The sequence below is a fragment of the Anabrus simplex genome, chromosome 4, assembly GCF_040414725.1.
Source record: "Anabrus simplex isolate iqAnaSimp1 chromosome 4, ASM4041472v1, whole genome shotgun sequence".
NCBI lineage: Eukaryota > Metazoa > Arthropoda > Insecta > Orthoptera > Tettigoniidae > Anabrus > Anabrus simplex.
The window spans coordinates 143,694,130-144,847,562 of NC_090268.1; the positions used below are offsets into that span (position 1 = coordinate 143,694,130).

The 1,153,433-nt window shown below is 40.0% G+C and overlaps 4 protein-coding genes across 23 annotated transcripts; 2 read left to right on the top strand and 2 right to left on the bottom strand.

The window, feature by feature from the left end:
- Positions 1-56,619: 56,619 nt before the first annotated feature.
- Positions 56,620-835,404, bottom strand: Mef2 (myocyte enhancer factor 2). 13 transcript variants are annotated; one of them, XM_067145245.2, is made up of 16 exons: positions 835,117-835,404; positions 834,589-834,692; positions 696,044-696,080; positions 585,195-585,237; positions 353,064-353,151; positions 274,302-274,396; positions 193,549-193,642; positions 93,901-94,056; positions 91,902-92,105; positions 90,428-90,586; positions 88,752-88,902; positions 79,806-79,856; positions 76,394-76,602; positions 76,118-76,308; positions 68,195-68,403; positions 56,620-59,564 (listed from the first exon to the last, which is right to left on the bottom strand). In XM_067145245.2, the coding sequence occupies exons 8-16, from the start codon at positions 93,952-93,954 to the stop codon at positions 59,446-59,448; spliced, it is 1,347 nt and encodes a 448-aa protein (XP_067001346.1). In that variant the 5' UTR covers positions 93,955-94,056; positions 193,549-193,642; positions 274,302-274,396; positions 353,064-353,151; positions 585,195-585,237; positions 696,044-696,080; positions 834,589-834,692; positions 835,117-835,404; the 3' UTR covers positions 56,620-59,445. The 13 variants fall into 13 exon arrangements, with proteins under 13 accessions (XP_067001346.1, XP_067001347.1, XP_067001348.1 ...); XM_067145246.2 differs by lacking the exon at positions 835,117-835,404 and adding an exon at positions 834,807-834,998; XM_067145247.2 differs by lacking the exon at positions 834,589-834,692.
- A 927-nt stretch (positions 835,405-836,331) lies between these two features.
- Pal1 (Peptidyl-alpha-hydroxyglycine-alpha-amidating lyase 1) lies at positions 836,332-962,258 on the top strand. 4 transcript variants are annotated; one of them, XM_067145258.2, is made up of 10 exons: positions 836,332-836,446; positions 836,763-836,839; positions 846,392-846,596; positions 868,016-868,256; positions 874,824-875,116; positions 885,276-885,482; positions 886,247-886,462; positions 920,425-920,523; positions 928,974-929,129; positions 961,415-962,258. In XM_067145258.2, exons 2-10 carry the CDS (start codon positions 836,765-836,767, stop codon positions 961,600-961,602), a joined length of 1,680 nt encoding a protein of 559 aa, XP_067001359.1. In that variant the 5' UTR covers positions 836,332-836,446; positions 836,763-836,764; the 3' UTR covers positions 961,603-962,258. The 4 variants fall into 4 exon arrangements, with proteins under 4 accessions (XP_067001359.1, XP_067001360.1, XP_067001362.1 ...); XM_067145259.2 differs by having other exon boundaries at positions 961,427-962,258; XM_067145261.2 differs by lacking the exon at positions 961,415-962,258 and adding an exon at positions 925,121-925,195 and having other exon boundaries at positions 928,974-929,073.
- Positions 962,259-981,668: 19,410 nt separating this feature from the next.
- On the bottom strand, positions 981,669-1,073,953 carry LOC136871725 (methyltransferase-like protein 25B). Of its 5 annotated transcripts, XM_067145262.2 has the most exons (12): positions 1,073,833-1,073,953; positions 1,073,541-1,073,680; positions 1,068,615-1,068,730; positions 1,054,386-1,054,707; positions 1,050,477-1,050,625; positions 1,033,946-1,034,075; positions 1,032,895-1,033,073; positions 1,032,668-1,032,812; positions 1,018,553-1,018,662; positions 1,003,976-1,004,163; positions 996,861-996,937; positions 981,669-981,848 (listed from the first exon to the last, which is right to left on the bottom strand). In XM_067145262.2, the coding sequence occupies exons 2-12, from the start codon at positions 1,073,649-1,073,651 to the stop codon at positions 981,831-981,833; spliced, it is 1,545 nt and encodes a 514-aa protein (XP_067001363.2). In that variant the 5' UTR covers positions 1,073,652-1,073,680; positions 1,073,833-1,073,953; the 3' UTR covers positions 981,669-981,830. The 5 variants fall into 5 exon arrangements, with proteins under 5 accessions (XP_067001363.2, XP_068083576.1, XP_067001365.2 ...); XM_068227475.1 differs by having other exon boundaries at positions 1,073,541-1,073,872; XM_067145264.2 differs by having other exon boundaries at positions 996,857-996,937; positions 1,073,541-1,073,872.
- Positions 1,073,954-1,115,162: 41,209 nt separating this feature from the next.
- On the top strand, positions 1,115,163-1,137,340 carry LOC136871726 (uncharacterized). Its single transcript, XM_068227195.1, has 5 exons — positions 1,115,163-1,115,179; positions 1,121,908-1,121,986; positions 1,130,567-1,130,942; positions 1,135,250-1,135,702; positions 1,135,976-1,137,340. Exons 2-4 carry the CDS (start codon positions 1,121,910-1,121,912, stop codon positions 1,135,469-1,135,471), a joined length of 675 nt encoding a protein of 224 aa, XP_068083296.1. The 5' UTR covers positions 1,115,163-1,115,179; positions 1,121,908-1,121,909; the 3' UTR covers positions 1,135,472-1,135,702; positions 1,135,976-1,137,340.
- The last annotated feature ends 16,093 nt before the right edge of the window (positions 1,137,341-1,153,433 follow it).

The following is a 1,153,433-nucleotide window of genomic DNA, read 5'->3' on the forward strand; positions in this document are numbered from 1 at the left end:
AAGAAGAGGTGGTGGAATATACTAGAAGATGGGCACTTAGAATAAATGTACAGAAGACACAGATAATGGTATGCAGGAAAAGGAAAGACAAGAAAGAAAAGAAATTTTTGATAATAGAACAGGAAGAAATCAGACCAGAAAAAAATGTGTATTTAGGAGTAATAATCAGCAGCAACGGAACATGGAAGGAACAGATCAAGAGAGCAAAACAAAAAGGGAGAGGAGCACTTGCAGTAGTGGGGGTATTAGAGAAAAAATTCCCGGATATTAAATACAAAATTCTGAGAATGGTGTTCCAATCAATGGTTAAAGGAAAAATGTTATATGGGGTAGAAGTGTGGAGATTGGAGGAGAATAAAAATTAATTAAACCGGGTGGTGGCAAAATTTAGTAAGATTATTATGGGGGTTCCTAACTGTACTGTTAATGTGGGGACTAGATTATTATGTAAAGAATCGATAGATATTACTATAGCAAAGAGGGTAATGAAGTATTGGATGATACTGGAAGAAGGAAAAGGAGGGGATTTATTACAAGAGGTGTATAGGTTCCAGAAAAGTATGGAGAACGAAGAGTACTGGGTGAATAAGTGCAAAAATAAACTACGAAGCATAGGGTTAGGAGAATGGTGTGAAAGATAGGGAGAGAGGAAAGAATGGGTATTGAGAAAGATGGAAAAGAGAGCGGATGATATAGAAAGACAGAGTTTAATAATTGAATGTAGGGAAAGAGGCTCATTATCAGTATTAAACAAATTAGTTGAAACTACGAACCCGAGAAACGAATTTGAGGGTAGGAGGGGTATAAGAGGATTATACTGGTGGGTTATGGGAATTCAAAAAAATATAGGATGGATAGGCCGAGAAAATAAGGATAGATGTATTTCATGTGGAGAGGGATGGTCGGACATGGATATATTTTCTAAATGTAGTGAAATAGAAGAGATGAAAAAGAAAGTGTTGAATAAGAAAGAGATGGAAAAAGTAGAAAAGGGCCATAAGATGACGGCATGGCTATGCAGAGAATGGGAAAGAGAAACAAATATATCAAAATATTTAAATTTGGTTAGAGCTAGGTTTTAAAAGTAATTAAGTGAACAGTAGGAAGGTGTTATGTTCCAGATAATGACTGACAGAATGAAAGGGTTGTAGAATAGCGTTGGAAATGTAAGGAATGTAAAATTAGTGAGTGATATTCGGATTAAGAGAAGCAGATAAGAAAGGAAGAAATGTGATTAATAATTCTAGGACATAGGGTTGAAAATAAGTAAGAAGTGTGTTAACTATAATGGATAAGTTACTATAAGGTAGATTAACAAGTGTAATTGAGACGAAAGATGAGTAGATTTGGAAAAGAGAGGGGAGGGGATATAAGAGATAGAAGGAGGGGCTGAGACAGACCCATCTCTAGGTGAAGATAATAAGGGAATTGGTAATGTAAAGAAATGTGTAATAATGAGTGGTTTTTAGTCTAAAAGATGTAAATAAGAGGAAATAACTGTGATGAAGAAAAAGAACAGTTGAACTGTTGGAAAGTTCGGTGTTAAAAAAATGTGAAACAGATTAACAATAGGACATGGTGGATGGAATAAACAAGCAGGGTGTAAACGACAGTGGATAAATTACAAAAAGAAATGTGCAATTAATTCGTGGGTTTTTAAGACTAAAATATGTAAATAAGATGAAGGATCGGTGAGGAATAAGGAAACTGCAGAACTGTTGACAGTTCAGTGTTGTATAAAATATTAACTCTAAGACATAGTGTTGACAATATAGCGGATAAGTTACTATAAGGTAGATGAATCGGTGTAAGCGAAGAAGTGAGATGGAAAGATTTGGAAATGGGCGGGAGGGGGATATAAGGTGGAAGGATGGGGTCCGAAAGACCCATCCCAAGGTGAGAAAAACAACCATGTCCGCACATAGAGATAATGGAGAGTCAAGATGGGAGCAGGCAATGTGTATCAAGACGACTCAGATTAGTAGGCGGGGCAATAGGTAAGAGCGTGACGAATCTCATGACGGTCTGGTATCCACCTCTGCGATTCGCCACGCAAAGAATGGGAGGGAAACACATTGCCATCGAGGTTCAGGTGGGGATGATATCTGACCCACGGGTGTGCCTGATAGTGGTATCATGGTTGGAAGTGGTTGCCTCATTACCAGGGGATACCGCGAACAGCCAGTTGTCTCTTTTTTCCTTTTGTTATTTAGTTGTAGTAGTAGAATATTAATTTTAGAGAAGGGTGGTACAGCTTATGGTCTGGAAATCCGCCTCTGCAGCGCCACCAAATTAGTTAGAGTATGGAGTAAGTAGTTTTATAGAGTTAAGTAGTTTTAAGTGATATATAGTAGATATTGTTCGTTTAGTGTAGGGTGGCGCAGCCCACGGTCTGGTGATCCGCCTGGGGGACGCCACCAAATTAGTTAGGGTATGAAGTTAGTAGTTTTAGAGACATAGATTAGATATTGTTTGTTTAAAGTTTTGTTTTTGTTTCTGTGTGTTTTATTGTCTTTATTGCCTGTTAGCCGATCCTATATACTAGGGTGCGCAATAAAGAGATGTGTTCTGCATTGAACATAAGTGACGAAACAGACATATGCAGTGAATTTTCCAGTGTGCTAGTTAAAGTAAATGAAATAGAAGTAGACTTTGATAACATGTTTCCTGTTATTTACATTTCAGATTATGTAACTTTTATGCTAGCCAGTAAACTTAATTGCAGGTACTGTATCTCGAACATATCAAATGAAGCAGTGGAAAAATGACATGTTTAATAGCTTAAACAAATGTGGGTTATCGGTCCCATCAGAATTGCTCTTAAATGTGTGTACAAGTGTATATAAGATAATGCAGATTTTAATCTCTGAGGAATATGAAGTACCATTCCTTCAGAGTAAGAATCAGAAATGTGTATTGATTCAGCTTGCTAGGCAAAGTGTAAGTGAAACAAGGGAGTGCTGCTCGTATTGTGAAAAAACCCATACGAACTTCTCTGCCTATTTTTGCCCTGTTTTGCAAATATTTTGATCAACGACTACACAAAACATGTTAATGATGCTGATGCCATGGTTAAGAGTTCTGGCAAGAAAAGAAAACTGATGACCCTGGAGTGATTATGTTGTAAGTTGATTCTCAATGTTAGAAATGTATTTTCATTGACATAGGATTGCATTGTGTTGTTTCTAGTTGTAGCCATATGTTTATTCTCATATTTACATTGACGTATTTATTTCAATTTTCCCCTTGTTTTATATGTATCCAATGAAAACTACTCTTCCAGCAACGTTTTTATTTGAGAAATTATCATGGAAGGTTAACTTCCCATATGTTACAAGTAAGACTCCAAGGAGTAGCAGTACAAAGTTTCAGTGTGACGCCCTTAGTGTAGTCTGGCCATGGTTAATTACGTTTTTACGCAAGGTTTGGATTTCATCCTATTATTTATACCTATTAGAATGCTTCTCATTCTATAGGTACAACAGGGCCCACAAAAAGAGCAAGAAATGTGGTGGAGAGACTGTTTAGAGTGTAGAACAATCAGTTTCCTTGTCTCGCGGTTGGACTTAGAAACAAGATGGAGAATATCACCAATACAATTGTTGCCTGTGCAATGCTTCAAAATTTGAGCCTCGAAATAAATGACGACTTGTCAGAAGAGGATCCGAATGTGGCTATTCACCTTTACGAGCCTGTACCTGTTGCACCACTTGTACAGCAACCAAGAGATTTGGCCTTCAGGAGAGAACTGATAAACATATTATTCACAAGACTCGGTGATAATGTGTAAATCAGTAAAAACTCAGACATTAGATTTAGACATACACCACTTGCATTTCAACAAGCCAGAGAAAAACAAAAACCTTCCGCCTCGTCTACACTATCTCAAACCAGTCCTGGCTCGTGTAAGTTCTCTCGATCGACAAATAAATCAATAATACCTGACCTTGACCACCACGTCCAAGCTAGCATTAAACACAGCTTGGCTACATGAATTATTCCTTAACACAACAAACGTATGTAATTCTCACACATGTTTATAATCTCTGTTATTCAAATATCACATCATAAACCAATATTTACATATGTTTAATAACCAGTCGTAATTAACAAGATTTCCCCGTGGTAATAGTTCTACTCATATAATTTGATAGAATTGTGCTGGAGTTGTAATGAATATCTACAATATGATTTCACAAGGTAACATCTGGAAAAGGAAGTGTCTGTCTGTCTGTCTGTCTGTCTGTCTGTCTGTCTGTCTGTCTGTCTGTCTGTCTGTCTGTCTGTCTGTCTGTCTGTCTGTCTGTCTGTCTGTCTGTGTTCATGTAAGCGATGCCCAGACAAATCCACGGCAAACAAGGATCTAAAATGTTTGTCATAGGTGGGCACCGTTTTTGACCTAAGACGCATGGCTGTGTCTAAGAGCAATTCTTGCACCAAGACATGAAGCTGTCAAGTCATCAACAAGCAACACTCACAAGAATTATCCGGTTTTCTATAAATTGAAAAGTCTATCGACAAGACTGTCAACAACACGACACAGATTTTGAACAATTTGGAGTCACCTGGAGTACCCTCGAACATCTTGGGTTGCACGATTGTCGCACCGATTATCCTTCTCAGGAATATGAATCCTTCCCTCTGCAATGAACACAGCTCTGAAACTGATGACGAATATTATTGAAGCCACAATCGTGACTGAGCATGCCGCGAGCGAAGTAATATTCCTCGGACTGTAAGTCCATTGAGTAGGAAGCCATTTTCGGTCCGCGTCACGAGGAGCCACCAGCCCGTAAAATTCGGAAGTGTTTGAGTGTATGTTTGCGAAGCCCAGTTAAATCTACGACACACAGAGGATCTGAAATTATGACATAGGACATCGCTTAAAGTTCTAGGGCTCCATCTTCGAAAACGGTGCCTTTGCCATTGTCAATCGTACGTGGATTGTTCAAGATTTCGAATGGAAAACACAATACAGTATACATCTTACCTCCAAATGGAAGGACATTAATATTCCGAAGCTCTATAAGGAAACAATATATATTGTATTATATAACATAGTCTTTTACATGGTTTTAATATTATTTGTACCATCCATCAATCCGGTATCTTAACACATTGGAGACCGAGTCCGAGTGTGTATCGGGGTGGGGTAACAGCTCAGACTGACCGCGCCCGAGGCTAAATCGGTCCCGCGTATTTGTTATATTGTCAACACAGCCAGGGCGAGAATCGGGCGGAAAGTATACATACAAATTTAAAGAAGTATTATAACAGCTGTACCGTGCGTTCGTGTCCTCTGTCCTCTGTCGTTGTTTTCTCGAACTTATAGCAGCTTATTTTTGCTCGAGTTCGCTTCTACACTCCATGTTTCCAGCTGCTCAAGGCGCACGCTTTCAGATTTTTGTTTACATCGTGCGAAGTGTTTAGACTGTGTTTTGTTTCTGCCATAATGATTGGATCATTGAATGAAGGTGGAATTGTAGAGATTTTAGAAGACATTTTTGATGACGGTTGTTCAGAAGAAGAGGAAGATGATTCAGATCCAGACCCTGATTTCGAACTTCAGTGATGAAGGTATTTATAACCTATTCTATCATATTCCCACCAGGTGTGATTTTGCACTTTGTATTTTATTTAGAGTCTAATGTTTCATGATGTTTATATGACTGGATTTTCATTTAGAACGAAGTGACGCAGGGGATAATAATTCAAAGGCAGGGACTGATTCACATTCGCCGGGTACTTTTGGTGATTTGGAAGCACTTGCAAAGGCTGTGCAGATAAAGGAAAAGCGGAAATGGGAATGTAACGAGAAAAGAGACATACTGGTGGTATCCAATGTGTTCCGTAGCACTTTGTGTCCCTGAATGATTCAAACTATTCCGCATTCAAGCTCATTATGCGTAAGACTTTCTTGTCAGACTTTTGTTGTTGTTGCAAAAGGCATACCGTTGGAAAATGTGTAATGTGAAAAGTATTCAATAGATCTTAATGGAATTTTTAATCTGTAGAATAGACACTTTTAATTTTTTGATCATATATACGTGTTACAATTGCAACCTACCTACTATTTTCTACAATTTTTAAAAACCTTCAAAATATGGCTGTCTGCCTGCCCATATGCCACCTTAAAAAACCGTATCCAATGTGTTAAGCATTGAAAGAAACAATATAATAAAAATAAAATAATGTATTTCATGCAATTTACGTCAAAACGATGTAAGTTAATAAATATAATGCTTTAATTTGCTTTTAAATAAATAGGTTAGAAATATCTAACGGTTTAATTAATAAACGCGGACAAAGCCGCAGGCACATGCTAGTAATAAAATAAGATTGAATTACATATTGCATGTTTCACTCATGCCATGTGGCTGAGGTCATGAAATGTGGCTGAGGCGGTTTCCAATTATACCTCATATCGGATGATTTTTACAATGTATCTACGACATGGCCTTTCCCTTGAGCTGAACACCTATGGGTTTGACTGCTTCATATCAGTGTAGAGATGTAGTGATGGTGTATTATTTGTCCCTGTTTATCCCCATTGTTTTTGGTAAGGGGTTAAAGAATAAATGTACATATTTTATTTTATCTTATTATAATTTAAAATCTTGTCCCATACTTCAAAAACATACAGATTATTTCAAGGAAAGACATTCCAGCGATCATTAACGTACAAAGGGAGTGTGTATGTGAGGACTTACAGAAGGTATAAATATTCAGTCAGCATGTACGAGGTCAGATCAGAAAATAAGTTGCACTTCCCAGTTATGGCCTTTTATTACACCACCTATACAACAGCAACACGACTATAACGATATACACTGTAACGTCACTTTTCCCACATTGTTTCCAAGAGACTCCAAATATTTCTACGAATGCATAACCAACTTGTCGATGCCGGATGCATAGAAATTTCCTCCAGCGTTCTGCAACCACTCGGAGACAGCGGCCTTCACCTCCTCATCGGTCTGGAAACGTAGACCACCGAGCTCCGTTTTGAGCTTACCGAACAGATGAAAGTCACATGGCGCTAGGTCGGGACTGTAGGGTTGATGTTGCCAGACCTCACACTTGAAACGCTGCGGCAGTTCTCTCGTTTGGTGGGCCTTGTGAGGTGTTACGTTGTCGTGCAACAAAATCACATCGGCGCTCAATTTCCTCCGGCGCTTCTCTTTAAACGCTTTACACAACTGGTGCAACGTTTGACAATACGACGCCGCGTTGATCGCCGTTCCTTTCGGCATGAATTCCACGTGCAGCAAACCCTTCACGTCAAAGAACACTGTCGCCATAACCTTACCGGCTGAAGGTTGAACCTTGGCCTCCTTTCGTTGTAGTGATAAGGGGTGCACCCATTCCATTGTTCTCTTCGTTTCGGGGGTGAAGTGGTGGACCCACGTTTCGTCGCCTGTGACGATTCGCCGCAGAAACCCGTTGCTGTCTGTGGTATAGCGTTGCAAAAATGCCAGGGAGGATTGGAAACGTTGTCCCCTGTGCTCATCGGTGAGAAGACGTGGGACCCATCTTTGACACAGCTTACGATATCCAAGGTCCTCGTGAACAATGGCGAACACACTGCCATACGACATGTTTAGCTGCGTCGCGATTTCTCTCAGTTTAATGCGCCGGTTCTGTCTAATGATCGCATTCACACAGTTGACATTTGCACGGGTCCTGGATGTTGCGGGCCTGCCTTCGCGATGGTTGTCCGTGATATCCGTGCGTCCGGCTTCGAATTGCTGACACCACTTTACGATACCTTGCCTGGAAATGGCCTACTTCCCATACATAGCACTAATTTCACGACAAATGTCCGTGCAATTCTCCCTTTGGCCCATAGGAATCGGAATGTCGCACGCACCTCATATTTGGAGTGAACGTCCAGTTGACGCGCCATTGCATTTGGCCGCTATTCATACAATACTAGACGAGACACCACAGCGACCTGCCTAACAGACGTGTGGGCATTGTCTGTCCCTTTCTCCGCTGTGCCACTGCTTTCGTGATGTCCAGGCCGTATTGTAACTAGCGCGGGAAAGCAATCAGCTGATCGTTAGGGGGGAAGTTTAGCACATGAGTTAGTAGAGTTAAACATAGTTTTTCGCGGTTTTATTGAAACTTTTAACTATGGCTGCATGTTCACTCAGATATATATGAGAATGAGTCGTCATCGACTGCATTATTAAGTGGAAAGTCGTTAATTAGTGAAGAAAACTTAGTGTGAGCGTGTATTTATGTGAAGCTATAGGTTAAGAAGATCGTTCTTCGGTGTTTTAATTTTGTAGTTTATTTGTGTAAAGTTATATTTATAGTGTAAAATTAATTGAGTTCCTGCATTCTGTGTTTTATTATTAACCACGAATTGTATATACTTGAATTAAGATGATCAGTGAGGGAAATCACCATGCCTTAGAGTTGCTGTGTGCCTGGCTGCAAAGCCAATTATAAACAAGGAGAGTACACTCCGGTATTTGTGTTTCCTTTTGATGAAGAACTAGTTTAGTTATGGAAGAAGGCTATTCCCAGGGAGAATTTAATAGTTAATCAAAACACAGTTGTGTGTATCAAGCACTTTCCTGAAAATCACATCCTGAGAGAAATAAGAGTGTCACGTCCAGATGGTGAGGTAATTTTTTTTATTATGTCATAAACATGGGTCCCATTAGGTAGGTCCTGTATTTTTATGTAATCAGACCTATGGCTTATCTGAATTTGTATTTGAAAATGCAAGTCTTATTTATGAGTATCACCGAGCTCGATAGCTGCAGTCGCTTAAGTGCGGCCAGTATCCAGTATTCGGGAGACAGTGAGTTCGAACCCCACTGTCGGCAGCCCTGAAGATGGTTTTCCGTGGTTCCCCATTTTCACGCCAGGAAAATGCTGGGGATGTACCTTAATTAAGGCCACGGCCACTTCCTTCCCATTCCTAGACCTTTCCTGTCCTATCGTCGCCGTAAGACCTATCTGTGTCGGCGCGACGAGAAGCAAATAGCAACAAAAAAAAGAGTATCAAACAGCAGTATGATTTATGTAAATTTTATCTTCTGACAGATTCAGATCTTATATATGAATTATCTCCAGAAGTAAGATATCTGAATTCCCTAAATCGAGGGGGCTTAAAGTATCCATCAGACATGTCAATAGAACTTAGAATTGAGGTGTACAAAGTATTTTGTGTGTTAGTGTCAGATACATATAAGATGGTATTTATAAATTCAGACAATCCTAAGTGTGTCACAAAATCCTTGGCTTTGGAGTCAATGCAGTTGGCAGATTCCCTAGTCATTTGTGACTGCGGGAAAAATTGGAAGACCTGGCCGGACAGTGTATATATATTTGGGTGAATATGTTTTTAAATAATTTTTCCAAAATTCACACCGACTTGTGTATTCAACAAAGTGCTTCAAAGGTATATATATTTGGGTGAATATGTTTTTAAATAATTTTTCCAAAATTCACACCGACTTGTGTATTCAACAAAGTGCTTCAAAGAGAGCAGACCTACTCCTTACTGGTGTAACTTCCTGTAAGAGGTCCAGGAAAGCTGCAGTGTTCATGAAGTGGAAACAGTGAGGTACAGAAATAATTTATATTTGTAATAAATAGTATGGTAATTGGCTGCATGTTTTCTGTCAGTGTGTATGATGTGAATGTTCCAGTTGACCAGAAAATGGATAAAATCGCAAGAATATGTCTCAAAATGTTAGGCTGTACTCACGCAAACGAACGTATATACGCGAGAAATAGAACGTTACGGAGAAGAATATGCATTGTATGTCAGAATTAACAAATATTTGACGATAGGTTTTGGTTTTATAAGGTGTTAACAGTTCTTTAAGTAATTTAAACGAGTTTGTTATTCAAGCGGAGCGTATGCGTATCGCCTTCAAGTTCCCCCAAAGCGTGACGTCATCAGAGGTACAATACGGCCTGGACATTACGAAGGCAGTGGCTGTGCCCACGTTTGGGACACACAGCGCGCTGCTGCGGCGCGTTAGTGCAACTAACCTTTGGATCCACCTACGTAAATATTGTTGGTTAAAATTAAAATGTCCACATAGAGAAAGTGACTATTAATAAGGAAATAATGGAATTTACCTACGACAGCAAAACATTTACAATAAGATTACAATATGGAGATAAAGTTGGAATTCAAGAGGACAAAGCTGAGCAGATATTCGTTTAAGGAAGACGAGTTAGAGATTGGAAAATTTTACGAAGGGAGACGTTCAATAAATTTCAAAATTCTTTGCAGTTATTTGAGAAAACGCCAGGTAAACAACAAATGGGGAATCTGCCATGGGCGACTGCCCTAAGTACAAAGCAGTGGTGACTGGTTGCAAGCTTAATATAGTTTGATTGAGGGCTTTCTAATTATTGGCTTCTTATGTAATCCAGGGCACACTTTTCCACATTTCCTTAGAATACAGATTTATATTAATCATTTGTAATGCCGTAATTTTGTTCTTTTAATACAGTTAGTCAATGGAGTGAGGACAACTTGTATAGACATACGCTGTTACGGTGTTAAACAATGGTGGTAGGCTTACTGACTCGGATTATCTAGATTAATGTGCAGATATTAACCTACATGGAACATGGATATGGAGCAATCAATGAAAGGAACATCAGCCTATGTAAGGGTAACTAAGTACAGAGTAAAATTGAAACAAAATCAAAAAACGTTTTGAAACATCGTACGTCAATAGGCAGATACGGAATGAAAAGATATAACTAATTGCACCATCGTGTGATTTTAACCAAACCAAACCCCATCGCACTACAGCCCTTAAAGGGCCTTGGCCTACCAAGCGCCCGCTGCTCAGCCGGAAGGCCTGCTGATTACGAGGTGTCATGTGGTCAGCACGACGAATAATCTCGGCCGTTATTCTTGACCTTCTAGACCGGGGCCGCTATCTCACCGTCAGATAGTTACTCAATTCTAATCACGTAGGCTGAGTGGACTTCGAAAAAGCCCTCAGGTCCAGGTAAAAGTCCCTGACCTGGCCGGGAATCGAACCCGGGACCTACGGGTAAGAGACCAGCACGCTACCCCTAAACACGGGGCCTGCAGTGTGGTTATGGGCTACGGAAAATTTACGGACAATATTTCACATTTTGATGTTTTATATTTTTCTAGTTCAATACAGTGGCGGCTGGTGGCTCTCGACAGTGGAGGTTCAATATTGGAAATCAAAAGGACAGCTTATGGATCTCTTCGAGAAAGCTAAAAACTACATTATAAACGATGCAACAATAATTTCAATACCTATGCAGACTGCTTGTACATGAAGTCCATTCTTCTGTCTTTCATTGCAGCAAATTTGCCTGCGACAGAATCGTTAAAACCCTCCATATCCCTAATTCCTTCTCAATCGAGAGCATTGCATTCCTCACTCATTGAACTACATAAGAAAATATCATCTTCAGCCTTGAAAAACAACGTTCAGCTTCCGATGTTTTCATCGGCACTGTTATGAAGAGTTTCATTAATTTTATTATTTCACTAAATGTGGTCCCTAAATTACTGCATTTTGAAGTAAAACCGAAAATCTGCTCTGATATATAGAATTTCCAATTCCGTTTCATGTTTATTTTGCCACGAACCTACTACGCTGGCGTAGCAAGCGGAGAGGTAGTATTCCCACGTGGTGCCTCCCAGGTGGTGGATAGGTGGCTCCTAACCAGCTTGCCGGTGGACTTGCGCGAAATAAAATAAACACACAATCCCCTGTGGGAGGAGGGCGCAGGCGAAGAATACACCCATAGTATCCCCTGTGTCGTAAGAGGCGACTAAAAGGGACTACCAAAGGACGATTGAATTAGATCCATGAAAATACTTGTGATTAGTACCGTCACGCGGAGGACACCATGGGTCACCTTTACTTGCCAGTAGTAACACTATGTTAGGTACACAATAGGTTTGTGTTAATTAGCAGCAGAGAGTGGTTCATTGTGGGTTTACAGTACCTGTGTTTATTTATGTATGTATGTATGTATGTATGTATGTATGTATGTATGTATTTATTTATTTATTTATTTATTTATTTATTTATTTATTTATTTATTTATTTATTTATTTATTTATTTATTTATTTATTTATTTATTTATTTATTTATTTATTTATTTATTTATTTATTTATTTATTTATTTATTTATTTATTTATTTATTTATTTTGTTAATTAATCCAAACGAGCCAAAGGCTCATATACAAGAATTGTACAATACAATTTGTTTAGCGTCTAAAATTAATATAATGCATATACATTGGCTGCAAATAAATACATAAATATGTTATAATGAACATTACTCTAAATATTCCAATATTTCCTTTACGTTACCATAACATAAAGTCTTCTAAAAAAGTCGTCTGCTTACTTAGGCACTGATTCCATAGCACTTTCTTTAATTTCATTTTGAAAGATGACAGATTGGAAACTGATTTTAAATCTCTTGGAAGATGATTACATGACTGAATGGCTGAGAACTTAAAACTACAGTTGCCATACTTAAATGAGTGTATTTGAAAGACAGCTATGTCACCTGTTTGCCGTGTGTTGTAATTACGAATGTCTGAATTCAGAGTGTAGTTACTATCGTGCAGGACACTGTTTAGTTTAATTTTGTGAACTAATATTGATGATCTAAAAGCAGTGCATATAGATAAGGGCATAATATTATTATTATTAGCATATAGAACTCGAGTGGGTGTGTCAAAAGGAAGATTATAGATATTTTTGATTGCTCTATTTTGCATTACCATAAGTTCATGAAGGACTGTCTTTCTGCAACGACACAAAATTACGTGACTTACCAAATTGCAAGTGACTGAATGAGTGAGTAATATACTGTGAGTAAAACTTTTCTACGGATTATATATCTTAATTTTCTCTATAACCCAGATACTGGAGCTATATTTTCGCAATGTAATCAACATGCTTTACCCAGCTTAAATGTGTATCTATTATTAGACCCAAACATTTAAAGTGATCAACCACATCTATTTTTGTGTTATTAATATATATCTTTGAATGATTAATATTTTTATACTCCGTTTAGATGTTATCATATATTTAGTTTTATTGACGTTCATAGTTAATTTATTGATACTGAGCCAGTTGTTTATTGCGATTATGTCCTCTTGCATATTATTAATTACCGAGTCCACTTTGTCACCAGTGTAGAATACATTTGTATCATCAGCGTAAAGCATAATTTTACCTTTTAAATTTAGAATATTTATAACATTTATGTATATCAGGAACAATGTAGGGCCCGAGATAGACCCTTTTGGAACCCCACAATTCACCTCTTTTTCCGTGATTTGATAACCGTTGACGAAAACAAATTGCTATCTTCCACTGACGTTGCTGCGGAACCACTCCAATGCAACAACACGGATTGCAGCATATTCTAATTTGTCTAGAGCTTTCGGAACATCACGGGCTTACGTTGCCTGCGATTAGTACCATTATGTGAGAAACACCACTGGTCTGGGCGTTACCTGTGATTAGTACCACTAAATGAGTGACACCGTGGATCTACGTTGCTTGTGATTAGTACCCACTATGTGAGGAAAACCACGGGAATACCGGCGCCTGTGATTAGTACACCTATGCGGGAACAGCATAGGTTTGCGTTGCCTATGAGTGGTGCCATTATGTGAGAAACACCATAGGTCCTCATTACCTGTGCAACGTACAGTACTTGTGAGTAATACCATAATGTGTGGAACACCGTGTATCTACGTTACTTGTGATTAGTACCACAACGTGATAAATACCATACTTCTACTTTACTAGTGATAAGTACCATTATGGGGGGCCGTTGACCTTAATTGTGGCCACCCTTTATAACACAAGCATCATCGATTCAGGATTGTGCTTTCAGTCACTACTGTTCTGCATTTAGAGCAGTCGCCCAGGCGGCACATAGTCTGTCTGTTGTTTTCCTAGCCTTTTCTTAAATGATTGCAGAGAAATTGGAAATTTATTGAACATCTCCCTTGTTAAGTTAATCCAATCCCTAATTTTCCTTCCAATAAACGAATATTTGCCCCAATTTGTCCTCTTGAATTCCAAATTTATCTTCATATTGTGCCCTTTCCTACTTTTAAAGACACCGCTCAAACTAATTCGTCTACTGATGTCATTCCACGCCATCTCTCCACTGACAGCTAGGAACATACCACTTAGTCGACCAGCTCGTCACCTTTCTTCCAAGTCTTCCCAGCCCAAACTTTGCAACATTTTTTGTAACTCTTTTGCTACTTTTTTTCGGAAATCACACAGAACAAATCGAGCTGCTTTATGCCCTCTCCTTTACATCCTTACTACAATCCATAAATACCCACATAACCATGTGCAGAGATCTGTACCCATTATTTACAATCATATTTATATGATTACCCCAATGCAGATCTTTCCTTATATTAACACCTAGGTAATTACATTGATCGCCTAAATGAACTTTCATCCCATCAACGCAGTAATTAAAACCGAGAGGACTTTTCCTACTTGTGAAACTCACAGCCTGATTTTAACCCCGTTTAAAATCATACCATTGCCTACTGTCCATCTCAAAACCTTATTGAGGTCGTTTTACAGTTGCTAACAATCTTGTAACTTATTTATTTCTCTCTACAGAATAACATCATCTGCGAAAAGCCTTATTTCTTATTCCACTTCTTTACACATTTCATTGATATATATAAGAAAACATAAATGTCCAATAATACTGCCTTGAGGAATTCCCCTCTTAATTATTACAGGGGCAAATAAAGCATCACCTACTCTAATTCTCTGAGTTCTATTTTCTAGAAAGCCACCCATTCAGTCGCTTTTTTGTCAAATCCAATTCCACTCATTTTTGCCAGTAGTCTCCCATGATCTACTCTATCAAATGCCTTAGATAGGTCAATCGCGATACAGTCCAATTGACCTACTGAATCCAGGATATCTGCTATATCTTGCTGGAATCCTACAAGTTGAGCTGCAGTGGAATAAACTTTCCTAAACCCAAGCTGCCTTCTATCAAACCAGTTCTTAATTTCGCAAACATGTCTAATATAATCAGAAAGAATGCTTTCCCAAAGCTTAGATGCAACGCATGCCAAACTTACTGGCCTGTAATTTTCAGCTCTATGTCTATCACCCTTTCCTTTATACACAGGGGCTACTGTAGTAACTCTCCATTCATTCATGCAAACAATAATCAAATAAGTACTTCAGATATGGTACTAAATCCCAACCCATTGTCTTTAGTATATCCCCAGAAACGTTAAAAATTGCAGCTACTTTTCTAGTTTTCAACTTTTGTACCTTACTGTAAATGTCATTGTTGTCATAGGTACATTTTAATATTTTAGTATTAGTCACCTCCTCTATCTCGACATTATCCTTGTAACCAACAATCTTTACATACTGCTGACTGAATTCTTCTGCCTTTTGAAGATCCTCGCATACACACTACCCTTGTTCAAAAGCAGTCCCTTGGTAAGTACTACTAGTGTTATAATATAGTTCCTGAGAAGGTGGGGCATTGCAGGTCGGATCCACTGATTTTTTCTTGTTGACTGATTTCTACTCAGAGGATCAACTTTGGAATTATTTTTAACTTTCAGTATTTTGCGTAGGATTCGCTGATTATTTTAAATTCATATTCATCCATTCATTCTTCACGTATTGAATTCTGATCGGTAGATGAAATTTAGACTTTGTAATTGTCATTACATTCCGTCTCATTTCGTACTATTACGGGCGATGACCTAGAAGTTAGGCCCCTTTAAACAACAAGCATCATCATCACCATCAAGTTTATTTTTCTCAGTGAAATGATCATCTTCACACACTTTCTCAAGGTAACAATTGCGAACTGCCTTTCTTACTTTTTGTATCTACATAAATTTGGAAATCAGTATTTATATCAATAAATTATTTTATTTTGTCATTTGAACACGCCCATTAAACATTTAATAGGAATTAATTCTTTTTTATTTAATGTACGTACCTCTCTAATTTGACGTTCAGAAATCTCGGAACCTGTTGCAAAATCCTGATTTAAATCTGAAGTGTAGTAGAGATAGCGCATGCATTCATCATGGTCATTTTCTTTTTTCTACACGAGAATATCTCATAAAGATGCAGTTATTTCGCTCTTCTTTGGCTGTTAAGATAACTGGAACGTGAGTGTGCGTGTACCAACTGAACTCTTTGTTTTGGACTATACACGGTAGGGGGTAGTGATTTCTCTTTCGGCACTACAAACAAGGGAATGTTTTTTATTAATCTGCTTTATCTACTAAATATTATTGCCTTCGTAACAGTTTATTTATGCCTTTGCTGGCAGGACCTAGTGTTTACAGTACACTATGTCTTCTAGTATAGGCTAGAGCAATTTTGTTACTTTCATTAATCTGTCTCAGTCTTATCCTTGGCTTTGACAATATGAAAGTGACTGAGATATGAGCAATGCTATTAATGCCATTCCTTATGCCATCAGTCCCTGCTATGAATTGTGTGAAAATGTTGCTCATGGGGTCAGTTTGTGCATGAATTTCAATGGACTTGGCAGACTGATATGTAATGGTACCTACTCGCTCGGTGAGGAAAACAACGGGAAACTACATCACTCCTCGTTTCCCTAGTACGCCTCTTCAGTGATGCCTAGGCCATCTGTTTCGGCTGGTGGCGGAGCTGTTGAGGATCCAACCAGCCTTAGGGCTGAGGACTAAACATCCACAACAGTTTATTTAGTCTTGCTGCTTTGATGTCGTGACATTATTATAAAAATATACGTCGTCTGTTATTTTAAAAAAATTGCTTTAGAAGTTGGTTTACCTGATCAAGACCAATAGCAGCCAGAAGGAACCTCCCAGCGTGGAGGCTAGTGCGTAACAATGTTTCTGCGCATACTCCGTAGCCTGATACTCAACACACCTCTGCTCGTGCTCACGTCTTACCTCCCGCATCCCCCTGCCTAACGATCAGCACCTCCTCTTCTCCCCGCTCAAACTCCAACCCACAAACTGATGCACATCTGTGGAAGTGCAGTCAGGCCCCGATTTCAAGTAGTTAGCGCCCTGGGCAAACAATGTTTAGCCGCCCCCCACCCCCTGCTCGTTTTCCTGTTCCTCTAAAAAATAATTGTTTACAAAATAATTTTACAGTTTTCAAGATTATGAGTTTTAAAACAGCACATTATGCAAATACAGTTAATTCACATAATTAAACTTATCAAGCCAAATAAGAATCAGGCTGTTTTTATTTTTCTTTAAAAAGCCGTTGGTTTGTATGTAAGTAAATAATTTTAGAAAGAAGACACATTTCCTTTATAAAATTTAAATATATACATTAAATTCAGGTTTTAAAGTTATGATGCTTGTAGTTTGAAGGGGCCTAACATCGAAGGTCATCGGCCCGGTTTTAAAGTTAGAATAGTTCAAAGTGTTTTATATAGGCTAATAAAATAATTGGAATACTTTGTGGTATGTAAAATTAATTTGAGTGTAATGATTTTAAGACGTAATTCACGCAGGCCACAATTACTCGATCCGCCAGCCGCCGCCCCTCAAAAACTGGCGCCCTGGGCAAATGCCCAGTCCGCCCATTTGTAAATCGGGGCCTGAGTGCAGTCTCAGATATGCTCCTGCGTATTTACTGCTATGTGTTGGGAACAATCCCACGTCACAAGTTCAATGAGCGCGTATTTCAAAGGTGTTACTAGCCAGGTGAATTAATGAGTAGAACAGTGCATAAGCACAGTGAATGGAGGTTCAATGCTCCAACGCTCTACGGTAAAAACCGCCACTCGTTCAATATCTACTACTTGTTCACAGTTACGAGCGAGACATCGGGAAGTGCAGACGTGTGAATGAGCTGAGGTGCGCAATATGGGAATAACGATACAGCAATACAGGCTAAGAATTGGAAGATGGCATGGTGCAAGGCAGTGTTGGAAGGAAGGTGGAGTTGAGAGAGGAAGAGAAATTAGTGGTTATAAAGGACTGTTGGAGATTATGTTGTGTGCGACGGTTATTGCGACGCTGCTGGTGGTAGGAGGTATAGAAAAGAATCCGGGTCCAAACCAGGGACCGTTCGGCTGGGAGGAGCTTGAAGAGATCAAGAGAGTGGTGAAGGAAGCAAGCAAAGGAGAAGAAATTAAGGAAATGATGCAGGAACACCAGGCAACCCAAATGAAGGTGATGAAGGACTTAAAAAGTTTTATAAAAGAAGAAATTGGAGGTGTAAATGACAAGTTAGCGGAGATAGAAGATGAGGTAGAGAGCTTGAAAAAGAAGGTGGTGGTACTGGAAGAGGAATTAACAGCAATGAAGAGAGAAGTGAGGTTAGCGAGGAACGAATCGGCAAGAAAAAATGTGTTTGTGTATGGTGTACCTGAGGAAGGAACAGAATCAAAAGTGGAATTAGTATTGAAAGTGGTGGACATAGTTTCGAACAAAATGAAGATAAACTTTTCTGAAGTTGATATAGATGATATATATAGAGTGGGAAGGAACAAGGGACATAGGCCGGTGAAGTTAAGATTAATATCAACCCTGATGGCTGATATACTTCTGAGGAATGCTGGAAATTTGAAAGGATCGAACATTTATTTGAAGGCTGAGATAGAGAAAGAAGATAGGATGCGGTTGGAGGTCTATAAGCGGCATATGTGGCGTGCTAGAGCGGAGGGATTGCGAGTCAAGATAGTGGGGAGGTGTCTGGTTACTTCAGGCAGAAATTGGTCGCGATCGTGGACACAGGAGGAACTGCTGAGGATGGAAAAATGTGAGGAGGAAATGAGTTGCAGAAATCGAGAGCAGGGCGACATCAGTACGGAGAAGGAAGAGAGAAGAGGGGACTGCGGTGTCAGCGGGCAGGTAGCGAAGACAGCAGAGTCCTTGGTGAGTCAGAACAGCCCAGGAAGGAGTGAATCAACAAGTAGGACACTAGACCGAAGTGAAGTGGACACAGGTAGTGAAGAGGTGACGGGAAGGGAAAGGAGTCAGGGTAGTGACTTAACCTCCCCAAATAGGAATAATGCAGAAAGAAACCTGGAGAGAAAGCAGGCGTTAAATAAGGCGAGATCCTTAAGTTTAAAAGATCTATGGGGTGGGAAAAAAGGCTCTGGCACGGAAAAGGGGAAGGATGGGGGTGAGAAGAAAGAGAGGGATGGGGTGGAGCCAAAAGGAAGAATCACGAGAAGTAAGGGGGGAAGTGGTGAAATGCAGAAGTATAGGGAGGGAGGGGGAGGAAATAAATAACTAGATATGGTGATAGGGATGCTGAATATTGAGGGGTTGATGGGGAAGTTAGGGAATAAGGAAATTGTGGATTTAGTGAAAGATTTTGAGATTATTGCTCTAGTAGAGACGTGGTTAGGGAAGGGGGTTGAAATTACATGGGACGGTTATAGAGTAGTTAACGTGTTAAGGGAAAAAATAGGGAAGAGGGGCCGAAACCCAGGGGGCATAGTAGTTTTAATAAGGAATGAGATAGATGAATGGGTGGAGACGTTACAGACTAGGGTAGAAGGGGTAGTGTGGTTGAGAGTAAAAATGGGGAAGGGGGCAGCGGAAGCAATTTGTCTGGCACTGCTTTATAACCATCCGAGCGATTCAGTGTATGCAAATAAACATTTTTTTGACGAACTGATTGAAGAAATAAACACAATTAAAGGAATGTATGTAGAAGATGGGATGATTTTATTGGGGGATTGGAATGCGAGAGTGAGCAATAGAGTACCGGTATACGGGAAAGAAGTAAAAGTAGACGGGATACTGCAAAGGAAGAGCAAGGATAATGTTGTAAATAGTTATGGAGAAAGGTTATTAGAGTTATGTGCTCTAGAACATTTATTTATTTTAAATGGGTGGATGAAGGGGGATAGTGTGGGTGATTTGACGTATATTACAACAAATGGAGGGAGTGTGGTGGACATAGGAATAAGCTCAGAGATAGCGTTAAGGAGAATAATAAGTTTTGAGGTGTTAGAATATGGGTTGACAGAACATATGCCTATCAAAATAAAATTGAGAACTTTGGTTGCTGATGAGAAGGGAAAGATGGAGGAAAGTAAGGAGAGGTATAGGAATGGAGGATGGAAGTATGTATGGGATGATAATACCAAAGAGAAATTAAGACGGCATTTGAAAGAGGAGGGAGATATATTAAGGGTAGGAATTGAAAGGGCGGTAGAAGGGAATGATATGGATAACGTGTTAAAATTAATTGAACTCCCTGTATGGAGGGTGGGGAAGAAAGTGAGGAGAAGTGTAGAGGGAAAAAAGAATAAAATGAATGGATGGTTTGATGAAGACTGTAGGAGAAAACGTGAGGTTGTAATGAGAGCCCTAGCGGAGTTTAGGAAGGAGGGTACGCAAGAAAAAAGGAAGGAATATTGTAAATTGAGAAGGGAATATAAAGAGGTATTGAATGAGAAGAAGAGAGGATGGAAGGAGGCGGAAGCTGAAAAAATAAATATATATTGCAGAGAGAAGAAATTTGAGAGGATTTGGGAGTCAATAAACAAGATCAGAAGAACGAAACCGGAGGGGAAGGGAGATAAAATAGGAGAAAACGAGTGGGTTAGGCATTTTAAAAGGCTTTTAGAAGGGGAGAGGAAATTGGGTAGAGAAATAGACAAGTCACAAATTGGAAGGGAACTGGAAGTAGGCATTACAATATTGGATGGGGAGATAACAAGGCAGGAGGTAATTACAGTATTAAAAAATGCTAGACCCAAGGCTGCAGGAGGTGTGAATGGTATTTCCAATAGTGTATGGAAAGAGGTAGGGGCAAATGAACCGATGTTGAGAGGGATTGTGAAATTCTTTAATAGGTTGCTGGAAACGGGGAAATTTCCTAGAGAATGGAGGATGGGGGTATTATGCCCTATTTATAAAAATAAAGGAGCTAGTAGTGATCCAAACAACTATAGAGGAATTACACTCCTAGACTCGCTGTCAAAGGTGTACACAGGGGTTTTGGCGAATAGGATAACAAATTGGGCGGAACAGTACGGTAGGATATCTCAGTTCCAAAATGGATTTAGGAAAGGATGTAATACAGTTGATAATGTTTGGATTCTGGACACTTTGATTACAAAGTATGTGAGGATAGCAGGGCGTAAATTATTTATAGCAGCGATTGACTTAGAAAAAGCCTTTGATACGGTCAGTAGGGAGGCGCTATTTTTGAGATTAGGGGAGGTTGGAATGTCGAAAAAAATGAGGGTGGCAATTGAAACTATTTATGAGGAAGTGTTTGTGATGATTAAATTGCAGGATGGAAGGTTGAGTAAGTGTTTTGAATCGAAAAGCGGGGTGAGACAGGGATGTAAGCTATCCCCGATATTATTTATATTATTTATAAATAATATTTTAGAGGGTCATGGTGGAGATGCATGGCATTGCCCTTGGGTAGGGAAAATGGAGGTTCCGGGGTTGCTATTCGCGGATGACCTATTGATTTTGGCTTTGACGGCAAATGGTTTGCAAAAAGGGTTGGACAAGGTAGTTGAATATACTAGGAAATGGTCTCTCAGAGTAAATGTAAGAAAGACTCAGATATTGGTGTGTAGGAAAAGGGGTGGGAGAAAGAATAAGGAAGTCTGGAGGCTGGAGCAGGAAGAAATTAAACCAGGGGGAAAAATTGAGTACCTAGGTGTAATAATTAGTAAGAATGCTTCTTGGAAAAATCAGTGTAAGAAGGCAAAACTTAAAGGAAGAGGAGCGCTTGCGGTAGTAGGGGCATTAGAAAAGAAATTTCCAGACGTTAAATACAAAATTCAGAAAACGGTGTTTAAATCACTGGTAATGGGCAAAATGCTATTTGGGGTTGAAGTATGGGGAATGGAGGAAGATAGGAGTGAACTAAACCAGGTGGTGGCGAAATTTAGCAAGATCATGATGGACCTACCGAATTGTACAGCCAATGCCGGGGCCAGATTAGTCTGTAAAGAATCGATAGAGGTTGAAATAGCTAAGAGGGTGTTCAAGTACTGGATTAGATTGGAGGAAGGGAAGGGTGGGGCGTTAGTACAAGAAACGTTTAATTTTTAGAAAAGTATGACGAATGAAGGTTACTGGGTGAATAAGTGCAAAAAATGGTTACAAAAGATTGGATTGGGGGTATATGGAGAGGTCTGGGGGGATGGTAGGAATAAATGGGTATGGGAAAGGATAAAGGGAAGACTACTAGATATGGAAAGACAGAGCTTAATAGGGGAATGTAGAGAGAGAGTCTCTTTATCAGTTTTAAATAAATTGGTGGAAGTAATAAACCCGAAAACGGAGTTTGAGGGTAGAAGGGATAAGAGAGGTTTGTATTGGTGGTTATTGGGTGTTCCGAGGAATAGGGGTTGGGTAGGTAGTGAGAATAGGGATAGATGTGTGTTATGTGGAGAGAAGTGGGAGGACCTGCATATTTTTAATCAATGCCGACCTTTGGCGGAGATAAAGATCAAACTACTAAGTAAGAAGGAGCTGCATATGGTAGGGGAAAGCTATAAGATAACATCTTGGTTATGTAGAGAGTGGGAGAAAGGAACGAATATAACGAAATTCTTAAATGTGGCCAGAGCTATATTTATAAAGAAATTGAGGGAGTAACAGGGGTTGTGCAGATAATGTGGTTTGTGCTGAGGGAGAAAGGGGGAAGGCATTCTGCTCAGAGGAATGGATATCCGCCCTGAGCAAATGCGGGAAGGGTATCATGGTAATCATGATATCAGAAGAGGGGGCTTTAGTGTTAGGGGAAAGGGGGAGAGCACCTTGCCCTGTGGAAAGGTGATCCGCCCGGGGCAAAGGGAAAGCCTGAGAAAATTAGGTAAGCGTTGAGAAAAGGGGAGGTTGAGTAGGTTTGAGGGTAGTGTAAAGCTTAGTAAAAAAAAAAAAAAAAAAAAAAAGCGAGTTGACTGAGTGAACTAATGGACTTGGAATGGAGTACTGTCTGTTGGTGTGTAAATGAGGAGTGAAAAAAAAAAGGGATTGTTTGTGAGGAAGAAGTATAAAGAAGGTATATGTGATAGAATTGAGATAGATTAAGTGGGAATGTAGTTAAGGAGAAAATGTTGGCAGTATGGAAATTATGAAAGTAGGTAAAAAAATAAATAAAAATTAAATGGTGTAGATGCCTTGATGAAGGGTGTAAAATTGAGGGATTCTTGATGTTTATGTATTAAGTTTAATGTGTAATAGTAATTTAGATAGATTAAGGGGGACTGTAGTTAAGGAGAAAATGTTGGAAGTATAAAAATTAAGTCCAACGGTTTGAGGCAAGTGTGGTGTTGTAGATTGTGAAGACTGAGTGAACTGATGGACTTGGAATGGAAACTGTCTGTGTGTGTGTAAGTGAAAAAAAATTGTTGATGTTTAAGTCTTAAGTTCAAGAAGGTGAGATGTAGTGGGCGGGAATAGTGCGAGAGAGGAGAAGGTGGCGTATCAAGGGAAGAGGGACGGGTTGGGGCTTGACCCAACCCAAAGAAGCTAGGCTTTAGCATGTCTGCACGGCAAGAAAAGAAAAAGAAGAGGGAAGGTAGTGAGCTGACAATGAACAGAGAAGGTGTGACGTATATAGCGGAAGTGTGTGACAAGCCATGTGATGGGTCCGGTTTCCGCCAAGCTGGCTTGGCACACATGGTAGGTAAGGAATACATTGTCAGCAGGTGTAGGTGAGAAATAAGATCAGTTCTCACGTGGCGAGGCTGGTCCCTGCGATCAACGGGTTGGTGGGCATGTATTCCATACCAGGGCTGACGCAGAGACCGGTCTACTATATATATTTTTTTTTCTAGGTGGTTGGTAGGAATAGGGGAATAGGGAAATAGGGTAATTTGTAGTGCGGTGCTTCCTGCACGTTTGCCGGCTATCCGCGTGCGTGTGGGAGGACACTGAGTAGATTTAGAGGTAAATAATTTTGCTAAGTAGTTTTAGGAGAGATGTAGTGCCTAGTGTTTGTTTGTTTGTTCTTTTTGTTTCTGGGTTTCGCTCTGTCTGTCTTTATTACCTGTAAAGCCGATGGTGCATTCTAGGGTGGGTAATAAAGATATGTATGTATGTATGTATGTATGTATACTACTTGTTCCTTTTTGTTTGCTACACGCAATATGATTTCCGCAACTTCTACTCCTAATTTTCCTTTCTTTAATTTTAAAGCGAACAGCTGATCATTTAGATCCTTCAGATTTTCACATGTGTGTTTCCTCATTGTTGTGGTTGTATTATTTGTTGTTGATCTTGTTGCTGTTCTTGCCGTTGTCACTGCTGTTGTGTTTGTGATTATTTGAGTTGAAGTCAGTACTTCGGCTGATATTCAGGATGGCCCAGCAGTTATGGCAGATAAGCCCTCATAATGAACAGTTGTGCTAAGTGCACCATCTACTTCTTCTGAGTAAAGTACTGTAATGTTAATCAATCCATACTTATCTGCATTTAGGACAGTCGCCCGGGTGGCAGATTCCCTATCTGTTGTTTTCCTAGCCTTTTCTTAAATGATTTCAAAGAAATTAGAAATTTATTGAACATCTCCCTAGGTAAGTTATTCCAATCAATAACGCCCCTTCCTATATATGAATATGTGCCCCAATTTGTCCTCTTGAATTCCAACTTCATATCTTCATTCCAGGTTTAAGAAAAGACTACAGGTCTTATGGGCTTTTACTTCTATTGGTGTTACCCACTTTAGTTCTAAATATATATATAATAATTATAATGAATTCCTATCAAAATGTATATTTTTTCTTGGTTGTGCCATACAGTTCTGAAGAAGCCGTAAAATCATATTTTATCTTTGATTTTATCGTTTTAAATATTATATATGTAGTTCATTACTCGGAATAGACGGCCATGCTTGTCGTATCGCGCGCCACATTTCAGCGTGTAGTGCGGAAGTGTGTACAGTAGTCAACACGTGTAATGTTTGTTTGTCCAACCCTTGTCCCGTTTCCCTACGGGGTCGGGTATGAGGTGAGATGAATTTGTCGTGGCGGTTTTTATGACCGGATGCCCTTCCTGACGTCAGCCTCATCAGAGGAGTTAATGAGAGATGAAATGAATGACGTGATATATGATAGTAGGGAGAGGGTGAAACCCGGTGCCGGCACATAGCCTACTCCTGTCGAATAGCACCAAGGGGTCTGCTCAAGGCTTAACGTCCCCATCCGACGGACGAATCACCATCAACAGCGTCATATGCCCTCACTCCATATGAGCACTGCGGAGAGGTTTGGAATTTAATCCAGGCTTTTGGCACGCAATCTAGAGTAGTCAACACGTGTAATAACTCAGCTTAACTACTGCGAATCATCATTGGTGAGGTCAGCGCCGCATGTTTTCCATTTTGCGTGTGCCACTCATTACAGTAATTGCTTATGTAAGGGAGATATTCGGCAGATTGAGATTGAAGTGATCGTCTTTCTGGGGTGCGTAGTGCGTAGTGTTTCATTATAAATATATTGTGTTTCGTTTTTTGTGTATTGCATTGCTTTTGGTTGTGTATGTAGTGTATTGTTTTTGCCTGTTTAGTATTTTATATAAACAAACAGCGAGTAATGTTTTTAAGTTATGGCTGAACATGTGAAAAGGAGAAGTGGTGAAGTTCTAAGGAGAAACGAGCGGCAAATGCTGCTTAATACATTTTCATATTTAAAAATAAAGCATCCAGGACAAAGTGTAAGCTGGGTAGTAGATCAAGCTGCAAATGCTTTAGGAATTTCGAGGTCTTTCGTCTTCAAAATTATGAAGGAAGCAAGCGAAGGGCCACTCCAGAATCCCAGCAAGAAGTGGCAAAGGAAAAAGTTAATTTGTACAATTCCAGACTGATTAAAAACTATGATTTTGTCAGAAGCGGTATACGGCGCATTGTTCATTAATTCTATTTTAGAAATGGACCGCCAACTCTGAACACAATCCTCACTTCCGTAAACAATAACCGCGAACTACCCAATTTTAATAATTTGGGTACGAGAGAAGGGGATATAGAGCAATGTTAATAGAAAGGGAAGATATTGTGTCTTGGCGTCATAAGTACCTCCGACAAATTAAAAAGTACAGAGAAGAAGGTAGGAAGATACAGACAAAAGCTGGGCTAACCCTGGAATATATGTTGCTAAAGAGTGGAAAGATTACAACGACAAGACAAGCTTTTCTTGCATGGCTGTCAATTGGGATGAGAACTCCTACCGCTCGTGGGCCGCGATTTGCTATCGTTCTCGCAGGTAGCGAAAACGGGTTCGTGCCTAACGCTGAATATATCTTTTTGTGTAAGAAAAATACTGCCGACGCACACCATGAGATGGACGGAGTGTGCTACGAAACATACTTTTTAGAAAAGCTCTTGCCAAACTTGCTTCCAAATTCCGTTATTGTTATTGATAATGCTTCTTACTACAGCAGAAAGAAGGAACCTATACCGACAAGAAGCTGGAAGAAATGCGCTAGGCAAGAATGGATGAGGGAACATCATATTCAGTACGAAGATGAAATGTTGAAAAAAGACTTAATGGACATTATCGCTTTGGAAAAGGGAACATACGTTAAGTATACGATAGATGAATTTGCTTTAGAAAGAGGACACACAGTACTTCGGCTTCCCCTGCCACTGCGAATTAAACCCCGTTGAACTCGTATGGACTCGGTGAATCATTAAGTGAGCTTACATAATACGGACGTCAAAGTGAAAGAAATGTAAAGATTAATTGAGGAAGGCTTAGCGTGTGTCACACCTGATAACTGGAGGATTATGTGAATCACGTTACGAAAGCTGAAGACGATATGTGGAAGGCTGATGAAATTCAGGACGACATCGAACCCATTACCGTCCACCTCGGTGACTCTTCAGACAAAGATTCCTCAAGCTGTGTGTAAACGGAAGAGAAGAACATTCCACCTCTGCCTTGAAATCTGTACATGCTGACAAGGTACGAACAGTAGATGGATTTATTATTTTTTTTCATTTTACTGTATTTTTCTATCTGTGCTTGTGTGTTTTCGAGTTCTCATACGAATAGGTCATTCGGCATTCTGTACTGTACGTTACGGAAGAATATTTAAGTTATCGTATTTAGTATTGCATCTGTTGTCAGTTACCCTACGAGTAAATTTATCTGAAATTAGCTGTAGGATACATCACCGAGATAGAGATATCTCGCCATCATCAATCCTCAACGGTCCTTCCTGTGTTGTAACCACACAGTATTTGCCTTAATAGTGAAGTGATTCTGGGGGCTAATAAACTCAGCACTGCGCTCCCTTAAAGTAAAACAACGATCATGAAACTTTCTCAGATATAAGAAGCAAGACATAATCATTTCCGGTTCTGGACACGCATGTTATTATTTATGTTACCGGTATTATTATTAGTCTGGCCGAGGCGGTAAAGGCGTGCTCTGTTCGCCCGGAAGGACGGGGTTCGAATCCCCGTCGGTAAGTCGTAAAAATTTAAAATCTCCACTTCCGGCGGTGCACAAGGCCCTGAGGTTCATTCAGCCTACACCAAAATTCAGTACCAGGTTAATTCCTGGAGGCACAAGAGCACAGAGCTAACCACTCTACCCCACCAAGTGCCGAGGTTGCGGATAGTTGAACCATTTACCTTCCACCCCTCCAAGGGTCTTCATGGCCTGTACGGAGATGACTTTGCTGTTATTATTATTTAGTTCGCATCCGTACATGTTCAAACTCTTACTCTATTTCGAATGATACAGTCAGTGGGCTGATATTCTTAGAAACGTTATGGCAAAAGGGAATTTCATAAGTGTAATTTCATTAATAGAGATAATGGAGATTGAGATAATAGGGCATTTATATTATTATTATTGTTCCGGGGTATCTGTGGAACAGCAGAAGTGAAAGAAGGTGCTGGGATGAATAGGTCTCCACTTACGAAATTAAAGTTAATTTAAAACTTTAACAAAGGTTATATTTTCTTTTCAAGATAAATAAACCACAGAATATAACAGGTTCCACATAGCAGATCAATAAATTAAGAAGGTACAATTACAGTTGTTACAAGATTTGGGCTTCGAGCCCAATACTCATGAACCTTGAGCTATAAGCTCAACTTTACCTATCTACAATGTTCAACAAAGGGGCAGAAAACCCCAGTCAAGCCAAGGAGCACTCGCTCCCAATTACCCAGTAAGGCCTCCTCGAGGCACACCGAAAATCAACTTTAAGAAAGAGCAACCCGCTCTCCAAATTCAAGCCTATTCAAAGGCCACACCAAACTCCACCTTTAAGCTGCCCTCCAGGCACACAAGAACAGGGGTAAAAATACCCAACCTACTGAGGCCTATAGAGTAAAGAAACAGGACAATTACATGGCCCCAAAATACCAACTTGAGTGGAGGCGTACCTTGCACTCCTAATACACCTTTTTAAAACCTATTTGGCTCTTAGGCCGCTTATGCAAGGGCTAATCCCATACTACGGAGGTGACACGATAGGAAAACTTTATTAAATTATGAAGCGAAGAAAAACGGTTATGAAAACGTAGTCACCTCAAAACAATATGAGAGGGAGCTCGAGAGGGTTAGGCACACTCTATCCCGATTTGTAGTTAAAGAGACGGAATTTATACGAAGTGTCTTTTACATTTTAAAGGAAGGTTACATGATAAAAGTTTCGAACCTGCCCCGAGGGTTAAACTGCTGAGCTAGCAAGAAATGAAGTTATTAAAAGGCCATTACCTTATGGAAGAACTGCTGCCCGAAGGAAGAGGCGCTTCCCGCCCCCTGCTACATAATCACACTAGGAAAGATGTTACTGAAGTGGCCCGGAGACCAGAAAATCAGCAGTTTAAATACCCGCGTGGAACATTCGAGACCTTTCAAGAATGAGAACCCACACCCCCCTCAATTTTATTGGCTAGGATCAAGCAACATATCCATATCGGAGAAGACATACGTTATTGGTCAAAAATTAATTAGAGAAATTCGGGATTGGCTAAATCAAAACAAGCGGAAAGAGAAGGGTTATACTGCCAACTCAAAAAATGACTGAAAGAAATTTAACAAAGAACAAACTTATGAACACAAAATTTCTCAAAAAACAGTTCCTTCACTTCGCACTAGGGTGCACAATTGTAGTTCTTCAGTATTGCCATCTAGAAGAGAATGTCCACACTTCTTACTACAGAGCAAACAAATATAAATCGAAAAAGACACAGTTCAGAACTCTTCAAAATTTACAATAGCGACATCTTCAGACAAACTTTAGAATGAACATGATTGTTAAAGTTCAGGCTTCCTCCAGTAGAGGAGTTTCAACTGGCGCAATGTTTGAATTAGCGGCGTGGAGGTGTACCGCCCGGTACAATTATTATTATTATTATTATTATTATTATTATTATTATTATTATTATTATTATTATTATTATTATTATTATTATTATTATATCTACTACACAGTCTTGAAACAGCTGAACCAAGCGATGTATAATTTTATGTCATCCCCGTATTTCACAAGCAGTGACCGAGCCGCGGTGAGTGAGCGAATACGGCAACAGTGGAAGGCAGCAAGCCCATAAGGCCTGAAGTATTTTCTAAACTCTGGATGCTCTATAGAGTCACTGTACTGGGGACGCCGCAGTAATCCCATCCATCGGAGATGAGTGGCAGGATAATACACAAAGCATATTACAACAAACAATGGTCTATGTAATGGTATTATTAGGGGCAAAAGATCTTCCTATGTCGACGCCCCGAACAAAAAGTATTTTAAAAATGCTATTGCTGATCAAGTTCATGAGCTTTCTATATTGTAGGCTAGTAGCGGCGATTAGGGGGGGGGGCGCAGTCGCCCCTCCCCTATTTTTGGACAAAATATTACATTTTAATTCTATTTTAGCCGGCTGAAACAAGGAATTATTATAAAAGCCGTTTGTATAAGCCTTGTTGTCTTATTAGATGGTGCTTTTCTTTACTTTCTTTAATCATTGCCAAAGTTATTAGCGGAAATATTCACAAAATGTCCTTCGTCTCGGATAACCGATTTGTATAGCGCCACAGCAAATAGTGGGAGACTGCCTGTCCTATGAGGAAGGGTACCAGGGCTATATTTTTTGTTAAGGTCATAGACACTGAGGTATTATTCATTCACCACCTTGCCGCGTGCATTCGTCAGTCTGGACTCTGCTGAAAATCGCTGAGAGAGCATAAAAAACATTTTGTGGCTTGTTTTTAGTTTTGATGTATATACCTCCACCACCCCACGCCCCCTCCTCACACAGACACACACCCCACGCTATACCCCACAAACGCGGGTACTATTTGTTGTCTGTATAATTTTTTTTCCCCGCACTTTTAACTCGCAATCGCCGCTACTGTCGTAGGCCTTCATATTTATTTTTCTTCCGACTCTGTGATATTAGGCCATCTGATGTAAATACAGTTCTTCCTTCTTTCATGACACTCTCCTATCTTATTCTTCATGCGATCGTTCCTTTGCGATTTCTTCTCACACTTATAGTTATCTTCAAAATTTTCCTTGTTGATATGGGCACACCTTAAGACAATCGTGATACTAAATCATCGCCACTTAACACGATTGAATAATATATGTAGCCTAAGTTAGCAATGCTCGCCGTTGATATGGACTAAGCAACAAAAGTAATTCATGAATTCTGTTACCATAGTCGGTGCGGTCAAACTGTACTAAGGCATAAATGATCAGAAATTGCCTTCTCTATAAGTTCTTATGTAGTATTTTTTGATAGGACCAATGACATAGGTATTTAAAAATTTCATTTTAGACCCCTACGTCTAAACTACCATTCCATGCAGCGTGAATAAAATTATTTGTAGCCTAGAATATAGTGCCTTATTATCGCATTTACCATACCGATTTTTATTCAATTTTGTTCACACATTTTGTCTTGGCTCGAAGTTGATATGGACTTAGCAACACAAATCAAAATTCATGAATATCTCTGGTATCGTAGTCTGTACGATATAAATGTATAAGTTATGAATTATTGGAAATCTAATTCTATACAGCTTATGTTATGTAGTATTTATTGATATTACCACATGTGTTTTTGAGTTTTACATTTTGAGCTTTCCCCTAAACTACCATTACACTCAGAGCGAATAAAATTATTTATAGCCTAGATTGTAGTGCCTTATTCCCCTACTTTACATAAAAAATTCATTACATTCTCTTCAGGCATTTCCTCGTGATGTGCGTAGACAGACAGATATTTTACGCGCACTTTTTAGTGATAGATGTTTGTACTGGGCTGAGGAGTAAGAAGGAAGCCCTTCCGGTTCCGGTAATACTGCCAACAGAATGGAAATGAAATCTGAATCGATAATATGATCGATCGATATGAATTTTCTAAACCTTTATTATCTTACGCCAACAACTGTATCACACACACAATATATAATACTAAATAACATTTCTCGATGCGAAAGGTGTTCCTAGCATGAATTCTATACTTTTGCTTTGCTGTGTAAACAACAACAGTACGAGTACGTAAAGTGTACGCCAGATGTCGCACAGCGATCATAAGCAGGGCCATCTACAGTTAAAGCCGGAAGGTACGCTTGGCAACGCTGATCTGTCAAGCGGAGGCCGAGGGAAAAGGGGGCGTGTCTGATTTTGAATGACTTCGCCCATATTCACTACATTTAGACCAAAACGACGATTTTGATGGTGCTAAGAAACACACACACATCAGTAAATGCATTCACTGAAGTTAGAAATACACATTTTACACAAATAAAAACAAAACACTTTAGGAACAGTACTCACAAGATCGATTATTGTGGAGTGCTGACAGCTCTCTCCGCTTAGTGTTTTTATCCCCACTGCTGACATAACTCGTGTTCTTCATCTGCTTTTAGCACTTATTTAATACGACATTGCAAAATGAAGACAATATCGCACCATTATTGTCACGCCCACAATGACGGCGTTCAAACCAGAACTGTTGATTGTCATTTCTTGCTAAAGCAGCTCAGGATAGAGAAAAGAGAAATTCTTTATAATTTTCACAATCCAGATGGTCTTCGTATTACATGGGCGCCCGCAGGATCTTTTCCAGGGGGGGGGACATTAACAATTTTCTTGAATATAAAAACCAATATAACGTCAGCAACATTAAATTGTTTACAGAAACTTCCAGTTATAACATATGCTAAATGAGTGTCAGTAATTTCAGTTTATGAAATAATCTGGTATGATATTAAACAATTGAACATCAACATCTTTAGAATTCCAGGGGGGGCAAGTGCCCCCTCTTGACCCCCTTGCGGGCGCCCATGTTCGTATACCACTGTTCTGCAGACACACACGCAATACAATGTGATGGCACATCTCTGAAGTTCTTCAAAATAAGGATCACCTGTTTCATTAGTCTGCAGGAGATATAAGCAAGTGTCACAGCTTATCCTTGATATTGCCCTTATTGTATACCCAGAAATGTACCGCATATTGCCCCTGACATCTCAAAATGCCCACCAAAAATTCACATTATAAATGTGAGTCTAACTTGTTTATTATTTCCATATTGAGCGCAATAACATCTGTCTTGATGGAATCAAGACATTTCTAATTGGCTACAGCCAAACCTCACTTTTACATACCATCGCCACCACCGCAACCCTAGAACACTCCTAATCCTAATTTTCATTTCACTTTCTAGGACTTGAGGTGCAGTAACATTGTAGCTACAACCAATAAGCTATAAGTACTGAGTAAACCTTCTTTCTAAGTTATCACTTTGAAAGTTTCTTGACAGTAAATAATTTGCTTTCACAGTTCCAAACGAAATTTTTTGAGTAGGGCCTAACCCTTTTTTCCTTTTAGTGCAAATAATAATAATAATAATAATAATAATAATAATAATAATAATAATAATAATAATAATAATAATAATAATAATATTATTATTATAATTATTGGTACTAATTTGATAACCGCTTACGCCGAGACTCAGTCTATGACTTCTGCTAATAAAATTGATTGGTTTTCTAAGAGGAAAGCTAAGTTATGGAGAGGACACGTGCTTGCTTTAGTATTAATGATTAAAAGTGAAGAAAGTCAATTAGCAATGAATATATTTGGCAATTGCACTTTATATTTCAAAGTGTGAACCCGTCTCCCGAATCCCTTCCTTTCCTGCGTGACCGGCGTGAGCCGGGAGCTCCACGGCCTTTTTAAAGGCCACCATAATATTATTATTATTATTATTATTATTATTATTATTATTATTATTATTATTATTATTATTATTATTATTATTATTGCTTTACGTCCCACTAACTACTTTTACGGTTTTTGGAGACGTCAAGGTGCCGTAATTTAGTCCCTCAGGAGTTCTTTTACGTGCCAGTAAATCTACCGACACGTATTTGAGCACCTTCAAATACTACCGCACTGAGCTACGATCGAACCTGCCACGTTAGGGTCAGAAGCCCAAGGCCTCAATTCTGAGTCACTCAGCCCGGCCCTTTTAATGCAAAGTTCGAACTGTTCCCTTAAACATATGAGGCAAGACAAAGAGTGTGCTTTCACTGTTTACCTCACGATACTCTATGAGACTGTGAAGCATTTTAATAGATTTATTTGTACACATTTAACACTAACACTTCAAGAAGTGGTTCCTATATAATTTAATAAATATGGATTTAGTTGGGACCACTTTGATATCTTACCATTTGCTAAACATATCATTTCTTCTACCAACACCTGATAGCATATATAGTGACATTCATATCTTGGTGAATTTTCAGTGAATGGGTTACATTTGGCATATCATCCAGCCATACAATACAAGCTATTCAGCCCTGGTTAGCCTTCACATTATTTCGATAATAGGCTCTACGTATGCTCATTCTATCACTTATTTTGTTATATATAGGTACTCGAACATATTCGCTAAAAATTAAACGAAACACGAGACGAAGTTCACTAGACACCAACATACACGGATAGATCCCGCGCTTTCACCTTGGCCTCCACTGGACGTTGCCAAACTTATATGAATCCGGCTTGTAACTGTAGTCGGCTATGATCGTAAGCGATTCTTAGTTTGTGTTTCAAAGGTTGCCAATACGAATCTCGAAGATAACCGAAGTGGACCGATTCAGCACTAGGGTGTAAATCTATCGCTAAAAAGTGTGCAGATAATAGACAGACCGAGATGATGGAGAATTAAGAAGTGTATTTCCTTGTTACCGTGGACACAACTGATGCAGAAATACTATTCTTTTCTTTAAATTCTGAGCACTGTACAGAGAAAACTCTTATTATATATACCGGTACCGGTAGCCTGTATCTTACGGTATAGGAATTTGAATCTAAACCAGTTCCTGAAATCATTTGTGTATTTTAATCGCTCATAAAAATTCTTTGGCGTAAAAACAGGAATACAGCACAACAAATCTTACCTCTTCTATGATACAATACCTAAAGCACTCAAAAACACTCAGAAAATATTGTTAATACACGGACCTTTGTGACCTTCTGAAATCACTGGAGATTAGTTTCTTCTTTTTCTTCTTCTACTTCAAGAGAATCGAATAATTTCTCATTAATAGCAGCTAGAATTCCAACCACAATGCAGTCTCCGAGGACATTGGTTGTTGCTGATGAATGATCAATGAACCAGTCGATGGCTACCAGAAGACCAACATGGTCTTCCGGTAAACCAAGAACACCTAGTACCATTACTGTTCCCACAATATTTGAAAGACGACTTCGCCCTGCTGCAACGCTAGCAGTAACACTGAGGACCACAATGCTAAAAATATCACCAATAGTTAAAGATGCGTTACTCAACTTAGCAAAAAACACTACTGCTGCTGCCTGATAGAGAGCAGTTCCATCCCTACTTAGAGCGTTTGCAATAGGTATAACAAATTCAACTAATCTTTTATTGATTTTAGCCTTTTCTTTCAAACACTTCATAGCAACAGGAAGGGCTGCTTGACTTGATGCACTAGCATACGCAGTTATCAACGCATCCATATAACTCCACATTAAGACATAGGGGTTCTTACGGACAATAGCAAAATAGATCAATGGATAAATAAACCAACATTGAATTGCATGGCCCCAAATAACGTAGACGGTAAATAACGCAGTTTTGTTCGCTAGACTCCCAGCAGATTCTGTCTTTATCACAGAACTTGCTATCAAGGAAATTATAGGCAACGGAGCTATTCGCCAGAAAATTAATGTCAGCTTTAAAAACAGGCTGGAGACAGAGTTACAAATGTCCAGTATCGGTTTAGCATCCTGTCCAACTACCGCAACAGCTGCTCCAAATATCAAAGCATAGTTGGCAATTCCCAACATATTTCTCGGTTTTTTCATCTTTCTTCTTATTTCCCACTCATACAAATTATCCGAACCGTTTTCAGGCTTCACAAGAATAGTCTCATATTGTCTCACTGTCATATCCACAACGCTGTCAGGAAACAAGTTTCTTATAATATCTAAATACCTATCAATCGGTGTACTATGTGTTTTATATTCCATCACTAAGTCCACTTTTTCATATGATTGAATAGGTTCAGCTGGAAAGAGTAAAGCTAGACTAAGCCCCAACATAGCAGCTTGAAATTTGGTGATAACAAAAAATGTAAGAAATTGCAAGCCAATTCTTTTCGAAATTGTCATTTTCATCGAACCTACAGCAGATATCAAACACGAGATTCTCGTAGGAAGAGCCATACACCTTAGAATATTGAGAAATAATTCTCCCGGATATCCAACGTACATAATCTGACGTGAGGTATAGGTGCCATTCTTAGCAAGAATCATTGTCGAACCGAGCATAAATCCAACAACAGCTCCAATCAGTATTAAAATTTCTGGAAGATATTTATGACCCGAAGATGGAATTCTTGGTAATATCGGTTTCCAAGTCATGAGAGAATACTCAAGAACACGTTATACTTCAGATACTTTAAACATTTAACTTATGAGTAAATCATACTGGAGTGTTAATGCCGAGGAATTTCCACTATATACACTTTGTAGATTTTATTTACCACATCTAAATTATATACCGATAATCTAGGGTGATACATGAATGTTGCAATACCAGTCTTCTCCCTGTTTACAAACCGACCAATGTTTCCACTGCTACCTAAATCCTAATACATTGCTTGCTGTACAAAATCAATTAGAATTCTCAAGCCATATTGAAGAACTAGTCTAGGATTTGCACCAATGAACAGCGGATGTCCTCGAAAATAGATGGCAGTAAATCAAAAAAGAAGAAGATTGGGAGTTGGCGCATGACCTTGGATTGTCTAGTATTCGTGTGTGTAATAGGGAACATGCATGATCCCGGGTTTTAATTAAAAATATGCTAATCTGATTCAAAAGTTCATGCAGAATTCAAAAATGTGATCAGAATGTACAAATAATAACTCTAAACATGATAAAAATCTAAATGAAAGTACGAAAATGTCACGTCACGCAAGTACGCGATTTCATTGGTCTGACGTCATCGTACAGGTTGACTGAATTAGAATACGAAATAACACACTGTGCTGTGAGAATTTCTATACTTTATGTTAGTGTCTGGTATAGTTAAATTCGAGGTCTATACATTGGATAATAATCTGAGTGGTATATTTTAGACTTAAAATGAATCCTGCGCAGACAGTGAGGCAGAAAACTTATAAATGGTGTATAGTTCCGATGTGCAATAGCACATCGCATACCATCCCAAACAAATTGTTTATAAATATTGCAAAGGCGCTAAAAATAGGGAGAAAAGTATTTTGGCTAGCCGGAGAAATGCTGGTGATATATCGGAAAAGTCTACAGTTTATTTTTTTGAAAATCATTTTATAAGTTGAATTTGTTTGAATTTTCAATCACTTTCCCAGCTGTTCTAGTGATAAAACTTTAAATTTTAATGTATGATGCTTTAATTAAATGCTTCAATTACATCTTGAAATATGAAAGTAATAAACAGTGCATTAATTAATGCTGATTATTAAAGTATTCTCCAAACCTAACCTATGTTTTGGGTGATCCATGTCAAGGTAATAAATCAAAGGGGCTATGAACCACATTGACAGCTCTAATTATACCAATTTATCTTGGCATGCGACAGTTATTTATGTCTTTATTGAAGAGCTTACATTTGTAAAGAAATTTAGGTTATAGCTAAATACGGTACTCTATAATATTAAAAAAATAGGCGTGTACATCATAAAAGAAAACAACGTGAATGTAACAAATGTATATCTCTACACAAAACCAATGCTTGTCTGTTGGGGTCTTATAAGTTAACAATGCTCAATTATAATAATAATTATCATAATATAAATGAAATTGTACCGGGCGGTACACCTCCGCTCCGCTAATTCAAACATTGCGCCAGTTGAAACTCCTCTACCGGAGGAAGCCTGAACTTTAACTACAGTGTTAATTCTCAAGTTTCTCAGAAGATGTCGTTATCTGTAAAATTTGAAGTGTTCTGAACTGTGTCGTTTTCGATGTATTTTTGTTTTGCCTGTAGTAAGAAGTGTGAACATTCTCTTCTAGATGGCACTACTGAAGGACTACAATTATGCACCCTAGTGCGAAGTGAAAGAACTGTGTTTTTGTAGAAATTTTGTGTTCATAAGTTTGTTCTTTGTTAAATTTCTTTCAGTCATTGTTTAGGTTGGCTGTATAACCCTTATCTTTCCGCCAGTTTTGAATTCGACCAATGAGTAATTTTTGTAATTAATTTCCCACCAATCCTGGTTTTCTTGTTCAGTTTTGACATGTAATCTTTTGGCCGTCCAATAAAATGCTTGTGGGCGGGTGTTATCATTCATGAAAGGTCTCGAATGTTCCGCGAGGGTATATAAACTGCTGATTTTCGGGTCTCTGCGCCACTTCAGTAACACCTATCATTGTGTAAATTATGTAGCAGGGGGCGGGAAGCGCCTCTTTCTTCGGGCAGCAGTTCAACCACCAGGTAATGGCCGTCTTATAACTTATTTTCTTGCCAGCTCAGCAGTTTAACCCTCGGGGCGGGTTCGAAACCTTCTACCATGTAACTTTCCTCTAAAATGTAAAAGACTCTTGATTTAAATTCTGCCTCTGTAACTACATATGGGGATAGAGAGTGCTTAACCCTCTCGAGCTCCCACTCATATTGCTTTGAGGTGAACTTATTTTCACTACCATCTCTTCCCTTCTAATGTAATGTAAATCGTTTTCTTATATAAGTCACCTCTTTAGTATGGGATTAGCCCTTGCATTAGCCGCCTAGTGCCAAGTAGGTTTTAATAAGGCGTATTTGGAGTGCAGTTTCGCCTCCTCTCAAGTTGGTATTTTGGAGGCCATGTAACTGTCCTGTTTCTTTACTTATTAGGCCTCAGTAGGTTGGGTATTTTTACCCCTGTTTTCATGTGTTTGGAGGTCAGCTTGAAAGTTGAGTTTGGTGTGGCCTTTGATAGGCTGGAACTTTGAGAGCGGGTTGCTCTTTCAAAAAAGGTTTCTGTGTGCCTCGAAGAGGCTTTACTGTGTAATTGGGAGTAAGTGCCCCCGGGCATGATAGGGGTTTTCTCCCCCTTTTGTTGAATCTTGTATATTCGAGTAAAGTTGGGCTAATTGCTCAAGAATTGTGTGTCTGGGTCTCAGAGCCCAAATCCTGTAACTACCGTAATTGTACATTCTTGATTGGTTGCTAGGCTACTGTGTACCTGTTATATTTGTTATTTATTGATCTTGAAAAGAAAATATAACCTTGTTAAATTTTAAATTAACTTTAATTTCGTAGATTGAGACCTATTCATCCCAGCACCTTCTTTCACCTCTAACTACCACGGACAACTCCGTAACAGAAATAAGTAACATAATTGCACACAGGTGAAAATAGTGATGCTGGTGTTTAAAATAGTATCCAACTTAGTCTAAATTTGAGGTTATACAAGAAAGGTCAATAAACCGAAGGGTAAAAATACCGGACGAGTTGGCCGTGCGGTTAGGAGCGCGCAGCTGTGAGCTCGCATCCGAGAGATAGTGGGTTCGAACCCCACTGTCGGCAGCCCTGAAGATGGTTTTCCGTGGTTTCCCATTTTCACACCAGACAAATGCTGGGGCTGTACCTTAAATAAGGCCACGGCCGCTTCCTTCTCATTCCTAGGCCTTTCCTGCCCCATCGTCGCCATAAGACCTATCTGTGACGGTGCGACGTAAAACAAATAGCAAAAAAAAAGTAAAAGTCACAGCACCCAAAGACATTCCTGTATTGAACGACTAAAATGTCACCAAGACACTTTTCTTAAGTGATATGCTCAGATTGTTAAAAGCCAAATGTAATTAATGTTATTGGCTTTACGCCCCGCTAACTACTTCTACGGTTTTCGGAGACGCCGATGTGCAGGAATTTAGTCCTGCAGGAGTTCTTTTGCGTGCCAGTAAATATACCGACACGAGGGTGACGTATTTGAGCATCTTCAACTACCACCGGACTGAACCAGGATCGAACCTGCCAAGTTGGGGTCAGAAGGCCAACACATCAACCGTCTGAACCACTCAGCCCGACTAGTGAAAACTAGATGAAGTCATATTTATCTTTATCATGTTTAACATTTCCCTCCACCAAGATATTTAATGTTTCTCATTCATGCGCCCCGGAAGTGGTAGGCCAGTTGCCCCAACCATAAATATATATATATTTTCGGGAATGATAGATTATAGACCTATAGTACTATGATCTTTCTTTCTTTCTTTCTTTCTTTCTTTCTTTCTTTCTTTCTTTCTTTCTTTCTCTCTTTCTTAATCAGTTTATCTTTCAGGGTTGGTTTTTCCCTCGGACTCAGCAAAGGATTTCACTTCTACCGCTTCAAGGGCAGTGTCCTGGAGCGTGAGACTTTGGGTATGGTGATACAACTGGTGAGGAGGGCCATTACCTCGCCCAGGCGTCCTCACCTGCTATGCTCAACAGGTGCCTTGTTGGAGAATGGGAAGATCGGAAGGGATAGACAAGGAAGAGGGAAGGAAACGGCCGTAGCCTTGGGTGTCTGGAGGAGAAGTGGGAAAATACGAAAAACCACTTCGAGAATGGCTGAGGTGGGATTCGAAACCCCTGTACTCAGTTGACCTCCCGAGGCTGTGTAGACCCCGTTCTAGCCCTCGTACTATTTGTTTTCAACTTTCATGGCAGAGCCGGGAATCAAAACCGGGCCTCCGGGGGTGGCAGCTAATCAAATTAACCACTACACCACAAAGGCGGAATAGTAGGCCTACTATAATGCTACTTATATGTTTATGTTAGTGCTGAAATCCGATTTCTTACTTTACTAATGCTGAAAGCCCGAAAATGTAATGTTATTCTTTAATATGGGAATCAGTCTAGAAGGAAATGTTGAAAGTGATGTGATTTCTATCCAGGTTCGTTGTTATCCTAATACTATGAGTTACGGTACATTGCACGTATATAAAAGCCACTTACAAACTTGCTTTTTATCCGCGAATTTCTGCGGCCACAAAAGTCACTATTTTCAAGAATGATGCCATCTACACATGGTAGATTGTCTGACTGTGCTGTTTTGAACCTTTCTTCTGTCATTTTGAAGTTATTCGCGATCACGAATAATAAACAATCGGCTTTCAGTAACGGCTGATGCACAATAGCTGGTAGAGTTGCATGGGTTACTGGATCGTGACGTCACAGCGTGCCGCTTACGTCAGAGGCCGTTTCACTCGCCTTGCGGAAAGGCACTTTTAAATATTTTTTAATGGTAGAAAACAAGGCAACTTACCACAGTGTAATACGTTTACGTACTATTTCATTGGTCTACTTTTCAAAAAAAATCTTTTTGAAAATTATCCATGTTATCGTGAGTCAATATAAGCGACTGGCTGTTTAGTGCAGTTCAAATATTTACCTTCATGTGGGTTGGTGTTGTCTAGATCTAGTTCGCTAGTTACCGGTATATGGTGATTATTAATAGAAGCATTTGAATATATTGAGAATTTGTGTTAGACCCGTCATTTTAATATTTGGCCCGAGAGGTATTCGCGAAAAAACAATCGTTATTAACTTAAGATATAAAACTCTTTTGGCAATCTTGGAGTTTATAAATACTCGTGGATAACTAACATCGTCCATCGGCCATAAAGTGTAGTGTATCTTTTTTTTTTTTTGTTACTATTTGCTTTACGTCGCACCGACACAGATATGTCTTATGGCGACGATGGGACAGGAAAGGGCTAGGAGTGGGAAGGAAGCGGCCGTGGCCTTAATTAAGGTACAGCCCCGGCATTTGCCTGGTGTGAAAATAGGAAATCACGGAAAACCATCTTCAGGTCTGCCGACAGTGGGGCTCGAACCCACTATCTCCCGATTACTGGATACTGGCCGCACTTAAGCGACTGCAGCTATCGAGCTCGGTGTGTAGTGTATCTGTTGGATAATTTCCATTTGAGAGCAATAGATGCAACATTGGTTTAATTGTCTCTACTCTTAATTCATCTTTCTTATCTTTAATTTACAAGAAGCAAAGAGGAATTCCATAGAGGTTTTTTAAGATAGACTTCTCTAATCCAAGAAATAGCACACAAGGCCCCAGGGCAAGTTTGTAAAATAATAAATAATAAAACAAAGGCAGACATCTTGACAATGCTTCCTAGATACCATGCCAGAGTTCAACATGCAACAAGCGCCAGAACCGCAAACAAAAGAACGTGACTTAACAGATACCATCGCCCTATGCGGATAATGTATTAAAGACGTAACCGAAGACACGGCCGACTTGATGCGTCGCTCTAGCTAGCTCCTTACCGGCCTTGACAATCGGGTCCACACACTGTAATAGGAGTAGTTACACTGCTCGACACGTAGCGCTGGCGGCCTATCTATTTGCGGTACAAATTCATACTTCTTTATCGAAAATATATTGACTTTGATTGCCGATTTATCGTAATTTAAAGTTATGGAGAATGTTACATAGGCCAATACTGTTAAGATGATTAATCTTAAAAGTTACTTTCGCTGATATTTGCCAAAATAATGTCGTGAAATGAAACTGCGGAGAGATGGAGTAGTCCACCTGACGTTCTGTTATTTACTCTGCCGATTTATCTTAATTTAGGGAATAAAGGAGTATGTTCCATTGACTAATACTCTTAAAATGATTAATTCTAAAAGCTACTTTCATTGCAGGGGCTTATTTTCCTTGCCAGAGTAAAGTGTAGCTTTCACCAGTCCCAGTCTCATCCATGGCTGTGACAATATGGAAGCTTATGGGGTATGTCATTCAGAGCACGACTAGTGCATCTGAGTGTTATGAAAGGTGTTGCTCATAGGGTCAGTCGTGCTGCAATAGCACTTTCTGACTCAGTGATGAAAGCAATGGCAAACTACCTCACTCCTCGTCTTGCCTAGTACGCCTCATTTTGGTGTTGCCATCGGTTTTTGCGGTTTCCTTATAACCGCATAACCTTTGGTGGTGCTATTTGAGGATCCAACCAGCCTCTGGGCTGATGACCTAACAGACACAGACACACGTTCTACCCTCTGCCATCTGTTAGCAACCTGGGGAAGTCGGTATGTCCAAGTTTACAGCGAACGGGACCCACGGATTACCCCCTAGCGAGAACCCAACGTGATGAAGGTGACCAATGCCACTGGGGAGACTTATCTCCAGTGCTTGAGTTGTGGCTGACTAATGAGTTCATTCATTGTGTGTTTTGCTGAATAGTGAATTCATTCTTTACGTTCTGATACTGTGCTATTCGTCGTTTTCGGTGTTTTATTATATATTTTGCATATGCGGTATTAACGATGGATGAGTCTAAAACGGGTATAATTGTAAATCTGTTTGAAAAGCCGTTTACTAGCCGTTCATTTGATGAAAAGATTCAAATAGTTTTTTTTTTGCTAGGGGCTTTACGTCGCACCGACACAGATAGGTCTTATGGCGACGATGGGATAGGAAAGGCCTAGGAGTTGGAAGGAAGCGGCCGTGGCCTTAATTAAGGTACAGCCCCAGCATTTGCCTGGTGTGAAAATGGGAAACCACGGAAAACCATCTTCAGGGCTGGCGATAGTGGGATTCGAACCTACTATCTCCCGGATGCAAGCTCACAGCCGCGCGCCTCTACGCGCACGGCCAACTCGCCCGGTCAAATAGTTAAAGCCGGGAGACCTCTCCATTCCCTCGCAAATTTAAAAACAAGAATTGTGTTCGCACGTTCAATCCAGAAACTTACAGTAAAGCTGTTTGGCTCTGCGGCTCTGAGTCACTAATCAAATTATTCTGTTAGCCTTGCTTATTGTATGTTGCCGAAAATTTCCCTTGGAACAGCAAGAAACGTGGATAAGCAGATCTAAACAATCTGTACACTGCTATTGCGAGGCACGAGAAATCAGATTGTCATATCCACGCAAGGATATACTTAGGTACCTTTAGTAAAACTAGGATAGATTTACAGTTGGATAAGGTAGCTGTTTTTGATTTCCGTCGCACCGACACAGATAGGTATTATGGCGACGATGGGATGGGAAAGGCCTAGGAGTTGGAAAGAAGCGGCCGTGGCCTTAATTAAGGTACAGCCCCAGCATTTTCCTGGTGCGAAAATGGGAAACCACGGAAAACCATCTTCAGGGCTGCCGACAGTGGGATTCGAACCCGATATCTCCTGGATGCAAGCTCACAGCCGCGCGCCCCTAACCGCACGACCAACTCGCCCAGTTCTCATGAACTCAAGAATGTTGAATGCTGATATATTTAGAAGAGCAAGAACTGGCCGAGAGTTATTAAAACCGATTAAAGGTCGGAAACTGGAATATTTCAATCACGCTACGCGAGAAAACAATTTCTTTTACTGCTTATATTTCAAGGGAAAATGGAAGGTTTCATAGGAGACGAAGTCATGGCTAAATGACTACAAAAAGAAAGAAAAAAAGAAAACGGACTTACCGAGCTCGATAGCTTCAGTCGCTTAAGTGCGGCCAGTATCCAGTATTCGGGAGATAGTGGGTTTGAACCCCACTGTCGGCAGCCCTGAAGTTGGTTTTCCATGGTTTCCCATTTTCACACCAAGCAGATATTGGGGTTGAACCTTAATTATGGCCACGGGCACTTCCTTTCCACTCCTAGCCCTTTCCTGTCCCATCGTCACCATAAGACCTATCTGTGTCGGTGCGACGTAAAGCAACTTGCAAAAAAAAAAATGGACAGTCATCCTCAATGCCCACCAGCTTCTCCACTTGGAACGAGATCAAAGAGTGTTTGCCACAGTCACCGTCAATGTCAATGTCTGGGAAACCATGCATGGCTCATGAACGTGAGGAAGAATCAAAGGAGAAAAAAGGGAAAGCCATTGATATGAGAAATTTAGAGCATCTTCTGAAGCCTCACAGATCTATAATCTTGAGTATTAGGAAAAGGATAATCAAGGACACTAGGGCAGGAAGGTGATATGAGGAGCCAAAACGCAGGTGTGTGTAAGTATTGCTACACTCAACAGTTTGTACCCTGTGGTTGTCGGCATGTCTTGCAAATGTGGAGGATACCCTGTGGTGATGGCAGTTGTTTTAATGGACTAAGGTAGAAGATTATCAGGCATTTAGAAAGAAAGAAAGAAAGAAAGAAAGAAAGAAAGAAAGAAAGAAAGAAAGAAAGAAAGAAAGACAGACAGACAGACAGACATAGTGTATCAACCATCAGGCTGGTTTGCTCCTTTGCTCTCCAACTTTCACAGCAGCCCCTTCCTTTAGTTTTCCAAATGTGTGAACTTCCAATTCTTGTTTTAATTTGTATATAAAACTGAGACATGGTCTTCCACACTATTCTTGCCCTCCAGTCTGCCTTCCATTGTGTCCTGTAGCAATTAACATTAAGAATATAGTAGAATCCCGCTAACTCGATATTCCGCATAATTCAACAACTTTACGAGAACTACTTTAAACAAAACAAAACTTTTCTTGTAATCACTAAATGACTTTTTCTGGTCATAAAGAACAGTATCTTTGAAATAATATGGTCTATTAATAGCTAGACTGTAATACCGTAATTTCTAACATAGCCTAAACAGTGTAAACTTTATTTGCAAATTTTAATTATAGTACTGTATTATTGTAGCGTACTGGCCTTTGGTCCAGGGGGTCCCGGGTTCAATTCCCAGCCAGTCGGTAATATTAACCTTCATTGGTCAATTCCGATGGCTCAGGGGTTGTGACATCTTCATCATTTTCATAGAGGTGCAGGTAGGCCATACGCCATTATTATTATTATTATTATTATTATTATTATTATTATTATTGTTACGGAGATTTCCGTAGCAGTTAGAGGTGAAAGAAGGTGCGGGGGTGAACAGGTCTCAGGCAACGAAATTAAAGTTAATTTAAAATTTAACAAGGTTATATTTTTTTGTAAAATCAAGAAATAACAAGCATGGCAGGTACAGAGTAGCACAGCCACTATTCGAGAATATACAATTACAGAGTTACAGGATGGGCTCCGAGAGCCAAGCCCACAATACTTGAACAATTAGCCCAATCTTACGATATACAGAAATTCAACAAAGGGGCAGAAGACCCCAATCATGCCCAGGAGCACTTGCTCCCAATTACACAGAAAAGCCTCCACGAGGCATACAACACTCAATTTTCGAGAAAGAGCCACTCGCTCTCAACTTTAAGCCTATCAAAGGCCACACCAAACTCCACCTTCAAGTTGTCCTCTAAGGACATAGACACAGGGGTAAAATACCCAACCTACTGAGGCCTATTAAGTGAGAAAAAGGTTAATTACATGACCTCTAAAATAACAAATTGAGAGGAGGCGATCTGCACTCCTAATACATTTGTTTAAATCCTAATCTGGCTCTAGGCCGCTAATGCAAGGGCTAATCCCATACTACAGAGGTGACTTTAGAAAAGAACAATTTACATTACATTAAGGAAGAATCGGTTGTGAGAAATAAGTTCACCTCAAAGCAATATGAGTGGGAGCTCGAGAGGGTTAAGCACTCTCTATCCCAATATGTAGCTTTAAAAGAGAATAGATGCTAAGAGTAGTTACATTTTAGGAAGAAGTTACATGGTGGAAACGCTTCGGACCCGCCCCGAGAATTAAACTGCTGAGCTAGCAAGAAAAGAAGTTATTAAATGGCCATTACCTGGTTGTTGAACTGCTGCCCGAAGAAAGAGGCGCTTCCCGCCCCCTGCTACGTACTTTACACACCAAAAGCTGTTACTGGAGTGGCCCGGAGACCCGAAAATCAGCAGTTTATATACTCTCGCGGAAAGTTCGAGGCGTTTTTGGAATAAGAACACCCGCCCACAAAAACTTTATTGGCTAGGGTTAAGCAAGATATTCAAGTTGGGGGAAGATACATCAGATTGGTCAGAAATTAATTAAAGAAATTCGGGATTGGCTAAATACAAAACAAGGGGAAAGAAAGGGGTATACAGCCAACTTAAACAATAACAGAAAGAAATTTAACAAGAAACAAATTTTTGAAATAAAAATTTCTCCAAAAACAGTTCTTTCACTTCGCGCTAGGGTGCACCATTGTAGTTTTTCAGTAGTGTCCTCTAGAAGAGAAAGTTCACACTTCTTACTACAGGTAAAACAAAAATACATTAAAAATGACCCAGTTCAAAAACTCCAAAATTTCCAAGTAGTGACATCTTCTGAGAAACTTGAAAATTAATACCGTAGATAAAGTTCAGACTTCCTCCAGCGGAGGAGTTTCAACTGGCGCAAATTTTAAATAAGCGGCGTGGAGGTGTACCGCCCGGTACAATTATTATTATTATTATTATTATTATTATTATTATTATTATTATTATTATTGTAACTATAGTACTGTATATATTTATGCGTCTGAAGAAGTGCAAACAGGAAGAGACAAAATTGAGAAATAGTGAACTTACCAAAGAAAATTCCAGGCTGTGAAGATGTTACTGGTGGTGATATTGGAGAATGGATGGGGAAGAATGAGAACTAGTCTCACTAGTGAAAGAGGAGGAATATGTCAAGCAACACAGTGCTTTTTTACAAAGAATTCTGCAGTTTAGTATGTAAATTATTTCTAATTTTTAACATTATTTTATGGTATGTTATAGCTGTCTCTGTTGATCAGTGGCAGAGTGTCGGTCCCGCGATCCCATTACTTTTTGCGCAACACATCAAGTCTTGTTTGACCCTTTTTAATGTATCTATTGAACACGTTCTATGTTTAGATAAAACATAGGCGAACTACAGTGCTGGCAAAAAGTTTGACACCCATGGGAAATAGAACGTCTTTTATTTAACTCACTAATTAATTAATAATAAATTACAAAACAATTAATCAACAGGTGTCAGTCCATTAGTAATCTATTGGGCCCGCTTTGGCCTTCTTGCATTGCTTGATCCTGTCTGGCATCGCGGCAATTAACTTAGCACACTCATCCCTGGTGATCTGCCTCCAGAGATTCATGACTTGGAACCTCAATTCTTCCTTATTTTTAGGTTTCATTTTCCCCAACTTGTAGGCTATAGAGTTTCAGAGGTTCTCTATAGGGTTCAGGTCAAGACTTCTTACCGGCCATGGTAAAGCTCGACATTCTTTCCACGAAACCATTCAGTAGTGACCTGGGATGTGTCAAGGGACATTGTCCTGCAGAAAAATGTTGTTTCCCAGTAGCCGTGTTGCTGAAGGCAAGCATCACTTCTTCCATTGTCTCACAATATTGGATACTGTCCATTGACCCAGCAACAAGCCTTCATTCTCCTGGTTCTTCAGAAATGATGCAACCCCATGTCATTAATGAATCACCTCCTTGCTGAACAGGTGGTGCCACACAGGACGGAATAAACTTTTCAATTTTGGTTCGCCGAACTCTGATCTTTCGTCTTGGAAACAACTCAAATCGGCATTCATCTGAAAAGACAACCCTTTTCCATGCTTCCCTTCAATTTTTTCTTTCAAGACACCATTTCCATCCTCTTTTCTTGGCTATGTCATTCAATAATGGCTTGCGTATCGCGTAAAAGCAAATGGAAATGGTCCTTACGCTACTGTCAATGTTGTGCAATGACTTAACAGTACGTTACGCTGCTAGCGTTTCTGTTCGCCTTACTTACAGCAACAATTGTTCTATCAAGTCTACAGTTGGGCCCACGAGAGTTGAAGTGTAACATTTGAATAGCGAAGGCAGTAACTACGAAGTACGCTGCGTTGTCAGAGTTACCTTAATCTGCGGAATATCACCCTTTCATAGAGGCTGAATATTTAATCAACTATGTTGGTCTAATACAGTTCAATAAACTTTTACCCGTTCCTAAGCTCGTGCTAATAATTCCGGCATTTAAGACTGAGCACGTCATTACCGATAAATATGAGATTTCATATTCACTAATCTGAAAATAACCTTATCAAATGCACATGTTACATAGAGAATAGAACCGTACAACCAGCCACAGATTAATTTACAAAAAATAACCTAACAACGAAAATAATATCCAGGAAAGAAACACTTAAATTATTACATAAACCAGCAACAACTAACACAGCTAACACAGTACCACTCTGAATAATATCACAAAAGTGACTGAGAGCAAGCCAAGCCACGTGGCGATAGCATCCTTAAATGTGGTATCTCTGTTATCGTTGCCATAGCAACAGACCATTTTCCAGCAGCATTAGTCAACTGTTTTCTCGCTGGTGGCGCTAAACGTCAGTCTTCAACTCTCGTGAGCTCAACTACAGGTGATGTCCAAGGAAGATAGAGTATATTAGGTAGGCCATTCCTGCTCACAGCACTTTCATTGGTTGATCGCGCGTGACGTAGCAGGGTGAGCTAGAAGCGCGCGCCTCCATTGCCTGCATGCAGCATAAACCTTGATAATTTGTGTTCCGGGGTATCCGTGGAACGCAGAGGTTAAAGAAGGTGCCAGGGTGAATGGGTCTAACTACAATGTCAAGAATTAAAATTTAAAACTTAAAATGAAGGTTATATTTTCAGAACTTCAAACTTAACAATATTTTATGACAATAATACAGGTACAAGTAGCAATCATTAAACAAGATTGGGGAAAATCCAAGATTGAGAACCTTAACACTTGGGGCTTTAAGCCCCTAATTTTACAATTTTATGAAAGGAAGGGGTATTATTTAATGAGGGGCAGAAATCCCCTAATTCAAGAGCACTTGCTCCCTAAATCACGATATCTAGCCTCCCAGAGGCACACTTTACAGTTACAAAACTTGGAAAAGAGCTAACAAGCTCTCAGTTTCTTACTGTCTACTCAAGGCAACCTCAGCTTACAAACACTGGCCTCTCAAAGCACAACTTGCGATATGAAAACTGATTTAACACACGGTATTTAATACCCTACCTACGGGGGTCTTCATAGAAAAGGAACAGGTTAAATAACTGGCCCAAACACAAAATGAATAGAGGCATACCCTGCACTCCAAGATGATAAACACAAAATACTTAAAGGGCTCTAGGCCGATGAAACAGTGGCTCTTCCCAAACTACTGAGGTGACTCGTATAGAAATTGCAATTACCATATTTCAGAATAAAAAACAGTTATGAAACGTAGTCAACTCAAACCAAGATGAAGGGGAGCTCGAGAGGGTACATCACTCTCTCTCCCCAATTTACAGTTGAAGATTTATGACATTTTTACATCAGCCGGAAGAAAGTTTCATTTTAGAAAATATGGTTACACAGTTAACGATTCGGACCTCTCCCTCGGATTAAACTGCAGAGGTATCAAGAAAGAATAAAGTTATGTGGCCATTACCTTGTAGATGTTCTGTTGACCGATGAAAGAGGCCGCCTGCCTCCTGCCTTCACACGCACACTCAGTAAGATGACGACCAATTGGCCAAGAAGCGTGAAAAGCCGCAGTTTATAAACCCTCAGGGAAGGTTCGAGATCATTCAGGAATAAACCAGCCAAACCCTCTCAATTTAATTGGTCAAATTCAAAGTTACACTTCAGGATCGAATAAGAAGGGTGTGATAGGTAGAAAATTAATTACAGAAATTAGGGATTGGCTAGATTCAAAACTGGCGGAAAGAACAAAGGAAATATTGCCAACCCAAAAAATAAATGATCATTCAGTTACAAAAACCTAGAAACACTAAACTTCTTTAAATTATAACTTCTAAGTTTTGTTTTTTAAGTTGATAGAGTGTCCTTGCTGTCGTAGAATATTAAATACATGTTGATAGTTTTGACGGCAAGACCTGCCGCTGCTGCCGATATCCAGTTGAGGTCACCCGGACCCCTCAAGTACCCTCAGATACACCTTTCCCGCTACTATGAGGGGTAGTCGTGGTGATGGACGCCGCAGATTAGAAGTATATGTGTAGTCCCCAGATGAGTTGGTGGTAGGGACACCACACTTCAGCCTTTGCCGGGAGATGGACTCCGGTGCGCCTTTCACAAGAAGCCTTCACTGGAGTGGAGTGGGCCCGTACCCCACTTCAGTTGCAGTACAGCGGCAAACGGCTGGGGGGGGGGCACTGAAACAGTAAGATCTAGGCGACAGAGAAGTGTTGTTGCAGACTTGAGAGTACGATCTTTATTGGTGATGCGTAGGGGCGGGCGGCGTGGAAGGTGCTTTTCTGCCAATAGTGCGGAGATGCAGGAGACGGAGGCTTGGTAATGGCCACTGAGGAATTGACAGCAGGAAAACGAGAGGGGAAGATCGTACATACAGATCATGTTCCACATTTAATAACATAGCCGGGGCAGAAGGCCTCGGATAATAACAAAAAAATATAACCTTCAAACTCCTGCTAAATTTAGTGGCAAATATTCTTTAATTATACAGGTTTGACTTGAGAGAGGTGTACTCTAAAGATCCTCTCTGTGGCTGGATTGCTCACTAATAATGTAACGGGAGTCAGGAAATCCAATATAATGCACGGCCCATTAAAATTGGCCGCGGGAACAAAGTTCCTAACCATGACTTGATCTCCGACTTTTAAATTGGTGGGCCTCCGTCCACGATCATATCTTTCCCTAACCTTTTCATGGGACACTTTAAGATTGGCCTTAGCCTTCTGCCCTAGATCTCTAATATTATCGGGATCTATTGTCTCTGGTAATACATAAGGGGTTAGAGGGGTTAGAGACCGGCGTGTTAGGCACAAATTTAAACATAAGAGAAGCAGGTGTGAACTTGTGAGATTCATGAACCGCCGAATTTAAAGCAAAGGACAACCAATGCAGGGACGTATCCCACCTGGAATGATCATCATGATGAAATGGGACGAGAGCCGATCTAAGATTACGATTGACCCGCTCAGCCAGAGATGGTTGAGGATAATACGCTGATGTAGTTACATGTGAAATAGACAGATCAAAACAGAATTTACGGAAGAGGTTGGATATCAATACTTTAGCATTATCAGAAACTATATATTGACAAGGACCAAAAGAAGCAAGTATGACATTTAAACAAGCAATGGTGGAGTGAGCGGTTGCCAGCTTAGTCGGAAATAGCCAGGAAAATCTCGTGAAACCATCTACACACACTAGAATGAATTTGTAGGCATTTCCCTTTGATCGGGGGAAGGATCCGACGTAATCTATATAGAGGCGTTCCATGGGATGCGACGCTTGATGAGATAATAGATCTAGCTTAGTGGACAAGGTGGGCTTACTAAGCAAGCAAGATTTACAAGTCTTTACCAATTCTCGAATTTCGCCGTCCATACTGTACCAGGAAAAGTTGATTTTAAAGAGCATGAGGGCTTTCAAAGGGGTGCCTAGTCCTTAGGAGATGGTACAGAGAGGGAGGATCACAAGGCGAAATAACAGATATTATATCTTTCTTTCCTTTATTCAATCTTTGGAAGGCCACCCTATTATGTCGCCGAATCATGAATTTTTAATAGAAAATAAATTCCAATTTCAACAACAGAATATCGAAATTCAAGTGAAATTTAACTGAATAATATCTTTCTCATTCTGTTATGTCCATTATAACTTTCATGGCCTAAATTAAAGAATACTAAATCCTAAAGTCTTTCTATTGGCAATATTGATTTCAGATTACACTTTCTACATGAATTTAATAAAGTAAATTTGGTAATTCCTTCTCGAGAACACATCAAACTCAAATATGAAAACACTTGAAATCGAATCTAGTCTTCTTCTATAAAGTTCTGAGTATCGTCCTACTCTTTTGTAAATTATTGTACGCTTTAGGTAAGTATTGTAAATTGAGAGTTTATGATACTCTTCCACTACGAATAATGCACTCAATTGATATTTCTAAGTTCCAATAAATGAGAATATACGACAGCACACTGTTATTTGAAAGTCTGTCTTGATTTGAAGAGTTGTAAAGCGTTAATTTTCCAAGAAAAATATGAATTAAGTGAACTTTTAATGTTCTTTGTCAGTAATGACACTGTTTATAAAAGTTCTGCTCAAAGTCAGAATTGAATGGAAAAAGCACTGATATCACCTGATAACAATGATAATTTCAAGAATATACTTTTTTGGGCAAGATATGTGGATGATACATTTGTAATTCTAGATGATAGGATTATTAATGCGTCCTCTACTCTTAATCAACTCAACAAGATTGATCCTCATATTAAATTTACACTTGAAACTGAATCCAACAGTTCAATCAATTTTCTAGATATAACAATTAGCAGATTACCTCATTCTTTATCTTATATGATTTATAGGAAACCCACACAAACAGCTAGTACCATAAGACAAGATTCCTCACACCCACAATCACATAAATGTGCCACTTACAACAGTATGGTTAACCGCGCTTTCAAAATACCTTTATGTAAAGAAAATTTAAATAAAGAACTTAATATTATATGTTCGATCGCTAAATTTAATGGTTACAGCAGATTTTTTATTGAATGAATAATCAATAAATTTAAACACCGAATAAACACAACACTATCAAATGACAATCCTAAACCAGCAGCTTACTCTACCTTCACTTTCAATGAAAACGTCTACTGCATTGCCAATAACTTCAAAAAACATAATTCCAAAATTTCCTTTCGAACTAACAATAGAAACATGGATGTAACTTATAACTCCAAATCTATAAACAGAACTAACACATTTTCAAAATCTGGCGTATACCGTTTTAAATGCAACACCTGTGATTCTTCTTACATTGGACAAACTGGACGCAGCTTCAAAAATTAGATATTCAGAACATGTTAACGCGATAAGATACAATAAATTCTCAGCAATAGGACAACACATGCAAGACGTAAAACATCATTTCACTACATTAGACCAAGATATTGAAATTATCAGTACCCTAAACAAAGGCCCTCTTCTTGATATCACTGAAAATTGTTTAATACACCTTGATCAATACTTTAATCCTAACCAAAACCTTAACGATTTGTCTGAGAAACCAAACATTCTTTTTGACTTCCTTATTTTAGTTTTCAAATGCTTCAAGTTGACCAGTAGGCGTTCAATCTTCCATGTAATACACCTTCTCACGCTACTTGCTCTTACCACAACACCCCCCCTGACCCACCTTAAACTACTCCCCTCAATTTCCGGTTCTTACTTCCTCTTGTATTTCATGACAAGGCTAAATTAAATGTGAACCTCATAATAATACTTACCTTACCATTTTCACTTTTCTATTTTTTAATTTCTTTCCTTTCCTTAGATATCAAAAAATCCATATCAGTACTAATAGTCTCATATTCTAAGAGTTTTTATATACACCACTATCCTCCTTTTGAAGTACTAAAACAAAATTATATAATTTGTTACCTAGCAACCAAAATTTCATTCCTTGAATAACAACAATTGTGAACTATACTACATCTTTTTAACCTCAAGATCAGTAAGAGTGCTCAAGAACCTCTACATGAACTTCTATTTTTAATTCAAGAAAAGTGTCATAAGTGCTACCATTGTGTTAACTTCTTGCCATTTTTTTGTGTAGGCTGATAATGACATGGACAGATGTCAAAACTGGTCCCTTAATAAATTAAATATGTTGCTACATTGATTCGTGCAACAGTGTTATTGTATTGAAAAGGTGGAACATTTTTCCTTTTTTAACATTGTTACTGGATGTATGTGTCGTAACAGCATCATTTCATCCTGCTCACGACACACAGGTCGCATATGGGTGTCAAATCAAAAGACCAGCATCTGGCGAGCCGAAGTCTTCGGACACATCCCGGCACTAAAAGCCATATGCCTTTTTTTTTTTTATGGGTACAGGTGTTAACGGCCCCTTAAAACATCTATACGTAGTTCATTGCTTACGAAGCTCAAGAAATCTTCCTCATTATCAGCATCAGGATGAAAAATACCCGTATCACTCGGTGATGAATTATTTTCAGCTTCCACTGACACATTACAGGAGAGAGGCATTTCATTACTCCCTGTAATAGAAGTCGAATTCTGTTACGAACTTCAAAAGGGGACAGAATTGCTACCAAAAAAAACTCCTAGGCCATGGGCACGTGAAAAACATTCTCCAAGCATTCTTGGTTTAATCTGGCAGTTAAAATATAAGACATATTCGCATGTTTCATGTCTTCAAAAAGTTTTCCATTTACCAAATCTCACTTGTGTAATCACCTCCAGAAAGCGCTTCAGAATATTTTCCTGTCTCCTTAAATTTAAGCCGTAATCCAGTCCTAAGGAGGGTCTTTTCATCTTTAGGCGGTCTGGAGTTCAACACGTCAAAGGTGTCATTGACTAGCTCGATGAAGTTGCTTTCACGTCCTTGTTTAAAGTATACCGCACTGCCAGAGCTGTGCGCCTGGAAAATAACTGCGCAGCCATTCTCACATTCTGACGGGATCTGTCTGTTACACTCATGAGCCTCATTAATACGATGTGTAGTTGATAGGTGCCCTGTTTGAGTTTGTAATAGGTGTTCTATTGTCTTCTGAAATTCTGAACCATCAACTAACGTCAAACCTTCATCTAAAAAGTGGTTTCTCAATAATTTAAAGAGGTGGGGTACATCACAGAAAACAAACACCTTCCTTTTATCATCCATTGGACTGGCAAAAAAGCCCTTGTCCTTGTGTACGTTTAGTTCCTTCCACACTTTGGTATTTTTCCCCCCATGACACAAATTACTGCGACAATATGAATGTCATAAGCCTCAAATTTACTAATTATGTTTCAGGAGAGAAAGCATGGGGAAAGTCTGTGAAAGGCTTCAGTTGGTAGGGCTGACCACAATATAAAATTAGATGGGATTTTAGCAAAAATGATGGGGTAAATTTTCATTCATTGAGAAGGGCATGAAGGAGCATAACAGTTTATCTGGGGAAGTGTTTTATCCTTTTCCAAAATCTGTACAGATATTCAAGAAAATAATAAACAGCAACAGAGAAAAGAAATGTTACCAGGGCATTTGACCCGTGCAGTTGTAAATAAAGAAATTTTGTGAATAAATTAATTCCATCTCCTGGTCTACGGAGACTGGACGGCCGAAGAAGGGGACTGCCTGTACGGATAAAGTACAGTGGGGACTTTGAGGGCCCTGGGACCGTTAGGGTAGCTGTGAAGGCCCTTCAGGAGCTCTGAAAAGCGGTGGCAAAAGGTGCTCTGGTTAAGACGCAGCAGGTTGTCATGCACGTTAGATTCCATAATGGGGTTAAAAAAAAAAAAAAAAAAAAAAAAAAAAAAAAAAAAAAAAAAAAAAAAAAAAAAAAAAAGCGATGTAAATTTAAATCTTATAGTAGTTATATAGTATCATTTGAAGTGATTCTACATACTGTATATGAATTGATTATGTGTGTAAGAAGATATTATGAGTAGAATTTTGTAAATAATATAAATTTAAGGATGAGCTGTGTGTTTAATAGAAAAATTGTTCATGTAAATTGTATAATACTGTACTGTATTTTAGGAAAATGTCTTCTTTTCTTTTTAATTTAAAACTTAGTGCTTCAGAACAATGTATTTTTGTGCATCATCTGCCACCAAGGTAGACACCACATTTGCAAATAAAGTGATTTTTATTTTATTTTTTGAAGGAGAGAGAGAGAAGTAGCTACAGTATTTGTTTTTTACTCACACATAATAAATCGTACTTTTATCATCTCAAATGGGCTCATGCTGTTCCAGGTCTATCTATAGAACCTTTCACTCGCGATCTGAGACAGCACATTCCTGGTAAATTCCACTACAACCAAGTGAAGGTTACCAAACAAACTTCCCTTTAGATAACTGCACAAGCACTATGAAATGCTGTTTAGAACAATATATAGTCACATGTTAAATACTAACATAAATATAACTAAAAGTATGCTCTTATTTTATAATTTGGCCAAAATATGACCTAACGCTAAAATATGACTAAATATGCATTTATATGACCAATAAAAACTGGTTTACAAATGTTGGAAACATCTTAAATTAATCATAGAAAAAGAAGATAGGATAAAAACTTGACAGGTAATAAAAATCTGAGCCCTAGTCATGACAAGCTATTATTTTGCTGAGCTGCCCCTTAAACAATAGCTATCATATCACAAAGGCTGCAAAGTCATTAAGTACAAGCTGCAAAAAACAAATTTCTTTAATAAAGTAATATAGAATTTATTTAAGCTGTACATTTTGTGATAATAGAGGAGAATGGATCACAGAATTTTGGTAGGAAAAGATCAAAGTAACAAATAACATGAAAATTTGCAAGTTCTGACATCCAAATCTTTATTTGCATCACTTCCGGCAGGCAGATTCCGTCGAGTACATGAGAAACAACACCCCACACCAACATGGCTGCCATACATGGTCATTATATAAGAGGATGGGATAGCACGGCCAAACAGAATGGGGTTCAAACATTACAAGCAAGTGGGGAAACAATTTTGACTACAGTATACTTGTATTCATTTTTAACATAATATTGCACTTTTTTTTTTAGCAGGTATAAAACCAATCAATGATTACACAACAACCTTTAGAATTACTCTGGGTTTTAAGATCAGATAACTAAGTACATGGTTTCTTTTCAACAACATGAGTATTTAAAATCAGACATGCCTGCAAGTCTAAGGGCAGGACAGCTGTCAGTGGCTCCCTACCGATGGAAGACAAAAGCAACACTTCTACAAGCGGAGTGGTTTGTTACAGACGGCAAAATAGATCTATCTTTACAAACGGTGCACCCCTGCACTTTCTATATATATATATATAAATATCTCACTTTGGATTGATCTAATTTTTAACATTCTCACTAACGCTGTTTAGTACTTGTGCTTTATAGAAAAATCTGTGAAATTTTGATTGCTTTTCGCCGTGTATAAGTTTTTAAAGTCAAGGTGGAACGAGGAAAGTGAAGGCACAGAGTGTAAGAGAAAAGGGGGCAACAAGAACATTGGGGCTGCAAGTAGAAATGTGGCCAACATCACAGAACCACCCCCCTCCCCCTTCCCTAGCATAATCTAACATATACACAAACACTAAACAACTCGAGGAGTTACTCCTCTCATATATAAAAAAACTGATATAGTTTAATTGTACCTTTGTGGATATGTGGGTAATAGAAGTTTGGCATTGCAGGACTTTTGTTAATAGACAATAATCTAATTAACAGTTTACACACCATTAATACAGCAATAATAATATATAATATATCAATTAATAATATAACAATTAACCATTATAGTTTAAAAATTCAATTTTTTAACATTTTCATTTCACCATGTATATAATATTTGCAGCCCCAAAGACGAAGGTATTGTGCAAAATTGACATGTTCGGTCGGTCTGAATCCAGGTGTACAAGCACACACGTTTAGGCACTCGCAGTAAGGCATTCCTACCGTGGAGATATGAAGGACATGATCTGGACAGCTTGCCAGCCTGGTCCACTGGCTGTGTATGTGTGTGTGAGTGTGTGTGTGTATGTATGTATGTATGTGTTAGTGTATGTTGCCCACGAAAGGTGCACGCAGTAGATAAAATATAGTAGTAGTTCCAACTACAGTATAAATCTCTTTAGAAGGCTAACAGTGAACACGGTGGTTATTCTATGTACATCCAACTGCTTCTTCCAGGTCAACACGGGTACGGACAAAACAAACTGGAAGAATCAATCGGGTTTCTCGGGTAATTTTTTGTTCTAGAATAATTACAAGATTGTGCCATTCCATTCATTTTAGAAACTGTGAAAAGCTAACATTTCTTTCTTTCTTCCTTTCTTCCATCTCCTATTACTCTTCCCTAAAATTAACCAAGATATTTATATTTCCATTCTCTCTGTCTCTCACTGAGAGATGTCATTGTGATGTGGCAAAGTGGGAGAGAAAAATTACGTATGTCTTTATCGGTAACACAAGACTTAGTTCGCAATCTTGTAAAATTATGCCTACAAAGATCAAGCACCAAATTTAGCAAATGGCAACATAAAACTTAATATGTACAACACAGTACACTTAAAACATATTGCAGTTATTTGAAATTAATAACATTTCAGAAAATATATATATATATAATTATACTGTACAGAATTATATATATACCTTTCTATATATATATGTATATATATTGTTAAAAAAAAAAACACGGCACTGTAATTTCTCAGTTGACAACACTTGACTATACAAGAGCTGCTCCATCAGATGGGGGCAGAGGGGCACAAGAAACAAAGCACAACTACAGGGGAATGTTCGCACTCTCTCTTTAGCAAAATAGAAGTTCATCTGGGGGCTACATAGTAGTCACGTTACGTCACGCAGCACTGCACACAACAAACGAGTACAAAAACAGTCTTCTCCCGCCGTGGTTCCTCATTAAAAAGTTTTCAAAATGTCCAGCTTTGTGTAAAACAACGATATATCTCAACTCATTTGGACTTTTACCTCTTCGAGGTGGGCCCAAACTGCGGCGATAAGGGGAAGCGGAGTGATAGACCCCACAGGCACAAGTGACGGACCAACACCTTCAAATACATTTCTTTTCTTTAAAAACCATTAAGTACACATATGTTGGTTACTATGAGTTACTATTTACCAATGAATGCATTGTTGAGACTTCTTCTGGATAGATAACAGAAAACATTTAGAAATTTTTCAACAGTTTTGGGTTCCCTGAAGTTCATCCTGCACTGAAAAATGTCTAAAAACTAGTTTCCTCTTCATGCTGTATCTGAAGGTGAAAAATACACAGAAGCTTGGTGAACATATATTCTTCCTCATCCCTAGGAAGGTTACCCTCTTTTCCTTTTTTCTCATTTTGAGAAAAAAGCATCAGCAATCAACCAATGGACAAACTTCTCACTAGCACTGTGCCTACTGCAGAGTTCCCATATCACCATTAAACTTTGTGGAGTGCCGAAACCTAGCAGGCACTGCAGCCACTGACTTGATCGCAAGATCGCTTCACAACAAACTTCCCAGTCGTAGAGAACACTCAGTCTGTTATGAGTTTGCTATGGCTCATCAGCACGAAGCTTGACGACAGTGGATGGCACGTTACGACAATTCATGCGGCCTGCATAGGTCAGCACTCTCGCACCACTATGTGGCCCAACCTTCACTTATACGCGGCCGCTTCTGGAGAGGCCCACTGTCGTAGTCTGATCCACTACTGTGTCGAGGATCACCAGGTGATGACAAGTTGGTAGGTGTTACACTCCCTGCAACAGACAGAAACACTTGTGTTCAACATGGCCACGCAGTGAATACGTACACAAGTTCCAGAAAAAATTAAATCTGAATCCTAAATGAATTTCACAATGTCAGAAGATTAGTTTGTCTCAAATACGTTCCCTCATTAAAAATGCTAGAATTTAAACTGGTCATTTTAATCAGTCCAACATGTTTCTATCAAGATAGCGATTTTTATAATGAGTCTAAATCTTAATCTTCAGTACTTGTACTTAATTTATTTTTACTAATCTGGCCCAAGGTGGGCTTGCCAATGAAAGAAAGAATAAAAATATTTTTATATTTTCAACCTATCATATGAAATTTTGGTGTTGATTCTAGTTGGCTCGATAGCTGTATAAATGGTTTCTCAATACAGCTACTGTAATGTGCAAATAAGCATGACATGAAAAATATCATACCAGAAGTTAAATACTTTCTCTGTTTGCTTTTAATGTTTATTGCCAGAACATTCAGAGGAATTAAATTCATGTAAAGAAGTACAGTATCCAGCAAAACAAACCATACAGAGATTACAAACATTCTCTGGACATCAAGATATATCGTCATAATATGCAAGGTGAAAATTTAATATGTATCTAACTGCGTCAGTACAGCATGTGTTCAAATTGTGCACTCTCGCATCTTCTACACTGTTAATAACGGTCCTGTAGATTGCAAGAAATCAGCTTCATTTTCTGTATCAAATACTATTTACAAAGACTTAATAACAATAAAAAATCTTCCACCTTTTTGATACTTATATTTGCATTTTGGCAAATCAATTAATCATACACAGTACATGTTTCGTTCTTTTTTAGAACATCTTCAGCTGTTTACATTGCTTAGGTGATTCACTAAGTTTATCTTTTTAAGAACATTCTAATCAGGTACCTTATTTCTTCTTAAATACTATGTAAATTTAAAATAAATTAAATAAAATTAATTAAAAACAATGATGGATGGTTGAATGGGGTAGTGAAAGGAGAGGAAGATGGATCTACTTATAGTTAGCCTATTTTAAAAAATTATTTCTATTCATTGGAACAGATGTTGTAAAAATGTTACTACACAAGACAGAAGGCTGCTTCAGCCGTAGCTCCTCCAAGGTCACAGTAGGAGTGCATTTTGACAACAACAAGATTATGGCGAAGCTCCTTTATTAATAGCAAAACAGCAGTCAGCTTCAAGGTTCCTGGACTAGCCGAATTCAAGAGACATTTTGTCAATTTGAAACAAATAGCAGCCATCTTGCAGGGAGTAAATGAAGCGAATACATAGCAACATTCAGAACAGTGACAAATTGAAAGTCATATTTTCAAAAACTTTTTATTAGAAGACAAGCAGAAATTTTAATGATAAAAGTGCTGGAAACATTTTTACAACATCTGTTCAAATGAATGGAAATAAATTTTTTAAAATAGGCTAACTATAAGTAGATCCATCTTCCTCTCATTTCACTATCCCATTCAACCATCCATCATTGTTTTTAATTCATTTTATTTAATTTATTTTAAATTTACATAGTATTTAAGAAGAAATAAGGTACCTGATTAGAATGTTCTTTAAAAGATAAACTTAGTGAATCACCTAAGCAATGTAAACAGCTGAAGATGTTCTAAAAAAGAACGAAACATGTACTGTGTATGATTAATTGATTTGCCAAAATGCAAATATAAGTATCAAAAAGGTGGAAGATTTTTTACTGTTATTAAGTCTTTGTCCTGTAGATTCTCAAACATGTCGAACAAAGGTTGCCGCAAGGACACACAAAAATTACTATTTTATGATTCAATATAAATCTTCCAAATTTGTTTCTGCTTTACACAGTGTCATAATTATTAAATCACCATGTTAGATAGCAGACAAAATGTGTTACATTCACTTCAGCAAGTTCTGATTTTTAAACCTAAGATGTTGAGACACAGCAAAACCTGAAATATGACTCCCACTTCATTAGCTGCAAAGCTTTTGCTTTAGAACCTTTTCTAGGTTCAATAAATTTGATCCTGTTAAAGGACAGGGCAGGCAAAAGCTTGTACATTCTTCGAAACAGTTAGAAATTAGGGAAAAAAAATTACCTCAAAGGGAGCATGCACTGAATAAATAAAACATTCTAGAGCTCTCCTATGTTTACATAGTGTGCTGGTGTTAATAGTTTCCTTGGGCACTGAACAGAAGCGGCACAAAGAGGATAATGATACAGTAGAACCTTGACAATTCAAAATCAGTTAATTGAAAATGCCGCCTAATTCGAAGAATATCTCGTACCCGGAAACATGAGGTACAGTTTTGCATGTTATTAAAATTGTTTAATTCGAAACATGGATAATTTGTAATTCGAAGAACAACATCGGTCCCAGTACTGAAATTCAGATTTTTAATTCAAAATTGTCCTTCATTTTGTTAAAAATAATATTTTACAACGTAATTTGAATAAAAAATTATCCGCGTCACGATAGAACGTCTTCCGGAACATGCAAGGGTATCTTTCCGAACTTTGACTTTGGCTAGCCTATAGCGTGCTTCAGAGTTGCGAAGTTCTAGTGAAATCATAGTTCTTTTGTATTCTTGTAGTTACTCATTTTACTTTTAAGTTTTAGTGTGCAGTTATAAACTTCAAAGTTATTATAAATTTTTAATACTGTGTTTTAGTTTATTGTTACAGTATTTTAATTTAGGGCACATGTGTTCCTTTTTTGTGTTGCGAGATGGCTAAGCGTCAGTATTCGTTCAAAACACTGAGCAAGAAAATGAAAATTATAAGGAATGTCGACAAAGCACAAAAAATAGAAAACTGAAATAGCTAAAGACTTTGGAATTCCTGTGTCCAAACTTTCAACTTTTTTAAAAATCATGAGAGCATAGAAACTCAAGAAATGCAGGGTGTAAATACAGCAAAGTGAATGCGCATTCAAGGAGCTAAATACTCTGATTTGGAAGTGGAATTGATAGAGTGGATTTGGCATGTTTGAGCGAATAATATCCCTGTTGATGGCGAGATTATTAAAGGGGAGTCGAATGAACGGACGTTAAAGATTGGCCTTGAGTTACAGTGTTCAAATGGGCGGCTTCAGCGTTTTAAGGAACGGCACAATATCACGGGGCAGGCAGTGTGCGGAGAAGCAGAATCGGGGAATACTAGCGATGCAGACAGTTGGCGAGAAAGCGTAGCTCACATAATCAATTTGTATGCACCGAACAATATCTTCGATGCCGATGAGACTGCATTGTTTTTTAATGCAAAGCCAAAATGGACTTATGGTTTTAAAGGAGAGAAGTGCCATGGCGGGAAATCTTATAAGGATAGGGTCAACAGTCCTTCTGTGTTGCAATGGGGACGGAAGCGAGCGACTTTCTCCCCTCGTCATAGGTAAGTTCAAGAAGCCACGATCTTTTAAGGACATCAGGCACTTTACGTGCAAATGCAAGTCGCCTAAAAATTCCTGGATGACAGGCAAAATTTTTGAGGAGTGGCTGGAATGCCTTGAGCGCAAAATGGCATGGCAGAACAGAAAAATACTTCTTTTGTTGGATCAGTGAGCTGACACAAACATAATTTAATTTTAAAACGTGGGTCTTCTTTTTCTGCTGGCCAACACTATGAGCTACTTGCAGCCCCTAGATCAAGGTATAATTTCATCTTTGAAACATGCCTACAGAAAGTGACTGGTGTGTTACTTTCTCCGTGAAGCTGCTAGAAATATTACGGCGGGAGAAATACGCAAGTAGAATGCAACTGATGCAATGCGGAGTGTGACAGTTGCCTGGGATGCTATTCCTTCATCGACAATCAAGAACGGCTCCATCAAATGGGGTTTTCGTTTGTTAAATGAAGTAGGAGACGACACTGAAGATGAATTGGAGGAGTTATGGCAAAAGTCTAATGTTGACACTACTTCAGAAGAGCGAGATCCCGCCATGATGATCAGCTGTGATCATGTGACGCCAGAGGGAGATGCAACTACAGCTGACGTTGAATACGACGAAGATCCGGCGTAAGCGGCAATTATTCCGTCAAAAATTTATATACTTGCCGCTCTAGCCATGTTGGATTCTGTGATAAGTGCAAGTGATGCTGACGACACTACAATTAAGGCTATGGCCCATATGGAGCAATTCGTAGTCAGTGTTAAAAAAAGATGAAGCAATCTCTCATACATTCTTTCTTTATAGGCAATAAGTCTAAAGTATGAAAAAAAAAAAAAAAAAAAAAGAAAAAAAAATGAAAAAAAACCTACTGGACCATTAAACATTTGCAAACTTTTCAGGTAGGTTATAACCTATTTGCTTAAATTGCATCGTGCGTATGCAGTAGATTACTCTTTGTCTTTGAGTCATGTTTTATTTTTCCCGGGTGTGAGGTTCGGTTTGACAGTGTATGGCGTTATCCAAGAGCATTATTTCAATAAATGCACCTTGTTGGATACATTTTGGAAATATATTTTTTTCCACGGCATTTGAAAGGTTTAACTGTGAATCAAGGTGATTGCATGCATTAAAGGATCTTAGAATATTTTGTGATGCAGCAAGGCGGCGGTTAATTCGAAATCCCGCAATTCGAAGCCTGATTTTAGCGTCCCAACGACTTCGAATTAACAAGGTTTTACTGTATTTGGTTGTTATTCTACTGGCTACTGGTTTAAAATCGCACGAACACATCGAAGGTTTTCGGCAATGGGAGGATGGGAAAGGGTTGTTATTCCAGAAGGCTGAACGTCTCTGATGATTGCGATTATTTATAGGAAAAATACGAGATAATCATCCTTTCATAACCGTAATTTCTAATTCAGGCATCAGCAAAGTAAGAGAATAGCACTGAGGGAGTGCAATGAAAGACTCCAGAGGCCTTGCAAAAACCTTGAGAAGAGAGCAAGATCTGACAAAGGAATATTGGAGTGTGAAGACAGTGGCTGTGGCCTTAATTAAGGATTTGCATGATGTGAAAATGGGGAAACCATGGAAAACTGTCTCATGGCTACTGAGAGATGCCCTCGGACAAGATGGCGATGTAAAGGCTTTAATCCCCCAAACTACACTGGAGATTCGAGGCATGGATGGCGTCACTACCGCTGCAGACGTGGAAGGAGACATCGTTATTATTAGCAAACCATATCAAGAGAGGGACCATCCAGGGTGGTTTGTGAATAATCTTGGAACAGTTGCAATTTGGATACCAGATCTAGGAAAATTTTCAGTAACAGAGCACGGATGTGAAGATGGTTTTGTTTGGGTACAGATTGAGGGAATCACTATTGTAAGCTGTTATTTTACGCCAAATGCATCTGTTCTCAACTTTCAGATGCAACTTGATGGCCTTGAGGATGCATTACGCAGAATGGAAAACAGACTAGTGGTCGCTGTGATTTTAATGCTCAAGCGCTGGGATGGGGCATGCCACAAACAGACTCAAGAGAACGACGTATAATGGAGATGGCAGTCAGAAGGGGTTTGTTGGTCATCAACATTGGAAATGTGCCAACATTTCGATGGCCGGGATGTCAGGGAACAATACTGGATGTAACCTTCTCAATAAAGGATACTGTGCCTAAGATTACTGAATGGCAAATGATTGAGAACTATATGGATAGTGAAAACTAATATATCGTCTTTCGACTGTTCCAGGAAGCTCCTCAAGTAAGAAATATCTTGTGCAGGCCAGCACGGTGGAACATAGCCGGTATCGACAAGGAAAAGTTTCTACCTGTAACACAGAATGGAATGGAGAACATAACAGAAAAATGTTTTGGCTGTAGAGGGAAAGAAGCAGCTGGTGTATGTGTTGAACTCAGCATGCAGCTAATCCAGCAAGCATGCAATGTCTCAATGTCCCGAAAGAGACCACGAACTAGCAAGCACCCAGCGTATTGGTGGACCGAAGACATTGCTGAACTGAGAAGGAATTGTCTGCAACTTCGACGCAGGGCTCAGAGGATGACAAGCAGTCCAGAGAATACCTCAGTCTCAGCGGAGTAAAAAGTCAGCGAAGAAGGAACTCAGCAACACAATTAGAAAGAGTAAATCCGATAAATGGTGGGCACTGGCTAAGGAGGTACAAGATGATGCATGGGGACTAGGTTACAAGATTGTAATGAAGAAACTTGGGATATTTTCAGCTCCGAGCATGGATCCAAACCATTAAAGAAATTGTGGATAAACTATTCCCCGACCATCCAGAGAGGATTAACTGTGACGATGAAAAAGAACTGGATGATATACCCCTCTTCACAGTAGAAGATTTGAATATAGCTATTAGTTCTCTTAGAAACAAGAAGACCGTGCGGTTAAGAGCGCGCAGCTGTGAGCTCGCATCCGGGAGATAGTGGATTCGAACTCCACTGTCAGCAGCCCTGAAGATGGTTTGCCGTGGTTTCCCATTTACACACCAGGCAAATGCTGGGGCTGTACCTTAATTACGGCCACGGCTGCTTCCTTCCCATTCCTAGGGCTTTCCTGTCCCATCATCGCCATAAGACTTATCTGTGTCGGTGAGACGTAAAACAAATAGTCCCAAAAAAAAACCAAGAAGACTCCAGGACCAGATGGTATACCTGCAGAAGTACTAAAGATAATATCTGAACTTTGTCCAGAACTGTTGCTGAATGTATACAATCACTACCTGCAAGCAGGTGTTTTTAGTCCCAGATGGAAAATGGCCCAATTGGTTTTGATCAGCAAAGGAAAACCTGGTGGTTATAGACCTTTATGTATATTGGACACAGCTGGAAAAGGCCTGGAGAAACTTCAGCAGCCCAGAATACTCTCAGCAGTTCAGCTAGCAGGGGATTTATCTGCTCGCCAGCATGGATTTCAGAGAGGGCACTCGACGATGGATGCAGTGTGGGAGGTGGTGAATAAAGCAGAAAGAACACAAACGGGCAATCATCATTCCCGTAAATTGACACTTCTTGTGACCCTGGATGTGAGGAATGCTTTCAACTCGGCAAGATGGAGCGACATGTTGGAAGCTCTTGAAGAAACTTTCAAGCTACCACAGTATCTTATGCACATAATGAGTGACTACTTCAAGGATCACATTCTGCTGTATGATACGGAAGACGGACAAAGGACAAAATGAATGACGGCTGATGCAGCACAGGGATCAATCCTTGGCCCAGAACTTTGGAACATCATGTATGATGGATTGTTACATTTGGAGGTGCCAGAGGATCTGAAGCTTGTGGGCTACACTGATAATGTGGCTGCCTTGATAGTGGCTCATAATGTTGAGATGGCTCAAATCAAAATGAACCAGGTGATACTGCGCATAAAAGAATGGATGATTAGCCACAGGCTAACACAAGCAGAACACAAAACAGAGAAAATTCTTCTGACGAGGAAAAGGATCAAGACTCTTGTGCCAATGACTGTTGGAGAGTTAGTGATTGAAACATCTATGAGCACAAAATATCTAGGAGTGACACTAGACTCCAAACTCACATTTTGGAATCATATTCAGAGAGCAACAGATAAGGCACTAAAATACATGACTGCACTTAGTAGACTGATCGGAAATATTAAAGGTCCAAACTCCAGTAAACGACGCTTTCTCATGTCGACGGTTCAGTTAGTGTTCCTGTATGGCTCTGAAATCTGGGCTAAATCCTTGAGATTTGCTTCATATCAGAGAAGGATAGCTGCTGTACAACGGAGAGCAGCTTTACGTATTGCATGTGCATACCGCAAGGTTTCTGAATCTGCAATCCCCACGGTGCCAGCAACAACCCCAATAGATCTACTTGCACTGGAGCGACAAGAAATCTGGCATACCCAAGGAGAACTGGGAAAGCAATGTGCAAAGAAACATGCCTTCAGTGAATGGATGAGGCGATGGCAAATCAGATGGGGAAGTGACCCTCGGGGTACATGGACCAAGCGACTGACACCATGCTTGGATATCTGGGTTGAAAAGGTTCATCGTGAAGTCAACTATTACCTCACACAGCTTCTAACAGGACATGGATATTTCTGTAAATTCATGCATAGAGTGTGCGGAGCGAGTGATGCAGCATGCATATACTGTGACGACATCGATGATGTATTTGACACCTTCTTTGTATGCGGCCACTGGATGATAAAGAGAAGATGTGTGGAAACTGAATTGGGAGAAATGATACCAGATATTATTTCTGTGATGCTACAAATCCAGGAATCCTGGGATCACGTGGCAGTGTATGTGAACGATGTCCTTCGTCAGAAGAAGAGGGATTTTGAAGCGTACGAATGCCAGTCAAGGAGAAATGAAGAAAGAAGTCCGAAAGACAGTAAGCACAACATCACCCTGAAGTAATGCGAGAGCAGTTCCGGGGTGATGATACACATCGTGGGAAAAGGGTGTGTGGTTTTTAGTGGGCAAGAATCCCAGACACTTGTGGAGTGCGGACCCTTCCCAAGTGTCTTTTGAAGATTTTCCAGTCCCTCGTAAAAAAAAAAAATTAAATTTAAATTATTATTACTGGGATGGGTTATTTCATATACTCCAAATAACAGAAATAGCATTCCATAAGAATGTCTGCCAGTCAAAACACATGCATCACAATTATAAACATATGTTAGTTCTTGGTACACTGTTCAACATACAAATAAATTTATTTCATAATAGTATACCTACAGAACATACCTGGAGTAGGCGTGAGGTGACCCGTCGAGTTCGGCCGTGGCAGACTGTGTCCGTGGCTATGACCCTGTACATGACTCAGCGGATGACCCAGTGTGTTAGGATGATTCCCGTCACGAGGCGGTGATATAGGTTCGCTTTTTATCTTCACAGGCAATGGCGACGTTGAAGGAGGTGGCGTACTGCTCGACACTGCTAGGTGTGGCAGACCGCTATAATGTATATAATAAAAATATTAACAACTCAGAAACTTGTACTTCCAAATATAACAAGTCAGCTGCTTCTGCATCAAGTACTAAGCAGAAGGGATTTTAAGAAAGTAAAAAGTAATGATGTCCAATATTATCTGATTAGTAGCTGTGACAGCTTAGTAGTTTAGCTCCTAGACTTTAAAATGGCTTGAGCAGTTACATATACTAAGGCCATTCATTAAGTAATGCACATCTCTTATCGTTGTGAAATGAGATGTTGGAGAGAATTTTATATATAACTACTACAAACTTTCCTTGATTTTTTAAAGAGGCAAAGGCAAACATTCACAGGCACTTAAAAGACGTCTATGGAGATCAGGCAGTGGATAGGAGTAGCCAGCCACTAGGTAAGTAGAGTATCAGCGTCAGAATGAGGTAAAGCGAGACTGTCAACGTTCAGGTTGGCCACATAAAGCTCTGACACCGGCGACTACTCAACGCAAAGACAGGCTTATTCAGGGTGACAGGTCAATAACAAACAAATTGGCTACTCAACCTGACATTTCTCAGGTTAGTGCCAACACACGTTATCCACCGCTTAGACTATTCAAAGGTTTGTTCCGAGTGGGTCCCTAGGTTTCTAAGTAATGAAAAGGAACAAAAGAGGACCATTTGTGCAGAGTTGCTTTTAACATTATGAGGCTGATGATGATTTCTTATCCAAAATCATCACCGGATGTGGAATATGGATTCATCGTTTTGACCCTGAGACCAAACGATGGTCTATAGAGTGGCAGCATACGAATTCTCTTCATAAGGAAAAGTTCAAGTCAGAACCCTTATCTGGCAAGGTTATGGCCCAGTTTTCTGGGATTCTGATTGACATTGCCTGCTGGTCACACAATAAGATCAGAAGTTTACATGGAGAATGTGAAGTTCTTTTTAATGAAGAGATGATTTCTGCATGTTTGTCACCATAAAGATGTCAACAACATCCTCCTTCAATATAACAATGCAAGGCCATGAAGCTATTTCAAAACTTGGGTGGACTGTTCTTCCTCATCAACCCTATAACCCAGATCATGCACCATCTAACTTTTATTTGTTTGGTTCCCTTAGCAATTCACCGTAGGAGGTGATACAACACCAATGAGGGGTCATAAGTAAGTTCTGGACATAGCTCAGAAGGAAACCCCAGCTGAATGGTTCCACAGCTGTATACACACTCTTACATCTTGGTGGAGGAAAGTCATAGATTCGGAGACTGTGAAGAGGTATTTGTAGTTAATGAATAAGAAAATAACCTAGTATATTCCCTGTTGCAAATATACAAATCTACAATGACAAAAAAAGTGATGTGCATTACTTATTAAACCATATTTGTTGTATCTCTCTCTCATTGCAGAACACCGAACAGATTCTACTAGTTGGAATGTTAGGTACCGTACAATGCACGATTCCACATTAGTCTGTATTACTGTCTGATAACTGCTGCTGAAAATGATAGGTAAGTACTGCCAATGGACAAATCAAAGCTCTACATAGTGTCTTCAGTATTTCCAAACTTGTTTGAATGTAGAGAGCTTCACTACTAATTTTCACTTCCAATATCAACTTTGTAGGTGATATCAAATCCTACAGTACAAAAATGTATTCTATGACCTCTGATGACAAGAATCTAGATGTGCATAGCTGACACAATGAATCACTATGCAGGCCCCAGAATCAACACATAATTCACACTCCATAACAAGCTACTTAATATACTGTGCATAAAAAATATAATACAGTATTACATAAATACTAAAATATATTTTAAGGGTTATAAGCAAATGTGCACTAAAAATAGAAAAGTGTTTATAATGATTCATTTAAAAATTGGTATAGCTACATTTATTGTTTTAAACCAATACATGTGACCTGTTGCATGGAAAGGGACAAGCTGAAGAAAGTGTTTTAAAATCTTGTTGTGATATAGCCTATTTTGGGGGCATTAGTGCATATTGCAGGTTGAAAGTAAGTACACCGAGCTTGATAGCTGCAGTCGCTTAAGTGCGGCCAGTATCCAGTATTCGGGAGATAGTAGGTTCGAACCCCACTGTCGGCAGCCCTGAAAATGGTTTTCTGTGGTTTCCCATTTTCACACCAGGCAAAGGCTGTACCTTAATTAAGGCCACGGCCACTTCCTTCCCACTCCTAGCCCTTCCCTGTCCCATCGTCGCCATAAGACCTATCTGTGTCGGTGCGACGTAAAGCAACTAGCGAAAGTGAGTACCATAACCTTTTATTCAGAAATTATTATTTCACTTTTCAAGTGCACTTCAGCAATGTAACAAGAGAAGCAGATGATGCAGAAGTCTTCAAGTGGAGGAAAACTAAGAGAACAGTGCCGAGGATGATCACCTTACTCGCAAATCCTAATGCTTCAGTTAAGTGTACCTGGCAGCGTATAATTTAAGACACTATTTGTGATATGTAAGTGCTTAGCTATTATAGATGTTCATTCTAATAAACAATCCTTCTAAAATTGCAAAAGAAAAAGAAAATAAAATTCAACAATCTATTTTAAGTTATAATGAGAAAGTAATTTTATGTTCTGCTCATGTTTGGCCTAAAAAAATTATTTGCTAATCAAACAAGACTGAATAATTAATATCACATACATAAGCAATACCGTATTTACGCAAATAATACCTGCACATTTTTTTGCGTCAAAGTTGGCATTTTTATCAAAATAAGCCTACCTAAAGTTAGGGTAAATACGGTATTTTTTTCTTATTTTACAGTCCTTTTTAATGTATAATTGGTAATAGTTAAACCTTCTTTCTTAAATATTTGAATGTTTTGTACAATAAGTAATAAAATAAGTGAAAACTTCAATTGTGCTTTTTTAAAATACAGTTTTCTTTATGTCAACACTCAATAACTAATATCTTCTAAGGTACTGCACCTAGAAGCATGAACTCAAAAAAAAAATTGCTCAGTACCTTATGCCAATTTTAGAACAAAAATCTCAAAACTGAAAAATCCTACTTTATGTCCCTTTCTGCACAATTGGTCACATACTTTGATACAGTTTTATGGTAAATAAATAAATGGAGCAATTGTTTTCATATTAACAGTGAATCAGGATGAAATAGCAAAAAGAATCAATCAGGATAAAATTCTTGTACCCTTCTATTTTTTTTCAGTTATAAAAAACAAGTTATAATATATATCTTGGCCAACTGTAGCTCACATTATGATTTCTCATTACACAAAAGAAAATCATATGCCAATACTGCTGTTCAAATTATTTTGCCTTTTTGATCAGACTATGAAATTTATGATTAAAGATAAGATTTTCAATTGAAGAAAACGGTAATGCTTATATTTATTTATTTAGATTTCTGAAGAACTTCATCTTGCACATTATAATCTGTTTGGTGTAATATGTTGTCCAATGTAAACAAAAACACTTGGAAGGGTTGTATTCTGATTGACTACTGGCTGTGCAGTGTATCCAACAACCAGCATTTCCTATTTTATGACAATTATGGCATCTTTTAACTTAACTAAATGAAATTCCAGAATATTTGTATTGTAACCTTAATTAGTAAATTTTGTGTGAATGGATTGTTTTGTTATGCCAAAAACTGTACTGTCTAACTGAATGCAAAGTCTTGTAATTAATAATAGGGCCATTGTGTAAAGATGGTGGAAGCTGTGAAACATTGGTCTGGCAAGCCTCTGAAAAAGTGGTGAAAAATAAAGTTTGTTTTACATGTGTTCCACAAATTTTGAGAAAAGTGTCTGACATTAGCAGCGAAAGAAACTGATTTGTTATGGCAGAATTTACCAGTGTGTCACGAAGTAGCGTTAACGAACACAAACACAGATTTTAGGTTAAGAGACTTGCATGATCGAAAGCGACTTTCAACCTAATAGGTCGTGTTACGTACATTTAGTATGTGATGAAGAGATGTTAAGTACAGAACAAAAATGGCCAACCAGACACCAGTGGGATCCGAACCCACAACCTCCCACTGGTGTCTGGTTGGCCATTTTTGTTCTGTACTTAACATCTCTTCATCACGTACTAAATGTACGTAACACGACCTAATAGGTTGAAAGTCGCTTTCGATTACGATGTGGTCGTGAAAATTCAATATTCATTGACTTGGCCCTCAACGGGCAACTTGAACGCACTCTACAGTGTGATGGTAGTAGTACCAGACCTGTAGCTTAGATCCTTTCCAACAGAACAAAGATGGCCTAGGCCACCATAGCTCAATTGGTAGAGCAACCGACACGAAATCGGGAGGTTGTGGGTTCGGATCCCACTGGTGTCTGGTTGGCCATTTTTGTTCTGTACTTAACATCTCTTCATCACGTACTAAATGTACGTAACATGACCTAATAGGTTGAAAGTCGCTTTCGATTACAATGTGGTCGTGAAAATTCAATATTCATAGACTTGCATGACTTAGTCAACGAAGGCTTCGCTTATGTAACAGCTGAGAAGGGGCAAGCATGTACTGAATATGTGGTGAAGCAAGAAGTGCTACTCTAGGAGTAAGGTTGGATTATGCACTCTATGGTTGACCAATTCATAATTAGTGTAAATGCTTCATCGTTGTTGAGTGTAAGTAAGGACTCTCAACACTAATACATGTGAATCAAACCACTGTCGGTAGACGACTCATGAGATTAAGTACAACGTACATTTAGTGTACTGTTTATTTACAAGTCATTCTGTCTATTCTTGTATTATTTATTCTGATTTTTATTGGCAATAGAATTTCAGTCATACGTCTCAGTACTGTTGTCTCTACGAATGTAATACTGTAGGTTTCATCTCAACGTAACTGTCACTTTCACTAAGTTAATTAGTTTTCATCCTGCGAACGTATGAATATCATCATCATCATCATCATCATCATTGAGTGAATATCATTCTTTTCACACTCTGTAGGCTATGCTTCAGATACCGACCTTCAAGTGGTTTAGGAGCCCTATTTGGGATTTAAATTCACTCTAAACCTTTCCACGTGGCAAGATATTTTTAACCAACCATAGAATTTTCTCAGCGGAGGGATACTCTGGCTTTGTTTACATTGGGCAGCAGGTTACAGTGACCAGACCATAAAAGCAGCTTAACGTAACATCATTTGCAAATTTCATACGGTTTGAAAATTCTCCTACTGGGATCATACAAGTACACTGCAAAGCGATAGAGAAGACTTAATGTTAATGATTCTCCAGTATAATTTTTAAAATTCCAAATGTAAATTAAAATTTAATTTTGGAGTTCTTTATAGTAGGCTAATTTACCAAGGTACCTTTTACACATTTTGTATTCCATATTTACTTGCGTATTAGACCCCTTTCTCTTCCACTTTTACAGCCAAAGAACATAAGGGTGAGTCCAATATGCGATAAGATAAACTCAAATTTTGTGCAGTGAACATACGGCTTCTAAGCTATAAAGAGCTATAAATTATTATATGTAAACATTCTACACTAGTCTTTAATGAGCATATGAATGTATTTGAGTTAAACTGGCTATTTTCATTGGAAGGCAGTATATCTAAATGCAAAAAGACAATCAATGGTGAACTCGACTTTTAGGCCTACATATAAATATAGTCAATTTTAGTTACTCATGTTACGTCATTCGTTTCATCTCATTAATTCCTCTGATTAGGTTGACGCCAGGAAGGGCATGCGATCGTAAAAACTCGCTACGAAAATTTGTCTCACTTCATACTAGACCCTGTTGAGAAAAAGGATAAGCATATCGTATTATCATATTATGCAATATTGATAGAATAGAACTTAATGGCCAGTCATTTGTCTCTGTCGATTGAGCAGTAAGCCTATCCACACGGTAAACAAGAGTAAATCTAATCACTGCATTCATTTGAAGTATTGTCTTGTGTCGCGAACTTCCCTGCTACCAGCATGTCGTCATTCCACATGACATCATCTTCACCGCCATCTCATCAGCCATGCATTGGGAGCACGCGAGATCCCGTCATTTTGAAACTTTCAAAAATAGTTTTGTTCCCGACTATGGAGTCCAAACAGTGAGAATCTATTCCCAAATGGTTTCTGGAGAGTTTTATGTGTAGCAGAAGCCCCTCCTTCCGAATAAAGACGTGCTGCAGAAAGCATGCCAACCCACCAACTGATAACTAGCGTTTGTTAAGAGTTGAACTTCCGAATAATAGATAGTGACTGAGGCGTTCTTTGCATAACTGCGGCTATTGAAAGCCAAACTCTTATTTTTAAGTATACTTCATGCGTATTCTCCACATTTATCACATCAGGATTTCCTAAACAGCTGTAAATGAGACAAGAGAGATCGCACTGTTCAGGTTAGGTACCGTATGCTATCAAGTGCCCGCATAGTGCCAGAAGTTCCACGACGGGAAGATTAAAAATAAATAACATGAAAGTTGTGGATATCTACAGGTGTGGCAGTAATGCATTTTATTATCATGTTTAATTTTGTACGATCGTTGTCTCAATGTTTTATTAACGCATAGTATGTTTTGTTTGGCGTCTCCAAAAATTATTATTACTGGTATTATTATTTGAGGTACGTTGACGAGTAAAACAATAGTTATGATTTGATTGTTTTTATCATGTTTTAAACCTACATCTCTCCAAAATAAAAACCTATACTCGCCCGAGTTACGTGAGATTCAACGATCACTTTGTTAATGATCTCGCCTGCTATATTAATAGCAATAACCGTGAATATTTCTTAATTAAAATAAACTGTTTCCTCATCTCGAGGTGGTACAGCTCCTTTTAGGCAGCCCTCCAGTGGAAGGGAGATGTATTTACCATTTATACCGCATATCAGCCCTCCTGCCATTCGTAAATCTCTGGCAGTACAGTATCGGAAATCCAACTCAGGCTCCCGAGAACAGCAGCTAATTGTGCTAACCATTACACTGGCAGACATTCTTAACTACAAAACACAGGGACATATACATGAATGATGCGTGCTTGCAATGCGCAGGTCGGACACAAAACTATTCCCCTATTTGTGCGACGTCAGCAGAGCTTCAGTAGGTCTACGCTACAGAGCCAGACATTTCTTAAATACAAAACACAGATGTACCACATGATGTATGACGAGTTTTCATTGCGATGTCATCAGAGCTGCAGGAAGGCTTATACCACTGGGCGAGTTGGCTGTGCGGTTAGGGGCACGCGGCTGTGAGCTTGCATCCGGGAGATAGTGGGTTTGAATCCCACTGTCTGCAGACCTGAAGATGATTTTCCGTGGTTTTCCATTTTCACACCAGGTAAATGCTGGGGCTGTACCTTAAATAAGGTCATGGCCGCTTCCTTCCAACTCCTAGGCCTTTTCTATCCCATCGTCGCCATAAGACCTATCTGTGTCGATGCGACGTAAAGCCACTAGCAACAACAACAAAAAAGCTTGTACCCGTTTCGAAGTGGAATCAATGTTCTTCTCTGACGAATTACGTTGGGGGGTCTTGTATGTGAGATTTATTCTTTTCATTTTCTTCGTCTGGAAAAGCCAGGGGGGGTCTAATACACAAGTAAATACAGTAAATATTGTCCAATTATCAAGCTAAACCTTCAGACTTATGTGTACAATTTTGTACATTGATTTATTTTTTATAAATAAATTAATTTAATCACATGCTTCACAACATTCACTCACAGAAAGAGATCATGCAGAGTAGAACTAAAAATAAGACAAATAACCCACCTTGTATGAGCTAGTGTTGAAGGTAGAGGATGTGTGCTCCAGTTTAAAGACCCCAGACCCATATCAGGACCAACGCTAAAGTCCTGCCCACCGAAAGAGGTCAAGGAAGCTGGATAGCCCGCCAAACTTGGGATGGACGGAGTCTGCAGGGCAACCACTGGTGTGTTTAGTGTCGAGGTACTTCGACTTGGCTATGGAGCACCAAATGTATGTCACACATAGAACTAGAGCATGGAACTTACTAATTCTGTTTGTCAGACAGAGAAATACACTCACCTCTTCACTGGGTGGTAAACTGTGGCCCTGAGGAGTGGGAATTACGACTCGAAGGTTAGCTCGACCTGCTCCAGGTGAATGTTGTTTGCTATGTTGCATCGCCTTGTTGGAGAGAACAGGACTTGGCCCAGGAGATGGAGAGCCTCCAAGAGGTGACGACGAGTTGGGGTAACCGTTACTCATTTCCAGCATACCACCGGACGGGTATACTGTCAACATAAGAGTAAGAACATCATCAATAATTGACAGAAATTCTCATGAATATATGGAAAAGTTGCAAAATATTTTGCTTGTTCTAAAAATAACACAATAACTCTGGAAATTGAACAATACATATATAAACATAAATATTTTAAAACTTTTCTTAACACTTTCAACACTACAATATTTTCACGTGGACAATGGCATTGAACTGGGGCTTTTTCCTAAATTTAAATACATTATTACACAAAAATGAAACATAGTATATACCTGATGTTTGTATCATATGAAGTTGTCAGCCAACCAAAATGAAGATGTTAAGCAGGAAGTATATCTCTAATGTAATTTAATGATATTAGTCATACGAAAACATAAACCTGCTCAAACAATAAAACTGAATCATTTAATGTGGCTACATAAGCCACAAATAAACACAATTACGTTTGAAATACAAACTGTACCTATTTAGGAATAGTATGTTTTGGTATAGTAGCCCAAAAAACATTAGGCTATGCACAGTCCAACCTTGCATACCTTGCACTCCTTGCAGCACTATCTACTGTACTTTCTTTTCGCAGCACAGCCTGCGTCTCTTCGTCTAAACGAAAAAATAAACAAAATTTCCGAGAAGTATTTCTATCGTTTGTATTCGGAGTAAAATAATGCAGCTAAGAACTTGCATTCGAAAGTGACGTAATTAATAAAAATCGTGCCCAAACTATCACTTGATACGTTATCTGATTAGTAAGCAGAGTATTCATCACTGTCATCTATTTCTGAACCTGCTAATCCCGAAAAAGTATCCAAGATATCACTATCATTGAGCCAGCGTGAGGACATGTTTGTACAGTAACACAGCTGATAGCGCGACTATTTGGCGCGCTCAACTCCCGGCGCATCGAATGCTTTGGTAGGTCATGGCAAGGAGAAACTAGACCTTTTATCATTTCAGTTTGAACTTCCCAGGGACAGGAACCGTATGGGGTACGTGCGGCTGTATATAAATACGGGTGCCGTCCGCAGCCAGGAAAGCAGTGTGTCCGTATCCCGTATGGGCATAGTGTTGAAAGTAGTGATGATAATAATATCATATTAATGAACCTTCATCTACAGTACTAACAATGTTAAGAGATGCAAGAGTACCGGAATAACCCCACAGGTTCATAAAATGCTGTTGGTATTCAGTGGCTAGTTCATTTGGGATGTACAGTATATCACTGCCACAGAAATCATTCAATAGATATTTTCTTAGTAAATATTTTTTGCTTTATTATAAGGTTTTTAAGTTGTTCTAATGAAAATATTTCCAACATTTTCAATAAATACTTCTTGACTGAATGATTGATGGACAAAACTTAGATATGGATTCAATTCAGCAGAAACTTTCTGTGCACTGGTACTGTAAAGCAAGCTTGCAGTTTGCCATGACTGTAACTTTGTAATTATTAGCCACTGTTCTACGTGAAATTAAGAACATACTTCAGTTTTTTAAATTCACATGCATAGGCTGGTATTTAAACCATGATTAATTTGGTGAGAAGCAAGTGATAATGTTGCTCAGCTATCATGCTCTGACACATTGGTGTTATATCTAGGAAGAAAATAAAACTAATTTTTAACAGCCGAGGTCAATTTTTTAACTCTCAGCTAAGAACTTAAATATTATTTCAATGAAAAACATAAGTATTAACCATACCATGAAATGGGAATGACAAAGTCAGTGATAGAATATCTTATTAGGACAGAAAATGTGGTAACACTTTATTACAGAGAATGTCCGCCCCCGTAGTGTAACGGTTAGTGTTATTAGCTGCCGTCCTCGGGGGCCCGGGTTCGATTCCCGGTACTGCCAGAAATTTAAGAATGGCAGGAAGGCTGGTATGTGGTTCAAATGGTACACGCAGCTCACCTCCAATGGGGGTGTGCCTGAAAAAAGCTGCACCACTTCGGGATGAGGACACGAGTTTACGTTTACGTATTACAGAGAATGTGAGAATTCTCCTCATCTTTCATTCAGTTTCCTCTGCAGGGCAATACATCCTAGAGCTACACGGGAACAAACTCAACTGAAGATAAGTTTCAATCATTTCAGTACCGGTACTTTGAAAGTCAGTTTAAAACTGTATTATAATCTCTCTCATTATTCAAGTATTACTTTTACTTTCCGACTCATTTAATTCTTAAACCCTGAAATATGACTACAGTATATGGTAGAAATAGTGTGTCAGATGTGAGTAATCCAGCACTCTCCACACTAAAACACTGCTACATTGATGAGGATAAAATTTCACCAAATGGACCTCTGTCACCAATTTTCCTGCCATTACTGTCTAGTATTCACGAAGTATAGTTCAAGACATAAATGTACAGTATATTCTCAAGTAAAAATGTTTCTAACATTCAATTCCAGTTGTTTGGAACATACAGCAACCCAATGTGTTGACGATCAATAGAAGTTCCCTTTGAATGATAATACAGAGATCCATTCAATAATCATGTCAAATTCTAAAATATAAATATTAGCTTTTGATATATCTTTAAAAAATTATTCAGACCTGAGATTGAGATATAGTTAGACTGATGTTATAAGCTGTCTTCTGCAATTAATATAACAATGAATGGAGGAATCTTAATTATGTTAAAGAATATATTACAAGATACATTACAGTTGTATAAAATCTAATTTAAAAAAGGATACAATTATCTGAACAAACACACAAAGGAGTCTCAAACAATACAAAAGCAAACAAATATTATTTTCTTATTATTCATGATTTATAGAGGAAGTCATACAAACAATTTTTTAACAAACTCTCAATCTAAAACCCTCTGCAATAAGCATAATTTGCACCAAGATATTCTATAGATTGTATTGAAAACTAATACATGAAATTTCCTAACCTTTTTTTAAAAATGCTCCCAAGTTTTCTAAAAATCCTTGAAAATAGCTTCCTGATTAGCACACCTCCATAAGTATTCTTTCTTAAGTGTGTCAGTAAAGAAATTGACATTGAATATTCAATTCACAGATAATTCTAACTGACAAGTAACTATCTATACAAAAAATAATATAGAATATTTTAAGAAAGATTCATCCAAACTATGCTACAAACTAAAATGCAAGTCCAAAAAGGTCTTTGGTCAAACAGAGATGTATAATATTATTTACAGGAAAATTCATCTTTTAGGAATTTACTAAAGCGTTTCTTACCTAGGACAGATACAGGGGAAGATTTGTAGGATTCAGATCCCTCCCAATATTCTGGAAAAAGAACTATATTTCAGAAGAATTGTGAAAAATATTGAGTGTGAAACTACTGGAAAAAAATGTAGGAAGACAGTATAACTAGTAATGAAAAATGACAATGACAAAATGAACCCTACAGAGTTACCATTTCTTTCGAGACAAACAAGCGAGTTTTATAAACCACTCTGATGTCCCTCTATGTAGCTCCCATTTTTCAACAAGAATTAATATTTCTCAATTATACAAAATAAGCAAGTGTGCATCATACAGCATTTCAATTTTGATATTTTTGACATTTCCTGCACATTTCCAGACCTAATGTGAAATTTCCAAGTTAAAGTAATTTTCAATGAAGACCCCACCTACAGTTTCTCTCATGAAATCCCACCTAAAAAATATTCTCAGTATTCACTACATTAGGAACAATCCATACTCTAGGAGATTTATTTTAATTATAGTACAATTTGTTCCAAATAAACAATTTATTCTACATTCACACAGGAATGAAGTGTAATATACATTCAAATTCCCTCTCTACTTTTTACTAATAGTTACCCCACCCCCCACCCCCTTTTTTGGTACATGTTTCATGGTTCTAGTGTTTGAAACTCCTAAAAATTCCAACATACCCTATATTTTCAAAATTAAATAGGATTCTGTATGCTGCCTCTTAGATTTGTTCAGTCTCAGATGTATTTGAATCATATGAGTCCCTCAGAAGCAAAATTCTAATGAATTTGCAATTTACAAGCATTCAGTGCATCTGTGATGATTTCAATTTTATTTACTCTCATTCACAGGTCGTCCTCTGAACAGCACAAAAATAAGGATAAATTCCATGTGGTATACTCTGGTAAACACTAGCATAGGAAAAATATTAATCAAAAACAAATCAAGTAACTATGATGCATGTGTGTGTGTGTCATTCAATATTCAGTCTCAGCAATGAAAAAAAAAGCACTACATATATCGATATACAGTTGAAACTAGTTTATACATAACCTAGTTATAAGTGGTTCTGAATTATGCACAGACTTTTATAAGTCCTGCCAGAACAGCACTATATTACATATAACATTTTCCTGATGTATATGTAATAGACTTAAATGTAATTCTCATTTATATGCAACATCTTTTCGATCTCAAGCAATGGCGATGAAAGGGTCTTAATGATGGGGAAGCTGAGGGAAGGCTGGAGGAAAAGCAGGGGAAGCAAGAGGCAAAGCAACTTACAACAGTGGACTGAAGAATTAAAACATATGTGCATCAAGAATCGGATGATATAGAGTGTTCAGAATATTGGTACACTATTGACTGAATTGCTAAACAGACATTACAAATATTACAGACAAAAGTAAAATTTTACGTTTCGTTACCATTAGGCAAGAAAAATATAATACTTTTAGATTTTCAGCTGGCATGTTTTCTGAATTCCTATCTGCAAAGAAGATAAAAAGATACTTTTTTTTAAATTTATTTATTCATTCTGACACCAATACGTGTTTACCAAAGTACACAGAATAGCTTACACGTTCTTTGAAAAAAAAAAAAATTGTAGGTTTCGTAAAGATATATCAATGTACTGAAGAATATTAATTTTTTTTTTGTGCTGTCAGGAGGAAATTAAATACTATGTTTTCCATACAAAAGGCTTCACATTATTGTTACTGAGAATTTTATAATCGTGGTAACATTTTGTCTCGAATATTTCTGCCCAGCCTGTATGATTGCCACCATCAGGCAAAATTTCTGGGGATAGTCCCTCTAACACCCAGAAGCAGTCCTCTTACTCATACTCGTTTGTTCCTGATGCTGTAGACTCTCTGGAAGTAGGGTATTGTTGGCGAGTATATATCATGTTTTTCTTTATCTACGTCATTTGGCTGGAAAAGCGAGTCTTCAAACCTTATCGTACAATCAATGATTTCTGCTTTGTTTTGTCTCCGATTGATGGCAATTATATCAATACGATGGTTAATTCCACCTTCTGCTACACAGTGGACTTCTTCATGAACCTCAAGGCCTTTTTCTCTGAGACTGCTCGCTAATAGAGATTTCACGGTGTTATGACGCTTAATGCGAAGTAACTCTTCCTGAGGGCAGTTCCTGAGCACGTGGGGTAGGGTTTCATACTCACTGAAGGCCTGCAATGGCCTGTGCTCGCAGAACATCCAGGTAGAGTAAGGACTGGGGTGAGCATTGCCGTCATTTTTAGCATGTCTCTTCATTCCGAGGATCATAACCCATTGCATTTCATCACCCATGAGTTGGCGGATGGTACTTCAGCAAATAATGGAACTCCTCTCCCTGTGTGCAGGTAGTTACTCCAAGCATGAAATTCCTTTAGTCATAGAGTTTCTCAGATCTTCTTAACACTCTTGCATCTGTCGTTGGTACTTATCCGCAGCTCTGAGAAGCAATGATTACTGATGGCATTATAATCTCTGACAACACAAATATGAAGATCATTCATTACTTCGAGCTTGTGGTTGATGTTTGATTTTTGGAGATATGCTTCCCACATTGCACAATGTATAGACAAGCCTTTATATTTATTGCTTGTGTACAATATACTGCTGGGAGTGTCACTTGGTAGGTGAAGAATTTCCTTCACTGCACTCTAGAATAGACTGTCTGCTTTTATTAAAAATTTCTTGGAAATTTTCTCTATACATGTCAAGTGAAAAGGATACATTAAAGTGAGGCCTATGAACTGATACTGTATATTAAAAATTTCTTGTGAATTTTCTCTATAGGTGCAAATTGAAAAGGATACATTAAAGTGGGGCCTATGGCTTGATTTATAACAGTTATTTTTTGTTGTGGCTGCAGCAAATGGGAGGCAGCAAGCTTATCTAAATTACTTTTTAGATGTTCTAAAGTTTGGTTTTCATTGAATATCAGCATCCTATTTCAGTGAAGAGCAACAAGGTTATTCTCACATTTTTATTTTTAATATGATGTAGTGAATGATAAACTGGGCGATTTAAAATGTAGATATTTTAATATTGCAAATGGAGGGAAAGCTCATCATCGTATCGTTATTCCATTCTTGTTCTCAGAATGCAACATCTGTGTTACTGCATGGCAAAATGGAGCTAACTCAAAAAAGAAGACCAGTCGTACAACTGCATCACTGATGGTGGTATACAAAGCAAAAGACAAGTGCTAAAAGTTGACTTTTCGCTTCACGACACATACACTAGATAACATGGGAATAATATACAGTTAAAAAAATTAGGGGAACATGTTTTGTACCGTCTGGTATGTAAACGTTAATTTGTTAGATGGGGTTCTAATTGTCGTACAGTATACTTTGAGACCTTAGCTACTCAGGGTATGTCAAATCGAAGTTATACTCCATCTGTAGGCGTAGCCATGCATTAAACTGTCAGGTAACCCCTCAAAACAAAGTGAATAGCGTTGTGTCCGTGTGTTGTTGTCAGGTACACAGACTACTGTGGTCATTTGAGCACATTGTACGTAAACCAGCACACCCCATGAAACATCTTAACAAGGTCCAAGGCGCAAGGGCAGTCACTTTGATCCAGGAAGGATGGACTTTTCGTCATGTTGCTGTGGATCTCACTGTCTCTCCGTCAGTTATTCAACACTTGTGGAATTGCTACAATGAGACAGGCGAGTTCACAAGGAGGGTTGGACAAAGACTTGGATGCATGACAACCCCACAGGATGACCATCTGACCATCAGTGTGTTGCGGCGTCGTTGCCAGACAACTGCAATAAGACCTCAGGAGGGTCACTGGAGTCGAAGTGTCTGACCAGACAGTAAGGAATAGGTTCAGAGAAGTGTCCTTACAACCCAGACGTCATGTTCAAGTGCCCCGCTTAACACAGTAATATCGCGCAGCTCACCTTCTGTTTTCCCGTACCCACGTCAACTGGCAACCTCGCCAATGGCGAACTGTGTTGTGAGTTAAGTCCAGATTTCCCCTCACACAGCGTGATGTAAGTCAATTTGTATCGAGATGCCGTGGTGAGCAGTACATGCCAAATGTTGTCCAGGAAAGCAACCGATTCGGACAAGATTCTGTGATGATGTGGGGTGGCATCAGCACTGATGGCCATACGGATCTTGTTGTCGTCCGTGGTAATCTTACATCTTACCACTGCGGGTTACATCAAGCAGATACTGCTACAGCATGTGTTGGTTGCTGCATACGGTGTTGGCCCTGAATTCCTACTCACATGCACGACAATGCCAGGGCTCACGTAACGTGGATCACCAGAACTGTCTTGCGAGAACAGGACATTCAAGAGATGGAATGGCCAGCAGTGAGTCCCGACCTTAATCCCACCGAGCATGTGTGGGACAGGCTTGACAGAAGTGTTTGTGGGCGTCCTGTTCCACCACAGACTCTCCAAGACCTTGAACAGGCTCTCATTGAAGAATGGAACCTGATACCGCAACATGACCTCCGTCGACTTATACGGAGCATGCCACGTAGGTGCCAAGCTGTGATATATGCTCGGGGACGACTTACACCATACTGAAGCTCTCCAACGGTTATAAAAAACCACCCTGGAAGACTGTTATCACTTTGTTTTCACCCCTATTTGGACATTTCCATTTGTGCTCTGGAAATGAACGCAAATCCATTGATGTTTTTTTGTATACTTCAACGGTAAAGAATAACGGTTTGGTTGGTATTATTTGGTATTATACCTGGGTGTGAGTTATTGTTCTGTGGAGTATGGCATACATTCAAAAACATGTTCCCTAATTCTTTTTAACTGTGTAGTTAATTCATTTTCACATCAATATAGCATGTTTACAGCAGTCATGAGAGACAGAAAACAAAAATGTATTTCTCTAGAAAAAAGTGAGATTTATTTGAGAAAAGGAGGATAACCCAACAAAATCAAAAACATATATCACAACTGGTCTTGTCTTATTTACTTTTGTAACCATTTGTAAGTAGTACATTCATTTATTTATTTATTTATTTATTTATTTTTAATATCAATATTTTCCATTAAAAGAATAAACAGAAAGGTCCATTATAGTCTCAGAGTTGTGAGCATGTTTAAGCTTCATTAAAGTAAATACTTTTGTTAACCCTACAAGTGCCAGCTTTATATTCTGTAGAGCCAGCATGTAAACCTGCAATTTGTAGACTATGAATTAAATGCTAATAGTCACCACAATTATTTTTTTTCTTTCTGAAAATGATGTTACATACCGGTATAAGAATTTTTGGAGCAGATTCTGTAGTTTAATTTTTTCTAGGACATAACAATATTCAAAGGAATGGAAAGACCTAACAATCACTTTAATAATTGAAAAAAAATTAAAACAATTCAAAATTCAGGACAAAATTGCCAGTAAAACATTTATCTACATTGAAAAATCTAATGTATACAGAGTGTTCCTTGATACGTTCTCAGTCACTAGCAAAAGTTTGGTTGGAATATTTGCAGAAGTAGGGTCACAACAGAAAATAATATGAATAGACAAATAAAGCAGGAAGTTTGGATACGTTAAGTAACTTGAGATTTTTGAGTGGATTTCTTTTTATTCCTCCTCAGCAGGGTTTTTTTTTTTTTTTTTTCTCTCTTCTGTTCTCAAGGTCTGTAATAGTGTTCTAGTTGTCTCCAGAATTGTAAGCCTACCTCTACCTGCATTTTAGCAGCGTCAAAGAGCTTCATCATCCTTAGAGTCACTTATGCAATCACCGTTATCTGGCATTTAAGTCTGCTCTGGCTCACTATCACTGTCACTAATTGTATTATTACTATTAGTTTCACCGTGTTTCAAATTGCTAAAATCACTTTCTTCATCTATTAATTCCACAATAAGGTCAATATTGCCAGCAATGTTGACATCTTGAGTCGTCATCTTTACCACATGTCAACACTGAAATTCCAAGCAAAGAGGATACATAACATGGAATACTTACATAGATATGGAACTCCTTACGACAGTAAAATAAACTTCAAACTATGCTTGACAATTTAGTGTGTGTCTTACATCAATAGATGTCACCTAAGGTATCTTTACTGCGACTTTTATGAACATCGATTTTTCGACGCTGGTATTATAGACAGGTGCACAACGTCAAAAAAAATCGATTGTTGGCACTTGTAGTGTTAAGATTATATTTTTTCACTTAGAATGTTTTAAACGCAATCTTGATTGTAAGTAATCCAAAATGTTCCCCTTGAATTACATATAAATCAGTTTCTTCCATGGCTATGAATGAATGAATGACTGAATGAATAAATAAATGCATTTGGTTCAGATTGCCCATCTATTTATAGCAATGTCCCTAAATGTAAGGAAATGATATAATCAGCACTTATTATTACAAGCCTCAATTAATTGAGGATCTTAACAGCTGGCTATTTTTTCTGATGCTGCTATCAGCCACACATTAGCTAACATCTTAATCAGTCAATATTTACAATACAGACTCGGAGGACCTCAATCACAAAAACTAACAGCAGTGTTTATGAAAAGGAACATTACACAACGTTACAACACAGGCCAACATATAACAAATAATATGTTATAACACTATTTTTAAATTCAGTTCTAAATTTATGCAAAATCATGTTTCTGTGTTGCGTCTGCAAAAGATGTTCAGGTTCTTCAAACATCTACAAAATCCTCATTCTGCTATGGGGATTATACAGCATATTTATGATCCTAAACATTCAAATGCATTTTTCTCAAAATCACATTTTTGCAACACCTTTTCTACATCCAACACAGATTTGCCAAATTTGTACTAAAAGATGGTACATGCAGAGTTCCATTTGCAACTAAATTTTGAACAATTACTGTCAAAACGTCCAGAGTTAACTGCTTCTTTGCATACTTTTGATGCTATTTCACAGAAAAACTAAACTACATTAAGAATGAAAATAGTCTATGATTTATCATAACTTGTGAAGTGTTTCCTGTTACTTTCATGTTCTGAACTCCCAGGCGGCAGAGAGAAAATTTTGTCTGTCGACTCAAACTGGCAAATAGGGTTAAGTCAACCACTGCTTTAAAGCACCATGAAAATGAGATTTTGCTCACATGTTGGTCGGATTCGACCATCGTATTCGACTGTCCATGTTTATTTTACCATTGGGTAAGTAATATAAGTTGCAAAAATTTGAGATTATATCAGTTTCAGTCTTTAATAAATTATCTTTACACCACATGTGGTATGCGGCAGAACAAACAACACCGAAATTATTGCTGATCTGCAGTCCACATTTCCCTAGTAACAAAGTATTTATTAATGTATTAGTTTAACATACTGTAAATTCAGTGTTGTGTTAAATTCCGCAATTATAATTCTCGCAACAGAGAAGGTGTTTATCGCAAAACATTATTTCTGATCAGAGTTAGAACGAGCCAAGTTTGCTTCATATTAAAGAACACATGAGGAGGGATTTAATAAGAAGGAACCAAATAACAGAACGATGTTACCAGTCACTGACAAGTTCCATATGGGATCTGTCTAATGTCAACAAATGGGGACAACAGGGCACTACGAACTGTTACCACAAACGAGGTTTTACAGTCCCTGAAGCGATGTCTATGACAAACATTGCTGAAACTGTAAGTGATAGGTCTGTTCGACAGATGTTTGAAAGAGCTAGGTAGAAATTGTATACCGCATTAAAGTTCCTCAGCATCTAACAAGAAGGGATGTATGAGCAAGCCTGATTATTGTATTGCATGATATAGATGTTGATTCCCATAAGGAATTGCAGCCGAGTAATGTTCATGACATATGAGGATCCAAATTTCTTCGGTAACATATGGTTTTCAGAAGAAAGCCATATTCACCTTGATGGCTACATCAACCAATAAACAACTCACTTTTTAGGGTTTGAATGGCCCAATGCCGTTATACAAAAACCACTACACAGTGCACAGGTTACGATTTGGTGTGCCGTGTCCAGTCATGGGATACAGGGCTCTTATATTGTCAAGGATGCTACAAAGAATCCAAAAACAGTGGACCAGGTATTATACAGAGACCTCAATATTACCCCATTCATCTGAGATCGTGCTGTTTTTGTTGCTTCAGAGATTTACCCACCCAACAACAGTGGATGCAGCAAAACAAAGCTACAGCACACACCGCAGGGGAATCATCACTTATCCTTCTACAACAACACTTTAGATTGCCTGATTTCTTGTGGAACTCCATTCCCGTACCCTTCCTGTTTCCCGGATCTCACGGCCTCAAGATGCTTACATATGCGACATATTGAGAGAATCAGTTCCCATGACAGATGACTCACATTTGATCATCAACATGTTCTAATAATCTTCAGAAACATGATGAACTATGTGTGATAATTACACCCAAGAAACATTTTGCACCAAAAGCACTGCAAGCTGTGTTACCATGCAGGTGGTTGACTTTGTACTAGAATACAATTTTACCTACTGAAATTTTTTGACAGTAAGGAAATGTTTTATTATAAGTTGTTAAGCAGAAAATTCTGAAAATAGAAATAAAAATGTTTTGTATGTCAGTCAAATTTAACAAGGCCAAATTGGTAAAAGCTTGACACTCCAATTTTATTTCATATTTTTACTGTTTGCTAGACAACTACTGTATCGTCAAGCTCACACAGTACACTTGGTACTTCCATGTCAGAGAGTAAGAGGAGGTCATGTCAATCAGCTGACAGAGAACAGCGGTGGCTCATAGACAGTTCGATAACAATGAACATGTGACATTATAAAGTCTGCATACTGGTCAACTCTACATGGTTTGATGATACATCTCCTGGAAATAGGGCACATACCTTCAAGAAACCAACAGGCAACAGTAGTAAAGAGAAATACTGACAGAAATGGCCCTAATTCCTTTAAGACTCAACATTACAAAATGGAAAACTGCAAGACCATCAGATAAGTGAAAGATAGTTTACCAGTGTCCGTTTCCGAGGACGAAGGACGGGGACTAACGCTGGTGTGAGGCATTTGAGGACTTGACTGCAGCATTGAAGAATCTGTGGGATAGCTGCTGTTAACTGGCACCGATACAGGCATAGAATAATTTGCCTGATTCATGCCTACCTGCTGAACAAACAAGACACATTACAAATAATATTACTTCAACTCAGAATGTTACCAGATCTAAACATGATAATTCAGAAGATTTAGTCAAAATTTCAGAAGATATTTAGAAATAGGACGATGTCATTTTTAAAAAAAATTACTGAAAATAAAATGATCACATAATTAACAATGGGAGATACTTCAGTTAGTCATTCATCTGTGGATCTTCCTCTTTCTAATATACACATGTCTCCCTATCCCTCCTCTGTCTTCTTGTTAGAGTCAAACCGAGAGAGACCATACCAATTTTAAAATCCTAACAGAATTTTACTCTTCGATTGCCCTTAGGAGTTTTGTGGTAGGTCATGTACTGATACTCCAGCTCAATCTCTTGTCATATCAGAATTAATACATGAGAGAAATCCCAACCATTCCCATGTTAAAGAACTCATCCTCACACCCTGAATTCTCTTCATATTAAAAGCAGATGAAGGGAAGTTAAACATAATATTGTGTCGATGTTAAATGGAATGACGACAAAAGCCACAATGTGAATTATTAGCACTTTTACTCCAGACCATGGAATATTGTTTTGCACCATTAAAAATTACCACAACCACCACCAAAGTGTACTAATGCTAATGTATTCAACATAGTATCCTCCTTATACTATCAAGCCAAGTTGCAACACGTGTGGTTCCCCTTGATTTTACCTCTTTTATCATTTCATTGCCATGTTTTAAACTTCAGTTCTCTTCTCTTGTTCCGTTTGTAACTAAATCGACCTCCCAAATCTGAGTCTTTCTCGGTCATTAATTCCTCTGACTTTTCTCACCATCATATGGTTTGGCTTTCTATTTCCATTAAATAGTGTAAAATATTCCAACTATCTCAGACTATTCATTTTCTTTTTGCCATTTAAATATACCCTGTGCCCGTATTCAGTTTTCTTACTCTATAATCAATGGCCAATTTCCAAGCATGAATAACATTACAGTATACATAAATATGCCTTGCATATAATTTCTTGGTCTTCACTGGTACATCACAATTCCATAGTTCACTGTGTACTACGTGATTGTACGTGACCTACTGATCTTCATATCCAGTCTAGAATTTTCTACTATTAATATAATAAATATGTGCTAAATATCCCTTTCATTATAATCCCCTAATAGGAAGCTTTCTTTTTTAAATGAGACACTAAATCTACAGACACAGGACTCTCACATTTATCCACTGAATCCACTGGTAAACATCAACTGACACTGCCAGAATTTGATCCTGTAACCTTGAATTAATGAAGCAAGCACCTAATGGTTATGCAGATAGTCGTATTAATAATATCTTTAAAAATTTGAGGAGATAACAGATATTTGACAAGTTTTCAAAAAATGGTTTGAATATTGCAATGTTATCATGTTTTAGTTTCATGAGCCAAAGGGAAGAAAATTATGAAAATTACATGCAAATCTTGTAAATCAAATTCTGGACTCTATACTGAATGTTTTAATGAATTAGAATTCTAAGTGATCTGTGAACTTACTCGACTCCCATTCAGTTGATTCCGCTGTAACATCATCTGGAACTCTTCATCAATTTTACTATATTTAGCCTCAGTTCGTGGAGTAAGTTGGTACTCTGTGTCAGGTTCAGGGCTGTCTGGACTACATGTGCCATTCTTGTGCTCCTTTTTATTCAAAGCCTAAAACACACATTTAGATGCTCACTGTAAGTTGATATAACACAGAGAAAATGCAGAAATAAATCATGACATATCAAATTAGCCATACTGATATTTCCTGTGAAAGATGATCGGTAATCTTCCTCATATATTTTCCTCTCTTCTTTTCTTTCCTATTACTGTACTCAGGAAAGAGACACATGTCTACTAAATATACGTACATCACTAAGTCTGCAAGACAAACCATAGGCACTCCCATCTTTAGTTAAAGATGCAGTGTATTTAGTGATGTAATATAAGAATAAAAAGAGAGGATATGAAAGCCATTCACAGAATCTGTAATATCACTCAGGAGAGGGTGGAACCTGGCAGCAAATGCTCCCTTTACTTTCTCTCAGCTAGTCTCAAGAAGAAAGCCAGCAAGTTAAGATTACTCTGAGGGTCTTGCATAACACAGATCTGCAGAACACACATACCAAAACTCTGGTGTGATACACCTGACATTTCTTAGAATACTATTATTTCAAAATATTAGTACAGGGCTTTCTATTCTCAGTATGAAACATGTTTTAATTTCCCTGTGATGTTCTTTTACTTCAAGACCAACAGCCAAATGTGTAGCATCAACGTGTCACGCGCTCTCTCCCACTCTATTCCTGTCACACTGACTAATCATTGGACCAGCCGTCTATGATGCTGCTATGCAGACGACTTGCTTTCTCTCTGCCACTTCACAGATTCAGTGAATGGATTTCAGTTCAATATTTTGAGCATTACTCATCGTAAGTTGCATTGTGAAATATTCCTATTCTACAGCAGTCATTGCTTTGAGCTCTACAGCAGTTTAAAAAAATTGAGTACTAACTAAAATACCAGTGCTAATAATTACAATAATTTTATCTCTTCACTTGTTACAGATTTTAACACTGCGTATTTGGCATTCTGCAATACTAAGAGTTTTTTGTTGGAGGCCAATGACACATGGCTGTCTCATTTAAATTCTCCCAAGCGCCACCAACGTCAGCAGGGATCGAACCTACATCTTGTGCACATGACAATGAAAAGTAATATCTTATTTCCTTTCTTTTGAAACAAAACATATTTGCTTTAATTGTACCTCTTAACATTACAATGTATGCTAGACAGGACAGCACTATCATCTGATTTATTCCCCCCCTTAACCTGGTGCACATACACAGATTGAAGGAAAAGCCCATACAGGCGAGTAACTCCAGCCTATACAACAGTGCAATGAGTTGATGACTCCTTGACTAGACCAATGTTGTAAGTGTACCAGTGGCTAGGATAAAGAAACAGTCAATACTGATTTACTTACCTCTATAATATTTTTATTTGTAAGCGATTCATGTGGTTCATTATATTCCGTGTACTTCAGGAGGACTTTGTCCATGTCGGTGCTTGCATACTGATACAACTTATTGGAGCTACTGAAGATTATGAGTGCTATCTCACAGTCACATAGGACACTAAGCTCATACGCCTTCTTCATTACACCAAATTTGCGCTTGTTGAACGTCACCTGAAGCAAAAGTAAATCATAATTTTCAGTATTTTAAATATATATATACTGCAACCAATTAGCATTTTGTCATTTCAAATGTATAAACTTCAACACTCTCAATTGTGCCAATAAAGTACCTAAACCACTTTTAGTAGGAAATTTTACTACAGTGAAATTATTTTATTTTCCACATGCTCCTCTACTTCAGGGACGTAAATTATTATGTAACCGAGTGCATTATTCTTAACATTGACAGTATATTTTTTATGATTTGGAATTCATGTAATTTAGAATTTTTGGGAACCATTCACAATTTTATATACATTAAGACAGTAATAAAATGTGATACATTGTTGTAAATACTTAACATACTTTTAAAAACTGAAAATAGTAATCAAATTCACACAATGGTCAATTTATTCTAATCTTATACATGAGGTAAAACCAACCATTAATGTTATATAATTGGTGAAATTATAAATTAAATATAAATTAATTTGAGAGTTATAAATTAACTGAGTCAAAACTGAAAAGAAATGGCTTCAAGTATGACAAAATAGAAAAATTTACGTAAATGTTATATAGGTTCACTTTTTCTGATTACCTTAGAGTAGTACTTCCATGTAAAATAACATCACCCTAAGGGGAATTTTTAAAAGTTTTTTTAGCTAGGCAGCCAGTCATACTTTTCATAGAATTGCCTGTTTTTCCTAGTCCTGCCATCTGTACCACACTGCCAGAACATGCCCCTCGTGCTGTAGAAACTTCTATGGTTATGTTTAATCTTATTCAATTTCTTCTACCAGTTGCATTCGTGGCTTTGGTTCTCTTTTACTTTACTTTTACACTTTTCCTTGATGGCAACCCCATGTGGAGTAATGTATTCACTATAGTGTGTTTCTGTGGTGGCTGGCAGGATGGTGCACTGTGTGAATATAAGGAGAAGAGTACTGGGACAAACATAAACACCCTGTTCCTGAGTCAGCAAACTCAACCACATGCAATTAAATAGGAATAGAACCCAGGATCCTATGAACAAACAGTCTTAACACTGACCATTCAGCCAAGGAGTTCCAGCCAATTTGTCTTTACTAATTGCAATGCCTTTGTATGAGTTTAAACCTATTGTGCTTCCTGTTCCCTTGTAGATGCTTTTTACTATCACAGGTGACATATTCATGGTCATCGACCCATGTAATTTTGTGTGTGTGTCCGTCGGCCCCGTTTCCTGATAACGCGTCGGGGATGAATTTATTTGGCATGCTTTTACAGCCGGATGCCCTTCCTGACATCAACCACAGATGCGGGGCTAATGAAGATAAATGAACGTGTATGAAATTAGGTGGCTTATGAATAGGAATAGTTTACCCGGAAAATAAAATGGGAAACCACAGAAAACCATTCTCAGGAGAGCCGAAGGTGGGTTTCGAACCCACGCGACTCCCGAATACAAAGCCTGGCTACATAGCTGTAGCGCGCTAACACACGCGGCCACTTAGCTCGATCGCCCATGTAATTGTATAACTGTTTCAATTTAGGTCTTTGTTAAAGACAGATGGTTTAGGACGTTAAATAAGGATTAAACTAACATTTTCCTGGAGTTAGTGTGAAATCCTGGCGTCGAGATTCAAAGCTTGGGTCTCCGAACGGATCAGAATCCCAGTCGTGCAATTGAGCATAGCGCGGCCATTCGGTTACGGAAACAGACTGGCGCGTCCTAACAATGGCTTAGGAATAAATCCATATACAGTAATCCCCTATTCACGTAAAGCACAAGTTAAAAATGGGAACATAGTTCAAAAGGATGACTAACCTGTCTGTTCCGTTCGTCAGTGATGCGCGAGATCTGTATTTTCTTGCGTCCCATTGTCGTAGAAGTAAACAGAGTGATGCCGTTGAAATCACAGTTTTGAGAAAAAAATCTGCAAGGTGGCAGGAAAATTTGGCTAGCAAGACATCAGCATTCAATCTGCAACAAAAAATAAGTGAGACTTTAAGAAAGATACGAAAACAAAGATCAATCAAAACCACCACCAGGACAGAAAATTGCAATACCCTTACACCGACATAATAATAATAATAATAATAATAATAATAATAATAATAATAATAATAATAATAATAATAATAATAATAATAATAATAATAATAATACAGAAGATTTCAATAACATATAAACAAAATGAGAAGAATTACTATGTAGCGTGATAAATACGGCAATATTGCATACATAACAATTACAGCAATAACTTAAAATAAAAAAGAACTTGTAATAATTTAAAATTTATTGTGATTATTAAAATAAACCTACATTTTTAGTCAATGAAGCTAAACATTCATACCAGTTCTTAAAAAAAAACCAGAATTGCATCGGAAAAATATTTGTAGAGAATTAGTGAACGTGGAAAGAAAGGCAAGTGGGTGAGAGGTGCACAGCCCCGACAAAAACAATGCGACTTTCCCTTCGATACAAAGATGAAAATGAAGTACGTAAGTGGCAGAGGAAAATAAACAGTCATTGTAGAGAAATGTTTTTATTATTATCTTAAAGCGGTTTTCTGTAGTTTGAGACAGCTAGTTCCTCCACCTGGGCATGCATAGTGACTTCTTGTGTGGCACTATAATCGTGACTTCGAGATGAGTCTTCTATTCTAAGAGCACTCCTTCCCACATTTACTGACTCAACTGAGTTATTATGTACAGCTGACATCGTATTCCTTGCAACACCACACTCGTGTCCAGCCAAGTTCAGCAGACAGGATGCATGTTTGAAATATCAATTTATTAAGCCGAACATTTCCGTGTCATCATTTGAAGGGCAGACCAAATATTATTTCTTCAAACGATGAAGAGCTGTTCATTACTACTACAATAAATCTATTCCAGCAGAACAATACTGTATTCTTATTTCGCTAGGAAATCTTTCAACATCACCCTAACATTTAAGACTTTAAGAAGGGATCACTCACAGCATAGATGGAATAATAATAGGGAAGGAGGGAGACAATCGCTTCCTGTCCCACCCAATATAAATGGGAAATGACAATCAGAGATTCCATCTTTTATTACGTTTTCTTCTAGCCAGTCTCTATCCCTGTCTCTTCTATTTCAAAAATGATTCATAATCAGACGTCATAATCCCGAGGTGTACAACAAGGCTTGACAGCTGCCCGACGCTAGTTTGAGGGCTTTGTTACATGACCTGCCAATTGGCTGGAACCAGTTTAAACAAATAATAATAATAATAATAATAATAATAATAATAATAATAATAATAATAATAATAATAATAATAATAATAATAATAATAATAAATTCCTTTAAAATGAATACAAGCAGAGTTCGGAAGTACTATTAATGAGATACTGTGATAGTACCTTTTTTTTCGCTGCTTCGTAAGTACTAGCGTCCTATACGCTTTCACAAACATATTAATGCAATATTAAAAAGCCATTCTGGGAACAGCCTGCTTCGAACTGCACTACGTAACAATCACCAAGAATTTCGATGCAGAACGTTATGCCCGGAATATTACTAATTTGTTTATAAGACACCGTATGCAGAACTACTATTTTTTTTAAGACACCTTATTTGTCTTATGATACGGAATGTTTACCAGGCGATATAATACATCAACAAATGCATCAAAGATGATTTTTTAGTTTTTATAAGTGGCATGGTTAAGTACTGCTACCGAAGTTTAGGATTAGTTTTATATCATGGATCGGCCAATAATAGTCTATGACATTCCATCACTTACAAAATGACTAACAAACTCTTAATATTTATTTTAGTATTAAATCTCCGTCGCTTTCAGACATCAACTATTAGGCGACCGGAGTTATTTTGTCATCCATCTTAACAAACAAGATTAAAAAAAAAAAAACAATGACACCCACCTATATTCAGAAAGAGAGAATAAGGGTTCAAACATCTGTAACGGCACTCCTGTTTTGGTATACCGTTAATAATTACGATTAAGAAGCAACGTACGAAGAAGACAGATAAAACGTTAATTTTCAAACTGTCTCGCTAGTATTTTAGGCTCTATGTCAAGATGAGAGTTACAGAACGTATCTTCATTCACTGAAACGAATACTAAAAAAATTATGTACTTTTCCATTCGGTGCAGCAGGCATGAGTCACGCTCCTACGATCCGACAACCCAGCGAGCAGCACCGTGCGGCGGGCAAGTCGCCATGTGAGGAAGTTGGGCGGGCGTCAGCCTTGGCAAGAGAACAAGTTGGCGCGATGCCCATGGACGCACGTCTTGAGTGGCCTTTCTAAGCGACGGCGGCGTCGACACAGCCGTCGTGAATGTATACGTGCGCCAACACGCAGCAATCGAGGCCATTGCACACGCACACTAAAAAACATCGTGCCACAGACCTACTTGTAGACAAAAATCACGTGTAGACTAAGTCTCCAAAACAATTACATTCGGGCAAGATACGAGATCTTGCTGAACAAGATATTATTATACTATATTTAAAGGAAGTTTTATTTGTAATGTTCTTCGTGTTACCCTTGTTTGGAACATCACAATTTAAAATTTGAAAATTTCCTATGAATAACGAGGATGAAGTGCACATGAGAAGATTACTATTGTGCATTTTCTTACAAGATAGCCACTACTGCGCATTTTTACACAAATAAATACACACTTTACACAGAGTGGAGCCAAATATACTGTACGATGTAGTAGAGTATTATTACTACGCAAGCATGTAACCTCAGGCACCGACATGAGGATTCTTTAAATGTTCCTTCTGCGTCAGTTTGTAATTCCGCCACTTTAGCCTGCCATGGTTATGATAACTATATAGAACTTTAAGGTGCCCAGTAATTTATAACACTACGATCTGAATATTTCAGAAAATACAATAACTAAAACGGTTAACGTCCCTCGAATTACTTTTATGATTTTCCGGAGACACCGAAATGTCGATATTTTACAGCGCAGTAGTTGATTTACACACCGACGTTAAAGAATGTCTTGGGTATGTTATATATATCTATGAAAAAATGACGATGGCAGTGTAATTATATTATCTTGAATATCATTCAGAATGATTACCTTTAACGGCTTTAACTATTAGTTTAATAATGTCTGTCGCAATGTTATGGCTTTCTACTCTACTACTATTACTAAAATAAACAACATTCAATTTAACCGGAAGTGTTGTAGATAAAGGCTACAACTAATTTAAATGTAGTAAAAGATATGTCCATAGAATTACGTTCTTCGCCAGACTGGGACATGTAGTCGTTTCATGTACAGGTAGCCGACGTTTCGAACCGAGTAGGAATATATCATTCACCTTAACAAAGGATACTGAAATTCAAACGGAACGTCAGCAACATGCACCTGTCGTCAGCAACGGAGACACAACCCAACTCTGGGGAAGAGTAATAGTTTAACAGGCCATGGAAGCTTCGCCTCTAAAGACACGTCCCTAATGTCGCAACGGATTCCAAAATCTAGCAGTAATGAGCGGCTGCTAGCAGTAGTCTAATACACTAAGAGAGAAACCGGATCTCGTACTGAGGTTATGATAAGGAGAAGAGATAACAGATGGTTGAAGAAAAGTTATTCAATTATGCCTAAATGTAGTACTCTACGCAGAAGGTATTAATCGAGAAATTTCTATTGTGCAACCGTTAAAACTCGAGAATGCCGGGGTGAGTGGCAAAGACGGCTGAGGCGCTGGCCGTCTGACCGCAACTTGGGTTCGATCCTGGCTCAGTCCGATGGTATTTGAAGGTGATCAAATACCTCAGCCTCGTGTCGGTAAAATTACCGGCACGTAAAATAACTCCTGCGGTACAAAATTCCGGCACGTCGGCGTCTCAGAAAACAGTCAGTAGTAGTTAGTGAGACGTAAAAGCAGTAAGATTATTATTATTATTATTATTATTATTATTATTATTATTATTATTATTATTATTATTATTGTCGCAACATAGTTCGTAAGTAAGTACGAAGCTCTTCCTTTTCGCCCTCCTCGACATTCTAGCAACCACTTGCTTCGAAAACAGAAATATGTTTGATACGATCTGTCCATGATATAACATAACGTACTGCATACTTCAATCGTAAACGCTATGGGGTATAAAATACCTCGACCGTCTTGACGCTGTGCCCGTAATGGCGTGTGAATCTGTAATTCATCGAAATGGGAACAAAACGTATGAGGAAAAAACACCACCAGAAAGTGGTAGTAGTTGAAACTAAACATAATGCCGAAGATCAAAGACTAAAGGGATTCGAATCCAACAGTATAATCCGTTAAGACAAGTGTTAATATCCACAGACGTTTCGTTAGTGACAAGGCGCAAGATAATTTTCTCTACCGAGCTCAGTAGAACGTTTTAAAGGGTCGATAGAGCTCTTGTCGTATATCTAACCGTGAAAAGTGTTCTAATTATATCCTCACTTTCATCATTTTCAAGGACATTGCCCACTATGAAGACTGCCTTACTCATGCACAGAGGGGCCGACTGATTTGACCAGACACCATATTGTATTGTCCAAAATAATGCATACGTTTCATATATACGGCTTCAGCGAGCGTTAAGTTACTCTATCAACATGCACAATCAAGTTGCACTCTTTTTAAGAGGACCGATTAGTGTTTCCTCTTCATCTACAGGAATAATGCATTTCAAAGGATGGATTTTGTTGTCGATGGTGTAGGGCTACAACGTTAAGACCACTTCACACAGTCGAAAGTAAAATGGAACTGTGAATCAATAGCAGGTATGTAAAAATATTCTTAGAAACTCGAAATATGTCTTACGGTGAACTTATTCACTGACACGAATACACACAAACGGAAACTAAATTTCCATAAGGAAGCGAGTGATTACCTACTAGAGCTTAGCACATGACAAGATTAGGGGCGCAGGGCTGAGAAAAAAAATTCGAAACTAGTATTTTCCGTCATGTATCTGGAATGCATCAGCAGTTGCGCACCTTGTACTGTGCTCTAAAGTTCTGCTTGTATCGTTCGTCATGCTAAGGTGTGCATGCTTTACAGGCCTCGTTCAACCCAAAGGCGCAAAATACCCTCGCACCGTACCAGCGGCCATAACACACTCCATAGAGACTGCAGAACAGACTACAGACAATGTCGCCCAGGGTTGTGGAGCGTGACAGCCGAGTGACGTCGTCACTGGCTTGCTCACCAAGCTGGCCGCAGTTCGAATCCCGGTCAAATGATATAGGGTTTCTGCAACTGAATGTCACGTCCCAGTGGTTTGGATTTCCAGTAAAACTGGAGATCACGTGGCTATGAACATTATATCAACAGATGCGTAAAAAATGGAAGTTTGTTTGCACCAAGGGTGTCGGCTACGACCCTCCGCAAATCTATGCTTGAAGCTCGGCTACCATCACAAGTGACGCTATACAACCCTCTACTCGGTCCTTCCCCTTGTGCACAGGGGCGATAGAATAACATCGACGGTATCATCTGCCTGTCGTAAGAGACAATAAAAATGGGCCCAAGTGGCTCTTAACTTGAGAGCATGGGTTGGTGACCACGGGGCCCTTAACTGAGTCCTGTCATTGTCTCCACTTACTCGTAAGTACGTAAAGAAATAATCCTATTATTAATAAGACAGGTGGTTCAAGTTGTATTCGATGACTCATTTCTTCAGTACAGTATTTACTCACTAAAACTCCTAACTACTTTCTGCTTTTACAGCCAATCAACATGTTAATTATGATGTGACTTCGCTTGGGGCGAATACTACTGTTGATATTATTAAGATACCTAAAATATTATAGTTATCGGCCTACCTGTATTTTCTTACTTTATATAGGCCTATTATCATCATCACCTTCCCCTGCAAGTAACAGGGCGTCGTAATTAATATTCAAACCGACAGAAAAAAGTTATTTACAACGCTAGAACTTCACATGTTCTTTATGATTAAATCTAGAGTCTCTAATATGAACATCTGGAAAATTAACATTATGAAACCGGGCGAGTTGGCCGTGCGGTTAGGGGCGCGCAGCTGTGAGCTCGCATCCAGGAGATAGTGAGTTCGAACCCCACTGTCGGCAGCCCTGAAGATGGTTTCCCATTTTCACACCAGGCAAATGCTGGGGCTGTATCTTAATTAAGGCCACGGACGCTTCCTCCCCATTCCTAGGCCTTTCCTGTCCCATCGTTGCCATGAGACCTATCTGTATCGGTGCGACGTAAAGCAAATAATAATAATAATAATAATAATAATAATAATAATAATAATAATAATAATAATAATAAAATATGAAAACCATGAGAAATGTGGAAAAAGATTTAAATGCGAACCCTTCTTAACAAAACTAAGACAAGAACAAAGAAGATATAATATTGCACAACACTGCGCAAGACGTATCAGTGTTATAGGTTCCTATTCACTTGAACATTTCAGAAGTGTTGGATGAGGTTGCTTAGACAACGCTCCCTATCAGAATTCCTGGAATTGCACGATACCTTGAAATGATATTCCTCCCCTCGTTCACAGCGGCAGACTCGCGAAAAATAAAATGCCTACATGACTAGGCGACTACGAATAACGAACTCCATTATCGGTAAAATACAGTAACACGGTTCGATATTAAGAATCCCACACAAGTCGCAAGTAAATCCCTTACGAAGCTAACAATTATATCAATATATCAAGTGGTATAATAATAATAATAATAATAATAATAATAATAATAATAATAATAATAATAATAATAATAATAATTCAACGTGCATTCCTTAAAATACTATAGTGTGGTGGGGTTCTGCTCCGAAAAAAAGAGTTTCTTATAGTGTCAGTAAATCAACTGGTGTAAGCCTCTCACAGTAATGTTAATTTATAAGACAAACTACTGTGTCGGGATACGATTCGGCTACTTTTATTTTTAATGAAGTATTTGTTTTACTTCACATCTACACAGGCAGATATTATGGCGACAATGGGGTAGGAAAGGTCTCGGACTGGGAAGGAAGCGACCGTGGCCATAACAGAGGTACAGCTCCGAATATTTGCGTGGTGTGAAAATGAAAAACCATCTTCAGGGCTGCTGACAGTGGGTTCGAACCCACTATCAGGTACCAGGTACGTGACTCAAACCGCGTAGCCACTCTCGTGGATTCCGTTACTCTTAGTAATGTTAGTGTTTGCAATGATTATCTAGTCCTACTGTGGAGGATCATCAAAATATATCCAATAATAGACAAAGTTGAAACGTTGAATTTAACTGCACCTAAAGGATCGCTCGATCAGTCTTCTCAACTTTACGTAGAAAGAGGACTTCACACTGACATGTTATATGGAAATAACTGAACTCGCATGAAATTGCCTAATTCACAGAAACATATCGCTAGTGATCTTACAAATTATAACGTCGGTGTTTCTTTAATTCCTTGTAAATTTTATACAGAAGTCCCTTTACCCGAACGAAATATTTGTACACTCATTGACAATAACATATCTAACAGAACAGAGTTCAAAATGTTCCACAAAATCAAGACCAAAATCTGATCTCCGTTATTTCCAGGCGGGAAATCTAGGCAACTATGGCTGACACCAGTCATAACACGTTAACAGCTAACGATGCTAAAGCAGGATTAACTGCGGTGGTGTTAATTAATGATAAACATACACAGATTAAATATGATGAGTAGAGACAGTCAAAACGATCTGCAATCTGTAGAATACAATCACGCCAATTTTTCATGTCACTATATTTTGGTAAAATGTTCACGTCTGTGGAAAATCTTTGTATAACCTCATATTTTGTAAGATCTCAAATTTTTCGCTTTTAAAAATTAACAAATTCATCCCACGATTGCACCTTTTTTTTTCTTTCCACCGTTAGCAATGAACCGAACTTTCCAGATATTGTACCAAGATAGTTTCGCATGAACCACGTCAGGAAAACCCAATCCATCCACTACATATGTCAAGGTTCTTGAAGTTAAGATCAGTGAAATATCGGGAAATATTAAGCTACGCAAAGTAGCACGATACATGTATGCTCCAATTGCATCATGTGATGTGAAGCCATCGTTTTCGTCGTGGAAAATACTACTCGATAGAAGATACAACATTTTGCCAGAAAATATTGAAAAACTTCTCGTAGCGTATTGCAACTTGTGGCAAGTCCAGCTAAAGTAACCAGTGAATTATTTCGTTCTTCCAGTTTAAATGCTTCGTGATAATGAAATAGGCGTACTATAAAATTATTGTGAGTTATTAGCCTATATTTCGTGTGGTATCGTATTATTAAACATAGCTAAAACTTAATCTGTAAAGCCTTCTTTTGTAAATAATGATGTAAACCTGATCTCACTGTTTAAGAACAAAAAGGATATTAACATTTCAATTTGAATTTTCGTCTTCATATTTTCATAGAATAAATCAATATTTTGAAAGAGAAAAAAAAACACGTCATAATGTGCCTATCTCTCGTAACGAGTAGTTTTTACATCCAGCGAAGTGTTTAGCGGGCATTAGTGTGAAATGGTCTATACTCTCCATTTCCATTTGAAATATTGTAATTTTAAGGCGCACAACCTTCTAAAGTGGTTTCGAACTCGATGTTATTATGACTGTTTATTTATTTATTTATTTACTTTGTTTAAGGTATGGTTTTTAGTGCTGGGGTCTCCGACGACATTCTCGGCTCGCCTGGTCCAGGTCTTTCCAACCGACGCCCATGGGTGACCAACGCGCCTGAATGTAGGTAGATAACGATAATGAGGTAAGGGTAAGGTGAAACCCGGTGTCGGCACATAGCCTACAACTGTGCCACGTAGGAATCACCATCAACAGCGCCATATGCCCTCACTCCATAATATGAATACCCCGGGGAAGTTTGGAATTGAATTCAGGCTTTCGGCACGCAATCCAGTGCCAGCCAACATTCGATGATGATTTTTTTTTCCAACAAAGGGATTCGGACCGGCTAACCACGGTGTCAGACCACAACAGACTTGATGCTTCAATGATCATGTCAAGAGGCGGGCTATTTTGACTGAAAATTGAACGGATGGATATACTTACACATTTGGATGTAGGTATGTATACTTTAAGTACCACAGTTGAAAGAAGAATCGCAACTTACGAAGGCCGCGTCTAAACTTTCACAGAATGCTAAAACAGTGTTATCCTAAGCAAGCTCAAAAAGGTTACAACGTAATTAATCTCTCCAAAACTGGGTCAGTGAAACTGACTGGTTTTATACCCGTATTATTATTATTATTATTATTATTATTATTATTATTATTATTATTATTATTATTATGACGTGCGCATGGACCCAATGGATCACGCAAAGCTCTAACGATTCTGTTTTCTGAGTTGCCAAACAGCTCTCATCCTTTCTCCGTGGATCCTTTTTCGTTCTTCTGTCCACTTTGCTCCCGTCTTCTTTTTCACTTCGTTCTCTGGTTGCACTTTCCATCCATTAATTTTTTTCCTGTAGAGGTTTCTGTCCGCGGTGTCAGTTGAGTCCATATGGGCTTTTTCCAGATCCTTCTTCACTTCCAGTAGCCATGGAATATTTTTTAGATGTTCTATGTAGGTGAGAATCTTGTGTGTCAGTCTACTTGCCGGCAGTCTGCGAACGTGCCCATAAAATTATTATTATTATTATTATTATTATTATTATTATTGCGCTTTTTACGGCCGCATTGGATCATTGTAGTGAATTTCTGTCCGGTCTTCTGTGGTGTTATACAGTATATTGCAGTTAAAATTAACACCATATATTAGTTGCCTAAAAGCAAATTTTATGAGCTAGTTTGTAGGCCCAGAAATCTAGGAATGTAACAGGGTTTCACGGCCGTCAATCTGTGGAAGGGATCGACATTCCAGACCAGCAGAGGCCTAATGAAGACGTTTACAACACAACATTTCCGTGTTACTTCACTGGTTAATTGCATGTAATGGACATACAGACTTCAGCTACAATGAGGAAAAAGAGCGAGTACAACACGGAAATCGAAGCATAGAGACTGTGGTACTAAAGACTATCTTGTAAGAACTAAGCAAAAGCAATGGTCAGATACAAGACAATTATAGGAACAATAACTGTATGCTGATTCATGTGACCTTATTAAGTGATAATCGGCATACCATGAGACTACAATCTGTCTTGCTGTATAAAAACTTCCATGTAAGAATATGAGGATCTACAGATTTGAAAGCACAGAACGGCCGCAGAACAGGAAAAAAAGGGTAGAAGGTCACCGGAAAAATATAAAATTCAGAAATTCGATGAGATCGCCACTTCTTGAACTCATCGACTTGAGAACCTCAAAAGGTGAATTACATCACCTCGTTCCTTTCATCACCCCTTATGAGTAGCATAGGATACGTGACTGCGTCCGAAAACCCCAACAGGAGAAGGAGAAGGGAAACAGGAAGAGTTGTGACTTCTCCAAAAATGAGGACTCTTGGTACGGGGAGTTGGGAAAGGACGGATACGTTAAGGTTAAGATTATAGCTGAAAAGAAGCTGACCTTACGAGGTTATACTCGAAAGATCACTGAACTGATACGAATCACAATTGTAATAATTGTTATTTTGTAATTAAGTCCCCTTGCCTATCGTAAAGCCATTGACTTATCTAGATGATGATCAGCATAACACACTGTACTGCCTGGAGTGTTATGGTTCATGTGATAGCGATCGGCTTTCCTGTAGACCGAACGCAGAACAGATAGCTACATGATAAATATTCTCAAAAATAAGAAACCTATTCCTAATGACTTCTATTAACTATATTTCAATGCTAAGATTACCCACCTAATTGATAACAACCGACCATTAGATAGAATCCTGACACTTTCGTTCCGAATTACAATTTGAATTTAATTCAAAAAATAAATAAATTGATCGTGTTCACAATGATTCGTTCTATCTACATTTCGATGCGGGCTTCATATTACGCTATAAATTGTTGAATAAATGAAGATTCGTCGCCGGAAAGATATTTTGTTCATATTCTCCAAACGTGAAATTAATCCTTAAACATAACAGGTACAGCGGTTCTTTACGAATGGAGTGTCAGAATTAAAACAGGTTTCTCAGACATTCTAGACACAGGCTTCCATTGGCAATTTTGGTAAACTTAGTGAAAGTACTTCATGTCCGGTCGTGTTTGCCTGGAGTAATTATCCTGGTACTCATTTCTAAAGCCAGAGTAACCCTTAAAATAATAATAGATGTTCATTATTAATAATGTTAATATAATTAACTAATCAATCAATGTCTCTAGAAGTGGAAGTCTCGCACCTCGACTTCCTAACTGATAACCGGGTGAATCCAAGAGTTTCTTTACCGCCTAGGCCTGGGTAACCAAAATAAAAAATAAAGACGTTAATGAAGTGTGGTGCTGAAAGATGCTTTAAGGGACAAAACAGCGGGATTATCAATCCCAGATGTATAGTTACATACAACATCTACGTTACATTGAGAGGAGTAACCTTTGTCATTTTTAGCCATTGAAAACAACACCTACTCAGGAAAACACGGAGTAAAATAACTGGTTATCTGTTTCCTGGAACTGTTTACATAGTGATAACTAAAGTCAGGATCCAAGCTGCTGCAGCAACTTCTGGTCTTCCCACAGGCCTCATCACTACATCTGAACTGTCCAAGTTGTATTGCAAAGTGTGTTGTCCACTGTTAGTAAAGCAGTTTCGTTTAATAATAATGTTGTTGGCTTTACGTCCCGCTAACTACTTTTTCTGTTTTCTGAGAAGCCGAGGTGCCGGTATTTTGTTCCGCAGGAGTTCTTTCACATGCCAGTAAGGGCCGTTTTCCCCAAACGAGTTTAAACTAGGTTTATTTTAATCTGGTTTAAGTCCGAGTTTAAACTAACATTCATTTTCCCCATATTGGTTTAAACTTTGTATCAAGTTTAAGCCTGAATCAGAGTTAAACCTTCTATATTGTTGGTTTAAACTGCTGTTTATATTCAACCTTCTTGACATTTTATTAACGTATCTGTGATTTTCCTAATAGGAGGGTTAGTTTTGACTACCAGTACTGCAGCACTTTAATGAAAAACATACTAAAATTATAACCTAGTATTAGCATTAGAAAAATGGGAGAATTCATTGAAGTCTTTGGTTAAATAGGAAATAATTTTGATGTGCAAGAGAGGTTAAGAAGCCGCGTTCCAACAAAAGTTTACAATCTTGGAAAATCGGATGCAACGGAGTTCTTTGATGGATTTATAATTCATAAGCGAACAGCAAGGATTGTCTAGTATCGAAGAAGGATTCATTTAAAACGTCAACTGCACGAAATAATGCTATTTCGCTAGAAGCAATGATTCTGGTTGCTTTAAGATATGATGCAGCAGGCATTTTTTTTTATTAACAACGGGGACCACAGACCTTAAATTGCAGTCTCCTTATAATATTATATACTGTAAAATACTGTTGGTGGTATGAATACTGTAATGTGAAGCATAAAAATATTCCTACATAAATCGTGTAATACGTCCGCTCTTCATGAGGTACCTGGTGGCTGTGATCGCTAAAGCGTTAAGTCAGCATCGTCCGAATTCGTGACAAGACGGTTCGAATCCAATTTGTCGAAAATATTTTTACCATCAGAATGTTGACCGGCACGGTATCTCCTACCGCCTCTCCGGCGGTGGTATACAATTTCTAATCGCTGGATTATATATTTATAGGATCAGAAAAACAATAAAGTGTTTCATGCTTGCTAGTAAATTTGTAATAGAATAAATTATAGTTAAGAATGTTTCATCGTATCTATTACCAGCATACCAGCAATAGAAATACTAATGCTATAGGGAGAAGAGTATTATGCATACAGTACGACATATCGCGAACTTGGTTATGTTATAAACGAATATGGAATCAAGTAATACATCTCCAAATAATACATCCTCAGTGGTCTGTCTGCTGGATCCAAGGTTTGTGAGATTGATCCCGGCCGAGGGCGATGGATTTTGATAGGAGATAGATCCCGAGCATGCTTGGAATTTGTTTACTTGAAATTCACATAAATGTTGATTTTCTGAGGAAAGGAATACCGTAGGCCTATTGCTGAGAGACCAGGATTTTAATATTTCAACGTTCCCGTGTGTTCCGTAAGACAATACAGACATCAAAAGACACGTATTAGGCCCACGGTACTTGTTTATGGTAAAGCATGACAGAGAAAAATAAGAAATAAAAGCGTGTTCCAATAAATTGTAGACAGCAATAGGTAGAATTATATGACAACACTTCGCACAAATGTAAACAATTTATTTATCAGCAAAGCTAATATCCCGCCGAATTTGTTCTTTATTCACTACATACGATAGCATTAATTCGCCACAAACAGCTGATATTACAAAAATGTCGGTCATTGAATTACTTGGCTCTGATTGGCCAATTCCAATCGACCATGCCTTCGACTATTCCTTCAGTGCAGCCAACGTTAACACAACGACAGCTCGCCCGTTTAAACTAAACGAGTGTCAGAAATTGGTGGAGAAAATGGACGCAACTTTAAACTAGGTACTAAAGTTAAACGGGTTTAATTTATACCAGGTTTAACTCGATTTGGAGAAAATGGCCCTTAATCTATCGACACGAGGCTGACGTACTAGAGCACTTTCAAATACCACCAGATTGAGCCAGGATCGAACCTGCCAAGTTGGTGTCAGAAGGTCAGTGCCACAACCGTCTGAGCCACTCCGCCCGGCTACACAGATTCATTTTCAGAAATCACAAACATAAGCCTCGTACACTTAATACGTGCGATGACCTGTGTTACTGAGATGCCTTATGTACAAATGCCATGGTCATGAAAAAATAGACCGGGCGAGTTGGCCGTGCGCGTAGAGGCGCGCGGCTGTGAGCTTGCATCCGGGAGATAGTAGGTTCGAATCCCACTATCGGCAGCCCTGAATATGGTTTTCCGTGGTTTCCCATTTTCACACCAGGCAAATGCTGGGGTTGTACCTTAATTAAGGCCACGGCCGCTTCCTTCCAACTCCTAGGCCTTTCCTATCCCATCGTCGCCATTAGACCTATCTGTGTCGGTGCGACGTAAAGCCCCTAGCAAAAAAAAAAAGAAAAATAGTGCTATTCCATTACTGTAATCAAGTTGTAACAGGGGAGAATTTCAACGACAGCGATGGAGAATTCCAATAAATAATAATAATAATAATAATAATAATAATAATAATAATAATAATAATAGTCCCACTAACTACTTTTATGGTTTTTCGGGGACGCCGAGATGGTGGAATTTTTTTGGCCCGCAGGAGTTCTTTTACGAGCCAGTAAATCTGCCGACACGAGGCTGGCGTATTCGAGCAACTTCAAATACTACCGGACTGAGCCAGAATCGAACCTGCGAAGTTGGGGTGAGAAGGCCAGCGCCTCAACCGCCTGAGCCACTCAGCCCGGCTCTCTACAAGATAAACATGCGTCAAGTTTTAAGCGTATTTTCGGGGGGGGGGGGGGGAATTGAGAGTGGGAAGAGAACGAAAATGGAAATAAACTTTGAACCACCATGAAAAACTACAGAAAGAGAGAAGGTATCTCAGATTTAAATAATATATGTATGAACGAGCTGAGTATATGAAAGATATTCATTAAAAAATAGGCCCTAAGGAATGACTATCTTTGCATTGTATCATCGACAACTCCAAATCAGTTCCTAAATAAAATAAATAAATAAATCCACAGCCTGCTCCCAGTAATTCGACTGGGTCGGGAATGGAATGAATGAATGAATCCCCCATCTAGCGGCGAGGATAGGAACTGTGCCGGCTGCCGAGGCCTGTCGCACTCCTCTGGGGCAATGATTAATGACTGACAGATGAAATGATCTTGGAGAGTGTTGCTGGAATGAAAGATGAGACAGGAAAAAGCGGAGTACCCGGAGAAAAACCTGCCCCGCATCCGCTTTGTCCAGCACAAATCTCGCATGGATTACCCGGGATTTGACACACGGAACCCAGCGATGAGAGGCCAGCGCGCTGCCGCCTGAGCCACGGAAGCTAGTTCCTAAATAAATATTTATGAGTGCTCCCCCCGCCCCCTTTCATGAGGTGTAGTGGCTATCATCTCTCTCCTCTCGTTCGAGAGAACACTCAAAAAGGTCAAGTTAAATTTCGAGAATAAAGCTAGCGCCTTTCCGGTTGCCATGCATCTCAAAGAAAAGCATAAAAGAGTTCGATAAGTTAGCCTCATGTTACCGCTTCCCGTGCACAGTGTATCAGCGGGGGTTACGCTGTCGGTGCCAAGCACTCCCGCGAAATGTGGCAGAGAGCGCAGAATCTCAGCCGGCCCAGTCCACCTGGCATGAGTCACCCACCGCTCCTGGAGAGTGAACTCTTCTACATTAGCATAAAATACTTAATTATCTTGGTTCTCAAAAGGAACGGCGAACCACGGAACAGATATCGTCACAAACAAAAATCCATCCGGACGACATCAGGTCATCATCACTCATCAATAGAATAGCTTTTACTATGTTGTGTGGAGGCTTATCAAATAGCATGTACCACTGCCTCTGCGTTTACGCAAGCAATGAGTCAAATGCAGGCGAACCTGCCCCGTGATGACCATTGAACTTTATTTCTTCCAAAAGTTATCAAATACTTAAAGTAAATCCATGGCTATCCATCACAAAAAGATTTCACTGTTTACGACATGAAACAGATTTACTAGCATTTCTAGGATTCTGGCACAGACGGAAACAACGAACTGGTGAATTCCAAGAAAAGAACGATATCCAGCCTTGCAGCTAGGGAATGCTGAGGTTACACCTATGTTGTTTAATTTGAAGATGAGAGCCTTTTGCTTAGCGACTGCCTAGTGAATATTGGCCTTACAGTTATTTAGAAAACGATAGAACGTTCCCGAACTGCAGCTACATTACGAAAACAGAACAGCTTTTATTACAGGTTTATCCGAGCAAAGGAACACTTACAACACGAATGCAACCTCTGAACACAGCTGATAGTACCGAGAATTCATATTTTATAAGCTATATAATTAGGACCGGGCTATATAATAAACATGACCTCGAACACTCCCGGCACTAAAAGTCATACGCCATTTCAACTATATAATTATTTTTTGCTACTTGCTTTACGTCACGCCGACACACATAGGTCTTATGGCGACGATGGGACAGGAAAGGCCTAGGAATGGGAAGGAAGCGGCCGTGGCCTTAATTAAGGTGCTTGGTGTGAATATGGGAAACCACGGAAAACCATCTTCAGGGCCGCCGACAGTGGGGTTCCAACCCACCATCTCCCGGATGCGATCTCACAGCTGCGCGCTCCTAACCGCACGGCCAACTCGCCCGGTACTATATAATTAATGAACGTCAATGGAAAGTTTCAATTCAACAATCTTCAACTCGCAATGCAGCGCGGAATAAGTAAATACACGCAGCTGATATTACACAATCCTCCCAGAGAGATATGCAAAAAATATTAAACATATCCAAAGTATACATAACACCATTACGCTGAATCCAAAAAGACAAAACTCTAGCAAGCAAATTAGGAAATGCACCAGTGAATTTTAAAAAGACGGATAATTTCTTTATCAATGTTTGACCTACTGTCGGATTTTTTATTATGGACACTCGAGTTTAGGCTTTAATTACAAACGAACCAATAGGCCTATTGAAATTCGAGTTATACCAATATTTTCCTTGTTTAATTCTACATTAGCGTATATAAGACGCCTTGTTTTCGACGTTCATTAAATATTTTTTATTTGTGGTTGTAATAAATATTGCCCGGGTTTTTGGCTTCTTCTCTAGGAAGCGCTCACTTAGGAATATGTACAAGGAAAACGACTTGTCTGATTCTAATGAAATTTTTATATGCTATAACCACATGTATTTGTAGTGTTATACTCAAGTTACAATTTTTTTCAACCACCCTGAAAAAAGTTCTTATCATTTTTCTAAAGCAACTCTTTCTCAGCCCAGGATAAACGTACAACAGCAAACTTGGGCTTGTTTTGAAGCACTCAGTCATGGTTATCAGAAACTACAACAACTGTAACCGTACAGTGTGGTACCGAATTTATGAAGAGTAATATTCAAAGGAAGTTTTGTGTACGCCGGACCGTGCGATTAACAGCAGGCCGGGTAGTGAAATCGGCGCAGTGTTGCCGCGTTCAGTAGTAATCACGCGCGCAACGAACACAGCCTTTCGTTTACTTTCAATCTTTAATTTTTACTCTTATAAATTCCACTTCCCATTACCTTTTCTCATAAGGGCTTTGGACCTTCAACGGCTGCTGTCATTCATGTTGATTATGACTGACTCGAAATAAGGGACATTTGCAGACAGTCCATCTTTCTTCGCGTGTTTAATACATTGTTTCCAGAGTTCAGGGGTCACGGTACGTAAGGCGCGTGATTACTACTGAACGCGGCAACACTGCGCCCAATTTCACCACTCGGCCTGCTGTTAATCGCACGGTCCGGCGTGGACAAAACCTCCCTTCAATATTACTCTTCATAAATTCGGTACCACATTGTACGGTTAGAGTTGTTGTAGTTTCTGATAACCATGACTGCGTGCTTCAAAATAAGCCCAAGTTTGCTGCTGTACCTTTATCCTGGGCTGAGAAAGAGTTGCTTTAGAAAAATGATAAGAACTTTTTTCGAAGTGCTTGAAAAAAAGTTGTAACTTGAGTATTACACTAAAAATACATGTGGTTATAACATATAAAAATTTCATTAGAATTAGACAAGTCGTTTTCCTTGTACATATTCCTAAGTGAGCGCTTCGTAGAGGAGAAGCCAAAAACCCGGACAATATTTATTACAACCACAAATAAAAAATATTTAATGAACGTCAAAAAAAATGCGTCTAATATAAGCTAATGTAGAATTAAACAAGGAAAATATTGGTATAACTCGAATTTCCATAGGCCTATTGATTCGTTTGTAATTAAAGCCTAAACTCGAGTGTCCATAATAAAAAATCCGACAGTAGGTGAACTTCGAGAAAATCGTTTAGGAGTCGAAGAGGCGTTCCCAACACCTACAAACAAGAATATCACCAAAAGCATCAATTTGCGAGATGTATGTGGGCAATGAAGGCTGAAGGAAGGCCATTACACACCAAGCCCGTGAAAGGATGACGAACAAGGTGCGGGACAATTTACATCTTGAGCATGAGTATATTGTGTTTAAGGACAAGAAAGTTTAACAACTCAGAAGAACTGGAGCCAAACTCGTAACAATAGCAGCTCTTTTTTCAGTACATAATGGCATAACAAGGTTTATTACTTTTTAAGCTTCTTGTCACTTCATGGAACTATCAAATGCTGCGGCGTTTGATACCCAGTGAAGATAGTTAAGCCATAATGGCAGTTACGAATAAAAGGTGTATTAGGGCAAAATTCATTGTACAGGATAGTATAACAATTATAGGTTGTGATAAGCTACGATAAAATATTTTGGCAGGAGAAATGGCTATCAGAAGAGTTCTTTTCTGACATTTTTAAAGACCAGAACGCAACTGTATGTATCGTGGGATGTTCACAGTTCAGCACGTCACAACATTTTTTAAGGCCCTCACAGCTGACTCCACGATTACGAATTGAGGCCTGTGAAAATATGACAGAGCACTGAATCCTATGTTAGTAGTCTTCCAGATAGCTTACTCGTGTTATTCCTCGGGGCACACACCGTAAAGGAAGACTGAATCACGTCACCAACTTCTAGGTTATATTTCAGTATTTTTCACATGTTATATATACAAATACTCATCCCAGTTTATACACACTTCGTACAGACAATTTTTCCCAACGTCCATCCTGCCAGAACAACCAGATTTGTCATACTCAGTAGCAAATAAGCCACATATCACTTATGCACTCATTAACAGACCATTTCTAAGAATCATAATTAAGGATTTTTAAAAGAATATGTAACCTCCGAGAACACAGTTAAGCCTGCACCAGCAGTAGAAATTCAAGGAGACGACCATATGTTAATTTTAAACATAACAAATTTAATATCCAGGAAGAGGAAGTAGTTTTAATCAACATGTTACTTTTACGGCTTAGGCCGTAAGAGAATTTTCTTCGGAGAACGATTACATTTTATGAAGAATTGCGATTGCTATGCGAGACTTTATAATGGCAGACTGGAAAGGGATTTCTATTCTGATGAAAACAAAACGGAACCTCTCAAATCAATTTTAACAATAACTAGAGGGCGCTCTCAGTGCAGCTTGCTTTTCAAAACATGATCAATACACAAGGAGAAACTACTGCCCACTTAAATGTATGTCTACCAATTAGTCTTGTTTTCCTGCTATTGCGTTTGGGATGAGGCGAAATGAAATGTTTTTACGGTTGGATGCCCTTGCTGTCGCCAAACTGTCAACGAGCTAATGAAGATTAAATGAATGATGGTGAATGAAAAAGGGCCAGGAGATAGAAGGAACCAGCTGTGGCCTATGAACAGAAAACAGTACCGGCATTTGCCCGGAAGTGAAAATGGGAAACCACGCAAAACCATTCTCAAGATGGCCGATTGTGGTGCTCGAAGGCATTCATCTCGCGAATGCAAAGCTTAACAGGCGCGGCCCTTCCGCTGAGTAATATTAACCGCTTTAATACCACATTATTATTATTATTATTATTATTATTATTATTATTATTATTATGAAATGTTTCAAGAAGTACCACCTCGTGACCACTTTTTCTTCACACAAGGTGTAGTAGCGATTCCAGACCCTGCTTTCCCGAGAAACAATATCATTGAACTGTAATTGTCGCTTCAAGACATTTTCGAATCAGCCTTAAGGAGTTCATTAAAACGCAATTCATTACAAATATTTTCTCTCCTCTTGTGTCTCTTGGAATGGAAATGTACAAATATGACTCCCTCAAATGCTAGATTTCAGTCGATCCAAGATTTTTTAAAATATTTCTCTAATGCATCTTTCCCACTATACCGAGCTCGATAGCTGCAGTCGCTTAAGTGCGGCCAGTATCCAGTATTCGGGAGATAGTGGGTTCGAACCCCATTGTCGGCAGCCCTGAAGATGGTTTTTCGTGGTTTCCCATTTTCACATCAGGAAAATGCTGGGGCTGTACCTTAAATAAGGCCACGGCCGCTTCCTTCCCAGCCCTAGCCCTTTGCTGTCTCATCGTCGCAATAAGACTTATCTGTGTCGGTGCGACGTAAAGCAAATAGCTTTCCCACTATAATAGAAGAACGTGCTCCTACGTAACGTGTTATTACTAAAATAAGAATCTAACTACAAGAAATCTTAAATAGCTACATTAAAACCAAGTCTACCAGCTCCAACCCCTTGCACAATTACGTCATGTGTTTACGTTTAAAAAAGAGTTTGACTCTGTTGCTTTAAAGGTTGAAAGAAAGGACTGGAAACAGGTAAATCGACGCCGTTTCACTGCACTGAAGGTTCTGTTATTGTACTTTCTTGCGAGTACAACGGAAGACTAACACATGATAATAGACCAGACATCTTCATTTCTCCAAAGATAAATTATTTAAATCGGGACCTACGTTCCTCAACGAGCAATTCGAATACCCTGTCAGCGACCAAACAACCTGTTTGTTAGTGAAGTTTTAGAACTACAGCGTCTTGGAAAACGTCCAAGCGTGTTTACAGAGGAGCAATCCACACCTCGTAAACCCAGCACTGAATGTGCACCTGGCTTATCGCACTGTGAAGGGTCGAACGAAGGGTTTTCCACATTTCGCAAGTCAAGAAATTACCTCACCCCGAAAGGACATCACAACAATGCACTTCCGTATGTTACGCAATAATGTTCCTATTCGACAATAAAGCGTAATAATAATAATAATAATAATAATAATAATAATAATAAATTCGAAGTCTAGTCGGATCCCAAATAGTCCCATCACCAGTTATCATAGTCCAGACGTAAGTCAAAAAGGCAAAGTAATAAAATACAAAATGAGGTAGTTTCCAGTTGCTTTCCTCGCCGAATCACCGCCACATTCACTGCAATGCATACACCAATCGATCCTACAGTTTACCGTTTATAATTATAATAATAATAATAATAATAATAATAATAATAATAATAATAATAATAATAATAATAATAATAATAATAATAATAATAATAATAATAATGTTTAGTTTATCTGAACTACTATTATTCCACAGTGCCAGAATTTGGTCCTGAAAGGAAATCTATAACGTGCCAATAAGTCTACCGTCAGATATTTCTTGTATTTAAGCAAATCATATGGCAACTGATTGTGTCGGCATTTGATCTCTCAATCCTGAGTGCACTACTCAGCCAGTCTTTGCTCAGAACAAACAGCCAGTATTAGTTCAATATACTTCGGCTAATAAATGTCAGGAAAGTTAACCAAACACATCCGAACTATCGTCGTGAACTGTGACTGTTTTTATATCGATGTGTTGGTGTCAAGTTGTAGGAAACCAAACGATAAAGAGCTATGTAGTGATTTAATATAAAATAAGTTGTGACATGAGCCGCTAGGATGTGAAAGTAATGTAAAAGATTTTCTTAGGATAAAATGAAGTTATCCCTCCGTTATGAGTTTATACAAATAACAAATAACTCATTTTAATTCAAAATGAAGACGTGATTACTTTCGGAGAAGGGAGAGAGAAATGCCTCTGTTTACTGTGTGGCTTCTGTTGGATAAACAAGGTACGGTATATAAACATGCTCTGTCAACTGGAAGCTAGTTGAAAGACAGCAAGATATTCTACGTTTCCAAGTTGACGACGAATGGACTACCTTCACAATAAACTCCAGTGTCCCGCGGGAAAAAAAAAAAAAAAACTGCTTCAAGCTATCCGGTGTGAGTGCAGCTGTTCACAAATCCAAAAAAAGACAAAAAAAACACAGGTAAACCTCTATGTATTCTAAGAATTTCGTGGCTTTAAAAGTGACTAGATGAGACTGTTTCTCACAACAAACCCTAACTATCATCATAATCATCATCATCAATTTAGGATTCCGACGCAACAAACACGCAATTAAAGCACAGTTTGGATACATACAAAAATAACACTACCATATCAAGCAAGCTGATATGGTGACCTTAGAAATTCTCATTTCGAAGTTGTATACCCCGACTGCACAGCAAAGGTCGCCTGAGCGGTCAGACTAATTATATCTTTCGAATTCTCATTTACTGAACAAGTAGCCGCGGGGTTTGGAACACGTAGCCGTGAGCTTGCATTCGGAAAATGGACACCAGGCATGTAAACACCTCGTACACATGTGATGAGTTTGCAAAGTGTGTATGACAGGCGAACTCATGAAAGGACAGGTAGGGTTGATGTGTTTAAAAGGAATAAAGTAAGTACTTTGCCTTGAAAGGAACATAACGAAAGCCATCCCACTGTCGGCAGCCCTGATGATGGTTTTCTATGGTTTCGTCACACCGACAGAGATAGGTCTTATGGCGACGATGGGATAGGAAGGGACAAGGAGTGGGAAGGAAGGGGCCGTGGCCTTAATTAAAGTACAGCCCCAGCGTTTGCCTGGTGTGAAAATAAGGAAACCACGGGAAACAAACCATCTTCAGGGCTGCCGCCAGTGGGGTTCGAACCCACTACCTCTCGAATGCAAGCTTACAGCTGCTACGCTTGTATTATTGATATGCACAGGGAGAAAAGGCAAGTAATGAACAGAAGGGATATACAGGCTGATAACAGGAAAATTCATGCAGAGTATGTATGCACTGAAGGTCGGTTGAAATACTTAGTAATAATCAAACCGGGTCTCTACTTGAAAATATTTTTTAAACTTAATTTTGCTTTTAAAATGTTGATTTTTCTTATGTATTGAGCCATCTAGTAAATAAAACATGTTAAACTGTACGCATTAATAATGAACAATAAGTTTACGGAAGTTTAAGCGGTCAACTGAAATTTCCTATTGTATCGCTACCGCAAAAACATCACGACCTTCTGTCATAACGAACAACCTATAAGTATAAAATCTAAAAGTATACAAAATGCGCAGCTCGAGGGTTTGTAAATGGAACTCAGAAGCATAACTGCATGAAGTACGTAAGTGTAAACAATTTCCTCCCGATGGGAAACACCTCCAAAGCGATGGTCTGTAGTTTTCGTGGGTTTAAATGTTTCGCCGGGCTGGGTGGCTCAGACTGTTGGTCTTCTGACCCCAACTTGGCAGTTTCGATCCTGGCTCAGTCCGGCGGTATTGTGCTCAAATACGACAGCCTCCTGTCGGTAGATTTACTGGCACGTTAATGAACTCCTGTGGCAATTAATTCCGGCACCTCGGCGTCTCCGAAAACCGTAAAAGTAGTTAGAGGAACGTAAAGCCAATAACATTATTATTATTATTATTATCATTATTTAAATGTTTCTTAAAAGTCTGAATTATGTTTAATATCAAAATCCACAAACTGTTGAAGGAAATATTCGAGATATAAAGGAAATAAATATATATAATTGATCAGTAAAAGAAGTTCCGTTGAAGTGATCCCATTGGTTGGCAGTCGGCCTGATAAAAATACAGTAAAGCATTCATTAATCTGGATTAATTGGGGAGGGGTTTACTGTCCGAATGAATACATATTAGTATTAATGAAAATAACCTAGGTATAAGGTAAATTAAAACCATATTATACTCGGAACATGTGCATTGATAGATGTTCAACGAATCTACAGGAAAGAATTTTGGCCCTTTAATACGAAAAGATGCCTTTGCTGGCAGGACCTAGTGTTTACAGTGAACTATGTCTTCTGGTATGGGCTAGAGCAATTTTGTTACTTTCATTGATCTGTCTCTGTCTTATCCTTGGCTTTGACAATATGAAAGTGACTGAGGTATGAGCGATGTTAGTAATACCATTCCTTACGCATCCAGTCCCGGCTATGAATGGTGTGAAACTGTAGCTCATAGGGCCAGTTGGTGCATGCATTTCAGTGGGCTTGGCAGACTGATATGTTATAGCAACTTCTGGCTCGGTGAAGAAAGCAACGGGAAACTACCTTACTCCTCATTTTCCCAGTACGCCTCTTCAGTGATGCCTAGGCCATCTATGACAGCTCATGGCGGAACTGTTGAGGATCCAATCAGCCTTCGGGCTGATGACTAAACATACATACATACAATACATACAATACGAAAAGCTCAACAGACCTAGTTCACCTGTTCATTAGTTTTTCGCTATCTGCTTTACGTCGCACCGACACAGATAGGTCTTATGGCGACGATGGGATAGGAAAGGCCAAGGAATGGGAAAGAAGCGTCCGTGGCCTTCAGTAAGGTACAGCCCCAGCATTTGCCTGGTGTGAAAATGGGAAACCACGGAAAACCATCTTCGGGGCTGCCGGCAGTGGGGTTCAAACCCACTATCTCCCGGATGCAAGCTCACGGCCGCACGCACCTAACCGCATGACCCACTCGCCCCGTCTGTTCATTAGTAGTATCCTTATGTAAAATGGTCTATTCCAGTGTTACTGCTGTGCAATATTCGATGAACATAAAATTCACTGCGATGTGTACGTCTAACGAAGCGCAAAGGCACCGCTAGCTGCAAATGAAGAGATTCTTACAGGAAAATTGACTGAATCTGCCAGGCTGCTAGGAATACAACCACCTATGGGATATTTTCTAGACTCACCACATGAAAAAATTCCTGATTACGCGAAGCTCATCTCGGTTCTTAATCTCCGAGTATAAAATTAATTAATTACCAGTTTCAGGGAACACTTACATAACTTTAATTTTCACAGTAATGGAACGTCCCGTGGAACGGCGAACGAACAGTGTCTGTTACATACAGCCAATTAATTACTTACTGCAAAACAAGAAACAGGAAGCGCCTAGAATAAACAATTTTAATGCAAACACCGAGTTTCCGCCTGAGAATTGTTACTATTCAGACACAACTGAACGATGGTTACGGCTAATCATACAATAGCTCGTTGATATTTGAAACAAAACGCATTGGAGATGCAATCACAAAAATTACTGGGGATGCAATGCCGTTCATCACTCGCTCCCGCGTTCTGAGCATTTCCAATTACTTTACTAAATGTTTATCATCTCCAATTTCAAAATACAAGACAAAAGTTTCCGTTCCGGCATTCTGATGAAGAAATATCGTATCTCGCCCATTGTTGTAGGTAAACGGGTTGTTTCACGTTCCAAACCGAGAAAGAGAGAAGCGAGCATTACATCGTTCAGAGATTCGATGTTCAAAGTGCAAAGAAACGTATACGACGGTTCGGGAAATGCTCGTTCATTTTTTTTAATTTGTGTTTTAAAATTACAGAGAAAACGTTTACCATATGTCATTCTTGTTCATGGATTTGATCACCTAACATTACCCCTTCCCTGTGATATATTTACAATGCAATCTTCTATACAGGAAGTAAATGGTAGTAATCATCCTCTATCTTATGGTTTTATTTCCGTATAAATCCTTGAAAAACCTTACAACAATCCATAAATGTTGACAAGTTTGCTAACGATTATCTCAAGCCACACGATCCCTACCCCTATCATTGACTCAAATTCAGTCCTACACAATACCACAAATTCTATACTCAAGCAGGCAAGGCAAGTAACTAAGAATACCTCACGCAAGAAAAAAAAAATATTTACTTCATTTACCGCTGTCCAAGATTATGTCACTGACAGTGAGACTACTGTATTCCTCTGGAATTTTAGAAAGATCGTCTACGTATCGACGAATATTGTACTCACTTTTAGGACAGGGCATGATTAAAAAGAGTGCATAAAAAATACCACCGTTTACCAGGTGGTGTGCATCTTCTTTCATAGGAAGTTCAAGAAAAAAAAAACAAACAGAAATGTAGATTTATGCCACCAATGAAACATTGCCATGTGGTCTTTTTTTTTTTTTAGCTAGAGTGGGCATTGGCGGCATTCCTTCAGTCGGTCTTCTTCACTGGCGATATATATATCGTCAGATGATCCTGTAAGAGTGAAACAGACTTTCAGCCGAAAGTCTATTTGAAAAATACAATGCTGACGTGAAAGCTAAATATTCAACACGTATACTGCGTTGTGCAAAGGGCTCGTGATACTATGATAAGAATTCCCTGTACTTACATGTTTGTGTCTCCTTACTCACATTTTCCCTGGCTTTTCCCCCCAATTATTGGGGGCTCGGCACGTGATGGGAATATGGCCTAGTTTTATAGTTTTACGCCAGATCCGCGGTCTAGGAGTAGCGTGCCTGTCTCTTACAGGGATGTCCCAGGTTCGATTCGCGGCCAGGTCAAGGCTTTTTTACCTGGACTTAAGAGTTTGTTCGAGGTTCACTCAGTCTACGTAATTACAATTGAACTATCTAACGGTGAGATGGCAACCCCGGTTTTCTAGGACTCGTCGCATGGTCATGCGTCACCTCATAATCTGCAAGCCTTCGGACTGGGCAGCGGTCGCCTGGTATGCCAAGGCAAGTCAAGGCTGTAACGCCATAGAGTTTGTTTATAGTTTTACAGGCAAAATTCCCTTCCTGACGCCAACCCTAACTGGAGTGATGTATTCATTATTTCGTGTTTCTGTGGTGGCTGGAAATGTATTGTGTTGTACGTTGATGATAAGTGTATTAAAACGAATGCAAACTATACGAATCCAGAGCCCCGTGAACCGAGGGTCCGTACGCTGACCATTCAGCCAAGGAGCCAAGCAGTGCGATTCCTGTCTGATAACCGGTCTTATTGTGGAGTCCGTCGTAAGTATTTGCAATAAATAGAGCCTAGTAATCGAAAATAGGAGCTGTCTCGCTTCAGCATTTGTTGCGAACTGAAATGAATAAAGCACAAAAATCCATCGAAAAGAAGGTCGACGGCGGAATACGAAACACGTCCCTCCCAGCTTACCGTGGTCAGTGGTTCAACGTTCTATGCCATCCTGGTCAGCTTCACGATATTGCAAGAAATCAGATCACAGCTTGTTTTAGTAGAAACTACTACCTCGTTCTCAGTGAAAAGTATTCAAGAAGCACTGAAAGGTATGGGACGTAGATGATGCCATGGGTTCCATTGATTAAATAAACTTAGTTAACAAGGAATTATGTTAAAGCAAGTGATAAAAAATGAAAAGCAACTTTTAACAGAAATTAATTTCAACGAAAACAACAAAGCAAATTTGTCTTGTTTATTTCAGATACAGTCAACACTGGAAATGACAGTAGCTTTCGAAAGTACAGAAATCCAATAGTTGACAGGACACGATTATGAAACGGAGAAATACCTGCGCCATAATTCAGAAGACAGGACGTTAATAAAATGTACACCAGTTTTAATACTGTATTAGGACGTTTTACCCTTGGAGGTCAAATTCCACGTAAAGCTATATGTCTCGTGGCTACGATTACGATGTCAACAACTATTTAAAACTACAGGCTTTTCGGGAGAGGGTGTGTTCGAACCCCACCATCGACACGCCAGAAGATGGGTTTCCATGGTTTTTCATTTTCACACGGGGGCAAAGTGATTTAAAGGAATGTACCGTTCTAAATAATCCCTTGTAGGCCTACCTCAACGTATAATTTTAAAAAAATTTAAAGGGAAGTACCATCTGCAAGAGTTTTGACTACGTTAAGTCAGAGAATTCAGTATCCTACTGAACACATAAGCAGAATATTATTCTCCATCTTTAAATCCTATATACAGCATATACACAGTAATACCCAATTAAATGTATCAGTAATTAGATCCTAGGATAACATGAGATGGAGCGCGTGTTAAGTATTTGCAAACAAAGGACACACTCGAGAAAAATTTACACACACACACACACACACACACACACATATATAAGATAATGTTACAATATATAACTTAAGATCCTATTTAGTGTTTTGTTCAAATATCCTTACTTTGGCGTAGACCAGCGGAAAAGTGTTTGACTTGTGACTGAGCTGACGTAGGGCGATGGTACGAGTTTTTTTTATGGTTGATTTACGTCGCACCAAGACGATGGGACAGGAAGGAGCTAAGAGTGGGAAGGAAGCGGCCGTGGCCTTAATTAAGGTACAGCCCCAGCATTTGCCTGGTGTGAAAATAGGAAACCGCGGAAAACCATCTTCAGGGCTGCCGACAGCGGGGTTCGAACTCACTATCTCCCGAATACTGGATACTGGTCGCAATTAAGCGACTGCAGCTATCGAGTTCGGTGTACGAGTTCTTATTTGAGGTGTGTATTTGATAAGATTCCAATACAAACAATGTAGGATTTCAGGTTTTTTTAAAAAAGTCCAAAGCTGATTCGGCATCATAAAAAAAAGTTGACTCCTAGCAGTATACGACTATATAGTAGAGCAAGACTGCTAATAATTCTGATTCTACTTCGTACTAGTGCCACAGAAGAGTTCCAGTGCGTACGCAGCTGAACTGGGTGGTATGCCTGTACCGCTGGCACGGGCTCAGAAAGCTGTGGCGAGTGCTGATCCAGCGTCGAGTGATGAAAGCGGCAGGCGCCGCAATTGACGTCACTCGCTCAACACTTTGAAGAGGTAAAACACGGCATCGACCAACATACGTAAGTCCATCACGAGGTCTCCTCCCCCTAAGCGTATTCAACTGGAAACAGGACGTCATTCCATCCACTCCGCGAGAACAACATGGAACAGGCAGTACTGGAATAGAATAACCCGAGAAGAGAAAATGCTCGCCTATTTAAGTGGCATTGAAGGTAGGTGGATTGTGACAGTGGAGGAACTATCTCGCGCATTTTCTTAACTTTAATGGAGTATGACAGTTGGGATGGACAGCTCCTGCGCCTGAATAAAGTACGTATGGAATTAAACAGGTACATACAAATTCAAACAATACACCTTTATATTAAAAAATATAAGACATGGCTCTCTGCTTGACACACACACACACACACACACACACACACACACGAAATCGCATCGTGCTCAGTAATGATTATCACGAGACTTCATCTTAAAAGAGAACGAAGATGTAAATTATGTACTAGTGCAGTCTGATTCTAATCGTTATAGTGAAAATGCATCTGGAGGACAAGGACGTGCTTAAGGTACGACTTTCAGTTGATTCTAGTCTGAAATGTATCAATTACTCAAGATTAAAGAGAAGATGTGGATATCCAGTATCAAAACAGGAAAGGAAATATTGTAGCCTATAATTTCTTTAAATGTTTTACTTCCGAAGATGTTTGTAATTAAGTATGAAACTGAATATATTGATATTAATAAGATATATCAAACTGCATGTTAAATATCATTTTAAACACGAATGTTAACTCTGCTATATGGCTTGTTTACATCACTTTCTGTGTTCATTAACTCACTGATCTTACAGGTTAATCTATTTCTGATTGATGTTTACACGAGCCACACAGTTGTAGGCTACTTATTAGCAGTTGTATGGCCACTCAAGAGCCGAAACACATTTTTAAAAATTGGACATGGTACAAGAGTAACGAATAAGCACAAGGCACAGCAGCTTGCGAGATGAGGGGATTGGAAACAATTAAACGTTCCTGTGTTTGTTTATATCGTGATCACAGCCACGGGACATCCCGTTTAACACTGAATCCTAGAACATGACTTTTCAGTTTAAATAAATCGTATGAAAGCAACACGATCAACCGTAGAAAGGAAATGATACAATATAGCTCTTTAAGAATGGCACCTCCGCAAATGTAGGGATAAAATATGCGCCAGTTTAAGGAAGAATATTGCCAGATACATGTAACATTCTACATGCTGTACTTACTCAAGATTTTATAGAAGGAACTTCACAGCAACTATCTTTTCGGGACAGATTTTGCTCACAGTAAGAATAGAGAAATAATTCCAAAAACCGCTCTAGGTGTATCAAACAATGTGTGGGCCCACGTGCGATGACGCATGTCCGGCGAGTGCAAGGTCACGCGTGGTGACCTGGTTCCGTCACGACCCCCGGCGCCCGGATCGATGCCACCAAGGCCGGCAGGCAGCACCGTGCTACCTGGCTCTAGCACCCACTTACCTTGGCGCTCGTCCCACGCGCCGCAGATTAGCCCGGTCCTCAAAATACCCTTCCCTTCCCAATCACATAAACCACACACGTACAGTATATACACACACGTACCACAGAGCAGAGAGCACACAGTGAAGCATCCCCCGTGTGCTGTGGGCCACCTCGCTCTCAGCCTCGCCACACCATCGATTGGCAGACAACTCGCCGTGACGTCACGCCAACAGCCAATCGCCACTCGCGCTCCAGCTCCTTGCTTACATAATGGTGGAGGATATGGAAGTCAGCTGGTGAACACCCGGTACCATCATATGTTACATGTGAGAAGAAATGAATGAGCCGAGGCTCTCCATCTACTGGGTTCTTATATATCGCGTGCCACCCTAGAGTATTAGAGGAGATTCGCTTCATGTATGCATTAAATAAACTACTCTAATATTCATCCCAAGGAATTAAAACTTTGTCAGAAAATAAATCAGTATACAAATTTCATTCGGACATTCGGAGCCATCGACTACAGTTTGCATTTGGTCCCAAAGCTCTGTAACCGTGCCCGTTCTACAAGTCCTAAACAAAAGCGTATAGTAAGTAGACCTAATTAGAAAATTACAGGTAAACTCTACGTCGAATTGCTTTCAGGCATCGTAGATTTTCAACCAGAGGGGAGAAGAGGAAGAGGACGACCCACGTTAAACTGGAAGCAATGTGTTTTTGACTGGTTCAGAAAAGAGAACACTACGCGGAGTGAAAAGATACGACACTGGCCTGGACTTCCTATAAAAAGAGGTTAGAAGGACCCGATGTCTGAATGGGCACAAAAAAATATGAATTCCCGCTTGTTATTTTGTTGCTTGTCACACACACACACACACACACACACCAAGAAGCTAAAATTCCTGAAAATGTTTGTTCTAAAATATAGTAGGGCATGATTACAACATAAGTACAGCTCTTTCTTATTGCTACTGTATTAGGAAATAAATTAAGGGAAAAGGTGTAGAAATAACTGATAATTTAAACTCTGCCAACATTTTGAACCAAGTTTCAAAACGACTAGAGCAAAAACTGAATTCATACAGCTATGCAGTACATAAAAACAACTGCTGGATTGAGGATAAATATATAATTAAATGTCAAAAAAATGGCCACCGCTAGACAAAGTCATCCGTTTGAGACATCACAGCGAGCAACTGTTTGGACTTCCCGGCTTACCAATCACTGACATTCCAGCACACGCATAGCAGATTAGTTCTGTACAGTGCTGAAGACAAGTCTACGGCCAAGACGTTTCTTTGAACCATTTACATGATGAAGTAAAACTGTCATTTGATCATTTCAACGTCATGAATTAAGAAATTTTGTAGTTCCTAATTTTAGAAAGGACAGTAAACAAAGATATAGAGGTGGAGCAATACGGACCTAACCTTACTCAAAGTAAACCGTCGCCTGAGTTCATTTACGTCCGACGATCAACTGTTATGCTTTTTGTTTCAATGTCAAGACCAGGAGATCGCCATTGACATTCTTTAAGAAGTCGTAGGAGCTGGCATTGGTCTGAGAGCCGAATCAGTATATCCGGGCTATCCTGAGTGTGGTATTTGTCGAGTCTTATCATAATCGCTTAAGAAAAAATGGAGAGATATGACCTCATCTAGAAGAATTTCTTGGCCCAAATAATAAAGTCACACATATTCAACAGTTATTTCAAAGAGGTCTTCGAGTTACCATGACAAACATCGCTTCAGGATATCGTACAGAAATTTAACACTGGATGGAATGGCATTTGCCGAGGTAATCAAAAGCATAAATTACTCAACATTTAACACGAAAATCTGCAATCTGTTACTATTTGTAGGGAACTTTACTCTCAATTTCTAGAACAGTTTAACATGAAAATTCCGACCCCTCGAAGAATGAGAATATCGGCAAAGAAATGCGGGAAAATAAGAGACTCGAGACCTCGCAAACCTATCGCCTGTCAGCCAAAAGCTGATCAGCGTATGTTTCACAGTACAGTCGAAAGGAATCCTATACAAATAAGTGGAACAAATGTGTTCAGCTGTATGATAATTCATCGGTATTAGTTCAGTAACTGGTGAATGAAATAAATCTGATAGCATAAACGACTGGCAAGTTTACAATACACATTCCCCACTACCGCTAACACACTGTAGTTTTCTCCGAAGTAAGAGTAACTGTTAAATCATTAATTTTCATTATGAATTACTGCATACAGATCGAAAGGAAGGATCAGTGCCTGGTTACTGTAGAGACCCAATATTCATGAATCAATCAAATTAACAGAAGTGTTTCTCTATAAAATGATTACCCGATAAAGAGAGACTGATAAGTAACAGTTGCTGAATTCAGATACCGCCACCAGTCAATTCTAATCTACAAAAAATCTCTCTCTCGCTAAGGCACTATTTGACTACAAAGACAATAAATACGGCACCAGCTACTGTTGCCTTCACAGATGCTACCCTTTAAGACAGGGTGTTCCATGTCACTGGAGTTCAACAAACCCATTATTTGTGCGGGTTGTAGACCATGCCTTTCTCTCATAATCGACGTAAAGTAGTTGCCTGATTATTAAAATAGTATAACATAATACATCAATCACGATATAATAATAATAATAATAATAATAATAATAATAATAATAATAATAATAATAATAATAATAAACCACGAAATGCCTACATTGAATAAACATAAAACAATACTTAATAATGGTCAGGAATGTATTTAGGAACTCAATAATCCACTTCGAGAGTTTTCTCGAGAACACCAATGCCAGGAAAAAATTGAGAAAAAGAGAGAAGTTGGTAGGTAGACAAAGAATGCGTGAACTATTGGAAAACAAGAAGTCCCATCATTAAATAATTTTGCGTAGTCCTAAGTGAATAATAATAATAATAATAATAATTTTAGCGTATGGCTTTTTAGTGCCGGGAGTGTTCGGCTAGCCGGATGCAGGTCTTTCTATTTGACATCCATGGGCGACCTGCACGACTGGGTGGAGTGTGATGTGATGATGATGATGATAGTAAGCAGAGAGAGGGTGAAACCCAGTGTCGGCACACAGCCTACTGCCGTCGATTCACACCAAAGCTTAATGCTTGAAGTCTCCATCCGACGGACGAATCGCGATCAACAGCGTCATATCACCTCACTCCATATGAAAGATACCTCTGCGGATCAGTGGTAGAGTGTCGGCCTCCGGATCCAAGATAGCGGGTTCAAACCCGGCAGATTTTTGAAGGGCGGAAAAAAGTCCATTCGACACTCCATGTCGTACGATGTCGGCATGTAAAAGATCTCTAGTGACACATTTGGTGTTTACCCGACAAAATTCATTAAATCTCAGTCATAGACGTCCAAGAGAGCTTCGGTTTACTCAGATTGCCATCTAGTAGGCCTAGAGTAAAATGGAACGTCGAAATTGACGAGCAGACAGCCAGATGGCATCGAATTGAAATGTCTGCACACGGTAGCAGAGGCTATATTATTATTATTATTATTATTATTATTATTATTATTATTATTATTATTATTATTATTATTATTACTCCATATGAACACTGCGGAGAGATTTGGAACTGAACCCAGAATTTAGGCACGTAATCTAGGGATTGGAAATTATATTTATACCGCCACCAATCCTACCCTGTCGTCCAGCATTGTGATGGTGATTTATTTTTCCATCAACGGGAACCGGCTAACCACGTTGTCAGACCATTAACTACGCCTAAACGATCATGACTACCAGGAGGGCTATAATAATAATAATAATAATAATAATAATAATAATAATAATAATAATAATAATGTAATCAGCCGAGAGACATGAAGCCACACCGTATACAGACAATAATGTGCGTTTTCTTTTGTTGGGAAAGGATTCTTGCGACATTATTTATTCCAAACAGGACCCTTAACCAGGGCAAAGTATCAAGATTTCCAGGGACTTTTCGTAGTCCGAAGGCAGAAACTTTCTTCTCCAGTACGTCCCATGAGAAGACGAAGACAGAAGAGAAGATACATTTTCTTGAACTTCATTTTTCTCATTTTCCTTTATTTGTGACATAATAATTTTTGAAATTAACTTGAACATTCAAACGGGAGTCAGAACTTGGCATGCTTTTTCACTTTGTTGACACTATAGGATATGTCAAAATTGTCAAATAATAGCAAACGTGTTCAAAATAACTCAACGAGAACAACGCACTGTATTTACAAAGTCTTCTCTTGGAACATACAGTAGTATGGTTAAAATACCTAAAATTAATGAATAAGGTTGTGGTAGTGTTTCTAAGTTAAAAATTGCTCTGTAAAATTTATAAAAAGTGACAGCATATTCCTTCTGCGGACCCTCTATTCCAAGGATATTGCCCCCGCCCCTTCTTCGAAGAATGGGAATGGTGTTACTGCCCGGTTACTGCTGGCACCCAGACAGAGGACGAGATGACTAAGATGCAACAAGCAGTCACAGTTAGCAACACCGGCTGGGTGGGGGTGGGAGAGAGGGGGTTCAGGTGGCCAGCCAGACTCCCCCTGGGAGAGGAAAGCAGAGTAGCTTAGGCATGCGTCGCCGCCGGATTTCCGCCCTGTGAGGCCAGGCAAGCAGGCACAGCTGTCGCAGGCTCGCTCGTGCCCCAGCTTCCAGCCTCCCTGCCGAGAGATCGCTTGCACGGCCCTAATAAACACGCGCAAATGTTTGTTTTCATCTCCAGTCAGCCAGCCGCCGGCCTACTACCTCAGGCGCGTGCTTCCAGCGTGTTGAGTCGACGTCATTGTCATCAACGGATTCTCTTTTCTGAACTTTCGAAATACTTTCGAAACTACTATATCATTAATGGATCTACAAACTCCAAGTTCGAGTGAGCTGCATTCACAAATCCCATCACACTACATGTTCCTACTTGATGTTTCGTCTCCATGGAAAATTATACTTTACTACCAAACTGCTAATATACGGTAACATGGTAAAGATTAAATCCTCTATGGCGAAACTGAAGGAGATAATTCAATCTAAATTTTAAATAAATGAACATTTAGATATTATGTATTACTCCCTCGAAGAAAACATGTATTAATTGATATGATGGGTGATAATCGACTGTACAATTCTGGTAGTTCTTATGTGTATTTTATATTTATGAAAGTCTACGATAAACTACGTTTAGTTCCTAATCCTGCTCTTAAATGCCGTATTAATAATTCAGGAGACAATATGGAATTTCGCAGCAACAGCAGTGGTAGTAGTAGTAGTAGTAGCCACATTACCCTTTTCGTACCAGTAAATATACTACCATATCTTGTTCATCATCTTCTCGGCATTTTCCTAACTGCATGCGGTCGGCGCTAAATATGGATTAAGTAAGCCTACAGTTTTACAACCAAAGGCCTTTCCTAATGCCAAGGTGGTGGTGGTGATTATTGTTTTAAGAGGAAGTTTCCTAATGCCAAACCTATAATGAAGGATGTATTCTCTATTGCGTGTTTCTGTGGTGGTTTGTTGTGTGATGTGTTATTGGAAAAGTAAGATGTGTATTAAGACGAACACAAACACCCAGCCTTCGAGCTAGAAGAAGTAACCACACCCGGTTAAAATCCCCAACCCGGCCGGGAATCGAACCCGGAGGCCCCCACCCTCCAGCCGAAGGCCACTACATTGATCATTCCGCCTCCTTTACCCTAGCCAAGATCGAACCCGCATGAGCTAATAACGGACAGAACTTGAGGATTTGAGTTTCACAAGACAGCTGTTGCATACCAACAGCTAGTATTACGATCGCAATAACCACTCACGCATTTTTCGATGTAAAAAAAAAATAAAAAAAATAAAAAAAAACCCACACAGCGGCGCCAATTCCCGCACTAAATCATGAAGGCATTCCAAGTACGGTAAACAGATTATTAGGACGACACTATTAAATCACTGCACTGTAGTACGTGGCGTTTATGCCAAAAATGAAGAGAGGAAAAGTAAGAAAAACAGAAAAGGATGACAGTGACAAGAAAAAAGAAATTAGATCTAACAGAAGATTATAGCCTATATTTCACACGAATTTCCACGATAAATATTTTCTTATACTTGAGTAACATCGGAGTATGCAAATATAAATTGTGTACAATCTTCAACATACGAAATCGTGTTGAACTTGTGGTTCCTACATCAAGCTTATCATAAAGCCAATTATTCAAGAGGCTATAAATAGCCTGAGAAAAATAGTTCTGTATTAATGAGGCACAATATCGTGCACATTAACAAGTTAATGGCTGCCTGACATGTATGACACCTCCAACAAGCAGGAGGGACGAACTCTTGTCTCTGAAGTAACAAAACCTCCGTAAGTGTAGAAAATGTATGATCCGTGTCTACCATTGCACGCTTATGTACTGCAGCCTACTTCATCAAAACTGTTCTTTATATATCTGCCATTGATAACAACTGGTGCGAGTTTCATTGTCACGACACGCCATGCCACGCACGGAGCGACTTTCCTACGTGTTTTACAAGTTGCAGAGGTCGCTCCCTATCAGTATTCAGCTCGCATGTCTATAAACTACTAGGATTGCGTATTTTAATGCACTTCGAGTGTATTAATTTTAACTACGTCAGCAGTTTTCATGCATTATATTGTATATTTAAGTACCACTCTCGCCAACAAACTATTTTATTTAATGAGCGTAAGAAAGGTGTGTTGAACCGCTTATACCCTACCTCATTTAAGGAAAATTTTACGAAATTACTACTTGAGGTTATCAAATTTGTACAGCTACTTGCGCTGACCTCATTCTGACGATTTCCTACTTCGGGTTAATGATGGCCAAACAATACGTGAACCGCCGCACAGACGACAGACACACTTTATACCGTTGTCATTAGCGCAAATGATGTGCCTGCCTGGTGGCCATGATCGTTAAGGCGTGAAGTCTATATATGGTCTGACACCGTGATTAGCCGGTTCGAGTCCCGCTGGTCGAAAAATATTTCACCCTCAGATTGCCGACCGGCAGGGTAGGAGAGGTGGTGGTATACAATTTCTAATTACTACATTGCATGCGAAAAGCCTTCAATTCCAAATCTCTCCGCAGTGTTCGTATGGAGTAATTAATGGCGTGTGGCCTCCGAAGAGGCCGAGTGCAGGTCTTTCGAGTTGACGCCGCATAGGCAACCTGCGCGTCTATGAGAATGGGGCCCTACCTGTGATGAATTCTAATGCTCACGACGACACACACACACACACCCAGCCCCCGAGCCATTGGAATTAACCAATGAAGGTTAAAATCACCGACCCGGTCGGGAATCGAACCCGGGACTCTCTGGACCAAAGGCCAGCACGCTAACCATTTAGCCATGGAGCCGGACTCGTATGGAGTGAGGGCATACGATGCCGCTGATAGTGATTCGTCCGTGGGATAGGGACGAAAAGTCTTGAGCAGACCCCTTGGTGCTATTCGACAGGAGTATGCTATGAGCCGGCACCGGGTTTCACTCTCTCCCTTCCTACTATCATATATCACGTTATCCATTTCATCTCATTGACTCCTGAGATGAGGTGGACGTCAGGAAGGGCATCTGATCGTAAAAACTCGCTAGGAAGTTTCATCTCACTTCATACCCCCGACCTCACAGAGAAAAGGGACAAGAGTTGGTCATACACAGATTCCCAAATGATATCCTATATATTAACAGTCTATCAATCAATTAAATCAATCAACAAAATCAATCTCCACCTGCCACCTCTCCACATTTCCTTACCCAAAAAACATAAAAATACAAACTGTAAGTACAAAAATGAGGGAGTATGAAAACAGCATTCACCTATAAACTTAATGGGAGCATATGCACTTCTTTCAATGAGATCGCATTATTGGCATGTGAGGATGTAACATGGTATTCTGCTTTTTGCCAAGGACACCATCATGTTCTTATTCCTTTTGTGCAGCGTACGCTCTTCTATACTTTACGTTTGTCATGTAAGCATCATATAATAAATGCATAACCATTTACATCTACTACGTATGTATCTCCTCAGGTACGGTTATCAACTTTGCGAAATACAACACTGAACAGTACTGTACCCTGCGAAACATAATCTAATCCAAAGAGAGAGAGAGAGAGAGAGATCATTTCAGGATTACATACACAGGTCTATGAAGCCCCATTTAATGTGTATATAATCTGCTCTCGAATAATACGCGGTAATATTATGCAACAAATTGCAAAAATAACATCAACAAAGCAATAGAGTGCAATGCAATATGACACAAAATATTCTGGAGTTGAATAACACTACTGACTGTTAGATAGTATCGTACAACTAACTACACTACAAAATGTTTTCATTCCTTCCCTGAAGGGGGTGGCGGGCCTCCTAGACGGTGACGCCGTCTCTCAGACCAGGAGATTTGTGTCGGAGGAGGAGATGTGCGCAGCAGGTGAAAGGGTTGGCAACCGTGGCCTATACTAGGAACTGTCCCGGCATTCGCCTTTGTGCAGGAGAATGGAAAACTACGGAAAACCATTCTCAGGACAACCGACGGCGGGAACAGCCCCTCTGCGTCTCCCGAATACAGAGGGGTAGAGCCACGGTAGGGCCGTGGCCACTCCTCTGTTCGGTTGGCAGGTTGGAGTGTAGAGCTGTCGGACCATGGACCAGCCATGGCCACTTGTGGGCCGAGACCCACTCTGCAGTCTGCACCTGCCGACGCGAAAGTATGGTAGATATAAATAAGTTTAATGGACAAGAACAATATGATGCAGGTTACACGATGAGGGCGAAAGAACACTAATAAAATCACAGTTCAGACTATTGCAAGATGTGTGTAGGCCTGTGTTGAGAGCTCAGCCCGGAGGCTGGTTTGGACCTCAACAGCTCAGCCGTCACCCGTTAGGAGGCCCAGGCATCACTGAAGAGGCATACTAGGGAAATGAGGAGTGAGGTAGTTTCCCGTTGCTTTCCTCACTGAGCCAGACGATGCTGCTATTACATCTCAGTATGCCAAGCCCATAATTTTCTAAATATGATATATATATATAATTTATAGTCAGGAATTAAAACGTTATTAAGCTGTCTCGTGACTGTTGAACGACTTAGGCTTTTCTAATTGCTTTTTCTTTTCTTTTGCCAGTGTCGCTCCGACTCAGGTCTTTTGACGACAATAGGAAAGAGCTAGGACTTGGAAAGAAGCGCCCTACCAGAACGGCCAACTCACTCGTTATATGTGTACCTTCAAATACCACAGGACTGATCTATTCAGCTCGAAACGGGGTCGGAAGAGAACGAGACTTGGCTAATGAAGGTTGGATACGACAGTTGAAACTAAGGAGCCTAACGCAAGGAAGCTGAAGCAATGACATACTCAGCAAGGGAATTTGTGGTCGCCAACCCACGCTCGTACGATGAGAGCCTCTAGGGGTTCTCGTTCTAGTCGCCTCATGCGACAAGCAAGGTATACAGTACTGTGGATATATTCTACCAGCCCAACCCACAGAGGGATCATCTTAATGTTCTACAATCGTTATTAACCTTTATACTTCACTAACAAGGGGATTAACCGGGCCAGTTGGCCGTGCGGTTAGGGGCGGGCAGCTGTGAGCTTGCATCCAGCAGATAGTGGGTTCAAACCCCACTGTCGGTAGCCCTGAAGATGGTTTTCCGTGGTTTCCCCATTTTCACACCAGGCAAATGTTGCGGCTGTACCTTAATTAAGGCCACGACCGCTTCCTTCCCATTCCTAGGCCTGTCCCATCCGATCGTCGCCATAATACCTAAACCTATCTGTGTCAGTGCGACGTAAGGCAAATTGTAAACAAACAAATAAACAAACAAACAAACAAAGAAACAAACAAGGGGATCCCTTTATTTTTATTTACTTTTAATACAAGGAATACGAATTAATGTATTTAGTCAGGTCTTTACATATCTAGCAACTAGCGTTTCTTTTGTGAACACTAACGAGAGATCTTCAAGTAAGGTAAATCATTTTAAAAATACAGTATTAAATAAACCTAGAAATGAAGGGTTCGTGCCATTACTAACGGAAATACTCAGGATGAGCGACACTATTCAAAGTTCGTCACATGTTAATACAGGAAGTGTCTGAAACAGGTTATTGGCCTAACGGAATAACCAGGATATTATTTTCAAAAATCGAGAACGCTAAGATTTGATCAAAAAGTCAGCAGTACCAATCACTTAAAATAAGTGTGCGGGGATGTCTTGGTTACGCTGTATACGAGCTTTAAAAGCCGAACCAATCGATATCAGTTACAGCGCTGTTTACTTGTAACGTCATTTTAATCAAAACGTTAGGCCATATTACATCCTGAAGTGGACCAGATGATGTGGTCTAGACAGGGAGAGAGAGACTCGCCGGTACGGCACGCGCTTCCAGCCTTCACGTTGGCCCAGCTGGCTCATCTGGCCTGCAAGACCCCACACGCCCCCTCTTCTTTCACGCTTCAGCCTCCCCCCCCCCTCCCCCCATCAAATCTCCTAATGAAGAACTGTCCCTATTTCACGAGGACAATTAACCATCTTAGAATATTTGAAAACAACCAACTGACGACGGCATGTCAATGTGGTGATGACTGTAATTTGTTTTCAGCGACGAAACAATAAAACGTAACGAGGAAAAGATGTGGTCGAAGGGCCAAAATATTTCGGGTGTCGTTTAGGATGAGGTCGAAAAATGAAAGGCTCCTTAGGCTTTGCAAATCTAATACCGTTGGGTTAGTAAGAGGAAAATAGATTTGATGAAAACAGGCTTGATTGGAATTTTGAAAGAAACCCGTTTAAAACAGTATGAGGTCTTTACATATCTAGTGACCAATGTATCTCCAAACAACGCTCATTTTGTGATCAACTAACAGGAGATTACCTTTAAGTGTTGCTATGTTTCCAAATTCAAAGAGAGAACAAAAACAGAAAAGCATCGTTTATTTTACGTACCCCCAACAGTAAAGATAACCAGACAGCCGAGTATTCGTCCTGAAAGGAGTTCCAGGAAAACTACTGACACGAGAGTATCAGTCATCTGTAAGTGCTAACCGAGTATGGTTATGAATATGATGATAATTTTTTTCAGCTCATCCCAAGTCGTTGGAGCCACACAGACTATTTTTTTGGGTTTTGGCTGGGACTTAAGGTCGGATTCTCTTTCTGACACCACATGGTTTTTCAGGTGAAAATTTCAACCCAAGATTCACCCGGATTCGAACCTCAACCATGCGGTTGGAAAACCAGTAACTAAGCCACAGCGCTTATTAGAACAGATTTTTTAGGTATAATTTTGAAACCATGTAAAGCTTTAATAATAATAATAATAATAATAATAATAATAATAATAATAATAATAATAATAATAATAATAATAATAATAATAATAATAATAATAATAATGTATGTCCAAGCCCTTGTCCCTTTTCTCTACGGGGTCGGGTAAGAATTGAATTGAATCTTCGTAGCGATATTTTACGACCGGATGCGTTTCCTGTCGTCAACCTCATCGCAGGTAATGAGATGAAATGATGCCATGATGCCGTGATATATGATAGTAGAAAGGGAGGTACTCCTGTCGAATAGCACCAACGGGTCTGCTCAAGGCTTAGCGTCCCCATACGACAGAATAATCACCACCAACAGCGTCATATGCAATCACTCCATCCGAACACCTACCCTGCCAACCAATGTTCCGATGGTGAATTTCTTTTTCCACTAACGGGACTCGAACCGGCTAACCACAGTGTCAGACCGTATAGACTTGACGCCCTAACTATCATGACTACCAGGCGGGCGATGATGATGGTAGTGGTAATGATGATAACAGCAGTAATACATGGTATTCGCATAACGCATGTTCTAACAGCTAATGGACCGGGCGAGTTGGCCGTACGGTCAGGGGTGCGCGGCTGTCCGGGAGATAGTGGGTTCGAATCCCACTGTCGGCAGGCCTGAAGATGGTTTTCAGTGGTTTCCCATTTTCACGCCAGGCAAATGCTGGGGCTGAACATGAATTAAGGCCACGGCCGCTTCTTTCCAACTCCTAGGCCTTTCCTGTCCCGTCGTCGCCATAACACCTGTCTGTGTCGGTGCGACGTAAAGCAGGTAGCAAAAAAAAAATTAAAAAAAATTAGCTAATGGTCTTAACAGATGTCAAAATATCTGAATTTTGGCCTGAAGTTCTTTTTTAACATTCTGGAATATGATGCGGAGTTTTTGAATACATATACCTTTAAATGCCACCATCTCAGCCTGAACTGACCTCACTTAGGAACAGAATGCTAACGACTGACTGAGCCAATGGTGTTGCGCTCGGATTCCAAACCCCAAACCACACAAGAACGTGCACAAATTGACAGCAATGATTCGGCACATTAGTCGATTATTTGTTACCGAGTACTTGAATTATGTAACAAAAATACAAACGTAGTTTTTCGCTGGCTATTTAGATATGGCTGGCAGTAACTTTTGGAGATCGTATTGTTCTTACAGTGAACCTGTGGTATTCCCAAAAGTTAGCTGACAGTGTACCAAGTGTAAACCATGCGTAGATGGACTTATTAAAAATAATAATGGCGTGTGGCCTTATACTCTTCTGGAGGACTGAGAAACTTTCTTTTGAATTACAAGCTATCGTCCACTACAGTCTGAAGATTGGTGCCTAATTGTAAATAAAAGACAAGTTTAAGGGAAAAGAACAAACGATTTGGATTGTATTCTTCATGTGAACTCCTGAAGGCATGGAACTTTTTCTTTCTGTCGAGAATTACTCCAGATTTCAGAAAGAGGTCCACGTTATTCTATAGTGCCAATAACAATATTACTGCACATTAATGCAAATGAATCAACACGAAGGTTATTCAATTCTAATGCGATTAATGTATTTTGACGGCGTAAAGAAAGGTAAGCTCCATAACAATTGGCATACGCAAAGGTTACATTCCAATTAATTTCCGCAACAGCATGTCTTCTATTCAATGACAAATCTACTGTAAAAAGAAACTGATGGTTAACTGCAGATTTCTCCATCACATTAACTAATTGAAAAATATTTTCTTCAAAAAATATCTCGCAACATGCGCAGAGTCTTCATTTTGCTTGCTAATCAATGCCCGAAAACAATTCCGACGGAATCAATGAATGTTGCGGCAATTACCACCCTATACCTTTCATTCATTGTGTAATACAAACACGGAGCCAAAAATATTCTAGTCGAGTAATGCCAATAGTAAAAATAACTCGGGCAGCACGTTTTTAAATGCGCTATTATACGTTCTAGTGGGGAAGGTTAAGGTCCTGTTCTACTTCCGAGTGGTGACCATTGCTAGGCGGCTCAAGGCGAATGCATATGAAAAGAAACTCGCACACCAGCGGCTCCACCCGATGTTGCTTGCCTCAAAAAATACGTTGAGACCTCTCAATTTGTTTCACAACTACGTCCTCAAAGTGCAGCATGTCCCCATCTTCGACAACTTGCATCTGAAATCACATTTCTTTTGAGTGGATATATATTTTAAAAGGTTCAACCACCTGACCACGGATACTAGACTCCCTCCTAAAACGAGTATGCGAAAGGACAAGGTAAATCGTCATTAAATCTTCGGATTCCTTTTTTGGGAAACGGGTGCTGAACGATTTTAAAGAGATCATCCTTCTTTAAATTACCTAGGTAACTAATAATCGAGATACTGACAGGAAACTGGCAATGGGCTGCAAAGCAGGCATTACTTCAAGCAATGGCGGTGTCGACGCAGAATGCTACGATTAGTAATAATAATAATAATAATAATAATAATAATAATAATAATAATAATAATAATAATAATAATAATAATAATAATAATGTTATTTCCTTTACGTCCCCTAACGACTTTTACGGTTTTCGAAGACGCCTAGATGCCGGAATTTAATCCTGCAGGAGTTCTTTTATGTGCCAATAAATCTACCGACACAAGGCTGACGTATTTGAGCACCTTCAAATACCACCGGACTGAGCCAGGACCGAACCTGTCAAGTTGGGGGTCAGAAGGCCAGCGCCTCAACCGTTTGAGCCACTCAGCCCGACAATGCTACGATTATCATACCGCCATAAGAACTGAAGGAGGAAGAGTTCTGGTCCAATAACGATTTCGAGTCGAGCAAGGAAAAGAAAAAAAACAAATAAAGTAGAAAAACAGAGGAGTCCCCAGTACTTGCAAACCTGACGCTACCGGGGTACGAAGAGAATCGGAGCTGAACAGGTAAAGTCAGACAGGAATGATAAACGAGAGGATCCTTCTCACGTACCGTAAGTCGGAGAGAAATAAGACAGGATGGGGTACTGTATTCACTACACAAATTTCAAATTGTGATAAGGAAAATAGTATCTATGTAATTATTTTCCATGTTAAGTTTTTTATAAACACCGTACTTAATTATTCTCAAGTCAAACCAACATTTACGTATTTCTGTATACCATTAAGCTCGGGAGGTAAGACTGAAAGTACCCTATTTTCTTTGTATTAGTATAGAGGATGAGAGAAGCGTGATTACCATAGCATTCGATTTTCCTCAAACGCCGAAGAAAAACTGTCAATGAAATTCCTCCGGTTGTAACTAAAGGGTTTTAACATACAATACACAACCATAAAAGCAGGGATTATTGTAGTTTGTTTCCTCTTCTTTTTTTCTGAATGTTACCTTCGTAGTTTATTGCCATTTGCAGACCAGGCTGTACTGTTCTGAATATTGGTATGTCCGCAGAAACTAGTGTTAATCAGTAATGTATGCAAGTTGCAGTGCTGGAAGTGTTTCTTTAACAGGGATGAGAGCTACAGGAAGCCGAAGACGCCTCTTGTTGTTTGAAATAATAATAATAATAATAATAATAATAATAATAATAATAATAATAATAATAATTATTATTATTATTATTATTTATTAGTTTAAATAGATCATCCCAATTTTAAATGATCCAAGTGACTAATAAACTATGTAGGTACTTACTGACAGGGAACTGACAATGGTCTGTAAGGCGAAAGCAGCAGGCGGAAGATGGAGGAAACGTCAAATTCACTGCTTCCTACTTGGAAATATTTATCCTTCTTTTTGTCGTGATTGCCTGTCTTCATATACTCATCCCACGTGGTTACTTGTTCTCAATGAAGTGTTGGTTGATAAATTGTGGTTTAGCACAAACCTCAATCAATGACGATAAATTCACTAAACTCTCTATCTAACAATGCATTAGCCTACTAGAAAGGTACTAACAAACGCAATTCATTAACGTATCTTACATCTTCTGTATTTAATCATGAATTAATGGATCCTTACAGTTCATAAGTGATATCTTAATGATTTGCTGTCTCGATACTGTCTCGTAAGGCAAGGAAACACGTTTAATATTGACGATCCCGTCACTGCACAAGATTCTCACTTGCCGGTCTCCTGTCGATAGAAAGCTTCTCTAGGGGCGAGGACAGTACGTAGCCAGTTGTAGCCAACTATTACGGCACATCACTGAAGTCAATATAGGTCACATCGTCACATCACTGAAGTCAATATAGGTCACATCGTCACATCACTGAAGTCAATATAGGTCACATCGTCACATCACTGAAGTCAATATAGGTCACACCATCACATCACTGAAGTCAATATAAGTCACATGGTCACATCACTGAAGTCAATATAGGTCACATCGTCACATCACTGAAGTCAATATAGGTCACATCGTCACATCACTGAAGTCAATATAGGTCACATCGTCATCTGAGAACACACTCGACTACTGACGTACGATGAACAATATCTGAAGGCACAAAATCATTTCCTAATTGAAAAAACAAAACTAGTACAATTCGTGGAAAGCAAATGCATACACACACATATGCTGAAACAAGTACAGTGACTCGCATAATTATTCGGACACCTTCATTATAGCCTTTGCTACACACTGGCCCTATGGTTCAGAGAAAATATTGTACACGCAAACTAGTTTCTGACAAAACCCAATTTGACGGATTCAGCACGGCGTGGAAATGTGTACGTTTAGTAAACAAGAGAGAACCAGTGACGCTGGAAACTCAGAACTCAGTTAACATGCTTCAACAAAATTATTCGGACACAAGTCAGTTGCCATGCAGAGATCGTGTGTAGAAGAGCCACGGACAGTATGAACGTAAACATTCAGTGCGTTAGAGTACTGTGCACAACTTAAGAGAAAATGGCCCGCAGAGGAAGAGAGAGTACAATAGAACAGCGGCAGCTAGTAATTTTTCCACCTTGCAAAAGGTAAAAGTTGTCCAAATTGCTGAAATGTTACAAATGAAGAAAAGTACAGTCTCTGATATTATCGCAAGATTCCGGGAGGAAGATACGATTGAACATCTACTGCACATGGGACGTCCAAGGACTTTTTCTGTGAGAGAAGAGTGTTATATCATCAGAAAAACCATAAAGCAACCCAAGTTAAGTGCTCCAAAACTCGTTACGGAGATTGCCGCAAACACTGGAAAGAAAGTGCATCCCGAAACAATACAGAGAGTGCTCAAAAGAGGTAACTTTCATGGCCGTATTGCAAGAAGGAAGCCCTTCAAAAATTAAATAAATCGAATAAAGAGAATGCTGTTTGCCAAAGAGCATGTTAGAGAAGGCAATGAGTGGCGGAATGACGTTAAATTTGTTGATGGGAGTAGATTTAATATATTTCAGTCTAATGAGATGATAACAATTTGACGGAGTCCTAATACTGAGCTTCAAGAGAAAAATCTGAAAGCAACTGTGAAGGATGGCGGTGGACATGTCATAGTGTGGGGGTGCATGTCGACGAATGGAGTTGGTAAATTGGTTTTTATTGAAGGTAAAATTGACCACTTCCAATACCTTAGAATACTGGGGGACAATATGAAAAAGAGTGCCGAAAATATGGGGATTGGTGAACATTTTAAATTTTATCAAGATAACGACCCAAAGCATATGGCTGGAATGTAAGGACGTGGTTATTGTTTAATTGCCCAAAGGTGCTTCATCCTCCCCCTTGATCACTAGACTTGAATGTGATTGAGAACCTTTGGGACAAACTTGATAAAGAAATAAGAACAACAACAATCACATCTAGAGAACATCTGAAAAACCGACTTCAAGAAGAGTGGCAGAAGATATCTCCCGATTACACCCGGAAATTATTAGAGAACATGCCAAGTCGACTCAGGAAGATAAATAAAATGAAAGTAAAGACAACCAGGCGCTGAATCTTTACGATCATGAGCAAAACGGAAAGTGTCCGAATAATTTTGTGCAATATTGGTTTTGGTTTTATTTTGTTTCTTTAATTATTATATTTTCATTGACAGTGTTCATTAGAAGAATGATGGACGTTTGGTTTTTATATTCTTTACAGAAACTTGCATTAAATTTATATCAGTGATTTATTATTACTGAAATCACTAATACAAAGGAAAATGTAATAAATCATGTCTGTCCAAATAATTATGCGAGTCACTGCATGCACTTAGGAGCTGTATCTGAGAGCTAGTTCGAGGTTTGTTCAGCCTACATGATAACAAATGAGGAGCTATATCACGACAAGGTAGCAGTCCCCGTCTCGAAAGCCAATATTATATTTAAGCGACTCCGTAAAAAGTGTACATTTACTAAAATGTAGATGGCAGCAGTAATAGGGTTGATTTTTCGATTTCCAGTTTGTTCAAGTTTTAGGGAGTAACATTTTTATTATATTTTAATCTAAGATTGACAATATCTTTGTTTTATTAGCCACCAGTTGAATGTCCCCGGCTGGGAACACACTTCAGTATTAATTCAAGAAAAATGCCACGTCAGTTAGCAGGTTAACAAAATATTTTGCCCGTCTGGTGGCCATGATCGCAAAACCGTTTTGAAGTGACACCGTGCTTAGCTCGTCCGAGTGGAAGAGAAATTCACCATCACAATGTTGGCCGGCAAGGTAGGAGAGGTAGTGAGTTCAATTCCAAACCTCTCCGCACTGTTTATATGGAGTAAGGGCATATGAGGCAATTGATGTGATTCAGTCATCGGATGGAAACGTTAAGCCTTGAGCAGAAACCTTGGTGTTATTCGACAGGAGTAGATTGTGTGCCGATACTGGATTTCACCCTCTCTCCACCTAATTAATTACAATGTGTGTGTGTGTGAGAGAGAGAAAAAAAAGATATGCACTAGGCCTCTCCGGAGATCACACTATATTATCAGCAAATTTTTTTTTCAACGAGCCCACGATCAATGAGTTCGAACTAAGCATTGAAACGCGACGAATCTTGTGCACGGCTGTTTACAATGTACATCGTAATACTAAATGTCATCCATTAACCACAACGAGCAGTCCATAGCGAACACACCGTCATTACCAACGGAGTCTGCATTTATGACTGGAACTAGTAATCAGTTACAATAACAATGGTGCGTATATTACCTCACTCTGGAAAAGTAGTACTTGACATAAGACCTAGTCGCCATGTTATAGCCTTATTTGCTTTTATGAGTTCTATTAATTGCTCAAAACAGATCAACATTTCGCTACGTGATGGCTATAAAAAGACAGCATGAACGACGGCTTTTGAATAATTTACGAGACGTTTATGAAACGACGACAAAGAAAATGTCAATACATTCTAAATCACGGGATATGAAATCAATCTAAGCTTCATTCCAAGGTTCAAGTACAACACTGGGAGGGCACTGCGGTCAACACAACGGATCTCGTATCCTTAGGCCTGGGATACCATGCGTTTTTGATAAATTTCGGAACACTACGAATGCTGCTAATGGTGAAAAGTGTACAAAGCTAGTCGGATCATGAATAAACCATTTTTAAGCTAGTGTTACAAATAGTGAAACACTTTTATTCACAAGAGAAAGTATATCTGCAAGAATAAATTTCCTTCTGCCAATTGTAGCAAGCTCTTTTTTCGGCTTAATCGCATTTTCATTCTCCATGTTATACGTGAAAAAATAGCTGAGTAAATGTCCAATCCAGCGATGCAACAGACCCGAAAACATTTCCGAAGTTCGGCACTGGGATACAGTGCAACATCAATAATTAAATATCTTAATGTAAATACATTCTGGTGAGCGTTTTAGAGGACAGTACACTACAGCTACCAAATATCAAGTTAGAGTTTCCATTAGGAACTGCTAGGCAGGCAATAATGTCATTGTGAAGGTGGATCTCCCGTACGTAGTGATCAGATTGTGCCTCTACTAATGGGTTTCTGATAAGTTCACCTACATACACCCCAGCGCCAGTGGGTAGGGCTGACACAGCCCATTCTGATGAATCTAGTGTCAAAACTAGAATGAAACACTGCTTTCATTCAGCAAACGCCTGAAAAGCCTTACACCTTACTTTTTTTCTACTTATTTCTGTTATAGACTGTTCAGTTTTCAGAGTTCAGTTTTCTTTTTCTTTTTACGTCGCACTAACACAGATAGGTCTTACGGCGAAAGGAAATTGCTAGTAGTGGGAAGGAAGCGGCCGCAGCCTTAATTACGACACAGTCCAAGCATTTGACTGTTGTCGAAATGCGAAACAACGGAAAACCACATTCAGGGCTGCCAACAGTGGGGTTCGAACCCACTATCTCCCGAATGCAAGCTCACAGCTGCGCGACCCTAACCGCAAGGCCAACTTGCTTGGTAGTTCAGATATCAAGTCACTGAGAATAAACAAAGTGCCTCCACAATCCTTCCATCGTAGGCAAGCACTCTGGTCTCTTTTGCTTCTACCATCACTTCTGGTATCTTCTGCTTGACTCGTCCTTTAGGATCGAGTAAGTAAGGAGTTCCTGCTTAAAGTTAATCCTTGGAAGCTAATTTAATGCCTAGAATCTAAACGTCCATAACCACAAGGGACGAGCTATCATTACGTCAGTTCTTTTATTGAAGGCAGTTGTGGTGTGACTGTGCCATACAGGAACAAAAGGCCTGTGACGTCGGGGTCAATATACTTCAATGCAAACAATGAACTTCATTGTGGTTCCGTACTGACTTAAATTCTTGGAATGTTACAAGAAAGCGACCGGGACTTTAGGCTATGTTACGGACTATCCCAGCATTCGCCTGGAGTTCACGTCGGAATTAACAGAAAACCATTTCTAGGACAGCCGAGAGCGGTACTTCAACTCGCTTCTTTTTATCAATTGCAAAGTCTTTATATACAGGAATACAATCTACACATTTGGCAAATTGCAAGCCTGTAAATACTGCAATACTGTATGGTCAAGCACATTCGGAAAAAAAGTATTTTTGCGAGTGCAAAGAAAACAAAATGTCTATTTATGACGCAAATCAAACAAGCCATTTCCGACCTCACACTCCAGATCTAATGCGTTTGCGGTTCCGTCCAGTAGCCTCGAACAGTAGCAGTAAACACCCTATTGTCTCTGATTATAGCATTCATACAGGATGAAAGCTAGCGTGGTTGAAAAGAACGCACCGTTCGTCTTGAATACGCATGCCTTGAAACACCTTTCTATGGAAGACTGTGGCAGGCTGGCATGCAACGATTCCCATTGCTTCATTTCATTCTCCTTGCTCAAGTGCAAGCGAGTGGCACCAGATTTGCACTGAACTACCACAAATGAATGACTAGCAAACATGTCAAGAGAAGTGGACAGGCTGGAAGCTGGACGGAAATACTATATATATATATATTTGTTCAGTTAGCCTACATTGAATCAGTGAAGCTTTCCAAGCAATCACATTCTATCTTGGAGAACGAACTTTATTTCCATTATCATATAGTATACCTCAGTACAGTTGACCAATAAATAGAAATTCGAACATTACTTGCATCTACAGATAAGAGTCGTTAAAAACACCTATGAAAACCATACTTACATTACTAGTAATAATGTTATTGGCTTTACATTCTACTAACGTCCGGGTCCTTGGCTGAATGGTCAGCGTGATCGCCTTCCGTTCAGAGGGCTCCGGGTTCGATTTCCGGTCGGATAGGAAATTTTTGCCTTAAATGGTTAATTATCCTGGCTCGGGGACTGGGTGTTTGTATTGTCTCCCAACATCCCTGCAACTCACACACCACTACAATAACACACAGTTTCCTATAAATAGCAGAAGCTGCCCACCCTCGCCGGAGGGTCTGGCTTACAAGGGCTGTACCAGGCTAGCAATAGACACACGAAACTGATAAAAGTCCCTCTACATTTTTGTATGGTTTTCTGGAGACACCGAGGTGCCAGAATTTTGCCATGCAGTTCTTTGACGTTCCAGTAAATTTACTTACACAAAGCTGCTGTATTTGAGCACCTGCAAATACCACCGGACTGAGCCAGGATGGGCCAGCGCGCCACGGCCTGAGTTGCTCAGCCCGGCACTAAAACAAGTTAAAATTTAATTCCGGTTATTAATTTTAAGCTACTAGTACAGCAGGCAATGCCCGTAGTTACCAGGATAATTAAAGGCAAGTTTTTGTAAAAACAGCATTAATCAATCAAAACGGGATAAAATGAAAACAAAATTTCCTTAACCTTTGAAAATTGAGGATCTTTGGACTGGGGAGCACAGAAGTTCAAAGAGAGATCTACAGGAAAACCTCCAGCAAAGTCTGCAATGCAAAACATAGTGGCAAAATGGCGTGAAACGGGCTCTATAGCGAATAAAAACCGTTAACTATCCAAAGAGAGTTCGAACACCAGGAAACATTCCTAGAGTTACGGAAACCCTGGAACGAAATGCGACGAAATCTCAACGCCGTTTATCTGTGCAAGTGGGAAATTAAGAGATCGTTGTGTAACATTATCAAAAAGAACCTGCATCTGTATCCTTACAAAATTACTGTTGCGCATGCATCAAATCGTCCGGACGAACCTTCTGCCGGTGGTTTCTGAGTGGAGTGGAGTCAGGACTTTTGGATCCTCTGTTTTTCATGTCTTCACATGAGGCCATTATGCAGAATGTTCTGCGGATGTTCATTAAACAAGAGCCAATCCCGCGTCAGTCCTGCCCACCCGGTAGCTTATGCCTTAACTCGCCTACTGTATGCACTCAACGTACAGTGTAATCAAGTACACAACATAATTTACGCGACTTGGACATTCTGCTCAGTTTGTCGCACCTAGGGGTGCCGGCCGTACGATTTGGGCAGTACAAGTACGGTATTTTGCCCTTCCAGTCAATTATCCTTTGCACACATGCAATGCTACGCATTTAAAGCGTTAAAACTGGGCTTCATCGTCTCCATACGATTCGCCATTTATGAAGGTCTGAAGGTAGGTAGGTAGGATAAGTTACAAGATTGTGAGCAACTCCAAAATGACCTCAATAATGTTCTGAGATGGACAGCAGGCAATGGTACGATGATAAACGGGGTTAAAAGTCAGGTTGTTAGTTTCACAAATAGGAAAAGTCCTCTCAGTTTTGATTACTGCGTTAATGGGGTGAAAGTTCCTTATGGGAATCACTGTAAGTATCTAGGTGTTAATATAAAGAAAGATCTTCATTGGGGTAATCACATAAATGGGATTGTAAAAAAAAGGGTACAGATGTCTGCACATGGTTATTAGGGTGTTTAGGGGTTGTAGTAAGGATGTAAATTAGAGTATGGTTCCAGTGTATGGGACCCTCACTAGGATAACTGTTTCAAGAACTAGAAACAATCCAAAGAAATGCAGCTCGATCTGTTTTCCGACAAAAGAGTAGCGTTACAAAAATGTTGCAAAGTTTGGGCTGGGAAGACTTGGGAGAAAGAAGACGAGCTGCTCGTCTAAGTGGTATGTCCCGGGCTGTCACTGGAGAGATGGCGTGGAATGACATTAGTAGTCGAATAAGTTTGAGTGGTGTCTTTAAAAATAGGAAAGATCACAGTATGAAGATAAAGTTAGAATTCAAATATTCGTTTATAGGAAGGGGAGTTACGGGTCGGAACAACTTACCCAGGGGAGATGTTCAATAAATATCCAATTTCTCTGAAATCATTTAAGAAAAGGCTAGGAAAACAACATATAGGGAATCTGCCACCTGGGCGACTGATTGACTGATTGCTTGATTGATTGATCAAATTAATGCATTTGGGTATTTCGGTTTATTACTAATTTCTCTTTATATTCTAGAATATTTGTACAACACTCCTGAGTGATCTTACCGTCGCATTTCACCAATCTTCATGCAAGAATTACGTAAGAACCAGGAATTCCAGTAACCAGAACTTCATCCGGCCGCATAGTTACTCGTGTTCTACAATGGTATCTACAGTTAACGGTCATTTTGTGGCCGGAAGTGTCACGATCCACCGTTAAACTAACTTTCCCTCTGACAGCTCTCTGATTAGCCTATATTTTAAAGGAATAATGTGCGCGACATCGATTTTGCTCTCTTTAACTGTGCCCATTGCTCGAATGGACAGAACAGAGGTCGCGAACCAATTGTTTCTCGTAGAAGGAACACGTTGATACACAAAAAGCGAATGTATCGCACGACGAGGATTGCTGTGAACACATAACAAAAGACAAACACAACACGCCACGCTTGTTTTTTTCTTTTCTTTCAAATATCCTGCATCGTGAAAACAAAATGAATGCTAACATTTACCGCCACTCCGAAAGACAGAAGAGCTAATCCTCACAAAAAATCGAGTGATTTCTTTAGAAAAACACAGTCTCTTGAATAATACAGACGTTCCCATTGCCAGATTCCAAGTATGAGATTCACAGACACATACATTACAAATAATAAGTAAAATATCGTTGTTTTAGTCCGTGAACATACGTTCGGTCAAGCCTCAGTAAATGAACAACGTGACTCTGTACTTTTATATGACTGTAATCTCTCCTTTCCGGCCCCACATACTAGGGACAGGGAGTCTGCCTCTTATCCGGAGGCGATGGGTTCGATTCCCGTCAGGTCAGGGATATTTATCTGGATAGGCTATGAGGGCTGATTCGAGGTCTACTCAGCCTACGTGGTTACAACTGAGGAGCTAGCTAACGATTAGTTGGCGGCCCTGGCCTACAAAGCCAAGAATAACGGTCGAGAGGATTCATCGCGCTGACCATATACCACCTTATGACCTGCAGGCCTTCGGGGTGACCAAGGGGCGCTTGGTACGCCAAGGCCCATCAGAGCCTGTGCGCCACGGGGTTTGTTTTTGTTTGTAATTTCTTCTTCAGTTGTTTCTTCCACACCTTTCGCTATGACATCTTTCGATTTCTCACCATTGTCTCTCTGCTCCTTACGACCAAGCAAGCAAGCTTTTCGTGACTTGTTATCGTAATCACAGTCACTGGAACATTTCGAGAATCGAACCCATGATTCTTCATTACAAAAATCCCACAAGCATAGCCCGCGATTCGAATTGCGGCCACCTTGATGAGAAGCCCGTGACAATGCTACTCGGCTATCAGACCTCGTACTGGTAGAGCCGGCACCTACTTAATCCATCTTGCTCCTCTCGCTGTGCACGATCCCATCACCTAAACTCGGTTTATAAACCCAGTTTCGTTCAACTTGTTAACTCCCAACTCAGTCATTGTCTTTTCATTTCAAATACCCTCCAACCATTATTCCCATAGCTCGCCCCAGTAACCATTCACACTATGTTCAAGCCTGTACCTTCAATACAGTCCACCCAGTTTTTTGTTCTATAACAGAAAACTCGATTGATAACAGAAGAATGTAAAGAAATAGAAAACAAAACCCAAATTAACTCATGGTACTCACAGCCCATTAGGGATCCTGGCCTGCCAGCTATATGGCCTGAAGATATTGGAGCCCTACGTGGTCAGCGAGCGAACAGCCGCTCTACTTGGCATTCGTAACTGGATCCCGTCCTCGATTGGTCTTCAGATGCTGAGTAAACCCCATTCCAGGGCTCAGTACCGAAGTTCCCGCCAAGAGAGCTGCGGTTCGAATCCCAGCCAATGTATGTGGGATTTTATTGAAATTAAAAAAATCACGTTCTTGTTGTTGGATTCCCGTAGAAGCCCCGAGCGACAAGTCACGAAATGAACTCGGGACTTTCGGGTAAGAAGTAGGCACGTAACTCCTACAGCAGCGAGCTGGTCTACGGAAATGGAAAAGCAATCATAAAACTTAGAATTCTTGAATCACCAAGCCCCTGTTTCAAGATATATAGCGACACCACTACTTCCGCCACTTTTCCTACACCCTGGTGGGATCGCGAGCGCGGGACTTGGCCCTATTTTACGGCTGGATGCCCTTCCTCATGCCAACCCTATGTGCAGGGATGTATTCGCAATTTTTTAAATAATGGCTTTACGTTACACTAACTACCATTTTTTACGGTTTTCAAAAGCATCAATGTGCCTGAATTTAGTCCCACAGGAGTTCTTTTACGTGCCAGTAAATCTACCGACACGACGTTGACGTATTTAAGCACCTTCAAATACCACCGGACTGAGCCAGTTTCGAACCTGCCAAGTTGGGGTCAGAAGGCTAGCGCCCCAACCGTCTGAGCCACTCAGCCCGGCAAAAGCATGTATTCATTATCGCATGTTTCTGTGGCGGTTGGTAGTGTAACGTGTTGTGTTATATGAAGACGAGAGTATTGGGACAAACGCCCAGTCCCCGAGTACGAAGAATTAACCATACGCAATTAAAATACCCTACCTGCGATCGAACCAAGGACTCTGTGAACCGAGGACCTCGACGCCGATCACTCAGTCAAGGAGCAGGACAAGACGCATAGCGACACTTGACCTAATTAAAATTTACGTCCACAAGTGAACAGGATGGGCCTTATTGAACCAAGGGAACGGCAGCACGAATCCTCATTACACGAATGCAAACTTCACTTACACACAATTGTAAAGATATAACACATTGTTTAGGAGAGCGCGCGCCATTCCCGTACTATTAATGTTATTTGTTTAACGCCTATTCAATTGTTGAAAAGTTTAGGAAAAATGTAGGAATTTTGACTCTAGATCAGGTCCACTATTAACCTTCGGAGACAGCAGATCCACGGCCATATTTACAGCGGTAATATAGGTCCACTATCCTCGTTAACCACCAGCAGACATTTTGGTAACAGCAAGTGACAATGTTAGCGGAATCTGTTTCTCCTCACCGTGCCGATGGGCTGCGCTCATTTGTCTCATTCTCGAGTAGCAGTGATGCAGGAACATACCTGATGTTTGCATGTCTACTCCACGTGGAGTGAGGTCAGTGTTCGCAACATTTCGGTGTCATTAAGGAGCTTACAGCGGCGTTCGCCAACAACAACTGTTGCTTAAATTATTCTTTTTAATGCTGCGTTTAATAAATTATTAATTGTGTTCTTCCTACCTATTCATTGTCAGGTGAACTCCAGTAGCAACATAAAAGTAAGTAAATAAATAAATAACCTAGCAAGAGTACAAGTGGTAACAACGCATTCTTCGAAATTCTGTAGGTGAAGCAGGCCTGGATCGCTTGATGTGCTGCTCGTTAAAGAGGGAAGTGTGTTAGTGATGTGTGAAACGTTCTGAGCTTGAAATCCAATTGGACCATGGCGTACACGTCTAGGAGTCTTCCTCAGTCGTATAATTTGATTAGTCTCTTCGTAGTGGCTTCACATCAAAACTGTTCTAACTATCGTTACATGACGCATCTGAGAACAATATATCGGAATAAATATATGTGCCATTTCAGTGTAACGTCCAGTATCCAAGAAGATGCCGAAGACTGTTTTTACTTTTCGACACAAACTCTTCCCTCGCTACAAAGACAGGGCCAAGAGAAACCCCAATGCATTTAATGACAATAGTATAAACAGCACAAGCTGCACTGTGTCTGCTCCAATTATGAGAGAAACGGAGAGACAATGGCTGCAACTGATTTACAAACTCAACCCAGTCACTACACGACTATATGGACAGACGCAGCTGAATTCGAGAAAAAAGGAAATAAAGTCTCCCTGAGATGAATCCCAGGCGGGTAGGACTGAAAGGAGAGTGTCTCGAGAAACACAGGGATTCCACTTGTTCAGTTGAAGTAAATAAGAGCTTATAAGAGTAAGACAAAGTCACTGAAACTCACAGATCTGCATCGATGTCCTCAGCGACCCATTTTATATGAATACACGCTTTTTGGGGCCTATAGATACTAAAGTGATTAGTTAATTAGCTGACAAGTACTGGAGGGCTACGTGTTACTCCCAAAGCAGTATCAATTACTGCTGACGATTATACTGCTACCTCTCACATTAGATACCTCCTCACTTCCTCATCTGATCCTCAGACGAAGAAGAAATCCTTGGACGTTTGGAAATAGAACCTGGAAGACTATGGATAAAAACTGACCCAAATAATACTAACAACATTCTAATTACTATTATTTAGTTTCCAATTTCTTGCCATTAAATTGTAAAACCAAATTCAGTTTACGAATTTCATTTATAGTTCTTGTTATAGTACAAGGACTCCTCGCGAGAGAATCCAAAGAACAGAAATTCAAACTTCGATCAGACCGTCTCCTCTGAGCTCCTCGCACAGGCTTGGTCCTTCAGCACGTCCAGAGCCTACGGCAATAGGCCCGTACTTCTCAACCCTCTTATGGACCCATAATACAAGAAGGTAAATAAAGAAGAAGCGATAGACATAGCTAAACAATTGAACTATTTAAGGCGAGATTAGTCTATGTCCTAAGCAGATCGTTTCCTTCTAATATAAATTATTCACGCTTGAAGGAGGACAAAACGGAAAAAAAATTCTGTTTTATATGATACCGGCACGTGTATCTTACCAAGGGAATTTATAGAGTTACGAGCACCGATTTTGTCGAGCTAGGTTAATCTACATGGATACAACAATGCCTATTAGAAAATTCTCTCAAATTGGTTTTATTTTTCAAGATTTTGGCGTTTCATTTTTGAAGCATCAGTTATAAGCCATCATTTACACAGGCGTTCTCGTAGCAGATTAAGGCGGTGACTCCGTAGGGCAAGTTTCGTGGGTTCAAATCTCAACGAAACTTACTTCATTTTTTCTTTCTTTCTTTCTTTCTTTCTTTCGTTCATTCCTCTAAATTTTTTCAAAATGTATTTTTTCATAGTTCTTAACATTTTTCACTGTGTGTTATTTCTAACACGATACATGTTTTAGTAACATATATCAATACTGCATTAAATGCTACTGTAGTAAAATCGTTTCAACAGACAGCATATAGACTCGAACCCATGCACCTTATCACCATGCTACGAGAACGTTTCTCTAAATGTTTGTAAATTAAAGCGCTAAAATCTTGAAAATTAAAGCCTTTTCCAGATATAGGTGTTGATTTTGTAGCCATTTAGGTTAACTCCGCGAAAGCTCGCAAAATTGGTGTCCGCCACGCAGTAGTCTTTCCTTCACTATGTCTTCTGGTATTGGCTAGAAAATATATATACATACTTTCATTGACCTGTCTCGGGCTCATTCTTGGCTTTGACAAAATGAAGGTGACCGAGGTATGAGTGATGCTAGTAATACCATTCCTTATGCAGCCAGTCCCTGTTATGAATGGTGTGAAAATATCGCTCATAGGGTCAGTAGGTGCATGCATTTCAGTGGGCTTGGCAGACTGGTAGGTAATAGCAACTTCTGGCTCCGTGAGAAAAGCAACGGGAAACTACGTCACTCCTCATTTCACTAGTATGCCTCTTCAGTGACGCCTAGGTTATCTATGCCAGCTGTTGGCGGAACTGTGGAGGATCAAACCATGCTTCGGGCTGAATACCCAACATACAGACAATAATGACAAATCGCATGGTGAAGGCTGTAGAATACATGTCTTTTGAACTGTCACTACCAAGGCGATTCGAGATGTTTTCTGGCCAACAGGCCACACACATACTGGGTGAGTTGGCCGTGCGGTTAGGGTCGTGCAGCTGTGAGCTTGCATTCGGGAGATAGGGGGTTCGAACCCCACTGTCGACAGCCCTGAAGATGGTTTACCGTGGTTTCCCATTTTCACACCTTTTCATACCTTAATTAAGGCCACGGCTGCATCCTTCCCACTCCTAGCCCTTTCTTATCCCATCGTCGCCATAAGACCGATCCCTCTGTGGATCAGTGGTGGCCTTCGGATCCTAAGGTCCCGGGTTCAAACCCGGCAGAGATAGTGGGATATTTGAAGCGCGAAAAAAGTCCATTGGACACACTATGTCGATATCGGCATGTAAAGGATCTCTAGTGACACATTTAGCGCTTGCCCGAAAACGTTAAAGTCAGCCATGTGCATCGCCGGAGTCCCGGAAAGTCGAAAATGACACGCAGGTAGCCGTCAAATAAAATGTCTGCAACACGGCAGCTGAAGTCACATGATTATTATTTTCATTATCATCTTTAAAAAAAAAAAAAAAAACACCGTCTTCAGAAGTAGCACTAAAGGCAGCACGCCAAGCACTCGACCACTGTAGCCCAAATCGCTGGGCAGGAACTTCGTTGTGAACCATGTTCAACTATCTAACAGATTAATAAAGAGATGTAAATGTTTGGAGATAACACTAAAAAAGCATAGACACATCTTTGACTGTCCAATGACGACCTAATGATGATGAAATATTTAACTCGTAGTTTTATCACTTTTGTTAAAGGGATTATGATATCAGAAAGGACAGCTAATTTATTCTTCTATAGTTGATAGCATGGTGCTATTCCCTATCACAAGTCAAGTGCCTTGGTGAAATAATTATTGAGAGATAAAGGGATGAAGTGAACTGTTACAGAGATTATAATTAAGATAGCGTCAAGCTCTTGGTGGATTTAAGTCTTTCGATAATATTTTCTTTTCCACAGTTAGCAGAGTCTTTTTGAAGGGAAAGAAATACACGATGTAATTCGTTCACATCAAATTCATCAATTAGACAGTTGTATTTTCTGCAAAAATGCGTGTGATAAGACCAACAAAGGGCTTTAGTGTGGCTACTGTATTTAACCCACGCACACATCTTAAAAGGAGTGAAGGTAAATCTTCACAGGAAAAGATAACTTATTATATGCTTAACGTCCCACTAAGTACTTTTACGGTTTTCTGTAACATGCTTAGTCCCGCAAGCGTTCTTTTACTTGCCATACTTATCGATAAATCTAGCAACACGAGGCTGATGTATTTCAGCACCCATACCACTCGACTGAGCCGGGATCGAACCCACCAACGAGCTAAGAGGGCCAGCGCTCTACCATCTGAGCTACTTAGCCCAGCAACTAATAATTTAAGAATCGATTCCCCATTGAAGGGTGAAGAAAATAGGTCGCAAATGCGGTATCCTCAAAGTGATTTCGACGCTCCGTTTTACTCTGGCCGAGTAAGGTGGTGGTGGTGGTGGTGGTGGTGGCGATTATTGTTTTAAGAGGAAGTATAACTAGGCAACCAAGACTGGATCTCTGTACGGCTATCTACAGCTGAGATCTGATGTATTTTGTCGGGTAAACACCAAATATGTCATCAGAGATCTTCCACATGCTGATGTGTGATAAGACCAACAAAGGGCTTTAGTGTGGCTACTGTATTTAACCCACGCATACATCTTAAAAAGATGGCGTTACATTTTTTTTTCCCGGCCTTCTAAAATCCGACTACCTATGCCGGGTTTGAAACTGCGATCTGGGGATCCGGAGGCTATCAGTCTACCAATGACGCACGGAAGGAGCTATGATAATACCTACTTGAGATAGTTGTAGCCTAGTGTTCGGTCCATTGACTATGCCTCAACTGGTGCCATGTCCCTGACGCCAACCCTATGGAGGGATGTAATCAATCACTATTGCGTGTTTCTGTGGTGGTTGGTAGTACAGTGTGTTGTCTGAATATGAAGAGGAAAGTGTTGGGAAAAGCACAAACACCCTGTCTCTGAACCAGAAGAAATAATCAGACGCGATTAAAATCCCCGACCCGACCGGGAATCGAAGCCAGGACCCTCTGAACTGAAAGTCTGAACGCTGACCATTCAGCCAGGGAGTCAGACATAATTCCTAACAACTGAAAAAAGAACATTTCTTTGATAGTTCTTCGTTGATCGCATTCTTAAAATTGCTTACCAAATTGCTGTACTAACTGTGCTTTCTCCACAAAAATCTGGCATTAGAGTGACCGAGTGATATTAGAGTGATGAGTTCAGTAACGCTAAGTATCAGATTTTATGTTCTGTAATCGGTATTATGTATTTTTACTGTTTTTATTTGTAATAAGCAAATAACATGCAAGCATCATAAATACGCGGAGATATTAAAAGGAACGAAATATTAATGATATGAGAGATGGAGAAAGTATCCGAACGACGCCCGTGGTGGTGGTGATGTCCTTGGACAGGAGAGATAAAGACCTTCAGGTTTAAACGGAAATGGAGGGAAGGAGACCAAAGGGCAGGCGGAGGACATCCTGGCTCTTAAATTTGCAGAGGGTAAGGAAACTTCTGGCAAAACTTCAGAAATGAATTCCTCACATTATAACAACATGAGTTCGGAAATGAATAATTTCAGAATCATCAAACCTGGTAATACACTCCAGCATGTGTCATGAATAGTGTAGTACTAAATACGTCTTTAACACACGCTACAACACACTACTGACATGCCATATGAAATGTTCAAAATTCAGGCCTCAGTTCATCTTCGCACTGAGCTCCGAACACGCTCAAAAATGCCTGGAGTAGTGAGCACTGTCTGAAAGGTAGCCACAATTCAAACACTGTTACCTCATCATAAACAGCCGTCAAATAATCAAATACTTCAAGCAAGCCAACCCCAAAGGAAAAATAAAAACGTACAATGGGTTAAAATCTGGAGAGCGTGGGGGCCAAGCAATTGGTGTATCTCTACCTATCCAGCGCTCATTATAACATACATAATGTGCTTGCGGCCACAAAGACTGAAATGTGTGGAAGAACCATCATGCGTGAAACTTCAAACAGGCCTATCAGATATGGCTGCATATAACTGGGAATTCGTGAATCATTTGTGGGCGTTAAGAGACGAATTTATCCGCAACATGGTTAAACACATACAATAAATTTAAGAAGTACTTCGGATTGAATTCTTGCAATTACATGTTGATAGAAACGGATAACTCAGCGCAATTATGCATTTCGGACCCATACTGTTAGACGTATTTTCTTTCTATATTAATTCATTCCGAAAGTGTCTCAGGGGTTTCGTTACACTCTGTACTACAGCGGACAGAAAATCTACAATGGCAAATTAGAACAGCGTGGGACAGAAATGTATGTGTCATAATTATCGCCAACCTTCATTAAGGAGACAAGGAGAATACCAGGTTTCAAGATATTTCAATTAATGCTTTCTCTGTTTGCTTGGAGGTAGTCAATAGATTCTCACCACTTCGGCCACGGCTCCAACTTTGGCTTATGAATCAGACTTTCGAAATGGTTACTGCATTTACGGTATTTCGAGTGAGTACTATTTTCAAATATAAATTACTTTTCATTATTTTTCATTGCCTTCTCCAAGTCCAAAAACATCCATTGCCAAGGGATGCGAAGGATTGACAACCCTTCTGTAAGTGTTCGCCACGACTGAACTTTTCCTGTCAAGTAAGAGTGTTACCACTTTCAGAACACTTCACACGATGACAGAGGCAGAGCGCGCGTGCGGCGGCCGAGGTGTGATTCAATGCCGTTCCGGCACGATAGGAGTCGACCTCGAGGCCAGAATCAATACCAGAATCTCAAGTGTTGTGGCCAGCATGCGATACGCCCGCCCGCGAGCTTGCCCGAGCACTGATTGATGCTGGTGGTCTCCGGTTCATCCTCCTACCCCCGTAACCATGATCACATTGAAATATTACAACGAGACAACACGAATACGAATTTCAGGGGTAAGAAACTTTTATGAGAATCTGGAAACTACACACAGAATTCGTTGTACAACGCCCATGACGCACGCTTTCTTCAGCAGCATATACTATTAATTTTCTGTCAGTTAAAAATCGTCAAACTCTCTGTTGAAAAAGTTCAAATTCAAAGCACGAATCTCTATTCTGATCACTCTTCCATCGTGGCAGGAAATGATCCTCAGTGTGTCATACTGCGACTTATTTACGCCTAGAAAGAAACTATCTTGCAAAGTTCATCTAGCTTTGGTCTGACATTACTGTTGCCTTGAGCAAGAACACCAATCACATGGAGGTCACAGTGAATATTAGCAAGCTGCTTCAAAGAAATGGCGTCGGTTCGATTCCTGGTTCTGCCACGAACTTAAAATAGGTTATATGGTCTAGAATGGATTCTACTCAGCCTCAGGAACATGACTGAGAAGAGGTAGAATCCAACTCCCATCCACCTAGAGGTAGTTTCCTATGACACCATCCCTTTTCATTTCCATGGTAGGCTTATATACCACTATTGTATTTGTCTATAGCTGCATCCTTTTCAAAACTTGCTCCAATTACACATACCTACACGTAGGAACCGGATGCATTATGATTATTATTATTGTTAATTCCAGACCATTACATTCAACACAGTTTCGACGTACCCTTCATTTCTGTGGTTACAGGAAGTTAATGAAGGATGAAAAGTAAACACTTCAGACCAGAGGCTAAGGCATGTTCAACTACCAAACGAAAGACGGCTCAGAATAAAAACTTTCCTTCACGTAAAGCACATTCCCATCAACTTCAGCGGCGTTCAACTTCGTGACGGGCTTCAGCTACTTCCGCTATGATTTCTGTAACGGCAGGAATCGAATCGATACCATCAGCATGCGTTGGCAACTCACATTAGAGGAAACAAGATAAGTGGCTGGCAGGATTCAATTGCGTGCTGATGAACTTTAATGAGCCATTTACAACACTGGTTTGCACAGTCTTGAGGAGAGAGAAAATAAAAAGAAACAGAGCAAACGGAGTAGTGTTAATGGAAGGTACACAGATAACACACAAAAAGCTGTTAAAACACCATAAGATATACAGGTTTATCTCAAAATTAGTTTGAGGACGCTAGTTCTGCAAAAAAAGAAAAAATATAGTTTCAGCATTTAAAAGCAGGTTAAACTAGTGTATGAGTTATCAGGGGACAATCTCAAACATTGGAGCACCACTTTATCGTGCAAATGCAGCCACTTGCATGACCTACATGTAGCGTTTACTTCCGAATGCAACTCCCACACATTTCCGCTTACCTAAACGCGGGCTGCACTTGATTATGCTCTAGCAAACAAAAAGTAACCAATTAAAGATAATAACAGGCTTCAGAACGTAAAACGCTAAATAACTAGCACATGAAGCTGTTAGTTATAATGAAAATAAAGGGCTATTTACAAATAACGAAATACAGCTCACATAATTTTTGCAAGAGTTTTTATGTTTGTAGAAAGCCAATTACGTTTACGGCATTAACTCAATTCTTTGAACAGAGAAAATGCTTTTCCGATGAACTGTGACAGTTCTAAGTATGTTACGATCATATCGTTCTGGTGTAACAAAAGCATTCTATTCAGAATGGTGGTGGTGGAGGTGGCTTATGAGGAAGTGCAAAATGAAAAGTTTGATCTTTTGAAGACAGGATGAATCGGCAGAAGAAAGGGAAGGCCCAAGAAAGGCATGGAAATGAAAGAATAATAATAATAATAATAATAATAATAATAATAATAATAATAATAATAATAATAATAAATATTTTAAGGAAAATGCTTGGCCCAATTAAAGACAAAAATGAATATAGACGTCGGCATAAACATGAGCTGTATATTCATGTCCAGAAGATCTCTGATGTCATGTGAAGAAGAACTGCATTTTATGGCCACTTGTTAAGAATGAAACCAACAAGATTATCGAACCAGATATTTACCTATTATAACGATAGGAAGACCCAATCAACTTGTTCAAGAAGGTGGAAAGGAGATGGGGATCACTTATGAAGATATACAAGAACGCAACCCACTTAGAAGAAAACTTCTTATGTTTTGGATCGTTTTACGTCGCACCGACACATGTAGGTCGTATGGCAACAATGGGACAGGAAAGGACTAGGAGTGGGAAGGAAGCGACCGTGGCTTTAAATAAAGTACAGCCCCAGCACTTGCCTGGTGTGAAAATGGGAAACCACGGAAAACCATTTTCAGGGCTGCCGACAGTGGAGTTCGAACTCACTATCTCCCGAATGCAAGCTGGTAGGTACGCGATCCTAACCGCGCACCCACTTGCTCGGTAGGAGGAAACTAAAAGACCACCAAGGTTTTCAAGAAAGGCCAAAGATGAAGACAGGAAAGACGTGGACGGAGGAAAGAAAAGAGCAACACCGACGAAGAATGAACGAGCACTGGGCAAAGATCAAAGCTCAGAGAAGACAGTTGAAATAACGTGGTCCCTAGTAGGCCGAAACGAACAAATAATAATAATAATAATAATAATAATAATAATAATAATAATAATAATAATAATAATAATAATAATAATAATAATAATATTGGTACGTCCCACTAACTTCTTTTACGGTTTTCGGAGAAACCCAGACTCCGAAATTTTGTTGCGCAGGAGTTCCTTTAGGTTCACGTAAATCTACCGACACGAGGCTGACGTATTCGAGAACCTTAGAATATCACCGGACTAAGCCGGCATCGAACCCGCTAGAAAGCTAGCTAGCGCTCTACCGTCTGAGCCACTCAATCCGGCAATGAAACAATATTTTTAGATTCGCAAACCTGATATCGACTGAATCGGAAGAAAACAAAAGTTAATCACACAAGTTAGAATACGAGCAAAAGCAAAATGATCTCAGTATCGGCCATGAATGTCCTGGGAGGGGAGGAATCTAAAGGCTTCCGCTAACCGTAACCTCAGCACTTGGTGGGATAGAGTGGTTAGCTCTATGCCCGGTATTCATTTTTTGGCGCAGGCTGAGTGAACCTCGGGGTTATATGCACCTACGGAAGTGAAACTCTCGTTTCTTCAATTTTTCGACTTCCTGAAGAGGAATCAAACCCGCGTCTTTCCGGGTGAACCGAGCACGCCTTTACCGCCACGGCCAGGCAGCCCCGCCAAGTTGGAATAAGATAGACGAAAGTGAGGAGCTTGGCACTGGTAGGTGGAAGTAATATCGAACTCACTTTGGGTCCCTCGGTCGCCAACCTGAGTTAAGAAAGAGCTTTTGAGGGTTCATCGCCTTTTAGTAACACACATTTGTATTTTTAACATAGATTTCAAATTCCAATGGCCAGCATAGTTTTGATCATCAACGTGCTACCCAATGTGGCAAATTATCTGGACTTGGACAGACCACTCTCGAGGCTCGTACAGTAGAGCTCCGGTAATTCGAACCGGTCCTACGAAATTAAACTTTTCGAAAATAATGTAAAACCCCGCTAACACATATCTCACAAGTACGTTTTTCGCTTACAATGCACAGACATAAAGAACGCGGCATTGAGTTACGTCAAGCAGCTAGGAAAAGCTATGCCGACTGACACTATACAGTACATGTTCGAAGATGCTGCCCAAAGCAGAGGCTATATTTCTTTAAACAAAAGATTCTGGATCATTTCTTAAACATTTAAATTCGTGCTTCATTTAAACTTGATAATGTTAGCACACAGGTGTGCACCGTATTGTTTAACATTTTTTTTTAAAATTTTGTATTCAAACATCTATTCACATACTGCACTTTGATGTGTTCTTATTTCCGTGTAATCCGAGTTTTTTTCAAAATTCCATGTCGCGTCAGCTCCAATTAGCTCGAAATACCGGGGCTGTACTCTTATTAGTTTCTTCCTAATTCTATTCGAAGTGAGCACTCTCTACTACAGGTTATTGGGGGACTGAATTACCTCGTTGTTTTACCCATTAAAATAAATCACACCACAGATCATCGACAAGAAGTACATGGAGCTGAGGACCACGAAGATCCCCACTTCGCCTCATCCCTTCCCAAAATTAAAATAAGGAAAAGGTAAGAACTTCAAATACAAGTCTCAACACACGGATATGGTTAAATGCGGGACATTCGTTCAGGTCAAATTGGCGGGTTCTATCCTCGTTCAGTCCTGTGGTATTTGAAGGTGCTCAAATATGCCAGCCTCGTATCGGTAAATTTACCGGCACGTGAAAGAAATCCTGCGGAACAAAATTCTGACACCTCGCTGACTCCGAAAACCGTAAAAGTGGTTAGGGAGACAATTCTGACACGGAAACGCATACAATCATGGATATGTTTTTGGACTTAGGAGACGAGAGAGCAAGTTCATATCCAAAATTCTATGCTCGAAGTTAAGAATACAGCAGGTTTATCTCTAGCTGATGAGTCATCCACAAACACGATCTTCTTCCGTTGCACCAAGTATTGTATCGAGTTGGGAATCGATCTGAGGAATGAGAGATTCCGCTTGATACAGAGTTCCATTAACTTCTTGTCTTCTACGTCGGCGCGAGTAAGGTTTGCTGTATCACCGGTTGTTTCGAACGTGGCGAACAAACCCTTCGCTCAAACGGATACGCATGATCTTCATCGCCCCACGTCTGTCTCGTCTACGAATTTCACTCGTAGCCAGCATAAGCGGAGTGACGTGCTTTATCTTGAACGTACGCGGTTCAGCGAGGTAGATACTTGGGAACAAGAGCTCTTCGGCGTGTTCGTCGTTCAACATACTGATCGGTTTCTTTTCCATGCCTGCTGGGAAATCTAAATAAGTTTCTTCCGTTCATATCAGAGTGTGCTGCTTAGCGAGAAGCAACTCGTGTAGAAATTCGTTATTGTCTGAAATCGAACTAACAGCTTGCGTCCCCCTGTGGGTGGGGGCGGTAGAATAACACCCACGGTATCCCCTGCCTGTCGTAAGAGGCGACTAAAAGGGGCCCCAGGGGCTCTGAACTTTGGAGCGTGGGTTGGCGACCACGGGGCCCTTAGCTGAGTCCTGGCACTGCTTCCACTTACTTGTGCCAGGCTCCTCACTTTCATCTATCCTATTCGACCTCCCTTGGTCAACTCTTGTTCTTTTCCAACCCCGACGGCATTAACGTACGGAGGCCTAGGGAGTCTCATTTTCATGCCCTTCGTGGCCCTTGCCTTCCTTTGGCCGATACCTTCATTTTTCGAAGTGTCGGACCCCTTCCATTTTTTTCTCCCTGATTAGTGTTATATAGAGGATGGTTGCCTAGTTGTACTTCCTCTTAAAACAATAATCACCACCGCCTAACAGCTTGCGTTCTTATTTCAACGTATAAACAACATGTAGCTAAGAGCTTCCGATCTTACAGCAACGTATAGATGACGCTACTGTACAATAATACACAGATGACTAACACTGGTTGCCATGGTTACAATGGTGTCGGAAATTGATGACATACGCACGTAAAAAAAAACAGTAACATTTAAATGTGGGGCAAGTGAACTGAAATGGAAACTTCCTTGTACTTGTACTGTCGACTGTACGAGACGGCCTACGGATTGATAGTCCGTTAATCAAAGCAAGGTAGCACGCAACCACAAGCTCTCAATCTTAAATCATGAGCCGAGACTGTAAAGAGGGTCAATACGGGGCGAACGAATGATGGAAGACGGGTTAGATGCATGCGACATCCATTTCATTTCAACCCACTCGTTTAAGTTACTGGCAGCAAAACAAATACCATGCTATCAAACAACAATGATAATCGGTTCAAAATTATACCACTGAAAGCCCAACGAGTTTTATACTGACGAAAAGTAAACAACAAACTAAGATATATGCCAAACAATGGATGAAGAGCATGACTAGGTCACGGCACAATCAATTTAAATACAATTATAATTTTGTTCTGAACACTTCAAATTGTTGGTTCATTCTTCCTCCTTATCTCGCACTGAGTACCGGTATACAAAATTCGAAAACAGGCTGAGTTAAATTTTTGTCGGTGTGTTACATCACGAAAAACAGTTACACAGAACTTTTCGAAATTTGGTATGGTTGTGCTCTAGGCCATAACATACAGGGTAGTTGGGAACAACGTGAACCGTGTAAATGAGCGTTAGAAAGTTGGTCGAACTGATAAATATTTTGTAAAAGTTAGCCTATCAGATCGCTCCGCGGGCGAATTCAAATGAGCTTTGCGAGGCGGTGTTGCTAAATCTTCAGTGGTCTAATATAGGTTTTAGAACACTCAACGAAGAGAAAGAATTTCATCAGGGGAGTGATTTGAACACGGACCTCTGAGCTGACAGCATCGTGCCACAGCAAGTAAGCTCTGGTGACACCGTGTGAAACCCACGGTGTGTTTGTGTTTGATGCTGATTTTTTGGTATGGCTCTTAAGTCGGTCTAAGTCAATTGCAAATTTAGCAACACCGCCTCGCAAAGCGATCAGATTGGCTGATGAAATGACAACGGCGCGAGATATCGAATTAATGTTTTTCAAAACTTACCAGTATGTATGGCGTTTCAATATCAAGGAAGCCAAAACACGAAATGCCAAATTTCTCCATTCATGTTAGCTGTACTGGAAAATTACTCATAATAAAAGCTTTTAATTTCCGATATCATACGGAGATATTCCCGATTATTAGTTTACATTTCTCACGAACTTGCAAGTATGTTCGGAAATATCAGTTCTATGTAAAAAAACATATATATATTTTTTTGCCATTTGCTTTACGTCGCACCGACACAGATAGGTCTTATGGCGACGATGGGACAGGAAAGGCCTAGGAATGGGAAGGAAGCGGTCATGGCCGTAATTAAGGTACAGCCCCAGCATTTGCCTGGTAAACAGTGCTTAGCAAAAATCATAGAACAAAATCCGATATTTTATAATTATACGGCACATTTTTACTTACAAACTATAACAATGGAAATAGTCACGACGGATGACTTTTGTGCTAAGTCAAATACCGACGAGAATCTCCGAATGGAATGCCGTCATCAAGGTAACGAGTTACCTAGCGATATCGTCAATATCAGACAGCGACGGACAGTTTACAGCAATGTATTATTATTATTATTATTATTATTATTATTATTATTATTATTATTATTATTATTATGTCCGGCTCCATGGCTAAATGGTTAGCGTGCTGGCCTTTGGTCCCAAATGTCCCGGGTTCGATTCCCGGCAGGTACAGAAATTTTAACCATCAATGGATAATTTCGCTGGCACGAGGGCGGGGTGTATGTGTCGTCTTCATCACCATTTCCTCCTTATCACGACGCACAGGTCGCCTATGGGCGTCAAATTAAAAACTTGCACCTCCCAGCACTAAAAGCCATACGCCATTTCATTTTATTATTATTATTATTATTATTATTATTATTATTATTATTTTCCAAGGCGCCCTTGACCTCCCTGGCAAAGTACCTTGCCCACAGCCGCAATACGCAACTTCCTCTCGTTCTTCTGCCGGTTTTCCCGCACCCTGATGGGGTCGTATGAGCGAACTGTGTCGTAAATGAGGACTTGGCCTTGTTTTAAGGCCGGATACCCTTCCTGACGCCAACGCTATGTGGAAAGATGTATTAACTATTGTGTGTGTGTCTGAGATCGGTTGTGTGTGCATGAGTAGAGTAAGTTCGGACAAGTGCACACTGCTAGCTCCTGCGTCAAAGGAATAAACCAGACACGGTTAAAATTCCCGATCCGGCCGGGAAACGAGCCCGAGACCTCTCAACCAAAGGCCTCACCGCTGACCATTCGCCTAAGGAGCCGGACGACTGATATTTGAAAGAACAGGGATGAGAGGGTAAACCGAATTAGGCCTACGCGCTAAAGAAAAGTAGCCTAGTTGTCGGCTGCATGAATGACGTCATACCTTCTTTGGGTCCGACTTAACGGGTTATGTAGGTAGTATAATTAAAACAAACATTTATGTTACGTAGCACATTACAATTAATATTCATAGAATTGCGATCGCGCAATATTCCATAGAATATCCATAACCTTAGATTTTTAATGTTCAATTTTACAAATTAAATGCTTTCTGATAATGATTACTGTGTCGGTTCGATTGATACAGTGACACTATATTAATTCAAAAGTTCCAATACCCATATGTACACAAATAACGGAGGTAAAGAAATAGCATTCATTAATGTGATAAAATGAGCGATAAATAGTACGAAACTTGAACCAATGGAAGTTGCATCACCGCCTCCGATGTGTAAATACTGACCTGCACTTCATGCGTTGGTCGACTATTGCATATTACCGCTTACCCTATAGACTCAATGCCGTGTGGTCCGCTTTCAGCGCAATCGGTTGACATAAAAAAAAGCTTGGATGCGAAATGTCATCAGAATTGCTTTCACATGAATAAGCTCATTCTCAGGGCAAAGTCCGGCAATCCAAGTGAAGTAATTGGATATTAAAAGATTGAGGCGTGTCCGTAAAGTATACATAATAACAGGTACATTTATAATGCGTACTGTGGCTACGCTGGCATTGACCGTGATCCTTTCGTTTTTCCCTCGAGTTCAACCGGCGTCTCGCTCGAGTAACATGTGTTGGAAATGGCTGCACCGATCCAGAATCCCGTCAAACGTGAGGTGCGCTCGGTCATACGGTTTCTCTAATCGCCAACATCTATCGCCCAGTGGAATTTCATTGACAAAGTGTTGATGGTTATGGGAACAGTATGAATAGACAAAGTTGAGTCAACAATAGACTGTTCGAATCCTATTGTGGGCAGCCCTGAAGATGGTTTTGCGTGGTTTCCCCATTTTCACAGCAGGCAAATGCTGGGGATGTACCTAATTAAGGCCACGGTCGCTTCCTTCCCACTCCTGGCCTTTTCCCATCGTCGCCGTAAGACGTATGCATCAGTGTGACGTAAAGCAGATTGTAAACAAAAAAGGAGACCACAGTCTGGGGAGAGGACTGATATTCTTGACGAACACATGAGCGGTATGCGGTTGTGATCTCGTGCTCAAGGATACTTTCATCCTTCACGCGAATAAACAAAACAAAAAAACAGAAAACACCTTGGCCGGTAACGATGACAAGTTAAAAGGATAAGTCAAGACGCGGTTGAAGTGAAGATGTAGGCGACAGACTATTGTCGGTCGCGGATACAAACGCTACTACCCAAACTAAGTAAGTGTTGACAATCCTGGGGTATATCTACACCGCCTGGGCAAGTAAATAAAGTGAGGTGCGCATATCAAGAAGATGAGTCTCTTTGAACGACGCCAACACAAGTAAAGCGTAAGAAAATGCTTTTGTTTTTTCAAGAGTACGTATGCGAAGCGATCACGACATATTTATGCTCTCCACGAGCCTGTAGGGAGTTCTTAACGTCACTTTGATAGGTGTCGCTGTTTATCAGTAGGCTCAGGCCCAGGCTGCGGTCCGCTGCGCCTCCAGAACCGTGGCTACTGGTGATGGATGTCGGGAGCAAGTGCTAGCTAATCCTTGGGTGCTTTCCAAGTCTCGTCTCCCCTTCCCTCGGCGGTATCTCCTCTTGTTCGCCACTCTCCACTTCCGCTTCCCCCACACTCCTGTTTATTTAACTACGCGGCCATTTGGTCTTCTGTTAATGCATGACGTTAATCGAGTAAGAAATATTTCTGAGAGCATTGAAGATCGCAGCAGTCGGTGCACAAAAATTACACAAGTTTATCTTCCCTTAGGAAAGGTCGATGGACAAAAGAAACAAACAGTTAAGATAAACGTTACCTGTAACTTCGACCTCCAGATTTTCAACAGTCCAATGAACCCCCATTGGCTTCTTTCCAATAGAAATACGACAGAAAGATGAGACGTGACATTTCAAAAGGTTTTGTTCGTAATTTGCTGCACATTACATTATATCCTCAATAATTAACTCTGTTTTGGAGCCTTTAACTGTCGCTATGCCAATTCGATATTCCGTAAATATCATCTCGAACTAACGGAAGCGATTTATTGCCAATTACATGTATGCACCGAGCAGTGCAGGAGCAGTCTCTGTGATTAGCCTAATACACCCCGATGACGGTGGCAGCAATATTCGAATATGCCCAGCATTATGCTCATTGGGTCCCAACTAACACCTGTGTATTAATATTAAGAAATCTTAAAGGGTAGTTCCCTAAACCGTTGGAAAATTAATATCTCAGCTTTTTCCTATCTTATCTACGTTCATATTTCGAAGAGTCGTAACACTGTCTCCTTCGATTATCGTTAAGAGATGATCAAAATGTTGCTTTGCCAGTTTTAACAAGAGTCACCATCTCAATTATTTTCAAAACGTTCACGGGTTACTGGGCAGACATACAATACTGGAGTATTTACCACTTTATCATCTTTCTCTGGTCTGCCATCAAGAAAAGATTGAAAACATGTAATTCATCGCCCGTTTTAAAAATCGTAAATATCGAACTTTAAAACTCTACCTCTTTCAAATATTTTGCCATTATGTTTCTTTTGTTAAACAGGCAAGCTATCACTTTATGTACCATGATTTATGTGATCTGAAAGTACAGTGCATGCCATACAGTTTTACAAAAATGATCCGAAGCGTAGGACTTGACACTCCCTGGGATTCGACCTTCGTCATACCACTACCATCAAGATGGTTAAGTTGCATTCCACTAACATGTGTAGTAACTGAGCACCTGAAAACAGGACTTGGAGGTACAGCAATTGCAGCACGAAATGTACGCTCATTTCAAACAAAAATCTGATGGACTGTCTGACTTGCTTACTTTAATAGCAGGTACGCCTGTATCTTCAACTGCTTATAACAGAAGAAAACTACTAGCAGTTGTTGAGTATCTTTCATCACCTATTTTAAAACAGTAGTCTTACTTGTTTCTTTTAACGCCCACAAAGTTTTAAGCCCCAGTCCGCGTTTGCACACTTTCGATTATCTCCTCCACGAGTTGGATATGCTCTTGCACTGTCCTTCTGAACACCTGGAGTCGCATACACCCTGCCTGTAACGTTCAAGAATATGCTAGCAAGTAATTTCGATTAGTTGAAAGAGATTCACAGAGGACTCGGAAATCAAAACGAGTTTGTATAATTTATCATGACGTGTGGAAAGATACTGAAATGAATTATTGCAACCTAAATCAAGAGGAGCAAGTCAAACAGACCAGACCACCACATTGAATAGTTAACTGGTCACGGGAAAAATGAAATTCTCGTTTTGGAAGCGGGCATATGTAGTCGTAAATGTAACTTTCGTTGTTCTAGATTTAAAGCACCAGCATACTTCTTCCAACGCACTGTACTACTAAATGGACAGCAGCAGGCCTTAGTTTATTAAAGTCTACCAACTTAGGCTCTTGAGTTTCGGTAAGAAGTGTACTGTACAACGCCGTCCAAACTATCGAAGGTATTATACTGCAACTGTAAATTATTATTTATAATATTACATGTTAGGATGCAGTTTGTCAGATTTCATCATCAAAGTAAGCAGAAAAGCTACTTTCATTGTGGTCTTGCGTATAAAGAGTAACGATTTTGAAATTCAGGATTTTTATTTCATAACAACAGTTAAAATAAAGAGCTAGAGTTAAAATAATAATTCTGTAACACAGTTTCCGTTGTAATGTCATTGTTTTTACTTTTCATTAACTAGAGAGAGCCTTCCATGGACCACGGATTCAAACCCGCCATAAAGTAGTCTGATTTTTGAAGGGCGAAAAAGTGTTCATTCAGCACTCAATGCTGTACGATCTAAAGGATCTCCGAAAATATTTGGTGTTCACCGGATACAATTGATTAAAACTAGGTCATAGATCACCTAGCAGAGATCAGTTTCCTCTGGCATCTAGTACAGTGAAACGGAACGTCGGAATTGACACGATAACAGCCTAGATGGCTTAAATGAAAATGCCAGCACACGTTAGCTGAGGCCATATTATTATTATTATTATTATTATTATTATTATTATTATTATTATTATTGTTGTTGTTGTACCGGCTGGTACACCCCCACGCCGCTAATTCAAACTTTGCGCCAGTTGAAACTCCTCTACTGGAGGAAGTCTGAACTTTATCTACTGTGTTAATTTTCAAGTTTCTCAGAAGATGTCACTACTTGGAAATTTTGAAGTTTCTGAACTGGGTCGTTTTCGATGTATTTTTGTTTTGCCTGTGGTAAGAAGTGTGGACATTCTCTTCCAGATGGCACTACTGAAGAACTACAATTGTGCACCCTAGTGCGAAGTGAAAGAACTATGTTTTTGGAGAAATTTTGAATTCATAAGTTTGTTCTTTGTTAAATTTCTTTCAGTTATTGTTTAAGTTGGCAATATTAACCCTTTCTTTCTGCCAGTTTTGAAACTGGCCAATCATAATTTTCTGTAAGTAATTTTCCACCAATAAAATTTTTGTGGGAGGGTGTTCTCATTCCTGAAACGCCTCGAACTTTCCACGAGGGTATATAAACTGCTGATTTTCGGGTCTCCTGGCCACTTCAGTAACATCTATCAGTGCGTAAAGTACGTAGCAGGGGGCGGGAAGCGCCTCTTTCTTCGGGCAGCAGTTCAGCCACCAGGTAATGGCCGTTTAATAACTTATTTTCTTGTCAGCTCAGCAGTTTAACTCTCGGGGCAGGTCCGAAGCCTTTCCACCATGTAACTTTTCCCCTAAAATGTAAAGACACTTAGTATCAATTCTATCTTTTAAACTACATATTGGGATAGAGAGTGCTTAACCCTCTCGAGCTCCCACTCATATTGCATTGAGGTGAACTTATTTTCACACCCGGTTCTTCCTTAACGTAATGTAAATTGTTTCCTTCTAAAAGTCACCTCTTTAGTACGGGATTAGCCCTTGCAGTAACGGCCTAGTGCCAAGTAGGTTTTATATAAAGTGTATTAGGAGTGCAAGAACGCCTCCTCTCAAGCTGGTATTTTAGAGGCCATGCAATTTACCTGTTTCTTTACTTAATAGGCCTCATTAGGTTGGGTATTTTTACCCCTGTTTTCATGTCCTTGGAGGACAACTTGAATGTGGAGTTTGGTGTGGCCTTTGATAGGCTTAAATTTTTGAGAGCGAGTTGCTCTTTCTTGAAAATTGAGTTGTTGTATGCCTCGAGGAGGCTTTACCGTGTAAAGAGGAGCAAGTGCTCCTAGGCATGATTGGGGTCTTCTGCCCCTTTGTTGAATTCTGTATATCGTAAGGTTGGGCTTATAGCTCAAGAATTGTGTGTCTGGCTCTCAGAACCCAAATCCTGTAATCACTGTAATTGTACATTTTCGAATTGTGTTTCGGCTACTGAGTACCTGTTCTATTTGTTATTTCTTAATCTTGAAAAGAAAATATAACCTTGTTAAATTTTATCTTAACTTTAATTTCGTATTTTGAGACCTGTTCACCCCCGCACCTTCTTTCACCTCTGCTAATCCACCAAACCACGGTAACAATTATTATTATTATTATTATTATTATTACACTAACTAGTCTTACGGTTTTCGGAGACACTGAGGTACCAGAATTTCGTCCCACGTGCCGGTAAATCTATCGATACGAGATGGGCGTATTTCAACCTCTTCGAATAACGCCGAACTAAGTCGGGATCAAACCTACCAACTTGGACTCATGAGGCCAGTACTCTACCGTCTGATCTACTGTGCTCTCTTGCGGTGGCCAAGGGAAGAAATTCAACTCATTTCCCTACTAAACTGTGCTCCTGAGACTGAGCTAATTCCGACATAGACCCTTCCATCCGGTCTATATAATAAAAAAAACCAACAAGAATTTACCAGAAACTATACAGTAGCTCTCCGCCCGGATGTTTTTTATTTAACAGTTTAACTCGCACAGTGAAAAAAGGCTATTATATAATAGTTGTTCATTGTGTTATTAATGTGCACATGTTCATTGAAAAAGTGAAGTATACCTGTAACCGAATCTAAAACTCAAAATCTGTCCGAGGCAAAATATTTTTCAGTCGCTATCCTTCCCTAGTGTTCGCAGTGCACTTTGTCTTCTGGAATAGGCTGGATCAAATTTGATACTCTCACTGCTCTGTACTTGACGATACGAAAATGACTGAGGTATGAGCTATGCAAGAAATGCAATTCCTTATGCAGTCAGTCCCTATTATTAATGGTGTGAAAATGTCACTCATAGGGTCGGTTGAGGCGTGTATTTCGGTGGGCTTGGCAGACTGATATGTAATAGCAACTTCTGGCTCGGTGAGAAATGCAACGGGAAACTACATCACTCATCATTTCGCTAGAATGCCTCTTCAGTTATGCCTAGGCCATCAATGAGAGCTGATGGCGGAGCAATTAAGGATCAAACCAGCCTTCGGTCTGAATACCCAACATTCATACAAACTTCACTAAGTGTAAACTCATTTAGGTTACAAGTAGTAAATATTCCAATTAACTATCAGCTTTACTATCAAACAACGGATTATAAGTGTCAATTTCTTTTTAACATCGCACAAATCCAATATCAAGCGGAGATACAGCAAAATATTTGAATATGTTATCCCTCTTTAAAAGAGGGGAAAATACAGTACATTAACCGTGGTCAGACGGATGTGTCCCTGTTTTCCACACTGACAGTATTGCGAGGAAAAAACAGACGGACGGCACAGCTTGTCGCTAACCACAGCCACCGCGAAAACAAAACATCAGCAATAAAGTAATGTTTAGGCAGCCCGCTGTACTTGCATGGCAACCAGTCACGCTAACTGCAGGAGCATGAAGCAACGAACATCCTCAGAGCCCAATTTCATCTCTGGTTTAAGACATGATATTTACAGTCACGTTGCCTTCTGGTATATGAGATACACCAAGTCTGTTACCGTACATTGATTAATCTGAGTTTCATCTTACACTATGATAACATGAAAGTGCCGGGCTGAGTGGCTCAGACGGTTGAGGCGCTGACCTTCTGACCCCAACTTGGCAGTTTCGATCCTGGCTCAGTCCGGTGGTATTTGAAGGTGCTCAAATACGTCAGCCTCGTGTCGGTAGATTCACTGGCACGTAAAAGAACTCCTGTGGGACTAAATTCCAGCACCTAGGCGTCTCCAAAAAACGTAAAAGTAGTTAGTGGGGCGTAAAGCAAATAACATTATTATTATTATTATTATTATTATTATTATTATTATTATTATTATGAAATTGAAAAGCCTTCGTGGCTCAGGCGGCAACGTGCCGGCCTCTCACCACTGGGTTCCGTGGTTCAAATCCCGGTCACTCCATGTGAGATTTGTGCTGGACAAAGCGGAGGCGGACAGGTTTTTCTCCGAGTTCTCCGGTCATCTTTCATTCCAGCAACACTCTCCATTATCATTTCATCTCATCTGTCATTCATTAATCATTGTCCCAGAGGAGTGCGACTGGCTTCGGCAGGCGGCACAGTTCTTATCCTCGCCGCTAGATGGGGCTTCATTCATTCCATTCTTGACTCGGTCGAATGACTGGAAACAGGGTGTGAATTTTCATTAACATGAAAATGAGTGAAGTATGTACGACGCCAGTAAAACCATTCGCTATGCGGCTAGCCCCAGTGATGAATGATAAAATGTTGTCGCTTGTATGTTTAGTTGGTGTGCTCATTTCATACATGTACAAAAGGAACTCGTAGCTCGGTGAGGAATGTAACGGGAAATTAACTCATTTCCCCTAGTATGCCTGTTTAAGTGAAATCTAGGAATTCTAAGACAACCAATGGTGCATATTTAATGAATTATTATTATTACAATTTCCTTTAGGTCGCACTGACATAGATACTTCTTATGACGACGATGGGATAGGAAAGGGCTAGGTGGGAAGGAAGCGACCTGGCCTTAATTAAGGTACAGCCCCAACATTTGCCTAGTGTGAAAATTGGAAACCACAGAAAATCATTTAACCACCAATTAAAAAACAAGTGTCATACTTGAGAAGTGAAGCTTCCGCGGCGTGTAGAGTAATTTAGTTATTTAGTGTCTCGGAGATTGATTGCCTCGGATTGAGTAGGGGTATTTCAGTCACCTTGACAAAGAACACTGCAATGTATTCGAAACGTCGGCAAACTGTACGGAATGTACAGGTGTATACCTAGGTACAAATCTTGGCTGAATACCAAAAGCAAATCCTATGGTTCAGCCCGAAGGCCTGCATATTATGAAGTGTCGCGTTGTCAGCGAATTCTCTCGGCCGTTATTCTAGGCTTTCTAGTTCGGAACCGCCGTCCCACAGCTCCTCAACTGTAAGCAAATAGGCTGAGTGGACCTCGAACCAGCCCTCTACCGGGCGAGTTGGCCATGCGGTTAGGTCCGCGCAGCTGTGAGCTTGCATCTGGAAGGTAGTGGGTTCGAATCCCACTGTCGGCAGCCATGAGGATGGTTTTCCGTGGTTTCCCATTTTCACATCAGACAAATGCTGGGGTTGTACCTTAATTAAGGCCACGGCTGCCTCCTTCCAACTCCCAGCCCTTCCCTCTCCCCCACTGTCGCCATAAGACCCACCTGTGTCGGTGCGACGTAAAGCCCATTGTAAAAAAAAAAAAAAAAAACAACCAAGCTCTCTGATCCAGGTACCCGGCCAAAAATCGAACTAAGAATTCCTAGATTGCAGAGCCCACCAGAAATCTTTTTTTAATAACAATTTTCGTTCATCAGCACGTTTACATTAATAAAGTGTATATGTTTCCTCTTGAAATGTCTTGGTACGTGGGATTTCTAGAAATGAGTAATTGGAAAAATTGATTCATATCCCAAATATTGTGGAAATATGACCTGAAATAGACAACTGCCAAAAAATATGTCAACATAAGAATGGGTATATTTCGAGTCAAGGTAACAGAAATATTTGAATTCAACTGGAGGAGAAATAACACCTTGCCATAAACAAGAGTCCTATACAGTAATAATAATAATAATAATAATAATAATAATAATTGTAATGATGAAGTGATTTTTCCTGTATCACTGAATACTATCAATAGACTTAAGTCCAACAAATGTGAAGAAAATTAGTAGGCAACAATGAATATAGACGAAAACAATTACGCTGGATAACAACAACAAAACTGCTTCAGACACAACTTCCCCAGTGATGTGGCAGAGGCAATTTAGTGCTTGCCTCCAGTAAGTAAACAATGTAAAGTCGTAATTTCCCAAGGCCATCAATCATTGAAAGTCTCCAATGCATATCGAAATCGGTGATGGTTTTGTTATCAGCGTTAAAACTCTGAACTGCAGTCACGTATCACTTTGTTGAGAATGATATACACTAAACATCCCAAAATATCCACCCAAACGTGACTATATAATGTCCAAATATGCACAAAAATGTTCCCAGTGTGCAAACTTCCTGGGGCATTGGATACGTGATAAAACAGAACTGTAGCGATATAACGTAACATATTCATTTTTAATCGTAAACACGTAAGTACTCGAGCATGAATACATTATGCCTTTCCTTTCTTTGTCTAATATTCAATCAAAACGGATTTTGTTAAACGGTGATATACTACAATTCTTTGTATATCTTTTGGTTCCAGCTTATTCCTCCTGTTCGAGGAAATAAACTAATGTACAGAAAATGTCCTTTCGACATCACACAAAGTAAGGCCACCAAAATTAAAATCGGGCAATAACGTAAAAATTGATATCCACGTCACCATCAGAATCTTGAAGGATTTAACTCATTTCCGTAAGCCTCTCAAGATCATACAGTTCGAAAACGGTATTTGGCACAAGAATGTTTTGCATTTATTTTACGTCGCACCAACATAGATTTAAGCCTTACGGCGACGATGGAAAATGACAGGTCTTAAGGTACAGCCCCACAATTCATCTGGTGCGAAAATGGGTAAACCATGGAAAGACATCTTCAGGGCTGTCCTACAGTGAGGTTCGAACCCACTATCTCCGGAATGCTAGCTCACAGTCGACAGAAGAAATTATAAACATGCACTAAATTTGCTCTCAATATCGAAATAAGCAAAAACATCGAAAATATGCACTTACATGCTTCAATCGCCTTAATTTTACATGAAACTAGTAATTAACTAAGTTTTATTAATATACGCGGCTACGTATAAAATATGCATATGCATATACTTCTCAATGATATTCATCAACCAAAACGGCCGGTAGGTCATACATACATACATGCATACAAAAATTACATTCATAATCACTTGATAACAACGACTGTACACCACGTAACTAGTGCATTGCAGGGTTATGAGCACTTGTTTCCGTTACAGCCTGGAGAAACAGTAATATGAAAGGCGACTATAGTTATATGTGCTACAGAAACAACTTATAATCAGAATGCTGCCAATATATGAAGTAATAAAATAATTTAATAATAATAATAATAATAATAATAATAATAATAATAATAATAATAATGCTATTTGCTTTACGTCCCACTAACTACTCTTTTACGGTTTTCGGAGACGCCGAGGTGCCGGAATTTAGTCCCTCGGAAGTTCTTTTACGTGCCAGTAAATCTACCGACACGAGGCTGACGTATTTGAGCACCTTCAAATACCACCGGACTGATCCAGGATCGAACCTGCCAAGTTGGGGTCAGAAAGCCAGCGCCTCAACCGTCTGAGCCACTCAGCCCGGCATAAAATAATTTGTCACTGCTAAAATGTTTATGATTATATGATCAATTTTCGGCTAAATATATTTTCTACCAATTTTTGAAGCTGAGCGTCTATTTAACTAAGTCGTCGCAAGATCTAAAGGATGGTGTCGTAAGGATGTTAGTAACTGTAAACAAATCTTCAACCCTTAAAAAGCACTGGAAATGTATTAGACATTGCATTTAAGTATACGAGTCTTATTTATTAAACCGGGCTGAGGGTAACAAATGGTAGAGCTTTACTGACTACAAGTTGCCGAATTACGGCGCAGTCCGGGGGCAATTGAAAACACTCAAATATGACAGCCTCTTATCGGTAGATTTACCGGCACATAAAGGTACTACCGTGTGGGGCGAAATTTCCGACTCCTCACCATCTCTGAAATTCGTCGAAGTAGTAAAACTAGTTGTCCATCAATCTAGAATATTTTAATTTTGGCCAACTTTGTTAACATGTTATCAACATATTTATACTTTCAATTCATCACGCTTAGTGCATCTGTACCGATAGTTCCTTAGTGGGCCCGAGGCACTCAAGATGGGCCAGCTGGCTACTGCAGTTGATTAGGTTCTCGACCCTTGTGTCCATGGATGAGAGATCGAACCACAGTCGGTTAGCAGTTAGTGCTTACGTGCAAGAGAGCCACGTTAGTAGGTTAAATGAACTGCTAAAATAACACCTCTTCAGGGAAACATTCCGGAACTTCGCTTCTCTAAAGTCAACAGTAGTCGAAGGAATGTCAAAAACTAATATATTATTATTATTATTATTATTATTATTATTATTATTATTATTATTATTATTATTATTATTGGGTGGTCAGCGTAACTAACTTCGGATTGTCTCAATAATATCAAATACCAAGGAGGATCATCAAGATATCATTACCGCATTCATGATTTCTTTCCAATGTGTTCATTTACTGTATGTAATATTAATTTTTTACGTGTTTGTGTGCTGATGATGGCTCGAAGAGCCGAAACATGTCCACATATATTAGATAAACAATTCTTTTATATTAGATTGTGTATTGAATAGGTGGTAAATCTATATCTTTTTTCTCGAACTACCCTACATTTAACAAGAAAATCGAAATTGTTGATAACAAGAGAATACGTATTTTATAAAATTTGTAAGTCATGTATCAATTGGAGGAGCTAGTCGCTGAGAGTCATTGTTACCAGTATTTCACTGAGGCCCAGTTCGAATCTCGACGAGTGCATTAAGGATTTTTGAAATAAAAGTCACTTCCCTACGGTTCAGAATTCACGGGAAACTAGAGGACCCGCTGTATAAACATAACATTAACAGTCACGTAAAGCTACAAGCCTTGCAACTTCAGTTTTCTTTTTGTGTAGCAATCTACGGGCTATGAGATATCAGATGAACTAAGATGTATTCTGTTAACGCAATTAAGCTACCAGACGAAAACTAAAGCCAAACGATCAAGAAGACTATCACATAAAACGTTATAATTCAGAAATAGAGTTCGGAAAAAAAATCAAGTAACTTCAAAAGACACAATCCATCAAACAGTCAAGAAAGGTACTCAATATTTCGATCAATACATGACTCGCAAGTGCAGTAGATTATGAACATACCCGTCACACATAAAACTTAACAAGTCGTGATATTATTCTGCAACCAGACTTCACAGTGTTAACATTCGACCAGCTGGGTATGTACCTAATAAGGTGCTTGCTTTTTATACTGTAGGTTTTGGGATAATATCACGCCTCTTACATAAGATGTAAGAGATTTACAAGCGAAATACACTCTAGCGTCTCGTAAGGCCAAAGGTAGAGGAGGATTCATTGAACACACAGCATACTTACTGACCGAGCTGATGGAAATATTTACTTTAAACGGCCGCGGTGCTCGCCATTAATAGACTTATCTGTTGTAATAGCTCGCATAATAAAAGTATATGGGACATGAAATACTTGAAATTGCATTTTCTACCATCTTTGTTACGCACAGGTGAATTGATATTTGAGAAAATAATTGGACGAATGTGAAACGGTAACAATCGCTATCATCACGATTATAATCCGTAATATGGGACAAACACACGAAACACAATTTTTCTATGCAGCTAATGTTAAACGAAGAAATTCGACATTTCGTGTTTTGGCCTTCGTAATATCTACGCCACTGTATACAGATCACATAACATAAAGACTATTGCACAACCCGGATATTCCTGATTTTAAATGCACAGTTTCGAGAAATTTTGTTGGGCCGTTTTCTCATGGTGTTGTTACAAACACCGTTTTTACGTGATATCATTACAAACAAACAAATAAATAAAAATAAAAATAAACAAATAAAAATTAGAATACATTTAAAATGTACAAATATTAATAATTATATATATTGAACATTCAATATCTGAGTTCAGAATAACTTAATGTATACTAACTTCTGTAAGTTTGTTTTTATTTACTGATACATCTCACATAAGAGTGTCATTTTACCAATCTCACTTGATTTCGTAAACGAACACTAATTAACAGACGAAAGATGCATATTCATCTACATTGAGAAGAACTTATGAAACAGAAGTTATCTATAAACAATTCGTGTTTTGATAGTGATTTAAGAGAGTCATTAAACACGAACAGTCATATTCTTTCGTTTACTGGAATTATGCCAATCCGTTGCTCCCTTTACCATAACACGAGTACACACAAGGAAACTAGCAAGCCAAACTCCGGAATTCCCAATCCTCACCCCTCTCACCAGTAATGACAACACGCTAGTGCATTCCACAGTCTTTCAAGTTTGTTCCCCTCTCACTTGTAAGTAGAACAAAAACATTCTTCAAATGAAGCATCAACATTCGGACATACTCGTTTCAACATGGAATAAAAGTACAAATATCACAAAAGAAAAATGTCACAGTCCGTACTACATTACATTGTAAATATTATACTTCGTAAGTTTTATAGAAGGGTCTCCTACGTAGAGCAAATATTCTCACATAATAAACAAAATCATATGATTTACTTTAAATGTTAAGGAAAGATTGCCGACATACTACGCGGCAGCAAATTTTCTACACTTACAATGAATTACGGTCTAGAGAGCCAAGAATAACGGCCGAGAGGATTCGTCGTGCTGACCACATGACACATCGTAATCTGCAGGTTTTCGGGCAGAGCAGCGGTCGCTTTGTAGGCCATGCCCCATGTTTATTTTCAATTAATTAACTCAATATGACACAAACATGAAAAATACAACAGAAGAATTACGGAAAAGTGAATGTTCGCGGAAATCAAATTAACATGTCCATTCATCTGTACATTCAAAACTCACATTCTGTCAGTCTTCCTTTTAAAACTATCTCAATCACTATTAGTATCTCCCGTCAATAACAGAGGAAAAAGCCAGTAAATATTAGGAGTATTTGGAACTATTGTCTAATGAGAAGGTGATACGCATGTGAACAAGTCATCTGGCCACTATTAACAGCTAAAGCATGCAATTAACAGACACAAATGCCCACAAACAAACGGTATATAGATGTATGATGATCCTACATGGATATTTCAATTACAATTTCGTTATTTACACGGATAAGCATAATGGAAGATGATATTTTTTGCGGAGGAAATGAAAATATCACGAAGAACTATACGAAAATGTACAAACTGACAGGATGAACAAGTAAAAAAAGTTTTATACAGACTGCGTATTTACAATGTCTGTCACACCAGTCAACTTTTTTTGACTAGTGGTTTAACGTCGCACTAAACTAGTAAACATAACACGCAAAAAATACCCTTATATAATCAACTGCTCAAAGAGGAATAAATGCAGTTTGATGAACATCTACAATTTGTATGTTATTTTTGAATAATTACAATTAAATCAACTGTTTCCAGGTTAAACGACGATTTCTTCCAGTTTATTATCGGAGATAAACAGAATATTAATAGTGCTGTCACTTGATATGTCAATGATCACGTGTGTTAGTATGTTGGCCCGGAGTATTTCTTGTACTCACGGGCAGGTAGAGATGCCCATGGCGGCCAGCGGTCACCTCCGTAAGTCACACAGAAGATACAACGGTTGCCTGACCAGCACTCTTCACGGAGCACAGGCTGCCCTCACACACCACGCACGCATTCACACTCTCACTCAGTGAGGGAGCCGTAAGGCCATGCATTACACCCCAAAATGTTCCCAAAAATAATTGTCAGTTTCAAAATAAATCTCTGCTATCCTGGGAAAGTGTGGCTCTTACCTCGTGCCGCGCGCTCGCGTCCTCGCTCGGTCCAAGGCGCTGAGCCGCCGACGAGCTCGGCGCTGCTCCAGCCCCCCCACCCCACGGCGCGCCGATCCGACACATACCGAGGATGTACGAACACGCCCGAATGAACAACCCCCGTCATGTCAATGTCAAGACGGGGTTTGTTACACGGACACCGAACGGACGGACGAATAGCACAGATTCTTTTAACACACGGGAAATGACAATATCGAATCTCTACTCCCCTCCATGCCCTCTTCCATATCATAGGTCATGCGCCCTAAACATATTTACAATAGATTCCGTACATCACGCGACTCGTTTAATTCCGAAACCACAGAGAACAGAAAAGACTCGATATTAAATGCACAGTTCCCTTGCAGTTAAGACAACTGAATGCTGTTAAGTTCCAGGCGACATACTCGCAGTAAGAAATATCAAAGAAATTAGTGAAAGAAAATTCCTTGACATTATTTTACAATGCCTTCAACTACCAAGATAATAGGCTATAAACCATGCCACCGATTAAAAAAAACGAAGTTAATGAATATCTGAATGAATGGAGGAATAAATCAAATTACATTCTGAATAAATGAATTTCACAACACAAGTTTTATACATGTTTCATCACGAAGGCAAATTATCTATCACAAATGTATTATTTCATTACGGATTTATGAAGAAAAAAGAGACAGCGGGAGATAGAAAAACTGCTGGGAAGAATTATCGAGAAGATGTGCAACCTTTACAGATTCGGTAATTTACTGGCACGATGAGGAGCCCTCTTTTGGAGGAACGTTCAAAGACTCGAACGTCTCTTTAAAGTCCGTAACAATTTAAAGAATGTTTTATATTCTGTTCATTCAAGACGTGGCGATCAGTTACCTGTACACCAGATAATTCATTACACCTTTAGTACGTTTACATGGGGATTGAGATCGATTTGAGTACACTTACCGTATTGAATACGATTCCCGTTTACATGTAGTAGGCTATTTGAGTATCGTACTGAATCCGCCAAGCAAACTCGACGTATACGAACGATGCAGAATTGTAATAAAATCGATATCACCTCATAGAATTTTAAAACGCCAAAATGCAGTAAAAGCCCAGGAGATAACGTTCAGTTTTAAAAGTATGTGTGGTATTCCAAATGTAACTGGTGCAATAGATGGAACGCACATTCCAATTTTACCCCCAACATAAGTTTATCGTGATTTTATTAATCGTATGGGCTGGCCGTCTTATATTATGATTGCAGCTGTTGATTATTTATACAGGTAAATATATTTACTGGCTTCTTATATTTGTTATTTCGACAGAACTTTGATGATGATGATGATGATGATGATGATGATGAATGATGATTTCGTCAGAACAAACATGGAGTGTGTGCGCAGTCGTTTTCAATACGATCTCAGTAAGATCCGTGTTTACATGGAACTCAACTGGAACCGAGTACGATACGATCCCAGATTTTACCGTATCGACATTGAAACTCAATCCGAAATGAGTCCGCGTTTACATGGCGTTTCCAATACAGGAAGTGTACTCAGATCGATCTGAATTCTGCATATAAACGTACTGCTTGTGTCTTAATACTACTGTATTTCGCTTCTATCTTACAAATGAGACACGAGTTCAATTAAGTCCAAGTCCGCGGCCTTACACAGTCATTATTCTGATTTCCTGATCCACGGTTTATTTTACAATAGTGATGCCAGTTACCCCCCGCCACTTGTCAACAACGTGCGGTGACTTTTATAAACGTAACTGAAGTACGAGTGATGCTAGTAACAACATTCCTTATACAGCCAGTTACTGTGACCAACGGTGTGAAAGTATGGCTTGTAGAGTCAATTAGTGTGTACATAAACATCAGCGGGCTCCACAGACTAATAACACGTAAAGCATACTCTTCTCATTCCCCTGGTGGAATTGCTGGAGATCCAAACAAACTTTGAGCTGAATGAGAAGGAAGAAAAAAAAAACACAATCACGAATGATTTTACTTAGTCAGTATTACAGGTCGGTGATAACATTTCATAATATTCTACGTAACTTTATCTTCAGATCTCTCCTAAAATTACAAACAATGGGCTTCATAAGAAAAAAAGGAAGAAGATAAGCACGAAGGCTATTCATGATTCATGGATTTCTAAGATTTGCCTTCCAGTCTCATTTCTCCTAGTAGTTATATAGGGTTTTATGTCCCCAGTTCCTTGCGGGAAGCAACAATAACAACAAACAATATTTATTTATTTATTTATTTATTTATTTAGGCTGGTGCTACTGATTTTTGCGATTGGGGATAATAGGAAGTCCCTCGCTGATCGAGAGTTTAGAGCTATCCTCTGCTGATAGGCAAGCCTACGATTCGACTGCTGTGATTTTAGTGTGGTTTGACAGGTTGGTACGCAAGCATTGAATTCGTAAGGAATACCGAGGTGCGCTCTGATCTAAGAAGTTAACTGTAGTGGTATACATGGTGATCACGTGACACACCATTTATTACAGTATGTCCCTACGAGTTGGCAATGGTATGTTTAGATCCGATACAACTGCGATTATTTTCAAGGTTAAGAATGGCAGAGATGTCTCAAGATATGAAATCATATTCCATCCTAATAATTACTTTGGGTGAATGAAGATTCTTCTGGAGAGAAACAAATGGTACACGCAGTTTCTCTCACTTCGACTACGGCACTGAATGCTCCAGGGAGAAAGGTTAGGGGTACGTTCATGCGAAACTGTAGGTCTCATGATCCGCACACAGTGCTCCTTTACAATGCATCTGCTGACCGTATCTGATAACAGCGGGATACCTAACGCCAAAAATAATATTATAAACAGCAACAAATGCCAAGAAGATAGAAATGAAAAACAACTAAAGGTAAAATTTCTATCAGCTTTAAATATTCAATATCCATTTAACACACTAAAAAAATAACAAGAACTGCCAAGAAGGTTTGTCCCAGCCATTCAATATAATAAATAGAATTCCATGAATTGTAACTTTAACATGGTGATGTAGTAAAATTCATAAATTAATTTCCAATTAGAAGTTCATCGACTAGCGAGGATTTTCATCCATTTATGGAGAGTAACCAACAGAACCGAATATTAGATCCGATCGCGGCATATTCCAACAGTTAATCTAATCAACTTTCGCAATTTCCTAGTAGTGAAACTCATTTTCGAAAGCACAAGACAATCTCAGATCATCTGTGATCTTTTAGGAGAATATCGATGGGCGCATTCATTATATTTTCCCCCTAAATTTATGCGCCCTTTAACACTAATATTTTATTTATATGAAAGATGTGAGCTGGCTTTCGGAAGATGATGAGTTCTAATCCCACCCTTGGCAGCCCTGAAGATTGTATTCTACTGTTTTCCATTTTCACCCGAGGCATATGCTGGGGCCCAAGCCTAGCCCTTACCCATCCTCATATCGCTTAAAACCTTCGATGAGTTAATGCGACGTTACACCACTACCAAAAACAAAAATGGTTGAGACGAAGTACAGTACACATCTGCTTTCACATTATGTAGTAAGCAAACTGCAAACAGCAAGGCCATTTAGGTTGCGACGAGGTCATTTTATGTTTTCTTAGTGGTCTTACGTCTCTTCTTTCTACACCTTGTAAAAGACAATTGTAAGAAATTGTTCTCGCTGTCCTGCTGCGTTTTTCTTAAGCCGCAAATAACTGTGTTTTACCGTGATTTTTTTCGAAGAACCGAAGCAAAGATTTCCGTGAAATGTAATAACATTTAGGAAGATATTCTTGTTAAAGAATAGAATATTCCCATCCCCTAGTTCCGGATCGCCAGGAACTGCGGAGAAAGTAATCATATATTGCAATCCAAATTATTTGATACATGCATAATTTTGTTACAATTAATTTATCTAATGCTACCTTAAATATTACAATTACAGTACGCCTACTCACTAATTACACCCGATCTCTAAACTATAGTTTGTAATATTTTTGTCCTTGACGTTAACATATTTACATAGTCTAGGACAACATGTATCTTACCCACTATTAATTCGTGTTAGTGCAAGTATTTAACTGTGTCACTAGTTTGAACAATGTTATCCTTAGCTTACAAGAGACATTATGAATGAATGAATGAATTGTCTGATTGGGTTATATTAGTACACTGTATGCCTGAATGCACGATTCTTGTTAAACGGAACATAAATTTAAAAATCATCCGGCTCCATGGCTAAATGGTTAGAGTGGAGGATTTTGGTCCAAGAAGTTCCTGGTTTAATTCCCGGCCGGGTCGGGGATATTAGATTTCATTGGGTAATATCTCTGGCTCGGGGACAATCTTCAACATTACAATTTAACAGAGGAACAGTTCCATGTTCACAGACGTGCAGGTCTTTTATAGACGTAAATTCGAAAGACTTGCACCATGCCTATTCGGAGGTCTACTACATTATTATTATTATTATTATTATTATTATTATTATTATTATTATTATTATTATTATTATTATTATTATTATTATTATTATACCGGGAGGTACACCTCAACTCCGCTCATTCAAAATAAGCGCCTTAATGAACGCCTCTATCGACCAAAATGTGAAATTGCTACTACATAAAGTTGACACTTTAATCAGAAGATGTCACTACCGAAGTATTAAGTAACTGTGTATTCTGAAGTTGCCTAAACTGACTGGTTTTATCTGCTGTGTGTTTGTTTACATCAAGAAGTTTGGACGTTTTTCCACAGATGTCACTACCAAAAAACTGTAGTCATGCACTCTGGTGCAAGGTAAAGGAAGTGTTATTAAAATAAATTTTATGTTTATAGGTTTTCTCAACTTTCATTTGTTTTTGATGTAATTCTAGGTTTGCAACACTTCTGCCTCATTCCGCCAGTTTTGAATCTGGCCAATCATTATTTTTTGTAATTAATTTTTAGCCTATTACAGGCTTCTTGTTCAGTTTTGAGTGTAACTTTTGGGTTCAACCAATAAAAATGAGAGGGTGTGTACGGATTAGCCCAGAATCCTCTCGAACCTTCCCTGAGGGTATATAAGTTGCGGCTTTTCGAGTTTCCTTGTCTATTGATCGTCGTCTTTCTGAGTGTGTATCTTAAGGCAGGAGGCGGGGCGCCTCTTTCTTCGTCCGACAGAACATCCGCCAGGTAACGGCCACATAAATTCAATCTTTCTTGCTGTTTACGCATACTTATCCGAGGGGAAGGTCCGAATTTCTAACTATGTAACCGTTTTAATGTAAACTTCTTCCTTTTCGTGTAAAATTTCATAAAGTCTTTTAACTGTAAATTGGGGATAGAGAGTGGTTACCCTCTCGAGCTCCCCTTCATCTTGGTTCGAGGTGACTACGATTTCGCAACTTTTCTTTCCTGTAATATATTAAAGTTATTTCCATTATCTGGGAGCGCAGTGTACGCCTCCATTCAGGTTGTGTTCGGGCCATTTATTTAACCTGTTCTTTTTCCGCAAAGGCCCAGTAGGTTGGGTACTAGATACCCCTGTGTAAATCTATTTCCATTTGTAATTCGTGCATTATGAGGCCAGAGTGTGTAATATTGTGATGTGATGTTGCCTTGAGTAGGCTGTAAGAAATCGAGAGCATGTAAGCTCTTTTCAAGGTTTTGTAATAGTGAAAGGTGCCTCTGGAAGGCTAGATATTGTAATTTTGGGAGCAAGTGCTTTTGAATTAGAGGATTTCTGCCCTTGCCTAAATTATTCCTCATTTGTGAATTTCGTAAACTTGAACTCGTAGCTCAGATATTGTAAATCGAGGGCTTGAAGCAAAAAATTGTTAAATTCCCTATTCTGGGGTGTTCCACCCTTGTTTGGCATTGTACCTGAGATATCATTGTTATTGTCACCAAGTGAAAATTTGTTAAGTTTGTTGTTTTGAAGAAATACAATCTTCAGTTCAAGTTTTATATTAATTTTGATTTTGTAGATAGGCCCATTCACCCCAGCACCTTCCTTCACCTCTCTGCGATCCATCAAACCACGGTAACAATTATTATTATTATTATTATTATTATTATTATTATTATTATTATTATTATTATTATTATTATTTATTATTATTACCATCCAAAACCCTAAGGTGTCTATTAAGCATATTGTTCTTTTCTTTAAAACCACTGAACACTATCACCACAATAATGTTTTTCCTGGTACCCATTTAACGTTGCAGTAACATCTAAAGTTTTCAGCGACGCCGGCGGTGGGAAAGAAGAGGGGACTTTGCTGGGAAGGTAGCGACTATGGCTTCAATTAAAAAACAGGTATAGCTCCAACATTTATCTGGTGAGAAAATATTATTTGCTTTAAGGCGCAAATTTAAGCATAATCACCATCATGTTTAGAGAGCAGCTACCTATGATCCTTGATTTGTGTATAGTGATACTCCCGGATAAAAAGTGTGCGCAAACGCTCTTTGATTGAGTCTGTTATCACGATGCCTATATCAACAGACGTACTGTTAAATTTGGGTCTGATATTTGAAAACGAACTTGAGGAAATAAGGAACGATGCCAACATGTGCCTGTCGTCAGCATAGGAAACTTGGTACTCATGACGGCCGCTGCCTGCGCCAAGATTTGAACCTCGGACCTCTTGACAGTAATGACTTTACATTCTCCATCCTTATCTCGTGAGCTGATGTAGTGAATGTTACTGACAGGATATGTTGAAAAAATAACATCGGATGGTACAATCACCTCTTTCAATACAAATCAGTGCCTTCTTTGGAAGTATTAATTTGAGGACGAAAAAAATAAAATTAAAAAATGCGCATCATCCGGCAACGTAAGCGCTTTTATAAATTTATACTATGTCTTGATTCGGAATCATTCGGGCTAAAACGGATAATATAATCCAGTTTCAGTCTTTAAATTAATGATTATACATTGCAGGGTTCGGTGTAAAGTTTGAGGAAAAGGAAAACACACAAATAAAATCAATGTGACTACTCAAATATTTTTAAGAGAATGCCTTATACAAGGTTCATTATGATATGCATTCGGTTGCCATCTTAATATGTTTCAACATGTACCGCATATGGATTTTTTATCGGTTTAAAAATCAGCGTTTTCTTTTAATTTGCTTTACGTCGCACCGACACCGACATATCTTACGGCGACGATGGGATAGGAAAGGCCTAGGAGTGGGAAGGAAGCGACCGTAGTCTTAATTAAGGCACAGCCCCAGCATTTGCCTGGTGTGAATGTGGTAAACCACGGAAAATCATCTTCAGGGCTGCTGACAGTGGGGTTCGAACCCACTTATCTCCTGGATGCAGGCTCAGAGCTGCGCGTCCCTAACCGCACAGCCAACTCGCCCGGTAAATCAGCTTTCAATAATAGGAATACATTCCTAATGTGTAGCCTATTTCCGTTCATCTGTAGGTGTTTTCAGGAAATCTGTAATGCCGGCAACCCATGATCAACGAATGTCAAATATAAAAACATATTGTAATTCCTGTCATGTATGCATTGGCTCATGAAATAACTTACAGCGGTGTTGGACATACATTACACTATGTTCTTAAAGAGTTAATTATTGTACAGGTCAATACGTCATGCATGTGGTGACTACGAGTGTAAGTTGAGGGCAGTAGTTTTCCCCGGATCTTTCATTATTTTATTGTGAACATTCCTGACATTGCATGGTTGAACACTAGCAAATGCGTTACTACATCGCATCAGTAACTTCCCCTTAAGAGTAATTGAGCGCGCGACAAGAAGGATCAACGCTGATTAACTGAGGAAACTTTTGTTACTGAGTATATTTTTAAAAACATAATTTACGACTGGGATTGGTTCCTGGAACTCGAGTGAAGGTACCATCTTAGAATTTTCCTTGAAGTCCAGAAGGTGGAGACAGTCTTCTACAGATGCTTAGCTGTCACTCATGTGTGAAATATTTTCTCGCTTGTTTTTCTAGTATATACTATAGACCGAACAAAAAAATCATAGCGATTATCTACTGTAGTTCGTTACAAATTTACTATGCTGTGACTGGTATGTAAAAGTTTATTACATGTGTTCCGTGGATAATAAGATACATTTTAGCTCTACATATCTCATACCTATTAAAAGTAGTCTTCTCTAGTCTGCTCGAGGGGAATAATTTGATATGCGTCCGGAGAAGTCTAAAACAAGTGCCGAAAACGCCGTTTCTACTTCTTGTTTGAAGAGATTTAAATAATTCACAAACCACCATTTTCACAACATTCATACAAATAATCAAATTAAAACAAACGGACGTACATCTTTTCCACTTCAACCTCAAGTTTTAACATTTCCAGAAGACAGAAATATGCCACAGAGTAAATCTGCCGAACAGAATTATTTGTTGTTCGGGAGAAACGATAAGTAAATTTCGCATCAAACTACGACACACATCGCACGATCTCAGGGTATGATTCCGCTTCCAATAAACGATGCGTGGGCACTTTCCAAATCCAATCCATGTCAACCATGTTCCTATTTAAAGCTACTTTCTTATTTAAATTCCAGCACAGATGCTTGCCTCAAAATTGGGACAATAGGTTTGGATCGATAGGCAAATTAATGCACAACACAATGTTTTTTAATTTTTTTTATGCAAGCTGCTTTACTTCGCGCCGACACAGAAAGGTCTTATGGTGACGGTGGGACAAGAAAGGGCTAGGAGTGGGAAGGAAGCGGCCGTGGCCTTAAGGTACAGCTACAGCATTTGCCTGGTGTGAAAATGGAAAACCACGGAAAACCATCTTCAGGGCTGCCGACAGTGGGGTTCGAACCCACTAGCTCCCGAATACTGTATACTGGTCGCACTTAAGCGACTGCAGCTATCGAGCTCGGTACACAATGTTTTTAAGTTATTGCTGCTATGTGAACGTATATGCAGTGCATAGTGCGGAAGTAACACTTACCGAACTACTACTACTACTAGCAGTACTACTCCTCTTCGGTTCATTTTACTGAAATTTTGCTAAAGAGGGCGATACACATACCCCATCACTGTAGTATTTCCCATTCAATTTAAGCCTTATTCATTAATATTTTAAATATTCTGCCTAGTGCAAATCGATAACTTGTTGGGAGTGAATGCCAGTAATTACAAACGCAATAATGCATATTTAAAAACAAGCTAGATACATCCACAGTACATATCGCTGTCTCGTTTCAAGGTTACGCAGCTCGAAATTCAAATCTAATGCATGAACTGAGGTGTCCAAAATGTTTCCAATCTTTGTGATTAAAAACCCTTTCTTTAATCAAATTATCCTCCATATATGTGACCAGTTTAATACCTCGTCCGTGCAGAATAGAGCTGGCTTGCAAGTAAAAGAAATCAAAGAGTAAAGGATGAAATCAGCAAATAGTATGTGTATGTTCAGTCTTCAGCCCTAAGGCTGGTTGGATCCTCAACAGCTCTGCCATCAGCTGTCATAGATGGCCTAGGCATCACTGAAGAGGCATACCAGGGAAATGAGGAGTGAGGTAGTTTCCCGTTGCTTTCCTCACCGAGCCAGAAGTTGCTATTACATATCAGTCTGCCAAGCCCACTGAAATGCACGCACCAACCGACCCTATGAGCAACATTTTCACACCATTGATAGCAGGGACTGGCTGCAGAAGGAATGGCATTACTAGCATCGCTCATACCTCAGTCACTTTCATATTGTCAAAGCCAAGGATAAGACAGAGACAGATCAATGAAAGTAACAAAATTGCTTTAGCCCATACCAGAAGACATAGTGCATTGTAAACACTAGGTCCTGCCAAATACGTTGAAAGAATTCTGGCTAGCCTCACAGTACAGGGATAGAGGAGGCCCCGGAAGAAATTTCACGCGGTCAAAGAGTTTTAATCTTGGAGTGAGAGCTGGAACGGGGTTTATTCAGCCTCCTGGGACGAACTGAGAAACATCTGATGTAAGACGTAGCGGACCTGGTCATTAAAGCCAAAAAGTAAGTATAACGTCACGCCTGTAGGTCATCGAACTACGCAGAAATCGCCTTGGCAAGGTAGCAGTCCGCAATAGGAAGCGTGTGCCACGGGTTTATTTGTGTTTTTTAAACATTTCTAAAGAAACGGATAAAAGAGTAATTCATAGGGCGCAACGCCCAGCCAATATGGTGAGTGACGTGTGCCGGGCTGAGTAGTTCAGACGGTAGAGCACTGGCCTTCTGAGTTCAAGATGGCGTTCATGTTTTTACTCTGTCTGTACAGGAGTAAAGAGTCCCCCCTCTCTGGTGGTGGTGATTATTGTTTTACGAGGAAGATTATTGTTTTAAGAGGAAGTACAACTGGGCAACCATCCTCCATATAATGGAAGGGATCGACACTTCGAAAAATGAAGATATCGGCCAAAGAAAGACAAGGGCCACGAAGGGCGTGAAAATGAAAAACTTCCTAGCCCTCGCACATCTAACAGCTTCGGGGTCGGAAAAGAAGAAGAGTTGACCAAGAGAAGTCGGATAGGATAGATGAAAGGCAGGATCCTGGCACAAGTAAATGGAAGCAATGATAGGACTCAGCTAAGGGCTCCGTGGTCACCAACCCACGCTCCAAAAGGTCAGATCCTCTGGGGCCCCTTTTAGTCGCCTCTTACGACAGGCAGAGGATACCGTGGGTGTTATTCTACCGACCTCACCCACAAGGGGTAGTGCCCCCCTCTCTCTCCCCGCCTCCCATTTCCAACTCAAGAATAGTGTCATATACCGAACCGAAAATACATAAGTAAATAATAATAATAATAATAATAATAATAATAATAATAATAATAATAATAATAATAATAATAATAATAATAATAATAATAATAATGGCGTATGCCTCTGGTGAGGCCTGGTGCAAGTCGTTTTCTTGTAAACGGCTTATAGGCGACCTCAATGTGTGGTGGGGGATGGGGCCCTACATAAGATGAATTCCAATGATGAAGACGGCATTTAATACCAGTCTCCGAGTCAGACGAATTAACCTATTAAGGTTAAAATCCCCGACACGGCCGGAAATCGAACCCGGGACCTAAGGGCCAAAGGCCGGAATGCTAACCGTGTAGCCACGGAGCGAATACATCTATCAAACAAGGCAACAGCAAAATCTCTCTGGAGCCAGATTACTTCGGTTAAATGCATCAACAATGTCAACATTTCGAAAAGCGACCAAGGATAACGGTAGTTCTACAGAATGTAAACCAAAGGAATTAGTTTAATTCAAATCAAGGTGGAATTCTTCACACTCTGCACGCGCAGTAATTTTTTTTTTTTGCTAGGGGCTTTACGTCGCACCGACACAGATAGGTCTTATGGCGACGATGGGATAGGAAAGGCCTAGGAGTTGGAAGGAAGCGGCCGTGGCCTTAATTAAGGTACAGCCCCAGCATTTGCCTGGTGTGAAAATGGGAAACCACGGAAAACCATCTTCAGGGCTGCCGATAGTGGGATTCGAACCTACTATCTCCCGGATGCAAGCTCGCAGCCGCGCGCCTCTACGCGCACGGCCAACTCGCCCGGTAGTAGTAATTTCAGTGAACATCTTGTATACATTCAACGACGATATGTCAAAGCATTTCTAAAAATGGAATTCTCTTCTAAATTTTAGTGAACATTCGTGTAAATATCAATGGCGTAGCCATGTTGTAATATCGTATCCCCCTGAGAAATCCAAAGTTACGCAATCGTTGGAATGATCACCACTTGGATGATTAGCCCATGCACTGTGGAATTGGCCGCCCTATTGCATGTAACTTCAGGATCAGTGGTCCCCGGCTTAGCTGAGGGCAATGCCTAGGTCACCAGCGTCCAGGTTTGGACACGGTACTTGGCTGTTATTGGATCCTGCTCAACAATGAAGTTAACTGTGGTCCTCTTGTCTGTATTGGATAACGTAACTATCACACACGTTAATATGAGAAATGATAAAATACACGGGACGTGACAGCCGAGAGGTACCATCATTGATTTTTCATCGAATCCCAGTCAATATAAGTGAGATTTTCGAAATGAAAAGTCACGGCCCTCTAGTTCGGATTCCACATGAAACGGGAGGTCCCGTATCAGAATTGCTGTAGTTTATCATGGATGTCGAACTACTCGTTTCCCTATTACCTTCACTTGTATCAGACTGTACTTGCCATTTCGGAAGATGTGACATGAAGAGGCTGTTCCCCTGAGTTTTGCGAGTGTTAATACGAGTTCACACGATTTCCCGGCACCACAGAGTACCTCCTCGTTGGTGACGTGGTCTACCTATGAGCCCTTCTTTCTGCGATACATGTACATTTCAAAGGCCTTCAGTCGGTTCACTTGACGAAGTTTTCAGTGACCAACATTCGACACTGTAAAACAGCACCGATTACACAAAACTAGAGCCATGATTTTTTCGCATTAACGATAAACGCGACAAAAATATTTTGAAGCGATTTTGATATATATCATATCATCCTGGTTAAGAAAAATAATGATTTTATGTCTGCGAATTACAGCGAAAAGGCCAGTTTGAAGCGAAATAATTAGCGGTAAGTGCGAAACTGTATGGAAAATAACGAGCTTGAAACTGTATTCTAATATTACGTGTGTGAAGAAAAAAAGAAGACAGAATAAGGATTTGTCAATTCAACAGAAATACCTGTTAGTTTTAACAATCAAGGAAATTCCTTGATGGTATGACTGTATGGGCTGAAAATGTTTTTATTGTGTGGTCTTGATTAGGTCTCTAATAAAGGAATAATGAATGATTATCAATATAGTTTCTACGTATATATCTATTTTTCACATAAATAATTCAAAAATTAAAGTTTAAGGACTATATCAGAAGACGATCAAAGCGAAATTCGAGCGATGAAGAAAGACCTAATTCGCGAAAAATAGTTTCCTTTTCGCGAAATCGCACATAAATTAATGCGATAAAATCAAGCCTCTACACATAACTCGTCATGGCAGGCCAAGTTTCGAATCGGAGGTCACGGTTGTTCGCAATATTTTTTTTTTAAAAGTGGTTTAAAGTCGAATTAATCCCTCAAAGGTTTCCCGGCGACGAAATGTTGGAAAAGGGCTAGGATTGAGAAGGTAGTGACCGTGGCCTCAATTAACGTTCAGCCCCAGCATTTGCCAGGTGTAAACATTGGAAATCACGGAAAGCCATCTTCAGGGCTGCCGACGATGGGATTCGAACCCACTGTGTCCCCAATGGATGCTCACAGCCGTAAGATGTTACGTCGAAATCAAAACCAGAATCGGCACTTCAAGAAGTTTGTTTCTGAAATTAAAACACATTATGAGCAACCGTGACCGATTCGAAACTCGTTGGCATGCCGTGAAGTGCAATCGGTGTCGTTTCACAGTGAAATGGTGTTTCTGTTCAGGATGATAAAAGCCTTGTAGGAGAAACATAACTGAACCACTAAAATTTCTTCACATTACCATATCAAAAAGCACAACCTGCATCTCATAATATGGGCATATATCCGATGGTCAGGATGACTGAAGATCAGTCCAGACTCCAGTAAGACATTTCAGCCACAAGAATATACCAAAGGAATAGCTAGTAATAAAGTGAAGATCCTGCTATGCTGTATGTTGACAGTTCCTACAACTACTATAAGTCGAATGCATTTTTCAGCATCTACTTCATTCTGACAAAAATGTGCAGGCTATCTGAATGTCTCTTTACCTCCGTTGAAAAGTAATTCCATCACAGTTCTATCAGTGGAGATGAACGACGAGGTACCGAGATGTCTTACTAACAAATTTAATACACTGGTACTTACGGTTTGAAGGTTAGCCAAGAAGAAAGTATACGCTTCTGCCTATAATCTCAAGCGTGTAGTTATCCAGACTCTTTCCATTAGGATCTATGATGATCTAGGAAAAAAAGGAAAACGAAGTAAATTAAACCTTTATTTCTTCACACCAAATGTAGATACAGTTAAAAATATTCTCTAAGCAATCCCTGTCGTACGTCAAAGTATTACACAAAATAATCTACACGTTATTTATATCTTCAAGAACAGGTGAAATAAGGATAGCAGAAATAGGTAAAGAAACACTCATGGTATGTCAATTCTAGACAAATATGTAGCTTTTTAATGTTTTTTGCTAATTGCTTTACGTCGCACCGACACAGATAGGTCTTATGGCGACGAACTTTTTTTAAATGTTTACGACACAGCTTAGATTATTACTTTTCTTTTTAAAATAATAAATAATTTCATTAATTCAGTCATGGACACAAGAGCCAATGGCAATAGATTTGTATGAGACATTGCAGCGCGCCATGTAAAGTCTAAATCATTCACCCATGTGCACATACCGTTCACTCGAGCTGCCGATCAACGAGCATGTTTCCATAATGCATTGCTTGAACTGTAGTTAGTCTCCCTCTCTCCCAGACGAAAGAAATACGAAAACGTGAAAAATAAATTGTAGGTTATAGAGGTATAATCGCTAGAGTTATTTACAGGTACGTGAAATGTCTGTCATGTATACTGAAATAATAAATAGAGTTAAAATTATACAGGTGGTGGTGGTGATTATCGTTTTAAGAGGAAGTACAACTAGGCAACCATTCTCTATTAACATTAATCAGGGAGAAAAAAATGGAAGGGATCCGACATTTCGAAAACTGAAGATATCGGCCAAAGAAAGACAAGGGACAGAAAGGGCGTGAAAATGAGACTCCCTAGGATTCGCAAACCTAATACCGTCGGGGTCGGAGAAGAGCAAGAGTTAACCAAGGGTAGTCGGATACGACAGATGAAAGTGAGCAGCCTGCCATACGTAAATGGAAGCAATGTCATGACTCAGCTAAGGGCCCCGTGGTCACCAACCCACGCTACCAAGTTGAGAGCCCGTGGAGCTTAGTCGCCTCTTACGACAGGCAGGGGATACCGTGGGTGTTATTCTACCGTCCCCCACCCACAGGGGGAGAAATTATCACATCGTTGGATTTATTCATTTAAATTGTCATCTACAGAATGTTTAGCAATTGCCAATAGTTTATTGATCAATAATAAATGATGTAAGAAGTTGGAGATGTATGATTTATAATACCGTGCATAATGTTTCCTACAAACGTTAGAGACACCCCGGAAGCCTTCTTGTTCTTTCTGCAGATGTACTGTCATCCCCGGCTGCGTCAACCTCGGTTACGTCTTAACCGTGGTAAAATGGACAGCATACTATGGTTAAGTTGAATTTCTGTCGAATCAAGCCCGGTTTTGAAACTGTTGACTTTTTACCACGGTTAAAAGTTTACCAGTCGTGAGCAAGCGGTTAAGTAGCTAACCGAGACTTTAAGGCCTATGTACGCTACGTAACCTCACGAGCAAATTTTATATTACGTGCACCGAAAGTGTCGGCATCCGATTTAAAAGTTTACCGGTGGTACGTGAGCGATAATACCTCACAATGAGTACATCCAAAATGCCGTGATGTTATCGTTAAAATGGATTTGGCACCACATATCGTATATCTACAATATCTTGAGGAGGATGAACGGAGAGAAAGAGATTGTGGCGTCCTTGGTACAATTAATAGGTGACCGATTCGAGTTCCATACTCGTAGAAATAATCCTGTTTAGGCAAGAAATCATCGAAGTCGATGAGCATTTCAGTTTCAAATGCACTAAAATTTGGCACTCTCATTCGTCCATCCTTTTCCATGTTGGGTGATACTGACAACCTAACCTAACCTAACCTAACCTAACCTAACCTAACCTAACCTAACGAAACAAAATTAATCTTAGAAATAAGGGGCTGTAACAGAAGAGATGATAAAAATGACAATGAATCTGACAAGAATAAAAATGATTATAAAACTTTTTTTTATACAAGCGTAATTTAAATAATATTCATACTAGAAATAAAAAGACAGCTGACTGTTTCAGATAAAACGTAAACAACTGGGAACTGGAAAAATTAGAGACATATGACTGTCGAAAATATCAGTGCCTCCTGGATAAATTAGTCAAATTAAAGGGAGCCCAGAAAACCTCTGTAACACATCACTGCCTTCTGAATACTACTCTGAATTACTTCCGAGGAGAATAATAGCGAGAAAAACGAGCGTCAAGACACCGCGGTTTCGAAACCAAGGATTAGCAATGGTGCAACAAATGACGAGTTTTACCACGATTTCGTAACGGCTGATATTTACCGAGAATGGTGTACCCGGGCATCAGTCCTATTCGATCCCTATTTGAGTCTAGTTTCCTCCTGTGTAAGTTGTCTTTACGCGTTTACTTTTGAACATTTTTCTAAAGTATGACAAATTCGTCAATTTTCAGCTATAAAACATACAATATTAATATTTCCATTTTTCTGTTGTTCTCTGACAGACTTCGTTGAGAGGAATCAAATTACACCTCACATGTCTTTGCACATCTACAGGCCAAGCTATACCGCGCGGTAATTTTCAACCGCCAAAAGTATACATCAAATGGGCAGCCGTCTTCTGATGACGTCATGTACATTACGTCAACTATCTCGGTCACATATTGTATTATACAAGTCATCCTCGTATAGGCCTATGTAATACTTTTTGAGCTAAAATCACTTTTGTCTTGCGTCACATCAAATTTTCACCGAAGAAACCCCCTACCTCAACTGAGAAGCTTATTTCCAAAAGGCAGCAAATTAAAAAAAAAATGAAATGATGGAAAACATACGTTGGTAGGAAGATCCATAACACGAAAGAAAAATAAACAGTCCAAATTGCCTAAATCATGTTAAACAAGGCGCTGAAAATCACGTTTGATACAAATAAGTCACTAGATCCTACGTGGTGAATTGGCCAAAACATAACAGCATATGTCAGTCAATTAATAAAGTACCAAACGTTGAAATACCTGACGAGGAGAGAGTCTTCTTAAGGTCAGTTAGAAGGGAACTCACACAGAGAGAAGACAAATTAAATAGAGCATCATACTTGAATAGCTTTAGCCCCGGATTAATTTAGATTTAAAATGTATATATTAGGAGACATAATATTACAATGAAACACATATTTACCACTGTCCATAGTTCAAAAGTATAATATTAGTTTTCATATTTTAATTTGTATATTATTTACAACATTAGAAATAAGACATGGAAACGTTCTGTAAGTGGACGGAAATTCCTGTTGAACAATAAATACATAAATAAATAAATAAATAAATAAATAAATAAATAAATAAATAAATAAATAAATAAATAAATAAATAATCCATACAGCCAACGAGGAGCCATTTCCGGGCACGGGACTAGCAGCAACAGAACACTTTGTTTAATTTACACTGTTGTGTTCGATGATTTCATTTAATATATTTTGATCACTGTATATTTAAATACAGTTTTCTGATGACTACAGTGAAATCTGTCCTTTGTTTTAATAAACTAAAAGGTTTTTAACAGAAATACTTTGTATAACAGTGCATTTATTCTACGTAAACATAACAAAAGTGCTAAAATGAATTTTCCATTGAAATTTTACACTCTGAGCGTTCTTGCTCTCTCCTGTCAAATTTTACTTTTGGACTTGGTACCTTTTGGAAATAAGCTTCTCAATTTGAATTACATTTCACGTCAAAACGTACAACATAACACAGCGGTGCATACCTATTGCATCCTGAAGTTCGACAGTAAAGTGAGAAGCAAACATCACATCACACACATTAACTTGAAATGTCTTAAATTTCATATATAAGTTAAAATATATACTGTAACTCTAATTCTGCACTCCTTTTGAATAATAATAATAATAATAATAATAATAATAATAATAATAATAATAATAATAATAATAATAATAATAATAATAATAATAATAATAATAATAATAATAATAACCGTATGGTGAGTGTGTGCAGGCATTTTGCTTTCAATCCTGAAATCCCAGACTTTATAGTAGTTTATGAAGGACTGACCAAGCTATTCCCCTTTGCCACTGAATAAGGCTAGCACGTATATACATCATCATTAGCCAATTGGAAGCCTTTCTTGTTTGTGACTGTGCAAAGCCTTCATATTGATAAGAAGATATTACACCAATGGAAAATAAAATAAAAAACGATTCCTTCTCGCAGGAGAAGGAAATGTTGCTTATATAGCTGGGCAGAGTGGCTCAGACGGTTGAGGCGCTGGCCTTCTGACCCCAACTTCCCAGGTTCGATTCTGGCTCAGTCCGGTGGTATTTAAAGGTGCTCAAATACATCAGTCTTGAGTCGGTAGATTTACTGGCACGTAAAATAACTCCTGCGGGACTAAATTCCGGCACCTCAACGTCTCCGAAAACTGTAAAAATTTAGTGGGATGTAAAGCCAGTAAAATTATTATTTGTACTTATATAAGTAGTAGGTTGGGTTGCCGCACAACCTTTCGTATTAGGTCATGCATTGTGTATAAAGTCGGCAGGTTATATGGAAGGACAGTTTCAATCCCCCGTACGCCCTCTCAAGCAGCAATGCGAGCCACAACTCTCGATCGCAGAGATTATGAATAGTATCCTGTGGAATGGAGTTTCATGTACATTTCACCTGATAACACAGCTGGATAAGAGCTGCCGAATATGTCAAAGCCTACGGCGGACAGCACACAGTCTTCTTTAAAACTGTCTGACCGAGGTCGATAGCTGCAGTCGCTTAAGTGCGGCCAGTATCCAGTATTCGGGAGATAGTGGGTTCGAGCCCCACTGTCGGCAGCCCTGAAGATGGTTTTCCGTGGTTTCCCATTTTCACACCAGGCAAATGCCGGGGCTGTACCTTAATTCAGGCCACGGCCGCTTCCTTCCAATTCCTAGGCCTTTCCTATCCCATCGTCGCCAAAAGACCTATCTGTGTCGGTGCGACGTAAAAGAAATAGCAAAAAAAAAAAAAAAACTGTCTGATGATCGGGCTGGCTGGAAGACTTGAACACCACGGAGAGTGCTCTGAATTGTACGGATGGTTTGTGGTAAGGGTTCATCCTGCCAAAATAGCACATCTCTCTGTTGTTGCACGAACAGAACTGACTGGACAATGCTCAATGTTCTAGTATAAATATCAGAGGTGAATAGACACTGTAGAATACAACTTCCCACAACACGATTTTAGGTGCTGGTCTTACAGGTCACTCGCGTACACGTAGCGGAAGGTGTCGCTCACTTGGTCGACGCATCACACGTAAAATATCGTAATTAGCACCGACACAGAATCTTTACAAGTTAGTGAATAGAACACTTCGCCGTGGTGTAGGGGTAGTGTGCCTGCCTTTCGCCCGGAGGCACCGGGTTCGATTCCCGGCCAGGTCAGGGAATTTTCTCTGGATCCGAGGGCTGGTTCGAGGGCCACTCAGCCTACGTGATCAGAATTGAGGAGCTATTTGACGGTGAGATGGCGGCCCCGGTCTCGAAAGCCAAGAATCACGGCCGTGAGGATGCGTCGTGCTGACCACACGACCCCTCGTAATCTGCAGGCCTCCGGGCTGAGCAGCGGTCGCTTGGCAGGCCAAGGCCCTTTCAGGGGCGTTAAGTGCCGTGGGGTTTGGGGAATAGAACACTTCACCATTCGCCCCTCCAGACGAGTCTTTCTCGACATCACTGGCGGCGCGTTACCGTTGGTGAGGTGTATAATTATAGTAGTCTGCTTAGCGGCATCCGGCAGATTCAAGTAAACGATCGTAGGGTGTTACTCTGTATTCCCTAGCGCGATACGACAGCCTCAGAGGGCTTTTGTATGGTCACTGTTGTGCGAAACCAGCGCATCGGCATGTGAACCTTCGTCTCCCTAATCATGTCAACATCGCTGATCTACTGACACTTCTTGTCCAACGTGCTGCACCATTCTCTGGAATGTCAACCCGTCTTGTGGGCAGCCATCATACCCCATTGAATCTCATTTAATATCTACACAAAAGAGTGCATCTATGCTGATCAACAGAACTTCGGAATACAATATAGCTCCAGAAATTTCATCTGCAGGAGTGGAACTGCTGATATGCCTGATATATTTGACAGTCAACATTCGATTCTTATTATTCCACAGCGGTGCGCTATTGAATCATTTCATGAGCTGTTCGCTAGTAACATCATCTGAAAAGAAGGCCTCTTCCATCACTTTCTTCCACAGACAGCCGATATTATTTATTTATTTATTTATTTATTTATTTATTTATTTATTTATTTATTTATTTATTTATTTATTTATTTATTTATTTATTTATGCTAATGGTTCAACGTCGCACAAACACACCGGGACCATGGAAAACCATCTTCAGGCCTGCCAAGAGTGGGATTCGAACCCACCATCTCCCGATTGCAAGTTTACAGCTACGCGAAAATAACCGCACGGCCAACACGCTCGGTAGAGATTCTTCTTCATGTTTCGTTAATTTTTCATTTAAACTGAACGAGAACAGCAGAAAAATCATGCGTGAAGTTATAGACGTCACATTGCGTTATTCTATTCACTGGGAGTGAAGAAGGCAATGCGAAAGGGGGCTCTGATTACGTTCTAAACCCATAGTATGCCTATACCATTAATACTTGTTAACAGGAATGTTGCCTGATGGGAGAGGAAACGTGTGACTTACTTCGTCAACGCATTGGATATGACTTCGCTAATCATGCCATGCATTTCCGAGACAACCAAAGGACTCGTTGTGGGAACGTGACCGCTTAATTCTTGGCACTGCCAATGCAATGTAATGTGGGAATTTATGGATAAACTTATTACAAAAAGAGAAAGTTAATAGCCTTTTGGATGAAAACCAAGTTAGAAAATAGCAGGGAATTTTTGGAAAGGAGGACAAAATATACTGACGGCAAAACTGATTCATTCCTTTCTCCCATGTTCAGAAGAGAATTCCCTTGTATACGATCTCATGGTCAGTACAAATCTACATACCGTAAACCCAGTAAAAAAGAGTTCTTAATCACCAAACAATCCATCACATTTGCTCTTCAGAGATAGAATCTAGAGATGCTAACTTATACCCGATTAACTGATTTCATTCCATCGAACGTCTTTCCCTGGTGCCCAGATTCACACAACGTGCCCCAACATCTTTTTGGTAACGTCACGTTTCAAAGGCTTTTATTACCTTTCTTCCCAAGTTACAAACCCTGTTTCACTCCCATTCTATACCACCCTTCAATTCACGTTCGAAATAAGCAAATATATCTTCTTTAAAACGTATTTGCATGAGCTAATCTACATATTTTATTTATATTTCCCCGTGGTCTGACTTCAGTCCACTATAACAATAATTACATTTAATTATTTCACTTAATTTTAGGAATCTTTATCTGCAAGCGTGCTCTTGCTATTCAGTAACTTCTTCAGAACCTCAGCAGGCTCGCAACTGGGAACTTCCAAGACGGACGACCGTGTCACACGGCTGATGGAAGAAGGAGGGGGAGTGCCAGACACGGCCAAGACCCCCTTTCAAGAGCAATGATACAGTCGTAAGCACGTGGAAGCAATATCTTTACTACCGCCAACAGCCTGTGCAGCTGCACACACACTCCGCACGAGAACCTTATTGTTACGATAGCCAACCAAGTCAAGAACAATTGTGTCTCCACTCACCTTACCTCCATTTCGTCAATACAAAGACAACATATCTATTTACACGTCCGAAATATATCAGAGAGCAGTTACACCTAAAACATTAGTGTATATTTTAGTAAAAATGGTACAAAAGGATGAATTATAGAACTCTGCCACATTCGAGACTTCAGTTACAAAAAAGGTTTTCGTAGTCTGATAAAATACCACGCAAAACCAACCGATGGCTCATTTTACAATCCGGACACAGGTAAACATACGTTTCAAGACTACAATGACTAGTTAACAGATTCATGCTTATGATAATTATCCTAATGGGCTAACATCTGTATAAAAATCAGTCTGCAGTGATAAGAATCGAGGGCTTTGAAGAAGTGGCAGCAATCCAGAAAGGAGTGAGGCAACGATGCAGTTTGTCTCCCCTCCTTTTCAATGTTTATACAGAACAGGCAGTAAAGAAAATCAAAGAGGAGTTTGGGAAGGGAATCACAACCCAAGGAGAGGAAATCAAAACCTTGAGATTTGCTGATGATATTGTTATTTTATCTGAGTCTGCATAAGATCTGGAGAAATTGCTGAATGGTATGGACAGAGTCTAGGGTAAGGAGTACAAGATGAAAATAAATAAATCCAAAACAAAAGTAATGGAGTGCAGTCGAACGAAGTCAGGTGATGCAGGAAATATTAGATTAGGAAATTAGGTTTTAAAGGAAGACGATGAATATTGTTACTGGTACTTGGGTAGTCAAATAACTAATGATGGCAGAAGTAAAGAAGACACAAAATGCCGACTAGCACAAGCAAGGAAAGCCTTTCTTAAGAAAAGAAATTTGTTCACCTAGAACATATAGGAATTAAAAAGATGTTTTTGAAGATTATCGTCTGGAGCGTGGCATTGTATGGAAGTGAAACATGAACAATAACTAGCTCAGAAAGAAAGAGAACAGAAGCTTTTGAAATGTGGTGTTACAGAGGAATGGTGAAGGTGAGATGGATAGATCGAATCACAAATGAAGAGATATCGAATCGAATTGGTTAGAGGAGATCGATTTGGCTAGATTTGACCAGAAGAAGAGATACAACGATAGGGCACATTTTTAAGACATCCAGGACTAGTGCAGATGGTTTCTGAGGGCAGTGTAGGCGGTAAGAACGGTAGGAGTAGACCAATGTATGAATATGGCAAGCAGATTAGAGCAGATGTCGGATGCAGCAATTACTTAGAAACGAAAAGGTTAGCACAGGATAGGGTGGCAGGGAGGGCTGCATCAAACCACTATGTGGACTGATGACTCAACATCATCTTTGTTTTCTGCCCCTGAAGAGGACGACGATTATAGGTTACAGTTTCTAAGAACACGAAACTAACAACAAGAGCATACAGAGAAGAGAAGTTCTAATAAGTTATTTCTAAAACTGAAAATCTAAGTACGATCAAGGCAACTAAATAGCCACGAATTCGAGTACAAAACAGAATTTCGCGATATTATGTAAATTACTGCTTTTGTTATCACAGTAATGGTATATGACTTCATTTCAAAAATCCCACACGCACTGGTCGAGATTCCAACCACAATACCCCTCAGTCTCTCGGCTATACCGCTCCAAAATGGAGTAGAAAATCCCTCTCATCAAAGACGCGGGAAAAAGAAAAGCAGACCTAGCTCACGAGTTACCCCGGTTTGTCAACTTCCAAATTCAGCTACGAGTTGCTGCGATTATATTCTTCTTACCGCCATGTAATGTGCAGGAGATAAGACTACAGCACACACGTATTATAAGTACGGAAGGTGATTTATCGCAAAAACGATATTACGCGAAATGCTTACAAACGCTTGTACTTTATATTTTCCTTTTTCACGACATAAATGCAGTAAAATGCGAAATTTACTCAAAATATGAATTTTATACCAAGATGCTATATAAATGCGAAACAAACGATGTTTGCAAATACAATTTTATTTAAGTTTTCCATTCTTCTTCTGGGAACTTGAACGGAGAAGTCTCTAACAAAGAGTGAAGACGCTGAAAAACAAAGAGTGAAGACGCTGAAAGCTACTTCATTAAATACAAACTATTTGTAAGCTACAGAACACGAATGACAGAACAACATTTTCAGGTATGTTCTATGATTTCCATCAACAGTGCCACTGATTCTTAACATAAGTTTAATTTGTTTATTTTTTTAATATTTCGATTCTACGTCGATATAAATTATGCTTTAGCCTATATCAACTTGAAATAAGTATATCATTTTATTATTCTTCATGCATTTTTATTTTGCTATTACTTCTGTAGAAATGCGATTTCAATTTCACATTAGTATTATCAAGAGGCAGTACCTATGTCAGAATTAAATCAAATTCTGTGATTTACTTCAAAATGCTAAAGAAACATCCCTAATTATAAAGAATTACGTGGGTGTATGCGAACAACAAACCACCATGAAAATATAAGGGAAAAAAAAAAGTTCTCGCCCAGCCATAGGTTTGAGGGTGTCTATGAAAAAGACAAGAAGGCGGAAGACACTTAAGGCCACGGATACTCTACCTGAAAATGCTCAAACACGCCAGCCTTATATCGGTACATTTATAAGCACGTAAAAGAACTGCGGAACGAAATTCCAGCGCCTCACAGTCTCCAAACACCGTACAAGTAGTTAGTGAGACGTTTACCCATTAATAATAATAATAATAATAATAATAATAATAATAATAATAATAATAGAGCCTCCGTGGCTCAGGCGGCAGCGCGCCGGCCTCTCACCGCTGGATACCGTGGTTCAAATCTCGGTCACTCCATGTGAATTTGTGCTGGACAAAGCGGAGGCAGGACAGGTTTTTCTCTGGGTACTCCGATTTTCCGTCATCTTTCATCCCAGTAACACTCTCCATTAACATTTAATTTTATCTGTCAGTCATTTATCATTGTCCCAAGGGAGTGCGACAGGCTTCGGCAGCCGGCACATTTCCTATCCTCGCCGCTAGAAGGGGGCTTCATTCATTCCATTACTGACCCGGTCGAATGACTGGAAACAGGCTGTGGATTATCAATAATAATAATAATAATAATAATAATAATAATAATAATAATAATAATAATAATAATAATAATAATAATAATAATAATAATAAAACAGGTTCCTTCAACTGCTAGGGTCTTTATCATATGGCTTTATATAATATTCCTTCACCTGAAAGTCTCCTTAAGGAGCCAGTTAATGCAGTGACTCTTGAGGTATTATTAGTACTGCAAATCTCAACTGACTGAACTGGAATTGAATCTAGTACCTTCCAATACGGAAGACGTTCCCCTAATCAAGTGAAGTCAAAACAATCAATGGATATATTCTTGAAGAGAGAAATCTCGATGCAATGTCAAATACTTTTTCATATCTAAAATCCAGCTCACAGGATTCAGCCTATAGCTTTCATCCCTAGATTACCATCAAAATAAGCAGAACATCTAGAATGTCTGATCAGTGACAACATCGGTGTACGAAAACCTGCAGTCGAGAAATAAAACAAGAATTCAGTATTGTATTAGATTAAGTAGTACTTACAGATCATGAAAAACAGATACAGATTTACCAAAGAAACGCAGGGGTGGAGATTACACAGGGCGTTGCTCATACTTGGAAAACGGTCGACTTTATTCAGAAAATATTCAATGGAAGATCATTTTAAATCTAATTTAAAACATTTTTATGTCATTCTGTTTTGATAGAATCAACTCTGACCAAAATAACTAGGGCTAGGAAGGAATACAATGTCCTTCATAAACAACTACAAATAAGTGTTGTGGCTGAAAAACAAAAGATCTCTCTCTCTCTTTCTGCGAAGTACTTGAATATTTTTGTATTAGTTACATAGGACATCAACATTTGCTATGTACGGTATTATAGGTACCGGTAACAAGACCATAAACCTTTTATAAAAGCCTACTTGTCCAGAGCACCTAGAGGTGAAAGGAACAGTATGTTATATGCGAACGGTTCATGACCGATTAAACCCGACACCACCGACTATAGGCTAAGTAAAGCAACGTCATCTCCGTACAGCCAAGAAGGCCCTTGGAGGGGTGGAAGGTACCACTATCCGTAACCTCGGCACTTGATGGGGTAAAGGGGTTAGCTCTACGCCCGGCCGCCTTTGCCCCCAAGAATTAACCTGGTACTCATTTTTGGTTTAGGCTGAGTGAACCTCAGAGTCATGTGGACCTCCGGAAGTGGAAATCTCGTTTCTTAAATTTGACGACTTCCTGACGGGGATTCGAACCCACGTCCTTCCGGGCGAACCGAGCACGCCTTTACCGCCTCGGTCAAGCAGCCCCTTTATAGGCTAAGTACAGCAACTAAAATTAATTTCAACGTTAAAATTATGTGTGAACTTTAAAAAGGCCTATTAATGCCTTTTATGGTCCGCCTCTGTGGTGTAGTGGTTAGCGTGATTAGCTGCCACCCCCGGAGGCCCGGGTTCGATTCCCGGCTCTGCCACGAAATTTGAAAAGTGGTACGAGGGCTGGAACGGGGTCCACTCAGCCTCGGGAGGTCAACTGAGTAGAGGTGGGTTCGATTCCCACCTCAGCCATCCTGGAAGTGGTTTTCCGTGGTTTCCCACTTCTCCTCCAGGCGAATGCCGGGATGGTACCTAACTTAAGGCCACGGCCGCTTCCTTACCTCTTCCTTGCTTATCCCTTCCAATCTTCCCATCCCTCCACAAGGCCTCTGTTCAGCATAGCAGGTGAGGCCGCCTGGGCGAGGTACTGGTCATACTCCCCAGTTGTATCCCCCGACCAAGAGTCTGAAGCTCCAGGACACTGCCCTTGAGGCGGTAGAGGTGGGATCCCTCGCTAAGTCCGAGGGAAAAACCGAACCTGGAGGGTAAACAGATGATGATGATGATGATGAATGCCTTTTATGACAGGCCGAACATTATCATTTTATTTAACGTTTATAAAAGGCCTTTAGCTGTCGGACACCTTGTTGAATGATCTCTGGATTGGCCTTCGGTTGAGAAAGCCCTGGGTTCGATTCCCGGCCAGGTTAGGGATTTTAGCCGCGTCTCATTAATTTCTCCAGCTCGGGGGCTGGGTGTTCGTGTTCATCTTAGGAAAGGCATCCGGCCGTAAAACTGGGCCTTAATCTATGTGGAGTACAGATTCCAAGGAATTGAGAAAAGAATAATAATAATAATAAGTGTCCACATGGGTCAAAACATTACGACATTTTACTTCCAATTTTTGCCATTTCTAGATAAAACTTCAACAGCATAGTATGCCCACATAGGCACAGTGAGACACGTTTGCGGCCTATAACTTCCTTTCTCCATGTATGATGACAGATACGCACAGAATGCTTTCTTAAACGTGTTAACGAAGCAGTGCACACAGTGTGCTTACCTCCAGCGAGTGTTTTTATCCGAGATTAGCGTGGTGAGATAAAGAGATCAAAATCCGACCGGCTACGAAACAATCATACAATTAGTATCGACATACTTGAACGCAGTACACAATTCTGCTTTTGACCACCGATGCAGATGCCAAAAGGTGTGGGTGGATGTTACCTTCTTGCTGTCAGCCGTACTTCAATTTCGCCAAGTATTTGGTTCAGATTTTAAAGATAATGAAACGAGATTATGAATTCCAGAACTGGTCGTACACAGCACTGCCTTGAAGAAAGTCCGCATTTACCAGACAAAAAAAAGGTACATTCGGCGAACCACGTTAAAAGAAGGTTGGTTGCTACGACTTTCCTTTCAGAATTTACAGTTATCCTCACATGATTTATTATTTGGATGTAAGATAATAATAATACCAACACAGAGCGATGTTCAAAAGGTTGAAGCTTTCAAATATTTAAGATATGAGGAATAATGGAAAACAGGGTGAGGAGGTGAAATTAGTTTAAATGAAGGCAGCCTACATGAAGACTCTTGAGACATACAATAAGAGAGCATTATCATTGGAAGCTAAGATGGTAGTGGTGGTGGTGATTATTGTTTTAAGAGAAAGTACTACTAGGCAACCACCCTCTACATAACACTAATCAGAGAAAAATAATGGAAGGGGTCCGACACTTCGAGAAATGAAGGTATCGGCCAAAGGAAGACAAGGGCCACGAAGGGCATGAAAATGAAAGACTCCCCAGGCCTCCATACGTAATACCGTCGGGGTCTGAAAAACACAAGAGTTGATAAAGTGAGGAGCCTGGCACAAGTAAGTGGAAGCAATGCCAGGACTCAGCTGAGGGTCCCGTGGTCGCCAACCCACGCTCCAAAGTTCAGAGCCCCTGAGGCCCCTTTTAGTCGCCTCTTACGACAGACAGGGGTACCGTGGGTACCGCCCCCACTCACATGGGGATGGGAAGCTAAGATCCGACACTACCAGACAGTTGTAAGACCAGAAGTTTTATATGCATCAGAAACACTGAGCTTGAGAAATAAAAGCTCAAAACGACAACTGGAGAAACTAGAACGAAGGATATGGAGAAAGACGGACCCATTAAAAAGGAACATGGAAACTCAGAAAAGAAGGGTTTCTTCGATTATGTGTCCCGTATGTCTGACAGCAGGCTGACGAAACAGATCGTACCACAAGTTTGGAATATCCAAGGAAAACCTAGATGGCACCAAGACTGGGCGGGATAACGTAACACGATAGCCTAGATATACACATCTTTAAACAAAAAGTACAGGATTGGAGGGTACATGAAGATGAGGTGAAACCAGCCTAACGACTTCCCTAGTCAGAGGACAGAAGAAATGCTCATATTAAGATAATGAAGATGTGGTCAAGGATATGTAAACATGGCTGGAAACCTTAATAAACGTGGTCCAATAAGGCCGTAACAATGTTAATATATTCTAGGCTTTCAGGAGCACAACCAATTGACGTGAGACAAAAAAAAAAAAAAAAAAAAAACTATTCTGTCTCTGTTTCGCTTCCTCTCCAAAGGCTACCATTAATAATTCATCACAATACTGTCAAGCATGACTGGCGGCGACAATCGCACGATGTTTTGCGATAGCTCATACTACCGTTTCGGCCAACACGAGGGAAGTATTCTTGTCAGACTGAGTTGCCGTTGAGTGATGTTCGTAGAACTGTATTTGCACAAAACGTAATGCTGGCCGATGACCTTAGATGTTAGGCCCCATTAAACAACAAGCATCATCGAACGTAATGCATCAACACAAGGTGCGATCAGTGGCAATAAAACCACATCCAGTGCGTGTCCGTACCACCATTAGGTGCGTCCATTAAACAATGTTCTCAAACCGGTAGGCAGGCAATATATCCACAAGTGATAATCTTCGACCACACGTAGCGCCCACCACAAGCACTTCCTTTAGGGATGACGACATTATTCGACTTCTACCGTAGTGCAGTCGATCGCTAGATTTGTCATCTCCATAGAAAATCTGTAGCATGACAACCGTTTACCACTAATTGTTGATAAACAATGGACAGATAAACGATGCGTGGATAATTATTCCTTACGAAAGCATTAGAATTGTATTTAATTCTATAGGCCAACAAGCACATAAAAGCCAGGGAAAGACGCACCTTTTTCCATGCATTACGGAAATCTTGTATAGAATTATGACGGTGAAATTCTTAAATATCCCATAATAAACTTCTACCTGTGAAAATTAAACGAATATCGCAGTTGCCTTATGGCATTCAGATGTTTTTTAAAAAATAACTAAGGCTAATTCAATTTTCCTCAAAGTTCTCAGAATCACGATTACCCACGAATTTTTCCGAGCCAGGGAAGATAATCTCACAGAAGACAATTTATATTTTAATGAATAAAAAGAGAGTTTCTTAGCACTTCGGTGGTGGTGATTATTGTTTTAGGAGGAAATACAACTAGGCAACCATCCTCTATACAACACTAATCAGACAGAAAAATGGAAGGGATCCCACACTTCGGCCAAAGAATGAGAAGGGCCACGAAGGGCGTCCCCAGTCCCTGGAAACCTAATAGCGTCGGGGTCTGAAAGGAACAAGAGTTGACCAAGAAAGGTCGGATAGGATAGATGAAAGTGAGGAGCCTGTCACAAACGGCACAAGTGGAAGCAATGCCAGGACTAAGGGCCCCGTGGTCGCTAAACCACGCTCCAGAGTTCAGAGCCCCTGCGTCCCTTCCCTGATCTGGTGTTACACTGACTTTGAGAATAAATGACAGAATATGCCTTACACCGATCCAGGTAGGTCTTATGGCGACGATGGCAGAGGAAGGGGCTAGGAGTGGGAAGGAAGCGACCGTGGCCTTATTAAGCTGCAGCCCCAGAATTTGCCTGGTGTGAAAATGGGAATCCACGGTAAACCACCTTCAGGGCTGCCGACAGTGGGATTCGAACCCACTATCTCCCGAATGCAAGCCGATAGCTACGTGACTCAAACCGTGCGGCCACTTGCTTGGTCAAGTGTAACTTTCCGGGTAGCAAATACAGTATTACGGAACATATAAACACAAATTTAGATAAAAAGAGTGTTACGTATTGACAGCACCTATTAAACACAAAAAGGTTAAGCCACACGGGTTGGTATAGCGATGATATTTTTAGAAATAACGTATTAAAAAAGTCCGGCTCCATGGCTAAGTGGTTAGCGTGTTGGCCTTTGGTCACAGGTTTTCCCTGTCATATTTCATTGCAGCAACATTCTTCAATATCATTTAATATGTCATTCATTAATCACTGCCCCAGAGGAAAGCGACAGGCTTCGGCAGCCGGCACAATTCCTATCCTCGCCGCTAGATGGGGGCTTTATTCATTCCATTCCTGACGCGGTCGAATGACTGGAAACAGGCTGTGAATTTTCAATTCTGCATTAGGGTGTATAAGACAATTTGAAGTTCATTAATTATTTCTCATTTTCGGTTGCAGTAAATACTGTCCGGGTTTTTTACTTCTCTACGAAGCGCTCACTTAGGAATATATACATGGAAAACTACTTGTCTGATGGTAAGTTACAATTTTTTTCAACCACTCCAAAAAAGTTCTTATCATTTTTATAAAGCAACTCCAGCCTAGGATACACGTACAACAAGAAGTCGTTTAGTTAGTTATTCTAGCTTCTTTACGGGTGTTTGAAAATAAGTTCTGGCTTGTTTTTAAGCACTCGGTTATGGTTATCAGAAACTACTACCACTGTAACCATACTGAATTTATGAAGAGTGATATTGATGGGAGGTTGGGTGTACGCTGGACCGTGCAATTAACAGCAGCCGGGGTGGTGAAATCGGGTGCTGTGTTGCCGCGTTCAGTAGTAATTACGTGCGCAGGGAACATAGCTTTTCGTTTACTTTCAACCTTTAATTTTATTTCCTCGTATAAAGTACATTCCACTTCCCATCACCTTTTCCCATAAGGTATTTGGACCTTCAATCGCGGATTTAAAAATGATTGGCTTCCTAATTTAGAAATATCACACTGCACAATTTGTACAATGGTTATTTACATTATTATTTACACATACACTATTTACAATATTTAATTCAGTCAATGTTATTCGTCTGAGAAATCACTATATTCCGATGAATCGGAGCTGCTGTCATTCATGTTGATTTTGATTGGCTAGAAATAAGGGGCATTTTCAGACAGCCCATCTTTCTCCCAATGGTGGTCTACAATTTTCTTAGCGGGTTTAATACATTGTTTCCAGAGTTCGGGGGTTACGGTACGAAAGGCTTCTCGGCATAAAGTACTAATTGCTTCCATACCTACCATTTTCTAATGCGTTGGCCATATTTGTTTTTGCTATTTCCCCTTTTACGAACGCCCAAATAGCTCAATTTGATTAAGGACGCAATGGGCCACTGGTAACCAAACAAGCTGTACATCTGGTCAAAGTCGTTTAGTTAGTTATTCTAGCTTCTTTACGGGTGTTTGAAAATAAGTCCTGGCAAGGACAATCAGCTCTGATTTAGTTTGTTATCATCGTCAACTTCAGGTGGTTGTGAAATATTATTTGATATAATACAAGATATGACTTCAGGTTTCAGCCATGACATGTTCGGGGTTTTAATTGAAGGATCGACGATCATATGATATGAAGCTTAATCTATAATGACAGCCGACCTTTGAAGCAATAAACTCAAGACTTTCGTGAAAAGTTCTTCTTAACGAATCGAGTTCATGTCCGTTCTTGCCAATAAAAACAAAGTTCTTCACCGTCAAGAAATCCTTCTTCTCACTTGCGGACAAACCAAAGTCACGGGCTTTCCATTTCAGAACTGCCCGGGGCGAGTGTACGCGGCAACACAGCACCCGGTTTCACCACCCCGTCTGTTGTTAATCGCACGGTCCGGAGTACACACTATCTCCCACCAATATTACTCTTCGTAAATTCAGTACCATGCTGTTCAGTTAAAGAGGTTATAGTTCCTGAAAACCATAACCGAGTGCTTCAAAAGAAGCCCGCGTTCCTTTTTGTACGTTTACAGTATTCTGGGCTGAGAAAGAGTTGCTTTAGAAAAATAAGAACTTTTTTGGGGGATGGTTGAGAAAAATTGTAACTTGAATATTACACTACGAAAACATGTGATTATAACATATAAAAATTTCATTACAATCAGGCAAGTAGCTTTCCATGTATATATATCTTTATTCCTAAGTGAGCGCTTCCTAGAGAAGAAGCCAAAAATCCGGACAATATTTACTACAACCGCAAATAAAAAATAATTAATGAACTTGATGATGATGATGATGATGATGATGATGATGATGATTGTTGTTTAGAGGGGCTTAACATCTAGGTCATCGGCCGCTAATGGTACGAAGTGAGGCGAAATGCAATGACAATTTAAAGGTCAAAATTCATCCACTGACCAGAATTCAAAATGTGATGATGAAGAATGAAGGAATGCATACGAATTTAAAACAATCAGTGGATCCGACCCGCAATGTCTCACCTGACCAGAAACAATATTACGGACCAAGGGAATGTTTCCAAAGCACAATCCTGAATCGATGATGCTTGTTGTCTAAAGGAGTTCAATATCCATGTCAACGGTCTCTAATAATGGCACTTATCGCTAGTAAAGGAGAACCATGGTATTTCTCAGGTTGCGGTACTAATCAAAGGTAGCGTAAACTCACGATATTGCAAACATTATGGTACTACTCACAAGTATTGTACGTCGTACAGGTAACGCAGACCTCTGGTGTTTCTCACGTAATAGCGAATGTCACAGGCAACGCAAACCCACAATGCTCCTCACCTAGGTGTACTAATCACGGGCGCCGGTATTCCCATGGCGTTCAAGGCCTAAACTTGAGTGTCCATAATATAAAATCCGACAGTAATACAGTATAAGACTAAGTCTACCTCCACAGTGTAATTTAATATTAGTGATTTTACGTCCCACCGACTACTATTTGACGGCTTTCGGAGACGCCGGGGTGCTGGAATTTCGCCACGCAGTTCTTTTACATGCCAGGCTGACATATTTGAGCACCTTTAAAAACCGCCAGACTGAACCAGAATCGAACCTGCCAAGTTGAGATTAGAAGGCCAGCGCCTCAACCGTCTGAGCCATTCAGCTCGGCTCCTCCATAGTGTACCGGTTAGCGAATCAGCTGCTGTCCTTTCTGAGTTCCGAGTGCGACTCCCAGTACTGCCAACAATTTAAGACGGGTAGAAGGGCTGGTATGCGGTTAAAAAGGTACATGCAACTCACTTCCTTCGCGAGTGTGTGCCTGAAAAGAGCTGCACCACCTCAGGACGAGGACGAGAATTTACATTTTGTCCGGCCGGCTCCATGGTCAACATGCTGATCTTTCCCGGATGGGTCGCAGATTTAAACCCTCATTGGTTATTTCCTCTGCCTCGGAGACTGAGTGCCTGACCTGTCTTCAATATTAGATTTCATTCTAAATAAGCTCAATTCTCACAGGTGGTGGTGGTGATTGTTTTAAGAGAAAGTACAACTAGGCAACCATCCTCTATATAACACTAATCAGAGAGAAACAATGGAAGGGATTTGAAACTTCGGAAAATGAAGACATCGACCAAAGAAAGACAAGGGCCACGAAGGGCGCGAAAATGAAAGACTCCCTAGGCCTCGGGAACCTAATACTGTTGGGGTCGGAAAAGAATAAGAGTTGACCAGGGACGGTCTGATATGATAGATGAAAGTGAGAAGCCTCGCACAAGTGGAAGCAATGCCAGGACTCAGCTCAGAGCCCCGTGGTCGCCAACCCACGCTCCCAAACTGAGGGCCCCTGGGGCCTCCATTCTCACAGACGCGCAAGTTCTCTACAGGCGTCATGAACTCAAAAGACCCGCACTAGGTCCATCTGGAGGCCACATGTCATTATTATTATTATTATTATTATTATTATTATTATTATTATTATTATTATTATTAAAGTAGAGAGTTCGACTCGTTGGCTGAATGGCCAGTGTACTAGCCTTCGGTTCAGAGGGTCCCGGGTTCGATTCCTGGCCGGGTCGGGGATTTTAATCGGTTCATATTAATTCTTCTGGTTGGGGACTGGGTGTCTGTGTTCATCCCAACACTCTGCTCATCACATTCAGACAACATACCACACTCCCAACCACCACAGAAACAGGCAATCGTGATTGCATACTTCCACATAGGGTTGGCGTCAGGAAGGGCATCCGGCCGTAAACAGGGCCACATCCACATGTACGGGGAAAAAGCGGTAGCAAAAGAAGAAGAAGAAGATTAAGTAAAGTAGAGCCTCCGTGGCTTAGGCGGCAGCGCGCCGGCCTCTCACCGCAGGGTTCCATGGTTCAAATCCCGGCCACTCCATGGGAGATCTGTGCTGGACAAAGCGGAGGGGTACTCCGGTTTTTCCTGTCATCTTTCATTACAGCAGCATTCGCCGATATTATTTCATTTCATTTATCAGTTATTAAACATTGCCCCAAAGGAGTGCTTCAGCAACCGGCACAGTTCCTATCCTCGCCGCTAGATGGGGCTTTATTTATTCCATTGCTGACCTGGTCGAATGATGGGAAAAAGGTAGTGGATTGTCATTTCATTAAGACTAAAGTATGCGTCATCGTGAGGTATATTTACTCTTGAATGCATAACACATTGTACTGAGGTACGAAAGTGAATATTTTCCTTCGTATCAATCTATTGTCATACTGGGAATTTGGGCAGATAATTGCAATTTCTAATATGAACATGTATATTGACTTCCAAACATATCTTGGACCAAAATCTCAGTTATGCTTCTTAATTAGATATCTAAGAGCAGAACCATCTCTATTGGGACACAGTGTTTACATTGCACCATGTCTTGAGGTACGAAGTAGGAAAATTTTGTCACCTTCATTGATCAGTCACATCACTGGCTGAACAAAAGTTGGACCACGCTAGTAGGCCTAACACCATTTCTTTGGGCGACAGTCGTGTGATGGTGTGAAGATGGCGCTTCAAAAGGTAATGCATTTCATGGAGTTTGAAGGTGGACATATGACAGAAACTGGCACGATAATTAAAGCAACGGGAGATTATCTCACTCTTAAATTTCCTGGTAGGCCTGTTCACTGATAACTAGGTTATCTGTGACAGCTGGTTCGGGAGCTCTTTGTGATATTTCTGAAGAAGAAAAATCGCCGTTATTAATGAATTGGTCCCTAGGATAAAGCAATCCTTCGCATACTACCTTGGTGCTAGAAGATATTCCAAATAATTTCTAGTTATTACGCTTATTATGTTCTACATATTACAGTAAGAAGATGATTTCACTACCTGGACATTTTCACGTAAATTATAAAAGAAAAATAAAGCCCACATAACCGTGTGGCTATAACAAATATGTATAACGAAATTATTTGTCCATTACCCACGATAACAGCGCAGTGTTCTGTTGTGAACTCGTTAGCAGGGACAATATTTTCCACGTTGTCCTGAATAGAAGTAGTTGAGTGTATGACACGGACCCCTTGTAACGCCGAATTTTGAACAAGGCACCATATATGTAAAGAGAAGATCATCTAGAGTTCAGAACATACAGGTATCAATACAACAAAACGCATGTGTCAAGAGCAGATCATAAGGAGCTCAGAACAGGATGGCCTGTGTCAATAGACCACAAGCTCAGAACAGGGTAATATGTGTCAACAGATCACAAGACGCTCAGAACAAGATGGCCTGTGTCAACAGATCACAAGAAGCTCAGAACAGGATGGGCTGTGTCAACACATCACAAGAAGCTCAGAACAAGATGGCTTGTGTCAACAGATCACAAGGAGCTCAGAAAAGAACGGCATGTGTCACAGAAAATGATATGTATCTCACAACAGACGAAAAATTGAAATATCCCTTCTGTTACAGACATCCAGTCATCCAGATTCAGGAAAGAGCACTTTACCTTTCACGAATAAAGACACAGAAGTGAAACAGTGTGTTAAGTCAAACAATAATTGAAATGATTACAAGCATTTCCCAGTAAAACACTATTTTTTAAAAGTGGGCTTGATCTGAGTGGGCAGTTGGAAGAAGGGCTCGTCATGTAACAAACAACAGGTTTTGCGTTACTTGAGCGACAAAGGAAAAAAATATTGTATGCATTCCTGCACACGCCTGCCTCTCTCGCTAGCCTTGCCATTTTCTACCTAGTGACGGGACTATCGAATGAAAACCACCGAATTATTCGTTAGTCGTCAACTACCATTACAACCGATTCTTTCCGTTTGCACTCTGTTTTTCATTCGGATCGTAAATTCCAATTGTTTTCACTTGTCGGCGCTGAAATCGACCTCCTCTTTCGCCATGCAGCAAAGTCAGAGTTAAAGTAGACTCTATACTATTCGACATGAACCTCTTGACTGGCGCGAATTATGATGTAAACATTAACTAATAAAGTGAATAATACGTTCGGATTTATTTCCCCCTCGCTACCTCGGACTCAAATTCGTATAATGATCAATGAAATATTATCGTGCACGTTATCGATAGACAATCATGTTGTAGCCTAGTTTTTATAAATATTTTCAATGTAATAACCATGACCTCTAATGATGGGACATTAACCTAAACTGAATAGAATAATTTTATATTAATATATGCAGTATTACGTGGTACTAGGAACATGTCTTTTCATTTAGTTAAGTTTGCTGTATTCACATTACTTTAATACGGGGTGTCATTAAAATAAGGTATAAACCTAACCTTCGTCTGAAATTACATAACAATTGTCATTTTATGAACAAACGATCATACATTAATTAAATTTTGGTTAGGGCAAAAAATGTATTTTATTTAAAATGAAACATAATGACCACAATTACTTTAATTGGGTATTTTTAACTTATTTTACAGACCAACGTATTTCAGTTTCCAATCACTTCACTCGAACCGTGTGTAACGTTTGTTACTAGTCTCTATATGTCCGCTTATATCACTATCAACGAAAGAAACATGCTATACAAATCGGTAGTATACAACAATCCCCATTTTAACATTCGATCTTTGTAGTTACTAGCAAATGACTTATTACTAGTTACTAGCGGTCGAGCACCGCAGTACAAAACGTGTGATACTACTTTCTAACCAATTTCAAACCATTCATTCGATAGTCACGCTTCACAATCGGTAGCCTACCGATAGTTTAAAACATTCGATATTCCCATCACTACACCTACCTGCTAACTAGATCATGTGATGCTATGATTAACTATGGGTACACATTCTCAAAAACTCTTTAATATGTCTGCCACTGACACGTGGGTGAATCATACCAACAAAGTATTTGATCTAATAAATAACGACATTTGTGTATCATCACCAGCACCTCCTCCTTCTTCTTCTTCTTCTTCTTCTTCTTCTTCTTCTTCTTCTTCTTCCTGCAGTTGTTCCCACCAAGATGCCGGGTCTGCAACATCAGTAGAACAGACGCGTCCTCCCCTATATTTCATCTTGGCAGTATAGCCTATTTTATTTTTGTAAGTTCCGAATGTAATTTTAATTTCATTAAGGATATCCAGCTATCGTCGAATATGGGCGTGCTGTTTACAAATAAAGTAATGAAATATCGAAATGCAAAGAAAGATCTCAGAAATGTTTATCCCGATTCGATCAAAGTTTTTCGCATATACAATATCTCAGAAAAAAAAATCCTCTGCTATTTCGTAACTCTCCCAATTTGTACGAACGCTCCGCTATATGCAAGCGAAACGCCGAAAACAAGCAGCTCCAAAAACTAAGAAAAATAGCAGGGGAACAACAACTACTGTCAATCAGTCCAGCAACATTTTATTGAAAAAAACTATTAAGCTGCCAAATGCCTTAATAATTAAACAGGCTGTTCAAGGAGAAGTTTAAAGATCAAAAGGTGCAGCAGCATTTATCAATAAAAATTAAATGTGTAACAGTTTCGCTCTATGTTAACACAAGCAACAATATAATTATAAGCACATATTTTCGAAGTGCTCTGCAGCAAGTGTAGTTTCTTACTACTAGCATTTCTCTTTATGAAAATGTGGATTGTAAGCCGATACACGAACTTTTACTAAAGATGTCATCAGTACTGTAACTAAATAAGGAAATAATGAGGGCAATAATATTAAAACTAATGCAAGTAGAAACAATGATAAGAAAAAAAAAACAAGTACTGGAAAACACCCAAAGTATGAAAAAATCATCACATGTCGAACATATCTCAGTCAGTTTGAACTAGTCAAACATATCTCTGTCAATTTAAACTAAATTCAAAACCATCTCCCTCAACTTGTACATACGTTCTGAAAGTTCTCTACAAATTAAAAACTGTGACATCTGATGATTTAATATATCGTGTTCGGACACCGAGCAATCTGAACAACGTGTCCCTGAAATACGGTAAACAAACCATGATGAACGGAAGTGGCACTACTAAGACTTGGCACGGAATATCGGCTGGTTACACACGAGCCGGCTATATTTAGAGAACTCCTCGTGCTTTGAACACCCGCCATGAGAAAGCGTACAATGTCTCGGCACACGACTATCATCCATCTCAGAAGTTGCTGTTCTCAAGAACATTGACAATTAGCCAACATTAGTACAATTTTTTAACAACGCACATAAAATCGATAATACTCGTATAATATACTATTTTCGTCTTAAAATAATTCTCACATTAGAAATGTGTGACATTTTGGGTAGAATACTTTAGGTCTGCAATTTATTAGCATGGCTATGTTCATCAAAATAGTAAGTATAAATCCGTAATTTTATTAGCGCAAGAGATAACAATAAGGGTATCAGTGATGACAGCAAACCTGTACTTACTTCGCACTTTGACTAACAATTTCACTTTCTTGAAAGGAATCGATAATTTATCAATTACAAATAGTTAACAACGAAGTTAATCCTTGCCGTATTGCCTGAAGGCATGAAAGTTATATATCATTATGAAAACAGCTACGGAAATGTTTACTTTACTTTGAATTCTTCCTCCGTCATACGCAGGCTTGCATGGAGACAAAGAGTACCGTATTGCAGAAATTCAACAGACACAGGTTAACAGTGAAGCTTGGGCAAATTTTAGTAATCCGGGCAGTGAATGAGAAAATCACAGCACAAAGGAGTTGTATTCACCATTTCCATATAGACCTTTCGTATAGTTGTTGTAATGTCTATGATCAAAGCCTTCGACAATCCAAACTGTTTGCAGAAGTTCCCAAACAATGTGGAATGATCCGTCTGGTACCAATCATCACACCGAATACTTTCATGGTTATCACACGTTATCCCCGCTTATTCCTGTCTTTACTACAATCGATCAATAAAGCAAATAGGACATAAGAATTAGTATGCAGAGTTGTTATCTAATTATCTAGATAACAATTCAACACAAGCAATATTATTCATATTGCAACTCAAGATCAACTGAAGTACTGAAAGCCTGAAGTTAATCAAAGAGTAAAAAGATGTCAGGGAATAGACTTTAATGAAGTCTTTGCATGGTTGAACTGTAAGCCTGCAAACTCTTCTGTTTCAGTTGTAAAATAATAATGTCTCGTTTTCAAAGTAGCAGCAGCAGCAGTAATAGCAGATGGCGAATTTCCTCAGTGAGTAAGTAACACAGAATGTTCCCTTTAATGTCTGGTCTAATTGCCAAGATGTTAAAAGATTCCGGAGTGTTGGAAATTTGCCAAGCAGGAATTCTTTAACGGATCAGAAGTCAACGGCATAGGGTCATTTGAACTTGACTTTCTCTCAATCCATTACATTATTGGAGCCTTATAGGGCTTCATTAACATTTCCAATTCAGAGGGCAAGGGGAAGGAAGAAGTCATTACGGCGTTAATCTCCTCACAATTTTCCCACATAAAATTTGCAGGTTGATTTCAAACTGAAGGCATGAAGCGATATCATCACTGGCTCCTCACCAAGGCGGTTGGGTTTCAAACTCTCGTCTGAATTAAAATCACGGCCCAGTAATTCGGATTCCACATAAAATGGGATGTCCTTGCCTATGATCATGATACCAAAAGATACAAATAGCTAACAAGCTCTCGCGTTACTTTTGACTGCCAATTCTCGCTATAATAAGGCCTACATGGTCCATTACATTTAGTTGGGTAATGTCACAATTACTCAGTAACGAAGACTGTCAGGTGTTTTCTTTCATATTTCCAGTACGAAACATCCATGAACACCCGCTATGTGCAACAGGGTGCACATGTATACCTTCGATCTCAGATTGCACTTTATTCCAATATCTAAGGCCCAAATGACGTGCAAATCAGTACCGTCCACCCGGGTTCTCGAAGCTCAATTATACGTCCTCTTTTTAAGTTATATTGGTTATTCATATTAATATATCGTGTCTACTGGTCATGGTCATGGATCACGCCTAGCATATTTCGACCACATAACATGTGTTTTTCTTCTTTCCTTTTCACAAAAATCGTTATCTAATGCACAAGAAGGACGATTGAAATCCCCCACCACGTACAAATCCCTGTGGGTGGGGGTGCCGTTCCTAAGAGACGACTGAAAGGGCCTCAGGAGCTCTGAAGTTGGGAGAGTGGATTGGCGACCACTGTGCCTTTAACTAATTCTGCCATTGCTGCCGTTTGTGACAGGCTCCTCACGTTCATCTATCCTATCCGACCTCCCTTCGTCAACTCTTGTTCTTTTCCAACCCCGAATGTATTAGGTGTCGAGGCCTAGAGAGTCTCATTTCCATGCCTTTCGTGGCCCTTGTCTTTCTTTTGCCGATATTTCATTTTTCGAAGTGTCGGGTCTCTTCAATTATTTCCCCTCTGATTAATGTTAATAGAGGATAATTGCCCAGTTGCACTTCCTCTTAAAACAATAATCACCACCACCACCGTGAAGAGTACTGTGTGACAAAGCGTTATCACAGAAAACTATTGTTTGCGTATCTTCCAACTCACCAAACGTCATGGATATCTTTTGCAGGATAACTGCATTTTTTATCAATCAATAGGCCTGTAACTGAGAACGCAAAGTAATAGAAATGCAGCATTAGAAATAAACAAAATAATTAGGTTGGAAACATGAAATCCCTGTGAGAATTTTAAATCAACTCTACATTAAACGCAAGTTGTTATGGAGCACATTTGTATTATATTTTTAAAATTGTAATTAATTCAATCGCCAATTTGATCCAGCTCTTAACGTGTTAGACACTGACACGGATTGCAAACTAGTTTGACTCTCTCACATCGTGCGAACAATCCAAGGACTCGATCTGGTAAACACAGACATTAAAGGCGATGTAGTCTTCTTCTTCTTCTTTTTTTGGTTTAAGGCCAAAGTCACTGTTCTGATGGTATCAGACAATGTAGTCCTTCGTGGTAGTTGTACACAAACGGCATGCCTTGAGACTAAAAAAGCTCTGTGGGACTGGTAGAATCGGCGATTTAGCTGCTTTGTTTATAATGAAGCCGTTTAAGAAAATATAAAAACAGATTTAATGCTAGTGTCATGAACGTTTGTAATTTTATACAGCTTAGATGATGTCCAACTGTTATTTCGCTATTACATTCAAACGGCTGAACTGAATTCAATGCTACAATTACGTCCAAGCTAATGGGAAAAACAAATTAATATTACGCGTATCACGGATATACAGTTTAAATACAGAAAATATTTGTGTCCGAGAACATGTTCGACTCGCCAGGTGCAGGTCTCTTGATGTGACTCACGACACACACCCAGCCCCAGTCTCAGCGAAACCAATGATGATTAAAATTCCCGATCGTGCTGGGAATCTAACCTAGGACACCTGTGACTAAAGGCCAGCCATTTAGCCATAGAGCCAAACAACATACAAAATGACAAATTGGAAAAATCGTGGTCCATGAACTGTTTGAATTACTATACGTTCACTCAAATTCCTGCCAAGCTCTGCGAACCTTACAGTTATGCACCCCGCTTTACCCACTAGCGCAAAGCCAGAATCTCGGCTGGGAGAGCATAATTATACTGTAGTACTTCCACCCGTTAGTCGAAAAGGTACGATTCCCAGTAGTTGTCAGCGCCAAGATAAGATAACTGAAAGATACATATTCCAAGAGCTACCGAGAAAAGGACATAATAGCTTAAAAAAAAGTGATTAATTTCTGGTTGAATGATAAGATTTAATTCAGTTACACTAACTTATACATGATGCGAATTTGTAGTCATAACATTATCATGGACTTAATTCGGCATCATTTTCTCAAATCGTATTCAGTGCTCTTAGAAGTACTTTACCTAAGAATTATCACCTCTGATAGGGCCAACACATCAATTTTCCAACAGCCTGGCTATCTGATCTTCATTAACTAAATATAACGCTGAAACATCCTGAACAAGTGCAAACGGAACCAAAAATTTTAACTGTTCTTTCTTTTCTTATGAATGACACAAACACTAAATTTAATCACCATTTAAAACTGTAGTTTTAAAACCTTACAATTTTCTAAAAAATTATCAGTAAAGGTTTTGAACGTAGGCTAACCTCTTCAATTCATGAAGCATATATTTAGTTTTCTATGGTTTGCGGATCATATAACCTTAAAAGATTTTAACAATTCAATATAATGCGTATCTATATCAGAATAACGTTCTTATTTCTGTGTAAAAGGGAATAACTTCCTATGACTTGAATTTCTGATTCAGGACCGTGACACACACACACAAATATCTTCCCCTTAATCCCGTTTCTTTATACGAGTTCGGGGATGATGCGGGACGAATGTATATCTTTTTCGACCCTGTTCTACGGCCGGATGCCCTTACTGACACCAACCCTATGAAGACGGATGTAATCACTATTGTGTATTTCCGTGGTGGTAGCTAGTATGGTGTGTTGTGTGTCCTGAATGCGAAGAAGAGAGTATTGCGACAAACACAGACACATAGTCCCGAGCCAGAATAATTAATCAGACGAAATTAAAATCTCCGACCCGGCCGAGAATCGTATCTAGGAACTTCTGAACCGAAGGCCTCAACGCTGACCATTCAGCCAATGAGCCGGATGAGAGATAAATTCATATGGATTTTTACGGCGGAATGCCCTTTCTGACGCCAGCCTCAGTTGAGGAGTTAATGAAAATGAAATGAATGCGTTGAATGAAATTAGGTAAGTAGATGGAAGGGAATTGGATGTGGCATATGAATGGGAACTGTCCCGGCATAAAAAAATATACATCAGAAGGAATTTAGTTCTCAGATGTGAATCATGACAACAAAAATGAAGACCTGGTGGTGGTTGTTGCTGTAAGAAGAAGTACAACGAGATAATAATCTCCTATTTAACTCTTAGCAACAGCAGAAAGAGGTCCAACCTTTCGAATACTTAAGACTAACATTCATCTCACTTGATCCAGTGAAGAGTATGTATCTCTGCATATTCAGTAAATTTACCCAGTGAGCAGACGCAATGATGCTGCAAACGTCTGGGCAGTCCAGGCAGGTTAGCGGGAATATCCCGAGATTAAGCAAATGAGGCCCACCCCGTGCTGCAGTGACTGCAAATCTCCTGAGACTGCTTGGGAATTTCTGTGAATGGGCACAAGTTTATCTCATTGTCAGTGCCACAAATGTCCGGTCCCTTGATAGGTTAATAATAATAATAATTTCACCGAGCTCGATAGCTGCAGTCGCTTAAGTGCGGCCAGTATCCAGTATTCGGGAGATAGTAGGTTCGAACCCCACTGTCAGCAGCCATGAATATGGTTTTCCGTGGTTTCCCATTTTCACACCAGGCAAATACTGGGGCTGTACCTTAATTAAGGCCACGGCCGCTTCCTTCCCAGTCCTAGACCTTTCCTGTCCCTTCGTCGCCATAAGACATTTCTGTGTTGGTGCGACGTAAAGCCAATAGCAACAACAACAACAACAACAATAATAATAATAATAATAATAATAATAATAATAATAATAATAATAATAACAACAACTTCGTGTGGCTATTTCTAGCAGAGTGCAGCCCTTGTAAGGCAGACCCTCCGATGAGGGTGGGCGGCATCTGCCATATGTAGGTAACTGCGCGTTATTGTTGTGGAGGATAGTGTTATGTGTGGTGTGTGAGTTGCAGGGATGTTGGGGACAGCACAAACACCCAGCCCCTGGGCCAATGGAATTAACCAAAGAAGGTTAATATCCCCGACGCGGTCGGGAATCAAACCCGGGAACCTCTGCATCTAAGGCCAGTACGCTGACCATTCAGCCAACCAGCCAGACCCTTGATCGGTTGATAAGTAAGCATACATCGTAGACACTTACGTTTTTGCCAGCCAGAGAAGTCTGCTCTGGCAGAACATGCCGTAAATAATGACCATCAAATAATTTTTGATGCAACTTCTGTCATATATACATATATACATACATACATACATACATACATACATACATACATACATACATTATCATTACAGACTGTTATGCCTTTCAGCGTTCAGTCTGCAAGCCTCTGAGAATTTACTAAACGTCGCCACAATCCTCGATTTGCAACTAGTGTTGTGGCCTCCTTTAGTTCTATACCTCTTAAATCGTTAGAAACAGAGTCTAACCATCGTCGTCTTGGTCTCCCTCTACTTCTCTTACCCTCCATAACAGAGTCCATTATTCTCCTAGGTAACCTATCTTCCTCCATTCGCCTCACATGACCCCACCATCGAAGCCGGTTTATGCGTACAGCTTCATCCATCGAGTTCATTCCTAAATTAGCCTTTATCTCCTCATTCCGAGTTCCCTCCTGCCATTGTTCCCACCTGTTTGTACCAGCAATCATTCTTGCTACTTTCATGTCTGTTACTTCTAACTTATGAATAAGATACCCTGAGTCCACCCAGCTTTCGCTCCCGTAAAGCAAAGTTGGTCTGAAAACAGACCGATGTAAAGATAGTTTCGTCTGGGAGCTGACTTCCTTCTTACAGAATACTGCTGATCGCAACTGCGAGCTCACTGCATTAGCTTTACTACACCTTGATTCAATCTCACTTACTATATTACCACCCTGGGAAAACACACAACCTAAATACTTGAAAATATCGACCTGTTCTAGCTTTGTATCACCAATCTGACATTCAATTCTGTTGAGTTTCTTACCTACTGACATCAATTTAGTCTTCGAGAGGCTAATTTTCATACCATACTCATTGCACCTATTTTCAAGTTCCACGATATTAGACTGTAGGCTTTCGGCACAATCTGCCATTAACACCAAGTCGTCAGCATAGGCCAAACTGCTTACTACATTTCCACCTAACTGAATCCCTCCCTGCCATTTTATACCTTTTAGCATATGATCCATGTAAACTACAAACAGCAAAGGTGAAAGATTACAGCCTTGTCTAAGTCCTGTAAGTACCCTGAACCAAGAACTCATTCTACCATCAATTCTCACTGAAGCCCAATTGTCAACATAAATGCCTTTGATTGATTTTAATAATGTATCTTTAATTCCATAGTCCCCCAGTATAGCGAACATTTTTTCCCTCGGTACCCTGTCATATGCTTTCTCTAGATCTACGAAACATAAACACAACTGTCTATTCCTCTCGTAGCATTTTTCAATTACCTGGCGCATACTGCAAAATCTGACCCTGACAACCTCTCTGTGGTCTGAAACCACACTGGTTTTCATCCAACTTCCTCTCAACGACTGATCGCACCCTCCCTTCCAAGATGCCAGTGAATACTTTGCCTGGTATACTAATCAATGAGATACCTCGATAGTTATTGCAATCCTTCCCGTTCCCTTGCTTATAGATAGGTGCAATTACTGCTTTTGTCCAATCTGAAGGTACCTTACCAACACTCCACGATAATTTTACTACTCTACGAAGCCATTTCATCCCTGCCTTCCCACTATACTTCACCATTTCAGGTCTAATTTCATCTATTCCTGCTGCCTTATGACAATGGAGTTTATTTACTATCCTTTCCACTTCCTCAAGCATAATTTCACCAACATCATTTTCCTCCTCCCCATGAGCTTGGCTGTTTGCAACACCACCATGATGATTTCCTTTTACATTGAGAAGATGTTCAAAATATTCCCTCCACCTCTCCAGTGATTCCCTGGAATCTATTGAGTTCACCTGAATTACTCAAAACACTGTTCATTTCCTTTTTCCCTCCCTTCCTAAGATTCTTTATTACTGTCCAGAAAGGTTTCCCTGCTGCTTGACCTAGCCTTTCCAAGTTATTACTAAAATCTTCCCATGACTTCTTTTTGGATTCAACAACTATTTGTTTCGCTCTGTTTCTTTCATCTACGTACCAATCCCTGTCTGCCTCGGCCCTTGTTTGGAGCCATTTCTGATAAGCCTTCTTTTTACGTTTACAGGCTGCTCTCACTTCATCATTCCACCAAGATGTTCGCCTTTTCCCATCTTTACACACAGTTGTTCCTAGGCATTCCCTTGCTGTTTCTACTACAGCATCCCTGTATGCCACCCATTCACTTTCTATATCCTGAACCTGCTTACTGTCTACTGTTCGAAACTTCTCACTAATCATATCCATGTACTTCTGTCTAATTTCCTCGCCCTGGAGATTTTCTACCCTTATTCGTTTGCAGACAGATTTCACTTTCTCTACCCTAGGCCTAGAGATACTTACTTCACTACAGATCAGATAGTGGTCTGTATCATCGAAGAATCCCCGAAAAACTCGTACATTCCTAACAGATTTCCTGAATTCAAAGTCTGTTAAGATATAGTCTATTATGGATCTGGTACCCCTAGCCTCCCATGTGTAGCGGTGAATAGCCTTATGCTTGAAGAATGTATTCATAACAGCTAAACCCATACTAGCACAGAAGTCCAGCAAACGCTTCCCATTCCCATTAGCTTCCATATCTTCCCCACATTTACAAATCACCCTTTCGTATCCTTCAGTTCTATTCCCAACTCTCGCACTGAAATCGCCCATTAGCACTATTCTATCCTTGCTGTTGACCCTGACCACTATGTCACTCAATGCTTCATAAAACTTGTCAACTTCATCCTCATCTGCACCCTCACATGGTGAATACACGGACACAATTCTTGTCCTAATTCCTTCCACTGACAAATCTACCCACATCATTCGCTCATTTACGTGCCTAACCGAAACTATGTTGCGTGCAATGGTATTCCTGATAAAGAGCCCTACCCCAGACTCTGCCCTTCCCTTTCTAACACCCGTCAAGTATACTTTATAATCTCCTATCTCTTCCTCCTTATCTCCCCTTACCCGAATATCACTTACTACTAGCAAATCCAGAGGCATCCTCTTTGCTGACTCAACCAGTTCTACCTTCTTTCTTCCATAAGCCCCATTAATATTGATAGCTCCCCATCGAATTCGATTTCGTTTGCCAAGCTGTTTCCAATGAGTCCCTCGCCTGTCAAATGGGAGTGGGACTCCATTACTCCCATAGGTCCGAGGCTTGCTTAAAGTGTTCTGAGCTCGGTAAATTCATGAAGCAGGATGCTGCCCTACTTGCATATAGTCCAAGTGTCCGGCTCCATGGCTAAATGGTTAGCGTGCTGGCTTTTGGTCACAGGGGTCCCGGGTTCGATTCCTGGTAGGGTCGGGAATTTTAACCTTAATTGGTTAATTTCGCTGGCACGAGGGCTGGGTGTATGTGTCGTCTTCATCATCATTTCATCCTCATCACGACGCGCAGGTCACCTACGGGTGTCAAATCAAAAGACCTGCACCTGGCGAGCCGAACTTGTCCTCGGACACTCCCGGCACTAAAAGCCTACGCCATTTCATTTCATTTCATATAGTCTAAGTGAGGATCTCTCCTCTAACGGGTTATGGACCACCGGTGAATTTTATAGTCCTAGCCGCCTGAGCACAAGGAGGGCCACGACTCAGAATATGTCTGAGATGCCCACTCCCATTCCATAGCAACTGGTATCCCGACTCTCAGGACCACTTACTAGGCCACTCAGCCGTTGCCCATGGTTCACGAACTAGGACGTGACTACAGTAACCCACAAACATGAACCACTCTTCTGTCATTTATGAAGAAAAACATTTTATACCTAGAATCGTTCAGGAGGCGATAGAAATTGCTAAACACCCGAATAATGTTAACAAAGGTGACGGCTATATACTGATTAGATCTTAGCTACCTTCCATAGTTAACTCAAGATATTTCTCCTTGACTCTGGAGGCCCTGCATTGAACTATAATTCTAACAGGGTCTCTCTATCTTGAATCTGGTTACTATGGAGTGACAGTTGCCAATACATTATTTGTTACTGCTCTGACTGGTCGCAAGATCGAAACGCGTCAGCAAATCAGTAACATTACGCGACCTAATATCCCCAAATTAAGTATTATGTCATTTAGTGGTCGTAAAAATCTACATATTAAGATAAAACCCACAGTTTGCTCCTATCGATAGGTTTTAGATTTATGAAGAACTTACTATTACATAATAGTAGTCATACAACGGTTATTTATTATAAAAGGAACCCTTTCTACTATCATATCAAGATTTTCCTCCTCTGCGAACCATGTGACCTTGCCGCGGTGGGGAGGCTTGCGTGTCCCAATGATGCAGATAGCCGAGCCGCAGGTGCAACCATATCGGATGGGTATCTGTTGAGAGACCAGAGTAACGAATGGTTCATCGAAAGGGGGGTAGCAGCCTTTCGGTAGTTGCAAGGGCGGCAGTGTAGATGATTGACTGATACGGCCTTGTAATAATACTCAACATGGCTTAGCTGTGTTGATACTGCTACACGGCTGAAAGCAACGGGAAACTACAGCCGTAACTACCTCCCGAGGACATGCAGCTCTTTCTGTATGAATGATGTACTGATGATGGCTTCCTCCCGGGTAAAATATTCCGGAGGTAAACTAGTCCCCCATTCGGATCTCCGGGTGGGGACTACACGAGAGGGGGCGATCATCAGGAAGATGGATACTGACATTCTGCGAGTCGGAGCGTGGAATGTTAGAAGTTTGAATCGTTGTGGAAGGTTAGAGAATCTGAAAAGGGAGATGGATAGGCTAAAGTTAGATGTAGTTGGTATAAGTGAAGTACGTTGGCAGGAAGAACAGGATTTTTGGTCAGGCGACTACCGAATTATCAACACGAAATCAAACAGGGGAAATGCAGGAGTTGGTTTTATAATGAATAAGAAAATAGGGCAGCGGATAAGCTACTACGACCAACATAGTGAAAGAATTATTGTCGTCAAGAGAGACACCAAACCAATGCCCACCACAATAGTGCAGGTCTATATGCCTACTAGTTCAGCGGATGAGGAAGAAATTGAAAGAATATATGAGGAGATAGAAGATTTAGTACAATATGTAAAAGGTGACGAGAATCTAATTGTGATGGGAGACTGGAATGCAGTGGTAGGCCAAGGAAGAGAAGGTAGTACAGTAGGAGAATTTGGATTGGGACAAAGGAACGAAAGAGGAAGTCGGCTGGTTGAATTCTGCGCTGATCATAATTTAGTCCTCGCCAATACTTGGTCCAAACACCACAAACGACAGCTGTATACGTGGATGAGACCTGGAGACACTGGAAGGTATCAAACAGACTTCATTATGATTAGGCAGAGATTCAGAAACCAGGTGTTGGATTGCAAAACTTTCCCAGGAGCAGACGTGGACTCTGACCACAACTTGTTGGTCATGAAATGCCATCTGAAGTTGAAGAAATTGAAGAAAGGAAAGAGTGCAAAAAGATGGGATCTAGACAAGTTAAAAGAAAAGAGTGTGAGGGATTGTTTCAAGGAACATGTTGCACAAGGACTAAATGAAAAGCCCGAAGGAACCACAATAGAGGAAGAGTGGAGAGTCATGAAAAATGAAGTCAGTACGGCTGCTGAAGAAATGTTAGGAAGGAAGAAAAGATCAACTAAGAATAAGTGGATAACTCAGGAGATACTAGACCTGATTGATGAACGACGAAAATACAAGAATGCTAGAAATGAAGAGGGCAGAAAAGAATACAGGCGATTAAAGAATGAAGTGGATAGAAAGTGCAAGGTAGCTAAGGAAGAATGGCTGAAGGAGAAGTGCAAGGATGTCGAAGGCTGTATGGTCCTGGGAAAGGTAGATGCTGCATACAGGAAAATCAAGGAAACCTTTGGAGAAAGGAAATCTAGGTGCATGAATATTAAGAGCTCAGATGGAAAGCCACTTCTAGGGAAAGAAGACAAAGCAGAAAGATGGCAGGAGCATATCCAACAGTTGTATCAAGGTAACAATGTAGATAATTTGGTTCTGGAACATGAAGAGGCTGTTGATGCTGATGAAATGGGAGACCCAATCTTGAGGTCAGAGTTTGACAGAGCTGTGAGTGACCTAAATAGGAACAAGGCACCTGGAATTGATGATATACCCTCTGAATTACTGACTGCCTTAGGAGAAACCAGCATGGTAAGATTATTTCATTTAGTGTGCAGGATGTATGAGACAGGAGAAGTCCCATCCGATTTTCGGCAGAATGTTGTTATACCTATCCCCAAGAAAGCCGGTGCTGACAGGTGTGAAAACTACCGCACCATTAGTTTAGTATCTCATGCCTGCAAAATTTTAACACGTATTATTTACAGAAGAATGGAAAAACAAGTTGAAGCTGAGTTGGGAGAAGATCAATTTGGCTTCAGAAGAAATGTAGGAACACGTGAAGCAATCCTGACTTTACGTCTGATCTTAGAGGATCGAATCAAGAAGGACAAGCCCACGTACATGGCATTCGTAGATTTAGAAAAGGCATTCGATAATGTTGATTGGAACAAGCTATTTATGATTCTGAAGATGATAGGGATCAGATACCGAGAACGAAGAATTATCTACAACCTGTATAAAAATCAGTCTGCAGTGATAAGAATTGAGGGCTTTGAAAAAGAAGCAGCAATCCAGAAAGGAGTGAGGCAAGGCTGCAGTTTGTCCCCTCTCCTTTTCAATGTTTACATAGAACAGGCAGTAAAGGAAATGAAAGAGAAATTTGGAAAGGGAATCACAGTCCAAGGAGAGGAAATCAAAACCTTGAGATTTGCCGATGATATTGTTATTTTATCTGAGACTGCAGAAGATCTTGAGAAGTTGCTGAATGGTATGGATGAAGTCTTGGGTAAGGAGTACAAGATGAAAATAAATAAGTCCAAAACAAAAGTAATGGAGTGCAGTCGAACGAAGGCAGGTGATGTAGGAAATATTAGATTAGGAAACGAAGTCTTAAAGGAAGTACACTGACTGACAGAGCAAATGCAACACCAAGAAGGAGTGGTTCGAAAGGGATGAAAGTTGGGGAAAAAACAGAGACAGCACGGACGAATAATTGATGTTTATTTCAAACCGATATGCAGGTTACACAATGCGCACGGCATCGACTCAGTAGGATGTAGGACCACCGCGAGCGGCGATGCACGCAGAAACACGTCGAGGTACAGAGTCAATAAGAGTGCGGATGGTGTCCTGAGGGATGGCTTTCCATTCTCTGTCAACCATTTGCCACAGTTGGTCGTCCGTACGAGGCTGGGGCAGAGTTTGCAAACGGCGTCCAATGAGATCCCACACGTGTTCGATTGGTGAGAGATCCGGAGAGTACGCTGGCCACGGAAGCATCTGTACACCTCGTAGAGCCTGTTGGGAGATGCGAGCAGTGTGTGGGCGGGCATTATCCTGTTGAAACAGAGCATTGGGCAGCCCCTGAAGGTACGGGAGTGCCACCGGCCGCAGCACATGCTGCACGTAGCGGTGGGCATTTAACGTGCCTTGCATATGCACTAGAGGTGACGTGGAATCATACGCAATAGCGCCCCAAACCATGATGCTGCGTTGTCTAGCGGTAGGGCGCTCCACAGTTACTGCCGGATTTGACCTTTCTCCACGCCGACGCCACACTCGTCTGCGGTGACTATCACTGACAGAACAGAAGCGTGACTCATCGGAGAACACGACGTTCCGCCATTCCCTCATCCAAGTCGCTCTAGCCCGGCACCATGCCAGGCGTGCACGTCTATGCTGTGGAGTCAATGGTAGTCTTCTGAGCGGGCGCCGGGAGTGCAGGCCTCCTTCAACCAATCGACGGGAAATTGTTCTGGTCGATATTGGAACAGCCAGGGTGTCTTGCACATGCTGAAGAATGGCGGTTGACGTGGCGTGCGGGGCTGCCACCGCTTGGCGGCGGATGCACCGATCCTCGCGTGCTGACGTCACTCGGGCTGCGCCTGGACCCCTCGCACGTGCCACATGTCCCTGCGCCAACCATCTTCGCCACAGGCGCTGCACCGTGGACACATCCCTATGGGTATCGGCTGCGATTTGACGAAGCGACCAACCTGCCCTTCTCAGCCCGATCACCATACCCCTCGTAAAGTCGTCTGTCTGCTGGAAATGCCTCCGTTGACGGCGGCCTGGCATTCTTAGCTATACACGTGTCCTGTGGCACAGGACAACACGTTCTACAATGACTGTCGGCTGAGAAATCATGGTACGAAGTGGGCCATTGGCCAACGCCGTGTCTCATTTATCGTTCGCTACGTGCGCAGCACAGCGGCGCATTTCACATCATGAGCATACCTCAGTGACGTCAGTCTACCATGCAATTGGCATAAAGTTCTGACCACTCCTTCTTGGTGTTGCATTTGCTCTGTCAGTCAGTGTAGATGAATATTGTTACTTGGGTAGTAAAATAACTAACGATGGCAGAAGTAAGGAGGACATAAAATGCAGACTAGCACAAGCAAGGAAGAGCTTTCTTAAGAAAAGAAATTTGCTCACTTCAAACATTGATATCGGAATTAGAAAGATGTTTTTGAAGACTTTCGTGTGGAGCGTGGCATTGTATGGAAGTGAAACATGGACAATAACTAGCTCAGAAAGAAAGAGAATAGAAGCTTTTGAAATGTGGTGTTACAGAAGAATGCTGAAGGTGAGATGGATAGATCGAATCACGAATGAAGAGATACTGAATCGAATTGGTGAGAGGAGATCGATTTGGCTAAATTTGACGAGAAGAAGAGATAGAATGATAGGACACATCTTAAGACACCCAGGACTTGTTCAGTTGGTTTTTGAAGGAAGTGTAGGTGGTAAGAACGGTAGGGGTAGACCAAGGTATGAATATGACAAACAGATTAGAGCAGATGTAGGATGCAATAGTTACGTAGAAATGAAAAGGTTAGCACAGGATAGGGTGGCATGGAGAGCTGCATCAAACCAGTCTATGGACTGATGACTCAACACACACATCAAGATTTTATTATGATTCAAAATCCTACCCAGTCCCTCATTTTGCACCATCAAAGAGCACGTCATGTATCACCGGTAATGATGTAATCGATTTTCGTACAATATAAAAATGCCCTGTAATGCCCAACACATTATGTAAACCAGTGGCTATTAGTGATAGCAATTTTATATCAATGATCGGTGTTTTCATACACTAATCGGTTTATTTTATTTATTTTATTAAGAATGTTTCAAAATTATGCCTATAAATCGCAGGAATGTGTGAATACAATGAGATCAGGAAAACAGTCTTAACAAGCACAGGTCCGGAAACCGAAAGCACCTTGGCACGACAATTCATGAAATGAATGTCTACTATATCTTCGTTAGAAAACGTGTGAGGTGCTATGACAACTACTTCAGACACACGGATATGACTTTTCATTTTAAACATTCCAAATGCATTGATTGGTATTCGAACCGTGGCCACATTAGCGATATCCCAGACACACTACCATTCGGCAATTACGCCCTGAAGTTATAGCTGAATAGTTCATAATTCTTTGACGTCAGACTCTGAAGAGGTAAGGAAATTCTAGAACTAGTGCTTTAGTTTGTACGTGATTTAGAAGCAATCCGACAACAGCGATGTGATAGCATCTCAATACAACAAAGGGAAGCGTAATTCCAGACACGACCGAGCTCGATAGATGTAGTCGCTTAAGTGCGGCCAGTATCCAGTATTCAGGAGATAGTGGGTTCGAACCCCACTGTCGGCAGCCCTGAAGATGGTTTTTTTCACAGCAGGCAAATGCCGGGGCTGTACCCTAATTAAGGCCACGACGCTTCCTTCCCATTCCTAAGCCCTTACCTCCCCCATCGTCGCCATAAGACCTATCTATGGACCGATGACCTTCGCTGTTAGGCCCCTTAAAACAACAAGACCTATCTGTGTCTGTGCGACGTAAAGCAACATTTAAAAAATCCAGACACGCTATTTTCTTTTTCTTTTCTTTTTTACTGTAAGCAATAGCGCCAAAAACAATGTCCCGCCCCCACAGCGACCAAGGTATGGTCATTTGGCGAAGTCAGTACTATGAGTATTTTCCAAGACAGTTACGTTCAGAACAAGCTTTTTCCTATTCTTCTCTCCTATAATTTAAAGATTACTTTTGTGAACTATACAGATTCCCCGACGATGTAAAGATTACTTTTGTTAACTGAATATAGATTCCATGTGTATGATAGTTCTGATTAGCCCTTCTGATCGTCTCCACAACGATAGAGATACAACAGTTATTTCCATTTCAAATATACCGTTTAATCAACCAGTTATCAGTACAGATGTTACACTCTCATCACTGCACCAGATATATAGCAACAACAAAACAACCCTTCAGTTGAGCACAATAATCAATGCCATAATACGCAGTATAGCATTAACGAGCCTACACTCGTAAAAACACTAGTAGATAATCGAGAATACTTCACCAAAGCTTCCTCTGGAAGCACCAGATATACATTTTTCTTCAGATGTTAAAAAATCACTGTCTAAACTCACCTTTAAATGGAATGTGACAGCTAATTACTAAAATACCAAAGTGTGGACATACGGCACAAGCCGAGCCGGAGAGAGTATCATTTTACGGTCGGCCAGAAGGGAACTCGCGCAAAAAGCAGAGTCCGTGTAATGGGAAGAGATTTCGTCTTGAGATTCTAGTCCGAAATGTCCAACCAAAAGGCCGCTGTGTTGCGCGTTATTCCACCTACTCAATACATTGCACCCTGGGGAAAACTTCACAAAAACGACCGCAAGTGAAAACAGCTTCCCATTTGAAACTGTATATAAACCAAACCAAACCAAACCCCATGGCACTACAGCCCTTGAATGGCCTTGGCCTACCAAACGACCGCTGCTCAGCCCGAAGGCCTGCAGATAACGAGGTGCGTGTGGTTAGCACGACGAATCCACTCGGCCGTTATTCTTGGCTTCGGGCCGCTATCTCACCGTCAGATAGCTCATCAATTCTAATCACGTAGGCTGAGTGGACCTCGAACCAGCCCTCAGGTCCAGGTAAAAATCTCTCACCTGGCCGGGAATCGAACCCGGAGCCTCCGGGTAAGACGCGGCACGCTACGCCTACACCACGGGGCCGGCATTGAAACAGTATATGCCTATCATTAATATGTATAGTCTTCCAAGTATCATCATTTAATTCTGTTGTAACATTTATATTTAGGCAACAGGGACAGTAACAAGCAAGTACACAAAAGCGCGCATAATTCATAACTGGAGTCGTAAGTGCTTAAGTCCATAGAAACGGGACCACATTTCACAAATACTGAGTAATGAAAACGGTAGGGCAACATTCTGTCTAAAAAACACAACTGGGAAGAGAAATATGTTACAATACCATTCTCCATATACTCGTAGGTTTCAAGTCAATATCGAAATAGAACCCCATACACAGACCATAGCCACTTCCTCCACAATCCTACTTCGAATTAATCACAAATATACACTAATGACCGCAAAGGCTAAGTACTCTACATATAGAAGAATATATTTCATGCGGCAGTTTCGTCTTCATCTGTCGGGCTGAGTAGCTCAGACGGTGGAGCGCTGGACTACTGAAATCTCAATGGGGTGGTATTTGAGGGTGCTAGAAAATCAATCAATAACATCATCATCACCTATTTTCCTGCCCTTTCCAAGTTTATTGGGGTCGGCACTTGCGGATTTGATCCAGTTTTACGGCTGGATGCCTTTCCGGACGCCAAACCTATATGGGGGATGTATTCACTATTGGGTGATTCTGATGTAGATGAAGAGAAGTAAGTGTATTAAGAGGAACAGAAACGCCCAGTCATCGAGTCAGCGAAAACCAAAGAGAATTAAAATCTCCGACTCGGCCGGGAATTGAAACCGGCGTCCTTTGAATCGACGGCTAGTACGCTGACCATTCAGCTAAGGAGCCAGACTATTATCATCATCTATAGTAATAAAATGGAAACACTTAACAGCGAGGACTTTAAACGAAGCTGAGGTCCCCAGATGTAGTGGAAGAGTGCCGGGATGCAATATGACGCTGAAAATTAAATTACAATGATGCGATTCCAAGATATTACATGGTCCATTATTATCCAAGTCCAGTTTACAAGAAAACATCTGGCTCACGTTCGTATGACTTACTGGAACTCTCTGAACTGAAAAAGCCCAACGGACCAACCTGCTTTGCCTGTAGAATGCCAGGCGAGTACACCCCAGTACATGACATTGGTCAATATTACTTAAGAACAGTTATTTCTCCAGGCGGATGTATTTCATCACTTCTAACTGAATACTATCTGGAATGCAGGACAGGCTAATGAATATTTCTCCTCAAGTTAGATCAAAGGAATAATAGCCAAAATATAAGTGTTACGTCCCTTAAAACAACAATAACAACATTAGGATTCCTAGGGCACTCGTAGCCTTCCGAGACCGTGGGCTAGTTATTAAAGAAAGAGTCTGATATCAGAACTACGTCACGCATTAATACATACAAAAAAATACTAATAGTGAGACAAAGACTGCTATTTGCTTTACGTCGCACCGACACAGATAGGTCTTATGGCGACGATGGGACAGGGAAGGGCTAGGAGTGGGACGGAAGTGGCCGTGGCCTTAATTAAGGTACAGCCCCAGCATTTGCCTGGTGAGAAAATGGGAAACCACGGAAAACCATCTTCAGGGCTGCAGACAGTAGGGTTCGAATCTACTATCTCCCGAATACTGGATACTGGCCGCACTTAAGCGACTGCAGCTATCCATCTCGGTGACAAAGACTGTACGAGCATTGAAATAGTATCATGAAATTTCCCAACCCATATGTATAGTTTCTCCAGAAAGAATGGGCGAATAGTATTGTATGTTCCTTGCATTTCTTTCTTTCTTTCTTTCATTTATTTATTTATTTATTTATTTATTTATTTCGTTAGTGGTTTAAACTCGCACTCCTCAAAGATTTTCGGCGACGGAAGGATGGGGAAGGCTAACGCCTTAATTAAGTTACAGTCCCAGCATTTATCTGGCATGAAAATGGGAAACTACAGAAAGGATTTAATATTTTGTAAGACTTAATTATTAACAAAATATAATTCACTTCCCATGTACCCACAAACATTGTCGCTACCCATAACAATCGCGTTCAATTGTTTCGGAGAAAAGTGTACCTGCGGGGAACTTTATCATGCGGTCATTCCCTTTGGAGCGACTTGTCCCCACGGGATGTAGATAGTGGGTATGGACTGGAACAGAATGGACCGTTTAGTGCACGTGTTCTCGACAAGAAAATTGTGTAAGGCTCAAAGAAACCGCATCGACGATGTTATGAGACGAAGAATCATCCGGTGATTAAGGAGATGTAGCACTGTGTAAAGGTTCACAATGCGCAGACCTGATTTCAAGGGCCATTTTCACACATAAAATTGTATGTGTATGTCAACCCTCGATCCATATCTCTACAGGGTCGGGTATGAAGCGAAATGAAAGTTCGTAGCAAGGTTTTACGATCGGATGCCTTTCCTGTCGCCAAACTCATCAGAGGAGTTTTAATGAGATGAAATTAATGATGTGATATATGATAATTCCGTGTGGCTATTTCTAGCCGAGTGCAGCCCTTGTAAGGCAGACTCTCCGATGAGGGTGGACAGCATCTGCCATGTGTAGGTAACTGCATGTTATTGTGGTGAAGGATAGCATTGTGTGTGGTGTGAGTTGCAGGGATGTTGGGGAAAGCACAAACACCCAGCCCCCGAGCCACTGAAATTAACCAACGAAGGTTAAAATCACCGAGCCGGCCGCTGACCATCCAGCCAACGAGTCAGACTGTGATATATGACAGAAGGAGGGGAGAGATGAAAGCCGGTGCCGGCTCACAGCCTACTCATGTCGGATAGCACCAAGGGGTCTGTTCATAGCTTAACGTCTTAATTCGACGGACGAATCACCTTCACCATGCCCTCATTCCATATGAACAATGCGGAAAGATTTGGAATTGAATCCAGATGTTTGTATACCACCAGCTCCTTTATCCTGTCGTCCAACATTTTGATGGTGATTTTTTTTTTTCCGACCAACGGGACTCCATCTGGCTAAGCACGGTGTTCGACCATACAGACCTCAGGCCTTAACAATTATGGCCACCAAGCGGACTATCAGATAGCATAGTATACACTGAGTTGCCAGAAGTCACGGGAAGGGGTGTCCCATTAGAGAATGTGCCGTGTATGACCCCTGAGCGTTGCGGATAGCTGCAGCTAGGGAATTCGATCCAGGCCCGTATTTATAATCCCGGGATTTCGGGATTACACTTGGTCAATCCCGGGATTGAATATTACAAATAAAAAATAAGAAAATATTACAGAAATCAGCTGTTTAATCAGCAAATTGAAACTTAGACAAAATCAACGTATTTTACGGTGTACAGTACACCTAGTTAATGTAATCACTCTAACTAATCAGACTTAGAGTAAGACTAATCAGATTTAACATCACTCAGTCTCTATGTTAAAATTATCCTTGGCGTCTCCGAAGACCTTAAAAAGTAGTTAGTGGGACGTAAAACAAATACTATTATTTTTAAAATTATCCTTCTCCATGAATCAGTGAGAAGTCTTTAAACTTACATAATTTTTTTAAAAAAACTTATGTAACAAACTATGAACAAACTATGCAAATAAACTTTTGAAATTAACAACAGTCTCTCTGAACATAGACTAAATAGACGACTTTCATGTAACAACATAATAAGTAGGTAGAAAGTTTCTTAGCAAAAAGTATTTAAAAATAAACATTAATCAGTCATCACATTTCACATTCCTCGTAAATATAAAGAAAACTAATTTAATAGGAACATTCTAAACTGAATTGCAAAAATATGATCTGAGAAATAACGCGTCCAGTGTCTCATCACCAAGCCTGCTTCTCATTTTGTTACACATATATTCAGCTGCTGAGAAAGCTCATTGTGGTCAGATTATCACGCACACAGGGGACGAACAATACAGTCATGCGCTAAACGAGAACAGGCATTTCCATACCGAAAACGCACTGAGACTTTCGCTTCACGCAGCCTATTTCGCAATTTTTTTAAATGATGTTAATCCCGAAAACTACGGGATTGAAAAGCGGTCTGGATCCCGGTTTTCGGGATCCCGGGATCGATTTCTCTAGCTGCAGAGTAGCTGAGCAGACTGTCACAGACAACAATGTCACGAAAATGGCAACATTTCGCAAGTTAACCGACTTTGAACGTGGAATGATCATCGGCGCACTGCGCATGGGTCATAGCATTGTGGGTATTACACGCGAATTCGGGTTTCCGAGGTCAACATTATGGAGAGTGGAATTTCAATATCGCAGAGAGAATGTTACCACCCGCGTTAACAGCCGCACGGGAAGGGCGCAGGTGTTTAACGAACGGACATCGCGTCGCCTTCGCAGAACCATATTAGGTGCTCGACGGGCTACTGTGAGTCAGATCACCGCTTAGCTGAATCTTGGGAGTCAGGAACCCATTTCCACCGGACTGTAAGGAGGCAACTGCACCGCACAGGCTTCACCTGCCGACGACCAACTCGTGTCCACTTGCTGACACCTCGACACAGAGCTCAACGACGTGCATGGGCCCGCGAACATCGGCAACAGACCATGGAACAGTGGCGGCGTGTGGTATGGCCCGATGAATCCCGGTTCCAGTTGTATCGAGCTGATGGGCATAGAGTGTGGCGTATGCCCCATGAAGCTATGGATCCTGCGTGGCAACAAGGTTGTGTCCAGGCGGGAGGTGGCTCAGTTCTGGTCTGGGCGGCGTTCTCATGGTCGCAATTAGACCTCATTGTCCGGCTGCAGGGAGCGCTGGCAGGTGGACGTTATGTGGACATTCTTTCAGGCCGTCTGCATCCCTTTCTAGCCCTAGAGTACCCTGATAGAGATGCCCTGTTTCAAGAGGAGCATGCGCCATGTCACCGCTCTATGGTGGCATGCAGGTGGATGGAGGAGCAGGAATGAAGTTACGACCATGGATTGGCCCTCCAGATCCTCCTATCTTAATCCAACCGAGCATTTATGAGATGCTGTCGATGCCGCTGTATGCTCCATGAGCCTCGCGCCAACTACACAATACCAATAATTGTGGGTAGCAGTGTAAGATGCGTGGGGTCCAGATCCCTCCAGAACGATTCCAACACCTTGTAGAGTCGATGCTTCGCCGTACTGCTGCCGTTTTGAAGGCTCGCGGAGGAGCAACTCGTTATTTACATCACATTCATTGTCTTCCCATGACTTTTGGCCACTCAGTGTTTATGACTCAGAAATTCTTACATGTGCTTCAACATACATGAGAATTATATTGAATAGGAGCCACTAGAGACAACTCTCTTTTAAACTGTGAAAATATTCTCCTAACATTGCAGACGAAATGGCGGCCCGACCTAATGCTGTAAGTTAATATGAAACAAACGGTGTTGGGTACATCAACACCGTGCACTAATACAGTGTAGTAGAACTTCTCCTAAACTAAAATGAAAAGACATGACATTCATTTTCCTCGTAGACGCACTTTGGAGTTTCTTTCTACATGCATTCCTACTTCTGAAACAATTTCAAGTCTCTCTGCATCTCTTCTATAGAGGAAGTCATTTTTTCACACGAAATATCTTAATGAGTTTCTGTTGCTCCCACTGCAACTCATCCTCGTACATGTTTGATGTCATGCATTGAACAAGACACTCAACATCCATGAAAGGATCCTCTGTGTACACAGCGTCATCAATGGACTCTGACTTCTGTTGTACCATCAACACATTGTTTTTAAAAATTCGCCAAGTTTCAGATTAGCGCTTTCAATTTCACATTCATCACTTCTAGAAACGTGCCCGTTATATATACATTTTTATCCAATAATACTTATTATGCAGTGTCCACCCGTTTTATTGAAAATGTCCGCTACTGAGAAGCAATTATTTCATACATGCCCCATGAATTTCCGCCGGAAAAGTTTTAAAAAGTTCCCTATCGAGAAAAGTATATTTTCAGAAATGTCTATTTAAGAGGAGTTTCACTACACTGCCACTACTATTCATACCAGTATTAGCACTGTTACTATTTACACCTTCAACAATGGGTCCCAGGGACTCTCTACTTGGGAGCGTGGATTGGCGACCACGGGGCCCTTAGCTGAGTCCTGGTAATGCTTCCACTTACTTGTGTCAGGCTCCTCACTTTCATCTGACCTATCCGACCTCCCTTGGTCAACTCTTGTTCTTTTCCGACCCCGACGCTTTTAAGTTTCCGAGGGCTAGGGAGTCTTTCATTTTCACGCCCTTCGTAGCCCTTGTCTTTCTTTGAGCGATACCTTCATTTTTTGAATTGTCGGATCCCTTCCATTTTTTCTCTCTGATTAGGGTTATATATAGGATGGTTGCCTAGTTGTATTTCCTCTTAAAACAGTAATCGCCAACAACAACCACCACCACCACCTTCAACAATGTGTGATAGAGCGCGGCACTACGGAATTAAAGAAGCGTTCGCTACATTTACATGTAAATTACATAAAATGACCACTGAAATAAATGTTTTCTTGTTCAGGAAGTTTCAAATAGTTTATTTCTGATAAAACCAAGGATAGTTCACGTTCGTGATTTCAGAATAGCATATTCCTAACTCGAATAACAAGTGATCGCACAAATTGCCATTTCAAGGTAGAGGTTCCGACGGAGTGGAAATATCAGTCGATTCTTTGGCAGTGGGCGTCCATGAAGTAGAACACCACGAGGAGATCGTAATTTGATCCTTAAGACGATGCAGTTGGAATATGGTAAATGATTTCACTACGGATGGAAAATAGTATCAGGGACTAACATATTCATTTCTGGGGAGACGCTTAGTCACGGAGTCAACTTCAGTACCAGGTTAATTTCTACGCTGGGCATAGAGATCGTGGTAATGCAGTGACACTGAGGTTATGGGAAGTGGAACCGTTTATTTTTCGCTCCTCCGTGGTACGGAGATGACTTTAGACACCAAAGAAAAAAGCCATTTGAGAGAATGGTCTGAAACTATTCAAAGTAGACATTCTAACACAGGGTGGTCAGAAACAACGTGAACCGGGTATATAAGCGTTAGCGCGTTGGTGATACTGATAAATAATTTGAAAACATTAATTCGATATCTCGCGCCGTTGTAATTTTATCAGCTACTGAAGTTAGCCAATCAGATCACTTCGCGGACGAATTCGAATGGGCTTCGCGGGGCGGTGTTGCTAAATCTACACGTAACATAAAACCTGCCTGAGAGCCAAGCCGAAAAATCAGCGTCAAACACGAAAACACCGCGGGTTTCAGCCGATTTCACTGCAGCATACTTGCTATGGCAGCATCCTCTCAACTCGGTCCGAGTTCAAATCTCTTCCCCAGCTAAGTTGTTTTCCTTCGGTTGGTGCTCTCGAGCTGGTCTTGAGCCACGTGCAAATGTATCAACACCGCCTCGCAAAGCCCATCTGATCGGCTAACTTCAGCGACTGATAAAACGACAATGGTGCAGGATATCGAATTATTTATTTCAAATATCAGTATGACCAACACTCTAAAACTCATATACCCGGTTCGCGGTATTTACGACCACCCTGCATAACAAGTAAACACCAATGATTGTTAGTCTTTGTACCATGTACAGTACTGGGGGGCGTGATCAGCTCAGTGGCTCAGCTTCTGGCTTTTGACCCGGAAGGCTGACGTTCGGATCCCCGCCGATGCTGGATTGAGATTTTCATGTCAAAAACAATGTAGCGTCAGAAAGGGCATCCGACCTTAAAACCCAACCACAAGCAAACGAGCCTGCGATGTTCCACCGATCCACGAATAGTTGGGATAAGCTGAAGGAAGTTAGCATGTACAGGAATCGACATTGTCTTTCCAAGACAACTTAGGTTCAACAATGATACCTAATATATGCACCAATAGCCAGACCTTTTTAAAGGGAATATCAATAATTTTGATTTTAGGGTGTTTAAAAAGGAGACTGATGGTGCTAAACTACTAACTGCGTCCTTGATTTCACAAGTCCCCGTAAGATAATTATTATTGCTTTTCTCCCGTACAAGTTGCTTTACGTCGCACCGACACATATAGGTTTTACGGTGACAATGGGACAGGAAAGCGCTAGGAAAAACATCTTCAGGACTGCCGATAGTCGGGTTCAAACCCACTATCTCCCGAATACTGGAGACTGGCCGCACTTAAGCGACCGTAGCTACCATGCTCGGTATTATTACTGCTAATACAGAACTGAACACTAGCAGGTAAGTCAGTTATTGCTATACATAAATAACACAGGTCTCAGAACAGCACCTTGTGGAACACCATTTCTAGATTCTACTTCAGACCATTCAGTTTAGCTTACTGCATCTAGTTTGAAATATAAGTGACGGACGTTCACAGTTCTCCATTCTTTATACCCGGATAAATAAGTTTGATAATAAGGATGGCGTGTTCGACGCAATCAAAAGCATCGCTAAGGTTACAGAGAGTGGCATTCACAAGCAGTGTTCCGTTTCAGTTTAACTATGACTAATACCGAAAAAATACTAATGGTCATAAAATAAATTTGTTCTCTAAAAAAGTATGGGATTGTTCCTTCATGGTTGTTTCCAATATGTTTCATACACTGTAAGAATGCAGACATCTGGCACAACTATTGTAGATGGTATACCACTTACCAAGACCAGTGGTGTCCGCTACCTTGGGTCGCAAGTAACAGCTGACGGAGACATGCTTTTATAGATGCCAGGAACGCTAGTGAATGCTGTTCGAATGAAGTGGCGCTAAACCACTGGTGTCCTCTATGATCATCAGAACCTATCAGACCGTCAAAGGTCTGCCGAACTATCATCCACCCGGTAAGCGTTATATGGAGGCTGAATGCTGGGCTGTCATGAAGCGACATGAGCAAGCACTGGTCTGTGGGTGTGACGCGGTTGGACCGAATGAGAAACGAGTACATCCGGAATACCTTAGGTGTGTCTTTCATTTCAACAGAAATAAGAGAAGCTAGACTACGGTGGTATGGGCACGTGGTCAGAAGACAGGCAGGGGCGGTTGCAAGAGCAGCCCTCCAGCTCAACCCAGATGGACGAATGTCTCCAGGAAGGCCTAAACGGAGGTGGAAGGACTGCTTGCAGAAAGACATGCAAGTTGTCGGTGTTTGCCTAGCTGATGCAGTAGACAGGACAAAATGGAGGACACGATGCAGTGTGGCGGACCCCACGTGAAAAAAATGCGCCAAAAAAGAGGAAGAAGAAGGCACTGTAAGAATGTATTTTGGTCTGTAACCTCCTAAATTTTTAATTACGTTTTGTAAATACTATACGTATTTAAGAAAACTTGAGAAAATAAAGAAAACAACCATTTATGAAGGAATTATTTTTGTTATTCAGTTCATAATGAATAATTGTCTTTAAATGGATTAATGATTTATTGACCGATGATCAGCTTACGCGGCGCTGGCAGTGAAGTCATCAACCCTGTAATAAGACAAGAATGTCTGTCACTGCTAGAAGAGTTAATATATTCTGATAAGGAAAAGGAAGGACTGTGAAATGTGAAGGAGAGATTCTCGACGACAAGTGAAGCCGAAGACGAAAGATACAGGGTCGGGGGGGGGGGGGGGGAGGGGGAGAGAAAGTAGAAGCATTGCCAAATTCACCTGAGGCTTCAGAATCATTCCACACGTCTCGAAAATTGAGAGATCCTGGGTGTACTCATGAAGAAATTCGATCTTTCTTTTGACAGTCTTGTCTACATTTCATTGGAAGATGTAGGGGAATTCAATATTTGTCTTCTAGGGATTATAGAATAGACAAGCGTCTGTCGGACAATGATGTCACTCGAGAGAGGAGCGTTCCAGTGAATTATCAGCGCGTTATCACGGTTGGTGCGTGCGCAAGGAGGCGGGGAGAGAGCACAGGCCGCGCCGGGCGGGCGTACTTCCAGCTGCTTCGCGCCTTAAAAGGTAGCGCCCGGCACCTCGCGACTTGAGAAGGGTTCTGCGGCGTAACACGGGACGGCGTGGCGTGGGGCAGTACAGCCGCGCCAGCGAAAACACGCTACCAGGTCCTCACTTCGTGTCTTCTATCATTTACTCATCTTGTTGCGAGCATCTGATCATGACCATGGTCGGGGAACGCCATCACCCCCTCTTTGCAGTAGGCAAAAAACTGGTATTGTGTCAATCTGGCAGTCTGCCTTCCCTGACGCAAGGATAGCACAAATCATGCCCCACCAGACCCACCACATCATCAGTCTGAGGTCACTGGCTCATTTTGAGCTTACTTTAGAGTCAATTAGATGTTAAGAGACAAATATAGCCTTCTTACTTAGTTCCGTACAAACACAACCTTGACATTGTGCCCATAAACACAGCACAATTATAGAAAATAAACATGAACCGCGCTTGAAGGATGCTCGTCCTTAGCGCTCCTCTACATACACGAAAATAACTTTACGCTAGGTTAACTTAGGCCCAACTCTGATGGAAATATCTACATGGAGTACCGTACGTTACAAGATTAGAACTATCCTACACGGACGAGTGCTCAGATCCCGCGAATGACTGGTGTCAATATGAATCTTAACAGATGTTGAAGGGTTGTCAAGTGAAGGGGTTCTGTGGCACCGGAAACGACACAGAGGTCAGTGCACTGGGAAGGAAAGCAGAGTACAAAGTAAAGTAAAGGAAAGGAAGGGTTGTCTGGTATAGCAGACTGGTGCGCCAGTTGCCATGTGCCTTGAGTACCCACGGTAGCACGTGCCCCTGGCTATCTTTAGCCACATGATCCCCCTCCCATCCCAGCCAGCGAGCGTCTTGTTGCATCGTTCCCCCCTCTTGGCCCGCCAGACGCCCCGCATCCACCGGAAAGCTGCCAAGCTACGACCTGAAGCATTAGTTCTGGTCCCGAGATCAAACCCAGTCATATAACGTTCGCAATCCAAAGCTTCTGATTTTGAGCAATAAATGTTACAAGCGATTGCAACAGAAGTATTGTTGTCTCAACGACATCAAACCCGGAACTGATTAAACGTAACCTTCTATCCCTAAGATAACGGCTTAAATCCCGCCACAGGTCGGTGGCACTTACGTGTATTTAAATTCCACAATTACGTAACTCTGACTTCTGACACGCTAATGTAATAATGATCTACGGCCTCCGGAAAGGCCTGGTATAGATTTTTCGAGTTGACGATAATGAGTAACTTGCGCGTATGTTAGGACTGTGCTCTACATAGGACGAAATCCAACGTTAAAGGCGGTACAAATACCTAGTCCTCGAGCCACAGAAAATAACCAATGAAGGTTATTAAAATCTCTGAACCGGCCGGGAATCGAACGCGGGTCCCTTTGGACCGAAGGCCATAATGTTAACCAGTTAGCATGGTTTTATTACTCTCAAAAAGATACCGGATGACGATCTGAAAGAGTAAATCTGGTGTCTCCTATGTTTAAGCACTCGCATTCGCCTTCCGACAGCCGAGATTCGATCTTGCAATTCTGACTAGGCCTACATGAAGACATTGTCTTATTAGGTGTACCATAGTTTGATAGTCAATCATCGTACGTCCAATGCAATGGTGTGAAATCTGATTGGGCCGTGTACACACATCGAGGAAAGAATTACTGCGGGAAGGACGTGTCTGCATGGTCGAATCAATGAATGACCACATTCATGTCCAAAACACACCCTACGCACGTGAGCTCACATAAGTTTCTTGAAACAGAAAGAAAAAAATAAGAAAATCTCTCAAATCTTACACTGACTTATTCTATATAGTATTAGTCAAAAGAGTAACACAGATCACAATTTATAATTCGTAGGAGTCGGGAACTACATCGACAAAGCAGTATGAATGATCTGCAACTAAGATGTATGGCAACATGACTTCACGTGTATCAGGTGCACGGACCGGAGTGCGCCAAGGATGTGGTGGACTTAACCGCACAGCCAGCCTGAGTCAGCCGGACGACTCCTAGCTCTTCGGCTATTTTTAAAGCCCCAATCATTGCACAAGCAGAGGCTGTTCCATCGGTGACAATCTATGCGACTGTCATACGCAAACGATGCTTGGATGTTCCGGCTAAGTGCACAAGTCACAACTGCAGTACAGTCCAGCCTCCCCAAAAATATCACAACCATTAGAAACAAAGTTACAATGTAAACAAGCAAACAAAAAGAACGTTTTAAGATGTAAAAATTACAAAAAAGGGAAAACATGTAGGAATTTAGTCAGTCAGGTTACAGATTTTTTAAAATCTGGACCAGTCTTCCTTGTATGGTGCTTATCTGACGGAGTTTCGATCACTATTCACTTCTGAAACATGCAGGGTCGATCGCAGAAACGATGACTAGTTTTAAGCCTTAGACAACGTCTACGTAAACAACGTGTAAATCGTATCTTAGAAGTGAAGCTTCCACGGTGTGAAGAATTATTTAATTTATTTTCCGGGTTGAACCGTGTTGTACTTGTACGTATATCACGTACAGTATATACGTACAAGTACAACACGGTTCAACCCGGAAAATAAATTAAATAACGTGTAAATCGAGCACGATCTTCCATTGCATAAACAATGTTCAGACGGTGTTTAGCTAGACGCCGTTTAAAGTTTCAATATTGGTTCGAAAATGGAAGTAGAATCTTCCATGTAACTCTGCTTGTCGCACCCAATGAAATTCCTCGGTGCGTGAGCCAAACGGCGCCAAACGTTAGTCAGCTGTCATCTTCCTACACATTACTCAAATATGGCTACGTATGAGCATGACTTGCCCACAGTCCGACTCCTTGGCTGAATAGTCAGCGTACTGGCCTTCGGTTCACAAGGTCCCGGGTTCGATTCCCGACCGGATCGGGGACTTTAACCTTCATTGGTTGATTCCAATGGCCCGGGGGCTGGGTGTTTGTGCTGTCCCCAACATCCCTGCAACTCACACATAACACTATCCTCCACCACATTAACACGCAGTTACCTACACATGGCAGATGCCGCCCATCCGCATCGGAGGGTCTGCCTTACAAGGGCTGCACTCGGCTAGAAATAGCCACACGAAATTATTATTATTATTATTATTATTATTATTATTATTATTTTCCCACAGATAAGAATATCGCTTTCATAATATTATCGAAAATTGTATGGATTATATGCATTGTATGGAAGTGAAACATGGACGATAACTAGCTCAGAAAGAAGGAGAATAGAAGCTTTTGAAATGTGGTGTTACAGAAGAATGCTGAAGGTGAGATGGATATATCGAATCACGAATGAAGAGATACTGAATCGAATTGGCGAGAGGAGATAGTTGTTGTGTTTTTTTTTTGCTTTACGTCGCACCGACACAGATAGGTCTTATGGCGATGATGGGACAGGGAAGGGCTAGGAGTGGGAAGGAAGCGACCATGGCCTTAATTAAGGTACAGCCCCAGCATTTGCCTGGTGTGAAAATGGGAAACCACGGAAAACCATTTTCAGGGCTGCCGACAGTGGGGTTCGAACCTACTATCTCCCGAATACTGAATACTGGCCGCACTTAAGCGACTGCAGCTATCGAGCTCGGTGAGAGGAGATCGACTTGGCTAAATTTGATGAGAAGAGATAGAATAATAGGATACATCTTAAGCCACCCGGGGCTTGTTCAGTTGGTTTTTGAAGGAAGTGTAGGTGGTAAGAACGGTAGGGGTAGACCAAGGTATGAATATGACAAGCAGATTAGAGCCAAATGTACGATGCAATAGTTACGTAGAAATGAAAAGGTTAGCACATGATAGGGTGGCATAGAAGGCTGCATCAAACCCGTCTATGGACTGATGACTGAAACAACAACAACAACAACAACATCGAAAATAATGCGACACGCCACCGTAAGAGGAAGTGTAGCTTTGATTATAGTGTTGTTACGGTGAGTGTAATCTAAATAGCTTTTGCGAAGGGAAGATGAAACTACACTGGCCGGCAAAAAAAGTGGATTGTTTCAATGGATATAGTGTTAGTCCAGTGTCCTAAATAAATAATAATACTGATAATACTAATCAAACATTATGTTACCTTCACGTTTAACACTAAATTCACTTTCAAAATTTATCTGACATTCACTTTATTATGACATTTTATCGTTTCTGTAATTCCTGTAATTTTTACTCATTTTCATGTCTTTCACTGTATTTAAGTTAACTCCAATTTTAACACTTTCACTGATTTACACTGTCAGAAAATGTTTTAGCAAACCACTAGAGACATTAAAATCTGGTGTTTCCGCCTCTGGCAGTGATGACCTCCTGGAGGCGTTGTGGTACACTGCGCACTAGATTCCTAATTGTTTCCTGAGGAATACTGTTCCATTCTGTCACCAATCGTGCCCTCAGTTCAGCCAGAGTCTCGATATTCTGAGACCGAAGTCTTCTCCCAATCATATCCCATACGTGCTCTATGGGATTTAGGTCAGGACTCCTTGCTGGCCAGTCTAGAGTTTGAATTCCAACTTCTTCTAGGTAACGGGTGACGATACGGGCGACGTGCGGGCGAGCATTGTCGTGCATTAAAATGAAATTGTCGCCCGTAAATTGTGCAAATGGGACAACATGATCCTGCATAACTTCTTCCACATAGCGGTGAGCAGTGAGAGAACCGCCATCAAGAATCACAAGCTCGGTACGGGATTCAAAGTTTATGCCACCCCACACCATCACAGAGCCTCCCCCAAATGGTGTCCTTTGGGAGAAAGTTACGGGTGAGAATCGCTCTCCAGGCCTCCTCCACACTCTTTCTCGCCCATCTGGAGATCTCAGACAGAAGCGGCTCTCATCTGTAAAAAGCACCATGCTCCAGTCCTGAATGGTCCAGTTTCGATGCTGCATCGCGAACTCGAGTCGTCTTCTCCGATGCTGCCCCGTTAATAGTGGCCCTGTAGCGGGCCTTCTTGAAGTAAGGTTAGCCTCCTGGAGCCTTCGTCTTACGGTTCTCTCACTCACACGGACATTTCTTGTAGCCTCTAGACGATTTCTCGCCTGAACCGCTGTTGTTCTTCGGTCTCTCAAGACTTGGAGGACAAGAAATCGTTCATCCCTGGCGTTCGTAATTCGTCGACGTCCAGATCCCGGTCTCCTTTCGCATGTTCCACGTTCACGATAACGTTGCACGGCCCGTTGTACACTTCCATAAGATGCTCCTACAGCATGGGCCGCATACCGAAGGCTGCGACCGTCTTCAACCAAGGCGATTACGCGTGCAACATTTTCTCTACTTAGAGGCATCTTGACTCATCAAGGATCGAACAAAAACTGATTTGGAACTCCCCAGAGTTTGTACAAAGAACATCACTGCAAATTTTTACAGTAACTTTAACGCTTGATTAGGGGGCGAGGAACCACGTTAAAAGGGACCGTCATAAAACCATAAAAGTTAAAAGGGATCGTCATAAAAGCTAACGGCATGGAAAATTATCTCTAATAGTCGATCAATTCGGACCATATGCACCACACACTTACCAGAGAGTGCTGAAAACATTTATTTATAAAGAGGAACATCACAAAATGAAATATGTCCTTAAAAATTTGTTTTAGCGAACAGAAAATCAACATTTTCAAAGTGATCCACTTTTTTTGCTGGCCAGTGTATATTACTGGGATAACCGAATGAGTTGTACGGGCCATATAGATGTAGCTCCCATTCCAGAGATCATAGTTCGAAACGCACCATCGGCAGCCCTGAAGACTGTTTTCCGTAGTTTCCACATTTTTACATCGGGCAAATACTGGGGCTGTTATTATAGCCACACAACTTCCTTTCCAGTCCTTGCCTTTTCCGATCTCATAGTTGCTGAAAAAAATTACCTGAATTAGTACGACGATTATCCGAAAAAGAAAAAAAAAGCACATACAATTTACTTTTAGTGCCACTATTATGTGTGCTTACTTGGCAGTAAATTTAATAACTGAATCCCTCCCGGCTGATGTATATGACAGCCCTCAGACGATCGGGACAAGTTATTCTGATATGGATGTAGTCGAAGTGACCTATAATTCCGGGGAAATTATCCCAGAAATAATAAAATATATCGGTTGCCAAGAATTGCAATCAGGTTGACAACTACACGACTGTCCCTTGTGTCATATATTTCATGGTACATAATCTCTGATTGTGATTCACTCCTAAAATTTGAGGTTAAACAGTGTTCTCGGCAGTGTTTAAACATGGCCGGTTGAACATCGGTTGTAGACAGTGTTTAAGTCATAAATAACGTCTTTGCAATGCGGAAACCATACTTAGACAATGTTTAACCGTAGACATCCTCTAAATACCGTTTCTGCACTCGACCCTAACAATAGAATTGTCAAGTAACTAAGATACAAAATCCATCGACCTGGATAAAATAAGAAAAAGAAAACTTTTTTTTTTCAGTTTATCCGAATTATTTCTGGGGTTGCTTCTTTGTGTTGTTTTTTCCTTGCTAGTGGTTTACCATCGTAATAGTGCAAAAAAGGTTTTTAGGCAACACTGCGTATGGGTAAGGACTAGGACTGGGAAGGAAGCAGCCATAGTCCTGACTCAAGTGCAATCCCATCATTTACTTGGTGGAAAGATGGGGAAACAATGGAAACCATCCTCAGAACTCTCGACTGTGAGATTCGAACCCACCATCTCCCGAATGCAAGCTTAAAGCTACTCGACGCGTACCCTGAAGCCAACTAGCTCAGTCACCTGGGTTTTCATCTGTAAAAGTTGTACCTTACGATCCCCAAGGATTCGAACGGCATTCGTCTGCTCCGAAATAGGTCTTCGTTTTTAAACTGCGAGTGAATCTAATGCAAAACTCTCTTCTGGGTCAGAAATTGATTCCGCAGCCTTGGACACAAGCGACTAGCACACATCAAGGTGATTAGTTGTTTTCTGGCCAACAAACAGGATTTCTCAAACAATACTAAGTACTGTGAAACTCTACTGTGAACTCAAATCTATTTCATTACACCTACAATAAACAATGTACAAAGTAGAAATTATGGTGAGTTGGCGAAGTGATTTACTCACACGACTCCCAACTCGATCATGTAGATGTTACTGCCTTACGTAAGGGACATGCGATATGGGTACAATTCGAGTGTCCTGGGTTCTGAACTTGAATACTTCTGCCGAGATTTTCAACAGGATCAGTACTTAGGAATAGGTAAGGCATCTGGCCATAAACATCTGACCAGGATCCAAATTGACCCCAGCTGCCCCATCAACCGCACTTCAATATGATCAAGTTGTAAACGTGGGAAGTTTGGCAATGAAGAAAAACAAAGCTAGAAATTACGGTACACACAGATATACTATGTTCAAGTCAATCTAACATATGGCTTTACCATGATCTACAACAATAATGTTGATAGGCGACATCAAGCAAGAAATAGCGTTTTGAATGAAGGTGAACTTATAGGCGAACCTAGGCGATAACGGGATAGGAATAGTTCTGATGAAGTTTTGAATCAGATTATTGGGAAGAGAACAATGCTGATATTAGAATCACACGTGAGTACCCGGAAAGAATGACTAATAAACTGCAGTGCCATGCAACAGCAGACACAAGAGGAAGGAATGTCACCGTCGTTCCCTCCTGTGTATAAGTACCCTCGTGTGATCTCTCAAGCGTGGTGAGTAGGAAGCAACCTTATGAATTCTAGATTTCTTGAAGAGTGGTCTGGATTTGGCCATGTGCATTTTACTATGACGTCGGTTGGAGTGCTCCTCGCTGATAAAGCTGTGATAGCGATGTTCCGTGTATCGCCCCCGCACTTGGCTGTCTGTCTGCTGGAAGGCTAGTCTCGTGCTCCTCCACAGCTCTCAGTCATAACAGAGAAAACGACTCTCTGTGTTCAGGACCTAATATTTTTTGGATATACCACACTCTTTCTGCCTAGAATGTGTCACATATAGGAAACGTCTCTTCGCAGCGATATTCATCATTAACACTAAAACTGCTGACCCCAGCTGAGTGGTTTAGATGGTTGTTCGTTGTCTCTCTTGAGCCCAAGCTGATAGTTCGATCCTACCTCAATTCTGTGGTATTTAAAGGTGCTCAAATACGCCAGCCTCCTGTCGGCAGATTTATCGGCACACAAGAGAACTGCGGGACAAAATGTTCCGCACCCCGAAAATCGTAGTGGTAGTGGTGGTAGTAGTAGTAGTAGTAGTTAGTGGAACCTAGAACCATAATATTTATTATATAATAATAATAATAATAATAATAATAATAATAATAATAATAATAATAATAATAATAATAATAATAATGTTATTTGCTTTACGTCCCACTAACTACCTTTACGGTCTTCGGAGACGCCGAGGTGCCGGAATTTAGTCCCGCAGGAGTTCTTTTTAGGTGCCAGTAAATCTACCGACACGAGGCTGTCGTATTTGAGCACCTTCAAATACCACCGGACTGAGCCAGGATCGAACCTGCCAAGTTGGGATTAGAAGGCCAGCGCCTTAACCGTCTGAGCCACTCAGTCCGATATTATTATTATTATTATTATTATTATTATTATTATTATTATTATTATTATTATTATTATTATTATTATTATTATTATTATTATTAGTATTATTATTAATGTTATGAAAATGCTGAGTTATTTTGCTTACCTTTGACATTAGTTATTCTATGATATTCTAATGCGTCCATGAAGAGAACAACTTAGGAATTATCAAATGAAATGAAGTACGTGTGCCAGAAAGCTTTTTGAGCAAATAACAAAAATAAGAAAATTCAACTCTGAGGGTGTATTTATTTTGTTGTGTGTGTGTGTGTGTGTTTTTCTTTGACTTGGCATTGCATCGACACAAATAGGTCTTATGGCGAAGATGGAATAGCAGAGGTCTGGGAGTGGGAAGGAAGCGGCCGTGACCTGAATTAAGGTACAGCCTGGTGTGAAAATGGAAAACTAAGAAACACGTCCTTCAGGGTTACCGACAGTAGGGTTTCAAACCGATTATTCCCGAACTGAAGCTCAGATCTGCGCGACTCCAACGTACGGCCAACTTGCTCGGTCTTACGATCTTACCGTTCAGATACAATGCTATATACAGAGTGAAGCGTAATTCGCGCACTCGGGCGTCGCAGCGCGACTCCTCACATGCCAGCAATAAAAAATGTCTCTTACAAAATTTCGTTTTGCGAGTATATCCGGCAGAAAAACGACGTTGAAGAGTAAGTAGCAATCTGGCAACACTGTAACCACATGTAGGGTAACTACCTCTGTCAGCGGAAGTTAGTCGTACTGTACAGTTGGTGCAGTGGATAGAGTTTTGGGTTAGCATGGAGGAGGTCGAGTGATCGATCCTGGGTTGAGGCGTTTGTTTTTTATTTCGTAAATGTAGTCCAGATGGTATGGTATCTGACATCTTAATCGTCAACAGCGATTGCAGTGGGTCCTCTAGAAACCATTTGCACTTACATACTACGATCCTAGAAATGGACGAACAGTCGTTTTCATTGGTCAGCTTTGAAAGGCGCCCTTTCCACGTCGTGGGCATGAATTTATTCGCACCACTTCATCTACTAGACGCAAAACCTGTTTGTTTCAGCTGTCTATTTCTTATTAGTCTAACCAGGTATTTGTTGTTTCAGCGTTACAAAATGTTGTAAATGTAGGATACATGTGACCTCAGAAACGGCGTCTTACTGTATTACAGTAGGTAATGTCAGATGGAAATTAGCAAATAAAAATGCGCCTCAACCCAGGATCGAACCATCGACCTCCTGCATGCCAACCAAAAACTCTACCCACTGCACCAACTTTACAGTACGACGAGAACGTGCTGACAGCGGTAGTTACCCTACATATGGTTACAGTGTTGGCAGATTGCTACTCTTCAACGTCCGTTTTCTACCAGATATACTCGCAAGACGAAAATTTGTAAGAGACATTTTTGTATTGCTGGCATGTGAGTGGTCGCGCTGCGACGCCCGAGTGCGCGAATTACGCTTCACGCTGTATCGTGCCGCTCATGCGTGGTAATACTGAAGTTGTTTGAAAGCCGCCGAAAGTCTACAATAACTATACTGAAACCATGTGATGATGCCAGTATAGAGTTGGAAAAACTTATCGCGAGTAAAGACATGACTGCCAATCGAATCACACATATTTGAAAATTTCCTACTCCGCCGCTCTATCAGTGGGTGAAAGCTGCACTCCCAGAGATTCACAGCAAACTCGAGGCTCTAAAAGAGTCTGACATTGTTTCCCCTCATTTATGCCAGGCGAGTCACTTTTAACTTTACTGTCCAGTTCCTCTTCTTTGTTCTGTTCTTATTTGAGACGTCTGGGATTAAATTTTACTTCCCCCGCTTTACATGACACCCCTCCCCCCCTTTTTTTTTCTTTTCAACTTCATATGCTTACTTTTGCAGGTCTACTATAGTTAAAAAGAACATCAGTAAACTCAGCAGTGTATGGTCACAAGTTTTCTGAATTGCAAACAACAACACAACAACAATATTCATGATTTTATAGTACAGCAAAAGCCTCCTTGGCTCAGGCGGCAGCGCGCCGGCCTCTCACCGCTGGATACCATAATTCAAATCCCGGTCATTCCATGTGAAATCTGTGCTGGACGAAGGTGAGGCAGGGTAGGTTTTTCTCCGGGTACTCCGGTTTTCCCTGTCATCTTTCATTCCAGCAACACTCTCCAATATCATTTCATTTCATTTCATCTGTCAGTCATTAACCATTGCCTTCATTAATTCATTCATTCCATCCCTGGCCCGGTCACTGACAGGAAAACAGGTTGTAGGTTTTCATTTTCATTTATAGTACAGCAGTGATATAAATATAGCGAACAGTTTATCAACCCCTTAGTCCCTCCCATTTCTTGATACAGAGTCGGGGATGATGCGAGATGAATGTATATAGCACATTTTTACGGTCGCATGCACTTTCTGACATCAACCTCGAGTGACGAGCTAATGAATATCAAATTAATGGCAGTGAATGAAATTAGCGAAAAATAAACCTAGAATGACTGACAAACATACAACATGGCGCCTTAAATCATTCTGACAAAATCCATTATAAATAAATATACCACAATTCAAGAGGACAACAAAGCTAACAGGTGATGAGCACAATGCTTGAAGAGTCCTTGATTACACCGACTGAGATGTCTTCCACAATGCCATGCCTAATTCCGCATTTCCTTCAAGATGTTCCACGTGTATTTGTACATACTGCCTCTGCTACCGAACAGCAGTTCCCTAACAGACCAACTGTCTGGTCGTACGTTGTAGAGCTGGCTGAGGTAGGGGGATGCATGGTTCAGTGTGTCTTTTCTCGCTGTGAGCTTCTGCGGCCTGACCTGTATCCTTTTCAACGCGTACCATACGGTTTAGGGTCATAGCTGTGCATGTGTGGATGGCAACAGTGTCAGCTCTTCTTGTAGATTTGGCGGAAGACACGCAGTGGACTTCTTCATAGACTTGCCACTTCAGTTCGTGTAATGTGCTGGCTATAGATGATCTGACTACATGATGCCGGTTCTTTTCTTTGCAGGATTCCCTTTGTAGAGATACCCAGAACGTGTGCAAGAATTTCGGTCTCGCCACAGACCGGATTGCGACAGCGAGTTGTACTTGAGCATCTGCCAGGAACTGCACGAACCGCTGACAATGGCAGACATTTTAACTGCATTCGTTCACTCCGAGAGGGAAGACTTCTGCAATTACTCATCCACACGTTAGTTTTGGGGTAATCAGTATGCACACCAACTCCTTTTCCCGTCAGGGAGGTCCTTTCCCTAAGAACCTTTCTTATTTTTCTCCCGTCCAGGGGCTATTGTTGGAGTAATCAATATTTAGTTTGCCAAGTACTGATTTCTCGCCTTCCAGATGTCTGACGGCGTGGAGATGAACATTCTTAACACGCAGCAGACGACTATTGTCGCGGCCACCAAATTAGGCGGGTGAGGAAAACTGCGCTGTCGTCAGATATGGGAACGGCGAAGCGACAGATGGTCGAGAGTCGCTTACCCCCGGGCATGGATTGGCAACGCTGATCGTGCAGTGCTGTCAAACTGAAGCCCATCCGCTCCAGGCCACCTTACCCGAGTCATTCCCTGTCAAGCAGTTGTTGAGTTCGCATCGTAAGTGCAGTTAAACATGGATAGTGAATGTGAATTGATTTGCGCTCAAGTCAAGAGAAAAGTGGCAGAGAGGAACAAGACATTTAAAATAAAGGACGTAGAAAAACTCGCGTCAAAAAGCCATCGCAGATTGGGAAAAGTGCTTCAATCGCGCGGAAAATGTTCAAATAGACGATTGGGTCAAGGAAATAGTAAGGGACGAAAGAATGGAGCCATTCATCATCAGTGTAAAAGACGAGTCAACAGATAGTGAGATGAGTGATGACAGTGACTAAGACTGCCTTGAAGCCAGAAACCGATTCTTACTTGATTGTAAATTAATGTAGGCCCAAACCTATTCTTTAAAGTTGTTCTTTTTCTATATTACTCGGTACAATATACAGTATTGAAATATTTAAAATTATAATGTAATAAAACTGATACGGATTAATATGTAATCCGAAAGTATTTACGGGGTCCTGCAGCCTGTGCTCGTGCACGCGCCCCGAACTGCCTCGGCTAGCGGCATTTACATGATCGCTTTCCGGGCCAATTTCCAGGAAAATTACAAGACTCACGGAAATATGATTCAGATAAAAAATATAAGTCAGGCGATTTTTTACATTTTTCCCGCAGACAAAATTTTATTGGCTGAAGAAATAAAAACTTGGCCGCTTACTGAAATTTTCAATGCATGATTCTACGGATTTAAACTTACTCGTTCAAGATTTTATTTTTCATACTTATTTAAAGTGGTTTATATGGAAAATAGTTATACCACTGGAATCAGCAGTCTTTTCTGAAGCTTGTAGTATAATTTGTTTCGAAACATTGTATGAAATAACATCAGGAGCTTGAGAGAGAACAACTCGCCTCGCGTTCCGAAATGATGTGTTCAGTTAGACATTTCATCGCCAGCCTTGGCAACAGCGTTATTTCTCTGACCCGCCTAATTTCGTGGCCGCGACAATAGAGATAATGAAGTGGTGAAAAAAAAAAAAATCTCATTAAGCCTTCACGAGACCCAGACAATGAAGATTTTTTGTAAAGTAGATCATCCTGGACAATCATTCGGAAGCTCAACGATTCGTTAAACTGCTCCTCTGGGATATCTTCCAACTGTATCGTACATTTTAATTAATTTTAATTAATAGTATACTGTCTTATGAACTCGGTAAGATTCTGACACATCTATCCTCACCGCACCGGTAAGCATCTTAAACGCGCCGAGCTATCCTGGTTGCTATATACTATACCTCTAATATCTAAAGATGAATTCTGACATTTTTTAGAGGGAGGTCCGTTTACTGCCTGCCGAGGCGGGATGGAGTGGGGATATGGTTGCCATAGAAAAGAGGGTGGGGCGACTGCGGTTTCTATGGAGATAAATCTTTTGACCAGATCGTCTTGCTTGGAGTTGCCAAACCTCTCACTTCTGAGTTAGATCTTGTCGCAAGCAGTTCAGTGTGAGTGGCATTCTGTTTCTGTTTTGTGGCCGTTAGTAAGTATCTAACGGTATTTTAAATACTAATTCCGTACAATCATTGTATTTCAATATATATTTCGAGTACGATGAATACTCCTCGAGGGAGAGGGAGGCCCAGGACTCGTCCACCTCGTAAAAAAAATACCGCCGGCCGTGGTGTGACAATTCATCACCAAGGAAGAGAAATTCTTTTAAGTCCTATATTTATGCCAATAAGGTGTACAGAGCCAAAGTATAGGAAAAAGGGCATGTTGAATGATTTGTCAGGCTATAGGTACCACCCCTGTTAAAGAATAATAATGTCACTGATTTTACGTCCTGTAGCACTTTCAAATACCACCTGAATGAGCCAGAATCTAACCTGCTAAGTTGGGATCAGAAAGCCAGCGCTCTACTGTCTGAGATTATCAGCCCGGTCCTTGTTAAAGATATCGGAACATGAGACCAAGTCAGTCACAGTCTGGCCAGGTAGTCTACAACAGATCACAGCGGTCAGAATGAACGAGGGAACAAGTGAGCCGGAAGCGAGAGGTAAGAGAAAGGAATGAGGGAATGTGGCAACATCGTGAAATGGCACGTGCAATGCTCCTCCCCCCAGCCCTACCTGTCAGGATTCAGCTTTAGTTATTAGAGGTATAGTACAATAGAATACTCCCATCCTTAGTTCCGGATCGCCTGCAACTAGGGAGAGAGCACGTTTTTATTACAATTCGTTAAATTTTGATACATGCATTACATTTTCATCTTATAATTATTCAACTGTTACTACACTAAATAGAATTTGTTTTGTCCTATAACAATGCTAAATTGTCTACGACAACACGTATCTTTCCTTAGCTTTATTTAATGCTTACTTTTGTGTCACTAACTGACATAATTATTAACCTACCAGTAAGTTTACTGATTATTCTAGGATACGCAAGCCTCTTATCCATCTTATCCTTATCCTACATTACTCTCGTTTGTATTTGTTTTGATGTTTTTAATTTCCTTTTTCCACATACTGTTTAGAATACAAAAAAATGCTATTCTTCCAGGTGTGATCCACTCTGTATTTATATGTCAGCAATTGTATAGAATTCTTTCTTTCTATTTTTGTTTTATATTCACCTATATAATAATAGTTTTGGAGACTAAAGCTGAAACTACTAAATTAAATCATGAGGTTATTTATTTATGCGTTTTCTACAAGCATGGGCTTCAAAATTATGTACGTTTCGGATACTACTAGTGTCGAAAAAATTAGGCTCCTTACACCATCATATCCACAGTAAACAAACCAATGATCAACTCGACTTACGATCTGAAATTAGGGCCTACTGATTCCAACGTTCTGAGGAATATATCATACTACTCTGCTTGATTATTGGATAGAAATGTATCTTCTTTTCGCGGCGAGAATTGGAAGAAGGAAGTTCATTTACTCCACGCGTGTTCTCTGTCTTAATCCAGAGCGTTATTACACCATGAAGTATTCAGACACATTAATAAAAAGCTAGAACTCGACACGTAATTAGATACGTGGTACTATGCCAGTCAAGTGGATTACAATGGCTCGTTGAGACGGCTCGAAACTGAGCTGACCAGTTCGTGAACAGCGGGCTGTGTACAAGAAGGGCCAAGTGCCCGGCGGCTCCAACTCGCACACGGAAGGGGAGTTATGCAATAATCCATGCAGATACCAGTAAACACGTGGCAAAGGAGCTCAAGGTTCCATGAATTCCTCTTTAATGCAGCCACGAAACTCGTTCGACACTACCGACAACACGTGTGTGGGGGTAGTTTTTATAGCCTTGCACCCGGAAGCAATAAGCGGGAACGACAATGACATCATTACTTCACATAATGATCTTAGAATGTTGTAATCGATCATAGTCCCGTGTACTTATTTAAGTTTATCTGATACCATGTGTAGAGTACGTATCGTTAATGGTGTACTGAGGATATAAATGGAGAGGAAGTAGCAGAAACCAATACGTTAAGTACACGCATGCACAGAAATTGTGTCCTGATATAAACAAAGCATGGCATCACCCCCTCCCCCACCCACCTGCTCTCTTTACTCATTGTTGGAGGTAGACAGCTCGCCACAAGACTGTTCTGATTGAAATGGGCACAGTGGTGGATGTATAGCAATACACACACTGCGCCTTCAACACTACCCCCTCCTTTTCGGTACTGGAGTGGCCTTCAACACTACCCCTGCACTCCCACCTCCCCCTCCGTTTCAGCACTGGACTGGGACAGTGTTGATTGTTTATGTCGGGACACCATTTATGTGCATGCGTATACATTCCAAGGCCCCACACCGCTGACTGCGTAGAAGCGTGTGACTGGGGAAGTCATGTCCATGCGCGTACCGCCATGTTGCGGACGCTCCTCAGCTTGACGAGGAGATCGTATGGAATTCATGCATGAACTTACATTTCGCACATATGAAAACACCCGCCCTTGTAAATTAATAACAGCCTATACTGACTACCGTGTACACACGCAATAAATATACATAATATCAAGACCGTAGTGATATTAAAAGGTACTTCTGTATAAAAACTGAACAATCTACACAAATCCTTTGGATAGCCCATAGGTGGCGCACATAAAAAATTAAAAAACTCTTTAGGAAACTGAATAAGAAGACTGAAAAATACACTACTACAAAAATAAATATATATAAATAAACACATATTTGAATTTCAGTCCCCGAATACAGGAAAAAAAACCAGTATACAGGCCTACGGGTACCACATAAATTATAATGTCGATCATTTTAATATAAGGGTCATGTTGTAACTGTTTTGTTTGAACATTCGGAACAGATACATAAATGAAACCTAGGCTCTACACTTTTGATTTAGTGAAATTACGAAGACATGTTCAAATGTCAGCAGTATACACTTAAGTACGATTACATATCGTGAGATAAAAATTGCCTGTCTTTTAGCAGACTGGAGGACACATTAAATATTTAAAAACTCCTGTACCTATAGCTATAATCTTCAATATCCACAAAAAGGAAACCTGTGAAATAAAATCTTTCTATGAAAGGTACATAGCTTATGATTCCTCTTTTATAAGTCATTACAGCAAATTTTACTCAATTCTCTGAACATATTGTTTAAAAAGTACACAACAGCAGAAATCTTTCTAAAACGATCAGATACATTTTTTGTCATTTCCTGAATATGAAATGCCGGCTCCGCTGTGTAGGGGTAGCGTGTCTACCTGTTACCCTGTGACTCGCGGTTCAATCCCCGGTCAGATCAGAGATTTTCACCTGGATCTGAGAGCTGGTTCGAATTCCACTCAGCCTACGTGATTACAATTGCAGAACTATCTGACGGTGAGATAACGGCCGAGAGGATTCGTCGTGCTGACCACACGACACCTCGTGCAGGCCTTCAGGCTGAGCAGCGGTCGCTTCGTAGGCCATGGAGTTTGGTTTGGTTCGGATATGAAATAACGTAATTGGATTAGTAGAAGTTAAATTTGTCATTTCTATGTGATTTGGACTTAGGTAAATGCTGCCTGACATTCATTACACTGGCGCTAGTCTGCCTCTATTGTGTATTTCTTAAAATGTCTAGGGTTAGTTTCAGTTTCTCTGAGTCGTTCAGGCTTAAGTAAGAAAGTTATAATTTAAGATGTGAAACCCTCCTCATAATATTATCTTTTTAATTACCCGTATTACTGCTTTTACAAACTCAATCTGAATTAACATTATTTGAGCACAAATAAAAATTGAAAGTGCATTCTAATTTTTCTCGAATATGGGCACCATGATTTACACCAGAAAAAAATGAAGTTGAATCTAAAACACTTGCAAAAAGATTAGTATCATAGTTAAACAGTCATTTCGATTAGCGTTTTCTAATACAGACTAGGATTGACAAGTTTATAATGAGCTTTATTTAGACTTTATACTGTCATTCCATTCCTGACCCGGTAGAATGACTGGAAACAGGCTGTGGATTTTCATTTTTATTACTATTTTCATTGTCAAATTTTTATGGAATAGCGTATTAACAATTGTATTCTTTTATTATAAAGCAAGTGTAAAAAAATTTGAGAACTTAAGACATACGATACTAATAAATTATTTTTCAGACAATTTATAATAAATTGAAGCAGTACTTTATCCTAATGTTAAAAGCGTTATATCAAGCTTTATCAATCACGTCTTACGGATTCTAGGCCCAGGTTTATCAAATTTGTAATGGCGGTAGGTCTACACAGTCTGTATGAAATTCACGTAGTCATTTTCAGAACAGCTGTTTAGTTCTAAACAATTATCCCCGATGAATTGGAAAAGGGCAAACAAGAAAAAGAAGAAGCCTAAAAATTCTAAATTTCATGTCCTTCTGCTCTCTGAATCATTCACCCTATAACCTGTTTAGTTCTCGATTATGGCAATTGAAAGTTATTTTATAACAGTTCAAATTCTACTCGCATGTGAAAAGAAATACCAGATCCCTTCTGATAACGATCTGTACAAATGAAGGCTGCACACGAATTCACATTCGTGAATACCTTTCTATTCCACACGTATGGCCTAACTTTATGCCTAATATTGCCGATCAATTTAACTACCGTAATGTATCAGCTCCCACATTTCTTGAAAATATTTTACAATATATTACCACTCCATCTATATATATAAAATAAGAGTTTTGTCTGTACATTGCTCAGAATTTGAAAAGAATGGTATTTCTGTATCGGTCATGTCTACAGTAACAAGCAAATGCATTTTTTTCTTTTCCGTAATTTCTGTCTGTCTGTCTGTCTGTCTGTCTGTCTGTATGTACACGCATCACGAGAAAACGGCTGAAGAGAATTTAATGAAAATCGGAATGTAAAGTCGGGTGATGAACCGCTACAATCTAGGCTATTAATTATTTTATTCACGCCGAGTGAAATGGTAGTTTAGGGGAAGGCCTGAAATTTAATTCTCAAATATTTATGTTATTAGTGACCGTGCCTTAATGAAAATCGGTATGCAAGGTCGGGGTAATAATTCGATATAATCTAGGCCATAAATAATTGTATTCACGTTGAGAAAAATGGTAGTTTAGGGGAAGGCCTAAAATTTAATTCTCAAATATTTATTATATTAGTGGTCATATCTTCACTAAAATTGGTATGCAAAGTCGGGGAATAAGTCGCTATAATCTAGGCCATCAATAATTTTATTCACTTCGATTGAAATGGTAGTTTAGGGGAAGGCCTGAAATGTAATCTATATATAAAATAAGAGTTTTGTCTGTATATTGCTCAGATATTGAAAATAATGGTATTTCTGTATCTGTCATGTCCACAGTAACAACTAAATGCATTTTTACTTTTCCGTAATTCCTATCTGTCTGTCCGTCTGTGTGTATGTACACGCATCACGAGAAAACGGCTGAAGAGAATTTAATGAAAATCTATGTGTAAAGTCGGGCGACGAACCACTACAAGCTCGGCTATAAATTATTTATTCACGCTGAGTGAAATGGTAGTTTAGGGGAAGGCCTGAAATGTAATTCTCAAATAAGTTATTTATCTTATTTATTTCTCAAATAAGGTTCTCAAGGGATACCTGGTAGGAAGGTATCGATAAATACTACATAGCTAACATAATTTTAGTTATGTCGTCATTTAGTAGTAGTTATGTAAGAAGTTATTAAATTTCCGATCACTTATGTCTTATACATTGTTACCGTACCGCATATCATCTCAGAGATATTTAATGAATTTGGATTTTTGTTACTAAGGCATATAAGCGCCGAGTCACGAGAAAATGGGTAAAAAGAATTAGTGAAAATAGGTATGTAAGTCTGAGAATAAGTAACTACAGTCTACGATATAAATAATTTTGTTAGACGCCCTAATATCGCAGAGTCGAAAGAAAACTAATGCGAAGGCCTGCAATATAGAAAGCTCAAACTTTATCAACAATAACATTACATTGGCCATTGTTTGTTGTGATGTGCTTTTTGTCTTCTGTTTCCACTCATCCCCGATAGATAGGATTACTGCAGCGTACCGAGGATTTTTAACTTTGATTTACGTCGCACCGACACAGGTAGGTCCTATGGCGACGATGGAATAGGAAAGGAATAGGGTTGTGAAGGAAGCGGCCTAGGCTTTAATTAAGGTGTGACTGGTGTGAAATGGGAAACCACGGAATACCATCTTCAGGGATGCCGGCAGTGGGGTTCGAATCCACTAACTCCCGGATGCAAGCTCACAGCTGCGCGCCTCTAACCACTCGGCCAACTCGCCTGGTCGTACCGAGTGTAACAGCCTGCCTGTATATTGGCGGGAAGTAGCTGGGTAGTTAGATAACTTTCTTCTTTAGCATGCCATTCCTCTGGTTCATACATTTTCTGATATTACTGGTACGTAATACACTGGTTCATCATAGCATTCGAGCTATTCGATCCCTACTCTGAGGCACTGGTTGGAATGAGTAGTGTGCATATTTAACGGAATAATGACAGAGGAGTGTTCATGGCAGTCTGCGACCTGGTTAATCCAGCTCTGGAACTTTGGACTGTTAGATCGGCACCGTAGTACTGTTCGTTGAAAGCGAGAAAGTGTGCAGTTTTTCATTTGATCGAGTATTGTATATGACAACATTGCTTTCAATCGCTACATTCCTACTGACGTTTTTGTAATGACCCATGTTGAATTCAGTTAGGAAAACCACCAAGCCAGTCTTTCTGAGAATCCCGTAGCGAAGCACGGGTACATCCGCTAGTCATATATAATACTACACCAGATCCGCTAACAGACATGAATAAAATCGAAAACATGCACGGGACTGTAAACATTATCACGTGCTACCCATGCATTCGAAGCTGAAGCGCCCGCAACATGGCGATGCGCGAAAGTGTTCAATATTCCGCATAGCATCAGCGCGCTCTGTGAGTCTAGATAAGTAATATTAAAGTCGTTGGTACATTCCTGGCAACAGCTAAGAACGGACTGCGAATGAAACGTTCCGTCATTCTTCTAAAGCGTGTATTCATGGCTTGGTCTGTCAAACCAGCAGGATTCATATTCGGGGATTTTTTCCGCGAGTGATTTAAAGTTACACTAACACAGAAGGTTCTCGGCGACGCAAGGTGAGAAACGGCTAGGACTGGGAAGGTAGCGACCGTGGCTCCAGTATTTACCTAGTGTGGAAATACGAAATCACGAAAAACCACCTTCAGGACTGATTTGTTTGCCCGCTATTCCTGTCGGCGGAGTGGAGAAAAGAACATCCCAAGCGGATTCGAACCAGCCACTTGAACCTGAATCCGTACCCACTTGTCTTCACGAACAGGCACGCATAACACAAGTTTTAATCTGCCTGCCACCTTTCACCTCGCTCGAATTCAATGCCGTTTAGGAAATGCTGCTATCTAATTGCTTCCCACACTCGTCGATGGTTGAATAAAATAACTATGTTATTTGTATTTACATCCCACTAACTACTTTTTAAGGTTTTCAGAGACGCCGAGGTGCCGAAATTTAGTCCCGCAGGAGTTTTTTTAAGTGCCAGCAAATCTGCCGACACGAGGCTGACGTATTTGAGCACCTTCAAATACCACCAGACTGAGCCAGGATCGAAACTGCCACGTTGGGGTCAGAAGGCCGGCACCTCAACGTCTGAGCCAATCAACCCGGCGTCGATACTCGAGTTATGATTGCAAATTCTATGTGAGTATCGAACTAGGAACAACATCCTTGGGATTTTTCAGCGCGCTAACTTTCCAGTCGGCAGGAGTACAAGAGATCGCAGTCAATATGCAGATTAATCTCTTGTTTGTTACTAGCAAACTGGAATGATGGTACGTCACACATGTACCGTACCTTTATAATTAATTATCTCATGTAGAAATACTTGCTTCTATCAGTTTATAAACCTCCCGCATTATGAACAATATATCGACATCCATTCACAACAGTACATGTCTTTCGTTACAATAGATGTTCCCCATTTCAAAAGGTGTGCGTGATATGATGTTACACAAACGTAAAACAAACGACTTCACGGGCGTTTGAACCCGGTGAGTGAGTGAATGCGTGCGTGTGTGTGTCTGTGTCCAACCCCTGTTTCGTATCTGTACGGGATCGTGTATGAAGTGAGATCAATCTTCGTAGCGTACTTTTACGACCAGATGCCCTTCTTGATGTCAACCTCATCAGAGGAGTCAATGAGATGAACTGAATGAAATGTCATATGATAGTAGTAAGGGAGAAGATGCTATGAGTAAACAAGTGGAATTAGAGGTAAGGCTTTTTGCGGATGATGTAATTCTGTATAGAGTAATAAATAAGTTACAATATTGTGAGCAACTGCATCGGGACCTCGATAATGTTGTGAGATGGACAGCAGGCAATGGTATGTTGATAAACGGGGTTGAAAGTCAGGTTGTGAGTTTTACAAAAGAAAAGTCCTCTGAGTTTTTAATTACTGCGTTGATGGGATGAAAGTTCCGTTTGCAGATCATTGTAAGTATCTGGGTGTTAATATAAGGAAAGACCTTCATTGGGGTAATCACATAAATGGGATTGTAAATAAAGGGTACGATCTCTACACATGGTTTGAGGGAGTTTAGGGGTTGTAGTAAGGATGTAAAGAAGACGGCTTATAAATCTCAACTAGGGTATGGTTCCAGTGTATCGGACCCTCACCAGGATTACCTGATTCAAGAACTGGAAAAAATCCAAAGAAAAACAGCTCGATTTGTTCTGGGTGATTTCCGACATAAGAGTAGCGTTACAAAAATGTTGCAAAGTTTGGGCTGGGAAGAACTGGGAGAAAAAAAGACGAGCTGCTCCACTAAGTGGTATGTTCCGAGCTGTCAGCGGAGAGATGGCGTGGAATGACATTAGTAGACCAATAAGTTTGAGTGGCGTTTATAAAAGTAGGAAAGATCACAATATGAAGATAAAGTTGGAATTCAAGAGGACAAATTGGGGCAAATATTCGTTTATAGGAAGGGGAGTTAGAGAGTGGAATAACTTACCAAGGGAGATGTTCAATAAATTTCCAATTTCTTTGAAGTCTTTTAGGAAAAAGCTAGGAAAACAACAGACAGGGAATGTGCCACCTGGGCGACTGCCCTAAATGCAGATCAGGATTGACTGATTGACTGACTGAGCGAGTTGGCCGCGCGATTAGGGGCGCGCATTTGTGGGCTTACATTCGGGACATAATGGGTTCGAATTCCACTGTCGGCAGCCCTGAAGATGGTTTTCTGTGGTTTCCCGGTTTTCACTCCAGGCAAATGCCGGGGCTGCACCTTAAGACCACGGTCGCTTCTTTCCTACTCCTAGACCTTTCCTATCCCATCGTCGCCACAAGACCTATCTGTGTCAGTGCGGCGTAAAAAAAAAATAAAAAAAAAATAAATAAAAATACCCGGTGCCGACACATAGCCTACTCCTGTCGAATAGCACCAAGGGGTCTGCTCAAGTCTTAAAATCCCCATCCGACGGACGAATTATCATCAGCGTCATATGGTCTCGAATCCAGGCTTTTGGCACGCAATCTAGTCATCAGACATTGTATACCACCACTTCTCCTACCCTCCTGGCCAATATTCTGATGGTGAAAATTTGGAATCCTTCACTTTCTAGCCCCGGGTCACCAGTCGACCACCGTGCAGAGCGTTTAGCCTTACATGTAGAGCAGGATGCATTATGTTCACCGATTATATTACGTACCGGTACCTCCACTCAAGCACACACACGACTTCGAAGATGACAGCCGGGGTGAGTGGCTCAGACGGTTAAGGCGCTGGCCTTCTGACCCCAACTTGGCAGGTTCGATCCTGGCTCAGTCTGGTGGTATTTGAAGGTGCTCAAATACGTCAGCCTCGTGTCGGTAGATTTACTGGCACGTAAAAGAACTCCTGCGGGACTAAATTCCGGCACCTCGGCGACTCCGAAAACCGTAAAAGAGTAGTTAGTGGGACGTAAAACAAATATTACTATTATTATTATTATTATTATTCGAAGAAGACACGTCATTTGGTACCATGGTCTATTATGCGATGCTAGTTTCGTCACATTTCATGATATACAATATTTGGTGGCCTCTCCTTGTAAGTCAGATATTTTCCTAATTTCTTTTGTCAATTTCAAGAAAGATAAAACCAACCACACAAACCTTTTCTAGAACAGTATTATCATGGCGATTAATACTTACACAGGACAGCAACAAACATTGACAATTAAGCGAGAAAAATAGGGTTTTTCAATTATCTCGATACAGGAAAATTGACTTCGTGCCTTTTAACAACGGCCGATTCAAATAGAAATCATATTTTGAGATTAATCACGCAATCTTCATCACAGTAACGTGTTTGTTCACCTAGGTAACTTATAAAGATAAAAATAACTTTCACGGTACGCCTTTATAATTCGTATGAATGGTTTAGGAATTGGTGAAGATGCAGGGATAGTCTTATCACATTGAGAAAAGGAAGCGAGCTTACAGGCAGGCGGCCGGTATTGCCTTAAAACCGTCACATTTATCTACGCACATGCATCATGACGAAAACAACTAGGCTAATGTCGTCTACAAGGACATTTTGTAAGACCTATCACAACGACCCGAAAATTGATCCCGTGCGAAGGCTCGCAAGGTTTTATAGGTTTACATAGTAAATGAAAATAAGAGAATGAGGATGACAATGTGTACAAAATCACTGGCGCAAGAAGTTCGGTACAAACATTGTCAGGAGCTGAATATCGTTTGTTTTTATATAATACACCAGCCTTCAGCATGAAGTCATGACGCATGCCGGAAATCAAGGTCAAGATGTGAAATAGTGATCTACTGGATAAATAAAACAGTAATTGTAGAGAAAGGTGTCGCAACATATTATTCTCTAATTTCGCTCATACAGTGCGGCGTGTATGTGTGCATTTCTCACATCTAATATTTCAACTTACTAGGACCCGGTTAGTTTCTGTTTTATGTATAGTCGGCTAGTTTTAAGATGCTCGTCTAAGGCCCGTATTCAGCAACGCGAGTAAAGCGTTTATCTTGGTTTAAAGCTAAGAAAACCCAGATAACAGATACATTTGTATTCACCAACATTATCTCGGATAACTGTTATTACCTTGGTTTTACCGGAGAAAGGTTGGCCGGTAAAACAGGAAATCTAAGATAATAGCTTCTCAAGATGGCAGCTCGTAGACGGCTGGAATATGTAACTGGAAGAGAAAATCACAGCGACGAGGAATATAACCAAGATTATACAATAAAATGTTCTAGGTGGATAAGAAGAACGCGCTTCACACTTTGAAGACTACGATGACACTGATTTTGAAACACATTTTAAGTTATCCTGATAGACCTAAGATTAATTCTGGATTATATAGCTTAAACCTTGTACGGTACACGACTGAATGAAGAATTAAGGAATAATGCCTATAATGGCCACCAAATTCAATAACAATTCATTCTCTCGCATATTAGTGATCCTTCTTCGTTTCTGGTCAATAGCGAACATAATTTATGATAAATTATTTGCAAACTCCGAATGAAATCAGAACTTGTTTACATTTCGATAGTGGTGGCAGCACGTAGTTACTTGTTTTCCGTGCGTCAGCATGAAAAAATTAACGTTCAAATTCAGATTGAAACGAAAACTTAGTTTTGGTAAACCGAGATAATAAATTCTGTGAGGGAATACAGAAGTGAACATTATCCGAGTTTTGGAAATCTAAGATAACAGCAAAAGTAACTGCCGTCGTCGGGGTCCGGGTACTGCCAGAAATTTAAGAATGGCAGGAGGGCTGGTATGTGGTTCAAATGGTACATGCAGCTCACCTCCATTGGGGGTATGCCTGAAAAAAGCTGCGCCACCTTGGGATGAGGCCCCATTTTTAAAAATATATTATCATTAATACATATTTCCCTCATTCTTTTTGAATAGGCCTGCTTACGCTCCTCTGTCCAAGGGGCACCGTGTCTTCTCTTCGGCTGCTCGTCTCGGTTTAGCCCGTTCGTCGATATTTTCTTGCGGAAGCGATCTCTGTTAAGGGCGTCTCCAGCTGAGATATATAGCGTTTGCAGGTCGTCTTTCGTATTTCTAAACCAGCGAATTGTGGTTTTGGGATTATTATTATTATTATTATTATTATTATTATTATTATTATTATTATTGCTCACGCCTGGCCCCTTGGTTGATTTGTCAGCGTAATGCCCTTCAGTTAAGAGGATTCTGGGCTCGATTCCCGGTCGGGTCGGATATTTTTAACTGCATATGGTTAACTCCTTTAGCTCGGGGGCATGAGTGTTTGTGTTCTTCTTACTACAGATCAGTTCATCTACATCCAAACACATCACACCACTACCAAGTACCCTAGAAGCACACGATAGTGTATTTGTTCATCTCTGAAGGTGTATGTGTATTTCATTTTATTTCATTTAATGCTATTTAATTTTCTATTATATAATCTGTAATTAGGACATTCTGTAGATGATAAATAAATATATTCTATTCTATTCTGCACACCAGGTTGGGGTTCGGAAAGGCATCTTAACATAAAACCTGGCTAAATCTACATAAAGTGGTACAGGCCAGAAGGAGGAGTACTGTTATTCCTCACCTTTTCATAATTAGTTGAGGTCGACACTACACGTAGATTAAGCCCGTGTTTACGGCCGGATGTCTTTCCTGACGCCAACCCTATGGGGAGGGAGTATTCACTATTGCGTGTTTCTGTGATGGTTTGTAGCGTCTTGTGTTCTATGTAGTAAATAAAGAAGTGTATTAAAACGAAGACAAACGCCCAGTGCCCGAGACAGCGGAATTAACCTACCACTGCTCAAAACCCAGCCGGGCCAGAAAATGAACCAGGGTCTTCTGAACTGAAGGCCACTACTGTGCATATTCAGCCAAGCAACCGAACTTTAGTATACCTACTACTACTACCACCACCACAGGTGGTCCAAGATAGAAGGCTGCGGATACATTTGAGGTGATGTCCTTACATTATGGAATGCCGGACTGAATGGCTCAGACGGTAGAACCCTGGCCTTCTGAGCTGAAGTTGGCGGGTTCAATCCTGGTTTAGTCAGACAGGTATTTGAAGGTGCTCAAATACGCCAGCTTCGTGTCGGCAATTTACGGAGACATGAAGGAATCAATTCCGGCACTTCGTCGTGGAACGTAAAACCGTATCATCATCATCATTATCATCACCAACATCATCACGTTATGATATACAACGGTTCTCATGTTCAGTTTTCAGTCACGTTACCAACAATAGTACCAATAAAACGACGTCAATCCATAATTTTATTTCATTCAAAATGTTCGTGAGCAGAAGTTTTATTCCAGCACGCTCAGGAAACGGAGAAACGGATAGGCACGTGCGAATTCTGGACCCTGAGAAGTTTTATATTTACTTCATAAGAGAATTGTCTGCAAACAGTTAATGTTGCGAGCTAATCCACTTGATCAAGCATCGTTAAACACAATGTTTGAAGTCCTTCCTCCTTCCTCCCAATAAAATCAATGCCTGTTTTCTGACCGTCGAGCGGCTCAAATACTCGAAGCGCGTAAACAAGTGGACCGGCTGATTTATTCACTGCAACTGGATCCTGCATGACGAAGTACCACACGAAGACTCGGCCAAGTAAATACTTCTTCACACTGAAAGGTAACGCATTTTCATAATAGTAACGAAAAAAAAAAAACTTTTATTCAAACTATGTACCGTACATTTAATCTCATAGAGCTAATAGTTGTGATCGACAGTATTCTCCAAGTAAGAATGAAATTTTCTTTACACCGATCTGTTTCCAAACCAACTTTGCAGGACGGGAGTGAAGCTGGGTGTAATCAGGATATCGTAATCATAAGTTGGAACTAACTAAACATGAAAGTAGCAAGAATGATTGCTGATATAGATGGAAACAATGGCAGGAATGTACTCGGTATTTGGAGATAAAGGCTAAGTTAGGAATGAACTCGATCAATGAAGCTGTACTCATAAAGTATCTTCGCTAGTGGCGATTGGAGGAAAGGGTAATTATAATACGGATAATTATCGAACAAAGCGGGTAAGAGAAGCAGGGGGGAGGGGGCATGGTGGCGATGCTTAGATTCAATTTTTAATTATTTTAAGATAAGAGGTGTGGAACTAAAACGAAGTCACAGAGCTAGCTGCAAATAGAGATTGTGGAAAAGTTTGCGGATCGAACACTGAAAAGCAAAATAGTCTACAATGAAGAAGTATGACAAAAAGAAAAAAAGAACAAAACAAACATCTCTAGCGTAAGATCTTCTTTCTGTCCATGTCGTCGTTATGAGGCCATATAACAGAAGACTGGAATACTTTTCACAATTTCTTTGTTTGCTGTATCAAGCTGGTTGCCTTATGGATGTCGAACTACAGCCGGAGGTTACGGGGAAAATATTTCCGTGCAAGTTAATGTTTCCCTTCAATGACGACTTGTATGATGATAGACTTGACGTGACCCAGGTAAGATGCTCTCCAGCGTCTTACAGTGGTTAGTGCCAGTATGTTTACTAGGCGTGATCGAGTAGGCCTACCACTGCGGAAGCCTTCAGTGTCCATGGAGTCGATCGCCTTGATGTTAGTCTCCTTCAGTATTCTTGAATACTAATTGACTGTGAAAATATTCGATCCCACAAACCTGAGCATAGGAGACGAACGTCTAATGAAATATTAAGTTATTTGTAGCCGGCCAGGTAAGTTCTTCATAGAGCCACTTGAGAGGGAGAGAGCAGGGAGTGGAAAGAGAAAGGGAAAGACCTCTGAGCCTTAATTTCATTTTGTAGACAGCTGCGTATAAAGGGCTGTGTTGTTAAATACGATGCTATAACAACATTAAGGACTAGAATAATAACGAAGGTGACAATTATTTCTACGGTCAGTAAAAATATGTTAATTCAGAAAAAAAGTTGTACGTTCTGGTAACGGTTGAATCTACCGCGTGCCTCCACTGTCTATAGAAACTGTTCAATATCCTCGTCTCACAGCATTGTATTGTTCAATAATCCTTTTCATATGCATAGCGAAACGTTGAGGAACACGTTATGAGGTAAGTGAATCTCTAGCAATTCTGCTCTATTTTATTTTGGCGCAATGGACTTCTGATAAAACTGGACAAGAAAGATATCTGAAGTCTGCTTTCAATATGTGTATTCACGATCATCTTTGCTAGAGGTAGACGTCAGAGTTATTAGAACTGAATGAATTTGTGAAATAATATTCGAACACGCTGCCACAGACGTGTCCATCCATATTTTTAAACGTGCTTCTTTCGCCTTTTATTCAGTGTAGTACAACCCATATTATTTCCCTCTGAGTGGAGCAGAGGATATCAGAATACATCGATGGTATCCCTAACCTGCCACCAGCGCACCGATTTCATTTGTTTGATTTCTGTTTTTAAAGGTGCACACTGCGTGATTAATGCCGAACAATGAGGTTCGCAATCGGTTGATTGCAGGGAATTCCGTATGAGTCCGTTTCCTCGATTCTTCCAGTAAATATGATTCCTGACATTCATGTTCTTCAAGTTGAAAGGGTACTGCTATTCTCTAGAGCATTATCGATATACCCATACGCATAAACCATTCGATATGCAACTTGAAGGAACAAATACTACAGCGAACACAATATCCCCATCACCAGTCTTATAACACGTTTTTTGGACTCACCGTTTGGACGCTAGAGCTGGTCTTCACAATTACAAGAACTCTCTCCTAGCGACAAGAGAACGTTACTTCTGCTCAACCGCGGTGGTGGGTCACATCTGCAAGACAAAGGAGAAAGAGGTGAAACACACAATATCACAAGAGCATCGCTAGTCTTTGTGTAGCAGTGTAAGTCATAGGTCAGGACTACTCTCGACATCAGATAATAAGCCAAACCCAACTTCCTCCTGTGCGCGTTCAAGGCAGTGGCACAGTTTGGCTGGTGATCTGAGGATTGAACTTCATCAGGGTCATCCAGATAACAAAGCTTCACCGACACTTCCTTGTCTGTAACGTAGACTATCGAGGATCAAGATTCACATCAACTATACCGATACCGTCGGTAAATGACTTGTGCTCAGTTATTTACCCAGCGAAGATACTGTACCAGTGAGTGGGATAGGTCTCAGCACAGATGGAATGGAAATATAAAGTAACGGCGGAATCGAAAACATGATATAACGAGAAGAAGCAAGCTTGTTTGGTAACAAAATGTCAGGGGACGGCCGTAGTGAATTATATCGCCGTTAGGAAGGTGAATCTGTACACACAGCCGAAGTCAATAAACGAGAATGTTACTGCATTGCATTTACGAATTAGAGTTTATACATAACACCCACGGTATCCCCTTCCTGTCGTAAAAGGCGACTATTAGTTATTGTACCACCCCCACCCACAGGCGAATTATCAGCAGCATCTCCACACTTCAGGAACTTTCCCAATTGCAAGACGGGTGATGCCAGAATACTTCAAAAAATAATCTGCGCTGAGCACATATCTATAATTCTGGGAATTTTATTTACTTGCATTTTACAATATTTACAACCGCGACAAGCGTTTCATACTTACTGTCATTATTGAAGTTCCTAGCTACAGCCACGTAAAGTGAAGAATATACGCAATGGGGCATGAACGGTGTCGCTCTTTATCAGCTATCCATAACCCCACTTTTTTTATCCGAATGGTAGTAATTCGAAAAGTGTCGGGGTGAATGGCTTAGAGACGAAGTCCGCGGGTTCGATCCCGGCTCAGTGCGATATGGTTAAACAGACCATTTTTTCCATGGCTCAAAGCGGGACACACTGATTCCGACAGCCTACACATAAACGAGAGGTGAAATTTTGACACAGCTATTTTTTTTACACGTTAAAGTTGGTATTGCAATATTTCTCCACTACACTTTTAAGAAAAAAATAATACAATACCTTCCCTTGTGATACAAACCGGCGTTACTCGTACTTCTCAGAGGATATAATTAGCTGTAACAACCGTGGTGATGATTTCAAAAACTTATTAAATAAACAATGTTGCAAAAAGTTCAACTTGATCATTAACAAAGCCTTAAAGAGTAGAAAGTTTCAGGTGAGATTTTTCAGATGTCCACAGTTTGTTCATTTGAGAGAAAACTCTTTCAACTGAAGCATTAGTTCCGGGAAGAGAAAAAATATACTGTGCCACTATTGAGAGTTGACTGTGTCTTATATTGTTTTCCTTGAAATGAAGAAAAACCTCCGTCCACCTTTTGTCACCTTTTCTGAGTCATTCGCACTGTCAAAAAATCCTTTACTTGCCACAAAATTACTACATTTTTCCACATCAGATCATTTCGGAGCAGTTTTTAGTGATGCCCATTGGAAATTGTTCATGTCTTTAAAATGACCAGATCATTGGTCAAAATACTCTATAGAGGTCTCATAAAAAGTTCCTACCACTTCTTCAACAATCTTCCTAGTTGCTAATCCTTCATCTTCAAGCGCATCGTGAATAATCGATATCGTGAATAATGAATCGATATAGATAAACGACTTTTTACCACTTTCTACTGAAGTGCGATGTTTAAAATTGTCAATCTGCAAAGCGGGACATTTAAGCGACCCCAGAGTTTTTGAGGGGACAGCGGGACAGAATGCCTAAAAGCGGAACTGTCCCGCCGAATCCAGGACTTCTGTCGGTTTAGATATGGTTTTTAAAGGTGCTCAAATGAGCCAGCTTCTTCGTCTTCTTACTTGATCTAAGAAGAACATCGGTACGCAGAACAGCTCCTGCAGGATAAAATTGTGGCACTTCAGTGTAGTTAGAATGTAAATAATATAATTTACAATTATGATACAGCATATATAATATAAAATTGCTACAAAATGTCCAACACGAATTATAATAATATGAATTAATATTAGTAAGATTTGAAAAAAAATACTACATCTATACCCGAAATACGGCAATTTTTCTGTCAGAATCTAACGTGTCCGTTTTCTTAGAAAAATAATTTAATTATTTAGACTTTATAAATTTTAAATTTCCAAAATTAACTAACAATGGCACCTCATGAATGAATAAATGGTTTAGAGGTTATCCACGAATTTTATGCTGGGAAGAGAAATGCTGACAGCGTAATGCAATTTTGTGAGGCATATGAAAGCCAGTGTCATCTTTCTACTACAAGAGTTAAAACAAGATGACAACGAAAATGGTTAGGCCTACTTACATTTGCTACAAAATGCCCAACAAGAATAACAATTTATTGCAGGTAAGTTATTTGTGACTCAGTCCGGTGGTATTTGAAGGTGCTCAAATACGACAGTCTCGTGTCGGTAGATTTACTGACACGTAAAATATTTTTTTAAAATTTTTTTTTCGCTAGTTGCTTTACGTCGCACCGACACAGATAGATCTTATGGCGACGATGGGACAGGGAAGGAAGCGGCCGTGGCCTTCATTAAGGTACAGCCCCGTTTGCCTGGTGTGAAAATGGGAAACCACGGAAAACCATCTTCAGGGCTGCCGACAGTGGGGTTCGAACCTACTATCTCCCGAATACTGGATACTGGCCGCATTTAAGCGACTGCAGCTATCGAGCTCGGTACGTAAAAGAACTTCTGTGGGACTAAATTCCGGCACCTCGGCGTCCCCGAAGACCATAAAAGTAGTTAGTGGGACGTAAAGCAAATAACATTATTATTATTATTATTATTATTATTATTATTATTATTATTATTATTATTATTATTATTATTATTATTCGTTATTTGTGACAAGTTTTGAGCCCGATGGTACCAGGCATCATATTAGCAAGATAAACTCACGCAGTAGTCAGTCCGTAAGTCTCACCTCATTTACGGTGTTGGCCCATTCACCATTAAAACCCTCAAAACATAAACCGCATGAGTTATCAGATCAATTTTACGACATATTCGTACGGTTATAAGAAGGAAGACATATGTTTGATGAATGAAGGATGCAATAGCCTGCCTGGTGGCCATGATCGTTAAGGCGCTGAAGTTTAAAACGGTCTGACACCGAGGTTAGGCGGTTCGAGTCACGATGGTCAGCATGTTGGCCGGCAGGGTATTGGAGGTGGTGGTATGCAATTTCTAATCACTAGATTGCGTGCTAAAAGCCTGGATTAAATTCCAAACCTCTCCGCAGTGCTCATATGGAGGTGAGGGCATATGACGCTGTTGATGGTGATTCGTCCCTCAGATGGGGACGTTAAGCCTTGAGCAGACCCCTTGGTGCTATCTGACAGGAGTAGGCTATGTGCCGGCACCGGGTTTCACCTTCTCTCTAATATAATATATCACGTCATTCATTTCATCTCATTAACTCCTCTGATGAGGTTGACGTCAGGAAGGGCATCCGGTCATAAAAACCCGCCACGACAGATGCATCTCACCTCATAACCGACCCCGTAGGAAAACGGGACAAGGGTTGGACAAACAACAATGAAGGATGCAAAATTGCGAGTGGTTCAACAAAAAGAACACAACCGGACATGCTTGGGGAAGAAGCTGTTTTGTTAGATAAAGTGCAATTTAAGTGGTCCACATACTGTAATAGTGTGTACTGGGATGCAAAAAATTGGATAAAGCGCTCACTTTCCTTTGACCCGATGTCTTAAGGCCCTTTCCCCTTTTCAGTGATATCTGAAGTAATTTCTTTTCAGTTTCGACTCTGTTAATATATAACCGTTAGGTGCTTCAGTTTGTCGGAACTAATTTATGAACAAATGCATTTATAAACTATCTGAAAAAAGAAAACATATGGCAACAGAATTATACCTGAACAAGAAACAACTTAAAAATAGACCTTAGAAGTCCCCTTTATACAACAAGCATCAAGCAGCATCAAAACTAGAATGGCATGTTTCGTTCTTGAAATAACATTATCAGATTCTATTAAATTACAACTCGAAAATATTTAGAAATGTATACACATTCATGTTTAAATTCTGTTTAAATCCTTAAATAAATGAAATTGGGAACTTATCTTCACGAAGTTCTCACTTCTCCCCAGTTTAGCTAGAGAAGGACCGCTGCCATCTATTACTATAGATGCATCCTCGTTACTGGAGGTACAGTTATTAGCCGTGACCTCGCATGCATCGAACACACATCTTACTGTATCTACCCGACGTGGTTTGCAAATAATAATAATAATAATAATAATCATCATCATCATCATCATCACCACCACCACCACCACCACCACCACCACCATCATCATCATCCTTTAATCGTCTTCAGTCGCCCGGGTGCGGTACAAGAGTGCTCTCTATCTTTGTCTATCCAGGTACACGTCTTCCTTCTCAACTCGGTGCCATTCCACTCCTCTTCCTTCTAGGTCCTGCTTTACTTGACTGATACACCGTTTCCTTCGGTCTGCCTCTAAGTCTTTTGCCTTCCAGTTCCTTTTGTAGCCATTTTCTTGCTGTTCTCATTTGATCAATCCTTTTTACATAGCCATATCATTTGCGTCTTGATGTTCTTACATTTTCGCTTAGCGCTACGTTACTTGTGTGTTATGACGGACCTCCTCATTCCGGATCGTATCTCTTCTTGTTTTCTGTAGCACTGACCTCAAGAATATCATTTCCGCAGGTTGAAGTTTGCTATTATGTCCACTGTTGGTCATACAGGTTTCAACGGCATATGCACTTATTGGCACGAAATATTCCTGATAAAGGTTTCTCTTTGTATTTCAAGGTATTTGGTTATCCCATAGATGAGACCTAACCTGGTGATAAAGTTGTGCTCCTTTTTTGACTCCGTTACTGATTTCAGCAGAAGACGTTGCGTTACTAGTTACAATACTACAATGATATTGAAAATGGTTAACGTTTTCTAGTTTATCGCCGTCCAGTTGGAAGTTAACAGGTAGCCTACTGTTTGCCTGACTGGCATCAATACTGTTTTTTGTGAGGGTGATTTTTAGGACAAACTGCTTAAGAGAATCTGTTTTACGTCGCACCGACACAGATAGGTTTTATGGCGACGATGGGATACGAAGGGACTAGGAGTGGGAAAGCAGCGGCCGTGGCCTTAGTTAAGGTACAGCCCCAGGATTTGCCTGGTGTGAAAACGGGACACCACGGAAAACCATATTCAGGGCTGCCGACAGTGGGGTTCGAACCCACTATCTCCCGGATGCAAGCTCACAGCCACGCGCCCCTAACCGCACGGTCTACTCCCCAGGTCAAACTGCTGGTTCCGAGTTTTTAATTTCTGTTGAACTTCTCCTGTTCCCAAATCACCACATTTTCTGCGAAGGTTAATGCACTGAAGTCCTCATTAGATTCATTCTTCATTCTCTTCACTACTTCATCCATCATCTAATGAGCAGGAGAGGTGACAAAAGTTGCACTACTTTATTGCAGTGAGTCAATGGCAGTGGTTGTACATTTTTACCTTGTTGGTCTCTTAGCAAGCTGGCACACACCTTTTCTGTATCGAGGGAGACAAAAAATGATATCTATTCCCTTCTCCCAATGTTTTTCCATTATCATCTTAACAGTGAGGGCAAGGTCTATTGTTGTTCTGTTGCTTCTAAACCCGCACTGTTCCTCTTCAAGTTGTGTTTCAAGAATGGCCCTTAATTGTCGTTCAATAATTTTCTCCTTCAACTTAAATCTGTTACAGAAATGTGATTCCGTGATTCCTCTGTAGTTGCCACATTTTCGCCTGCTTCCTTTCTTGAATAAGGGAACAATGGAGCCTTTTGTCCGGTCTTCTGGGATCTTCCCTTCTTTCCACTGAAATCCATGAATCCCAGCAGCTTTGATCAAGTCTGTACTCACCTCATCTATGCGTTGTGATTTGCCCTTGCTCATACCCATCCGCGCATTTTCCATTTCTGACCAAGACAGTGGTTTGCAAATAAGCAGTTCATTTTATTTTTATATTATAAAAGGGAAGCTCATGACGGCACTAACACCTAGAAGGGAGGACCTACACGGATAAGACCTTGAAGTCCAGAAGTTTTCCTTCGCCGTGTTTAACCTTCAAACACACGCGTATGGGGTGGAATCCATCCCAGGTCATTTTATTTCCTAGTGAAATGTACAAATAACTTTCCTGCGCTCTTACCGCTCTTGTACCTTTATGGCTGGATCCCCGCAGAAAGAGTCATTCTTACATTAACTATCTTAAAATCTCCAATTAATACAGTAATTCATATTTTACAATACAATGATATGTGGGGTGGAAAGCACCCCCACGCTTGTGTCTGCGTCCTAAGATCTGGCGCGTGTGCTTGAGGGTTAATGCTTAGCCAACAGACAACTTTAAAACAAGTACGGGCGGCTCGCTAACCCCTACCTTCATTAACAGCTGATGTAATATCGTTGTTACAACTTCGAACTGTTTAAACTGAAATAGGTAACTCAAAATATGACACTTTATTCATAAACATGCCACGACCCCACAATATCTCGCGCAGTGTAGCAGAGCTCAATATGAAGAGTATATTTATGGGAGGAGCATTTATTGCAATCCAAATTTGCGTTTTTTAAAATTACATGTACCGGGTACGCAAAACAAAACTGGCCCTAAAGGTATTTATAATAGGACTGACGCGGGACTGATCCTTGTTAAGGAACATCACAGAAGATGCTGGAATTCGCCTCATCTGAAGAAATGAAGAAATGAGAATCCAAAAGTCCTGACTCCACTTCACTCAGAAACCACAGACAGAACTCAACATGTGAAGGTTTATCTGGACGCTTTAACGCATGCACAACAGTAAATTTGTAAGGATACAGATACAGGTCCGTTTTGATAATGTTTCGACATGACGACCTCTTAGTTCCCACTTGCACAGATAAATGGCATTGAGATTTCGTCGGACTTCACTCGAGCAATGTTTTCTGGGGTTCGAACTCTTTTCGGATAGTCCCGGTTTTTATTCGCTACAGAGCCCATTTCACGGCATTTTGCCAGTAACTTTTGCATTGCAAAAACAATTCCAGTCTTAAACTTTTGCGCAAACAGTTCCGGACAGGTTTTCCACGAATCGTGCTTCGTATAACACTCGAGAATGAACACATGTTGTTTTATCGTGAGCATCAATTTGTGTTGCATTCAATGGTCACTAAACACGCGTGCTTCTCTCACTCACAAGTAATGACACAGCGTTTTACTTGGGGGTGCGCACGCGCAGACATGTAACATCAACTGATTGGTGCATGGAAATCATAGTTTCCAGCATATCTTGTGATGGGTAAATTCCGCTCAGTATTATAAATATTCTCCGGATCAGTTTTATTTTGCCCACCCTGTATTTGATTTTCCTTACTACATTAGTCTGTCTATTACTGTAATGAGCATTGCTTTTTTTTTTTTTTTTTTTTTTTTGCTTTACGTCGCACCGACACAGATAGGTCTTATGGCGACGATGGGATAGGAAAGGCCTAGGAATTGGAAGGAAGCGGTCGTGACCTTAATTAAGGTACAGGCCTGGTGTGAAAATGGGAAACCACGGAAAATCATCTTCAGGGCTGCCGACAGTGGGGCTCGAACCCACTATCTCCCGATTACTGGAATATAAACCTAATAAATGTTTACACCTATTTTCCAAATGTATCCCTTTTTTGGTCCTAGATGTTAAACAGTTATATAATCTAGGACGACTTGTATTCTAACTTCATTAGTTAAATTAATGCTTACGTTATTTTCTCTTATTTTCTTTTGCCACATATTGTTTAATATTCAAAAGAGGTTTGCTGTCCTACCCGGTGCGATCCACTCCTTGTTTAATAATTTTACACCTGTATGAAATTTTCTCTCTCTTTTTGTTTTGGAATCACTACCCGCGTATTTGGCCCTGAGTGAGTCTGTCTACCTCTTCCATTACTTCTCCACATAATGAACAACAATTCTCTTCATGTTTCTCTTTTCGTCCCTCATTACGTTCTATATTACGCTTGTTGAGTCATCAGCGCCCGAATGCTCCGCTATGCGCTGTTATCGACGGCTAGGAGACACTGAAGAGTGAGTTTCCTGTTGCTTTCCTTATCGAACCAGAAGCTGGTGCTGTACGCCAACCGACTGAAATGCACACACCAATCGTCCCTATGAGCGTTACGTTCACGTCATTCGGAATAGGGGCTGCCCGAATACGAAATGGCATAACCAGCATCGCTCATACCGCAGTCACTTTCACATTAGAAGTTGTAGCGCAATGTAAGCACTACAGTATATCTAACCAGAAATGGATATGGATTACGAACACTGAAAATAATGAATATAAAACTGTGGGACACGTTCGATTGTTTCGAGGTGACTACGTTGACAAGACGAGGTAACAATGGAGACGAGTATTCAATGACGGTCCCCAACATTTTATTACAGGCACGATAACAACAAAACGCACAGAAAAAATAACTCGAGCTAATTATATATAAACGTAGAGAACTGGAGAACGATTCAGAATTCGAGAGTCTTCTGCCGATAATGGAAAGAAGACGAGCTACTCGACCAAGTGGCATGTTCCCAGCTGTCAGTGGAGAGATAACGTGGAATGACATTATACATTAGTCTGAGTGGTGTTTTTACACCTAGGAAAGATCACAATATGAAGATAAGGTTGTAATATAACCTGTGCGAGGTACTGTGTTGGGAAAGGTGCTTAGTTGAACTTGGAACGTGTGATAGTAGGGGTACAGGCTAATCAGAGAACAAATTGGGCCAAATATTCGTTCATAGGTAGGGAGGGGGGTTAGGGATTGGAATAACTTACCAAGGGAGATGTTCAATAAATAACCAATAGGAAAACAACAGATAGGGAAATGTGCCATCTGGGCGACTGCCCTAAATGCAGATCAATGTTGATTGATTGATTGATTGATTGATTGATTGATTGAAAACGTGGAGCGTCTAAACGGCGTGGTGAACAGTAATAGAGTAGTAATACAACAGAACTAGAATTCAAATTCCAGCAGTTACTGCTGCATGTCGAAAGGTGGAGACAACGTGCTCAGCAATCCGCGAATTTAGTGCAAGTGAGGCTTGCCTGATAACCCCTGTGCCTATGAAAGTAACTGGGGCTAGGGTTAAGAAGTGGCCATGGTCTTTTATGTTATTAGTCATCCCGACATTCGCGAGGAGCTGAAGACAGGAAGCTATGGAAAATATTACTAGGGGGCTTTTAACCTACTTTTCTTCTCAACTGTGTTATCTGAAGTTGAGTACATCTCATCCCAGTCCCTCTGAATCTGAAATCGAAGGGTAAGAAGCCACATACCACATGCGACCACAACAGAATCCACAGTTGTGTATCTAATGGCCCGTAAACAAGCATCGGTCCATCATTTGACCAACTGACAGAAATTTCGTCCAAACATATCCCAAAAATCGGTAAGTATGTTAACAAGAAATGATTTATTCACGAGCTCACTTTGGAACGTTGCCTGACATCACAATCACAGATTTAATGTTGTGTAAAGGTATATAAATCGAAATGATTCAGAGCTTCTACAGCCAGTTCGCTCAGTGTGCAAACTGAGCGCTAATCAGTGATCACCATATATGCGATTAAGGAAATTGTTCGTATTTTGTTTTGCCTGCATATCCTTACAAAGGATATGATACTGGTACACATTTCTTTCTTAATAAGATATTTCGAAATCGATATGAAAACAATGAAGAACGACCTAATTCAAAGATCAAAATGAAATATTACGAATGTTTAAAAGAAGTAGTTTTCAATTTAGACAGCTGACATGAAGTATATCGTATTTTTAAAAAATATGAAAACGATACCACAATTGTCATCCCCGTGGTGACTGTCTCTTACCCGGACACTCCGGTCAGTACAAGGATTTTAATCGTGAATTTGGGGCCAGAATGAGGTTCACTGATACTTCGGAGTTCAACTAAGCACCGTTCCCCACACAGTAGCCGGCAGACCTGAAGAAACTGTGTTAACCATGTAACAATATCTCTAATATCTCAGCAGGGCAGCAGGCGTCTTGGTAGTCAAGACACTTAATGGGTCGTATGTGCCATAGAGGAACGCAGCCCAGATATATCATTTCCTTATTTTTCATATGGGTACATATACCGACCACTGGGTATCTCACTAATATTCAGTACTATCTTAACAGGCAATGCTTGGGAATAATTCCAATCTGGTCGACTACAGGGGTCAACTTTTGTAAGCAGGCCACTGTTTAATTAATTAATTGATTAATTTCACAGAGACAGAAATAAACCGGTAAATTCAATAATAATTCGCCATATACTTAAAGCGAATCCCCATCCCCTCCAGTTCTTATATTTACAGTCTGATTGTAGATACGAATATTTCTTCGTTCCCCTTTCATAGATGAAAAGCTCAGCAGCAATCGTCTAAATATTTAAAACTGGGCTCCATTTTTTCGCACAAATCTCCACACGTCATGTAAAAGAGATGATATAACATTTCTTCATTGATCTCTCTAATTATAAGCCTAATAGAACATGTAATATTCTTCCTTTAATTAAATTATGTTCAGTTTTAAACCCGATTTTGATGAATAATGCTGGAATTAATTGTAAGATTGTATCTTTCCTTTTTTCCCGTGTTTCATGTTAATAAGATAAGCAGATGCACGACAGTAATAGTTATATATGAACACTTTGTAAATAATGTTTATACATTGTACGAAGGTTGAATGTATCAGTCTTCCGTTTTGGTATGTCTAATCAGTGCGCGCCAGATTTCTTACGATATATTATGTCTGCCTTATTACGAAGAAACTAATGCATATTTCTGGAACAGATTTGGTAGCAATGCGTAGGCTAAGACCATGAGTGATACTCCGCTAAAACATTATTCACGAAAAAATAAACACTGAAGGCGATGATTTCACACTATGGAATGTTCAGTCACATAATACGCCAACGTGTGGTAGTAGTTCACCCACAAATAACATAGAACCTCGACAATTTATGCCTAAATTTCACATTTTAAAATGTCATACTTTCAACACTAGATGCTTCTTCCTAAAAATGCTCAAATTATTTATTTGTTCTTCCTTTCGTCTTTTGCCAAACACTGGTTAGATTACTTAGAATGACATCACTTACAGAAACTGACTTGGTGACGAAAGAAGGGCCTAGTGGAGAAAGTGGACACTGATTTTATATACCAAATCCCTAGCAAACGATGACGTAAAGTTGGGAGATCTGTATTTTTGTCAACTCTTGCCAATTATTACTGAAAATTTGTAGCCAGTTTTACTGCTGACATTCAAAGTAATATATAACCAACAACTATGTATAAGAAAACGCATTAATTGGAATAATTATTAGCTTAAGAAACGTGAAGTTCTGATAATCTGGCTTCTCGTCATCCTCGTCATCCAACCTCACTGATATGGTAAAACGGATCTTTTTCTCTCTCTTATAATTCAGCTTGCTGTCGTCAATATCTTGGGTTGATCGAAAAATTCCCACCATTTTATTACTTTGGAATGAAATTCAACTAGCCTCGTACTTTTTCGACGAATCTAGTACTTCTTAATATTCTATCCGCTTTAAGCTGGGCTGATTTAGAGGCAGTCTTCCATAGTACTGAGGTATCCGAGTGATTTTCTGTTTAAACAATTCTGCAAGGTAAAATGCTATTCTAGCCGTGTGGGCTTAAGACAGCTCTCAGAACAGTAAGTTTAACAAGTTCACACAATTTACTAAACTGGAAAATCGTTTATCTAGGGAAATTTTGCAAAAATGTCCATCTACCGCCTCAACCACACCATGAACTTTGGAAGAAAGTTCAGATGTTCTACGGGCAAGATTTACAGTTTCAAACCTTCCTCCTCCTTTTCGACAGCTAATTTTGTTGCTTTTTTAATTCCTCAATAAGAATATCAACAGGGTAATACTTCCGATTATTAGCTGCGGATCCCAAGATTGTTGTGGGCTAAAAAACGCTAATAAAATATATAACATTAAAATAACAAGGGATATCACGCCAGACAATGCAACATCTGTACGGTGCGTCCTTACCACACGGGTGTACAGATCCAGCAGAGATAAAACAGCACTAAACATGCAAAGATAACTGGTAAAATATGGTTCATGCATGCGTACAGACACACCCTTACCGCCGACCTTAATTCCGTAATTAAATTGGTGCTGAATTTCGAACGAACTGCGAGTCGCCACAGGAAATTAGCAAGGCTAAACAAGGTCAAGACTGCTATTGCTCACGTTAATGTAAGGGGCGGATATGACGACACTCGTTTATACACAGAGAATCGATCTGCAAGACGACTCACCTTCCCTCGTCGATTGAATGGGTGCTTGCAAAAACGGGCTAACCAACACGTCATTTGGTTCAAGAGGAGAAAAACGGACCGGAAGTTGATTAGAAAAGAAAAACACACACGACTTAAAAATGCTATAATTTAACTTAATGGAGGAAATTTGTCTAGGGTAGAAGGGATTGGGGGGGGGGGGAAGTGGGCGGGTGCGTGATTAGCGTAGTGGCTTAGCTGCTGACTTTTCATACGGATAGCCGAAGTTCGATTTCCTGCCGATCCTGGGTACGAATTTTCAACTGAAAAATTACGTGGCCTTAAACCCCCGGCTAAAACCAAAATGAGCCTGGGTGACTCCAACGACCCTAGAAATATCTGTGATAAGCTGAATAAAGTTTGTTTTATTGGTCTATGAAATAAGAACTTTGAAATGTTACAGTGATAACAGGTCTATACAGGATTAAGAAAGTATTACATTACTCTTAACAACGATCACGGAAAACATGGTTCATCTCAAGTTCCCTTTTTCCAAGCTATTACCACAATTTTTTTCACTGCTTGTAAATACTGTTGCTAATTTCAGGATGCTCTATAAGCCTAAACAGTATTTTAATCACAAGAAATAACCAGGATAAGAAACACCCTTCAATCTTTGGCAGAAGTTCATGTTATTTCTTTTGTAATAACAATAACGAGCGCCTTCAGTTTTATACGAAATAAGAGCAATAACGTCCGTTGCAAAGAATAATTCACCAGGCTCTAGGAAAAGACTTCGACAATTTCTTCGAGTGAAAACCTAAAATATGTACGTGGTTGTAGGATTTCCTGATACAGACAGAGGTGTGGATCCCATTTTAAACGCTTTTCCATTATACTTTCCTTATATTGAAGCAATTTACATGATTGTTATTCATTGAAACGCATGGAAATCGCATCCTCTTCTAAGCACAGTTTAAACCATACAGACTGAATAACGCTTCCCACGGACCTAACGCATGTACGTCGCAACCACGTGATTTTACGTTACAAATATCTGATACTGCGTCACTCGGCATGGCCTTCTTGACGATCGGTTCCACTGGCAACTAACAACAGACGAAGCACGTTTCATTTTTGTCACAAACTGTTTCCAGTTTTCTGGATCGGAGAATAGAATAAAAGCGACAAACTCCGTATCTTTAACGGTCCCGTGAGTTTTCCGAGAATCCAGCCACTTTTAGACTTTCTTTTCATGAATCTATTCGACCAGTCATACCAGTCTGTAAAATCCCCACCTTAGCCTTCTTTGTATAAATTAATAAATGTAGACCCAGTGCTTTTAAATTTTGGTATAAAGTTGTGAAAATATGGTGGTTCAATATTGAAATTCTTTAGTATTCTAACAAAAAACATGGTTTAGTTCATCTTTACATATGTCTTATTTCTGATTTGAAAAGCATATGGATTACAAAATCTGGTTAGTACTGCTATGACAAATCTCAAAGTAGCCAGTGTGCATACTTTGTACTAGTAGAAATGATGCGATTCAAAATTTAAAAAACAAAAACAAAAAGCCTTTATAGTGGTTGTAGTGAGTAGGCTACCTACTCAATTTTATTCCAAGATGTTTTCAGCACATTTATTCAAGATGCCGTTACCTAGACGACGTCCGGCTCCATAACTTAATGGTCAGCGTGCTGGCCTTTGGTCACAGGGGTCCCGATTCCCGGCAGGGTCGGGAATTTTAACCATCATTGATTAATTTCACTGGCACGGGGACTGGGTGTATGTGTTGTCTTCATCATCATTTCATCCTCATCACGACGCGCAGGTCGCCGATGGGTGTCAAATCAAAAGACCTGCACCTGACGAACATGTCCTCGGGCACTCGCGGCACTAAAAGCCATACGCCATTTCATTTACCTAGACGACACGTGCATCAATTATTTTATAAATACCGCAGATTTGATAGATAGGCCCTGCAATTACCGATCACAGTAAATGAATCGCTAATTGCAGAAACCCACTTAAGTGCACTTTTTCAAACTGTTGGGAAAATAAAAAACTGTGTGGCAGTATAAGTTGATGTCTGATCTCCTTCTAAATTTTTAAAATGTATCTTTAATGTGCTGGAAAAGTGTAGTAAGCATGAAGTATTTTTTTTAATTTTTTAATGCCATAAAGATTTTTTAAACATCGCACTTAGGTTGTTTCTGAAATAAAAGCTTTTCCTGTTAATTTCTGTAGCAATCATTAAAAAAACAGCTAATTGATTAATCTATGCAAGTTTTAAGATGAAAGGTTAAGTAAATAACACCGTTCTATTCAATCAAAATTAAATACACATCAGTTAATGAACCACAAAATACAAATTAGAACAATAATAGGTTTACTGGCTTTATTCAGCCTCTGGCATATCCTCGGCATGTTCTTTCTCGGTTGTTGGCCATTGAATGATGCTGCCATAAACGTTTTTACTGTCCAAAGAATAAAATTTATTGCATAGGTCCTGTATAATTTCGTCAGTTAGTTTTAAATACAGTTTACATTGTTTGGCGGGACTTTCTGGCGGACCTCTTTTCCTTTGTGGGACACGTATCTCAGTCCTTGCATACTCTAGCTTTCCGGACAACGTTCCGCTTGTATTTTTCTTCATGTCTCACTCCACGTTTACGCTTAGGTTCATCTTCTGAACTGCCAGACATGGTTTAAGAACTGAACACTACTTAATAATCACTAAATACACTATTATTTCCAGTACAAATACGCACACTCGACCACTCCGTGCTTACTGTCACACAACAACAAACTCAGTAAAATCAAACAAGAGTCAAAAACAGGTTGTACTAACAGGGCCACTAACCGTCATGAGTGGAGGAATGAATTTACCGCAGAAAGAACCCAAGCAACGGCGCTTGGGTTCCTTCTGAAATAAACGCATTATTTACACAGCTGTCTAACAGCATTGCTTATATGGAACATAGGTTGTTTCTGCAAAAAACAGTGTATTTATATATTCCGTCAAAAACTTCATTTTGATAAAAGTGTCACTTAGGTGGTTTCTGAAATAAACGATTCAAATATGACCCACATACTGCGTTTAATATGTTTTTAATCGTCTTCACACATTTACTTTTTTATAATGCAAATCAAATTCCTGGCTTCAGTTCAATGTCAAGTGCCGAAACGTTTTCCCCTCCTCTAACAGATAACTAGTCTAGTCGACAGTGCAACCAGTTGCAGGGCATCCAATGTCGTAGATAGTGAATGGTGGTGGTCACCACTGTTTTACGGGGGCGAACCACCACGATTGTCAGCCGAGTTTTAAGTTAAAAAAGCAGAAATAGACCTACCCTTAGAAGAATAAAGGTATCAGCTGAAGGAAGGAAAAATACATGAAATCCGGGAAAATGAAAGGCTTCCTAGACTTCGCACACGTAGGTAAATCCATTACATTCGAAAGAGAACAGGAGGTGAACAAAAGACTCCAAAAGAAAGGGGCCATGCAGGAGAAAGTGGAAGCAATGCCAGACTCACCTAATATCCCATCGTCGCCACCACAAGATGCGAGATTCTGGGGAATTACATTTTGTAATCAACGTTTAGCGCGCGTGAAAAGAAAAGAAAGCTGTAGATTTGTGTGACTGTTGATATCATGACCATACTCATAGAATTTCCAGTTTTCCATGGACCCGAATCACAACTTTTCATTTTGAAATCACATTCAATGGCCGGGATACGAATCGTGGCCACCTTGCTGAGAAGCCAGTGGCAAAGCATTCATGTCCTTTTAGCACGTGCGAAACGTGCTTTGTTTCAAGGAATTTGTCTCAGAAGCGCGCAAATGAATTTTATACATACTGAAGGTATGCTACACCATATATTTGGAGAGTTTCCTGCATTTAAGTCTCTTAAAATTTTCGAATGCTTTGTCGAGACATCACCCCATACAACAATGAACATAGCTCTGCACCAATCATGTTGCACCATACAAGCAACGAAGGACAAACAATGAATACTGAATTTTCACAACCGCATTGTAATCGAAATCTGTTAATTTCGTGAAATTCCTTGACTTGGCTCACAACGGGCGACTTGCACGCAGTCTACAGTGTGAGGGCAGTAGTGCCAGATCTGTAGCTTAGAGCCTTTCCAACAAAACAAATATGACCTAGGCCACCATAGCTCAATTGGTAGAGCAACCGACGCGAAATCGGGAGGTTGTGGGTTCGGATCCCACTGATGTCCAGTTGGCCATTTTTGTTCTGTACTTAACATCTCTTCAAAACGTACTGAAGTATACGTACGGAACACTTTCTAATAGGCTGAAAGTTAATTTCGAAGGACAAACAAATCTGTACAAAAGACTATCCTCTGAGTTGCAGCTCATCCAATACAAACCTCTCTGTACGACAGAATTTTCAGGGAGGTGAAACAAGAGTTAAAATCCGGTGAGCAAATTCCAATCAATGGCAGGGCGGAGAGGCCACCGGAGTAAACGTGATTGGACTGGCTTACACGGAGAGCAGTCCCCGAGTCTGCATGCTAACCACACGAGAACACAATAAACATGTACCTCCACTCCAAACCATGCATATCACATGCTTTCTGAAACAGATATGAGCTCTGCCAGCGCGAGAATACCAAATCCGATGTAAATGCCGATGTATCACGAAACAGCACGGCTCATTCGATTATATAGGAAGATTAAAAAGCAGATGGTCTACAAAATATGCTTAGTTCATTCGGTAACGACTGTACACATTAAAATTCAGTACTGCTCGGTTTCTTCAACTATGTGTTAAATTTTACTTAACAAATGTTAATAACAATACTATAGTTGTTACTTTAACATTTCGGTTACAAGTCCCTTGTTTCACGAACATATTTCCAACAATTGTTACAGACAAATCAATACGTTTCCGCGAGCGTCTTTTGTTTCTTTATTTAAGGCGCTCAGAACGGTATGTCGGAATTGTGTCACACATGGTTGACATTATTATTAGTGATGGCAAAACTTTTCAAAATATCGATATATCAGTTTTTCGATACATCGGTATTAAAATATCGATGTCATTGAAATATCGGTCTTATATCGATATATCACCGATATATATATGTTTTTAAAATATTGGTGCTATTATCCATTATTGTAAGTCTAGTTCTACATCTTACACAATAATCAAAGGATTCATTAGATTTAATAAGTCCTGATACAGATCAGAAAACAAGTTTAAAACAATGACCCAGTAACATGACTTTCACTATAACGACATATTATAAAAACATTTACAGCCGAAAGATGTTATGATACGTAGAAAAACAGTATATGCAAGGTGTCCAGTAACGAGCTAATAACATACACCGAAAAACCATATGAAAAAACTAGAAACGTATATCTGATAATTATCAGAGCTCTACAAAATAACAAAACATTTTCTTCCCAACTTCTTCCTCAGCACTGCAATTCCATTTGTTCGTGAAAAAAAAAAAAAAAAAACCCATGGTGATGATCTTAGGTCAATTTTCAATACCTCTTAAGTAAGCCATTTAGAAAATGCAGCTTGGATAACAGTTTGCCTTTTAATCGGTTTCTATTTTCCGTGATAGAGTTAGTAAATTATACACTAGAGGTAGCATTGGCGCCACCGTCTACGAGATAATCGCTGTAGCCAGCGGAGCATGTTGAAATCGCAGCTGTTTGGCAAAACGCTCACTCCGCTATACTCATCAATGTAAATAAGGGGCTTTTAAAACTGTGTGGATATAGATATGGTTTAAATTTCTTACATGTAAACATTCTCAGATATTACAGTATACTTGCGATGCTTCTCTCCAGCAAAAAAGAAAGCCCTAAAAGCATAAATACGAGAGAAATGCGTGATAAAAGAGGACGATGTTCAGGTGCAGTTAAGTGCAATAAAATCAATATACTGTTCATATTCAGTCTTCTAACAACATAGGTTTAGAAGGAGGGCACGTATAGTTCGCTATCTTTCGTGTAAATGACCAGGACTTTGGTATAGTTCTGCCCAACGACCGAAAATGTCCTCTCTCGTACGAAGCGGATGAGCGAGTTTTTAGGCCTAAAAGCGTTGGCGAGATTTTGGGATAAAGTAGACAAAATATTTGTTATCGCTGGTTTAGATGCTGGCTTTCTAAACCCAAGTTGGCATCTTCGAGCCTGGCTCAGCCCGGTGATACTTGAAAATGCTCAAATGTGTCAGCCTCTTGTAGATAGATTTACCGTCACATGAAAGAACTCCCGTGGGAAAAAAATCTGACGCCTCAGCGTCTCCGAAACCCGTGTAAGTAAGTAGTGGGACGTTAAGCCATTATTATTATTATTATTATTGTTATTATTATTATTATTATTGTTATTATTATCGATGTTTTCTAAACGCGATTACAAGTGGAAATATGACACTCAGTTGTGGTTTCAGCCTATTATAGAGTTTCTATTTAGCTTTTCCTGAAATGTATTAATTGCTTTAAGATTTTAACTTATAACATGATTTCCGTTAATGGAAAGGGAGAGTGGTAAATTATATGATTGAAGAGAACTGAAAAAGTACTTATAATAACTTTTACTATTTGTTTTACATCGCACCGACACAAATAGGCCTTATGGCGACGATGGGATAGAAAAAAACTAGTAGTGGGAAGGAAGCGCCCGTGCGCTTAATTAAGGTACATCCCCGGCATTTACCTGGTATGAAAATGGGAAACCACGGAAATCCATCTTCTGGGCTGCCGACAGTGGGGGAATCTCGCTTGGTCAATAATTTATTATGCTTATATCTCTGTATAACATTTCAGGGAATAATATTGACGAAAGTAAAGGACCCAGATATTCACACGGTGTAGGACATCTAGTCTCTAAATTTTAAAATCTGGTAAGGTATAAATGGGGATTGCTACACGTATTGTGCGAAGGGAAAGCAACAAACGGTACCGGTATATAGAGAAAATATATTCAATAGCTTTTAATGCTATAAATACACACAGAAAGTGAAAAACGAAGCACAATTCCAAGCTACCATGCACATCTTTTCTTATTTGTACCAATTTGCTTTATGTCGCACCGACACACATAGATCTTACGGCGACTATGGGACAGGAAAGGGCTAGGAGTGGGAAGGAAACGACTGTGTCACTTCCAGCAAATGCCTAGACAGATCCTATTCACAGGACACAGCCGATTTCTTCCACTTCTTTACCCTATTCATTCATCGTCTTTCATTTAATCTTCATTGGCTCCTCAGCAGAGGTTGCCTTCAGGACGTGAGTTTGCCGTCAGGACGTGCATCTAGCCGTAAAAACATGCCACATGATTTCATCTCACCTTATCCTCGACCCCGTATCAGGAAAATGTCCTAAGTCGTAAAATACATGATAATTTTAAAATATATCTGTATTTTAAGCAGTGCAATCGTTCATCGTATAAAGATGGAATTCATACAGAAACTCGTTAATGGAATTGAATTGTGTCTCTTAGCCGTAGAGAAGTATCTCAACAAACATATTTAAAACTTTAAATGGCATATTAGAGAACAGTATTTTTTTGGACAATTAATCTTTAATGTCAAAAGGTCTAATTTACGGGTACGACAAACTTTCTATTGTGTGCGAAGTAACACGTTGTATCACAAGAATTCAGCATTAGTGAGAATATGTGAAACCCTTCATAATTTTATATTACAGGGAATGTACACTGAATTTGATTTAATTTATTTTCTAAATTTACGCGTTTAAAGAAATATTCAGTAAGTGAATGTTATTATATACGGGGTCCTTTTTTTGGTTTGCTCCGTGTGTCAGGAGAACATGCACGGAAGGCGATAGCGCGGCCGGGTGACTCATTTGCCGAGAGATATATTGCTTAATGACCGGCTAAGATGATCTAATGCAGTACGGTAGCTTCATAGCAATAGTTCAGTTCAACATCTGTCGATCTGTGGTACTGATAGCGTGTTCAGTGTGTTCGCTTTAAAATAGCGTAGTTTCTGTAGGAATACTAATCGTGTGTTTAACGAGTGATATATTTATACAGTAGAACAGCGTATATTCATTGAGTTGTGCTATGCGAAGCATTTTTAAAATACAGAATGCCGCTTTCGATTCATTCGCAAATTTCCTCGCATTCTCCCTCCCCATACGAGCACGGTACGTAAATTAGTAACGAAGTTCCACTCCGTCGGGTCCATTCTTAGTAAGAAATCACGCAGGAGACGAACCGTTTTAACAGAGTAAAAGCTTGACGAAATGGGAGCTCTCTTGCAAAGAACACCAACAAAATCCTGTCGCGTCTCGCCGTACAAGCTAATGTGCCATTATCTCCTACCCACAAAGCAACAAAACTGTTAAAAGCAAAACTGTACAAATCCACCTCTGTCCAAGGACCTCACAGTTTCGCTACGGTTCGGTATTGTAACTGGTTGCTTCAGTCAGTTCACGATGGGTATGTTGACCCAGAACTTTTATTTTATAGTGATGAAGCATGGCTACACTTAAGTGGTTATGTAAATAGTCAAGACAATCGCTCCTGGTGTGCAGAAAATCCCCACCAGCTGCATGTCCGTCCACTTCACGATGTAAAGATAGGAGTTTGGTGCGCAGTAAGTGCTCGCACAATTATAGGGCCTATATTTTTCCGTGAAACACTAAATGCTGATCGATATATAGACCTCATTCTCAGACCATTCTTTCAAGAGTTGACGGACGAAGAAAGGAGTAATAGTTAGTTTATGCAAGATAATGCGACAGCACACACTGCTAATCGGTCTATGGAGGTAATACGGAAAGTTTTCGAAGATCGTGTGGTTAATTATCCCCCTAGATCTCCTGATTTAAATCCCTGTGGTTATTATCTGTGGTGGATGCTGAAGGGAAAAGTGTATGTGAATAACCGTCACACAAAAGAAGAACTACAAGAGAACATTACGACACAAGTTATTTCGAACATCACACGGGCTGAGATTCGCCGAGTGTCTGCAAACCTATTTACGAGGTGTCAGGCGTGTTTAACAGCTGAGGGATAACATTTTGAACATCAACTGTTACGCCAGGTAGGTTTTAGACTTATAGTTTCACTAGAAATTGATTTTTATAAGTGTAAATTGCCGTGTGTAGTGAGGAGGAAAAGCGCGCATTATAGCGACTAGCGACGGAGTGTCATTGCGCCAGCCGTGCTGTGTTCTGAGTGGGGCTGCACAGCGAGCCAAAAAGGACCCTGTATATTACTTATAATTTCAGCTCTACATTACGACGGCAGAAATAATTATCTAATATGCCATTACCACCATCGTCGGTGAATTATTGGCAAGTCATTTTATCAATGTATTTGTAGAGCCTATCTACTGTAATTGGAGTATTTCTCTGTTGTAGGCCAAGTTAATAACTGAACAAGTTAAACGTAACAATATATTTATATTTGGCAACGTTACTTTTTTAAATTCGTTTAAATTCTGAAAGACTACGTGTCTACGTGTTCAGGATCGAAGTCTTTGATAGCAACTGGGCATGTGGAACTTCTGAAATGGAAAGTCAAGCCTCCGTAGTTCTAATTCCATGTTAAACTACAGGGTCATAATCCCATGGCTATAATCATGATATTGACGGACACATAAAACTGAAAATTTGCTGATTTTGGATACAAGTCACTTCACTTCCTTCAGTTTATTTCGGAGCACCACATGAAGACGTATCGTTCCATTAGCGAGTTAGCCCATTAGGTCTGCTGAAGCAGATCACGGTGTTGTTAACTGCTCCATGACGCAAGGCGGCTCGCCTCGGCACAATTGAGTTCCGCTGATTGGCTCTAGCGATGACCCGGACCCTTACGTCACCATGCATTGTGGATATTCTGAATGGCCTCCCATTTATATTCCATACATCATTAGACAGTAATCTTCAAGATCGTGGCTCCTGAATACACCAGCTTCTGTTCTAAGAAACCGTACGCCATGGGAAGTGTTTATTTTCTCATGATATTGGCATGTTAGCACACACTCAGTTCCTTTTTTTTTTTTTTTTTTACGTCGCACCGACATACACAGGTCTCATGGCGACGATGGGATAGGAAAGGTCTAGGAGTGGGCTGCAGAAAGTAGGGTTAGATCCCACTATCTCCCGAAAGCAAGCTCACAGCTGCACGACCCTCACCGCACGGCCAACTCGCTCGGTAATTATATAATACACTGGTGATTCAATACAAAAGAGAATACCGAAGCGAAAAAGAAAACACGCTCACTTTAATATCAAACATGATTATGCGAATTATTATTGTCACTTTGAATGCCTAACTACGAGAGGTGAATTATCATGGACTCAGATGAGGCGATGAGAGGCAGGAAAATGGACTCGGGAGTTTCACGCAAAAGATAAAACATGTATAGTTAAGTAGTTAAGGAATTTCTGAACATCAGCAACATCTAATCTCACTATCGACGAGTCTTCGTCTTGGTCTTTTTGGTTGAAACTTATATCGACGCAGGAGGAGGACTGCAATCAGTCCTCCTTTTTTAATTTGTAAACTTTGTAGGACATTCTGTTGGTATTACGGTTGTATTTAAAAACGTACCCTACAAGATAAGAGCAGGAAAAAATCGAACTCCTCAACCTTTGAGCAACGAGGCTTACGAAGAAAAAAAAAAGAAGCCAGAGGCACAAGAGGAGTTGATAAATGGAAGACAGACGGGAATCAAAAGTACAGATAAATCACGCACAAGCATGTAGAGGCAATACTGCAATATCCTAGGGGCCCCCACTGACGAGAATTTTTCCCCAGTTGTAGCCCCAAGCCATTCAGACTAGTCTCAGACATACACAACAGAAAGACTAAGCTACAGAGATTGGAAATCATGCTCTTGTAGTTTCGCCCTTGAAGCAACAATCACGATCATCACTAAGCTTTAGAATGCCGTCTCATTTTCCAACTTGGCGACGCTTCAAGATCAGGGTATCGTCTATAACGTGAGAATATGGCGAATTGTCTGCCACGAGGAGAAAACACTGGTGATATAGGAAGGTTAGCGCTGAAGTAATTTTACTGACAGGCGTGGAAAGCACGCGACACAACAGCTGCCGCCAGCTAGACAACTCGCTGCAGGGGGTGCCTCATGTCACTCGGATAGGGGACAGGGAATTCAAAACATGCCTTCAAATCGTATTCTACTTCTTTCATCTGCAAACCAAACAGTCGTTAACCACATCTCTGGCCTTCTTGAAGCTATTCTATAGACTTACACTGTAATACAATTCGTTTACTTTTTTTTTCTTCCTAGCGTTTTCCCAAGCACGTAGAATAGGCATGAGTAGATAAAGCTCAGTTTGATGCTTTACCTGACACCAACTCTATGTAGAGGGATAGATTCATTATCATGTGTTTCTGTGGTGGTTGGTAATGTATGTGTTGTATGTTAATGAAGCTGTGCATTAAGACGAACACAAACACCCAGTCCCCAAGCCAGAGAAATTAACCAGACCAGGCTAAAATCACCGACCGGCCGGAAATCGAACCTGGGTTCCTCTGAACCGAGGACCACTGCGCTAACTATTAAGCCAAGGAGTCGGAAAAGAAAAGGAGAAACACTTCATATTATTGAAATATTTATGAGGATTCTAGTTCTGTTTAGCAGCACGAAAGATTACCTAGAACGAGAATCTATCAACAGAGAATTGTTAATTTTGTATACTATGTAATGCGATGCCATTCTCCAGACAGCTGGAACACTAATACTACTGGTGAAATACACTAAGGCCCGGTTTCATCAACGTGGGTTAAATATTCTCTAACTCTGGGTTTGTTAACTTAGGGTTAATATTTTAACTCATTCTTACAAGTCACGCGTTTCACCAAGCTATTTCGGCAGAGGGTTAACTAACAGGAAACAGCTGTCCTAATAATCAAGGAGGCAGTGACTAAAAATCAGAGATCATGAACACACTTCTTGCGTGGTTCTTTTGTTTATTTCTTGCGCTGTATTTCGTTTTCTTCCTCAGGTCCATGGTAGATATTATTCTTTCGTGATCTTGAACGAAAAATGGAAGAAGTGCAGAAGAAAAATAGTGGCACGAATTTTTCTGCTTTAGAAAAATCATTACTTATTGAATTAGCCACCGAGTACCGAAGTATTATAGAAAAGCAGGATACTTGGAAAAGAATAACAGGGGAATTTAGTAATATTGCCCACGTTACAGTGCGATCTACGAAATAACTAAAACAGTTCTATAAAAATTTTAGCTTCTCTGTGCCAAGAGTTGTTTTGAAAGTTGGCACACCTTCACAGCAATAATACACACGGAAGTAAATATACAGTTTAATTTAAAAGTACATTTCTGTATAACCACTACGTAATACACAGTATAATGTTCATAAGTGTTGTACTATTGAAGTGGTGGTGTGCAGTTGCATTCTTATATGCCACTGCAGTGCTGTCGTTATCAATGTGAAGAATGATGTCATTCTCAATTCCAACATTCCTGTTCCTTTTCCTTCCTGTGAGATACTGACGCAGAGTCAAGTCCTGTGGAGGAAGTTAATCTCGGGTCTCCACAGCAATATTGTGTAATACCGCTATTGCTACTATTACGGTCAATGTAGTTTCTTTTAGTTCGCAAGCCCAAGTTTGTTTCGATCAGCTGTGTATTCTAACCTCTCGCGAACTTCATCGACGAATTTTCAGACGACGGTTTTTGAAGTCTATCTCTTCAGAAATTATTCCTCAGATAGATTTTCAAAGTCTTTCCTTCTTATTATAGGCCTATTTCTGTTAGGAACACCGTTTAACAAATCTAAATAAAGCAACTTTGCATCAAATGCATGATTTACTGTGGCCATATTGCTTTTAACCTCGAATAAACAGTTTAACCCAGGTGAAAGGAGGGGTTAACTTAACTCCGGTCTTAACCTAGAGTTAAAAATAACCCTCCTTGATGAAACGGAATGAACAGTCAAACTCAGAGTTAAAACTGTGTAACTCGGGGTTAAGGTTTAACCCACGTTCATGAAACCGGCCCTAAAACGACTACTATTTTTAAACATTTACGAAATCCGTGAAAGGTACAAAGACGCGACTTCGAGAAAATCTTACATTATGGTATTTCCTTCCCAACGTTTAAAGGCTACACGCACTGACTTACTACAGGAAAAACTTGCTACAAAAACAGGATAACCTACCGTCAACGGTACAGCACAGATGGTTGTCTCGTTGTATTTCCGCAAATACAACATTTTTTTCCTGGCAACGCAAGGATGGGAAAGGGCTGGGATTAGGAAGGTTGGCGTTTTGCCTGGTGTGAAAATGAGAAACCACTGAAAACCATCTTCAGATTGGCCAACGGTGGGATTCGAACCCACCGTATCCCGAATGTAAGCTCACAGTAACACCACAATTAGATGCTGTAACTGTTCCAGAAGTTTGTATCTCAACCGTGCCCTATATACTCAAAGGGTAGACTACATAAATTATCGCTAATGTACTTCCTGTCTCTTAAGTTTTCAGCCCGAAGGTTGGTTGGGTCCTCAGATTGCACCACTAACGTTTATGAAGTTGTAAAGAAATCATAAAAACCAACGGTGGGGCCATAATGAAGCGTACACAGCCCGATGAGGTAGTTTGCCATGTACCGGTATTCGTCATGCAGGTGCTATTACAGAAACTACCACACTTTTAACATACACTCCTATACACCCTTGAAGTCACCATCCACTCCTTTCTCTCACTGAAGCTTTTCTATTTGTTGCGAAAGTGCCAACGGCCTGTCCAGTTATTAACAGAATGTGTTACATTTTGATCTCGCGAATTTTCGGTCTTTGTTACGTGATCCTCTCCACCACGTGTATTTTCGGTGTTAGTTTTATGTTTTATAGGACCACAAGTGGGTTTGGCAATTTCTACTTCTTCGGCCTTTCTTATTTTGTTTATTGATATAAGAAAACTACAGTGCTTCTTTTACTCATTTTGAACAATGATTGCATTGATTTATAGATTAATTCAAAACTCACCGGGCGAGTTGGCCGTGCGGTTAGGAGCGTGCGGCTGTGAGCTTGCATCCGGGAGATAGTGGGTTCGAACCCCGCTGTCGACAGTCCTGAAAATTGTAAAATGGTTTTCCGTGGTTTCCCATTTTCACACCAGGCAAATGCTGGGGCTGTACCTTAATTAAGACCGCGGCCGCTTCCTTCCCACTCCTAGACCTTTCCTATCCCTTCGTCGCCATAAGACCTATCTGTGTCGGTGCGACGTAAAACAAATAGAAAAAATTCAAAACACACGTTAGCACCTGAATTTTGCAGTCTAACATTGGAAACAATCGGAAAGTGAACACCACTTCACGTTTCCGGCTGCGTTACCAACCTATGAAAAATATGAAACGTGTAAACATCATACCAACTTGCGAGAAACAAAACTAGAAATTCAATTCGTGAACACTGTAACACGTGGAATATTTATATGTTTTATTCAGGCAATCAATCTCAGTTCTTTTTAGAAGAAACTTGGGGAAAGAAAATGGCGGCACTACGTACTGTTGAGTACCGACCGAAAATAAAGCACTGATCACAAATAAGACACACTTCGGTGGAAGCTACATTTTACTTTAGCTCATGCCAAGACACTGATGTAGCCTATAACTACTGCAGCCATCAGAACATAACAACAATCACAACCGCATAGTCTACTCCCATTGAACATGAACTGTGCCAAACATGCAGGAGTACAATCACATCCCCTGTGGGTTGGGGCGGTAGAATAACACCCACATTAATCCCTGCCTGTCGTAAGCGCCAACTAAAAGGGGATCCAGGGACTCTCAATTTGGGAGCGTAGGTTGGCGGCTACGGGGCCCTGAGCTGAGTCCTGGCATTACTTCCACTTACTTGTGCCAGGTTCCCAACTTTCATCTATCCTAACCGATCTCCCTTGGTCAACTCTCGTTCTTTTCCGATCTCGACGATATTAGAGCACTCGAGGCTAGGGAGTCTTTCATTTTCACGCCATTCGTGCCCCTTGCCTTCCTTTGGTCGATACCTTAATTTTTCGAAGTGTCGGATCCCTTCCAATTTTTCTCTCTGATTAGTGTTATATAGAGAATGGTTGACTAGTTGCACTTCCTCTTAAAACAATAGTCACCACCACCAGCGTACAATCACAGCGAATTAGAAGGCTGTAAGAAATGCGAGGAACATACACCACGCGCTCATTCTTATTTTAAGCGACTATGCATCACGGGGAAAATTGCTACACATAATTTCACGAAACTCGGTCTATAAGTTCACAGAAAGCTGAGTTATACACTACGCTACAATTATATTATCTGATCAGTATACACTGCCGAAACAATATTAAGGGAGTCCGAACGACAAATGTCACATGTCTTCGCCAAGGACGCCATACAAATCTAAATTAATGAACATCTCTCTTATCGTTCGAACGGTAAACAAATGAGACAAAAAACCGAGCGAGTTGACCGTGCGGTTAGGGTCGCGCAGCTGCGAGCTTGCATTCGGAAGATTGTGGGTTCGAACCCTTCTGTCGGCAGTTATTCCCAGTCCTAGCCCTTTCCTATATCATCGTCGCAACTATTACAAGAAAAATTAATTGAATTTTCTATTTTTAGATGTTTGGAAATCCGTAAGTAATGTGATAATCGCGAATATCTCCGTTATTATTCTTTGTACGGAAAAAATCCATGAAATATAAAAGATCGGGACATATTTTGCACAATTTTATTATATTGGATTTACGATTCGCTAACTACTTCTACGGTTTTCGGAGAGGCCGAGGTGCCGGAATTTAATCTCACACGAGTTCTTTTACGTGCCAGTAAATCTACCGACACGAGGCTGACGTATTTGAGCACCTTCAAATACCACCGGACTGAGCCAGAATCGAACCTGCCAAGTTCGGGTCAGAAAGCCAGGGCCTCAACCGTCTGAGCCACTGAGCCCGCAATATTGGTACACCATCGTGTGCTAAGAAAATCATCTAACTTATAGCCTACCGTAGGACCCGACTTTACTGGAATTTCAAGAAAAATTCTGCTCAACTGTTTCCTCGTGATGTCTCAAAAAAAAAAAAAAAAAAAAAAAAAAACACCGAAGTACGAGGCCAATATTTGAAATCTACAGACAAAATTTATTCTTTTGTATGAGACGCCAGAATGTCGGATCATAGTAGCAGATGACAAGATAAAAAGGTTGGAATCATTATGCGCTCTTGTGGCCACACGGATTTATTAACTCAGCATAGTAACGACGTTCTTGGCCCAGTGACGCTCCACCCCAAACATTCCTTCCGAATGTCACGCTGTCGAAACCTCAGGCGGTGTGCCAGCAATTAGGGGGACATTCCTTCGCATTTCCCAGTCTTCCTGTTGATATGCTTCAAGCATGGGATGGTTTAATCAACGATCACTCTGCACTTTCCGAACGTCCTGTTCAGTTCGGAAATCACCACAAGTGATTAGAAACATTAAGAAATAACTAATTTGAAATGGCGTATCCCCGAAAACCTCATCAATGAAGAATACAATGAATATACGAGAACTATAAACGCATTATTTCACTTTAACAGAAAGATACTAAGAGTGATAGGAAGTTAGGCGAGTGGCACGTGAGACAGGTATCCGTCACTAGAACAGTTATAGCAATAGCCGGGACGAGTGCTCAGACAGCAGAGCGCTGGCTTTCAGAGCCCAAGTTGTCAGGTTCGACTCCGACTCAGTCCGCTGGTATTTGAAGGTGTTCTAACACACCCGCCTAGTGTGGGTAGATTTACCGGCAGGTAAAAGAACTCGAGCGGGACAAAATTTCCAGCACCTCGTCAGTGAGAGGTAAAACTAATAACGACAAACTAAAACTTCGAACTTATAATTTGAACACAGTACTTATCACCCCTTGATGACGAGGATGCTCATACGTACAAATTTTAGTCAAAAATATAGACTTAAAATATATATTATTAATTTTCGAATTGTGGGCCACAAGGGCCTCGAGGAAGTTCAAGAGCGACAGGTAGAAAACTACAAAGAAGAGAAAATGAATCAAAGGAAAAAAATGGACCCAAATTAAACCAATTATGCGGGCTTACTTCTTACGTAATTTACTCGATGCGACTGTACTTCGGTGCGGTGGTATACAGAACCACGTCTGCTTTAGGAGTCTCCCACTATAGAAGGTGGTAGTAGTAGTAGTAGTAGTAGTAGTAAATATTAAGTGAAGTGACATTCAGAAATGAGAAACGACTTTAAGCTACTGGACAGCATAATATGTCAGGGTTGTTAGATATAGACCGAGATGGGTCATACAGAAAAAACAGTATACGACAAGAAGCAGGTCGTCGTAAAAGGAAAAGAACACTGACTCTGTTAGGGCGTGTATCCGCAAAGTACATCTCATTAGACGTAAACTCCCCTTGACCAAGTGTAAATCTAAATTGAAACTAAATCTCGTTAACATCCCTGAAAATATGAATTATGCCTTTTCCGTGAAAGGTTTCGTACTTCTCTTTATGTGGTCTATGACCAATTAAGGGTATCTGAACGTTAGTACAGTTCTCGGAAGAATAACTCCTACAATTCTGCGAACTTATTAAGTACCTGTAATATATCCATTGTCTTTCACGTGGGACAAGATCTCATTATTTCATTGTTATGAAATGTCATAATTAAGCATATGGGGCGGATTTTTTGAGTTACATAATTTTTTCTAGAAACATTTTTGTTTTTCCAAGCCAACTATATTTTTGAAGTAATTCATTTGCTTTACAATGAAAGTAACATTACAATTTATTTACGATACGGGTCATACTTCTGGTTATTACAGTATGAAATTTATATTTTCCGATCATGTTCTACAGAAATGAATTTTACAACAATTTTTCATAAACTGACGAAAGAATTTTTACAAGTTTTCAAAAAATGAGTATTTACAGTTCGAGCTAGACAGATGTATTCTGTGGAATGTACTAATAATCCTTCTTATTAGCCAGTAACAGCAGGTTGCTATAGCTTGCACAAAGCAGACTTTTGGGATTTCCTAATGAACACAACCTTGACAGCGAGTGGTAATTCTCCGAACAAGGACAGCGCGGAATGTCCTTTTACCCCAACGCTTACTAAGAAAACAGTGATGCAGTACAATAACCTGTCGTCATCATGGACCAGCAATGTGCTGGAGTGCGTCTCCTAGAATATTCAACTGAAAAAAAAAGTCCTATCTCGCTTCTTGCTGAGAAGAGTGGCTCAGACGGTAAACCGCACGCCTACCGAATCCAAATTGGTGGGATAGTTCTCGGCTCATTCAGGTTGTATTTGAAAGTAATCAAATACGACAGTATCGAAAGGTAAATTTACCAGCACTTAACCCTCAAGCACACGCGCCAGACCTTAGGACGCAGACACACGCGTGGGGGTGCTTTCCACCCCATATATCATTGTATCGTAAAATATGAATTACTGTATTTATTGGAGATTTTAAGATAGATTATATAAAGAATGACGCTTTCTGCGGGGATCCAGCCACAAAGGTACAAAAGCGGGGAGAGCACAGAAAAGTTATTTGTACATTTCACTAGGAAATAAAATGATCTGGGGTGGATTCCACCCCATATGCGTGTGTTTGAGGGTTAAAAGAACACACGTGGGACATTTCGGCACTTAGCCGTCTCCAAATGCCGCAAAAAGTAGATCAGTGGGCCCTAAATTCATCATCATCATCATCACCACCACCACCCTTTACTGACTCTTCTTGTTCAATGAACTTTGATTGTATCAGTATACTGTATTGATTGCGTTTTCAGTTTGCCTAAAACGAAGTGCTAGAAGAATAACATTAAGGAATTTAGTCCAAAAAATTTGGGAAATATTTTTACTAGTGGTGATGTTACTTCATATAGTGAAATGCTGTGAAGTTAAAGAGTCGTTCCAAGAGCAGCTTAATCACCAACAACAATGTAAATCTGGTAAGAGTCAAAGATGCTCAAAAGACCTGCCACGGAAAACAGACAGTGTCTGCTTTTCGACTGAGCTCCTTCAAATAAGTATCCGTTAGATACTGGTTTGGAAGTTTTGAACCGAGTTAATTGGCCGCGCAGCTCTGAGTTTACATTCGGGAGATGGTAGGTTCGAATCCCACCATCGGCAGCCCTGAAATGGATTTTCATGGTTTCCCATTTTCACACCAGGCACATGTTGGGGCTGTACCTTAATTAAGGCCACGGTCGGCACCTTCCCGATTCTAACCCTTTCCCAGCCTTCCGCCATTCCACGTTCGATGTATTAGTGCGACGTTAAATGCAGGAAATAAAAGTTTTGAAGGACTTTTGCAGGATGACGGTAATTTCACATATAAAGAAACTAAACAGTGAGCTACAGAACCCTCTTAGGTAACGTACCTCAATAATCTAATCCTTACTAATATAAGGGTTGTCCAGCTGAAACTGAGACTTTAGTACGAGCGTCGTTATTCGAAGAAAGAGAACACGCATTCGTCGATGAATGTACTGTCTGTCAGGAAGTAATCTGGTATCGTCGGTATGTTAGTGTGTTGTTTGTATCCTCGAGAACTTTAATGTCTCGTGGCCAGAAATATTCATTTCAGGCAAGAAATCAGTACAGGCCTCAGAACCGCCCAGTACTTGCTTACACATTCTCTCTCATTGGTCATATCCATTAGACACGTAACACATGCACACATCTGAAGAGTGAAGGGGAGGTGGAGAGAGTGACGTACGGGATATCTAGCATGAACGAAACACGCGGAGGGGAAGGTACTTGCCTGCCCGCACGTCTCCCCTGGCTTGACAACGATGAGAGAGGGGAATGAGGCGAGTCCTTGAAAGTAACAGACGTACTGTGTATATCAACTCATTGAGGGTCAAATTACCCGGTTTCTTTGTCATTCTTGTGTGCGAAGGCTGGCTGAAATGACAGCGGTCGCGACCGTGACTTCATTATAATCGCGCTCAACCACTGTAAGAAAGAATGACCTATATTTTCGTCAATACTGGCCCTATTAAATTAAACTACTTTAATATTCGCGCAGACACTGTCAAAATAAGAATTAATATACTTTGCACTAAAATATAGGCCTACACGGATATCAAATTTGAACGCAAGAAATTAAGAAGAAGGTAAATGTTTCATATAAAGATTTAGGGCCTACCCTTTTACTGAAATATTATACCATTCATTTTTCTTACTATAATTATGGGGAATGAGACAGAAATTAAATGGGATAAAATAACGTACAAAAATACAAGACAGAAACAGTGATTACATTTAAAAGACATGTAAATGAAGACTATTATTCACAATCCAAAAAAAATAATGGTAGGTAAAAATAAGATATTCTTATAAAATCGCAGTAAAATGTCTTACAAGAAACAAAGGAGTGCATTTTGTAAGAAAAATGTAAATAAATAAAATGAACGCTTCCTGCACACGAAAATAATTGTATTTGTATAATCTTAGACAGTGCACTAGTTTTCCATAAAAATAATACAGTAATTTTCTAGCAATTCAAATGATTGGAGGAAACTAACCAGGAGAAACGGAAAGAATGGTTCTTCATTACTTTGTTAACAGCAAGGGTGTTTGGAAAACCGTTCCTATGGTGTTATTATCAGCGCTAATGAAACAATTACTATAAATGCCACACGTATTGGGACGGGATTACATCGTGCACATTTTTTCACAAGTAAAATACAGTTAATTAATTGATTTCCTTGATTAGGAGAAGCCAGTATAGCCAGAATATTCAACCACAGAACTATATTAATCAGTTCCCGAGAAAATAGTGTTGGGAGTGACCTCTGAGTGCGTAACGGGACAGGCCACACCACCTGGACGACGAACACATGTGACGTTGACTTGCTTACTTCTTCATAATCCTCAGGGTTGGCTAAAATCTTCGCCCAAACGTTACCTGTTTCCTTTTTCACTCGGAATTCTTGTGATAGCGACTGTGCGTGCAGGAGCAAATCGACTAGATACAATTTTGCCATGAATTCGTCCAGAATTGCACAGAGTCAGTTAATCAGTTTATTGTGAAATGAAATGTCGTATGGCTTTTAGTGCCGCGAGTGTCCGAGGACATGTTCGGCTCGCCAGGTGCAGGTCTTTTTATTTGACGCCGTAGGCGATCTGCGCGTCGTGATGAGGATGAAATGATGAAGAAGAAAACATATACACCCAGCCGCTGTGCCAGCGAAATTAACCAATGATGGTTAAAATTCCTGGCCCTGCCGGGAATCGAACTCGGGACCCCTGTGACCAAAGGCCAGGACGCTAACCATTTAGCCATGGAGCCGGACATCAGTTAATGGTGGTAGAAGGTGTTAGCGAAGCCAACATTTACCACCGTATAAAAGATGTGCAAGAGAATAAGTGTGTATCACGCTGGACTGTGTGCATATGGCGTTGGGGATGTCAACATGGACAAGTAAGGACGTGCCGAAACCAGGTCAGGCACAGTGCGCAGCCTGATGAGGGGAAAAAATCAAGGGATCCCGGTTGGTAAGCTATGGTGAATCCGAGACGATATTGAAAAATGGTTCAGCCGCCAACCACGGACACCATTCGGGGTATCCGTCATCAAGAGGACCGCTGGGACACTAACTTGAAGGCGACTATGTTTAGGCAGATATATCACCCATGCATTACTCCTTGAATGTTCACATATTCTGAACAATAAACAATTAGAGAAACAAACTTATGCCACAGTGTCATTTGAGCAACCCTTATACACAGGATGTTTGCGAGATAAGTACAAATAACCTTACGGAGGGTAGGTATGAATGCCCGCTGTTCGTAAAATACGTGGATTTTTTAAAAATTTGGCGAATGGTTTGTCCGAGGGAGGACTATGAAGTAAAGTGAGGTGTTTGTGATGTAGTTAACAGTTTCGTTTGCCCCTCGGCTTACATCACTCACCGTAATGTGCGTGAAACATTTATTACAGCTTCAAGTACTTTTCATATAACTGTTACGCGTTGCAGTCTGTCGAAACTAATTTATGAACAAATAAAATTAAGAAAATTACCCGAAAAAGGAAACAGGTATGTTACATGCTTTTAAAGACATTTTCTTAAAAAAACCCATCACAAATTAGTTTCGGGAAACCGAAGAACCTAAGTGTTATAAATTAACTGAATCGAAACTGAAAAAGAAAAAAAAAAGTAATGTAATGTGTAAGAAGCAATTCTAAGTATATCATTGCTCTGCGGCTATACACATCACTTCATTGCGGCTTCCGAACATATGCATGCGTAAGCTGTATGAATGTAAATCACGGACAAGAAGCGAACGTTTTTACACTGAAAAACATTATAATGTATGTTAGCAAAGTCCTAAAACGTCCATTATTAAATACTACCTGAGCTACAAACATCACATTCTCAACCTCATTCTTATTATTTTATTTTTGAAATAGGACATAATTCTGAAGTCACATATATACAGGGCCCTACCAAACGCAGAAAAACCGAGCTCGATAGCTGCAGTCGCTTAAGTGCGGCCAGTATCCAGTATTCGGGAGATAGTAGGTTCGAATCCCACTGTCGGCAGCCCTGAAGATGGTTTTCCGTGGTTTCCCATTTTCACACCAGGCAAATGCTGGGGCTGTACCTTAATTAAGGCCACGGCCGCTTCCTTCCCACTCCTAGCCCTTCCCTGTCCTATCGTCGCCATAACACCTATCTGTGTCGGTGCGACGAAAAGCAAAAAAAAAAAAAAAAAAAAAAACGCAGAAAAAAATATTTGTACTTTTCACCCAAACACACTGTATAAATCTGAATGTTGGTCTGTTTGTTAGTTTGCTTTTCTTCCCAGTGAAAACTAGACGACCGATCGAACTCAAACTTCGCAAGCTTATGGATTGTACACCTTTGGTTAATATACAGGCTGCTTACTGCCACTCTACCCTTTAAGAGGACCATGCAACGAAAGGAAATATGAAGCAAGTCAGAGGAAAACGTCCGCCAGGGTCTCAAACGTGATTACCCTGCCTAAACGGTTAGCCCGTCGGTGTATTACGATTTGTCCAAAAAATAGCGCTTTTCGCCGTGTTTACGGAGCATTTCGCGTATGCGGCCGAAGGCGCTCTTGGATCCAGAGCGGAGTATTCTGTCTGCATGAAGCGTTGAAGCATTGCCGTTGTATTACGGAGGAACTGGTCGGAGCGACTGCTAATTGAAATTCATATCAAACTGAAAGAATTCCATGTGTGCGAAGCCGCTGGTAAATACTAGTTCTTATAAATCGATTTTTAAAATACGTATCTCCACTTGCTCTGACGACGTATTAAAAAATATAACGTCTGTAGATACGAACAAAAGGATATTACTTTGAATAAAATAAGAAACCAATCCAGATATAGTTACGAAAACACTATTAGCGCTCTGAAAATAACTAGCCAGAAAATATTCTTGCAAGCATATCACTCAATTATTGCAATGAAAATATAAAACTTCCTTCGTCAAATAATGTAAAGAGAAACGACATCCTACTTTTTGAGACACGCCACTCCATACATCAACAAGAAACACCTAAGACATATACCACCCCGACAAAGGTCTAAGTTACATATTTTGGGCATTGTTTGCACTGAGGGGCGGAAGAGATTCGGAACAACTACCTCGCCATGAACTAATTTCTAAAGCAATAACTATGATCTTATGTGGACAATATTGCAAGACTTAGGTCTTTCTGGCTAATCATCTACCAGAATTGCGCGAGATTAGTTTTGTTCCGTTGACTTGGCCAGAAACTTACTTATCCACCTGATAGCTGAAATGATCGACCTTCTATTCAGTTCATATGAACAATATCATCCGTTGTTTAGATGTAAGCGGGGTTTGAGTTAGGACTCAAAATTGAAATACTGTCAACCATCAGGCGGACTTTCTTTTTCTGATTTTATTGAAAAAAAAAAAAAAAAGAAAATCCAATACGTGGTATTTCAGGTCAGGAAGTACAAATGCAGTCTAACAATCACCAGCAAATTTTACAGCACAGAGTCCGCTATGAATGGATGATGATGATGATGATGATGATGATGATGATGACGATGTTTGGGATTTTTTATTCTTAGAAAGTCATCGTCTCCTTAGGAATTTCTTCTAGCGCCAGTCATAAGCCCATACTTCTTTTCTCCTAACACATTAATCGAGGCTGCTGTTCGTTTTCGTCGAATCTTATTGTGGGATCAATCACCATACCCTTAGCCTTTGCCCAGTCTATAAAGCAATACCGGTATCTGCTCGTCTTGTGGATCCCTTTGTAAAAAGACACCCTACTTCTTCATAGACCTCCAAGCGTTGTTGATTTCGGAGGCTTCCAGCAATCAATGTGCGAACTGTATTGTGCCAATCGGTTCTCATCAGCTTTCCCTTACGACAGAACCTTAATATGAAGTGAAGTTTCGAACTCAACGTATCTTCTGCAACGAAATATATTAAGGCTCCTTCCAGGGAGTGATCGAACTGAGATGGCATTACAGTTCATTTTAACGGCTTTTGTGGAATATCAAAAGCAATAACTCTTGAAACTCCGGGGCTTCCACTTAGTGATAACTAGAAATTATACGACTAAGAGCGAAGAGTGATGGCTAAATTAATGAAAAACTGAAAAACATGTTGCTCTCTAACGTAGTTAATAATCTTGACCATAATGGCCAGTACTGGGTTCGTACTGACTTAATCACCCATCTCTCTATTTACTGTCTCTAACGTAGGTTACTCCATATATTGCAAGGCGAAACACTGATACGAGCAAAATTTTAGGATCTCGAGTCTGAATTTTCTTCAGACAAAATTTAAAAAAAAAATTACCCCTATAACATCACGTGAGGTCACGACGAGTTTCTCCAGATAGCTGACAACCTAAGATAATTCGTGTTCGACAGCTTGAAAGTGCACAGTACCGAGCTCGATAGCTGCAGTCGCTTAAGTGCGGCCAGTATCCAGTAATCGGGAGATAGTGGGTTCGAGCCCCACTGTCGGCAGCCCTGAAGATGGTTTTCCGTGGTTTCCCATTTTCACACCAGGCAAATGTCGGGGATATACCTTAAGGCCACGGCTGCTTCCTTCCACTTCCTAGGTCTTTCCTATCCCACATATCTGTGTCGGCGCGACGTAAAACAAATAGCAAAAAAAAAAAGTGCACAGTCACCCAATCCCATTTCAATGGCAGGTATACTTTTAATTTAAGGGAAATATAAACCGCGTGAAAAAAAGGCGATGTATGAAACGACTAGAAATTCTATATTGCACAAATATACTCACTTGAAAAGGATAATATAAACAAGCGCACCATAAAAGAGCCACCGCAGGGGCACGGAGGTGGGTACAGGCATAGGACATGGTAGTATAAAGAAAATATCAAAATATTGTACCACACCAAGCATTTATTGTATGGTAACAAAACTCTCGCACGATGTGTGTAGTACTGTGTTGGACCAAATGAAGCACGGAGGCAGACGATGATATGGTCGGGCATGGAGGCAAACATACAACGGATATTCTCCTGAGGAAGATTCTGCCACAGCTGGCGCTAATGACTCTCCAAATCTGCCGTAGTTGCTGCCGCAGGCCAATGTTGCCATCCAATTTGGTCCTAAACGTTCTCGGTGGGCGAGAGTTCTGGAGACCTTGCTGGTCAAGGAAGCATGTTGACATCACGAAGGCAGGTACTCGTGCTGTGTGAGGTCGGGCATTATCAAGTTTGAAAATGACGTTGTCAAACTGCACCAGAAAGGCAAGCACACAAGGTCGCAGAAATCCCTGGACGTACCCCTGCGCCGTCAGGGTTCCTTTAATCACCACCAATGGGAGAGGGAATCGTAGGAAGCGGTACCACATACCATGGCACCTCTCGCTGCGGCAGTATACCACTGTACAATGAAATATGGATCACTATGCCTACCTGTACGTCTCCAGACTCAAATTCAGCGGTCGTCTGTTTCCGGTCAGAACCGTGACTCGTCAATGAACACCACTCGTCGCCATTCCGCAAGCAGCCATGTTGCCCGTCTCCGTGAAAAGTTCAAACGTGCTAAGCGATGCTCATGTCGTACGGGACGCTGCGACGATAGATTCTGCTTTGGTACTACTGGACACGGCGTACTCCCAGCTGCCGTCGCAATATATACTTAGTACTAGCTAAAAGTGTGTATGTATGTTTAGTCCTCAGCCCGAAGGCTGGTTGGATCCTCAACAGCTCTGCCATCAGCTGTCATAGATGGCCTAGGCATCACTGAAGAGGCGTACTAGGGAAATGAGGAGTGAGGTAGTTTCCCGTTGCTTTCCTCACTGAGCCAGAAGTTGCTATTACATATCAGTCTGCCAAGCCCAATGAAATGCACGCACCAACCGACCCTATGAGCGATATTTTCACACCATTCATAGCAGGGAGTGGCTGCAGAAGAAATGGCATTACTAGCATCGCTCATACCTCAGTCACTTTCATTTTGTCAAAGCCAAGGATAAAGCTGAGACAGATCAATGAAAGTAACAAGATTGCTCTAGCCCATACCAGAAGACATAGTGCACTGTAAACACTAGGTCCCACCAGCAAAGGCATAAACGTGTGTAATGGGAAAAATAAAATATAAAATCTGTTTAAAGAAAATCACCGAAGATGGTTTCTTAAAATACTCATTGATGATTTCAAGGCAGAAAGTGCAATGCAAGTGGAATGTCTTGCAGAACTCAACAAATGTTCAATGTAGAGTACTGTGCCCCAACTCCCGATCAGCAAGCCTAAGACTTTGATCCTTTTCAGGTTATATGCTTCCTTGTAGAATGGAATTGTGGGCTCATGTGTTCCCTTCTCACGATCAACATCGTCAGGCTGAATCCCAGAGGTTTCATATTATATTAAGTAAATCATTCTTTTGGCTACATAATTCACATCCATCTTTTGAAATATCAGTGCAATAATGTATTATGCAAACCATAAAAGTGTTGCATCATCAAATGATTTAGATAAAGAAGAGAATTTGACTGTTATGAAAGCTAATAATAATCCAATTTCATGAAAATTAAATAATGTATCACCGATTCAAACTTATTCATTTTTAAACAAGGATTGCCCCAAACCATCATCCTTCTGCGACCAGAAATACGGGGTAGTTGCGATTGTTATTTTAAGGGGTAAAACGACGAGATTATCAACTCTTCCTTAACATTTATCCTAAGTGGAAGAGAGAAATGCCAGATATTTTCAGTGAAGTTATTTGGCTGAAGAAATCCAAGGACTATGGAAATCAGACTTCCTCCATCACGCAAATCTAACACCATCAGGGTTGGTAAAGAAGAGAATTTCGCCCGGAGGGGTTGACTAGGAAAACACGAAGAGACGAACATGATACAGAAATTGCTAGTAATGCAAGATAGAGCTGGAACGTTCTCGGCTGCACACGTCTTTCAAGCTCAGACTCCCAAGGTTGGGATGCTTTGTACCTTCCATTAAAACTGATCTTGCTGATCATTTTACACCGAGGGCTGGGAGAGCATTAGACAAGGTGAAATAGAATTATGCTAAAATGTGCGCGCCAGTACTTGATGTGTACCACTCACAGGTCACACACGTGTGGGAATAAGCCATCTTCATTTGAATGCAATGCGAATCCCTCTAGGGACAGACGAACTTTGAGCAACACGGCGCGCCTGTGTAATCAAAACAACAGAAAAGAGATACGAGATGCGCAATGTTCATAAAACCTATCACGTGCTATGATTTAATGAAATAGAGCGCACTGTTCGTAATATCACGACGCTCGCTAATGCAGGGGAAACCTGCCTGTATGCGCCCGCAATTACATGCAGAAAATTCTTATACGAGATCGACTGAACGCGTTTCATGTCGAGGTTGTGAAAAAGTGTGAAACAAAACCAAAACCCGAAACTATAAAGAGACTGAAGAAAGAGGCCACCAATACGAATAATATTAATCATCATCATCTTTTCATAATTATTTCTTCTTCTAATAACGTTAATGTTTTTATGTCCCACTAACTACTTGTACGGTTTTCGGAGACGCCGAGGTGCCAGAATTTTGTCCCCCGGACTCAGCCAGGATTGAACCTGCCAACTTGAGCTCAGAGAGCCAGGACCTTAACCATCTGAGTCACTCAACCCGGCTATTTCTTCTTCTACCTCGCCTTTTTGCAAATACTTTGGGGTCGATGTTATAGTCCCTGCCGTGCAAGCTCATACACTATGGGTACAACCTTGTTAATACTGAAGGTAGTGATTTATAGTTATTATCTAACTGTTGTCCGGCTCTATGGCTAAATGGTTAGCGTGCTGGCCTCTGGCCACAGGAGTCCCGGGTTCGATTCCCGGTGGGGTCGGGATTTTTAACCATAATTGGTTGATTTAGCTGACACGGGGGCTGGGTGTATATGTCGTCTTCATCATCGTTTCATCCTCATCACGACACGCAGGTCGCCTACAGGAGTAAATTCAAACGACCTGCATCTGGCGAGCCGAACTTGTCCTCGGACACTCCCGGCACTAAAAGCCATACGGCATTTCATTTCATCTAACTGTTGGGTTAGATTCAGTGTCACTAACCATACAGTTTAAGGACCCTACTTGCCGATATGACGTTACTGTTAATCTTGCAGGTTGGTACTATGAAGTCATAACTATACGGTACTGCAACTGCCGTATTGTGAAAACCACTAGTGTTACATTTGCGGGAGTAAGTAAAGCATTTTCTTTTTCTGCAGGATTGTACATATTTATGGGTAATATTATGTAAGTAGAACTGTGGCATGTCCGAATAATGCATTTAATAGAGTAACGTAGTTGGTGCTAAATAACAAACGTAGCATTTTATTTCGTCCATTTCGTATGTATAGAATGACTAGGATGTATACGAAGCAAGGGAAATCTGCAAAAACTCCTCCGAAAAGAAAAGCAACGTTTCCTCCTCTATAAAGATCACTTAGTTGAAATGCAAGGAAATCTTGTCTTGTCACGACTTTGGTAACTTACGGTTTGCAGACTTAACAATTGTGTATTCTTATTGACCTACGGCATATGTACATGTAATACATTTGCTTGTGTGTATTATTACAGCGGGGTTTCACTTTAGTCCGACAAGTAATAGCAAATTTCAGGAAGGGAGCTAAATTATTTACACCAGGCAAACACCGAAAAATACGGTTATAGTAATGTGTGTGATAGAGAGTAGTTTCATTTAACTACGTAATATGCGAAATAGCAAATACATAGATGTTTCAATTATAGAAAATCTATACCTCTCAGCGCTCAACCTGCTAGCTTCCGAGTAGGGTTAAGGGTCCTCATAAAACTCTGTTCGTAATAGCACTGCAGACTTAAACTACTACCACATCTCCTACCGTGAAATAATTAAGTATACAATCTAACCATCGTCTCTTAGGTAAACTACCGTTATCCATTGGAATCGTGTAACTAATTCATGTCAGTAAAGCTATACTTCCAACTTCTCCCAATCTATACATTTCTTACAAGGATTATTTTCCCTCCATTACCAAAAACACCTCCCCTCCATCGATTTTGCATATATGTACCAGCAATCTTCCCCATTATTTTCATAACTGTTACCTCTTTAGTTTCGAAAGAGTCCACCCAGCGTTCGATCCCATAAAGTGAATTCGACGAGAAAATGAGGGATAATTAGTATGTACTGCCTTCCCGCAAGCAAAATACTGTTAATACTATATGCGAACATGCGTCATTCATTTTTCTACACTCTGTTTAGAATTTTCTTACTACACAGCCATCCTGAAAATTAATATTTTCAACGCATGTTGTAATGCTTACAGGACAAGAGAAAAAGTAAAGAAAGAAAACTGAATTGATTATTCCTGCCAACAATCGTACGGCCTCAGCTACCAAGACACATACCTAGTGTCATCTAGGCGGCCTGCCTACATTTTCTGTATTCCAATTGTGCTGCTATCTAGCAACGAAAGCAGAGTTCTACTGGACGGACACAATGGCTGTGTGAGTGCACCACAACAACGGCATGGAGTGGCAAAATTTTTGAACGTCCTTCAAAAATCAACTACCTCAGCCGGAATCGAACCTGTGAACTCGGTATCACGAGTCAGACACACTACCACTGAACCACTGAGACAGCTATATAATAATAATAATAATAATAATAATAATAATAATAATAATAATAATAATAATAATTGTACCGGAGGTACACCCACCCCGAGTACATAAAACTAGCGCTTGTAGAAGACCATCTAGATCAGGAAATCTTAAACTCATTTCCGAAATAGCTTGAACATTTCTCAACACATGTCGCAACGTTCAACTTATGTTGCGCCCTTTGGGGTGAAGATGAACTATTAGTTTTCAAAGTAATTTTGTATGTGAAGGTTTATTGATTGTTTTTAATGTTCAAAAGTTATCAACACTTCTATCTCTTCCCGCCAACCTTATTTTTCATCCAATAAGAAATTTTGTACATTTATTCACCAATGATAAAATGCTGATATTTATTTAACCATCCAATGAAAATTGGGGGTGTGTCAGGGCCTTAGCCCACAGATTTCTGGAACCTTCTTCTCCGCTATAAAAGCTGGCACATTTTGGGCCATTATGTCATTCTGATCGCTCCAATCTAGAGTGTGTTCGTAACGGAGGCAGGGCCTGACTCGTCCCTCTTCGGAAGGTCCACCAGCTCAAGGTAATGCCAAATTCTGCTTAACATGTTATAGTCTTTCAAAGCTAGCTCGAGGGGAAGGTTCCAAATCCTTAGTAACGTAACTTTATTTTCTCAAATGTAAATTTCAAACTTTAAATGTAAATTTCAAACAAGTCGAAATAACTTAACCGAAATCAGGGAATAGAGAGTGAGGTACCCTCTTCCATTCCCTCTCAACTTGATATTGAGGAGACTATGATTTTGTAACCTTTAAAATCTATCTAGTAATTTCTGTAACTTTTTTTTTTTTTCATCTAGTCACCTCCGTAGTATAGGCTTAGCCTCTGTAACGTCGGGCCATAAGCCCAACTAGGGATTTAAGTATTTCATGTCAATTTCAAGGAGTGCAAGTGTTCGCCTTCTAACATTCTGAGGTTCGGCCAGTAACTTTAAACCTTTGTTTTTTAATAAGGCCAGGTAGAATGGGTACTTGTTACCCCTGTTACAGTTAACTTTATTCATTTCACTTTAAGGCAAATCAGACTGTTCAGCAGTTAAGACAGTGAATACGGTTTAAATTTGTTAAATGTAGGTTGTGCGTTTGATAGGCCTGGAAAGTGTAAATTTGTAGAGCAAAGATGCTCTTCCTTCTGGTGTAAAAGAAATTGGGAGATCCGTCTCCGTGACTGTTGGTTAAAAGGAGCAGTAGCGCTCATGTAAAATTTAATTAGGGAGCTTCAAGCTCAGGTTGTTTAGTTGTTATTCTGCTTTTTCCTAACATTGTTACGAGCTAGTTTTGTACCTGATTGTTATTTGCTTGGCAAAGTGTAACGTTTAAATCGAAACGAAAAATAGATATGATAAAGAAATATAGCTCAAATTTTAACGTTTTCAATTTTTCTTCTCTGACTTTTCTATATCCACCCATTCATGCACGCACCTTCTTTCACACCTCTGCTCCACAAAAACACGATAACAGTAATAAACGTCGTGTGGCTTCCGGAAAAGCAAAGTGCATGTCTTTGTACATGACGCCCATGGACGATGACCTGCACGTCTCTGTTTGTTTTGATCATGGATGATGATAATGATGATCATCGATGATGATGATAATGATGATGGTGTAGAGAGATGGTGAAATACGTTATCGCCACACAACCTACTCCTGTGAAATAACAACAAGAGATCTGCTCACGGCTTAACGCGTCCATCCGACGGGTGGCGTCATCTGCCCTCACTCCATATAACACTGTGGACAGATTTGTAATTCAATCCAGGCTTTTGGCACGCAATCTAGTGATTAGAAATTGTTTACCACCACCTCTCCTACACTGCCGACCAACAAGCTGATGGTGATAATTCCTTTCACTAACGGGACTCGAACCAGCTAACCACGGTATCAGACCATAGCCAGCGCTTTGGCCTTCGGTCATCGGAGCGACTGACTCGATTCCCGGCCGGGTCGAGGAATCTTAAACACCTGATGTCCTTGCCTCCAACTCACACTACACACAACACTATCCCTCACCGCACTAACACGCAGTTCCCTATACATGGCAGACGCAGCCTACCCTCGTCCCGAGGATGATGACGATTATTATTATTATTATTGTTATTATTTTAATCTACTGACAGAAGTATCTTGTATTTAAGCACTTCTAAATGCCAACTTGTACCTATCCCCATTTGTTGATGGATGCAGTACTTTTGCATCCATCTCTTGGCACAGGACAGAGCAAAGTGTAGCTTCCACCGAAGTTCCAGTCTCATCTATCGAAGCTGTTGGGATATGGGTGGTGTTAAATAATGACATTCGAAGCACGAATAGTGTGCCTGAGGTGTTGCTCATAGAGTTAGCTAGTTGTTTTACGTCGCACCGACACAGATAGGTCTTACGGCGACGATGGGACAGGAAAGGGCTAGAAGTAGGAAGGAAGCGGCCGTGGCCTTAATTAAGGTACAGCCCCAGCGCTCATAGAGTTAGTCGTGCTGCAATAGCACTTTCTGGCCCAGTGAGGAAAGCAATAGTAAACCACCTCACTGTTCAACTTGCCCGGCACGCCTCATTTTGGCGCTGCCATCTGTTTTTTGCGGCTTCCCTATAATCGCATAACCTCTGGTGGTGCTATTTGAGGATCAAACCAGCATCTGGGCTGATGACCTGAGAGACATACAAATGCCAACTGACTATACTGGGATTCTAGCCCATAACCTTGAGCATAGATGGTGGAAACTTATCCAACTGAACTACATAATTGGCCGGTCTCCAGATTACTACTAAACCTTTGTAAAAATTAAATCAAAAATAAGAACTCAAATCTTAGTTACCTAACACAAATTTATACGACATACTTCCAACAGCCGCAGTATCTCAATTGTTTGACTAGATAAACAAAACTGACATACATTTTTAAACTACTAATCCTAATAACTGGTATCTGGTTCATTAAACCTAAACATTTAAAAAAATGACATTTAAATCGCGTAACGAGAATTGTCTGCATTTAAGGTACAATATGCAACTTGGAGGAAACGCAAACACTTCAACATTTCCAGTATAATAATAAGGTGTATTCTGAATCCAGGCAGATGTTGTTCCCGTATGTTTATTTTATATTTTTTAAATTTAAATAATGAGATGTAAGCTCACATTCGGGATATGGTGGGTTCGAACCCCAGCATCAGCAGCCTTTAAGTTTTCCTTTTTTCACCCCAGGCGAATGCTGGGTTTGTTTCATAATAAGGCCACGGCCGTTACCTTCCCAGTCCTAGTCCTTTTCTATCCCATCGTCGCCGAATAGCTATCTGAGTTAGTGCAACTTTAAATCACGAATGATACAATGCTGCAGTAAAATACAGTACAAATGGCAAGTCGCTGATCTATGAGCGGTACTATTTAATAACATTTTTATTTACGACTTTTGGCACTTCACTGCAAAGAGCGTGTCATCCTTAGCATTGCTCACTTTGTAAACATAAGCTTTCTGCAGCAGAACCCAAGAATTCAGTAACCGCGAGTATGAATCACGGATGACAAGAAAACCTCTTGCTCCAGCATGTAAAGTGAGGGCCTCGTTATGAAGTTACATAAATCTGCCGCCCGAGCTCGCAGTCAAGAGAGCAATTTCTAAAATCCACGTAACGAGTCGCGAAGGATAATTCGGGCCATGAATCAAGAACACGCATCTTCTCGCGCTAGGCTTGGTCTGGAATGGTATCAGAACTTTGCTACTGACGATTTTCTAACTAGTTGTATAAAGTATATTCATATAAAATAAATTAGTAACAATATACCGGCTGACTCAAAAGTTAGTATAGAAATTGAGCGCGTAGAAGGGTTGAAGTAAACATAGGAACGTACAGATGAGGATGAAATCCTGCGCCAAGCAAGCCTCAGAATGTCAGAAACTACATAATGGATAATTTTTTGCCAAAATGCCCTGCATTCCTAAACAAAGCAGAAATGGAAACCAGTGAAGCGATTTTGCACACAGCGAAGACAGACACTGTTGTTTGCAAAAGCTGTTCGAACCGTCGACCAACACATTCATTCTTTTTTTGCAAGTTGTTTTACGTCGCACCGACACAGATAGGTCTTACGGCGACGATGGACAGGAAAGGGCTAGGAGTGGGAAGGAAGCGTCCATGGCCTTAATTAAGGTACAGCCGCAGCATTTGCCTGGTGTGAAAATGGGAAACAACGGAAAACCATCTTCAGGGTTGCCGACAGTGGGGTTCGAACCCACCATCTCCCGAATACTGGCCCAACACATTAAATGTAGACATCACAGCAGCGTAGGGTTTTATCTTGCACTATAGAGGAAGCTTTTCCATGGTTACCTAGGGTGCATCTACAGATGGGCTAACGGCAGGTGAGATATCATGTGCGTGTTCGAATCCCCAATGCACAAAGCGACTACGAAAAAGAAGGCAACACGAAGAACGAAGGTGTCAGCAGAGAAGAGCAAGGGTTACGGAAGGCACTACGATAAAGACATCATAAGCTTCAGATACCCTTCAGAACCATTCAAAAATGTAGGAATACATACAATCTTCACCTTATTTCATGAACATTGGTATTTTTAAAGGCATACCTTTCTGAGCATAATATTTTCCATTTTCCATACAGAGCTGATGCAAATATGTAAAATGATATGCCATACGTCCATGGCCCTTCTTATACCCTCTGCAAAGTTGACAGGGTTGACTCAGAAGTTTTTATATGATACTGGAACACGCTGGGAAACAAATTTTTCTTCATTAATTCAGGTGCAAAATCATGCTCTATTGCCTCCATCCACACACATTATGTACCCATTAATTCAGGGCATGCTAAGTGAGTGAGTGCTGTGTAGCCTGCAGGAAACATTTCTGGAGTACCGCGCCGTACCTACATTCCTGGAATTCTTTCGTGTTGGTAGTAGTACTTAGTTACGTACATGACTTATAAGGAATGCTGTGGATGTTCCACACAAGTGCCTGTTCTCACTCTCAAACTGTCTTCTCTCTTTAACCGCAACAAGACGTAGCCATGTATTCTCACCAAGTAAGAAAAATTCACGCTCAGACCAAGAGTCACCTTATGTACTGCAGAATGAAGCCGAAGCCGCGAATATTTGTTGCTGTTAGATGTATAGAGTTTGGAATATCAGGATCAATAGTTTCCTGAACTAATTATAGTCCTCTCCGTGTAAGGACGTACCCTAAGGGTGCAACCTTACCCTTTCTCCCCTGTAATATTAAGATATTGATTTATGGTTACTTTTCTTGCTGTTGGGTCTTTTTCAGTGTCGGTAACCATACAGTTTAGGGACCCTACTTGCCGATACGACGTCTTACATTTACCGTTAATCTGGCACGTTGGCAACGTTCAATCACTGCTCTAGCGTGAAGTGCGTGTTGCCACCGCATCGCCGTTAAATTCACTAGTGATACATTTGCGAGAATATTTAAAGCATATTTTCTTTCTCTGTGGGATTGTAAATCTATTTGGCTAATACCAGGTAAGTAGGATTGTGGCATGTTCGGATAATGCATTTAATAACATAGTTTGTGTGAAATGATGAAAGTGCTCAAATACGTCAGTCTCATGTCTAGATCTACCGGTACATGAAATAACTCTTGCGGGACGAAATTTTGGCAGTAGAACTTATAACATTATTATTTTCAAATCCGCAGTGAACTTGAAAGCTGACCTAAATTCCGTTCACGGAGCTTGGCACATTAGTATTCCTATATGTTTCCTGATAAGCTTGAAGATATAACCAGCCTGCAGGCTGAAAATATGCCCAATAATCTCTCTCCTTACTGGTTACCGGTATTGAAGAGAGAAGGAAATATTCGCGCAAAAGAAAGGGAAGTCATTGGATGTCTGGAACTTTCGAAAATCACACTGCAAAGACTTATTAAATAAAATGCATCGTTTAACACGCCCCTCTTTTCAAGAATATGGTTATAGTACGCCTACTGTATATCAAAATAAAGACAGATAATTTAAGCGAGAAAGTGTGTTTATTTCCTTAATTCCTCATTGAGGAGATATTCATAATTATCTTGATTTATTTCATCTTATCTTTTATCATTTACTAGGGTAGGGAAACATTCATTATCGGTGTTTACATTGAGGTTAGTTTGTTATGGTTATGTCTGATGATTTTAATATGTAACCAAGCAGGTTGGCAGCAGTGATCAGCCATTACAAAAAAGAGAAAAGAAGAGCATCGGGCGGCGATATTTACTTTCTGGGGTATTTCCTTACGTGGCAATTACTATAAGTTAAGAGTCAACATGATCACTTATGAGGATGTTATGTGTATACATTTATTCACAGAGAACAAATACTTCCCTCATAAGGAGGTTGTCCATGAGGACAAAGTATACTATGTACATTTATGACTAGACAAATGATTCGTCAGTATGGAGAATGAACCTTTCAAGGCTTTGAGGACCACAGCTTCTGTTAACGACTCTGGCAGGTTGAAAGTTGTGCGGAATTCTTCGAAGAATTTTAACCCTTAGGCGTGGAATAAATTAGGTTGGTTACATAACTTTACTGTTTTGTTTTATTTCTGGAGGAGAATAGGTTTAGTGCTATCTATTCATAAGGCTAAAACGCATTTATATTCAGTTAATAATGAAATAGAATCAATAAATCTAGTCTAAAATATCATGGACTGCGATTCGGCCGTTTTGATATTATGATAATAAAACAAGCTGGCAGACAAATTGCATTAATATAGATACAAAATCTCAAGCTAGCAGAACTTTGCCTGTACGTAGCGTAGAGGTATGAAAATGGTTAAATAATGTACGTACTATTCCTGCACATGTACCCAAAATTTAAATATAATATTCCAGTGTCCTTAAAAAATGAATGACAATTTAAATGCTGCAAATGGAGAATTTGTACGTATGCTGCTCTCATTCACTTTTACTCTCCGTGCAGAACGTCTTCAAGTTACACCTCTATGAAGGTCCAGTTTCATTGAAAAAATTCGGAGGAGAAATGTGTTTCTCTTCGTCTTTCTTCTTTCTCTCTGTAGCTAAACTTAACACCGTCCATTGCTGCTGGTGTTGTTGTCATCGTCGCTTTAATTTCTGCTAATGTTTTTTTTTTCTATTTGCTTTACGTCGCACCGACACAGATAGGTGTTATGGCGATCATGGGATAGGAAAGGCATAGGAATGGGAAGGAAGCGGCTGTGACATGGCGATCATGGGATAGGAAAGGCATAGGAATGGGAAGGAAGCGGCTGTGACCTTAATTAAGGTACAGCCCCAGCATTTGCCTTGTGTGAATATGGGAAACGACGGAAGACCATAATCAGGGCTGCCGACAGTGTGGTTCGAACCATCTCCCTGATGCAAGCTCACAGCTACGCGCCCCTAACCGCAAGCCCAACTTACCCGGTGCTAATAGTTTAACGTCGCATTAACATATCGAAGGTTTTCAGCGAAGCAAGAATGGAAAAGACGATTAGGAAGGTCGTGGGCGTAATTAAGATACAGCCTCAGAATTTGCCTGCTGTGAAAGTGGGGAAGCATGGTTACCGACGTTATTGTGAGTTGCGACATACGAGCACAAAGTTCATTAATTACGGCCATATGTATAAAGGAAGCAGCGTTAACAATCATAATCACTGCATTCGCTGGAAATTAAATGGGGAAATCGTAAAATAAATAACTTTGGGGGTTCTAAGTTTTATTCCGGTGGCTGAATGCATTTTATTCCGGATCTTCAAACCAGTCTTAAATTTGTGCACACCTGAGAAGAGAACCCAGGACGACGGATGGTATATAGCGGTGATCATTGTTCTAGGAGGAAATACAATTAGCAATCCACAGCCAGCTGAGTCGGAAATTAATTCACATCACAGCAGTGTTATCATGGGAGAAGTGGAGATCTACTGTACTTAATTACTTCCACAAGCAATAGCATCTGTAGTTCCGTACGTTCTTTTAACGGCGCCAGTCAGTTTCCTAACGTAACAGAACTGCGCAATGCTAAGAGAGAGAACACGGGCAAGTATCTTCATTGCTGCTGTCGATGGTGTTCTAGCCCATTATTTACCGAATGCACGTTCAAAGCAACAAGATCTCCCATTATTATTATCATCATCAGAACCATCTTCGAAAACTTCGACGTGTGCCCTTCGTACAACGCACTTTCCGCCTGCCAGAGCCATCGGTGGTTTATTAGCGGTAACGGTGAACTGCGTCCTAAAACCTCTACGGTGATACACATAAGCACAACATTGCGCAAGATAAAAATCTGAAGGAGATTAGTGTCCGTAGCAAAGATGATAACCAGGAAACACAACATTACGCAGATTACAATAATCAGAGATATGAAACGTGATGCGGTTATGATAACACTTCGGTCTAGTGTCTACTCTTCTAGCCTTAAGGTTAAAGTGGTGAAGCGCTGGTATCCCCACACTCACGTCTGTTAAAATGACCTCCACATTATTGTTTGAGCCTGTAGGATATAAACTGGCGTGAAGTAGCTCGCCATATTTTCAATTCTATTTTAACATGGGAATTCAAGTCTAATCCGGGCCATCGAGACGGGCAACTAATAAGCTACTGTAAACCAAAAGTCCAGTGATCCAAACACGGACATTGACGACCTAGCAGCGCCCTCGTCCCCAGCTAGAATTTAGTTTATTTGGTCAAAACGATGAGTTAAATCTATGCTGTCAATTCAAGTCAAATAGAACATTCAATGCAGTTAAAGCTGAACAATATATTTAACACTATAAATTCAACGATTCGTATTTTTCACTTGCTCTATCCGCTGACAACTATATTATATAGATATTAGAACTGTAAGGAATTAAAAAATAGCTCAAATTACTGATGATGATGATGATGATGCTTGTTGTTTAAAGGGGCCTAACATCTAAGGTCATCGGCCCCTAATGGAACGAGATGGACGACATAATATGATATGATAATTACAATTTTAAAATGTATCCATTGATTGGAGTTTAAAAAAATGGTGATGAAAAATGATTAAGAGATTAAAACAATCAATGGATCTAATTCGCAATGCCTTATTTTCTAATAAAATAAGAGAAAATACAGGTGGCAAGTGAATAAGGCATTGCCTGGAAGTACAGATATTTATATAATTCATGTTAGAAGTTAAAATAACACATTAAAATACGCAAACACGAACTAAAATAAAGTCAATGGGATAAAAGCGCAGTTAATCACAAATACACTAGGACAAAGGACACCATTACACACGATAAAAAAAGACCACTATCCCTCATAAAACGGATGACGAGGTCTGCTGACTGCCCGTCATCTCGCAGGATGAGGGAGATTGTACTCGGGAGGTTAAGCCTACGACGCAGATCGGTCCACACACTCCGTAAGGATGTGTACCACGGTAAGATGGCTCAAATTACTGTCCATTCATCAAAGGTATAAGCACAATTTAACGAAGGGAAGGCATCTCAGAAAATTATGACATTTATGAAATTGCCTCTGAATGACGGATATATAGATTTACATCTGTAAATATGTTATTAGCAGCTAATGTAACACAGTAGATTACACGATCGCCTTTTATTACGACACGGTTGATGTGTATCACACAAGAATTTCTCCCAGTACAAAAATCGGGGGTCTCTCAGGAATACGTAGTTGGAGAAATCTCAGGACAATAAATACCCTAGACCAGCATCTGCTGCGTGAATGTGGAAAGAATACGAAGGACTACGTAGTCAAGATAGTAAATAAAAGAACATTCTGGCTCATTTTTATCTCAACTGTCGGTCACACCAATGACTTAATGTTGAAAAGTGTGAAGGGGAAGTCGTTTTTATTTATCCCGGTACTAGGGGTTGTTCACAATAATCTTCGTGTCCCTGGAGCAAGGGAAGCTGCTGTGTCTGTATCGTGGATACAGCTGTGATTCATTTCTGCTAGGAAAGGAAGGAGGTGGCTGTAGCCAATATATTTAGGTATCATCTAAGCATTGCCAACGGCCGTAGCCGTGTTGAAACACTGGATCCTGTGAGATCTCCGAAGTTAAGCAACATTGGGCGTGGTCAAGATTTGGACTGGTTGCCACGCGCTGTTGGTAGGGGGTAAGGGAAGGGGGGAGCGGAAAGGAACTGGCCACCCTACCGTACGTAAACTGCGGCTCAGGCACACCTCTGCGGAGGTTCGGACCTACCTTCGGGCAGAATACACCCTTACCTTACCTATCTAGGCATTCGTGAAGAATTGGAGAAACACCATAAGGATGGTAAAGAAAGAGACTCGAACTCTGTTTCCTCCCTCATTAAACTGAGTGCAACCTGCTTCATACCTCAGACGAGGATTTAAATCGAACCCGAGCAATTAAAACGGGAAATTAATATGCTAAGCTCTGGATTACAGCGATAGATTCAAACCCTGTATTAATACTAATAGGGCGCACGCCACTTCTAAGAAACAGAAGCTGTTACGTTAAGAGGAAAAGGCAAGAGGATCAGTTACAAACATTCTAGCAGCTCTCCCCTTTCAACACCAAACGGATGGAGGCCGACGAAGGGCACAAAACATAATAAAGACACTCGACTTGTTTCAACTTCTCGGATCGAAAGTTTATAATTTCTAACAGAAAGACTCGCTCATCACCGCTCCGTACCAACCACTTTAGCCCAGACCTTCATTTATTTCATCACATTCATGCACTTTTAAATCACATCCTTGAAGATTGTGGGTTCAAACCCGGTAGTGATAGTCTGATTTTGAACGGGGGGGGGGAGCCAATTCGGCAACCCATGTCGTATGATATCGACATGTAAAAGACATTCGGCGTTCGCCTGATAAAAAATAATTAAAATTCAGTCACAGATCGCCCAACAACGCTGCAATTCTCTGTATTTTGGTAGAATAAACACTGAACATGAAAATGGACACGCAGGCAGCCTAGACGGCATCAAATCAAAATATCTACACACGATAGCTGCGGCCACACATGTACAGGAATATGTGGAAATCGCAGAGTGATGCATTCTGATTTTTCATTCATGCAGGTTAAAATAATTAGTCATCGGACCCTGATAATGACAAGAAAAATGGAGGACATGGATTTAGGCGACTCAAGGCGAGAAGCCTAATCAGAAGTACGAAAGGATCTAAGAATCCCTCGGATTATCACTGCCCGAGCTCACTAGGGCTACACTGTCCCGAGTGCTGTACAAGCAACCTTCCCTCAATTCAAAGGCGTCCACATAAACCGTAAACAACAGATATTTGAGCCGACAACGCTAAAAAAAAAAGGCAAAGTCATCTCCGTACAGGCCATGAAGGCCCTTGGAGGGGTAGAAGGTAAAGGCTTCCACCATCCGTACCTCGGCATTTGATGGGGTAGAGTGGTTAGCTCTACGCCCGGCCGCTTTTGCACCCAGGAATTAACCTGGTACTCATTTTTGGTGTAGGCTGAGTGAATCTCAGGGCCATATGCACCGCTAGAAGTGGAAATCTCGTTTCTTAAATTTTATGACTTCCTGACGGGGATTAGAACCTACGTCCTTACGGGCGGACCGAGCACGCCTTTACCGCCTCGGCATAATAATAATAATAATAATAATAATAATAATAATAATAATAATAATAATAATAAAGAAACCTTTACAAACCCGTAAGGATTGGGACAAAAAAAAATGGAGTGGAAATAGATTGCTTAGCGTTCGCTGATGATATAGCCCTTATGACAGAAAATTTCGAAAGTGCAACAGAACAGATCAATGTGTTGAAGGAAGTAGCAGAACAAACAGGTTTACAAATTTCCTTTCAAAAGACAGAAGTAATGTCAAATATCAAAGATGATACGGCACAACTAAACACCAAATATGGAACGAAAAACCGTGTTAGTAAATTTAAATACCTTGGGGAATGGATTCAGCAAAATGGACTTGACCAAGAGGCCATAGCAGCAAGAATCAAGAAAATGGAAGTCACTTTCCAAACCACCCGCAACTTATACAACAAAAAGTGCTTTTCCTTGAACACAAAAATTCGTCACTACAACACTGTCATCAAACCAGTATCGCTGTATGCATCTGAATGCCTTACCCTGTCTGAGAAACGTTTGCTTGCGGATTTAGAGAGGAAAGAAAGAAAAGATCCTACACACCATACTTGGTACAAACTACAAAAATGGCATCTACATTAGAAAATCCAGACAAGAAATATACTCTAAGACAGAGAAGATCACGGACACAATGCGTAAAGACAGAGTTCGCTTCTTCGGTCACATAAATGACGGATGATCGACTCTCGATGGACGAAACGTATCTTCAGTATATTTGACTCAAAACCAAAAACGGCAATGCCGTGGTACGTTAATGTCAAGAAAGATCTTAAAGAACTGGACCTAAAAGCAGAAGATGCACAAGAACGAAATCTTTTCAGAGCAGCCATCAAGACTTTTGGGACTTCCCGCGACGAAAAACGGGAAACTGGTGCTAAATGGACAGAAGAACGTCGTGCTAAACACAGTGAGCTAATGAAGACGATGTGGATCAAGCGAAAAATGAACAAATGCCAGAATGTAAAGTGAGGCTTATATTGGTCCCTAGTTGGCCGATTAGCGAAGTTGAATGAATGAATAATAGTTGTATACGTCCTACTATGTCACAGTCGGGCTTGAGAGCCGTACCGAGAAATAACTATCAAACACTAACACACGGTGGGTTGCAGCCAATGCCACAGTAGCGTGCTTGCTATGGCCGTAGAGGCCTGCGCAGATATACAAAATAATATCCGCACTTCCTTCATCCGCACACACATCCGCGAATGGTTATCCACACTTCCTTCATCCGCAGGCGCATCCGCAAAACGATTACCCGCGGATATTGTAAATATTCCAATATATTACACCCAAGGTATTGAAACGGGCAGATTTGTTAACATACTACAATAGACCTGGCGCCTGGCAACAGATCCCCCCCAGTCACGGGTTTATGAGGAATTTTCTCTTGCGACAACTACCAACGTACTGACCACTGTTCCTTCCTTCCTTCCTTCCTTCCTTCCTTCCTTCCTTCCTTCCTTCCTTCCTTCCATTATTTGCGAACAGCCCCATACCAATGTCAAAGGTCGCCTAACCACAAGTAGAAACAAGAGTACACCTGAGTGAAAAACGTCATTTTTTAGAAATTACCAGTTAAATTATCCGCACGCCCACACAGTTTGTATCCGCTAAGACTAACTTCGCGGAAATCCGCGGATATCCGCATCCGCGCAGGGCTATCAGCCTATCAGCATGGAGGTCCTCGTTCAAGTTTCTCCCCTGAAGAATTTATTTCTTCTATTGGCGATCTCAAGCCGGTCTTAAGCCACGTGCAGATTTAGCAACACCGCCTCGCAAAGCCCGTCTGAAGTCACCCGCGGAGCGATCTGATTGGGCTAACTTCAGCAGCTGATAAAATGACAACACCGCGATATGTATTTTTTTTTCAATTATTTATCAGTATGTCCAACCGTCTAACGCTCATATACCCGGTTCACGTTGTTTCCGACCACCTTTTATAGGTATACAGAGAGTCCCAAAAAACACCGACAACGCTTAGTATGTTGTGCGGCAAGGCAAACTGATCTGTTTTCAAGAAGGTACACATATCCAGAAACGCACGGCTTGGACGCTGTAGCGCATCGAAGTGTGAGATGGGTGAGCGTTCCGCATGTCGTCAATAAACCCAACATGAGTAGCACATCGGGCTCATTATAAACGGGCTTCCAACTGTGTACCTCCTACGCCATTGTAGAGCCTACATTGGGGGTGCTGAGTCTCACGCACATGACCCAATACGTGCGTTTGTCTTTGAAGAATTTCAATTGCTCCGTGGACTCGAGCAATAAGGTCTTCCACTGACGTTACAGGAGTGTCACTCTTCATACTACCTATGCGGAACTGTTTCGTAGTCGTCTCTCGATGATCGCGAACGTGGAATGATGTGGGAAACGTATGTTTGGAAAACGTTCCGCATAAAATCTTGCAGCAGCTCTACCATTGCAATGCGCTTTGCCGTATGCAAGCACTATGTCGGTCATTCCCGCAGCTGTATACTGGTAAATGTTGCACTGCTTTTAATAACGTTACTGCATTGGCAGACTGCAGTACACAAGTAACTCAGTAGGATGTGCATCAAGGACGGTGTGGAGGAATGTTATTAGGCTTAAGTCGTCCATCCGCAGAGCACAGGTGGCTAAATGGTTGCATACCTTCCGTATTAAGACTCCAAATCGGAACAAACTGTCACAACCTATCTCAGACTTCGACGCTCTCCAGCACCCAAACCGTGCATTCTCGGACAGGGGCTCCTTCTTGAAAACCGATCAGTCCACCATCCTGCACAGCATACTAAGCCTTGTCGGTGTTTTTTGTGGACACTCTGTATATATAATTTGAGAAAATCAGCGCTATTCATAATAAGGAAAGTTGCGAGAATGATTGAGGAGAATGCTACCACTACAGAGTCTTACACGTGGTAAGTCCAGGGACGCTGTCCTCGTAGCACGCCATCTGTAATCGTGGAAGATCTCTCTCTGGATTGGACAACCCTTGCCCACGCTGTGCCCATTATCACTGCTCGGTGTACAGTATCTATTGTCCGTTATGAATCGTCTATCGTCTGTTGACGTGTGTACATCATCTGCGGACTATTATCACCTGTTTGTTTTACAGTGTTCATGGGCTGTCTATGGTCCAGCATCGTTGGCTACTGTCTGCTGGCTGATAGATGCTACAGTCTACCGCCTGGTTTCACGATGTAGACGGAGACCTGTGAAAGTGACGTGTGTTTTTTGAAAAGTGAATAGTGTTTTCATTGTAGTGTTAAAATCAGTGAGTGGCTAAAAAGGTACAGCATAACAAAGGTGATCTGAATCAGGATACCAGGTGGAACAATGCCTGAAAAGTGTGTATATTGCACTCGTATTGAAGTGTGTTAACAGTATCACAGTATCGATGTTGCTCATATGATTACTGCAAATAGAAGTAGATTATGGTGCTTGATTTCCCATGTATTTATTTTAGCTTTAGATTTATGTTTACATATGGCAATGTGTTAGGTGAAAACTTTCCAGTCTTTCGTTTGTTTCATTTTTATATGTGAGCTACTAGCGTTTGATGAAAAGGATTTCAGTTTTTAATGTCACTGTATACAATAGCTGATTTATTCCTAGTTATTGTTGAGGTTTTATTTTGGGTAGATAACCATGGTGCAGTTTCTACCAGCTTAGTTGTTTTCAGAGGGCTAGGTAAGGCTCGTAGCGGATGTAGGCTCTAGAAGTACACAGCCTCATGTACACGCCATGGGAGTGAAGAGAAAATGTATCAGTCTCTGTCTAAATTTGAAGGATTCATTTCGGTGAACTCTGGCGCCGAAATTACGGATATATCAGATAATTACAATTATTTTATTTATTTCAAGTGAGTTTTAGTGTACTGCCGGACAAGTAGGATCAATATCTTGCTGAAGACTAAACATCCACTTGGTGTCGCTTCGAGGGATTGTCACGCGGAGAGTCGGGAATGTATAGAACGCCTAAAACTAACAAACGCTGATACCCAGAAAATAACCGCCAAGAACGGCCTGTACGATACTAAGAAGATCCGTCAAGAGCTACGAGAACGTGAATTCACCTCCTGGTGTTCACTACCGCAAAAGGGACTCGGAGTACAACTTTACAAAGAGTATACACCAGCAAACTCTTGGGTGCGAGATCATACCGGACTGTCTTGTAATGAGTGGAGAGAGGCTATAAAGATGACTGCTAATGTTTCTGCGGTGCGCTCGGTGCCAGGCAGATCCCTGGACAACAACCTCTGTCGGCATTGCCACGGAGAGAAAGAAACTCTTGTTCATGTCCTGGGATTCTGCACACGCGGGGAGCTCCTTAGAAACACGCGGCACCACCAGATCAGATCCTTCATTGCCGCAGAACTGAGAAAGAAGGGATTCAGTGTACATGAGGAGGTACAGCTAAATGGTAGTTCGCAAAGAATTGACATCATAGCCTTTAAAGACAATAGCTCTCAAGGTTTCATACTAGATCCGACGGTCAGGTTCGAGCACCATAGCGGTCAGCCAGAGGAGGTTAATCTAGAAAAGATTAACAAATACAAACCCACTATCCCTTACTACAAATCTAAATACCCCCTTCAGGAAATTGAAGTAGTAGGGATAATGGTCGGAGCTCGCGGTACCATACCTCGTCACTTCGTCGTCACATGGAAGCGCTTCCAACTCCCAATGAAGCTCATCCCGGAAATCGCGACCCTCGTCCTCCGAGCCTCCATCAAGATCATGAGGCACCACCTCTACAGCTAATTTTGAATTTTCTTTCATTAATACATATGTACATAAAATTGATATGTTTTACCTTGTTCTTAGCGGCAGCCTGCAAATACAGGAGGTCTTTCCAAAATAAATGGAAACTACAGTACTTTACAGTACAGTACAGTACAGTACAGTACAGTACAGTACTAACTACAGTACTTTTACAGTTTTTGGAAGCGCCGAGGTGCGGGAATTTTGGCCCACAGGAGTACGTTTACATGCCGGTAAATCTACCAACACGAGGCTGAGGTATCTGAGAACCTCCAAATACCACCGGACTGAGCCGGGAACGAACCCGCAAACTTGAGCTAAGAGAAAGAAGAGAAAGCTCGATAGATTCAGCCTAACACATTCATACTCTGGGTGTACAAAATCGCAAATATTAAGGTAGCGAAGAGGTCAGTAAAAACAGCAGCGAATATTGAAAATATGAAATAATTATGAAGGGGCAACGGTCAAGTAAGACACAAACACTTGGGATGAAGGGTTATCGTGGGGTTACGTGATGAACGAAAGACCATAAAAAATATATTTTGAAATATTTTATTCCATTCGGGAGATGGTGGATTCGGATCCCACAGTCGGCACCCCTGAAGATGGTTTTCCGTGGTTTCCCATTGTCACACCAGGCAAATGCTGGGGCTGTATCTTCATTAAAGCCACGGCCGCTACCTTTCCATTCGTAGCCTTCTGCCATCCTTGCGTGCCCGAAAACCTTCGACGTTAGTGCGACGTTAAACCAGTAGTAAAAGTTATAATAATAATAATAATAATAATAATAATAATAATAATAATAATAATAATAATAATAATAATAATAATAATAATCGCATGGCCTCAGCTTCCGTGGACCTTCTGAAGTGGTGCCATCTACGCGGCCTGCCTACCAATTTCGACATTCCGATTGTGCTGTTATCTAGTAACGAAAACAGAATTCTACTGGATGGATATTATGGCTGAGTTAATTTCGAGTCGGTTGCTCTACCAATTGAGCTATGGTGGCGGGTAACACTGAGTGCGCCACAAGACATCTGGAATATGTCAACAACAATGACGAGTGTCAAGATTTTTGATCGCACTTGAAAACTGGATTGCCACGGTCGTGATTGAACCCACGAACTTTAGATCATGAGTCTGATACTCTACCGCTGATCCATCAGGGCAGTTTATTTCATAGTAAAAGCAGAATAGTTCATAATTAAAAATATATTAATTTTCATTCAATAACTGCCTCATTTCACAACCCCTACAACTAGCTGGAGTACGAAGAGGAGCGTAATGCAAATGGTCAGGTCGAGCTGGAGACAGGGAAGGGCTGTACCCGCCCCGCTGGGCCCCAAGAGAGTAGAGACTGCTGCAGGCCTCAGGAGACCTGAAACGCGCGTGACCCGCGGTGAACGCCCGTGAGGCACAGAACCTAGCTCAACTCGGGGATGGCAATTGCCTCGCCCACTGTGTCGACATAACGCAGTATGTCTCTTCACCCAAACAGGTGATCACGTCCTAACAAAAGGAACTTCCTCGATAGTCTCTAGTCGTGAATAAGAAGGCTCAATGGCCTGTTACCTTGTTGCACACAGAATGGTTACTAACCACATGACTTAATCTGTAGGGGCAAATTCATGAACAGGGAAAGTTGAAAGGAGTTAGGTAGTTGTAGCCTCTAAATTTGAAGCCAGCATTTGTGATACTGTATAGGCTTTTGGGCCTACCCGGACGTGGCACAGGCCATCTGGTGACGAATGAACGTACCATTTCCACTTCCATTATAACGTCTAAATTTCAGGAAGTCATTGTTTAAGAAGCCTTTCTCGTGGACAGTCGAGATTTTCTTCTGATGACGCAGAGCACAGTTCTTTGCGAAACGAAAATAATTTCACCTTATTTTCTTGACACGGGCCCATGTCTATAGCACAGTTCTCTGCGAAACGTAAAGAATTTCACCTTATTTTCTTGACACGGGCCCAGAAGCCTATACAGTATCATGTCTATAGCACAGTTCTCTGCGAAACGTAAAGAATTTCACCTTATTTTCTTGACACGGGCCCAGAAGCCTATACAGTATCATGTCTACAAGTACGGGCCGTGAAAGCATCATTGGCACCAGTATTTGTGATTACACGATGAAAGCGTCGTGGCGTTTCACTGCTCTTTGTAATCCTATTAGACTCAGACTGAACACCAAATTCCTATTAATTTAGGCAAGTGAAAGGTACGTAGGGGTTAGCACACGGACAGCAGTGGAACGTAGTCTGCCACGTGACGGGAAAGTGGACACAAACGTAGACGACTCATCAACATTCTGATCCCTTGAAGGAAAGTTAAAATTTGGCTGTCCTCCCCAGTTTACACGGAGAAGCTTGGAGGCAAGTAGCCACTTCAATTCTCCAAACTTTCTCTATGTAAATTGTGTTTTAAGGAATGGGTTCATAAGCGAGACGTGCGCGGAGCATCGAACACCCTACTGAAACAACTGGCTGCAGAAGAACGTTTCCTACTGCTAGTTCTTACAGGTAGATATTTTCAAAAATGTTAATTTCTTGGGTACAATTTCAACGTCTTCGTCAACTACTGTAAGTCTTCGTCTTTTAGTTTACGAACAAGAATCTCAACCATAACTTTCCGCTCGTTTCTATTCACATAGTAACTGAGTCATATATTCTACAAAATTAAATATTTCTCGTACACTTCCAAGAACTTAAATAAAGATTGGTATCACCCCAATAAATGAGAAAATTCGTCACAGACGTCTCCAATGGTACGGCCACATCATGCGCACAGCACTTCACACCGTCGCCAATATTGCCTACCAAACCAAAGTCAGCGGAACTCGACCAATTGGAAGGCCAAAACAACGATGGCAGGATCCCATTAACCCCGACATAAGAGCACTTCCCCTACAGCGTACGACGTTTTCGATCGCGAGAAATGGCGTTCCTTGATCCATCAGCAGACCCTACAACAGTAGGATAAATGCTTAGAAGAATAAACCTTTCCAAGAACTTAAAGTCGTTTGCTCATTATGTCTTAAAACCCTATGTTGAGCTCAAGCGAGAGGTCAAGTTAGAGTTTACACATGGACAGTACGGGAGTCAACTTGGTCACGTGATGGGAAAGTGGACACAAAAATAGACGTTTGAATGAAAGTTAAGAACTTGACTCCTGAAGAGGGAAGCATGGAAGGAACTTGCCACTTGATTCCTCTAAACTTTCCCTGAGTAACGACAGCATTTTCACATAATAGTACTGTACTTCAACAATCTGGGGTCTCCTAATATATTGAAGTTTCGAACTGTAATTTCAGTATATCTGAGTCATCCTAATATCTATTAAACTTAAGTTTTGAAACAGCCAGGCCTGGCTCCTTGGCTGGATGCCCAGTGTCGCGGCCTTCAGTTCAGACGGTCCTTCGTTTGATTAATGGTGGGGTTGAGGTTTTTACCGTATCTGATAGATTCCTCTGGCTCGAGAGAACTGAGCGTTTATGTATCTCAAACAACATCTCTTCATATATAGATAACACCACACTGCCAGCACACAAACATGCAATAGTGAAATTACATTCTTCCAAGTAGGGCTGGGGCCACGAAGGGCACCCATCCATGAAACAAATCCGAGTCCACCAGGCTGTGGGAAAAAGTTCCAGAAAAATATCATCATAGGCAATCGTTCACTGTCGAGAATGACGACTAACTTCCACTGGCATCAGAGTTTTGAGTAGCTGAGACACTACAGTATAGCGCTGGACTTCTGAGCACAAGTTGGCAGCTTCGGTCCTGGCTAATTATGGTGGTACACGACGATGCGCATATACGTCTGCCTCGCGTGGGTAGGTTTACGGAAAAGAAATCCTGCGGGAAGGTTTTTACTAAGGAAAACAACATGCACACGCAATATAAATAAACAAAAACACAAAGTTGATAATGTGGGATTTTGAACATCAAATGACTGTTCATCGCGTAGCAGATTACTGCTGTGTAAAACTATCTCGGGCCCGGAGGTATGCTTGAACACGACGAGGCACACGTAGTACCAAAGAATCCAACATGTTTTGGAACCCACTCTCGGGTAGCAGCTTCAGGCAGTTGTTGAATGTCAGCAAGAGCGTTAGGGCGATGGACATTTTTGCCCTCTTCAGTTCATGCTGTGGATGTTTAATACAGTTCATGTACGCAGAATATGACGGCCACACAATTTGTTGCTCGTCACGCATTTTAAGGAACTGATCGACCACTCCGGCTCCATGGGCACGAGCATTATCATCCTCTAACGTAAAGCCCTCCTCCGCAGGGGCAGCAAATCCTGCATCTAGAGGTTGGAGAATGTTGTCTCTGTATACCAGATCAGGCATGATACCCCGGAAATGAATTAGAGGTGTACATCGACTATGATCCCACCGCAAAACATGACTGGACGTTCTTGCTGCTGATGATGCTCCAGGATAATGGGCTCGCTCCATCTCTAACCGAATCGTCTCCAGACTCTAATGCTCCGGCTGTATAGGTGCAAGGTTATCGTAACCTCATCGGAAAAGAGCGTACGCCATGGTTTCTGATGCCGTTGGACAGAGTTGTTGCCCAATTCATGCGAGCTGCCGTATGGTGTGGTTTAAGACGAGCTCTTGGCACAGGCCTCCTTGATATCAGTTCTCCATAGTGCAACTCAGTCTTTCTCTCTCCATTACGAATACCCTTCTAATGTTCCCACCAGTTCATACCACCACTCATTCTCACTTCCAGATTATGAACTACATATTCACATTTCAAATCAGATTGCACTTATGTACGGTTAGCTAGCCTATAAAAGGCAAGTGAGACTGCTTTCCTTGCACGAAATCTCATCGACAGTATCTGTGAACTCCAAGTGTTAGCTTTCCTACACTGGAATTGCATTTTCCTATCTTCTGCCACATGAACATCTTCCACTTGAGAAAATTCATTAGTACCTGAAAAGCTTCAACTGCTAAAATTTTATATCATCTGACTGTAATTTAATATTTCTTGGAACTCTTTCCTTTAATACTGACAAGCAACTTGATGTTCGACTGGATGTACCATTTCAACCGGTTACTCCTGTAAATGCTACTGTATTACAACAGTTCCTGTCACAGTGTTATGTTATTTTCGAACAGTGTAGGAAGTGCTTTTGTAGACTTAACAAGTGATAAAAGTGCAGAGTTTAAACTTTGCGGTATGGCCTCCATATACGATGCCACGTACACTGTGGAACTAAGCGCACTTCTAACATCAATGCGTTATGCAATGACAGTGCAACAGTCTTCAATCATAATACTTTCACACTCTAAAGCAGCACAGCAAAAACTACAACATTCTCCTGCTCGTAATAAATTCTCTCTTCTGGTCAACGAAATAAGCGATACTGATCGACGTCTTCAGCTTAGGACGAAGTGTGAGACACTGGTTTGGATAAAATCACATATTGGTCTTCTTGGAAATAAGTGGGCTGATAAGCTAGCCAAATCTTCTTCCAACAATGGGAAACAGGATTATACCACCGCCCCATTATCTGATTACGCACTTCTTCTGAAGAAAAAATTGCTAACCTGTTGGAATCGAGAATGGGAGGTTACATCACAAAAGCGAGAACGGCACTACTCCCTAGTGCACCCCATAATTTCCTCTGTACACTGGTACTAGAACTATCTGTGTTCAGGAAAGTTTATTACAATAATTGTACGACTTAAATGTAATCATGGGCAATACCCACAACATTTGCATCGCATACGGGTTGTTCAATAACCTACTTGCTCCTACTGCAATAACGCTGAAGGGGACGTGAACCATATTTTCTTCAACTGTAGTCACCATTTTGTGCGGTCCACGGCTCTGTTGCAGAAACTTGTATCCCTGGATCATGTGTTGCCGACTGACTCAGCTACGCTACTCCTGTATAAATGTTTGATTAGTGCTAAAATTATAGTTTGAGTGATTTATCACAGTGAACGATAAGTGACAGTGTGAGTGGTCTATTCTAACTTGCTTCCATACTGATGTTTTCTTGCTGCTTCTTTTTTTTTCAGGTACGGACATAAATGAAGTGTCAGTTTGAGTGAACGATTATAATTTGTTTCTCTATTGTTGTTGTAGTTCTCTTGTTTTTTTTTTTGTTTTTTTTAGGTACAGAAGAAGAGCTGTGACTCTTCAAAGAATGAGGATATCGAATACAGAAAGGAAATCGCCATGAAAGGCGAAAAAAACCGCAAGATACCACAGCCTTGCCAATCTAATAGCGTCGAACACGAGTTAGTCGACGACACATTGACATGGCATAAATAAACGCATACAATGGCGTCATCTGATACCCTGTGAATGCAATACATATTTTCAAATGCATGAGGTCCTGAAGAAAATTACTTTGGAAGCAACGAAAAGGATTGTATTAAGCTCCTAGCTAGTATACTGAGATAACAGGAACCGGAGACTACGTGCGCGCGAGATATCCGATAGCTGCGATGTTATGATGTCTACATTTCTAATTCATTGAAGTTGTGATAGGAAAACAAATGGTCGTGACAAATGGGAAAGATGTTAGGCTACCCCAATATCTGACTGCACTTGAAGGTGGGGAGTGTAACATATGCCACCACTTAAAGGTTAGACTTTACATTACGAATTCGAACCAGTTGTTGCTGTTGTTGTCGTTTATATTCCTTTCATAGTTTCCTGTAAGGTGCTTATGGCATCTTGGATCATCAACGCCAATGAGCGAGACGCATTTCTGATATCTTGCATGATTTTTATGTCTGAACTGATGTGTGTATTTAGTGATAACTGTGAACAAGGACTGGGAAAAAAGGACCATCCTTGCTTTCGCCTGGAGGTGTAGAAGAATATCACAATACCACATGTACCTCGAATTCATTGATAACTGTAAAAGTAGATTATTTTCTTTCCTGGTCATACATGTGCTTGAGGTCGGCACCTTCCTGACGTCAACCCCATCTAGAACCATGTATTCAGCAATTTCATGTTTTTATGGTAGTCGGTAGTTGCGTGTTCGCGATCCAGGAGAATAAATTACCCAGATGCGGCCATAATATCTGGCTCGGCTGGGAATCGAATCCAAGATCCCTTGAACCGAAGGTTGCTTATGCTGACCATCCCAAGGAGCCGGATGGCCCACATTGCTTTAAAGTAAGTAAACGAGAAAGCAACTTCTGCAAGCGAAAATTATAAAGAATATTCATTAATCGAAATTAATTCTCTCGTGATGAGACTGAAGAATAACTGACCTTAGAAAATACAAATGGTCGATAATCGTTATATATCTTTATCCTGAAAGACCGAAAAAGTATTTGATTAAGAAAAACAAGGCAGAAAGTCAATATTCATAACAAGATCCTCACTTTCACGGTGTTGGCATTAGTTTCACCCCTAGCATGTAGGAGTCAAGTTGCTTCCGCGAATCTTCTCCAGGGCAGATCAATATTGACTGCAGCATTCCTGAACAAGAAGTAAAAGACAGCCGTGAAGGTACGTAAATTCCTTCAAATACTTCCTCAAAACAAATACAAAAGCAAGATTTGATTAAGTTTTTAAAGATTCCTATTGTAAAATGTATATGCATGAGTATATTTGACTGGGGTTTGACTCGAAGGGGATGGAAAGCAGATTGTAATCATTGTCAGATTTCTCAGACTAACACATTTATAACTCGTAACTTTCACCATAATTACAATGACTGATTATGAAAATATTCTGGGCAGCTGGATCATTGAAACATTTAATGAACCTGTGTTTCTACGTGACTTTTTGGTTCTTAATGACTGTCAACAGAGATTAAACAATGAAAAAGGAAAAATCTCCTCCTACAGATCTTACGAACACATGTTACGCCACAATCCCTCGTGCCATAAAGGACTTAACTACAGACGCTATAATCCATTAAGATGCCCAACATACTTTTCACATATGATCTTGTATCTACCTTATTTTCATTCTAATGAAATCGAACAAGAGTAAAGGTTCGTATTAAATTGGGAAGATATTCAACTATTCTATCTTCGTGGAACAATATGTAATATCACGATCAGTTTTCACTATAGAAATAGAAGTACATTTTCACAGATCCGAGATTTGAATACTTTCGTGGAAGGGGAATCATAATTGTCAGAAGCCGAAGAACACGAGGCGTAGAAGAGTATTAGAACATCAAATAAACTCACGCAATTCAGGTGGGTTATACTAGCCTCTAACATCGACCAAGATGACATTCGTTTACTAAAAAGGAAAAATGTTCTGCGCACCGTGCTTGATGAACAACCAATTTGTTAGCACCTACAACATTTTTGGCAAACCAAAGTCACAGTGCTACGCACCTCCACCAACTCCACAAAGCGTACAAATGTCGACGAGTGGATCCAAATGAACTTGGCACAGCTCAGTACCGTACTTCCCAAAAATACTTTTGGTGATCGGTTCTGAAAACGCATTGTGACGTGGAATGACAATATCGAGCAAGTTTAATCTAAGGGGGGAAAACCATGGAATTATATTAAATAGGTTTTGAACCTCATCCAGCGTATAAATGTTGCCCCTTCTGACGATGCTCATTTCCAGTCCATGGCATAATCCCTTCAAGGAATATTGTTTGATAATACTGAAAATATCACAAACGCACATGAGGAGTTTTTAGCGAAGAATTCGTATCACCAAATAATTAGGATAATGCGAAAGGGACGGAGTAAAATAATTGAAAATGATAGGCTTCAGTTTAATTGTTCCAGTTACAGGAATATATATTTACCATAATTCTGTACGGTAGGGCTATTATCACTGGAGTTGTATATGTCAAATTATCTATAGCAACGTAACTAACGACCTCCTATGTTAGTGTTGGGTACAACTTATCTGTTCTATCCCTACCGCAATTGCGAATTAAACTGAAAATGCCCATGACTCGTTTCCAAGAGAATATACTTCACACAAAGCGATTTTCTTAAACAAAATTCGTCTCCAGTAAGTAATTTGATTCGATAATGCAGCCGGTCGTGATTGATTCAGATCAAATCTATTTCTGAAGTAAGTCTCGCCCTGACGTAATACATAAATTCTGAATAGCCTATATTATTATTACCATCAATATTTAGACAAGCTGGAATCATTTCAACTACTTCCCTAGAAAGGTACACGAGGAGCCCTTCTTTAGGTAGGCGGTGGTCTATTTCGCATGCAACACTGAAATTACTTTGGTTTCATTATTATTGAAAATATGATTGTCATGCAGAATTTAAGAATCATAAACTAAGTAATGTTTAATAACAACATTAATTATTCTTCAAACGGTTGAGATTATAGATTTCCTCACGTACTAACACTGAGCATAAACGTTCGTACTTGTACGCTAGAGTACTAACAACCCTAAATATAATGTCACAAAAATATCTTATCCCACCTGTCAGTGTAACGAAGAAGTGTGAACCAAGATAAAGTTTTCAGGAAGTGTTGACATTTAAAGTTGAATCGTATTTTTAATACAGTCTGCGTGAAGCACTTGCGTCTATTTCTCTTTTTTTAATTCGGCTAAATGTTCTATTAGACAATCAAATAGCAATTTTACCAGTCCAGAATCGAGTGTGAGAGTGTTCGAGGGTGTTCGAGAAAACTCCTCACAATGGTCGATCTAGAAACCAGAATCAGACATTTACTGGAAATGATTTACCACACAGTCCATATTACCGGCAAACTCCCAAGTCTTTATTCATTGTATACTCTTGGTTGATTTCACATTTTATTAAAAAGTTGTCCAACGTATATAGCTACCGAAAGAGGAGGAATTAGACCCGCAGAGATCCACAAGAAACCATCGACTATCACCTACAACGGTTTCCTGCACACAACCACGATGTGTGCACCTTACGGTCTGTAAGATTCTTGTATTCCTTCACAAACTTAAGTTAGACCAAGTGGTACCACATAGCCTAACTGTTACATCCCCCCACAAAGTCTGCCCCTCTTCCCTTCTGGAAGAAAGTACTTCAGATTGTCCGAATGAGAAACTTAATTGAGTGGACAACGTATAGTACCAAAAAATATATGTAAGTGAGAATTACATTTCAATACACACAGGAATGTAAGACCTTAGGGAGTGCCTTCACAAGATATAAAACGACCTTCAAATACGAATTTAAGGAACTTACGTTTTTTCTCCCTATATGTTCGAAATGGGCACATAGTCCGGAAAGCAAGACGTGTTTTAAACAATCATTTATGGCTTATGCCACATTATCTTCGAATTCACACTCAGAAATTTCGGAAACGTTTATTAAAATACCGCGGTTGTTTCGTAAAAAAATAACCAGATAAAGAACTCATCAGGACTCGCTTCAACATTCTGTAACCTGATAAGCTTTACTTTGACCATTATGGCAACTCGTAATTGCGCGAAGTCGTTGACTCGTTCAATAATAATATATATTAGAAAAATAAGAGAAGGGCCATTTTTAGAATATTAATTAACTTCCGTAATTCATCTTCAAAGGTTGTTCGCAAAGCAAGTATTTTGAAAAGATTATTGGAAAACAGATACTGTAAAAAAAAGAAGTTTTATCTTAAAGTTATACTCCATAATATGTTTTAAATCGGACGAAGTACTACGTAATGTAAGCAGAAATAAAGTATGCACAATATTTCACAGACTATTACATTTTTCGGTCTTTTTTTTTTCATTTTGTCGGTGAAATCGATGGGAAATTTGTCGTAGAAATAACACTGCGTTTATTAGTTTACAAACGAATTAATTACCTTAAGGTTATAGTAGAATCCGATAAAGCTAGATACAGCTATACTTACACAAGACTCCATGGCATTTCTAAGTTTGATGTTAAATAGCCCTCTTTACAGAGAAGAAACGGTTTTAAGGAGCAGACTACTACACGAGTTTAAGATTCACAAGTGCAAGCAATCTATGCTCAAGCGATTAATGTCGGTGGGTGATAGTACCCTAGCGCTTCCAGATTGCAGAGATGAATCTATGATTTCAATTCCTATAAGAAGATTTTGCACATATTGACGAAGACAATGTAACGATGAACATGGAATGATCAATCTCAGTTTTAAAATTGACGGGACACATGACACTTAGCGCCGCAAGTTCACTCAAATACTCGAGTGTGTAACGAAGAACCAAGCGATTGTCCAAGGATTCCTCAATGTACTCTTTATTAAACATGCCATTAAGTGGCATATTTCAAGTCAAAGACTGTCCTTATAAGTCTAAACTGTTCTCAGTGAATGTAAGAATTATAATAATGAATGTTAAGATGTTTAGTTTTTATTTCCTTCTGGCAGTAAATGTTTGAATGAAACTGCAAATATAATATCTCGAAATACTAAATATAAGCACATATGATTCATCAAATCGTCAGAAAATAATTTTATTAAGATTTCATGATATCCGCAATTGTCCTTTTATCTGTTCAATAAATGCGAGATTTTTACATTCCACGGATCGATTTCATAGCCTACTAAAATATAATTTATTATAAATAATAATAATAATAATAATTTCGTGTGGCTATTTCTAGCCGAGTGCAGTCCTTGTAAGGCTGATCCTCCGATGAGGGTGGGCGGCATCTCCCATGTGTAGGCAACTGCGTGTTATTGTGGTGGAGGATAGTGTTGTGTGTGGTGTGTGAGTGGCAGGGATGTTGGGGACAGCACAAACACCCAGCCCCCGGGCCATTGGAATTAACCAATGAAGGTTAAAATCCCCGATCCTGACGGAAATCGAACCCGGGACCCTCTGAACCGAAGGCCAATACGTTAACCATTCAGCCAACGAGCCGAACATTTATTATAAATAAATTACAGTTGCAATAGTCACGAATTTATGAAAGGAAACCTGCAAACATTTTTCCAAACCTCCAAGGTTTGTTTGAGGTGTGAAAGCTTCGTTCGGTACGCGGACTAACAGATTATCCAAAGAACGGTGACAAGGATATTTTGCAAAGTAAAGTGCAAATGGCGCCGTATTCGTAAATTTCCTGTAATCATAGGGCTACAAGACAGCAGTATGGCAGACAGATCCTATCAGCTGAGTTCTCCAAGTTGAGGAGTAGGGAAGAGGAGACATGACGTAACAGGTCATGTGACTAACTGCTTGGATGCTTACCTGTCATTTTGACTCAACACTGCACACCCTACTACTCACTGCACGACAATCACTTGACACTACACTACTACACACTGCACTACTAACCACTGGCAACTTGCTGCTCAGTCACGTGACGCGGCGACACGAGACGGTCCAACACGGTGGTCGTACGGCTTCATTCACGGCGGGGTGACAACCACTCCATCGCTAACACCACTTTCGAGTTCGCTATCAGGAAGTGTCCTGTCGTCGGGTACACCACATCTAATACCTACATTCCTGTCAGTTGCTCCTTATTATTGAGTAGAATGTTTCACGTATTCTTAAAGAGTTATATTTGTTTTACGTACTATTTGTCCGAAATGAATATTCAGGAAGTTATTGGCCGTCAAGATTCAAGATTAATATTTGTGGAGTTTCCAAGACATTGGCCGATAGTCATGTGATGGCACCAGTGTCGTTAAGTCGGCGGGCTGGAGAAGCCACGTGAACTACCCCGGTACTGTGGCAGGTCATGAAGAAGAGGCAGCAAGGAGCTGTCAGACGGGACGGGCGCGCACTGAGGTGGCCCGCACACACGTCCAGCGCGCCTCTCACTACCTAAGCCACCAAGCAAGCTTTATTTCAGTACTCTCACACTATTTCAGGACTTTTGAGTATTTCTGACCTGCAGCAGCAAGGGAAAAGAAGAAGCTGTTGCCCCACCCTATCCAACAACGCCCCCTCTTCTCCCCCTTTTTCCAAATTAACACTAGACAGAAACAGTATCATCACGTGACCTGGACATCTCATAATAATAACACTGTGCATTCGCGGGGCTATAAGCGTTCGGTCGGTCGGCTTGGCCGGCCCATCAAAAGAGTCCCGTGGGCCACTATAAATACTTAACCGCTCACGATCTCTAAACACGCGACACGCGAAATTTTCACCACAACGTTTAAAAAGACATTTGAATATTGTACGGAGGATCAGTCGTACCGTGCCCGGAGAGAAATGGGTAAAAATATAGCAACTGGTGAAGCGGACGGAAATGGGTACAGCTTCCTTCCGCACGGACCGATTCGAGATAATAATAGAGTAGGGGGAGGGGGGTTGGCTTGAATAAACACCAACTCGAGCTTGCAAAATATCACCTCGTTTTAAATAACAGAATATTCAGCGTCTTCCAAGAGTCCGTGTGAATAAATGCATCGCTCGATATCCAGCGATATACATCCGATGAATGAAAAATTGTCGTAAATCTAAGGAAAACAACACGAAGCAGCTGTAATAATGAGTAAGCATTTCTCTGACTACTTAACAACAACGAAATCTCCAACAGAACAAGCCTTTCACGAACTTGGCTCCCCGCCCATTCTGGATGACATTCTTCTTTTAGTCTCGCTATGTAATCAAACACAATCTTGGGAATGCATGAGCTCACATAAACACGACAGCCTAGATCTCATAGTATAGCGTTCTGCCATCTAACACGAACATATGTGTCAAAATCTAGAAGTGCGGATTAAAGGGATTTTTCTAACATTAGCAACAGCGAACCATCCCATGAAATAATGATATCTCAGTTACTAATTTTCTGTTGATGTCGTACTGTTGTTAATTAAGAAGGGACAGTTCCAACCCTTCCAAGAACCAAGTCACCAGGTAACGACAGGGAAGAGTCATATAAACGATGGAACATTGAAAGACTCAATACCTGAAGATTGTTACAACCTGTGGAAACCGCAAGCCGCCTACTGATTCTTTTCTTTCTTTCTTTCTTTCTTTCTTTCTTTCTTTCTTTGAAGCTTTCACTTTCCCTTTCCTGCCCTACTTCATGTGACCATCCTTCGTTCTGATTCGACCACAATGGTCGTTTATCCGATACCCCTATTCTTTCAAAGGTCGGAATTCTTCCCTGTCTTTTTCACCTCAGGGACTCATGACCTATGTGTGTTCTTTTTTACGATCTGCTTTACGTCACACCGACACAGATAGGTCTTATGACAACGATTGGATAAGAAAGGGCTAGGAGTGGGAAGGAAGCGACCGTGGCCTTGGGAAACCACGGAAAACCATCTTCAGGGCTGCCGACAATGTGATTCGTACTCACTATCTCCCGAATGCAAGTTGATAGCTACGTGGTGACCTATATGTCTCTTCAGTAATAAGTCATTAAAACAAACACCACCACGAAGTAACTTAACTCAAAATAACCGAGACACTCGGTCACTGAACTAAGGGTCACCAGAGAACACAACATCATGAACTGTGAATGTTAGAACATCCAGAGAATGTGTGTGTTTTGAAAAAGACTGTAGCACGTGTTGTTCTCTATCTACTTTCTTCAATAATATTAGGCCTATTATAAAACTGTAATTTATTTCAGGTAATCGTTATATGTATATATACATATTTTAGTAAATATTCAATAATTTGCTGGCTGTATGACTAACAGTGCCAAAAGCTAAATAAAATTAAAAACTAAAAACCTAAGGGTCATTTTATTCCTAGCCCGGTTAAGTACAACAACTACCCACAATTGGAAGGAACACGTTTACATTTCATTATGATAATGCTAATGCGAATAATGCAAAAGATAAATCTCCGACTCTTCTTAAACTTGAACTAGTTTAATAATGTTACTTGCTTTACGTCCCACTAACTACTTTTACGATTTTTCGGAGACGCCGAGGTGCCGGAATTTAGTCCCGCAGGAGTTCTTTTACGTGCCAGTAAATCTACCGGCACGAGGCTGACGTATTTGAGCACCTTCAAATACCACCGGACTGAGCCACGATCGAACCTGCCAAGTTGGGATCAGAAGGCCAGCGCCTCAACCGTCTTGAGCCACTCAGACCGGCTTGAAATAGTTTATTGAGTTCATATTGAACAGACGTCACTTGGATGAATCTTTTGAATTACTCGCATTAGCATTATCGTGCCGATATTTACTATGTAAAACTGTTACAATTTGAGGAGTACATGCGCAGGGGCCTTTTACCGTGGTTTTAACGGAGGAAAATTTCTAACTTCTTTTGTATAATGTTTCAGTTGAGAAATGATTTTGAGAAACATGAAATGCGATATATTTCTTACACTTCATCTGAACTACTTTATGTATAGCAAACTGGCTACGTCCGAACTAAATACTGACTGCTAAAAGGGTTCTTAAAAAAAGTCATGTCCGTACTTCGAGTATGTTGAGGAAATGTTCCTTAAATCTGAAAATTGTAATTTTCCCGGAAATGGCATCCAAAGTTTGTTAATGCACTGGTGCCCTATTGGGTACGTCGTCATAGTCTTCGTCTTATAAACGTTTCTTTTTTCTTTTTTTTCCTAACTTGCTGTGTCGTATTTCACATCCCTTACTCTTCTTTCTTCCCCTATTATATTTTCCCTATCAATATTTCTTGTGCTTTTACAATTATCATTCCAGGTGAAAAACATAATGCCTTCAATACTTCACAACTCCACTGTTCCTTTGGTTGTACGTTGCTGTGTGTCCCTTGAGCACTCAGTCCAAAGGCTGGGTTGATCCTCAACAACTCCGCTATGGCCTAGGCGTCACTGAAGAAGCGCAATAAAGAAACTAAGGAGTGAAGTAGTTTCCCATGTTTTCCCCACCGTGCTAGAAGTTGCTATTACAAATCAGCCTGCTAAGCCATTGAAATGCACGCATTAACCGAGCCGATGAGCGACATTTTCAAACCATTCATAACAGGGACCGGCTGTTTGAGAAATGGCATTTCTTTTATAGTTTTTTCCACGCCTGTGGGGTCGCGGGTGCGAACCATCGACATGTGGTTTGGATGGACTTGTTTTACGGCCGGATGCCCTTCCTGAAGCCAACACTATGAGGAAAGATTTTTTTTTTTTTTTTTTTTTTTTTTTTACAAGTTACTTTACGTCGCAGATAGGAAATGGCTAAGAGTGGGAAGGAAGCGGCCGTGGCCTTAATTAAGGTACAGCCACAGCATTTGCCTGGTATGAAAATGAGAAACCACGGAAAACCATCTTCAGAGCTGTCGACAGTGGGGTTCGAACCCACTCTCTCCCGAATACTGGATACTGGCCGCAATTAAGCGACTGCAGCTATCGAGCTCGGTGTGGAAAGATGTAATCACTATTGTGTGTTTCTGTGGTGGTTGGTAGTGTGATGAAAATAAGAAGAGGAGAGTGTTGGGAGAAACACAGACACCTAATTCCCGAGGCAGAAAAATTAATCGAACCCGGTACAATCTGATGGTTGGTGGTGATTATTGTTTTAAGAGGAAGTACAACTAGGCAACCGTCCTCTATATACCACTAATTAGAGGGAAGAAATGGAAGGGATCCGAGACACTTCAAAAATGAAGATACCGGTCAAAGGATGACAAGGGCTGCGAAGGGCGTGAAAATGAAAGACTCCCTAGCCCTCACAAACCTAATAGCGTCGGGGTCAGAAAAAGAACAAGAGTTGACCAAGGGAGGTCGGATAGGATAGATGAAAGTAAGGAGCCTGGCACAAGTAAGTGGAAGCAATGCCAGGACTCGGCTAAGGGCCCCGTGGTCGCCATCCCACGCTCCAAAGTTCAGAGCCCCTGGGGCCCCTTTTAGTCGCCTCTGACGACAGGCAGGGGATACCGTGGGTGTTATTCTACCGCCCCCATCCACAGGGGGACGGTACAATCTGAACCGAAGGCCTCAACGCTGACCATTCAGCTAAGAAGTCGGACTAAGGAATAGTATCACTAGCATCGCTGTTCGGCTCCATGGCTAAATGGTTAGCGTGCTGGCCTTTGGTCACAGGGATCCCGGGTTCCATTCCCGGCAGGGTCGGGAATTTTAACCATCATTGGTTAATTTCTCTGGCACGGGGGCTGGGTATATGTGTCGTCTTCATCATCATTTCATCCTCATAATGACGCGCAGGTCGCCTAAGGGAGTCAAATCGAAAGACCTGCACCTGGCGAGCCGAACATGTCCTCGGACACTCCCGGCACTAAAAGCCATACGCCATTTCATTTTACTAGCATCGCTCGTACCTCGGTCACTTTCGTGTTGTCAAAGCCGCGGATGAGACTGAGACAGATTAATGAAAGTAACAAATTTGTTCTTCCCCGAGCCAGAAGGCATGGCGCACTGTAAACGATAGGTCTCGCCAGCAAAGGCAGGTAGGTTGCTATTGCATCATAAATGGCCAAGTGTAGACTATAACCGACAAATACACATTTTGAGGGATCGCCGTCTAAATTAAATTTCTCTGCAGGTCATCGTCGTCGTCTTCTTCTTCCTGGCCTTTCCATAATTACCTAGAATCGGCACTTCGTTGGACTTGGTCCAGTTTTACGACCAGACGCCTTTCTTGACGCCAACCGTCTGCGGAGGAACATATTCACTACATATTGCATGTTTCTGTGGTGGTTTGTAGTGTGCTGTGTTGTATGTAAATGAAGATTTTTATTCAGATAAACAAGAATGCCCTGCCCACAATCTAGAGGAGTTAACCAGACAAGGTTAAAATCCTCGAACCAACCGTTAATTGAACCAAGGGCCTTCGGAAACGGAGACCAGTACGCTGACCATTAGCTCAAGGAGCCGGACTAAATTTACATTTATCTGCGTATATGTACAGAAATAGCAATAACTCCGCTTCCAGGGCGAGTAAAACGTAAAATTAAAGTTTATCTTGAAAAGGAATTAACGTTTTGTACAATAACAGATCGATAATAATGTTTACTCTGACCACTCCGGCTTCAATAAAAGCATGCGTAAATGCGCTCCTGTGGATCCACTGCGGTATGGAGTTTACTTCAACAGAACCATTTTTCTCGAAAGGTACAAATGAGACTTGGCCAACTATTTTCTACATGTCTTTCTCCACAATTCCAAAAATTGGTATGTATTTTTTTTAACAAATGGATCGTACGTACGAGTACTAACAGCCGAATGTTCATTTACTTGTTTATGCAAAGAGTACAGATTGTATTATTATTATTATTATTATTATTATTATTATTTTACACTTACGGAGAAGTTCCTAGCCGATGGGTAAAAGCGTGTTCGGTTCATCCAGAAGAACGTGGGTTCGATTCGAAATCAGGAAGTCCAAAAATTTAAGAAACGAGATTTCCGTTTCTCAAGTTGGTAATGTATTACGTTAATTCCTGGGGGCAAATAGGCAAGCCACAGAGCTAAACCACATATCCCATTTAGTGTCGAGGTTACGGATAAAAGTTTTTACCTTCAATGCTCCCAGGGCCTTCCTAGCCTGTCTGGAATTGACTTTCGCTTTGCTACCTCGTTACGATCACATGTTTCTTCCGATATTGATGAAGACATACCAGATTTAAATGAAATACACGCAAGGATGCAAATAAGCGGACGCCCACACACCCCCGGTGTTAACATTATTTCTGTGGGCTCCTAAGTTTCCAGTAGCATGGGCGACAGAATTTGAAAGAAAATCGCCGAAAATGTTACATTCTACAATGAATGTTTCGAATATTCTGCGATGAATGTTACGTAGTTATACTCCTACAAGTTCGACTTGAACCTTATGATAATATTATGAAAGCAAATATCACCTAGACAACATCTCTGTCAATAAACTCATGATCGGTGCTCGAGGAACAATCCCTAAATTTCTCGCAACAGCTGTAGGATTCTCTCGGTCTCAAACCGGACACGACTTCGCGACATCGCTATCGCAGCAATACGACGTTCAATAACCATACTCCTTAATCATTTATATAGGATTTGACGATCTGAGCATCATACTATATTTCCAAATTTATTTCTGAGTCTTGTGTTCTTTATTATTGAGTACACCTGACACACTGTAGCAAATTCACCAGTGACTATGAAGATTGTGGCAGTCTCCTCATGGGGAAGTTGTATTAACTTAATAACATGTGCGACTTGATGCATTACATTCTTTTCTCCGCCAGGATTCTTCGTTCACTAGCGATCACGTACTGAAGTACACGAGCAGACGACATTGCATCGTTCATATACAGTTGTCTGAAGTCTCTCATTTGCAATTTTTAAAAAAAAATGTGTATAACGCCTTCGTTTCAGTAAAGAGACAAGATTTTCGACGACATGGGAAGGATAGACTGTAGTAGTATAAATCAAAAGAAAATGTGTCCTGTGACATTCCTCGTGTTAGTGTTTCCGATAAACCAAGCATACAAATCGTCATTGACAGACGGAAAGTATACAGATGACTCCAATCGAAAGTACTCCGCCAGTAACACCGGGTGACGGAAATGTTAATTGTATGAATCGTATCAAATCTACCCACCGAAGAATACTGCTAATCGAAACAAATAATTTACAGACTATTAGCAGACCTATCAATGGACTATCACCTCCTTTGACCCAACAGACCCCACTCAAAAAGTTTCTCAAGGAATTATGTCGGTCTCGATATAAACAGTAAATCAGGTAAGAAAAAAGTACCTGTAGTTTTTTTAGTGTGCGTTTAAACATTCTGTGCTTATTTGCAATCATGAAATACAGTATGTTACCAAATTTAGTGGGATTTTCATCGTACCGCCACAAGAAAAGCATAACACGAACATGGATGGGCCATTTTGTTCGTTGGGCTGTTCATCCATACAAAGTATATAATAAGTTTTCACTTACAACAACTCCAACCCTTCGATGCACCCTCCAACCGCTGGCTTCCTTCTCAGTCTTGGCAAGTATGGACTTGATCACAGTACAAGGTCATCTGAAAAAATAAATATAACACAATTATGAAGTGCCATACCAATAGGCAACATCAAAACGTGCTTATTCAAACAGATAATATTATAATCGAAACAGACTTTCAACGTATTAGGTCGTGTTACGTACATGTAGTACGTGTTGAAGAGATGTTAAGTACAGAACAAAAATGGCCAGCCGGACACCAGTGGGATCCGAACCCACAACCTCCGGATTTCGCGTCGGTTGCTCTACTAATTGAGCTATGGTGGCCCAGGGCATCTTTGTTCTGTTTGAAGGGATCTGAGCTACAACGGACGACTTAAACGCACTCTACAGTGTGCTAGCAGCAGCTCAGATCCTTTCAAACAGAACAAAGATGGCCTAGGCCACCATAGCTCAATTGGTAGAGCAACCGACGCGAAATCGGGAGGTTGTGGGTTCGGATCCCACTGGTGTCCGGCTGGCCATTTTTGTTCCGTACTTAACATCTCTTCAACACGTACTACATGTACGTAACACGACCTAATACGTTGAAAGTCTGTTTCGATTACAATGCGGTCGTGAAAATACAATATTCATAGATAATATTACCATATTTTCAGTACAATGGGTCGTGACCGCAACTGTGAGCATTATTCATTTATAATAATAATAATAATAATAATAATAATAATAATAATAATAATAATAATAATAATAATAATAATAATTTGGGCTTAATGATCACGATATCTAACATTTCTATGAAGTAGTGACAACTGCTGCTATACTCCTAGGATACTCGAATGACAATAAGAAGCCGATCTGGCAGCAGGTATATGCATCTGAAGTGGCAGCACGGCCGACAAGCTCCAGTCATTATATACTCGAGATAATTTCAAGAGCAACATCCTTGCACATCACCAACACGAAGCCCACAGCAGCAGTTAAGTCTAATGGGAAACTTCGTTATATTAAAACATGTTCTTATCCATATGCAACAGGAAAACTATATTTCTTGAATTGCTAAGGTGACTTAATATCCCAGGCAAGCGCAATGTGAAGGACTTCTTGATTACATCAGGACATGAAAAACTCTTTATCTGGATATATAATTACGAAATTACCTAACTATAATATTAGGTCGCTCCCCTGTAAACCATGCGACCCTGTCGCGGTGGAGCCATATTGGATGGGTATCCGTCGAGAGAGCAGACCAACGGATGGTTCATCGAAAGGGACAGTGACAGCCTTTTGATTTACTGATATGACATTTCAATAATATTTAACATGGTTTAGTTATACTGACACTGCTATACGGCTTACAACAACGGGAAACTACAGCCATAATTAACTCCCGAAGACATGCAGCTATCTCTATGCGAGTAATGTACCGATGATGGTTCCCTCTCGAGTGAAATATTCCGGATGTAAAACAGTCCCCTATTTGGATCTCCAGTTGGGAACTAAACGAAACAGGGCAATCATCATAAAGATGAATACTGACATCATGCGAATCGGAGCGTGGAATGTTAAGACGTTTGAATCGCTGTGGTAGATTAGAGAATCTGAAAAGAGAAATGGATAGACATAGTTCGATGTAGGTGATATAAGTGAAGTACGTTGACAGGAAGAGCAGGATTTTTGGACAGGCGACTATAGAATTATCAACAGAAAATCAAACAGGTGAAATGAAAGAGTTGGTTAATAATGAATAAGATGCCCACCACAGTAGTGCAGGTCTATATGCCTCCTAGCTCTGCGGATGATGAAATAGAAAAATATATGAAGAGATATAAGATGTAATAAAAGGAGATGAGAATATAATTGTGATGGGAGACTGAAATGCAGTGGTAGACCAGGGAGGAGAAGGCAATGTAGTCTGAGAATTCGAACGAGGACAAAGGAATGAAAGAGGAAGTCGGCAGGTAGAATCCTGCACCGATTCTACGTTAGTCTTTGCTGATATATGGTTCAAACATCACAAACGACGACTGTATGAGTAGGCGAGACCTGGAGACACTGGAAGGTAAGACTTCATTATGATTAAGCAGAGATTCAGAACCCAGGTGTTGGATTGGAAGACCTTCCGTCGGAGCAGACTTGGACTCTGACCAAAACTTAATGGTAATGAAATGCCGCCTGAAGTTGAAGAAATTGAAGACGGGAAGGAATGCAAAGAGATGGAATCTAGACAAGTTGAAGGAAAAAAAGAGTGAGGGAATATTTCAGCGAACAAGTTGCACAAGGACTAAATAAATTTTCATAAAGCATGATCATTCTCTCTCCCAGGGCGTGCACATAATGCTGCGTACTAGAACATCTGCTTCAGGTCTTACCTAACCTTCTGAAAACGACTAAATAGGTAGGAACTGCACTTTGCTTTACGGGAGCGAAAGCTGGGTAGACTCAGAATATCTTATTCATAAGTTAGAAGTAACAGACATGAAAGTAGCGAGAATGATTGCTGGTACAAACAGCTGGAAACAATGACAGGAGGGTTCTCGGAATGAGGAGATAAAGGCTAAGTTAGGAATGAACTCGATGGATGAAGCTGTATGTATAAACCGGCTTCGGTGGTGGGGTCATGTGAGGCGAATGGAGGAGGATAGGTTACCTAGGAGATAAATGGACTCTTATGGAGAATAAGAGAAGTAGAGGGAGACCAAGACGACGATGGTTTGACTCAGTTTCTAACGATTTCAATATAAGAGGTATAGAACTTAATGAGACCACATCACTAGTTGCAAATCGAGGATTGTCGCGACGTTTAGTAAATTCACAGAGGATTGCACACTGAAAGGTATAACAGTCTATAATGATGTATGTAGGGTTAGATACGTCTACATATGGCTGTGAAGGTATTTAATGGTTGTAGTAAAGATGTAAATGAGAGGACATGTAAGTCACTGGTAAGACCCTGTTTAGAGTATGGTTCCAGTGTAAGGGGCTCTCACCATGATTACCTGATTCGAGAACTGAAAAAGATCCAAAGGAAAAGAGCAAGATTTGTTCTGAGTGACTTCCGACAAACGTGCACTACTACGAAAATGTTACAATCCTTGGAGTGTGAAGATTTGGGAGACGAGCTGCTCGACTAAGCGGTATGTTCCGAGCTGACAGTGGAGAGATGGCATGGAATGACATTTACAGACGAATAAGTTTTTAAGTGAGAAACATATCGTTGCAATTCTAGAGGACTAATTGGGATAAGAGAAGGAAGATCTTCACGGGGTTCGTTAATCACATTAACGAGGTTCACAAGGAAGAGGAATTTGGGATCGGGTGATGTTCGATGAATTTCCAACGTTTTTGAAATGATTTAAGAAAAGATAGCTGTAAAATTAATTAATTAATTAATTAGGCTGAAAAAATACCATTAATCACATTAACGAGGTTCACAAGGAAGAGGAATTTGGGATCGGGTGATGTTCGATAAATTTCCAACGTAATTATTATTATTATTATTATTATTATTATTATTATTATTATTATTATTATTATTATTATTATTATTATTTATCATTCCTCCAGTTACTTAAGAGATCTCACCGAATGTAGGTCTGACCTGAAAGAGCTTCTTTAAAATACTGATAGATCTGCAGATAAAAACCTACCGACTTAAGCAAGCTCTATCGATGACTATCTGCCAAGATATGATCCGCGAAACCCGAGCAAGGAAGCGAGTGTGTAACAGAACTCTATAGAGGGTTAGTCATCGAAGATTTTTCTAATTTTAAAAAGATTGACGAACAAAATCCCGACTGGAGGGTAACGCAATGCGTTTATAGGTGATTTTACGTAACTTTTCACATAAATTGTAGTTTAGATTTGATCAATGTTTGTTTTCAAAGGTGTATTATTTCTGTGTCAGTATATTTGTTATCTATTCAAAATGTTGTATTACGTTTAACTAAAAAAACAGAAGTAATAATGTTAAGTACTGATTTCCGAGTGCTTGGTATCGCAGGGTACTATTTAAGCTATTTTCTCTTGTTTTCTTTCAGAATTGGCTTTATGGCGACGATGGGATAGGAAAGGGCTAGGAATGGGAAGGAAGTGGCCGTGGCCTTAATTAGGGTACAGCCCCAGCATTTGCCTGGTGTGAAAATGAGAAACCACGGAAAACCATCTTCAGGGCTGCCGACAGTGGGGTTCGAACCCACTATCTCCCGAATACTGGATACTGGTCGCACTTAAGCGACTGCAGCTATCGAGCTCCGTATGCATTTATTTATCCGTGTCCGAAACACTGAACAGTTGTAAGGAAATCTATAAACACTTACACTTTTCCTATCCATTGAATAGCAGCCGTGAATTTTCACTGAACTAGTCCTTAACTGCATGGTTCATTCGGGTGGTCACAGATCAGAAGATGTACTGAATCCTGCCTCTGGCCACATTCACGTTACTTGCCATCAGTGTACCCCCATTTCTTCAGGTTTATCTTGTATCTTGTTACCACAGATCTCAGTCGGCTGAGTCTTCCACGTTCCGAACGGCAGGCGGCAAACCGCTGCTGGCATCTCCTTTGCTGTCAATGGTCTTCCAGTTATCACAATCCTCCATACGTCAGTCCGACGAGCTTCAGTTGAAGATGGAACGGGTGCTGTTGTTTGAAGGGAAGCTCTCTCTTGACTTCAACCTTGATTGGAAAGAGTGTAAACCGTACATCGGAAACTTTGGCCCTCCTCTTGTTTCTTCTTTTCAATTTCTGCTGCTACTAGTCTTCTTTTGTTTGGTAGTGAATAATTATCAGTACCGTATGCTTTGAATAATGCATCTTGAAACATTTCTTTCAACTTCAACAAGTGGCTTCACTGATAAGTATTATCGATATTGTATTGCTCAATAGGCTAAGTCGAACGAATGTTTTCTCAGTGCCGAGCGTCAATTTGCATTCTTGTAAGCTGCGTTCGCTAGAGAGAAACTTGCGCATGGCAGCGTCTAAAGATAGCACAGTAAAAGAACCAAACAACTATCGATAGTTTAAAATGGTCGCTAAACATTTTCGAAGTAGGGCACGCACGAAAGAGAAATACGGCGTAAAAGTTTACTGTTTGGTATTCTGCAATATTTATAAGGATCTTGGAGCTACTTAAAGTTAGAATCGGTACACGAACAGAATACATCTGACAGTGAACTATGAATGAATGAATGAATGAATGAATATATAAAAACGTAATTCTCTTAAATGTACATTAATAAGATTATTGCTATTATACGGCCCAGACACAGAGGTCACGGGCCCTGTACATTAATACGTTCCGTTTTGAACAGCGATTACAAGTGAGATCTTTTTTACAATTATAGGCTTTACAGGGTACGTCGCACCGACAGTGAGAGGTCTTATGGCGACGAAGGGACAGGAAAAGGTTAGGAGTGGGAAGGAAGCGGCCGTGGCCCTAATCAAGTATCTGGTGCGAAAATAGAAAACCACGGAAAACTACATTCAGGGCTGCTGACAGTAGGATGCGAACAAGTGATACCGCGGGATTTGGTAGATAGTGAGACGTGAAACAGATATTATTATTAGTATTATTATAGTCGGAATGGAAACGCCTAATTTTTGTGACTAAGGCTATACTCCAGATATTCTCTGATATTCGTTTCATTTAAGAATCACATTTTATTCCCAAATGAAAAACGTTAATTGCAAACCAGCACGTTCTTAAGGTCAAATATAGGCCTAGAATGCTATTAACCGAATATTATGGAAGTGTTAGCCATACACGGAAGTCATACCAACAACTTCTGACCAGCATTCTTCATAACAATCATGGGATATCTGACACAAGAAATTAAAGTTGTACGTAGTAAATTGCTTATTGCACCACAGGATGACATACAGACTAGTAATGGGAAACAAAACATCAAATTTTATATATATGGTGTACTATGCCGCAATTTCCTTCTACTTGTTAAGTAGGCCCTGTATATGTTTCGTGGTGTAGGGGAAGTGCGCCTGCCTCCTACTTGGAGGTCCCGCATTCGATTTCCGGTCAGTCCAGCCTCGTGGAACCAAATGAGAAGCTGTCTGACACGAGAAGTCTCGACAGGAAATTCAAGCAATACAGCTGAGGAGGTCGTTACGCTGACCACGTCACGCTCTAATATCTGCAGGCCATCTGGCAGACAAAAATGGGCAACTGCACCACGGTTTTGTTGTCGCTGTTGTTGTTGTTGTTGTTGTTGTTGTTGTTAAGTATATGTGTGGAATATCATTCCGAAATCTCAAAGTGATATGGTGAAATGCCAAACATTTCTTTCATTTGAGTACGTGAAACACAAAGTCCTGTACAGTTTCCGGGATAAATCAAAAATGCAAAGCAAAGCAAAGCAAAGCAAAGCAAAGTCATCTCCGTACAGGCCATGAAGGACCTGTGAGGGGTGAAATGTAAAGGCTTCTACTGTCCGTAACCTCGGCACTTGGTGAGGTAGAGTGGTTAGCTCTACGCCCAGCCGCCTTTGACCCCAGGAATTACGGTCATTTGGTACTCATTTTTTATGTAGGCTGAGTTAACCTCAGGGCCATGTGCACCTCCGGAAGTGGAGATCTCGTTTCTTTCGGGTGAACCGAGCACGCCTTTACCGCCTCGGCTAGGATGCCCCCTAAAAATCAAATATCAACCTAAAACTATTTCTTTTACAGCAAAATGCTACTTGCTTGCTAAACATATACACACAGCAAACCTCGCCGACAGCCGTATCACTAATTAACGAACTGTAGTTACCCAGGACCTGTATTATCTTCCTGCAATCGACCGTGTTTCACTCCCGGCATCACCTACGATACAAAATATACATACGATCATGCTTTCAGACCTAATATTTAGATTATTAATGTAGGCTGTGAAAGCATCCGACATATTATCCTTTGGGTTTTAGATGTGAAAAGAGACGAGCGAAGACATTGCTCTGTGTCCTCAGAAGAGATAACTCGAAAGACAATCATGAACATGCATAATTAATATATGAACACGGAATTAAAAGTGCAGAAATTATTATTTTTTAAAACTCCGAACAATTTTTATGAAACTCCAAGAATTCGGTTTAATCGATACTCGGAGAAGGCAGTCAGCTCATCAATGCTTAGCAGAGCCCTTCGAAATACCTTTCTTAACACATTATTTTTATAGTATAAGAATAAATCGCTCTTTGATACTAAGTTAGTAAAAGCTAATCACTGCAATTAAACGTCTTGTTTATTACTAATAAAAATTACATTTCATATTCTATTTTCTTTCTATGCTCTTTGTAATTGTGTGCAACACCTCTAGAGCAAAAAATCAATTCTTTGGGATTACATGGTACACTCAATGCTAACAGCGATTGCGTATAGTAGTGCACTAGTGGAAATTTCCAAGCAGCCCACTGGTAGCACGTATACTGTTAAGTAACACAGATAACGAGAGCAATGTTTTCGCTACCCGAGGTGGGTAGGAAGAGGAATGAATAGTAGTAGTTCGGCTTTTTTCCTTTTTTTTTTTACGTCGCATCGACACAAGACAGGTTTTATGGCGAGGATGGGATAGGATACAGCTACGATTAGGAAGGAAGCGACCGTGGACTTAATTAAGCCCCAACATTTGCCTGCCTGGTGTGAAAATGGAAAAACCCCGGGAAAAAACACCTTGCGGCTTGCCGACAGTGGGTTCGAACCCACAATCTCCCAAACTGAAGCTAACAGCGACGAGACCCAAGCCGAGTAGCCAACTCGTTCGGTTGAATGGTAGTTTTATCATATATTTGGCTCCTAGTTCAGTGAGTAGCGTGTTATCAGTTTATTTCGCTATTTCCAAGGCTTGAAATCTATGTAAACTTTTACCCCAGGATCTTCGTATAGGTTCTTAAAAATCAGGCTATTTGTTTAAACTAAAACATGCAAAAGCAAGCTTGTAATTTTATGTAACCGTTGATATCGTCATCATAGTCACGGGAACATTAATTTTGCCTGGTATCCGAAACACATTTTCTGATGATGGTGACTTCCTCTCGTAGCACTAATTAGAGGAAAAAGAGGAAGAATTCCCATCCTTCGAAATATGAAGGTATCCAAACGTGACTATTAATTTCGAGGATTCGAATTATTACCACCTTGGTGAGAAGCATTTCATTCACGTATGCACTTTAAGAGTCAAGTATACGTCAAGAACTCAGCTAGAGAGTATGGTAACTACAAACCCAAAAGTTATATTGCAAGGTGTGGCTTCATGAGACGACTACGTTGGAGAACAAGGGCGGTAAGTCTCTATCGGGACTTGAGAGCCACAACCCAAGCGGGGTAAATCAGGACGAATTGACGTGGGAAGGTGGATGTCTTTATCCGGTCCAATATTCCATTTACATTACTGATTAAGAGGTACTAGTCAGTGAATATCGTCGTTGTTCTATCGTTGACATATGGTAGCATAATTATTGCTAACTGTATTTCATCGCAGGTCTTGTTGTAGATGATATGCATTCTTTCAGAACTGTCTACAGCAAGCTTACCTAGGTAGATAATATGTTTCCTATGGACAGCAATAACTTCCTGGTCAAGGGTAAAAGTGCTGATAATCTATGGCACGGTTCCAAGGCATAGACAAGAAGCATGTGTCTGCTTAAATCTAAGTATTATTAAATTAAACCAAGTGATAAAATCAGTGAATATAAAAAGGTACAGTATTAAGTGAATGAATTCAACTCAAATACCATGGGTCACAATGGTGACATTCTGAAACTTCTGTTTATATACAAAACCACTGAAGAACACCATTTATATGCATTTTCATTTTGTTGGTCTCATTACAAATGATAATTCATTTCTCGATGTATTTCCAAACGCTTTTTATTACAGGAACATTTGGTTGTATATAGGAAGAATCTTCCAGAGTTTGTAAATGTTTATTGAGAGCATTCCTATTTTATATTTATTGTGTGTCGATGAAGTGATTATGCACGGATTATAGTTATTTTACTGTGCTTGAAACTTCGCTCGTATTATTGTGTCTGAAGGAGACTTTGATCAAAGAGTGTCTCTGAGAATATTATTACCAATTGGCTAACACCAGGTACACCCACCTGCGAGAAAATCTGTCCATTCGCCAAAGCTTGAGCAGTGAATCACGCACCACTTACATTTGTACCTGAAGTGCTATGTCAGCAGATTAAATAATAATAATAATAATAATAATAATAATAATAATAATAATAATAATAATAATAATAATAATAATAATAACTGTGTTTTTTAGAGAAAGTTATCAGGGAATGGCGAAAAGAAATGAGCAAATTCAACTTTCCAAATGGAATTAGATTAGGTCACAAGAGAAATGGGCTTAAATTTGAATGCCTCGCATTTGCAGATGATACAGTTTTTTTGCAGAGAATTTGCAAATTGCAATTAAGCAGATTGAAGTCCTCAGAAAAACAGCAAACAAAGCAGGATTGAAATAATAATAATGCTACTTGCTTTACGTCCCACTAACTACTTTTACGGTTTTCGGAGACACCGAGGTGCCGGAATTGTGTCCTGCAGGAGATCTTTTACGTGCCAGTAAATCTACCGACACGAGGCTGACATATTTGAGCACCTTCAAATATCACCGGACTGAGCTAGGATCGAACCTGCCAAGTTGGGGTCAGAAGGCCAGCGCCTCAACCGACTGAGCCACTCAGAAAGCAGGATTGCAAATATCTTTTGAGAAGACGGAGTACATGAACATAAATACCACTGACCCAACCTGGACAATGAGGACGAAGTACGGTGACATCAAAAAGCTACACAACAGAGCTCGATAGCTGCAGTCGCTCAAGTGCGGCCAGTATCCAGTATTCGGGAGATAGTAGGTTCGAATCCCACTGTCGGCAGCCCTGAAAATGGTTTTCCGTGGTTTCCCATTTTCACACCAGGCAAATGCTGGAGCTGTACCTTAATTAAGGCCACAGCCGCTTCCTTCCCACTCCTAGCCCTTTCCTGTCCCATCGTCGCCATTAAGACCTATCTGTGTCAGTGCGGCGTAAAGCAACTAGCAAGAAAAGAAAAAAAAAAAAAGCTACAAAATTCAAGTACCTAGGAGAGATTTTGACTCCAAACATGAATGAGAAAGCAGCAATTCAAGAACGTGCAAGAAAGATGGAAACTGCGTTTAGATTATGTCAGAACACCTACAACCGGGCGAGTTGGTCGTGCGCGTAGAGGCGCGCGGCTGTGAGCTTGCATCCGGGAGATAGTAGGTTCGAATCCCACTATCAGCAGCCCTGAAGATGGTTTTCCGTGGTTTCCCATTTTCACACCAGGCAAATGCTGGGGCTGTACCTTAATCAAGGCCACGGCCACTTCCTTCCAACTCCTAGGCCTTTCCTATCCCATCGTCGCCATAAGACCTATCTGTGTCGGTGCGACGTAAAGCCCCTAGCAAAAAAAAGAACACCTACAAATCTAAGTCACTCTCCTACCAGGACAAATTCAAGCACCACAGCACGATAGTCAAATCTGAATGTTTATACGCAGCTGAGACAATAGCCACGAAGGGACTCTCAGACTTGGAAAAGAAAGAAAGGAGGTTCCTTAGAAATATTCTTGGACCCATAAAATCAGACAAGTTTACGTTTCGCATGAGACCAAACCGAGAACTATACCAACAATTTGAAAACACCACTACCACAATGAGAAACAGGAGATTGACGTTCTACGGACATATTAAAAGAATAGGATCGGAGAGACTCGCCAACAGGATCCTCACCTTCCAGGAGAACAGGAAGACACAAGTCCCATGGGTAAAAGAAGTCCACCGAGATTTAGAAAAATGTGGGATCACCGCAGAAGATATAACAAACAGAAAAATCTTCAGGCAGAGAGTTGCGGAGTTGAAGGACCTAGCTGATGAGAAAACCAAATAGAGTATTCTCGGCAGAAGAACGAGCACGAGCAAGCCAACGGATGAAGGAATACTGGCGAAGGACGAAGCCCATAGATGGCTGAAACTAAAATAATAATAATAATAATAATAATAATAATAATAATAATAATAATAATAATAATAATAATAATAATAATAATAATAATAATAATAATAATAATAATAATAATAATAATAATAATAATAATAATAATAATAATAATAATAATAAAGTGATCACAGCTTCTGTGTTTTAAATATTTTCATGCCTGCATGACAAATTCGACGTTATACGTTTCTATACCAGGTGTCTGAGAATCTAGAACTCTACTGCAGAGTTTTAACTAATTTTATCGAGAAAACACATAATGTGTCACCAGAGATGTCCATATCGAGCGACATACAAAGCCGAATGAACGTTTTCCTGCCTTTCAAAAATACGCTGGCTCTACCGCTTTCGAAAGTGTCATTCCCCACACTCGATTTCAACAGTCAGAGTAACAGCAAATTCGAAAATGCGATACGAATAAAACTAAATATTAGGAATGTACTGTGTATTCGAATTTCATTTCCACAATGCGGTTAATTGAATATTCAAATCAATCAAATTAATAGCAGAAAGTCCGAGCCGTGGAATTCAGATTTAATCACATTGTTTCAAGAATGAGATACGTGTGACAGTTTGCTGTGCCAGCTTAGTAGTACTTCACAAAATAAGCTAGACCATGGGAATACGAAAAACACAAACTGAAAAATAAGCTTGTGAGGCAGAGTCAATCCATCCACGTAACCCTGACAAAACCGCAGCATTCAATCACGCGCCCGCACGCACGAGACCGCACTGCGTTTGGTCTCACGTTGTCTGCCTTCCGCCTAGCGCGTTGTTTGCACAGCCACCGCCAGCATCCTCCTACGGAAAGCACCCCTTAATTAGGTCTTTAAACTATCCAGTATGCCACGAATATGTATTCTACATAAAAAGGAGCAACCCACACATTCTTAACAAAGACAGGGTTGAGAAAAGAATAAACACACAATTTAATGCTCCGCAGGATGGTTTACTTTGTCAATGCGGTCGCCATGGCGACCAGACGACTCACCTCAGTATCTGGCCAATCAATATCGCGAGCTGGCGGTGACGCACAAGCCCATCCTCCAAGGTCACGCGACCGGCCACGTGGCGGGGGCGGACCCCACGTGACCTTCTTCACCCCTGACCTCACGTACACCGGAACTTAAGTTCCACAACATGTTTCCCCCAAATTCTTACCAAGCTTATCCAAATGATGTGTGTTCCGTTGACGTTTAGTGGTTTCAAGTTCAAAATTGGGCGCAATTACAGCACATTCAGTCACCCTCATTAGATGATGATTGTTTTTGTTTAAAGAGGCCTAACATCTAGGTCATCAGCCTGCCCTCTTAGACCCCAAGAGTGGAAATACTGTACAAAGAAAAAGAACACATAGAAACGTTCCAAAATTTGAAAAACTGTAAGGTCAACGTCCTCTTGTGACAACTATGAAATGTGATACAGCGAAAAGGACTAGAATACAAGAAATGCAGCGTGCCTTCGAATTATTACGAATTCGAGCCTAAGCTGAGAGACGGAGACAAAAAAGAGAAAGGCAAGGGGAGCCAGTACAAAGTATTTTCCTTCACTAGCGGTTTAACATCGTGTATACATACATACATACATACATACATACATACATACATACATACATATATATATATATTTGCTATTTGCTTTACGTCGCACCGACACAGATATGTCTTACGGCGACGATGGGACAGGGAAGGGCTAGGAATTGGAAGGAAGCGGCCGTGGCCTTAATTAAGGTACAGCCCCGGCATTTGCCTGGTGTGAAAATGGGAAACCACGGAAAACCATCTTCAACATATATATTTACATATTTCGGTACGGCGGGATCGGAATGAACTAGGACTTGAAAGATAGCGGCTGTGACTTCCATTAACATGCATTCCCATCAACAGCCTATGCTGCAAGTGGGAAAACCCACACGTATAACTATACACAGGTTCGAACTCACTAGCCCCTGAATGCAAGCCTGCAGCTATATGACACATACCGGACAGCCAACTTAATCGGTGCAGAGCAAAGTAACTGGAAAAGAGGTCCGGCCCCGCGGTGTACGGGGCAACGCGCCCGCCTGTCGCCCGGCGGCCCCGGGTTCGATTTCCGGCCGGGGCAGAGGGTTTTAATTGTAAATGATTAATATCCCTGGCCTGGGGACTGGGCGTTTGTGTCGTCCTTAACGTTCCTTTCCTCACATTCAACACTCTGTACCTCCTCCATTCCAATTACACGCAGGTTCATATCACATGGTGCAAGTAGGGGCAAAAAATCCCTGTATGTCGACGCCCCGAACAAATAGCATTTAAAAAATAAAAAATGGAAAAGAGAATGCGACTCTACAGGACCCTCGGTAGTCGAAATTGTCAGCTATGAGCCTGTGTGGAAATAAATCCAAAGGAAGGGTAATAAAAGCTCGAATCTGTAGTGGAATAAAGGAATCCCCTTAGAAAATAAGGTCATGAAGGCTGGAGAAAACCGAGCAAGTTGGCCGTGCGGTTAGAGGCGCGCAGCTGTGAGCTTGCATTCGGGAGATAGTGGGTTCGAACCCCACTGTCGGCAGCCCTGAGGATGGTTTTCCATGGTTTCCCATTTTCACACCAGGCAAATGCTGGGGCTGTACCTTAAATAAGGCCACGGCCACTTTCGTCCCACTCCTAGCCCTTCCCTATCCTATCGTCGCCAAAAGACCTGTCTGTGTCGGTGCGACGTAAAGCAATTTGTATTAAAAGGAAAAAAACTACGAAACATTGGATACCGTTTGTGTTTTGAAAGAACAAGAACTGATTGATCAGTGACTAGTCCAGATTCAACCTGAGGTCACGTAACGGAAAAGATAAGGTGAGTAGAAGAGCAGGAGAACATTTTTTCCCGGAACCTTACCCGAGATTACACCGTTTGGAGGAGGTTTTGTGATGGTGTGGGGGTGGCGTAACTTAAGATGACCGTACCGATCTTGTACTCACTGCGAACGGCTCCCTCATTGTATACAGGTACTTTGAGAAGATTCTCATTACTCAATACTCGTGCAATGCCATTTGCATTCGCTTTCGACGAAAACTTCGTGCATATGCACGATACTGCAAGACCCCATGCAGCTCATTCCCACTCTGCACTGGCCAGACAGGAGTCCAGACTTCAGTCCTATTGAGCATGTGTAGAACATGATTGGTCGTCGCCTTCGGCACCGGGTTTTCAACAATCTTGCATAACTAAAGGTTGTAGTGCTAGAAGAATGGGAGAACTTACCACAAGAAGACATTCGGGGCTTAATCAGGGGCATGCCCAAAAGACTTGCGGCGGTAACTGCAGCAAGGGATGGCAATACCTTCTATTGATCCCGTAATCAACATTCAGAATGTTTCCTATACATTTCCTTAAACTTACGTCATTTAAATCAATAATTTCGATAATCCGAAAATCTGTCGAATTCTGCTTCTCTTAATTAAAGAAACTGCATTTTTTAATCGAAATGTTTTGAGCATCGTTGTCTTTGAAATAGGTACGGGAAGATCCCTTCTTTTATTCTGTACTGATGTTTTGAAAATATATTTTGCTGCCTTAACCTTTAAATGCCCAACATTGCATATGTGCAAAGGAGTATATAGGCTACTTGCTTGTTACATCTGCCTTTCAGACGAACTCGCTACGGGTCGCTAGCGTATTAAAAAAATTAACTATCTTTTATTTTATGACTTTCCCTGCTAATCAGCAGAAGTTGTGTAAACTTTAAAAAATTTACGGTAAAACAGATAAAATGTTGTTTACATCGGAGAATTCATGAGTCAAGACATCCCTAAGATTTAAGTCTGGAAGCAGCTACAGTAACAGTAGAGCTTGGCATATACCGATGCATGAAACATTCAAAACTCAACATTTTGACTGATCCAAATAAATAAAAATATATACATTTTGACTAATAATTTTTGAAATATGTTTCTGGTAACAATCTATTATTTTTGGAATGAAAAACATATTCAAAAGAAATACTAAATTGTCGCATTTAAGGGTTAAACTGCGATTATTTTTAAAATACCAAGTGTTAAACTTTTTTAGGGCAGTGTATAAACTAACTTCTGAAATGGAGAGAGAGAGAGAGAGAGAGAGAGAGAGAGAATGTTAAATGTGAATGTATTACTTATTTACCAAACATCCTGATACAATTTACGGATGGAAGATGAAAAAAGGGCGAGTGCCACTTACACACTCTCCCCATTAATTTACTTTGTTATTTTGAATTACAAGATGAAAAAATATCATTTTAGGAAAAAGCTTTTGGCCGCCTTAAATAATTGAATTAACAGCTCGCATTTGATCTAAACACCTTTCATGAACTGGGGCCCGTAGTAATATCAGTTCTGACAATTCATTTCTGAAGATGTCCGCCTCCGTAGCGTAACGGTTAGTGTTATTAGCTGCCGTCCTCGGGGGCCCGGGTTCGATTCCCGGTATTGCCAGAAATTTAATAATGGCAGGAGGGCTGGTATATGGTTCAAATGGTACACGCAGCTCACCTCCAATGGGGGTGTGCCAGAAAAGAGCTGCACCACCTCGGGATGAGGACACGAGTTTACTTATTTCTGAAGATATGTTTCATCATCATATGCAAATCTATTCCTAGCTCCCAGTTACTCAGCTATGTGAAACGTGGGTGACAACCATATGCCCTAGCAGAGGATGAAACAGCTTCTCCTTCCTTCGTGTCAAGACTTCCTTGATGAATAAATATTGTTTTCTTCTGAGTGGACAGTGGTGATGGTGGTGATTGCCGATTTTAAGGGAAAGTACAGCTAAATAACCATCCCGCCTTAACTAGGAAATCAAACTGAGAGGTCCGGTTCTTCGATGAGTGAATATCTCGGCAAAAGAGAAGGAAAGGCTATACCAAGGACACGATAAGGGACGACTCTTTAGATCTTGCGAACATATTACCACCGAATGAGGAAGAAAACAAGAGTTAACTAAAAGCGACGAGCCTAGTGCAGGGAAGAGGAAACGAGAATAGGCTCTACTAGGGTTCTGTGGTCGCTAGCTCACGCTACGAAGTCGCCTCTAACGACAAGCAAGCGATACGGTCGATGTATCGTATGCCGCCCACCCACAAGAGAATTTCTCTTACGATGGCGATGGTGTTAGTTCGGCGAGGCTTAATGAGGTGTTGATTTTCCTTCCCCTCATGGTCTTTCTCTTTCTTTATTCAATTTCCTCATATTAAAGGGTTGGGACTCTTCCTCCACTTTCTACTACAGGAAATAGACCTGTTTCCCTTAAAAACAACTGCCACTTTCCAAAATGTATGAATGAACCGAATGAAATATTCATGAATGGTTGTGAACTAGGACAAATGCTGATGAATGAGAACGTCCGGAGTTTATTAATCTATGAACGGAAATATTGAGCGATATTGACTGCAGAAGTAGTTCTTCAACTAAGGTTAAACGTATTGAGAAAGATTTTATCTCTAATGAGTTGTGTCAAAAGAGAGAAGCCTGGTAATCTGTGAATTAGTGATAATGAGCCGCCGGCCTCCGGATCCCAAGACCGTGAGTTCAAACCTGGCAGAGTTAGTCGGATTTTTGAAGAGCGTAAGAAATAATATCTGGCAGTCCATGTCATATAATATCGGCACGTACAAGATGTTTAATTACTACAGCCTGGATTATATGTAATTACATATTCTATTCCCATATATGTAGCTACAAGGAAAGCTAAAATGTCGGTGAATCACACTAAAAGGACTATTATTCCACGAGTTTAAAGTTTTTACATATTTCGATGCATAATAAATATTTTGATAAATATTACATATTTTAAATATTTTGAAGGATATAGCGCATTTGAAAGAAAACAATTCTGTTTTTTACTAATTTTACATAGATTTAAGTTTTTGTAATTACACACTTGAAAATAGTTTAAAAAGCCTGTACGTCTCTAACATCTAAAAATAATTTAATAATTTAAAGTGAAGTATTCTGTCAAAGAATCGTATCTCTTAGCTATGCTGACGGTGCAAGTCTTGGGTGTCTCGAGCTGTGTCTATCTATCTTCCCTTGCACAAACTTTGTCACATTGTTCTGCTCTCAGATTCAGTCACTCTTCTTTCGTGATCCCTTCGCCAGTCTTCGGCTTAATGACGTATGCCAAAAGTGCCTTTCCTCTTTCTTTCTTTCTTTCTTTTTGGTTATTGCCCAAGCTTCACTTCCATAAAGGGCTACACTCCATTAAAAAAGTCTTCAGAAACATTTTTCACATAAACATATTTGTGTTCGATAAGATCAAATTTCTTCTCTCGTAATAAGGAACTTCCTTGCTTGAGCAAGTCTACAATTAAATATTTCATTGCCGGGCAATCTGAAATACTGTATGTGCGGTGACTTCATGTGAAATTGAAAGGACTTGTTCTATGTATAACATTCTAACAGACAGAAGGCATTCGATGACCGCAGAAAACGTCGAAAACTATTTAGTTATTAATTGTGCCATCAAATGAAATTTAGAGGTTGAATAACATCTGCACTTTTAACATTTTTAGGTTTTGTTTCCTTTTCTGTGTACAAGAATACATAAAATAAAGCTTAGATATTAAGGTAGGTAGTTTATTTATTACATATTTAACTACATATTTTGTCAATTTTAGCTCCATACATATGTACATATTTCTTATTTTTATATTACATATAATCCGAGCTCTAGTAATTACACATTCGACAACATACATATTAGTTATACAGTAGAATGTTATGCCTTTCAGCGATCGTAATTTAGCCATAGGTTACCCAAGAGGGTTCCGCTTTCTCTGGCACCCGGGAGAGGAACAGAAACACCAAAACGAACATACAGACAGCCTAAATTGCGTCAAAAAAATCCCTGCACATTGTAGTCGAAGTAATACGCTTCTTCTTCTCATCATCACCACCACCACCATAACTTTTTTTTTTTTGCTAGTTGTTTTACGTCGCACCGACACAGATAGGTCTTATGGCGACGATGGCAGAGGAAAGGCCTAGGAATGGGAAGGAAGCGGTCGTGCCTTAATTAAGGTACAACCCCAGCATTTGCCTGGTGTAAAAATGGGAAATCACGGAAAACATTTTCAGGGCTGCCGACAGTGGGGTTCGAACCCACTGTCTCCCGCATGCGAACTCGCAGCTGCGCGCTCTTAACCGCATGGCCAACTCACCCGGTACCATCACTCTTGATATTCTTGATCCTCTATCTCATTTAGCGAGAGAGACTGATAGACACGTTTTCTTCTGATATAATGTGTGTCAATCCAATGTACAAACTGATGAGAGATGTTTTTGCAGTTTCTTAAAGCCTGATTTAATGTCTGATACTTAGGAAGTATATACATCTAACTCGCATTTTTTCTCTTTATAGGCAAGCAGTCCTCAAATCCGAAAGTTCATAGTGTGTGCTGTGAGTATTTTCTCTGATAAACTGGGTTACACAAATGTTCTTTCGTGATAAGAGTACATGAATAACGAAAAAAAAGAAGGGCCATAAAAGGTAAGAAAGTACCTAACTATTCCTCGAAATCATAATACTGCTGGAGTCGGAAAAGAACATGAAAAGACCGAAGAAGGGCAGATAGGAAGAATGAGTATGACATTAGTAGAGGAGATGGTGAAGGAGGGAAGAGTTTCGTTTCTTTCGTCGGGTAAACAGAGTTGAGGAGCGTTCGGGAACTTCACCTACTTGTCTCGCAGTTTATTCATTCATTTATTCATTTGTATTCCATTATAATTACATTAATTTTATTACATTTTGATATGTTAACCGAGTGCCTGTTTTCGAGCTTGAAACGAAACCTCTTCGCTACACAATTGGTCAAAAATATCCTATGTTTCAAATAGCTTTATGCCACAGATGCGACAAAAAACAAACAAGCGTTCGAAAAGGTAACAGGAGGCCAAGAGTCACATCTACGAGACATGCAAGAGCTTAGACCTATTTGATCGTCCATTTGATAATACATGGCCCAAATCCCCCAACAGTTCCAGTTCAAGGATTCATCCATTAGTAACAAGCAAGCCAAGCTACCTTGAAACCTAGCAGGTATGACCTCACCCTGAACCGCGCTCTACCCACCTGAAGCACATCGGCCATGAGGCTCACCTTGCTCACGAGTGGTGCTCTGTCTACCATTATCTTGGGAGCGGAACTCTTCAGTTCCGCATTTATATATGCAAGAATCCTCGACTTTATAGTGTACACATTTAGAATCACACGAATACACTGGGCATTTGTTATATGATAAATTGGAAATGGTAACATTTAAAATTCTCTATAATTAAATAACACGAATGAGATTGCATTATTTATTTTATCTAGCAAATCTGGAACAATCATATCCTCTCTAGAAGGTGATGCACATCCGACAGTGATAGGTACCTTACCCTACAGTTGTAGATAATACACCACAAATGAATTACCGAATCGGGCGGATCAATGGAGCTATATTAATAAACAGTATCAACGTTTCGTATCGTGTTTCGGAAGTGTAGCAGGATAAAAGACGGTAAAATTTAGTAGGCCTAATACTTGTTAAGATTCCGTAATATTCTGTAAATGTGGCATAAGGTGAATGGTACGACGTTCTATTAATCGGAGTGATACAACCATGAAAACTTAGATCACATACCTAGAGGATACACACATATTGTTCCCATGTATTATTATTTATTATTATTAAACTGGCTTTGCGTCCCACAGACTACTTTTACGCTTTAATTTAAAACCACTGTCTTTCTAGTTCCAGACTGGCCAAACCTATACACACAGGGTCACACGCAGGACATTACTTAACCAATTACCTATACAGTAAATTTGCAAAGAAAGACAAATTTACTACTACCATCTCACGGGTTTTAACATTAGTGACCGAAGGGTTGCTCCAGAAGGCTCTGGATTTGATTCACAGATCTGCAACGAATTGGATACTAGTGTAAGGGCCTGAAACGCGCGGCATTCGCCTCTTGAGAACAATGAACAGCTAAAGGATGGGGTAAAACGTCCTCGTAATATAAAATGACTAAGGACGGCGAGATCCATTATGCTGGTATGACCATCAAGACGGACACTGACTAAGAAAGTCGTTATTCAGTATAACCGTAAGGTGCGTAGAGCCAAGACATTTTACTAGTTTCCTTTATGGATCAATATAGTGTATCAGAGTCCAGATTTCAAGATCGTGGGTTCAAACCCAGCAGAGGTAATCCGATTTTTGAAGGGCGGGAATAGTGCATTCGACTTTCTACGTCGTACAATGTCGGTATATTATTTATATACAATGCCTCAAAAAAGTATTCATCTAACTAGGCTTGTGAGGTTTACAGGCCAAATAAAGTTGAGAACATTAAAGTATAAGCTTGACTTGAGTACAGGTTTATTTATTATGCCCGGCGAATACATTACATATTAACAAAACATTGTTTCCTCTGTTAACAAAAATATGAAAAATAAACAAAATCATAATTGTCTTCATTCGCGTCAAAAATATATTCGTCTCCCGCACATAAGGAATTGTTTTGACGTGTGGGAATATTTTCTTAATACTTGGTAGGTCCTCCTTTCCTCTTTATTATCTCACGTAACCTTCTTGGCATGGATCTCACAAGCTTTTCTTTAGTTTACTTCGTCATTTTCTTCCACTCCTCCATTAATGGCTCCTTAAGAGCATTCTTGTTTGAGATCTTGTGTTTTCGTAGATTGTCTTCAAGAATGCGCCATACATGCTCAATCGGATTGACGTCTGGTGATTGCTGAGGTGTTTCCATCCATCGTGGTGTGTTGTATTGCAACCACAGCTTTGTGTTCAGGGCTGTTTGTTTGGGGTTAATGTCTTGTGTAAAGACGTAGCCATCTGTAAGACACATATTGTTCACATTCTGTGGAAGATGTAACTTAAGTATGTTGATATAAAGTCTGCGGTCCATGTTGGCTTCAATAAAACACAGATCGCCTACCTCATTTGCACTCATACACCCCCAACACGAGCACAGATCCTCCACCAAGTTTGACGTAAGGGAATATGTTCTTAACACTTGTTAGGTCCTCCTTTCCTCTTTATCATCTCATGTAACCTTCTTGGCATGGATCTCACAAGATTTTCTGTAGTTTAATTCGTCATTCAACTTCGCTGAGAGATTTTGCATTTCCAGTTCACGATTCTTTCGCCGCCATATCCTTACTCTTCCGTTGGATGCAGATATATGAAACTGACTTTCATCGGTAAATGTTACCTTTTTCCAGAATTCGTAATCTTCATTTATGTGATTTTTGGCATATGCCAGTCTCTTGCGTCTATTCACCTTGGTTACGTATGGTTTCCTGCGGGCTATTCGGTTGTTGTATTCAGCCTCATGAAGATTGCTTCTTATTGTCTATGGATTGACATGTTTTCCCATTTCCTGTTCCACCTCTACAGCAATCTTAGTAGCACTCAATTTAGGATCTGTTTTCACTTTCCTCACTATTTGACGTTTTTCAGTCTGAGTTATGACTGAAGGCCGACCTGTTTGTCTTTTTTTTTGTATGTTTTTGTTTCATTATACCTGTATATGATACTCTTAATAGTCGCAATGGGCCTATTTATTACTTCGGCTATTGCTTTGAATGTGCTGTCGTTCCGTAGTTCTTCCTGTGTCGTGTCCTCTTTCCGTCCCATGCTTTTTCTTGCCGTCTTCATCATCATTTCATCCTCAACACGACGCGCAGGGGAGTCAAATCAAAAGACCTGCACTACAGTAGGCCTCCCCGGAGGCCACACGGCATTTCTTCTACCATGATGACGTAAGTACACAGCTATCTGTATCGGCATGAGTTAGAACTACGTACATCCTGGTACCAGATATGGGTTATAAGAATAATGCAATGTTGATCATCATACTGTTTAGTGAAAAATGCTATCTTTCAGTAAAAAAAAAAATAATAATAACATATATTTTCATTGACTCCATCATATTAATGAAAGTAATAAAGCTGGTTTTTGCAATGGAACGAGATTGAATTTACGGAACCTAGACAAAAAATATCGTTCATGCAGAAATTCAGACGGACTCAGCTTCAGGAAAAAGTATTTTAATCCAAGAATAGATACAACACCTGTGTATACCATTCGTTTTTAAATGCAGACAATATCCTCTAAATTTAGCCTTCTCTGTCACAATGAATATGTCACTAGCATAAACATTAAAGTTGGGATAAATCTCCCCACTCCAGTATTTTGGACAGTTTCCCAAGAGTACGCAGATCCACAGATGTCACAAAGTACAACTCCGAGCTACAAATGCACTCAATCTGGTTTCTAAGGAAATACTACATGTTTTGATTCTATTCGAATGCGGCATAAAACCTCAAAAGTGTAAATTTTATTGATAAGATATATTAATAGTCCATTTAGAATTTCCAATTACTTTATAGATAGTAATTTCGACTGCCGAAGACAGGCTTATATACTAGTAATAAATAAAACATAAAAATAATAAAATACATATATTGGAATGACACAAAACAAAATTCTGTAATATTGTAAATATTGTACGTGTCCATGATTTCTGGTGTCACATTCGGTGTGTAACAGACAAAATCAATGAAAACTCAGCAATATATCGTCCAACAGAGTTCAGGTACCTCTGCCATTTGATAGAGTAAAGCGGAGTGACGAAACTGGGACTGAAGTAGCCTAAATGGCACCAAAATAAAATGTCTGCATCCGGTAGAAATATTCTATTATAGGAACTGTAATTTCTAAGAACTACAAACAAGATCATAAAATATACAACAATTACACTCTATCTTGGCATACTTTGACCGTATGTTTTTAAAGTTTTGGAAACTTTTCTGACCATTCCTTTCTGACTAAGGAAAATAGCATTACCAGTTGGTGCCACGTATCATCATCATCATCATCATCATCATCATCATCATCATCATGTTTCACCACAGTGTGTCTCCCAACAGTGACAATGCTATGGGTTAATCAGTCTCTCACTGACACAATCCCGTTCCTAACACCGGTCACCTCTCGTACATGAACTCGCTAATGGACATTTTGAATGCGGGACAAGCTTTCGTAGGAACAATCAATAACAGAAGGCAATTCGTAATTAACTGTTCCGTTAGTGCTGCAAAACTTTCACATTCTGAAAGGTAAATGAAACAACGGTGGGTTTCATTGAAACAAACACACTCATTTTATCATAAGATAATGTGTGGTATAGTACCGTGTTGGGACAGAAATCTCCACATATTACAAGTCCAATTAAATTAATACGAAGTAGCTGTCGGCAGCCCTGAAGATGGTTTCCCATTTTCACACCAGGCAAATGCTGGGGCTGTACTTTAATTATTGCCACGGCCGCTTCCTTCCCACTCCTAGGCCTTCCCTATCCCATCGTCGCCATAAGACCTATCCGTGTCGCTGCGGCGTAAAGCACACAGAAAAAAACAGCGATTCGTCCGTCGGATCGAGACGTTAAGCCTCGAGCAGACCCATTAGTGCTATTTGACAGGAGTAGGCTATGTGCCGCACCGGATTTCACCCTCTCCCTTCCTACTATCATATATCACGTCATTCATTTCATCTCATTAACCCCTCCGATGAGGTTGACGTCCGTAAGGGCATCTAGTCATAAAATCCCGCCACTACAGATTCATTTCACCTCATACCCGACCCCGTAGAGAAACGGGACAAGATTTAAACAAACAAAACAAATAATAATAATAATAATAATAATAATAATAATAATAATAATAATAATAACAATAATAATAATAATTGTACGGGTGTACACCTTCTCCGTCCCGTAGAACTGCGCGCCTTCTAGAAGGCCATCTTTGCTATAAATCCGGAACTTGTATAATACAAGATACTTGGACCTTTAAACTTTAGATGTCTCTACTATCGGCCTATGTGCCCCTCTGGCGGGATTAAGGACAATTAATTTAAGGGAATTTTCAATTTTCAATGTTTGTAAGCCTTAAGTTTTGTAGTTTTTTTTTTTTCATGTGTTACAGTTGTCAAGACTCCTACGGCTTCCTTCTTCCTTAATAACCAATCAGGAATTTTGTGTATATTTCTCTAGCCAATTAAATTTGGGGGTGTGTACAGGCATTCTGCCGATCTTAAGAGAGTTCTGGAACCTTAGCCTCTGAGATGCTATAAAGCTGGGCGCTTTAGGGCCGTACTGTCATCTTCATCGCTCCGGTCTAGCGTGTGTGCGGCGTAATAAGGAGGCAGGGGCTGCCTGCCATCGTCGGAAGTCCCAACTACTGAAGGTAATGGCAGAAATTTCTTAACATGTGATATCTCCAGGCAGACAACTTGAGGGGAAAGTTTCAAACTTCTTTTATTAATGTAAAATTCTAAGTTGTTATTTAAATGTAAATTTTCGACAAGTCTAAGGACTTTGTTCTAATCCGTGCTGGAAATGCTTAAATTTAGGAAACAAAGAGTGTTCACCCTCTATTGGGTTCCCATTCAACTTGGTATGGGGTGACTAACATTTTCTAAACCTCTGAAGTCTACACTCTCCTTCGGCATTTAATATTTTTCGTTTAGTCACCCCTCTGCAACTTCGGGCCATAAGCCCATTTAGGATTTTAAGTGTTTTTCTAAAAGGAGTGCAAGTGTTTCGCCTTCTAGCCTTTTGTTCATGACCGATCGTCTTAATCCTTTTAATTTTACATTAAGGCCGTTTAGTATGGGCACTCACTGCCCCGGTTTAAAGTGTAATTATTGGTAAACGAGTGTGTAACAGACTGTTGAGCAGAAGTGAATGCAAACACTGTTTTTTGAAAATTGTAAAACATAATTTTGTAAGAAGCTTGTGCCTCTTAGAGGCTGGACTACAGTAACCTTTCGGAGCTAAGTCTCCTAGAATGTAAGTGAACGGAGCAAATATGCTCTTGTAAAATAGTGTACCTTCAGAATTACAATTCTCATCCCCTGTAAACTATTGTGTCGATAATTTTCTCTATTGTACCTGTTACCCGAGCTGACGGGCTCATCATAATATCGTTGTTGTTCATTCAGATTATCTACCAAATTTTAAAATAAAAAAAGGAAAAAAATAACATTTCAAAATTTAGTACTTTAACTTATGCTCTGGTCATTTTCCTGTCCACCCGTTCACACCGGCACCTTCTTACACCTCTGCGTTCCACGAAACACCCGGAATAATAATAATAATAATAATAATAATAATAATAATAATAATAATAATAATAATAATAATAATAATACCCTGATAGTATATTTTTAAATAATCAATATAAACAGGACAGGAAACAGAAAAACCAGCGAGTGCCTAGCGTAGAGCTATGATACTACAACAAATATTCCACCACTTGATGTGGATCATAATAATCGGCCACGCGTTCTAGGGGTAGCGTGCCTGTTTCTTACCGGCAGACCCAGAGTTCAATTCCGCCAGGTCAGGGATTTTCACCTGGACCGGAGCTCACTTAGTCTACATGATTACTAGGGCCCGGATATTTAAAAAATGCATATGTGCATAAGCAAATGCATATTTTGAACGTTAGTGCATATAGAGACATATTTTTCTCTTATGTGTGATCAATTATCTAAGATTTCTGAACGAAATGAAAAATCTAATGAACTCTGTATGTTATACATCCCTTGGCAACGTAAGAAGCATTCCCTGATCAAGTAAAAAGCTTTCAGTGTCGCAATACAAGTTGGTAGACGGATAATGACGCTTTTCACAACAGCTATTTCCTTCTCCTTACAGTAGTCTCCGGAAGTTTGCTTAAACAAGTGCATTCATCTGTTAACTTGCTCTTCATCTACTGCAATGTTTCACCAGATTAAATTGAATAATGCCTTAAGATTTTGCCAGAAGAATGTTCCGAGCAGTCAGTGCCAATGTTCAAGTATTACCCACTTACATCAGTCGACGTAGAACGATCATTTTCAGGGTATAAATTAATTCTGTCCGACAACAGAAAGTTATTGACTCGTGAAAACATTGAAAAACTGTTGAAACCCACTTACGTGCATCATTAAAGATGTTTGTAAATTTAACACTGAGTTAAAATTAAATGATGCGTCTGGTAAGTGTATTTTGTTTTATTTTTAGTGCATATTTTCGTGCATATTTACAACATTTTTAGTGCATATGAGCATGCATATTTTCTGAGTTTTTAGTGCATATGAATCCGGGCCCTAGTGATTACAACTGAGGAGCTATCTGACCGTGACACAGCTGCCCCTCTCTAGAAAGCCAAGAATAATGGCCGAGAGGAATCGTCGTAGAGACCACGCGTCATCTCGTGATCTGCAGATCTTCGGGTAGAGTAGTGGTCGCTTGGTATGGCAAGGCTCGTCACAGGGCTGTCACGCCAAGGTTTTATTGTGAATAATAATAAGAAGAAGAAGACCTGGTATCGTTCATAGCCTGGAGATGCTTCTGTATCGCATGTGGAACAAGTGCAAATGATAAATGAAATACAGTATATGGCTTTTAGTGCCGGGAGTGTCCGAGGACAAGTTCAGCTCGCCAGATGCAGGTCTTTTGAACTGATACCCGCAGGCGACCTGCGCGTCGTGATGAGGATGAAATGATGATGAAGACGACATGTACACCCAGCCAATTCCCTTTCGGGAATCGAATCCGGGACCCCTGTGACCAAAGGCCAGCACGCTAACCATTTACCCATGGAGCTGGACAGTGCAAATGATAATCGGGCATTATTCGTGTAATTTCATTTATGGGACGGAATTCATGGTGTTCACCGTTGCGATTTAATTTATTGGATACTGTATAGTCACCAACATGTATGGCAGTCAGCAATGGCGGGTTCGGTTAAAGCTTCATTAGCTGTGTTTATTTTTAATAGTTTTATCTGTTAGCATTATGTTTATTTTTCATGGCTTTACATATGTTGTAATAAGTGATGATGATAATAATAAATAATAATAAATAAATAAAAATATATAAATAAAATTCCTCAAAAACTTAATGAAATTAATAAGCATAATTAACCGAAATGTCCGTAGTATGGGCGCCAGAGTTCACCAGAATGGATTCCTCGAATTTAGATAAGAGCATGATAGACTTTATATCCCAGGGCGTGTACATAATGCTGCGTACTGGTACATCTGCTGCAGGCCTTACCTAACCTCCTGAAAACGACTAATACGGTAGGAACTGCACCTAGGTTTATCAATAACACTGATTCTAAATTAGCTAACTATATTCTGAACAAATTCCGTGCATGAGCACCTCATCAACATACAACATTATACATATAATACACACATAAAATATTGCTGGAAGACTCCATATTTACAACAACAACAATAATAATGAAAATCGTGGGAAAACGAAAGTGAGAACTAAGCTACCATTTGCAGATAGTCCGATGAACAATGTACATGTATGAAGATAAATACCCTTCACTGTCTCTATATCAATTCGACTTACCGATTCTCATAATCGGCAGTTATCACTTCACACAGATACTGTACCTTGTACTACTGTGTTCACATATTTTAACACTTGTAAAGATATATACACACGTCTGTCGATCCTCAACATATAAATTTATGGAAAGTCTGAGATAGCTTTCACCAACATATAATGCTAGGCCGCCACAAGTGCTGCAATACTTAATGCGCAAGCACTCTCCACAAACATAACACGACTACGCTCCACGAACGTTTGAAGTCCAGTCCATTGCTGCCGTGTCACTCCCGTACCGTGTATCAGCACCACTTCCTTCCCGTACAGTGCGTCAGTTGTAGTTGTAGTTGTAGTTATCTTCCTTCTCGTTCCTTTACAAACACCTCTACAATCACCCTTACAATGTCTCATACAATCTCCTATACAATCATCTGGTTGCCGCCGTATGACCAACCTTTATAGACATCAACATCCCCCTCCTTTCAGATGAGACGTCTGGATTGGTGCTTGCCAGCCAATCATGAGTGATCTCAAATCAAGACCAAGCCCTGAACTACTTCTTCCTCCCAAGACAATAACAAACTCTGGGGAGTTTTCATGAATCACCAAACTTTCCTGGTACAACAACAAGCTTATCTCATCAGGCTGGGATATATACATGAGTAAATGGAATTTCCTGACACAAGTACATCACAACACACACTGGGGTAGCCAGATGACTCATTCAAAATACCAGAGTTATTACAGCAATGTTTTCCCACTGGTGCAAAACAAATTACTCATACCTACATATGTGGATATCTTCCAGCTTACCAATATAAATGTCAAAATATACAAATGAAATAATAATAATAATAATTGTAACTTAATAATAATAATAATAATAATAATAAATCGAATACTGACAATAATATCTCTAACTTCTACATATAATTCAGGGGTGTGATATATGTACTATCACATAACGCCCCCTTGGTGAATCGATGATATCACATATTATGATTCACCATCAAACAGAACTTCTTACATAACCTTATAATGACATAACTGAACACATAATTTACAGTAATAATGATATATACATTGCGTCTACTGCATTGTATTCGCACACACGAAATACAATTTGTCCAAACAATAATAATAATAATAATATGGCTATATACACACAACTCCGATTGTTTCATATAGCATCGAACACAATCCCTTCTTGCTACTGTACATGTACATTAAAATTGATAATATATACATCCAAGGTGCAGATCCTATCTCATATCTGCGAAGGCTATAGATATTAAATGTCCCAAGAACCTTGTTGTCAGTGGTTAGGAGCCTATAAGCACACTTGCCTATTCTACTGTCCACAGTATACGGACCCTAACATAAATGAAAAAACTATACGTAAACTTAACATTGGCATCGATAAGCGAGGAATGCGTACCGCAATAAAATCTAACTACTCTAGAATACATTTTATCTCACACACAAACATTCATACCATCCAGTCACACAAGAATCATACAAACTTTCATTCAGAACATTCATAACAAAGAAATCCCTATTTCTGAAATGCGCGGGAATCTCACAATGTTTACTCTTCCACAAGACCATAATTAATGCAAGCAAACAGATCACATACTTTTTCACACATTCCACATCGATATCACACAGTACGTCATTCAAATCTTTCACACATCTCTCAGAATTAAATAAAACATAACACACTCGCTTGGATAGACTTTCCTTCATCTCACGCACACTTCCATTCTCACCCACGCTCACTCTATGACAGAAATTCTTACCATAATACACTTTGAAATTGCTGTCATTACTACTTAATGACCCAACAATCAAGTCATCTTCACCACCTTCCATATCAGCTCCTACTTGCACCACTTTCATGCCAACAACACTGCTACTTTCGACTCTCTTATCAGAAGTTTCATTAATCTCAAAGTCACCATTTTCACACATAATGGACCTAACTTTACTCTCCTCACATACACTTAAATCAACAAAAACATCCTCATGATGTATATTCCGTGAACACTCTTCACTTACTAAACAACCTTTATCAACTTCACAAAAAACTTCACTTTCAATTTCAGAAACTTCTACAAGATTATCGATCGCAACACCGCTATTACCATCACCACTAGCACAAAGTAAGTCATCCGACACATCTTTCTTACTTTCATCACGCCCCCTATTCTCAAAATCTCCCTGAACACAAAACACATGGTCATACAATAATTCCTCTTTCACGTCTACCTCGTAACTTACCTGTTTCATCGCGTGAATAGGAATTTCGGTACCGGACTGCCTATCTGACCCAACTAAGAAGTGCGATTCCGGTTTAAATTACTTGACGTGGACTGTTCACTATTATCATGTCTCGGCACTTGATCTGGAGGTCTTTGATCCGTACGCCCCCTACTTTCTGATTCCCCTTGATTAGGTCTTCTGCCATAATATTCCTGGTGATTAACTCCCTGATTAGACTGTCTGTTTCCCCTTCCGGAATTACCACCCTGATTCCCTTGCCTAGAATGACTGAAATTCTGATTATTCCTATCTCCTCCTAGCTGATTACCTTGTCTCCCATTATCCCCGTAATTCCTACCTTCACTTTGCCTAGTCCTCCCCTGCCCTTCCAAAGCATCAAACCTCTCTAACAGCTGCTCTAATTCCTTAATCGTAACAATATTCTGCATACATGCAGCTAATCCGACCTTCTCAGGAAAATGCCTCAACATCTGGCGGACTGTATCTCTCTCCGATGCTAGACCTTCAATATTCTGGCTGATCAGAACATGCGCCAAGAAATATTCCGTCATAGATACACCTTCCTGAGGTTTATACTTGCCAAATAGCACGCGATCTCTTTCCCTTCCCTGAATAGCTTCACTCCAAAATTTAGAACTAAATTTCTCCCTAAATTCCTCCAAACTCGAAATACCCTGTCTGTAAACTTGAAACCAGGATCTCGCTTCACCAACAAATGCAATATCCAACATCTCATCAACCATACTCCAATCAATCAAACCATCGTCAAGATTCTTGGAAAACCGTTTCTCCACCGTTTTCAAGAATTCCATCGGATTAAACTGCCGACCATTAAACTTGGGTAAGTCAGAGTCCTTCGTACAAGATACGTACCTATTACATATACTACTACCTACTTGGATTTGACTGATCTCCTGCCTTAATTTCACATGACATGATTTAATTCCTTCTTCCACTACCATTCTGGCATTTCCTTCTATTGACTTGAGGTCATCTTTTACCGACTTAAGGTCTTTCTCCAATTTCTCATTCTTTTCATCTATACGCTTCGCTAAAACGTTCTGATTGGATTTAATTCTATCTATTTCTTCGACTTTATCCTCCACTATTTTTATTCTCTTATCACATTCCCTGCTGTTTTCCACAAATTCCTTCCTAACTACATTAAATCGACATTCAATTTTCTCAGTCAGTTCCAAGCATTGAGCTTCTACCTTATTATTGACTTCCTGAATTTCCCTGCTTTGATGGTCAAACTTCTGGTTTAATTTATCTATTCTGCCATTCACAGCAATACTTAAACTATCAATTTTACTAGACAATTCAACACTAGCTAAATTTAACTCTGCACTCTGCTTCTCAATCTTACTGGACAGCTCCGTACTAACTGAATTTAATTCACTATTAATACTGTATATTTCATTGCTTAAAAAACTCAATTCACTCTTCAACTCTTTACTCTGACTATCAATCTTATTGGACAATTCAACATTATTATTATCGATTTTACTGGACAATTCAACATTATTATTATCGATTTTACTGGACATTTCATTAAATAGCGATTTAATCATACTAAAAGTTAAAGCCTCCCCTTGAACCGTTTCCTTAACAACCCCTACGTGCTGAGTTTGAGACGGGTTACTCGGTTCCTCACCCATCGTTGCCAATAGATCCTTCCCACTATCAGCCATTTTGCTACTCTTATTTAAATTAGATAAACTCAATGTGGTGGAATTCTTTTGCCTTTTCTTCTCCTGATTCTTAGTATCAGCAACTTTAAAAACCTCTCTACTTCTCAATTTTATAATACTGGACTCGCTACAACATTTCTTCATACTCCAAAATACACATGAAACATATAAAACACTTCACTGACATAGTTTGCAGAATTCCAACCACACCTGACAAGTGCACCTACGCGTATAAGCCTAACAGATGTACCAATCATTCAGCCACACGTTGGGAAGCCAATTGTAATAAGTGATGATGATAATAATAAATAATAATAAATAAATAAAAATATATAAATAAAATTCCTCAAAAACTTAATGAAATTAATAAGCATAATTAACCGAAATGTCCGTAGTATGGGCGCCAGAGTTCACCAGAATGGATTCCTCGAATTTAGATAAGAGCATGATAGACTTTATATCCCAGGGCGTGTACATAATGCTGCGTACTGGTACATCTGCTGCAGGCCTTACCTAACCTCCTGAAAACGACTAATACGGTAGGAACTGCACCTAGGTTTATCAATAACACTGATTCTAAATTAGCTAACTATATTCTGAACAAATTCCGTGCATGAGCACCTCATCAACATACAACATTATACATATAATACACACATAAAATATTGCTGGAAGACTCCATATTTACAACAACAACAATAATAATGAAAATCGTGGGAAAACGAAAGTGAGAACTAAGCTACCATTTGCAGATAGTCCGATGAACAATGTACATGTATGAAGATAAATACCCTTCACTGTCTCTATATCAATTCGACTTACCGATTCTCATAATCGGCAGTTATCACTTCACACAGATACTGTACCTTGTACTACTGTGTTCACATATTTTAACACTTGTAAAGATATATACACACGTCTGTCGATCCTCAACATATAAATTTATGGAAAGTCTGAGATAGCTTTCACCAACATATAATGCTAGGCCGCCACAAGTGCTGCAATACTTAATGCGCAAGCACTCTCCACAAACATAACACGACTACGCTCCACGAACGTTTGAAGTCCAGTCCATTGCTGCCGTGTCACTCCCGTACCGTGTATCAGCACCACTTCCTTCCCGTACAGTGCGTCAGTTGTAGTTGTAGTTGTAGTTATCTTCCTTCTCGTTCCTTTACAAACACCTCTACAATCACCCTTACAATGTCTCATACAATCTCCTATACAATCATCTGGTTGCCGCCGTATGACCAACCTTTATAGACATCAACATCCCCCTCCTTTCAGATGAGACGTCTGGATTGGTGCTTGCCAGCCAATCATGAGTGATCTCAAATCAAGACCAAGCCCTGAACTACTACTTCCTCCCAAGACAATAACAAACTCTGGGGAGTTTTCATGAATCACCAAACTTTCCTGGTACAACAACAAGCTTATCTCATCAGGCTGGGATATATACATGAGTAAATGGAATTTCCTGACACAAGTACATCACAACACACACTGGGGTAGCCAGATGACTCATTCAAAATACCAGAGTTATTACAGCAATGTTTTCCCACTGGTGCAAAACAAATTACTCATACCTACATATGTGGATATCTTCCAGCTTACCAATATAAATGTCAAAATATACAAATGAAATAATAATAATAATAATTGTAACTTAATAATAATAATAATAATAATAATAAATCGAATACTGACAATAATATCTCTAACTTCTACATATAATTCAGGGGTGTGATATATGTACTATCACAATGTTAGATTTCTTCGTATAGCTCATGTTTTAACCATGTTAAATTCATAATGATTTACTATCGATATCTGCTTACCATTTCCCTGATTGTAACAAATCAAGACGTGAAATTAAAAGCCCGTAATCTATTATGTAGACACTTTCTGACTTGAATAGTATTTAAACATTTCGCTCGTCATATAGGCTAGTTCATTTTACAACGTACTTAAAATCCTAGAAGGAAATAAATTAACTTGAACATGCACTGTATTATTCATGTTATCTTTTCGCGTTTCGCCATATGCACGACCTCGCAAAGACCAGGCTTCAGACGCACGCATCCTTAATTCATAGCATACTAAATTCTGGTACTAAAATGGGGAAAAGGAGAGCGTATAGAGATTCACCACGTTTGTGATTTGTGTTCCCGTGTCCAGCAACCAAATGATCAGCAGTACTGATGGTGGAAGGAAGAATTAGTACTGTTACACTTTGTAACGGTTCAAATCCCGTTACAAGATGATATCTGTATTTTTATTATTGTATGATTTTATCTGTATTTTATTATTATTATTATTATTATTATTATTATGTCAGTATTATTATTATGTTATCTGTGATATTGTTACTATTATTGTAATTATCAGTCTTATTTAATTCGATTTTGCAATTGCCTGTTGCTTGCAAGATTGTACTTAGATGTATGCATATATACGTATGTGTAGAGTAACACTCAATACCTGTACAGTGAGAATTGTTGTATATATCAGAGATTGGAAGTGACGTTGTTATATTGCTAGACCACTGGCGATTCTGCCAAGCCATGGCTATGTCATCGTTTTTATTTAGCAATGCGCGCACGGACTCAGTCGCCGCGGGGCTATTTCACCACTGTATGTAATATTTGTCGCGTAGGTGGGAGTATGTCATAGTTATTTCTGGAGATTACGTAGTTGTGTCAACCAACGTCTATAAAAGGTGGATGCATATTGTAGCGTCAGTCATTACTTATACGGATGCAGTACAGTGAAGAAGTCTACTAGATCAAGAAGCCTTAGTTGGTCAGTCAACAAGTGTGAACGAGAGATGGAGAAGACTCAGTGAGCCATTAATTATTGGTCATTGAGAGAGTGAGGCCAAAAGTTGGTTGGTCGCTCACTTAGTTGAAGACACGGACGCAAGGCTTACCATGGAGTCAGAGAGGACAACCCAGGACCTGCCAAGAGGTCATACCATATTGACTTACAAAGAAGTCAGATGATATGGAGAAGAAGCAGTCACAAGGACGTATCACCAAGTTAGGCGTGACACATCTACAGTAAACACCAGAGCAATGGATTACGTCGTAATTACACTCAAAGTGTTAAAGGTACAGTCAAGTGAATCAGTGAGGGAAATATTTCGTATAAATTGTTAAATGTCCGGTCAAGAAGAATTCAAATTCATGCCTAGTTTCTTTCAGTTGCAATGTCATAATTTCATATTCTCATCTGTTTTATCGCAACAAGACTCACTATTTTTTGATATATTATTTAAAGAATATATATTGTTCTATCAAACGAATTCAGAGTTTCATTTCATTGACAGTAAAATATCTTAACCTCAAAATTAATGGGGAAACCGAACGCCAATCTCCTTTTCCCAGAAGTGATATGGTATGTTGTCAAAAGTAAGCTTATTACCCCACACCCTAGAGATAGTCAAGAGTCTCATTCTATTATTGCTGTACTGAGTGACAGCTGGCGCCCTTCAAATAACGTATGTGTAAGTAAGCAGGTAACAAGGAAGTGTGAGTACAAGGTTCGACGAGTGTGTATTTTATTTAATGAATGTTAATTTTTTTAATTTCCATTTTAAATGAAGATATTCAGATTTATATGTTTGTACATTCAGTCAGCGACTCAGGAACACACCCTTTTAGTATTAAAAGTCTTACAACTTGGTCGGCTCGTACGTCATCGAGTTTCCGGGGGGCTTCTGAACCGCTTCTGGAAGTTGCCCGTCGGTGACAGAATACATACAATAATATGTTGTAGTCCAACTCTTCTCCCGTATCTCTACGGGGTCGAGTATGGAGTGAGAAGGATCTTCGTAGCGAGTCCTTACGACAAGATACCATTCCCTTAGTGAGATGAAATGAATGACGTGATATAGAATAGTAGGATGCCAGAACAAAGCCTACTCCTACTCCTGGTGATGAGTGTTAAAGGGGTCTGTTCAATGCTTTACGAATCGCTATCAACAGCGTCATATGCCTTCACTCCATATGAGCACTGCGGAGAGGTGTACAATTGAATCCAGACTTTTGGCACGCAATGTAGTAATTATAAACTGTATAGTACCACCATCTCTCCTACCTTGCCGGCCAACATTCTGATGGTGAAAATATTTTCGATCAACGGAACTCGAACCAGCTAACTAGACCATATAGATTTAATGAGGATGGCTACGACGCAGGTAGGGATATATACGATGTATAACATTTGTATTCTGTCTTCAATTAAAGTCAAGTAACACATTAAACTACAGAGAAAAAAAAAAGACGATCCGCGCACAGCATTTTCAATTCCCGTTCACACCATACGATATTCTATTCCCAAATTGTATGGAAACGGGATAGGTCTAAAACCAGGATTAAATTCAAGATGATTTAAAGCAATTTCTCCGTCATCACTGCACTGCTGGTAAGAGGTAGTAGGACCGCTAAACAATATCGGCTTGCGAGCGTTCTCGGCGATCTCCATGTAACTAGGAATTTACAAAAAAAACTTTTGCGTAGGCTAAACGTTAGTGGAAATTAAATTTCAATTTTATGTCATCGCAAAATATTTTCCTGTAAAATCCCTATTAAGTGAGATGCGGGGAATTCCATGTTCTAACCTTCCTTAAAAGATAGGTACTTTTGAGGCTCGTTTTCAAACAAAATGTATAGCCTATTTGTGCAACGAAGACCTTATTTAGCCTAGACAAGAAGTCTTACTTCATTAAAATATGTTCGCCCTTTCCTCTTGATGCAGATATATGCATAGCACGAAAACAAAAACAAAAAACGGCAGAGTGTTTTCTCCAGACAAGACTAATACAGAAAAACGGGATATTAAGACAGATAACAGCGCAGTCCCCGAGCCAGACCAATTAACCAGACGAGGCTCAAATCGCCAGCCCGGCTGGGAATCTAATACGGGACCATGAAATCCAAGTCTGCTATCTTGATCATTGAGTCATGGATTTGGACATCCTTCTGAGAAACACGCATGAAGATGCTAAAAATGTTGAAGGCCAACAGATTTTGAGAACGCAGATGTCAGGGTGATGCGACTTTCGAAGTTCGCATAAGTATCTTCGTGAGACGTTGAACAATATCGCGTTGTGCTCCGATACAATCGGAAAAGATTTGCAATCGAGAACTTGATGTGGGGCTTCTCTTGAGCACTGCATACCAAGAGATGTTCAAGGTCAGGAGGCACTAAATGTACGAGGCCTGTCCTTTTGTCGTAGGTACGACATCGTAATTGGTGTAAAACCTTCAATTATTATTTTAATATATTTTAATTAGAGTTTATTTAATGCTAAATTATCTTTTATTAAGTGTTAAACATGACTAGTATATGGTTTCTCTGTAAATATGTAGTACAAAATTGTATAACCTCAAATACGTACTGTATAACCTTAAAATCTATATGGTCGAAGGTGGTAGAAAATTCCATAATGTTCATATGTTATGCTTATTGTACTATAATTTGGTATAGGTGAAAGGTTCTGGAAACTTACTGTAAGCTTTTATTATCCAGATACATGTAGAGACATTACGAATGTCGTAGATATTTCCATGTGTGTTATTAAATAGGAAACGATCGTTCGAGTACCCATTCGACTACCTGGTCGATCGATGTTTCGAGTGTGTTTCATTAGAGTGTCGTAAGAACTCTTCCAGAAGTCGATCATTCTAGATGGTTGGTCGAGTAGTATAAATATCGAGCTGTCAGCCAGTGAAGGCAGTTCTCAGTTCTAAGTTTGCAGATCTAGGTTCTTGGGACTCAGGTAAGTGATGGACTGGGAGTGACTGTTGGGCTCCGAGGTGGAGTCAGTCAGATCATGGGACTCGAGTGAGTGAGTGAGTGAGTGAAGCGGGGAATTCAAGAGAGAGTATGTTATAGTGCGCGCGTCAGTGTTGTTGATATCTGTACTTGTCAGAATCGACTTCAGGGTACTCCGCTATTGGATGTTGTATATAGTGTCATTTGCTACTGTGTATAGTTGTGTGTTGTGACGTACAGTGTAAATAAAGTAAGTTAAATAAGGAAGTGAACGTGTTCTCGTGTGATATTTATTTACGTCAAATAAAATCGCGACGTAGAACGATACTTTACCCCTGACCTTCCACAGATACTGTATAAAGGTTTATGGTAAATAAATAATAACTGAATAATGAACAATATTTTGATCGTTTTTTGGAAAACATTTAAAATAAGATATTTAAGACCTAAAAAGGAATATTTTTGTACTCCTACTATTTAAAAAACCGTTACCTAGAAATTATACAGAATTCGGAATGAAGCGACCAGGATTTGTACATTATGTACTATCTGAAAATTTCGCCAGGAGTTGAGTAGGAAATCGTAGACTAGGCAGGTCGAAGGTACAATTTAAACACACTTTTACTCTGTGTTGCTCGTTTTAGACCAATACACCGGCCTTATGTTAAATTCACACGAAGATAGGAAACTACTATGCCAACACTCACATACCTTCTCGGCCATTCTCTATGATCACCATATTATTGGTAGAAATATACAGCACTGCTGCAGTCCAGCAGGACTATCATGTGGGAGAGAAACCTTTTTCGAAGATAAAGTAAGATGGCAGTCAGGTGCAGCACGTCCTACACGGCGCCAAACACTGGGATTTTCTCCAGTAATTGGCATTCACTTGTAAGATTGAGTAGAGTAATTAGTCTCACCATGAAGCTTTACAGGACGCGTGCTTCCCAGAGACGCGCTAATTGGCCCAACTGGTCAGGTACTGTCTTACCACACACTCTTCTAATGAACGGTCAAAAGCTACCATTCTGTCTCCATAGACGATCTGACCTTGAAATTAAGGTTAGTAACGTACCATAAAAACAAGAGATCTGTCATTAATATTCGCTACTAAATCGCAACTGATCACACTATAATGGAGGGAGAGTGCCAAATGTGGAAAATCACTTTACATTGTGAATGTACTTGATGCATTGTTCAGCTTTTAGAAATAACAAAACCGGTTTAAATGAAGGAAATTACATTGTAATCAAATCTCTTATTTAAATAATGAGGTAAATAGTCTAAAAAAATTCAAATGTGAGAACATTCTAAACCATTCTCTGGAGAAAAGATCTCTTAATGTGGAATACCAAATTTTTGACATCTATTAACGCGTTTTACAGATGAATAATATTATCCAATCGTTGAAAATAAACAATTAAATGTTCTTACAATATTCATTGGTGTCCTTTTTTCGCTTTGACCGAGCGAGTTGGACGTACGATTATGGTCGCATAGCTGTGAAATTGCATTCAGGAGGAGGTTGGTTCGAATCCCACCATCGGCAGCCCTGAAGATGGTTTTCTGTCCTATTTTCACAACATGCTACCTTCCCAATCCTAGCCCTTTCCCATTCTTGCGTCGCCGAAAACCATCAAAGTGTCAGTGCGACGTTGAACTACAACAAAAATAAGAAAATCGCCTTGCTTGTTTCTAGTTATCTTATTTAAGTAATTAGTAAACATAGCAGCTTTAACCGATGATCTCTCTTCCTTTTAGCTATGCTGGAAATTGAAGAGGGGACCGATTACTTGAGAAGGTATTACATTCTCATTTTCTTCACATCTATTTTCAACATTTCTTTCCGCTTTAAACGATAGGAATTCAGTTTCTTCGAATACATTGTGAAACATTTTAGAGGAACAGATCCAGGGAAGGCATTGCCAAACAACTTTGCAATGTCAGCTCCTCATCTTCAAACAAACTCTGTACCAGAAGAAGAAACGAAATACGTACTAAAGCAATCTTAAAAAAAAAAAAGAAAATATGGGTGGGGACAGGTGATAAGGCTAACCCACGGGGTTTTCATGGTAAGATCGCGCGACGCGAGTCTAACTTACGTGGGCAAGACGTTCCTTGAGAATGCAAAGTCGATGGTAGTGCTGTTAACGATCTTTGATGTTATCTGTTGCGTCTAACAATATGGATGGTTAATTATATAGCTACAGTCCACACATCATTCTGAACAGAGCTGGGAAGTAATTCAGTAAAAGTAATCGACTTACTTGTAACGACCACATTTTTAATGTTTGTTTAAATCGTTAATTTTCACAAAATACAATTTTTACTCGTAATTTACTTCTTGAGAAAAACACTGTAACCGTCACATTGTAATAAATGATAAACAACGCATGGAAGCAGAAACGGATATATATATATCCATGGGCGCCCGCAAGGGGGGGCAAGGGAGGGCACTTGCCCCCCCCACCCCCACCTGGAATTTTAAAATGTTGATGTTCAGTTGTTTAATATCATGCCAGATTATTTCATAAACTGCAATTACTGACAGTCACCTAGCATCTGTTATAACCGGAAATTTCTGTAAACAATTTAATGTTGCTGACGTTATATTGGTTTTTATATTCAAGAAAATTGTTAATGTGCCCCTCCATGGAAAAGATCCTGTGGGCGCCCATGTATATATCTAAGTAATAAGTTTCGCTGTACATTGCTCATAATTTTAAAAAAAATGTATTTCTGCATTGGTCGTGTCCACAGTAAAAAGGAAATGCACTTTTTAATTTTCCGTCATATCGTCTGTCTGTACGGGCATCATGAGAAAATGACTGAAGAAAATTTCATGAAAATCGGTATGAAAAGTCGGGGAATAAGGCATTACAATCTAGGCTATAAATAAAATTACTAACGCTGAGGGTAATGGTAGTTCAGGAGAAGGCCTCAAATGTACGAGGTAATTCTCAAATATCTGTTGTTAACTGTTCTACCGATAAATAGTGCACAACTAAAGTTATACAGTATTAAATTTCCGATCATTTATGTCATACATTTTTACATTACCAGCTATGATGACAGAGTTATTCATGATCTTCGATTTTTTTGGTAAGTCCATATCAACGCCGAACCACGAGAAAATGGGTGACCAGAATTTAATGGACATCTGTATGTAAAGTCTGAGGATAAGGTACTAAAGTCTAGGCTATAAATAATGTTTATTCATGCTGGATAAAATGGTAGTTTACGGGACTGTGTCAGATTTAATTTATAAATACTGTATCTGTGTTACTGGCCCTATCGAAAACTATTTCATAACACACGTTAGACAGAATACAAGTTCAAATCAGTTATGTCTTATGTTTTTTTCTTGCCATTTGTTTTATGTCGCACCGACACAGATAGGTCTTATGGTGACGGTGGGATAGGAAAGACCTAGGAGTGGGAAGGAGCCGGCCGTGGCCTTGATTAAGGTACAGCCCCAGCATTTACCTGGTGTGAAAATGGTAAACCACGGAACAACATCTTCAGGGCTGCCGACAATGGGGTTCGAACCCACTATCTCCCGGATGCAAGACTCACAACTGCGCGCCCCTGACCGCACGGCCAACTCGCCCGGTGTCTTATGTTTTACCACACCAACTATGATAATGAATTTAAACTTTTGTTGCTTAGTCCATATCAATGTCGAGCACTGCTAATATGGAAATATTGGCGATCGCTTCTGGCATTATTCTCTTGAGGTGTAAAACCGCGTGGTCAATGGTCCGTATCGACAAACAAGATTGTGAAGACGATAATAAAAAATGAGGAAAACCATAAAGGAACGATGGCTTGAAGAATACGACAAGAGGGAGTCATGAAAGAAGGAAGGACTGCCTTTACATTAGATGCTCTGATATCCCAGAGTCGGAAGAAAACTAAATGTGAAGGCCTACAATATCGAAAGCTCATAAAACTGATCAACAATAATAACATTACACTGACCATTGTTGTGATGTGATTTTTCTCTTCTTCTGTCACTCATCTCAGATAGATGGGATTACTGCTGCGTCCCGAGTAGAACAGCCTGTCTGAATATTGGCGGAAAGTAGCTGGGGAGTTAGATAACTTCGCACGAACTATATGACTGTCCTGTCAATGACGGGTGCTATAGCTAGTATATAATTATACTGTATATTTGCTTACGTCGCACCGACACAGAGAGGTTTTATGGCGACGATGGGAAAGGAAAGGGCTACGAGTGGGAGAGAAGCGACCGTGACCTTAATTAAGGTACAGTCCCAGATTTTTCCTGGTGTAAAAATGGGAAACCATGAACCATGTTCAGGGCTGCCAACATTAAGGTTCGAACCCACTATCTCCCGAACGTAAGCTTACAGCAACATGACCCTAACCTAACGGCCAACTCGCTCGGTGGAAAAATAAATGATGATGATATATTTTTTTCAGTTTTACTACAGCAGTAGCTTCACCAGTTCTCGATTAGGTACTTTCGTACTGTTCCAGTAGTTCCAAAGACATACTGTCGGATTTTTTACTATGGACACTCGAGTTTAAGCCTATTTCAAAATGAGTTACACCAATATTTTCCTTGTTTAATTCTACACTAGATACAATAAGGGAATTATTTTTGAACTTCATTAATTATTTTTTATTTGTGGTTGTAGTAAATTTTGTCCGGGTTTTTGGCTTCTTCTCTAGGAACCGCTCACTTAAAAATACGAGGGTCGAGTCGTAAGTCATGGCAACTATTTTTTTTTATCACGATGGGAGACAACACGGAAAATCTAAGATATGAATTTTGGAAATATGGGGCATAAACTTATGCACAGTTCCTGAAGACAAATTCTGACTTCAGGAGATTCTCGTAGGAAAGTGACAGAGGCCATTGGTTACCGCTATTTTATTGTCGTATAGACAGCAAATACAGAAGACTACGTACGAAGGACAGGTCTCCACTGGTTACAGATCTTCGAAATAATCACCCAAAGTTTCCACTGTGCGTTGCCAGCGGTGGGGCAGGCGCTGAATATTATTCGCTGCATGTGTATCGCTAACGTGTGACACTTCTCTCCAAAATGCTGTTACGACGTCCTCTTTGTTAGCAAACCGTTGTCCACGTAATGGCATGCACACCTAATGCTTCCGGCAGCTCTGCATGGCTTTGGCGTGCATTTCTGCCGCGGAGAACGGCTATTTTAATATACGATCCTTGCTCTTGCTTGTTGACTTCCATTTTTGTGACGCTCTCACTCACATACTGAACTTGGGGCCATGCTTAGACACACACTGTTGTTTACATATATCATCTAGTGGCATCATACGCAAGTACATACCGTACGTTTCCAAATGCATATCTTAGATTTTCCGTGTTGTCTCCTGTTCGCGAGAAAAAAAAAATAGCTTCCATGGCTTATGACTCGACCTACGTATATACATGATGACATTTTATATGCTGTAGCCACATGTATTCGTAGTGTAATACTCAAGTTACGATTTCTTTCAAACACCTTAGAACGAGTTCTTATCATTTTTCTAAAGCAACATTTTCTCAGCCCAGGATAAACGTACAACAGAAAACCTGGGCTTGTTTTGAAGCACTGAGTCGTGGTTATCAACCACTGTAACCGTACAGTGTGATACTGAATTTTGATGGGAGTTGTGTGCGCGCTGGACGGTGCGATTAACAACAGACGGGGTGGTGGAATCGGGTACAGGGTTGCCGCGTACGCTCGCCCCGAGTAGCTGTGAAATGGAATGCCCTGACCGCGGTTTGTCCGCATGTTATTTTCAGTCTGCCTATGTTCTGCATGTTAGCCGCATCACTTCAGATCACCGTTGTCAGAGGGCGAACATGCAATGGTTTTGAGTGCTAATGGTTTCCTTCGAAGTGACGGGGAAAACTAAGGGACACAGGTTCCCCGTGTACCAGAAAGTGGCAGATTGTCTTCGATTATCGCTGTCGTCAGTGAAGACAGTAGGGGCCGCTTCGAAGGAGACTGATATAAATATAATATCCAGGCCAAGAAAGAACAAGAGTTAGAGGCTGACACTTTCGAAAATCCAACTCGATTGTACTTTGGCCACAATACGAAGAAATATATGCGATTTTTACACGAGTTAAAAGCCTCCGCCTGAAACTGTAGGAATATATGGGAGATTTTTACTGATATGTACATTTCTACACTTTTGTTGAAACTCTGGAGACAATGTAAAAAAACACGCTAAGAAAATGGAAGACTACCACTGGGAGAAAGATGGGCTGTCTGCATACGTCCCTCATTTCGAGTCTATCATAATCAACAACATGTATGACAGCAGAGTAAGTCTGACAGTATAGCGCTGGCGAGTTTGATGCCAGCCCAGGCCGATGTTATTTGAAGGTGTTCAAATATGCCAGCCTTGAGTCGGTAAATTTACTGGGTAGTAAAAAAGAATTCCTCAAATACAAAATACCGGCAACTCGGCGTCACGTAAACCTTCAAATTACCTAATAGTATTACTGGGTTTACATCCTGCTAAGTGTCTGAGGTATGGGCGATGCTGTTAACACCATTTCTTATGCATCCATTCCCTGTGATGAATGGGGGTAAAGATATCACTTGTAGAGTTGATCGATGTATACAGTTCATACGGCGTTGCGGACTATTGGACAATAGTATCTTCTGGCTCGATGAGTAAAGCAACGGAAAACTACTTCACTCGTCATTTCCCTAGTACTCCTATTCATTGACACTGAGACCACCTGTGACCTACGTTGCCGCGTTCTGTAGTAAATAGCGCGCAGCGAACACAGCTTTTTGTTTACTTTCAACTTTGATTTTATTTCCTCGTACAAATTCCACTTCCCATCACCTGTTCTTATCAGGACTTTGGGCGTTTAATTGCAGGTTTAAACATTACTGGGCCGGCCTGAATGGCTCAGAAGGTTGAGGCGCTGGCCTTCTGACCCCAACTTGGCAGATTCGATCCTGGTTCAGTCCGGTGGTATTTGAAGGTGCTCAAATACGTCGGCCTCGTGTCAGTAGTTTTACAGGCACATAAAAGAACTCCTGCGGGACTAAATTCTGGCACCTCGGCGTCTCCGGAAACTGTAAAAGAAGTTAGTAGGACTTAAAGCAAATAGCATTATTATTATTATTATTATTATTATTATTATTATTATTATTATTATTACCGTGGTATGGTGGATCAGCAGAGGTGAAAGAAGGTAGCGGGGTGAATGAGACTAACTACCAAATCAAAATTTAAAACGTTAACAAATGTTATATTTTTTGAGTTTTAACAATTAATAACAACAAAAATCTAACAACCTTCAACTTAGTGAAGAAACAAGACTAGGAAGGATCCAAGATTTCAGAATTATAACACTTTTGGGCTACAAGCCCCTAGTTTTACAAGTTTGAGCTCCTAACTCAGCATTACCAAACAATGATTTGTTCAAGGGCAGAAATCCCCTAAAACATGGAGCACCAGCTCCGTAATTTACAATGTCAAGCCTCCTAGGGGCACTTTTACAATACTAGAAAAGAGCTGACACGCTCTCAGTTTTTCAAGCCTATTCAAGGCAATATCAGACCTTACAATAGCTTGCCATCAAGGCACAATTTACAAAAATGAAACAGGGGTATCTCGTACCCAACATACAGGGCCTTCGTGTAAAAGAAATAACAGTTAAATAAATGGCCCAAGCACAAAATGAAAGGAGGCGAATACTTGCACCTAACAGGCACTAGGCCGATGAAACAGGGGCTATTCCCAAACTATGGAGGTGACCCGTCTAAGAAAGAGATTTAAAACATTAAGGAAGGGAAGAAAATCAGTTACCAAACGTAGTCACCTCAAAACCAAAATGAAGGGGAGCTCGAGAGGGTAAATCACTCTCTAACCCCGAATTACAGTTACAGATTTTATAAGTTTTTACATAAGCCGGCAGAACTTACATTTTAGAGAAAAAGGTTACATATTCAAGTTTCGGACCTTTCCCTCGGGTTAAACTGCTGAGCTAGCAAGAAATAAGATGTTAAACGACCATTACCTTGCTGAAGACCTGCTGCCTGATGAAAGAGGCGCCACCCGCCTCCTGCTTCACATCCACACACTTAGATAGACGTTGATCAAATGGCCAAGAGACGTGAAAATCAGCAGTTTATAAATCCTCGGGGAAAGTTCGAGACCTTTCATGAATAAAACAGCCACACCCACTCAATTTTATTGGGTAGCTTAAAGTTACACACCAAATCGAAGAAGAAGCCTGAGATTGGTAGGAAATTAATTACAGAAATTCTTGATTGATTAAATTCACAACAGGAGGAAAGAAAGGATAAATATTGCCAACCTAAAAATGAATGAACGAAATTCAATAAAGGAAAAACTTATGAAGACAAAATTACTTCTGAAAGGTTCTTTCACTTCGCACCAGGGTGCATGATCATAGTTTTTGTAGTGACCTCTATGAGAGAATGTCCAAACTTCTTGATGAATGGAAAACAAAAACAAGTAGAATTTCGCACAGTTCAGGAAACTTCACCATAAAAAAATTACGGTAGTGACATCTTCTGAGAAAATGTACAAGTTGGTCCAGTTTTAAGTTCAGAGTTCCTCCTGTAGGGGAGGTTTTATTGGCGCAAGATGTCCCGAAGAAATTTAAAAAATATTATATTCAACCTATTACGAACCAATACTAACATGTTGTCAAAACCAAAGATGAGACTGAGACAGAAATATCCACGAAAGCAACAAACTCTCGTCCATACAGAACGCATAGCGTATAGCAAACACTATTTCACCAAAGACGGTTCTGGCCTCTTTTACAATAAAGTCGAACCTGTTTTCCACGCATTTGAAAATTAATAGTTAAAATTTAGAAGATAATATATTTCCCTCCTTTATTAAAAAAATACAAAATAGAAATCTGGGACGTTATCAACTATTTGAAACGTAAATATGAATTTCACTTTGTTTGAAACTTTGCAACATTATACATTTCGTTCCTACAAAAGGGAATACTGACAACGACGTACTCCAATAATTACGTTTGTTGTTTGAGTGGCTGCTTGATTACTGGCGAACGTGCTCCTCATGGAGAGAGAACTTGGAAAACCAGGTAGATTAATCTCAGTTTGGTTGGTGGGGTCACGTCAGGCAAATAGTGGTCGATAGAGTCCATATATAAATGGATTTGGTCTTAGTGGATAAGAAATAAGACAAGCAGAAGGTACCATGACAGAGCATAGTTTGATTCTGTAGTTAATGATTTCAAGAGAGAGAGAGAAAATTACGGAGGGGTTTTTCTTGTTAATCGCATGGCTACTGCTAGCCTGGTGCAGCCGTTGCAAGGCAGACCCTCCGACAAGTGTGGGTAGCATCTGCCGTGTATGGGAAACTGCGTGTCATTGTAGTGGAGGATAGTATTGTACGTGGTGTGCGAGCTGGGTACAGAACACACGCCCAGACCCCGAGCCAAGGGGAATTAACCACGTTAAGGTTAAAATCTCCGACTTGGCTAACTAATCAGCCAAGAGCCTGACAACGTAAACTCGTGTCCTCATACCGAGGTAGTGCAGCTCTTTTCTGGCATACTTCCAATGGAGGTGAGCTGCATGTACCATTTTAACCACATACCAGCCCTTCGCCATTCTTACATTTCTGGTAGTATCAGGAAACGTATCCGAGTTACTGAGAACGACAACTAATAGGGCTAGGGAAGCGGACATTATGGAGATGATTAATTAACATTCTCAAACGGTACGCATATAGGACTATTGATCACGATGTTACATTTTTTTCTTATAAGGATACACCTTAATTTACAACGATATAATATACAATTTGTATCACTGTGCTAGAAGGCGTGATTCTCAAAAGGTGTGCCGCAAAACTTCCAAGCCTTTGTGACATTACTGAATAACAGAAACGGGGAAAACATACTGACGAACTTCTGTATATTATGTATTTTACAGTTGACAAGTTACCTTGCACCTTACAATATCCAGTTATTAACGAGAAACTTGAGCTTGCGTTTCTTAAACAAAAGCTCAATTTGTGGCGGAACTGGAGACAAACAGCCGCATTTACTGCACAACTGACGGAAATTATTACGTTTCTCGTCCTCCTCGATTTTGCCCATATTTTCAAGAAACGGGAGTTTGGAAATAGTGATGACATGTATTGACATTGAGAATGCTTATGACAGTGTGCCCAGACAGTTGGTATGGGACACATTAAGGAAAAAACAAGTAACAGATTGGAAGTGCAAATGATAAAAGCTATGTACAAAAATTGTGTTAGTAGTGTGAAGACTAGTATAGGAAAAACAAAATGGTTTAAAGTTGAAACTGGTCTCCGACAGGGAAGTGTACTATCCCCCATACTATTCATCATAGTCATGGATGAAATTCATAACAACATCAAACAGGGATTGGGAAGACACGGAAAAAAAAAAGCTATATTGTTTGCATATGATATAGTGATATGGGGTGAGGATGACGAAAGTGCAAAAACAAGGTGATGTATGGAATCAATTTGGGATGAAAGTACAGAGAAAAGTAAAACAATAGTGATGACAAGGGGAAGGAAGGAAGGAAGGAAGGAAGGAAGGAAGGAAGGAAGGAAGGAAGGAAGGAAGAGATAAAACTGAATAGTAAAATTCTGGAAGTGGTTAAAAGTTTCAAATACTTGGGAAGTGTGATCACAGAAGATGGACAGATAACTGAGGAAATTGGGAAAAGAATACAAGCAAACAGCTTCTACTAGCGTGTAAGGGGTATTTTGTGGAACCAGGATGTCCCGAAGAAATTTTAAAAAGTATGATATTCAACCGATTACGAACCAATACTAACATATGCAGCTGGATCGTGGACTACAACAAAACGAGAGGAGAGTAGAATACCGACAGCGGAGATGAAATTCCGAAGAGGTATCGAGGGCAAGACCAGATAGGATAAAATTAGAAATGAAGAGATAAGGAAAAGGACAGGAATCTTGAAACTTCAAGACAGGATAGAAACAACGAAGCTAAAGTGGTATGGACATATGATGACAATGTGAGAAGAGAGAGTGCCAAAAACACACACCGAAAAAAAAAAAAACTTTTTCAGAAAAGTTAACAGGAAAGAGACCACGAGGAAGACCCCGAAAGAGGTGGACAGATTCAGTGTGGGAGTGCATAGAGAAGAGGGGAGGAAAACCAGAAGATGTACTTAAAAAAGGAGAAGAGTGGTGGAGAGACTGGCAGCGATGGAGGTCCTTGATTCACAACCCGACCCGGGAAGCTGGAAACGGGAAATTAAGATGATGATGTCAAATGGGGTGACTGCAGCTGAACACTGCTAGTGGCTAATGAACAAAAACAAAACATAACACTAGAATAAGGTTTGCGTGTTTATAACACGAAAGAGAAAAAAATTGTTCGGAATTGATTAAAAATATAAAATGAAAATTTTAGAAGTGTACTGCATCAACACTTTTAACTAGCGTTGACCGAGGACACCCGAAATGACGGTACCTCTTTCAAGTCACTTCATTTTTCACTTTTGTTACAGTTAAATTCTGTAAGTGACAGATTTTCTCCTTTGAATCAGTTAATAATTAATTCAAATTTTAAAAAGGCAAAATTAACACAATAATGCATGAAACATCTAATCTCTGACAAATTAACGCCAGAACACGTATGAAATGACGTTGCTACAACAAGCCAACAAGAAACTGACTGCTCAAAGCAAATTGTGCATGTTCAGGACTGAGTCTCTCCTACTGTCACCACGGGAACTCATTACGGAGGACAGTGTACCGTGAACTTAAAATGTTTTTTTTTTGCTACAACACATTGAAGGTTTTCGGCGACGGAAGGATGAGAAAGCTGGGATTGGGAATGTAGCAACCGTGGCCTTAATTAAGGTACATCCCCAGCAGTTTCCTGGTGTGAACATGGGAAACCACGGAAAACTTGTGAACATGGGGAACCACGGAAAACTATCTTCAGGGCTGCCGAGGGTAGGATTCGAACCCACTATCTCCCGAATGCAAGCTCACAACTGCGCAAAGCCAGGTCGTTCGGTGCTCAAAAAGAAATTTGAGAATCACTGATCTAGACAGATCAATCTTCTTGAATGCTGCCGAATTACAGTACATCTCCTAACTTCTTTTTTTTTTTTTTTTTTATATTCCCAGGTCCTCAACCATTTCTGCACGATCCACTCCTTCGATTACATCATGCGTAGCTATTGTTTACATCCGTCAGCTGCTAACATGGCCTTACTGCAAGGTTAAAAGAACTTGAATCCATCACCTACTTCAGTTCAACCAACGGTATTATAACTCAAGAGAGTTAAACTGGTACAGCGTCACAATTAATGGGCAGTCGCAGCAGAGTGCCCACTGTCCTGCACCCGCGCCGTAAACAAGCAGTCGGTGCGGGATGCCCTCTATGCGCACACGGTACAATGAAAAATAGGGAATAACTTTCCGCACTTTTGATACAGAATTGTCTGCCTATGGAGATATCTGCAGAGAAATTACAGTGGAACCTCGATATCTCGCATCACCTCGGGAGCTTAATTTTATTTCGAGTTATCGAAAGTTCGAGATATAGATAATACCGTGTTTTAGTATGTATAGCACAAAATTTAATCATATGTATATACGGGATTATACTGAATGTATTATTTTTAACAGTATTTAAAAATATACAAACTACACTCATGCTCATAAATTAAGGATAATTGCATATTGTGGTGCCACACAACGTGGCACTACATAAAACTGGCGCTAATAGCATAGGCACATAGTGAGCACAAACGAAACATATCTGTAAGTCCACGGTATTGGTGATAAATTGAGAAAACCGTCCCAAACCACATGTGCTACAAAACGCCACTGTTTCCTGCGCATGTACCCTGACATCAATATGGGATATGATCACCATGCACACGTACACAGGCCGCCAACGGGTTGGCATACTCTGGATCAGGTGGTCGAGCAGCTGCTGGGGTATAGCTTCCCATTCTTGCACCAGTGCCTGTCGGAGCTCCTGAAGTGTCCTAGGGGTTTGAAGACTTGCAGTGATACGTCGACCGAGGGCATCCCAGACGTGCTCGATGGAGTTTAGGTCTGGAGAACAGGCAGGCCACTCCATTCGCCGGATATTTTCTGTTTCACGGTACTCCTCCACGATGGCAGCTCGGTGGGGAGGAAGGTGGGACCCACTGCACCCCTGGAAAGGCGGGCATACTGGTGCAAAATGACGTCCCGATATACCTGACCTGTTACAGTTCCTCTGTCAATGACATGCAGGGGTGTACGTGCACCAATCATAATCCCACCCCACACCATCAAACCACTACCTCCGTACAGGTCCCTTTCAAGGACATTACGGGGTTTGTATCTGGTTCCTGGTTCACGCCAGATGAGAACCCGGAGAGGATCACTGTTCAGACTATGCCTGGACTCGTCCGTGAACATAACCTGGGGCCACTGTTACAATGACCATGTACTGTGTTCTGGACACCAGGCTTTACGGGCTCTCCTGTGAACAGGGGTCAGTGGAATGCACCTTGCAGGTCTCCAGGCGAATAAACCATGTCTGTTCAGTCGTCTATAGACTGTGTGTCTGGAGACAAGTGTTCCAGTGGCTGTGGCAAGGTCCCGAGCAAGGCTACCTGCAGTACTCCGTGGCCATCTGCGGGCACTGATGGTGAGATATCGGTCTTCTTGTGGTGTTTTACTCTGCGGACGTCGCGTACTGTAGCGCCTGGACACGTTTCCTGTCTGCTAGAATCGTTGCCATAATCTTGAGATCACACTTTGTGGAACACAGAGGCCCCATGCTAAAACCTGCTGTGTTTAACCAGCCTCCAGTCGACCTATTATTCTACCTCTCATAACGTCATCAGTATGTGTTCGTTGAGCCATTTTCACCACACAGTCACCATTCGCACGTCTGAAAACATCTGCACACTTACTCGCTGCACCGTACTCTGACATGCACCAACACACCTCTGCGTATTTGGACTGCTGCCAGCGCCACCGTGCGACGACCGCAGGTCAAATGCACCACATGGTCATACCCCGAGGCGATTTAAAACCGCAAAACTGGCCACCATAGCGATGTTTCACCATGTATCAGCATTATCCTTAATTTCTGAGCATGAGTGTATTTTATGGCATCACTAATTATAATCCTCATCATATTAACTTAGAAGACAGGATACAGTACATAGAGTAGTGAACAAGAAATATATCTTTGGAAAAAATCCGATAGTCTCTTCTGTTTATCACTGTTAACCTTTCCTCCTTTCACGCTGAAACATTTCGTCAATACCACGCAGCCGAGATTCGTATATGGAGCTTGTCATCCGCGACTTTTTTTTTTTTTTTTTTTTTTTGGCATTCGGGTCAAAGCCCACTCAGCCAGTGAATTATGAATGGGAGGGATTTTTAGGAACTTATGTTTTTATTTATTTACGGTATTTTATTTATTGCTCGGGGACAGGGGGGATGGATTCGTCTTATCATAAGGCCTTTGTAGTTCTGATAGGGTAAGCTCGATGCTAGGTGAAGGTCTTAGATTCGTAGTCCAATGTCAGAAAGAAATGCATATAGCTCAAAGTAAGCAGATTGGTCACTTTTGTGGAGAATTGACGAAAGAATAGGGGGTAATTGGTAACCCAATGCCAATAAATTTTGTAGTAAGCAGGTAGTGCGAACAAAGTGGAGTGGACATCCAAAGAATATATGATTAAGATCGGCAACTGTATCAGCTGAACATGAACAGAAGGGAGATCGTAGTACTTGAATTTTGTGCAGATGCTGAGGGAAACAACCATGATGAAACTTCATTCTTGCGATTGCTCTGACGAATTGACGCGAATAGGGACGCTGATGGTACCAAAGAACGTTCGGAATATCTGGATGGATAGTGGCATAGTGTTTTCCGCGTTGTTGGGAGGTATCATGCCACTCGTTGTTCCACGCCGTCAATTGCCGTCGACGAAGCAAGGAGGTGTAATCCGATGCTGGAACTGTCGTGTATGTCTGTTGGCCTTCAGTGGCAGCAGATCGTGCTGCTTTGTCTGCTAGCTCATTGCCTGGGATTCCTACATGGGCTTTTACCCACACAAATGAAACTTTCTTCCCCTGTGTCTCAAGTCGATGTACCTGTGCAATAATCTCGTGTACGAGAATCAAGGATGTTGACCGTGAGTTAATGGTTTGTAGACTCTGCAGTGCTGATCTAGAGTCAGACAACACCACAATCAACCGCTCAGGAAGATTTGTAGCGTATTCGAGAGCCCCCAAAATGGCAGTAAGCTCAGCCGTAAATATAGATGCTGTCGGAGGTAGCTTGAATTTACCACAGCTGCCGGATTGAACATCAATATAGGCACTACCCACTGTATTACAATCCTTTGATCCATCTGTGTAGATGTGTCGGGCGTGTGGCCATTCTGTCAGGTAACGTTTCAGGCTGACATCGTTACAGTTCACAGTGGTCTCAAATGATGTTTCTAGTCGAATATCCAGTTTCTTAATAGTAGTTTCAAAAGAACAGTTAAAACTGGGATGGGTATCTGTAGTGCTGATAATACGTCTGCAACCACTGAGATTGGTAAATTCATCCACTAGGATCGGTTGACGTTTCTTTCTCCAGTAGCGTGAAGTCAGTACTAGGGTAGTCAACTTGGATATCTTGTGAAGTATTGGAGACTTCCTGTATTGAAAAAGTTTGAAGATATATTTCCCCGCTAGATACTGCCTTCGTAGATGGAGAGGAGGTTCAAGTGTTTCAAGTAGCAGAGCATTTGTAGGTGTAGACTGCATTGCTCCTATGCAGAGTCTAAGGGCCTTATACTGACATTTGTCTAGTTTAGTTAACAATGTTTTAGAAGCCGTAGCAAAACATCCACTTCCATAATCCAGGAGAGGTCGAATCAAAGTTCTGTACAGTTGCAGCGCAATTTTCGGGTCACAGCCCCACCAAGAGCCGCTAATGGCTCGTAAAATATTGACTGAAATATCACACTTACGGAGCACATGATGAATATGTGGAGACCATGTCAATTTATGATCGATGAGAAGTCCTAGGTAAGGCACCACCACCTTGTAGGGAAATAAGTAGGTACCCAGATGAATCGTGTCCAGTGGGGGTCTCGAATGTCGAGTGTAGATAGAGACTGCTGATTTTCCTGCAGATATCGTTAAACCATGGTTATGAAGCCAAGGAGTGAAAGTCCTCATGGCAACCGTCATCTGTTCTTGACACTTGTCCAAGGTTTCAGCTTCTGTATAAATGCAAATATCATCAGCATACTGGAGAACTTGTATCTCAGGAGGAAATATAGATGTGAGGTCTGCTGTGTATATGTTAAAAAGCAACGGAGCCAAGATAGAGCCTTGTGGTAGTCCTTGGGATGTCATTCGAGGACCAATTGTCTTGCCATTGTGAAACATGATGAGATGTCTATCTTGTAGAAGGCAACGGAGGTTCCCAATAAAGCCCTCTGGGAGATGTAGGAAGCGTAATTTGTCTTCTAATACGGGAATAAGCACGCTATCATACGCAGAAGACAGGTCAGTGTACAGTGCCACAACGTAATTGTTATTGCTCAGACCAAGTTGGATGTCTGTAATTAGATGTACAAGTGTATCTATTGTACCTTTCCCACGTCGAAAACCCATTTGTTGAGGTGGTAGCAACTTGTGATGTTCTACCCACCATTCTAATCGATGCTTAATCATCCTTTCCATAGTCTTGTACAAGCAGGATATCAAGGACAGTGAGCGATAGGATGAAGACAGTCGTGGATTTTTCCCATTCTTCAATAATGGTACCAGACGAATAAGTTTAAATGACGGAGGATGCACTCTTTGAAACCACATCCTGTTCATCAGCTTAAGAAGTTTCTTATGTCCAGCACTAGACATGTTGAGTAGCATTGGGTAATGGATGTTATCTGGGCCTGGGGAAGTATTATTACTCGTTTTCAAGGCTTTAATAAGTTCTTGAAATTCAAATGGACGAAGTAGAGGATGGAAATTATCTTCATGGCCATTGCGTGGAAAATAACCTATATGAGCTGAAGGAGGGGCCATTTGTCTAAGGATGTCCTCTTTTATTGGTATCGTACATGTAGATGTAAACTGAGGGCAGTTCTGTGAGTTTCGGAAACGACGAATATTCCGCCACATCGTAGCAGGAGAGATAGATGAGTTGAGAGAAGTACAATATTGGCGCCAACCCTGACGCTTTTTAAGCTTGAATAAGCGTTTTGCTTTCGCTTGAGTTTGTTGTACGGTGAGGAAGTTAGCTTCAGAAGCGTCCTGTTTATACTGATGGAGTGCCACACGCCTGTCATGCAGCGCAGCTTGACATTCGTTATCCCACCAGGGAGTTGGAGGTCGTTTGCTGTATGCATATGGTCTGTTTTGTGGAATTGTAAGGCAGGCTGCTCGATTAATGGAATCGCAGAATGTTTCGTAGTCTCTGACAATGTCATTCGTTTCGTGGTATTCTTCCAGGATGAGATCTATTGCCTCCTTGTAACTTGCCCAATCAGCTTGTCGAATTTTCCAACGATATGTTGGGTAGATGGTATGAGGAATGGTTGATGTGTTAGTCGATGTTAATAATATTGGAAAGTGGTCAGATCCTAGAGTGTCCTGTAGAACCTGCCAGGAGTAGTCGAGTGCTATTGAAGGAGATGCAAAAGTAACATCTACTGCCGAAGGAGCTTGATTAGGTCGAGAAATGCGGGTAGGGGACCCATCATTCAGTAGCACTAAGTTTTCTTCTTCAGCTACACCCATGAGTTGTATTCCATATGAGTCAGTAGAAGAACTTCCCCAATTGAAGTGGTGTGAGTTGAAGTCTCCGAAGATAAGTACAGGCTGTGAAAGTTGGGAAAAGAGTCGACGCAGTTCGTGTACAGATACCAGTTGGTTAGGTGATCGGTATACGGAAACAATAGTTAACGGTGAACCCCTGTAGTTGACCTTGATGGCACATGTTTCCAGTTTAGACCCTCGAAGATTAAGAGTTACTTGATCATAAATTATGTTCTTCTGGAGGAGGATTCCAACCCCTCCATAACCATCACCACGATCACTTCTTATAAAATTGTAGCCTGGAAGCTGAAAAGGGGTAGTATCCTTCAGCCAGGTCTCACTAACTACACACATTGAAACGGAGTAATCTCGCAGTAGAGTCTGAAGGCTAAGTTTATGCGCTCGTATTGAGTGACAGTTCCACTGTATTATTTTATTCAGTTGAGGTGCGGCATCCATGGTCATTCTGATTCAAAAGTAATGAAATAACGTCACGTATATGAGAGGGATCAATTTCCGAGGAGGCCGTGTTTTTAAGCGTCAAAATAAACTGGACAATGTTTTCAAGCAGTGGAGTTGTAGGTACAGCCTGTGGTGTTGTTTGAGGCTGTTGACTTGGTTGAAATTGTTGTGTAGGGTATATAGGTCCAGTGGAGTAGGCAGGAGAACGCTGTCCATTGTAGTATGTTTTCCACTGGTTGTGAACTGGAACTCTAGACTTTGAGGTGGAAGGACGTTTGGGTGTAAAACGAGAGGACACCTTAGAGGTACTAGGGAAAGAAGAGTTGGAAAGGTTATTGGTGGGAAGTGGCCCACGTGCAGGGAAAGGAAGGGATGGAAATTCCTTGTGATAAGATGTACTTGCTGGAGGAGTGTTATTTTGCTTCACAGTATTAGCATATGTGCTTGTGGATTCCATTTCGAGTGCTTGCTCAATGGTGATATTTAAATGGGCCATATTATATTTAATCCTACGCTGTCGTTCGTATTCTGGACAGGATCGATCATCTGCGCGATGAGGGCCAGAGCAGTAAATACATTTAGGCGGATCTGGAGTAAGGCAGTCTGCAGTGATGTGACTGTCGCCGCAGCATGCACAGCGTGCTTTGCTACGACACTGTTTATTTACGTGGCCGTATTTAAGACATTGGTAGCAAAGGGTTACATTCTGGACGTAAGGTTCTACACCACACCGAGTGTTAAATATATACACGTAAGGAGGTAAAGTGCGACCTTCAAATACAACACGCAACAGTTGCCGAGGCACTAGTACAGTCTGTCCATCTCGCACAAGTTTACGGTGAAAGCGATGTACTTCTAATATTTTCTTATCTGACTGAATTTCTGAAAGTAATTCTTCCTCCGAGAAGGACGTATCTACTGCACGAATAAGACCTGTCTTCACCGTTAGATGCCTTGGTATGTAAAGACTGAGTGAGGGGGATTGTAACTGAGCAAGCCTGTTTGCACAGGTAGCGGAAGAAAGTTCTATTTGAACCCTATTACGTCCCTTTGTAGTAATGTTCATTATAGAAGTACGCATGTCTGGAATTAAGGCCCTAATACACTTTCCCACAGACATTGGATGTAACCGGCCGATATGTTTAGTTGCCGCACCTGCCTCATCGGGTTTATGTTCAGCGTACACTATGAACGGACCTTCATCATCTAACTTATAGAGGTATGACTCATGCTGAGCGCTGCTTCGTACCTGTTGACTTGGAGCAAGCTGGCTAGCTGTATGCTGGGACGTATTCAACTGCACAGGCTGCACAGATGGGGCTGGCGGAATGGGGCAGCTAGTTCGATGTTCATGAGAATGTTCACTGGCACTTATTGACACTGATAGCTTCTTCACACTTAGGCCCTCTTCATTCCAGTAATCAGGACGCTCGTCCGGGAGACCACGTTTACGTAGTGTAGATATTTGAGAAGGTATTTGGTCTACATCACTTAACGGGCCGTCGGAATAGCACAATTTTAATGCGGTACCTACAGCTGAGCTAACTAAATTATGGTTAGATAGAGTACCTAGACCACCATCTGATGATTCCTCCATCCTCACTAAGCCCCTGGGGCCCTCGTCCCCACTCACAAGTAACACTAATCCCTTGTGTTCACGTGTCTATATAATACTATTATTCAATACAGTCACACTGAAAGAACAGTTCTGTAAAACACAGTTCAACGGGCACGAGGTGATAGCGAGCTCTAGAAAGCGAAGCGACACACCTAGCACAGCGAACACAGCACAACCATCTCCGACCGAAGCTCGGGCGGAACTGCGCATCCGCGACTTCGGGGGTTGCTTTCGTACGTGACCGGTAATTAATCCACACCCGAGAAACAGCGAGGCTTCCTCGATTTTCCAATCACTAGAAGTTTTAGTTTTTCGGTTCCCGTCATATTAGCTCCGAGCATTACTCTAACCCTTTCTTTACTTGTTAACTGTTCGTCACGATCCGTAAATGTTGTATTGCACAGTCAATGTTGCACAAAATTCGAGTTACAGAGTATTTTTTTTTTCTTCAAGGGAGGAAATGTTTGCTTCGAGAAATCGAGAAATTCGTGTAACCGAATTTCGAGTAATAGAGAAATAAACACACGTGAAGAATAGGACAAACGGCCGGGAAATTTAAGTGTCTTCGAGATACTGAAAATTCGAGTAATAGACCACCACAGGACTTTCACAGGTATGCTTGATTCCGGCCGCACACTAGCGGGGAGAATACAATATTATCACGGACCGAGTTGGCTGCGTGGTTCGCGTTGTGTAGCTATTAGCTTGCATTCGGGAGATGGTAGGTTCGAACCCTGCTGTCCGCAGCCATGAAAATTGTTTTTCGTGGTTTTCCACCCTTTCCGAACGAGAAAAATGCTGGGACTGTGCCTAAATTTTTTTGCTACGGGCTTTACGTCGCACCGACACAGATAGGTCTTATAGCGACGATGGGACAGGGAAGGCCTAGGAGTTGGAAGGAAGCGGCCGTGGCCTTAATTAAGGTACAGCCCCAGCATTTGCCTGGTGTGAAAAAGGGAAACCACGGAAAATCATTTTCAGGGCTGCCGATAGTGGGATTCGAACCTACTATCTCCGGATGCAAGCTCACAGCCGCGCGCCTCTACGCGCACGGCCAACTCGCCCGGTGTGCCTTAATTAAGGCAAGGGTCGCTTCCTACCCAGTTCTATCTCTATACCATCCGATCGTCGCCAAAAGACCTGCCTACGACGGTGCGACGTAAAAGCAATTGAAAAAAAATCATCAATCATGTAGGGCTACAGTAAATTTGTCATGATTTCGTCTTTCTATTTTTTGGCATTGCAAAGATCGGGAAGCTAACAGCGGCCGTGGGATTCGAAACCACCATCTGCCCAATGCAAGTTCACAGATATGCGATCCAAACGGCAAACTCGCTCGCTCATCTTTCTACTTCTCGGATTCTGTTTTCAATATACATATATTTTGATGGGCTGTCACAAAAACAAGGGAGGATTAACTCTCAGTTCCAGAGAAAACAAACAGTTTGTCATGCTTTTATTTTGTTTCTTACCGTGCAAATGTTTCGGACATGACGAAAGAAGAAGATCGGGTGCTAATGCTCACTATCAAGCAGGGAGCAGTGATCGACGTGCGTGGGCTTGGCATACGGACAGGCTGTCATTCAAGAACACATGTTGCAGCCAGCCAGCGCGTGCGATAACCGTACAATTAACCCATTAACAGAATAAATCATTCCTCGTTGCAAGAGTACGATGTGTGAGGTAAGTAATTATTATTATTATTATTATTATTATTATTATTATTATTATTATTATTATTATCATCATCATCATCATCATAATCAAATTTAACTCATAATTTGAAAATGACATTTTGTTTTTCAATTTCATCCATACAGAACACGTTTTTTTATCGCTCTTCTATAAAATCAGGTTTCAGTTACATCCACGGTCTCCATCCTTAAGTGAAGATACGAGCTTTGAATTTTAGGTTCTCACACGTTTAACAAGGTGTGAACCCTTGGTAGGACAAGGTAAGGAATGCGAATAATTGATGGATAGAAGTTAACTGCTTCTTGTATCAAACTCATTATTTTTGGATGATACATTTTTTTTTTTCTTTATGGAGCCTAAATCATCATTATCTTCCTCTGCCGCTTTAACCAAACCTTGGTGGGATCGCGGATGCAAACTGTGTCGCACATGTAGAGCTGGACACGTATTACGAATGGATGACCTACCTGACGCCAAACTCATAGGATTGGATGTATTCCCTATTATGAGCTTCTGTGTGTTTTTTTTTTTTTGCTAGTTGCTTTACGTCGCACCGACACAGATAGGTATTATGGCGACGTTGGGATAGGAAAGGCCTAGGAGTTGAAAGGAAGCGGCCGTGGCCTTAATTGAGATACAACCCCAGCATTTGACTGGTGAGAACATGGAAAATCACGGAAAACCATCTTCAGGGCTGCCGACAGTGGGATTCGAAACCACTATCTCCCGGATGAAAGCTCACAGCCGCGCGCTCCTAACCGCACGGCCAACTCGCCCGGTCTGTGGTTGTTGGTAGTCTGGAGAAGTTTATAAGGTGGAGAGGAGAGAGTTGGCCACTAACACGAATACTCAGTCCCCGCCGGGAATCAAACCCGGGACCCTCTGAGCCGAAGGCCTTAAGGCTGACCATTCAATCAAAGAGCCGGACTATACGGTGCCCACCGGCGGCCGATTCATACCGGGCAGGGAGGGCTGCACGTAGATGTTTCTGTTCCTAAATTGCTGAAAACATACATAGGACTCCTATTACCAATATATGCCATTAAGAAATCTCAGAAGATGTATGCAGTAACTCCAATATTACTCTCTGTTAGACCTCATGGCGAGCAGCCACCTCTGATGGTGCCTAAATAATAATAATAATAATAATAATAATAATAATAATAATAATAATAATAATAATAATAATAATAATAATAATAATACTATACTGCTAATAATAAGAGTTGTCGTCTGACATTTCTTAGAGGGAGGTCCGTTTACTGCCTGCCGAGGCGGGATAAAGGGAGTGGCTGTGTGGTTGCCATGGAAACGAGGGTGGGGCGACTGCGGTTGCCATGGAGACAAAACTTCAGGGCAGCTCGTCTTGCTGGGAGTTGCCAAACCTGCCACTGTCAAGAACCTGATTGTTTGTATAAGAGTGATCGCAAATGGGACGACACCGCCTGGGCAGGTAGTCTACAACAGATCACAGCGGTCAGAATGAAGGAGGGAACAAGTGAGCCGGAAGCGAGGGGTAAGAGTATGTAGATGGAATGCTGGAATGTGGCAACATCGTGAAATGGCACGTGCAGTGCTCCTCCCTCCAACCTTACCTGTCAGACGCCAACTTTAGTTAAGTCTAGTATAATTATAATAATAATAATAATAATAATAATAATAATAATAACAATAATAATAATAATAATAATTTGAAAAGGTATCGATTTCAACGAGGAATCTCCATCTCATGTCGTACAGTCATCCTTCTGAAATGCGTAACACCAAATATAACCCAAAATTCTTGATTTTCTCATGACTTTGGAAATGTACACTTGTCTACAGAGAAAGTGAGCGCGCTGAAAAATCACATAACTCTAGTATCTACGAGGGTGGGAAGCAATTAGATAACACTGTTTCATGTAAACGGCCTAAAATACGAGCGACGTGGAAGGCACTGGGGAGATCAATAGGTGTGTCATGTGTGCCTGTACGTGAAGCGCCGTAGCACATTGGGCATCGGTTCAGTTTCCCAATGGCAAGGTGGCTGGTTCCAATCCACGTTGGGATGAGTTTTCTTCACTCCGCCGGCGGCAACAGCAGGCAAACCAATCAGACTGCAGGATGCCCCCACCACGCTTATTACCTACAACTACTGTATAGCAGACCAAGGAGCGGGCAATTGCTCTTGTTGAACAAGGAAATCTAACCGCAACAGAGGCTGGTCGATGATATGGCATCCCAGTATGGCGACGTATTGGATAAGACGTTTTCGAGAATCGAGAGACGTAAGTCGACGTGCAGGCTCGGGTTCATGGCGGGTCTCGAACCGGGAACAGGACGATCGCTTGATCGCTGAGGTCCACTCATCCCCCTTCATGAACGCCGTGCAGTTACGCCGGGCCACGCGTTTCCGCGGCAGCTCGAAGATGGCCCTGAGACGCCTGAATGAGTCAGGGTTACAATCCCAGCGAGAGGTTAAGAAACGAAGGCTCATTGATGAGCAAAGGCTGTAGGCCTACTATCTTGAGTTTACCGTGGACAACGTGCTACCCGATTGGTCGAATGTCATATTTTCCGACGAGAGCAAGTTTACCTCGAAAGATGGGCCGGTACTCCTGCTTCGCCATTTCGGCTCCCGACACAACAGAGCATACGTGGCCAAACATCGGCCGTGTATCTGTTACATGTTCGCGCTGGATGAGCTCTCATGGGGGATAGGATTCTTGCCAGCGTTGCCAAACTCTGAGGTGATCAGGATCGTGCAATAACCCCACAAAGATCGTATTTTTTTCAAGAGACCCAAAAAGATCGTATTTTTTTTTCAAGAGAGGATCGTACGACTTAAAATAGTCATTAAAATATTCGCTTTATTAAGTCTCTTTACAGACGCAATAGCTCACTTACGCAGCAGTTTGCTTCTGAAGAAGCTAACTGGTTCAATTCTTGTTTAATAATATGAAATTTCCGAAAAGTCGGGTACCCCTGGTTCGGGCCGCACGTAAAACTGTACGTTACGCCGATTACCTATAACACTAGGTGTCCCACTGCCGCAACTCCATATTTTTTTTTTTTTGCTAGGGGCTTTACGTCGCGCCGACACAGATAGGTCTTACGGCGACGATGGGATAGGAAAGTCCTAGGAAGGAAGCGGCTGTGGCCTTAATTAAGGTACAGCCCCAGCATTTGCCTGGTGTGAAAATGGGAAACCACGGAAAACCATTTTCAGAGCTGCCGATAGTGGGATTCGAACCTACTATCTCCCGGATGCAAGCTCACAGCCGCGCGCCTCTACGCGCACGGCCAACTCGCCCGGTCAACTCCACATTTAAACAGGTCATAGTCATAAGTCATAGTGCTAACATGCGAGAGACAGTATCAAGGATACGAAAATAATTTCTATTTAGATTACTCAAGAATTGGATAATTTGTAAAGAAGTAGCCAACATGAGATATAAAGTCACTGAAGTGACTTACATCATAGCTGGCAATCGTCATCATAAGCATCTTCTTTTGTGGAACGTCTGGGCACATTCACAGCAGAAAATTCTGAAATACCGGTACTTGAGCTTGATGGCTGATCATACATCTCTGCTTTAGTCATCCTTCTGAGCATGTTCTCCGACGATTTGAAATCTTTACACATACCACTGACTGGCCAGCAAAGTGTCCATTCATCGTAGAATTAATTAGCCTATTCCTGTTTTTAACTTTAATGAAAATACTTTTGCTGAATATTCCTTCACAATCAGCTTTCGAGGGAGGGAGCCACAAAACAGAGAGTGCATGTTTTGGAAGTGCGGGAAACTCACATCACCACCAAAATTCATCTATTTCAGAGCAGGCTTTAATACCATCATTGATATTGACAAAGGGTAAATTCCTCCAGTCATCGTCAATCTGCTGAAGGCGAATGCTATGATCCACTGATTATAGTAGAGGCGCGAGACCGTGAAGTTACTCAGAAAGTAAAAGGCTCATTCCTGGTAAATTCCCTTTGGGAATCTCATTGGAAATGCCTCTCTCGCTCTTTCTAACTTGTCATCTATGATAGAACATAACTTGCAAGAATAAAAGAAGGAACAAAAATCTACGCATTTTAAGGGAAAACAAGACAAGGATTGTACAATAGGCGTACGATCCGCGGGTTGGATCGTACGATACTACAGAGCATCGAATTATCCTACATGTACGATCCAGATCGTAGGCTGGCAACGCTGACTCTTGCACAGAATCGAACGTCTCACCGCGGGCAATATGTGCAGATTTTTAGAGAAGATTATGGTCCCTTCCGTTCGGGTGCTTTGTCCCGCCGGTGATTACAATTTTAGAAGGAGCTATCTCTGACCCACATGTACCAATCAGTTCAGGCATAGTTCGGAAGGCAAGGTTAGGTCGATCTTATTGACAGGCCTCCCTGTGGGGCAGATACGAATCCAATCGTGAACTTGTGGGCCGAGAGGAAAAAACTAATGGTGGAGACCTTGTCCTATCCGGCGTCAAATACGAACGACGCTCTCTGAGATGTTGTCAATGGGGCCTATCCTAATCGATTCCATGGCCACATGCCTGGAAGAGGTCGTGCACAGCGGCTGTGTATGGTCCTTTTACTGAGAGGACCACCCAACGGCCCTTTCCGCGAGCACAACTAGCCCACTTACTGCCAATAATGGCATGATAAAACAAAGGAAGTTAGGTGACTCGCCACGGAAGTGTACGAGACTCAGAACTCCTGACATTACAAGCGAGCGGCAGAACTCACGATTTAGCACCACCTTGGCTGACAGAGTCTGCATGTTCGAAGGCACTTCACAAAATTATAACACAACAGCCGGACAAAATACAGTGCATACATTATGACTAATGTGGCCATTGGACAGATATATTATGTCCCGAGCCGATAGACGTAACAATGACCTGTGGCTGTATAGAACGATGAAATAGAATGTAACTCGGCTAGGCCATGTTGCATGTCTTATCTCCCATCTGAACGAGTTGCAGGCCATACCTTTCAGAGGAAGCTCACTTTCTGTGTCGGCAAATGGACCATTCCATGGGCAACGGAAGTGAAGGAGGATGGGACTGGTACCTCTGGTTCAAGAAAGAAGCAAGTTCAAGAGCTGGGTATACAAGAATCTTCCGGAAAGAATGAGAAGAACTGGTGGAAAGTGGTCTGAAGAGATAAAACCTAAGATATAGGAGTACTAGAAATCAATAAAGGCTATGTAATAAGTGTTAGCGTGGTCTTAAGTGACCGAAACGACATGTAAAATAATGTGTGTCGATACATTACCTGACACAATGCAGAGCCTCTTATCGGAGTATCACGTTAGCTAGGTAATGTCTTTCTCAGTAAGTTTTTTTTCTAATTTGTTATTGGTTTATGTTGCACCGACACAGACAGGCTTTATGACCAGGATGGGATAGGAAAGGGCTAGGATTGGGAAGGAAGCAACTGTTGTCTTTATTAAGGTGGCACCCCAGCATTTACTTAGTGCGGAAATTCGAAACCATCTTCAGGGCTGTCTACAGTGAGGTTCGAACCCACTATCTCCCGAATGCAAGCTGACAGCTACATGACGCAAAGTGCGCAGCCAACTCGTTCAGTCAGTAAGTTTTAATTTATGTTCTTGTACGCTTCAGATACAATCAAAGTACATCGTCAATAAAACTGCCCTGAAAGTGACAGGAGTTTGTCCACTTGCGTGTTTCTGTGGTGGTTTGTAGCATAATACGTTGTATGTAGATGTGTACTAAGTAGCAATGCTTTCCAAAGTCAAATCTTTGGTTCAATTTTGAGTGTGTCCACACTGTTTGCTCCAGGACCTGTTGCACTGACTAGGACAGGTTATATTCAAGCAGAGTCTCAAATGTTCACAATAATCTTGATAACATTTTACTGCTCTCCAGACGGTAAAGATTGAAAACCAGAAGCACTTATTGTGAGTCATCCACAGAAGATACTCTCTTCGTAGATCTAATCACCGTTTCTACTCTATCCTGCAATCGTCTGGGAATGCCAGAACAATAAGGGCTAAGGTAAAGCGTATTCTGCCGAACTGGTGTATATTTTCTTTTACCGAATCCACCTCGTTTGAGTTATCTTTATAGTAACTGGCCTAGAATTTAAGGTAAAATGCATGTAAATTACAACGAAATTTAACTGGAATAGTTTTAGACGTTACCGAGCTCGATAGCTGCAGTCGCTTAAGTGCGGCCAGTATCCAGTATTCGGGAGATAGTAGGTTCGAACCCCACTGTCAGCGGCCCTGAAAATGGTTTTCCGTGGTTTCCCATTTTCACACCAGGCAAATGCTGGAGCTGTACCTTAATTAAGGCCACGGCCGCTTCCTTCCTACTCCTAGCCCTTCCTTGTCCCATCGTCGCCATAAGACCTATCTGTGTCGGCGCGACGTAAAGCAAAAAAGTTTTAGACGTTTCCGAGTTACGGCGGAACAAGGGCTCTTACTTAAAGCTGAGTTGGCCGCGCGGTTACGGCCACGTAGCTATGACCTTGCATTCGGGAGACGATAGATTCGAATCCTACCGTCGGCATCAATGAGGATGGTTCTCCATGATTTCACGCTTTCAGTCCCGGCAAATACTGGGGCTGTACCTTAACTAAGGTCACGGCCGCTACCTTCCCATCCTTGCGTCGCCGAACCTTCAATGTGTTAGTGCGACATTAAATTACTAACAATATATATATATCTTGACTTCATTGCACCGAATCCTTACCTTACAATCCCCAAACTACATACCTGCATGGTCAATTTCATAGCCTTTAATGAAACTTCTTTCCGCAGGAGGTGAGAGGGATATCAAACCACGGAAGATTTAACAGAGGGTGCTCAAAATATCTCCATGAGATGAGCTCGTAATACGACAGCTCTTCTTCTTTTTCTTATTTTCTTCGCCTTATTATTATTATTAATATAACCATCAAATAATTCATCGTTACTGTTAGAGCAGTAGTAGTACTCTGCTGCTATCCCCTTTATAGTAATCCTCATCCCGATCCCTATTTTACAATGTTTCTCGCCCATTCGTCAGTGTGATACATTTCTGGAAATGAACATTAAACTGTAAATACTAGTACGGTTATTTTCTTCTTCTTCTACCGCTTTTCCCACACCTGTGGGGTCGCGGGTGCGAACTGTATCACACATGTGGAGTTGGCTCTGTTTTACGGCCGGATGCCCTCACTGACGCCAACCCTATATGGAGGGATGTAATCACTAGTGCGTGTTTCTGTGATAGTTGGTATTGTAGTGTGTTGTGTAAATATGAAGAGGAAAGTGTTGGAACAAACACAAACACCCAGTCCCCGAACCAAAAGAATTAATCACAAGCGATTAACATCCCTGACCCGGCCGGGAATCGAACCCGGGACCCTATAAACCGAAGAACCTATGAACGCTGACCATTCAGCCAATGAGTCGGATGCTAGTACGGTTATCTATATTATTATTATTATTATTATTATTATTATTATTATTATTATTATTGTAATTAACTGCATTTTCATTTCTTCGTATATATTATATTATTGTACGTAGGAAGCAAAATGTTCATTTATTTTATACTGTGTAGTATAATAGATATTTTATATGCACAATAAGTTAGCACAGTAGAATAGTAATTTGTTTTTTTGTTTTTTTAATATTTTAATATTCTTATTTTATGTTATTTATGTATTCACTGGTTCAGTGTAAGGCAGGGAGACGTATCCTTAACTTTGCCGGGGTTAGAAGTCAGGTTGTGAGTTTCACAAATAGGAAAAGTCCTCTCAGTTTTAATTACTGCGTTGATGGGGTGAAAGTTCCTTTTGGGGATCATTGTAAGTGTCTAGGTGTTAATATAAGGAAAGATCTTCATTGGGGTAATCACATAAATGGGATTGTAAATAAAGGGTACAGATCTCTACATATGGTTATGAGGGGGTTTAGGGGTTGTAGTAAGGATGTAAAGGAGAGGACATATAAGTCTCTGGTAAGACCCCAGGATTACCTGATTCAAGAACTGGAAAAAATCCAAAGAAAAGCAGCTCGATTTGTTCTGGGTGATTTCCAACAAAAGAGTAGCGTTACAAAAGTGTCGCAAAGTTTGGGCTGGGTAGAATTGAGAGAAAGAAGGAGAGCTGCTCGACTAAGTGGTATGTTCCGAGCTGTCAGCGGAGAGATGGCGTGGAATGACATTAGTAGACGAATAAGTTTGAGTGGCGTTTATAAAAGTAGGAAAGATCACAATATGAAGATAAAGTTGGAATTCAAGAGGACAAACTGGGGCAAATATTCATTTATAGTAAGGGGAGTTAGGGATGGGAATAACTTACCAAGGGAGATGCTCAATAAATTTCCAATTTCTTTGAAATCATTTAGGAAAAGGCTAGGAAAACAACAGATAGGGAATCTGCCACCTGGGCGACTGCCCTAAATGCAGATCAGTATTGACTGATTAATTGAATGATTAAAATAAAGCAGATTTCTATCTATCTACAAAAAGAATGGCAGGCAAAGAAGTGAAAGGTATATTAAAACGAGCTCAAACAACTACCATTAAATCTTACACATAGATAGTTGATAAAACGATTTAAATTTCATAGAATTTCGATATTTCCTATGAGCCACTAAAGAACGTACTTTAAAATGAAGACTGGTACCGTACATTCGTCCTAGAGTTCATTCACTAGAATGGAAAATATTACCACTGAGTACACGAGATGACCCTAACTTCGGTTGCTGGAATAGCGAGGTAACAGCACACGATCGGACAGGCAACATGTTCGTACATCGCTGTGCCCTCCACTTCCTGTGCTCTAATGAGAGTTTCGCCTAGCCCTGTCAGTGTGTCCCGTGAGAAGTGCACACTTCTCTTTAATACAGTTCAACAAAAAAAGGAAGATACATTACGGAATGCTCACAGGAATTTCAACATAACTAGCGACGAATACGGCAGGATAACCTGATGATGCAAACCGGGCATTTTGTCCTCTGAAGTTGAACGTGACTGCAATAAGCTGTAGTTAAATAGGAAGAAGGGAGAAAAAAATCGCATTACGACATTAGACGATAATAATAATAATAATAATAATAATAATAATAATAATAATAATAATAATAATAATAATAATAATAATAATAATATGACCTCAAAAGAATGAAGATATTTGGATGGAAAAAATGAAGACCTCTACCACAAAATAGAGAAATTTACAGATACAATTAAAAGACGAAGACTATATTTTTACGGTCACCTTAACAGGATGAACAACACAGGCTAAGAAGATTTTTGATTACATCTCCAAATTGAAAACACACACCAGCGGTTGGCTGGAAGAGATACGATGGGATCTATGAAGACTGAAGATCACAGATGACGTAATAAATAAGTTTTTGTTTTGCTATTTGCTTTACACAGATAGGCGACGATGGGATAGGAAAGGCCTAGGAGTGATAAGGAAAGGGCCGTGCACTTAATTGTGGTACTGCCCCAGCATTTGCCTGGTGTGAAAATGGGAAACCACGGAAAACCATCTTGAGGGCTGCCGACAGTGGGGTTGGAACCCATTATTTCCCGAATACACAGCTCCGCGGCCCTAACCGCACGGCCAACTCACCCGGTCATGGATGAGTAAGAGCGTGCCAAAACCAGCTCAGGGGACAGTGAGCAGCCTGGTGAGGAAATTAAAAAGAAACAATCAAGGGATGCCAGTTCGCAAGCAAAGGCGAATCCGAAATGCCGTTCAAGAACAGTTCTGTCGCTAACCACTGACGTTCGCACTGGGTATCAGTCATCACGTAGACCGCTGGGACACTTGCTTGATCCAACAAGATTTATCACCCCGCACATCATTCTGTATGATTACGCATCCAAACAATAAACCATTACAGAAACAATCCAAATATCAGTTTCATTTGGGCAACCCTTACACAACTACAGTCGAAACCGTTTATTGCGACATCGCTTTTGACGATGTATTTGGTTATAACGGCGAAGTCGGAGTCGGTATAACCGGTTTCGATTGTACAACGTACATTACGAATCTATACACCCGAACACGGAGCTGATGACCAAAGAGAATTAAATCCTCCCACATGAATTACAGTGTAAAAGTGTAAATAATTAGTAATGATAATAGTTTTAGATCCCACTAACAATTTTACGTTTTTTGGAGATTCCGAGGTGCCGATATTCTGTTCTACAGGTAAATATATCGACAGGAGACGGACTATCTGAGAACCTTCAAATACCAACGGACTGACACGGGATTGACTTCGAATTCTCCGACTTGGACTCAGCTCAGCTCGGCTACTAAGAAACTACTACAAACTGAAGTAATCCCGAACTCTGATCGGAGCTTCGTAACAGTATTTAGTTCTGAAATTCCAGAAGTCCTGGAGGCATAATTCATGTCTTCAGTTAATGTCGAGCTCGAATCTCCTATGCTGCTCAATCTGAGATATGACACGAACAACGAACGTTGGTGAAGGATTGCTTATACTTTGGCTTTACGTCACACCGACACAGATAGGTGTCATGGCGATAATGGACGGAAGCGGCCGTGGCCTTATTTATGGTACAGCCCCAGCATTTGCCTGGTGTGGAATTGGGAAACGACGGAAAGCCATCTTCAGGGCTGCCGGCAGTGGGGTTCGAACCTACTATCTCTCGAATGCAAGTTGACAGCTGCGCGCCCGTAACTGCACGGTCAACTCGCTCGGTGGGAAGGTTTACTAATAGGACTCGAATTAACACTGTCTGAAGTCTGACGCCAGCATATCGTTTACCAGTAATTTAACATTTCCGAGCAACTCTTTCAAACGGACAGACAGAAAGACTCTTGGACCAAATGTGGTGTTAAATGAATAAAAAAAATCTCCCCAATGTAGTAATAAAGTTGGTTCACCCCTGGCGCTCACCCCCACACAGCTGGGCCGGAGCACGTGTGCTGCCTCCAGCTGGTCGCCTGCCCTCCCCCACGTGCGCTGTGCGCAGAACGTGACTGGCCGTGTGGGGTCGAGGCAGCACGCCCTGTCCACACAGGTGACAGCCCGGTACCTGCCTCTGACTCGGCAATCCTACCGCTTCCGTTCTTCTTGCAAGTGTAAAACACATAAAGCCCGATGTGGTCTACCAGAGAACATCATGGCAATTTGGGAAAAGAGTACAGTAATATTAAAATATGTGAAATAGTCATTTCAAAATAGAGTTGATCTCAATATCACATTTGTTGTGTAAACGTTATACAACCGTCGCCATGGCTAAGAATATTATGAGATACGCCAAACTGGGACAGGTTAAGATGGAAGTTCTTCTCAAGGAAGATTCGCTTCCTGGTTGTAAGGACAACTAAGAAATACGGCTGGTGTTTTTTTTATTATTTTTATTAGTTATCGACTCATATACGGTTTGATGCAACCCTCCATGCCACTCGATTCTGCGCAAACCTTTTCATGTTTACCTACCTACAACAGCCTGCATCTACTGTAATCTGTTCGTCATATTCATGCCTTGGTCTACCACTACTGTTCTTACTGTCTTCACTTCCCTCACTTGAGCGTCTCTAGTTGTGTCCTTCATCTAGTCAAATTTTGCCAAATCGCTCTATCACCAACTCGAGTATATCTTCAGCTGTGAGCCGATCCGCTAATATGATCTGACCTTCAGCATTCTTAAGACACACCATATTTCAAAAGCTTCCATTTCCATTCTTCTGCACGAGTTATTCCACACAATGCTGCGCTCCACATAGAAGCCTTCAAAAACATATTTCTAATACACTTACCTACGTCTGACGGGAGCAAATTTCCTTCTCCTGACTATTAAGAAAACATCTGGACCATTTTTACTAAAATGTTAATGATACTGAATATGTCGGATCAACGATGCCTAAATACAATAATAAATATTAGAAATGGAAGCAAAGTAAGAAACTGATGGTATCATCACCCCGTTTATCAGGCTGAAGGCTTTTACTCAGCTCCAAATAACCTAAGATTGTTCGAGAAAAGTCATTCATTATTGTTTTTTATTTCCTACTACTAAGAACATTTGCTATCACTAGACAGCGGATTTGTAGGCCCTAAAATTACTTCTAAGCACCTAAAATAAGCTCTTTCATAACCTCGTTTGGGCTTTATAAAAGTATAGGCTATGAAAACACTATAGTATAGTCATTAAAAATGGTGCAATTATTACAAATTAGCAAATTAATTGGCAAAGGCAAATAAACGAACATTAGACTTATACATACACTTGCAAACTAGAGGAAATAGCACATGAGTGTGCATATCGCATTTTATACAAAAGATTAAACTTTCTCATGATACTGTTATTTAAAATGATATGGATACTCCTTAATGTATTTAAAAAATGGAAGCAACGAATTGTTTCAAATTTTCACACTATAGTTGACTTCAGAATGCATTACAGAAACCTGTAAGTTTACTACGGAAACATCTCTAACTAGAATGTTATAATCAATTACACCGCGTGGATGTGAGGGTCGCTAAACACTCAACCAGCAGTACTACAGATACTCGCATGCAAATTGCTAACCGGTACATATACTGTTAAATTAAAGGGTCATTTTCTCGTTAAATAAGGGACAACGGCACAAATCTTCGGCCATAAATCTGTTTATTTTTGACGCAGATCAACCTCCTAATGTCTGAACATCGATGACCCCAATAGCTGTTACCTACCCCTGTGAGAGACAATACACATTCCACCGTACAATGCCTACAGTGTTATCAATTTGGCTATCCCGTTACACTTCAATCCGTTCGAGGCCTTGTCATTACTGATTTTTGCAGCCATTTCAAACAGGCTAAAGAGCACTACAATATTTTAATGCTGTGAATTTTGTATCCTATTGTCCAAAAATAGGCACTTTTTAACCTTTTTAACTTAAAATAGGAAAATATAGGCAGTAAGGCTAATAACATACGCTTTTTTAAACTCTATGACCAGTCCCGAGTTTAGCTGCGAAATGTATGCAAACAAATTTGTTTAGAATTCGATACCTGGGGAGGGGAGGATGATTTTTACCTAAAGATCTAACCATCACATACGAGGGTAAAACTAACATAAAATCGTCGCCGTAAGACCTAAGTGTGTCGGTGCGACGTAAAACAACTTGTATATAAAAAATAAAATAAAAAACGAACACAAAAATGACCGTGAAGAAGCATATGGCACCACAGGTCCCGAACACTTGACGCCTCGTACTTCTAGAAATAATAGCATGATCCAATGAATCACAATTCACACATCATGTCTGAAGTGGTCGAGGCCTTTCTTGCTTGTGCTAGTCCACATTTTATGCTCCCTTTAGCGCTGCCATCGTTACTCTACTATTCAAGTAATCAAAAATTTTCTGTATCACTTGAATTTATTCGACAGCATTCCATTACTTTTGTTTTGGATTGACGGTACTCCTCCTCCAAGACTGTTCATACCATTCAGCAATTTTCCCGGACGTCTGCACTCTCAGATAAAATATCATCTTCGGCTGCCTTTCCTGCACCCTAGTGGGGTCACAGGAGCTATCTGTGACGCACATGTAGACTTGGCCCTGCTTTACGGCCGGATGCCCTTCCTGGCGCCAACACATATAAGAAGGGATGTATTCAATATTGTGTTTTTCTGTTGTGCTTTGTAGTGCGGTATTTAGCGTATATATATTAAGAGGAGTGTCTTGAGCCAAACAAAAACCCAGTCCCCAATCTACAGGAATTGACGCGACTAAAATCCGGACCCGGTCGGAAATTGAAACCGGGATTCTCTGAACCAAACCCCGTAACGATGACCATTCAGACGAGTCGGATAATCATACAAAATAACAATGTTATTGGGAAAAATCAGGGTTTTGAATATCTTTAAAGGATAATTCCTACTGCGAATTCCTCTTTGGTTTCTTTTATTACCTGCTCTGTAGAATCATACAGGTATAAGATCAAATCTTACTTCTAACCATTCTAGAAGTAGACCATCACGTTTCTCACCTCGATTCCAAGCAGATATCTTTTTTTTTTTTTTTTTTGCTAGGGGCTTTACGTCGCACCGACACAGATAGGTCTTATGGCGACGATGGGATAGGAAAGGCCTAGGAGTTGGAAGGAAGCGGCCGTGGCCTTAATTAAGGTACAGCCCCAGCATTTGCCTGGTGTGAAAATGGGAAACCACGGAAAACCATCTTCAGGGCTGCCGATAGTGGGATTCGAACCTACTATCTCCCGGATGCAAGCTCACAGCCGCGCGCCTCTACGCGCACGGCCAACTGGCCCGGTAAGCAGATATCTGTCCGGGTAGGGCACAACATGCAGACCACGACCGATTCCTTTCTGAATTATCAGTACCAGTTCAAACAACAGTGCCAAAAGGGTTATTATGTAGACTTCACACGCACTAAATTCAGGAGACTGTTGACAAAGTTGCCTCAAGCTCCTAAAATAAAACAAAACCCGCCGCTATATAACGTTGAGTAAATAATGAAAATTACTGCGTATCTTTCCTGAAGAGGCAAGTATACTTCGAAAACAATTTAAGCATGAGAAAAAGTTTTACAATTTGTTTTACGTCGCACCGACACAGATAGGTCTTATGGCGACGATGGGATGGGAAAGGCCTAGGAGAGGGAAGGAAGTGGCCGTGGCCTTAATTAAAGTACAGCCCCAGCATTTGCCTGGTGTGAAAATGGGAAACCATATTCAGGTCTGCCGACAGTGGGGCTCGAACCCACTACCTCCCGGGTGCAAGCTCAAAGCTGCGCGCCCCTAACCGCACGGCCAACTCTTCCCCGGTGCATGACAATGAGATTAAGTAAAATAATGACATTGGTCACTTCGATGTAAATTTCCTAAGACTAAAGCAAACTAAAAAATCAAATAGCAAAAGTGGAAAGCGAGTTATTTTATATTTCAGAGTGATCTGCATATCATTTGATATGTCAATACATACTACACTAACGCCCTCATTTTTTACACCTCAAGAAACGGGCTTTCAAATACAGCATTAAAATTTGGTTATGATTTTAACGAGCCACATTTCTTGGTTCCCAACTGCAAGTGACTTATTATGGACGATGATTAAACGACGGGTGAGTAAGAAAAAAGAAAGGAAGACAACTATTTTAACTTACAGAAAATGGTATGTATCCAAAGAAAGAAAATGTAAAAGTGATGCATATAAGAAAATGAAACAGTTTGGGATCTTGAACATTTAGCTTTTATAACCACAACTCAAAAGAACGGAAGTGGAAAAGCCTCTGTAGCTCAACAGCAGAGCATTGAACGCGAAATACGAAGGTTGAGAGTTCGGTTCTCACCTGTGTCCAATCGGCTATTCTATACTAAACATCTCGTTGACTCGTAGGACTACGGTTAGTATTCGACACGACTTAATAGCTCGAGGTCTATTGAAGTTGAGGACCAGTGATGGGAAGAATACAAGAAAAACATAATTGGATTAGATTACATTTACCCAGTACTTGAGAAATGGTTTACTTAATTACGATTGCAAATTACTTTTTCAAAAAGTAATCAGTAAAATTACAATTTATTACTTTCCAGAATGTTGGTATTCAGGAAATCTCTGATTTTTTTTCACTTGGGGCTGGAATAATACAAAAGTTTGCAAGGAAAAGGAATATATTTCATTTTGTGTGGGTCTTTGTAGCATAGAGGCGTAAAGTGGCTATCATCACTAGGCGAGACTAAACATGATACCCTGGAATTTTCGAAATTACCTTTTTTCCCCTATCATTGTTATTTCACTTAATGACTTGCAATGATTTTCCATTTACTTTGCAAAATTCTCGTCGCTAATCCTCACAGTCTTAATGGGGAAAGTACACCTTAACGTTTACTGAAAAGACGCCGTACATGGACACTTGAAGAGCGTCGTTGGAATGTCTTTGGACGTATTCCAGAGGTAAGAAAGTACCTCACCCAGAACTGGTGAAGCTACTGGTTCTGCTGGAGTAGACCTGAAAAAGTTATATTTATCATACTTTATACATTTCGACTTCCGTGCGATGAATATTATTTACTAGAATGTAACGATTAAAATTTCGTTTCAAGAAGTAAATTACAAGTAAAAATATTACTAAGAATATAATCGTTACAGGCAATTCCATGACTTTTACTCAATTCCTTCCCGACTCTGTTGAGGACTTAAGTCTGGTAAGAAGGTAAACAGGTACAGCTCAGAAAACCCTCAGGATCCCTGCCGCTTGAGCTCGTTAGTATGCATCATATGGAGACATGTTATATCACCTTATCTATTGAGACGCTTGTTAGGAGAGAGAAAGGAGGTGGTCTACCGTGCGTGCATTCAAACTCTCAACTCACAGGCAGGAGGAGGAAAATACGAGCTCAGGGTATTTGAAAACCGAGTGCGCCAACAGAGAAAGGAGAAAGCCAGGTAAAAGTGGTAAGATGAAAGAGACACTCTATTTTATAGGCTCCAAGCACCCTAATACTGTCGAGGTTGGAAGAGAACAAGAACTGTACGCGCAGAAAATATGAGAAGAGCAGGACACACATCACTGGCCGAAAAGCAGAACCTAAGTAAAGACCCTTGTATTCGCCAAGCACGTCTCATTTAACGTAAGCCCTGGGAAGTAACCTCAAACGGTCGTAAGAAGGATAAGCATGAAATATAGAATAAAATGAGGGGGAGGGGAACTGCGCGATAGAAAAGATAACAAATAATAATAATAAATGCCGTGTGGCCTCCGGAGAGGACTGGTGCAGGTATTTTGATTTGACTCCCCGTAGGTGACCTGCGCGTCGTGATAAAGATGAAATGATGATGAAGACGGCACATACACCCAGTCCCCGAGCCAGGGGAATTAACCAATTATGGTTTAAAATTCCCGACCCTGCCGGGAATCGAACCGGGACGCATGTGACCAAAGACCAGCACGCTAACCACTTAGCCATGGAGCCGGACATAATAATAATTCATATTATTACATTTAAGTTATAACACGCTTGGTGAATATTACAACCAGAATTTAAATCACCATTATAATGACGGTTTGAATCAAACTACAGTACTTTTTATCACTTAAATTACATTTTGATTTTTTAAATGTCCCTCCCTCTAATAATGCACAATAGCTTAAAATCAAAACTTGAACTGAACTTAACTGTCATCAATTTAGAACCGACAGTCGCATTGAGGGAATGGATTTTATATTTAAGTCTTCAATATCGTAGAGTTAACAATGACAGAAATACTACGAGAATGGTGAGAAACATGTGTCTGAAAAGAAAAGCATAAAGTTTAGCATGTTATACTCCAGATCTTGAATTGTGGGCCAATTTGGGAAAGAGAGTAGTGAATTGAAACCTTCTGTTGTTGCTGCTAAAATGTAAGAAAATGCAACTCTAGACTGGGCCCATCAGAGAGTGCAGCCTAGCAGAAAAAGCAGAACACTTGAATGAAGACAATTATGAGTATCAATCGTCCAATATGATTTCAAAACTCCAAGCTCGCTACCAACTTTATAAGGACCGCTATTAACAATGAGAATACTATTAAAAAAGTAGGTAGAACACTTTTACTGCGATAGTAAGCTGTGAAATAATAATAATAATAATAATAATAATAATAATAATAATAATAATAATAATAATAATAATAATAATAATAATAATAATAATCACCATCTCTACCACTTTTCCCACACCTGTGGGGTCGCAGGAGCGCACTGTATCACACATGTGGATTTGGCCCTGTTTTACGACCGGATGTCATTCCTGACGCCAACCCTATGCAGAGGTATGTAATCATTATTGCGTGTATCTATGGTGGCTGGTAGTGCGGTATATTGTTTGAATATGACGAAGAATGTGTTGAGACAAACACAAACGCCCAGTCCCCGAGCCAGAAGAATTAATCAGACGCGATTAAAATCCCCGACCTGGCCGCGAATCGAACTTCTCAACGCTTACTATTCAGCAGAGTCGGAAATTATTATTATTATTTTATGCATTTCAGTGGGCTTGGCAGACTATGATAGCTGATGGAACTGTTGAGGATCCAACCAGCCTTCGGGCTGAGGATTAAACATAATAATAATAATTATTATTATTATTATTATTATTATTATAATTATTATTTATTATAATTATTATATTTATTATAATTATTATTTTATGTCCCATTATTTGTTTTTTCAAAAACATTACCCTACTTCACTTAACCATGATTTAGAATGGACTGACTGCTCTCGAAACTGGTTTCTCTGGTTAACCGACAACATGCAATTTAAAAATTGAACGAAATTTTTGGTCATGCATCCAGTCTATTTCTTGGCATGTTGCACGGACTATTAATAAGAACACTGTTCTTTGTTGTTAAACATTAAAAAAATCGCTGAACTATTACTCTCATGGTGCTCACATCTCCACAGACTTTCGCAAGGACATTGGGGAAATCCGTTCTCTTTGCCCACACGTGGCCACTGTTAAGTTGTTCGTCTAGGTCTAAAGCATACAAAGCGTAGTAAGGCGAACAGCTGTTGCAGCAATTTATTAGACGCTTCTGCGATGACGGACATTTCTTTTTTTACTTTTTATTACGAACAACAGCGAATGAAACGCAGGCCGCTTACACCGTCGTCTAGTTAATCTCCTTACAAAGTTTCACAGCTGGCGAGAGACAGACCACGTCCACATAGCGCTGAACTGAACTTAACATTACCTCCACTTAAAATATGCCAGGCTGCTCTTTCATCTCATGACAGGTACCCCCATCCACAAGAAGAACTGCATATCCTCCTTATTCTTAAAAATGAAGATCTGAAGAGCCTTACGGAGTTAAAACTAGTTAAAAATTTGTTTAGTTCGAATACCTGAAAGCAGGCACGTAGTTTTACCAATTGGCTATCAAGCCCCTTCGCTTCTTTAGCTCTCTTCCGATCCCGAGGTTACGAGGTTTATCAAGAGTTATGATTCTTCTTGTTTTAAGGTGCAAAACCGCAAAGGGATCGAATCAGGATGATTCAATATTATAAGATAGAGTGAAAAATGAAAGGTGAAACCTAAATATATTTCACATTCTTCATAATGAAAATTAGTTTGAACCATTTATCATTTTCTTTATAAGAAAATTATAAAATATATTTTCGACGCAAATGGAATACAGCAATCTACCATTTAGAAGAAATATTGCATATTTTAAAACATAACAACTTATAATTCAACTATAATAATGTAGTTGACTGCAGTCGGGATATAAACAAACGAACAAGTAAGAAGTGGCATATCGAAGCGTATGGACCGTGGCTGCTGAGCAGCGGGTCACGTGTCAGGTGTGGGGGATACACGCGAACTGTGTATTGATTGCACTACCTTGCACCGTGTGTTCTCAGGCGTGGGAGGAACTTCGTGGTGCGAATCATTGCAATGTGTTACGAGCAAGTACGGGGTTAATATTCAGAACGACAACCAACAGCCTCCACGGGCACAGTTCGAGGAAATACAACTGGGTAATCATCTTCGTTCATATCTTCACATATTTTAGGCCAACAGATAAGATTTTAAATAGTTGATTAAATACTCTAAAAGGAAAATTGAGAAAAAAAAAATTACCTGCTCTTATCCCATTAAATGAGGAAAGTTCCAGAAATTTGCCTTAAAACTGGATCATACAATTCAAAATGCTAATTACGAGATCTAAAACACAGAACACAGTTCTACAAGTTGATTTTCGGAGGTTGTCTGCTCACGGTCTATAACAATGTACGGTATATTAGAGTTCTGGCAACTCTGTAATGTTCTTACCTAAGAAATATAGGGTCTCCGTAAATCTTGTAGGAAGTAATTATGCCATAGAAGCTTTTAGAGGTTAGTTTCACTGATATTCTTGATTCATATTAATTTAAAAGACATACCACGATCCAGATGAGTTGATCTACAGATAGCTCCGTGAGTGAAACTGATAACTCAATTAATTAGGAAGCTAGCATACCTTTTTTCTTGATGTTTGCGAGCACATTTCAAATTACAGTCATGAGTATACATTAATATTATGGAAGCTTACTTGAAAGTCATTGCAAAGACTGAATGACTAAGAAAGGTACAATGCCTAATGTACAATGAGAAGGATGTACAGTATATGCAGTTGTAAAAAACCAAGTTCTTTCGGAGTTGACGCAACATCTATGAGTAGCATGCCAACTTAGATGTTTCGTCCTCAGCGCTCATTAGACACTGCGCCAGGAAAGTCACTGTAAACTCAGAGCAGACGGACTAGAACTCTGCAGGCGCCCCTCTCATCAATATGCCAGTCTACTTTCATCACATTACAATACAGATTATATGGTGAACTCTATTCTCTTGAAGAATTCATCAAGTTCGAAGAAGTTTGATTGCCGCGATCGCTAGCACGAGATGCCGGCTCACTAATCCGTAGATAAACTAGCGGTCAGAATATATATGTCAACATTCAGAAACATAATTTTCAAACAGAACCCCTATTTTATAAGTAACTTGCATGCGTAAAGATGTCGTACATCACGCAAGCAAATGAACAACAAACGTTAATTGGAGCAAACATGAACGCAAGAACATATAATTGTCGAAGTAGTTATTGGCCTTATTTTTATGATAAGTACATTTGCTATTTTCGCTTAGTTATAATAATAATAATAATAATAATAATAATAATAATAATAATAATAATAATAATAATAATAATAATAATAATGTGGGTTTAACGTCTGTCATAGGGTTACCTGTTTTACAGAGATGGTCGGATGCCGGATCTCCGCATTAAACGCAGTACCATTATTAGCCAGTAAATCTACAATCCAGGTCTCTAGCGTAACACCACCACATAGCTGTGCTGGGAATCGATCCCGCAAGTTCGAGCATAGGAGGCCAGTGCTTAACAAATCACGTACGGATCTAGTTGTAAAAAATCAAATGACGGGACTTGAAGAATGTAGGCTATGTAAAATATTTTGAGGAAATACAACTTCTTCTTCTCCTTCTTCTTTTCCTAGCGCTTTGTCCCCACATCTACATCTGCGTAGACCTGTTTTACGACTTGACGCCAACCCTATATGGAGGGATGTAATCACTGGTAGTATAGTATAGTGTGTTGTGTGAATATAAAGAGGAAAAAAAAATGAAATGGCGTATGGCTTTTAGTGCCGGGAGTGTCCGAGGACAAGTTCGGCTCGCCAGATGCAGGTCTTTTGATTTGACACCCGTAGGTGACCTGCGCGTCGTGATGAGGATGAAATGATGATGAAGACGACACATACACCCAGCCCCAGTGCCAGCGAAATTAACCACTTAAGGTTAAAATTCCCGACCCCGCCGGGAATCGAACCCGGGAACCCTGTGGCCAAAGGCCAGCAGGCTAACCATTTAGCCATGGAGCCGGACAATATAAAGAGAAGTGTGTTGGGATGGACACAAACACCCAGTCCCCAAGCCCAAAAGAATTAATCAGAAGCGATTAAAATCCCCTGCCCTGCCAGGAATCGAATCCGGGACCCTCTGAACCGAAGGCCAGTACGCTGACCATTCAGCCAACGAGTCGGACTTAGAGGAAATACAACTCACATTCGTTAAAGGGGATCGATAATTAAAGAATTAAACTGTAAATCTCCGGAAGAGCCGTAATAACGAGCTGGTAAAGATTCAGTAGAAACTACAGCGAGGTCAAACCTTCATCTTTCGTTATTCGAAGGTACAAGGTACAGAGGTTCCCACTGTCAAGCTAAAGATGATTGTGGTGGTGATTATTGTTTTAAGAGTAAATATAACTGGGCAAGCATCCTTTCTTGATATTAATCTGGACGAAAATGGAAGAGGCCCGACACTTCAAAGAATAAAGGTATCGGCAGAAGACAGGGAAGGTCGTGAAAAAAGAAGACTCCTTAGGCTTCACAAACGAACAAGAGTTGACCAAACGAGGTCGGATATGAAAGACGAAACTGTGGAGTCTGACACAAATACGTGGAAGCAATGCAAGACTCAGCTAGGGAAACCGTGGTCGTCAAACGACTCTGTCAAGTTGAAAGCCTCAAGCCCCCTTTTTCAGTCACCTCTTATGACAAGCAGGGGGATTACCCCACCAACAGGGCGATCACGTTAAAGAGCCGATAACAAAATCAGATAATAAGTGCTATATGGACATCAAGACGTAGATGCATGGCCTTTAAAAAGGTGTATGCTAACCAATGACTAATATTTTTGTACAATTTAGTAGTACGAGAACGTAATTTCCTCACTGTAAGAGAGCTTGAGTTGTGTCTGTTACTGCTGTGCTACTAAAGCAAGCACCAACAATACTTTGGACAACTATTCGAAAAACACTTCACAGACGTATACAAACGATGGCTTCTGGAAAATGACACCAGGTGCTAGAAAAAGTCCATACCTCCATGTAAAAAATTATGGTGAAAGTACGCACTGGTTAACAGCTACCGTAACCATCTAGAAACGGAGAGATTTTAAGTCCAGACGATATCAAACTTTTTAAAGTCAATCCTATTTCGTGAGACCAGACGTTCAGCACGCCGACTTATTGTTTAAACAGTTTTCACTGATTGATTGATTGATTGATTGATTAATACACTTGATGTATTTATTCTGGCACTATGGAACAAAGTGAATGAAACGTATACCACGTTTTTGGAACAATTGGTAGCTAAAGTTATATCCTGATAATTTCTTTCTGTAATAATTCCTCTCCTGTGAGGTTGCAAAAATGACTTACGGTACATCATATCTGGAACCACGAGCAGCTTCATATACCACCGGACTAAGCCAGGATGGAACTTGCAAAGTTCGGCTCAGAAGGCCAGCGTTCTACCGTTTGAGCTATTCATGACAGCTATCCTCAAAATCACCCGAAACTTCATAAATATTATCGTTTTGAAAGAATACATTTAGTTGAGTCTCTTTTTTTCAATATTTCATTTTTGTTTGGAAACGTATTATCTTACTACATTTATTTTGTTCATATTGATGCAAAACTATGAAAGAACTCGTGCTGAAAATGTTATTTTAAAGGACCTGATACATCCATAGAAAATAACCCAAATGCAAAGGTTGAGAAATATGGAGTAACATGAGACATGGAACCTCGGTGAGCGCTTCCATAAAATACTGTAATTATGCAGGTTATTTAAATTAGCAATAATATTTGACAAGATAGTTAAGGACATTCCTTTTAATTCCTTCCAAAACTGGTGATTATTCTGGCCTTCTGAGATGTTAGTGCAATTCTGTGTAAATGCTCATGCTGTCCATATGGTTCTCTGACAACAATGCAGAGAAATGTACAACGCTGTATTACAGATTAACGATCGCCCCGCAGTCACTTGGACCTTCATTACGCGGAAATTAAATCGTGTAACTGGAAACTAACAGTTTTATTTTGCGTCAGTATGATATAAAATAATAATAAATACACACGTTATTTAATGTAATATGAGTCGACTGTGTGTAAGGGTATGCTACGACCGCTATGATCGGATATCACCGAACATACTGGAACGATTTAAATGGCAGAGCTGCGGCTGACAGGGAACAGCATTTTAATCGATCGTAGATTGATTAACCGCATGCCTAGCATTTGAAATGAAAAATAAACTACTGAGAAATAATGAAGCGCAGATAGCATTCGCATAAAGATACTGTGGAGAATAAACAACATCTAATCTAACACAAGTTTATCAAGATTTGTTTAGAGAGGCAATTGTTTCGTATTAGCCGCAACTACTTAAACCTGAAATCATGTAAAGTAATACATAATATTTTGGTTAATGACATATAGTTAAAAATCAGACTGCAAATAACAATGCTCATATGTGTTTATAGCTTGAAGATGAAAGCTGACGTCATTAAGAAAAGAGAACTATGGCTTTTGGTAACCCGTAATGTTAGTTTAAAAAGACGACGGTAACAATGTGGTTTTCTGCCTCTATCCATGGTGGTACTGATAATTGTTTTAAGAGAAAGTACAACTTGACAACCACATTTTCTGAATACTAATCAGAGGAAAGAAGAAGAAAGAGCTCCGTACCTTCGAGAGAGCTCTATTTCCTTATCTCTCGTGAGCTTTTAGAGTAGGCCCTGCTGTAAATCGCGAATTTTGAATACAATCTGGCGAGGAACATTTAACATTCCACTCAAGGACAAACGAGTTCCACGATGTTTTCATCTCTCTTATTTTAGCTCGACGGCCAGTGTAAACAGTATTAAGCGGTATAATGGACTACAAGATGTTAAATTACTGGCTGAACCGTTGTGAATCTATATACACAAGTATCCGTAGAAGATATCCAGTCAGTACACTGTCCGGAACGGTGGCAAACTGGTTATCATGCGGTTCGCTGGTACAAGGAGCCCCGCGTTTGATTACTGGACGGGTCTGGATTTAAACTATTATAGGTAACTTCTAAGTAATTTCCTTTTATTCGGGGATTGGGTTTTTGTGCTGTCTTGCAGAAAATAGTTCATCCTAAGTAGGGCACCATCCTCACAGAAGCGCAGGTCGATCACGGGCGTTAACTCGAAGACCTGTACTAGGCCTCACCGGAGGCTACATGCCATTATTATTATTATTATTATTATTATTATTATTATTATTATTATTATTATTATTATTATTATTTGTAGTAGTAGTAGTAGTAGTAGTAGTAGTAGTAGTAGTATTTAGTTTATACACATAAACGCAAGCTTCTAGTTTTAAGTGGCTATTGATATCGTGATCACTAAAAAGTTCTCTAGTTTAACGAGGAACCCGAACCACAGGGACATGAATTTTCATTTCAAATTATCCCACATGCACTGGCCGGGATACAATCCGGGGCGCTTTTGTAAGAAGCCAAGAACAGTTAGTACACTTCTCCCTCTACGCCAAAATCGGTGAATCGATATGATCAAGCCATTTCTAAAACATATGACTGAATAGCGAAGTAAATTAAAATACGACTCTCGGCCATTCGAAGAAAGGCTTTCTACGGTTTCTCACCCCAACGTGACGAATCTCGGAATGGTAAATTACAATTAGTCACGCCTTCAAAAACACACCACACACAAAATATTGCCAGCTGAGTGACTCGCAATGGACACTACCCAATCGCCCCCCGAGAAATCAAGATGAGAGTCTGTGGACAAGAACGACATTAAACTACTAATTTTTATGCAGCAGCTAATGACGAATAGTTCCAGAGAGCAGAGGGGAAGAATGTCTTCATTTGGAAGAGTCAAATATGTAACATAATCACGTTATTTATGCTGAGTTTGGTATAAAACAATAATAAACTCATAAGACATAAGGACTTAATCATTTAGGAAGATTGTACATACATACATACATACATACATACATACATACATACATTCATACATACATAGACTGTTGTCTTTCAGAGTTGCAGTCTGCAAGCCTCTGTGAATTTACTAAACACCACCACAATCCTCTACTTGTAAATAGCTCTATGGCCTTGTTTATTTCTATATGTCTTATCTGTATCCTAACTTAGCCCTTATTTCCTCATTCCGAGTACCTTCCTGCCACTGTTCCCACCTGTTAGTACCAGCAATCATTCTAGCTACTTTGATGTCTATTACTTTTAGCTAGGAGAATAATGGATAATAATGGACTCTGTTATGGAGGGTAAGAGAAGTAGAGGGAGACCAAGATGACGATGGTTAGACTCGGTTTCTAACGATTTAAAGATAAGAGGTATAGAACTAAATGAGGCCACAACACTAGTTGCAAATCGAGGATTGTGGCGACGTTTAGTAAATTCTCAGAGGCTTGCAGACTGAACGCTGAAAGGCATAACAGTCTATAATGATAATGTATGTATGTATGTATGTATAAGATATCCAAAGTCCGCCGAGCTTTCACTCCAAAGAAAAATGTTCATAATATATTTATTAATTTACAATACATATATACCAGAATGTAACTTCGTAAAAAGAGAAATTACGTTCATATAACTTCGATATGAATACATCTCGAAAGTGCTCTACAAGATAGTTTTTCTTTGGTGCAACGTATATGTAACATTTCGCAAAATGATAGTTTAGTGAATTTAAAAAACGATTTAACCATTTAACCAAGAGTAGTGCATTATGTGGATAAAAATTATTTCGTTTGATAAACATGGGCACAACATGCTTTATAACCACGATCACTAGCACATTTAAATTGATGCGTATCATAATTATTTCTAGTCACCAATCTACTCAATACCACCCTAATCCTCAAGGGAAAACTGCAATTATTCTCTTTCCTCACGTCAGGATAATGCTCATCATATCAGCAATGGTCTATAAAACATCTACTTATAAGGTCTCCCAACATATAACTCTGCTTAAAATGCACGGATTCCAGTACAATTGTCTCGTCATTAACTAACCGAAACTCGAATGAGATACGATATGCCCACAAAATCTTCAAAATGTAAGTGTGCCTTGTTTCAGGAGAACATATTTTGTAAAATGCGTTCCGACAAAATGTCCGGCTTCGTGAGGCTGTAAATGTACGCAGCTCTCTATCTCCGTGACGTATTCCAGTTCGGCAACCATTACAACAACAGAGTATTGCGGGACTGCATAGCTCGCTGCTGAGTAATATTCCTGTTGAGGATAAAATACTAGGAGAACTTCGTTGCCGCTTTTCTAAAAGGCCTAATAATGTTATTTGTTTTTACGTCCCACTAAATGCTATTACAGTTTTCGGAGACGCCGAGGTGCCCGAATTTAGTTCCGCAGAAGTTCTTTTACGTGCCAGTAAATCTGCAGACATCAGGCTGATGTATTTGAGCACCTTCAAATACCACCGGACTGAGGCTGGATCGCGCCTGCTAAGTTGGGGTCAGAAAGCCAGCACCTCAAAGGTATGAGCCACTAAGCCCGGCGCCGCTTCTCTATACTGTTTATTATGGCAATATTGCTCGTGTGCAAAAATTCTTTCGAAAGTGACAACCAGAAACACAGTGTGACTAGAGTGTTCTAACAACAAACATAGCCATGAAACTTCTAGATGTCTGGACATCGGAAAACTGAAGGTATCTGGGTAGAGAAGCAACCTCAGCAATAACTAATACCAAACCAAACCCGATGGCGCAACAGCCCCGAACAACCATGGCCTACCAAGCGACTGCTGCTTTGCCCGACGGCCTGCAGAATATTAGATATCGTGTGGTCAGCACGACGAAACCTCTCGGCCGCTATTCTTGGCTTTCTAGACCGGGGCCGCCATGTCACCGTCAGATAACTCCTCATTTGTAATCACGTAGGCTGAGTGGACCTCGAACCAGCCCTCAGATCTCGGTAAAAATCCCTGACCCGGGACTTCCGAGTAAGAGACACCGCGTGGCCGGCAACAATTACTAACAGACAGGGTTATTCAGCTAAGTTCAAATAACTCTTGAACAGTTAAAGATATCGACATTCTGTTTTTACTTAAAGTAATAGTATGGTACCAAGGAGCTTACAATAGGACATCCAATACTTTTTAGTGATAACAATATATTGAGATAATGGTACTAACTTCGTTTATTAAATGGAACTACATTTTTTCTACACCTAGCCTTAAACCTACCAACGTTACAAAATCAGCAGCGTGATTATTTCGAAAGTCGGACAAGTATTCCTCAAGAAAATGTAATGTATTTAAACGTGCTGCATTTGCCAACTGGGGCTGCCCTGTTCGATTCACGCTACATATGATACATGAGCTAGCTGCTGACATACACAATTCCTGCACTTTCTTTTGACAGGTAGACATTCGCTATAATGAGTCCATAAACACCATGATAAAGTGTGTAACACCTTTAATATCGCCGTAGGAAACAGGCAAAAACGACGGCGTGTATGGGACATTATTATCCTGACGACGTGACAATAAACCACATAGGACCCTCACCGCGAAGTTGTTAATTTGCGTTCGGGAGATGATAGGTTCGAACCCACACATAGGCAGCCCTGAAGATGGTTTTCAGTGGTTTGCCATTTTCACTTTAATTACGGCCATACCCGCTGCCTTCCCAGTCCTAGCAATTTCATATCCCACCGTCGCCGAAAAAACACCTGTGTGTGAAAAATGAAAACCATACATGAATGACATCAGGAAGGACATCTTCCCGTAAAACTAGGCCAAATCCACATGCGTGATATGGATCGAAACAACTCCCCACCAAGTTGTAGGGAAAGTGGCAGAGAAAGAAGGAGAAACAGTAATAAACAATAAAAGAAAGGCCTAGTACGGGGATAGTAGTTAACATTACACTGAATGTTTGAAAGTATGGTGGAAGTGAGTATAATTTGAAGAAGCACAACTAGTACAACTGGGCAATTTTAACACTACTCAGAAGGGAAAAATGAAGTGGTTCGATCGTTCGAAGAATGAACAAAAGAAAGAGAACGGACACGAATACTGTGAAAATTACACTCCGTAGGCTTCGCAAACCCAATACCATCGCGATCAGAAAATAACAAGGTTTGAGCAAGGGAAATCAGATAGGAAAGGAAACCAATCGCATATTTGCTTTTCCTCTATCTGCAAACTGCGACATTAAAAGTGTTAAATTATAAATTTTATCATAGTGTATTTATAGACACAGCAGAGCGAATACCTAGCTGTCAGAAGAAGGTGAAGGAACTCTGCATGTCAACAGCTAGCTCATATTTCATACATAACGCGAATCGAACAGGGCAGTCCCCGACTGGCATGTGCAACACGTTTGAATATATCACATTTTCTCGAGAAGAACTTGTCCAATTTTCAAAAAAATCACGGCGTTAAATTGATAACATTTGTAAGTTTAAGTCTACGTACAGAAAACAACGCAGTTCTATTTGAGAAAAACAAAGTTTGTGGCGTTATCTCAGCAAAAACGAACACACTGGAAAAGTTTTGCAAATTCAGTTATGAGCCCCCTGGTAAAACTATCGAAAGTGAAAACAGAATGTGAATATATCTTGAATGGTCCACGCGTTATATGAGATGGATATCTTAGCTGAATAACCCTGTATGTATTTAGTAACGATGTTATACCATGTCTTACGTGGATAAACTCTTTCTTTAGGACAATTTATCACAGACTAATTAACTCCTCATCGTTCGGGCACAACTAAGGTTATTATTAACCCGCGGTTACTCGCATGGTGAGCGCGGCGCTCACCTCCATAGTATATTGCATTTTTGTTGGAATGTTACAAGACCTCTACGTTTGAAACTCCCTATCTTTCAAACAGATTGTTAGGAAGGGGATGTGTTAGTCATTTCCATTCTTTGAAAACCAAGATCCTCAATCCATTATTAGGTGCGACAATGCATGTTTGGTGAGCGGTGTGCTCAGAAGCGAGTAGTGTTACTCATATTGCGAGCATTGTAATAAGTCTTATGCTCGTGCTTAATGTGAAATATTTATACTGTGACTGTTGTTAGTGAATTTATACACGTTATAATGGCATCTGCTGATCAGATACTTTCGTGGTTGGGTGAAACAGTGGAGGAAATGGACTTGAATAGAGAGATGGCAAACAAATATAGATATATCGGAAATATCGATATTTTGAAATGGAAATATCGACATCGATATTTTGAGGTCCGATATATTGTCGATATCGATATTTTGTGTCCAATATATCGATATGTCTGTCTAATTTAATACTTTTGGTACGATTTGATTCTTTTTCAGACCCTTTCAAAATTTGCATGCTACAGTTACAAAATTTGAATTTCCATTTCTCAATTCACTTCGGTAAATACAGTGATAATTATCAGAACTCATTCGTCGTGCATACCATGTATGCATAGCTTTACACGTTAACTAGGCAATACTTGAGCATTATAGCGACCTCTGTCCCAGCAGAGAGACTGTTTTCAAAGGTCGGTAACACCATCACGGAAAAGAGAAACAGATTAAAAGGCAAACTGTTATCCAAGCTGCTTTTTCTAAATAGCTTACCTAAAAGGTACTGGAAATTGACCTAAGATCATCATCATGGGTTTTTTCCTCACAAACAAATGGAAATGCAGTGCTGAAGAAGAAGTTGGGAAGAAAATGTTTTTTTTACTTCATAGAGCTCTGATAATTATCAGATGTACTTCGTACATAAATACGTTTGTAGCTCTTTCATATGGTTTTTCGATGTATGTTATTAGCTCGTTACTAGACAGCTTGCATATATCATGTATCTTGCATGTATCATAACATCTTTCGGCTGTAAATGTTTTTATAATGTGTCATTGTAGTGAAAAAGTCATGTTACTTGACATTGTTTTAAGCTTGTTTTCTGATCTGTGTCAAGACTTATTTTACCTAATGAACTTTAATCATTGTGTTAAATGTAAAAGTAAACAACAATAATGGATAATAGCACCAATATTTAAAAAAAGGATGTATCGACGATATATCGATATTTTGAAGACCGATATATCAATGGCATCGATATTTTAATACCAATGTATCGAAAAATCGATATTTCGATATTTTGAAAAGTTTTGCCATCACTACTTGAATACCGAAAATGATGGTAATGAAACAGATGAAGTTTACGAAAGTGATTTAACTCTGAAACTGAGTGTCTACAAGTTTTGAGGAAGAATAGGCACTATCGTTGACTGAAGGCTGTATTTCATCAGTTTTGGGAAAGGATTGAATTATCTATTGTGTACAACTATGTATAGTGTCTGTGAAAATGAAGAACTCTGTACAGACTTATGATAAATAAATAAATTGAATTATCTATTGGGGCTTCCATGACCCCGCTACAAATGTTCTAACCCGGAAACAAAATTTGCAAAGTGTTCCGGAAAAGATGCTGAAAGCAAAAGAAGTAATGACCGACTGCGTGAGGTTTGTGTTCTATTATGCAAGACTATTTGTTTGCATTATTTAGTTCATACTAAGCATATTCCTCCTATCTTAAGTATTCGTGTTCCTGAAAAATTGTTTGTCTACTCCTTAGTCCCGTTTCGTGATACGGGGTCGGGGATAAGGTGAGGTGAATTTATAAAGCTTGTTTTACGGCTGGAAGCGCTTTCAAATGCCAACCTCTGTTGAGGAGCTAATTAAGATGAAATGAATGATGGTGAATGAAAATGGGTGAGTGGGTGAAAGGAATCCGCTGCGGCCTATGAACAGAAACTGTCCCTACATATGCCTGGAAGCGTACACAGGAAACCGTAGCAAAACATTCTCAGGACAGCGGACGGTCGCGTTCGAATTCATCCGTCTCCCGAATTCAGGGGCTAGCTCTATAGCACTTCACACGACCGTATTCCTAAATAAATAAATAAATATTTCAAATTGGCGTATTACAACTACCTCCATCTTTATATGGACAGATTATGGACTTTAAACATAAAGGCGCCGCGCTCACTGGCGGGAAATGCCGGGTGAATAGCGTATGGTCTCCGAAGAGGCTTTCGAGTTGATACGCATGGGCGACATACACGTCTGTAAAGGAAGGGGAGCAATCGAGGATGTAATCTTACGTTGAAGATGACACGAACGCCCAGTTACAGTGCCAAAGCACATGACTAATGAAGGTTATAATCCCCAACTAGGCTGGGAATCGAATTCAGGACCTCTTGGAACAAATGCCAGCATGCTAATCAGCCATTGAGCCGGACTACGATATCGTCACATATAGTACCTTCCACTTGTTAGTTTCTATCAGTACATGAACAAATTTTCTGCGAAGTTCTTCCTCAAAGATTTAAACTCGAACTTCTACAATTGCACCCCATTACTCAGAATGATCAATAGAGTAGCTAATCAGTTGCACCTAAAACACGCTGTTTACGCTGAACCGCACATTCACCGCATTAACAGGCACAAAGCTCTACATGCGTTAGGCTCTTAACATCCATTACAACTATAATGCACAATGAGAAAATGGAGCCCTGCCTCTTTGTAACATTTCAACTTTATCCAGTAATCCCACACGCAGTCTGCAAGCAGGTCAATTTCAGTAATTAAGGAAATTGAACGTGGGCAGGTAATTTCAAAACACATCAATGATTATTAACCAGGCAATAATTACCGGGACTAAATCATTTACACAACTACCATTCCCAACACTTTAAAAGCGTACAGTTGAGGAGTAAAAGCAATACGGAACACAATGGTTGTTGAAGGAGTTATACCGTAGTGACGACGATTACTTAGAAAAATGTTAAGAAGACAAATAAAAAATGAAATGGCATATGGCTTTTAGTGCCGGCAGTGTCCGAAGAGGACAAGTGTCAGCTCCTAATTCGATAGAGAAATGTCCCCTTAAACACACACTAATATCTTCGAGCGATATACCTACAACACGATTAATGTCCCATCTTCGTAGCTGACGATTAAAAAAAGAAGGCATACGATTTAAAACTAGGTCCTGAGATGGTGGTGCTGATTTATTGTTTTAAGAGGACGTACAAATGGACACTTATCCTCTATTAACACTAATCAGAGGCAAAACATGGAAGAAATCCGACACTACGAAAATTCAAGGTATCGGCCAGAGACTGACAAGGACCACAAAGGGCGTGAAAATGAAAGACTCTCTAGGCCTCGAATGCTCTAATACCGTCAGGGTCGGAAAAGAACAAGAACCGATGAAAGTGAGGAGCCTGGTACCAGTAATGGAAGCAATGCCGCGACTAAGTTAAGAGCCTCATGATCACCAACCCGCACTCCAAAGTTAAGAGCCACTGGGGCTCCTTTTAGTCACCTGTTATGACAGGCAGAGGATACTGTGGGTGTTATTCTACTGCACCCGCCCACAGGGATAGGTCCTGAGAACGGCCATATGGATGCATCTTCGTGATGATGATCATCTCAACAACATGTTCTCCAAATGTATGCCAGCAAGGAGAATAACTTACACGTCCGGCTCCTTGACTGAACGGTTAACGTCCAGGCTTTCGGCTTGGCGAGTCCTGGGTTCCATTCCCAGCCTGGTCAAGAATTTTAGCCGCGTCAGGTTAACTCCTCTGACTCGGGGACTAGCCATTGTTCCTAAACACACCTCTTCATTTACACGAACACACTACACTTCCAACAATCACAGAAACACCCAATACTGAATACCTCCCTTCACATACCGTTGGCATCAAGGAGGGCATTTGGCCGTGAAACAGGCCCCAAGTTAGCACTCGCGACCGCACTAGGGTGTGGGAACAGCGGCACAAGAAGAAGAATTTTAAAAACACGTAACCTTCGGTGGTGATATTTGAGGACCCAATCAGCCTCCGGACCGATGATGTAACAGACAGACTTTTCCACAAAACTATGGAACTAACTATCAATCTATTTATAACAGTGGTTTATCTGTTGATTTTAAAAAATGCAGAAGGTCCATGGCTTTAAATCAAATAATAATACTAGATTATAAATTCCACCTGTTCAATACATAAGAGGTTTTTATTTAAATTTAAGAAATAGTCACTCTTAGTGGTAGTAAGTTGTTAATTTTATACGAAAAGATAATACGACAAACTTCTTGAAGCATATTTCTGACTTTTATCCTGAATATTAAGCTATTATAAGCTCCTTACGCCATCTCCAGAATAAGGAACCATATTTACCTAATTTTATTTCAGCGCAGCAATTTACGTATTCTTTTTGAACTTTTAATTAACCACTTGTTACCACATTTTAAAAAACGAGACATTCGTAAAGATCTACAATAGGTATTGATTATAAGACTTTGTCATAAGAGTACTTATAACTACAATATTTTACTTGCTAGTCATTTTATACACATTTGTACCTAAAACAGTACCCTCTTATTTAGGTATAAGAACAATCAGGATCCTGATGTATCTTTCTTTCAAGTATGAGATTTTTAGGCTGATGATGCCCTCATTATGGGTGAAACATGTCCCTATTCTAATATGTTAATAACTATTTCTTAAATTTAAATAAAAACCTCTTATGTATTGAACAGGTGGAATTTATAATCTAATATTATTATTTGACTTTAAGTACATTTCAATACGGACCATAACATGAGATTTGTAACATGTAATCCATGGCTTTGTCAAGTAAGGCAAGACCATCCCCACTACGGAAATTGCAAATTACAATTCTTGCGGCGAAGAAGTACAGTCGCCACAGCCACTGAATCCCCAGCCAGTAGCCTTTGAGTTGTAGCGGAACACTTGATCTGTCTCCTGGGAGTTACTAAACTATTATATATATAATTTAATAGCACACAATTTGTGTATATAAAGCGATTGCATGTCATTTAAACATAAGTCAATTATAGGCCTATTTCTCTTAGAGCATTCCACGACATGGTAACGAGAACAAGTCAAATTACACAGAGTACACACACAACTCTCGTTCGGTTCATGAAAGATCCTGGTTTTGCAGAGTTTGTAGTGGTATCCATGAATTGCCATAGAATTGATAATGTCGGAGGTCCTGGTTTGTATTGGTCCATGTTCTGTTCGTCATTGCTTCAGTCGTATAGAATTCGGGACAAATATCATTCCTTTTGGCCACTCTTTCGTCCAGGAGTTTCTTCCATTGGTCTGTATAAGGTAGAGCAAGCTTGAATCTCAAATCTTCAATTAGGAAAGGCTCCCTTAACAACGCGTACACGGGTTTTCTAGTAGAAAACTATTGCCAAGCTGGCCCCTGATCCATCACCTCCGTAAAAATACGGGGGCGAATCAAAACGTAAGTTACACTTCCAAGTTATGGTCATTTGTGAAACCACCTACACACAGACAACACGGCTATGACGCCATACAATGTAAGTTCACTTTTCCACATAGTTCCCTGAAGACTGTGAACATTCCTCGGAAAGATCAACCAACTTTTCGATTGTGGATGCGTAGAAATCACCTCAGTGCTACGTAACCACCCGGAGACAGACGCTTTCACCTCCTCACATGATAATCGCATGGCGCTAAGTCCGGACTGTATGGAGGATGTTGCCATACCCCCCACTTGAATCGCTGCAGCAGTTCGGACGTTTGGCGGGCCGTGTGAGGTGTTGCGTTATCGTGCAATAAAATAACACCGGACCTCGGTGTACGACGATTCCGAAACGATGAGGAGATGAAAGCAGCTGTCTCCAGGTGGTTACATAGCGCTGGAGGTGATTTCTATGCATCCGGAATCGAAAATTTGGTTGACCGTTCTGAGAAATGCGGAAAAGTGAACTTACATTGTATGTTGCCATAGCCGTGTTGCCTACGTGTCGGTGTTTTCATAAATCGTCGTAACTTTGAAATGTAACTTAATTTTTGATTCGCCCTCGTACATCTGTTAATATACGCATTTAAAAAATCGTGCATTCACAATAAACTTAAGAGAGAATACTTCAAATCCTAAAAGCAATGAAGGGAATTCAAATATGCGCGTACTGCTTGAGCTACTAGAATACAATGAAGTTGTGGTGAGGAAGGAAGGTATTTGGCAGCAACTCCCGCTGTGTCACTTAAAGAGAGGGCCTGCGAAGTTGAGAGTTGGCAAGACAGTGCTTCAAAGACCTTTCACTAGCTTTGACTTCGGCTGGTGATCCAATGGCCGTCACAACTATACTATTGTGTCTTTCGGGCACCTTCTCTGTACTCGTATTTGGTATTCCTTTCACATTTTGCAGGACATCATCCTTGTCGTGTGGGGTATAAAACAATGCCTTTCGTGGTCAACAGTTCCCTCTAGTTCGTACTAGTTAAGTCTGTCTGATGATAACCTAAGAAGCTATAGTGCCTTTACTGGTCTGTGTATTTGAAATAAGTTAGGACTAGAACTAGGATAGAAGTAACCATGACTTGTATGTTACGAACTGTGTAGTCACTTGCAGCTGTCGTGGGGAAACCATTTCTGGAATGGCTGAAAGTGAGATGTCCCTACTCTCTATTCAATAGTGTTATCGAAGTGCACCCTGCCGCAACAGCGTCTAAAATTTGCGGGCAGAATCTGGGTAACAGGATGGAAAGGTACTATCCATCTCATAGCCAGGGAGATGGACCACCATACTATTATGCTACTACTCGCGTGGGTGATATAGCATATGTCACCGAGTTCATTTGGGTAACGTATTGTCATTATAAGCGGATTAAAGGTTGTGAAAATGTTACAGAATGATAATGTCGGTATTTTAAATAAAATCAAAATTATCAAAATCATATACAGTATGCAGATAAAACAAAAAGAACATAAAATGGGAAAATTTAACACAATGCAATAAATTTACTCCTGTTTCACAGTTCATTCGTCCTTGATGGAAAACAGAGCAGAGTAGGCTTTGGCTTAACAGCCTTGCCGCTCTTACATTGCGGAGGCGGAGGGGCTGGTCCTGAGAATCCTGCACTAGGGCGAATCCAAGCGTTTGTCCCGCTGGTGCAGAGTCTGCTTTCTTGTATGTCAACCTCAATTTCTGTCGACCAAGGATATCGCTGGGTGAGATGCCGACGGGCGTCTTTGTTTAACGCAGTCAAGCCACCGTTTTCAGGCCACCCGCGGGGCTTGCGTCCATCTGGACACAGGCGCACGACGGTCTAGGCCACTACACCTCGCTACGCATTAATAATAATGCCATTCAGTCTGCCTGGGTGGCAGTTTTACATGCCGACAACATATAGCATCGAATGGACCTTTGTCTTTCAAAAGTTTGATTACCTCCAATCCAATGGTTCGTATACCTTAAAGGTGTTCATTTCACTAATCGAGTAGTTGAGTAACATCATTACTGCGATTTAACGCCAGCAATTGCGGGTTCGAATCCTTATGAAGGCACGTGGGACATTCCCATGTAAAACTGGAGGTCAGTGATTACGGAATCAACCGCCATACAAAACTACAAACTTGCTTTTGATTTCATCGTTAAAGAAATATTAGAAAAGGAGCACGAATCTACGACTTTTACTTCCAAGTCGAATCGTAAAACGAGCCTTAGAGGGACTCGAAATGGCAAGAGAATAACCCTTCGTTAAGAAAATTTGAGTGTGGCATATTTCTTCCAAAAGTGGCTATAGTCATAGACACTATATAAACAGCCACATAAAACAATAAGCTTGGCGCTTTTTGATCGTTAACGAAAAATTAAGAATGGAGCCCGAATCCTTAATAATACCTTTTAATTTTGATTTACCGCTTCTATCATGCAGCGATCCTTAGTGGAGCTGGCTACACAAAATATTAACCTTGTTCAAGAACTGTATTTCTTCAGAAAGTAGCTATGATCACGATATGAATAGCCATATGAAAGGCCATATGAAAGCCACAAGCTTGTTTTTGGTTTGAACTTTGACGATTACGTTTAAAATTAGAGCCCGAATCACCGATCTAATCTTTTAACTTCGGCTTCTTAGTCATATCCAAAATGAACCTTAGAGGACTTGGCTTTGCAGGAAATTACCCATTCTCAAAAATCTGTAATCACAGCGTATTTCTTCAAAACATTTCCATGATACTCTCTTTAATAATAACAGAAAATATTCATAGGTAAAGGCATAAGAGATACTTAAGAACGTAATTCGCTGGATAGTAATATTCCAAGTCGGAATTGTAAATGAAGGGTATATTCCATCAGAGCTCTGGGACACCAAAGCAAGGCTCTTCCTTCTAATGGCCCACCTTACGGCCGAACTGCGCACGACTACGTTTGTTCTGTGGCAATTAATCTACTTCTCTATGCAAAATATCACGCTATGATTTACATATTCATGCTTCGAGATCCCAATGGAATATTCTTTAACACATCCGCTCATAAGCAGATGCAAAATGCAACGCATAACCGGGAGTAAAGGTTGTATATGCATACATTAGTTTATCTGAGAGTACATGTGTGACGGGGCAGTGCACCAGAACGGAAGTCGCGGATCTGACGAAGAACAAACGCTCCACTAACCAACAAATACACCCACATTCCATAACACAACGGCTCTACACACTGCCGGAGGAAATCTCAACCAACATCTGCAACAACCGTACAAACACTCAATTCATTTTCTGCACGCGAGTTTACGCAGTTCTAAGTTTGTGAGTTACATCTTCAAAACAGTCAAAATCCTAAACTTCCGTCCATCAATTTACATACACATCGTCTTAGGATTATATGAAATTTATTACTAGCACGATGAAGAGTAATATCAGAAAAAGTTTGAAAAATGGAACTAGATATCCCATAAGTAGATCTGTTTTTAAAAGGCAAACTACAATACAGACTATTATTATTAGAAGTGCACAGGCTGGTTTAAAATTTATATGAATGACGACTAGTCAACTCTTCGGAGAATTAAATTAAAATCCACTTTTGCAGTCGCTTAAGTGCGGCCACTATCCAATATTCGGGAGATAGTGGGTTTGAACCCCACTGTCGGCAGCCCTGAAGATGGTTTTCCGAGGTTTCGCATTTTCACACCAGGCAAATGCTGGGGCTGTACCTTAATTAAGGACATGACTGCTTTCTCCCCACTCCTAGCCCTTTCCTGCCTCATCGTCGCCATAATACCTATCTGTGTCGTGCGACGTAAAACTAACTGTAAAAAAAAATATATAAACAAATAGTATCATAAGTAAGTTTTTCTCTGCCGCAGCCACTTAGGGTGGCTTCATATTGGTACCGGCATTGAAACGTCGGGATTTGATTTTCCTCGATATTTTTCTATTCTTCCACACAGGGTATAGTTGGACAAATGCTCAATTCTCTTTCCTTATATATTTCTTAATGTCTTCCTCCACCCCTCCATTTGTGATCTGTGGTGAAAGTGTGATATGATTACCCTTTATTCTACCATCCTTTTCACTGTTCTAGTTATTCGTACAGATACGATAAGCATCCTCTTCGAAACTCAATCACCTCGCCCATAATTGGAATAATATGATCATCATCATCATTTCTAGTCGTAGTATCAATGGAGGGACCGATCTAGGAATGGTTTATCTTAGGTTTGTTAGATGTGAGATTTCAGCCCCATATTTCGTCTCTCTTGTCTTACTTGAGGCTAGGTGCATATATAATTTGAGGCCCTGAAAATACTCTTTAATTCACGCCAGAATCAGCAATAGAACCACAGCCAACCGTGTAGGATGCTACTATACCAATCCCTAGACGGCGGCAGGCGGATAATTGTTAGTCGCAGAAATACTATCAGTTTCACATAATAATAATAATAATAATAATAATAATAATAATAATAATAATAATAATAATAATACGGAGAACAGATAAATTACAATATCTTGCGGAATGGACCCAATCGAATGAAATTGATAAACAATCAATCAAAGGACTAGCCAGAAAGATAAGACTCTTATAGATTAGTACAGAACACATAGGTCTATAACAAGAGTGCGACCTCCTACAACCCAAAGACACCAGAAGAACTCAATAGTTCAGAATGGCTGATGCTGAACAAGAGAAAAGAAATGAAGGAAGTATAAAAGAAAGAAATATGATGATGATGATGATGATGATGATGATGATGATGATTGTTGTTTAAAGGGCCTAACATTTACGTCATCGGCCCCTAATGGTAAGAAATGAGACGAAATGTAATGACAATTCAAAAGTTCAAAATCATCCACTGACAAGAATAAGAAAACGTGATGATGAAGAATGAATGGATGGATATGCATTTAAAACAAGCAGCGGATCCGACCCGCAATGCCCACCTTCTCAGGAACTATAATAAACAATAGTATTACTGAACAAGGGACAGCTTCTAAAGCACAATCCTGAATCGAGGATGATTGTTCTCTAAAGGGGTCCAAAATCCAGGTCAACGGCCCCTCATAATGGTACTTATCGCTAATAAAGTTGAACCATGGTATTTGTCATGTTGCGGTACTAATCAAAAGTAGCGCAGACTCACGGTGTTTCACACATTATGGTACTACTCACAAGTATTGTACGTCGCACAGGTAACGCCGATCCACGGTGTCGGTCATATAGTGGTTCTAATCACAGGCAACGCCCAGACCCGTGGTGTTTCCCACAATGGTACTGTAAAACTCATACTGATTCACCCTCTATTGCTACTAATCACAAAGTTATTGTGTATCTAACATAGTGGTACTACTCGCAAGTAAACGCGAGCCATGGTGTTCTCCGCGTGTTTGTACTAATCACAATTAGTTTCATGCTTCTGATACAATCATCCCTTGGTCGTCCGGCTCCATGGCTGAATGGTTAGCGTGCTGGCCTTTGGCCACAGGGGTCCCGGGTTCGATTCCCGTCAGGGTCGGGAATTTTAACGATAATTGGTTAACTCCGCTGGGACTGGGTGTGTGTGTTGTCTTCATCGTCGTTTCATCCTCATCACGACGCGCGGGTCGCCTACGGACGTCAAATCAAAAGACCTGCATCTGGTGAGCCGAACTTACCTTTGGGCACTCCCGGCACTAAAAGACATACGCCATTTCATTTCATCCCTTGGTCGCCCCTTTTAGTCGCCTCTTACGAAAGGCAGGGGATACCGTGGGTGTATTCTTCGTCTGCGTCCCCCACCGACAGGGGGGAAAGAAAGAAAGAAAGAAAGAAAGAAAGAAAGAAAGAAAGAAAGAAAGAAAGAAAAGAAAGACAAATTTTAAGAAAGATACTCGGACCGGAGAAAAGAAATGATAATGGAGGAAAAGGAGAAAGGGTCTATACAAAAAGGTAGAGAGAAAATCACAGATACAATATGGAAGAGACGTTGAAGTTTTATCGGTACCTCTTCAGAATGAACAAAAGTAAATTGGCAAAAAAAAAAAAAAAAAAAAAATCAATTGTGGTGTAATTAAACTAAAGGCGACCACAATATGGGCCAAAGAAACAAGACATGAAGGACGTTGGATCAATACAAAAGAGATGTGAAATAGAGAAGTGCTTCGAAATGAAGGGATTTCAGGGGAAAACAAAGTACAAGATCAAAGAACATCTGGAGGAACCACGGTGAAAGAATGAAGAAATTCTGAGAGAAGAAGAAAAGACAGAATGCCAAACTCGACGAAGTAACTTCTACTGTTCAAGGTACTACTGCATCCGATATACGAGATCTTGGAATGGCGCTTTAACTGGTCAAGACAGAGACCCCGTTGACGCGTTGACCTGCTTGGCGCCTGTAGCTCACGCCGTGCGCCTGTCTGTCCTATGAAGCGAACGATCGTTTGATTGATGAGCGTGGGCAGTGCAGCGGCAAGTCCATGCAGCCCACGGACTTCATCACGCTCCAGGATCCACACAAAGACAGCGGCTCCGTTAAAAAAGTCAAAGGCGCGCTTGTTACGCCATACACACAGACCTTTACAAGGAGATACGTCATAATATAGTATCTTCCATTTTGGAAACATACAATAGTAGGGGTTTCGCAGATTTGAGGAAATTCCGTCTAATTCGTTGTCGCACACAGAACAATGCATTTGGAGTCTAATCCCACGGACAGTTAATCTAGAAGATGATTTCTGTAGATTCCCTATTTCAACTCCAAGCGAATGCCGGGATTCTGCCGAAAATAAAAATCACGTCCTCTTATCAGTTCTAACTCTACTCCCCCACCATCGCCAACAAACACGGATTATACTGTATTACCTACTATTTTATTTATTTATTTATTTATTTAGCGTATGGTTTTTAGTGCTGAGAGTGTCAGAGGCCTTGTTCGATCCAGGCTGAGGTAGTCGGTTAAATATCTCGCCACTCCATATCGGTACCATTGTTGCTGGCATGGCGCACTCAAGTGTCATCCTCAAGCCACAGCATCCGTCCAGTAGAATTCCGTTTTCGTTCCTAGATAGCAGCACGATTGGAAGCTTTAAACTGGAAGGCAGGCCACCTAGAAGGCACCACGTCCACTTCAGGTCTGCAAAACGGTAGCCGAGGTCAAATTATTATTATTATTATTATTATTATTATTATTATTATTATTATTATTATTATTATTATTATTATTATTTACTTTCGTCTTGGCCATCTAAGGACCGCGTTTGACAGACAATCTTTGCATTTTTTAAAAGTCTTATCTGCTTTCACTCTCTGCCCTATCTTTTCATCCTTTCTCATAATTCTTTATTCTATACTTCTGTGTAGAGCCTCTTCTTACCACTCCCATCCCTCCAACAAACCCACCCAACAATAACCTTCTACTGCTCATCCTCAGCCTACTCCAACACCAAATTTAGTCCAACTCAGGGCCCCCTCGGTGAATCGAGTAGCCAAGACCCTGACGAACCTAACCCTACCAACCCCCAAACACCGCCAAGAAAGTAAGCTACTGATCTTCAACAACAACGGCCTTCATAACACTTAAAAGCTGAAGCACTGGTTCCCGGAGACGAGGCGGTGCACACACCATACAAGCTGCATATTAACGATGCTATTCAAAATTAACATCCGCACACCCACGTCAACGTAAACTCATGTTTAACGAAAGTAGTCGTCACTGCGAACAACATCGGTAACAGCCTCACTGTTCACTGACCAGCAACATTGGGCGTGGTAGCACTTGGATGGGTGACCACCCAGTACTACCAAAAATTACCGATACATGTAACTGCTGCGCTGGTCATGTTCACTGAATGTACATTAGTCTTCCTGGGCACACACATGCTAGCGTGCAACACACACATACATACAAAATAAACACATCTACGGAGTTAATCAAAGTCGGGAGTGGTCATCCAATGGATGGGTGGCCAGCACTCATACTTTCCAAACTACAAATACAGCACAAAATCACCTATACTGGTAAACATTTTAAATTTAAACATTTATAAATTCAAACGATAAAACACACTACAGACCGACAGAGGAGCTCCGATGGGAGCACCTGCATCGGTACGTCACACACCACCTATCTCTATGAGACAAGTGGACCATACAGAACCTAGGGGTGTAGAATCTCTCTCTTCTCACTAGTGTCACCTCATTCTCTTGGAAACTGAAGACCTTTATGACGAGTTGTCTAAATCGATTTCTGTCAATTATACCAATTATTGCAATCAATTTTTATATTAAGTCTTCCCTTCTTTCCTAAATAATGTGCTTGTGTGATTTGTCTTTTTTCTTTTTCAAACTCTCACTTTAGCCATGTTAAATCTGTTTCATACACAAGAAGAACGGAGGAACAATCTAAAGAGTGAACTGAAACACAGGATAAAAAGGATCTCTATTTCACTTATACATTCGTTCACCTTTCAGAAATATCAGTTCTCCATCTACACTACTCTTAGTTCTGCGAGCCTTCTGAAGCATGGAAGGTAATAATCAATACTCAAGAGGCTAAATCTGCATTCTTGGCCAACAGGATTACATGGTAATTCGAAATGCGACCACACTAGCATCAACTCCGCGGAGTGACGTAATCCTGAATCTATTTTCGATTACCAGGAATGCATAACCAGTCATTCACAATGGACTGCGAGTAATGAATTCCTCTTGTGACCGCAGTGGGTGATACGGAATGGACAATCAACCAAGCTGCCTGAGGAAAGGGAACACGTATTCAATACAAACTTCACTAATGGTGAACTGACAAATTAGCTTAATGAAAGTAGTTATTACTATGGTAAATTACAAAGTGAAGAAGGCAAGTTTCAACAGCCATGGGACCTACAGCCGAACCACAGGGCCCCGATTTTTGTAACTTCTTCATGTAGGCCTACTACTTGGAATTCGAAACTCGACTGCCTGCTAATAAGGTTATCACGGCAATAATAAAACCATTAAGATATATTACTTTCTCTTTAGAATAATTCCTCTGTTAGAATATGAGCTTTAGAGCATCGAAATGATAATATCAATTTTCTAAAGGATCTACGATCTCAGCATATGACAAAGTATTAAATTGTATTTACTCCCTACGAAAAAGGATCTTATTAACAACTAGTGGAAAAGCTACCTCCAAAGATCTTGCTACCTGTTATTATTGGCACTGTGATTGATAACACTCGTAAAAACAACAAAACAGTCAAATTTGCAGTGTTTATAACGTTTAAATATAACTTCAGTTTTACGAGGAACACAAACCTCAAGGACGTATCATTTCATGGATTGGCTGGGATTCGAAATGCAGCCGACCTGTGGTCAGTGACCAATTACCGCTCATTTCCTGCTTTTTACTCGTGAAACAGACAAGTGCATAAGTGCCTCGGAAAATAATCCATTATGATCCTCAAATAAATTTAATTAAATCAGTGGCAATATTACTTAACATTCCTACTGGACGTAGCTAATTTTATAAATTTTCATACACAGCAAAGAAGGGAACTTTAACGTATAAAGCGTGAAGTTTTACGCGACTGATGATACCGTGATTATTGCCACGAGAGTTCCAGTTTTACGTGGAATCTGAACCACAGAAACGCGACATTGTATTTCGAACATCTCACAGACACAGGCAGGGATTCGAACCGCGGGCGCTTTGGTGAGAAGCCAGTGACAATGCCGCACAGCTATCACGCCCCTCATCATCTGAATATTAATCTTAAATAATAATGTTAATGGCCTTACGACCCATTAACTACTTGATCGGGGAGAATATTAATCTTAACCCTTTATAGAGCACAAGACTGACATCGTGTTTAGTAAGTTTAAAGCATGTACTGTGTTTCTCTCTTCGATTGTTCTTCATAATGATAAGTGCGGAGAGTGGTAAAATGGCATAATGAACAGTTCTACTTAAGTGAGCACAAGATAAAATGATTTGCCAACTAATTCCGAAATCCCATTCCCGTATTTTTACTGACTGATACAATCACCTCCTTCCTGACCTCTTACTAGGGGTCGACTTTAAATGCAGATTTAAGACCATTTTTATGACCGGGTGCCTTTCTTGACGCCAACGCTATGTGGAGGAATGTATTCACTATACAGTGATCCTGTGGTGGTTCGTAGTGTGATGTGTTGTATGTAATTGAAGATGTATAATGAGAGAAACACGAACAACCAGCCCCCGAGCCAGAGGAATAGCCAGACGCAGCTAAAATCTCCGGCCCGGCTGGAAATCGAACCCAAGACCCTCTGAATTGAAGACTATTACACTGACCAATCAGCCATGAATCGGACTACTTATTTATGAAATGGCTGAAAATAAAACAGACAACAATTAAGTAATGTTTATAGCTTTTCCGATAGTCACAACATATAAAACAACATATTCCCTGTTGCCATTGATGCTTTCACGGCCCGTACTCATAGACACGATATAGGCTTTTGGGCTTCTTGACACGGCAAAAGCCTATATCATGTCTGTAACATATTCCCTTTCACAAACAGATAATCGTGCCTTATTTCTAGACAACGTATTTACCACAGGGATCTATAATTATCAGCGTATGAAAAAACCAAATAACTGGGACGAGGCTCTCCATTTCGAAAATCTCACTTCGAATACAGAATGTTGTTCTTTTATTATTACAAACGAGGCTTTTAACTAATTATGTACTGATAAAATACATGTTATGTCTATACTAGACAATGAAAGTAGCATAATCCTAACTCTTTCCGTCGATCAAATACTCCCCACCTCACAATTCATCCTCTATTCACCTGGTGAGTTGGCCGTGCGGTTAGGCGCGCGCGGCTGTGAGCTTGCATCCGGGAGATAGTGCGTTCGAATCCCACTGTCGGCAGCCCTAAAGATGGTTTTCCGTGGTTTACCATTTTCACACCAGGCAAATGCTGGGGTTGTACCTTAAGTAAGGCCTCGGCCACTTCCTTCCAACTCCTAGGTCTTTCCTATATCGTCGCCATAAGACCTATTTGTCTCGGTGCGAAGTAAAGCCGATAGAAAAAAAAAAGCATCCTCTTTTCACGGGACTTAGGATCTCTATCCGAAACCCTACAACCTAATTAAGTAATAACAAGTCGTTAATAACATCATTCGACAAAATATAAATTATTTTTACATATACATTACACAATATATTCCAGAGCTGACTTGATTTCAGTCCAACATACAGCGAAGTAAAGCACTCTAAGCAATTGCAAAAGCAGTATAAGAGAGCACAAGCCAACTCTCTCTAGATAAAGCGTCAGTAGACGGAAAAAGGAGAGCGAGAGATATAACAATTTTAAGAACGGCCATGTGCAAGACAAGAGAAGATACACTGCTTTAATATCTACAGTACTATACAACACTTTTACTTTTTTCACCTGCGTACCCCCTTTCAAAGCGTGACCATTACAGCAAGTGGTACTTCTGAATGCTTTTGTTCTTCTTGGTGAAATGTTACTGTCGTTCCAGCTGGTATCTGATGGGTGTAAAACCAAAATACCACCAGAGAAATGAAAATAAAAACTAATATTACAGGCTCTTTAGTAAAACAGTACAAGAAACTGAATTTAACAATACTGACACGGGGCCGATGACCTTAGATGTTAGGGCCCTTTAAACAACAAGCATCATCATCATCATCAAATTAAAGACAATCGTTGCACTATACCCTACAATGATATGCTGTGACACTTCTGTTGGTACTTCATATTAGGGATTTTCGTCATTTCTTCTCTCACTCGTTTATATACATACATTAGTCCAGTATGCACTTAGGCAATAAACTTGTGCAGTTCTGTTTAGGGCAATATAGAGTGAAACTTATCATTTAAACTAGCTCTAAAAGGAAAGAAGTGCGCCCTTTTATTGGCAAAGTGTAGTTCAACTTCCATGTAAACTAACCTTCGTGTTTACAAAATTGCCTTTCTTCCGTCCTCAGTTTATCCTCGTAAGACACACACGGTCATTCCAGTACGAGACATTCATTTAAGCTTTCGGTTTTCTAATGAAGTTATCCTGTATGTCAGACACCTAGACATGCCAGTTAGAAGACCGCATTGCTTTCAGTTCGCATCCTACCATACATTAGTTATTGCTAAAAAAAAAAAAAAAATTCAATGTTTACATAAAACAAGTTAGCACAATATATTATTACAATATTTATTTTAGCTGCCAGGGGAGACCGATTACCTAGGATCGAATAGGTGTACATTAATCGCCTTCATAAAGAATACTGCAATGCATTCGAAACGTCCACAAAAATAAAACAACAACATGGTTCCACCTGGAAAAAGAACTCAATACAAAATGAAGCAGAAATTACTCAAAATATGATTCCTGACACTCTTTGGACCAGTAACACCGAACGATACTTCTACGCATAGATTATTAGGGTGTTTGTGTATTGTAATGCCCATTATGCATAACTTAATCTATGAACTCAAGTTGCTCTATTTTTTTTATAATTCCAGTTAGGTTCAGGAAGTCACACAAATGTGTAATTGTACATGACAGAAGTGCATTAAATGATGTCTCAGAGCAAAATGAAGTTCTTAACAACGTTCCAATAATCATTACGCCAGTCTTATTACGTTAGCTGGAGGACATTTTACTTGGACAGTTGGAAAGAATCTCCTTCAAATTATTGCGGCTCATTCCTAGCTCAGTCAGGTGATATTTGAAGACGCTCAAATAGGTCAGCCTCGTGTCCATAGATTTACTGGCATGTAAAAGAACTCCTGCGAAACAAAATTCCGGCCGCTCGGCGTCTCCGCAAACCGTAAAAGTAGTTAGTGGGACGTAAATCCAATAACATTTATTATTGCGGCTTGTAACCCACGATTCTGCTATTTGCCGGGTACGGTTGAAACAATGTCGGACAAAGGCCTCGCCCAACTGCTTCGACTGGTCTCAGCCTTGCGCTATTATTCCTCCCGCAGGCCAAAAAGTCCCACGCGGTTTTCATTACGTCACGCCATCTTCTCTGACGACGTACCTGTCCCTCCAGTTTTTCTCATTTGCCCCGTCATCAGTTTATGTGATGCACTCTACCCATTTCTACTTCCAGGATAGGATATACGTTCATCGGAAGTTCATATCTCATCACATCTCTTCGACCCTCGTTCAGTAGGTGTCATCCATTTTTTTTCCCCCGTAGGGGCAAGGTCTAAAGACAATCTGGTGCAGGAAGTGAACACGAAAGGAATATATTACAACTATCGTAGTTCCCCGTATTGCAATACAATATAGATCCTATTACCTGTTCCCTTCATTCGTGAATGACTTAAATATTGACGATTTTTTAACAGTAATTGTCGTTCTCAAACATTTTTGTGATCGTCAGTTTAGTACGGCTGATGTGAAGAGGAGCAGACTAAGTATTATCATTTCTTCCAATGTTTCCTATAATATTTTCAGATTTTTGCAAGAACACATGCCATCTGTCAATCTGTATCCCTAAAAATTATTATTTCTTTGTCGTCCTCTTTAGATTTCTGAATGTTTTTCCTACGATTAATGTAAATAATTCCGGTGAGATTTGATCTCTTTGTATTTCGTAATTTTCCTAATGCTGTTGCGACCAGGTTATAGTTTCATTACTGCATGTTGGGAGGCACGAAACATGCAGTGAGCTGAGGGTATCTTTCTTTTGGAAGTTATAAAATGCGTAACTTAATTTAGGATTTCTATACGTAAATAAAATGGGCAGTATGAGATGAAACTTGTCAAACTCGCAATCGAAAAGTGTTCCACTTGGGAATATATAGGTGATACAGAAGGTTGCGTAGCTGGCTTTCTGAGCTCAAGCTGGCAGGTTCGATCTTGGCGCAGTAGATGATGTCTGAAGGTGCTCAAATATGTCAGCCCGGTGTCGATAGATTTACTGGCACGTAAAATTACTCCTGTGGGATTTTTGGCACCTCGGCGTCTCTGAAAATCATGAAAGCAGTTAATGGGAAGAAAAATTATTATTATTATTATTATTACTATTATTATTATTATTATTACTATTATTATTATTATTACTATTATTATTGATACGGGATTTCCGTGGTTTACAGAAGTGTAAGGAGCGGTTGGGGTGAATGGGAGGACAAGGAATTAACTACAGCATAAGTTAACACAATAAATTTTGAAATTTTATTTCTTTCCCTTTTCAAATTTAAAATTTGAAATAGAAGATCTGAATAAATAATACAAAAATATGAGCTCGTCAGCTCCAACAACAATGACTTAAAGTCCAAAAATCAGGTACAACTTGAGAGAATTATAAATACTAATTTCCACAGAAAAGAGCTGGATTACTCTTGGCAGGTACAAAATTTTATACGAGCTAGAAAGCTCCAGAAAAATACCCTTTGTAGGAGTCTGCGCTCCAGCTATATCATCATCCAGCCTCTCAGAGGCATCAGTTTCTAATTGCGCACTTCCAACCTATCGGCTGGTCTTGATTAAAGAATTTACGCAAGTTAGCCCCGAGGTGGGCTTGTCTATTGCTCAACAGTTCATAACTTTCCGTCCCTCAAGGGACTTCAAACCAGACTCAATTCTACACACCACAATAGATTTTTTTTTTTTTTTTTTGCTAGTTGTTTTACGTCGCACCGACACAGATAGGTCTTATGGCGACTATGGGACAGGGAAGGGCTAGGAGTGGGAAGGAAGCGGCCGTGGCCTTAATTAAGGTACACCGGGCGAGTTGGCCGTGCGCGTAGAGGCGCGCGGCTGTGAGCTTGCATCCTTAATTAAGGCCACGGCCGCTTCCTTCCAACTCCTAGGCCTTTCCTATCCCATCGTCGCCATAAGACCTATCTGTGTCGGTGCGACGTAAAGCCCCTAGCAAAAAAATTAAGGTACAGCCCCAGCATTTGCCTGGTGTGAAAATGGGAAACCACGGCAAACCATTTTCAGGGCTGCCGACAGTGGGGTTCGAACCTACTATCTCCCGAATACTGGATACTGGGCGCACTTAAGCGACTGCAGCTATCGAGCTCGGTCACAATAGATTTACAGAGGCATTTTTGTCCATACTAAATTGGCCATAAACAAAATGCAAAGGAGACAAAACACTTGCACTCCTACAAATATATAAAACCCTAAGTGGGCTTATGGCCCAAAGACACAGAGGCTAAGCCTATTCGACACCGGGGTGACTAAATGAGAAACATTAAATACCAAAAGTGTGTTAAAAATTTTAAACGTTAGAAACTTTAGTCACCCCATACCAAGTTGAATGGGAATCAACAGAGGATAATCACTCTTTGTTCCCTTACATTACATATTTCCAAGTAGGGAATACAACAGAGTCCTCAGACTGGCCGAAAATTCTACATTTTGACCACCTGATGTAGAAATTTACAAGAAATAAAAGAGGTCGAAACCTTCCCCTCAAGCTATCTGCAGGAGCTATCACATATTTATGAAAATTCTACCATTACCTTGAGTTGCTGGGCCTTCCGAATGCCTCAAGAGCCCCCTGCCCCCTTAATATACGCCGCACTCAAATAACTGGACCAACGACGAAGACAATACGGCCCTAAAGCGCCCAGCTTTTATAGTATTTCTGAGAGGATGATTCCAGAACTCTTTACTGATAGGCTGGATTCCTGTACACACCCCCGATTTTAATTGGCTAGAGAAAATATTTACAGATGTTGATAGGTGAATTGATATTGGAGAAATAACCAGCAGAAATGTTGACAACCTCGATTCATGAACGAAACAATCTTCAAAAACTAAGTTAGCCAATCGTAAAAATCAATTTTCCCTTAAGAATTAATTATCGTTGATCCCGCCAGAAGGGACACTTAAACCGATGGTGGAAGACATCTCACAGTTGAAAACCCAAGTATCTTGCATAACACCAGTTCAAGTTCATTTACATACATGACCTTATAGAAGATGCTCATTTTAACTGGCCAGAGGTGGTGTACCCCCGGTACAATTATTATTATTCGTGCTTAACGTCCACTAAGAAGTGTTCTTTAATCTACCCTAGTAAATCTTAAATCACACGTATACAATATCGATCCCGGTTTCACAGTATACGCTTAAGCCTTGGATCGGGCGGGAGCTTAAACTCTGGACGAGTTTCACAGTGGTGAGTGCAAGTGGTAAGCCGAGCTTATCTGTGACTGGCTTAAGCTGTATGAAACTTAGGTTTAAGCTAAGGATTCAGTTCAGATGGTAGAGCGCTGGCCTTCTTATAGCCCAACTTGGCAGGTTCGATCCTGTCTCAGTCCTGTGGTGAAGGTGCTCAAATTCATAGTTAATGGGATGTAAAACCAATAACATTAAATAACTTATATTTCTGAATATATTTCGAGGCTCGTGAAATAATACAGTTTCCGTGTTCCGATATACAGTAAAAGAGACAAAAATGTCGGTCGGTCACTTGCTTTCTTGGCTTACGCTGCGTGAACCATCAACGATAGACCCCAAGTGTAAGTGTACGAATTGTAGAACATAGAAACCTCCACAAAAAAGTCCACGATGGTATATACCTATTTCCAACCGTTTGCCCTCTAGAAGCCATTTTATGCTATACTCAGCGGTAAAAAATATAACTCCTTAACATTAAATAAATATTTCGATATTATTCTCCAATTCCTCATCGAAATAAATTGTTTGACCTCCTCCAGTATTGTATAAGGATTACAATAACCTTGTCAGGACATTATTTGCATGAATGGTTCAGAAGTTATGGCCATTTTAGACTGTAGTGGTAATACGTGTCAGCAGGACGGGCGAGTGACAACTTTATTTTTGTTACTATTATTGGAATCACATTTTCCATTCATTTTTCTAAATTGTCTGATAAACGATGTATAACCTACAAGTCAATCAATCATAGGCTACGGATGTAAACAAAGATGAGAATTGAATCATTGCGCATGCGCAAGCATTACCAACTTCGGAGATGTTCAGCTTTTAGTAAAGCTGCACATGGTCCCCCTACTGTCGAACTCGTAGTGTTTAAGCCAAAGAGTAAGCCTTGCTTAAGCGGCATGCGTAGCTTACTAAAGCTTCGGCTTAAACTCAAACTGTGAAACCGGGCCTAAGTCGGGATTCAATCCCGTAACCTTCACTACTACAGTATGCACCTAAGTAACTGACGTGTGCGTTATCTAGTTTTACATTTCCCAACTCTACTTAAAAATAGGTAAAAACGTACTTGCTAACTTGTTTTCATATTTATAGATATTACAGAGTAGAAACATCATTCCATACAGACAGGTTTCAACACAATGTAAGTTCTATTGCATGCAGACTTTACTGTGAGATCGATCTCATTCGCTATCAAGTAGTTACTTGGCACCAGAGAAGTGTATAGCCGCAGGGAGGATCAAGCCATTGAACCCTTATTCCCCCTCACTGGAAAGAGTTGAGAAGCCTCTTTGCAGGAAAATCACCGTCTTACATCCTTCGCAGAAGTGATTAAATATAGGCAACGTCATTCACCGCTCCGAAATGTTTGTGGATGCAATTGCCCGGATCTTTCATTTGTTGGTGGATGCATCCACCCAGATCTTCCATTTTCCCCTTTACAGTAGCTTTGATTGCGATACTACCGTCTTTCAAATGTTTCAAGTTGAGATTCCATGCGTAGTGTATTTAGTAAGACGCTTGCCTTCTATATCCAAGGCTGCAGGGCCGAACGAAAATTACGTTAATTAGGCCTACTTTGTAGAGAAAATTTGTAATATGTGTAATTACTTTCTTCCAGATGGTACTCGGTTTTGTTTTTAATTTGTTCATTTTTGTAGAAAAGTGATTTTTGACGTTACGTATTATATTATCGTATATAAATCGCACGAACAATTGGGCTTTTCAATTAAATGCTCATCGACCCAGTGTAATTTATAATGAACTCCGTGATCATGAACCTCACATTGCGTTTTTCTTTTCTTTTTCTTTTTTGCCTGCGTTTCGAGAATCGTAGGCGAGAAACCGACTATCAGGCTCTACAGCTACCAGATTCAAGAATTTTTAATTGAAATTATGGAAAACAATTAACAGTGTCCAAAGCTTTGTATGAAAACTTCCTGGTCCAGCATTGTAGTTCCAACTGTGTGCCATTCGCTTTTCCTGTCACTGTACATCTTCTTACACACCTTTCCTCTCCCCCACCCACTTCCCCTCATCAGCAACCATGGTCCAAAAATAACTCTGAGGGAAATACGATTCAAAGCAGTGGATTCATCTTTCTGGAAGATACAAATTGTATACCTATATATAAAAAAGACAAGGATAATATTTTACGACAGAAGACGAAGGAGAATACGGGACTCTTAATTTCGGCAGAAAATAGAGAGACCACACACCGAAATTCATAGCTCAAGTACATTGAATGCTAACAAAAGGTAAATAGAGTAAATGTCTGCGCGACCTCAAAGTAGGCATACACTTGTACTCCAGAGGAGCAAGTTTATGTTCAGTTAAATCTTCGACAGAAGATTTATAAAATTTGGTCGGATTACATTTACACACATAGTACCTCGTTTGCTAAATTATGCTTTCGACTTGATTTTTCGAAACGAAAACTTAACATGTACACTTTTGTAAACATATTGATCGATAGAATAAACCGTAAGGGCAATAAAGGTACGAAACATTTCATAAAAGTCTAGAAGCAAGGCAGAATTGACAAGGGTTTGCTACATCTGAGGAAGGTGTCATATCGCGATAACATTACCGTATTTTACTTTACTTTCGTGTATCCAAAGGGATTCATTAAAATAGTTAGCAACATGCTAAGGCTACATAATTACTGTAATCTTCTGCATAATAATAATAATAATAATAATAATAATAATAATAATAATAATAATAATAATAATAATAATAATAATAATAATAATAATAATAATAATACGCAAATCACGGGCACACCTAAGCGATCCCTGACCCGGACTAGTCGAATAAGAGGGAGGGAGCAACAGGCAGGTACCTGCTCTACCGCAGGCATAGCAGGTTTGTGACGTCATGCCGTACCGGGAACATGCGCGATACGTGACGTCAGCCGACATTCTTCGCAGATCATCATAAACCCAACCAAGAATGCGAGCGATCCTGCTCATCATTAGACCGATAAACTACAGATGGCAACTTGTTTGTTCATGTTTACGCACGAGCCACACGACGATTGTCATCTCTGCCAAGCATCCGTACGCTGCAATGCATGTTTCTGGACGATATTCAATTACCTAGAAACAAGAGCTGAAGAGCTGCTCAACTTTCTGCTTCTTGGGGTCAACAACATCCAACCGCCAAGGTTCACTTCCCGCGATAGAATCTGTTTTTTTTTTTTTTTTTCTCAACCAAACCAGACCTGGTGAGGGACCTGCTTGATAATGTTTACCGAAAAGATCGCTGTAATTCTAGGAAGATGCATTACAGGTAGAGCCTATCAAATAAGTGGCTACTGTGCTTGTAAACGGATTCCATTTTGAGCACTCGTCTCCCTCTTAGGAATACAGCAAAAATCGACTAGTCATTATCATCGTCGTCGTGCATTTTGTAATAATTAATAAATAATAAAGTCATTGTTTTTTTACGTCCCACTAACTACTCGTACGGTTTTTGGAGACGCCTAGGTGCCGGAATTTAGTCCCGCAGAAATTACTTTACGTGCCAGTAAATCTACCGACACGAGGCTGATGTATTTGAGTGCCTTCAAATACCACCGGACTGAGCCAGGATATAATCTGCCAAGCTGGGGGTCCGAAGGCCAGCGCTTTAACCGCCTGAACCACTCAGCCCGACTGTAAGAATTAACCAGACAAAGTTAAAGTCACCGATCTAGCCGAAAATCGAACCAAGGGCTCTCAGAATCAAAGGCCACTGCGCTGACCATTCAGCCAAGGAGCCGGATTTAAAAACACTCTTCAGCTTATTCCATCTATTTCTGTGGGTAGTTGGAGACACCCAGGCTCACTTTGGTTCTGGCAGGTTTAAGGCCGGTTACAGCAAAAATCGAAAGTAAAGAAAGGAAATGCTAGATTCTTACACATGCAGGCCCATTTATGAAAAGCCGTAGCGCGTTAACACTCGCGGCCACTCCGCTCGGTAATAATAATAATAATAATAATAATAATAATAATAATAATAATAATAACTGTTACGGAGTTATCCGTGGTAGTTAGAGGTGAAAGAAGGTGCGGGCGGGAATAGGTCTCAACTTACGAAATTAAAGTTAATTTAAAACTTTAACAAAGGTTATATTTTCTTTTCAAAATCAACAGATAACAACAACAGAGTAACAGGTACCAAGTAGCAGGAAAACAATTTAAGAAATTACAATTGTTGCAAGATTTGGACTTCGAGCCCCAAGATTAATTTCTGAGCTCTCAGCTCACCACCACAATAGCTACAGGGCAGAAAACCCGTAAGTACAAGGAGCACTTGCTCCTAATTACAATGTTAAGAGGGAAAGAGCAGACCCGCTCTCAATTTTACAAGCCTATCAAAGGCTACAACAAACTTCATTCTTAACTGCCCTTAAGGCACACATACAGTGAGACAGGGGTATCTTGTACCCAACCTACAGGACCTTCACATGAAGAAAACAAACTTTGGGTTAATTAAATGGCCCAAACAACCAAATTGACTGGAGGCGTAGCTTGCACTCCTACATGAAACTTCTTAAAACCTAGGTGGCACTCGGCCAGTTATACAGGGGCTAATCCCATACTAAGGGAGTGACTAGTTGGCAAGTAAGTTTAAGACTTTAAGAAGGAAGAGAAAAACGGTTATGAAAACATAGTCACCTCAAATTCAAAATGAAGGGGAGTTCGAGAGGGTGAAGCACTCTCTATCCCCGCTTTACAGATTTGTACTTCATAGATAGACAGAAAAGAATTTACATTTTAAAAGGGTAGTTTACATACTAAAGGTTTCGAACCTTCCCCGAGAGTTAAACTGCTGAGCTAGCAAGAAAAGATGATGTTAACAGGCCATTACCTTGTAGATGAACTGCTGCTTGGAGAAAGAGGCGCTTCCCGCCCCCTGCTATATATTTTCACACACTGCGAAAGATGTTACTGAAGTGGCCCCGAGACAAGAAAATCAGCAGTTTATATACCCTCGTGGAACATTCGAGATCTTTCATGAATGATAACAACCCGCCCACAAACTTTTATTGGCCGACAGCAAAAACTGATACACAAGACAATGAAGAAACACCTTATTGGTGGAAAATTAATTACAGAAATTTATGATTGGCTAATTTCAAAACTGGCGGAAGGAAAGGATTATATTGCCAACCCACAAACCACAGAACAAAATTTAGTAAAAATAAAACTTAGGAATACAATATTTCTTCAGGAAAGTTCATTCCATTGCACCATTGTTACCATAGTTTTGGGTAGCGACATCTGTTAGAGAATGTTCAAACCTCTTGATACGGAGCAATAAGAATTAACCAGACAAAGTTAATGTCACCGATCTAGCCGAAAATCAAAATAGACTCAGTTCAGAACACTTCAAGATTACGAAATTTACAGTAGTGACATCTTCCGAGAAACCGTTGAGTTAATACAGTTTGTTAAAGTTCAGGGTTTCTCCTGTAGAGAGGTTTCAACTGGCGCAATATTTGAATTCGCGGCGTGGAGGTGTACCGCCCGGTACAACAACAACAACAACAATAATAATAATAATAATAATAATAATAATAATAATAATAATAATAATAATAATATTTTTACGTCCCACTAACTACTTTTACAGGTTTCGAAGACACAAGGTCCGACATTTTATCCCGTGTTTGAACACCTTCAAACACCTCCGGACAGAGCTGGAAAATGAAGCCACCCGTTTAAGCTCACTCCGTTAACAACGAGAACAAACAAAACCAAACCCCATGGCACTACAGCCCTTGAAGGGCCTTGGCCTGCCAAGCGACCGCTGCTCAGCCCGAAGGCCTGCAGATTACGAGGTGTCGTGTGGTCAGCACGACGAATCCTCTCGGCCGTTATTCTTGGCTTCCTAGACCGGTTAACGACGAGAGGTCACATAAATATGGAGGAAAAGACTTCACCATTAACTAGAATTTTATCGGACTCAGAATGGGCACTTCGATTATCGTTCAGCTTGCGAGACCCTGAGAGGCTTCTAACCTGATAGTTGTATCTGAATTACATAATATAAACACGCCATCATTTTACAAAACGAATACAATTTACTGGCTTTGTACGAAATACATTGTTCAACCAAAATTATGTATAATAATATCTTACATCCGTATCATAGGGACTGTATGGCCTCAGGTATGAATACCAAAAATAGCCCCTGACCCAAAAATGTTACAATCTCAGAAACTAATACGGCGAGACAGTTCATATTTCAACTTCTCTCATATGCATATAATTGCCAAAATCATGGTGATAAATAATTGTACACTGTGTGTGTGTACCCCAGGTGATAAAGATATTTAAACTGTTAAGGCCAAAGAAATCTTTAATGCCTCTTCTCTTTCTTTTTAGCTGATGCCTCCGTTGACTGAAAGGTAGAACTGATTGTCTTTCTCCCACGGTCAGAGTAAAGAACGACGTATAATACGTCACTTGCCTCTTAAAATGACGACCACCACAACTCTCCAGTATCTGTAGTGTGTACTGTATTTACATTTGAGACGATAAAAATTCCATTCCCAGTTCCAATAATCTCAACCCCAGTCTTCAGACGGATCTGATGAACATCCTTGAGATGTCTAGTCAAGGTATTTCACAATCTGCTGAAGGAAAAAGAACCTACCAATATCAAGGCAAGAAGTTTCTTCACTGCGATTTAATTCGTCGTATTTCTCTCCTTATCTAATGAAGCTACAGGCCACACTTAGCACTTCACAGCATTTCAAAGTATAGTCCCATTTAAATTACTAATTTAGATTATTAGGCTTACTAAGGGATGCTATAAGACGAACTCCGAATAACTGAAAATGGCATATAATTAAAGATGCACGATTTTCTCAAGGGCATGACGTGATTAACTGAAATTCTTACCAATTTCTTATGTCGTGTTCCTGAAGATGATGAATAAAGCGTGCAAATGACCGACGAACACCCATTATTCACTACAAATATCAAGAAGAATCTAATGTGAACAGGAAACAACTGCATTAGATTGTTGAATCTATCATAGAACTGTGCGATGGATAAGATTCAACACAAGATAGCAAATCTGAAAATCAAAGGGCCTATTTTTCAATAGCGCTCTCGAGACGAGACGGATTTAACATGATGTACTGGATGTTGAACTTTACAACGTATTTAATCAAACGCTACTTTTTCGCAATATCTGTAAGAAATGCGTATATTAAATTATTTGAAGTATACGTAACTTTATCAAAACGGGATTCCAAACCTGGAAGGTAGTAATGCACTTTGCATTCCCCCCCCCCCCCCCTCTCTCTCTCTCTCTCTCTCTTGACGTTCAATTTAGTGGGCTTCTTTTACCAACAGGACTAATATTAATGGAATTTTTTCAGGATTTATTTACAACCTGCCTCTGAAGCGTCACTCAATCCTGCAAAAATACAATAATTTACAGCCTACGGAGCAGATAGTCATTCCTCCTCTTTAAATAACGAGTTTCATAAGATTATGTCCAGCCAGTTTCGCATAAGGTCGTAACAGACAGACATATACAATGAAACTGAGGTAATGTTTAACGTATACGCGCCTACTCCCAGATAAAATAAAAATATGGGACAACAATTGACAGATAAACGTATGTAAAAGTGTCATCGCGAGTACTATCAAATGCATATGGAACTGAAGCCTGAATAAGCTCATGTGGGTGGAGGTGGTTAAATACTCATGTTTACCCGAGCCTCTCGTAAGGGGCGACTAAAAGGGGAACCCCAGGTGCTCTCAACTTGGGAGAGTGGGTTGGCGACCACACTGCTTCCACTTACTTGTGTCAGTCTCCTCCTTGGTTAACTCTTGTCCTCAGGTTCCCGAGGCCTAGTGGGTCTTTCATTTACACCTCCTTCGCCTTCTTTTACCCATACTTTTACTATTCGAAGGATCAGATACCATCTTTCTCCTTTCTGATTAGTGTCAAGGGGCGTAAACTATTATTATTAAAATGACATTTTATTACCGTACGACAAAAACGGAATCTCTTCCAATCCATGGAGATTTTCCTGGATAAACTTAGTTATTTCGTTGTCGATGTAACGCAGTTATCAACTCCCGGCTATGGAAGAGAAGACGGATATGAGGAAAGGACAAAAAGAAAAAAACAGTAAAACAGTTCCAATACCTCGAAAAATGAGGGTTTCTATACAAGAAAGGCCACGAGAGGCAGAGAGAAAGTGTTCGTAAAGTCACCTGTTATCAGTAAAATCACCTGTTATCAGCCTGACTAATCATCATCCTCTGCAGACATTCTTATTGCTATGCCATGCCTTAAGAGACTCAGGATTGCTTGGACAACAGTCTAATAATCTGTCCAGCGACGCGGTGTGTGTGTGTGTGTGTGTGTGTGTGTCGAAGAGAGAGAGAGAGACCTGAGTTGTAAATAATGTTATTAGATTCCCGTCGTACTAACCGCTTTTGCGGTTTTCAGAAAAACCGAAGTGCCAGAACTCTCTCCCGCAGGAGATTTTACGTGCCAGCGAACGTTCAGATATGAGGCTGGCATGTCTGAGCACCTTCAGATATAACCGGACTGTGCCGGGGTCGAACCCGCCAACTTGGGCTCAGAAGGCCAGTGCTTCTACAGTCTGAGCCACTCAGCCCGGCTCTTCTATTTCCGAGGTAGAATGTGCCCCGGTTGCTCGTGGAATTCGTCAACGTAATACATTTGTCAGTTGAGAGTTCAGACAACGAGAATTTCAACAACAAACAATTTATGGACCATTTTTTCTCGTCAATAAATTGAAATGATCAAATGTTAACGCTATTTCGACTATCATGCATACCCAAAAATATGTCATTGTTCTCTTTCTTTCATCATACGTATTTTCAATGTTGTTTTGACTGAGTATTTTAGCTTTTTTAATACGTCGCTTAACATTGTTGTGACCTCCCAATAGTTGGGTCTTAATAATTTCGTTCTCAGAGTGATACTTGCGAATAATGCTCAGAAAATTCTAGAGCCATTTTTTTAAATTCCGCATGCCACTCCTTTACCACTTTTGGCCTTTGATGCCCATTTAGAACTTTCTATAATAATAATAATAATAATAATAATAATAATAATAATAATAATAATAATAATAATAATACCGGCTGGTACACCTCCACGCCGCACATTTGAATTTTCCGCCTTAAAGTACTTCTCTACCGGAGAAACTCTGAACTTTAACAACTGAATTAATTCAACAGTTCCTCAGAAGATGCCACTGTGTGTATTTCGATTTGTTTTTGTTTTTTTGGTTGACCAAGAAGTGTGGACCTTCTCTGACAGATGTCTCTACCAAAATAAACTATGATCATGCACCCTGGTGCGAAGGGAAGGAACTTATGAAGAAATTTTGTATTCGAAAGTTTGTCTTTACTAAATTTTGTTCTTTCATTTTTTAGGTTGGCAATATTAATCTTTCTTTCCGCCAGTTTTGAACTCAGCCAATCCCGAATTTCTTTAATTAATTTTTGACCAATAATGTCTTTCTTCTTCGATGTTGATGTATAAGTTTTAGCTACCCAATAAAGTTGAGTGGGTGTGTCTTAATTATTCATGAAAAGTCTCGAAGCTTCCACAAGGGTTTAAGAACTGCTGATTTCCACGGCTATTGGGCCACTCGAACAATATCTAGCTCAGTGTGTGGATATGTAGCAGGGGGCGGGAAGCGCCTCTTTCTTCAGGCAGCCGTTCTTCAACAAGGTAATGGCCGTTTAACATCTTTATTACTTGCTAGCTCAGCAGTTTAACCCTCGGGGCAGGTCCGAAACCTTTAATATGTAAACAACCCATTGAAACATGTAGAATCTTTCCGGTCTTTGTAAAATCTTCATATTACTTTAACTGTAAATCGGGGATAGAGAGTGCCTTACCCTCTCGAGCTCCCCTTCATCTTGAATTTGAGGTGACTACGTTTTTGTAACCGTTCTTCTATTCCTTCTTAATGTGTTAAATTTATTCTGTATACGTGTCACCTCCATAGTATGGGAATAGCCCCTGCTTATCGGCCTAGCGCCACTTAGGTTTTAACAAGCTTCATGTAGGACTGCAAGTTCACGCCTCCATTCATCTTGGTATTTTGGGGCCATTTAATTAATTTGTTTTCCACGAAGGCCCATTAGATTGGGTACGAGACACCCCTGTTTATATCTGTAAGTTGTGCCTTGATGGTAGTGGATTCTGAAGTCTAGGTAAAGCCTTTAATAGGCTTGGAAAATTGAGAGCGGCTCAGCTCTTTCTTGGGTTTGAAAAGTGCCTCCGGGAGGCTTGAGGTTGAAAGTGGGGAGCAAAGTGCTCCAGGTAATGAGGGGTTTTCTGCCCTTTGGTAATTTGTTGTTGTGAGCTGAGGGCTCAGGAATTGTAACTTGGGGCACGAAGCCCAGAATTTGTAAAGACCTCTTAACTTGTGCTTTATTTGTAAAACTACTATCGTACCTGAATTTTCATTGTTATTTCACCTAGTGAAAAGTTGTTAAATTTTGTTGTCTGTTGAAAACATAATCTTTATTTAAATTTTTTAATTCATCTTTCGGACTTGTAGTTAGACCCATTCCAGCCCGCACCTTCTTTCACCTCTGCTGATCCATCAAAAACGGTAGTAATAATAATAATAATAATAATAATAATAATAATAATAATAATAATAATGCTATTCGTTTTTACGTCCCACTAACGGCTTTTTTACAGTTTTCGGAGACGCCGAGGTGCTGCAATTTAGTCCCGCAGGAGTTCTTTTACGTGCCAGCAAATCTACCGACATGAGGCTGACGTATTTGACCACCTTAAAATACCACCGGACTGAGCCAGGATCTAACCCGCTAAGTTGGGGTCAGAAGGCCAGCGCCTCAACCGCCTGAGACACGTTCCACATGTCTGGGGACTTGGATACCGCGCGTGTCGTCCTCGTGCACGCCTGCCACGGATATGAGCGACTTCTATACATCCAGCTAGTGGACAATGTCGTCAAGAATGGTGTCCATTATCATGTCGAATAGCTCCAAGATAGCTTCCTGTCGCTGCAAAGGAAATGCAAGCAACATGCCAATCAAGCCTCGTGACTCCTGGTTCATTTCACGGGGAAAGCATTGATGAAATGTCTGCTATGCAAATAATCGTCTTAACGAAAATCGATGCAAGTTATATTGGCTGTTGACGAAATGTGTATAGTCATAACGTACCCTGACGGCAAAAACGTTGAAGAATTGTCCAGTAGCGTGCTGCTGCTATTGACAGAATTTCCTGAAACTACAGGTTCTCGAAGACAGAATATTACGTTGTTGTTTTTTTTTTTTAAGGAAACTTGAAATGCTGGGGAGTTAAAAACATCTTAGGCTTCGGTGATCTTAATATCGGCTAGTCTGGAAGAGACAACGGATCACTCAACGGAGGCTGGACAGTTGAAGTAGCATTCAGTGCGTATCCCAGTGATCATGTAATATAAAAGACATAGAGGGAATGCTACAAAGGACTGTTTATGCAACAAGCTTAGCACAGGTCGTGCCCACCTTTTTACAATGCTGTCACTAATGACGTCAGACATGCGAAATACACCTACTGTACTGATGTAGGCGAGGAAAACTCGTTCAGAGTGGGAACTTCCATGAACAATGGAGAAATGTGAAATGAATGCAACATGTGCGTGCACGCTAGCCGACTCCGCGCGTCACTATGAATGTATTCCTTTATTCCAGAAATTAAGATGACTGTAAATAATGTTTCAAAGGGCTAAAAGTCAGCAACATACTGATTTGGTATTGGAAGTTGATTCCACCGAAGGCCAATGGGGAAGCGTACTGAGTCGTAGAATGGACAGCTTTTCTCTTTATATGTCACAATATCCGACAGAATTCCAATCGTCCTGAACAGGGGAGGTAATATTTCACCAGCTATAGTTATAAATCCAGGTTAGAACTAGAATAATAAATCACTAGCCCAAATGAATGGGCATAAGGAGCCGAATATCATGTTCACTGACGTTCGATGATCAGGATAATTACTGATGAAGTAAAATAAAATGACGTAAGGAAAGATGGATCTTATAATCCTGGAGGACAGACGATCTCCTAATTTGGAAGCAAAATACAACCAGAAAATGGCGAAGGACAAGATAGGAAATAAGAGGTCCGTGTCAAAAACACTCAAGTGAAATGGAATGGACGCATATAAGAATTCCCGCGAAACAACTACTTTCCGAAATAAACAGCAGTCTCGAGGGTTGTACACCTTTCTATCTTTACCGAGGACGTACTGTATAGAGGTCGGCTACAGAAATCTGCCCCTTAAGTCATCTCTTACAACAGATACAGTAGGGATACAGTAGGTAAATACAAACGACACGGGAAAAAAGGTATAACACTGAGGCGTATGTGTGGCGACACCTGCTAGCAGGCAGGTAGGTACGAGGTAGGTATACCCTCGGCGGCTAACACAGGGTATGGCACAATGCACTCGTAGTTTGGATGCTCCTTGCTGTGATCAACTACACATTCGTACCTGTGTGACGGTAAAGTAATACCATTGTGTACTAATGGTGAGGTAGATGTCTCTATTGATATTTTGTGGTAAATTCATTTAATGCGGTAGCGGACCGTACGTAACAAACATTAAGCAATGATCATACGCAGATATTGTGAAGATCCTGATTGTGATTGATAACAATAAGCTGTGGGTGGCCTTGTGGAAGTTGAGCATGATGTGTGTGACGGTCGAGTGCCATGTTAATTAGTGTATAACTTATCCGACGTTACTATAAAATAAATAGGTCTGTGATGTATTTTTTGCTGTTTTGTTGTGTGCTATTTCCTCATTCCCATCAAAAGCGATTATTTCCGATGTGCCGAAACAAAAAGGGCTATTTGTGTGGTACCCGATCCATTTTGTTTATATGTATACTGACGTTAATATTAACGATAGAATACATTTGGGATCACAACATAGTTCTAAACAGTTGTACCACCGAGCTCGGTAGCTGCAGTCACTTAAGTGCGGCCAGTATCCAGTATTCGGGAGATAGTGGGTTCGAATCCCACTGTCGGCAGCCCTGAAGATGGTTTTCCGTGGTTTCCCATTTTCACACCAGGCAAATGCTGGGACTGTACCTTAATTAAGGCCACGGCCGCTTCCTTCCCACTCCTAGCCCTTCTCTGTCCTATCGTCGCCATAAGACCTGTCTGTGTCGGTGCGACGTAAAACAACTTGCACAGCACAGCAACAGTTGTACCATAGGCCTACCCGATCAATGGTACTTCCCATGCGCCTTTGATTATACGTTTCTTGCGTTTTCCCACAACTTGCTTATGGTGGAAATAGGAACTTTTTAACAGATATTCTAGCCTCGCGAAAAATGAGGTCATCTGAGAGAGCTGAGAAGAGCCATGAAAAGTGCGACGCTCTAAAACCAGGATACCGTAAAACCGTTGGGTACGGAAGAGAATCGACTTATTCAAGGTTAATACAACAGTTAACTCCAGTTAACTCAATTGGGAGGATGGGCTAATGAAGAGGACTGCAAGAAGCCGCACACGACCCTATTCAATCAAGTCGACACATTAGACGATGTCGAACAGGAAATATGAAAGACAGGAATTCAAGTGAATACAAATACAGTAGATTCAAAAGCTGAACCCAGCTCAGACTACCCATAGTTCGCTAAGAACGTAAGCCTGTGACTGCGAGCTCCGGAGAGGGAGGAATTTTTGATGATGATGATGATGCTTGTTGTTTAAAGGGGCCTAACATCGAAGGTCATCGGCCCGGAGGAATTTTTGAAAAACAAGAAACTCTGAAGAAGTGAATGAACCAGCACTAGCATCTCGTATATCTTAGTTACATTCACACTGCCAATGTCGAGGATGAAACAGGTCGATTAAACTAAAAATACGTGTTCCAGGGTTTAAAGAAGTTAAGCCTGAAGCACTTAATTTTAGTTAGCCAATACGCAACGATAAGAGATGCATTACACTCCCTTGCCCTATTTATTACTCTCACGACCGATAGTATATCACAGTTAGCCCCTATATTTCAACCCCATTCGCAATATAGAAGTAATAACAAAATAAGAAAAACCCTCGAAACAAACAGTAAGGTGAAAGAAACTATATGTTCCAAGGCAGACAAGAAAAAGAAATACACAGGCGACTAAAATTAAACTTCTTAATGATGTTGGAAAATAATAGAAGTTAAACAAGACAAAAAAAGGAGTCCGAAACAAGGATGTTAAAATAATGACCGATATAACTCAGGACACCACATTATTTAATTACGAGAATTTACATTTTTAATACTGAAGTTGTATGGTTATAAGTCTGGAAGAGCAACATTTACGATTTTCGAGAGCATTGTGAAAGCTATAACAATAAAGTACAGCGGATTTATATGTCCTAAGTATACAGTTGTAAGCCTCTGCGAGGTATACATCGAATTATAAAATATAAAAATATAAAACTGTAACTGATTCGGTCCAGAAGTCTTCGCTGCATTCCATTTTCCACATTTCAAATCGTTTAAACATGCCCTCTCTCCGACGTGTGCCAGCTCCATTTAACTCAAGTGGGAGGACGGGCTAATGAAGAAGACTGCAAGAAGCCGCATACGACCCTATTCAATCATGCTGACACATATTACAGGAAAGAGTTAAGTCCTACTGCTATGACCAGACATATATAATCAGTTAGCAGCAGCATTTAACATCAAGTCGAGAGGTAAACAAATCTTAATCGGGACTCAAATTGCCTTCAAGCCAATCCTTTCGTTACGCAGACTTTATGCCTAGATTTTTTTTCAGATATTTTTGAAGGAATAATATCAACTTGTTCAACGTCCTTTTTTTTTTTTTTTTTTTTTTTTGCTAGTTGCTTTACGTCGCACTGACACAGATAGGTCTTATGGCGACTATGGGACAGGAAAGGCCTAGGAGTGGGAAGGAAATGGCCGTGGCCTTAATTAAGGTACAGCCCCAGCATTTGCCTGGTGTGAAAATGGGAAACCACGGAAAACCATTTTCAGGGCTGCCGATAGTGGGGTTCGAACCTACTATCTCCCGAATACTGGTTACTGGCCGCACTTAAACGACTGCAGCTATCGAGCTCGGTGTTCAACGTCCTAACATTGTCCCGAAGGGCGTAGTATAAAACTTACGGTGCAGAATCTATCTCGTATGACATGTGTGAGAGGTAGAAGTGTTTATTGTCACTGCTGAGGACCTACCATTTACTTTTATAGTAAATATAAAAACTGCCGACATATCACGAAATAGATAGGTGAAGGAACGCTGTTATTGGCTGAGACGCATTCAGCATGGCTTCACTCCCAGAATTCAACACACGTACATATTTCATCGCCGTGAAACAATACTTATGAATGACTTATGTGCTATTATTATTATTATTATTATTATTATTATTATTATTATTATTATTATTATTATACCAAGGGTCTGTCATGGAACAGTGCCTCCGCTTCCGGAAACTCTTCGCTAAACACCACCCTCTCTCTCTTTAGTTACCGTGGCACCACCGATATATAATTAGACCAATGATTTCTTGGTCACTAGCCAGGACGTGTGGAAACCAATGTCTCTCAGGATTTACATGAACAGGTGGTAGCACTGTCCGAGCAAGTGACGTAGCGGATAACAACAAGAGAGCACCGTCCTCCGTCCCCAGTGCAGCGCGCTCTGCTGGCGGACGACGCTGAACTTCTGCCAACGTCGTTTAACCTATTATAGACCTTACGAGGCACAAGGGTGGAGACCTTTCCTGTTTGTTTTGTTGATACACTACAGTCTACCGAAGTCGGCTACTTCCCGCGGTTGCGACTTTTCCACAGATCACGGTACGTAAAAAGCCAAGAGAACATTCCTGCCAAAGCTTGAAGGTTGTGTAGGCCTAGTTACCGATGGTACAGTGCTCTCATTTTACAAGGAAACGTATTAAATTCATCCATTTTTCTTAACATCGTGGGTTCGCGGATGAGAAAAAGTGTTGCACGTGAGAACTTGGCACGGTTTTACGGTCAGCTGCAAATCCTGACGTCAACCCTATGTGTAAGATGTATTCCGTGTTCTGTGGTGGCTGATAGTATGGTGTGTTTATAAAACTGGGAGTGCGTTACAAACACAACACACTTCCTGAGTTATAGGAATTAACCAGAAGCGGTTAAAAATCTCAGACTCGGACGGGTATCGAACCCGGGGCCCACTGAACCGAAGACCTCAATGCGGACCATTCAACTGACCTTGTAACTACTGTTTATAATTTGAATTATCTCCTGAACTATGTTAAATAGGGGTTTTGTTGTATATGGAAATAATTAATGGCGTGTGGCGCCCGGAGAAGCCTGGTGCAGGTCTTTCTAGTTGACGCCTTACAAGCAACCTGCGCGCCTGTGAAGATGGGGCCCTACTGGTGACGAATTATGATGAGGACGACACACACACACACACACACACACACACACACACACACAGAGAGAGAGAGAGAGAGAGACAGACAGACAGACAGACAGACAGACAGACAGACACCCCTTGAGCCATCGGAATTAGCCCATGAAGGTTAAAATCCCCGACCCGGACTGGAATCGAACCCGAGACCTCGTAAACCAACCATTTAGCCATGGAGCCGGACGTATATGGAGTGTGAGTTTGTTACTGATCTCAATCCTGTAAAGATGACTGCAACATACTGAAACAACTTATTCACCAGCTACATTATACTTGACTACTGTGAAATTTTCAAGGTTTTCTGCTGGAAATTTATGCCATAATACATTCGGGATATTTCTAAATCGAGAGTGTCTCCTCTCGCCTATAATACAATTTGCCGATCAATGAGGTATATCCTATTAGATTACAGGTGCTTAAGCATTTATTGGAAAACAAAAGCATACGGTGAAAATAGGCACTAACAAATGCCTATTATTCGTCACAATTTGACCCAAAACGGATTATTAACTAAAATCTGCATTTTAGAACTTTAGGAAATCCCTCAGCTTAATCTTGAGGTTACTTGATGATGATGATGCTTGTTGTTTAAAGAGGCCTAACATCTAGGTCATCGGCCTCTAATGGTCCGAAATGAGACGAAATGAAATGACAAATTAAAAGCCCAAACACATCCCCTGACCACAAATCAAAACGTGAGGACGAAGAATGAATGGATGGACGGATATGAATTTAAAACGATCAGTGGAACCGACCCACAGTGCCTCACATGCACAGGGGCTGGCGTAGAACAATAGTATAACTGACCAAGGATCTGCTTCTATAGCACAATACATAATTGATGATACTTGTAGTCGAAAGGGGTCCAAAATCCAAATCAGCGGCCCCTCATAATGGTACTTATCGTTAGGAAAGTAGAACCATGGTATTTGTCATGTTGTGGTACTAATCAAGAGTAGCGGAGACTCACGGTATTCCACACATTATGGTACTACTCACAGGTAATGAAATTCACACATGTATTACAGACGTACGCTGTTTCGCATATTGCGGCGCCATTTACAGGCAAGGGTACTAACCACAGGAACTCGTACTTCCCCATAAAGTGCGTACTAATCATAGGCAAGCCAGAACCATGGGTTCCCTCATCCCATGGTGTCGCTCATATAGTGCTACTAATCACAGGTACTGTAAAAGCCGCCCCGCTCTCGTTTGCTACTATTCACAAACCTATTTGGTACCCAACATAGTGGTACTACGCGCAAGTAAAAGCAACCCATGGTGTGGCCCGCGTGGTGGTACTAATCACAAGTAGTTTCATGGTTCTAATTTTGATCATCCTTTTGTCGCCCCTTTTAGTCGCCTCTTGCGACAGGCGGCGGATAACGTGGGTGAATTCTTCGCCTGTGTCCCCCACTCACAGGGGGTACATGAGGTTACTTGAACTCCCCCGCATACCGAACGAAAGAAGAATCATTTTAAGTTCAGCGGCTGTTAAATGAGCCGGCCCCGCGGTGTAGGGGTAGCGTGCCTGCCTCTTACCCAGAGACCCCGGGTTCGATTCCCGGCCAGATCAGGAATTTTTACCTGCATCTAAAGGCTGGTTCGAGGTCCACTCAGCCTACGTGACGATGAGATGGCGGCCCCGGTTTAGAAAGCCAAGAATAACGGCTGAGAGGATCCGTCGTACTGACCACACGACACCTCGTAATCTGCAGGCATTCGGGCTGAGCAGCGGTCACTTGGTAGGCCATTGCCTTTCGGGGCTGTTGTGCCATGGAGGGGGGGGGGGGGGCTGTTAAATGATTCACTCGAGTTATCAGCCAAGAAGAATAATGCTTGGTAGTTGAAATGAAACGGCTCGCCAGGTACAGGTCTTTTGATCTGACACCCGTAGGCGACCTGCGCGTCGTGATGAAGATGAAATGATGATGGAGACAACACATACACCCAGCCCTCGTGCCAGCGAAATTAACCAACGATGGTTTAAATTCCAGACCCTTCCGGGAATCGAACCCGGGATCCCAGTGGACAAAGGCCAGCATGCTAACCATTTAGCCATGGAGCCGGACACTTGATAGTTAATCTCACTGTACCTTTTCTTCCTTCCTTCCTTCCTTCCTTCCTTCCTTCCTTCCTTTCCGACTCGTTGGCTGAATGGTCAGCGTACTGGCCTGCGGTTCAGAGGGTCCCGGGTTCGATTCCCGGCCGGGTCGGGAATTTTAACCTTCATTGATTACTTCCAATGGCCCGGGGGGCTGGGTGTTTGTGATGTCCCCAACATCCCTGCAACTCACACACCACACGTAACACTATCCTCCACCACAATAACACGCAATTACCTACACATGGCAGATGCCGCCCACCCTCATCGGAGGGTCTGCCTTACAAGGGCTGCACTCGGCTAGAAATAGCCACACGAAATTATTATTATCCTTCCTTCCTTCCTTCCTTCCTTCCTTCCTTCCTTCCTTCCTTCCTTCCTTCCTTCCTTCCTTCCTTATTTTCCGTCAACAAAGAACATTAAGATCTCTTAGGTTCATCCTCGGGCATCCTAAAAGTAGTTTCCGTAAATGTATGAAATAAAAAAATAAAAAAAATCTCCAAGCTTGGCCTTACCTCGTACCAGTCATGCATTTGACTTATTTTCTACACGGAACGTCATTTACTTACAAAGTGAGCGTGAAGACTGTCTAATACCCTCCGCAGGTGTAATGTTTATATCATTATTTGATGCCAGGAGAGAGAAGGAAACGATCGTCTTCTATGCAAGGTGTTTCAGGAAAGGCGTGTAAAAATTACTCTAAATAGGGGATGCTCTACAGAGCATTTTGAGATAAACCTACGGTCTGACAACCCAGTTTAAGGACACATAGGCTTACACATGTCTACCACTATTACTGTTTGCCGGATTATTATATTTCGTGTCAGAGCGTTGTACGTGGTGTCAGAGTTTCGTGTAAATCCAATATAGACACTACAGCGTCGAAGATCATCCGACCTTACAGCAGGCAGCAAGAATATTTTTTTTTTAAATGACAACTCATGATGATGATGATGCTTGTTGTTTAGAGGGGCCTAACATCTAGGTAATCGGCCCCTAATGGTACGAAATGAGACGAAATGCAATGACAATTTAAAAGTACAAAAGTCATCCACTGACCAGAATTCAAAACGTGATGATGAAGAATGAATGAATGAATGAATGAATGAATGAATATTAAAACAATCAGTGGATCCGACCCGCAATGACTCACCTAACCAGGGCGGGCCAAGGGACTGTTGCCAAAGCACATTCCTGAATCGATGATGCTTGCTGTCTAAAGGAGTTCAATATCCATGTCAACGATTCCTCATCATGGCACTTATCTCTAGTAAAGTAGAACCATGGTATTTCTCACGTTGCGGTACTAATCAAAGGTAGCGTAAACTCACGGTGTTCCAAACATTATGCTACTACTGCACGTCGTACAGGTAACGCAGACCTCTGGTGTTTCCCACATAATGGCGAATCTCACAGGCAACGCAAACCCATAATGTTCCTCACCTAGGTGTAATCACGGACGCCGGTATTCCCGTGGTGTTCCACATATGGTGGGTACTAATCATAGACAGCGAAGACCTACGATGCCGCTCATATTGTGTTATTAACCACAGGCAACGCCCAGGCCCGTGGTGTTTCTCACTTAATGGTACTAATCACGGGCAACGTGAGACCGTGGTGTTCCGCATTTAGTGGTACTAATCACGGGTACTGGAAACCCACAGTGAACCCCGCTCTGCTGCTACGAATCACAAAACTATTGAGTACCTAACAGAGTGGTACTACTCGCAAGTAAAGGCAACCCATGGTGTTCCCTGCATGATGGTACTAATCACAAGCAGTTTCATGGTTCTGATGCAATCATCCCTTGGTCGCCCCTTTTAGTCTCCTCTTACGACAGGCAGGGCATACCGTGGGTGTATTCTTCGTCTGCGTCCTCCACCGACAGGGGGTAGACAAAGAGAAAAAGGAAGAAAAAAGTAGGGATCCGTCACTTCGAAAAATGAAGTAACGGACGAAGAAGGCAAGGTCCACGAAGGGCGTGAAAATGACTCCCTAGGCCTCGAATGCTCTAATACCTTCGGGGTCGGAAAAGAACAAGAGTTGACCAAGGGAGGTCGGACAGGATAGATCAAAGTGAGGAGCCTGACACAAGTAAGTGGAAGCAATGCCAGGACTCAGCTAAGGGTTCCGAGGTCACCAACCCACGCTCCCAAGTTGAGAGCCCCTGGAGCCTCTTTTAGTTGTCTCTTACGACAAGCAGAAGATACCGTGGGTGTATTCTTCGTCGCGTCCCCCACCCACAGAGGGTAAAAATGACAATTGACTATGTGTTGTAGGTTCTGTACAGGTGCGGAAAACTGTACCTTTATCATCCCTTCAGCAGGGATGCATTCTAGCGGAAGCGAGTCGAAGAGGCGGCGAACATGTTAACAAAAATATTCAGCCAGTGTAATGTTATTGTTACCATTGTCAGTCATTTCGATGTTGAAAACATACCTCCATTATATTTTCTCAAACGGTGAAAACGCATAAAACAAAAGACTAGGAATTACATTTTACACAACCTTTACTACGTTTACCCCAGCGCATGGCAATGTGTAAGTCCCTCACAGCAACTTTTCTATATTAAAACAAAACTTAACCTTATAAATACGTTGTTTGTTGTGAGTATCCACAGGGTTTGAAAATGGAAACCTACAACCTGTTTTCCAGTCAATGACCGGGTCAGGGATGGGATGAATGAAGCACCCCACTTGCGGCGAGGATAGGAATTGTGCCGACTGCCGAGGCCTATCGTACTCCTCTGGGGCAATGATTAATGTCTGACCGATGAAATGAAATGATAGTAGGGAGCGTTGCTGGAATGAAAGATGACAGGGAAAACCGGAGTACCCGAGTAAAACCTGTCCCGCCTCCGCTTTGTCCAGCACGAATCTCACTTGGAGTGACCGGGATTTGAACCACGGTATCCAGCCGTGAGAGGCCGGCGCGCTGCCGCCTGAGCCACGGAGGCTCCGAGAAGTGAGTTATATTTTGATAATAATTAAGTCTGATAAAATATTAAATGCGAGGAGCATACAATACTATGCGTCCTTTCTTTTTCATTTTTTTATGCCTTGACCGGCGAGACGTGGAAGTAATGCAATTCTTTGTGCTGCCAAACCCAGTTTGGGATGGTGTGAAAATGTTGCTGACGGGGTTAGTTGGTGTGTGCATTGCAGTGGGCTTGGCAGACTGATATGTAATGGCAACTTCTGGTTCAATGAGGAAAGCGACGGGAAAGTATATCATTCCTCATTTCACTTGTCTACCTCTTCAGTGATGTCTAGGCTATCTATGACAGCTGACGCCGGAGCTGTCGAGGTTCCAGCCATCCTCCAGTCTGAGTACTCAAACACACACATATAATATATTCTCTTTGGAGCGACTTTACAGTTTTTCGATACTTCCCATAATGAAGGAGAAATCTGACATTTTCCGTGTTGGCTCGCTACAAAACTACACTAATCAGAATAATATAATCCGGCTAATCCTGAACTAATCCTAAGTTTCGGGAAATTCTGTTGAATCTTCTTCGTGATATCGTAACGAACACATAAAATGGAAACGATTCTACTTTCAACTTCTGTATATCTAATCTGAGATAAACGTACAGGCAAAATAATTGAAGCGCACATATTTCTTACAAAAAAACAGATTGTGAACATAAAATGGAATTAGGTATCGTGATAGTATGACGCATGATGAAGACAGCATGGCATGCACATACTCTATCGCCCGAATGTTTGCTCAGAACGGAGAACTAAATCCGAGAACTCCTCAGACCGACGCTTTGTTTTTTTTTTTGTTAGTAGCTTTACGTTGCACCGACACAGATAGGTCTTATGGCGATGATGGGATAGGAAAGGCCTAGGAGTTGGAAGGAAGCGGCCGTGGCCTTAATTAAGGTACAGCCCCAGCATTTGCCTGGTGTGAAAATGGGAAACCCCGGAAAACCATCTTCAGGGCTGCTGACAGTGGAATTCGAACCCAGTATCTCCCGGATGCAAGCTCACAGCCGAGCGTCCCTAACCGCACGGCCAACTCCGACGCTTTGTATTGGGAAATTCGTTATTAGTAATGGGTGAGAAAATACTTACCAAATGTTCATAAAACAACGTGGGATTTTTTCTTTCCAAAGATCCGTCCCTGTTTGTATATTTATCATTATCATTACATCGAAGGTGTGATGGGAGTTCTTGCCCAACGTCTGGCCTGATGCTGGTGGGCGTCCCCTTGCTGGACACTGGGTGGAGCGGGGAGTGCAGCGGATACCGGCCGCCGTGAGAGAGGCGGGCGCTCTTCGTATTTATAGACCTGAACTGCGCCGCCTCCAATCTGGCTAGCACTCAACGCCAACTATCTGTTGCCCGTCTCGGAATTCTGTTCATTCTTCCGAGTCTTCAGAGTGATGTTGAATACCACTCGTCGGTATATGAACCAATTATGCTGAAGAGTTCACGTCACGCCCTTGTTCCATCCTAGACAGCTATGGGATACTTTTCAATCTGTTTTACATCGCACCGACCCAGATATAGGTCTTATGGCGACGATGGGAGAGGAAAGGGCTAGAAGTGGGAAGGAAGCGACTGAAGCCTTAATCGAGGTACAGCCCCAGCATTTGCCTGGTGCGAAAATGGGAAACGGAAAACTTTCAGGGCTGCCGACAGTTGAGTTCGAACCCACTATCTCCCGAATGCAAACTGATAGCTACGTGACCCAAACCGCACAGCTATATTTTCCTTCATCTCTTACTGACTTCGTAGTACTCCCTGCCGCTGCCATCACAGATGCACTGCAAACAAACCTTATATTGACTCTGTTTAGCAATTTTGCAGATTTTACAAAAATGCCTAAAAATAGCCCAGTTCAAGTATGAACGACGATCAAGTTGTATTCTTACTGACTACAGATGTGTATTGATGCCTACAGTGGCGTCGTTCGTACTGACAGTTTAGGAACATGCTGCTGTTATGTTAGTGCAAGCAGAACATCCGACATGGTGAGCAGTCTGCAATACGGCAGCTGAAGCCTAAACGTTGTAGTAATTCTCTTCTTTGAATCCTGATTTTTTTCTTTGGAAGTATGTAATAATCAACTTTATTAACACGATATTTATTCAAAAAAGTAGGTTTACAAATCCACAGTAAAGAGAAACACGAATGACACATTCTCCTGTGACGAAATAGGCCTAATCGATTTTACAGCGTTTATTGTGTAATTTACAGTAATTTCAGCAAGCAAAGTAAAATTCCACTATGGATATGAAAAGTCGTCAGAAAGGTATATTTCGCAAATTCAAATAATCAAGCACATGCTTCAGGGAAGTATAGGGATTTAAGTGCCAGAATTAAGAATGTGTAAAAAAAAACTATGTGCATTTCTGGTGGTAACATTAATAGCGTCGATTCTCAGACATTCTGGACTGAAGATTAAAACTGTATTTTATTGAGCGAATTATTTGGATCACGTAACTGTCAGCTTGCATTCGGTAGATGGTGAGTTCGAATCCTACTGTTGGCAGCCCTGAAGATGGTTTTCCGTGGTTTCCCATTTCCACACCAGGCAAATGCAGCTCAAGACCACGGACGCTTCCTTCCCACTTATAACCCTTTCCTATCCCATCGTTGCCTTCCAACGTAGCTGCATCGGTGCGACGTAAAGAAAAGAACACTTGTATGTTCTCCATAGAGCCTTTAATGTAAAGCTTCAGTTTCTTTGAGTAGATTCGTTTTCCTATCTTCCAGAAACAATTTAAGAAAGCTTGATTGTTATTTTCTTTCAATAGCAAGTCAATGTTATTTTGTTCCGTTGCCGCGGGGCTCCGAAAAGGCGTGGCGACCCAGAGGCTGCTTATTTGGTGAAATGGCACTCGTCACGTCCTGATGAAGAGTAAAGCCCCATTACTTCCCTCATTTCACAGTCTCTAGATCTACCTGTCAGTTACTTTCCTCAACGAATGACCTGCTAATCTTTACCTCCACCTTCTGATAATAAAAGTTTTTTTTTGTAATTACTAAAGCAGCTGTTTCTTTCGTAGCGAAAGACTGGTTGCGTAAAATTCCAAACGTAGAATTATCGATGGACTATCTCTATCATGCTTAAATTTTAGTGCTACCTGGCTAATTGTACCGATCCGCTCGACGCAGCAATTAACACGCTAGAATATACGAGTTGCTTTTCGAAGTGAAACGAGATCTTTTCATAGCGAGGAAAAAACAGCTGTTTATACTATACCCTCATGAGTCACGGGAGTGTCGTGACCACAAGCAGTACCGCTGTCGCCTTATCGAGACCACTCCTCGCCCCTCCACAGCTTCCTGCTTGCTGGAGCACCAACAAGCAGCGACCACAGCGCCCCTTATCAGAGTCTAGTGACCGCTCCTACCTTCCGGCAGCCCCTTTACGGGAAACGAACACAACGGATTACGCCGGAACGTATTTAAACTACGAACGTTCTATCCGCTACTACATTTCTATCCATAGCTGTTCATGAACGGGTGGTCATAAATAAAAATAGAGACGATAGTGAGAGCAGAAGTTGCTTCGATCGTGGACGAAGAGTGCAATTAGAGGAAAACAGGAAATGTCGATAGTGGGGTTATAATGACGTGTACAAGAAAATATTAGGAGAGTAGTTTGCCGATGCTTTCCTCACTGGACGAGAAAATGTTCTTGCAGCACGACAGTCCAATTGTGTAATGTCTTTCACAACATCTAGATATACTAGTCGTGCTCAGCAGGTTCCAGAGTATAACAGTCATTAGTGAGAGGGACTTCAGTAGAAAGTACTTTTTCGTTCTCGCCAGCGCCCAGGCAGAGACAGATGCTTAAATACTGCATCCATCAAGAAATAGCAAAAGGTGGAATTACTGTGCGCAGGGCCGTTTTAAGTTAGCGGCGAATCAGGTGATCGCTATGGACTCCATCCATTAGGGAATCACCACTCTTTTCTCTTAAAAAAAAATAGAGAAACCTAACAAATTTTCAGTGCCCAACATCAGCCGGATAAAATATTACATAATATAACTTACAGGAACAACGCTGAAAAGCTTAAAATTTAGTTTTACGAATCACCGTTCTCAAATTCCAGTCAAACAAAAGCTTTTATTAAACTTTGTTCTATTTCGGTGCTATGCTACGAGTTGCTCAGTTAAGCACTGAACGTGTTCTCGTATATCCTACGTCGACAACCACGAGTTTCTGGCCAACACTTTGTGGATAATACTTATGTGAAAAAGTTTCGTGTGTCGAAGCCGATATAAGGCAAATCGAAACTCTTAGGAAGTCACTTCAAAATTCCCATTTTGAGGACTGCAAAATACTATAAATGAATAGGAACTTTTCAAAATCTCCAACAGCTTCTACAGATGTAATGGCGAACAATGAATTGATCTTCTCATTTGGTCTGACTGTTAATTACAAACCGTAAGCCGAAATACGAAATATTTATGACCTAATACATTATTTCCCCACATTAAAATGTAGAAAAGTCACTTTTATCATGTGAGTTTTGCCATGGTTGGGAAGGAGTGAATTGTGTATCAACTTCACCTTCAATATAGGCGAATCCATTCATTTATTTAGCCGGCCCCGTGGTATAGGGGTAGCGTAATGCCTCTTACCGGGAGGCCCCGGGTTCGATTCCCGGCCAGGTCAGGGATTTTTACCTGGATCTGAGGGCTGGTACGAGGTCCACTCAGCCTACGTGATTAGAATTGAGGAGCTATCTGACGGCGAGATAGCGTCCCCGGTCCAGAAAGCCAAGAATAACGGCCGAGAGGATTCGTCGTGCTGACCACACGTCGCCTCGTAATCTGCAGGCCTTCGGGCTGAGCAGCGGTCGCTTGGTAGGCCCAGGTCCTTCAGGGCTGTAGTGCCATGGGGTTATTATTATTGAATATCGTCATCAATAACAAAACATCACGAAACGTGATAGGGTACCTCATACTTCTCTTTCTGTCGGGGCCCCTGTGCGAAACCTACCGAGTAGCTTTCTTGCGATTTTAGCGGTGTACAGGTAAACTGAGCTGCCGTAATGGCGAGACTCTGAAAACGACATCAATACGGGATTCTCAAATGGTTATTCGTCGCTTTCCAATTCAAGGTCACGAAAACGTTAATGACATTGTCCTGAAGGTCATGGCTGTTTCCTTCTCTAAGCCTCAAAACTCAGATTTGACAACACAAATTAGTATAACAACTTACTCCACAGTGCTGATGAGCGCAGTAAGACGGCCTATACGGCGTTCAGGTTACTGTGACCTACGCTCCAACGACGACACAAGAGACGCGTAAACAAAAACACTATCGACACAAAACATTTTGGGGCATTACTCACCAGCCTTGCGAATGGCTGAGAAGCAATATATTAACTAAAGAAATAAGCGTCACTATTATCGGCATGTTTAACTCTACGTTAGGCGCGTGGATTACATGCGTCATCCAGTCTTTCTCTAGTAAATGATGTTAAAGCTGAGTGCAAATATGCATGCCCGGCTTTGTGACCTCTTGGTCATTGTCATACGCTGTTTTATTTACCTGGATGACCATTGTCATCCACACGCAAAACTCAGACTTGGTAAGTTAATGATTTATTACATTTATTTTCATTCCTCCCCTGAAGGGGGAGGCGGGCGTCCTAGGCGGTGACGCCGTCTCTCAGGCCAGGAGATTTGTTACGGTGAAGAAGATTCTCGGAGAAAGTGAGGGGATTGGCAGCCGTGACCTACAATAGGAACTGTCCCGGCCTTAGTGCAGAACGATGGAAAACTACGAAAGACCATTCACAGGACAGGTGACGGTGGAGACCAGCCCCTCTGTCTCCCGGATACATGGGAGTAGAGCCACGGTAGAACCGCGGCTACCCATCCTCTGCTCGGCTGGAGTGCAGAGCTGTCGCCACTTGTAGGCCGAAGCCTATTCTGCAACCAAGTGATTTATTATAAAATACTTTTTAGCTTTGGTTTTTTTTTACAAGTTGCTTTACGTTGTACCGACACAGGTAGCTCTTACGGCGACGATGGGACAGGAAAAGGGCTAGAAGTGGGAAGGAAGCGGCCGTGGCCTCCTGGTACAGCCCCAACATTTGCCTGATGTGAAAATGGGAAACCACGGTAAACCATCTTCAGGGCTGCCGACAATAGGGTTCGAACCCACTATCACCCGAATACTGGATACTGGCCGCACTTAAGCGACTGCAGCTATCGAGCTCGGTTTTTAGCTTTGTGACACTTTTCTAACGGCAGTTCGTTGTATTCTTACATAGGTTGAATCAGTCATGTTTTCAGATCATTCTTAAATGTGTAGGAATTTACACAGAAAACGAATACTAATAATCTAACGGGAAAGCGACAAACAGAACACATTAGTAATATCCATTGACAAAATATTACCCAAGCTCTGAAACCAGATCGTGAAGCTTTTGATGTAATTGCAGAAAGAAGGTGTGGATGAAATTTACTGTTGTGAAATACTCGCATAAAAAATGACCGGCTGATGTTGGTGTGCTGCACAAGTGCATGTGTACTAATAAGACGGACATTCTGGACATCTAAATTAATCTCTTCATTGTGACCAGACGTTACAGGATTATCTCTTAAAAGGCGATTTCCTTCCAAGTGCACTAGTTCAATACACATGCCAAAGTGATGTATGTTAGAAGCGTACTGAATATCACCACCAGTATTTTGTATTGCGTAGCTTTTCTTAACTTGTTATTGATAACTTTTCAGTCTTTAATATCGTACTCTTCCTTAAAATATTTTTTTTTTTCCAATAATTTGAAACTTCTACAATAAATAAGTTACTCATAAAACAGGATTTCCATTACCTAAATCATTACACTATTCCCACAATTTAATTATTAAACACTGGATGTTAAGTGCCATCCATGGGTCTAAACTCGTCACTAGATAACAAGCGCTAACGTACGGTTAAAAAGTTTCCTGGAAATTTCCGGCACACTGGTGCCCAATAAATAATAATAATAATAATAATAATAATAATAATAATAATAATAATAATAATAATAATAATAATAATAATAATAGAAGCAAAGGGAGACCCAGACGACGACGATTATATTCAGTTTTTATTTAATGTAGCTTTTCCGGAAGCACAATGAAGGACAATTATGTTATCAAAATGGCTTCCCTAAGAACAAAACGATTTACTCAGCGTTGAAACCTGTATTTTTTGACTAAAAATGTTTCTATCAAAACTAGAATAAGGACAATTCCTCTTCGTCAATGAGAGCACATTAGACGTTTCAAACGCCATGTTTGAGTATTTCACAATGAAAGCCGGAAGGAGTGCTCAAAAGGCAGAGACAAACTTGGCTGCGTTGATCCCGGCTCAGTCCGAAGGTTTTTAAAGATGATGTTCAGAAGTGCCAGCCTCATGTTGGTAACTTTCCGGTCCCTAAAAAACCTCCTTTGGGACACTTCGGAGTCTCCGAAAAATCATAAAAGTAGTTAGTGATACGTAAAATCAATAACGTTAAACATAACATCAAAGTGAATAACAACCTTTTTTTTTTAATCGAAAAGAATTTGAGTATAGGCCAGTGTGATTTCTGTGTGTATATATCTATTTCACTACACTGACCAGGGACTGGATATTTTCTGGACAACTATATCATGCTGGCAACTGTTCATCAATCTTCGCTCACAGAGAACGGCAGTACTCCATGGCTCGAGCGGTCGGAGCTTTCAGCACCGCGCTTGCAAACCAACCCACAACACAAGATCAACAAAAATGCTGCTTACTAATGGAGGCAGGTAATTGATTTTTCCTGTAACTGCATTTCCCACCCCGATGTTATCTTAATTGTGAACTCCGCCACCGCTCTAGTTTGTCGGATTACGCTAGCGTATCGGCTCCCTGTACTCTGCTTGTCATCCAATGCATTCCACTGCACTGTGATACATGTTTTTCTCCATACCGAATTCGTCAGCAATGCCATTCACTTACCTGTTATGTCAGTAGTATGAAGCATTACTAAACAGCCTATGCAAATATAAAGGCGGATCAAATGAATACGGAACAGAGGCCACATAATGAAATCCGCAAGGTTTTACCACTAAAGTAATCTCTCAAGTTACATAAGCACTTGTCCCACTGTTCCACCAAGCGGTGAATACCCTGCTCGTAAAGGCATTGGAGGGTCGGTGCTTCTACTCGGACAATAAAGTCTTGGACAATGTCTGCAACATGTTCCCATCTCAGCCAAAGGAGTTCTACGAGCAGAGTATTCACCTCTTGGTGCAACAGTGGGACAAGTGCGTGTGCAACTTTGGAGATTACTTTTGAAGTAAGTCTTCTGATTTCATTCAGTTGCCCCTGTTTCGTTTTATTTGAACCGACCTTATACAATGGCGTTATCTATCAACGTCTATGTCTTTAAACAGGCAGGCGAGGCTTTGAGAGCGCAAATTGTAAAATGGGCCTCTTTATAAATTGCACCTAAAAGTATAATAAATTCTTCTAAGGAATATGAAATAGACCTACTGCACACAGTAAAAAATAATCGCTTTGAATGGTTTTATTTCGGTATAGATTCTGGCATAGCCACTGTGGGCCCTTCGCCTCAAAAATAGCCATCGTCAGGCCGATAAACTGCCTCCGGAAGAGGGGGAAGATACGTGGATAGTGTAACACCATCGTCAAACAGATTCATGATACTTACGAAGACGAGTCAATCCTATATCATTACATCTCCCTATCTAAATATCAACAAGATGGATAATGAATCAAATAATTAAACAAGACACACCCCATCTTTCTCTAAACTCAATCTTTGAATCCCTTGTCATTAAAATAATTTTACACATTTCTGTATCAGCGTAACATCGACTGCTTCTTGGCTGATAGGTCAGCGTACTACCCATCGGTTCAGAGAGCCACGGGTTCGATTCCCGGTCGGGTCGAGGATTTGTACGGTTAATTTCTCTAGTTTGGTAACTGGGTGTTTGTGTTCGTCTCAATACAATTTTCTTCTTCCACATACAATACACCCCACTGCCAACCACCACACAGATTCGTAATAGTTAATATTCATCGCTTAAAACACGGTTGGCGCCGAGGAGGGCATCTGTTCGTAAAACTGGGTCAAATCCATACGAAGTGCCCAACCCAACAAATTGAGAAAAGACCAGGAAGAAGCATCAGTGTATTAATAATAATAATAATAATAATAATAATAATAATAATAATAATAATAATAATAATAATAATAATAATTGTGATTTTACGTCCCACTAACTACATTTGACGGTTTTCGGAGACGCCGAAGTGCCGGAATGTTGTCCCGCAGGAGTTCTTTCACGTGTCATGAAATCTACCGGCACGAGGCTGACGTATTTGAGCCCCCGAACTGATTCAGGATCGAATCTGCCAAGCTGGGGTCAGAAAGCCAGCACCTCAACAGTTTGAACCACTCAGCCCAGCAGCATAACATTAATTTACGGTTGAGGGCTTCTAATGCGAAAAAACAGATAGCTAAAAAACTTATCGATATTCTGTACATCTACTGTTTCGTAAACACATCGAACCATAAATTTACAGACATGTTTGATATAAGAGTGTCGGAAGAATATTAAGGTAAGTTGAAGCTCCATATTGATACAGTGTACAATCAAATGAATACATTTCAAATGTTTACGCATAAATTAAACAAATATTGAGTTCAACTTAACTCGACACGGTGTTACTACTTCTATAATGCAACAGATGACACAAGCACCAAGTTTACGATACGAGAGGTATAGTGACGGAAGGGGACGTTATAGCCTTATGGTGTAGGCTACAAAACTCGAGCACAATTGCGAATCGTTTAATATGAGATAAAACGAATGCTTTCCAAAGGAACCGTCATCATCTTGCATGATCATGCCCGTCCTCATCAATCCTGCGCTGATCATTCAGGAATAATGTTATTTTTAAGTTCCAATGATAAATAAAATGATGGCTCTCAGAGACGCCGAGGAGCTGGACATTTTGTCGTGCAGAGTTCTTTTACGAGCCGGTAAATCTACAGACAAGATAATAGCGTACTGCAGCCACCTCGGCCTCAAAAAAACCCCTGCTCTACGATCTTTCTCACAAACTCTTGGAACGATTTAATGTATACGTCCTAAAACAAGTGATCGGTTGACAATTTCTCAATCGCCAAATAGACCGAAAGGAAGGAGCGCATGATCTCAGAGATTTCTAGGCCAGTTAATACACGGAGATTTATCAACATCATGCCTACAAAGGGATGCACTTCAATGCTCTTAGGGTCAGTTTAAATTAATACAATCGCTACAAACTGTCCTAAACGCTGCATACCACTTTCCTAACATATATATATATACATATTCCAATTTGCTTTACACCGCACCGACATAGGTCTTCTATCGACGATGGGATAGGAAAGGGCTAGGAGTGGGAAGAAGTGGTCGTGTCCTTAATTAAGGTACAGCCCCAGCATTTTCCTGGCGTGAAAATGGGAAAACACGGGAAAACATCTTCAGGGCTGCCTAACCGCACGGCTAACTCGCTCGGTCTAAGTTTGTACGGAAAAAATGTATATTTAAGAGTAAGACAAGAAATATTTTATTACAAAACATCATAGTATGGGACAAGGTATACAAAGTTTGACGCTATTTCTTCGGTACACAAGTCTGCTCTCAGTTTTTGTGTCACAAAGTGCATATCTTCAAGTAACTATGCAGGCTTTCATAAAAGGAAACATGTAGTACCACGTGCGAGAAGACTCCCAATCGGACGAAGATGAGGATAAAATGGCAAAACGACTCCAGGACAACAAATCACCAGTTCTCTCAAGACGGGCCAAGTATCTGAACAGCCTATACACAGGATTTACTTTCAAGATAAACTATCGTTTAATATCGTAGCACGTATCCAATGACCATACAGTTCAGTGAAGTTACAAGTTACTCTCATCATAAATGTGAAACGCCGAGAAGACGTGCGGAGCACAACTCATGCAGCATAAGAATAATGCACACATGAGCCTTGCCGAGTGTTCAATAATGGAAGCTTACCGAGCAACACGCACGTCTTCTGCAGTACTCCAGAGGCGGTCCCCTGCACTGAACGCACCTGTCCACACCAAGCCGATTCAGGAAAAAAAAAGCCAGCGAGTGGGCAGGCTGCATGAACAGCACATAAAGTTCCGGGGACCCACCCCCAAACCGACTCCAAAAGCGACGGCACGTCACAATACGCAAAATCGATTGAAGGAACAGAGATTAGGCCCACAGAACAAAAAGTACCAGTATAACTGAACTTGTAGTTATACCTTACTTGGACGTACCTTCATGAATATACTGTACTTGAAAAATGAAGTACCACATCCATGGCTTAGTCACACAGCTACCACCGGACTGAGCCAGGATCAAACCGGCCAAGTTGAACTGGCCTTCTGATCCCAACTTGGCAGGTTATATTCTGGCTCAGTCCGGTGGTATCTGAAGGTGCTGAAATACGTCAGCCCCGTGTCGGTAGATTTCCTGGAACGTAAAAGAACTCCTGCGGGACTAAATTTCGGCACTTCAGCGTCTCCGAAAATCGTAAAAGTAGTTAGTGAGACGTAAAAGCCAATAACATTATTATTATTATTATTATTATTATTATTATTATTATTATTATTATTATTCACATAGCTAAAAACTAATCGGTTTTTTCTCATGGCTACTATGGCGAGCTTTTTTCTTGTAGACACTAATCTCTTCGGGTCAGCTGCCTTAGCGTGAAACTTATTTATTTATTTATTTATTTATATTTATTCTAAGTATTGTCCCAATGAGCTATTAGCTCGAGGGAGGGACTGCCCTTTACAGTCGTGGCTTTACAATTAACGGTAAAAATGTTTTATGTTCATATACGTTGATCACAGACATACAGGATATGACGAGATCATAAAGAGAAAATGGGCTATAAAGCTTTATGTTTAATACATTTAAAGTGACGGCAAATTCAGAACTGTTTATTTCCTGTACTATGTCAGAATAATCCTCATATGCAATGTTTGTAGAATGCTTGTTGTCGGATCTTTGCAACTCTTTCCATTCCGTTTGACGATCGGGAACACTCTGGACTTACCAAGGAAAAACACGGACTATCACTGCTCTTCGGCCTCGTGTACGTTCGGCCCGATTAATTGATGGTAGTGTCTCTAGTGCTGAATGGTATGTTGTAGATCTGTACAAAATCTTATGGAAACCAAATTTGCTTCCCCCCATTTCCTCCTCCCTGCAATTTCGCTAACTTGGCCACAAAAATGAGCGAACATTTACTAAAGTTTACAACTAAAAACCCGTTCTCCCAAAGTATTATTAAATATTTCATTTTCAATTTAATTACCTAATTTTATGAAATTCTATTCGATCGTTTTTCTGCCATATTATAACAGAACCAAACACCTTATCCAAAGCCTTAGTCAGTGCCCCTATCTAGACCAAGGGCCAATATTATCAGACATCCTGACCAATTCTTTTACGCTCCTCCTCTAGGCATCACCATCGTGACACAGCAGACATAAATAAATCTTGAAGATATTTCGTAGTTTTAGACAGATAATATAATTGTCATTTCATGCTTGTAACTCTGTAAGAACAATATAAAACTACTGAACAGCAGCTTAAATATTCATCTACATTATCACCTGGAAACAAAATCTTTCTAAATAGGATGTAAACAGAATTATTCACTATATGAAAAACTATTTTGGATGACATAAAGAACACAAATAGGCCTACGGAAAGTATAAACAAGTCTACAAATAATATATGGAAACTTTTGATGGCTGCTTCCATCAGTCTTGTATTCCTACGGACAACGCCTGCAGGAGTAATGTTTAGGCAGACCGCTCCACTGTCCTGTATAAAATGTTGCCTCCAGGTCCAACGCTTTAGGCGCTGTCAGGTACACATGGAGCGCTTCTTTTTCTCTTATTTGTATCTACATCCACATGTGCAGTACAGCAGTTCAAACACAGATGCTCATGCTTTCAAGGTAAGGTAAGGTGACATGGAACAATACAATCGTAATAATAATAACTACGGTACAGCCATCCCTTGGGAACTGATTGAAACTTTCTGAAGCTGATAGGAAGATTCATCCCAACAATGAAAAAAAATCATATTAAAGTGATAACTATCAACAACGAAAAAATTTTTAAAGCAAACGACTTGAAAATCGGTCTAGTAGAAGTCGTTGACGGATTGTAGACAGAAAGCATACTTGTCTTATATAGGCTCAGTATATGTTAATTTCGAAAAATAAAATACTAATATCAGTTGAAATAAAGAAAACAACAGTATTGGTACGTATAAATGTAAGTAACTCATCTAAATCACGTCTGATAAAATCGAATTGCAAAATAATAATAATAATAATAATAATAATAATAATAATAATAATAATAATGTTATTGGCTTTACGTCCCACTAACTACTTTTACGGTTTTCGGAGACGCCGAGGTGCCGGAGTTTAGCCCCACAGTTCTTTTACGTGCCAGTAAATCTACCGACACGAGGCTTGAAGTATTTGAGCACCTTCAAATACCACCGGACTGAGCCAGGATCGAAACTGCCAAGTTGGGGTCAGAAAGGCAGCACCTCAACTGTCCGAACCACGCAGAGCGGCAGATTGCAAAAGAAAACGCCTTGTGTTTTAAATATATGTGTACAACATGAAAAGGAATATCACACTATCAGGTAATAAAACTACTAGATGGCTGTGAGTTATTGTTATGCACCAAAGTTAAGCAAGACCTTCAAGCTAGTCTAAAATTCGTTGCAGAGTCAAACTTTGAATTTTTTTCACAACTGCTTGACACTGTAGTAGCGCAGTCACTGGTCATTTCGACAGGTTAAGCGTCCAAAGGGAATAGATGGGAGAGGATTTTTTTTTCCTTTCAGGGGGAAGGATTTTCAAACGCAATCCTACTGCAAGATGTTTTAAGCGTCCAAAGGGGATAGATGGGACAGGATTTTTTTTCTTTTCAAGGGGAAGGGTTTTCAAACGCAATCCTACTGCAAGATGTTTTCTCGAGAAAAATACGAGGGGCTCTGTATTTATATGGGCTAAACATGTCAAAATATGTAGTGAAATATGGACTACAATTTTAAATTAAAATGTTGAACATATTTTGTAGAATATCTATATTGTATCAAATAATACTTATACAAACAATATATGTAAAAAAAATTGCATAGACATGAAAGTCACAACAATAAGAATGTAAATTAAAGTCACAGAACAAGAATTTAATCTTTTTTGATATGGGTCACAGCGGGTTGAGTGACACGGCCAAAGCCAGTAAGAACGAAGAAATGTGCAAACAGCAGAACTTTCTTCCCATATTTCATTGAAATACCAGAATCCAGCTTTCAATTAGAGATGCTATTAAAATGAATTTCAAATTATTTTCTGGTAAGAATAACTTTGAATATAAAATATGGAAAATATTTAAAATAAAACGTTAAATTATGTAAATATACGTGAAGTTTCCTCATATATGTAAAGTATGCCCTAAAGATAGAAATATGGACAAATATAGAAAATTAAATGTTTTAAATCACTCCAAATATTCTAATTCGTAAAGATATGACAAGATTTTCACTATAGCTAATGCAAAAACAAATAAGTATTTGCACAGAATGCCCAGCCCAGATTATTATTATTATTATTATTATTATTATTATTATTATTATTATTATTATTATTATTATTATTATTATTATTCCGAGGTATCTGTGGAACAGCAGAGGTGAAAGAAGGTGCGGGGGTGAACAGGTCTCAGGCTACGAAATTAAAGTTAATTTAAAATTTAACAAGGTTATATTTTCTTTGCAAAATCAAGAAATAACAAGCATGGCAGGTACAGAGTAGCAAGGCAACAAAAGTACAATTACAGTATTTACAGGATTTGGGCTTCGAGCCCCGAACTCACAATTCTTGAGCAATTAGCCCAGCTTTACCCCAAAGCAAGTTTCAACAGAGGGGCAGAAAACCCCATTCATGCCCAGGAGCACTTGCTCCAAATTACACAGTAAAGTCTCCTCGAGGCACGCAGAACCAAATTTCAAAAAGAGCAAACCGCTCTCTATGTTCAAACCTATAAAAGGCCACACCAAACTCCACCTTCAAGTTGTCCTCTAAGGACATAAACACAGGGGTAAAATACCCAACCTACTGAGGCCTATTAAGTGAGAAAAGGTTAATTACATGGCCTCTAAAATACCAATTTGAGAGGAGGCGATCTGCACTCCTAATACATTTTGTTTAAAACCTAATCTGGCTCTAGGCCGCTAATGCAAGGGCTAATCCCATACTAAAGAGGTGACTTTAGAATGAAACAATTTACATTACGTTAAGGAAGAAACGGTTGAGAAAAAAATAAGTTCACCTCAATGCAATATGAGTGGGAGCTCGAGAGGGTTAAGCACTCTCTATCCCAATATGCAGCTTAAGAGAGAATAGATACTAAGAGTCTTTACATTTTAGGGAAAGGTTACATGGTGGAAAAGCATCGGACCTGCCCCGAGAGTTAAACTGCTGAGCTAGCAAGAAAAGAAGTTATTAAACGGCCATTACCTTGTTGTTGAACTACTGCCCGAAGAAAGAGGCGCTTCCCGCCACCTGCTATGTACTTTACACACCAAAAGATGTTACTGGAGTGGCGCGGAGACCCGAAAATCAGCAGTTTATATACTCTCGCGGAAAATTCGAGGCGTTTCAGAAATGAGAACACCCGCCCACAATCATTTTATTGGCTAGGGTTAAGCAACATATCCCCTTTGGGGAAGATACACCTGATTGGTCATAAATTAACTAAAGAAATTCGGGATTGGCTAAATTCAAAACAAGGGGAAAGAAAGGGTTAATATTGCCAACTTAAACCATGACTGCAAGAAATTTAACAAAGAACAAACTTATGAATTCAAATTTTCTCCAAAAAACAGTTCTTTCACTTCGCACTAGGGTGCACCATTGTAGTTCTTCAGTAGTGTCCTCTAGAAGAGAAAGTTCACACTTCTTACTACAGGCAAAACAAAAATACATCGAAAACGACCCAGTTCAGAAACGTCAAAATTTCCAAGTAGTGACATCTTCTGAGAAACTTGAAAATTAACACCTTAGATAAAGTTCAGACTTCCTCCAGTAGGGGAGTTTCAACTGGCGCAAAGTTTGAATTAGCGACGTGGAGGTGTACCGCCCGGTACAATTATTATTATTATTATTATTATTATTATTATTATTATTATTATTATTATTATTATTATTATTATTATTATTATTAGTGTTACGTTCTTTCATTTGCTATAGATTTTTAAAAAACACCAAAATGTCAGAATTTCGTTCCGCAAGAATTCTTTAACGTGCAGTATGCCAACAACATACTCAGATGATACTGACCTCAGTAGGTACATAACCGCTATCTTTGAAAGATAATCTGGATTGGAATTCGAACCTTGGATGAGTAGCTGTTCATTCTGACTATATAGTAGGCTATATTAGTGGAGTTTTGCTTCCGTGTGACTGCTGACCCTGACCAACATCAACTTGAATCAATGGAGATGCTAGTATAATATCACATACTCTTGTCAACATGACATCAGCACCACAGCACGGCTGGTAGATATTTTTCTCCCCGTAAGTAAATATTTAATGTTCCTCTCTAACCACGCTAAGTACATCGGAAGTACCTAAAAAGTAACAGATCGTAAAATGCAGCACGCACAACGCTTTCCTCGCAGCATGCTGACGACACTCTTGGGACCGATCGCTTCAGAACTCTCTCCATCAAGAAAGCATAACAGTGTATTCCGGAAACAATGTCTGCTTTGTTAAATAACAAGCTGTGCAAACAATCTCGTAAAGTAAATAATAACAAGAAGAACTCGCTCATTCATTCATTCATTCACTCACTCACACATATTAACACAAGGCCGTCGAGAGAAGGATTACAAGTAAAACAACCCGAGTTCACAAATCTCTTGGAAGGTTCCTGCCCGTTCAGACACCACAGCTACACAGGTCGACATATTTCGTATACTCTAAGTACATCTCCTCAACCTACTAAATGAACCACCAAAACATAACTCTGCATTCACCGAGCATGTGGCCGCGCGGCTTGCGTCATGTAGCTATCAGCTTGCATTCGGGAGGTAGTGGGTTCAAACCCCACTATCGCCAGCCCTGAAGATAGTATTCCGTGGTTTCCCATTTTCACACCAGGCAAATGCTGGGCCTGTACATATCTTAAGGCCACGGCCGCTTCCTTCCCACAACCAGTCCTTTCCTATCCTTTCGTCGCCATACGACCTATCCGTGTCGGTGCGACGTAAAGCTAATTTTTCAAAAATCTGCTTTCAGAGTTTTTCTGAAAAATATATATGTTTCCTACATATTATAAAATGAAGTCCCGTGTAGATATCTGTGTGCCGGCCCCGCGGTCTAGGGGTAGCGTGCCTGCTTCTCACTCGGAGGCTTCGGGTTCGATTCCCAGAAGTCAGAGCTTTTTTTACCTGGATCTGAAGGCTGGTTCAATGTCCACTCAGCCTGCGTGATTACAACTGGGGAGATATTCAGCGGCAAGACGGCGGCCCCTATCTAGAAAGCCAAGAATAACGGCCGAGAGGATTCGTTGTGCTGACCACACGGCACCTCCTAATCTGCAGGCCTTCGGGCTGAGCAGCGGTCGCTTGGTAGGTCAAGGCCTATTACGGCTGCAGCGCTATGATATAAATGAGCCGGTTGGTGACGATATTAGTGAAGACAGTCAAAACAGAAATCGTGATCCGAGCGCTTTCTTGGCTTACGCTACTTAACCCGTCAAAGAGAGACCCTAAATATGAATGAACTGTTAAACATAACAAGCTCTACGAAACAAAGTCCCTGACGGTACATCAGTCTACCTATCTGTAAAAGATATCCCTAAATAAGAGTCTTCATGTTATTGTTTGCGCCGGCCCCGTGGTGTAGGGGTAGCGTGCTGCCTCTTACCCGGAGGCCCCGGGTTCGATTCTCGGCCGGGTCAGGGGTTTTTACCTCGACCTGAGGGCTGGTTCGAGGTCCACTCAGTCTACGTGATTAGAATTGAGGAGCTGTCTGACGGTGAGATAGCGGCCCCTGTCTACAAAGCCAAGAATAACGGCCGAGAGGATTCGTCATGCTGACCACACGGCACCTCGTAATCTGCAGGCCTTCGGGCTGAACAGCGGTCGCTTGGTAGGCCAAGGCTCTTAAAGGGCTGTAGTGCCATGGGGTTTGGTTATGCTATTGTTTACAATAAAACATCAGCCGTAAACACCAGTTACAATGTATAATTTGCATCAATGGTTTAGGGGTTGTCATCGTTTAGGTAAATACTCAGGTATGGTTTAAGGAAAGGAGCGAGCTAACAGGACGGTACGTCACCGGAAGGGCCTTGGAATGATGCACTGGGATACATACATATATAGGAGAAATACAAGTAAGGTCGTCTACAAGGAAATCTCACAATCTTGCATGTATTTAAAATTTCTCCCCTGCGTAGCAGCGCTGGGTCGCTAGTATATACACAAATGCGAAATACCATTCATCAACTCATCACGGTACGTCAGGAACTACCATACGATTGAGATCATAAGTTTAAAAAACCTTTCTTTGAAAAATTCATCTCTCTAAAGGGGAGAGGGCTAAATAATAATAATAATAATAATAATAATAATAATAATAATAATAATAATAATAATAATAATAATAATTTTACGTCCCACTAGGCCCTAAACACTTTTACTTATTTATTTATTACTTTACGGTTTTCGGAGATGTCGAAGTACCGGAATTTTGTCCCGAAAGGAGTTTCTTAACGTGTCAGTAAATCTACCGACACGAGGCTGACATATTTGAGCACCTTCAAATACCACCGGTCTGAGCCGGGATCGAACCCACCAACTTGAGCTCAGAAAGGCTAGCGCTCAACCGCCTGAGCTACCCCGCCCGGCTAAAAGTAAGAGAAATGGGGAATGTTTCGGTGCTATAGGTCACGGACTACTAGGCATGGCAGTGGTTTTCTATATGTTGTGGCAGGCATACAATACTTTGAGGTGCAGCATTTGGTTACTCTGCTTCTTAGTTTATTCTATTGTTCGTGAGTGGAGGGTCTACGCGTTTGATGCCTAAAAAATATTATGCTACATTACTTACAAATGAATTATGTAAATGTGCCTGCGAATGGTGATTTTTACCCTCTGTGGGTGGGGGGAGGGCGCAGACGAAGAACACACTCACGGTATCCCCTGCCTGTCGTAAGAGGCGACTACAACGGGTGACCAAAGGATGATGGACTTACAACCATGATACTACTCTTGTGATACTACCTCTACGTGAGGAACACGCTGGGTCGACGTTACTTGCGATTCGTACCACCATGTGAGGAACACCATGGGTTTAGGTAACCTATATATGGAATACCACAGGTCTCGTCGTTACAGTACCATCATGCGCATCCCACCGATGCAAGGAAGCGGGCGCTCGGCTGCAGAGACTAGTGTCTAGCGAGAGAAGGTGCCGAGCGTTGCGCTCGAATGTGTTGGTTCCACTGTGTTCAGATCGGGTCTACGTTGCCTGAGAGTAGTACCACTATGTGAGGAACACCATGGGTCTGTGTCGCCTGAGATTAGTACCACTATGTGAGGAACACCATGGGTCTGTGTCGCCTGAGATTAGTACCACTATGTGAGGAACACCATGGGTCTGTGTCGCCTGAGATTAGTACCACTATGTGAGGAACACCATGGGTCTGTGTCGCCTGAGATTAGTACCACTATGTGAGGAACACCATGGGTCTGTGTCGCCTGAGATTAGTACCACTATGTGAGGAACACCATGGGTCTGTGTCGCCTGAGATTAGTACCACTATGTGAGGAACACCATGGGTCTGCGTCGCCTGAGAGTAGTACCACTATGTGAGGAACACCATGGGTCTGTGTCGCCTGAGATTAGTACCACTATGTGAGGAACACCATGGGTCTGTGTCGCCTGAGATTAGTACCACTATGTGAGGAACACCATGGGTCTGTGTCGCCTGAGATTAGTACCACTATGTGAGGAACACCATGGGTCTGTGTCGCCTGAGATTAGTACCACTATGTGAGGAACACCACGGGTTTGCGCACTGGCCGGGATTAGTACCACTATGTGAGGAACACCACGGGTTTGCGCACTGGCCGGGATTAGTACCACTATGTGAGGAACACCACGGGTTTGCGCACTGGCCGAGATTAGTACCACTATGTGAGGAAGGTGGTGGTGGTGGTGATTATTGTTTTAAGAGGAAGTACAACTCGGCAACCATCCTCTATATAACACTAATCAGAGGGAAAAAATGGAAGGGATCCGACACTTCGAAAAATGAAGATATCGGTCAAAGAAAGACAAGGGCCATGCAGGGCGTGAAAATGAAAGACTCCCTAGCCCTCGCAAACCTAATAGCGTCGGGGTCGGAAAAGAACAAGTGTTGACCAAGAGAGGTCGGATAGGATAGATGAATGTGAGGAGCCTGGCACAAGTAAGTGGAAGCAATGCCAGGACTCGGCTAAGGGCCCCGCGGTCGCCAGCCCACGCTCTAAAGTTCAGAGCCCCTAGGGCCCCTTTTAGTCGCCTCTTACGACAGGCAGGGGATACCGTGGGTGTTATTCTACCGCCCGCACCCACAGGGGGGACTATGTGAGGAACACCATGGGTCTGCGTTCCCTGAGATTAGTACCACTATGTGAGGAACACTACGGGAATGCGCACTGCCCGGGATTAGTATCACCATGTGCGGAACACTATGGGTCTGTGTTGCTCGTTACCATAATGTGCGATACACCGTGGGCCTACAATGCCTATGATTAGTACCACTATGTGAGCGACACCACGGATCTAGCCGGCGCCCGTGATTAGTCCCCCTACGTGAGGAACACCATGGATCTGTATTACCTGTGAGTGGTGCCATTATGTGTGACATACCATGAGTCTACTTTACCTGTGATCAGAATCACCATGCGAGGAACACCGCGAGTCTAAGTTACCTGTGACTAATACCATTATAGGAGGAACACCGTGGTTCTGCTTTACCAGTGATTAGTACCATTATGAGGGGCCGGTGACCTGGATTTTGGACCTTTTGGACAACAAGCATCATCTCAGAAAAAAGGGCATTGTGAATTGGATCCACTGATTGTTTTAGATTCATGATCATTTTTTCACCATCATTCATTCGTTTTAGATTCTAGTCAGTGGATACATTTTGAAGTTTTAATTATCGTTTCATTTCGTTGCACCTCGAACCATTACGGGCCGATGACCTAGCTGTTAGACCTCTTTAAACAACAAACATCACCTTTTTAACGGTGTTTTTATTGACTATAAATATGTTGTTTATCAGTCGGGGCCGTAGTTGTCTTTCCTCTTCACTCTCTTATTATGCAACACAGACAAGTGCAGTAACGAGGTTAGAGTGGGTGAAATAAGCCACGCCTTCCAGCTGGTGTAGGTCCAAGTCAAAGTCAGTAAGACCGTCTAATGATTCCTATAAGAAAAAGGCCGAGTACTTAGCCGAGATGCTTTTCTGAACATCCTAAAAATGAAAGAAGAATTGTACTTTTCTTTTATCTTATATGGAAAAATGTTATTAAAAAACATGCGAAGAACGGGTAATTCGCTAGTTTTAAATATGTGCATTGCTCTTCCAATATTTAGGAGTATTAGAAAATAATGTCTGATTCTTGACTCTCGGATATTTGGTATCTAAGCAACAATGTGTGTGTGTCTAACCCTTGTCCCGTTTTTCAATAGGGTCGGGTATAAAGTGAGATGAATCTCCGCAGCGAGTTTTTACGACAGGATGCCCTTCCTAACGTCAAACTTATCAGATAAGTTAACAAGATGAAATGAATGAAGTGATATACGGCAACAGGAAGGGAGAGGGTGAATGCGGTGCCGGCACATTCCTTTCGAATAGCACCAATGAGTCTGCTCAAGGCCTTCGTCTCTATCCGACGGACGAATCACCCAAGCCATATACCTTCACTTCATGCAGACAGAGTTGGAATGTAATACAGGCTTCTGCCAGGCAATTGCGTAAACAATAGTAATCAATGGAATTTAAGGTGGTCATGGACAAACAGTTATAACTTTACCGTCAAACCAGAGACGAAATACCTTTCAAACGTACGCAGGAGTATTTGATATGTGAAATACATATTTCTGAATATGTTCTATAAATGCTGCATATGATAGAAAAAGGGCCGTCTAGACGGTGAAGCCGAAATTGCTTCGCGTAGACGTACATGGTTTAGATTCACCACCAGGAAATTAAGATGTTTAGAGACTAGGCACCCAGCCGCCGGGTTCATTTACTCTACACTAGAAGTTAGTATAAGTTAATTTACGGATTAAAAAGAGATAGGTTCGAACCCCACTGTCGCCAGCCCTGAAGGTGGTTTTCCGTGGTTTCCTATTTTCACACCAAGCAAATGCCAGGGCTGTACCTTAATTAAGGCCACGGACGCTTCCTTCTCACTCCTAGCCCTTTCCTGTTCCATCGTCGCCATAAGACCTATCTGTGTCCGTGCGACGTAAAGCAACTTGCAAAAAATATAATAAAAAAGAGATAAGTACTCTATCCCACTCAGCGCCTAGATTGCAGATTTAACTCTTCAGTGCCCTTACACTCATTTTGAGTCCCTCTCTGGCCATTTTGTAGTTTCCAACTTCAATTCCCTCATGGGCCCACATCTTAAGAATCGTACCTGTCAATAATTATGTCCCAGTTAAAGCTCTCTTCTTTTTTTTTTTTTTATAAGATGCTTTACGTCGCACCGACACAAATAGGTCTTACGGCGATGATGGGTTAGGAAAGGCCTAGGAGTTGGAAGGAAACGGCCGTGGCCTTAATTAAGGTACAACCCCGCATTTGCCTGGTGTGAAAATGGGAAACCAGAAGTTGGTTTGGGTTCCACTTATTTGTGTCAGGATTCTCTCTTTCATTTCTCCTCTATTTTACCTCCATTGGTCAACTCTTTCCCTGCGACCCATAGCAATCACGGCATCGAAAGTGACGTAAAGCTACAAGGTTGCTTTCTTTTCCTCCAGCTCCAAAGACATTACTTGTTCCATTTCTTATTATATTTGTTCTGCAACTGAAGAATTAACAGTAGCATCGCCCCCCACTTGTACTCTACGAGCGATAGCTAACATATCGACATATCGGCCATAGTTGCTTCCCACCCAATCCTAGCATTAAATATACACACTAGTGCAGGCACAGAATATCAGCAGAGATAGCAAAGCCTCCGTGACTCAGACAGCAGCGCGTCGGGCTCTCACCGCTGGATACCGTGGTTCAAATCCCGGTCACTCCATGTGAGATTTGTGCTGGACAAAGCGGAGGCGGGGCAGGTTTTTCTCCGGGTACTCCGGTTTTCCCTGTCATCTTTCATTCCAGCAACACTCTCCAGTCTCATTTCATAGCATCTATCAGTCATTAATAAATCACTTTGGGAGTGGCGACCCCATCGTGCTAACAGAATATATATAATTCAACCATTACATCCCTGACCCGGTCTAGTACTGGAAAACAGGTTGTAGGTTTTCATTTTTCATTTTCATTAGCAGGGATAAGACCAACATATTAGTCTGCGATCTAATTAAACGAGTAGCAAGTGTCCTGTAATCCGCACTCCGATTTCGCAGGAAGATTACCATAAACATCAGGAGTGTAGTATCATAGAATACTCATTTATGCAAATCTCCTTACAGAACTTTGCAGCGATCTGTAAGACCCTTTAAGAAAAAATACGTAAGATTGCAAATTTTAAGTTCAGGGATGGGGGTTAAGGTTGAATGACCTTCAGAACACTTTTGCAGCTACATGAAGTAACACATGTCTGCCCTTATCTCTCTTAGGTTCTGGGCTTTCCTAATTCCTTCCTGTTGAACTATGCTGATAATGCCAGATATTACTTTCAAATGCATACGCATCCTAACAGCCTTTGAGCCGTATTGACTTTTGACAGGTTTTGGTAGTATGGGTTACTGTTCCCTTCCCTACACCCGTCACGTGATTACCACTTGAAGAGAAGAGCGGGAACAGTCGTCTCTCCAGCACACTATAGTAGTTAGTACCTGTGAATAAGAAGTGGATTTCTAAGTCAGCGGGATTTCGGCGTGCGATGTCCCATGCCCCCAACGACGACAACAAACATTTATTTTCATTTTAAACCTGTATGATCCTTTATCAATGAGGCGGATTTGTCGCATGAATTACCCCACCTCCTGTCCCAAGTAAGTCCATGATGAGAAGAAAGGGAAGTACTGAACGCTGATATACCACTGATCCAGTTTGATAAACATGTATTCAAACAGATTTGAAGTGACGTTAATTCAAATGGATTAGCCTGTCAGATCGCATGCAATGGTTCAATTACAAAGAAGTACCAAAACGGTAAATGGCCACATAAAGAGAGACGTCACGAAAGTGGACACTTTCCACGTGTGACATGCACAGGTTTACAAGGTGCTAGCTATAGTGATGAGAATAATCTACGTTTGATGTTGCCACATGGTGGGTGTACTTACAATAGGAGTGCTGACAGCAAGACTCGCCCCAGCAAATGACACCGTTAACGCCGCTCGGCTCAAACTGATCAGCCACCGGGGTGTTGGAGGGCTGGCCATGTCACCTGTCACAATGCAGGCCCCTCTCTCCTTCCTACTCAACACGGGGCCACTCATTTTTTCCCCTACCGCAGCCATAATCACCTGTCAAATGTTAATGATCCTCATGTTCTCTCGATACTGTGGGAAACAAACTATAAATCTCAAATGCATTCCTGCCAACTTTCAAACAGAGAAATCCGGATGATCTTAAAGCGGAAATTTTTTATCAACACACGCATGCGTCGCAAAGTCTTGAGACAAAACGAAAAAGGACGACAAGAGGGTAGATTATAAACAATACTAATGTAAGTCAAATGTATGTTATGATCACCCCTGAAATTAAATACACAAAGTTACGTCTTGATGTATGCTCATCTGTTTCCACTGAACACTGAGAACACTTTCCGTGATCGTATAAAACAAGGAAATTAAGCAGAATATGCCTCCCTAAAAGACTGGTAATATCGTTTCTTAGTTGAATTCGTTACGAACACCACTAAAAATACTAAATCGCCAATAAATTCGTCACACAATTCCAAGAGTTTCAGAACTACCGCCAATGTTACTCACACCCACACACAAAGCCTTTCACAGCTACTACGAAGCACGACGCAGTTACGAAAGTTGTTATATATAAATTCACAGCCTGCTACTTTTCACGGATTTCTTTTCTTAAAAATCACAGCCTGCTACTTGTTTGGGAACATCTCAGCGAATGAAGTAGCAGTTGAGGTCGAACACGTGACAAAAGCATGATGATAATCGATAATGTGATGAACGATACATTTACCGGACGAATTTCAAACACTGCATCACTTATTACCAGCTACTACCGAAAGTCAAACAAATGCGATTTGATCGCAGAAAGAGAAACCAAGCGCGGATATTCAAAATCCGTACAATGACGTTGTTCATCCGTACAACCGTAAAACACACTCAAAATCCGTACAGTTTACGGAAAGACCGTAATACTTGGCAGGTATGCGAAATGTATCAAGATAGGCGTAATTCGTGTAAGCAGAAAATATGCCACAGTCAATACCAATGGCACCCTGGTGTCATTACATCATGTGGGGTAAAGGATACCTGCCCGCCTCCTCGGCTGAATGGCCAGCGTTCATTTATCCGTCTCGGAGGCCGGATATTTGTGTTGTCTTGACAAACACACATCACACACAAGAGTGAAATACATATCCGGCCGGGAATAGAACCCAGAACCCTCGGAACCATATTCAAATTCTGGCACTGTTTGGGATTATTCCATAGTATGGATGTAGTTTTTCACTGACTCCACTTTCAAGGCATGGAACATCGTGGTCAGCAGCACTGCGCACCCAATACTTGTCAACATTGAGTGCCAGTACCAGTATGAGTACTGCGGTTAGGATTGGGATGGAACTGACTGTGGCCTGTATGTTAGCTGCCATTCGCCCGGAATTGAAGAGGAGAATCACGAAAACCATTCCTACAATGACAGAATATTAGCCTACATCTTCGAGCCTGGCTCAGTCCAGTGGTATTTGAGGGTGCTCAAATGTCAGCCTCATGTCAGTTGATTTACTGGCACGTAAAAGAACTACTGGGGACTAAATTCTGGCACCTCAGCGTCTCCGAAAACCGTAAGAGTAGTTAGTGGGGCGTATAACAAATACCGGTATTATTATTATTATTATTATTATTATTATTATTATTATTATTATTATTATTATTATTATTCGTTGGGGCCATCTAGGACCACGTTAAGTCTTGTTACATTTGGCAGTTTGCTTCGCTTCCTTTTGAGCCCAGAATTCCCTCATTCTGTGTGAGTGGGCCAGCTTGCGTTCTTCTGTCCAAGTGGTACCTTCTCTTCATTTTGGTTGCTGTCTCGGTTTAGCCCATTCGTCAGTATTTTTTTGCGGAAGAGATCTCTATTGAAGGCGTCTTCGGGTTTTATATGCAGCATTTGGAGGCCTTCTTTAGTGTTCATAAACCAGGCCATTGTAGTTTTGGGTTTTAAGTTAAAAAGTGAAAGATCTATTTAGTCAGCCTGTTTCCGTCCATTCGTTTGAGATGACCGTAATATCGTGCCCGTCTCTTACGGATTGTTTCTGTAATTTTCTCTATTTTACTGTACACTTCTTTGTTGGATTTTTTTATAATGGGTGCCATTCTCGTAATTGGATCCCAAGATACTTCTGATGAATTTGCGCTCTTTTTTCTCCAATTCTTCGAGGAGTCCTTTATTAGCATTTAGGGATAGGGTTTCGGTAGCATACATAACTACAGGCTTCAGAGCAGTTTCATAATGATGTAGTTTAGTATTTTGGGACAGGCATTTTTTTCTTGTAGATTGAGCGCGACGTTTGACAGTCTATTTCAAGTTTGTGTACTCGTTCCTTAAGTGCTTCTTTGTCCAGTCCACTTTTCATTATGATCTCACCCAGATACTTAAATTTTTCTACTAGGTTGATCTTTCTGCATTTTGTCTGTAGTTTTGCTGGGGCATCTTTGATGTTAATCATTACTTCGGTTTTTCAAAAGATATTTGCAAGCCAGTTTGTTCAGCGATTTCTTTTAGAAGGTCGATTTGCATCCTAGCAGTTTCTACATCGTTTGGCAGAATGGCGATGTCATCAGCAAACGATAGACAGTCGATCATGATCCCCTTAGATTTTGTTGCCATTCTCAGAGGACTATCATCAGTTTCTAATAATTTTGTTCACCAGGTCCTAATGATCTTTTCGAGCACGCAGTTGAAAAGCATCGGAGAGAGCACATCACCTTACAGGACACCTCTTTTGATCTCGAAGGAATCTGATAGGCATCCTAGGAACTTTACTTTGGATTTTGTGTCAGTCAGGATGGCTCTAATTAATGCGAGCAGTTTCAGGTCAACCCCGAATTCGTTGAGGATGTTTAGCAGAACCTCGCGGTCTACCGAATCATAAGCCTTCTTAAAGTCCACAAAGACTGACACGTACTCTTTGCACCTGAGATTACAATGCCTGATGATCGTTTTGAGGTCATGGATCTGTTCAGCAGTTGAACGACCCTTCCTGAAGCCCCCTTGGTATTCGCCTATTTGAAGCTCGACTTGGGCTTCTAAAAGCTCCAGGATAGCAAGTGAGAATTTTGTACGTTACCGGCAACAGGGATATTTTTCTGTAGTTGTTGAAGTTTTCCATGTTGTGTGTGTGTAACAGATGGATCAACGCTATTTTCCGGTCTTAGGGTAGGATTTCTTCTTTCTAAATTTGTTCTATTTGTTTCTGCAAGATTTCAACTGCTTCTTCAGGGGCATATTTCCAAAGTTCTGCAACGACAGAGTCTTTTCCAGGCGCTTTCTTGTTTTTTGAGTCGGGCAATGTGACGCTTGATTTCTTCTTTGTTGGGTGGTCTCGATTCTGGGCATCTGAGTATGGGTTTTTCGGTCTTGATGGGATTTTCGGGTTGATCGCAAATTAGTAAGTTCTTAAAGTAGTCGGCGAGGATGGTACAGTTTTCTTCGTTTGAGGTCGCCAACGTACCGTCCTTTCGTTCAAAGCATAGCAATGGAGGTTTATAGCCAGTAAGTTTCCTTTTGAAAGTTCTATAGTACTCTCGGGTTTCATTTCTCTTAAAGTCTTGGACGATAAGTGACTTTTCATATTTACGTTTCTCAGCTCGGATTATTATTATTATTATTATTATCCTTTTCCAGGCAGTTTATTAATTTATTACTCAAAATCAGTTTCGGCAGACTGAAAAATCATCTAACAAAATTAGTATGAACACGATGTCAACAGTTACGTAAAAGTACAAACTTGGTTTCTTTGAAGTCGAAGGAAAGAGATGGAAGCGAGGAGCCTGTCACAAGGAAGTGATGCAGGGAGACCCGCCACTGGAGTATTTTTATATTTTTGAAATTTTATATTTTTTTCTGATATTTTCTTATTTTTTCATTCTTTCCTTGTTTCCGTTTTATTTTTTATTTAAGGACGACACGCACACCCAGTCCCCGAGTCAGTGAAAATAACCAATTAAGGTTAAAATCCCCAACCTGGCCATGAATCGAACCCGTGCATTGCACCAAGACGGGCAAGAGGCTACGAGTACTGTGATAACCCTTAGATCACAGCGACGAGTACTCAATCAAAAGTCACCAACGATATAAATGACTTGATAGCATTATTTTATCCCGTGATAATTGTACACATGATACAAAAAGGCAACCATAACGAAGGCCACTTACACTTCAAAAGTATCCGGACACCCCCAAAAACATACGTTTTTCATCTTAGGTTCAATGTGCTACCACCTACTGTCAGGTACTCCATGCCAGCGACCTCAGTATTCATTAGACATAGTGAGAGAGCAGAATGGGGTGCTTTGCGGAACTCACGGACTTTCGAACGTGGTCAGGTGATTGGGTGTCACTTGTATCAGAAGTGTGTACGCGAGATTTCCACATTCCTAAACATCCCTAGGTCTACTGTTTCTGATGTGATAGTGAAGTGGAAACGTGAAGGGACACACAAAGCACGAAAGCGTACAGGCCGACCTCGTCTGTTGACTGAAAGAGATCGCCGACAGTTGAAGAGGGTCGTTAAGTGTAATAGGCAGGCATCTATCCAGACCATCACACAGGAATTCCAAACTGTATCAGGATCCACTCCAAGTACTATGACGGTTTGGCGGGAGGTGAAAAAACTTGGATATCACGGTCGAGCGGCTGCCCATAAGCCACACATCACGCAGGTCAATACCAAACGATGCCTCGCTTGGTGTAAAGAGCGTAAACACTGGACAATTGAACAGTGGAAAAACGTTGTGTGGAGTGACGAATCACGGTACACAATGTGGCGATCCGATGGCAGGGTGTGGGTATAGCGAATGCCCGGTGAACGTCATCTGCCAGCGTGTGTAGTGCCAACAGTAAAATTCAGAGGCGGTGGTGTTATGGCGTGGTCGTGCTTTTCATTGAGGGGGGTTGCACCCCTTGTTTTGCGTGGCACTATCACAGCACAGCCCTACATTGATGTTTTAAGCACCTTCTTGCTTCCCACTGTTGAAGAGCACTTCGGTGATGGCGATTGCATCCTTCAACACGATCGAGCACCTGTTCATAATTCACGGAGTGGTTATACGACAACAACATCCCTGTCATAGACTGGCCTGCACAGAATCCTGACCTGAATCCTATAGAACACCTTTGGGATGTTTTGGAACGCTGACTTCGTGCCAGGCCTCACCAACCGACATCGCTACCTCTCCTCAGTGCAGCGCTCCGTGAAGAATGGGCTGCCATTCCCCAAGCAACCTTCCAACACCTGATTGAACGTATGCCTGCGAGAGTGGAAGCTGTCATCAAGGCTAAGGTTGGGCCAACACCGATGGAGGGCACCACGACCTTGTCATGTTCAGCCAGGTGCCCAGATACTTTTGATCACATAGTGTAGGTCCAGCGATCGTCCACTGCAGCGGTGATGTCAGTTAAATACGTCAGAGATAAAAGTGGGAAAATGTTACTTTTATTATGTTTAATTCAGTAGTAGTCAGACACAGGCACGAAGCACACCTTTTTGCACTGACTGTGTAACAATATAAAATAGTAACTGTAACAAAACAAACAATAACATTTAACAAAGAAGGGACTTAATTACATAATTAAAGTGGATAAGCTGTGGGTTGTGATTACTTGGGCTTAAATTATATGATAAACTCACCAACCATCAATCATGCTTACCGGGAATAATATCAGTTAGGTTATTTATTTGAAGGCATACTGTATATCTATTTGGTAGATTCATTTACACCGATGTACTTCAATCTTGGATAGTAAATATCTGTCCCAACACGATATTAAACTCCCTCAAATTCAGTGAACAGAGAAATCCAGACGGCACAATAATACTGGGCAAAATCAAGCAGTAAACTTGTTGAATTTTGTAAATATATAACTTTTTGCTGAATGAATAACAGAAATTTTACTCTTTAAGAAATGGAAATAGCGTCATTCCCATCCAAGGAATTGTAAATCGTAGCTTGTACGCTTAAATATTGTAACACACAAATTATGACGTGTGAGTTTTCTTTGAATGTATAAATATAAGAAAATAAGACTGTTTACATCGAGCGCAGCATAAATCAAACCGGAATATCTTGAAAAGGTCTGTTTTCTTGCGATTATAGCGGTTTTACCCCTTAAATACTGTAGCCCATTCAGTATTTCGCTGAGTAGTGGAGGAGAGCTTCGAATGATACTTGAATGTCACTGTTGCCTTCCCTCCCCTGCAAAGTGTGTTCCTTCTCTAGCTTCACTGTGACGTATGCTTTCTACGTAAGCTGCCCCCCATTTACTTCACGCCAGCCCGGCCGCACTGGGCTAGCCTCAACGGGCGCCCAATTGAGCACCCCTGCGATGGAATATGGAGTGTTTCAGATCCTACGTGGATGAACATGTAACGGGAAGTGAGATAACAAAGATGTGCATTGTAAGAGTACCATTAACAAATCTGTGAAGATGGCAGATATGTGTGTACTGTAGACGTTTACTCAGGTCCAAGATGTTGAAATATGGAAGAATTTTGGTTGGCACTATACTGTCTCAGATCGGAGTTACGGGCTTTCACAATGCACGCAAAGAATGAGAATACGAGGTTAATTTTATTGACATTTGTGGGGGAACCTGATTACCAGACTGGGGAGCAGACATCAATGATAAGACGAACATCAGTAAAGTATAATTGAAGAGCGCGTAAATCACGAATATATATACTGTATATATGGAAGATATATATTTTAAATACTGTACACTAAAATGAAAAACCAACCACCACTTGCTCACCATTAATAAATCGCATGAGTATAATGATAATAATAATAATAATAATAATAATAATAATAAATAATATAATTTAATATATAAAATATAATAATACAGTTTAATATAACAATTTATTAATTATTACTAATAAATAATATAATATAATTTATTATTATTATTATTATTATTATTATTATTATTATTATTATTATTATTATTTATTGTGAGTACGATGAAGCAATGGATTTCACGCGAGGGGATTCTCAATAGGAAATTCGTGTAGGGAGTGGGAAGGGTATGGAGCCATAAGACGCCAGCCAAGATCAGAACAGAGGCAAGTGAATTTGCGACCTAAAAAAATACAACAGAAAAACGGGACGAAAAAAAACACCTATCTCGAAGTCTTTGCCCTTTTCTTCTGGTAATAATGGCAGGTGTAACAAACACACTACTACCAATCTTCATAACTGTACGAAGTTTCAAACCGCGTAACAGGTTTTCAGAACCTTTTATGTAGAAGGCCAATGATCTTGTTTGTTAGTCCACGTTTGGTCAGATTGTATGCCAGAGATTTGCGTACAAGGTCACAAAATGATAATTCAGTATACGGAGAACTACTACATGTGTTTGTTGCCATCAGTCTTATCGTACCCGCCAGGTCATCACATTATTTCCGAACATTCTGCGTACACACATATTCCGATTCCGAGGGATCTCTACTATTTCCTTCCATGTCACTGTCTGTCCGTCTTCCTTCATTCCTTTCTTTCTTTCTTTCTTTCTTTCTTTCTTTCTTTCTTTCTTTCTTTTATTTTTTATTCTAATGTAGGGTCTATTATGGCGAATATTTTTACGACTATTCAATCAAAATACGGTGCACTATATGTTGAGGTTCTTTTATTCTAAAACAGCTTTGAGTTCATAGTGATAACGAAGAACTATTCTAGAAATCATCCTACAATACTGAATAATAAGTTGCAACTTGTTTCTTGCTCCTACTGGACTCTTTCTGTGCCCCAGAGAATTACCCTGAGTTTAGAAAAGCAGTGGATTCAGTCGTCTTCGTAAGGCTATAGGTACCTCGTTAACGTTCATACTAGGGTTTAAATTCACCATGCAAAGCCGAGGTCAAACCTCCGCCGACGTACAAGAAACTAATGCCCAGACACCTGGACCACATTGGCAGCTCTGAATACTTCCACAACTTACACATTCAACTTCTATTCAAATATTTTACTTTGCCACATCAAGAAATAGGTAGGAGATTCGCGGATTTCCGTAACATAATTACTATATGTCTATTACACTGTAATGCCTTTGTTACGTTTGAGACAAAGGAAAATCGCAGTAACCATGGTCAAGCCTATTCATCAAATGTTCAAAATCTCTCCCCACTTTGACTTTTTAATATTCTAGTTTTCAGCCTAATTTAGACATTTGGTAATGACATTCGGGGCAGCAGATTTTCGAGCATGTTAAAAAACCCATTTCGGGACAAAATCCCTGCACTCTGCGTCTATTATAATTGTGCAGCCACTGAAGGGATGGTGAACACACACCATCATTATTATAAACAAATTTCCTAGTGAATAACTATTTTGTAGATTGTACTAAAATTATAGCAACTCAGATACACGATAGACATTCCAATTTTTCGAGCAACGAAAGGAGTACTTACCTTACCTAGCAGTAGTTACGAACTCTCGATTAAAATCATAAGCAGTTACTCACCTGAAACATTAAAAAGGAAATGTTTAGGATCTAAAACAGGCTCAGAGTTGAGATTCTAAAATTACAACACAACTTATGACTCTGTAAAAATTGACAGAAAATTTATTTTTAAAGTAAATAAAGACTTTGTGAATTAGTACTACATCACTACTCGTCGCACCCTTCGTTGACGGGATATATTTTGTACAACTGCAACAGTAATGCAATCCAGTGGAGATAAGTGGTAACAGAAGCGACAAAGTTCACCTCAACTATACTGAGAGTCAACTCAAGACCTTAGCGGTCCCTTTGATGTTAGTCAGACTTCTGGTCGGTGAAAAGGCTTCCGCAGCGCCAAATAGTTCCCTACGTTTGTTACTTGTTCCTGAAGTCAGGAGCTTCCTTCAGTTTGGTTAGATATTCTGGTGAACTGATTTGATGAATTAAAATATTTGCCCTGTATAAATATGGAAAACATATCACAGGTTGTATGTTATTCGGGTTCGTTACCAACTCTTAACATTTCATACGTAGATGGCTATGAATAGTTATTGTTCTCAGTGGTGTATGTAGCAAAATAATAATAATTTAATATGATATTGATATCTTATTGCGCTGTGTACTTAGTAAGTTTGTTCGAGTTCATTCCACTGTTGATAAGTTCGCATAATATGTGGGACGTTGAAGATGGATCGAAGAATACTGTTGGCAATACTGGCTGCAACAGCGTGTACAGTATTCATAATGGCTGCCAGCTGTGAGCAAGACGTGTGTGATGCTGTCACGCTTGAGTCCCCTGCGAAATACTTTAAAGTTAACAAAAGTGGAGAAAAATAAAGTAGAAAATCTAAACCAAATTATTTTAAACGTTTACAGTAGTCTGCGAGATTAGAATCCACTGTGGATTGTGGAAGACGTTGAAAAGACCGCGCAGCTGATCGGCGTTTCTGTGTACAGTGTTTATGCCGCTCGCTTGGAATTTAAACTCCACGGAAAATCCAAGTCTCCAGCGAAAGATCGATGTGTCAGCTCAGCACACGCCGTAAATAAAACAGGAAGGGCCTTAACACGGTATGGGAATAGGATCCTTGGCATATTCGACGACAATAATAATAATAATAATAATAATAATAATAATAATAATAATAATAATAATAATAATAATAATAATAATAATAATAATGTGTACTTTACTTTATATTCGTAACCGCCCTCTACCTGCAGAAATGTTGTCATGAGAGGATCATGAGTTCGTTTTTACCTTCCGAATGACGTGACTACAATATTTACAACATTCCTGGAAGCATTGTATTTTGCAATCCCACTCACGGGCGGGTTTTTCAGCTTTGTTTAACTGTGAGAAACTGCCACTGACAGTCGTTACACGAGAGCGGAATCGTATACTTATGTTGTAAGTCTCCATGTGCCTTACACAAATCGCATTATGAAATAAAAATAAGTCTTGCTTCTCTTGCCTCGGTATTCGTCAGTAGTTAGGTTTTACATGGTCAATACAGGAATAAATAAGTATGGTACGTAATCAAAGTACAGCTATGTGAAAGGAAGTGATTTCGTTTGATGCTTCACTATTTCAGAATGAAGTACTGTACTTGTCAGATGGACGCAAGAGAAGCTGGTTGTGGCGGAGATGGAGAACGGCGACGAGACGGGAAGGGGGAACAGGGGACGTGCTCGCATGCGGAAGGATACTTTTCCTAAGCTCTTGACTTGAATGAGGACACTGTAGGCCATCACATTTTTTTTCTCCCGGCTCAGTGGCATTAAAAGTATTCGAGTCCTAGGTTTCCAATCCCCCCTACCCCCATCCCCTCTTTTTGTGATTCTCCCCCTTCGAGTATTCGTTCCTTCATGTTTTTCATTTCTACTTATTAATAAAGGATATAATGGGCCGATGACCTTAGATGTTAGGCCTCTTTAAACAACAAGCATCATCATCATCATCATCACCATCAAAGGATAATGAAAACGTGTTTTTTCAGCGTATATAAAACAATCACAACAATAACGAACACCATCGACAGCTGGTTCGTTATTATGATAACTGAACAACATTTCCACGTTGGCGATGCTCGCAGTAGTACAATAGAAGAGATTTATCTTGCCTGGCAAGATTAAGGCCAGTAGGTCCTCCCTTCCATCTAACCAGAAAATACAATATTTAAATGTGCAGAATTAAAATGAATAGACCACAAATGAGACTTTTTTTTCAATTTGCTTTACGTCGCACCGACACAGATAGGTCTTATGGCGACGATGGGATAGGAAATGGCTAGGAGTTGGAAGGAAGCGGCCGTGGCCTTAAGATTAAGGTACAGCCCCTGCATTTGCCTGGTGTGAAAATGGGAAACCACGGAAAACCATCTTCAGAGTTGCCGACGGTGGGATTCGAATCCACTATCTCCCGAATACAAGTTCACAGCTGCGCGACCCTAACCACGCGGCCAACTCGCTCGGTAGACCTACTACTAAATGATAGAGTATTATAATATAAAAATAATAAATAATAAATAAATAAATGATGATTCGCACAATTATAAAAGGGATATGTCAATTTTTCCGCTACACAGAAAACCATAGATTCAAGGACATGTTTTTGGGCTTAGAAGACGAAAGTGCGAGTACATATTCTTTGATTGTTGCCCTCTTAGTAGCCTCTTACGACATGCAGCGGGTACAGATCATCATGATCTATACGTCCAACAATACTGCAGCTAATCCAGCACACAACATTCCCATACCATGTCACAAGATAGCCTCACCTATCAAGATCAACGTCCAACAAAATGGTCGCTGATTTAGCACATAATTTTATGGCCATAAATATTCGCAAAATACTTATTATGAGAAAACTTAAAACTAAGTTGCTCCGCTACACGGAGAAGCATACAAACAATGCTTGTCAAGCATGGGTATGTTCTTTTTTTCCTGACCTAGTATCCATAGATGACGTACAGTGATTGCCATGGTTACCGCGGTATCGGATAATTGTCGACGCAAAACCGTCCACGTTAATTCAGGATAGACCCTCCAGCCGAAGAAAACATACCTATGTTAAAATTCTGTCGCATTCTGTGACATTACCGTGTGTGACCTGGAAGAAACGCCAGTCAAACGCAGGGGAAACTCGTTTGAAACACAGCGCCATTTGTACTTACTGTATATAGAAGGCAGAGTTCTGGTACAAGGTAATAACGTGAGGAAGAAGATGACGAAGATTTGGTATAGATAGATGATGAACACTGGTTGCCTGAGTACCATGGTGTCGGTTTTCTGTCCACGCAAAACTATCTAGGTCTACGCTAATTCCAGATATAATCCCAACCCAAAATGGTAACTTGGCTAATGTTTATTATCCTTAATAGTAACAGTTCATTTATATACAATGCATAGCTTGAAAGAGGCTAATCTGCAGGGGACAGTCTGGGGATAAGCAGATATTTTTACATAATGCATGGATTTTCACGAACATTTATTTAATATACAATTAATAGTTTTTTCAAAAGAAATGAAAATATAGTTATATTAGAAAACCTGTGTGTGGAAATGTTGATTGCAGAATTTTTTCGAGTAGTAGGGTTCTTTAAATACAAATTTTAGATGATAAAAGTTACACAAACTTTAATACAATGTGTACAGAAAAATCAATACACAGTGCTTTTTAAAGAAGTATTATCCACCTAATTCCAAATTCGATTATATTTGGCAGAATATTATGGGAGAAAAATGGACTTATGTAAAAATTATAACTGGCGGGAAAATGTAAGAAAAACAAACGCCACGCCCATTTCTGATGTGTGCAGACTGGCAAACGTGGGTTCGAATCCCCGTCAGGAAGTCGTAAAATTTAAGAAACGAGATTTCCACTTCCGAAGGTGCATATGGCCCTGAGGTTCACTCAGCCTACACAAAAAATGAGTACAAGTTTAATTCCTGGGGGCAAAGGCGGCCGGGCGTAAAGCTAACCACTCTACTCCATCAAGTGCCGAGGTTGCGGATAGTGGAAGCCTTTACCTTCCGCCCCTCCAAGGGCCTTCACGGCCTGTACGGAGATGACTTTGCTTTGCTTTGTAGACTGGCAAACAAAGCATTATTAAGGTAACGGAATAACTTTGTGACAAGAAAGAAGAAACTCAATCCTTTGAATTTCAGCTATATTTTTTTTTTCGCGAAAATCTCTTTTTAACTCCAGACTCCAGAGGCCCGTCTGACAGAGACAGGTAATGTGTTCCACTGTCATGCTGAAGAAATAACAAGTGAATTTGTATATCTTGCGGTGCGATGAGTGATAAGAGTATCAGTTTTTGACCGTGTTCCGAAATTGTGATTGGATGAGAGATGGTGAAATTGCCAGTACAAATAGGGAGGCGAGAATGAGGCGAACAAGGCATGAAGGCATGAAGATTACGACGCTGTTTAAGTTTTAGCCAACCAAATTCATCGTACGTAGGTCACATAGACATAGCGAACACAGGCGTTTTGCGCGCGTTGTAGTTTGTAGTCAGGCCGTTGTATATGGTGTCACAGTAATCGAAATGAGGTAATTAGAGACTGCAAATGAGACGTTCTTTTAATACTGGAGAAAGAATGTTGCGGAACCTTCTACGTAAGATACATGTCGCAAATACTTTTCTGGATATATTCGTCATTACTATTCGTAAGGTAAAAATGCACGAACGATAAAATATCGGAAATAAAATTTTACACACCTATTATGGTGTACTTTTACGATACAACTAACAATGGAGAAATTTGACATTCCCAGCAATACCGCTACGTCACTGTATACTAATCAAATAATATCTAGCCTATGTACTCTCCGGATTTCCCTGAACTTAAATACCGAAGTTCAAGAAATATCAAGCAGTTTCCTCTTGATGTTCACACAAACATCGTTAAGACAGACAAGCACTGAACTAAACTTATTTTTGACTTCTATATATTAATTCGAGAAAAATACGAAGTATGAGGCCAAAATTATTTTATTTATATAGATGGTGTTCATCTACTCCAGTCAACAGAAGTAATCTAAAATACATCATGTTTATATAGTGAAAGTTGACACAACAGTGGAACAAGAACGGATTTTTTAAAAAATGCGATTATGGGTCAGTCCCAACGCCTATCAAAATTTTTTTAAATAATTTTGAAAGTACTGTATTAACTGAATTGCTTTGCGATTAACGTGTAAGCCACTCGATGTGGCACGGATTCCGCAAGTTGTCGGAAGACCCTGGAAAGATGCCGCGCCATGCTGTCTAGGTAGGATCCCACAATTCCCCGCTGGTTTATGTTGTATACAAGGAACTTGGTATACAAGGCACAACATAAAAGTTTATTGCTTCAACACATTTATACAATATGTACATAAAATAGAACGAACTTTTCTTGAAGCCTGTTGAGTTGCACACGTTTAATGTTAATATAAGGTAGTAGGCTGAGGGCCTGAATGATATTTAGATACGTAAGAATTGAGATTCCTATATACATTCAATCTTGTCTTGATGAGACAGTCTGTTCAAATGAGAGAATGTTCTTGATAGTCGAAAACTGTCGGCCACGTATAATAACAAGTGGAACTTATAGAGAGTTCGTATTAGCAGAATGCTAACAGGAGGCGTATAACTTGCAAGGAACTTGCGTCTAGTGTTCATATATAGCAGAATGCTATGATTGGAGTCGGAGCACTGTAGGGGACTTGAATGAGTAGCAGAATGCTTGGATGGGTGCTCGACGTGGCTACGGGATGCAGGATGAATGAGGCAATGACCAGAGGTGAAATCTCACGGCCAGAAATCAGTCCACCTATTCAGAACCATTTTTAAGAGGGTACCTCCGTGTCTGACCGAGAAACGTTGCTCCTTTTATAGCGCTGGCTGACGTCACAGACGATCACGTCAGCGCACTGCAGTCTGCCTCGTGGTCTCTGGAAACATCCATGTTTCGGGCGGGTTGCGGAGATTGTAGGCGCGGAGGACACACACAACAATTTAGATGCAGGGTCTTGGGTGGAAATGGACCTCCCTATGTCTGTAAGTTTTACGAGCAGCGAACGTGGTAGTCAGAATCCTCCAGAATGCTCCTCGAACTAGACTTGAAAAGCCTCGCCACGCTGGTCCAAGAAAATCTGTAAATGATCTCCACGGAAGGCTTTGCAGCCATCGCTGTTCAATGGTATGGCTTGATGGACCTGTGAACCCAACTTATGAACTCACCCATACCAGTACGGATGTACCATTAGCCTGCACGACGTCTTGCTGACAATTGGGATTCACACCATCACTAGGTTTGCGTTAAATTTGAACCATCCAATCAGTACGAAATAACTTGTAGGTATGTTGCTTATCAAACTATGACCCATGTTTCCAGTCCTCCAGAGTCCAATTAGCCACTTTATGAACTGAGGTGAGGCGCTGGGTCAATGTCGTACTGTTAACAAGAGCATTCTGGAGGGTCACCACCCACATTGAATGTGGCCGTGATTTGAGCCAAGCTTCAGTCCTATTACAACAGGCAATTTCAGCCACACACCGCTGATCACGATATTTACGTAACTTTGGTCGGACACTGTGCTGTAATGCCTTAAGTGAGGTATCTCTTTAATACGTGTGATAGCGTGGAATAAGACAAATTATGTGTTTCCACAGCTTCAAAAATCGAATGTCCCATGCGTCAGGCATCTACTCCAGCTCCGTTAGTATTTGGGTAACTCGTGTCATTTCTACCCCACGCTCAGCCTGAATGACATAACCTCTTCACGTGAAACAGATTCGGGCGGGTGCTGGAGCACCTTTAAGTTGCACTTCCTTTTGAAACAGTAACTATCACTATCACTTATTAACATGCCAGTGTATTAGAGAATATCATGTGTGTTCAACGGTTCTTCAACTAAAAGACGACGGAGTGTCGGAATTTTAATCTAAAATAGGTCTTGAATGTGCCAGTAGGCCTAAGTCTATTTATCGCACTTAGTCACTCTTTGATGTCAATCGACTGAGCCGGGAATCAAACCCGTAACTCTGAGCGCAAGATCAGAGAGCCTAACCAACTACTCACTTGGCCCGCTGAGACATCTACAGCGGGGCATAACTATGTACCGACTGAAGAATTCGAGTCCTTTAATTCAGCTCAACCTCACGCTTGGTCACGGATTTTTTTCTTAACAACTTAGAATGAGTTTAATGGCCTCTACAAAAGGAAAATCCATACAAAATTCTAAGTTGGATGTTTCCTATAACCTATAACATAGACATAAAAAACACATGGACTACAAATCATATAAAAATGACATATTCGGTATTTGGTCGTATAAAAAATTGCTTTTTTAAATCTTGTATTAACGATAAACCTCCCATGTGCTTAGACTTATCTGTTTGTTTACCGTTCTTTACAAAGGTCTTTGTCTGGGATTATTCCATATATTACTTGACATCCGCTAAAACAGTTCCTTCTACAACATATCCTGTTTCCTCGACCCTTATCAATGCACGATGACGCAATTTATAAGTAGGAGTAATATAACTAACTTTAATCAACAAGTCTAAGAGTAAATTAGAACACATTATTATAAAAATAAAACAAAACTGTGAAATAATTATCTCTTTCTGTAACACGTCCTCTTCCGGGCACAGTTAGAGTTCTTGCTGATTAATTTTAATGGTCTGAGTGTTCTTTGTGACTCAAGCTTCATGTACGTGTTGTGGCTCGAGTATGAGTATTTTAATACCACAGGACTGGGAGAAGTGTACCAGGACTTCAAATAAGATACAATCTCAGCGTTTTCCTCGAACGACTGGAAAAATGCAAGGGAACGTATTAGGATAACCGCAGTTTAATCTCCATAACTCAGTTCTCTGAACAGCAAAATTTCACAGTATTATTGTAAGGAAGAACTGCCAACAAAGCTGAGTGTCCAGAGCAAAGTGCCCCCGACAATAATTTAATATATAAAGGAAACAGAAAGTCAGTTACTAATATTATGGATAGGCTGAAAAATAAAAGAGCGGAAAGTGATATAGTAGTCCAGTAGGCCTATATGACTCTAAATCCAGAAGATGACAGTGTGGAGAGGTGAGTGACAAGCATTTGCCCAAAAATGACTCAGTACGGGGAGAATGAACTCAATTCTGGAACTCCGAGTCATCTAATCCTCAGCGTAACTTACTTGCTGGGAACCCTGGGAGCATAGCCACTTTAGCCGGCATAAGCCATGTGGAGTACCGGTATCGTGTTATTCCAGTAGGGTTTCCTGATCGTACATTTTCTCCATTACGTTTTCTGTCGTATAGTTATTTTTACGTAATACGCACACTGTGCTTGGGGGCGGTAAAATACATACAGAGTATCGCCTGCCTGTCGTATGAGGCGATCAAAAGGGGAGAGAGTCCCTACAGTTTCTAAACTTGGGAGAGTAGGTTGGTGACCACAGGGTCTCTCGTCGAGCTGTCATTGCTTCCATTTTTGTCAAGCTCCTCAATTTTATCCTTCTTAACCGACATCCCTTCGTCAATTCTTGTTCTCTTCAGACTCCGAAGAAGTTGGATTTCCGAGGCCTCGGAAGTCCTTTATTTTGCCGATACTAACATTCTTCGAAGGGCCAAAACCCATTTTCTTTTATCAGTGTTAATAGACGATGGCTGTCCATTTGTATTTCCTCTAAATACAGTAATCACTCATGAAATACGTTCCTATATATTTCCGGAAGTCATTTACTCACGTTTTTAACCATCGATTCGTGTTTAAGTTTACTGTGCGAACAGGCTTTCGTTTTCATGTTATTTTGGCCAAACACTGGCAAGAATCCCTCTCTTTTTACTTTCTTCCTACTTGTTTAACGTCGCACTATCACATCGAAGGTTTCCGACGACGGAAAAATGGGAAAGGGCTAGGAATGGGAAGGTAGCGGCAGAACCCTTAATTAAAATGGGAAACCACGGAAAACCGTCTTCAAAGCTGCCTACAGGGGGATTCGAACAGTATCTCTCGAATGCAAGATCACAGCTGCGCGACCCTAACCGCACGGGCAAATCATTTGGTAGAATATTATTATGTTGGCTACAAGCATAACGAAAAACGCAGAAAGTGTTTGTTTACGTCTTGCTTAGTCTCCCTTTGACTGCAAACATCCTGCCATTCCATCGTGTGTTGCCGCGTAACTTTGAATCTTATCTTATCCACGAGTAGAACGTTTGATTATATCTTAAGCAGCGATAAAGTAACCTAATCGTCTGTATATCAGATTACTGTCCGTAATAACATGCAGAGGACAGTAATCGTGCTTATTTGTAATATGAAATTCCCAAAATGAATTTGCATTCTGATTCAGATACTAATCCAGTAATAATAAAGAATAAAAGCTGCAGGATCAGCAGATGTATCTGAAGAAATGGCAGGAAACGTTCAGGTGGGTGAGCCAGGACCAACGGAAAGTCGTGCATATGTAGAAAATACATTTCTACTCGCATTTTAACCTTAAGCAGCATTTACAAAGGATACTCTGAATTAATCTTGTTACAGCTAGTGACACAGGAATAGTGTATCGCTGAGTAAAAACAATCAGAGTTACTCTAGCTCAGACAGTGGTAACCAACTGGTAGAATTGAAATAATGAAATATTTAAATAATGAAGACTAATATAACAAAAGGCATTGCACGAGAAAGGAGTGCTTGCCAACATGTCTGCTGGCTAACAAAAGCAGATGAACAACATTACAAAATTTACTACCATCATTCTATTAAGTTACAAGCCGCATCTAGCAATTTTATACTGAATTTCCAAGAAAAGGGTAAATAACACAATATAAAGGCTATCAGAAGACATTATTGGGGAGTGGGGGGAAATTAATTCCATCCAGATGTTGGGTTAGGTGCTGACCACATAACTAACGCCAAGGAACATGGCGGCTGGTCGGAAAAGATGGCAGATGGTAGTGTCTCTGGAATAAAAATGTCATGGAAAATCGTTGAAAAATTACCCAGACTATGTTTTGCACAGCAATCCCTGATATGTAAACCCATGACACAGAGGTGGAAGGCTAATTCCTTGTTCTTAGTCTCTTCAACTGCTTATAAATCTGTCCATAATAACGAAAATGGTTGCAATGATTTTTTTCTACCTTCCATCTTTTCTATCCAACCCCCTAAGTCAACTCTTGTTCTCTTCCTACTCCGACGATATTAGGATTGGGAGGCCTAAGGGGTTTTACTTTCACGCCCTTCATGGTTCCTTTCCTTCACCGATACCTTCATTCTTCGAAGGGTTGAACCATTCCCTCCCCCTCCCCCCAAACCCCTTCACTAGTGTTAAAGGAAGATGGTTGACCAGTTGTACTAGAGCCGTTCAATTACTACAGGCACGATTACACCCAACACTTCATTTCAAACGATTTCATGTTCAAACATTTGTCCTCTCCGAAATACTCACCACCCAATGCATGGAACCATTATTCAACAAATACTTCAGAACCACCTCGAAAGCTTTCACTGCCTAGACTTTAAGGTCCTTTATGGCTATCGGGTAGAGAAAAAAGCCACACGGGGCCAGGTCAGGGCTGTAAGCTGGATGGGGGTACAGTGGAGATACCTTTTTTTCTTGTGAAGAACTCAGTAACTTCAACAGCGACATGAGGTCTGGCATTATTGTAATGGAATTTCCACCGCCCAAAAAGGCTCCTCCCTTTTTTTTGGGGGGGGGGGGGTGAGCCTTCACCAATTGGTGTAGGGCGTTCTTACAGTACTCTGCGATGAGTGTAAGAAAGTGGTGACAATGGCTTTATTTGCTGACTTCTGCACATTTGCCTTTTTTCGGGTCTGATTAGCCACGTTCCACCCACTCACTGCTGCCCCGCTTGGTCGCAGGATCGTAACAATACATCCACGCTTCATCTGCAGTGATGATTATCTGACAGCAAGCATCACCTTAACCTTTAAGACACTGTTTCCAGTAGAGGCACCCATCAATGCCAGTCTGCTTCTGCACAGGAGTAAGCATTCGCGCTATCCATCACTCACAAACACGGGACATGTGCAAGCTGCCTAACAGTGAAATCTGCGTCAGTACGAATCTTTGTCTCTGTTATTAATGCTGTGAAAGGTGCTCCTTCTCCTCCCTGCAGTTTAGCACTTTCTCGGTCATCTTTGAAATTCTTATGCCATTGGAAATAAGTTCGACGGGGTTCCCATGAGCTCTCTTCAACTCTCCATAGGTCACCGAAGCGTTTTTCTCCAAGCGAACACAAAACTTTCCCGCGAAACGTTGTTCACAGACAACAATAATTGTTCCGGGGTTTTTCGTGGATCGCAGAGCTGAAAGAAGGTGCCGGGGAGAATGGGTCTAACTACAATGTCAAGAATTGAATTTAAAACGTAAACTGAAGGTTATATTTTTAAAACACAAAATTTAACAATTTTACAGGTACAAGTAGTAATCATTAAACAAGTCTAGGAAAGACAAGATTGGTGGTATGAACAGATCGTGGGCTTCAAGCCCTCACTTCACTTTTCCCGATCTCCTAGCTCAAATTTACAAAAGAGCACAAATTTTATACAAGGGAACTCCCCTAATGCATGGAGCACTTGCTCCGTAAATTACAATATCAAGCCTCCCAGAAGCACTTTTACAACACTTGAAAAAGAGCTAACGTGCTCTCAGTTTTCCAAGCCTACTCAAGGCAACATAGCCTGAAAATCTAATTATCTCTGGCCTTACAAGGCACTATTTACAAACAGAAATCTTATTACACAGAGGTATCTAGTACCCAACCTACAGAGCCTTAGTGAAAAAGAACAGGTTAAATAAACGGCCCGAGTACAATTGGAATGGAGTCGAAGACTGAGCTCCAAAAATTTGACACCTATAGGGCGCTCGGCCGACAAAACAGGGGCTATTCCCAAACTACTGAGGTAGCACGCATGGAAATAACTTTAATACATTGCAGAAACAAAAGCGTGACGCCTCAAACCAAGATGAAGGGGAGCTCCAGAGGGTATATCACTCTCTATCCCCGATTTACAGTTAAAGATTTTATGAAGTAATTACATTAGCCGGCAGAAAGTTACATTTTTAGAAAAGAAGGTTACATAGTTAACGTTTCGGACCTTTCCTCGGGTTAAACTGCGGAGCTAGCGAGGAAAAAAAAGATGTTATGTGGCCATTACCTTGTAGAAGTTCTAGCAGCTGAAGAAGAGGCCGCCCGCCTCCTGCTTGACACACACACACACACACACACACACACACACTCAGGAAGATGACGATCAATTGGCCAGGAGACGTGCAAAGCCGCAGTTTATAAACCGTCGAGACCATTCAAGATTAGACTAGCCACACCCTCTCAGGTTTATTGGCCAGTTTAAAAGTTACACTCAAAATCGAAAAAGAAGAAGAAGACTGGATTGGTAGAAAATTAATGACAGAAATTAGGGATTGGCTAGATTCAAAACTGGCGGAAATAAAAAGGAAATATTGCCAACCCAAAAATAAATTAACATCATCAATAAAAAAACGTATGAATACAAAACTTCTTTGAATAAAAATTTCTTATTCCTCGCACCAGGGTCCATGATGATAGTTTTGAGTAGTGACATCTGTGGAAGAATGTCCAAACTTCTTGATGAATAGAAACAAAACAAGTAGAAATTCACACAGTTCAGGAAACTTCACAATAACAAAATTACATCAGATTTTAGTGGTGGCATCTTCTGAGTAAAGTTCTAAGTAGGTATAGTTTCAGTTTCACTGTTTTACCAATGGAGGAGTTCTTTAGGCACTGAATTTGAATGCGCGGCGTTGGGGTGTACCTCCCGGTACAATAATAATAATAATTATTATTATACCAGGGGTACACCTACCCCGGTTATTTAAACTGTGCGCCTTCTCCATTATGGCCATCTCTGACAGTGATTAAGAGCTCTCAAGACTTTGTAAAACTTGTTTCTCCGATGGTTAGATGGTTCTGCCATCTATTTTCTAGCGATCTCTGGTGGGCTAAGCCCCAGTGAATCTACTGAGATATTTAATTTGTAATAGTTGGTAAATCTTTTTTCTTGTTATTGTTCTTTTGTATGTGCTGAAGTCAACTCTACACCTGGTTCCTCCTCTAATGTAATCTGCCTATCACATGCCGGTAAGGAAGTTTTCTAAGCAATCAGAACTCGGGTTAGTGAATGGAAATTTTAGCCTATCAGCGCTCTGGATTCTAATATAGTCTAGAACTTTCCCCTAGGGATCTATTTAAGCCGAGCGCATTAGGGCCGTCTTGTCTGATATTGCTTCCACGATTGTGTGCGCGACTTGACGGGGGTTAAAGTGGGCAGGAGGCATGAGGAGGCCGGCTTGAAGAAGATCCAGAGCTAACAGGTAATGGCAGAATAAACCAAAATACGTGATTGTGCCAGCGTGTGTTCTGAGAGGAAGATTTCGGCGCTTTTAAAATATAATATGTAAACTTTTAATTTTTCGCTGTAATGTAGGATGTTCTGCGCAATCTTCGGACTCAATTTATACTCATACTGGGAAAATAATTTAATGCAAGGGAGCACGAGCGGTTACCCTCAGAACTCTCCCCTGTTACTTTTAAGCTGGGTGACTAAAGCTTTTCAACCTCTAAATTTGGAAATTAATCTCGGCCTTTACATGCTCCCCTTTTAGTCATCTTTTATGCACGGGATTAGCCTCTGTGTCATTGCGCCTTAACCCCACTTAGGTTCTTGTCGTCTCCAGAATATTATTTTAAAGAGTGTGGTGTTTCGCCTCCTTGTTTTTGTTAACGGCCTGTATTTGTTGTAACCTTTTTCTTTTCCTTCGTAAGGCCTAGTAGGATGGGTCATATGCCCCTCAAATGCATTATGGTTTTGCGGCTAACCGTGTCTACATTTAGGTTCCTCGTGGAACAGTACTCCAAATGTACGTGAAATTTTGTATATGATAAGCCCCCATCGGACAAACTGTTTATGAACACTACGAAATGGTGTCACCAAATAGGTTACCGGTGTAATTGGAAAGGTAATAAGCGACATCTCGCTTTATTTAAGCTTCTGTGTGATAGGGGCTCGGACTCTATAATGTCGTCCCTGTTAGGAGCAATTATGCTCTTACATATGTAGGTTAATAACTAGGAGTTTCTCCCCATTAAACTTGTACCTGATTAAGGACTTCTAAGTCCACTGTATTACTGGAGCTGACGAGCTCTTCGCTATGTTACTATTCTCAAGTATATTTTTAAAACTCCAATGTTTTTCTGGTTCTTGTTAAATCATTAAATTACTATCTGCCAATCTTGGCTCAGAAAGCCAGCGCCTTAACCGTCTGAGCCACTCAGCCTGGCTCACAGAAATCAGCCATTAAGGACGTTTAGAGGCGACTACTATACACACCTACTTTTAACGGCTGCCACGACTTGATCGACAAGAGTTATTATTACGAAACTTACTGAGGAAGATTTAAGTTTTTAGTTCCTCTGTGCGCGCTAGATCGCGTATGCCGTCACGCCTACGAAAAAAAAAAAAATACAAAATGAGCAGTCTTAAATGAAAATCTCATATTACTTCCTATTGACCGAGTGAGTTGGCTGCGCGGTTCACGTTGCGTACAAGTGGTCTTGCATTGAGGGATGATGGGTTCGGAATTCCATCTTCGGTAGCCGTGAATACAAATTTTCTTGGTTTCCTATTTTCACACTAGACGCAAGGACAGGAAAAGATTAGGAAGGTAGCAGAGTAGCCTTAATTACGGTTCAGTCCCAGATTTTCCTGGTGTGGAAACCATTTTCAGGGTGGGATTGGAATCCACTATCTCCCGAATGGAAGCTCAACGCTACGCGATCCGAACTGCGCATCCAACTCCCTCGGTCTCTAAATATTTCACTGTACAGTAATTCATGCTTGTAATAAGACAATCAGTCTTTTATATGAGCATCAATCAGGACTCATTAGCTGCGAATTATCTCATCAACCATACGCTAAATAAATAAATAAATAGATAAATAAATAAATCTCATTCGTAAAACATCTGCGGAAATATTAATGATTCGGTACTGAATTTGCATAAAGTACCCCGTATATACTCAGCTTCAGCTTTTTCAATGACCTGCGATGGTACGTCAGTGACGTAATAGCAATTTGTACAGTACTTCGTACGATATTTAACTAAGACTGTCCCAGTTCGAAAGAATCCACAGACACAAGTAGTTCAGACTACAACCTGGTAGTCCAAACTATAAAATAAATTATGTTCCGATGTGTAAAAATAGCACCATTTCTCGAGAGTATCGGAGATTCTTCAAAAACTGATCGAGCGAACTTGTCAGTGGATCAGTGGTCGGGTGTCGGGCTCCGGATCCCAGGATAGCGGGTTGAAACCCGGCGGAGGTAGTCGGATTTTTGAAGGGCGGAGTTGAGTTCATTCGACACTCCATGTCGTACGATGTCCGAATGTAAAAAACTCTGGTGACACATTTGGTGTTTTTACCCGACAAAATTCATTAAAACTCAGCCACAGACGCCCGAGAGAGATTCGGTTTACTTTTCCATCTTGTAGGCCTAGAGTAAAACGGAACGTCGAAATTGACGAGCAAACAGCCAGATGGTGTCAAATTGAAATGTCTGCACACGGTAGCTGACGCCACACGATTATTATTATTATTATTATTATTATTATTATTATTATTATTATTATTATTATTATTATTATTGCTGTAGTGGTACCCCTGTCCCAGCCAGTCCAATATTTTGACACAGACGATTCGTAAGGTAGCTTCAAAAATAAGGTAACAAGAGCTCCCATGAAAAGGTGTATTTTACAGTTTTACAAATATAAATATACACAGTAATAGGGCACTGACGCGAATTACTATTCAACATAATCATCATTTTTGTCCAAGAACTTGTTCCATAGGTACACCAAGTTATCGATGCCGGCATGGAAGAAATTTCCATCCAGACCCTGCAGCCACGTCATGAACGCATGCTGAACGTTTGTACCAGTGAATCGCTTCCCGCCCAAGGTGGTTCTTCAACGGTCCGAAGAGATGGAAATTGCCGCGTACCAGAACGGGGCTGTAGGATGGATGGTCCGGTACCTCCCACCGGAAATGCTGTAACAATTCACATATGCAGTTGGATGCATGTGGTCTGGAGTTGACGTGCAGCAACACGACGCCTGTTCAGGAAGTCCAGGATGTTTTCTGTGAACTGCTACCCGGAAATGTTTCAGTGCTTGTATATTGTTTCGTTTTGCCGTTTCCTAATTGTTGCCTTATTTACGTTGTCAGGCTATTTTGTGTTTAACCGTAATTTCAATTTTGGCTTATTATGTAAGTTTTGTACCGATAACCATGGCGATCAGATCTCCAATAGGGGTTGGCCGGGGGCCATTATGCCGTAGTGACGATTATTACATTCTAATTTATCTTATTCTGTTTCTTAGCTTATACGGTTTTGTTGTGTTTTATGTAATATTGCTTGGGTTAGAGTTTAACGTGTTCGTTGTAAGCATCGGCTGGTTTAATTACTGTACGATTTGAAATAAATAAATAAATAAATAAATAAATAAATAAATAAATAAATAAATAAATAAATAAATAAATAAATAAATAAATAAATAAATAAATAAATAAATAAATAAATAAATAAATAAATAAATAAATAAATAAATAAATAAATAAATAAATAAATAAATAAATAAATAAATACATACATACATACATACATACATACATACATACATACATACATAAATAAATAAATAAATAAATAAATAAATAAATAAATAAATGCTTCAGTGTATCACAGTAACTAACAGCATTTACTGCCGCTCTCCTGGTGAGGAAATCAACCAGAAGCACACCCTCTTGGTCCCAAAAGACCATTGCTATGATTTTCTTTGCGGATGGAGGTGTTCGGACATTTTTGCGGGATGGAGAGAGGGTTATTTCCATGCTATGGATACTCGCTTCGGCTCCGTTGTCACATGATACACCAATGTTTCGTCTCCTGTAACGATACGGTGCAGAAGCGACACTTCTTCCACATTAAACAGCATAAGGTGCATGAGAGACAATCTCATCCGCGTGGCTTTCTGATCTTCTGTTGAGGTGCCTTGGCACCTACTGTGAAAATGTCTTTCGGTAGTCTGGCAGCGCTTGAATGATAGTATGCACACTGAACCTGGATCAAACCTTAACACGGCGCATATTGTCATCTGTGATGGACGTGCTTGGCTATCATATCGTCGCTCTTCTTGCACATCTGTCCTGCCGTTACCAAACTCGGTGAATCAAAGCCAAAATCTGTTGCTATGACATTCGCAACGTACACCTGAACAAGCTGCCGATGAATTTCCGCTGATGTGGTGTCCTTCAGACGCAAAAAACTGGATCATAATACGCACTTCGCCGTCTGACCCTGTTTCTGAACGCGCAGCCATCTTTCAATTGGTATTGCGAGGATCTGACACAACACCGTCTGACACCATCTAACGGCTGCTGGTCTCCTGCACAGACCCTGGCGGAAATTCAAACACGAGGGTGAATATGTTATCCGGGAGAGCTCTTGTTACCTTACAGTTTTAAGCACCTTTGTACTAATGTTCGACTTTCAGGAATAATAATAATAATAATAATAATAATAATAATAATAATAATAAAATGGCGAATGGCTTTTAGTGGCGGGAGTGTCCGAGGACATGTTCGGCTCGCCAGGTGCAGGTCTTTTGATCTGACGCCAATAGGCGACCTTCGCGTCGTGATCAGGATGAAATGATGATGAAGACAACACATACACCCAGTCCTCGTATCAGCGAAATTAACCAATGATAGTTAAAATTCCGACCCTGCCGGGAATCGAACCCGAGACCCCTGTGACCAAAGGCCAGCACGCTAACCATTTATCCATGGAGCCGTGCATAATAATAATAATAATAATAATAATAATAATAATAATAATAATAATAATAATAATAATTCTACGTCTCAACTGCTATTACACTTCACGAATGCCCACAGGGATGGAAGGGGTATGTCTCTTGCGAGTTTTCGTACGTCTTGGTTAACCTCCCATAGAAATAACTGCGGAATTTTTACGCTTTTAGATGCCGTCGACCTGAGCTCGAGCCTGTACCTGACATCAATTTTACACCTGGTCGAGGCCGTAAAGACGTATTCGGTTCACCCGGAAGGACGTGAGTTCGTTTCCCCGTCCGAAAGTCGAAAAAATGTAAGAAACGAGATTTCCACTTCCGAAGCTGCACATGGTTCTGAGGAGCACTCAGCCTACATAAAAAATGAGTATCAGGTTAATTCCTGGGGGGGGGGGGGGGGGGCAAAGGCGGTCGGGCGTAGAACCAACCACTCGACCCGACCTAATGCCGATGTTACGGACAGTGAAAGCCTCTACCTTCCACCACTCCTTCACGGCTTATACAAAGATGGCTTTGCTATCATAAATGAGACATTATAGACGCTTAATTGCTTTTACGCATTGGCCTCTATTAACCAGCAGCAAACATAGATATATAGATAGATTAACTCCACAGCTGTTGAGAAGATCTGCAATGGATTACCTACTGAAATGAACTAAGTGTTCATTCTAACCTAAATCTGAAAGCAGACAAATGCCGCTTAGCTGAAGAAAAACTAATTAGAAGACTGTAAGATATATTGTTGCTTTTCCAAGATCGTTTACACTAGGAATCAAATGTGATCCCCTCGTGGAGAAATGTTACTAGGGAACTACGCCATTCTGGGATTAAAGGACACGCACATGCGATCACAAAGGTGTTCAGAGCTGCGTAATACTCAGAAGAGCGGTTACATGTAGGCTTCAATTGTCAGCCGTAATGGACCAGTCCTCAAGGGTGCAATCCAATGACAGTATCACAAAATGTTTGCCATGTTACAGTTCGAGGTCTGGGCTGGATAACAATCTATCTCCATGCTCTATGCTCATAAATCTGCACCCCGAAAGGTATGCGATAATTGTTTCCAGGCTTCGCCCATATGACACCAATGAAGTAAGCAACCACTCAGCGGGTCATCCATCTTTTTATTAAATCGCGTGGTCAGGTAAGCCTGTATCACTTGCGCCACCAAAACCCAGCCATGGCAAAAAAAAAAAAAAAAAAAAAAAAAAAAATCATATTAATCAAACTCAATTATTATCTTATCGTAACACACATGTTCATGCTTAAGGGACATCGACATCGAAGTCCGGCTCCATGGCTAAATGGTTAGCGTGCTGGCCTTTGGCCACAGGAGTCCCGGGTTCGATTCCCGGCGGGGTCGGAAATTTTAACCATAATTGGTTAATTTCGCTGACACAGAGGCTGGGTGTATGTGTCGTATTCATCATCATTTCATCCTCATCACGACGCGCAGGTCACCTACGGGTGTCAAATCAAAAGACCTGCATCTGGCGAGCCGAACTTGTCCTCGGACACTCCCGGCACTAAAAGCCATACGCCATTTCATTTCATCGGCATCGAAAGCACGAAAGGTCAATTTCTCGAAAGTTTTACAAAATTCTGAAAGCGTACAAATGTGGACCAATTAAAAGCGCGCACACGAGTTCACTAGTGGTCTCAGGATTCACTGGTGATTGGTTAAAATCTTTCTTAGCGGCGCGTTATTATATGCGAGATGAAATCAAAGGTCTTAGTAGAACTTAGTGTTGCGCCAAAAATGGACAAAGTTAGGTGAAGACGTGGCTGAAGAAGTTCCTTTCTTATGTGTACTATGAGCTCTTCTTACAGTTGTCACTTAATGTTCTATTAAAAAAGTTGTCATTTCACAAACATCTTACACACTTTTTAATAAATCACATTCAATCAATTCACATAGCGATAGACGTCCTCAACAAAGTTCAAGCTGAAACATACTTGAAAATTCGAGGTGACAGAAAAAAGCAGCTAAAAATAAAGTAGAAGTTAACAAAATACTCTGCATTAAGAAATGTCAGGAAAGCACAACAGAAACGAAATTATCGGCTTCACACCGCGAAATCGAAACGAACTCTAGATGAGATGGAAAAACAGAAAATTCTGATACTTGCGTTACAGGAGACACGATTCACAGATTCAAATACCTCTTATTCAGGTAATTACAGAATATTCAACGAGAAACCTGAGAAAAAGATTGAAAAAATCAACAGCAACTCGGAACAGCATTCTGTGTTTACAAACAAATAACTGAATCCATTACAGACTTCAGCTCCCCTTCAGACAGACTCTAGCCTAACATTCATGTGTGTGGGTCGATGACCTTCGATGTTTGGCCCCATTAAACAACAAGCATCATCATCATCATCATCATCATCATCATTCATATGTGCAAACAAAATATATACTTTGTTCAACGCACACGCACCCATAAACGAAGACAATCGAAGAAACCCTGGAAGTGTAGACGTCTTCTGGAACCAGCTGGAAAGCGAAATTTAAAAAATAAAAAAATAAAGAACTTCTGGCAATGTTAACATTTTAATGGGTGATTTCAGCGCGCAAATTGGGAAGGAACGACGGTTTAGGGACATTGTTGGTAGGCTAACTACCCTGGCCACAATAGAACAAACAGAAATGTCATAAAACTTACTGACGTTTGCGATGCCTTCGGTCTTAAACTTATGTCTACTTGGCTCCATGGCTAAATGGTTAGCGTGCTGGCCTTTGGTCACAGGAGTCCCGGGTTCGATTCCCGGCAGGGTCGGGAATTTTAACCATAGTTGGTTAATTCCCCTGGCACGGGGACTGGGTGTGTCACCATCATCATTTCATCCTCATCGCAGCGCGCAGGTCGCCTACGGGGGTCAAATCTAAATACCTGGACCTGGCGAGCCGAAGTCCTCGGACACCTCCCGGCACTAAAAGCCATACGCCATTTCATTTTTAATTTCAAAAGACATCTCATGAAAAATAAAACTTGGTGCTCTCCACGAGAAGACCACGTCGCAATATCGAAACGCAATATTAGAGAAATTATGAACGTAGAAACAAGAAAAGGAGCCAATCTTGATTCAGATCACTTCCTGATCCGCATAAAGGTTAGACTTCTTCCATTAAATAAGAAAAAGCCGCCTCAGATTAAAATTATGAGGATTGACACGGGTAAGCTAAATCAAAACAAAGTTACTTTTCAAGAAGTGTTACAGGAAGAAAAACAGAGACTTGGCATGACATCCAAGAAAATATGGCACCTGCTGCAAAAGAAGTTGCACCCTTACGAAGGAGGCGTGGGCATTCATGGTGGACTGAAGATTGCGATAAGGCAGTCGACCAAAGAGCAATAGCCTTTAAAATATGGTACGCACACAAAACAGAAGATAAGCTCTCAGAGTACAAAGAAGTGCGGAAGCAGTCTTCAAAATCCTCCAGTAACGCTAAAAGAGCCGAAATCACAGACGAAATCGAGAACATTGCGTCAGAATTCAAAAGAAACAACAGCAGAAATTTTTACAAGATCTTCAAGCAGCGTGTAAATGGCTATCAACCACCAAGTTTGAACTTCAAGAGATACGATGGGAAACTGGCAGTGATGAAGAAAACTGTGAGATCCTAGCCAAGTACTTCAAGACACTGCTTAACTGCGAAGAACCCAGAAAAAAAATGATCGAGAATAATTCCAGAGCAAAGAAACAACGATTCAGCTCCTCCTACTCTTAATGAACTTCGGAGGATAGTTGAGGAACTGAAGAATAACAAAGCTGCCGGGGAAGACTCAATCACAGCAGAAATGTTGAAAAGTCGAAAAGAAATTACCGCTAATGCCCTAAGTCAAGAGATGGAAAAAAATCTGGGAAACTGGAAAAATACCTAGTTAATGGACAACAGCACTAATTCATCCTCTATACAAAGAGGGTGATGGAACTAACATCAACAATTATCGTGGCATTTCTATCGTACCCCATCTTAGACTGATTCTGATGGTTCCGTCAGCTTCCGCTTCGAACGCTAGCGCTGTACCGCGTCCGGGGAGCCATCTGGTGACGAATGAACGTACCATTTCCATTTCTATTATAACGTCTAAATTCAAAAGCTCATTGTTTAAGAAGCCTTTCTCGTGAACAGTCGAGAATTTCTTCTGATGACGCAGAGCGCAGTTCACTGCGAAACGTAAAGAATTTCACCTAATTTTCTTGACACGACATAAACCCAAAAGCCTATATCATGTCTACAGAGAAGGCTCTTTCGTCAAAGAGGCCTCATCTCCTCATATTCTAGAGAACTGTATTTCATTCGTAGTAGTTTCATAGGCTCTGAACCCTACACTTGCCGATTCCAAAATTCCATAAAGATATCTCTAGAAAAGGAGTCTATAGATGCAAATAAATTAATCGTCATTGTTACCGTGTTTTGGTAGGTTGCAGAGGTGTAAGAAGGTGCGGGCATGAATGGGTGGACAGAGAAAATATCGAAGCATAATTTAAAAATACTAAAATTGGAAAATTTATTTCTTTCCCTTTTAATTTAAACTTTGGTAAACAACAACAAATCGGCTCAAATAACAAAAAAAGATCGAAGTTCAGGTATACGATAATTTGTAGAAAGAGCTTGTAGCTCCAAAGTTACAATATTCAAAAGAGCACCATTGCTCCCTTCAATCAATACTCTAGGAGGCTGCGCTCCCAAAACTTATGACAATCTGGCCTCTCCAAGGAATCATTTTCTAAACCGAATTTTACATCAGATCATTACAAACTGTTTTACTGTCTTCCCCGTTCGACAATATGATTTACCCTTAACTATGAATAGTTAAAACTTAACACAGGCAATAAGTGCCCCTTCTACATGGCCTTAGTGATCAAAAAGAAAAGGTTCAAGATATCGACCGTAAACAAAATGCTAGGAGTCGAACACTTGCACTCCTCTGGAAATACACTTTGAAACACTTAAAATCGTATCTGGGCTTATGGCCCTATATTACAGAGGCTAAGGCTATACTACAGAGGATGACCAGATGGAGAAAATATTATGTTCCAAAAGAAGAGATAAATTTTAAAGTTTTATAAAATCATAGTCACCCCAAAAACAAAGTTGAGTGGGAATTAAAAGAGGGTGAACACTCTCTATTCCCTAAGATAGAAGGAAGTCCTTAGAATTGTTTGAGAAATTTACATTTAAAAGATGATTTAGAACTTTACATTAAGAAAGAATTTTGAAACCTTGCCCTCAAGTCAGCTTTCTGAAACTATCACATGATTAAAATATGTCTGCCATTACCTTGAGCTGGGGGCCCTTCCGATGACGGGCAAGACTTGGTCCCTGCCTCCACTACGTACGCACTCTAAACCTCTTGACTGGAGCGATGGAAAACAAAATGGCCCAAAAGCTCCCAGCATTTATAGCGGAGGGGAAGGTTACAGAACACTCTAGGCCGAAGGTCTGTACACACCCTTTTGACTGGCTAATTTAATAAACATCCAATATCTCTGATTGATAATTTCATGAAGAAGGAAGAGATAGCAGTGCTAGTAACCTCAGAACACAAAAAAATCTATAAACGCTTCAGGCTATTAAACTTATAAATACAAAAATTCTTTTGAAAATTAATTGTCCATCTTCCCACTAGAGGGGGCACATAAGTCGACAGTAGAGACATCTGAAGATTAAAGTTCAAACTTCTTCCAATACTCAGTTCAAGGTTCATATTACAGATGGCCTTCTAAAAGACGTTCAGTTTAAACTATCATAGTCACCCCAAAAACAAAGTTGAGTGGGAATTAAAAGAGGGTGAACACTCTCTATTCCCTAAGATAGAAGGAAGTCCTTAGAATTGTTTGAGAAATTTACATTTAAAAGATCCTCCGGTACAGTTATCAATTTGAGTTTCACTTATTGAAAGACATATTTATGATCTTTTAGTTTCCAAATCGGAAATCCGGTGGAATATTATACCGCATATTTGGTAACAAAAATTAGTACAAATGTTTCTGCACGCCAATAAGAGAAAAAGAAAAGGGGAGAAGAAGAGAAAAGTAAATGAGAAAATGCATCCTCGAACACGAGACGCTCGCGTGGAAGTAAGGGACGAAGACCGATAGACCAGCAGTGCTTCACATGCAAATTTCCAACATGTATGCATCCTCTATTAAGCCAAAGGCTGCTAAAAGGTCGGTTAATTAACTTAATGAAGCTCTGTTTTCATATCCTAACGATTATCACGATTATTATTATTATTATTATTATTAATCGATTATTTATTTATTTATTTATTTATTTATTTATTTATTTATTTATTTATTTATTTATTTATTTATTTTAGAATGAGCAAGATTTTACTCGCCGAATTGTTACGCATGATATAACCGCACATTACCAATAATAATTGTTACCGTGTTTTTGTGGTAGTTATGCGTGAAAGAAGGTGCGGGGTGGTGAATAGGTCTCAGGCTACGAAGTTAAAGTGAATTTAAAATTTAACAAGGTTATATTTTCTTTTCAAAATCAAGAAATAACAAACATGGCAGGTACAGAGTAGCAAGGCAACAAAAGTACAATTACAGTATTTACAGGATTTGGGCTTCGAGCCCCGCGATCACAATCCTTGAGCAATTAGCTCAATTTTACCCCAAACACAAGTGTCAACAGAGGGGCAGAGAACCCCATTCATGCCTAGGAGCACTTGCTCCAAAATACACAGTAAGGCCTCCTTGAGGCGCGCAGGAAACAAAATTTTCAGAAAAAGAGCAACTTGCTCTCAAAATTCAGGCCTGTCAAAGGCCCCACCTAATTCCACTTTCAAGCTGTCCTTTCAGGACATATACACAGGGGTAAAATACCCAACCTACTGAGGTCTGTTAAATGACAAGAAGGTTAATTATATGACCTGTAAAATAACAATTTGAGAGGAGGCGATCTGCACTCCTAATACACTTGTTTTTAAAACCTAATCTGGCTCTAGGCCACTAATGCAAGGGCTAATCCCATACTACAGAGGTGACTTTAGAAAAGAACAATTTGCTTTACGTTAACGAAGAATAGGTTGAGAAAAATAAGTTCACCTCAAAACAATATGATTGGGAGCTCGAGAGGGTTAAGCACTCTCTATCCCGATATGCAGTTTAAAAGATGGAATAGATACAAGTTTCTTTACATTTTAAGGAAGGTTACATAATGGAAAAACTTCGGACCTGCCCCGAGAGTTAAACTGCTGAGCAAGCAAGAAAAGAAGTAATTAATCGGCCATTACCTGGTTGTTGACTGCCGCCGAAGAAAGAGGCGCTTCCCGCCCCCTGCTATGTACTTTACACACGAAAAGATGGAACAGAAGTCGCCCGGAGACCCTAAAATCAGCAGTTTATATACTCTCGCGGAAAGTTCGAGGCGTTAGGGGAATGAGAACACCCTCCCACAAACTCTTTATTGGGTGGGATACAGCAACATATTCAAGTTGGGGGAAGATACATCCGATTGGTCAGAAATTAATGAAAGAAATTCGGGATTGGCTAAATTTAAAACAAGGGGAAAGAAAGGGTTAATATTGCCAACTTAAACAATGACAGAAGGAAATTTAACAAAGAACAAACTTTTGAAATTAAATTTTCTCCAAAAGAACAGTTCTTTTTCTTCGCACTAGGGTGCACTATTGTAGTTCTTCAGTAGTGTCCTCTAGAAGAGAAAGTTCACACTTCTTACTACCGGTAAAACAAAAATACATCAAAAGTGGCACAGTTCAAAAACTCCAAACTTTCCAAGTAGTGACATCTTCCGAGAAACTTGAAAATTAATACCGTCGATAAAGTTCAGACTTCCTCCAGCAGAGGAGTTTCAATTGGCGCACATTTTAAATTAGCGGCGTGGAGGTGTACCGCCCGGTACAATAATAATAATAATAATAATAATAATAATAATAATAATAATAATAATAATAATAATAATAATAATAATAATAATAATTGTGTGCGGCCTCCGAAGAGGCCTGGTGCATGTCTTTTGAGCTGACGCCGTATAGGCGACCTGCGCGTCTGCGAGGATGGCGCCCTATCCATGATGATGATGATGATGATGATGATGATGATGATGATGAAGATGGCACACACACCCGGCTCCCGAACCATCGGAATTAACCCAGGCCGGGAATCGAACGGAGGACGCCTTCAGCGAAACCCTACCTCTAAAATGAAGGTATCACACACGTTAGTCGGCTAGTTATGCACCCTTCATAAGATGAATAAAACAAACATACATTTCGAGTGTTATTCACATTTTATATGTTAAAGAAACACGTTCACAAACAATTCCAAGGAGGAAAATAAACACATGCATTTTCACCCTTAGTTTCAGTCGCTGAGTGCCTCACATGAGTGTAGCTGGTCTTAAACGTTTCTTTTATGTTTGGACAAATATAGGATAAATTAATTTCCACAACCAGCATTTTAAAACTACCATTTTGACAGTTTTGATATTGACCAGAGAAAATGTTGCTTAGCAAGAATATGTGGACAAAAACTGCAACAAAATCACAAGAGCCACTCAATCAGAAGTGGAAAATCATGAAGTGAAATCCAAAACTTGACCGAATCATCTCGTTAGTGTTTTAACTTCAAGTTCTTATTTTTAAGCTTTGACTATTTTGTTCCTTTTTCTACCAAAGAAAGTCTACTATCTACCAATGAAATAAGTAGATTTCTTACCCAGTCGTAGACAACCGTGTTCAGATCTAGGAAGTAAATTGCGTAGTTGTAAAATTAGTATTTTATTTATATCTTCAAAGCACAGTCAGATGAAATGTATTTGGGAACATTGCATTGTTGCCCTCTTTCACTTTTCGAGTCTACATACTTCGCGGTACCCCACAAATCTTCTGGCAGCACTCAGTTTAGTAAGCACTAGTAGATGCTACTGCGCTTCCGTACTTGGTACGGGCTATTTTGCCGCCCCGTGTGGGGCCACAAGTTCTTACACTTGTTCCATGTCACAGCGTGGCAACCGCTCTGCTTACAAAATGGAATGTGTTGCGTTTTTAAAATCGCAGCGGGAAATTATTCGCTTGTGTGTTCACGTCAACTTTACATGACGCGTTCCATAAAAGTGGTTGAATGACCACGGTGGTAAAACGGACCGTAAACAGCCCGAGCGTTCTAGGCCTTAGGCCTGGGCCTCTCAGGGTGCATGCACCAGTGCATTGCGCTGTGCACGGTGCAAAAGACGATTTCGCTTGATTGACCAGAGTGCAGAACCCCACTCCTCGATTTGGCGCAATAGCACTGTCTCTCTACTTCCCAACGCTTGTCTCGCTCGATCCGCCTGTCTCCCTCTTCCTCACTTGCTCCGTAGCGTTCCAAATCCGAGCCGAGTTGAGCCGAGCTTAGCCGAGTGGGACCGAGCACTGTGCGCAGGAACTCTGCGCCTCAGTTTGCACGTGTGAGATTTTGGGCGTTTGAGAGGCCATGCCTTAGGCTAACAATATAATGTCAAGGAATATCCTGCTCTTTAAAATTATTATTATATTCGTTTACAGCCATTTGAGATAATGTTAAGCATCAATCACACATTACTGGAAGACTTCGTTGCAGCCCAAAACCTTTGCATTCTTCCTCTGGCAGCTAGTCTTCTTTCCTCTGGCCACCCCCTATTGAGTTTCTCTTTGTCATGGAAGCCTCTGAAGCTGTCGATCACTGATCTATACTTTGTTCAGTTTAGGATGTCTTTCCGATTTAAGTCTGATTGCTCAAGATCCTTTCTTACCACCCTGAACCATTTGTCGGAAACTTTAGGCCTACTGTCAAGTGTTTAAAAAAAAGTTTTATCAGCCTCTTCTCATTTATTCTAAACAGATGTATGGTATAGTTTCTCCCCTTCCTCGTAACTTATACAGGTCATTATTATGATTACAGAATGAATGAAACCCCATTTAGCGGCGAGGATAGGAACTGTGCCGGCTGCTGAAGCCTTTCGCACTCCTCTGGGGCAATGATTAACGACCGGGATTTGAACCACGGAATCCAGCGGTGAGAGGCCGGCGCGCTGCCGCCTGAGCCACGGTTATGATGATAACTATCAACGGGATCCCGAAACTTAGGAGCAAAGCAAGACCAGCAGAGACACAGCAAATAAACGGAACCAGCTTATAAGACCCTTGGAGTCATGACCTCATCCACTTACCAAACTAAACTGTTCTTATACTTGTGATTGTTGCATGTTGTCCACCATAAAGCATTGGATACAAAAGTCTGCTCTTTTAAACGGTGGCGATTTCTCATACTCATCCTTTTCAAATAACCAATCCACTAGGAGAAGTAAAAGGATTGCATTTCCTCAAAAATGAATATCACTTTAGAAAAGAACAGGGTCGCGAAAGCTGGAAAAATCACACACATAGGGTCTGGTATATGTTACGCTATCATATTAGAAAGGAAGCAAAAGTTGACGAGAAAAGTTGGACAGGAAAGTCACCAAAGCACGGTAAGAATCGAACTACGATAGCAGATAACACAGGAAGAAAATTAGCAAATATATGTGAATGACCTATCTCTCTTCTACCCCTAAGAAGACAACGGACGACCAAATCTCTCTTCATTGCCTTTTAAGATAGGTGTCGTGCATGGTGAGTGCGCCACGCGTTGCATCTGTTTTCCATGTCCTCGGAAGGCGTTTGAATGATCCCTACACACGTCTACGCCTTCTCTCACTCCCCCTTTCCTGACCACGAAAGGGGTGGTTGACCCCAGAGATCTCCCTGCCCCTACCCTTCTCGGCACAACAAGCGGTTAGTTATTTCTGGACTCACTACGTGTACTACCCATTTCGACAAACTTAATTACTTCCTTCGTTGAAACCACGTGTATCTTTAACAGCCTTATTACATATACCGTACCTATAGGTGGGCCGGCGTAAGGTTGCACATGACAGCTGCGCACAATATTGGTCACACTGCAATGACGCACGAAGCGATGTTGCCGCCGTAACAACACCTGATTGCACGACACATGCGTTTTTAAAAACATGGGAGAAATGTTTTTTATGTCATCGCGATGATACACATTACAAATGAAATCTGCCGACAAAAATTGAACTTTCAACTCACCGATTATTCATCACACAAAATTATACGAGATAAATATACTACGAAGTTCTTACTATCGCGATGTTAGAAAACACGGAAGAAATCGGCCGACAAGGAACTCACTTCATATACACCTTCACCAATAAATGTTAGAATAATATACACCGGTGCTAACACAAAATGTTTCAAGTAAATTCTATAAAATTTACGAAAATTCAGAAACCTTATTTTCATACCTGATTCACAAAGGCAGAGGCTCGATACCCTCCAGTTCACTGCCATCACTACCGTCGCCTTCGTTGTTACTATCATCATCGTCTAGGAAGATCATCAACTCCTGAGAGTCACTGATGATGCCATGTATTGCCATTGCCGAATTAATGAATGCTGCGACATGGCTAAATTTCTTCCTGCACAAAGCCGCATCCATTCGAGCAATACTCTCCCGGAACAGTCCTTCCACTTCAGTAACTGTGAAGGACGTGTTATAAGTGCGTACGTAATGTTTTACTTCACCGAGGTTGAAGTGACAGTGGTACGGCGGCAACCTAATAACCTCGTGCCCTTGTTCCTTCCCTACCTCGTCGACTTTTTTTTTTTTTTTGCTTTACATCGCACCGACACAGATAGGTTTTATAGCGACGATGGGACAGGAAAGGCCTAGGAATGGGAAGGAAGCGACCGTTGTCTTAATTAAGGTACACCCCCAGCATTTGCCTGGAGTGAAAATGGGAAACCACGGAAAACTATCTTCAGGGCTGCCGACAGTGGAATTCGAACCCACTATCTCCCGGATGCGCGCTCCTAACCGCACGGCCAACTCGCCCGGTGTCGACTAATTTAGTCATACACATATGCGCTGGGATATTTCTTTACTGCTGCCATTCCACTTACAGTTCTATACGGGCGCTCGAAGAAGGGGTCTTGTCCATTATTACGGAGTGGTAACGTGCATTGTGGTAACGTGCATTGTCCATAACAATGACAGAAGGGACTTTGAGCTGTAAAAATCGTACTCGTGTCTTCGTATTGCATCAGCCTGGAAAGAATTAATTCCTATTACAGGAGATAGCTTAATTCGTTTCTTTCCCGGAGTGCTGTGAAACAAGTCCCTACTATCAGCCCCGTTTTCGCTATTGCTATGTACCCCAGTCACTTTTTCCTCCTGTTCTTGGAGGCGAACACCTGTTTGAATGACAGTACGCTTTGAAAGCCCTAATGTTTGAGATATGCTATCCACAACATGATCTACAGGAACGGAGAGGCGGCTGTACAAGCGTACGAATTTCGTCTCCCTCTCGTAAAACTCACGAGTTCTCCGCACTAATTCTAATGCGTGACTATTAAGGGACACTCCGCGGCTCAAAGGATTATCACTTCGCGCTTCATGACTATGTTGTCATTTCCGAGACATCGCACTGCATTCGTTAAAATAAAATTTCACAATTATCTCAAAATGAAAACAAAACTTTCATAAACGCGCGAATCACACCTGACCACGTGCTAGCGGCGACAGACAAAACGGCAACACTTCAATACAGTAGTCAAGCTACTTATAGATGGCACCACTATACTACCTATATTGCCAACAACAATCAACTGAAAATAGTTCGTATTTATTTTGTAGTTCGCTTAAACCTTATAATATATTTTAAATGCTCATATTTGTGTAGGCAAATAAAAGATTATGAACACTATACGGAATTAAATACGAATTAACATGAATAAAATGCGTAACTGTATCTGACATAAAAAGTAGTGGATTGGTGATTCTGACTGACGGGTGACGTTCTTCATTTCATTTTTGTAGTGGTGCCAACATGACTTACAACTGTCAAGTGCAACCTTGTGCCGGCCCACCTTTAAGCATGTGTTCAAGCTTGTAAATTACATACGTCACTTAGAGAATTGAAGAGCAACGCAAAATAAGGCAACGATAAATCGCAACTGTAATGGGAGACAAATTGAAAACAAGGCTGGTCATCGGAAATATAATTGTAACATGAAAAAGAAACAATTTAATTTTTCAGATTTTATCTGTTGTTAAATGCTCTCTTTTTCAGGTATTTTCTACATGTTATTAGTGTTTTTAACAATTGGCTTTACGTCGTACCGACACAGATCTTATGGCGACGATGGGATAGGAAATGGCTAGGATTGGTACAGAAGCTGCCGTGGCCTTAATTAAGGTACAGCCCCAGCAGTTGCCTGGTGCAAAAATGGGAAACACCAAGCTCGATAGCTGCAGTCGCTTAAGTGCGACCAGTATACAGTAATCGGGAGATAGTGGGCTCGAGCCCCACTGTTGGCAGCCCTGAAGATGGTTTTCCGTGGTTTCCAATTTTCACACGAGGCAAATGCCGGGGCTGTACCTCAATTAAGGCCACGGCCGCTTCCTTCCAATTCTTAGGTCTTTCCTATCCCACCGTAACCATAAGACCTATCTGTGTCGGTGCGACGTAAAGCAAAAAAAAAAAAAAAAAAAAAAAAAAAACCACGGGAAACCATCTTCAGGGCTGCCGATGTAGGCCATCATAAATTAGTGATGATGATGATGATGCTTATTGTTTAAAGGGGCCTAACATCGAGGTCATCGGCCCCTATCGGTACGAAATGAAATAACAAAAAGTTCAAATTCATCCACTGACCAAAATAAAATAAAAAATGTCATGAAGAATGAATGTATGGGCATGAACTCAACAAAAAACAAATAAAACAAACAAAAAACCCAGTGGATCAGACTCAAAAAAAGATCGTAAATAATATTATTACTGACCAAGGGACCACTTATAAAGCACAATGATGCTTGATGTCTAAAGGGGTGCAAAATCCACGTCTAAGGCCCCACAGAATGGTACATGTCGCGAGTAAAGTAGAACCATGGTATTTGTCATGTTGGGGTACTAATCAAGAGTAGCGAAGACTCACGGTGTTCCACAGAAGATGGTACTACTCACAAGGATTGCACTTCGTACAGGGAATGGCGCCACTCAGAGCCAACTCAAACCGATAAGGGTCCCCACCTAGGTTTACTAATCACGGGCGCCAGTATTCCCGTGGTGTTCCTCACATAGTGGGTACTAATCACAGGCAACGCAGATCCATGGTGCCGCTCATATAGCGGTACAACTCACAGGCTACGCCCAGGACCGCGGTGTTGCTCACATGGGTACGACGCACGGGTACTGGAAACCCCCAGGCCAGCCTCTTTACTGCTACTAATCACAAACATATTTCGTACCAGTTTAGTGGTACTACTCGCAAGTACAGGCAACCCATGGTGTTCCCCGCATGATGGTACGAATCAAGAGTAGTTTCATGGTTCTAATTCAATCATCCCTTGGTAGCCCCTTGTAGTCGCCTCTTACGACAGGCAGGGGATACCGCGGGTGTATTCTACATGTGCGTCCCCCACCTGCAGGGGGTAGTGTGTTTGGTCCGCGAGAGGTATTTTTATTTCCCTCAAGTCCGCCGGCAAGCCGGTTAGGACCCCCGTATCCACCACCTGGGACGCACCACGTGGGAGTATCACATCTCCCCGGCTACGCCAGCGTAGTAGGTTCGTGGTCATACATTAGTTTTCACAGATTGAAGAACCTAACAGTTATAGATTAACTAAGTCTGAACTAAAAAGAAATGGCTTCCACTATAACTAAATAATACGAATTATTATTGTACCGGGCGGTACACCTCCACGCTGCTTATTTAAATTTTGCGCCAGTTGAAACTCCCCTACTGGAAGAAGTCTGAACTTTGTCTTATGTGTTAATTTTCAAGTTACCCTGAAGATGCCACTACTGGGAAATTTTGAAGTTTCTGAACTGTGTTGTTTTCGATGTATTTTTGTTTTGCTTGTAGTAAGAAGTGTGAACATTCTCTTCTAGAGGACACTACTGAAGAACTACAACGGTGCACCCTAGTGCGAAGTGAAAGAACTGTGGTTTTTTTTTTTTTTTTTTTTTTTTTTTTTTTTTTTTTTTTTTTTTGGAGAAAATTTAATTTCAAAAGTTTGTTCTTTGCTAAATTTCTTTCAGTCATTGTTTAAGTTGGCAATATTAACCCTTTCTTTCCCCTTGTTTTGAATTTAGCCAATCCCGAATTTCTCGAATTAATTTTCCACCAATAATATGTTTCTTCTTCGTATTGTGTAGGGGGTTTCTTGGTGAACCAATAAAATCCTTGCGGGAGGGTGTTCTCATTCCAAAAACGCCTCGAACTTTCCGCGAGAGTATATAAACTGCTGATTTTCGGGTCTCGGTGCCACTTCAGTACCATCTTTCAGTGTGTAAAGTACATAGCAGGGGGCGGGAAGCGCCTCTTTCTTCGGGGAGCAGTTCAACACCAAGGTAATGGCCTTTTAATAACTTCTTTTCTTGCTAGCTCAGCAGTTTAACTCTCGGGGCGGGTCCGAAGCGTTTCTACCATGTAACTTTCTCTAAAATGTAAAGAATCTTTGTATTTATTCTATCTTTTAAGCTTCATATTGGGATAGAGAGTGCTTAACCCTCTCGAGCTCCCTCTCATATTGCATTGAGGTGAACTTATTTTCACAACCGTTTCTTCCTTAATGTAATGGAAATTGTTCTTTTTTTAAGTCACCTCCTTAGTATGGGATTAGCCCTTGCATTAGCGGCCTAGAGCCAGATTAGGTTTTAAACAAAAGGTATTAGGAGTGCAGATCGCCTCCTCTCAAATTGTTATTTTAGAGGTCATGTACTTAACCTTTTTCTCACTTAACAGACCTCAGTAGGTTGGGTATGTTACCCCTGTGTCCATGTCCTTAGAGGACAACTTGAAGGTGGAGTTTGGTGTGGCCTTTGATAGGCTTAAAGTTGAGAGCGAGTGGCTCTTTTTCGAAAATTGAGTGTTGTATGCCTCGAGGAGGCTTTACTGTGTAATTTGGAGCAAGTGCTCCTGGGTATGAATGGGGTTTTCTGCCCCTTTGTTGAATTCTGTATATCGTAAAGTTGGGCTAATTGCTCAAGAATTGTGTGTCTGGCTCTCGGAGCCCCAAATCCTGTAATTGTACATTATCGATTAGTGGTTTTGCTACTCTGTACCTGCCATTATTGTTATTTCTTGTTTTTTGCTAAGAAAATATAACCTTGTTAAATTTTAAATTCACTTTAATTTCGTAGCCTGAGACCTGTTCACCCCCCGCACCTTCTTTCACCTCTAACTACCACGGAAAACTCCGTAACAATTATAAACAAACTTTAACTCGCGGCGCCATCCGCGTCGACCATGTTTTGCGAATCCAAGCGATTACGTCCTCGGAGTTTAGTATTAAAAAAAAATAGTGGAACACAAACGTGTACCAGTTTACCAGCTTCAGCTATTGCAGTGAACTGGATCTGAATATACCTGTAAAAATGTAGCTATTTAGTTCAGGGCTTCGAATGCACTTTAAAAAGGTCCACATCCCTAATTTCTCGGCATGAAGAGGTTGCCCATGGAGCAGATTAGGTTTCTCGGCACTCCTATATCGGCTGTTTTTTTTTTTTTGCTTCATGTCGCATCGACACAAATAGGTCTTATGGCGACGATGGGACAGGAAAGGCCTAGGGATGGGTAAACCACGCTTCGTCTGAGAAGAGAGTGAGGTTGGGATAAATTTATCCGTCATTCACTTTATACAAAATCCATTCTGTAAATCTAATACTACACACAGGATCACACTCTCTAAGTTATTGCATTACAGTACATGTGTAGGGTTTTAACTTAAGTAATTTCGTAGCCCTCTGTACGGAACGGTAAGAAATTTCCGCGGCTAAGGGATTTCTTACGAGAATTTTTCAGGCGTAGTCAAATTACTTCAAGATTTTCTTCTGTTAGCATTGTACGTCGCCTTCTTCGCTTCTTATTAATATTTCTCGTTTCACGAAATTTATTAAATTATCTATGAACCATCACACGACTTGGAACTCTGACACCTGGGAATTTTTCTTTACAGTCACCGAACAGCACGAGCGGATTCTGTACGGACATACCAATCGTAAATGAACACTCGATATGGAATAGAATAACAATTAGGCATACCGGTATTATTATTTTCCATTTATTCTTACTTTACACCGCACACATGAAACAAACTGCGTGGCGAAACTAAGTCATAACCAGTAGTCCCCGCGGGGTCCCCTCCCTCCCGCACAGCTGTCGGCTTAGTCATTTCCAGCCGCCGCTCCAGTTCCAAGACTATTGGATGACCCGGTACAAGTATACGATGGAACATATTGTCAACATCTGAAAAAATGGTGGTGCGAGCAGGTGGGGAAAAATATCTTTCACTGGAATTCGGACAAGCCAATGTGTCTTCTCGAATGCGTTTTCTATCATTTTGAACCGTTTACTGTTCATCATAATATGTCAACAAAAACAGTTCAAACTCATACTGACTAGGTACACTGTTTTACAAAACTTTTTTTTTTTCACTTGGATGTTCTCGCAATGTGAACTAAGGCTAGGATGCCCTTATGTTAGCTGGCGACACTTCTATGTTTCCTATTTAGCTTCAGGATCACTTTGTAGTTAAATGTTTCACTGCCACGGTAACTCCCTCTGTGTTTTCAGAAACGCGGGTTCCAATCCTGCAGATGTATTGAGATTTGTGTGAAGGGCGGAAATAAGTCAATTTGACACACTATGTCGTACGAGGTCGGCACAACTGGGACACCCTGGTTATCTAACTGGTGACGAGCAAATATCTAACGTAATTGTTACATCCCACGCATTCGTAATGCCAATTATAATAGAGTTATTCGGAAAACGATTAGTTCCTCTTATACTTACTTTCAATCATCTGATGATGAATTTATGGCGTTGTTAAGTCATTTAATAAATGAGTTGATGTTGAATCTTTCAATCATAATAGGTATGAATCTGTGATTGGCCCCACAAATTTCTGATCATTGACCGTACAACTCCTGATTTCTCGTTCTGTCACATTTGAGTTTGGAACTGAGTTTCAATGAGCCTTGGGAAAACAACAGAGAAGCTCCTGATTGGAAATTGGACATGTACGGATATTTTCACTGTATGCATATCCAAAGTCAATAGAAAGCACAATTAGGTTGAATGTGAACTCTGGTGACACATTTGGTGTTAACGCTACAAAAAATTCAAATTAAGCCACAGGTCGCCCAACAGAGGTCCGGTTTACTGTGCCTTCTAGCACCTCTACCCGACAAACTTAATTTTATAATGTGCAGCTCCCACTACTGCGGAACTACATACATGACTTGTATTGGTCTGTTTTCAGACAAGAATATAGTGAATTTAACTGAACGAGGACGCGTAAGCCCCAGACACCAAGATCAACTACACGACTCTTCTCACTCTGCATGATTCATGTTCTCCAATCGTCAAGTACAGTACTATTTAAATTGAGATTCGGAAAATACAAACCATAGTTACCTAGCAGCTGAGTTTAATTAACAGTTCGATTGCAGCGAGACTCGCAATTGTACTCGTCGAAGTACCATTGTTTTGCGGGAACTTATGCTTGTATTTATTATACAAAGTTTACGATATTTTAATATAATTACATACTGAGAGTTGAATGCACTGAGTAAAACTAACTTCATTATGATTTTAAATTTGAGCTCTGCAACTGGCAGGTTCCACGGATAACCTAATACCAGTTTCAAGCCCAGCTAATGGAGAAGGGTAAACAGCAGGTTTGGAACGGAGTTTCATTGAGCCTCAGGAAAACAACAGAGAAGCTAGTTACAATCCCATTTTTGGTCATCTTAAAACGGTTTATCTGTAGTCCCTCCCATAAGAACTCCAAGCGGATGCCGGGATGAAACAAAATAAATGTCTTGGCTAGTTCTTTCTCAATCCTAGATAAAATGATTTCAAATATACCAGCACAGGCACTACATTGGAGGAAGTAATAAAGACACACTTCACATGTACTACGTGAATGGACCTGTGTAAGTTTCCACATTCCTTTCACGAAGCAAGGATAAATTAACCTCCGCTATGGTAAGTCAGAAGGAACAGCCGCTGTTCCTCCAGATTGGAGACTGATATTTTCACTGTATGAAAATCCAAAGTCAACAGAAAGGACAATAAGGTTTAATGTACAATTACGAACATCCGAACGAAAAATTCAAGTTCTGAGAACAGCTGAAAAGCCTAGAGCAACGTTCTTCGGAAGGATGAGGGCCTGTATATTGAACGAAGTCACAACGAAAATGAACATAATTTACAAATTGATGTGTTGTCAGTTTTTGAAAGATTGTATTTAAAAAGTAGTTCATCGTTTCACAGAGCAGAGCCAACATTTCTGCGGTTCCTTAAACTGTGTTGCTGGGACAAGTATGAGAAGTATGGACGGCATAAGTCTGTCTACAAGATATGATTTGAAGCAGTGATTCTACTCAGCCGGGGATTTCTAGCCGCACATCAGGAGGAAATAACGTGCAGATAAGTATCGACCGGGTATGGAACATATTTTAAAATGCCAAACTGATGGAGAACATTGACACAGTCACATGTCAGGTGTTGGAGGGCAATAGCAACAGTTGATTACATTAGGCGTGCGATCGCGCGGCTGGCTTCACACAAGCTAATCATGTGATTGCATTACTTGTGCAAATTGCGCCGTACATCCCACAACAAGCTCACTTAATTCAGTTACAACTTCAGGCTTTTGACACACGTGGGCGCGCGCGGCTTGTGATACATCACATGCTCCGACGAGCACGTACAATGCGTCGCCTCCTCAACATAAGATGACCGCCAACTGTTGATCCTATAGGTCAAAACGGTATAGATTTACGTTAGCAATGACCCATTCTAAGTACTTCACTGGAACTGGCATAACAAAACACAACAACTCTGCATTTGAAAGAGCTTGAGGCATAGTGAAGTGAGAAAGACTCAGCGGAACAGAGACAGTGTGTTGGTAGTTGTTGAAATACAAACCCTTCAAGTCAGAAAATGTAGAAATTAGGTTCATTTGAATGTAGTTCCTACCGAGTACAAATAATGCAAATGCATATATTTTCGCTTTTACTAATAATGATCATGTTATATAATTTAATACAATATGTGTTCGTGAAAAAAATTCATTACAGTTACTACGAAACCGCAACAGGGGGCCGTTAACAAGCTAGAATCCCCCCACCGAACAAACACGGTCATAGCTGCACAATCTCTTTTCGAAAGTGGTTCAGTCGTGATTGGTGGCTGCGTGAAACTAATAAAAAATTGTGTTAAAAGCGCTGAGCAGGCTGGCACCGAAGGCGTTTCGTTTCGAGTTGCCATCTAATCGCTACACCACTACCGAGCTGGGTAGCTCAGGCGGTAGAACGCTGCCTCTCTAAGCTCAAGTTGGTGGGTTCGATTCCGGCTCAGTCCGGTGGTATTTGAAGATGCTCAGATACGTCAGCCTCTTGAGAACTGCAAAGATCCAAAGGAAGGGGACATGGGTTTGTTCCAGATTATTTGCTATAAAAGAGTCTTTTTTTTTTTTTTTTTTTTGCAAGTCGCTTTACGCCGCACCGACACAGATAGGTCTTATGGCGGCGATGGGACAGGAAAGGGTTAGGAGTGGTTAGGAAGTGGCCGTGGCCACTATAAAAGAGTACTGCTCTAAAAATGTGTTACAAGTTTTGGGCTGGCAAGTCTGTGGAGTAAGGGGATGAGCTATTAGACTAGGCTGTATGTCCCGAGCTGTCAGTGGAGGGAGGCTGTGGACTTATATTAGTAGAAGAATGAACTTAATTTGAGTTTTTCAAATTAGGTAAGATCACAATATGAAGAGAGAGTTGGAATTGAAGAGAAAACATTGGAGCAAATTTCCATGTACAGTATACATTTCCAACTTCTTTGAAAACATTTAAGAAAACACTAGGTAAACATTTTTTTACAGTCTGCTTTACATCCCATTAACACAGATAGGTCTTATGATTTACTAGCAAGTTAAAGAACTCCTGAGGGACAAAATTCCGGCACCTCGGCGACTCCGAAAACCGTAAAAGTAATTAGTGGGGCGTAAAACCAATAACATGAAGTAATTCACTAATTGCTGCACCACTTCGGATGCGTGATCAGCTCAGTAGCTTAACTGTTGGCTTCTCATCCGGAAGGCTGACGTTCGAATCCCGCTCGATTCTGGGTCGAGATTTTCATCTCAATAATTATGCGGCGCCAGGAAGGGCATCCAGTCTTAAATCCCCAGCCAAACCCAAAATGAGCCTGGGTGTTTCCAGTGACCCCAGAAATAACTGGAGCAAGCTGAAGAAAGTTTTCATTTAATTGCTGCACTACTTGTTCCACTTACGACGCATTCGCCAGGAAATTAAATCTGGATTATGTTATACTCTTTTCTTTTTTTATATCAAGCAAGTACGTATAAAACAGTGGGCTTCTCCTTGCAATAATGGATATCGATCATATTCGAAAGGCGCTGCCCACTTAGTTCTTAACACTCAGCTAGCACATCTCATTGCCACAATTAATACACAAAATAGTCCGGCTCCATGGCTAAATGGTTAGCGTGCTGGCCTTTGGTCACAGGGGTCCCGGGTTCGATTCCCGGCAGGGTCGGGAATTTTAACCATCATTGGTTAATTTCTCTGGCATGGGGGCTGGGTGTATGTGTCGTCTTCATCATCATTTAATCTTCATCATGAAGCGCAGGTCGCCTATGGGAGTCAAATCAGAAGACCTGGCGAGCCGAACATGTCCTTGGACACTCCCGGCACTAAAAGCCATACGCCATTTCATTTTTTTCAATACACAAAATAAATATATATGCCATATATCTTCCTCCATGTCTTTGCTGCCAGTACGTTGTGAAGATTCTGTTTAAGTAGCTGAGAGAACAAATTCAGTGAAAGGCCGCAGAAGCACGGCGAGAAAATCGAGGAATACAGAAAATGAGTGACTATAAAACTCCCTACTGATACATAAGTTACAAAGAAATGATTTTGGGGAAAAGAATTAAGGGGAGGAAAAATGATCTGAACCATCTAGCATTGGAAATACAGTATATTTCATATTAACTGAAGTTAAAACAATGAGAATGCAAAGGTGGAAGAAATGGAGAGTGACGGACAGAAAGTAAATAATACAAATATCATGGGCGTCGTTCACCTGAAGGCCATGATTGAAAATATTACTCGGTTTATAGCCTGCGACCTCTATAAGAATAAGGAAACCGGCGTGATGGAAAGCAGCAAAATGGATAATCTGGACAACGTGAACTTAATGCTGAAGAAGTCCTAAGAAAAAACAAAGTTGACCAGAGTCAACAGGGATGATCAGAGCTGTGGTCTGGAACGAGTACAACCATTGGCAAATTCAACTGCGTTTCTACAACAGCCACAAACGTTCTAGTAGTGAGCCTTTTGATATATATATTTGGCTGGTGGCTTTACGCCGCACCGACTGAGATAGGTCTTATGGCGACGATGGGGTAGGAAAGGCCTAGGAGTTGGAAGGAAGCGGCCGTGGCCTTAAGGTACAGCCCCAGCATTTGCCTGGTATGAAAATGGGAAACCACGGAAAACCATCTTCAGGGCTGCCGACAGTGGGATTCGAACCCCCTAACCGCACGGCCAACTCGCCCGGTAGCCTCTTGATAGAGAATGAGATAAGGTATCGAAAAAGAATTACCAAGAGGTACAATAGAGACTGAACAGAAATTCACTCTTAAGCCATGGCTAAATTACAACATTAACCCAGTTAAAGAAGCCCCCGAAATATTCCAATATCCGAACTGAACAATAGGATGTAGTCCAGGAAATAGCGCAAATAGGTGAGCTGCAGGCACGTCTCTCGTCATTTAGTCATGCCATATATTCGTCCCTGCAAGAACTAGAGGGAGAAGGAAATGAAAAGGCTAAAAATAAAGTTACCTGAAAAAAAAAAAAGAGTACCTGGTTAGAAAACGTAGTTGTAGTCTGGGTAGACGGGTGGTGGTGGTTTTATTTTCGGGGAAAATACGAGAACTGGGCAATGAAAAATGGGTGCAAACAAAATCCTGTGCACAGGGCCATAAGAAAACGTACAGTAGGTTGAATTACACAAGTAAGACAAGTGGGAGTAGCAGGAAGTAATACAACATTCAACATAGATGTATGTCCATTTCTGTCATTAATTCTCAGCAGTTCGGAGCTCTATAGAAGATCAAGTGTGTTGGTACAGTACATACGAGTACCACATTCTTGATCACGCTCTATCTGAATTGGAGTCCAAATTGCGGACATTTCAAATTATTATGATTATTTTACTGGCGCACATTTTGTTACTGAATCCAGAAGGTTTCATGCGTTGTAATAGTTCGTTCTAATGCAGTGATATGTGTTTCTTAACCGTTTGGTATTGTATTATTAAGGATCAGTGGAAACATATGAAACTGTAATTATTCAGACGGTAGATTAGGGGCATGCGTCTCGGGACTTGGAATGACGTACTAAACTAGCACTTTTATGGAACGCATGGGCAACCGAAAGAGCACGTTTCAAACAAGCAGTTGGTTTCGGATATCGAAAATTCGACCGCTTTAACTTTCCAGTCTATCGACGAGCGTCATTCAAAGCGCTCGGCTACGAAATTAAAGAAGCATTTCAGAAATTCGACAGAGTAAAGTCGACTGCATGAAAATGAAGAAACACGCTTTTTGAGTCGTATACAAGCAATTTATTTTTAAAACGTAAAAAAACCTGTTGTTGGCGTTGGAGGCGACGTTGAGCTTTTCTGAATTTTTATACGGTAGTACTACTTCCATCACTTATTACCGAATCAAATCACATCGTTGACAAGCCAGGCATACGCCCTGCAGAATTGCATCCATCCAGACGGATATTGGAGTATTCCGAGGGGTTCTTTAATTGTGTTCATGTTGTAATAAACCGAATCAGTACTGGTCCATGAAGATGTGATAAATGGATTCAACAAATGGATATGGGGGACATCGCCAAGCTGTGAATGTGGAGATCAACTTCAAACTATGGATGGCATACAGTTCGCGCGTCCTCACCGAGCTTTTCATGGATATATGACTGACGAAGCTATTCAGAGGATTCACCAACTGGACTTGGAGCTGTAAATTTATTGCAAATTTGTGTGGATTTGTATACACGTAAATCATGTTTTAATATAATGCACGTAACTCAAAATCGTTATATGCTAAGTAAATAAAGGGCACATCTACGTGATACATAACATGACGTATCAAATACGTATACAGAATTCCCTCACCATTTTACGTACACATCCGAAAGGGAAAACTGAACATTTTAGAAACTCCAGAAATTAGCAGAGCTTCAAAGCAGGCACAATGATAAAAATGAAAACGAATGTTTAAAAACAATATTAAGGTTTAGCAGCAACTGTATATTTCTGAGAAGACATACACCTATAGTTAACCCAACACAGATGTAACAAATCCATAATGTACATAGCCCCTACTCTTATATAATATAATATAATATAATATAATATAATATAATATAATATAATATAATATAATATAATATAATATAATATAATATAATATATAATCTATTCTTTGAAAACAATTATATGTCACCATTTTCACTACCTGACGAAGGAGCAAAGTCTCTGAAACGCTTAGCGGAGTAAATCATCGAATAAAACTTGTGAATGGTAACAATTCTTATTATTTCACAAATACATTTCCATGCTTTAATATCTTTGCGTTCTAAACAATAGCAATGTATCCGTGCGGACTACTACGCTATAGATGACACAATTAACATCACTGGGATGGAGCTGGGAGTATCGGCAGTCCATGTCCAACTAGTCGATGTAACTATAATCCTACAATATTTACCTACATCGACAGGAGAGCTTTGTCGTTCGTTCATTTAAACATCTTCGATAGTCAACTCCGTAAGTAGCAGAGAGTTGAAGCTTATTTAGTGATGATGAAATCTATACCAAAATGTGATAAGAACGCAAAGCTGACTTTTTTCGAATAAATATTTATATTCTCTTATCCTTCTTTTGGAAACTTAAACCCAGGAGTTCGTGCTCCCTTGGACTACCCGCAAATGCTGTTGGCTGTTAACCTCAGAAGAGTTTGTGCAAGCAACTGTGCAATGTATTTGGGTCCTACCCAGATTTAAACGCTGAAAGATATTGAAGTGAATACAATTTAATTTTGAATGATAGGAGAACATTAATGACAAAACAAAATGTGTTCTATGATTTCCTCCAACAGTGTCACTTGATTCGTAAACATGACTTAAGTTTGTATATTTTCTTTTTATTATTCTGATTTTGCAACAACGTAAATTATTTTTCGTAAGTTATCCTTTTAGCCTATATCAATTAAAATAAATGCACAATTTTATTGTACTTCGTGAAATTTGATTTTACTATTAGCTTTATGCAAATACGATATTAATTCCACATTATCAAAAGACACGACCTATTTATCAGAATCACCTCAAATTCTATCGTTTTCTTCAAATAAGTATACAATGCTAAATGTATAAACCAAAATGCTAAATGTCTAATTTCAAAACGCTAAAAATTCCCACTCCTGGTGACCTCCTATTCAGCGTATTACTCACCAGTGCCAAATCTTTTAACAGGCCAGGAAACTGTGTTTGCTGACAGGGTAGTAGTCTCACGTGAAAGAATTAATCATTCTAGTTTGTCGAACCACATGTCGAGGCTCCCCCATTCGTAGTCTGGGCGCCCCCTTCCGGGCCTGACTTCCGTGTTGAGACCGGAATGTGTCCTGAGATATCGGGAGACCTTCCAGTTAGTTGGTTTGTAATGAAACGAAGGCTGAAAACGAGATTGCAAGAATACATTTATGAGAAATTTATGGTGCAGCGTTCATCAAATAACCAGTTCTGACAGCGGTAATAGTAGGGCAAGGAAGGTATTGACCTAATTTTACGGCTTGCATGTTGAAAGATGTGTTTCCCAGATGTATGAAGACATGACAGTTAAAGATGGACAAAATAGTTACGAACACCGAGAAACGGTCTGATTCCATGTATGCATTGTTGCCAATTACGTTATGTCCTATATTAACAATCCTCTCTCAATGGAAGCAATACATATTATTTTGCTACAGTTTCATAATACAAGTACCAGTAATTGTATTGTAATCATTCTTCTCATTTAGTGTTGAGGTTACGGATAGTGGAAGCCTTTTGATGTAAAGAGGATGACGTTAATATAATCCCAGAGTCCAGTTCATACTAATGCACAATTATATCATACAATGCTGATAGTTCTGAAAGTGAAACATCAACATTTTCATATCGTCCAAAATTGAAGACCTTCTTTTCAAACCCAGCTTGTCAACTGATATCGAGTTAAAACTGAATGTGGAGGCCTGACTTATTATGTTATGCTACGAACAGCTTTTCTCCGAAATATAGTTCGCAACAATCTAATTTAACTACAAATGTTATATTTTAGAATAGAATAGAAGAAGAGTTGCCAAAACGGCGGTTTTCCCACTAAATCCCGGTTTTCTTACTCTTCATCAGTGGGTAAATTTTAACTCACGGTGGGCACTGGGAAATCTAGTCTTTATCCAGTATTCGGGAGATCGTGGGTTCGAGCCCCAATGTCGGCAGCCCTGAAGATGGTTTTCCGTGGTTTCCCATTTTCACACCAGGCAAATGCTGAGGCTGTACCTTAATTAAGGCCACGGCCGCTTCCTTCCCACTCCTAGCCCATCGCTGCCTCATCGTCGCCATAAGACCTATCTGTGTCGGCGCGACGTAAAGCAAATAACAAAAAAAAAAAAAAAAAAAAATATATATATATATATATATAGTTTTTATCATGCTTATGCCAGCGGATATTTTGGTGTTTATTTTTTCAATTAAAGTTTTATGTAATATAATAATGTAATAGTTCAAATCTAAGTTCTTGACATTTACAGTCGTAATGCCGTCAAAAGCCGAGCCGAGGAAGACCTGAACTGTAGGCGGATCTTAGATGCGGGGCATTCCAATAAGAGTGAGGAAGCAAGAAACGCTTCAGTGCGTGTTTCTTTTGTAGTAAAATATCACTTCTTCAAGTGCCAAATACACTTAAGGTTGTTATAGAGTCATTGATTCCCCTGCCTGACTCTTGTAATTTTGACGTCAGTGCAAATATGAATTTATCAGCTGAATAAACGTGTCCTTGGTCAAATGGTCTCAAGCCATGGACACCGCCAATTTCTGGTGTATAGTGATGAAATTCTGCTATACAAATAACATTAATCCGTTTCAGGAGCTGGTACCATTTGTACTACCGCGCCTAGTATTGCCAAGGAATTGCAAATGAGGAATTGAAGATAGCATTTATTCATTATTAAAACTAAAGTCAAAAATAAAATGAGACCCGACAAATCGGATTCGGGCAGAACAGAGAAGAAATAAACAATGCTGCCTTATGAGCTACCAAACGTACGTAAAAAAAAAAAAATAGGGACTGTGAAAACATAGCAAACATTTTCTTCCTCTGTGCCTTCTCTCGAAGTGTTAGGAAAAGATATCAGTAATCACTGACTATTAAGAGTTCACCTTCAAATATATTTCGAATACTGTAACCTTTGAACTAAAATGATATATTTAATTTTCCTTATGATGTAGTATTTTCGTAACTCAATAAAGCTTAACGACGGAAGTTGCGGGGAGTGGGGTGGGTGGGGAATAGGAGGAGGGATGTTAGTGATTTGTGGTAGTTTTCAAGCAGCCGTTTAGTAAGTAATCCCATTCCACTGTTGGCAACACTGAATAGAACAGAATAGAATACTTCCATGCCCTGAAACTGGGGAGGAAGTTTTAATTTACTGTAATCTAAAATGTGTTTTGATACATGGATTCTTTTTCTTATTAATATTTGTCTATTGTTCATTAAACAATATAATTAAACTTATTAACAATTTCCATCAAATTTCTAAATTAGAGCTTTTTAAATTTGTGTTTATTTATTTTAGTTACTTTTCCCGCAGACGTTGACAGAGTTATATAGTCTAATACAAACGTATACCTTACCCTCCGTGCTTACGTTTGTATCACAAGTCTTTATAGAGTTATCCTACAATTACAACATACGTTATGAATTAATTGAATGAATGCCTACAAGAAAGGGTAAATGAATGATTTCATGAATGAATAAATACACATTCTCAACCAGTCACGGATAGCCACCAACTGGGGAGAGAGTATTCCATTCTGTATGAATAAATGCATGAATGAATGAATGATTGAATGGATGGATGAATGGACTGAATTCAACAACAACAAAAAAGTACTATCTCCCAGTCACGGATAAACACCAATTTGGGAGAGTGTGTTATATTTCTAGAGTGTTGTAAAATGACACAACCAAAAGGAAGCTTTGCTGTTGTGAAGATGATAAAGTTAGGTTTGCTCAGAAAAACAAACTAAAACAGAACTGGGTTTCATTTGGCATTCCCCCACTCGGCCATGAAAAACTCCTACTTTCAAATTTGTTGGCATCATATGATAGCGTCTCAAGTAATGATATTGACTAATTTTTCATCTAGAATATTATATGCTGTAATTATAGAACCCATTATGAAGAAAATCAGTAAGTGTTGCTCGTCATATGACGAAAGTCAGTTCTTTAAAACAAATGCTCTGCTGTTTATAGTGTTATTTCTGAACAATCAAATCGTCAATTCAGGTTCACCAAATCACATTGCTGCCAAATTCGTTACTGCTGCTTGAAGTTAGTGATACTGGAAAAGATAGATGGGTATGTCTTGATGGAATTCTGACCATATAGGATATGATGATGCTTGTTGTTTAAAGGAGCCTAACATCTAGGTCATCGGCCCCCAATGGTACGAAACGAGACAAAAAGGAATGACAATTTAAAAGTCCAATATTCATCCAGTGACCAGAATTCAAAATGTGAAGATGAAGAATTAATAGATGAATATGAACTTAAAATAATCAGCGGATCCGACTCGCAATACTGAAAGTTAAAAATAATTCCAAAATCAATCCACTGACTAGAATTCACAAAGACGACGACGAACAATGATTATGAACTTAAAACAATCAGTGGACCCGACCCGCAATGCTTCACCTTCCCAGAAACTATCATAAAACAATAGTATTACTTACCAAGGGACTGCTTCTAAAGCACAATCCTGAATTGATGATGCTTGTTGTCTAAAGGGGTCCAAAATCCAGATCAACAGCCCCTCATAATGGTACTTATCGCTAGGAAAGTAAGAAAATCGGTATTTCTCACGTAGCGGTACCAATCATGAGTAACGTAGACTTACGATGTTCCACACACTGTGGTATTTCTCGCAGGTAATGTAATACGCACAGGTAACGCAGACCTATGCTGTTTTTTCACATTACGGCGCCACTCATAGGCAACACAAACCCATGGTGTTCCTCACATAGGTGTACTAATCACAGGGACTCGGAACTATACCATAGTGTTCCTCACATAGTGGGTACTTAACACAGGCAACGCCCAGACCCGTGGTGTTTCTCACACTGGTACTAATCACAGGCAAATAAGATCGTGATGTTCCGCATATAGTGGTACAAATCACAGGTACTGTAAAACCCATACTACTCATAAGTAAAGGCGACCCATGGCGTTCCTCGCGTGATGGTATTATTTACAAATAGCCTCATGGTTCTAATTCAATCATCTCTTGGTCGCCCCTTTTACTCACCTTTTACGACAGTCAGAGGATAGCGTAGGTGTATTCTTCGTCTGCACCCCCCACCTACAGCGGATGACCATGTAGGATAAGTAAGGAAGATATTCGTGATACGATTTACATGTCACTGAGGCTGAAAAGTTGCTCTGAGAGAGAAAGCGCGCACACATACACTCTCTATCTAAAATAATGATAGCAGCTATCATTTGAGCGCAAAAATGGTAGAAACATCAGTTGTTATCTCACCATCTGTTTGGAATATGGGTACAATTCGAAGAAAACAACACTATGGCAGCAACCGAACAGACGATGTGCCCTGGGATCTAACCACATACTTATTTTGATCTTTCAGTCCGATCATGAAGCGTCATTACCGCCCAGTGTTCTGAAAGTAAAGCATAATACGAGTATATTGCTCAAGAAATTACGACGACGATCAAGGAAAAATACAGAATGAAAGTAAATTATCTCCCAACCCATCAGCATCCCAAAAGATCGAGGGACATGGGACTGGGATAAATAATAGTGACAAGAGGCGCAGAGAGAAAGAAGAAAATGAGTTCGCCCGAAAGTCATTCGAAAAAAAATAAAAGCTTCTAGTGGATTAGGAATCCCAGGAGTCATATCAGCTCCCTACCTCACCAGGCGTGAACTTCTAACCTAGTTTTTATCCCAAGTTCTTAGCCGTGCGGATATGGGATACCATCTACGCAAGCGAGGGATAACGTGGATGCCTTCGAGGTCCAACACGCAGTTCTAGATTCACTAGTTATGCTCCGAAAGTCATTACTCAGCATCGCCCACACCTCATCAGCTTGCTTGCAGTCACAACCATAACGAGGTCCAATGCTTCAAAGAATGGAAGTACCGGCAAAAGAAAGGGAAGATCCGCGAGGGGGTGAAAATGAAAGACTCCCTTGGCCTCGCAAACCTCCACCGTCAGGTGGTAAGAAAACAAGAGCTGACCAACGGATGTCGGACAGGGAAATTTACAACGAAGAGAGTGGCACAAGTGGAAACAATGTCAGACTCGGCTAGAAGAAACGTGGTTGCTAACCACGCTCCTAATTTCAGAGCCCTTGGTCCCCCTTGTAGTCGCCTCTTACGACAGGCAGGGGATACCGTGGATATATTTTACCGCCCCCACCCACACGGGGTTCTGAACTCAGCAGGCAGATGCATTTGGCATCTCATGCACGAACTTGTACGACCGAATTCTCCAATGGTTTACAATCGTGTGATGGAATAACTAGCCAGGTATTTACAAGGCAATGCGGGTTTTGCACAAGCTACTAAGATGCAGTCATACACAGAGAGGCCTGTCATCGGCCATGACCGCACGAAGGTCTTACAAACACAGAAGTTGTTCCACGTGAAAAACAAATAACATAATGAATATTACACAATATTAACTTCCTCACAGCGCCAACCAATAAAGATAACAGCGGGCAGGATAGATAATTGAAACACGCCGTCATTACCGACTACAAGCCTATTCAGAGAATAGCTGCACATATTATCAAGTTCGATCCTTTTACTGACTACACAAAGGAATCTGACATCAAGGAGAAATGCTGTTGCTGCTTCATTTTTGGAGCTCGGGAGTGATCAACAACTGCTGGTACTTAGTGCTATCTAATACACTATATGGCTATGCTGTCTGTAATGGTGTATTTTGGAATAAGTTAGTGCTAGTGGTGGGGTGGATGAGGTCCTGGCCTGTTATCCGGCATTCTCCGAGAGTTAAAGTGGAAAACCATAGAAAGCTACTTCTGGACCTAGAATGGATGTTTAACTCGAGTCTCTGCCCTGTTACCCACAGGGCCCATTACACACCCTCAAACGAGTTTTAATTCATAGAATTGAACTCTGGGGGACCAAGAGGAAGGCTGGTACGTTAACCAAGAGACCACGACGACGGGACATAAGCACTATGTTACCCAATGCTTTAAATTATAAATCGCACATGATTCAAAACAGTGCACGATAGCATCCATTCTTTCAACTACGAAGAAAAACAGTTCTGGAGAAAGAATGGCGTAAGTACTGCAAGAACCCATAATACCCCCACACCAGGACTGCGACCTTCGGAAACCAGAGATTTTTAAGTCCAGAATTGGCGAGAAGCCAATTAAAACTCGCTTTTGACGTATAATGGGACAGTCTCAATTCCCGACCAACTAGGTGTAATCTCTATTTACCATGAAGGGTAACGGTATCTCAGAATAGCGATCGAAATAAACACAGAAAATGTAAGTTCTGGCTGCGGAAGTCGGAGAAAACAGAGATTCCTTCCTGAAACTATGAAAACATACCACAGACTATCCTGTATGTAGCCATAGGGTGTCCACCACTGAGAAGGTTTGAAGGATCTATACAATATTTGCACAATACCATCGAAGTAGCTGTAAGTGGCTGAATACTTTAAATGATTTTGAATTTCAGCAGTACAATAACAACATACCTTCTTCAAATTGTACTTCATTATAGTGTTATCCAATCACGTTGCTTGCAGTACTAGCTTAACAATTTTGTTGTAATTATAATGTATCGTATTTCTGCCATACGATATATATATATAACAACTCTTTCTTCCTTATCGGAGAAGAACACATTATAGTAACGGAGTGGTAAGTAATTTAACTGAAAATTACAGGGCAACGATAAGGATAACGATATCCCATCTGAAAAACCCAGTCAAAACCGAAATGAGTATGGATGATTGCAGTGACCCAGAACATTTTCTGAATAAGCTTCATTGCTTACCTGAAGATAAAAATAAAAAATGAGATTCCATAACTTCTAAAAAATGAAAGCAGGGCAAGCAGAGGTTAGCAGGAATGGAACGAATAGTGTCCCCCCACAAGTCAACAGAAAAATGGAACACAACATTTGCTTAAGAATTCGCTCGGGCCAATAGCGTTGTAAGGGATGCAATTAACAAAAGTGGCTGAAAGGTATTTTATAGTCCAGGCAGGCAAAATACAAAGCGATGTATTCCAACCCACACCTCACATACAAAGAAAAAGGAAACAAGAAGAAAAATCATTCAAGTCCTCCAGTAAAATGTGTGCCAGACTGGAAAAGACAAGAGCTATTGAAGAGCGTGGGAATGAAAAATACTCGTAGGTCCCGGATATCCTAATACTAACGTCAGCAGAGCTATCTGAAAGTGGTTTGATAAGGAAGATGGAAAAGAAATGAGTCTGGCGTAATTATTCAACTCGGTTTGAGGTCCAGTGTTCGTTCCCCAACTGGGAGGGTCTAGGGAGAGAAATATGGCATAATAAAATTCTGCAGTGTGTATCTACAATATCCTTCACTTCAGTACAGTATTTCCCAATGTACTTTAGCCATTTAAAGACTCGACATGTGGTAGATGTGCAGTATTTGTATTAAACGATATTTACGAATCGGAGACGACGAAGCTCAATGATTTTGCCATAATAGTTGTGTCTTGTATACAACAGTGCTCCGTATACCTAGGTTTAGTAAGAATAATTATACCGAGCTCGACAGCTGCAGTCGCTTAAGTGTGGCCAGTATCCAGTAATCGGGAGATAGTGGGTTCGAGCCCAACTGTCGGCAGCCCTGAAGATGGTTTTCCATGGTTTTCCATTTTCACACCAGGCAAATGCCGGGGCTGTACCTTAATTAAGGCCACGGCCGCTTCCTTCCAAATCCTAGGCCTTTCCTATCCCATATATCCTATTCCTATCCCCAGACATATATGTGTCGGCGTGACGTGAAGCAAAAAAAAAAAAAAAAGAACAATAATTTTTTTCTTGGAGTGGATAACCTTACTGAATGATGAAGTTCAATAGCGAAGACGATTCACGTTCTTTAAGCTGCGAAAGAGTATTAGTCATGGTTTGTCACCTGGAGGACGAGGTTCAGCCAATGAGAAAGAACGAAGGCCAAGGAAACATCGTAGCTCCGTTTGCAAGAAGTGTGTGAATTACGCAATCGCACCCAGACGACCCACATCACAATAGTAACGAAATGAGATCCAATCATATCAAAAGATTCAATTCTAGATCCTTTTACCGATAGAATGAGATAAGATGCATTCAAATCGTGGAATTTATTCTGGCAAGAATATTTTCAAAAAGCCCTCAAATTGGGGAATGAACTATTAGAACGTACGAAATAGTCAACTCTGCATTACCGAGAATGCACTAACAGATATGCGCACTAGTTTCCATACGTTTTCTACTGTAAAGGCTGTTTAAGCACAATTACTTTATTTAACGTTTTGTAAGACATTCTCACTGACTATAAGGTATTCTTTTAATTAATATAAAATAATAATAATAATAATAATAATAATAATAATAATAATAATAATAATAATAATAATGCTTTTAACTTCCCAGTACCTACTCTGACGGTTTTCGGAGACGCCGACGTGTCCGAATTTTGTCCCGCAGGAGTTCTTTTACATGCTAGTAAATCTACCGACACGAGGCTGACGTATCTGAGCACTTTCAAATACCACCGGACTGAGCCAGGATCGAACCTGCCGAGTTGGGCTGAGCCACTCAGCCTGGATCTAATAAATGACGTCGGATTCAAAATAATTTTAATGATCAAAATAATGTTATTGGTTTTACGGCCCACTAAACTACTTTTGCCGTAAATCTACCGGCAGGAGTCTGGCTGATGTGAGCACCTTCAAATACCACAAGACTGAGCCGGGATCAAATCCGCAAACTTGGGTCAGAAAGCCAGAGATCAACCGTCTGAGCCATTCAAAAGTTTAATTTCCATTATTACTAGTGATTTGGAATAGATACGCTAGTAACAATATTGGTTTCCAAACTTCGTCTTTGCGGCGGAAAAACACCCAACAACAGCAACAATAACAACAATAAAAACAACTTGACAATCATTAGTCGCATTTAATACGGACAATTTAAGACAAATCTCGGGTAAAGAACAGCTCCGGATGAAAGAAATAACAATCTCTATTCTGTTTATTCCTCAGAGGGACACAAGACTGCTAACTTTTCCCAATCTGGTTTTGAGCTACATTTTTCACATCGTTTCAGGAAATCACATTACCAGATACTTCTGAACTTTACGCTCACCTACAAAATGTAGCTCTTAGCTTTTGTTGTCCTCTTGTTTATTTATATTTTCCTTTTAAGTATTGTTTTTTTCCTAGGGATTTAATTCGGTCCATCTAATTCCATTTCTCTTCTTAGAAAGATTTATAATAAGTCTACTACCGTAGGTTGTACGGTATATCCAGATTGCAGCCTCTGCATGAGAGAAAGTATTTCATAAAATAAAATATCAAGGACCTATTATATATGTTCACGCCTTTTCCAGAATACCCACGTTATCGAATTATAACCATGACAGAAGAATGTTTCAAGTTCAGTACAACGACTCTCAATCATGTTCAAAGAAGTATCTTTAAAAAACTAAACAATTCTTAATCAATTCCATAATACGATCCTCCTACTGGTATATACTGTATATATAATAGACTGCTTGACCACATTCACTCTCGCAATAGTTTGTATGAACATAATTTCAGCAGATTTTTACTGAATTCCGAGCATTATGCTTACTGAAACTCTATCGGAGCAAATGAAGTATAAAGTGCTGGAACTCGTAGTTCAACGTTAAAGCCGGAAGGCAGTGCTAGTGTCAGATGGTCTTTAACGCGACTCCCTAGCGCAATAATATGAAACAGTTGGACCTGGAGGTTGTCGGCGCTGTACTGCTAGACTTCTGTGCATATATTAAATGCAGATTAATTAACCTGTTACTGGGTGTTCTATGTAACGAACTGAAGTACTTTTTGCAGAAGGAAATGGTAAAAAAATGTGCGATGCAGAATATACACAGTTATTGAAAATAATCAACTACAGTTGGAAAGAAACTTAAAATTTTGTTCTTGCAGCTGTAGAAGAAGACCTGGACTTCGCCTCTCTTGGTATTTCCTTCACCCGAAAAATAAATCCGAAATTAATGTAATGAAATAACATTTGGGGTAAATATAATACCAGATGATCCTCTGAAGAGAAAAAATTTCGAAACACGAAGTTTATACGTCATATCAACACAGTCTGAAAATATATCGGGTCTTCCCCTTTTTAGCTTTCCTTCCATTGTAACGTCTACACGTTTCAGCACGTTATAGAAGGCAATGAGACATTTAGAGTCACTACCGCCAAAAACACGTAATTTGGAAAGAACACTTACATCACTAAGGACACAGTGAGTTTCAGAATCATATTCTAACGTTTTTACACATACTCATTGCTCGGTACAATTTTAGTTGTTCTGTGAATCACGCAGCCACACAAATAATACACTCGATTATCGCCTGCTCTAGCTGAACTGTTATCATTTTCTGACAGATCCATGGGACCGACCCTGGTTTAATATCTGTCATTGAAATAATTACTCATCTGTTCATGAATATTTCCCTTTACCTCCGTCCTTCACCGTCTTTCATCCCGTGCCACTGATCTTATATTTTGCGTGAAGACAACTGGTGGTCAATAACAGTGAATGAGCGAATTCCTTTCATGGTACTTACAACCTTGCGTACAGCCCATATAGGAAACGGAAAAGGAGATGAGAAAAATAAAATAGCATAGGAAATGTTGCTTTTATCACGTGTAAATATTTCAAGTACTTCTCTGTTTACGACGCCATGCACACTACGTGCTCTATAAAATGACAGACCCATCGCAATTGACCTTCTAAAAAGCTGCATCGCCAAGTTGATACGGTATTCATCTTCAGAAAAGCCTTAGGATTAACGTACCTTAAGATTTATATTCTGACAGAAAACAGTCTGGCATGATGCTGACTACAATTACTAACAATACTCAATTCACACGCAAACAACATTATACAATGCGTCGTGTCTACATAATATTGCTTTCAACTGCTAATCGTTCATACTAAACGATCCGTGCGGTGCGTGGTGTTGAAATATGGAACTAATTCCTCTGGACTACGGAGCCTTATGGTGGCAGGAATTGCTGCGATGGCTTAGTGACGAGTTTTGATGATTTTTCTTGGGTGTCCTTGTTTTTGGATTTTGGCGAATTTTTGGGTTGATGAAGGTCGCTGAGGGTGGAGGGGGGTACTTGTTTCGGTGGTTTCGGGGGTTGGGAGTAGGGGGTTGCTTGGTCGTTGCTCTGATTTGATTGCTTTGATTCTAGGTTAATTTGGATTGGGGTGGGAATACCTGCGTGTTGGAGTCTGTTGAGGATTGTCGGGATAAATCTATTTCTTATAGGGGTGATGATTAGGTGGGAGTTATGCGTTTCTTCGATAACGGCGATATGGTGGCTTATTATTGGCTGAATTGCTTGGATGATGGCTTGGCGGGTGAGTGGTATCGGTCCTAGGTTCGTGAGAGGGAGGATGATGAAATTGCATTTTCCGGAAATGGGGAAAGGGGCATTTCTTTTCGTGTACGGTAGTGGAAGGGATGTTCAAAATTATGTTGTTCTTCTTCTTCTTCCTATCGGTTTCTTCTTGTTCTTCAGGTGGTTGGGTTTGACGGTGCTGGTATCTTGCCTTGATGTTGTCTAGGATATCGTTCAGTTTTTGGTTAGCTAAGTGGTGGTTGGGGAATAGGAAGAAGAATCCGTCTTGTTCGTTTATACTAGATGAGGTCGGTGACGGGTCGGAAGATCTTGGCAAGGAATTTTCTATGACTGGTGAAATCCCTTGGGGAGGGTGGGCCGGCAATGACGAAGTAATTACTGTCGTCATGCGGGTGGTCTTGGTTGAATATTATGGAGAGGGTTTGGGAAAAGTCAGAATATGGGCCCCAGCTACTCGGTCCACTTTGGTTGTTCATATTCTTGGGTGGAGGTTTGACTGGGTGTGTGGGGGTGGGGAATGCTTGATGGGATTTGGGAGAAAGCATTGGAAGGTCAAAATCCGTAGAGAACCGCGTCTAACTTGGCGCACTCAGTGGGTAACAGTCGTATCAGGTATAGTTTTGTCGGATCACGCCGAGACAAGACACGAAACTACTCTTAAAGCTACTCTCACCTGAACTGTCACAATTATTACCCACCCTTTAACAGACAACTCATTATTCATTAACCACACCCCCTCCAAGCTACCACGCCAAGCAACGTAAACCAAAGTTCTCACTTCCTACTACCACGTAACGCCTTCAAAAGCACTGGAAAGGGTAGATTCGAGGCGGAGTGCCACAAGCTACCATTCATAAGATGCTGGTTTTTCAAAATTTTAACATCCGCAGATATTCTCTTATTCTACATATTAAAAGAGCAAGGTGCGACCATAGCGTACGATGCACCGTTGCAAATTTCCAAAAGCAACATCACACTAGGTAAGGCCTGAAATGTCGACCATCGTATCCGTAAAATGCTGTGCTAGTCGTATCACCGAATGGCACAAATTTCCCTGGACACACGATTAACATTAAAATACAGTATACTTAACTCGCACACTCAAACATATAAATACACACCCACCCACCCACCCACCAGTACCACAGTTAAGCAACATTTGGCGTGGTCATCCACTGGATGGGTGACCAATAATCACACTTTTACTAGTTCTGCACACAAATCACCTATACTGGATAATATATTAAACGATCAAACACACAACTGACTACCCGCATTACAGACCCACACATGAGCTCCGATGGGAGCACCGGTATCGGTACGTCACATACCACCTATCTCTATGATACAGGTGGACCATACAGAGCCTAGGAGGCTTATGGAAGTTCCAGCACTTGATTATCTATTTGCCCTGACTCTATTAAGGAATAACAATAGTGTTGGAGGCGAAATATACCAACTTTTACTTTATGAGGAAGTAACTGATTATACAGTATTACAGAATAATAATAATAATAATAATAATAATAATAATAATAATAATAATAATAATAATAATAATAATAATACAGCTCTACTTTGTGAACAGTAATTAACACTTCGATAACACGAAATTAGCCAATTTCATTCTTAATTTCTCGCAATTTACCTAGACATGACACCAGGACAGCAGTTCTAGAAATGGCTGGATGACTGTTTTTTTTTTTTTCCTTTCTTTACGTCGCACCGACTCAGATAGGTCTTATGGCGACGATGGGAGAGGATAAGACTAGGAGTGGGAAGGAATCGGCCGTGGCCTTAATTAAGGTACAGCCCCAGCATTTGCCTGGTGCGAAAATGGGAAACCACGGAAAACCATTTTCAGGGCTGCCGATAGTGGGGTTCGAACCTACTATCTCCCGAATACTGGATACTGGCCGCAATTAAACGACTGCAGCTATCGAGCTCGGTGATGACTGTTCAGTTCATGAAGTTGATAGAAGGGGTAAAATCACATCACGGGACGTGATACTTAACAACTTGAAAGTAAGAACATAATTGTTTGTTGCTCACTACCTGCAAGTGCTAACCAGATCAGTACGTGAAGTAAACACCCCTCCCCCTACTAATCGTGTTTAAGGCACGTGAGGCGGCATATGAGTTCATCAGAAGCCAGCAATAAGTCTAAAGAAGATTAACATAGTAGGAGCTTTATGAATGCTACACAGATGCGCTCATACACGGGTTTACCACACGACCATGACCTGTACCAAGGTCTGCCGTGCATCTGTGTTTTCTAAGGACAAGAGGGATTATGTAATTTTAATACTCGCAATGATTACTATTAACTAACGTAGATGACGACACGTCCAAAGTCGCTGACACTGAGTAATTTCTTAATTTACCATTAGGCTAGCTCAATAGGGAGCGCAAAGGCACACTAGGTACTCGTCATATTAAAGTATTCATTCTGACTCGGTCCTAGTTAAAATCTGACCCGCTAGAAGTATAATAATGTAAATACAAAACGATAGTTGAGAAAAACGTGCATTTGTGTACTACTTTTAAATTAAAAAACAGGACATTGTTTCCTTCCGATATCTACTAAGAAGAAAGAAAGAAACCTCGAGGGGTTGAATACTAGGTACGATATACAATCCATTTGATGTATATTCTCCCAAGATGGTAGAACAGCAAGTGAAATAAAATCAAATAAAATCAAGGTGTTACAGGGCTAGTGCAATGAGCTCGCAGTAGCGATCAACAGCATTCAGATTCTGTATGAAGCGAGTTCTCAGGCGAAATTACATTTACATCGTTCTTTTTCCACGGCGACTTTACTGCACGGGAGTGAATGCTGGGTGAACTCAGGTCATATCACTCATAAGTTGAAAGTAACAGACAAAGGTACAGGGTACTGACTCGGAAAAGAAAATATCTTAAATAACACAATCTACTAAAAAAACGCCAAAAATTATATATTCTATGCATTTTCTGGTGTTTTTAATCTTGCATTAGTTTGGACAGACTGAAAAACTTAAAGGTAAGCAAAAATTTCGTCATAAGAAAACCAATGCAGTTTTTACGTCGCACAGACAGATAAATTGTATGGCGACGATGGAAGAGGAGTGGGAAAAGCGACCGTGGCCTTAATTAAGGTACAGCCCCAGCATTTGCCTCGTGTGAAATTAGAAAACCACTGAAAACTATCTTCAGAGCAGCCAACAGTGAGGTTTGAACCCACCCAAACCGCGCAGCCACCTGCTCGGATGAAGGTGGTGTCAACAGAAGAAAAAGCTCTTAAGCCCAGTAGTGTTTTAAAGCAGGATGCTTTACTTATGTGTATCCGCAAGGTTGGTGACGTAAGTAGATAATGAAATGAAATGGCGTATGGCTTTTAGTGCCGGGAGTGTCCGAGAACATGTTCGGCTCGCCAGATGCAGGCCTTTCGATCTGACTGCCGTAGGCGACCTGCGCGTCGTGATTAGGATGAAATGATGATGAAGACGACACATACACCCAGCCCCGTGCCACAGAAATTAACCAATGATGATTAAAATTCCCGACCTTGCCGGGAATCGAATCCGGGACCCCTGTGACCTAAGGCAAGCACGCTAACCATTTAGCTATGGAGCCGGACAAATAGATAAGGAAGATTATGTATGTGTGCAGATAAAATTAATCTAGGAATATCACACTGTAGGCAAAGTATCCGGACTTACCAGGCCTCTTTACAGAATTGCATAAACACGACGGCAACAAATATACAGCCATTTACCTCTATCCTTTCTACATCGACTACAATCTATCATTTGAGTATACATGCCAAGAGAAAAATGTGCGAATTCTACTATTTCATTCCATGGATTTTATTTTTATTCTTAGAAAAATATCCCCAGCCTTTATTCATCCGCATCCTTGGCATGTGTGAGCTCCAGGGATGAAGACAACTGTAGTAGGACCGACTCTTGTTCGAACTTGGACAGCACAGGAGATGCCTTTATAAATAACGCACCTCTCACTGGCTGGCTTCAGTGTTAACTCACTCCTCGAAAGTTATCTCTTATCTGCATGCACGCGCATCGTAAATCGCCAGTTAAAAGATTTTAAATATCCATAAGTAACAGCTTATCAGCCCTCCGGGCTTCGCAGCACCGCCAGTTGAACTAGGGCAAGGAGAACATCTACACGAGATACAGTACTTCACTGGAAACTCTCATTCATTGAAACAATTCTTTTGGATTTTGACACATCACTGACCTGGCTGGGAAGCTTAGGTTGAGGTGAAGATCTACGGTGCAAATTCTGTCTTTGGTAACTCTGGTAAACCAGGCGTGAAAGCTGAGCCTTTTCCAAGCATATGACCTTCTATAAAATAACATTATAGACTTATTTGGTTTTCCAATACTATAATCTCCGTTGTATATAATGAATGTCCTCGCAAATATAGGCATCTAGACGGCCATGGGCAACAAAAACAAATACCCTGCCATTTACCTCTTAGAATGGAAGTGACAGCAATGAGAAAGCTACGAACTCGTTTGGAAGCAACAGATAAGGTTCGCCCTGAAGTGTACTACAAAATGTAATCCAGAGAACTCTAAGCGGAAGAGATCATCAATCTATAACAGCTGCACAAATGATGTACATTGTATCAGTAAAGGGACGTACAAGAATTGATCAACTTTGCAATGATATCGGACATGACCTACGAATCAACCCACTCCCTGAATGCATCGACGGCTACAGAGAGACAGGGGAAGAACATCATCTTCAGATGAAGCCTTCAAGACTACTCAAGAAGCCTTCAAGACTACTCAAAACTGCTTTGGAGTACAAACCACAACGAAGAAATGCACGACGATGAGGAACGTGAAGCAGGAAGAGGCTTTGACAGTCTAAACCGCATTGGATGATGATTATGATCTGGCCAATGAAAAGTCATTGCTCTCTTTCGGCAGGGGAGGAGATGAAACCGTGGAGCATCTTCTAAATAAGAAGAATGATTTTGTAACATGCTTCAACTTCACAGAGAGAAGCTCTCAGAAATTCGACGGCTGAGAAACCAAGATGTATTAATTTCGTAGTTAGAACCACTGTATTACAGCTACCTGGCGGCCAACTTAATGATTTTCGTTCTAAAAATAATTAACTTCTGGGTTTGTTTAATAAAACATTCTTATTGTTTACCGGATTTCATTTTTTTAAACCCAGACAATCATTTTAAATTATCTTATCTATAACAAATTAAATTCAGCTGGAGAGTTCAGAAAAAATGTAAAACTCTGTTAGGAGAAGATGGCGAGACGTGTGGTACAGAATAAAATAATTATCTTATTTAGCGTCACTGTAAAGTAGGATGCTTTTCAGAAAGTCTAAAGAAGGAAGTTGATGGATGATACTGTCTTTATAGAAGTAATCAGGTCCCGATGATGCGCAGAGAGAGAGAGAGAGAGAGAAAGAGAAAGAGAAAGAGATAAGTACTCCCTTCTGCTCCTAAATAGCTTGGGAGCTGGAAATAAGGCTCACATCCTTTCTTGTTAGTCATAGTTCAGTCTCCAGAAACAGTCGCACATTACTGAAACCCTGAAAAAACCTCATGCCTTCAACGAATGTTAATTACAGTCTACAGTATGTATCGAATGTAATCGTAACCAGAATTTGCTTCGTGATTCTTACTAAAGCAATTTTGTAGGTCTAGTCTTTATATGAGAGTTGTTATCGGAATCTGAACCACAGGGACTACCTTTTCCTTTTTAAAAAATCAAATGCATTCCCCGGGTGGGGTGATGAATTTTGATTTAAAGGAAGTATTACTAGGTAACCACCCTATCTGAAAAAAAATTAAGTGGAAACATAAAGGAAAATAAAATACAACTATGTAATCAACTGGGGAATCTAAAAGTGAATTTAAAATTCAAACAAAAACTGTTGTATTACGCCGAAAGGGACACAAATACATCAAAAAGGAACGTAAGTTCCACGAGTAACAAAACACTTGACATGAATATGCTCTTGATTAATTCACTCTCACGTACAAAGCGAATGACCAGATCAATAGTATTCTTGTCATCGGCTAGCATGAGTTGGAGTGTCTTCCGCAGACAGAGTATGTGGGCCACAGTTACTCCGGCAAAAAACACACTTGGCGAGCAGGGTCCTCTTTAGGATGTAAGAGTCTGTAGATCTTCCGTGACCTATCCTCAGCCAACACAAAACTACGGCCTCTCTCCGTGAAGGCCAGAAAGAGGACCGCCACACGGCAGTTGTCTCCTTACATTGCTCCCAGCTTGTTGGGAATTCTGACAGCTACCCACTCAGATTCCCCAGGACGCCAAGATGGTTCGACGTAGATGAGAACTATCCCCAGCAGGTGCGTTCATAGCTCTAGGTGGTAAACGAACCGCTTCTTCTGCAGCTTGATCCGCAAGTTCGTTCTTCGCAATCCCAACGTGGCTTCGAAGCCACGCGAAGGTACCAACATCGCACAACCTGGCTAGAAGGTCACGAATCTGCTGCACCAGTGGGTTTTGCGACAAGCAGGTGTCAACAGACTGCAGAGAACTCAATGAGTCGACACACAGTAACGTGCTTTTAGTCGTGATTCAGCGCAAATTGCAGATCTTCTAAGATGTGGATGAGCTCCGCAGTATACACGCTACAGACTCTAGGAAGCAAGATCTTGGTGTTGACATCATCGGAGACGAACGAGGACCCAACATTGTCTCTTATCTTAGGACCGTCCGTGAAGACAATTCGCGCGTCTGGATACTGGTGAACGAAGTCCTGGAAATACTTCCGATGAACAGAGGCACCCGTATTCACCTTACGTCTATGGAGTAGATCTAGCCGTATAGCCGGTCTGCTAGAGGTCCGCTCAAGACAATCACCCACGATAATGCCTGAAAGCCCGCCGACGATATGCACTGCCGGAGATTCGAACCCCACCCCCTTGATAGAAAGCCAATAACAATATCACTTCGCCATCACGGCCGTGTTCCATTCTTATAAACAGTACTTACGTTACGTAACGAGTACGAGAGTTGGCAAACACACGGTTGTTTAGTATCATCTACTTCCAGTTAACATTATACAAACGTACATAATATAAAAGATAACGTAATAAAAACAAATCCCCTTACATGGCATTGTAGAGTATGGCACTATTATAACTTAAAGACGCAAAGAAAGGGAAATTCGTAATTGGCTGATAAGTGCTCTTCAATGTACGTTCCCAGTAATCACAGGGAGAAATAAATAAAAGAGTTTCTTACGCCGAGGTCACATCATGGAAAGTCAAGATCGCTAAATGTAATTGCACGCTGACGTGTTGTTACCAGGCAACTCAGTATCAGAATCCACGTTTTCGAATTCGACCGATGCCATGTTCTAATTTTTACTGACAGAAACTCGTACAAAATCATTTACTCCCTTCCCAGAGCTCACAACAGAGATACACGTGTTTCTATCAGATTCAGAAATCCGTCTTGGTTATTTATCTAACAACAGAAGTAAAAAATGGGACGCGCATAAACAATAAGAAGTACTAACTTAAATTATGCAAAACAAACAAATCACTGAACGAAACAATATTTTAGTGTATTTAAAAATGAGCGAGTTCGCTGTATGGTTCGGGTCACGAAGTTGTAAGCTTGCATAGGGGAGATAGTGAGATAGAACTCCACCGTCGACAGCCCTGAAGATAGTTTTCTGTGGTTTCCCATTTTCACACCAGGCACATTATTTTTGCTATTTGCTTACCGTCGCGTATCTTAATTACTTCCTTTACTATCCTTAACCTTTCCTATCCTCACGTCACCAATTTAACATTTGTGTCCGCCTATTTTGACCACTATGAGTGCCTAAACATCTGAACTCTAATTTGATTTATTTGTTTATTTTTTATCCATCTATCGCATTGCTTTTAGTGCCGACAGTGTCCGAGGACATGTTCGGCCCACCTGCTGCACGTAATGTTATTACTACTACTATTATAATTAAACAATAATCACAATCTCCCACCACTGTTTCTACTACTGTGATTTTCAGTTTGTTGTTCTGGTAAACTCAAGTTCCCCCACCAATCTTAATGCTCGAAAGGTCGAGTGTTAATACAACTGTTGTCCGGCTCCATGCCTAAATGGTTAGCGTGCTGGCCTTTGGTGACAGGGGTTCCGGGTTCGATTCCCGGCAGGGTCAGGAATTTTAACCATCATTGGTTAATTTCGCTTGCACGGGGGCTGGGTGTATGTGTTGTCTTCATCATCATTTCATTCTCATCACGACGCGCAGGTCGCTTACGGGAGTCAAATCGGAAGACCTGCACCTGGCGAGCCGAACATGTCCTCGGACACTCCCGGCACTCAAAGCCATACGCCATTTCATTTCAATACAACTGTTAGTGTATTTAATTATCTACAATATATATCACGAACAAACGCAAGTGATTAACAGTTCTCTCAATCAAAGCGATTGTGCCATGATTAATAGATAATATTAAGTTATCGTTATGTTGCCCCCAAAAAATGTCTCCTGAAGATCTCACTTGGAAAGGTTTAACAGGACTAATTCATCGGGAACTGTCTCTATTGATGGGGAAAAACCAGAATGACATTGCCTCACTGAGAACTTATGGGACACCTAAGACTTCAATTGCATCGGTATCTTCCGTCTTAAAAAAAAAGAAATCACATCTTATATTCTCAGGCAGGACAAAATTAAGAAATGAAAGTCCGAATAGAACGGGCAATGGGCCTACTGAAGTCCACCTTGAAAAGCTGAACATATAAGCACCCACCATACCGTTCTACAAAAATAAATACCAGCTGAATTAAGTAGAGATTATCGGCCTAATTGTTGGTGCTCGTGGCACAATACCTACCTTGTTCATAGAATTCTGGAAGAAGTTCTAGCTGCCTATGAACAGCAATGAAATAATAGTTACCACCACCGTACGTGAATCTGTACACATCCTGAGATTTCATTTGTTCGACCTTCGCAATTAAAAAAAAAAAATACTGCTATATTTCTATATAATAAAACATTCTGTATCCTGATAAGCTTTACTTGTCCATTGTGGTAACCCGTAATTACGAGAAGTTGATTCGTTCAATAAATATGTATAAAAGGCAATCGTCGGTTCTAAAGAGAGACTGTCTGAACGTGCAGAATCTTTACATCCCTCTAGTACAGACCAGAACAAAACCAGCTATTTGAGGATCTAATCAGCCTCCGGGCTGAAGACTTACCTGACAGACACCCTTCAAAGCGTGGGAAGATTCAATCTTCTAGTGACATTTAGGCCGAAAGCTTGAAAAGTGTGACGAGATATTTATGTAGATAAAATAGCAGTAGTAACTTTATGTAAAGAGCTTAAGGGCCGGTATTATAATAGAGGTTTAAACTGTTGGTTCAGTTTAAACTTCGGTTTATCAGTTAGTCGTGTATTATAAAACTTAATCTTAAGTTTAACTAGAGATTAATTTTACTGCCACTCATCTACCGTTTAAACTGAAGTTTAAGAATACATAACCTTACAGCATGGCAAAACGAATGGATCTGGAAGATATTTTTGAAGTGTTTGAATAAATACTAAGCGATGACGAAGAAGTAGTTCAAATTATTGAAGACCATGGGCACTACGAGTTTTCCGAACAACGGGACGTAACCTTCATATATGGAATGAAAAATAGTTTCTAAATAGGTTTAGGCTTACAAAACAGACTGTCATAACCATATTTCAGCAAATTTGTGCTGGAATAAAACATGTAAGGAAAAGGTAAGAATATAAAAATGACTTTTTGAACGGTTTGAATGTCAAAAGTATAAATTTTAGAAAATAAAGTAACTTCCTTATATTTCAGAAATCATGTTGTAGAACCCCCAGTCAGCTACTAATAGCACTGCGGTTTTATGCTCCCGTAGTATGTGTATTAAAATGGGAGACTTCGGAGGAATTCATAAGGCCACTGTTTCACGGACTATATAAATATTTCTGTACTAACTGCACAATCGATTCTATTTCCTTACTAGTAAAATTAGGGCAACGTTTATTGCTTTAATCCGCCATTTTACCTACAAGAAGTAATCAAAACGTTATCGATAGTCATTTTTTCTTGCAAGTCACTGCAAACCATTATCGACAGTCATCTTTTCCCGTAAGTCACTGCTACCAAGATCGTATATTTCCTTCTTGACCTCAGTTTAACTTAGGCCGGCCGTTATAAGAATCAACATAGGTTTAAACTCAAGTTACAGTTTAACTCAATCTTCAGTTTAAACCCTCCTTATAATACCGGCCCTAAGAGATCTAAATGAGCATGCCCATGTACTTAGTATATACCGGTATGTGCAGATCTTCGTCCAGGATTTATTATGTTAACTGAAGGTGGATGCATCCGTTTTCAATACCTCAAACCCAATTGAAATTCGTGGAAGAGGTCCAAGATCAGAAGTCACGTTTTCAAGTACTTGAAAAAGACAGGAAATATTACGTCCAGAAGACTCGGAATTATTGAAAAAATGAGAGTACGGTAGGCTTGAAGTGTCTGTTACTTTAAATTATATTGACTACTCCAATACTGTCAATACTTGGTATTAAATATCGGAATGTTTACCAAAATTACCCGATTTGGTCCAGAAATAACCTCCATTCTTAAAAGCAACAAATGAGAGATTATTTCGAAACAACCTCCTTACAGAGAATTACAGGATGCTCCTTTTGTCCATAGGAACTTTCGGACTGATCGCTGAGAGGCGTAGCAGTATACAATATTTATTTATTTATTTGTTTATTTATGTATTTATTTATGTCATTTGAAATAATATAGGAGAAAAAGAGGTAAATATAAAAATCACAGGATAATGTAAGAAAAAAATGAGTACGACAATGCAGTACGGTAACTAATTTGAGTGAAAGGAAAGAAGATGACAGCAACATCACATTGCCGTGTTCTGTAAAAGCGAAAGAAGTACAGGCTTTGTTTATATTAATCTTACGGCTTATGTCAATTAGTTTCTAGGGGTGCATGAAGCTATTGGTTGTATTCAAGACAGTTGCTTAGTATGTATTTTGTCGACGGTAGCCTTTATCTCGACCAGTTGGATGAATACCTCAAGTGACACTTAGCCAAAAGCCAGAATTCAATTCCAAACCTCTCCGCAGAGTTCATATGAAGTGAGAGCATATTCCGCTGTTGATGGTGATTCGTCCGTCGGATGAGGACGTTAAGCCTTGAGCTATTAGACAGGAGTAGGCTATGTACAGGCACCGACTTTCATCCTCTCCCTTCGTACTATAACATGTCACGCCATTCATTTCATCTCATTAACTCCTCTTATGAGGCTGACGTCAGGAAGGGCATCCGGTCATAAAAACTTGCTACGGAGACTTACCTCACTTCATACCCGATCCCTTAGAGCAACGGGGCAAGGGTTGAACATACGCATCTGATAATTTAAGACATATTTTATTTGGATTTATATTAGGTAAACTTAATCAACGATTAAGGAATACATTTACGTTAAGTTCCAAGTCCCGGAGGAGGAGAGACTGTATGATTTCAGCTCCCTCGCAGAAGATCATGCTTCAGCTACCATTTCACTTCACTTTAATCTTTTCTCAAGTTTTATGTTGTCGGTTAACCACAAAACTTGACTTTAGTCAAGCAATAATCCTCCAATTATTTCGATTACAAAAACACAGTTTGCGGTTACGATTCGTTAATTTCCAAAATATGATGCCTCATTTACACACCCGACAGATATCCTTAGTTTTAGCCAGATCTTAAAATGGAGAAGTTGATAGAAACGTTCGTAATTGGGATTTACAATGCTCATCTCATTATTAGACACTTGCTACATAACACAATCACAAATCAATCGCATCTGATCTGCATTTAGGGCTGTTGTCCAAATGGCAGATGTCCTAATTGATTACCTAGTCGTTCCTTAAATAATTTCAAAGTTGGAAATATATCAAACATTTCCTCCTTTGCTACATTATTCTAATCCCTAATTCCTCTTCCTATAAAAGAGTATTTGCCACAATTTGTCCTACTGAATTCCAACTTTATATTCATACTACGATCTTTCCTACTTTTAAAACTCCATTCAAGCTTATTCGTCGACTAGTGTCACTCCACACCATCTCTCTATTACAGCTCGGAATATACCGCTTAGTCGAGCAGCTCATCTCCATATTCGTAAGTCTTCCTAGCCCAAAGTACGCAGTATTTTCAATAACACTAATCTTGTTGGAAATCATCCACTGCAAATCCTCTAGACCTTTTCCAGTTCTCGAATCAAGTAATCCGGGTGAGAGTCCCATGCATACCGAGCGAGTTGGCCGTGCGGTTAAGGGCGCGCAGCCATGAGCTTGCATTCGGGAGATAGTGGGTTCTAACCTTGAAGATGGTTATCCGTGGTTTCCCATTTTCACACCCGGCAAATGCTGAGGCTGCACCTTAATTAAGGCCACGGCCGCTTCCTTCCTACTCCTAGTCCTTTCCTATCCTATCGTCGCCACAAGACCTATGTGTGTCGGTGCGACGTAACGCAACTTGTGAAGTCCCATGCATTAGAACCATAGTCTCAATGGGGTCTTACCAGTGACTTACAAAACCTCTCCTTTATATCCGTACAACCCCTAAATACCCTCATAACTCTATGAAGAGATCTGTAACCTTTATTTACATACATTGCGGGTTAAGATAATTACAGTGAACATTAAGTAAAACAGGCATTTTTAGCAATTCAGAAAAATATTACGAACTACATACCTCAGAGAACTGGTGTGTCATCAGGTAAGCCATTCCACAGGACCTGCAACAAACAGAGAAACTATTGCAGTCAATACTGCTTAGTCATCATACCTGCATAGTCCATCACAATGCAGTCCCCAATCAAGTAGATGGCATGTGCAACAATGATGTAGGAAGACAACTCGACTGAAACTAATTTAAATAATTGAAATACGAATCGCATTCTGTAGCTGCAGGCAAAGACTAGAACCGCCAGCTAGTAATCTCTACAAATGATATTATTAAACGAGATATCAATTTAGATGAGTTTCCATCATAACTAGGTTGGAAGAAACTAAATAGCTCCATGGAATTGCATTTCCACTGCACGTACAAACATGGATCAAGTTGCACTCATAAATAACAGGCTACAAAGTAATTCAAAATACATGATCTATATTCCAATAGACAAATATCAACATGTTTACGCGGTAATTTCAAACAGAAAACATACGAACAAATGGCTAATAGGCATTTTCCTGTGTTAAATACGTTGATGGTCAGTACTCCGTAGCATTCAATAAGTGGTCTAGAGAGAGGTGACATTTTAAATCAAAATCTTCGGTCAATTACATTAGTTGTTACACAAAAGCGAAGGTTAGAAGGTGTAAAATTAGCAAGATTGTAATTTAACGTGACATATCTCGTTAGCCACGGAAGGTATAAACAAGATCTGTATTCGTTTTCTAAAGGAGGGTTATGTTTTTAATAGTTAACCCCCATAATGGTAGCATAACACATTTTTGAGTCTTCTGACGCCACTAATTCGTAACTGATACTTTCAAAATGTCCACCTGAAGCCCCAACCTCATTGATGGCTGATCGTGACGACATGTAGGGGCTACCTTAGCTCTACTGAGACCCTACCTCGGACGATGTCCAGATGAATAATCCTAAGATAATTACTCCCATAATATTAGTTTAAAATCGAAACATTCGGGTGTGTCGTTATGGGCAAGATAGGTACAGGAGTCTTCCGTCTATTTTGTTTCCCAATTTTGCCACGGATTTACGATTGGTTTGATGGTCTGAATCGAATCGCACTCACCCTCAGGTAACACAGTGTTTCCCGCCTTGGTAAGAAGATAGCGACTAAGCCCCTTATCGTATCCACAATCAATCAATCAATCAATCAATCAATCAATCAATCAATCAATCAATCAATCAATCAATCAATCAATCAAATCGCACTGCAATGATGTACGACCATCTCTACGAACAAAACAGGTGATATCTTCTTAATTTGCCTACTAATTTACAACTAATCAATTTAGAAGGAAATCTTCCTTGGTATCACATCTTTCAAGGAATTCCGGTGAATTCGGAATAGTACGTGACGACAGGAAGGGCATCTGGTCACACCCCCAGCCAAGTCCGAAACTAAGTCTAGGTGGCCCACTGATCCAATATAACCGTAGAGCTCCTTCACAGAATGACCATTTTGCTCACGCCACCCAGTACCTTTTATTTATTTGTACAAGAGATTGCATAATTGCCGAAATCTGAGAAACAGGAGATTTTGGGTTGTCTCACCTTACAAGACAGATCAAGAAAGGCCATATTTCGTACACTGTATCTTGATTTTCGACAAAATTCTGACAAGATTTTCACCTCTCTACGCATGAGCATTTCTCTGCAGTTAAGAAAAATGATCGTCATGTGAATATTCGTCGGTATTCATATCTCACAAAGTAGGCCTCGATTGGAGTTCGTGTATTGAAAATATCCACATCAAAATTATCATTTTCAGTTTCTGTGTTCATTTTAAGACTTGTAACAACGTAAAATCTGGTCGCGTCAAAGGCCACGATTTATCCGAAGAGTTCTGTTTGAGCCCACGTAAACATACGGTGGCGACTAGAAAAACGCCCTACCTACCAACGGCGTTCCGATCATATTACAAACGACGCAACCACCACCGCGTATGAAGGCTCAATTGAAATAATGCGAACACCAGGTGGTGCGTCCATGGTGGCTTCGTGTAAACGAGCTCGTAGACGGGTACATATAGGGGGAAAATTATGAACACTTCACTCAGGCACTAACCTGTATTTGTCGCTTTAACCAGCAGAGTACTGTAGAATCTCGGAACACACGGTTAGTAAATTTCATAATAATTTCGTTGTTTCTATTTCTAGCCGGGTGCAGCCCTTATAATGCAGACCCTCCGATGAGGGTGAGCGGCATCTGCCATGTGTAGGTAACTGCGAGTTATTGTGGTGGAGGATAGTGTTATGTGTGGTGTGTGAGTTTCAGGGATGTTGGGGACAGCACAAACACTTAGTCCCCGAGCCATTGGAATTGACCAATGAAGGTTAAAATCCCCGACCCGGCCGGGAACCGAACCTGCGACCGTCTGAACCGACGGCCAGTACGCTGACCATTCAGCCAACGAGTCGGACAGTAAATTTGATAGTGAAAGAAGATGGACGCTGTCAGTACACTTACCGGCACGTTAAAGCAAGGCATATAGTAGTTGAAGGCTCACTAAATATTAATTACTGTAATCAAATTAAATTGTACTATTAAAATAAACTGCTGTAATGTCCATTAAGAACCAACTACTCGCGAAAGGTAATATAACATAATCTGTTGCAATCTGAAGCGTACAACTCACACTCAAGAACCCTAGTAAATGTCGAGTCTAAATGCTGAATAAAGTTTGGTTGAAAAATGTCCAACCGTTCTCCCATAGCATGAAAAAAAAACCACACACACACACACACACACACACGCGCGCGCGCGCGCGCGCGCGGTATTATTATTGTTCCGGGGATTTTTGTGGATCGCAGAGGTGAAAGACGGTGCCGGGATGAATGGTCTAACTACAATGTCAAGAATTGAATTTAAAACTTAAACTGAAGGTTATATTTTCAAAAATTTCAAACTTAACCATTTTTACAGGTACAAGTAGCAATCATTAAACAAGTGTAGGAAAGACACGATTGGTGGTTTTAACAGATCGTGAGCTTCAAGCCCTCGCTTTACTTTTCCTGAGCTCCAAGCTCAAATTTACAAAAGAGGAAAAATGAATACAAGGGCAGAAATCCCCTAATTCAAAGAGCACTTGCTCCTAAAATTACAACATCTAGCCTTCAAGAGGCATACAGTAACCTTACTCTGAAAAAGAGCTAACAGGCTCCCAGTTTTCCAAGCCTACTCAAGGCAACATTGCATGAAAATATAATAATCTCTGGCCTTACAAGGCACTATTTACAAATAGAAATCTCATTACACAGAGGTATCTAGTACCCAACCTACAGGGCCGTAGTAAAAAAAAGAACAGGTTAAATAAACGGCCCGAGTACAATTTGAACGGAGTCGAAGACTGAGCTCCAAAAACACTTTAAAACCTATAGGGCGCTTGGCCGACGAAACAGGGGCTATTCCCACACTACTGAGGTTGCTCGCATGGAAATATACATTGCAGAAACGAAAGATTACAAAAACGTAGCACTTCAGACCAAAATGAAGGGGAGCTCGAGAGGGTACTTCACACTCTATCCCCAATTTACAGTTATGGTTTTATGCAGTTTTTACATTAGCCGGCAGAGAGTTACATTTTTTGAAAGGTAGGTTACATAATTAATGATTCGGACCTTTCCGTCGGGTTAAGCTGCGGAGCTAGCAAGACAAAGATGTTATATGGCTATTACCTTGAAGTTCTAGCAGCTGAAGAAGAGGCCGTCCGCCTCCTGCTTGACATACACACTCGATAAGATGACGATCAATTGGCCCAGAGACGTGAAAATCTGCAGTTTATAAACCCTCGGGGAAAGTTCGAGACCATTCAAGATTAAACTAGCCACACCCTCTCACTTTTATTGGCCACTTTAAAAGTTACACTCAACATCGAAAAAGAAGACAGTGATTGGTAGAAAATTAATTACAGAAATTAGGGACTGGCTAGATTCAAAACTGGCGGAAATAAAAGGGAAATATTGCCAACCCAAAAATAAATGCGCATCAATAAAAATAACTTATGAATACAAAACTTCTTTGAATTTTAAGTTCTTATACCACCCACCAGGGTACATGATCATAGTTTTTGGTAGTGTCATCTATGAGAGAATGTCCAAACTTCTTGATGAATGGAAAACAAAACAAGTAGAAATTCACACAGTTCAGGAAACTTCACAATAACAAAATTATAAGCAATATTCAGACATGATACTTTATCGATATTATTTACGCAAATCATTCTATTATTATTATTATTATTATTATTATTATTATTATTATTATTATTATTATTATTATCGTTATTATTTCGTTCACGTACTTCACAATACAATTTATACAATACTGAACAGTTCAATAGTAAATTGTTATAACAAAAGCCGTCTCACTAGCCATTCCTAATCGAAGCTAATGAGCACTGCAGCATAGTCAGAACGTCGAAATGGGTACGCAGGCTACCTAAATGACACTGCATCAGACGGTCTGTAGTCCGACAGCTGACAAATTATTCATTATTCTCGCCTTTCTCACAACTCAGAATACCAGAATTTTATTTTCGTCAACTAAACAAACAATGCTGGACAAGCAGTGAAGCAAATGCTGATAAGAAAACGGACGGATGTTGGTAATGTATCCTTCCGTGTTGGAAGAGGGAAGAACAGGTCAAAGGAACGATAATGATGAGGAAAACCAACAGTCCCCATGAGCTCTGAACTAGACTTCCTCAGCAGGATTCTAACGCACTGCAGACGAGTCTCGGTGTGGAATTTTGCAAGTGTGCCCGGTCAACATACAGATCTGTTCACATTATTAGACTCTACAGACAAATTCATGCTATTCTGAAATATATTTATATACCTCTTCATAAAAGGGACTTTTCTTGTCAGATTATTGGTGAACATGTGCAACATCAGTTCCCAAACAGTTTATGAATGCATCAAGCTGTTGACAACTCTGTTACGACCTTCAGCTATTTTGTTTTGGAGGGAGAATCATTGCCTGCTCTGTGACTGCAAGTAGCAGTTGGATTCTTGCTTCAGACAACAGAGAAATAGTGTAGTTTTAGCCATTGTTGGTGGATTATACTGTTGCTAGGGAAGTGTAGGTATCTCTAACCATTTAATTTTGAAGCGATTTAATACAGTTTTATTCAATCAGTTGTTTCTTTCCAACTTCTAGTGCTGTGTACCGTATAATCGGATTGTTTTTTGATAATGGGGAAAGGCAAAGACATTTCCCCGCGTAAAGTTGCAGTTGTCAATACTCTGCTGAGTGAAGGAAGGTATTCACAGAGGCAAATTGCACGTAAAGTGGCTTTAAGTCAAAAATCAGTGAGTAGAATTAGTGTAGAATTGAGGTAGAATACAACATCAAAATAGAGTGGGAAAGTGTGGGCGAAAATCAAATCTTTCTCCACGAGGCATTAGAACACTAAAAAATTTGGCTCTTCTCAATAGAAAATGCACTTCTAAGGACTTGAGCATTCAAATGGCAGGTTATGGAGCAGTTGTTCCTTCTATAAGTGTCCGGAGAATCTTGCGTATTGAGGGCATCAAATCTTGCAGACCAAGGAAGAATGCGAAGATCACCCCATAAATAAAGATTTTACTGCAGCCAATGGCCATTAAAATATGTTTACATGACTAATTACATCAAACAGAATTTGGTTAGTCCCATCTGTCTTTTAGTACACGCCACCACATGATATAAGTCGCAAGTCTTCTCGCACAGTATACATATACATTCCTTTCTCGGGGTGTGAAAAGTTTTGTTAGCACACACACGATGATGAAAACCGTGTGTTGCTAATCTAGTCACTATGTGCCTGAGTTCATAGTTTGCCTTCATCCAATCCATACTGGCCACAGCCTCTGTGGTGTAAAATGTTTCCCATATATCTCCCTTCTTGGTTTGCAGCTCTGTTTGTAACTGGTTGAATGCACTTGTAGAGCGCAATATTAGTTTGTGACGTAGTTCTTCTGTATAGAAGAGTTCTGTTGTCAGCTCGTAACATAGTCTTGAAGGAGTGAATTTGGACAAACATAGTTCCTTTTTCATGTAGATTGCTTTTACACTTTCAATATCTCGAATATTTCCTTTAGGGAGATGTTTCCATATCAATTCTAGTCCATACGTCATTATCGGAGATATTTTTGCATGGAACAATTTCATAGCGACTTCAACCGAAAGTTTGCTTAAGATAAAGATGTCATTCATTGCTATTACGGCCGCAGCCACTCTATCCTTGATGTGCCTGGTATACGTAGTTCCTGACGTCTGTAATGCAATGCCCAAATATTTAAAGTTGTTTACTATTGGCATAGTTTCTCCTCCATTTTCATACTGAATTTTCTCTTTTAATGCTGTTCTGCCTCCCTTGCGGAAGATCATCTGTACCGTCTTTTGTCGATTAATTCTGAATTTATTGTCCTCTGCCCAAATGATCAGCTTGTTGAAAGCAGCCTGTAGTTTTTCGTGTGTTTTTGATACGAGTACCATGTCATCTGCATACAAGTATATATGTACCTCGTCGCCTTCGATCTTTATAGTGGGTATTAGGTCTGAGACCGCTATATTGAAGAGTATGGGGCTCATTGGATCACCCTGTAGTACTCCGTTCATCTGCGTTATGGAATTCGAGATAGAAACGTTATCGTTTACAGAGATGTAATTATAAGCAAGAATGGTCCTAATGATGTTCGTTAAAGGATTCATATATCCTATTATGTTTCACAGTTTCTTCAGTAGCTTTTTCCTGTCCACTAGGTCGAACGCTTTGTTGTAGTCTACGAAGATCGCGTAAAGTTTCCCTTTTGGATGTCTGAGGGTATCCGTTATGTCGTCAATCAGATTCTTTATCGCATTCATTGTAGATCTCCCTCGTCGAAAGCCGAATTGCTCTTCCGGTAAGGCGTGGTCTACCTCTTCTATCAGTCTCGTTGTTAGTAACCTGGTAAACAGTTTAAAGATATTGCTTTCTAAGGCAATTCCACGGTACGAATCTAGGCAACTCGTGTTTCCCTTTCCTTTATGTAAGATCTTCATCATTGAGTGTCGCCGGGTGTCAGGGATTTCGTTCATTTCCACGCACTTATTGAAGAGCGATGTCCACGTTGTTAGTATATTTTCTGTAGTTTGTATATGTTCGTTGAAAATGCCATCAATTCCAGCAGCTTTCTTAGCCTTCAAGTCCCTTATGGAATTTTTTACTTCCTCTTCGGTGAAGTCCTGAAAGAGTTTTTGTTCTCCATGTACGATATTATCTACTGTAGTTACAGATAAGTTGTCCGTGTTCAACACTTTCCTAAAATGTTCTTCCCAGTCTTCTATGGCAATATCATGAGGGAAGTGCGGCTTTCTTGGTTTTAGAGCTATAAACGGATTTACTTTTGCCTCTTCAACGAGTTTCTCTCTTTCTTCATCTATATGTTTTTCTCTTTTTTCTTTTAATAAAGCCTTATATATTCTTCTCTTCATTGCGTAGATATGAAATTCGCTTTCTTTGTGTGAGCGCCTTGCTTTGTGGAGAGCTATAAGAATATCTTTCCGAAGAATATAGCATTCTCGATCAAACCATGATTTGCTTTCCTCGTCCTGTCCTCAATCTTTACCATTCCCATTCGTATTACCTTTTCTATCTCCTGGGTTGCCTCATTTATGTTGCCTTTGGTTATGTCGTTTTGAATAATTTCCAATGTTGGAGCGATTTCCTGGAAGGCTGTTAGATTGGCTACTTTTTTGTATGTATAATAATAATAATAATAATAACAATAATAATAATAATAATAATAATGCTATTTGCTTTACGTCTCGCTAACTACTTCTACGGTCTTCGGAGACGCCGAGGTGTCGGAATTTAGCCCCGCAGGAGTTCTTTTACGTGCCAGAAATCTACCGACACGGGGCTGTCATATTTGAGCACCTTCAAATACCACCGGACTGAGCCAGGATCGCACCTGCCAAGTTGGGGTTAGAAGGCCAGCGCCTTAACCGTCTGAGCCACTCAGCCCGGCCTTTTGTATTTAGTCTTCACCTGTTGGCTCTTCGGTTTAAAGTGTTTCACTGTTACAGTTATCTTGGGGAGTCCGAGGTCTTGAGGTTACTTCACGTTATTTACTGACCGTACATTGCCCTGAAGATCACCCCATCAATGGCACATTCACGTTTGGAATGGGCAAAAGGACTTCAGCACTGGTCTGATGATTGGGAGAAAGTGTGTTTTAGCGACGAGTCGTATTTCAGCATTTCTGAAGAATGTTCGAGATAGGTACGTCGTCGACGTGGAGAGGAGTACAAGTTGGAGTGCATACAACAGACTGTGAAACACCCAACTGCAGTGATGGTGGGGGGTGTTATGTCCATATATGGGCCTGGACGAATTCAAATTGTAAAGGGGACAATGAAACAGGACAATTACCAACGGGTTCTTGAAGAACAACTCAGGCCGAAGAATGGTTTGATGATGGCTCTTTCATATTCATGCATGATAGTGCACCCTGTCATAAGGTCAAAAGTGTCACAAAGTTTTTCAAGGACAAGGATATCAGGATATCAAACATCGCTGATTGCAGAAATAAACAAACTTTGGTATATGGATGTGGAACTGAAGGACATGTGCGTAAATTTTGTGACAAGCATGCCAAAATGGCTAAAGAGTGTCATTCAATGTAAAGGTACCACACAAAGTACTAAAATGCTCAGTCGCATTCAGCGATTTAATTGTAAGAATGTAGTAGTAATTTTGTAGGTTGATTAAGTTTTACGTATGAAGTTATGGAGTTGGTGCGAAAAATGACAAAAGTGGGCTAGATTAACTCGAGACACCTCCAAACAGCAAACAACTTATGCAAGGGACTGATGTTATGCTAAAATACTAGTTTTGTTAATATAAATATGTTTTCCAACATGATTTTGGAAAGAGAAGTAAGAAAAGTGCTTGCCCTGTCTGTTGAGTCTAATAATTTGAACAGATCTGTAAGCAGTAGAGTGAGCGGAGAGACAAGTATTCTACAATACTTTATTATAGTGCTAGTGGCATGTTGAATATGGCGACAATCAAAGAATGCATTAAGATAGGATAATTAATAACATATTTAATGCTGCTTACATTATACAGTTATATTTACACAGATTTTTTTCATACACATTCTAAATCTTGGGCTCCTTTAGGCGATCTCAGTACTACTGTGGCTTGTTTCTCTGCTTTTATTTCTTTAAAAAAAATATTGGAAACAGGGCCTTCAGTATCGTGTAAGGGCTGTATGATGTCTTGCTTGCCCTAACATTCACGAATATACTTAATTGTAGAACATTAACGACGATGAAATGAAACATACATATACGACGATATACATCTTTACATGCCATCATCACACAACAAAAAGTCCTTCAAAAACTCGTGCTGAAATAGAACTAGGAATGGGACACGTGTTTCCGGAATTCAAATAAGACATTTTCCCCAGCGGTTATCTGACGCTAGCGGAGAAGAGTCGAGGAGAACTATGTTGATAATAATTTTTCAATTTTACGGTTTTGCATCTCGCTAACTACTCTTACGGTTTTCGGAGACGCCAACGTGCCAGTATTTTGTCTTTGTAGGAGTTATTTTTCGTACCAGTAAAATTCTTAGGTAGTGAAAGTGTACATTCACTTGATACATTGAGGCGAAATTCAATAGCCAGCTATTAATATCTATGCATTTCCTATTTGCTTTACGTCGCACCGACACAGATGGGTGTTATGGCGACGATGGGATAGGAAAGGCCTAGGAATGCGAAGGAAGCGGCCGTGGCCTTAATTAAGGTACAGACCCAGCATTTGCCTGATGTGAAAATGGAAAACCACGGAAAACCATCTTCAGGGCTGCCGACATTGGAGTTCGAACCCACTATCTCCCGGGTGCAAGCTCACAGCTGCGCGCCCCTAACCGCACGGCCGTTACACTACCACTACTAGTACTGTTCGCACTGTACTGAGCTACTGATTGAAAGGAATGCACGTAGGCAATAGCTCCTTGTTATGCGAGTGATAGCTGGCTAGCTACAATGATCTATACGAGAAAAGATAGCAGAACCTCTGAAGCCTACTTGGAATTGTGACCAGGTTCAATGAATTTGAATATAATGGCAATATCCATAGGCTGTTCGCCATGTAGAGAGCTACTGATTGGAAGGAATGCAAGCGGGCAATAGCTCCTCGCTAAGTGAGTAATAGCTAGAATGAACGTGGAAGAGAATCTACCTACGGATGGCTGGTTATAACCTACTTGCCTTCTGCATCTACGGACGGGACTCACTGAAGCCAGTAGTTAGGTAAACCGAACACTCTTGGTTGACCAGCTTTAGAGCACAGGAATGTATAGCAACATGCAACATTTTTAGTTTTACAGTACAAGGCTAGATACATAGCTTCCCTTAAAGAAGTGGTCTCTAAACAAGCTGATACGGCATGAAGGAAACTTGTACCAGTATTTTTCAGTATCTGAAATCATTCCGCCAGACTGGCTCATCACTCAACAGTTTCATCTCCCTAAGGGACAGCTGTGAATAAAGCTATTTACTGGACAGAAAAGGAAATACAGTAATTACTTTCAGAACGCTTACGCGCTCAGTCGGCCACGGTAAGAATCCGAACTAAAATTGTACGATTAACACTGTAAGAAGTGCTTTATGGTGTACTTTCTTCTCAACTACTCGGTTCTAACACGATTAATTTACATTCACTTTCGCGCTTCGTTTTGAGATAACAGACATACATTTGAACGTGACTTCTAGGACTTGATGATGATGCTTTTTCTTTAAAGAGGCCTAATATCTAGGTCATCGAACCTAATGGTATAAAATGAGACGAAATGTAATGACAATTTAAAGTCCAAAAATCATCCACTGACCAGAATTCGAAACGTGACGGACGGACGGACGGACGGATGGATGGATGGGTGGGTGGATGTGAATTTAAAACAATCCGCGGATCCGACCAGCAATGCCCCACATTCCCAGAAACTAGCGTTGAAGAAGAGTATTACTGACCAAGGGACTGCTTCTAAAGCACAACAATGAATCGATGATGCTTGTAGTCTGAAGGGGTCCAAAATCCAGGTCATCGGCACTTCATAATGGTACTGATCGCTAGGAAAGGAGAACCATGGTATTTGTCATGTTACGGTACTAATCAAAAGTAGCGTAGACTCGCCGGCACATGTAATGCAGACCTACGCTGTTTCTCACATTGCGGCGCCGTTTACAGGCAACGCAAACCTATGGTCTTCCGCACATAAGTGTACTAACCACAGGGACTCGTACTATCCCGTGGTGTTCCTCACATAGTGGGTAGTGATCATAAGTAAGGCAGACCCATGGTGTCGCTCATATAGTGGTACTAATCACAGGTACTGTAAAACTCACCCTGATTCACACACTGTCGCTACTAATCACAAACCTACTGTGTACCTAACATAGGCGTACTATGCGCAATTAAAGGCGACCCATGGTGTTCCCCGCGTGGTGGTACTGATTACAAGTAGTCACATGGTTCTAATTCGATCACCTCTTGGTCGCCCCTTTTAGTCGGCTCTTACGACAGGCAGGGGATACCGTGGATGTATTCTTCGCCTGAGTCCCCCACTCACAGAAGGATGTGTGTTTGGTCCGCGAGAGCTATTTCATTTCGCTCAAGTCCGCCGGCCAGCCGGATAGGACACCCCTATCCGCCACCTGGGACGCGCCACATGGGAATATCACCTCTCCCCCTGCTACGCCAGCGTAGTAGGTTCGTAGCCTCTAGTGCTTAATTACCACATGGATATAATAATAATAATAATAATAATAATAATAATAATAATAATAATAATAATAATAATAATAATAATAATAATAATAATAATAATCGGAAGCCTCAAGGAAGAATGTATCGCCTCTACAATCTCTAATCACAAGCTAATACAGCGGTCTGTTCTTGTACCCACATGTCATACTTCGAAATCTTTGCTGGTTGTAATACTTCGTGTTAGGGGCAAATCGTAGTCAGCATGGCAGTAGGCTACTGTGCTATGATGTATGACCTACGGCGGCTTTGCAATCAATGAAAACAGAGAAAAAACAGTCTTAACAGGTCTTTCTCTGTGTCCATTACACTCCATTCTATTAGTCACCTAGAAAAAGTAACCTCTTTCATTCTCTTCACATGGCAAACACCGTAGCACCGGGCGAGTTGGCCGTGCGCGTAGAGGCGCGCGGCTGTGAGCTTGCATCCGGGAGATAGTAGGTTCGAATCCCACTATCGGCAGCCCTGAAGATGGTTTTCCGTGGTTTCCCATTTTCACACCAGGCAAATGCTGGGGCTGTACCTTAATTAAGGCCACGGCCGCTTCCTTCCAACTCCTAGGCCTTTCCTATCCCATCGTCGCCATAAGACCTATCTGTGTCGGTGCGACGTAAAGCCCCTAGCAAAAAAAAAAACACCGTAGCACAACTCGATGCACAAACTTCAGTCTGATCTTAGTCTTCAACTGCTCATTAAGAACATCTTCCTCACAATATATTTTCAACTGTTCGTGCTAGTAATCATTCCCGCTACCTCCATGCCGGTTACATCCAACTTAGGAATAAAATACCCGAAGTCCACCCACTTTTTCATTCCTGTAAAGGAAAAAAGACTGGTCTAGGTAATTATAATTTTATCCAACGAATTCACTTCCTTTTTACAGAGTACCGTTGTATCTGTAAACTCACTGCACCAGTTCTGCTAGGTTTTTAGTCAACTTTTCTCCTAAGACAAGACAGGTCATCCAATTACCGCAGAACCGCAGCTGAGGCAGAGGCAGAGGCCGGAAAATCATCGCTTCCCACCTACCGAGCAATACGGGGGCATGCTAGAGTCCACTAATGAACTTTGAAAGTACTTGCCCCTAATTCCTCGTCATGAAGAGGTTATTCATATAGCAGAATGTATTTTTCGGTACTCCAATTTCACCTGATGTGAGAATTTACGTTCCCATGTAAAGCCAGACAATGAGATTGGGATCAATTTCTCCGACATGCGCTTAATTCAAAATCCAATCAATAAATCTAATCTCATGCACAGATCACCCGGTTTTAGTTCTTGTACAACAGTACATTTATAGGGTTTTAACTTCGTAAATTCGTAGCCCTTTGTACGAAATTTCCGTTTGCTGAGAAAGATGGCAAATAAATTAGGAGAATTTTTCAAGCGTTGTCCAAAGTGTTCAATATTTCCTTCTATCAGCAATGTACGTTGCCTTCTTCGCTTCTTATTACTAACATTTCCCGTTTCACGAAATTAATTAACCAATCTATGAACCGTCTCACGTCTTGGAACTCGAACACCTCGGAATTTCTCTTGATATAATCTCTGAACAGCACGAGCGGATTCTGTACGAACATACGAATCGTAAATAAACACTCGATGTGGAATAGAATAATTCGGCTTTTATTATTATTATTATTATTATTATTATTATTATTATGGGGACACCGTGGAGCACAGAGGTGTAAGATAGCGCGGGCATGAATGGGCGGACAGAGAAAAGTATAATTTATAACTTAATTTATTTATAATTTAAAACTCTAAAATCCGAAATTTTATTTCTTTCCTTGCTTTTTGTTTCTTTTCAGATTTTAAATTTTGTTGAACGATGAAAAATACCAATTAGATAGACAAAGGTTAGCTCGTGAGCTCGACAAACAACGTAAGAAAAGCCTAGAACAATCAGACAACAACGATTTAACTAAATGAGCTTGAAGTTCCCAAGTTACAAATTTTTACAAGAGCACCACTGCTCCATTAAATTAATCCACTGCGAGACTGAGCTCCAAAATTTACTAAATTCAAGAGAGCGTCTTTGCTCCACACACTTAAATCTCACAAGATGCTACTCTCCAAAATTTACAAGATTCAAGCCTCTCCAAGGCACAGTCCAACTTTAACATAAGGTCAATACTAACATTTTTTCCACTGTCTTATCCGCTCAACAGCCTGAATTACATTTAAACTGGAAGTTAAACTTTAACAGGAGCAATAAACGCCCATTCTACCTGGCCTTAGTAGAAAAAGAAAAGATGAAAGTTATTGGCCGAAAAACAAAATGTTAGGAGACGAACTCTTGCACTCCTTTGAAATTCACTTGAAAATTCTAAAAACCCTATGTGGGCTTATGATCCGAATTTACAGAGGCTAAGCCTATACTACGGAGGTGACTAGATGGAGAGAAAATTTAAATTACAAAAGGAAGAGATAAATCTTAAAAGTTTTACGAAATCATAGTCATAGGGTTCACACTGTTTATTCCCTAAGTTAAACTAAGGTCTTTAGGCTAGGTTGAAAATTTACATAGGAAGATAGAATTTTACATTAAGAAAGGATTTTGAAACCCTCCCCTCAAGTTAGCTTCCTGAAACTATTACATGATTAAGAGATGACCGCCATTACCCTGAGCTGGTGAGCTTTCCGGAGATAGACAAGGGTAGCCCCCTGCCTCCTCTACGAACACACTAAACCTCTTGACTAGAACGATCGAAAGACAACATGGCTCAAAAGGTCCCAGCTTTCATAGCGGAGAGGAAGGTTCTGGGCCGAAACCCTGTACACACCCACAGTTTCTAATGGTTGGTTCAATAAATATCAAAAATTCCTGATTGGCTAAAATTTTAAGCAGACGGGAAGAGATAGAGGTGCTAGTAACCTCAGAACACCGAAAACAATCTACAAACAATTCAATTTTGAAAACCTAAGAATACAAAAATTCTCTTGAAATTTAATTGTCCATCCTCTCACCAGAGGGAGCACTTAATTCGACAGTAGAGTAATCTGGAGATAAAGTTCGAAACTTCTTCAGCAATGAGTTTCACTGTTCATATAACAGATGGCCTTCTAAAAGGCCCTACTTAAAATGCACGGACTAGGTGTACCTTTGGTACAGTTACTTTTACACCATTTATTCTCATTTTGCACACAGGCGTTGCTTTCAATGAAACAAGAAAGAAACGGCATTGCGAGACAAAGTCAGAACCGGTAGTCCCCGCAGGCTCCCCTCTTCCCGCGCCGCTGGTCGGCTTAGTCAATCCCAGCCGCCACTCCGGTTCCCAGATTGTACGGTAATTTGAGAGATTTCTCTGTGGGAAAATGGTGGAGTACTGGCCTCTGGATCCCAAGGAGACACAGTGAGATATCCGACGAGCGGGAAAGGGTCAATTTGGCTTACAGAAAATCTCTGGTGACGTATTTGGTGGTTATTCGGCCCAATTAATTTATTATAAATAACACCCAAAATCTAAATTCACCTTCGAAGAAAACTCTTCCACTCATCTCTACGCCTAGAGAAGAAATCCGAAAAATCATCCAGTCACTCGAGAACAACAAAGCACTTTGTGAGAACTCCATGTCGCTAATTTCGTGATGCAAATTTTCAGATGACGCCCAGCCGTAAGACATTTATGAAAAAAAAACTCTCTCAGCGGTTGATGAATAAGTCAGCGCGGCAGCAGTGATCCTCTGGATTATTATTATTATTATTATTATTATTATTATTATTATTATTATTATTATTATTATTATTATTATTATTATTATTCCATGACCGCCGAACTCTGGAAATATGCATAGGCGATCGATAAAACTAAGATAATGTGCGAGATTTGGGAAACATATTTGAAACTGAGGAATAAGAGATTCGTGGTGGCCTTCGTCGATTTTAAGAAGGCCTACGACTCAACTCATTGAACCACCTTAATCAAAATGTTGAAAGAACTGGGTTTGGATAATAAAATAAGAGCGATCATTCAATAAATCCTGATGGATACAGCATCCAAGGTGCAATTTACAGGAGATATTTCAAACATCTTTGAACTCAGGACTGGAGTTAGGCAGGGACATCGGCCTTTTCCCGTTCCTTCAACTGTGTGCTTGAGAAAGTTATCCGCGAGTGGCGCAAAGAGCTGAAAAAATAAGGTGTTGAAAAAGGTGTTAGACTGGACTGCAAGAGTATGAACGTAACAATCGATTGTCTAGCATTTGCATTTATTATGCCGATCTTTTCCTATTCCACTGGCACAGCTCCAAAACAAACCAACCAACTCAAAACAAGCGGCCAAGGCCGGTCTCTTTGAGGAAAATGCGATCATAACGAAAATTATGTCGGTGCCCAGAGAACTAATGGTGGAGCACGGGAGAATAAACCAGGCAAGTTCAAATACTTCAAGGAGTGGATAGAGGATTTTTATTCCAGGATCAACAAGATGGAAATGGCATACCAACTAATCAAAGACATCTACAACAAACGATCAGCGTCCTTCAACGCAAAGCTTATAATCATTCGACCAGCGGTTCTGTACACAGCAGAATGCCTCATGGTGAATAAGAAAGGTTTGGTAGAAAAACTACAGGCCAAGGAAAGAAAGATCCTGAGGTAAGCCTTGGGGCCAGTCAAAGAAAATGGCGAGTTCAGAAAGAGGCATCCGGGAGATAGTGGATTCGAACCCCACTGTCGGCAGCTCTGAAGATGGTTTTCCATGGTTTCCAAATGGTGGGGCTGTACCTTGATTAAGGCCACGGCCGCTTCCTTCCCATTCGTAGCCCTTTCCTATCCCAACGTCGCTAAAACAGCTATCTGTGTCGGTGCGACGTAAAGCCAATTAAAAAAGAAAAAGACACAGCCATGAGTTATATTCACATGTGGAAAAAAATAACGGGCACCGTTCGAAAAAGGAAAATAGTTTTCTATGGTCACCTGACACGAATACCGTAGAGTTCACTTACTTTCTGGATACGATGACCAAAGGGGGAAATGGGTAGCACAAGAAATGGAATTACACGTGGTAACATCCTGAAATGTGATCCTCTGAAATAAACCTGCGAGGATTCCGAGGTTTCCAGAAAAAGCCAAAATTCAAAACAGGCAAGAAGCGAACTAATGAGATTGGAAGCTCTCGGAAAATTCATGTGGGGATACTGGGCAAAAAAAAAAAAAAGAAGAAAACAGTTCAAATGCCATGCCATAGCTGGCCGAAAATAAATAAATAAATTACAGTCTAAACGCTTAGCTTTAACTGATTACGGACGTTATGGTGCTGGATTCATTTGCTGGAATTGGCTGACCAATAAATACAGTGTGATTTTCTGCGTTTTAAAACTCTCCAGATACAACAGTGACGGACTGTAACACCGGAAATAAAAGGACAAGATTTGAGCAGTCTCCGCCACACACAGACTAGTCTCCAGAGATAAACATAAACCTGAACACAACGGTTGCCTTTGTGGTTAATTCCCCATCTCTTATAGAGTAAGATACAAACAACTATCAACGATGAACGTATGTCAATGTCAAGTATTCCATCACTTGACATAGCGCACTGCCCGCAGGCAAACCTCACCCCTCGTTTTTTCTAACCACAGAAAACACCACTGTCAGAAAATTGGTCGAAAAAACCGCATGCAATGACACACCTAATTAAATAATTAAAATAATACGTTCGTAACAAGGCCCATGTCAACTTCAACCCCTGGAACACACAAGGGAACGGTGGAGTCCTCGACAAATTGGAACAACACATTATTGCGGGACGGTAAAAACACAACGATATTAATACATTATTTTAAATAAACATAGCATTAGACATAGTGGTCATGCTTCAACGCTGTTAAGGGTGCCGAGGGTCGGCACTATTATAATGATGTTCAGGAGAAGGGGGCAACTGGAAACAAACTTTCTGGCTATAATCCACATACAAATGTGAAAAAATGTAAGGCCATGGGGGGAAACTAGATAGTCATCATCGTCATTGTGTTTGGTTGATAAGCACATTGGTCATTTACGTGTATGTAAGAAGACTGATTAACTGTGTAGTGTCGTGGAGGGCTCTAACATTGTAACTGTACTAAAGCTTCGTTGGGAAACTATTACGATACTTCAAAATAATATGCCATCCAAGTATTTTCTTCTGAAGTAAAAAAGAAAAAAATCACCAAAACACGGGAAAGATGCAGTAAGGTTTCCCAAGTTCGAAATATGACCATTCACTTCTAACTCTCTCGCACTGTAACAATTTTTTTTGTTTTTTGCTAGAGGCTTTACGTTGCACCGACACAGATAGGTCTTATGGCGACGATGGGATAGGAAAGGCCTAGGAGTTGGAAGGAAGCGGCCGTGGCCTTAATTAAGGTACAGCCCCAGTATTTGCCTGGTGTGAAAATGGGAAACCACGGAAAACCATCTTCAGGGCTGCCGATAGTGGGATTCGAACCTACTATCTCCCGGATGCAAGCTCACAGCCGCGCGCCTCTACGCGCACGGCCAACTCGCCCGGTGCACTGTATCAATGAAAAGTCACAGAAAAAGTATTAAAAAAAAAGACGAGTGCATGGTATTGTATGCAAGTTCCTCGCAGATACACTCTTCTCAGAAAAATGATGAACCTATAAATATAGAGCAATCCTAGCGGTATGTTAGAATAGTATTTTCTAACCTATGGTTGACATTATTATAGGTTATGGTTAGCGGAGACCGCTAAGACGTAAACATGTCAAGTAAAATGCAACAAAAGCGTTAGTATGATGAATGCGAGACAAATGTTGCTAGAGATTTTGTACCGGGAAGTACACCTCAACGCCGCGCATTCAAAATTAGCGCCTAAACAAACTCCTCTATTGGTAAAACAGTGAAACTGAAACTACACCAACTTGGAACTTTAATCAGAAGATGTCACCACTAAAATATTGAGTAATTTTGTTATTGTGAAGTTTCCTAAACTGACTGAATTTCTCCTAGTTTTGTTTGCTATACATCAAGAAGTTTGGACATTTCTCCACAGATGACATTACCAAAAAACTATGATCATGAACCCTGGTGCAAAGTGAAAGAACTTATAATTTAAAGAAGTTTTGTATTTTTAGGTTTTTGTAACTGATTGATGTTCATTTATTTCTGGGTTGGCAATATTTCCTTTTTATTTTCGCCAGTTTTTGAATCTAGCCAATCCCCAATTTTAATTTTCAACCTATCACAGGCTTCTTGTTCGATTCTGAGTGTAACTTTGAAATTGACCAATTAAATCGAGAGGGTGTGGCCGGTTTAGTCTTGAATGATCTCGAATCTTCCCTGAGGGTTTATAAACTGCGGCTTTTCACGTTTCTTGGCCAATTGATCGACGTCTATCTGAGTGTGTGTGTGTGTGTGTTAGGCAGGAGGCGGGCGGCCTCTTTCGTCGGCAGCTAGAATATCTACAAGGTTATTGCCACATTATTTTATTCTTTCTTGCTAACTCCGCAGTTTAAACAGAGGGAGAGGTCCGACGCTTTAGTATGTAACAACTTTTCTAAAATGTAACTCCCTTCCGGCTAATGTAAAAACTTCATAAAATCTTTAACTGTACACCGGGAATAGAGTGTGAATTACCCTCTCGAGCTCCCCTTCTACTTGATTTGGGGTGACTACGTTTTTCTCTAACTGTTTGTTCCTATAATGTGTTAATGTAATTTCTATACGAGTCACCTCAGTAGTTTGGGAATAGCCCCTGTTTCATCGGCCTAGAGCCCCTTAAGTTTTTTTTAGTGTTCATATCTAGGAGTGCAAGTATACGCCTCCGTTCATTTTGTGTTCGGGCCATTAATTTAACCTGTTATTCTTATTCCACGAAGGCCCAGTAGGTTAGGTATTTAATACCCCTGTAAAATAAGTTCCATTTGTAACTGGTGGTTTGAGAGACCCGAGATTGATGTAATGTTGCCTTGAGTAGGCAGTATGGAACCTAGAGCCTGTTAACTCTTTTTCAAATTTTGTAATTGTAAAGAGTGCCTCTAGAAAGCTAGAAATTGTATTTCGGGAGCAAGTCCTCCATGAATTAGGGGATTTCTCCCCTTGAATAAATTTGTGTTTTTGTAAATTTGAGCTGGAAGCTCAGAAATTGTGAAGCGAGGGGCTTGAAGCCCAGGATTTGTAAAAATCACTAAAACTTGGATCTTTCTTGTCTTGTTTCTAGTTTGTCATTGTACCTGATGGATTATTGTATTCACTGAGTGAAAAATTGTTAAGTTTGAAGTTCTAAAAGAAAAATATAACCTTTTACAATTTTAATTCAATTCTTGATACTGTAGATAGACCCATTCACCAATGCATCTTCTTTAACCTCTTTCTACTCTACAGGTATCCTCGTAACAGATTTAAATTGAAAGTATGCGAGTATGCTTGAGAAATGGAAGAACGGACTGTTAAATTACAACACTCAGTGCGTTCAATCTAAGGCTCATATAACAACAAAAATATGTGATAATTCATGTGACTTTGGTAATTAGGTATCGTCGTAGAAAAGTTGCTTCTGACAATTCTAAAAAGTCGTTTCTCCTTAGTATACGTCGTCAGATGCGTTTATAAACAGCCTTCATACACCAGTAAAGCTTCAAACTTACGTCTTCTACAAACTACAATCTTCAAATTTTAACAGCTGTTAAGAGGTTTAAGCCGGCCCCGTGGTGTAGGGGTAGCGTGCCTGCCTCTTACCCGGAGGCCCCGCGTTCGATTCCCGGCCAGGTCAGGGATTTTTACCTGGACCTGAGGGCTGGTTCAAAGTCTACTCAGCCTACGTGATTAGATTTGAGGAGCTATCTGACTGAGATAGCGGCCCCGGTCTAGAAAGCCAAGAATTAACAGCCGAGATGATTCGTCGTGCTGACCACACGACACTTCGTAATCTGCACGCCTTCGGGCTGAGCAGCGGTCGCTTGGTAGGCCAAGAATCTTCAAGGGATGTAGTGCCATGGGGTTTGGGTTAAGTGGTTTAACACAGGGTTGCTGCCATGATGATTTAACAAAAGTATTAATTTGTTAGAGTTAACAATTCTTGGTAGGACAACCATGTTGTTAAATTATGTGTTACGTCTCCTTAACATCAATGCTAACACTTTAACATTCGTTGAAGAAACAAGACCATACAGTTATCTATATAGATCCAGAAAAGGTAAATTTAATATATGAACAATGTTCGTTCTTTCGTATAAAAACAGAGTATTCGTAGAATGCGTCAATATTTAAGATGTTTTTTTTTAGAATTGGCTTTACGTCGCATCGACATAGATCGGTCTTATGGCGACGATGGGATAGTAAAAGCCTAGGAATGGGAAGGAAGCGGCCGTGGCCTTAATTAAGGTACATCCCCCGCATTTGCCTGGTGTGAAAATGGGAAACCACGGAAAAGCAGCTTCAGGGCTTCCAACAGTGGAGCTCGAACCCACTATCTCCCGGATGCAAGCTCACAGCTGCGCGCCCCTAACCGCACGGCCAACTCACCCCGTAAGATGTGTTTCATAAGCCAAACTCTGTCAATTAACAAGTGAAAAACTACTTGCATTTATATTTCCTATATAATGCTAAACATACAGAGAAATGCGTGGGATCATACAGTAAGGAGTAAACAAACAGTATATAAAATTTCAAGGACATATCTATCTCATTAATTCAAAGAAGAAGATAACTCCCAATTTAACATAGATAAATTTGAGACAACTGTTGTTCACTGTTTTACGTAAGTTCAACTTTTATATATCTACTAGCATGTGCCCGCGACTTTGTCCGCGTTTATTAATTCAACCGTTTTAAACTCTTTATTTAAAAGCAAATTAAAACAGTATAATTAACTCACATCTTTTTGACGTAAATTGCATGAAATACATTATTTTATTTTTATGATATTGCTACTTTCAATGCTTAAGATACTGGGTTGACGGGTGGTACAAATAATACTAGAACCGTGTAAAAGACCATGTTATATAATACAAAATATATTGTTCCCTTAGAGCTTCGGAATAAACTATATTAATGTAATTCCATTTGGAGGTAAGATGTATACTGTATTGTGTTTGCCTTTCGAACCCTTGAACAATCCACGTACAGCTGACAATGGCAAAAGCACCGTTTTCGAAGATGGAGTCCTACAACTTTAAGTAATTGTCCTATGTCAAAATTTCAGATCTCGTGTGTCGTAGATTTGACTGGGCTTCGCATACATACCCACAAACACTTTCGAATATTACGGGCTGATGGCTTCTCGTGTCGCGGACCGAAAATGGCTTCCTAGTCAATGGACTTACAGTCCGAGGAATACTACTTCGCCCGCGGCATGCTCAGTCATGATGGTGGCTTCAAATAATATTCAGCAGTTGAAGGAACGATTCATATTCCTGAGAAGGATAATTGGTGCCATAATCGTCCACCCCAGGTGACTCCAAATTGTTTAAAATCTCTGTCGTGTAGTTGACAGCCTCATCTGTATGACATGCCGTGTCAATAGACTTTTCAATTTATAGAAAACCGGATAATTCTTGTGAGTGTTGCTTGTTGATGACGTTGACAGCTTCATGTCTTGGTGCAAGAATTGCTCTTAGACACAACCATGCGTCTTAGGTGAAAACCTGTGCCCACCTATGACAAACATTTTATATCTTTGTTTGTCGTGGATTTGGCTGGGCATCGCACACATGAACACAGACAGCCAGCCAGCCAGCCAGCCAGCCAGCCAGCCAGCCAGCCAGCCAGCCAGACAGACAGACAGACATGGACTGAAGGAAAATGGTTTCCTATTCCACGGACTTAAAATGGCATCTTGACTGTATTATTCCTTGTTTATTTTTATCGTCTATCTTGTGCCATATATGTTTAATACAAATGTATACGTGTCCAACCCTTGTCCCCTTTCTCTACGGGGTTTGGATATGAAGTGAGATGAATCTTCGTAGCGAGTTTTTACGACCGGATGACATTCATGACGTCAACCTAATCAGATGAGTTAATGAGATGAAATGAATGACATTAAATACAGTACGATAGTAAGAATGAAGAGGATGAAACCCGGAGCCAGCACATAGCCCACTCCTCTCGAATAGCTCAAGACTTTACGTCCCCATCCGACGGATTAATCACCATTAATACCGTCATATGCCCTCACACCATATAAGACCAAATCGGCTTCCTACGTCTTCGACGTAAAATGGCTCCTTGAATATTGTGTTCTCTACCTATCTTATCCCCCTGTGGGTTGGGGCGGTAGAATGATGATAATGATGATGATGATGATGCTTGTTGTTTAAAGGGGCCTAACATCGAGGTCATCGACCCCTAATGAAATGAAGTGGCAACAAAAAATAAATCATCCACTGACCAAAATAAAAAAACGTCATGAATAAGGAATGGATGGACATGAACCCAAAAAGCAAACAAAAAAAAAACAGTGGATCCGACTCAAAGAAAGACCATAAATAATAGTATTACTGACCAATGGACCACATCAAAAGCACAACACTGAATCGAGGATGTTGGGGCGGTAGAATAACACCCAAGGTATCCCCTGCCTGTCGCAAGAGGAGACTAAAAGGGGCCCCAGGGGCTCTAAACTTTGGAGCGTGGGTTGGCGACCACGGGGCCCTCAGCTGAGTCCTGGCATTGCTTCCACTTCCTTGTGTCAGGCTCCTCACTTTCATCTATCCTATCCGACCTCTCTTGGTCAACTCCTGTTATTTTCCGACCCCGACGCTATTAGGTTTGCGAGGGCTAGGGAGTCTTTCATTTCACGTCCTTCGTGGCCCTTGTCTTCCTTTGGCCGATATCTTCATTTTTCGAAGTGTCGGATCCCTTCCATTTTTTTCCCTCTGATTAGTGTTATATAGAGGATGGTTGTCTAGTTGTACTTCCTCTTAAAACAATAATCACCACCACCATAGACGTATCTTACTTACGTTGCCTAGTGACAGTGACTATGCATTTCATCTTGGTGACAGCACGTTGGATTGTCATATCCCAATGCACGTTTTCCGATGGTTTTTCGTTCATAACTCACCAACGAAAGCGAAAATGAAAATTCCGGCTTCGAGGTGCATTCGGACCCCTTTTCATCTACCTATGTTCAAAATTTCAGATCTCTGCGTGCTGTAGATTTTGCTGGGCATCGCGCACAGACAAACACTTCGTTTTTATTATTATAGATCGAAGATGGAATTTTTTAAAAATATTCTATCCCGTTAACATAGCTCACACGTTGTTGTTATTTCATTATTATTATTATTATTATTATTATTATTATTGATATTATTATTATTATTATTATTACACTCAGGTTCATAAAAACAGAACCTGAAAGATTAGAGATAGGAAGTTTATGGCATCGACGCGTATAAGGCGCGAATGGCGTCCTGGGGTATAGACATCCATCTCTGCGAAACGTAAAGAATTTCACTTTATTTTCTTGACACGGAATTAGCCCAAAAGGCTATATCATGTCTATAAGAAGTTCATATTCACAGGACATGTTCATTAATATGTTCTGCAGAAACGATTAGCATTTCAGTCACCTAGATTCAACATGTGTCCTGTTGCCTACAAGGCACTGAGTCCTCCATGGGCGCTGATAACTTGTTCCATGCGTGATGGCATCGACGCGTATAAGGCGCGAATGGCGTCCTGGGGTATAGACATCCATGCTGCATTCACCTGGTCCCACAATTCATCGTTGGTGGTTGGCATTGTGTCACAGTGCCTCACCCATCGTTTCAGCACGTCCCACAGATTTTCGATTGGCGACAAGTCTGGTGATCGGGCGGGCCAGGGCAACAGGCTGACATCCTGTGGCAACAAGAAATCACGTATTCGTGCAGCAACATGTGGTCGCGGATTGTCCTGCTGAAATATAGCGTCTGGGCTGTCGTGCAGAAAGGGTATGGCTACGGATCTCAGGATGTCACTCACGTAGGTCAAACTGGACACAGTGCCTTGGACACGCACCAACTGTGATTTGTGGTAGTACCCAATAGCACCCCACAACATAAGGCCTTGTGTTGGCGCTGTATGTCGTGTGCGAATGCAGTCAATGCGATGCCTCTCCCCATGTCTACGGCGAACTAAAATGCGGTCATCATTTTCAAACAAACAGAACCTGGATTCATCCGAAAACACTATCTGCTGGCATCCTGTCCCCAGTGACGTCGTTCCACACACCACTGAAGTCTGACATGTTTATGCACATTAGTCAAAGGTAGGCGGATAAGTCGACGACGCGCCGGTAACCCAGACCGTAATAAATGGCGACGGACTGTCACTCCTGATAGTCTACGATGTGTTAAACTGTTCCACTGTTGCGCCAGAGCCGCGGAGGATGCAGATCTGTCCTGTAATTCCATTCAGATGAAGTGTCGATCTTCTCTGGGGATAGTCTGGATGGTGCGACCAGACCCATCTCGTCGTGTTCTACGGCCTTCTGTGAACCATTCTGTACACACCCGTTGCACTGTCGACACACTTCGTCCCACACGAGCAGCAATATACCGGATGGCTGCATCACTTTCTCCCATGCCAATAATGCGCCCTCATTCAAACTCACTCATTTGACGGCACGGTTCTCACATACGTCTGAGAGGGATCCTGCACGTCTGGTCAAGTCACACTGATCCATTACATTCGGTTTATAGCGACAACGAGAGCCGCAGGCACACTAATCATTTCTTCAGAACATACTAATGCACATGTCCTGTGAATATGAACTTCCTATCTCTAGTCTTGAAAGGTGTTCTGGTTTTTATGAACATGAGTGTATTTGCTTTAGGTGCCTCAAACCTGCTTTCAGCTTTTAAGATACATCAGACTGCTGGCATATTCCAAGCAAAAAAAAAAAAAAAAAAAAACCTGATGAGTCCACTGCTACTCTGGGGCAAAACGCTGGTAATTTCACAATTGAAAAAGCCTAAAGACTTAAAGAGCTTAAATGTTTTTAAAATCAAGCAAGTTTGTAGTTATACGTGCCTGCTGATATACCGCTCACAGCCACGGGACCTTACGCTTTACGTCGAATTCGAAAAACATAAAGATAGGAAAATCTATAGCACTTTTCAGTTCAAAAATCCCGAGTGCACTAGCCGGGATTTAAACCGCGTCCGTCTTGGTGAGAAGCCGGCGACTGTGCTACTGGGCTATCATGTCTCCCTCTGGCATATTTTACCCAAAATGGTTTCTTTAACATGTCTTAATTACCGGTTTAGAAACGGCAATTACCTAACAAGGGAAGTATCACACCTTTCATGCCGAAACCTACTTTGAAATTCTGGTGATATACCGATGTGCTGTGAGAAAAAAAAGTTGCCCCTTTCCGTTGCAAGGTCCCAAAATCGAAGATGGAATCCTATGTGGCCAGATGTAACGCGGCGCAGCTGGACATCCAGCCTCACTTGACTCCGGTTTTCTGCTCGCCGCTTAAATGCTAGCTTACCCACTGTGAGAGCTATTCAATCAACCTGGAGCAACTAGTATTACTTTCCTATTGAATATATGTGTAATTCGAGAATTTCGGGGTCTTGCAGTGGAAACAAGCAGCTAATTTGTTTACATGTGGTCTTCTTGTAGCACATCGGTTGTCACCAAACTTACAATACTGGTTCCGGCATGAAGGGTGTAACACTCCCTTTGTGAACAGAATAATCAAGTGTTGGTTAAATAATGAGGTTTTTTTTCCTCTTGTTGAACGTTCTTTCATTTAGTATAGATTTTATGGGATGTCTAGGTGTAAGAAGTTTGTCTTGCAATTCTTAACGCATGCCATTAAGATTAAACCTCTGTTCGAATAATAATAATAATAATAATAATAATAATAATAATAATAATAATAATGGCAAGTGCCGGAAATTAGTTCCGCAGGAGTTCTTTTTACGTGCCAGTAAATCTACCGGCACGAGGCTGACTATCTGAACACCTTCAAATACCACCTGACTGAGTCAGGATCGAACCTGCCAATTTGGGGTCAGAAGGCCTGCGCCTCAACCACCTGAGCTACTCAGCCCGGCACCATAAATATATGTGGCATATGAACCAATTATTATTATTATTATTATTATTATTATTATTATTATTATTATTATTATTATTTAAAACCCACGAAAAGTACAGCTCATTGCTTTGGAAAAAAAGAGCTCCGCACAGCGTTTTGTACTTAAGCGGTTTTGCTTTTGAACCCCAATTTCAAACCACCATCTTCCCGAGCCCGACTCCTCAGTATATTTTAGGAATTTCAGATTCTTTTTTTTTTTAAAGATATATTGAAGACATTCCCCTAGTAGAAAGTTTAAAGGGTGTCTGAAAGTACCTAATTAACACTTCCGCTTCCATTTATTGGTATAGATTTTAAGCACTAAATGACACCGATCATACGTCTCGAATGCGCTGAACACAAAATGGCTGCCTGTATTCTTTCAAGGATCTAAAGGAGCTAATAATACGGGTTATGAATGGGAAGGATGTTCTGGGTTTGAAATATGATGTCACGGCGTTTCCTGAGAAAGAGTATACAGTGACTCACATAATTATTCGGGCACGTTAATTATAAGCCTAGACTCTGCCATACACTGGCCCTATGGTTCAGAGAAAATATTGTACACGCCAACTAGTTTCTGACAGAACCCAGTTTGACAGATTCAACACGGCGTCGAAATGTGTACTTTTAGAAAACAGGAGAGAACCAGTGACCTCGGAACCTCAGGACGCAGTTAACGTGCTCCAACAAAATTATTCGGACACAAGTCAGTTGTCGTGTAGAGGTCGTGTGTAGAAGAGCCACGGACAGTGTGAACGTGAACATTCAGTGAGTTGGAGTGCTGTGTGCAACTTAAGTGAAAATGGGCCACAGACGAAGGGAGAGCACAATCGAACAGCGGCAGCTAGTAATTTTTCACCATGCTAAAGGTAAAAGTCGTAAAATTGCTGAAATGTTACAAATGAAGAAAAGTACAGTCTCTATATTATCACAAGATTCCGGGAGGAAGATAGGATTGAACATCTACCGCATACAGGACGTCCAAGAACTTTTTCTGTGAGGGAAGAGAGTTATATCATCACAAAAACGAAAAAGGAATCGAAGTTAAGTGCTCCAAAACTCGCTACGGAGATTGCCGCAGACACCGGAAAGAAAGTGCATCCCGAAACAATACAGAGAGTGCTCAGAAGAGGTAACTTTCACGGCCGTATTGCAAGAAGGAAGCCCTTCATAAAGCAAATACATCGAAGAAAGAGAATGCTGTCTGCCAAAGATCATGTTAGAGAAGGCAATGAGTGGTGGAATAACGTTATATGTGCTGATGAGAGTAAATTTAACATATTTCAGTCTGATGGGAGGATAACAGTTTGGTGGCGTCCTAATACTGAGCTTCAAGAGAAAAATCTGAAAGCAACTGTGAAGCATTCCGGTGGGCATGTAATGGGGGTGGTGATGCATGTCGGCGAAGAGTTGGTGAACTGGTTTTTATTGAGGGTAAAATGGACCACTTTCAATGTCTTAGAATACTGAGGGACAATATGGAAAAGAGTGCCGAAAAGATGCTAGTTGCTTTACGTCGCACCGACACAGATAGGTCTTATGGCGACGATGGGATAGGGAAGGGCTAGGAGTGGGAAGGAAGCGGACGTGGCCTAAATTAAGGTACAGCCCCAGCATTTGCCTGGTGTGAAAATGGGAAACCACGGAAAACCAACCGAAAAGATGGGGATTGGTGAACATTTTAAGTTTTATCAAGATAACGACCCAAAGCATATGGCCTGGAATGTAAGGATGTGGTTATTGTTTAATTGCCTAAAGGTGCTTCAACCTTCCCCTCAATCACCAGATTTGAATGCGATTGAGAATCTTTGGGACAAACTTGATAAAGAAATAAGGAAAACAACAATCACAATTAGAGAACTGAAAAAACGACTTTGAGAAGAGTGGCAGAAGATATCTCCCGATTACACCCGGAAATTAGTGGAGAGCATGCAACGTCGACTCAGGGAAGTAATTAAAATGAAAAGCCCACTAGAAACTGAACCTTTAGGACCATTCATGATGGACGTTTAGTTTTTATATTCCTTACAGAAACTTGTATCTAATTTGTATCAGTGCTTTATTATTATTAGTGAAACCACTAATGCAAAGGAAACTGTAATAAATCATGCCTATCCGAATAATTATGCGAGTCGCTGTATATACGAGGTTTGGGGCAAAAGTCATGGCAACTATTTTTTTTCTTGTAGATATGTGAACGGATCACAAACGCATATGTATCGTGTGGAAGTTCTGCGGCATAGTGTGTATGCAGAACAACAGATGGCTTTGTGAAAGCTGGCAGTAGCGCAGCGAGGGCTGTGAAATCAGTCACCTGGTGAGTGTCGTGCGAGATGGAAGTAACCCGTATTGAGCAGCGCGCTTACATAAAAATAGCTGTTCTCCGAGAGAGAAATGCGATGGAATGTCATAGTGAATTGGTGGAAGCCCTTGGGAATAATGCCCTATCATACCGCACAGTAGCACGATGGGTAGAAAAGTTTCAGCAAGAACGTGTGTCAACCAGCGATGAGCAACGTCTAGGACGACCTGTCAGTGTGCGGACCGACGTGGCACGTGCCGTCATCGAGCAGCTCCTGGATGAAGACAGACGATGGACGCTACTGGAGGTAGAGAGGGCAAGTGGCATCGAGAAACGCATCGTCCACAGGATATTGCGTAATGAACTTCAACTGCGCAAAATCACATTGCGGTGGGTGCCGCATGCACTGAGGGAAGTTCAATGATGGGTGCGCTATGCAATATGCTCCGACCACCTTGCACGCTGGCAACAGGACGGCGATCAATTCTTGTCACGAATAATCGCCATCGATTAATTTTGGGCCAGGACATACGAACCAGAACTGAAACGTCAGTCCGCGGAGTGGCGACATCCTGGATCACCAAGGAGGCAGAAGATCCGCCAGAATCCTTCCCCGGTCAAAATGATGGTGATCATCGTGTATGACGTCAGGGATGTCATTGTTTGCCACTTTGTTCCACATGGCAGAACAGTGACCGCACAGTACTACAGAGACTTCCTGGTGCGACAGGTACGACGTGGCGTTCGGGAGAAACATCCGGATCTTGTGGAGAGTGCAATAATCCTGCACGACAATGCAAAACCACATAAAGCAGAGCGTGTAGGGCAGCTACTGCGACGTTGGGGATGGGAAGAATTGGAGCACCCACCGTACTCTGCCGACATTTCGCCCTTTGACTTTGATCTCATTCGAAAAATAAGGAACCACTACGTGGTAGGCGGTTTGCTAATGCTGTGCGCCAACAGGTGACCCGATTCACACATGGTGCGGCAAATGCTGAGACGGGTGGAATTCAGCGCCTCCCACATCGTTGGCAGCGTGTGGTGTCAATAGCGGGGGACTACTTTGAAGGTCTTTAGACGCAGGTTTGTCATGTCAGCTTTATGTGTACTGTGATGTCATTCTTTTGCACCGGGGGGCCGATGACCATCGATGTTAGTCCCCTTTAAACAACAAGCATCATCATCATCATGATCATCATCATCAACTTTTGCACCGGTATGGTCACATTGCCCTGTATACTACCGTAATAAGTTAGTGTGTTACGATATTTCAGTGCTATTCATTGTCCACACATGTAGTTAACACCTTGTCCTTTCGTCTGTATATGTCACATTTTCCAACCGGACTGGTATCTTCAAGAAAATAAAAATAGTTGCCATGACTTTTGCCCCAACCCTCGTATATCAAGGTGGTTGCATGGGAAAATCATGGAGTAAAATCACTGAGGATAGCAGCTGTAAGTACAGGGATTTCAGCCTCAGGTCTCTGAACGATAAAGCTGCCCAACCCTTTGAGAGGAGATTATTGCCATACATAATTTCAAGCTTCTAGACTACTTCATCGTCAGGAACGACCAGACTCTCCTCTGGACTTTACGGAACTTTCTGCCAAGGTCATCCTCGAGCAAAACCCGGAAGTTCCAACATTTTTATGAAAGCATAATTCTAGTTCCTTTTTATAACCCATATTAAGGAAATTAACAACACACTTATTTCATCATATATTGTACCCGTCTAAATGGTACCTCAGTTAATTTGAGAAAGCTGGGAATATTTATTACGGAGCATTGCTTACGAGTGCGCGTGTACCAGCTGTGACACAGTTGTGCGAGAGCGAGCCGGCCGAAACTAGGTCAACAGCTGATCGAGGGCGACCAGAGCGCAGTTACGTCATGACACCGGCAGACGACAAAGGGGAGGAGAAATGTTCTCATAAAATCCACTCGTAGCGGTCAAGGACGAGCTATGGCGCAGGTCGATTACCAGCCAATAGAAATTGAGGAAAGTGCTGGAAATATTAGGATTGTTCTGGAACTAAGTCGAAGGAAGTTCTTGGGTAAGAACGTCAGAACAGTTCAAGGAAAATTTTACGAGACGACGGCCAGAACAGTTTTTTTCAAGAGCACGTCGGACAGTTGTTTCTTACGAGAAGTCGAACCGTGTATTCTCTACGGGAAAGAAGAATATGTTCAGACGACGTGAATACTAGTGTAATCCTTGTAGGGCACGATCATTACATTACTTGAATGCCAGTGTAATTCATTGTTAGCTCAACGCAGTATCCAGCGAGCTTATTACAGTTGTACATTCTCCCGGGTGGAAAATGTTAAACCGCAGACAGTCAGCGTGCTCATTAAAGCCGATTCTTGCCATAGAAGCTTTAGGAATGTTCCATTGGACATTATGAAAGGAAATCACGATCTCAAGTGGATAGGCGAGAGGAAATCTAACCTTTATTTAATCATCATAATAGTCAGCCCTATTATTTGTCAGCCTAAGGCGTATCGTAACTTAATGAATGTGTTCAGAAGACGAAGCTTATAGTAATAATGGACCTAAAGTACATCGTTGCGCCAAGTTAAGTGTTGTACATAACTTAGTGAGTTATAGCTAGTGTGGATCCCTGTGCTAATAGAATATTTTAGTTTCAGCTATCTCCGAGGAAACCAAGTTGTCGACATGCGGCGATCAAGAGGGAAATCGAGAGATTTTCTGGGACTTTGCTGGAGTAAAAAGAAGACGCTGAATATAGCTACAGTCATGAGGAACTAAATTCCAGAGTGCACGCCAACGCGATGACTTTGTACATCCGTAAACCACCATAGATGAGGCAAGAGACGTTGTCGCCTGAAGCAGCATCCCGACGCCAAGGATTTTCACCGGAAATATGAGTACCCTTGTAAAATTTCTTCTCTTTTAGTAGATGACTAGATTGTATTCTTGCGTAGAGTAAAGTAGTTTCCTTAGTAATTTTGTATGTAATGGTGATGGGAGAGCATTCTTTACTTCGTTGATTTGTAATTTCAATATTGTTCTATCTTTGCATTTTCTTGGAATAATGATAATTTTATTTTTGGACGTGATGATGAATAATCCCAGTTGTTCTCGAGTTGACAAGAGTGAATGATTATGATCTTCGAAAGTGATTTAAGGGAGTAAGGTCTACTAACAATCATAATAATAATAATAATAATAATAAGAGTAAATTAAACTCATAAAAATAGTAAATGAAGATATGATTAAATGTAGGAGTAAACTATAATTAAATCGTAGTTTTAAAACCCTGTTAGTCATGTGTAGTGATTGATGGTAGAAGGGAAAGTGAACGACGAATGTTAGAAATATTCTTCGAGAGAACGATCTAGGAGCCATTATAGGATAATAGTAATAATAATAATGATCAAAATAGTAAAGGTCGGATAATGTAAGAGTTGTTGAGATTCAACTTGTATGGTCATTGTGATAATGGAGTTCGCCATTAATGGACGACATGGGACTACTAGGGTGCATGTCGGGCCTAAACGGTATTATGAGTCACAATGATTGTAATGAATGATTATGGCGATAATGATTTATGAGGATGTACGGATTTAGGGACTATAATAGGTCTATTTCTGGCTCAACCACTGATATGAATAATACACGACTTAATCGTTATTAGATGTTTTCGAGGCTCTTGAGCTCTTATCACTGATGATGGTGATGGTTATTCTTCGAGAGAGAAATTTGGCTTTCTGTATCATCATAACTATAGTCATGAGCGAGTTTTATTCTGGTCAGATGATTATAAGGATCTTCAATAAAACCCAAGAGGAAGACGAGATAAATGACTGGATAATAATAATAATAATAAATATTACAGATTCATTGTGTGATAAAAATGTACTTATAACCAGTTGGTAGAATTGGGTTATTTGGTGTCATTTACTTTTATCATTCCAAGGAAACTTATCTTGTATATTTTTTTTGTGACTGTGATGCATTGTTGTTGTTGTTGTTGATTCCGTGTAGGATCACATGATGCTCTATCCATCCATGAAATGCTAGGTAATTTAGAAAGGTTAAATAGAGTAAGGAAAGAATACAGTCAAGCGTAGTCTACGAGAGAGAGGGAGTTATGCCAAAGAAATTGTAAAAATATTTCCAAACGCTAAAGTGAAGAAATTGTAAAAATATTTCCAAACGCTAAAATGAAATTGTAAAGGAATTTTATGATGACAAAATGAGTTAGAGGATTTTTCACAGGTAGAGTGAAATGAATGTTCAAGGAATTTCCTTGAACAAGTAAATGCTGAGTTAATAGTAATTGTTCTTCAAAATGTATGAAATTATTTTACCTGTAAATGACTAAACATGAGTTATAACGGAAAATGACAGCTTTGCTAATTTAGTGATTCATTCGATGTTACAGAGTAAAATCTTAGGTGGAGTTTCATTGGAGAAGCAATGGAACCTAACTCCAGAAGCATGCGAGGACTTACAGTCGTATTCATTTATTCACAAGCCATTAAAGATTGAGATATTCCTTTTATTGCAAAAATCACATTGTATTTAATAATTTTTTTTTCTTTCATGCATTTGTCCAGACTGAGTTTCCATTATGTTTTTAATAAACGTTGTTGTTATTTTGCCCTGATTTTCATTTATATTGTGTCACCTATCCAGTCACCAAGGGTCCTGAAAATATAAATTCTATGAAGTTGTCCCTTAATAGCATAATCGGCCCTGCGAACGGTCCACCCTTTTGGGACTCTCGCTCCGCCGACTGAGCGACCCCGGAGAAGGGGACATATTTCTGTGGCGCCCAACTTTCAGGGCCAACCCAAACCCTCATTGCTTAGGCATTGATCGTTTTGGTGAGTTATTTCCAGGGCATATTTTTGTTGTTGTTATATTTACGATCTTGTTGTTTCGGCGAACACTATTGTGGCGCAAAAGCAAGGAGATGGTAATTTTTATTCAGTTAAATGGTGACAATTAAATGGGTAGAGATACCAAGGTTGGTAATGACATAATACAGCTGGACATTGCTTTGGTATAGGTCTATTTGTTACAGTACGGAGAGCATGCTTGTGGAGTTCATACTTTGTATTTTACAAATTCTTTGGCAATTTCCGGTGAAATTTAGGCAAATGGGGCAAAGATGTACAGGTTCATCGTTGTTGGCGAGCACAATGCTTATGAATTGTAATGGATTTGGATACTTTAGCTCGGATGATAGCGGAGATGAGAGCCAGCGCTGAGAAATTGGGAGCTGAGAATAAGGCTAGTATTGAAAGACTTGAACTTGCGCAATCTCAAATGTCGGCCGAGTGTAGGGCTAGTGCTGATTCTATGAAAGCCGAAACTAAAGCTAGTATTGAAAGACTTGAACGTAATCAATCAGAAATGAGAGCGGAAACTAAGGCTAGTGTTGATTCTATTAGGACTGAGTTTAAGGAGAGTCAAGCACAGATGTCACGTGAGTTCAAAGACAACCAGACTAGGTTAACCCAAGAAATTAAAGTGATGTCGCGTGATTTTAAAGATAGTCAGGCGAAGTTGAAACAAGAGATTGAACGAACAGTTACAAACTCGATAGCTAGCGTAGCGCAGGAGTTTACTGAGAGGCTAGGCACGCTCAAGAAATCAATTATGGATAATATGATCACACATAAGACTGAGGTGGAAAGGAAAATTTCTGAACTTAGCAACCAAATACAATCGCATAAAGAAAATACGACCGATGCGCAATTGAGGTGGACTAAACGATTTAAGGAAGTATGTGATAGTATAATTCAGGTCGACAAGGGGGTCAGACAGGAAGTTCGGATGAGCAAAGAACTCATTACTGATGAAGTAGAAGGTCTGAAAACAGCTGTAAATGACAATAAGAAAGCTATCGGAGAAGTTGTATCCAAGGTGGAACACGAACTTCTTGCGTCCCGTGGGTTAGTAGGACAAATGGAGGATAAAATAAAGGGGATGTCAGACGAAATATCAAATATGACAACGGAACTACAAACGTTGCGATTGCATAGTGACAGCACACGAGTTGTGACTGCGTCCGTAATTGAAAGGCAATCACAAATGGAGCAACAGTTTAAAGCAGGATTCATTTGTTCGACTCCTAATGCAGCACAGGAGATAAAAACTTCCGGTCGAGCTAAGAATAATACCGCATCTTTAAATCAAATGGACGATAAAGGGAACAGGCCGCAGATTGTGAATATTATACGTCTACAGGACAATCAACCCCGAAAGTTCAACAATCAAAACGGACCTACACCTAAAACCTTTATTAAGGACCTACAAGAATATTTTAAAGATAATGACATTCCTCCTGAACGACAATTACGAGTGACGGAAAAATACCTAGATTCGTCAGCTCACACGTGGTTTATGGCATTCCGGTACAGTTTCGATGATTTCGAAGGATTTAAAGTCGCATTTTTCGACAAATTTTGGAACACAGATATTCAGCACAATTTAAGGACGGAATGGTATGCTCGTCGATATGCTTCGACGCTGCCTACGAAATTTTCCGAGTTCGCCGCAAATCAGATCCGGAAAATTCGAGAATTGGACGACCCACTTCCAGAGGAAGAATTATGCCGAGTCATCATTCGACAGTTACCGCCGGACGTACAAAGAATATTAATAGCATCGAACATCCGAACAGCTATGGAGCTGGAAAGAGTATTAAGACAGCTAGATATGACGTCTAGGGATCATACCCGTAATACTCGAGCCTTGAGTCAGGAAATCAATTCGACTTATGTTGAGAAAGAAAGGACGGTGGTTCCACAGAAAAATAAAGAGGTACAAACTAAAGAGAGGTCCGAACGGAGTGAAACAAGGGATGAGCAGAGATTACAGAGGGGCTTCCATGGATTTCGACCGTATTCGATGGGATCAAGAGGAAGAGATCGATATTTTGGCCGAACTTCTCGAGGAGTAAAATATGCCGCCGAGAAAAGAAGAAATTATCATCGGTTTTATCAACCAAGGGGGACAGTTGATGAAAACAAAGAACATGTCCGGGAACTCAAGGAGAAAACAGACGGAGGTGAAATATGGAGAAGAGCTATTTTGAATCAAAATACAGATCCCGACGTAACAGGCGCAGAATCCCTCGCATTTCAGGAAGAGAAAAAAAGACGGAAAGGAGAGGAGGAGACCGTCTGCCAACCCGGAAGGAGTCAAGGGGTGAAAAAAAAAAACGTCAATTTTTGAATGAAGAAATACCCGAAATATTGGCGAATGGTCAAGGGGACTGCTTTGAGATAATTCAGGTGGATTCATGGCTCACACGACCGCATGATTTATTGGAAGAAAGACGCCAGGGCAACAACCCGAATAAAGGTAAATTACCTGTCATTACAGCACGAGTGTTCGACAGGAAGGTATCCTGTTTAGTTGACACTGGAGCTACCATTAGCGTTATATCCAACAGTTTTTTACAGGAACTGCAGGGAAAAGGAGATATACCATCAATTCCGGTATCCAATATGAAGATTAAGGGTATCATACCGGATAAATCCGTAGAATGCAAAGTGCAGGTTTTCCTCACACTTCAGATAGGAAATTCAGAATTTCCTCACATTTTTGTAGTAATGTCGCGGATCCAATACAATATGATTTTGGGAGTCGACTTCTTAGAGTACTATCAAGCTCAAATTAAATTCAAAACTAATCAAGTTTTATTAAGGAAAAACGATTTTTCAGAGATCGTATCCCTGGAAGATGGGGGAAAAATCTCATATCAAGAATTGGTCACCAACCAATTGTCGTCGCGGGACCATCTTTGGAATCAAGAACCAGAAGTGGAAATGGTCGGAAGTTGAAGAACAAGCTTTCATCCATACCAAGGAAATGTTAAGGAATAATGTTAATCTTAGCTACCCCGACTTCGAACGACCGTTCATTATTCAGACGGACGCCTCAAAGGTTGGAGTGGGAGCAGTCCTATTTCAAGAAAATCCAGAGAAACCGGACGTGAAAGACTTTATTTCGTTTGCAAGCAGGAAATTACGACCTAATGAGAAAGGATACACTATAACGGAATTAGAAATGTTAGCAATTGTTTACGCTTTGACGCAATGGAAAAAAATAATTTATGGGTTCCCCATACTGATCCGAACAGATCACCATGCCTTGACGTTTATGACGCGCGCCACAATGAGTAGCGAAAGGGTAATGAGATGGACACTCTTTGTCCAGCAGTTTGATATCCAAGTCGAGCATTGCCCGGGAAAACAGAATGTGTTAGCAGACTATTTAAGCCGTAATCCGGAGGAAGATGTCGAGGTTTATCGGATCGAGCTAATTCCGGATGACCTGGAGCTCCTACGAAAATTACGATATTTTCCACAGATGCAGAAAAGAGATGCTACTTTAAGGCCTTTGATTGATTATTTGTCTGGAAAGATCGAACCAGGTGATCCCAGGTACAAAATGCTGAGGAGAAAGGCTAAACGATATCTCAACCAAGGGGGCATGTTATGTCAATTCGTGGACCCCATGAGGGTCAATTTAAAGGCCGTGGTGCCCATGAAAATTCGAGAAGACTTAGTATGGCATGTGCACAGAATTACGGGTCATGCAGGACTCGATAAAACTGTAGCAACTATCAAAGAAACCTTCACTTGGGATAAACTCCGCCAGAATGTACGTGAAATTATACGCACCTGTGATACGTGTCAGAGAACGAAAGCCAGCTCACACTTTGCTAAACAAAAACCTATTCCTATTATTCCAGAGAGACCACTAAGCTTATTCGCAATGGACATATTTGGCCCGATTCCAGCCAGTAGATTTAAGCATAAATTCGTAATTGTGACCATAGATGTGTTTTCGAAATTTCTAACCCTTTTTCCAATTCAGAAGGCGAACACAAAATCGATCCTATGGAGATTAAAGAAAAGCATAATTCCTATGATGGGGAAACCCAAGGTCTTGCTGACTGACCACGGATCGCAATTCACGGCTGAAGAGTTCAGACGAGGCTTATCTGAAATGGGGATCAAGCACACCATGAGTTCGATCCGGAATCCAGCCAGTAATCCCGCTGAGCGGGTGATGCAAGAGATTTCAAAATTTTGCAGAATTTATTGTAAAAACAGACACGAAAGGTGGATCGCAGTGTTACCAATAATGATGGACGTGGTAAATAACACAGTGCATGAGGCGACGAAATTAATTCCCTCAGTCATTCATTTCAATCAATATCCCGTCCGAACTTGGGACAACGTAATTCCACACCTGGATCAAAGACGTCCTACTCATGCGGAAGTAATTCTCCAAGCGAGAGAAAACCTTGTAGATCACGCCAACAGAAGACGGAGGAGAGTACGTAAGAAACGATTTCATCGTCCCTTAAATGTTGGAGAGTACGTATTACTCCGTAAACCCGCTATTTCAAGTCCTGTTGAAAAATTCTACGCGAAGTTCGCACCTTTATATGTTGGACCTTACAGAGTAATTAAAGATTTGGGGAACAATGCATACCAGGTAGAGAGCTTTGATGGACACTTTAGAGCTATTTATAATGCTGGGAATTTACGCGTCTATCACCAGTTCCGGAGAAATCCTAGAAATTAATCTTGAAAAGGAGCTGTAATGGTGCACATTTTCCGTGTACATTTAGAAAGTAAACTGAGCTGTTATGATTTAATCTGCTAATTAAATCCTAAATCAACCAAGGGGGATTATGTACCCGTCTAAATGGTACCTCAGTTAATTTGAGAAAGCTGGGAATATTTATTACGGAGCATTGCTTACGAGTGCGCGTGTACCAGCTGTGACACAGTTGTGCGAGAGCGAGCCGGCCGAAACTAGGTCAACAGCTGATCGAGGGCGACCAGAGCGCAGTTACGTCATGACACCGGCAGACGACAAAGGGGAGGAGAAATGTTCTCATAAAATCCACTCGTAGCGGTCAAGGACGAGCTATGGCGCAGGTCGATTACCAGCCAATAGAAATTGAGGAAAGTGCTGGAAATATTAGGATTGTTCTGGAACTAAGTCGAAGGAAGTTCTTGGGTAAGAACGTCAGAACAGTTCAAGGAAAATTTTACGAGACGACGGCCAGAACAGTTTTTTTCAAGAGCACGTCGGACAGTTGTTTCTTACGAGAAGTCGAACCGTGTATTCTCTACGGGAAAGAAGAATATGTTCAGACGACGTGAATACTAGTGTAATCCTTGTAGGGCACGATCATTACATTACTTGAATGCCAGTGTAATTCATTGTTAGCTCAACGCAGTATCCAGCGAGCTTATTACAGTTGTACATTCTCCCGGGTGGAAAATGTTAAACCGCAGACAGTCAGCGTGCTCATTAAAGCCGATTCTTGCCATAGAAGCTTTAGGAATGTTCCATTGGACATTATGAAAGGAAATCACGATCTCAAGTGGATAGGCGAGAGGAAATCTAACCTTTATTTAATCATCATAATAGTCAGCCCTATTATTTGTCAGCCTAAGGCGTATCGTAACTTAATGAATGTGTTCAGAAGACGAAGCTTATAGTAATAATGGACCTAAAGTACATCGTTGCGCCAAGTTAAGTGTTGTACATAACTTAGTGAGTTATAGCTAGTGTGGATCCCTGTGCTAATAGAATATTTTAGTTTCAGCTATCTCCGAGGAAACCAAGTTGTCGACATGCGGCGATCAAGAGGGAAATCGAGAGATTTTCTGGGACTTTGCTGGAGTAAAAAGAAGACGCTGAATATAGCTACAGTCATGAGGAACTAAATTCCAGAGTGCACGCCAACGCGATGACTTTGTACATCCGTAAACCACCATAGATGAGGCAAGAGACGTTGTCGCCTGAAGCAGCATCCCGACGCCAAGGATTTTCACCGGAAATATGAGTACCCTTGTAAAATTTCTTCTCTTTTAGTAGATGACTAGATTGTATTCTTGCGTAGAGTAAAGTAGTTTCCTTAGTAATTTTGTATGTAATGGTGATGGGAGAGCATTCTTTACTTCGTTGATTTGTAATTTCAATATTGTTCTATCTTTGCATTTTCTTGGAATAATGATAATTTTATTTTTGGACGTGATGATGAATAATCCCAGTTGTTCTCGAGTTGACAAGAGTGAATGATTATGATCTTCGAAAGTGATTTAAGGGAGTAAGGTCTACTAACAATCATAATAATAATAATAATAATAATAATAATAAGAGTAAATTAAACTCATAAAAATAGTAAATGAAGATATGATTAAATGTAGGAGTAAACTATAATTAAATCGTAGTTTTAAAACCCTGTTAGTCATGTGTAGTGATTGATGGTAGAAGGGAAAGTGAACGACGAATGTTAGAAATATTCTTCGAGAGAACGATCTAGGAGCCATTATAGGATAATAGTAATAATAATAATGATCAAAATAGTAAAGGTCGGATAATGTAAGAGTTGTTGAGATTCAACTTGTATGGTCATTGTGATAATGGAGTTCGCCATTAATGGACGACATGGGACTACTAGGGTGCATGTCGGGCCTAAACGGTATTATGAGTCACAATGATTGTAATGAATGATTATGGCGATAATGATTTATGAGGATGTACGGATTTAGGGACTATAATAGGTCTATTTCTGGCTCAACCACTGATATGAATAATACACGACTTAATCGTTATTAGATGTTTTCGAGGCTCTTGAGCTCTTATCACTGATGATGGTGATGGTTATTCTTCGAGAGAGAAATTTGGCTTTCTGTATCATCATAACTATAGTCATGAGCGAGTTTTATTCTGGTCAGATGATTATAAGGATCTTCAATAAAACCCAAGAGGAAGACGAGATAAATGACTGGATAATAATAATAATAATAAATATTACAGATTCATTGTGTGATAAAAATGTACTTATAACCAGTTGGTAGAATTGGGTTATTTGGTGTCATTTACTTTTATCATTCCAAGGAAACTTATCTTGTATATTTTTTTTGTGACTGTGATGCATTGTTGTTGTTGTTGTTGATTCCGTGTAGGATCACATGATGCTCTATCCATCCATGAAATGCTAGGTAATTTAGAAAGGTTAAATAGAGTAAGGAAAGAATACAGTCAAGCGTAGTCTACGAGAGAGAGGGAGTTATGCCAAAGAAATTGTAAAAATATTTCCAAACGCTAAAGTGAAGAAATTGTAAAAATATTTCCAAACGCTAAAATGAAATTGTAAAGGAATTTTATGATGACAAAATGAGTTAGAGGATTTTTCACAGGTAGAGTGAAATGAATGTTCAAGGAATTTCCTTGAACAAGTAAATGCTGAGTTAATAGTAATTGTTCTTCAAAATGTATGAAATTATTTTACCTGTAAATGACTAAACATGAGTTATAACGGAAAATGACAGCTTTGCTAATTTAGTGATTCATTCGATGTTACAGAGTAAAATCTTAGGTGGAGTTTCATTGGAGAAGCAATGGAACCTAACTCCAGAAGCATGCGAGGACTTACAGTCGTATTCATTTATTCACAAGCCATTAAAGATTGAGATATTCCTTTTATTGCAAAAATCACATTGTATTTAATAATTTTTTTTTTCTTTCATGCATTTGTCCAGACTGAGTTTCCATTATATTTTTAATAAACGTTGTTGTTATTTTGCCCTGATTTTCATTTATATTGTCACCTATCCAGTCACCAAGGGTCCTGAAAATATAAATTCTATGAAGTTGTCCCTTAATAGCATAATCGGCCCTGCGAACGGTCCACCCTTTTGGGACTCTCGCTCCGCCGACTGAGCGACCCCGGAGAAGGGGACAATATGAAAATATCTTCTATACAGTCTTAATCATTACCTCACTATGTGCCTGGTATATAACCGCAAACGCCTCTGCGAAGTTCAAGTACGTTATGAAACAATGGAATCGGAAATTTATGTGCATCTTTATAGTCAAATGCATTAACGCACACAGTGCACAGTAAATCTAATCTTCCTACATAGAACGAGGACAAATAATGGCATAACGCACTTGAAAATCCGTACTGGATAGAAGTGGCAGCTCTTCATACAGTGGAGCAAATGCCTGCTTTACATTAATTAAAAAAAAATGACTTTGCATTAAAAACTGCCGCCATAAAGTTTGAAGATAAATATGAACAGAGAATGGATGGATCGAAAGAAAGAGTTTTTTTTAACAATTGTCTTTACGTCGCTTGGACACAGATATGTCACATGGCGACGATGGGATAGGAAAGGGCTAGGAGTGGGAAAGGAGCGTCCGTGGTCTTAAGGTACAGCCCCAGCATACGGCCAACTCACTGGGTAAAGAAAGAAGTAATCCTACTCAATACGGCCTAATAATCGTTTCGTGGAAGGTACGTTTCTCGACTCAAAGGATGGGGATCAATCGGACTAGGAAACTTCTAAACAGCATGGGTCTTTACAAGGTTTTGAATCTAGATTCTTTCTCGCAGAATCCAGCTCCTTCAGTACGCTGCTTATGGATAAAGAAATATTCTTCTAGTACAAGATCACTCCAAACTTATTTACAATTTAAGAGCCGTGTTAAGAAAGATGTAACTTCTATTATTCTGTTTTGGAACCTTATCTAAGGAAAGATGTGATTCTCTGTTTGCCACAACGTAACTTTCCTGAGCCAGGAACAGAATGATTCGCTTGTTTTACAGAGTGTGATCAAAACGTGTTTGAGACTCCCAGGTGTGTGTACCTTATTGTTCAATATTAATTTAGTTTCTACAATGTGCGTAACAAACGTCACGTCATTCACAGGTTGTACATAGGATTGTGTGACACGAACAGTTACAGTTACCAATACCTACGCAGCGATAATTCAAAATTTAAACTTTATTTCCTGTACCTGCATTTTTACAGAATAGGATACGTCACAATAAAACTGCGCGTAAGTATACGTATGAATCACATGCTAAACTAGGATAACGTAAGGCTACATATATCTTATTCTGAAATTTACCACCACCACCACCAGCATCACATACTAAAGGCTAAGCTTTGTCGCTGCAACCTTTCTCCCCTCAATCCTGCTGTTCTCATTTCCTTGTAGTTTCTACATCCCATCAAATTTCTCACAACCTCGAAGTATGTCTTCCTTGTTCTTTGTCTTCCTTTCTTTCCTAGTATATTTCCTTCAAAGGCGTTTACCAGGAAGTCATTACGTCTCAGGATATGACCTGCAAGTTTTATCTTCCTTCTTTCCATATCCTTTATCAGTCTCCGTTGTTCACTGATTTCCTTTAGAACATCTCGATTCGTCTTTTTTTCCGTAATTTTCCTCCAAATCCACATTTCAGTTGCTTCAAATGAATCCCTTTTCTTTCTTTCCAATAGTCCAGTTTTCACAACACTCCAGACAAAGGATTTTACAAAAGCCTTTCTTGTTTCTAAACTTAGATGGGTATTTGAAGACTTCTTTTATTTTGAAAGGCCTGTTTAGCAAGAGCTATTCTTCTTTTGATTTCCTTAGTGCATATATTGTCTGAAATTTACATACCATAATTTACAGCCACATACATGATATTTTTTGGGATAAGCCAAAAATTCCCCTACGGAATGCAAAACTAATACTTCATGTTAGCAATACAACAAATTTCAATTCAAAACTACCATTCATTATATATTTTTAGAATTAGACAGGCACACAGAAATACTTAGGGGTAAACATCGAATGTTTACATCTACATAGCAAGAAACCTGCCATATATTATATATTTGAAAATAGTCAAAATTCACCTGAAGAATATAATAATTTGTTAGGTACTTTTTATTTTGCTATCAAAATCGGACCAAAATATCAACAAGCGTGGTTAAGTGACCCCTTACAAATAAATAAAAACTTAAAATGTCCTAGTACTACTGATAAAAAAAAGTCTAGGTCTGAAGAAGGAAATACCTAGGTATTTGCTGAAAAAAAAATGCGTAAAGTAAGCTGAGTAGTCGTAAGAAAGTATTTAAGGATGTTTACGTTCATCTGGGTTCATCTGTATGATCCCAGAAAACTAGCGTATTTTGTTCAGAAATTAGTGGGATCAACTGAAAGCGAGTGGGTAACATTAGGTCCCTGCATGTAAGTTACTGAGCTGCTGTTCTCTGAGAATGCAAGTCGCATAAAGCTATTGTCACTATGAATGTAAATTCGTATTTATAAAACATACAGTCAGTACAAAAATTATTCGTCCACTTGCTGTTTTGCGAATGAAACCTGTCTATAGACAGTGAAAAGCCAACAATAAACAAAAAACAATGTAGTTGGATCATTATTATACAAACTCAAAACCAAAAAAATATATTCGAAGCGATAACAAGGATATCAAAACGTAAAAGCTCTGTTATTAGCTGCTTTATGAAGTATTCGTCTATGGCTGTTTGAAAACGCGAGATCGGTGGTGACTTTACTCGTGATTTACGCACGCGCTGGTCTCACCCTTCCGCAACACACTCAAACATGTTGTTGTTGTTGTTGTTGTTGTTGTCGTCAACGGCTCAGGAGATGTGCAGGTTGTACAATGGGTCGGAAAGGTAAAGAGACAAGCGTAACGGAGAGGGGACTCATCCTGCGTTTGCACAATCAGTGCAAATCGTCCTATGCGATTGCAAAGCTAGTGGACGGACCTCGATCAACGGTTCAGTCGGTGGTAGATCGCTTCTGCACAACAAAAACATTCCAAAACAAGTCGCGGAATAGTCGTCCTCGGGCAATGACCGATCAAAACGAAAGATTTATTACGCGAGAAATCAAGAAAGATCCAAGACTTAGTGCACCGAAGTTGGCTGGTGAGCTGGAGAGGAGAAGCACATAGGTATGTGTTAACACAGTATGGAATGCCTGCAAACAAAATGGGTATAATGGCCGGGTAGCTAAAAAGAAATGTTGGGTGAATGCAACGAATCGCAGGAAACGGCTTGCTTTCGCCAAAGAACATTTATTTAAGGACGAGGACATCTGGAATAAAGTAATTGTTTTCGGACGAAAGCAAATACAACGTATTTGGGTCAGATGGCAGGCGAATGATTTGGCAGAAGAAAAATATGGAAATGCAGCCGCAGAACCTTGTGCCCAGAGTGAAACACGGTGGGGGTTCCCTCATGGTGTGGGGGTGCACGAGTGCAGCAGCTGCGGGACAATTACATGTCATAGAAGGAACAATGGATCACAAGATGTACATAAATATTTTAAAGAAAAATTTGAACACTAGTGCCGAAAATTTGGGTCTGCAAGTCATGTACATCTTCCAACAGGACAACGATCCGAAGCACGCAGCACTAAATACTAAGCTGTGTCATTGCTGCAAAGGGAAACCCTACCAAGTATTCATTTCAGTTGTTATGTACAGTATGGACGTATACTTTATGATCTGGTGAAAAAGTGCAAGTTTACGTTTTGTTTTATTTGTTATCGATTAGAATGTACTTTTTTTTGGTAATAATAATAATTATAAATAGACCAATGTCTATGTGGATTGTTCGTTTGCTTATTTTTGTCTTCCCGTGCCCTATGGACATGTTTCTTTCTCAAAAATGCAAACAGACTAATACTTTTAGGACTCACTGTAATAAAAATTTCGCGAGCAAATTAAACTATGTGATTATAATTTAATACTAGAACAGAATCGCGCACTTAGGACTGCCCTAACGAGGTCTGCTATATAGTCGACGTCGACACTCGTCAATGTGATACGACCGCCTGTGATACCCTGAAAGAAAGTATCTGTCTACTACTGTAGACGCCAGCCGTGACAACCTACATCATTATTTAAATACTGTTATAATATATCAATCTACTGGGTTTTTTGACTAGGTGTTCGGAAAATAAGATACTGATACGTTAAAAGTCGCCAGGTACAAAAATTGGTGGTTGTGGTGACGTAAACATACAACAGGAATCAGAGAACTAATTGTTAAGACAGAACTTGAAGTGCGAGGAAAACAAAATCCAGGTACATGACATTTTCTCCAATCACTTAAGACAAAAGGAAATAATATCAATAATAAACCTGCTATAAACAATAGTGGAAATGTCTTATACAAAAGAGAAAAATAATGCACACATTAGAATAGAGTTTAAAATAAATGAATTGTGGTTCTGCACCATCTACAAAGGAGATATAGTGAAGGACATGAGAATGTGTATTCGTTGTGCTCAATGAAGCAATAAGAAATGTATAAAGACCAATTAATTTGATTAAAATGTGAAAAATAATGTTACTGACACAATATTAAATTATTGGTTTATAACAAATTCAGTGAGTATATTTATCTAAACACGCGTGTCTTTCTCTAATTTACTTTAATAGGAGGTATTGAATATACAGTATTTCCAAGTAACAAAATGCAGCTTTACCGAGCGAGCTGGCCGTGCGGTTAGGGTCGCGCAGCTGTGAGCTTGCATTCAGAAGATTTCGAATCCACTGTCGGCAGCCTTGAAGATGGTTTCCCGTGGTTTCCCCATTTTCACACCAAGCAAATGCTGGGACTGTACCTTATAAGGCCACGGCCGCTACTTTCCCAATCCCAGCCCTTTCCTATCCCATCGTCGACGTAAAACCTATCTGTGTCGGTGTGACAAAGCAAATTATATATTTTTAATGTAGCATTTCAAATTGAACTTTTACTCGGTTGGTTTTATAACAGTTTCACTTCTTTAACAACTATTTTGTTTTAGCATAAACTGAGACAGAGTTTGGCCACCGTGGGACAGGAAATGTTCCGACAAGGAAGGAAGCGGCCGTGGCCTTAATTACGTACCAGCCTCAGATTTTGGCTGGTGCAAAATTGGAAAAACCACAGAGTACCATTTTCATGCCTGCCGATGGTGGGTTTCGAACCCAACAACTCCCGAATGTAACCTTACAGCCACACGGTCCGCATCGCAAAACTAACCCACTCGGTAACTGTCTTATCACTAGGGGTGTATCTGAAATACTTTTAACGAATGTCAGAAGGAGCACCGTTGAAAGACAGAGAGACGGAATTATTTTTGTGTCAGTGCGAAGACATGTTTCAGTGCCGACAGTATGAGACCCCATGTCGTCAGATCCATACCCTTACGACATGCTTCAAAACTGCTGAGAAGTAATCTATGAATGAATATGAACAAACAAAAACTGTGTGTACAGTAAACTAACTTTCTTTGAGTAGTAGAAGGGCTTTTAAATCGTTAAACGTATAGTACTGAGATGACCATACTGTGGCGTCAGAAGTTATGAAATCCTGTAAACAAACCAGTATAATCGAAGACTGTGGTAAGGCATACGTGTTGCTCTTCGCCTTGAGGTATTCTGTCTGTGAAGCGAATAGTGTTTGCAGTGATATAAACAGAGCCCAAACGAGCATCCACCGCATACCCCTGTCCCAGTCAATGTACGTTCACCCCTACCGCTGCCTACTCCGCTACCGCTTTCTTTCGGCCACGCGCTCGCTGTCGTGACTATTAAGATCGCACGCACAGCCATTCTTGCTGCCTGTTTCGGAAGTTTCCTAGCACTTTTACTACTACGTATTTCTTCGAAATAAAATACTTCGCATGCATACCGCTTGCACAGTCTATCTTCTATTCCTTTAAAGATGACTACCGGTATCCTGACATTCGTTAAAAGTATCTTCAATACTTCTTGTAGACGAATTCAAGTGTATAACAAATATAACTGTAGGTAAGCCATATTGAGAGCAATTATCCTATAGCAAACTGCCCAAGAAAAAGTACAAAATGCAACAAAAAGACGAGAACAGGAAAATATGCTCGCAAACCTATTACTAACTGTGTATGAGAGATGCAAGCTGTATACCAGAGTGCAGTATACAGAAGCAACACCAGGTAGAGCTGTACGACTATAGGTGCTATACTCTGAACTGTATGTTCAAAATATTACAAATCTCTTGGATTCTACACATAGCACTGCAAGGGCATACGATTGTGATATAAACGAATGACTATCAGCTTTCACTCCTTGAATAAATTTCGAACTATTTGTGAATATTTCGGACCTCGACAACGCACAGTTCCTGCGTAAGGAGTTTCGTAACGTACATATTGTAAATAACCTTTCTTTTAAGTAAGTCTCCTCATATCTGTTCAAATAAAATATTAACACACCTGGATGTTCCTTGAACCCCTGAACAGGACAAGAGACAAAAAAGAAAGATGTGTGGATCTTACGGTGAATGATAAAGAATGACAAATTCTTAAAGCAGAGTTATTAACTAAAGAATAAGGCTCGAAAGACAATCGAAAAGGAGCATTGCATATACATATGGCAGTAGAAAGTGCACAGTAATTATAATGAAGCATTAAGAACACGGAAGACAAAAATACAGAAAAATGAAGTATTTGCCCCTTACACGGCAAAGAAACAAGCTGAAACAGATAACCGTTCCGATTTCCTTTTTCAATCAGGAACACTTCAATTATCACTCGTCTGTTATCATGCCTCATTTTTCATTTACTTGCATATTATTTTATTATTGTTTATGGTCTGTACGTACAGAGAAATGTCATGTAATCGCAGGTGCTTTCGATTAACAATATCCTATCTGCAGTTTCTGGTCATCCGAGATTTGGATATACCATTCCATAAAACACCTATAGCATTCTCTGTCACAACTCACACAAGCAGGAGATCTGACGGTAGTAAAATTGCGATATTAATACAGCAGTAAAATTCCCACTCGCAAGTTAAGGTAGCTGTGAAAAATGGGAAAATGAAATTGATGTTCCTAATATTTGACGGCACCGCGTAATATGAGACAAGCGACAAATTACACACCACGATTTATTCCACTAAATAAAGTTAGTCATAAAATACACACGTACACCATTTGTTGAACAGGTATTCATGTAACAGACAACACTTGAAATATATAGACAAAAACATGTAATTTACGATTACTTCCTAGTTTACTTTACAACGAAAATATACACACTGAACAGAATGCATGCCACCGCTCTGTATACTGCGTAAGATTAAATGAATTCATATCTCGTATGTCTATATTTATGAACATTTCTAACCTATGTTGACAATGCTATATCCAATGAGTAGTATTATGCTACCCGCAATTTACAGACAACTTATTCCCAGTTATATGCAAGTTATCGATACAAGTACAATAATCCCAATAACCTTTTCTTCAATAAAAGTAAACTACGAACATAAACTTCAGTTGGTAAACCTTCTGTATGCATTACAGTGAACCACACATATGGTTAAATATCACAGGAATATAACCAAGTTTTGGGTGGTTAGGCCGTGTGCGTTTGCAGAATTTTTCCCGGACGTGCCATTCGGGCTCATTAACTGGTCTGACATGCCCTTCTTAGACTGCTTAGCGGTCTTGCCGTGTTAGCAATTCCTATTTGTTAACTAGTTCATTACCATTTTCGGTAAAATTAAACGGTTTTGCGCCAGTGATTGTTACCCTTTCTCATTTCAATAAAAAATGCGGAATTCTTCAAGTTTTGGGGAAGATTCCATATTTAAATATCCCGTAAGCCATTCATATGGTTGTTTCCTCTCATCTTGATTTATTACAGTCAGTAATTAGGGTCCTCTTAAGAATACTCATATTTTCATAGGTCGATTGAAAGAACATATGCTTTATTCAGAACTTTTTAAAAACCTATATTCGACAGACTGAGATAACCATCGCTGGTGTTTGGTAGCCCCGAGTGTTGAATTAAATAAAGGAAAGAAAAAGTTCTAATCCATGTTTAGAAGTTTATCCATAGCGAAACTGTCAGTTTTACTCAGTACTGAGAACGTTATATCTAAAGAAGCTAAGTAAATACTCCAGGCACTGCATTTCATATGAATATACTAATTTATTTCACACGAACTTTTTAAGGGTTTCCTGGGTGACATTCGTTTTATTACTCAGTCTTACCTCAGGTTCGTAATAACAAACACATGTGATTCTGAACCTGGATCAATTACCAATATACTGAATAGTAAATTTAAAAAAACATTAATTAATGAAGAATGAAGGAATTACACAGATCGTTCACTTTTCTCATCAAATCCATGTTGATTAAAACAGAACTCCAATATTTAAGATATTTGGCACTATATACACATCAATTTACAATTGAGAAGTTACGTTAAAAGCCTACAACTAAAATTAAATTTAGTGGGAGTCATTCGTGAAGTGACAGTGACAATTATAGCTTGAGATAAATAATGTATTTTAACATGGGATTAACAAATTGAAATAAGAAAAAACGTTTGGCAGTGAAACAGTCTTGCTGATTGCAAGACAAAGTATCGACAAAGAAAATTATGTCACTGAACTGTCAACTACAAATTATGAACATTTACGAAGTTTCGCTCTCACTACAATTGGAAATCTATGCGGTCACTCACGCAGAATTACGAAAGTTGGAGCAAAAATGGGGGATCGAACCGTAAAAACGAATCCTCGTCTTCCGTTTCACTCTCAAGATCATCATCAATTGACCTGGTGATTTAAATTTAATTTCAATTTATTTAATTATGTAATTTAAGGTATGCAGGTCATCATTCTATAGCATCGGAATTTGGAAACGGGTTTACCACCTGAACCTTCAACAAGCTGATTTTCTGCAAAGTGGTGTCCTGCATTTCAATGCACTTCATCTCATACGCCAACTTCACCGTACCAAGTCTATTCCGTCTCAGCTGTCGTTTCACTGGCTTATTCCTCATTCTCGTAGATGTCGTACTTCAGGACTTCCACAGAGCCCCTGTAGAGTTCCCAAGTCACATGAAGTATCCATTGGACTTCGTCCTTACGAGCTATCTCCCACTTCCCATCTCCTTATGACGTGAATTTAAGACGGAAAATACGCCCTAAATACGACTGAATTGCAGCAGTACCTACTTCACTTGCAATACTCTTTTTCATAAAACATAACCGGCCTATCAGAAATCACATAGATGAAAAGGAAAAATTCAATTAGACATGCTAAATACAAGTGTGTATACATAGATAACATCAAACGAATCAAGGTTATTCCCTATACTAATGCTTCGAATTTCATTTAAAAATCACAATAGTAAATGGACAGTGTCTCCAAACCCAACGACGCATTCATTAAGAGTATTCACACACACACACACACACACACACACACACACACACACACACACACACACACACACACACACACACACACACACACACACACACACACACACACACACACAGAGAGAGAGAGAGAGCAAACCTATTTTAGTACACGAAGACCTGAGCCAAGCCTTAATGTAAAATCATTGTTCGGATATATACAGAATATCATTCATCATAAAGTATAACATGAAATTTTTGAATTAGATGTTCAGTGAAGTTTCAGATTACGTTTGATATGATTATTATAGTGAATTATCAGTACATGTTTTGAAAAGCACCTGATTTTCTGACTATATTTAAGGCAGCTAAAGTCGTCATAGCAACGGAATCTTAAACAAAATACGTCATCTAACGTTTTATGTAAACTGGCTGCCATATAATTGCTCATATTACAGACTTTTAACTTTCTTTACTAAAAATATTTTTAAAAGTTAAAAGAAAGTCACGTTGAGTCTATAGTTTCTTCTATGCGTAGCGCATTGCAAATGAAGCACGATTCTATGCCATGGTATAATATGGCAACCAGTTTGTTTTTAAGTACGTTAGATGACGTATTTTATTCAAGAGTCTGCCAAAGTGTTGCTATAACGACGTTATCGGCCGTTCAACTCGACAGTATGGAAAGCAACAGTTTTAGAGCGCATGAACTAAAAAAATACTAGCACACTAAATATAAATGAATCATCTTTGTTTGTTACTTAGATCTTCAACCATAAAACTAGGCCACATCCTTACGAAGTGCCGATTCCAAGACATTGGGGGGGGGGGGGGGCCAGGAACATAGACCGAAGAATCGTGTATTCATAACTCATGAGGACCGACTGAAATTACCGTATCTTGACACTAGTTCTCCGAAAAGCAACTTTCATCCGTAATTTCATGAGCTTGACTATCGTGTCGTCGACATATCGAGTGAACACATGAATTACTGTTTCAAGAATCAACAGTCCCATGGATGTTAAGCTGCATTCTTCTTCCTAGTGGTTTAACGTCACACTAACACATCGAAGGTTTTCGGCGACTCAAAGAATGGGTAAGGGCTAGGATTGGGAAGACAGCGGCCGTGGGCTTAATTAAAGTACAGCCCAAGTATTTGTCTGGTGTGAAAATGGGAAACCATCTTCAGGGCTACTGACGGTGGGATTCGAAACCACCATCTCCTGAATCAAGCTCAGAGCTACGCGACCCTACATGAGCGGCTAACTCGTTCGGGGTGTACCTAAATATATTAGTAAATACAGTGTGTTCAAAATTACTCCTTTGTCAGGTAGGTATCGCAGGTAATGTCAGAAAGTAAGAAAGAATATGTCCGGCCCCATGGCTAAATGATTAGCGCACTGGCCTTTGGTCCAAAGATTCCCCGGGTTCGATTTCCGGTCGGGTTGGGGATTTTCACTTACAATGGTTAATTCCGATGGCTGGGGGGCTGGGTTTGTGTGCCGTCTTCACCATTAGAATTCATCCTCATAAACGCGTAGGTCGCCTATATGGCGTCAACTCGAAAGACCTGCACCAGGCCTCTTCGGAGACAACACGCTAAAAATAAAAAAATCGCGACTAGAATGCCTCAACTACAAAGTATTAAAGTATTACTTAAATATATATCCATAACCATGATGTATTTTGACAAGATAAACTAAACAATGCGCGAATTAGTCCCGTGAAAAATCTGCAAAAAGGATCTACCTTTCCTTATAAAAACTTTTCACAGATTTGACGTAAATCACGAACTGTAACCCCTGCTTGGTATTTTACAACATACTTTTGGTGTAATTGAATGCAAAAATCGTTCCCCGTTTTTTTAAAATTCTGAACGAAACTCTCAAAGTTGATATATATAACTCTTGTTTTAGACTACTCAAGGCTGTGACCAGTGCGTATTATTACCGCCATAAACTGTGTGGCATTATGTTTGTCGATAACAAACAGAACAGCTATGCTTAGGCAGATGACCGTGATAATGGTTTAGCTAAAAGTTTCAGGGAGAAGGCCGTACACAGTAAGTCTATGGTCAGCATACAGAACCGCATATGTCCATATGATTCTGGCTCCAATCGTATATTTGGCCGTGACACTAGATGATGTTTAAGGAGCCTAGCTAAGAAGTTACTCGTTGTCTGAGGAACATTATTATTAAGATAACCTTAAAAATGGTACAAGTTCCAAACATATAAAATATTAATCCAATACTAGTGAGCGCTCAGATATTTAAAACGAAGAAAGAAAAATAAGACACAAACAAGAAGGTTTTGACACGATGTTACTAATAAGAGCACGACCTACTTACCTTAAGGAATGATTATGATGACTGATGTTTCAAGGCACCTAACATCTAGGTCATCGGCCCCTAATGATACGACTATAATAATTAAAATCTACTCACGAACTAGAATTTAAAAGATGATGATGAAGAAAATGATAACGCATTTAAAATAATCAGTGGATCTAATTCGCAATGCCATGTTGTAGGCTACTATAAAATGATTTTAAAATATATTACAATGTATTAGAATGGTATAAGGCACTGCCTTTGAAATAAAATCATATATTTTCATTCAAATTAAGGCAATGTATCGGTGAAAATCGGTAAAAATTGAGAAAAAATCCATTTTTAGTTTTTTACGTTCTCATAATGTTTATACCTTGTACTTAATTCCTGAGCTTTGCTTTATTTAAATATCAGCCATTTAAAGCCCTTAGTGGCCATTTAAATGACCCGGTGCAAGTGGGCGTTGCCGCCCATCGACACTATTCTCATAAATATCTTTCGTTTTTTGAAGATTTTGAATTGAGCGTGCGGGTTGAATGTAAGAAATTTTGTTGCTGTGGGTCTTTATGTTGGCTATTCTGATGGACTATCGACATATCGAATGGAATTGGCGCTTATTTCAAGGATGGAGGTTGTCCATGTGTTGAATGTAAACAAAGAGTTGTGATGCCACGTTTTGTGTATATCATTCGTGTTTTAGGCCTACTCTGCTTTTCTGTAATTTCTTAAATGTTACATTTGTAATAAGTGTATTATAAATGATCCATAAACAATAACAGTATCTACTTAGTGCAAGCAGCTTAGTTTTTGAGGTTGGGATTTGTGAGGTTGTGTTATTATCAGTGTACATATTGGGCAGAATAATTGAGACTTGTCATCGCCGGAAGAAACGACCTAGTAAAGTGTTGGATAAAGTGAAACAATGACATTTCTAACAGGAATAAGAATGTAAGTACTATTTTACAAGATCAAGTAGGGGAAGTTAAAATCCCCACACCAAATATTGTGCTTGGGGAATGCATAATGTAATTTGGGCTAAGTGTCTGAAGGAAGTGTTTACGTCACATAAAGAACTGGAGATTGCTGTAACATCAACAACTGCTGAATTCAACATGGGTTGTGAAGCAAGTGAGAAACTAAAAGCTAGTGTTAGGGGTGTTAAAGTTAGCAGCTCAGGACAGAAAATTAGTGTAATGAGGGACAAGCGTAGAATTGACCACAGTAGAGTTTCTGGGCGACAAGGGTTCAAAACAGCCCGAAGGAAACTAAAACTCTCTAAACTGCTAATGAGGCCAGGAAGAAGGCAGCAGAGGGTCCAACATATGGTGCTGGGGAGTTTTAAGTCAACTAGATTCAGGTACTGGACTATTGTTCATCTCTAAAATTTCAATCTCTTTTTCCTCAGAATTTATTTTCCAGCACTTTTCAAGATTCAAAATGCTCCTCATGCCACAGTTTTCAATCAATCTACTTGAAACTTTTAGGATAGTTTCAGATACAACATAACTACAAACTGATGTGCAAATTTCAAAGTACATCCAATAGTTCAGTTGCAATCTAGTTTTTTCTTATCATGATCACCATGAAATATATTTAAAAAGTTAAGCCTATGTGAAATAATTTGTTCCTTTCAGTGTAATTCAAATTTGTCAAAACCCACTTCTTTTATATTGGTATTTTAAAACCAAGATTATGTTTTACGCCAGATCTGTTGAGCCGTTTGGCATGAGGAGCATTTTATAAATACATCGAAAATTGTTAAAAATATTGATAAATTTATGAATATCTCAAAAACTGTTATTGATAGAAACTTGAAACTTTGTATGTTGTATCATGCTGATACTGATATTAAACGATCAAAATTATAAGGTGATAGGATGAAAACTGTAGATTTTAGGATTTTCACAGATGCATTGCCTTAAAAGTTAAAAAATTAAAAGTACACAAGGACAGACTAAAAAAGAAATAGAATGAAAAAGCAGTGAACAATAAAAAATTAAAATAAATAGAAAATTGAGTTTCAAACACGATAAAACAGACCACTATCCTTCATAAAACGGATGACAAGGTCTGCTGAATGCTCGCCATCCCATAGAATGAGGGAGATGGTACTCGGAAGTTTTGACTACGGCGCAGATCGGCCAGGTCCGCGCACTCCGTAAGAATGTGCACCACGGTAAGATGACCATCGCAAGTACACACCGGGGAGGGGGCTACTCCCTTCAGTAAGCAGGAGTGCGTTGCAATACCATGGCCGATCCGAAGACGACCACTGCTTCTCTTCTAGAAACCTGAAGGGAAGTCTTCCAAACCTTCGTAGTTTGAAAGACGGGTGACCTGACACTCCTTCTCCCAATGGGACATCATCAAATGTCTCAGATGAGAACGAATATCACTCGCTGGAACCTTGTACGGCAACGGGGGCAATAGGACCGCCTCCTTGGCAGCCCTATCAGCTAACTCCCCTCCCGCTACACACATGTCGCTTGGGAGCCACAAAAACGTGATTCTAGTGCTACCACTCGAACACGAGGCCAGCAGGTCCTGGATCCGCTGCACCACACTTCAATAGATTGTAGCGAACGCAAGGAGTCTGTACACAGCAGAAAGTGTGGATGTTAATTGGACAGCGCATACCGCAGAGCTTCAAGGATAAAATGAAGCTCTGTTGTGAACACACTGCCGGCCCCGTGGTGTACGGGTAGCGTGCTTGTCTCTTACCTAGAGGCCCCGGATTCGATTCCCGGCCAGGTCAGAGACTTTTACCTGGACCTGATGGCTGGTTCGAGGTTCACTCAGCCTACGTGATTAGAATTGAGGAGCTATCTGACGGTGAGATAGCGGTCCCAGTCTAGAAAGCCAAGAATAACGGCCGAGAGGATTCGTCGTACTGACCACACGACACCTCGTAATCTGCAGGCCTTCGGGATGAGAAGCGGTCGCACGGTAGGCCAAGGCCCTTCAAGGGCTGTGCTATGGTCTTATTATCAACAACGAACGCATAGCCTCATTTCGCTTCTGCCCTCGAACCATTCGCGTTATTGAACCTGTTAACAACGGAATGAGGCTAACGATGTACACGAAGAGCCTCCGATAAACGGAGGGGTCCGTGTTCACTTTTTGGAACGGTGTGCAGATCCAGGATGATTTTAGGTCATCGTATTAACGATGGAAGTACCTTACATGGTCGTCTAACAAGATAAGAAGGTACATCAAACAGCCTGTAACTGCTATCCAAGCGTATACCAACCGGCTGCGTTCCTCGGGGATAAGCAGCGTACAGCCGACGGTTTCCATTGTGGAACACGCAGGGATAGTTTGGGTGAAGTGGCATCTGTCGCAAATTTGCAGTATATGACCTTAAGGAATATCTTGATTCCAAAGCCTTGAACCCCTTCGAATTTTTATCCTTACCCAGGATACATTGCACGGATGTGGGTTATAGTGCTGCTTGCGACAAGCGGGGGATCTCGTAGATGTATACAGATGAGGAGGGATAGTTCTCTCATTTCCAAACTGAGAGTGATAGATCAAGATCAAGACAAGGCCAAGAGAGGTAGAACATAATTCAGACTTCGTATACCCGATTATTACCGAAGTCTTTGTATACTCGATTATTATCAAAGACGGAAGAGGACAAGAAGTGATTTAAGTAAATCAGGAAAGATGAAAAAATAAGGCAGGGTAAAAGCAATTATAGATTTAGCTCTGATCCTCATTATCGCGAAGTACGTATCACCAGTAGTAAGCACCTGGCAGTTACATAAAACCAACAATCGAAGTACCATTACGCCAATACCGCCACCACGACTGGTTGCTTGTGTCGTTAGTCCGTAAACTAGTTTGATGTTGCCGTCCTTGGCACCCTATCCTATGCCATGCTATGAACCTATTCCACCGAACATGTTCTCCAATCTAGGTATTCGTCATATTCACGTCTACGCCTCCCATTTCTTATCAAAGAAAAACAAGAAACAACGTTTGGGTGTCACACGATATATCATATAATTCTCTCTCTTCTGATAAAATTTCGCCCCATCGTTCTGATCTCACCCAACGTAATCCTGTACCTCTTCATGCCCTTTAAACTTTCTACACTACCAGTATTTCCCAGAAGATTCTATTCTTTTTCCTTTTAGCAATTTATGTGCAAATTTCACTTCCATCCAGAAATTTCACAAACTTCTCTCTTATAGCCTATCTATGTCTGATGTGAGTAATGTGATTTTTCTTGCTAGGGTTAGACTACATTTTATTAGTTATTTCTGCCATCATTTGTTATTCTAAAACACAAAACAATAGCACTAGACTTCTTGTACGACTTCATATCGTAACGCGATGATATATCATGTATCACCAGCTTTCATTCATTCTTTCAGATTTATCAATTTTCATCTTGAAGTCCTATTCCAAAACTCGGATAAAATGTTATCCGTAAATCTCAAAACATGATTTCTTCTCCTTGAACTCTGATGCGTCTTCTAAAATAAAAAAAATAAAAAATCCTTCCTTTACCAGCTGTTCTATGCATATTAATATCAAGGAGGGTGGGGAAAATTGTAACCGTGTCCTGCCTAACTTCATCGGCTGCTACTCTTTCACATCTCGCGATTCTTATCACTGTACTTTGATTATTGTACAGGCTCTAGATAGCCCTTCTTTCACTGTACTTGGTCAACGTCATTATATGTCTTCTTCAGAACTGCACATTCCATACGTGTGCTTGCGCTTCCTTATTTAGTCTTCGAATATCAACACTAATAGCATCAATAGTAACTCACAGACCAAAAGAACTAGCGATACGTGTTTTTAAACGTCTGGAACGTTACAGTACTTTTGACACAACTGGTATCTTTGACCTTATTGCATCTGTCACACTGTCTATAGTTTTTTTTTTCTATCGGCTTTACGTCGCACCGACTCAGATGGGTCTTATGGCGACGATGGGAGAGGAATGGGCTAGGACTGGGAAGTAAGCGGCCGTGGCCTTAATTAAGGTACAGCCCCAGCATTTGCCTGGTGTGAAAATGGGAAACCACGGAAAACCATCTTCAGGGCTGCCGACAGTGGGGTTCGAACCCACTATCTCCCGAATACTGGAAACTGGCCGCACTTAAGCGACTGCAGCTATCGAGCCCTTCAGTGCAGTGCCAGAAGACTCCTCAAAATGAAGTTTCGTCGCGAGAGAAAGAGACTGAAGTGGTCATCTACGGAGTTTGTATACCTTCGAGCACATACAGACATTTTTACGACGTACACGTCGCTATAGCAGTCACTCTGATCCAGGAAGGATGGACTTTTCATCGTGTTGCCGAGGACATCCACATCAACCATTTATCGGTTATGGAATCGATAAAACGAGACAGGTCAGTTAACGAGGCGGGTTGGACAAGATCATCGACGCATCACAACCCAAACTAATGATCGATATCTGGCTATTTCTGCGTTCCGCCGTCGTACCGCCAGTGCCAGAGAACTGCAGCAAGACCTCAGAAAGGCAGGAGTCACGGTATCCGAACCGACTGTAAGGAACGTACGACCTGTTCAGTGCCTCACTTAATACAGCAACATCAAGCAGCTCGCCTTCTATTCGCCCTTAACCACGTCAATCGACAACTTCGACAATAATAATAATAATAATAATAATAATAATAATAATAATAATAATAATAATAATGTTATTTTCATTACGTCCCACTAACTACTTTCTCGGTCTTCGGAGACGCCGAGGTGCCGGAATTTAGTCCCGCGGGAGTTCTTTTACGTGCCGGTAAATCTACCGACACGGGGCTGACGTATTTGAGCACGTTTAAATACCACCAGACTGAGCCAGGATCGAACCTGCCACGTTGGGGTCAGAAGGCCAGCGTCTTAACCGTCTGAGCCACTCAGCCCGGCTTCGCCACTGGAGAGAAGTGTTGTTAGACGAGTCACGACTCCCCTGACTTATGGTGTTACGTGTATGGAGAGGCCCCGGTGAACGTTATTTGCCAAATGTTGTACAGTTAAGTGGACAGATTCGGACAATGTTCTGTGATGCTGTGGGATGGCATTAGTGTCGACAGCCGTTCAGATCTTGTATCGTTGTCTGTGGCCACCTTAGCGCCAGGAACTTTTTGACCATGTGGTGGTTGCTGCGTACAGTGTTGGCTCTGAATTCGTTCTTATTCACGACATCACGACAATGCCAGGGCGCATATAGCGGGTGACACCAGGGACGTCTTAAGAATGCTTCACATTCAAGTGATGGAATGGCAAGCGGCGAGTCCCGATCTGAATCCCATAGAGCACGTATAGGACATGACTGACGTGTTCGTCCTGTTCCACCACAGACTCTCCAGGAACTCTCACTGGCTCTCATTGAAGAATGTAAACGGATACAGCAAAGTGACCTTCGTAGACTTGTATGGAGTGTACCACCTAAGTGTCAGGCTGTGATAAATGCCTACGGAGGGCATACACGATACCAACGCTCTCAAACTCGGAAGAAAACCAAACTGGACGAGCGGCTATTCCCACTTTGTTTCTGACACTGTTTGGACATTTAAGTTTGGTTGTAAAAATGAATGAGAATCAAAAGATGTTTCCTTGTGTAATATATCTGAAAATAAAATTAGATATATCTAGTAGCATTGCTAGTTGTCAATTACTGTTTTCTGCAGTATGGCATGCGTTTAAGATAAAACTAACAACTTTAGACCAAGTGCTCAGCCAGAGTGAACTTGCTCCATAGTATTTCACAAGAGCAGGTGAAGGGTGTCGTACCGATGGTACGTCAGACAATTAATGATCATCAAGCGCAAGCCAGTCTTACCGCGTACGACCTGAGGGAACAGGAAACATAGTGAAGTATCTATACAAACAAGTTCCACCCAAACATATTGCAACATCCTTTCACTACACATCAAGCTCGGTCAACGTACGAAAGGAATGGCGACATAGGTCTTCCACTGATTTACATCTGAACGCACATTTCTCATAATAATCATAAACCAACCTACGCAATACATGACAGTAGGGCTTTCCTTATTACATTTCATTCATAATGGACAATGGTTAAGTGTAAGAGAGAACCATGAGTCCTAACTTCGCCACTACAAATAAAGGCAAATTTAATATTATTATTATTATTATTATTATTATTATTATTATTATTATTATTATTATTATTATTATTATTATTATTATTATTATTATTTGCGTATGGACCCTGTTGGATCACGCATTACATTTATGATTCGCCTTTCTAACAGACCATATTGCTTTCATTCTTTCGCTGTGTGCCTGTTTTCTTTCTTCTGACCACTTAGTCCCCGATCTTTTAGGGACTTCATTCTCTGGCTTTACTACCCATCTATGTATCTTGTGACGGTAAATGTTTCTGTCCACTATTTCTGATGGTTCTATCCGGGCCTTTTCCAGATCATTTTTGACATCTTGTATCCATGGTACGTTCTTCAGTTTTTCGGTGTATGTCAAAATCTTGTGGGTTAGCCTTGAAGACGATAGTCTATGAACGTGTCCATAGAATTTCAGTCTTCGTTTCCTGACGTCTGCGGCAAGGTTAGACAGTCTTTCCGTAGCTTTGCGTGATTTGAGCCTATACCCTTCTTCCTTTTTATCTGGGTCCAGAATTTTCCTCAAGATCTTCCTTTCCTCCTTCAAGATGTTTTCCAGATCACCTTTATTATTAAGAACCAAGATTTCACTTGCATACAGCACTTCAGGTTTAATCACCGTATTATAATGTTTGATTTTTGTATGTATAGACATGCACTTCTTGTTGTAGATGTCACGGGTTCTCCAATATGCTCTTTTGAGTTTTTGTAATCGAACTTTCTGTGCTTCCTTTTCCAACCCTGTTGGTTCTAGGATCTCACCGAGATATTTAAAGTATGGAACTCGTTTGATGTGTCCATATTTTGTTTGTAATTCCTGAATGTCGAATTTAGTGCAAATAAACTTGGTCTTCTCGAATGAGATTTTAAGTCCAGTTTTCTCAGCGCATTCCTTGAGGATTTCAATCTGTTTGATCGCTGAAATTTCACTGTCTGTTAGTATCGCTAGGTCGTCTGCGAAAGCTAAGCAACTGACCGTAATGTCATCGTTCTTTCGGCCAAGTTGAATGGGTTTCCAGTGCTTCTGAACTTTTAATTCCTTCTCCCATTCCCGAATGACTTTGTCTAGAACAAGATTGAAAAGCAGTGGTGACAGTCCGTCACCCTGTCGCACGCCGGTTTTAATGGCAAAGGGCTCCGATACTTCACCCATGAATTTAACTTTTGACTTCGTGTCCGTGAGTGTTTCCTTGATGAGTCTTAATGTCTTTGGGTCAAGGCCTTGTTCTTCTAAGATGTTAACGAGAGACTGTCGATTGACCGAATCGTACGCTTTCTTGAAGTCGACGAAACTACAAATAATCGGGGAGTTTCGGGTTGCTCTATATTTCAATATCGTCTTCAAGTTAAACATTTGTTCAACACAGGACCGGCCAGGTCGGAAACCGGCTTGATATTCTCCAATTTTGTGTTCAAGCTGTTCTTGTACTCTTTGAAGAAGACACGCGGAGAGAATCTTGTAGGTGACTTGAACGAGAGAAATCCCTCTGTAGTTATTTACATCGGTTTTGTCACCTTTCTTGTGTACCGGATGGATAAGTGCACATTTCCGTTCTTCAGGTAGCTTTTCTTTTTTCCAGATGTCCATGATTATTAGTGTGAGCTCCTCAAGTGTATTTGGGCCTATGTTCTTTAATAGTTCTGCAACTATGCCATCTTCTCCAGGCGCCCTGTTATTTTTGAGTTTGAAGACGTGTCTCTGGATTAATATAATATAATAAATATAATATAATAATAATAATAATAATAATAATAATAATAATAATAATAAGTTAAAGGAAATATTTTCGCCACGACAGTACCACAGAGAGAGAGAAGATGACGAATGCCAGGTTTCAAAATCCAAATTTGATCCTGGTTCCTAGTTTAGGTCGAAGCCGCCTATGTGCTAGCCTGGCATCTATGCTATTAGGAACTTAAAGGAACTTCCATAGAACAAAATTTCGGTACGCAGGTATGTTTCAAGATAACACAATTGAATGTTGCTCTGATTCTGTTGTTAATGCAGTTATTTTGTAAGCGGTTTAACGTTTAACACCAGTTTTCAGCAACGGGACTGGGAAGGCAGCAACCATGACCTTTAATAAGATATATTCGGGCATTTGTATGGTGTGAAAATCGGCTGCCGACAGCGGATTTCGACCCCACCACCTTCTGAATGAAGGCTTACAGCGGAGATATCGCATAGACAACTCCCTCGATGCCAAGACCTTGTACCTATATACAGTATCTACAGCACACGGTGATGACACGAAGAGTATGAAATCCCTGGAAAAATTCTTCTTCTCTTCCCTGGCCTTTACCCAATTAGCTGGGGTCGGTACTTTGTAAGACCATTCCTAAGGCCAACACTATTTGAAGGAATGTATTCATTATTGTGTGTCTGAGGTGGATTGTAGTGTGTTGTATATAAATTATTATTATTATTATTATTATTATTATTATTATTATTATTACAGTGGAACCTCGATATCTCGAATCACCTCGGGAGCTAAATGTTATTTCGAGTTATCGAAATTTCAAGATAAAGAGAATACCGTTTTTGAGCATGTATAACACATAATTGAAGAATGTTTATATACGGGCTTATACTGGATACATTACTTTTAACAGTATTTAAAAATATACAAACAAACTCTTTTTTACGGTATCACATTCATTGTAACCCTTACCTCGGTCAACACTTTTGAAAAAAAAAATCCGTTCTCTTGTTTGTTACTGTTAAGCTTTCCTCCCTTCACGTTGAAACTTCTCGTCAATACCACGCAGGCGAGATTCATAAATGGAGCTCGTCATACGCAACTTCGGGGGTTCCTTTCGTACGTGACCGGTAATTAATTCATACCCGAGAAACAGCGAGGATTTGCCCATTTTCCGATCACTAGAAATTTGTTTTTCAGTTCCCGTCATATTAGCTCCCAGCGTCACTGTAATCCTTTCTTTACTTGTAAACTGTTCCTCACAAAACACAAAAGCCGTATTGCACAGTTAATGTTGAACAAAATTTGAGTAACAGAGTATTTTTTTTTGCTTCAAGGGAGGATATGTTTGCTTCACAAATCGAGAAATTCGTGTAACCGAATGACGAGTAGTAGAGAAATAAACACACGTGAAGAATAGGAGAAACGGCCTGGAAATTTAAGTTACTTCGAGATACTGAAAATTCGAGTAATGTAGGTTCAAGATATCGAGGTTCAACTGTATTATTGTACCGTGGGTACACCTTCTCCGGCCAGTTGAACTGCGCGCCTAATATAAGGCCATCTGATGTAGTACAAGATAGTTTGGTTTTCGACCGTTAGATGTCTCTATCATCGGTTTAAGTGCCCCCTCAGGCGGGATCAACGATAATTAATTCTTAAGGGAAAATTGATTTTTATTATTCGCTAACCTTCGTTTTTTAATACTGTTTTGTTCATGAATCAAAGTTGTCAACACTTCTGTTGGTTCCTTCTTCAATATCAATCAACCTATCACAATTTTGTAAATATTGTACAAGAATTCAGCCAATCAGTAAAGAGTTCTGGAATCTTTCTCTCAAAAATACTATAAAAGTTGGGCGCTTTAGGGCCGTATCGTCTTTCCCGTGCTCCAGTTTAACGAGCGCGGCGTGCACTAATGGGACAGGTGGTGCGGGCGGCGTTCGGAAGGCCCAGCAAAGCAAGGTAATGGCAGAATTTTCATAGACATGATAACTCCTATAGATAGCTTGAGGGGAAGGTTTCAACCTCTTTTATTTTATGTAAATTTTTACATCTGGTGGTGTAAATGTAGAATTTTCGGCCAGTCTGAGGACTCTATTCTGTTTCCTACTGGGAAATATGTAATGTAAGGGAACAAAGAGTGATAACCCTCTGTTGATTCCCATTCACCTTGGTATGGGGTGACTAAAGTTTCTAAACGTATAGAATTCTTAGCACTCTTTTGGTATTTAATGTTTCTCATTTAGTCACCCCGGTGTAGAATAGGTTTAACCTCTGTATCTTTGGGCCATAAGCCCACTTACGGTTTTAGATATTTCTAGAAGGAGTGTAAGTGTTTCGCCTCCTTTGAATTTTGTTTATGGCCGATTGCAAACAACCTTTCCTTTTTACATTAAGGCCATTTAATGTGGGCAAGATGCCCCTGTAAATCTATTGTGGTGTGTAGAATTGAGTCTGGTGTGAAGTCCCTCGAGGGACAGAAAGTTATAAACTGTTAAGCAATAGACAAGCCCATTTTGGGGCTACCCTGTGTACATTTTTTAATTAAGAGCAACCGCTATTTTGGAAATGCGCTATTAGAAACTGATGCCTCTGAGAGGTTGGACGATGATATAGTTGGGGCGCAGACTCCCCTGCTGTGTGAAGGCTAGGAGCAAATAGTGCTCTTATAAAATTGATACCTGCCAAGAGCAATCCTGTTCTTTTCTGTGTAAATTAGCATTTGTAATTTTCTCAAGTTTTGTACCCGACTTTTTTGGACTTTAAGTCACTGTTGTTGGAGCTGACGACCATGGGACATTCAGTTTTACGCGAGATCCGAACCATAATAATAATAATAATAATGTTATTTACTTTACGTCCCAGTAACTACTATTTTAGGTCTTCGGAGACGCCGAGGTGCCGGAATTTAGTCCCGCGGGAGTTCTTTTACGTGCCAATAAATCTACCGACACGAGGCTGACGTATTTGAGCACCTTCAAATACCACCGAACTGAGCCAGGATCGAACCTGCCAAGTTGGGGGTCAGAAGGCCAGCGCCTCAACCGTCTGAGCCACTCAGCCCGGTATCCGAACCATAGGAGCGTGACTTTTCATGTGAAAATTTTCATTCTTGCCAGGTATTCGAACCGCGGCCTTCTCTTGGACTTGTTGGAGACAGCACTAAGACTCGGTTTCCAAACTAGGGAATTATCTGCTTACAATTGAAATCCCTCGATCTAGCGCGGAATCAAACCGGAGGTCCCGAGACCCGAAGGCCACGACACTGACCATTCAGCCATGAAGCTGGACAAGAAAGTGATGACATAATAATATCGTGTGTTTAGGGTCCTTTCAACTTTTATCGGCCTTAAAAGACACCGGATTTTGGTCATAGAAAAGGCTTCTCTAATTCATTTGCTTACAATGGCAGGGCAGTACTGTAACTGCTTCGTTCAATGATTTTGCAAATTAATTTTATAATCACAGATAGCACTAGTGTATTTATGTTGTTAATATCCGAAACTCATTTCTCCAACGTACAAGTTGCTTTTACAATGGGCTATCCTCTTCATAGAAAACCCTGTTTGTAACACGATTTTGGTATTATTACTATTACTATAATAATAATAATAATCATAATAATAATAGTAATAATAATAATAATAATAATAATAATAATAATGATAATAAAATAATTAAATAATAATAATTATTATTATTGTTGGGGAGTGAAATATTCTATCATTGAGAAGAAAGAAAGAAAGAAAGAAAGAAAGAAAGAAAGAAAGAAAGAAGGGAGGGAGGCAAGAATTTTCCGATTTATTATTCACAGTAGAGAAGACGATGGCTCTGAAACCCGTTATGTCGATTCTATGTCTATTTAAAGCGAAGAAATTAAAAATGACGGTGGTCTCGGGATTCGAACATGAATGCTCCTTTTGTGGGATCGTCAACGGATGGCAGTATCTCATTACACTACAAGATTTAAGTTAAAACGCAGCTCAAATCGATAATCTGACATGTAAATAAGTAATCGCATTCCACGCCGTTTTTTCAAGCAAAATTATCGTATGTGAAAAGATTAAGGGACCAGTAAATCACAGTTTTTTTTTTTTTTCATGAAAGCACTGCTGAATGCCGATTTAATTGGGTACCAGCCGAGCTTATAACCAACTGTGCCAGAGTCTAGAAAGGCGTCCATATATTGGGAATAAGTGAAGGGAAAATGATTGTTATGGGTGAATTTGCTGCAGATGATTACATTCTACTATTCCGGACATGAAAACCAAAGGAAAAATGGAGTTGGCCTCACGTTAGTAACAGGGTGCGTTACATTATAATGCGGTGCAACTTTTAAACTGATAGAATGGTGTCTGTAGGCTTTTAACATCACATTCATACACGTTTACGGTTGAAACACCGAAGCTAAAGACGAAGGTACTGACCAGTTCTTTGAAGACTTATGAGAATTACTACAGCTGACACCAAGGGAGGATGTCTTCTTCATTATTGGCGCCGGGGATGCCAAAGCAGAAAAATTGCGGATGGAGTAACAGGGAAAACAAATGAAGAAGGGCAGACTCATAGAATTCTGTCAAGACAATTCATTGGTCGTTACCAACACACTGTTCCAGCTGCCCAAACGACGCCTATACATCTGGACCTCGCCAGATGGTCAATACCTTGTAGTCAGAGATGGAAGAGTGAAATACAGTGAACCAAAAACAAGACCTGAAGTTGACTGTAAATCACATCATGAGCTCTTATTTTTTTAAATTCCGCTTTGAATTGAAAAGGATAGACAAAACCAAACCATCGTGCAGATATGACCTAAATAGTAGAGGTTACAAACAGATTTAATGGACTAGATTTAAGCGAAAGTCTCAGAACAGCTAACGTCATGAACTGTGCTATGTTGTTAAGGAGACAGAAGAAAAGCATATTCCCAAGAAAAATACAACAAGGCCATATGGTTAGCGGATGAAGAGAAGCACTGCAAAGAGCAGAAGAAAGAAGGTAAGCGACAATCAAAGGGGAAATATCAAAGGTATCAATTTAATGCAGAGTTCCAGAAATTAGCTAAAAGAGAAGAAGATGTCTTCTTGAATGAACAGTGCAAGGAAGTGGAGGAAAATAACAGACTGGGTAAGACGATGAATCATTACATAAAAACTGAAGACAGCAGAGGAATATTCCAGGCAAAAATTGGAATGATCAAAGATAATGGTAAAGATCTTATAAAAGCAGAGGAGATTAAGGAAAGATGGATGGAATATGTCGAAGGTGTGTACAGAAAAGAATCAACTGATGATGGATTTAATGTGATCTAAGGACCAGAACTAGATATCCTAGGAAGTGAAGTCAAATTGGCCCTAGAAAGTATTGCAAACAGCAATGGTTATGATGGAATCCCAGCAGAACTGTTCAAAATCCTAGGAGAAGATGCTGTGAAAGTATTGCAAACAACAATGGTTATGATGGAATCCCAGAACTGTTCAAAATCCTAGGAGAAGATGCTGTGAAAGTACTGCATTCAATATGTCAGCAGCTATGCAAAACCCAGCAGAGGCCAGAAGATTGGAATAAACCTCAGTGCTCTTCCCAGTTCCAAACTAGGGCAGTGTTAAAGAATGTTCGAACTACAGAAAAGTGGCAATTATCACACACGCTAGCAAAGTTATGCTCAAGGTCCAGCAAAATAGGCTTATGAATTATACAGACCGAGAACTACATGAAGAGAAAACAGATTTCCGTAAAGACAGAGGAACCAGAGATAAAATTGCTAACATTCGCTGGACTATACAGAAAGGAAGATAATTCCAGAAAGAACTGTGTCTATGCTTTATTAACTATGCTAAAGCCTTTGACTGTGCTGACAACTGTAAACTGTGTCAAGCACTCAAGAATATGCGAATACCAGATCATCTTATTTGCCTTTTAAGGAATCTCTACTCTGACCAAGAATTTTCATCGGGAACCCTATATGGGACCACTAACTGGGTCAAGATTGAGAAAGGCGAACGACAAGGCTGCACATTGTCACTATTTATTTAACTTACATGCAGAGTATATTATGAGGAATGCCAAGTTAGACGAAACAGAAATTGGAATTAAAATCGGCGGAAGAAATATAAATAATCTTAGATATGCAGATAGCACCGTCCTGACGGCAGAGAGTGAAGAAGAGTTTAAATATTTCCTGCTGAAGGTGAAAGAAGAAAGTGCAAAGGCTGGACTGATGCTGAATGTCAAGAAGGCGAAAATCATGGCAGCTAATCCTATCAGCTCCTGCCATATACTGTAGAGGTAGAAACAATGGAGGTAGCTCTTAGTTTCATCTACATCACTACTGTCGTAGAGTGCAGTCATGAAATTAAAAGACGTTTGCTGCTTGCGAGAAAGACGATGACCAATCTGAACAGTGTTTTCAAGAATGAAAGACGTAAACTTTAAGAACATAGATGCATACAGTAAAAGTCTCTCCAGTAGTGATTTACGGAAGCGAGACTTGGGCAATTAGAAAAGTTCAACATCGAAGAAGAGAAGCTTTTGACCTATGGTGATGGAGAAAACTCCTTAGACTTCGTGGAATGCAAAGAGATCTATGTTAAAGGAAGTCAACCCAGGCTGTTCGTCGGAAGAACAAATCCTGACACAAAAACTAAAGTACTTTGGTCATGTTATGGGAAGACATGAATCACTTGAAAAGACCCTAATGTGCAGGACACAAGGACACGGCGCACTTTCATCTATGGGGCCACGGAGAGTCGGAATTGACTTGACTAAACGAGTAAGAGCAACATCATCAACAACAACAACAAAGTTAAAACAATTTATTAAAATATACTATTTATTTAAAGCCAATGAAGAAGGAAAAAACAACCCGACCTCTGCTTTCCTCACTGACGGTCGATGCCGGATTCTTCCAAGTACACCATTTCACTTAGCAAACGAATGTACGAGTACAGCAGTGGGCATTGGCAAGTTATATGTTTAATGTATTACGAACAAATCGCCGCTCGACCTATTAACTAGCGTTCTTATGTCCTGCCTTAGCTGAAATTTGGCAGATGTTCAAGTACTCTTCCACACTGCAACAAAAACAGGAGAGTCTGTATTACAATGTAGCTCTAGAAGGAACTTTTGGCTCTAATCTTGGCTGCTTCAGCAAGCCTGTTTCATTTCGGGGCTACAACCCATATGACCGTGCATTTAGTGGATGTTACTGTTACGTAAAACATAACCTGCCCGTTGGCGTTGTCAATAATAATAATAATAATAATAATAATAATAATAATAATAATAATAATAATAATAATAATAATAATAATAATAATAATAATACGTTTAAGATCGTTAAGTATATCGGCATCCATTCTGCAAGTCCATGCGAAAAAACTAAGCGCCCCCATAATCCTCTATTTTAAACAAGAATTGTTGCTTCTTCTGTTTCTTAGGCCTGCAACTTCGAACTCTCTATAATGACATAGCCATATTGACAAGGCATCCCTCTACGTCCCTTACAATCCGAGGCCTGGTCCAGTATTCTCACAAGTAACCTATCCCATCCAATTCGCAACACATGACCCGATCAAGGGAGCCGTTCCAAATGCACAGCTTCATAGTAAGTCCATCGAATTCTGCCTTTACCTTTTCATTACAAATATCTTTCTAGTTACAATTCATCTCAGTGACCCCGAAAAGTATGGCTTCGACACTAATATTGGTCGTTGTAGATGATTTTTCATGTCACTCCCTCCAAATCCCCAACCATAGGGATTCTAGGGTGTCTTCCCATAAAGTATTTTTCTCCACATAGTCAATCATATGTGTACCAAGTTTGGTTGAAATTTCACGTTTGCCTATAGTCACCGTCACTTTTAATCGTTTAGCTCGCCGATATCTTTATGTAAATATATTTCTCCTTAACTGTGTGCAACCCGCCAAGTACAGAATTTATTACGGGATAGTTTTTTTTTTTTTTTTGCTTTACGTCGCACCGACACAGATAGGTCTTATGGCGACGATGGGATAGGAAAGGCCCAGGAATGGGAAGAAAGCGGTCGTGGCCCTAATTTAGGTACAGCCCCAGCATTTGTCTGGTGTGAAAATGGGAAACCACGGAAAACCATCCTCAGCGCTGCCGACAGTGAGGTTCGAATCCACTATCTCCCGGATGCAAGCTCACAGCTGCGCGCCCCTAACCGCGCGGCCAACTCGCCCAGTGCGGGATAGAGTAAGCCTTCGCCTGCAATTATTGGAATGATCCCTTAAATATTTGATTGAATGATTACTCAAAGTTGCTCTAACTAGAGCCCTATTAATGCTTGATAATTCACTGGCAGATAATTCCGGACAGAATAAAATAAAAATGAAGCAAAACGGACGGAAGGATTGGATAAAGCTGTTTTTAGTAACCTTTCTATAATATATAGAATAATAGATGTGGTACTTATATGAATGAGATTAGTGTGATTATAGTTTATATTAATGAGATGGATGAGCTTAATGGTTCTTGTCGCTGACCGCAGGTTGAACGAGGTTCTGATCTCAGCCAATCCATGTGGAATACTTGAAATGAAAAGACATGTCCATGAGGTTCGTGTTCCTCGTAAAACTTAAGTTGCGTAAAATGCAAATTTGACTGTCCTGTTGTTTTTACGGGTATAATCAATCAAGAGTTCCAGTAATAACAGGTAGCAAAATATTTGGAAATAGCTAGTCAACTATTTTGTTATTAAGAACTCTTTGCTTAGGGAATACAATATAATAATGTTAGTGAGTGATATATTGAGATCAGAGGTCCTTATGAAAACTGATAGAAATTCGAAGCTCTAAAACTACTGTTCTAATAGGGGAATTATTCTAAAGAGTAGTCTACATGACGATCAAACTTTTACAATGTTAATGAAGTGTAATTTCCCTCTGAAGACCAGTGTAAACTTAAAATTAGGTTTAATGATCTCGGTGGTTCTGACAGAATCTATATTGGTACCCCTACCATCCATTGTTGACTATCATGACTATTGTTGGTTGTAGTTATACCTAGCTCGCAGTCTCTAGTTCTAGCAGTCGTAACATGAACATGTAGGACTCTCTTCGGAAGCGGATTTTTAAAACTGTGAAAAAGTACTGGAAGACAAATACTTGATTGAAAAACAACGGCCATTTCGAAGATAATTCGCCAACAATTTTATTGTAAGAAAGCTGGAGACAACCGGCTCACTCCTCAGCAAGAGTGGAAAATACAGACCTGGAATGAATCAAAATTGTGATGTTCGAGGACACTTACTGAAATCACTGCGCCGACTGAGCCAGCTAACAGGCTACTCAAACGGCACATCTCAGAGAGCAGGATAGGAATCGGCGATCTTACGAGCATACATAGTGCATGCAGTGTATGAACTGAACTGAAAGAACCAGACCTGATGATGATGTTTGTTGTTTAGAAGGGCCTAACATCTAGATCATCGACCCCTAATGGTACGTGATGAAGCGCTAAGATACGATTAGATTACCAAATTCTAAAATCCATCCACTGACTAGAATTCAAAAAGACGGCGATGAAAAATTATTATGAACTTTATCAGCAGATCCGATTCGCAATGCCCCCGCCTTCCAGTCAAATGACTTTAGACAATGGTATAAACGGAACAAGGGAATGCTTCCAAAGCAAATTCGTATATCAATGATACTTGAACAAAAAGGTCCAAAAAATCCAGGTCACCGGACCCTCATAATGGTACTAATCCTGGTAAAGTAGACACACGGTGTTCCTCATTCAGTGGTATTAATCACAGGTAACGCAGACTCACGGTGTTCCTCACATAGTGGTACTAATCACAAATATTTAGACCCACGGTATTTCTCACATAATGATACTACTCGCAGGTAACGCAGACCCAGGGTATTCATCACATAGTGGTACTAGTCACAGATAACGCCCAGACCCGTGGTGATCCTCACATAGTGGTACTAATCACACGTAACGTAGACCCATGCTGTTCCTCATACAGTGGTACTAATCACAGGTAATGTAAACCCATGGTGTTCCTCATATAGCGGTATTAATCACAGGTAATGTAAAACCATGATGCTCTTCCCCTAATGATACTAAACACAGACCCATAGTGTTCCTAACATAGCGGTACTAATCGCAAGCAACGTCGATCTATGGTGTTCCTTACATGATGGTACTAATCAGGTAATCTCATGGTTCCAAAATCATCCCTGGATCGCTCCTTTCAGTCGCTTCTTACGACAGGCAGGGGATACTGTGGGTGTATTCTTCGTCTGCATCCCCCAGCCACAAGGAGTCACACCTGAGAAATCTCCCACAGTTACTCTGTAATTCAGAACAGACTGCATACGTCTGCTATTGTTAGTCATTAACATTATACATGTTTATACGGATCACTCTGCATGTTGGCGTCAATTTTCTGGGAAAATACTGTATCTCCATTCAGCGAAGGATCACATCATGCGGATTCCTCCCTTACGAAGGCTTAAAAAAAAAAAAAAAAAAAAAAAATCTCCTGTTTAAGTTTCATCCACAATTTGTTAAACTTTATAATAATAACAAAGATACTTCAGTGGAAAATATCGCAAGGATCTCAAAACTTCACAAGGGATTCGAAACAAGGACGACACACATGACGGATCGGGGTGATTTGCAACAAACAATACTGCTGGCCAACCACAAGCGAGTTGATACAAGATGACCGCTACACACGCGAAAGTGCATGCCAATGAGCGACAAATAAGAAAAAATATCATCAACCGTCTGGTTCATGGTTCGCATTTCCTTATGAGTAAGAGGGCCATGGAATCGAACAAGGCCGTTACCCGAGCTGTGTTCGACCTGCGACTAAAGGAAACTGATGAGCAAACTAAATCTCAATTGCGGATAAACGTTGATAATAATGTTATTCGTTTTTTATGCCCCACTAACTACTTTTATAGCTTTCGGAGGCGGATAAACGTACTGTCATGAAATCACAATAAATTTTACAATTCCACTTTACTACAGGCTCTTACAGGACGCTCGTTACCTTGTTCTATTCTAACTCTCACCGACATAATCTAGCTGGACCGAGCGAGTTGGATGTGCGGTCGGAAGCTTGCATTCGGGAGATTGTGGGACCAAATCAAGATATTTCGTGTGGTTTCCCATTTTCACACCAAGCAAAAGCTGGGGGCTGTACGTTAATTAAGGTCATGACCACTACCTTCCCAATTCTAACCATTTTCCCACCCTTGCGTGGCAAAAAACTTTGTGTGTTAGTTCAAAAAACGAAAAAAAACCCGGAGAAATCAACGTGTATTATTGAAGTTGACGTTGCAACTCACTTTACATAACAGTTATAAGGGGATAAATTGTTTGAAAAAACTTGCTGAAACATTGGAATTATTTCACAGAGAACCCCATCACGAAGCAATTATATTATACAATTGGGCAACCATACTCTCATAACACTCAAGGAAAGTGGAACAAGTCCGACACTTCGAAAAATGAAGGTATCGGCAAAAGAAAAGGATGGCCACGAAGGGCGTAAAAATGAAATAGACCCTAGGCTTCGCAAATCTAATACCGTCGTCAGTCGGAAAATAACAGTAGACCACGGAAAGTCTGATAGGAGAAACGAATCTATAGCAAACTCAGCGAAGGGATCCGCTGTCACCACCCCACGTTTCCAAGTCAAAGCCCCAGGGGTCCCCTTTCAGTCACCTCTTCAGACAAGCAGGAAATATGGTGGATGTATTCTATCACCCCCAACCACAGGGAGGAACGTGTGTAACACAGTAATTGCCGTTGCTTCTCAACAGAAGATAAATCAATTGTGATACGCGATAAATTCTACTGTATATTTCTCCTAATTATCAGTTCAGCTCTGTATTAATTAAAGTGATTTTAAGAAAAATCTTAAGATCACTGTACAAAGACAAAAGATAATCTGGTTAAATTTAGGAGAAACACACTTCTGAATCTGAAGGTATATCAAGACATGTTAGATATACACAGTGTGATTCAGCCGCCCATTCTAAAGTAGTTTTATGCAACCCACAATATTCATTCCGTCCTGAAAACATCTGGCGTGCCGGTATGCTCAGACAACACAACCGGATATCTTGGTATTTACCACCTCACCATCACATGACGCCGTAATGTTATACTCGTATTAACACTGGAAGACATATGTGTGCCTTCTAGATCATATGAACCTGACAAGCCGGCGAAACATTACATTGATATTGTGACAGCAGTAAAAATAATACTTGCTATAAGCTGTCCAGTGTGCCGTACGGAACCGTAGTGCAATTGGTAAGGGCGTGGCGGAGCGGGCTTGCATGTCAGGTGGAAGGTTCGAGACCGGGGCAAAGATTACAAATTGCTGAAGTTTGTTTTTAATACGTACCGCACGCATTGAACGTTCAACACCCGCTTTCATGCAAACTGTGTGTGAATGAATGTGTTTGTGGCCCTAAGAAGGGTCGATTAGTTAGCAGGCCGGGCACATACAGACCGGAAGTAATAGGAACACAACTGCCCTGACAATGTTTATCGCAGCAAATTGTCGATGTGATGATCGTTTTGGTTTATGCACATTCGAGCCCGGTGTCCAATAGATCGTCTTGCGCGCTGAAGCAGTCCATCTGTAATTGATCGGCAGGCGTCCGTGATGAGTTGCCGGAGCTGGTCAGAGTTTTCCAGCGGTTGAGTGTAAATGACGTTCTTCAAATGTCCCCACAAGAAGTAGTCTAACGGCGTTAAATCCGGTGATCACGGCGGGCCAAGAAACAGGGCCTCCTCGTCCTATCCACTTCCTTGGCAGTTCCTCGTTCAATGGTTACGAACGGGCAAAGTCGAATGTGGTGGAGCTCCATCCTGTTGAAACCACATCGTCAAACGATCGAGCAAGGGCACATCCTCCAGCAGCAGTGGGAGTTCCTGACGTAAAAAGTGCAGGTAGCGGGGCCCGTCCAATGGCCCTCAAAGAAATAAGGCCCAATCAGGCGATCCCCAAAATTCCACACCAAACATTCACTCCCCATCGTACTTGATGGGCCGCCTGTCGCACCAGTGAGGAATGTCCGTACTACAATAGTGCATGTTGTGGCGATTGACGTCCCATTACTGTGGAAGCGCGATTCGTCCGAGAACAAGACATGCGATACGAATGCTGCATTATTGTCCAGCCTGCCTAATAACCACCGACAGAACTTCATTCGAGCTTCGAAATCCCGCCCATGGAGCTCTCGGTGTAGCTCAATATGGTATGAGTGAAATTTATGTTCATGCAGTATTCGCCAGATGGACGGCTGGCTGGTATTCACCTGTCGTGCAATCACCCTTGCACTGATGTGTGGATTATTACGAGCTGCCTCCAGACCGGCCTCTTCTGTTTCACCCGATGTAACGGGCCTATCGCGGACTGGTGGCTGGTTGGAAATCACCCCTGTTATCCTTACGCGTCTTTCAACACGGCGGAATGTCTCAGCAGCCGGGTGTCGCCTGTCGGTATACCGTTCCTGGTATAGACGTAGTGCCTCGCATTCGTTTTGTCTTGCTTCCCTGTAAATGAGGAGCATGTCAACGTATTCCTCTGTGGAAAACATGCCGAATGACAGCAGAGATTGCAGTACATACAGGCCGCAACCAGCGGAGTATGCGCAGGGCATAAGGTGAATAACAGCGTCAATCTACTATTTGAATGTGGCAAACGTGGACCTGTGTTTACGTATTCAAACATCATACCGATGTAAAAATATTTGAATGCCGGTGGCACATTTCAACGATTGCTAGGCGAACGCCTAACCACATCCGCTACGCCACACTGCTGGAAACATGCTGGTAGGACGAGAGCAGAGTACATACGCCGTCTGTTTCGGTGTTTAAGACATTAACTACTGCACTGTTACCCAGTTTTATGAATTGATTCCCCTCTTCATTACACCCGGTCACGAGGCACGACACATTAACATAGTTACATGGTAAAAGAACGTTGCTACCTGATGTAAAGGCGTCATGTTTTGCGAACGGATGATATAACATTTCGTTAGGGTTCAGAATCGTGCGCAAAATGTGTTCACCGAACTCTAGTACCATACGGTACGCCTGCAGCGGAATAGCACCCCTATAACCATGCACACGTTAGTTGGGTTGCAGCAAACGATATTGAAAGGGGCTGCTGAATCACACTGTATAACTATATATAAAATAAGAGTTTTGTCCGTACATTGCTCAGAACTTGAAAGGAATGATACTTCTCTATCAGTCGTGTCCACAATAACAAAGAAATGCACTTTTTAATTTCCCGTCATCTCTGACTGTCTGGCAGATGAGAATTTAATGAAAATCTGGATGTAAAATCGGGAATGAGGTACTTCTATCTAGGCTATAACAATTTCATTCACGCTGAGTGAAATGGTAGTTTAGGAGAAGGCCTAAAATGTAATTCTCAAATATCTATGTTATTAGTGTTCCTATCGATAAATACTTCATCACGAAAATTCTAAAGAATTAAATGTTCGATTATTTATATCTTAGTTTCTACATTTTTACCCTACCGGCTATGACAGAGATATTCTTAAATTTCGATTTTTGTTGCCCAGTCCATATCAACGCCGATTCACGAGAAAATGGGTGAACAGAACTTAATGAAAACCGTATGTAAAGTCAGGGAATAAGACTACAGTCTAGGTTATAAATAATTTTATTCACGCTGGATGAAATAGTGGCTTAGTGGAAAGCGCCTAAAACTTAATTTTTAAATACCTATGTTATTGATCCTATCGATAAGTACTATAACTTACAACAGAAGTTACAGAGTGTATAATTTCCGATCACTTCTTATACAGTTTCCCAATTTGCTTTACGTCGCACAGGCACAGATAGGTCTTAAGGCGACAATGGGATAGGAAAGGGCTAGCAGTAGGAAGGAAGCCGCCGTGGCCTTAATTATTATAGGCCTACAGTTTTACTGTAACGACTATGATAATAGAAGTCATGAATTTAGACTTTTGTTAATAAGTCCATATCAACGCCGAGCACTGATAACATGGAAATATTATTCAAGCGTGTTAACCGGCGATGGTTTCTGTCATGATTGTCTTAAGGTGTAAAACCACGTGGTCATCGGTCCATACCGGCAAGGCAAATTGCGAAGATGATTCTAAAAAATGAGAAAAAACGTAGAGGAATGATCGTTTGAAGAATAAGGCAAGACGGGGTCATGAAAGCAGGAAGGTCTCCCTTCGCGTTAGATGACCCAATAACACAGAGTCGGGAAAAAAAGCTAAATGCAAAGGCCTGCAATACAGAACGCTTATAAAACAGATCAACAACATTATATTGGCCATTGTTTGTTGTGATTTGTCTCTTCTGCTGGCACTCATTTCGGATAGATGGGATTACTGCTGCGTCCCGAGTAAAACAGCCTGCCTGAATATTGGCGGGAAGTAGCTGGGAAGTTAGATAACTTTGCACACATACGCTTATATATGATTGCCCTGTCAACGACTATTACAAAAACTAAAAAAAAAAAAAAAAAAAAAAATCCACGAAGTGAAATGTTGGTAACACTGCAGAAGCAAGAATATTTCCAGAAATAGTTCTCGAAAGACCGTAATAAGTTAATAATAATTAATTTCACTGATTGCGATTACTTAAGTATTCGGGCTCCTTAGGTAATTTCACTAGTGAAAACGGCCGAAGAGTTTGAATAGTTTAATGCAAGAATTGTATGTAATGTGTCGCGAAATTACGCCATCATGTTCGTTCCTACTTCTTACAACAACAGCACTTCACTAGACGAACACCTTCTTCTTCTTCTTCTTTCAGTAGATCTGTCCTTAGACAGGTATCAACTCGATGTTCTCCATTTCTCCCTGTCCTGAGCATCTTCCTTCATTCGCTTGTAACTTCTTCCTCTCTTCACATCTGTCAGCATTCCAAACTTTCTTCGTCCTCTCCCTCCTTTTCCTTCAACTTTTCCCTCCATGATTCTCTGTAGTAAACAATTTCTACGTAATATGTGACCCATCCAAGATGTTTTCCTCTTCTGTATCATCATCATCATCATCATCATCATCATCATCATCATCATCATGAAGCTCCTCTCCTACCCTGCTCAACACTACCTCATTTCTCACGCTATCAGTCCATTTCACTTTCTCCATAATTTTGTTCTTTCCATCTGACTGTCCACGATTCAGAGGCATAAGGCACCGTACTCCACAGCAAACATTTGACAAACCTCTTCCTAATTTTGACTGGCATGCTTCTAGGCCAAAAGGTATGCGAGTCCTGGACTGAAAGCTCCTTCGGGTAAAGGATCACGATTTGCAGCGGTGGATGATGTAAACGTAAATGAAACCAGTAGTGTTCACGTGGAAAAAAAAAAAAAAAAAAAAAAAAAATACAGCTGACACCCACGACGAAATGACTGGAGAGATCTGCGAAGACTGGGTTGGAAAGAACCTTCAACAGTCCCAGGAGAAGCGTTACTGTCGTCGACAATGCCTCACATTATTCAAGAGCTGTAGGCGATCTCCTGAAACCGAACTAAACAATACTAAAGCTCAAAGACTGAAAAATGAATCACTTCAAAGGATTATTAAAGAATGTTAGGGATTTTAAAACTTTCCTGTTGCCAACATGATTTAGTACAACGAGCTGGTATAAATAATGTTAAATTCAAGTCATCCTGTGCGTGTTTTATAAAATGTATTGTGTTTCCAACCCTTGCCCCGTATCTCTATGGGGTCGGGTATTAAGTGAAATTAATCTTCGTAGCGAGTTTTTGCGACTGCATGCATTTCCTGACATCAGCCTCAACAGCGGAGTCCACGAGATGGAATGAATGACCTGACATACGATAGCAGGATGGGAGAGGGTGAGACCCAGTGCCGACGCATAGCCCATTTGTGATGCATAAAACCAAGGGGTCTGCTCAAGGCTTAACGTCTCCATCCGATGGACGAATCACCATCAACAGCGTCATATAGCCTACCCTCACTCCATATGAATACTGAGGAGAGGTTTGGAACTGAATCCATCAGACTCTTAGCACGCAGTCTAGTGATTATAAATTGTACACCACCACATCTCCAATCCCGCAGGCCAGTTAATTTGGGAGGGAGGATTTACACAGGTAGTACAAGAACCGACTCGTCTCAATAACTTACTAGATGTATTCTTGGTTAAACCATGGGGAATTGTTGATGAAACTGAGGCAATTGAAGGAATAGGTGACCATAAGGCTGTAATAATGGATGTAGGACTGGTACCAAAAAGGCTTAATAAGAGGGTCACACAAGACAAGAAATTGTACAGAAAAACTAAAGTTGATGAATTTGGGACTTTCCTTAAATCACAATTCAGTTGTTGGATACACTCTGGGCTAAATTTAAAGGAATCATTTGGGAAGGAGAGAAGAGATTTGTACCTGTTAAGAAGGGTAAAATGACCTCAGACCCTGCTTATTATACAAGGGAAATAAGAATATTAAAAAGAAAATGTAGAATAGTAAACAGGAAAATCAAAGAGGGTAGGGAGAGTAGAGAAACTAGAAAACAGCTAATGAGGGAACTGGATAGAGTGAAAAAGGAAGCAAAAGAGAATTATATGAATGGCATACTTCAAGAGGGTAATGACCACAAAGGGAAATGGATAAAGCTGTATTCATATATCAGGAATCAAAAAGGAAAAGGAATCCAAATTCCTACAATGGTGGGAGAAGGGGGTGAACACTATTTAACAGATACTGAGAAAGCAAACCTACTTAGTAGGGAATTCAGAGATTCAGTAGATGATTGTCAGGAGTTGGAAACCGAAACAGAAGATAGAGAGGGAGAGACACAGAGGGAAACAAGAAGCTTCTCATTCACACATGAAGATACTTTCAGAGAAATCCAACTGCTTCAGCAAGGAAAAGCAGCAGGAAGTGATCAAATTACTGGGGAGGTGTTAAAGACAATGGGGTGGTACATAATGCCTTATTTAAGATTTCTCTTTGACTATGTCATAAATAATAGTGTAATACCAAAGGAAAGGTAGGAATCTATAATAATACCAATTTATAAAGGAAAGGGTGATAAAAGGAAACCAGAGAACTACAGACCAATCAGCCTGACCAGTATAGTTTGTAAAATCCTGGAGAGTTTAATATCAAAGTACATCAGAGGAATATGTGATGATAAAAATTTGTTCATGAGGAGCCAGTATGGATTTAGAAAGAAATTTTCTTGTGAGGCACAACTGGTGGGATTTCAGCAGGACATATTAGATCAATTGGATTCAGGAGGCCAGTTAGATTGCAAAGCCATAGATCTTTCCAAAGCCTTTGATAGGGTGGAACATGGAATATTATTAAAGAAATTGGAGGGAATAGGGTTGGACTTAAGGGTTCAGAAAGTCAAAGTAGGAAATAATGTATCGCAGGAAGAGAAAGTTTGTAAGGGAATTGCACAGGGTAGTATAATCGGTCCGTTACTTTTCTTACTATACGTAAATGATTTACGGAATAATATAACATCAAAAATAAGATTATATGCAGATGACATAATTGTTAATAGGGAAATAAATAACACCGAGGATTGTTCAGAATTACAAAGGGACCTTGAGAGTTCAACAATGGGTTGAAGAGAATAACCTGAAGGTTAATGGAGGCAAATCAACTGTTACAACATTTACAAACAGGAGCTTTAAAACTGAATTTGAATATACTTTGGATGAGGTAGTTATCCCAAAAGATGGCAAGTGCAAATACTTAGGTGTGAGATTTGAAAGTAATTTGCACTGGAAGGGTCATGTGGATGACATTGTTGGGAAAGCATACAGATCGTTACATGTCATAATGAGGCTACTTAAAGGATGCAACAAAGAATTAAAAGAGAAAAGTTACTTAAGTATGGTTCGTCCATTATTGGAATATGCAAACAGTGTTTGGGATCCTCACCAAGAATACCTAATAAAAGAAATAGATAGTGTGCAGAGGAAAGCAGCAAGATTTGTAACAGGGGATCAAAAATGTTAAAGGAACTTGGGTGGGAAACTTTAAGTAAGAGAAGGGAGAAAACTAGACTTATAGGATTATATAGAGCCTATACAGGAGAAGAAGCAGCATGGGGAGATATCCGTGAGAGGCTTCAGTTGGAAAATAATTATATCGGCAGGACTGACCACAAATATAAAATTAGAAGGAATTTTAACAGAAGCGATTGGGGTAAATTTTCATTCATTGGGAAGGGTGTGAAGGAGTGGAACAGTTTACCAGGGGTAGTGTTTGATCCTTTTCCAAAATCTGTACAGATATTCAAGAAGAGAGTAAACAGGAACAGAGAAAATAAATGAAATGTTAGAGGGCATTCGACCAATGCAGGTTAATGTAAATAAAAAATGTGTGTGAATAAATTAATTCCATCCCCTGGTCTAAGGAGTTTGGACAGCCAAGGTAGGGGACTGCCTGTAGGCGTGAAGTACAGTGGTGACTTCGAGGGCCCTGGGACCGCTACGGTAGCTGCGAAGGCCCTTCAGGAACTCTGAAAAGTGGTGGCAAAAGGGGCTCTGTTTAAGACGCAGCAGGTCGTTATGCTACTTAGGTTCCAGAATGGGTAAAAAAAAATAATAATAATAATAATAAGTAAATAAATGCAATGTAAATTTTAATCTTATACCAGTTGTATAGTATCATTTGAAGTAATTCCACATACTGTATAAAAGTTGACTATATTTGTAAGTAGTACAGGAGATTATAAGTAGAATTTTGTAAACAATATAAATTTATTAAGGATGAGCTGTGTGTTTAATAGAAAAAAAATGTTAGCGTAAATTGTATAATATTGTATTATAGGAAAATATTCTTCTTGTTAATTTAATATTTAGTGCTTGACAATCATGTATTTTAGTGTACCATTTGCCACCGAGGTAGACACCTCATTTGCAAATAAAGAGATTTTGATTTGATTTGATTTGATTATACCCTTTCAGTTTTTCTCACCTTTATCCCAGTTTTCTAGTTTTTCTTATTCTCTTCAGAATATGATTTCGTATTCCAGGTAGATGGTAAATTATTACTTTTTATTTTTATTTTACAAATGGCTTTACATCGCACCGACACAGATAGGTCTTACGGCGACGATGGGGTAGGGAGGGCTAGGAGTGAAAGAAAGCGCCCGTGGCCTTAATTAAGGTACAGCCCCAGTATTTTCCTGGTGTGAAAATGGGAAACCACGGAAAACAGTGGCGTATAGTGAGGGCTAGCAAGGCTATCAGTGAAGCCCAAACCTCAATTGAGGATGATGGAAGTGTAAAGCACATTATAATGTAAACATCTGACACATTGTTCCATTTACAAAACTTCAATGCATGCGAAAAAACGTCGCACGTAGTTCTGAGAGGAAGGCATCGGAGACTGACATTGCAGCCCAGACTCTCGTCCCTCTCCCCTCAACTCACCTCACGCGGCTTGCTGACGTATGTCAGTACGAGTATTACAGATTTCTTTGGAATCGAACCCATGATCATGGATCGGACACCACCACTGATCTGCTGGGACCGGGGTGATAGCTGTGCTAGGCTTCGTTCCGTCAGATCGCCACTGCTATCAACCATGCGTTACTCATCGTTTATACTTACCTCATACTTCTGACATATAGATAACAGAGCGCTGGTATTTCACTCCCGTTTACTTCTACATCCTTGTGGGAAGACACTGTAGGGCTGCTGTTATACGAGTATTACAGTTTTCTTTTTACAGGTAGAGCTGCTAAATTGAAATGCATTCTTTCATGTTTAGTGTTCTCTTTTGTTCGTTTGAATCGAACCCATGATCATGGATCGGACACCAGCACTGATCTCCCGAGGAAGTTAATTAACCAGTGAATGATGGGTACGATCGCTGTAAAATTCAACATAATAATAATAATAATAATAATAATAATAATAATAATAATAATAATAATAATAATACAATAATGGTGCATGGCATCTGTATAGGTTTGGTGGTGACTTAATGAGGACAAAATGAATGGTGAAGACATCATAAACACCCAGTCCCCAAGCCCGGGAAATTTACAATATGAAGAGGTTGATTCTGAAAATTGGACCGGGGCTATCGAACCAAAGGCAAGCATTCTATCCAATAAGCCAAAAACCCGGACTTTAATTTACTAAACCTTAGACTACCATCTCCACTGATCAGGTGTTGTTTATTGACAGTAGCAGACGCCAGGGCAGTAGCTTGTGAAACAGTCTTGACAACACAGCAGGCTTCTCCGTTGGCTATTGGCTGTAGTTCAGAACGCTGATACCTTCATGTTCACTAAACCAACTATCGAAAAGGGGTAACCTAAATATAGTGGTAGCCCACGTCTTGATCCCAGCATACGCCATGGACGGAAAACCATCTTCAGGGCTGCTGACAGTGGGGTTCCAACCTACTATCTCCCGAATGCAATCTCAAAGACGCGCGCCCCTAACCACACGGCCAACTAGCTCGGTGAGCACAGGTCAGACTTCGGTGATGCGATTGGTGACAACAAGCGTCGTCTCGGCAGCCTTCACAGCGAAAAGGAAGAGCAGAAAACACAGTGATGATCCATCTATACAGACGCCACTGTACCAGAATGTTGTTGCGGAGGATATTTTTTTATTAACGAGCTATAAGCCGAAGACAGGAAGTTGTAATATTAAAACACCCCTAAAGACCTTTGTATCCGGGAGATAGTGGGTTCGAGCCACAATGTCGGCAGCCTTGCAGATGGTTTTCCGGTGTTTCCCATTTTCACACCAGGCAAATTATGGGGCTGTACCTTACTTAAGGTCACGGCCGCTTCCTACCCACACCTAAGCCTTTCCTATCCCATCGTCGCCATAAGACCTATCTGCGTCTGTGCGACGTAAAACAAATTGTAAAAAGAAATTAAATTAAAACACCCTAAAATGCCATCGATCTCCGAACACACTACTTCGGAATCAGACGGCCAACAACGACAAACCGATTGCGCCACAGATGTCTACGCAAGTCTATAATTATACTGATTGATACCCGAGGGAATTCATACGTCTCGAAAACAAGCACCTAATCTGACCCCTGTCATTCGTTAGATACCACAAAATTACATGACGAGTGACATCCTGCTACAGTGCCATATCGGACATCCTGATATTTACTTAATGTTGAGGATCAAGGCAGTAACGGACGAAACACCAATCGAAGTGTTCAGCTATAGGCCTATAGTACCATCGATGCTCTACTGCGTGAAACAATTTTCCTCTATCCTTAGTATCGGCCAGTATTAGTTTTCTAAACTGAAATTATGAAACTATTACACTATTTGAGATACCAAATTCGTACGGGTGGCGTGCCAGATGCGACCGTGCCGCATGCGACCCGTGCCACTAGCGACCGCATAATCTGTAACCGTGCCGGATGCGACCGGCGTTGACAAGCAAATTGTCATTTGATAAGTTGTGTCATCACCCACGATAAGGTAAGCTAAACGAAGTGCAATGCCATTTCAGTAAGTCCTATCAGCAGCTACTGCCCTTACTTTACATAACACTTCTGGAGGAAACTCGTTGTACAACACGAAATATGGTGATGCGTTTACGTCTTTTTCCACCAGCCAAGTTGGCCATGCGGCTAGAGGCGCGCGGCCCTGAGCATGAATCCGGGAGATAGTGGGTTCGAATCCCACTGTCGGCAGCCCTGAAGATGGTTTTCCGTGGTTTCTCATTTTCACACCAGGCAAATGCTGGGGCTGTACTTTAATTAAGGCCAGCGCCGCTTCCTTCCCATTTCTAGCCCTTTTCTATCCCATCGTCGCCTTAAGACCAGTCTGTATCGGTGCGACGTAAAGCCACTAGAAAAAAATTCCTAATTCTCTGAAATTATTTACGACTTAGGCCTACTTACTTATCGTGTCCTATTAGTACCAGGAGTGTCCGAGGACGTGTTCGGCTTGCCTGGTGCAGGTCTTTCTACCTGACTCCCACGGACGGCCTGCGCGTCTGGATGTGGGATTATGATAATGAAGTAGGGAGAGATGAAACACGGTGTCGGCATGTAGCCTACTCCTCTCGAATAATCCCAAGGGGTCTACTCAATGCTTTACGTCACCATCCGACGGACGAATCACCATCAACAGCATCATATCCCCTCACTCTATTCGAACACTGCGAAGAGGTTTGAATTTGAATCCACGCTTTTGGCATGCACTCTAGTGAATAGAAACTGTATACCACCATCTTTCCTACCCTGCCGGCCAAGATTCTGATGGTGAATTTTTTTTCATCCAGGCTAAGTGGCTTAGACGGCTCAGACGGTTGAGATGCTGCTCTTCCGACTCCAATTTGGCAGTTTCGATTCTGGCTCAGTCCGGTGGTATTTGAAGGTGCTCAAATACGTCAGGTTTGTGTCGGTGGATTTACTGGCACGCAAAATAAGTCCTGCGGGACTAAATTCTGGCACCTCGGCGTCTCCTTAAACCATAAAAGTAGTTACTGGCACGTAAAGCCAGCAACATTATTATAGTTTTCTTTCGACCAACTGCACTCGAACCTGCCAACCACGGTGTCAGACCTTTACTTTAGAAAAGACCAAGTTAGCTACTTATAAGCAATATGCCACTTGGTGACAGCCTTTAATGCAGATCAATTGTAAGTGATTGATGGGTCGCATGCGGCACGATGCTTAACCACTCGGTCGCTAGTGGCACGATAATGGCCTGGTCGCATCTGGCACGTAACCTTCGTACGCCTACCTCACACAAGAACAGCTGTCGCCCAGTATGCCCATTATGGTGTTGCTACAAGAATGATTACCGGACTGATTTTACCTATTATTCCGTCCGTGTTCTGTAAATGTAATTGGTTACTGCATCTTCATCACAAAAATCCATCACATAAGTTCGGGTACTTTTAAATTTCTTTAACTTCCTCCTCGCTTCATAATCGATGACATTTTCACGGGATCATGCATGTGGAGCTAATGTTCAAGATCCCTTATTGTTACGAAATTTACCTACAATCTGTTGTTTGGAACTTCTTGTCTTTCGACATCGTGAAGAGCGTTTATAGCAGCTGTAGTAGTAGTAGTAGTAGTAGTAGTAGTAGTAGTAGCCTCCGCCTCATCTGTTGGATCCAGCTGTATTTAAGCCTCCTTCATTACACGGGTAGTTGAAGGTTAAGTGTTCTTTTAGCTACACGGTTTTCGTCCTCATGTTATACTCCGCGATGGCCTCATTCACGGGAAGTGTGATCCTGTATCCTCTCATGTAGGATATGATCCATTTTAAACTCCTGCTGACAGCCTGAGCACCTTCATCCCGCTGACATTGAGACGACACCTGCATGCGCATCAATGTCCAGTTTTTCGAATATTAGAAAACGGCAGATCTCACCACCGTGGAATAATTCTTGTCTCTGAACTTCGATGGCATCCTCTAGTCGCAGAACATTGGCGAGCTCTGTTCCCACTTCAGCCAGCCTTCCTTGACCCTTGATTTACATCCACATCGTATATATCGCTTTTCTCCACATAAAAACCAAGGCACAGTTGTTACATTCTGGCTATGGTGGAATCTCAGATAAATGTCTCTTGTCGTTAGAGTCTTAGAACTTCGATGGTGCTGTGAAAATGTTGCAATGAATGGATTAATCCTCCACTTCAGTCCTTTTTAATACCGATGTTTTCCGCACAGTTTACAGAGAATGTATAAGGCGTGATCAAAACGTTTCCCTTTGAACGCGTTGCTGCAGCGGACATGTAACGTACGGCGACTCCGATGAGGGTATATAAGCACGGACATGTAAGCAAAGGGATTATAAGTTCAGTTCTTATGAGTTTCGACTTGACATTTGAGCGCTGCCTTTTGGCGGAGGCTAAGTGAATTAATAAACAGCCAATCATAGGCAGCCGATCGCTCCGATAGAGCGCGTTAGACACTACTTCCGGTCGCCAGTGTCGATCTGTTGTTTACTATAACCACGTGCAATCAGCTGTGTGTTATGTTGTGCTCGGTTCCTTTTGCGGTCTTTGTCACTTCACTCGGTCATTCTTGACAAAGCACGAACAATGACGGCCAGAAATAATGAGTTGATTGAGTAGTTGAAGGAGCCCAATATTTCGGTTAACGATGGCATGAGAAAGGAAGTGTCCCATGCATCTTGTGAAACAAAACAAGCCCTAGTACCCAGTTTACGTGGTGGATGAAATAGCCAAGAGGCATGGGGATAAAGTTGTTCGCCTTCCACCATACCATTGTCATTGTAACGCCATAGAACTAATTTGAACCCAAATGAAGGATTATGTACCTGCGATTAACCAATTCTTCAGAGCTTCAGTTGAAAGACTTCTTTGGGAAGCCGTAGGCCGCGTAAGTGCGGAAGAGTCGAGCAAGGTTGTGAGGCACAATCGAGATAAGTGAAGCTTGGGAGAGGGAAAGTATCAGAGACGATTATGTTGAAGACGTTATTATCTCGTTACGGCCAAGCGATAGTGAAACCTACGATAACAATGCCGATAATGACTTAAAAATGAGTGCCCTTTGTAGGATTTTTCCTTCCTTAGGAGAAATTGCATCGATTAGCAACGCGAGCTCTTCTATAGCGCGAGTACAAATTTCATTTAATTTTCTCGCGTTTTATCTCTTCGAACATTTATCTTTTTTTTTATCTCATAGCCTTATTCTACAGTAAATATGTTATGTGTTAATCTTATGTGTGTTATGCATTTTGCTACAAAGAATAACTGATTCTGGACTTATGTTCCAGAATATACAGGGTTTCCATAAAAGAACTCCGGGGTTTTAAAAATTCATATCTTAATAACTGCAGAAGATAGCAAAATGTAGTTAATTTCTCTGAAACGAGTAGCTCATCAAGTTTTACTCATACCAATTGGGAATGTTTTCATCAACAGTTGGCAGCGCTGCGGAGCGTTGACCTTGAAACAACGTAGCGGCAGTCAGTGCTGTCTGGATTGCCGCGCTATGGCGACGCCGCATCAAAAGACTCAATGTGTTGTTTGGCTAATAGAAACTCATTCTGTTGTTAAGGTACAAAGAAACTTTCGACGTAATTATGGTGTTGACCCACCAACGGATAAAACCATTCGCCAATGGTTAAGTGCTTTCAAACAAACAGGAAGTGTTTTAAAACAAAAGTCATTGGGTAGGCCGCGTGTGTCACAAGAGAATGTGGACAGAATCCGAGCTTCATGCCTTCGAAGCCCTAAGAAATCATTGACAAGACGCAGTCTGGAGTTGGAGTTACCAAGATCAATAGTTCATAAGGTAGTTCATACAAGACTTCGTTTAACTGCTTACAAACTTCAACTGTTACACCACATTAAACCGACAGACAAGATTAAGAGATTTTACTTTTCTGTTTCTATGCTAAACGAAATCGATGAAAATAACGATTTTTTTTAATGTTATTTTTAGTGATGAAGCGACTTTTCATGTGAACGGGTCTGTAAACATACGTAATTACAGAATTTGGGGATCAGAGCCGCCCCATGAGTTCGTAGAGTATGAACGTGACACGCCAAAAGTGAATGTTTGGTGTGGTCTTATGCATGATAGAGTAATAGGTCCCTTCATTTTTGTTGAAAGAAATATCAATGGTGATGTCTATCGTGACATGTTAGAGGAATGTGTTTTTCCTCAGTTAAATGACATTGAGGCGGAGAAGGGTTTAGTCTACTTCCAACAAGATGGGGCACCGCCACACTTCAGTTTGCGTGTGCGTGAGGCACTTGACGCTCGACTCGCCAACAGACGGATTGGAAGGGAAGAACCTATTCCATGGCCTCCAAGGAGCCCTGATATGACTCCGTTGGACTTTTTCTTCTGGGGGCATATCAAGAATCTTGTGTATGCGGAGAAAATTCGTGATGTTGGCCAGCTCAGGGAACGAATAATCAATTGTGTGACAACCGTCCACCCAGACATGCTGGCCAGGACATGGGAAGAGGTGGAATACCGTTACGAGTGTGCCGTGCCACTAAAGGGGCTCATATTGAAATTTATTAAATTGTTTAAAAAAACTTGAAAATGCAACCTTTCCAACTGTGTATTAAACATTAATATACCAACTGTGTATTAAACATTAATATAAGTCTTTTTTACTTCATTACAATATTTTGCCTCAAAATACCGTAGTTCTTTCATGGAAAACCTGTACATTTCCATTAGTCTTGTGTGTCGTGAATCAGCTGTTTGTACTCGTAACAATTTGGCACCAATGTTTGACTTCCGGTTAACTGCCATGTCGAAACTCACAGAAACGGAACTGCAGTCGTGTCGTGCCACGGTGCGCGCGTTAAAAGCGGCCATGTGAACTATGGCGACGTCATTACCAAATACGTCCAAACACCGGTGGACATCCATCGAAGAATAAAGACTAAGACTGTGTATGGAGCAGCATGTCTGTCGAAAACCACCGTTCTGGAATAGTGCACCAAGTTCCGCGCGGGTCACGTTTCGACACAAGATGCCTGTCGATTTGAGAGGCAAGCACGGACAACAACAAGCGGGCGGTGGATGAGGTGATTAGGGCGGACCTAATCTCTCCCCTTGCGATTATCATGCCTTCAGACCCCTCAAGAAGGCCTTGAAGTGTCGACGTTTCCTACCGGACGAGGATGTGCAGCAGGCGGTTACGGACTTCTTCACGCAGCAGGACACGGTGTTTAACCACACGGGGATCTTTAACCTGATGTGTCGGTGGGATGAGTGTCTCAATGCTCACGGCGATTTTGCCTGATGGGCATCCCGGTTCAGGACTGTACGGCCGTCGAACGGAAACTTTTTGATCGCCCCTTATATTAGTTCAGGAAAGAAGAATCAAGTGTGTCATTTTAACCAAATTGTAGTATGCTGGTTCGGCCAATATGTTTGCTACCACGTGCTGTCAACCACATGATCTTGGGAGCCGCTTTTATTTGCTTAACAGCTCGGTTGTGGCAACATGGAGTAGTTTTCCGATCCAGTCACCTCGCTGTTTATCCCTCAACAGCCTAGCATCAACAGTATGGTGATTTCCTAAAACAAGAATAACCACAGCACTCTGTACATTTCACATGTTGAGGAATATAATATACTTTGAAAACTGAAGAATCACATCACATGCAGTGTCGATAAAGGCTCTCTCATATTTTTGTTGCTTCATGTACGGAACTTGGCACACTGGTCAACATTCTTTATAAAAATAAAAAGTAAAAATAAAACTTTATCACGAACAGCAGAAGTAAAACTGCCTGTGATATTCCACTGCCTATTTTACTGGGACGCACAAACGTGGAAATAGCCGAATAACCAATCCGGTCACGTGCAAATGTTCCCGGCAGTATTATAGGAGACAAGACAGTGATATAATAATCATTTTAAATGATATGACATCTTGACCTGATAGTGAGGACGGTTAGGGACGACAATTTTAAAAGGCGATAGAGTATAAATAAATTTCTCCCATTCCACATCCAAAAGACGTAAACGGGGAAGACAGGAGAAGATTTGCTCCAAGAAAAAGAGAAAATGGTGATTGCCTGAGTATGGAATGAAATCGCAAATTTCCTCAATTATCTGTCAAGTCATCTTATACGACAGGAAATATAATGAATAAACGAAGTTCTCACTCTCCAAGCCAATACCACCAGAATTAGAAAAGTAGAAGTGTTGGACGAAGGAAGTCCAAAAGGGAATGATGAATTTCCGTATTCGTACAGTACCACGCGTCAGCTTTGGCTTAGGATGCTTGTCCAGTGGCTCTCAATGCCTAAAGTTGGGTTTCTCAACGTTGTACGAGGACTGAAGCGACTTCATCGTTCCTTGATAGGCTTTATTACGTGCACTCCCCTTTGTATATTTCGAAACACCATGCAGAGTACAAGAACAGACAGAGCTCTACATGAGGATATTTTTCATGATAAGGCTACAATTTCTCTTGCACACATCATCGTCTACAAGTACCGAACAGTTCAGTGGATGAAGTCTGAAACCATGTTCTTACGGTAATATTTTTAGCCATGAAATCCGTCGTCTTTCAGGTCCACGTCTACTGACCATTTTCCCTGACCATATCTCTCCGGGTATCTTATCAGTATCACATAGCCCAGGTGTTGACGTTTACTTTTTCTTTAATTGTTTTTGCAACTGCTAGGTCTTTACTTATTATTTTCAATATTTAATAGATGGATGTAGTAAGTCTGTCTATACAGTGGTGGAAATTACCATAAAGGCACGTGATTTTGTGTAGGGAAAAAGGTGTATTCACTTATTTAGTTCGGCACGGATTTCCCCCGTACAATTTATGATCAAAGCATACAAAATACATTATCATGTTACCTTTAGCATTAATACTTAAATAAATAAATAAATAAATAAATAAATAAATAAATAAATAAATAAATAAATAAATAAAAGATGAACGACGGCCGTAGGGATGGATGCTGATATAAAGGCAGGTCCACTGTTTGACTTGCAACAGTAACAAACGTAAATAGGTATAGCTTGAAGGTGTGTCTGCAAACGTTCAGTTCACACGTACAGCAGATGTAGGCCTAATAATACAAAGTGAAAAGCCTCTCTCAGGTGAAAAGCAAGCAACTATAAAGACTTACAAAAAAGTGGGTCTGTCTAATCGCTAAATTGCTTAGAAATTAGTAGACGAATAACTTTGAGTGGTGTCTTTAAAAGTAGGAAAGATCACAACATGATAAAGTTGGAATTCAAGAGGACGAATTGGGGCAAATAATCGTTTATAGGAAGGGGAGTTACGGATTGGAATAACTTATCAAGGGAGATGTTCAATACATTCCCAATTTCTTTGAAATAATTAAAGAAAAGTCTAGGAAAACAACAGATAGGGAATATGCCACCTGGGCGACTGCCCTAGATGCAGATTAGTAGTGACTGATTGTGTTATTGATCATTTTGTCAAATCGGTCAAATCAATATGAACAAAATGGCAAATATGGTCGAACAAGAAAATTGTCAGCATCGGATAAGCGTCTGATTCTCCGTAAAGCAACAGTTAACAGCTTGTGTTACTCTCAAATCGTAGCTGATGTGCAGTTACCAGTCACTTCCAAACGAGTTAGACAAATCCTGGCGGCAGACGAAAATCTTGCATTCAAGGAACATCCATAACCGACTTTTAAACAATACTCATAAGGAGGATAATATTGAAGTTTGCTTAAGAACATATGTCATGGATCTTATAATGGAACATAACAACAAACAGAACAATTCAGTGATGAGAAGAAGTTTAATGTGGATGGGTCAGATGGTTTTCAGTATTACTGGCATGATCTCCGTAAAGAAAAACAAGTTCGGATGAGTAGAAATTTAGGCAGTGGCAGCGTTATGATCTGGCCAGCATTCTGCGCAAAATGCACTTCTAAAATACCATGACCGCACCCCAAAATTAAATATAATGATTTTACAGAAATGCTGGAATTTGAATTGGTTTGTTTGTTATGAGGGATTTGATGATAATTTAATTTTCCAATAACATAATGCTGGGATTCACAGGTCTGCCAAGTCAAAGAAGTGGTTTCAAGATAAAGAAATTACACTTATGAGCTGGCCATCAAGAAGTCCAGATTGACATCCAATAGAGATTTTTTTTCTTTTTGCTATTGGCTTTACGTCACACCGACACAGATAGGTCTTATGGCGACGATGGGACAGGAAAGGGCCAGGAATGGGAAAGAAGCGGCCGTGGCCTTCATTAAGGTACAACCTGGTGTGAAAATGGGAAACCAAGGAAAACCATCTTCAGGGCTGCCGACAGTGGGGTTCGAGCCCACTACCTCTCGAATACTGGATATTGGCAGCACTTAAGCGACTGCAGCTATCGAGCTCGGTAATAGAGAATTTATGGGGGGGGGGGGGGGTGTCCAAGCAAGAAGTCAACAAGTGCCGAGGTTACGGATAGTGAAAGCCTTTACCTTCCACCCCTCCAAGGACCTTCATGGCCTGTACGGAAATGACTTTGCTTTTTTTTTTTTTTTTTTTTTTTTCCTAGCAAGAAGTGTTTAACACAATGGACGGCAGTTTGCGACTGTGGCTGAGCTAAAAACTAAAATTCGAATGGAGTGGACCTCAATTTCAGAAGAAGCGATCACTGCTCTTATACAATCAATACCCAAGAGCATGTTCGCAGTTATTAAGAACAGTTAAGGTTCAAATAAATAGACTACTAGGTCATAGTTGTGATATGTTTACTGTTTAGCTTAGTTTACTCCAACAAAAATACTTAAGTGCCTTTATATCAATTTCCACATATGTGTAAGATAGGTATAAGATACGTTTAAAAAAAGTAAAAATACTGAACTAAAATGAGAATTATTTTGTATGCTTTGATTTAAACTGTAGGGAAAACCGCGTACAATACGGTACTAAATAAATCAACTCTCCCCCCCCCCCCAATACAAAATCACGTACCTTTGCCTTTATGCTAATTTCCACCACTGTAGATCCACATCTCAAAGGCGTCTTGTTTCTTTGTGGTGGTCGCATTCAGCCGGCCCCGCGGGTTGGATTCCCGGCCTGTTCATTGGATCTGAGGGCTGGTTCTAGATCCACTCAGTCTACGTGGTTACAATTAATTGAGGAGCTATGAGACGGTGAGATGGCGGCCCCGGTCTAGAAAGCCAAGATTAACTGCCGAGAGGATTCGTCGTCCTGACTACACGATACCTAACAATCGGCAGGCCTTCGGGCTGAGCAACGGTCGCGTGGTAGGCCAAGGCCCTTTCAGGTTGTTGCACAATGCTTGAAGTGTTGGTTCACATTCAGTCTGTATGCTCAGATGATGGCTTTTCAGTATGGAATTCAACTTAATAAATGCTGCTCTTGGTCGCTCTATACACCATTTGATTTCAACCGAGTCATCTCAGTCCGAGTTAACAGCGGTCACCAATGTCAATGTATTTACTCGCTCAAATTCTGCACCGTACAAAAATAAAATTCCTGGAATGTTGCCTTGTTCACTAAAAACCATAAATGTTGTCTTCTTTGCATTCGTATGCAAACCAGAAGACTCACTTTTCATATTTTATTAAATATTTCTTGTAGGCCTTTCAAAGAATCAGCAAACACGACTGTGTCGACAGCATGCCCGATATGATTACGTTTTTCATCGTTAATAAGAGCTCCCTGATCTAAATATGCAAAAGTCTCTCGGAAGACCGTCTGTGTGAATAAACTGAAGAGTGAAGGAGGTGATATGCAACCCTAACGTAGTATTAGCTCCTTTGACTCATGTCTGCTGGTTGATTTCAATACAGGCTCTTAATGATTCGCCTTTGTGATCGATTTTTGTTTACCTGAGGATATGCATCAGTTTCGGGCGTCGTATAGTGTCAAAAGCCCTCTCGTAGTCTATAAAACAAGAGAAAATATTACAGTTTACATCTCGATTCTTTGGACTCAGATCTGCCAACAAAATATAGCTTAATCGAAATAGTAATTTTCAACCTATTAGATCGTGTTCCGTGCATAGTACGTATTGAAGAGATTTTAAGTACGGAACAAACATGGCCAGCTGGACACCAGTGGGATCCGAACCCACGACGAAGTTGGCCATAGGTTAAACGTTAATTTCGATTACAATGCAGTCGTGAAAATTCAATATCCATCATCAAAATATAGCTTCACTCGTACCAAAAGCATTCCTATCGCCCACATATGTTCATAAAAACGACTGTATGCAACTGCGAATGATTATGAGATAGGTTTTCAAAGGGTGACTAATTAAGCTCATGTTGCATATAAGATAGGAAGATCTTATCCACGACATATTCACCTACTTGATTTAGGTGACTCGAAGGTAATTCCTGAAACGATGTTTTACTCTGTCTATGTGAACCCTGTCTTATAGCAGTTGAAGAAACATCTCTGCCCCTTGTATACAGGATTCAGATACGGACTAAAAACAACCAATAACATAGCAATGACCGGATGTGACGGAGGAAACTCGGTGGAAAATACAACACACTTGCTGAACGTTGCCGTGACGTGAAATGGAATCATTCTGCTTACTAGTCCTCTCCAGGTTCGTTCTAATTTTTTCTTCACTAATGGCTACAGAGGCAGGGAGGAAGGCACCAAAAACAAATCTAAGGTTCATAAATACTACATAGATGATGATGATGATGATGATGATAGAGGTAGCAGTATTGAAAAACATGTTACGTTCAATTTTGATCGTTCCAGCGAGCTTAAAAACAAGCCTGCAGAAGTATACAATGTAAATAAAAAGATACATTGTATTTTTTTTCTCTCATGAAACACAATCGGTGTTTTTATCTCCTATAATTGAATCATTTATGCTCTAACGGGCGCCGCACGGGATCAGGCTCGTGATCTGCCCACGCAAGTTTTATCACGCACGCACTCACTGTGCGAGCGAGCGACAACGATCGGGGTAGCCGTGGTTCTACACCTGTCTAGCAGCCCACGCAAGCATGCCATACTATTTGTGAGAGGTCACGGCCTAAACCAACCCAAAATAGCTCCATCACAGCACATTTAATCGCAGCTACTTTATATTATTAAATAACGAGAAGGGAAAAAAGACCGCCACACGGTCAACAGTTCTGACCTTGCCTTCCTTATATCACGAATTATTCCAGTGATATATTTGAACACCTCTTAACAGCATGAAACGTTATATTTATATGCGAAGCGCCACATCACGCACATGCAGTAACAGGAAGGTCAAGTCTGTTGTGCATCTAACGATAGCTTGCATATGCAACATCCAGAACCGGGTAATACAAGCCATAACTATACGCCGAGTGCCACTATGAAGCAACTCAACACTAGGGAATAAGGTTTCGGCCATTCCAGAGTTTTTTTTCTTCACGGTGTTCCCCCCGCCCTCTCCCACCCTTCAGCAGCCACGTTTATACCCATATGTTGTTTGTCTTCTTACAGTTCGGCTCATTGGTCAACGTCGTAGCCTTCGGTTCAAATGGCCACAAGTTCAAATCCTGGCTGGGTCGGGTTAATTTCTCTGACACGAGGACTGGTTGTTTATGTTTGTCGCAATATACAGTTCTTAAACACGCATTACCAACCACCACAGAAACATGCCATAATGAATACATCCGTCCGCATGGGATTGGCGTCAGGAAGAGTATCCGACTATAAAACAGGACCAAATCCACATGTGCGACACAGTTCGCACCAGCCATCCCAAAAAAAGTAGTAGTAGTAGTTGTTTCTCCTTTCGAACGTTTCTGCTGGTTCCTGGTAAAGCTATGAGGATGTCTCCAAAAACGCCGCCTCACACTTCTTTTGTAAAGGGTTGCCATATCAGTAACAACAATTCAGAAGAATTTTGATGCGATAAGTCTACACATATCTTTTCGTACATCACACTGCAGACGCAAATAATTAACGTTCTCAGGATAATTAACAGCAACTAGAAAAAATCCAGAGGAAAGCAGCACGATTCGTTCTGGGTGATTTCGGCAAAAGTGTAGCGTTACAAAAATGTTCGCAAAGTTTGGGCTGGGAAGACTTGGGAGAAAGGAGACGAGCTGCTCGACTTAGTGGTATGTTCCGAGCTGTCAGCAGAGAGATGGCGTGGAATGACATTAGTAGACGAATAAGTTTGAGTGGTGTCTTTATAAGAAGGAAAAATAACAATATGAAGATAAAGTTGGAATTCAAAAGGACAAATTGGGGCAAATATTCGTTTATAGGAAGGGGAGTAAGGGATTGGAATAACTTACCAAGGGAGATGTTCAATACATTTCCAATTTCTTAGCAATCATTTAAGAAAAGGCTAGGAAAACAACAGATAGGGAATCTGCCACCTGGGCGACTGCCCTAAATGCAGATCAGTAGTGACTGATTGAACAACACAACAAAATAACAATCTGAATTTATTTTGTAGATTCGTATAATTCCATATTCATATTACACATATTACACAGTATTCATATCATCGTATAATTAGCGAATTCGTCTTAAAGCTGGGGGAAGGAGATTCCCTAACGCGAGGCTCGCGAGCCTTGACAGATGATTTTGAATTATTTTGCCAATCATATTACATATCAGATTGTTAAATCTTCGTTAATACAATATCATTATTCAAAATATAATCATTATGTGCAATACGTGTCAAGTCTTTGAAATTATACTGTAGCCTCGAATTTCGGAAGTCTTATATCGGGCCTAAAAAGTTATTGATAAAACCCCATGGCACTACAGCCCTTGAAGGGCCTTGGCCTACCAAGCGACCGCTGCCCACCCCGAAGGCCTGCAGATTGCGAGGTGTCGTGTGGTCAGCACGACGAATCCTCTCGGCCGTTATTCTTGGCTTTCTTGACCGGGACCGCTACCTCACCGTCAGATAGCTCCTCAATTCTAATCACGTAGGCTGAGTGGACCTCGAACCAGCCCTCAGGTCCAGGTAAAAATCCCTGACCTGGCCGAGAATCGAACCCGGGGCCTTCGGGTAAGAGGCAGGCACGCTACCCCTACACCACGAAAGTTATTGATATGTGAGCAACATTATTGTAAATTTTAGAGTTTTTTAAAGTATTTTTAAACAGTTTATTACTCACCATCGAAATGACGGAAATACGCAGGTAACATGGTATCAGGAGTCAGTGAGCGAATTCGTCTTAAAGGTGGGGGGAGGAGATTCCCTAACACGAGGCTCGCGAGACTTGACAGTTAGCGCCTCCACAGGTTCGACTCTATCCTTCACGAACCTGCTAAGTTGGGGTCTGAAAGCCAGCGCCTCAACCGTTTGAGCCACTCAGCCCGGCTGTGGTACTTTATTGTATAATTTGATCCCCTATGTGCTTGGGGTACGGAATGTTTACATGAATACATGCAGTGTTGAGCACTTACGGACTGTTCCTGATCTGGAAACTGCAACCGATGACCAATATCTGCGATTCAGCTCTGAGGAATTTAGACGGCAAAATCTCTGCGACTATAGGACGACGTATATCTATCAAAAATGTAAGACTCTAGTTCACCCTTGACGGCTACAGCGATATCACCCTTTTACAACTCGACACGATGGGGCATGTTACGGATGGACACAGCATAATGCAGGATGGTGCAAGGTATTCGTTTTGTGTTGAACGTCCATTCAAGTGTTACAAATATTAAAAGACAACAAAATTGTGCCCTTTCAATTTTATCAGTTTCCTCGTAAAGTTACCGACATGGGCGTTGCTAAATGCTAATCGACTGCGCCGAGATTCAATATCGCAACCTTGAGCATAGGAAGCGAGTGATGCAAATCACAATTTACTTACGAATGTCTCGTCTTGTTCCGAACCACCATCAGCAATACGTTGGGAGAGAACTGAGAAATGCCGGACGTCTTAAATGCAGTGTACAGCAAGCGCAGCAAGGTGGAAGGCTCGGTAGTGTGTAAGGATGATAATTCACACAACCTCAAAGATTCTCAACATCGCGACAACATTTTCCAACGCACTGTGGATTCGTATCGTTGGCATTTCTAAAAGAATTCAATCTCATGAAGTACAGTAGTAGTAGTAGTAGTAGTAGTAGTAGTAGTAGTAGTAGTAGTAGTTAGTAGTAATTTGACATAATATGTCGGACATTAAATTAGTAGGCCATTTGCTAACAAAACATTATAGACAAATGAAATAAAATCGGTGAACATTTAAGTCATGGGTTATTTTGTGAGTGAGGTTAAAACTAAGGTTGAAGTTCTCATAGCATAAAGTTCGGTCGCAATACTTTGGCAGATCAACATGTTCGATTAGGAAGGACTCGCCCACGCGCTTGCATGTCGAGCACTACGAGTCCAAAAAGATGTATGAATAATTCTAACTCGTCCAGTCCCACTTTGGTGCGGGGGAGGTGTGGTAGGAAAAGTAAATTCGCCCAGTATGAATCTTTCCTGCGCCCTCTATAACACGTTTAAACTTCTTGTTACCGAGCGAGTTGGCCATGCGGTTAGGGCCGCGCAGTTGTGAGCTTGCATTAGGGAGATAGTTGGTTCGAACCCCACTGTCGGCAGCCCTGAAGACGGTTTTCCGTGGTTTCCCATTTTCACACCAGCCAAACGCCGGGGCTGTACTTTCATTATGGCCACGGCCGCTTCCTTCACACTCCTCGTCCTTTCCTGTCCCATCGCCGCCATAAGACCTCACTGTGTCGGCACGATGGAAAGCCAAGTGTTAACATAAAAAAAAAGAAGATATCATTGTAATATGCACAGTTTGCTCAACTATCCGCCGCAGGATCACGTGAATGCCCGATAAGTAATTTAATTTAATTTAATTTAATTTAATTTAATTTAAGAAGCATCTCGAGAGTTACGATAAAGCAAAATCCTACTGCGAGACGAAAATAGAAACCACACTTAAGGCGGTCGCCGTGGATCTGAGATTGAAATTACCACAGTTTATTTCAATTTGGGGCTTAGGATATCTTGGATAACACCCCTGTGTTTTAGTTACGTGAAAAATGGTTAACTGTGAATTATTCCTATGACTCTTTTCATTGAGACATGTTTTATCCCATTCCCGTAGTTGAATTGGAGACACCACGGAAAATCATTATAAGAATGGCAGGACAGTTTCAAATCAACTTTTCCGCACTAGCTAGCGCATCAAGATGTCACAGCTTATCCTGTCGGGGTTCATCTACTGTAGAGAGCAATATTTAAAATAGAACTGACGCGGGATTGACCCTGTTTATGAACATCACAGAAGATGCTCGAAATGGCTTCATCCGAAGAAATGAAAAACTGAAGATCCGAAAGACCTGACTCGGTCGAACTCTTTTCAGATACGATTTTTATTCGCCACAGAGCCCGTTTCACGCAATTTTGCCACTAAGTTTTACATTGCACACTTTGATGAAGGTTTTGCCGAAACACTTCCAGTCTTAAACTCCTGCGCAAACAGTTCCACACAGATTATCCACGAATCGCAATCGACAATGAACATGCGCTGTTTTATCGTGAGCACCATTCAACTGGTCACTAAACACGTCTGCTCCTCTCACTCACTCACACGTAATGACTAATAACACAGCGACGTACTCGCGAGATGCGCAACCGATTGGTGCATCGAAATCACGGTTTCCAGCATTTCCTGTGATGGTCAGTTCTCCCGCTCATTAACAGCCCGCGTCAGTTTTATACCTAATTTCCGGGGAAGTTTTATTTTGCCCACCCTGTATAAATAACTATTAATATGCTTCTAATCGTTCTGCCACACGCGCGTATTCCTTTGAAAGGTGAAGGTTATATAAAAGATATTTTAGTCAATTTTGGGTCGATTGCAAAGAGTTTACGTAAGATCGGGTTGAAATAAGCTATAATTTTTAAAAGTAAATAGACACGCATATCTACCATTCAATTTTACTTTCTGCGTGATAAGAATCTCATATTCCTAGCACTTCAATAGATTCGAACATTTTCTTTTTTTTTTTCTTGTGACTCTTCTTTCACCTTTGTCGAAGCAGTCACATACACAGAAGCTGTTACGTAAGTTGAATATTTTCTCCCTACACTATTCATAATATCGAATGTCCACTTTACGTTATCAGCTTCAACTTTGCTTCTCAAACCTAGTGTACACACATTTAACATGCTTAGGAAAATTTCCAACTGAAACAAGGATCTCGTGTTACTCCGGCAGGGATCCGAAGTCGTACTGGCACAAGTGAATAATCTCGCTAAATAAACAGCATAATCATCCACCACACTATAGTGCTAGGATAAAATGAAAAACTCGATGAGTGGAAGGACGAGCGAATTATATCCGATGTGTAATAGAGAGATTCTACACTGAAATACGATCAGTTTTGAGATTTACAACTCTACACAAATGGTAGCGTTCATCCCTTCTAGTGGTAGATAGGCATTCACCAAAATTTCATAACCTTGGCTCGACAGAATCCTCAGCGGCCAACAGAAAAAGCACTTATCAAAATACAGTTATGTGTAATTAATCATGAGAGGGTAGGTCGTTAAAATCACAGATGTTTCTTCAAAGAACAAGTTTACCACCCGAGTTTCATTCCCCTTTCACGTTTAAAAAAAGCAGCATATCAATGTCAAAACCTCGTAGATACAATCATAAGAAAGAATCGCCGGAAAATTGTTGGAAAAGAAAGACGGGGAAATGTAAATGCTTTGTAAATGATTAAAACGTGAATGTATGCATGTGATAACGACTGCATGCCCATCAGTTTCTGCAGCTACTACACCTGATATTACAAGGCAAGACAAAAGGCAAGTGAGGAGCTGGTAGACCACCAACCGATATAATGGCTCCAAGACATCAACGACTGGACTTGCATCACTGTCACGGAACAACTCTTCAACTTAGCTCAAGAAAGGGGTGCTTTCTCCAGGATGATTGCCACACGTCTGGAGGACCGGATGTGGCACTTGAAGAAGAAGAAGAAGAAGAAGAAGAAGAAGAAGAAGAAGAAGAAGAAGGTTGGGGGATGTAAAATCAACAAACTGAGATTTGCTCATGACACCATCTTGATAGCATAATCTAAAGAAGAGTTAACAACATTTGTTACCGTGTTTTTGTGGAACAGAAAGGCACGGGCATGAATGGGTGGATATATAAAAGACGGAAGATTAGTTAAAACTTTAAAATGTATAATTAAATTTCTTCCTCCCTTTATTTTCTTTTCCTTTCAAACTTTACACTTTGCTGAGCAAATAACGAAATCGGGTACAAGATCTAGCTCGTGAGCTTGAGTAACAATATTAGAAAAATCTCGAATTATCGGATAACCACCATTTAACAACCTGAGCTCGAAACTCCCTAGTTACAAGTTTAACAAGAGCACTGCTGCTCCCTTCAACCCACACTCAAGGAGACGGAGCTCCAAGTTTTACATCAACAAGAAGAGCATCTTTGCTCTACACAATTACTCTATTAGACTATTAGACTATTCTCCAAAATGTTCACGTTCCAGGCCTATCAAAGGCACAACCTACATTTAACAAAACAAGCAGTAGACACTGCCTTCTATGCTCAACAGTCTGATTTACCTTAAAAGGAAATGAAAGAAGTTGACTAACAGGGGTAACCAGTACCCATTCTACGTGGCCTTTGTTAAAAACGAAAGTTTAAAGTTACAGCATGACGAATATAAGAACAAGTGTGAGGACTCCTGGAGTTCAAGCGCGCCCCGCCAGGCAGCGCTCGAGTGGGCAAGCTCCACAGTACCGATCAGCTGGTCTTAGGAATCATGCCAGAGGAAACGTAGTACTCCGTAACTGATAAGCATATACACTGTCTTTCAAAAAACAATGAGAGATTACAATTAAAATACCACGGCGGTGTACAATAGAAAAAATCATACATGGGAATAAGAGCTACGGCCTTCATCACATGTTGCGGAAAGCACAGGTTACAGATAAATAGCACAGAACTCCCAGTATACTAAGACAAACGCCCGTGAACTGTTTAGAGGTAATACTCTACATACCAACTCAATTTGTCGGTTACTGGACTTTCGAAAGCTTGCGTAAAGATTTGGCGGTAAATTAGGGAAAATGTGAGGCACTGCTCCTGGACGTAACTTCTATCTCACACCAGAGATATCCCCTTTTTCACCATTCACTATAAAATTATCTGAGTTTACTATCAAATCATCAGGGATATGAACATGACAAATTCTGCTATTACGCGTTAACTCAGTATTCTTCCGAGGAATAGCTCTGGTCCATTTTAAAATTGATTTCTATCCTTCCGTGGTGAAAAATATCGCATATCATCAACTATTCTACCATAGCCTGACTTACAGCCAGGCGTAAAACAGTACGACATGCTGAACTATTAAATTAATCAAGCCACATAAGATACATGCTTGAAGTTCACAACATGAAGTGAACAGAGTTTAGGAACTGAATGCAAAGAAAAATCAAATTTTTCACTTAAATATCTCGCACAGTAACGTCTCCCGCACTTTTCTATACCCGTCTTACCGGAACTACCGGAGCACGTGTTGGATATAGTCTTTTGCAGTGCTTGCAGTGGCGGGACCACAAACTACCATGCTATAATGGCTGAGTCCTCACACTTGATCTTATATTCGTCATGGTTACAGGCCGGAAATAAACATGTTAGGAGGCGAACACTTGCACTCCTAGAAATTCACACGAAAAAATCCCTGTTTGGGCTTATGGCCCGACTATACACAGGCTAGACCTATACTACGGAGGTAACTAGATGAAAAGAAAATATTAAGTTACAAAATTACGAGGTCAGTTTAAGTTTTGTGAACACATAGTCACCTCAATATCAAGTTGAAGGGGAATACAAGAGGGTACCACTCTTTATTCCCTAGAGTCCTCAGACTTATATGAAATTTACATTTAAAGTTTGAAATTTACATTGAGAAAAAGTAAGTTTACTAGCACTTCTATTTCTTCCCGCCTGCTGAAGATTTTAGCCAATCAAGAATATTAGATATTTATTTAATTAACCAATAGGATTTGTGGGTGTGTACAGGGCTTCGGCCCAGAGAATTCCGGAACCTTCCTCTCCGCTATAAAAGCTGCGACCTTTTGGGCCATTTTATCTTTTCGATCACTCCAGTCAAGAGGTTTAAAGTGTACCCACCTCCGAATGACCCACCAGCTCAAGGTAATGGCAGACATCTTTTAATCATGTCTTAGAAAGCTAACTTGAGGGGAAGGTATCAAAATCCTTTCTTAATGTAAAATTCAATCTTTCCGTGTAGATTTTCAACAAAGTCTAAAGGTCTTAGTTTATCTTAGGGAATAAAGAGTGTGAATACTCGTTTATTCCCTTCAACTTAGTATTGGGGTGACTATGATTTCGTAAACTTTAAAATGTATACCTTTCTTTTGTAATTTAAAATGTTCTCTCCATCTAGTCACCTCCGTAGTATAGGTTTAGCCACTGTAATTTCGGGCCATAAGCCCACATAGGGTTTTAAAATTTTTTAAATGAACTTCAAAGGATTGCAAGTGTTCGCCTCCTAACATTTTGATTTACGGCCAATAACTTTAACCTTTTCTTTTTCATTAAGGCCATGTAGAATGGGCACTTATTGCCTCTGTTACAGTTAGCTACTCATATGTAATTCCCTATTTAAATGTAACTTAGACTGTTGAGCGGATAAGACAGTGACTAGGCTACTACGGGTTTTTTTGTTTTGTTGTTGTTGTTGTTGTAAAAGTTAGATTGTGCCTTGGAAAGGCTTGAAACTTGTACATTTTGGAGAATAGTCTCCTATTTAATTGTGTGAAGCAAAGACGCTCTTTCGAATAATGTAAATTTTGGTGCCCCGTCTTCTTTATTGTAATTGATTAGACCAGTAGTGCTCTGGTAATAGTGTAACGTTTGAGCTACCTGACTCATCTCTTAAACACCATTATGTCTGTTGTACCTGCTAATTCTTAGGTTAACTATTGTTAAGAGCTGAAGAGCTCCCCTTCTGTTTATCTAATTGTTATTTGTTATTGTTAACAAAGTTTAAAATCTGGAAATAAACATAAAAACAAGGAAAGAAATAAAACTTCAAATTTTAGAGTTATTAATTAAGATTTAATCTTTTCTCTGTCCACCCATGCATGCCCGCACCTTCTTACACTTCTATGTTTCACGGTATTACCGTAACAATGTAATTTCGCTTTACGTCCCACTAACTACTTTTATGGTTTTCGGAGACGCAGAGGTGCCGGAATTTTGTCCCATAGGAGTTTTTACATGCCAGTAAATCTACGTACACGAGGCTGACGTATTTGAGCACCTTGAAATATCGCCGGACAGAGCCAGGATCGAACCTGCCAACCAGGTGTAAGAAGGCCAGCGCCTCAGCCGTGTGAGGCACTCAGCCCGGCTAAAGAGGAGTTTACGGCGTCGATCAAGAGAGTGACGGAAACAAGCCTAGAAACTAGATTACGTCTAAATCGACAGAAACCCAAGATCATGGTAGTTGATCGTAATAACTACAATCCATCAGACTATACTATGTGAAGTTGTAACTCGGTACGCATTCTAGGCTCCTTATTGTCCAATTATGGTGGTTCCAAAGATGAAATAAAACGAAGGATCTAAATAGTAGAGGTAGCATGATCCGTCTGCGGAAGATTTTGAAAGATGATAACATCACCACCAATACAAAAAAGAAGCTCGTTGAATCTCTAGTCTACTGTTTCCCTATATGGTGCAGAGACGTGGACCATTCTTCAACGCAATCGTGCACGAATAGAAAGTCTCGAAATGTGGTGCTGGAAGGAAATGTTGAGAATTTTGGACAGCTCATCGAACAAATATGTCGATTCCGAACCAACTTCCGATAAAAGAAATCGTCTGTAGTGCACAGTCTCTCAGCGGATCACACGCTACTTTGGTCATATAATGCGCCGAGAAGGTGGTCTTGAAACGCTGACTGTTGACGGCAAAGTCCAAGGAACCAGACCACGAGATCGAGTACCAACACGATGGACCGACATTGTAAATGGCCTGTTACATAGAGTTCTCTCCGTGTTACCACACTGAAGGCTTTGGATAGAGAAGAACGGCGGAGTATGGTTTATCACCTAGATGGCTGAATTATGATGGTCACGACACCCAGACATGAGGCAAAACAAATAAGGAATTGCAAGTGGGGACCTAGGAAAATAGCAAGTGCTCTGTGACTTACTGGACGCATTTATGCCCGAAACTGTGGGTGAAACGAGACGCAAGTTACCTTCCGCCAACAACGCAGTTCGAATCTCGCAAGTGTACAACTTTCCAGCTCCATCGTGGAGTGTGAATAGACAACAAAAGTATATCAACGTGGCTTTACACTGAATCGTTTTGAATACTTCGGAGAGTTCGTGCAATATAAAATTAATGGTGCACCCAAGGGAGCAAATATAACTTAAAGGGCCACACATGCCCCACACCAGCCTCTCTCTGCTTTTGTATTCGGTAGATGGTGGGTTCAGCAGCCCTGATGACTGTTTTCCGTAGTTCCCCATTTTCACAATAGGCAAATGTTGAGGTTGTGCCTTAACTAAAATCAAGACAGTTGACGTCCCACTCCTAGCCCTTTTCTATCCTATCGTTGCCGAAGATCGGAATGTGTTAGTGAGTGGTTAAACACCTAGGAAAAAAACGTCTTGGAAGTAGTGTCGCCTTTATCATAAACACCTTTCACCCTTTTTGGTCATAGGAAAGTGACCCATCACGCACTTGACTTCACCTGACCTGCTGACTAGGAGACCCGGACTCGAATCCAACCAGAGGAAGTATCAAATTCAGTCAACTGAGAAGCCTAGTGAATTGACATTTAAGGTAGACCTGTCCTCGCAAAACCCAAATATTTCCTTAAAAAAGACAGCCAAAGGTCACTAAGGAACGGGGTCTGTAGTATCATGGGGTACAATGAATGACCAGGCATAGTAACCAGAGTGGTGAGTGTTATCGGAAGTAGATAATGCTGTAACAGCTCTAACCAACTCAGCACTCCTGTACACGTAAGAAAATACTCTCAGGTTTTGAACACACCACAAAACAGGGCATTTGTAGCGTTCTCTGCCCACATGTCTTTATTCCGGCATGTCTGATGGTAAAATGCGTGATCGAATCAGAATTCAGGCTACTTTTTAAATCTGCTGTTCGAATAATGGCATAAGCATTCGTAGAACCAAACATAACCATCTTCAGGCATATCAGACAATTAATACTACTGTAATTACAAGAAGTAGTTAAAGCCATAGGTCTCAAGATTTGCTCTGATAAAAGCTGAAGTAATGATGTCTGATAGCCATAATACCACCGCATATTAAAATATACTGGAGAGATTATTCCTTCAATGGCGATGCATTAGAGAAAGAAGTCCTGAAATATCGGGCCAAACGCATGGAAACAGATTTTTCACCTCTGTAAACCCACTAATCAGTCTAGTTCAATCTTCTGACAGATCAAATACTGCATCTACACCATAGTAGTATGTCTTGAAGCTCCATATGCCGCCAAGTGCTTGGACCTCACTCAATACGGTGAAATGGAAAACATCCGAATAAAAGAGAGGAAACTCCTACGAAAGGTCCTCAGTTTTTAGGGCGAATATCGCCTAATGTAAATGCGAAGCTGCACTCTACACCTGAAAGTTCTCATGTACTATGACGAAGCGCCGTCTCCGTCTCTCTCTCTCTCTCTCTCTCTCTCTCTCTCTCTCTTTCTCTCTCTCTCTCTCATGCTTAACATCACATCAGAATATTATGCAAAATTCTTGATCTTCTGAGGATCATTCTAAGGATGTAGAAGAAGTATCTGACCGGTGCCTCTGAGGCAGCTATAATTAAGAGTTATTTCCCAAACAGGAACATTTACTGGAGAAGGCGTGAACATCCAGAAAACATGTGAAACGTAACTTCTATATGTCGAACAAGAGGATAAAGTTGTGAGTTAATGTGGTGTAATTAGAAAATTACAATTATTGTATCGCATTTTTAAGCTATCAATCTACTTGCCCTTCTGTCAATTTTCCCAGCTTCGCCGCCTTTCCGGAAACTACTGCCACACAACAAAGATAAGTTTGCCCGTAGGCACGCTGTATCTAGTTCTGGAGTCAGCAATAAAACTGTAAATCATAATATCATTGTATTTTGGGAGACATACAAATTCTCACGCCAATTAACCTGGCTTTAAGAGTTCCAATATTATATAATACCAAATATCACCATTAATGAGAACAAAAGTCAATAATATTACTGGCTAAATCTTTGCAAGCATTGTTTCAGCATGTTAGGAAAACCCGAATTATTGTCTCGAGCAACTTACAACGAAAAAGTTTGAGACACAGGTTCAAAGTTTATATGATATCAAATCTCAAGTTGACAGTGCTATTAGTTCACGGGTAAGGTGGGCGCCACTGCTCCTATGTGTTTGGGTTTCTAGTGAAGTAATTACTCTTAGTAATGATAAAGCATGCCAAATGTATAGTGAAACCTAATTTATATAGGCATTTCGTGCTCCAGTAGGCCTATTCTGATTTGCATCGGTTTTTAAATTTCACTGATGTCTCATTTTCCTCGGCGTAACTCTCGTCCGTTAAGAAATCAATTGTTGTTAATCTCTTCAGCGTCATATTCATCTATCATAGCAATGAATCCATATTCTTTTGAATAAAAAATCACTATTATATATTAGATTGGCCTACACGATATTATACTTTATGGAAGTAGATATACAGTGCGCTTATTTCATTCAGGTTGTTTAATGAAATGAAATTATGTAAAAAATCATCATGTAATTATTACATATTTTGTGATGCAACATAAGCTATGCAATTCTGTAGACATTGTAACTATACCGATTTTGAAACTTTTCTTGAGATATCAATAATAATAATAATAATAATAATAATAATAATAATAATAATAATAATAACCCAGAAATGTAATCAAAATGGATCTACCAAAGTTTAATAAAGCATGATAATTCTCTCTTTTATCTCAGGAAGTGTACATCACGCCGGGATGTGGCCACCTCACAAATGAACCAGAGACTAGAAGGTGTCCCACTAACAACTGAACATACTATACAGGGTATACCAAAACTCAACGGCAAAAATTTAGGAATGGATTCCTCACATAGAGAGAAGAAAACAGGTTTATGACAACATGGGTCCGGAGACGTATACTTACAGATTTATTCAAACTTTTGTATATTTACACCGTACGTCTCTAACGGCAGCTGAAACACTTTGAGCATGTATCAGAGGAAATGTTCAAAGCGACGACCTTCAGCTTGAATACAAGCCTCTGCTCGTCGTCGCATGGAGTTACGCACGCGATCAAAAATGCCTGGTGTAGTGCGTACTGCCTGAGAGGTTGTCACAATGCGCTCACATAAAATTGCTTTATCAGGAACAGGAGTCGCATACTCTAGAGACTTAACGTATCCCCACAGGTAAAAGTCCAGGGGGTTCAAGTCAGGAGAGCGTGGTGGTGGCCAAGCAATCTGTCCTCCTCTATCTATCCAGCGCTCAGGAAAATGGGCATACAGGTACCCGCGGGCAGCAGACTGAAATGTGCGGGAGCACTATCTTGCATTTTAAAAAAACATTTGTCGACGGGATGCAAGTGGCATGTCTTCCAAGTAATCAGGCAATGCAGTACGCAAGAAATTCGTGCAGTTCTGCCCAGTAAACCTATTCGGAAGAACGTAGGGTCCCAACAAGCAATCACCAACAATGCCTGCCCAAATGTTAATGGCGAACCTCTGTTGATGAGACGATTGGATGATTGCATGAGGACATGTAAATTATTACTAAAATTAATTTGTCACAAAGTCTGAATAAATCTGTAAGTATACGTTTCCGGACCAATGTTGCCATAACCTCTTCTCCTTCTCTCTATGTGAGGAATCCATTCCTAACTTTTTGCCGTAGAGTTTTGGTACACACTGTATATAATAACGATAAAAGTACATGGAAAAACACGGTTCGTCTTCTTAATAATTTTTTTCGTCCGTAATTAGAACATAATTTTCAAATGCTGCACATCAAAATGCAAAAAATATCCCAGCTTCTACATCTAACATATCAATTTAATTAATTCTGAATTACACGTAATATGTCTCAGTGTTGTGATATCTGTCTCAGTACAATAACATAGTTTGTGTCACTTTACAATGCATACAAACTCTAAGAATAATAAAGCTTGCAATTTGTATAAAAAATATTCACATAAATAAATGCAAATTATTTATTAAAGTAGGGTAGTATAAAGGTTATCAATATGGTGCCCAGAAAAATGCTTTGAAGACTATGCGAACATATGAACGATGAAATTAACTGACTGAAAAGTTTGAGACTGAACAAATGGCATAAAATACCATACTGAGGAAGAAATCAAAATGAGACAAGCAGCTGTAATTAGCAGCATGCAAGTTACTCTCTGTTACCAAGTATGTGGCTTCCGTATCACATTGATTTATAATATTCCTCATCACTTCTCTAGCTTCACTGTGAATTATTGTCTTTCCCTTTTTGCGTACGACAGACGTTACGCAGTCTCTACAAAACAGTTACACAGAAATAACAAGAGAAATGACGAGCAAGTACAATAATAACGGATAAATGACAACAACTGAGAAAGAAATACGAACGAAGAACAACGAAACAGCAAAAGTTGGATTACAACTGACAAGAGCGAAGTGCTGCCAGTAAAGTTTTTTCCTAGAAGAGACTCCAGCGATAATCGTTCCGCGATAGTCACTCAGCGATCATCGTGGAGGACTCCTCTTCTGAGTTTGCATGTTATCATTTTCCTACACCCTATGTTCGCTGAACGATGATCGCGGAGCGATTATCGCTGGAGTCGCTTCTAGGAAAATGTACCTTAAGGTAAATATAAAATCGCCTTGGTATTAGCGGGGTTGCTATGGTAACGATTACGTCAGTGGCTCTGCTGACGAAAACCCCCTCGCCCCGTGCCTCACCGGGTATCTGCATTCTCCTGATCTCCGAACACCACTTCCGTTTTAATGTATTTCGGTCAAATTTCTCAGTTAAATCTCACTGTGTTGATTTAGAAACTCACCAGAAGAGATCATTCACGATGAAGTTGTTGAAGACACCTGGAAAAAAAGAAAAAAACACAACATCAAAATACTAATTATAAATACTAATATAAATGCACTACAATAAAAGAAACCGAGATGGTAAGAAAATGCAGAATGATTAATCCTTAAAGTAAGCAGTATTGAATTGAACTTAAAAATCCCGTAAAAAATTATTCTTAGAATAACACAGAATCTGCATCTACTAATTCTATAGCCTAGGGCTGTTAAACTTCCGGGTTACTTATAGTGATGGACTGCTTCTGGAGTTCACTGAACTGAATTGAATGGATCGTTCTCGCTAGCAAGGTACAGTTCAGGCCAGCGGCGGTGGTGGTGGTATCCTCATATGGCGACTGTCCACATGGAATGACATAGGACCTTACGTACGTACATCTGACAAAACCCACACCGGTGAGCGTTACAGGAACCTGCTGGCAGATCACGTTCACCCCTCTGACCGCCTCCCGAATTGTGTGACTGACTAGTTCGATGAGCACTCCACGGACGTGAAGACGCTTGCCTGGCCCCCGAGAAGCCCCGATCTCAATCCCATTGAGCACACGATTGTGGGATGCTGTCGAGAGAGATGTGCGTGCCCCGGACTCTGTTCCGACCGTCTTCGTGGATGGTGGGAGGCTGTGCAACGATCATCGATCGGTATGGCTCCTCAACGCTTCCGGTGTCTTGTCAGGTATCTCTAATTCCGTTGCTCATCATTATACAAAAGTCAAGGTCGATATCAAATGTACAGACAGTTCCAGTACTGGAATGTAAAAACGAAAGAACACAATTCAGAAATTACTACTGTTCTCGCATAGAGGAACAACTGTCCCGTCACTGATCAGGCAGTTTTTGACAAAGTGAATTAGAGTTTACAATAACGTATTTCATAAGGAATGAGCTGTTTAACTGTGGACAGCTTAGACATCAAAATGGGCAGGAAATAAAGGTTTTGTTTCAATTATGCGCTTATGACTTCGTGCGATGTATAAAGAAGCTATTTCTGATATATACAGTGACTGAGTAATCGGAGATATTTTACGATAACTGGTTGCGTAGTGTAGTTGGTCAGGCCTTCTATGCTCAAGGCAGCGAGATCGAATTCTGCCTCTGTTGGCATGTAAGAGAGCTTCAATGCGAGACACCCGAGTCAGGTTGGATCTACTGGTACGTTAAACAAGCTCCTTTAGGAAGAAAAGTAAAAGCAAACCCATAAGGAGAGGACATTAAATTATTATTATTATTATTATTATTATTATTATTATTATTATTATTATTATTATTATTATTATTATTATTATTATTACTACCGAGCGGAGTGGCCAAGTGTGTTAACACGCTACGGATAAGGAACAAGCTCAGCATTCGGAAGAATAGTGGGTTCAAACTCCACCGTCGGCTGTACTAAGAATGGTTTTCCGTGGTTTCTCATTTTCACTTCTAGGCAAATGCCGGGACAGTTCGTATTCATAAGTCACATCCAATTCCTTCCAAATCCTTACTCAACTGTTTTCATCATCATTAGCTCAACTGAGGTTGGTGTAAGGAAGGGCATCCGCTCGTAAAAACATGCCATATAATTTCATCTGACCTCATCCCGGACCTCGTATTAGGAAACGGGACTAGGTCGAGGGGCAGACATACGTATACATGCTATGGCTAATCACGACCTTCTTACCTGCATGAGGGAGCTACGTTCTTCTGCCGAGTCCTAGGGTGCACACTTAACTATACGAAAAGGATGTTTATTTATCGAGATCAATATCCCGTATTATTTTCCCAAAAAAACATGCAAAGCAAAGCAAGGCAATCTCCGTACAGGCCATGAAGCACCCGGGAAGTGTGAAAGGTAAAGGCTTCCACTATCCGTAACCTCGTCACTTTGTGGGGTATGGTTAGCTCTACGCCCGGCCGCCTTTGCCCCCAATTATTAACCTGGTACTCATGTTTGGTGTAGGCTGAGTGAACCTCAGGGCCATGTGCACTTCCGGAAGAGGAAATCTCGTTTCTTAAATTTGTCGATTTCCTGACGGGAAACCGAACCCACGCCTTCCGGGTGAACCGAGCACGCCTTTACCACCTCGGCCAGGAACCCCTAAACAAAATATATGTAATAGTAATAAGGCAGGCGTCGTCTACCTCGCAAAATTCAATAAAAGAGTATCAGAATGCAGACGGAGAAGTAGTTCACTATGATTTCTTGGCCGCTCATCACCAATGCAATGGAACAAGCAGTACACTCTCTGAGGGAACTTCACTTCAGGCTAGAACAATCGCTGGGTGCTGCATGCGTGTTGCGTGCGTGCGAGCTAGTCGGTCGATCTGCCCGACATTTGAATAGGTATCTCGGGCAGGCGTTCTAGCGATAGGACGGCAGCGCAATTGATGGGCTTCCTGGGCCCGCAAGGCCAGATTGCATTCATCACGCGTAGAGCAGACTTGTCTGCCAGCCTTAAGGCCAAGGGTGGATCATAACAAGAAAATTAACTAGCCTCAAAAACACAACTTAAGTGATCTATCGATTTTGTCACTGAATAACTTAAACCTATAGTATTCCAGTCCTTAAGTAAATAATAATAATAATAATAATAATAATAATAATAATAATAATAATAATAATAATAATAATAATAATAATAATACTGTAAGGGCGTGTGGCCTCCGGAGAGGCCTAGTTTAGGTCTTATAGTGTTACTGTTGATCAGTTTTATACGAGCTTTAGATATTGTAGGACTTCACATTTAGTTTTCTTTCGACTCTGCGATATTAGAGCACTTTATGTAAAGGGAGTCCTGCCTCTTTCATGACTCTCTTGTCTTATTCTTCAAGTGATCGTTTCTTTACGGTTTCTTTCTCATTTTTATAATCATCTTCTCAATTTTCCTCGTTGATATAGACCGATGACCGCGCAGTTTTACACCCTAAGATAATCATGACTAAATTCATCGTCAGCGTTGATATCGACTAAGCAACAGCAATCTAAATTCATGAATTCTATTATGCCCATCACAGTCAGTACGGTAAAATGTTTTAAGACATAAATGATTGTAAATTTTATTCTTTATAACTTTTGCCATGTAGTACTTTTCAATAGGACCAGTAATAACATAGGTACCGGTATTTAAAAATTACATTTTAGGCACCTTCCCCTAATTTACCATTTCATTCAGCGTAAATAACACAGAAACCATGCGCATCTTTCCACGTTAGAGTCAAGACCTACTATTCTATAATTATATTTATATTTCCACAGACCTAACAATAACGCCCGCTACTGGGAAGTTTCTAGAAGCTCGAGCAAATGGGTCTGTTTACCAAAAATGAGCCATTAAATATTACTCAACAAATTGGGATATCAATTTTAGGCTATATAGGAACAAAGGAAGGATTTTGCCCGAAGGATAATGTAGTGATTGGTTCCTTTTGTACAGAAGCTAATTATCTGTTGTAAACAGTGTCGACTACGACAGATTACTATAGAGTTTATGAATATCACTGTTTCAGGTATGAAATCGAAATAACTATTCACTGGTTTGTTTGAATTACTACCGTAAAAACAACAGCGTGCTAAATTTATTTTTAAGTTAAGACACAACACTGTCCGATATCCTATATTAGTTTCAAATAAATCAAAATGCAACTGTTTAAACAAGGGATTGGAAAAAGGGCCCCGAAAGCTTTAAATAAGGCAGCATATCATAATTTTCCTTGAATCGCTGTAAAAATCTCAGGAAAGGTTAACATTCAGAACGTCTTATAAAATTCGAACCTCTTTTTCTCACGCCCCTCTAGCTAACACACACGAACGAATACGCAAGTTGGTCAAGAGTGTACCGGGAGGTACACCTCTTCTCCGTTCATTCAAAATTAGCGCCTTAAGAATCTCCTCTATTGATCAAAAAGTGAAACTGATACTACACGAACTTGGAACTTTAATCAGAAGATGTCACCACTGAAATATTAAGTGACTTTGTTACTGTGTTGTTTCCTAAACTAATTGAATTTCTCCTTGTTTTGTTCTGCTATATATCAAGAAGTTCGGACATTTTTCCACAGTTGACGCTACCAAAAAAACTCTGATCATGCACTCTGGTGCAAGGTGAATGAACTTATAATTTACAGAAGTTTTGTATTTCTAGGTTGTCCATAACTGAATCTCTTTTTGGATTGGCAACACTTCCTTTTCTTTCCACCAGTTTTGAATCGGACCAATAATAAATGTTTGTAATTAATTTTCAACCAATCCCGCATTTCTTGTTCACTCTGAATCTGCCAATAAAACTTAAGTGGGTGTGTCCTGATTAGTCTTGAATGAACTCGAACCTTCCCTGAGGGTATATAAACTGCGGCTTTTCATGTTTCCTTGTCAACTGATCATCGTCTTTATAAGTGTGTGTGTTAAGGCAAGAGGCGGGGCCGCCTCTTTCTTCGGTCACCAGAACATCTATGAGGTAATGGCCACATAAAATCATTCCTTCTTGCTACCTTGGCAGTTTTATTCGAGGGGAAGGTCCGAATCTTTAATGTGACAATACTTTTCTAAAATGTACCTTTTCTTTCGGCTAACTTCATAAAAACTTTAAGTGTAAATCGGGGATAGAGAGTGAGTTACCCTCTCGAGCTCCCCTTCATCTTGCTTTGAGATGACTACGTTTTGCAACCTTTCTGTAATAAGATATTTCCATGCGAGCCACCTCAGTAGTTTGGGAATAGCCTCTGTTTCATCGGCCGAGAACTCTGTAGGATTTTAATTTTTTGAAATTATCTCGGAGCGCAGTTTTCGCCTCCATTCAGTTTGTGTTCGGGCCATTTATTAAACTTTTTTTTTTCGCAAAGGCCCTGTAGGTTGGGTACTAGATACCCCTGTATTAAACTATTGCTATTTGTAATTCAGAGAGTAACATTTTGAGGTAATATTGCCTTGAGCGGGTTGTAAGAAACAGAGCTTGTTAGCTCTTTTCAAGTTTTGTAATAGTAATGAGTGCCTCTGGAAGGCTAGATATTTGTATTTTGGGAGCAAGTGCTCTTGAATTTGGGGATTTCTGCCCTTTATTAAAGGATTCCTTATTTTTAATAAAAGTTTTGTAAACTGGGTCCAGTATCTCTGGAATTGTAAAACTAGGGGCTTGAAGCCCAGAATCTGCAAAAATTACCAATCTTGTATTTTCCTAGTCTTGTTTCAAGATTGTCATTGTACCTGATGTTTCATTGTTATGAAAAATTGGTAAGTTTGAAGTTCTAAAAGAAATATAACCTTCAGTTCAAGTTTTAAATTAATTTTGATACTGTAGAAAGATCCATTCACCCCGGCACCTTCTTTAACCTCTTCCTGCTCCACAGGTATCCCCGTAACAAAGAGAATAAAACTCGACCTTCGAACATCAGAGAGAATTGTATTTTTGAAAATGTTGGTAAATTTTAAATTCAGTTATGAATTACAAACGCTATAACAATTCTATGTCGAGCAACCAAACGAGGATGTGTTCTCTCATTCTGATCAATTAACAGATCTTAACAGGTCATCATCATCATCATCATCATCATCATCATCATGCGTTCAGTATGACATGTCTGCTTCCACTGTTCCCAATCTTGTGCCTTTCTTTTCATGTTTTTTTTTAAACTTCCTTCTCACAGGTCAGGTATAAATTTTGTCCTCCGACCCTTCTTCCTTCCCTCAACAGTTTCTTCGAGGGCATCTCTCAATGAACTGTCTCTTCTGAAGTGATGCCCAATCCACGTCTTTCTACATTTGGTCACTGTTCTTATAGCCCGTCTGGCGGCCATGATCGTACGTCTATACGGTCTAATACCGTGAATATCCTGTTCGAGTCCCGTTCGTGGAAAAATGTTGTCCGGCAGTGTAGGAGAGGTAGTGGCATAACATTTATAATTACTACATTGCGTGTCAAAAGCCAGGATTCAATTCCAACCTCATATGCCACTATTGGTGGTGATTCGTCCGTCGCATGGGGGCGGGTATATTCGACAGGAATAGGCTATATGCCGACACCGAGTTTCAACCTCTCCCAACATCATCGTCTTCTCCTCAAACCCAGATGCCCAGGTTGCCCATGGGTGTCAAATAGACCCGCACCAGCCGAGTCGAATATGTCCTCGGAAACTCCCAGGACTAAAATAAATAAATAAATAAATAAATAAATAAATAAATAAATAAATAAATAAATAAATAAATAAATAAATAAATAAATAAATAAATAAATAAATAAATAAATAAATAAATAAATAAATAAATAAATAAATAAATAAATAAATAAATAAATAAATAGTTTTTATTAAACTTCTCTCTTCCCCTTTTTGAGCTAGAACCTCCTTGTTCGTAACCTTATCACTCCATACTACTTTAAGCATACTTCTCCATACGCACATCTCAAAGGCTCCGTATTTTATTTTTTTGATGGCGTAGGCCTCCGATCCGTAGAACAGCTCACTCCAGACGCAACAATTAGCCAGCCGCTTCCGTAATTCTAAGCTCATTCTCCGGTTAGTAATTATCACCACTTTTGTCTCTCTCTGGAAAAATAAATGGAGAATGCTGTAGACTAATCCAAGACCATGTTCCACAGGTTGCTTTATGGATAAGAGTTTTTTTTTAAAACTGAAATAACTGCAAGTCGTAACAACTTGTGGACTGTGACATACGAATTTTATGTCATCGTAAAATGGAATGGCGTGTAGTGACGTAAACAGAATCGCACACAAGTTGTTCTGCGCGGGGAAGTCAGTAGCGACTAATTCACATCACTTCGGCGGGAATATGCTTTTATCTCCATAGAGAAATATAGCATAAATCTGTCACTTGAGTATACTGAAATCAAAGGATAATAGAAAGAACGAACTAGAAGATAACAGAAAGAACGAACTATCTGCCGTAACACCTTAATGCATCCGGTGTAAGGTATATCGGTTCAGAACTTCACCTAAGGCAAGTATTTCTTAAATTATAATTTAGTGGTGAAGGGCGACTAAGAGTAGTCTAAAGAAAAGGCCATTCTGCCAAAATGCAGTCGTAAATGAACGATAAAATTCCATGCGACACTTAACGTTTGCTAGAGAACAACCAGGGATATTCAGTATACTGCCTAGTCGGTCAGGAGTACTCCTAGTTGAATGTTCTGTCCAGAAATGTAATATGTCTTCTCTGTTAATCATAGGTATACATTTAAGCAGAGCGGTCCACGGAAGCTGCCCTGGAGCTTGGTTTGGGGCATAGACGCGAAGAGGGACCATGATAGGAAGCGCGGTATGACTGAGTACACTGCGCATGACTGGGTGCATTAATTCATTAAATGCAATTTGTTATTCTGCGAAGTATTTTTATACTTTCGAAAACTTTCTCCTAAGAATTCCGCGTGAAGTTACCTTTCACTATAACTTATTACGAAGATATATTTACAGAGAGAATATCGAACAGATAGCCATCCGCAATGCCTTTGCTGGCGAGACCTAGTATTTACAGTGTACTATGTCTTCTGGTATGGACTAGAGTAATTTTGTTAGTTTCATTGATCTGTCTCAGTCTTATCCTTGGCTTTTACATTATGAAGGTGACTAAGGTATGAGCGAAGTTAGTAATGCCATTCCTTATGCAGCCAGTCCCTGCTATGAATGGTGTGAAAATGTTGCTCATAGGGTCGGTTGGAGCATGTATTTCGATGATGATGATGCTTGTTGTTTTAAGGGGCCTAACATCAAAGGTCATCGCCCCCTAATGGTACGAAATGAAATAACAAAAATTGCAAAAGCATCCACTGACCAAAATAAAAATAAAATATGGCATGAAGAATGAATGGATGGACAGGAACTCAACAAAACACAAAACAAACAAACAAAAACCAGTGGATCGGACTCAATACAGATCGAAAATAACATTATTACCGACCAAGGAACCACTTATAAAGCACAATGATGCTTGGTGTCTAAAGGGGGTGCAAAATCCACGTCTAAGGCCCCACAGAATGGTACATGTCGCGAGTAAAATAGAACCATGGTATGTGTCATGTTGGGGTATTAATCAGAAGTAGCGAAGATTCACGGTGTTCCACAAAAGATGGTACTACTCACAAGTATTGCAATACGTACAAGTAACGCAGACCTATGGTGTGTCTCACACAATGGCGCAACTCATAGCCAACGCAAACCGAGAAGGTTCCCCACCTAGGTGAACTAAACACGGGCGCCGGTATTCCCGTGGTGTTCCTCACATAGTTGGCACTAATCACAGGCAACGCAGACCCACGGTGCTGCTCATATAGTGGTACAACTCACAGGCTACGTCCAGACCCGCGGTGTTGCTCAAATGGGTACGACTCACGGGTACTGGAATCCACCAGGCCAGGCTTTTACTGCTACTAATCACAAACCTATTTCGTACCGAATTTAGTGGTACTACTCGCAAGTACAGGCAACCTATGGTGTTCCCCGCGTGATGGTACAATTCAAAATTAGTTTCATGGTTCTAATTCAGTCAGCCCTTGGTCGCCCCTTTTAGTCGCCTCTTACGACAGGCAGGGGATACCGCGGGTGTATTCTACATGTGCGTCCCCCACCCGCTGGGGGTAGTGTGTTTGGTCCGCGAGAGGTATTTTATTTCCCTCAAGTCCGCCGGCAAGCCGGTTAGGACCCCCCTATCCGCCACCTGGGACGCGCCACGTGGGAGTATCACCTCTCCCCCTGCTACGCCTTCGTAGCAGGTTCGTGGAGCATGTATTTCAGTGGGCTTGGCAGACAAATATGTAATAGCAACTTCTGACTCAGTGAGGAAACCAACGGGACACTACCTCACTCCTCATTTCCCTAGCACGCCTCTTCAGTGATGCCTAGGCCATATGACAGCTGATGGCAGAGCTGTTGAGGATCCAAACAGCTAAGGACTGAACATACAGCCACCCCGATTAGGCAATGTAATCGATCGGCCTTCTAATCAGTTCACACTGAACAATATTTATGACAATGAATTTTATACATTTGCTATGTTTTATTTATATGTTTCTAGCAAGAAGGTTATATCTGGTAGCCTATGTTTATCTGTTGGATTTCCTGTCCTTTATTGAAATTTGAAGCGTTTTCACAGTCATGTCGTGGAATACAGGTGATCTCTGGTAATTGATAGCGAGTGTTTTAGTATCGAATTTGCTCTAGCCTGGATGGTGGATTCAGATGCTTTGATCTTCCTCAAGAAGTTCAGAGTTTCTTCAGATATAGTCCCTCTGACACCAACCACTTCCCATTTTTGTATTTTGTATTTTCTTTTAAGGTCCTCACAGCATAGTTCGTAGATTGCCTACTTCCCATCACAGATGTTTCTTGACTGGTGTTCGTTGTTCTCAAATCTCACAGTTGGATCGATCACCACAGCTGCTCCGTTAGTTCGGTCGATCACTATGATGTGAATTCGACGTGTTATTCCGTCTTCGGAGAGGCATACAATTTCTTCATTAACTTCGAGATAATGTTGTCTACGAAGGGTTTCCGCGATCATAGAACGCACAACATTTGATTTTAACAAACCGATAATTTTACAAAGGATATATTACATTTGGCGTAATTACATCACTGCATCACAAAATGAATAAAAGGAGCATTTTCTTACAAGAGTGCACCTTAATCTCCAAAGATATGTCTACTGTTTGTGTCTATGCTGTGAAACGTGAAGTATCTGGACAGATCGATCTACTTGAATGCAATCGAATTACTTCTCTTAACAGGTCCTCAAACATTTCTGCACGATTCTCTTCTTCATTTGAAACATGCATAGCAGAATGTTAATTTTTATAGAGACGTTCTACATTTTCTTTCTCGTGATGAAAATAACACACATCAAATATTTCGGCCATTTATCGAGAGAAATCCTTCGGAGATTAACTTCCTGAGCCTCTACTTTCACACATGATGGCAGCGTCCGTGTCCATATTGCAAGGTTAAAGGAACTAGAATTGATCACTCCAGCTAAACCTGTGCAGCGCCACAAAACTCTATTGCGCAATCGCAACAGTATGCCCTCTGCCCTGCTCCCACGCCGCTAACAAGCCCTCGATGCGGGTTGTCCATGGGCACGGCTCGATTATAGGATAGGCCTAGTTCACTGCCAACGAACTGGTTGATGTACACGGATATACGTTTATAATAGAGCTGTTATTGATTACACTGGCGGCATGGTAGATGTCCTTATAGTTTTTCAAAATGCTATTTATTCGGGGCGTCGACCTACGAAGGTCTTTTGCCCCTATTTGCACCATATGTTGTGAACCTGCGTGTATTTGGAAATGGCGGAAGTGTAGTGTTGAATGTGAGGAAAGGAACATTAAGGATGACACAAACCCCCAATCCCCAGGCCAGGGATATTAATCATTTACAACTAAAAACCCCTGACCCGGCCGGGAATCGAACCCGTGGTCGCCGGGCGACAGACGGACGCGTTGCCCCCCCCCCCACACACACACCGCAGGGCCGGACTGACCTTATTGTTACCCGACTGTTACTGTTCGTAAGTTATAGAAGACATCTAGAAACAAATCTCTGAACACTGTGAAGGAACTACTAACGTGGCTTCTTTCCGATATTGTAGTGCTTGGCCAGTTCCTGTTCTTTCAGCGAGAACTTGACCTCCACAGCTTCAGATGCAGAGAGGGGAAAGAAAGCTGAAAGACCCAAGTTCTCACTAAAAGAAGAAACCGGCTGGGCCCAAAAATTGGAGAGAAACCGCCGAGTCACACCGTTGAATGGGAATTGAACTTAACATTCTATAACATTCCATGGTAGTCTCAAAGTACGTGTCCAAAGGTCTACAGCCGTGCATGTAGTTTAAAAGCTCAGGGCGAGGTCGTCAATTGCCCGGTAGGTAACGCACACTTCCAACTGATATCACACCCCAGCGCTAATACATTTAGCACAATAATATTAGGCAGATTGAGATTGATAACCGATATTCTGTGTTAGAATAAAATCGTCCTTCCTCTCTAACCAATTTGAGATTTTCCTTAAAGGTACCCAGCAGCATTAACCGTCAATCTGTTATTCAAGTCCATTAAACAATAAAATGAAATATTGTGGAAATAGTAAATCCCGTAGACAGTGAAGGCAAGAAACCGTCCGTACAGTTAAAATGGGACTGTCAAATGTGTCACAATTTTACCGTAATTACGCCACCTAAATGAAAAGCCACAACCTATTTCCAGTCATTCGACCGGTCAGTAATGGAATGAATGAAGCCGCCATCTAGCGGAGAGGATAGGAATTGTGCCGGTTGACGAAGCCTATCGCACTCCTCTGGGGCAATGATTAATGACTGATAGATGAAATGAAATGATATTGGAGAGTGTTGCTGGAATGAAATATGACAGGGAAAACCGGAGTACCCGGAGAAAACCTGTCCCGCCTCCGCTTTGTCCAGCACAAACCTCACATGGAGTGACCGGGATTTGAACGACGGAACCCAGCGGTGAGAGGCCGGCCCGCTGCCGCCTGAGCCACGGAGGCTTCCACAGGTCAATTGTTGCGACTGATAACGCAGTGATATTTTATGTTTAGGTCTGTTGATTAAGAAAAAAAGAAGACAACTTTTTTTTTCTGCAAGTAGCGGAACGAAATGCATTTGTTGCCGCCACGTTAACACCGAATTTTCACGAAATAAGAACAAATTTTACGACAAAGCTAAATATTCGCGATCAATACGCAAACATGTATTTTTATTTATTTCCTAAGATAATTTTGCACTGTAAATCACTGTAGTTGCCAGTATCCAACGCGGATAGCGAGATAACGTTTTTTCCAAAATACAACCTAACACTGTTCGATTGGAGATGGAGAATGAACTTTTGTTACAAGTAGTGTTACAGTATGGTGATGCAAAATAAAAGGAACTGCTCTATTTCACAATTATCTATGTATAAATTTATTTCATATATTTTTAAAATTTGATTTACGTCGCACAGATTCATAATACAGGTCTGATGGCAAAGATGGCATAGGACAGGATTAGAACTGGGAAAGAAGAGACCGTGGCCATAAAAGGTGTGAAAATGGGAAACATAGAAAACTATTTCCAGGGCTGCCAGCAGAAGGGCTGGAAAAGCAACCATCTTGTCAATGAAAGCTAATAACTATATGCCTCAAACCACGTAGCCAGATCGCTCTTTCATATATTTTTAAGCTGCACACTGAAATATTGTTAAAGAACAACCTCTTCCCATTTTATTGCATTTTCGAGTGTCAAAAATTGAGGTCAATAAATAGGCTTATTCATCATCATAATTTTACAGTTCCGGTTTCCCGAGTACTATTGACGTATTATTCACTGAATTGTCGGGCTTCTTGGCTGAATGGTCAGCGTACTTTTTTCTTTGCTAGTTGCTTTAAGTCACACCGACACAGATAGGTCTTATGGTGACGATGGGATAGGAAAGGCCTAGGAATGGGAAGGAAGCGACCGTGACCTTAATATAAGGTACAGTCCTAGCATTTGCCTGGTGTGAAAATGTGAAACAACGGAAAACCATCTTCAGGGCTGCCGACAGTGAGGTTCGAACCCACTATCTCCCGGGTGCGAGCTCACAGCTGCGCGCTCCTAACCGCACGGCCAACTCGCCCGGTGGTGAATGTACTACTAGGCCTATATTCTATATTTCGAATTGAGTATTTTACAATAACGTTATCGATTTTACGTCCCATTAACTAGTTTTACGGTTTTCAGAGATGCCAAGGGTGCCGGAATGTTGTCTCGCAGGAGTTCTTTTACAGCTGACGTATCTGAGCACCTTCAAATACCACCGGGGTGAGCTAGGATGGAACCTGTCAAGTTGGGCTCAAAAGATCGGCTGAGTATTTTATTTCATGTTTTCTTTATTATTTTTAACATCGCATACTCATACAGGTCTTATGGTGGCGATTGGATTGCATTTTCAACTGTCAAAATCTGAGGTAAGTACATATGGCTCGGGAACCGGGTGTTCCGTGTTTGTCCAAACACATTCCTCATCACATTCACATCACACAACCACAACAAAGAACGCAGTAATAAATACATTCCACCACATAGGGTTGGCATCAGGAAGGGCAGCCGGCCGTAAAACAGGGGTCAGGCTCACATGTGCTGTATAGTCCCCACTCCGTAGCCGCGCTCCACTAGTATAAGAAAAGCGGCAGAATATGATTCACTTCATTATTGGCATATGACTGATATACTGGCTCAAAGCTAATCGCGATTTTTTTTTGCGAAATCACATTTATTATCATTTTTATAATTTTATTATAATTTAATTAACAAATACCACGAAATTTTAAAATTTTATCAGGAAAAGGCCGTACTATGACCATAAGTCATGTCAATAGTTTTAAACAGAATTTTGAAACTACAAGGACGTGAGTTTTCATTTCGAGAACCTTAAATGTGCTGGAAGAGATTCAAACCGCTACTGCCTCACTCAGGGACGATGTCACTGGACTCATGCCCCCAAGCAAAGAAAAGAAAGGGCATTAAAGGCGAGAACAGAAAAGTCTTCCTAGGTCTCACAAATCTAAAGCCGCTAGGCTGGCGACGGCAGAGGACAAGAGCTGACCAACGAAAGTTTGGCAAGAAAATTGAAAGGGAAGAGTTTGGCATCAGTAAGTGGATTGCATATTCAGTTGTAGCCTTGTGATTCGCACTTATCAGAGAGACCCTCCGTGTTCCTTGTTTTATTTTACCAGTACGTTTACTATCGACAGTTTGTAATTACGAACGAAGGTAAATGAACGGAAGCGTTAACGATACCATTATTTAGAAGATTCTAGTTGGTCTGATGAACTCTACCGAAATATGCTTTAAAACGATGACGAAAAAACTGAATACAGAAACGAGAAGTGCTTGATGTTTCAGTCATAAGGGCATTGGCAGTTCAGTAAATATTGTTCAGAGAGAAGAGAGGTTACCGAGCCCAAAAAGAATTGAAGTCCATAACTTGTAGTAACATGAGTTCGCTGGTTGGATCTTCAACAAGCATATGCAGAGGTTATGCGGTCCTAAGGAAATCGCAAAACTCACAGCAGCGCTATAATGAGGTATTATTACGTAACGTGAGGAGTGATTTGGAGAGCCATTACTTTCTTCACTGAACCGAAAGAAAACGAAACACCACGACATTATGATCAACACAGCATTTATACGCCATGCTAAGAAAGTCATCACTCAACATCATCCATAAAGTAGGCTTTTCCATACTATCACAACCATTCATAAGAGAAATACGTCAGTAAACGCAGTGAAAGCTATATGTCAATACACGATTATGAAAATATCGTATCCCCTGAGAAATTGCAATATTAATCATGTTTTCAGTCTAGTAACAGGATTCATGACTAAATGGTTAGCGTAGTGGCCAGGGGTCCAAGGGGTCTCAGGTTAGATTCCCGGCCGGGTCAGGGATTTTAACTTCCAATGGTTAATTCCCCTGAGTCGGACACTGGGTATGGTGTGTGTGCCGTCTTCAACAACAGAATTCATCATAGGTAGGGCCCCATCCACCCAGACGCGCACGTCGCCTACAGGTGACAATTCGTAAGACCTGCACAAGGCCTCTCCGGAAGTCATATGCATTTATCATTATTTTAGACTGGACAAATATGTTTTTTTAAGGGATGAAAAGTAGGTAGCAAAGCTGTCCAGAAAGCACATCATTTGTAGCAGAGAAGTGGCTGTGAGAATGTGTTGCACTGTCGGTATGGTCGAAAGGTGAATACCGTGCGATTATCCGACATAACTGACTGTCGCGCAATGCTTTGATGGAATGGCTCCTGTACTGGAGAAATATTGTCCACATCGAAAAACTACTTATCACTGGTACGAAGAATTCCGGAGGGGGAATTATAAATTGAAGAAGATCCTCGGTACCTTTCACCGATAAAAACATTGAGGCCGTGAAGAAAATATTGCATCAGGGCAGGAGTCTGCCATTTCAACAGACAGAAGAGAGACTGCGCATCCTTGCATCAGCTATTCATTCAATTCACGATCACCTCAATATTAGAAAGCTTTGTTCTCTTTGGGTGCCCCATTCACTTTCGGAGGAACAAAAGGCGCATCGTGTGAAATATGGCCGGGAAATGAAAAAAAAAAAAAAATTGGAAACAGAACTAACCGCAATGTGAATAGAATCTGTACAGGCGGTGAAACTTTGTTTTATTATTACGAGTACTAACAAATGTTCAGAACGAAGTGTGAGTATTTGAAGATGAGAGTGCTCTGTGAGTGTCCGAAGTCAAGGTCGGAGAAGAAAAGGATGATGGCGGTGATCTTCCCAGAAAAGGGTATTGTGACCCGAACTGCGTTGGACACTCAGCGCACAGTGACTGTTAAGTGGTACAGCAAGACTGTCCCCCACAAGTTATCCCACCTCTCAAGATGCTTCATGTAAAGTCAAGCTCAATACTTGGTTCCAGCACCATTACAATTCTCCAGCGCACTGTGAGGATTGGCTGTGCTTGATCACCCTCAATGCCGTCCTGATCTTGCACAATGCGACTTCAGACTCTTTCCGGAAGTAATGAAAGGAGCTTTTGACAGCGTGGGATCTGAAGTATGGAAAAACACCACAGAAAAAAAAAAGACAACTTTGGTTTAGTGACTGACCTCGACGAATGGAGAAGTGTATTCAGTGTGGGGGAGATTTTTTTTAAAAAAACTATGGAAAGTGCATTCGCATTGAAAAACGTTCCTAGTGACCTTTGTATATGGATATTCAGTAGCACAGAAGTAAACAGGAAAAGAGGGAGATTGTAATGAATGACGTACTCATTGTTTGCACTCGTAGCTACCATACACGTAAATTGGAGCCCAGTGAGGAACATAAAACGTGATGATGACAACTTAAATAGCTGTCTTTCAAAATCTCGAATGAAGGTTTAAAATTCGGTAATATCTTTCACCAATTATTACTCGTAATGTGACATCTTCGGAATCCACTACAGATTCAATGTGCAAATCGCTGGAAGAACTGAGTCGAGCATATTCCTTTACATTACTCAGGTGTTATGCTTTGTTTCTATATGGAAACAAAGGTGGCAGCGGGGGAGGGGAGGTGATTTTAAATTATGAGGAGAAATTTCAGGTGATAATTCCTGCCAGGACAAAGAAAAAAAAATATCCCTATGCAAGAGTCCGGGAATGCAAGTATACCGAGGTAGATGGCAGTACTCTGCTCACGACGAGGAACATAATACATAAATACACACATCATTATAGACCGTTATGCCTTCCAACGTTCAGTCTGCAAGCCTCTGTGAATTAACTAAATGTTGCCACAATCCTCTATTTGCAACTAGTGCTGTGGCCTCATTTAGTTCTATACCTCTTATCTTTAAATCGTTAGAAACTTAGTCTAACCATCATCGTCTTGGTCTCCCTCTACTTCTCTTACCCTCCATAACAGAGTCCATTATTCTCCTAGGAAACCTATACTCCTCCATTCGCCTCACATGACCCCACCACCGAAGACGGATAATGCGTGCAGCTTCATCCATCGAGTTCATTCCAAACTTAGCCTTTATCTCCTCATTCCGAGCACCCTCCTGCCCTTGTTCCCACCTGTTTGTACCAGCAATCATTCTAGCTACTTTCATGTCTGTTACTTCTAAATTATGAATAAGATATCCTGAGTCCACCCAGGTTTCGCTCCCGTAAAGCAAAGTTGGTCTGAAAACAGACCGATGTAAAAATAGTTTCGTCCGGGAGCTGACTTCCTTCTTACAGAACATTGTTAATCGCAACTGCGAGCTCACTGCATTAGCCTTACTGTACCTTGATTCAATCTCACTATATTACTGTACCGGGAAGTACACCTCAACGCCACGCATTCAAAATTAGCGCCTTAATGAACTCCTCTATCGAACTAAAGTGGAAACTACTATAACTGGAAATTGGAACTTTAATCAGAAGATGTCACCACCGAAATACTATGTAATTTTGTTATTGTACAGTTTCCTAAACTGAGTGAATTTCTCCTTGTTTTGTTTGCCATTCATCAAGAAGTTTGGACATTCTCCCATAGATGACACTACAAAAAATTTATGATCATGCCCTCTGGTGCTAAGTGAAAGAACGTATAATTTAAAGAAGTTTTGTATTTCCAGGTTTTTGTAACGGATTGATGTTCATTTATTTTTGGGTTGGCAATATTTTCCTTTTCTTTCCGCCAGTTTTGAATCTAGCCAATCCCAAATTTCTGTTATTAATTTTCAACCCATCACAGGCTTCTTGTTCGATTCTGTGTAACTTTGGCCAATTGATCGACGTCTATCTGAGTGTGTGTGTGTGTGTGTGTGTGTGTTAAGCAGGAGGCGGGCGGCCTCTTTCGTCGGCAGCTAGAACATCTACATGGTAATGGCCACATAACTTTATTCTTTCTTGCTACCTCCGCAGTTTAACCAGAGGGAAAGGTCCGACTCTTTAGTTATGTAACAAGCTTTTCTAAAATGTAACTCTCTTCCGGATAATGTAAAAACCTTCATAAAATCTTTAACTCTAAATCGGGGATAGAGAGTGGAGTACCCTCTCGAGCGCCCCCTTCATGTTAGTTTGAGGTGCCTACGTTTTTTGTAACCTTTCGTTTCTGCAATGTATTAAAGTAATTTCTATACGAGTCACCTCAGTAGTTTGGGAACAGCCCCTGTTTCATCGGCCTAGAGCCCCTTAGGTTTTTTCAGTGTTCACATCTAAGAGTGCAAGTATATGCCTCCATTCATTTTGTGTTCTGGCCATTAATTTAACCTGTTATTCTTATTCCACGAAGGCCCAGTAGGTTGGGTATTTAATACCCCTGTAAAAATAAGTTCTATTTGTAAACGGTGGTTTGTGCGACCCGAGATTGATGTAATGTTGCCTTGAGTAGGCAGTAAGAAACGGAGAGCCTGTTAGCTCTTTTTCAAGTTTTGTAATTGTAAAGAGTGCCTCTAGAAGGCTAGAAATCGTGTTGTGGGGAGCAAGTGCTCCATGAATTAGGGGATTTTTGCCCTTGAATAAATTTGTGCTCTTTGTAAATTTGAACTGGGAGCTCAGAAATTGTGAAGCGAGGGGCTTGAAGCCCAGGATTTGTAAAAATCACTAAAATTTGGATCTTTCTTGTCTTGTTTGTAGTTTGTCATTGTACCTGATGTATTATTGTATTCACTCAGTGAAAGATTGTTAAGTTCGAAGTTCTAAAAGAAAAATATAACCTTTTACAATTTTAATTCAATTCTTGATACTGTAGATAGACCCATTTACCCCGGCACCTTCTTTAACCTCTTTGCTCCACGGGTATCCCCGTGACAATTATTATCCTGGGAAAACACACATCCTAATTACTTGAAATTATCTACTTATTCCAGCTTTGTATCACCAATCTGATATTCAATTCTCTTGGATTTCTTACCTACTAACATCAATTTGGTCTTCGAAAGGCTAATTTTCATACCATACTCATTGCACTTATTTTCAAGTTCCAAGATATTAGACTGCAGCTTTTTGGCACAATTTGCCATTAAGACCAAGTCGTCAGCATAGGCCAGACTGCTTACTACATTTCCAACCAAAATACATCTCTCCCTGCCACTTTATACCTTTCGGCAGATGATTCATGTAAACAACGCTAGGGGCTTTACGTCGCACCGACACAGATAGGTCTTATGGCGACGATGGGATAGGAAAGGCCTAGGAGTTGGAAGGAAGCGGCCGTGGCCTTAATTATGGTACAGCCCCAGCATTTGCCTGTGTGAAAATGGGAAACCACGGAAAACCATTTTCAGAGCTGCCGATAGTGGGATCCCTGAAAATGGTTTTCCGTGGTTTCCCATTTTCACACCAGGAAAATGCTGGGGTTGTACCTTAATTAAGGCCACGGCCGCTTCCTTCCCACTCCTAGCCCTCTCCTGTCCCTTCGTCGCCGTAAGACCTGTCTGTGTCGGTGCGACGTAAAACAACTAGCATCTTTTCCCGCGGTACCCTGCCATATGCCTTCTCTAGATCTACGAAACATAAACACAACTGTCTATTCCTCTCGTAGCATTTTTCAATTACCTGGCGCATACTGAAAATCTGATCCTAACAGCCCCCTCTGTGGTCGGAAACCACACTGGTTTTCATCCAACTTACTCTCAACCACTGATCGCACCCTCCCTTCCAAGATGCCAGTGAATACTTTGCCTGGTATACTAATCAATGAGATACCTCGATAGTTGTTGCAATCCTTCCTGTTCCCTTGCTTATACATAGTTGCAATTACTGCTTTTGTCCAATGTGAAGGTATTTTACTAACACTCCATGCTAATCTCATTATGCTATGAAGCCGTTTCATCCCTGCTTTCAATTATACGTCACCATTTCAGGTCTAATTTCATCTATTCCTGCTGCTTTATGACAATGGAGTTTATTTACCATCCTCTCCACTTCCTCAAGCGTAATTTCACCAACATGTGTTTCCTCCTCCCCATGAACTCCGTTGTTCGCGACACCACCAGGGGGATTTCTTTTTACGTTGAGAAGATTTACAAAAAAATTCCCTCCACCTGTCCAGTGATTCCCTGGGATCTATTGAGTTCATTTCCTTTTTCCCTCCCTATCTAAGATTCTTTATACTGTTCAGAAGGGTTTCCCATGCTGCTTGACCTAGCCTTTCCAGGTTATTACCAAAATCTTCCCACGACTTCTTTTTGGATGCAACAACTATTTGTTTCGCTCTGTTTCGGATAAGCTTTCTTTTTACGTTTACGAGCTGCTCTCACATCATTCCACCAAGATGTTAGCTTTTCCACCCATCTTTACACACAGTTGTTCCTAGGCATTCCTTTGCTGTTGCTACTACAGCATACCTGTGCGCTACCCAATCTCTTTCTATATCCTGAATCTGCTTACTGTCCACTATTCAGAACTTCTCACTAATTATATCCATGTACTTCTAATTTCCTCGTCCTGGAGATTTTCTACGCTTATTCGTTTGCAGACAGATTTCACTTTATCTATCCTAGGCCTACAGGTACTTAGTTCACTACAGATCAGACAGTGGTCTGTTTCATCGAAAAATCCCCGAAAACCCCATACATTCCAAACAGATTTCCTGAATTCGAAGTCGGTTAAGACATAGTCTATTATTGATTTGGTATCCCTACCCTCCCGTGTGCAGCGGTGAACAGCCTTATGCTTGAAGAATGTACAAATTGAATCAGTGGGAGTATTTACCTTTACTGTGTGCTGTGCAGCCGGGAACACGAATTGTGTTACCGTTCGCCAGTACCTGTATAAAACACCTTGAACAGTAAGTGGATCCGTTGAGGAGGTCCTGTTGCAGAGCTCAGTCGCTCGGTCGCGTACTTAATTTTACTAGTGGTGGAATGTGAAAGGTGTTGCGTAAGCCAGTTCCTGACGTTTGGATTCTGTAATGACTAACGACTGTAGCACTATTCGGATAATGATCAGAACATTTCAATGAGTATAACGGTCCACATTGGAACGGGTGCGTCTCGTATACGGACTCGACGGGAAAACTTTAAGCATCAACTGTAACCGAGTACGTAACAATAATATATAAATAAATAAATAAATAAATAAATAAATAAATAAATAAATAAATAAATAAATAAATTAGCCGTGTGAATCTCCTAAAGGCTATGGCCTCCTGAAATGCAGGGAGAGTGCTCAGTTTAACTCATCAGGTGAGCAGGTTCTGAAGAGCATTATTATATTGGTTAATCTCTAGTTTGTTTCATGAAAACGTCATCATCATCATCATCATCGGTTTGCCCTTCTAGCGAGCCGTTTGAAAACGAGCGTCTTCCAAAGTTGCCTATTCAAAAACATTTCGTTGTCCAAGACAGATTCCCAATTCCATCCTCTTCTCTCCAACTCTTCCCTCAGTTGGTCCATCCATCTTCTTCTTGGTCTTCCATCTGGTCTTGTACCTGTTATTCTCTTTTCCCAATAAGCACATGGTAACCTTATGCTATTCAATCGTTTAACATGCCCAAACCATTTAAGTCTAGATGACCTCTTTCCTTCATCGATTCATTTAGACCTAGAACGTATTACTGCATATTGTACACTTGTGTAGTCGCACCCGGTAGTAATGTTATGCAATGCTATAAATCCTTTTTGTGTGGATTTACTGTGCATTTTCAGGCGTAAGTTTATTGAACTCTTTCCGTTTCATATTCTGACAGGAATGGCCACAAAAAAATTTGTCCCCCTGGTGAACATGTTCTGTATATTCTGAATATGAACTATTCATACATAATTCAGTTGAGATTAATGGTAGCCACAAATTTTATGATAAATATGAGCAAACAGAATGTTTTTTGATGCTTAATAAAGCTATACATTTTCACCAAAAGTACAACTGCATCAGAATACCTAAGAATTATTAAATCGCCTGATGCAGCGCTACCAACAACTCAACAATCCTGAAAAGCAAGAGTTGAAGTAAAAAAATACCCACAGTTGAACACGGACCACAAAAAGGAACAAAAAACAAAGCCTCCCCAAGGCTAAAGGAAGAGAGTCACAGACCCTACTAAGAACCCTTAAAGAAAGAAATGGTTCGCCTCCACTAGTGATGGGTTACAAGAAGTTCGCCCTTTATCTCGATATCACAATATACAGAGATTAAACATTTCATTTTTGGGGTTCATCAATTTGCCATAAAATCAATGGCACAAGATTTCTGAATTTAAAAACACTTAAACGTCAACCGAAACTCATAAGAAATTGCACTCTTCGGGGCATGAAGATTATCATCAAGAAAACCACGGAGGCTGTAGAATATCTGCGAGATGAAGCGCCTGCATTCTAATGCCCAGGCAGCCCGGTTTTGCTCAGGCACTCGCAGTACTGGCCGTATTGATGAGCGGTTTGCTATGTTTGGTGGAGTGTAGTTATTCCTTGCCTTTTTTAATTTAATTTCGTGTGGCTATTTCTAGCCGAGTGCAGCCCTTGTAAGGCAGACCCTCCGATGAGGGTGGGCGGCATCTGCCATGTGTAGGTAACTGCGTGTTATTGTGGTGGAGGATAGTGTTATGTGTGGTGTGTGAGTTGCAGGGATGTTGGGGACAGCACAAACACCCAGCCCCCGGACCATTAGAATTAACCAATGAAGGTTAAAATCCCCGACCCGGCCGGGAATCGAACCCGGGACCCTCTGAACCAAAGGCCAATTCCTTGCCTTAGAGGGGAAGATCATAATGTCTGTGTGTTGCTCTGTAGAGTGTGTTGACTGGATGTAATGTTGTGTGGTGTGTGTTACAGGGGGAGCGTGAAACGTATTGTCGGCGGGGCAGGCTACACTTACACGTATCGAAATATATTCAAAAACTGAACTGGTGACGGTTATTTATATATATATATATATATAGAAACAATTGACAGAGATGCAGAACGCATAGAAAGAAGATGTTTTCCTTAGTAAATAATAATAATAATAATAATAATAATAATAATAATAATAATAATAATAATAATAATAATAATAATAATAATAATAATAATAATAATAATAATAATAAAGTACAGTTCCAAATATTTCACTGGACGTTATCATCGTACGGTTCCTAGGCAGGCATACTGATTTTACGCCAAGGTAGTCTGCTGAGTTTTACTAATACTACGTAGTAGTGTTACGTCCCACTAACTACTTTCACGATTTTCGCAGACTGCGAGGTGTCGCGGGAGTTATTTTGCGTGTCGGTAAATGTACGAACACGTGACTGATGTATTTGAGCATCTTCAAATAAGTCCGGACTGCGCCAGGATCGAACCTGCCAATTTGAACTCAGAAAACCAGCTCCTTAACCGTCTGAGCCAGCTGAATTTTTTGTCAGGTAAACACCCAAATTGTCACCAGAGATCTTCGCACGGCGAACCCCGCCTTCCAGAGATCCGTCTACTTCTCCCAAGTTTGACTCGTGATCTTGGGATCCGGAGGCCAACACACTACCACTGACCTCAAGAAGTGGTGGCGGGGGGACGGAGAGGTTAGTGATTTAACTCGAAATTCTTCTGCGTTTTAACAATTTGCTATATTTTTTCACAATGAAGCCCCGAAACCGGACAAATTCAAAATATAGCCTACAGTTCGTATGTAGAATGAAGTACCGTTCCAATACTTAACTGGAACTACCTAGGTATATTTCCGACCACGCTAAGTCTTGACCAAATTATTATTACTACCACTGTACTACTTGGCATCATACTCTTATCAAAACATAAGCTAAGGTAGGCCGACATTTTTTTGGTAGTGGTTTAACGTCGGCGACTCAAGAATGGGAAAGAGCCAGGATTGGGAAGGCAGCGGCCGTGGCCTTAATTAAGGTACAGTCCCAGCATTTGCCTGATGTGAAAATGGGGAACCACAGAAAATCATCTTCAGGGCTACCGACGGTGGGATTCGAATCCTCCATCTCCCGAATGCAAGCTCACAGCTACAAGACCCTAACCGCACAGGAAACTCGCTCGGTATGGTACTGTTGAAAACAAGAGTATTGAGTTTCATTTTTTGCCAGATGTACCATAATAATATATTATCTTGTCATGACATTTGCAGTTCGCAGCTAATTATTTGGGACAAGGAACGAGACAGTGACTTGACTCAAGTGTAATCATATTATTTACCTGAAGTATGAGAGGCGATATATGTTCTATATAACCTCGTGGTGGAACAGCCGCGAAGGGCCCTGGCCTACCAAGCGACCGCTGCTAAGACCAACGGCCTGCAGATTACGAGGTGTCGTGTGGTCAGCACAACGAATCCTCTCGGCGTTTACTCTTGGCTTTCGAGACCGGGGCCGCCATCTCGCCGTTAGATAGCTCCTCAATTATAATCACGCAGGCTGAGTGGACCTCGGGCCAGCCCTCAGATCCAGGAAAAAATCCCTGGCCTGACCGGGAATCGAACCCGGGGCCTCCGGGTAAGAGGCATGCTACCCCTAAGCAGCGGGGCCGCCATATATTCTATATACAGTAGCTACCGGAATCTGTTCAATGAAGTATAATTATTACAGTCTTGCTTCCTATTCATTTTAGTCTATGTTGCATTTCTTCTTCTTCTTCTTCTTCTTCTTATTCGAGGTTTAACGTCAGTAACAATAACGTGGACAAATTTCCAGCGACGGTGGGATAGCAAACGACAAGAACTGTGAGGAAGCGGCCTATACAGCCCTGGTCTCTAACTGGTGTGAATATGGAAAGTCAAAGAAAATCACTTTCATGGCTCCTGAAAGGGTGGTTCGAACTATGTAAACTTATTTCTACACGACTCGTATCGCGTAGCCAACTTGCTCGGTACGTATATTCAGGCTTGATGGAAAATACTTAGACCCTATATTGAAATTACCCCACGTCATGAAAAAATACGACTCTGTTAACTAAGTACGGAAATAAAAGGATACCAGGGGCAAGATTACGCATACAAAACACAAAGGAGCGTCAAAGATTTTACCCAGGACAGCAAAAAGAAATTAAGCACACTCGGGAAATAAGCCGTGATGAGACACATCCTACCACAGCACGCAAGTCGAGGAATGATCAAGTTCAGGTCATGCAGCTCCTTCCCGGTATACGCTATGTCGCAACGTTTGTCGGAAAAAAAAAAAAAAAAAAAAACCACTAGAGGAGGTGAATGTCACTGGCTGGCGCGCATAAGACGCGGCGTTCTCATAAAAAAAAGTCCCGGCAGCTGCCCGCCATCCTTCTAGCTGCAGCCCACAAGCTAGCAATGAGAGACATTCGTCAGCTCATCGCGAGAAGATGATAGTTGAGAAGAAAAGAGGTCATGGACCACCATTCAGTATCTTAAGAGGATTGCCAGTTCGTGTTACAATGAACATTGTGTGCGGGAAACACGCCTGAAGGCTGAAAATGATCATCTATAAAGAGGAAACTTTTGAGTTTGTGTGTATGAAAAGGCCAATCTCCGAAACCACTCGACTGATTTCAGTCCTCCTTTCTCCATTACGAAGCTTATTTCTTCCACAGTACTACAGGTTATATACAATTATGCTAGGTAGAACAAGTCTGAAAAAATGTGCTGTTCGGGAAGCATGAAAGTGAAAACGCTGCCGGAACTGCTAGGCCTATATTATACAAGACTACTTAAAATTTAAATTTTCTGCAAAAAGATTAATGTGCATTTTCTTTCTAAGTAGTAGCCTATATTTTCAAAAAAGGACAGCTTTGTGTGTTTTGTTGCATGCTTTATCCGAGAAAAAGCAAAATAACAGGTACATTGTTAGTCGTATTAAAAATAAGTATCCATGCACGATTTAGAATTACATAAAAATGTCTATATGCATTTCTTCGTAACTCAAGCAATTTTCCAGTTAATTACGCTTTTTCAAATATATGGTCCGAAAGGCTTGCACGCTGAACGTGGTATAGCTGGGTGGACTGGGGTGAAAATCGCTACTGGTATCCATTAGTGACGCAGGTTCAACAGGTAACAGGTCCAGACCGGTGGGTGGGGATGCAAGATAGAAAACAAGGAGCAGCCCAAAAGAAACGCACGTCTGAGACTCATGTTAGAAGTATGAGTAATATTCCCCGACTACGGAAATTGACAAGCTAACCGATATAGAGGCTGAGGAGGGAGAGACGTTGATTGGAGGTAATTTATTATTGCACTGTTCACTATTGTTACCAATAGCGTTCAGATCATACTTATGGCTTCAATGCGGACGGAGCTATGGGAAATTATGGCTACCAAACGTCCGTATTTGGCACGCCATGTCCCCCTATCATCGTACATTGTCCGTCCGTTCACATTTATTTTTATTCTATAAAAAGAGGAGTGTTTGTATTTGCAGTAAATGAAGCTGAGTATGATTGTTTTTGTTTTCAATGCCCTTTTTGTCCTATTCTCCGACCCCTCAAATCTCGTAAAACGATCGAGAAGATTGCTTTTACCGTACGGTTGGGAGTACTCTGAGGTGGGTTGGTACTATGTTTCCGGTTGCAGTATCAACGCAGTAACGTTCTGGTTTATATGTACTTAATAAATCCACAACGATCGATGTGGGGAAACGAAAGATGATGTGCAGAAGTTCTTCAGATATGTGGAATAAATTAAAATGATCTCAGTCGCTATGGTCTGACATCGTGCTTAGCCGGTTCCAGTCCCATTGGTGGAAACACATTTCACCATCAGAATGTTGCCCAGTAGGGTAGGAGAGGTGGTGGTAAACAATTTACAATCACTAGATTGCGTACCAAAAGCCTGGATTCAATTCTAAAATCTCTCCGCACTATTCGTATGGAGTCCGTCGGAGGGTTATTTGACTGGAGTAGGATATATGTCGACACCGGACTTCACCCTCTCCCTGCCTCATTATCATCACACATCCAGACACACAGGTCGACCGCGGCATCGTAGAGAAAGATCTGCATTAGACGACCCGAACATGTCCTCGGACACTCCCGGCACTAAAAGCCATACGCTAAATAAATAAATAAATAAATAAATAAATAAATAAATAAATAAATAAATAAATAAATAAATAAATAAATAAAGAACTAATGACGGAGGTATCTCCGCATATTTAGAACTTGTTCTGAAATACCACTACAATCGCGCTAATGAAACAATTTAGAACCTACGGTAAGTTCCAATTCATTTTATCTTCATAAGAATGATACGTTTCTGATATATTCGTTTTCCTTTCATTTTTATCTAGTGACTTTGATAGTAGTAATACTGAACCAAACTCCAGTACTTTATAACATTTTCTAGCCGAGGCGGTAACAACGTGCTATGATCACTTGGAAGAAACTGGGTGGGATTCCAGTCATCCACTTAAGAAATTTAGAAAGGTGACCATCACTGTTCGAGAAGCACATGGCCCTTGCTTGTATCCAGTGTTGTAGAATACGGTGAGTAAAAGAATGGTTAAGATGAAGACCATGGAGTAACGGAGAGAGGACAGCGACAACGGGCCTGAATCTTCATCGGGTATCTTCCTTGTTTACCGAACTTCCTTGGCTTTCGAGGTCACATGGCTTAAACGTGCCCACAATACTTTCTTCTTACTTTCCATTACATACATTTTCGACTCAGAAAAATTATCTTTCTGTAGGCCTGTGAGCGTTTTGCATTCCTGTCAACCGTTTCTATTTGTTTAAAAGAGATATACAGTATAAAAACCGTCACGAGTTTAATTTTTTATATACTTAAGTGTAGCCTGCCCCGTCATGTACGAATGGCGTGCCTGCCTCTTACCCTTAGTCCCTGGTTCGATTCCCGGCCAGTTCGGGAATTTTAATTATGGGAAGAGGGCTGGAACGAGGTTCACGCAGCCTCAAGGGACCAACTATCGAACTGTATGATATGAGAGACAGCGGGCCAGGTCAAGAAAGCCCAGAAATACAACCGAGGATGTCGTCAGGTTGAACACGTGGAATTCCAGCATCTGCAGGTCATATGACTAAGCAGCAGTAGTAATGGTAGGCCAAGATCCCAATGGGTTGTTGTGCCACAAGTTCTCTTTGTTATATGCATGTCTATGCGCCTGTCACGGCATCGGGTGAAAACTACCTGAGTATTTGAAAGTGTTATAAGAAGTGCTACGCACATGCCTAAATATCGAAAGGGAGGGAGGGTCGTGATAGTTGAGTGCCAAACGACGCCTCGCTTGGTGTAAGGAGCGTAAACATTGGACGATTGAATAGTGGAAAAACGTTGTGTGGAGTGACGAATCACAGTACACAATGTGGTGATCCGATGGCAGGGTGTGGGTATGGCGAATGCCCGATGAACGTCATCTACCAGCGTGTGTAGTGCCAACAGTAAAATTCGTGCTCAATAGAGGGGGCTTGCACCCCTTGTTGTTTTGCGTGGCACTATCACAGCACAGGCCTACATTGATGTTTTAAGCACCTTCTTGCTTCCCACAGTTGAAGAGCACTTCGGGGATGGCGATTGCATCTTTCAACACGATCGAGCACCTGTTTATAATGCACGGCCTGTGGCGGAGTGGTTACACGACAATAACATTCCTGTAATGGACTGGCCTGCACAGAGTCCCGACCTGAATCCTAAAGAACATATTTGGGATGTTTTGGAATACCGACTTCATGCCAGGCCTCACCGACCGACATCGCTTCCTCTCCTCAGTGCAGCGCTCCGTGAAGAATGGGCTGCCATTCCCCAAGCGTCCAGCACCTGATTGAACGTATGCCTGCGAGAGTGGAAGCTGTCATCAAGGCTAAGGTTGGGCCAACACCATATTGAATTCCAGCATTACCGATGGAGGGTGCCACGAACTTGTACGTCATGTTTAGCCAGGTGTCCGGATACTTTTGATCACATAGTGTATGTACAACTACAAGTTAATAGCATTCTCCCTCCCATACAGCTGTGTCGCAGGAATTCTCATCTGAAAATGCGTTTTATTTCATTTCGAAAAGCAAATGAAGATTTCCTTATAATATCCTAGGTAACACTGAAACGACGATAAAAGATCATCAAAGAAAGTCCTTCCCGCAGTTCGTTAGCAACTTGTGGCTCGGCATGTTTAAAACTCTGGCTCATTACCAACTTTCAATGAAGTCTCATGAATATTAAGAATCTCGATAAGAACCGTAATATGAACCAATGAATTTAGTAAATTACTTCTGAATCATCTCTTTTCTCATGAATACACCCCTGCGAATTTCAATTAGTGTGCAACTTTCAACATACAACTACGATTTGATATGGACGTTTTCAACCTTCCTGTTATTATTTTATGACCCATAAACTGCACTTCCCACGACGCTTAAAGCTAACGAGGTAAAGAAAAGGCAGGCTTACACATGCAATATTCATTCAATGACAAGTGCTTCATACATTTTATAAGAGTGAACATTAGGAAAATAAGATTTTCTAACTATCCTCATCAGTTCTTATTTCCGAGTTGAAGTGGATTCTTTACAACAACGGATCAATCTAATGAGAAAGAAAGTTATTGCTACATGTAAGGGGTGAAGAGACACATGGACGTAGTAGTTGTGGAGTCTGATCGAAAACTTGTGCGAGTGTTAAAAATACGTATTGATGAATATTGTTATTCATAGTGGCTAGGATAGGAAAGGAAGTGACTAATAGCCAATACAGTACTAAAGTCGAACCTCGATATCTCGAACCTACATTAATCGAATTTTCAGTATATCGAAGTAACTTAAATTTCCTGGCCGTTTGCCCTATTCTTCAGTTGTATTCATTTCTCTTACTTGAAATTCGGTTACACGAATTTCTCGATTTCTCGAAGCAAACGTTTCCTCCCTTGAAGCAAAAAATACTCTGTAAATCGAATTTTGTACAACATTAACTGTGCAATTCGGCATTTGTGGTTGGTAAGGAACAGTTAACAACTAAAGAAAGGGTTATAGTGATGCTGGGTGCTAATATCACGGTAACCGAAAAACTAAAGCTTCTAGTGAACGGAAAATCGGCGAAGCCTCGCTGTTTCTCAGGTGTGAATTAATTACCGGTAACGTACGAAAGCAACCGCCCGAAGTCACCGATGACAAGCTCCATTTACGAATCTCGGCTGCGTGGTATTGACGAGAAGTTTCAACGTGAAGAGAAGAAAGCTTAACAGTAACAAACAGAAGAGACTAACGGTTTTTTTTCAAAGGTGTTAACCGAGGTATGTTTCCTGTTTCACTACTGTATCCTGACTTCTAAAAAGTTACTATAATAAGGGTTATAATTAAAGTGATGCCGTAAAATACAGTTTACTTTTATTTACATATTTTTAACTACTGTTAAAAGTAATGTATTCAGTATGCGCTCGTAGTTACATATGATCAATTATGTGCTATAGGTGCTCAAAAACGGTATTCTCTATATCTCGAATTTTCGATAACTCGAAATGAAATTTAGCTCGCGAGGTGATTCGAGATATCGAGGTTCCACTGTATATTATTCCAGCATTCGTCATGAGCTGAAGTTGGGAAACGAAGGATGGCGAGTAATTGTAACTTACCTCTCTCTCAACCATGGTTGTGATATGTACGGGAATTTTGCTTAAGGCCTAAGTTTTTACCAAATATAGGCTACAATATACACATTCGTTGGGGAAAACATTAATTCACCTGGTATATATAAAAAAAATGCGCATAAGTTGTTAAGGATTTATGATTAGGGACATCTCTCAATGCTAATCAACAACTTCAGCCAGAAAGACTGAGCGCCGAGCCGCTGACCCTGCGTCAAAAATTAAAGTCGAGAATGAGGCTTCAAAGCCTGACCCAGAAAAAAAAAAAAAAAAGCTAACAATAACGAATCACTTTGTTTTGTATAAGGTTTTGCACTCAGTTGGGATTATTAAGTTTCAGAAATAGAGCGGCCACCTGAATCTCAAAGCGCTCAAGTATAATTTCAAACGATATTCTCATATAACTGGAAAACAATTAACAGTAATTTAAACTACAATATTCTGGAATCCCTAGTATAATTTTCAAACACAAACAATTGTCATAGTAATAATAACTTTAGACCGGGCGAGTTGGCCGTGCGGTTAGGGGCGCGCCGCTGTGAGCTTGCATCCGGGAGATAGTTGGTTCGAATCCCACTTTCGGCAGCCCTGAAGATGGTATTCCATTTTCACATCAGGCAAATGCTGGGGCTGTACCTTAATTAAGGTCACGCCGCTTCCTTCCAACTCCTAGGCCTTTCCTACCCTATCATCGCCATAAAACCTATCTGTGTCGGTGCGACGTAAAGCCACTAGCAATAACAACTTTAGAATGACACTGCATCAGGCGGCATGGTTTCGATTTCAACAAACAATACTCTTAACAGTAAGTGTTTCGCAGTCGCAGTACGCTCAGCTGCATTCATTTACCGTTCAGTTTCTGTAAGTGCCATGCCATTGCGTGTTGCTGTGAGAATATACAAAAATGGGAAGTTACAGTGAATTTGAAGAAAACCCAAGCACCTCACGGTCGCGCACGCAAAAAGAAAAAAACGTCTAAAGAGAGCCGAAATCTCTAAAACCGAACGTCCTGTGCATAGATTGCAAACATTTCAGGCGTTTTTAAACTTGGAACCTCATAAATTGCTCCATCGTTCGCAGATACGTTGGCTATCGATGATCGCAGTTGTTAGGACAGTGCTGCAAAATTGGAATGCTCTAGTGCTGTTTTTTAAACCAAAAATGACTTTTTAAGCGAGTTCTAAGTGCTGAACAAGTTTTTCACTATTTACACGACCCTTTGCAAAAATGTACTATATGTTTTTAGAGTGGATTCTACAAACATTTACTACTTTTATCGAGTATTTCCAGTCTAAAGAAGTAGTAATTGTTCATCTCCATTACAAGATTAGAGCACTCTATACATACTTCTATATTTCATGAAACAATCTTATGTCATGGGGAGAAATCTGAATGATGCTGGCCCAAAAATGTAGCTCATCATCTGGACGATTCACAACTGTATTTAGGTGTAAAACTTCTGAAGAAGGGGCACCAGAAATACAGAATTACCCACACCTTCTTAAGGATTTTTATCATCGATGCAGGAACTTCCTTGTGGTGAGGTATAGAAAAGGAGACAAGTTCATTTTTATTTTACAACTAGCTGATGTACCCGTGCTTCGCCACGGAATTCTACATTGCATAAGAATTCTAGGTTAGGAAGTGTACACGTTGTGAGCAAGATTGTATAGGTATTGAATTGCATAGCTCTTAACGTTACCCTAGAAATGCGACGGGGAAGTCACCAAACGTATTTTCTCATATGTAAACTGGGTTAGGGAATTTTCATTGTAATGGTAGGCCTGCTTGCCTACCATCAGTCGCAATCAGGTTGGAGAGTTTTCATTATAATGTATAATGGCACTCACTCTCCACCTGTCTTTCTTACATCCTCAGAAAGACTGCCTTAGTGGTTTTCCCAACTGAAATAAACAAAGGACATTATAATGGCGTCAGTAGCAATGGCGCGATTAAAAACTATGCTGTCATATGAATAACTCGATCAAATGAAAAAAAACAACACATTTACTCACTTTTAACGAACGGTAGCCTACTACGCCCTTTTCAGGCGGGAGGGGGAATCGAATAGTGGAGAGTCCCAGGGCAAAAACTATGCAATTTTACTAATCTGTTTCTTAGGAGTACCCGATGAGGCGGAAAATATTCTCAACACTGACGGCAGAAAAATCTATCTGACTTGGAGGCAAATTATTCCTCCAAGCCAGATCAAAAACCACCTCTTCACTGCGAATGTAGAATTTAATAAAAGTGAAGAGGAAGAAGCTTTTCTTAAGAAACGGCTCTTTTCAGAGTTGAATTTTGAGTTACAGTGTTTACTGAATTGTGGTGCTATAATTTGGAATAGGCCTAAATTGTAATTCTAGACTGTCATACCTACTACTGCTACTACTACTAAGTAAGCCTCTGCCTTAAGTATGCACACAGCTCACTCAAAACGGCATGTCAGAGTAGGAGGGATCGAATAGCTGGAATACAATAATGAACCAGTGTGTCACGTACCAGCAATAGCAGAAAATGTATGAACCAGAGGAATGGAGTACTAAAAAAGAAAGTTTTCTAACTCCCTAGCCTTTTCCCGCCAATATTCAGTCAGGCTGTTATACTCCGTACGCAGCAGTAATACCATCTATCTGAGTTGAGTGGCAGCATAAGAGACAAAGAATATCACAACAAACAATGGTCAATGTAATGTTATTGTTGCTCAATGTTATGCGCTTTCAATATTGTAGGCCTTCACATTTCTTCCGACTCTGAATGAAATACCACTCTTATTACAGTCGGTACGGTAAAACTGAACAAAACACAAATGATCGGAAATTGTATTTTCTAAAACGTTTGTATGTAGTAGTTTTCGATAGGACCAATAACGTAGGTAGGCCTATTTAAAAATTACATTTTAGGTCCCTTCCCCCAAACTACCATTTCATCCAGGGTGAATAACATTTTTTATATAATAGATTGTAGTTTCTTATTCCCCGACTCTACATACCGATTTTAATTAAATTCTGTTAACCCATTTTCTCCTGGCTCGAAGTTGATATGAATTTAGCAACAAAAATACAAATTCATGAATATCTGTGTTATCATTACCGGTACGCTAAAAAAGTATAAGACAAATGATCAGAAATTTAATTCTATATAACTTTAGTTATGCAGTATTTATCGATAGGGCCACTAATAATATACATATTTGAGAATTAACTTTTAGGCCTTCCCCTAAACTACCATTTCACTGAACGAGAATAAAATGGTTTATAGCCTATATTGTAGTGGCTCATCTCCCGACTTTACATACCGATGTTCATTAAATTATCTTGAGCCGTTTTCTCGTGATGCGTATACATACATACATACATACCGACATTACGGAAAATAAAAAAATGCATTTACTTGATACTGTGGACGTGATCTATACAGAAATGCCATCCTTTTCAAATTCTGAACAATGTACAGACAAAACTCTAATTATATATATATTTAAATTTTAAGCAAGAATATCCTAATAATTTTGTTTCTCCTTTCGAGCAGGTATGAATATTATGATCTTTGTACCCATTAAAAGCTGCTAATAAGCGACTAGATATTTTTATTGCTTCGTGTTTTTTATACATTTGTATATTTTTATGTGGCATAGGCATACCTAATGAGTGCTATTAATTCTCAAATGTTACAGATAGCTTCGTGCCAGATCACATTAAGATATGATATGGATGAAAAAGTGCTGTCCAAACTAACGGCTCTGAAACCTAAAAATGCTGTCACAAAGTTTCAGAGATACAATACCTTCGCTCATGCCCTTGATGGAAATATTGCCACGTATCCTCCCTCAGATACTGATTTAGCACAAACCACAGACGACCAAAGCAGGCATCTCCCCTGGTTTTGACTCGTCTCCCAGTCTCACTACAAAAGGAGCAATCGCTCGATAAAATGTGGAATGTATTAAATCATGAATCTGAAGAAATCAAGGAATTGAACGATTTCGTCTTTTCAGTATTGAGTTTACCTCATTCAAATGCTGACTCCGAATGAGTTTTCTTCTAAGGTATGTAAGGCATTAAAGCTCATAAGCTGGGTAATAACATGTGTTCATGTTTTTTTAGGTTATTACATTTTAAGTTAAATTTCAGGAAAACCTCATGAAAACCAAAATCAGATACCGAATGCAAACCAACACATTGAACGGAGTACTTCTTGCCTCAAATGTATTAAAGAGGGTCCAGAAAACAACGGTACATGTGTAACTTTTCAAACAAATGTAGCAGAAAATGACTTTGGATTTGAATCATAGGTACAAAACTTTGTTGATATTTTTATTCTAGTTCTCTTGCATATCAGATTATTTTTTACGCAGTACATGTACTCTATGGTAATATACAACAAATACAATATTTTTCAAACCGTACGAGAATTTTATGAATTTGGTACGAGAATCGCGCGCTCTGGATATCACAACCCTGCTCTCAACTGTGTTACATTAGGCATGAATGAGCTTGTAGTTATAATACCACAGTCCAGTCTTAAATTCACAGCACAGAGTCGAGAAGTGAATTCGAGCAAATGTTACCCTTCTAGGCTGATGAGGATAATAATAATAATAATAATAATAATAATAATAATAATAATAATAATAATAATAATAATAATAATAATAATAATAATGGTTTTACGTTCCAGGAAGAGCTTTCTTAAGAAAAGAAATTTGCTCACTTCAAACATTGATATCGGAATTAGATGTTTTTGAAGACTTTCGTGTGGAGCGTGGCATTGTATGGAAGTGAAACATGGACGATAACTAGCTCAGAAAGAAAGAGAATAGAAGCTTTTGAAATGTGGTGTTACAGAAGAATGCTGAAGGTGAGATGGATAGATCGAATCACGAATGAAGAGATACTGAATCGAATTGGTGAGAGGAGATCGATTTTGCTATATTTGACGAGAAGAAGGGATAGAATGATAGGACACATCTTTAGACACCCAGGACTTGTTCAGTTGGTTTTTGAACGAAGTGTAGGTGGTAAGAACGGTAGGGGTAGACCACGGTATGAATATGACAAACAGATTAGAGCAGATGTAGGATGCAATAGTTACATAGAAATGAAAAGGTTAGCACAGGATCGGGTGGCATGGAGGGCTGCATCAAACCAGTCTATGGACTGATGACTAAAACAACAACAACAACGAACTTGGATCATAAGGCCAGCACTTCTAGTCTGAGCCACTCAGCACCCCATTCCCCTTGTGGGTGGTAGAATAACACCCACGGTAGCCCCTGGCCGTCATATGAGACGACTAAAAGGGGCTCTTAGCTAGCTCCTGGCATTGCTTCCACTTGTGCCAAGCTTTCATCTATCCTAACCGACCTCCCTTGGCCAACTCTTGTTCTTTTCCGACCCCGACGCTATTAGAACATTCGAGGGCTAGGGAGACGTTTATTTTCACGCCCTTCGTGGACCCTTGTTTTTCTTTGGCCGATATCTTCATTCTTCGAAGTGTTGGATCCCTTTCAATGTTTTCTCTCTGGTTAGTGTCATATAGAGGATGGTTGCGTAGTTGCACTTCCTCTTAAAACGACAATCAACACCACAACCTGAGCCGCACAGCACACTTATAGAGGAAGATATGTCTTATGATCCATACTTGCCAGTCCGGCTGGTGGCCATGATCGTCAAGTCTACTATATATGGTTTGACATCGTGATTAGCCGGTTCACGTGCCGTTGGTGGATTTATTTCACCAACGGCAGGGTACGAAAGATGGTGATACACAATTTTTAATGACCAGACTGCGTGCCAACAGCCTCGATTCAATTCCAAACCTCTTCGCACTGTTCATATGAAGTGAGGGCATATTATGCTGCTGTTGATGGCGATTCGTCCGTCGGATGGGTCGTTAAGTCTTGAGCAGACTCCCTGGTGTTATTCGCCAGGAGTAGGCTATGCGCCGACATCGCGGTTCACCCTCTCCGCATCTCGTTATCAACATAACACTTCCAAACACGCAGGTCGCCCATGGTGTCAAATAGATAGAACTACATCAGGCGAGCCAAACATGCTCTCGGACACTCCCGGCACCAAAAGCCATGTGATAAAAAAAAAAATCCACACTCGCCGGCCTCCGTAGCATAGTTGGTCGCTCGTCGGGCTGCTTCCAAGATTGGGTTTGGAGAGGGGGGAGGGGGGGGGGGGGAGAGTTAAAATTCCGTATCCGGACAGGGTACGACGGGATTTCTTCAGGTAACGCCGTCTGACACGCCAGGGAGATTTGTAACGGTGATGCGATTTGCGGAGAAAGTGAAGTGGGTGCGACCATGGCCTATAAGGTAACTATCCCGGCATTCACATGAGAATCTAAAATCACGGAAAACATTCCCAGGATAGCCGACAGTGGGGGCCAGCCCCTCCGCCTACCGAATGTAAAGTTTTTTGTTTACAAGTTGCTTTACGTCGCATCCATGGCGACAATGGGATAGGAAGCGGCCGTGGCCTTAATTAAAGTACAGTCCCAAGCATCTGCCCGGTGTGAAAATGGGAAACCACGGAAAACCACATTCAGAACTACCGACAGTAGGATTCGAATTCACTATCTCCGAATATGCAAGGTGACAGCTACTTGACTCAAACTGCTCAGCCATGGTAATTATTATGGTGGTTGTGATCGTTCATTTAAGCTCAAACCCGTGTGTTCATTGGCCACTATTGATCAGGACGATAATGAAGATGACTATCGAAATGGAAGATAAACGTGAGCCGAGCTGGGTAGCTCAGGCGATAGGGCGCTGGCCTTCTGAGCTCGAAGTTGGCGAGTTCGATCCCGGCCTAGTCCGGTGGTATTTGAAGGAGCTCAAATAAGTCGGCCTCGTGTCCGTATATTTACTGGTACGTTAAAGAACTCCTACGACACAAAATTCCGGCATCTTTGCATCTCCGAAAACCCTAAAATTAGTTAGTGAGACATAAAACCAACATTATTATTTTAGACGAACATGAAAGAACGATCACTTGGAGAATGACGTGAAAAAGAATAATGAAAGTTCATACATTTAACTTCACGTAAGTGTTAATATAATTATGGTGTAATCTTCTGTGTGCTGGTAGTTTTCCGCTCGTTTTGCTGATCCCGGAAATCGCTTTGTGGGCTTAAGGTGGATGCATCACTACCTGTTGCGCCACAAACACCTTAATTAATTTATTCCTATTTATTCCTATTAGCATTTATATCTCTACGCCAATTATATTTTTCTTTAAACCACGACACTCGTGTTTTGAAACAAGCACCTAAGATACTGCACTGTAAACTTGCGAAGGGACAGTATTCACAGTGATTATTGTTTCGTGAAATGGATACAGAATACGTTAATCTTCAATGTAAGTAATGTTTAGATCTCTAAGCCAATTGGTCATCGACATGTGAGACACAGGTATTATTTCGTTCAGTTTTGAGAACAAAGGATTCACCAGCGATATTCCCTTTTCTGAATGTTGGGTTTGAAAACTGCAAATCATTCAAACGTAAGTGACATTTACTGATATTTGCTACACGGATGTTACTTGGATTTAAAAAATTAGAGTTTAGAGACGACTTGGCTCTCAGTTACGAAAATTATTCTCCAAACATATTTCAACAGTAAATATGTATTGGTGAAAATGCCTGGAAAAGTAAAATGAAATATTTCATGGAATGTCTAGCGGCTCGACGGGTTAGAAACACTGCTGTGCAGCATCCGAGATCAAGGGAGTCTCAATTTCCCACGACAACAACGGCCCTCATTGTCAGAATTCATCACCATGACCAACGAACAAAATTTTCTTGTCAGCGATGTTCTGCGTACATTTTTTGTTAGCACTAAAAATATAAATTCATCAATACAGTATATCTCCGTTATCACACATATGTGTTCGCTACTTGGTCGAAATCGAACTAAGTAAGTCTAAACCAGTTTATGCCCCCTTGTAGGTGGGGGCGGTAGAATACCTCCACGGTATTCCGTGTCTGTTGTAAAAAAGGTCCCCAGGGACTCCTAACCTAAGAGCATAGGTTGGCGACCACGGGGCCCTTAGCTGAGTCCTTGCACTGCTTCCACTTACTTGCGCCAGGCTCCTCACTTTCATCCATCCTATCCGATCTCCCTTGGTCTACTCTTGTTCTTTTCCGAAACGACGGTATTACGTTTGAAAGCCTAGGGAGTCTCATTTTCACACCCTCCATGGCTCTTCCCTTCTTTGGGCGATATTTTCATTTTTCGAAATGTTGGATCCCTTCCATTTTACTCTCTCTTAGTGTTATATAGAGGATGGTTGCCTAGTTCTTCTTCTTCTTAACACAATAACCACCACCAAACCAGTTTATGCAAAACTCTTTCATACACCTGAATCTTCCCCGACAAATGCTACATATACTCGTATAGACACTATAACGGTAAAAATACCATTAAAATCCGTTTGGAGGTTCTCGACATTAGCCCACACAAACACCGACACCTACCGGGGACTTTATTTTTAATAAGAAGACAAAATATCCCTCTCATACGATTAACCGCCATGTGTCACACTATAGTCTGAGAAACTACCTCAATACAATAGCCAAGAGAGAAAGGAATGTGCACTCCCCCTTATGCTAATTAGCCGTCCACTTGCCATGGATGACACACAGCTGCTGTCATGCACGGTTCGGCAGCTGATTATCAGCTGCACACTGTCACGCACCAGCAACAGGTAGCTCGGATATTGATTGTGCTGGACAGCCGTCAGCGCTCGGCAATGCTATCCGCTCACCCATTATTTACAGACATTATATATATATATATATATATATATATATATATATATATATATTTTAACGAGAAAATATCACACGAATCGCTCGTCACATAGGTCTTGCTCATGAAGCATTCAGTGTTCTTCATCATCAATGCAAAGACTTAACATGAAACTGGCAACGTCAACACACTCACCAAACACAGTAATCAGTCACAAGTTTCCGATCCAACAACAGATGTAGTAATTTACAGTATTTCAATCACAAGGAAGTCAATTCAAAATTCAACATTGCAGAATACGGATGAAAATGTTACCACGTACACAAACCAGCAGCAAGCATGAGAAAAGAGTAGAATACTGCCGGACTGAATGGCTGAGTCTGTGAAAGCGCCGATCTTCTCAGTCCAAGTTGACAGGTTCGATCCCGACACTGTCCATTGGTATTTTAAAATGTTCGAATACGCCGGGCTCGGGTCGGTGGATTTACCGGCACGCAATAAAAGGTCCCATGGGATACAATTCTAGCATCTCGGCGTCTTCGACAACACAAAAGGTAGCGGGGCGCAAACTTAATAAAATTATTATTATTATTAAAGTGGGGTACTACAACTATGTACAAATGCCAATGTTAACAACCTAAAAATACTAATGAACTGAGCGACACAAGTAAGTGGAAGCAATGCCAGGACTCAGCTAAGGGCCCCGTGGTTGCCAACCCACCCACCCAATTTCACCAATTTTACCTGTGCTTGCGCAAACAGAATCACCATGTCTATTAGGAATATTCCGAATCGGAAGGTAATGTGAACTTAATTAACCAAGAAGCTCAATACATAAAACCTGCTGATATTGTTTTTAATGAATTAGTCTTTTGCGACTGGTAATCCAGATTTGGCTAAGTATTAGTCTTTCAGGAATCGACAGCACAAAGTACAACTACCGCGTCATTTAGCCGTTGTATTATATAATGCGCAACTTTATATTTACAATATATTTCCTTACTTCAGTTATTTTATCTTCATAATATAAAATTAAAGCTTGAAAATCTGGAACTTTCCCCACATACTAACGTTACGAATAAGCTAAGTCGAAGTGAGGAAGTACACATTGCTATTAACATTTACTACATGTTGAAACTGTGGCTAATTCTAATTGCACCCTCATCCCATATACAAATCATTAGCGCTGGCTCGGCCGTCCGCTACGTGACATCATCGCCTTCTTCCCTGCAATGAAGAAAGTTAGCGCGGGAAGCCGGACAGAAGCCTCCTGCATTAGAACTGCTTAAAAGCCTACAACCGATCGGGAAGTGATTTTTTTGAATTGGTCTAGGAATGGGAAGGCAGCGGCCGTGGCCTTAAGGTACAGCCCCAGCATCTACCTGGTGTAAAAATAGGAAACCACGGATAATCAGGCCTGCCGACAGTGGGGCTCGAACCCACTATATCCCAGATGGAAGCTTACAGCTGCGCGTCCCTAACCGCACGGCCAAATAGTCCGGTAAGAATGATATTAAGTTTATGAATCTCTCCACACTTTTTAACAGAAAATATTAGAGTCGAAGTTTCCAGATCAGAAAGGTAAAAATGACTCCGCAAACATTATTATTATTATTATTAATTATTATTATTATTATTATTATTATTGTACCGGAGGTACACCTACTCCTTACATTTAAACCGAGCGCCTATCTGTTATATGAAGCCTGAACTGTATAGCAGAAGTAGTTTCGAACTGTATCTTCAGATGTCTCTACTGCCGACTTACGTGGCCCCTCTGGTGATAGATAGACAACTAATTTTCAAAGATATTTGAAGTTTCTAGGTTTACAAAAATGAAATGTTTGTAGATTGTTTTTGTGTTCTAAAGTTACTAGCACTGCTCTCTCTTCCTTCTTCACGAAACTATTCAACCAATCAGAAATTTTGGATATTTATTAAATTAGCCAATCAGAATTGTGGGTGTGTACAGGGCTTCAGCCCAGAGAGTTCAGGAACCTTCCCCTCCGCTATAAAAGCTGGAACCTTTTGGGTCATGTCTTTTCCATCGCTTCAGTCAAGAGGTTTAGAGTGTGTTCATAGTGGAGGCAGGGGGCAAGCCTTGCCCGGAGTCGGAAGACCCACCAGATTAAGGTAATGGCAATCATGTGATAGTCTCAGAAAGCTGACTCGTGGGGAAGGTTTCAAAATTCTTTCTTAATGTAAATCTATCATTTTTCAATGTAAATTTTCAAGCAAATCTAAGGACTTTATTCTAACTTAGAGAATAAAAAGTGTTCTCCCTCTTTTAATTCCCATTCAACTTGGTACTGGGGTGATTATGATTTTTTAAAATTTAAAATTTATCTCTTCTTTTGGAACTTATTTTTTTCTCCATTTAGTCACCTCTGTAGTATAGGCTTAGCCTCTGTAACTTCGGGCCATAAACCCACATAGGGCTTTGAGTGTTTCAGAGTGTATTTTCAAAGGAGTGCAAGTGTTCACCTGCTAGCATTTTGGTTTACGGCCGATATATTGAACATTTTCTTTTTTTATCACTAAGGCCATGTAGAGGCTTCATTGTAATAAGTTTTGAAGAGTAGTCTCCTGGAGTATTAACTGAATGGAGTAATGGTGATGCTCTTTTGAAACTGTAACTTTGGAGCTTCAAGCTCATTCTGGAAGTGATTGTGTACCTGAAGTTTAATCATTATTGTTACAAGAGCTGACGAGCTCACCTTGTTTATCCAACTTATTTGGTATTGTTCATCGAGTCTTGAATTAAAGAAAAAAAGAAGGAAAGAAATAAAATTTCAAATTTTTAGAGTTTTAAATTACACTGATCTTTTCTAAGTCCACCCATTCACGCCCGCACCTTCTTACACCTCTGTGCTCCACGGTATCCCTGAAACTTATTATTATTATTATTATTATTATTATTATTATTATTATTATTATTATTATTATTATTATTATTATTGTGTGTCCGTCCAAACCTTATACCCGATCGGGTATGAAGTAGGAGGAATCTTCATAACGAGTTTTTACGGTCAAATGCCCTACCTGACGTCAAAGCCACCAGAAGAGTTAATGGGACGAAATTCGTGGGCTAAAAACATTCAATTGCGTGTGCCTTGGGACCGCCGGTTGGCATAAGACACCTGCGACAGCTAAATCGAGCTGACTATAAAATCCAAAATATATTAGGTAGGTATATTGTAAAGATGGTTTGGTTTCTATACTTCTAGTCTGTTTCCATTTAAAGCTAATCCCTTTACGGTTTATGAACACTAGAGGCTGTATCTTGAACAACAACAAAACATAGCAAAACTACAACGAGGTACCAGATGATACTGCCATTCCTTCCACTTACTTGTGTCAGACTCTTCACTTTATCGCTCCTTCTGATTTCAAAGATATGAGAGATGCGATGCCCAGGGGAGTATAATTTTCACGTCTTTTAAGGCCTTTCCCTTCTTTTTATACCAATGCCTTCATTCTTCCAGGGGTCTGAACTATTCCTTTTCGGCCAACGTCATGGCGAAGTCGGTTAGTCGTTGTCCTTTTCCCAAGATAGTTGGTTCGATTCTGGCAGAGACCAGTGCCACTTAAGAGTGTTCAAGCGCGACAACTCCATGCCATAGCCTTCCGGCTAGCTAAAGAAATCCTGTGGGACAAAATGTTACCACCTCAGCTAAAATCTTAAAACTGAAGGGACATTAAACAAACAACATTGTTATCTTCCTCCACGAACGATGTTAAGAGAGATTGTTGTCATGTTAAAACAACAACAACCACCGCCGCCGCAAGCGATTTCTTTAGTACTCTGAGACAGTGCTTCTTTACGCAGAAACTTAAAATCTCCTAGGGAATTATACAGTTGGCAAAGTCGGCAATAGTTATTTAATGCCTCGAAACAGAGACTTTTGTCAGACAATAAATCGATTAGCCATGTTTATGCAGTATTTTACCCTCTCGCAGTTCTCTAAACTTTCTCCTGTGATAAAAGCAAATACAGTAGAGACAATACGCGACACTGAGCGAGATATCGAGGGACAGCTATTGGAGCTCACTCTAGCGGATAGACCTGAACAGTACTGATTCTCTCATAAGAGCACGTGTATTTTTGTGTCAAGTTTTTGGTGTTATTTGTGCGTTTTCAGTGAGATGACATAATTAAATAGTAGCGTGTGTCATTCCTTGATATCTCCTCTCAACATGAGGGGAAAGGTATGTGCTGTGTTTGGCTGCAGTAATTACGAAGTAGAGAAAAATGCGCGGTCGTTCTTCAGGTTCCCTCGTGACAAGAACATGTAAATAATATTGTGTTTGCATATATATTCTTCCAGTGACAGAGATTTTTATAGTACTTCATAATCTTCTGACCTGCTCGACCCATATTTTAACTGGCATAGAATGTAATACGCATATTTTATTGTATAGTGCAGCAGTTAACCTTCAATACCGATGTGTTGTTGTAGGTGTGATCTGTGGATTTTGAAATGTCACAGAAGTGATTTGGATAAGGTGTACAAGAAAGAAGGGACGTTACGCTTATATAAGAATTATAAGATCTGTTCAGATCATTTCCAGGCCAGCGACTTTAAAAATCGTCCACTATACAGCCAAGGGTATACTATATTTTTACTCTAATTGTACGTAAATATTACTCAAAGCCTCACTATCGACAACATTTTCATACTTTTCTTTCTTTAATCCATCTTCTCAGATTAAAGCCGAAATTTTATAGTTCTTCTTTCTGTTAGTAGGCTTCATGTTAAGAGGAAAATTGTCCAGCTTTTAAATGTTAATTCATGGCATCATGTGTGTAAGGAATGTGTCGATATTTTTATTGACAAGTGTCTTAATGTGATCATACAATGTTTCTTAAGTGAGAAAAAAGATAAATCCAACCGTAAAAGTTCAGGCAGGAATGCTAAAGCTAAAAAAGTAACGCATAAATGAAAGATCAAGCCATTTCACAGCAGCCCATTTCATATCTTGTTTATGTGTCTAATTTCAGTCTTTGAATAATAACCTTTTAAATAATTCTTCATTCATTTATCCAGAATTGCTTTAGCAACTTCGAAGTTAATATCTCAATACCACTTTCTTTCTAGACGTAATTTATTTATCCACTTCCGTATATACATTTCCATTGATATTTGAATTTAGCGCGATTTGTTCAGGTCAAGTCACTAGGAGCGCCACCGTCGAATTGTCTCCCATTTTAGCAAGGCGAAATCCGTAAGTGTCGCGTATTGTCTCTACTGTATTTGATAAAAGCAATGTTTTAAATCACTCTTTCGTGAAATTTCAAACAGAAGTAAGAGTTAAATATTTTATGGCCATCTAGCTATTTATAAATTCACGAATATTTGGGGCATATTCACAAATGCGACATATTCTTTTTAGTCTCCCTTTAGTTGAACCAGAAGCAAGGTTTCTAAGGCGAAATTCCCACAATGTAACATTCCTAACCAATTAATAGTGGACCAGAACATTAATATTTAATAACATATTAAAATATGCTGTAATCTCCTAACACAACATATATTAAGAACAAAATACGGTGCATATATAGTTAAAAGTCAACACACACTTCTTCCCGGCCTTTCCCCCCACATATTTGGGATAGAAAAGTGATTTTCATTCGGCTCAGTTTTACGGCCGGACGCCCCTCCTGGCACCTACCCACTACTGCGTGTTTCTGTGGTGGCTGAATGTGTGGTATGTTGTTTGTAGATGAAGAAATGAGTATTACGACAAACACAAACATCCAGTTGCCAAGCCAGAGGAATTACGCGATTAAAATCCCCAGCCCGGTCTGAATCGAACCTAGGGCCTTCAAAAGTGAAGCCAGTACGCTGACCATTCAGCCAAGGAGCTGGATGCATATTAATACACATTGTAGCAGGTAGGCCTATATAGAAAGACCTTCCAGCTTCAAACCATGATGGCAAATCAAAATGACTGCACATGGTAGTTCAGTCCATTTAATAATAATAATAATAATAATAATAATAATAATAATAATAATAATAATAATAATAATAATAATAATTTAATAATAATCGAAAAGGGAATGAAAATACCACACACCTTAAAAACCTAAGATAAGTCTCAAGTATATGAGGAGATACAATGTTTCTGACGGCGGATTCGGATTCTACAACCAAAGATACAAAACAAATAAATGAATCAGTAATCATAACGCAAAATAGTTATTAATCAGTAGAATATTTTCTTACTCTGGGGCCAGTGATAACGACTGTAACTAATTACTTGCACGTTGGAGTAGGATAAGTGAACATAACTTGAAGGAAGCTATTATGGCACTATAAATCTGGAAAAGTATATTAGTACTAGAGAAGAACTACACTCACAATGGCCTTTATCACCGATGGAATGATTCTCGGTTTTCCGAGTCAAACAGGTTCCCAGATAGACATGTATGACATTGGTTCATTCAAGTAGAACCCACATGTTGGTCTGATGAATAATCACCTACTTTTGAGACTGGTAGATTGCATACTTCAACCTTATGAGCTAAGCGACGGTCTGCCAAAATGGGACTGGAGATGGAAAGCGACAGTTTCTTAGTATACTACGCGTATTTACTCACTCGCGGGGATATGAAAGTCTCGAATCACGACTACAACTTCATTTTACCATAACACAGCTGTATACCTACTTTCTTTATTATTTTCACTTCTTGGAATCCATAGCTCGCACGACAGAAGCTTCCACATATCTTATTGTTTTGTTTTACAAATTACTTTACATCGCACCGACACAGATAGGTCTCATGGCGACGATGGGCTAGGGCAGTGAAGTTCGAACCCACTATCTCCCGAATGCAAGCTCACAACTGCGCGCCCCTAACCGTACGGCCTAATGACTCGGTCCACAAAACTTTATGACTGGCCGTTAACCAAAACACAAATCTTTATATGCTAGAAACTGGCTGCAGGTTCCAGTTTAAAGTTTGACGGTGAGCACATTAACAAGGTAACTTTCCACGAGTGAAGTTTTGAAATCTATGCCTTCGCAAAATCTCCGCACAAAAAACCTAAATCTGCAATTTCACAATTTCGTATATCATCGGGATATATCGTACATAGCCATTTATGCTATCTGCGAATAATAATGTGATTTCATGAAATACGTCTTGAACAGTTAAGAAATTATAAACCAACATCTGTTAAATTTCAGACTCAATTTGCGGGTATTTAAACTTAGCTGACAATTAAGTCCAATGATTAATAATTACGAATGCACGTGTAAGTTAATTTACACTTCAGTGAACGACCCCACCAAATAACAGGCTTACGCGTAGATACAATCTCACAGCGCGGCGCACACAGTAAATGCTATATTGCGTGAACCGCAGGTCGTATCTCACTGCATGTCCCACCCGCAGCGCCTTGCCCTTCCCCCTCCAACCAAATCGTTTCAAGCCCTCCATCGCCAAGTTCTACGAACACGAGGAAGATGCGATATTTATATGCTGAAAAGTCAATAGCTACATCAAATAACACTTCCGTCAAATGTAAAGTCCATTGATAGTACTGTACTGCACTGTACTGTTGTTCTTGTTACTTCAGTTTAGACGCTTGCTATGTCGAGATCAAAAACCACGGTCCATAATGTGAAATAATAATAATAATAATAATAATAATAATAATAATAATAATAATAATAATAATAATAATAATAATTCTTTTCCGTGTCAGGTCACATTTTCAGTTTCCAGGAATTAGCAGCTGAGATGGCTATGCCATTTGCTTGAAGTGCAGTGGCTCAAAGTAGTATTCGACTGGCTATAGATAGATACAAACTTTTGTTGTCCGTGGGAAAGTTAAGGCTTCTGGTCCTCTCTTACGGTTACCTATATACATAGACGTCTGCAACAACATCTGTTAAATTCCCGATTGCCGCTATACTACAAAACTGATCAAAATTTAAAATACTATAAAGAAGTACACAATAACAATTATCTCTGAGACTAAAATGAGAATATATCGCTCGTGGGCTGCAATAGTGACACAATTCAAAATCACTACTATTGCAAAATGTTCACATTCCTCCACTGAAGGGAGAGGCTGATCTCTTTGACGGAGACGCAGTCTCTCATGCCAGGAGATTTGTTACAGTGAAGAAGATGCTCGGAGAAGGTAAGAGGGTTACTGGCCATGGCCTGTAACTAGGAACTGTGCCAACATTCGCCTCAGTGCAGGAGAATGGAAAACCACGGAAAACCATTCTGAAGAGTGCAGAGCTGTCGGACCACGGACCAGCCGTGGCCACTTGTAGGCCGAGATCTACTCCGCAACCGCCGACGTCAAAAAATACAAACCTGGAGTTATTGCACTCTCCAGTAGTCTTCCTTCCAGCAACAACAGCGGCATATTTTAGTTCAATATTCCACCAATAAATGGCAGAAGTGCCGCTTTTGCATTTCTGCTTTGTTGATTACACTGGCTGCATTGCTGGCGTTTCTCAGTTTGCACCTGGAGCTCGGCAGTCGCGTAGCCCATTATGTTTATCAATATCAACACACTGTACGTTGTGCCAGTGCTGCAGAAGAATTTAATTATTGTCTGCAGTTCATCAGAAATTTTAAACTCATTTCTCTCAGAACTTAATGAATTCCGGCTAAAGTCTATCAATAAATTGAGAGTTTTACTTATACTACTTTTCGACATATATTTGAAGGGGGGGGGGGGGAATGAAATGGCGTATGGCTTTTAGTGCCGGGAGTGTCCGAGGACAAGTTCGGCTCGCCAGGTGCAGGTCTTTCTGACACCCGTAGGCGACCTGCGCGTCGTGATGAGGATGAAATGAATGATGAAGACGACACATACACCCAGTCCCGTGCCAGCGAAATTATCCAATGATGGTTACAATTCCCGACCTTGCTGTAAATCGAACCCGGGACCCCTGTGGCCAAAGGCCAGCACGCTAACCATTTAGTCAAGGAGCCGGACGTATTTGAAGAGATTTTTCTAGAAACACTGCAAACTTGCCCAGTTATTTCAAAGTAGCATATGCCGTATCCCGGGACAGTTACGCAAATTCAGCTGTATCCTCCTGTTTGAAAATATCGTGACGTGTTCTTATGAATACACAATCGTCAAGATTTATTTTTTAAAGGAATGTGTCTTGAATTTTTTATTAAGGATATTATGAAAAGTTAGTAGAGCCTCCACGGAGGCTCAGGCGGCAGCGCGCCGGTCTCTCACCACTGGGTTCTGTGGTTCAAATCCCGGTCACTCCATGTGAGATTTGTGCTGGACAAAGCGGAGGCGGGACAGGTTTTTCCTGTCATCACTTATTCCAGCAACACTCTCCAATATAATTTTATTTCATCTGTCATCCATTAATCATTGCCCCAGAGGAGTGCGACAGGCTTCGGCAGCCGGCACAATTCCTATCCTCGCCGCTAGATGGGGGCTTCATTCATTCCATTCCTGACCCGATAGAATGATTGGAAACAGGCTGTGGATTTCCATTATGACAAGTTAATGCGAAATTATTCTGGCCGTCACCACTGTAATTTCATCTTTAAATAGTCCGTCATTCACAACATTGTCACGATAGGGCAACGACGGCACACACCAAGATTTGGACCACAGCATCTCGACCTCATTACTAGAATTACTCGTCTACTTGCCAGTCATTGAGTCGATCTTCAGTGGCAACCGACGCTAAGAAGTCCACTGGTAAAATGAATATAATGCTTCTGGCTCGGCTTCAATAGCACCACCAACAAGTGCACTACAACTACATCAGTAATCGAACCAACTATTGTATGCAGGCGGCAACGAGTAAAGAGACCCGATAAATGAGAGAAAGCATGTTTTGGTTGAAGCAATTCACTTACTGTATGCCTCCCCATTCATCCCTTTCCACCGTAGTTCCACAAATTCTACCAGTATGTTAGGTAATCATTAGGGTTCGGATGTTCAGGAAATCACTGTCTCTTGATTGCGAACAGTCCAGATTCCGAACCGTTAAATATATCCTGTCCAGATTGCGGACAATAGATTAGTGCTGACCTGGATACATAAAACAGATACAATTTTCAAAACAGTCTCATATTTAATTTTGTTCTAGTAATATTAACACTAACTGGTACATTGGGATTGGAACTGCACATGGCACACACCAAGTGAAGAAGTACATGGCGCTAGATGAAAGAATCGCAAAAATCACAAAACGCTACGAGGAAAACGAGGAAATAAAACAGTTTTTGAAAACAATACAATATGTACTGAAACTGTAGTAGTGCTGAAGCTGCTGAGGAAATCTGTAAATGCACATTTGTAAATATTGACTGTAAATATAACATTTATTTTAGAATGACAAGACCTGACGGGCGCTGGCCACAGTTGGTTTGTGAATAAATTCGAATCAACCTGGTAATAATTAAATCGGCTTTCTAAAATGTTAAGAAGACTGTAGGTACCTCTAGTGATGCATACTGCTGCCACAATCCACCTAGGTAAGTAGCGTGATATATTTATAATGATATATTCTTGACTCAATATATTCTCGCTTAAGCGCCTCTACATTACGCCTGTCCGCAATCTGGACTCATTAATGTGTGTCAAACCCAAATCATCCCCTTCAGTTACCCATTTGTCCGCAATCTGGACTGTTTGTAATCAGGACTACACCCAGGAAATGTTATATTTTTCCCGTCTCCCGTTTTGGCCATTTGTTGGAATTAAGCACGAATTTGACTTTTCTGAGCATATATAGCCTTATTTTATAGGACACAAATGTATTTTTTTTTACCATTCCTATTGTTCTGGTCATAATTCTGTCATTTATATCTATTTAAGGTCATATTTTCCACGGAAAATGTATTGTACTTTGAATCTGATGTCCGATGTTGCTTGTGTAAATGTGTTTGTGGAATTGGGACGAAACTTTACGGTCGGCCCTAAAAGCTGAATAGTAGGTGCTTAATGTATATCGTTTGAGTATTATCATTAGTTTTAGAATAACCTCCCTAAGAGTAAGACTTGCAGTGCGGGTATTTACATCCGCTGGAATGTTACCCTTGCTAAGAGACAAGGAGATACCACATGGAATTATCTGTCTTAGCACTTGTGGCACGTGGCCACTTTAGGTAGTGCATAATTTACCTTTTCCTCTCACCTTTTCTTAATAAAAATGTCAACAGGGACATTTTTTTAGAATCTGTTTCACGTCACACCGACACAGACAGGTCTTATGGCGACGATGGGATAGGAAATGGCTAGGAGTGGGAAGGAGGCGGCCGTGGCTTTAATTAAGGTACAGCCCAAGCACTTGCCTCGTGTGAAAATGGGAAACCACGAAAAAACATATTCAGGGCTGACGACTGGAGTTCGAATCCACTATCTCCCGGATGCAAGTTCACATCTGCACGCCCCTAACCGCACGGCCAACTCGCCTGGTAGGGACAATTTTCAAGGATTCTTAGTTACATTAAAAGTGACAGTAATGGCAAGGATACCTAAAGAAAGTGTTACATTAAGAAATTGCGTTGGAGAAAAGCTTCTGACTACCGAAGGCGAAAATTCTCTTCTAAAAATCTTGCGTGAAGTTAAAGTGCTATAAAGCGTTTTAGTTGTCCAGCAGCATAGCGACACTGCTAAAAAAAAGAAAGCTGTGATGAGGAAAAATAAGCGGTATGCATTTTTGTTTCCACATTGTACTTCACTTTAAATATTTTGTGCCGACGGGGTCTGTTGGCGCATTATTAATTCTGATAACTATACGATTTTCATTATTACTCAGGAGCAGCGATGTGGTCTCTGTCATAATCGTATAACACTGCAAAATTAATTTAAAATATAATAGGTACTGACCACAGTTTAATGAACAATAGTAGTGGAATTAAGTTAAAAGAACTAGTAAGGAAATTAACTGAAGTAGAGCAAATAAGATTATAAGTGGATAGTATATTTAATACAAAAGAACTAGTGACAAAATTCATCCGTTGGTCATACAATACATATGTCTGATCATATTTTCCACTTTTTGAGTCTGTTTATTTATTTTTAAGAGCATATTTGCCTGCACATATGGGTGATTTTTTAGGTCCTAAACATCCGGGCCCTAGTAATAAATAAATGCAGGTTTTGTGCCAACGGTAACAAGCACACAACTGCAGTACCACTGAAACGAAAAAGTAGCCATCTTCATGACCTGTCTCAAACTGAAAACGAACGAAGTAGCCTTAGATTATAACAAGGAGTACAAATATTTAAAATAAAGACTCCCAGCTCCCGCACAAAGTATTTCAAGTACGGCGCCGGTTCTGACTGTAAGTTACAGTACAGCAAAAATCACTTACAGCTGATTTCGGATATAACTTGTAGCTATTTATGAAAAAACCTGGTAAACGTGGGTGCAGGACTTCCATACCATGACATGAAGTTTTGAAGAAAAGACAAGTCGTTTAGAAAATTTAAACATTTTAGGGCAAATAGGCGACTACTGACAGACATCTGTATACACTTATTTAACACTTTTATTAGAAAAAGAATAGGCTTAGCAACAAGTTAAAAAGCATTCAAAGTATTTCAGATTTAAACGATTATAATGTTCACGCTTCAATAACGGTAGAACTGTTGATATTTGTCCCGCGTTGATAATTTTGTATATCATATGCACACTTAAAAATTAAAACGATCCACGTCTACATTGTTAGTTTTCCCAGTATAGTCAATTAAGTCTTCAAATTCGTAGGTAGAAAATATGAACATTTCTTTGCTCTAAGATATGCATAGGGGCCGATGACCTAGTTAGGTCCCTTTAAAGAACGAGCATCATCGTGATCATCAAGATATGCTTTCTTCTAGGCATGTATCTCCTTTTCCACTTGAGTGCTTCAGTCCGAAAACGTAAACAATACATCATTTGGATATCAATGAACTAGGAGTCCACTGCTGATGAATAATAACGCAATAGGATCACATGGACTCGGGTTTCCAGAATTCTGTTCTAGACTCCTCCCAAGGAATATCTCTACTCTGCTACACACAAATTACACCTAGCGTGTATGGTTTACATATACAAACATGATTTGCAGAATAAATAAATAAATACATAAATAGAGTTTTGACGGAGATTTTACGAACTGGTTCTCTTTTTACTGACGTGTAACGCAGCCTGGAGAACTTCTCTGTAAGCGCGCGCGTATTATTCCATATACAAACATATTTATCGAGTTAATCACACATTAATGGAATGTGAGTGGCGACTTTACGCAATAACATAGTTTTAAGTTTCTCTCCAGGGTATGGAAAGTTACTATTTTAAGCAACATATGTCTATCAGAAGGCAAGAGTTGACGTTATATAAATAACATGCAATGCCTATGTTTAATCCAGACATTTTCACAAATAGATTGTTCGAAGAGAAATACACGATACATTGATGTTTAAGTATACGATATTAACAGCAAGGCTTTTCATCGTAATTTATGGACATGGGAGAAAAAGAAAGAAATATGTGAGAGATTACTTTCAGGCAAGTTTTAAAAATAATTATGATTGTGACGTTTTTAGTTTGTCGAAACTGAAACTAATTCAGAAAATTTAGAAAATACCTGGGAAAGAAAACATTTAGAATATTAACAGTATCTTTTTCAGGTATAAGTCTAGTCATAAAATTATAAAATACTTGAAAAGAAAACATTTATCAACTCATTATATAGGTACCTGAAAATTAATGGTAACTTTTCAGATATAACCAGTTAATTTTCCTTTTTCCTTTAATTATGGGTATTTTCTAAATTTAAATTATACTGAACTAGTTTCGACAGACTGAAGAAACTCACAGTTATAAATTAACTAAGTCGAAACTGAAGAGAAATGGTTCCCGTTATAACAAATTTTAGGCTAGCAGTAATATGAATACTAGATTATCATGCATTGACCAATTCTTGGGTTATAATAGTAGATACCGTCACTTTGGAAAAGTACTGGAAGTTCGACTATGAACTCATTGGTAACATTACTGAAAACAAAATGTCGATATCTGATCCGATTATCCCTATATATTAGAAAAATGTCATTTGTTATGCAATAATTTTGAAACGCTAATTTAGTGAGACGACACAAATTCCACTGATAAAAAAGTCATTTACTGTTTAAGCCAAATTTAGGAAGACACGATCTTGTTCTACAGCCTATGCTTCGTTTATATCGGAGAACCGTCGTTACGTCCTTTAAACTCTCATCTAAATTTCTGTGAGTCATGAACTCTTTTAGTGCCATTTCGATGCCTACTTAGTGCTTTTCTTTGTAGATGGTAATTTAACGTTCGATAAGTTGCCTTCCTGGAACAACATTCTCTTCATTTACATCGCTTTCATTTCCTTAGCAGAAATTTTCATCGTCAAAACCTCGACCGTAATTATTTCTGAAGAATAAAGGTGGTTCTGGAAGAGGAGGAACAGTTCTCAGTAATGTTTCTGGTTGTGAAAATATTGTTGTAAGTTGTGCTAATGGCGTTGGCAATGCTAAAAGTGTGGTTTAATGAGGGAAATAGGGATAATAGCAGTTCTAGGATGATTAGGCACGGAACCGAAGTCCAATACGATTCACATCTTCCAACCAACGGACAAACCAAGGATCTGAAAGACAGAACAGGAGCTACCCACGATGAAGTAGAAAGTCCGAAAGAATAGGAAAGATGTGGAAAGATCAGGGAGAAATGAGTAACATGAGAAAGGCCCACTACATGAAGCAGGCATGGTCTGAGCCCAGTCGTTATTATACTCGATTTTCTCTGTTAAAGTTATATCAGATAGATGCTATTTAGGACCATTTTTATATTTTGCATTGTTTAAGCATTTTTTACCATGTTTGTACTATATTCTTGCAATGAAGGACTTTTACATGTTGGTAGGGTTGATAACCAGAGGGTTATGGTGATGTAAATGATTAAAAATGCTAAAATAATTCGAAAATTAAAACAAAAAATGTCACGCTAAAACTCTGATCACTACTCCGGTGCCGTCTACACATGAAGGCTGACGACCATCATCGGGCATTTTTTCCTGTTTTGAGTTTCCCATATCAGAATTGCCGTACTGTGAATGTCAAATCACTGCGGGGGTTTCCCTTCTATCCTGGCTTCTATGATCAGTTTCATCCGACTGTATTTTTCATTTCGGAACACGTGTCCGAAACAGGCTGCTTTCCTAAGTTTTGAGAGGGTTACGACCTCGCAGGAGTTCCCAGCACGACGGAGTACCAGTATCTCCTCGTTGGTCACGTGCTCCATCCAGGGTATCTTGAACATCCTGTGATACATCCACATTTCAAAGCACAGCAATCGGTTCACGGACGAACCCCTTAGTGTCAGTCCGACACCGTAACACATAACACTTAACGCCAACCCAATGAGTAACGAATCGAAAGTCGTGGTTGCACCCAATGCTATTTGACTCACATAATAATAAAAGTCCACTTATGTATTACACACTCAAAAAATATCAAAGCCCTAACTTGAAGAGCTTCTGAGAAAAATGATCCCAAAACTAGTAAAATTAACATGAGTGTAATAGAATGTACAGACTCCTCGGGAAAGCTGATCGAGCGATTCAGATAAGACAAAACCGTAATATCCGGACATTTAATCTACATACACTTAGCAACTGAAACCATAATTTTGTTTTGTGAACTTAACGACAGAATTAGCGCAAGCTGCGACTGCGATTTATGTGGACGGGATTGACGTGTAGATTACATTTATACACATTGTCAATGTTTTGCTTCAATGGAAGGTGTTCTATAAAAATTAAGTGTTCATAGCGCAAAGCTCACAGGATGTGGCTTAGTGGTAGGGAAAGTGCACCATGACATATCCCAGGGTATCTAATGAGGAGACTCTCGATGCATTTACGCTGATATGCTATACGCCTACTCGGCGTCAACCCTTAAGATTTTTGAGTAACAACTACTCGAATACCGTAGTGCTTTGTCATACCAGGCTATCTGAATCTTTGGCTACGTTCGTGATGCAAGTGCGGAGGTATGAGACGCAGTGCCTCAGAATAACTTCAAGTCATGAATGTAATTAATACGTCAAAGGTGATAAGAGTGACGTTGTGATAAACAGATCTGAATCGATGTAAAACGTGAACTTATATTTATTCTACAAAGGAACTATACACACGAATATAATATCAAAAACTAATAATTTTCTCATTAACGATTTTTGCAAAACTATTAAAATGAAAGGTAGGACTTCTGCTACCGACGTAACGATATTCGATATTTTAAGCTTGACGCTGTTGAATTTTCACCCGATCTTGTTATAAAAGCTTATAAAATGCATGCAAGCTGCACTTCCCTTTAACACAATTACCACCACAATATACATGACACGGTGGTTTTATTTACGCCACACGCTTTAGCTGCGATAATTCAACTTTTGGAGAAATGAAGTTTCGCTCTGTGTAGTTTGTACGCACGAAAAATTATACTTTGAGAGTGACTACGTAATATCAGTTTCATTCGTGTTACCAGTGTTCGTACTTGGTTTTCTTAGAGACGTACTTATGATATTGACACAGAACACCAAAATACTACAATGCAAAACACTTTCCAGATAATCATATTTTTTCTTGCAACAGCAGTACTATGAAATGAAATGGTGTATGGATTTTAGTGCCGGGATATCCCAGGACGGGTTCGGCTCGCCAGGTGTAGGTCTTTCTATTTGACTACCGTAGGCGACCTGCGCGTCGTGATGAGGATGAAATGATAATGAAGACAACACATACACCCAGCCCCCGTGCCATTGGTATTAACCAATTAAGGTTAAAATCCCCGACCCGGCCGGAAATCGAACCCGGGACCCTCTGAACCGAAGGCCAGTACGCTGACCGTTCAGCCAACGAGTCTGACACAGCAGTACTAAAGTTCCTCCTGACATGAATGAAGAAATACAGCGAATTGAAGAACCAGTACTCCGTAACCGTAAGCAGAGATATCTGATAGTTACTTCGTAAGGTGAGGAAAGATATACATGAGAAACAATCGCCGTTTATTCACAAAAATTATGCTGACGAGATGCATCACACACGTGTCTTGCGGACTTGTGATCTTCATGTCCAGTTCTCTTTTAATAATAGTAAGCGGGCTATCAGTCACAAACCACTAAAGATAGAAATAAGGAATTTCAACAGTCCCTTCGTTAAATTGTTCTCCATTTTCGCATCTTCCCATTCTCCTTGTAATATCATTAATAGTCTGGGCGGAGATAATTTTCATAATTACGCTTTGCAGAGAACCGCAGCTTTCCTTCCAACGTGGCAACGCAGCGAACTACGGATTCGTAAATGCTGGGAGGAGTATAAAGGACAAAACCCTTAAGGTTTGACATTTCTTTACTCTTAAGCTGACACGATGGACACGTGGTTTTTGGAGGGTACAGGACCCCTGTAGGTGGGGGGAGGTAAAACACACCCACGATATCCCCTGCCTGTCGTAAGAGGCGACTGAAAGAGGACCCCAGGGGTTCTCAACTTGGAAGCGTCAGCTGGCGACTAGTTAGCTGAATCTGGAATTTCTTTCACATATTTGTGCGAGGTTCCTCTCTTTCGTATTCGATCTCCCGTGGCCAATTCTTGTTCTCTTCTAACCCAGGCTAGGCTGTATTAGGTTTGCGAGTTCTAAGGAGACGCCCATTCCCCCCGCCCCCCCCCCCTCCTTTTCCCGACACCCTCATGATCAAAAGATCGAACTTTTCCATTTTACCTCTAATCAGTGTTAAGAGAGGATGCCTGCCAAGTTGTACTTCCTCTTCAAACAAAATCACCAACCAGCCTCAGAGGGTACAGGCAGAGTTTGTAGAATGATTTTAAGGTAAGTTGGCACTACAGTATTTTACAGCTTTAACCTCAAGTATAAAATAAAATCAGAGCAGTAAGACGTTATTTTAATTGTCGTCGCATTACGCCATTTCGATGGCTGACCTACTCCGATACCCGCCACATGAGCAACTAAGTAGATTGGTAACCAAATAGACTTGTTGTCCGAAAGTGCCAGTGACTGCTGTACACTGATATAGTGTTGTGAAGGCTACTCTGTAGCATCATCGCTTGCCCTCCCCCTGCCCTGCCTACCTCCTTTCAAGTGCCGCCGTCACTATGACGCGCATACCAATGAGCGAGTTCTCTCGGGAGGTTCACATGGCGGGGGCACCAAGGTGACGGCTCTACGTCCCACGTCTATTGCAACAGGAGGTAGACTTACTTGCTTCCTTGCTAGCTTTATACTACATATTTGTAGTGGCAACGGCACCAAGATCATGCTCCGGTAGGTACTACACTATGTCCCACTCACATTTCGGTTTTTAAATGGGAATGTGAATCGCTTCGGGCGAATCGCTCCGCCAAAATGAAGTGAACACCCTCCTCCTCGGTAAATTCGCGCGCAAGACGGAGCCTGCTGCTAGTTTGTTTATACCATGCATTTTCAATAAAATTGTCAATGTCGTTTTACGAGACTTCTGAGCTCTTACAGTAGGTAGTCTTTATAAAGGGAATATCTGTATGACTATGTAAACTCTATGTAGACGGAATACACGATTTCCGGTATTCATGACAATGGTCCAAATATAAATGAGGTAATAATTAGAATAATATAAAAAACGGCAAAACGACGAACCATAAACAGTCACGACCTTGTGTATCTTCAATTGACAAATTATTCTTTCTGACCTTTTCCCCAATTTATGGGGTTCCACTTTATGTGGATATGATCCAGATTTATGGTCGGATACACTTCGTGATGCCAACCCTACGTGAAGGGATGTAATCACTATTGCGTGTTACTGTGGTGGGTGGTGTGTTGTACTATGTAGTGAAAGAGAAGTGTATTTGAGACACAACCAATCCCAAAGCCAGAGGGATTAATCATACGTAGTCGTCCTGGCCACGAATCGAACCTTGAGCCTTCTGAACCGAAAGTCAGGAACGCTGACCATTCAGGCACGGAGCCGCACTTCCACTGACTAACATTATTCAGCTCAAAGAGTGCCAGTCGTAATGTATCGGTTGAATACCAGTTCTAACATTTTCAGCCACATTCTATTCCACTGTAAATGCCACTGAAGAATGTAATAATAATAATAATAATAATAATAATAATAATAATAATAATAATAATAATAATAATAATAATAATAATATGATTTGGGATGATCAGTCGGTCATTTCATCTTTCAAGAAAGTTTTAGCCGGGCTGAGTGGCTCAGACGGTTGAAGGGCTGGTTTTCTGACTCCAACTTGGCAGGTTCGATCTTGGCTCAGTCCGGTGGTATTTGAAGGTGCTCAAATACTTCAGCCTCGTGTCGGTAGATTTACTGGCACCTAAAAGAACTCCTGCGGGACTAACTTCCGGCACCTCGGCGTCTCCGAAAACCGTAAAAGTAGTTAGTGGGACGTAAAGCAAATAACTTTAATATTATTATTTAAAAAGTTGTAGGTCAATATATAGCATTTTGGCGAATTTTATATCATTTTAAATTTAAAAAATGAAGCATGTATTTTCTATTGCCAGACGGATAAAAATCTACAAGTGACAATATAAAAAATACTTTTTCTTACATATGGTTAAATTTGCCAAATGCCTTACATGGCTAAGCAAACTGACCAGCAGTTATTGGTGACTAAGAAAGGGCAAGGATTTTAAACCGCGAGTCTTATCTATCCAAGATATGTGCAGAAACACAATATACAATTCTGATAATTAGGACAAAATTTTTCCCAACACTTAATCACAAGGAATGCACCAGTTTTCGCACCCGCTCCTACAGCAAGTCATTCACTCTCCCCCACCCACGTACCTCAAGCCCAATAACAAATGGAAAACTAAAAACAACAGCTAACTTTCAGCTTCAGTACAGAATTATCCTTCGAAGTGTATAGTATAGTGCTGTGCAAGGTGAAATCACCACAAAGTGTACTTTTAAACCAGCTGATGAATTGATTTGGAAAAGACTTATTTACTTCAGATGGGAGTGTATTGTTTAGTAAATTGTGCAGCGATAAAGTGCGGAAAGAAAGTTTATTGTACAGCAGCACATCAAACTAGAAAAACATACGAAAACCGTCACGGTTGCGAAGAACAACAAGAATTTCCAGGCTCTTCGGGGACAAAGTGCTAGCTCTACATCCAGCAACTCATTATATTAATATTATATACACTTCCAAATAAATTGGGATATAATTATTTCTCTAAAACAAGAGCTGTGCAGGTGAATAGAACTGGGATATATTACTGCTAAAACTATTGATATAGTCACCAGAATTGAGTTTGGTAAAATATTTAAAAGTCTTCTTTACTTATTCTATAGCATTTCTAGAAATTTAAGGGCATTTTATTGATAATTTTCAGTGATTCTTAAGGTCAACAAAACCCGCCCCTAATCGTCATCGTCATCATCACCATCATCATCATCATCATCATCATCATCATCATCATCATACGTTCCACAGTTTCCCGGAGATGCTGAAGTGTTAGACTTGTCTTCCTGCAGGAGTTCTGCAGGCGTCGTGATTTTACGGAGAAACCAACGTGACTATTTCGAAAGGGCTAAACCTCTCATTGACACCTACTAGATTACACCTGAAGGATAGTATATGTGGAACAAATTCAAATAATTAATGTTCAGATACATGATCTAAATAGCGTCATTTATAGTACATGCCCAAGAAAAACTGGACAACTAACTGCTTTATACAAGAAGGAATAATGGGGAATAACGGTACACCACTATCCTCTGTCACAACCCACAGGGCGGTTGTGCTGGAAGGTTGAACATTTTTCCTTTTGTTACTTAGTCTGTCTGCCTGCTGTCATTTCTTGATGGATATAGTACTTTTGCATCCATCTCTTGGCACAAGCCAGAGTAAAGTGTAGCTTCCACCGAAGTCCCAGTCAACATCCATGGCTGGGGTATGGGTAGTGCTGAGTAATGACATTCAGAGCATGACTAGTGCATCTGAGTGTTATGAAAGGTGCTGTTCATAGGGTCAGTCGTGCTGCAATAGTACTTTCTGACCCACTGAGGAAAGCAATGGCAAACTACCTCACTCCTCATCTTGCCTAGTACGCCTCATTTTGGTGCTGACATTGGTTTTTGGGGTTTCCTTATAACCGCATAACCTTTGGTGGTGCTATTTGAGGATCCAACCAGCCACTGGGCTGATGACCTAATAGACAGACAGTCTGTTTCATTACGCTTCCGTACGACACATCTTCTTGAACTAGCTGTCTGGCAGAACATGGGGCCGTTTCCCTCGAGAATAAGCCCCCTATATATCAATCAATACCCCCGAATGACGAACGCCAACCGCTAAAGTTGAACTACTGCAACATGAGTCAAACTTGCTATCTCCGTGATCACGCCGATTTAACAGTTGTTACCGTTAGTACTCTATTCGCATTATTCTACGCGAGGGTACTGCTATAGTTTTACAAGGCTCTTCCTTTCACTTCATCCATTATTGCACAAAATGCAAGCAACACAGTCATTTTACGTCTTCTCCGGGATGTGTAAGCGATACTACAGTTTCGTATTCGAGGTTAACGACATCTGGAGTGCAGAAGAAAACTGATACAAACCATACTGAAGATCGTGCCAATATTCGAATATTGATCTTCCAAAAGTTGCAGCCATATCGTGTAATGGCATTATCACACCACAAGGGAAGTGTGTGATGGGTCTGAACTACTGATGGAAGACAATGCACGGTACTGTACTACGAAAACAAACCATTGGATGCATAACAGTGTGCTGTTTTTATAGGGTATAGCTTGGAAATTTTCAATAATTTCGAACGTGATACCCAAATTGCAATATTTAAAAACATGTAGTGACTTCTCATTTGCGAGTCCTCGCTGGTGTCATCATCGTAGCCGTCATTCTCTCCCGCTGTCCCTACAAATACTTTGCGCGACATATAAGTGTCCCGATTTTGCACTGTCTGGAGATAAAAATTACATCTAAAACATCTTAAATCCGAAATGAGAATAACGCTGCGATCTGTTGGCAATTTACCCGAACTATTATGCTTATTCTTTTCTTGATCAAGCAAGTATCTCGCCAGAATCTAGTATTTAGAAGCCTATGTAAAAGGAAGACGTGATAAAGCATTCAACATGAATTCAGTAGAAAAATAAAAAATGCGAGTATAACTCAGCTGAAAGAGATTTCCAGCCATCTACACCTTACATGTTGGTAAACGAACACCGATAAAAGGCGGCTTCGATTCAAAAGCGGCTAGCTTTATTATTACTAGCTCCCCCTGTGGGTGGGGGCGGTAGAATAACACCCACGGTATCCCCTGCCTGTCGTAAGAGGCGACTAAAAGGGGCCCTAGGGGCTATGAACTTTGGAGCGTGGATTGGCGACCACGGGGCCCTCAGCTGAGTCCTGGCATTGCTTCCACTTGTGCCAGGCTCCTCACTTTCATCTATCCTATCCGATCTCCCTTGGTCAACTCTTGTTCTTTTCCGACCCCGATGCTATTAGGTTTGCGAGGGCTAGGGAGTCTTTCATTTTCACGTCCTTCGTGGCCCTTTTCTTCCTGTGGTCGATATCTTCATTTTTCGAAGTGTCGGTCCCCTTCCATTTTTTCTCTCTGATTAGTGTTATATGGAGGATGGTTGCCTAGGTGTACTTCCTCTTAAAACAATAATCACCACCACTTATTATTACTATCCTTACAGGGACACATTTTGTTCTGCATTCGGGAATCGGGAGGCGGAGGAGTTGGTCCCCACCATCGGCTGTCCAGACAATGGTTTTCCGTGGTTTTCCATCCGCCTACACTAAGGGAAATGCCGGGACAGCTCCTAGTATAGGCCACGGCCGCTCCCCTCTCACATTCTTCGCACGCCAAATCACCGCTATACGACTTCTGGCCTGTAAGAAGGCATCACCATCTAAGGCCCGGTTTCATCAACACATGTTAGTACTTAACAAGGTGTTAAATCATTTTAACATACGATTTAAGAAAATTTGCGTTTCATCAACAAATGTTAACATTAACAAATGTTAAACTGGGTATTAAAGTTAACATCAGCCATTTCCAATGTTAAATGGCGAACATTAGCATTTAGCAACCTGTTCCAAAATGGCGGCTGTGCATCTCGCTTTCGATGCGGAATTGCTCTATTTAGATCTTTTACAAAACAATCCTGATCGAAGAAGAGATCAGCGACGTAATGACTTTTGAAAAATTGACGGATGCAGAATTTCTTCATAGATAAAGGTTATCGAAAATAGTCGTTGCTAAGGTTGTTGACGAAATTCGAGTGAGGTTAGAATATCATACGAAGAGAAACTTAACCTCTTTCTCCAATGTTGCAGGTACTGATAATATTACGATTTTTTGCTACTGGTTATTTTCACATAATGGTCGGAGACAATGCTGGAATTTCTAAAGCCACTGTTGCTAGAGTTGTTTGACGAGTGTCTGCAGCAATAGCATCCATGAGAAGGAAGCATATAACATTACATTCCCTTCAGCAGAAGAGCGTCAGCAAATTATCCGCGACTTCTATGAAATAAGCCGTCTTCCTAGTGTTTGTTCTAGGTGCAATAGATTACACACATGAAAGAATCCAATCACCTGGAGGCAATTGGGCCGAAATATATCGTAATCGGAAGGGATATTTCTCTGTTAATGTTCAGGTGATTAATTAGCCTAACCTCCAAATTACGGATATACTTGCTAGGTGGTCTGGTTCTGCACACGACAATACAATATTTAATAACTCCCATATCGGAGCACAGTTAGAAGTTGGACAATTAACTAAGTGGTTTTGTTAGGTGACAGTGGATACCCGCTAAAAAAGTATCTGCTAACCCCATTGAAACCATCGCGGACTTTCTCCCACGCCTCGTCTTTTTGTTTTATCGTCAAGCCATCCGTGCGCTTGCACTCAATAACTTATATAGCCTACATTTACTAACTAATTCAATTAACAACTCTTTTTCGAAGGAGGAAAAATTAGAACTACGATTCCGTTTCACTTCTCGCGCCATATTTTACAGCTGTACGCAAACAAAAGCGCATCAGAGCGCGCTGTAAAACAGCATGTTCGTACCACTGCCTCCTTGATTCGCACCAGTTCGCAATGTTGGGAGAGTTAAACAGTCGATTAGTTAACATTTCACAAGAAAAGTTTGATGAAACGCAAGAAACCTAACAAGATGTTAAAATTTTAACTCCGTATTAACTAACTACTTGTTAGTATATATTTAACATGTGTTGATGAAACCGGGCCTTGAGACACGCCGTACCCCATCAGAAACTGTAGTAATAGTAGTACAGTAACTTATTAAATAATGTTGCAGGTGACAAGTCTGTTTATTTTGTGAATTAAATATTTGTTGTAACATTACCTGTATGTGGGGCTATTCATTATTATTATTATTATTATTATTATTATTATTATTATTATTATTATTATTATTATTATTATTATTATTATTATTATTATTATTATTTGTATTTCCTAGAATTGTGAGGTAACATGCCAGCGACCTTATGAAGTCATTTCAGCGAATTGTTCCAGAAGTGTCCTGTTTTTTTTTTTTTCTTTCTGATTCTAGATCTGGTCACCCTAGTATAACAGGTCTGGGATACACTGATCAACAACCCCATGTGCTTATATGCCCAAAGTCTCTCGAGATTGCATTCGGGAGATAATGGTGGTTCGAACCCTACCGTCGGAACCTCTGAAGATGGTTTTCCACAGCATTCCCACTTTAAAACCAGACAAATGCCAGGGCTTAACTTTCATTAAAGCCACTCTCATTAAGGCAACTAATCAGCCACGAATTGTTTGGAGAGCAGAAGTACAATCAATTCTGATTTTGCTAATATGAAGTAAGCGCGACGTTAAATAGCTAGGGTCTCATTGACAACCTGGACGACTGTGTTGTTTGTACTAGTAACTGCATTTGGTAATTACCAGAGACTAGGATTCAGAAGCAAGCGGCGGGAAGTGACTATGCTAATTTCTGTCTAGACCACAGCTACCGACCTGATGTCCTTAAAAGAAAGCTTGCTTTTTAGATTGTTCCATTCATGCACAGGAACACAGAGTATTCCTTAAGGCGAACTCCAAGAGTGTAATGTGAAAGCTAAATGCTAAAAAGAACTTAAGACGTCAAGGGATTACAGAAGAACACGAGTCACTGTTGCTTTCCTTCTTGGCGCGACAGAAATTGAAGCTATGCATCGAATAACTGGATTTCGTCTGATCTCTTTCTTAGGTTGTCAAGTTTAGAAAGAGTACAATTATTTAGGACATGTTCCGTAACTAAAAATAAGATATACAGAAATTCCTTGTAAATCTACGAAACCCAATCAGTTCGCAGTGGCCGAGGGGTCAACTAAGTATTATTTGAGCTATACGAACGGGTTTACCGCACAATCGTTAAGCAAACGTATCAGTTCGTAATTATTACTTAAGGAGTACGCTGAAAGAGACAGTAAATCGACCCAGTGTAGATAACGTCGGGCATGAAATAGGAGAATTCACGATGCAAAGCAAAGGCGAATGAATGTTAAATTCTTGCGATATACTGCTTGTTTAGTAGAGGACGGTGGATATTTCATGCATTTGTAAGGTAATTCTCGTAATTTAATGTTGTTTAATTTCGATATGTAGGTCTTATTTAAATGTATAAACAAGAGGCCGAAAGTGGCGAGAAGCTACTAAGGTAATCTTTGAACCACGGAAGCCGACCTGTTTTATTTTCTTACATACGTGCACAACAATATTTCTCGAAACAGTGATGAAAAAGATGTCCCAAACGATGACAGTGCGGCGAGAACTCGTAAATAAGACGTCTATACGTATTTCACATATACTGTATCATGATTAGTTGCATCATTCGCCTGAAAACGATGGCTCTCCCTGTTGGCAGCAGGCGGCTCTCTTGTCCAGGACGTGAATGACGCAAGGCGAGTACCTCAATATTATTATTATTATTTTATAACTTGCTTTACGTCGCATAGGAAAGGCCTAGGAGTTTGAAAGAAGCGGCCGTGGCCTAAATTACGATACAGCCCAGCATTTGCCTGGTGTGAAAATGGGAAACCACGGAATACCATTTTACGGGGCTGCCGGCAGTGGGGTTCGAATCCACTATCTCTCGGATTCAAGCCCACAGCTGCGCGCCCCTAACCGCACGATCAACTCGCCCGGTTTATATTCTACCGCTTTCCCACGTCCTGGTGGGTTCGCGAGTGCGCACTGTATCGCACACGAAGATTTGGACCGGGCTGAGTGGCTCATACGGTTGAGGTGCTGGCCTTCTGACCCCAACTTGGCAGGTTCGATGCTGGTTCAGACCAATGGTATTTCAAGGTTCTCAAATACGTCAGACTCGTGCCAGACCTCGACGTCTCCGAAAACCGCAAAGTTAGTGGGACGTATATTAATTAACATTAACGTTACGAAGATTTGGCCCTGTTCACAACTGGATGCTCTTCCTTTTCTTTCTTTTTTACATAATTTGCTTAATGTCGCTCCAACACAGATAAGTCTTATGTCTACGACGGGATAGGGAAGGGCCGGGAGTGGAAAGGAAGCGGCCATGACCTTAATTTAAGGTACAGCTCCAGTATTTGCCTGGTGTGAGATGTGAAACCACGGCCGTGACCTTAATTAAGGTACAGCTCCAGTATTTGCCTGCTGTGAAAATGTGAAACCACGGAAAACTATCTTCAGTGCTGCCGACAGTGGGGGTTCGAACCCACTATCTCCCGAATGCGAGCTCATAGCTGCCTTGATCCAAACCGCATGGCCAACTCGCTCGGTGGATGCTCTTTCTGACGCAAACCCTACGGGGGGAATGTATTCACTATTATGTGTTTTCGTGGTGGTTGGTAGTGTGTTGTGTTGTGTGAAGAAAGAAAAGTGTGCTGGGACGGACCCAATACCCCGTTCCGAGTCACCGGAATTAACCCTCGGATACCCACGCGGGATTTATTTTATTTTAGTGTGCTATGAGTACTTTGTTTTGAATGCTGAACGTTCCTATAACTATCCGTCATTGCTGCTTCTAAATAGAATGTGCACTTTCGACATTCCCAGACGTGCATTATCAAAATAAAAAACCACTGGACTTAGAATTCAGCTGGCTACGAGTATAGTCCGCGCGATTCATGTTTCAGTGTTGGAGATGTCCGACTCCGCGGCTAACTGGTTACTATGTTGGCCCTTAAATCCAAGGGGTTTCGGGTTCGATTGCCGGTAATTTTAACCTTCATTGGTTAATTCGATTGACTCGGCGTCCGGGTATTTGAACCGTCTTCAACATCAGATTGCATCCTAGGTAGGACCCTATGCTCACAGAAGTGAAAGTCGCCATGACCGTCAACTCGAATGACCTGCTGCCAGGCTTCACTGGAGAACATACGCCATTATTGTTAGGGTGGCGTGCACCATCTTGGAGTAAATTACTACGGAAGTAGCGCTTACTAAAGAAGTCCATACTACAGAAGTAAATTACTACGGGAGTTATTTACTCCGGAAGTAACGTCGGAGAGTTGAAGTACAATTTACTCTTTTAGTTACTACTACAGAAGTAGCGTTCGTTACTCGCGGAGTAGTGCTGTGTTCGTGTATCTTCTTTAAAGAAATCCAAATAGATAAGGTTATGTGCGATAGGAAACGGGGGAAAAACGTAAGCGAAAAAGATAAATGCTTGTTAATAGAGATAATGACGATCTATGCAAAGGATATAAGGTGTAAGAAACACAACATAAAGATGCTGGATAAGAAAGGAAATTCATGGAAAGTCGTGGCGAAAGAATTCAATGCCTCGAGTGACGGAAAACGCAGTGAAAAGCAAGTTAAGATTCTGTAGAAGGACTTAAAAGCAAAGCAGAAAGTCATGGACACGCGGGAAAAATTAAAACTGATGGCGGTTTATTCATACAGATGGCCTACATCCATAGCGAAATTTTCCCATTTTCACACCAGGCAAATGCTGGGTCTGTAGGCCCTACCTTAAGGCCACGGTCGCTTCCCAATCCCTAGGCCTTTCCTGCCCTATCGTTGCCATAAGACCTATGTGCGCCGGTGCGACGTTAAGCAAATTGAAAAAAAAGAAACCTCTTCCGATTTCTGAAAATTTCACCGTTGTCACCGAGAGGGCAATAAATGGGAATATGCGCGCAGTCACAGTCAATTGCACCCACGACGTGTGGAAACCTGCCAACGTGAAGAATATCATTTTATTTTCCAAACGATCATCATCATTTGCAGGCGTACCTCCCTCTTAGCCTCAACTACTGGTTTAACTACGCGATGAAAGATACGGCTAGCAGTTGTGCGGTAAACGTTAATTAGATCACCGGCAACTGTACCGTACTGAAATGTTCCGGTACGAAACACTCGTAGGGCACACGGCAACTGTCATTTTAGAGATACAACAAAATTAAGACAAGAATTCAGCTGTAAGTGATCTCCAAGTAGATTTAGAAGGAAAGTAAAGGATTCCTTCCTAAGACCAAAAACGTTCCTGAAACTCGCCGTGTACACATTACACAGCTATCGCCTTTCACGCACGGTAGGCCTACGCACTATTACATTTCCCATCGTTTACTGCGTCAATATAATCTAAGTAATCCATAAACACGTTTGAAACGTCTTTTCTCTCATATACGGCACGATATTATCATTAGTCAACAAGTCTAAACTTAGCTTACTCCATGCACGACGTGAGAGTAAATTCTAACCTATATTCGTACGTTATTTACTTCTTTAGTAATATACTACAAGATGGTGCTCTTCAACATTTTACTCTTGTAGTAATTTAGTCCAGGAGTATCTGAGAGGACTAAAATACTTCGGAAGTAATTTACTCTCGTATGGAAGTCGCCGAATGCTGACTTCAAGAGTACTTTACTACGGAAGTAGAACTTACTCTTGGTTGGTGCACGCCACCCTTAGTGTTGGACATGACGGAACAAGGCAAGCGCTGTCCCACAGGCGAAGTGAGGGAATTCAAAAATCACGCCGTAATTAGATGCAAATGTAATAGTTTTAATGAAGGAAATAATGATGTTGACGAGAACATAATGACACATAACGATTAACAAACGCACATGGTAAAAATGTCAGCGGACGTTCGTTCCTGGATACAATTACCCGACAGCTGATGAAGCCAAACATTGTTTGGAGGGCAGAAGTACAATCAATTCTGACTTTGCTAATACTGTATACATGACTCTAGGCAGGTTCCTCTAAGAACTGATATTCCTACAGTCCGCTCTCCTGCAGACCTAGGGAATCAAATAGGCAGGTGCTTCTTGTGCGGCTGCGGTTCACACCCCGGCCAAGGCTTTAGGGACGTCTTTAAATTAAAATCGTAACGGCCTTGTAGATCGGCTTCTACGAAAAAATGAAGGTTCCATGTTATAATAACGATATCAATAGTCACATAAAACAACACTACTACTTGCTTTGTTTCTTGTGTGAGCGACGGACGCAACTTCCGCCAGTGGCAAGCACGGCAGATTTGAAGAAGCTATTACCCCAGCTGCGGCAGGATCTTCCTCACGAAAACATCCAACATCTGCATGCCTCCATGTTCAACCGTTTCACCGCCTGTCTCTGTGCTACTAAGTGCATCCTTCAAGTGTTTGTTACCCTACAATAAACGTTTGGTTTAGTAGAATAGTTTGAAGTTTTCTTTATAATGTACACCAAGCCAGTGGGCTGCGCGGTTTGGGTCACGTAGCTGTCAGCTTGTATTCGGGGAAGAGTGGGTACGAACCCCACTGTCGGCTGCCCTGAAGACGGTTTTCCGTGGTTTCTCATTTTCACAATAGACAAATGCTGGGAAGAGAACCTTCCTATTCCACCGTCGTCGTAAGACCTGTCTGTACCGGCGCGACGTAAGAAAAGAATAATAATACTTCCTGTAACTATTTCTACAGTTTTCAGAGATGCAAGTGCTGGAATTTGTGTCGCGCGAGTTCTTTTGCGTGCCAGTAAATCTGGGGACACGACGGTGGCGTAATTGAGCACCTTCAAATACTACCAGAGTGGGACTGGATCGAACACGCTGTCTAGGACTTGGGCCAGCGCTCTACTATCTGAACCATTCAGCCATTCACTTCTGAAGACCCTTCAACTTTTGTAAATGACTCATTTTCAGCAATTAGATTGAGATTGGTAACCTAGATATTAAACCCTTCTACTGCCATTACCAAGGATGGAGCAGATTTAACTTTCTTTAAATTGCCTACCTTCTTTCTTTTTACTTAGCACAGTAATTCCAGCTATGCGGTGGGTCAAGGAATGAAGTATCAGCTAGAGCACGGCCAACTCGAAGTTCCGGCCTGCTACACATGACAGTTCCATAGTGGTGAAGTCAGCCGTTTAGCGTATTGGTATGGAGGCACGAGTCTTGTTTTTGTGGTGGTTTGGTAGCACGTTGTTGTTATTTCAACGTTATTAGAGGTGTTCGTTCTTGTTTCCAAGTGATAACTGTATGAAAACGCATCAGTAAAACATGTATGTTCAGCAATAGTATGTGCTAAAAACTATAGCATTGTAATTTCAGCAGCTTGCTGTTAGGAAGTATTGCTGGGTTATGTGATAGGTTAGGTGAACTCACTGAGCTATTATGAATTTTCTAAGGTACGTTTCCGAGCGATAAGGAGAAGCGAGCTTAATGGATTCACGCTATACACCGAGCTAATTTTGATCCCAGTAAATATGCCTGTGTCTGTACGGTATTAAACATTTTTCCGAAAATCACATAATTCGAGTTGACACTGCAAAAAGACCAGACGGTTCCGTTTTAACTGTGCCTAGGGTAAAGCCAAAATTAACTGACGATGCTGTGACAACTATATTTCTTGGATAGCCGTCATATATGTCTCAATCAGCACCTGCCAAACGAAAATCGCCAGAAGAAAGGAGAGAGGATATTTTACAGAATGACGAACTAACCTTCAAGACTATGTGCTCAAATAACTTTAATCTAATAGCATTTTAAAGACAGGAACAGTTTGTCTAGTGACCGTCATACTACTTTTCAAACTGTGGAAAGCTACACATTAACTCAGACCTTGATACCTGATTCAAAGATGCATTTTTAAACAGTGGAAATCGTAGGGATGTTTCTTTCAATGTTTTGATAATGAAAGTTGAAAAAACTGTGACAAGTGTGGGTATGTGCTGCTGAGTTAATGAGTGTTGTGACCAAGATCTGTCATATTTTGGGAAATACTTTTTTAACAGTTAATCATAAATAATTAACAAAACCATGTGCTCAAACAAGCATAAAATAATGACATTGTTTTGAGAGAAATCAATTCGCCTAGTCACCATCAGCGTACAGTCCAGGTGAGTACCCTTCAGTCGAAAATTTACGATATGTAATATAAGTTACTACCTTGAGTGCATATATGTGTATCCGTATGTATTCTTTTGATAGTGTTTCTTCGATATTATGTGTTTATAGGCTTATTATTGCACTTCCTTTGTCACACTGTGAGAAAAAGTATCGTATCAGCAATAGGTTATAGGAATTGCACGCGACGGCGGAGAGTGAGCACTATACGCGTGACGTCACAACTATCGGTAGCAGGCCTCTATATCAAGATGGCCGTGGCTAGAGTCTATATGGGAACGTAATAAATTGTACGACTGGTCAAACTGAACGATGACACAAATGATTAATACAGAACACTAGTTCATGTATCCGTATTTCGCTACGGAATTCTACATTGTTTACGGAATTACAGTCGAACCTCGATATCGAGAATCACTTCGGGAGCTGAATTTTATTTCGAGTTATCGAAATTTCGGGGTATAGAGAATTCCCGCCTCTGAGGACTGCACGTTATCGAATCACGTGTAACTACGCTCGATACTGTCATAAGTTTTACTTACCCATTTAAAAACAAACTCGAAGTATTTTGCCATTTTAATTACACCACTTATTATAGCAAGTCGTTGAAGATAGAATACATACAGTAGAGGAACATACACCTCCGTTGAAATGAAATGGCGTATGGCTGTTAGTGCCGGGAGTGTCCGAGGACATGTTCGGCTCGCCAGGTGCATTTCTTTTGAGTGGACACCCGTGGGCGACCTGCGCGTCGTGATGAGTTTGACATGATGATGAAGAAGACACATATACCCAGCCCCCGTACCAACGGAATTAACCCATGTGACCAAAGGCCAGCATGATAACCATTTAGCAATGGAGCCGGCCATACCTCCGGTAACACCTTGGGAAAAACAATTAGTTTCTTCTATTTTTTTTTTTTTTTTTTACTCTCGACTTACTCTGTATGTGGGATCAAAGAACAGTCATTGAACTTAACGCTCGGTCTAGTGACGAACTAGGGGAGCGTTCATGCAGCTCGAACTCCGCATGCTCCGCATGGTCAACGCACCAGGGGTGGACAATTTTTTTTACAACTGGCTTTACGTCGCACCGACACAGATAGGTCTTATGGCGACGATGGGATAGGAAAGGACTAGGAGTGGGAAGGAAATGGTCGTGGCCTTAATTAAGGTACAGCCCCAGCATGTGCCTGGTGTGAAAATGGGAAACCACGGAAAACCATCTTCAGGGCTGCCGACAGTGGGGTTCGAACCCACTATCTCCCGGATGCAAGCTCACAGCTGCGCGGCTCTAACCGCACGGCGAACTTGCCCGGTGGGGTGGACAAATAAACCGCTATGTAAACATACTGAAGTCCGATGGGAAGATATATTGTAGTACAGTAAGAAACAATACCACACAACTTTAAATGCTGTATTGCACAGTTAATGTTGTGGAAAATTCGTCCGACTCATTGGCTGAATGGTCAGCGTTGAGGCCTTCGGTTCAGAGGGTCCCGGGTTCGATTCCCGCCCGGCACGGGGATTTTAATCGCCTCTGATTAATTTTTCTATACTACACTACCAACCATCACAGAAACACGCAACAGTGATTACATCCCTGCATAGAGGGTTGGCGTCAAGAAGGACATCCGGCCGTAATTATTATTATAATTTTTTTTTACTATTGGCTTTACGTCGCACCGACACAGATAGGTCTTATGGCGACGATGGGACAGGAAAAGGCTAGGACTGGTGTGAAAATGGGGAACCACGGAAAACCATCTTCAGGGCTGTCGACAGTGGGGTTCGAACCAACTATCTCCCGAATACTGGATACTGGCCGCACTTAAGCGACTACAGCTATCGAGCTCGGTACATCCGGCGTAAAAAGGCCAAATCCACATGTGCGACACAGGTGTGGGAAAAAGCTGTAGAAAAAGAAGAAAATAATGTTGTACAATAATCATACCGCCAGGACACATGCAAAATAATAATATGTTTCAGTCACGAAACTTCAAGTTTAGTTTACAGTAGTTTTAGAAGAAGGTTTATATTCTTTTGTTATTCATCATCTTCGAGTACAATTCGACAATCTTTAACAGTAGAGCCTGTTTATAGCTCTAAATTTTAAGACCTATTTTGGCGGTTTGCACATAGCCTACTGTACTATATCAGGAATAAGTTCAATATTTTGTGGTGTAATTTACAATTTACAGAATATTTTCAGCTTCTATGGAGGAAACGTTTCCTTCGAGAAATGGAGAAATTCGTGTAATCGAATTTCATTTTTTAATTCTTGACCTTCTGGGGCATTCTCCATAGCTGTTTTAAAATTTCTTATATAAGGATTGTGTTTATGCAGAAGTTGAAGTTTTAAAATTAACCAAGAGAAGATATTGGTCCGAATTTCCAACACTTTTTCATCATTGCCAGCGAAATATATTTATAAAAATGAATGATTTTATTGTGATGAAGGTATAAAAGCTTCCTATTCTATGGTAAACTTGGCCTTGAATTTTAAAAGAAGACAAAATTTCCCTCATGTAGCTACTCAGCTTCAAAGGATAGTTAAAAGCATCCGTTATACTTTCCAATGTTCCTAAGAAAATGCTCAGACTCAGGATGATCATTAGCAAAGAGGCTGTGTAGTGAATGAGGAAGGTTTTCAACAGAAGGGAGATGTGCCCTTTTTTTTTTTTTTTTTTTTTTTTTTTTTTTTTTTTTTTTTTTTTTTTTTGCGCGAACCCACTTGCAATCAACTTTCTGGCCAATAGCAACAACCATGGCATTGCTGAAATCTGCATTGCGGTCGTACTTGAATCCCAATAAATATTTTGTTTTCCACGGGGTCAATATTTTACATTCATTGTATCCTCAAGAGTTTATTTCCATTGTATCTCCTATCAGCTTTTTGATTGACTTCAGGATTTTTCTTCGTGTATTTCGTGACAGCCTGCCTATTAACGTCAGGTTGTTTTCAGTACACTTTTTCTCCGACTCCCTATGTTTGTCTTAATTTTATCCGTGAATCTAGCGCCGCGTTATTTGTTTCTCTTTGCTTTCCGTTGGATGATGGAACTTTTTAATTGTTTTTCGAGTTGGAAACCAGAGATCCCATAGCAAAACAGTCAAACTTCTCTTTGTTATCTACAGACGGCGTATACAGACACCATCAGGATATGAACTCGAAATGCAGCGTCGAACGGCCAACGTCCAGCCATGAAAGAGACCAACCCTATCGCCTATTGTGAACTAAAACAATAGTAAAGTGAGAAACAGATCCCCGTAAAAGCCTGTAATTCCCAGGTACGACAATAATGCGCAGGGAGTGAGAACTGGCCCTCCAGCGCAGTTGTGAAAGGTATTCAAACATCCGAGCCTGCAGGGCCAGTAGACGGATATGATACCGCTACCATACGTCCTTATTTAGCATTTCTAAGGATCATCATAAATGCTATTCATTTGCGTTCATCAATTTGAGATGTCCACTATGAATCAATAACGATGTCAGGTAGTTTCTTTATGTACAGTAAATACTTCCCAGGAAAACTGAATCAATATCTCAGTCATCATCTCTCGGGGTCTATGCATAAAGCAAGTCGTTTCCCTTCTCAGAGACAATGACCGTATAATATGCAAATAGATTTGATAAATAGTTCCCATTAAGCCCATTGAGTAAATGAACTTTAATTGACAATCCTGTCCTGAAGTAATCACGATGTAGAATGACGACTTCATACAGTGGCTAGTAAATAACTCATACGTCACAGGAAACAATCAGAAGGGAATCACGGTACATAACTTTTCTTTCAACATGGCGTGGTGGCATGAACAGTTTTAAGGGGAGGGGCATTAGGAGCAGTTACACCAACCAAAGCAGCCCCAAATATGCTTCTTACACTTTCAGAAATAAGCAATTTGTAAATTACACCACAAAATATTGAACTTATTCCTGATATAGTACAGTAGGCTATGTGCAAACCGCCAAAATAGGTCTTAAAATTTAGAGCTATAAACAGGCTCTACTGTTAAAGATTGTCGAATTGTACTCGAAGATGATGAATAACAAAAGAATATAAACCTTCTTCTAAAACTACTGTAAACTAAACTTGAAGTTTCGTGACTGAAACATATTATTATTTTGCATGTGTCCTGGCGGTATGATTAAGTGCCATTTCAAATGTAGTCCTATGTAAGCATCGCAGAATGTTGTAATAGCAGAACTGAGTCCTGAGATTACTCTGCAGAACTTGATGAAATAATTGGAAACCTTCAGATGCCCTGATTCATGAATATGACAGGAGTACAGGATTGACTTGCCAAATACTACCTACAGTACCTAAACATGCATCTGCTTTCCAGGCATATAAGTATTATGTCATTTTGACTGAAAATAGCCATAAAATCGTAACCGTCTTTGATAATGATGTGTGAAACATGGTGGAGATTTATATTACAATGTAAATCCATTGCTAGGCAGTGTCCATTTTCTTTTATTCCTTGAAATGTAATTGGTACTAATTGGTGCTTTATGCCCTACTGACAACTAGGTTAGTTTTTTGTCAGTCACTACACGTTGTGTTTTGCGCATGAAGGCAATAAACTGCTCCTTCGTACAAACGGACTGATGGTACTTCGAAGTACCACACGGAAATTGGGCACTTCGGAATGTTGGATTTTATTAAGATCTATTTTGCGTCTTATTTGAGGCGTTTTATAACATGCAAAGAGCTAAAAATAAGTTTATTTTTCATTTCCTCAACTTTCGGACCTGAAAGGGAGAGGATGCAACAGCTAGGTTGGAATTCTAGCGGATCCTTGTGTTATTTTTCTCAAAAATCACGAGGTATCAGGAAAGCATCCTGCCTTAAACCTCCTGGCCCGCCGGGCTGGATGGCTTAGACGTTAGGAGCACTGGCCTTCTCAGCCCTAGTTGGCGGGTTCGACCCTGGTGCAGTCCGGTAGTATTTGAAAATGCTTAAGTACGCCAACATCGGGTTGGTATATTAACCGGCTCGAAATAAAATCTGCTGTGGGACAAAATCCCGGCACCTCATCGTCTCTAAAATCTGTAAATGTACTTAGTGGGATGTAACCTATTAAACCTTCGGCCATAAACCAAACTGAGCCGGGGTAGTTCGAACGACACCAAAAATGCCTGGGATATGCTGAAGAAAGTCTCACATTTTTAATTATTCATTAACGATAAAATACAATCTTGGATGAACGATGTGTCTCAGGCACTACACTTGCATGACACAGCCTCTTCCCAAAAACAGGGCCAGCAAGACCTGTGCCTGAATGAAGAAATAAATGATCTATTCAATACAAGTAAATAAGAAATGTAGTGTTACATTCCTGTTTAATTATAAGCGGAAGCGGTACCGGTTTCGACCCCAATCTGGATCATCATCAGCCGAATAAAATGCAAAAACAATGCATAGGTAAATAAGAAATTAAAGGACGAGTCTCTCACAAAAAAAAAAAAAAAAAAAAAACAGTTGAAGAAGCAATATACGATAATGGGGATTGGCACTGCGAGAATTTAAAACGTAAAATCTAGAAGAAGTAGAAGATCAGTCACTTATATGAAGTGAGGCGCAATCTTCTGAATAGTAGCACAACACACGCAAAGTTCGGCACTGTGTCTCAAAATATTTAGGACTTCATATTTATTAAATTGTGTTGTGACTTCGCGCCTGATAGTATATGCAGGCTGGCTCACTTAACTGTTCACCTCTTCTCGTAAACATTTTGAGACACAGTGCCGAACTTTGCGTGTGTTGTGCTACTATTCAGAAGATTGCGCCTTACTTCATATAAGTGACTGACCTTCTACTTTTTCTAGATTTTACGTTTTAAAATCGCGCAGTGCCAATCCCCATTATCTTATATTGCTTCTTCAACTGCTTTTGTGAAAGACTCGTCCTTTAATTTCTTATTTACCTATGCATTGTTTTTTCATTTTATTCGGCTGAAGATGACCCAAGACTAGGGTCGAAACCGGTACCGCTTCCGCTTATAATTAAATAGGAATGTAATACTACATTTCTTATTTACTTGTATTGAATAGGTTGAACTACGTTATTTTTTATTTCAATTTAATTGTAATACAGTTCAATACGGAACATCATGAAATTTTTATCTTTAAATAAATGATCTGTCAATAATTTACTGAATTATTTTTGGTTTAAAAACTATTAAAAAATATAATGGCATTTCTTAAAGACGCTGACTAGCCAGGTCTAAATATGAATGACGTTTGAAGAAAAATTGTGATTTTTCTCAAATTAGGACCAGATACAAAATTCTATTCCGATGTATGCAACAACACGTATGTTTTTCCAGTAAGATACATACACGACGCGATTCTTCACCCCAAATAAACCTCAACATTTTATACACATGTTTTAAACTTTCGCAAGATTACGTTGGCTGCCACCTTCGTCCATAAAATTGAGATTTGTGACGGGGCGACCCAGGATGTCCTTTCGCCCGCACTGTGCTAGGCCACCTGACGCCAACACAACTCCAAGACCTTCGCTAAGTAAATTCAGATTGATTCCACACATGGTCAACACTACAAAGGCCATGAAAAAATGCCTGTCGGGTCACGGGCTATAAGACCACACCTTGAGCGCACCTTAGGTCGTAGTGTTTGATAATGAAAAGTAAGGACAGAAATGAAAGCATGAGTTCTACACATTTCAAGGAAATCAAGAATGTGTAATTTTGCTGTTCATAAATTTCATAAATGGAATAAAGTGGAACATGGAACAAGCATCCATTGTCACTTAATAAGGCTACATAGTACAGGTAATATAAGTATTCTGAACATGGTAATTCCTCACTTTTACGAATTTTAGTGGCGGTTATCTAGGGCTCGGAAGTTGAGGAAAACCCCTTTTTTCTTGAGTGTCCGAAGACGAGGCCCAACATAACATATGTTCAATCTTGGTCATTGTAGGCCAGAAAATGGTGGGTTTTGTCCTTTATTGCCTTTTTCGGCGTTTTATGGCTTATTGGTCCTTTAGAGCCTTTTTTTTACGTCAACGGCTTTTTTTGCAACTTCACCTTCTTTCGACTACATTTTACTGCCCATTCTCAATTCGAATCATCATTAGTTCACCCATCACCTCTTAAACACCTTTTCTCTAGCAAATATACATGGTATATATGAAACATATCTGAAAAGAGAAAACAAAATGAAATGAAAAGAGTGCTTAAAACCAGGGGTATCCAATTATGTGGAAGATAAGTGAAATATTGAAAGGAGAACATTTTGATACGAGTGTTTTTGAAGAGGGAAGATCTCACATGATTCCGTTGATGTGGGGAGACGTTTTTCCATGGTACGTAACGTGCTGTCGGAAAACCGACGATCCTTTACATCTAAGAACCTGGAGATGACTATAGTGATATACTGCAAAGCCACATGAGGTAAGGTTTCCGAATTCCAATTTCTGTAACCCTAGTTATAAAAATTTCAATTTCTTTCTTCAGGATGTCCATTGTGGGTTCTCTGAATTCATTCTAGGCGGAAAAAATATTTCATTCTAAATTCTGCAAGTACTTTTTCAACAAACGCGGAATTCCTTTTTCTATTTATGTTAATCTAACAATACATAATAATGTCTGAAAGAAGTATTTCACTCATATTTTTGGACTGTATGTTGCATACTACCAAAATTTTGCATTTTTAAACATTATATTCCTTCATTTGAATAGCATTTTTACGTCTTCTGCCAGTTTTAGGTCTTTTTATTGGTCATTTTTAGGCAATGTATAGGTCTTCAACTTCCGAGCCCTAGTTATAACTATTCAATTTATTGTAACAGCTATGAAAGGAATTTAAACATATTTTACTTTTCGTGAGGGTATTTAGCAATTTAAATTATTTACGCTATATTTATGCTAAACGACTTCTGTTGTAGCAATGTTAGTACTTATCTGCCTTTATACATTAACGTACATTGTATTGTTGTAGTCAGTCTCGTGTTTCCTCAGCACTTCATCATATATCGAGAAATTGCACTGTTAATGATAATCCTACTAGAAGGTATTGTAAAAACAATGGACCAACTTGCAACTGACGGGACATATCTTAGGATCACAAATCACGAGACCAACACCTGACGGAAGAACTAAGGCCACACGGGCGTTATCTTTTCTCCACAAAGTTCACTTGGATAGGTTAGGGTTGGAGTCTTAATGTGAAATTACTTATTTGGACTATCGAAGGAAAACAGAAGAAAACTGCATGCTACCATAAAAAAAAACAATGGGATTTTAATAATGCGGGAGCAAGAACGATGTTATAGACTGGGCATAAATCATATCAGAGTTGCTACTTCTGTGAATGGTTCCCAGACAGCCAAACCAAATTCCACCGATACGAAGATCTTTCCACTTCGTTTACTGGGACATATTTTTCTACAGGAACAAATCACCTTATTGGTCCATGATTATAAAACTTTATAAGAGCAAATACTAAAGAACTTTTGGGAACATAAACCAGGTGAACTACAGTATGAAATGGAATCCTCAGCACTAAGAAGTTAATTTCCATTTCGAGAAACAAGCATGCGGCAGTTGGGATACACGAGTTATTTCATACAAAAATTACGAAGACATTTAAAACGAATAGATTCAGGAAATAAATTAAATCATAAAATGAAATATCTAGAGACTTGTTCACCATGGAATGAAATCTTGCGGCTCACAAATAACAGCAGATAGTTTAGAGGTCTGGTGGTGGTGGTGGTGATTATTGTTTTAAGAGGAAGTACAACTAGGCAACCATCCTCTATATAACACTAATCAGAGGGAAAAATAGAAGGGATCCGACACTTCGAAAAATGAAGATATCGGTCAAAGAAAGACAAGGGCCACGAAGGACGTGAAAATGAAAGACTCCCTAGCCCTCGCAAACCTAATAGCGTCGGGGTCGGAAAAGAACAAGAGTTGACCAAGGGAGGTCGGATAGGATAGATGAAAGTGAGGAGCCTGGCACAAGTAAGTGGAAGCAATGCCAGGACTCAGCTGAGGGCCCCGTGGTCGCCAACCCACGCTCCAAAGTTTAGAGCCCCTGGGGCCCGTTTTAGTCGTCTCTTACGACAGGCAGGGGATACCGTGGGTGTTATTCTACCGCCCCCACCCAGAGGGGGTTTAGAGGTCTGGCTCGAAGTAATCGGGAAACGAGTAAAACGACACAGCACAGGAATCTGGCCCTATACAACAAAGACAAAAGAATGCCTTCATAGAAATCTTGTATTTTCAGAAGCAACTTTTCTCTCCCTGAAGTAAGCTACAATGACATGCTCACAATTCTCATCTTTGTGGTAAAATAACCAAGTAATTACCACTCTCGTGTCCTGCGCCAAGCCCTATGCAGTTAATCACCTTACACGACGACGTCGCACGAAGAGAGTATAGGCTATAGTATGTTTCCACGCCATGACGAGCGCGCTCCTGGAGGTGTAACTAAACCGAGATACACCCAACCAATGACACAAAAAATGCCAATAGTTCTATACCCCAGCATACTCGTACTTGTCAAACGTAACGTAGAAGGCCATGAAGTCGGAATGTAAAAGTAGTCTACTAGATACTGTATACTCACCAGAAATTCCGCATAGTTCAAAGAGTGGATCGAGATAAACACATAATGTACACCTATAAACTGGTGCAGCGTTTTACTGGTATTAGTTCAAACTGCTTGAGAATTAAAACTGGAAAACAAATCCTCAAAGTTAGGTTACAATCTTGTATTTTTAGAAACTGTAGATGCAATGAGCATTGCAATGAGGTACAAACGGCATTTATTTCCAATATATTATTCCACTGTTAGAGCATTTTATTTTAGTACTTCTTACTAACAACAAAATTACAGCAGATCACGAATTCATAAAAACATTACGGTAACAGTATTTTACCCCACTACCTTCAACGAAACATTAAGTCCCAATTTAGACAGAAGAAATTATTATTCCCCAAATATTATCCAATGCCGAGGCTCTGACAGTATCGTTTGAATCTCACGCAGTTTAATACGAGTCACTGTTAACGGCGACTACAAAACAGATAAGAGTCCTTGAGTTCAGTCAACAGATCAATTACACCTAGGGAATTAATTCACAGGTATTGAAGAAACATCTCCAAGCAAGCAAGCAAATAAATAAAATGGAAAATTAGAATGGAAGTCCCACATCTTTTACATATGCTGTACTTTCTTTTTCTTCTTCTTTTAACCTATGCATCTTCTACCATTTCCCGCTTGTTATCCCGATTTTGCGGCAATACTTCCCAATTCTTGTATCCTCCTTTCCGCAGATCATCTCGACTACATCTAGCCACCTGGTTCTCGGGAGATTTCGTCCTCTTTGTCCACCAGGAATTAGAGTAATTTCATTTGATAACTATGTATCATTATCCTATCAAATGCTCAATTTTAGTACTCTATGTTGTACCTTAAGACAAGAAACACAAAAGCCATGGATCACAGAGTGTACGTTCCCTTTCCGGGTATACCGAAGAAAACCGTCGTAGGAAGAGAGGCACGCTGTGACAAATGGCAGGAAACTTACTGATCTAGCTGTAGCTTTACTGGAAGAACATGGGACATCAAAATAGTGTAAAGTCAATCTCATGATCTTCGTGGCTAGTGTGTGCAGGACTGGGTAGCAAACGGCCGTGTTAACGTTTGTACTTATACTTTCAAACATAACAGCATTATAAATGTAGAAATGGTGCAAATAGTCTCTAAGTAAACGACCTCTCTGTCTCGGGGAATTGTAAGCGGGATAAGACAACATGCTTATGTTTTAAACAAAGTTATGGTTTTACAGTTTTAAGAAACTGTAAGCACTGCATTAATAAAATGTAACAATAATTTACGGCTGGGATATGACTTTCCATTTCGGAAATCTCTGAAGCACTGATTAATTCGATTAATTACAACACAACAATGTTTCCTAAGAAAAAGAACAAACTCTAATAACTAGAAGGTAAACCATCAACGGACAGGGAATTTTAAACATTAGTCTATTTCAGCCTGTTATAAGCATTCCTACAATCCAACAATGTAGGCGAGTAGTTGTTCACATATTACTCAGGTTCTATTCCAGGATCATAAAAAAATTTGGTCTGACATTTGGAACTGGCTTCACTCACCTTTGGGAGGTTGACTAACAAGGCTGTTGATATGAGAGCAGGGAACAATCCACATTTGCAGACCATCTCCCCGGCCAGTAATTGTCTAACTAACCCCATGGCACTATAGCTCTGAAGGGCCTTGGCCTACCAAGCGACCGCTACTCAGCCCGAAGGCCTGCATATTGCGAGGTGTCGTGTGGTCAGCACGACGAGTCCTCTCGGCCGTTATCCTTGGCTCTCTAGACCGGGCCAGTATTTGTCTAGGTAGGCCTAATGCCTTTCCTAACCGCATCGGCTACCGGTCCAGTTTAGTTTTTCAATTTCAACCAGATTTATCTCTGATAGTAAATTTCCTTAAACTACGTCAAACTATACATTTTGACAACGCATGGACTTTTATTAAAAGATAACAAATGTGTTAAGGATACTATCCTAAGGACAAAAAACACTTTCAGTTCCAGGTTAACCGGAATTGCTTGTATTTCAATAAACAGTAACTAATCCTATTCTTTTTTCATCTCTTGTAGTACGGTAACATTACTAGCCGTACCTGAAGATCGCAGTCGAGGTGATGCCAACCTCCTCATTAACAGCGCCAATGTACGAAGCAAATTAAGATGGCAGCGGAGGTTTTCTGGAATTAGTTTAAGTATATGGTGTTGAGAGAAAAATCGCACGCCACTCCTTGGCTTGCTCAAGGTCGGACATCCAACTGTAGGCGTTCGGGGCATTGTCTGCAGTCACTGGTGTAAGGTGCGACGAGATTCTGATATCACCTTACCGTATTTTAACCAGCCATTACCAGACAATGATCAGAGACCTCAAGCTCTTCGCTTCCAATCGTTCTAAATGGAAAATTGCCAAATGCTTGACTAACATACTGGACTACTAATGAGATGCGGATAAAGGTTCATTAACATGTCGACTTACACTTCTAGTGCAGTTTTATAGAGGAGTTTTTCAGTTTTATAGCCGAGTTACTTAAAAAAAAAAAAAAACAAAAAAAAAAACCAGCTATGTCAAGGTATAGATATGAGATTACTTGATGAATCACTGACGTTCACGATGATACATAGGTAGTACAATATCATTGGGGATGAGCATACATCGCAGCCCTAACCACTCTCGTTCAAGAAGAAGAAAAAAAAAACAACAAAAAATCGTTATTCCAGAACAGTTTCTTCTTAAAATGGAACTGCCTCGTTCTTAAGTTACTGACAGAAGTTTCGTCACCGAGCTCGATAGCTGCAGTCGCTTAAGTGCGGCCAGTATCCAGTATTCGGGAGATAGTAGGTTCGAACCCCACTATCGGCAGCCCTGAAAATGGTTTTCCGTGGTTTCCCATTTTCACACCAGGCAAATGCTGGGGCTGTACCTTAATTAAGGCCACGGCCGCTTCCTTCCCCCTCCTAGCCCTTTCCTATCCCATCGTCGCCATAAGACCTTTCTGTGTCGGAGCGACGTAAAGCCACAAGCAAAAAAAAGTTTCGTCAAACCTCAACTGGGTTTCTTCTTGACACTATACGCATGATCTTGGAATGCTGCTATAAAACGTGGTGGTGGTAACATCATTGGACACTCAGGGAGTAAAGCATACAGGGAGCTGCCCGCTACACTACTCTCTGTGACTATGGCTTGAAGCCAACGGCCACGCCGCCCCCCCCCCCCCCTCCCCATTGTTAGCAAAACATGGCAATTCTTACGGTGTGGATATATACAAACTAAGACATTTTCTCGGGAGTAGGGAAACTTCGAATCGCTCAATTAAGTACAATCGTTTTCAACATAACACGGACAATTAACTGTAACAAAATTTCCTGACAAACAGACCAATTAATGCATTTTTACTGAGCTATAAGGAAGCGTTCCTCATCACCCGCAGCCTTAAATCTACTCTCGTGCTAGTTCACTGTCGGTACTATAAACCAAGTATCTTCAAAACAGGAGATGCAAATCTTCACCAGATATCAGTAAAGATAGGGAGTAAGCTATTAATAAGGGCATATCGCAATTTGAATGCTTTAGGGGAATGCGCAATAAATCACCAAACTAGGCATAGCAACATTGCTTACTACATATTTTGGCGTGGTGTTGGTGATTATTGTTTTAACAGGACGTACAACCATCAAGTAAACCATCCTTTGACAAAAGTGGAAACAATGCAGACTCAGGCAAGGGCCTCTTGGACGCCAACCCACACTCCGAAGTTAAGAGCCCTTTAGGCCCCCTTAATCGCCTTTTACGACACGTGATGGTGATTATTGCTTTAAGAGGTAGTACAACTAGGCAACCATCCTCTATTAACACTAATCAGAAAGAAATTAAGATATCGGCCAAAGAAAGACAAGGGCCATGAAGGGCGAGAAAATGAAAGGCTCCCTAGCCCTCGAATCCTCTTATAGCCTCGGGGTCGGAAAAGAAAGAGTGTTGACCATCGGAGGTCGGACATGACATTAAAATTAGCCTGGCACATGTGCAAGCCATGCCAGGACTCAGCTAAGGGCCCCATGGTTACCAACCCATGTTCCCAAATTGAGAGCTCATGGGGCCCCTTTCAGTCGCCTCTTACGAAAAGGTGGTGGTAGTGGTGATTATTGTTTTAAGAGGAAGTACAACTAGGCAAATATCCTCTATATAACACTAATCAGAGGGAAAATATTGAAGGGGTCCGACACTCCGAAAAATGAAAATATCGGCCAAAGGAAGACAATGGCCACGAAGGGCGTGAAAATGAAAGACTCCCTAGCCCTCGCAAACGTAATAGCGTCGGGGTCGCAAGGGAACAAGAGTTGACCACGGGAGGTCGGATAGGATAGACGAAAGTGAAGAGCCTGGCACAAGTGGAAGCAATGCCAGGACTCAGCTACGCGCCCCGTGGTTGCCAACCCACGCTCCAAAGTTCAGAGCCCTTGGGGCCCCTTTTAGTCGCCTCTTACGAAAAGCAGGGAATACTACCCCAATATCCACAGGGACTTTACGACAGGCAGGGAATACCGTGGGCCTTATTCTACCGTCCTCACCCATAGGGGGATACATATTTTAGAGCTGGTGGTAGTGATTATTGTTTTACGAGGAAGTACAACTGGGCAACTATCCTCTATTAACACTAATTAGGAGGAAAAATGGAAGGGATCCGTCACTTCGAAAAATGAAGGTATCGGTCAAAGGAAGACACGGGCCACGAAGGGCGTGAAAATGAAAAAAACTCCGTAGGCCTCGAGTGTCCTAATTCTGTAGGTAAGAAGGGAATGCTTCAAATATAGTAGGTACTGCATTCTCTTTCAAAACAAATTTCTTCATGGACTGATCAAACAGCTCCGGTTTGAAATGTGCTGAACATAGTCTGGTGTAAGGAGAAGGTATCCGATCTTCCTTTCTAATGGCCTTAATCCACTCTGTTCTCCTTTCTTCATGAACAGGAAACCTCAGGAAAAACTGACGATAAACAACAAGTCTAACCTAAAAATTCTTACGAATAGTGAACGGTGCTTCTGAGACTCCGAAATACTAGCACAATAACAATGGAGGCAATATAATATACTGTACTACATATTACAAGCCATACTTAGAATCTTGCGTGTGAAATGTTATTCCAAGAATATTTTTGGATTTCCGATTCATGCAACCGTATGCACAACGCGAAATTGTAAGAGCTACATCAACTAAATATTAGTATCTCTTTTAGGTTTTAGCGTGTCGTACAGTGTTTGCATCTGAAAATATCCGCAATTACAATTTGCGTTCACCGTATTCACTTCAATGAGCTGTGACAGATGTCTTCTTCTTCTTCTTCTTGAAGGTGTGGGTTGGACTCAATGAATTTCGTCCAGTCACTACCGTATGTCTGTGGTGTAAACACAAGTGTCTTGACTATCAAAAAATAGCATGCTTATTTACGATTAGGCCCCCTATGTAGACCACTCTCACTGGGCTTAACTCTCAGAGCTTCACGGCATCTCCCTGTATTCTTTACTCCCTGTGGACACTTTCGCATTCTCCCATACTAAACTGCGAGACATGTTGACAGTGGCGTACCTGGCGGCCCGACCTTAAACGTTAGGTGGTAAGATTGAAACTACACAAGTTGCATGTTAAAATTGATAGAAATAATTAAACTAAATAATAATGTTTGCGTTGTTCTACTACGACAGTTGAATGTTAATACTGATAGAAATAAAACTCAATAATGATTTCGTTTTGTCCGAATTCTTGGCTGAATGGTCAGCGTTGAGGCCTTCTCTTCAGAAGGTCACGGATTCGATTCGATTCCCGGCGGGATCGGAAAATTTAATTGCGTCCAATTAATTCTTCTGGTTCGGGGCCTGGGTATTTGTGTTTGTTCCAATACTTTCTCTTCATATTCAGACAACATACTACACTGCCAACCTCCACAGAAACATGTAATAGTGATTACCAGACCTCGGATTTTTACGTGCTAAAATGTTATTTATCTGCCTAAATAGAATGTCAAATAGGTTCTAAAATAGTTTTAGGCAGATGCAATTTTAGGTATTTTAATAGGCGTCAATTAAAATATCATGTTTAGTTTGATTAATTGCTAATAACTCATAGACATGATACAGGCTTTTGGGCTTGTGCCGTGTGAAGAAAATAAGGCGAAATTCTTTACGTTTCGCAGATAACTTTGCTCTGCGTCATCAGAAGAAAATCTCGACTGTCTACGAGATTCCTTCTTGACACTGCATAAGCTCAAAAGCCTATATCATGTCTGTAAGTCCGGGCCGTGAAAGAATCAATGGCTACATGATAATAACTCGTTAGGGGGAAATAAAAAACAAGTTTCCCTCACCTCTTTGCTGCAAACGTCACAGAATATAATTTTATTCTCCGATGTGAAATGGCGAAACTCATGTAACTTTTTAATTAAAGGCGACTTGGAACCTGACACTTTCGGCATTATTCACACACTGAACAAACGGGAATACCGAAATGTTCTCACACAATGAAATGGCGTTTTTCAGTGGACACTGTCTCCAGCCTCGAGACAGACTGCGGAAGTGTTCGCTGCGGGAAGTACTTAAGGCTTTCCGGGGAGTGTGATTTACAACTTTCCAATTATAAGATTTTAAGATACTGAAAACGAGTCAGCAAATATTGTATTTTCTCTGAATATATTAAAAGCATGTTAACCGATTTTAGGATAAAATTGGAATTATAGGAATATAGGCAAATATAGGTTCTAACGTCAATTCAGGCACTTTAGGCACTATAGAACCACCGTTTCTAACATTATAAATACATGAATGTGTAAATACAACTTCATTTTAAGTTATGTCTTCAAGAACAAAATAGGCTTTTCCCAAAAATCCGAGCTCTAGTGATTATAGTTGAGGACAAAACATGACGACCTCATTTCCTAGGAGCGAGCTGGAAGCCAGCTGTAAATCCCACCCTGCACCCTGCTGAGTTAATGAGCTCCAAGTGATCCTTGTTTGTTTTGGAGAGGCTGCCAAACCACTTTCTTCCTCACTCTCTGTAGCATTTACCCTTTCTTCGTGTAGAGTGCAGTAGTCGATTTGGCATCTATGGCTGCAGCAGAGGTAGTAAATCCTATTAGTCACTAATAGACACCGAGCTGCCGCTGGAAAGTAGTGGTGTGAGGCGAGGACGTTATGATTTGTCCCCAACTATACCTTGAGATAGGGCTGGCGTGAGGAAGGGCATCCGGCCGTAAAATAGGGCCAAATCCAGTAGTTCGACACAGCTTGCACCCGCGACCCTACAGATCTGCGAAAAGCGGTAGGAAAAGAAGTATTTTTGTTTTATGTATTTTTTTTTCAATTTGCTTCATGTAATTAATCTAAGATAAGAATACTTGACAACTAAATGTAAAACTTAATGTGATGTGTACACCAATATTTTACAATATAGGAATTTACTTACAATGTTTGTCTCGAGGAAAGCGGAAGGAAGATTATATAGCTGAACAAATTAAAAGTTATTCCAGCCAAAAACAGCACAAACCTTACCAAACATGGTTCAGTGCTGCTTGTATGATTGGAATTCTAAAAGCTTTTGTCACCGTATAAATAACATTTTCACGGAAATCATCTTCTTAACGCAAATCCAAGATCAAAATTCCACACTGCATAAGCTGATCGGTATTACAACTACACTCAGTATTAAGGTCGTCCAGCTAAGTGCTCTGGCAATCAATGTCTTGCGATATCTCACAAAGTGTCACGTATTCTCTATAGTGTATTTGGTAACAGCCTTAAAAAGAAAATCAATGGGGTTGTCAATTCGTGATAGAGGAGAGTGTAGTGATAACTCTTTTGAGGGACAAAACCATGAGATTAGTCGTCACTGAACCTTTTGAAATTCGAAATATCACTGCAGGACATGATCGATGAAAGCACAGCAAGGTAGGTCGAAGAACAGTAAGTAATAGAATACAAAATATTTCAGTTCCCATTTCCCAATAACCGTTGTCTTAGATTTAAGCGAGTGTTATCTCAATTTAACATACCGAATATGATAGAAAGTCGATCTATTTCTGATGAGGATAATGACAACTAAACCTCAATTATGTGAACTGCTACTCGGAGGGCCGACTGGCAGAACGACCAAGCCAAACATCTGCCCCTGTGAGCTCGACACAATGTTAATTCTCTACGTGATTAGAGTCAGTTATGCGCACACAACGGCCAGCCATGTGCGACATCGTACGCTACCGCTTCAAAGCAAAACTCGAGATAAAGGAACGGAGGACACGTCAGGTGTGATACTACTTTCATCGCCCACCAGGTAAATGTAGTCCAATGCTGAACAGTATTCCCATACTCAACCATAACGCAGACGAAGAAACAACGATAAAAATGTTCCTTAACTTCACTGTAATCTAATTACGTAGGCCTACAAATTCAGTAAGAAATGCTAACTAGAGGCGAACACCGACACAACTTCACGCAACTCAAGAAAAATTGTGCATTTCATTCTACATGGCAGAGAGATGATGATATTTGTAGTCCAAAGGGGTTCAAACTTCGAGTCATCGGCCCCTCATAATGGCACTTATCGCTAGGAGAGTAGAACCATTGCATTTGTCATGTTGGGGTACTAATCAAAAGTAACGTAGACTCGCGGTATTCCACACATTATGGTACTACTCACAGGTAATGAAATTCGCGCATGTAACACAGACCTATGGTGTTTAGCACATTGCGGCGCCATTTACAGGTAAAATTGTGTGCCATTAAAGCATAAGATTAATAGATATACACTTTAAAATAAAACTCTATCGATCTCAGACTGAGTTTTAATCCATGTTTATGGAAACACCAAATGTATCACCAGCTATCTCTTGCATGCAGGCATCGCACGATATGCAGTGTTGAATGGACACTATTTCGCCCTTCAAAAATCTGACTACCTCTGCCGGTTTGAATCCGAAATCTTGGGATCTGGAGGCTGACATTCGACCGCTGATCCAAAGAGGGATGTTAATAATAATAATAATAATAATACCCGTGTGGGGATTTACCGGATACCTCCATCGGGCGCGTCCCATTGGAATTGGGGAAGCTCGCTGGCTCTGCCGCCAGCAGAGTCAGAGGGTAGTAGGGGACATCACCCGAGTAGACAAATTCAAATACCTGGGTGAGATCATCATGAAAAATGGACTGGACAAAGAAGCACTTCAGGAGCGAGTACGCAAATTGGAAATAGCCTACCAAACATCCCGTACAATCTACAACAAAAAATGCCTTTTCCAAAACACCAAGATACGTCACTATGAAACAGTTCTGAAGCCAGTAGTTCTATATGCAGCCGAAACCCTGTCTCTAAATGCCAACAAAGGACTCCTTGAAGAACTGGAGAAAAGAGAACACAAAATTGTGAGAGGAATCTTGGGATCAAAGTACAGAAATGGAGTCCATCAAAAGAGATCCAACAAGGAGGTCTACAGCAAAATAGAGAAAATTACCGACACAATCAGAAAAAGACGGGCACGATTTTACGGTCATCTGAAAAGAATGGACGGAAGAAAGTTAACAAGAAATATTTCACTTTTTTGATTCAAACCTCAAAACCACAATTCCCTGGTTTAGAAATACCAAAGAAGACCTTCAAATGCTACATATCTCAGCTGAAGACGCCCTTAACAGAGATCTCTTCCGCAAGAAAATATTGACGAACGGGCTGAACCGAGACGAGCAACCGAAGAGAAGACTCGGTGCCCCTTGGACAGAGGAGCGTAAGCAGGCCCACTCACAAAGAATGAGGGAAATTTGGGCTCTAAAGAAGGCCAAGTTCAGTGTCAAATGCAACAAGACTTAACGTGGTCCTTGATGGCCCCAGCGAATTATATATAATAATAATAATAATAATAATAATAATAATAATAATAATAATAATAATAATAATAATAATAATAATAATAATATTATTTACAACCAGAAATAGCCTTTCTTGGAATTGAAAAATCTGCCACTATACAACAGTAATCAAACCTGAAGCTCTCTACGCGTCGGAGACAACCTCCATCGTAACACACGCGAAAAAGGCATATAGAAGAGAAGAAACGTAAAATAATGAGCAAAATATTAGGACCAAGAACCAAAGACGCAGTAAATTATCCAAAGCCTAATGCGGAAATATATAAAGTCATTTTTCAAAATTACAAGCTCAAAACGCATGTGAAGAATCCAATTCATCGGGCACTTTGGAAAGAATGGGCTCAAACAGACTATCATAACTCACAGAATCAACAATTTTTATAAAGAACAAGGCTACCCGGCCGAACTGGTACAAACGGACAAAATAAACCCTGAAAGAACTAGGGAAACCAAATATACGCGACTGAAATGAAATCAGGAAGATCACCCAAACGCGGGGTTTCGAGGAAGAACAAAGGATCATCAATACATATGGTCAACGAAACGAAAACACTCATTCGCTGCTTAAACATGAATACTAAAAGAAATACTAGAAAATGTTGATACCGCGTGGTCCTAAGTGACCCATTCGAAAATGAAAATAATAATAATAATAATAATAATAATAATAATAATAATACAGATTGGATTAAACAAGTCCAAACTGATCTCAACAACGCTAACATCACACCTATATATATCGAAGACCGCAAAACCTTCAGACGTAAGATCTGCACTTCGGAAATTGCTTCAGAAGGTAAGCCCAGCAGATCTAGGAGAAAATGGACTGACGAGCGTCGAGCTAAACATAGCGACATGATGAAAGAATTCTGGAAGAACAAGAAAAATTACAACAAATCATAATTTGCTTTAAGTGATCCTTTATGGGTGGAAACTAAAATAAATAATAATAATACGTATACGTTAGCGTCCCTTTAACTATTAAGCTGATGCTAAGTTTGCAAAGGATTCTACACTGACTTAACAAATGTCATGGGATAGTCACCTAATAGCGTATGGGGCCTCCTCTGGATCGGCGAACTGTAGTGAGATGCCGTGGAGGTGAGTCGACAAGTCTCTGGTAGTCCTCTGGACGCAGCTGACACCAAATCGTTTGCAGAGCGGCCGCCAATGCTGGTCTGTTCGTGGGTGCAGGATCCATGGCACGGAGCCTGCGTTCCAGGACATCCCGGATATGTTCGACAGGGTTCATATCGGGGCTCCTGGGTGGCCATGGCAATCGTTGGACCTCCGCTGCATGTCCTGGAACCATTCCCGGGGGACGTGGGAGCGATGTGGCGGCGCGTTATCATCTTGAAACACCTCAGAACCGTCTGGGCGCTGGAAGGCCAAAAATGGGTTGAGATGGTCTCCGAGCAGCTCAACATATCGCGTACCGTTAAAAGTCTCTTCCAGAACAACTTGGGGGCCCATTCCATACCAGGAAAATGCACCTCAGACCATAACAGAGACACCATCGCCCTGGACCACACCTTCGAGGCAGGCGGGATCCATCGCTTCATGTGGTCTGCGCCATACAGGGTGCCTCCCATCGGCATGGTGCAGTTGAAATCGTGATTCGTCCAACCATATCATGTTACGCCATTGTTCCAGTAGCCATCCCTGGTGACTGGCGACAAATGCGCGTCGTTGTGCCCGATGACGTTGGGTTAACAGTGGCACCCGTGTGCGGCGCCGGCTCCCATACCCCATAGAACCCATGTTCCTACGGATTGTCCACTGGGAGACGTGTCTAGCACGGCCTGTGTTGAATTGAGCCGTGATTTGTTGCACGGTTGCCCGTCTGTCACTACTAACAATCCGTCTCAGATGTCGCCGGTCACGGTCATCGAGGGTGGCTGGACGGCCGGTCGTTCGTCTGTTGTGGACGGTGACACCCGCATTCAACCATTCACGACACACGCTGGACACGGTAGATCGTGTGAAGCCGAATTACCGCACCGCTTCCGAAATCGCACTTCCCATCCGTCGGGCACCGACCACTATACCCCGTTCGAACGGTGTCAGCTCATGACGACGTTCCATGTTACACCTGTCACATGCACAGCCACTGCTCACAAGGTCTCCTATACAACTGCCGCTGGCACAGGGGGCGTGTGGTGCGCAGACAACACACCTGCGCATCAGTGCTCCGCTATCCCATGACATTTGCTCAGTCAGTGTATTTACAGTGCAAAATTATTTTCACATGTATACACGAATTCATCCTCAACATATTCACAACCATAGTTTACGACTGCCTCCCCATGCTCTGAAAATTTATAGATTCCATGTCTGGATAAAACGGTAGAAGTTAAAGAATTCGTCGAGCCACGTTGAAGATCACTTCGTTATCAACCGAGGTCCCTTGGAGTTTTTAGAGAACGGAAAAGATGAAAAACTGCTAGACCAAAATGTGAAGAGTGGACTAGATATAGAACAACATCCCGACCGAGATCTTGGATATGTAACATCATCGTTGAAATCTTCCCGAATATTTTTCTTGAATTGCCGCCTCAAGGTACCCTAGTTGTTTGCAATAAATCACAGCAGTTATAAAAGCAAAACCATTCATAACAAGTGACACATCCGTCGCCCCATCAGATGTCAAGCATCATCTTCCGCAGATACACACCAGCGTTTGAATTCACAAGAAGTTACTTTCTCTTAGAGCTAAGCCATTCTTTTCTCTTCTTGCTGCTAATAAAATAAGGCACCCAGTAACAATCTGTTAGGAATCAATGTTAGAAACGAACAGAAAGATGGCAAGCAAGCGAAGAGGCACAAAAGGATATATGCCCATTTTAGTTCTTTTCCCTAAAAACTACAATGACGCAGACCAAAAAGTGATAGGTTAAAACTTCTAAGTATTGAGTCTAAATGATAACATTCGTTAAAACCGCACAGCACGCTGCTTGCTATCTTCGTGCCACACCAGAAAGCAAAGCGTGTACTGGAAAAATGTAGTAACAGTAAGACAAAAACTATTTTACTACGAAAGGTGATATCCAAAGTTTTAGTTCCTCCGTTTAACTTACACAAAAGGCTGTGTAGTAAATGGTCGGTTTCTTTCACTTCGCTCTTCTTGGCCATTAAAAACATTTTTAAAAATCCTCAAAACTGAATAATTCAGGGTGTATTCATTACAATTAGAATTTCATATTATAGTGACTTATTACAGAAATCTTACAAATCGTAGTTGGTACGGTACGGAAAACAAGCTAATAAGTGGAATTAATTCCACGTACTGCCATACAAGTCTCACGAACTGGTAGTCCCAGGAGAAGTGATACAGGAGTCTGGAGTTACAGTATGGACATCTCATTATGGAGCGCTTTTCCGATGTGCAGTCAAATTTAAAAGAACAACCAGATGAATGATATAACTAGATAGTCACCATCTTCACCTAACTACCTATTATTGTAGGATCGATTCCAAGCACAGTCAGTTGGCATTTCAGGACCGTTAGGGTCTAAATACCAGAACACAAAGTAGGATAGACTTCCACGCTCGAGGTCCAAAAAGCAAGCTTGTTCTTTTAGCTGGCATCGTGACAACAGGTTGGGAAATAAAGTAGAGCGTGGAATCAAATCACAAAATCGTGAATTAATTGAAAGTGTACGACGGGCAATCTAATTTATTGCTACTCTTACAGACAACAGACAGCACTACAACAACAGTTGATAGTGGTGGTTAATTTTTTAAGAAACAGTACAACTTGGCAACCATCCTCTATTAATATTAATCGGAGAGAAAAAATGAAAGGAACCCGACACTTCGAAAAATTAAGATATCGGCTAAAGAAAGACAAGGGCCATGAAGGGCGTGAAAATGAAAGTCTCTCGGCTTTGAATGTTCTAAGAACGTCGGGGTCGGAAAATAACAAGAGAGGTCGGAGATGATAGATAAAACTGAGGAGCCTGGCATAAGTACGTGGAGGCAATGCCGGGACTCACAAACCCACGCTCCCAAGTTAAGAGGGTCTGGAGCTCGTTATAATAGTCGCCTCTTATTCTGCCGCCCCCACCCACAGGGGGTTAACTGTGGGTGACATTCGCCGTGACTGGGAAACTCGAGGTAGTAAGTTTTATTATTATTCGTTCCACTTACTTTTACGATTTACGGAGACACCGAGGTGTCGGAATTTTGCCCTGCAGGAATTTTTTAAGTACCAGTAAATCTACTTTTTTTGCGAGCTGCTTTACGTCGCACCGACACAGATAGGTCTTATGGCGACGATGGGATATGAAAGGGCTAGGAGTGGGAGAAGCGGCATTAGATAGCCAGTTATTCGGAGGCCGATCAAATGTAAACATAATTAACCAAATCAATATTCCTGAAGTAAATAAGACATCAGACATCAAGCACACTAATCACACTGTCGAATTTTGTTTTCAAGTACAGTTGGGCTGAGTGGCTCAGACGGTTGAGGCGCTGGCCTTCTGAACTCAACCTGACATGTTCGATCCGCTCAGTCCGGTGGTATTTGAAGATGCTGAAATAAATCGGCCTCGTGTCGACAGATTTACTGGCATGTAAAAGAACTCCTGCGGGACTAAATTCCGGCACTTCGGCGACCCCGAAAACCGTCAAAAGGTAGTTAATGGGACGTAAAAACAAATAACATTATCATCATTCAAGTACAACTCACACTTAACACTTTTCATTTTCCCGAGATAAAAATTAATTTTTATTTCGTGTGGCTATTTCTAGCCGGGTGCAGCCCTTGTAAGGCAGACCCTCCAATGAGGGTGGGCGGCATCTGCCATGTGTAGATAACTGCGTGTTACTGTGGCGTAGGACAGTGTTGTGTGTGGTGTGAGAGTTGCAGGGATGTTGGGGACAGCACCAACACCCAGTCCCCGAGCCACTGGAATTAACCAATGAAGGTTAAAATCCCCGACCTGGCCGGGAATCGAACCCGGGACTCTGAGCCGAAGGCCAGTACGCTGACCTTTCAGCCAACGAGCCGGACTTCCCGGGATTGTAACGCTCTAACAAACCAGCAAAATAGAGAAAATGCGCTCAATGTGTTATTCATTTATACACAGATGATAATCTCTACAACTGAGAGATTTTTGATCATATGCGTTTAACATTCCCAAACAGCAGATGCTAGAGAAAAGCTGAGTACCGCAAATTTCTCCTGAGAATTAGCCTATCCTTAACTTATCACTTTATCAGTAAACCTACTTATATTGATTTCTAAGAGCAGGAATCGATAACGCGGTGCCCGCGAGCGACCTCATCACAGTTTAGGCGCCCGCCTTATACTTCGTATTGTGTTATTTATTAATGTTTTAAGAACACTGGGAAGCGCTTATGCTCGCTTCCGTTCCCAGTATCTCTTGAGCCCTGCTATTCGTTTTTCCTTCCTTTCCTACGAAAAAGATGAGCGAGATTTAACAACCTTTGGTAGAGTAGACAACAAGTTTACAATTGGGTGGGATGGGGATGTCTGAAACATCCGTATCAGAAGTCCCAGCGGAAGCTAAATCTCTTTTTATTTCATTGAGACGCATGCTTCCAGTCTTGTAGCATTGATGAGTGAGAAGATCTTCGTAAGCCTACCGTTGTGCATTCTCAGAATGCGCGCATAAAACTTCAGCCGCCTACGTCGCATGCTAGTGTTAGCAGTTTCCAACTGTTGGTACAGTTCAGAGTTTGCTTTCAGTCGGTAGTTTCCATTCGGGAGCACTCATGGCCCAAGAATTTTCCGGAGGATACGTCTTTCGACTTTTCCAGGTCAGCCAGCGTGCCTTTCCTGTTCATCAGTAGGCTAAGGCAATTTTGTACATTACATAAATATTTTCCTTTGATAAATAATAGGATAGTTGTCGAGTATTATTTGAAATTACACTCCTTTTCTTATGGAGTGCTCAATTAGCAAGAAAACCTCCTCTCTTAATTCATACTTGAATATTACGACGCGAGCATTAGGGAGATTATGGGTTCGAGTCCCACCGTCGGCAGCCTTGAAGATTGTTTTCCGTGGTTTCCCATTTTCACACCAGGCAAATATTAGGGTGGTACGTAAATTAAGCCCACGACCGCTAATTTTTCAATCCGAGATTTTTTCCATGCTTTTCTCGCCGAAAACCTTCGATGTGTCAGTGCGACGTTAAACCACTAGCAATATATATATATATGCGAAGTATGGAAGAAAATGGATTTAAACACTGCCGTTCACTGCTCACCATGAAATTCTCCAAAAAGAATTCCGTGAAAGATTAGAAAACGTCTCTACAGTGGAACAAGCATAGTGATATTTTTAACACTTTCGCCACGATTGATGTTGGTGGCATAATCCCTTGTATTGCAAGAATCTTGCAAAACGACGATACAGAAGCCCCTGTAATCGAAATAATAAAACTACACAATGTCATGATTCAAAAATCTCATTGCACTGAAAATACATTTTCGAACTCGTCAGTGTGTTGTAACTCCATTTCTGCTGTGCATCAACTCATATGCATGTCAATCGCTGTTACCAACCATGGAGCATCTTAAGACAAAATAAAGATGAAGATGAAAATCCGTTAATTTTGATAACTGCTTACATACAATGACCACCAGTTATTTATATTCCTGACTAGCATTAAGTTGGCTGACATTTTGGCGCTATGCATTAATGATATCAGTACTTGAATAAAGTTCGCAATTTGTTAAGTTTTTAATATTTATGCTAATCTGAATTTGTTGTTAAATGATTCCATTAATATCTTCCTAAACCTGTTCTAACCAAATGCCCTCTTTGTATCATACCCCAAAATTTGAGACTCAAGTAGTTAAATCTGCAAGATGACAGAAATACGGCGCGTCATAAAAAAAAATCACTCTGGAATGTTGTCGGACGGAGTCATCCCGTTGCATGATAATGTTTCCTCCCCATACTTCCAATCTGGCGAAGCCTACGCTTCAGCGATTTGGTTGTGGAACACTTATACATCCTCCGAACAACACGGATCTTTCACCTTGTATTTTTCACTTTTTTGACGACCTGAAGAAAGACATTCGTGGACGTCGGTTTCATTCGAACGAGGAAGTGCAAGAGTGGGCGGGGGTTGTGGATCCGTCAGCGACCTACCTCTTTCTACAGAACTGGAATTAATCGTCTCATCTCCCAGTGGGATAAACGTATTAACGCTTTTGATTAATACTTTTGAATAAAATCAATTCATGGTCACGTTGTAGCGGGTGTTCGGTTTTCATCTGACTGCCCCTTATACATAAACAAAATATACAAATTCAAATATAAAATTAAGTATTTGGTTGGTGACCACATATTAAAAAAATAATTTGGTAAAACAGCTCTTCATACTTAGAAGGTTGGCAACCCTTGTTCTAGAGTTTACGAACGGTTGAATGGTAACTAAGTCGCATACGATTCCACTACCTTGGTCACACGAAATAAGCATGAAACTCTCTCAAACAGAATTACGGAAGTAAACACATGTTTTAAGTCATGATATTTACCGTTTACCTCAGATATGTGTAACCGTACGAATGTACGATCCCCAAATTTTTAGGTTAGGAAATTTTTGTAAAATAGCTCATAATATTGGCCATGTAAATCATACAATTTTGTGTATTTATATGTAAAAAACATGATATTATAAGAAGAATTTGTAGTAGGGAATTTTGTATATACACTGACTGACAGAGCAAATGCAACACCAAGAAGGAGTGGTTCGAAAGGGATGAAAGTTGGGGAAAAAACAGAGACGGCACGGACGAATAATTGATGTTTATTTCAAACCGATATGCAGGTTACACAATGCGCACGGCATCGACTCAGTAGGATGTAGGACCACCGCGAGCGGCGATGCACGCAGAAACACGTCGAGGTACAGAGTCAATAAGAGTGCAGATGGTGTCCTGAGGGATGGTTCTCCATTCTCTGTCAACCATTTGCCACAGTTGGTCGTCCGTACGAGGCTGGGGCAGAGTTTGCAAACGGCGTCCAATGAGATCCCACACGTGTTCGATTGGTGAGGGATCCGGAGAGTACGCTGGCCACGGAAGCATCTGTACACCTCGTAGAGCCTGTTGGGAGATGCGAGCAGTGTGTGGGCGGGCATTATCCTGCTGAAACAGAGCATTGGGCAGCCCCTGAAGGTACGGGAGTGCCACCGGCCGCAGCACATGCTGCACGTAGCGGTGGGCATTTAACGTGCCTTGAATACGCACTAGAGGTGACGTGGAATCATACGCAATAGCGCCCCAAACCATGATGCCGCGTTGTCTAGAGGAAGGGCGCTCCACAGTTACTGCCGGATTTGACCTTTCTCCACGCCGACGCCACACTCGTCTGCGGTGACTATCACTGACAGAACAGAAGCGTGACTCATCGGAGAACACGACGTTCCGCCATTCCCTCATCCAAGTCGCTCTAGCCCGGCACCATGCCAGGCGTGCACGTCTATGCTGTGGAGTCAATGGTAGTCTTCTGAGCGGACGCCGGGAGTGCAGGCCTCCTTCAACCAATCGACGGGAAATTGTTCTGGTCGATATTGGAACAGCCAGGGTGTCTTGCACATGCTGAAGAATGGCGGTTGACGTGGCGTGCGGGGCTGCCACCGCTTGGCGGCGGATGCGCCGATCCTCGCGTGCTGACGTCACTCGGGCTGCGCCTGGACCCCTCGCACGTGCCACATGTCCCTGCGCCAACCATTTTCGCCACAGGCGCTGCACCGTGGACACATCCCTATGGGTATCGGTTGCGATTTGACGAAGCGACCAACCTGCCCTTCTCAGCCCGATCACCATACCCCTCGTAAAGTCGTCTGTCTGCTGGAAATGCCTCCGTTGACGGCGGCCTGGCATTCTTAGCTATACACGTGTCCTGTGGCACACGACAACACGTTCTACAATGACTGTCGGCTGAGAAATCACTGTACGAAGTGGGCCATTCGCCAACGCCGTGTCCCATTTATCGTTCGCTACGTGCGCAGCACAGCGGCGCATTTCACATCATGAGCATACCTCAGTGACGTCAGTCTACCCTGCAATTGGCATAAAGTTCTGACCACTCCTTCTTGGTGTTGCATTTGCTCTGTCAGTCAGTGTATGTAACTTTAATTTGTGTGTCTGCACATGGCACTGCAGTGTAGGTTGCTCAAGAATTGTGCAACACGGTAAACAGTGGCTATATCGGGAAAGACGCTCGAAGTCAGTTGAATGTGTTGCAACAAAGTGGCTTGGAAACCTGGGGTACGGCAGGTAGTATAGGCTGAAGATTGGAGTGGATCAATGTGGATATACGAGAGTGGACGTTCTATGTCACATCAGACACTCGATAGCCAATATGAGGCCTTTGTTTTAAGCGAGGTTGGGTTGACTGAGTGACGCGTCAAGAAGTGCCTATGAGAGCGTTGTTACCAGTAAACTTTTCGGGACACTATAACCACGTGTGGCAAGCTTATATAAGTATGTACGCGTGTGCTGCAAGTCATTCCAATTCTGATTCTGTGTGTTTCTCATTCGGACCGGTGCGCGGGAGCTACATACTTTGCGTAGTTTCCTATGCGATCTTCTATTGTTCCTTGAACAGCTCTACATTTCTTGAGAAAGGAATTCATCGTCGGCCGAGCATGCAGTTTCATTTGGAGAGACGTGAGGCGTCACACTAACCTGTGCGGCAATCGGAAAGGACTCAAGACGTCGATGAAGTGTGTAAATAAGGTTAGGGATGCTCTTCGTAAAGAAGGTTGCATCCGTACGTAGAGAAATTCATCGTACTTTACCAGATTAGGATTTTCTGCTGTAACAGTAAAGAGTGCAGTGGGACTCTTACCTGGAGGTATGTTAAGGAATGTATATAGTGAAAATAATTTTATTGATGGTTTGTAGATGTTTGTAATTTGCCTTTGTAAGCGGCAAACACGAGTTGGTTTCGTCAACTGATATTTTTGTATGTGGTTTTAGTTGTTTGTAATTTGCCTTTGTAAACGGCAAACACGAGTTGGTCTCGTCAACTAATTTTTTTGTTGGTGGTTTTTAGTTGTCTGTACATTTGCCCTTTGTAAACGGCGAACAGGTGTTGGTCTCATCAAGTGATGATTATTGTGGTATTTGTTATTTTTTTTATTTTTTTATTTAGGGAGTAAAGTCATGGAATGAAACTTGCACTAAATCTTTTATCAGTGGAGTACGGAAGAACCTGGCATGCTACCTAACTTCAATTTCAGGGGTAAATAGCAACAGGTAAGGTTATAAAGTAAGTCTGGAGCTTCGTCAGCCTGATGACCGTCGCCTTGGGAGAGGGAGTTGCTCGTTGCTCTACAGAGTTAATTATTCCTGCAATTGTTTTGCAGGTGGCGCCATTCTTGTTATTTACACTTATTTTAGTCACCGTTTATTCATTCGGTAATTTCAATAACTTGCAGATGTTACATATGTTCCACTACAGTTGCCGTAGTTCGAAACTTGAAGACGAACATGCTTACAGAATTACAACCGTATACTTGCAGTGGTTGAGATTCCGCATAAAATAGCTACTGCCGGTATTTATAAAACGATATGAAGTTTCACGAAATCATGAAAAGTACCTATCCTGCTGCTTTACAGTAGATTTTCAAAACATAGTTGGTGCAGATATGTTTTGGTCGTCAGTCCCGTGCACTTAGCCTACACGTAGGAGCAGTCTAATTTTTTTTTTTTTGCTATTTGTTTTTTTTTTGCTAGGGGGTTTACGTCGCACCGACACAGATAGGTCTTATGGCGACGATGGGATAGGAAAGGCCTAGGGGTTGGAAGGAAGCGGCCGTGGCCTTACTTAAGGTACAGCCCCAGCATTTGCCTGGTGTGAAAATGGGAAACCACGGAAAACCATCTTCAGGGCTGCCGATGGTGGGATTCGAACCTACTATCTCCCGGATGCAAGCTCACAGCCGCGCGCCTCTACGCGCACGGCCAACTCGCCCGGTGCTATTTGTTTTACGTCGCACTGACACAGATAGGTCTTATGGCGACGATGGGATAGGAAAGGCCTAGGAGTTGGAAGGAAGCGGCCGTGGCCTTAATTATGGTACAGCCCCGGCATTTACCTGGTGAAAAATGGGAAACCACGGAAAACCATCTTCAAGGCTGCCGACAGTGGGTCTCAAACCCACTATCTCCCGATTACTCGATACTGGCCGCACTTAAGCGACTGCAGCTATCGAGCTCGGTAGCAGTCTAAAACACATATTCTAAGGCATATGGTGTATGTATGTTAAGTCCTCAGCCCTAAGGCTGGAAGAGATTGATTTCTAGGATGAAACGTACACGCGAAAGTTAAAATATCGTCCCTGAGAGTGCATGAGAGTGATGTGGATAAAGACCACTTTTTACGAAACTGAGTTATTAGCACAAAATACAACTAGAACGTAAGCTCCATCTTTTGGCGTGCGAATGGTGCTAGAATACTTCATACTGAATGCGCTAGTTAGCTCTGTACGTTATCACTTCATAGATTATTACACTTTTCATTGAAGATACAAGTGGACAAAGCCCAGTCATATCCAGTTCTCACTCTCAGGCAATGGTACTAGGCTACCATGGTGACTTCCAATTGTTCTCAAGACAGTGTTGATGATCCTAACTGCGTTGTGACAGATTCCAGCGATGGTGACGATAATGTTCTTCAGGAATCTTCAAATAAAACCCAAGAAATTATCTAAAAATATGGCACAATGGAATCAAGTCAAAAGAAAACAACCTGAATAGAGGCCAAGCATACATACCCACCAGTGGAAAATTAGTTCCGAACGTAAATCTGAGGAATTCCAGTGCAAGAGGCAATGCACAAAAAAGTTTCCTGAAGATATAAAGAAAATCATTCTCGACAGTTTTTAATACAATGAAAGAAAATAATTTACAAGATGCATATCTGTTCAGTTTGATGTCAGTGCAGCCTATTGCAAGGTACACTAGTGTCCAAAAGTTAAGCATAGGAGTAAGCAGGGCAACAGTAAATAGACCGCAAATCGCACGACATATGCACCTACCAACCTTACGTGTTCGCTCTGTATAGGAAAGGAGTGTTCCCTGCTTTGACTAGCGGCGTAACCGCAAGGTAAACACAGCCAGTGCCTGCGCCCCATATTCCCTCGGTAGTGTTTGCCCTGTTACAGTGTGCGGAGTGTAGCCTCGTGGTGAACATGACAACATAATGGCATAACGACGCCATTTGGACCCCGTTTTGCAGGGTAGAATACTCGGCCGCCTGGAAGCAGGCCAGGCACAGACCGAAGTCGCCGTATCCTTGAATGTGCCACAAAGTGTCATTTTCAGGCTTTGAAGACGATTTCGAGACACAGGAGATGTTAGTCGTAGGCCAGTACCAAGTCGAATACCCCACAGCAGGACCGATATCTGGCCTCAACCACCCGACGAAATCGGAGTGCACCTGCAAGACAATTGTCGGCGGAGACTGCAGCCGTCTCGGGAGTTGCCGTTTCCCGGCAAACTGTGTACCAGAGGCTCAGAACAGCAGGGCTGTTTGCCCGACGTCCCGCGGTGTGCGTCCCGCTCACTCCAGCACAGATACGGGACCGTTTACTGTGGAGCCGTCAACATCGAAACTGGACCATGAATGAATGGAGGCATGTGCTCTCCACAGATGAATCCCGCCTCAGTTTGCAGAACGATTTCCGTCGCACATTAACCTGTACAGAACCGGGTAACCGATACAACCACAGGAACATCGTGGAACGGGACCAGTATGGTGGTGGTGGCGTCATAGTGTGAGACGACATCATGTTGAAGGGCCGTACGGACCTGTACATTTTCATGGGTGGTCCGAGGAACACTGTTAACGCTCGGAAACACAGGGATGAGGTACTGAGACCACATGTTCGACTCTTCAGAGGTGTGACTGGGCAAGACTTTCTCTTAATGGACGATAATGCCCGACCGCACCGCGCTGCTCTGGTGGATGAATTTGTGGCTGGGGAAGACATCTATCGCATGGACTGGCCAGCGACATCTGCGGATCTGAATCTTATAGAACATGCCTGGGATGCATTGGGGAGTCGAATTGCATCCCGTCAGCCTCCACCAAGGCCCCTCCAAGACCTTCGCATTGTCCTTTCGGAGGAATGGGATCGACTGCCACAAGAGCTCTTGGACAATCCGATAGAGGATGCCACGTCGCTGCGAACCCTATTAACAGCATATTTTGTTGTGGAAGACATTGCCAAGTTTTGTTAGTTGTTGTCAAAGATGCACCTTAGCTATCAGAACCTTTCTGACAAGTTTTTTTCCTGGACAAGTTGTGTGACATATGGTGTGCGATTCAGCTTCCATTTGTTCAGCAATCCGTCTGACATTCCTATCAGGCGGTATGGCCTCGTTTAGTGATTATGCTTAACTTTTGGACACTAGTGTATGTATAATAAACATTGTTTCTTTTGTTATAAGAGGTTTATATGTAACAATGCATTTTGTGTATCGTGTGAATTAAGATATGTTTATTTCCCCCTTTAAGACACGAACTAATTTAATGCAGCAAAGAAAATGATGCAACCAATTCAGTTCACACATACTCCAAGGCATAGAAAGGTTTCATCTTATTACAGCATATGTACTTGGCTAAATTTTATTATAATGCCGAATGAAATAATACATTTTTATTGTAATATACATTTTATATTTTATTTATTTATCTATCTATTTTTAGTTTAATGTGAGTGCAAAGGAAGTTGTGTGTAAACAAGCATTCTATGGTATTCATAGCATACTGCAACACAGGATTCACTGTGCATCACCGCCCATGGATCAAGAGGGGTCTCTGAAAATTCAAGATCCAGTCCTTCATAGCTCACTCAAGTGGAGGATCACATAAAGAACTTCCCATTCCCATCATCAAGAGGGGTCTCTGAAAATTCAAGATCCAGTCCTTCATAGCTCAAGTGGAGGATCACATAAAGAGCTTCCCATTCCCATAATCTTATTCTAGAAATACTTCCAGAAGGAAGTAGTTAAGTCCAGAGTTGACAGTAAAGAAAACGCATCCCTTTTATTTGGAGAAACAGGAACCAGAAATCTTTTTAAAAAACAAAATGTAAAGTTAAAGTAAAACCAAGTGATAGTTATGAATACTAACATTATTTGCACTGGATTCAATATGTCAATTGGAGAATCAAGGTTTGACATGTCCTATGTGTGATTCCTTCAGCATTATATTGAGACTCAAAAGGATGAAGTAAAGAAAAAGCTACTTATGCCAACGCGTGATCTACAGTTGGCTGAAGCTTATAAGGATCTGAAAGAAAATCTGAACTTACCAAATTAAATCATTCTATGGATGTTTTGTGTTTTGACTTCCAGTAGAATCTTCCTGCGCCAGTGATCCCAAAAGGAGACATACGTTACTGTCGTCAACTATGGGTTTATAACCAGTGTGTATATTCTTCCTCAACTAATGAAAGCACGATGTAAATGTATGATGAAGTGATAGGAAACAAAGGATGTAATGAGACAATCTCATTGTTGAATCATTACATAGATAACATTGTTCTTCCAGAAGTAAAAAAAGAAAAGAAAAATAAATTGTATTCTACAGTGACATCTGTGGAGGTCAGAATAAGAATTAAGTTATGGTGAAGTTTTTATGTATCCTAGCTGGCTGCAAGTGAAAAACTTGACAAACTAATAAATCACTATCCGGAACATGGGCATTCATTCTTGCCATGCGACAGGATGTTTGGATTTACTGAGAAATTAAAGAGGAAAAAGGAATATGTCTTCATTCCAGAAGATTTGCATTGCCTAGTAAGGAATGTCTCAAATAAATTTGAAGTTGTTCTTATGACAAGATCTCATTAAAGATTTCAAAACTTATTTGACAGTTTGGGAATTTGTCCTGATTTGTCACAGATAATACTGACATGAAATAGACAATTTATCTCACGAACACTTGGCGCAATACGAAATACTGAAGTGGCACAAGATACAATGTGTGATTATAATTCGCATGCTAAACATGTAAGTAATAGTATCAGTGTTTTCCCCAGAACGTTTCATCAGCGAGGTGGCAGGAATGAGTATCCGGGCGGAGAATACTTCACAAAAAAGGATAGAATTTCATAACAATACTATCAGACAGGTAAACATTTACTGCAAAATTGAACTACAGTATTTTAGTGTTATCACGAATAAGACATAACAGAGTATTCTGAACTTTTAGTGTTCTACTGCTCGTTCATAAGTCATAACCATATAGCACCAGGGCATACAACTCTGTTGCTGTGGAGTGCCATCAAATACATTATGGAGCCATACGAGTTTGTGACGTCATGCGGAATCGAATGCTCGCATGCGATTCCACGCCAATCCAGACACCACTCGCGCACGACATTACGTGATAGTCAAGGTAAACATTTAAACTCAAATGTAATTAATACAATTATGCCGCCAATAATGAAAATGTATCATTTAAGTGAACAGTTTTACGGTACTTACATTTTAATTTGGAGCGCCCAATGACTCAAATATTTATCCATATGTAATGAGCACATATCTAGGTTATATTAGCCGGGCGGTTGTAAACACGGCAGGGCGGTGCGCCTATTAAGAGGGTCCTAGGGAGAACACTGAGTAACCATGCTGTGAAATCTGACACAAATATTTCCTTGACCATTGTGTACCATTTTTCAAAACTTAAATTTCGAGGGTTGGGATGGGGGTAAAAAAGAAAAATATATGGCCCGCTTTTTTTGGAGCAAGAAAAATGGCCACATTACCTATGTCGTGTAGCCTACTGACTTAATCATCTGATTTTGTGCAAGTTGCTTTACGTCGCACCGACACAGGTAGGTTTTATGGCGACGATGGGATAGGAAAGAGCTAGGAGTGGGAAGGAAGCGTCCGTGGCCTTAATTTAGGTACAGCCCTAGCATTATAATCCCATTTAAAGTAAATGGAGACATGACATTTGCCATCAAATAAAGCAGCGTTTTTCAGTGTGGTAGTCGAGCTGGTGTTCGGTGATACACAATATATTAAAACGCGAATAAAGTTTTATAATGATACTAGAAGAGTTTCTTTTTGGAATAAGTAACTGTTGCGGATGGCATGGTCGGAACGCAAAAAAAGTCGGATTACCAGAGAGTAATAGAATTTACCGTAATACTGTACATACCAATAAAAGGACAGTAAGTACATGCAATGAAATAATAAACAGGCATACCGTAAACAATTAAGAATGGAAAAGTCTGTAATGCTAGTTTCTTTGGCAGATGTCATTAGAGATTTTACTGCTATATATATATATATATCTCTCTCTCTCCATTTCTTTACCCACAAAACGTCCATAGGCGAGGAACAAGATACCTATTCAGTGTACAGAAGAGCTAAATCGAACGTCTGCTTGGCGTCTGCATGGGATTCCATCATCTTTTTCAGCAGCGTCTGCACTCTGGATAACAGCTGAGATGATACAATCGTTTAGTTCTTCCATTGTGCAGCTAACATCAATTTCAGAATGTCACTCATCACGTCGTTGTATTAAACAACAGTTTTCAAAATTTGCAAATGTCAGACGATTGAATGTGTATCTTCATCTTTATTTTGACAGCCATTTTAATACATTTCAACAACTAATGTTGGCCAGGATGTTTCAAGTGGTGTTGATTTCACTTTTTCCCCAAGCCTCAGCTATTTTGTAAATAGCAACATTACATTAAAAGATTTAATTGCTTTCAACAGATTTGTTGCCTTTGTCGGTCTTCTGTAAAATGGATGCAACATATTTCCAGCGATATCTCCCCTTAAGCCATTCAATTTCCCCTTGATCATGGGCTGAATGACAAAAGTGACGTTGGGTAGAACAAATAAAGCTTTTATTTCCCCATCTTATAGTTCGTGTTCAAATGGATGCGATGGCCCGTTATCCAGCACCAAAATAAGTGCCTTTTATTTGGGGCGGGGCAATGGAGTTCATTTTCTTCTTTCCTGTAGAAATCACACCCACAAAGCATGATGTAACAGTTTGGATTCAGGCTTTTTCAATGTTTTACGATTATAACCGTCATTGTATGAGTTCTTTTCTGTTCTTCCTCCAGTCTTTAATCACAGTAATGCCCACACTTCATTTGCATTTTTTTCTTCTTTTGTAGGCAGCACCCTCTGGCCAATCTTTCAAGCACTTTTACCTTTTCTTCTAAAGTCAGCGTTAACTTTTCGTTTTTTGGTTGCCATAATGTGATAAGTATGTAAACTGAACGCACTTATTTACTGTAAAATACAAAAATACATTGTCAAGAAACACGATAATCACCAATTAGCAATGGTCAATCGCCTAGCTGACGCAACAATGTACTATATTGTAACGTTTGAAATTCAAGACATACCTACAACGTACTGTTATGTGTCTGCTTTGTGATAGCCCCTTTCGGCACTTCTTGGAAGGGACTATTCTCGGGGCCACCTTTTGAGCAGATTAAAGCGGAAGTGAGTGTACGGAACAGGGGATGGCGCGAGCGACAGGGGCAGCACCTACGGTGTTGTCACATGATAGGTGAGGGGGAAAGGGGGCGCACTACTCAGCGCGAGTTTTGCCAATGGTGCCGTCAATGCGGAGCTGCCATACTTACTTACTCACTCACTCAGAGGATGTCTTGAACACGTAGGTGCAATTTCAATCATAGTCTGTTTAAAACAGCAGCGAGAAAATTTTATCAATGTGCTTCGCTTCTACAAAAATAGTGCATGTGCGTATTGTGTGCTAATTCCAAATTCTTGTAGTCTCTTGCACGTTTGTAGGTTTCTTCTTACTCGTTATTGGATATTATTGTGCAATGGATCCGAACAAAAATTCACCAGACTTTATCAGTTGAAGATTTTTACGACCGGCGAGAGAAACATGATTCTGTCTGTTTATAAGCATTTCCAAGCGAAAACTATTGACGGCAGGATTACTACTGTTTATGAAGCAGCGAGACAGACAGCAGAGGCAGTGCAAGCTTCATATTCAACAGTCCTCAAGGTAAAAGCCGATTATAAAACCGGGAAAGAATCGGAGACACTTCGAAAGCATAGAGGAACATGAAGTAACTCGTATTCAGAAGTATAATTCCTTTACTCGAGCGGGAATAACGTGATAAATCCACGTATTGTACAGAGAGAACGATCTACAGACAAAGTGGTAACAATTGTTAATGAGGACAAGGAACTTTCAAAGTTTTCTAAAACAACCATGCGGAGGCTTCCTTTAGATATGGGGTTTAAGTATATACTGTGAAGCGAATCATTGTCAATTGACAGGAAAGAATGTTGCTTGGCATCATTGGTATTTATGCAGTATTCGCGACGTAAGAGCCAAGGGAAAAGCCGTAGTGTACACAGATGAGACATGGGCAAACGCCGGCCACACCAAGTCCAGGGTTTGGGTTGATACACCCATTAAGACAGTCCCACAGGCATGGAGGGAGGGCCCCACCACAGGTAGCAAGGCATCTTCGGGCAAAGGGGTACATGTATTGCTGATTCATGCGGGGACTGAATGTGGGTTCGTTGAGGGAGAATAACTTATATTCGTGGGCAAGAGGACAGGCGACTATCATGGGGAAATGAACGGTGAGCGATATGAGGAATATTTCACGAAGCAACTATTATCGAACATACCAGCTAATTCAGTTATTGTCCTAGATAATGCTTCATATCACTCAGTGAAAATCGAGCGTGTGCCCATAAAAAGTGCTACGAAACCTGTTATTCAGGTTATTCTATGAAAAAACCTTGAACTTGTGGAAATAATCAATAAAATTCGTGCAAATTATGATGCCAACTATCGCATTGACAATCTGGCAGCAGCTGCTACGTCTCCCTCCATACCACTGCAAGCTAAATCCCAGAGAACTTGTGAGTAGCCAAGTGAAGGGATACATTGCGGCTAACAACAAACGTTACAAGCACCTAGAAGTGGAACAATTAATGCGAGAGGGAATACGTGAAGTGACTTCGGAACAATGGCGAAATTATGTAGAACACGTGGAACAGACGGAGAATCGCACGTGGAAAGCTGATGGCCTCACAGAACGTCTTCACGACAAGATTGTGATCAGTCTCAATGATGACAACTCCAGCTCGTGTGCTGACCCCGACTCTGATTCAGACTTGGGTGTGCAGCCACTCCATAGCGATAGAGAATTACTGCGGCACGAGGTAAGCTGACGCTCAAACCTCCTGCATGATGTAATAGTATTTTTAATAAAAAATATTTGTAGTAAATTATTGAAATTGTGCTGGATAAGCGGAGGTGCGACAGGTTTTCGCCTGGATCCCCAACTTCCCGTGTCAGTTTCAAGTTAATTCCAGTACGAGTACACAATCATCACTTCTCTCGTTTATTCATAAATTGCTCGTGAGTAGCGTTTCAGACCTCTCCGGCAGGTTCATTTCAAATACTTGGAATGGAATCAGGCCATATATTTAGACAATAATAGTGAATGATAAATGATACCATAATGTTATATACATATGTGTGTGTCTGAGTCATCCACTGATTCTTAGTTGATCTTTTCTTCCTTCCTAACATTTCTTCAGCAGCCCTGCTGACTTTATTTTTCATGACTATCCATTCTACCTCTATTGTGTTTCCTTCAGCCTTTTCATTTAGTCCTTTTGCAACATGTTCCTTGAAACAATCTCTCACACTCTTTTCTTTCAACTTGTCTACATCCCATCTTTTTGCATTCTTTCCTTTCTTCAATTTCTTCAGCTTCAGATGACATTTCATGACCAACAGGTTGTGGTCAGAGTCCACGTCTTCTCCTGGGAAAGTTTTTCAATCCAACACCTGGTTTCTGAATCTCTGCCTAATCATAATGAAGTCTATTTGATACCTTCCAGTGTCTCCAGGTCTCGTCCACGTATAAAGCCGTCGTTTGTGGTGTTTGAACCAAGTATTGGCAAGGACTAAATTATGATCAGTGCAGAATTCAACCAGCCCTCTTTCATTCCTTTGTCCCAATCCGAATTCTCCTACTCTATTACCTTCTCTTCCTTGGCCTACCACTGCATTCCAGTCTCCCAACACAATTAGATTCTCGTCACCTTTTACTTATTGTATTAAATCTTCTATCCCTTCATATGTTCTTTCGATTTCCTCATCATCCGCTGAGCTAGTAGGCATATAGACCTGCATAATTGTGGTGGGCATTGGTTTGGTGTCTATCTTGACGACAATAATTCTTTCACTATGCTGGTCATAGTAGCTTACCCGCTGCCCTATTTTCTTATTCAACTGATAATAATAATAAATGAATATAATGCTTCCTGTGTAGGCCTACGTCAAAAGAATTCATTCGCAATGCGTTAAGCGTGAAACTGTAGGTGGCACATTAAAAATGCAATTCAGTACGTTGTTTAAAGATGTAAGCCGTTAAAAGATAGTATGGGATTCTAACACGCATGCGTTAATGTATTAATGCTTTTAAATGCACTCTAGGTACAATCCGTGAGCTGTGCTGGAGTACAACTTTGAATCGCGCGCCGGTTCATCTGGCAACCACGGCGAGTGTGACGAAACAATGACGTTACTTCCGCTTTAGTCTGTTCAAAAGAGGGTCCGGAGAATAGTGAGTCGGCCGACCGGGGAGCTCCTACCCGTCCTAGAGGGCATTTCCGTGTATTGTTCTCGTCGGTTGGCTTACCTGTGAGTTTCTTGGGGATGCAACGAGAATATTCCGTCTCTGGCCACATCGCGAGTATTCTGGTGCACATCGCCCGAGCTATAAAAAGGGAGGGTAGCCGCGGACGGCCAGTTGGTGCTGGACTCCGTGGTGGAGTCAGTAGTGTGACCCAGTGTGTTGGTATTCGGTGGCTGGGCTGGGAGCGACAGAGGTGTTGACTGTCACTGATGTCCCACCGAGGTCTGAACAAGGAGCTGCTGTTGTGTCGGGAGTGTCCAGCGAGCAGCTGGACTGAAGACTGCGTGCAGAACGAAAGACTGTACTACCTGAGAATACTCTGTGTGTGGTGCGTACTTCTGTAGACGGACGTCCGCCGTGAGTCAGCGATTGGGGTTATCGTGAGGGTAATTGGACATACAGTATGTTAATATTCGCTGCTGTGAGTATCGTCCTGCTGTTGAATACTGTTGAGCTGTTGCTGTTTAGTTGTTCACAGCATGTGAATGTGTGAATTTCTGGACTGTCTGGAGTCGAACTAAGGAATTAGCCATCGTGTGTTGTTTAGCCAGTAGCAATGTGTTCAAATCCAGCGGTCTACATACAGCTGTGAGGTGACTGGACTTGGATAAGTGAAAGTAAGGATTATAGCCGTCCCGAGGTAATTCCAACCGGTCGGGACTCCCTGGCGTGTGTACAGAGAGACTAGTAAGTAGACAGCAAGTAGTAAATGAGACCATTCATGGTTGATTATAATTTTGTGTGTGTGTGTACGAGTATGCATATATTGGGTCATCCTGAAATAAAATTAGAGTAATAAAAGAGACGCTGCTTTATTCGTAAGGCTATGTCCTCATTGGAAGCGTTGCTACGCGGTGCTAAGCAGCACTGTATCGCTCACAGAAACAAACACATTATTTGAAACGTGACTGTCCTAAACGACCGACGCGTTGGACTATCGCGCCGCTTAGCAAGCCAGTTTGATTTTTGACTACTTCGCTTAAGTTTGCGTACGGCGGAAGTTAATACAGAGTTTCTCTCGTCCACGCGAAAGAATGCTTGGAACACAAGAGACATGGGAATTATGCGAACAGGAGAGTGGTGGATAAGACTTGGGAAGAAACCGCCGAATCGATAGGATCCACAACTAAGTACGAATGTATGTCTCTATATATATTGCCTAAAATAACACTACATCTTCAAAGTAGTTAATTTTAAAAAATCTTTTAAGTATATGCCTATCGCTTCGATACTGCTGTGCTTATTATGACCTAAAGTAAAGCCTCTGAGGCTCAGGCGGCAGCGTGCCGGCCTCTCACAGCTGGGTTCCGTGGTTCGAATCCCGGTCATTCCCTGCGAGATTTGTGCTGGACAAAGCGAAGGCGGAACAGGTTTTTCTTCGGGTACTGCGGTTTTCCCTATCATCTTTCATTCCACCAAAACTCCCCAATATAATTTCACCTGTCATTGCCCCAGAGTGCGACAGGCTACGGCAGCCGGAACAATGCCTATCCTCGCCGCTAGATGGGGGCATCATTCATTCATATATTCCTGACCCAGAGGATGACTTCAAACAGGCTGTAGATTTGCATTTTCACCTTTCATGACAACATGTATCCGGAGGTACTGTTGAAGTGAACACAGAAGTAATTCCTCACAGCAGTTGCAGACCTGGTACTAGTATTGTTCACGCTCATGTTTAAGTTACGTAACGATTCATCTACTATTAAATTGTTCTGTATCGATAAAAATAATTTCATTTAAACCTTTTAAATCGCATACAATAATGTGTAATATCACAGTACGGTACACTCAACAATGTGTGGATCTTCTTTCGTCATCGGGAAGTAAAATTTTAACGGCACTATTTTCAAATAGCCCCCCCCCCTCCCCCCTGATGCTTGCAAGTTTGTCATTCTTATCAAATGTAACTTACTCTGTTCAGTCAGAAAAGCGTAGCATCGCGCTGTATTAGGATACACACGACACTTGCGCAGCGCGGCTTCGCTCAGCTCAGCTTAGCACCGCAAATAATGCTTCCATTTAGGATATAGCCTAATAGTACAAAGCGGCTGGATCTGCGTCATGGTCAAAATATGCGGAGAGTCGAATCATCGGAGGTCGTATTAACGAAGTTCTACGAGAGAGAGAGAGATATATAGAGAGACTTAAAATGGTGAAGTGCTTTTCTTCCCACTAAGGAGGACGAGTTTGGCGGCCACAGCGAAAGGACGTTACGTGCTTCCCTGTACTAGTTGGTACCCTTCCGAAAGAGCTGTGTTTGAGCTGCAGCACTTCTCAGTGCTCGCTTTCTCTTTCAGGAGGATCACGACAGACATCAGAATTGCGGCGGACAACATGGCAACAGCGAGACGAAGCAGTACGCCTTCAGGGACGGATGTGACACCCCCCCACACTGACGGCTTCGTGTTCTGAGAGAGCTGTGCAACCCCGATGAACCACGCTCTCCTCGTGTACTACAGGCCGGGGAAGGACGCAGCCGCTGAGCGGGACATCGTTCTGCACATGATGCACCACCCCCGGTCCAGGGGACCAGGATCTCCCCTACGCAGCACGTCGAGAGCTTCCTCCCCAGCCGGGAAGCAGGCGCCGCCCCCGCATCAGGAAGAAGGCGCCGCCGGTCCACCCAATCGCAGCCCACGACTGCTCCCAGGACAGCACTGGACCGAGGAATCAACCAGGAGGGGACTTCAGCGGGAAGCGGCAGCCAGGCGAGATCGAAACGCCCCCCTCAGCAGCTTTTGCAGTGTTTCGCTGTTTGAGGTGGGGCCACCGTCAGGATAGGTGTGGGCTCTTAGTGAGGTGCAACCGTTTTTGGAGCGATCACCACTACACGGTCTGTGCTGCACTTCAAAAGGCGCCAGTGTGCGCCAACTGCGCGGGACGCCACCCGGCCTCTCATCGCAGTTGCCTTGTTTACGTGGTCATGGCGCGGGCAGAGAGGAAGGAGGCCCGATGTCATGACCCACCTCCATCCAGGAGGCCCCCGCCCAGGCGGGCTTGGCCTCATTCTCCGCGATCGGAGACTGGGTATGAGGGACCTCACGGAGGTGGCGCTGTGCGGCGGGCCCTCGTGGTACTTGACGCATGGCTCCACAACCGGAAAGGCACGCGGTAGTCACGGCAGTGCCCAGACGGACTGATTCCCTGATAACTGGAATGGCGAGATTATGGCTCATGGCTGGTGCATGATACCTTTTCTCAACTAACAAAAACACCTGGCCCTATCCAGAAACCACATCCTTTTGCACGTGCTATCACAATTTGTCAGGTTTTACACGTATGCTCTTTCTCTTTCCGCCTATATAGTTTTCTCCAGACCCTTAATACAACGCCTTAATACCATATACAAGGTGTACAACTTTGCTTCCGCCGTTTGCCGATGGATGGCGACAACGGTACGTAGCGGTCGAACGAAACAGATCGCAGACGTCAGGCAGTTAGCTTGGACCTCGGTCAACATAACCCCATTCAAACTTAGTCGATGTGTGTCTGCATCATAAAGTTGTTCTCGATTGAGCATGGCAGTGTACGAGCCAAATTCTCGGCATTTACGGGAGGTGTTACAGTTTTGTTTCAATATGAAGAAAACAGCGGCTGAGTCTCATCGAATGCTCTCACGTACGTATTGTGAGGACGCTATTAGTGGAAGAACGTGTCGTGAGTGGTTTCACCGCTTCAAGAACGGTGATTTTAATGTTGAAGACCGGCGTAGTGGTGGAAGAGAGAAAGTTTTCGAAGATGCAGAATTAGAGACATTGATGAGTGAAGACTCGCGTCAAACTCAAGAATTGGCACGATCAGTGGGAGTGACACAGCAAGCCATTTCAAAACGTCTCAAGACCATGGGAATGATTCAAAAAGAAGGAACTTGTCCCGTATGAGTTGAAACCAAGAGACGCTGAACGAGGACGAAAAATGGGTTCATTATGATAACCCTAAATGCAAAAAATCATTGGGATAACCCTGCCATGCTTCAACGTCGACGGCAAAACCGAATACTCACGGCTCCAAGACCATGCTCTGCATTTGGTGGGACCAGCTCGGCGTCGTGTACCATTAGGTGTTAAAACCCGGTGAAACAATCACAGGTGCTCGTTATCGAACGCAATTAATGCGTTTGAGCAGAGCACTGAAAGACAAACGGCCGCAATACAGCGAGACGCACGATAAAGTGATTTTGCAACACGACAACGCTCGACCCCACGTTGCAAAAGAGGTCAAAACATACCTGGGAATGTTAAAATGGGACGTCCTACCCCACCCGCCGTATCCTCCAGACATTGCTCCCTCTGATTATCACCTCTTTCGATCAATGGCGCATGGCCTGGCTGACCGACACTTCCGATCTCATTGTCACAAATTGGATCGATTCGTGGATCGCTTCAAAAGATGAACAATTTTTTAGACACGGGATTCGAACACTGCCCGAAAGATAGGAGAAAGTCGTGGCCAGCGATGGACACTACTTTGAATGATACATGTGTAAGTAATGTGTTTCAATAAAGCCTCCAATGTTGGGGACAAAACGGCGGAAGCAAAGTTGTACACCTTGTACCTAACAAACTCTGGCCTTGGTAGCATGCGACATGGAAACAATGCTTCTTGTATCACTTCCCACTCTTCCCTGCTATCTCTCTCTTCTTAGAAATAATAGCATGTCGGAGGCAATGTAGATTGAGTCGACCGCCACGCGAGGGGGGGGGGGGCGAGGAGCGGCTTCGGGGGCCGCCCCGATAAAAAATAAAATCCCACTACTTCAGGAGAATGAACTCCAGCTTGATCCTGATATGCTGGCGGATATAAGAAACAATCGTCACAACCTGGTTTAAAGACTTCACTGCTTACTTTACAGAAAATATTGACTCTCGAGTGGGTCCGGGATCCATTTTCAGATCGAGACCGCTTCGTCAGCAGTGTTCACAGATCGAGAAAAACTTCGATGTAATACCGCACTGGGAGGTTCCTTTTCTAAACATTATCTTTCTGACCCGTGGATTAAAGCACGATGTGACTACTCCAAGTTCACTGAGACGACAGTCGAAGTTCTCAGTGCCCTTTTCAACGACATATTTATATTAGAACAACCAAGACAAGACCATTAAAGAAAAATTCTGTAACACACTGAGAGCGGAGGCCGACCTAAGGTTAATACTGAGCAAAATCCAGCCTGATATTAATACACTGGTGTCAGTGTTGCAAGGTCTCAAGAGTACAATATTATCCTTTGTTATATCTATTCACCTCGCTTTTTGAAGTTTCAATATAATATTTTCGTAATTACTAACTTACCTATTAACAAAATATATGACTACTTTTCAGAATACGATTCAGTCCTTAGACATTGGCGTTTCCTTATAGTCTTAAGAATGTAGGTACTGGCGGTAATTCGGACAAGAAGTTAAGAAACACTGCTCTAAATATTTGAGGAACATGTTATTTCACGACTTCAGAGGAATGAATTAGGTTCTTAAAAAAAAGTGTAATTGTAATCTATCATACAATAAAGTGTTAGAAAACCAAAACAAGTCATTCTCATTCTGTACTGTTTAATAAAAATGTGCGATTAACTAATGAAAAAAAGAACAAAGCTAATGTAAATATATAACGCAGCATTATCATTATGATATCCCCACCTAAACATAACAAATTGAAAAGTATCGAGAGAATAATACAAGTTCGGAAATATATATACCACGGACATATTTGCCGACTTGCTAGCGAATAACTACGTCTCCTTCCATGATGTATAGTATATAAAAAGCAACAAAGTTGCGTTTCCCCGCAAGATGTTTGCATGGAAAGGGCACCGTCATCGACAAGGGAAGGAGTGTAAAATCAATCTCGGTCAATTCAAAAGAAATATGAAGTCATGTATACATGCAAACTTGTAGGTACCATCATGATATTTACTAACTGGGTTATGTGTGAAAAATGTATCTGCCTCGATGATTGATTGACTGCCCAGTTACACACATACTATAACGGATTCGGAATGTTTTCACCTCAATTGTGGAACAATATGTACAATTTTACATCCAATCATGTTCATATATGAAACTCAGCGCATTTCACCACTCTGCGCCTTCAGTACTGCCTTACTCCTTCCTCACACTTTTCGGAGAATGTTGGAAGTAGTAACAGACAGGCGTTTCGCATGATGCAAGACATTCGGACAAATACCAGAGTTTGTAGATTGCATACCGAATGCAATTTACGAATCTTGGCGACGAAACAAAGTGGATGAACGATTGTAAACACATAAAATAATCTCAGGGACAAAATGACTGATTTCCGAACCAAGCATAACTGCAGTAATAGATGTCGCCGTATTTTTGTAAAAAAAAAAAAACATTTATTTTCAGGTCGAACTGGGCAAGTAAATTTTCCAGGAACACTATTTTAATGAGTTGAACGCCTACTGGAATCGTCGAATAGTTCATAATCCTTGTTTGGTTAAAAGAAATCCAACTAAAGACAAGTCTTCAACATTTGCATATTTGGCTACAGACCAACATTCGGAAAAATATATACAACGGACATATTTGCCGACTTGCTAGCTAATAAATACGTTAGAAATGTCAATGGCCATATATTTAGGTATTTGAGTCATGAGCTCTTCTTCCATGATGCATATCAAAAGCAACAATGTTTCGTCCACCATAAGTGGTATTATGATGTAAAAATGTCGTTGCGGAAATAACAGCCACTGGCAAGATTTACTGTACCCACTCTTTACTCGCCGTTGTTCCAAACGCCTACCAGATAGCAATGTTTTTTATCAGAATCGTGAGTGACCCACATTAATTATTTTCGCAGGACTTGAATCATGATAATTAATAAACCGTCGTAGTTCAACAATTACGTCCACTCTCTGCCAAAAGCCATGGCCTCTTCTTCGGCAGCCTTTTTTAGGTACCTTGACATTTTTCAAGACATGATTTTGTATCAAGTTCTGAATTTCTTCATCCATGGTGTTGAAGGCCTGGAATGTTGTATTATTCAAAGGGTTGATCGAGTCCTTGGGTGCCACTGCCCAAATTGGAAGAGCACGGTCATGTATAATCAGTGATGTAGTTGGAACAAAATATTTACAGGAACTCACCTTATTAATTCAGCAATTTCCAAATGGACTCTTATTAGGTGTCAAAATCAGCGGCCTTATGTTTCCGGCAAGTTGTTTAATCAGCTGAACGTTTCCACTTTCGTAGCCATGACTTGACATATGGTTGTGGGTTAAATATATGCAGAGGTCCAACGCTGCTTATGAAAATAAGTCCGCTTGATCTTGCAACCAGCAGAATATTTCTCTTTTCGACGTGGATCTCATTGTACACCCATGACGTTTCAGCGCTATGTATAGATTATAAGATGTTCTTACTGAATGTAAAAAATGTTTCGTCATTCTAAAGCGGCAAAATATTTTCCGGAACGGCGTTCCGGCCCGTTCCGGTCCAACTAAACCACTGTGTATAATTCCATGCCGCTTTTTTGGTATGTCGAAATTACAAGAGGGCGTAACGATTTGTCGTTGCAGTCACTTCACATTTCCTTTTTTGAGAGACTTCGTGTGACGTTTCGTGTTTGTACAGTATCTGTCGACAAATGATTAAGGGTTTATTCTTCGTAATTTAATTTAAATGGATTACCGTTTGCAAAACAGTTAAATATTTCGACCCTCACAATCGCAGGTCTCTTCTCTTTGAGCTTGGGAGTAATATGATCAGACCACTGTTACTGAAGTCACCGAGACCTACAAACGCCTAGATCTGATGATGAGGTGCTTATTTAAAGGGGCTTAACATCTAGGTCATCGCCCCCTAATGGTACAAAATGCAGTGACAAATTGAAGGTCCAAAATCCTCCACAGACCAGAATTCAAAACGTGAGGACGAAGAATGAATGGATAGATATGAATTTAAAACAATCAGTGAATCAGACCCGCAGTGCCTCATATTCACAGAAACTGACGTAAAAGAATAGTATTATTGACCAAGGGACTGCTCCTAAAGCACAATACTGAATCGATGATGCTTGCAGTTTAAAGGGGTCCAAAATCCAAGTCATTGACCCCTCACAATGGTACTTATCACCAGGAAAGTAGAACCATGATATTTGTCATGGTGCGGTATTAAGTAAAAGTATCGTACACTCATGGTGTTCCACACATAAAGGTACTACTTACAGGTAATGAAATTCGCACATGTAATACAGACCTATGGTGTTTCGCACATTGCAGTACCATATGCAGGCAACGCAAACCTATGGTGTTCATCACATGTGTACTAACCACAGGGACTCGTACTATCCCGTGGTGTTCCTCATATAGTGGTACTTATCACATGTACTGTAAAAGTCGACAGTGCATTATAAGGGGGCTGACTGCTTGGTGATCCTGCGTGCTACTAATCACAAACCTATTTGGTACCTAACATAGTGGTACTATGCGCAAGTAAAAGTGACTCATGGTGTTCCCCGCATGGTGGTATCAATCACAAGTAGTTTCATAGTTCTAATACAATCATCCCTTTGTCGCCCCTTTTAGTCGCCTCTTAAGACAGGCAGAGGATACTGTGGGTGTATTCTTTGTCTGCATCCCTTACCCACAGGCGGTTGTGTGTTTGGTCTGCGAGAGGTATTTTATTTCCCTCAAGTCCGCCGGCAAGCCGTTTAGGACCCCCTATCCGCCACATGGGAAGCGCCACGTGGGAGTATCACCTTTCCCTCTTCTACGCCAGCCTAGTAGGTTTGTGGACGCCTAGATCTAGACAGAAGTACCAATTACTTTGCAAAGTCCTCAGTCTATAAAGGAATAATTGTATCCATTATCAGCTTCATTTGAGAAGAGCTAAATTTAACTGGAGAATGAATTCCATCAATGAGATAATATCCTTTCTCGTTTTGGAAATTAGAACATAAAAATAATCCATAATGTCTGAAATGTTCCAGAGGATTGCTTGGATAAAACTTGCATGAAGGTACATGAAGTTTTGAGCGATGATAATTGTATCATCTTCGTAGATGAAAGAAAAACATATGTCTTGGAATGTTATAGGTTGAATGAATCAACACCAATGATTTCCAAAATCCTTAGTCTCAGGTTTAAAATCAAACACATGGGAAAAACAAATTCCAAAATTTGTAATTTATTCTTGGATTTTCTGCATACTAACCATAAGCAAATTAGTACTTTCATCCTTCAAAGAGATTTTAAAAAGGACATGAATTATAATTACTTTGTGAAGTACATTATCTTACTGTGTAACAGAACCAAACAATATTTCTTAATGAAACCAAACCTAAGAATAAATCATATTCAAATAACTTATTTTTAAAAAATTTTGAAACCTACAAAGATGCATGTTCTGAAGTATAGAAAATATCTCTCTTGCCTCTAATTAAAATCTGAATTAAGCTTAAGAAATCTAGAACAAAGTAACACATCTGGAACTTCACAGCTTGAGGTATACTTTCTCTCACATTCAGTCCCACCAGGTTTTGCACTATTCAGTGATAAATGAAAATAATATTTTGTGACCTGATAATCCAGAAGATTTTTAAACAAAGTACACATTTCATTTCACACATGGTTAACTGGAACTTTACAATTCAGAAGTAGTTGGCTATATTATCATGCTCAGAGGTGAAGACAACATAAGACGCCGGATGTGAATGCAGAAAACTTCTACAGCATCGGCTGACTGTTCACTTGCAGGAGCTGCTGCACCAAAAACTGTAGCAAGCAAACACACTGCAAAGTAATGGGAGAAAACAATACAACGAAGGACAGATAATTATCAATAATCTCTAAGAAAGGAGAAGAAATGAAATAAAATAAACTACAACAGTGTTTAAGAGAGAAAATATAACCAGAAACAATAAAATCTATGAAGAAACTACCAATGCAAGTCCAAAGGGCAAGTAATTAGTATCCACATAGTATGGTATGTAAAGATGTGAATAGGACACGTACTTCAGCTGAATACTCAAAAGAACAAAAATTCTAACCGGAACCAATGTAACTTAAGACACATTGAATAAAGTTATACTACAGAGAGGAGCTGATACATGTACATTTTTCTCAGGGTGTACATTCATTACTACGAACTACTTCCTTCCAAACATAACTTAACATTTAATACTATTATTCCATTCCATTTCACTTCAGAAAGGTTATCATTCACAAAATTTTATTGCTAGAAAAAACTGAATTGGAAAAATAATGGTTTAATGAAGATTACTGCATTATGCATTACCATAAGTTGTATCTTCCAAGCATTCAGTTTATTCAAATGGACATATAAGGGGGTCTCATGCAATCAGTCCCAACACTCTCCTGCTGTTTTCTCAAAATGAATACAAGAAGAAGTCTGTTAAACAATAGTCTGTATTCTGTGCCTGCTTAGGTGCATGTTGTGCATCAGTTAAAATGTGCTGGTAAACCTACAGTGCTAGGACAGCATCAAAAGTATGCTGTATACTATTGGAATTCAAATAAGACTTAAATGAATTTTACCAAGTTGTTCAATCACATCTAACAGCAAATCAATGTGAAGAGAGAGCTTGCATCAGAAAAGATGATGTGCTCACTGAAGGATGCAAAAAAGGTGACAGAAATAACAAATAAAGGAAGACAGAAAAAATAGAGTCAATTAAAAACAGAATGGGCAATTCTAGGCACTGGAGTGAATGCTCATTTTCACCATGACAATGGGCATTCATCAACTTTGGTGGACAGGATCATGATGGACAACATGAAGATAAAGAAACCGGGAAAATAAATACCTCATAAGCAAGTTCCACATCAAGATCAATTCAACAAAGCCATGCTACAGACCGGCAAAAACTGCTAAACCATTAATTCTTTATGAAACAAATCTTCAGCAAGACCTCACACATCTTTACTTGTCAAAAAGAAACAAAGTGCTTGAAAACAATACAACGCATGTAAGGAAGAGAGCATACCTATGCTGTTCATGCCAAGGATTCTTACAGTACTGTTTTGGAAGCACATTCCTGAGAAAATAGAGACATCCTAAACATACAAGTCATCTGAAAAGATTCCAAAATAATTGAAGGGACCCTATGCTTAACTCCTAATATGGTTTGAGAAACAAATTCTACTTTCCTTCATTCGCCCTTGTGGGACAATCATCTTTTATCTGAAAGTGTACCGCATGGTCTTCCCATCTAAATAGGCATTCAATTTACACATATTTACTTTTTACTAAAACAAAGATACAACCATATCTTAGACACATTCATCCAATTACTTTTTCTCACTGACTTTAAAAAGAGTTTGTTGAACTGACTCCAATTTCTTGATTTGCAAAAGAATTTAGCCAAAGTTACAACCCCCAGTATCAAGGAACAATTTTTCTTGTTACAAAATGAGAATTTACATGTTATACTGTACATTATATTAAGTTAGAATTACAGATATAATAGAAGATTCATGGTACCAGAATGTAAAACTCATGAAATATCAAAAATGGGAAAATAAGGAAGTTACACAACCCAAAACACACGAATAGGGCAAACAAATTTGCTTACAAGCACACTACCAAAGCATTTTACATCAAACAAAAAGTAATGATGATATACATGAAAACATCCTATGTTGCTTGATTTCCAAGTTACAGAAGCGAGAATCTGAGTACATGAAAGCACTGTAAAGCTGAACACTATGAAATGAAATGGCGTATGGCTTTTAGTGTCGGGAGTGTCCAAGGACAAGTTCAGCTCGCCAGATGCAGTTCTTTTGATTTGATGCCCGCAGGCGACCCACACGCCGTGATGAGGGTGAAATTATGAAGACGACACATACACCCAACCCCCGTGCCAGAGGAATGAACAAATTACATATGTTTAAAATTTCCAACCCTTCCAGGAAGTGAACCTGGGACCCCTGTGACCGAAGGCCAGCACGTTAACCATTTAGCCATGGAGCCGGACAGCTGAACACTGATCAATGTAATTCTAATGTCTTCATTCTATGTACAGCAGTAGTGTGGCTAAATGGCAAAAACTCAAACTTGAGGTCCCATGTTCAATACAAGGCACTGAATTTTTGTATTATTTTTTAAATTAACAACAAGTACAAAATCCATTGCTCTAAATATCAAATACAAATCTATAGTGATTTGAAGAATAAGTAGATTAATTAAAAGCATTAACATAAAATTAATACCTTTGGATGATTGAATTGCATTAAACATGAAAAGGAAACAAAAATTGCACTAAATAGTACTGTACCAAAATTGCATTGCATTCAACATAAATGTAAATCGATATTTTGATATTAATGTCATCATAATAAAAATAACCAACAGAAGCATTCTGAAGTAAATCTAACATTATCATCACACTTACACAAAAATGTAAAGAAAAACCAAGCCAGTTGTCACAAAATTATTTGTGATTGTACAGCATTACCCAATATTTTTATCACACGTTGAAGAACTGTAGAAAAATAAAGGCTAGTGATCATGCTGAGCTTAGTGTGATTGTACAGTATTACAAATGATGATAGATGATCTACATTACACTTCAAGGTAATGATTATAGTATCATACAATATTCTCTTGCACATGACCGAAAGATGGTACCATAATACAGGGAGTATAGTTTAAGACTTTACACTTCTGCTCACAAGCCATGAGAATCCCCAAGCGAGTGCCATATGGCTTGTTGTCAAGCTTGGCGAGATAAGACGTCTTGACAGCTGACGTAGCAGTTCGCTAGTAATTACTAGACTTTTAAGGTGTGTTGCGAGTTTATTATCGTGATAGTTAAGTACTCTACAGCACAGAGAATATTTTTGGCCAAGTGTTACTTGCACAAGAAGAAACCAAGTATTCCATAGACAGTTTCCCGTTTCTACAGTACCATCAAAACGTTACATGCAACAACTCGTTCACAAGTGGGGTAGTACTGGTTCCGTAACTAATATGAAAAAACTGAAGGAGAATAGCTCTCACACAGGAGAGGTTAAAAGATACAGACAAGATTGCAAGTCAGTCCACATACATCACTTTGGAGACTGGCTAAGGAAACTGGTATTTCACATTCATCAGCATGTAATGCAACAAAAAATGTACATTTACAATCTTACCGGACTCATTCAGTCCATGACAAGCCTATAGCCTACAGATTTCATTGCAAGATTTTGAAACTGGCTAATGAATAATGTCCCCACAGTCCAAATGTACCATGCATGCCTCTCACCTGGAGGCCCCAGTTCGATTCCTGGTCAGGTTGGGGATTTTTCTGGTCCTAAGGGTTGGTTCAAAGTCCACTCAGCCTACATGACTACAAATGAGGAGCTATCTGAGGGTGAGATTTTTTTTTTTTACTAGTGGCTTTACATTACAAACCATTATTCTCGTCATTACTCCGTATTGAAAATAGCTAATCACAAAGTTTACACAAGCAGTAATTTTAATACCACCTATTCAATACAATTTATTCCACTATTGTGTGGTCAAATACACATAGAAATTACCAGAATTTTAAAGGTACATGTTTCGCCCACTTTTTACTGAGCATCATAAGCCACGTTCAATCTTAAAACACACACTGGTCTGAGGAATTTTAATAAATTACATAAAACGTATTGATGAACACTTAATGGTATTGAATTTGTGGTTGCATAATAATTACAGCACAAAAATATTGAATAAAATAAGTACACATATTTTAATCACTTTGAGAAATTAAAAAGTTAGTCTAAAAGTAATTGTGTCACATTGTATTTTAAAAATAATCCATGTCTGACACTGAAATGGATCTTTTTGATAAAAAGCTTGAACAATATATATCACACCTGGGGAACAGATTATCAAAACCAAGGCTTCACAGGATAAGAATAGGACAATTAAAAGATACAGTATTTGATGAGGATGAAAATACATAGTCAAATTGGAGGCGGTATAGATTAAGACATCTTGGAATGTTGGATAAAAACCGTTGTATGCTGAGAGGCGCTAGTAATCATTGAAGCATCTGTCGAAAACGCTGCTAAAATTATTCTATAAAAGAGGGTAGGTCTAAATTTCGTGTGACCAGAAAATGCCCCATGTAGACGTGGATGTCCGTAGTAAACAATGTAGTCATTTCATTCTCCAGATGTAACGTATGTCCTAATGTATCTGCAGTGTTGAAGTTCCTACTTCTAGTGTTCATATCTTATGAGATTTTGATTTTTAATTCTTGTGCAGTTCCAGATTATTCCTGTAAACTTTTCCTTTGCGAGTTCCCATAGATTAAATTCACATGTGCTTAAATCAGGCAAAGGAAGGAACCATAGGTCTTTATTCAAGCAGGATTAATGCCCGATGAATTATAAATCAGATATTTTTTCAGGACACAATTACTTCCAACAGTCATATTCACAGCATTCTCAAACCATATTTTGCTGAACTGACTGAGGAGAAGAAGAAAGGTACGGCTATTTCCAGCAGGATGGTGCAATTACCCATACGGTGCACATCTCTATGCGACGGTTACAGGAAGTATTAGTTGATGATAAGATCATCAGAAAGACCTATGGTTCCTTCCTTTGCCAGATTTAAGCACATGTTAATTTCATCTACGGGAACTCTCAAAGGAAAAGTTTACAGGAATAATCTGGAACTGCAGAAGAATTAAAAATAAAAATCTCATAAGATATGAAACTTGCATCGCAGCTCAAGGAGATAACTTTCAACATCTTCTGTAAATACGGGTGAGTTCGGTTTCATTTACTTGTTTATTTGTTTTGCTTTATTTATTTACTTGTTCCGAGCATTTACATAGCGGGTGAGTTCAGTTTCGTTTTGTTTCTATAGGCGTAATCATGCCACTTCTTTGAGACGGACACGTCCGCTGGCCATTATGGATACCGCGCTCGCTGTCATAGCTTCTCTGCGCTCTTACACCTCGGTACTCTGCTATGCAGAGTTAAATTATACTCCCTGCATCAACCAATTAATAAAACACGCAGTACAGAAACATTTCCCTTGCGCATCACAACCAGTGTGGGCATCGAACTAATTTAACCTCAAATATTAATGATTTTCTTTCTGAACTGAGCAGAGCGAAAGTGGACGCATAAGGAATGAGAGGGCATTGTAATGGACGACAAAACACGCCAAAGTATACGCCCTCTTTCTCATAGAATAATAGTCCCATTAACTTGGGATTTGTGCAAAATGAATCTTTGAACTATTGTCCCAGTCCTTCTGCTCAAAGTTCCCGAAGCAACGATTACCCTACTCTTCACCGCACTGTGAAGCAACCCAGGCAAACACAAGAACATCACTTTCATTCTGCACAAAATGTGGAAGGTCTCTTCTCCATAACTATATATATATATATATTTTTTTTTTTTTTAATTTTTTTTTTGCTAGTTGCTTTGTTGCACTGACACAGATAGGTCTTATGGCAACTATCTTCTCCATTACTACATTATAATATAAAGTTAATGAATGTAAACTATGTAATCTGAGCTGAACTGAAGTAATAGTGATTTTTTAGAGATCGCTGCATTATCTTAGTGCCGACATCTGAATCCCCTCCGTCCGCTCGGTAAAGCGGCAATTAAATGTTCGTTGCAGAGGGGTTAAATTCAATGTTGTTCTTTTGACTTTTCGATCACTTGCAGGTTGTAACCTGTGATAAGACTTCTTTCTCAAAAAGTTAACTCTTGAAAAGGCAATGGTTTTGACTGAAACTAGACAGTTAATAGAAGATGTAAACTGAACAAATAGGCCTACATTGACTTTGCAAATCCAAATACTGCTTTCTTTTCTTCTTCAGCTAAATCCATCAAGTTTTCTTCTTTTGGATCTAGCATGTAAGCTGAGAAATGAGTTAGTGTTAGAGCCATTAGATACGTTTTTGAATATCTGTGCAACAAGTTTGTCCTTTGAAACTTCAAATTCCGTTTGAAGATTCTTCCACACCTGTACCGACTTGGCAAATGGCAGGGTTTTTTTTTTAACAACATCAAGGGCAAAGGCAATAGATTCAAACGACTAATATCTCCTCTACACTGCTTTAATACAAAATTAGAAACCTGTGGTTGTACTGCTTTATCAATAATTTCATGATTTTCTTCAGAATTGTAATAAGTTGGACGATCTTTAAAATATGTTCTGGCAGTAATTAGAATAACATATTCTTAACAAATTATGGTTTATTATTAAAAAATTATAAAACCAGCCAACCCTGCCTGTCAATTTACGCAAAATGCAGAGCCAAATAATCTAAATAATATTTATTCTTCCTCAAATGACTGAGGTTATCAAATCGACAAAGAATATCATACAATATACAGAGTCATATTATTGTACTGCACTTGCGGGGTCGCAGGTGCGAACTGTGGCTCACATGTGGATTTGGCTCTGTTTTACGGCCAGATGCCCTTACTGACGCAACCCTATATGAGGAAAATTTTTGTACAGAGTAAAAATCAATCATTCTATTGATAATGTACAGAAAACAAAGAAGCAGCAGATAAATTACTTTAATTGATGTAATTAAGTGGATGGAGCATAGAGGCAATGCCTTGAGATTGCTATCGAGACTTTCTATGTTTGTATGCCCCCAGCTCACGATGGTCTCATTCGGTACACCAAAGCATCATAAGTAGGTGACCAGTAGTTTAGGAATAGTGCGCACCCGGCATGAGCCATATGTCTCTGATATCCTCAAGGTTGTGCTTATTGAGGTAATATGGAATGATTGGTGAATATATCCTCTTTTTTCTTTCTTTTCTTCATTGAGGTCATCAGGCTGTTGTGCATCTGCTTCAAATCTGACAGCAGGTCAAGAACAAAACCATTTTTGCTCCCGGGTTTGAAGGCGATCATGTTGATTCGTCTTGTCCCACTGTCAACCGCTAGGCCAGGGACTACTTCATGTACTACCCTTTACAACGTAGCGTATCGGCCAAGGAAGACCGGATGTGATGGTGTCTGGAGCTCCGTAGGCATTCACCGCATGGGCAAGACCCTAAGATGTTTGCCTTTCTGGTTTAATAGGCACTATTTTTTATATTCATGCTCTCTGAAAGATCTCCAGAGTTTCATGGTGTCCAACAGGCTGTCACGTGCCTACAACTTAGCAGCATTTTCGGTGAGACATTCGATGTTAAGGGTGGACGCGCACTGAGCAGTTTCAACTTTGAGGTTTCTCGTTGCTTCAATGTTCTCATTGCCAGCTTTGCGGAGGATGTTACAGCTAATGATCTGTTGTAGTGCTGCTTCCCACCTTGCACAACAAAGATCAAGACTTTTAACTGCTTGACCACTGCTTGAGGCAATCTATTTTCTTGAACAAAATATAGAGGAAATGCTGTCTTTCTATGGACTTGAAATAGCAGGAGGACAATGAAAGTCTCAGAGGAGTCCCAACTATATGCCACACAGGCTGGTCAGAAACAAAGTGAATATATGAGCATTAGGGTGTTGGTGATAAATAATTAAAAAAAATTAAATCTGATGTCTCGTGCTGTCATTTTATCAACTGCTGAATTTAGCCAATCTGATTGCTACGAGGGTGAATTCAAATGAGCTTTGCAAGCCAGTGTTGCTAAATCTGCACTTGGCTTAAGGCCGGCTGGAGAGTCATGTTGAGAAATTAGCATCAAGCACAAACACACTGTGGGTCTCAGCAGGTGTCGCTGTAGAAAACTTGCTATGGCGCGATCCTATCAGCTTCGAGATCAGTGTTCAAATCCCACCCCTAGCGAAGTTTTTTATTTGACAGGTGCTCTCAAGCCGGTCTTAAGACACATGCAGTTTTAACAACACTGCCTCGCAAACCCCATATTAATTTAGAAGATGAGTAGATTTATAGTAACTGATCACAGCTCAGGTCAGAAATGAGATTAATTCAGACATTCATGTTAACATACTCAACTACTGCAATGTTGTATTAGTTACCGCTACCGAGGAACAAACGAAAAAACAGCATGAGCCAATGAACTCTTGCATCTGCTTCATTTTTACATTCAAGTATACCGCTCATATCACCCCTTTTTACGAAATACTCGGGTGGGTAAAGCTTAAGCAAATGAGATAGTTACACACTATTACACTCATCTTTGAACTTTTGAATGAAGCAACCCAATAGTACCATACAACAGATCTTAGCTCTCCTCCACTCTCATCATTAAACTCGATCCAACTTCTAACTTAGTATACCCGTAAGTTATACATGAGTGTACTAATAATCATTCCTTGTATCTGGTGCTAGGCTATGGAATTCCCTCCCACAAATAACTGCACGATATTAGGCTCTTTTAAAAAGTACCTCATCCACAGTAGAGTCCAGATGCTACATCTTCTACTAGTGATTTTTCCTAGTCCATGGCATCTCTAGAAGGAAGTAGCTTAGTGATCTTGAAAACTGAATAAATATTTTAATTGGGATGTTTGTTTCCAAATCCAATTATTGGTATCACCAACAAATTTGGATGCTGGTAGGGAAAGAGATGAAAGTCGCAGAAAATATTGGTCTCTATTTTGAACAATAATAATTTTCTTGTTTAAATGTTTTGATGGTTTGTGGTGTAGGTTTCTGTAGTCGCCCTAGTTCGTGAAACAAGGGCAGCGACTGAGTGGCCAAGAAAGTGGCCATCCGGGTTGCGATACCAGTTTCTATAAAATAGTACTAGGCACCTCAGGCATATTCTTTGCTGTGGCCCTCCTCGTGCTCAGATGGCTAGGACTATACAATTCCCCAGCAGTCCCTCGACCATTAGAGTGAAGAGACACACTTGGACCACGAGTAAGCATGACAGCATCCTGTTTCACAGAAATTTACAGACCTCAGAATGATTCAAGCAAGAATGGAGCTTACGAGAGTGATCTTGAAAATTGAAAAGTATCTGAATTGGGATACCTTCAATTTAACAGGGTAGGGACTCCTTAAAAACAACTTGCCAAAATGGAATTTGAGGGAGTTCTATCAATATTAATAGGGCTAATGGAAGAAAGTAGAACAGACTAACTGGGCCAAGAGGAAGCATCTGGAAGTGATAGGAGTCAATAATGTTTGGGTAAGGAGAGATAACAAGAGGTAGAAGATTATATGGAGCTCCTAACATTGTTGAAGGGGGAGTGTGGGGTGGAACTGTGTATCAGGAACATCAAAGCATGCAATATAGTTTCTGTTACCAAACCCCATGACGCAACTGACCCGAAGCACCTTGGTCTACAAAGTGATTACTGAAGACTACGAGGTGTCGTGTGGTCGGCACAATGAATCCTCTCAGCCATTACTCCTGACTTTCTAGACTGAAGTCACTACTGTCTCACAGTCAGATAGCTCCTCAATTGTGAACACAGGCTGAGTGGACCTCAAACCAACCCTCAGATCAAGGTAAAAATCTCTGACATGGCTTGGAATTGAACCTGGGGCCTCCAGGTAAGAGGCAGGCACACTATCCCTACACCAAGAAGCTGGCTAGTTCTGTTAGGAACGCAAATGAAGTAATGATGTTGACAGATTTAGTGGATGGAAGAATTAGAACAAGAACCATCTTATATTTGCAGTGAGGGACAGCAGATTAGCATGAAGCAGACAAGATTGATGAAGCACTGAGTGATCGTTGTCAGGATCAACAGCAAGGATAGGATAGTATTATAGCGTGATGGGAAAATGTGGGGAAGATATGGAACCTAATAGGAACGGAAAGAGTTTACACCATAGGAAAAGACCTATCTGTGTCGGTGCAATGTAAAGTAAATTATAAAAAAACAAAAGTTTAATAGGGCTTTTGTGCTAGTATGGGATTAGCAGTTGCAAATTAATTCTCCAAACTTAAATTCACCAGAACCATAAGAGCACGTGGATGTGATAATGAAAAGTTTCGAAGAATAGACAATCAGCAGGTTCAGGATAGAGAAATAATGAATGGCACACAGGATGCTTTAGTAGAAATGGCAAGGAATGCCTAGGAACAACTGTGTGTAAAGATGGGAAAAGCAAACGTCCTGGTGGGGAAAAAAAAAAAAAAAAAAAGAAGAAGAGAGAGAACTGATGCAGATATGTACTGTAGATGAAAGAAATAATGAAAAATAAATCATTGTAGTATTTTTTTTTTGCTATTGGCTTTATGTCGCACTGACACAGATAGGTCTTGTGGCGACAATGGGATAGGAATGGTCTAGGAGTTGGAAGGAAACGGCCGTGGCCTTAAGGTACAGTCCCAGCATTTGCCTGGTGCGAAAATGGGAAACCACGGAAAACCATCTTCAAGGCTGCCGACAATGGAATTTGAACTCACTGTATCCCGGATGCAAGCTCGCAGCCGCGCGCCTCTAACCGCACGCCCAACTCGCCTGGTATATTGTAGAGTCTAAGAACCATGGGAAGATTTCTGTAATAACCAAGTAAAGCTTGGTCAAGCGACAGTGAAACCCTTCTTGACTGTAATTAAGAATATCCAAATGGGAAGGAAAAGGAAAATGAATAGTGCTGTAGGTAAAACTGGTGAACTCACCACAGATTTTGGGGAATCATTAGGCAGATAGCTGCCTCTGTGGATCCGTGGTAGTGTGTCGGCTTCAAACCCGGCAGAGGTAGTCGGATTTTTGAAGGGCGGAAAAAAGTCCACTCGACATTCCATGTCGTACGATGTCGGCATGTAAAAGATCTCTGGTGATACATTTGGTATTTACCCGACAAAATTAATTAAATCTCAGCCACAGACGCCCAAGAGAGATCCGGTTTAGTCTGCCTGCCATCTAGTGGGCCTAGAGTAAAACGGAACGTTGAAATTGACGAGCAGACAGCTAGATGGCGTCAAATCGAAATGCCTGCACACGGTAGCTGAGGCCATACGATTATTATTATTATTATTATTATTATTATTATTATTAGGCAGATGGAAGGAATATTTTGAAAAATCTTCCCAATATAAAAGGAATTCTTTTTGCTGAATTCCCCAAAACTGAGTTCATGGGAAACAGAACAATGTCAACAAAATTACGCTCAAGGAAGGAGAAAGGATGGTAAATAAACTACGTCATAAGGCAGCAGCTCAATCGATGAAATTAGACCTGAAACTGTGAAACACCAGATAGTGGAAGGCAGGAATGAAGTGACTCCATAGACAAGATAAAAGGAGTAAATGTACCAATGTATAAGCAAAGTTTTCTTTTTTCTTTTTTTTGCTAGTTGCTTTACGTCGCACCGGCACAGATAGGTCTTATGGCAATGATAGGACAGGGAAGGGCTAGGAGTGGGAAGGAAGTGGCTGTGGCCTTAAGGTACAGCCCCAGCATTTGCCTGGTGTGAAAATGGGAAACCACGGAAAAACATCTTCAAGGCTGCCGACAGTGGGGTTCGAACCTACTATGTCCCGAATACTAGATACTGGCCGCATTTAAGCGACTGCAGCTATTGAGCTTTAGAGCCCAAGGAATAAAAAGGATTACAACAGCTACAGAGCCCCCCACCAGTATACAAGGCAAGATGTTTAAATCAGATTTTCAGTAGACCTATATGAATAGTAACTGAAAAATGCTATGAGAACAATATAGCCTATATAGATTTTTTTTCTGCTGGTTGCTTAACGTCGCACCAAGGATGAGAACAATAAGCAGGTACATTTTATGTTTCAATCTACAGAAGACATATGAAGGGGAAAGTTACCAGTACTGAGGGATTATGGGAAGGTTATTACAGTTGAAGGCATCTGTGTTGGCAATTGAGTTGTAGTGTGAGTTCATGGTAGAATTAATTCTTGGTTCAAAGTTGTTACAAGGGTTAGACAAGGTTGTAATCTTTCAGTTTTGTTGTTCACATAACACGTATGTATGTACAGTCCTCAGCCCGAAGGCTGGTTGGATCCTCAACAGCACCACCATCAGTTGTCACAGATGGCCTAGGCATCACTGAATGAAAGGTTTAAATTACAGGGAGTGTAAGCAGTTTGGACTATAACAACAACTTTGTCTTTATGGAAGACTGTGCTGAAAGCCAGCATTCAAATACGTAGGAGTTTTAAAAGAGGTGCAGCAAGTATGATATGAAAATTAGCATATCCAAGACTAGAGTTACCAGTCGGTAAGAAACCCAGGAGGACAGAATGTCAAGTCGGGAATACAAAACTGGAACAGATGGACCAATTCAAGTGAGATGCATGTTCTCAAAGATGGTAGTATACTTAGTGAAATTGAATCAAGGTGCAGCTAAGCTAACGCAGTGAGCTCAAAGTTGCAATTAACAGTTGTCGGTAAGAAGGAAGAGAGTTCTTGGGCGAAACTATATTTACACTGGTCTCTTTTCAGATAGACTTTGCTGTACAGGAGTGAAATCCTGGGTGGACTCAGGATAGTTGGTAGTAACAGAGATAAAAGTAGACAGAATGATTGCTGACACACACACACACATACACACACACACACACAGGTGGGAACAATGGCAGGAAAGTACTCAAAGTAATGGTAGACTATGGCGAAGATGGGTGGACTCAATTTTTTATGATCTAATAACATGAGGTGTGGAAAACGAGGCCACAGAGGTAGTTACATAATGAGGATTATGAAGGCACTTAATTAACAAAGGCTTGCAGACCGAACACCGAAAGGTGTAACAGTCTATATTGAAGAGTTAAGTCCAATAAAAACTAGTTTGAAGACCATAAAGGGACTGTCAGGACCAGAATTTCAGTATGTGAAAAAGTAACTAAGTGAAAAATGCTGAGAGGAATATGTATGTATGTAGTTACTAGTAATATAATACTTTCCATTCAAACTATTGTCAATTCTGGTGGAGGTACATTTTGTAGCTAGAATCTACTCTACATTTATGCATATTAATTAAATGAGATTATGTGTGACAAATACCCATTGGATAACTGTAGCATATGGTACAAACAGTCTGGCTCCATGGCTGAATGGTTAGCGTGCTGTCCTTGGGTCCCAGGTTCGATTCCGGGCAGGGTCGGGAATTTTAACCAAAATTGTTTAATTTCGCTGGCACAGGGGCTGGGTGTACGTGTCGTCTTCTTCACCATTTCATCCGCATCATGATGCGTAGGTCGCCTATGGGTGTCAAATCAAAAGACATGCATTTGGCGAGCCGAACTTGTCCTCGAACACTCCCGGCACTAAAAGCCATATGCACTTTCATTTCATGGTTAGAAACAAATTAATGAAATATAATAAATACATGCAATGTAGGCTAGGCTACATTAAACTACTGCACAGTCCATAATACTTGATTAAATTTCTTAAATTATGTAGATTTGTGCAACAAGTTTTCTTCTTCATTACTATTATTATTATTATTATTATTTCGTCCAACTCGTTGGCTGAATGGTCAGTGTACTGGCCTTCGTTTCAGAGGGTCCTGGGTTCGATTCCCGGCCGGGTCGGGAATTTTAACCTTCACTGGTTAATTCCAATGGGCCAGATGTTTGTGCTGTCCCCAAAATCCCTGCAACTCACATACCACACATAATACTTTCCTTCACCACAATAACACGCAGTTACCTACACATGGCAGATGCCACCCACCCTCGTCGCGGGAGGGTCTGCCTTACAAGGGCTGCACTCGTCTAGAAATAGCCACACGAAATTATTATTTCCACAGTAAATTGGGTCAATGGTGCAGATTACCTTCCTTGAATCGTTCCTATCTGAAACCAGGTATTCCTGTAGGTTTTACACTGCCATATCCTTCATACAGTCCAACCATAATGTTTTTGGTCTTTCCTTTTTCCTTCTAACAGTCAGAGACATATCCATTACCCTTCTTCAACCTTCCTTCCCTTAACTTTTCCATTTATATTTTTTTTTGCCATTTGTTTTACATAGCACTAACACAGATAGGTCTTATGGCAACAATGGGAAAGGAAAGGCCTAGGAATGGGAAGGAAGCGGCTGTGGCCTTAATTAAGGTACAGCCTCAGCATTTGCCTGGTGTGAAAATGGGAAACCACGGAAAACTATCTTCAGGGCTGCCGACAGTGGGGTTCGAACCCACTATCTCCCGCATGCAAGCTCAAGCTGCACACCCCTAACCGCACGGTCAACTCGCCCGATTTTTCCACTTATTTCGCCCCCCCCCCCAACTAATGTTCCTCTTGATTATTATTTGTAAAAAATATAATTTGAATGAAGTAACCCAGATTTAAAAAAAAACCTCAGCAGAATTTCAGGAGAAAATAGAAACAGAAATAAGATGTATGATGAATGAATGAATCATAAAGCTAAGGAGAAAAGCAGGACAAGTCCAGAAAGTTAACACAAAATTTTTAAACCACCCTACAGAGTATGAGCAAAACAGTATGGGTAAGGGAGGGAATAAGGAAACAAGATTTATAATTAAGAACTGAAGATGTTCCAGCTCTTCTGAGCACTGAATTTCATTAAGAGTTGTTTAGTGAAGATGCTGTACACACCTCTATGTCTAAGATGATGTTGGTCTATGTCTCTTGAACACAAGAATGATATTACTGTACACAATTAGTCAATACACAGTGTGCTCAATCTCTGGAGCACACTAACAATTCAAAGAAATATACCGTAACTTACCAGCTTTGTTGACAAAAGTGAATTCATTGAACTGTAACCTTCATGCACCCATCATGCCTACGTAAGAACAAAGAAAGGGGCCTATAACCTAGACATTACGCCCTTTATACATCATCATCATAACCACGAAAGGTTGTCCTTGAAGTAGTTTAATGCAAAATGATAAGCATACAGTAATCTATTATGATTTTTGTAGCAAACTACACACTGAAATTTTCAGTAAAATGTTACATACATAATAATGAAAGTTGGCATTAATGCGATTAGTTGGAAATGCAGGAGAGCTCACAGAGCTTAAAGTCCAACTGAAAGAAAATTTTACAGCATCTTGAACAATGTTCTACAATAAGGGAGAGGTGCTGATTAAAGAGGAAGTACAGCTGGGCAACCATCCTCTACTAATACAAATTAGAGCGAAAATGGAAGAGGCCCCACACTATGAAAAATTAAGGAATCAGCTACAGACAGTGAAGGGCCACATAGGGCATGAAAATTAAAGACAACCTATGCCTCCCAAACACATCAGCGGGATCAGGAGAAACAATATTTCACCGAGAGAGATCGGCCATAAAAGATTAAAGTGAGGAGCCTGAAACAAGTACGTGCAAGCAATGTCAGACTCCACTATAGGAATCATGGTTGCCGAATCACATCCCCAAGTTGAGACACACTGGCTCCCTTTTCGTTGTTTTTTATGATACGGGATAACACGGATTAATTCCAGCACCATAACCCATAGGGATATAAGAAAAGGAATCATAGTTAAAATGATTAAACCAACAATTCCCAAATAAAGACTGAAGATCTATCACAGATGTTTTTCATTTATTTTAAAACACTGTATAACAAGAAACTTAGAACTGTTCTCTCAGACTCAAAAGACGCTTGATTCGAGAGTATCTTATTGGTATGTGATTTTCTGTTTCAACATTGGTTGAATCATCACAGTCAGGCTATACAGCCAAACTTGTCTGTAGTGGAAATTGAAGGCGAATGATAAGAAGTGTTCAACGTTTCCCTTTCTATTAACGAGCCCAACGTAATCTGTAATGTCAAGTCATACAGTTTACAGTGACGACTGGTTCTACATTGGAAATGATGAGTGCTGTTGCAGCTTGATATAAGGTACTAAGGAAATCAAGTAACCATCCCTGTGTACTTAATGCAATTGAAATCTGTGTGATAACTTGCTCGATTATGGTGTCCATCCAGGTGTGTAATTGTATGTAATTTATTCATAAGGAAGGAAGCAATGAATAATCTGATTGCTACGTACCACACTAGTATTCACCTGGAGCTGAATTGTGGAAGCAATGGAAAACTACTTACTAACTTAGATAGCCAAGAGTAGAATTTTACAAGGAAGAGACCTTAGTCAACAGGAAGATAAGGTGCAAACCCTTTTTCACAACAGCAGATTTAATAAAGAAGTTACAAAGGTAGGACCAATGAGGTCAGAAATTTAAAATACTAAGCAACAGAACAAACTGGCAGCAAGTGGAAATGGCCACCAGTAGGCCTACCCAAAGAAATATGTTGCACACTTTCATAGCTAAGCATGAAAATATGCCTTCAGAGGTTACTTTACAATGATAATATAGGATTAAGCCACTAGACTGAAGACTAAAATGCAACAGTTATTTTCATATGTAATACACAATGCACATATGAAAATTCAGCTTAAATTGGCCATAGTTTGACTAACATTAAATGTAGGCCTATTCCTTCTATTTCTACAGTAATACTTGTGTCTAAAACATTATTATTGATATAAGGCCTAGATTTAAATAAGTTATGGTACCTCAGTTTCCATACCATTAGGACATATTTATTTATGAAGACTGTTTGGATTTCCACACTGCTACAGTTAAGTACGGTATACCTACAGAGGGTACCATACAATTTGCTTCATTTTTGACCCATTACTTACAAACTTCATATTTGTTTACATTCATTTACTACCACTACCTGCATAATACAGGCTTTTTCAAATTCTTCAAATTAGCTTTAAGTGAAAATGAACATCAACTTGCCGCATTGGGACAACTTGTGCAATCTGAATTCCGATAACAAATTCTCAAAGAAACAGTTCCTCCTAAACAAACCTTCTAGTTTTCAAATATAAACTTGCAACAAAGCATGAAAAAATACAAACCTGGAGCTTGCAAACATCAGCAAATTGAAAAGCAGTCCATTCTATGTTCGAGAGTGGACAAAACAGGAATTAATTTCCTGCACATTCTTTAAGTGAACATGTGACAAGGGCATTGGTCTGGCATGGTTAGAATATCGGTCTGGATTGGTTAGACCATTCGTCTGGGAGAACAAGCCCCCAAGTTAGGCCTGTGAAGCGATCTACAGGGTTGCATCTGACGCATACTACAACAACTTCAAACTGTGCAGTTTTCCGATTTCCACCAAATATTGCAGTCCCATAGCCAGACATGATTTGAGCTAATCATAGGTAATAAATTTCATATTATTCTGTATTGAAGAGCAATAAATTAAATTTTAACTTTTGAAGTTTACAATAAATGTACTGAATAGGTAGAAACCTTTTAGCTCTTCTTTTACATTATGATCTAAGCTACGTCAACGAGACAATAGCAAACTGGTCTTTACCACAGCCTCCAACAGAAACACAGAAAACAGTTGCATTTCCCAGATTTACAGTCTCCACTTTAATTCTCCTATGTAGGCCTAAGTAATAATACCTACTTCTTGAGGCAGCTTGATGGGTCCCTGACAACCATAAAGGAAGGAACACTCCACTACACTATTTCTCTTTCATAAACATGTGAATGGTCAATAGAAGCACTCCCGAGGAAATTAAATTTCAATTATACCTGTCTGCGACTTCAAATTTTAAAAATTAAATAAACCTGTTGATGAAATTCCATATTTTCCTTTCCATTAGCGAGCCCAATGTAACTAAGTGACATCAAATCATACAGTTTACAACGGTGAGTAGTTTTATGTTGAAAATGATAAAAGATAAAAATAAGAAAGAATTGCAGTCAAAATAAGAAAATTAAAATATTATTATAAGCTACTATTGAAGCTACATATTCCAAAACCATGCTGCCATACCAATAATATTCAACTAAATAACTTTCTCTCTGTTTACATTATCTCCCATCACCAAACCGACACTACAATGTAAATAAAAACCTCAAACCATTGCAAAAAAGAATTGCAGTTCATAAAATGAATCTGACAAATTACATATTACTGAATCTAGGCATAAAAGTGTTCATATCCAACCATTACACGAACAAAAGTAATCAAAACAGGATTCTACAATCAGTCACGTTTCCACTCCCTGTCAGACTAATGTTACATGAATAACTTGGCACGAATGTTGACTAAAACAAATGCTACCTAAAATACATGCTTACTTGAACAATATATACTTATAATACTGAAACAATTAAGTGCATGGCCAATGTCATATCTGTAATTATCATTACAAATTTTGCAGAAGTTTACTATCTACTGTAGACCTACATAAAACCCAATTTAATAGTAGCATAGGCCTACATTAAATGTTCTAGGAAGTAAACATCTATTTTAATTCATTACAGTTTTAATAAACTAAACAATACCATACATCACATTTTTGAAGCATTAATGTTGTAATCGATTTCCGAAAACCATAATACTGAGATGCTGAACATACCTGTTGCTGATGAACTTATCACCGTAGGTTAACACACATGCTGGATAGTTGACATGATGAAAAGGCGTTTCACTGTTGATAAACTAACACTGATCTGACCGAATCTATGGAAAAGAATGCACCATATAACAACGTGATCACAGTATACTGGAATAAAAAACATGCATGCTAATTTATGGGAATGGTCATAACAGTAGCATATTTAAGATGATATTTACTTCGGCAACTACGGTAGATCAACTAAATGAACACCAAAAAGGCTGAATGATAACCCATGTTAATAAGGTGAAATGTCATAGGACATACAAAACGCCATTTGCTAATAAACAATATTTGGTTAGGCCTATTCAGAATCATGTCTTGACCTCTACCGCCTTCTTTTTACATTCCCTGGGTAGGGACCGAACTCAATCCGCTATCAATGTCAACAGTCGGAAAGGTTATCAATATGGTGTATGTAATTAAACAGTATATCCGTCGCCATACACAAAGCAAATAATTAATGATTATGTTGACAGCATCATTTACCTTTATGGCATAAAAATACACAACACGAACAAGATCAACAGCATAAGTCCTCAACACAACACCGTGATACTAGCCTACAAGTGTACTTCCTCTGACGTCATTGATTCTTCCTTGCGCGTTCAACTTGGTATCTTCTTACGAGTTCATTCCCGCTCGATGTTATGCTACAAGTAACGTACTTCAATTTTCCTGATCGCAAGTATCGTCACAGCAGTGAGAGCAGCACTAATATACAAAACATAATATTGTAGCAATGTTTAACATGACCCCATCGGTGAATATTACACTTCCCGATGATGTCATTATGACATCACTAATCGCACAACCTTCATCTCCCGTAGGCCCCATGACCTTGATGGACAAACACTGTTGTCAGTTATAACATATTTTATTTGATTTTTATCGCTTAAGCATATACGTTTACGTCTACTTTCTTTATCATGAGGGGATTTTCTTTCTTCATAATAATATATTTGTTGAGACTTTTACCAGACAGTTAAAGTTACTTGCATAAGAATTTAACTGAAAACTTGGGAGTATAAATCACTCTTCAGTTAGGTCCACAGTCCATTGAGGATTGTCAGTACCATTCCACCAGCTCCCCCCTCCCCCCCCCCCAACCCCTAAAAAAAAGGAATAGGCGAGAAACAAAATTAACTGATTTACGCCAGAGTATACACGACATAATGCCTTAATATACGAGCTTGGTTTTATCAAATACAGTCTCTACTGAATTTGGTTTTATGCTGGTATGTTAACAATGCTACATAACAATCCTAACAAAGTAGTGCGTTAATAATTCACAAGACACTGCAGGAATGCCCCTCGAACGCTAAAACCCTCACCTATGTTAATCTATTTAATCATGTACAGAAAAAAAAGCAATAAACAGTGAATATTTCTGTTTTGCTCTTTGAAAGACGCTCTGTAGCAGGTTGGTAATTGAACCGCGAGGGTAGAGAGATCGGCGCTGTTATTTACAAGGTTTAAGAGGTTATGATAACCCAGACCATATGGAACATCTGAAACCTTAAATATGCAGAGTATTTGAATTTCAGGTACAATAATTTACTAATTGTCGAAATGGCTCGGTGACGCTATCCAATTGCCGGATTTTCAACATCTGTAAGAAAGAAAAAAAAAAAAAAAACACGTTGTGTATTTATTTAACAAAGAGTTTCCATACATCATTGGACCAATATTTACTCTTTGGGAGGGACAGTACAGTTCCCAACAACTGACATCTGTCACCCTTCAATGTCACATTTAGCCAGATGGAGAGCGCAAAGACAATTTTTGCTCATTTAAATAAACACCTTGTTGTTTGAAAGTAAGAGAATTACGTCAGCGTACATTTTGACATCATAATAGGAATGCTATATGTTAAATCGTTTAGGGGATTTATTACCATTTCATACCGAAGTGATATTGGGTTAGGTTACGATTCTCCCAGTACCCACGTTCTCGTCTATTTTAGTGTGATACAGTGTGTTTATTTTATTGGGTATTATTGTATGCTACTCGTACCCTACTTGCTATTGTTAGAATAAACGATAATTTAGAATCTTTTATGTTTAATATGTTTTTTCCTGAGGTCTTCCTAATGATAGGGTTGTGACTGATCCTTTTTGTAAATTCTTTTCCAGTAATGTTGAAATATGTATATGTGGCGTTGGCCACAATTTTGTTTATTATTCCTGTGATCAACACGCAGTACGAACATGTAAGTAACATTGAATTTTGGACATATCTTTCAGTGTTCTTGTGAAAACATTAATTGTTCTGGACTTAAATAAATACCGTCTTTAAAAAAAAAAAGTGTTTTCTGTTAGTGTACTAATTGTTTTTTTTAAGAAGAGTTTTTGTCAGATATTGTTGGGGTAGAAGTAGTTGATTTTATAGCTAGACAGTTTCCAACAAGCTTAATAAGCATAATTCAGCGAGAACTATGATAATGCATGACCTGTTCAATGCACATAGTGTTTGGGATGTGTTTATTTTATTGACTTTATGACTTCTTCTTGTTCCTAAGAATTAATAATAATAGCCTATGCATTAATGTACTGTGTGCCTCTGCTACTATGTTGCCATTTTAATTTTACACCATTTAGGCTGCCTATGTGTCAATTTCGATGTTCCATTATACTTCGACCCCCTGCGGGTGGAGGACGCACATGTAGAATACACCCGCAGTATCTCTTGCCTGTCATAAGAGGCGACTAACAGGGGACCAAGGGGCTCCCAACTTGGGAGTGTGGATTGGCGACCACAGGGCCCTTAGCTGAGTCTTGGCATTGCTTGCACTTGTGCCAGGCTCCTCACTTTCGTCTATCATGTCCGACCTCCCTTGGTCAACTCTTGTTCTTTTCCGACCCCGACGGTATTAGAGCATTCGAGGTCTAGGGAGTCTTTCATTTTCACGCCCTTCGTGGTCCTTGCCTTTCTTCGTCCGTTACTTCATTTTTCAAAGTGACAGATCAGTTATTTTTTCTCTCTCTTTACGCCCTGTGGGTGGGGGACGCAGACGAATAATACACCCACGGTATCCCCTGCTATCGTGAGAGGCGACCAAGGGATTAGAACCATGAAACTACTTTTGATTTGTACCATCATGTGGGGAACACCATGGGTTGCCAGTACTTGCGAGTAGTACCACTAAATTAGGTACGAAATAGGTTTGTGATTAGTAGCAGTAAAGAGGCTGGCCTGGGGGTTTCCAGTACCCGTGCGTTGTACCCATGTGAGCAACACCGCGGGTCTGGGCGTAGCCTGCGAGTTATACCGCTATATGAGCGGCACCGTGGGTCTGCGTTGCCTGTGATTAGTACCCACTATGTGAGGAGCACCACGGGATAGTGCGAGTCCCTGTGGTTAGTACACCTAGGTGAGGTCTGCGTTCCCTGTACGAAGTGCAATGCTTGTGAGTAGTACCGTCTTGTGTGGAACACCATGAGTCTTCGCTACTTTTGATTAGTACCCCAACATGACAAATACCATGGTTCTACTTTACTCGCGACATGTACATCAAGTATCATTGTGCTTTATAAGTGGTCCCTTGGTCAGTAATATTATTATTTATGATCTTTTTTTGAGTCTGATCCACTGTGTTTTGTTGGGTTCATGTACATCCATTCATTCTTCATGACATTTATTATTTTGGTCAGTGGATGAATTTGAACTTTTTGTTATTTCATTTCGTACCATTAGGGGCCGATGACCTCGATGTTAGGCCCCTTTAAACAACAAGCATCATCATCATTATACTCCGTGTGATGACAGAGAAATTAGAACCCTGTTTGTTGATGTGCAGCTGACTTTTAATTCATTTTATTTGATAAACTTCAAATGTGTCATCGGAGGTCTTTGACATTGCAAGGCATCAGTGGCGTATGCTAGGATTAAGAGATGGGCTACCAACTAGACTTAGGTTACCTGTTTTCGATGGTTGGTTTAGTGAACATCAAGCCAGCGTTTTGAGCCGCAGCCAATAGCCAACGGGGAAGCCTGCTGTGTTGTGAACGCTGCTTCACAAGCTACTGCCCTGGCCTCTGCTACTGCCAATGCTCAACCCCTTATCAGTGGAGATGGTAACCTAAGGTTCAGCAAATGCGAGTCTGGCTTTGAGGCTAAATGGATAGAATGTTTGCCTTTGGTCCGATGGCCCCGGTTCAGTTTTCAAAAGCAACTCCCTCATACTGTTAATTCCCCTTGCTTGGAGACTGGGTGTTTGTGATGTCTTCACCATTCATTTTATCTCCATTAGGTCAACACGAAGCCTATACAGTTGCCATGCCCCATTATTATTATTATTATTATTATTATTATTATTATTATTATTATTATTATTATTATTATTATTATTAAATAAAAGTGTTGAATTTTACAACGGCCATGCCCATCATTCACTGGTTAATTAGCTTCCTCGGGAAATCAATGCTGGTGTCCGACCCATGATCAGGGGTTCGATTCCAACCAACGAAAGAATACACTAAACCTGAAAGATGGCATTTCATTTTAGCAGATCTACCAATAAAAATAAAACTATATTCCTCCTTTAACAGCAGCCATGCAGTCTCATCCTACAAAGATGTAGAAGTAAACGGGAATGAAATACCAGTACTCTGTTATCTATATCATTAAGTGAGAAGTATGAGGTGCGGAAGTACATACGACGAGTAACGCATGGTTGATAGTTAGGAGTGGCGATCTGACGGACCAAAGCCTAGCACACCTATCCCCCGCTGTCCCCGCTCCTAACCGATATACAGCAGCAAGCCGCTTGTGGCAAGTCGAGGGGAGAGGGGCGAGAGTCTGGGCTGCAATAGCAGTCTCCGATGCCTTGCCTTCAGAAAGATGTGTGACGTTTTTTCTCACTGATTTCAACTTTTGTAAATGGAACAATTTTTCATATGCTTGCATTATAATGTGCTTTAGACTCCCATCATGATCAATTGAGCTTTGGTCTTCACTGATAGCCTTGGTAGCCCTCAGTATACGCCACTGCAAGGCATGGAGCATGGAAAGGATTTTCTTCTGCCTGATATGACAGCAGCAAAGCTGATCAAGGGAACCAAGCAGTGTGCTTGAGGATGATTGTATACTGACCACTTGACCATATTTATATCTGCAGTCTGAGTGCACTGGGACGTTATTTGGAAAAAGAGCGTTTGGCATTCATGCATTGCTCAATCACTTTCAAATAGCATAAAATCCAAGTAACTGTAGTCAGCAAATCAGAAAACGCTACTGCATTTAAACTCGTGAAAGATGAACTCCATTTTACATACAGAAGTAGATGATGAGCCTGGATATCTAGTGAGAACATTAGTACCTGTCAGTAAAATGTTTTCACAGAGAGCAATATTTACTTGAAAACAGGGTTACCATATTCTCTGAAGAAAGAAAAGACACCTTACAAAAAAAATTGTATAATTTTCAAAAAGAGCAGTTACTCTACATTACATTTCATCTGTCTCTGTGCCCAAACATACATCTCACATGAACCAAATTGTTTTAACAATTTTGGACAACCCTTTAATTGTGAATGAAAGTGTTCACATTCATGTTTTTGAAGTTATACTTCAGAGTTATGTCCTTCACAGGATCAGGAACCATTCTGTTCTTCTCTTTTGTTGACATCTGACTTAGCACAAGAGAAAATACTCTTTTGATATTGGCATTATGTACAGGAATTGAGTACCTAGCAAAACAGAACTCAAGATGATTTGCAATATTATTGCCAACACTAAAATACCAGGCCCATTTTTCATGTGATAGCAATGAACAAAATGCAGAATTTGTTTCATTTTCTTTAGTATATTCCTGAAAATGACAAATCATCAAAGCACTTATAGTCATCAATATTTACGTCCTTTGACATAACATACTGCACAGCAAGTCCAACGTTGTCTCATGTTGTTGGACCATTTAAACTTATAACACTGAATGCAATGAATTCACTATATTGCTTACATAACTAAGACAGGAAGTACAAAGTTCCTCAGCTTGCTTATGGACTTCTTGCACTCATCTTCATAACCTTCTTCTTCCGTCTGAGATATCATCATCTTAACTTCAAGTGGAACAAATTTTTTACTCTAACCTATTTTCAGTTGAAGTTTTTACTTTTCCAAGTATTGACTGCATCCCTGTTATAATGCTCTCTCTTTTTGCAGTACATCAACATTAACTTGAAACAGTCCCAATAAAAACTGAATGAGTAACAACCAAGTTACAGGTCTCTAAAGTTATTTGTGAAAAAGTTTTCATTCACTTTAGATGGCTGTGACTGAGACAAAAAGAAAGATCTTTTTTTTTTTTTTTTGCTAGGGGCTTTACGTCGCACCGAAAGAAAGATCTTACAAGGAGAGGCCAGACGCTGCGGCCAACCGATTTCAATGGGCTTCAGTGTACTGTACCTTTGGGGGGACACTAAACGGTAAATAGTGTATAAGAGTTTAGTTCAATACGCTTTCATTTTTGGAAAAAATGAGGTCAAATGTCATAACTCAAGATCTGCTTCGGACAAAGTGGAGGTGACAAAACACTGAAAGGCGAACAAATAATTTCCAAAAAATTGATGAATCTCAGATTCCAATGCAATGCATATATACTTGGACAGTTACATCACAGTCAGCAGGAGAGGTGGCCTAGTGATCACCACACTTGCCTGCAAACCTCGAAGACGTGAGTTTGAGTCTTTTCGCAGCTATATTTCATGTACAAAATAAATATGTGAAGGTAAAAATGGGAACAAAAATATTATGCAAACTGCAGTACACTTTATTTTCTACCTGAAATGAATATAGGTCTAAACGTTCTCACAGTTACTGCTGGATCTCTCTCTCTATGTTAATTTGAGGTAGAAAATAAAGTTCACTGCAGTTTGCCTAATTTTTTATGTGCAGTTTTATCTTCATGTCCCCTCGGATAATTCATTTTGTACAAAACAAATATAGCTACGGAGAGATTCAAACTCACGTCGTCGGGTTCGTAGACAAGTACAATGACCACTCGGCCACTGCTCTGCTTGACTGTGCTGTAACTCTGAGTATATGTACATTGCATTCGAATTGGGGTACACGTAAATTTTTTGGAAATGATTCAGTTACGGGCTTGACATATTCAAGTAAAATGTGTTCGTCTTGTAGTGTTCTCAACAAATTAATCTAAAAAGCCACCTAATCGATACTTTATTTCTTTTGCCTTTGGCAAACTTAAAAATACATTAACAAACACAGTACATGTTTCGACCACTTAGTGGTCATCCTCAGCTGTATATAAAAAATCTTAGATGATAACATTTAAAAGCAAGCACATTGGATCTTATAACTATATCCCATGGGAATCCAAAAACTATTGTTCTAGATGCTTTAAATGAAACGGAAGATGGGGCGGGGGGTAAGGAGATTTATGTGAATGATACTTAAATTACAGTTTTGTTTACAATTGTGTTTAAAAACTTAAATGATGAAAAACATATTTAAAATATTTAAAAGCGTCTATGGTAAAATTCTTTTTGATAAAATTAGGTGGCGTGATTAAAAGTTCGTGTTTGTAACAATCTTCAGGCATTTTCTTACAAGAAAGATTTTACAAACACGAACTTTTAATCACGCCACCTAATTTTATCAAAAAGAATTTTACCATAGACGCTTTTAAATATTTTAAATATGTTTTTCATCATTTAAGTTTTTAAACACAATTGTAAACGAAACTGTAATTTAAGTATCATTCACATAAATCTCCTTACCCCCAACCCCCCCCCTCCCCCATCTTCCATTTCATTTAAAGCATCTAGAACAATAGTTTTTGGATTCCCATGGGATATAGTTATAAGATCCAATGTGCTTGCTTTTAAATGTTATCATCTAAGATTTTTTATATACAGCTGAGGATGACCACTAAGTGGTCGAAACATGTACTGTGTTTGTTAATGTATTTTTAAGTTTGCCAAAGGCAAAAGAAATAAAGTATCGATTAGGTGGCTTTTTAGATTAATTTGTTGATTAAACTCATCGATACGGCCATGAAGTGGACAGCTTGCAATTGTAGTGTTCTATCACCTCCACTTGGTTCAAAGCAGATCCTGCGTCATGGCATTTGAACTCAATCTTTTTTCGAAAATGAAAGCCTATTGACCCAAACCCTTATACACAAGTTACTGTTACTGTTACTGTTCCCCAACAGGTACATTGAAGCTTGTTGAAGTCATTTGGATACAGGGTCTGGTGTCTCCTTATTAAAGCTGGGTACATTTTAAGCGACCTGTCCATTGCAGGAGAAATACTGTAGATAACCATCTCGTCTCTCAGTGGTAGACCAATTGCTTGAATTCAATATCTACAAACTGACAAAGTCTTGAAGAGACTCTGTTCTCATAGTGCATGTACTGAAATAATTGTAAATTTTCAGCACAATCGATTGTATATCAAATTCGAGGGCATCCATACCATGTTGTAGACAGTTACTTAGCACTAGTGTTGGCTACTGAATGCATGATTCGAAGCAGTGTATCGATTCATTCAAGTGTCCGAGTGAATCGATTCACAGGAATGGCGAGCTCATGGCTCACTAGCGGGACACTGGACGTTGGCGGGGAGCCGAGCTCCGCTGCAGCGTATGTCACATCATTGCACAAGACTTCAATCATATGTGGAGAGTAAGTGAGCCGACTTGTGCAATCACTTAACCAACAGTATATTGAATCAGAAAACCAGTGGGCTACTGTACATCTCGGGTAGCCTATACAAAATATAACGATTTAAAAAAATCCTCTGCTGATAGAAAAATACATATTTTCAAAAATGACTGAGCGAGTTGGACGTGCGGTTAGTATCGCATAGCTATGTGCTTGCATTTGGGGGATGGTGGGTTCGAATCCCAACGTTGGCAGCTGTTAAGATGGTTTTCCGTAGTTTCCCCCATTTTCTTACCAGGAAATGCTGGGACTGTACCTTAATTAAGGCCATGGCTGCTACCTTCCCAATCCCAGACCTTTCCCATCCTGCGTCGCCGGAAACCTTTGATGTATTAGAGTGACTAACATTTTTTTTCTAAGAAAGTAGTTCATAGTGTGAAGACCAGATGGCGAGAGCGAGCACTGAATGCTGTTGCTGAACTCCCCCAAGCATCATATTACAGTTATCACTGGAAAAGGCAATAGTTTTTCTGTAGAATTGAACTTTTCAAGGGATGTTTTCACATAATCTGCAATAGCTTGTTCAATCTCATTTGGCTTGCTGTGGAAGGACAGGAAATAACTTGACTGCTAGGTGAGTGCTAGCATCGGTAGCCACACCACAAAACTTGCCTTTCATTTTGTCCAACACGTTTACACAACACTGAATTCACATTTGCTTCAGATTATTTCTAGGCATTTGAGATTTTCTTTGCAATTTTAGAATCTGGGAATATTTTCTCTATCAGACCAGCAGTACAATTTGTTGACTTGTAGCAATTTTGATGCTTCACATATTGGAAAACCAGCGTTCCCTCTGCTGCATTAGCATCAGTGCTGACTTCTGGTTGTATGAAGGAACTTGTTATTGTCGATGACATTTTTTTACCTCTAACAATTTTTGTGTTTTGTAGTTTGTACATAAGCTTCTGAATCCTGTGATCCTTTGTTGTGACTGAAACAAACCTACCTACACTGAAAACAGTGCACTCGGCTTCATATTCATTCAGTCCATTTCCAAAACATTCAAACATTTTCTTCATTTCATCTGTAAATTTGCATTTACGTTGAGGCGTGTTTACAAATACACTTTTCAGTACAAACTATGAAAATGTAACAGGACTGCAGGTGTCAAAGCACATTTCACAACAATTCCAAGCAACAGCAAACTATTACGAACTTACAATACACAAGTTCATGGCCGACTCGATACGCAACATTTCACGTGCTCTTACTCATTGTCACCCATGGGTAGTCAGAAGTCGCGAAGGATGCCTGATGATATTCTTGATTGAGATGAAAGGCCATTACTGTTTATAGAAACAAGTGCGATAAACGCACAAGTTATTTTCAACTTTAACGTTAACATTTCTGAAGCAGAGATGATTAATACAAAACTGATTTGATAGCTTACTCTACATTTGTACAGTTACTACTCAATAACATTAGAATGGTATGACCCCAAAATGAAAAACCAAAATTCCACTCTTTCACAAAAACCCAGTCAGATGGTTTCTCAATAGACAAAAAGGAGGACATGTGCAGGGAGAAGAGGACATATGGTAACCCTGCCTGGAAAAGCTCTTTTAATTCAAGACTGTAGTGTGGCACTTCATCCAACAGGAGGTGTTTGCTGAGAGAAAACAGATGTTGTGTTCCTGCCACCTAATACTACAGCCCATGGACCAGAATGCAATCAAACCAGTAAAAACTTTTGGTTGACATTGTGAGTCAATCTTGTCATAGCGATTCACCTAGAAGAGTACAACATCAAAGATGCGGATAGTTTATGCCTGGAAAAATGGCCTCAAACCACAGTCGTTCATTCCTGAAAACAGCCTGTGGCTATTACGTCCTGCTCTCTACTAAAATCAAAGAGATTTAGGCCACGATGTAGATGGTGATGAAGACATTGAGCAGGCTGTGTCCATTTTATTCTCGAAAGATGACCCTCTTGTCACAAAAGCTTTTGAGAGAGAAGATGTAAGGAGCTGGCTTTCTGAAGATGATAATGGTAAACAGCAATGACTGACTGAGGAGCTTTTAAATGAAGTTCTGCATCAGGACTAGCCTGTTTACCTGCTGGACCAAGAGATGGAGCCACAGAAGTAAACAGTAAAGCATGGTAGAGTGCTAGCTGCATTCAGCAGCTGTCTAAGGATGTTTTTTTTCTGAAGAGATTAATAGAAGAAATCTTCACTGCATCTTTTCATGTAAAGGACAGTTTTCTTTCTGATAATAACCATGTGTAGGTTAAATCATATGTGTAGATTACTTTCTTTTCCCAAAATACAGTGTTGCAATGTTTTGTTTATTCCAGTGGTTGGTAAGGGTTCTGTGTAAGTGTGTGTGTTTTGGAGTTCTAACCCTAAATTCATTGGTTAAGTGAGGAAAAACAGTGGCAAACTACCTCACTCATTGTATCTTGTATGCCTCATTAATTCACCATGTGCAGTTCTTCTGGATTTCTGTATAATTGCATAAAGTTTGGTGATGTTGTTTGAGGAACCAATTAGAATCTAAGTTGAAGTTCTAACAGACAGACAACTCTACATTGTGCAAGGCTGTCGACCCCTCCAAAACGTGTTGTATGCAAGACAAAGACGATTACAGTCTTCAGCACTGAGTGAGTTGGCTATGTGTTGCATGACACATAGCTTAAAGCTTGCTTCAGGAGATGGTGGATTTGAACCCTACTGTTGGCAATCTGAAGGTTTTTTCTTTCTTTTTTTTCTGTGTTTTCCTCTTTTCATACCATACCAAACAAATGCTGGAGCTCCTTGGCAATGACTGCTTCCTTCTTAGTCTTAGCCCTTTCCTACCAAATCACTGAAAACCTATCAGGGTTAGCATGATGTTAAAAACCACTAGCAGTCATAGGCTTGTACACGTAGAGTAGACGTATTGGTACTGAAAGAATCTTGGTTGAATTTCTGTACATAATCTTTATATTTCCTGTCAGTCTTCAGTCCCTAGTTTTCAAATTTTAAAGTTAGTTTGTCTTTTATTTGTATGTTTTTCATGTGTCCTCTGTATTGTTTATATTATGGAACAACTTGAACTTATGAATTAATAAATGTAAAATAACTGTTTCAGAAAGAAAGAGAATTCCCAGGTACATTGCAGTTGTCAGGAGTGGAATATGGTGAATATCCAGAATATGGGAGTAAATTACATCACACCAATAGAGATCTTGGGTGGGGAATACCATCTCAGAGAAACTTGCCTCTTGCCGTTCCACCTGCTGTTAATACCATTTCCCACAATGAGAAGAAAGTAGATGATGTAGATGATACTTTAAGTAAGTGGATTCATGAAATATCATTTCCATTCTATGAATAGAAAATATTCAGTCAGCACTCCACTTCTCTATATGGAGTACTGATATACGTACGTAATAAATGTTCCTCAATGTTGTCACCCTTAGTATAGTAATGATTGAATTACTGAGTTATACTGCTGTTACTACTCTGTTTCAACTGTAAATAATTGGCCTCTGTCAACAGTCGGAATAGAAATTCTCAGCAACTGGATTTGATATACTAAACCACAGGTAAATTATTATCTCAGTTACGAAGACAACATAACCGCAACACATTTCACTGAAACACACGAACTGCAAGCAACACAGTGATCAGTCAAATAAATCAATGATCTGCATTTAGTGCTGTTGCCCAGGTGGCAGATTCCCTATCAGTTGTTTACCTAGATTTTTTAAAAACATGTATGCAACATAGTTTCTGTTAGGCACATAAATAAGCTAATGATGTGGGTAGATTTGACAGTTGGAGGAATTAGGACGAGAATTCTCTCAGTGTATTCACGATATGAGGGTGCAGATGAGGATGAAGTTGACAAGTGTTATGAAGCATTGAGTGACATCGTAGTCAGGGTCAACAACAAGGATAGGATAGTGCTAATGGGCAATTTCAATGCGAGAGTTGGAAATAGAACTCAAGGATATGAAAGAGTGATTGGTAAATGTGGGGAAGATGTGGAAGCTAATGGGAATGGGAAGCATTTGCTGGACTTCTGTGCTAATATGGGTTTAGCAGTTATGAATACATTCTTCAAGCATAAGGCTATTCACCACTACATATGGGAGGCTAGGGGTACCAGATCCATAATAGACTATATCTTAACCAACTTTCAATTCAGGAAGTCTGTTACGAATGAAGGGGTTTTTCGGGGATTTTTCGATGATACAGACCACTATCTGAACTAAGTATCTCTAGGCCTAGGATAGAGAAAGTGAAATCGGTCTGCAAACGAATAAGGGTAGAAAATCTCCAAGACGAGGAAGTTAGAAGTACATGGATATGATTAGTGAGAAGTTTCAAACAGTAAACAGGTTCAGGATATTGAGAGAGAATGGGTGGCATACAGGGATGCTGTAGTAGAAACAGCAAGGGAATGCCTAGGAACGACTGTAAAGATGGGGAAAAGTGAACATCTTGGTGGAATGATGAAGTGAGAGGAGCTTGTAAATGTAAAAAGAAAACTTATCAGAAATGGCTCCAAACAAGGGCCGAGGCAGACAGGGAATTGTACGTAGATGAAAGAAACAGAGCGAAACAAATAGTTGTTGAATCCAAAAAGAAGTCGTGGGAAGATTTTGGTGATAACCTGGAAAGGCTAGGTCAAGCAGCAGAGAAATCTTCCTGGACGGTAATAAAGAATCTTAGGAAGGGAGGGAAAAATGAAATAAGTGTTTTTGGTAATTCAGGTGAACTCATAATAGATCCCAGGGAATCACTGGACAGGTGGAGGGAATATTTTGAAAATCTGCTCAACGTAAAAGGAAATCTTCCTGGTGGTGTCGCGAACAACCAAGCTCATGGGGAGGAGGAAAAACATGTTAGTGAAATTACACTTGAGGAAGTGGAGAGGATGGTAAATAAACTCCATTGTCATAAAGTAGCAGGAATAGATGAAATTAGACCGGAAATGGTGAAGTATAGTGGGAAGGCAGGGATGAAATGGCTTCATAGAGTAATAAGATTAGCATGGAGTATTGGTAAGGTGCCTTCAGATTGGACAGAAGCAGTACTTGCACTTATCTATAAGCAAGGGAACAGGAAGGATTGCAACAACTATCGAGGTAACTCATTGATTAGTATACCAGGCAAAGTATTCACTGGCATCTTGGAAGGGAGGGTGCGATCAGTGGTTGTGAGGAAGTTGGATGGAAACCAGTGTGGTTTCAGACCACAGAGGGGCTATCAGGATCAGATTTTCAGTATGTGCCAGGTAATTGAAAAATAGTTCAAGAGGAACAGACAGATGTGTTTAATTGGGCTTCAGTGAGAATTGATGGTAGAATGAGTTCTTGGTTCAGGGCACTTACAGAGGTTAGACAAGGCTGTAATCTTTTACCTTTGCTGTTCGTATTTTACATGGATCATCTCTTGAAGGGTATAAATTGGCAGGGAGAGATTCATTTGGTTGGAAATGTAGTAAGCAGTCTGACCTATGCTAACGACTTGGTCTTAAAGGCAGATTGTGCCGAAGGCCTGCACTCGAATATCTCAGAACTTGAAAACAAATGCAATGAGTATGGTATTAATATTAGCCTCTCAAAGACTAAATTGATGTCGGTAGGTAAGAAATTGAGCAGAATTGAATGTCAGAATGTCAGATTAGTGATACAAAGCTGGAACAGGTAGATAAATTCAAGTATTTAGGTTGTGTGTTCTCCCAGGATGGTAAAATAGTGAGATTGAATCAAGTTGTAGTAAAGCTAATGCAGTGAGCTCGCAGTTGCGATCAACAGTGTTTTGTAAGGAGGTCAGCTCCCAGATGAACCTTTCTTCACATCGGTCTGTTTTCAGATCAGCTTTGCTTTATGGGAGCGAATGCTGGGTGGACTGAGGATATCTTATTCATAAGTTAGAAGTAACAGACATGAAAGTTGCAAGAATGATTACTGGTACAAACAAGTGGGAACAATGGCAGGAGGGAACAAGGAGATAAAGGCTAAGTTAGCAATAAACTCGATGGATGAAGCTGTTCGCACAAACCGGCTTCGGTGGTGGGATCATGTGATGCCTATGGAGGAGGATAGGATACCTAGGAGAATAATGGACTCTGTTATGGAGGGTAAGAGAAGTAGAGGGAGACCAAGATGATGATGGTTAGACTCAGTTGCTAAATATTTAAAGATAAGAGGTAGGCCTATAGAACTAAATGAGGCCACAGCACTAGTTGCAAGTAGAGTATTGTGGCAACGTTTAGTAAATTTATAGAGGCTTGCAGACTGAACGCTGAAAGGCATAACGATCTATAATGATTATGTATGTACATATTTTCACAAACATTTCCCTTGATAATTTATTCCAACCCCTTAGTTCCCAACCTATAAATGAATATTTGCACCAATTTGTCCTCTTGAATTCCAACGTTATCTTGATATTATGATGTTTCCTACTTATAAAAGCTCCGCTCAAGCTAATTCATCTACTTATGTAATTCCATGCCAACTCTCCTCTCCACTGACAGCTTGAAACATACCCCAGGGTCAAGTTGCTCATCTCCTTACACAAAGATCTCTGCACATGGTTATGAGGGTGTTTAGGCGTTGTAGTAAGGATGTAAAGGAGAGGGCATATAAGTCTCTGGTAAAACCCCAACTAGAGTATGGTTCCAGCGTATGGGACCCTCACCAGGATTACCTGATTCAAGAACTGAAAAAAATCCAAAGAAAAGCAGCTCGATTTGTTCTGGGTGATTTCCGACAAAAGTGTAGCGTTACAGAAATGTTGCAAAGTTTGGGCTGGGTAGAATTGAGAGAAAGGAGGAGAGCTGCTCGACTGAGTGGTATGTTCCGAGCTGTCAACGGAGAGATGGCGTGGAATGACATTAGTAGACGAATAAGTTTGAGTGGCGTTTATAAAAGTAGGAAAGATCACAATATGAAGATAAAGTTGGAATTCAAAAGGACAAACTGGGGCAAACATTCATTTATAGGAAGGAGAGTTAGGGATTGCAATAACTTACCAAGAAAGATGTTCAATAAATTTCCAATTTCTTTGAAATCATTTAAGAAAAGGCTAGGAAAACAACAGATAGGGAATCTGCCACCTGGGCGACTGCCCTAAATGCAGATCAGTATTGATTGATTGTCTTCTCAACCCAAAGTTTGCAACCTTTTGTAATATAGAAAGGGGGATAGCAGCCTTTCAGAAGTTGCAAGGGTGGCAGTCTGGATGATTGACTGATATGGCCTTGTAATAATACTCAACATGGCTTAGCTGTGTTGATACTGCTACACGGCTGAAAGCAACGGGAAGCCGTAACTAACTCCCGAGGACATGCAGCTCTCTCTGTATGAATGATGTACTGATGATGTCTTCCTTCCGGGTAAAATATTACGGAGGTAAACTAGTCCCCCATTCGGATATCCGTTTGGGGACTACACGAGAGGGGGCGATCATCAGGAAGATGGATACTGACATTCTGCGAGTCGGAGCGTGGAATGTTAGAAGTTTGAATCGTTGTGGTAGATTAGAGAATCTGAAAAGGGAGAAGGCTAGACTGAAGTTAGATGTAGTTGGTATAAGTGAAGTACGTTGGCAGGAAGAACAGGATTTCTGGTCAGGCGACTACTGAATTATCAACACAAAATCAAACAGAGGAAATGTAGGAGTTAGTTTAATAATGAATAATGAAATAGGGCAGCGGGTAAGCTACTACGACCAGCATAGTGAAAGAATTATTGTTGTCAAGATAGACACCAAACCAATGCCCACCACAATAGTGCAGGTTTGTATGCCTACTAGCTCAGTGGATGATGAGGAAATCGAAAGAACATATGAAGAGATAGAAAATTTATTACAATATGTAAAAGGTGACGAGAATCTAATTGTGATGGGAGACTGGAATGCTTTGGTAGGCCAAGGAAGAGAAGGTAATACAGTAGGAGAATTCAGATTGGGACAAAGGAACGAAAGAGGAAGTCGGCTGGTTGAATTCTGCACTGATCATAATTTAGTCCTTGCCAATACTTGGTTCAAACACGACAAACGACGGCTGCATACGTGGACGAGACCTGGAGACACTGGAAGGTATCAAATAGACTTCATTATGATTAGGCAGAGATTCAGAAACCAGGTGTTGGATTGCAAAACTTTCCCAGGAGAAGACGTGGACTCTGACCACTACTTGTTGGCCATGAAATGCCATCTTAAGCTGAAGAAATTGAAGAAAGGAAAGAATGCAAAAAGATGGGATCTAGACAAGTTGAAAGAAAAGGGTGTGTGGGATTGTTTCAAGGAACATCTTGCAAAAGGACTAAATGAAAAGGCTGAAGGAAACACAATAGAGGAAAAGTGGATAGTCATGAAAATTGAAGTTAGTAGGGCTGCTGAAGAAATGTTAGGAAGGAAGAAAAGATCAACTAAGAATCAGTGGATAACTCAGGAAATGTTAGACCTGATTGATGAACGACAAAAATAAAAGAATGTTAGAAATGAAGAGGGCAGAAAAGAATGCAGGCGATTAAAGAATGAAGTGCAAGGTAGCTAAGGAAGACTAACTGAAAGAGAAGTGCATGGATGTCAAAGGTTGTATGGTCTTAGGAAAGGTAGATGCTGCATACTGGAAAATCAAGGAAACCTTTGGAGAAAGGAAATCTAGGTGTATGAATATTAAGAGCTCAGATGGAAAGCCACTTCTAGGGAAAGAAGACAAAGCTGAAAGATGGCAGGAACATATCCAACAGTTGTATCAAGGTGAAGATGTAGATTATTTGGTTCTGGAACAAGAAAAGGCTGTTGATGCTGATGAAATGGGAGACTCAATTTTGAGGTCAGAGTTTGACAGAGCTGTGAGCAACCTAAGTAGGAACAAGGCACCTGGAATTGATGACATTCCCTCTGAATACTGACTGCCTGAGGAGAAACCAGCATGGCAAGGTTATTCCATTTAGTGTGTAAGATGTATGAGACAGGAGAAGTCCCATCCAATTTTCGGCAGAATGTTGTTATAATACCAATGTAAATGGTCCGTTATTGGACATTATAAATTTTCCAGCTAACTCATTCTTGGTTGCCAGCGTTTCGCCCTCGTCTGCTAGGGTGGGCTTACATTGGTATTATAAATTTACTCATTTGGGACAAATATTTCAGATTCCCTATGGGAATCAACATCTATATCATCAGTATGTTGTTTTACCTATTCCCAAGAAAGCCGGTGCTGACGTGTGAAAACTATCGCACCATTAGAGTATCTCATGCCTGCAAAATTTTAAGACGTATTGTTTATAGAAGAATGGAAAAACAAGTTGAAGCTGAGTTGGGCGAAGATCATTTTGGCTTCAGAAGAAATGTAGGAACACGTGAAGCAATCCTGATTTTATGTCTGATCTTAGAGGATCGAATCAAGAAGGACAAGCCCACGAACATGGCATTTGTAGATCTAGAAAAGGCATTCGATAATGTTGTTTGGACCAAGCTATTTAAGATTCTGAAGGTGATTGGGATCGGATACCGAGAACGAATATATAGAAGCTGTCGATGAGTACATCTATCTTGGACACAAGATAAAACTTGAAAAAGACAACCAACGTGCAGAAATTCCTCGCAGAATAGGTATGAGTTGGACTGCATTCCGAAAACTAAGATTCATCCTCACCAACAAGGATGTTCCAATTAATCTGAAGTCAAGGTTTATAATACGTGCATGCTGCCAGTTGCTACTTACGGTCTGGAAACGATGACTCTGACGAAGGAAGCAAGCTTCAGCAAACACAACGAGCCACGGAGCGACAGATGCTAGGGATCAGCCTTAGGGATAAGATCCGTTCAGAGGACATGAGGAGAAGAGCTAATGTAACAGACATCCTAGAGAGAATAGCAAGACTAAAATGGCAATGGGTAGGACACGTAGCTCGACAAGACAACAACAGGTGGACCTTTAGGATTGTTCACTGGAGACCATGAGAGCACAAGAGAGGCATTGGAAGACCCCAGAAGAGATGGCTCGACGACATAAAGCTGTTGGCTGGAACACGCTGGTTCCAAGTGGCTCAAGACCGAAGAAATGGAAGCACATGGAAGAGGCCTAAATCCAGCAGTAGATTGAAATAGGCTAGAAAAGAAGAAAGAAGAAGAAGAAAAATTAGTACTTCAGTTTATTTTTATCATTGTCGGAAATCATCCAGAACAAATTGTGCTGCTCTCCTTTGAATTTATTCTAGTCCATGTATTAAGTAGTCCTGATGAGAGTCCCATACACTGAAACCATGCTCTAACTGCAGTCTTACCAGAGACTTATATGCCCTCTTCTTTACATCCTTACTACAACCCCTAAATACAGTCTTAACCATGTGAAGAGATCAGTAACTTTTCTTAAAAATCTCATTAATATGATTACCCCTATGAAGATCACTCCTTATATTAACATCTAGGTACTTACAGTGTTCCCCATAAGGTACAGTCACGCTATCGAAACAGTACAGTCGAACCTCGATATCTTGAATCTTCATTACTAATATTTTCATTATCTCGAAGTAACTTAAATTTCCCGGCCGTTTGTCCTATTCTTCACGTGTATTTTTTTCTCTGTTACTCAAAATTTGGTTGCATGAATTTCTCGATTTCTCAAAGCAAACATTCCCTCCCTTGAAGCAAAAAATACTCTTAAATCGAATTTTGTGTAACATTAACTGTGCAGTAGGGCATTTGTGGTTCGTTAGGAAGAGTCACAAGTAAAGAAAGCTTGACTGTGATGCTAGGAACTAATATGATGGGAACTAAAACTTCTAATGATCGGAAAATCAGTGAAGCCTTGCTGTTTCTCGGGTGTGAATTAATTACTGATCGTGTATGGAAGCAACCCCTGAAGTCGCGGATGACAAGCTCCATTTACGAATCTTGGCTGCGTGGTATTGACAAGAAGTTTCAACATGAAGGGATGAAAGTAACAAACAGTGGAGACTAACAGATTTTTTTTCTAAAGGTTTTAACAGAGGTATGTTTCTTGTTTCACTACTGTATATACTATATACTGTCTTCTAGGAAGTTACTATAATAAGGGTTATAATTAAAGTGATGCCATAAAATAGTTTGTTTGTATATTTTTAAATACTGTTAAAAATAATGAGTTCTGTATAAGCCCGTAGATACGTATGATTGAATTATGTGCTATACAGGGTCAAAAATGGTATTTTCTATATCTCAAAATTTCGATAACTCTAAATAAAATTTAGCTCCCGAGGTGAGTCGAGATATTTAGGTTCAACTGGACTTAAAAGTGAGAAGACTTTTCCTCTTGGTGAAACTTACAACTGGGCTGATGACCTAGCTGTTAGGCCCCTTTAAACAACAAGCAAGCATTAGACTTACAACTTGACTTTTCATCCCATTTACCTTCATACCATTGTCTGCTGTCCATCTCACAACACTGTTTTGTTGACATTTCACATTCTTCCAGGTTTCCCTCATTGTTATTGCCCTAGGTGAAAAGAACCTCTTGCTGTCTTGAACTAGTCAGAAGATATTTGCAGTGAAACAACTTGGTTGGCCATTCTGTATATGCCACAAAGCAGAACATTATAACCTAATCTTAAACATAACCATGTCTTTTTGTAGGCCTTGTCAATGACTGTGAATTAATTTTTTATGAAATAATAAAAACTGTTCCCAGTCACAAATTTCATTAAATTATTTATTCATAAAGCATTATAACTAGGGCTCAAACGTCTGATGTATAAATAATCCGAAAAAGACCTATAAAAAGACCTAAAATATAAAAAAGGACCTAAAAATTGGCAAAAAAGACGTAAACATGCAATCTAAATTCATTCATAATTTTAAGTACATATTTAATGAACGAATATAATATTTAAACATGCAAAATTCTGGTGGCATGCAACATACAGTGTAAAAATATAAGTCAAATACTACTTCTTTCAGCCATTATGTAGTTTTAAATTAACATAATTTAAAAATAGGTAGTAGGTAGGGAGCCTTTTTGCAGGCAGTCCTACCCAGGGAGTGACGTCCCTGCCTGTGTGAGTCCCAGAGCACACACTTGCCCGGTGTGTAGCATCTGGTAAGGGTCCCAGCTCAGAGTTACGAGTGAAGACCTCAATGACATGCACCGGAGAAAGTGGACTTCGGTGGAGATGGCAGAAAAGACAGCTCTTTATTCAGGGATTAATATGAGTACAACCTGCTGCTTTGTAGGTTGTGGTGACTGGACATCAAAGGCGGGGAGAAAATCCTGAAAGAAAATCTCCCTCTGTAATAGGTTCACCTAGTCAACAGAGGGGTTATTGAAAACAGTTGCTTTCAAGAATAATACGAGCACCCCCTGCGGGTGGGGGACGCACATGTAGAATACACCCGTGGTATCCCCTGCCTGTCGTAAGAGGCGACTAAAAGGGGCCCAAGGGGCTCTCAACATTGGGAGTGTGGATTGGCGGCCACAGGGCCCTTCGCTGAGTCATGACATTGCTTCTACTTACTTGTGCCAGGCTCCTCACTTTCATCTATCCTATCCGACCACCCTTGGTCAACTCTTGTTCTTTTCCGACCCTGACGGTATTAGAGCATTCGAGGCCTAGGGAGTCTTTCATTTTCACGCCCTTCATGGCCCTTGCCTTTCTTCGTCCGTTACTTCATTTTTCGAAGTGACGGATCCCTTCTTTCTTCTTTTTTCTCTCTCTTTACCCCCTGCGGGTGGGGGAAGCAGATGAATAATACATCCACAGTATCCCCTGCCTGTCGTGAGAGGCGACTAAAAGGAGCGACCAAGGGATGATTGAATTAGAACCATGAAACTGCTTTTGATTCGTAACATCACGTGGGGAACACCATGGGTTGCCTGTACTTGCGAGTAATACCACCAAATTAGGTACGAAATAGGTTTGTGATTAGTAGCAGTAAAGAGGCTTGCTAGTACCCATGCGTCGTACTCATGTCAGCAACATCGCGGGTCTGGGTGTAGCCTGTGAGTTGTACCGCTATATGAGTGGCACCATGGATCTGCGTTGCCTGTGAGTAGTACCCACTATGTGAGGAACACCACGTGATAGTGCGAGTCCCTGTGGTTAGTACACCTAGGTGAGGAACCTTATCGGTTTGCGTTGGCTATGAGTGGCGCCATTGTGTGAGTAACACCATAAGTCTGCATTCCCTGTACGAAGTGCAATACTTGTGAGTAGTACCATCTTGTGTGGAACACAGTGAGTCTTCGCTACTTTTGATTAGTACCCCAACATGACAAATACCATGGTTCTACTTGACTCACGACATGTACCATTCTGTGGGGCCTTAGACGTGGAATTTGCACCCCTTTAGATATCAAGCATCATTGTGCTTTATAAGTGGTCTCTTGGTCAGTAATACTATTATTTACAATCTTTTTTTGAGTCTGATCCACTGTTTTTGTTTATTTGTTTTTTTTGTTTGTTTTTTGTTGGGTTCATGTCCATCCATTCATTCTTCATTATATTTTTATTTTATTTTGGTTAGTGGATGAATTTGAACTTTTTGTTATTTCATTTCGTACCATTAGGGGCCAATGACCTCGATGTTAGGCCCCTTTAAACAAGTATCATCATCAATAATACGAGCCTCAGATGTAGAAATTCACTACAGTGTCATCAATTTAGAACAAATAATGGCTTACAGCATGATGTTACACCAGCTACCCAAAACAAATGAAGGCAGAGTATCAGAGTGGGAACAGTAAATATCCTGACATTGACAAACAAAACTGAAGAGCTGGTTGACCTCATGGAAAGGAGAAAACTTGTGATCATGGGGTTGAGTGAAACAAAGTGTAAGGAGACAGGGAAAATAAATATTAGATTGGACTATAGCATCTACTGGTCTGGAAATGAAGTAGTCTAGGAACAGAGTGGGATTTTTAATACATAAAGACATAGATGCTTGTAGTCAAGTCAGGTTTTAGTGAAAGGATAATTAAGTTATCTGTGAACTTAGGAGGGGAAAAAAATACAATTTGAAGTCTTTGCCCTACAGGTAGGATGCTCAAAAGAGGAAAAGGCCAACTTCCTTAACTTGGAGGAACACACAGAGTATTAAAATCTAATTGTAACGAGTAATTTTAATTCACAAGTTGGCTCACAACAAACAGTATATGAATCCATAGTGGGCCCTCATGGAAAGGGAAATACAAATGAAGAGGGAGAATATATGCTAAACCTATGCATGAGAAACAACCTGATGGTGAGTAACCCTTGGTTCAAGAAAAGGGACTTCCATAAAATCACAAGATATAGCTGGGATGAGAAATAGATTATATTCTGGTAGATCCAAATGTATGGAAGAATGTGAGTAATATTGAGAACATTCCAAGTGAAGACCTTGGCAGAGACCATAGACTGCTCCACGAACCTGCTACGCAGGCGTAGCAGGGGGAGAGGTGATACTCCCACGTGGCGCGTCCCAGGTGGCGGATAGGGGGGTCCTAACCGGCTTGCCGGCGGACTTGAGGGAAATAAAATACCTCTCGCGGACCAAACACACACCCCCTGTGGGTGGGGGAGGCTGACGAATAATACACCCACGGTATCCCCTGCCTGTCGTGAGAGGCGACTAAAAGGGGCGACCAAGGGTTGATTGTATTAGAACCATAAAATTACTTGTGATTAGTACCACCACGCGGAGAACACCAAGGGTTGCTTTTACTTGTGCGTAGTACCACTACATTAGGTACGAAATTGGTTTGTGATCAGTAGCACACAGGAGCACCGCGCGGTCGGCTTTTGCAGTACCTGTGATTAGTACCACCATATGAGCGGGACCATGGGATGATAGCTACCATGGTTCTGCCTTGCCTATGATTAGTACCCACTATATGAGGAACACCACGGGATAGGGAGAGGTCCCTGTGGTTAGTACTCTTCTGTGATGAACACCATAGGTTTGCGTTGCCTGTAAATGGCGCCGCAAAGTGAGAAAGCATAGGTCTGTATTATGTCGAATTTCATAAGCTCTGAGTAGTACAATAATGTGTGGAATGCCGCAAGTCTCTGCTACTTTTGATTAGTACCGCAACAGAACAAATACCATAGTTCTATTTTGATAGCGATCAGTACCGTTATGAGGGGCGGATAACTGCGATTTAGGTCCCCCATTTGACTGCACGCATAATCGATTCCGTGTTATGGTATAGCAGTAGTCCCTTGGTCAGTAATACGATATTGTCACGTCTGTTTATGTGAATGTGAGACATTGCGGGTCGCAACCACTGATTGTTTTAAATTCATGTAAATCCATTCATTCTTCGTTCTCACGTTTTTGAATTCTGGTCAGTGGAGAATTTTAGATTTTTAATATATCATTTCATTTTGTCTCATTTCGTACCATTAGGGGCCGATGACCTAGATGTTAGGCCCCTTTAAACAACAATCATCAATCAATCAATCATAGACTGCTGGTTGCAGTTATTGCTGAGAAAAGACCTCCCAGGGTCTGTAACAAGAGTCCCAAAAATAAAAACCTGGTAACTTTCTAATACGAGTGAAAGGAATAATTCAGGGGACGTACTTGCATGTTGTTGCCAAGAAAAGAACTGAAATTGGTAGATGAAGAATGGGCCATTAAAGGAGGTTGTGGTAGGTGCAGCAGAGAAAGCATGTGGACAACGCAGCCAAATACGAAAACCTAAAGAAACTGCCTGGTGGAATGATATTAAAAAGGCGGTCGATGACAGAAACTGTGAAAGAAGAGCCCTATATCAAGCAAGAATACGGGGTGATCATCATGTAATAGAGGAGAAGCTATCAGTTTACAGAGAGAAAAACATACATGTCAAACAGTTAGTTATAGCTGAAAAGCAGAAATGCAAGGAAGATCTGGCTACCAGAATAACTGTTATACAGAATCATTAAGACCAGAAGAACTGGAACTGATTCTATCCAATCTGTAGAACTTCCTGATAGTGAGGTGACTAGGGATGAGAACAAAATATTACAGGAGGGTTGGAAGAGGAGACAGCACTATCTAAACGAAAAACAATAAGTCAACTGGATCAGATGAATTTGGTGTTGAGATGATCAAAGCACTCGGAGATGTTGGAGAACAGTGGATGTACAGAGTACTGAACAAAATTTGGAAGAGAATGTAATATCCAATGACTGGAAGCAGGGAGTCGTCATACCATTGCTGAAAAAAGGTGATGGGAAGAAATGTACCAACTACAGAGGTATAACTCTGTCACGTGGTTTCAAAATCTACACAAATCTATCCTTGAGAGCAGGATTAGAAAATTAGTTGAACCTATACTTGAGGAGGAACAGCATAGGATTTAGACCTCATAGATCAACTATAGACCTCATTTTTGCCACCAGAGTGCTCTATGAGAAGTATTGGTAAAAGGTAAAACACTTATAACTGTCTTTCTGGACATCGAGAAAGCATATGACCATGTACCACGCAGGAATATATGGGGATGTTTGAGACTTAAGTGCTCATTGACATCATTGCATAAGTACAACGATTGTATGATGAAACAAAGAGTTGTGTCCAGGTCCAGAATGGAAGGTCAAGTTGATTCAAAGTGAAGAGTGGAGACCAGCAAGGAAGTTGTCTTTCACCACTCCTCTTCATAATCATAATGGATTAAGTTTTAAAAGCAGTTACAAGAAAGGATCCAGCAACTAATGCCTTGGTTTTGGCTGATGTAATGGTATGGGGTGAGTCAGAAGCAGAAGTACAAGGTAGACTAGATCTTAGTCATGAAGCTTTTACAACCTTAGGTCTTAAAATCAGCAAAGCCAAGACAGTTGGCTTGGTGATGAGTAGAAACTCTCCAACTCTTCAGCTAAGAATTGGAGATGAGGAGATGGATATTGTAGACAACTTTCAATACTTTGGTAGTGTTCTGTCCTCAGACAACATCATACATCAACAGATTAGCAACAGAAAACAGAAAGCTTCCACATTCCATCACGCTGTTTGTCAAATACTTAGGGATGAAACATTTCTGTTAATTTCCAAGATCAGCTTGTGCGACCAGTATCCAGTATTTGGGAGATAGTAGGTTCAAACCTCACTGTCGGCAGCCCTGAAGATGGTTTTCTGTGGTTTCCCATTTTCACACCAGGCAAATGCTGGGGCTGTACCTTAATTAAGGCCACGGCCGCTTCCTTCCTATTCCTAGGCTTTTCCTGTCCCATCATCGCCATAAGACCTATCTGTGTCGGTGCGACGTAAAGCAACTTGAAAAAAAATTTTTTTTTTTTTAAATATCAGCTTGTACAAAATATATTTGGGTGAAATAGTGCAATTGAAAACAAATGAAAGAAAAGCAAACAACACCAGACAGGACATATCCTATATACAAGAAGAAAACCATCTCCAGACGAGCTAAACTAAGGCACTACAATACAGTGATTAAAACGGAATGTCTGTATGCTAGTGAATGCCTCCAAATGACAGGAAAAGCGGGACTGAGAGAAGCTGAGAAATTTGAAAGAAAGATCCTTCGCAAAATAATGGGTCCAAAGATTGTGGATGGACAGTATAGGCTGCGAGGAAGGGAAGAACTTTACCGAGACAATGAAAGGCTAACTGAGTCCATGAGAAAACGGAGACTAAAATTCTATGGGCATTTATTTAGAATGGATGAGAAGAGACTAACGAAAAGGGTTTTCACAATACTAGACAGCAGACCTAAAGTGTCGGACAAATGGTTCAGGGAGGTGAGAAAGGATCTCAGACAGGTGGTGGGACTAAATTCGGAAGACATCTCAAACCGAACAAAGTTTAGGTCAGTGATCGACAGATTTCAGGGATTCCATGACGAACCAAAACTTAACCGTGGGTGGACGGACGAAAGAAGACAGGCTGCCAGAGAGAGGATGCTAAAGTTCTGGGCTGTGAGGAAGGCTTCCAGAAACATGTAATTGTTATCTAACGTGGTCTCTAATGGCCGTAAACGAATATATATATATATCTGGTGCCTATATTGATGTATGGTCTGGAAGCATCAATACTAACTGGATCAACAAAGAGTCATCTTAAGGCAACAGAAATTAAGTTCCTCCATTCTTGTGTACAAAAAACAAAAATGGATATTAATAGGAATGTGGATATCTGACAATAGCTTGGATTGGAAAGAAGCTTGCTGGAGAACCTTGAAGTGAAGAGACTGCAATGGTATTGTAACATGAAGAGAGTGAATCTCCACAGGACTCCTCGAGCATACTTTGACTGCAGTGTTTCTAGAATAAGACCAAGAGGAAGACCTCGTGATGTTTGGCAGGAGTGGATTTTCAAGGACCTTGATATGAGATGTAAACTGGCGTCTCAGATACGAATATCATCTGTGGATGGACAGGACAAACTGGAGGAGGCTCGAAGACAACTGCACCCGGCTTGCTGGAGCGAAAAAATGAATCATGATAATTTAAAAAAGCAATTGAGTGTTTGTTTAAAAAAAAAAGTACTTTCAGAATTTAGAATGAAGTATTTTTTTTTTCACCTAGAATGAATTCAGCAATGTCCATCCTGTAGTTTTCTCTGGGTTCTTAGGTGTAAAGAATCATCAGTTTTTAGACAACACTTGGCAAAACATCAAGAAACATCTCTTCGCATCAATGGATGTTAAGAGTTCATACTTGAAGCAAGTGAGATCTTTCTCTTCAAAAACACTCACATCAAAAGTTTTTTCCTTTCAATATTTCACTAATCTTGCACATAATTTGTTACACCTGCTGTTTTCAAGCACTAGTTTGATTTTTAATTTCATTTTCAATTCATTTTGTCTCTCTTCACATATGTTCAAATATAGGGTATGTATTTACTAGAGAAAATATATTTAAGAGGTGATGGATGAACTAATGAGGATTCAAATTGAGACACTAAAAATGTAGTCAAAAGAGAGTGAAGTTGCAAAATAAGCAGTTAAGAACTAAAAAAAAGCTTAAAAAAGTACAATTAAGCAAAAAAAGGCCATAAAAGGTAAAAAGGGGCAAATAAAACTCACCATTTTCTGGCCTACAGTGACCCAGAATGAACATGTATTGGGCTTCGTCTTCAGACACTCGTGAAAAGGAGGATTTTTCCTCAACTTCCAAGCCCTAATTATAACCTAATTTCTCACCAAGATAGCCTTGGTTCAAATCCCAGCCAAGGTGGGATTTTTGAAATGAAATGTTACATCCCTGTTGTTCACAAGCTGTAAACTGGAGGTTCCTTGGCTGTGATCATATCAGCCATCACACAAAACTACAAACTTGCTTGCTTACAAAACAGACAAAGCCAGCAGCAGTTGTTATGCGCGCTGTAGATGTAGATACGAATATGAGAGTAAGGGGAATACGCCAGTAACAAGTAATAGACATCGATTTATATTGAAACGCTGTAGAGTGGCAGCAGAGGGGATGTGTATTGCTAAAGTGAAAACCACATCAGTCCAGATTAATGTCCAGTGCCAGTATTATTGATAAGAATCATGTGAAAAGCAGATATGCACCAAGGCTAGCACTATGAAGAAAGTGGAGCAGGAAGTGAATACAAATCACCAGTTATGTTTGGTCTGCTCTGCTGTTTCTAATGGCACTCATAACATGACTGAAACTCAGCGGATGCAATAGTATAATAACTGCTGCTGTTTGTTTTCAAGTTTCTGGAAATAGGTGTACGTGTATAAAATATGTTCATTTACAGAGTGACAAAGTATACAGTATGCTCCACGTGGACAATTTATCAGTTTATAATGACTATGTTTCTTTTCAATCAGTGTTGTATGTCACAGAAGTGAATATCATAAAGCAGGTGGTTATTATAAAGAGCTTCTGTACACCAGCCACACTTAAGAATGGCAGCATGTTAACGCTGGTTGCAAATATGAACGGAAGGACTTGCAGAACAGAAAGCTACAGGGTTGGGAATTCAGACAGTCTTCCATCAACAAAGTCTGCATTAAACCTGGTATATTTCCATGTGCTTCTAAAGCTTGGGGAAGAAAATGCATGACATGTTGAAAATTAAATTCTTAAGATGTTACGTAAGTGAATAACTAGACTATTTAACATCACACTTCATAGAGTTTGGACAACATCCTTCCAGATCCTAAACCCAAATGCATCGTGAGGTTGAACCAGTGCTTTTGGCATAATTTTTACATCAGTTTTCTTATAATTTGGTTGTTATGCTAATACAGCTTCTTTTTGTCCAGTCCAGTCTATAAACGGCAGTACGTTAAAGTCGCGGCTGGTGGAAAAATATGGATTTTTGAGCAATTTTTAAAACAAATGTTGAGTTTATTTATCTGAGTTGGAAGCGAGTACAAATACAAATTAGTCACTGAAACAGTGTGTCTCAGTCTCTGGTCCCAAAGACTCTGTTCTTTACCTTTAATACCACAAGTAGGACCAGAAGCAGATGACCATTTACAGATATAATCTGTTGAATGGTGTAACTATGGCTTAGTGAATTGTTCTTCAGTGAAGATAAGGTTTTCACCTTTACTGACAAGAGTTCATCTACAGTGAAATTCCATGTAGAACCACTTTGATCAGTATTAAAGCCATATATCGCACTATAGGTTTCAATGGCTTCTGCATCATTTCAAATGAAGGCTGTGGCACTTGCTAGATCAGCATGATGTGTTGTATAATTTTGTCACTTTTCTTGAGACACTACTGCAAGACATTAAATTTCAAAGCCAAAACTTCAATGCCTGGAAAGTCTTATCATGTATTTGCTGTGCTGCTGCAAGAGCCCATTTTCTGATATCGTTGTCATGAACAGCGTTTCTTGCATCTCTGGCACATTTAAACTTTTGGAATATCATATTTAAAATTAACTTTAGTCTCTTTCCATGCCTCCACATTGAAATTGCTGCTCCTATTTGTAAAGACCAGTTTGACATTTTAACTCCTCATCATTAAGCTTTTTTTTACACAGTTCTGTCTTGTGGCGACGATGGGATAAGAGTGGGAAGGTAGCGACCCTGGTCTTAATTAATGTACAGCCCCAGCATTTGCCTGGTGTGAAAATGGGAAACCACGGACAACCATCTTCAGGGCTGCCAAGAGTGGGGCTCGAAGCCATTATCTCCCAAATGTAAGCTGATAGCTATGTGAGCCAAACTGCACGGCCACTTGCTTGGTCATTTTAACTTCTTGAAACAGGGATGTACAGTTTGAAATATTAGTTTACTGCCTGCATTGCATCAAAAATTACGTATCTTTTTATACTGAGGACTCTCAACACCTTCCGTTCGTGCATCATGATTGCCAACATATTGTGGGACTTTGTTGGGATCAAGTATAACTAGTGTGTCTTCCGTCATAACATCAAGACTAGGATTCTGTATTATGGAGTCCATTTGTCCTGGAAATGAAACCATTAAAGCACCTAATTAACAAACCAAATTTATTTCCGTGCCTGTAATCGTGGTGGTTATTTTCTCACAGACATCAAAGTTTTGAAGGCACAAAACAATGTTCCATGGTTTGGTGGCTTATTTTATCTTCACATTCAGCTGCATTATCTGTAAGAAATGTTTGTTTTTATAAGTCAAGCTTTGCAGTACAAGTTTACAAATTCAGACGTGCCAACTCCCCGATTTAAGCGGGAGACTCCTTATTTTTGGCCCTTCCTCCCTCTCTCCTGATCACGAAGATGTATCTTCCGATTTTGAGAACAGATTGAGTATTCCTGTATTTTTTGAAAATTCCAGTTTTTCCCTCGTATTTTAAGTAGCTGGAGAGAATTGATGTTCAGTGGGCACTGGCAAGACAGATGACAGAATCTCTAACGTAATGATTTTTATTTGATCATTTCCACAAAGCCGACTGCGAGACTATTTTTTAGCATATTTACGACGACGACAACTCGGTTCAGATCAAAGCTTCCCGAAAAAGAATTGTGTAAAAAATTATTTAAAACCCGTTCAAGGCCGGTGCTTTGAGCACGAAGTTAGTTCAGAAATTTATGAAGAGGCCGAAGACATTACAATGAAGTCGTGCAATATTTCAGTATTTATTTAAAAAATAAAAAAGAGAAATTACGTGATTCGGTTGTATAATGTGTTAAATATTCTTTAAAGTTATGTCATGAATGATGTGCCGTAAAATGTCGGGATATGCCACAAAAAAAAAAAAAAAAAAAAAAAAACTCCGGAATTTTTAGTTTTGAAATTTGGGACATCTGCAAATTGCCTAAATGCACGCGATAAGTTACCTACTAGTCCTTTCATGTACTAGATGTATTGCACCGACTGATACAGTACTATATCTTGTACACTATTCAAACGGTAGAGTAGACCAAACCTAGTAGACTGTTTTTATTCACTTCCTGCTCTGCTGGCCTCATTGCCTCGCCTTGGCATGCACTTGCTTTGCACACGATGCATATTATTATAATATACTGCCACTGGAAAGACCCTCCTTGGCTCAGGTGGCAGTACACCGGCCTCTAACCATGATTCAAATTCCGGTCACTCCATGTTGAGATTTGTGCTGGACAAAGCAGAGGCGGGACAGTTTTTTCTCCAGGTACTCCGGTTTTCCCTGTCATATTTTATTCCAGCAACACATTCCAGTATCATTTCATCTGTCAGTCATTAATCATTGCCCCAGAGGAGTGTGACAGGCTTTTGCAGCCGGCATAATTCCTATTCTCACCACTAGATGGGGACTTCATTCATTGCATTCCTGATCTGGTCGCATGACTGGAAACGGGTTGTGAAGGTTATTTACTGCCACTAGAAATTAATTTGGGTGATACAATTTTCACTTCTACAGTGTGCAGTTGCTGGAAGGAAAAAGAATGAGCACAGGGTATTATATAAGTTGAATGCAGGTATACTTTTCTCAGAAAAAGTTCATATATTTTATTATTTTATCCCTTTATTTCCATGGCATGACTCAGGCTATGAAGCCTGGTATTCTGCCAGAGCATGTCTTACAATGTACATACAGTTCACAATATATTACAATAAATAATAATAATAATAATAATAATAATAATAATGTTATTGGCTTTACGTCCCACTAACTCAATATATTACACATATAGACGGAACATTGTTTTTATGTCTTCAAAACTTTTTCGATGCATGTTCCTGTTGTGTGTTCCTTTCAGTGTTCCTATCTATCTTTCTACATGTAACTTGATTTGCACTCGTTTGTTCCTTCCACTTGACACAGTTGAACCTATATCTATAATATTTGTTGTGGGTATCCACAGATTTTTTTATGGTCGTAAAGCGGCTGGCATTCTTATCATACCTACTGTAAATAGGCGTGGCACTAAGAGAGTTAAAATCAGAGTGTAGTACCTCAAACACTTCCCCTGTAAGAACGAGACAAACTCATCTCTCTGAATCATGCAAACATACTGTTAAAAAAAAAAAAAACACCTCCAAGTTCCAACACAATTATTTCTTTCAGGCTGCGTAGCTAACTGGTCAGCATGTAGGTCAGTAGTCCAAAGGGTCCTGGGTTGGAGATTTTAAATTTCATTAGTTAATTTTAAATTATTTTTTTACAATTTGGTTTCGCTTTTGCTGGTAGGGCCAAGTGTTTACAGTACACTATGTCTTCTGGTATAGGCTAGAGCAATTTTGTTACTTTCATAGATTTCATAGATTTATCTCTTTGACAATATGAAAGTGACTGAGGTATGAGCGATGCTAGTAATGCCAATCCTTATGCAGCCAGTCCGTGCTATGAATAGTGTGAAAATGTTGCTTATAGGGTCTGTTGGTGTATGCATTTCAGTGGGCTTGGCAGACTGATATGTAATAGCAACTCTGGCTCGGTGAGAAGAAGGGGAAACTACCTCACTCCTCACTTCCCTAGTACACCTCTTCAGTGATGCCTAGGCCATCTATGACAGCTGATGGCAGAGCTGTTGAGAATCCTATCAGCGGCATCGCTGACGGACTGAACATACATACATACATACATACAATTTGGTTTCCGTCGCACCAACATACTGTAGATATGTTTTATGGCGATGATAGGTGAGGAAAGGGCTAGGAGTGGGAAGGAAGCAACCGTGGGCTTAATTAAGGTACAGCTCCAACATTTACTTGGTGCGAAAATGGGAAGCCACAGAAAACCAGGGCTGACGGCAGTGGAGTTCAAACCCACTATCTCCTGAATGCAAGCTGATAGCTGCGTGACTCAAACCGTGCAGCCACTTGCTTGATGATTAGTCAGTTCCTCTTGTTTGTGGCATGTGTATTTGTGTGTGCTGTTTTCAGCATTAGACGTCATCTAGGTAGAGCCGAATCATCAAAGTCGTGCAGGTCGTCCATGGGAGTCAGCTCAAAGGCCCTGCAATGAAGCCTCTCCAGAGACCATACGCCATTAAATTAAAATACAATTTCCAAACAAAACAAATTTCTGAAACAGCCTGCTGCACTTACTCATAATAACCATTCCTGAGTCCACCAACTGGACCTGCCAATATGCCCAGACCATCAGCCACATGCATACTCAGCATGTAAACTATCCAAATTCATGGATATTATCCATATATGATACAAGGGGCTTATGTGATAAGCTTACTCCTTTGGAAACTTCCCAGTGTGCTTAATGCTGTAGATGAATATACAGGTGAACCTTTATGATTTGAACTTTATTTTTATCTTGTTCTTTGATTGATTGTAGTGGTGTTTGTGATCTTAGTTCTTTATCTCTAGATATAATTTCATTTCAGTATGACACAAGTTGGGAAGAGTATTGTTTTGTGACTTGTGAAATTTGAAATTGGACACATTTTTCAGAGTTGAAGGTGGTTCCAAACTGGCCAGATAGTAGCAAGCAGCTTGGTCAGTTATCTGCTGTGAGTGTTGATGGAAGTGGAAATATTGTAATATTTCACCGTGGGGATCGTATCTGGGGTGCTCAGACCTTCAGATATGACAATGTTTACAATGAGCGCAACAAGGGACCAATTCTTCAGAATACAGTAGTTGTGTTCAATGCAACTACTGGCCTGGTTGTAGAGGAATGGGGAAGAAATATGTAAGTATGTTTTTTTTTTAATTTTTGCTTCTCCTCTTCCTTCTTTTTATTTTAAAAATACAGTATTTTTAAAGCAGCAAATGGCAGTATTCTAAATAGAAATGTACATGTCATAAAAAGTTAAGATATAAAGCATGATTATTACAGTGGGTTTAGATGTTCCACCCAAATGGCAAAGGTCATGGAACATAATTTTCACCTGCTAAATCATGTTATGTCAGGTATGGTATCTGGCCTTAAAACCTAGACCAAAAGCCAAAATGAGCCGGAGTGGCTCCATTGACCCCAGAAATACCTGGAATGAGCTGAAGAATAAGTATATGTTCTACTTCATTGATGTTTGTACTTTGGAAACTTTTCGGGTAATAAGGTGAAAAGTTATCAATTCCAAATCATTTCATTTTTGTCTGCTTGACTCTTTGTGGAAATCTAACTCCAGATGTTCTGCAGTGATTGTAGTTTAAAATATACTCAAAAGAAAACTAGGCTTCTAATTATGACAGTTTGATTAACAAATTACAGGTTGTCACAAAATAGCGAACCACTTCTGTAAACGTTACACTTCAAATAGGTTATCAAGACAGAAAAAGAAAGAATACAGGTCCTCAAACAAATAGTGAAAAAATTTATGAAAAGTAATGCAGAAGACATCCTTAACAATGAATTTTCTATAGAAGAGCTAATGTTAGTGATAAAGAACACACAAGTCTGGAAAGATATTCCCAGAATTCATAAAAAAAACCTTGGACCATTTGCTCCTAACATTACTGCTGCACATATTCAATAAATTTTGGACAACAAATGAAAACCTACCAAACAACTGGACAAAAGCAACTATTATCCAAATTCTAAAACCGGGCAAGCCAAAAAACCAAGTCTCCTCATACCAACCTATAGCACTTACCTCTGTTCTGGTAAAAATTCTACAAAAGATGATTACAAATAGACTCAATTGGTACCTGGAAACAAAATCTCTCCTATCAGAAGAACAAGCAGAATTCAGACAAAACACGTCCACCTCCCATCAAATACTGAGATTTACATAAGCTGTGAAGGAAGCCTGTAACAAAAGGCGAAGTGTTAGTGCAGTTTTCATTGATTTTAAAGGAGCCTATGTTACTGTATAGTGAAACATGCTGTTAAGGAAGCTTATGAGATTCAGAGTAAATGGATGCATGTTAAAGTGGTTTTCAAGATTCCTTTCCCAAAGAATGATCAATGTTTGTTACAACAACAAAACTTCAGGGTGCAAGCTGTCAAAACTAGGCCTGCTACAAGGAGCTGTATCAAGCACAACATTATTCAATGTGTACATGAATGATCTTCCAACAACATTAAAGGAAGTAAGTGATGTGAATATCGGCATGTTTGCAGATGATGTTATCATTTGGACCACAATACGCAACAGCCCAAATCAGCAAATGCTTCTTGAACACAGAATGAACCAGGCACTTACAGAACTTAAAAACTGGACTGAAAATAACGATATGGAAATCAATACTACTAAAACAGTATATCATTTTTCTCCCTGAGAAATCACAATCCTACTTTCAGTCTAAAATTCAGCGATCAGGAACTTCCAAAAAGTGAAAGCACCAAGTACCTAGGTATCATCTTGGACAAGAAGCTGAACTGGCCCAAAGACATACTACATGTGGAGGAGAAAGTAAACAAACGGATGAAATTGCCGAAGAGACTAGCAGGAGCTACTTGGGGGAGCACTCAAGACACTCTCAACAGAACCTCCTTGGGTTCGAGCCCCACTGTCGGCAGCCGTGAAAATGGTTTTCCGTGGTTTTCCATTTTCACACCAGGCAAATGCCGAGGCTGTACCTTAATTAAGGCCATGGCTGCTTCCTTCCAATTCCTAGGCCTTTCCTATCCCATCGTCACCAGAAGACCTATCTGTGTTGGTGCGACGTAAAGCAAAAAAAACCAACTTGAACCACTCTGTATGCCAGTCAACCCCTATGAATATATTCATGTGACTGCAGATCAACTGATCCTTTGTACAATAGAAGAAAGATATCCATCTAATCAATTGCTAAAAATATATCCAGATGGCAGGAAAACAGAACTGGGGCAGGAATACATTCATCTCTCTTCTCACTTCACTTCCCAATAGGCCAAAACAAATTTTGATGCAGAGAAAAAAGCAAATTCCTGTGTACTACAACAGTTATTAGGCAGAAACAATGATTACCAAAAATGTTATCCTTGCAGATTCAAAAGAAGCAATCCAAGTAGTCTTGTCCAATAATAAGTCTCAAAATAAAGAACTGAAAAAATTCTGTGTATGGTAAAAACCCTCCAAAGACTTCACAAATAGATCTCATTTCAGTGAATTCCTTCTCATGTTGGAATAACAGGTAATGAAGAGGCAGACAGATTAGCCAAAAAAGGTACCACACTACAACAACCTGCCAGTCAGACTGATTTTATGTCAGAAAAAGGATTCTGAAAAATACTATTAAAAACAGGCATGAAGAAATGGCAAAGAAAATAGCAGAAACCAAATTATGGAAGGATATTGATGCTAAATGGGATCACTATAAAATAAAACCAAAAGATAAGCTGTAGCCTTCTTCAGACTTAACAACGGTCACGACTGTCTTGCAGCTCAATTGAAACAAATCATCCTGAGATCTGAAGAATGCACACTTTGTCATGACCCTGGAAGCAAAATGGATAAGGAACAGCTGCTACATAGCAACAAACTTGATGCGACAGCCAGAACTTCAGGAAATCTCACTCAACTATACTGGAATGCAAGAAAGCTGATGGATCGGAATCCAGGCTAGCCATAAGATACAGCAGCAGCAGCAGCAACAACATCAACATGTCAGACTCAATGGCTAAATGGTTTGCGTGCTGACCTTTGGTCATAGGGGTCCTAGGTTCACTTCCCGGCAGGATCGGGAATTTTAACCATAACTGGTTAATTTCACTGGCATGGGGCTGGGTGTATGTGTTGTCTTCATCATTTCATTCTCATCGTGACGTGTGGGTCGCCTACGGGAGTCAAATCAAAAGACCTGCACCTGGCGAGCCGAACATGTCCTCAGACACTCCCAGCACTAAAAGCTATACGCCATTTCATTTTTACCAGGCAAATGCTGTGATTGTACCTTAATTAAGGCCACGACCACTTCCTTCCCACTCCTAGCCCTTTCCTATTCCATCGTCACCGTAAGACCTACCTGTGTTGGTGTGACGTAGAGCAAATTGTAAAGAAGAAGACTCGTCTTGTATTTTCACCTAGAAAGAATGGTTCATTTAGGACTGACATACCAAATCCACAACACAATTTCCAAAAGGCATGTTATGCCAAATGAACTAAACTGGTCAAAAGAGATGTGGACCAAACAAAATTGATCCGACTGAAATAACAGTAGCGACGTGTGTAAAAACCAGGAAAGATTTTCAACTTCCCTAGAACCTCTAACACTAACCACACCATGTCTAGCAAGCCAGTGGATTCAAAGCCAGAAAGAAAGAAATGTAGATATAGCTTGAATGAAAGCATACTGGGCTCGAAGAATAGACCAACAGAGTTGAACTAATGTTCCATATGTGCCCTTAACAATGCTCAGGGATAAAAAAGTAATGAATGGTTGTTGAGCTAAGTTGGTGGGTAAGGAAAATATCAGATTGGAAATTGAAATCCCAAAGAAAGTAGATGAATAATACTAGTTAAGTGACGGAAAGGAACGAAAAAGTCTAGTAAAATTACCAATGATGGCAGAAACAAGGATGATACAAATTGTATACTTAATCAAGCAAAGAAAACTTTTCTGAAGAAATGAAATTTGTATAGTAGAAATGTTTCAGAAGACTTTTGGGTGGAATGTAGCATTGTATGGGAGTAGAACGTAGACTATATGTGGTACACAGAGAGAATAGAAATAGCTAAAGTGTGTTACAGGAGAATGTTGAACGTGAGATGGCTCCATGAGATAACAAATTAAGATATATTGCATTAAGCTGGTGAAAGAACATTTTGGTGAAATTTGATAAGATTGATAGTGTACCAGAGGTACACCTGCCCCGCGCATTTAAATCAAGCGCCTTGGAGAATGCCATCTGAAATATAATACAAGAAGTTTGAACATTTCTCAACAGATGTTGCTACTATAAACTTGCAGTATGTTATGCCCTCTGGTGTAAAAATGAACTATTAAAATTCTAGATAAATTTTGTTTGTAAAGGTTTCCTAAACTGGAATGTTTACTGTTTGTTTTGTTGTTCAAAAGTTATCAACACTTCTGTCTCTTCCCACCGACTTTAGGTGTTGGCCAATCCAAAATTTTGTACATTTATTTATTCACCAATGATAATATTTTGATGGTTATTTGATTATCCAATGAAAATTGGGGGTGTGTCAGAGTCTTAGCCCAGAGTTTTCTGGAACTTTCCCCTCGGCTATAAAAGCTGGCACATTTTTGGATCAGGTTGCCTTAGTGATCGCTCCAGTTTAGAGTATGTTCGTAATGGAGGTGTGGGCTGCCTCATCCATCTTCGTGAGGCACCAGCTCAAGATAATGGCAGATCCAGTTTAAATGTGATAGTCTTTCAAAGCTGGCTCGAGGGGAAGGTTCCAAATCCTTAGTAATGTAACTTTATTTTCTAAAATGTAAATTTCAAACTTTAATTGCAAATTTCAAACTAGTCGAAAGAACTTAACCAAAATCAGGGAATAGAGAGTGAGGTAACCTTTTGTATTTCCTCTCAACTTTGAGGTGACTATGATTTTGTAACCTTTTCTATCTTGAAATTTCTGTAACTCAAATATTTTTCTCCATCTAATCACCTCTGTAGTATAGGCTTAGCCTCTGTAACGTCAGGCCATAAGCCCAAATAGGGTTTTATGCATTTAATATAAATTTTAAGGAGCACAAGTGTTTGCCTCCTAACCATTTTGGTTTTTGAGCCAGTAATTTAACCTTTTGTTTTTACCAATGGCCTTGTAGAATGGGTACTTGTTACCCATGTTATACTCTATTTCATTCTTTTCATGTTAAAGGTATCAGACTGTTGAGCAGTTAAAACAGTGAATACTGTTTAATTTTGTTAAATATTGGTTGTGCCTTTGATATGCCTGGAAAGTATGAATTTTTGAAAATAGATTCTTAAGTGTAAATTGATAGAGCAAAGATGCTCTTACTGTTGATATAAAAGAAATTTGGATATCTGTCTCCTTGACTGTTGTTTTAAAGGAGCAATAGTGCTCAGGTAAAAATTGTAATTGGAATATTCAAGCTTGGCCTGTAAACTTACCTGATTATTTTTGACCTCTCTAAAAGTGTTTTGAAGCTAAATTTCTGTAACTGATTGTTAATTACTTGGCAAAGCATTAAGATTTGAAATTTAAAAAAAAAGGAAAAGGTTAAGAAAAGAAATAAAACTGACAATTTTGAAGTTTTAATTCAATCTTTCAATTCGATTTTTGTATATCCACCCACTTTCACCTCTGTGATCCACAAAAATATGATATCAAATAGGATACATCTTGAAATCAGCTTTGTAGAACTGTAAAAGTTTAGCACTATTTAGGATGGCATGGAGTGCTGTATCTCATCGCTTATGGGCTGATATCTTAAATAATATAAATGATGGCTGATTGTGCAGAGATTCCACACATAACCTTCAGCAAAGAATGTGAGCATCTAGCCAACCATGTTGCTTAGTCGATCTAGCAATCAGATATGTGCAGTACATCACATTTTGAGGACAGTAATCTTAATAATATAATGAGAATGTAGTGTTTATCTGTATATCATTTTTTTCTTAATCGTGATTTTAAGAGTGTTGGTGGTATATACAATGTGGAGAATATATCAGTGATTTTTGAAAGTGTTCTGTCATTTGTTCTGTTTGAATGGAGTAAATGCAAAAACAGCAAATCTATTTTGTATGAAACTCAGCAGAATTAAAACAGACATCCAGAATTTCCGTGCACTTGGTTTTATCTCGTTTCATTAAGTAGGAGCTGATAAATTAAATTTTTAACCTTGAGAATACAGTCTGTCAGCCAGAGAGAAGTGAACAAAGAGTTTAGGGACTCCCCTTGCCGATCATGAATACCCGCCCAGGTTCACTGTGCATATCTTATCACTCGAACCTTGCTGTTTGACTAGAAGGTTCTCTTGTGGTTGTATTTGGTTCTTTCTCGGTTCTACCAACAAACCCACAAAAGCTAACATCTTCCAGCATTACTCAAAAAATATTTAATACCTTTTGAGCCAGTTTCCAGTGTTCATCAATTCTATAACTGACTGCAAAGTCAATTTCCACAGTCAAAGCCATGGACAAAAGCTAGTATCAAAATAACTTTGGACTGAGGTAACATATCAGTTAATATATATTTGTGATGTAAAATTAAGAGTAATTGTATTCATTTGTGAGCATAAAGAAACTAAACAAAGTAAATTAGAACTTCTGTGTGTTGCAGTTTTTGTGAAAATCTTAGCTTGTTTCTGGTGTTTACAACTCTCCTGCATTTTTCAGAAGTAATAATGAAATATCAACATGCAATCCTTTGTTTCAAGACTCTGTGCTCTATTTCAGGTTTTACTTACCTCATGGGTTAACTGTAGACCATGAGAATAATGTCTGGGTCACTGATGTGGCACTTCATCAAGTATTCAAGTTCTCTGGCAGTGCATCTCATCAACCTCTCTTAACGCTGGGAGCACCTTTTATCCCTGGAAATGATGAGAGGCACTTCTGTAAACCTACTGATGTGGCTATCTCAACGAGTGGTGACTTTTTTGTGTCTGATGGTTACTGCAACAGCAGAATTGTCAAGTTTGATAAAACTGGTGTACAACTGATGGTCTGGGGACGGAGTTCGTTTAATGGTAAGGTTCAATTAAAAAAAAAAATTATTCTAGGAAAATATATTTTTCGGGATTGGTTGTTAAACCTTTGTTTGCCATTTACTTGAAAGTGCAGTTTTGCTTTTCTTTTCCCCTTGTTATTTGGAACTTCATTTATTTTAATATCGTTTACCATCTTGGTCATAAGTAAGAAAATTTGAGATACCAGGACTGCAGTTTCACAGAATATATTATTATGCGTAGCATTGCAGGAGATCCTTATTCTTCACACTGTTGTCGTTGTTGTTGTTGTTTGAGTCATCAGTCCATAGACTGGTTTGATGCAGCTCTCCATGCCACCCTATCCTGTGCTAACCTTTTCATTTCTACGTAACTATTGCATCCTACATCTGCTCTAATCTGTTTGTCATATTCATACCTTGGTCTACCCCTACCGTTCTTACCACCTACACTTCCTTCAAAAACCAACTGAACAAGTCCTGGGTGTCTTAAGATGTTTCCTATCATTCCTATCTCTTCTTCTCGTCAAATTTAGCCAAATCAATCTCCTCTCACCAATTCGATTCAGTATCTCTTCATTCGTGATTCAATCTATCCATCTCACCTTAATCATTCTTCTGTAATACCACATTTCAAAAGCTTCTATTCTCTTTCTTTCTGAGCTAGTTATCGTCCATGTTTCACTTCCATACAATGCCACGCTCCACACGAAAGTTTTCAAAAACATCTTTCTAATTCCTATATCAATGTTTGAAGTGAGCAAATTTCTTTTCTTAAGAAAGCTCTTCCTTGCTTGTGCTAGTCTGCATTTTATGTCCTCCTTACTTCTGCCATCATTAGTTATTTTACTACCCAAGTAACAATATTCATCTACTTCCTTTAAGACTTTGTTTCCTAATGTAATATTTCCTACATCACCTGCCTTCGTTCGATTGCACTCCATTACTTTTTTTTCGACTTATTTATTTTCATCTTGTACTCCTTACCCAAGACTTCATCCATACCATTCAGCAACTTCTCGATCTTCTGCAGTCTCAGATAAAATAACAATATCATCGGCAAATCTCAAGGTTTTGATTTCCTCTCCTTGGACTGTGATTCCCTTTCCAAATTTCTCTTTGATTTCCTTTACTGCCTGTTCTATGTAAACATTGAAAAGGAGAAGGGACAAACTGCAGCCTTGCCTCACTCCTTTCTGGATTGCTGCTTCTTTTTCAAAGCCCTCGATTCTTATCACTGCAGACTGATTTTTATACATATTGTAGATAATTCTCCGTTCTCGGTATCTGATCCCTATCATCTTCAGAATCATAAATAGCTTGTTCCAATCAACATTATCGAATGCCTTTTCTAGATCTACGAATGCCATGCACGTGGGCTTGTCCTTCTTGATTCGATCCTCTAAGATCAGACGTAAAGTCAGGATTGCTTCACGTGTTCCTACATTTCTTCTGAAGCCAAATTGATTTTCTCCCAACTCAGCTTCAACTTGTTTTTTCATTCTTCTGTAAATAATATGTGTTAAAATTTTGCAGGCATGAGATACTAAACTAATGGTACGGTAGTTTTCACATCTGTCAGCACTGGCTTTCTTGGGAATAGGTATAACAACATTCTGCTGAAAATCGGATGGGACTTCTCCTGTCTCATACATCCTGCACACTAAATGAAATAACCTCACTATGCTGGTTTCTCCTAAGGCAGTCAGTAATTCAGAGGGAATATCATCAATTCCAGGTGCCTTGTTCCTATTTAGGTCACGCACAGCTCTGTCAAACTCTGACCTCAAAATTGGGTCTCCCATTTCATCAGCATCAACAGCCTCTTCATGCTCCAGAACCAAATTATCTACATCTTTACCTTGATACAACTGTTGAATATGCTCCTGCCATCTTTCTGCTTTGTCTTCTTTCCCTAGAAGTGACTTTCCATCTGAGCTCTTAATATTCATGCACCTAGATTTCCTTTCTCCAAAGGTTTCCTTGTTTTTCCTGTATGCAGCATCTACCTTTCCCAGGACCATACAGCCTTCGACATCCTTGCACTTCTCCTTCAGCCATTCTTCCTTAGCTACCTTGCACTTTCTATCCACTTCATTCTTTAATCGCCTGTATTCTTTTCTGCCCTCTTCATTTCGAGCATTCTTGTATTTTCGTCGTTCATCAATCAGGTCTAGTATCTCCTGAGTTATCCACTGATTATTAGTTGATCTTTTCTTCCTTCCTAACATTTCTTCAGCAGCCCTACTGACTTCATTTTTCATGACTCTCCACTCTTCCTCTATTGTGTTTCCTTCAGCCTTTTCATTTAGTCCTTGTGCAACATGTTCCTTGAAACAATCCCTCACACTCTTGTCTTTCAACTTGTCTAGATCCCATCTTTTTGCATTCTTTCCTTTCTTCAATTTCTTCAACTTCAGATGGCATTTCTTGACCAACAAGTTGTGGTCAGAGTCCACATCTGCTCCTGGGAAAGTTTTGCAATCCAACACCTGGTTTCTGAATCTCTGCCTAATCATAATGAAGTCTATTTGATACCTTCCAGTGTCTCCAGGTCTCATCCACGTATACAGCCGTCGTTTGTGGTGTTGGAACCAAGTATTGGCAATGACTAAATTATGATCAGTGCAGAATTCAACCAGCCGACTTCCTCTTTCGTGCCTTTGTCCCAATCTGAATTCTACTGTACTACCTTCTCTTCCTTGGCCTACCACTGCATTCCAGTCTCCCATCACAATTAGATTCTCGTCACCTTTTACATATTGTATTAAATCTTCTATCTCCTCATATATTCTTTCAATTTCTTCATCATCCGCTGAACTAGTAGGCATATAGACCTGCACTATTGTGGTGGGCATTGGTTTGATGTCTATCTTGACGACAATAATTCTTTCACTATGCTGATCGTAGTAGCTTATCCGCTGCCCTATTTTCTTATTCATTATTAAACCAACTCCTGCATTTCCCCTGTTTGATTTATAGTTGATAATTCGGTAGTCGCCTGACCAAAAATCCTGTTCTTCCTGCCAACGTACTTCACTTATACCAACTACATCTAACTTTAGCCTATCCATCTCCCTTTTCAGATTCTCTAACCTACCACAACGATTAAAACTTCTAACATTCCACGCTCCGACTCGCAGAATGTCAGTATCCATCTTCCTGATGATCGCCCCCTCTCGTGTAGTCCCCACCCGGAGATCTGAATGGGGGACTAGTTTACCTCCGGAATATTTTACCCGGGAGGAAGCCATCATCAGTACATCATTCATACAGAGAGAGCTGCGTGTCCTCGGGAGGTAGTTACGGCTGTAGTTTCCCGTTGCTTTCAGCCGTGTAGCAGTATCAACACAGCTAAGCCATGTTGAGTATTATTACAAGGCCGTATCAGTCAATCATCTAGTCTGCCGCCCTTGCAACTACCGAAAGGCTGCTACCCCCCTTTCGATGAACCATTCGTTAGTCTGGTCTCTCAACAGATACTATGGTCTTCAAAAGTGATTCTTGAATTCTTTTTAAGTCAAGACAGCTGACACTAAGCTGCTATATATTCTGCTGGCATTAGACCATATCTTTGCTTCCTGGCATTCCAGTAAAGTTAAAGTCTTGGCATTGCAGTTTAGTCTCTCTCATCACATCTCCTTTTATTAGCTGAAATGTGGCTGCAGAAACCCATTCGTAAGGAGTGAGTTCTACCAATGGAACAGCTTAAATGATTTATGCTAAACGATTAGGAGAGAGCCCATGCATTTACTGAAGATATGGAAGATGTTTCAGGCAAGATTTAGTTACCTGTGCTGAGTTGAGTGCACAATAAATTTGTATGCCATTTCAAAGGTTCTGCGTTGGTAAGGTAAATGAGATATAGGGGTATCAAGAGGAAAATAGGTATAAAAAGAAGCATAGGGTGGAGGGAAGAAGTTATTGAATCAAAGCTGAAGAAGAAAGCAGTTTTCAAGGCAAGGTGGAAAAGCTGAAATAACCCACATGGAGTCACATTCACACCAAAGTGCAAAAAGAAGGAAAAGAAGTGGTGGCAGTAGTGAAATACGAGGTACAAGACAGACTGTATAAAGAGTTGGATAGTGCAGGCAGAGTGTACAAGCTTGCATCCTAATGTTTTAAACAGTTGCAAGATGTAGCATTCCAGATGAACATTAACAGCAAGCAAGACATGTTATTGTCAAAAGAAGCCAGTGGTATTAACCGATAGAAAGAATACTTTGAAGTGCTTTTGAACAAGGAGATTTTCTATCAAGAAGCAGAAGAATCTGATCCCATAGAAGGACCAGTCTGGCAGGTAACTAAAACAATGGTGGAAAAAGTGATGGTGGTGGTGGTGGTGGTGGTGGTGGTGGTGGTGGTGGTGGTGGTGGTGTGATGAAACAGGGATGTGCTGTTGGCTCTGATGACGTCCCTGAAGAATTGGGATAATGTATAGTGAAGATGGATACTTGTGGATTCAGCAACAGTCAATAGTCTGCTAGTTTGAGACTTCCTTCCATCTCAGCTGCATGAAAGTTTCCCGGTACTGATTTTCAAGAATAAATGTGATTCCAGGAATGTGGGAACTATCGAGAATTTAAATTAATGTCTCGCACACTTAAGATCTGGGAACATATATTGGTTAAATGGATACAAAAACTAATCAAAATTCATGGTGACCAGTGTGAACTTGTTTGAGAAGGTCCAACTACCAATGCGATCCAGGCAGTTTTAATAGAAAAGAAGAAGGAACTTAGGAAGCAGTGTAGGCCGCTCCTAGTGGACTTTGACTGAACTAAAAACCGAAGATAACCGATCTTTGCGGGAGAGAAAGGCGGCAGGAAAAGTAAAGATGGAGTGAGTTGTTTTTGTATATTTGTGTAATGATAATTGTGATCCAAAATTGAAGTGTGGGTAAGGTGGGTTCAGTGTGTTGTGTACTTCACTACATAATTAAAGACTTTCACTCAGTGTTTGTTCTAATTTTTTAAAAACATACTTTCGAATTCCTGGATAATTGATTTGGAATTTCTTACAAAGCCATAATTTGCTGGAATGGCTGGTTACTGCAGTGGAAAAAGACCTACGAAATGTCACTCACTAAGGTCAAGAGCAGAGCTGTGGAGTCCATCAGTTTTCTTGTAAGTGTTGACGTTCACCCAGAGTTCAGTACTTAGTCCGTTGTTATTTAATTTGGTCATACACTACTTGACCAAACGCCTCATGCAAGAGCTACCATGGGGCGTTTTGTATTCAGAAGACAGTCTTATTTGGTGAAAGAAGAGCGTGGCTTGAAGTTTTTGAGAGATGGAGGCTAGTACTTTGGAGCCATGGACCGAGAGTGAGTAGGGCAAAGTCAGAGTATATCCACATCAACATTTCCAATCCACAACACATTGGCCCACAACATACAGTTTTCCTGAATCAGCAAGGCAACAGCGGATGCTGATGTTTGACACTGAATCAGTGTCTGTTGGCTAAAGTGGCGAACAGTGACCGGTGTGATGTACGACAAAAGAATGTATGTGAAAACCGAAGGTATGGTTTATAAGCACTGTGATCAGACCAGCAATGACATACCAGGTGTATGCATAAGTTTTGCTGGGTTTTGTGGTAAAGGAAACACGTAATTTTCAAGGGAAATTCATTTTTTGTTTATTCAAAATATTGGCCGCCTGATTCTACACACTTTGCCCATGTTTCAGGTAAGTTATGAATACCATGCCAGGAAAACTGCTTGTCCTTTGCGGCAAACCATTCGTCGAGCCATTTTCCAACTTCCTCGAAATTGCTGAACTGCTGCTCTGCTAGCACGAGCCCCATTGATGTGAAGAGGTGATAGTAAGATGGCGCCAGGTCAGGGATGTACGGCTGGTGCAGAAGCATGTCCCATCCAAGTGATTTCAAGGTGTCTTTCACTGATTTTGCTGTCTGAGACGGCGCATTGTCATGTAACAAAATCACTTTGCCATGTTTTCTGGCCCATTCCGGTCGTCTTTCAATCAATGCATGATTTAAATTAATAATTTGTTGGTGATAGCGTTGAGTTTGAGTTGGGTCAGCATCCAGTAACACCTGCAATTGCTCGTCTTCATACTTTCATGATCTACCAAAGCGCACTGTCTTTCACGTAGAAATCACCAAGTTTAAATTGTCTAAACCATGTCCCATATATTCTAATCGATGGAACGTGTTCGCTGTATGTTTCTACCAGTGAATGATGACTTTCCACAACCTTTTTCTTTTCATTAAATAAAAGCAATGCATGCCGGAAATGTTCTTTTTCAGGCACAAATGTCAACATGATCACTGAACGATACAACACAGATGCTAGTGTTTGGGCGGACGCAACTTGTGTCTGTTGGTAGGTTAATGCTAGACGAGCAAACTGATGTACGTGTCGAATTCATATGCTGTGTACTGGTTGTTGGCGCCATCTCTTAGTGAAACCGGATAAGACTTATGCAAACACCTAGTACAGTGCAAAGACATGGACCAGGTAGGAGAAACATCATAAGAAATTGTATGTTGCTGAAATGAGCATGCAGATGCGTTTAATCATTACACACACAAACTGAACTCTAAATATAAAGCAAACTGGGAAGTTCTCACTAATATTGACACAAGAAATATAATCTGAAATAAAGTATGCAGGTAAGATTATTTCCTGATAAACTGTCATTTCTAGATTTGTTTGAAACAACGGCAAACGAAGAAGTGACATAACCCTCGCTTTGGTAGATATACAGAAGTTGCACCATTGATAGATTGTTTTGTTGTCGCAGTACACTTACATTAATGAAGTTTCACTGATTTGAACTCGTGTCAAAAACATACTGTTTACTTTTTCCAAACACACACCATACTTCAGTTTTGTCTAGATCTTGAAACCAGGTCATAGATGGATAAAAAATGTGTTAACTGTTATCTGTGAGCGGTCGCATTGTCGGTATTCATGCGATCGGTTTTGTGTATAGTTTTTTTAACACATTCTTTTTCTTAAATTATGATCTAATTCTGTCTAGTTCTGGTATTTTCATGCTTTATAAGAGTATTTAGGCTTCCTTCAGCATGTCTTTATAAAAAATATATGCACATTCTCAACAAAAATTACTAAATTTCATAGGCTAATCTTCCGTTTTATTCATGAACTTCCCGGAGTAGTGTAGAAAATAATTCTTTTAAAATCAGAACCGGTTTAGAGTATTCATCTTTGATATTGGTGAATTCTTCTCATCAGATCTTAATGCCCACAGAAGAGTGTGGAATATTCTCTTGTTGCTTCCATCACTGTCATCAAAAGTCACAGGTCCTATTAGGAACCACCCTTTCTTCTTCATCATCGTCACCATCATCATCATCATAATCATTCTCCATCCGATTTTGTAATTAGATCCCCTTGTGGTTTCATGATATTGTGGCCACATTTACCCTTATGTCACAATTTTTAAACAGAAAGAATGTCAGCGCTGTAGGTCACATTGTTAGGAATAATCTAATAACGTGGTTGGTGTCCACTTCAGAATGTTCTAAAAAGTCACGTACAGCCCCTGTACCACTGAAAATAACTATATAGTGTGCCAAGAAAGAGAAGGTATTCCAAGAGAGATCTACCCGCTAACCTAGGTGTAGACAATATGGTGATGAAAATACTAATGTTAGATTTTTATAACAGCAGGACTGATCCCGGGTTAACAACTAGTGTACAACAGTTCCGCAGTCATCCAGATAGAACAGACTGCTGTTCAACATCTACAATGCGAATAGTAGTGACAGACACAACTGTCATAATGACAAATGGATAGTCTCTTGGCTACCTTTCTTATCCATCACTTTTTAATTTCTGTCTTCATTTGTCACCCTGAACTCCTCCAAAGCAGCAGCCACGTTCAGCTATATTCACCATGTCAGTGCCTAACTCAACTGAGGTAACAGTGACTTGTAACTTGCGATATTGTTGGAATTACAGAGTTCCAGAATAGAACTGTATTCCCAGTACTTTCACAATATTAAGAATACACAAAATGGAACAATTTCCAGTTTGAACGTCTAACTTAAGAATGAATTAATATTGAATAACCATTAAATACATACAGTACATCATAAGTGGTTGTGATAAATGTCTCATGGAGGTGTGATAGATGTACTATCACAAGGTGGTAAGGCTGGAATACAGGAAAAACACAGAACTAGAGAAGAATCCCAGTGGATCAATGTAAGTAAAGGAAAGGTTAATACAATGACAAATGAAGTCATACAATGAGAGGTCACTGTGAAAAAAATTGTAGGTTAATATGCTCATAAGAGGGCTTAACAGAGGTAAGTATTGTACCAGTTACGACCTGTACATGCCGTATTTTTTTTACTATTAATTGTACTTCATCACGCAAGACTTTCAGAGTGAACTTGGTTTGTTTACGTTCGGAGGAGCGAGCAGACAAGCCAGCGACAGCTGTGTGTGTGACGTAGCTGCAGGGACAAGTTAGACTACCTGCCTGATGCCACGTGTAGCCTGCATGGCCTGGTATGTTCTGGATATGAAAGTCACGCCTTCGCGAACATTCTATTGAAAAAATTTTAAAACTTCTGTAATAATAATCGCAGCGACTTGAGTGATACGTCATTTTGAAGAGGATAACATACACGTCTCAAATTATGAATCTCAAGAAAATCCGTCAAGGGATTCATGAGATAATCCGCTTCAAAGGGACCACGTTATCTGATGACAGAGGCTATCTTCGAATATTCAAAGTCTTCATGTGGGACTTAAACTCTGACAGTCGTGTTGAAATTATAAACTGTGCACGTGTGAACTCGAATGTATAACAAAGTCTTTAAAATGAACATTGAGTCTACCAGTTAAGTTGAACTTGTAATTCTTGCGTGTGATGAAGATCAAATTATTCAAAGTCTTTATATAGTAGACTTGGATTATATCCGTCAAGTTGAACTTATAAATTTTGCGTGTGTTGGAACTCTGATTATGACAAGTCATGTATTGGACTTAGGTGACAACAGTTGAGTTGAACTTATATTCTGTGCGCTTGTAGAAACTTCTCGATATAACTTACTTTCGTTCTTGTAGAACTGAGTTTATTACCATGTTGCGTATGTGAAACTTGGCCTCTGAACAAACATGTCATTAATTTCTGTGTGACACTACTACGTTATACTATTAACTGTGACATTTTGTTAAATCTCAGTCAGCATAATTTTATTTATAAACAAGGGTGTTTTCGAACTTTCACATGAATGTTAATGCAAGTGATTACCATAATCGTGTGCTACGACACCAAGGTTTCACTCTGAACTCAGTGTTCTTAATCCAGTTCAAACAAAATTGTGCATTATTTCTTCTGAGCAGTGTGTAAATTATTTGTGTGTGACTGACAGCAGTGTCTTTGATAAACTCTCGAACAGTCACCTATTTTATTTAAAGTCAAGTGCGCCTTTATTTAGTGGAAAACCACCACAAACTGTGCTAAGTGCGTGAACAATTTTCAGTTTCATTATTTCTATTCATGAACTGTGCTTTATTTTCTTCCGATCTTGATACTACCTGTATCTTCATCTTTAGTGAACTTATAAATTCTATCTACAAGATTAAGAGTGAATTTGACGGCATATCCCAACCATATTAAATGAAACAGTGCTGTTAAACCAAAGTGTCGGGGGACTGCGTAAATTTGGACACTCGTGTAAGTTATGTGACGAGTGATTACCCCGCAACATTGTCGAAGACGTCCAGAATGTCGAAAGTTCGAAACTCAAACCCATATCAAACCAACTTGGATGTTCTGGCTTTGTCTCAGCGAAATATTGGCATCTTCCAGAACGTGTTCCAGCCCCGTTCAGCCTGGTGAACTGGGAGCACGGGTCATCAAAAGGCGATATTGAAGACAGCGACTATCAACAGTAAGGTGATGTGCACTTTGAAATGCATTTTCTGAATAAAAAACTATTATTCAATTATTTAAAATTTTTCTTGTAGAAAGGACCCTGCCTCCTGTACCAAGCCCTAGCTAGAAACCACCCAGAATTGCCCTGAGACCTACTTCGTGCTAACTTTAATATTAATTCATTAAGTCGAGCTATTTTACTGGTACAGTATCAAGTTATAAATATTGTAATTTGCAACTTGTTTACTCACTAATTAAGCATTATTCAGATGGTATATATTTTACATTTTTTTTCAGGTTTTCTGGGGTCAGTAGCTCCTCCAAATCACTTCCTTGTGCCACATGCTCTTGCTCTCGCTGAGGAAAGAGAAATATTGTTTGTTGCTGACCGTGAAAATGGCCGCATCCAGTGCTTCAATTCAACTTCTGGCATTTTTATTACACAGCTTATGTCACAGCTAATGGGTTCAAGAATATTCAGTGTGGCATATGCTCCTGCACAAGGTAAGAATGCTGACATTAGACCATACACATATTCCATCAAAGAAATGCACAGCAATTTGTTTTACGTGTGGTGTGTGTTTTTGAAGTATGTTTGTAATGTTTCCTGTTAGGGTTAGGGAGCTACTATCAACTAATTCTGTACAGAGATTATTAGCACAAACTTTTAAATTTCACTAGTGAACATTATGAATTTTTGGAGACTCATTTGCAAGAGTCTATTATTTTAGAGTGTTAGAAGCCAAGGTCATTCAGGATATTGGTTTCAGTTATGTGCTTGTCCTATGAAAAACTTGTTCAGGGAGACATTCCATCTAATGCTCGTTAGTCCAGTAAGACATTTCATTCCTCAGCACTTTTTCCAGTATATAATTTCGTCCAACTCAAATTGTATCCATTCAGAAGTAAAAATGCTAGACAAATTGTGAGGCCCCCCCAAAAAAATCCAAATGTCATGGCACCACAGCCCTGATGTGTCAGCCTACCAAACAACTGCTGCTCAGGCACCAGAAGGTGTGCAGATTAAGAGGTGATGAGGTCAGCACTACTAATCCTCTTGTTCCTCAATTGTTCTCACATAGGCTTAACAGACCTCAAACTAGTCCACATACCCAGGTAAAATTCCCAAACTTGACCAGAAATCAAACAGAGGAGCATTATGTACCTTAGGCTGATGTATCAATTTGTAAATTTTACAGTTTATACATTTTTCAAAAAATAATTGTGTTCCTCAGTGCTGTTAATATAGAAATTTTTAATGCCAACAGGTGGCCTACTGTATGTTGTAAATGGTCCAGAAATTCAAGCTCAAGGTGCTAGAGTTGGAGGTTTTGTCATCAGCTTGGCTAGCAGACAACTTATTGGTCAGTTCAACACGAATGGAAAAGGATTACAAAATCCACATGATGTTGCCGTCAGTAGTGATGGAAGCCAAGTGTATGTTGTGGAACTAAATCCGTACAAAGTTTGGAAATTTGTTTCAGGTAAAGGAATCATTAGATCTTGTGTTGTGAGTGTGGATATCATAAATGTTACCGTATTTGCTAGTATATAAGTCGCCACCATGTATATCTTGCACCCCATTTTTAACATTTGAAATTGCAGGAATTAATCCCTGCACATAACTCGCGTTAATTTCTGGCGTCATAAAGACATTTGGTACATACACAAAATAATGTTTGGGTATTCTGTGCACGTGCCTACATTAACTCTTACCCCTCGTCTGTCGGATGAGGCTGGCATTACAATATTCCCTTGGTATTGTATCGCCCACCGCTCATCTGCCGACTCTTACCCGACAAAATACACGAAGCTATGCTGTACTGCCATCTTTTGGTTCAGCGTGGAACTTTGTAAATTCTAGATACTATTTGACAGTCAGTCAAAAATCTATTATTTAGGTAGCAGTGTAGACGTTAGCTGTGACCAGTCCACTCACGCATGCGAAGGCTCGAACAATAGTGAACAAACATGATTGCTGTGTACTCTCTTAGTCATATACAGTGTACTGTTCAATGTTGTATGTCAGGTAATTCTACAGAATCCCAGTAATTTCGCTCCTCTACTCATTCCTTGCACCCTAAAGATTACATGTATAATAGCATTTGATGGCGCCTACAAGTGAACTTGCGTTGATCGGCTTGTGTACCATAACCCAACATGTAGCTGATGCTGACGGCTGGCGCAATTATAAATCAAGAGATCCCGATTTCAAGAAATTGCCGTTTACAGCGATTTCAGGCTAAAAACCACCGCAAGATGTGAAACCAGAGACTGAATTAGTGTGTTTCAATTGCCGTCTATGCCCAGATTCATATACCGGGTTGGAATTGGCATTAGCAGGAAACAATGCCATTAATGTAGCCAAATACTGGCCACAACTTGTGTAAATAATGTATATATAGTGTAGATATTTTCATGTAATACTTGATTTCTCCTTTTTGATTTTTATGTATGAACTTCCATATGCAAATTTTTCAAGTGCTTCATTTATAACTATATACGATTAATTTGTTCATGTACATTTTTTTATATTCAGTAGGTCTACATGTATTCAGTATCTCTTTCTTGTATATATCGGTACCTCTGACACGAATAAATAATAATTGCTTTTTACTGATAATTACTAGTGAAATCAATCAGTATATGATAACAATAGTAATAATAATAATAAAAATGTATCTTAAATTGCATATATTGCTTTTATTTGCTCCAGTATAGCTTGCTGTAAACGTTTATAGCCTAAATACATCATTTAAGAGCAAGTGCTATCTCCAAAATCGTGAAAGATAAATACAAGTCATATAAGATAGAAACTGACATTCTAAATAAGAGTAGTAGAGACGACACAGAGAACTTTAATTCGAGGGGTAAGGGTTAAATATCAAAACTGTACCAATTGCTGTTACGGTACTTTGTTCGTGACAGTACAAGAAGAAGCTGCATTTCTTTCTTCCTGCAGAACAGTTGAAGCTAGCTCTTGTAACTCTCTAACCCCCGCTCCAAGGCCGTATTCCTAGACAGTCAGTCACACTCAGCCATCCTTCTCACTCTTCCATCTTTGTCAATATGCTTATCGCTACCCGTCCGGCAGAGCTGATCACGTGAACTGGGAGTGTTTCCCTGTCCAGGCAGTGATCACGGTATTAGGTATCGTCCATCTGTTGTATTGTCGACAAGTGTCAGTATTCTGTCTTCACGTTTCATTCTTGTTTCTCAGTTATGTTTTCGTTATGGAGAAACGTGGGTGTTATACAGCTGGGTTTAAACTCAAAGTGATGAAATATGCTGGAGAACATGGTAATAGAGCTGTTGGTTGAGAATTCAGTGTGACTGAGTTTAATGTTTGCTACTGGCGTAAACAGAAATTTGTGCTAGAAACCACCAACCGAACATGTAAAGCATTCAGAGGGCCAAAAAGTGGTAAGTTTCCTGAGCTGGAAGACGAGTTGCTTCATTACGTTACAGAGTTGCAAAATGATGGCAAAAGATGCAAAAAGTTGCACGAGATGATACATTTCAGAGCGCGCAAACTGGCGATTAAAGGAGGAATCAGCTGTATGGATCTGAAAGTGAGCCGAGGTTGGAACCGTAGATTCATGACATGAGAGGGATTGTGTCTCTGCCAGAGAATGCCAAGCGATTTCAGTGACAAAATCATAGATTTTCATCGCCATGTGATAGCAATGTGGAAGAAAAACGATTACCTCGAGATTGGCAATGCAGATCAAACCCTGATAAACTTCAACATGCTATGCAACACCACCATCAACAAGAAGGGAGAATCTAGTGTGCTTGTACATACAACTGGGTGTGAAGAACAGCCTTGCACTGTCATTGTAGCAATAACCGCAGACGGAAGAAAATTGCCACCATACGTATTTTCAAAAGAAAAACAGTGTCTAAAGCGAAGTTTCCCAAAGGCATTCATGTACGGGTTCAAGAAAAAGGATGGATGGGTACAGCTCTTGTCCAGGACTGGGTCCGTACGGTGTGGGGAGCATGGCCAGGGGCACTGCTTCGATGCCCAGCAATGCTAGTGTAGGACAGTTTCCGCGGACACTTCATGGAAGACACGAAGAACTTCAGGAAATGAAAACTGATCTTGTTGTAATTCCTGGTGGACTCTCACATTGTCTACAGCGCTTAGATGTTTCAGTGAACAAGCCCATCAAGGACAACATACATAAATTGTACGCTGAATGGATGGCAGCAGGGGAGCATGAGCTGACGCCATGCTTGTAGGTACAACTGGGTGTGAAAAACAGCCTTGCACTGTTGAACTCGTGTGTGATTCGGTTATGTGGGCACAGGTTATAGTGTCGACAGATGTTATTGTGAAGAGTTTCTTGAAGACTGGCATCACAATTGCATTGAACGGAAGTCAGGATGATGCAGTATGAGATGATGGTGATCAGAATGATGCATGCGAGAATAGCTCAGAGACTGCAGGCAGTGACAATGAATAAGCTAAGTATGCCGTATGCCAGGTGTCTTGTTTCAATAGCCTAATACAATTTTTTTTTCTTTTTTTTTTTTTTTCTTCAGGAATAACATATTTTGGACACAAATCCCCGCATATATTGCGCACCAAAAATGTTCACATACATTTTTTGTCTAGGAAAGGGCGAGTTATATACAAGTAAATATGGTATTTAAGAAATATGTTGCTTATACCAACTTTCCTTCTCTCTCACTTCATATTTTCTTCTTTCAGTCAGTTGATTATGAATGGGCTATTAACTGGCTAATTCGTTTAGTAACCTAATGAATTGAGGTTACTGTATTCACTTGTAGGATCCAACTGTAAAATAGATTCAGAAATCTTTCTTTTTAAAAACCTAATTTAAGTATTAAAAATATTATATGTTCAAAAATTCTTAACAGTATTTTACTGTGGGCAGTCTTTTTCTGTGTCAACCACTCTCCCTTCTATCAAATTAATCAAATTTCTTAATCTAAGTGCCAAGTTGGGATGAGGTTTTAGGATTCTGCCATCCTTATCCAAATAGTCCACTTAAATATAAACTGGATCATTGTGTATCTTTCATGTGTATCTGTTAGAACATCATAAGATAAAATAGTACAAATAATAATAATCTGTCTACGTATTTAGTTTTGTTGGTAATCTTTGAGTAGTTTTTGCAAATTTCAAACTTGCAATTTTCATTTCTGTTTGTGCTTAGTAGTAACATATGGTGATTAGGATATGTCTGAACGTAGTTAAAAATGATTGTAGTGTAGGGTCTTCTGTAGTATACGATGACCTTCGATGTTAGGCCCCTTTAAACAACAAGCATCTTCATCATCATCAGTAATAGTATCTTGTATCAGAAATTAGCATGATTATTCTATTATTGTAAAATATTTGTAGAGTATAGTAGAGGTATCCGTAGAAACTCTCTTACTAGAATTCTGTTGTTTTAATTAGGATAGGCTTAACTGCAGTTTAGAATTGTGTAATTCTTGTGTATTCTTTTCGGTACTAAGTAATTAACGGCAGTTTTCTTCCTGTTAAGCGTGTTGTAGGATAAAAATAGAGTATGACTAAGTAGTACTGTAGTGTAGTTGTATATTAATTACCTTATTGCCATGTGATCTTCGTGTACTATCATGGACAATATTTATTTCCTTTCTTTTTTTTTCTTTGCACATACCAGGTTATTTTATTTTTACTTTTACTTTCATTATTCCATAAAGAATGGCTAAGGTGTCCAAGTGTAGGAACTGTGTGGGTGGCCAGGCATTAAGTAGTATAAGGGAGGAATTCGAGAGTTTGAGGGAGATAATTAGGATTCTCTCAGAAGACAGGATGGAAGGTAGGCCTCCCTCAAACAATGTACAGGATACAGTAGGTGTAAAAGAGGGATGGGAAGGAGAAGGGGGGAATTGTAGAAGACAGGTGACCTAATGTTCTAAGGGGAAGGAGATTGCAGACTAAGGGCTCTATTCAGGATCAGAATTCAGGACAGGTGTGTGTGAGAAATCAGTACGAGTCACTGCAAGTAGAACAACAGAGGGAAGATGAGGAACAGGGGACTGTTGCTGAGAAGCGTGGAAGTAAGAGGAAGGGAAAAGGTAGGAAAGGGAAATGTAGAGTACAGAATAGGAAAAGACAGGTGGAACAGGGTCATGGGAGGGAGAAAAGGGAGGATGAAGTAGCTTCTGCAGCTGTAGGCAAAGATAGGGCTGACCAGGAGGGGAGAGGATCAAACGAGGTGGGTAGAGTTGAGGCTCTGGTCATGGGGGATTCCATTGTTAGACATGTGGGGAAAGTGTGTGGAGCAAAGGGAACCAGGGTAGTGTTATCCAGGCATTAGGTTGAGGCAGATGTTGAGGAAAGTAGAAGAGGAGGAGGAGGAGGAGGGGAAGGAGAAGTTGGTAGTGTTTCACGTTGATACCAACAACGTAAGGCAAGTAGGTATAAGTAGCAACATATTTGGGGATGTGTGGGATCTGGTAAATGCAGCACGGGTGATGTTTAATCCTGACAGTAACACGTCTGTAAATATTGCTTTAGTTCCACCACACGTCTCGAAGACGTGCCACTCAAAGCCTATTATTTAAAGATACATTAGTTACCAGACGGAATGAACAAGAAATAGAGGTGGTGGAGGGGATAACTCTCCCCTCCTTATGAGGACTACACGTCAGAAAATCGTACGGTGTACTTGTCAGGGTTAAGGAGGCAGAGATTGTTATCAGTGGAATACTGTGTAGGAGTGATACTGACTGGAGGGTGATTGGGGATTTAAATGAGACTATGGAGTTGGTATGTGGGGAAACTGGGAGTGAGATTTCTAGATCCTAATGGGTGGATAGGCCATAGGGATCTGCGCTCAGATGGCCTTCACTTAAACCACAGTGGTACGTATAAGTTAGGAGATTTGTTTGGAAGGGTAACAGGGAGGTACATTCAGGGAAACAGGGTGGCCTAGGGAGCAGTAATAAGGGAACTGGAAATAAAGTAGCAATGACATACAGAAAGTTAGTGCTCAACTGTAGAAGTATTGTAAAGAAAGGAATAGAATTAAGTAAGTTAATAGATATATACTCACCAGATATTGTAATAGGAGTTTAATCATGGCTGAGAAATGATATAATGGATGCAGAAATTTTCTCACGGAACTGGAGTGTGATCGTAGAGATAGGATAGGAATGGTGGGAGGGAAGGTATTCATTTTGGTGAAGGAAGAATTTGTAAGCTACGAAAATGTTACAGATGACAAACATGAAATTCTAGGTGTAAGGCTCATTTCTAAAGATAATAGGCAACTTTGTCTTTGGAGTGTACAGACTGGGAAAGGGTAACGACGACGCTGATTCAGAATTATTTGATAAGACAATCAGCTATGTAGGAAATGACCTGGAAAGAAATGTGATTGTAGCAGGAGATCTCAATTTACCAAATGTCAATTGGGAAGGTAATGTGAACGACAGGAAGCATGACCAACAAATGGTAAATAAGTTAATATGGGAAGGGCAGTTGATTCAGAAAGTGATGGAACCAACTAGAGGGAAGAATATCCTGGTCGTGGTGCTGGTAAAATCAGATGAGCTCTATAGAGAAACTGAAGAAACGGGTATTAGTGATCATGAAGCTGTTTTTATCATAGTTAAAAATAAATGTGATAGAGAGGAAGGTTTAAAAGTAGGACTATTAGGGTATGTTTATGCTGCAGCTTTGCTGGTGGCACATGGATGCTCGCCCTAGCATCTCGCTGCTGGCTATAACTAGGCTGCTCGCCATGGAGCTTTTACCCTGCAGCAGTCCCACGAGCACACTGGTGGCAGCTCCCAGGTGTAGTCGAAAATTCAAAACAGTGGAACTGATAGTTAAGGCTGTTTGTATTTTGCATAATTTGATTATAGATATAAAGGAGCTGAACACTTATACTGCAAAGACGTGCTTCCAAGAGCTACCCCGTCGAGGAGAAGCAATGCAGCTCCAGCTGAAGCTTTTGAAGTGCGGAATAAATTCAAAGATGTTTTTAATGAGTGAGTCGCAGTTCTGTTAGCGAGTGTATCTTACAATAATTTGGTGTACTGAATGTGTAACAAAAAGTGTAAAATGCCTCGCCTGGATTTTTCAGTGCATTTCTACTGCGGGAGTTGATTGAAGAAGGAAGTTACAAATGCTTCATTTCGTAATTTAATAGTGTACTTTTGAATAATCTAAAATAAGGGATTAGTATCTCATTTTAACTTTAGTTAGGTTTCTTAAAGAAAATATATTTACATGTTTTTTTAAACTTCTTTTACGTTGCACGACACAGATAGGTCTTATGGTGACGAAGGGACAGGAAAGGGCTCAGAGTCGGAAGGAATCGGCCGTGGCCTTAATGAAGGTACAGCCCCAGCATTTGCCTGGTGTGAAAATGGGAAGCCACGGAAAACCATCTTCAGGGCTGCCGACAATGGGGTACGAACCCACTATCTCCCGGATGCAAGCTCACAGCTGCGTGGCCCAAACTGCACGGCCAACTGGCCCAGTAAATGTATTTACAGTTTGAAAAAAATAACTGTCGAACTTTCCAGGAAAAATGGGGTACTTCATATAAATCACCTGCTTGTAATGATAAAGGTCCCCTAAATAGCAAGAATAAAAGAAGACGTAATCGTTCTGCATTCTTTTGCCACTTCATTCCATAGTTTGATGATGATGGTGATGATGATGATGATGATGATGCTTGTTGTTTAAACTGGGCTAACATCTAGGTCATCGGCCCCTGATGGTACGAGATGAGACGAATTGGATTAAAAGTTATAATTAATCCACTGACTATGATTAGGAAAATGATAATGATGAGGAAAATTATTACGAATTTAAAATAAGCAGTGGATCTAATTCGCAATGCCTTATTTTCCTCTAAAATTAAAAAGAGTGAAATGTAATAAAATTGAATAAGGTACTGAGATTGAAGTAAAATAATATATTTAATTCAAATTAAAATACACAAAGATAGATAAACATATGGTCAACAGAATAAAAGAAAAATTGAAAACAATGGAAACTTCACTTTTAAACACGATAAAACGGTCCACTATCCTTCATAAAACGGAGAACAAGGTCTATTGGCTGCTGGTCGTCTCGTCACTCCTTTTATCCCATGTGAGCCTCTCGTGATGATCCGCATGCCTCTGGTTCCAAATCGCAATGCGCTCGAAGACAGGTCAGATAGCAAGTGAGAAAGTGGTCACTGAACATGTGTTTAGAGTGCGAAGAGAGGAAGAGTGGGAGAGCGGGTGACCTTGAAAGAACCAATCGTAGTCCAAGTTACAGGATAGCTGGCAATGTGCCAGACTCGAAAATCAAACGTGTTTGAGACCATGTATGTGGCTAGGATAGCAGCTAGCAGCGCAGCTATAAGCTGGTCTCCAGGGTAACAGCACCGATTGAGATCCATTGGTCTGTTTCATCATCGCCTAACATCGAGCAGCGAGGCTTGGCGATGTGCCAGCAGCGGAGCTGCAGCATAAACGTACCCTTAGGCAGTACCATATGACTAATAAAGCAGGTATGAGGGAGTTTAAAAAAAGTAATTATGATCGATGGAAAACAGTAAATAAAACGGAAACAGACTCCGGGATGGTTTTAAACCAATTGTTGAGGAATGTGAAAACAGGCTTAGTAACTTTAAAGGTGGTAAGGAATGGTAACGACCCACCGTTTTATAATAGAGAAATAGAGAGACTAAGAAGGAGGTGCAGATTGGAAAGAAGAGTTAGAAATGGCTGTGGAAGTAAGGAGAAATTGAAGGAACTTACTCTGAAATTACATCCGGCAAACAAGTCAGCTAAGGATAAGATGATGGCAAGAATAATTGGCAGTTGTACAAATTTTAATGAAAAATAGAAGGGTATGTATAGGTACTTTTAAGGCAGAAACAGGTTCCAAGAAGGACACTCCAGGAATCATTAATGAACAAGGGGAGTGTGTATGTGAGGATCTTCAAAAGGCAGCAGTATTCAGTCAGCAGTATGTAAAGATTGTTGGTTACAAGGATAATGTCGAGGTAGAGATGGTGACTATTGCTAAAGAAGTATTGAAATTTACATATTTACAATAAGATACAAATTTGAAAACTAGAAGAGCGGCTGGAATTGATAAGATTTTGGGGGGTGTACTAAAGACAGTAGGTTGGGATATCTGAAGTACTTATTTGATTATTGTTTGCATGAAGGAGCCATACCAAACGAATGGAGAGTTGCTGTAGCAGCCCCTGTGTACAAAGGAAAGGGTGATAAACATACAGCTGAAAATTACAGGCCAGTTGGTTTGACATGCATTGTATGTAAGCTTTGGGAAATAATTCTTTCGGATTATATTAGACATGTTTGTGAAATTAATAACTGGTTCAATATAAGGCAGTTTGGATTTAGGAAAGATTGTTCCACTGAAGCTCAACTTATTGGATTCCAGCAAGATATAGCAGATATCTTGGATACAGTAGATCAAATAATGACTATATCATGATTGACCTGTCTAAAGCATTTGATAGGGTGGATCATGGGAGACTACTGGCTACTGCAAAATGACCTCGATAATATTGTGAGATAGACAGCAGGCAATGGTATAATGATAAACGGGGTTAAGTCAGGTTGTGAGTTTCACAAATTGGAAAAGTACTTTGTTTTAATGACTGCATTGATAGGGTGAAAGTTCCTTATGGCGATCGCTGTAAGAACGTAGGTGTTAATATAACGAAAGATCTTCATTGGAGAAATCACATAAATGGGATTGTAAATAAAGGGTACAGATCTCTGCACATGGTTATGAGGGTGTTTAAAGAATGTAGAATGTAAACAAGAGGGCATACAAGTCTCTGGTAGGCCCCAACTAGCATATGGTTCCAGTGTATGGGTCCCTCACCGGGATTACTTGATTCAAGAACTGGAAAAAAATCCAAAGAAAAGCAGCCCGATTTGTTCTGGGCGATTTCTGACAAAAGAGTAGTGTTACAAAAATGTTGCAAAGATGGGCTGGGAAGACTTGGGAGAAAGGGAGAAGAGCTGCTCGACGAAGTGGTATGTAATATAGGTGTTGATTCCCATATGGAAAATGAAATATTTGTCCCGAATGAGTAAATTTATAATACCAGTATAAATGGTCCATTATTGAACATTATAAATTTTCCTGAGTGGTATGTTCCGAATTGTCACTGGAGGGATGGCGTGGAATGACATCAGTAGATGAGTAAGTTTGAGTGGTGTCTTTAAAAGTAGGAAAGATCACAATATGAAGATAAAGTTGGAATTCAAGAGGACAAATTGGGGACCGAGCTCGATAGCTGCAGTCGCTTACGTGCGGCCAGTATCCAGTATTCGGGAGATAGTAGGTTCGAACCCCACTGTCGGCAGCCCTGAGAATGGTTTTTCATGGTTTCCCATTTTCACACCAGGCAAATGCTGGGGCTGTACCTTAATTAAGGCCACGGCCGTTTCCTTCCCACTCCTAGCCTTTCCCTGTCCCATCGTCGCCATAAGACCTATCTGTGTCGGTGCGACGTAAAGCAACTAGCAAAAAAAAAAAAAAAAAAAGACAAATTGGGGGCAAATATTCGTTTATAGGAAGGGGAATTAGGAATGTTCAATAAATTTCCAATTTCTTTTCAATCATTTAAGAAAAGGCCAGGAAAATAACAGGTAGAGTATCTGCCACCTGGGTGATTGCCTTATATGCAGATCAGTATTGATTGATTGATTGATTGATTGATTGATTAGATTGATTGATTGATTGAAAAGATCACATAATAGGATAAACACAATGACAGGTTAGTGTGGGAAGAGGGAAATAAGAAAGAAAATACAAGAAAGAAGCCAGTTTGAGACAGTGGTGTATAAAGATATACAGATTGTCTTTGTCCTTCTGTTTTTTCTTTCTATTTCTTGCTGCACCTATTCTGGGTTGATTCTGTATGCCTGCTCTAAGTAGACCTCGCTCACTTTTACTTGGATAACTGTGTTCCTCAAATCTGCAGCAGAGGTACAAAGGGGACAGACAGAATAGATACAATTTAAATGGACTATTAAGTAATGGAAAGGATCAAATAAGTGCAAATTATTCCTAGAGCTGGCAACTGTCAAATATTTAACACTTTGGTCCCTACTGTAGTGGCATTGTCAAATATTAGACATGTTTGTATTTCTTCACGTAATTTCCTCACTTCTTCATCAGATGTCATGACAGTCTACTTTTTGTCATTCTTGATGTCCACAGTAGCCGTGAATTCAGTTTTATTCATAGTTACAACCTCTTTGGGGCACAATTTCATGGAAATAATTGAGTGCAGTTTTCGAATAATCTATTTGAGCGCCATTGCTGTAGTGTTTGTAAACAAACCTTCACAGGCTCTGCTATTCTCATTTTATTTCATAGTTTTCTGTTCGGTGAGTTAGTTACTTCTGTTATCATCATCATCATCATCATCATCATTTCCCTTTATCCAGCTGTAGCTGGGTAGGGGCAAATATGGTTCCTCTCCACTTTCTTTGGTCTTTCCACCACTCCTCCTCCAACATTGTGTCCCAGTCCAGGTTTCTTTCTATAATAATGTGTTGGATTGTGTCCGTCCATCTCAGTCGTGGTTATCCACGGCCTCTCCTACCTTCATTTGCATTTCCATCACCTTTTTTGGCATTCTTTCATCACTCATTCGCTTTGTGCCCAAACCATCTTAGTCTGCTCTTCTCTATTCTATCATTCATTTTTTCCACTTCAATTTCTTCCCAAATTTTCTCATTCCTTATTTTGTCTCTTCTACTCTATGTATCATTCTCCTCAAGAAATTATTTTCAGCTGCCTGTATTAGACTCTCATCCTTCTTTGTCATTGTCCAAGTTTCTGCTCCGTAAATTGTTATGGGTACATAATAACATCTTGTATATAGTTTCCTTTGCTTCCATTGGCACATCTTAGTCCCATAACATGTTTCTTACACTATGATAGAAACAACTTCCCGCTTGAATCCTCGTACTGATTTCAGCATCCAGTCGAGCATTCTCCATTAATTCACTCCCCAGACATTTGAACGTCTCCACTACTTCCAGGGGCTTGTCTGCAAGTCTAATCTGACCTTTCCCTTCTTTCTCCCCTCTAGTCATAACAAGTTTTACTCTTTTCTACACTTATTTTCAATCCACATTCTTTGATCTTCCCATTCACCACATCGAACTGTTCTTGAACCTTCATGTCCTCTTCTCCTCAAATCACAGTATCATCTGCAAATAACATGATGTTCATTTCTCTTCCTCCATATGTTGCTTTTGCTGTTCTCATGATGTCGTCCATTACTATTTTAAACAGGATTGTATAAACTGTATATTGTTGTTTATAAGTTTCATTTCCGTATTGATAGATATTACTTTACAAAAACAATATAAATATAAGTCACCACCTTATCAATACAAAATTTATTTACATTCAGCTAGTAAATATGTTCAAGACCGGTTTCGACCCCTAGGGGGTCATCTTCAGTTGACATGCATAAAAGATATATTTTACAAAAACATCACATATAATGATTAAAACTTAAATTAAGTCCAACTGATCATAAATGTTGGTATGTATGTCTTGGTACATTTGAGCTACTGTATGTGTCAATCCTAACTTTCCCAGCATACAGTGTCAAGGTAAGTAGTTAACTAATTTACATCATCCATGAAATTACATGCTATTTTTCATGTTATCACTGTCTAATTTGAGTTGTACAATGTGGAATGAGATATACATACATTTGTGTAAATTAATAGTAGTGAGTTCAGTAATATACATTAAAAATTGGTTCTTAAATTACATTAATTAATGATCAGTCATATGAAAATGTAGAATTATTGGTTTGGACACTTGTGATTAAAATATTAGTATGCAATACCTTGTTGGCATATATCTTAAATATTAAAATCAGTTTATAAAGCCTATTATTGTTATTTTATGTCTTGGAATAGGGTTGAACTTTTAGAAAACTATTTATTTTGTTGAACATAGGCATTGGATAATATAGTTATATATTTTTACGGACCCATTATATCGGAACATCATAACTAATCAAATACTGTTGTGAAAGACTTCATTAACCCCATTTTACCCTAAACAATGTATATATGGCACCACATATTAATAATCTTAATGCAATGTCTTTTTAACAAGGTATATATATACCACTGTTTTAGTTATGTGTCCAATTTAACAAGATTATCCAATGCCTATGTTCAACAAAACAAATAGTTTTCTAAAAGTTCAACCCTATTCCAAGACATAAAATAACAATAATAGGCTTTATAAACTGATATTTTAGTATTTAAGATATATGCCAACAAGGTATTGCATACTAATATTTTAATCACAAGTGTCCAAACCAATAATTCTACATTTTCATATGACTGATCATTAATTAATGTAATTTAAGAACCAATTTTTAATGTATATTACTGAACTCACTACTATTAATTTACACAAATGTATGTATATCTCATTCCACATTGTACAACTCAAATTAGACAGTGATAACATGAAAAATAGCATGTAATTTCATGGATGATGTAAATTAGTTAACTACTTACCTTGACACTGTATGCTGGGAAAGTTAGGATTGACACATACAGTAGCTCAAATGTACCAAGACATACATACCAACATTTATGATCAGTTGGACTTAATTTAAGTTTTAATCATTATATGTGATGTTTTTGTAAAATATATCTTTTATGCATGTCAACTGAAGATGACCCCCTAGGGGTCGAAACCGGTCTTGAACATATTTACTAGCTGAATGTAAATAAATTTTGTATTGATAAGGTGGTGACTTATATTTATATTGTTTTTGTAAAGTAATATCTATCAATACGGAAATGAAACTTATAAACAAGAGTAGAAAAGCCAACCAGACAAGAAAAATAGCACACAGATACCAAAATCTGAAAATTAAGATCACAAATGTTGTCAAAAACATCACTTTCTTAAAACAATGTTTAACTCCTAAATTTCTTAGGAAATATAATAATAAATATAGAAGCTCCCATCAAACCCAAAATACACAAAACAAGACAAACCGAATATGGCTTAAGGAAGAAATTAAATTCATATATACAAAGAAACAACACCTCAACATACAGATGTATGAAGCACACCTTAAAGCCTCACATGAACTGCCACACACATACTGGAACAACTTCCAACAAATAACTAACGAAAAGATAGAAAATATAGCCATACAGAAACAGAACACCCTGAATAAGAAACTCCATGCACTCAAGACACCACTAAACCAAACCAATCATACACAGAATAGACAACACACTACCGTTCTTACTGAAAGCAACCAACATATATTCCATCCGCCACTCAAAAACCTAACTAACACAGTATTCAATGAAAAAGAAATTACTATACTGTACCGTACCCAGGGGTAAATACCCTCTAGGACGATGCCTCCATTCCTGTATGAACATCCAACTAACTCAGGGTTGGGCAGAGTGTGGGTTGGTTATCGATTGGGTCAGGATAAAAAGTCGAAGTTCTACACTAAAATAGCAATCATTGACAGGAAATGGAGGTATAACATGAATGTGAAACAATCATAGGGGGTAAGATGGATTTATTAATAAATATCCCCGATCAAATCACACGAAAATAATTGAATCAAGAAAAATAAAAATTTGTAAAAAAATGAACTCAAAGTATTGAAATAAGTCGAAATTAAAAAAAAAATGTTAATTGAATAATTATACAAATTTGACATTAAAAACAAGTTCAACAAAGAACATATATATAAATCAAGACTGAGTTTCTTCTCATAGTCCAATGTTTATGTTGTATGGCAACAAGTGTACGCAAACACTGCCATGTGGTATTTCCGTATGGAGTTTCACACTATCGCATCCCAACGATACGGTTTCCAAGTTAAGTTAATCCCGAGAGTCGTCAAAATTACCATTAAACAAAAGTTACATTATACAGAAAAGTTACGACGAAAAGAAAATAATTAAGACGCAATGGACGCTATGTAATTTATGCAAAATACTAGGGGCAAATCCTACACTATATTTACAACAATTCAAATAATCAAACTAAACATATATATACATCAGATATCGAGTAAAGTCTTAAATGCTACACTGATTCTAATGTGAATCCCGGTTCACAGCAAAAGATCTAGACAGAACTAGATAAACCAACAATATTTCAGCACTCGGGCTGTTCCCTTTAAAAACAACGAGACAAGGTATACAGTCACCAATAAAAATGTAAAAACCATCCTGTAAGGGAAAAACATATAAATAACCCTTGATATCATGAAGAAAGCAATGGGCAATATTGCCTCCTTCTGCTGCGTTTAAGCGCTCAACAGCGCGGTCATCCGTCATGTACTTCCGGGTAGATTACGAGCTGTAAAGAAATATTGAACTCCACTATGCTAAAGATTGGATTTTGTCTCCCGAGGCCACCACAAGGAAATACTGTCTCCTTCGCACATACAGATAAACACAGGCCAGGAATCAGCTTGCCATGAGATAACGCCTTTCATCAACTACACGGAAACTCACGTATATTCATTCCTTCTTAGCATGCTTGGGCCATTTAACAACATCAGACTCAATAGTCTGGAATTAACACTGTCCATTCTGATCACAGTATACACTCAGAAGACACTAGGCAGGCACACACATCTGCACAATACTCTTTATCTTGTCAGGCACACAATCAGCCTGCACTAATACATTATAATTCAGCATGCAATTTTTATCTCATTATTTCTCATGAATCCCACTGGCCTTTCCACATAATGAGACGCAGTTCAAGTCCTTGGCAGACCATCAGGCAAACAGAATCCAACTTAACTTCAAAGATCTTATTTTAATAACGACGTTCTGCAGCTCCTTCTGGCAGCTTCTGTAAAACCATGCATCATGCAAAATAGCTATACCTGTCTCTCTGAATAACCGAAATAAAATGAATTAATACGTGTTTGACGTAATATAAAAATGAACCTGTCGATCTAGCCCTTCTAGCATATATATAAGGAAAACTCGGAATATCCTACGCTAAGTAATATACACAAATAAACAACAACTGATCCTATCAATCCCTCATTTTCCCAAACATCTACTCATAAAGCAAAATGAAAATAAAATAAACATGCATTATTCTCGTATCCGAATCTATCATAGTAACAAAGTTAAACAAACACATGCCGTCAGGCTTACTTTACATGAAAATAAAAATTCTATCTACACTGCCCTAGTAGCTTAAACATAACTTACATATCATGCCATAAATAATACATGCGCCTTACTGTATTTTATGTGACTCTCGGGAAACCAGGATAGCAGCTTACATCCCCACTGATTTAGGGATCTACTCCATGTTAATCACAGCATTAACATGTGTGAATGCACTTCCTTCCTCTGCAGGCGTATCCATCATCTTGCTGGAAAATAATTCACTGGAACACAGAAGACTATAGTTGATAATCTCTTCGCTGCTTAATGCTGCGAGCCGAAATACCCTTTCTTTTTACCAGATCAGCTAAACACACTGATTCACATATATATTACACACTTCACTTAAAGGGTAAAAATACAGTTTAAAAAGCAGCACACGGTTCGGTACGGAAGTTCCACGCGAAACGCGCCCGTCGCGAAATAGTGAAACAATAGCACGTTTCCACTATACTTGTTACTCAGCGGTCACTACACCGTCTTTATCAATTGAATGTAAACTCTGCCAAAATTATACTACTTCATTTACTCAAGTACAGTAAAATATAGCAACTGCACAATTTAAAGTATCAATGAGAACCAGTTACTATTACTGGAATAAAACCACGTTAATCACGATCTCCAGTCACAGAGTTAATGCATCCGCACTGTTCAAATCTTTACCACGGAGATACAGAGTTGGTGCATCCGCACTGTTCAAATTTTTACCACGGAGATACAGAGTTGGTGCATCCGCACTGTCCAAATTTTTACCACGGAGTGACGCTCTCCTGAGCTAAGGTTACTGAGGAGGCTTCGGTGACGCCAATAATGCTGGGGTTCCCGGGTGTCTGAACCAACCACCAATCAGAGAGTTCGTCATATATGATGACACAATACTTATTGTGATATATTTACAAAAAACAGCTCAAACACTAGCAAATCTCTTCCACCAATTTTTATAATACATTTCCAAATATATCTGACTTCAGAAACTGTGGAAAACCGATTACCTACAGAAACTGACATTATCCACAGAGCACGTTGGTCATCCTGGAATTAAGATTTGGCGCGGTGTAGCCTCCAGGTTTGCCAAATCCTTAAGTTCCCATTGGCTAAAATATCTTGCTTGGTCAGCATCTAATACACGTGTCGATCCTTGCCAGCGCTTGGGTACGCTATCCTTTCTCACGGTCATACGGAAATATGAAGCAATCTTCAGCGACTTACTGTCTTGCTTAACATCCGGTATCAACTAGCTTAGGGTACGATGCTTTAACGTGTTAGACTGTAACTTTTATGAATAAATTTTACATATTTGGTCAAATAATATTCCAATTATTATTATGGGCCGGCAGGATACGGCTCAATACTGAGCAAGGGACCGAAACATAACTGGAAAAACAATTCAATTTTTGAAAACATTACTACTATTATTACTGAAACAGAAGATGCTCTAAACAAAATACCTCAAGAAAAACAAAATGAAATTAGATATGAAATCAAAAAAACACTACCACAATATATCAATAAAATCAAGAAATCACAAACCAAATACAAATTAAGGTACTCAAAAACAAAATCCAGCAAAATAACTTACTAGTAACAAAGGCAGACAAAGGAAACACTACAGTCATTATGGATAAAGAGGAATATATAACAAAAACAAAAACCTGCTTTCAAGATGAAACTTTCCAAATTAAGATTAAAGATCCTACTAACAGTATCCAAAAAAACTTAAAAACTCTCCTAAAAAACATCAGTTTTCTCTTGAACGAACAGGAAACTACAAAATTAATCACCATGAATCCAGGAATACCTACAGCTAAAGCTTACCCTAAAATCCATAAAGACATCATTCCCATGAGACCCATAATAAACTACAGGCCAAGCCCCATCTATAAATTATCCAAATACATACAAAAATTCCTCAAAAAACATTGTCTTTCAAGCAAATAATACCATAAAAAACTCAATAGAATTTTGCAGTATTACCAAGAATATAAGAATAGAACATTTCTACAAGCTAGCAACATATGATATAACAAACATGTATCCTAATATACCCACACAAAAAACTATTACTATCATAGAATCCAATCTTTATAACCATAGTAAGCTAAGCAAATTGGAAATAGATGAATTTATAAAACTATTACAATTTGCTATCAATAACAATTATTTCAAGTTCCATGACACTACCTATCAACAGAAAGGATTACCCATGGGATCACCAATATCAGGCATAATAGCTGATATATATATATATATATAAATATATATATATATATATATATATATGGACTATTTAGAACACCAAGAAATCAATAAAATAGGAAACATCATCTATTGGTGAAGGTTTGTCGATGATGCATTCATAATCATGGACAATAGACATACTAATGAAAACATAATCTTAGAACAACTGAATAAAATAGATCCCCATATAAAATTTACCATGGACACTGAAAACAACACCACCATAAACTACTTGGATATATCCATAACCAGACATAACAACCACCTAACATACAACATATATAGAAAACCTACCCATACATCAAATACAATAAAGATAGACTCCACCCACCCACATACTCACAAGAAAGCTGCATACTACAGTATGATTCACAGAGCATATAACATTCCACTTTCAAAGGAAAATCTAAATAAAGAAATAAACACAATCCACGAAATAGCAAAACAAAACGGATATAAAAGAGAAATGATAAACCGGATCATCAACAAAGTCAAAAACCAAGCTAACCAGAATCGATGATGATGATGCTTGTTGTTTAAAGGGGCCTAACATCGAAGGTCATCGGCCCCCTAACCAGAATCACCAAAGATAAAAAAGAATATGCACTGTTTACTTAAAACAATAACCATATACATCCCATAACCAATATCTTCAAAAAACAAGGTCTAAAAATAGCTTACAAAACTACACGCAATAATACCAACATACTATACAATTCCAAATCAGTTAACAACAGAAATAAATACAACCACTCAGGAGTCTAACGCCTCAAATGCAACGACTGCCCAGCCAGCTATGTAGGGCTTACTGGTAGGAGTTTTTTAATACGATATAATGAACATGTAAATGCCGTCAAACACAGACATTTCTCAGCTATGGGTCAGCGCATTGACGATCAGAAACACGATTTCACGGACATTAATAGTGACATGCAAATCCTCAATATGAATCCAAAAAGTCCCTTGCTCAGTATAATAGAAGAATTTTATATAAATTCAGACAAATACGTCAATCCGAACTCCAACTTAAATGAAAACATAGACAGAAACAATATTCTTTTTCATGCAGTAATTCCTTTACTAAAAGATTACTACCTTAAAAGAATTAATAAACAAAAATCCATACGCTCAAATCAACCGCTCCAAGACCTCTTCCCCTCCAACCCCACTCCCGTTACTAACACTCCACCCATCCCCCCAAACCTCCCCTCTACCGTCGCCAACTACAATCTCAGAGCAACACGCATTAGATCTCAACAGGCAGCTACACAGAGTGCACGGTTCCAACACCTAACGTAAGTGAAACGACATACGATTTACTATTACACTTTCATACCGCACAATTTTCACACTCATTATTTCTACTTCCAGATACTTTGTTTTCACAACTTATATGCTTCTACGATACAATCAACGTGCACCCTACCAGGACGCATAACATTCAACGTGTTCTTACAAATGTCACGAACTCAACATATTACGGTACACAAAATGAAGAACATGCTCCATCAATAATACTCAAGACTCTTAATAGCTCTAACAACAGTAGCTGCCCAAAATATCGCCAGACATTACAACCAAATATTACCTAAATTGCAAACAGATTATACAAATACTTATCTAACTGCAATTATGTATATAGTTATATATTTTTACGGACCCATTATATCGGAACATCATAACTAATCAAATACTGTTGTGAAAGACTTCATTAACCCCATTTTACCCTAAACAATGTATATATGGCACCACATATTAATAATCTTAATGCAATGTATTTTTAACAAGGTATATTTATACCACTGTTTTAGTTATGTGTCCAATTTAACAAGATTATCCAATGCCTATGTTCAACAAAACAAATAGTTTTCTAAAAGTTCAACCCTATTCCAAGACATAAAATAACAATAATAGGCTTTATAAACTGATATTTTAGTATTTAAGATATATGCCAACAAGGTATTGCATACTAATATTTTAATCACAAGTGTCCAAACCAATAATTCTATATTTTCATATGACTGATCATTAATTAATGTAATTTAAGAACCAATTTTTAATGTATATTACTGAACTCACTACTATTAATTTACACAAATGTATGTATATCTCATTCCACATTGTACAACTCAAATTAGACAGTGATAACATGAAAAATAGCATGTAATTTCATGGATGATGTAAATTAGTTAACTACTTACCTTGACACTGTATGCTGGGAAACTTAGGATTGACACATACAATAGCTCAAATGTACCAAGACATACATACCAACATTTATGATCAGTTGGACTTAATTTAAGTTTTAATCATTATATGTGATGTTTTTGTAAAATATATCTTTTATGCATGTCAACTGAAGATGACCCCCTAGGGGTCGAAACCGGTCTTGAACATATTTACTAGCTGAATGTAAATAAATTTTGTATTGATAAGGTGGTGACTTATATTTATATTGTTTTTGTAAAGATATACTGTATATTACCGGGCTCGATAGCTGCAGTCGCTTAAGTGCGGCCAGTATCCAGTAATCGGGAGATAGTGGATTCGAACCCCACTGTCGGCAGCCCTGAAGATGGTTTTCCGTGGTTTCCCATTTTCACACCAGGCAAATGCTGGGGCTGTACCTTAAGGCCACGGCCGCTTTCTTCCCATTCCTAGGCCTTTCCTATCCCATAGTTGCCATAAGATATATCTGTGTTGGTGCGACGTAAAACAAATAGCTATATATATTGTACCAGGAAAAGTTGTGGGCAAAGGGCATGAGTAGGACCTCAGGGAGTGGAACTGGGTTTTGGAGCCGATACAGAGAAGGATAGTCTCGCAGAGCGAATAATAGATGGTAAATAATTTTTTTTCAAAACAATTTATTAATTTCTCACCCTGCGGTATGATTGTTGACTCAAAATTTATATTGAAATTAAATGTTGAAAATAATCTTCTTGAAAAAAAAAAATGGTATAAATATCATTGGTTTCAAAGTCTTTCATATGTGTGAATTTCCACCTAAAGTCTTTTTAAACCTAAGCACACTTTTATAATGGTAAATGGATATGAGAAATTATTAAAAGTTTTCAGTTCTCAGTTCGTCAATCTCGTTATACAGCACACTTGAAATCCTACAGTCTTTCTACGAGAAATGAAATTGAAATTAAATTTATCACTTTTGAGAAATTATGGAAATTGTTCACACGCGACACTGAAGTTTCACTGTTCAAAATAAATGAAAAAGTTTAGTCAGTTTGTTACTCACTTATGACAAGAACTGTTGTTACCAAATGTCGAAAGATGGACATCTGGAATGTTCCATGTAGAATCAGGATCGGCGATGTTGACGTTCCCGATGAGGTGATGACAGCTGGAACTGTTGAGTTTCGCACACGAAAATTCATTTAGTGCGACTGGTTATCACTTACACTGTTGAACACTATTTATGGCGTATGAAGAATCACAGTCCTTTCTGTACTAAATACTATTTACAGTCGTTATTGAAACGTTCTTAATCACACAGTTCACACTTGAAGAAAAAAAAAAAAAGAAAGCAAGTCGGTAAGCACAGTCTGTGAACACAGTCATTAAGTTAGATTTTCTGCTAATCCTGTTATATTAACTCAGAAAAGTTCTTACTTTTTCATTCAAAATATTGATGTGACGTGAATAAAGAAATATAATGCAATACTCGAGAAAAAAAAAAATCAGTTCTGGTGATTCTTAAGTATTAGGCTCTGTAGAAGTTTAATGTTACTTGACGTTGCCTAAGTCCACACGTAATGAAATAGTTAATATTTGTACTCCAATAAGTTCACTCGTGTTACAGTCTTAAATGTCTTTTTAGGATTATATTGTAATCGCGACGCGACATACTAACTGCAGTGCGACGTCCTTTATCGGCGATAGAATTTCGCGTTCTGGAGATACGACGAAAGTACTTCTACCGTGACTGCGCGAACATACTGTACGCGGGCCGGTCTCTTCACTATCTCACTCACACAGTTGTCTGCTTGTCCTTGTACGGTACTGTACTGTACTACACTGGTTTGCGGGCTATCTGGCCTTGACATATATAGATACCAGCGCAGGGAGGGGTGGCAGCTCTCTCTCGGCCATGTGACCGTAATTACGTAATTTCGTTGAGACTTTAAATTGTTATAACTCAACAACCGTTTGATGAATTAATTTGAAATTTACAGGGATTAACTTTTATGATGTTTGCTATAATTCAGCGTTTGTCCCGTTGAAATTGGTTAAGGTGTTAAAAAGCTGTTAAAAGAAAAATTCTTTCGAGAAATATCTCTAGGGGAGGTGAGCTTCGAGCGACAGGTGACGTCACTTGACTCCGCCTAGCGTACTCGTAGGGTCTGGTACATACTGGAACATTCTTTACATGGATGTTCGTACGTCGGTCGGATCTTTAATGCTGGAAATAACATTTCTTTCAATTAATATGGACCAGGACCTAGGCCTTCCTGGTACAATATATATACTGCATATTAATTATTTGATTGATTATATAAATTTTTAGTACAGTGTGTGCCTAAATATGGCATATTAATGACAAAGTACTGTGAAATTTATTGGAAGAAGAAAGTGACTGATGTGACTGAGGATATTTACAATGAACCAACAGATTCAGAATGTTTATCAGCTATTTCTTGGCATCAAATATCAGAAAGTGATGAAGAGTCTCCCGTAAAGCAACCTATTGTAATGATGTGGTCTGAGGTCACGGCTCCAAATAATCGCATGCCAATACATTTTCCCTAATATTTTTAAGAATATACCTCTGAGTGATAAAACTTTTGCAGGTGCATCACAGATATGTTATTGACAATCTGTATATCTCAATCTATTTGTGACATACTTAATTTTTATGTACAACTGAACAAAGATTTTATTATTATTATTATTATTATTATTATTATTATTATTATTATTATTATTATTATTATTATTCATTTAAGCAATTTCTTGTCAACACAACAGTCCTCAGTGTATTAGCTCTATGAAGACATATAAAACTTCATGAATTTATTTCATACTTTGCAGATATTTTATTTAGACATGTAAAAGCTGCCAAATATGGTTGCCACCACATAATTTAATGTTGCTAGTTCTAGGGTTAAACTGTATTGTAGAAAGATAGGAACATCAAAAAGGAACACTTAATAGCACAATGACAGGTCTAGCAAAGACTAGTAAACATCATTGTGAAAATAGAAAATGTAGGACACCGTATGTTATAGTAAATAAGAGAGATTGAACAATGCTAGGACACGTATGTGATAGTAAATAACAGAGCTTGAAAAACATTAGGACACCATTTGTGATAGTAAATAAGAGAGCTTGAACAGTGCTAGCACACATGCTTCTTCTTCGTCTTCTTCTACCACTTTTCTCACATTTGTGGGGTTGCAGGTGCGAACTGTGTCGCACACGTGGTTTTGGCCCTGTTTTGCGGCTGGATGCCCTTCCTGACGCCAACCGTATATGGAGGGATGTAATCACTACTGCGAGTTTGTGTGGTGGTTGGTAGTGTAATGTGTTGTCTGAATGTGAAGAGGAACGTTTTGGGACAAACACTAAAACCCAGTCCCTAGGTCAGAAGAATTAATCAGATGCGATTAAAATCTACTACTCGGCCGGGAATCAAACCCAGGGCCCTCTGAACCGAAGGCCTCGACGCTGACCATTCAGTCAATGAGTCGGACAATGCTAGCACACCATAGTGGCAGTAAACAAGGGAGCCTGAACAACAATACGACACCGTGTTCAAGATGTTCAAGGCGAAGCTGGTCAAGCAGGTACCGTTAAGGTCCCAACCAATAAGGTGGAAACATGCTTATTTATAATTTTTCTTTTAAAATCTCTCACTTTCGTCAGCTGGGCTGGGCTGAGGTGAGTGGTTCACACGGTATAGCACTGGCTTTCTGAGCTGACGTTGGTGGGTTCAATCTTTGCTCAGTCCCATGGTATTCAAAGGATTATTCAAAGCAAAGCCATCTTCATAGAGCACTTGAAGGTCCTTGGGAGAGCTTCCATTATTCATATACCCAACCAGAAATGGGATAGTGTGTTAGCACTATGCCCAGCCTCCTTTGCTCATAGAAATTAACTTAGTATTCCTTTTTGGTGTACGCTGATTGAACATCTGGGCCATATGCCTCTCTGCAACTAGAAATATAATTTTTAAATTTTTCAACTTTCTGTAAGGAAGTAAAAACTAGCTCCTTCCAGATTAACAGAGCATACAAGGCAGCTCCTGCTCTGATTATTCTAGACTATATTTATGCCATGAAACCAGTGGAGAAATATCAAGCCTGATCTATAGAATCACACAATACAGGGAGTCGTAGGCCACACAGTAAAATTCTCCATGCATTTCTACTTGTATAACTTTGATAAGTAATAGCAAACACACAATATTGTTTTAATTTCATAATAACTACTAACTTGTTTTGCCCAAAGTGCAATGCAGTCACACTTTCCTGACACCTAAAATTTGCATTCACTTCTTAACAACTCTGTTTCTGTAACTGAAGACCACCCAGGAACAAGGAGGTAACCAACAAACTTTTGAAAAGTGAGACCAGTGGAAACAGGGTTTATCATCACGCCTCTATTGTGTGGTGTCATCTTATGTCTTACATTTGAACTACAAGCTGGTTTACAGCCAGCAGAACTTAGTACTGTGTGGTGTAAGATGGTGGATATTTTTTTGCATTGGTTCATCATCATATGTAATAGATGATTTAAATAAAGGCCGTAGACTAAATCACATCTACATTTTGAAATATTTTCTTGACATTTTCATTGCTGTTGTTTTTATTTTTACTCATCATAGAACCTCTCCACCATGCCGGGTAGGGTGGTGTTGAACAAGCCTTCACCATTGTTGTTTGTTTAGAAATGCCTTCTCTCTCACCACTGACTCCCAGTTCCCTCCTCTTCTCTCTACATCATCTCTCAGTTGGGGTAGCCCATCTCTTCCTCGGTCTTCCCACTGGCCTTTTTCCTTCAACCGTTCTTTGTAGGCGTGCATGTGAGGTTCTTGTGCCAGGCATTCGCTCTACATGTTCATACCATGTTAGTCTCGAAGTCCTTAGCTTCTCTTCTATTGAGTTCACATCCAGTTCCATTTTGATCTCATCATGGTCCTTACATGTTTTTTGGAGGGTAGTTCATAGGAACTTCATTCCACATGCTTGCAATTTACTAACTTCTCTCTCTTTCAGGGTACATGTTTCCAGGCTGTATGTGAGAATGGGCACAAAGTCTGACTTACACAGTCATCTTGGGCATTTTTTTATCCCATCTATTGAAAACTATATTTTATTTTTACAATACTAAAATTAGGTCCTTCCCCCTCTCTCCCAGTGCTGAGCTGTTCTGTTAATATCCTTACATGGTTGTAGAGGTTTGAATTGCTAGATACTCCGTTCACTATTTCTTTATGTGCAATACCCCTGTTGGAAATCATACTTCCGAGGTATTTGAATACCTGTACACATTGAATGTCTTCGTCTTAAGGTAAGACCGTTTGTATAATTTATGTTCCTTTTTCTCAGAAACTGGTAAAGATAAATGCATGAATTTTTTACAGTATATTCCTCAACTCTTATTAGGTGCTGGGATCTACAATCGGAATTGTGGTTCAATAAATGTGGGAGTAATGATTTTTTGTTTGAAATGATTTATTCTAATAACAAATATCATGAACAATGAGGCATAACTCTCAAGGTGTTAGTCGCAATGACCTGATTGTAGATCCCCAGCTGTATTGTATACACATTAAGTACCTGTTAAAATTTCATACATTGTATAGTTTTGAAGAAAAAGGAACATTTATTGAGATTTTTTAGTTTCAAGAAAATCAACTCCAAAGTTGAAGAGGGAAGAAAGTATCTTAAAAGTTACTCCATACGTTTTCCTAGACAAATTAGAAGCATCCAGCACCATAATCTGACTCGTCACTGGTTAACCTGCTCCATTTTTCTTCTTTCTTGCTTCTTTTGTTGCCATATTTGTTGCAACCATTCAAGCACTTTCAATCCAGATGCTGTATGCTTTCCTACTCCCAGTTCTTCAAGAACCATAAGCCTGCCTGAATTCCCATGATTTAAGGTTATTACAGCATCTGAGACCCCTAACTTTAATTTATTATATCCCACAAATCCTAATCCAGATGATATCATTAAAAAACTGAAAGAAATGTGAAACCACAACAAGGATTCAATAAACATATAACTTTATCGCCAATTATCTGTTTGTAAACAATAGTAGGCAGACATCTTAGAGCGCAACAGTATAGCAAACTTCCGGAGCTTTAAAATGAGCCAAGCCACAGCCTTCTAGGTCAGCAAGTTCCTGATATATTAATGACTATACCAATCGGTGCAAGATGAAACGAAAATCCATGCAGTGTAGATGTAAACTTAAAAAAATAATTAAAAATACTTCTAGGACGAATTTGCATATAAATGATACACCAAAATGTTCGTTAAATTCCAAGTTGTAACATAAGTCAATAAACGAAAAATGTCATTTTTTTTCATATTTTGGCATTTGGTCTTACCTTAAATCTCTATGTGGCAGCCAGTATCTTTCCTACTCATTTTCAGTGCAACAGTTTTTGTTGTGCTAACTTTCATCTGATACTGTTTGAACTTTGCTATCCATTCATCTCGCCTAGTTTGTACCTCTAACTTCCAGATGGTTACATTGTCAGCAAATGCCAATGTGTGTAGTTGTTCATCTCATTCTCCTTTCAATATTTTAAGAATACTCTCCATGACAGTAATGAATAGCAACGATGAGAGTGCGCTCCCTTGTTGGACACCCTGTGTGGTATTAAACCATTCTGAATGGCCATCCCCAGCACACACACAGTTGTTAAGTTTTGGTACACCATCTGTTCTTTGTTTGAGATATTCGGGCACTCCCAGTTTCCTGAGGCACTTCCATATGACTAGTCTAGGCACCACATCATGTGCCTTTCCTAGGTCGAAGAATACTACAATTAGGTCTTTACTTCTATCCCAGTACTGTTCCATTAACATCCTTAGAGTGAAGATCAGGTCTGTTATTCTTTTCATCATCATCATCATCATCATCAGTTTTCCACTCCAGTTGCCCGGGTGTGGTTTACGAGCACTCTCCACTTCTGTCTGTCCATGTACCACTCTTCTCTCAAGACGACATCCCAGCTGATTCCTTTTGTTCCTATGTCCTCTTTCACTTGGTCCAGCCACCTCTTTCTAGGTCTTCCTACCGGTCGTTTTCCGGCCACGACTGTGTGTAGCCATTGTTTTGCTGTCCTTCCATCGTCCATTCGTTTGACATGGCCAAACCATTTCAAACGGGCCCTTGTCACTTTTTCATTCAGGGATGGGTACACACCAGCTTGCTCCCTGTCCCTTTTTGTCTTCTGTACCATAGTTCGTAGGAACTTCATTTCTGCGGCTTGTAGTTTGCTGTCCACTTGTTGGGTTGTTATGCAGGTTTCTAGGCTATATGTTATTATGGGGGTGAAGTATGATTGGAATAGAATCTGCTTTGATCTTAAGGGAACTTGTTCGTTCCAGAGGAGGTTCCGAACTTGATGGTAAAACTGAGCTGATTTTTGAATGCGGTTGTTAATCTCATGCTGTATTCTGTTATCACTTGAAATGATGCACCCAAGATATTTATATTGGTCTACTGTTTCCAGTTGTGTACCTTCCAGCATTATTTTTCCTTTCTTCTTCTGCCTGTTGACAGACATAGTAACAGTTTTCGATTTATTTATTGTTAATCCATGTGCTTTCAAATGTTCATTCCAGGTGTTCAGCCTCTCTTGGACTTCCTTCTCTGTATTTCCCCAAATTACTACATCATCTGCAAATGCTGTTCTTCCAGGTTCTATCTCTACTCACAGTCTGGTTTCAGTAATGTTTTCCATTATTTTCAGACACTAATATTATTTGCTACCACATGTGTTTTAAGTGCATGTGCAGGATTCTCTTCTGTTATATATAAATGTAAGACATTCTTGCAGGTTATTTTCCATTATATCACTTCCAATTCATACATTATTTTTAAAACCTTCAGTTATAACTTTTCCGGTGTTATCTGTGGAACGCAGAGGTGAAAGAAGGTGCGGGCTGGAACAGGTCTATCTACGATAGTCAAAGATTAATGTAAAACTTTAAAATGAAGGTTATATTTCTTTTCAGATCTTAAATTTCAACAAATAACAAACTTTCAGGTACAGAGGTAGTTGGTACAAAAATAGGAAAACCAAGAATTGGTAATTTACAATGTTGAGCTTCAAGCTCCTAATTTACAAGTTTCCAACTTAGCTAATGTTGCGTTTAGTTAGGTAGACAAGGAGAGAAATCTCTCAAAACACAATTTTCAATAGCACTTTGCTCCAACAGTTACAAGTTACGGCCTTCAAAAGGCACCACTCAATAGTACACACATCTATTCCATTACCACAAAAGAGCTTACATGCTCTACAAATTCTACCAAGGAGACAGCGCTCCTGAACTCTTATGGCCTACTCAAGGCAACCATTAACTATTACAAGACGGAAAAGAGCGTCTCTGCTCCATACAATTACACCTTCAGGCCTCTCTAGGCACAACCTGCAATTTACAATACCATATGAATTACCTTTTAGTTTACACAGGGGTATCTAGTACCCATTCTACTGGGCCTTCGTGAAAAATAACAGGTTAAATTACTGGCCCAAACTAAAAAATGTATGGAGGCGTACACTTGCGCTCCTAGAAAACCAAAGTTAAAACCCCACCTGGGCTTGCAGTCCGATGATGCAGAGCCTAATCCCAAACTACTGAGGTAACTAGAAGGACAAGTTAATTTATGATTTACAAGAGAAAAGGAGTTACAAAATCTTAGTCACTTCAAGATTAATTGAAGGGGAATTCCAGAGGGTAACACACTCTCTATTCCCGATTTACAGTTTTAAGTGCATAGGACTTACATGAAATTTCACATGAGAAGGAAGAAAGTTTACATTTAGGAAATTGACTGTTACATAGTTAAAGATTGGAACCTTCCCCTCGAGTTCAGCTTGCGGAGATAATTACAGAGATAGAAAACTGGTGGCCATTGCCTGGGCTGATGTTCTGCCTGCCAAAGAATGAGGACCCTCATCTCCTCTCAACACACACACTCAGTAATTCGGCAATCAATAAGACAAGTTAACTCGAAAAGGCGACATAATTTATACCTGAGAGGAAGTTTCGAGAAGGCTTTGGACTAAATCCAGACACACCCTCTCATTTATTGGACAGACAAAAAGTTACAAGAAGCCTATGATTGGCTGAAAAATAAATACACAAAATTTATGATTGGTCGGAAACCAAAGCTGGCGGGATGAGAAGGAAGTGTTGCAAACCTTGAAGTATCAAAAATAATGAAAGTCAATTCAGTTGAGAAAACCTATAAACACAAAACTTCTTTAAATCTCTAGTTATTCCACTTTGCATCAGAGTGCATGGAATCAGTTCTTTAATAGAGGCATCTATGGAGAAAAGTCCAAACTTCCTGTGATACACCAAAACAAAACCAAGAAATCCAGTCAGTTTAGGAAACTTTAAAATAACACATTACTCCATCATTTAGTCGTGACATCTTTTGATCAACGTCCCAACTTCTTGTATTAGATGTTTCAATTTTTATGTGATAGATAGCTTTCTTCTAGGTGCTTTATTTAAATGTAAAGAAAATAGATGAACTAATTTGTACACTTGCGTATGCAATTGGTTCAAGTAGTGCATCGTTGTTGGCAGTTATGCATTTCCGAGTTTACAGTTCCCCTAGCCAATATCTCGCTTCAAACTTCAGTTCACAGCAGATTGTGTTTAAACTGTATGGTGTATACCATGAAACAAACCCCAAAAATGTTCCTCTCTCCTGAAAAATTACTGATTATTGGTTACATCCTTATTCCAGGGAGGTCTTCAAATCTTACCATTTCTGCCTTGATGTTTTCTGTATGTTCCTCTAGAGTATGTGTTGTTCCTTTAGATTCTGTTTTCAATTTTTTTAATTAAAGGTTTCTCACAGATAGCAGTTGAGGAAGCACCCATGCCATAATTCTTGTGCTTATGATCCTATAATTAAAAACCACTCTTATTGATTTCAAAGAATCCTGAGTAGTGATCTGTTTCTGAATCTTGTTGTGTAGGCATATTGTCCTTCCTGTTAAATCAGTTAAATGGTATCCGCCTCCATAGCGTAACGATAAGTGGTATTAGTTGCCGTCTTCGGTAGCCCGGGTTCGATTCCCAGTACTGCCGGAATTTTAAGAATGGCAGGAGGGCTGGTATGCGGTTGGAACGGTACGTGCAGCTCACTTCCATTGGGGGTGTGCCTGTAAAGAGCTGCACCACCTTAGGATGAGGCCGCGAGTTTACTTTTAGTTAAATGGTGCAAGTATTTGTATTTGGTACTAGTAATGTCATAATTTCTTCAAGAAATTTGGGGCCTATTATTCCTCTTCTGGCAGTTACAGTACATCGTTCATCAATTTCTACTTTGTGTAGTGGAACTAAGTTTATGCTTTTAATTTGTAAAGTATGACATGTTATGGGTTAGGTATGAAGTGTCTCATAGAATTACAAATTTTTTTGATCCTTTCACAGACAGCAGTGTGACCTAAGACTGTTGTGGCTGTAACATAAAGATTATGTAAAGAACTAACAATGTGCAAGTTGATTAAGGATGTACTAGTGAGTTGCTATGGTTTTACATCTATATTGGTTACTTTTTTACTGAACAGTTTATCAACAGCTAAGTAAAACTAGGATTTTTAAAGTATATACTGACTATAGCTAGTTCCAGGTCAGAAAAGATCAACATGAATCTCACCTCACCTGCTGTACAACTCTATAGTTTCTCTGTTTATGCTTCTTGTTGACTTATAGTGTAAAATAAAAACTCAAGGTTTCCACCTATTCAATACTACTTGTTGTAACTTTAAGCTTGCTTGCTTGCTGACTGACTGACTGACTGACTGACTGACTGACTGACTGACTCTATTGTGTCTACGGTCCTTTAAGGACCTTGGCCTCCTTGACCACAACTCTCTAGTCGTCCCAGTCTTCAGCACGCCTACGCCACCTCCTGACTCCAACGGTCCTCATCATTGCCATTTAGCGTGCTTTAGTCGTCGTAAGTTTGGGACCATCCAGTTATCTTGATTTGGTTTCTGAACAATATGTAGTTTTGTGGTAGTGGTGTTGTTAGCCCCACGTACCAACCCCCAACCTGGAGGACCAGGGTATCACTCTTAGTCTGGATCATCACCTTAGACCTGTCCGGCTTGGGTGGCCCTACTAGGAGCATATGCTCCCGCCGGCATAGCTCTAAGGATCATTTGAACACGCAAGCCTCCAAAACACCCGGCAAAATGTATTTTGCCTTCGTCAAGATGGTGATACCATCGGGAGGTGTAACTTTAAAAGAAGTTGCATATATTTTCTGAAACTAGTTTCAGTCTTACCAGAGACCATCATAAGTCAAAATCAATCAAAGACATGAATATAGATAAAATTTATGAAGCAAGAATGAAATAAAGATTTGATAAACACTCAGCACAATCTCATGTCCTGTGCAAGCTCTTATTCATGTCTCGCCTAAACTTTGATTTTGACTGATGATGGTCTCCGGTAAGACCGAAACTAGTTTCAAGAAATATATGTAACTATTTTAAGGTTACAACAAATAGTATTGAATAGGTGGAAACCTTTAGCTTTTGTTTTACGCTATATTGCTCTTCAGTATGAATTAGTATGAAATTTATTACCTTGCTGATTTGCCAAAAGGCATGGAATATAAATGTTACTAAGTATTGACACCATCACAAGAGGATGGGTTTGGAATACCCAGATCTGTTACAAATTGTAGGATATTGTTATTTATATTTACCATTAACCAGCAGATAAAGGCAAAGTGATCATTATATGAGGTTGAACAGGATGACATTGGGTGCTGAACAATTATGACTTCCTTTTTCTGGAGTTATGGAAACATTGAAGTCTCTTAATTCCACAGTATTGCTCATCTTTCAGGAATATTTCTTTAAAAGCATTATGATTTACCTTGAACAATACCTGTTTGTTGGTGATCATAATCAGTGTTCGTCAGGCTAGAATTGTCCATAAAATCAGCATCAACACTGGCTCAAACCATACCCACTTTCGATAGCACATCCTCTCAGACCTATGCAGTGGTATGCAGAGTGAAGTAAAACAAATAGCATGAGAGCAGATGTCACACCTGAGTGCAGGTATTACTTAGATGACTTAGGTGACTGAGCCTCATCTGGGCTTCTCGTTCTCAATACCAGTTGTTAACAAGCTGCTGTGTAGGCTGATTGTGTTTCTGTATCTCTGTTTAGGTGTTCAGTGGAATAAGATGGGTCAACGAGTAAGTCCATCAAAAGCATGCTGATCACTAGAAAGCCCTCCCTGGTAACTATTTGCAGCCTTTTTTGGACTTGAACATTTTCAGATGATAGGCTGTTTTGCTGTTGGTTTTACTTCACTCTGACTCAGACAGGTCTAACGGCGGTGTGGGATAGGAAAGAAGTGACTCATGGCCTTAATTAAGGTACTGTCCCAGCATTTGCTTGATGTGCAAATCGGAAACCATGGTAAACCTTCTTCAGCACTGCTGATGGTGAGGTTCGAACTCAGTCTCCTCAATACAAGCTAACAGCTACACAGCCAGTACTGCACAGTCAATTTAGACAATGTGATATTTCAAAAGACTAATGCATCCTATCATTAGAGCCCTGCATGGATGTGGACCGCAAATTTAGTGTCTAGGCAGTGCAGATAATTTTGCTGATAATTTCTAAATAATGACGTTTATTGATTTTCAGTCGGGTATACTCTTGCTTTTGCTTGTAGTTAGGCGACCCTTGACATTGGTATGGGAGAATAGTGATACATAAAGAGCCTTGAAACCATAAAGCCGTAAATCTCACCTAAGCCTAAGTGGCTCCTACCACAGTTAATAGAAGGAAGGAACAGAGATCAATACGTCAATAGTTGTCTCAAGAGAAAATCCCTCATAAATCTGCGACTGTAGGGTTCTGTGCCAGGTGTCAAACCTATTGCATTATGTTAACAGATCTATCAGTTTCAATACCTTGGATGTTATATACTGTAGTTAAATATATAAATTATCTGCGGGAAACCATTTTGCGGATGCAGATAACCATTCGTTGATGCGCATGAAGAAAATGTGGAGCAGATGCAGATATTATTTTGTATATCCGCACGGGCTCTACCTATCATCAGGTGGAAGATTTATAGGACCGATTTGAGGAGCATTCTGGAGAATTCTTCCAACGAATGGTTTATGGCATATGCTGGAGAGATCCATTTACACCCAAGATTCTGCCCCTGTAAATACCAGGAAACTGTGGGATGCGAACCAGACAGTATGAGTTAACATGTTACAAAAGGTCTTCCATCCTTATGTGAAATCCGTGCCATGTCAAGTTGCTGAACTTTTCTTAGATGGGGTCCAAAAATTTTGTATATGCCATACCTGTTACGCGCGGCTGTGAGCTTGCATCCGGGAGATAGTAGGTTTGAATCCCACTGTCGGCAGCCCTGAAGATGGTTTTCCGTGGTTTCCCATTTTCACACCAGGCAAATGCTGGGGCTGTACCTTAATTAAGGCCACGGCCGCTTCCTTCCAACTCCTAGGCCTTTCCTATCCCATCGTCGCCATAAGACCTATCTGTGTCGGTGCGACGTAAAGCCCCTAGCAAAATAGCATACCTGTTACAGGGCCTATACAGGAACAGTACCTTGAGACCCATCCCAGAACATGCTGCCCTGCATTATAGAACTGTCATACTTCCAAACAGTTCAAGAAACATAGTGAAATATATAAATAAATTGTGATATTTATGGTATGTTATATATGCTTATTATGTAGAATTTACTAATTGTTTTTGTTACAGGAAATCTGAACCAGTCTTCTCTGGGACATGCTATGAATGAAGATACTCATTCAAATAGCAAAACTAATACTACTGGCAGTGTACAAAATTTTCCTTTAAGTAAGTGGCTCATGGATCATTATGGACATTTTCTGTATTTTGGAATGCATCAAATAATTCATCCCTGGCTGACTGTGCAATAACTGTAGTTGCAGCTGCATAGCTTCAGATGTGCAAGTAATTGATCACCTTGTGGTAGTACTATGAATACTTAAGAAAGCACATTAGCCATTATTGTTTCTAAGGGGGTAAGGATATTGTGGTCAATAGCTGTATGTACATAGAGTATGTGAATCCCCTGTAATAATCTTCATGCTGACATAATGCATTTATAAATAATTTGGGTCAAGATAGGAAGCAGACATGGCTTGTGTGTTATGCAGTGTTTCTAAAAAGAACCCTCGTTGTCAGCACAATCACTACTGGTTTGTTTCACAGATTTAGCATTATTGTAATTTTTCCACCACCGCTCTAAGTATCCTGGTAGCCAATATTCTACTAGATGACAGGGAAACTGTTCTCTGCTGGGAGTTCTATGAGAGTTTTAATTCATTTTGTTGGATGAACATCAAATGTAACCAGAGATCTTTTATTTGACAACATTCTATGATGTGGACTGTGGAATGGATTTTTTTCTGCCCTTCAAAAATCCTAATACCTCTGATCCACAGAGAGATTTATCATTTGGAGTGACACATACCGAGTCCGTGTTCTGTTGTGCTTTGAGCCAGACTTACATGTTACGGAAAAGAAGATCCTTCAGCAGCCACTGGGACTCTCTTGAAACTTGTGACATAAAAGAACAACCTTCTTGTAAAATTACAACTCCTATGTTAAACAGTTTGGAGAGATAAATAATTTTATCATCAGTCTTCGCACCCCAGTTGAAACCCCATAGAGGTGTATTATTTTAAGACCACTATTTATTGAAATCTAAGACATATAGGAGCAAACTTCATGTGAAATCTGAACCTCGTATGTCAAACGGTTTCAGAGAAATGAATATTTATGTTGTCAGGCCACACCTCCCACTTAAATCCCACTTTGGGGTGTATTGTTGAAGGACCACTTCTTATCTTCTTATTTAGAATCTAAGACATAGAACAATCATAATACTTCAGAGAAATTAATTTTTTGTCAGTAGGCCTCTCCCCCAAGTCAAAACCCTTTAAGGGTGAATTGTTTTAAGAGTACTTCTTATTTAAAATCTAAACCGTAGAAGAGCAACCACCATGTGAAATTTCAGTCTCATATGTCAAGTGGCATAAGGGAAATGAATATTTGTTTTCAGGCCTCACCCCTCCCCCAAAAACATCAACATCTAAGATATGCACCATCTTGTGAAATTTCAACCTCATATTTCAAACGGTTTCAGAGATGTGAATATTTTAGTTGTCGGGCCTCATTCCTAGTCAGAACTCCTTAGTTTGTTTTAAGTATTGTTTTAAGACCACATCTTATTTAAAATCTAAGGTATATAAGAACAACCATCATGTGAAACTTCAACCTTGTATGTCAAATGGTTTCAGAGAAATGATTATATTTCTTTTTAGGTATTAATCCTTATTCAACCCTTATGGGCTAAACTTTGTTTCCAAACTTGAATTCTTTAACATCTGTATGTATGTTGAGTCCTCAGCCCTAAGGCTGGTTAGATCCTCAACAGCTCTGCCATCAGCTGTCATAGATGGCCTAGGCATCATTGAAGAGGCGTACTAGGGAAATGAGGAGTGAGGTAGATTCCCGTTGCTTTCCTCACCGAGCCAGAGTTGCTATTACAGATCAGTCTGCCAAGCCCACTGAAATGCATGCACCGTCTGACCCTATGAGCAACATTTTCACACCATTCATGGCAGGGACTGGCTGCGTAAGGAATGGCATTACTAGCATCGCTCATACCTCAGTCACTTTCATATTGTCAAAGCCAAGGATGAGACAGAGACAGATCAATGAAAGTAACAAAATTGCTCTAGCCTATACCAGAAGACATAGTGCACTGCAAACACTAGGTCCTGCCAGCAAAGGCATCTTTAACATCTAGTACATGAAATGAACAATCATTCAGTGAAATTTCAACTTTATCTGGTGAACGGCTTGGGAGTAATGAATATTTTGGTTTTCAGGGTTTTATCCCTGATTCATCCACATGGAGGTGGAATTACAAGTGATAGTTTTATTACAAGTGATAAATATCATTTTTGATTCGTATTGATATTTGATTGAAATAATAATAATTTATTAATTTGTCCACCTAATCAATACAATAAATCATGTCTTTGTTAAATTGCATTGACATGTTAATTAAAATTGTACGTGTTTCACCTTACATACAGGCATCATCAGTGATGGGTTTAATCTGGAAATAAAATCTGACACCTGATTTACATATAAATAAGATAAAACCAATTTATAAAAAGCCATGAAGTGACTTGAAAGAAAATTAGCATATGGTAAAAGACTAGTACAATGTTGGTTTTAAAAACAATGTTATGAGTGAGAAGTTTATAATTGGTGAAAGTATTTACAATAGAAACATTGACTATTAGTATGAGAAAATGAATAAAGCGACAGTTTGTTGTAGACAAGTGGTAAAATTGCTGTAAAATAATGTTGACCATCTAGCGGTTGGAACTGGATAATAATGTGAATGACGATTGGAATCATATTTTTAAAACATAATGTTGAATAAAATAAAGTTGAAAGATGGTCAAATCACCTGTACAATTTTTTGTTTACGTAGAGGTGGAATGTTTTGAAACATTTCCTTAGTGGGTGCCTACACTGTAGTAGAAGTATATCCTCAAAATTTAATTTCTTTATGTCCAGTAGTTTTGCCTGAGCATTAATTGACAAACAGTCAGGACATTGCCTTTTATATATAAATGTAATACTGATGATGATGATTGTTTCAGTCCTATACTGAATTTCTGTGTGTATGATAAAACTGAAGCCAGGAAGAAGAGGGAAACTGGGAGATTGCCAGGAGTTAGTAGGCAGAGGATAGGGAATGATACCTTCTGCAAATGTTGCTAATGAAGGAGAAAGGGGGCAAGTGACGATGAATGGGGTGTTATGCAAGACCACTGTAGCAGCATGTAAACAAGGTGGACTTTAACTAAGGAGATAAAATTTGTCATGATACTTCTTTTCATGCAACTCACACACGTATACCATGTTACTTGCAAAAGTTATTTGCAATAATCTGTGGTTTTGGAGAAGCGGGAAACTTTCCGAAAGTTGGGGACCAAAATAGAGATGCAGCATCTGAAGATTTTATATACAGATATTCTGAAGAAAATGGTCCCTTGCAGAAATCCATAAACCGTGTGAATTTTACAGGTTACATCTGAAGAAATTTAGTTTACCAGGTGTAAAGCTGCAGGTATACAATCTAGGAGTCCACCCCTTTGATTCTGTACAAGTGCAAGCAAGCTAGGCCCACCTGCAATAGACAGAAACATAATGAAGAACTACTAATTGCTATTGATGTAGTTCATGAAAAGCACAGACATCAAAAGAGAAGTTTGTCTTTTCGTTTATATCACATTGCTACAAATAAACACACACAAAGAGTTTCAAAGTATACCAGTAGAGTACCTGAATAGCAGCTATACTGCTATCTGGAAGAACCACCACTCCGTTTGAAAACCATGATTGATATTGCATGCTAATTCTATCTGCAATGTAAAGCCAAACACATCTTTAGCAAAAACCCTCTCATATACAAAATTAAGAATGTGGGATGATGCTCCAATGTTGCACCTGCATCATACTTCACAAAGATCTAACCAGAGGTGCTGAATCTTTTGGCAGTAAAGTAAATCCTGCTAGGTAGGGATTTCTGCCTGTAATAATGACAGCTTGATGTTCTCTGACTATTGCCACCTGTTTGGAGCAGCATAAACTTTGAATAAGTTCAGTGTACTGACGCTCACCTGGCACAGTTCAGTGTACTGACACTCACCTGGCACATGCATGTATTAATTCTGAGAGAGAAATTTGAATATGGCATTCAGAAGTAGAAGGCAAGACTGGAATGAGGATTACTGTACCTTCAAAATGCTACCTACAAATGAAAGATCCATTTAAACAACTACGTGGTGATGTTTACTTCACTACTGTCAATACTCAGCAGCTTGAAGGTAAAGCGTTTCCTACTGTTGCTAAGATAGAATCAATTAAAATAAACAATTGCCTACTAGCTTTGCCTGGGAATGATTTAATCTGCAAATATGTAGATTGTATTTTGAGTTACCATAGAGATAATAAACTTGCTTACACTGACCCTGAAACATTTATCAGTTTAATACCAACTGGCTCCACACAAACTGAGAATGAACAAAGGTGCTATAACTGTCACTAAGAAATTCACTACCCTTTTTAATTTTTTTTTTTTTGGAAAAATACAGACTTTTAGTTAAAGAATTACATTGTACTGTAATAGAGGCTACTCCTCTCATACCTAGAATAACACTTATTCCCTGTGATGAATGCTTGCCTATGTAAACAGTTCCCAGTAGAATTAGCCTTCTCAGTAATTATCTCAGTCAAACTATTGAGAAAAACTCTATTTCCTAAAACCAGTCTTCTGCCATAAGGTACTTTACATAAGTCATTCATGCGAGATCATTTAACTCAATATCTGTTGTATCACCAGGTCAGGAAATAAGAAAATATGGACTCTGGGAAACTTCCAATGGTGGCTGGCATGAAATAATTTAGCATAACACAGGTATGATAGAACGCAACTAAGTTAATTTTCAAACTAGTTTGCATCTTCAAAAGGAATAAGTAAGAGTCTCTTCAAGGAAAAATTACTACGTACATAGAAATATATTTTTACTTCCTTTACAACTTCATTTCCTAATTGTACAATACCTATCGCATAGATGTTCTGTGCGGGATATCTTAAGTCATTCAGTAAATCTTCAGTTATAAGTATTATAAGCAAAGATTTGAAAGGGATACTGTTGTTATTTTGAACCACTTCATCCAGGCATCATTAAGTCCATTGTATGTGTCTGGAAGAATATTACAATTGGAAAGGATAAGTGATCCCAAATAATTTTAACTTATTTTAGGAAGATGAACACTGTCAGTATTAACTGACCCATCACTCTGCTATCTAAATCCCAAGTACTCTCTGATGTGAAGTTCTAGTTTGTCCAAGCAACTTCTACTGTGTTGAATTAGCTGTTGTAAATCTTGCAGAGATTTACAGATGACAGTGATATTGTCAGCTTAAACCAGAGTACAAGTGTGTGATGTCTGCAAGTCTATAATGATGGTGTCCAGGCATAATACTTAGATATCTGTTTCTCGTGAGTTCATTCTATTAGGGTATAGTATATAGTATATATGGCATTCAATGTTCCTCTGCCTTTACAAAATTGCATGGGTGGGATGATGTTGCAAGGATGCGTAGCTAGTAAACATCTGAAAATCTTCATTGTGTGGCAGTTTATATATAGACATTACAAAAAGAAATGTCCATCAATAAATGCAAAAATAAAACACTACAACACAGTTATAAAACAGGAAGCTACATATGCAGCAGAAACACTTTTTCACCTGAATAAACAATCAAAGACCAACAGACTTCAGAAAATTGAAAGGAGGATTGAAAGAACCTGCATCAACAAAAAATACCAAAAAAGATGGACAGTGGCGGATAATACCTAACAAAGTCATGTACAAAATGCTAGAACCCACTGCAGATACTATGCATAAGAGCAGACTGGGATTCGTTGGACATATGGGGATGCAGGATTCGAGACTTCTGAAACAGTTAATAGTCTCAAAAAATGCCACAACAGGATGTAAATGGATCAGAGAAGAGAGGATCTGAAGGAAATAGGCCTTACAACAGAAGACACCACAAATAAGATAAAATTGAATATAAAACTCAAGAATAGAAACCTCCGCTTTATCTTATGCGTAACAAACATGCACATTTTCAATCGAGGAAAGGGCATAAAGATCAGAGTGTCTGAAGAAGTACTGGGAGGACCGCAAAGCCAAAAGAATCCCTTCGAAAAGGCCTGAACGATGGACTGACTAAAGTGATCCTATGCGGTTATAAAACAAGAAGAGAAGACAGGCTTATGTCCGTATATATTGCCAGAGCTAAATGATGCAACAAGAATAACAGCTTCCAACAAGTACACAAGTTACAAGATTAAAGTATATGAAAAAATGAAAACCTACAACCTGTTTTCCAGTCTTTGACCGGGTCAGGGATGTAATGAATGAACCAGATATAGGCTATTATTACAATGGGGTCGCCACTCCCAAGGTGATATTGATGACTGATAAATGATATGAAGAGATAATGGAGAGTGTTGCTGGAATGAAAGATGACAGGGAAAACCGGAGTACCTGGAGAAAAACCTGTCCCACCTCCACTTTGTCCAGCAGAAATCTCACATGGAGTGACCGGGATTTGAACCACGGTATCCAGCGGTGAGAGGCCGACGCGCTGCCGTCTGAGCCATGGAGGCTCCCTAAAGTATATGAATCCTTATATTTTAGGCACTTAAAAAATATTTTTTATGATGAACGATAAAATATTCTTGAACATTGCTGTTCAGAGTGTTATGATAATAAGAATGAACATTATACTGCATTTTGTTGTTGTATATTGTAATTGGTACTTCAGCAGTTACACAAACACAGTTAAAGCGAGGAAAGTAAATCAAACTACAAGGTACCTTAAACTCTATACACACCATAACCATGTAAGGAACTGTGGCGAAAACAGCACAAGAAATTATCAGTGAGGGCAACTTGACGATAACAAACAAGGAACGTGGAACGGTACTGGGAACCTACCAAGGACATGGAGATGCTTAGGTTGCGGTTTTCGGAAAAATCAACGGTGATCTTTGATTTTCAAAAATATGATTTACAAAATGGACTCTACAAAATAAATTATGAACAAGTTCAGCAATGTAGAAAATACCGATACACAGTTTGTAAAATACAAATTGCATGTTCTTGAGACACACAAATTAGGTGTTCCTTGGCAAGAGCTTCCTATAAGTTCAAAGAGTCAAGCAAATACCGTACATCTAATTACAAACCAAGTCGTACAATACAATCTCGAAAGTAAGGGGAAACGCAATATGCTATTACAATTTAGAATGAATTTAAAGGACCTTTCCAAAACATCTGTTTTATAGAGTGGCGATTAGGGCAATCTCCTGTGTGATACTTTAACGAAAATTAGATGCAAATTTAAACGGGACAGAAATCAACCGTGCTTACCCTAAGGCCGCCCATCCTAAAAGCGAGGAGTCGCCGACTATGTCAAAACTCCGGCAGACGGCAGACCAAAGACAGACAGGCTTAAGACAGACCACAAAATGCTGTCTAGCTCCCTTTTAAAGGGAAATCTAGCCTTGGAGTAGCCAATCAGAATGCAGGAGCTTGCCCAGATTCACCAATCACAACTCTTACTTCGATCGCGATGTTTAACCCCTTTCTCGAACACATACGATCGTGAATCTTCCATTTCCAGAATAGTAAGAACACATTTCTAGAAAGCATAACTAACAAAGGCCAACACACCCTGTTTTAAAATTCTGCATCACAAACTTTCTGGACTGTTCCAGTTAATATAGAAATGTAATCTACTAGTTACAACCAACCTATGTTAGAAAAATATTTTTTACACTGTACAGGTTAGGTAGCTGAATGGAATATGAATAAGTAAGTACTACTTAAAAGATTTACAAATAAATAAGTACTACTAAAGAGATTTAAAAATAAAATCATCTACAAACACTTTCCACCTCCAAGAGATTCTACACCTATGTCATATATAAAAAAAGTTAACTTTCTAGGGCACTTTCTGCATAACATGACTATTGTACATTAGTGTGATTAAGTCTGAATATGTATTTGTATGTCATACAGTATATAATGAACATCATGTACCAGAGTAATCAATTAGAGAAATAACAAAAGGACACTTAGTAGTGATGAAACTGTAAAGGAGAATGTTGGAGGATCTTGAACATTTCAAGGATGTAATTATTGGTCGAAACACTTTGTGGAAACTGTAAAACTTGCTGTGAAAATGTCATACATTCTTGATTTCATATTCTTAGCAATCACTGCTGAATCATTATCTTTAATACAAATAACAGAGAAACTGTATTTTAAAATGTAGTTTCAGACTGATGAAAAAGTTGTTTAAACCACTTTGTATATTTTATGATGTATTTAGAAATATTCCTAATATTTAGTTGAAGGATCTTTTAAGTTTTCAGTTTGATCACTGGCTTTCTCTGCTATTGTGTTAATACTGTCATTTTCATTCTCAATGAAAAATTACTTTGGGCAGCTACTGCTTTAGAGTAAAGCTAATGAACTACAGTAAGTCGTTTCTCTATTTGTTACAGTATACCAGTATGTGAGCTTTTATTTTATATTTATAAAATACATAATTATATGTTAGATTATGGAATGCAGTTCATGTAATTCTAGAAATGCTTGTTTCTTTCCAGAAATAGATACAACAAAATATGCAGCTAAAATAGTTGACGAGAGCAATGCTGTACCAAAGAACGGAGGTTCAGTAGCTACAGCAGTAGGTGTAATTGTGGGTGTGATTGCAGTCATCATTGTCATCATATCCCTTGTTGTCGTACATATCAGACGAGGTGCGTCCAGAAAGTACAGGGAGCTTGCAATGGATTATGATTGAAACCAGATATGGATAGAGGAAGTAGAGAATGTGGATAACAGTAAACATAAGGCTGTGCCTGCTTGGTGCTTTTGCACCATTTCCATGGTCAAAGAATAGACATAGAGTGCATGATGAATTTTAATCATTTTTCAGTTCAGGCTATACTTCTAATGAATTTACCTCTCTTTTTGTGTGACTTTTGCTTCCCAACCCTCAATTTAAAAAAAAAAGTATTCTTCACTTTATTCTTCGTTAGTGTAAAATTACGATCTTAACATTACGTATGGCTGGTTGTGAATCCCATTTAGTTCTTGCATCCCTTAAAATAAGCCTATGTTTCTACTTTATTTTTTCTCACTATGACATCACAGTTACGTGGAGGGTATGTAGAATCTTAGTATGTATTAATGTTGTTCCTACTGTTTGTGTATTTAAACCTTGTTTGTACTTCTTTATAATGTTGCTGAAGAAAGGAAGAAATATGTATGTAGTATAGAAGAGAGCTGCCTTAAGTGTAATTTGTGGGATTCTTGCAGAGGTACAAAATTCATATATATTTTATAGAACATTAGCATTATTTACACTTCCTGAATGGCAGGGTAGAATTGTGCATAATTTCCACTGTGGTCTTGTGCTGTTACAATCCCCAAATGGCTCTATTGCACTAGTAATAGCAGCATTTATTTTATTTATACAATGCCATCTTCCCACAGAGGTCGGCAGGGCACACAAGCTCAGTGTAGGACTCAGCTAGGTGATTAATCCCCAGTGCACTTCCTGTCACCATGCACTGATCTAATTGAAAATTCCAGCAATTTTTTTTTTAAATCCTTGGCTGAAATAGGTGGCATTTAAGTGTTTTAAAAATTTAAAAACTCTCACATTGTTCATTAGAAGGGACATGAAACAGATAATAATATAATATGGCCTCAGCTACCGTCTACAAACATTTTAATTTGACGCAATCTGGCTGCTTGCTCGTCAATTTCAATGGTCAGTTTTATTCTAGGCCTACTACATGGCAGAGTAAGGCTGAGTTTTAATTAATTTTGTTGGGCAAACGCTAAACATGTAACCAGAGATCTCTTACATGCCAACAAAGTACAGCATGGGGTGTCGAATGGTCTACCTCTGCCAGGTTTTAAACCCCCTGTCTTGGGATCTGGAGGCTGGCACACTATCAGTTATCCACAGAGGGATATTGGTATAGGAAGTGAATTGAATCAGGGTGCAATGAAGGTAACGCAGGGGGTTTGCAGTTTTTATCAACATTATTTTGCTAGAAGTGAGCGAGTTTGAAGGCCAAACTATCCATACATTGCTGTTTTCATTTTATAACCTAACTACGCTGTATGGGAGTGAAATCTGGATGTACTCAGGGTATCTTATTTATAATTCTTAGTAGAATAATTGCTGGTAAAATAGGATGAAATAGTGTTGGGATGACACTTGCTATGAGGAACTAATAATGCTAAGAGGAACGGCTTCAAAGGATGAAACTGTGCATATGGACCAGTTTTGGTAGTAGTCATCTGAGGTGAAAAGAGGCGGTGGTGGTTATTGTGTGAAGAGAAAGTACAAGAGGAGAAGGATTGGTTACCTGTTAGAATAATGGAATTTTTTAAAATTTTATTTTTAGAAGTTGCTTTTCGTCTCACTGATACAGATAGGTCTTTGCTAGTGGTTTAGTACATCAGAGTTTTTTGGTGATGCAGGGATGGGAAAGGACTAGGAATGGGAAGGAAGCTGCCATGGCCTTAATCTAAGGTTACAACCCCAGCATTTGCCTGGTGTCAAAATGGGAAACCACAGAAAACCATCTTCAGGGCTACCGACAATGGGGTTTGAACCTACTATCTTCCAAATGCAAGCTCACAGCTGCGCGGCCCTAACCGCACGCCCCACTCGCTCAGTAATAATGGACATAGCCACGGTGAGTGTCACAATTGTTACACTCAGGTTTTTATGATTTCAAGCCTGGAGTCAGGTACCTTGTACATTCTCATAGATTTGCATCCTCAGCCTGAAGGACATAAGTCTATAATGGAAGTAGATGATGACGATTTTGTTGACGATGATAATAATAATAATAATAATAATAATAATAATAATAATAATAATAAATGAAGAAAAACTTGTTTGTAATTACAGTGTAAAATATGCTGTTATTTTGCATCACATATAATTTTATCTTTCTGTAGTCATATCAGTAATGGAAAATAAAAGTATAAACAACTTTTTTCTCTAATCACACAACTTTAGTGATTGCTCTTACCCCAGTTGAAAATCACGTCTTTCACAAGGAATGATAAATAACATTTTTAAGGCTAGGAAAAATGTGATCGTACTAAGTGTTAATAGCGAAACTTTGTGGCGCGGTAAGTGCAGCATTTTTGTATAGATTTAATATGATGAGAATTAGGACTTCGAATTTACAACGTGCTAAACGGGAAAATTATTAATGAGGAAGACACTAACAAGGTTTCCCTGTATTTGAAGGTGCTCAAATACATCAGCCTCATACCAGTAGACTTATAGCCACGTAAAGGACTCTTACAAGTCAATATTGCAGCACGTCTGAAAATCATGCGTAGTTAGTGGAATGTAAAATGAATATTATTTAATTAATTTTTTTTCACTGCAACCAATACAAAAAAAATGTTATGCTAGCTTTATTATTCGTGTACTTTTCTGATGAGAGATGCACTGTGGAATAATGCATGCTCTGCAAGGATCAGGATATTAGATGTGTAAGGAACCTACTAGCATATGAAACCATTCTTTGGCAAATGTTATAATGAAGTATTATTATTTATTCCTCTCTTCTCAAAAGACATTGAATGGAGCAGTATGTATTACATGATATAGCCATTATTACATTATTTTTTTTAAATAAAAGAATCCAGGTATACTACAGTATTCTGTAACATTCCTATAATGTGAATTTATCACATTTCACACATGGAACTAAAATTGTTTACCAATGCCTGTGGCTATTTTGTGATGGATGCAGTATTTTTGCAGCTGTTTCTTCTTTTAATGTAAGAAATTTCATTATTCCGTATTGAACTAAGAATTACAAATATATAAAGTTTTGGTATTTCCACCTATTCAATACATAATTTAATGCTGTTATTCAACTACAACATTTATAGAATTATACAGAACTAGTTTTGACACATAATAGTGTCATCCTCAGCTGTTAATGAAAAATAGGCATACATACAATTCATAATATGACTTAAAGTAATGGGTGTGGAAAAACTATTTAAAACTGTTTTGAAAATATTAACACATTAAAAACATTTATAACAAGTAAAAAACTTGCAAGTCAGTTATATGTTAAAAGAGTTCATTAAGGTCTCCTTATGAACAGCCGGTTGCGATGTTCTTGAATTTGTGCTCTTGATAAAATGCTGTGTTTCTTCTCACAGGCCTGAGCAAAATGTGGCTTTCACTAAAGTCTGTCTCATTTATGGCTGTGACAGTATAGGAGCTACTAAGGTGTGGGTGGTGCTGAGTAATGACATTCGGAACATGATTAGTGCGTCACGATGTTGTGAAAGGTGCTACACTGTCAGTCATGTCTGGTTCACTGAGGAAAGCAATAGCAAACTACCTTGCTTCCTCATCTTTCCTAGTACACCTCATTATGGCACTGCTGTTAGTTTTTGTGATTTCCTTATAACAGCATAATCTTTGATGGTCCTGTTGAAGATCCAACCATCCTCTAGGCTGATGACATAATGAACAGAGAAAGACTTAGTGCCTCTGCTATTTTTGGCATATTTATATCTGTGTCTCAGAATTCAAACTCAGTGGTTAATTCCACTGAAATACAACTGTGACTGAGACAGGTTGTTAAATGTAAGGCTGATAACTAGCTTTGAAGTTTGTTACTTATGCCCTGTCCTTTCTTGATTGACTGATTTGCTCTTTTGAATGGAAATCTATGCACCCTTAAGAATGTTTATTCATAGGAAGTGCTCACACTATAGTTATCATTTTAGTCTCTTCTCATTGTAGTGTTGTAAGGAAGTGATATGTGTCAATAATACATTTCCTAATGCAAAGCACATTTGAACCAATAGATGATAAGTATCAGGTCAGTTTTCACCAACAAAAAAAAAAAGAAAAAAAAGAAAAAAAAAAAAAGAAGCCGCCTTTTTCGACTATGGAATTATGAATTTCATGTGAATATCCCAAACTGGGATCATCAGTGACAGTCGCTGTGTTTCAATGCCCCAACAGTGCTGTGTAGCCTTCTGTTAGGACCTGGCCCACATTCTTGAGAATTTTTTCCGGGTTCCAATCTTCCAACATTGGACATTCTAGTGAAATTGTCATTGCTCTAGTTTAGAAACTGAAAGGACTCAGTAGATAGTAGTTTATTGACTGTTTATTAAAAGAAATAATTCACCTTAGTGCAGGTATGGTATTAGATATGCATATGGGTTTGAGAGTATTTTGATTATTATTTCCTCTCATTTTGTTGTATTATCTTTGGAATCAGTTTCCATCTAGATAATGCTATTGGATTCTTACCAGGCAAACTGGAAAAGAAACAAGATTTTATGTTGATGCTTTTATTTTTAAATATAAAGTATGCATGTTTTTTAGACTGATTGGCTTAGGGGGAAAAGTACTAGCCTTGCATATTCAGTCTGGCAGTATTTTAGAGAGTTTGTGTTTTCAGCCCTGTTTTGGTAGATTTGTTCTGTTCTAGGAGTAGTAAGCCTGCCTCTTACTAAGAAGCCCCAGGTTTAATTCCCGGCTGGTTCAGGGAATTTTACTTGGATCTTAGGGCTGGCTTGACGTCCACTCAGCCTACCTGAGAACAGTGGAGGAGCTGTCCGACTGTGAGATAGCAGCCCCAGTCTAGGAAGCAAGAATAACAGCCAAGAGGATTTGTTGTGTTGACCATGCATCTGCAGGCCTACAGCATGACAAATTGAAGTAAGATCATAGAAGCCTAGCAATGTAAGTGCTAGTTTCTCATCCATTGGTGTTACAGAGAGCAGGGCGAGTATGAGAGAGTAGACAGTGAACGCACTGTTGTTTTATATTTTTATTTTCTATTACCGAACAAATGGCTGTGCGGTTTGGGTCACGTAGCTGTCGGCTTGCATTCGGAAGATAGTGGGTTCAAACTCCACTGTCGGCAGTCCTGAAGATGGTTTTCGTTGGTTTGCCATTTTAACACTAGGCAAATGCTGGGGCTGTACCTTAATTAAGGCCACGGTCGTTTCGTTCCCACTCCTATCCCATCGTCACCATAAGACCTATCTGTGTTTGTGCGGCATTAAGCAGATTGTAAAAACAAAAGAAAATAATGCAATGTTGCTATCTCCCTTCACTATAAACAACTTTGTTTTTAACACTTGCCATTACTTAACACTTCCAATAGGGCAAAATATCATAGTCTGACGAAGTCAGCAAAAATGTCACTCATTACTGTGGAACACTCAGCGTACAAGAACCAGCAGCACTGGCTATTAAAGCATCTGTGTTGCCTAACTGTGTTGTGACAAAGCATGGAGCTATGGTCCTAATATTAAGAGCAGCATTTTGACAGCTAGCATAGGCACCAGGGGGCTCTTAACTTGAGAGCGTTGATGGCGACCACAAGGCCCTCAGCTGAGTCCTGGCATTGCCTCCACTTACTTGTGCCAGGCTCCTCACTTTCGATTATCCTATCTGAACTTGCTTGGTCATCTGTTGTTCTTTTCCAACCCCGACGGTATTAGAGCACTCAAGGCTTAGGGAGTCTGTCATTTTCACACCCTTCATGGTCTTTATCTTTCTTTGGCCAATACCTTCATTTTTCTAAGTGTCGTATCCCTTCCATTTTTTCTCTCCGATTAGTGTTATATGGAGGATGATTGCCTAGTTATACTTCCTCTTAAAACAATAATCACTACCGCAGCTAGCGTAAGTGGTCCATTTACTGCGTGGCTGGCTGGATAGACGGAGAAGGGGTATGGTTGCCATGGAAACATGGGCAGATCCACTACAGTCACCATTGACACAAGTGTGCTGTCCATTTGGAGTTTCCAGACGTTTAACTTCTCCAATGGCACTACAGTAGCCCCTTCCACCTGCACTAGCTGTCAAAATGCTTCTTTTAGTATTAGGACTATAATGGAAACGTCTCCCTTGAGAAGTAGACAGTCACTGTTAGTTAACGTTGGACGATTTTCACTTCAATTGGTTCATGACAGGACACTCGCCTGTGCAGATTAGAATTGGTCTTACATTACTAGGAACAGAAGGGCAGGAGGGAGTTGTTTAAAGTTTGCATTTCTTGCAGGGTTTCTCTTGGAGGTGCCGAGTTCTAATGCTTACTTGGTAGGCCAAGGCCCACCAGCACTGTAGCGCCATGGGGTTTGTTTGTTTCAATTTTTTCAGTAGATTTACTGGTATGAAAAAGGAAACTCCTTTGGAGCAAAATTTAGACACACCGGTGTTTTTGAAAAATAGTTCATGAAATACGGTATACACCTGTAATTTTGCACATTTATTAATTGATTGTGCTAGTCCACCCAGCAGCGAACATCGGTGATACCTGCGCCAATCCACACTCAACGTGTCTGTTTCTATGTGGCTTGGGATTTAATTCTTCAAAATCTTGTTCCATCTAACTAATTCTCCCAATAGTCTTCGATTCATTCGTCTAAGTTCTCACTTGTTCATAGCTTTGTATGCTCCATAAAATGTCTTTAATTTGTATTTTGTGTGTTTTATATACATTCCAATGCAATCTCTTTGGAGTCAGGTAAATGTGTTCCTGTTAACCACTAAGATTTTAATTCATGACCATAGTCCACTACATCACACATGAATTATTGAAGGGAGTGTCTACCAGGGTAACTTATGCACTTTCAAAACCACATCACTTGGTTGTTTAGATTGGTTATTTTTTGTACTGGTGTATTTTGTTTGTAATTAATGTACAATAAATTTTTGTTGACTTTTGTATGTTTTTATTTTAATTTGAATTGCCGTATTGTGAAATAAAGATGCACGCATTTTAATTTTTGTTTCTTTTGTTTATTTATTTCTCATTTTATTATGTTTGGTCACCTTAAGTTTTGATATTTTGTTTGCTTTCAATTTGAGGAGGAAAAAAAGATACCGGGTGTGTGGATAGCTGAAGATGGGCACAAGTAGCAAATTTTGTAAATCAGATAATTATCTTTTAAAATATTAGAATATACAAAAGTATTCTTCTTAACATTGACCTCAGTTTGATCAGGAAAATATTACATTGCGCTCATACATTTCTTACATCTGATTTTTGATCTGATTTTTGATATGCTCTATTGGTGGAAAAATATCTAATTCCCTCCATGGGAACTTAGAATTTCCATTCGGAATTGCTAGGCGGGCATTAATTCCATTGTGAAGTCTTATCTCCCGTATGCAGTTATCAGACTGTGATCTTAAATAGGCTTCTGATAAGTTCACCTGCATACACCCCAGCGTCAGTGGGTAGGGTCTGACACATCCCACTCTGATGAGTCTAGTGTCAGACCTAAGACAAAACACTGGTTAATAGAGCAAACGCCTCAAAGGCCATACATCTAATTTTTTGATCTGACACACTCCAGTTCTGTGAGAAAATTTCTGCATCCATTATATCATTTCTCAGCCACGATTCAACTCCTATTACAATATCTGATGAGTATATATCTATTAAATTACTTAATTCTATTCCTTTCTTTACAATACTTCTACAGTTGAGCACTAACTTTTTGTATGTCATAGCTACTTAATTTCCAGTTCACTTATCACTGCTCCCTAGGCCACCCTGTTTCCCCGAATGTACCTCCCTATAACCATTCTAAACAAATTTTCTAACTTATATGTACCACTGTGGTTTAAGTGAAGGCCATCTGAGCGCAGATCCCTATCTCCTACCCAGCCATTAGGATCTAGAAATCTCACTCCCAGTTTCCCACATACCAACTCCATAGTCTCATTAAAATCCCCAATCACTTTCCAGTCAGTATCCCTCCTACACAGTATTCCACTGACATCAATCTCCGCTTCTTTATACTTCCGTACCGGGCGAGTTGGTCATGCGCGTAGAGGCGCGCGGCTGTGAGCTTGCATCTGGGAGATCGTGGATTCGAGCCCAACTGTTGGCAGCCCTGAAGATGGTTTTCCGTGGTTTCCCATTTTCACACCAGGCAAATGCTGGGGCTGTACCTTAATTAAGGCCACGGCTACTTCCTTCCAACTCCTAGGCCTTTCCTATCCCATCGCCACCATAAGACCTATCTGTGTCGATGCGACGTAAAGTAACTAGAAAAAAAAAACTTCACCCGTGCTGCATTTATCAGGTCCCACACATCCCCAGCTATGTTGGTACTTATACCTGCTTGTCTTACGTTGTTAGTACCAACGTTAAACACTACCATCTTCTCCTTTCCCTCCTCCTTCTCTTCTACATTCTTCAACATCTACCTTAACCTAATTCCTGGATAACACTCTATGCTGGTACGCTTTCCTCCACATACTTTCCCCACATGTCTAACAATGGAATCCCACATGACCAGAGCCTCAACTCTACCCACCTCATTCAATCCCCTCCCCTCCTGGTCAGTCCTATCTTTTCTGACAGCTGCAGAAGCTACTTCCTCCTCCTTTTTCTCCATCCCATGACCCTGTTCCACCTGTCTTTTCCTATCCACTACTCTGTTTTTCCCTTTCTCCTACTTCCACATTTCTCAGCAACAGTTCCCTGTTCCTCATTTTCCCTCAGTTCTACCTGCAGTGACTCATACCGATTTCTCATAGACACCTATCCTGAATTTAATCCTGAATGGAGCCCTTAGCCTGCAATCTCATTCCCCTTAAAACATTAGACCACCTGTCTTCTACAATTCCCCCCTTTCCTTCCCATCCCTCTTTTACACCTACTGTATCCTGTACATTGTTTGAGGGAGGCCTACTTTCCTTCCTGTCCTCTGCGAGAATCCTAATTCATTCTCTCTAACTCTCCTTAATGCCTGGCCAAACCCACAGTTCCTACACTTGCAGTCCTTAGCCATTTTTTTGGTGAATAATGAAATGAAAAGAAAAGAAAAAATAAGATAACTTCTGTGCAAAATAAAAATGAAAGGAAAGAAATATTGTCTAGGATAGTTCACAAAGATCACACGACAATAAGGTAATTAATTACAGGCTGCTACTACTACACTACAGTACTACTTAGTTATACAATTTTTTATTCCTACAACACCCTAACAGGATGAAAATTCCTGTTAATTAATGGAAACAGAGAATAATGCCCAAGAATTACATAATTCTAAACTGCATTTAAGTCTACCCTAATTACTACACCAGAATTCTAGTAAGAGAGTACTACAGATACCACAGATACTGTACTACACTAAAATTGCACAGTAATAGAATAAACACACTATTTTCTAATAAGTTACTATAATACACTACAATAATGTTTAAACTACATGCTGACGTATCCTAATTACAATAGGTTATTACTAAGCACCTACAGAAATGATAATTCCAATTAGGCCTAAAGTTAAAATTTGCAAGAACTACCAGTACTCGAGGATTACCAACAAAGTTAAACACGTAGACAGATTACTTTATCCTACTATGCTGTAATGGAAATGAAACCTGCCGTTTGCATCAAAATACACAAGAATGTAACAGGCAAGATACTGTCTAATATACCGTATCTACGTTACAATTCTCAACTGAAATGTGGTTATGTGATTATTGGATTACTGTTATTTTACCTACTCTGCGGGACAGAGAGTAAAAGTGTCCTTAAATGATGAAAAATATGAGGTGGTTTACAATAATTTCTCAAAAGTATTTCTGTCTAAACTACACCAGGGACTTGAATTGCAATTATTGGGATGTAGGAACTTGATTATTAGGTAACTGCTCATAAATACTGAAAGGTTGAGGGTGTTGAATATAAATTACAGATACTTACAGTGGCGGATAATACCTAACAAAGTCGTGTACAGTACAAAGAACTAGAACCCATTACAGGTAGTATGCGTAAGAGAAGACTGGGAATTTTTGGACATATCATGAGGATGCAGGATTCAAAACTTCTGAAACAACTAGTACAACACAATCGCATCTCAAAAAATACCACAACAGTATGTAAGTGGATCAGAGAAGTAAGAGAGGATCTGAAGGAAATAGGCCTTACAACAGAAGACACCACAAATAAGATAAAATTGAATATAAAACTCAAGAATACAAACCTCTGCTTTACCCTTAGACGAAACAAACCAACAACACACACATTTTCAACTGAGGAAAGGGCACGGAGATCGGAGTGTCTGAAGAAGTACTGGGAGGACCGCAAGCCCGAACAATCCCTTCAAAGAGACCTGAACGATGGACCTACTAAAGTGATCTTATTACATAAAATTAAAAAATAAAAGCAGCCATGTTCATAGAGGGCAACTTGCACCGAGGACTTGGTTTACGTAGGACAATGTAGAGGCCATATTGCTGCAGCTGTGCAATAGACACCGCCTTTCTGCAGCACATCTTCACTGGATCAGTCTATTCACTATTGCGTGTTTCTGTGGTGATGTGTAAATTAAGCGAAGTTATTAATACGAACACAAGTACCCATTCCCCGAGCCAGAGGAATTAACCATAGCTGACTGAGGTGTAAGTCGTGGAAATAGGTTATATTGAAGAGATACCACTTCTGGAATGATCCAGTATTTAAAAAGTCATAATATCAACGAAGGAGAATCGTTGCAGAACACCTCCGACCCAGTCTGCATCAAGGAAGCTACCCTGTCGACAATTGCGAGGTATCCAGGTAGGTGTACATCCTGTCTACAGTTATTCACAAATTATATGGGTTATTCAGCGAAGATGTCCACCTGAAATAACTCGTGAACCGTTAAGGATATTGACATTTTGTTTTCACTTTCGTTAATGGTATTAAGGAGCTCATAAGTTCAACATGCAGTGCTTTTCTAGGATTTTGACAAAATGTATCGGCACACACATTTTCAAATGAGAACTGCTAATGATATACTATCAAGCTTACACTTGTAGTTACTGGGATGTCGCACAGCTCGCAGCACAAGACAATTGGTCTCGAGAGCGCTGCCCATTGCCCCTGTTGAAAGAATTGGAGTGAACTCAGGCATTTTAGATTACACGTTCCACTCGCGCATAATGGTGGTTGCATATGCAGCAAGGCACATCTTGTTCTGTCTCAAGTTCGAATAATGCACGTCTCTAGTATCCAGGTAGGTGTACATTCTATCTACAGTTATTCACAAATTATACAAGGTTATTCAGCTAAGATGTCCACCTCAAATAAGTTGTGAACAGTTTAAGATACTGACATTCTGTTTTCACTTTCGTTAATGGTATTAAGCGGATCATAGCTCAATATGCAGTACTTTCCTAGGCTTTTGACATAATTTATCGGCACACACGTTTCTGTATGAGAACTGCTCATCAAGCTTACACTCGTAGTTACTGGGATGCCGCACAGATCGCAGCACAGTAAAAGTGGTCTAGAGATTCTCATGAGAGTAGAGATCTGTGACTACACATAAATCTTTCTGACCACCTTTAGTGAGGGAAGTTCTGGGAAAGAGGAGGTGAGGAAGACAGTACCAACTGCCTTCAAGATCCTATGCTAAATCTTCATTATTCCACCTGCCTGGAGATGAAGCACATAGATCAAAACAGGGAACTGTGGTTGCATTGTCATGGCATTCCTTTAGGAACTAATAATAATGCATGATCTAATGAGACATATCCAAGTCATGTAATATTTGGCTAAATTCAACAAAACTTGTGTACCCCACCCTACTTCATAACTCCAACCTAGTTCCATGACATTTTTGTATTCCCTGCACTTGGATAAAAGCTGCGAGGCCATAGATTTGACAAATCTCAAGTAGTGCTAACAAATTATGAGGTTATTCTCAAGTGTTCGAGGACTCGCTGTAAGTACTCAGGTGTTAATCATGTACCGGTAAACTGGACTGTAGCCAATTGTTACAGATCTCTTCACATGGTTATGAGGATATTCAGGGGTTTGAGTAAGAATTTAAAGGAGAAGGTATATAAGTCACTGGTAAGACCCCAGTTAGAGTATGGTTCCAATGTACGGTATCCTCACTAGGATTATTTGATTCAAGAACTGGAGAAGATCCAAGGGGAAGCAGCATGATTTGTTCCGATTGATTTCCAACAAAAGAGGGGCATTACAAAAATGCTGCAAACTTTGGGCTGGGAAGATTTGGGAGTTAAGGAGATGAAATGCATGAATAAGCAGAAGGCTCTGAATTGTCAATAGAGAGATGGCGTGGAATGACATTAGTAGATCGGAAGACTGCCACCTGGACAACAACCCTAAACGCAAATCAGTGGTGATTAATTTATATTATCTGTCTTGTCTTGTCATAAAGAGTAGCTTAGTATTCGGATTTGTCTAGTGACAAGCATTTTGAAATCAGAAATTTAGCATTTTATAGTATTTATATATTTGTAATTTAGTGTTTTAAGAAAAATATTGAATTTGAGTAAATCAGAATAATAAAAAGAAAATATACAAAATTAAATCATGTTCTTGAATCATTGACACTGTTGAACATTTTGTTCTGTTATTTGTACTTGCCTATCATTTACAGTTAAACTGTAATTGCTGAAATGTCCAATATTTGTAGGACCACAAATACGTAGCAGACCCACTTGGGCAAACTTTGCGTATTTGAGCTTAATAGCCAACAGCATTTGCAAGCAATGAAAGGGAGCACACACTGCTTGGTTCAAGTTTGCAGGAGAAAAATAAAAAACGTAAAACTTAAAATCAAAAATTTGCTGATTTTGCATTTTATTATAAATTTTGTATTTCAAGTAAAGTTTGAATTTTATCTCATTTTCAAAACTCTTTAGAAAGTAATGTACAGGTCATAAAAGATAAAAATACAAAAGTTAAAGCCTTTATAAGTATTTAATATAACATCATTATAGCAAAAAATCCCCACCCCTACCAAGGAAATTGAAATCGCTTTAAGATAAATATTTCTAGGTTTCTGGTCCTTTTTTTTCAACCAGTAATATCTCGTTCTGTATTAAATTCAATTCCAAGATTTCAGTAACAACCTAGCTCACTTCCATCCAGTTACAATTGGTGGAACACTGAGCAGGACCACCCCATGACTTGCAACTAAAGTAGGAAATGGTCAGGCACCTCCTATCCAATGAGGGATTTTTAAAAAGAAAAATCTCATCTCTGTGGAACGGATTTCACATAAAACTGGAGGACCTATGGCTATGGCCATGATACAGATAACCTTATAAAATGATAAACTTGCTTATTCCTACTAATAACATCTGTGCCATCCCAGTGCACACTTATTTGTGTGTCTCTTGCTTAGTTGAATTCACTGTGGAATTAGAAATTACTTGATTCTTTCACTAACTGCATAAAGCAATAAAATTAAATGAAAAGTATCTCTCTCTGATTCAGATTCCACAGGAAACTAGAGGTCCTATGGCTACAATCATAGTATCAACAGCCGCATACAACCTACTGTTACTTTATTTTTCTGGTGGTGGTTCAATGTCGCATTAATATATCAAAGGTTTTTGGCATTTACATTTTTTCTACTTACCATGTTTTGTACTGTGATTACTATCCTGCTTCATCTTATCAGGCTGCTGGAAGATCAGTAGAACAAGGTTACAGGTTTGGTTTCTGTTTCCTTCTCTCTCTTTTCAATAATGATGATGGTGATATGACAATGAGGGGGAGGAGGAAGCCAAAAAAATTGACAGGTCACATCGTGAAACATCTAGGGTTGTCTGCTTTGTTTTGGAGGAAAGGGTGTGCAGTAAGGAGCTGAAGGCCAAGGAGTGAATATAATGAGATTTTTTTTTTGCTTCACGTCGCACTGACACAGATAAGTCTTATGGCGACGATGGGACAGGAAAGGGCTAGGAGTGGGAAGGAAGCGGCCGTGGCCTTAATTAAGGTACAGCCCAAGAATTTGCCTGGTGTGAAAATGGGAAACCACGGAAAACCATTTTCAGGGCTGCCGACAGTGGGGTTCGAACCTACTATCTCCCGAATACTGGATACTGGCCACACTTAAGCAACTGCAGCTATCGAGCTCAGTAATGAGCAGATTAAAATACATGTTGGCTGCAGTGGTTGTAGATGTGAAGCTTAGCATGGAAGAGAAAACAATAGAGAGCCACGTCACATCTATGGAGTTCAACCCATATTGATGGTAACGGAGGTTTGGATGTTAAGGAAAAATCATATTTCTTTCCCAAGGCCATTTTATCCCAAACCTGAAAAATAACTGTGAATGATGGGTCCCTGAACACATTTAGAGCAATTTTTTGTTGCATATAAGTGTATATTTGGCCATTTTTTTGTTTTGGTCATACTTTGCTCATTTTAGTGATAAAAGAATATATTTGGTTATATTTTGAGCATTTCTGTTTAAATTAAGGTGGTATTTATAAGAAGGTATATGTTATCTGTGTTGAGTTTCAGACACAGGATTTCAAAATGCTGTGGTAGATGAGTTTTTCTTTCTTTTCCCGAAATATATAGGTCACACGACATGATTCAGAGAAAGATGCTGTACCAACATACGCCAATAGATACCAAAAATCATGCTTCTTCTTTTAGTGAGAACTGCACCTCAGGGCTATGTTACTGAATGACCGAAAGTACTGTATAAAGTTTTAACGTACTGTTGTACCTACTGTAGCTCTGTCAGTTTGCATGAGTAAATGTGTCAGCTGTATTATCGCTAATCACTTTTTGGCACGTTTGATGTTCATAATACTCTTAATACTTGCTGCCTATCCCTAAAATGCTTAAGTCATTGTTTACCATTTTTAGGTCATATTTAGCTAGTTCTTAGGGCATATATGCTTGCATATTTTATACTTTGTCATAAACCTCCGAACCATAATGGTAACTGTAGATTTTGTCTGCATTTTTGCCTCAACATTATTTCTGTATATATTCATGTATTATTATTGTTGCCATTGATGCTTTCACGGCCCATACTTATAGACATAATACTGTATAGGCTTTTGGGCTAATGCGGTGTCAAGAAAATAAGGTGAAAAAGTTAGACATCATAATAGAAGTGGAAATGGTGCGTTCATTTGCCATGTTATGTGAACCTCTTAGACTGATTCTGATGGTTCGGTCAGCTTCCGCTTTGAACGCTAGCGCTGTGCCACATCCTGAGAGCCATCTGGTGGTGAATGAATGTACCATTTCCACTTCTATTATAACGTCTAAATTTAAAGAGTCATTGTTTAAGAAGCCTTTCTCGTGGACAGTCGAGATTTTCTTCTGATGATGCAGAGCACAGTTCTCTGCGAAACGTAAAGAATTTCCACCTTATTTTCTTGACACGGCATAAGCCCAAAAGCCTACAGAGTGTTTTTTTTTTTTAGTTCCGTTTGGGCCTGCTATGGACCACGTGGTTCTTATCTCTAGCAGCTTTCTTCTTTGACCAGTACTCCTTCATTCTTGCACTGTGAATGTCTTTTCGCTCCTGAGTCCATTTCACACCTCCTCCCGGACGTACTGTTTTTTCTGTTAGTGACTGGAGAGAGTTTGATGTTCTGATCAACGTTCTGTACCTATTCCTGTCATAAATTTCACTGGGAGCAATGTCCAATTCTTGAAGGTCTTTTCTGACGAGTCTTGCCCATTTGGCATTAGTCGCTTTCCCTCTAGAGATGGTGTGGAAGATTCTGGAGGTGAGCCTCTGATTGTCCATTCTCATGACATGACCGTAGAAGTTCAATCTCCTCTTCCTCATAGATGTTGTAATGCTCTCCAATTGTTGGTACAGTTCGTTGTTGTGCCTGATTCTGTACTTGCCTTCTTCTTTAATGGGGCCCATGATTTTTCTCAGGATCTTCCTTTCCTTCAGCTCCAGTTTTCTAAGTTGCCCTTTTCTTACCATGTTTAGGCATTCTGAGGCGTATAGTACTGACGGTCTCACTACAGTAGTGTAATGCCTGATTTTAAGGTTAAGGGAGAGGGATTTGGATCTGTACATATTCTTACATAGGTGGTAGGCATTTTCCAATTTGATGCATCTGCTGTTCATGGCCTGATCTTCATTCATGTTTGGGGTTATCCATTCTCCTAGGTATTTGAAGGAGTTAGTCCTTTGTACTGTTTTGTCCCCCAGTGGGATTGATTTGGGTGCATCTTTGATGTTGGTGATAAACTGTGTTTTGTTGATGGCGATCTTCAGCCCTACTTTAGCTGCTATGTGGTCGAGAGAGGATAGTTGATGGATAGCTTCCTCCACACTGGATGCCAGGAGTGTAAGGTCGTCTGCGAAGGCTAAACAGTTGACTGTTAACTTGTCTTTCTTGTAGCCAATTCTCAATCCAGAGTCATCCTGTAGCATTTTCGTCCACTCACGAATGACTTTTTCAAGTAGGCAATTAAAGAGGATTGGAGATAGGCCATCCCCTTGTCTAACACCTGTTTTGATCTCAAATCTCTGGGACAGTTCCCCTCTGAATTTGATTCTGGCAGTAGTGTTGGTAAGAGTTGCTTTCACTAGATTCAAGGTTTTCTTATCTAGTCCCAGTTCAGCGAGTGCCTGGAAGAGTGACTCTCTATCTACTGAATCGTAGGCCTTCTGAAAGTCAACAAATGTTGCCACGTAGGGTGAGGCGCTTAGGTTTTTGTAAGTGATGATGGTTTTGAGGTTCAGGATTTGTTCGGCGCATGACCTTGACTTGCGAAACCCAGCCTGGTACTCTCCGATGCAGGAGTCTAGTTGAGCCTCTACTCTTGTGAGTAATACTTTGGAGAGTATCTTATACGTCACTGATACAAGGGAAATCCCTCTGTAGTTGTTGAGATCTGATTTGTCGCCTTTTTTGTGTAACGGGTGGATGATAGCTGAGGTCCAGTCGCTAGGTAACGCTTCTGTCACCCAGATGTTTGATATGATTTCATGGATACTTTGGATTGACTCCTCATCAGCGTATTTCCAGAGCTCTGCTATGATTCCATCCTCGCCCGCTGCTTTGTTACATTTCAATTCTGAAATGGCTTTCTTGATCTCGCCCTTTGTTGGTGGGAGAGAGTCCGACTTAGTAACATTCTGAGGTTCGAAATGCAGTTTCTCCTTGGGTTCCCTTGAATTTAGAAGGTTGTTGAAATACTCTGCTAGAACTGTGGTGCACTCTTCATTGTTCATTTTCAGATTTCCGTCAGCTCCCCGAAGGTGAAGTGTAGGGGCTGAGTAGGGTGTTATTTGAGATTTAAAAGTTTGGTAGAAGTCTCTAGTGTTGTTTCTTTGAAAATCCCTCTCTGCTTGCTCAATGATATTTTTATTGTACTGCCTCTTGGTGTTCCTGATAATTTTAGTAGCAGTTTTCCTAACTTCTAAGAAGTTTTTATGGTTTTCCATACTTTTGTTACGGTTCCATTTTAGCCATGCTTGCTTTCTCTCTTCTATTGCTTTGTCACAAGTAGTTGTCCACCATGGATGTTTGTTCTTTCTGACTGCCGGGATGGTGGTTGTCGCTGCATCTATTAGTGCCTTCTGTAGTTGGGGCCAATCTTTTTTGTCTTTGTTTTTAGCCAGGGTCTCGGTGAAGTTATTGTTATCTTTCAGCCTGGCTGGATTGAACCTTGGAATTCGCGACTTGATGCAGTGGTTTTCCCTGCTGCTTTTAAGAGGGATGAAATTTGTTTTGATCAAAGAAAGATAGTGGTCTGAATCAATGTTTGCGCTTCTCAATACTTTGACATTCAGCACTTCTTTGCTGTTGCTTCTACTGATGGCTACGTGGTCCAGCTGGAATTCCCCAAGCATTGGGTTAGGACATCTCCAAGTCATGGCTTTCCTAGGAAGGCGTTTGAAAGCTGTAGATTTGAGGACTAAGTTGTAATTTCTGCACAGGTCAATCAGCCTTTCTCCATTCCTGTTGGTCCTCTTGTGGGCTGGGTAATCTCCAACTATGTTCTTGAATTTTCTCTCTTTGCCAATCTGGGCGTTAAAGTCTCCCAATAAAATAGTTATGTGGTGTTTTGGGATCCGGTCCATTGTCTCTTCGAGTACCCTCCAAAAGGTTTCCACATTTTCAATATCTTTCCTGTTGGTGTCATTAGTAGGTGCATGGAAGTTAACAACTGTGTATGCTTTGTTGAGAGTTTTAAAAGCTATAGTGGACGTTCTTCCATTTGGAGATGAAAAGGAGATGATGGAGTTGATCATTTTGCTGCTGACTATGAAGCCTGTCCCCAAGTGAGGCACATTCTTCATCACTCTTTCACCGGGTTGCCCTTTGTAGATCCGATAACCTTGTGATTCTATAACTTCTTGATCGAGGAATCTGGTCTCTTGCACAGCTGTTATCAGGATGTTGTGTTCAGTTAAAACATCTAGCGTATGTTTTAGTTTTCCTGTCTCTAGGAGGGAGTTGATGTTGATGGTCGCCAAGAACTTAAAACGTTTCTTCTTCTCACATGAAGGTGCAAGCTCCCCAGAATCCAAAGGCTTGCTTGCCCCATCAAAACTGGGGGTGGATTTTATACCACCTGGGGTAGTTTTTCCGTTGGTCGTTTTCTCCATGTTGCGAGAGTTAAGAAAAAAGTTTAGGGTGGTTACCCGCAGGTAACAATTTGTTAACTGTCAAGGTTGTAAGCCTTGAAGCCCCCAGCACTGATCTGTTCGCCGACCCAACTTCCCGCTGGGATTGGTACCCAACCTTCCACTGGGTTGCTCGGCTTAGCAGGGGCACCTCTTGCAGGTTATGTGCTGGAGTTGGAGTGAAAGAGGCTAGTTGGATTCTCTTGCTGAATCCAATATCTTCATGTTGCAGATGATTGGCAACAACGCATTTCACTCCCATTTGCCAGAGTCATAATGACTCCTCCCAGGTTGATTCCCAGGACCCCCTACAGAGTGTTATTATTGTTATTGTTTTATTTTTTCACTTCATTTCTTTCTCTCTTTCTTTCTTTCTTTCTTTCTTTCTTTCTTTCTTTCATTAAAAAGCTTTATTAATTGTAATTTAAAACCTAATAGGAGCTTTGTGCTGTTGTACTAACTTTATTTGGTTGGATAACAATGCTTTGTAACAAAGTTGTGGGACGTGTGGTCCCATTCTACAAAGATGATGAGAAAGATGGAAATTAACTGAAGAATGATAGTCTTTTTAATGGGATATCACTACTTATTGCCAGCCCCCATGGTTTAGGGTAGCAAGTCTGTCCTGGGTTTGATTTCCGGCAAGGTCAGGAATTTTTACGTGGATCTGAGTACTTGTTTGAGGTTCACTCAGTCTAACAGAGTACAACTGATGAGCTGCTTGACAGTGAGATAGAGGATCTAGAAAGCCAAGAAAAATGGTCAAGAGGATTCATTGCGCTAACCATTTATCACCTCATAATCTGCAGGCCTTTGGACTAAGCAGCAGTTACTCGGTTGGCCAAGGCCCATGAGGGCTGTAACACCATGAGGTTGGTTTGTATACTACTGATTGCTTAATTTTTTTTAAACATTGTGTGCTATGCATATAGTGAAGGAAGCCCACCCCTTCAGGCTAGTCCAGTCTTCACCATACAGTGGCACTGAGGACATGCGTCTATCATTTTCTATGAAGTGGTGGTGCGTGTGGTTAGTTTAATTTATGCCTTCTAAATCTGGAAGACCACTGCAGGAGCACTCTGGGAGATCTGTGAAATTTTCTACAAAGCAAATGAGCGTATGAAATAATGAACAAAGAATATCATTTAAAACTTAACGCTGTAAAGACAGTTTCAGAAGCTACATCACGGGTGAAAAAATGAAAGGATGAGGAATAAATTTGGCAAGGAAAGACTGATGTGAAGCAAGAGTTCATTTGATATATCATTTGCCTTCATTTTATATATTTACACATTGTCCCAGATACCAAGTTGACTCAAGGGAAATTAAATGCCACTAACATAGTGGTTCCGTTCTACGGCCGGTCCAAGGATTTTAATCGCCTTTGATTAATTCTTCTGGCCTGGGGACTGGGTGTTTGTATTTGTCCCAACACTTTCCTCTTCATATTCAGACAACATATTACACTACCAACCACTACAGAAATACGTAATAGCGATTACATCGCTCCATATAGGGGTGGCATCAGGAAGGCCATAAAACAGGGCCAAATCCACATGTGTGGCACAGTTCGGGAAAGATCGGGAAAGGGTAGCACTGATGCGGATTCGGAATTATTTGATAGGATAGTCAGCTATGTGGGAAACGACATGGAAAGAAATGTGATTGTAGCGGGAGATCTGAATTTTCCAGATGTCAATTGGGAAGGAAATGCGAACGACAGGAAGCATGACCAACAAATGGCAAATAAGTTAATATGGGAAGGACAGCTGGTTCAGAAAGTGATGGAACCAACCAGAGGGAAAGATCTCCTGGATGTGGTGCTGATAAAACCAGATGAGCTCTATAGGGAAACTGAAGTAATAGATGGTATTAGTGATCATGAAGCTGTTTTTGTGGTAGTTAAAAATAAATGTGATAGAAAGGAAGGTCTTAAAAGTAGGACTGTTAGGCAGTACCATATGGCTGATAAAGCAGGTATGAGGCAGTTTCTAAAAAGTAACTATGATCGGTGGAAAACGGTAAATAAAAATGTAAACAGACTCTGGGATGGGTTTAAAGAAATTGTTGAGGAATGCGAAAACAGGTTTGTACCTTTAAGGGTGGTAAGGAATGGTAAAGACCCACCTTATTATAATAGAGAAATAAAGAGACTAAGAAGGAGGTGCAGACTGGAAAGAAATAGAGTTAGAAATGGCTGTGGAAGTAAGGAGAAATTGAAGGAACTTACTAGAAAATTGAATCTAGCAAAGAAGGCAGCTAAGGATAACATGATGGCAAGCATAATTGGCAGTCATACAAATTTTAGTGAAAAATGGAAGGGTATGTATAGGTATTTTAAGGCAGAAACAGGTTCCAAGAAGGACATTCCAGGAATAATTAATGAACAAGGGGAGTGTGTATGTGAGGATCTTCAAAAGGCAGAAGTATTCAGTCAGCAGTATGTAAAGATTGTTGGTTACAAGGATAATGTCGAGATAGAGAAAGAGACTAAGGCCAAAGAAGTAATAAAATTTACGCATGATAACAATGACATTTACAATAAGATACAAAAGTTGAAAACTAGAAAAGCGGCTGGAATTGATCAGATTTCTGGGGATATACTAAAGACAATGGGTTGGGATATAGTACCATATCTGAAGTACTTATTTGATTATTGTTTGGCCGAAGGAGCTATACCAGATGAATGGAGAGTTGCTATAGTAGCCCCTGTGTATAAAGGAAAGGGTGATAGACATAAAGCTGAAAATTACAGGCCAGTAAGTTTGACATGCATTGTATGTAAGCTTTGGGAAGGCATTCTTTCTGATTATATTAGACATGTTTGTGAAATTAATAACTGGTTCGATAGAAAGCAATTCGGTTTTAGGAAAGGTTATTCCACTGAAGCTCAACTTGTAGGATTCCAGCAAGATATAGCAGATATCTTGGATTCAGGAGGTCAAATGGACTGTATCGCGATTGACATGTCTAAAGCATTTGATAGGGTGGATCATGGGAGACTACTGGCAAAAATGAGTGCAATTGGACTAGACAAAAGAGTGACTGAATGGGTTGCTATATTTCTAGAATAGCTCTCAGAGAGTTAGAGTAGGTGAAGCTTTGTCTGACCCTGTAATAGTTGAGAGGGGAGTTCCTCAGGGCAGTGTTATCGGACCTTTAAGTTTTCTTATATATATAAATGATATGAGTAAAGGAGTGGAATCGGAGGTAAGGCTTTTTGCGGATGATGTTATTCTCTACAGAGTGATAAATAAGTTACAAGATTGTGAGCAACTGCAACGTGACCTCGAAAATATTGTGAGATGGACAGCAGGCAATGGTATGTTGATAAACGGGGCTAAAAGTCAGGTTGTGAGTTTTACGAATAGGAAAAGTCCTCTCAGTTTTAATTACTGCGTTGATGGGGTGAAAGTTCCTTTTGGGGATCATTGTAAGTATCTAGGTGTTAATATAAGGAAAGATCTTCACTGGGGTAATCACATAAATGGGATTGTAAATAAAGGGTACCGATCTCTGCACATGGTTATGAGGGTGTTTAGGGGTTGTAGTAAGGATGTAAAGGAGAGTGCATATAAGTCTCTGGTAAGACCCCAACTAGAGTATGGTTCCAGTGTATGGGACCCTCACCAGGATTATCTGATTCAAGAACTGGAAAAAATCTAAAGAAAAGCAGCTCGATTTGTTCTGGGTGATTTCCGACAAAAGAGTAGCGTTACAAAAATGTTGCAATGTTTGGGTTGGGAAGAATTGAGAGAAAGAAGAAGAGCTGCTCGACTAAGTGGTATGTTCCGAGCTGTCAGCGGAGAGATGGCGTGGAATGACATTAGTAGACGAATAGGTTTGAATGGCGTCTATAAAAGTAGGAAAGATCACAATATGAAGATAAAGTTGGAATTCAAGAGGACAAACTGGGGCAAATATTCATTTATAGGAAGGAGAGTTAGGGATTGGAATAACTTACCAAGGGAGATGTTCAATAAATTTCCAATTTCTTTGAAATCATTTCGGAAAAGGCTAGGAAAGCAACAGATAGGGAATCTGCCACCTGGGCGACTGCCCTAAATGCATATCAGTATTGATTGATTGATATGTCATTCGCACCTTCGACCCCATAGGTGTGGGAAAAGCAGTAGAAAAAGAAGAAATGATAGTGGTTCAGTTCTATATTATTACTTACACCTGTGGTAATGGTGATTATTAGTGTACATTTGGTTTGGGATTAGCTCGGGAGAAAGACGAGACAAGGCAATTCTCCTCCTGCTTTCACTCCACACTATCAGTCTTGGTCAGTAAGAAGGATGTTTTCAAGAAAATCAAACTATAATAACTTTCTTGCCCTCTGATGATTATTATGTACAGTACATGACTTAGAATGGAACAGGATAGAATAATAGAAGGTTAAGAATAGTCCTTAACCTTTGAAGCCTAAGTGTCTCAAGAAAAACGTTCTGGGATAGAGAAACATACAGACAATGATTAGGAGGTCTGCCATAAAGTCACTGGAAAACACAAAAATGCTGTAAGTTATTGTTATGTAGTCACATTAATATTGCATAAGATCCAACTGAAGAATACTGGAAAGTAGAATAAGGTTGAGGCTTGAGAAGCAGATACAGGAAAATCAGTTTGGTTTCAGAAGTGGAAGATCAACAATAGAGCCCATTTTCATTATGAGACAACTAATGGAAAAGCATTGGGAGTACGGGAAGGATATGGTGATGACATTCATTGATATTGAAAAGGCATATGACAGTGTCCCTAGGACGAAAGTTTGGGACAGTCTGGTGCAAAAAGGAATTGGACAGGGATTAATAAAAATGATCATGGCATTGTATAAGGAATGTTGTAGTTGCGTGCAAACACAAGTTGGCAGGACAAGTTGGTTCAAAATAACTAGTGGGCTGAGACAGGGAAGTGTTCTATCACCAATCCTGTTTACAATAGTAATGGATGACATCATGAGAACAGCAAAAGCAGCATATGGAGGAAGAGAAATGAACATGATGTTATTTGCAGATGATATTGTGATTTGGGGAAAAGACGACAGGAAGGTTCAAGAACAGTTGAATGTGGTGAATGGGAAGATTGAAGAATGTGGATTGAAAATAAGTGTAGAAAAGAGTAAAACTCTTGTTATGACGAGAGGGGAGAAAGAAGGGAAAGGCCAGATTAGACTTGCAGACAAGCCCCTGGAAGTAGTGGAAACGTTTAAATACCTGGGGAGTGAATTAATGGAGAATGCTCGACTGGATGCTGAGATTAGTAAAAGGATTCAAGCTGGAAGTTGTTTCTATCATAGTGTAAGAAATATGTTATGGGACAAAGATGTGCCAATGGAAGCAAAGGATACTATGTACAAGATGTATTACGTACCCATAACAACTTACGGAGCAGAAACTTGGACAATGACAAAGAAGGATGAGAGTCGAATACAGGCAGCCGAAATGAAATTCTTGAGGAGTATGATACAGAAGAGTAGACGAGACAAAATAAGGAATGAGAAAATCCGGGAAGAAATTGGAGTGGAAAAAATGAATGATAGAATAGAGAAGAGCCGACTAAGATGGTTTGGGCACATAAAGCGAATGAGCGATGAAAGAATGCCAAAAAAGGTGATGGAAATGCAAATCCAAGGAAGGAGAGGCCGTGGACGACCTCGATTGAGATGGAAGGATACCATCCAACGCAGCATTATAGAAAGAAACCTGGACTGGGACACAGTGTTGGAGGAGGAGTGGTGGAAAGACCGAAGAAAGTGGAGAGGAACCATATTTGCCCCTACCCGGCTACAGCTGGATAAAGGGAAATGATGATGATGATGATCCAACTGAGGAGATTGTTTATATACATCCTACTCTTGTGCTTACTTCTTGCAATTGGTGGCTGTGTAGAGTGCCCACTCAAGAAGAGAATAAAACAGAGCAAGTGGCTGCATGGTTTGGGTCATGTAGCTGTAAACTTGCATTCGGGAGATGGTGAGTTTGGGCAGCCCTGAAAATGGTTTTCTGTGATTTCCAATTTTCACACCAGGCAAATGCTGGGGCTGTACCTTAATTGATACTACAGTTGCTTCCTTCCCACTCCTACCCCTTGCCTATCCCATTGTTGCCATAAGAACTGTCTGTGTTGGTGTGACTAAAGCGAATTGAAAAAAGAAAAGAGAAGAAAAATATGAGCCATGAGATGCCCAAATCAATCAATCAATCAATTCTGATCTGAATTTAGGGCAGTCACCCAGGTGGCAGATTCCCTATCTGTTGTTTTCCTAGCCTTTTCTTAAATGATTTCAATTACATTGGAAATTTACTGAACATCTCCCTTGGTAAGTTATTCCAATCCCTAACTCCCCTTCCTATAAATGAATATTTGCCCCAATTTGTCCTCTTGTATTCCAACTTTATCTTCATATTGTGATCTTTCCTACTTTTAAAGACGCCACTCAAACTTATTCGTCTACTAATATCATTCTATGCCATTTCTCCGCCGACAGCTCGGAACATACCACTCGTATTAAATAACACTTGTATGTTTTAATATTCATCCACCTATTCAATACAATACAATTTAAAAAAAATTAGGACATTGTCCTTATTAAAATTGTTGACATGAAATTAGTATATTAGATGGTACATGTTTCGTCCATCAATAGTGGGCATCATCAGCCAAATTTTCCACCTTAGAATAGATCAGGTACCTGAATGGAAATAATCCATGAATGCTGTTAAAAACTATGTCGTATAAAATCTATTGGAGATTGTTAAACAACTATTACAATATAAAATGTAGTATGCTGTTATTTGACAATATTAGTAATAATATTGGAGTCTAAAACATGGCAGTTGTTTAAGGATTATGACATAATAAAAGATATTACAATGAAGATAAAAATCAGAAAATACATTCCATTTAGTTGTCAAATGGTATAGTGTTAAAAAAAAAAAAAAAATGGAAAGTTAAGCAATGATAATGGTCATTGTTTTTTGCAGTTAATAAATGTTGATTTTCATTCATTTGCTTACAGATTTTGAAGAGTTGTTTTTATGGCCTGGTTCCTTTTGAGATAATATTAGTTGGAAATATTGGTGCCGTAGGCTATACTGAAGTCTTTGTAGGCGTCATTAGACCATCTTCAGAACATTATAACGCCCAAAAACATAATAAAGTCTCTGCGATGAGTAACCAAATGAAAGAAACAGGTCACAAATTCACTGCAATACATCAGGATTTACAAATTTTAAAATGAATCGAAAAAGGTAAGCTCATGACAGAATACGAAAACTTATACATCTTCTTAGATCAACAGTTTAACAAAGGCAAGAACTTAAATGACGTAATAGATAATAAAAGTCCTCTTTATGAACAGATTTCAATTCTATTACAAAAAACATTCCTTCTGAATAATTTTCACAAAATATTTAACACCAAATCACAAAACACGCCCACCAATCCAACATACATACCACCCCTCTCCCCTCCTTCCACAGCCGACAACTCCTCCTCACGCGCAGCGAATGGGCCCTCAGCCACGCCTTCTCAAGCTCAACCCCCTCCACCAAGACTTCACAAATACAACACGCGTAGTAAGAGCTCGGCGACTGCCAGTTACTCTAAAACTCTCAACGTAAACTAACATCTCAGCAGTCAAAGGGGTAAGTGTCAACACTCTAAATTTAACTTCCACTATTCGACCCCTTAATTCCAATTATGGTAATTCATTAAATTTTCAAATTAACTCTTTAATTAATAACTCATCATACTTCGGCTAATCACCGAATGACAACAACGTTCCCTTCCAACTAACATGCTTAGCTCAACACGCTCAACAGCAACATCACAAACTCTTACCACATCATAGAAGATGGTCTAATGACGCCTACAAAGACTTCAGTATAGCCTACGGCACCAATATTTCCAACTAATATCATCTCAAAAGGAACCAGGCCATAAAAACAACTCTTCAAAATCTATAAGCAAATAAATGAAAATCAACATTTATTAATTGCAAAAAACAATGTCCATTATCATTGCTTAACTTTCCATATTTTTTTTTTTAACAATACACCATTTGACAATAAATGGAATCTATTTTCTGATTTTTATCTTCATTGTAATATCTTTTATTATGTCATAATCCTTAAACAACTGCCATGTTTTAGACTCCAATATTATTACTAATATTGTCAAATAACAGCATACTACATTTTATATTGTAATAGTTGTTTAACAATCTCCAATAGATTTTATACGACATAGTTTTAACAGCATTCATAGATTATTTCCATTCAGGTACCTGATCTATTCTAAGGTGGAAAATTTGGCTGAAGATGCCCACTATTGATGGGCGAAACATGTACCATCTAATATACTAATTTCATGTCAACAATTTTAATAAGGACAATGCCCTAATTTTTTAAAAATTATATTGTATTGAATAGGTGGATGAATATTAAAACATACAAGTGTTATTTAATACAAATATTTTCAATACGGATCCAAAAATGAATTTTATCACTTGTAACATACCACTCAGTCAAGCAGCTCACCTCCTTTCTCCCAGTTCTTCCCAGCCCAAACTTTGCAACATTTTTGTAACGCTACTCTTTTGTCGGAAATCGCCCAGAACAAATCGAGCTGCTTTTCTTTGGATTTTTTCCAGTTCTTGAATCAAGTAATCCTGGTGAGGGTCCCATACACTGGAACCATACTCTAGTTGGGGTATTACCAGAGACTTACAAGCCCTTTCCTTTACATCCTTACTACAACCCATAAACACCCTCATAACCATGTGCAGAGATCTGTATCCTTTATTTACAATCCCATTTATGTGCTTACCCCAATGAAGATCTTTCCTATATTAACACCCAGATACTTACAATGATCCTCAAAAGTAACTTTCACCCCATCAATGCAGTAATTAAAACTCAGAGGACTTTTCCTATTTGTGAAACTCACAACCTGAATTTTAACCCTGTTTATCATCATACCATTGCCTACTGCCCATCTCACAATATTATCGAGGACATTTTGCAGTTGCTCACAATCTTGTAACTTACGTATTACTCTATAGAGAATAACATCATCCGCAAAAAGCCTTACCTCTGATTCCACTCCTTTACTCAAATAATTTATATATACAGGGTGAAGCGAAATTTGCGCACTCAGGCATCGCAGTGCGACTCCTCACATGGCAGCAATAAAAAAATATCTGTCACAAAAGTTCGTCCTGCAAGTATATCCGGGAGAAAAAGGTTGTTAAAGAGTGGCAATCTGGCAACACTGTAACCACATGTAGGGTAACTACCTCTGTCAGCACATATTAGTCGTGCTGTACAGTTGGTGCATTTGATAGAGTTTTCAGTTAGCATGCAGGAGGTCGAGGGGTCGATCCAATCTTTTGTGTGAGACATTTTTTTATTGCTGACATGTGAGGAGTCACGCTGCGACGCCCGAGTGTACGAATTTCACTTCATCCTGTATATAAGAAAATATAAAGATCCAATAATACTGCCTTGAGGAATTCCCCTCTTAATTATTACAGGGTTAGATAAAGCTTCACCTACTCTAATTCTCTGAGATCTATTTTCTAGAAATATAGCAACCCATTCAGTCGCTCTTTTGTCTAGTCCAACTGCACTCATTTTTGCCAGTAGTCTCCCATGATCCACCCTATCAAATGCTTTAGACAAGTCAATCGCAATACAGTCCATTTGACCTCCAGAATCCAAAATATCTGCAATATCTTGCTGAAATCCTACAAGTTGAGCTTCAGTGGAATAACCTTTCCTAAAACCAAATTGCCTTCTTTCGAACCAGTTATTAATTTCACGAACATGTCTAATGTAATCAGAAAGAATGCCTTCCCAAAGCTTACATGCAACGCATATCAAACTTACTGGCCCATAATTTTCAGCTTTATGTCTATCACCCTTTCCTTTATATACAGGGGCTACTATAGCAACTCTCCATTCATTTGGTATAGCTCCTTCAACCAAACAATAATCAAATAAATACTTCAGATATGGTACTATATCCCAACCCATTGTCTTTAGTATATCCCCAGAAATCTGATCAATTCCAGCCGCTTTTCTAGTTTTCAACTTTTGTATCTTATTGTAAATATCATTGTTATCATATGTAAATTTTAATATTTCTTTAGCATTAGTCACCTCCTCTATCTGGACATTTTCCTTGTAACCGACAATCTTTACATACTGCTGACTGAATACTTCTGCCTTTTGAAGATCCTCACATACACCTAGAATTTTGTGTTTGTCATCTTTAACTTTTTCACAGCTTACAAATTCTTCTTTCATCAGAATGAATTACCCCAGCCCCTCCTCCCATTCCTATCTTATCTCTACAATACATACTCCAGTTCCGTGAGAAAATTTCTGCATCCATTAAACAATTTCTCAGCCATGATTCAACTCCTATTACAATATCTGGTAAGTATATATGGTATCTATTAATTTATTTAATTCTATTCCTTTCTTTACAATACTTCTACAGTTCAACACTAACATTTTTATAACATCCCTACTTGGCTTCCAGTTCCCTGTACCCTTATCACTGCTCCCTAGACCACCCCATTTCCCTGAATGTACCTCCCTCTAACCCTTCTAAACAAATTGCATAACTTATATGTACCTCTGCGGTTTAAACGAAGGCCATCTAAGCACAGTTTGCTATCACCTACCCATCCATTAGGATCTAGAAATCGCACTCCCAGTTTCCCACATACCCACTCCATAATCTCATTTAAACCCCCAATCATCTTCCATTCAGTATCCCTCCTATACAGTATTCCACTAATAACAATCTCCGTTTCATTAAACTTCTCCCGTGCTGCCTTTACCATATCCCACACATCCCCAACTATGTTGCTACTTATACCTGCTTGCCTTACATTGTTTGTACCAACGTGCAACACTACCAACTTCTCCTTTCCCTCCTCCTTCTTTTCTACTTTCCTCAACATCTGCCTCGACCTAATTCCTGGATAACACTCTACCCTGGTTCCCTTTCCTCCACACACTTTCCCCACATGTCTAACAATGGAATCCACCATGACCTGAGCTTCATTTCTACCCACCTCATTTGATCCCCTGCCCTTTTGGTCAGCCTTATCTTTCCACACAGCTGCAGAAGCTACTTCCTCCTTGCTTTTCTTCCTCCCATGAACCAGTTCCATCTGTCTTTTCCTATCCTCTACTCCACATTTTCCCTTCCTCCTACTTCCAAACTTCTCAGCAACAGTTCGCTGTTCCTCATCTTCCATCTGTTGTTCTACCTGCAGTGACTTGTACCGATTTCTGACAGACACCTGTCCTGAATTCTGATCCTGAATAGAGCCCTTAGCCTGCAATCTCCTTCTCCTTAGACCATTAGACCACCTGTCTTCTACAATACACACACAAAGATACACACGAATATAGCTGGCAAGATACTAATATACCGTATCGACATTACAATTACTATTATTTTCCTTACTATGCAAGACGGAGAATAAAAGTGTCCTTAAATGCTGAAAAATAAGAGGTTATCTAAAATAATTTATCAAATAAAAACTGTCAAAACTATGCCGATGACTTGAATTGCAATATTATTGGGATATAGGAATTTAATTTAATTATTAATGTTTACTCAATGAATAAACGAGGATCAAAGTAAAAAGTATGTCGGGGACTTACAACTACAAATTATCGCAATACAGTAATCAGCTGATTCTTGTATTTGTTTATTCAACTACCATATACTCTTTGATCTCGTTGGAATGCAGCAAATAAAATTTACGAGCTAGTGCAGCTTCATTTAAAATGTGGAACAGCAGATTTTATTCATGCACTTCGTCCACCATGAAAATACACGATTTGGAAAAGGCATTTGACAGGATATCACATGACCTCATTTGACTGACAATGATATGAAACAATGAACCTGAAGCGTATGTCAACAGGGTGAAATTACTCTATTAGAAATCCATTACCTCCGTGTGCTGTGCAGTCGAAATATCGGGTGCCTTTCAAATCAGTGTTGGTGTCCATCAAGTATCAGACTTGTCCCCATTGCTTTCCATGCTCTACATTAACGCTATCACAAATTATATCCTGATGATATTATGTTAGCAAATGAAACACGTAAGGGTGCTGAGTAGCAGGTGCAAGAGTGGAAAATGCACTTCGAAAAATTTGGGGCTTCATTTAATTTGAAGATGACAGAGTCCTTGGAATGTGTTGACCCTAGGATGGCACAATTGCTGTATGTGGGATTAACTTAAAATAAAGCCATCCAGTTCAAATTTATGAGTTCATGCATCACCCCTCACTGCATTACCATTGGAGATATTAAGAGATGAGGTAGTACCATATGGAATAAATGGTTTCAAGTTGCTGGAGTGTTGTACGATAAGAAAATTTCCATTACATCTAAAGTCTGCTGCACAGTGATCAGACCAGTCGATGGTCTACAACATTAAAACATGAACAGGTACTTAATGCAATGGAAGTGAAGATGCTGTCATGGTCCATTGGCTTGCATGACTAGATCATGCAAGGAACAACAATGTGTGGAGAAAATTTAAGTCGCACAGAAAATGCAGGAATCACACCTATGATGGTATGAGCACGTGGATACCTCAAAAATTAAGTTCCCAAAAGGAAACAATAATTTAATTTCATTGATTGGACATGTTAAAAACATTCAAGGCAAGGAACTTAATTTTTTAAATAAAAAAGCCAAAGGCAGGCTTTTATACAAGTGGAGGTACATACCTCCCCTAGTACTCCATCACTGCATTGTCCTACAAAGAAGGCTTGCAGTGATATTTCAATGGCTCACTAACTGCCAGCATCTTGGAAAAGTGTGGCAATCTAACTGATGTGCCTACTATCACAATGTGGCAAAACGCTGGTAATTTCATAATTGAAAATGCCCCAAAAGCTTGAATGTTTTTAATGACACCTGAGTTGCTGAACATAGAGGGTAACGGGGGTTTGAGGACGACCACAAACACATTGGTTGGATGGGGTGAGAGATGACATGCATCTCTTAAAACTCAGCCCTCAGGATGTTGCAGATCGTCTGAAGTGGAAAAGATGTAAGAATGCAAATCCTGCAGAAGTGGAAAAATGCTAGGAGAATGAGGATGATGAGGATGATGATGATGATGATGTTTGGCACAAGTAGGTGCAAGCAATACTGAAGAGCTTGGTGTTCTCTGGTTGCCATCTGTATCTTACTAGTTGTAGGTTCCTATGAAAAAATAAAATAAAAAATAACATTTAGAAACACCAATACTAATCAGACCTGGATCTGTGGTCAATTAAGTCTTTCCATAGCCTTACGCTGCATATCGTTGACCACAAGCTAACAGAGGGTCACATATTGACTTCATATTTCCTTTATGTTCTGTTCATTATAAGAAAAGTGGGTCTAGTGCCTGTCTATATCAAGTTTACACATAATGGAAATGATCTGATTTTCATGTAATTATGTGGAATAAAATAAATTCCTAAAGATGAGTAATCTCTGTATCTAAAATGATTGTTATTCAGGCTGAATAAAAGATATTGATGCACATAATGATTCTTTTTTCTTTTCTTCTCTGTTCCACTAGGCTGTCTCTCAGGTTACAACAAAAGTAAACGTTGGGAGTTCCCTGTTTCTTCCTCTGAGGGCTTCAAGCTTGGTCAGTTTCTTGACCGTCATCAAGGTTTTGAGAAAGTGAGTACAGAAGAAAGCGACGATGAAGGGAGTGGGAGTAGTACGAGTGAATTAACAGTGTCTCGGGCACAGTTTGCTTGAGAGTATTGTTCATTTGAGTATACATAGCAAAGGACAATCAGTTCTAGAAGAACAGCATCATTCTTGCCTCTCAATATAATAATTCTATGAAGAACAGTTGTAATCAGGAACTTTAATTTGTGTGCAGAGGTAAAGAATGTTCTTTCAAAGAAGTGGATGTAATGTGTTTGTGTAAATAGATACAGTTCAAGTGCAAATATTTGTATAAAATATTTAATAATTGTTAAATATGTGTTGGTAAATGATCTAAATGGAGCAAAGAAAAAATGAAAATAGAAATGAAAGTCGAGATAGGGCCAGATTAACTCCATTTAATGCCCTAGACTGACTTCTCCTTTTCAGACTCTACATTTCGGTAATTTGGAATTATCGGTGAAATGTTTTCTTATTCAATTTTACAATCCAAGTTCATCTTCATCCTATGAGACTGACATTTTTAGTAGAAAGTGTGTAAAAAGAAATTTGTTAATGATGATTCTCTGTTTCTTGGGACCAAAAATTGTGGTTATTGGCCCCATAAGTACAAATAGTGAGCATGGTTAGAATGGAACCCTTTTAGAATGGAATACAGGGTGATTAGTCAATACATTTAAGGGTTTGGATTTCACACACAGTTAGTTGTAAGTCTTAGGTGTGTGATTTAAGGATAGCGTATAGAAGAGAAAGCGTTATCACAACACCTGTTTCAGTGATTCTGCTGCAGAGTGAGACAGTATTGCACTGTGCAATATAAGATGCTGCAATAAAGAATTTATGCTTGTGGACAATTTTTTACAAACATGTGGCCTTTCCGTTGTAATATACACATAAAAACACATTCCAGGATGTTAAATTCAGCTCTAGACACAGAGAAAACGATTACCTAGGGTTTTAATGGGCTTAAACGATTCCTTTAAGCCTAAATTACCTTTTAAAACCATTCCCAGCAAAAGTGTTGTGGACATTTTTTGAGATATCCTCTTCACTGCACGCACTTTTGCTGCAGCCCACATCTATTCTCACTGCGTAGATAACATAACTGTATACATACTGAATTACTGTGGATTCATTCTGGGTATTCATCCTTGCCGGAAGGTAGTAGTCAAATTTGATCCTGTTTCTCATTCTTATGGTACATGACAGCCATCTGTCATGTCAGTTCCGTCTCTTTGCCGTTAATCACAAATTTATCAACCTTAATGATGTGCTTTTCATAAAAATGAACATCACAAAGAGAACTTCGCTGTGAGATTTCTGTCCTTAAACACTGCAAGTCATAAAATGATGGGAAAGATCATTTTGAAAGTTCCAAGCTATCGTATTTAGTCTCACCTTGTGATGATAGCCAGTTAATGTCTGTGTGCTAAAAAAAAAAAAAAATCACATAAAGTTAATAAATATCTTTTCCTTGCAAACTTTGGTAATGTTAGCTGCAAAAAAAAAAAAAAAAAAAAAAAAAAGGAAGTCAGTGTTTTCCTTGAATAGTGTTCTGTACAGTAAAATTGGGGCCAGTGACCTAGATGTTAGACCCCTTTAAACAACAAGCATCATCATCAGCAGTAATTGTAATTGCAATTGAAATTTTACTGATTCTTGTTCTTTTTCCACTTTTATTACACTTATGGGGTCGCAGGTGCGAACTGTGTCACACATGTAGATTTGTCCTATTTTACGGCGGCATGCCCTTCCTGACGCCAACCCCACATGGAGGAATATAATCACTATTGCATGTTTCTTTGGGGGTTGATAGGATAGTATGTTGTCTGATTATGAAGAGGAAAGAAGTGTTGGGACAAACACAAACATCCAGTCTCTGAACTAGAAGAATTAATCAGATGTGATTAAAATCCCCAACCCAGCCAGTGATCAAACCTGGGACTCTCTGAACTGAAGGCTTCAATGCTGACCATTCAGCCAAGGAGTCACACTGAAATTTTACTGATTACTTGTTGAAGAAGTAATTTATAATTGATTAAAATATTTCTCAGGTAACTGTAATTCAACTCAATTAATTTTTTCTTGTACTCTTCTCATCTTGCCCTTGTAACCTGACACACAATCTGATTAGAAACAAGAAAGCATGTCTTCGTTTTAGCAATAACAATGTACTCAAAGAATATGGAAACTCATTAATATGCCGTGCTGACTGACAACGAAAGAACAAACTACACAAAATCATTATGCTGACAAAGCGCCATACCTAGTGTTGTGAAAGTGAGTGGTATCTCGTCAAAACTAGTCTTTTTGAAGGTCGTAGAGGTAAAATTTATTCATCAACATTATTATTGAAAAATCTGGATGTTTTTGAGTGGTGAGCTGGCATTCGTAATAGATTAAGCTGTTCAAAATGCATAATTAATAAGCAATGACCTTCAGATTGCCTTTGTTTTATTCTGCGCAGAGATTGAAGCATTATTTTCAATCGAGGGAATGTCATGAATGTTCACAGATTCATGAACGTTAAAAATAAATTGAACTTTGGCACACAATACGAGATACTACATTAGCAACAAAATCAGATAGTGACCACTGTGCCACAGTTTCACCAGATGCCATTGGCGCCTGCCTCAGACAACGGCAAGTATACGGGCGCGCGGAAAATTGATCGCACTTTCTCTTCTATACACTACTTTCAAGCTTGCTTGCTTCAATTTAACCAGGAAATTGCAAGAGAAGGTGTCGTAGGCTATGAGAAAAGGGCCTTATGCTGTTTTCCTGAAATCAAAGCAACATTTCACAGAATATAATTCTGAGAAATCAGAATCAATAGTGGAACTCAAAACTAATCTGTTTCTGAAACCCAGATTAATAATAATATTATATGGCTATTTCTAGCCTGGTGCTCTCTTTGACAGGCAGACCCTCCGACGAGGGTGACCAGTATCTGCTGTGTGCGGGAAGACTGCGTGTTATTGTGGAGGATAGTGTTGTGCATGGGATGCAGGGATAGCACAAACACCCAATCCCTGAGCCAAGGGAATTAATCATTTAAGAGTTAAATCCTTGACCTAACCAGGCATCGAACTTGGAGGCCTCTGAACTGAAGGCCAGTACACTGAATATTCAGCCAGACATTATGACCACTGCGACTGTCACTCAAATACAGTACAAAACTTTAGTCAGTAATAAGGAATATATAATTATAATTTTATCAGTAATTAAACTCTGTTGCGTAAGTTAGAATTTATTTACATTATAAAATTCAAACCTAATTGGATACCGGTAGCCAAGTTGGTTGAAGTACACTCCATGATATCATCATCATCATCATCTTCCTTCCAAGTATTGGGCCATGTGTCCCGTTACGGTCTTGCATTTTTCTTTTTGCAAGACTTGAAAGCAATCAAATGTCCTTCTGACGGGTTGCTAGCCTGAAGGAAGTAAGACCATTGGTGGGGCTGTCACCTCTCAGCTAATGGACTAGCTGAAATTACAGCATTTCCTCCATAATGGATGTAACGGTTATACTGCCATGACTCTGTCGACAGGGCCTCATCTGTGGGAACAGGTTTTTTCATCTCAGGAAGGTGAGGTTGGCCTTTGGGCAGGAGTGGTTATGTCATAATCATCATCATCATCATCATCATCCTTCCAAGTACTGGGCCATGTGGCCCGTTACAGTCTTGCATTTTCTTTCCATCGCTTCATTGGACGTCCTATAGATCTCTGTCCTCTTGGTTGATAGCGTAGGATCTCCTTTGGTAGTCTTCCAGATTCCATCCTTTGAACATGACGTTTCCAGTTTACTTGGTAATCATAGATGTAATTGATTACTTTTTTCACATTCAGTCCCTTAAGCACATCTTCATTTCTTATACGATCCCATTCCATATAGCCTGCTGTTCTGCGCATGAACGTCATTTCACGTGCTGTAATTCTGGAAATGTCTTGAGTTTTTATTGTCCATGCCTCACTGCCGTAGCAAAGGGTTGGTCTTGCTAAAGTGTTATAAAGACGTAAGCGAGTGTGTTTTTGGACAAGAGATGCTTCCTGTTGTTCTGGTAAATTTGATTATTTATGCAGAGATATCAAGTTCCCCTTGGTAAGATAAATTGTATCCCAGATAATTGAATTCGTTGAATCTTTCCAAAATTTTATTATCTAAACAGATTTTACTTGAGATAGGGTCCTTCCCCTTAAAGGCCATTATTTTGCTCTTTTGTGGTGAAATGATCATGTTGAATTTTGAAGAGACTTTCTGGAGATTAAATACTGACCACTGAAGATCATCTTCTGATGATGCTACCAATGCAACATCATCAGCAAAGAGTATGGCATCTAGATGTGTGAGATATCTGCTGACTGGGATTGATCCATGCCTTTCATGCCTCCATTCCTGTATTATGTTGTTCATATAGATTATGAACAACAAAGGAGAAAGTCCACAACCTTGTCTCACACCTCTGCTGATCGGTTCCCATTCAGTCTGATTACCTAACTTTATTGCAATAAGGTTGTCACTGTACATGTTGTATATGTTATCTATTAACTGTTGTGGGACATTATCTTCTGCTAAGATATTAAGAAGTCTGTTCCTGTTAACTAGGACAAAGGCTTTCTTAAAATCAACAAATGCTATGTGAGTTTCCAAGTTAAATTCCCTGTATTTTTTGACTAAGATTTTCAAGGTAAAGTAAGCATCAGCACATGAGCGCCCCTTTCAAAATCCATGTTGTTCATTTCCAATCACATTTTCATAATACCTGAATAATTTTTCTCTGACAATATTAGAGTAAATTTTGTAACCTGAGGTGAGTATACTTATCCCTCTGTAATTTCCACAGTCTTTCACACTGCCCTTCTTATGAAGAGGAATAACTATAGCTTTTTGCCAATTCTCTGGTGGTCTGTTGCCATTCCAAATTAAATTGATTGAGAAATCTTTGCTTGAAGATGTCACTGGAGTACTTGAATAATTCTGCATTTATTGAATCTTCTCCAGATGCTTTTCCATTTCTAAGTTTTCTGAGTACTAGCTCCAGTTCTTCGAGTGTAATGGTTTCCAAAGACTTGTTAAGAGATGTTGGCAGAAGAAATGGCTCAATATTTGAACCTCTCCAAAGGCTCCAAAAATAAATGAGCCACTCCGTTAGAGGTATTGCATTAATGCGTATGTCTTCTTTTACATCATTATTCAGTTTCTTGAGTATTTTATAGGTCTGTGGTTGTGGTCTTGTTATATCAGTCTCCAGTTGTGAAACAAAGTTTTCTCAACTCTTTCTGTGCTTTTACCACACTTTCCTTTTTGCTATTGCTCTCTTGTGGTGATACTCTATTTTACCTTCTAATTTGCCAGTTGACAAAAATTTTTAATAAGCATTTCTTTTGTCTGAAATAACTTTTTCAATTTCTTCATCCCAGATTCTTAAACCCTTTTTTCCTCTGCCATTTTTTCTTAACTCCCAAACTCTCAAAAGCAGATTGCTTTAAAATTGAACACAAATTAGACCACTCCATTTCCACGTTGTCACTAACTGGTGTCATCTGTGTAAGATTATTAAGTCTGTTCTGGTACAGCCATTTTATACTGGGGTCTCTTAATAGGTTAACCTTGTAAGAAGTTTTAATTTCTTGTGTTGTTTGTTTGTTTCTTTTATACCATCTAGGCCTCAGACGAATAGGTGCTACTAATAGATAGTGATCAGTTTCCAGTTCAGGGCCTCGATAGACTCTTGTATCCAAGACTAAATCTGCCAATTTACCATTACAAATTATATAATCTATAATCAATTTCTGATTTCGTTCAGACCACGTGTACTTGTGGCTGTCCTTGTGTGGGAACATTGTGTTCATAATCTTTAACTGATTGAAGACAGTGAAATCTATTAATTTCCTTCCATTGTTATTACGAGTTGTTTCTCCATGGATTCCAATGTGATTCTGAATTTTCTCATTACCAACTCTGGCATTGAAGTCTGCCAGTAATAGTAGCATATCTTGTTTGTTAATTTTATTGATTATCTTTTGTATGATAGAACTATAGAAATCCAAGATTTGAACCCAGCATTAATACTTAGTGGTTAAACTGAGTGTGCTAAGGGTTTTCCTTACTTACTGATTGGCCCACTACCACTGAAATCACAATAATACAAGTTATTAGACTCGTCTTATGAACAAAATAACACACCAGAATTTCTGAAACCCATAAAACAAATTGACAGCAACAAATGAATACCTCGAAAGTTATTTGGCTGGTAAATAAATTACTTGAGTTGTATCACAGTAAGTTACTTAATTCTAAGTATGTTTGTTTAGAAGTAACAGTCCTTTCTTAACAGGACCTGTGCAGATGAAATAGTATGTTACAATCATGTTCCATCATAACTGGCATTGCAATGTTTTTGCACACGATAAAAATTGATCATTTCCAGAATTGCCTCAAACCTGTTAACTGCTCAGTCTAGATGTTAATCTGTCTCTGAACCAAGATACAATTATAATAGAATATAGACTGGAGTTTATTATACAGTATATGGTGTATGATATTACAGTATTGTGAAAGGAAATTAATTGGTGATTTACATAGACATCACTGGTACGGTATGTAAACATTACAGGACAGACTGCAGCGTATTTCTTTTTGGATAACTTCAATGACTTATTTGTCTATAATATCATGGTAGTTGCTCCTTCAGTGTAAATCTTAAAGTTTCCTTTTAATAATGGATTTTCGATGACTTTTTCTAACTGTATTAAATGTGATAACTCAACTGATTTTATTTCTGATATGACATAGGAATGTTAAATAATGCTTAATGATGTGTGAATGAAATGAGGCACTACTGCTTGTTAATCACATATTTAATGTTAATTTAGTATAAATGTGTTTTTGTTCTATCTTCTAACTATGAAGATTGATACTTCCAGGGAAGGCTAAGAAAGTGAGGGTCTTGAGTCTTGGTAGAGCAGCAATCCACTCTTCAAGAAACCAAACAGAACTGGATTTTAAGTCTCTTTTCAACTCCTCATTGTTTAGAATATTGTGATGGTTTGATGATTGTTGTTTCAAGAGTCAAAATGATTTCATGCGCCCTTCATAACATGAAACAAAAATATTCTTTAATATGATAAGTGCATGATGCTCTATGCATTGCTGTAAAGGTTGGAGAAACCAACAGATTGCTTTGAGATATCAAAGATGAGTTGACCAAGAAAAGGAGGTTTATGAGCCACATAAATTTCACATCAAAGTTCTTAAGGTGACTGGTCAACTTTTCGGTTTGAAGGGAATAATATTATTAAATTTTTAGTTAACTGGAGAACTTACTATGAATTTAAAAGAGAAAAGTGTAGTCAGATTTTATTGCGACCACACTTATAGAATGTTTAGTAACCATACTCAGAAATCATTTGTAAGGAAGGCAATCATTAAATTTCTTATTAGTAAATGAAATGAAATGGCGTATGGCTTTTAGTGCCGGGAGTGTCCGAGGACATGTTCGGCTCGCCAGATGCAGGTCTTTTGATTTGACTCCCGTAGGCGACCTGCGCGTCGTGATGAGGGTGAAATGATGATGAAGACGACACATACACCCAGCCCCCGTGCCAGTGAAATTAACCAATTAAGGTTAAAATTCCCGACCCTGCCGGGAATCGAACCCAGGACTCCTGTGACCAAAGGCCAGCACGCTAACCATTTAGCCATATTTATTATTAGTAATAACCAGGCAGCCAACTCGCTTGGTTCTTCCCTACTTTTAAAAACTCTATTCAACTTATTCATGTACTAATGTCATTATATGCCATCCCTCTACTGACAGCTTGGAACATACTGCTTAGCTGGGCAGCTCATTTCCTTACTCCCATGTCTTCCTAGCCCAGAGTTTGCAACATTTTCATAACACTACTCCTTTGCATTACTATTGCAACAAAGTGGGTGATGTGGGTGTTTTTAATTCTTGATTATTGTTGAATACAAGGGATAATCGTAGATAAACATATCTATAATTTTTAATCTACAGAAAGAAATACCTTCCAGTTTTTATTTTAGTTTGGGTCAGTACTGAAAATCCCTGTTTGCATATGGATGTTTTTCATGTAATGTTAAGATGTCCATAAAACGTAAGATGGCGCTTCATTTGACAAGTGAGAGTTTTCAAATTTAGAGTATAGTTCAGCATTTGACCTCGAGCGACATCTGCCCTCAGAATTTTGACATGGGCTGAGGATCTTTTGTAGACATTTCCTCTCTTTCATTTGGATCCCCTCTACCTCACTGTGGTGAGTGAGGGCGAAACATCTGGCAGCATATAAGGCTTCAGGACATATTACTGTGGTGAAGTGGCGGTATTTGGCCTGCCATGAGATTGATCGGGACTGATAAGTATGTCTGCAGAGACGAGAAGCCATTTCCTTGCATTTCACCCGATATTTTAGGGCTTCTTTCTCTGATGCGTTAAAGGAAATGATCTCTTTGAGATATGGTACTTAAAATGAATGCAACTCTTGATTTTCCAATATTTGGTATGGAGAGATGCAGTGGTCAGACATCATTACAACACTTTTTTTCTTTTTTCAAAAGAAATTTGGAGACCTACAGGTGTTAAAAGAAATAAGTTTCATAATGATAGATCCGTATTGAACTGTGATTACAATAGAGTAAAATAATATATTATTATTGGTCCACCTTTTCAATACAAAATGAAAATTACATAGGGACTAGTTTCGACCTAGTAATAGGTCATCATCAGCCTGAAGTAAGTCAAAGATCGAAGAAAACATAAACAATGTAAACACAAGTACAGTCTCTTTAAAGGTACATACCAAGTGGGAAGTTGAGTAGAGATATATTAAAAATAATAACTCATCCAAATTGACGAAGCACTGAGTGGAATTTATGTAAAGTTCGGTGCGCCGTATATTATAAAAGACCACTGTGCACTAAATGATGCAATAAAGAAGAATAGTAGGTTGAATGCTGGCTTCTTCTTAGCTGTTGTATAATCGAAGAAGATCCTTTCCTACCTCCGTTTCTCTCTTCAGCTCATCACATCACGCTTGAGTTTTCCTTTTGACATATTAAAAAAAAAAAAAAAAAAAAAAAAATCTTACTGTCTTTTATTCAGAATCAAATTTATGATCCGCATTGAACTGCGAATTTATTTCCACCTTTATTTAACTCCATATATGTTGCTCCACCTCGTGAAACATCCATCGTCCTTCAAGATTTCAGAATCAGAAGAGCTTTCTCCTAGCATCATACTTCGCATCGTCTATTAATTCTGGTTTATGAACATCTTGAGAAGACTATGTTACGATTCTTTATTTTCAATCGATCTCTGAATGAACAACATTATCGCTTAAGAACCAAGTTTTTTCGATTTCCATTTCCACAATTTATACAACGCACGGGACTTTTTTAAGGATCTCTATTTTTTAACATAATATAACACTTCTCTGGTTTCCTAAGCCTCTACACGCAACTATTGCCATGTTCAAAAAAACTGAAGAGCCTTCTAACATCCATGTATTTTGACGTCTATCAATACCTTATAAAACACGACGTAATCTTCTTCGATTATACAACAGCTAAGAAGAAGCCAGCATTCAACCTACTATTCTTCTTTATTGCATCATTTAGTGCACAGTGGTCTTTTATAATATACGGCGCACCGAACTTTACATAAATTCCGCTCAGTGCTTCGTCAATTTGGATGAGTTATTATTTTTAATATATCTCTACTCAACTTCCCACTTGGTATGTACCTTTAAAGAGACTGTACTTGTGTTTACATTGTTTATGTTTTCTTCGATCTTTGACTTACTTCAGGCTGATGATGACCTATTACTAGGTCGAAACTAGTCCCTATGTAATTTTCATTTTGTATTGAAAAGGTGGACCAATAATAATATATTATTTTACTCTATTGTACCTACAGGTGTTGTAATGTTTCAACCTGGAAGGTGATTTTGAGGTCATCTGCCATTAGGATCAATGTCTGGAAAAGCAAGACAGTCGATGTTCACTGCTTTGTATCTGGTGTCCAGCTTAATACCACTACTGGGTACCCTGCCAGCCAGCATTCAAATTACTGTTCATGGCCATCAGATAGGCCATCTAAATGTATAAAGTTCTGAATATTTTAAACAAAATGAATTGCTTAAGAACATGGTGATAACACTTCAACCCGTCTTTATTATTAAAATCTTAACTAAGTACTATTCAGTGTGTTTTCTTTCTTTGACATAAGATACAGAATATTAGATTCTATGACACAATTAAATATCAGTCTTGCATACTAAGGATTACAATGTAATACTGTGGAGTAAAAGAAATTAAAAACAGATCTGTATGAATTTTTTACAGATATAATCAGTCATGCTGCATGTTAGGTATGTAAACCATTTTGAATACTAATATTCAGCTACATCTGTATACTGATCTTCAGCGAGTGGAGATTTAAATAACAAACAAGTAATGTAATGGTGATACAGAGAACACCCTAACAGTACGTTTTATGTTCTAAATCCATGTGTTGATGTGAGCTCTTAGTGTGAGTTCTAACAAAGTGCAGAATTTAAAAAAAAAGGGATAACATAGATATATATATATTGTACAAAAAAAAAAAAGTCCTATGATCTGTTGTGTTCTATGTGATAATTACTTCAATATATTTTAAGTCTATGATTAAAATCATGTAAGGAAAGATGCAATAAACCCAATGACAGATCAGTGTGAGAAGAGGAGCAACAAAGAGAAGAGAAAAGAGAAGCATGAAAAAGAAAACAACTCTACATCTTCATACACTTCCATCTTTGTATGGGTGAGCTTTCTCATCATCAATTTCAGTTCTCATTTTCATGTTTGTCTTTGTTCCTCCTTTCCCCCTCTTCTTACATTCCTTTACCAATTTATAATTCTTTCTTTTATTTTTAATTGCAATTAATATTATCTTTCTCTGTATGACTATTCTTTACTCCTTTCCATTTCATACCTACATTAACATGTTTCGCTCCTTTTCTTCTGTGTTTGTCTCATGTTCCTACTCTTTTACTATCTCTATTGATCTTTATGTTTTTGCCCCTTCCCTTTTCCTTTTCTGAAGACCTGTCAAGATGAGCCCCTGAGTGAGTGTCCTGATGAAAATGAGCTTCCCAAGGGCTGAGAAGAAAGAGATCTAGAAAAGCTGGAACTGATGAGGAGAGAGTCTATGCTTATGGAGAAGAAGATGTGGGTAATTTTTTTTTTTTTTGTTGAATTTGTCCTTGTTTCTGATTTCTGTTGCTTCTTCTTCATAGCCTATTCATATTCAAGTTCCTATCTTTCTATATTTATCACTTAATTCATAACTTTGTTTATTCTTCTCTGTTATAATTTTATGAAAGTTACTGTAGCAAGTGAAGATGAACTTGAAATATCATTTTACTTCATCCTTATTGATGTTCTTTGCATAGTTACAAATAAAATACTAATGATTATACAGATCTCATAAAACATTTTTAGGTGAAATTACTTAAAAAATTGTTGTAAACACTATAATTACAGTATTCTGGTCCAGGAATTAAATTAATTATAACCATATTCTTGGCAGAAAGCTCTGTAGGGAAGTACTGCAATTTACCGTAAAAAGTAGTTTCATGAAGTCTGTGTAATTGATTGTATGTGTTTTAATGAAGTATTTTTATGAATAGAAATTAATTTTAATTTCTTGTATTTTTCATCACTGTACAATGGAAGTTCCAGCAGGGTAAAGAAAATGTAGAGGGAAAGAGTGTCTTACCTAGACAAGAGTGTAGAAGACACACACTGTGACTGACACATTAAAAAATATATTCATGTTGCATTTTTGTTGGTTAGTGAGGGTGACGTAAGTTGCTCTTCATCTCTATATATTCCTTACTCAGCTTGAACTGCATCTTACCTTTGTTTGATAATTATACTGGGTGTGTAAAAAGTTGTGCAAGATTTTGTTTTTATGGATCAGCCATCTTGGACACCTTGATTGGCCCTCCCAGTCTCCAAACCTCATTTGCCAAGAATTTTACCTCTGGGAAGAAATGAAACATGCATTGTATTCTATGTTTACCACTCTCGTGAAGTTACTATAGTACGTTCTGATTTGTTGATGTTAACATTTGCTGCAAAGTGTTGCATAATGATTGCAAGTGTGCATCGATCACAGTGACTACCACTTTGAACATAACTAATAAATATTCACTGTCACGCTAATTATGGCTTCAAGACAAATTGCTCAAGTGCCACGTGTTGCCTCTAGTTGAAACAAAACTAAAAATACAAACTATTAGCATTCAAAATCAGGTGTAACTTTTTACATGCTCTGTATAACAAAAAATTATAATCCAGCTTTTTTAAGTCTTCCTGTGTATTTTTCTGATATTTTTGATGATGAAGGAAATAATGCACCCTATATTTGTTTTTCCATATCTACTTAATGTACTTTGGTCTTCCCCTGCAGTTCCTACACTTTATTGTAACCCACAATGAAGCCAGACCAAACCTAAAGATATTGAGTCTTTCAAATCTCCTACACTTCCTTTTCCTCAAATTTAAGATTCAACTGCTCACTGATATTCTAGGATCATACGTACTGTAGACTGTAAAAACACAAATGCACCCCCTCAGTCCCATTTATTGATAGGGGGTCATGAATGAGGTGAGATGAATTTACATCATAAGTAATATGGCATGATTTTATGGCCAGATGCCCTTCCTGATGCCAATAGAAACACAAAGAGTATCCCATAAATTTGCTCTAGTGATACTGGTGAAATTCTTTTGGGTGATGATTTGATGATTGTTGTTTGGTTTGTTACCTCAATCAACCTTGAATTTCTGAAGACTTTGCTTTGTACACTTTTGTCACAGAGTGTTCAATCTGTTCTGTCAGTGTAGTGTACAGTACAGTATTTAAAAAATGCAGAGCTGTTCCCTTACAGGTAGTGCTAAAAATGTCGACCACATGGATCATGACGTTGGTTTACGGCATGATAAGGAACTCCAGTGGGACAAAATTCTGACACCCTGATGTTTGTCAAGAACTAGCATTTATTATTTTCAGAGCTATACAGGTACAAAGCTAACTGGAGCGAAAAACTAAAGGAAATGCAATTACTCAAAGTATGTTACAAGTGTTATTTTAATATCCACCTATTCAATACAAAGAGATGTAGTAAATTAAGAATTAAATATTATCATAAAAGGTTACAAGGGACATGTTTAGCCCATTTTTAGGGCATCATCAGCCTCAAACTCAAAACTGTAAGGTGAATAATCAGGATTCTGATTGTTCTTACAAATCGTAAAAAGAGGATATCAATGTAGGTGTTTGTCTAACATAAAATTATAAGAATGTCCTTGGTTAAAACCATAGTATCAAGCTACAAGTCACAAGTTCACAAGATTACACTCTCCAGAGCACTGAGTAAATGTGCCCAAAACCTGTTGAGGGTAGAGCGATAAATAGCTCAATTTTCATAATGAAGTAGAAATGTGTTTCCTTGAATACTCCTATTGGAGGATAAGAAAAAAGGAAAGTTTCTAGACTGTTAAAGATGTTAATTTCGTATGTTAAGATAAGACAACAATCTTCTTTAAATAGCTGTGGAGTAAGGAAGGGTGTTCAGCTGTCTATAGTCATATTTATCTGGCTTATCTTATCCTCCAATAGGAGTATTCAAGGAAACAGATTTCTACTTCATTATAAAGATTGAGCTGTTTATCGCTCCACCCTCAACAGGTTTTGGGCACATTGACTCAGTGCTCTGGAGAATGTAATCTTGTGAACTTGTGACATGCAGCTTGATACTACGGTTTTAACCAAGGACATTCTTATAATTTTATGTTAGACAAACACCTACATTGATATCCTCTTTTTACGATTTGTAAGAACAATCAGGATCCTGATTATTCACCTTACAGGTTTGAGTTTGAGGCTGATGATGCCCTAAAAATGGGAAAAAAATGTCCATGTAACCTTTTATGATAAGATTTAATTCTTAATTTATTAGATCTCTTTGTATTGAATAGGTGGATATTAAAATAACACTTGTAACATACTTTGTGTTTACGTATATTTCAATACGGACCTAACATGAGAATTATAACATGTAATTACTCTGTAATGAACCATCGGAGACCACAGGTCCCTTATATTAATATACTCAGTTGGTATCCCTGAACAACCTCTGAAAGTTTATAGACATGCTAGCTGCTTTACGTCGCACCGACACAGATAGGTCTTATGGCGACGATGGGACAGGAAAGGGCTAGGAGTGGGAAAGAAGCGGCCTTAATTAAGGTACAGCACCAGCATTTGCCTAGTGTGAAAATGGGAAACCACAGGAAACCATTTTCAGGGCTGTCGACAGTGGGGTTTGCACCTACTATCTCCTGAATACTGGATACTGGCCGCACATAAGCGACTGCAGCTACATAGCTTGGTTTTTTATAGACATGATCTAGGCTTTTTGGGCTTATGCCGTGTCAAGTAAATAAGATGAAATTCTTTACATATAGCCTATATCATGTCTATAAGCACGAGCTGTGAAAGCATCAGTGGTAACTTCGAAAGTTTGTCGGTGGAGTTCGGCTTCACCCTGTATATTCTTTCCACCCTGACCCCTCCTGACCGCTGGATTTATATTTTGTTCTTTCTGCATATCCATCTCAATTGTTTTTCTGTCTTCTTAACCTGTCTGTCATTGGTCTTGATTTTTTTTTACTTTGACATATTTTCCCTCCCCTTTTAATACTTAGATTACTTCGTTATTTTATTTTCCTTTCTCGTGGCCAAGAAAACATCAAACTTGGAACAAAATGGTGACATGAACTACATCTGAAAATATAATTGTGTCTAGTGAGCCACCTGGGGACAAGGAAGAGTCCCATCTCCTGAACAGAACAACAATCAACTGAATTCATACCATTCAGCATTATCAGAACAGTCATGGTTCACTTCTGAAGAAAATTTGTTGGAGGTGTTTCGCTTCATCCTGTATAGAAAGTTACGGGGACGAGAGAAAAAAATGAAAATAACATAGAAATAGACCTAATCGTATGGATTTCTTGCAATATGGCATCATGCACTGCTTCTTGTACCAATTTACATACCAACATATTGAGTGAGTCAAGAGAGTAGAAAGCAAAATGGGGACTATGAAGGACAGGGAAGAGAACTCACTACCCAGATCTTTAATGGCTATCAGCCAGGTATTGATCATCATGAGCTTGAAACCTAACCACTTGAGGATTGTCCTCCTCTTGTGTTGCTTTTCCTCACACCGTGGTTAGGTCGTAGGTGCAAGCTGTGCCACACACATAGTTCTGAACATCAATCATTTGGGTTTACAGTGCCAATCTGTTTGGAAATGTTTAGCATTCTCAAAAGGTTCATTACCGGGAAAGGCAGAAACACTCAACAGCGAATACATTCCTCCACACAGAGTTGGTGTCACGTAAATATAGCAGTCAAAAATCTTCGCACTCCTTCTCATTGCTGGCATTAGGGAAGGAAAAAAAAAACCCACCTCTGGTGGCACACTCTGTATCACCCGACAAAATTAAATTAACTCAGCCACAGCAACCATCCAGTAGAATTCCACTTTTGTTGCTAGACAGCAGCACGATCAAAACATCAACATTGGTAGGCACGCAGCTTAGACGGCATCTATAGATGATTTGCAACTTGGTAGCTTCAACCATATGATCATTATTATTATAATCTTCAACATCGGACACTAGACTCATTGTGCTAATCAGTTCTAATTAAATGCCTGCTTATTCTTTTATTAAAATGAATATGGTACAGGTGGTTCATGGTGTGGGTTACTGTAGTCACGTCCTAGTTCGTGAACCATGGGCAACGGCTGAGTGGCCTAGTAAGTGGTCCTGAGAGTCGGGATACCAGTTGCTATGGAATGGGAGTGGGCATCTCGGAAATATTCTGAGTCGTGGCCCTCCTTGTGCTCAGGTGGCTAGGACTATACAATTCACCGGTGGTCCATAACCCGTTAGAGGAGAGATCCTCACTTGGACTATGTGCAAGTAGGGTAGCATCCTGCTTCATGAATTTACCGAGCTCAGAACATTTTAAGCAAGCCTCGGACCTATGGGAGTAACGGAGTCCCACTCCCATTTGACAGGCGAGGGACACCTTGGAAACAACTTGGCGAACGAAATGGAATTCGATGGGGAGCTATCAATATTAATGGGGCTTATGGAAGAAAGAAAGTAGAACTGGCTGAGTCAGCAAAGAGGATGCATCTGGATGTGCTAGAAGTAAGTGATATTCGGGTAAGGGGAAATAAGGAGGAAGAGATAGGAGATTATAAAGTGTACTTGACGGGTGTTAGAAAGGGAAGGGCAGAGTGTGGGGTAGGGCTCCTTATCAGGAATACCATTGCACGCAACATAGTTTCTGTTAGGCACGTAAATGAGCTAATGATGTGGGGGGATTTGTCATTTGGAGGAATTAGGACTAGAACTGTCTCCGTGTATTCACCATGTGAGGGTGCAGATGAGGATGAAGTTGACAAGTTTGGTAAATGTGGGGAAGATATGGAAGCTGATGGGAATGGGAAGCGTTTGCTGGACTTCTGTGCTAGTATGGGTTTAGCAGTTACAAATACATTCTTCAAGCACAAGGCTATTCACCGCTACACATGGGAAGCTAGGGGTACCAGATCCATAATAGACTATATCTTAACAGACTTTGAATTCAGGAAATCTGTTAGAAATGTACGAGTTTTTCGCAGATTTTTCGATGATACAGACCACTATCTGATCTGTAGTGAACTAAGTATCTCTAGGCCTAGGGTAGAGAAAGTGAAATCTGTCTGCAAACGAATAAGGGTAGAAAATCTCCAGAACGAGGAAATTAGACAGAAGTACATGGGTATGATTAGTGAGAAGTTTCGAACAGTAGACAGTAAGCGGGTTCAGGATATAGAAAGTGAATGGGTGGCATACAGGGATGCTGTAGCAGAAACAGCAAAGGAATGCCTAGGAACAGCTGTGTGTAAAGATGGGAAAAGGTGAACATCGTGGTGGAATGATGAAGTGAGAGCAGCCTGTAAACGTAAAAAGAAGGATTATCAGAAATGGCTCCAAACAAGGGCTGAGGCAGACAGGGATTTGTACATAGATGAAAGAAACAGAGCGAAACAAATAGTTGTTGAATCCAAAAAGAAGTCATGGGAAGATTTTGGTAATAACCTGGAAAGGCTAGGTCAAGCAGCAGGGAAACCTTTCTGGACAGTAATAAATAATCTTATGAAGGGAGGGAAAAAGGAAATGAACAGTGTTTTGAGTAATTCAGGTGAACTCATAATAGATCCCAGGGAATCACTGGACAGGTGGAGGGAATATTTTCAACATCTTCTCAATGTAAAAGGAAATCATCCTGGTGGTGTTGTGAACAGTCAAGCTCATGGGGAGGAGGAAAATGATGTTGGCGAAATTATGCTTGAGGAAGTGGAAAGGATGGTAAATAAACTCCATTGTCATAAAGCAGCAGGAATAGATGAAATTAGACCTGAAATGGTGAAGTATAGTGGGAAGGCAGGGATGAAATGGCTTCATAGAGTAGTAAAATTAGCGTGGAGTGTTGGTAAGGTACCTTCAGATTGGACAAAAGCAGTAATTGCACCTATCAATAAGCAAGGGAACAGGAAGGATTGCAACAACTATCGAGGTATCTCATTGATTAGTATACCAGGCAAAGTATTCACTGGCATCTTGGAAGGGAGGGTGTGGTCAATCGTTGAGAGGAAGTTAGATGAAAACCAGTGTGGTTTCAGACCACAGAGAGGCTGTCAGGATCAGATTTTCAGTATGCGCCAGGTAATTGAAAAATGCTACGAGAGGAATAGGCAGTTGTGTTTATGTTTTGTAGATCTAGAGAAAGCATATGACAGGGTACCAAGGGAAAAGGTGTTCGCTATACTGGGGGGACTGTGGAATTAAAGGTAGATTATTAAAATCAATGAAAGGCATTTATATTGACAATTGGGCTTCAGTGAGAATTGATGGTAGAATGAGTTCTTGTTTCAGGGTACTTACAGGGGCTAGGCAAGGCTGTAATCTTTCACCTTTGCTGTTCGTAGTTTACATGGATCATCTGCTGAAAGGTATAAAATGGCAGGGAGGGGTTCACTTAGGTGGAAATGTAGTAAGCAGTCTGGCCTGTACTGACGACTTGGTCTTAATGGCAGATTGTGCCGAAAGCCTGCAGTCTAATATCTTGGAACTTTAAAATAGTTGCAATGAGTATGGTATTAATATTAGCCTCTCGAAGACTAAACTGATGTCAGTAGGTAAGGAATTCAACAGAACTGAAATTCAGATTGGTGATACAAAGCTAGAACAAGTCGATAATTTCAAGTATTTAGGTTGTGTGTTCTCCCAGGATGGTAATATAGTAAGTGAGATTGAATCAAGGTGTCGTAAAGCTAATGCAGTGAGCTCACAGTTGTGATCAACAGTGTTCTGTAAGAAGGAAGTCAGCTCCCGGATGAAACTATCTTTACATCGGTCTGTCTTCAGAGTATCTGGAGTAATCGAAGATACACAGCTATGGTCTGGTAGTGAACCACTGAGTTTTAGCATCCTAGTTCTCTCATGCTCAGTTATAGAGGCACGATTTTAGTAAAGGAGTCATTACTATATTTTGTGGCATTACTCAGAGAGGTAGCATGTTTTATTATTGACTAAATTTATTGAACTACTACTTACAGTTATTTACTAGTTCACTGTGTGTGAGTTTTCCATTCACCAGTTTTTACTCTTAGATATGATCGAACACACAGTTCTGTGGCACAACAAAGTACTGCTCTTAACAGAGCCTCGTTCACAGAGCAGTTCACTACACAGCTTGCTGCACTTTACGTGAACAAGACTGTTTTACTCACTACTGGTACATTTCCAAATGAACTGTCACTGCATGATACAGTCTCATGACTCACTTGCAGCAACTGAAGACTGATTCTGTGCATTTTATAAAGGCAAGCAGAAGATTCTCGTAGTTTCCACATACAGATCATTCTGGGTGCCTGGTCCATTGTTAATCAGCTTTCAGCTTCTTATAAGAAGCTTCCTTATCATGAGCCTCAGCAATTTGCTGGTGCTGTTGTGCCAGCATTGTAGCTTTGCCAGCCCCCCTGCACTCTCATCCTTCATTTTCACTAGTATGAGAGTCAAGATAATTCAGGGTTTTTATGTCCCCTGCTTAATATTTTCTGGGATGTATTGCATGTAAGGAAACAATTCAGAATGTAAACACTGTTATGACTCCGCATGTCATCACGCTGACCTTTTGAATACCATTATCTGCAGGTCATCTGGCTGGGCAGCAGCTCTCTTGGTAGAATTAATAAACTGTATGTGCCATGTTTTTTTTTTTTCACAATTTAGAATTAGTAATTATTTATTACCAACAAACCATGAGGTAAATGTAGCAATAGACACACAGAGCTGACCTTCAAAATAAAATTATTCCACAGACTTACTTGATAACTCTTCGTTTCTTTTCTAATTACCTTTTACTTTATATGTCAACATTGATGCTTTCACGTCCCGTACTTGTAGACATGATATGGGCTCTGTGCGAAATGTAAAGCATTTTTCACCTTGTTTACTTTTACTTTATACTATATTTTTAATTTTTGAAAACAATTTTTTCTTTCTTAGTTCAACAACACACTAAAATTGATAAGGCTTGACAATGAAGGGATCATGATGTATTGAACTCCATAACTCAAGAGAAAAAGGCCATAGAAATAATATTTAATCCATGGCTTGCAAAGTCGAACAAGAACATGTACTTTTATACTCTTTCACGGTTATTTTCATTTTTAATTAGCTCAAAGCATTCCTCATCCCAGTGTATCTTTGGATTATCCCGTTTGTTTTTGCTAACAACAAGTGATAAACATAGGATAAAAATACAACATTAAAACCAAGCCATAACATTACAAATACAGTACATATTTTATTCTTTTAGAAAATACAGTTTAGAATGTACATATATCATGAGTAAAATCTATTACAGATTACTGTGAATATATTAATCATCATCATCATCATCATCATCATCATCATCATCATCATCATCATCATCATCATCATCATCATCATCATCCTAAACCATCTCCAGTTTCCCGGGTGTGGTATATGAGCCTCCTCCATCTCATCCTGTCCTTGTACCATTCCTCCTCCACCAACTTGTTCCAATCATGACCTCTCAGCAGTATATCGTTCTTAACTGAATCTATCCATTGCCTTCGTGGCCTTCTCACGGGTCGTCTTCCTTCTATGAATATATTAATGAATATATTAATGATCCTTATAAATTACAAATACAGAACATAATACAGTAAAACCTCGTTAGTGCATTCCTCATTAATATGTTTTCCCGCTTAACACGTAAATTTGAAGTCCCGATACTCATCGTATTAAATCTATATAAAAATAGTTCAATGATCACACCACGAATTTTCGCTATTACCGCTTAGTACGATCACATTTTTTCTAGCCCTGAAAATGTTATTTGTCATCTCTTGTGAAAGAAACGTGATTTCTCGGGTAAGAGCCGTCGCCACAGTTGCGTGATTAAGGGAAAACGCCTTGAATTCCTGAACTTCACAGGATAAGTTGCACCTTTGGGGAGCAAGCCGTTAGCCTCAGGAATGTTCAGTTTTACTTGCCGGTTAGCAGCGAGATTGCTGAATAACACAGTGAGACTATTTATGCTTGTATTTTGCATTCCTTCAGAAGATAAGAAATTTATTTTGTGCTCGGTGGTACAGTGGAGCATACCGTATATTTGTGGCTTGATACGGTAGCCTACAACTGGATTAGGAACATAATCGTTTGAAACCGACTAGCATGGTGCATATTTGTCTTGTGATAGCCTGGTTATGGATATGGAAAAAGTCGTGAAATTCCTTACTAATGAAGACAAAATTAAAATCTGTCAGAAAGTGGACTGGCATCCGCATCTTGAAGTGCGCAGAGGTTGTGAATTTGAACTCGCACCTTCGAGTTTTGACTTGATCACTCAAGTTGGTTGAAGTTTGATTCAAAATGACGGCCAAAGTAATTCCTGCCAGTCGCACATGGTCGAGCGTAACCTCCAATTCACTGTCAAAGAGCGTGACCAGAGAATAATGTTTAATAACCCTCTGCTCCGAAATAAAAGGCTTCTACTAACATTTGTTTTAGAAAAAGTGTGATCTGCAATAATACTTTGATATTTTTATTGGCCCCTGTGCACATGTTTTCATATTTGTTGTTTGGTGTTTTTCACAACTTTCATTGCACTTGTTATTTTACACTGACTGACAGAGCAAATGCAACACCAAGAAGGAGTGGTTCGAAAGGGATGAAAGTTGGGGAAAAAACAGAGACGGCACGGACGAATAATTGATGTTTATTTCAAACCGATATGCAGGTTACACAATGCGCACGGCATCGACTCAGTAGGATGTAGGACCACCGCGAGCGGCGATGCACGCAGAAACACGTCGAGGTACAGAGTCAATAAGAGTGCGGATGGTGTCCTGAGGGATGGTTCTCCATTCTCTGTCAACCATTTGCCACAGTTGGTCGTCCGTACGAGGCTGGGGCAGAGTTTGCAAACGGCGTCCAATGAGATCCCACACGTGTTCGATTGGTGAGAGATCCGGAGGGTACGCTGGCCACGGAAGCATCTGTACACCTCGTAGAGCCTGTTGGGAGATGCGAGCAGTGTGTGGGCGGGCATTATCCTGCTGAAACAGAGCACTGGGCAGCCCCTGAAGGTACGGGAGTGTCACCGGCCGCAGCACATGCTGCACGTAGCGGTGGGCATTTAACGTGCCTTGAATACGCACTAGAGGTGACGTGGAATCATACGCAATAGCGCCCCAAACCATGATGCCGCGTTGTCTAGCGGTAGGGCGCTCCACAGTTACTGCCGGATTTGACCTTTCCCCACGCCGACGCCACACTCGTCTGCGGTGACTATCACTGACAGAACAGAAGCGTGACTCATCGGAGAACACGACGTTCCGCCATTCCCTCATCCAAGTCGCTCTAGCCCGGCACCATGCCAGGCGTGCACGTCTATGCTGTGGAGTCAATGGTAGTCTTCTGAGCGGACGCCGGGAGTGCAGGCCTCCTTCAACCAATCGACGGGAAATTGTTCTGGTCGATATTGGAACAGCCAGGGTGTCTTGCACATGCTGAAGAATGGCGGTTGACGTGGCGGTGGCGTGCGGGGCTGCCACCGCTTGGCGGCGGATGCGCCGATCCTCGCGTGCTGACGTCACTCGGGCTGCGCCTGGACCCCTCGCACGTGCCACATGTCCCTGCGCCAACCATCTTCGCCACAGGCGCTGCACCGTGGACACATCCCTATGGGTATCGGCTGCGATTTGACGAAGCGACCAACCTGTCCTTCTCAGCCCGATCACCATACCCCTTGTAAAGTCGTCTGTCTGCTGGAAATGCCTCCATTGACGGCGACCTGGCATTCTTAGCTATACACGTGTCCTGTGGCACACGACAACACGTTCTACAATGACTGTCGGCTGAGAAATCACGGTACGAAGTGGGCCATTCGCCAACGCCGTGTCCCATTTATCGTTTGCTACGTGCGCAGCACAGCGGCGCATTTCACATCATGAGCATACCTCAGTGACGTCAGTCTACCCTGCAATTGGCATAAAGTTCTGACCACTCCTTCTTGGTGTTGCATTTGCTCTGTCAGTCAGTGTATAAACCCCAGCGGACAAGGTTTTCATATTTGTCCTCTGGTGTTTTTCATGTCTTTTAATAATACTTTCCTCTCATCTTTAGATATGGTACATACAGTTTACACCGTACCTGCAAATACACGATGTAAAATGCCCTCATATCGGAAAAAGTCGTATTTAGTGTTTCCATATCCCAGTTAGGTAGTTTTTATTTGTATATTCAGTAGTATGTTTTCTCGCTTAACACATTATTTTTTGTTGTCCCCAGCAGAAATGTGTTAACGAGGTTTTACTGTACACAAGAAAAATCTCCAGTATAGATCCTCGACCTACAGTCTTCAAAATGATGCAGAATAGTTTTGAAAGAGTAGACTAAAGACTGTAAGGATTAAATGTACTGTATAAACCCTGCAAAATTAATTCTATTTTGAACTTCAACTGTCGTCTGATTGCACTAGAAGTAGGTACAGTACAGTCCCAATTAACCCTTTGAGAGTCAGGTTTCTTAGCCCACTGCACACCCCAAAATTTAGGTTTACATGTTTGTAAAACAACCCTCAAGAGGCATTATATTTCAATGAAACGAATGAATTTAACACAGTATGTTAACAAGACATCAAACAACTAGTTTAAGCACAAAAATTGTGAAACATCATTTTTAGTAATATTTTTTTGGTATGATAATCCTGGAAAACCATCTTCAGGGCTGCCGATAGTGGGATTCGAACCCACGATCTCCCGGATGCAAGCGTCTTAGGATCTTGCCCATTCGGCGAAAGCCTACGGAACACCAGACACCACCACATCCGGTCTTCCTTGGCTGATACGCTACGTGGTAAAGGGTATCTAGTACATGAAGAGGTCCATGGCCTCGCAACTGATGGTGGGACAAGACGAATCGTCATGATCACCTTCAAACCCGGGAGCAAGAAAGGTTTCATTCTTGACCCCACTCTCAGATTTCAAGCAGGTGAACAACAGCCTGTTGAAGTCGATGAAGAAATAAAGAGGATATATTCACCAACCATTCCATATTACCTCAATAAGTATAACCTTGAGGACATCGAGGTTATAGGGCTCATGCTGGGTGCAAGGGGCACCATTCCTAAACTACTGGTCACCTAGTTACGATGGTTAGGTGTACACAATGAGACCATCGTCAGCTGGGGCATACAAACATTGAAAGCCTCGATAGCGATCTTGAGGCATCACCTCTACGCTCCATTCACTTAATTAAATCAATTGAAGTCATTTATCTGGTGCTTCTTTGTTTTCTACACATTATCAATATAATGATTGTTTTTTACTCTGTACTAAATTTATAACGTATGATATTCTTTGTCGGTTTGGCAACCTCAGTCATTTAAGGAAGAACAAATATTATTTTGAAGCTTTGCATAATTTCAAGGTCTTATCCTTTCGGTTTTACAGTACCTTTCTCCTCTCTTCTCTAGTCAACACCACTGTCTTGATTTACTCCTTGCTTAATTTTAACTATATTATAGTAACTTTTGGGAGGGGGGGAGGGGAAATGACCTAGATGTTAGGCCCCTTTAAACAATAACCATTATCAATCAGTAACATTTTCTTACTCCTCAGTGCATTAGCAACCTATTCCCACTGTCTACCAGATTCATTGAGAATTTCAAAGCACTTTGTAGATGATACCAAATAAAGTTAATCTGTTAATAATGATCAAAAATCATTAAATGATGTTTATTATATCAAATTTGTATGGGGAGAAATTTCAACTATAATAATGAAACTGCAGGATGCTCGCATAAATCAAACCAAAAAGCCAAACTCCATGGCACTTAACGCCCTTGAAAGGGCCTTGGCCTGCCCAGCAACCGCTTCTCAGCCCGAAGGCCTGCAGATTACGAGGAGTCACGTGGTCAGCACGACACATCCTCTCGGCCGTTATTCTGGGCTTTCGAGACCGGGGCCGCCATCTCACCGTCCGATAGCTCCTCAATTCTAATCACGTAGGCTGAGTGGACCTCGAACCAGCCCTCAGGTCGAGAGAAAAATTCCTGACCTGGCTGGGAATCGAACCCGGGGCCTCCAGGCAAGAGGCAGGCATGCTACCCCTACACCACGGGGCCGGCTCACATAAATCAACAGAAGAAAGTTTTATGAGAAAAAAAACTACCTCTTGTTCTTCTCTCAGCTTCAGAAGTAGAAATTATTTCAGCAAAAGAGTCTGCACCAACAAATCAGGTAGCATCACTCGCTCAGAAGTTTTCCACTAAGGACATTCATGGCTCAACGAAGTCACTACAATGCTTTCTCACATTGTAGTGAGAAAGTGAAAATTGTTTTGGGGATGGATAAAATATTTGTGTCTGTCAGTACCCTTCAAGGGGACTGAGATATCATAAACTGCTTTAGTTGTTTGAATATCTCCAGTGAACATAAAAAATGCAACTGTAACCAATGAGGTATTAAAGAGAAACTCTAAATGTTTGAAAAATTCAACCTGTTGTTGTACGTTAGAGTACAGGAATAAATTAGCCACTATTTTAGTGAAAACGTTTTGAAAATTATCTTGTGGATGGATGAAATATTTGTGTCATTATCCTCCAGGTGTACTGCTATAAAGCTTTGAGGAATTTTAACCAATAATCTAATGGCATACAGAGTTCATTTCCTATCTTTTTTATCTTGTCAAAACAGGTAAACACATTTAATGCAAATTTGTTTTGCAAAGAAAACTCTAGTATAATGCAATCTTTATTGTGCCAACTGGTGGCTAGCGAAAAGAAAGAACATGAGGGACCTGAGGTTGTACATCTGAAGGACACTATTAACACATTCTAGTCTGGACACTGAAATCTGTACCAATCATTCCAGTCCTGGGATTTTTGAAATTTTTGAAATACCATTTGTTTCTCTCTGCAACCATTATAGTTATGTGTGAGGTTGCTTTAGTATTTTGGATTCACTTTCTACATTAATTTGGAATATAAATATTAAACATATCTTGCACAAGTTATTTTGCTAATTTTAAAAATAATGACCATGTTTTCATTAAAACAAAGAAAAGTCTGCTGATGGATGTTTTCCAAGTTTTGCAAAAAGCAAATATAATCAGGTTAAATGGGGCTAAACATGTTATTCTTAGTGACAAACCACTATAATCGCATAAAATGTCCAAAATTACACTCGTATTTAGCATAACTTACCGCTGCACAACCATGTCAGGGCAATGTCAGAAATAGTCTTCTAAGGTGGAAACACTGCCATAAAGCTTCATAGAATTTTAAACACCACTTTAAGGTCCAGTTCATTCTCAATTTTCATTATCTTGTCACAGCCTACTATGGGCGATGCTCACACCTATAGTTTATTCCATGTTAAGAAAACAGTATTGCTCTTAGGCCCTCTACACACGGAGCTACTCATTAGAAACGTGACTGGTTTGTAACCGAGATCACAAAATGGTTAGTAACTGAATAGTGACTTGGCTCCACACACAAAGCTACTGTACGGTGACTGATTCTTTCTAATTACTGATTAGCCATTTGTAAAGTTTGGTGTGGACTAGCTGACATGATTGTGTTTCATTATTTCAGGGGAAAAAATAGAAGAAGGTATTGGGTTCAACCATATCTTGAAAAGAACATCCACTGCAGATTATTCATAGTAGTAAAGAAGTTCGAACAAATGGATGCTATATTTATTTCTTTTTATCGTATGACCAAACACAGTTATATGGACTTGGTGCAGCTTATTGCGCCTGCCATTTGACAGCTAAATACAAATATGAGGGAATGTGTGACTGCTGAGGAGAGAGTGCTAATAACTCTCAGGTAAGGAAAGTGAAGTTTATTTTTACAAAAAATTTAAAAGCTTAGAAAATAATTCCATGCTTTCTCCGTTATGTCCTTTCTTGCATAATCCTTCAGCGTACAATTGTACAGTAAGGGGTGTTTTTTAATTTCTCCCACTAACTTTATGTTGAAAACTAAACTCACTGGTGACTGGCTCCACGAGTCACCTGGAACTGATTACAAATTAGTTACTAACAGATTACTAACTGGTAGCGCCGTGTGTGGCTTTCCATTGAAATACACAGGAAGTGACACTCAAGTAATCGGCCGGAAACTTCAGTTACCAATCAATTACTAATGAGTAGCTCCGTGTGTAGATGGCCTTATGACAACAGGGTTGTCATATCGAACATCTCTGTTCAACGCCATCATGGGAAAACAGCGGCACATAAATTTGTGAAATTCAGTATTTAAGTTCAAGGTAAAAAGCGGCAGAAACCTAGCTACAAATTAATTTTATGAACCAAAGGAGACAGAGGTTTATAGGGGCTAATTTTGGTTTGTACAGAATCAGAGGTAAACTATGGCACATAAAAAACCTTAGCATTGAAGTGTAAGGTAAATTGGGGGAGAAAATAGACAAATAATTGTTATGGGCTCAAGGGGTGAGGGATGCATTTAACTGCATTTAATAAATTTCTCCAGGCAATAAAAGCTAGAAAAAAGATGCAACAAATAAATACTGTAGATGACTCTACAAAAGATGACAGTATTTTTTTTTGCTATTTGCTTTACGTCGCACCGACACAGATATGTCTTATGGCGACGATGGGATGGTAAAGACCTAGAAATGGGAAGGAAGCAGCCGTGGACTTAATTAAGGTACAGCCCCAGCATTTGCCTGGTGTGAAAATGGGAAACCACGGAAAACCATCTGCAGGGCTGCCGACAGTGGGGTTCGAACCCACTATCTCTCGATTACTGGATCACAGTATTAATGTTAAAGAAAGAAATCATACACGTAGGCGTATCGCATAACTCTCACTCAACACAAGACAATTATACACCAATTTAAAGCCTAAAAACATACACAAAACAAATAAATACTGTAGATGAGTTCAGTACAGAAGTGACCTACCAGTGATTCACAGAGTGAGGGACTACATGAGGCTTGTACCAGAGCAACACAGAAGAAGGAAAATGAAGTAAGTGAACAAAGTGATGGCTGTTTCCGCCATTGTACTTCCTCCCTACAAATGTATTTATGAAAATAAAAATGTTATGTAGTTATTTTAACAACTCGCGGGCAAAACTGTCTCATTTTAAAAATCTATCTTTCATAATATATTACAAAGTACAGTATACTATCTCTTAATCATGAGGAATTATCGGCGTCTCAGAGGGGATGTGTTCACTCCTTGTAGGTCCATAAGAGCAATATACTGTTTGCTTAATGTTGAATCAGTTATAGACTGGCATGTAATTTCTGCTGCCATGGGCTATGCTTGCACTTAGACTGTGTTAAGGAAGTTACTGTCTGTATGATACTTTCAAGATAAATTCCTTCCTTTAAAAAATATTAACAAATAGAATAAAGAGGTATTTCAATACAATCAATAGGCATTTTCTAAAAGGATTCAACCCAGAGTTACAGTATATTTTCCAGAAGTCACAGATTAGGTTAAAATGTGACAATAAAATTACTCTCTACATCTATTATAGCATGCATATAAAACAATTTTAGTTTGTGAGAATTTTAAATACAGTAGAAGTCCGTTATAGCAAGAATTCATAAGAATGAAAAATTTTCTCGCTATAGCGGATTGTCGTTATATACGACTTTTTGTAAAAGTCGGGAAAATCACCATACACATTAAAATCAGTATGAAATGACAATCAATGTGTTCAAAATTTGCGTTTTCGCAGATTATATGCACACTATGGCTTACTTATTTGTTGTTTTTTGAAATCCGTTACTACGTGAAAGTGTGCGTTTATTTTCATTCTCAAAATATTATAGTACCGTATTTCTCCAAATCCAAGATGACCCCCACTTTTTCATTCAACAAAAATCAGGCTTAAAATGTGCTTTGTAAAATCACATGAATGCCTTTCTTATACAGTACGCATTTTAGACTATTTTTAGACGTTGAACATGGACTTTAGCTATGCCATATTTTTTTGCGGCTGCACAATTATTCTTTATTTCAGCACGTTTAATAACCATTAACTTAAAATTGCCATCATAATATTGAAGAGAACCCGTTGAAAATTAGCTGGCAATACCTATTCCACACGTCTCTACAACACGACAGTCCATCAGGAAAATATTCTTGCATACTATAAAACTGTTACTTTCACTCAAAATCCGCCATTGTCCGGTCCCAAATCCGGAATGAGAAAGGAGGAGGGTTGGCGGGTCTGGCACCCAGCTGGAAAACTGCTAACGCCGAGTGTTGGGCGGTGGTAAATAACCTGACTCCCTGAAGGGGCTAACGGCTTCGGGCGGATGAGCTCCCTTAGGCAGGGTGATGGTCCCCTCAGAGGAGGAAATGACACTGGAATCCATCACTTGAAGACCCAATGGCAAACAAACGGAGGAGGAACCTCTCACTTTGGTTCTCAATGGTTGTGGAGGCGGACGAGGTCATGCCAGACGGACTGGCTGTGAAGGCGCTACTCATGAACTGATAGTGGTTGGGGCACTCTCTTTCCCATGGGGTGGGAAACTTCACCTAAAAGCGGATGAACCACATGTGGTCAACGGCATAGAAAGTCCTCAACGGCGGACCAGTCGTTCGGACAGGATGTCCTACTTGACTGGAATGGCGCATGAAGGCTGCAGTGATTAGGAATCATTCAATCGTCTTCATCTGCTTGCCATTGAACATACTTCCTAGTCATCAAGTAAGGTGCGTTTGTTGATGTGCAGCAACACTCTCACTCTAAAAGAATTCATGCACAGCAGTCTTCCAACAACGTACGACTTCTTCAAAAGTGCTGCGGTGATCAAGAAGTTGAGACGAGGGCAGGATTGTGATGTCTGGAAGCCTCTAGTGATAACTTGGCACGTAGGCGGTAGATGTGTGATCAGTCGTCTTGCTTAGGGCTGTGGCTGTAGAGCAATTCGGTTGCTGCATCTACGTCTGAGCAGTTCTATTTAGGTTCCACTCTGCTCACCTTACATGGGGAAGGGGCTAGAAAAGGTGCCCTAAACATAGTCAGCCACTAATATTACTGATTGGATAGACGCATCCGATGGTATCACCTTTATGTGATCGAACAAATAAGAAATTGTATTTTGCAACATGGAATGTAAGAACACTCAATGATGACCCCACAACTGAGAGACCCGAAAGGAGAACAGCTATAGTGGGTAGAGAATTAAGAAGATATAACTTCGATATAGCAACACTCCACGAAACCAGTCTTGCTGATGAAGGTCAACTGAATGAACAAGGTGCAGGTTACAGCTTCTTTTAGAAGGGGAAAGGGAAAAGCCTTATGATATTAAGGCTGATGACACACAGAGCGGTTTTTGCCGAGTCGGCAGCCGCGTCGGCCGCCGCCTGTGATTGATACACAGAGCGGTTTTTGCCGACTGTGACGAAACCACTGCCTGCTCGAACTGCATCTAAATTGACTGCTTATAAGTAGTCATCGGGTGTGTATCGAGCAGGCAGTGGACAAAACACATTAGTGAGCGTGACGTTAGGTGAGGAAGCTAGCTAAAATTACCGAAAAATAAAGGATTGTTCTTATTCTTATTCCAAAAGTCTACTTACTCTATATGTCCTTTTACGTGTATATTATTGAATTTCAAAGATAGTTCATGATATCTAATACAAGAATACCTACCAATGATGCAATCGCCGCGTAAATTCAGCCACGCCCGACTAGAGCGAAGCATCAAGTCGGCCGTGATTCAGCTGAATGTATTAAATCTATGGCGCTAGAGCGCGCACAAAGTCTTCAAAACGCTCGCTGCACCGCCAGCTACACGACAGGCCGAGTCGGCAAATCTGCCGCCTGTCGGCGAGCACCGCTCTGTCTGTTTCATCCCATCTGATACAATAGAAACATGCGCCGACTCGGCGGCCGACTCGGCGGCCGACTCGGCGGCCGACTCGGCGGCCGACTTGGCGAAAACCGCTCCGTGTGTCATCAGCCTTAGACTTTGGTTAAACGATAACCAACATGCCAAGATGATCAGCACATATGTCCCGACACTAGATTCTGACGATGACATCAAAGAATCATTTTGTTCAGATCTGGATGACATCCTGTCAAACATTAATCAAGAAGACAAAATGATCTTACTAGACAATTTTAATGCCAGAGTGGCCAAGCACGTTTTATGGAATGGTGTCATTGGCAAGGATGGAATTGGCAGTAAAAACTCTAATGGTATTCAACTCCTCTCAAAATGTGCTGAACATGATTTCACAATCACTAACAACATTTTTTGCCAAAGGAATCCCTTTAAAACTTCATGGCAGCATCCTAGATCGAAGCACTGGCATCTCATTGATTATATAATTGTCCACAAGAAAGATCTTCGCAACATTTTTATCACCAAAACAATGACAGGAGTGGATGATTGTTGGACAGATCACCGACTTATCAGATCAGTTATGAATTTGTCACTATCTCTTCAGAGGAGAAAGCAATGGAAGAGCTGTAAAAGCGCTTTTGATACCAGTACCGTGAAATTTGGGATTCCAGAATATGCCTCATAATATAGAGAAATGCTTCATCAGACACTGTCAGAGGAGTATCATCAGGATGTAACACAACACTGGGAGAGCCTGAAGACCACTATTTGGGATGCTTGCAAAGAAATGATGGGTTATAAGACCAAGAAACATCAAGATTGGTTTGATGAAAATGATGAAATTGAAGCATTGATATCAGAGAAGAGAAAAGCCTTGCAAGCATGGTGAAAGGACATGAATTGCCTTGCAAAGAAAGAAGCCTTATGTCTTGCCAAAGCAAATGTTCAAAGTAGAACCCGTGTGCTCAAGAATGCTTGGTGGACAGCCAAAGCAAAAGAGCTGCAATATCTAGCAGACAAAGATTCGTGGCAATTCTTCCAAGCCATGAAAGCAATTTATGGTCCCACCACCTTTGGTAGAAATCCACTCTTGTCCAGTGATAAGAGTACACTTCTAAAAGATCATTTTGAAGGTCTCCTGAATCAGGAATCAGTTGTTGATGAACAGGTGTAAGACTCAATAAAACAAGCATCCATCAAAGAAGAACCTGGCTCCCTACCAACACTGGATGAAGTTAAGCGTGCTGTTAATCAAGCAAGGCGGCACAAGGCCACAGGTCTTGATGGGATACTTGCGGAAGATCTCATAGAAGGTGGTGAGGAACTCATAAGATTCTTACATGAACTGACTGTTAAAATTTGGAACACTGAAGAAATGCCTCCTGATTTCAGAGATAGTCTTATAGTTCCAATATTTAAGAAAGGTGATCGAACAGACTGTAATAATTATCAGTTCATCGCCATAAGACCTATCTGCAAAAGCGTGCTAAGTCAGGCTCATCATTTAGTAAATAGCACACCCACCAAGAAAAAAAAGTAACTATTGGGAAGTATCATTACTGTCTTCCTTCGGAAAGCTTATTGCTCGAATTTTGGCCAATTGTATACTACCCTTAGTGGAGGAAATAGTACTAGAGAGACAATGTAGATTCAAGTCTTCTAGAGGAAACACGGATATGATATTCACAGCTCGTCAGCTTCAGGAAAAATGCAGAGAACAAAATAGACCTCTATATTGCCTTCATTGATCTCACTAAGGCATTTAATTCTGTAAACCATGATGCTTTGTGGAAGATTTTAGGATTATATGGTTTTCCACAGAACTTTATTTCCATCTTGAAACTGTTCTACACTGATATGACGGCTGTTATCGGAACCAACTCTGTTGGAGAGCCATTTCATATCAATACTGGTATTAAGCAAGGCTGTGTGAATGTCCCCACTTTATTCTCATTATATATAGTGGCTGTTATGCAGCTAGTTAAGGACGTTCTTCCTCCAGGAATACAGATAAATTATAGATTGGATGGGAAACTGTCTAATTTGAGTCATCTAAGGGCGAAGACTCGTACACTTTCTACAGCATTAGTCGAGTTACAGTATGCTGATGATAATGGAGTTGTAGCTCAGTCTGAAGAAGAACAGCCTGAATGCCTTTTCAACTGCATACAGAAAGATTGGTCTCAAACTGAATACCAGTAAGACACAGATTCTCTATCAACCAGTCCCTGGAGAAAGACGTAGAGAGAACAATGTCTCCATCGACGGAGTGAGCCTTCAAGTAGGAAACTCCTTCCCTTACCTTGGCAACATCCTCTCATCAAGTGAAAATATAGATTCGGAAATCCAATTTAGAATCAACCATGCTGGAGCATCCTTTGCCAAACTACGATCCCAAGTATTTGACAATCATGACGTCAATGCTGCAACGAAGATCCTTGTATACAATTCAGTTATAGTTCCCAGCTTACTATATGGATCTGAATCGTGGACATGCCACAGGTGGCATATTAAAAAGTTGGAACAATATCACCAGCGATGTTTAAGGAGAATTTTGCATATAACCTGGCAAGATAAAGACTCACAAATGTCAGCGTACTTGAAGAGGCACGTACCACCAGTATAGAAGCTATGGTTTTAAGACGTCAGCTACAATGGACAGGGCATGTAATACGCATGCCCGACAATCGCAATCCCAGGCAAGTGTTTTACTCTGAGTTAACAGTGGGTAAACGTTGTTTGGGAGGTCAGAGGAAGCGATTTTAGGGTGTGATTAAGCCTAACATGAAGACATACCACATTGATGTCAACAACTGGGAGACCTTATCCCACAACCGTTCATCCTGGAGATCATTGCGGCACACTACTTTTCGAAGAAAACTGTAGGCGAATAGCGAACGATAAGAGGCAACGAAGGAAGGAAAAAGAATGAAAAAGGAGAACAATGGCTGCTCCACCTGGGACTATCTGCCATCTCTGTGGAAAATTCTATGCCTCCCGTATTGGGCAGTTCAATCACCTACAGACTCACAGATGAAGAGGAATTCTGATTGGAAGACCAACCTACTCGTTTTCACTCAGCGTCAGATATAACTGGCTGCCGCTACACGCACGCCTCGCTATCCGGGTTCGGCCAACTTCAGCAGCTAGCGATGTATAAAAGGCCTAATTGTGGACGTTGAAGATCTAGTCTAGTGTCACACCTAAGACGAAACGCTGGTTAATAGAGCAAACGCCTGAAAAGCCATACATCTAATTTTTGATCTGATTTTGATATGCTCTCTTAGTAGAAAATTATCTAATTCCCTCCAGGGGAACTTAGAATTTCCATTCGGAATTGCTAGGCGGGCATTAATTCCATTGTGGAGTTTTATCTCCCGTATGCAGTTATCAGACTGTGCCTCTTAAATAGGCTTCTGATAAGTTCAGCTGCATACACCCCAGCGTCAGTGGGTAGGGTCTGACACATCCCACTCTGATGAGTCTAGTGTCAGACCTAAGACGAAACGCTGGTTAATAGAGCAAACGCCTGAAAAGCCATACATCTAATTTTTGATCTGATGTAAATTTATAGCGAGAAGGTTATCATTTCTCTACTGGTGCTTGATGTAACGTATGTTTTCATCATAAGTATAGTACAGTTAAATTAGAATAGGTGGTGCTGATCTGATCTGTTTTGACATTTTTGACATGCTCTATTGGTGAAAAATATCTAATTCCCTCCATGGGAACTTAGAATTTCCATAAATTTACATGATAATAGCCTTTGCGTAATTTATCAGATGCGAGAAAATATAAACTAACCTCTGAAATCAATGGTGCACACTGCCATATCTTGAGGTGTATCCCATTCTTATTTAATTGCAGTATTTAGCATTAAAATTAAGCGATTGTTTATTCAGCCTTTATTTTTAACGAGTTAATCACTGTTATCGGACACGTTTACAAATTTATTATGAAAAATAGTTCCCTTTCATTTCAAATTTTCTTTACGGAATAGAAGTCGACGGATATTACTAATCGACTCAGACTCGCCTTTGAATGTCGACGAGAGAACTCGCTAGTGGACACAGCGAGGAAACGATACTGAAGGTGATTGATTGCATGCAACATAATCGCTGGGTGCATAAATATAGGTAATGGAAAAAATCGTGCATGCTTAATCGCTCATAATAACGGATGCGTCAGTGATAGGGCTCTCGCCGTAACCGAAGGATAATGCACAGCTTAATACAGGAATTTTGTAGGGACAGACAAAACACTGTCGTTATAACAGGGTTTTCGTTATATGCCGTACTCACTATAACGGACTTCTACTCTATTTAAAATTAACATGTAAACACCTGAGTAATCCAAATTTACCCCGCGGTGTAGGGCAAAACGCACCTGCCTGCCACCCGGTGGTCCCAGGTTTGATTCCCAGCTGGGCCAGGGGTTTTTAATTGTAAATGATTAATATCCCTGGTCTGGGGACTGGGTGTTTGTGTTGTCCTTAATGTTCCTTTCCTCACATTCAACACTTCATACTTCCTCCATTCCAATTACACGCAGGTTGATATCACATGGTGGAAGTAGGGGCAAAAGATCTCTATAGGTCGACGCCCCAAACAAATAGCATTTTAAGAAAGGAAAAAAAAATTAAAATTTATGTTTTTGCAAAGAAAGCTTTGCTATAATGCCATCTTTATTGTGTCACCTAGAGGTCAAAACAAAGGCAGATATATAAGTAGAGATGACTGTAGACTGAAACACTAACATACTGGCTTTGTCGCCACAAGAATGTGGTTCCTCGGTGAAAGACTTGGTTTGAACACAGGAATTAGGACACTGCTTATTCCTGAAACAAAACAAACAACTCACACATCTGAAATTTCCTTACTGTAACCTTGAATGGGTTAACAAGAAATAAAATAAAGTAATAAAATAAGCATAGAAACATTATTAAATTTCAGAACAATTAAAACAATCATAAAACAATACAAAAACAAGTAAAACAAATGACAACTAAAGTCAAAGGATATGGAGAGCGGAAGGCCCCTTATGAGGAGTGGAAGGAAGGACTCTTATGGACTGAATTTCAATATAAAGTAATTTTTCTAAGAGAACAATTTATTTTAACACATACTTATTTAAAAAAATAGAACCATGTAAATAAAGCAAAAGATAATCAAAGAAACTGGAAAACGGATGGAAATGAACTTACTTTACAAAATAACCATGTGTACTGCAACTAGCACCTAACAAAACATATATTACAAGGAAAAATGTTATTAGGTTAATGTTAGCTCACATTTACAAAGAGCAAAGCAATATGGTTGTGGCTTATAACCGAAACCCTACTTTGAGGTTTAACCTCTATTTTTGCAGTAGGCTATTCCCATGTTCAAGTTACAAGATGTTACTTAAACGAAGAAAGAACAACAGTAATAAGGAAAAGTGTAACATCGAACCAGCACATCTGAATTTGTGAATTAAGAATAATTAAAAAATACATGTTGCACAAGGACTAAATGAAAAGGCTGAAGGAAACACAATAGAGGAAGAGTGGATAGTCATGAAAAATGAGGTCACTAGGGCTGCTGTTAGGAAGGAAGAAAAGATCAACTAAGAATCAGTGAATAACTCAGGAGATACTAGACCTGATTGATGAACGATGAAAATACAAGAATGCTAGAAATGAAGAGGGCAGAAAAGAATACAGGCGATTAAAGAATGAAGTGGATAGAAAGTGCAAGGTAGCTAAGGAAGACTGGCTGAAGGAGAAGTGCAAGGATGTCGAAGGTTGTATGGTCCTAGGAATGGTAGATGCTGCATACAGGAAAATCAAGGACCTTTGGAGAAGGGAAATCGAGGTGTCTTTAAACCAATTAAACATTAGAACTTACAACTAAGTACAATGGTCTTATGCTTAAAATTTTTTTTACAAAAAGTTGTGCTTTATGTGATATTTACATAGATTTACAATGTGTACATTAATTAAAACCCAGAATTTGTGACAAGGAAGCAATTAAAATTATCATATAATGACTAGAAATTGCCCAAAGCGTAAATTGGAACTTCTCCAACTGTATGGATGAAAGTTTATACAAATGTGTTCACATTGACTAGAAATTGACCACAGCGTAAATTGGAACTTCTCCAACTGTATGGATGAATCATTAGGTTGACAGTTTATACAATTGTGTTCATTCAAAGGTGGTTATGGTCACCTATGTCGTAAGTACACAGCTACAAAACCGGAACTGTGGTATAATGTCGATCTTGTTGGGCTTGGATGTCCCTTTAGAAAGAAGCATGGTTGGATGGTAATATTTTAGAGGTTAAAAACGTGTATGTTGGAATATATTGTCAATACCTTTCATTAGTCAGGTGCTCATCTGATAAAATGTTTCTTGGAATTTTGTGCCATTCTTGTCGGATTAATGTTCCCGTTAGTACATTGTTCTACCTTTAGGAGGATTTATGAGTATTATCTGTAACTGAATAAGAGAAAAAAAGAATTCAGAATGATGAATGTAGAGCCCACATAATAATTGTAAAGATAAAAGTGTTATACCCCATAAATATGGACGAACTTACTTGTCCAGTCAGATGTTAGCTGGATCCACTTGTTCCAGTTGTGTCTGAACGACTAATCTTGTTACTTCTAGTGAAGTATTGATGCGGTAACGGAGGGGTAGAGCGTAGAGGGGAAAGGGGAGTGAGTTTCAACTTGTGCGGCTGTGTTATTACTAGAGAGGCGTTACTCGAATTGGATTGGGCGGGCCTAGCATTAGGCGTGGTAACTGGAGCGCATGCGTGCTGTGACTGAAACATACTGGGGGACTTTATTCTGATTTACAACCTGGATTAACCTTAGAGTTGCCTCTTATAACGGATTTTTGTTGTCAATGATGTCGTTAAGATTATTATTTTTATTATAAGTTTGCTCCAAATAAATGTACAAGTTTTCCGTCTCACTCAATAATTTCCCCTTACCTAGGCTTCTAACGATCGTCAAATCTTTCCCTATTGAGGTGAATTTATGTCCTGTTTCACTCATATGCTGGCTCATGGCTGAATACTTGTTATGTTTCGAAGCATTGTAATGTTCCAGATACCTTGTGTAAAAGCTTCTCCTTGTTTGACCGAGATACGTGAACCCACACTGTGTACACTTTAACCTATAAACACCAGATCTTGAGTAAACATTGTTATTATTATTGACCTTATTGTGGTTGAGGAATATGTTCTGGTTATTATTTACTGTCCTGAAGTCTATGTTGACGTTATGTTTTTTAAAACATTAGTGATCTGATGAATAGCCGGGCTGTTATACGTAAATATGCCTTATGTCGAAATGGCAATTTTCCACTTCTCTAGTCAGGTAGGATCAGCAAAAAACAGATGGAACGTCACATTTTCTTTTTTCTTTGCACTGTTTGAAGTACATCTTAGCACAAAGCAAAGCACCATTTTTAACATTTAACTCACATTCCCATATTTTGCACGAAATGTACATTACATGACTTGGCCCTTATAAGAATTTTCACACTATCGACAGTAATGCCACACTATTCGTCGCTGCCATAAAAAGAAAAACCGAACGATAGTCTTGGTGTTTTGGTACAGAAGTAGGGGAAGAAACAACCTATAAATTATTATTAATAACGTTTTAATTCTGTACCCTGATGGAGAAGGCTTGAAGGTTACACACTTTCACAGGCCAAGGAATTTGAAGCTGTGATTTGATGTGTGGAGAAGGTGATGGGTTGGCGCCGGTGGCCAATGGAGAGGTACGTCCCTGCATTTGCTTTAGTGAATGAGAATGGATAACCACTTCTAAGGACAACCAACAGTTGGAACCACACCCTCCGCCACCCGAATCCAGAGTTGCTAGGCTAGTAAAACTAGCCTCTGCTGAGCCGAAGGCTATTCTGCTCATTCAATATAAATTATATGAATAAACTACTAAATAACCAAACGGATCAAAACTAACTTATAGATGGAGTAACACGAAACATTGTTAAAATTGCAATTAATGATGGAAAAAACGATAACAGGGTGCATCTATAAGAGTTTTAAAATTTGTACAGCTACAGCACACCAAAGATTACCACGAGAACTATTAATAAACTGCAAACATATTACACATGGAGCACGAATCTTATACAAAGTTACGGCTCTAATGCACTGAGAACAGCCCATAACCCTGATATCTACCGGTAAGACTACAAACTCAAGTGTCCCACTATTCTGGCGGAAAATCGCCCGTTCTTCCAGGCCTTGTATATTACATAGGCAATGGCAAGACACAACTAGAGAGTCTGTTCTTGCAAAACCATATCTTTCCAATTGTTAAAACCCTGAAAGGAGGTATAATTACTATGGAACTAAGACTGGAACATGAACAGGAAAACATAACAGGATAAACACGACATCAGAGGAGGGAGGGAGGAGGGAGCAATAGGAAAAGGAAACAAGGGCAAACATTAAAACACACAGGAAATAACAAGCGAATTCAGGTTTCCGAGGTCAACAGTGTCAAGGGTGGATCTTCAATATCAAGAGGAAATGTTACCACCCGCGTAAACCGCCGCACAGGAAGACCACAGGTGTTTAACGAACGGACATCACGTCGCCTCTGCAGAACCATACTGGCGATTTGACGGGGTATTGTGCGTCAGATCACCGCCCAGTTGAATGGTGGGAGTCAGGAACCCATTTCTACCAGGACTGTAAGGAGGCAACTCCACTGCATGGGCTTTACCAGCCGACGATCAACTAGTGTCTCTTTGCTGACACCTCGACACAGAGCTCAACGAAGTGCATGGGCCCGCGAACATTGGCAATGGACCATGATGGTACAGTGATGGCATGTTGTATAGTCTGATGAATCCCGATTCCAGTTTTACTGAGCTGATGGGCGCGTGAGAGTGTGGCGTATGCCCTATGAAGCTATGGATTGTGTGTGTCAACAAGGTTGTGTCCAGGCGCGAGGTGGCTAAGTTCTGTGTGGGCAGCGTTCTCATGGTTGCAATTAGGCCCCACTGTCCGGGTGCAGAAAGCGCTGACAGGTGCACGTTATGTGGACATTCTTTCAGACAATCTGCATCCCTTTCTGACCCTAGAGTACCCTGATGGAGATGCCATGTTTCAACAGGACAATGCGGCATGTCGCCGCTCTGTGCGAGGTACGTGGGTCCAGATCCCTCCAGAACGATTCCAACACTTTGTAGAGTCGATGCCTCGCCATACTACTGCCATTTGAGGGCTCGCGGAGGAGAAACTCGTTATTAACATCACATTCACTGTCTTCCCATGACTACATATCCCACGTAAAGACTGACGATGTGCCAAGACGGCTTCTCAGTGGGTGTTGGTGCCTACCCTCCTAGTGAAGCTGAGAAGCAGAAACGAGTTCATCGGGCACTGAGAAGAAATTAATATAGAAGAATTGAGATGAGAAGAGAGCCTATCTATCTGAAGACGGCAGTGAATGAAGATGTAGTGATTGTCCTCGTCCTTTTATGCATGTTTGTTCTTGCCTTCTTTTCTATTGCTTCCTCTTGTGATATTATTGTTGCAGCCACCAAATTAGGTGGGTCAGAGAAATTACGCTGTTGCCAAAGTTATGTAGCAACTGGCGAAGAAATGTCTAAGCGAACACATCATTTTGGAGCACGAGGCAGTTAGTTCTCTCCCATGCTCCTGATGTTACCTCCTACAATGTTGGAAAATAAGCTATACTACAAGCTTCAGGGAAGACTGCCGATTTCAGCGATGTAACTATTATTCACATAAACCAATTATGATTATTAAGAATAAAAACCTGAAAAAATAAATGTAAATCTATAAAATCATGTATTGAAATTTTCAGTAAGCAGATACGTTTATCTTTCTTCAGCCAATAAAAAGCTGTCTGTTCCAAAAAAATAAAGAAATTGTCTAACATAATTTTTTAAATATCTGCAACATGATGAGTTGAGAAATTTTTCGTTCTTAGAATTATTAGAATTCTCAACTCAGGAATCTACAGATTAATGTGCTTACAGTGCGAAAAGTCATACATTGGGCAGTCTGGACACAGTTTTATGATTAGATACCACGAGCATGTCAATGCAATAAGGCATAACAGATTTTCAACAATGGGAGCTCATAAAAATGCAAAAGGTCACAAATTTGTTAGTGCTGAGCAAGATCTCAAAATTATAAAAAGACTGAATAAGGGCAGGCTAATGAATAATTACAAGAGTTTCTACATACATTTAGATACATTTTTTAATAAAGATAATAATTTGAATGATGTTTTGGAGCTTAAAAATCCTTTGAATGATCATCTTTTACTTCATTTTAGAGATTTGGGAATGAAATGCAACTTTGCGGTAAACAATGATATTAAGTCAGAATGGAGGTGGTCACAACATGAAGTCCCATCCCCTCAAGTAGTAACAAATAATGAGACGGCTAAAGACATGCTCTCCCACCTCCTCTGCTGACGGGAACGAGACTCTACATGTATGCACCAGTACAACACTAGGCAGAGAGCTAAGGCACGGATCGTGAAACTGCTCCTCGAAAATATATTAGATAATTAACTCAGGGAGATCAGAAGGTAAGCTACATCTTAATATAATAACAGTCATTCACACAATAATAATTTCTTCGAGCACATGTGTTTATACACTTTCCTTTCTTCCCGATTGCAGAACTGGTTGCAAGCCACCATTTAAATTTGCCAGCAGTCAAATACAGGACAATCACAAGATTTCTCAACAAGACAATGGCTCCCTTTCAAACACAACAACAGGAGTAGCATTCTAAACGAGGACACCAAATAATCGTACACTTAGGCCTAGTGAATAAGCTAAATTGGCTATGAAGATTTTACAAGATGTTTTTATTACATAACATACGAACAGTGACAACGGCAAACTTTATAGCACTGCATAAAATGAATTTCATTATAAAGCCTGTATTGTTGTACGTATACTTAAAAGGTATGGTAAAATGTTCCACCTTTACAATACTACATTTAAAAAAATTTAATTATTTAAATAACGTTTAAAAAATAACGGAACATGTTTCATCTATCTTGTAGACATCATCAGCCAAAAAGTTGAGCTCAGAACATTTCAGCATATTCTTCAACATTTTAACTGATGCATTTGGCTGTCAGAATTATTTTTAATGTGTTTTTTGGCCTTGTCCTTTGTTCTTAATCTTAAAACTTTTCGGCTGATGATGTCTACAAGATAGATGAAACAAGTTCCGTTATTTTTAAAATGTTATTTAAATAATTAAATTAAAAAATTTAGTATTGTAAAAGTGGAACATTTGACCATACCTTTTAAGTAAACTTTATAGCTTTAAGATATGTTTATTAACAAGATATTTTAGTGAAAATTAGTTAAGGTACCATATTCCCTTTTCATCCCCCCTTTCCATGACCTTACTTTTTTGCAAAATTAAGTTAAAATTTTAAAAAATGTTTTAAATGTGTGTTTTTAACATTAAGATAGTAAGAATGTGTCCTTGTTAATTATGCAATACGCCTAAACATATGTAGATGTCTACAAAGTAGGCGAAACGTTCTACAGTTTTTAGTTTGCTTTAGGCAAATAAACAGTATTGATCAGGTGGAACCGTTATGGTTTTTACTTATTATAACAGTCTCAACCATCTGTCACTTCTCTGTTCCCGTATCTGATAACAGCGCAGTTTTCCTTACCAGCCTAATTCAGTGGCTGCGGGTTCAACTTATCGTTGCATTTATCATATTATGTGTTTCTATTCCTGTTCCAATCTTTCTATATATGAATTTATTTGTTGCTACTTGTTTGTTCCTTTCATTATTTATTAGGGACTTAATATAATGAAGAATTTGAATACTTACCTCTCTCATGGAGATAGAGAAGACGGTCAAGAAGCACAATGGTCTCAACAAGAGGAGCTAGCATTAGCCGTAGACTGTACAACGTCACTACTCTCTTCCACTGAGCTAGGTTATCCAGCGTTTCTTCACAGCTTGCCTGTTCTAAGGATAGCTGCACTCCAAGTCTGCTGACTGCAGCTTTGCAGTACCTGGAAAGTAAATGTATTGTAAACTTATTACACAGTATAACAGCAGATGCAAGTATTTAAGCTAAATGACATTTAGCCATTTTGAAAAATATCAAATTAAATTAAAACTATCTACACAGCTATTCAAGAAACAATATTTACAAGGGTATTGGGAATATTAAAAAAAAAAAGAAGAAGTGTATTTGTATACATCAAAGGACTGTCGCACAGGAGAACATGAAACCTCCACTAGCAACAGCAAGTTTAAAATACCGTATACTATTTAATGATATTTAATTATTATTTAGGCATTATGTAGATATCTAGAGAGTGATACCTGTAATATAAACTTCAGCCTTTAGTACAAGGTTCACAGTGGACAAGAGATATGAGGATGGAATAACTGAGGCAAAGACCAGGTTGGAAAAGATATCGACACTGACCTTCTGAACAGGGAACAAGAAGTACAAGACAGTGAACAGACTCGCACTGACCAATGACAAGAACAGGAAGGATCCAAAAATGGTAGACAATTTATGGGAGGAACTAGATGATACCCTGACAAGCATGCAAGACAGACAAGTGAAGGTACTTGTATATGATTATAATGCACAAATCAAAAGAGAGAACCAACACAAGGGAATAAGAGGAGAGTACCTGGCAGACTGGAGGACAAATAAAAATGGGGAAAGATTAATTGAACTGTGCCAAGAACACAAATTGAGATTGATGACAACACACTTCAGAGACAAACCAAACAAGAAAAAGACATGGGCAAGCCCAATTACAAGTGTAAGAGAATTCCCAATCGATCACACAACCATAAGTCAGACGAGCACTAAAGAAATCATAAACACCATGGTCAGGAAGAACAGAAGGATGGAGTTTGTTACAGAAGTCAAGTGCTGACAAGCACTGAACATGCAGAGAACCAAAGACAAATAGAGCAACTGGGAACACCAAGATTGACCGAGATAAACTAAGACACAACCAGGACAAGTATGAGAAGGGGATCCAAACACAGACTGAATGGGAAGACACAAAGACGAACATGAGGAAACAGTTTGAGTTATGGGGATAGAAAAGAAGAAGAAAACATTATGGCAGAATGAGAACTGTAAGAGAGCAGTAGAGAACAGAACACAGATCTGGAGAGACAGGAGCAGCAAGAACTCCGAAAAATGGGAGGTCTTTGTAGAAGCGAGGAAAGAAGCAGCCAGAACAATAAGATGAACCAGAAGACATAGGATGAAGCAGGAACTGGACAAGATCGAGAAGAATTTCAAGAACACCACCACCAAAGACTTATTCAGAAAGTTAAAAAAGAGACTGACAGGATATAAGGGCAGAGAACAGTTTATAAGAGACAAGAGAGAGAACTTGGCCATAAGAGCGAAAGAGAACAGAATACTGGGAGAGCACTTCCATGACCTATTGTACTGTGAACCACATGGAGAGGAAATGAAACTCAGGCCAGACAGTCAAGATCTCCAATCAGGGACGAGGTGGCACAAGCCATAAGGCGACTGGAGATGAAGGGATATTGGTGGATATGATAAAGTGGGGAGATAAACAAGAAAGGGGACAAGAGGTAATGTAAACAACTACAGAGGGATATCGCTTGGCTACAAGGTACTGTTGAGACTCCTGAAAAGAGCAGAAGCACAATTAGAAAGTACAGTAGGAGATTACCAGGAAAGTTTTAGGAAAGGACGAGGGTGCAAAGAGCAGATCTTTACTATGAAACAACTGACAGAAAACAGCGCCTTGAAAAACAAGAAGATGGTAGTAACCTTCATGGCATAATGACTCCACGGACAGACAGATGCAGGGGAGGATCCTGAAGAATAGAGTTCTAGATGGCACCACATGAGAATAATAAATGAGATACTGAAAGACACAAAGGCAAGGGTGAGATTCAGGAGAGCACTATCAGAAGAGTTTGATATCATGACTGGAGTTAAACAGGCAGATGGACTCTCATTGATGTTACTTAACATAGCACTGGACAAAGTTATCAGACAGTAAAAGGAATCAAACGGCAAGATGGGGATATCAAAGACGTAGGTGACAAGAAGGATAACAGGGCACAGGTGGACTGACTAGCTTTTGTAGACGGCATAGCCATAGTATTGCAAGGAATCAGCTTCATTTCCTGTATCAAATCCTATTTACAATGAATCAATAACAGTAAATTTCCACCTTTCAAAAAACAGCGCCTTCATTTCAAAGTCCCAGTTTTGTATAAAACGTCCAATAACTGGTTGACTTAAGTGTAAATAAATACATTCAATTTTGGCTTTCACAATAAGCTATGGTTTTATTATTATTATTATTATTATTATTATTATTATTATTATTATTATTATTATTATTATTATGCATAAATGGTCCCTTTCGGAACACACAAAGCTTTATTTATGATTTGGGTCAATGACCTTGGATGTAAGGCCTCTTTAAACAACAAGCATCATCATCATCATTATCAACTATTTATGATTTTGTTTGCTTCAATTGATCGTCAATCTCTGTTCAGCATCCTGAAAGAAGAGGGACTAGACTCTAAAACACTAAACTTGACCAAACAGACCCTTACTGACATGAAGTCAAGAATGAAATTCATGGGAGAAATCTCAGATGAATTATTGATAAAAACTGGTGTCTGAAAAGGAGATGGATTGTCACCCCTGCTCTTCAACCTCATCCTAGATAAGGCGATGAGGGAATGGGAAAAAGAATTGAAAGCACAAAATAGCTGGAACCCAGTAAACATTGGGACACAAAAAAACAAGCTTGAAATTCCATGCTTAAGCCTTCGCGGATGACCAGGCCCTTTTGTCCAGCAATGAAGTCACAGCGATAAAGCAAGTTGAAATTCTCCAAGAACGTGCCAAAAAGGTCAGACTTCATATCTCCTTCCAGAAAACTAAATTTTTCTGTTCAAAACTAGACATCCACAGTATCAATACAAAATACGGGCTAATCAGCAGAGTCCCTCACTTCATATACCTGGGCGAAATCCTCGAACCAACCAGACAAGAAAAAATAGCCCAAAACAGCCATGTCCAAAAACTCAGAAGAGCATATGGGAGAACAAGAGAAATCTACAACAAAAAAAATGTATGTCTCTCCATGTTAAGATTACAAACCTGAGGCTTTATATGCAGGGGAAACTCTAACGCTTCATAAAAAGGGCGAGCTCAAAAATATCCTAAAAGAAAAGCGAAAATTCGTGAGGAAAATTTTAGGACCAAGACACACGGAAGAAGGGAATCCAGGAAATCCACAGAAAAATTATCTAGTATTGCAGCAGACCCCAGGAAAAGAAGAGCGGAGAAGAATGGACTAGATTGAAGACCGTTCTAGTGAAGGAAGCCATTGAAGTGTGTGGGAAGACAAGTGCAAAAGTACGAGAGAAGGAAACACCCTGGTGGACCACAAAGGTGAAAACAGCCATAAAGGATAGAAATTTGGCTAGGAGAGAAAAGGACCGTGAAAAACTAAAGTCACACGATATACGGGAGGAGGTGAAGATCAGATTCCTTGAACAAGTGTACCGTGATAAGAAACTGAAAGCCAAAAGAATAACTGAGGAGGAGGAAAAGTTGAAATATTGGGACGACTTCACTCAGAAACTGGAGAAAGATGGCAAAGGAAACATGAAGTTGCTGTACAAAGTGGTCAAAAACAGAAGAAAACCAATGGACACCATAAAGGCTCTTGAAGATAGCTATGGAAATGTGATCAGGAAAGAGAGTGGCATCAGGGATGTCTTGAGGAATTGCTTTGAGAATCTGCTAAACGGGACAACAGAAGAACTCAAGAAAACAAAATCAGTTGTGGAAGAATACACCGAAGAACCTCCGATAACATGGATGGAAACAGAAACAGCCTTGAAGAAAATGCGCACTGGAAAATCACCAGGATATGATGATGTTAGCGCTGATATGATCACAGCGGCAGGGATACAAGGTCTACAGTGGTTGCATAAAGTACTCGGTGCAGTCTGGAATGACAATAAGATACCTGCAGAATGGAACAAGGGTATAGTCATTCCACTATTCAAGAAAGGAAAAAGGCTACAATGCACAAACTGCAGAGGAATAACTCTCCTATCACATGGGCTGAAAATCCTGGAGAGTCATCAAACGGAGACTGAGGATCATTTTAGGGGAGCAACTAGAAGAAGAGCAATATGGCTTTAGAGCTAATAGGTCAACAATGGACCTAAGTTTCAGCATCCGAATGTTGATAGAAAAAAACTGGGAGAAAGGCAAGGATCTCTTTATGGTTTTCTTGGATGTTGAGAAAGCATATGACAGTGTGACAAGAGAAAAGATCTGGGATTGTCTAAGAAAGAGAAATGTGCCTGAAGGATTAGTGAGGAAAATTTGAATGTTTCATGAGGACTGTACAAGCTGAGTGAGGGTTGGTAGTGGTTATTCATCCTGGTTCCAGACCAAGAGTGGAGTACAACAGGGAAGTGCACTGTCACCACTACTGTTTGTCAATGTGATGGATGAAATAATGAAATCCATCAAAGAAACATCATTACGTGAATTTAAAGCCATGGCCTTTGCAGATGATGTTGAGATCTGTGGAAAGTCAGAAGTGGAGGTTCAATCAAAATTAAATGTTTGGAAAGCCTAGTTCGAAGCATTCAACCTCAAGATCAGCATGACTAAGACCATAGTGATGGTAGTGAGCAGAGAGGGTCATTCAGCAAAGATCACACTAGCAGACCAACTGCTGGAATGTGTGGAAAGCTTCTCCTATCTCAGCAGCATAATCTCTAACAATGGCCTACCAATAAGTGAGGACGCTTCTTTGGGATACCAACGTTCCAAAGAAGGCAAAATTAACCATGTTCAACAGCTATTTTGTATAAATATTGGTATTGAGACATGCACCCTAACCTCGCGAGACTTGTCAAGGCTACAGGCTTCAGAGATGAAGTTCCTGAGGTCCACTATACAAAAAATCAAGTTGGACAAAATAAGGAATCAGGAGGTGTGAAAGAGAAGTGGTATAAAGACATCGCTACCAGATCGAGTCAGCAATTCTAGACTACGGTGGTTCGGACATGGGATGAGAATGGAACCCGAAAGGATGACCAGACTGAACCTAGAGAGAGAGGTGACAGGAAGAAGAATGGTGGGAAGGCCTAGAACACGCTGGATAGACATTGTTAACCCTTGGACATTCGCGCTAGGAATAGGCGCAGCGTTACTCGTGCGGCCTACATGTGTAGCCCAAACTGAAATTCAATCTGAATGACTCTTACGTGCTGTTTTTAGGTTTCTTTGGTGATAATACCTTAATTATGAGTATATGTAAATATTCTAAGCCAAATTTGAAGACCATATGTAGGTTTTACTTTTGATGAGAAGAGAAAATAGAAACCCTTGAAGAAAAATGTGATTGCATCTCACACTAAGGGTAATCTACCATGGAAACAGAAATAAAAGAAAGCTTTTAAATTTATTTATATATACCTAAATACTGTACCTACATTAGAACATATCTGCATAGTAGATAAATAAAAACAATATCAGGTTAGAAAACTGTCTTAGAGTTTCTGTGAACATTTAAAGGAATTTTAGCACTCTATCAAAGCATGTATTTCTGTATCGGTAAATTGTGCATCACAATCACGTTCAAACTTGTCTCTCAATTCACCTATATAAATATTTGTCGCTGTGGTATTCATTTGTATTACATTTCTATCTATAAAAAGTTCTAAATATTCAAGTTCAGTTTTCACACTATGAGCAATTCCCTTAGGGCCAGGAAAGTGCATGATCATATTATGGTCTCTTGAACGCACATTAGTACGTGGATGATCCCTTAGACACTTGAAATTGTCCTTAGCAGTGAATCATCTGGAATTATTGCTGCCGGTACCAGAGTCGTCATTTGTCGCTGGACACTCGGTTCGGGGTACCTTCCTCATTGCTTGTACCTTCTTCATATTCAGTTTGGTGTATTTTGTGTGTAAGTATATCCTGTTCACTATCGTCACTATCACCGCTAACAATACTATAATTACTTTCATCTAACCACTGACTAATTTGAAAGTAATCTACTTGGCCGCCTGCGCAGCGACGTTTCCTTTGCTCGCTCAGTGTCAGCACTGAAACAGCAATGCTCGCACGGGCTACTATTGAAGCCCAGACCACTTCAAACCTGTCTGGTGCCTAAATGGTGTGACTAATCAAGCCAGAAACACACTCAACAGTTAATTGCAACATTGACAGGCAGCTATAGAGAGTATCAAAATTCCTAGCAATGAATATACTCTGTACTACAATGAAATAAACCACTGGGCTACACCCGTAGCGCACGCGAGTATCCGAGGGTTAAGATGGACATCAAAGACAGGGGATCAACAATAGCAGATGTCATGGAGAACAAGACGTACATGAATAGAATAGAATGGAGGAGGCTCATTAACAGTACCCGGGGAACTGGAACTGTGAAATGATGATGATGTTAACAGGCTTCCAGAAACCAGACTAATCCACAAATTCTTGAGAGTTGATAAACTGAAGAATTTCCCTTGGACACAAAAAAAAAAAAAAAAAAAAAAAAAAAAAAAAAAAAAAAAAAAAAAACAACATGAAGAACGCACAAATTCGACCTGAAGAAATTTTGAATTGAAATATATATAGAAAGAAAATTGATAAGTGGGAAGTTATGCCAGAGAATGAAGTACCAAAAAGAGCAGGTTCCAAGTGGATGGAAGAAAGGAAGAGGATCTTTAGTGAACAGAATAAGTGCCATTCCACTATTTCATCAATCAAGCTCAATCGAATTAAGACAGACGCGATTACTACTAATGAAGTTAGACACAATGAATATAAGTTATCAAGGAATTGAGAGTAACGTAAAGTCAGAATGAATAAAATTGCAGTGGCAGTGACCAAGACAAAACAGATATTCGAAATGTTAAGGACGACACTGTTTAAAATTACAAATGAAAGCCTAATTCAACTGCATGGGCATGTTCTGAAGAAGGAGAAAAATTGCATCAAATTCTTAAAAACTGAGAAGAAAATAAGGAAAAAAGCTGTTTAAAGGACGTATATAAGCCTACAGCAAAAGAACATATAATAAGATTTAACAAATACGCATAAAATAATAAAATACGCCACATAAACTGATTCACAGTGACAAACGAGAAGAGCAACGACAAGGCCGTGATTCCAAGAAAGATTATTCACCATATTGCACTAGAGATGATAGACAGCTATTAAAGCCATTCTTTACTATAACAAATTGAAATATCTGCAGACATATTGGAGATCTAATAGAAACACTACTATTATATGAAGTTATATCAAGCGGAATCCAATTAATTCATGTTAGAAAGCTTTGAAACTATAATCTATCAGCTTCATGGTCTGTATTGATAATGTGAGCACACAAGTATGAAGGACGAGTTTTCCACCTAATCAATACTTTATTTTACAGTGTTTAGAATTATTTACATTAAAAAATAGTACCGGTTTCGACCTGTAAATAGGTCATCATCAGCTGTTGATGAACCTGCTGAATAGCAATTGTACACTAATAAAATATTACTAAAAATTAATTAAACAAGAATGCCTTATACTAATATAATACTAATGTTAAGATATATACATATATTACAATTAAAGGGCTTAGACTTGCTGGAGTTCCATTCAAATATCTATGCTGTATGCCAACATTATGTCAAACGAGATATATACATATGGTACAATTAAAGGTGGGGGGGAGAGACTTGCTGGAGTCCCATGAATGCCACATATTCCAAAAATTGTATAGCTGAGAGGTAAAAAATGAAGTACAGTTCTTAGAGAACAAAGGGTCACTGAGGTTTTGGTGTCAAGTTCAAATATCTATGCATTATGCCAACATTATGTCCAACTTTTGTATAGATAGAATCAAGGTGCATTGTTGGGCCGCAATTTTGTGGGGAACGTTGCGTTCAGTAGAATGAGGTTCTGTAACTTGTTTAACAGGTACTATGTACATTCTTAGTCTATTGCTGATACATGCTGGTTTTCCAGGATCCTTGTTGAGGCATATCATGTTATTTATGACATACTGTCTGGCTCCATGGCTAAATGGTTAACGTGCTGGCCTTTGGTCACAGGGGTCTCGGGTTCGATCCCGGCAGGGTCGGGAATTTTAACCATCATTGGTTAATTTCTCTGGCACGGGGGCTGGGTCTATGTGTTGTCTTCATAATAATTTCATCCTCATCATGACGCGCAGGTCGCCTACGGGTGTCAAATCAAAAGACCTGCACCTGGCGAGCCAAACTTGTCGTTGGACACTCCCGGCACTAAAAGCCATACGCCATTTCATTTCATTATGACATATTGAAATTAATGATTGTAGGAGGATAGAGCTCCCCTCTTCATACTTGCATTTATGCTCAGGTAAACTGAAACATTTAAGAAAGAAAAAGGAGGTAGGAATTAGAATAACTGATAAGAGTGTGCCTGATAAATGGTTTGTGTGCTATAGAGTGTGTGTTACGTGTGGGCTGGATATGTCCTTGAGTATAGTCGGGAGCGTGCTGCACACTGTTGCGTGTACGACGTGTGGCTGTCGTAGTGTTCAGATTGAGGAGTGGTGGGGAGGGGGAAGCAGCCTGTGGAGGTGGTGGGGTGGAGTGGGGTGGGGTATGTCTTTTGGGTTGTGTGTGGGTTTGTGTCTGCTGATTCCTTTTAAATATGTGTCTTTTAGAATGGGAATGGCTGTGTTGAAGAGGATGTTTGTTTTATCTGTGATTTCATTTAAGCTGAGGTTAGGATCCCCGGTCTAGAAAACCAAGAATAACGGCCGAGAGGATTCGTCGTGCTAACCACATGACACCCCGTAATCTGCAGGCCTTTAGGCTGAGCAGTGGTCACTTGGTAGGCCAAGGCCCTTCAAGGGCTGTAGTGCCATGGGTGGGGGGGTTTGAGGTTGGGATTAGCGTATTGGTCCGTATTGATGTAAAAATCTACCATTATATTGAGCAATGGGCCTGTGGGGTTCGTATTTAAAATATCCATGTCATTCTCGATATTAGTGAACTTATGCTTGTGTTCCTCGACATGTTGTCCTATGGATGAAAAGCGATTATATTTAGTGGCATTGAAATGTTCGTTCTAGCGAACAGAAAAACATCTGCCGGTATGCCCGATGTAGCTGGCTTCACAATCGTTGCATTTTATGCGGTATATTCCTCAGTGGCTGTATTTGTTGTTTTCATTGACAGATTTAGTGTTATGTAAAATGGAAGCATTATTACGTGTGGTTCTGTAAGCTCAATGATCGTTTGTTCTCTAAGAACTGTACCCTACTTTTAACCTCTCAGCTATACAATTTTTGGAATGTGTGGCATTCATGGGAATCCAGCAAGTCCCCCCCCCCCGCCCGCTGGTTTTAATTGTACCGTATGTATATATCTCGTTCGACATAATGTTGGCAAACAGCACAGATATTTGAATGGTACTCCAGCAAGTCTAAGCCCTTTAATTTTACTCTATGTATATATCTTAACATTAGTATTATATTAGTATAAGGCATTCTTGTTTAATTAATTTTTAGTAATGTTTTATTATGTACAATCGCTATTAAGCAGGTTCATCAACAGCTGATGATGACCTATTTACAGGTCGAAACTGGTACTGTTTTTTAATGTAAATAATTCTAACAAACTTTGTAAAATAAAGTATTGATTAGGTGGAAAACTCATCCTTCATACTTGTGTGGCTTTGAAACTGTTATAATGTCACAGCTGATCTCATCATTGTATTCTGTATTCTCACTCGCGTTTCTGAAGGAAACCATGGCTTGCTAACAAGATTGGGAGTCGACTATCTGGATGATCAAAAACATATCAGATGTAAGGCTTTTCAGGTATTCGCTCTATTAACCATGTTTTGTTTTAGGTCTGACACTAGACTCATCAGAGTGGGATGTGTCAGACCCTACCAACTGAAGCTGGGGTGTATGCAGGTGAACTTATCAGAAGCCCTTATAAGAGGCACAGTCTGATAACTGCATATGGGAGATAAATCTCCACAATGGAATTATTGCCTGCCTAGCAATTACGAATGGAAAATTCTAAATTCCCATTGAGGGAATTAGATATTTTTCACCAATAGAGCATTTCAATGTCAAAAACATATCAGATGTTAGACTTTTCAGGCGTTCGCTCTATTAACCAGCGTTTCGTCTTAGGTCTCCATTGTGGAGATTTATCTCCCATATGCAGTTATCAGACTGTGCCTCTTATAGGGCTTCTGATAGGTTCACCTGCGTACACCCCAGCGTCAGTGGGTAGGGTCTGACACATCCCACTCTGATGAGTCTAGTGTCAGACCTAAGACAAAACACTGGTTAATAGAGCAAACGCCTGAAAAGCCTTACATCTGATATGTTTTTGACATTGAAATGCTCTATTGGTGAAAAATATCTAATTCCCTCCATGGGAATTTAGAATTTTCCTATCTCGATGATTCCGAGCTGGACCGACATGGCTGAGATGAGCCCTGGTTCACGACGACATCAACGAAGTTGGCCAAGCAGAATGACCAGAATCCAGAGCTGTAGAGGATGACCAAATGATAAATATCATTCCAGATTGTGATGGAAAAAGATAAGTTTTTCTAAAATCATGTATACAGATAAATAATAACAAGGTTAGGATGTCTGTAGTTAAAGCTTACATTGATAGATGTATGTTTAGAATCTTCAGAATGACTTAAATTACATTATATTCTCGCAAGTAATTATTTATGCCAATGATATAAGGGAATAGGTAGTTTTCATCAAATATAAGACAAACCCAAGTTAGGGAGTATAATAAAGTGTTAATAGTGTTCTAATGAAAACAAAGAATCCTAGTTAGCCATGTTATACTATACCGTATGCGAAATGTTAACCCGTTCAGTGGGCGATGCGGCGAGATCCGCGGCTACAAGTCGCTTGCTCGGCGGGGAACGCGGATATATCCGTCGATTCAAATTATATTTTTTTCTCAGTTGCCTGCCTGCAGAGGTTTATTTCTATTTCAGCAGCATATTCTACAGTGACTCTATATGTACAGTGTGGCCAACGAGTGCTTCATTCTGATTGGCTCCGCCATGTTTTAGCCAAATGCCCCGTCAGCTCATTTAAACGTATGTATTCCGCACAGAGTACGACCACACTTCATGCAGTTAGAGCGAAGAACAGGCTACTTATTTCAACTTTAATACTACCAAAAAGATGTTTTTATTAAACACAGGGGATTATTTAGTATTATTCGTTTCGAAATGTGTGTGCATTTACGTATTTTTGAGGTCTGATATTGCAAGAAAATTACGCCAGGCTGTTGTGCTTATGGGTGCAAAAACAGATACGGAAAGGGTTTTAAAATGAAGTTGGGCTATTGCTGCGTTTGTAATTTTATGGAGGCCAAGGCAGTAAACGTCAGATTTCTCAGTTAATACTCACCGTATTGAAAACCTGTACATAATGAAAGATGTTTAGAATATAATATGTATTACTATTCTAAAATCGTATTTTTCCCAAATGATGATGGCATAACAGAGATTAACATTGGATAATTACTATCATATTGTGTGATAGATATAATTGAGAGTAGATATAATATAGTGTCTTCAAAAACGATTTTCCCTAGGCAAGATAATTAGAATAATTCGCACATTAGCTCATTTATTAATATACTTAGTCACATTTGAGAATCTTTTCATCATGTTAGACACATCCAATGATTAGTTGCATCAAAATGAATTGATATAAAGTATGATGATGGTTAACATAGTAATTTTAACTTTAATAGAAACAGATTTATGCTGTCGAGTGAGAAACTTATCTTTTCCAGAAGCTTATATTGAAATGCTACAAAATAAAATAACAATCATGTATTAACAAAACTTGTCCTAAGCAAAGTTAATGAAAATTAATGTACAGAATGATCTTTCAAATCGATACACCCTACAATTTCCCATGTCAAGATGCAATTTATATATTTTTTAAACTGATATTTATTGAATATAATTAATAATTCATTTCAATTGTGATATATTGCAAAAACAATACAGTTAAAGATAGGAGAGGCAAGAAGCCAAATAGAATAATTGATGCCGATTATATGAGCACAGATGATTAATATATATGAGAAGAATGAATATTAATAAAATGTTAAACTTAATTCCCACATTTTGCTTTTCTCATCCAATTAATTCTTACTTTCTTGAATAAATGACATTAATTAATGTTAATATGATGTGTTATTGATGTTTTCCATAGTGACAAGGATCAACTAAGATTTAAGATATACAATTAACCATTTTCTTGCAATTTCCTGATACGTTAGATGGAGGCATCCATCAATTCCGATGATAGATTTGCATAGCGTATCAACGTTGTTTGAATCCCACGATAAAAATATTTATGAAAATAACAATAATGAACTCTGAGATCTAGACAGGAAATATTTATGTCAGCTATCCTGGATGCGGGAATGGTGTAATATATATATATATATTTTTGGAAGCCATAACTTTCTGTGATACCTAGTTAGATTGGGCCTTTCCATCAGTTAAGACATGATAAATTTCAAAATTAATTTTGGGCATGAGGTTAAGTTAAACAGCATTTAATTTAATTAGGCCTACTTCTCAAACATTATAGGTTGCCGCTATGACAAATTATACCACACATGATTAAAGTTACAGAGGAAATACTGTATTTACAGCATTGTTTAGATAGTCTACTAACGTAAAGCATATAAATGATCTCAGAATTTGAAGGAAACCCTTCAGTGCCAATATAGCTATGTTCTGAACTAATTGTTTACTTACTGTACATCTAAGTTGGCACAGAAGTCATAAAGAATCTGGAAACTGTTTCTCCGCATCCCGCCAGAAGTCCTATCATGGTGACGTCTTTTAAAGTTCTACACATTTTTGAAATAATTCGCCGTAAGCCCAAGTCTTTAATTTTTCTTGCTCAACTAGCAACGGGTGCTCTTTATCCATCTTGAACTTAACTGCAAGATCAACAATCAATGATGAAGCCTGATTTTGTCTGCTGGTCGATTACCAGGATGTCAACTGTACAAGTAAATGAAATGCGTTGGCTTTTAGTGCCGGGAGTGTCCGAGGACATGTTGACGCCTGTAGGCGACCTTCGCGTCGTGATGAGGATGAAATGATGATGAAGGCGACACATACACCCAGTCCTGGTGCCAGCAAAATTAACCAATGATGGTTAAAATTCCCGACCCTGCCAGGAATCGAACCCAGGACCTCTGTGACCAAAGGCCAGCACGTTAACCATTTAGCCATGAGCCGGACAACTCTACAAGTAGTTTCATTGGTTGCAACACATGATACCTTTAGACAGAAATAAAATTATTTCAACTACTCACAAGAACTAAAATCAAAGACATACAAAAGTGTGAGAGATGAAATAAAATATTTTCACATGATTATGTGATAAGTTATTATTTATCTTATAAAATATCAAAACAAATTCCCCTAGGTTTGAAGATGATAGCTTGATCACGAAAACATATAATTTGAATTTCCCTTCTTAAAGTAAGACTGTATGCACCTGCTAACGTAGGTCTTTTCCTTAATAATACTCATCATCTTTGTGCCATTTAACTAACAAGTATCCTAACATTGTTTAAACTACACCCACCCAAATAAATTTGGAAATTATAATACCACACTTTGAATGCCTTTAATTATATATTTTAATTTTTGCCAGTAGTCTATGTTTCTGAGTCATAGCGGGTACCATTCCTACACATAACTTTTTATAAATTCTATTTTCACTTCTCGGAATAGGTTCTTAGAGGTTAGAATGATCATTTTCCTTTTGAATGCCATCTTGGCTTGGGTATTTCTCTCTTTATATTAATTATGCTTTGTTCATCTGCAGAAATGTTGTACTCCCATGTAGAAGTTTCCTGTTTTAGTAAAATGCCACTAATTTTAGTACTGACGTCCTTTAGCTGGCTATCACATACCATTATTTATATTTTATGTTAATCTTTATATTGAATTTAGTGCCCAAAAACAAGTCCATACTTTTCAAGGATTTCTGTGGTAATTCTTCCCTTTATTCAGTGTCTGCAATATCATCTGCAATGATCTCACCATTTATTTTTATCCCTTTCATTACTTCTTTACATTCAATATACATTAAACAGAACTGGTGCACTCCTTTTCTTAAGCTTTATGTCATTATGTAACTTCAGTTTGAGAGAATTATCTGTTAATAGGTAGGTGATCATAAAGAGAGCTGAAATTACAAAATACCACATATTACAGGAAATGAAAGGAGTAATTATAGAAACTTTTTTCTGCGGCAAGTGTTATTTAATATTTTAAATGAGGATGTTACTTACTCTTCAAAAGCCATGAGATGCACATGTTTAATGCTATGGATTCCTGCATGCCGTAGGTCAGGGCTATGTTTAACAAGGAGTCGTTCTAAAGTTGCTCTGTAACAGTGGACCTGGAACAGAAATGCACAGTTATAAAAAATACTAAGTCAAAATTTCCAATAAAATCCAAGTGCAACTTCAAGGAATGGGTGCTAATGTTTCTTAAAGCAAGGGATTATGAGGATATTATGAGTTGAAAAACGTATATTGATTCCACCTATTCAATACCTATAAGTTTATTTACAATTCAAAGTTGTAAAAACATCTATATAATATGTATTGCTCAGGCAGGCATGTACATTGCTCAGAATTTCAAAAGAATGATTTTTCTCTATTGGTCGTGTTCACAGTAACAAGGAAATGAATGCACTTTTTACTTTTCCGTAATTTCTGTCTGCCTGTCTGTCAGTATGTATGTATGTATGTATGTATGTATGTATGTATGTATGTATGTATGTATGTATGTATGTATGTATGTATGTATGTACACGCACCACGAGAAAACAGCTGAAGAGAATTTAATGAAAATCGGTATGTAAAGTCTGGGAATGAGCCATTACAATCTAGGCTGTAATTCACATTTACGCTGAGCGAAATGGTAGTTTAGGGGAAGGCCCAAAATTTAATTCTCAAATATTTATGTTATTAGTGGTCCTATCGATAAATACTGCGTAAGTAAAGTTATATAGAATTATATTTCCGATCATTTATGTCTTACACATTTTTACCGTATTGGCTATAATAACAGAGAGATTCATGAATTTGTAATTTTGCTGCTAAGTCCATATCAATGCCGAGCCACGAGAAAATGGGTAAACAGAATTTCATGAAAATCGGTATATAGAGTCGGAGAATAAGAAACTACAGTCCAAGCTATAAAAAATTCTATTCACCCTGGATGAAATGGTAGTTTAGGGAAAGGTGCCTAATATTTAATTTTTAAATACAGTACCTATGTTATTGGTCCTATAGAAAAGTACTATATAACAGAATTTATGGAGAATACAATTTCCGATCATTTATGTTTTCTTCAGTTTTACCGTATTGACTATGATAAGAGTGGTATTTCAGAGTCAGAAGAAAACTAAATGTGAAGGCCTACAATATCAAAAGCTCATAAAATTGATCAACAGTAACATTATGTTGACCAATGTTTGGTGTGATGTTCTTTGTCTCTTTTGTTGCCACTTATCTCCTATAGAAGGGATTAGTGCTGCGTACCGAGTATAACAGTCTGCCTGAATATTGGCGGGAAATAGCACGGGAGTTAGATAACTTTCTTCTCTAGCATACGATTCCTCTGATTCATACATTTTCTGATACTGCTGATACGTAACACACTAGTCCGTCATGGCATTCCAGCAATTCAGTCCCTACTCTGAGGCATTGATCGAAATGAGCAGTGTGCACATTTAACAGAATAATGGCAGAGGAGTGTTCACAGCTGTCTGCGGCCTGGTCATTCCAGTTCTGGAACTTTGGACTGTTAGATCGGCAGCATACTACTGTTCGTTAAAAGTGAGAAAATGTGTGGTTTTTCATTTGATCGAGTATTTCATATGATAGCATTGCTTTCAATCATGACATTCCTACTGGCGTCATTGTACCGAGCTATGTTGATTTCAGTTGGGAAAACCACTAAGGCAGTCTTTCTGAAGATGTAAAAAGGCAGGTGGAGAATGAAAATCTGCCATTATAATGAAAATTCCCCAACTTGATTGTGACTGATGGTAGGCAAGAGGGCCTCTGAAGGATAAAAGTTTGAGATAAAAATATATATTTAAAAAAATTTTTTGGGCCATTGGAGACCATGTTACTTTTGGAAGCCTTTTTTGCATCCCAGAATTGCTGAACTCTTTCTGTAACAGCTGCCTTCTTTCCTGCATCCATACTCTATTCTGCTTGAAGTTCTTTATCTGTAAGCTGTACTTTCCATGACCTGAGGTGTCTTTCTAACCGAAACTTGCCAAAGTCTTTTCTGATCCTCTTAAACAACTTAACTTCAGACCTACTATTCAGTATTTTGAAGATCTGTTTTATCAGCTGCTTTTAGTCCATTCTGTATAGATGTTCACAGAACGTCAGTCTTGATTTTCTTATTGACTCCATCAGTCATTTGTGTTCCTGATACAATTATTCAATCCCTTTTAATCTATATTGTCCAACCACCATCTTCAGGTCCTGTCACCTTGCAAATGATCTTTCTCTCAAACTTCTCTGACACTATTCCTGGCAAGTTCCCTTTCTCATTTTCTGATAATCTTCTCTAACACATGCTTGATAAGAACCAGTAAAAGTCCATCTCCCTGTCTGATTATAGTTTTAATTTCAAACTGCTCGGTGAATTCTTTCAAGAATTTAACTTTCCAGTGAGTGCATGCCAGGGTTTACTGTATTTGATGAATTCAATTGTTTTGATGCCCATTCCAAATTCTGTCAAGATGTCCACAAACACTTTTTAAAAATCTATGAACCCACTACCAGATCCTTTGACAGCACCCCTTTCAGGCTCCAGATTTTAAAGCTCCAGTAGTATTCACCAATAATTATCATGTTATTGGCTTTACGTCCCACTAACCACTTTTATGGCTTTTGGAGATGCTAAGGCCGGAATTTTTCCCACAGGAATTCTTTAGATGCCAGTAAATTTACCAACATGAGGTTGTCATATTTGCATGTCCAACCCTTATCCTGTTTCTCTATGAGGTCAGGTATGAAGTGAGATGAATCTTTACAGCAAGTTTTTATTACCAGATGCCCTTCCTGATGTCAACCTTGTCAAACAAACCAGTACCATTTCTGACCTTGATTCTCATAAGACTATCACAAAGGAACTTCAGCTCAATGATTCCAACAGTTAGCAGAAGGAAGGAACTCTCACTTAGAGTGTAAAATGAAGGTATCTTAACTCAATGATCCAAAACCAGCATGATAAAGTAGAAAGAGAAAAAAAGATAATTTTGGAATATTTGGCAAATTTTGATAGTTTTTCACATTTTCAAAATAAAGACTGATTGTTTTAGGCACTGCCATGGAGGGGAGGTATTGTGTATGCATCTTACTCAGAGGCCCCATGATTGATTCCTAGCCCATCCAAGGATTTAATCCTTGAATGAGTGCTAGTACAGGGTTAACCCATTTGATCTCACTGTTCTATTATATATACGGTAGAACTGACATATATTAAATAAAGTCAATGCATTTGTATGTTACTTTTAATATCCTACTGGCCTTACTGTAGCTAATCATGTCATGAAATAGACCACTTTTCCAATTCCAAAATTTTGTAACTTTAATTTAGCGGCAATGTGTACTAACGGCTATTTTTCAGAAGAACCACTGGTGGCTGTTTTACATAGACTTCACTGTATATTTATTTTTAAAAAAATTTTTTACAAGTTGTTTTACGTTGCACACACACAGCTAGGTCTTATGGCGATGATGGGACAGGAAAGGGCTTGCAGTGGGAAGGAAGTGACCCTGGCCTTAATTAAGGTACAGCTCCAGCATTTGCCTGGTGTGAAAATGGGAAACAACGGATAACCATCTTCATCGCTGCTGACAGTAGGGTTTGAACCCACTATATCATCGAAAGGGGGGTAGCCGTCTTTTGGAAGTTGCAAGGGTGGCAGTCTAGACGATTGACTGATATGGCCTTGTAATAATACTCAAGACGGCTTAGCTGCGTTGATACTGCTACATGGCTGAAAGCAACAGGAAACTACAGCCGTAAGTAACTCCCGAGGACATGCAGCTCTCTCTGTATGAATATTGTACTGATGATGGCTTCCTCCCGGGTAAAATATTTCGGAGGTAATCTAGTCCCCCATTCAGATCTCCGGGTGGGGACTACATGAGAGGTTGCAATCATTAGGAAGATAGATACTGACATTTTGCGAGTCGGAGCGTGGAATGTTAGAAGTTTGAATCATTGTGGTAGGTTAGAAAATCTGAAAAGGGAGATTGATAGACTAAAGTTAGATGTAGCTGGTATACGTGAATGAAGTTGGCAGGAAGAACAAGATTTTTGGTCAGGTGACTACCGAATTATCAACACAAAATCAAACAGGGCAGATGCAGGAGTTGCTTTAATAATGAATAAGAAAACAGGGCAGTGGGTAAGCTATTACAACCAGCATAGTGAAAAAATTATTGTCGTCAAGATAGACACCAAACTAATGCCCACTACAATAGTGCAGGTCTATATGCCCACTAGTTCAGCTGATGATGAGGAAATCAAAAGAATATATGAAGAGATAGAAGATTTAATACAATATGTAAAAGGTGGCGAGAATATAATTGTGATGGGAAACTGGAATGCGGTGGTAGGCCAAGGAAGGGAAGGTAACACAGTAAGAGAATTCAGATTGGGACAAAGGAACGAAAGAGTAAGTCGGCTGGTTGAATTCTGCACTGATCATACTTGGTTCAAACACCACAAGCGATGGCTGAATTCGTGGACGAGACCTGGAAAGACTGGAAGGTATCAAATAGACTTCATTATGATTAGGCAGAGATTCAGGAACCAGGTGTTGGATTGCAAAACTTTTCCAGGAGCAGACGTGGACTCTGATCACAACTTGTTGGTTATGAAATGCCATCTGAAGTTGAAGAAATTGAAGAAGGGAAGGAATCCAGTGAGATGGGATCTAGGCAAGTTGAAAGAAAAGAGTGTGAGGGATTGTCTCAAGAGACATGTTGCACAAGGACTAAATGAAAAGGCTGAAGGAAACACAATAGAGGAAGAATGGATAGTCATGAAAAATTAAGTCAGTAGGGTTGCTGAAGAAATGTTAGGAAGGAAGAAAGAAAAGATCAACTAAGAATCAGTGGATAACTCAGGAGATACTAGACCCGATTGAAGAATGACAAAAATACAAGAATACTAGAAATGAAGAAAAGAATAAAGGCAATTAAAGAATGAAGTGGATAGAAAGTGCACGTAGCTAAGGAAGAATGCTGAAGATGTTGATTCCCTATATCTACATCAAGTGCAAGGATGTCGAAGATTGTATGGTCCTAGGAACGGTAGATGCTGCATACAGGAAGATCAAGGAAACCCTTGGAGCAAGGAAATCACGTGTATAAATATTAAGAGCTCAGATGGAAAGCCACTTCTATGGAAAGAAGACAAAGCAGAAAGATGGAAGGAACATATCCAACAGTTGTATCAGGGTAAAGATATAGATAATTTGGTTCTGGAAAAAGAAGAGGCTGTTGATGCTGATGAAATGGGAGACAAAATTTTGAGGTCAGAGTTTGACAGAGCTGTGAGAGACCTAAATAGGAACAAGGCACCTGGAATTGATGACATTCCCTCTGAATTACTGACTGGCTTAGGAGAAACCAGCATGGCAAGGTTATTCCATTTAGTGTGTAAGATGTATGAGACAAGAGAAGTGCCATCCGATTTTTTTTTTTGCTAGTTGCTTTACGTCGCACCTACACGGATAGGTCTTATGGCGACGATGGGACAGGGAAGAGCTAGGAGTTGGACGGAAGCGGCCGTGGCCTTAATTAAGGTACAGCCCCAGCATTTGCCTGGTGTGAAAATGGGAAACCACGGAAAACCATCTTCAGGGCTGCCGACAGTGGGGTTCGAACCTACTACCTCCCTAATACTGGATACTGGCCGCACTTAAGCGACTGCAGCTATCGAGCTCGGTCCATCCGATTTTTGGCAGAATGTTGTTATACCTATTCCCAAGAAAGCCGGTGCTGACAAGTGTGAAAACTACCACACCATTAGTTTAGTATCTCATGCCTGCAAAATTTTAACACGTATTATTTACAGAAGAATGGAAAGACAAGTTGAAGCAGAATTGGGAGAAGATCAATTTGGCTTCAGAAGAAATGTAGGAACACGTGAAGCAATCCTGACTTTACGTCTGATCTTAGACGATCAAATTAAAAAGGACAAGCCCATGTACATGGCATTCGTAGATCTAGAAAAGGCATTCGATACTATAGATTGGACCAAGCTATTTAAGATTCTGAAGGTGATTGGGATCAGATACCGAGAATGAAGAATTACTACAATCTGTATAAAAATCAGTCTGCAGTGATAAGAATCGAGAGCTCTAAAAAAGAAGCAGCAATCCAGAAAGGAGTGAGGCAAGGCTGCAATTTGTCCCCCCCTCCTTTTCAATGTTTATATAGAACAGGCAGTAAAGGAAATCAAAGAGGAATTTGGAAAGGGAATCACAGTCCAAGGAGAGGAAAGCAAAACCTTGAGATTTGCGGATATATTGTATTTTTATCTGAGATGCAGAAGATCTCGAGAAGCTGCTGAATGGTATGGACGAAGTCTTGGGTAAGGAGTACAAGATGAAAATAAATAAGTCTAAAACAAAAGTAATGGAGTGCAGGCGAACAAAGGCAGGTGATGCAGGAAATATTAAATTAGGAAGTGAAGTCTTAAAGGAAGTAGATGAATATTGTTACTTGGGTAGTAAAATATCTAAAGATTGCATAAGTAAGGACATAAAATGCAGATTAGCACAAGCAAGGAAGAGCTTTCTTAAGAAATTTGCTCACTTCAAACATTGATTTAGAAATTAGAAAGATGTTTTTGAAGACTTTCGTGTGGAGCGTGGCATTGGATGGAAGTGAAAGATGGACAATAACTATCTCAGAAAGAAAGAGAATAGAAGCTTTTGAAATGTGGTGTTACAGAAGAATGCTGAAGGTGATATGGATAGATCGAATCATGAATGAAGAGATAATGAATCGAATTGGTGAGAGGGGATCGATTTGGCTAAATTTGACAAGAAGTAGAGATAGAATGATAGGACACATCTTAAGATACCCAAGACTTGTTCAGTTGTTTTTTGAAGGAAGTGTAGGCAGTAAGAAAGGTACGGGTAGACCAAGGTATGAATATGACAAGCAGATTAGAGCAGATGTAGGATGAAATGAAAAGAAAATGAAAAGATGAAAAATGAAATGAAAAGGTTAGCACAGGATTGGGTGGCATGGAGCACTGCATCAAACCAGTCTATGGACTGATGACTCATTGATATTTAGAAATTATTACAACTGATGACTCAAACAACAACACATATCCCGATTACTGGATACTGGCCACACTTAAGTGACTGCAGCTATCGAGCTTGGTTTTATATTTTCTCTCTGGATTATTGAATTTTGGTGTTAAATAAAAGTTTACTACTTTAGAAATTGTTGAAGCTTTTTTGAACATGCTACATTCAAGAATTGGGTTATCTTTTTTTCCACATGTATCTTATGGTTGTGGCTACATATTCACAGGTGATCAAATTTCATTATTATTTTCTTTATAATATATAATGTTGAGTAATGATCATCTGTTGTGGTATATATGGAAGATGTTAAAAGATCTGTCACATACCTAAAATGAAGTATTTTATACTGTAACTATATGCGACAATTCATAGTTTCTTTAGCTTTACATAATCATAAACTATTCTTATATTTGAAAGGTATTTTCTAGGAATTAGAAGAGATTATTTCTATTACATTAGCAGACAAAACAACCCCGTGGTACTATGGCCCTGACAGACCTTGGCCTACTACGCGACCACTCCTCGGTTCGAAGGGGTGCAGGTGATGCATAATCAGCACGATGAACCACCTCAACAGTCATTCTTGGTTTTCTACACCATGGATGCTATCTCAACTGTTCTCACAAGGACTGAGAGCACCTTGAACCTGCTCTCAGATCCAGATCCCTGACCCAGGGTTTCCTGGTAAGAGGCAGGCTCGCTACCCCTAGACCATGGGACTGGTACCCAAAAAGGAAACTTAATTTCTTAAATTCCAGGACCTTGAGGAAGATTATTTGTATCATTAGAGTTCTATTTATGAGAGCATTATCCCACATTCACCAGATGATGCCACTGATGATGAGGATAGTGATATTAAATTTATATATATTTATGTGGCTGGATCGAACACAATTTTTCCAGAACTCAGCAGCGAGGACATCTCTAATACTGGCAGCCCACATATCATCTTGGGAGCATGACTGATTAATGTTTGGGCAGACTAGGAGAATTCCTGATTCTGAGGATCTATACACTCACAAGGGATGTCACTCGATGCATGAAGGAATCTATGATGATGGTTGCTGTTTAAAGGGACCTAACATCTAGGTCATCGGCCCCTAATGGTATGAAATGAGATGAAATGTAATTACAATTTAAAAGTCCAAAATTCATCCAATGACCATAGTTCAAAATGTGATGATGAATGAATGGATGAACATGAATTTAAAATAATCAGCAGATCCAACTTGCAATATTAAAAGTTAAAAATAATTTGAAAATCAATCCAGTGACTAGAATTCAAAAAGACGATGATGAACAATGATTATGAACTTAAAACATCAGTGGATTCAACCCACAATACCCCACCCTCCCAGAAACTAAAACAATAGTATACGTATGCTGATCAAGGAACTGCTTCCAAAGCACAATCCTGAATCAGTGATGCTTGTTGTCTAAAGGAGATCCAAAATTCAGGTCACCGCCCACTCATAATGCTACTTATCGCTAGTAAAGTAGAACTATGGTATTTCTCATGTAGTGGTACCATACCTGCCAACTTTTGAAAAGGGCTAGCAGTAAAACTCATGTGTGACAAAAAATCAAACGATTTTTGACATACCTCGGCTTGACGAAATTAATAATGCTTCTAGGCTACAAAATACAATCATTCATGCTTTAAACAGCATACTTCAATGAAATCATCCCTTTTTGCCCCTTTCAGTCACCTCTTACGACAGGCAGGGAATACCATGGGTATATTCTTCGTCTGCATCCCCCACCCTCAGGGGGTTGTGTGTTTGGTCTGTGAGAGCTATTTTATTATGCTCAAGTCTGCTGGCAAGCCGGTTACCCTATCCGCCACATGGGATGCGCCACATGGGAGTATCACCTCTCCCCCTTTCTACACCAGCGTAGTAGGAATGAAGGAATCCCCACTTCATTAAGTTATCCTTACATTTGGATACATCAACACGTAAATATTTGATGATACAGTAATATTATCATGATACTGGAACAATCTTGTACAATTATATATTAATAGGGCTTCAAGGACTGCTCAGTAGAATTCATCTCAGTGGATTAAGATATGGTCTAAACATCAATACCACAAAAACCAAGTTCATAGCATAGCGAGTAGAAGGAAGAAGTGTGATCACTCCCCTAGTTCATCCGTTCCTCTGCTAGGCCACTCTCCCATCAGTATTTGAGCTAGAGCTTACAAGTCAGCATACGAATAAAAGACAATTATTGCATGCAAAATATTATGCTTTTTGCTTACCATGCCAGAAGTCAGTTGTCAGAAAGTTTAGATAGCTTCCGAGTAGACCTTGTGGTCTTAGAAGATTTCAGTTCCTTTCTCATCTGTCTTGTTACAAAATAAAATCAACATTTCATATAATGTAACACAGGTTTAGGGATAATGTCCACAACATGGTCATCACAGCATCCTAATTCTTTCGAATTAATAGTGATACTGTGCAAACTGTTCAAATACTCGTAAAATATATCTCCCCATAGACTATGTTCACAGAAGAGTTTTTGTTCCACTACACTTTCAACTTGCATGAACACATTATAAACTGCTCTTGAAGGATGGGTGAGGAAAGTGCTCTCAGTGCTGTATTTATTGCTATAGTCCCTAATAAATGTGAGGGGTGCGGCAAGTATTTCTTCTGTAGGCTTTCCGTGAAGCAGGCTGACACATTGATGATATTTTGTGACCTTGGATACATTGCGTACTATATATCCTCCTAGAATAAATCAAACACTCCTTTGCAAGACTGCGGCTATCACTGTTAATTAGACCTAAATTGTTCTCCCAGTCCGGTAAGAGGTCATCCGTGTTCTCAGTGAAGTCTAGTGCTTGTCTTATTTTATTTTGTGCATTTTCTACTACAGCCTTATTTGTCTCTTCTGTCTTCTTAGCCAGTGTTCTCATTTGATTGATGAATGATGTCAATGTCAGTTCAAATTTGGGCTCACAATTACTACCCGATGACAGGTCAAGTTTGGTTGGAATATAAATAGACTGCAACATGTGTAAATTCAGAAAATCTATTGTTGAAGGGTGGTCATCACAACTTAATGAGCGTAGTATACCAAAGTGCCGTTCTAGTGGATCTTGATTAAATTTGGCTGAGAGCACATATCGGAATCCATTATTCCATAAATATTCGGACACCTGTATTGTGCTCTCAATTGTTACTCTTAGGGATTCAAGAGTTCTTTCTGAAGCAAAAGTATTATTCTTCCCAATGAGGTTATCTCTCCATTTTATTAAGGTTTGATGCCCTATTGAATTTTTATAGAGTCCCTGCTGGCATAGAAGTATTTAATACATTTATTAGGATGTTTAATTCCCTTGTGAACATTTCTGTCAGTTCGCTGTCTTCAAATCCCTCCGAGTATATCTGTCTAAATAACTTTATGCCATTTGCAACAGAATTACTGAATAACTGAAGATCAAGTCTCACGTTCATGAGCTGAAATGAAGTGGGGTCTATATGTGCAGACGTTAGCTTGTGGCAAACTTTCAGACCTGCAAATTTATGGCAGTTATCGATTTCAAAAACTTGTTGATAGAATTTGAAGTCCATTATTGTAATAGACTTGCCTTTTGTCGTGAAAATTATTTCTGATGTACTTAATTACATGTACAGTATCTGAAAAGGCCCAAACTCTCCTACTAGAATCAAAAGGATTAGAAATAGAGCACACGACCTTCCCTTCTTTTCCATTTATTCCTAAACATTTCCACACCTTTTTATTAGACTGACTTCCATCTGAGGTGAAACCTATAATTCTGGTGCCAATTTTCTCCAGTTGTAAGACCACCTGGATTAAAATTCGTGACAAAATATCACCAGGTGTGGAATTTCAGCTTGCATACACAGCAACCGGTTGAACCCAATTAGCAATAGGGGCACAAACATGAACACTAACGCATGATTTGAGAGTTTATTTTTCCCGTGTTCTTGGGTGTGTTCTCCTAAATTTATGAATCCATGAACTTTTAATAAGTTGGTGTTAAACTGAACCTCTTCCCTCAGTTATACTTCAATATACTTCCCGTGCGATTGTTTTCACTCTTCTCATCGCAGAAATATTTCTCAATAGCACTAATGGCATGGGTGTTCACCCCGTAAGGGCACTTAAGACCTTTAACTAATTTTTGCAGTAGAGCCTCCGAAGGAAGTGGAAGCATGTCATGCCTTAAACAGTGTCTATAGCCCTTAGGTGATTTAATTTTGAATAAGAGACTATCTAAAAGAAATTTATTTCATATCTCAGCCCTTTCTTATTTCTTAGCTGACATTTTTTTTTAGTGTGGTGTCAATAATCACCTTTTGCTTTCTGCTTAATGTCAGCTCACTTGAATAATTTGGCTGTAATTTGGAATCTCTTAATTGTTTTTCTAGCAACAAAATCTTAGCATTAGCTATTTTCAATTTATTACGTCTCTGTCTCTGTCTCTTTAGTTTGTTTCTAAGTGAACTTATTGTCTTTTTAGCTGTGTATGAATCAATTTCATTTCTCTTATCATTCTCAGAAAAAGCATCAAAATTTAATTCGCGGTGAAGCCTGTGTGATTTGATTCTTGAACCTTCCTCTGTCTTCGGAGGTTGTCTTTTACGGGGTGATTTTCATTTGTTTAATTGTTTCGTGAGATATTGTGGCAAACTGGGGAATATATGAGGGACAGCACCAGTTTTCAGTTTCCATCTATCTCTAGGAATTTCTACCTGTTCGCCTTGTATTACAAATTAATCTGATTTAACAATAAATTCATCAGAAAAAATGTGAATCGCACACGTAACACTTATGAGAAAACCTTTTGTCCTTTCTGGGAATCGCCTTTTCCCATTTTGAAAATTCTGCTTCATTTTTAGGTGGTTTGAAGAAGTGTTTATCTTTCATAGTTTTGTAGCCAGACTTACATCCTGGAACGAAGCAAGTACACATTTTTTCCTCGTCGGTATTTTTGTAAATTTTATAAACTCAGCACTGTATTTACACTAACTAAAAGAATGCCATCACCAAATCACACGCTCTTCACTTTCACTTAACAATAATGCATGACAATTAAGTTTTTGCCTTCACAGAACAACATTACCGAACATAACCATATTACAACTACAGATACCAACCCTCAGATAGCAACGGTGATGCCCCTAGCGGACGATTCATCACAGTCCCTATACTAGCCAACAGGGAACAACTTACGAGCTTACACTTTCTCTTCTACTCGTTATGTTCATAGTTTACTAGAAAACACCATGAAGTTGTATCCATTTCATTAAATAGTCAAGGCAATGAACGAGTAAGTTGGTTCAAATACATTGGGACCACCATAACAGATAAACTGGACCCTGAAAAGGAGGTAAGATGCCATATTGAGATTTCCAGAACATCTTTCCAAAAGATGAGGTCATTCTTTTGTGATGATAATCGAAACCTCAAACTCAGGCAAACGTTCTTGAGATATTATGTCTGGTCAGTGTTGCTTTATGGAGTAGAGACCTGGACGGTCAACGCTTGCTTGATGAACAGATCAGAGGCCTTTGAAATGTGGTTACATAGGAGAAAGCTTAGAATAGCCTGGACAGATTTTGTAATCAATAATGAAGTGTTAAGGAGGGCTAGAGCTGAGCATGAGCTGGCAAACACCATCAATGCCAGCAAATCAGCTTATTTAGGCCAAGTTCTACGAGGCTTCTACAACTCATATTACAAGGAAAGATAGAAGGCAAGCGAGGAGCTGGTAGACCACCGATGTTATGGATCCAAAACATCAAAGAATGGAGTTGCATCAACAACACTGAATAATTCTTCAAGTTAGCTAAAGAAAGGTCTGCTTTCTCCAGGGTGATTGCCAACATTTGGGAGACTGGGTACAGCACAAGAAGAAGAAAAAGCATGAGAGGAAGAAGATATTGTTATAATTACCATGCCTGCAGCCATTATCACATGTGAGATGAACAACGCTTAAAATATATCAGTATCTGTCAATGGTAAAGAGTTTGTAGCACCAATTCCAAATTGGAAAAATGTAGAAAGAGTTTGTCTCAGTATTCAAACACCCCAGAACACTTTCACCAGATGTAACGGAAACCATAATCCGAGGGAAGAATATTCCAGATGTGTTTCTCTGAAACAGTATTTTGGGAATTTATGAGTTAGCCAAGGGAGACCAACACAGGAACTGTCATTTACGAGAAGCGGTGGACTGAGGATGCTCTCACGCTGACCACAATATCTGCATGCCATCTGGCTGAGCAGCAGTCATCCTGGCTGGACAAGGCCCTTAATAGATATTATGTGACACGAGCTTGTGTTTTGTTTAACTCTTTCAATTGACAAGGATGCAAGCTTATCAGTCCATAAGACTTAATGCAAACAAAGAATTCTCTGTATGCTCATCATACAATGAATGGAATTTGGTTATGTACATAGCTGATTCGCCAGCCCTGCAGTCTAGGACTAGCGTGTGGAGGTCCCAGGTTCAATTCCCGGCCAGATCAGGGACTTTTACCTGGACCTGAGGGTTGGTTCGAGGTCCACTCAGCCTATGTGATTTTCAACTGAGGAACTATCTGACGGTGAGATGGCGAGCCCAGTCTTGAAAACCAAGAATAACGGCCAAGAGGTTTTGTCACGCTGACCATGCATCACCTCATTATCTGCAAGCCTTCGGGCTGAGCAGCAGTCGCTTGGTAGGCCAAGATCCGTCAAGGCATTAGTGCCATGCGGTTAGTTGCTTGTTTTGTATGTAGCTGATTCGATGTGATACAAATACAGTAACATTTTAAAAATAATTTTTCATCAACAGCTCTATGAACACGACTTATTAAACATCTCCAGTCATTAGCAATCCACTGAACTACACTAATTGATAACATAATGACAATAAAAATTAATTCACCTGTGAACTACTGTGCCTCCATATAATGCAATGAAATTCCTTTCTAAAAATTGGCTTATGATACATCTGACATAGTAATCTTCTTACAAATGTACATTAAAAATATAATAGGACATTTTTCATTACTTTCAAGTGGTTGACATCGCCCGAACACAGTCTTTCACAGTAACTTTCTATAGCATGACATGCTATCTCACAGGCTTCATAACTAATTGTGTGTGGTCTCTCGGAGACAAAGTAGCTCAGTGGATAGCCTGTAAAATGATCAGACCTGAAAAGAAAAATTACTGAGAAGTACAGTTCAGCATGAATAACCCTTAAAATACTTAAGTAATAATGTATTATATACTTACAGAGGATTATCTAAAGAGATTTTCATGTAACAGCAGCCTACGATATTGATGAACTTCACATTATGGCAGTTGACAAATAGCTGCAGCAAAATAGGGCCCAAATTCCCACATGGATGCAGTCCCACCAGACCAAATTTCAGATCAGTTTCATGAGTTTTATCAAAAGCTTTCAGTATGTCCTACAAGAATGAAGAGAGGTGTTAAGATACCTTATAAGGTTATCTTCCTTTTAAATGGATATTTCTAGATGGAATTCTTTAGGTTTCTTATGTATTATGGTTATTTTACAAAGGAGCACAAATGTAGACCAGTTGTCAGGCAGCAGAAGTGACATTCAGTGCTGGTCAGATATCAGTAGAATATTGGAAAGAAGGTAAGTTCAGCTGTAGACAATGTTTATTGTACCATAATAATTTTAACTGCCCATGGCAGTAATTATACATGCTACTAATAATCATAGTGTTGTTTAAGTCATCAGTCCATAGACTGGTTTGATGCAGCTTTCCATGCCATCCTATCCTGTGCTTAACTTTTCATTTCTACATAACTATTACATTCTAAATCTGCTCTAATCTGCTTGTCATATTCATACATTGGTCTACCCCTATCATTCCCAATTACAGCATCTATCCTTTTTACATCAATTTTATTTAGAAGCAAGAATACCGTATATGTTATTTCTGTAAGGCTGCAAATACAAAAATCATTAAAAATGAGCCTCGATTTAGGTATAAAGCATTTCATATAATGACTTCCTCACATTTGTGATCTTTACAATTCATAATTTATCTTCTTAACAAAAAAACATTTCAGTGGAAAAAGAAACCATACAATGCTGAGTACAATTCCAACCTCCAGCACTATGCAGAAATTTACTACATCAAATCCTCCAGTTGCGATATTATTGTTAAGGATAATGCTATGTTTTTCTTTGTACAGTAATTAACTTTTGTTTTTATGTTGTAACTGCTATGTATGAAGAGCCTCTTATCAGTTAGATATAGTATATTTTTAGAACTTTTATAAGATTCATATTTTATGAAACAGTTACCTTAACAAAACTAGAGGTATCTAGCTGAGGACGTATAGTAACATTAACATGCACAGGACGATGAAAATTTGCCATCTCTTCAGGTGAAAGACGCTTTGATACAGATACTTCCAGCTCTGCATCTAATTTCCTGTAACAATCACAAATCACACCATCACACAGAAATAAAAATATTTTGATGAAGAAGATGGTTATTTGACAAAGTTGTAATATTAGGCAATTTCAATTAATAATAATGTTCTTGGCTTTACGTTCCACTAACTACTTTTACAATTTTCAGAGACCCCAAGATGCAGGAATTTTATTCCATAGGAATTCTGTAACACCCCAATAAAGCTACCGATATGACACTGGTATATCTGAGCAACTTCAAGTACCGCTGGACTGAGGTGGGAATGAACCTGCCAAGCTGGGTTCAGAAGGCCGACGTTTCTACTGTCTGAACCACTGAGCCCGTCTTTCTTTATATTGTTAGACTAAATATGGAGGGCCTGAACACAAGGTAATGTGCCCAACAGCAAAATAGGCGGAACAGTATCCATTTCCAATGGTATGGTTTCCCAACGGCTCTGGAGGCGGAAGAAGATAAAGTCAGACGGACTGGGTATAAAAGCGCTACTCAACAAATTTGGAGTCTGTGGCAGTCCATTGCAGTTTTGGAACTTGCCACTGCCTGTTTCACACTACATGCGCCGCAGTGAAAGGCTCGGAAATCACAGTGAGTGGGCCTCCTCCCTGCAAGCTGGGGTTCATCTTAAAAAATGTCATGCTTGTAGCATTTTCTCCTGCTACTCTTACAAAGTCTAACAGCGATGAGAAACAGGGCCAACAGACTTTAAGAAGAATTGCAAGAGAAAAATTTATTCTAGGAAATGAGTAGCAGCTGAATGTACACTACCCACATCAACAATGAAGATCTGTCAAGGTGGCTCTTCAACAAGTGTTGATCTTCATCCTCCTGATGAAGCCTGAAAGCAGAAACGAGCTTGTCGGCTGCTTAGAAGAAATGGATGTAGAAGAACAGGGACTGATAAGGAGAGAGCCTATCTAAAGAGCCCTGTATGGATATACAAAATAATATCCGCATCCGCACTTCCTCCATCAGCACTTGTATCCACAAATGGTTATCTGCGGATATTGTAACTATTTAAAATAAATAAAATAAAATAAATAAACTTCATTATTTAGAAATTATCAGCAAAATTATCCGCACTGCCATACAGTTTTCATCCACCAAGACACTAACTTCACAGATATCCAAGGTATTGAAACGGATAGATCTGTTAATATAATCCAACAGGCCTGATACCTGGCACCAGACCAGCAGGTTTACGGGGGAATTCCTCTTGTGACAACTACCACTATACTTAGCAGTTCCCTTCTGGAACCTTTGTTCCTTCCTTCCACTAATTGTGGGCAGGAGCCAGTTAGGCTTAGGTCAGATTTATGGCTTGATGGTCTTAAGGCTCTTATATATCACCGTTCTCCCATACCAATGTCAAGGATCGTCAAAACACAAGCAAAAATAAAAGTATACCCGAGTGAAAATAAATAAACTTCATTATTTATAAATTATCAGCAAAATTATCTGCATTGCCATTCAGTTTTCATCCGTCACAGCACTAACTTTACAGATATCCGTGCTGGGCTCTACCTATTTACTTGAGGATGGCAGTGCATGAATATATGGAAATTATAACTCATAAAAAATATTTCTACTAGTGATGTAACTACACATTATGTATCTCTGCAACAGCATGTTAGGTATTTCCTTTCTATACAGAAACAAGACATGGTCATCAAAAAACAACCACCTGAATTATAACAAAAATGGAACTCCGCTGAAGAGAGTAAATAAAATACTATATCTTGGCTGCAATATCCAGGAAAACTGGGACATGACCATAGAAATAAAAACAAGGACAGACAAAGTCTCAGCCAAACTGTTTAGGATGAAACATTTTCTTCAATATAACACTTTAAAGTTGAAATTAATATTCAAATCTGTTTGATGTTAGGTCTTCCCCATCCTGCATTATGAAGTAGAGAGCAGGTCCTTGACAGACACATGTTTAAAGAGACTTGAAGCATTAAAATGTTGGTTTATACATGCATATACGCTAGAATGATAAAGTGAGAAATATGGAGGAACTGGTACATAATAAAAAAACTAAAGGAAAACGTGAGGAGCATCAAGATATGGAAGCTTGAGTATTTTGCCAAGGTCATATGACAACCAGAGAAATACAGTCCCTTACATATCATCATCGTGCAAGGTAAGACTGAAGGCGACTGAGGTCCTAGTAGAAAAACACCACCACCATGGTTAAAGGATCTAAAGGTCTGGTATGGAAAATCTACAATCGAATTGTTTCAAGAAGCAGTCAATACATAAATGATTCCCAACATTTGCTAAGTGGATATAGCACAGAAAGAAGATGAAGAACACTATTTTATTTTTTTATTTTTTTATTTTTTTTTTTGCTAGGGGCTTTACGTCGCACCGACACAGATAGGTCTTATGACGACGATGGGATAGGAATGGCCTAGGAGTTGGAAGGAAGCGGCCGTGGCCTTAATTAAGGTACAGCCCCAGCATTTGCCTGGTGTGAAAATGGGAAACCACGGAAAACCATCTTCAGGGCTGCCGACAGTGGGATTCGAACCCCCTATCTCCCGGATGCAAGCTCACAGCCGCGCGCCTCTACGCGCACGGCCAACTCGCCCGGTCACTATTTTATATGATGGTTATAATACATAGCCAACTACAGTTACATGCTGGAGTTATGTAAGTTTGGCAACGTGCAGCGGAGGCCAAGGTGAAAGCGTGGAAGCTACCCTTGTATGTTGATGTGTAGTGAACTTTGTCTTGTATTTTGTTTTATTTATCGCGGATATGTTTGAGTTGATAACAAGGTAAGTGTTTGAATAAGCATACGTAGAAGCTATTATCGAAATATGTGAAGGTGCAGCAAGGCAGATTTGATCCTGCTCAGTCCGGTGGTATTTGAAGATGTTCAAATACGCCAGCCTTGAGTCAGTAGATTTACTGGCACTTTAAAGAACTCCTACGGGACAAAATTCCAGCATTTCGGCGTCTCTGAAAAGCCATAATAGTAGTTATTGGAATGTTAAATCAATAACATTATTATTTGTGAAGGCGCAGACTGAGTTTGTATCATAGCAATGATAGCATAAAAAATAAGGTTTTGTTACCTCATTGAGGTTTACTTCAGACGAGAAATTAAAACAAAAATGGATTTGCTGCTTGAAATGGGATAATTGGGGAACCTGGGAACCTGGGAAGGATTCAGTCGTGTGCATAAAACATTTCGCAGACGAAAGTTTTTCAACAGGGAATACAATTTGTGATAGTAAAGGCAACGTAACTATACTACCACCTAAACCTAATGAGCTTCTTCCTGATGCATGTCCAATTATTTTACCAAATTTTCCGAAATATTTGTCACCGAAAAATGTTAAAAGAAAAGATCGTGAAGTTAGAGACTGGAAATGAAGATTAGGGAAAATAAGAAGATGGATGATTTGCCAAATGTAAGCCATTTACTCAAATTTCACCAAGATATGAATGTCTGTATATAATATGTTAATAGTTATCAGGTGTTCGTAAAAGAAATGACATGTTCAGCTGATGGTAAAATATCCAAGTGATCTCAACTAAATTAATATTTATTAAATTATACAGGAGCCACTGCTAGTAGTGTTAGTATTGAATGTGTACAAAGGAATATATTAAAAATGTTTGACAAGCTCATAGAGGTTTGTGAGGTAAGTAGTGAAAGCACAGACTCATTGTCCTGCCCTATATTTTTAAGGGAACAATTCGAACTTTACACTAAAAGGAAGAAGAGTTGCTCAAACATTTTCATTTGAAACTGTGAAGGTGCATACATGATTTACTGTTAGGGGAGTTTGTTTGTTGTTTAAAGGGACCTAAAAGCTAGGTCATTGGCCATTAGGGAAGTTTAAGAGATAACTTAGAAGGTTTGATCAGTACCGGCAGCTTAGTGGTTGTAACTGCAATGTTACTACACTTCAAATCCTAGAACGTGAGATGAAAATTAGGATTAAGGGTGTTCTAGGCTTGCAGTGGTGGTGGTACAGAAAAGTGCAGTTTGGCTGTAGCCAATTACAAATGTCTGATTCCATCAAGGCATGTGATATTAGGCCCAATATGGAAGTGCTACACAAGTTAAGACTCACTTTTATCATGTTAATTTTTTTGGTGGGTATTTTGAGATGTCAGGAGTAATATACATTTCTGGGTATGCAGTAAGAATAATATCCAGAAGGATAAACTGTGACTCATGTTTAGGTCTCCTACAGAGTAATGAAACTGATAACAATAATGGTCTGATAGATTGTTTATTGACTACATTTTCCAATGTCATGTTAAATATAGAAAGTAGATGAAGAACAAGAGTTATGTCAGCAGTGAGGATAAAAACATTAAGTGGATGAGGCTATCAACACTCTACAATAATTGAGCTTATGAGTACCGTTCGTGAAGTGTTTTGTTTTTATCAATGTAAAATGTGTATTTCTAACTTCAGTGAATGATGTGTGTGTTTCTTAGTATCATTTTTTGAAGAGTGTGCATTTGTCATAATCACCGTGTTGGTTTAAATGTAGTGAATATGGGTGAAGCCATTCAAAGTCAGACATGCCGCCTTTCTCTTGGCCTCCGCTTGACAGATAGGTACAGCGTTGCCAAGTGTACCTTCCGGCTTTAACTGTAGATGGCTCTGTTATAACAAATTAATTGAGAACAAGAAATTAATTTCATTAAGTAAAGAACAACAAATTAATCTAAAAAGCCACCTAATCGATACTTTATTCCTTTTGCCTTTGGCAAACTTAAAAATACATTAACAAACACAGTACATGTTTCGACCACTTAGTGGTCATCTTCAGCTGTATATAAAAAATCTTAGATGATAACATTTAAAAGCAAGCACATTGGATCTTAAAACTATATCCCAAGGGAATCCAAAAACTATTGTTCTAGATGCTTTAAATGAAATGGAAGATTTATGTGAATGATACTTAAATTACAGTATCGTTTACAATTGTGTTTAAAAACTTAAATGATGAAAAACATATTTAAAATATTTAAAAGCAAGCGTCTATGGTAAAATTCTTTTTGATAACATTAGGTGGCGTGAATAAAAAGTTTGTGTTTGTAATAATCTTCAGGCATTTGTGAGAAATATAATAACTTAATTAAAATTCGCGTCTGTGGTGATGTTAAACACTTTGTTTTTAATAAACATACGTTAAAATATTCTAAAGTGTCTATGGTAAGGCACTTATTCAAAAACACTTGTGCTTGAATGAAAGTTTATGTCATATGCACCAGTCTTCAGGTATTTATTGTTTATATTTAATAACTTCCTTGAATGATATTCTTGTGGTTAAAAGGCCGTGTTGACTGTTTAACTTCCGAGAATTGCTCTTCGGAATGTGATAAAAGAAATTGTGTTAGTCGTTTAACTTGCTAAAACCCTGTGGTGGCTTCTGTTATATAAAATGGCGATCTGATTCGGGCAGCTTGCCTCGCGATCTGTAACCAGCAGGAGATCGTAATATATTAAAATATGACATATGATAAAATTTACTTTTATCATTCTAAATAGATAGCGGGAAGATATTTGTATTCGAGATTGCGTGGCCTTGACTTATCTTATCTGGCAAATGTTTAATCAGCGTTGCCTTGAAGAACTGCCTTCGTGCACGACCTAGTGTGATAGCGGTGTGACATGATCTGATTGTTCGTGGAATATTCCGGAGAAAGGGGAAGTAGAGTTGTGTCGTCATCTAGTACGTCTTGTGAGGGGGGAGGGATTACTGGTTGTGTTTCAGTGACGTTGTGTTCGAGTATTTCATTTGTTTGTCTTGTTTGTTTACTGTTTACCATTTCCAAATATTTACTGAATTGTTCGTATAGGAGGTTTTTTCATTCGTTTCGTTTAGATTCCGTTCTCTGTTCTCTAGTTTATCGAGAGTAATGTGGATGTTTTCTAGGTTATCCTACTGATAATTTGGAGATCTTGTCTGATGTTAGTGAAATTGTGATTTGCCTCCTTAATATGAGCTCCCATAGCAGAGTATCTTCTGTATTTCTCTGCATTAACATGTTCCTGGTATCTAATTAAAAAGCTCCTCCCAGATTGCCCCACGTATGTTTTCTTGCACTGGGTACATGTCAATCTGTAAATGCCAGATTCCTGGAATTCGTCATCTTTAAGTTTATTGACTTTATTGTGATTAAAAAATCTGTGTTTTGTATTGTTGTTGGTTGAGAAAGCTATTTTGGTATTGTGCTTCTTAAACAAATTCGTGATTTCATAAATCCTCGGGTTATTAAAGGTGAATTTGACGTATTTCTTTGCATTCTCCTATTGTTGCTTTAGTTTAATTTGTTGTTGATATTTGCACTTAGTAATGATTTTGTTAATGAATTTCAAACTGAAACCATTATGTAAGGCTTGTTGACGAATGAAAGATAGTTCCTTCTTTCTGTCTGTATCTGTTAACGGGATTTCAAAGGCCCTGTTGACAAAACTGTAGTAGGCGGATTTCTTTTGCGAAGTGGGATGTAAAGAATCGCTTTTAATTGTAGTCGGTGTAAAAGTGGGTTTTCTGTGTATTTTAAACTGGAAATGGTTGTTTATCTGAATTGTTTAAATATCTAGAAAATTGAGTGTACCTTCTTCTTCAACTTCTACTTCTTCCGCTGTAAATTTAATGTTTGGGTCTAAAGTATTCAAGGTATTTAGAATACTTTGACTGTCATTAAGTTCTTTGTTTATAATGACAAAAGTATCGTCAACAAAGCGTACCCAGAAATCTAGTCCTTTAATGTGGCCTACTATCTGAGTGTATTCCAAGTGATCAAGGTATATGTTAGCTAAAATTCCGGAGGCCGGTGCTCCCATAGGTAGTCTGTCTTGCTGATAAATTTTATTATTAAAAGAAAAGAAATTATGGTTCAATACGAATTCCAGGATAGTTATGAAGTTTTCTATTTCAGGTTTACTGATGCGTTTGGGGTCTCATAAATAAGTTTTTATAATCTTGATAGTGACTTTTATAGGAATGTTCGTATACATGTCTTTAATGTCGAAGGAACTTGTTACGTGAGAACAAGTTAATTTGAAATCTTTAGCGGCCTTACAAAACTCTTTAGAGTTTTTTATCGAGGTTTTGGTATAAAAAACATAGTTTTGGGACAAAACCTTATCAATAAATTGAGAGGCTTTGTACGTAGGACTTTTCCAAAAATTAATTACTGGTTTAATTGTTGTCTGAGTCATCAGTCCATAGACTGGTTTGATGCAGCCCTCCATGCCACCCTATCATGTGCTAACCTTTTCATTTCTACGTAACTATTGCATCCTACATCTGCTCTAATCTGCTTGTCATATTCATACCTTGGTCTACCCCTACCGTTCTTACCACCTACACTTCCTTCTAAAACCAACTGAACAAGTCCGGGGTGTCTTAAGATGTATCCTATCATTCTATCTCTTCTTCTCGTCAAATTTAGCCAGATCGATCTCCTCTCACCAATTCGATTCAGTATCTCTTCATTCATGATTCAATCTATCCATCTCACCTTCAGCATTCTTCTGTAACACCACATTTCAAAAGCTTCTATTCTCTTTCTTTCTGAGCTAGTTATCATCCATGTTTCACTTCCATACAATGCCACGCTCCACACGAAAGTCTTCAAAAACATCTTTCTAATTCCAATATCAATGTTTGAAGTGAACAAATTTCTTTTCTTAAGAAAGCTCTTCCTTGCTTGTGCTAGTCTGCATTTTATGTCCTCCTTACTTCTGCCATCGTTAGTTATTTTACTACCCAAGTAACAATATTCATTTACTTCCTTTAAGACTTCATTTCCTAATTTAATATTTCGTGCATCACCTGCCTTCGTTCGACTGCACTCCATTACTTTTGTTTTCGACTTATTTATTTTCATCTTGTACTCCTTACCCAAGACTTCATCCATACCATTCAGCAACTTCTTGAGATCTTCTGCAGTCTCAGATAAAATAACAATATCATCGGCAAATCTCAAGGTTTTGATTTCCTCTCCTTGGACTGCGATTCCCTTTCCAAATTTCTCCTTGATTTCCTTTACTGCCTGTTCTATGTAAACATTGAAAAGGAGAGGGGACAAACTGCAGCCTTGCCTCACTCCTTTCTGGATTGCTGCTTCTTTTTCAAAGCCCTCGATTCTTATCACTGCAGACTGATTTTTATACAGATTGTAGATAATTCTTCGTTCTCGGTATCTGATCCCTATCATCTTCAGAATCATAAATAGCTTGGTCCAATCAACATTATCGAATGCCTTTTCTAGATCTACGAATGCCATGTACGTGGGCTTGTCCTTCTTGATTCGATCCTCTAAGATCAGACATAAAGTCAGGATTGCTTCACGTGTTCCTACATTTCTTCTGAAGCCAAATTGATCTTCTCCCAACTCAGCTTCAACTTGTTTTTCCATTCTTCTGTAAATAATACGTGTTAAAATTTTGCAGGCATGAGATACTAAACTAATGGTGCGGTAGTTTTCACACCTGTCAGCACCGGTTTTCTTAGGAATAGGTATAACAACATTCTGCCGAAAATCGGATGGGACTTCTCCTGTCTCGTACATCTTGCACACTAAATGAAATAACCTTGCCATGCTGGTTTCTCCTAAGGCAGTCAGTAATTCAGAGGGAATGTCATCAATTCCAGGTGCCTTGTTCCTATTTAGGTCACTCACAGCTCTGTCAAACTCTGACCTTAAAACTGGGTCTCCCATTTCTTCAGCATCAACAGCCTCTTCATGTTCTAGAACCAAATTATCTACATCTTTACCTTTATACAACTGTTGGATATGCTCCTACCATCTTTCTGCTTTTTCTTCTTTCCCTAGAAGTGGCTTTCCATCTGAGCTCTTAATATTCATACACCTAGATTTCCTTTCTCCAAAGGTTTCCTTGATTTTCCTGTATGCAGCATCTACCTTTCCCAGGACCATACAGTCTTCGACATCCTTGCACTTCTCCTTCAGCCATTCTTCCTTAGCTACCTTGCACTTTCTATTCACTTGATTCTTTAATCGCCTGTATTCTTTTCTGTCCTCTTCATTTCTAGCATTCTTGTATTTTCGTCGTTCATCAATCAGGTCTAGTATCTCCTGAGTTATCCACTGATTCTTAGTTGATCTTTTCTTCCTTCCTTCTTCAGCAGCCCTACTGATTTCATTTTTCATGACTCTCCACTCTTCCTCTAAAGTGTTTCCTTCAGCCTTTTCATTTAGTCTTTGTGCAACATTTTCCTTGAAACAATCCCTCACACTCTTTTCTTTCAACTTGTCTAGATCCCATCTTTTTGCATTCTTTCCTTTCTTCAATTTCTTCAACTTCAGATGGCATTTCATGACCAACAAGTTGTGGTCAGAGTCCACGTCTGCTCCTGGGAAGGTTTTGCAGTCCAACACCTGGTTTCTGAATCTCTGCCTAATCATAATGAAGTCTATTTGATACCTTCCAGTGTGTCCAGGTCTCGTCCACGTATACAGCCGTGGTTTGTGGTGTTTGAACCAAGTATTGGCAGGACTAAATTATGATCAGTGCAGAATTCAACCAGCCGACTTCCTCTTTTGTTCCTTTGTCCCAATCCAAATTCTCCTACTGTACTACCTTCTCTTCCTTGGCCTACCACTGCATTCCAGTCTCCCATCACAATTAGATTCTCGTCACCTTTTACATATTGTATTAAATCTTCTATCTCCTCATATATTCTTTCGATTTTATCATCATCCGCTGAACTAGTAGGCATATAGACCTGCACGACTGTGGTGGGCATTGGTTTGGTGTCTATCTTGACGACAATAATTCTTTCACTATGCTGGTCGTAGTAGCTCACCCGCTGCCCTATTTTCTTATTCATTATTAAACCAACTCCTGCATTTCCCCTGTTTGATTTTGTGTTGATAATTCGGTAGTCGCCTGAGCAAAAATCTTGTTCTTCCTGCCAACGTACTTCACTTATACCAACTACATCTAACTTTAGCCTATCCATCTCCCTTTTCAGATTCTCTAACCTACCACAACGATTCAAACTTCTAACATTCCATGCTCTGACTTGCAGAATGTCAGTATCCATCTTCCTGATGATTGCCCCCTCTCGTGTAGTCCCCACCCGGAGATCGAATGGGGGACTAGTTTACCTCCGGAATATTTTACCCGGGAGGAAGCCATCATCAGTACATCATTCATACAGAGGGGGCTGCATGTCCTCGGGAGGTAGTTACAGCTGTAGTTTCCCGTTGCTTTCAGCCGTGTAGCAGTATCAACACAGCTAAGCCATGTTGAGTATTATTACAAGGCCGTATCAGTCAATCATCTAGACTGCCGCCCTTGCAACTACCGAAAGGCTGCTACCCCCCTTTCGATGAACCATTCGTTAGTCTGGTCTCTCAACAGATACCCATCCGATACGGTTGCACCTGCAGCTCGGCTATCTGCATCATTGGGACACGCAAGCCTCCCCACCGCGGCAAGGTCACATGGTTCGCAGAGGAGGACTGGTCTAATAGGTACGTCCTTTTTTTATGTAATTTAGGCATAGCTCTTGCCTTAGGAAGTCCAGGGTTCATATTTATGAGTTTATGGACTTCTTGGTCATTTAAAAGGAAGGTGCATTGCTTCAGTATTCCTTTCAAATTCCTTTGGATTTTTAGGGTGGGGTCTTTCTCAATTACCTTAAGCTTGTTACTATTGAAAAAAGTTTCTGTTTTCTCAATGTATTCGGTTTCATTTAATATTACCACTGTTCCTCCTTTGTCGGCTTTTGTTATAACTACGTCGTTTTGCCTAATTTTACACTGAAGATCCTTCTCAACTTTTGAAATGGCGGAATTAGTTAATAATCCTTTAATTATGGAGGGAATCTTTTTCTTTGCTTCGTACCGTACATCATTTTGAATGTCGACTGGAAGAGTTTGTATGGCCATTTCTGTTTTTGCTAACGTTTGTATTAATTCTAGTTTGTTGTTGATACTTTGCCAATTATGATTTGGTCCTTTGCCTAATATTTGTAGTTCTTGTTCTGTAAAAGTCGTGTTAGACAAATTTTTTACAGGGGGTGGGAGTTTTTTTTTGCTAGGGTCTTTACGTCAAACCGACACAGATAGGTCTTATGGCGAAGATGGGATAGGAATGGCCTAGGAGTTGGAAGAAAGCGACAGTGGCCTTAATTAAGGTACAGCCCCAGCATTTGCCTGGTGTGAAAATGGGAAACCACGGAAAACCATCTTCAGGGCTGCCGACAGTGGGATTCGAACCCCCTATCTCCCGGATGCAAGCTCACAGCCGCGCGCCTCTACGCGCACGGCCAACTCGCCCGGTGGGAGTTTTTCACAATTGAAAGGTGTTTTAGGTTGAGGCTTATATTGTTTAGTTAGGGCATTGCTTTTTAGGTTTTCTAACTTCTTATTCAATGTCGCCTGTTTCTTGTTCATTAGACTCTCTACTTTATCTCTACAGTATTTTTGCACAGAATCCCATTCTAACGGTACCAAATTGACGCTGAAAGGTGCGCTAGGTAAAGTTCCCGATTAAGGAAGGATTTCTTCCTATACATAAATTTGATTTCTCTTTTAAGCCATAGACGGTTAACTGTTTTCTGGGTTGAAATTTGGAATACTGAGCGTATACAGTTTCTTTGTGTCCCTTTTAAGAATTTAGGAACTAGGTTGTTATTCAAACATTCTTTCAGGAATGTTATATCTGTGCTTACTTTTGCAATTTTCATCTTTAGTTTAATGTTCGTACTATTTCCTGCTTGGTTAGCATTCATATTGCAAATACATTAACAAAATCATTACTAAGTGCAAATATCAACAACAAATTAAACTAAAGCAACAATCGGAGAATGCAAAGAAATACGTCAAATTCACCTTTAATAACCCGAGGATTTATGAAATCACGAATTTGTTTAAGAAGCACAATACCAAAATAGCTTTCTCAACCAACAACAATACAAAACACAGATTTTTTAATCACAATAAAGTCAATAAACTTAAAGATGACGAATTCCAGGAATCTGACATTTACAGACTGACATGTACCCAGTGCAAAAAAACGTACGTGGGGCAATCTGGGAGGAGCTTTTTAATTAGATATCAGGAACATGTTAATGCAGAGAAATACAGAAGATACTCTGCTATGGGAGCTCATGTTAAGGAGACAAATCACAATTTCACTAACATCAGACAAGATCTCCAAATTATCAGTAGGATTAATAAAGGAAGTTTAATGAATAACCTAGAAAACATCCACATTACTCTCGATAAACTAGAGAACAGGGAACGGAATCTAAACGAAACAAACGAAGAAACCTCCTATACGAACAATTCAGTAAATATGTGGAAATGGTAAACAGTAAACAAACAAGACAAACAAATGAAATACTCGAACACAACGTCACTGAAACACAACCAGTAATCCCTCCCCCCTCACAAGACGTACTAGATGATGACACAACTCTACTTCCCCTTTCTCCGGAATATTCCACGAACAATCAGACCATGTCACACCGCTATCACACTAGGTTGTGCACGAAGGCAGTTCTCCAAGGCAACGCGGATTAAACATTTGCCAGATAAGGTAAGTCAAGGCCACGCAATCTCGAATACAAATATCTTCCCACTATCTATTTAGAATGATAAAAGTAAATTTTATCATATGTCATATTTTAATATATTACGATCTCCTGCTGGTTACAGATCGCGAGGCAAGCTGCCCGAATCAGATCGCCATTTTATATAACAGAAGCCACCACAGGGTTTTAGCAAGTTAAACGACTAACACAATTTCTTTTATCACATTCCGAAGAGCAATTCTCGGAAGTTAAACAGTCAACACGGCCTTTTAACCACAAGAATATCATTCAAGGAAGTTATTAAATATAAACAATAAATACCTGAAGACTGGTGCATATGACATAAACTTTCATTCAAGCACAAGTGTTTTTGAATAAGTGCCTTACCATAGACACTTTAGAATATTTTAACGTATGTTTATTAAAAACAAAGTGTTTAACATCACCACAGACGCGAATTTTAATTAAGTTATTATTTTTCTCACAAATGCCTGAAGATTATTACAAACACGAACTTTTTATTCACGCCACCTAATGTTATCAAAAAGAATTTTACCATAGACGCTTGCTTTTAAATATTTTAAATATGTTTTTCATCATTTAAGTTTTTAAACACAATTGTAAACGATACTGTAATTTAAGTATCATTCACATAAATCTCCTTACCCCCAACCCCCCCCCCCCCATCTTCCATTTCATTTAAAGCATCTAGAACAATAGTTTTTGGATTCCCATGGAATATAGTTTTAAGATCCAATGTGCTTGCTTTTAAATGTTATCATCTAAGATTTTTTATATACAGCTGAAGATGACCACTAAGTGGTCGAAACATGTACTGTGTTTGTTAATGTATTTTTAAGTTTGCCAAAGGCAAAAGAAATGAAGTATCGATTAGGTGGCTTTTTAGATTAATTTGTTGTTTATACTCATCGATACGGCCATGAAGTGGACAGTTTGCAATTAAGTATAGAAATCGAATGGAGTGCCATCCATATTGAAGCCCCCGGGGCTGTCAACTTGGAAGGGTTGATTGACGACCACGGGGCACTTATCCGAGTCCCAGCATTGCTTCCACTTACTTATGCCAGGCTCTTCACTTTCATCTATCGTATCTGACCTCCCTTGGCCAACTCTTGTTCTTTTCTGACCCCGATGGTATTAGAGCATTCGAGGCCGAGGTAGTATTGAATTTTCACGCTCTTCATGGCCCTTATCTTTCTTTGGCCGATATCTTCATTTTTCAAAGAGTTGGACCTCCTTTCATTTTTCCTTCTGATTAGTATTAACAGAAGTTGGATGCCTAGTTTTACTTACTCTTAAAACAATAACTACCACCAGCACCAACTGTTATATCCTATTTTTATAGGTAGATATATATACAGTAATCTATAAACATTTACTGAATGGCATCTTGATCTTAATACAGTAATATTTTCAACAAAGTTTGAATGTTTTAACTGACTGTGTTTTTATTGTCTATAAGGAAAACCCCATTCAGTCACCAATCAATCATGTGTGATCTGCATTTAGGGCAATCACCCAGGTGGCAGTTTCCCTATCTGTTTTTTTTTTTTTTTTTTTACCTAATCTTTTCTTAAATGATTGCAAAGAATTTTGAAATTTATTGAACATCTTCCTTGGTAAATTATTTCAATCCTTAACTCCTCTTTCTATAAACGAATATTTACCCCAATTAGTCTTGACCTCTTGAATTCCATCTTTATCTTCATATTGTGGTCTTTCCTACTTTTAAAAACTCTACTCAAACTTATTCATCTACTAATGTCTTTCAACGCCATCTCTCCATTGACAGCTCAGAACATACCACTTATAATCCGAAATAAATGGTCCGTTATTGGACATTATAAATTTTACAGCTAACTTATTCGGGACAAATATTTCAGGTTCCTATGGGAATCAACATCTATATCATCTATATCACATACCACTTAGTCGAGCAGCTCGTCTCCTTTCTCCCAAGTCTTCCCAGCCCAAACTTTGCGACATTTTCGTAACACTACTCTTTTGTCGGAAATCACCCAGTACAACTCAAGCTGCTTTTCTTTGGATTTTTTTCAAGTTCTCGAATCAAGTAATCCTGGTGAGGGTCCCATACACTGGAACCATACTCTAGCTGGGGTCTTACCAGAGACTTATATGCACTCTTGTTTACATCCTTACTACAACCATTAAATACTCTCAAAACAATGTGCAGAGATATGTACCAAAGTTCCAAAGTCCTTCACAGGCTGAGACTGGAAATCATAACATGATCATTTAAGAAGCATATGGAGGTACAAAAATGAATACAATGTCATTTACCAATCTAGAGAACAAAACCCAAACAATATGAGATACAACTAGGATGGTTTGATCATATTAAATGAGTGATTGTATGTTCAAGGAATGCCACAACAATTAATAAACGTAGGTTTTCATGGCTCATTGTATTATAATAAATAAATATGCTAACTGAATTAAAGCCACTTATATATATTTAACAAAGCTTATTCATAAAGGTGGTTGAAAAATAACCTCAAAATCATATAATAATAATGTTATTGGCTTTACGTCCCACTAACTACTTTTACCGTTTCTGGAGACGCCGAGGTGCCGGAATTTTGTCCCGCGGGAGGTCTTTTACGTGCCAGTAAATCTACCGACATGAGACTGGCGTATGTGAGCAACTTCAAATACCACCGGACTGAGCCAGGATCGAACCTGCCAAATTGGGGTGAGAAGGCCAGCGCCTCAACCGTCTGAACCACTCAGCCCGGCCCTAAAAATCGTAAGTGCATACCTCCATTAGATAATCCAGCAGTATATTTACATGATTTTGTGTGGTAGTAGAGACAATAATAACTCTAATCACACACATGCCCTGATGAAGGCCAATGTAATTTGGTAGAAAGCTCGGCTTTGTTAAATATATTTAAGTGGCTTTACTTCAGTTAGCATACCGTATTTATTTCTTTATTTTATTGCCACAACAAATTACAAATAAAAGGAAGGTGAGGTTGAGGAAAACCTAGATTATGACGAATAGACTTGGTTAAGAAAGACATAAGACAATGGAAAACAGGGCTAGAATATGGTGATGGATGAGGAGTGGTGGAGAAGAACCATATAGAAAAATGGTATCATCAAGTGTTGTATTTGTGTTGTTAAACATGTTTTTTCAATATTTTTTTTTTTTTTTTTTGCTATTTGTTTTACGTCGCGCCGACACAGATACGTCTTGTGGCGACGATGGGATAGGAAAGGCCTAGGAAGTGGAAGGAAGCGGCCTTAATTAAGGTACAGCCCCGGCATTTGCCTGGTGTGAAAATGGGAAACCACGGAAAACCATCTTCAGGGCTGCCGACAGTGGGGCTCGAACCCACGATCTCCCGATTACTGGATACTGGCCGCACTTAAGCGACTGCAGCTATCGAGCTCGGTTTTCAATAAATAATCACAAGAAGTAATAAAATTATAGTACAGTAGATGATGATGATGTTTGATGTTTAAAGGGGGCCTAACAGCTAGGTCATCGGCCCCTAATGGTACAAAATGGAACAAAACGACAGGATAATTAAAATTTTAAAATGTATCCACTGACTAGAATTTAAAACAAATGGTGATGAAAAATGATTATGAGATTAAAGCAATCAGTGGATCTAGTTTGCAATGCTTTATTTTCTAATAAAATTATAGAAAATATAGGTGACAATGGAATAAGGCACTGCCTGGAAGTACAGAGATATAATTCAAGTTAGTTAAAATAACACTTTAAAATATGCAAATACGAACTAAAATTGAGTAAAAATAGTAGAAACACCACATTAAAAATAACCAATACCTTGCCTGCTCTGAGAGTGTTTCCTGAGCTTCTAAGCAGCACACATTGAGGCCATAACCATACGCCAGCATTCGAGACAAATGACCCATACCCGAGCCTATATCAACAATATACTGACATCCTGATGCTTGGGCTGTCTCTGCTGTAACCTGCATTCAGAGAAATTAAACAATAGCATGATACAAGAGATAGAGAAAAGAAACTTAACATTCTACACACTTCCACAAGCAATCCTATCAAAAACTATTACAGGAAAACCTGTCCTCAGGGGAAACTCAAGGAAAGGGAATATTTTTCCGCTGTATACAGGATTCCAGTTCATAAAGGTGGTAGAAAAGTAACCTAAATGTCATAAGTGCATACTTCCGTTAGATAATCCAGCAGTATATTGATATGATTTTTTGTGGCAGTACATACAATAATGACTCTCCGACTCGTTGGCTGAATGGACAGCATACTGGCCTTCGGTTCAGAGGGTCCCGGGTTTGGTTCCCGGCCGGATCGGGGATTTTAATCGTTTCTGATTAATTCTTCTGGCTCGGGGACTGGGTGTTTGAGTCAGTCCCAACACTCTTCTCGTCATATTCAGACAACATACCACATTACCAACCACCACAGAAACACGCGATAGTGATTACATCCCTCCACATAGGGTTGGCATCAGGAAGGGCATTCGGCCGTATAACAGGGCCAAATCCACGTGTGCAACACAGTCGCACCCGTGACCCCACAGGTGTGAGAAAAAGCGGTAGAAAAAGAAGAAGAAGATACAATAATGACTCTAATCACATGCTTATATACACTAGTTCATCAGCTCTAACACAAATCTGTTCTGGCTTAGAACTTCCTCACAGTGCACAGTAGCACAGTATGTACACTTATTTAATACACATCACATGTTTTATAGAAATAACACTAACAGTAATACTGTACAGTACTATCATTTACTTCTTCCAGTAATCCAGAATTGTACGCTGGACACAACTATCCCTTGTAGCATGGTTCTCAATTAAAATACGGGTACGGCAAATAATCTCGAACAATTGTGTGTAATTTTTCGTAAGCGAAATAGACTGAGTGTTCTTTACAGCTGATAGGGCATATTGGTAGGCCTTCATGTTAGATAAACCATCTTCTTCATCGTCTTAATATTGCCTCTGTCTCATCTTCTAGATCAATGGCCATGCAATCTTCTGCACTGACATTACCATAATTACACTGTTTGAGAGTTTGTTGTAGCAATCAGTATCTTGGCCATCTTAGATCCATTTAGAAAACACATGTACTGAAAAGGGTTAGGAAGGAAATTTACAACTTTTTTCCCGTTATAACTTAGTAGCAAAATTTCCTTCCGTTTCTGCATCAGACATGTTCTGCTAAATACAGGTAAACTTAAGTAAATATTAAACCATAATCCACATTTTTCTGATATGGACAGTTTTCCGGAAGGTTCTGCTGAAGGCAGGTTTTACTGTACTATGATACATATCTATTATAAAAAATCAAACTAAACAGTGTAACTGTCAGTATGGAATAATAATAATAATAATAATAATAATAATAATAATAATAATAATAATAATAATAATAATGGATTTACGCCCCATTAACTACTTTTATGGTTTTCGGAGATGCTGAGGTGCCAGAATTTTGTCCTGCAGGAGTTATTTTATGTGCCAGTAAATCTACTGACATGAGGTTGATGTATTTGAGCACCTTCCAATACCACCAAACTGAGCCAGGATTAAATCTGCCAGGTTGGGGTCAGAAGGCCAGCGCCTCAACTGTCTGAGCCACTCAGGCCAGCTGAAGAAGAAGAAATACACACATTAAAGAAATACACTCATTAGCCAAAAGACATGACCACTAGCCTTTTACCAAGGTGATCAAGATTGGAATATTGGCCAATGTATATAGGATTTTTAAAATGAAAATCACACACCTAGTGCTCGGATTCCACATAACACTTCTGTTTCTTTTGGCTAAGATCAGGTCATTATTAGTCACATAAAACTACAAGCTTGCTTGCTAGAAAAAAGGAACACAAAAATACAGCACTGGAATATGATATTTCTATATTGCTTTCTGAACACATGAAACTTGCCTTTGTGAACACAACGGTTCTACTCTTCACTGACTTCATTTTTTAGTAAATTTGATGATAATTTTTGTTTTAAGGAGCCTAAAATCTAGTAAAGCAATTAAAAAAAAAATCAAATATCATCATCATCATCATCATCATCATCATCATCATCATCATCATCATCATCTCATTGAAAGCAGTGGTGATGCTTAAAGACTGCATAGAGAAGATGGAAGTAACCAAAGAGAATATTAACTTTCACCTGTTAAAAAGTTCAAAGTGTCAAGTATAATTATGTTTAACAATAAAACATTACAATATCACACAGTAAGTAGAGAGATGTCCTTAAGATGACTAGGAATGTAGCAGCAATTTGTGTTGTGCCCGGTAGGACCATGGACAACCACCTAAATGAGACAAACACTTGCAGATATCTTTGATTCCTGCCAGCATCGACAAGACTCTGCGCATTACTCGACATCATCAAATAACAACCTCCTTTGCCTAGACCCTCAGAAGAATAGGATTCACCTCCATAAAGAGATTCATGGTTTGGCAGAGAATGGAAGCACTTGAAGGACTGATACAATTGCATAAAAAGATAACAATGTAGAAATATAATTAATCCAACCATCCACTTCGAATCCTCCGTGAGTCAACCAGATGATGCTTCCTGTGACTCGAGTACTGTGTGCCAAATGCACACAACATGCAGTCAGAACCGCTGTACCCAAGATCTCTGCCCACACAAACTGTTTCAGGCACACTAATCGGTCTCGTACTGAGCTGCCATGTTTGACACATACTTTTGTGTTGTCCAGCCAGTTTAATCCGTATATCATAGCCATGACACAATGATTTCTCGTGGATTTCGAAGATCCCTTAATGTATGGACATGAGTGCACATTTGAAACTTAAAATGAGTTTGTGAAAAATAAATGCAGGATCAGTCTATTGTTACCTAAATCCAGCACTGTTGAAGACTGAAGAAGGTGACAATTACTTACGGGCTATCACTAAATATGAAGGACTGTACCGTATATTCCAGATACAAAACCATAAACTAAAATAATCCTGTAAAAATATTTGATTTTGATTGGTGTCACCTATATTATGGTATAGAGTGAAGCGATTTTTGTATAAGAGGTTTGGGGCATAAGTCATAGCAACTATTCTTTTTCCCCTCACATTCTCACAGTTTTACCATAAAATGGGCATTCATCCCGGAAAACACCGCACTCATAGTACATAGGCACAGCACGAGATAGCAGTGTATTGGACAGGTACTACATACAGGGCGATGGTACTACAGTAGTCAGTCAGGCTACGTGCAGAATGGATGTGACGAGGCCAGAACAGAGTGGGAAGTACTGTAACATCCGCCGTGCTTACCGGACTTGTCTCCGTTCAATTTTGATCTCATTGCTGAAGTGAAAGTACCATTGTGTGGGAGACGGTTTGGGACACGATAGGACACTGACAATGCTGTGAAACATGAAATTGCAAAATTCACACATTACGAGGCGACTGGTATCTGACGTCTCCGGCATCACTGGCAATGGGGACTACTCTGAGGGTTTACCGTGAAGGTTACAGTATTCTCTAAGAATCATTATGTAGCACAAATATTTCCTGGATGACAGTTTCATCGCTTTGTATCCTACAACTGGTAAACCTACTCGGCATTTTTCATATATTCCCTTGCACCTTACGTTTCCCACTCCCATCTGTATATTTCCATTTGTCTGGTAGATACCGCATCTGTGCCAATAAAAATAGTTGCAATTACTTCTGCCCCAAACCTCGTATTGGCCATCTGTCCTTACCTGCGCCATAGTGGTAATTTCATGCCGTTTCTTGGGTTTCACATGTTTAGTAAACACATAGGACAACTCTGAACGCTGAAGGATTGAAGAAGTCTTTGGAGAGGATGCTGAGTGTACAGAGTTATTACAGTTCTTAAACTGTCCCACTTTATGTAAGCTACACGTTTTAGAACTCTCACTCACAGAGGACTGAGGAAATACTGGACACTTTTCAAAATGTTCTGACAAAAAACTGTCATGCCGACACTGTTGACGAGAAACTGATAATAAAACAGATGCTGAACGTAGAGCCAGGAGTGAAAGTGGCCACACTCTCTGCAAACTGAAATTTAAAAACAGTTATTATTTTGTGGCAACATTAGCCTTAAATTATTAGGTATAATTTACATTTAAAATGCATACAAACAAATCTGAATCTTGCTATCATAATAAGAACAGATAACATACTGCCTCAACTACATGGTCTCTAAACCCAGACTGAACCCACGGTGTTTGTACTCTGCGCTAAAGCAGCTGCCTCAGCCGAACTTCTGTCGTGCGTGGCCGCCCTGCTTTACGCGTGTATACAATCTTATATGAAATCTCACCTTATAAAAGATGTTGGAATCTCTTCCTGGGTTATACAGGCATTGTATCTGGTAACCACATTCTGGCTGACACAAGTGAGTTCTGCCACTGTAATGTTTCTGATTTTATTTGTAATGTTTTCTTTCAGTTCCTCCAATGCGTGAGGATTTGTTCAATACACTCTTTCTTCCAGTTTATCCCACAAGTACAAATCAAACACTGTCAGATCTGGAGAATGAGGGGGAAATAGACCAGCACTGAACACTCTGTATACAAACACTTCAGAGATTGCAAGAAGGGAATCTTCTGCTTTATGAGCAGGGCTGAATCTTGTTGAAACCACCCATGCGATTTTTTTTTTTTTTTTTTTTTTTTTTTGCTATGGGCTTTATGTCGCACCGACACAGATAGGTCTTATGGCGATGATACGCAATTTTTCTTCTTCCGTTAACAGATTGAAGAACGGCGTCAAAATGTCATCTTGGTTCCTCTCTGCATTTACTGTCGTCTTGAAAAATATAGACCCAATTATTCGTCTTGCACCAACAACACACCAAAGACTAATATTCCTATCAAAATGAGGGACTTCATAAACACCATTAGGATTTTCTGCACACCAATAATGAGAGTTATGACTGTTCACACGACCATTAAGATGAAACCTGAACTTTTACATATGAAAATATGGTCTTGCAATGATAACTGTCTCACCACGTTAACAGCTGAGATTCAGGCTGGCGACTCATGCTTGCCAGGTCGAACACATGCAGGCTGCTTGCAAGGCCAAGAACTATGCGCGTGCCTCCCATACTGCAGCTGCTGTAGCCTGGAGTATAAACACCGTGTGTTCGGTCTGGATTTATAGGAGGGACCCTGTATACCACCAAGTGAAATTAGTCATCATACCCGTGTACCGTGTAGAAGATGTATTATTGAAAAATCATTCAAGAAAATAAATAATACGGTTGTAAGAACCTAAACTTCATGCTGGAGTTAGCTTCACCCAATACACAGTGACAGAAAATCTATTATTAAACCACACAATTATAGCTCCTGAAAAGTGAAGATTACACCTAACTCAATACGAATGCAGATATAGTAATTTAAAAATTAGGAAAATGAATCAAGGTGCAGCAGAGCTAATATAGCAAGTTTGCACTTTCTATCAGCGGTGTTCTATAAGAAGAGAGCTCTCGTATGAAACTATCTTTACTTTAGTCTGTTTTCTGACCGACTTTGCTGTACAAGAGTGAAAGCTGGGTGCTCTCAATCTTATTCATACGTTGGAAGTAGCAAGAATGATTGCTGGCACAAACAGGTGGGAACAATGAAAGGAGGGTATTCGGAATAGGAGCCTAAGTTTGGAATGAACTGAACAGATTCAGCTGTTCGTATACACCAGCTTAGGTGGTGGAGCTATGTGAGGCGAATGGAGGAGGACAGGTTCCTTAGCAGAATAATGATAATGTTAATGTTACGGGTTTTACGTCCCATTAACTACTTTTACGGCTTTTGGAGACACTGGGGAGCCACAATTTTGTTCTGCAAGAGTTATTTAACATGCCCATAAATCCACAAACACAAGGCTGATGTGTTTGAGCACTTTCAAATACCACTGAAATGAGTCGGGATCGAGCCTGCCAACCTGAGCTCACTTCCCATCAGGAGAATAATGGATTCGGACTTGAAGGGAGAGAGATGCAGAGGGAGACTCAGATTTTAGTGATTTGAAGATAAGAACCGTGGAACTAAATGAGGCCACAGAGCTAGCTGCAAACAGAGAATTGTATAGATAATTCACAGAAGCGTGCAGACTGAATGCTGAAAGGAATAACAGATGTATGCATGAAACAGGACAAGAAAGAAAAACATTACTTTCAACACCAAGAATGTATATGGATTCTTATATCAAATCCTTGAGGATCAATACTTTCTGTACCTCTGTACCCATTAGCTGAGAGAACCTAAGCATTTAGTTTAGGTAATAATATTCAAGAAGCACCAAGTAAAATTAAGATTCTCTCATTCTTAAGTACCTCAGCACACCGATGAGCTACAGCATTATGATCACCCTGGCCTGCGAACATTTTCAGGAACTCTGAAAAGTGGTGGCAAAAGGGGTTCTGGTTAAGATGCAGCAGGTCATTATGGGTAAAATATAAATATGTAAATAAATTCAATGTTAATTTTAATCTTATACCAGTTGTATAGTATTATTAGAAGTAATTTCACATACTGTATACGAGCTGACTATGTTTGTAAGATATTATAAGTAGAATTTTGTAAACAATATAATTTATTAAGGATGATGTGTGTGTTTAATAGAAAAAATTATTAGCGTAAATTGTATAATATTGTATTCTAGGAAAATTTTCTTCGTCTCCTGTTAATTTAAAATTTAGTGCTTGACAATAATGTATTTTAGTGTACCGTTTGCCACCGAGGTAGACACCTCATTTGCAAATAAAAAGATTTTGATTTGATTTGATTTGATTTGATTTAAGGCACCTGGAGCGGGGAGGCATGTGACATGCTGGTAGCATGTATATAGAGGGCAAACTGTGAGGGCATGGTGCCTTGGCAACAGCATCTCTGAAATGGCGCAGCTTGTGGGCTGTTCTTGTGCTGTTGTTGTTGTGAGTAGTGCTGAAAGTAGTGCAGAGATGGGAAAACATTGACGCGTCATCCGTCATGTGTTGACAGTAGATCATTGATGCCAGAGGCTGCTGCACATTGTTCAGAGCAACAGCGGGGCCATAGTTCGAAAAACGGTGAAGACCAGAGCAACGTTTATCGAACACTGTTGCACATGAGACTGTGCAGCTGACAGCCCAGTTGTACCCCAATGCTGGAGCAGCGTATGATGTGGGCACTGGACTGTGGAAAATTGGGAAAAGATCACTTGGTCTGATGAAACCGGATTCCTGGTTCATTATGTTGACAGCCGAGCGCTTGTACACCGATTTCCATCCAAGGCTATGGCACGTGATTGCAAGGTCGGGCAGAGACAGGCTGGTGAAGGTGATATGATGATCTAGGCGATGTCTTCATGGGATACACTAGGGCCCATTATTCTGGTACATCAATCCCTTACAGCTACCCAGTATCTGGACATTATTGGGAACCAAGTCCATCCATGCCAATAGTGTTCCCTGATGGTAAATACCACTTCCAACAGGACAATGAGCCATGCCACTCTGCCAGGATTGTGACGGACTGGTTCGAGAAATGTAATTGTGAATTTGCTTTAATGCCATGGCTCCCAAATAGCCCAGATATGAACCCCATTGAAAGTTTGTGGTTCGACTTGGATAAGTGGGTTCCTGGTACATCACCCCTGCCCAACAGTGTACTGGAGGATCTACTGTTGTGCTTGTGGTACCAGATACCCCAGGATATCTTCTGCCACCTCGTTGAATTGATGCCTCACAGGGTAGCTGCAGTTCTTTGAGCAAAGGGTGGTTCTACACTGTATTTTTACAATTTGCTTTACGTTGCACCGACACAGATAGGTCTTAGGACTAGGAGTGGGAAGGAAGTAGCTGTGGCCTTAATTAAGGTACAGCCCCAGCATTTGCCTGGTGTGAAAATGGGAACCATGGAAAACCATTTTCAGGGCTGCCGATAGTGGGGTTTGAACCCACTATCTCCCAGATGCAAGCTCATAACTGCGCGGCCTTAACTGCACGGCCAACTCGCCTGGCTACACTGTATTAGGTAGGTGGTCATAATGTAATGGCTCATTGGTGTAATCACAACAAGACATCTTAGAGTATATTTTCTAGAAGATAACCTATTTCTTACTCATAATCCTTTTCTAGAGGACGGCATCATCAACATCATTATCATCCGGAACAGTTTCCACCCTTCAGCCAGGTCTGAATGATTCTCGAGCAAAGCTTTATGATGCATGCCCTAGCTGACGCCAACCCTCTGTGGGAGAACAGACACCCTTGTAGCTGCCCTTAAGCTGGGGTACAGAGGCTACCTGATGGATTTCAGATCATTTCCTACTCTGAGGGACAATCACCCTCTTAAGAGAGCTACTCCTTGAAGATGTTGATCCTCTCAGGGTGCCAGGCTATTTCCTGCCGCCCAACACTTCACGTTGAGTGGCTGGCTGTATGGTATACTCCATTACTATACCAGAGTCATCTGGCCAGAACATTTTTTGTCCAGGTGACTTTGCTGTGTGCAAGAGTGAAAGCTAGGTGGACTCAGGATATCTTATTCATAAGTTGGAAATAATAATAATAATAATAATAATAATAATAATAATAATAATAATAATAATAATAATAATAACAACAACAACAACAACAACAACAACAACAACAACAACAACAACAACAACAACAACAATAATAATAATAATAATAATAATAATAATAATAATAATAATAATAATAATAATAATAATAATAATGTTATCTGCTTTACATCCCACTAACTACTTTGACAGTTTGGGGAAACGCTGAGGTGGCGGAATTTAGTCTCGCAGGAGTTCTTTTATGTGCTAATAAATCTACCGACATGAGGCTGTGACATATTTGAGCACCTTCAAATACAACCATACTGAGCCAGGATCGAACCTGCCAAGTTGGGGTCAGAAGGCCAGCGCCTCAACCGTCTGAGCCACTCAGCCCGGCAAGTTGGAAGTAACAGATATGAAAGTAGAGAGAATGACTGCTGGTACAAACAGGTGGGAACAATGTCAGGAAGGTATTTGGAGAACACTGTCATACATTTCAGATGACTCTTGAAAATTTACAGCGATTCTATATACGAGAGGGTACCACTTAACAAAAAAAAAAAAAAAAAAAAAAAAAAAAAAAACCACAGGATGATTTTTAAAAGCTACATATTTTCAATTTTTTTTTACAAAACAACCTTATCCCCTTCAAAATTCTCTCCATTACAACTACAACTAATAGATTTGTCCCACCGGAGCTTCCACTGTTCAAAACATTTTTTGTAGTCATCTTCAGAAATGGCTGACAGCTCCTCCTTCTTTTTTGTTTTACATCGTCAATGTTACAAGTGATGAAAATCATTTTTCGTCCGTATTGAAAGTTTCATAAACTGTATATAGGATAATATCTTTTGTTTAAACAAATGTTGTCAAATTCATGTCCTTCCATGCCCCTTTTCATGCGTGGAAATAAGAAAAAGTTGCACGGAGCAAGGTCAGACGTGGGGCAGTGGAACCATGCCATTTTTAGCCCAAAACTGTCTAACAGAGATGGCTGTGTGTGTGGGTGCATTGTTGTGGTGGACGAACCGGTCTCCTGTCTGCCACAAATCGGATCTTTCTTGATGAGCACTGTCGCACAATCTTCTTAAAACATCCCAATAAGAGGTTTGCACATTGTTCACTTAGACTTGGCATCATAAAAAATTAAACAAGAACAAAACAGCGCTAGCAAAAAAAATCACTGCAGATGAACAGAACAACACAGGTGGCATGGAACTATACACGCCTAGCGGCAGAAATGCGTACTACACAAGTTATTTTGGTTATTTTTGGGTACTCCCTCGTATAGTGGCATAAGAGGATGTATATGAAGCAAACATTCAATCAATCACTACTGATCTGCATTCAGGGCTTTTGCCCAAGTGGCATATTACCTATCTGTTGTTTTCCTTGCCTTTTCTTAAATGATTGCAAAGAAATTGGAAATTTATTGAACATTTCCCTTGGTAAGTTATTCCAATTCCTGACTCCCCTTCCTATAAATGAATATTTGCTCCAATTTGTCCTCTTGAATTCCCCTTTATCTTCATATTGTGATTTTTCCTACTTTTAAAGACACCACTCACACTTATTCGTCTACTAATGTCATTCCACGCCATCTCTCCACTGACAGCTCGGAAGATACCACTTACAAGTAATGAAAATCATTGTGAATCCATATTGAAAGTAATCTTATGAAAAATATAAGAAATTTATTTCTCTTCCACCTATTCAATACAACTCAATATTTAGGTTAGAGTTAAATCCTTGTTAAAATAATCGCCCCAGCGATTACATTGGAAACTACTTTAGCATCAATGGTCAGCCCCCTGGGACATCCTCGACGAGCTTCAGGAGGACGAAAGTCCAGGTTCCCGTTCGGGCACTCCCGAAGGGTCGGGATCACGCAGTGGCCGTGATGACGGTGCCAGCAGCACCTCTGACAATGACATAGACTGGGACCCAAGCTTTATCCGTCCTTTGCCTCAACACCAGCCACACCCAGACCCCACTCAACCTCCTGTTCCGACCCCTCTGCCAGTGCCCCACAGATATATTTTCGGGGTGGTTCTGGCAGCAAACCCCGTTCCATATCTTGACTCTCTATTGGGCAATTATGCCTACAAGATTCTTAAGGACGGGATACATCTTCCGCGTCCACTCCATGCCCCTACAGTATTCCGGAAGACTAGGCCATCCAAGCTCATGAAGGAGATCATCCAGGACCTGGTTCAGCATGGCATATTTTTGGTTTCCAAGGAAGATGGGTTGGCTCGCATCATATATGACCTTAGTTTGTGGACTCCCTACATTGCCAAACCACACTTCAGTCTACAGGGTCCGGCGCAGGCACTTCAACAGATACCCCAATATGCAACAGCAAAGAAGATCGACCTCAGGAGTGGGTTTTATCAACTCCCCATCAAACCATTGACCCGCCACTCTTGGGGTCAGCAGAATCACGTTAACTAATGAAAAAAGGTTCCACCTGATCGATACTTTCCTTTTTTTATTATTTAGCCTTCGGCTAAATTTTTGTCATTAAAACTATACCGGTCTCACGACCTCTCCAAATCGTCCAGACCGGTCAGCAAATAAATTAAACAAATGTGGAAGCCACATCACCACAACAGCACCAAAACAAGGAAAAATAAAGATAAAGAGAACTTACCATAAACAGTGCAGGTGATAACAAACCGTGGACCGTGGTTACTGTACTAAAACCTGATTAACTACTCCAAGAACAACCCAATACCATTTAAATAAATAACAACATTTTATTTATGAAATTAATTAATTAAAATTTAAAACTGAACATCCTCAGAACAAACCTTTTTTAAAAAAAATAAAATTTAACAAGAGTGCGCAGGGATCGGCCAATACCTCTACAAAATATAAGAACATTTCAAAGCTTACAACCCTTTTTAACAATTTGTTCAAATGCACAGACCTCGGTTTTGTATATTTTAATACCTTTGAAGGTCCCACCTTTCTTGGTATACCAGTTTAACATTTTGAAATAAATTAAATTTTACTAAATTAGGGACTTATCTCTCGAGGAGTTATCACAAGGAAACTCATCCAAAATAACCACAAGAGTAGATAAAATAAAAGAGTGACACTACAGAGATAGCAAAAAGGCACAGGAAGGAGATGAAAACACCCAAGGTATCAAACAGAAAAATTAAAGGACTCCTACCAGGGTATCCCGTCAAAACGAAGCAAAACGCAACACCGAAACCATAATCATCACCAAGGTGCCGGGTCAGCGCCATAACTAGCCCAACTAGGATAACCCAATCATAAGACACGAACACGACAATGCAAAAAAAAAAAAAAAAAAAAAAAAAGGAAAAACGAATGAGAAAGGAAACCAAAATGGACCAAAATAAGGAAATAAATACTTTAAAACCCCAAAGTAACAAGGAAAGGAGCAATTACTTAGTCCTTGTGAAAACTTCCTTGCTATTTTACCTCACAGCAAATTATCATTATCATTATTATTATAATTTCAAATGCCCAAAAGTATCATCATGTAGTTAAGATACACCCAAAGTATTACAAAAAATTCTTTAACTTTAGAAAACCATTCACGGGTTGGAAAAATGTAGACCTAGCTTCTAGAATGCCATAAACATTAGTGATGAAACGAAAGTCATTTCTCCCAAGGTCCAAACATTGTTATTGAACTTCATGAACCCCAAGTGTAAATTAATCCTTTTAAAACGAGATCAATTGCAGTTGAAGAGGCCAGGTTTCCAACTCAAAACAACTCCCAGAGTAACAAATAATGCAGAACTTACAGTCTTGAAGTTTCCGATGAGATATCCAATGCAGACCACGAGGCTATGTAATGAACACACTTTCCAAAGTATAATAAAATGAAATTTGGAGAATGTATCAGTTACCAAGATATTCCAGAAGAGAGAGAGAAAAAAAGCTCTCCGGGAAATGCCCCGGGAGGATAGTTCCTTCTATCCTTTGTCCATCGTGGTTCTTGAGTTCACGACAAAGCGTGAGTACAAGGCACAACCAACCTCCATCTTCTCTAGTCGGCGATCAACAATGTTCCCTTTTCCAAGCCACGCTTAAAATCGTCTGGCCCAGCCAGGGAAGATGCGCGCGCATACGCGCCTAGGATAAGCGATCAGATGGCGAGTTCATAAAGGCTGGTTTACACGGGTCGAGTAGCGAGGCGAGTAGAGTGGATAGTAGAGCTACTAGCATCGTGTAAAGGACTGGGATAGTAGCAAGTAGAGTAGAGTAGGTAGTATGCAGTAGAGTAGAGTGGGTTTCCGCTGTGGTAAAGTAACTCTACCACTATCCTTTCCCCTCCACTGGAACCAAGCTCTGAGAGCTGGCGGAGAAGGCCGAGGACGCTCGATTTTTCAGTTGGCCCGTCATTCGCTTATTTCCATGTGTGTACTAATGGTATTCTGCTGAGTAAACTGAGCATTTCTGTGCGTTTGTTTTGTAGCAAAATCAAGTGTACGGAAGAAGAAACATGCAAATTTGCAGAACTGTATAGTGAAAAAAGAATGTTTATGGAACATAAACAGCATTATTTACAGAAACTAAAATATGAGACGTACGGTGGAAGAGGACTTGATTACAAAAATTGGTAAAGAGGGTTTTGGTTTTATGGAACTTAAACAGAATTTTTTTTAAAAATACGATGTACCTACAACCACGAACTGACGAAAATTCGTAAATCCAAGAAGTCTGGAGGTGGTGCCGCCGACATCTACACTCCCTCTCTTAAGTGATTTAGTAAAGTATAATTTGCAAGGTAATTATGAAAGCCATCCGCCTCTGTGGTGTGGTTAGTGTGATTAGCTGCCACCCCCAGAGGTCTGGGTTCGATTCCCGATTCTGCCACGAAATTTGAAAAGTAGTACGAGGGTTGGAACGGGGTCCACACAACCTCGGGAGGTCAATTCACCTCAGCCATCCTGGAAGTGGTTTTCCGTGGTTTCCCGCTTCTCCTCCACGCAAATGTCGAGATGGTACCTAACTTAAGGCCACAGCCTCTTCCTTCCCTCTTCCTTGTCTATCCCTTCCAATCTTCCCATACCCCACTAGGGCTCCTGTTCAGCATAGCAGGTGACACCACCTGGGCGAGGTACTGGTCAGGCGAGGTACTGGTCATCCTCACCAGAGCATTGGATCCCCCGATCCAATGTCTCATGCTCCAGGACAATGCCCTTGAGGCGGCAGAGTTGGGTCCCTCGCTGAGGCCGAGGGAAAAATCAACTCTGGAGGGTGAGCAGATTAATAAAGAAAGAAGAATATTAAAAGCCACAACGTTACATTATAGCTCAGTAATATTAAGGGGAGGTACAATGTCAGGTCTTGAAGCTTAATCTCTACACCTGGGCCGTACAAGCAACGAACAAATGAATTATATAAATAGATCAGTACGGTAATCGGGGTATTTATGGCAAAGAAGCTACTACAAATTAGGCCTATGCCAGCGTGATTTACAGTGTACCGATGGCTATTATTATGGGCCAAGAACTTCAGAGTCACCTCAAGCTTAAATCTCGGAGTTATTGCATTTCTCATCACTGTGTCGTGTCTTTGAATTTGCGGTGTTATAGCATCTAACAGTGTCTGAAAGTTATCAGGCTTCAATCTCATACACTTTCTGTATTCTTCTTTATACTCTGTCGCAAGTTCTCTCAGAATTAATGTTGATGCCCCGAGCGTATCTCTCCTAAGCCAGCCTCTTACCCACTCCCTTCTTTCTTCATTTGCTTCTTGCAACGCTTCACTAACCTCTAGCATTAATATGTTTGCAAATGTCTTTAAACTCTTCGTTACGATGTGCTTGCATCTTGACATGGTGCTACTACTCTACTCTACTGTATGACTCTACTCCCGTATGAACGATACAAGTGTCAACTCTACCAGACAGTGGAGAGTAGAGTAATATGGGTACAGTTTCACCAATTCCAAAGATATAGATTACCAAGTCGAAAAGCATAATAAAGGAGGGGTTTTTCAATTTAATTCCATCACAAAAACTTACAGTACATATTTTGATTGCTGAGCAATCATCATCAGCTGTTTCACATAATGCTTAGGTAAAAAATAGCATAAAACAATTCCTGGAGGGAGCGTCAGTCTGAAGCAGCCAGCGAACATATGTAACATGGGACATATACAAAAAGAAATGTCTATCAATAAATGCAAAAACAAAACGCTACAACACAGTTATAAAACTGGAAGCTACATATGCAGCAGAAATACTTTTTCACCTGAGTAAACAATCAAAGACTTCAGAAGATTGGAAGGACCTGCATCAACAAAAAATACCTGCTTTTTTTTTTTTTTTTTTTTTTTTTGCGTCGCACCGACACAGATAGGTTTTATGGCAACAATGGGATAGGAACAGCCTAGGAATGGGAAGGAAGTGGCCATGGCCTTAATTGAGGTACAGCCCCAGCACTTGCCTGGTGTGAAAATGGGAAACCATGGAAAACCATGGAAAACCATCTTCAGGACTGCCGACAGTGGGGTTCGAACCCACTATCTCCCGGATGCAAGCTTACAGCTGTGCTACCCTAATCGCATGGCCAGCTCACCCAGAATAGTGTAAATTAATGTAGTTCTTGATAAATGATATTTTAAAAGTAATAACAGATATTTAATATACTGTATAAATATTTCTTACCTGAACTTGATTACAATTTGTTTCACCAGCAGTTATCAAGAAGAAATCGCACATTTGTTGATGATTTATCACAGCAACCAGCGTGAGCGAATGATGTAATTTAAAAATGCCTGACTTTTTTAAAAGACCTAGCTATTTTCCCTGATTTTCAGCATTTTTTTTCAATTTTCCCCTGACTTTCCCTGATCTTTCCTAAATTCCCTGACTTTCCCTGATTTTCCAGAAAGTGTGAACCATGAATTGCACTAATTTCTATCACTGGCCGATACTCGTATCCGAGTTTTAATTTCTCGCCTGCAGTTCCGTAATCCTTAGTCCACACGATGAAGGTGGCGCTGATGGCTTATCAGACCAATTCTTGCATAAAACATGCGGCCACACATGTTGCATCCGATGGAAGGTTGCGGACGTGGCAGTGTTTGACGTAACTTCTTTCTCTGGCGAGTTTCCTCTTCCTGTCTTTGACGTTCCTGCTCAAACTGTGCAACCGCAGCTGAGATGGTAGCACGCCAGCGAGGGTGATCCAGTGCCAGAGTATGCCAAGTATTTGGGTTTATATCTACTCTTCTCATGGTCTGCTTAAGTTGGTCTTTATATCGTTTCAGAAGAGCATCACAAGTCTTCTTGTCAGTGTTGAGTTCACCATACAGGATTTGCCGAGGGAGTCTGCTGTCACTCATGATGGATATGGCCTGACCATCTAAGCTGATGACCAACGATGGTGGCTTTGATACAGCTTAGCTTTGCTTTCACGAGAACTGCTATATTAGTTACATAGTCATCCCATTTGATGTTCATGATGGATCCAAGTTTTTGTTGATGAAAGCATTCCAGTTTCTTGATCACCCGGCAATATAGGGTCCAGGTTTCACAGCCTTAGAGAGAAATAACAACAGCTCGGTACGCCATTATTTTTGTGGGGATACTTAGATCTTTGTTCTGGAATACACGATGTAAGAGACGTCCAAAGGCCACACGGGCAGACTGTATTCTGTTTTCCACGACCTTCTCAGAGGTACAGAGCGTTAAGAGAATACTCCCAAGGTACAAGAAGTGCTCCACCCTTTCCAGAGCTGTGCCAGATATGGTGATATCAAAATCTGTGTGGGTGGTTCCAGGAGCAGGCTGAATAAGCACTTTGGTCTTCTGAATGTTGACAGTCAGGCCAAAACATTCAAAAGCTCTGTTGAAGCAAATGACAGTGTGTTGAAGCTCTTCTGGTGTGTGGGCTGGAGAAGCATTGTTATCTGCATATTGCAATTCTGTAACCCGGCTGGAATATGCTAATCTTTTGGAGTGAAGTCTGGCCTGGTTGAAAAGCCCCCCATCATACCGATATTTAATTTCCACACCCATGTTGTTTGCATTTTATTTAGCGTATGGCTAACACATCACATTACATATAAATACAGCAGTAATACATAATATTTACAGTTTGAAGTATTTACAAGTTCAGGTTATTTACATAGCCAACACACAAAGGTGAATTGTTTGCAGGCATTGTCTCATAAAGCATAGCTGCCTAATAGTCCTACTTTTAAAACCTTCCTTTCTAACTACGACAAAAACAGCTTCATGATCACTAATACCATCGATTACTTCAGTTTCTCTATAGAGCTCATCTGGTTTTACCAGCACCATGTTCAGAATATTCTTCCCTCTAGTTGGTTCCATCACTTTCTGAATCAGCTGTCCTTCCCAGATTAACTTAGTTGCCATTTGTTGTTCATACTTCCTGTCATTCACATTACCTTCCCAACTGACATTTGATAAATTGAGATCTCCCGCTACAATCACATTCCTTTCCAGGTCATTTCCCACATAGCTGATTATCTTATCAAATAATTCTGAATCAGCATCAATGCTACCCTTTCCCGGTCTGTACACTCTAACCTTTTCGTGGCTTACAAATTCTTCTTTCACCAGAATGAAAACTCTCCCTCCTACTATTCCTATCCTAGCTCTACAATACACACTCCAGTTCCGTGAGAAAAATTCTGCATCCATTATATCATTTCTCAGTCGTGATTCAACTCCTATTACAGTATCTGGTTAGTATATATTAAATTGCTTAATTCTATTACTTTCTTTACAATACTTCTACAGTTCAACACTAACATTTTTATGTCATCCCTACTTGACTTCCAGATTCCTGTACCCTTATCACCGCTCCCTAGACCACCCCGTTTCCCTGAATGTACCTCCCTATAACCCTTCTAAACAAATTTCCCAACTTATAAGTACCACTGCAGTTTAGGTAAAGGCCATTTGAGCACAGATCCTTATCTCCTACTTACCCATCAGGATCTAGAAATCTCACTCCCAGTTTTGCACATACCCACTCTAGTCTCATTTAAATCCCCAATCACCTTCCAGTCAGTATCCCTCCTACACAATATTCCACTGATAACAATCTTCGCTTCCTTAAACTTCTCTCATGCTGCATTTACCATATCCCACACATCTCCAACTATGTTGGTACTTATATCTGCTTGCCTTACATTGTTTGTACCAACGTGAAACACTACTACCTTCTCCTTTCCTGCCCCCTTCTCTTCCACTTTCCTCAACATCTGCCTCAACCTAATTCCTGGATAACACTCTACCCTGGTTCCCTTTCCTCCACATATTTTTCCCACATGTCTAACAGTGGAATCACCCATGACCCTCTTCTGCAATTACAATAATTGAATTGTTTAACCTTATGCAATTATCGTAGTTACACTTTATTAAACTATTTAATGGTAATTACCTTCCATTCAAATTCGATGGATCCAGCAGTTTGCCCAATTCCTCAGGTTCTACATTATCCAATATCTGTTTCCATTTCTCAGGTAATTTTTTCCAGTGGTTTTCTGTATAAAAATCCTGAGAAACAAATGAAAAGTCAGTCACTAAATATAGACATGCAGACAGATAAAATAAAATTCTACTCAAGAATGAAACTTATTTCAGTATATTTCAAATGTAGTCACTGGTACTGACCACACTGAGGGATTATGGTATCACGCAGGGTAATAGAGGCAATAAAAGATATGTATGTTGGTAATAGGGCTCCAATGAGGGTTGATAGTAAAATGAGTTCTTGTATCCAAATAATTACTGGAGTTGGAATAAACTGTTTTTATTATTATTATTATTATTATTATTATTATTATTATTATTATTATTATTGTACCGGGCGGTACACCTCCACTCCGCTAATTTAAAATGTGCGCCTGTTGAAACTCCTCTGCTGGAGGAAGTCTGAACTTTATTGACAGTATTAATTTTCTACCGTCTCAGAAGATGTCACCACGTGGAAAATTTTGAGTTTTTGAACTGTGTCATTTTTGATGTGTTTTTGTTTCGCTTGAAGTAAGAAGTGTGAACTTTCTCTTCTAGAGGACACTACTGAAGATCTACAATAGTGCAACCTAGTGCGGAGTCAAAGAACTATTTTTTTGGAGAAAATTTAATTTCAAGAGTTTGTTCTTTGTTAAATTTCTTTCTATCATTGTTTAAGTTGGCAATATTTACCCCTTTCTTCCCCTTGTTATGAATGTATCCAATCCCGAATTTCTTCAATTAATTTCTATCCAATCAGATGTATCTTCCCCCAACTTGAATCTGTTGCGGGGTCCTATCCAATAAAGAGTTTGTGGGAGGGTGTTTTCTTTCCCCTAACGCCTAGAAACTTCCGCGAGAGTATTTAAACTGCTGATTTTTGGGTCTCTAGGCCACTTCTGTTCCATCTTTCAGTGTGTGAAGTACATAGCAGGGGGCGGGAAGCGCCTCTTTCTTCTCCAGCCGTTCAACACAAGGTAATGGCCGATTAATAACTTCTTTCTTTGCTAGCTCAGCAGTTTAACTTTCGGGGCGGGTTCTAAGCGTTCAACCATGTAACCTTTTCCTAAAATGTAACTTCTCTTTTCATCTATTCTCTTGTAAAACGACATATTGGGATAAAGAGTGCTAACCCTCTCGAGCTCCCACTCACATTGTCTTGAGGTGAACTTATTTTCCCAACCTATTTTTCGTTAATGTAAAACAAATTGTTCTTTTCTTAAGTCACCTCTTTAGCATGGGATTAGCCCTTGTATTAACGGCCTAGTGCCAAGTAGGTCTTAATCAAAGTGTATTAGGAGTGCAAGTTCGTCTCCTCTCAAATTGTTATTTTAGAGGTCATTTAATTAACCTGCTTTTCTTTTAATAGACCTCAGTAGATTGGGTATTTTACCCCTGTGTTTATGTCCGTTGAGGACAACTTGAAGGTGGAGTTTGGTGTGGCCTGGGAGAGGCTTAAATTTTGAGAGCGAGTAGCTCTTTTGAAAATTCTGGGTTGTATGCCTCATGGAGGTTTTTCAGTGTAATTTGGAGCAAGGGCTCCTAGGTATAAATGGGGTTTTCTCCCCCTCTGTTAAAACTTGTGTTTGAGGTAAAACTGAGCTGATTGCCCAAGCATTGTGAAGTCAGGGCGCGAAGCCCAAATTCTGTAAATATTGTAACTAACCCCTTTTGAATTGCTACTTTGTACCTGCCATGCTTGTTATTTCTTTGTTTTCGAAAAGAAAATATAACCTTGTTAACTTTTAAATTAATTTTACATTGCACTATAATTTCGTAGCTTGAAACCCATTCACACCCGCACCTTCTTTCACCTCTACCTACCACGGAAAAGTCCGTAACAATTATTATTATTATTATTATTTTGTGTGATTTCTGGCCTGGTGCAGCCCTTGTAAGGCAGACCCTGTGATGAGGGAATATGGTATCTGCCACACATAGGAAACTGTATGTTATTGTGGTAGACGATGGTGATGTATGCGGTGTATGAACAGGGATGTATGAAACAACACTAACACCCAGTCGATGTGCCAAGGGAATTAACAAATAAAGATTAAAATCCGTGACCCGGTTGTGAATTGAAACCGGTGTCCTCTGAATTGAAGGTCCCATGACACCATTTAGCCAAGGCAGCCAAGGAACTAGACAATGTCTCAGCTGAGAACATAAATCCCTGGCTGGAACCTTTAAGGCAATGAGGAGAAATGTGACTGCCTCCTTGATGGTCTGATCAGTTCACTCGTTTCCTGCCATACCAATGTGGTTTGGAAGTAATTTTTTCTTTCTTTTTTTTTTTTTTTTTTTTTTTTTTACAAGTTGCTTTACATTGCACCGACACAGATAGCTCTTATGGTGACGATGGAACAGGAAAGGGCTACGAGTGGGATTAAAATCCCTGACCCGGTTGCGTATTAAAACCGGTGTCCTCTGAATTGAAGGCCACTATGAGACCACTCAGTCAAGGAACTGGACAATGCCTCAGCTGAGAACATACATCCCTGGATGGAATCTTTAAGGCAGTGGGGAAAAATGTGACTGCCTCCTTGATGGTCTGATCAGTTCACTCGTTTCTTGCCATACCAATGTGGTTTTGAAGTAATTTTTTTTTTTTTTTACAAGTTGCTTTACATTGCACCGACACAGATAGCTCTTATGGTGACGATGGAACAGGAAAGGGCTACGAGAGGGATTAAAATCCCTGACCCGGTTGCGTATTAAAACCGGTGTCCTCTGAATTGAAGGCCACTATGAGACCACTCAGCCAAGGAACTGGACAATGCCTCAGCTGAGAACATACATCCCTGGATGGAATCTTTAAGGCAGTGGGAAAAAATGTGACTGCCTCCTTGATGGTCTGATCAGCTCACTCGTTTCCCACTATACCCATGTGGCTTGGAAGTAACGTTTAAAAAAAATTTTTTTACAAGTTGCTTTACATCGCACTGACACAGATAGGCCTTACAGCAACGATGGAACAGGAAATGGCTAGGAGTGGGATGGAAGCGACCGTAACCAAGTTACAACCCCAGCATTTGTCTGGTGTGAAAATGGAAAACCACGGAAAACCATCTTCAGGGCTGCTGACAGTGGGCAGTATCTCCCAAATACTGAATATTGGCCGCACTTAAGCAACTGCAGCTATCGAGCTTAGTAAGGAAGTAACATTAAAAGCTCAGGCAACTTTTTTTTTTTTTTTTTAAACTTTATTTTCTTCACTCATTGAATAGGCCTAAAATATTAAATTTTAATCAACGTGCTGAAAACCCTATTGCATTATTTTATTTTGTTCAGGAGATATAACCAGAAAACGACCACAATGCTTCAGCGAGTGATGCCACTGTGCACCATCAGTCGGTGTAGCAGAATCAGACAGTGCAAATGTTTGTTCGGCATATTTAACTACTGTAAACGATACTAAAGTGAAAACATGGTTAACTGTGTTACAAATAGTTGCAACCACACAAGCATTTCAAAAACACTGAAGGAAGAACTTGTAGGTTTTCATGAGTTTATTGGGCCTTTAATGTTGGTACTTACTTTCCACAATCCAGCCAGAAAATTGTGGGTACGTCGCACCAGGGGATATTGTGGGAAGCACATACAGATAGATTGCAACAAACTGTACGAGTATTGCACTCAAGGTAATGCTGGCATTCATTGGACAGTGCATTCTGCAATGCCTCTAAAATGCCATAAAGCTCTGTTGTGTATACACTTCAGCCTTCAAGTATAGAACAGAGGTTGCTGATTAGGGACAAGCCCTCTTCCTCTACGTAGCTCAGGATATCTTTAGATTTTTACATTCCTATGTCTACACGACAATTTAGATCTCTTGCGAGGATGACAGCGTCATCCTTATTGGTCCCATTCAGGCAAAGGCTAATTTCTTCTATAATATCTGTGGCTGTACTATCTGGTTGGAAGTGCACAATGCTTAGTTTGTAGCCTACTGCTAATACAATCTTTGATTTGTGTTATACCATAAAAGGTAGGATTTGTTTTTTGAGGAAGCATGAAATGCCTCCTTTAGGTCTGCCTGTTGGTTCCTTTTCTGCTAAGTCATACACCGAATAATAAGTAGTAGTGTGTCATTCCCACAGCATGAATGTATCAACGAGTATGACATCATCGTAAACCTCTAATATTATCTTTGATGTCAAAGCCGTATTATTGGATTAATACATTCATTTCCCCCGTTTCACATTCTGAGCTGAACATCACTTACTGACTTGCTAGTATTTATTTATTTATTTGTTTGTTTGTTTGTTTGTTTGTTTGTTTGTAAGGATGTGACCTTAGCTTCAATTAAGTTGCAGTCTACAGCAAACCCTCTTCTCGGCTGCCAATAGTGGGGTTCGAGCCCACCATCTCCACCGAATGCCAGCTCAATGCTACATCACTCAAACAGTGCAGCCAACTCGCTCCGTAAGTATATAGTCTTCTTGTTTAAATGCCGAGGTCCATTAATTGTGGTAAGAATTACCAACAAAAAATACCGAATTCACTACAGATTTTACGGTAAACAGGTTACTGTACCTCGTAGGAGTACCTTTAACCCGCAATATTCGACAACATAAGAGCACAAGAGGTCAGTTCTAAGCAGCTAAAACACTCAGCCAGATGGATAGGCTACACGACATTACATCAAATCGCGTAACAGTGACAAATTTAATTCGAGAATCTCTCAGGTTAGAAATAAATATAGATCGTCGCCGTAAGACCTATCTGTGTCGATGCGACGTAAAGCCAATAGAAAAAAAGAGAGAGAGAGAGAGATTAATATATATTAATGCGTTACATGCGATGTTACAAGAGTTATAAGGTAGTACTTAAGTTAATATCTTCAACTTACCAGCACGAAGGAATTCAATAACCATGCATATTCTTGCAAAACTTTTAGCCCATTGTGGACATTTCTCCTCAGTTTATAGCATTCGTGACAATGAAAGGGCGAAATACTCATTGCATTAGGGTGACTTAATCAAAAGAAACCTGGAAAAGTATTTATCGATGGAACATAACACGGTGAAGAAAGACGCTTTTAAAAGAAACTATTTCACTTATAGCATTAGAAAAAATGAAGAGTACGCGATGGCGTACAACAACATACGAAAAACTAAATTAAAGGAAAAGGTAATCCTAACCTACAAAAACCACGAAAGAAAACATGAAACCACTGAATCATATGGAGAGTTTCGAGAACTACCGAGAGTATCTCATATATACATAATTCCCATGCGCTCTCTATATAGTGTGTCGTCGCCGTGAAACAAATAAATTGATGCATTACTCGCAGCGTATGATTTATAAACATTAGAGCTTGCTTCGGAATTTGTCGTTTATTTGATTAATAGGTGGCAAAAAGGAGACTAAATGGAGAAGAATACATCAACAGATAAGAGCTGAGAACGGTAGAAGCGGAGAGGAGCAGTTGTTTTCGCTCTTCCACCGGGGACCTCCGCACCTCATTTGCAAATAAAGAGATTTAGATTTGATTTGATTTGAAATACAGTAGAGACAATACGCGACACTGAGCGACATATCGAGGGACAGCTGTTGGAGCTCACTCTAGCGGATAGACCTGAAAAGTACTGATGCTCTCATAAGAGCACGTGCATTTTTGTGTGAAGTTTTTGGTGTTATTTATGCGTTTTCAGTGAGTTGACATAATTAAATAGTAAAGTGTGTCATTCCTTGATATCTCCTCTCAACATGAGGGGAAAGGTATGTGTTGTGCTTGGCTGCAGTAATTACGAAGTAGAGAAATATGCGCGGTCGTTCTTCAGGTTCCCTCGTGACAAGAACATGTAAGTAATATTGTGTTTGCATATATATTCTTCCAGTGACAGAGATTTTTATAGTACTTCATAATCTTCTGACCTGCTCGACCCATATTTTAACTGGCATAAAATGTAATACGCATATTTTATTGTATAGTGCAGCAGTTAACCTTCCATACCGATGTGTTGTTGTAGGTGTGATCTGTGAGTTTTGAAATGTCACAGAAGTGATTGTACGTAAATATTCCTCAAAGCATCACTATCGACAACATTTTTATACTTTTCATTCTTTAATCCCTCTTCTCAGATTGAAGCCGGAATTTTATAGATTTTCTTTCTGTTAGTAGGCTTCATGTTAAGAGGAAAATCGTCCAGCTCTTAAATGTTAATTCACTGCATCATGTGTGTAAGGAATGTGCCGATATTTTTGTTGACAAGTGTCTTAATGTGATGATACAATATTTTCTAAATGAGAAAAAAGACAAATCCAACCGTAAAAGTTCAGGCAGGAATGCTAAAGCTAAAAAGTAATGCATAAATGAAAGATCAAGCCATTTCACAGCAGCCCATTTCATATCTTGTTTATGTGTCTAATTTCAGTCTTTGAATAATAACCTTTTAAATAATTCTTCATTCATTTATCCAGAATTCCTTTAGCAACTTCGAAGTTAATATATCAATACCACTTTCTTTCCAGAAGTGATTTATTTATCCATTTCCATATATACATTTCCATTGATATTTGAATTTAGCGCGATTTGTTCAGGTCAAGTCACTAGGAGCGTCACCGTCGAATTTTCTCCCATTTTAGCAAGGCAAAATCCGTAAGTGTCGCGTATTGTCTCTACTGTATTTGACCTCCGGGAGTCCTCCGATCGAATTCACAGGCGGAAAATTCAAATGCTTTAATGAGGGCAATTTTACAACGGTGATCTTGGATGGAATTACAATTTAGGTTTCAGTACTAATTCCCACAGATGCATGAGTTTTCCTACGCTTGTCATTCAAATGCTGCAGTCTTTTCAAGATTGCGCATGAATAACAGATTTTTATCAGCTGAAATTTAGTTTGCAATAGGTGCAGATGGATAGAATAATATAATAATTTTTTGCAGCCAATAGCTATACACACAATAATACACAGTGATTAGGTTACATAGGTAATTAAATTCCATAGGTAACAATGTACACAGTCAGATAGTCATTTTTATTTTATTCGTATCAGAAGCATTAATACTATAAATACATATACATATATACTCTTGCTGAATTATATACATTATATACAAAGTCACACTTATCAAAAAAACAAAGGTGTATACTACTTTTGCCCAGAAATTGGCGACATCCAGTGCATTTTCTGTTGCCTGAAGTAGATCTTGTACTGTGCATGTTTTAGGGCACCTACTACACTGCAACAAATGAGACGTCGTCTGGATTGCACCACACCCATAGACATTTTCAGGTACTCACTAGCAGTCATAGCGGGGATCGACATTAGTTCCGTTTGTGGGACCTCTTATGAAACTCCTTTGGAGCTTCTTTAGGTTAAATTCTCTCTTGGGTCGTGTAGCGTTACACATAGCGGGGGTAGGCCTATTGGTTGTTCTATTTGTGGGAGTGATTTTAAGCGGTCGTTTTTCTTAGGGACATATTGATATTCATAATGATAGAAGGCTTCTCCAATGTCTCACGTGTGGAGTGGCTTTTAAGAGGCGAAAGAGATAGATGGCCTAAGTGCGTTTGCTGATCATACTGGGAGACGACTATTCTAGCTTTCAGCTTGTAAGCAGGTGCGTACAGTGGTGTTCGTCTGTTAATGTGTTCCATCTGTGAGAGGACATTTAGGCTAATCTCTGCCTCAGACACACATTGTAACGCACAGTGATGAGAGGCCATATGCCTGTCTAATTTGAGACACTGTATTGAGATCGCATATTGCAGGGCACAGTGATGTAGAGTCTTCTGTCTGTCTAATTTGCAACACTCTGTTGAACATGCCTCGTCCGTTGTAAGTGCAAGTCTTTAGTGAGTGCGGTAATGGATATTGTTCTTGAGGTGCTGTTGATGAGGTGGTACCTGGGGCATTTTCCACCACAGAGCCGGCAGGTACATTCTTCGTCTGGTTCGTGGTATCCAGCGGTTTGGCATACCTTTTCGTGGAACCCGGGGACGGCGCATCGGGTGAAGGTGTGGCGTAGGTTGTAGCCCGACCCATTCCATTCGTCGTTTCTCACTGCCTCCGTTTCATAGAATTCTTCCGGGATTGCTGTGCTTTTCGTCGTCTTTCTTCCAGGACTGCCGCGGATGCTTCGGTCGACAAGATTGAAGGAGGTTTTTATGTCCTCTAGGAAGAACGGGTGGATAGAATAATGTGGGCTGAATATTGCCATATACTATACCCTTGCAAATGCATTTAATATTATTAATAGTAAAATGCTTAAGAAATTATTATATTCCATTGCATGTAAACATGTATTATATGCGATGCACTTACAAGAATTATACTCGTAGCTCATTTATTACTGAAGAGTAAGAACTGATTGGAATTGTTTATATACTGTACTGGACTGAGTAGTTCAAACGGTAGAGCGCTGGCCTTCTAAGCTGAAGTTTGTGGTTTTAATTTTGACATCGCTCGGTGGTACTTGAAGGTGCTCAAATACGACAGTCTCATGTCGGCAGGTTTACTTGCACATTAATGAACTCCTGTGGGACAAAATGCTGGCACCTCGACGTCGCAGAAAAAACACAGACGTGATTAGTGGGACGTACAATAATACATACATACATACATACATACATACATACATACATACATACATACATACATACATACATACATACATACATACATTATCATTATAGACTGTTATGCCTTTCAGCGTTCAGTCTGCAAGCCTCTGAGAATTTACTAAACGTCGCCACAATCCTCGATTTGCAACTAGTGTTGTGGTTTCATTTAGTTCTATACCTCTCATCTTTAAATCGTTAGAAACCGAGTCTAACCATCGTCGTCTTGGTCTCGCTCTACTTCTCTTACCCTCCATAACAGAGTCCATTATTCTCCTAGGTAACCTATCCTCCTCCATTCGCCTCACATGACCCCACCACCGAAGCCGGTTTATGCGTACAGCTTCATCCATCGAGTTCATTCCTAAATTAGCCTTTATCTCCTCATTCCGAGTATCCTCCTGCCATTGCTCCCACCTGTTTGTACCAACAATCGTTCTTGCTACTTTCATGTCTGTTACTTCTACCTTATGACTAAGATATTCTGAGTCCACCCAGCTTTCGCTCCCGTACAGCAAAGTTGGTCTGAAAACAGACCGATGTAAAGATAGTTTCGTCTGGGAGCTGACTTCATTCTTACAGAATACTGCTGATCGCAACTGCGAGCTCACTGGATTAGCTTTACTACACCTTGATTCAATTTCACTTACTATATTACCATACTGGGAGAACACACAACCTAAATACTTGAAATTATCGACCTGTTCTAGCTTTGTATCACCAATCTGACATTCAATTCTGTTGAATTTCTTACCTACTGATATCAATTTAGTCTTCGAGAGGCTAATTTTCATACCATACTCATTGCACCTATTTTAAAGTTCCAAGATATTAGATTGCAGGCTTTCGGCACAGTCTGCCATTAAGACCAAGTCGTCAGCATAGGCCAAACTGCTTACTACATTTCCACCTAACGGAATCCCTCCCTACCATTTTATACCTTTCAGCAGATGATCCATGTAAACTACGAACAGCAAAGGTGAAATATTACAGCCTTGTCTACCTCCTGTAAGTACCCTGAACCAAGAACTCATTCTACCATCAATTCTCACTGAAACCCAATTGTCAAAATAATTGCCTTTGATTGATTTTAATAATCTACCTTTAACTCCATAGTCCCCCAGTATGGCGAACATCTTTTCCCTCGGTACCCTGTCATATGCTTTCTCTAGATCTACGAAACATAAACACAACTTCCTATTCCTGTCGTAGCATTTTTCAATTACCTGGCGCATACTGAAAATCTGATCCTGACAGCCTCTCTGTGGTCTGAAACCACACTGGTTTTCATCCAACTTCCTCTCAAAGACTGATCGCACCCTCCCTTCCAAGATGCCAGTGAATACTTTGCCTGGTATACTAATCAATGAGATACCTCGATAGTTGTTGCAATCCTTCCTGTTCCCTTGCTTATAGATAGGTGCAATTACTGCTTTTGTCCAATCTGAAGGTACCTTACCAACACTCCACGCTAATTTTACTACTCTATGAAGCCATTTTATCCCTGCCTTCCCACTATACTTAACCATTTCAGGTCTAATTTCATCTATTCATGCTGCCTTATGACAATGAAGTTTATTTACTATCCTTTCCACTTCCTCAAGCATAATTTCACCAACATCATTTTCCTCCTTCCCATGAGCTTGGCTGTTTGCAATACCACCAGGATGATTTCCTTTTACATTGAGAAGATGTTGAAAATATTCCCTCCACCTGTCCAGTGATTCCCTGGGATCTATTATGAGTTCACCTGAATTACTCAAAACACTGTTCATTTCCTTTTTCCCTCCCTTCCTAAGATTCTTTATTACTGTCCAGAAAGGTTTACCTGCTGCTTGACCTAGCCTTTCCAGGTTATTACCAAAATCTTTCCATGACTTCTTTTTGGATTCAACAATTATTTGTTTCGCTCTGTTTCTTTCATCTACGTACAAATCCCTGTCTGCCTCGGCCCTTGTTTGGAGCGATTTCTGATAAGCCTTCTTTTTACGTTTACAGGCTGCTCTCACTTCATCATTCCACCAAGATGTTCGCCTTTTCCCATCTTTACACACAGTTGTTCCTAGGCATCCCCTTGCTGTTTCTAATACAGCATCCCTGTATGCCACCCATTCACTTTCTATATCCTGATCCTGCTAACTGTCTACTGTTCGAAACTTCTCACTAATCATATCCATGTACTTCTGTCTAATTTCCTCGTCCTGGAGATTTTCTACTCTTATTCGTTTTCAGACAGATTTCACTTTCTCTATCCTAGGCCTAGAGATACTTAGTTCACTACAGATCAGATAGTCGTCTGTATCATCGAAAAATCCGTGAAAAACTCGTACATTCCTAACAGATTCCTGAATTCAAAGTCTGTTAAGATATAGTCTATTATGGATCTGGTGCCCCTAGCCTCCCATGTGTAGCGGTGAATAGCCTTATGCTTGAAGAATGTATTCGTAACAGCTAAACCCATACTAGCACAGAAGTCCAGCAAACGCTTCCCATTCCCATAAGCTTCCATATCTTCCCCACATTTACATATCACCCTTTCGTATCCTTCAGTTCTATTCCCAACTCTCGCATTGAAATCGCCCATTAGCACTATTCTATCCTTGCTGTTGACCCTGACCACGATGTCACTCAATGCTTCATAAAACTTGTCAACTTCATCCTCATCTGCACCCTCACATGGTGAATACCCGGACACAATTCTTGTCCTAATTCCTCCCACTGACAAATCTACCCACATCATTCGCTCATTTACGTGCCTAACAGAAACTATGTTGCGTGCAATGGTATTCCTGATAAAGAGCCCTACCCCAGACTCTGCCTTTCCCTTTCTAACACCCGTCAAGTACACTTTATAATCTCTCTCTTTCTCATTGTCTCCCCTTACCCGAATATCACTTACTCCTAGAACATCCAGATGCATTATCTTTGCTGACTCAGCCAGTTCTACCTTCTTTCTTCCATAAGCCCCATTAATATTGATAGTTCCCCATCGAATTCCATTTCGTTCGCCAAGTTGTTTCCAAGGAGTCCCTCGCCTGTCAAATGGGAGTGGGACTCTATTACTCCCATAGGTCCGAGGCTTGCTTAAAGTGTTCTGAGCTCGGTAAATTCATGAAGCAGGATGCTGCCCTACTTGCACATAGTCCAAGTGAGGATCTCTCCTCTAACGGGTTATGGACCACCGGTGAATTGTATAGTCCTAGCCGCCTGAGCACAAGGAGGGCCACGACTCAGAATATTTCCGAGATGCCCACTCCCATTCCATAGCAACTGGTATCCAGACCCTCAGGACCACTTACTAGGCCACTCAGCCGTTGCTCATGGTTCACGAACTAGGACGTGACTACAGTAACCCACAAACATGAATAATAATAATAATAATAATAATAATAATAATAATAATAATAATAATAATAATAATAATAATAATTGTTACCGAGGTTTGGTGGAACAGCAGAGGTGAAAGAAGGTGCTAGGATGAATGGGTCTAACTAAAAAGCCGAGATATGAATTAAAATTTCATTAAAGGTTATATTTTCGAAAATGACCAAACTTAACAATTTTCACATAGAATTTCGAAATTTAACAAATAATAACAAGCCTACAAATAACCGACAATCAGGTACAAGACCAGGAAAAGCCAAGATTCAGAACAATTCTGGGCCTTATGTTCCTCGCTTTACAATTTCCTTGAGCTTCTAGCTCGAATATATCAAGCACAATACTTTCAAGGGCAGAAAACCCCTTCATACATTTAGCACTAGCTCCGTGAGTTACAAGGTCAAGCCTCCTAGAGGCACTTTTACAATACTAAAAAAAAGCAGACCCGCTCTCAGTTTTCCAAGCCTGGTCAAGGCAACATCAAAAATGTCTTACACTTTCTGACCTTCCATGGCCCAGCTTATAAATTGAAACAGGGATATCTCGTACCCAACCTACAGGGCCTTCGAGTAAAAGAAATAACCGTTAAATAAATGGCCCAAACAAAAGGAAGGAGGAGGATACTTGCACTCCTCTCTGTAGCTTCTTAAAACCTAACAGGCACAAGGCCGATGAAACAGGGGCTAATCCCAAACTATGGAGGTGACTCGTATAAGGAAGAAATGTTAAAACATTAACGAAAAGAAGAAAATCAGGTACCAAAACGTAGTCACCTCAAATCAAAATGAATGGGAGCTCGAGAGGGTAAATCACTCTCTATCCCCGAATTACAGTTACAGATTTAAGTAAGATTTTACATAAGCCTGCAGAAAATTACATATTTAGGAAATGAGGTTACATTGTAAATGGTTTCGGACCTTTCCCGCGGGTTAAACTGCTGAGCTAGCAAGAATAAAAGATGTTAAATGGCCATTACATTATTGAAGACCTGCTCCCGGAGAGAGGCGCTTCCCGCCTCCTGCTTTACGTCCACGCACTTAGTTAGATGTTGATCGAGTGGCCAAGAGACTTGAAAATCCGCAGTTTATAAACCCTTGGGGAAAGTTCGAGACCTTTCATGAATAATAAAGCCACATCCTCTCACTTTTATTGGTTAGTTTAGAGTTACACACCAAAACGAAGAAGAAGCCAGTGATTGGTTAGAAATTAATTACAGAAATTCTGGATTGGCTAAATTAAAAACTGGCTGAAAGAAAGATAAATATTGCCAACCCACAACTGAATGAACGAAATTTAGTAAAGAACAAACTTATGAATACAGCATTTCTTCAAATAAAGTTCCTTCACGTCGCACCAGGGTGCATGATCATAGTTTTTTCTGCAGTGACATCTATGAGAGAATGTCCAAACTTCTTGATAAATAGTAAACAAAAACAAGTCGGAATTCACACAGTGACATCTTCAGAGGAAAAATTTAAGTTGGTCCAGTTTCAAGTTCACTGTTTATCCTGTAGAGGAGTATTTTAGGACGGAATATTTAAACGCGCGGCGTAGAGGTGTACCACACGGTACAATAATAATAATAATAATAATAATAATAATAATAATAATAATAATAATAATAATAATAATAATAATAATAATAATAATTCTTTCCGTTTACCCTCCAGGGTTGGTTTTACCCTCGGACTCAGTGAGGGATCCCACCTCTACTGCCTCAAGGAGAGTGTCCTGGAGCATGAGAATTTGGGTCGGGGATACTTTTCTTTTTACAATTTGTTTTACGTCGCGCTGACACAGATAGGTTTTATGGCAACGATGGGATAGGAAAAGCCAAGGAATGAGAAGGAAGCGGCCGTGGCCTTAATTAATGAACAGCCCCATGTGCCTTATGTGAAAATGAGAAACCACGGAAAACCACCTTCAGGGCTGCTGGGGTTAAAACCTACTATCTCCCGGATGCATGCTCACAGCTGCGCGGCACTAACCGCCGTATACCTTCAAAGATTTCCGTTTGGAATTAAGAACTCGGGAGCTGTGCTTATAAGGGCCTTGGAAAGTCAACTATCTGACAAAGTCAAAGATATTGCTACCATTTATGTTGATTATATTCTCATAGCTTCAGAGTCACTTGAAAAGCATGTTGAGGATATTAATACTGTTTTAAGTGAACTTCGAGCGAAAAACTTCAAAATCAACATGAGTAAGTGTCAATTCTTTAAGACTGAGGTGTTATTCCTGGGTCATCTCCTCAGTGGAGATGGGTTTAAGCCTAATCCAGCAAAAATCAACAGCATTATAAACTTTCCTAAACCGACCCGAATCAAGCACGTGCGACAATTCCTAGGATTATGCCAATTCTTTTCATAGAATTGCCCAACTACGCAGAGACTGTGGCATCATTGCAGTCACTATTGCAGAAAAATAATCGATGGAAATGGTCAGGAGCATGTTACGAAGCATTTCGTAAAATCAAGTTAATGCTCCGGGATAGTGTACAACTTGCCTATCCGAATTTTGAATGACCATTCTGCATTGAATGCGATGCTAGCTCCGTTGGAGTGGGTGCCGTTCTGTATCAGATAAATCCAGAAAAACCTGATGTTAGAATATTTTTGTCATTTATGTTTCGAAAGCTGAGACCACATGAAAGAGCCTACACAGTAATGGAACTTGAAGGCCTTGCTGTAGTTCAGTCCCTACTTTATTGGAGGAGGATTATCTTCGATTACTTACCTTCATCATGTCTTCCGACATTACCAGTGATCGAGTAACTCGTTGGGCACTCTTCATCCAACAGTTTAATATCACTGTCGTTCATCGACCTGGGAAGAAAAATATCCTTGCTGACGCTCTAAGTCGCAACCCAGTCAACACTATTACTGTTCATCCAATGAAAGTTTTAGACAGGGAAGATGAAGAGTTTCTTCGAAGACTCCGATATTTACCGCAGCCCAAGCACGAGATGTCAGAATCCGAGATCTCCTTAGATTTTTGAAGGGTTCGATTCCCGTTGATTATGAAGATTATGATTGTATCTCCCGCCTCGCACGATCTTTTTGCTATCAGGATGGACTGATCTGTAAGTACCTGGATCCAGCCAACAATAAGCGTAGGATTTACGCTCCTCTTAGACTCAGACCAGACAACGTGTGACATTGCCATTCTCTATCTGGACATGCCGGCACTGATAAGGTGGTTGCTCTCATTGGAGAAAAATTTGTATGGGAATACATGAGGCGAGATTTTAGAGACATTATCCGCACCTGTGACGTTTGCCAACGAATCAAACCTTATAATAGGTTAATGAGAGAATTTCTTAGGCAACTGACACCAGAGAGACCTAATGAAATACTGGCTTTGGACCTGTATGGCCCTTTTACCAAGGCAACCCGCGGCAACCGACACGTCGTCGTCGTGGTAGACGTATTCTCTAAGTACACCATGCTACTTCCAATACAAAAAGCAAATGCTAAGAACATTCTCCGCAGGATCAAACGGTATATTATTCCGGAAATGGGTAAGCCGGAATATTTACTTACATATCATGGTACTCAATTCATCTGTATGGAGTTTCAAGTAGCATTAGAGGACATGGACATCAAGCATATCATGAACTCGATACGTCATCCTGAGGCTAACCCCGCCGAAAGGATCATGAGGTAAATCGCCAGATTGTGCAGACTCTACTTTGGGACTCAACACTGGAAATGGGTCGAGGTTCTACCCACAATGCAGAAGGTTATAAACTCAACAGTTCACGAGTCTATTCGTGATATTCCTGTGAAGATCCGTAAGGATATCACACCCAATAGGCCACGGGACCAGCTGTTACCACCTCTTCAGGACATGGTTATTACCCACCAGGCTCGCGTGGAAGCTACGAAGGAACAACTTCGACATGCAGCGCAGATCCGACCACCACTTCGAGTAAATGATATGGTGTTAATTAGGAAACCCGCTGTCTCACGCCCGGAACTTCGTGTATATGGTCAATTCTGTCCCCTCAACGTAGGACCTTACAGGATTACAGAAGTCTTGGATAATGGGGCTTATAAAGTGAGTAAACTAAATGGAAACCTGGAAGGAATTTACAACTCCGCCAATTTGAAAAAATACTATCATCGGGAACAATAGAAAAGAAAAGAAAACCCTGATCAGATTTTCTTTTTCATGGAGAGAGGGGAAAATATACCCGTAACACGGTTCTAAGTTAAAGTACCCGATGTGTTTGGAGTTACGCTACCCACCGAGCACGCTTCCCCTGCGAGCATGTCAGCTAAGAGCAGCGGGGATATGAGACGTCACAACCTGGAGAACTTGGTCAAGGCTATATTACGTCAGACGACGGAATGTTCGATTCTTTCCATCACTAATTTATAAATAAATTAAGGTATGAAGAAATGAACTACATCACCGTGTAGCCTACTTTTCATAATCATGACTCTCAAGTTTCAAAGAGATCTGTTGAAAATTACGGAAGATATTAACCATTACAATATCTTGGGGATACAGAATAAAAAGGCAGGCATTTCGCTTATCAAGCCAGTTCACCTTGTACCATAGCCGAGATCGGACGGCCGGCTGTTGGGTATTCTGTGGTCTAAGTCGTCAGTTCGACCCTGTGCGATAGTTTAAGTCCGCGTATTACGAACTACAAGACTTAGACTATTTTCAGTGTCGTGTGTGTGGTGATAGAAACTGCGCCTTAGTTGAAATGCGAACCGTTGAGGAGTGTTACCATTTACGAGAACAGTGTGACTGAGACATACATTTTCTCACTAATGCGATATTACGCTAATATAATTTGATGTTCGTATTTGAACGACAGTGATTAACTTTACACTGAATACTGAAAGTGTTGAAACGTGATCGTCAGTGAAACGTTAAAACTGTCCATGATATTATATTTCATTCTGACTGTGATAGTAGTGGAATATAATCCAATATTTTCAGACTGTTCAAGTTATTGAATTTACGGTAGTGAAGCATCACAGTGCATAGTTGTTCTACCAAAGGTGTTGGAACATTTCAAACTGTACGTCTATGTTACGAACGACTGATATGATTAATCGTCGTCGAACATTGATTCTATTTTTCAAGTATCCAGATTCATAAGCGAGCATGAACTCAGTACTGTATTTAAACGATCTTGTGCATGTAATATTCCATAATTATCCCGATAAGACTTGTGTCGGACCCTGGACGGTTCCAGGAAGGACAGTGTTTTCTTTTGCCATTTTCGATAGTGAACGGGACTAAATTCACGGAACTTATTATTTTTCCTTTGATGTTGTGTGTCAAACCGGGATACCTTGTTCTCTACATCGTTATTCGGACAATGTTCTCACACTTAACTTTAATAAGGCGACTTTTATTTTACGTGATTAATACATCACAAGTTTAATTTTGAGTTCAATTTAATCCATCAGTAATGACAGTGTTCTTCTAATTAATTGGTGAAATCCCACTGTGAAGACAACTGAGTGCAGCTTGTGACTCGTTAAAGATCGCTACTAACCATAACCTCATTTGTGCAGATCAATTACTTTGAGTCCATTTCATACCCCAGTGCTGTATTACAACCAAGACCGCGTGTGCTCCTAGACCATCCAGAACTCCGAGATATTCGAGAGTTTCTAGATATTCGAGACCGGCTCGGAAGATGGTGGCACCATGAGCAGACATTGCGACTCCGCAATGTACCAGGACCAGTTCAACCCCGGGAGAAGTACTCATTGTAACTGCTGTGCTGAGGTGATGTTAAATTCTGACTTTATTTTATGAATACACTTTTTTTTAATTAGCATTCCATTATACTTATCTTACTTCCCTCTCCTCTGTAACAAGTCAGATAAGGACCGGTCACCCCTGTGCCGAGTCTTGTGTTCAGCTAGCCATCGAAACAAACTTTTACGGTTACAATATATATACAAAAGAACCGAGTGGATCTGTTGGTGTTGAGTGATGAAAGCGAAGGGACTGGGACCAAATTCAGAGTGATAGATTTAGGACATTTGTGCCCAAAAATAAAGAAACACGAAAGTTCTAAATCCCATATGCTTCCCCAGTTAGAAATCGATCTTCTGGGAAGACACGATATCCGGCAACAACTTGTCTGTGCTTACAGGCAGTCTGTGGAAAGACACAATGATCAAGTACGGAAAAATCGTAATGTGCTGTAAAAAATTATCGACTATGTAAAGTTCTGTGGCGCGTTTGAGTTGGCATTGCACGGGCATGACGAAACAAGTAATTCGTCGAATCCTGGCATATTTCGAGGCCTCGTTAATTTTAGTTCCAAAATTGACGTTGCATTAATGGACCTTCTGTCCAAAGCTGCTGTTCTCAAAGGCACCTCGAAAAACATTCAGAATGAATTGCTTTCGTGCATGTTTGAAATTTGCCGCGAGAAAATAAAGAAGGAAATCACCGCAGCGCACTTCATTTCGGTAATCGCAGACGAGACCACCATTGTATCATTATCACTATCAGCCATATTCAATCGTTTTTGCGATGTGACCTCTTTAAGTCCGAAGCAAAATAGGTTTTCAAAATGTCTCTCCATCTGGGACGGTCTTGTGTAATGTTCTGCCAATTGATCCCCGGAATCTTCCGGATGTGTTTATCCCATCTGTCCGTTGGTCTTCCCTTTGGTCTCACGTGATCTTTTGTACTCTACTCAAGCACAAGCTTTGTCCACCTACCATCAGTTCTCCACGCAACATGGCCTGCCCACTGCCATTTTAGGGTAAGCACACTTTTTAAAATGTCACTGACCTTTTCGTGACTGACCTGATGAGGTCTGCTCTCTTCCTGCCTTTCTTCGTGAAGTCTAGCATAAACCGTTCCATTGCTCTTTGGGCTGTTCTGAGTTTTTGCTTTACAAACTTGCTCAATGTCCAGGTTTCACAACCATAAGCCAGTACATGGAGAACACTTTGGTCAGAGACTATCTTCTTTAGGTGGGTTGGCATGTTGGATTTGAAGATTGAATAATTTATTCCGTAGGTTTGCCATCCCAGTTTGATACGTCGGAAGATTTCCGGTCTTAAGTCCCCTTTGATGTTTGCAAGCTGGCCAAGATAGACATACTCACTGACTTGTTGTAATGTGGACTTTTCCACATGTAACTTTCCTTCTGGGTCCCATTTGTGGAGCGTTAATTTGGTTTTGGAAAGGTTCATGGATAGTCCCACTTTTTGACAGGCTTGTTATTAGAGTTTGTAGTTCATCGATGCCATAGGCCAAAAGTGTAATATCGTCTGCAAACCTTAAATTGTTCAGCCTTTTTCCATTGATTTTGATTCTTGTATTTTGCCAGTTGATTTTTGACATTACTATTTCTAATGCTGCTGAGAACAGCTTGGAAGATATGGGTCACCTTGCTTTACACCTCTTTGAATGGAAAAATTCGTGGTTGGTACATTGACGTTCACGAATGCTGAAGAGGTTTCGTAGATATGCTGGAGTACTCTTATGTTCGCAGCATCGATGCGTGCTCGGCTAAGGCTTGCATAACAGCAGCGTGGCTCACCGAGTCAAAAGCCTTTTCAAAGTCCACAAAGGCTTGACAGAGCGGCATTTGATATTCATTACTTCTGCTGATAATTTCACGAAGGGTGAGTATGTTGTCAATTGTTCCAAAACCTCGGCGGAAACCTGCTTGTTCAATTGAATGGGCAAAATCAAGCGTTGAACTGATGTATCAAATAGAGCGCAATTAGTTATTGTACTGCGCTTGAATATTTTGGGGTTTCCCCTCACCCACTAAGACTATTGCTAAGACAATGGCAGAGTGTTTAAAATCTTCTTTGAGCGAAGTTGTGAATAACCCAGATAAGTTAATTTCACAAAGTTACAATGGGGCAAATGTAATGAGTGGTCGCCATTCAAGAGTGCGAGCTCTCATCAGGGAAGATTTTAAGCATGCACATTATGTTCACCGTTATGCCCATTCTTTGAACTTAGTCATGACACAATCGACAGACAGAATACGGACGTCTGCATGTTTTTGCAGATTTAAGTGAAATTCCCAGCTTCTTTCGTAACTCCCCACAGCGATCAGGTGTATTGACCGAAGTTGTTGGTAGAAGAGTACCTCCTGCTTCAAACACAAGGTGGAATTTTAAATCAAGCACCGTTGAAGTACTTTACGAGAACAGAGATGCCCTCATCGAATGCCTGGATCAACTGGAAACTACGTCTCGACAGCCTAACGCCATATCGCAAGCAAGAGGTTTGCGTTTAAAAATGGAACACACGTTATTTCAGTTGTGGTTGGCTGTTTTCCATCATGTATGCCTCACGTGGACATTTTATACAGTCAGTTACAAAAGCGAAATGCAGAGCCGTTGGGAGTCAAAAGCGCACTTTCAGGTTTCGAGGCTGTTGTGAAAATGGTTCTGGAAAATAAAATTGACAACTTCGCTGATGAACATGACACACTGCCCCCGCCAGTGCAGGTATCACGAGGGCCGCTGCATACCTCGAAACGAGTTGCGGCAAAATAAATTTGTGACACGGTCATTCTTCAAGCAAAGGAACGGTTTCAATTCGCAAACTACCTTCTTGCAGGAAACCTGTTTAAAGCTGAGAAATTCGGCAGCTTCGTGAAGCAGTTTCCCCACTCACTTTTGTACAAAACGTGTGAAGCCTACCCTTTTCTCGACTAACCGACACTGAGAACCCAACTTGAAATATTATATATAAGAAATGATTTTCGATTTGTTTCTGGGGCTACGACTTTGTTGCAGTTTCCTTTAGAAAATAAGTTGCAGAGTGTCTTTGGCGAAATCATAAAACTTTTAAATATAGTTATTACTCCTCCCATGACGACATCGGAAGCAGAAAGGTGCTTCTCAACCCTGAAGAGAATAAAGACCTTCTTGCCCATCACAATGACCCTATGCTGTCAATTGAAAAGGTCTTGGTTCGAGACTCTGTAGACTTCAACGAAGCAGTTATAGATAAGTTTGCCGTTCCTCAAGGAGCGCATGGTGTAATTTGTGTATAAGCTGTCTGCATAGGGTAAGTTGATTGTGAAACATTTCTTATTTTGCATGGGGTAAATATCGGCATGTAGTGTCTGCTTCTCTCGTATTCGATCACGTTTCCAAAACTTATATCATCTTATTTTGGGAGCTTTACGGCCCACGACGGGAGAGGTGGGCGGGGGGAAGAGGAGAGGAGATTGAGGGCGGGGTGCATTTTTTCTTCTGTTGAACCCCCAAAGACGAAATTCACGCGCCGCCACTGGTGTTTGGTCTTCAGTGTCACGTAGTGACTATTACTTTGTGTATTTTTGCATATCATATCGTAGTGTAAGGTATTATCATGGATGCCGATAGTGGAGGCGACGAAGCACCAGATACTTTTTCAAACGTGAACGTTGATTACGAAGAGCTTGTGCGGATGAATACAGATTCGATAAATCTCAATTCCACCGTGAATACTTTGCAACGGACATTATTATCTGATCAGTCTGAAGGCAATACACCGCTGCCCCCACCTGCTGTGGAACCAGAGTTTTGTCAGCAGGCTCATTATGGCCCATTCATTGTTTTTGTCGAAGCTAATGGGACCAAAATATTGGACGACTGCATCCGATGGCATTAGGGCGTACCTTCTAGGATAATGACATCTATGTTAAAGGAATAACCATTAACGGTCGTAACCGCTTGCAGGTGGAATTTAGTTCCGCCGCTCAAGCCAATGACTTTCTACGCCATTCCCTTTTATCTACCAATGCTCTCAAAGCGTTTATTCCTAGTTCCATTATTTTCAGAGTTGGCATAATTCGTGCTGTTGAAAAGAATATAACTGATGAGGACATACTCAAATACCTCAAATCTACGATCAAAGTCAAATCGGTATAGCGACTTAAGCGTAAGGTCTTTCAACCGAGTGGCGTGACGTATGTACCTACAGGTTGTATTAAAATTGTGTTTCGATCGCAACATCTTTCGGAGTACGTATAATTATATCAAGTTCAGTTGGAGGTTCAACCATTTATTTTCTCCTATAATTTGCTCTAAATGTCAGGTATACGGCCATACGCTAAAAAATTGCCAAGCCAGAATGCCACGTTGCCGTAATTGCTCTATGAATCATCTTACATCTGAGTGCTTAGAAAATACGAGTATGCGAAGTTGTGTACGAGTACATTGTCAACAAGGACACTCAACTGGATCATTAGACTGTCCAGCACATAAACACCAAACAGCGATCAAAAAATTATGTGCATGGAATATATTTCATTTTCAGAAGCATCCTTATGAATGCCGTCCCCTGAATTTAATCTTGCAGACAATGCACATCTCTTCCCCCTCTTCCCCCTCCCGGAACTCCTTCTCCTGTTGAAAATCCCAGAATGCGTAAATTTTCGCAAGTTGTTGTGGAAGATCCCAGACCAATTCCCTAGCCTACATTTGATCGGTCTGGATATTTAATTATTATCCGGCCTCCATCCATGTCTTTGCATACATCAGTTTTTCCACCACAACAATCTACATCCTCTGAGTCACCTATTCCATCCACGTCTCGAATTAACGAGTGTCCGCGCTCTGCCACTGATCAACCAGTTACTTCTAATGTGCAGCGCCAAAGGGCCACTTTACAAAACGGAATGCAGCAATTCTTGCTTCAACTTATTCAGCTGTTATGGGACCAACCCGAAGTTACTCATGTGCTATATGAATTGCGTGCCAGTTTCCATACTATATTCTCCCTAGATGCTACACATACTCCAGTGGAACGCTAGGAGTATTCTTAACAAGCAATATGAATTAAGGCTCATACTAGCTGAAACGAACCCTCAGATAATAACGTTACAGGAGACTTGTTTTACACCGTCTACCGATTTTAGTCTAAAATGATTTAATGTTGAACACTGTGTTGGTGTTGGCTATGGTGGTGTAGCCCTGTTTATTAATCATCAGTTAACATACCGTATCAATTTCGCCAGATATAGTATCGCATTCCAAATACCTTTGTCACCGGCTTTACATATAAAACTTCCATATTGTTAATATTCATTGCCTGCTGGATATTTACATCAATCAACTTATCTGGTATAAATTTTAGCAGCAATTTCCTTCTTCGGCTGCAATTTTCATACTAGGTGACCTTAACATACATCATACTGCATGGGGATGTAGCGTTGATACCACTCAGGGTTCTCATCTCCTTGCTGCCCCTCAATATCACGATTTTGTTATATTAAATGACGGTTCTCTTACTCGATTAACTCATCCCGGTTCCCCTCCAAGTGCGTTAGACCTATCGCTATGACGAACCATCATGTCTTCCGTAATCACATGGCGCACCTTATCTGACACGCATACTAGCGATCGTTTCCCCCTCTCACCCCTTCCCCTAACGCATGTGCAAGTAATGTTCACCCTCTGCGTAATTTTGACAGTATGTCTTTCACTTTGCGACGTAAAGCCCTTAGCAAAAAAATGTCTTTCACTTCATACGTTACACACTGTATAGACCTTATTTCTGATTGCGATTTACATTTTAATACTTTACTACGAATTATACAAGATTGTATTGATATTCATCATCCATGTAAAAATGTCCCCTCTTACTCAGTACATCAACATCACTGCTTAAGGTGGTGGGATGCTGAGTGTCATCAACTGGTAGTGAAACGGCGGAGATTGTTTCGTATATATTGGAAAACATTAGCTCCACAACACCATATCCGTCTCAAACATCATATATCCTATTCTAAGCGCGTGTTCAATTTTAAACGTCGTGCTGCTTTGCAATCATTAATCTCTTCTTTAAACACGCATATCTCTACTTCACGGCTATGGAACGCCATCCGTGCCCTTACTCGGACTTCTCGAAACATACCACCCTCTATATTTCCACAACATATACTATCCACATTTCTTACTTCGCTTACTCCGGATTATGCCGTGCCTGACTTTAACACTTCTCCATTTCCTTCCCCTCCTCAATTTTCCGTGTTATTGCAAACCATTCATCTCAATGAACTTGAGTCATCCCTGCATAAGACCAATAGCTCTTCTCCTGGCCCCGATTATATCTCATATGCTATGATTCGATTATTCCCTCTACGTGCTAAAACGACACTGTTAAACCTTTACGACAGTATCTTGCAAACTACTTTAGCCCCCTCAATCTGGAATGATTTCTTCTTAATGCGTTAACGCCTATTCTAAACCCCGTCACCTTCCTACTGATTCAAATAATTGTCGGGGGTTTGTCCTCGGTTCATGCTTTCAGAAGATCTTTTTAAAACTGTACCGGGCGGTACACCTCTACTCCGGTCATTTAAAAGTTGCGCCAGTTGAAATTCCTCTTCTGGTGGAAATCTGAACTTTATCTACTCTATTGATTTTCTCGTTTCTCAGAAGATGTCACCACTTGGAAATTTTTGAGTTTGTGAACTGTGTCATTTTTGATGTGTCTTTGTTTCGCTTGAAGTAAGAAGTGTGAACTTTCTCTTCTAGAGGACACTACTGAAGAATTACGATAGTGCAACCTAGTGCGAAATCAAAGAACTATTTTGTTGGAGAAATTTTTATTTTAAGAGTTTGTTCTTTGTTAAATTTCTTTCTGTCATGGTTTAAGTTGGCTGTATACCCCTCTTTTTCCCCTTATTTTGGATCTAGCCAATCCCGAATTTCTTTAATTAATTTTCCACCAATAATGTGTTTCTTCTTCCTCTATGTAGGGGTTTCTTTTCCCTAGCCAATAAAAACTTTGAGGGAGGGTGTTTTATTTCCCCTAACGCCTAGAATCTTCCGCGAGAGGATATAAACTGCTGATTTTAGGGTCTCCAGGCCACTTCTGTTCCATCTTTCAGTGTATTAAGTACATAGCAGGAGGCGGGAAGCGCCTCTTTCTTCTTCAGCCGTTCAACACCAGGTAATGGCCTATTAATAACTTCTTTTCTTGCTAGGTCGGCAGTTTAACACTCGCGGCGGGTTCGAAGCATTTCCATCATGTAACCTTTTCCTAAAATGTAATTACTCTTTTCATCTTTTTCTTGTAAAGCTACATATTGGGATAGAGAGTGCTAACCCTCTCGAGCTCCCACTCACATTTGTTTTGAGGTGAACGTTTTTTCTCAAACTATTCTTCGTTTATGTAATGTAAAGTGTTCTTCTCTAAGTCACCTCTGTAGTATGGGATCAGCCCTTGCGTTAGCGGCCCAGAGCCAGATTAGGTTTTAAAAACAAAGTGTATTAGGAGTGCAAGATCGCCTCCTCTCAAATTGTTATTTTAGAGGTCATGTAATCAACCTTCTTTTCATGTAATAGACCTCAGTAGGTTGGGTATTTTACCCCTGTGAATACGTCCTTAGAGGACAGCTTGAAGGTAGAGTTTGGTGTGGCCTTGTGATAGGCTTACAATTTTGAGAGCGGATCGCTCTTTGAAATTTGTTTCTGTATGCCTCGCGCAGGCTTTATGTGTAATGTTTGGAGCCAGTGCTCCTGGGCATGAATGGGGTTTTCTGCCCCTTGGCTAAAAATTTTTTTTTTTGGAGTAAGGCGAGGCTGATTGCCCGAGAGTTATGAAGTAAGGGCACTGAGCCCGAATCCAGTAATATTGTACCTACATTTTTGCTACTCTGTACCTGTTATGATTGTTATCTCTTGTTTTTGAAAAGAAAATATAACCTGGTTAAATTTTAAATTAATTTTACATTGCACGTTAATCTCGTAGCTTGAAACCCATTCACACCCGCACCTTCTTTCACCTCTACCTACCACGGATATCTCCGTAACAAGTGGTAGCAGAGCGTGGTTGAATGGGTCTCAATTTAGCCCCTTTTGACGGCTAAACATTGCTTTGATTCGAACTCTAATAATTTTCTCAGTTGCTGGAATTTTTTGAGTTTTTCAAAATTGTTCTGTCATCATGCCCGGCCCTCGCGATGTTCTCCTCCTTAACTACTTGCGCAAAGAGGAGTTGATATACGAGTTAACTATCAGAAATGTGCAATCTGGAGGCACGGTTGCAATCGACACCAACAAGCTTAGAGAGTCCCTTGATTTGCCCATTTCCATCCCCAATTTGGGAGAGAAAGAAATTGATGACTCTCTTTCCACGATCGTCGAGAATATTACCGGGCTAGCATCTGTAGTCAGCTTTTTTGATGAAAACGATCCGTCTCCTAATCAAATTAAGCGTGTGCAAGGCAGGCTGTATCACTTTGCAAATAGAGTTAATGATCTGTTGTCTCTAAAGGTGAATGACGTTCAGAGGAAGGACGCTAATACGCTCCTTGAAACTATTTCTGAATTGTCTAATAAGGTCACTCGATTGCTAACCGGCGAAGTTCGTCCCAAAACTGATCAACCCGCCACGGTGAATGTAGGTAACGAGGAAGAGCCTCCTCAGGGAGAAGTCAATAGGATAACCGTTGCTGCTCAAACTATCTCTGCCCCATCGAACAACGAATCTGAACGCCGTGCGTCATTGGGTAACATCCGCTCTGAATTAACTTCTTTGCCATTGAAACCTTTAACGACTATGTCGCCTGGGTTCAGTAGCTTGCCTCATCCATTGGCAATGTTGCTTAGAGGTATCTCTAAGTTTTCCGTCAACACCACCAGTGATGTAATTTCATTTTTAAGATTTCTAGTGGAATTTCAGGATCATGCTCTTGTTTTTTCTCTTTCGCCATGTCAAATTTTGCAAATTATCTATCCGTATGCTATTGGTATTCTCTCTGATAAAATCGTAAGAGCCATTGCCGAGCAATCATCTATTGAGGATTTCCATGCCCATTTGCTAGCTAACTTCATCCCGGCTAGGGCCAGGTCCTCCCTGATTCAGAAGTACTATTACCGTGTACAGCGCTTGGATGAAAACTTGGCCGATTTCATTCAAGATATCAAATTCTACACTAGGGTGTTTGCTCTGCACTTTCCTGAAGATCAGATTGTGCAGGCTATTGTAGAAGGTATTTCGCCATCCTAAAGGTCATATTTGTGTTTCGCGGCGTGTCCGCAAACCTTCTCTGAACTTGAAGCATTGGCCGTCTCAGCGGAAGGAGTTAGATACGCCGATTCTTTGCGTGTCGCGAAAGAACCCCCGCCTTCCTTTAGTAACACTCGGCCTCCACCTCGCCGACCAGTCAATCCCCGTAAATGTTATGCTTGCGGGTCGCCTGACCATCTGCGGAATAAGTGTCCTCTGATCAAGTCAAGTGGGACTAGGAATGGAGCAGGGTCATCACAAGGCTGTTTTAAGTGTGGGGCCTTCTCACATATCGCCAAGAATTGCCCAAACTCAAATAGCACCCCCTCCTGCTCAACTTCTGGTGCAAATTCCAGCTATGCCAATAATAAAAAGTGACTAGTGGCGTCGGCTGAGCCGACTAATCCATCTTCCCGAGACTTAGCCCCTAGTAAACAGGTTGTAAATGCAGAGAACGACCAGCCTTCAAATTCATCTTTTGAATGCCCTAAAGAGTGTCTTAGGATTGCGGCGGATACCCCCGCACCTGTTCCTTTTCTTAAGATTGAGTTAAATAACGAGCCTATAACAGCTCTCTTAGATTCAGGCAGTGTTTGTTCCATTATTTCGGCTGATTGGTATTCTAAATTGAAATCTGTTTGTAAACTCCCTGACTATGACTCATCTCCTGTTAAATATGTTTCGGCTAATTCATCTCCATTAGAAATTCTAGGTTCCTTACATGTCAAAATTCGGGTTTTTAAATTTACATGGAAGATCAAATTGTTTGTGGCCAAGCGTTTGTCTTGCCCCATCATATTGGGAGCGGACTTCATTTCTTACACTGGTCTTGTGCTCGATCTCCAGAGCAGGTCGTGCACATTCAAATTTGCGTCCAATTGTAGAATTCCCTTGTTAAAGTGTAATTCTGTATCATGTTCATCTATTTCGCCTACCCAGGATGAGATGTTGTTAGACCTTAGACATCTACCTGAGGAGCAGGCTGATAGTATTCGGAAACTGTGTCAGTCGTTTCCCGAGGTGTTCTCTGATACTCTTGGTGTTACTGACCTTATTGAATACAAAATTGAGGTCACGGATTCGATTCCTGTCCGTTTTCCACCGTATAGGCTATCTCCACCTAAAATGAAGGCTCTGAAAGAAATCATCGATCAGATGTTGAAGGATGGTATTATTAGGCCCTCTAAGTCAGCGTATTCTTCGCCTATTTTTCTAGTCCCGAAACCCCAAGGAAACTTCAGGCCTGTCATTGATTACAGGGCTCTCAATCGGAAGGTGGTGTTGCAATCCGTGCCCCTTCCCGACCTTCATTCTTGTTTTTCATGGTTTCGTAAGGCCAAGTTCTTCACGATCTTGGATTTGAATCAGGCCTACAACCAAATTCCCCTTGCCGAAGAGTCTAAACATCTTACAGCGTTTGCCACGGACTGGAATTTATATGAATACAACCGCGTGCCTTTCGGGCTCCCCACGGGGGCAGCTGTGCTCACTAGGCTACTAGATAGGGTCTTTTCCGACATCAAATTTGAGTACTTATATCACTACTTGGATGATGTCGTCGTATTTTCCGAAACCTTTGAAGAACATCTATATCATTTGCGAGAAGTTCTCAATCGCCTTCGTAAGGCTGGGTTAACTGTTAAGTTGTCCAAGGTTGCCTTTGCTAAGCCCTCTATGTCATTCCTAGGGCATAATGTGTCACCTGATGGTGTAGCAGTCGATCATTCTAGAACACAGGCCATCCGTGATTTTAAACCTCCCAAGGACATTAAAGGTATCGCCAGGTTCATTGGCATGGTGAATTTCTTCAGGAAGTTCATTCCTAATTTTGCTAATAGAGCGGCGCCCTTAAACCTTCTCCGTAGGAAAGGCATCAAATTCGAGTGGGGACCGTCTCAACAAGCCGCTTTTGAAGACCTTAAATTAGCTCTCTGTAATGCCCCTGTACTTGCTATGCCTGATTTCTCGAAGAAATTCATCGTCCAAACCGACGCGTCGTCGTCGGCGGTAGCTGCAGTCCTTCTTCAAGAGACTGAACTAGGGAGGCGCCCCATCGCCTATGCATCTAGGACTCTCTCGGCTCAAGAAGCAAAGTACTCCATATATGAGCTTGAAGGTTTGGCAGTTTTATTTGCCTTAGAAAAGTTCCGTCTCTATCTGGAACATGTCAAATTCGACTTGGAGACAGATAATCAAGCCTTAAGCTGGGTCTTAGGTAGGCCGCGTCGTACTGGTCGTATAGCCCGTTGGGCCATCCGTATTTCTGCCTTCCAATTCGATGTACGACATATCAGAGGTACTGAAAATGTTGTTGCTGATGGACTCAGCCGTATGTTTTCTAACGACGCCGAGACCCATGAACCTGTCGACAGTTCATCACCTCCCGAGTCCATACTATCTGAGGTTAATGCCATCTTAACAGATGCTCCCATGCTCTTTAGGGATATTGAGAAATACCAACGTGAAGATCCGACGCTGGGTCCGATAATGGAAACCCTTTCTTCTGGGGAACATGTCGTCCCTTATGTTCTGAGGAATGGTGTTTTATGTTGCCCATCGAGGCATGATAAGATGATGAAGGTTGTCGTTCCAGCTGTTCTTGTGCCTATGATCTTCAAGTATTATCATGAGACCCCATTAGGAGGGCATCTTGGAATCTTTAAAACCCGTGAAAAAATTCGTGAAATGTTCATTTGGAAAGGTATGGACGGTGAAATCCGTGAACTTGTAAAAGCTTGTAAATCTTGTTTGATCAGTAAACCCACCATGTCCACTAAAGTAGGCCTTTTGTCTTCTCATCAAGCGTCGCGCCCCATGGAACGCCTGTATATTGATTATGTGGGACCCTTCCCCCAGTCAAAGGGCAATGCCAACAAGTTCATCTTTGTGTGTGTAGATGGTTTTACAAGATTTTCCTGGTTATTTCCGACTAAGCTGGCTACCGCTCAGTCAACCATTACTTGCTTAAATTCTATTTTTGCTTCTTTTGGTCCGTGTCAATATATTGTATCTGATAATGCTAAGGCGTTCACATCAAATTTATTTCGTAAATTCTGTTTTGACTTGTCCATCTCTCATGTAACTACTTCTGCTTATTACCCTCAACCATCTCTGGCTGAACGGGTTAACCGTAATCTCAGGTCCGCACTCATTGCCTATCATCATGAAGATCATTCTAGGTGGGACACGTCCCTGCATTGGTTAGCTTTTGCTTTGAATTCGGCGGTTCATGAATCACACAAATTTACTCCAGCTTCTTTGATGTTTAAGTTCGTTCCCAACACGCCGCTCTCTAACCTCTGGTCTCTGAATGACATTCTGCCCGAGACAATAGATCCGGACAACATTAAAGATCTTTGGAAGAAGGCTAAAGCCAATCTTAAAGTATCTCATGAAAAGGTTAGGGAAAGGTATGATCGTGGACGGAGACCCACCACTTTGAAGGTAGGTGACCAGGTTATGGTCAAAAATTTTGTTCCCGCGGGCAAGCTTGCCCCCAGATTTCATGGGCCTTGTATCATTCTCGATTTTCTTACGCCGGTTACCTTATTGCTAAGTAACCCAGCCACCGAGAGGATATTTAGAGTTCACCTGTCCCAGGTGAAACCGGTGTAATTTCTGTGTTAACTTGCTTCATACTATTTTGAAAGGATATGAAGGTTATATTTTTTTTTTTGAGTTTCACTTTTAAGGCATTCTGCCCCTTCTGTAATATTTTGGTTTTAGATGTAAGCCTTGTGTAAAACCTGCCCCGACCCGTTAAACTGCCATCCTGTTCTTGCCACGGCCATTACCACGCTCCCGTCTCCTGCTCCACCTTACACTGTGGCTTCATAATAGTAAATGCCATGGATATCTACACGCCGCTGGCCCCTCAACCTCTCCACAAGCCTGTACCCTCAAAGAAGATGATTGTCCAACACAATTCTGCCGCCTAGCTTTAATGTTTCAGCGCCCCCGCAGCCGCGTAGCGCCGTGCAGCGACTGGGGAGGGGGATGGGCCCCCTCCTCTCCAGCGAGGACGACATGTGCACGGCGAGCCGGAGCTCTCCTCCCGGCCAAGGCTGATGTGCGGCGCACGACCTGCTACATGCCCGCAGCCTGTATCTGTTCACGCGGGCGCGGCGTACTTCAACTCCTCTGCTCCCCTCATAGTGCGGGCGAGCGGTATCTCAGGGTACTTGAGGGGTCCGAGCGGCCTCCGTTGGACGCAAGCTGCATCGGCCGGTCTGGCCATCCGACTCAATCTACATCAACTACATGGACAGTCACCATAAGCAATAACTACACTTGGGAATTCAACAACAATATTTGGTGGACATTGCAAAATTTTTCTTCACCTTTAAGTATTAAAAGTTTATCTTCAGAAATTCAAATTCTACAAACATAAAGACTTTCATTCACCTGCAACAACAACATTTTGAAACTGAATTAAGAAATCTTGTAAATGCTACTGCAAACTATCTTCACATTCACATTAAAACTTGGACCTTACTTTCAATCAAAAGTTATGCTCTTCTGTGTTACCCCTTGGAGGAACTTTTGGGGGGGGAGGTCTGTACCGGGCGGTACACCTCTACTCCGGTCATTTAAAAGTTGCGCCAGTTGAAATTCCTCTTCTGGTGGAAATCTGAACTTTATCTACTCTATTGATTTTCTCGTTTCTCAGAAGATGTCACCACTTGGAAATTTTTGAGTTTGTGAACTGTGTCATTTTTGATGTGTCTTTGTTTCGCTTGAAGTAAGAAGTGTGAACTTTCTCTTCTAGAGGACACTACTGAAGAATTACGATAGTGCAACCTAGTGCGAAATCAAAGAACTATTTTGTTGGAGAAATTTTTATTTTAAGAGTTTGTTCTTTGTTAAATTTCTTTCTGTCATGGTTTAAGTTGGCTGTATACCCCTCTTTTTCCCCTTATTTTGGATCTAGCCAATCCCGAATTTCTTTAATTAATTTTCCACCAATAATGTGTTTCTTCTTCCTCTATGTAGGGGTTTCTTTTCCCTAGCCAATAAAAACTTTGAGGGAGGGTGTTTTATTTCCCCTAACGCCTAGAATCTTCCGCGAGAGGATATAAACTGCTGATTTTAGGGTCTCCAGGCCACTTCTGTTCCATCTTTCAGTGTATTAAGTACATAGCAGGAGGCGGGAAGCGCCTCTTTCTTCTTCAGCCGTTCAACACCAGGTAATGGCCTATTAATAACTTCTTTTCTTGCTAGGTCGGCAGTTTAACACTCGCGGCGGGTTCGAAGCATTTCCATCATGTAACCTTTTCCTAAAATGTAATTACTCTTTTCATCTTTTTCTTGTAAAGCTACATATTGGGATAGAGAGTGCTAACCCTCTCGAGCTCCCACTCACATTTGTTTTGAGGTGAACGTTTTTTCTCAAACTATTCTTCGTTTATGTAATGTAAAGTGTTCTTCTCTAAGTCACCTCTGTAGTATGGGATCAGCCCTTGCGTTAGCGGCCCAGAGCCAGATTAGGTTTTAAAAACAAAGTGTATTAGGAGTGCAAGATCGCCTCCTCTCAAATTGTTATTTTAGAGGTCATGTAATCAACCTTCTTTTCATGTAATAGACCTCAGTAGGTTGGGTATTTTACCCCTGTGAATACGTCCTTAGAGGACAGCTTGAAGGTAGAGTTTGGTGTGGCCTTGTGATAGGCTTACAATTTTGAGAGCGGATCGCTCTTTGAAATTTGTTTCTGTATGCCTCGTGCGGGCTTTATGTGTAATGTTTGGAGCCAGTGCTCCTGGGCATGAATGGGGTTTTCTGCCCCTTGGCTAAAAATTTTTTTTTTTGGAGTAAGGCGAGGCTGATTGCCCGAGAGTTATGAAGTAAGGGCACTGAGCCCGAATCCAGTAATATTGTACCTACATTTTTGCTACTCTGTACCTGTTATGATTGTTATCTCTTGTTTTTGAAAAGAAAATATAACCTGGTTAAATTTTAAATTAATTTTACATTGCACGTTAATCTCGTAGCTTGAAACCCATTCACACCCGCACCTTCTTTCACCTCTACCTACCACGGATATCTCCGTAAGAAAAACTATTACTTCAGCGACTCATATGGGCACCCGAGTATTAACAGCTATTAACAAAGTATCAATATGCCTATCTAAAAGGTTGTAGTGCTCAGGATGTCTTTAACATTCTCATTATAGACATCTTATTAGGTAAATTTCGTATAAATAGCACGATTGTACATGGTGCCTTTGATTCGGTTCCTCGTCATCCTCTCTGGACCATCCTTGCTCAGAAAGGACTACCAGCATATTTTTTACATACTCTGCACAACTAGTCCATCGGAATCTCATTATTAAATCTGCTCATCATTCTATACCGTCCCGCCATTCATCCATTGGTTTACCCCAGAGGGACATTCTCAGTGGAGTGTTGTTTGCCTGATATATGAGCGACCTTGAACAATTGGTTACGCGTTCTGCTCGACTCCTTGCTTATGCAGATGACATAGTTATTTATTACTCTCATGATGTCATTGAAATGTGCCGCCAACGTCTATCTCCTCTCATGGGTCAAGTGCTTACGTGGCTTACTTCGCATGGATTACAACTTTCTACATCAAAATATTTTGCTATGTTCTTTACACATAAGTGTAGATTCAATTCTGACCTGCTTGTATTTGTACGTATGAACTCCCTTTCTGTTCCTATCATAAATGCCTAATGAGATTCCAATTGACTAGTTGTGGAGAATATGTAAGAAATATGCCGGTAGTCCTTGGAAGCAACATATTATCAGATTACGCAATAACTCTGACGCATATATTATGATATTGAAATCAGTCACGCGACGGACATGGGGTGCCGATCCTCTCACAGCCAAGTTATTATACACGGCCATTATTATTATTATTATTATTTATGTTTAAGTTGGCAATATTTACCCCTTTCTTCCCCTTGTGTTGAACCTAACCAATCCCGAATTTCTTAAATTAATTTCTATCCAATCAGATGCATCTTCCCCCAACTTGAATCTGTTGCGGGGTCCTATCCAATAAAGAGTTTGTGGGAGGGTGTTTTCTTTCCCCTAACGCCTAGAAACTTCCACGAGAGTATTTAAACTGCTGATTTTTGGGTCTCTCGGCCACTTCTGTTCCATCTTTCTGTGTGTTAAGTACATAGCAGGGGGCGGGAAGCGCCTCTTTCTTCTCCAGCCGTTCAACACAAGGTAATGGCCGATTAATAACTTCTTTCTTTGCTAGCTCAGCAGTTTAACTTTCGGGGCGGGTTCTAAGCGTTCAGCCATGTAACCTTTTCCTAAAATGTAACTACTCCTTTCATATATTCTCTTTTAAAACGACATATTGGGATAGAGAGTGCTAACCCTCTCGAGCTCCCACTCACATTGTCTTGAGGTGAACTTATTTTCTCAACCTATTTTTCGTTAATGTAAAACAAATTGTTCTTTTCTTAAGTCACCGCTTTAGCATGGGATTAGCCCTTGTATTAACGGCCTAGTGCCAAGTAGGTCTTAGTCAAAGTGTATTAGGAGTGCAAGTTCGCCTCCTCTCAAATTGTTATTTTAGAGGTCATTTAATTAACCTGCTTTTCTTTTAATAGACCTCAGTAGATTGGGTATTTTACCCCTGTGTTTATGTCCGTTGAGGACAACTTGAAGGTGGAGTTTGGTGGGGCCTGGGAGAGGCTTACATTTTGAGAGCGAGTGGCTCTTTTGAAAATTCTGGGTTGTATGCCTCATGGAGGTTTTTCAGTGTAATTTGGAGCAAGGGCTCCTAGGTATGAATGGGGTTTTCTCCCCCTCTGTTAAAACTTGTGTTTGAGGTAAAACTGAGCTGATTGCCCAAGCATTGTGAAGTCTGGGCGCGAAGCCCAAATTCTGTAAATATTGTAACTAACCCCTTTTGAATTGCTACTTTGTACCTGCCATGCTTGTTATTTCTTTGTTTTCGAAAAGAAAATATAACCTTGTTCAATTTTAAATTAATTTTACATTGCACTATAATTTCGTAGCTTGAAACCCATTCACACCCGCACCTTCTTTCACCTCTACCTACCACGGAAAAGTCCGTAACAATTATTATTATTATTATTATTATTATTATTATTATTATTATTATATGAAATGGATAGTATAACAGAACAAATATGTTGTTATACTGTAAAAGGAAAGAAGCCGCTGAGAAATGTGTTGAGCTCACTATGGAGCTTATTCGGAGAGCATGTGATCTTTCCATGACTTGTAAAACATCACGAAACAAGAATCGTTCAGCGTATTGGTGGACCAAAGTTATTGCTGATCAGAGAAGACGTTGTCTGCAACTTAGACGGAAGGCACAGAGAGCAAGAGTCAGCCAAGAAGGCACCTCACTCACAGCTGAGTATAAGTCGGCGAAGAAAGAATTGAGAAATGCTATCAAAAAGAGTAAAGTCGACAAATGGTGGAAAATGGCTAAAGAAGTGGATGGCGATCCATGGGGTTTAGGATACAAGATCGTTATGAAGAAACTTGGAAGTTTCTCGAACCCGATCATGGACTCAAATGCAATGAAGGATATTGTGGATACATTATTCCCAGATCATCCTGAGAGGTCTGCTGCTGCTGATGATGATGACTTCATAGATGATGTGCCACTTTTTACACGAGAAGAATAGTCGAGAGCGATTAGGTCCCTTAGAAATAAAGGGGCCCCAGGACCAAATAGTATTCCAGCAGAGATATTAAAGCTGATAGCAGATTTCTGTCCACAACTACTGCTGAAAATGTACAATAGCTGCCTGCTATTGGGGGTGTTCAGTGTTCGCTGGAAAGCAGCTCGGCTAGTTTTAATAAGCAAAGGAAAATCGGGGGCTATAGGCCTTTATGTATGCTGGATACTAGGGTTTTGCACTATGTCCCTGTTTCGGCACAAGGTGCCGGTGCACAGTTATGTTCCGCTGTTCCAGAACACCGAGTGTCAATTGTTCCGAAACATTCTCAAGCGAGCCGGAGACACTGACTCGCTGTCCCATCAGAAGTGCCACTATGCACTGCCCTTCGCCTACTAGCTGAACTGTGCAGCGGGCGCGCGGGACGCGGGACTGCAACTGCGCAGTATAGAGAGAACTTCGAGAGGCAACATTGCATGCTCCGCGCCAGTGGGAACTGGGAGTGTGCCTGTACGGAACGTGCTGTGTGGTGTGTGCCTGTGTGTAGTTATGGCCATGGTCCAGCATAAAGCTGCAGAACACTGAAATTCGCGCCCACTAATCACGTTCAAAGGCTGCTTTTAGGTTAAGATTTTTCCGGTCAATATAAAATACACATAACACGGTTACAATGGCAGTGCAGGTGTTTAAAAGTAACCAATTCAAGAATATTTTCACCAGTTGAATGTATTGGCCTGTATTGTGAATAATTAGTGAGTAATTAATATCTCGAAAATTTCCTTTAACACTTTCTCGGTGATTGACGTTAGACATTCATTTGGACTTTAAGGAAACTTTTAAGCCCAAGAAAAATATGGGTCGTCGCTTTGGAATTAAAAATATAACTGGATGAATACATTGTTGTACTTTCCTGCTGTTAGGCCGGGCGCACATTGAGAAGCAGTTGGCCGCAGAGCAGGGAAGAGCAGAGCAGAACACCGCGAAGCTTACGAAATTGCGAAGTGGACGTGAGCGCACATTGCCTCGCAGGGTCTCGTCGGTTTTCAGAAATAACATGTTTTCTTTAGACTCTGTGATACTGGGGCATCCAGTATAAAGAGGCTCTTTTTTCTTTTTCTTCAAGCATTCGCGATTTTTCTCATTTTGTTAGTCATCTTCACAATTTCCCTTGTGCTGATGGCAACGCGGTTATTCAGCTTAAGACAATCGCAATAAAAACAACCACCTTCGCCAGTTTACAAGACTGAACAATATTTCTATGTTACCGATGTTCGGCGTTTATATGGACTAAGCAAAGAATTTAATTCATGATTATTTTATATATTTTTTACGTCGCACCGACACAGATAGGTCTTATGGCAACGATGGAATAGGAAAGGGCTAGGAATGGGAAGGAAGCGACCAGGCCTTAATTAAGGTACAGACCCCCCAGCATTAGCCTGGTGTGAAAATGGGAAACCACGGAAAACTATCTTCACGGTTGCCGACAGTGGGGTTCGAACCCCCTATCTCCCGAATGCAAGCTCATAGCAAGGCGATCCTAACCGCACGACCAACTTGCATGGTAAATTCATTAATAGGATCACAGTGGGGGAGAGGGAAAAATATGTCTTTACAAACGTACTGCTAGATTTTCATCTAGTTGTCACAAGACACAAGATACTAAAATCAATCGACACTGACAATCTGTTGTGAACGCGTTTGCATTTATATTTGACAAGACATGATAAATGATTTTCCGTATTTATCTCTTCACATAAATGTGATGATGGATGACGGCGACGGAGTCGGCGATGATGCTCTCCATAATCAGCATTAGATCTTTGTCTTAAATTCTATATGTTGGGAGAACTTGGGTCATGGATTGTTTCATAGATATATGAGGATTACATTCTTTTGTTTGCTGTTTGATTAACGCCGCACTAACATATCGAAGGTTTTCGGCGACGGAAGAAGGGTGGAAGATTGGGAAGGTAGCGGGCGTGGCCTTAATTAAGGCACAGCCCCAGCATTTGCCTAGTGTGAAAATAGGAAACCACGGAAAACCATCTTCAGGGCTGCCGACAGTGGGGTTCGAACCCACTATCTCCCGAATGCAAGCTCACAGATGCGCGACCCTAACCGCACGGCCACTTGCTCGGTGGATTACATTTTAGGCCTTTTCTAAACTACCTTGTTACGCAGCGTGAATAAAATGATTTATAGCCTAGACTGTAGTGCCTTATTCCCCGAATTTACATACCGATTTTCATTAAATTCTGTTCAGCCATTTTCTCACGAACATACATACATACATACATACATACATACATACATACATACATACATACATACATACATACATACATACATACATACATACATACATACATACATACATACATACATACATATATACGTACATACTGCATTGCAGTCCACATGATTCACATAGTACCTACAAAACATGGTGAGACTGAATGGCTGTGGTAATTTTCTCCTCTATTTCTTAACTGCGTGACACGTGCGCAGGAAACTGTGTTTCGAAGACATCGCGTGGTAGGCGGAAGTACGTGCAGAACCGGCCTGCTCTGCTCTGTCCTGCCCTGTCTGTCAACTTGCGATGGTGCAATGATTTGTGTGGATCACAAAAATCTGCTCTGCGCTGCACTGCTTTAGCTGCTTCGCCTGCGTCCCAATGTGCGCCCCGCCTTATGCTCTCTGCACTTCGAATTCCTTCCCTCTCAACTTCCATTTACTTTCTTCAATATCTCGAAAATTTCCCCTCAACACTTTCTCGGGGATTGATGTTAAAAATTAATTTGGACTTTAAGGAAACTTTTAAGCCCAATAAAAATACGGGTCATCGCTTTGGAATTAAAGATATAACTGGATGAAAAAATGTTGACACTCCAACACAGGGCGGCACACAGCCGGTATCGACAGGCAGACACAGCCAAGGCCAACTAATCTATTTAGTGCGGCCTTGGCACAGCACGTTCGGTTCAGGCACATTCCAGCTGAAGCGGAGCATGTCCTGTTGCCTCTCGAAGTTCTCTCTAGGACTCAGTTACAGTCCTGTGTCCTGTGTCCCGTGTCTCGGCACTCTGTACCGAAACACTCCGCCTCAAGTTCCTAATGTTGCGGAACAAGTGAATGTTCCGGTCTGCCCAACCCTACTGGATACTGCTAGTAAAGGATTAGAGAAACTTTTGCAGCCAAGAATACTTTCAGCAGTTCAACTAGCTGGGAACCTCTCTGATCGTCAACATGGTTTTCGAGGAGGGCATTCGACAATCGATGCAGTACGGGAAGTGTTGAATACAGCTAAAAGGGCACAAATGGGTAATCATCACTCTCGAAAAGTGACACTCCTTGTGACCCTTGATGTTAAGAACGCTTTCAACTCGATCAGTTGGAATGACATATTGGAAGCGCTTCAAAATACTTTCAAACTACCGGAGTATCTCATGCGCATAATGAGAAATTATTTGAAAGATCGTACTCTAGTATATCACACAGAAGATGGGCAGAGAGTGAAACGGCTCTCAGCTGGTGCAGCACAAGGGTCCATCCTTGGCACAAATCTGTGGAACATAGTGAATAATGGATTGTTGAGGTTAGAGATGCCGGAAGACACAATGCTAGTGGGCTATGCTGATGATATAACTGTTTTGATAGTTGCTCGAAATTTGGAGTTGGCTCAGTTGAAGCTAAATCAAGTAATGCGACGGGTGAAAGATTGGATGGCGAATCACAGATTACAGCTTGCAGATCATAAAACAGAGATTGTTCTCTTGACAAGAAAAAGGATCACGACCGTCATTCCAATGTATATTGGACAAACAGAAATCGAAACATCTAGAAGTATGAAGTATCTCGGAGTGACACTTGATACTAAACTTACTTTTTGGGATCATATCAAACGGGTGACAGGTAAGGCGGTGAAAACAACGATTGCGCTGAGTAGATTAATGAGCAACGTTAAAGGTCCCAAGTCTAGCAAACGACGACTTCTGATGTCGATAGTCCACTCGACACTTCTATATCGTGCCGAAGTCTGGGCTGAATCTCTGAAGTTTGAAAAATACCGGCGAAGGATAGCTGCGGTACAACGGAGATCACCTTTGCGTATTACAAGCGCATATCGCACAGTATCCGAACCTGCGATCCTTACGATAGCAGCGGTAGCACCGATTGATTTACTTGCCTTAGAGAGACAGGAAGTCTGGCGAACTGAAGGAGAGCTCGGAAAGAAGCGAGCTAAGGAGCTAGCTTATAGGCAACGAATGGAGCGGTGGCAGCAAAGGTGGGATGAAGATCCTCGAGGAAAATGGACTAAGCGGCTGATACCACGCCTAGCTGATTGTGTTGCCCGAGCTCATGGCGAGGTTAACTTTTACATTACGCAACTATTGACGGGTCACGGATACTTCCGGAAATTTCTACGTAGAGTAGGTAGTGCGAGCGACTCGGCGTGTATTTATTGCAATGATATAGACGTTGCATTTCACACATTTTTCGTATGCTGTCATTGGTCAACTCAGAGAAGATGTTTATATACTGAGCAAGGAGAGTTGACGCCAGAAACTATTGTGCAGGCGATGCTACGAAACCAAGAATCTTGGGATCAGATAGCAGTATATGTAGAAGGCATCCTGCGTCAGAAAAAGAGAGATATGAATGCTCATGAACGGCAGTAAGGAGAAATAATGAAGAAGAAACCTAAGAAATTAGCACGACACCGCCCTGAAGTAATGCGAGAGCGGTTCCGGGGCGGACCCTCACAAGTGTCTAATGAAAGATTTCCCACACTTCCCTCGTAATAATAATAATAATAATAATAATAATAATAATAATAATAATAATAATAATAATAATAATAATAATAATAATAATAATAACGATTATTATAATTATAATAATTAATAATAATATTAATAATATAATAATAATAATATAATAATATATAATATTATTATTATTATTTATTATTATTATTATTATTATTATTATTATTATTATTATTATTATTATTATTATTATTATTATTATTATTGTTATTGTTGTTGTTGTTGTTGCTGTTGTTGTCACGGAGGCAATAGAAGCATAATTGCTAATAAATGCGTAGAACACACCATGAGACTCCTTCAGCAAGCATGTGACGCCTCAATGACCAGAATCAAACAACGGAGAGGCAAGCGTCCAGCATATTGGTGGTATGAAGAAATTGCTGAGTTGAGGAAACAATGCCTGCGACTCAGACGAAGGACACAAAGAGCACGACATAACGATGAAGCTCTTTCAGTAGAGTATAAGACTATGAAGAAAAGACTGCGAAATACAGTTAAAAAGAGTGTGCCCGTTCACACCTCCGCGACAGCTTTCAAAATGGCGCCGAGTGAAGGTATGGCCCATTTGATCTATAGGAAGCAAAGAATAGACACCAGTTGCGGTGACATAGAAGGCCATACACGTCATGGAACGGTCGAGTATTGAGAGTGAAACGGACAGTGGACTGTCTACTGTATTGTTTTACGAAAATAGTAGAAAACTACGGATTGTTAAGAAAACTCCATCTTAATTTTTTCAGCGGAGAGTGAAGACGGAACTGCCCGCGCTATAATTTTAAAGGAAGAAGAAGCGATCCGAGGCTATACTAAAGGCAAAAGCGTCGGAAAAGAGAAGAAAACAAGTTAATTCACCGGAAAATAAGCAGAGTTGATTAGAGGTATTAAAAAGAAGAAATCAGCTAGTACCACGAAATACGCGTGGGCGGATACAGAGCGCACTTGATATATACCCTGCAAAGGAAGACCAAGCCAGCATCTAAAAGAAAAGGATCTCATACAAGAAGAGATACATCTCCATTTATTGAAAGAGAATAAAAATAAGTTTTCAAGATCCACAAGAAGCAGCCGACAGAGATAGATTCACTGAAATTAACACCAACGAGACCGAAGATATTCGGCGGAGACCAACAAAAGAAATAATAATTCAAGGATTACAAACTTCAAAAATGATTATATAATGGCTGTTCACTGCGCTGTATTCCATATTTTAGTTGCTGACAAGAATACCATGAAGATAATGTGCTAAATATACATGATGGACCAAGCTGGGGACCAGTACATCTTGCCATACGACCGAGCCATGATGAGGATGGCGACGGGAAACCATTCGACCAACCCATGATGAGGAAGGCGACGGGAAACCATTCGACCAACCCATGATGAGGAAGGGAATGAGAAACCAGACAGCAATTCCGTGATGAGGAAGCAGATGATGTACCAGATGTCCAACCCATGACCTGACCGCAGACCCAACTACATCCATTTGGGAAGCAGAACAGCTGGACCAGGACCAACCATGAGCGAGCTAAGTCATTTACAATACTTAATCGCATAATTTTTGGTTTGCCTACACATGTGCCTTAGGCATGTGCCGATAGGTTGAATATGATAACGATATATAAGAAATGCAAGTGAGTGTTACCAGTGAAGTGTGAGATACTTAAGCCCGTAGTTACATGATCTAGCAACATAGCATAAGATTCTAATGTGTTGGATATATACGTCATCGTATATCGGTCAAAACACACGTATGTAGCGAGAGGTTTGAAAAAGAATTTTGGAAACAGCTGATAGTAATGACATACTGGCAGATTACAGAGATTTCGTATTGGTAATGCTACAAGTCGACGTCACGTTTGGTTGCGCGCGGTGTAAAATAAACATATGGAATCACGCATTATTTTACTTCTCAATAAGGGCATTGAACTCAATCATAGGTTATGATATATAGCAACTTTAAAATGTTGTTTTAAGAAACATAGTGTGGTAGTTTGACATGGTCATGTATATGGGAACGCGACGAATTAATATTGAGGCTACGATGTTAAGATATTATATGAATGTTGAAATAAGGTTACAATTGTTCTAACTTGAGGAAAAGTATGAGTTATATAGTGATATGAGGAGTTTTATACGCACTACGTAGGGGCCATTGAGTGCCTGTAGTTTAAGATATGTCACGCTACTTTCTTTAGATTCGTATACGTGAGATTGCCCACACCGCAGGATTGACCTAAGCCAAGGTATGAATAGAATTTACTATTGTAGAATTATGCTTGTGACGGGATCGTATGTCAACTTTAGATGTGCTGTAATGAATATCGGAATACTACGATACGTTTTATAGCTGTGTTTTGACCAAATGCATTCACGACACCGATAAATATAATATTATGTTTCTGAATACAACGACATAGCACTTGCTTTGTAACTGCGCGTAGGAATAAAATAGCTTGCATTGAAGTAGAATGTTATGGAATATAACGAAGGAAAGGGACATTGAGCCTAAAAGACGTGTGTATGACAGCCAAAGGTTGTGTTGAAGTTAGTTAGATAGCTGAATAGATTAACATATACGCTGTTTGAACTTGCATTTTCTCAACGAACAACATCTAGGGAAATGTTAGAGTAGGAGCCAAATTCAACAGGCACTAGGAACAAATGCCTTAGTTCGTAAGTAGTTGTATATGCACAATGTGAAAGAAGTAATAAAGCATGAGTTCGGATTTATTCATATGGATTTCTGCATTCAAATTTACGCATCCAGATTTACTTATTCGAGTTTACTTATGTAGATTTACTTATTAGTGACTCGTCATTTACTGAGTATCAGCTACGATTTACTATTTAATATTCTCAACGCTCAATTCTAATATGATTGGTGATTAAATATAACTGTGATATACAGTTCAGTCCTGCAATTTAAAGTTATAATTTGGTTTAATTTCAAGTTTGAGCTTATTAGTGGACTTTATATACACTTCAGCTTAACCGGGTGTTTTATTCAAACTTGTTTAATTAGTCTTAAAGCAAATGAGCTCTCGTAACAACTTAATTATGTTGGTGTTGTATCTATGACTTAACTTCAGAATGGACCAGATGTCCAGTGATCGATTGTAAATATGTACATACTCAATTTTGATTTCATGATGGAACTGATCTACATAATTTGATACTAGATATCATTTCTCTTTTTACGAGCCAGCGCTGACTCACAATCCACACTTGTAAATACGCAATGACAAGTAATGCCATGGATTAAATTCCAATTTAATAGTCCAATATTTAGTCAATAAATATCTTGTTCATTTTTCTACAATTTTATGTGTCAAGAATTCTTTCATTATAGCCTAGTTGATAAGTTAGTTGCTTAGCTAAGTGAATTGTTGATTAATTAAGTACTCCATTTAGTCATGACCAGTTCTCACGTCGTTGAATACTTTGATTTAAGAAATTGGTTGATGATTATTACTATTATGTCATGAGATTCTATAGGCGTCTCCCGTGCGTTGTTAATCTTTTCATACTCCCGTAAAGCGTAACTTGAAGTAAGATTTCATGTCTTACTTGGCATCTGAACACCCTGAGGTATCCGCTGAGCGACCCCATTTCATCTGATTAGGCAGCCCAACTACGAGTTCGAAATGGAGGTATCGGGTAAAGAATGTAAGCAATCGTTACAAGAGTAAAGCCGACAAGTGGTGGGAAATGTCTAAGGAATTGGATGAAAATCCATGGGGATTAGGGTATAAAATCGTCATGAAGAAATTTGGGATGCTGTCAAGCCCTATCATGGATCCACGCACAATGGAAGAAATAGTACACACACTATTCCCTGATCATGCAGAGAGGATCGATGATGAGGCCGAGAAAGAACGAGTTAATGTACCACCTTTTACAACTGAAGAGCTGATAACAGCAATTAATTCCCTTAGAAATAAGAAAGCCCCTGGACCAGATGGTATTCCACCAGAAGTACTAAAGGTGGCAGTCGAATTATGTCCTCAACTACTGTTGAGAATGTATAACCATTGTTTGAAAGCGGGAATTTTTAGCTTTCGTTGGAAGATAGCTAGACTGGTTCTGATCAGTAAAGTGAAAACTCGGGGTTACAGACCTCTATGTATGCTGGACACTGCTGGGAAAGGTTTAGAGAAGCTATTACAACCGAGAATACTAGCAGCAGTCCGATTAGCTGGCGACCTATCTGACCAACATCATGGATTTCGCAGAGATCACTCAAGTCTAGATGCCGTGAAAGAAGTGGTGAAGACAGCAGAAGGAGCTCAAATGGGTAATCATTACCCTAGAAAGCTGACGCTTCTTGTGACTCTAGATGTTAAAAATGCTTTCAGCTCGGCAAGATGGAGTGATATTTTGGAAGCTCTAAAAGAAACTTTCAAGCTACCAGAATATCTCATGTATATACTGCGAGACTATTTGAAAGACCGTACATTGTTATACGACACGGAAGATGGTCAGAGAAGAAAACGGCTCACAGCTGGTGCTGCGCAAAGCTCAATTCTCGGACCACACCTTTGGAATATCATGTATGATGGTTTGTTACGGCTGGAGATGCCAGAAGATGTAAAACTTGTGGGTTATGCTGATGATGTGGCTACTGTGATAGTAACTCGTAACCTAGAGCTGGCTCAATTTAAATTGAATCAGGTGATGCGACGTGTCAAAGAATGGATTATAAATTACAAGTTAGAACTCGCAGATCATAAAACGGAAATTATCCTCTTGACGAGGAAAAGGATTAATACTGTTGTACCGATGCAGAACCGGCAGATAGCCATCGAAACAACTAGGAGCACAAAATATCTTGGTGTAACGCTTGATACTAAGCTTACATATTGGGACCACATCCAACGGGTAACAGATAAGGCAGCAAAAACCATGACTGCACTTAGTAGACTCATGAGAAATATCAAGGGGCCGAAATCTAGTAAAAGGCGGCTTCTCATGTCGACTGTTCAATCGATACTGTTATACGGTTCGGAAATTTGGGCTGAATCGTTAAAAATTGCGAAATATCGGAAAAGATTTGCGGCTGTACAACGGAGAGCAGCTTTACGAATTGCTTGTGCATATCGTACAGTATCAGAACCTGCGATTCTGGTAGTAGTAGCAGCAGTAGTTCCTATTGACTTGTTGGCCTTCGAAAAACAAGAAATTTGTCTCACACAAGAAGAGCTAGGAAGGAAAAGGGCAAAGGCTTTGGCTCTTAGTCGCAGAATGCAACGATGGCAAGCAAGATGGGAAGATGATTCTAGAGGGAAATCGACTAAAAGACTGATACCTTCTCTGGCGTATGGGTTGGCCGAAATCATGGTGAGGTGAACTACTATCTCACACAGTTCTTGACAGGTCATGGATATTTCCGAAAATTTCTTCATAGACTAGGGCTAGCAACTAGTCCGGCGTGCATATACTGCGGTGATATCGATGACGTATTACATACTTTCTTTGTGTGTGTTCATTGGCTGCCACAAAGAAGATGCTTAGAAGTTATGCAGGGAGAAATGACGCCAGAAGGGATCGTGTCAGTAATGCTACGAAGTCAAGAATCTTGGGACCAGGTGGCAGTTTACGTAGAAAATATTCTGCGTCAGAAGAAGAAAGACCTGGATGATTACGACAGACAGTAAAGCAGAAGGAAGATGAAGCACAAGATGCATTAAGCTCGACATCCGTCCTGAAGTAATGCGAGAGCGGTTTCCGGGGCGGAGATAAACGTCGTGGGAAAAGGGAGTGTGGTTTTTAGTGGGTAAGAATCTCCACACACTTGTTGAGCGCGGACCCTCACAAGCGTCTTATGAAAGATTTTCCACACTCCCTCGCAAAAAATTATTATTATTATTATTATTATTATTATTATTATTATTATTATTATTATTATTATTATTATTATTATTATTATTATTATTATTATTATTATTATTATTATTATTATTATTATTGAGTTGAGTTATTGTCCCATTTAGAGAGATTTAGAGTGATCTGGGGGGGAATTTGTACATAGGCGTTGGCGACACTGGAAGTATCAAGAAGGAGAAGAAGAATAAGTTTTAGTTCGCGGGGGGTGCATGAATCAGACAGTGAGTAAAAGTGACTTTCCTATATTTTCTTCTTGTTTTATTGTGAAAGTTTAAAATTAGTTCAAATTATATAATGTGTAAGGTAAATCCTTTACTGCAAAATGAGGATGACATGCTGTTTGGCATCTTTTGAAGCGCTTTTACGATTAAAATATCGAGTTGTATATTTCCTCTTGTTATACAGTAATAACAATGGGCACCGGGCGAGTTGGCCGTGCGCGTAGAGGCGTGCGGCTGTGAGCTTGCATCCGGGAGATAGTAGGTTCGAATCCCACTATCGGCAGCCCTGAAGATGATTTTCCGTGGTTTCCCATTTTCACACCAGGCAAATGCTGGGACTGTACCTTAATTAAGGCCACGGCCGCTTCCTTCCAACTCCTAGGCCTTTCCTATCCCATCGTCGCCATAAGACCTATCTGTGTCGGTGCGACGTCAAGCCCCAAGCAAAAATAAATAAATAAATAAATAAATAAATAAATAACAATGGGTACTGGAATTTTCTGATAAAGGAAATTGTCCAATATGCCTGTGTTATAATAATGGCCTTTGGTACTCATGGAGAAGGAATCCATTAATTTCTAACGATGATTGGCTACTTCCCCTTAAAACGATCTTCACCATTCGCGTCCCTACAGAAGAAGTGCACTTCGACAACTACAATAACATATTAAGTTTGTTTAATGTGCTAGGCATTCATTATATACGAGGGCTGTAAATAAAGTACTGTAGTTCCAACGTAGTCCAGGCACTCCGATCGGGCGCAAATAGGTTATGGGATCGGTCAGGTGGCGCTGTTGTTCATTTGACGGGCATCCAGTTCGGAGTGTTGTTGCTCTGTGACGTTGAAGTGTAGAGTGTCGATTTCACAGCTCTAAAGCATGTTTTCAAAAGATGATCAGCGTTCGTGGATTAAAACCGATGTTGCTCGTGACAAAAATTCATCAGAATGAAGCCTGTGGCGAGATTGCGTTACCGTATGGGACGGTTGCACTATGGGTCAAGGCGTTTCGTGCAGGTCGGAATGACACTGCGGGTTTGCACCGCACAGGTCGGCCGTCCATTTCTCAAGATCGTATTGACATTGTGAGTAGGCTCGTTTCCGTAGACCGTCGGTGGGCTGTCCGGGAATTATCCGGAGAGGTTGGTTTCAGTCATCAAACGGTGTGGCAGATGCTGTCCGGGAATTATCCGTAGATTTTGGTTTCAGTCATCAAATGGTGTGGCAGATACTGACTAAATGTCTTAACATGAGGTAACTTGTGTCCCGTTGGGCTCCACATCAACTCACCGATATACAGAACTGGCACTGGCTGGCATCCACCTGGACAGATACCGCAATGACGCATTTCTGCTGCGTATTGATGATGATGCTTGTTTTTAAAGGGGCCTAAGATCGAAGGTCATCGGCCCCTGCTACGTATTGTCGCTGCTGATGAGGCGTGGGCACGAGCCTACGAACCTGAATTAAAACGTCAGTCGAATGAATGGCGTCACTAAGGTTAGTCACATCCACAGAAATTTTGACAGGAACCCAGTTGGGTGAAGCATATGCTGATTGTGTCGTATGACTACCAAGGTGTTATTTTTATGCATGCTGTGCTTGAGGGACAAACGGTCAACAGCGACTACTATTGCTGATTTCTGGAGTGACATTTATGTCAGGCCATGTGGCTCAAATGTCCACAATTACTGTGAGATGATCGCCCTATTGTGTTACTTGACAACACATGTCACAGTAACAAAGCTCTACTATGAATCCACCTGTTCAATACATTACAATGTTGTCACATCTAAAATATCTTCACTATAGTGCTATTAAAACAATGTGCGTGTTCTGACAGTTCGCAGCACGTGGCGCCGAACAAAGGAGTGGGAGCGCTGTGTTGCCACATGATCCGGCAGGAGTTACTACATCACAGTCAACAGCTCTCGTTCTGCGCTAGGCTCTGCGGAAAATAATATCCATTAACGGCGATCATGAAAGAGTTAGAAAAACGTTAAATATCGTTGCTATTATTCCAAGATGGCTCAGCAGTAATTTTATCAGCTCAAATATCGTAAGACAAACTCCTCATTCCCCTTCCTCATAGGCTTTAATGAGTCGGGTTTTGCCCGGTGTTGATAACCTGTCGTGATGGTCCAATTACATCCACTCCCTCTCTTTCCCCTTCACCTTCTTCCGAAGGCTCCTTTTCTTTCTTTTCTTTTTCTTTCCCTATTCTAATTACTGTAGCTTGAGAAATTTTAAAGCTGCTGCTGTTCTTTCTACAACTTTGTTAACGTCTATCAGTGGGCCTCCATTTTTCCCTTCAGCCTCAAAATATTCCCATAAGGCACATACCATATCGTGAGCTTGACCACGAATAGCGAAGCCATGCCTCCCCATTACGCTTGCCTTTTTTCTAGGTGAATGAATTCTAGGTCGCCCTCGGTGTTTAGCGGCGCTCTGAACGGGTTGCAACATTTTGAGTTCAGTAAATGAGACGGTGTTGAAATTACACTATACTACACAGTACTATAATTTACGCTACACTAGAATGCCAGCCTCGATAACGATACACTTATTAACACGAACACAATAGCACTATAATATTTAGTTTATTTAAAAAACACACTATACAGACAATGATATCTCTCAAAGCAGACATTGTTAGCCCAGCCACATGTGCTACGGTATACTATATTGGCAACGTGGAACTCGGACCGACCGCCTCACAAAGCTTTCAGACAGCGGGGGTAGGAAAAGGGAGAGTGCATGCCGAGCTGGGATTGGCTGAAACGGGAGGCATGTACTGGTTGCCATAGTAACTGCCACCTCCTACTACCACGCTGAGAGCTGTCAGAACACGCACATTGTTTTAATAGCACTATAGTTAAAAAATTATATGTGGGACGTGTTTCGCTCCTTTACAGAGCATCATCAGCCAAATCTGAATCTCAAATAATTGTTATGTACGTAAATAATGACTTAAGAACTATTAGACCATTTTTCACAAACTTAAAACTTTCTCTATTAGAATATCATAAAATGCAAAATCTTTGTATACATGCCTTAATTATATGTGCTTAATAGGAAGATACATTAAAATTGTGGAAGAAAGAGTACTAAAATATTAAATAAAATTAAAAAAGAAATTAGAAAAGAAAGATGTAAAAATCAATCTTAGGAGCTAAATTTGAAGATTTTCTTGGCAATGAGATCTGGTATAAAAGTTATTTATCCCTTATGGATAAGAGTCTATAAAGATTCAAATTTATCGTCAATTTGATGATTGAACTTGTGTCAGGATGAATGTTGGTCTTCAAGAAATTTAAATGCTTGTTGTCATTTGACCTCGGCGAATGCTGTTGAATAGATGTGCTCTTATAGATGTCAGTGACCGTACGTTGAACTAATGGATTTGACAAGGCATAATTGAAAGGGACGTAAATCAACGCTCGTATTTAAAAGTTGTTGCTTGGTTTATCTTGCTGAATGTCTGTAACAAGAAAAGGAATCTTGTAAGTAATCGGAAGTTGTGTTGCTAGTTAAGAGTGTGCTTCTAGAAACTTCACTTACCCCTCCAATTGCTGTTTGTCATGAGATTAGTCACTTGCAACACGTCACGTCGCAAACAATGCCAAGCTCTTATTGCAACGGTGGCATTGGGAGGTCTTGGAACACCCTCTGTACTCACTAGATGAGTTCTTGTGACTTTGACCTGTTTCCGAAGTTGAAGGAACCCCTCCGAGGTTGTGGATTTCTTGACGTGGTATCTGTACTCCGTGCAGTAGGGTTCTCCGTCACTGTCGTCAACAGAGAATGCCTTGCCAGTGGCTTCCCGACATTTGGCAAAAGGTAATCGTCTTTGCGAGTGACTACATTGAAGAAATGTATTACGTTTATACTTGTTAGTTCATTAAATATTTTGTTCTATCAATATTGCCTCTACTTTATTTGCAGCCCTTGTAGGTTAATTCTGACGTATTCATTTTTCTTGATTACTATTCTAAAGACTGTGGCAATGTACTTTCGGAAGAAGTTAACACCATGAAGGCACACTATGGCAGGCACAGAGGAAGATGGTCTGTTGTTCTAAGCATCTTACTCAGTTGTTCACACATTGCGATCACCTGTTACTTTCTTTATTGGTATGCACTTATCAGTGACAAAACCCATAGGTCTGATACATCAGGAGTGCTTTGCAGAGAGTCCTTTGAAGGAGCAGTCTATTAGTCTAGACATAATTGTTAAGGAGTTTCTATCGTTCCCAATTTGGCAATGAAATCTATTTGTAGTGAATTCTGGTGACACGATAATTGAATTAATTTCAGCCAGTAGTGGCATTATTCATTTTATGATATTTTACTTTGATTCTGATCCTAGAGAAGCTATGTGGAAGGTATTACGGCGCTTTGGCTGTCCTGATTGTTTTGTAGGTTTAATCCAGGCTCTTCGTGATGGAATGGTTGGACGAGTTCTTCACCTGAGTGAACTATTAGAAGAATTTTCTATCACTAATGGGCTTAAGCAAGGCTGCTTGCCTGCCCCCCCCCCCCCTCCCTCCCTGTACTTGGCAGGTATACTTCACAAGACTTCTGCTAACCACCATTTAGATGTGGAAATTAAGTTTCAGTTTGATGGCGGATTGTTCATCCAAACCAGGCTCCGTTCTCAGAGATTGACTCATAATACTTGGATAATGGAGTTTCAGTATGCTGATGACAATGCAACACCTGTCCATACACCTGAGGAGCTTCAAACATCCACCAGCTATTTTAAGGGAGCTTATGAATGATTTGGTCTGACCATCAACACCCATAATACTGAAGTACTTGCACAGCTGGCACCAGGTAGTACTGTCCCTGAACTTAATATCATCATAGCAGAGGAAGACCAATTCACCTACCTTGGTAGTATTCTAACTACACGCTGCAACTTAGAAAAGGATGTGGAAAATAGAATACGCCCTGCCCATGCAGCGTACGGCTGCCTCTCCCACAGAGTTTTCTTAAATAAGGATCTCAAAACAGATGTCAGACTAATGGTGTACCCAGCTGTAGTCATAACAACATTACTCTATGGGTGTGAAACCTGGACACTTTACCGTCGTGGCATAAAAAAACTGGAGCGCTTCCATTAGCAGAAACTTAGATCTACTGTGAACATCAAATGGGATGACTACGTAAGCAGAGTGGCAGATCTTGACAAGGCACATTTGAACAGCATAGAAGCCTTCATCATCACTCATCGGCTTGAATGGGTTGGTCACATCCAGGTATGAATGATAGCAGACTTCCTAAACAACTTCTCTGCGGTGAGATTGGTCATGGCAAAAGGCCACAAGGTGCTCCTTTGAAACGTTATAAAGAACGGCTTAAGAAAATGCTAACAGCTGGACAAAACCGTGTTCTTTGGCATAAAGCTACTGCAGAAGGTGTCTCGCTGTTTGTGCAGGTACGTCGCAGACAAGAAATTGAAACCCATGAAAAGTGGAAACTGCATCGTATCCAACTGCGTCCTCCACAAACCTTTAGATGTGACTTGTGTGGCTGCATGTTTCATGCGAAGATTGGCTTGATCAGTCATCAGCGACATCTCCACAGAACCAACAGACTTTAAGAAGAATTGCAGGAGAAGAACGTATTCCCGGAAACAAGTAGCGCCTGCCGCCAACTCTAAAATATACCCACAGGGTCTTTCAACTTCGGAGTATGGATTGGTTAATATAAGTTCACTAGCTGAGTTTGGCATTGCCTCCACCTATTAATGCCAGGCTCCTCATTTTCATCTATTCTGTTCTACCTTAATGAACTCTTGTTCTCTTGTGACCCATTGCAAGTTATGAATCTCATTCCGTATTGATGGTTATCACTTTACAAATAAAAAGTATTTATAAAATCCTCCTTATCAATACAAATCAAATCATCTGTTAAATGGAACAGAGTCTATACATGTTTCAGACTATTCTCAAGGCCATCTTCAGTAGCATAACAATTATTACATAACACAAAACAAATTAAAAATCTTGATGAAGTGAAATGACAATGATCATGATTAATGAATTAAAAAAAACTTATTGAGGTACAAAGTCCTCTCGTCTGATAGGTCGTTCTTGATTGACAATTAAAACTTGCTGATCATGGCCTAATATCCCCAAAACAATTAAAACTCAGCTGTATGTCGTCTGACAGAGTTCCGGTTTCTGTCTGGTAAAATGGAGCGTTGAAACTTACGTGCAGGCAGCCTACATTGAATCAAATCAAAATGTCTACAATATGGTAGCTGAGGCTGTACGATGATGATTTTACTTTTAATTAATAATTAATTAATGTTATTGGCTTTACGTCCGACCAACTTTTTTCTTTACATTGTTTTTGGTGATGCCGAGTTGCCAAAATTTTGTCCTCCAGGAGTTATTTTATGTGTCAGTAAATCTACCAACATGAGGCTGATGTATTTGAGCCAAGATCGAACCTCCCAGGTTGGGGTCAGAAGGCCAGCGCCTGAACCGTCCGAGCCACTCAGCCCAGCTTACTTTTAATTCTTAAGGTGTATTGATATTTTCACTTTCCAAATATGCTATTGTGCAATAGCCCTATGATCATTATTCTTGAATTTTACTTGAAATTTTAAAGATGGAAACAGTGGGGAACTGGAAAATCAGTATTTGAAGTGGGCTTACCCTGTATTTGCTTCAGTATTAATTATCTATTTGCTTTATAATTTTTTGTTTTTTATTTTTTAGAAATGATTTCCAAGTTTAGTGGAGGAGCAACATTAATCCTTGCTGGTGTTTTGGGAGGAATGTTTTCCCGCTGTGCTTTGTGAGTATCATATAAGTTATTTTAGTAGAGATTGATGTGATGATTAACTATAATACACTGTTCTCTCTAGGGCCTTTTTAATGGGCGCCCAGCCATTTTTACAGACCACCCAGTTAACATAACCTGGATATATGCAGTTACATAATATTAATGCATATTTGAGTCAATGGGTGTTCCAAATTAAAATGTAAATACTATAAAATGGTTTATTTAAATGACAAATCTTAATTGTTGTCAACGTAATTGCATCAGTTTAACTTAACTATCATGCTGTGTTGTGCGCAAACAATGTCTGGAGTAGCATAGAATCGCATGAGAGCATTCGATTCCACATGGCGTTTCAAACCCGTTAGATACTCTACAACAACTGAATGGTAAGCCCTGGTTTTACATGATTATGAACAAGCTGTGGAACACTAGAAGTTCAAAATACTCTGTTATGTCTTGTTCGTGATAACACTAAAATAGTTCAATTAATTATAGAGTTAATGTTTACCTGCCTGATATTGTTAGTGCCCAGAGGGGAATACATTTAAATGTTATCATATTTATTTTTTACTTTGTTTACCCCGCTTGGTTACTCATTCCTACCACCCAGCTGACGAAAACTTTTGGGGAGAATACTGATAATACTTTACGTAGAGACACTGGATTGAGCACTACATTGTGACCATAAGTATTGCTGTAGGTTAGTTGTTATCCTTTTGTTTTCAAGGTAGTGGATTTGACCCCAGCTGGGGTTGGTGGCATTTAGGGTATGTAAATGGAACAGCTGGCACAGTAAGTTGTGCAAGATAAAATTCTGACGTCTCAGCATTTCTTAAAATTTATAACAGTTGAAAAATTGTAGTTATTGTTACCGTGTTTTGGTGGATCAGCAGAGGTGAAAGGTGGTGCGGGTGGAATGGGTTTAACTACAAGTCCGAAAGATGAATTTAAAATTTAAATAAAGGTTATATTTTCAACTGATATCAAGATTTAACAATTTTCACTAGGTGAAATAACAAAGAAAAATCAGGTACAATGCAACTTTACAAACGAAAGCACAAGTTAAGGGGTCTTTACAAATTCTGGGCTACGAGCCCCAAAGTTTAACAATTCCTGAGCTCTCAGCTCACAACCACAAATTACCAAAGGGCAGAAAACCCCTAATTACATGGAGCACTTGCTCCCACCTCGTAATGTCAAGCCTCCTAGAGGCACCTTTCAAAATACCAGAAAGAGCTGACCTGCTGTCAATTGTCCAAGCCTATTAAAGGCAATAACAGATTATTACACTAAACTGCCATCAAGGCACAACTTATAATGGAACAGGGGTACCCCGTACCCAATCTACTGGGCCTTCGCGGGAAGGAAAACAAAACGGGTTAAGTTAATGGCCCAAAATACAAAGCAGAATGGAGGCGAGTACTTGCACTCCGACATGAAAGCTTGTTAAAACCTAAGTGGCACTCAGCCAATACACAGGGGCTACTCCCATACTATAGAGGTGACTCGTATAAGAAAAATAATTTAACACATTAATGAAGAGAAGAAAATCGGTTATGAAAACGTAGTCACCTCAAACCCAAATTGAAGGGGAGCTCGAGGGGGTAAGGCACTCTCTATCCCCGATTTACAGTTACAGTAATAAGAAAATGTTTACATAAGCCAGCACTAAGTTACATTTTTGAACAGGTAGGATACTTTGAAAAGGTTTTGAACCTTCCCCGGGGGGTTAAACTGCTGAGCAAGAAAGAAATAAAGATGTTAAAAGGCCATTACCTTTGCAGAAGAGTTGCTGCTCGAAGGAAGAGGAGCCCCCTGCTATACTTCCATACACTAAGCTAGATGTTGTTGAAGTGGCGGAGAGCCCGGAAAATCAGCAGTTTTCAAACCCTCGTGGAAGATTCGAGATCTTTCATGAATAATAAAGACACACCCACTCAACTTTATTGGGTAGCTAAGAGTTACACATGGAAATTTGAAGAAGAAACCTCTGATAGGTGGAAAATTAATTACAGAAATTACTGATTGGCTAAGTTCAAAACAGGCGGAAAGAAAGCTTAATATTGCCAACCCACAAATGAAAGAACAAAATTTAGTAAAGACCAAAACTTATAAATACAAAATTTCTTCAACCAAAGTTCCTTCACTTCGCACCAGGGTGCATGATCATAGTTTTTTGGGTAGAGACATCTGTTAGCGAATGTCCACACTTCTTGATCCATAGAAAACAAAACACGTTGAAATCCACACAGTATAGACAACTTTGTAATCCCAAAATTTATAGTAGTGACCTCTTCTGAGAAAACTCATGAATTAATACAGTTCTAAAAGTTCACAGTTTCTCCGGTAGAGGAGAATTTATTGGCGGAAGATTTAAATTTGCGGCGTAAAGGTGTTCCGCCCGGTACAGTTATTATTAGTAGTATTATTGTGGTCGTTATTATTAACCTAGTTGAAAACCTTTCTGACATGTCAAATAGGGTTAATCAATTGTTGTCAGGAGCCACCAGCGCTGAGAGCGACTATATTCAAACAGTAAACTTAACAACGGAAGAGGACCCTAGTAAATCTGCTGAGAGTAGGAAATCTGCGGTTCAACAACAAACTTTAATTGTTTCGGGGATATTAGGGCATGAAACATTACTAGTATTGTGCAGTTTATGATATATGTCCTCTTCTTCTTCTCCCACACCTGTGGGGTCGCATGTGCGAACTGCGTAGCACTTGGGGATTTGACCCTGTTTTACGGCCGGATGCCCTTCCCGACGCAACCGTATATGGAGGGCTGTAATTACTATTGCGTGTTTCTGTGGTGGTTGGTAGTGTAGTGTGTTGTCTGAGTATGAAGAGGAAAGTTTTGGGATAAACACAAACACCCAGTCCCCAGGCCAGAAGAACTAATCACATGTGATTAAAATCCCTGACCTGACCGGGAATCGAACCCGGGGTCCTCTGAACCGAAGGCCTCAACGCTGACCATTCAGCCAATCAGTCGGACAGTTTTTGAGATATAAGTATCCCCATAAAAATAATTCAACCCTCTTTTAAGTGGATTTTCCAAAAACAAAATCATACATGTCTTTTTATTTTTAAAGGCGATTAGAAATACCAATTTTCACTCAATTTTTGAGATACATCCTCATAAAAAAGAATTCAACTCCTTTTTCACTTCTTTTCACCTACCTAACATGGATATTCCACAAAGAAAAAATACGGGTTTCTTTATTTTGAGAGGAGATTAAAAATATCAATGATCATGTCTGTAACATCTGTTTTTGAGTGAATAAGTATCCCCATAAAAAGAATTCAACCATTTTTCAGTCCATTTATCCCCCTTCTTAAGTGGATTTTCTGAAGAAAAAAAAAATCTTCCCTTAATTTTAAACAATTTTCTAAATACCAGTTTTCACGTGTGTAACATCTTCAGTTATTGAGATATAAGAATCCTCATAAAAAAATAATTCAATACTCTTCACTTTTTTAAACACCCCGCCCCCAATTTAGGTGGATATTCTGAAAAAAAATACGTATTTCTGTATTTTTAAAGGAGATTCCAAATAACAATTTTCATGTCTGTTATCTCTCTAGTTCCTGAGATAAAAGGTATTCAACCCATTTTTCACCTTATCCACCCACTCCTGAAGGGGACTTTCCAAAAACAAAAAAGTACGTTACTTTATTTTAGAATTTTCATGGCTGTAACATCTGTAGTTTTTCAGATATAAGCATCCTCATACAAAGAATACAATGAATTTTTCAATTGTTTCACACCCCCCCCCTCCCCAAGTGTATTTTCTGAAAACAAAATAATTCTTGTTTATTTTTTAAAGAAAATTCCAAATACAAATTTTCATGCCTGTAAATTTATAAGTATCCATATAAAGAGAATTCAACCCCTTCTTCAGTCCTTTTAACAACTCCCCACCCCCCACTGAAGTGTTTTTTCTGAAAACAAACAAATATGAGGTTTTTTTTAAAAAAAGAGCTTAAAAACACCAATTTTCACGTCTGTAATTTGCCAAGTTTTGAATATATACTGTAGATGTTGTTTGAGTCATCAGTCCATAGACTGGTTTGATGCAGCTTCCATGCCACCCTATCCTGTGCTAACCTTTTAATTTCTACACAACTGCTGCATCCTACATCTGCTCTGATCTGCTTGTCATATTCATACCTTGGTCTACTCCTACCATTCTTACCCCCTACACCTCAGAAACCAACTGCACAAGTCCTGGCTGCCTTAAGATGTGTCCTATCATTCTCTCTCTTCTTCTCGTCAAATTGAGCCAAATTGATCTCCTCTCACCAATTCGATTCATTATCTCTTCATTCGTGATTTGATCTATCCATCTCACCTTCAGCATTCTTCTGTAACACCACATTTCAGAAGGTTCTATTCTCTTTCTTTCTGAGCAAGTTATCGTCCATGTTTCACTTACATACAATGCCATGCTCCACATGAAAAGTCTTCAGAAACATTTTTCTAATTCCTATATCAATATTCGAAGTGAGCAAATTTCTTTTCTTAAGAAAGGCCTTTCATGCTTGCGCTAGCCTGCATTTTATGTCCTACTTACTTCTGCCATCGTTAGTTATTTTACTACCCAAGTAACAATATTCATCCACTTCCTTTAAGACTTCATTTCCTAATCTAATATTTCCTGCATCACCTAACTTCGTATGACTGCACTCCATTACCTTTGTTTTGAACTTATTTATTTTCATCTTGTACTCCTCACTCAAGACTCCATCCATACCATTCAGCAACTTCTCCAGATCTTCTGCAGTCTCAGATAAAATAACAATCATTGGCAAATCTCAGGGTTTTGATTTCCTCTCCTTGGATTGTGATGCCCTTTCCAAATTCCTCTTTGATTTCGTTTATTGCCTGTTCTATATAAACATTGAAAAAGAGGGGGGCAAACTTGCAGCCCTGCCTCACCCCTATATGCTCATTTTAAAAAGTCACCCCCTTTGTCACCGCTTAAGTGGATTTTCCAAAAAGAAAAAAAGTACGTGTTTCTTTATTTTTAAAGGAGATTCCAAATTCCAATTTTCATGTCTGTAACCTCTTCAGTTTTAGAGATACAAGTATCCTCATGAAAGGTCTCGAACCCATTTTTCACTTTTTTTTCACCCCCCTTAGAGAATTGTCGAAAACAAAAAAGTACGTGTGTCTATATTTTTAAAGGAGATTTCAAATACTAATTTTTATGCATGTAAACTGTTAAGTTTTTGAGATAGAGATATACTCATTTAAAACATTCACCCTCTTAACGACGGAATATCCAAGAATCCTCCTTTAGCGAGTACCTACTCTATTATGAATGTTTCCCCAAAATATCATTTCTTTCTGTCCAATAGTTTTGGCTCAGCAATGATGAATCAGTCAGTACATTTTATTTTATATATATATCGATTATATAGACTCGCCTTTGCTCGTTGGGAATCCCCAGTTGCTCTTCGTTACAAGTGGGTGATAACTCGTGTCATTCCACTGTTGATATTTTACATTTTTCACAGTTTATTAAATATTTTTTCACATCTAATACACAGCTACATTCTCCAAACTGGGCAGACCTATCAAAGTTAGTCTATGACATAAAAGTACATCTCAATCACGGCATGTTGGAATTGCTATTTCCAAATAACAGGCATGGTCATGAACCTCTTAGCAAGAAAGGTACTTTATAAAACATGGCGCCGTGTTCCTATCCTCCTATATACAGCATTTCTTACTGGGGTATCATGATATAGCGTAAGCTGCTGTCACCTAGCAACAATCGGTCCATCAAATCGATCCAATCTTGGTGTGGCTTTGCAGTTAAATTAATTACATAAAATTACTCATCATAAAAAAACTACCCATCGGATTTCATTCAGACCACTTCCTAAACCCTCCCAGGATTAATAAGAACAATTTGTGAAAATTTCAGCAAAATCAGTCCAGTAGTTTTTGAGTCCATTTGAGATATACAAACAAACATTTATATATATAGATTACACTAGAAATCCTTTGTTTGCTGACCTTGTACATTATGGAGTGCTTAATACAGTATTTTTTTTCTGCTCTTCAAAAATCCTTTGGTGGGTTTGAATCTGCAATCTTGGGAACCGGAGGCCAATACTCTAGCATTGATCTAGAGAGGGAGCTAATAAATTTCCATAAAATGTTGTGTGTTTCTCAACCCAGTACCGATGGCACCACAATCCCCTAGAAAGAACATAGCAATTATGAATTTTGGTACAAGGAAGAAATATTCCAGAGATTAATATAAATCCCCAGTTGCAAGTCTGTTTCTTTCCATTACTTAGCTTCTGAGGTTGTCAGGCTAATGAACCAATATATGTATATATATGTATATATATGTATATGTTCTTCCTCCACTCACTTTCTGGCTGTAATCTAGAACTTTGGAGGATCTTTAAATGTGTTGACCTTGTGTCGTTGACTTCTAGAATATTTAAAAAATCCTGTGGGACATTCCAACATCTGTTTGGACCGTTTGAACCGATTTTATTCAAATAGCATTAATTAATAGGTCCATATCTATGGATAAGAGCCTCCGTGGCTCAGGCGGCAACATGCCGGCCTCTCACCGCTGGGTTCTGTGGTTCAAATCCTGATCACTCCATGTGAGATTTGTGCTGGACAAAGTGGAGGCAGGACAGGTTTTTCTCTGGGTACCCCGGTCTTCCCTGTCATATTTCATTCCAGAAACACTCCAATATAATTTGATTTCATCTGTCATTTCATCTGGGGGCTTCATTCATTCCATTCCTGACCCAGTCGAATGACTGGAAACAGGCTGTGGATTTTCATTTTCATATCTATGGATGCCATTGAACCCTACTCTCACCACTAGTTCTTGCTCTCATCTTATATCTACTTTCAATTGTATCTCCATTTTTGGACTTGATTTTGTGAACTCAAATATGTATAGATCACCATTTACTCCATTAAATTTGAAGTAAGGCTTCTATTATTTTTACACCAAGTAAATCATCTTGCACTCGTATATCCTGGCCAGTGAGATGACATTTTTGAGAAATATGATAGGTAAGACAAAAATGGACTGGGTAAGAAATGATGTCAGAAAGGAAATCAGAGTAGAAAAATTTTCAAACAGATTGGAGAGAAATAAACCGACATGATTAGGGCATCTTAAAAAGATGGAAAAGGGAAGGATACTGAAGCAGATAATGAAGGCCAAGATTGAAGGAAAGGGAACAAGAAGTAGACCCAGGATAATTTGTTTGATCTCGATCAAGAACATTACGATATGAAGGAACCTGGACTGGAACACAGTTGAGGAGTAGCGATGGTGGTTGGATGGAGAAAGAGGAAAGGTTCCATTAACATCCTGACCTGCCTGGAGATGGAAAAGGGAAATTGATAATCATGATGACAATTTCTCAGGACATAATAGAGGATAGTGAGCCATCTAGTTCAAAAGAGAGTCCCATTTCATCAGTAGAGCAACAGTTAATAGAAAATAAACTTTTCGGCATTATTAGGACAGTCATAGTTCACCTGTGATGAAGTGGACGAAAGTATTCATAAATATGTAGTTTTTTTCACTCTTCGTCTCTTGCACATGGTGTGAACCAAAAAGCCTAGTCTATCGGTAATAATGTTATTGGCTTTACATCCCAGTAACTACTTTTACAGTTTTTGGAAATGTCGGCATGCCAGAATTTCATCTCGCAGGAGTTCTTTTACGTAGCAGTAAATGTACCGACACGATGCTGTCGTATTTGAGCCCCTTCAAATACCACCGGACTGAGCCAGGTTTGAACCTGCCAAGTTGGGGTCAGAAGGCCAGTGCCTCAACTGTCTGAGTCACCCATCCCGGCCCTAGCCTATCATGAGCATGACTGATGTGATATATTTTGGGTTCAAATGGAGTGCGCCCATCAGAACTACAACTCATAACCTTGGCAATAGTTTATCTTGGTTGATTTTTTTGTTGGGTCCTATTTTTTATTTGTTTGTTTTTATTTATTCATTCATTATATACACAGTACAGTATATTTGTGAATAGCTCTGAGGACAGAAACACTAATTTCTTAGCTATGTTGCTTGTTCACCTTTAATGTTCTCTATGTCCTGAGAATATCATTCCTGAGGATTGTATTTTTCTTTTCTACTCATCTGCTTAATCTTAAATTTCATGGGCCAATGACTAAGCAGTCTGGCATCTTGATGAATATTTATTGTTCAGACAGCTGTAATAATAATAAACCGAGTGAGCTGGCTGGATATTGCTAAGCCTGCATTCACAAGATGGTGGGTTTGTACCTCATTGTCAGGAGCATGAGGATGGTTTTCCATGATTTCTCATTTTCACACCAGGCAAATGCTGGGTCTGTACCTTAGTTAAGGCCAGGGCTGCTTCCTTTCAAGTTCTTGTTGTTTCTTACCCCATCATCCCTGAAAACATACCTTGAGTTAGTGTGATGTTATACTACTAGCAAAAAGAATTTTAAAATAGTTTGCATGATTAGAATTTTTTCACATGAGTGTTTATAATATATATTTCAGATTTATTTGTAAGACCATATTTATTGATTGGTTTTTCTTTTTTACAGTTCTCTTGGAGAGGAAATTAATGCCCCCACAGCTTCTGCTGATGAGAAAATGTTATTTGATTTTACACGACTTCATTCTGTTGATAACTGGGTTGAACAGTCTGACACTGTCCGGACTGTTGGAATGTCCAAGGCTGTGATGGTCTTGCAGAAAACTCAGGTATTCCAAAGGGCGATCTTCTTCACACTTCTCAACCCACAACCAAATGGCGCTGGCTTTGCTGGTGTCCGAACTCCAGTGTCTCTGGATTTACATAGTTACAAAAATATATCACTACTTGCAAGAGGACAAGGCAATAATTCAGGCTACAAGGTGGTTCTGAGACATAAAGGACTGGATGAGGAACCCAATCCAACATATGAACAGTTCTTCACGGTAAATCTTTACTATTTCTGTATTAAACCATGCTATTTTTGTTGTTGTTGTAGTGCAATTATTACATTGAAGAGTTTTATTGATTCCAGTGATGTTTTTTGTAATTTGGAAGTTCGTATATGGTCAGGAAAGAAGAAGTAGTTCATATTATGCATCTCCAGATTTTGAGCCTTCACTATGTTATGCCGTATGGTCCTTTTGGCCAATTCCAAGCAAAAAAAAAAAAAAGACAATTCACCATTGTGGCACTTTCACCCTTTTCTGTTTTCACTCTTCAATTATTTACACTTTAAAACTCATTCTTACATGCATGTAGATTATAATTATTGTTTCAGTCCAAAGTAGCCTATGTTCTATCTGTTCATTATTTAAAAATAGTTTGGAAGCACTGGCATCAGGTATATTTTATAGGCTTTGCTAATTTCTTCCTGATTTGCTGCATCTGTGCCTACAAGATTGACTATCATCAGGTTTTGTTTTTTGAGCTTTTAAACAAGGAAAATTACTCACTGAACTTGGAAGCTGCTGTGTGAACAGGTGCATCCTTGAGAAAGTTGATGTTTCCACTTGCCATGAAGCTCAAATTGACAATTCTCTGAATTTGATTCTCTGTTGGTCAGACTAATGTAGGGAGACATAAGTCAGCAACTTCATTTTGTATTCATGTATTCTGTATCTTAAGAGGAAAGGGAGGTTAGGATTTTCAGAAAACATGGCCTATTAGTTTGGATTTCATGGAAAACTAGGTCTTGTGGTTATCATATCATAATAATAACTGTTGTGTTAAACTGCAAGCTTGCTTGCTTTCAGGAATTACAGTGTGTGATCCTGGTCCAGGAAAATATTGATGCTATGAGGGCTGTAAAACTACCTCAGCAGTTGTCTTGACCTCCATCTGTGAGTGGTGTAACATAAAGGGAGAGCTGCCTGAGTTCTAGTGTGTGGATTGTAATACTTGGATTGAAGGTTCAAGGTTTCTAGTTCTGAACTGTGTGCGTGGAATGATGAAACGTAAAGGATAGACCAAGAAGTACTGGCCTTGCACTCTTTTTCCACTATTGCAGTGTGGTTGGAAACCTGTTTGGACAAATCACGGTCAAGCTCTACCACATAGTGACTACCTATACAGTCAGGGTTGTGGGCTGGCCAGTCCGTTTCTATAACTTTGCTATCTACTGTTCATTACCAAACAGATCTTTCCTTTTTTTATTTTTTTTTGCGTTGCACCGACACAGATAGGTTTTGTGGCAACGATGGATAGGAAAGCCCTAGGAGTGGGAAGGAAGCGGTCATGGCCTTAATTAAGGTACAGTCCCAGCATTTGCCTGGTGTGAAAATGAGAAACCACGGAAAACCCTCTTCAGGGTTGCTGACAATGGGGTTCGAACCCACTATCTCCCGGATGCAAATAATAAATACATAAATAAATAAATGCGCGTCCATAACCACACGGCCGACTTACCCAGTGATCAGTCTTTATGACGTGGTACATTCTCATATTGGTACTAACAGTAATGATCACTGTACTGTTCTCGCAGAGACTATGGAAACTGGTAAAACAATATTTGTATCCTTTCACAATTTATATTCATTAACAGTATTACAAGAGGCCCAAGTCATTCCATGAATATTCTCCCTCACATTGAAATGCCAGATCAGATGCTCCAAATTTTACTGTTAGCACAATACACCCATCAGACAGTTACTTGGTATAATGTGATTCATCACTCCAAATCACATGTAGCCAGTTGTCCACTTATGCTTAGTATTCTATGGAGGAATATTTATTTATTTATTTATTTATTTATTTATTTATTTATTTATTTATTTATTTATTTATTTATTTATTTATTTATTTATTTATTTATTTATTTATTTATTCATTCATTCATTTATTCATTCATTTTTTATACTACTACTACTGGTGGCAGCGTTCGCTTACAGTAGTTGTTTCCTAAATTAAACATATGGTATAACACAGTACCCTACTGATGATATAAAATATATATTTAAAATATTCACAGTATGTAACATGTACAGAAATAACATCAGTGATACAGTACCTAATTTAATATGACACTATTGCACAGAAATGCATTCTGATTTTTAATCACCAAATTTACTAACAAATATTTGTCATAGTTTGTCTTTGGTGATCTTCCTTTTATCTTACGTGGATGATCGGTTCTATTTATATAACAAGGTTTCCTAGCATGCCATTCAGCCCTTGTAACACTTCTTCCAGGATTGAAATAAGTTTCAGTCTCGCTTCGTCTATTTTTACCATCTCTGAACCACTGATAAAGCCTTACTTGATATGGGTCCCAAATGTTTGCTCCATATTCCAGGTCTCACAAGTGATAAATAATCCAGTTCTCTGCTTTATACTACTGCTCTGTAGCACATTCATCACAGTTTGCAGCAGTTTTTATACTGTTATGTTTCCAGGTAGAAGTTCAGTTAAGGCCACGGCAATTTAACCCCTGATGTAAATGAGGCAATTATGCTGATAATAATGAAGATTTATCATGTAAATAAACAGTTTTACAGTATGTACAATTTAATTTGGAACACCCAGTGATTCAAATATGTATGAATATTATGTAACTAGCAATTACCTAGGTTATGTTAGGCAGATGGCCTGTAAAAACGACAGGGAAGTACGCACATCAAAAAGGTCCTAGGGAGAACACTGGTGTTTTCTGTATTGTGAAAAAAAAAAAAAAAAAAAAAAAAAGATGAACTGAGATGTCCATTGAAAATGTATTTCATGTCATTAATATAGATAAATTCTTGTACTGTAGTTGTGAACCAGTTGTAAGTTGTTGCAAAGAATATATTGAGCAAGGTGATGGACACTTGGAACAATCTTTGTCCTGATGGTTGCATAGTATATTAGCGGAAACTGACATATGCACCACTCTGTACATAGGAGAGACTGAAGTATTCATTGCCAATACTGAGGACCCTCCAATCCACCCTAAGAAGTAAGAAGTAGGCTGATAGGAATTCAGCATGGTGTCAGTCCCAGAATTCAAGCTGAAATATATTTCATTACCAACTGTTAACCAATCAGAATTTGTAAGCAGTACTTATGAAATTGTGGCGCTGTTGTAATTGTTAATTGTAATTTTTATTAGACCAGTGGTCTGTCATGAAATGGTGGCTATCATAAAACAGTGCCCCACTACATGGAGCCACATTTCCTTCAAGAAGCTCTTTGCTAAGCACCCATGATGGGTTTTTTTGCCACCAGGCAGCATGTGCGTAGACCAATCTCTCCTGGGGGTTTACTTGAACATCTGCCCAAACAAGTGAGGTAACTGCTAACAGCAGGAGAGCCTCATCGTCTGCATAGTGCACCATGCTCTGTAGGAAGACAATACCAAACTTCTACCTGCTTCCAACATGAATGTCCCACTGTAATAATTTTAATGTGGATTCCTAGGTCTTAACATGAGTCACCCTCCACATAATGTATGTCTGAACCACTCTCTCTTCCTTTCCACCTTGTATCATGCAGTACAATATCAGAGGCTTTAACAAATTAGCAGTGTGAGTTTGAACTCCTTTGTCTTTCACTAATACCCTGAAAACGTGGCAACATCTCATTCTCACAGGAGAGTACTTTCCTAAAACGTGTTGCTTGTTGTTAACGCACTTTTTCCCATAGGTATGGAATCTGTTTAGATGTTGGACAAATTGGCCTGTTGCAGTCTGTTAGCTCATTTAAAAATCACTACAACAGTTTTTTCCAGGCATCAGGAATTTTCCTAATAAATACATTAAATTGTACTTCTAAGTATCACATAATAGTTCTGCCTCCCATTTTCAGATCCTGCACAGTAGTATTGTCAGACTAAGCATAGGATTAACAAACTGACCAGCAGATAGCAGTAAATAATAGAACTGTATGGTGTTAAATTATTATTGACATTAGAGCTGCAGATATCAGTTGAGTGCAAAGAACTAAAACTTTTCAGGAATATTCACTTCAATGTTGATTTTTATGGGGATGGGTAAAGAGAAGTAAACAACATACCATTGTTGCTGGGACAAAACCTCCTATGTGATAATATTTTTGGAGATATACTGACCCTGCAGCACATACATTATGAAGGGCAAGAATGCCTTGACCATATTCACAGAATATTGCACCTTAGATGACTGAACCTTACCGGCCAAAGTTCAAAGCTAAAATATTTCACATAGGAGGTTTTGTCCTGGCAGTGAAGATATACTGTACTTTAAAGCTAATACTTAAGTAACTGTTCAATCCTTTGAATGTATTTGGATTTCATTTTCAGGCACCAATGGGCAACCAAGAAGAAGTGATCCTGTCTTTGAGTGAATTCAAACCATATTACCGTGGACGTGCTCTGAATTCCTCTGAAGCTGAGCCTCTCGATACCCGCAACATCACAAGTTTTGGACTTCAGGTGTATGGTGGTGTATATCTCCCTGTTAAACAGTCAGGTCCTTCTACGCTTGAAATTGATTGGATAAAAGCTGTGAAAGGAGATGTTTAAGCCACTGAACAAAAACGTAGTTGTTCCAACTCTGATTTGGCTGATAATATGCCATACGTACAATCTGCTATATTTAACAGTTCCGTGGGCCAGTGTAGACCACGACGACTTAAGCAGTGATACTGAAATAAAGCCAGAAGAAAACAGATGAATTACGGTAGGGGAGTTAACTTGATAGAATAGTTAAACTCAGAGATAAAGAATTATTTATGACAATGTGCTAAAGAAAAGGTTTTTTTTTTTTTTTTGCTAGCTGCTTTACGTCGCACCGACACAGATAGGTCTTATAGCGACGATGGGACAGGGAAGGGCTAGGAGTGGGAAGGAAGCGGCCGTGGCCTTAATTTAGGTACAGCCCCAGCATTTGCCTGGTGTGAAAATGGGAAACCACGGAAAACCATCTTCAGGGCTGCCGATAGTGGGATTCGAACCTACTATCTCCCGGATGCAAGCTTACAGCCGCGTGCCTCTACGCGCACGGCCAACTCGCTCGGTAAAGAAAAGGTTTGATAGGAGATATATGTACCGGTATATAAGACTTCAAGCTCCGACATTTTCTCGTATTAATGCTTTTGGCAAATCACTGTTTCATCATATTTTATTATAGTATCCTTTATTTATTCATGTATTAGAGTCCCGTTTAACTGAATTTGATGGGAGCGATGATGCTTTGGTTTCATAAAATTCAGTTAAAACGGAATAATTGGATTTCAGAACAATTACAGGTATTAATTTACAGTAAGATCAGCTGCACTGAACTGAATACAAATCTCAGCTGGCAGGTGTCTCAACCTTAACAAGGTACAGTACTGCACGTATGCTAAAAATAGACAGTGTGTAGTATGCGCATTCTCATGTGAGCCAACGCATCGTAGCAGTAGCAATGCCGTAAACAGCTGGCCTTACAATCAGTAAACTTACTCTTTGATAAATAACAGTTTTTGGTCAAACTTCCGTACATGGCAGGCGCAGGTTAGGTTAGAGATTCAACCTGGTGCAGCTCGGATTGGGAAATCAAACAAACTGTGCAGTCTGCACACAAGGCACTGGCGAGAAGGTCGTCACAGGCGAGAGGGAGTTCTGTTCTTTCTTCAGTCCAGTACAACCTGGAACCTAATGGATTGAAACACAGTTTGATTTACCAATTTCATATTGATCCACTTGACCTTTAAACAACACATAGTAACTTTTTTAGGATATCTCCCTTTCATAAGGCCCCACTGGCTTTCTTCCTTTTGTAACAACAAAAGTATTACCACTGTCAGTGGTACTTTTATAACACAAAAATTATGAGAGGTTGTACGCATTACTTTTGTCGGTTACCTGTCAACAGTGAAATTTTTTTAAATAAGGTGTTTGTTTTTACTTCAAGACATAAATGTTCAGTACTTTTTTGAGAACTAGTTTTAAGAACTGTGCAGTTTGTTGAATGACAATTAGACCTTTTTTAACTTACCTTTAAAAAAATGTTTTTTTCATAATTCATAGGATAAATCTCAAAGAAGCTTTTACTATTATCCAGTGTTGGTTTTTTATTGAACCTACATTTTAGAAGGACTCACCATAGAGGATTATATAATCTTGATATTGCTTGTCACATTCCCCATGGGAATCAATATCTATATCAACAAAGACCTTTCCATAGAACAAAGAACATAGAACAAAAAATAAACCACTTTTCCCTTTGAGAAAATCAAATGATCATAGATATGTCTCTCGGTCATGACCATCCACCAACAGCTGCACGGTTGCTAGAGTTACACTTCCATTACTCATTTTGTGGTGGTAACTTCCATGATGCATAATTTTGGATGACTCCCAGCCATAAGCTATGTATGTCAACACAACAGGAGAGTTAAAAAAAAAAAAAAAAAAAAAAAAAAAAAAAAAAAAAAAAAAAAAAAAAAAAAAAAAAAGGCATGAAATCTGAATTCAGCGCTCCTAGCCGCAGTGGATCTATTACTGCGTTTTAACTTGGCACTGTCCTGTCTTGTTCTAGTGTAAAATCTTTGCTGCCAATCATTGATGCAAAACTCAACTTTACCTAAGCTAACAGCTTGCCCCTCGAACGATCAATATACTCGGTGTTTGAGAATTCAAGGTCATTTCCTCTTATCGCGTAACTTTCTCCGACTGATCCGTGGCGAGGGCTCTTATCTCTCTTGGAAATCACATTCTGTACACAAGGGATGACAAAGAACATTTTCAGGCCTGGGGAATATTTGATTGTACTAAGCGGTAAAGGCAAAAAATTGTGACGTGTTAAGTGAGGTATTGTTTATACAGATTTAATGCAGTTGGGGTCAGGACTTTAAATTTACGACGTGCTAAGTGGAAAAATGTGTTAATGAGAAACGTACTAACGAGGTTTCACTATAATTAGAACATGCCACCCATTTTCACACCAGGCAAATGCTGGGGCTGTACCTTAATTAAGGCCACGGCCGCTTCCATCCAACTCCTAGGCCTTTCCTATCCCATCGTCGCCATAAGACTTATCTGTGTCGGTGCGACGTAAAGCCCCTAGCAAAAAAAAAAAAAAAAAGAACATGCCATGCTGGTTTTCTCTGCGAAGAGTCTACAGAATCTTTAGCACAATCACATTCACATTAGCAACTCCAACATTAAGTACTGAAGACAATTCACAACAAATGTAGAAGACACTGGAATAGAAGCCTACCTGTAAATATAAATAGGTACTCCTGTAGTTTCATTATGTATATAAGCATATCAATATATTTGTGATTTTTCCTGTTCATTAACAAGGGTCAGTTCCGTGTCAGTCGTATAAATATTTTCCGGGCCAGTTTCATATTTCCCCACCCTTTATTAGTAAACAAACAAGTGTCAAATCAAGTCACAGAGGGAGAGAGAGGGAAATAGGAAAAGAACACACATAATGTGAACACAATGGCAGGTCAGTTTGGGAAGAGATGAGTCGAGGACAGCCTCCACATCCTCGCACACTGCCATCTTCAGGCAGAAAGGCTCTCTCCTCGTCAATCCCAGTTGTTCTAGAGTTGTTCACTTCTCAGCCCACAGTGAGCTCATTTCTGCTTCGTAGCTTCATCAGGTGGGTGGGCGGGCATCAACACTCGTTGGGAGGGGACTGTCTCTGATTGCGGACTAGAACTACAAGTGCCATCTTGCTTGGAACCGAAATTCATTATTGAGTTTCATCTCTTATCTTATACATCCTCTTTACACCAGACTGAGACATATAGCCTACCGAGAAGATAAGAAAACCATTAAAGCTCATAATACATTGAGGCTTGGTTTATTCAACCACAGTTTATTCCTCTCAGGGCCGGTTTCATCAGCGTGGGTTAAACCTTAACCCAGAGTTATACAGTTTTAACTCTGAATTCGACTATTCACTCTGTTTCATCGTCTAAGTGCATTAACAATAATATCAGACAGATAAATATTAACTGAAAAATTAACTATTTTTGTTTAAAGTGTTATTATCACGAACAATACAAGTATTTTGAACTTCTTGTGTTCTGCTACTCGTTGATCATTATGTAACACTGGAACTTACCGCTCGGTTGCTGTGGAGTGCCATTGCGGAATCTAATGCTCGGATGTGGTTCCATGCTAATCCAGACACTGTTCACTCATGATATGATGTCATAAAGATGAACATTTGAACTCTGATGTAACTGATGCAATTGTACTGACAATAATGAAGATTTGTAATTTAAATAAACAGTTTTACAGTATTTACATTTTAACTTGGAACACCAAATGACTCAAATATGTATTAAAGTTATGAAACTTAACATTTATCTAGGTTATGTTAGCCGGGCGGTCTGTAAAATCAGCAGGGTGGTTGCGCCTATTAAAAATCTCATAGGGTGAACACTGGGTTTATGCTTGGAAATAACTTCCAAAAGAAAAGACATTTGAACCACTCAATCTTCTCTGCTTTTTTTTTTTTTAAATATTGGTCTATAGAGCAACAGAAAATTCATGGGCAAGACAAAAAATCTGAATAATGCGCTTTGGTTTACAGCTGTATTAAGACAAAGGTGTCTCGAGGCGCGCTCACAAACTGCATGGTTCTGCCACGGCCGTCTAGATTCTCACTGATTGTGACCCCTGTGAGAGTTAACACTGTGTTAGGTAACAGTTCCCAGGAAATGTTTGGATAAACATAAGAATCTTAACATGCTTCTAAATTTTTAATGCTTTGTTAACAAATAGTGTGTTAGTGTTCTTTTAACTGAGATTAAATAAACTGGGCCTGAGACATTTTAGTTTGTGCTGAAGTTTAGCAGATTCTTTGAGTTGCTTGTTGTACTTGGTACACCACCAAGTTACACAGATGAGGCAAAGAATTCTGAGAAACTTCTGCAGTAAAATGTTGCCATGGCCACACCCAATGTTGTGTAGCCAAGAAAATCAGACTTATTTTTTCAAAGTCTGTGGCAGAGTTTTAATCAAATCTGCCATCCTTTGATCTTCAATTCAATTCAATCCAACAGCATTATCTCCACAATACTGGACGTTATATGTCAGAACAGCCGACTGATTGAGGTTCAACTTAGAAATACTTAACCTTGAGTCAAACATCCTCTCATTATAAAAAAACTATCATTTCATGCCTACTTGTCTGCCATCTATGGAACTTTTCTACAACTATACACGTTGTGAACGACCTCCAGGCCGATCTAATAAGAATGATGAGTACTATCTGAAGCTAGCTATAGATTGGTACTAAAAGTGTTATTAGAGTTTCACCAGGGTGATACATATCTTCCTACCAGTCTTTTTCTAATAACAAGATAGTAGGTGCAGCAGTTGGCTGACTCATTATGTGGAACGGAAGAGGTTTTGTGACAGTTATTCTTCCTTCTGTAAGATAAGATGACAGACAATATGAATTAACTAATTATATTATAATTCCTGGGAGAATCTCTCTTCTTTTTTTTTTTTTTTTTTTTCAGTTTCTCTTTTGTTTACTTTTGTCATCCAGGATGTTAACTGGATTATTAAATGTAATACATATACCTTTATCTTTTATAAAAGGTGCTGTAAAAATGTGATGCTTGTCAAATGCAAATCTTTTTCACTGCCATATATATATACTGGTATTGTTATTAAAGACGTAACTGGATTCAAACATCTTTATTTATATTCCTCATTTTCCAAGTAAAATTTGTAAATGAAAAGCTTTCCTTAAAGCTGTGCTATTTTTATTAAGTGTATGGCATTACACATCACTATTAATATTAAATAAAAAGAAAACAGTAAGAACTATTTAACAGTACTTTTTACAAATTTACAGAAAGATTATGTATGTAGTATAAAGCTATCATAAATTTCTGTGAGGAGAAGACACCACAAGGTACATGAAGCCATCATTTGGGATTTACAACTAAGGACAAGAAATAATCTTGGTTGAGACTCCAGGGAATAATGTGACGAAGCTCAAGACTCCCACAAACTTTCCAAGACAATGATATCGTGTAATGCTCTGGGTAGTTTTTGAAGAATTGTAAGTTGTGTGTCTTACAAGCTATCAAAGGCTGATGAATTACTCTGAATGATGCTGACTTAAACGCTAGAGTGTGGTTCCTTTACATGATTTAATCATAATTTAGAAATTGTGATGATACCTATAAGTAGACTGAAAAAGAAAATTGAATATACAGTTAAATTTAAATAACTCAAATGGCTATAACTCAGATTTGCAATATCTTGAAGGAATTTTTGTTTCCTGATAGAATCATATATATTTTTCATAACTCAGAAGTTCTGTTGCTCAATTTTTCAATATCTCAAATTACTGTATATTTAAAGCCCAGACATAAAATAGTTTTTTGTGACTCAAAGTTATGCTGAACATTACGCTTATGAATATTCAATTATCCACATGTAAAACTGGTTTTTCTGGCAGGAACCAGAAATGAAATGAATGAGGGTATTGTTTGACTAGCCACTTGCCACAGCATGTTAATGGTACCCTACTTTGTCCCATTGATTAGCCACCCACCATAGCATCGTAAAATCCTACTTTAGGCTACTTTGCAGCTCTCAGCACAGTGTTGTAGAGAAAATGGTGAAGGGAAAAGACAAGACTTTAAAATTAGAATATTCCATATTAAGGCATAATTTAGCTTTAAAAACAACCCTGATAATTAATACAATATATTATTTACAAAAATTATCTCGATCAATCAGTCACTACTGATCTGTATTTAGGGCAGTCGCCAAGGTAGCAGATACCCTATCTGTTGTTTTCCTAACCTTTTTTTTACAAAGAAATTGGAAATTTATTCAACATCTCCCTTGGTAAGTTATTCTAATCCCTAACTCCCCTTCCTATAAATGAATATTTGCCTCAATTTGTCCTATTGAATTCCAGCTTTATCTTCATTTTGTGATCTTTCCTACTTTTAAATACACCACTCAAACTTATACATCTACTGATGTCATTCCACGCCATCTCTCTACTGACAGCTCGAAACACACCACTTACAATACCAATATAAATGGTCTGTTATTGGACATTATAAATTTTCCAGCTAACTTTCCCAGTTGCCAGCGTTCTTCCCCAGTGTGCAAAGTTGGGATCATCAGTTGGTACATAGCATACCCACCAAGACGCATGGCTAGTGCATACCGTGGAGGCCATTGTGTAGGCTTCTTGGAGCCACCAGCAGCGCCATTGTACTATGAGAGACTTTGTCTCATTAACAAAAATTGATGCCAAGCCTACGCAAAATGAATAACTGGTTCGATAGAAGGCAGTTCGGGTTTAGGAAGCACAACTTGTAGGATTCCAGCAAGATACAGCAGACATCCTGGATTTAGGAAGTCAAATGGACTGTATCGCGGTTGACCTATCTAAGGCAAGCTTACATGCAATGCATGTCAAACTGACCGGCCTGTAATTTTCAGCTTTATGTCTATCACCCTTTCCTTTATACACAGGGGCAACTATAGCAACTTTCCATTCATTTGGTATAGCTACTTCATGCAAACAATAATCGAGTAAGTACTTCAGATATGGTACTATATCCCAACCCATTGTCTTTAGAATATCCCCTGAATCCTTATCAATTCCAGTTGCTTTTCTAGTTTTCAACTTTTGTATCTTACTGTAAATGTCATTGTTATCATAGGTAAAATACTTCTTTAGTATTGGTCACCTCCTCTATCTGGGCATTTTCCTTGTAACCAACAATCTTTACATACTGCTGACTGAATACTTCTGCCTTTTGTAGATCCTCGCATACACACTCCCTTTTTTCATTAATGATTCCTGGAAGATCCTTCTTGGAACGTGTTTCTGCCTTAAAGTACCAGTACATAGAATTCCTTTTTTTCACTAAAATTTGTATGACCACCAGTTATGCTTGTCGTCATGTTATCCTGTGCTTTCTTTGCTAGATTCAATTTCCTAGTAAGTTCCTTCAATTTTTTCTTACTTACACAGCCATTTCTAAGTCTGTTTCTTTCCAGCCTGCACCTTCTTAGTCTTTACTTCTCTGTTATAATGGATCTTTACCATTCCTTACCACCTTAAAAGGTACAAACCTGTTTTCACATTCCTCAATAATTGCTTTAAACCCATCCCAGAGTCTGTTTACATTTTTATTTACCATTTTCCACCCATAATAGTTACTTTTCAAAAACTCTCTCATGCCTGTTTTATCAGCTATATGGTACTGCGTAGTAGCCATAATTTTAATACTTTTCTTTCTATCACATTTATTTTTAACTGCGATAAGAACAGCTTCATGATCACTAATACCATCTGTTACTTCGGTTTCTTTATAGAGCTCATCTGGTTTTACTAGCACCACATCCAGAATGTTCTTCCGTCTAGTTGGTTCCATCACTTTCTGAATGAGCTGCCCTACCCATATTAACTTGTTTGCCATTTGTTGGTCATGCTTCCTGTCGTTCGCATTACATTCCCAATTGACATTTGGTAAATTGAGATCACCCGCTACATCATGTTCCTTTCCGCATAATTTCTCACACAGCTGATTATTTTGTAAAATAATTCTGAATCAGCATCAGCGCTACCCTTTCCCGGTCTGTACACTCCAAAGACATCAAGTTGGCTATTTTCTTTGGAGATGAGCCTTACACCTTACCACAATGGACAGACTACCAGGCATTGAAATGTATAATTTCAGCTTACAACGGTAATTTTTTAATTATATTTCTATAATGGCATTAAAAAACTAGAATTATAATTATTGATAACAGTGATTTCTCAGCAATGAAATTGAGCATTATAAAGCTACTGGTGATGTAGTTGGTGATTACCGGGCGAGTTGGCCGTGCGGTTAGGGGCACGCAGCTGTGAGCTTGCATCCGGGAGATAGTAGGTTCGAACCCCACTGTCGGCAGCCCTGAAGATGGTTTTCCATGGTTTCCCATTTTCACACCAGGCAAATGCTGGGGCTGTACCTTAATTAAGGCCACGGCCGCTTCCTTTCCATTGCTAGGCCTTTTCTATCATCTTGTCGCCATAAGACCTATCTGTGTCGGTGCGATGTAAAGCAAATAGAAAAAAAAAAGTGCAATTCTGCCAAGTGTAAATTAAAGAGCTTCCAAAATTTACTATGAAGATAGGAATATTCCCTCAAGGCTGTACCGTTAATCATATCACTTTAATGTCCCTCAATCCAAATATGTTAAGGTATGGTCAGTACCTAACTTCATCTTCAAAGGTATTAAAATTTTAGACTAGAAAAGACAGGTAGTAGTTGTCAAAAATTAGGAAGTAAATAATGGCACAGTGGAAACCTTCTTTTGTGGAACCGAATTAGTAGGCACATTTTTCTGTACCTCATTTTGATAACTCAAAGTGTTTTCAGCCTTCACAAGCTGAAGTTTGATTGTAACAGAAACGTAATAGGCACTGTTGTTTAAAAATCATAGTTTGTATTAAAAATACAATTTTCTTAACTAAATACAACAGGATCCCTACCGTATTCTTATTGTGCAGTAGCTACTTGGATCTGGGAAGAATCTTTAAGGATGGTCGCCAAGGAGGCTTATTGTCATGGGTTCTTCATTTTTTTTTTTTTTTTTTTTCAAATGCTGTTTTAAGTGAGGCTTTGGGTGGAACAGGTATGTCTAAAGCTGGTTTCATACACACCTGTTCTGAGACAGCCTGTTGAAACTGTAGAGTGAACTGATAGATTTTTATGTTACCCCAGCAGCCAGCCGATTAGGAAGGAAACTCATCAGTGTTACTCTTGTGATGGAGTATGAGCAGATTATGCCTTTGGTTACTCGTGTGCTAAATATATTTGTGAGAAATTCCACCTTTTCAATACTTAAAAATATGTATGTACCATACTTACTCAAATACAACTGTATTATAGTGGAACATGTTTTGTCCCTTCTTTTGGGACATCTTCCGCCACTTATTGGATGAATATAATTCCAAATGCAAAAGACATACAGCAAGTAAAAATCACATACCAAATTACGATGCTCAGTCCAATCACAAATACTTTGTAATGTTGATAAGAGTATTTTCCTTTAAAATATTTGGAAGCAAAATCTTGATAGCAGAAAGCGGTTGAAAGGGCCCTTGTTTGGCAGTGAAATTAATACAATTTTACAGGTGTCCTTAAATAATTATATAGTTGAATACATACAGTACATAAATACACACATCTCCATTATGGACTGTTATTGTAGTCTGGCCGGATATTCCGCTACGGTAAAGGAGTAAGTCCGTACAGCCAGCGACTCAACGCCGAGTGTCGGGCGGCGGTAAATAACTCGACTCCCTAAAGGAGCCAACGGCTTTGGGTAGATGAGCCCCTTTAGGTAGGTTGATGGTCCCCTCAGTGTAGGAAATGACACTGGAACCCATCAAAAGTGTTTGGCCCAATGGCAAAATGAGCAGAGGAGGAATCCGTTACTCCTGTGGTTCCCAACAGTTGTGGAGGCAGAAGAGGTCATGTCAAACTGGCTGTGAAGGCGCACTGCAGAAATCAAAAGCAGTAAAGAGTCACACTGAAAATCAGAGCATGGAATATGAGAATTTCATTTGATGTGTCAGATAATGACAGACCTGAGAGAAGAACAGCTCTTGTTACCCATGAGTTCTCTAGACTCAACATCGACGTTGCTGCTTCGAGTGAAACTAGACTATCCATGGAAGGCAAAATTACTGAGTGTGTTTCAGGATCCATCTTCTGGTTCCCACATTGGTGAGGGCGGTAGAATAACACCCTGCCTGTCGTAAGAGGCGATTAAAAGTGGCTCCAGGGGCTCTTAACTTGGGAATGTGGGTTGGCGACCACGGGGCCCTTAGCTGAGTCCAAGTATTGCTTCCACTTGTGCCAGGCTCCTCACTTTCATCTATCCTGTCCGACCTCCCTTGGTCAACTCTTGTTCTTTTCCGACCCCGACGGTATTGGGTATCGAGGCCGAGGGAGTCTTTCGTTTTCATGCCCTCCGTGACCCTTGTCTTTGGCCAATACCTTCATTTTTTGAAGTGTCGGATCCCTTCAATTTTTCACCCTGATTAGTCTAAATAGAGGATGGTTGCCTAGTTGTACTTCCTCTTAAAACAATAATAACCACCACCACTACCATCTTCTGGAAGGAAAAGGAGGAGCATGATCGTCGTATCCATAGTGTGAGATTTGCTGTGAAGACTAAACTGGTTATTGATCATCAACTTGATCACCAACTTGCTCCCACTTCAATCAGCGAAAGGTTTATGACTCTGCATTCCGCTCGCAGGAGTTACTTTTATGATGCTCATATCCGTGTATGCTTTAACCTTTGATGCTGATGATGTAAAGGGGACAATCAGCTGAGCACAACCTCACCTCATCCATGGCGATTTCAAAGCCGGTGTTGGGAGAGAGAATCGACTATGGAAAAATGTGATGAGTAAACAAGGAGTTGGCAGTTGTAATGCAAATGGACTATTGTTTCTCGGTTTATCTGCAGAATATGAACTCTTCATCACCAACACTTAGTTTTGACTCCCTAAACACTTCAAGACCACGTCGGTGCATCCTCGATCCAAGCATTGGCATATTCTTAATTATGTCATTACACGGCATGTTACCAGAACGGCAAGACATTTCGATGATTGTTGGACTGATCACCAACTTCTTATTTGTCAACTCAACATCAGTATCTCCATACGCTCCACTAGAACCACCTAGGCATCTCCAAATCTTAACCAGAAGAAAGTTCAACACGTTTAAACTTCAGGATGAATCCTTTGCCACAGAATTTCAGAATATGATCAATATACAGCTAAGTTAATTCAGGTAGCACAAAGGACATTCAGCCACTTTCTAGAAGATAATCACAAAGCCAGCCGAGGAAACCATTGGTATCGTAAAGCAGAAGAGACAAGACTGGTTTGACGACAACAATTAGGAAATTCTCTCATCAATGCAAAAAGGGAAACCTGTCCATCCCATCTGCAAGATCCATCCTCCAACGTGAAGAAAGCACATTTCTTAGAACTCAGAATAACATGTCAGACAAAGATAAGAGAAAATAATACCTGGTGGCAAAGGAAACCTCAGGAACTTCAGAAACTATCTGATGCTCGGGAACTGAGGAACTTTTATGCAAGAATTAAAGAGCTGGTTCATCTCGCTCTTCAACGGGTACACTGAAAACTGCTGACAACTCTAACACTCTTACCGACAGCCATGAAATCCTCGAGCGTTAGAAGGAGCATTTCTCCACACTTCTTAATCATCCTTCCACTGCTGATGAAGACTTCCTTCGTGATGTGCCTCAACAGCCCAAACAACCAAGGATGGCAGTTCCGCCAACTTACCAAGAATTCAGTGCAGCTCTCAATCGTCTGAAACTCAGAAAGGCACCTGGCCCTGATAACATCCCTCTGGAGTTAATTCAAGCTGGTGGTCCATCCCTCAAAACGAGGATTTTCGCTCTCATCCTCAAAATTTGTCCCCTGTGGATGGGGGCAGTAGCATAACATACACGGTGTGCCATATGTGTCGTAAGAGGCGACTAAAGGGGGCCCCAGTGGCTCTCAACTTGGGAGCGTGGGTTGGCGACCACGGGGCCCCTTAGCTGAGTCCTGGCACTGCTTCCACTTCCTTGTGGCAGGCTCCTCACTTTCATATATCCTATCTGACCTCTCTTGGTCAACTCTTGTTCTTTTCCGACCCCGGCGGTATTAGAGCTCTCGAGGCCTAGGGAGTCTTTCATTTTCACGCTCTTTGTGGCCCTTGTCTTCCTTTTGCCGACACCTTCATCTTTCCAAGTGTCGGATCCCTTCCATTTTTTTCTCTCTGATTAGTGTTGTATAGGGAATGGTTGCTTATTTGTACTTCCTCCTAAAACAATAACCACCACCTCTGAAGAATTCTGCTTAACCTCTTTCGGGTTATCTCTGAGAGAGTCGTCCTCATAAAGTTAGTAAATAATACTCTAGAGGTATTGTTCGGAGATCAGAAGAATACACATGCCTGCTGAGGCACGGGGTGAAGGGGTTTTCACCGGCAGAGCCAGTGACGCAATGGTTACCATAGCAACTCCGCTACTACCCAGGCGACTTTATATTATCCTCTACTGGCAGCTCTTCGATCTTGTCAGTTGTAATCCTGCTGTGTCTGCATTCATTGCTGTTGTGTTGTTCTGCGTTCGTTCGTGTTCCTTTCTCAGTTGTTTGCCTTTTATTTCTTGTTACTGATGTTGCTCTTAATTTCTCTTGTTATTTCTGTGCGTAACTGTTTTGTAAAGACAGCGTAATGTCTGTCGTACGCAAGAAGGGAAAGACAATTCACAGTGAAGCTAGAGAAGTGATCAGGAATGTTACAAACCAATGTGATGAGGAAGCTAGACAAGGAAAATTCAAGTACTTGGTAGCAGAGAGTAACTTGCGGGCTGCTAATTACAGTGGTGTATCTGTTCGAACGATCTCAAAGATCCGAAAGGAAGGACTTTCTGCTGGTGAGTCTTCACTGTGTACTCTAGGTAAAAAGAGGCCTAGATCAGAGGAACACAAGTTTCATTGTGATGAATTTGATAGGGGAGTCTTAAACGACTTCTATGTAAAGCTGAGAATAGTTCCAACAGCACCGAAGCTGCTGAAGGCAATTCAAGCGAAAATTAACTTTCCCTGGAAGGTGCACACACTAAGAAAGTTGTTACATGATATGGGTTTCAAGTGTTAGAGATGCGCCAGTAACAGGAAAATACTGATTGAGCGCCCAAACATTGTTTATTGGCAGAGTAACTATTTAAGACGCTTGAGAATTTACCGTTCTCAGAACAGGAACATCATTTATATTGATGAATCATGGGTTGACAATAACCTGACATTTAATAAGTGTTGGCAGAGTGACAGTGTTCAGGGCATAACAACCAACAGAAGCTCTTTAAATAGGCTTATACTTGTCCATGCTGGTTCTAAGAGTGGGTTTATTGATGGAGCAAAGTTGATTTTTAGAGCAGGAAAGGCCACAGGAGATTACCATGGCCAAATGAATGGAGTACATTTTCGTAAGTGGGTGAGTGAAAAACTTCTTCCTAATCTTCCCTCTGAAACCGTTATAATAATTGACAATGCGCTTTATCACAGTACTGAAGTAAACAAAGTACCTTCTCTGTATGCTGTTAAAAGTGATTTGGTGAAATGGTTAAAAGAGAATAAAGTGAATTTTTCTGAAGAAATGAAGAAATGTCAGCTGTTTGAACTGATCCAGAAGTTCAAAGATCCTGAAAAAAATACCGGTTCGATGAATTACTGAGATTTCATGGGCACACGGTTTTACGCTTGCCTCCTTACATGATGTATTAAGAAGACGAACCATGTTTTACCACGTACTTTTATCTTTTTTATGCACAATATGTTCAAATGTTTGTGGGAAACGTTCTAGTCTTTGGTTTATTAGTGTAAGGTTCATTATTATCGTATGCTTGTTTATGAGATATGTATATATGATATATATTATGCATTGTTGTATGTATTGTTGAAATCTGAGGTGTGGATATATTATATATAATATAACAGGAAACAGCTGGTTGATTTCAAGTCATTGGGAAGGTGTACAACCCAGGTGCAGTTCCCTAAACTTTTAGTCGTTTTCAGATGGTTAGGTAAGCCCGATTAATGTGAGCACAACACGGCCTGAAGTACACGTCCTGGGAGGAAAGAAAGAATTATCACTCTTTATTAAAATAAAAGGGATCGATTTTGGTGAAATGTTTGGACATTTATTATTATTATTATTATTATTATTATTATTATTATTATTATTATTATTATTTACAAATAGAGGTTTGTGGCGGTGATAAGCAAATTCACAGAGGCCTGCAGATTGAACGATGACAGGCATAACAGTCTCTAATGAAGATGCATGTATGTTATTATTACAGTATTATTAATCACACATCAGAGAAGTTTCAAAATAGGTAGGGGAGGATTGATACACTTTTTTGAAAATTTAGTATAACTGCTACTTTACTGGCTTCAGATGCTCACATTTTGCATTATAATTTCGCCTTATGTTTAGGGCACAAAATGTTAATGATTTCAGGACATTGACATTTACACATTCTTCACAAAATACAAATATGTCATCACTTGCAAAGTGTATCAAACACCCTGTGCTAGGGAGATTTGATACACCATTCAGGGAGGTATGATACACTGTAAATTATTGTTAATTAATACAAGCAATGGTCAAAAATATTTTTAAAATATGCATAGGTTACATCGAACAGCATTACCACAGGTTATTTATTCCAGTGAACCCTTCTTTAAAAATTATTGCTACAGTTCTCTTATGTTTCGAGATAATCTTTGGCTCACTTAACACCTTTTCCACTTGATCTTTATCAATAACACATTCATCTTCTGTATCAGGCCATCGAAATTTAGTTCCACTCACACGCCTTACAAACTTAACTTTCCACCCATCATCCTCATCTTGTTGAACATCTTCCTCAATACGTCCAACATAACGCCGAACACACTTTTTCTCGCGAAATGAAACCAGCACCCAGTCTCCCACAGTAACTGGACCGTTGATGTCCTCCTCTGAAGAAATTTCCTCAACCCAGTCAGAGTCTGATTCTAAAGACAGATCAACTTCATCCTCACTCGAAGTTTCAATTTCAGGTTCTGTTCTTGCTTTCTTTTTGGTTTTCTTTATATCACTGGTAAATAGAGCAGTGCAGCTTACAGATTTCCTCTTTTGTTTTAAAGCTCTTTCATGAAGTGTTTGATCCAATTGGTTTTTAATTGGTGTGTCAGTTAAAATCTGTGACTTAATTGGCTTTCTTCGAGATTTTCCCTTCTTTTTGGGGCAGGCTTTGACTAAGGGACGGACATGTTCAGGAGACAAGCTATTGTTGGCAATGCAATCCACTTGCTTTGATGAGCTGGGTTTAGATGGTGAATTCTGGGAACGTTCAGGATACAAACAATCACTGGTAATAATATCAACTTGCTGTGATGAACTTGGTCGAGTTGGTGAATTTCCCCTATGACTGTTCAAGGTTGAGTCAGCTCCATTGAAATCTAGGTTTATTTGTGAAGCCTGAGATGTGGATGGTTGCTCGGAACCATCTGAAGTGCGAGTCCAAGAGGAGCACAAAAAATCTTGATCTGAGAAACAATCTCGATTAAATGGCCAGATTCCAGCTTTAGCAAATCCAGAGGTAATGTTTTTTGGCGTGAAAGCTTCTGGAAATGAAACTCCAACCAACTCGGCTATTTCATAAATTGTCATGGGAGTTGAAGGATGGTTTATCATCCACTGCTGGCCAGCAACATTGTAAGCATGTTGGAAGGAACAATAAACTGTCAAGTCTAAGGGTTGAAGGCGGTGGCTGGTATGGGGAGGTATTGTTAACAATATGATTCCATTATCTTTTGCGATTTGAAGGGATTGGAGAGAAATGTGACTCATGGTTGTCCATTATCATCAAAGTTTTTTGTTTTCCTTTGAGCATCTAGCATATTTTATAAAATGATGCAGAAACTGAAGAAAATTATCTGCAGTCATCCAGCCACTATGTTTTGGATGTCCTACAGCAGCTGTCCCTGGAGGTACACCTTTAACCATGTAATCCTTCACGTTAACTCGTGGAAACACCATAAATGGTGGAATTTTGTTCCCTAAAGCAATAATGGTATTGCAAACAGTTACCAAGGTACCTCGTTCTTGTGAGGTTGCTTGCCCTACCTGTTTATCACCTTTTTGAGCTATAACTTTGCTAGGCCTGTGGACAGTTGTCACACCCGTCTCATCGATATTCCAAATGTTTTCAGGACCAAATTTATGTTTTACATATACCTGTTCTAAATTGTCATGAAATTCTCGAACAGCAGTCGCATTGAAAGCAGATGAGCGAGCAATACTAGTCGCTTCTGGAAGCCTAATTGATAAGTCTGAGTTTCATTTCATAAAACCGCGGAACCAGTCATACCCTGCAATTAGATTAGTATCCCAAGAACCTGGATACTTTTTACCTCTTGCTTTGGCAAGCTGGCGACAACCAACAGTTCCTAGACCATAATGAAGTTTTGCGGCCTTCTTCAAATATGTGGAAAGCATAATTTCTTCGGCTTTGCTGAATACCTGGCTAGCATTATACCCTGGTTCAAATATTGTAGGCTTCGTCACATCTTTAAACTTCACCACATAACGTCTCAAAGTCATTTCATCTATACTGAATTCTGCAGCGGTAGCACGAAGTCCACATCCATCCTGCACCACTTCTGCTACTGCAGCCTTCATTCGTGTAGGTGACACACATTTCCTTTGTTTGGTACCTTCCTTCGCCTTGTAGAACATCGGCATCCTTGAAAATCAAAGAATGGTGTAAAAACATGTAAACTATCGTAAAATTATAATGTGGGTTGTTATTCCTCGATAATTTGACTTATTTAGGGAGACATGATACATGTATCAAAGCTCCCCAGATGTTGTGTATCAAACCTCCCCATAAGACACAATGAATATTATACATGAAGAAACCTAACCTAGAATAATAATTCTTCCTTGCCCTATTAGTCATATCATACTGAATTATGAAGTAATGGAATGTCTATATTCACTTATGGAACAAAGTAAAATATTTGATAAAATGAAGTAAATAGTGATACTCTAAAAACTTACTTTGACCACCAGAAAAGAAACAAATTGGACCTGCTTCAAAATGTTATGTTGGATAACTCACACAATTTCACAACATGGCTACCAGGTCTCAGAGAGTAGAATATCCATCACAGAGATTATAATAGCAAAGATTACTTATAAATATTATATTACTGTATCAAACCTCCCTGTGTATCAATCCTCCCCTACCTCCCCTACAGCTACAATATTGTCGAGGTCTCTTTGCGGTCACTAACAATCCTGTAACTTATTTCACCTGCAAAAAGCCTTATCTGTAATTCCAGTTCTTTAGTCATTCTTAAAAAAAATAGTGTTGTAGTAAAGAAAGTCACTCGGTTGCAATCCAAATCAAGTGCCGACTCCAGTAAATAGGAAAAAAAAAAGGCCAATGAGAAGAAGAAGACTTTAAAATTCAACGTAAATCAAAAACTGGAACTCGACATGTCTGTCTAAATAATGTTTCACCATACATTTGGTAACCAGGCGAGTTGGCCGTGCGGTTAGGGGCGCGCAGCTGTGAGCTTGCATCCGGGTGATAGTGGGTTTGAATCCCACTGTCAGCAGATCTGAAGATGGTTTTCCGTGATTTCCCATTTCCTCACCGGACACATACTGGAGCTGTACCTTATTTAAGGCCACGACCGCTTCCTTCCCACTCCTAGGCCTTTCCTATCCCATCGTCGCCATAAGACAATCCGTGTCGGTGCCACATAAAGCAAATAGTAAAAAAGAAAGAAGTTTGGTATGCTTTATCATTACTAAGATTGATTCTTTCGCTAGAAACCCAAACATATCGAAGCAGTGGCGCCTGTTTCAAAATACATTCCCTAGCGCATGAACTAATA

Coding starts and splice junctions, on each gene's coding strand:
- Mef2 (XM_067145247.2), bottom strand. CDS start 93,954: ATGGGACGCAAGAAAATACAGATCTCGCGCATCACTGACGAACGGAAC. Junction 92,106..93,900: donor CTGACGAACGGAACAGACAG/GTTAGTCATCCT, acceptor CTTTTGCTTCAG/GTGACGTTCAACAAGCGCAA. Junction 76,603..79,805: donor TTCCCCTGTATCTGTCCTAG/GTAAGAAACGCT, acceptor TTATGTTGACAG/TATACCCGTCCGGTGGTATG.
- Pal1 (XM_067145258.2), top strand. CDS start 836,765: ATGTTGAAATATGTATATGTGGCGTTGGCCACAATTTTGTTTATTATT. Junction 846,597..868,015: donor TGATGTAGATGATACTTTAA/GTAAGTGGATTC, acceptor CACATTTTTCAG/AGTTGAAGGTGGTTCCAAAC. Junction 929,130..961,414: donor TGTCGTACATATCAGACGAG/GTGCGTCCAGAA, acceptor CTGTTCCACTAG/GCTGTCTCTCAGGTTACAAC.
- LOC136871725 (XM_067145262.2), bottom strand. CDS start 1,073,651: ATGAGTATTTCGCCCTTTCATTGTCACGAATGCTATAAACTGAGGAGA. Junction 1,032,813..1,032,894: donor ATCTCTTTAGATAATCCTCT/GTAAGTATATAA, acceptor TTTTCTTTTCAG/GTCTGATCATTTTACAGGCT. Junction 1,018,663..1,032,667: donor GCGATGTCAACCACTTGAAA/GTAATGAAAAAT, acceptor TTTCTGTTCCAG/GTCCACTGTTACAGAGCAAC.
- LOC136871726 (XM_068227195.1), top strand. CDS start 1,121,910: ATGATTTCCAAGTTTAGTGGAGGAGCAACATTAATCCTTGCTGGTGTT. Junction 1,121,987..1,130,566: donor ATGTTTTCCCGCTGTGCTTT/GTGAGTATCATA, acceptor TCTTTTTTACAG/TTCTCTTGGAGAGGAAATTA. Junction 1,130,943..1,135,249: donor CATATGAACAGTTCTTCACG/GTAAATCTTTAC, acceptor TTTCATTTTCAG/GCACCAATGGGCAACCAAGA.